Source organism: Castor canadensis, chromosome 1 (assembly GCF_047511655.1).
Source record: "Castor canadensis chromosome 1, mCasCan1.hap1v2, whole genome shotgun sequence".
Lineage (NCBI taxonomy): Eukaryota > Metazoa > Chordata > Mammalia > Rodentia > Castoridae > Castor > Castor canadensis.
The window spans coordinates 158757648-159911080 of record NC_133386.1 but is presented as its reverse complement, the minus strand read 5'-3'; the positions used below and the strand labels follow the sequence as shown (position 1 = coordinate 159911080).

The window sequence follows — 1153433 nt, the reverse complement described above, 5'->3', positions numbered from 1 at the left end:
AGTCTTCCCTCAGACAAGAAGAAATTCCTACCCTGAAGATGTTAAGATTAATTTTTATTTCCTTTCCCAGGGCTCCTTCAAATAATAGGGAGCTTGCAAACCATTGGGCTTTCAACCTCCATTTTTTGTTCTGTAGTATCAAGCTGTTGGCTGTGAAATTTATAGAGCAGTTGGTTAAAAGCCCTTAAATCAATCTGGCTGTTTGAAACTAGAGACTGCCCTTGGCAGCAACATTCTTAAGCATCTTGCTTGGCTTGTGTTTTTAATTAACACAGCTAAATGCCTTATAGTATTAGTCCAGGCCAGCAGGACAAAATTAACAGAGAGACAAAGGTAGAGATGTTGACAGGGCTGGGGATCAACTTGGGAGAGCTAGGTCTTAATCTTATTGCCAGGTTAAATGAAGTTGCCTTAAATCTTCTACAACATTGCCCCATTCTGAGCTTTCTAAACTCAGCAGCAAGGTTCTCTATGAAAAGTCCAGGCTGTGAGAATTTTGAAAGTGAGGGATTAGCATTAACTCATGGCAATACCTCACAATCAAAAATAGCTTTTCAACATTCAACACCAACTCATTTAACTTTACTGTAAGTAACATTATTTTAGATTGACAAAGTGTCATTAGTGCATAAATTTGTTTCATTGTCCAACCATGTTTGAAGGTTAAATATTATTATCCTAGTTTTGGGATAGAAAAAATGATACTCAAGAATTGTAAGTGATCATTTTGGGAGCTAATGATATAGCAAGATACATTAAGTATTAAAAATGTACAATAATAATACAGATTTAATAAGCAAACAATACAGTCCAAATTTTACTCAGTCCTTCTGAATCCGAATTACCTATCATGACATCATGATTTCTTAACATTCAACTTAATTAAAATCATAACTAGAAAGCAAATTAATACCTTGAGAAGTGCTTCCTCTCTAAAAATAAAATTAAAAACAAGGAGACAACTCTTTGCATGTCATATGTGATTAATTCACTTGAGACAATGTGCAAGGGGCATGTCATCTGATGTGGCCTAATTTAAGCTTGCTCTAATGGGGTGATTGTTATCTACAGATCTTCTTGTTCCCTCTTGGAAAGGATTAGCTTGGATTATGCTGTCACTGGCTTGAGAGGCACACTGGTATTCTTTTTTAAGTAACAAAAATTGCAAGTAGAAATTAAAAGAAAACTGTGCAGGACTGAGGGTGGAGAACTTCCTGTTTATTCCAGTGCTTGGGTTACAAATGTAGTAAAAACACAACTGATTTACTTACTTCCTCCTGGTATGTTTCTGCCTTTACTACTAATGTTTATAAAATATTCTAGTATGTTTCATTAGAAAGTAAAATGTTAGTTAGCTAGAGCTCAATGAACTAGATCAATTGCTTAGTTGATTTTTTTCCTTACTAAACTGTTTTTACCTAGAGAAAGAGACAGATCTCAAGATAACAAGCTGGCAATTAGGACAGTTAAAGAATGGTGTTCCCAGGATCCAGGCTCAGTCCTGGGATTGGTAAACATGTGGTCTACTATCCTCCACCTAAATTGCCTGTATCATTGCAATGGGTGTGGACACACCCATTTATACTGTGGAGTCTGCATTTCAATTCATGGGTTAGAGAAAGGATACAGCTGTGGCAGGGGCAGTTACCTAGGCACTGCCACCTGCATACCGTCACTCAGACTTTTAGTGTTTTTTTTTTTTTTCAGTTTGTTTGTCTATTAAATGAGGATGTAATCTTTTACTTTAAAGAGTTATTTTGTGTTTTTGTTTTGTCTTTTAATTGACAGATGTCCTTATATGTATTATTGATGTTGAATTATATATACAGTGTGGAATGGATGAATTTAGCTCATGAGCAAAAGCATTACCTTACATAGTTGTCATTTTTGCGATGGCAATATTTAACATCTACTTTCTTTTTATTTTTCAAGAATACAATATATTGTCATTCACTGTAGTCACTCTACCATCCACTAGATCTCCTCAACTTATTCCTACTCCTAACTCCATGTGACTTTTATTGGTTTGAGACAGGGTCTCACTATGTAAACCAGGCTAACCTCAAACTCGCAGTCCTCCTGGGCTTAGCCTCCTGAATGCTGGGATTAGAGGTGAGCACCACTACTCCTGGCTCAATGTTATCATTTGACCAACATCTTCCTAATCTCCCCTTTTCCCTGCCAATCCCCAGCCTTTGGTGTCCACCATTCTACTCTCTGTATCTATCAACTGTTTTAGATTCCACACAAAATAGAACATACAGTATTTGTCTTTCTGTATTTGGCTTATTTGACCTCATACGTGTTTTCCACATTCATACATGTTTCCACAAATGAGTTTCCTCTTATGGCTCAATAGTATTATGCCATTGTACATGTAGATCCATGGGGAAGCAGATGTCTCTACAATATACTGATTTCCATTAGTTATATATCCAGTAACTGGGTAGTTGAATCATATAGTAGTCTATTTTTAATTTTTTAAGAACCCTCATCTTGTCTTCCATAGTGGCCATTCTGATTTACAATCTCACAGGGTTATTTTTAAGACCAATTATGATATAATTTTCAATTATTATAAGCTAACAATTGCTGTCTATTTAAAATAGTTGATGTTATTTACTATGTACCAATGATCTGTAAGTTTTATACATATAATACACATATATTACCTTAGATATACATTAATTCATTTATCTTTGCAACATGAGGTAACTGAAATGAGAGAACTGAAGCACAAAGAATTTGTATGCAGTATAGAACTGTTACTACTCATTTAAAATACTTACTAAGCATGTACTTTGAGTCAAGAACTTATTTCTTTTTAAATTTTTCTTTTTTTATCCCTTCTTTTACATCTCCCTTTATAATTCTCATTTTCTCTCCTCTTGGCCTCCCCCACTCCTTTTCTTCTTCCTCCTCCTTTTGTCAGATAAGAGAAAAAGAATGCTAGACACAGAGTCAAAAGACCCATACCAAGGCCCAGTGTTATGTGACCTTGAGAAAAATCAGTGTCTCCTTGAAGCTCTTTTCTGCCAACTCATCATTTGATACTAAAGATCAAATGATACGGGAATATGCTCACTAAATGTAAAAGCTCTACACAGATAATGTAGCCAGTGTTACCATTGACACTATAACAAATAGTAGATAATTTCCAAGACCTTTAACTCCTGACTTCCTAAGATCTTATTATTCATTGTCCATCTCTAACACAGTGTAGAACTGATGCCTAGGCTGATGACTGAGGTACTCCTTTGACCTCAAAGAAAGTAGACCAGAAGAATGGCGTGAAACCTTTAGTTCACTACAGAACAAGGGCAGCTGGGCCATATTTTGAACAATCAGACTTATGGATGTTTGTATTCTATATTGCATATATGCTGATCAATGTGGGAATGTGATGTAGCAGGAGTTGAAGCAAACTACTGAATGTGAAACCGTATGTAAGAGTTACGACAGCAATTTGTCACATTTTTTTAAGAGAATTAAGTTATGTACTCTTATCAAGAAAAGAAATTGAAACTGTCAGCTCTGAAAGGGCAGAGAGTAAGTCAATTAAAGTTTCCCCATGAAGCACTCATCTGTTCATGTGGTTACTGAATAAATACTTATTGATTATGGGCATGAAACAATTAGGCATGGGGAGAATAGTGATGTACTTTAAAAGGATTGGTCAAGAAATATTTGGTCATAATTGTAGCAGACTTAAAATATTCATACAAAGCCCTGGTGATTTTTATATAGTTTAGCAAGAATTAATAGTCCTTAGTTTTGTAACAGGCATGGGGGTAGGCATTAGTGATAAAGCAATAACAGCTGCTCTCAAAAACCTTTGTATTTTTCATCAGTTGTCCTTGTGCTGATGTATGAGGAGTCCTACAGGAAAGCGAGAAAAAGTAGCAACAATGTCAGAGTGTGAAAATTGATTCAATAACAGATCATTGAGACAGGATAAGAAGAGAAATCCAAAAGATCCAAGAGAATCAAATAAACTCTGGTCTTCTCCAGACTCAAGAAAAGAATGCACCACTGAAGGATTATTCAGTGGCTACAGTTCTCCAGTAAGTGAAGCATCTGAGTCTCATCAATGATAGGATATGGGAATCAGACTTATTTCTACTGAATCCTGAAATTTCTGTAGGTGTGTTTACACACACACACAGGAAATCAATGTGAGTCAATGCCCTGTATAGCTATCCTTATCTCAACCAGCAAAAACCCTTGTCCCTTCCTGTTATTGCTTATACTCTCTCTACAACAAAATTAGAAATAAGGGCAAAAGAGTTTCTGCTGGGTATTGAGAGGGGGGGAGAGGGAGGGAGCGGAGTGGGTGGTAAGGGAGGGGGTGGGGGCAGTGGGGAGAAATGACCCAATCCTTGTATGTACATATGAATAATAAAAGAAAAAGAAAAAGACTTTGTTTCCAAATAAGGAGTCACAAAATGCCGTCATACAGAAAATTAACTAGCAAGTCAAAAGTGGTTTAAAGCATAAATAAGTTTGAAAACCTTCATATCCAGATAGCACAGAACTCCACAGAGACTTTAGTATGCCAGTGTATCTTGTAAGTTTCCTAAAAGAAAAAATCCTACAATGATGTGTGAGACCTAGAGCCAACTCCTGGTAGTACTACACCCAGTGACTGGTAGCACGATTACCACTGGCACTAAAAGGGCTGAAAGAATCATACAATTTAGTGAGTTACTTGTATACCTTCTTAAAATCTGGAGAGGAACAATAGAGTTGACAAATTCCCAAAATAATGCATGATATCATAATTTCTCCTTTTGCATCATGAATCAGACTTTGATAACCTACACTTTCAAAATTCCATTTAGTTGCTATGATGTATAGGACAGTCATCAGCTGAATATTATGAGCTTAGTGTATGTGTGCTTTCTTTTCAGAAGACATATCAATAGCACAGTTCCCTGCTATCATGTGAATGGTAAATGCCACAGTGCACAATCATTTAGTGTATCTTAAATTGTTACTGCATTAATAATTGTGGAACTATGGCTGCATTTGTTGTGTCAGCCAGATATATTTCTGCTATTAACTTTTGGATAACAGCAGCAGCTTGTCTAGTGAAAAATAATGACTTTAAAACAAAAAAGTCCAAATAATTTGATTCCACAGCAAAGCCAATAGCAAAAAATCAGGGAATCCTTCCCAAGTTCCTACATTTCCTGCAGCACTAGTTCTGAATGACTTTATTAGCTTTGTCTCTGCAGCAGTGGGAGAGACATAAAACTTAGTCTGAATATCTTTCCTTCTTCACTCCTAAGGTCTCTGGAGATCTGAACAATGCATTTGAAATGGTTGATTATAACATTTTGTTGGATAAATTAACCTCCTGGTGTGTGATGCTTCAACTCAAAAAATGGATCACAACACATGCAAATCTAATAAGCTGAAGAGTCTGTGCAGTGTGTGTGTGGGGGGGGTGGTGCATAAGAGGAGGAGGATTTTTCCATTTCTCTTAGCAAGTTATAAGAAATAGGAAACACATTTTGAGCCCAATAGGGGACTATTTTACATATTGCAATGCCAATTCTAAAACTGCAGTTGCAAAATAGCATCTTGGTTTATAAGGCATACCAGTTTGATTGTGTGAATTATAAAGTCATTTATTTATGCACCCATTTGTATACAGTCTTCATTGCTACAGCATCTGGGAGTCTGACATTACTTAAAAAACACAATTAAATTTGAATACCTCATACTGGAACCTTATTATAAACTTATTATTTCTCTTTCCTTAATTTCATCCCATTACTCCTAATTATAGTTTTCTATCATAAACTGTTCTCAATTATTTTTTCCTTGGGGAATTTATAACCAGATATGAGACCTTTCTTTCTCCTCATTCTCCAGAATAGTGACAGTGGGGTCTAGGCAGCTCATATTTTCTACTCTTAGAACATTCCCATAAGAGGAACACCTTAAAGATCAAAGATCCTACCCAGGTGCATATAGTTTATCTGTAACTAAATACAGGGTAAAAATTAAACAAGTTGGCAATTAGCTTAGGTTTTAATTTTTGCTACAATCTAGGTAAAGTTGTTCGTTATCTCTAAGATCCTTTTTCCTCATTTGTAAAATATGCATTGACATCTGTTCTACCTATTTCACAGGATGTTTTTAGCTAATAACCTGGAAGTGTGTTTTTATACCATGGATTCTTATTTGAATGTTAGGAAAAAGTATTATCCACCTAATGCATATGGAGCTCCTTCTATGTGCAGGTACTGTGCTAAAGAATATACCTATGTTCCTTGGTTTTATTCTCCCAAGAACCTTTGAGGTAGGTGTTATTTTGATCCTCCTTTACAGTTGTGGAAAATGAAGTATGCTTACATAAGGTAACATGTCCAAGTACAAATAAAGGAGCAAATCCTAAGAAGTAGCAGGACTGGAATATAAATGCAGGACTTTCTGGCTCATAAACTGGTTTGCAGTAGCAGAATTGGAGGATGGATTGAACGTATGCACCATCAATTCTCTGAGACTGAGCCTCATGGGACTCTGAGAGTAGTCAAAGTTGGAACATTGACTACAGCTGAGTAGTGAGATACCTAATGCATAACTGAATCTTCAAGAGTGGGTTGACTTTGGAGACATGGGATGGATATAAATGGAATGAACAGGATTTCAGCTATGAAGAGCAATAAGGGTTCTGAAAGTGACTTAATTTAGCTAAAATATAGGCTTGCAAAAGAGTTATTTGGGGAGAGAGACAGTATGAGTTTATTAATGAGTTTTGAATGACAAGTGAGCTTATTCTGGATTTTCTTTGGTGGAACAAATCATGAATCCATTTTAGAATAAATCTTTAAATAATGCAAGAAGAGGAGTAGAAAATGCAAAAAAATAAAAGTACAAAAATGGAGATGAAGAAAAGGAAGAATAGGGAAGAAGGAGAAAAGAAAGGGAAGAAGGAACCTGGAGGAGGAGAGCTACATGACAACAGCAGCCACAAACACAAAGCACACTTGCTTTGCAAGCATGAGGCTCTGAGTTCAATCCCCAGTACCACCAAATAGACCCCCAAACAAACAAACCCAAAGCTGGGGTTGTTCTTGTAGAGATTAGAAATTCAATAATACCCTTCCTACTCCAACCTACAGACACAGACACAAGTAAGTCCATGTGAATCACCTACACTAAAATCCATGACCTAGACACAGAAATCCATGTGCTGGTTTCTGAGGATGGAGTCTAGATTAGGTAGCTATTCAGTATGAGAAGGTTGTAGTTGGGCATGTTTGTTAGGTAATAGAAGTTCATTAAGTATCATTTAGAAGACTTAAGTGGATCCATAGAATGAAGTACTAGAAATTGTTTTAAGTTTATATTTTATGAGCAAAGAAAACAGAATTAGTTTTACAGGACATTCAAAAGACAGAGAGGATTTGGAAAAGAGCCTTCTGAGTGAAGGAAAAGGCATGAAATGAGAGTCTACAGAAAGTAGAATCTGAAAAACTTCAATTTCCTGAAGGGCTGATGATCGACTTTAACGTAGTTTCTGATAGATTCTCTAACCATACTTTTTTTTCCTCAATCTTTTCTTTTGGGGAGGGTTATTGACATTTGAACTCAGAGCCTTTACTTGCTAGGAAGATACTCTACCACTTGAGCCCCAGTCCCAGCTCTGTGTGCTTTAGTAATTTTTCAGATAGGGTCTTGCCTTCTTTTTGCCCAGGCTGGCCTCACACTACAATTCTCTTATCTATGCCTCTCATGTAGCTGGTATTATAGATGCCCAGATGTTTTCTTCAATCTTCAATAATATTCCAATTTGGCAACTTAGGTGATTAATACTGAAAAAATATAGTTTGACAAAGGGGAAATGTAGTCAAACATTGTGGCAAAAGCAGACCAGAGTAGGAGCAGTTCTCAATCTTGTCAGGTTTGCAGGCCAGTCAGTGAGAGGTCAATAATTGAGCTAGACTCTGGAGCAATCCTTGAAGTGATTAACAAATTGCATCCTCTCCAACTCCAGGGATTTTCAAAAACCTGGCAAGTCTTAAGATTTCCCATATTTTCCAAGACTGGAATTTGCAGTTCTTTAATTTAGATACAAGGTGGTCTCAGAGTGCACGATGCCTGCATAATGAAAATCATGCTAATAAATGTCTGAGGTCTTCCTTTGTAAGTAGGAATTTAAAATTTCCTTTAACTTCAAAGCTGTCCTAATTGGTGACTCTTGAGTATTTCTTTTCTCTCTTTTAAGTTACTATCAACATTTCTCTCTGTACCAAAGTAAAAGCTGCACCCTGGGTTACTGGCTAAATGTAGGCAGTATTATGTTCCCTCTTAGTATTGGAAATTTTTGTAACCTAAAACTGGTCAGTCTTTTAACTTGATTTTCATATGCTAGTAATACTTTCATTGGATATTTTCTCACTAGTGAAAATAATTCTATACACCTAGTAAAGTGTGCTATTCTCATAAGCAGGAGATATATTTATAACACGAATACATTGCTGAGAAATCCATTCATAAAATGAGAAAAAGCTGTTCCCTTTCCCTGGTTCATTTTAGGAAAAAGACTCTATTCCAAAGATGACAAACAGGAGAAATAGATAGGAAAGATCTAATCACACACAATATTTACAGGTTGATTTATACCTTTTTATGTCTTGTAGCTAGTCTTCCCATCCTTGTAAAAGATCTATTTGGTAAGTGCAGGACTTAAACAGTCACTGAGATTCATAGCAATTAGAACTAATTTGTTTTTCAAGAGTATTCTTTCATCCTTGAAGTTTTCTGAAGATAAATTGTCTGACCTCAGGCTTACAGAGATTAATCCAACAGAACACGATTCTGAAATATCACAGCCTCAGCAAATGTTGAGTCACAAGGGCTATTTGAGTTCAACCTTAAGATCATATATGTTAAGGGGTTTCTCTATGCTAAGGAAACATTCCTATGGAGCCAAGAATTTATTTCCTAAGATGCAATTCATTGATGGGACTGCCTGCATTCAGGTCAAAATTGATTTCTAACTAATGGATCAAGTCACCTTCCTGCTTAGGACTGTCAATTTCTTCTCATCTCTTTATAGGTGTAAGCCATGTTATTTTTCTTGTCCACAAAGCCTTCTTTGTCTTGAATACTATTGCACCATTAATCCCATCTACTCTCCAATTCTTCCCTTTCTTCTTCATTCAGCCATCACATTTCTGCCTGCCTATGTACCAGCTTCTGTATTGCTCTCCATCTTCTTGTCTGGTGCCCAGGTTTTTGTCAGACCCCAAATTCTATACCCTGGATTAGAGGGCCTTCAGTGATGACCACACAGCTACTTGAATAGATTTTTTTTTAGATGCAAGTCTAACAATATTATTTTTCTGCTCAAAATCTCCAGTAACTTCCTGTAGTCCTGATCAGTGGTTCTGAAACCTGATTGAAACTTATTTTATACAGATTTAGCTCCAAGTTTCACCATCTACTCCATCCCCAAGCCAAGATTCTAATTCAAAAGGTCTAAGATAAGACAAATAATAACCATTTCCAAAGTCTCCTGGTTCTTTTACTAAGGAATTGATCTAAATTTTTTGTTTCACAGACATTTTTCAGTTTATTTAACAGCTTTTGGAGGCCTAATCTATTAATAAAATGCTATGATTTTATTTTATGCATTGTCTGGTGCTTTCAAAATCAAAAAGCGATGAGCTCAGGCATAATTCTTTAGGGTGTGTAATAAAAATTCCATTCAATAACACTTTTTTAGCTTACATAAAAATATAGAGGTTTCGCTTTCAGAAGACTATAGTTGTTGGCATTATAGGGAAAAGCTACCAGGCACATAAGGAATTAGTTTTAGGACACGATAACAATGAACTGGGAGAAAGAAAACAAAACAAAACAAAAAAAACCCCTCTTTATACTGAAGCTTTTCTATTAAATTATCTATTGGAAATCCTAGTCTTTATTATGCAAGGACCTGTGATGGTCAGGTGCGTTAATTGAAACCCCTTATATTATGTATTAGTTAAGATGTTTTTGTCCTCATCAATAAAAATCCTATTTTTAAAATCCTATTTAGAAAGCAATAAAAAACGTATCATCTCACCCAGAAATGGTATAGAATCCAAAATGGTGTTATCAATTTCTCAACAGGGAGGGTCATTAAAGACCCTAGTTTCTGTGTTTGTCTTTCTGTTTTGTTTGTTTATATTTTTAATCCTTTCATCTTTGAAACATTCCTTTCTCATCCTGTGTAGTAAGGTGGTAGCAGTTCTTACAAAAATTCTCAACATCCAGATGAAGGATGTATCTATCTTTGAAGTGGAAAGACTTTCCCCAAGACTAATCACCACCCCAGTGCCTTTTCCTCATGCCTCAGTGGTCAGAAATAGGTCATATGGACATCTTTGTGCATGGGCCAAGCACTAGCAAGTACAGAAAGGAGGGAGTTAATCATAAGGTCTGTCAAATCCCAGGTGTCAGGATTTTCTCTAAATCACCACAGCACTACTCTGTAGTCATGTCAAAATGGAGCAGTTTAAACAAGGACCAGGCCTGACCTGTCAGAGATAAGGCACGATATCCAAGTATGTGACCATCAAAAGCATTAGGATGAGTCCACATGGATGAAACTCAGAGGTTGAGCCCGGCCTTGAGCCTGGCCTTGTTAGCAGCAGCAGCATGGAAAGTTGTCCTGAGTCCTATAGCATAAGTTTCAATTTTTTTTATTTGGGTAAAGGACTCATCTCTTTCAAACAATTAAGAATATGGGGAAAGAGAAGCAGCATAAAAAGTTTTATTTTTTAAATTCTTTTCAGCTCTGTGTGTTTTTGGTTTTTGTTTTACTTATTTACTTTTTTTTTTTTATCTTATTGCTGTTTCGGGTGGGGATACGTTGTGACATTTACAAAAGTTCTTACAATACATCAAATATATCATTCTTGTAATTCACCCACTCCACCATTCTCCTCTATGCCTCCCCTTCTGTGGTTTTTGTGTAAAGTTCTATTCATTCAGAAGAAACAAAGTATCTTTAGTTCAACTAAAGATACTTTAGATTGAGAACATGGATCTTTAGTCAAACTAACACAGACACAAGGTTCCACTGACACCAGCAAGGAAGGCAATTCAATAGTCTCCCTACTCTACTTACAACAAATGCACAATGAGATGAGAGAAAGAACTAAAGTTGTTTATACTCTCTAATTAAGCATTGATTGAACTGAATTATAATGCTGGTGAAAAAATTACTAGGTGCAGATGTGTGGAAAATATAATCAGGAAAAATAATGCCCAAGATGGGAGGGCTGACATCTCAGATTTCAAAGCAGCTATCGATGAGTAATGCAGGTCACATAAATAAAGAAAATTTTCATGAGTCATCTGGATACATGTGACCTTGCATCACCAAATCATTTCAAATTAATTCCTATATGACATGTAGTTTTAACTTCTTAACAAATGACTTAAATCTAGCCTGGAGTTATCATTGCTAATCTAAATTCGGCTTCAGATTCTTAAAGATGTGCTACTTTGGGGTGAACATCTCCTTTTGTCAGTTAAAAAAGCATCAAGTGACATGAAATGGTTATTGTTATATTAGAACATTTTAATGAAGAATTTAAGGTAAGAATATTCAACAAAAGAGGCCAGCTGTTTTAGAGTGATGGAATGTGATCATTAATATTAATGTGATTAAAAGGCACAAAATAGTACAATGTAGAATGTGATTTTTATTATATTGCCATTATTAACATTTTACCATCAAATGTGTCATCATTATTGGGAAGTAACAAATTCTTTCCTCTTATCTTCCAGAATCTTCTCCTATAACCCTCAACTATTAAGTTCCAATTTCCATCTTATAAATTATATAATATGGTTTAAAACAAGTGATAACGCAGAACCCAAACTCTTGAATTTCTCAGGTTTTTTTCAAGATGAGCAAAAATTTTACCCAGGTTCATGGTTGCAGAGGAATAAGTGTCAAATGATATGGCAAAAATGTTGTGCATGACACTGAGCAGACTCTGTATTCGCTTGCTTTATTTCTGGATTTCAAGGATTTCTTTAAGAAAATCAGGTCTTGTTTTTCTATTTACAATGCCTCATTTCAGAAGCCTTTGGTGGGCATGATTGTGCAGTTTTATAATCTGAAAAGAATGGTGTTAATGACATAACTCCATTAAACCTTTTGTTTTTACAAGGAGGTAATAGGAGCAAGATGGGACTTCTTTTTAATTATTATTAGTATGTACTCAATAGTACAAATGGGTTTCACTGCTGTATTTCTTTTATAAAGGAAAAGCACTAAGAACTACATAATGAATAGCAAAGAGTAATCTTTTGGTAGATCCCAATATGACTTGCTGGAGAAGATAAAATCCAAATGAAAACCTCTAAGAAGACTTGGAGAATGGTGGAGGAAGGAGAAAATAAACTATTTGCTAAACATAAGCTTTCACTGCTATAGCAGCACATTAGCTTGAAGAAGACTCTCTTTCCTGAGAGGATTCTTGAGTTTTCACTTGGATGTCCAATCATCATTTCAAACTGGACCTGTACAAAATTTAACTCTTGACGTACTACAACTTCAAAATGGCTTTATCTCTAATCTTCAATAGAACAAAATGACAGCATTGCTATAGTCCAAAACCCAAGAGTTGCTTTGTTTTATCTGTTTTCTCATACTTGACTTATAAATTTTTGAGGCATCCCTTAACTGATGTTGTAAATGTGATCACTACTTACCATTTCTACTGTTAACATGCTGATCGCTGTGATTTAGGTATAGTTTGAGTGTGTACCCTAATAGTTCATGTGTTGGAAGCTTCATTGCCCAGTATGGCAGTTTTGAGAGATGTGGGACCTAGAGATGGTACAGTTTTGAGAGATGTGGGACCTAGGATCAGGAAATTAGGTTATTGGAGGCATGAGCCACAGAAAACACTAATTCTGGCCTCAGTGAGTGAGTTCATTCTCATGAAAGTGGGTTGTTTCAATTCAAACTACCCCATGCACTATGGCACTTCTATATCTGCTGCTACCCTTTCTACTTCTCCACCATGTTGTGACAGCCAAGGGGGCCCTTACTAGATACTGAACAAACAGAACCATCTGATCTAGACCAATCAGCCTCCAAAAATGTGAAAAATGTGAGCTACATAAACCTGTTTTCTTTCCCAGCTTCAGGTATTTTGTTAAATCAACAAAAAAAAGACCAATGCATCAAACTGTCATCTGTTCTCACTTCTCTGTTTCAACCCTTGTCTTCTAGACTCAATTCTCCAAACAGTTTATAAGATGAATTTTTAAAAATGTGTTGATAATCGGTCATTCCCTAATTAGAGCCATAATATAGCTCTAGATGGCTAGAAAATTATTTATATTTCTTAGAGGGTCCTCAATCAACCAGATCCTTTTCATCTCTATAAAAATGTCTCTTATTACTCTACATATTTACCTATGGTTCAGAAATACCAAATTTCTTATTATTCTTTAAATGTAGATGATTTTTTCCCCTTTTCTTCTCCCTCTGCTTATAAGGATCTGCTCTATTGTCAACTTATTCATGCCTCTACTTTCTCTTAATGAGAACCCACTTTTGAAGCAGTCATTTAAAACATTTAGTCAATAATGTGAAAACTACCACTTTTGGCCAAGGAGTAACAGGGATGAGATTTACTCTCCTACCCAAAACAACCTATTGCACTCAGTGACCTGAGAAGGTGGATCCACGAGTACATGAAAGCCAAGATAGCAGAGTTCATTGGAAAGAAGAGAGAACTACACAGGAAGAATTCCAGAAATCTCTAACGGGTTGTCTTGAAGAGTTAAGTACTAATCAACACATGTTCAAAGGAAGTATCTAAGACCTGAGAAAGAACCATCTGAAAAGATTAGAAGAAAGACTGTTCAGCTCTCACAATGCAACAGGGATAGATATCCTCTTCCATCAGAGTAGGAAAACTCCCAACTCATAGAACATTAGTTTGAGTACTAACAAAGGTCTTGTTTTAGTAATGGTAAAAATTAAGTCTCAACTAAGTGCTACTCTGATTTCTCCTAACAAGCTTAAATGAAAATCTCAGAAAGATTAAGCCATTTCAAGTAACTTAACCACATACCAGAAGAAAGTTATTGAATATTTTCTGAAATATAGTCAATTCTCTATATCCTCACAGTTTCCACATCCAGGGTTTCAAGCAACCAGAGATCAAAATATTCGAAAGGAAACTGCACCAGCATTTTCTTTTTCTTTTACATTATTCCTCAAACAATTCAGTACAACAACTATTTATATAGTACTTACATTATATTAGGCATTATAAGGATTATGTAAAAAGTATTTCTAGGTCTATATCCTAGCAATGAACAATTGGAAATAAAATTTTAAAATGCCAATTGCAATGGAATCACAAAAGTAAAATGATTAGAATAAACCTGACAACAGATACATGCATCCTATGTACTTAAAACTGGCAAAAATTTGCAGAGAGAAATCAAATTTTTTAAAGAAAAGGTAGATAAACATTGTTTATGGCTAGAAAGACTCAATATATTTAAGAAACCAATACTCCTCTAAGTAATCTGTAAATTCAGTTTACTCTTACTTAAAATTCAAATAGGTTTTTTGGTAGAAATTGACAAGCTGATTGTCAACTTGATATGGAACTGCAAAAGGTATGGAACAAACAGAAACACTGTTTTCAGTACTAGAGATTGATCTCAGTGCCTCCTTCATAATAGCTAAGCATTCTACCCTTGAGCTACAACTCCAGCCCAATAAAACAACTTTGAAAGAGAAAAATGAAGTTAAAGCACTTATAGAACCAATTTTAAAACTTGCTATGTAGTTCCTAAAATGAAGGCACTGTGATAATGGCATTTAGATACTTTGGTCAATGGAACAAAATAGAGTCCAGAAATAGATGACTACTTATATGGTCAATAGGGTTTCCATTAAGATGCAAGATCATTCTGTGGTAAACAATGATTTCAGCAAATGCTATTAGAAATTTTGGCCACACCTATGCCAAAATATGTTAGCCCATGCCTCACACCATATCCAACAATTAACAAAAAATATATCATGGACCTAAATATAAAAACAATAAAACTAATACATCTAGAAGGAAACAGGAGAAAATCTTTGTAACATTATATTAGACAAATTTTTCTTAGATACTCTAGAGGCAGAGATCAGGAGAATCACAGTTCAAGGTCAGATCAGGCAAAAAGTTTACAACTCTCCATCTCAACAAAGGAACTGGGTATGGTGTATAGACATGTTGTCCCAAACTAAGCAGGAAGCATAAATAAGAGGATTGAGGTCCAGGCCAGTCCAGGTGTAAATGTGAGACCCTGTTTGAAAAGTAACTAATGCAAAAAGGGCTGGGGCCATTGCTGAAGGGGTAGAGCACTTGCCTGGAAACACAAGGCTCTGAGTTCAAACTTCAGTTCTTCAAAAAAAAAAGAGACCTTAAAAAATTAATAAATAATTAAAATAAATTAATAATTAATAATTATTAATTGATTAATCAATTAATAATTAATTTAAAACTTAATAATTTCACTGGGTGCAGTGACTAACTCCTGTAATCTAGCTACTCTGGAGACAGAGATCAGAAGGATCACAGTTCGAGACCAGTCCAGGCAAAAAATTAGCAAGATTCCATCTTCTCAAAAATCAAGCTGGACTTGGTGGCATACCTCCACTAGACTGAAGGCATTGGTAGGAGGATTGAACTCTGAGGTTGCCCCAGAAGAAAATGTAAGATGCTATCCAAAAAATAACTAAAGTAAGAAAGAGCTGGGGTCATGGCTTATGTCATGGAGTGCGTGCCTAGCAAGGGCGTGACTAGCAAATCTCAGTTAATGACTTCTGTTCTTCATAAAATAATCTTGAGAAAATGAAAAGTTAAACCACAGATCAGGAGAAAACATTTTCAAGTCATATATCTAATAAAACACTGTAACCAGAACATATCAAGGATTCTCAAAGCTCAATAATATAAAAATTCATTTAAAATGGACAAAAGGTCTGAACACAAACTTCATCAAAGTGTATAGATGACTACATAAAAAGATACTGAATTTCATTAGTAAGTAGGGAAATGCAAGTTAAAAACCACAATCAAATACATTTGTTAGAATGGTGAAAATCAAAGACTACCATGTCAAGCGTGTGTTAGGATTTAGAACATGTAAGGTTATGCTGAGATAGTGTATTACATCCTGGATTTCATATTTCAATGTTTCATTGCTGTAATATAGCAATATAATTGATTTTTCTTTATTGATTTATCATTCTACAGCTTTGCTGCATTTACTTATCATCTAACTTTTGTAGATTCCAGAGGGCTACATATATTTGCCTGCTATTTTAGAAGGATTTTGAGGCTTTATCTAGGCTTACCTGTAAAGAGTGGTATACCTCATTGATGATATTTGTTAGAGAAACATAAGGAGAAGTGTTAGAAAACATTTGACTCTTTTTAATCTAATTTAATGTAATTCCCCCTTTATATAAGCAAGAAACTTAAACCTCAGAGAGATAACATGCCCAAATGTGGTGGGATTAAAACAAAGCCCATACATTCTTATTCCATTTAAGCACAGTTTTTTACTATGCCTTCATTATCTTCTCATCAAAGTCCAGATGAAACCACAGTTCTTTCAGAAATCACGTAGGCATACTGTTCCCAGAAAGAATTCCTTTCTTCTTTCCTTATGAATAAATGGTTCTTAGATCAAGTCTACATCACCAATATCTTAGCATGTTCCCCATTAATACAAGGGAATCCTCTTAAATGGAAAGGGAATTTGCAAACTACATTAACAATGCTTCTTAAAGTAAAATCCCAAGTGGAGATATCCAAGAAGTTAAAAAATTAAACAGAAAACAGTGATTAAAGGATCTCAGTCACATACTCCTTTATATTATACTCATTTTTATATCCTAAATCCATGTTCTTTATAACCTCCACTTGTTTGCACAAAAGGATTTAATATAATAAGTGCTTATTCAATACAAATGTATTCTTAAACTTTAGATTGTAATTTCTCTATGAACCAAAGGATTGAACCTCTAATGTTAGAAAATCTACCATGAAATAGGCCAATAACAGGCAGACTGTTAGGCAAGTAGCTTCCTAGGGATACTAAAAATGAGGTTTTGCAAATAGGCATCTCTTCTACCTACTTACAAATCTTCCTGCTTTGGATCTTCTTTGTAGTACACTACTATGGCCTGGAGTCCTTATTGCAAACTATAATGACATTAAAATAACAATAATAAGGTATTTACCTGAAAGTTACTTAAAGTTTAAGTAAGGGAATCATACATAGTATTATATAAAAGACTAGCTAAACTGTGTTTTTGACCTATATGATCAATTCCATTAATTTGTGTCATACACATTCAAAATTCAAAGAACACAAAAATGCACCAAAGAGATCCTGGTTTATCATCTGAATAGAAAATTTAAAGAATGGACTAAAGACCACATCTTACTCTACAAAATTACATGTTCATGAGGAAATAGATCTTCCATTCTAATAAATGACAAAACTATACTCCCAGGGTATTTCTGAACACCATGGAAGGTAAACTACTCTTTTTTGTTGAACATCCATGCATTTATTCTTTCCAAAGTCAGGAACTGACTTGTGTCATTGCTTGCACAAGATCCTCAAGGAAAATCTAGTGAGGAGTTATATAAAGTGTACATAGATTATTACTCTGTCAGGGTTGGCCACCTTCTTCCCTTTATACTAAATTATATTTGTGAAGCTTTCACACATAAAACATATGAAAATCAATTTCTCCACAGCTTAGCTTGGTAAAAAGAAGTCGAGCTTTGTTAATAAAAAATCTATGGTCAGTTCATGGAGCTCAATAAATTTATATCTACTAACTGGGCAAAATAATTCTCTACTTTCCTTATTTTCAAAGTGTAGATGATAGTACCTGTTGTGAAATTTATAAATAATATAGATTAAAAATCTCTTACATTGGTGAATAAGGCAATAATAATAGTGTATGCTTTGTGTATATGAGAACTAACAGAATGTTTTAAAAAATAAACTGGAAAGTAAAGTATTTCATTTTGATTGCTAGTTTGTTCCCCCCTCTAAGCCCTTAAGTGCTATAGCAGTTGATGTTATTGGCCTTTGGATGAATGTGCAGGGTATGGTGTTGGCCTATTGCAATGTTTGTGGATTTTCAGTTACAGAATAAATTTACTCCTTTATAATGCAGATGCCAATGTACAAGGTCAATGGGCACATTACAAACTCCCCATGTGAAGTCTATGAACCGCAATATCCATCACTAAGTACAGTAGGAAATGATTTGACCTTTCCTTGAATAGTAGTTACTGGATCAAATTATTTTTCAGCTTGAAAATAATTGCTGATCTCAGATGGCCATTTAAACCTCTGCGTCCTGAATTCTCACCAATTCTTCATGTTCCTGTTGCTGCTATTGGTAACCCTATAAAGCAACACAGAAAATGTGCAAAAGTAGTATGCAGTAATGAGGTGACAGAAACTTTTGGATTCAAATGACTTAAACTTAAACTCTGACTTTTTTTCTGCCATATTAATTGCCTGCCCCCATCAAATTATTTTCTTTTATCTCAGAAGTGATATGAAGTTTTAAAAATATATTTTTTAAAAATACTGTTGCTCAGTTCCAACTGTGACTTGATACAAGTTTGAAAGTAATCACTCCTAGACTCTACAACAAGAAAAAGTGGAACAAACCGAAAATCAATGACTTTTCTCAGGCCCATGGAAGAACTGAGCTTTCTGGGACAAAAACCCAGCTCCAGATCTGAAGAGATGGGCATATTAAGAAATACAAAAACAAGATATGATTACCTGGATAGAACCTGCTGGGATTTTAATAGGCAGCAACACTGCATTGGTAATTTTGATGAGCTATGGGAGGCTGAGTATTAACTAACTTGGAGTAAGAATATAATGGTGGCTGCAATCTTAGAGAAGTCTGCCTGTTTTCATAGACCTCATGATCATGAATTCTATTAGGTTCTCTTAAAGAAGATCTATGGAAATAAGAGAGATTTTTAAGGCTCTCTGGGAGAAGGGAAGAGTGATTATTGTGAAACACATCTAGAGCAGTTTCTGTAGCCGAGACTATTGTTTAGCAGAAAGGATTTGGCATGGGCCTTATCTCACAGGAAAGGAAATTCCTTCCACTTTATTCCTTCTGGCATCCTGTTTCAGCTCAGAAGAAGAAAAGACATTTTCGACAGGGGTCAAGGCTAAATGGAAATAGGTTGGCAATAAAACATCCAAGGAAAAGATGGTAGAAAAAGGTAGAAAAGCTGTATTACTAAAGGAAAACTTTGACCATCACAGAATTAAGTCACAATACCACTAAAAGTCTGAGATTTGATTGGAAGATTATAGAAAGTTCCCTCTCTCAAATATCTTAGCACTATCCTAAAAAGTCTCTAATAAAATACCATGACTTATTACTGAAAAGGATGTGTGGCATAGATCTCTTAGGATACCTTAGGAGGAACATTTAAATGTTAACAGCAAATGGTATTTCCAGAAGATCTTGGTTCTTGTGCTTTGGCATGGAAGAATCCAAGCAGAAGATGTGGGTATAAATGGGGTTTATTAAAAGTTAGGGAAGAGAAATATAAAGGGGGGCATGGTGTGGCCCAGGTGGAGTCTGCTGGCAGAGAGAGAACTTCTCTTCTTACATACTTTTAAAACCTACTCTAACCCATGAGAAGGGCAGAACCAGGTGACTTCCATTGAATAATCAATGAGTGGGGAAGGGCATGGGTGTTCCCTGACAAATGAGAGTGGTCTGGGCCATCCCTGGGCAATGTACATGAGTCCTAAATTTCTCTACTTCTAGGCTGCCTCATAAAGATGCACAAAGTCAGGAAGAAGAAGAAAATGACACTAAAAGATTTTGAAGCTTATGGCACTTATGGATATAAGAAACACTAAATACTGTTTGACATCTTACCAGACTGACACAAATTCTGACAGTGAAACCCTATTTACTCCAACTCCTAGTACTCAGTATAATTACAAGACTTTATAAAGGGCAAGTAAAGTAGTCTGAAGAGACTGAAGAGATGAGACAATCATTAGAATCTCACTCAAATAGACACAGAAGTTGGAATTAGCATGATGAAGTATTAAATAGCTATGAATAATATGGTAAGGACTGTAAATAGAAAAATGAAGCAATATGTAAGAATCAATGCATTATATAAGCAGCCAGATGAAAATGCTGAGAAAGAATCACTAGGAAATCAAGAACATGTTAACAGAAATGAAGAATGCCTTTGATAGAAACATCAATAGACTGAACAAAGCCTAGAAAGAATCACTGAGCTTGAAAATTGGTCAATGTCAACTTTCCAAACTGAAATGTAAAGATAGAAAACAATGAAAATGTTCTGAATAGCATGACAAAATTTCGTGCTGTCTTTCCTCATCCTGCTCAGTATGTGCAGGGTATTCATTCTGTATATGGTAACCAACACTTAATCAGTACCCATTTTGGTTATCAAATCAATTAGCTGGTACCACAGTGCTTGGTTTTAAGTAAGACTTATTTTACTTAATTGCAAGAGAAGTGATTTTGGCAATTCAGATATGACAAAGAGAAGCTGTAAAGTACTCTAAGTTAAAAGGTGAAAGTTCTTGATTTCATAAGAAAAAAATTGCACTCTAAAGTTAATAACATCTAGGCTAAGTTGTTGTTGTTATCTTACTGTGTCTAAATTAAGGTTTGTCATTGGTATATATGTATAGGGAAAAAAAGTAAGGTTCAGTACTGTCTGTGGGTTTCAGGCATTCACTCAGCACAGTTGAAGGTATCCTCCATGGATAAGGGAAGACTATTGTAATTGGAATTTGACCTTTAAAACACAACATTATTTACATTAGCACCTCCAAAAATAAATACTTATGTCTAAATCTAACAACATATATTTAGCATCTGTATAATGAAAGCTATAAAACTCTCATTTAAAAAGTTAAACAAGATATAAGGAAATGTATAGACATTCCATGTATGTGGATAGAAATACGCAGTGTCATTAGGATGTCAGCTCTTCCCAACTTGACTTACAGATTTACCATAATCTCAATCAAAATGCCAGCAAGACATCCGCTGGTTATTGACAAAATTTCTAAAACAACTTTATTCATAAATTACCAAATCTTTGTAGCAACCAACATATATTTAATAGGTGAATGGATAAATAGACTATGGAATCCATGCTATGAAATATTATTCAGTGACAAAAATAAATTAACTTTCAATCCTCCAAATATATTTCTAAGTAAAAGAAGCCAATCAAAAATGGCCACATACTGTATGATTTAATCTATATGACATTCTGTAAAAGGCCAACCTATGTAGATAATAAAAAGATCAGAGAAATCTGGAGCAAGTTGCCAAAGATTCCAGGGAAGGGAGGGAGTGATAAAGAGGTGGTACAGGAGAGTGAAACTATCCTGTATAACACAGTGACAGATGGATGCATGACATCGCGCATTGTCAAAATTCACAGAACTAAATGAAAGTGTGAATTCTAGACTACAAATTTTAGTTAATGTTGTGATAATATTGGCTCATTAATCATAACAAACCAAGATGTTAATAACAGAAGGAACTAGAATGTGGGAACTCTGTACTCTCTATACAGCTTTTCTGTAAATATAAGCTATTATAAATTGCAATCTTTATTTTAAAGCATTTGGCATGTACTGGATTTTCAAGAAGTATCAGTTTCCTTCTATATATTAACTATATCACACAAAGCCTAAATTTAGTTCAGTACAATGGCTGCTGTATGGGACGATTGTGGAAAATAATTTTCAAGAAAATTAAATATAAAATGTTATTATGGGTAATCATATAGTATAAAGAGATAAAAGATTAAAAGTTTAGTAATAAACAGTTAAGCAAAACTCTATTGAGCACAAATTTAAAGATTCCCAGATGCCACCTGGGAATCTTTGAAAGTTTCTAAGTCATTATTATATATATCAGTTATTTCTGTAAATATGACAAGCAGAATTTTACTAATAGAGACCTCTTATTATGGGAATGTCAACTATAATTTGTTAAGAATATGAATTCATAAAGACTGTTTCAGAATTATACATATAGAAAACCAATCAGCATTCAAAATAAAACAAGATTGCTCCTAGGATGCTCTCATTTGGGTGATTAACTGTATTAACATTTTCCTATATTAGTCACTAACCTGCACTAAAAGTGCCGAACAAAAGATTTAAGAACTAGAGAAAGTCAGAAATAAGTAAGAAAGAATTCTTGTTATCTTGGATAAAAAGAATATTGCTTGCAGATTTTGCCTTAGTTTATATTGAAACATGCTACATCATGAGGATGTCTTTCCATTGCAAATAACATAGCAAGATTCCTTTGAATAGCTCAATAGGTGGGGTAGCAAAGCTCTTTGAATTCCAGCTCAAGATGGCTTGCTACTCTATGAAATAACCTAACAGTGTTTATCCCTACCATAATATGGGAGCGCCTGTATTTTTCCAGCAGGATTTACTTCTTCCCTTCTCTACTTTTTAAATGCTGCTGGAAGCAAGAAAGTAAGAAGAGAGAGAAAGAAAGAAAGAAAGGGAGGAGGGAGGGAGGGAAGGAAGAAGGGAGGGAAGAAGAAAAAAAGAAAAGAAGGAATCTAGAGGTCTGGATGTGGGGCAACACAGTATGTTTGATAAACATAAAGAAATAAGCTTATGTGAGAACTAAAAGGATTCTAGCTACTGCTCTCTATGAAACCTCCGAAATCCATAGTTCTCTTTATGGGTTTAGAAGTAAGATTTTAGTTGAGAGGAAAACTTTCTTAGAAGTCTAGAGTGACCATATTCTAATTTAGGAAAGGAAACTAGTAATATTTGAGGTTGTGCTGATTTACTAGGACATTTGAAGAAGTTTAATCCAGCTTAATCAAGCTCAGTGCATTTGACCAAATACACTGACCATATAAAATGATGCTAGGATTCTCTTGTCCATACTGAAAAGAGAAAAAAGATCAGGGATTCAATTAAGTGAAAACAGGTTAGCTCATATCTCCAGGGCAATTTTTTTTAGTTCTTTAAAATGTCCATTTAAGTGTGAAGGAATCAGTGGAAGTAGTCAAGGAATTAGTTTCTCCCAAGTTCTGCTGTTAGAGGAAAGCTGTATTTTTTTCAATGAGGGAGAGAGTTAAAGATAAGTTCCTCCCTTAGCTATGTGAAAAAAAAAAAATCCATAGTACTTAATGTTCTTCTTTGTTGCAGATCATGCTCTTTCTTATCATTTCCCATCAAGAGTAAGAAAATAACTTTCAGACATTTTGATGGGAGAGCATTTCACCATAAAATGTATTTGGACACACAATTAAAAATATAAAGTCTTTTTAGCTCAAAGGCAGATAAGCTACTAACCATAAAACCAAATCTCTATGAACCCACAGATGCAAAAAATAGTTATTTTATTGTCACTAAGCCAATATTTAAAACTATTATTAGATCTTTGTTAGACTCCCTTGCCATTTTAGATAAAGTCTGTATCTTCATCCGACTTAATGTTACAAAAGTGAGTTAAATTAACAAAATTACCAAGACCCTTTTTTTTTGCTCTAGTTAAGAGTTTGACACTGTTTATATTTTAAGCTGATTTGCATTGATGCAAAAAGAATCCTACCAGACTTATACAATCAGTTTTTGCTTATCGTTTTTCCAAATTACTTGGATTCCAGCCTAAAAAAGTCCTTCAAATTCAGCATTAGTAGATATATTTAGCAGCAATATTTCCCTACATACTCTATAATAGGCAACCTAATTTTAATTTATTTTCAGGCTACCCATTATAGAATATCTATGCTAAGAGAAGGATTACTGTGTAGTTGGAAAGAGCCAAATTTAGTTTGGGAAATTTTGGTTTAAATATTGGCTCTGGTACTAGCATTTTTTAGCTATAAGACTTTGCAGACTTATATAAGACTTTGAGAAACTAGAGTTTTCTCATCTCAAAATGGTGATAATATCAATAATCTCCATATGCCTTTCTTGGAAGGTAAATATGAAGATGGTCTGTGTTCATGCATATATCATATCAACACATTTGACATAGCATATGTACTCAGTAGATGACATTCATTAACTCAGAATGCTGTTCAAAATATTTCAAATCTGTAATAACAAGCACACTTCCAATAACTGAGACAAGCTACTCTAGCAGCTTCGATGGGATGAATTTCAGTTTCAAGAATTACAAAGAATAAGGGAATAACACTGGAAAAGACAGTAGAGAGGGATTTGATAAAAGTCTCCTTTCATGTCTAGAATAGTGATAAAGAGAACCTCTGTGCACGCTTTACCCCAAGTCCAAGTGCAGAAACCTGCCAACCAGGAAGCAGCTTCTACCCACATTGCCTGATCAGCACAAACCATGAGTTTTACTTAAAACTAAGGAAGAATGAGGCAGCTCCCATATGAGAGCAAGAGTCATATTTAAGATACATGAAATATGAACATAAACTGATCTTTTGTTTTATGCACTTTTTGATCCTTGAGTTTTCAGAAAAACTGGTAATATAGGGATTATTTATCAACTTCAAATATAACGAAACAGAGGCTTAAAAAGATAAAGCAACTTTCCAAATGGTCACACAGCTTAAAAACTGAATTTGGAAATCAGGTCTATCAGACTCCCAAACATTCGCCCATTCTACTGTACTAGGGAGATTAGTTTGATTTGTCTGCAAATTCAAGATTCCTGCAGTTTCCTGGTCAATGAATTTCAAAACTGTTGCCTAAAGCACTAGGTTTCTCTGGGAATGACTGAAGTTTTGGCACAAAAGGTATAATAGAAGCTTAGAGGAGCAGAGTATGTCTCTTCTAGATCGTGGTTCTTGGATAGTCAAAATCTTCAACTCTTTCTTGTATTGTGACTTCAATTAGATTTCACTGCTTAAAAAAAGGAATATTGCAAAGTCACTGTTTATTCTAAATTCCTTGTTAATACCTACATTCAAATAGAGCCTCAACCTAAATCATAAACTCAGGCTTTTCAACTCTGTGGCATCCATCTTTGGTCACTACTTGGCTGACTCTTCTGAAATTTGCATCTGGCTTTGAGGGCTGACAGTTCACCTCATCTTTCCTACCCAGATTCCTAACCTCATTGGCTACCATCTTTTGTGTGATTCTAATAAAATATTCTAACTATGGCTTTGTTCTCAAGATTTCATTAACATAAGGTCTGTTTTCTCAATTTCCACAGCCATTGACTAGCTTTTTAGCTATTCTACCCATTTTTCAAGACCTCATTGGCCTTGCATATAGCTGTGTGTGGCTTATTGTCATCAAAACCAGTGTATATTTTATGATTTAATGACAGATCTGAAGTATTGGACATAGCCAATACTTTGAAAATAGCCTCTTTAGGACAAGATGCCATCTCCAGAAATAAGGCACCATGTTTTATTCCTCAAGATCTACTTCTTATCAATGATTTGCTTCTTTTGGGCCTCTGCTTATGACTCAGACTCTAGTGACCACCCTATTGAAATGTAACTGTAAATAATCAACCTTTCTTTATTTTTTTTAGACCCTTTGGAGCTGATCTTGATGTATGACTATGACAGAATTTAATCTGAACAAAGTCTCTCTCTAAGAATGTTTGAAAAGCTTTTTCAATTCTCAAGCAATGAGTCATTGATTGTCAGTTTTCAAAATTTGTACTTAATTCTCTAGACAATGGTTTCTCTTGGTTTTCTACATCAGTACCTTGAATTCTCCCTTTCCTTAGACTATCTAAACAAACTCTGCTATTTTTTGTTTTCTAATCCCTCCTATTCATGCCCTCCTCACAGAGCTAGAAGTTTCTTTACTGAGGTATTGGCAAATGTGTCCAAATCCAGGTAATGCTAATGTGTATGATGCCGTTTTAAACAATATCAAAATACATGAAGGTACCAGGATTCAAAATTCACATAGTATTCATGACTAAAAACAATAACTTATTAGAGCTAATAGCAATAAAAAAATTTAAAACATTTCAGAATTACCTACATAGAAATGTACAAAACCTAGGAGAAAGCAATTTAACTTTGAAAAAAAAAAACACAAAACAAGTAATAAACAATCTTTTCTTTCATCATGATTAAATGTTGTTTAGATACTTGAATATATATACTGGCATTTTAACATGCTTGTCTACTAATTCCAGCATCTGTGTTATCTCTATATCTGCTCTTGTTGATAGTTTATTCTCCTGGTTATAGGTCATATTTGCCTGTGTCTTCTCATACAAAGTATATTTTAATTTTATGCTGGACATAATGAGTACTATGAGGGGATTTTATTTTCTTTTCTTAGAGAACGTTGAATTTTGCTCTGGCAACCTCTTAATTTACTTGAAGATTATCTTTATACACTGATATCTTATTATAATGTTTGTTAGAATGGGTCTAGTTTAACTCTTACTCTAATTCTAACATAGCACTCTTACTAAGATGTGTCACTTCTAGAATATCAACTGGGTAATACCTGAGGTATTAAATTGTTTCTTTCCCCTTTCTTCACTATGGTTGATTCTGACTTGGCCACCCACAATCTCTGTTCAGTTCTTAGCTTGCCAGTATCTTTATCCTGCTATGCCATGTAGAGTTCCTCCTGCAAGTACACAGCTTAATATTTGGTCCATATCTCAAAGTAACTGCCATGCAGATTTCCATTACCTATTTTATACACAGAATTCTCTTCCATATTTAGTACCTAATCTTGCAAATTCTAGCTATCTGATGATGTGAAGTGCTAACTATGATCTGTTTCCACAATCAAAAGAGATGACCATGTGTCTGATTGGACCTCACTCTCCTCTTCAACAATTTGTGACTTTTCTCCTCTCAAGTATCTCTGTTCTATTGTACAATATGGCAAAACAGTGATTTCATTTTTTCCACTTTTTTTAGCTGCTTCTGGTGGAAAGGCATCTGGCTAGAGACTTCCCTTTGGTTCTTCCAATTAAACTAGCTAAATATTTTGATTAATTCTATGTAATTTTCTATAGCCTGCTTTGGTAGAATTTCTTATGGCCCTGAATAGGGGTCAATACCCAATTTAAAAATTTAAGTAACCATTTTGCATTTAAAATGTCAGTATTTGACAACTTCAGAGCTACAAGATTTAGGTGTTGGTTTAGGCTTCCAAAAACCAAGATGGTGATAAAATGTCTGAGGGTGCTGTATTCCACTAATATAATAATAAGTAATATTATTCCTTATATCACTTGTTTTCCCCATTATTGATTGAAAGTCAATCTCCAAAATATGTTAAATTCCTTATCCATGAGTACTTGTGACTATGACCTTACTTGCTTAAAATTAAAATATATGTTTAGAATATTGGATTTCTAGATAGGGTAAGGCCTTAATGCAATATAACTGTTTCCCTTATTAAAAAGAAGAGAGAGAAGAGACCCATATAGATACAGGGAGAGTACCACCTAAGAGTAGAGGCAGAAATTGGAGTGATGGATATGTAAACTGAGGAACATGAAGAATTACCATAGTGCCAGAAGAAAAGAGAAAGGAAAAACAAATTCTTTCATAGAGCCTTCAGAGAGAGAGCATGACTTTCCCAACATCTTGATTTTGGAATTTTAGCTTCCAGAAATATGACAATAAATTTCGGTTGTTTTAAACAACAAAAAAGGATTATGGAAAGGATATACATTAAAATCTCAACTTCAGAAATATAACAGTTTTCAGCATTCAGTGAACAAACAAACTGGATTTTTTTATTGTTTTTGTTATCCAAAGAGTCTCAGAAGTTCAAAACTTTTAAGTCCTCCAAAATTACATCCATTGCCTTTATTGCAATTATTTCTTTACACGTTGCCTCTCTGGGTTCTAATATGTCCAATAAATGTTACTTGAGCAGAATTGAACTTGTTTGGTCTGAAGGATTTGGGGGCCTTTTAAGAACTTCCATGTGACTCTAAAACCATTGCTAGCATACTAAACAGAAAAACTAGCTTACCAAGTCTTACCAAAAGTGTTCTAGGACATAGAGTGTCAATAAAATGCTACATTTTTAAACAAAACATTCTTTTCTCAAGAACACTATAAAGGACAAATGTAAGCATTAAGAAAACACTGCATTTCCACTGAGTAAAACTATTTTTGTAATGCAGATTCTATAAAAGTCAAGTCCACTTTTTCCAAGTAATGAGTACAATTTAAGCAATCAGCAGGACAGTCACGTCCCAAAAGTGGAGAATAGTATTGCTTATTGCTATTCTAGTAGCGATTCTGCTGAACTTTGCCTGAGAAATGATCATTTCAATCACTGAAAGTCTTGTGTAGAGCTTGATATTTCTGTGACTCAGGAGATGAAATTCAAACTTGACACAGCTACATGTTGACAAGATTAATTTAGAAGACGAACCAAATAAACAGCTGGATGTTGCCTTTCTTTTTTTCTATTCTTCCCTCTTTTATCCTTTCTTTACTTTTCCATACAATATAGAACCTCGAGGTAACATTTTAACTTTTCATTCCCAATTAGCCAATGTAGCAGCTGGAGAGAACATAGATCTTCTGATATTGGGTGTTGTGCTTTTTTTTTTTTTTGTCTCTGATGCTTATAGGGACTTGAATTGATAAGAATGAAGTATAAAATAATGTCTTCAATGTCTGATCATGAAGAAATAAATTAAAACAATTATGGTGTAGGGACGCATCCTAAATTAAATTTATCACTATTTTATTGCTCATATTTGTGTGTCCATCAGAGCCCAACCAAACACATGGAATTAGTATGAGATAGTATGAGATATATATTTGAAGATCTCTCATAAGGTATTGGCCAATGGAATTATTGGGCTGTCACAGTAAGTTTGAAGTATGTAGTATAGGCTACAACTCTCTGGGGTGAGCTGAGCTGAAGTTGATTTCTAGGCATGGGAATTTTCTTTCTCTGGCAAACTGTAGTTCTGGTCTCAAAGCCTTTTCAATAATTGTATCAAAAGCCCATCAAGGTTATGTACAATAATATCCCTTATTTAAACTTAACTAAATTTTAATCACATTACAAAGTATCTTAACCCAATATCATCTGGATTAGTATTTGTTTTATAAATATGTAGTGGTTCTAAGTCAAGTTGATACATAAAACAGACTCATAATATTCATTACACTGTTATTTTTCATACTAATTTAATAATGGATCATAAAATGAAAGGTGAACATTCTAAATTTGTCTGGTGCTATAAAAAAAATAAAATTCCTTCTCTTCCTTTCATTTTGTCCCAGGTTAAAGTAATGAATAAGATGATATGAAAAATATAATTGACTCTGTATAGTAGGCAGAATTCTAACATTGTGTATAATCCCTCCCCTTGAATATAATGTGATATCATTTCCTCTGTGAATGTGATAAGATATCACCCTTCTTTCTATTTCCCAAGCAGGAAGGAACTGAGATCCAGAAAGAAACTTCATTAATAAATTATGGGTAATATATATGTATTTTTTTTAGTTTAATTTCCTACTATACTAGTTTACTCTATTTCCTTTTAGGTTAATTCTGACTGTGTCAGTTTTCTATTGCTATATTGAAAAATTATGACCAACTTTGTTATCCCACAGTTTCTGTGCATCAAGAATCCAGACTCAGATTCTCTACTTAGGGTCATATCACTCTAAAATCTATTTGCTGTTAGAAGCAACAATATCATCTGTATTTCAGTTATTTTACATGCTTTTGTCGTAGTGGCAATAATTTAGCTCTTGTGGTGTAAGGCTGAGCTCTTTGGCTTCTGGGATTGCCCACCATTCACTCCCTATTATGTAGTTTTCCCACAAGGAAGATTGCTACTTTATAGCCCAGAAAGAAAGAGAGTATCTGATGGTTCTTCTTCCATCATTGACCTCTGGATCACCTTTAATTTATTCACCTATGTCAAGTCTATTTAGGACCATTTTCCATTTCATTAATTTGAAATTAACACAATAAGTAGGGGCCTTAAAAGGCATATATGAAATTCCTTCATCTTTTGACAAATAGCACAGATTAATCAGGAGCATGAAATCAAATTCATGGAGGGAACTGATATCACATCATATTGAAGGGGAGAGGATTATACATAGAATGTACATAAGGAGGTAGGAATCCTGAGAGTTATTTTAGAATTCTGCCTACTACACAGTCAATCACATTTAAACACCATCGTATCCTTTACTTTAACCTGGAGCAAGGCAAAAGGAAGAGAATGAAATTTAATTCATTTCATGTAATAGTGCATTTAGAGAGGTACTGAACTGGATAAAACAGGTTAAAATTGGGTTTATAAAAGCAATAATCACAAAGAATTATTATATAATAGATTTTGTTCAACTAAATCAATGTGTAATAGAATCTAAATAGGATTAAGCTGAAAAAATACATCTTTACTATCTTGAAAGATAGTCATACAAAAAAAGGATGCATGCAATGGATTGACATTTTTGCATTTTCTGAGACTATGAACCTGGGTTTATGGATATGCTAAAGGATATATCTCCCCTCATTTGGCTGCCATTCAGACACACAATGCTCATCATGTAAAATTTTTAATAGTATGAAGCAGAATCATAATGAAGATAGAGCAATGCTCAATTTGGATATGGGTGAGCTCTCTACTTAGCTCAGGGTTCAAAGGTCAGCAGTTCTTGACTATTTCATATCTTTCCTGGCATTAATTCTTTTCCTGAGAAGTGAATTTAATATGATTCTGAGGAAAGTTAAACTTCAGGGTTTCTTACTTGTCCCTTCCCAGGCTCTAAGGGCTTTCATCATGTTTGCATATGTCATGTATTTTCATCAAATATTCAAAATAAAGTATTTAAGGTAATATGGTGAGACTCCTATCTATCTCTTTTCACTCTAATTTACACTCTTTTATACTTTCCCTTATGTAAGGTGGCCTTAGAGAACATCTGAACATCTTTTGAATACAATGAAGTTGAATTGGGGACACATTTACTTAGGATTTAGGGTGACAGATTTATGTGTCTCACGGTAGTGTATGAGCATATTATTATAAACTTGAAAGACACTTGACTAATTCTAAAACTTGACAAAATTTCTAAACATTTATACAACATGATGAAAAGCAAGTCATGAAGATATGACACATTTATAAATTATTATTAATTTTTTGATTAACCATGCTTAAGGAAAACCTAAACAATCTTTGTATTGTATCTGTAGAAAACAAAATTATAAAACCACTGCTATTTTAAAGGTAATCAATGCTTATAAAGTTGAATAATTTATAAAATAAGGTATAGATGTATGATAGTTAAATAATTCAAAATATTTTTATGTTCCTATTATCTTGTGTTATTTTTAGACATTTAAAATAATTAGACTTTTTAATGAGTTTTTACTTTCATTCTCAACATTGTGTTCATAATTTTGTGTTTTTTTCTTAAATAAAGCCTCCAAATCTTATAAACTTCATAAGAATCTGAATCTGGATTTGCCCTTAAGCTCTTCTATTTTGTTTTCACAAAGAATATCTTTTTTGGCAGGTTATAACCACTTTCTAATATCCTGTGCAACTTTATAATGATTATATATTTTATATTGAAATAGAAAGTTTGTTTTCATATGTGAAGTTCTGCTGTGCATCTCTAAACATTGCTATTGCATAACTTCATTGAATACAGTTTCCTTGTTGGTGAAATTTCCATTCAATTGCATTGGCTTGGTGAACCTTCTACCTGATTTTATACTAGAATAAAAGAATAAACTTGGGAGTTAAACTGTATTATAGATCAAATGAACTTAACAGACTTCTACAGAATATTTTATCCTACAACTACAGAATATGAATTCTTCTCAGCAGACCATGGAACTTTGTCCAAATAGATCACATTCTAGGCCATAAAAATATCTTACAAATACAAAAAATTGAAATTATTTCTTTGATCTCTTCAGATCACTATAAAATAAAATTTGAAATCAACATCAAGAAGCAACACAGAAAGTCTACAAACAAGTGGAGACTGAACAGAGCACCTTTGAACAACCACTTAAGAAATTGGGGAGAGGTAGAGAATTAAAATTTTTCTAAAATCAAATGAAAATGCCATTTCCCGGACCCTGGAACAAAGTAAAGGCAAATCTAGAAGGAAAGTTTAATAACTGAGGATTCCTTCATTAAAAATCAGAGAAATCTCAAAGAAATAACCTATTGAGAGAACTCAAAGTATACAAAATGCAAGATCAAGCCAAACCCAATATTAGTAGAAGGAAAGAAATAATAAAGATCAGAGCTGAAATTAATGAAGTAGAAACCGCCCCCTGCCCAAAAAAATGCAATGGAATAATGGAACAAAGAGTTTTTATGACACTTCAATGTATTCATGTAAGGTATTTTGATCATAATAAGTCCCTCTATTGTCCTTCTTTCCCCTTCTCCTGAATCTTTTCCCCTTCCACATCCCTTACAGTCTCCTTTCCTACTTTCTGTACCTCCTCCCTCCCATCCCAGAATCTACATATGAGAAAACAGAGAATATTTGCCTTTGTGAGACTGTCTTATTTTACTTAACAGTGATCTGCAGTTCCATCCATTTTCATGCAAATGGAATAACTACATTCTTCTTTATGGCTAAGGAAAACATTGTTTACATATATCACATTTGCTTTACCCATTCATTCCTTGAAGAGTACCTAGGCTAACTCCTCAAAATTTTTGCTAACTCAATTTTACTCCATTGATAGAGACAAGAAATGTAATATTGATGGAGTACTTCTCAGTATTATAAACAATTTTAACTATGTTTTAATAACAGAATTGTTACAGATTTTAGTAGTAACTGAGAGAATCCATCCCATCCAGGTGAAGGAGAAATAAACATCTTGAATCAGTATATTCTATTGGCAGATTGCTTCAATTACACTGTTAATTACATATATGTTTAGAATTTTTAGGCAAGATTGGGCACGTTCAGGGTGGCATATCCATAGATGTTTAGAATTTTTATATCCTTTTGGTTCACATGCTTCTAGAAATGTATCCATTTCTTCAAGATTTTCCAACTCATCAAGTATAATTTTTCAAAATGTTCCCTAATGATCCTCTGAATTTTAGTGCTATCTATTATAACAACACTGATCCTTTTCATGTCTAATTTTATGGATTTGGGTCTAATCATTCTTTTGATTAGTTTGACTAATGGTTAGTCTTTATTATTTTTTTCTATTCTGGAAATGGATCTCCTGTCAGATGACTGCCTGGGAGCCATGTTCTCCCATTCTGTATGTTGTCTCTTTACTGTATTTATTGTTTCTCTTGCTATGCAGAAGCTTTGAATTTAAGGCATCACTAGTTGTCAGTTTTTATTATTACTTCCTGAACTACTGGAGTCCTATTTAGAAAGTCATTGCCTATTACTAGATCTGGAAGTGTTTCTCTTATATTTTCCTACAATACTCTCACATTAAAGTCTTTGATCTATTTTGAGTTGATTTCTGTGCAGGGTGACAGATGGGAATCTATTTTAAGTCTTTTCATGTTAATATTCAATTTTGTCAGGATAATTTATTGAAGAGGCTGTCTCCTAGTTTAATCCCAGTGGCTCATGCCATATCCTAGTTACTTGGGAAGGTGAGATGGGGAAGATAGCTCAAGAAACCCCATTTCCAAAATAACTAAAGGAAAATAGACTGAAGGTGTGGCTCAAGCAGTAGGGTACCTGCTTTGCAAGGCTGAAGCCCTGAATTCAAACCCCAGTCCCAACAATAAATAAAAATTATAAATAAATAGGTTGTCTTTCCAATTAATGCTTTTGTCACCTTTTTCAAGAATCAGATGTCAAGATCTTCATGGATTTATCCCTGGGAATTCTATTCTATTCCAATTTCTGCTTGTCTTTTTTTGTGCCAGTACCATGCTGCTTCTGCTACTGTGCTCTATGGTATAGTTTGAAGGCAGGTATAGTTTGAAGTCAAGCATTTCTCATTTTGCTCAGGATTGCTTTGGCCAATCAATATCTTTTGTGCTTCCAAGATTATTTTTCCTACTTCTATGAAGAATATTGTTAGGATTTTGATGGGAGGTTACATACATTTGTTACATAGCCATTTAAATAATTCTGTTGATCCATTACCTTAAGAGGTCCTTCTACTATTGTCTTATATAATTTCTTTCCTCAGTGATTTGTAGTTTTCATAGTAGAGGTCTTTAACACCTTTGGTTAAGGTTTTGCCTAGTTTTTTTTTTTTTTTTTTTTGCTATCTCTTTTTTTTAATCATTTTTATATTTACTTACATGTGTATACATTGGTTGGACCACCTCTCCTCTCCTCCCTCTTGTTCTCTGCTTTTGTTGAAGAGAAAACATAACAGTTGATAAGAGAGACATAGAATTTTTGCTAGTTTGAGATAAAGATAGTTATACAGAGAGTTTCCTAACATTTCTTCCATTGCACTTGTGTATTGCAACCCACATTGGTTCATCTCTGCCACCTGTTCACTACTTCCTGGTCCCCTTCCTATAGTGGCCTCTTCCAGTTTAAGATTACTTTATTACCTCCTCTACAGTAGAATCCACCACATTCAAATTTCAGGTTTCCTTCCCTTTCCCTGTTCCTCTTGTGTGCATTCTCCCCTTAGTGTGTGAACTGTGTCCAATAATATTACTGCCTTTGTTTGGGGTATATAATCCACATATAAAGGAGAACATGTGATTTTTGGCCTTCTGAGCCTGGCTAACTTCACTTAAGATGTTTTCTCCAGTTCCATCCATTTACTTGCGAATGACAAATTTTCATTCTTCTTTGTGGCTGAGTAAAATTCCATTATGTATAAATACCACATTTTCTTGATCCATTCATCAATAGTGGGGCATCTTGGCTGTTTCCACAGCTTGGCTATTGTGAATAGTGCCACAATAAACATGGGTGTGCAGGTCCTTTGTAATAACCTGAGTTGCATTCCTTCAGGTATATCCCTAGGTATGATATTGCTGCTGTGTCATATGGCAGGTCTATGTTTAGTTTCTTAAGAATCCTCCATATTGTTTTCCAAAGTGGTTGTACTAGTTTACTTCCCACCAGCAGTGTATGAGTGTTCCTTTTTCCCTGCATCCTTGCCAACATTTATTGTTGGTGGTGTTCTTGATGTTAGCTTTTCTAACAGGGTTGAGATGGAATCTTAGTGTGGTTTTGATTTGCATTTCCTTTATGGCCAGAGGTGGAGAACATTTTTTCATGTGTTTTTTAGCAATTTGGACTTCTTTCTTTGAAAAAGTTCTTTTTAGTTCAGTTGCCCACTTCTTTATTGGTTCATTCATTTTGGGAGAGTTTAGTTTATTGAGCTCCCTGTGTATTCTGGTTACTAGTCCTTTGTCTGTTGTTTAGCAAGCAAATATTTCTCCTACTCTGTGGGTGGTCTCTTTAATTTAGAGACCATTTCTTTTCTTGTGCAGAAGCTTTTTAATTTCATGTAGTCCCATTTGTCCATCCTTTCCCTTAGTTGCTGGGCTGCTGGAGATCTACAGAGGAAGTCCTTACCTATACATATTGCTTCCACAGTATTCCCTGTTCTTTCGTGTACTAACTGCAAGGTTTTGGGTCTGATAGTAAGGTCCTTAATCCACTTTGAGTTGATATTAGTATAGTGTGACAGGCATAGATCTAGTTTCAGTGTTCTGCATTGCCTAGGTGTTTTATTGAGACTATGTGAAAAGGATTTTTCTACAGACTTCTTTTTTTTTTTAGCAAGTTCCTTGTTTGAGAATAGAAAAGATAGTGACTTTTATATGTTGCTTTTGTATTTTACTACTTTGTTAAAAGTGTTAATCAGATCTAAGAGTCTTCTGATTGAGTCTTTTGGGCTTTGTAATTATAGGATCATATCACCTGAAAACAAGGATAATTTGACTTCTCACTTTCCAATTTGCATCCCTTTCATTTCTTTCTCTTGTCTTATTACTTTAAGAATTCAAACACTATTTTGAGGAAGAGTAGTGACAGCAGCCACCTCTCAAAAAATTAAACACCAAAGAACAAAAAGTCTGATCAAAAACTAGGAAAATGAATTGAACAGAAAATTTTTAAAAGAAGAAATACAGATAACCCATAAATACATGAAAAAATGTTCACCATCTTCAGCTATTAGAGAAGTGCAAATCAAAACTACATTGAAATTCTATCTCACCTCTTTCAGAAAGGGTATTATCAAGAAAACAAAAACAAATATTGGGAAGATGTTAAGGAAAAGGAATCATTATACATTGCTGGTAGGAATGTAAATTAGCTCACCACTATGGAATTCAGTATGGAGGTTCCACAAAGTATTTAAAAGAGAACTACTATGTGAGCTAGCTATGCCACTTCTGGATGAACACCTAAAGGAATCAAAGTCAGCATACAATAAAGATACCTGAATACTCATGTTTATTGTGGCAATATTTATAATAGCTGAATTATGACATCAGCCTAGGTGCCCATCAACAGATGAATGAATAAAGAAAATGTGGTATATAAACACAATGGAATTTTATTTGGTCCTAAAGGAGAATGTATGTTTTTGGTTGCAGGAAAATGAATGAAACTGGAGATCATCATGTTAAATGAAATAAGTCAGTCTCTAAAGACAAATATCTGATGTTCTCTCATATGTGGAATATTTGGGTTGGTAAAATACATGAAAGTAAAAGGGACTATTATGGATGTTATGAATTTAGAGGTGGAAAGGGGAAAGAGTAATAATTAATGGAAAAAATTGTGGTGAATATGATCAAAGTATATGGTTTATACAATTAATATTAGCTAATAAAATACTTTAATTAAAAAATGAAAATGATGTATCAAACTCTAACACCATGAGGTTACTGTGGTAAGTAGAGATAAACCTCTGAACAATGATAAATTTTAAATCCTCTAATGAAGATGTGGGACTAAGTATTATGAGTAAAGTCAACAGCATTCAATCTTGGTTTTGATGAATGGATAGAAGATCACCAGACAAGAAAGTTAAAAAATATTCCAGGTAAAGGGGAGAGTAATATCCCTAAATACAAAGCTGGGAAAGATTATAGGGAGAGTTTTAGGGACTAAAATGGCATCAGGATTTTGAAAGCATTTATAAATTTGTGGACTTTATTCTGCAGCTGGACATTGTTAAAGGAGATAAAGTGAAGAAACAAAATGATTAGAACTTCAGATTTAAAAAAAGTGATTTAACTTATGTACCAGCTAAAAAATAAGAGAAAATGTCTCTCCAGTTCTTCTTAGGGAAGGGGAGCAGAATGTCAAGCAAGAAGGAAATTATTTTCTTTTTTTATTATCATGTTATTATTGTACTGGAGGTGCAATGTGACATTTACAAAAGTTCTTAAAATATATCATAATTGAATTCACCCCCTCCATCATTCTCCTTTACTTCCCCTTCTCCCTTTCCTGGAATAGTTTCAGCATGTCTCAGGGTTAAGAGCCATTTGCTGTATTTGTGTGTGTGTATGGGGGGCAGGGGAGTAATGTGTCTTTGCAAAAAATATATACAACAAGCTTAAAACATAAACTATAACAAGTCCACATGATATAATAATTATAGCAATATGGTTTAGGAATGTGAGGTCTCTAAAAACAAAGGGCTTTTCTGACTTATAGATAAATAGGAGCCAGGTTTTTCTTGTTGCTGTTGTCATTTTGTTTTTTGGTTTACCAACCCTGCCAAGTCTAATGTTTCTGCTGGAAACACAAACAGGACCTAACATATACACTCACCAGCAAACTCTACACAATTTCCTTAGTCTTGCATAGCAATTATACTCTTTATAATGCATAGAAAGATCCATTTTCCCTCCTTGTCACTGCTCAAGAGACTCTCTAACCTTCTAATTACCCCTCAATATTTGCTTAATGGATAATGATCATCAGATTAACTTTCAGTCATGCAATGTGTAATTAAAAATGTAAATCAATAAAATGTAATTGTAGCTGACTACCTTAACACTTTTAAAAGCACAAATGAAAGGAGTCATTTAAAAAAAATTCAACACAATCGTCATGGTTCTTTCCTAGAAAAGCTTATTGATTTGTACATTCAGTTGATGTGTCTTAGCAAAGATTCATGCAATAATTACTTTTATAAGAAAGAAATTATGTATCAAATAGTTCATAATATTTAACTTCCTGGGGCTTTGTGGTGACTAGTTGCAACCTGCGGCTTGCAAACAGGCTAAGACCTTTTCTGGGGCAGGTTCTTGAGGAGTCACCTGTTTCTTCTCCTTCCCTGAAATGTGGATTCCCTCATGGTTCAGGACAAGACCTCAGGAAGTTACTGAAGCAACTACTACTGAAGATTTCAGGACTCTACAGAAGTCTCCCTGCTTCTATTACTGGCTTGGCTATGTTCTGTATGCTGCAGAAGAACCAGAGTGATTTTTGAAAACATATACAGCTCATGTTATTGCCTTTGTGAAATATTCCTTGTTGGCTTTCCATTGTATTCTCAAAAATATTCAATGTTTGTAAGATAGAAAATTCCAGTATGTTGGATATATTTAAATTACAAATAAGTGTTGTGTTTGTGAAAGGATTTTTTAGCAACTATGAGTTGTATATTTTCTGCTGAAAGACAATCATGTATTTTCTGCCTAAATCTATTAATATGGTATGTCATATTAATAAATTTCCTGATAATGAACAAATATTGCATTCTTCTAGTGAGTCTGCTTATGATAGCAGATTCTTTTAAAAATATTTCATTTTGTGTGTTTTATAAGACTGGTATCAGCCTGTTACTTCCTTTCTGCCAAAAATCTTTCCCAAGTGTAGGTACTAATGTTAAAAAGAAATTTTAAAACTTTCATCATTATGGGGATTCTAAGATGGCAACTAGAGAGAAAGCAGAAAGCATGCTTCCTAAAGTAAACTCTTGGAGAGATGCTGGAGATATACCTGGCAGGAAAAACCACCAAGAAGAGGCAAAACTCCAACACCTCCACACCCCCAACCTGCATATAGCAGCCCCCTGCCATGTTGAGGAAACCAGGAGGGCTTCCATGCCACCAGATGCCAGCTCCTACCCTGCTTGGGAAACTGCCAGGTGAGCAAATAAGTGGCACATGGTACTCCCTGGGACAAATCAGCATAGCCCCTGGACAGACTGACCCCTGCCCAGGGGAAAAAGAAAAAAAACCCTGAAAATAAATAAGCAGCTGAAGAAAAGACATGTACCAAAGAGGGCAGGGTGCCCTGAGCTGTGAGAGAGGGGGAGGGGCACTCCCTCACACGAACTGTAAATAAGCCAGCCAGAGAAGGCAGGAGCGGTGGCCCCCACCCAGAAACCTTGGAGTGGGGAAACCTTGTAACAGTGGTTGTTGTGTGGAAAGCTCCACCAGGGGAGAGGGGGAAGAGGAACTCCCTCACATGAACTGTAAATAAACAAGCTGGCTGGAGAAGGCAGGTGTGGCGCCACCTCCCCCAGTGTGCTTGGAGAAGGGAAGGCGTCCAACAGCAGCTAAAGTGTGGCACGCTCCACAAGAGAGTGGGGGAGGGGCACCTCCCTATGCAAACTCTAAATAAAAAAGGACTGCAAGTGCAACAGGCCGGTAGTGCTGTATACTGGAGAAAACAAAAGGGGCATGTGCCCAGGAGAACTCTGAACAAAGCCTGCGGGGCTAGGTGAGTGTAAAGCTCATTACTGAGATCTGCAATAAATAAAGCCTGCAGCATCAGCTGGCTGACAGTAGGTGGCAGGTGAGCCGCAGCCTCAGATAGACATTCACAAAGCTGTCTCCAGACTCCATTTTATTTTTTCCCTTCGATGAGACTGAAACTGTATTGCATTTGAACTTGGGATTTTTTTTTTCCCCTTTGATGAGACAATGACAGAACTACTACTCAGACACCAACACCAGGACTGGATGCTGAAGGACTAGCACCAAATCTATTAAGACTGAAACTTTATTGCATTTGAACTTGGGAAATTTTATTTTATTTATTTTATTATTATTATTATTATTATTATTATTTTATCCTCTGTCTTTCTAATGTCTGTTTAGCTCACTGTTGATTAGTACACTATCTCTCCCTGTTTATTTCTTTGGCTCTTTTGTTTTGTTTTGTTTTGTTTTATTTCCTTTTTCTTTACCTTTGCTTCCCCTCTCCTCTCACCCTTCCATTCTAGATATCACTATCGTTATTATTATAAGCTAGACAATACTGAATTACACACAGTACAGGGACAGTAACAGTAGCAAGGGCAGTGATGGGAAGATGGAAAAAAGAGGGAAACCATTTTCCACCAAATAATAAATTAGTACAGGAACCAAAAGGAAATGAAGAAAACAGATGCCCAGATCCATACTCTAACAAAACAAAGATAAACTATGCCAAAGAACCCAATGAAGCCCACAAGAACAGTCTGAAAGAAGAAATTCTGCAAGTAATTAATGAGAATTTTATAGAGACAATACTGGATATGGTCAACCAAAATGTGCAGGAGACACTCAAGAAATTCCAAGACAACAAAAACAGAGAATTTGAGAAAGCACAAGAACAAATAAAAGAAACTAGAGAAGCACTGTATAAATTCCAAAGTGAAACAAAGAACACGATAAATAAAGAGATAAATGAACTCAGGGTAAAAATAGACAATATTAAAGAAGAAGTGACTCAGGATATGGAAAACCTCGGAAAAAAGAACAAAACAGAAATGCAAAACAAAATGGAAGACCAATCTCACAGACTAGAACAAGCAGAAGACAGAGTCTCAGAACTCAAAGATGAAATGGTAATCAAAAGAAAAACTGAAGAACTACTAGTTAAACAACTCAAGATCTGTGAAAAGAAAATGGAAGAACTTACTGACTCCATCAAAAGACCAAACCTGAGAATCATGGGCATGGAAGAAGGAGAAGAAGTGCAAGCAAAAGGAATGTGTAATATATTCAACAAAATATTAACAGAAAATTTCCCAAATCGAGAGAAAACTATGCCCATACAAGTGCAAGAGGCCTCCAGAACACCAAATAGACCTAACCAAAATAGAACTACCCCATGACATATTACCATTAAAACAACAAGTACAGAGACTAGAGAAAGAATATTGAAGCCTGCAAGAGAGAAAAAACAAATAACATACAAAGGTAAACCCATCAAAATCACAGCAGACTTCTCAACAGAAACATTAAAAGCAGGAAGAGCTTGGGGTGAGGTCTTCCAGGCACTGAATGAAAATAACTTCAAACCTAGAATACTTTACCCAGCAAAACTATCATTCAAAATAGATGGAACAATAAAAGTCTTCCATGATAAGCAGAAACTAAAACAATATATGACCAAAAAGCCACCACTGCAAAAGATTCTTCAAGGGCTTCTGCACACAGAAAGTGAACCCAACATAACCATGAAAAGGCAGGCAGTACCAAACTACAGGAAAAGAAAAAGCAAGAAAGTAGAGAGTAACATCAATTTAGCTACACACAATCAAACCCTCAAACAACTAAGATAACTAAATGACAAGAATCACCACATACCTATCAGTACTAACACTTAATGTTAATGGACTTAACTCCCCCATCAAAAGGCACCGTTTGACAAACTGGATTAAAAAGGAACATCAAACAATTTGTTGCTTACAGGAGACCCATCTCATTGATGAAAACAAGCTTAGGCTTAGGATGAAAGGTTAGAAGAAGATTTACCAAGCCAATGGCTCCTGAAAACAGGCAGGAATAGCAATACTTATCTTGGACAAAGTAGACTTCAAACCTACATTGATCTAATGAGATAAAGAAGGGTGTTCTGTACTAATAAAAGGGGAAATAGACCAAAAGGAAATAACAATTATCAATCTATATGCACCCAATGTCAATGGACCCAATTTCATCAAAAATACCTTGAAGGACGTAAGAGCATATATTAACTCCAACATGGTGGTAGTGGAAGACTTCAACACCCCACTATCATCAATAGATAGGTCATCCAAACAAAAAATCAATAAAGAAATCCTACATCTAAAACATACCATAGATCAAATGGACCTAGTTGATATCTGTAGAACATATCATCCAACTTCTACACAATACACATTCTTCTCAGCAGCCCACGAAACCTTCTCCAAAATAGATCACATCCTAGGGCACAAAGCAAGCATCAGCAAATATAAGAAAATAAAAATTATACCATGCATTCTATCTGATCACAATGCAATAAAAATAGAACTCCACAACAAAAATAAAGACAAAAAACATGCAACCAGCTGGAAACTGAATAACTCATTGCTTAATGAACAATGGGTCACTGATGAATTAAAAGAGTAAATTAAAAGGTTCCTAGAAGTCAATGAAAATGATAACACAACCTATGGGACACAGCAAAGGCAGTCCTGAGAAGAAAGTTTATAGCCATGAGTGCATATATTAAAAAGACTGAAAGATCTCAAATCCATGACCTAATGATACATGTCAAACTCCTAGAAAAACAAGAACAAGCAAATCCCAAATCAAATAGGAGAGAAATAATAAAAATAAGAGCTGAAATCAATGAAATAGAAACCAAAAAAACCACACAAAGAATTAATGAAACCAAAAGTTGGTTCTTTGAAAAAATAAACAAGATCAATAGACCCCTGGCAAACTTGACTAAAATAAGGAGAGAAAAAAACCTAAAGTAGTAGAATCAGGAATCCAAAAGGGGAGATAACAGCAAACACCATGGAAGTCCAGGAAATCATCAGAGACTACTTTGAGAACTTATATTCAAATAACTTGAAAATCTTGAAGACATGGACAGATTTCTAGATACTTATGATCATCCAAAACTGAACCAAGAGGACATTAATCACCTGAATAGATCTATAACACAAAATGAAATTGAAACAGCTATCAAGAGTCTCCCCAAAAAGAAAAGTCCAGGACCTGATAGATTCTCTGATCAATTTTATCAGACCTTTAAAGAAGAACTGATACCAACCCTCCTTAAACTGTTCCACGAAATAGAAAGGGAAGGAAAACTGCCAAACACATTTTATGAAGCCAGTATTACACTTATCCCAAAACCAGGCAAAGACACCTCCAAAAAGGAGAACTATAGGCCAATCTCCTTAATGAACATTGATGCAAAAATCCTCAATAAAATAATGGCAAACCAAATTCAACAACACATCAAAAAGATCATTCACCACAACCAAGTAGGCTTCATCCCAGGGATGCAAGGGTGGTTCAACATAGGAAAATCAATAAATGTAATAAACCACATTAACAGAAGCAAAGACAAAAACCACTTGATCATCTCAATAGATGCAGAAAAAGCCTTTGATAAGATCCAACACCATTTCATGATAAAAGCTCTAAGAAAACTAGGGATAGAAGGAAAGTACTTCAACATTATAAAAGCTATATATGACAAACCTATAGCCAACATTATACTTAATGATGAAAAACTGAAACCATTCCCTCTAAAATCAGGAATGAGACAGGATGCCCACTCTCCCCACTCCTATTCAACATAGTACTGGAATTCCTAGCCAGAGCAATTAAGCAAAAGAGGGAATAAAAGGAATACAAATAGGTAAAGAAATGGTCAAAATATCCCTATTTGCAGATGATATGATCCTATACCTTAAAGACCCAAAAAACTCTACTCAAAATCTTCTAGACACCATCAACAGCTATAGCAAGGTAGCAGGATATAAAATCAACATAGAAAAATCATTAGCATTTCTATACACTAATAATGAACAAACTGAGAAAGAATATATGAAAACAATTTCAGTTACAATAGCCTCAAAAAAAATCAAATACCTACAAGTAAACTTAACAAAGGATGTGAATGACTTTTACAAGGAAAACTATAATCTCCTGAAGAAAGAGATTGAGGAAGACTATAGAAAGTGGAGAGATCTCCCATGCTCATGGATTGGTAGAATCAACATAGTAAAAATGTCGATACTCCCCAAAGTAATCTACATGTTTAATGCAATTCCCATCAAAATTCCAATGACATTCATTAAAGAGATTGAAAAATCTACCGTTAAATTTATATGGAAACATAAGAGGCCACGAATAGCCAAGGCAATACTTGGTCAAAAGAACAACGCTGGAGATATCACAATACCTGACTTCAAACTACATAACAAAGCAATAACAATAAAAACAGCATGGTACTGGCACAAAAACAGACATGAAGACCAGTGGAACAGAATAGAGGACCTGGATATTAAGCCACACAACTATAACTAACTTGTCTTTGACAAAGGAGCTAAGAATATACGATGGAGAAATAGCAGCCTCTTCAACAAAAACTGCTGGGAAAACTGGTTAGCAGTCTGCAAAAAACTGAAACTAGATCCATGTATATACCCTATACCAAGATTAACTCAAAATGGATCAAGGATCTTAATATCCGACCATAAACTCTAAAGTTCGTACAGGAAAGAGTAAGAAATACTCTGGAATTAATAGGCATAGGTAAGAACTTTCTCAATGGAATCCCAGCAACACAGCAACTAAGAGATAGCATAGATAAATGGGACTTTATAAATCTAAAAAGCTTCTGCTCAACAAAAGAAATGGTCTCTAAACTGAAGAGACCAGTCACAGAGTGGGAGAAAATATTCCCCAGCTGTACATCAGACAAGGGACTGATAACCAGAATATACAGGGGACTTAAGAAACTAAACTCTCCTAAAATCAATGGACCAATTAAAAAATGGGCAACTGAACTAAATAGAACTTTCGGATGTGGAGAAAAAGGATCCCTCGTGCACTGCTAGTGGGAATGCAAACTAGTACAACCACTCTGGAAAAAAACTTGGAGGTTTCTTAAAAATCTAAACATAGATCTGCCATATGATCCAGCAATACCACTCTTGGGGATATAGTCAAAGGAATGAGACACAGGTTACTCCAAAGGCACTTGTACACCCATGTTTATTGCAGCAGTATTCCAATAGTCAAGTAGTAGAAACAGCCAAGACGCCCCACTATTGATGAATGGATTAATAAAATGTGGTATTTATACACAATGGAATACTACTCAGCCACAAAGAAGAAAGAAATCTTATCACTTGCAGGTAAATGGATGGAGCTGAAGAACATCATCCTGGGTGAGGTTAGCCACGCCCAGAAGACCAAAAATCATATGTTTTCCCTCATAAGTGGACTTCAGATCAAGGGCAAACACAACAAGAGGATTGGATTTTGATCACATGATGAGGTGAGAGCACACAGGGGAGCTATGAGGATAGGCTAGAATCCCACCTCCCACCCACCCCTCCAGCACAAAGAAAAAACAAGATAGCATTTGATGTCCTCAATGCAAAGGAACTAATGCAGAAACGTTAAAGTGACAGAGGCCAATAGAAGAAGGGGACCAGGAACTAGAGAAAAGGTTAGTTCAGGGAGAATTAACTTAGAATGTAACACATATGTACAGGAAAGCAATGCGAGTCAACTCCCTGTAAAGCTATCCTTATCCCAACTAGCAAAAACCCTTGGTCCTTCCTATTATTGCTTATATTCTCTCTTCAACAAAATTAGAGATAAGGGCAAAATAGTTTCTGCCTGGTAGTGAGAGGGTATGGAGGGAGAGGGAAGGAGCAGGGGAAAGTGAGGGGGCAGGGGGAAAGGGGGAGAAATGACCCAAACATTGTATGCACATATGAATAAAAGAAAAAAAAAGAAATAAAAAACAGTAATAAGAAAACCCTAAAAATAAATAAATAAATAAAACCTTCCATCATTTTGTAGCTTTAGGGAAATTTATGTGTCATCAGAGTATCTAGTCTTTGGATATTTATTAGTGCTCTCTCATAACACTGTCCAGGCCTTGTGTTTATTTGTCATTCCTCAATGCCATTCTCTGTTTCTTCAATGAAAATTGCAATAGTTACACTTTCATCTGTACTGTGGTCACAGCAGCCTAAGATGTGTGTTTTACAAATTTTAAAATTATGTCTTATTTCAATGGCTATTTTCCCCTTGCCATATCTTACTTTATACATTTGTGCTTTACTTACTGCTTAACTAGTAGTTTGTCCATTTTGTTAATTAAAAACCCAGGATTTTGATTTATTAAATGATGTCTTTATTTCTATGTTATATCTCAACAATAAAGTTTTGCTTTTTCACTTAATCATTTTTATTTGCTTTTTAATCATGAGTTTTTAATTACATGGCTTTTAAATATTTTCTGGTTGCAGTAAACTGGGTGAATTTGGGAAGGTATTTTTTGTAATGCTATTAATTCCTAGTTTTATTGCATTATGATCAACAATATTGTTTTAAAATGTCTATTTTATAGAAATTGCTAATATTTTCATTGTGCCCTACACTTTATATTTTGTTAGCGTTCTAAGGGTTCATGAGGTGATGTGCCCCTATTAGGATGGACATTCCAATATGTAACCATAAATTGCACTCATTGACTGTGTAGTTCAGGTCCTCTGTATTACTTTTTTGGTCACTCAATCTGGTCTATACAGAGAATAGATGCAAAATTCTTCCCTGATTTTTATTTACATATCCTTATATCTCCTGTACTTTTTGATTTACACAGATGGTTATTATCATTGTATAGATGTTCATAACTGTTCTGCAATTTTTCTGAATTGTAGGTTTTCTCATTAGAAAAAGTGTCCTCTGTTGAATTTGATGCTCTAGTATAAGTGCACTTATGAAATCAACAGAGCATTATCTGTTTTATTGTTTCTGTTTGCCTAGCATACGTTTTCTATCTCTTTATTCTTAACCTTTTCTGAATTAATTTTCAAGTGCTTCTCTGGTATGCAGATTATCATTGGATCATTCTTTGCTGGACAAATTGAAAGTCTTTTTTTTAATAGGTGATCTCAGTCTGTTCACATTGATTGAAATAACAAATATTAGTTACATTGTCTTAAAATCTTTAAGTTAAAAAAGAACTTTATGATCCCATAGCTAAAATATCTACTAGATATTTTGATCTGTTAAGTTAATAAAAATTGATAATAAATCAGACTTCTGGACTCCCCAAAACCTTAATCCTTAGGCCTTAGTAAGTAAATGTGTGTGTGTGTGTGTCTGTGTATGTGTATGTGAATGAAATATTCATGTGCATCATTTTCATAGTAAGTTTTATTTATTTATCTTCTATCTATCTATCTATATCTATCTATCTATCTATCTATCTATCTATCTATCTATCTTAGCTATCTATCTATTTATTTGCAGTGCTGAGGATTGGAACTAGGCTTTTACATGCTGTTTAAGTTCTCTAACTCTGAGTTACTAAATTACAATTATTAATCATGTGAATTAATTGTTCCATTTGCCGGTAAGTTTAAGTTACAAATGAAAGTCTTTTTGTCTTTCTGGTTTGGGCAAAATATAGTCTCATTGTTTTAATGCATTGTTTCCTGTAAGTAGCAATTTCTAAGATCAAACACCCACCAAGTGTCCAGCTATGAACCCAAGTCTCTTAAACTATACTTTCTGTGCTTTTAATCCAAAATCACATTTCATTTAAAAAAATTATACTGTTGCCCTGAATCTTTAATAAATACATTCCCATGACATTTGACATATAATTCAAATCCCAGCACTAGCCCTGGATTTTGACTGGTATGATTGTTCTTTTTAATGAACCTTGGGAATTTGAAATAATGCTGATTTATTGGCTCCTAAGGAAAGTTTTGGTATAGCTGGCATGCTATGCAACTCTTGGCATGCTTTCTCACACTTTTGGTGCTCTGCTTTTGCTTCTTGAAAGAAATATAGAGGTTTTAACTTTTATTTTGGATCATTAATTTCACTAAGTCATTGGATAGTGGAGTACTTAAAGCTTCCTCAGCAATTTGGATCAAAGAAGACTGTGAAAATGTTTCAGCTGAATGCTTCTTATTCTAAGCTGAAGACTTTCATTAGAAATAGGCTTCACTGTCCATGGATGATTTATAAGTATGTGAATGAACCAGGAATGACAGATGCGAGAATATGTGGAATGCTCACACATGCATAGGTGAAAGATAATCATCTTCAAAGTTCCATAAAGTATATCCACAGTTTAATTTTAAAAATTGAGTATTGATGGGCCTAGTACTCTAGTAGTTATTCCCATCAGTAGTTGGGGGAATTAAAAGTTATTAAACAAAAAAATGATTGAAAACTATCAGCTTGTATTTTAAAAAGTAATCGAAATAGTTTTGCTATTAAAAATACTCCTTTGGTTTTTAAAATATTTATAAAATACTGATTAGTAGGAAAAGGGAGACAAATGCCCCAGCTAATAAGATTTTATTATTACAGCCTAGAAATTTCCAACTATGTGTACATTTGCCTGCTAAGCTTATTTTAAATGAAGGAAACTACTACTGTATTAACAAAGTTTATTAATATATAAACTTTTTTGATAATATCTAGGTGCGTACATTGCTCTAATGTCTAATCAAATTAATTTCAGACCCCTTTGCAGAGGGAGTTTTCAAGGTCCATATTTGTGGGATTTCCAGACCATAGATGTATTCTTTTTACGTGTATCATTTCATAATCATCTCTGGTAAACTAACTGGCATACAGCTTATCTTATTGCTGTCTTTGAACTTCTAGCATCCTCTTACTTGCTTAATGTCAAAATCATTATTTCTGAGAATGCCTTTAGACTCAAACTTCCTCTCACCTTCTTCCAAATACAGTCATTTTCCTTTGGGATGGCTTTCGAACTCTCTATTCTGTGATCTCCCTCTCGCCCTTGGACAATATTTCTTCACTACTGTAGAAGAGTAAGGCTAAGGACAGTTGATTGATTCTTGAAGTGACTTTGCTGCTTTTTAAGAAGCAAACTAGACAGGGTGGTAGTTTCTGGTCTTCCCATCTGGCTTTCTTAGGCATGAAACTTTCACACTACAAAAGTCATGGGGACAATGCAATTGATGTGTTATTATTGTCAGCTTTTAAAGTTTACTTTATGAGTAAGGACTGTGTAGAAAAGGAGAGTTCCAGATTACTCAGCTGCACAAATCTTGACTTTAGGTTCTGCAACATGGATCTAATTGGATGAGAATGATGAGAAAAATGGAGTTTTTCCCCTGAAAGGTGCTGTAATTTTAGAATGGAATGGTGGAGAGACGGAGCCCTGTTTTTTGGGGGGTTTTTAGGGAGGGGCAGTTTGCCTCATCTGCAAAAGTCTGGAGTGGAGCTTCCATCCTGAATTGTAATGGAGGATTTGTCAGAGACTCACTATTCTTCTGCTATTTAATAGATTTCCTTGAATAAATGAGTATGTCTTTATTCTATGTCCTTTTGACAACCCCTGAATATTAACTAGTATATATATATGTATATGTAGTAATTATTATGTAACTATTGCATATAGATATAGTAACTATTACATATAGGTATGTATATATACCTACACACACACACACACACACACACACACACACACACGTATATATGTGACTACATGAAAGACCCATGGAAACTCTCTGCAATGAAACATGTATAAATTACAAAAACATATGCTTTTATATGCCACCATTCTGGAAATTGTTCTTATAATAAATGCCTTTTCCACTTAAATTAAATTTGTTTTCTATTGACTACATCTAACCCTACCTCCACAGAACAGAGAAAGCTACCAGTCTGAAAACTATCATTTTGTATCTACAAGGTATTTCTGTTGAAGTATGTACCCTTTAGTTTAAAAGTAATAATGTCATTTTTGTTTAGTAGATAAATTGAGCATTTTTTGTTTGTGTCAGCAAACACTTAAAACAGTAAAAGTAAACTTCTAAGGAAGTAAGTCAAATACTAATATCTAATTTCTTTCCTTTAATGGTGGGCAAAATATCTATGCTGTTTGAATAGATTTTAAGGGTATCATAAAAATATAATGTTCATATGAACATAAATACCGAAATTAACAAGGAATAATGCTACATATATTATATATTCTTATTTTTTCAATTAAGATATTGTGTATGTATTATAATTCAATCATCAATGTTGAGTTTTTACAACTGAATATCCATAAATGTGCTTTAGGAAATTCATGAACTTTATGACATTTGTAAATAAACTCTCTTATGAAATTAGGTAAGTCTACGTGCGCTGCTGAAAAGGAGAGTACTCATATGATTCATCCTCTTCTAAAAATGATCTGTGATTCCCAAATGTCTAAAAATCATAACGTACAATGATAATTAAAAATGACTCAATAGTATTTCCTTTATTAACATATGGCAATTTATTTAACAAATTTGTTTTAGGGAACTAGAATAGTTCTAATTCTACTCTTATGACTAATGACTAATGTCATGAACAACCATTTTTCGGTAAATCTTTCAATACATACTCCTTAAAATACATGGTCAGGATTATAATTGCTTAGAGAAAGCATATGCACATCTTAAAGCTTTTTATATGTATTGCTAAGTTATCTTCTGGGATGATGGTTGCATCAGCTTATTGCCTGAAAGTCCTACAACCTAACTAATTTGATAGAGTGGTTCCTGGGGTCTGTAGTCACAAGGTCATAAAATTAGAGTTATTATATTCCTCACTTGCTATGTATATGATGCATAAACTGCAGTTGCAATTCTTCACCTTCAATACTAGAGAGAAACTTAGCTCCAAATGCAAAGGATCTCTTAATAATGGTAGCCAGCTACTATCACTCCATGGCTAACCTCCTGTGTTTCCATGCAGAGTAGAGTCTGGCCTCATAATCCTTAGAATTTCCCACACCATATTCCTATAGACAGCTATCTCTTCACTACACCACAGAGTACATGTGTTTACAACTTTGGTAGACAACCCATGGCTTTCACCTGCTGCTGGGATCCAAACACTTCTATAGCACCTCAGGTTCTCTGCTGTGACAGAAGTGTTGACAGTTTAATGGAAAAAACAGACTGTAGCTTAGCTACCTGCCTATGTGATATGTGATGTGGATGGGGATTATTTGCAGGACTCAAAAACTATTTTTTGGTCTAAGGTAAAAAATATTTTCCCATGCAAGATTCATCTTTAAGAAAAAACTATAAGGAACTAGTTTATGATTTATATTTATTCACAATTTGAAGGTAAATTATAGTTTTTCTCTATATGTAAAACTAAAAACATGATATAAGCAGAGTATCACTTTTCTGAAATGCATGGGACAGACATTCTTCAGATTTCAGAGATTTTTGGAGTTTGGAATATTTGCATATACACAATGAGATCTTGGGGGAAGTATCCAAGTCTAAACATGAAATTCACTTATGCTTAGTACATACTTTATACACACAAGATACAGGTGATTGTAAGCAATGTTTTTAAAGCTCCTGCATTTTTATTGCAAATGATCACATCTGGTCAGATGTGGAATTTTACACTTGTAGCATTATCTAGGTGCCCTACAAAATTTGGATTTTGGAGTGCTTTGAACTTTATATTTTCAGAATAGGGATGCTCAAAGTGTAAAGTCTTTGGCAACACTATAAGATATAATTTCTTGTCTTGAGTACTTTTAGTTTTTGTGTTTCCATTCCAACATCTTGAGTGCATTTGGTATTATCAATGACAAAGTTTAAGAAATGGATACCTAATCTCTCTTTACCACTTATGTCTGTTTTTCTCTTTCCTTCCCATTCTACACTGCCAAAAACTCCTGTCATACTCTCATATTCCATCTCATGTGATTTGGAATAGCAGAAGTGACATTTTTTTTGGATACTAAAAGATATTTTTCAGTCCTTCAACAGAATAAGCTGCATTGTAAGAGACACATTTATACTAACAGGTAGAACCTTTGTTCTCATGTCTTGAAGCACAAAATAAATACTGTAAACCTTTCATATCTGACTCTAATACTTTTGGATGCAAAATAGAGTGTTTAAGTTGCTACTGCTTAGGACTTTAAGTAAAATAAAAATTTCTAAAAAGGTCCTGGATGGGAATATTGAATTTTTTAACCCATTTTCATTCTCACACTGGATCACAAATTACTAGATGAAGCAAGTTCATTCTAAAAATTGAAGAGAATTAATTTTACTTTGTGACGATTTGAAAAACTTGGTGGAATTTAATTAAATAAGTTTAAGAAGTATAAAGACTTCCAAAAGCTGAACTATCAGTAGAGATTGAGTGAGGGCACAGGCCCTGGAATGTTGTCAATCTAGGTTTGGATTTCCATCCTGTCAAAAGCTACCCAGTATCTATCTTAAGCGAGTGACCTTATCTCTCTGAGTCTCTTTCTTCATGCATAAAGGTTATAGTTATACCAAACTTAAAATTCTACAAGGATTAAATGAGATAATTATTTAAAAGATGTTAAGTACTTAACATGATCCCTGGTGCATAGATGGCTGTCTCTAAGTGACAAAATTCTGGTATACAGTAGACGTTCAACAGAGACTTGTTTAGTGATAGAAGAGAATATCTCCCCCAAAGAAACCAGGATTTAGAGTAAATTTTCAAAATTGCTTTTCTACATTGTGAAGAATACGTGGAACAAAGTATTGAGAAGACATCTTTCTTGCTCGGTACTGTCCATTGTTGAAGTCTCATGTGCTGAGCACTTAAAACTTTCTCTCAAGATTGTTCAGGTTCACCATTGTCAATCTTTGTTTAGTTTCCTATTGTCCATGGTAGGAAAGCCTTTACAATAATCCCTTCAACCTGATTGCTGCTGCCTTTTGTTTTAATTTCCTTTACTTCACATCCCTGTATTTGTAGGGAGGTCATGGAACTATTAAAATGTACACTTACTTATTTTCTTTAGAATGTTTTAAGTACTTCATTTATCATTGCCTACTGACTTCTCATGATAGCTTTGTAAGGTCTCTCATTCATAGATAAATTGACAAGAACTTGTGGCACATGGTAGATGTCTGTGGAAAGTAGCATAGTCTATATCTCCTCATTTTTGATTCACTGCTACTCCATTTTACCCTCCACATTCCTCAGGCGGCTTACTCATAATGCAATAGTTACTTACCTCTTTGGAACGATGTCCTGGAGTTCCTCCTCTGTCTGATGATAAAACACTGCACTGCAATTGTTCCTTCTAGATTAACTTTGATTGAAGAGCAGATCTCCCTGAGAGAACTAATCTTAATTTTTGAACTTCCTTTGTTATGTTAATAAATGAGGAGCTTGAATGCATAATTGCAAGTGAAGAAAATTCACGAACATAGGGAGGCAGAGATTGGAAGGTATGGAAGTCAGTCCTCATCTCTACTACAAATTTTGCCGACTTTATTTTTAATGTCATATAAGAATGTAAACTTGATTCTATTCATTTTTTTAAATGCATAATATTTGTTTCTATTTGTGAGGTGCATTGTGATATTTTTATTCATGTATAGATTGAGTAGTGATCAATAGCATATGCATCACCTTAAACTTTTATCATTTCTTTATTGCAAGTATATTTAAATTATTCTCTTCTAACTCTTTTGATATATACAGGGACCTTTGGTATCTGGAGGAATGCTTGCCAGGAGACCACCATTCCACCATTGAGAAAAACCACAAATGTGCAAGATGCATAGAATTTTTTTTTTTTTACTAGATGTGCACATCTTATTGACTGGCCAGAAAATAGCTAGGAATCTACAAAATAGTGAAGAGGTTAAGATTTTAAAAATAAAGAAAACTCTGAGAGAAAAGTAAGAGACTATACAAGATTATGGTGCCAATTGATATATCACCACCTTCAGTGGTGATCAGGGTCAATGCCAGTTGCCCTTTTGGCTAGAATTGATGCTATTAGTTTGTGCAGCCTCTGCATGTTCTGAGTTATATCTTTGACCTACATTAAAAGGACTTTTTATTTATTTTTTTATTTTTTATTTTATGATTCATATGTGCATACAAGGCTTGGGTCATTTCTCCCCGCTGCCCCTACCCCCTTTCTTACCACTCACTCTGCCCCCTTCTTTTCCTTCCTACCCCCTCAATACCCAGCAGAAACTATTTTGCCCTTATTTCTAATTTTGTTGTAGAGAGAGTATAAGCAATAATAGGAAGGAACAAGGGTTTTTGCTGGTTGAGATAAGGATAGCTATACAGGGCATTGACTCACATTGATTTCCTGTGCGTGTGTGTTACCTTCTAGGTTAATTCTTTTTTTTTTTTCATTTTTCTTTTATTATTCATATGTGCATACAAGGCTTGGTTCATTTCTCCCCCCTGCCCCCACCCCCTCCCTTACCACCCACTCCGCCCCCTTCCTCTCCCCCCCTCAATACCTAGCAGAAACTATTTTGCCCTTATTTCTAATTTTGTTGTAGAGAGAGTATAAGCAATAATAGGAAGGAACAAGGGTTTTTGCTGGTTGAGATAAGGATAGCTATACAGGGCATTGACTCACATTGATTTCCTGTGCATGGGTGTTACCTTCTAGGTTAATTCTTTTTCATCTAACCTTTTCTCTAGTTCCTGGTCCCCTTTTCCTATTGGCCTCAGTTGCTTTAAGGTATCTGCTTTAGTTTCTCTGCGTTAAGGGCAACAAATGCTAGCTAGTTTTTTAGGTGTCTTACCTATCCTCACCCCTCCCTTGTGTGCTCTCGCTTTTATCATGTGCTCATAGTCCAATCCCCTTGTTGTGTTTACCCTTGATCTAATGTCTGCATATGAGGGAGAACATACGATTTTTGGTTTTTTGAGCCAGGCTAACCTCACTTAGAATGATGTTCTCCAATTCCATCCATTTACCAGCGAATGATAACATTTCGTTCTTCTTCATGGCTGCATAAAATTCCATTGTGTATAGATACCACATTTTCTTAATCCATTCATCAGTGGTGGGGCATCTTGGCTGTTTCCATAACTTGGCTATTGTGAATAGTGCCGCAATAAACATGGATGTGCAGGTGCCTCTGGAGTAACAGTCTTTTGGGTATATCCCCAAGAGTGGTAGATCGATGTCCAGCTTTTTAAGTAGCCTCCAAATTTTTTTCCAGAGTGGTTGTACTAGTCTACATTCCCACCAACAGTGTAAGAGGGTTCCTTTTTCCCCACATCCTCGCCAACACCTGTTGTTGGTGGTGCTGCTGCTGATGGCTATTCTAACAGGGGTGAGGTGGAATCTTAGCGTGGTTTTAATTTGCATTTCCTTTATTGCTAGAGATGGTGAGCATTTTTTCATGTGTTTTCTGGCCATTTGAATTTCTTCTTTTGAGAAAGTTCTGTTTAGTTCACGTGCGCATTTCTTTATTGGTTCATTAGTTTTGGGAGAATTTAATTTTTTAAGTTCCCTGTATATTCTGGTTATCAGTCCTTTGTCTGATGTATAGTTGGCAAATATTTTCTCCCACTCTGTGGGTGTTCTCTTCACAAACTGACAATATTTTTATGTAGGTCTGATTGAGAGTTTCTCATCGACTGAGCTGCATAATGCCTGTGTGGGAATTTAAAACTTTTGTTTTTGAATTTCTCTTGGTTTTATTTGTTATTATTTTTTGACTCTGCTTGGTCAAAACTGAATGCATTAAGTCCACAAATAAGGCGGGCTTACTGCATTGATGTTAATTTTATTTACCCTATAGTGCAACAGAACACCAGAACTTTTTCCTACTGCCAGACAACATTGTACGCATTGACTAACCTTTCCTTCCTTTTCTTTCTCTGCTACTTTCTCCATCCTCTTGTAACCAACATCATATTCTCAATTTGTATGAAACCAATTTTATTTTTTTTTTAGTTTCCATTTATAAGTAGGATCACGTAGTGTTTGTCTTTTTTATGCTTGACTTATTTCACTTAACTTAATGTCTCCAAGTCCATTCATGTTGTTGCAATGACAAAAATCCATGCATTTTTATGGCTGAATAGTGCTGTGCTGTTTATGTTTACCATATTTTCTTTTTCCTTTCGTCTGTTGATGGACATTTATGTTAACTCCCTATCTGGACAACTGTGAATCATGCTGCAATAAACCTAGGAATATAGGTATAGTTTTTGGCATATCGGTTTATTTTCTATATAGACCCAACAGTGGAATTGCTGAATCTAGGCAGTTATATTTTTAGTTTTTTGAAAAACCTCCATGCTGTTCTCCACAATGGCTATACCAATTTACATTCCCATCAACAGTGCATGATAGTTATTGTTTCTTCATGTTTTTGCCAGCACTTATTATTTTTTTGTCTTTTGATAATAGCCATTCTTACTAGGATAAGGTATGATGTTGTGATTTGTGTTTGCAGTTCCCTAATGATTAATGACATTGAACAGTTTTTCATACATCTGTTAAGTCATTTGTTCGCCTCTCTGGAGAAATGTTTATCCTGATGTTTAGCCTATTTTGGGGTATTTGAATTTTTGCTGTTTAGTTATTTGAGTTTCCTATGTACAATTTGCAAATTTTTATCCCATTCTATAGGTTCTGTCTTTGTTCTGTTAATTGTTTACTTTGCTTTGCAGAAGCTTTTTAGTTTGATGTAGTCCTATTTTTCAATTTTTAGTTTTGTTGCCTATACATTTGGGATCATATCCAAAAGCATATTCCCTAGGCCAATGTCCTGAAGCATGTCTTCCCCTGTTTTCTTCTAGTAGTTTGATAGTTCTAGTCTTACATATAAGCTTTAATATATTTTAAGTTGATTTTTGAATATGGTGGTAGAGTCTATTTTCATTCTTCTGCATGTAAACTTTTAATTCCTTTTCCATTTTCATAAAGAACAAGGCAAGAAGAGATTAATCTTTAATGCTTCTCAATTCTGTGCCAAATTCTTTTTATCCCCATTTAATTTTCACAATGCATTTGTAAAGTAGTATCATCTTCAAGGAACTGAGGGACAAACGGACTAAATAACTTGCTCAGAGTCACAAATCTACTTAGTGTCTGATTCAGAATTTGAGTATAAATTAGTATAAATATGAAATTCATGATTAGTCTAAGGATAATTGGTTGGTTTTGAGTCTTTCTGAGTTTTCTCAGGATCTGAAAGTAACAAAATATTGATGATTTCAGATATTTTGTTATGAATCTTAGCAGTGTTATTTGTTTAATATGATGACAAACTTTGAACTGTCCTTCCTCAGCTCCAAAATGAGTAAATATGATTTTTCTCTGCAGAGATAGAAGCCAAACTTTGCAGATAATTTACCTCTCATTTCTCAACCAACCTTTAATACATGGAGCTTGGTATTAAAATGCAAAAAAAAAATTATATCATTAGGTGGAGTTCGAAATAATAAATTTGCCAGTTGATAATATTGCATGGCCACTTAAAAACCAAAATTTTCTAGCAAAACAAAACAAAGAAAAAATAACAATAACAAAAAACCAAGCACAATCATTTCCCAAGTGTGACATATTTAAATGGCTCCAATTGCTGAAAGGCCAAAATTTAGATCCCCAGTTCTCTACATTAAACTGAAACTCTCTTTCTTAGCTAATAGCCCTGGGTAAAGAGGAACTTCCAATATGATAGAGTAAATTTTTGATAGAAATTTTTTAAAAGAAAAGAAAACCGTTGTTTTCCTTGATAAGTTTATGGAATGAGAGTTTCAGTCTTTGCATTAAAGGGAGATAAGCCACAAGTATAAATAACTATACTAAGTGAGAGGGTAAAATGGATAGTGGTTCTAGTTTTCTGTCCCTTCAGGTGGTATAACTTGGAAGTGCATTCTCTACATTGTTGCTGGAAGTCCACCAGCAGAGTTGAGTGAAACTTCAATCAACCACATTGACAGTAGCCTATAATGCACCCTTTATTAGCTTCTTCACCTTCTATTTTATTTCTCCATTTCCCGCTGACATTTCCTTTACCTCTTATTTGGAGTTGAATCTTTTTCTCAAAGTCTACTTCTGGGGAACCCAGACTTAGTGAGAAAGTAAGCCTGAACCCAATGTATGCTATAATAAGAAAATTTATGTGGGAAGAAGTTACCTAAGAATACAATTTATGAGAGCATAGCTGAGTTTTATGATGGTATTTAAAATTCATTAAAAGTTTGGAGTCTATGTCTTCTATGTACATTCAGTTATGTGAGCAAAAAAATTCTTTTGCGTTAAGTGGTTTTCAGAAGGAATTTCAATTCTTTCCCTCTCTTTGTTTGTTTTTGTTTTCTGTGGTTCTGAGGGTCAAACACAGGGTCTCTGCAGCACTCTACCACAGAACAACACCCGAGTCTCATTGCTTGCCTCAGAAAGGCAAGTAATAAATTCCATAATATCCTTAAATAAGCAAAGCAAGTTTATAACAAACAGGTGGAATTAGTAGTATCTTGACAGCCTCAGTGATCTCTCACAAGGAAAGATCAATCAGATGTATTTATAAAGTTTGGGATCTAATCTTCAATGGCTTAAATTATGTTTTTCAAGGCAGCAATTACTAAGAACCACCAAAATAACATGGCATAATTTCTCAGGCTTGGTGACAAAGCACAGTGAGGGTCTTGAAACAAGTCTTGGTAAGCAAACTTTTTTTGACAAGTTATTTGCCCAGTTGTGCAATCCATTGTCTTATGAAAAATATTTTCCTAGATGAGCAAACTATTTGTTCAGATAAACTGATATGCAGGAATATCCTGAAACAATAAGGCAAGTTATTTATTGGCTTGGAATCCTTTAGAACCTAAATCTTGTTGGTGCAGGTTTTCTCAGTTTTTTATTCTGATACTTGAGCAATATGGTACACATGGTCTTAGTTCTCAGTGAAGACAGGCAGGATTTCTTTTTATGAAAAAGTGTCAGAGCCTGAACTAGACAAAAAAAAAAAACACATAGTGATAATGAGTGAATAGATTATTAAGAAAAAGAAGTAGTTAGGTTTTGCTGAATTCAAAGGATTTTGTCCTTTCACCAACAGGAAGGATGGGAAACTTCAATATCTCACTTTGGGAAATGTTTGTGCTTGTGTTTTTTTCTTGTGATCAACTTGTTTTCTCTGTTTTGCTTTGCTGGGAAATTTTGGTTTTTATGAGCTCATTTAATGCAAAATATTATCCACTGAGAAATTCATTATTTCAAACTTCCACTAAGGATTTAAATATTTTTGGTATTTTAATACCAAATCCTATGAATGGAAGGTTTATTTGGAAAATAATAGTTAAATTATCTGCTCATTATGATCGGATAAATACACACAAAGTGGAATGATCAAAGCAGGGTTATTACCATTTTCTATTTCCTTAAATTAAGCATCATATATTTTTATTGAGAAACTTCCTATTCTTCTCTTGTAGTTCTTTATAACATATATAATAAATTCTTGTGAACTATAGTCATTCTACTGTGCTGCAAAACACTTGATTTTGTTCCTTTTATTTAACTCTATTTTGCATCATTTACCTGACCTCCATCTTCACTTTGCCTACCTTTCTAGCCTCTAGTGACCACTGTTCTACTCTCTAATTTTATAACAGTAACTCTTTTAGTTTCCACAATCTGAGTGAGCTTGTGCAATATTTGTCTTTCTTGGTCTGGATTAATTCACTTAATGTAATGTTCTCCATCTGCACCCATTTTATTGCAAACAATAGGATTTCATTCATTTTTATGACTGAATGATCCCCTGGTTATATACACACCAATCTTGTTATCACTTCATCCATTGATGGACACCTCACTTGAATGCACATATTGGCTACTGTGAATAGTGTAAATAAACATGGAGTGAAGAAATCTGACATGATGATTTTTGTTCCCTTGTGTATATGCCCAGGACAGAAAGCTGGATCACGTGCTATTTCTATTTGTAATTTTTTGAGGAACTTCCATACTGTTTTTCATAATGGCTGTACTAATTTACATACCTAACAACAGTGTATGAGTTCCCCTTTCTCTACATCCTCATCAGACTGAGATTCAGTTTGTGTTTTTTATAATAACCATTCTAATTGGATGAGATAATATTTCATCATAGTTTTTTATCTGTATTTCCATGATGATTAATAGTACTGAGCATTTTTATATGCTTGTCTGCCGTTTGCATTTATCTCCCTTTGAGAAATATACATGTATTTGTATCTTGTGCCCATTTCTTGATTAGAATTCTTTTGCTATTCAATTGTTTGTGTTCCTTACAGATTCTGGATGCTAATCCTTTATTGAACAAGTACTCTGCAAAGCTTTTTCTCCCTTTGCACAGGTGGTTTCTTCACTCCTGATTGTTTTCTGTGCAGCAGCTTTTTAATTTGATATAATGCCATTTGTCTATTTGTCTATTGTTTCCTATGATTCTGAGGTCTTGTCCCAAAACAAAACAAAACAAAAAAACCTCATAACAAACTCATGTTTGAAATGTTTTCCCTATTTTTTTTTCTGGTATTTTTACAATTTCAGGTTTCAAACTTAGGCCTTTGATCCATTTGAGTTAATTTTTGTATGGCGAAAGGGATTCCTTCTGCATATGAATATCCATTTTTCCCAGCACCATTTTTTTAAAAAACTGCTCCTTTTCAAATATGTCCTTTTTCAAAATCAGTTAGCTATATGTATGTGGGCCTATCTTGAAGTTCTCTGTTCTTTTTGTTCTATTTTTCAGCTTTAATACAAGTATACTGTACTGTTTTGGTTACTATAGCTTTGTAGTATGCTTTTGTTTGCTTATGGTGTTGGGGTAAGACCAAGGACTTTGCACATGCTAGAGCACTTGCTTCACTACTTAGCTACATATTAGCATTGTTGTATGTTTAAAGTCAAATATTTTGATTCTTTCAGTTTTTTAAGTTTTTCCCCCGCTCAGGGTTGCTTTGGGTATTCATGGTCTTTTGTAGTTTCATAAAAAGTTTAAGATTGTTTTCTGTTTCTATAAGGAAGGTCATTGGTGTTTTCATAGGGATTACATTGAATCTCTGGATTGCTTTGGGTAGTATGGATATTTTAGTAGTATTGATTCCTCCAATTTATGGACATGATTTATTTTTTCATTTTTTTGTCTTCTTTAATTTATTTTTAAATAATTTTTATTATAGAGCTCTCCCACTTACACACACACACAACTGAATCTACCAAAGGTTTACATTAGAGAGAGCTGGGGCTGGGATCCATTAACAGTGTTTCCAAGGGTTACAGGACATAAGAGAGATATCATCTCAGCTGTATATTTGCTGCTACTTGATATTGGCAATGCAATGTCCACAAAGATATCTATGAAGGTAGTTGAGGTTCACAGACTTCCAAGACTATACAGCAAGTTATTGTATAACTCTCATTTCTGTACATGTTAGTAGGCTGGGCTTTACAATTGCTTTGCATTATATAAGGGCAGTATCTGTTCATATTTTTTGTACTGTGACCAACTCATCAAGGATTGGTCCCACAAACCATCTGATTGAAGCAATTTGTCAATGCTGTCAATTCTATTGGTGCCTTTTATTGAAATGACTGCTTTCCTGCCTCCAAAGTCCCAGATGTCTTATTCTGCCACATACTGTCTTATCAAAATACTTTCTTCCACAAGTATAAGACTCCTCACATGCAACAGGGAAGGAATGGGGTGACAAATGAAGGTCACTTTATTTTTCCTTTATTTCTGCCAAGACTAAATCATGACTAATATCTAGTGATAATTGCTTTTAAGATCTCTTTGAAATACCAGTTCTATCCTTCATAATTATTTACCCAAAGTTTTAAAATTAGGAGGTATTCAAACTCTGAAAGAAAACATCAAAATAGAAAATCTCATTAATTCTTTGGAAAATGGCTTCATGAAATATGACTGAAGTATATTTGGAATAATAGTATTGATAAAAATCAGTTATTTTAAGCATTTAATGTTTAAATATATGAAAATTAACCTTGTAACAAAGCTATTTGATAATATGTAGATCAGTTTTTCAAATACAATATAATATACTGAAAAAAATTAGCTTTAAGTGTCCAATTTTGTAAGTGTCTGTGTTAAGCCTAGGGATAGAAGCTTTAGAATTATGTAGTTAAGTTAAAACTATCATCTATTAAGTAGAATTTTGTAAAATTTCTCTGTTAATTGATACCATCTTTATTCACAGTGAAGTTATATTTACATATAATCATATACATAATATTACCTCTGCATTTAAAATTTAACTTTTGCATTTGTATTAAAAAACAAATAAGAAAAAGAACATCTAACCTATAAGTGTCTCCAAAATGAAATATTTCTTCTCTTCTTAGCAAATGTAGCTTAAAATGAAATAATTTATCAAAGAATAGGCCAAATTTGCTTCCAGGAACCAATTTTCAATGTGCTGTTGAAAACTTGAGATAGTAAGATTCTTATGTTTTGAGTAGATATTGGGAAATAAGTCAACACATGGGAAAAATTAATGAAGGCAAGCTTCCTGATGTCAGAGCATAGCTAAAACTATGGTCCAGACAATTTATTTTCTGCTTGAGTTGCATTCACTTGTGACATCACAGAAGCACAAAAGCTGCTTAGTCTAGTCTCAATCACAAAGAGCCAAAGACTGAATGGAAATAGGGTTTGGCATAGAGCAAAGAATTGACTGATGGTGGAAAAGGATGTTGATAGTATGTCACCGTCATAAGGTTTCTGAGCATGAATGCTTATTTGTTTTTTAGTGTGGGAAACTGAATTAGAAAGCAAATATTTTGATAACATTAAAGAAGAGGTTGAGATTTTGTATGTATTTCTCTTCTGTCTCCTTATCCTTCAACAGTGTGGCCCAGAAATAGAAAGGTAATCAGATATGAATTTATTTATGCTTCAAAATCAAATCAGTATTTTCCAGGAAAAGTACTACTTGAGACTTGCCTGATTTTAAAACCAAACATGAAAGTTATACCACTTAAAGTGGGGGAAAAAGTGATTGCTGAAACCCACTGTTTTCATATTTTGAGAAAAAAACATATACTACTTTAAAGAATAAAATCAAGCCGAGATGCTATAAATACATACAAATTGCGATGATCTCCTGATGGAATCTCTGTGTATTTGAATTTATAGCTCTTCAGAGTATGGAAGAATTAATCTTATTAAATTTGGAAGACCAAAGACTAAACATCTTGTGGGCTTTACTTTCTAATATGTGCTTATTTCTACTACTAACTTGATCCTTCATGATGCTCTGTTCCTAAACCTTTCCCACTTGCCCTATTCAGGAATCCAGTGTCCTGAATGATCCCTGTGACTATTTCCACCTATCCACATGCTACCTACTCTCCAACACACAGGTAAAGAGCTATCTTCTCCATAACACCTTCACTGACTCATACATAAAACCCATATTAATTTCTCTTTTTTATGAGTTTCTACAGCATTCATCCTCATCAAACATTTATATATTTTTACTGTATTCAGTAAAATTATTTGGTTATAAGTTAGACCACCCAAAACTTAGATGAACAAGTTTAACTGATACTGAAATACTTTGAAAGAAAAAAAATGTCCTTTAAATGGAATGGGAAATTTTAGATCACTAGAACCACTGTCTCAGATTTTAGATGCTGCCTCAATTTCCTGAGGTAGAGTTGACCCAATGAGAATATAGACTACCTATTAAAATAAGTGGTTTGAAACAAGTTTGCAGTGACTTTTCATTTTCTCCAAAATATGTCAGACTCAGCATATAACATGACATTTAAGGACCAGAAAGGAGTCCAATGTGTCTGGGCTGGGTGAATGGGGGAAAGAGTACAAGAGAAGGCCAGAGAGTAGCCAAAGGACCAAGTTGTGTGGGTCTTTGAAGGTTAATGAAAGGATATTGTCTTTTTCTATGTGAGACAAACCAATGAATAGATATGAGGAGAGAAGTGGCAAAATTAGCTTATGTTTGAAGGTCTCCAATTTTTTTTGTCAGATAAACTTGAAGAATAAATTGTTATCGATAAAGACAAGGGAAATGGCTGAAGGCTCCTGAATCCCCCAAGAAACTTTCACTGATGTGTAAGGCCAAAAACATGATAATATTAATATGTTATTTGTTTGTTCATTCTCCTTGAGTGGGAGGAGACTGGTTCAAAGACTACATGATGTGGCATTGCAGCAGATTCAATGCAAAACCAGATGCGAGAATCTAGCTGTGTTCTATACAGCCAGACTTTGAAAACATTTACAAAATACAAAATGATGATACTCTTCTTGTCAGTGATTTTTGTTTGGGAAAATAAAGCTATTATTCCTAAATTTATGTTAACATATAATGGATTTGATTTTTTTGCTTTTAAATGGATTAATACATGTTTTAAACTTTTTTAGCTAACATATAAACAAAAATGTGTTTGGTTTTTTTTTTCTTCTTTGCAGTACTGGGGTTTGAACTCCGGCCTTTGTGCTTACAGGCAGACACTCCACTGCCTGAGCCATACATTGAGCCCTTTTTTCTCTAGTTGTTTTGGAAATAGGATCTCTTGTCTAAGTCATTCTGGACCACTATCCAGGTACAGTGGGATGACAGGTAGACACACCACCACGCTGTGTCACTATGCTCATCTTTTTCTGTTGAGATGGGGGTCTCCCAAACTTTTTTGTCTGGGAGTGTTTGGAAATGAGATCCTCCAGGTCTCAGCCTCTCAAGTAGCTAGGATTATAAGCAATGAGCCACCTCACAAGCTTAAACAAAACCTCTTAATTAATTTTTTTTAAGAGCACAAAAGGGTCCTGAGGTAGAAAAGTTTGAAACTAATTGGTCCAGGAAATCTAGTTTGATTCCTGTGTAGCACTAGGATGCATTTGAATACTTTGCATCCAAAGTAAAGCCAGTCAGCATTTTTGTCTTCTTTTCATTGATTTCAGATGCCTGGGCACTGTCATAATGTAGGAAGTGGTGGATTTTGCCAGACAGATACAAAACAGGGAGATAGACCAAGGAGTTAAGTAGAAATTTAAGGCAGAAAAGGAAAAGGCTGTGAGTTAAGATATGAGTGGTCCATAGAAGCAGAAAAGGTAGGGTTTGAAAAATTGTACTTCTGTGAGATTGAAAAATTATTCTGAGTCTGTGTGGTAGAAACAATAGGCAAGAAGGACAGAAGGCAGTGCCTGAGAAGTGTAACCCTGGGAGTTGCCACTATGAAAGCAAGCAGTTAGTGACTCAAGGTCAGGAAGAGAATTGCTGAATAGAGCTGAAGATGAGTTCACTGGAGTAAAGTGAGTTGCTGAAACCATCAGAGCTATGACCTCAATCTATATGGTAAATTTTTTAAGGAAGCAAAGGAACGCAAGAAGGTTTAACTTTGAATCACTTGGAGGAATATTGTGTCTAGTCACAGAGGGTAGGGCTATTTTAGGGGATTTAACAGCTCACCCACAGTGAGACAGAGGCTGCACAGGTGGTGACACAAATGAGTGATTAACTTTCCCTAACCTCCAACATGTCACCTTGGGAAAATCTCTCACCCTTATGAAGCTACAGTTTACTTACTATGACTTGTTAGAATAGTACCTAACTATAGGGTGCTTGTGAAATTAAATTGAGACAACACATTTAAAGTATCCTGGTAAGCATTAAAATATGTTCATTATTAAGACTATCCCCACTGCAAAAATGCACTCTTTGTAAGGAAAGACATCCTATTTCAATCATCTTGATATGTCTGTACTCATCTAGCAAAGTGCTAAGTATAGTAAATGTAAACTTGGGTTTGTAACTCATTCATTTTCTACTTCAACTAGCAATTTTTAGAAAATTGTAGTAAATGAGAAATTTAAAGTTATACCTTGATTTCTAGAACACTCATCATCAGCAGGCCAAGGAATGTTTGGTCATTTGTCTGAAAACATTATTCTCCACCTATGCTTTGGAGTCTGCATATTATGATGCTAATGATGCAGTATGTATTTGCAAGTGGTTTTTGAATCTGTATATTAATGAAGCACTTGAATTAAATTATTCCTAAATTTAAAGTAGATTAGACTTAATTCAAGTTGCTTCATAATTTTTTAAAATATTTAAACCCAAAGCAATCTATGGTTTTACCCCTGGCACAGGGAATTTTATATTTGGTATCTGAAATATATCCTTTACCATAATATCTTAAATTTACTGTTGATTTACAGTAAAGTGCTGAAGAAACATGTGATTTAAGTGTGCAAATATGACTTAAAAATGAAAAAGAAAAAACTTTCACTGTCAACTTAATCAAGGTGAATCAAGCTGTGTTTTACCATTGACTCTTTTGGAATCTAGAGATCAGTTTGGGCCAATATCCTAAATGACTTTTGCTAAGGTCAAGCCTCTCTAAGTTAGGACAATGCAAAGATAAAAGGAAGTTAATAGTAACAATTATCATAGCAGAATATACTAATTAAGTGCTTCTTGTGTCTTATTTATGACTTTTATTTTTAGCACACTTAGCTCTCACAGAAAACCTAATAGTGGCTGGTGCCATTATTAGTTTACTATGCAGATTGGACACTTAAGTAGAGAAAGATAATAGGTAGGAGCCAGGATTCACACTTCAATACTTTGATTCTGGTAACAACATTTTCATCCATCAGAATGCCTTGACAGTACACACTCTTGCTTCTTTGATAGAGGAATGGCTTCCACTCAGTTTCTAGGTGACAGTGAAGCCATCTTTTACTTCTTTCAGGCATCTTTGCCTCTTTATTAAAAAAAAATTTGGACACATAAGAATGTTTATTTTATGATGACTTCTGATGAAAAACCTAATGTCCTAGGTATGCATAGAACTGTCTCTTGTCCAATCCAATTAAGGAAAATATTAATCAGCATTTATTTACCTCTCTGACAGTGTATTTCACCCTCGGAGAGGTAGTCAATTTCTCCTTTCTAGTGGGCTTGCTGGATGATTAAAGATTAATTTTTCTGGGGTAATTCTTTCAGTGATGGGTTAACACTGAAGATGGACAGCATTCAGTCTTATAGAAATAAGTTATGAAATTGGTTATTACATAATCTTAGAGAAGAAATATGTACATATTCAAAGAGAGCAATTGTTTATAAGTGACTCAAAGCACTAGATAACATAATTTCTGACCAACTGCCTCTTTATTTCATTTATTTATTTTATTTTGAAAGTATTTAGAATATAATTAAAATATCTACATTGGGGTCAGATAAAATAGTATTTCTTGATACACTGAATTGGAAGCCTTAAAATGACTCACAAAAGCTGTTAAAAAGTAGGGAAAAGAGGAAGAGGGGTTAAGAAAAAGTACTGCATATGAAGTTAACTTGATCAAAGTACATTCAAATATCACAACAAAAACACTTTGTACAAATAATTTATGCTAATAAAAATTAAACAAAAAAAAATGTTCCTTCAGATTCCTGCTTTACCTGTAAGTGGCTGGTGCTCTTGAGGAAATTCATTTTCTCTTTTATAAAAGCCGGTGAGTGACCTAGGTGCATCTCTGTTCTTTCCAACACCTACCAGAATATTTTCTTCTCACTGGTACTCTGTGCAATAAAAACATCTGACGCTCTTTCTTCCTTTTCTTTTGCTTTATTTTTTTTAATCTCATACTTCTGTAGGTGTTTTATGAGCAAATGATAATTCCAATTATCAGATGACTTCTTCTAACAATTTTTGAGGAGCACACATCTGAAAATTAGTACTTAATATTGGAAAGTGCTGGTTGAGATATAGCTTATACTCTCTCTACAACAAAATTGGAAATAAGGGCAAAATAGTTTCTGTTGGGTATTGAGGGGGTGGGGGGGAGAGGGAGAGGGTGGAGTGGGTGGTAAGGGAGGGGGTGGGGGCAGGGGGGAGAAATGACCCAAGCCTTGTATGCACATATGAATAATAAAAGAAAAAAAATTGGAAAGTGAACAACACAATAATTTTAGCTCTATGTGGAACCCATTATCTGTCTAAACACTGAGCTAACATAACTTTTATAGTCATGATTTTATTGAATTAATTATTATCTGATTGGCCTGTTCCTAAATATTCAAGAGTAGAATCTTGATCTTTTTAAAATATTTCTACCTTTGAAATATATTTTATTGTGGTACCATAAACATTATCAAATGTTTCCAAACAAAAATAGGTACTCTTTAAGCCTTCAAAAGATTTTCCCAGTTTATGTCCTTGATCATTCATATTCCAAATTATTTTTTTCCTCTTGTGATCACTACAGGGTAGCCTAACAGAAAAACCACGGGTAAATGTGTGCGATGTGTTAACTCTTTCCCAATGTGTCTTCCAAAGAGATCTACCTTCCCCACCCAAAACTATTTCCTAGTAAAGTGTCATTGGAATGAAAATGAATCTGAAGTTTGTTTCTGGGTTCTATGGCTGGATGAACAATGTAAGTAGACAGTTATTGATTGTCTGTCTACACTGATTGACACCAATTTTAATAAGCTGGGACCTTTCCCCCTAATTCCAGGCAATTTTTCATAAGTTCAAGTCTTTATTTCTTCATTAGAACTAATAGAATGACTTGCTGATTTTTTCTAAAGCCTTTCTGTGGTCAGAGAAACAAGTTATTATGAAAGCCCAGAAGCTGAGTTGCGATTTTATAAAGAAGCTTGTAGTCTTTTAATGTTTGATTTGCTGTTTGACTGCTTTCCAGATAATTAAGATGTTCTTTTCCCAGGCCCCTAGTGTGAACTAAAGGACCTCTGAGAATTTTACTGTAAGTAGCATGGATCATTGTTAGTTACAAGGTTGTATTTGCTGGTACTATGTAACAATGGCTGACAAGTGAGCAAATTAACTTGCACAAACAAGTCTAAAAGTTGTATTGGGAGAATGTAACTTTCACTTGTGACACCTGCCTTGATAAGAAAAAGTGGTGCATATATTGAAAATATTATATATAAATAATGTATACTTTTAAAACTAGATCTCTTCCCTCCACATCGGAATTTTTGAAAATGTCGTTGAAACCTAAGAGTCTGATAAGTGGGAAGTAAAATATAGATAACATAGCAGTTAAATCACCCATTTTAAGGGCTCTCCTCCTCTGCACCACCTCTGTCCCTTACGTTATTCACTGAACCATGATCAAAAGTTGGAAGGGTAGCTCCTATTGGAAATGGCAGTACCAAAAATGATATTAATTATCTTGATACTGAGGGAGTAGATATCTGTAATAAAAGAATAAATAATTAGAAACAAGTTGGTTTCATGTTTTTTTCCCTTCTGGGAATCTAGCATTTAAATGAGATGATTATATTCAAATTTGTTTTCCTACAAATGCAACCAATTTAATTATATTTTTTGCTTACTTCTAAAGGGAAACCATGATAACTAATGTATTTCTCCATATTTTATTGGTAATGATGATATCCATTTTAATTTCATCTTGGCAAGGAAACATGCCATTGTCAAGAAATCACACCTGCAACTCTGTTCTCTAACTCTTAGGTTTCTTCTCTAATTTCTCCTGAATTATAGAGAAAATTCTCCAAGCTATAGTAGAAAGGAAATCATTGTCTTTTCATGACTTCCATGGGGAACTCATTCTACTTGTTTGCTAATGTGTACGACTGACTGAATAAAGTGATTCTTAATTAGCATTTATGAAATAATCATTGGTATATCTGGAATCATAATTAATGCATTAGGAGGAATTTATTGCCAGGAAGATAGGTATTAGCATAAATGAGCTTATCTGTATTGAAAGGCAGAGGATACCTTTTAGATACAATATTTATTAAACAGAGATAATAATATGACAATTTACTAATATAATTATCACACATCATTACTAGAGTTATTACTGCCTTAAATTCCCTTCTACATAACATACCACAGTAACTAATAGCTGATTTCACGCCTTAATAAATGTTAGCAAAGGTTTAAAGAAAGGGATATTAACTTGTTTTTCCACAGTGTTCTTTTAATGATTAATATCATTTTATTTAGTATTTGCCTAGGTTTGGGAAAAATCTACCACATAAGAGAATTTTATCTTTTTTGGTAAGTTGAATAAAGTCTTTAGGTTGCTTTAAGTACGCATTTCATGTATTACTAGGAAATAATGAAAATATTAAGCTATGAGCACATAAGGGTCAAGGGTTTTGAGGAAAACCCTTGGCTGGCTGCCAAGAGGCTTATTGGATACCTTGGGAGAATTCACCATTCTCATGTGCTAGGCTTCCACTTCACCAGCTTGAAGACACAATTTTGTTAGTAATTGAGGACAGATGAGTCTCTTAAGACTATTTTATATCTCAATGTGATATGAAAAGGAAAAGTTATCTTACTGATTTATGATGAGAAATACAACTGTCACAGGCTGAGAATATCTGCATCCATACAACCATTCATTCCCCTGTTAAGCAAATCTTCATGGAAGGCTAAATTATATCCTAAGTTTGTTTGTTGAACATGGAAAAAGTTCAGATCAGTGAGTGAGTTGGTACTAAATTCAGTATCACCAGGCATAATCTCTGATGTCTTAGTGTAACTATTTCCACAGTAGAAGCTATTGTGCCAGAGGGACTAGGATGCTAAAAGTTTATACCAAAACATCTTTTCACTGTGGATATGGGACATAGGTCCTGCCAGTGTCTGCCTGCCTAGTTTCCCTTTCTCTACAGCTTTACTAATCAGTTCTTTTCTCAGAGGCACATTCCTCTATAGAGAAGTTAATTCTTTGGGTCAAGTCCTTTGCATCTTTCTATATAAGATTCTTTGCACATTTTGGATTTCTGACATTCTACATTATATTCCGGATTTTATATTTTAACTCTTAGAGGTGATCATTTTTCACAAATTATTGTGAAATAGAAAGAAATAGTAAAACAAGAGTCTTACTATTGACCTATGTTAAATATATTTCTATAAAATCTTATAAAAACATTCTTATCACAGTTTTAACTGTATAATTGTGTGAACTGAAAAGTCTAAGATCCTTTATCAAGAATCCACAGTCACAAAACATATAGAAACATTCCATGGATAGGATATACTACCCTTCAAAGCACCCCCACTCTACCTTTTCTATTCTCTTTTTATATCATTTCTCCCTCTACCTTTATGTCTCCAACCAAGCCCTTACACACATGTATGAAGCATCTCAAATGTTGGAAGGAAAGAACTATGCTGAGTATTTATGTGGTCTTCTCATGTCCTCTATAACCTTCTATAGCAAAAGCACATCTACTTCTTTAACCTCCTTTCTCTTTTGATCTGACATCTATCTCTCAGCAAACTCTATTCTCCTGGATGCCCATTTCAGGAGAACCTTCTCATCCTCCCTCACTCCATCTTCTGCTTCAGTAAAATTGTAAAATTTTCTTTTCCTTTGAGGTCTATGTGAAACTCTTTATCCCTCCTTATTTCTGTCTTTTACTGATACATTTTGCTGCCAAACTTAACATTCTTTTCCCCTCAACTATTTACATTTTCTTGAGGGCCTTTAAAACTCTATTATTGGGGACTAGGCATGGACCCTGGACTGGGAAATATTGGAGGTTGCAAAGTCTCTCCAGGTAGGAGCTTGCAAAGCTCTCCTACTCTCATTCTTTCCAGCACCTGGTGTCTTGACCTTTGTTCCCACATCTCCTTTGAAGAAAACAACCTGTTGTGTCTGCATACCAGCTCCCTGATGCATACTAAATAAAATACCAAATCTGTTTGGAGATTCTCTGATGCCAGATTAATCAATAGCTGTAGATAAGGTGTCCTGTGTGCTCTGATGATCTCCAGACCAGATGTTTTGAAGTTAAGCTTCAACAAGCCTGAAGAAAATAGCTCACCAGACTCCATTCCTTTTACCTTAGATCAAAAGAATTGCTGACATATATTTCACCTGATTCATTTCCTTGCACTGACCTATAAAATAAACACTCTGGCTTGGGTAGGCGCTCACACATCCCACCAGGAATGTGCAGTCCTTCTGATCCCAGCTCTGTGTCTTTATGTCTGTGTGTCTTTGTTTCTCATTCCCCATCACTCGCAGTCAGGTTCAGCAGCTTAGCCACACAGGCTGTGGCACTCTATGTTATGATTTATCCAACAGCAGCCTCATAATTTCTTCTCTATCTCTGTCCAGTGAGCAGATTCCATCCCACTAGAACCTAATGAACCCAAATTTTTGTCATCCTAGGGATCTTCCACCTCAAAAATATTAAGGATTCATATTCAACAGTTTAACGATAAATTCCTGTCTTCCTAGGTCTTCCAAATCAACACTTACTTTGTACTCATTCTTTATGTACTCCTCCTTTATCTTCATACCTCAGTAGTTAATCACTTGATATTTTCTCAGAGTCCTCACTCCCACCTGGTCAGGCTTTTCTCCCTTTCTGACCTAGACTTCATAGGTGAGCATCCAAATTGCTTTCTCACCTAAGCTATAAAATGCTTCTGAGTTACTGGAAAATGATACACTGGAATTACTAAAAATGCTACCACAAGGGAAAGCTAGTATTTTTTTCACTGAAAGGCTATACACATAGCAGCACCCAAGGAGTGTGCAGCCTGTTAAACTGATGCTGATCTATCTCCACACATACCTTTATTTTCAAAAGGGTTTAAGATTATGTATAAAGAGATAGAACAGAGTGGATCACTGAAAAAAAATTAACATTATACCATTAAATCTTATGTGGCTTTGAGAAAATTCTCTGCCCTTGTCTGGGCCTTATATTAAAAGTTAGGGTTATTAGGCAATTTATATATTTCATATGCATTTCCATTCCTTAGTTCCATGGAAATTCTTTCTATGGAGCATATGTCTGGAGGCAAATATTGTTCTTTGAGTTAATACAGTAATTACCTCAATAATCCTTTTAGCTAAATATCTATGAAAATGTGTATGTCCATCCATGTTACTGACACCATAGTCTATGTGTTGGTGAGATGGTAGGGGTGGAGGTGTTTATATACAAAGAATTATGCATAGATCAACCTTTCCAAACTAGCTAACCTTAAAGAGGGGAAATTTAAGAGCTAATAAACTTTGACAATCTGAATTCAGAAATATAAATAGGGTTCTTTATTTACAGGATGTCTTAGAACACGTAGTTATAATACGTTGATGTATAGTTGCAGTTTCCTAACTTTATTTCATTATGAAACTTCTTTGTAAAAATCATTTCTTAGGACTTTGCATTTTGCAGAGCCCTACATTTGAAATTCAATTGTAAGAAGTTTATTTTCCAGAGTCCATTATTTTTGATTCAATTAACAAAGAGACAATTTGGCCTAGTGCCTACCCTGTCAATAGACTGTTACTTAATATTAAGGAATGATGTGAATAACAATGTTCAAAGTAAACAAACAGATCATGTTACATTCATACAAAGAAAACCACTCAAGCACCAAAAAAAGAATGTAATTCTGAAAGCCAAAAGTACATAGGTGAATCTTCAAAATCATATTCTAAGAGAAAGTAGCTGGGTACAATACACTATTATTATTCCATTCATAAAAAATTCAAAATCTAGAAAAATTATTATTTGATTACAGAAATCAGAAAGGTGTTTATCTGCAAGAGGGGGAAGATTGACTGCCAATGGTCATGCAGAGACTTTCTAGGTTGAGAAATATCTTCTATGTCTTAGTTTGGGTGATAGCAATTCAGGAAATTACATTTGTTAAATGAAACCTGCCAAACAGTATACTAAAGACATGAACGTACTTCAATACAGAGACATATTAAGAGAAAGAAAACTTATGCAAAGTGGGAGATGATAATCTTTTGTTAAAATATTTTTGTTCACTGAAGTTGAATGATGCTGATGAGAAAATCAAAATGAAGAAGAGTTCTACAAGTGCACTGCACTCCACAAATACAAGAAGCAATCATTACTACTTTTATATGCATACTAGGGTCAGAGAAAAAATTATCATAACCCTGGTTTCTAAGAGACCAAAGCCTATACAAAGTTTAGATGGTAATGCTTACTCAGGAGATGCAGTACAGATCATTTCCTTTACTTAAGAGTAAAGAAAAAGGAAATCAAGGCTGTATGAGTGGGAAGGAATGTATTGCTACACTGGTTAGTGCATCATATTTAAATCTGGTACCAAAACACTTACTTTACATGATCACTGTAATGGTTTAGGCTTCCTGGATGTCTCCAGACAGCCTGGATAAGTAGACAAATTACTGAAGGTAGAAAAAAAAAAGAGGCTATGGCAATAGACTTCCTCCCATTTTTTTGACACTCAGTGATCAGTGTTTACTTCCATCAGAAGTTAAACCCCAAGCATTTCTGGGTTACATTTTGGAGTCCTTTGACAACCACTAGTAGTCAAGATTCCATACCTGTGGTGTGAGCCTTTGTCTGAATCCACAGCCTGGGAGGACATACAGATGACTTGCTTCAGGTAACACAACCTGGACAGAGTAGTCAGGGTGATAGCTTCAAGCAGGCTGAAAAACAGCCTAGAGGATGAGTGAACCTAAAAGCTTAATCTGGTACTTCCAAAAGAGGGTTAGTAGAATACAGGCTACTGGTCCTTGAATTGCCATCAGGGTTTATGCGAGAACTAAGCAACATAACAAAGTGAAATTCTTAAAATGGTTTTTGGTTCATAATAAGTCCTTTATAAATACTTACGACTATTTCCCTAAATATAGTTTCATTGAGGTTTTTTATATATTTAATGAGTTTCATTATGACGTTCCCATGCCTATATACAATGTACTTTCATCATATACACTCCCTATTGGTCTCCTTCCTCTTTCCAGATAATCCTCCTTCTACTTTCATGTCTACATTTCAAAATCTACATCCATATCAAAATACAACATAGATTTTTAAAATGTAGCTCAATGGATTTAAATATAGTAGCAACTCAGTGACTGCTGTAACATGCACAGACAATAGATCAAATGACAAAAGCTTCACAACAGTGGGCAACAATTGAGGATCTCAGGCACTGCTGGGCTTAGAATGTCTGCTTCCTGGTCAAGAATCTGTTCTATCACCTATACAGTCCTTTCCTAGCTGTTTTAATAAAAAAATCTACAAGTATTATAATGATACAAATATAACATTGTAAAACTAAAATTATTTTAATGCAATATGTTTCCTAATATTTTAAGTATAATCTATTGATTTTCTTCTTGTACTCAGAAACATGAAAATTAAAGTGTTATAGAAAGCCATAAATATTTATTTCTAAAGTCTAGCATTTGCTTAGACTTCTGTGGACACAAGCATAGCAAACATGGGAAAATATAAACTTACTGTATCATAAGTGTCTTATTTACTTATAAATGTTCTTTGTCATTATACAGGTTGGACATCCCTAATATGAAAACCCAAAATCCAAAACTTTTCAAGGACGAAAGAATACTGCAAGTGGAAAATTTCTCATCTGACCTCACGACATAATCAAAATACAGATGCACTAAAATTTTGCATTAAATCAGCATTAGTCTATGTGTATAAGGTATACATGAAACAGAAATGAATTTCATGTTGAGATTTAAGTATTGTCCTCAAGATGTTTCATTTTATATATATGCAAATATCCCAAAGTCTGAAAAAAAAGTCTAAAATCTGAAACACTTAGCCTCAAACACTGTGGATAGAAATACTCAGCCTATACTTATATTGATCAAGTGCTTCAGGCCTGGTCCCTTTTCTTCCATTCATTTGTTCATTTTTTATGACTCTGTCTATGCCCTTAGAAGATAGTTTAGAGAGAATATGGGTAAATATACATTTGTAAAACATTGTAATAAATGTTAAAATGAGGGTAAATGTGCAGACTTCATTAGCATTGAAAGTAACAGGTCTTGGTGATAAGAAATTTATTAGTTTCAAAGCATTCCTTCAAAATGTAAATCTGGTTCTAGATATTTTTTAAAATGTACTTTTTATACGGAATCATTGTATATTTAGGACAGAGTGTATCAACTACAGAAAACTTCTCTACATAGGAAGAGAAAGCAGAAAGCCAGCTACTGATACAGAAGGATGACTCCCTGGGGATGCAGCTATGGAGAAAATGCTACAAATATGCAAGGTCTTGACTAAAGTGCACAGTGAGTTGATATAACTCCTTCCAATGGAAGGGAAAATTTAAAGATATCTAGTCTGCTACTTCTGACACGTTTAACAAGATTTAGGATAAGTAGGAAAGCCAGGGTGGGGTTTAGGTCTAGACAAAAGTTCTTTAGTAAGGCATCTTTTTGGCCAGGGCCAAAATGCATGTACAGGGACCTTAGAAGCCCATATATCCTACTAGGAGTGGCCAGAGCTACTGCGAGGGCTGGATGTGGGAAATATCAGAGAAATGATTTGTCCACGGAGCAGTATTCCTGGCAAGAATTTCAGCAGTGCTTGTCAGCTTGAAAAGATGCTATTGAGTTAACCATGCTTTGTCAAACACCAACAGAAGTTATCTAGGGGCAAGACCAAACCTAACCTCACCACATTAGCAAAAACCCAGGGCATCCCCAGGCATACAGCACTGTGATCATGACCATAGTCTGGAGAGGTAACTTTTTACAGATACCTTCTTTGAAAAGAGACAAGTGAAGACAGAAAACCTGAGTGAAGAGACAATATAAAAATGCATTTGAAGTTTGAATTTTCTGAAGAAATTGAGCTCATTAGGAAGTAGCAGCTTTACATGTAGAAGAAATTGGCTAATATATTGCCAATACCATCTTTCCTCACTTATTCAGAGGTACATAAAATCAGATACAGAAAACAAAGAAAAAGTGCTTCAATGTAGTTTCTTCAGCTAGAGTTCAAAGAGCTTCTTAAATCGTGCTGGATGTCCTTACATCCTCATCTATAGCTTTTAATATCACTTCTGCCTCATTCTCTCTCCTCTATGTCTCTGGGATCTCAAACACATATAGTCAGGAGTTGATGCTCATGCCTATAAACTAGCTACTTGGGAGGCTGAGATTAGGAGGATCACAGTTTGAGGCCAGCCTCGGCAAATTGTTCACAAGCACCTATCTCCAAAAGAAGCAGAGAAAAATGGACTCCAGGCTTAAGCAGTAGAATGCCCAGTTTGTAAGCACAAAGTCCTGAGTTCAAACCCAGTCACCCCCCAAAAACACAAGAAAGCAAAACTTTAAACTCCACATGGTATGTCTTTTAATTATACCCCAAGTCTCTTCTATGTTTTCAAACATTTTCCCTGTGTTCAACAATTTTTGATTGGATCTTCACTTCTACAAGAAAATTTCAAAGATAATCCAGATGGCATTATCTTCTAGAAGAGGTTCTCATGAAAAAATGCTCACCATCTCTAACAATAAAGGAAATACAAATTAAAACCACACTAAGATTCCACCTCACCCCTGCTAGAATAGCCATCATCAGCAACACCACCAACAACAGGTGTTGGCGAGGATTCGGGGAAAAAGGAACCTTCTTACACTGCTGGTGGGAATGTAAACTAGTACAACCACCCTGGAAAAAAATTTGGAGGCTACTTAAAAAGCTAAACAGATCTACCATTTGATCCAGCAATACCACTCTTGGGGATATACCCAAAAGACTGTGACACAGGTTACTCCAGAGGCACCTGCACACCCATATTTATTGCAGCACTATTTACAATAGCCAAGTTATGGAAACAGCCAAGATGCCCCGCTACTGATGAATGGATCAAAAAAATGTGGTATCTATACACAATGGAATTTTATGCAGCCATGAAGAAGAACGAAATGTTCTCATTCGCTGGTAAATGGATGGAATTGGAGAACATCATTCTGAGTGAGGTTAGCCTGGCCAAAAGACCAAAAATCATATGTTCTCCCACATATGCAGACATTAGATCAAGGGCAAATACAGCAAGGGGATTGGACTTTGATCACATGATAAAGCGAGAGCACACAGGGAGGTATGAGGATAGGTAAGACACCTAAAAAACTAGATAGCATTTGTTTGCCTTCAGCGCAGAGAAACTAAAGCAGACACCTTAAAAGCAACTGAGGCCAATAGGAGAAGGGGACCAGGAACAAGAGAAAAGGTGAGATCAAAAAGAATTAACCTAGAAGGTAACACACATGCACAGGAAATTAATGTGAGTCAACTCCCTGTATAGCTATCCTTATCTCAACTAGCAAAAACCTTTGGTCCTCCCTATTATTGCTTATACTCTCTCTTCAACAAAATTAGGGAAAAGGGCAAAATAGTTTCTGCCAGGTATGGGTGGGGTGGAGGGGAGAGGGAGTGGGCAGAGTGGGTGGTAATGGAGGGGGTGGGGGCAGGGGGGAGAAATGACCCAAACATTGTATGCACATATGAATAAAATAAAAATTAAAAAAAAAAAAGAGGTTCTCTTCGCCATTTTCTGCTAAACACAGAGAGTGAGAGCTGATAACGCATTTTAGTTGGGTGCGGTTGTGTGACAGTCTACTGGTGTAACCCCTTCCTAGCTCATGAATTTTAGCTGAGAGCTCTATGTAATCAAAGTGCCTTTTTAGACAGCAGGTTATGAACTCTTTGTTTTCTCCTCAATTGTTCAAAATTGTTTTATTTTCCAAAGGTATTCAGCTTATACTTTTAGAGTCCAATATCAAATGGCATCAACCTTTGAAAATATTTTCAAAAGGAATTTAGCCAAGCTCCCTTTAGTCTACAGTTTTGTGTGTTCCATCACTTGAGACTCTCAAATCTCTGTGCAAGGCTTTCATTTTACCCTCCCCTCTTGTCATGCACACAAAATTAATATATTGCTCCAAAATATATCAATGATCAAAAGGTCTCTTCACCTTACTGTTCCCTGGTTCCTTCTTTAAAAGACTCTTGGGCTTTCTCATTAGTTTCTTAAGCAATAGATAAGGCAATAAACTCTGGTGTTCTAGGCCTCCGGGTCCTGGTGTGTAATCCTATAAACAAACTAAGGAAAGATGATTCAAGGCCCGGGTATTCTTGACACTCTGTATGGGGTAGAGCCTTACACTGTAGGGCTGGATGGAGGAAGGGAGTCTGACTTTCTAGCAGCATTTGCCCTCCAGTCATTTAATCTCCCCAGAGCACAGCTAGGGATTGAGATATGCTGTGACCTACCTTTCTGAGGACGTGTCACAACTCTTATCTCTGATCTGAGGTGAGATCATAGGCATGCTTTTGGCTCATGTACCCAGACTAGAGCTGCCATCATGTTGAGTAGTTGGACAGAAACAGAAGCTGACTGTGGTTCAAATGACACAAATTCTTGATGTTTCTATCCTGATTTAGTATATTTTCTTGAATAAATGTTTCTTCATTATCTGTATGCCCTTAAGGATACTTATAGAAATTTTCATCATTAAAAAATATTTTTCTCCAGTTGCCATTTCTCTAGGGAGGCTGACCATTAAGCTCTTCATATGACTAATCTGGAAGATGAAGCCGAGGGCAATTCGTATTTACTGGGGAATTATGCTTCTAAACAATAAAATAAGAGCTTTCTGTACATTTTATATTTTCAGATTTATAATAATCTTAAGAAGTATGCAGTAATATTAGCCCTATTGTACAGATGAGGAGGTTAAGCCTAGAGTGTTAAGTAATTTTTTTCAATTCTAAGGCTTCTGGTTTTAACTCAGAGTTAGAATTTCTAAAACCTACGTTTTTGACCACATCATGATGCCTGCCTCCCATGCTCCTGTACTCTGTGCTAGTGTAAATTCTAACAGTGAGAAAAAAGAAATAATGAATGTACAAATTCAATGCCAGCATTTTCTCACGAATGAGTTGCTCACAACTGATTATCAGTGGAATTTATAGGATTTCCATATTTTTAGTTGATGCTTAATCTATCATTGTGACGAGATTTTAAATGCTGCTTACATTACAGTTCTGAAGTAGTTTATACTCTAGCATTATTGAAGGATCTTGCCTCAAACAGCTCCGTGCACCCTGCTTAACTAAGTTGAAGAACTTCCAATTTATTTTCTAAAAATTTCAACAGCAATTAGTTGGAATGTATGTTGTTACTGGCTGATTTTTTAAAAATACCAGTACATTTAAATTAAAGAATTTAAATTTAAGGTGCTCATTATTTTGTCTGTATTAGCATGATGTTGCAGGGGGCTGAATTTATGATTTTATTAGTAAATAATAACCATTTCTTGATTGACCACAATTGTGAAAGTATGTCATAACCTATAAAGGTTTTCCCAAGCAAAAATTATCACCATTCCTCAAATATTCCACCAATAGTTGGTATTGTTAGCTTAATGTTTATGATCTTTGCTAATATGAATTCTCTTTAAGACATGATCTGAAAATATAGCATATGAATATTCTATAGCCTTATCTAGTTTTCAAATTTCTCTTCAAGATAAATGTCTATGAAGAAGCATAGTTTTAGTCTCTAATCTTCAATCAACAAATATTTCTTGGTTTCCTAGGAGTTATAACACCATGCTAAGCACTGGAAAAATATTGAAAATTATAAATTATGGGCTGACCCAAGCAGATCACTAACTGAATACGTAGGAAGAATGGCATGACATATCTGAAAGAAATAGAAAAGATACAAATTCTACCTCTCATAGTTCTTATCTAAAAGAAGCCAACAAATTAGTGAGTGGGTGAACACAATTATAAACTAAAAAGTGCAAGGTGTGAACAGTGAAGTTGGACCAAAAAGCCCAGTGAGTACAAATGACACAGGGTCTGTTCTCCTAGCTCCCATTTGAGACTCACTTCACAGTATAGAAGAGAAGCTTTAACTTCTAATCCAGAGACACTGGAAGTTTTGCAGGCTCCCCTTATGAGCTTTACTTTGACTTTAGCAGAAACCATTTTCACCACATTTCAATTTAGAAAAATTGTGTCTCCATTCCAATTTTTTTGGATTTTGTTCAGCAGTTGTATTATTGTTCTGAAATGTCAAGAATAACAGATTACCTCCCTGGCCCATTTGGCCAACGTCAAGAGCTCAAATGCAAAACAATCTGATGTCATAGAAAAAATATGTAAATAATTCTGAAAAAGCACTTCCCACAGAAGAAATAACTAAGTAACATAAGCAGTCATGGGCAGAGGATGCTACTTCAATTTCTGAAAATCCTTTTTTACTCTCCTCATTTTCAGTGGACTCTAATTAGGATGCCCCTGAATGATAGGCATTCTCAGAAGGATGGAAAATGGCAGTAAAAAGCCTGTACTACACTAATGGAACCAGCGCATGTTTAACCTCCAAGCTGCACCACTAAATTCTAAATCCCAGAGTTGCCATAATTTATGGTTATTACTATATTGCTCCCATGCCCTCAGCACATGATTCCTCCTAACCTCGCTTACCAGGCAGACACAAAGACCAGACTAACAATCCCAAGTGAACCTGTGCATTCAATCAAACTAAGTTGCTAATTCCATTGGGGTTTCACATTTATATAAAGAGTTAAAATTTTCATGTTTAGAAAAAAATAAAAAAAATTTATTTGGAAAGTCTCACTTCTAAATAGGCTATGATTTGGAAGAAGCAATAATTAATTGTTTTGGAAGCTGTTTCATGTAGAAAATGCTCAATGAAAGGTTTTCCAGGTTACAATTGATAAATAATATTGCAGGAAGATTTTCAAATTATTCTATGCATACATTTTATAATTTAATATACTATGTGCTAAATTATACATCTTTCTAGTCTGATCACTAAAGCAGAACTTTTTACTAGTCATCTTTTTAAATGAATAGTTCATATAATGTAAAAGATCCTTTGCTGGGTGTGGTAGTGATTCATGCCTGTAATCTCAGCTACTCAGGAGGTGGCAATTAGGAGGATGGCAGTGGGAGAGGCCAGCCTTGGAAATAAATTAGTGAGTCCTCCTCTTAGTAAACAAGACAAGTGGTGCTAGGGCATGTCTGTAATCCCAGCTATACTGGATGCATGGGTAGGAGGATTACAGTCTGAGAGTGGCTGAAGCTAAAACAATAGACCCCCATCTGAAAAATAGCCTAAAGGAAAAGGTCTAGAGATATGGCTCAAGTGGTGGATTTCTTGTTAAAGCACAAGGCCCTGAGTTCAAACTCCACTTAACAACCACCCCCCAAAATTAAACAGATAAATAAAAAATTTAAAAATGACTAAAATCACTGTGGTGTGCTTTTTTTAACTTTGCAAGAGAAGACTTTTTCTTTAGCATCTCTTATCATAAAATGCATAGAGAAACTTTGCTTGTCATTTTATTAATGAATATGCCAACAGATTTAACAGAGTGACTTTTCACTGTCAGACACTGGGAAGGATCTTGTTTTCAAGGAAAAAAATCTCAACAACTAGATCCTGACCTACAAGAATCCTGATCCTGAAGAAATTAAAAGTTTTCATAAAACAAGTTTCACTAAAATCATCAAAAATACCATGCATGTATGTTTTTATTAATCTGCCCAACAAGACCAAATGATCTAAGAATTTTTACTTGGCTGATGGATAAACAGATGGGTAGATGATGAAATGATTGGCTTATTTTTCATTCATTTACTAAATAACTCAACAAATATCGAATGATGGGTACTATATTCATAGAAACTAAAATTGTTTAAGCCTCTATCTTGTCTGTATATAGGGGAAAAGAAGACATAGAAATAGATAAAATGTAGTTAACTATGATCAAGTGCAAATGGACAATGTTTACCAGGCGTCTAGGAGGAAACAGTAATAGTTACCAAATAATCCACTAGGCAATAGTGAAGTAGGCTAAAATTAGGGAAAGTTCAGAACTCATAGAAAAACATTACATCTTAGATTATCTATGTTTTAGCTCAAGAACCACCCTTACCTGGCCAAGAACCAAACTTTTCCTTTCCCACTTACTGATTATTGGATGGGAATCACCTTTTTCTCCCTTTCCCATAGGTTATTGTAGGTTTTAAAGCACCTGAAGAGCAGAAATACACTCTTAGTTTCTATCTTCCACCTGGGCCCCACCATGCTCCACTTTGCATTTCTCTTCCCTAACTTTAATAAATTCCCCTTTACACCCATCTATCCAATCATGGATTCTTTGAATTGCAATCCTTCTGATCTCTGCCTCCTAAGTAGCTAGAATTACAAACATAAGCCACCAGTGCCCAGCTCTATGTACTCTTACTCTGAGTCAGGGCTTTATTTGGATTCTTCATATGTATTTTTATACATGACTGTGGACAGCAGATTATGAGATGCCTATGAGAACTGGACATAAGCACAGCTGTGCCCAATGTTCTGCAGGCTGAGTTCAGCACAGCCCCAGCTGCAGAATAGGGCAAGAATAAGATGCAGAGCAGCTGTTTTTCCTAAGATGTTTATGTCAAATAATAGATTTGGCAGAGCCCCAGCTTCAGAAAAGAAAAGAGAGATGCAGCTCAGCTGTTTTTCCTAAGTTGTTTAATGCAGGTTTCTCCTGTTACAATGTCACACCTCTCCCTGAGAAACGCTGCTCCACCTTGTTTATCACTTGGCATAAAAGACTCGCTGAAGGAGGACACAAGGTTTTTTGGCTTTTGGCTTTTGGGTAAAGGGAGGCTTTTGATGTGGGAGGCTTTGGAAGGGAAAAGGATTGCTAAAGGGAAAAGAATTGCTGAAGGGAAAAGGATTTCTGAAGGGAAAATGAATTGCTGAAGGGAGAGTGCTGGAGGGAGATTGCTGATGGGGGAAAATGAATGGCTGAAGGGAAATTGCTGAAGGACTGCACTGCTGAAGGGAAAAGAATTGCTGAATGAGAATTGCTAAAGAGGAATTGCTAGAAAGTCTGAGGGCTGAGATAGTAAGAAAGCTAAAGAGAACATGGGACAGGGAAAGTCTGGGTGCAAAGACTTTAAGAAAGATTATGCTAAAGAAAAGCTAGGAGAAAAAAATGGGACAATGTGAGTCTAAAGAAAGAGACTTTAAAGAACAGAAAAGAAGACTTTAGAAGTGAAGTTTTAAAGAATAGAAAGAAGAAAGACTTTAGAAGCAAGGTTTTAAAGAATTGTAAAGGAGTAAGGCCTTAAAGAATAAAGATAGAGAAAAGAAGCAGAGTAAATGAAGAGAATAATAGAGAACAGAAACAATGAGACTGTTGTGGGTCTCCATCCCAGCACCCAACACACCTGGCTCCAACTTTCTGTCTGTTATCCTGTGTCCTTTCTGCATCTCCCATTGCTGCCCAGTTAGCCCCAGTTAGGTTCAGTAGTAACAAGGGAGTGAGATGAGCAAAAAAGCTCACTTCACATGACTCTATGGAATCAGCTACAGAAATTAAGTAAATTTAGCAAGGTTAAGGAGCTTGCTTACAGTCACATTGCTTGTAACTGATAAAGTGACTTTCAGTATAAAAATAATTTTGTCCTCTGGAAATATGGAAAACTCCATAAAGAAAACATATTTGATTCATGTTTCAAAAAATAAAGGAAAAGTTTTCTAAATGTGGAGTTGGATTCAAATGAGTGATTAAAACATTATGAACGTGTAACAAAGGTAGACTGGTGTGAATCTTTCATCCACTTAACCTATTATTTGCCTTAGGTAAGTTTTGGTAATTTGAGTTTATATTTATTTTTCCTACAAATATCACTTTATGTTATTAATTATTACAATATTAAAAATTTTATGTGGAATGTACTCATTGGTTTAATTGTCTAATTAAAAATGATGTATTTTGGGAACTATGAATTATTTAGAAGTGTATATGACTCTTTTTCATGTTCATGTGTGATGATTTTTCTGTCTTTTTAAATGAATTTTTACTGAAATAGCATTTTTGTCATAGCACTTGGTTAATATGATATTGATTACTGATTATTTGATATTGCTTGAGACTTTCTTTTAGACTAGCCATTATTAAGGCTCTAATAAATGACAAATTTTGAAAAAGTTCCAAGTATACTTTTAAAATATTTATACAGATGATAATGTCCATGAGGGCAGAATTTTTTTGTTGTTGTTGTTTATGCAATAGTGTTAGTGCCTCACATACAGAGACCCTGGAAAATATACACAAGTCTAATAAATTTCTACTTGCTATCTTTATAAATCTGCCATGTTATATTTAAAGGATGTAAAGATCATGAACGTTTTTTTTTTTCCTCTCTAGAAAACATAAGCAACCAAGTCTTCTAATCTTCCATCTTTCACTTTATTGTCACCTAGTACTTTCGTTCAATTTTGTTTTCACTTTATAGTTTTATTTATATGTATATTTAATTTTTGCTCCAAAATTGAAGCCCAATGCTGCATTTTTTATTTCATGCCTGTTTGTTTCTCATCACCAGATTTTGTACACATGTAAGCCAATGTAAAACAGCAGGAGGAATTTATTTTGCTTTCACTATACAGTTAATAGATTTATTTAATGGAAACATACAAATAACTCAAGCATACGAGATAAATCTTATGGATTTTATTTTTATCTATTTTAAATCACATTTTATTTTTCTTAAAGCAATAAATTGAGATGGTTAAAAATATAAATAATGCACAAAAGCTTAGAACAGCTTTTCTCCTCACTCCCTTATTTCTTTTTAAGCCCTTCTTTTGACTTTTATAATTGTGAACACAAAGACAGACACTCATCTCCTTGAATATTCTAATGTATTGACAACATGGGATTATGATATAAAAACCAAAAACTTTACCTTCTTTTCACCATTAACTTTTACTCCTCTCACATTCACTCAGTATAATTTTATCAATTATTAATTAAATCAACATCTGGTATATGAAGCATTATAACTGTAAACATCTTTTACTTATGAATCAGTTTTCCTTTTTTCCAAATAGTTTTATACCTTTTGGTAAATTCTGTAAAACACTTTCAGTCCAACATTATCTGGTGTCAAATCCATCAGATCAGTCTGACACTATAAATTTGTGAACTCCTCAACTCTCCTGCTATGACTATGATTTTTCTGCCAGCATAACTGATGGATATTTAGGCTGGGTTTTTTTTTCTAAGTTGAAAAAAAATAATTTACTGTCCATATTCTTAATATGAGACTTTATTTTCTTCAAGTTCCAGTTGTTGGTTTTAAAAAATCAGATACAAGTTTTATTCTTTGGTGTTCTTTGAGTCTATAAAATATTATTCTACTAGTACAAATCTGTATTAGCTTTTTTCAACTACCTAGGTGAGATTATTCTCATACAGGAACTGAAAAAGTTGGGATTATTAAAAAAGAGAATAAACTTCAAAGGATTTTACAAGTGACTAAAATGGAATTTAGGTCTGAAATGAACAACAAATGAGGAATAATATTCCTTTTATTACTGATCAAGCTAAACTAAGAGATTAGAACATAGTTGCATATGTGGTAACAACTGAATTCCTAATGCTACACCTAATAATTAAACTTATTTATACACTCAGCCATAGGCAAGCTATGGTGGAAAAACAATGCATATACGCATGCACACACAATTCTATTTCATAGTTTATAATGTGTAAGAAATTAAAAACAGACAAATAATATCAACAAAAAGCCCCAGGGCTCCAAGCGGTAGCTAGTTACCAAATAAAAAGGGAAGAAGAACAAGTGAAATCAGGCATACTAAACATACATTCAGAATTTACTCTCCTCTAAGAGGTGGGTAAATGAGAAGCTAGAGAAAATCTTGAATGTTATGTTAAATGCTGTTATTTCGTATGTGTATTAGATTTCAATATTATTGCAACAGATTGTCATGAACTTGATCCCTTAAAACAACAAAAATTCACTTCCTTGTATTTCTGAAGACCAGAAATGAAGGTCTTGGTAAGGATGCATTCCCTCTGCTACAGTTTCAATCAGTCACACAAAGTTCATGTGTTGGCAACTTTATCCTCAATGTAGCAGTTTTCAGAGTGTTCCGCCCTAATGAATGGGTTAATAGCATTATAGCAGTAGTTTAATTATCATGGAAATGGATTCCTTATAAAATAAGACTCCACCTTCCACCACACAATGAATGATGGTTAATTTTGATTGCTACCTTGATTGGATTGAGAAATGCCTAAAAGATTACTAAAGTACACTACTGGGCTGAGTGAGGGTATTTCCGGTGACATTTGGCATGGGAGAAGCAACTAAAGTGAGAAGACCTGTTCTGAATATGGGTCATACCATCAATAGGCTCAGATGCGGAAACAAAAAAATGCAGCAGCAGAAGAGTGGTAGCCCATGCATGAAAACTCAAATCTTATGTTTCTCCCCATTAATCAGTCTGTATCATCTAATGGTAACTTTCTCAAAATTTTTGATGCCTATTGAGATAAAACTCCGAATCCTTTATATCATCTATAAGAAGTTGCATGTTCTAATGCCAGCCTACTTCAATTCTCATTTATGTCATCCTGCCTCTCAACTCCTGTGCCACTGGTTTGTTATTCTTTCTACAGTTTCTAATGCAGGTGATGCTTTCTGCTGCCAAACAGGATTGACACTAGAATGGTCTAATCCCTGCCTCCAATAAACTTCTGTTTTTCTTACAGATCTCACTTCAACTATTAGTTGCTAGGGAAATCATCTCCCAAACTCCTGATGACCACTTTTTGTGGTCCAGAATTGTGGACTCTTGCTCAGCATTGTCATCCTACAGAAAAGTTCTCAAAATTGTTGAAAAGCTGTGACAGTCTTAAGATCAACACTGCCTTAATTTCATGCCAAAATTAAGAGCCATAATTTTGTTTGTCCATTGTCTCTTGACAATGCTGTTAAAGTACCCATTATGTACTGAGAAGAATTATCCCTTTGGTAGTCAGTATAGCTTTAGAGATTCATGGAGAAATATTGTGTCCTTGTTCCCATTTCATTCAAGTATTTCAATTTTGTTGAGATCTGACTTCTATTCAGAATAATTAATTTGTTAATTTATTCATTCATTTGAAAAATATTTAGGTAGCACTTAGTAACTACAAAACACTTTGCAAAGCACTGAATTAATTTTGACTATGCTTTCCAGAGAAAGTATTATTAATTCTTTGTTTTTGCAAAGAAATCCCACCATCATCCTTGTTGCCTATTCACAGGGCTTGCCTTAAACTAGTGCATTAAATGTTCACTCCACACTTGCCTCACAGATGCTTAGATAAATGTTTGGAATGGCAATGGTATAATTAGCTTTGAGTAGTCACTGAACTAACCAACAACCCCCACCCCCATCCTTTATTTTAGACACAACAACAACAAAAAAAGGAAGTAGATGTTGATTATTAGTCACTAATGTAGGGCATTCATGCATAGCTATAATTCCACTCATGAATATTCATAGGCTATGTATCAGTTATTATTTTCAACTGTGTGAAAGGTACCTCAACTAGTGCTACACTCATTTAGGATTAGAAAACAGACAGGGATATTGGAAAGCAATTCCGGGGAAAATACTGGACAGGAGCCAGGTACTCTTGCTTGTGCTCCATATGGAAGTGTTCCCTAGGCTTTACATCATATAAAATGAGGCTGCTGATTTAAGATCCCAACAGAAGAGCTATAGCAGTCTTCGGAGGCAGCCTGGAATAATGCTGATGTTAGGGGTATAAAGCAATAACATTTACAAGCAATACAGTTCAGTGGAAAGACTCTGGCTTCAGGCAGCCTAGACTTAAAAGTCTGCTTCTGGTGATTTCTAGCTATATTAACTTAGGTATATAATTAGCTTCTTTGAGCTTCAGGATCCTCCACCATGAAATAGTAATAATGTCATCTCTCAAGATGTTTATCCAAAATAAGAGAAAAATACACTAAAAATGTTAGTACATCAACACTCAGGCAGCATTTCTTCTGATGGCATTTCTTCTTTAATTCATGTTGTACATTATTAAAGATATGCATCATTTAAAAATTTTCTTGTAAAAACTGTTCTTGTTCTCTAGTATAGGTTAATCTTTTACCTATTATTTAAATGATAATACCTTCTGGCCTCTCATACTCCATAAGAACTAAAGTCATTGCCAGGGGTTGGTCGCTTATGTCTATAATCCTAGTTACTCAGGAAGACAGAGATCAGGAGGATCATGGTTTGAAGCCAAGCCCCGCAAATAGTTTACAAGACCCTATCTCAAAAAATACCTAACCAAAAAAAGGGCTACTGGAGTGGCTCAAGTGGTGGAGTGCCTGCCTAGTAAACAGGAGTACCACAAAAATAAAAAAAAGTAAAAGAACTGAAGTCCTCTCTCTCATTTATTTGAGAGGAGGTAGATTGCATACATATTAAGCTCATGTGATCCTTCCTGAGAATTATCTGTCACCTAATTACCTAGCTGAAATGTGGGCCCATCCTTTCTTTGTTCCACTTGGCTTATCCTCATACATAAAACAATTGGCCCAGCAAAGAATATTTGACAAGGGTAGACAGATATAAATGCAGAACACACAGTTAAATTTGAAGTTAAGATAAGCAATATGTAATTTGTTAGTTCAAGTATATCCTAAATGTTACATAAGACATACTCATACTTATTTGCTACATCTGACAAGACTAATCTGATACGAAATAGACCAATCAAATTTTCTTCCTTATGGACATGGAATTATATATAATTTAGGTAGTCCACAATGGGTGCTAGGACTGGTGGATCACATAGATCACAAACAAAAATAAGGATAGCTTGTCCACATAAATAGAAGAATGACAAAGATTTCAGACCTGTTGAGGTGAGAGACCACATGGTTCACAAAGAGATGGACAGAATAGTTTGTAACTTAACTCTTTCCTAATTCTCTTAATTTTATGTTCAGACAGCGAAGTTTTTGCTATTGCATTTCAGGAGACGCCATCATATCTTAAAAAAAATTCTTTGATGTGAAAGACCTCTACAAGGAAAACTATACACTTCTGAAGAAAGAGATTGAGGAAGACTATAGAAAGTGGAGAGATCTCCCATGCTCATGGATTGGTAGAATCAACAAAGTAAAAATGTCGATACTCCCCAAAGTAATCTACATGTTTAATGCAATTCCCATCAAAATTCCAATGACATTCATTAAAGAGATTGAAAAATCTACTGTGAAATTTATATGGAAACACAAGAGGCCACGAATAGCCAAGGCAATACTCAGTCAAAAGAACAATGCAGGAGGTATCACAATACCTGACTTCAAACTATATTACAAAGCAATAACAATAAAAACAGCATGGTACTGGCACAAAAACAGACATGAAGACCAGTGGAACAGAATAGAGGATCCAGATATGAAGCCACACAACTATGAGCAACTTATTCTTGACAAAGGAGCTAAAAATATACGATGGAGAAATAGCAGCCTCTTCAACAAAAACTGCTGGGAAAACTGGTTAGCAGTCTGCAAAAAACTGAAACTAGATCCATGTATATCACCCTATACCAACATTAACTCAAAATGGATCAAGGATCTTAATATCAGACCCCAAACTCTTAAGTTGATACAAGAAAGAGTAGGAAATACTCTGGAGTTAGTAGGTATAGGTAAGAACTTTCTCAATGAAACCCCAGCAGCACAGCAACTAAGAGATAGCATAGATAAATGGGACCTCATAAAACTAAAAAGCTTCTGTTCATCAAAAGAAATGGTCTCTAAACTGAAGAGAACACCCACAGAGTGGGAGAAAATATTTGCCAATTATACATCAGACAAAGGACTGATAACCAGAATATACAGGGAACTTAAAAAACTAAATTCTCCCAAAACTAATGAACCAATAAAGAAATGGGCATGTGAACTAAACAGAACTTTCTCAAAAGAAGAAATTCAAATGGCCAGAAAACACATGAAAAAATGCTCACCATCTCTAGCAATAAAGGAAATGCAAATTAAAACCACACTAAGATTCCACCTCACACCTGTTAGAATAGCCATCATCAGCAACACCACCACCAACAGGTGTTGGCGAGGATGTGTGGTAAAAGGAACCCTCTTACACTGTTGGTGGGAATGTAGACTAGTACAACCACTCTGGAAAAAAATTTGGAGGCTACTTAAAAAGCTGGACATCGATCTACCATTTGATCCAGCAATACCACTCTTGGGGATATACCCAAAAGACTGTTACTCCAGAGGCACCTGCACATCCATGTTTATTGCGGCACTATTCACAATAGCCAAGTTATGGAAACAGCCAAGATGTCCCAGCACTGACGAATGGATTAAGAAAATGTGGTATCTATACACAATGGAATTTTATGCAGCCATGAAGAAGAACGAAATGTTATCATTCGCTGGTAAATGGATGGAACTGGAGAACATCATTCTGAGTGAGGTTAGCCTGGCTCAAAAGACCAAAAATCGTATGTTCTCCCTCATAAGTGGACATTAGATCAAGGGCAAACACAACAAGGGGATTGGACTATGAGCACATGATAAAAGCGAGAGCACACAAGGGAGGGGTGAGGATAGGTAAGACACCTAAAAAACTAGCTAGCATTTGTTGCCCTTAATGCAGAGAAACTAAAGCAGATACCTTAAAGCAACTAAGGCCAATAGGAAAAGGGGACCAGGAACTAGAGAAAAGGTTAGATCAAAAAGAATTAACCTAGAAGGTAACACCCACGCACAGGAAATCAATGTGAGTCAATGCCCTGTATAGCTATCCTTATCTCAACCAGCAAAACCCCTTGTTCCTTCCTATTATTGCTTATACTCTCTCTACAACAAAATTAGAGATAAGGGCAAAATAGTTTCTGCTGGGTATTGAGGGGGGGAGCGGGAGGGGGTGGAGTGGGTGGTAAGGGAGGGGGTGGGGGCAGGGGGGAGAAATGAACCAAGCCTTGTATGCACATATGAATAATAAAAGAAAAATGAAAAAAAAAATTCTTTCATTATTTTGAATGAGGTTTTGGGTATTGCAAGCATTATTTCTCTATGAGTGAATTGGTTTTCACTTATCAATTATGCTTCACCCCATCATACCCAGTGTGGCTCAGAAGAGTCAATATCAAGCATCAAATGTGGTTTACTTGCAGGACCTAATATCCACTTCTGTATAGTAAATGGGCTGAAAATTATGATTGTTGAGAATTAGTAGTATCTTAAGTATTCAAATTAACAATGTTTTGAAATATTTTGCAGTTTGAGAAAAAAAGAAGAAAAAAATGTTATTTATAAAGAAGCCAAAATCTAGTTTTATTTAATAAGCCTTTCAACATAGGACTATGATATCTCCATAGATTATCATCAGACAAATCCATTTAAATATTATTAACAAACTCAGTAGATTTCAGCCAAACTAGCCTTTCAATTTTTTTTTCAAATAGTCTTTCACTTCAATTCAGATCAGTTCTTAGTTCTTTTGTATTTCAGGTCTTTGTAATTGCTGTTCTGTCTTTTGTTGTTGAATCTTTGTCAAGAATAATGATCTAATCTAAAATTTAGCTATTAGTTGTTTAAGGAACAATTATTGTCCATGTCCTATTTTTTGTCATTTTCCATTGTGTGTTACATTTTGCTCTGCTTGTTTCCCTATACAAGAAATCAAGATTATTAATGGCTATATCAGTATAAAGAGTATTTATAGGCTAGAAAGTTCTATTGCTACTTATTGTATTGTAAATTTGAATACAAATACACACGTAAGTGCAGGTAGATTGAATAGCAATGAAGAATGATGTAGAAAAATAAACAGAAATTCCAAAAATATTTATATTTTATTTATTCACCTATACATGCCTAATTGTCCATTATTTTCTAGGCAGAGACTGTATTGTTAAAAATTATAAAGTCACCCATGAGAAAATTGTTCTTGTGTAAAAATAGCTGATGATTTAGTGCAGAATAAATCAAGGGCAATTTACAAATTATGGGCAAGTAAGCCCATAACTGACACAGAAAAGAATGGGGGAAAAGGTAATACTTTAGCCTCCAAGAGAAATGAAAAGAATAAAACAAGAAACATCCTGAAAGCAAACAGAGTTTCCAACTCTTAGAACAATGAGACAGCAAGAAGAGTTTGGAAACTAGCAATAATTTGATACATTAGATCAAAAATATTCATTGATTTATTTATTCAAAACCTATTTAGAGAAAGAGTCAGGGTGGTAAGCAGAAGGTCGTATCAAAAGTAGCTTTGCTTAACAAGGTAAGAATTTTGTGAATTTGGGAAAGATTTTAAGCAGGAGAAGTATATAAGATATTTGTTATGAGGAATTTCATTATTTTCAGTAAAAAGACATATTGTATTGTAACATGATGACTGCTTAAACTAAAAATATGATGGAGTTAGCAGCTATGTGTATACTAGAAGGCATATCTGAATATTTAAGGAATAAAATGAGTAAGTCTCAGTTATTTACTATTCTTAGCAGAAAGACAGGGTGTATTCTGCCATGGCTGCGAGAGATCTGACAGTGACTGGATGGATGTTAGAGAACTTCTCTTTGCCTGCCTACTCTCTCTGTCTCTGTCTCTGTCTCTATCTCTGTCACTCTGTCTCTCTGTCTCTGTCTCTCTCTCTCAACTCTGAAGTAAAAATACATTTTGGATAATGTGTGGTCAGATTTTGATTCAAAAAGTGTAAAGGACTGGTAATTTTCTACACCTTTCTTTCCTCTCTGATGTCCCCTTCTTTGTCTTTATTTCCTCCTTCACTTCTTTTCTTTTTTCTTCTATAGACATGGGCATGTCACATCTACTCTTCACAGAACAGATGATTTTATATTTTGGAAGAAATACTACTGAAGAGAGAAACACAAATTGAAATTCTGGGTTAAATGAAAATGAGTCTTCTGTTTCACCAGTATAACTCCTGGTAGACCCCACCCCAGTAATTGAAACCCTGAGGCTAGATCTGACGGTAGTCAAAGAAATCAGTATAACTGAGTGACATGGTTTAACCTTTTAAAGGTAAATGTTCAAACTACTATTTAAAAGCTGCTAATTCTGGAAGGGTAGGTCATAGAAACTTAAACTCAATTTTCCCTTCCTTTCTTCCTGTCTAAGGCCCCAAGCTATTGTAGAAGGAACAGATCACATTCAAGAGTCTCTTTCAACTATAAAAGGAATACCCCCAGAGTATCTTCTTCTCTCAAAATATTTCTTCAGGCTGTCTCTAAGGCTTTGTGAAATCAAAGGTAACTTTTAACGCATGAGAGTGCAGACAGGCGTTTGAAATACAGATGCTCTTTTCCAGTGGGTTTGTTTGGAGAAATTTGTGATTTTCCTGTCTTTCAGATAGTACCAGTCCTAAAAATGCTTCTGTGTCTTACTGGAGAAGATAAGGAAAGAAAGAGATGCTAAATATTTCTTCATGTATTTATTGGCCATTTATATTTCTTTTGAGACCTATTCAATCCATTTGCACATTTACTTATGGAGTCATTTGTTCTTTTGATGCTTGTGCTTTAAGGTCTTTACATATTCCAGATATTTCTTTCCTGCTGGATGAATAGCTGGCAAATACTTTTCTTCCATTCTATAAACAGTCTCTAGACTCTGTTGTTTCTTTTGCTCTACTGAAGTTTTGTAATTAGATATAATCTTACTCATCAATTCTTACTATTAATACATGAGCTATTGGAGTTCATTTTAGAAAGGAGGTACTTTTGTCTATATCTTCTTATAACCAAGTTGGACTCAGTCTAAGTCCTCATCAGTGGATGAATGGATAAAGAAAATAAGGTATACATACACAATAGAATATTATTCAGCAATAAAGAAAAATGAAATCATGTGATTTTTAAGAAAATGGATGGAAGAGGAGAAATATGCCAGACTCAAAAAGACAAATATTGCATGTTTGCTCTTATATACAGAACTAGTTTTATTTTTTTTTTTAAAGACATGAAGTAGAAGGAGTAGTGTTTAGGAAGAGGAACGGGATCATTGAGGGGTGGGCAGACAAAAGAGGAAAGGGGGACATGAATAGGATCAGAGTGCATGACATACAAGTATGAAAATAGAACAATGAAACCCATTTATGTTCTCACTATCAGGTTGCACTAGCTCTAGTTCAAAATGGAGTAATCCAGGGGTGGGAGAGTTTAGTTACTCAACTGTAGTTAACACTCTCAGTGACAGACCCCAGCTGTGATTGCCTCTGAAATATCCTGACTTCCCAGGTTTCTGTGCACAATGATTGATGAAATATTGTATCTAAAGAAAACATAATTGCAAAAAATGGACCTAAGAAAACCTCATTTGAAAGAAAGATTGAAAATACGGGGAAAATGCAAACTGAATGTTTCTGTTTAACTGGTAAGGCAATATTTTTGTAGAAGAAAGTCTAAAGAAAAGTTGCTAGCAATATGGCAAGTTCTTGATCCAGCAAAAATTGCAAATCACTTGCTATTTATGGTCCTCAAAGTCCATAAATTGGGTGGTGGAGGAATTGAGAATGTTTTCGAATGAACAACTTCATCCCAGGAGCTCTGACTTTTTGTATTCACCAGTTAAACATTTTACTCTTATGGAAGCCTTAAATAATTTTCATGATCCACTGTAGTCAGTAGTGTGTTGGTGGATGTTTAGCAATGTACTGTACAGGGGGAGAAAGGGGAGCTCAACTTGTTGTACTACTTGTTCCCATGTTGACAATACTTCCATCATGACTAATTTCAGCTAGTGACATGACATCCATAACATGGAGCTCAGAAGAGATGTTTCACAACTACTGATCAAATATATGATGAGTATATAGATAAGTATATAGATAAGTATTTCCTTCTCTATAATCAAAAAGGAATAGTTACTAATAAAATGTAGTAAAGGAAAAATCAGGTGGCAAATTTTGAGTATTTCTTAACTGATTTTAATATAACTTTTAAAGTTATATAATTTAATTTTAATAATGAATATGCTTAAAAACCAACTCTCCAAACTTCTGGAAAATTAACAGTTGGCTTTCACAAACTAGAGTTTACAAGCTCCAGCATCCCACCCTTACTTCTCTTTCTCTTTTGGCTTCTCTGGGTTCATTACCTCTTAACTTTTCAGTCGGTGCCCATGTTATTGACCTGTCTGACTGCCTTAAGTGCAATTACATTGATCTGTGAAGTTTCCCCTTCTTTCACAACCCAGAGTGATAACTAACTTTGAAAACTGTTTAATAGATTTACTATACCAATGACATTTGTAGGCTTACCGCATTCAAAATAATAATTTCTTAAGGTGAATAGATAGCTGATTATAAAAATTTCACAGACCATAGTAAAGAAGTGGGTAACCATTTTAAGTTGGTGGAATTTCCCCAGTAACCTAAAAATCACAAGAACCACTTAGTTATTGATGCAGAATACAGGTCTTGAAACCAGATATTCTAATGTCATTGTCATATCATAAGGTCATCCAATTTTTCTTCTAGTATAAAAGCAGATCTGATTTCTTAAGTAAAGCCTGACTTTTAATAGATAGATTATCACTTGTATTGAAGTGATATTCTGCAAATGTCATCAAGGATTTAAACAAATAGAAGGACTAATCTTAGATCTAAGCAGGATATTGTCAATCTACGAAGGTGAGTTGAGCTGAGACCTTCCTTAGAAGAGTACTGTATTTTTATCTTCACAGAATTATAAGTGTATCTTTCTTTAAGTTTCCAGAAGAAGCTACTGAGCAGCTATTCCTGTTCAAATTCAGGGAGTATGACTTTTTAACTTTAGGAATCCACTCTTCCTAGTGTACATTATTCTCTCCTACTATACTTTATATTGAAAATTCTCCTGTCATTGCCAGAATTGAGAAGGATGGGACACTGTCATCTATGGTCAATGGAAAATCCATTTACTAAAGATTATTAATTAAATTGCCCCCTATTCTTCCCTTTCATATTTGAATAATTTCAAGCCCTTTAATTTTTCCATGAAAATCATCTTGGCATGTTTCCCTCTGTGTAAGCATTTCAATCTCTTTGTAAGCAATTACATGGTAGAGATTACTGGCATCACGACCATCACTCACCCACCCATGTCTGTTTATTTTGTAGCTGCAGCAGCATTTCACTTTCGGGATTTAATGAATGACAACCTCCTGCTGCCATCAAGGAATCTGAAACATCCACCAAACTGATTTATATGTATGTCTCCTCTTTGTAGTCTTTGAAACCTGAAGAGGAAGCCAGGATCCCTGTGCTGAGATGCATATGTCAGGGAAACTATGACAAAGAGTTGACTGGCAATAAACTCCAAAAAGAGACCTGCAGATTCCCTTACAGTAGTGGTGGTGCTAATATCGACCACAAAATGTTCTAATCCTGTTGTTATTAGCTATCATGATATATAATAAAGTAAGTTTCTAACTGTGCTTAGTCATTTATTAACAGCATATTTCGTGGTATGAGTCAAGTCAGGAAATCTGTTTTAATCCTGACTCTGTCTGGATGGATGACAAAAAATTCAATGCTATAAATATTATTGGGAACTTACATTATGTAGAGCAGTATATGTGACACTGAGAATAAAAAGATAAAAAAGATCTCCTGCCTTCAAAGTGCTCATGAATTAGTGGGTCAAATCAGTTAATCATTTCTAAGAGTCTGGCATTAGATTGAATGGAACTCTAGTGCCACTTTGAGTGTTACATATGCAGTTTCAAAGTTGCACAATCTTGAATATCACTGATGCAATTTAGTTTCTTTCTTTTCCTTGCTTACAAAGTAATATGGAAATGCACACATTCCTTTCACCAGTAGTTGAAATCTTACAACTGATAAGTTACTATGAAGTTAAAACGTTTTCTAGTCCTCAAGTCTCTCATTAGCAAAGTCAGAATCTACTAATATCTACTTCTCAAAGATGAAAAACCAGAGTTTGGTCTGGAGACCTAAAGCAGATGAAGGGGTATCCCATCTCCCCCTGGAGAGCCATATCATTCCTGCATTCTGAGGAGTTAGGCCTGCATTCCTGCACCCTGAGAGGGAGTGGTAAACTGCATTTCTGCATCCTAAAGAAAGATACAGGGTCTGATAGATCTGCCACAGGACTGATGAACAAAGTGCTCTCAAGATTGTTTCCCCTTCCCCAATAAAGGTGCAAACCAAACCAGTTCACCTGAGAAAGCCCATGAATCCATGGCCAATGAGAAAAATCCACCTAACCTAGGCTTAAAATATCCATAAAAACCCCAGCCTTCACCTGAGCAGCAAGCTACCGGCTTCTAGGCTCCGCTGCACTTCTCTAGCTGTAACCTTTCCTGTCTCTCTAATAAATCCTACTTTATATACTGGCTTTGGCTCATCATTCAGCTGCCTCACGAGCCAGTTCTCTGGCCTGTGAAGGCAAGGACCCTCGACACTGGCCTGAAACACTTCAACACCGGCATGTAACATTTGGTAACACACAAAGGGACATTTCTTTTGAACCAAGGTCAGTACAGATTGTGCCAAAACTGGTAAAGGCTGCCTAGGAATGTGACTGCTGACTGTCCAGCACTCTGATGGAGTCTTCTCCAGGAGAGCCCTCCCACCACAGCCTAGCTACAGCGGACCTCTCAGGCCAACCTTCTCTCTCTCTCTCTCTCTCTCTCTCTCTCTCTCTCTCTCTGTCTCTCTCTCTCATTAAGGAGGGTTTCTCCCTTGGGAAACTGATGAAAAGCTCTGAGCCCATTATAGCTGTAAAGCAGGCTACATGAGAGAACCTGGGTGCCAGCCAGAGGCTTATACCGGACTGTCAATGCTATGTGGGTGGAGCCTGACTTCAGTGCACCTCTCCTTAAAATCTCTCTCTCTTTCAATATCTGACCCACTTAGGAGGAGGTCTGAAAAGGGAAGGAAACTTTCTCTTCAAGCTATAAGGGCGTTCTGGCCAGGGCACTCCCTGGTGTCACCCAAAGGCTGAAGATGCAGCTTCCTTACATGCCCTGAGGCTCCAAAGGCAGCTAAGTCTTGGACCCCTCCATCCATGTCCACAGCAAACAGACAATCTGATCTCTTATGCTTCTTTCATGGTTTCCATAGCCCAAGAGTGGAGGTCACCCCTTGCTTCCAGTGCTCCAATACTGCCCTTGAGTAGGATTGACCTGGAGAGCAATGGTGACCAATGATCCCTCATGCATTGAGCCTGGAAACTCTTTTTCCCCCAATCCTCAGCCTCTCCTTCCTCTTTCCCAGGCAGTTCAGGATGAGTGGCCTCCCACTTTTGTTCTAAACAGCAGTGGGCTTCCTTTTTCAGTGAGTTTGGAAAAAAAAACCCTTACACCCATTCTGCTCTCTCCCTGGTCCTGCCTTGTTCTTTATCTCTGTCTGCCTTCCCCTCCCTGAGCTTACTGTGACCCTGGCCTCCCATGGAGAGCTTATAGCATGGTGTCTTATGACTTTCTTAAGTTATTCCCACAACTAGTTTGTCAGGCCCCTTGGTCCAAAACAACTTTAAATCAGCCCCTGGGCACTGGCAGAGGCAGAGGTACTTGCAAAAAACTGCAGCAGCCACACTCAGGTCCTAATTCCACCCCCACAGGGGAGGAGGAAAAATAAACAGGCGCACTTGTGCACAGGGATGCGGGCCCCTTGGCACAGTGGGAGCACCTGCCATAGCTAAGAGAATCCATAGAGAGGGCCTGACATACATCCAAAGCCGCCAGCTACACAAGGCAGCCACTGTGACCCACTGGCACTCCTTCTAAAAGGGATGGAGGAAAAATAAATGCATGCAAGTGCGTGTGCACAAGACAGAGGGAGGGGTGATGGGCCGCAGGATGGGATTGCTCATGCTGGGCATGGGAGGGGCAGCGGCGCTCTACCCAAGGCTGGTTCCCAGCCCTGCCTTACACTTTGGGCCTGACCAGCCCAGGCCTTGTAAGCTAATTGTTATCTCAAGGTTATAGTCCCAGAAACAGCAAAATGCACAATTTCTCATTTAAAATTTCCTATACTTTTGGCCTCAGCATAAAAATTTTTCCTTCCAAGTATTAGCACTAGTCATCCCTTGTGCTACTGTTATTGCCCCAGGATGCCCTCCGAATGCCCTTCTCTAACTTTACAGATGATGTATTCCTTTGTTTAAAAGGTATCTTTTATTAAAGAGGCTGCCTGCTGTTAGCCAAAAGGCAGGATCCTAGCATTTTCTTTGTTTCTTTACTTACCGTGTCGGTCAGGTGGCCTAATCTGACCAGTTCACTTTCCTCCATTCTGGCTACAGATGGCATGGGAAAGTCACAAGACAGGGATGCCTGTTCTTGTTATTTGGGTGAATCCCCAGTTAGGACACTGATAAAAGGGGAGTCTGACAAGTTCACATAGGTGAACTACAAGCTCATGTAGATGGGACCTGCCTCTTCCAGTCTTCTGTCCTTGGTAGTACCCAAGTGGTCTCTGCTTGTCTATTGAAATATTGAAAGGAAACCTTAGAAGCTTTGTACTGAGGCCTGGCCTCAGTATACCTTGGGTGACCAAGAGAAGTGGTCTTCACAGGGCTCCTTAAATTATAATACCATACTCCATTTAGACCTTCTCTATAAAAGGGAGGAAAAGTGAACTGAGATCCCTTATACAAATTTTCTTTTATCTCCAAGACTACCCAGATTGGCTCCATAATTACTATCTAGATACTCAAACACTGGCCATTCTTTGTAAGCCACAGGATAAACATGGGGAAAGAGGACTAGAAAAGCCCCTTATCAGTGACAAGGCCCCCACCCCTACTGCTCCACCCTGGGCCCTACCTTCTAACCCACCCCAATATTCAGAACCTCCTAATGGGTGCTTCCCCCTTCAACAGGCAATGGTAGGAAGAGGGCAAGTCTATGTCCCTTTCCAGTTATCAGATCTAAGGGAGATTAAAAATATATATCTGGGCAGCTATACTGATGCCCCAGAGCAATACATCCAAGCCTTTATCTTTGATCCAAACCTTTGAACTGGCAAGAAAGGATATCATGCTTCTACTAGACCAGACTCTTTCTTCATTAGAAAAGCAATGGGTCCTGGCTCAGGCCACTCAAGTTGGAAATGATTATTATTTACAATGAGACCCAATACCCATGGCACCTGAAAATGAAGAAATAAATGTGTCTATACCAACAGGGGCACAGGCAGTCCCCTTGACAGATCCAAATTGAAAATCAGAATGGTGAAGGGGCTGGAGGTGTGGCTCAGATGGGAGATCATCTGCTTTGCAGGCATAAGGCCCTGAGTTTAAATCCCAGTACAGCCAAAAGAAAAAAAAGATATTTGGAGCTAAGGACATAGCTCAGTGGGAGAGTGTCTGCCCAGCATATGCAAAGCCCTGAGTTCTATTCCCCAACATTGCTAAAACCCAAAGGAAAAAAAGAAAAAACCATACAAAATGGTGAGAAGAATGAATGGCGTCAACACCACTTCATCCATCTTATAGTGGAAGGGCTAAAAAGGGCCAAAGTCAAACCTCTAAACTATTCCCTGGTGACTGTAATACAGCAAGGCCTTGAAGAAAACCCCTTACCTTTCTGCAGCATCTTAAGGACACTATCAGAAAGCATACCACATTGGACCCAGAGTTACAGGTGGGAGAGATTGTCCTCAAAGACAAATTTCTAACACAGTCAGCCCCAGATATTTGTAGAAAATGCCAAAAGTCTGTGGCTGAAGGAGAAAAATTGTTGGACCAACTAATACAGCTAGCCATGTCTGATACTATAACCAGGACCTTACTAAAAGGAGAGAAAAAGATAAGAGGCATCATGACCTCACTGCTGCTCTTAGAGAGCAGCACTTGACTGGGGCCTATATCCCCAGCTTGCTACCATTGTGGACAGGAGGGGCACTTCTGCAGAGGATGCCCTAATGGGGACAGCCCAGGAGACAGCACCGCCCCCAACCGGGACCCTGCCCTCTGCAAGTTAACCACTGGAAGTCTAAGTGCCCCTCGTCTCCAGATGGAAGGTGAGGTGCCACCTCCTATGTATTGATGGGTCCCAGGGCCTCCTGTCCAGGCTCCACTTCTTAACATCAATGTTGAGAAGCCTTGAGAAGCCATAATGGCAGAAAAGCAAAAGGTTATTTTCCTTCTAGACAGTGGAGCTGTTTCTCTCTCTTATCTTTCTCTCCTGGTCCCCAGTCCAATGACAAGGTTATCATTAGGGGCATATCTGGCCAGCCTGTAGAGCAAACATGGCAAGCCCCTAGAGTGCTATTTTACCCAGCCTCTGGCCTGCTCTTGAAGAGATCTCCTCTTCTGTCATTCTTTCCTCATAGTTCCTGAAACTCCAGTACCCCTGCTGGGATGGGATTTACTAACTCAACTAAAATCTCAAATTCTCCTCCCCCCAGGCAATTATCTCTGCTGCCCCCTCCTTCAGGAACAAATAGATCCCATAGTGTGGACTGATGAGATGAGTATAGGGTGAGCCAGGACAACCCTCCCTATTCAAAGAGAGCTCAAAGATCCTTCACAGTTTTCACACCCAAAAACAATATCCCCTCAAGCCTGAGGGAAAATGAGGCCTTATAGCTATCATAATTCCTTAAAAAAAAAAAGGGAGCTACTAATTAGCTGTTCCAGCCCCAAAAATACTCCTATTCTTGCTGTCTGCAAGGGGCCAAATGGAGATTGGTTCAAGACCTCTGGCTCATTAATGAAGCAGTCATTCTCCTCTACCCAATTGCTCCCAATCCTTATACTCTATTGGCTCAAACACCTTCAACAGCCCAATATTACTCTGTACTATATTTAAAGGACACTCTTTTTTGCATTCCTAAATCTAAAGTTTTCAATGTCCAAGAGTGCACTTGAAATTAATGTAATTGTTTTGTGTTTCATTGTGTAAGTTTTGTGTATGTCTATGATACAATTAATTTATTAGAGACAAAAACCTAATAGCTATGATAACAGTCTTATTTAAAACTGAGACTGACTCAAAACACAATTCCTAAAATTGACTCTTGCCTCAGTTGTTAAAATGAGTCCTAAAACAACAAAATGGGACACTTCTCAATCTGCTCCTAAAAGTTTAAAAAAAATAACTAATCAGTGTACTTGTGGCCACTTATTTTTTACATGTTCTTGATCTCTTGAATCTATGCATGCTTAAATTGACATTCATGGCATGCCTAATTTAAAACTTTTTTACATATGCATATATTTAAACATCTTTAGGATGATTCTTAATATAGAATAAATATAAAGAATTACAAGGCTTCTGTTCTCTTCTCTCCCCCACCTCTTCTGCTGCTACTTTTAAGAAAAGTTATTTTTTTTAAAAGTTATGTGAATCAGATCTAACTGAATTATAGCATTATTTTATGGACAGTAACCTTAGTCTGTTTCATTTCATCATAAATAATTTACACTCAATTCTTTTATAACTAGATCTATTAACAAATGTTGTCTTTATAGGTTGTTTATTGTATAAAAACAGTTTAAAATTGCTTTCCTATATGGCTGCATATAATAAAAACAAGACTAATTGGAAAAACAATTTTATTTAAATTTAAATTTAAAATTCTTGTAAAAGTTATTTAAAATACAAGTTTCAAAGTAAATGAGTAGAAAGGATATAGATAGGTGTTGAGTATATTTTTTTGGGAGAAGATTAAAGGAAATAAGAAATGTTTTTAGATGAGAAAAGATTTTGTAAAAAAAGTTTGTCCTAAATATTGTTCCAAATATGGAGAGGGGGGATAAGGACAAATGATCAGAGGGTTCAGAATATTATATAAAGGTTCTGAGTAAGTCTTAAAAGTATATAATAAAAACTTTGGTGTGTGATATAGTTAAAGTTGACTATAATCTAAGAGTTGCCTAAAAGATTTTTTAGGGTCATGTCAAACTAAAATATAATTCTCTATGTCCATAAAATAACTAGGTTACCTTAATATTGTTCTGCTCTGAGTAACATCTGCAGAAAACTGTTATAGGGAAAGATTTTATCAAAGAAATTGCTTGTGTTTTCTGTTGATCTTGTCAAGCTTTAAGTACTACTAAATCAGAGTTCATTTACATATTTCCTCATGTGTTTTAAATGACCACCTTATAACTGTTCTGTATCTAGACTTTATCTAAATATGGTACAAACATTTACAAAGTTAAAAGTGTCAGTTTATGTAAAATGATTAGCTGAAGCTCTCTTTTATCCAAAAGTGTTACATTTAAACTAAATCCTGACAGTCAGTCCTTGTTTGCCTTTGAAGATCCCACAAGCCCTTCACAGCAACTTGGACAGTTTTGCCATTTCCCACTCCACCATATCATAAAGCAGCTTGGAGCTTTCTTGGTAGTTACAGGATTTTGCAGAATCTGGATCCCTAGATATGCAGCCCTTACCAGACACCTTTTTATGCTCCTTCTAATATTCCTATTTGGGCCTTGTATAATAAACTTCTCTCTCCAGAGTCATATCTCAACAGGTCCAATGGATCAAACTCCAGCTTTTAGTCAAGGAATACTCACCTCTGCCTAGGCATAAACCCTCCATCCCATTCTATTGTGGGACCCCTGGAGACTACACAGGTCAACCCCTGAGACAAGTACCACCACCTCTATCCCCATGTCGCCCTATTCTCAGCACAAAGCAGCCAGATGAGTCATCACCCTTCTCCCCAACAGCAGTTGGGTACTTGTCTCAGAGTGGGGATTTGTTGGGTCTGGAGACCTAAGGCAAATGAATGGGTATCCTATCGCCCTGGAGAGCTATATCATTCCTGCATCCTGAGGAGTTGGGCCTGCACTCCTGCACCCTGAGAGGGAGTGGTAAACTGCATTTCATCCTAAAGAAAGATACAGGGTCTGATAGATCTGCCACAGGACTGATGAACAAAGTGCTCTCAAGATTGTTTCCCCTCCCCCAATAAAGGTGCAAACCAAACCAATTCACCTGAGAAAGCCTGTGAATCCATGGCCAATGAGAAAAACCCACCTAACCTAGACTTAAAACATCCATAAAAACCCCAGCCTTCACCTGAGCAGGAAGCTACTGACTTCCAGGCTCCACTGCACTTCTCTAGCCGTAACATTTCCTGTCTCTCTAATAAATCCTACTCTATACACTGGCTTTGGCTCATCATTCAGCTGCCTCACGAGCCAGTTCTCTGGCCTGTGAAGGCAAGGACCCTTGACACCGGCCTGAAACACTTTGACACCAGCACATAACAAAAGAAAACAATTTAGGTAAGACGTGACATACAGAAATAACTAAATAAAGTATACTTGTTTTTATATTACTATTTATTAATACATTTTTCAGATGGTGAAATAAGACAGTTTATATAAATCACCTAAAATAGTGTTTGGTAGGTACACAGAAATCTCTCAAATTCAGAAGCTAATATTTGATCATTGTTATTATTTTAAACCACATATAACATCTCATTTATATGCACTATATTAACTAAGAAATCATGAGGATAATATTTTACCACATATTAAGAATGAGACCAGGCAAAGTGGCTCATGCACTCATAAATCCAACATGAGGGCAGAGATAGGTGGAGAGCAGTCCTAGACCAATCCAGGCAAAAAAATGAGAGATGCTATCTGAAAAATAACTAAAGCAAAAGGGGGTGTGGATCAAGTAGTAAAGCTCCTTCCTAGCAAGCACAAGACCCTGAGTTCAAATCCCTGTATTGCCAAAAAAGAAAGAAAAGAGAATGAGACTATTTGCTTGCTCAAGATCATACAGCTCCCTCCTCTCAAAAACCCTTAAAAATATACAGATAATAGTAAAATGTTGACTTTAGAAAGAACATGACACCACAACAATAATGAAATGCAAAATCAGCTTGACTAATCCAATAGATTTTGCACAACCAGAATATTTTGTGTAGTCACAGGGAGTATAGACACATGAGTCCAATTCTTTTTAGTCTGTTAACAAATTTTTGATCAGTACCATGAGCCAGGCACTTTATTGCTAGTGAGGATGTAGCAAAAACAAACAACATTCACTTTCTGAGAAGTAATTTAATAGCCAATGATTAACCTCAAATTACAACAGGGGTCCACAAGAAAATATAATAACAACAGCAATAAATATTATTATAGTTCTAATAACTCTTTTTTTTACTAATCAGGTAATTTCACCACCAGGTACTAACCTGGTAGACTCACCCTCAAATTTGTTTCAAAGAAAGTCCCAATGATACAGTAGCTTTATAAATAGTGAAGTAATACTATCTCTGAATCGGTATCACATTCATTCATTCATTAAGAAAATTCATATTGAGTATTTATTATATATACAATATTCTAGGTGATGAGAATTTATGAGTAAATAGATAGAAAATCTCCTCCATCAGTGAGCTTAACTTTTTTGTGAAAGTAAAAAGACAATAAAAGAAAATAAGGTGAATTTCAGATTATAGATCTGTCCTATTAGGATTAGTGTAATGAATAAAAGTAGAAGAGTACTAAAGAAGTATGCCATTAGAGAACGTTCCACTAAGATGATATTTAAGCAAAGACCTGGAGAAGGACATTTTGGGGGAGTATATTTTAGAGAGAAGAAACAAGTGGTTTGGGAGAATGTTAAAGAACAACAAGGAGACCAACATGACTGAAACAGATTGAAAAAGACCTAGAATATCAAAGATAAGTGCAGAGAGGTAGTGTGGAGGTGGGCACACACTTTAAGCATCTTGGAGACCATTCTTGGGGATTTAGATATTTATAGCTAATTTGCAAAGCCACTGAGTTTTTCTTTTTTTTTTTTTTTGAGTAAAAGTTTACTCAAGATCAGAGCTAATATTTTAACATTTATTCTGATTGTAATGCAAAAATGTCATTAGAAAGTGATTACCATAAACCAGGTAAGAGAAAATGATTGCTTGATTCGCAGAACTTGCAATGCAATGAATAAGGAGGTGCAGATTTTGGATGTACTTTGCAGGCAGAGCCTAAAGAATTTTCTAGTAGCTTATATATGGAAGCTGAGTATACAAAAAAAAAAAGACTCCAATATTTTGCCTTGAATGACTAGAAAAATGTAATTTCCATATATAAATCGAAGAAGATGATGGTATTACAGCTTGAAGAGGGGTGAACTAGATTTACTTTTTTGGTGGTCCTGGAGTTTGAACTCACACATGCCAGGCAAATGCTTTACTACTTGAGCTACTCCTCCATATCTTTTTCTTTTTTTGCTGTTATGGTTTCATGTATTTGCTCAGACTGACCATCAACTGTTATCCTCCCAATCTCTGCCTCCCCAGTAGCTGGGATGATAGACGTGTGTCACCATGCCTGGCACTGGAGTTTCGCTTTGGGCATAATATGTCTATATAGTTTATTAGAAAACAAAATGTATATTTTGAATAGTCAATTGAATATATGTGTCTGGAGTTAGTGAAGAAACTCAGAGATAAAAACCTGAGATTCATCAATTTTGTAATTAATGAGAGCACCAAGCGAGTGAAACATACAAAGAAGAAGTCTTAAGTCAGAGTTCTATGGCATGCAGTATTTTTTAAATGGGGAGGCTGACAAAGAAGAAAAGAAAGAAAGTGACTTGTTCCAAGTATTGTAGGAAAATAGTATAGAAAATGTTTTGCCTTAAAACCAAAGGAAGAATTTGCATCAAATGGGAAGGAGTAATCAACTGTGTCAAAACTAATAGGCCAAAGAAGATGAGGGCAGAGAATTGACCAACTACACTTTGCCTTCAACCAGAGGAGTAAAGGCTTTAGAAAGTTTTTTGTTCTGTGGTTTTCTGACCCCAATTATTCAGAAATTCAGTAACTCTGACAATACTAATTATTTACTCATGTATATGTTTCCAGTATCCAACAATTAAACATAAAAATGTCAATGGTAGGGCATAATGCATTTTTTGTCTTTCTCTTATCTACACGACTCATCAAGATGGGTAAGAGCTTTCCTTAAGAATGTATTCAGTTCCTATCTTTGAGATAAGAATCCTCCATTACGTTCTTTTTAGCTTACAGTGCAGAAAATGGTGATTATGATGGAAAATATTATGTTTTAGAAAAAGAATGTGAGTCATCATTCTAATACTGAAAGTGAGCAGTTAGAGACAGTGTTAGAAATCCCGTACTGCTCAAGAACTTCATCCAAGAGAGTTGGTTGCAGCTGTGTTTGAAGATTACACATTCTAAACACGTTATACAAGTGAATGAAAATATTTTCAAAAGGTGCCTGCTTCTTTGCTTTCAAGTGAGATGATATTTTAGTTGATTCAGTGGAGAATATCAAGAATCTTTCCATGAAAATAAGCAGACAAATAACTACATTTGCAATGGTGTCCATTCTATTGTCTCCCTTAGATATGCTTGTCTTCTATTTCTGAAATCAAACTGCTTGGTCCACATCTGACATGCCCACATTCACACTCTGAAATCTGGAGAAACATTTTTTGATCAACATGAGCTCTCAGTCCCTTATCTGTAAAAGAACAGAAAATATAATATCTATATTATCTGATATTTTGTGAGGATTAAATGCAAGAAAAGCACAGACAGAAATGAATGGCCTAAGAAGTTGCTTGTTGGAAAAGAAACCCAGAAATACACTGGGGTTCTGTGATGTGTACTTGGAAAAGCAAGGGTAGATAGGAATAAAAAAATTATTAACTCTGGTTTTTTCTGCATTATGTTGGTACTTAATCATACCTGCCTCTCTTTAGTCACAGCTAAAGAGCTTCTAAATGTCTTCTTTATTCTAATTCCAGATTTCTCTGGGTCTGGCTCCCTGTTGAAGAAGACAGGCCAGTTACTGGCAATATTCAATATGATATAAACACTAACTGGAAAAGTTTATTGGTTAGTTACAGTATCCAAGGGTTGTAGCAATCTTAACTTGAACAATAGTAAAAAATATAAATAAATAAATAAAAAGAGGAACTAGTAGAGTACATGGGAATCATAAGATGGGCAGAGGGCTAGTACAAAGCAACATGATATGAATCACTTGAAAAATCACATGGCAGCTTACTGTAATGCATCATTAAATCTCAGCTATAGGATTGTGATTTAGGAGAATCATTGCAGACCCTATTTAGAGATGAAAGCAGTGCTTAGACTCTAGGTATGGAGGCCTTTCTTCTATTTTCCTAAAGTTCTGGTTATAGAATATTTAGGGTAAAGGAACCCTCCTCCTTTCCTGAGTTTCCTAGGCTCTATTAGCATCTTTGAGCAACTTCAATGATTATAGAAGAGTCTCTATCAATATTTTCAGAATCACACAGTGCTCAGTATAAAATATGAAGTTAAAAAAAGACCACTTAAGAGTGACTCAGAGAAGGAACTAAGGCCAAGCAAAAACACAATCATCTGAACTACGGAACTCTGTGGATTTCAGGCATGAAAAATTCAGAAGTCTGAGTGGTACAGGGATATAACTTGTCAAGAGTGATCTGCCTGTCAGGTACCAGTGGCTCAGGCCTGTAATCCTAGCTTTTCAAGAGGAAGAGATCAGAAGGATAGTGGTTCGAAGCCAGCCCAGGCAAGTAGTTTGTGAGACTCTATCTCGAAAAACTTCACAAAAATAGGGTTGGTGGAGTAGCTCGAGGTGAATGTCCTGAGTTCAAACCCCAATACTGCAAAAAAAAGAAAGAGTAGTCTAATCCCAGCATCACTAATCCACAGAATACACTGTGGAAGCTGGCAGAGGCTAATTCAACTGAGACCAAGCAGAGAGTTAAGAAAAACATGGCTGAAAAGAAAAGCAAGACACAGGAAGCAAGTGAAAACAAGTTGAGTCTTGAGTATGTATGTGAAGTATGGCTGATTTATTAACTCAGAGAAGGAAATATCTTTCCTCAAAAAAATTCGACAATCTTTTGTTACTGGATAAAGTATTCTTTATTTTCAACCATGTTTTTCTATGTATAAACCTATAGGTTTTGCTAAAATATGAGTAAATTTTTCCCAAAAAATTATTATGCAGATTGAATAAGAATATAGAAGTCTGAAAATATACTAACTAGTCTGAAAATATATTAACTCATTAAACATGTAACATGCCTTCAATTAAGAAGGTACCAAGGTTTTTATAACCCCTTTTCAGTCAGAGTCACAAAGAAGTCAAATGAATCATCCAATATGATCAGAGATCAGTTTTGTTAAATCTTCCAGTTAACAGAGCAATGGATAGTGTTACTATTATTAACAGGATTTCTTTTTTTTTTTTGACTACTCTGAGAAATTTATTTTTGCTTATAGTCCCATAAGAGCTAAACCAAAAACTCCATTAAAACTAATAAAGAAATTCAGAGTAGTTACAGATAAAATCCAATATAAAAGCCAGTTTGTTTCAAGTGCAAGGTCCTGAGTTCAAATCCCAGTGCCACAAAAAGTCAGTTTGTTTACATAACCTAAGCACAAAATATCTAAAAAAGAAAAATGTAAGGGGAGGGTAAATAAAAATCATAAAAATATAAAACCCATTTATAATAATATAAAAAAGATTAAAATGCTGCAGAATAAATTTAGCCATGGAGGTGAAAGATCTATATACTGAAAACTATATAAGATGTTGAGTAAAATGCTGAAGTAGACATGAATGGAAAGATATCCTGTGTTCATGGACTAGAAGCAGTAACATTGCTAAAATGTCTACACTATTCAAAGCTATCTACAAATTCAATACCACTCCTATCAAAATTCCAAAAAACTTTTTGTTCACAGAAATAGAAAAAGCACTCCTTAAACATGCGTAGAACAAAAAAATGTCCTGAATAGTCCCTCAAAACAGGAGAACAAAGATTGATATATTACATCCCCTTATTTCAACAATATTTTAAACCTGTGGCAACAAAAGCAGCATGGTATACATATAAAATTAGACATTTGGATCAATTTAGTGGGGGTGAAGAGCCCACGCATAAAAAGTCAGGTAATGGTTGATAAGAGCCTCTAGAATACAGAATGGGAAAAAGATAACCTCTTCAACAAATACTGTCGAGAAAACTGAATGTGCATGTTCTAGTATAAAAAATTAGACCCTTATCTTACACTATATGCAAAAATATTGCTAGAAATTGACTAAAGACTTAAAGGGAAGACTCGAAACTGTAAAGTCCTTAGGAGGAAACCTCAGGGGAAAAAGTTCTGAGACATTATTCTTGGCAATTATTTCTTAGATATAAACCAACATCATAGACAACAAAGCATAAATAAACAAATAAGACCGCATCGAACTAAAAGGCTTTTTCACAGCAAAGGAAACAATAAAAAAGCATCCTAAAGATTGGTTGAAATATTTTCAAAACATATACCTGATGAGGGGTTAACAGCAGAAATACATACAGAACTCTCACAACTCAATAGCCAAAAAACAAAACAAAACCTTGATTAAAAATTGGTCAAAGGAACTGAATGCACTTTTTTCCCCCAAGGAAGACATCCAGCCAATAGAATCATGAAAAGGTCTTCAGCACCACTAATGATCAGACAAGTGTAGACCAAAGCCACATGGGATATAAGTTCACACTTGTTAGGATAGTTATTATAAAAAAAAAAGACAGATGATAACAAGTGTTGCCAAAAGTGTGCATAAAAGGGACCCCTGGCCTACTGATGAGATATAAATTTCTACAACTATTTTGGAAAATAGTATGGAAGTTCCTCAAATAATTAAACAGAACTATCATATAATCTGTCAATGTCACTTCTGGTTATATATTCAAAGGAGATAAAACCACTATCTCAGGGACTGTCTATACCCATATTCTCATTGCATTGTTCATAAAACCAAGATATGGAAACAACCCAAATGTCCATCACAGACAAGTGGATAAAGAAAATGTGGCATTTGTGACAACATGGGTGAACTTGGGCACATTTCACCCATGTTTGTAATAAGACAAACAGAAAAAAAAATACTGTACGTTCTCACAAGTGGAACCTTAAAAGAGCCAAATTCGTAAATTAGAGATTAGAACAGAGGTTGCTAGGGGTTAAAGAATGTGGAAAATGGAAAGATGGTGGATCAGGGAGAGAATTTTCAGTTATAAGACATTTGAATAAATTAGTTCTGGAAATCCAATGTGCACCATTATAGTTAGTAATATTGGGGATTTTTTCATCATAGTGGGATTTGAATTCAGGGCCACATGCTTATTAGGCAAGTGCTGTACCATTTGAGCCATGCCCCAGACCTCTTAGTTCTATTTTTCATGCTTTTTGCCAAGGGAAGGCTTCTAACCGTGATCTTCCTACATTCACCTCCCATGTTGCTGTGATTACAGATGTGCACCACATTGCTCAGCTTGTTTTATGAGAACAGTCACTAACTATTTTTCCCAGACTGGACTTGAAACTCAATCATCCCTCCTCCACCTCCCACATAACTTGGGTTACAGACTCAAGCCATGGCACCCAGTAAAAAGGTCAAACCTCAAGTATCCTTGCTACACACCTACAAACATACAATCACAAAAATGCACACTCAAAAAGAAATCATAGCTGGGTGATATGTTAAATTGATTGTATACTTACATTAAATCATTACACTTTATACTTTGAATGTATACATTTTTGTCAATCATACCTCAAAAAAGGCAAGCCAAAACAAAAAGATGTATTTGCCAACTTTGAAAAAATAGTGTGGTCAACATAATTTCTTAAATGGCATGTCATTTTCATTCAAACTTCTGCATACAAATAGTAAATCCCCTGGATAATGATTGTACAGTTTAGCTAAAATTTGAAGAAGTGAGGCTGTGCCTGCTATTGTAGTTTGGAATTAAACAAATCTGAATTTGAGTGCTGGCTCCACAGCTTTGCCAGTACAAGGCTTCGGGCAAGCCTTTGAACTGTAGTTCTTTCATCCATAGAAGGAGATAACATCTATAATGCAGAATTTCTAAGAGGATTAAATAAGATAATTTATGTGAAGTGATTTCCTCAGTGTTCCTTAAGTGTTTTCTAACTTGTCACACTAATGACAGCCGCCATCCTCTATAGGAGGCTCAGAATGGTGTATCTTTTTTAGGAATCAAGGGTTCATTACTTAAAGCTAACATGTCTCAGAGTGAAGATAGTATTTCTCTTTAAACATGGACAAAACCGATTGATGTAACCTAAACCTCCATGAAAAGAATGAGAGATTTAAAACCAGGTTAGTTCTCCTTCAGAAAGAGTACATTATGACCACCACCTGAGACTCTAGAGCCTGACACTTCACAGTGTGAATTCAGGACTGGGAAGCCACAGCAACTCTCTTCTTATACACCGTAAATTGGTTTATGCTTTGCATACATATATGGATTACTGAGTTTAAGCTTTTGTTTTAGGTAAAAACTCACCCCAGGACCCATTTTACTATATGGTCACCATTTTACACTAATGTGAGGAAATGAATATGTTCTGGATTTTCCTTTGAAAAAAATAGACAACCTAATTTATATAGAGAAAAATAGAATAAATTAATTTGTTTATATTGGAATCTGAAATATGTATACTATGTGCTCACTGTGTAGAGAGATTGGGCACTAATGGATTTTCTATTACAAATCCTCTAATGAAAATAGAAAGTCACTCACTCACCTGGGGATATAAACCACAGGCAATAAGTACAATTGGATTTGTTTGAGTACTTGCCTTGAAATAGAGAAGAGTGACAGTCTCCAAATGACTAGGTGCTTGTACTCTTTATTACTTAAGTTATATAGTAGTTAACTCCCAATTGAAACATAATATTTGTTGTAAGGTGGAACATCCAGATTCTTTTCACCTGCCAAGTTTCATTTTGACTTAGATTTGAACTAGATTTTTAGGAGTCTCTATCTTACCATAGACAGTTATCAAAGTACTTTTCTCTCTTCATTTATTTGTAATAGTTCTTCAGAGTTTCCTCTCTACAAGACATAATTGTAGCAGAATGACCACAAATAGTGAACATGCAAAAACAACAGGTAAATAGCTACCCTGGAATTCCAGCAGAACATGCCCACTGTACATCATGTGTTAATCTCCTCAATACAAGAGGGATATGTGTACTTTATGTTGTCAAGTGTAGTTAAAATCTTTGTATTGCAAAAGGGCAAGTGACTTGGTGATATTTATTAAGCAGCCACTATGCTTCAGACATTATGCTGGGTACTTTACATATATAGATTCACTTAATAAATAACAGTAGCACAATGTCATATTTACAAATTTAAATGTGAAATTAGAGAGGTAAATGTTTAAAGAGGTAGAAATGACTTATCAATGGTTCTAAAACTCTCCTCCTCACACTGTAGCAAAGGACCTCTGGTACTCTTAGACTTACACATGTGCTTTTAGTTTTTCATCAAAATGTCAAGTAATGGCAATGGCTATCATTTTTCTTAGTCTTTGGAAGACACTATCTGGTTCTAGGACTTTCTCACTGCTCTGAAAGGAAATCTTATTCCCATCAAGCAATCACTCCATATTTTCCCGCTTCTCATGTCTTAGGAAAAAACACTACACACTAATATACTTTCTGTCTCTATGTATTTGCCTATTCTTGGAATTTTACAGAAATTCTGGGCTTTTGTGACTGACTTCTTTCACTTAGCATGATATTTTGAAAGTATGTCCGTATTGTAATGTGTATTGATACTTCATTCTTTTTTGTAGGTGAATATTATTCCATTGCATGTATGTAGCACTTTTTTTTATCCATTCGTTTATGGACATTTATAATGCTAAAACATTATAAATGGAAATTTATAAATGTACCCAACTCTTCAAAAGGTACAAACAGAAAAACATGAATCTTAAAATTGAGGAAATGAGATACACACATACATGTATATATATATATATATATATATATATATATATATATATATGTAGATGTATATATATGACTTTTATGGACTGTCTGGGGAAACAAAGGGGTAAAGAAAGAGGAAAATTGGCAGAAGGCAACCCACTGAAAGCTGTTGAAAACTAGGAGGGAGAGGGGATGAGGAAGAAAGATCAATAGAGAGGATTGATGTGATCAGAGTACAATTTAGGCATGTGTGAAACACTACAGTGTAATCTGTTAAACAATTAATATACACTGATAAATGTAATAAAATAAAAGCATTAACTATCCATGGATCTATAAGATTTATTTTGGAAAATAAATAACACATAAACACAGAGGCCGTAATAAAAATCCAATGAAGGATGCTCAGCTCTACTGGTCACCTCCAAGTTCTGTCCCTCTCTTTCCTCTGTCCCTCCCAAGCACCCAGGATCAAGGGTGAAGAGCAGGGTCCTGAAATACCAGGTCTACATCCTCACAACACCTAAACCAGCAAGGCATGGACTTGACAATGTAGACTGCCGCTGTTAGTACTGCACCCTAGTGCTCGGCCACCTGCTCTCAGAATCAGTCCTACCTCTACCCTCTGGCTCAGCAAAGCCAGCACAGCCTTTCTACAGAGGAGAAAAGTGAAGCTCCCAAAGGCCAATGAAAGTCAGTATCTGAACCCATGTACATTTGACTCTAGAACCCAGAACATCCACCCTGCTTTGCTTTGTTTTGCTTTTTACCTAATTGTTCAATAAACTATGGACAGTAGAGCCCAGAAAGGCAAGATGTTGCTTGGATGACACTCATCAGAGAGGATGTCTGGGGTTTTCCAATTAAATTCAGAGGATCCAGGAAGGATAGGGCAGGTTGCCAGGGCCCCATGACTCAGGTACAGTCAAACCTTCACAGCTGAATGTGATGAGCACCCTGACGTTTGTCAGTAACCACTGTCAAGAGCAAGGAGATCAGAGAAGAGAGAAAGGTGACAGCTGAGGACTCTCCTCAGAGCAGGATCCAAACAAACAGTAACAAAAAGTGTTGATTTATTCTGAGTTCCTGTTGTGAACTATAAAGTATGTTAAGTTAAAATGTATATCCTTGTAGTAGTAAATATTCATAGCAGAATTATTCATAATAGCCACAGTCTGAAAGCAGCCCAGATGTCTACCAACAGATGAATGGATAAATTGTGGTATGTCCTTATCATAAACTGCTCAGCAATAAGAACAGCCAAGCTATTGTGATATTCCACAGCATTGGTGGATCTCAGAATAATTACGCTGAGTGAAATAAGTCAGAAAATAAATGCATGTTGTTTAATTCCATTTATATAAAACTGAAGAAAGTGTTAAATCTACAGTGACATAGAAAGATCAGTGGTTGATTGATGAAGGGCAAGGGGAAACAGGAGGAAGGGAACAAAAATATCTTGGGAATGATGGCTATGCTTTCTATCTTGATTATGATAATACTTTCATGGGAGTATACATATGTCAAAATTTATAACACCATGCACTTCAAATTTTTGTTGTTTACTGTATTTCAGTTACATCTCAATAGAGCTATTGTAAAATGCATGTGGAACTAAATAAATGCACAAATAAACAAGTTCAATTCCCCAATTAATGGCTCCTGATAACCTTCATCCAGAGAAAGCATGAAACAAAATTTTGACAACTAGCACTAAAAGGGGTTAAGATGATTAGCAATTAGTATTTTTAACACTAGGCATCAGGACTCCACCCTCTGGGCTATGCTGACAGAAACTAACTTCAGGTGTATACAATCTGCTACTGGGGTCATCTGAAAATGTCTAGGAACTTATGTTTAGGACCTCAACTTTTAGCTATAGCATCTCTAAAGCACATATACATTATATTCTTTCATAAGGATAGAGAAATGACAGAACAAATGGGTCTATTTTAATATCATAAATGAATAAAGTTACCAAGCCTACCCAAATATTGCTACTCAATTATTTGGCAGCCTATCACACATCTAGTTAATTTGGGTATGGATACTGTCAGTTTAGTTCACACTAATTCTTTGTCAATAAGCTGACCGGGTTGGAAATGTGTAATCAATTTACATGCATGATGACAGAAAAGTACTGTACAAGTTAAAAAAAAAAAAAACCTAACACCAACACTGAACATGAGCCTACATTTTCCTAATTTTATGCATTTTAAACCAGCAAATCTTGAATACACCACTTAAGTATGGGTATTATATAGGTAACTAGAGGGTTTTCTTAGCTAGGATTTTGGAAAGAACACAAAAGCATTGATTGAAGGTGAAGACACTACTGAGGACCATGCTGTTTATGGGACAGACTTCAACAACCAGCATTAAGCCATGGTTTCTGTGTTGCTACCCTAATCTCCAGATGTGTGCTGTTAACACACATAGAAAGAACCTGACCCATCATAAAAAGTGTTTTGTTTCCCACTGCTGTGGATACCCAGAAACCTAGTCCTTTTATGATATCACCTCTACTATGGTGATTTGTTCTTAGTTGTTCTCTGTTAATCCACAGAACATCTGTGTGCAAGTAGAGCATTGTTTGTTCAACTTCAGGATTCTAAATTCATGTGGTCTTTGACACCTTAATTCTATTTTAGAATGACATTAATTTCATATCCCATGACCCCTTACCTCATTCTCCTTCAGTTGTGTCCTGCACATACACAGTCACCTTTGTGAGAATATTCACAGTGTGTTCCAAGTTTTGCTGATAACTCATTGCCTGTCAGGCAGGCACATGGAAGCATCGATGCTACAATACCTGCTTGGACAACTCCATTTACTATTCCCCAGGCAACAGCAGCTAAGAGTTTCTACTTAATCATTTCATGCCTAACATTATGTGAGTTTTGCAAGGCTGAGCAGAAATCCCCAACACATAGTAGAGGTCAGGATGCTGAATGTGCCCACATCCATCTTGCAGAGAGTAATTTTCTCTCGTTGCTGGATCCCAATCTTCTAATTGTGTTCACTGGTAAAAAGAAAATGCACTACTTTCTACAACATGTTCCATATGGAATTTTTTAAGCCCATATCAAGCAAAAGACACAGTGAACAGAAAATATTATCTTGGATTTCCAAAGCCTTTGCCTTTTGATTTCCATTTGCTTTGGTAATTGGAAGGTGGAACAGATGGCGAAAATTTCATTGAATATGTTGAGCCCATTACAATAGCCCATTCTGCCAAACACTTCTTCATGAGCAAAGGATGCATTAGAAGGGACTGTGGCTTTCAAAAACTGATGATGAGCTCAGTGGGATGGACGATTATACAGACGGTAGACTGGGCCACTTATGGCCCTTAGATGCTGCTGCTTTGTGAAATTTGTGACACCTGTTGCAATCCACAGAGGAGGAAAACAGGGACATAAAAATGGGGAGCTATATTTGAATAGACTATTAATATCCACACAAGCTTAGAAAAACTCCCAGACATTTCTCCCAGTGAGGCTAATATCTTTCAAAACAGTGCCCCATTTCTGGCCTTGCCTGAGGGCCAGGATGACTGATCCAAACTATGTGCATAGCTCATATTTTGAAAGGCCATGAGCAGCAGGTTCAAGCACAGGTAGCATCTCTATAAAATATAAGTGCATAATAAGATCACTTTCAGTATCAGGTGACAGGAGTTGTTGAAATAAACCAAGTTTCTAGATCTTATTCCTCACTGTAAAATCCCCTCCAATTATTTTAGCAAAATGCAATAAGTTAAAATGAAATTGGCATAAATATAAAATGCCATACATGAGTGAAAATCAAGGTACAAGTAAATATCGTGGCTTCACACATTTTCAAGTTTGCTGGGAGTCTTACAGAGACTTAATTAAGCACTCTTGGGTTCTATTTTGCAATGTGGCATTTGTTTTTAATTTATAGGATTGAATTTGCAAGACAATCAAGAGGCCGTTTATACCCTTCTGCATGTTTTGCACATAATTGGAATGAGAAGAAAAAGAGGAGAGGTAGAAGTAGGATTCTTCTGGGCGTGTGTAAAAGAAGCACTATCTTTTAAGAATATACCCTAGCAGGTTGGGCATATAACTCAGTGCTAGAGAACTTTTTCCAGCATATGTCACGCCCTGGGTTGATCCCAGTAATACAAAAGAAAAATGAATACTATATTATTTTTAAAAAGCCAGTGCAAAAAAATTTCCCTACTCTGATTAAATATCTGCTTGCAACCTTATGTTGATTACATGTTAGAATTAATTGTTAAATTGTGGTTCTCCACAACCTATTCAGCCTGTCTTCTCTTAATGTAATCATATACTATTCTCATGCTATATCCAAGCTTATCAGAAGCTCCCTTAGTTACTTTTCTCACTGCTTTGGCAAAATATCTAACATCAACAACCTATGGGAGGAAGGATTTATTTTGGCTCACTGTTTCAGAGGGTTCAGTCCATGGTTGGCCCTATGAGCTTGGACAGAACATCAGAGTAGTGGAAACAGGTGGTAAAGGAGGCTATTCACTTTATGGCAGACAAGAAAGCAGAGAGAGAGAGAGAGAGAGAGAGAGAGAGAGAGAAAGGAAGTAAGGCCTGGGACAATACACAGAACCTGAGAATATGCCCTCAGTGACCTACTTCTTCTAGCTAGACCCCATTTCCTAAAGTGTCCAGAACCTCCCCAAGTAGCACCAGCAGTATAAGAGCAAGCGTTCAACTTGTGAGTCTGGTGCACATTTCATATCAGACCATAACATTTCCCTTTAAAGAAAGAAACAGACATATATTTACCTAACTTCACAGATTCTTATAAAAGAGTACCTTCTTACTAAATAAAAGTTATGCCAAAAGAAAAAGAAAATGGAAAAGCTTGAGTTTGGAAAAATCTGTCAATGCTAACCTTTTATTGAGTTTTTCTTGCTTTATCTATGTAAGATTTTCAAAAATACTTAAAATCATTAAAGTGATTCAGTATTTAGTAGTAAATTGGTAACCCATACTTTGTAAATGAATGCTTAACTAGTTCAATAATATTCTATTGATTAGATATTTTCAATTTTTTAAATGAGCATTATATTTTTTAACATTCAGGTTATTTCTAAATGTCTGGATGTTGTAAGTAACTCTAAGATGGAGAATTTGCTATCGGGACCATTTTATATTAAAATTATTTATCTAGAAAAAATTAAAATTTAGACCCTGTATTTGTAAAAGTTGTGCCATTTTACTTACTATTAGTAGTTTAGGAAGGCTATTATAGATATTGCAAGGCTTTTTAAATATTTGTTAAATTTAATGAGTAAAAACAGAACCTCATTTTAGTTTGCATCTCTTTGATTATTATGAGGTTGAATTTTTCCATTTGTTTGTAATCTAATTTTATTTCCATTTTATGAATTGTCCAGGTCTTTTATATATTAGTCTATCAAATACTTTCATTTCTGTCCCTGTACAAGTGTTCTCAACAGTGGAAGTGCACTGTGATACTTCATATATTTTTGGCTGCTAACTTGTTCCCTATGTTTTAATTTTGGTTGTGTATTCTGGGAAAATTTGAACTCACAGGTAGAAAGATGTCACTCTTTTCATTTACTCTGTAGCTTTTAAGTTTAGAAAGTCCCTATTAATGCCTATTTTGAGAAGATCAGTAATTTTTTTAAAAAAGGTTATATGATTATTATAACATATTTAATACTTTAATACATCCATGGTTTATATTCTGTAATAAGCTGTGGAAATCAAAACTAATTAATTCTTCTGTAAGTGTTGACCAGCTATGCTGTCACCAGCACCAGCTACTGAATAATATTTTTCTTTGTCACTGACTTGGAATGTCTCCATAAAAACATAAATGCACGCACACATGCACACATACATGCATTCATTACGTTCCTTTAACAAAGTGATATTTGATACATGATATGTTATTGTTATTCAGATATTACTATGGCTGATATTATGTCTGAGTGTTCTATCCGCTGTCAGCCCTACTCAATGCCATCTCGGTGAATTATGTAAGAGGTAAGTATTTACTCTTTGTCTCTACATATTGGAAATGCTTGAACCCCACCTGGGTTTCAAACCATGAAACATTTCAAATAAGCCCCTAAACCAATACAAAGACTCAGTGATTAACAAATATCCAATTTAGACTACTTCAAAAGAAATCCAAGGGTAATTATTTGTCCCTTCTCCGATCAAAATGTGTATCTATTTTCCATTTTCTTAGGGAAAGACCACAATCTCTACTTGCCCAAGTAGTAGTTAATCTATCAAATAAAACTCCTTTCAGACTGACACTACTTATTCCATCAGAGTCATCTATACATGGAATGTTAGTTTTCTATTTCTGTTGTAACAGGTTTCCACTAAAACAACACAAGAAGTATGCTCTTACAGTTCTGGAAGTCGGAAACTGAGCTGGATTTCACTGACCTAAAATCAAGAAAGTGCCTGCCTTCTAGGCTCTGGAAATAATGAGCTTCATTTCCTTTCCTAGTGCTATAGGACACAAAGTCCCATGAGTTACAGACTTGCTCCCTAGGTTGGTACTACTGGGAAATGGTAGAAAGTTTAAGAGGTAGAACCTACTGGGAAGCCTTAGTCACTGGGGACATGCTCTTGAAAGGGATAGTGTGACCCCAGCCTCTTTCCCTTCTTCTTTTCACTTTCTAATCATGAGTGAGTGGTTCTCCTCTGCCATAGGCCAAAAAGCAATGAAGCCAATCAATCATGGGCTGGAACAGCTAAAATTGTGAGCCAAAATAAATCTTTTCTACTTATAAGTTGGTGTCTCAGATATTTGCCATAGCAATGCAAATCTGACTGACACACCCAGCTTTACAGACATCCTGTGTTTTTTAGGTCATGGTCTCTAACTCCATTTTCAAAGGCAGTTCTGCCCCATCTTCATATCTCTCTCTGACTCACCTGCCTTCTCCTTTCATTTATGATTACATTGGATTTAGCTGGATAATCTGGGATAATCTTTTCATGTCAAGAATTTAAATATACATTTTACCATGTAAAATAACATATTCTCAGGCTCCAGGCTCCAGATATTAAGATATGGATATCTTTGAGGGACATTATCCTATTTAACACATTACAGTTGGATTAATTGCTCTCCCCATAAAGGTGGAGATTGGTGTGATAATAGTTAAGTGTGGATGTGTGTTAGGTAGGAATTTTTTGTTTTTTGTTTTTTTCCTTTTTCTTTTTTTTTTTTTAGTCAGTGTATTCCTTCATTAACAGTCTAAAATAGTTCTTAACTGTTTAATAAGAGTAGAATTTCTGGTTTTAATACATGAATCTGAATCTTGGTGCCTAGCAAGTCATTTCATAACCACTCTGTGCTTCAATTTTCTCATGTAAAAATGATAATAATAGTATTCACCACATAGAGTTATTGTGTCCATAAAATAAGTTAGCATATGTAGAGAGCCTAGAAAATGCATAATATACAGAAAATGTTTAATAGAGAATTAGCTACTATCATCATCATCACCATCATCATCATTTTATTCACTTAATAAATGAACAGCTGATTCTTCTGCAGAAGCTGTTTGTTATAGTGGTGGAAGCATGGGATATATGAAATCTTCAATGAAGATACATTTAAGTTATGTGTTGACTGACAAGCAGGAGTTTGAGGGGTGACATTACTAACATGTGCTTAAGTATATAGTCAATTCAATATTCCATTGGCTTACAAAACACTTACACTCTTGAGTCCTGATCATGGTTCTGTATGAAGTGGTAGAGACACACAAATAAAATAGGACAGAATTTCTGTCATCAAAGGCTATATGAGAGCCAGGCAAGGTGGCTTATGCCTGTGATCCTAGCTACTTGGAGGTTGAGATTGGGAGGATAATGGTTTGAACACAACCTGGGCAAAAAAGTTAGCAGGACTCCATCCCGAGTAATAAAAAACTGTTTTGTCTTAGAGCATGCCCACCATCTCAGCTATACCAGAAGTATAAATAGGAGGGTAGAGGCCCAGACCTGCCCAAGCATAAATGCAATCTTTGTTCAAAGCTACCTAAAGCAAAAAGGGCTGGGGGTGTAGCTCAGTTGGTAGATGCCTGCCTAGCAAGTATGAAGCCCTGAGTTCTATCCCCAGTATCACCAAAAGAATGAAGAAATATATACCTAGAAACCGACTTTGTGAATACTCAATAGAAGTGCTAGTGGAGCAAGAAATTATAATATTCTTTTTTAAATTTAATTTTCATAGACTTTTAAAACAACTATTTCATAAAATCCAGATGCAGCCTTTCATTCTATAGATGAAGAAGCCCAGATTTGATTTATCTAAGTTCACAGCAGTTAGATGGAGGACTGAAGATGAAATTCTGGTCACATGACACATAATGAAGAACTATGGGAAAGATTTGAAGTATAATTTTTAATAAATTTCTCCTATACTCTCCATTTTGAGATACATAGTTTATACCTCTGATACAACTCCATTGTGTCAGTTAAGGATGACTTTCTTTCTAATATTCTAAGCAGGTGTTCTGTACTTTCAATATTGAGTACCTTTTCTTATAGTTTAATAACTGATATACATTAATGATCATAATAGGAGCACAAGTCCTCTTACTTTGAGGTGGGTGTATGTGCTTAACAAATGAAACTTTCCTTCATTCAAGTCTCATAATAAGGGGCTCTGTGGTAAACATCATCAGTATTTTATGTAACAAAAAATGTCTTTAAATGATGAAATAACTAGCTCAAGATTATATTACTATTAAGTAGGGAGCTAGGATTCAAACTTATCAGTCTGTTTGAAGCACTGTGATCTTAGTTCTTTTGGAAAGTTTACCTAACTTTCTCTTCAAATGTTGACTTAGGCATTGTATATATTAGTCTCTTTTGGATTACTATAGTAACACACCCAAGGCAGGACACTTTTGAAGAAAAGAAATTTGTTTAACTTAGTTTTAGATGCTGACTCTCCAAACCCTCTTGACTCCATCACCTCATGGTGAACAGCAAATGACAGGAGCATGAGCAAGAGCAAGTCATCACATACCAAAACAAGAAACCAGAGAGAGACTAGGGGAAAGCAGGCTCGGGTTTTTATAATGACCCCCTGTAAGAACTAAACTGGATCCCATGAGAAATATTTGAATCCCTTCTGAGAGCAGTGCCTTTAATTGACCCAATGACTTCCCATGGGGCCCACTACTTAAAGTTTCAACACCATCACCCAATTCCACCAGCCTGGAGGGCAAAGCCTCTAGCACATGAATCTTTAGGTAAACAAGCAATATCTACACCAAAGCACTGGGATTGAGAAAGTCACTAAAAGATAATTGATTCTCCAAAACTGTAGCCACATTTTTCTTACAATATCCAACACAGAAGCACTCCTCAGTGACAAAGTTTAAATTAAGTATGAGACCAAATTAAAAAACAAACAATATTTTCAGATGCAATCAGTATCTTTCTACCAATATATTCTCCAGAGAGACACAACTAGAGGGACAGGTTACTGATTGACTGAACAGTAATAGTCCACAGGGAATAAAGGGTCATCTCATCAATCATCTCCAACAGTATCTTTGAGAACTAAAGTTTTATGCATGAAAAAAATCTCTATATTTGCTGATCATTTTTATGGCATAATTCTTGTTAAGGTAATTTAGTGGAACTTTATCACTTCTCTTGAGCATTTCACTAATATTTTTCCAGAAAGGGCATAAATAGCAATGTTTCATATTATTCCATTATATTTCGATCTCTACTTAATTCTGTTTCTCCCAAGTCACTCTTTAGCTTTATCTCCTTTTGGTCTAGAAAACTGTTACAAATGGTGGCAAACTCTCTTGGTATATCAGAACTTTTTTTCTTATTACAGGTAAGTAATAAGAGTGTTGTGTCTATACAGGTTAGAATCTTCATCATTATAGTTAAGGAAAGACCAAAGGGGGACATAATAGCAAACTTCTTATATTTAAAGAAGGAGAGGGGTCAGTCAGAGTGTGAGGTGAAAGACTTGAGGTCAAGAGAAAAAAGTACTTTCTGACAAGAAGTACTAATCTAAAACAAAATGAACTTCCTCATGAGAAGTATACAAGCAGAGGAGGAAGTGTTGCTTGTATACAGAAGGTTTTCCTACACTGGTAAGAGATTAAAGCAAATGATATGTAAGGCTTTTCCTGCTCTGACATTATGAGTCTACGTGATAAAATATTTACAGTAAAAACACACCTACATCTAAGATATGACTAGCATATCCAAGATCTGTTATCCAGATGGTAAGTAAACTTGCTGAATTGTGGATTTGCTGATCAATGTATAAATGAATCAAAACTGATTATTTAAATGATAGCATTCTAGATTATAGAAAGAAAAAGAGTTAGCTTTGAGTAGCTGACTTTCTTTTTTCTTCCTTTTTCTAAGCAATAGATAAAGGCTTTGTATTAAAAAGGGTTTTGTTTTTAATGTTCAAATCCCTTCATTAACTCCAGGAAGGTCCCTTAGAAACAGGGCAAAGGAAGGAGACAAATCTGAGCAATTTCTGATTTTAGGAGACTAAGTTTTCATAGTGCTGTTTTTCACACAAAAATTTAAGAAAAATAGTAGTTAGCAACTAACCCTTTTCTGATGCCCTACTAACACACAATATGTTACCTAGTGTGACACACAAAACGCCCTGAGACTTCATGGCCGAAAACTAAAGATTACTTAGCTCTCTGTGCAGTTTGACTTGACCTAAGCTAGTCTTCATCACTCTCTCATCTAGGTCAGCTGCCAATCAGCTAAGTTTTCAGCTTATGAAGGTTGGCTGACTGTCAACTTGTCATGAGCCAATGAGCCATGGATTTCTCATTATCCAGAGGCTGATCCAAGCTTGTTCACAGGGTGGTGTGGCAGATTCCTTAAGGCAGTAGGAGAGTACATGCTCCTAAGTAAAAGCATTTTTAAGCTTCTGCTTTACTACATTTTACATTAACTCATTGGTTAAAGCAAGTTTCATAGATTGAAATATGCTCTTATGCCCAATTCTTATGTTGAAGTTCTAAATCCTTACCATTTCAGAATATGACTTCATTTTGAGGTTAAGGTCAATGCAGATGTAATTAATTATATCTGTGGTCCCCTAATCCAGTATGAATGGTGTCCTCACAGAAAGGGGAAATTTATAGAAAGACATGCGCACAAGGAGACAAAGAGGACAGCATGTTATAAGTCATACTGGTATGAACCGAGGAACCACCAGAAGTTAGGAAAGAGACTTGGAATAAGTCGTTCCTTATTCACAGGAGAATAACCTTGCTGACACTTTCCTCGCACTTCCACCATCCATTTAATGAGATGGTAAACGTTGGTTGTTTAAACCGAACAGTTTATAGCACTCTGTTATAGCAGCCCTGGAAAATTAATACAAGTCACATACCAGAGTCAGTGTGGGAGTGGGCCACATAAGGGCATAGACACAGGAAACATGGATCAACTGGGGAGAAATCTACAGTAACGTACCACAGAGAATAAAGAAACAAAATGACAGGAGACCTATCACCCCTAGAATACACAAGCAAATGTGTACATTCAGAGTGTTGGGGTTTAAAATCATTTTCAGTGGTTCCTTTCTGTTGCTATGGCATCAATTTGATGCACAGTTAGGTTCATTTATTTGATTTTGTTTTGAATTTTAGGGACCAATTTTTTATTTTGTTTCAGAATTACATAAATTATTAATATTGTCCAAAATTCAAATCTAAAAAACAAAGTACATTCATGGATTTTAACGTTTCTTGCTTCCCCTACTTTGAGAGGGAATTTTATCTATGGATTACTAGCATATGAAAGTTCTTTTCTTCTTTATAACATATCTTTATTATAGCCCTTATAACACTGAATTATAATTATTCAGTATTCAGTATGTTTCTACTTCATTCCTATCATACAAGTCTTTCAGTGACAGAAACCATGTCTTACTCTTCTTTCTGTCTCTCTATACCTGGTTCAGACTCATTTAAGTTCAGAAAAATGTTTAGTTGGTGCCTAAAATACACTAGGTCTTGAGAACATGATAATGAAGAAGACACACAGTGTTCCTTGCTAAAGTCTAAATTTTCACAGAAAAGAGAGACTTGAAAAGGGTAACTATGGTAATGTGTAATAAATATTACAGAAGAGGAAGAAAGTCATAACTACTTATTCAAATTAATGTTGTTTTGCTGTCAAAGCATAGTGTAGCTAATTCTTATTATTTTACATTCATAAGGCTATGACTAGTTTAGCTAAATTTGTTTGTGAAAATTTCCTAACCCCTCCATGTAGTCAAGTGACAATGACCAATCTCTCAGGTGTCATAAGGAGCAAAAGTGGTCTGGAGACTGAAGAGCTCTTCAAGTGTCACTTTCTGCAGTATTGTTGCACAAGTCAATCACATGTAAACAATAGAAAGAAAGTCAGGTTAAATGGGGCAAGGGGCAAGAGTGATAAACATGGAAATTAACCAAAAAGCCTACACTACTCAACCAATTAAGTCTGTTTATTTCATACAGGAGGAACCTTAGTCCCTTCAGTCACAGAAGTTAATGGGGAGTAAGAACTAAGAAGCAAGACTCTTCAATTATTCATGTACACACATCAGTGACAAGCAATTACTGCATTTAGTTAAAGGGATGCAGTTGGCATTGAACATAGAACCAGATGTCTTTATAGGTACCTATATGACCTCCAGAAAAAAACATCATCGTCTAAACATTGCATCCAATCTGCATGTTCTGCAAGTTTGATCCAGCACTTCTTAATTGTGACTGCCCATAAAAGTCATGTGGAATGCTTAAAAAAACATCGGCCCCATCTTTTGATCACTCTCAATGAAACTCTCCAATGTGCACCCTATAACCGGAGTGGCCATGTGAGGTCAATTAGCTAAAAGCAGTAAGTAGAATCTTAGTATATATTTAACCCACTTTTGGTATATGTTGCATTGATTAGTAAATCTAAAGCACCACTGGAGACTATTAAGAGTCAGGACTCATGAGTATTAATATGAGTTTGCTACTGCAAAATCATTCTATGTATGAGATTTTCAGTTTCCTTGTCTGTGAAAAGAAGGTTTTGATTTATATCAGATTTACAACCATAAAAATGCCAACAGGCAATACAACAGCATAACATGAAGGTTAAGAATACAGGCTCTAAAGTCAGATGACCTGGATTCAAGTGGCTTCTTGTGCTACTCACTACTCCAAGAACTTCATCAAGTTACTTCATTTCTTTGTCTTAGTCTCTACTTCTATATGGAAAGATTTATACTACCCCATAGTGTTGTTGTGAAGATTAAATAATGTGCAAAGTGCTCAGCACAGTGTCTATCTAGTGGTTTTTGTCATTTGCAAAGTGTAAAAGCTTATAAATTCATACATTTCTTTATAAACATGAGTTTGGAAATCAACTGCTATTGTATTGTCTGAGCCATGATTATTTATTCATTTCTCTACCAGCCTAACTTATTCTGATATATTCCTCATAATGGATTGTGATGGTTAAACAGTTAATACTGTAAAGCACTTAGAACACTGACAAATGGCAAATGTGCTTAATTGAGCTAAATAACTCAACAAATATCACTTGTTATTATTATAAACATCAGGACAAAGCAAGTAGAGCAAATATTTCAAATGTCAGAAAGTTCACATGCCGTCTAAAAGAGGGAGCTTATACTCATATTCAATTAATTTTTGGCACGCCAGATCTTTTAATTTTTTCCATAAAAAGAGTTTTTGAAATCTCTGAATATATAATATTGGCATTGAGGAAAAAATTTTTCATTAATGTTAAAGAAACATATGTGGTATTATCAGTTTACAAAATCTGGTCTAATTTTTATAGGAACACTTGATTGCAATTCTTGATTTTTCCTAAATATCACAGTTACACAGTGGTTATCAACTTGTGGTTCATAAGCCAGCAGCATTCATATTACCTAAGAACTTGTTAGAAATGCAAAGTCTTGGGCTCCACTCCAGACCCAGTGAATCAGAAACACTAGGGGTAGAATATAGATAGCTGTGCTTTAAGGAGCCCTTCAATAGACTCTGATGCTTGCTCAAGCACCAAATTACTGGTGTGATTGGAAGAGCAAGGACTTTGAAAGAAATGCAAATCTCAGCTCTGTAATTCAGGAGCTGTGAAACCTAGGTCAAATGGGTCACCTTCAGGTCAGTATGATATGCCATGGAGTGTGGTTAGGAAGACGGAAATGTTAACCACCACAATTTGATAGTGTACACAGCATACATTGTATATATGTACCTAATGATCATAGGTAGCTCAGAAACTTAAAATTAATTGATAGTACTTTGGCCAGGTATGGTGGCACATGTCTGCAATCCCTGCTATTCAAGAAGTAGAAGTAGGAGGATCCTGGGCCAATGCTAGTTGGGCAAGAGTTAGAGGGACCCTATCTGAAAGACAAACTAAAAGCAGGACTGAGGGAAGGGTTCAGGTGGGAGAGTGCTTGCCTAGCAGCAAGGAGGCCCCGAGTTCAATCCTTAGTGCCATTAGGTACAGTAATAACATACTTTTTGAAATCGTATTATATCCATACCTATGTTTCTTCCATTTTTTCTTGTGTCATTCATGTGGCTTAGGATTTTAGAGACCTTTGTTATTATTTTTATTTATGAACTGATTATAAAGGTCTACATTACTTGCTGAATAAATTTTATAGTTTATCACTTTGTTATTTTGAAAAAATGTCAAAGAAAAGAAGATTTGTATGGACACATATGGAGAGAGTGTAAATACTAATTACTCCTTTCAATTTGATCCCTGTTTTCTGTTTTCATAAAGTCTCAATCTTTCTTCCTTTATTCCTTTACTTGTAGAGTAACAATTCTATTAATTACAATGTTCAACTGCTGTATTCAATGAGCCCAAATCAATTATGATCTACTCTTACACTGACAGACCTTTCTAAAGCAGAAATATTACCTTCTGATGTCTCTTGGAAAACTCTCTAGACTCCAGAGAAGCTAAATGGTGGCACCTTGGCTTACCTCATTCCAGACCATTTGAGAACAGGTTTCTACCTGTGATTATTTAGGTTTCTTTTTGGTGGACCCAAAAAACACTTTCCCTCTTTTCTGCTCTTACTTTTAGGACAAATATTATTTTCTTTTACTTTGTTTCAAAATACCAAAGTAGTAAGCCTCTGAACTTATTCAGCAAGTAATTTAGACCTTTATAATTGGCTCATAAAGAAACATAAAAAGAAGTAACAACTCCAAAATCCTAGGCCACATGAACTACACAAGAAAAATGAAAGAAATCACACTATTTCCCTTTTCAGTCCTGATTTCCATCAATCTCCTGCCTTTGGGAAAAGAGACATACAAGAGGACAAGGATAGGTACTGGAACACAGATATTCAGGGGTAGGAATTATCTAGTTCTATCATTTCCAAACATGAATATACTTACCAAAATAAATTAGAAAGAGATCTAAAAGTAAAGATTCCTGAGCAGCACTCCAAATCTGCTGAACTATAGATTTTTAAATTGGACCTTCAGAATCTGCATTTTATTGTTGAGTTCTAATACAATGCACTCATAATTGGAAATCACTAATCTAGTTATTCCTGCTTTTTTAAAGTTTCAACTCTACTAAGCAGTTTTTATCTCCATTTGATTAGTCTTAGAGAAAGGGAACTCACTACCTAGAGAGTTGTTCCTGTGTTCATGAACATGGGTTCTGAGCCACTCCACCTGATTTCCAATCCGAGCTCTACCACTGTAGCTGTATTTGTTTCTTTCTTGCTTACTTTTTTTCACTTCTTACATATCTGATATGCAAACATATTTTATCTTCAGCTGAAATCCAGAGACAGAAATAAGGGCCTCTTCTCACTATGAAAGCTCATATAGTCCTGTGACCCAAGTGGCACATGTGCAAGTCTATGTAGGTAGTCTGCCTGAGACTGTCAATGAAAAAAAAACACACAAGGGTAGTTAGATATTCTGTACCTGATGTAGGACAGGGAGATCAGTGGTGGTTACTTCAGTGGTCACACCATGAATTCATGGATTCAGTGACCTGAATAAACGTTGCTCGAGAACCTGTCTTTAACTGTGATTCTCAACTATGGCTTCTTTTCCGAATCCCATTCTCTAGTCTTGCCCTATGTTTTTTGTGTTACTCCTTGTTTCCTTTTCAGCTTAAGTTGTCTAGAATTACAAAGTAAATATATCTTTTAAAAATAGTAAATAACAGTTGTTCTTCATAAATGGAACCAAAAGATCTCTAGTATAATTATGTTATGATTCAGAAAGAGTTAGTATTTAAGAAATATTCCTCCCATTAGGAATTTGCATATAGACGGAATTTTAGGAAACTTTTTTCTAAAATCCCACTGGGCAAAAATGAGACTCAGTTAAAATGGCTCTCTGCCAATCCTCTTGACCATTTTAAGAAGCTTAACTCCAGAGGATAGGCCTGATATTCTTACGAGTCTCCCCATACTTGGACACTGAAATTTGAGATTGTACTTCTTTGAGTCCTGCAGGGAAGGTTAGATTACAATGGCAAAACATGTAGTGAGGATCACTGCCAGTCCACTTTCCTGTCCCAAACTGGGAATAATATAAACTGCTGAATAATACAGTAAAGTCTTTCTACAGAACATGCTGATATACCACCAATGAACATAAGCAACATGCTGGGGTAGGAAGAAGAAAATGCTAACAAAAACTATGTTCATTTCCTCTAAAATTAACTTGCCTGCACTTAAGGGTAATGCTATATAGGTGGAGAAATTTTAATATTCACATTCACAGAGTAAACTCACAAAAATCCGTTGATTGAGGCAAAGATAAAGACAGAATATCTGTCCCAAACATAACAAATGGTATCATGAAAGCATTTCTCAAACACTCCCTAATTTGTCCCTGGTAATTAATGAACACATAGCCTATTTTACTGCTTCTTAGTTAATTCCCTCAGGAAATTCAAGGTCATTGCTTAGGTTATGGGAAATATTTATCTTTTCATTGACAAATGGCACAAAATAAGTTCTTCACCAGACACTGCTTGAACTCTTTAAAAATGGCTTCACTTTGACATCAGGACTGGGGTGCTGAGTCTCATTAACTTAGTCAGGAATTGTTCTGGCAGTTCAGGAAAACGGTGAGATTTGAAGCATCATGAGGATGGACCCTGCTGTGTTAACAGCAAGTAGGAACAACCCAGCTTTTGTTAAGAAAGCCTATTGTAAATTTGAAAGTACAGAAGAAGAGCAATCTGGCCTTTCAGAGCACAAGTTCAAGTAGGGTTGGAAGTCAAAGAAAGAAGCTCATTATAAAAATCTATACCCCTTGGGTGATGCTTTTGTGTACATTCATCAGCTGCATATAATATTTAATTAAATGTGTTCTCTAACCTCTAGCTATTTTTACACTGAATTAAAACTGTTGTAGGACAGTAAAAATTGTGGAATTAATTTAGAGCTGTTACTTAGTGAACTATGTGTAGTATAAAATTAAGTACTAACTTAGCTAAGTAAGAAATGCTGGCCCAGGGAATACGTCATATGAGGGAATTTGTAGGCAGTTCAGTCTTCAAAAATCTCTGGGACCATTTGGGCTAGTAGAGATCATGGTCTAGAAAATGAAAGGATCCATCTCCAGAGTAAGGAGAGACCTTGAGGACAGCTTCACATAATGACAAAAACAGGGCCAATAATCCTAACTCTTGCAGCAGTGGATAAATTAGGGTCATTCCTCAAGAATAAATGTTCTTCCTGTCCTAAGCTAAGTATTTTGTTCTTTCTGTGTACCACTTTAGCAAATTATAATCCCCTATAACTCTAATTGCTTTGGTATACTTTTAGAAATTCAGGTCTGGCTACATAGTTCAGTGGTAGTGTTTGCCTGGGTTCCAGAGCCAGCATGGGAAAAAAAAAATCTCTCTACTCTCTACTCTCTCTAGTGATGGCATCAAATACATATACTCTGTTCTTGCATTTCTGGTGCTAATTGCATTTGTTTATAAAATATATTTAGAAAATTACTAAAGAAAGATAAGGCAAACTTAGGGAAGAGAGGTAGGAGAGGAAGAGGAATGGGAACGAGGAGAATCCAGAATGCATCTAGATCTGGAATCAGTTTCAGAAAAGTCCAACCATCAGTAGATTTTCAAGAGGCAAGATGAGTGATAGGTTCACATGAGGACACATAGACAGTAAACAACATGTTGATCTTGTTTCACAACCAGAACATAGCCATGGGAAAAGATTAAGGAAGAATTTCTGCAGGGCATGTCAAGGACAATGAGAAAGAATCCTCAGAAAAGGTAGGTTGAGACAATGCCTATAGCTTATATTAGGAATATGATATAATAAGAATTTTAATAAGAAAATGGGGTAGTATGCAGAATAGGATAAAAGTGAAGGATGGCTTTTTAAAACAGTATTTTATTTCTTAATATCCTTTAAATCAACTCATTGCCCCTTCCCTTTTGTTTATCAAGGCATTCATTTCACAATAAAGTTCACTAATGAAGAACTTCTCTTTAACATATTCTCATAAGAAAATGATAAAATCAGTCATGAATCAGAAAGAATATTTGAAAGTTGCTTATCCAATAAAGGGCTGGTATTCAAAACATACAAAGAGCTACCAAAATTCAACAACAAAAAATGATGCAATTAAAAAATGACCAGCCAGGAGCTGGTGGCTCACACCTATAATCCTAGCTACACTGAAGGCACAGATAGGAAGAATCATGGTCCAAGCCAGCCTGGGAAAGAGTTTGTGAAACTCTATCTCAAAAATTCTCAATACAAAAAAGGGATGGAAGAGTGGCTCAAGTGGCAGAGTGTCTACCTAACAAGTGTGAAGCCCTGAGTTCAAATCTCAGTACTGCCAAAAAAATGGTCAAAATTTGGATAGGCAGTTGTTTAAAGAAGATATGTGAGTTAGAAATGAAAATATGCTTATCATCATTGAGTTACTATGAAAATTCAAAATAAAAACATTTACCAGATGGTCTAAAATTGGAATGTTGACCATACCAAGTACCAAGTATTGACAAGAATTTCAAACAGACGTTATTATCACATAATGGTGGTGAGTATGTGATATCTTATAAAAACTTGGAAAAACTGTTTGATAATTTCTTAAAACTGTAAACATGTACCTTACAATATAAATCATTTGTTACACTTTGAGGTTTTTGCCTATAAAATGTGAAACTGTACATAAATATCTACAGTAGTTTTATTTATAATAACTAAATACTGGAAACAATTCAAACTACTAAAAGGTTAATAAGTAAGAAAATTGTGATAAAATTGTAAAATACTACCCAGTGATAAAAATGATCTCTTGATACAACATAAACAGATCTCAAAACTTTCTGAGTAAAGAAAGTTTCAACAAAAGTAGTGCATACTGTATTATTCATTTATGTAAAGTAAAGTGACAACAGCTTTTGTCTGAGTATGGGAAAAGAAAGAAGGAAGAGTCAGAAGGACAGATTTAGAAAGGACAGGAGGAAATTATGGAGAGTGATGGATATGTCATTATCTTGTATGTGTTATTGATTTCATGGGGGGCATGTTTGTATGTGTGTCAAATTTATCATATTAGATATTTTATATTTGCAGTTTTTATGTCATTTATACCACAATGAAGATATTAGGAAAAATAAAAAGGAAACAAATTAAATGAAAATAAATGCTAAATTACAAGTCCATGATTTACCACTATCTTTAGTGAGAAGTTGGAACTATGGTCTAGCCAATGTTCAACATCTGTGCTTGCTCAACTTACATGGTGTTTTGGTTGTCAGGGTTTTTACTATCTCAGTGAGTATTGGCAATTATTTCTGTTACTACCTAGAATCTATTTCTATTCTAGTCTCTTATTGACTTAAATGGTTGGTCTTGGCTTATTTTTAAAGATTTTATAACATTTCTTATTAGTTAGCTTTGATATTCCAGTACAGAACGTTAAAATATCTTATGATGATAAGGATGATTCTTTGGTAATTAAGAGTAGTTAGTAAAATATTCTTAGGCTAATAGCATTAGACAGTAACTATTTGTAGTCTTTAAAGAATAATAGATAGTGTTAAGTTTTTCTGTTAAACAAAAAGTTGTTAGTTACCAAAAGTTGCAAATTGAGAGATACATGTGATGAGATAAAAACTCCAAAGATAAGAACACTTGTATCAACCTGAAGCTGCAAAGGCAGACTTGACCATCCTGTGCCGTACCAGTATACTTGTGTCTCCTTCAGCATCCTATGACTCTGAACAAAGCAGCAGCTTGGTGCAGAGGAGGGCAAGTTTACTTTTTGCTGACTTGGTCATGTTAAGTTTTTATTGACCCTTGTTCCTACCATATGTGCCTATCCTAGTGAGAAAAATGCAAATGTCTTTAATCCCATTCACTCAAGCAAGAAAATAAATTATGCTAAAACAAATGAACAAACAAAAGTGCTGTGGAATCAGATGGTCAGATCAGATGTAAAGCTACCAGGAAAGAATTGGCAGGCACAAGTAGGATCGATTAAACTTGTGGTAGTGAAGAACACGAAATTAAAGAGGGACACCTGGATTTGATTCCTGAAGTTAGTTCAGATTAGCAGTGTGCACTTGAAAAAGTTACTTAACATTTTATGTGTCAGTGTTCTTACTTATAAAATGATAATAATAATATTCCCTAACTTTATAGGTTTGTGAAAATAAATGATATGATTTATTATTATTTTATTTAACAATCTTTTAAAGACCTACTCAGACACACTTGCAAATTTCTTGAGTTTACTGAGGTTTTGTCCCTCCCCATCTTTTCTCATTTAGAAAAAATTCTTTATTTTAGGAGAAAACCTTACTTTATAAAAATCTTTCCCCATCCAAAATCATTTTCTTTTCTGTTTAGCATTCTCCAGAAATATATTCCCATACCTTTATATATCTGTTCTCTGATTCTTACAAAACATACTCTGGAGAATCTACAAAGTACATGCAGTTGTAAAGAAGGAGAAAAAAATCTGTAAGCCACACATTCAGGAGGAAATCATGGTATACACTCAGGCATAATTTCTGCATCCCTTTCCTTTATTGTTAAAAGGAATTCTGTTCATACATATTATTACATTTTTTCATGGTTGTGATTTTTTACTTTTTGTTTAACTTGGATTAACTTTATTAGACTTTTTTAGGGGGGAGTCCTGGGGCTTGAACTCAGGACCTACAGCTCGAGCCACTCCACCAGCCCTTTTTTGTGAAGGTTTCAAGATAGGGTCTCAGGAACTGTCTCCCTGGGCTGGCTTTTAACTGCGATCCTCCTGATCTCTGCCTCCTGAGTAGCTAGGATTACAGGTGTGAACCACCAGTGCCCTGGTAGACTTTATTTTTTAAAGCATAAAGACATTGAGATGAACCTACAGACATTTCCCTTAGCTCTCTGCCCCCACATAGGCACAACCTCCCCACTATCAACATCCCATACCAGAGTGGCACCTCTGTTCGAATCTATGAATCCACATTGATGTATAATTATTACCTAAAGTTCATAGTTTATGTTCAGATTCACTTTTTTTTTATTATTATTCATTTATTCACATGTGCATACATTGTTTGGGACATTTCTCCCTGCTACCCCTGCCGCTTCCTTCTCCTCCCCCTCCCCCCCTCCCTTCCAAGCAGAACCTGTTCTGCTCTTATCTCTAATTTTGTTGAAGAGAAGACATAAGCAATAATAAGAAAGACAAAGTGTTTTTGCTAGTTGAGATAAGGATAGCTACACAGAGAGATTCCTAGCATTGCTTCCATGTACAAATGTGTTACATCCCAAGTCTATTAATTTCTAACTGACCTTTTCAATAGTTCCTGATCCCCTTCTCATATTGACCTCTGTTGCTTTAAGGTTTCTGTATTAGTTCCTCTGCAGTGGGGACACCAAACACTTTCATGTTTTGAGTTTCTTACCTATCCCCATACCTCCCATATGTGTTCTCCCCTTATCATGTGACCCAAGTCCAACCACATTGCTGCATTTGCCCTAGATCTAAAGTCTGCATATGAGGGAGAACATAGGATTTTTGGTCTTCTGAGCCTGGCTAACCTCACTCAGAATGATGTTCTCTAGTTCCATTCATTTACTTGCAAATGATAAGATTTCATTCTTCTTCATGGCTGAGTAAAATTCCATTGTGTATAAATATGACATTTTCTTAATCCATTTGTCAGTAGTGGGGCATCTTGGCTGTTTCCATAGCTTGGCTCTTGTGAATAGCGCTACAATAAATCTGAATTTTGACAAATGTATTACAGCATGTATTCATGGCTATAGTATCTTATAAAGTAGTTTTGCTGTCCTAAAAATCCTCTCTGCTCTTATCATTTCATTCCTCACTGGTTCCTAACCCTTTACAACCACTATTCATTTTACTATTTCCCTAGTTTTGATTTATCCAGGAAATCATACAATTGGAATCATACAGTATATATAATCTTCACATGGGCTTTTTTCACTTAGTAATGCGTACCTAAGATTCCTCTATGTTTTTTCATGGCTTCAAGTCTCATTTCTATTTCATGCTGAATAATATGTGTAACAGTTTATTCATCATTTTACCTAGAGAGGGAAATTTGGTAAGATCTGTTTTGAAAATTATGAATAATATTGTTATAAACATTTATGTACTTGTTGCTGTGGACAAAAGTTTTCCATGTATTTCAGCAAATGACAAAGAGCATTTGGATCCTTGGCTGCTGGATCATAGTGCTGGAGTATATATAGTTTGTAAGAAACTGCCAAACTATCTTCCAAAGTGATTGTACAATTCTGGGTCATCACCAGCAATGAATGAGTGTTGTTTCTCTGCAAGTTTTCCAATTTATAGTGATATATTTTATATTTTGGCTGTTCTAATAATTGTGTGGTAGTATCTTATTGTTTTAATTTGCAATTCTCTAATGACATATGAATTTAAGCATCTTTTCATACATTTGTCTTCTGTATAACTTCTTTGATGAGGAGTCTATTTACTGCATTTGAATTTATTAAACTGATTGTTCCCTTTATTGTTGAGTTTTAAGATTTCTGTGTATATTTTGGATAATTGAGTATGATTTTGAAAATATTTTCTCTTTATGGATTATATTATTCACAATATCTTTTGCAGAACAGAAGTTTTTATTTTTATTTATTTATTTTATTTTATTTATTTTTATTATTCATTTATTGACATGTGCATACATTGTTTGGGTCATTTCTCCTCCCTGCCCCCCCCTTACCCTCTCCCCCCATTCCCGCCTCAGTTCCAGGCAGGTCCTGTTCTGCCTTTATCACTAGTTTTGTTGATGAAAAGAGACAAGCGTAATAAGGAAGACAAAGTGTTTTGCTAGTTGAGTTAAGGATAGCTATCCAGAAATATTTCTAGCATTGCTTTTGTGTACACATGTTATGACCCATGTTGATTCATCTCTAACTGATCTTTACCTGGTTTCTGATCCCCTTCTCATGATAACCTCTGTTGCTTTAAGGTTTCTGTATTAGTTCCTCTGGAGTAGGGACATCAAATGTTTCCATGTTTTGGGTTTTCTACCTATTTCTATATCCTATGTGCTCTCCCTTTGTCATGTGGTCCCAGTTCAACCACATTGCTACATTTGCCCTAGATCTAAAGTCCGCATATGTGGGAGAACATACGATTTCTGGTCTTCTGAGCTTGGCTGACCTCGCTCAGAATGATGTTCCATCCATTTACGTGCAAATGATAAGATTTCATTCTTCTTCATGGCTGGGTAAAATTCCATGGTGTATAAATATGACATTTTCTTAATCCATTTGTCAGTAGAGGGGCATCTTGGCTGTTTCCATAACTTGGCTATTGTGAATAGCTCTGCAATAAACATGGGTGTGCAGGTGCCTCTGGAGTAATTTGTGTTGTATTTCTTTGGGTATATCCCCAGGAGTGGGATTGCTGGATCATATGGCAGGTCTATGTTTAGATTTTTAAGAAGCCTCCAAATTTTTTTCCAGAGTGGTTGTACCAGCTTGCATTCCTATCAGCAGTGCATGAGGGCTCCTTTTTAAACATCCCCACCAACACATGTTGTTGGTGATGTTTTTGATGATGGCTATTCTAACAGGGATGAGGTAGAATCTTAGTGTGGTTTTGATTTGCATTTCCTTTATGGCTAGAGATGGTGAGTATTTTTTCATGTGCTTTTTTGCCATTTGAATTTCTTCTTTTGAGAAAGTTCTATTAAGTTCAGTTGCCCATTTTTTAATTGGTTCATTGATTTTAGGAGAGTTTAGTTTCTTAAGTTCCCTGTATATTCTGGTTATCAGTCCCTTGTCTGATGTATAGCTGGGGAATGGAATATTTTCTCCCACTCTGTGGGTGGTATCTTCAGTTTAGAGACCATTTCTTTTGTTGTGCAGAAGCTTTTTTTTTTTTAATTTTGTGAAGTCCCATTTGTCCATCCTCTCTCTTAGTTGTTGGGCTGCTGGGGTTGTACTGAGGAAGTCCTTGCCTATACCTATTAGTTCCAGAGTGTTTCCTGCTCCTTCTTATAATAACTTCAGAGTTCCAGGTCGAACAGAAGATTTTAATCTTAATAAAGTCTAGGTTATCTATTATTTATTTATGGATTGATCCTGTTACTTTAAAAAAAATTATTAACATACCAAAGTCATGTAGGTTTTCTCCTATGTTGTCATCTATGAGTTTTATAGTTTTGAGTTTTACACTCAGATTTGTAATTTATTCGGAGATTTTGTAAAGAGTATAAGGCCTGTTTCCACATTATCTTTTTTACATGTTAATGTTTATTTGTTCCAGCATCATTTGCTAAGAATACTTTCTTTGCTCCATTGTAAATTGCTTCTGCTCCCTTGTGAAGCATCAATTTACTTCCTTTATGTGGCTCTATTTCTATACTCTCTAATCTGTTCCATTGATATATTTGTCTATTCACCAACAGCACACTGTCTGCATACAGTACCTTTACAGTATGCCTTGCAGTTGAGCAGTGGCAACCTTCTCCTTTAATATTATGTCAGCTATTCTGAGTCTTCTAGCTCTTCATACAAACTTTAGAATCAGTCTGTCAATATCCACAAAATAAATTGCTGGGATTTTTATTGGGATTGCATTTAAACTATGAATCAAGTTTGGAAGAACTGATATCTTAACAATAGTAAGTCTTTCTATAAGGAATATCTCTCCCTTTATTTGTTCTTTGGCTTCTTCTTCAGACTGCTGTAGTTTTCCTCATGTAACTCTTATCTGCATTTATTGAAATTTATCTAGTACTTTATTCTTTGAAGTGCTAAGGTAAGTGGTTTGGGGTTTTTAACTTGAAATTCCACTTGTTCCTTGGTGGTAGTACATTGGGAAAACAATTAACACTGCATATTAACCTTATAGCCTGCATTCTTGTTACAGTTGCTTGTTTGTCCCAAGGGTTTATTTGTCGATTCTTTTGGATTTTCTATATAGCTAATTCATTATGAGAAAAAAGAAAGATTTATTTATTTATTTCTGATTGATATAAATATAATAATCTTATTACATTAGCTAGGACTTCCGGTAGGATGCTGAAAAGAAATGGTGAGAGGGAATAATCTTGAGTAGTTTGTGATGATAGCAAGGCTTCTAGACTCTCACCGTTACATATGCTGCTAACTTAGGCCTTTCATATATGTTTTTTATCAAGCTGAGAAAATGTTCTTTTCTTAATTTTCTGAATGATCTTGCCTATCAATGCCATATTTTGTCAAATGTTTTTTGTGTGTGTTCATGTAATTACATGATTTTTATTTTTCAGGCTGTTCTTGCTTAATTTTTACTTTATCTGTTAGAGCCTCTAGCATATTAATGATAGTTAATTTTTATGACTGATCTAATAGATCCAACAACCCCGTCACATCAGAATCTAGCTTCTGATAGCTGTACACTGTCACAATTTTGATTCCTGTAGCTATATAATAAGTTTTGGCCATACTGGGGCTTGAATAAGGGGCCTCACATCTAGGAGGCAAGGATTCTTCCACTTGAGCCATGTCCCTGGCCCTTTCAGTTCATTTTTTCAGATGGGATCTTGTGCTTTTCACCTGGGTCAATCTGAGACCATGATTGCTTATCTCTGACTCAAGCAAGTCATTTGTCACCATAGCTGGGTTATTGTTGAGATGGATTTTTGCTAACCTTTTGCCCAGGTTGGCCTCAAACCACAATCCTCCCAGTCTCTACATCCTGAATAGCTGGGATTGTAGATATATGCCACCATGGCTGGCCAGATAATTTTTTAAATCACATGGATTTATCTTGTGCTCTTTATTTTTTCCTCAAAATTATATTTAACTATTCTACTTAATTGATTTGCAATTTTAAAATAATCTTCTCTATATTTGCAACAATCATCCTGGGATTTTGATAGGAATTGAATTATACCTATACATCAGTCAAATTAGAAGCGATTTGACATCAGGACTATATTGAGTCTTTCAATCTATGAATATGGTGTGTCTCTCAATTCATTTAGATGTTCTTTGATTTCTCACAGTGGCATTCTGTACTATACAGCATCCATGTCTTAACGTGTTTTGCTGGTTTTACACCTAAGTATTTCTTTCGTTTTTGAACAATCATATTTTTAATTTTTGTACCCACATTTTTTTGCATTCATAGAAATGCAATAGATTTTACATGTTTTTCTTATATACATGTGTCATGATGTCTCTTAATAAGTAGTTATAGTTTTTAATATATAATTCTCACATTTCATATTACTGCTATTTGGATTTCAATATATTATGTCAGGGTTATTATTATTTCTTTTAACTCTCCATTGGTAGTGTAAAGTCTTTTTGTTTCTGTTTTTTAGATGTATGCTTTATTTGTCATGGAATTGAACTCATAGTTTTCCCTGTTTTGTTTTTATTGACATTATAAGAAGATAAGTCTCCTACAAATAATAATTGTGTTATTTTAGAAACATTATAATAGATAAAAGATATTTTGTCTGCTTCTTATTTCATACCTTCTCTTTTGAAAACAGAGTTTTAAGTAAAATGATATTGTTTGATTTTTCTGGGCATATCTATAGAATTTTATCAGTAATTATGAGATTTATAATTAATTTGAGAAAAACATCTTCATTTCATGGTGGAGGAATCATCAGTCTATGTGTAAATATTTATATTATGTTAAAAAAGAAAAAATAAAGATTACTACATACTTCTGGATATAACCACATCCAAGCTTTATACTTTGAACATATAAGAATCTCTCAGACATCCAAGAGAAAGTGAGCTGGTATAATGTTATAGAAACCTCAAATACTTCCTAGACACTGCAATCTGAAGACAAATGGGATCCATTTACAAAGTTATGGAGAAAAATTATATACCTAGCTGAGTGGCAGTTTACATATTTATCAACGCCTTCTAAAATACATCTACTATATTCCAAAAATCTTTTTTTTTCCTCCTTTCTTGACAGTGCAGAGGTCTGAACTCAGGGCCTCACTCTTGCTAGGTAGGAACTCTACCACTTGAGCTACTCTATCCGCCCTCTAAAAATCTTCTTTTGAATTTTTCCTTAGCATTTTTAATTTCATGATACAAATCTATTTCGGTGTAATACTACTTCTTTGAAACTTTATAGGAGGCTCTTTGAACTGTATACTCTTTTCATGTTTCTAGAACTTTTCCCTGTTTGTATATCCTTACAAATCTCTGTTTGCCTTGTGGTGACTGTTAGTAAATTACAAGTCTGCCAAAATCTTTCACCCACTGGATTCAGACAAAAAGTGGATTTTTAGTCGACACAGCAACTACATGAGTAGAACAGTATGAAGAGGACCTTAACACCGGGCCCTACTTTCTTGTTAGTTCTGTGACTTGTATCTGAAGCACATGCTCTCCCATGCAGCTGGCAGCATCCCATCACTACTGTAAGCCCAGTCAAAAAGAAATCCAAGAGACAGATGAGGTACAGCAGCACTAAAGTCTGTTTTTTCATTCAAGTCCACACTTCTCTATGTAGGGGATGGCTCTTGAGGTATTCTGTGGCCTTCTACCACATACTTCTTGGACACATTCCTACCTTGGAAGAGGAATTATGGCTTCACCCCCAGTGAACTGTTTTAATGTCTCCGCTAAAATAACATTTAGCGATTTCTCATGTGCGCTCATCTCTAAGTCTAAGCAGTCTTAGCGCAGTATTTCTTCTAAGTATATGCATTGATGTTCAATTCATAAGCTATATGATTAGGAAGAAGACAGTATAAAAATGCTATATTGTATGGAGCTTCATATTTGTCTTTTTGTACTGAAAAATCTATACTTTCCCCATTTTATTAAAATCTCCTTATATATGTAATTTCTATGTATTTTTAAAGTTCTTTCCTATGTATGCAACAACAGATAATCTAACTATTTTATATTTTATTACAAATTAAACAGAAATAGGAGATAAAGGCAGAGGAAAGACATCATAAAAATGAGTAGATACCATAGTAACTCCTCAAAAATGGGCCATGAGGTTGTATAGATTTACTTTTTATGTGTATTTTTTTCTTATTTTGCTTTGCTTATTTGAACATTATGAATGGAGCCCCACAACTCCAGGCTCTCTAAATTTAGAATTCCTGATCCTCAAAGATGACACAGGACACAGAGTCATGCTGACTTATAAGCTATGGTTCTGGTTGACTACTTTGGCTTCCTTGTGTCCACAAACAAGCAAGAAGGAAGAATATTTGCTATTGTAGGATTGTCCCTGATCATCAGTAAGGATGCTGTTACACAATGAAGACAAGGGGGAGTGTGGAGGATATGTGAAAAGCTCAGGTGGACCACCTGATGGCCTTGTGGTATTTTCTTACCAAATTTTGGCCATAAATTCACTGACATAGTAGCTCTAGCCTCAAAAGAACATAGTGATTAGAAGCTCAAGCCATTTATGGGTAAGAATAACTGACTATAGACAGAAGAGTTAGTAGGTGAGAGAGAGGTATAACCATAACAGATGGTAGAGGAGAAAGATAAAGAGTATCAATTGTAATCTTGAAACACATTGCAGTGATAGTATAGTTTCTTCTACTAACTCCCACTTCTCAGTTTTCCTTAAGAAGAGAAGCTCATTCAATCCTGGAGAAGCCAGTCTTCCAAAGAGCTAAATCTGAGCAAAGTAAAGGCTGGATTGTGAGAAACATAGAGTATGTCATCCAGATCTCCCTTTAAAGAGGGATATACTACTGGCTATTGGTTGCAGTCATCATACAATCTTCATCTGTCAGCTCTTCCTCCTCAGTTTAAGAGAGTGATGCACCCCAAATCACACCTTTTCTGGAGCAGTCCAAATCCAATGACTGTTCTTATTGCCCACCAGGTGTCAACTCTGACTGGTAATATTCATTGCATAGGTCCATGCTGGGCTGACTGAGGCTTTGCCTGGGTAGTATTACAGTTCAGCATTTCCCTTTGTTCAGCCCTAACTCCGTCCATTGCCTTTTACAAGTGTGGAAAGTGAACATCTTTCAGCCATCTCCATCTCAGCACATGAAATGAGCTTGAGAACTCAACCTGCCAAAGATATTGCCCATATATTGTATCATTATCTTCCCTACTATCACTCCTTTATGAGAGGATTTGGAAACATTAAAATGCAATGCTCCTGTTACAGTGGCCACCTTTCCTCTCATACTGGCTGCTTTGCTCTTCTAAGACATAAATGAAAAAAGTATCTAACACTTTGAATAAACTAAATGAAATTAAGAATTTAAAGCACTTAGGTCAATCTTGGTAACTAGTAAACAATCAGCAAGTTATCAGTAGTAGTAGCATGACCTATTTGAGTTTCTAGGATATAATGAGTGCTTTAAATACATTAGCTCATTAGTTTTAGAGAATAACATAACATGTTAAATCAGATTAATGGCCTATGATTATAAATCTAAATGGAAAATTGGCAGAATTTGAAATAATTCTTTTAACCCCAAGTTTGATTTTCCACTAAAATATTGAATATTTTATGTTTTGTGGACCAGAAAGTCTGTGCTACAATTACTGTTGGACCAGTAAGACAGTGGTCAACATCTCATAAATGAATAGACATGGCAATGGTCCTGTTAAACATTTTTTACACAAGCAGGACACAAGTCAGATCTTGTTTACATTCTATTTCCTCTAAAGGTACGAATTTAACTGATACCTTTGAAAGATTTCACAGAATCATAAGAGATTTTCTCCCTTAAAAGGAAGCTTATGATCTGTAAAGGAAGACATTAAATGCAATGATATGGCATAAGAAAAGAATATCATAGTGTTGATTAATGGTTGCTGATTCTAAATAGTATTTAGGAGTTCTCTGAAACAAGTGATCCATGCAGAAAGGTCATTACTGATGAGGTGGATTAACTAAGTCTCAAAAAAAATTATTTGATTTAGGGAGACAACATAGTATACATTTAGTCTGAGATTCAGAGAGGCATAAATTGAGTCCTTACTTTTCTAGTTGCTAACTCTATGACACTGGGCAAGTTATTTAAGTTCTCCAACTATCTCATCCATAAAACTTTTGTAAAAATTTTAACTGATAAGACTATAATGGGAAGAAAATATATTTTAGGAATTTATAGTATGATATGTTGATAAGTTCAACATATCATTTCAGACTACCTACAATATAACACTTATTATTATTAGTTATGAGAGTCATAATAATGAGCAACACAGGAGAAATTCTTATATATGTATATATTCTAAATCCTAATAAATGATGATCTTTATGATTGATCCAACTTTGTCCATTATTTTTAGCTTTAAAATATAAGTTCAAAAGTAGAAATTTAGAATAAAACAACATAGCAGCAGAGGACATATGGAAATGAACGCTTTTGTATAGGAGATATAAAGTCCTGATTAGAATTACCAGATTAAACAGGGCCACAATATGTAGACATATAATCTATACCATGTACAAGGAGTTATTTAGTAGAAAGACCTAAAAATTTGCTAGAGATTTTTGAAAAATAACATTGTATTTTGAGAGATACATTAATACAAAAGACATGAAAAGCATCCAGCATAGGAAGTTTAAGCTTAAAGTACCAAAGACACTCATAGTATAATAATGATAAGGTAATAGCATGCTTGACTTTTGTATGTGTCACAATGTAAGTGGGAAGACTTCAATCAGAATGTCCAATACCCCTTTTCAGAAGCAGACATTCTCCTCCTGCCTTTACATGTTGCTTACCATTTGACTGAAATCTGAATCTCTCTATTCAGTCATGAAGAAAAGCTATTTCTGAAGACACAATGATTCCTGTTCTATTTTACATCTTTTCAACTATACACAGAGCCAATTAGTCTCCAAATTACTATTCAACTATACAGTAAAATAGAATTAGAAAACTTTTGCCTATACTGAGATGACTCATACAAACCCATTTTTTCATTTGTTTTTAACTGGTGGAGGAGGAGAATAAAAGTTATTGATGAAGAAGTTAAAAAGTGTTCCATAATGTATTTCCAGAAATTGTTTAATGGTAGACCTGCAATGTACCAAGTATTCATGTCTACTTAATTATTCATTCAATTTCTTATTCATGTATTTATTAAGAAAGTAATTACTTATTATTTTCCAGTTTTGTTAAGGGTGGAGATAAAACAATAAAGAAAATTTACAAAAATCCATGTCTTCATGGGGCACTTATTTCCTTTTTCCTTTCCTTCCTTCCTTTTTACTTCTTGTATTCCTTTTCCTTTCCTTCTTCATCATTTTCTTGTTTTCTCTACTTAAAAAAATTCAATTATTAAAATAAGTACAGTTTAAATTTATACAATTAAAAGGGTATATAAACAGCAATGTTTGCTTTTGTTTAGGTCATAAATGGACAACCTTCACTCCAGCAGCATCAAGGTACACTGTATAAATGTATGAAAACTTTTTGTACAATTAAGAAAAAAGAATAAAATAGAATGGCCTAGAATTATTTTTAAAAGAATACAAATAGAGACCTCCAAAAAACTATAATATTTTAAAATTATAGATCACAAGCTTAAATAAAATATGTTCCACCAAAAAAGGTAAAGAAAAGCACAGAAAGACAGGAAGAAGTAATATTTTTAAATAGTCATTCTATAAGGCTAGAATTATCTTAATGCAAAAAATGCCACAAGAAAACTACAAGCCAGTATTCTTGATGAGTCTAATACAAAAATCCTCAACAAAATGTTAGCAAACCAAATATAGGAGACGTTAAAAGAATCATATATCATGACCAATGGGTTTTATCTGTAGAATATCTCAACATATGTAAGTGACTCAATGTAACACGCCACATTAACTGAATGAATGATAATAATCACATGATCATCTCAACAGAAAAAACATTTGACAAAATTCAATATAATTTCATGATAAACTCTTAACAAATTAGGTGGAAATCAAACTTACATCAACATAAGAAAGTCCACAGCTAACACCATATTCAATGGTTTGAAGCTGACACTTTTCTCCCTAAGACAAGATCAAAGCATGAATGTGTACTCTTATTCCTAGTATTCAATGTAGTACCAAAATCCAGACAGAGTAATTAGGCAGACAAAAGAAACAAAAGGCATATAAATTAGAAGCGAAAAAGTAACGCTACCACTGTTTATAGATGGAATGGCTTAGAAATCACACATACACAGAGACACACACACCTGTTAGCACCTATTAGCACCTAAAAGGTGAATTCAGTAAAGTCATAGAATGCAAAATCAACATACAAAAATTTGTACTCATGTATACAAAGATCTATTCTAAAAGAAGTAATAAAAGAAATGAAGAAGTAATATAAGCATCCCTTTGATAATAGCATAAAGAAAATTAAAATATTCAGAAATAAACTTAATCAAGGAAGTGAAAGGCTTATACACTACACAAAACATTGATGAGAAAAGTAAAAAGACACAAAAATGGAAGAACATCCAATATTCATGGATTAGAAGAATTAATATTTTTTAAATGCTCATACTTTCAAAAACAATCTATAGATTTGATGCAAACCCTAATAAATAAAAATCCTAACATTCATCCAGAGCCAAAAGACCCCAAATAGCTCAAGCAATATTGAACAAGGAAAACAAAAACCGGAGGTATCATTCTCCTTGGACCTATCACACTCCCTGATTTTGAAACATATTAGAAAATTAAACTACTCAAAACAGTATGGTACAGGAAAAAATAAATGAAAGAGAGAGAAAGAGAAAAAAAGAGAGAGAGTGGGAGGGAGGGAAAAAGGGAATGAAAGGAAGGAAGAGAAAGAGATATAAAATAATCAAATGAAATAGTACACAAATAAGCCCATGCTTACATGTCAGGTCAATTGATTTTCAGCAAGTATTCCAAGAATGCAACTTAGCCAAAAAACACATGAAAAAGTGTTCACCATCTTTAGTCATAAAGGAAATGCAAATCAAAACCACACTAAGATTCCACCTCACCCCTGTTAGAATAGCCATCATTAAAAACACCACCAACAACATGTGTTGGCAAGGATGTGGGGAAAAAGGAGCCCTCGTGCACTGCTGGTGGGAATTCAGGCTGGTGCAACCACTCTGGAAAAAAATTTGGAGGCTTCTTAAAAATCTAAACATGGACCTGCCATGTGATCCAGCAATCCCACTCTTGGGGATATACCCAAAGGAATACAACACAGGTTACTCCAGAGGCACCTGCACATCCATGTTTATTGCAGCTCTATTCACAATAGCCAAGTTATGGAAACAACCAAGATGCCCCACTACTGACGAATGGATCAAGAAAATGTGGTACTTGTACACAATGGAATTTTACTCAGCCAAGAAGAAGAATGAAATCTTATCATTTGCAGGTAAATGGATGGAACTAGAGAACATCATTCTGAGTGAGGCCAGCCAAGCTCAGAAGACCAAAAATCCATGTTTTCCCTCATATGCAGACTTTAGATCTAGGGCAAATGCAGCAATGTGGTTGGACTGGGACCACATGACAAAGGGAGAGCACATACAAGTGATATAGAAATAGGTAGAAAACCCAAAACATGAAAGCTTTTGATGTCCTCACTCCAGAGGAGCTAATACAGAAGGGGATCAGTAACCAGGGTAAAGATCAGTTAGAGATGAATCAACATAACACATGTACACAAAAGCAATGCTAGGAATATTTCTGGATAGCTATCTTCAACTCAACTTGCAAAAATGCTTTGTCTTCCTTATTATGCTTGTCTTTTTTCTTCAACAAAACTAGTGATAAAGGCAGAACACCACCTGCCTGGAACTGATGGGGGGGAGAGTGGGAGAGTGGGGCAGGGGAAAGAAATGACCCAAATGTATGCACATGTGAATAAACGAATAATAATAAAAAAATGAAGTCCAAAAGTTCCCCATAGACTTGTGGTTTTCCTTAAAATAAAGGAAAATTTAAAAATTCAAAAAAAAAGAAACAGTTTTTCACCAGACACCAGAAACTCACACCTGCAATACTAGCTACTTGCAAGGCTGAATCAGGAAGGACCATGATTCAAGATCAGTCTGGCAAAAAATTCATGAGACCTATAGCTGGATTTGGAGTTGCACACCTGATGTCCTAAGCTACACCAGAGACTGAGAGTAGGAAGATTGTAGTTTCAGGCTTTCTAAGGCTAAAAAGAAAGTTCAGGATAACTCATCTCAATGAAAACAAAGCTGGGTGCAGTGGTACACACCTGCCACCTCAGTGACTGTGGGAGGCTTTAAATAGGAGCATTGTGGTCCAGGCTGGCCTAAGCAAGAAGTGAGACTCTTTCACCAGAGTAACCAGAACAACAACTGCTGAAGGTGTGGCTCAAGCAGTAGAGGGCCTACTTAGCAAGTATGAAGCCCTGATTTCAAATCCCAGTACTTTCAAGAAGAAAAAAAACAGTTTTGAGCCAGGTTTGCCGGCTTTGAAATACTAGAGACTTGAGACATGGAAATAGAAAGCTCTTCATTCAATGCCTGCCTAGGAAAAAGCTTGTGAGCTCCTATCTCAGAATCAAGCTGGGTGTAGAGGAGCATGCCTGTGATCCCAGTTATTCTGGAGATGGAGATAGAGATCTGAGGCCATCCAGGAAAAAGTCAAAATGAGACACTATCTGAAAAACAAACAAAAGGAAAAAACTGGGGCATGACTCAAGAGTTAGCACACTTGTGTAGCCACATGCAAAAGTATGAAAGTGGACACATAGCTCATGTTGTATTAAAAAAAAATCTCAAAATGCATTAAGGACTTCAACATATAACCTGAAACAATAAACTCTTAGAATAAAACACATAGACTGTAATTCTTGACAATATAACAGCAGTAATTTCTTGGATGGGATGTCAAATGCATAAACAATAATACCAAATACAGACGAATAGGATTATATCAGAATAAAAAGCTTCTGCAACAAAAATGTATTATTAGTTGTCTATTAATTAAAAATTAATAAAATTTTGGTAACCTACTGAATAAGAGAAGATATTTGCAGACTATATATCTGATAATGAGTTAACATAGAAAATATGTAAGAAACTCAAAAACTCAATAGAAAAAAATAAAGTGAATATAACTCAATTAAATATAGGCAAAGTACCTGGAAGATCTTTGATTGGCAAAAGTGCATATAAAAAGGTGCTCAACACCACTAATCATTAGGGAAATACACAGCAAAAACATAATGAGCCATCACCTCATATCTGTTATGGTGGTGAGAGGAGAGAGAGAGAGAGAGAAAGAAGAGAGAAAATGGAGAATATGGAGAAAAGAGACCCCTTGAACATTACTGATGGGAATTTAAATTAGTATGGCCTCTATGGAAAACAATATGGAGTTTTCTTTAAAACTTAAAACCACAATTATGATTTGATCCAGCATCTACTTCTGCGTATATATATTCAAGACAATGAAAACATGGATCCCAGAAAGATATCTGAATTCCCATGTTCATTGCAACATTACTCACAACAGACAAGACATGGAAATGACCTAAGGGTTATTGAATAAAAATGTTGAATATGTATACAATGAAATATTTTATAATTATTTAAAAAAGAATGAAATCCTGCCACTTGTGATAACATGAATGAACCTGGAAGACATTTTTATTAAAAAAAAGTCAGACCCAAAAACATAATTACTGCATGATGTCACTTACATGTGGAATATGAAATAATGATATACATAGAAGAGGGTAGGGGAAAGGGAAATGAGCATATGTTGGTCAAAAGATACAAATTTCAGTTATGCAAAGTAAATGCATTTCTGGGGATCCATTCTACAGCATAGAGCAGGAAAAAGAAGAAAAGCACAGACAAATGGGGATCAGAGGAACAGCTAGCAGAGATTGGGAGAGGCAAAAAGGCTGAAAGCAAGGGTAGGGCAACAAGCCAACCTCCCAAAGTGGAACATGTGGTGGATCCCGGAGCTGATCCTGTAGGACAGAGGGCAGTATTGAAAACTGAATTGCCCCACCCTTGCTGGGGAGCTGACCAAACAGATTTGCAGCTGAAGGGCAACACAGCTAGTACCTGGTAAAAACAAGAGCTCTGACCACCCTGCACAAACTGGCAGACTTACCTCACCTTCCAATTGCAACAAACCCTGTGGACAGAAGGAACCAAATACTACTCATAAGCCCGTGAGACAACATCAGAGCTCCCAGTGTATGCCAATACCAGGACTGGATGCCTAGGGAATAACACCAGAACTTCTACCAAAAGACTGAACATTTTGTTGTTCCTGTACCTTGTGCTTTTTGCTGTGTTTGTGTGTGGAGAGGGGGAGAAGGGTGATTCGTTTTGTTGTTTTTTTCCTCTGTATTATTAACTTCACCATCACTTACTTTCTTATTCCTATTCTTACCCCCTTCACTTTCCCCATTTTCCTGTGCTACAATCCATTGTTCTCCCTCCCAACTATTCTTTCTGCCCTTCTCATCCACTCTCTCCCCATCTTCATCTCTCCCTCCTGTCCTCCCCTAACAGGTCACCACACTACGCCTTCCTTCTATACACTAACCACCTACTAACCAGCATACTGTACCAACTGTACACAATCCTGGTGCCCTGAATCCCTGACATAAGCACTCTCCACTACAACAACAAAAATATACCCAAACATACACAAGGACCACAAAACCCAGCAACCCTCATAACTGTTTCCCCACTCACCTATCCCTATTCTTTCCTCCCTTTGAGTGTCTATATCATTATCCCCCTAATTCCCAATGTTTATAGATATTATCACCAAGGGGTTTTCTATATAGCATTGTAAACAACTGGTCTGGCATTAATCCTGTGAATTTCTTGCTGCTAAATTACCCCTTCAGACCAGGGACAGAAAAAGCACATCAACATAGCTAATGAACAAGTCAGTCACAACACAAAAATTAAATCAAGAAAAAGAAAACAGGCAATTAAAAACTCCAACTAGCCTATCAAGAACATAGTTCACAGCACCAAGTGGAGCGATAGGAAGAAGAAGAATGGAAGGAAACCACACTACTCAAAAAAAAATACCTCATACAGGACTCAGTGGGAAATGAAGAAAATGGATAACCAGCTCCTGACCCCAATAAAACAATGATAAATATTGATAAGAAGCCTAGTGATGCCCACAAAAAAAAAACCCTCAAAGAAGAAATCTCTGAGAAATTCTTGGAGAAAATACTAGACATAGTTAATCAGAATGTGCAAGATGCACTCAAGAAATTTCAAGACACCAAAAATAAAGAACATGAGAAGACACAGAAAACCATAAATGAACTCAGACAGGACTTCAACAAACACTAAAGTGAAACAAAGGACTCTATAAAAAAAAAGAGATATATAAATTAAGGATAACAGACAAAATATAAAAGAGGAGTTGAACACTATAAAAAAAAGAGATACATAAATTAAAGATAACAGACAAAATATAAAAGAGGAGTTGAACAAAGATATGGAAAACCTCAGGAAAAAGAATCAAACAGCAATTCTAGAAATAAAAAGTCCCTTTAGTCAAACAAAAAACCAGTGAAAGGTCATTCCAATAGACTAGAACAAGTAGAAGACAGAATCTCAGAGCTCAAAGATAAAATAGAAATTAAAGAAAAAAAACAGAAGAAATTTTAGTCAAACAACTTTAGATCTGTGAAAGGAATATGTATGAAATCAGAAACTCTATCAAAAGACCAAACCTGAGAATCATGGGCATTGAAGAAGGAGAATAGGTGCAAGCCAAAGGGATATGTAATATATTCAATAAAGTAATAACAGAAAATTTCCCAAATCTCAAGAAAGTTTGGTCCATTCAGGTACAGAATGCCTCCAGGACACCAAACAGACTTGACCAAAATAGAAGGTAGAAAGATCTCCCATGCTTATGGATTGGCAGAATCAACAAAGTAAAAACGGCTATACTACCAAAAGCAGTCTACATGTTCAAGACAATTCCCATCAAAATCCCAATGACATTCATCACAGAGATTGAACATTTAGACAGGGGTCACATACTAAGGGGAGAATGTGCACGGGAGGAATAGGGACAGGGAAGGAAACCTAAAACTTGAATGTGATTGATGTGCTCACTGCAGAGGAGTGAATATAGTAATCTTAAACTGGCAGAGGCCAATATGGGATGGGGTCTAGAAAGTAGTGAAGAGATGAACCAATGTGGTAGAGATGAACCTATGTAGGTTGTAAAACACATGTGCATGGAAGCAATGCTAGGAGTGTCTCTGCATAGCTATCTTTATCTCATACTATCAAAAAAGCTATCTTTCTTATTGTGTCTTATATTCTCTTCAACAAAATTGGAGAACAAGAGGGTAGTACAGGTTCTGCCAGGAAGCGAGGGGAGGGGGAAAGGTGGCCCAAACAACGTATACACAGGTGAGTAAATGTAAAAATGATAAAATTTTTAAAAAGGGAATTACACTTTTCTATGGTAATAGTGAAAAATGGTAGAAGATAAGAAGCATAATGGACTCAATTTCCATGACAAACAAGATTTTCCTTTGTATGCTGGAAGCCAATCAGCATGCATACTGGTGACCAGTGAATACTTGGTCCATGTACAGTTTGGCAGAGGTGTAAACATGATTAAGACAGAGAGACCAAGCAGTAGATTATTATGTGAGCTAATGAGGTGGGTTGGTCACTGGAAGAAACCCAAACACAAAAATTAATCACTGGCTCTAACAATTCTCTTTCTGACAAACACACATGCCACAAAATTTTGCTGAGAAAGTGGCTATGAAAAGACAAAGGAAACCAGAATGAAATCAGATACTTTAACATATTCCTGGTTTTCAAGTTCAGACTTCTTGCCAGAATTAATTCAAAAGCAAACAAAATTTTCTGACCCTGAAGCCTAATATTGACCTTAAATGTTAACAAGGTACAAAGGGCATGGCTGTTCACTCTTGAGGTAGGGGTTGAGTTAGTCACAGGTATGTTTCTTGTGATAAAATGGTGGCCCAACCAGATTCATTTAACTCTAAGAGAAATCAGAATGAATGGTCTCTCAAGCTAAGTCCCAGGGAACAAAGGCCATCTCTGAAATAAAATAAAACAAAATGTTAAACTTCACTATCTACAGGTATTTAATAAGAGATAAATAAAAACTATAAAACATGAAAAGAAGTAGGAAATTTTTGATAAGTTGAAAATATCATAATTCAAAACTGTACTTAATATACCTCATCTACTGAATATCATATCTTACCCTGCCTATCTTCAATGTACTCAATATACTTACATTAGCCAACAGTTGGGAAAAATCATTTAACACAAAGTCTCAGAAGACCAAAAATCATACGTTCTCCCTCGTATGCAGACTTTAGATCTAGGGCAAATGCAGTAATGTTGTTGGACTTGGGTCACACGCTAAGGGGAGAGCATATACGGGAGGAATGGGGATAGGTAGGAAACCCAAAACTTGAAAGTGGTGTCCCCACTGCTGAGGAGCTAACACAGTAATCTTAAAATGACAGAGGTCAGTATGAGAAGGTGACCAGGAAGTAGTAAAGAAGTCTGGTAGAGATGAATCAATTCAGGTTGTAACACACTTGTGCATGGAAGCAATGCTAGGAATCTCTCTGTATAGCTATCCTTATCTCAATTAGCAAAAACACTTTGTCTTTCTTATTATTGCTTATGTCTACTCTTCAAGAAAATTGGAGAAAATGGCAGAACAGGTTCTGCCTAGAAGTGAGGAGGGTGGGGGGAAGAGGGAGAGGGTGGGAGGAAGAAATGGCCCAAACAATATATGCACATATGAATAAATGAATAACAAAAAAACAAAGTCTATTTTATAATAAAGTGCTGAATATCACATATAGACAGAGAAGATGAGTGTTTGTAGACATAATGGGGTTTAAAAACACAATATGCAAAAAGCACTGGCAACAGTAGACTGAAGATCATGTGTACCATCAAGGTTACATGGCTGATTGGGAGCTGGGATGTTGCATGGCTTCCTGGCAGCATTTTGAGAGAATATATAACACATAGTGCTACCCTGGGAAATAATCAAAATTCAAAGTTGAAATATGGTTTCCACTGAATGTGTATCACTTTCACATCATTGTCAAGTCAAAATAATCTTTAACTTAGGGCCTATCTGTAAATGTAATTAGAAATCAGAAACCCAAATTTCCATCAACCGAACAGATTTGCAAACCATGTTTACGGGCTGTACAGTGCTTGATGATTAGAATGTATGAGGGCCTAGGTTAGATCCCAGCACCATGCCAAAATAAATCATCATTTTTAGAATAGAATACTGCTAGAACTAAAAAGTCAAATAAGGACACATGTTATAATACATATAAAATTACTAATAGATCTCAAAAATATTACATGGAGCAAAAGAGGCAGAACAGGCACATGCATGCTGAATGTTTTTCTCTGTGTAGCGAATCTAATTTTGGGTTCCTGGAAATAAGAAATGGCTACCTTTTGGGTAGGAGGGTGGTCTAAGCAGAAAGAAGGGAACATAAAAGAACTTTCTGGGGTGATGGAAATCCACATCTTACTTGGGATGTGGGTTATCAATGAGTGTACATCTGTCAAAGTTCATTAAACTGTGCACTTAACAGAATTTCATTACGCTGCTTTCAAACATCACTTTAATTTTCATAAACTTAAAATATATAACATAGATAAAAATGAACTATCAGTGCCAGTAAAATAGATTTAGAATCCCAGAGGATAACACTGAAAAAACTTAAGAGTTCAGAGAGGCAGGTCCTAGGTTTTATACTATCAAGTTGCCAAAGTTAGACCACAAATTATCTTGGAGGTTGTGCTTCAAATCTGCTAATTCCTGCTTGAAATATTATTCTTTTGTCTGTGACTAGCAGAAAAAAGAAGGCAGCACACACCACGCTTATTTAAATAGTTGGTGTTCTTGTGGACATGTTATGATTCTGAGAATTCTGTTCCTATTCTATTATATACTAAGTCTAGGGTGACTTCTCATCTAAATGGCCTTCCTTCAGTACCTTTATGGACCAATCATTCTTTCAAGGATCTCCATGTTGTCTCATATGTGATTTGTCTTCATTTTCCAATGTTCCACCTTCAGGAACTTACAATAAAACATGTTAATAACATTAACACTTCAATAGACTTTCTTCAGTCTAGTTTTTACTATGGATACAAGGAACACAATACACAGAATGGCTGCTAGATGGGTTTGAATGAGACCAGCTGGAGAACAGAAGAAATTATTGCTAACTCAGTCTTGCTCCAATGATAGAAGTCAGAAAGGTAATACTGGTGGAGCTCTTCTGCGTATCATGAACTAATCTAAGAAATGTTTTAAAAGTCTAGTTTTTTACTTTCTAGTAATGTAATCCATTCTATCTAGGTAAAAGAGAAACAAAAATCTTGTATCACTATATTTTATTGGCAGAAACTCAGTTTCTCATGCTTGCATCCCAGCTGCCAGGTAGCATGGGGAATAGAATTTTGCTTTTCTTTTAATTTGATCTTCAAATGTGAGGTTATATAATATACAAAAGTACCAAATCCAGAGAGCATGTGAAAGTCTTTGGCAAGACAGACATCTACTACATGATCCTTCATGCTTCAAGACTCTATTTTCTTAAACATAAACAGCGGTTCTAAGAAATTAAGTAATAGGTCAAAGAACACACAGTTACAGATGAGTAGGATGAGATTTGAATATGCCCTTGTTGTGTTGCCACCTATTCCAGGGATGACTGAAATACCCCACCAGGACACAGTTCTGTAATAAGACCCACAACACATTTCAGCCTTAAGCAATGACACTTATTTTAGGTTTTACCTATTTCTTTCAGAGATCATTTCTGAATTTAAAAGAACTGGGTGATGAATATTTAGGACATTTCCTGCTTTCAAATTGTAAGGCTTCTCACAACTCAACAGAGCATAGATATATTTTTTCAAGTTGAAATTGTGGCATAATTAAGGCTCTTTTATCTACTTCACTCATGAAAGTTAAAATGACTTTATTTTTGCAAGAAAGGAAATAATGTTTATTTCCTAGATGCATAATTTAAGATGTAATAAAACATCTCCTTGTTACATCACTAGTGTTCTTAAATGTTTTTCTCAATTTTAACTTCAGTATTGCAAAAACACATTTTGGTATTTCTTTCTTGTCACTAATAAGCACTTATGCAGATCTAGAACAAGGATCCAATTATTCATGACGCTTTGTCACTTTGCCATGAGTTTTGGTATTCCTATCTTCTATTGCCTAGAGAATATTTCTATTATTACACTGATAGGGAAAATTAGTCAAAATCTTTGCTCAAAAGCTTCTCACATGCGCCATTGTCAAATAGTCATGCATTCAAGAATGTTGTGGTTTTCCTAACAGCAACTCTGACTTCTCCACAGAGTTTAGCTTCAAATAACTCCAAATTAGATGAAGTAAAGTGAGGAAAGGAAGGTGAAATAAGCTTTTCAGCTTGACTATAATCTTTGCATTTTGTTTATTTTATTCTGAGAATGATGTCTAGAAGGAAATATAAAGAGCTGGATTTAAATCAGAAGACATAATTTATTTCCGAGCCATGCCACAAATGATCCTTTGAATAAATTGCTTAATGTATAAGTTTCCTAATTTAAGGTGAAGCAAAATTTGAGAAGAATTGTCTTAACCCAAAAATGTAGTAGTAGCATTGCCAAAGAGAAGTCAATGACACATATGTCTATTTTCTCCTGGAAAGCTCAGCTCCTGAGAATATTCATAGTTTTTAAATGGAAGCTATTCTCTCTCTTTACTTGGAAAGCACAGCATATACTATCAGTTTGACTAAAATAATGCTTTAAGGGCACATTCTGTTAACTCCTGTTTTAGGACTTCAATTCCTATTGGTTTCTCTAAATGAAGTTTCTTTCCATCCTCCACCTATTGATATCCAGGTTTTGAAGCCTTATACAAATAATACTTATATTTGGATGTCTTCTCTCTTTATAAGAGTTGATCTTACCATAACTTATACTCCCATTAATGTTTCTTTTGTCCCTCATTCATCAGTCTAGTATCCATCACTAGCTTGTATATGTCACTTTCTATGAACTCTTCTGATTTAATCATCTGTTAAATGATGAGATTGTAACTTAAAATTTTAAGACTCTCAGCTCTTTTTTGGCCCTAAATCACCATGAGTTCTTTGTATCCTCTGCACTCATCTAGGAGAAAGCATCTTTTGCCATCACCATGTATCTTGAGTTGTTACAACATGCCGATTTCAGCTGATAATTGCTTTTTAGTTTCTGAGGCGTCAGGAGTAGAAAAATTCTACATATATAGCTGTCTTTTCTTGAAAGATAACAATAGCAATTGTGATAATATCCAATATTACTGAATATTGATATGTAATATTATAATTGCTACAAGGCATTCACATGTACATACATACATATACACAAATATAGACATATTATATAGATATGTCAATACAAATATTTATATATATGCACACACACATAGTATATATTCACTATACACATACCACTTGGCAATCCATGTATGTGAGTACATAAATGTGTGTTTACATATATACACACCATGTATATACCATATGCCACTTGGAAATCCATAGAACTGTTATGTGTGGTTTTCATTTTACTAATCTCAGCAACATACAAGGTAGATAGGAGGTAAGCATTACATAATCTTGCAGAAAAATAAACAAGATTTAAAAACATCAAATGATTTGCCTAAGGCCTTACACCAATGTGGTAAGATTCTGTTTACAATGGATGTCTTTTGCTTCCTTAGTTTGAGTTGTTTCCTATTTTACCAGAGATGCCTCTGTATTTATAATACTATGAGAGAATTAATGAGACATCTCCATGCTGTGATGTACTAGGCTCCATATTGTCTTTAGTATTTCCTGGCTCTGCTTACATGTGATCAGCTAGAAGAAACTAAAATCATTTGCTGTCTTTGTGACCTCCATTTACTGATGAATATCTGAGCCAGGAGAGTGTCCTTCACTTTTTTTCTGACAAATCAAGCATATCTGACACTAACTATTCTTTTCTGTCAGGCATTTCACAGCCTTGTGCCTTGGGAAACTAAAATCTGTCATCCCTCAACCATCTCCCAGCAGAGCACTTTATTTTCAAATCAACAATAATGTAGATGGTTTCTAAAAGGTGAGTGAGTAGGTGCTGCTACGTGGAATATATAGAAGACAAAGAGATGATCCTTGAATGATCCATTAAACTATCATTGACTTGTTACCCTTAAAATATGTTCTCATATACCTCATTGGTATTCAACAAGAGAGGAAAGTAAGGACTCCAGAGTTGAATGCACAGTAATGAAGTCAGAAATGGTAAAGTCAAAACACAATGATTTCTGAAATCTAATATAATCCCATCAAATTGCAATGATGAAGAGGAATGATTTTACCTGTAACTTTTAGGTAAGTTATGTAACCCAAAATTGTACCTAGATAAAGAAACTTCAAGATAAGCTAATGTTTTTCAAAACCTTAAATTGCTATTCTTTGTATTTTTCTTATTTTTCTTTTTCTGAGCTTTAATTTGGACAACCACTAGGTATAAGTGTATAGACATTCTTTAAATATTTATTTTTAAATGTCAACTAGGACATGATAAATAGGTAATAATATAAATGGGTTGGATTAGGGAGCGTTGTTCTAAAGGAGCCATCCTACACCATGATTACAATAGTGTTGGGTCCATGAATGTACACGTGACAAAACTGCATAAAAACGCATACACAAGAGTGCATGTAAAACTGGCCAAATCTGTTAATGTCAGTGTATGACTCTAATGCTTTTTTTCTAATTTGATACTGTACTACAGTTCTACAAATTGGTACCACTGAAGGAACTAGGTAAACAATACATAGGAACTCCCTGTACATTTTTTCAAATTCTGGTGAATCTATAATTACACAACTTTTAAAGTTTCCAATATGTAGGTGACAAAGTTTTCAATATAAAAATAAATATATTAGGTATGATGTTTTCATAGTGAAACTTTCTGATAAACACCACAAGATGGGTCTTAATGGTGTCTTTCTGTCATTAGGAGGATGGCATTAATCTATAGCAGAAGGTATTTTCTGCTTCAAGTCTAGTCTGAGTGTTTTTCTGCCTCTACTTGATAGTATAGAGCTTCAGAGCCAAACTGGGTAGATTCAAATCCAAACTGGGTTGCTTACAAGCTATGTAACTTCAGAGAATTTATCTTGCTTCTATGCACTTCAATTTCTTCATTCTTAAAATAGGGTTGTAAATGATTCTGTCTTATAGAGTTTTGTATGGTGTAAATAAGTTATATGTAAAGTATTTAAAGTAATAAGAAGTATATATACATATATTTGCATATATATGTATATATGAAAAGTTAGCTGTAATTCTATGAAAGTTAGTTGTAATTATTAATGTTTAACTGTGTTGCACTGAATAAAGTGGATATATTGTAATATTTATAGGTTGAATAGAAGTCTTAAAGAATTTCCCTGAGCGTTCAAGGAGTTCTCTACCCGAACAGCAGATCCTTGATCCTACATAGTCCTTCTGAGACACTTTGGAGCTAAGACAAAGAGATGCACAATGACAATTGTACCAGCTTTTCCTGTTCTAAGTCCATCCTTACTTGCTCCTTTTTCTAGGTCAAACATCTGGAGGACATATAATATATTAAACATTGTCTCCATTTCCAATGAAATAATGAATAGGGACAATATACACAGGTGAATATATTCAAATTATAAAATTATACCTTTATATATAAAGTATTTTTATTACAAATGTTTTGACATTAAGAAATAGGTGGTCTTCTATTTACTAATGCTAATAAGTAATATCTAGTTGAAAAGGCACATTGATTGATAAAGAAGGGTAAATGGAATTTGAAGAACTTTCAGAGAGGTTAGGCCCATCACAAGAGAGATATTATAATGTTTTAAAGCACCTTGGAATATTGCTAAGCATCCATCTAGATATGTTACAGGGAGAATGAGGACATAAAAGTGAATGGGCCATAGTAGACAAAAGTGTCATTTTTGGTGCAAAGGGGTTGGTCTGAGACTCAAGAAATCAGTTTTCAAATTCTCATTATGTCATCTACCTATTAATGCAGCAATCTTGAATATCTTGTTTGAAATTTTTGTGACTTGGATCCTTATCTTTATAATGGGAGCAATCATATCTAATCCACCTACCACATCTGAGTGTGAAATTCAAATGAATCAATGAATGTGTATATGTTTTGTTGTTTACTTAGTATTCCTTTAAACTAAGATTTGCTTAATCATTCACTCAAACAAGTTCTTGATGATTTAAGTGTAGAATAGCCTCCATTTACTGAGAATCTGACTCACTAATTTTTTCTTTAGAAGTAACTTAAAGGATCTTTTCTTAATGATAATTTTCTAATGCTGTTAATTGTTTATCTACAGACTCAATTGTATGCCAGATGCCAGCATATAATTATATAACTATGGCTCACATCTGTAATAGTAACTATTCGGGAGGCAGAGATTAGTAGGATTGTGGTTCCAAGCCAGTCTGGGTGAAATAGCATAACCCTATCCCAAAATATCTCATCACAAAAAAGGGATGGTAGAGTAGCTCAAGGTTTTGAACTCAAGGCTCTGAGTTCAAAACCCCAGTACTGCCAAAAAAAAATCAATTATATCTCTCAAACCTACAAGAGAAAGATTTCTATAACCCCTTAATTTTCTCTATAAACATGCCAGGTTATGCTTAATTTTGTTTTATAGATAGAAAAACCACTTCAGATGGAGTAAGTCACGCATAATAATAAATGTGATAATATCTTGACTTGAGTTCTGATCAATCTGGCTGCAGATTATACTACTTTCCCACTGTTTTCTGAAGTAGAGGTATAGGTTATACCAGAGTCTCATCTTCACTCAACTTATCTCAAATCATTCAATGATATCATTAGACAGAATGGTACCTGAAAGTATTATATATACATTGCAATTTGTATGCACAGAATATAGCATGATGCTTAAAGTAAAAAGTAAAATAAAGGACAAAAAGGCAATTACAGCACAAATTTTAAAAAGAGCATGTAAACAGATGCTGTCCTGATAAAATTTTGAAATATCATCAAGAAAAAAATATCAATAACATGTTCACTAAGATCACATTACTTTTTAGTATTCTTGCCAGAAGTGTAAAGTTTCATTATAATCATGAGAAAATATCAGACAAATGCAAGGTGAAGACATTCTACAAAATAACTGATCCTTATTTGGCAGTGTCAGGTCATGAAAGACCAAGAAAGATTGACACACTGTCACACATTGGAATAGACTGAGAATGCATAAAAACTAGATGCAATGTTCAATTGTGGCTTGGATATTAATGGATAACTAATTTTAAATTTTATAGTTTTCTTAATAGCTTTTGACCAATGTTAATTTTCTGGTTCTAATAATTGTATAATTGTTATATAAAGTGTTAACATTAGGGTAACTTGTGTAAGGAGTATATAGTAATTCTATGTTCATTTTGCAAATTTATTTTGTATCTAAAATTACTTAATAAACTTTAAGAAAAAGTTCTACAATAAGTTTAAAAATAATAAACAAGTATACTCAGAAATTAAAATCATCATACTTAAAACTAAAAACTCATTGTTTAATATACATAATATGTGTGCATTCAATATTTGTAACTATCTCATAACGAATAATTAAACTTCAATATTGAACTTTAACTAGTAATACACAGGACAAAGTACTTATGAAAAGATGTATTTATGTTTGCAAATTTCTTAGTAATATATACCAAGTATATGATTACAGTTAGATGGATTGAGGGATAGACAAATGTTTGGTTATCCTTTTAAAATCTCCCAACTTCTGTGGACAAATTTATTATTTTTATAATAAAATTTCAAAAAATCAGAGGATAGTTTAAGAAATTAGTTTACAAGTCTAAGTAAGATTTCCATAAGCAAAAAAAAAATAGTTTAAATGAGAAAAATCAACATACAAGAGGAATACCTCTATCTTGAGGAAAATGGATGGAACTACAAGTCATTATACTGAGTGCTATAAGCTAAGTTAAAAAGCCAAATATTGCATGTTTTTACTTAAATGTGAAATCTAGGTGTAAATTGATGAAAATAATAATAATAATAATGGGACTTGAGTGCAAAAGGAACAGGGGGCATGATAAACAGGATGGGGAGGGAAAATGGAGCGGGTACTGGGAGATAAAGATCAAAGTATGTTCCTTATATGTGCATGTAGATAGCATAAAGAATCCCACCAAATAATGTTTTTAAAAAAGAGGGAAGAGTGGGTGTTTATGGGAATATGGTAAAGGGAATGAACTTGCTTAATATACACTGTATTCATATATTGAATTTTCATTTGAAACTCCCTTGTACAATTAATGAACCTAAACTTAAAAAAAGGAATTTCATACATTTCCACCACCTGGAGTGGAAATGTATGAAAATTATAAAAGATAAGTAGAGATGGAGGGTACAGTAAGTTTAATATACATCTAATTAACTTTCTGGAGGAGGAATAGAGAATTAAAAGCTTATAACATTTGAGGAGATAATGGATGAAACTTTCTCATCACTGATAATGGAAAATGATGCAAAGACTTATAAAGATCCATAAATTCCAAGTAAGATGGCAAGGTGATAGAGGCTTATGTCCCTCCAAAATTCATTGTCCCCAATATTATGGTATTAAGAGGTAGGGCCTTCAGGAAGTAATTAGGTCCCAAGAGTGGAGCCTTCATAAATGGGACTAATGCCCTTATTAAAGAGGGTCTAGAGGTCCTACTATGTTTCCACTATGTGAGAACACAACAAAAAGGTGATTGCCTATGAAAGAAAGCCCTCAGCAGACATCGACACTTTGAACTTGGACATCCAGCCTCCAGAACTCTGAGAAATAAATTAAGATTGTTTATGATCCACCTAGTTTATATTGTATTTTAGTAACCTAAATGGATGTCACAAGAGTTAAGCAAAGACAGAGAAAATAGAAGCCATTGTGAATCTTAATTAAATTTCAGAATACCAGAGAACAGGGAAGGTCTTAAAATCTAGATGTTGAAACAAAACAAGAAAAAGATTACCTTCAAAGGACAGACAGTCTGAAAGTTGATCTCAGAACAGTAAAAATGCATGTCAGATAATATTTTTAAAAATATTTAATTGAAAAATGAAAAATACATACATTTTTCAAGGTGTATAACGTGACTTGATAAACATATAAACTGTGCAATTATTATAACAAGTTAATTAACACATTTATCAACATACACAGTCACCAGTTTTGCCTGTGTGGCAAGAACATTTAAAACTTCTTGAAAAGTTCCAAGTAAATAGTACAGTAATATTAACTACTGTCACGATGCTGAATACTAGATCTCCACAACTTTGTTCATTTGTACCCTTTTATCAATATCTTCCCATTTCCCCCTCCCTCTCACCCTTGAAAGCCATCAGTTCTTTTTTTTATTATTCATATGTGCATACAATGTTTGGGTCATTTCTCCCCCCTCCCCCCAACCCTCCCTTACTCCCCACATTGCCCACTCCCTCTCCCCCCGACCCCCTAGATACCCAGCAGAAACTACTTTGCCCTTATCTCTAATTTTGTTGAAGAGAGAGTATGAGCAATAATAGGAAGGAACAAGGGGTTTTGCTAGCTGAGATAAGGATAGCTATAAAGGGAGTTCACTCACATTAATTTTCTGTGCATGTGTGTTAACTTCTAGGTGAATTCTTCTTGATCTAACCTTTTCTCTAGTTCCTGGTCCCCTTCTCCTATTGGCCTCAGTTGCTTTTAAGGTATCTGCTTTAGTTTCTCTGCATTAAGGGCAACAAAAGTAACTAATTTTTTAAGTGTCTAACCTATCCTCATATTTCCCTTGTGTGCTCTCGCTTTATCATGTGATCAAGGTTCAATCACCTTGTTGTGTTTGCCCTTGATCTAATGTCTGCATATGAGGGAGAACATAAGATTTTTGGTCTTTTGGGCCAGGGTAACCTCACTCAGAATGATGTTCTCCAATTCCATCCATTTACCAGCAAATGATAACATTTCATTCTTCTTCATGGCTGCATAAAATTCCATTGTGTATAGATACCACATTTTCTTGATCCATTTGTCAGTAGTGGGGCATCTTGGCTGTTTCTATAACTTGGTTATAGTGAATAGTGCTGCAATAAACATGGGTGTGCAAGTGCCTCTGGAGTAACCTGTGTCACAGTCTTTTGGGTATATCCCCAAGAGTGGGATTGCTGGATCATATGGTAGATCAATGTTTAGCTTTTTAAGTAGCCTCCAATTTTGTTTCCAGAGTGGTTGTACTAGTTTTCATTCCCACCAGCAGTGTAAGAGAGTTCCTTTTCCCCCACATCCTTGCCAACACCTGTTGTTGGTGGTGTTGCTAATGAAAGCCATCAATTCTTTAATTCTATAATTTCAGATTCTCTGGATTGAACATAACTATTGCTTCATAATAAACTATCCTAAACTACAGTAACTTAAAACAACCACCATTTGAATATATTACATCGTTCAGGTGATTTCAAAGTATGAATTAACATCACGTAGATTTTGTTTGCTAGGAATCACAGTAATTTGCTCTTCATCAAAAGAGGTAACTTGGTGGTGTGCATCTTGTGTTCTGAGCAGACCTGGAGAACTCGAATGATTTCTCTCACACTATGGGTTATTTTAGGATGAGGGTAGAAAAGAAAAAATGAGTTCACCCAAGTCACACATTTCTCCATGTGGTCCTTATCCCTGTCCCTGTTTTCTCACTGCTTAGGGTTCTTAATGTCAGCTTACAGCTCTCAGAAAAGTTAAAGGAAGTTTTCAGTTGTCTTAAATGCATAGAACTTGCATGTTATTACTCCTTCCTTACTCTGTTCTGTATAGCTGTCACAGGACAGAATAGAGTTGAGGGAGAAGATAAACTCCACTTTTCTGTAGGAGGAATATGAAAAAATTTACACCTGTTTTTTAATCTACTACAGACTTCAGATAGAAGATATTTGGTTCCAGATGGAGAGTCTGAGCTATAAAAGGAAGTCATGAACGGGACAAAACAAAACAAATACCTATTAATATCTGGTAAATATTGATATATATCCACAATATAAAACAATAGTCATATTGTCGTGCATGTAAAATAAAAGAGAAAACTAAAATATACAACAAAAAAGAATATATAACTACTCTGGGGATGAAAAGACTAAAAATATTCTGAACTTTTAGCATTATGAAAAAGAACATGTTGGCTAATTATAGGCTTTTATTAATGAAGTATGTATACTAAAATTTTTCAACAGCTCTTAAAATACTAAAACAGTTTGCATGATTTACAACTGGTAAAACAAAAGAAAAGGAATGAGGAGATTATCAAAGAAAGAAAAAACAAAAAATGAAAGGGGAAAATACAAAACAGAATGTAAGATAAAAAACAAATCCAACTATTCCATTGATTATAATAAATGACAGACTATGCTACTTTTAGAAAACTAACTACATGATGTTTATAAGAAACACAGCTAACAAATAATACATGGTAATTTCATTTTCCTGTAATGGCAACATACAGATAGAAAAATGTATCTTATAAAAAAGATATAATTAATTTTAATAATAAATATATAAAACCTTTAGAAATGGACCCAATAAAAGACGTATGGCATAATTATTTAATTCTAATATAAATTTTAGTTAAAGATTTTATTTGGAGAGCTTTTTTGTGTTCTTAAAATAGTAGTCTCGTTATTTTAAAGGTATGCAATACAATCCTCACCAAACTACTTAGAGAGTTTTTCTTTTCTTTTTTTTGTTTTTGAGAGTTTTTCTTGTTTGTTTATCTTCCCAGGTGATACTAAAGTTTAAATAAAAGATGGAAGGGCCAGGAAGAACTAAAGGACCTCTGAAAACAAAGAAAAAACTAGTGGTTCACAAAGCTATCCTTCCAAATATTACAACTTAGGGAATTGGTATTGTCAGAATGAAGAGAAAAAAAAAAAAACACTACGAAAAGTGTCCAATAACACATCCTCCACAGATGGAAACCTGATTTTTAATTGTCAGGCAATAAGAGGTGGTAGTGGAGCTCAGTGCTATAGGAGATAGACCTGATCTGAATTAATAGTCCTCAGTCTACCACCACGGGTTAGCTTCAAGGTGGGACCAGGGAATTTTATGTGCTCTGGATGGACCCCTCCACTCCAGCTTCCTGACCCTTATGTCTTCAGTGTCAGTCAGGCCAGTCAATAAAACAGAATCTATTCTAGAAGTTTACAAAGCAAGTAAATGTAATATAGAGAAGTGCTTACAAAGGTGGCAGAAAGACAGGAGTCCAGTTCTGAAATTGTAGTTCCTCCATTAAAACTCAATTTAACAACAAAACTCAAATTAACAACAAAAAGTTTGCTTGTTCTGAAGCATTGTTCTTCACAGTAAGTATCATCTAATTATCCAAAATCCTCAGAACCATCCTTTCTTCCTCTGTGTTCTCTCTTTTTTTTCACACCCCATATCATATCCATAAACAAAAACATGTTGGTGCTACATTTAAAATTTGTCCATAATCCAAATAACTCTCATCACATCCTCTGCAACAACCCTCTTTGATTTCAGTCCATAATTCCACACATATTCCAAATAATATGTTAATATATGCTATGAAACTACATGGATGTATCATGAAAATCTATTGATATCTATCTCATCTATATCCATAATGAAAGTCCTACACATATACACTAAGAGACATTTGTGGGAAAATTGATTTATGACAATATTCATAACAAAACTACAAAAGAATAAGAAAAATCAAAATATACAAGGAATAGAAAAGATAAATTATAACACTTTCATATTAGTGGAATCATATACACAAATGAAAACAAATAAATACAGGTATAAGTACCAATGTTGATAAATATTGCAAATAGCTATATTAGTCAGCTTTCTGAGTGCATAACAAATACTTGATGTAGAAATCTATAAAGAGAAAAGATTTATTTTGGCTCATGTTTTTAGAGGTTTCAGTCCATGATGGGTTGACATGATGGCTTTGGGTGAGTCAGCACATCACATAGCAGAAGCAGGTGGTAAAGTGAAACTGCTCACTCACAACCAAGGAGGGGTCTGGAATCATACTATTCCCTTCAAATGCATGGACCACAACCCCCAAAGATCTCCCACTAAGCCTCTCAAGCTTCCACTACCAATACTGCCATGCTAGGAACCTAGCACTGCCACATGGACCTTTGAGGATATCAGAGATCCAAACTATAGCATATACTTCAGAGAAAAATAAGTATCACAAAAACTCCACTTTTATAAATATATTTAAAGAATATGTTGTTTAAACACAAAACTGAGTGCAGTGGGATAAAAATCTGGGAAAAAGCAGACAGGAAGTTTGAAGAGAATGTTTTTTCTTTTTTTTTCCCTTCAAATGTTGTAACTGAGCTTTCTTGTTGTTATTTCTTTTAATTTACATACTTTAAAAATATTCTTTCATGTCTACTCAAGATATATTAAAGGTATTTCAAATATCCTTGCAGTGAAGCTTTGAGAGAGTCCCATGTTTATTTGCTATGATAACAAGCAGAAAGCTTTTTGATTTTCCAATTGTTTCCTATCTTTGGGCAGCTTGAAACTGTGCCACTCAGCATTATAAGTGCAAGTAAAGGCCTTTTGAGAAAGGTAACAAATCAGAAATGCAAAGCACCCTCACTGATTAATTTATGGAAAGGAAGTTTTCAGACTACAAGAACCAGGGGCAAAACAAAACAATAACTCACTAGGGGACCGTAAGCCCTGAAGTGTGGCACTTGGCCATGTGTAACTATTTATCACTTTGGATCTCAAATCTGAATGATATCAATCATGCTGCTTGCCAGGGCGCCAACTGAATATAAATTGGCCTTTCTGGGGCATCAATAGGCCTCCTTCTGCCAAGTGATTTGATGGTTCTTTTATTTTAAAACACTTATAATGGATTATAGAATGAAAGCACACACTTTGGAGCCATTTAGAAAAATCAATTCAAGCCACATTTAAGGACAAAGAAAAATCCTTTTGTTCTTTTCAGTGACATATCTTACTCAATAGAATAGTTCCATGGAGATGCAAATACATATACAAGGTAAATTTAGATAGACTCTGATTCCTAACACATGGATCATGACATCATATTTGCACACTGTCAACATCTACATTTACTCTAGCAACACTGAGATTGCTCAAAATCTTTTTGGAATCCCTATAGGAAATGGGTCCTTGAATTCTTGAGGAAACTTTTAAATTTTAGAGGTTGACGTCTTTGTTTTTTAGAAAATGTCAAAAGTCTTTTGAAATCAAAGTTCAGAGAATGAAATCAGTTTTCAAGGGCAGAAGATCCCAGCGTGGCTTATATACAGGACAATTTTGGAGAGAAATCTCTGGATGGTTCATGAAATGTCACTGAGAGCAAAGTCCAATTCTGGACTTCAGATTTCAGGTCTCTTTGTGAATCCTTGCTCTGCCTCGTAGCAGCTCTGTAACTACAGACAAGTTACTGATCTCTAAGTCTCAACCAATGCCTGTAAAGTAGGGATAATCAAGATTGTTATGGCAACTTAGAAAAACTACATAGCATCTAACACATAATAGCACTCAACAAATGGCAAATAATATGTTAATACAAGAAAGACGAGGTAAATCTTTTTCTAAGACCTTAATTATAAACAAATTTGAGGAGCAGTTAAGGACATGAGCTTTGGAGTCAGATTTGACTGAATTTAAATCAGATTCATTCCTAGATATGCAATTTGTATCATTTTCAGAAAATTATTTAACATCTTAAGACTCCTCAACTGAAGTTGAGGTTAATGACATTACTGGTTGATTAATTATAATAGTCATATACATGTTTAGTATTAACATTGAATTGACAGCAAATTCAATGACAAAGAAGTGTTTAAATTTTAAAGCTTACCTCATACATAAATGAGGGAAATGACTTAAAGCAGAATGACTATGAAGACGTAGGCATGGACATGCAAGCTTTCCTTCATAACTCTCCTAGACCACACACTTGACGTGAAAGAGTTGCATTCTCTCAGTCCAGTCTGAGATTGAATCACAGCTTGCCCAACTGTCTTAGTTGTTTGAACTTCAGCAAGTTACTTAAACTCTCTGTGCATCTAGGTAATGCGGGCCTCTAAGGCTTATAAAATTTTGAAAGCTTCCTTTAAAATAGAACATAAAATTACAAATATGAAAGTAGATTCTCGATTTTGAAATTTAACTTTTATTATCTCTTGCTTAAATTTCTTTTTGAAATCTTACAGGGTTGTTTGGGGGATCATATATGGAATAAATAACACCAGAGGTACTGGTATTGTTTTCCCTGTGTTTTGAAGTATAGTTGACAGAATAAAATAGTTATGGTATGCAGCATGATGTTTTGACATATGTATACACCATTAAGTGATTATCACAACCAAACTACTTAATGTATCACTATCTCAGAGTCATTCCTTGTGTGTGTGTGTGTGTGTTGAGAACATTTAAGATCTACTCTTTCAGTAAATTTCAATTATACAATGCATTTTTGTTAACTATAGGCATCATGCTAGAGGGGTTGTTTATTTGTTTATGAGAGGGTCTCTCTATGTAGCCCAGGCAGATCATCTTGCTTTTGCATCTGAAGTGTGGGGATCACAGGTCTTTGTCACCAGGTCTGGAGTCCAATACACTTCCAAGACTTATTCATCCTGTCAAACTGAAACCTCACACACTTTGACTAAGGGCTCCTCATTCTTCCCGAGTCCCAGTCTCTGACAACCACCATTCTATTCTCTTTTTGAATAAGTACGACTTTTTAGATTCTACTTGTAAATGACAGCATGCAATATTTGTCTTTCTGTGCCTCACTATGTTCACTTAGCATAATGCCCTCAGATCCATCTATGTTGTCACAAATGACAGGATTTGTGCAAAATGTTGTGAACACAGCCAAGCACAGTGACCACCATCTGTGTTTGCTATTATTTCTGCCTCAGTGCCACAAACATATATGTAGACTCTTTCATTTTAAAATATCTCTTAAGTAGAAAAGAGAAAACACTGTACAACTATTTGTTCTTGTCTGCTTTTAGATCGTAATGGAGTGCTAAAATGCCTGTTTAAGCCTAATACAGAACTGAGGACTGAATATGGATAGTCGCTGAGAATGTTAAAAAGTACCCACAAGAATAAGACTGCCTGCACAAGTACCATTGCTGAAGATTCTTTTGTTTCCCACTTGTGGTTATGGGGTCTGGTGGAAAGCCCAAGAAAGCAGTGTGGGTCACTTGACAAGCACAGGCTGAACTCAGGAAAAATGTGAGTTTGCCTGTTCGTTTTCACAATGCCTTTCCTCCATTACCCTCTACCCCACTTCCTCCTCCCACAGTTCATCCCCATACCTAAGGCTCATATTGGACAAGATAAATGTTCTGATTATCATCACCTTCATGTTATTCTCTACTTCATACATTTTGCTTACCAAAAGGCAATAGGAAGTGATGATTAATACATAAAATACTCAATTCACTATTTAACGCAACCAAAGAAGAGAGGTAACTTCTACTTGAATGTTTAATTTAAAAAAATCCTTAGGGTCTTATGTTTGACTACTTTTATCCAATTAGAATCAAGGATTTTCTATTTGGAGATTGAAAAGCAAGAGTCATCTTGTTCCTAACAGATTTCAACTATAGAATGAATGAATGCCCTGTTTTTGAGGTTCCTTAAATTTACCAAAATCTAGATTCCACCTGAAACTGATAATCTTTACAAAGTATAACTGGAAAGTACAAGACAGGTACTGTACTACTTTCTAGTATGGACTTGTAAGCATCTTTTCCATATAATAAGCAAGCTTTTATTCCTGAATATCAGGTTTCTCCTATCTAATTAGATGCAATTTACTCTCAAGTGTGATATTTCTGGCATGGTCATAGTTATATATTTGGCTTATCCAATTAGATATTGGTAGAAATGAAGGAAATATTCTTATTGAAACTTTGCAAATAACTACATTATCAGAGAAAGAGGAATTTAATAAAGGCTGGAATAGTTTTGCAGAGAGGGCCAATCAAAATTGTCTTCATTTTCTACAAAGTTATCACTCTGAATATTCCTGATGATTCCAATGCATTATGATTTCTAGTAGGACCTTTTCTTGAATTCTGAGGGATCAGTTGAAATGAATTTCAAGGAATTCATTTTAATTTTCACAAGTATATCTAGCTATATTGACATTTAAAGATAAGACAAAGTGAATGAAAAGGGGTTTCCCTGACCCTGACACTCATCAAATATAAGATTGCAACAGTAGCAAATGTATCCAAAAAATAATGAAGATATATTTCTTTTGCTAGTTGGATTCAGTCCTATAAAATAAATACCCATTTATGAAGTTATACCAAATTCAGAATTAAAATATTAAAGTAAAAAGGTGATGGAATGGGGATATCAGAGTTAAACATTTTTAAATTATTTTATTGTTTAGCAGGTTTTTTTGTTGTTTATGCTGAGTAATTTTAGACTTTGTTAAATTTAATATAGGTAAAATTTCACAGTTAATCATTTCACAAAGTGAGATAGACAGTGAAGATAGGATAAAAGAAATGAAGAAGAGGAAAATACTATTAATCCAAAAGACAGCAAAAAAAAGAGAAAAATAACTATAGAAAAAAGGCAAGACAAAAAATAAGATAAAATGGAAACTGTAAATTTGGGTTAGGACATAAGGTGTTCAAATAAAAAGCAATAATGAAAATCCAGTCATAGTTTCAAAAGAAAAAAAATAGAGGAAAAACACCCAGAATATGTACAATGATATTAAATATAATTACACAAACTTTTCTTAGTGCAGATTTATAGATCATTTATCTAGATCATGACAGAAAATTCTATTAGACAGCACTGTGCATGGTCAGGCACATTTGTACAATGTGTATGAAGAGGATTGCACAAAATTCTCACAGCAAAGCCAACACACTCCAGAAGCAGATAGTCTCAAACATCCATACACAGAAGGAAATACTGTGGATGAGTCAAGAAATACAAAGGTAAACAATAGTAAAAATGAAAGATTATCTATAAATATCACATGAAAAAATTCTGATAATATTAAATTTAAAAGTATATTGAAAATAATATATATAGTATGATACTGTTTCTTTTACATGCAGAACACAAACAAAACTAAGTAGCACATTGTTTACTCATATATTAAGGAAAAAAAAAATTCAGGATAGGTTCTAATCCTGGTGAGAAAAGGATATTTTGATCACATCAGAAAAGGATTCTGTTACCATAAATGGTTTTCTTTTTCTTATGTTATATTTCACATACAATATACTTATAATTCTTTATGTGTTTTTTTTTGCTTTTTATATTATCATATTATTATCATGCTCGGAGTGCATTGTGACACTGACAAAAGTATATTACAACATATCATAGTTGAATTAATTCCCTCCATCATTCTACCTTATTCTCCCTCCTTTCCTGAAATAGTTTCAACAGGTCTCATTTTTCCATTTTCATACCTGAATACATAATATTTCCACTGTATTCACCCTCCTATACCCTTTCTTTATATTTTCACACCCACACTGATACACCTCCCCCCAGACAAGACCTGTTTTGCCTTCCTGTTCTCAGTTTTTGAAAAAAATACATTTTGTTTGTTTATGATAGCTATACAAGGTATGATAGCTAATATATAGGTGTGCATATTATACATAGTACATATTTTGTGATTCTGGAGATGAAACCTAGAGTCTCACACATACTAAGAAAGTACTCTATTAATGAGCTATGCTCCTAGCCCTTAATAGTTTTGTATGTATAAAATATTTTGTCATAAAATAATGGTGCAAGCTTTATCCTTGTTTTTAGTGGCTTATCTTGGATTTATCCCCTATAACTTTGATGTGTAGTTTTTATAATTAAAATATTTTAGAATAATTTTTATATTTTTAAGTATTTTAAATCAGAATAGGAGTTGAAATGTTTCAAATTATTTGTAATAATCAATGGGGGTGTGTATGTTTTCAACCTGTTTACATGATTTGGATTCTAAAATGAGAAATCATATTTGCAATTCAGTGATGGGCCCATGATTTTTTTGGTACATTATCCTCTTGATGCAGAGTTGAGCTTGATCTGCTAGTATTTTATCTTGAATACTCATAAGTCTCTTTGATCCATGGTTTTCTTTTATGTGTTATCTTTATAATGTTTTGAAATCACTTATACTTGCTTCATGAAATGAATTGAGTGACTTTACATCACTTTTACTTTTTGTAAAAATAGATTTATATAGCAGAGGGCTTAGCTTACTCTTATAAGTTTGAAAAACAAAAAAAGCATCTAACCCCCAATGGCTTTTAGAAATAATTCTTTGACAATCTTTAAAATATTTTGTGTGTTCAAACATACAATTTCTCAAATTGATCTTATTTTGTTAATTTCATTAGTAGATTAACAGGAAAATTCCATTTATTTCAGGTTCTGACATTTATAAGTACACACAGGTAGGATTTTACTTCCTTTTTGCAGGACTGACTTTTACCATTCTGGCTTCAGGAAAATATCAAAAGGATTTCCAAGGACATATGTCAATAAGCAAGTTGGTTAAGCAGTTAGCTAAAATTAGTATAGCTAGGACAGAAGGGCCCCTGAAAAACTCCTTTATGACCTCGCTGAGACCCCAAAGATCAGAAAGAAGGAAAAACAAAATGAGGACACTACCAGAACTAATGGGAATTTCAAACCCCCGCAGTTTAAAGGGCATAGTCAATCAGAGCATTGGAGACATTGCCAACCAGAATTCTGCTTTCTGCACACCTAATTAGCATAGAGGTTGAGCAATGCTTTTGGGTAAATGGATAAAAACTTTAGACCACATCACTTATCTGGCAACCTTCTCTTGAGACCCCTCCCAGCTCTGGGGAGTCTACTTTCTGCTATTTTTAAATATCAATAAACTCTCCCAACTTTACTCACTCTCATGGTCCATGATTTTCATTCCTCGAAACTGTGAGACAAAGATCCCATGCTCAGACAAAGCACATCAGGAACACCAATATGCTGGGAAGAGGGAGGGTGGCGAAGAGTGATGTGAGATGAATTGTTTCATTGGCAGAGTATCTATGAAAAGGAGACTAACATGTAAAAGAAGAAGATAGTAGATATGATTAAAGTTAAGGATTTTCAATGCTACTAAGCAGTGTCTGTATGTGTGTATATTAAGGGCAGAATTGATAAGGTTAGATGAATTGTATAAAACAAAAAATTCAGTTTATGCACCCACTAAGCCTGGAAGGTGTAGTTACTGGGATCCCAATACTTTCAAGGTCTTACACAAATGTTTTAATTTCTTTTAAAATAAGGGAAAAAAACCTTTTAAGACTTAAGGTCAAAATTAGATTTGTCTTTATACTACTTACAACATAAAATGTAAGCTTTACTGTATGACTTGAGCCACATAGGCAAAAGTGCACAGGGCTCTTGGAAGTCATAATGTGGACCTGAAAGATGTTATGTTTTCCCACAGAAATAGGACAAAAAGAAAGAGGGGAAGTTAGCTTATGTCATTGTCATAATTCTCAAAGGTAAGCGTTTTTATAACCCTATTTAGTAAGTCATGTCTTGGAGAGGTTCACACATCCAATAAGTCATGAAATTAAGATCTGATTCAGATTCCCTCCTACTTAGGCACAGACCAATCTAAAGAGACTGCTTGTCAGGCCTGAGGTAAGTAACTAATTATGGACATCACTCTGGACATCACGTCCATCTGAGCTGCGCCCGACTCCCATCAAACACTGCTAAGGAAGACTTAATTAAGTGGATTTTGTGTTCTTCCAGCTGAATCAGCAGCCTGAATCTTTTCTACTAACTCTCTCTTAAGAGCCACATTTTATTGTTAGTACTTTGAGTTCCATTAGCAGTATGATGTCCGAAATATGCCATTTATCTTCATTTTATTGAAGAAAATATATTTGACTACTTTACTCTTATTTTTTGTACTATAGCAGAGAGTAAGTTTCTCTCACCTTTTTTTCTTTTCTTTTGGTGGCACTGGGGTTTGAACTCAGACTACACACCTACAAAGCAGGCACTCTACCACTAAAGTCACACCTCAAGTTCTCTTTCAATTTTTTTTTCAGGAAAATAAAAGCTTCAGTTTTTAATCTATTCATTGAAGAAAACTGAAGGTCAGAATGAGAAATTTTAACAATTTACCTTCCCCAGATTCCATCATTTATCAGCCTTCCCACCAACATATTCATACTACCAGCTTTAAAGTTCTGGAATAACACAAACTAAGAGAGAAATAAGTCTTGATGTATGTTATTATTTTCTTTGCTTCTTCAATAGAAATCAGGCAATATGGCAGACTACACCTCTATCAAAAATTTCTGAAGGATCTTTATAAGTAAAATTACTGTCAATGTTATTATCAAATATTTACAGATACGTATTTATTTAATATTTATTAAATATTTACAGTCAACCTAACCTAAAGCTTGGAAGCTTAAAATAATACCCAATTATTGACTTCCATTTCTGCTAGGCAGGTCTGATGTGTAGCCAAGGATTATATCTTGGCTCATTCATAGACCAGTAGTCAGCTTGTAGAATGGCTAAGAATTGGTTAATCCTGAATGTGCTCACTCATACATCATTGACTTGCTCTCAGCTGGGATGATGTGTGTACCTGGAATACATGGCATATGTCTCTCATCTTCTAACTGGCTAGTCCACACTTGTTTACATAGTGAAGTTCCAAGAGCAGCAAATAGAGAATAAGCCTAAGTGTGAAAATTCCAAGTCTCTGTTTGCATAGTATTTCTATTGTTCTCTTGGCCCAAATGAGTCACACATCCAAACCAGACCAGTACATTTGTGAATATTGTAAAAGCATGAATGTTGGCAGTCATAAACAATAAGAGGTTGTTATTGAAACAAAGTATCATGCTTTCCAAGCAACCCTTCTATTTTTCTCTTACCAATTTAATATAGCAACCATCCCTGGAACATGGGACAATCTGAACATTACCAAAGAAGTTTGCAACTTTACTCTTTCAGATGGCCACTGATTCTTCTCCTTGACTCTGATATAAAACATACATATGTTTCATATGTATATAGGTGTATATACATATGTAAGAACATACTTCAATCCTCTTCATGCCCCCACCCACACCCTCTCCATTTTGCCTCCCTTTCCTGTTGAAACTCCCCCTCTCAGTGCCCCTTTTACACTCACGGACCATTTGAAATTCTTAGAAATTATTGAAAACTACGAAAATATAAATTTATGTGGTTTATATATGTTAATATTTACTATATCAGAATAATTTATACTTATACATTTTTAAAGTATTTGCTAGTGGATTTTAAAAAATAAACCTTTTATACGTTAAAACTTATTTTTAATGAAAATATATTTTACTAAGCAAAAGTATTGGCAAAAAAATTAATGACATTGTTTTGCATGTTTGCAATGTCTCGAATGTCTGACCTACCATAAGATACCTGAACACTCATATCTGCCTCTGTATTCAGTCTGCTGTGATATCACATGCCACGCACTGACTGGAATTCTTCAAACACTTGTAAGAGGATGAAAGTCAAAAAGGAAAATAACATCTGAGCTTTATTTTGAAAATAATGTTGATGGTGCAGCTCACCTGAGATGTCTTGGGTCTCCCAGGTGTCCACAACCACACTTAGATTATCTAACAGGATCCAGAGAAGCTCTGCAGGTGATTAACTCCTGTTTTGGCAGGAATTTCACCTAGGAGCAGTCTAGGACAAGCTAAACTTGAATAGAAAAAGAAAAATGGCTCTACAGATATGTAGCTTTTCAGTCAGTGTCCCTCATTCTTACAAACATATGAATAGAAATGGGAGTGGGAAGATGTTGAAAATTAGAAGTTTTTTTTAAAGACTCATGTAAAAGTCCATATGATAAATGATCTTTATATAATTATTAATATTATTTTTCAAAAATAGTAACTTGCCCAGGATCCCACAATAATTCAGTCAGAATGAGAACTTAGATTTCCTGATTCACTAAGCAATCCTCTGCACATTCATTCATTTCACGTTCCCTTTCCTATGGAAGACAATCATACCACAAAGTTAAGATTCAGAATTTTTGTGGAGTCCAAACCTAATTGTTACATAAAATTGGGATAATTGCTACCCAAGTCTTCTCCTACAGCATGTAATGAAGGAGAATGGCATGTTCTTGCAATCTTCAGCAAGTCTCTTTACTTCTTTAATTCTCTGTTTTCTCATAGGTAAGAAGCAGAAAATTACAATTAATACTTAGGATTGTTGCAAGGAAAAGTATTGAGGACAATAGTCAAATTCACTGAATGTGCTTAACAGGTTAGTTTCTTCCTTTTCCTCAACATCTGTTACTATTATGCCTGAATGCCCTGAACCCTTCATCCAAACTCATTAGTGCAATTTCCTTTCTAGAATAAATTCTTACCTATTCAAAAATAAAGACAAGAACCACCAGGATGGCAATAATGCTGAACTTTGTAAACTCTCTGTAGGGTTGAGCAAGCTTCAAAGAAGCAATCTCTGTTTCTGAACCAAATGAGTTAAAGAAGAATTTCATTTGGGTGAAATTCATAGGGTAAATAGGAACATATCTAGGCCATGTGGCCAACAAAATATTGTGAATCTCTTACAAAGAAGGCTTCCAAAATTTGTATATAGCCAAAGGAATCTCCTCTGCTCACTCACTATTTAGATCTATGCTTACTGGCTAAACATAGCTTATATATTTTATGATAGTACAATTGTCTTACTTTACAGATCATTGGAACAATTGAAAAGTTTGCTAGTAAAAAAGTAAAAGTGGACAACAGTAGAGAAGGGAGCTAATGTTTTAGAATACCTACCTTCTGCTAAGCACTTTAAAGTTATCCATTAAATTTCATTATGAATTCTGCAAGGTAGATTTTATTTTGTTGTCTTAAAGATGTGAAAATGAAACTTAAAGGTGTTAAGTAATTTGTCCAAGGCCCCTTGAATGAAAGTTTTGTGCTTATTCCATCTTACTTCTATGCTTCTGGGCATGACAGATACTTGCAAATCAGTGAAGGGTAGTCATGATGAAAACAGAAATTCAGCCATTCATTGGTTCTAATGGATGAAAACAGAAGCACTAAAGATTCAAGTTATTCGAAGTTTTCTACTCAAGGAAGAACTATCTTACAAATAGTCAGATGTAGGAAGGAATATTTTAGGAAGTAAAGAAGCCACTGAGTGGTCAGTTTGTGACAGGGATAGAAATTAAAATCTGACAATGATTCAGAAGAGAATAAATCGGATAAATAATATCATTTTCGAACAACCTTCTAATTCAAGGATCTTATTTCTATAAAAAAAGGATTAATTTTTCCATAAAATGTTTTCCAAAATCTCTCACACATTCATCTTTCATGTCATCTTTTTTCTGAATTATGTGATAAAATCATGAATTACTCTTGGGAAATAGAGATTGATGTGTAATCACATGATGTTTCTAGAACATTTCATTAGCTCAAAAATAACCTGCAGTCATTAGTCATCATTCCCGAATCTTCTATCCCATCAAATCTTAGACAACCCCTAATCTACCTTCTATAGACTTATCTATCTTGGACACTTCATAGAAAAGAAATCATAAAATTTGAGGCTCCTTTGTGATTGGTTTCCTTCACTAAGCATGATATTTTCATAGTTTATTCATAGTGTAGCATATATCAGTACTTTCTTTTTATTGCTGAATAATATTTCATTATATGGAAATATCACATTTTATATGCCCATGCATCAATTGGCAGATATTTGGGTTGTTTTCTCTTTTGGATTGTCATGAATAATGCAGCCATAAACTTATATATATATATATTTTATATATATATAGTACTTTAATTATACTCACCACCCTTCATCTTCTCTTTTCCTTCTCCCCCTGTCCTCTCACTGGTTCCCCCTTTTACAATCATGTCAGAAGAAAAAGAAGAAGGAGCAAGAGGAGAAAGAAGAGGAGGAGGAGGAGGAAGTCTAGGTTTCACATGAGTGAAAACATGCAATATTTGTCTTTCTGAGCTTGATTTATCCCACTCAATCTGATGATCTCCATTTCCATTCATTTTGCTATAAATGACATAATCTCATTCTTCTTTATTGCTGAATAGTACTCTATTGTGTCTATATCCCACATGTTTTTATCCATTCATCAGTTGTTGGGTACCAAGGCTGATTCCATAGCTTGGCTATTGTGACTAATGCTGCTATAATCATGGTTGTGCAGGTATTTCTATTACATGTTGACTTGCATGCCTTTGAACAAATGCCCAGCAGTGGTGTAGCAGGATTGAATTCTACTTTTAGTTTCTTGAGGAGCCTCCATACTGATTCCCACAGTGGCTATACTAATTCACGTTCCCACCGAGAGTGCACAAGCATTCTTCCCCCTGCATTCTCACCAGAATTTATTGTAGTTAGTTTTCCTGATGATTACCACTCTGCCTGCAGTAAGACGGCATCCTAGAGTAGTTTTGATTTGCATTTCCTTCATTGGTAAGAATGTTGAACATTTCTTTATGTACTTATTGATTCATCATTTGTATTTCTTTTGAGGACTGTGCAATTTGTCCATTTTTATTTTTAATTGGATTATTTTTCTTTTGATTATTTTTTTGTGTGGTTCTGGGGCTTGAAATAAGCGCTTTCACCTTGAACCACTCCTCCAGCCTTTTTTGTGATGGTTATTTTTCAAGATAAGGTTTTGAGAACTATTTACTCAGGACAGTTTCAAATTGAGCTCCTCCTGATCTCTACCTCCTGAGTAGCTAAGATTACAGGCATGAGCCACCAGCACCTGGCCTTTTTGTTTAATTTTTGAGCTCTTTATAATGGACATATAAGTATATGTGCATTTATCTTGGGCATATTGCTAACAGTGACTCGATAGGTCATATGGTTAACACTATGTTTAACCACTTGTGAAATTACCAGAATGTTTGGAAAGCAGCTGCTTTATTTACTATTCCACCAGGAATGTGTGAAAGTTCTAATTTGTCCAAATCCTCATCTACATTGGTTAATCATCTTTTGATTATAACTCTCTTAGTGAATATGAAGGGGCATCTCATTGTTATTTGGATTTATATTACTTTGATAGCTAGTGATGTTGAGCGTATTTTTATGCACATCTTGGCTACTTGCATATCTTCTTTGAAGGAACTAAAGTCCTTTGCCCATTTTTAATTGGGTTGTCATTTATCATTAAATTATAATAATTTTGAAGCCAGGCCCCAGTGTCTCACACCTGTAATCCTAGGTACTTTGGAGGCAAAGATCAGGAAAATCACAGTTCAAAGCCAGCCAGAGCAAATAGTTCATGAGACCCTATCTTGAAAAAGTCCATCACAAAAATAGGGATGGTGGGGTGACTCAATGTGAAGGCCCTGAGTTCAAACTCCAGAACCACAAACACACATATATATATAAATATATTCTGCATGATATTGAATAAACAATTTAATTCTTCATATGAGTTGTCTTTCCCTATATTACCAATGTCCTTTGAAGCACAAAAACTTTTAATTTTAGCTGTGTCAATTTTGTCTAATTCTTTCGTAGCTTATATTTTTGGAAAGCAGATACCATTGTCTACTCCAGAACCACTAAGTTTTAAAACTATGATTTGTCTAATATTTCACATTCTTACATATTAAATTTTGATCTTTGATATATTTTGCATTAAATATTAAGATGGTGAAGTATATGGGTTCCAGTTCATTCTTTCATAGATAGGTGTTCAGTTGTCCCAGCATCATTGGTTGACAAAAATGCTCCTTTCCCATTTGAACTGTCTATCATGAAAACCAGCTAGCTACAAATATTTAGGTTAATTTTGTTCTTTTTCCTTCATCCTTATGCTAGTGACAACTGTCTTGATTACTGTAGCTTGGTAGTAAGTTTGAAAACAGAAAGTATGAGTCCTACAACTTTGTTCTTCTTTTTTCAAGATTGTTTTGGCTATTCTAGACCTGTTAAGTTTCCATATAAATTTTAAGACAATCTGAAAATTTCTACAAAGAAATTCCCTAAGATTTTGATAGGGATTGAGTTGAATCTGTAAATCAATTTTGGGAACATTGACATTGTCACAATATTAAGTTTCTGATCCATGAATATGACATAGCTTTCCATGTCATTAGGTCTTCTCTCATTTCTTTCAACAATTTGCAGTTTTCATTTACATTTGTGTAACTCACTCCTAAGAATTTTGTCCTTTTTGATACTTTTTATATATTAAATACTTTTTCTCAATTTAATTTTGGTTTTCTGTTGACTAATATACAGAAATGTAATGGATTTTGGTTTGTTTGTCCTGTATTCTACAATCTACCTTAACTCATTTGTCAGTTCTACTTGGTCTTTTTTAATGGATTCCTTCATATTTTCTATTTATAAGACCAAGTCATCAAAACATACACATAGTTTTACCAATTCATTTCAAATTTAGATCCCTTTTAATCCATTTTCTTTCCTAATTACCTCGGCTAGAACCTTTACTACAATACTTAATAGTTTAATAGAAATGGCACAACTACTCTTTGTTTATTCCTGATTTTTGGAAGCATATAGCCTTTTATATTTCTTATTTGTTTCAGTACTAGAATTTGAACTCAGGGTCTGACACTTATTATGCAGGCACTCTACTACTTGAATTATGCCCCTAGCCCTTTTTTGCTTCTGTTATTTTTTTGGATAGGATCTTGATATTTTACTCAGGCTAAACTTGGACTGTGATCCTCCTTTCTATGCTTCCCATGTAGCTGGAATTACAGACATGCACAACCACACACAGCTTATTTATGGAGTTAGAATCCTGCTAATTTTTTCTTCCAGGCAGACATGGAAATGCAATCCACTTGATCTCTGCCTCTCCAGTAGGTGGAATTATAGGTGTGAGGCACTGCATCTGGTCTAGTCTGCTATTAAATCAATATGTTGTTACTTCTAATTTTGTTATACATGACTTTTATAGGAAAACCCTTCATGTTTCTAGGTTGTTGAGTATTTTTTTGTATCTGAAACAAGTCTAAATTTTGTCAAAATATTTATGTGCCTATTGAGATGATCGTGTGGGTTTTGTCCTTTAATCTGCTAATGTGTGTTGCATTAATTTATGTTCAGATAATAAAATTAACTTTGAGTTCCTAAGATAGAGTTCAACTAGTCATACTATAGAGTCCTTTTTAGTTAGTGAGTTCAATTCTGTAGCACCTGTATTCATAAGGGCAGACTTATAATTAAACATCTTGCCACTGAAGAAAGTTCTAGGTAGAGAATCTGTATTTTTATATGTTTGATATATTTTTTTAAGCTGGTTCCGTTTATACAAATGGAATTACCTTCTTCAAGCTGGACCTAAAAAATGTTTCAGAAGGTGCTTTTTCCAAAATAATAACCAAAATTGCATCCCAGTCCCATATCCTTTGTTTTAGGCTTCCTTGGAATGCTTCAGTATCATGTAGAAAAATATGTCATCTAGTGATGACAAACATGTAATAGTACAGATAAGAGCACACATTCTTGGACAAAACACAGATTCAAATCTGGAATTTCACAATAGTAAGCTTACATTTGGAAATTCATTCACTTTTAAGTTTTCTGTCCTCTCACCAAAATGTGAGGATAATAATTATTTGAAAGGATTTATGTTTTTAAAACTTAAAAGCTTACTTGCTTCAGGCAAAATAAACAAATCACTTGTGATCCTTTAAGCTCCAAAAATGTGGGAACAAATCTGGGATATGCAACCCTTAGAAGTATGCATAAGGGAATCATGGAATATTTATCCAGAAATGGTCCTTATGCATAACTAAATTCCATCCTATTATAAAAAAAAACAAGGAAATTGAGACCAATAAACAGCAAAGACATAATCCAAAATAGCATGTTTGCCATAAGGCTGCTATAAAAATTCACAATTTTTAGCTTTTGGGATGTCATATCTTTAAACATCTTATTTATGGTCTGTACCCATGTAGCTTTAAGCCAAAGAAACCTGCCTAATCTCAGCATACTCATATTCTTATAGAGAAATTAAGAGAAATCATGATGATCTAAGCAGTGTTCATAGAAATTGCTCAGGATCTCCTGGCTTGACACAGTTAAAAATACTAAAGGAAAACACTTTTATATTCAATGTATCTTGGCCAGGGACGTAGTTCAATTGTAGACTGCTTGCCTAGCATGTACAAACCACTGAGTTTGATCCTTAGTACCTCCAAAAGAAAAATAAAAAGGAATAGAACCACATATCTGAAACAATAAGAGAGGAATCTGTTTTATTTAACACTGCATGACATTTATTCAAATGATTTATCTTCTATCATTCCTCAGCTATAAGTTAGTCAACCCTATATATACATCTATAAGTTTGACTAATTTATAACTAATTAATATATATGAGTCATATGTATGCATATATATATTCCTCATAACATTCTACTACATTTAATGCATACTAGTACTTCAACACAATGACTGGCATGAAAAAATTTTGTTTTAACATTGGCTATTTTGAATCTCTCTCTAGATTTGCTTTTTTATCTATTCTTACTTTTCTGTTGTTTCATTTCATAGTCCTCAATGTCTACTACCAATCAGTCTGTTAGATACAGAACTTGCTATTGGTCTCCTTTCCCAGCTTCCCAACTTTCCTTAAAAACTTTGGAGCAATTTCAGTTCTACTGTCTTCACTCTGACTCATCTTCCTCAAACCAATTTAATTCCTGATGATCCACTGACTAGTGTATTGACTAAGCACCCTACTCCCTTGTAGAAAAATGCCTGTGGTATGGAGAAATTGTCACCAATCACAAAGTCAATTATTTCCTTCCTTTACTAAATCTATGAAAACAGAGATAATGATAAAGTCAGATGGACTTTATTCATGTTATGAGGTGCTTCTTTAGAATGTTTTTCTTCTGTAAAATAAATTGAATTTTTCCCCTTTGCTCCAATCAGTGATAGTACAGCTTGTCTATTTAATTCCAATTACTTTTATCCAAGGTGATGCTCTGGTTAGAGCTGTTTCCTCTGTATTTAAAATTACCTCTCCCTTTTTCATCCCTCTCTTCTGAATAACTGCTTTGGTTATGATTGATAGTCACTCTGCCTAATGCTTTTCTAACCTTCCTTCCACTAAAGCAAAGTGAGTAATTTCCAGACAGATAGATTTGATTGCTCAGGGCTTCCTTTCTTGGCTGTGATATTGAAGGTGGGAAGGGTGTACTCCAGTAGGAGCTAAAATTTAAATCTTATTCAAAAATAAAAACCCAAGAAAAGTGATTTCTAATTCAGAATTAATGACTGCTGCATTTGTGACTAGGTGCATTGATGTAAAAAAATCTTCAAAGATCATTGGGCTTATGGGGAAAATATGACCCTCATTTTGCCAGGTCAGATTTCCCACAAAGTAACTGTCAGACATCAGCTTGCAGAAAGCAAAGAGAAACATCAATGAGCAAGCCTGAAGCCTGGATACTATTGATTGGGATATTGGTAGAATCAACTTAATTGCACACATCTGGTGTGCTACCTGATCCCACACGCCTTTGCAAATTAAATAAAGATGATGATTTAGTTTAATTGTAAATAACAAAATATGCAAATAATTGAGGAAGAATTCTTGATAGTGATGAAGGTGAAATCACCAGGGAATCAGGAAAGGCAAAAATGTAATGATGGAATGGTTTAAGAGAATTGAAACATTAGTGACATTTAAAACTTGGCTGAATATGCAGTTGACTTCCTTCACTGGAGAGACAAAATCTAAAAAAAAGAGCAAGAAATAATCAATCCAAACATTCAAGTAAACTTAGAGATATCTTTTCCTTGGGACTACTCCGCTCAAAATAACAGCTATTTTATAGTATGCATCAGTTCACATGAGCATCATGAAACATACTGGAAAAGAAGTAAAACTATCCTTATTTATAGATGACATGATCTAATATGTAAAATACCTAAAAAACCCCACCAGAAACCTCCCAGATATCATAAACACCTTCAGCAAAGTAACAGGATACAAAATCAATTTACAAAAATCAGTAGCCGTTCTAGGTACGAACAATGAACAGACTGAGAAAGAATACAGGAAAACAATTCCACTTACAATAAATAAAATAAAATACCTAAGACTACACTTAACAAAGGAAGGGAAAGACCTCTACAATGAAAACTATAAACCACTGAAGAAAGAAATCAAAGTAGACTACAGAAGATGGAAAGATTTCCCATGCTCATGGACTGGTAGAATCAATATTGTGAAAATGGCTATATTACCAAAAGTTATCTGCATGTTTAATGCAATTCCCATCAAAATTCCAATGACATTCATCACAGAGATTGAAAAATCAACCCTAAAGTTCATTTGGAAGCACAAAAGACTGCGAATAGCCAAGGCAATACTGAGCAAAAAGGGCAATGCTGGAGGTATCACAATACCCGACTTCAAACTATACTACAGAGACATGGCAATAAAAACATGGTTGTGGCACAAAAACAGATATGAAGATCAGTGGAACAGAACAGAGGACCCAGATATAAATCCACATAGCTATGCCCACCTGATTTTTGACAAAGGTGCCAAAAATATACAATGGAGAAAAGACAGTCCCCTCAACAAATGTTGCTGGGAAAACTGGATATCTACATACAGAAAACTCAAATTAGATTCATGTCTTTCACCCTGTACAGGTATAAAGTGGATTAAGGACCTTAATATAAGACCCACTTAGGTTTTGACAGGCTAATTCAAGCTGTTACATAGGGAACAGACTGTAAATAAACCAGGGTGAAAACAGACCAGCTTGAGGGCTTGTTGCAACAGTTTGTGTCATGTCTTACAAGAGACTCTTATGATGAGAATGGGAGGTATGTTTAAGTTCTGGAAATATTTTACACGTCAATCCAAGAGGATTTCTAGATGGACTAAATGTAGAGCATGAGAAAGGCTTCTAGAAGACTCTGAATGTTTTTGCCTAAGCAACTTTACCTTTTTTCCTTAAGGCATTTTTATCAGTGTACGTGAGTTTACATGGGGAGATTCATTGTGATGTTTCTAAATACACTTAGATTGTGCACTGATTAAATTGGCCCCCACCATCTCCCTCCCTTGTCACCATTTTCCCTACTTAAAACAATCACAAAAGGTTTTATTGTTCTCTTTCATGAATGTATATAAAATGCATACACCACATTCATTCTCCTTTTGCCCCCTCTACTCCCCCCTTCCACAAGTATGCACCCCCCTGGAGGACCCATTTTACAGTCCTATCCTTCATTTTTAATTCCAAAGTCAGTATTCAAAGGGGTTTCTCATTGTATCTCAGCTGTTAATATTCTGTCACTTGGTTGGTTTCACCACCTTTATTACTCTCCCTTTCCCTCCTACCCCCAATTATCCAACAGCTTTCAGTATATATCCTTATGTCGTCTACTTGCACTGTAGTTGGATATTGCTGACTCTCTTTCATTCTCTTTTTTTTAATCTTTTTGTTTGGTTGGTTTTGTTTTGTTTGTTTGTTTGCTTGTTTGTTTGATCTACCTAATTACTCACAAGGTGAAGCATTTTTTAGTACATATTTAATCATTTTTAATATTTGCAATTTGAATAGAACTATTTTATCATTTCTACATTTACTTATATGTGTATATATTGGGCCATCTACTTCTCCCCCCATGCCCCAATCCCTGCCTTTAAAGCTGAACATGTTTAGCCCTCTTGTTCTCCAATTTTGTTGAAGAGAAAACATAAGAGATAACAAGAAAGAAATAGCATCAGTGCTAGTTAGGAAAAAGATAGCTATACAGAGAGATTCCTAGCATTGCTATAATGCACATGTGTATTGCATCCCACATTGGTTCATCTCTACCAGACCTCTTCACTACTTCCTAGACCCCTTCCCATAGTGGTGTCTGCCAGTTTAAGATTACAATATTTGCTCCACTACAGTGAGCACATCAACCACATTCAAGTTTAGGTTACTTTCCCTTTCCCTATTCCTCCATGTGCATTCTCCCCTTAGTGTATGACCCATGTTCAGTAAAATTACTTCATTTGTTTTAGGTCTATAGCCTGCATATGAGGGAGAACATGCAATTTTTGGCCTTCTGAGCCTGACTAACTTCTAAGATGATGTTCTCTAGTTCCATCCATTTACTTGAGAATGACAAAATTTCATTCTCCTTCATGGTTGAATAAAATTCCATTATGTATAAATATCCATTTTCTTAATCCATTCATCATTAGGGGGGCTTCTCGGCTGTTTCCATAGCTTGGTTATTGTGAATAGTTTTGCAATAAACATGGATGTGCAGGTGCCTTTGCAATAGCCTGAGTCATATTCCTTCGGATATATCCCCAGGTGTGGTATTGCTGCTGGATCATATGGCAAATCTATCTTTGGTTTTTTAAGAAGCCTCCATATTGTTTTCCAGAGTGGTTGTACTAGCTTGCATTCCTACCAGCAGTGTATGAGGGTTCCTTTTTCCCTGCATCCTCACTAACATTTGTTGTTGGTAGTATTTTTGATGATAGCTATTCTAACAAAAGTGAGGTGGAATCTTAGTGTAGTTTTGATTTGTATTTCCTTTATGGCCAGGGATGATGAGCATCTTTTCATGTGTTTTTTGGCCATTTGGATTTCTTCCTTTGAAAAACCTCTGTTTAGTTTGCCCACTTCTTTATTGGTTCATTGATTTGGGGGAGTTTGGTTTTTTGAGCTCTCTGTATATTCTGGTTCACTGCTAATCTGGGTCACAGACCAAAACCCACATGATAGTACAATAATTAGCCTCTTGGTGTTACACTTAAATAGGCCATTTGCCTTTGCACATTAAGCATTATTTCATATTCTATTATCAGTGTCTGTTTGCATTTGGTGCAGTTGTTTCATTATTAATGTAAAGTAGCAATTCAGAATTTCATGATTAATTTTAATGTAGGTTTTCCTTGTGTAAATAATTGATGAGAATGATGATCAGAGAATACCAAGTCAGGAGCTGATATTCTTCCTGTCAACTCTTATCTTCTCAGTTGCACTCATTTTCAAATCCCCCCCGAGAACCTTCATTTAGTTGCAGATTCTTTGTATTCCCCAAGTTCTTGTCACTTAGTTCTTTAGTTATATGGCTACAAATCCTATGATAACTTCATAAAGAAAATAAAACACACTTCTTTTCATTTCTTTTTCCTCCAACTATTTATAGGAAGAAAACCTGAGACAGCAGAAATAAAGTTACTTCTATCCTTCTGGGGTGCTAACACCAGTACAAATGAGTTAGAAGCAAGCTAAGAAAAGAACAACAACTTACTTCTATATTGCACATTACATAGTGTTTTTAAAATTAAAAATGGAGGTGCCACGGTTCATATTTCAGTAAATTGTAAAATAGTCTTCCACTCCTCATCTCTTCTTGGGAGACCACCCTTCTATGTTGAATTTGTAATCAGGGAACCTGATCTTCACCTAGAATGTCTGATAACGTATGGCCTCTTTAATGCTACTAAACATAACATTCTTCAAATGTCTGAATTTATTATTCTGATAGAAGAGTGGACAGGGAGACAGTAGCTGCAACTTTTTAGGAGTCAGTGATGGGAATGACCTAAGAGTTACATAAAAGACAGTTGCAATAGTCTTACTTACCTGGTGCTCGTCTCATTTGCCATTGGATCTTTTGGTCATTTCTGGAATGCTTAGTGTTCCTCAGTCCTTATTCTTAGGAATTAGCCCTAACTGGTTCTCCATTTTTCCTTTCTCCAAATTATAGTGAAGCATGGTATGAATCATGATTTATACATATGTTCTCATTCCTGGCATGGAGCTCCAAAAACCCTTGTAATTTCCTAAGTAACAGGAATGATAAAAGTTAAAGTCACATCATTTGTTATTCATAATAAACCCTTTTCAATGGCACCACGTTTCATACTAATATGGTAAATTTTGGAAAACGCCAAGATAATTACAGAAATGGGGCTGGTGGCCAGAAGAGCCAACCATGCGATTGTGAGGGTTGGAACTTTTTAGCTCCCCATCCCTTCAAAGAAGGGAGAGAGATTGGATGTTGACTGAATCACCATTAACAATTATTTAATCATGCCTACATAATAAATCCTTGATTTAAAAAGTAAAAAGCTGTGGTTCAGGGAGCACCTTTGTTAATGGTGAACATATGGAAGTACTGTGAGAATGTTGCTCCCGGAGAGGGCAAGGAAGCTTCAGGCCCCTCATCACAGACCTTGCTGTGGATAACTTTTATACCTGGATGCTCCTGAGCTATATTTTTTTGTTATTATAAACCAATGGACAAATTTTCCTGGGTTCTGTGAGTTTTTCTAGCAAATTATAAACAAGGAAGAGGTCATAAGAGCCTCCAATATGTAGCTTATGGGTCAGTACAGGTGACAGTGTGAATTTGCAATTGGCATCTTAAGTAGGAACAGTATTATGCGATAAAGTCCTTAACCTCATACTCTCTCCAGGTTGATGCAAACAGAATAACATAAAACTGTAAGACAATGAGTGTTCACCAAGAAGTGGAGAATCACTTGTTGTGAGAGGACAACTCTACATATCTGTTATCAAAAGTAAAGTATTGAGAGCATTCATAGAGTAGTAGAGAGGAAAAAAGAATAAAGTAAAAAAATAGATTTATGGGAGTTATATATTGAATTCAGTGTTGATTAGAAAAATGAGTTACAGAGTGGGAACTGGGCTTCATTTTTCTCTGGCCTTGGATTTAGATTTGCAGCAATTAATTCTTTCCACTTCTACACTCAACCTTCATTCATTATGAGCAATTTATATTACTTGTGGGGGGTGTAGCTCTCAGTCAAAATCTTATATGTGATCCTTCAAGCCTGAATATAGGCAATTACAATGGCTTTACTGGGCAGACTCCTGGGGGGAGGTTGTACTCCAAACACCAGACGGCCCACCACACAACCAGGGTATTGACGATTTCTGGAGGGAGTTACAGAAAAGAACTTTAGGGACCCCAGGCCAGCTGTACTTATATGACTATCTGCCTTTTTAACCAAGGTGTCTCCATTGGGGTGTCATTATTGGGGGGGATTGACTGAGGTCTTTCCAAGGTACCTCCACTAAGACCTCCTATCAGGGAACTTGTAAAGGTCATTATTACTCCACTGTGTCACTGTACTACTTTCTCTTTCATCTGACACACTTGGTCACTAAAATGTCAGAAACATTTTATTTGGCGCCCTTGGATAGTGAGATTAAACTCCACTAACCCAACCATCCCACTTGTGCCACAGATCATTTGACCTTTGCTCAGTGCACAGGATTTTCTTCAATAATGCTAAATGAATAAAAGCTTAAATGTTATTTAGATAGCTCCTTGTCCTAATTGGCCGTCTCTATGCTTTGAGAAATTGATGTGGTAAGCAGTGTGGTAATTGAACACCACGTCCATTTTAAAGGGTCAACATGTCAGGAGTTCTGCAGAGCACACATTACCAGTGGGTTTTGGGAGTACTAGCAGATTCTACTAGCACCCCACCAGTCATGTCAATGCATCTGAGAGAGTACAGGCAGATTATTTACAAACACTTTTCAGACCAAAGAGGGACCTTTGACCTTCAAAAGGTCAAAGCAGAAATCCAACAAAGGGTTTCAAAGGAAACTAGAGAAGATTCCCTAATCAATGCTCATAGTCCATTGACAATGAGATCAGAGATCCTTTGAGGCCCCATGAACTAAGTTGTGCCCAAGTGACTACCATTAATTCTAAAAGGTGCCTGGTGCTGATAACAACATCCTGCTGCTCAGAAAGTTGTTTCAAACTTATGCCTTTGGTGAAAAAGAATGTAGATTCTCAAAATTGCTTTGTTCAGTGGTCTAAAGTGACTTTAGCATTGTGGTTAATTTCCTAGATGTTAACAGACAAAACCTTGCTAAACTTAATAGACAATGTGGTTCCTTGTGGGTTGAGTAACTATAGATATACTCCTCAAAATGTCCTGAGCATCCACTAACAAGATAGCAGAACTTTAGCAGCAGTGGCAGTGAGTGTCCAGAGAAGCACAGTCTTCCGATTACCCAGCAAGACAGGCCCATACTACACTCAGGTCACATGGCACTATATGCCATTAGCTCTTCCCCAAACTCTCAGTCCCTTTCCCCTCACAGATGGATCAGCAGAGAGAAAACAATGTAGGAGTGGTAACTTAGGCCCCCTGCACCCAAACACTACCATGGTGCCAGTAGTGTTAGTTATGGGTAGGACATCTGTACCGTCTCACTACAGGCTTCTGAGAGCCACCACACTTTATGGAGCATGTGAAAGCTGGGACTTCACCAATACTGACCCATCTTGAACCATTTTGCTAGTCCCAGGATGGGAACACTTACCTACTGGAGCCTGCTGGTCTATTCAGTTCTTCATTCTCCATGCCATCCCAGAAAAATCCATATCCAGGTACTGGGCAGTAATTCTGGAGTCAAAGATCACCATGGATCCTTGCCTCCATCTCTATGGTCCTAACTACTTAACATATGATTGGTAGAGTTGTGTTGTCTTGTGCGTTCTTGCTTGTTTTCACCCCTAAGCTCAGATAGAAATTGACACAGGTAGGGCCATCATAGTGAAGCATATGTAGCACTGTAACCTATTTGACCCACAGTCTATGGCAAATATATTGGTATAAACACAAGCCCCTCTGTGGGAATGAAACATTTGGCTAAGAGTCAGTTCTAACCCTAATAGACTTTCTTATCCACATGGTTGCTCAACATAAAGTTCTTTATGCCAAGAGAAACATAACCACCTAACAGATTGTATGTATCAGTTAAACCTGAAAACTGAGTTGTTTTCCACCACAGAGCAATAATATGTGCCACTGATTGTCTCCTAGAGTCAGAAGAGGATTCCTCATGAAAATACAGAAACCATTCTAGACTGGGCCTACATGTACAAACTACTGTTGTTGTGATAAGATGCCAAAACAACAATGAAAATCTATCTCAGACCCTAACATAGGCTAAAAATAATACCCACGAACAGATCCCTTAACTAATACCCTAACTGCCCAATTCGTTTGAATTTATGATAAACCAGCTTGTGCTTCTCACTTTGCCATCATTAGAGTATCAAAGGTCCAGCTTAAGGACAAAATTATCTGTTCAATCCTTTAGACAATACAAATACATAGACAGTACAAATCTTTGCCTGGTAGGTGTCAAGGGAGGTAGGTGCCTTCCCTGCACTAGCCATGGTACACAACCAGTACATTGTAGCTTTCAGGAGCAATTAGCTCCCCAGTCCGGATGTGTTCATATGCATATCCACATTCCAATCCATGTGTTACCACTCAGAGGTTTCCTCATCACTGGTCTTGTTTAAGACACTTTTCTTCACTCTGACTCACAACTTTTCCACTACAGACCTTTCTCCTTTCCCTTCGTTTTTCCCTTCCACCCCAAGGTCCATAATGAGATATGAACTTTATTGGATGCTTCTCAACAGTGAGGTGAAGGCCCTCTCATTCTCATCTGTGTCTTGTCTTCTGATGTTCCCACAGAGCTGTTCTATGGAGAACATGGAACCTACATTTGTAAAATTCTGGCCTCAGAGTTAAGAACTTCAGTTCTATAATAATAGAGATTTTATGCACATTGCCAATTTGAATATGTCATAACCCTATAACTTTAAGAAAGTCATCTTTAATCCACATTTTTATGAACATCTCTTCCATACATTTAGTTAGAAAATTAAAGTAGGGCTGGCAGAGTGGTCAAGTGGTAGAGCACCTGCCCAGCAAGCATGAGGCCCTGAGTTCAAACCCCAGTTCCATGAAAAAAAATAATAAATAAATTAATAAAAGAAAATTAAAGTTAGGGCACAAATAATGCAGTTTGAAATCCTAGTAGAGGAGTCTGGTGAGCAGGAAATGTTTATACCTTTTTTCTTACTTCTCCCCACTTTTATTCTGTTATACTAAATTCTGCCCCTAATAAACTTTATTATTATTTTCACTATAAAAATTCCTAGTAAAAACCCAAGTTATATCAAATCTCCAATATGGGAATAAATTTTATTTTACTTATTGGAGTGAGCTTTTTCTCACTTCTGTTACTACCGAAGCTAACTGGGGCTAATTAGAGGCAATGGGAGATGCAGAAACAGAAATACACATAAAACAAGCTTGTGAAAGACACAGGATAGACAGACAGACAGAAAGTGGAGCCAGGTGTGTTGGGCACTCAGGTGGATACAAACAACAGCCTCATTGCTTCTCATCTCAATTAATCTCTTTTCTTTACTCTGCTTCATTATCTTTATTGTTTAAAGCCTTACTCCTTTACAATTCTTTAAAATCTTGCTTCTAAAAGTCTTCTTTTCTACCCTTTAAAGTCTCTTTCCTTAGACTCACTCTGTCCCATATTTTCTCTTAGCTTTTCTTTAGTGTAATCTCTCTTAGAGTCTTTGCCCCCAGACTCTTAGAGTCTTTGCCCCCAGAACTGTCCCATGTTCTCTCTTTAGCTTTCTTAAAGCCTTGGTGCTCAGACTTGCAAACAACAACAGCCACACCTAAAAACTGCATATGCATTACTCTTATAGCCCCTGTCCTTAGACTTGCACTATCCCATATTCTCTCTTTACCTTTCTTAAGGCCTCGGTGCTCAGACTTGCACTGTCCCATGTTCTCTTTAGCTTTTCTTTAGCTTAGCTTTTCTAAAGCCTATGTATAAAGTTCTTGGTGCAGACTTGCACTGTTCCATATTCTCTCTTTAGCAATTCCCCCTTAGAAATTCTCCTTTAGCAATTCTTTTCCCTTCAGCAATCCTCCCTTCAGCAATTTCCCTTAGCCATTCATTTCTCTTCAGCAATTCTCCCTTAAACAATTCATTTCCCCGCTTCAGCAATCTCCATCCAGTACTTTCTCTTAAGCCAAAAACTCCCCATCAGAAACTCCGCTTTCATCAAAAAGCCTCCCTTCATCCAAAAACCTCCCTTCATCCAAAAGCCTTGCTTCATCCAAAAGCCTCGTATCCTCCTTCAGCAAGTCTTGTATACCCAGTGGTAAACAAGGAGGAGGAGAAGCATTTCTCAGTGAGGCATGTGATATTTTAACAAGAGGAACCTGCATTCCTGCTTATAAACAACTTAGGAAAAGCAGCTGAGCTGCAGCTTGCCTTCTCACTCTCTTCTGAGGCTGGGGCTGTACCAAATCTCAGCCTACAGATCATTTGACAAAAACATCATAAGAAAAACAGCTGCTCTGCATCTTACTCTAGCCTTATTCTGTGGCTGGGGCTATGCTGAACTCAGCCTACAAAACATTGAGTACAACTGTGCTTATGTCCTCATAGACTTCTCCTACTCCTCTCCCCACAGTTTATTATGGCATGGTCTTGATTTAAGTCCAAAAAGAAATACATTAGACAAGTAGTGTAAAGATAGCAAGGGATTCCTTGGGTTCTGCCCAAACAGGTCTTAATTTAAAGCACATATTTTAAGTGAATCTCTTTTATTGGTAATTCAAGCATTAAGTTAAGCCCAGAAATGACCTAAAGACTCTGAAGATACCTGTAACTCAGTGAGGCACTGTAGCCAGCCTAAAGCCAGCCATTTTGAGACTTGATGCAAACCTGTAGTATACTTAGGCATCTTGCCCTACTGAATGTTGAACAGTTCTACTGCCACATGAATGAAATTAACTTATAAGGCAATGCTAAAAATGTGAGCTATGTTCAGATTTCAACTTTGTGGCCCAAGTGCCAGCTCAGAAACTATTTAGTTGGTAAGCCTAATCAAGTCTATTAGAAAATCTCAAACTCTTTTCTAATATGTAAGGTAAGATTCATATGTTAAAATTTCACAGGACTTTTTTGGGAATTTATTGCTAATAATTATTAGACAAGGTAACTGAGATAATAAGATGTTAGCTAGTTTTCCAAGATTAGCAAGCTAGTGAGACAACAGCTCTTCATTTAGGAAATATTTGCTGACTACCTGTTATGTATCAGTCACAGTGTTTTTAAAGTGTCTAGCATAGTGCCTGAAAAACAAAGATTAGTCAGATTTCTTGTCTTCTTCTTTGTCACAACCCTCTCAATTGCAATACGGATGTGGAATTTTTAGGCAACCTGTGGTTCAAAGGTCTTAAGTGGTACTAAATCAGGAGGCAAATGTCTCAACTTCATACTCTAGATGGAATTTATATCAAAAAGCACCTGGGATTTCCAATAGAAGGAGACTTTTGTAGATCATTATTGTACTTAGTGAAAATCATAGAGGATTACATTTCTATATGAATTTTATATAAGATGATCCCATGGTATTTTCCTGAAGCAATTGACAAAATTACTTTATTGGGGTAGGTGGCAAAATTTCATAACTTATGAAGATCACACTCAACATTATTTTTCCCTTACTTAAAAATATTCATCTCTGTGCTAAGAATGTATTTCAGTGATAGAGTGATAGAGGGGCATGGGTTCAACACCCAGCACCACAAAAGAAAAAAGAAGGTACAGCTCTCTACAGAGAGTGATGGAATTATAAAAGTAAAAACTTTTGTAAAGTTGTATGCAAAGAAATGTTCATCACATCAACATTTATAATGGGGAAGCATGAGAATAATTTATATGTCCAATAATGTGGTATTAATTAAGTAATGAAACTTTATTGTGTTCCTAGTACATTCAAGGTGGTCAGTAAATATTGAGTAAACACATAAATATTTAAAGACAGAAATGCTGTCCATTGTGTTCAAAATTTTTAAAGGAAAATACAGCATTATCTAAAATGACTTTATGGTACATTATACATCATGTAATTATGTTACATAATATGTGTGTATTTAGATCTTTGCAGTAGGATTATGAATGTTTTGGTTTTCTTTCTTTGGATGCTTGAGATTTTAGATTTTCCACAGTAAATGTTTTAATTTACATAAAGGAAGATGAAGAAAGGGTACCTGCATATACATCCATGAAAAGTACTTATCAATTTGTTTATCTTATACCACATTTTAGAAGCATTGAAAAATGGGACTTTACATATAAAAAATATTTATGGACTTTTCCTCCCAGTTTTAATGAATTATAATTGAAAAATTAAAATTACATATATTTGTCATGTCCAATGCAATATTTTGATACTTTTACACATTGTGATTTTTTTTAGAGTGTAAGGTGTAGTAAAGCTGGATCCACTTTACCACACTCCTTTTACTCCTTACTGTCTCACCTCGGCCCTTTACCTTTCTTGTCTGGTATGTTACTTGCCTACAGATCATAACCCCCTTGACCTTCAGTAACTACTCTGAGTTCTAAGAAACCTGGAATTAGGCTTTTAGAATCCTGAAGCATTCATCTAAAGCATGCAAAAGGAATTTCTTATTCATCTTACATAATTGCCATTTAGCTTAGGCCATTAAATAGGTAGTGAATGCCTTTTATGAGCTAGGAAGTGAATTGAAGGATGCTGCCACAATGGTGAATGAATGAAGATCTCTGACTTCAAGAGACTTAAGGTCTTATAAAAGAGAAACACAGACATGTAGATGATTTCAACTTAATATGAAAAGTGAATTTAATCAGGATAATACATGATGTTCTATAAACAAAACAGGAGTCCAGGGTACAACTTCAAAATAGGTTTCTAAGAGGTGAAGATGCTGGAAGAAAAATCTGAATTATCATTTAAAAAAACAAGCAAAAATGGGGGAACAATTCTGTCATGAAGCAGACTTCAAAATTATAATTTGACCCAAATAATCATCCTGAGACAGGCATACAGTTTAAGAAGAAAAAAATTCACTAAACTTTGTAAGACTCTTGACCCATTAATGTTTTATTCCAGTTGGATGTAAGGTATCAGGACCAGCTGCAGATGCTCAGGAAAAAGAGATTGAGAGAGTCACAGGTGCTTAACTGGACTATGCAGGAAGAAAGATACAGTGTTTTCATTTTATAATCAGACTTCCCTGAAAGACAGGACAGATGAGTGTCATTTACTGATGCCACCCACTTATCCTTCCCAATATTTCTAAGGTCTGTATAATCGCCAACTGTGGGATGTATGACTATAAGACCAGTTTTACCTGACTGTAGATGATTTCAGGGTGTCATGATCATGCTGGATATTACACAGCCATGAGAGTTAATACTTCACAGTAGGAGTTTTAACTTCTATTAGCCCAACACATAAAACAGTGCCTCACACAGAGTAGGTTCTATGCTGAGAAGTAAACATTTGTTGAATAAACAGATAGGTGAAGAAATGCTTTTTAAGGATGAGACCCAATAAAAGTAATTGAGGAACTATCAGGCACAATGGAATAGCTGTACGAATGGATGTTCATGTATGTTGGCTAAGAAAGAAACACAGGGGTATAAGAAAGAGTAATTCCCTAATTCTAGGAATTAGCTGTTTTTTGAGGGTAGGAATCCAGATTAGACAGAGTTGATACATTTTTTTCATCATAGGAAAATTTGAAAGCATATACTCTGTTTTTACAGTTTTTGCAAACTTATTAATCAAGAAAACAAAAAAATCCCTTATTTTAAAGAGAAGCTTCAGAGGATATTCAGATCATAACTGTATAAATAGAACTTAGTCTCTATGTTAGTACATCTCATGTACAATTGTGCAAATGAACCAACTAAAGTGTTATTAAAATGCAGATCTGGTTAAGCAGGTCCACATTATTCCAAGGTTCTGCAGGTCTAGTAAGCTTCCCAATGATGTTAAACTGAAAAAGTTACAGGCTTGTGCTACCATGCTTAGCATGTTTGGGTTTTTGACCTGACCAATTGGGTCAATGCTGTCGCTCTTAACTGATGAAATTCCAGATTGTGGAACAGGTGTGAGAAGAGAAATAGTTTCACTTTAAGCATACTTGTTTTGAGTATTAGATGCCTACAGGAGACATTGTGGTTGTAGTTAGATATATAATTCAGTAAGACCAGAGATATGAAGTCCTCATTTGTAGCATTAGATGATATTAAGCCATCAGACTGAAAGATGTCTTCTATGAATAAAGGATAGATCAAAAAGAGGTTTGAAAATTAACAGCTTAGGCAATGAAATTTTATAGGGTAAAAAGAGGAAGAGTTTTGCAAAACTGAAGAATAAGGACAGATAAATGTGGTAGAAGGAAAAAGCAGAAAATTGTGATATCCTGAATTCCAAGAAAATGAAAGCATTTCAAGCAAAGAGCAACAAACAGTCTAAAATATCCTGAAGACAAATAATCACTGCATTTGTCAAGACTGAAGATATTGGTGATTGCACTAGCTATTTATTGGTTCATAATAATGTACATTAAAACTTAGTTGCTTAAAAATACATTTATTATATTTCACAGCTTCTGAGAATTGAATTGCTCCAGGAGCCATTCAACTACATGGTTCTGTAGGATTACTCATGTACCTGCCACTTAGGTCTTGGCTAAGCTGCAGCCATCTGAAGGTTGTTGGAGGAGAGCCTGATGTCATGCTTACTTGTGTAGCCACTGGCAGTCTTTAGTTATCATATTGCTACATATTGACCTGAATCTTCAGTTCTTTATTATGTGAGTAGCTTTCCACAGGCTGCTTGAGCATTCTCACAGGGTGGCAGCTGGCTTCTCTCAGAGTCAGAAATCTAAGAGAGAAAGAAAGAACACATATGACCAACATGAAAGATGCAATCTTTGTAACCCAATCTCAGGAGTGACATAACATCACTCCCACCACATGCCGTCAGTAACACAGACCCACCTAGGTATAAAGCAGAAGAGGATATGGAGTTACAAAAGCAGCAGGATGTAGGGATGGGGGACAATTTTGGAAGCTGCCTACCACAGTGACTTTGATGAACAAAGAAGGAGCGATAAAGAACTATTAGTATGCATATATTTCTTTTGAAGAAATGGAATAATGTGACAGTAGAAAAATAAGAATATGAAATCAAAGGAGATTTGTTTGTTCTTTCTATTTCTGTAGCATCTTCAGTAGTATTTATGCTGAAGACAAAGTTTAGGAGGTTTGACATTACAGGAGTGAATGGATGTTTCAGAGAACTAGATTAGTTGTCAGCAGAAGTGGGTTCTAGTTTTTATGTTTTCACTAGCTTTAGGCAAATTACTTCACTTAAGGGAAGGACTTTAAATAAAGTGGCATTTGAACTACATCCTAAATGATGAGACATCAGCAATATAAAGATCAGGTAAAGAGAATCTAAACTGGATGAGTCAGTATGGCAAAAGCTCTTTTGTGGGGACAGAATTTCCTTCTATAAGGGACAGAAGGAAGGAAGATTGCTACAGGTTCATCAGCAGGTAGTGGGAGGTGGTAGATAACATTGGAAAGAGAATAGATGCTGTCATAAAGTAAAGGCCAACAGAAGTTTGGATTTTATTCTAATAGCCAAGGAAAGCCATAATGTACCTATTTCAAAATTCTCTTATAAATTTGTATGATGATCATGAAAGTGCTTTATGAACAAGAAAGAGCTCTCCCAATGTCAGGGAAATCAGAAGCTATCCATCCATTAGTTTTTTTCACTATTTATTTCCCGAAGAGACAGTTGGTTTTGTGCACTCATACTCCTTGTGTACAGAAGAGTTGTGTCTCTGTGCGGGTGGGAGTCTTGTCATAATCATTAAGTTTTCAGTGAGAACATTTTAATGTTCATCTATTCTGTTATTCAGGTTACAAGCTAAAATATCAGATTTGACACTCTTCATATATATAAAAAGATCCATTCTCCAACCCCCAGATGGAAATTTGGATGATTTAAGTGTTGCTAGCTTTTCTAGTCTTTAGTGCCTTTAAAAGCTCAAGTATAGCAGTTTTGTAGAGCAAAGAGAAAACATGGGACAGAGATAGTCTACTAGGGACCATCAAAAATCTTTCTTCCTCTTGTCTTTATTCTGTGCCTTTCTTATGGATAGCTCCTCTTTGGAAAATATGTTTTACGTGTTTAGTAGGACAGACTATTGTAAGCAAGAATAAAACCTAATAAAGATATGATTCTTTCCTATTTTATGAACAGTTAGTATATCTGCTATCTCTTTTTTATTATAATTTTTTTATTAGGATGTATTCATTATAGATGGAGGGGATTCATAGTGATAATTCCGATTATACTTATATTGTATATTATTTACATTGGTCCCATTGTCTCTCCCCTACAGCCCCCTCCCCACCTCACTTAAAGCAATTGCAAGAAGTTTTTTAGTTCTGTTTCACATAGGTGTATGAAGTCCATCAACCATATACCCTCACCTTAATCTCCTTCCTTCAGCCACCCTCTCCCATTAGTATCCCCCCACACACACTGTGCCCATTTTATAGTCCTTATGTTTGTTATTAATATTTGAGTTGCTGCTAAAAGGGGCATCTCAATGAATGCCCACTGTGGGTGTGCTTTACTTTGGTCTGTTCAGTCCCTTGGAATACTCTCCCTTACCCCTTTACCTCCTACCCCCATATTTCAACAGTTTTCAATGCACATCCTTATATCCTCTACCTTTACTGTTACAAATATGTTCTATGTCTGAGTTTGCATATGATCATGCTTCTTTTTGTGTATATGTTTACCTTTGGATCTATCTTCCACATATGAGAGAAAACATGTGTCTTTTGTGTTTCTAATCCTGGCTAACTTCACTTAGCATGGTGTCCTCCAATTGCATCCATTTACCTTCAAACTCCATGTCATTATTCCTTGTGGCTGTGGCTGAGTAAGACTCCATTGTGTATATGTACCACAATTTCATGATCCATTCATCTGTTGTAGGGCATATGTATTGTTTCCAGAGTTGAATATTGTGAATAGTGCTGAGATGAACATTGTTGTACAGGTGTCTCTACTGTACCTGTCTTATGTTCTTTTGGGTAGATGCCCAGGAGCAGTATCACTGGATCATACAGTAGTTCTATCTCTAATTTCTAATCTCCAGACTGCTTTCCATAATGGTCATACTAACTTGCATTCCCCCCCAGCAGTGTATAAGTTTTCCTGTTTTACCACATCCTTGCCAGCAACTGTTGTTGTTGTTACTCTTGATTATGGCCATTCTACCTGGGGTGAAATAAAATCTACATGTTATTTTGATTTGCATAACTTTTATAACCAGGGAAGTTGAACACTTCTTCATCTATTTACCGGCCATTTGTACCTCATCCTCTGAGAATTTCCTGTTTAATTCATGTGGTCATTTCTTAATTGAGGTGTTGATTCTTTGGGAGCTGAGTTTTTTTGAGTTCCCTGTAGATTTTAGTCCCTTTTTGGATGAATAGCTGGTAAAGATTTTCTCCCATTCTGTGGGCTGTCTCTTGAGTCAGGTGACTACTTCCTTTGCTGTGCAGAAGCTCTTAAGTTTGATGCAATCCCATTTGTTCATTGTTTCTCTTAGATGCTGAACATTTTGAGTTCTGTTTTCCCTATACCTATCTGTTCCAGTGTATTTCCTGCTGCTTGTTGGAGCTGTTTCAAAGTCTCAGGCCTTATATTAAGATCTTTGATCCATTTGAGTTGATTTTGGTACAGGGATCTAGTTTTCGTCTTCTATATATGGATATCCAGTTTTCCTTCTGCTGTCTCTTTTTTTACTCAGGGAGCTTTTTTGAAGAAATAAAGTTTTTATTCTGATCCTAATCCAATTTAATCAGACTATGTCCAGTTTGTTTTAAAGCTATTCTATATTAATGTGAGGAAATAGCTGCCTTACTCTTAGGTTTCCAAGCAAAAGAGCTAGTATGGAGAGGATTGGCCTGGCTTTTGATAATTTGCTTATTAAGAATAGCTAATGTGTGCTGGTGTGGTGCCAAGGGGTGGCCAGGGAAGCACTGAGACCAGCATTTTCAATACTTTATGGACAGCTTAATACACATCATTTAAGTGATCTACACTTTCAATGTAAAAAATAATATTGCATTCCAGGGAGTTTTAACATCTGTGTTTACATAACATGTCCCTGAGTTATGCCTGGTTGAACAGTAGGAGTTGCAGGGAAAGCAAACCACAGTCTTAAGCTCTAAAAATCTTCCACAATTGAGGACAAAAAAAATTATCACCCAGAATTCCACTCTGGCTTTTTGGCAGAACATAAGACTGCCTGGCTGGCAGTTGGGTTTACTGAATGAGAAGGGGCTCTCTTTCCATATATCATCTGTCTAGTACCTGCCAAGAAAGCTGTGTTTTCCTTTTCTAATTGCCAACCCTTCCTTGTATCTTCCTGCTTTTGTTGCTCCCAGTTTCCTCCAGCTGTGTCAATTGCAGGATTCCAAGTGTTCTCAACCATTGTGGTATCTGCTGTGTGATGAACATCTACAAGGACTGCCAAGGACTTCTGAGGAGCACCAATGCTTCCAAAGGGTGTCTGGAGCTGCCAGAGTTAAGAGGCAAAAAGATCTCTGACTTCAAATTCCATCCTCTTTCTTGTTAATACTAATCCAGTAGTGGGCAAATTTCTTCTCAAATTAATATTGAAGGGGCATTCACAAATTCAACTATTTTCCCACATTTGTCCTATTTTAAATAGGAGTAGTTATTTCCATGTGTTTTTTGTTAAAGGCCCCTTTCAACTTTATACAAATAACTACATTTTTCTACATTTTCTTATGTTTTATGTTATTGCTTATAATTTTTCAATTTACTTTTAAAATTGTGCAATTCTCACAGATTATTACCTAAGTTAATTCTATACATTTGTATATGCAATGAGCATTGCTGATGGCCATAATTCTGTTTTGGAAGAATGACCAGGGCAAAAATCAGAAGGTGTTATAAAGATGATTGATTTAATAATGCCTGTTTTTCAATTGTCTTCCTGCCAATATGTTTCTCTTTGCAAAATAATGAATGAATAAATAAATAAAGTGAAAGGACATGTCTGAAACTAAGTAGCTGAGTTTGATTTCCTACGTAATATATATAATCCTATGTTCTCTTGGCATATATAATCCATTTGAAATATGATAAATATGGGGGTTTTTTTCTGTTAATTTGAGTGGTTCAAGTATCAAGGTGCTGACTACCTCTTCAAGACAGACACAGTGTTTTTCCAGTCAGAGAAGGACTTCAATCACATGGCTTTTAGGGCACAATCTAAGTGATGAGAAGAATCTTGCCATACAAAGATCAGGTGAAGAGTACCCCACCTGGTTGAGCCAGTATGGCAGAGGCCTTAGGGTAGGGCAGTCTCCTCCTATGAGACTCAGAAGACAGACTGTTGGAAGTTCATAAACAAGAGGAGGTGAAGTGGTAGATGACACTAGAAAAGGATCAGATACTGTGGAAAAATAAAGGTCAACAGAAGTTTCTATTTTATTCTAATAGCTACAGATAAGCAATTACAATTTTCTATACAAGAGACCCAAAAAAGTGAACTCTATCATCTATAATCTCATCAATAAGCACAAGTAATAAATAGGCATATCATCACCATTTGGCACAGGTGACAATTTGATTAATTGTGATGCCACTTGCCTGATAATTCTTTTCTAACATCCCATTTCCCATTCACAAGGAGCTCAGCTCTGCTTTCGAAAGCCAAACATTTCCAAACTAATCCACAAGTCTGGTCTTGAAAGAACTAATTTTTTTGATACCAGTTTCAATAGCTCTGTGGGAATACAGAACTCACACTATCAATTTTAATGAAAATAACTTACAATAAAGGATTGTCAGCTATGTATAAAGTTAACTAGGTAATTAAAAAGGGAAAAAGAATATTTCAAGGCAATTGACTGCAGGAAATAGCTGCCCTGATTGAACTGGAGAACAAAGGCAGGAGAGTGGAGTCACAAAAGCCTGGAGGACAGGCTACTTGGACCTGAAGCTCCAAACTCTGAGAAGAGACTATCACATGACTGATGCTGGTAGCTCTGCATACCAGGAGGGGCTCTATGTGCCTAAAACACAGGCCTCTGAGGATGTAAGGCCAGATAGTCGATGTGGATGTCTTTCAGAGGGTTTATTGTGGCTATTTCTGTGAGGGTTGGAAAAAACTGCAAGCCAGATTCAGTAAATCCTATGAGAAGCAACCACAGCTACGAGGGTGAAGAGGTACTAATGAGGTGGCAATCACAAGAACAGGAAGTGGAAAGAAACCCATGGGAAACAAATAGAAAGTAGCAAGTCTATTCTTCTTCCTCCAACCTTGTCATATTCTTCCTGCACATATAAAGTTTGCATATTCCAAGTCCCACCATCATAATGCAGAGCTCAGGTGTTGAAGAAAACATATCACCTGACCTAGGAGTGCGACGCAGGATCAACCAGTGCAGGAGATGACAGGTATATATTGTAGTCCTTCACTCCCTGAAATGAGCATTTGGACTTCTCAACCCAGGTTATATTGAAACAGGAGTTTTGGACTCCAGGTCCAAACTTCCCCATGCTGTGGGAACAGTCAGAGTAAGCACTCAGCACACCTTCAGCTATCTTTGGGGTAGACATGAGTTATAGGTCTAAGTAGACAAAGAACTGGGGGCAGAGGACAATGTTATGCATAGTTAAACAGTTCAGTGATAGATGTGATTTGGTTGGTCATTATCTCAGTCTTTGTTGTTGGAGAGGTTCAGGGAGAGGTTCCAGCAGGTGGTCCATCCTGAGGAAGGCCTACTGTTGGGTACAGTTTCTGTCCCTTGTCATGAAGATGTTGTCATCTGTCTTTCCTGGAAGCCAAGGTGATTGTAAAATGACTGCAAAGAGAATGTCTTAGAGCAAAGACAGATACAAAAATGGATGACAGATAACATGCTTTTCTCTTGCTATCAGTTAATTCATGACTTCAAGAAGGAGTCAGTGCTTTTTAGCAAAAGCCGTTTGAGTACCTCTTACAGTATGACTACTGTCCTGTTGAGCCTCTCCAAGCCCAGAGACTTTATAGTTATGGATTGATAAACAACTCCAATTCATACAAAAGAGAACTTAAGAAACTTCTCAGAGTTTCCTGTACAACAAAAGCCAATTACTACCTCACAAACTTGGTCTCTGCATGTACAGCTTTTTAGGAGGCAGAAAAGAAAAGCCAAGAGATAAATATATGCTGCTTACCTTGCTCTTTATCTGAATGTAAACCAGGCTGGTCATGATGGCACAGGTGTGCAATCCAAGCACTCAGGAAGTTGAGGCAGGAGGATCATGAGTTTCTGTCTGTCTGTCTGTGTGTCTGCTGGCTATAAAGTTAGGAAAGGCTTTCCAAAAGAAAAGCATAGTTTACTTTGTCCTTCAGGCCAGAAAAAGAAGTTTGGAACCAAAAATTTAAGTCTAACTGGCCATAATAAGTCTACATTCTTTCTGTTTCATCAGGCCACCTATCCTGCGCTGTATGGTGAGTCTGGGAGAACACATTGTTAGGCAGTATCACACACAGTGTGGATACTTTTCTTATGCATTCTTTCTCCTAGACCTTATCAAACTTTTAGGGGAAAAATAGCCTGAGCTGATAAAAGTCCTTGGCTATGTGATGACTCAATATCCCATTTATTTCCCCTTTACGTTTTTTTAACCACAACAAAGATTTTAGTATAAATGACTTTCCTCTATGAGTTTTTTTTTAAAGCTGAGTCGTTGCTAAATTCTTGGATTGGAGGAGGCATAATTGCATTCCAAATGCTGGTGTGCACCATGGTTAGAGAAACACCTGGAACAACAATGAATATGACTTGCAATGATGCACTGATTTCGGTTGATTTTTCATGCTGCTCACAGGTAAAGTCTATATTCAATTTGCAAGCCTTCTCTCAGCACTGCACTGATAAGGAGGCCTGTGATTTAATCTAACAGGGTAAGCAAAAGGTCTTCACACCACAGATTAGAAATACAGCTTCCTTAAAGGATTGGGAAACTCAGAGATAACCACCCTGAAATCTCTCTCTACACAAGGTGCTGAGGCATAACTCTGAGACAGCTGTGTGTTTTCATAGGATTTACAGAGGGAGTTCAGCTGGAGGCTTTCATCAGAAAGGGGGTTGAGGTAGATAGGGTGGGACCAGTTGGACATAACAACCAGATTACCTTTCCAATGTTTGTAAAAAGAAACTATTAAACATGAGGTGATACAGCAAAGCTTCATTTTTGTTTGTAGGCTGTATTTTGCACACATTTTTCTTGTGTCTTCTTCAAATCCACCCTGGATAATAGAAATTATTGCAGTTAGAGGCTTAACTATAGAAAAGAATACACTAAACTGCTCCCAGAGGCAGTGTGGGATAACTGGAAAAGCTCAAGCCCAGGGATCAAGAGATAGCTTTTTTTTTTTTTTTTTTTTTTTTTTGTGGTACTGGGGCTTGAACTTAGGGACTTCACCTTGAGCCACTACACCAGTCCTATTTTTGTGAAGGGTTATTCGAGATAGAGTCTCATGAACTATTTGCCTGGGCTGGCTTCGAACTGTGATCCTCCTGATCTCTGCCTCCTGAGTAGCTAGGATTACAGGCATGAGCCACAGGTGCCCGGCAGGAGATAGCTTCTTATGAGTGGTAAATATCTTAACTGTTTTAAATACAAACTTCATTTAATCTCCACAATACATAACTTCATTTAATCTCCACAATAATCTTGGGAAGTAGTCAGAGAAGAGAGTAATATCCTCAATTATTTATGAAAAATTCATAGGTTGTGACTACAGCAGATATATTAACCTTGACCCTGACCCAGACCCACTGAAGCATGCTTTTACCCTTTATCAAGCTCCTGAAGCCATAAAACACTTATCATCACCAAAAATATAGCTCACAGCCAAAGGATTATTAAAAGTACTTTCTATAGGGCATCATCTAATCTTCACAACAACTGTATGTAGGGTTGCCTGGTTAATTATGAAAACTGGTTAAACAAAAGTGGTTCAATATGGTGGCAGGGTTTGAATATGAAACGTCTCTTCAGAAACTCATGTGTTGAAGCCTAAATATCTAGCTGGTGGTGCTATTTTGGGAGATACTGGCAACTTTAAGAAGTGTGACCTAGCTGGAGAAAGGAGACTATTGGGAACATTTCCCTGGGCTATATCTTTCCCTGGTCCCTTCTTGTATTTGTCTCTCTGCTTCCTGGCCACCAAGATGTGTGCTTCTGGGCTGTGCCACTCCTTCCCTGCCATGATAGACTGAAACCTCTAGAACTGTGAGCCAAAATAATCTTTCCTTTTTTAAGTTGTTCTTTCAGGTATTTCCTTACAGTGACAGAAAGTTGAACTAACACATATGTCAACGTGGAATTAGAATCAGAAAGCCTGTGAAGTGGATAAGATTGTCCTTGTCACAGAATGGCAGAACAGAGTCTGGCATCAGATGAACCTGGGTCACAGCTCAGATAGTAAGTATATAAACAATCTAGAGCAAAGGATTTAATCAGTTTAAGCTTTCCTTTCCTCATGATTAGAAGAGGAAAATTATATTGGCTTGCTTTGTTTAATGTATATTCAGTGTGTTAGGGCTTTCCAGAGACAGAACTGATAGGATATATAAAGAGATATCTAGTATATATGGTGGTACATGCCTATAATTCCAGCACTTGGAAGGCTGAGACACATGGATTGCAAATTTGAGGATAGCCTTGCCTACATAGTGAGTTCAAGTCTAGCCTAGACTACATAGTAAGACCATGTCTCAAGGGAAAAAAAGGATATTTATGAGAGATTTATAGAGAATTGGTTCACACAATTATAGAGTCTGAAGAGTCTCCACAACAGGCAATCCCCAAGCTGAAGATTCTGGGATACCAGTAGGTTGGCTCAGTCCAATTAAAAATGCCTCAGAACTAGAAAAACTGATGATGTAATTCTAAGTCCAGGGACAAAAACCTCAGAAGCTGGGGAGATGCTGGTGTAAAAACAGGAATCCAAAGGTTAGCAATCCTGAGCTTCTGGTGTCCAAGGCAGAAGGACGAAATTCTAACTCAACTGCCAGAGGAGAGATTGGTTTGCTTTCTGCATTTATTCTTTTCCAAAACCTGGTTGGTTAAGGGGTTCCTACATACACTTAGGGAGGCTCTTCCCTACCTAGTCCACTCAGATTCATACACTAATGTTCTCTGGAAAAATTTCCCAGACTAACCCAGGTTTCTATGTGTTCCTAAATATAGTCAAGTTGACATCTTAAGTTGACCATCACACTTGGCTCAAGCAAAGATTTGTGTTTTCCTTCTTCTCCTTCACTGTAGGGTTCCAGATTACAGATCACCAAAAGAGGAACTCAATCAGGATCAAGTTGAAGTGAATCAGAAATCATTATTAGACATGATGACTGATGAGTGTAGAAATACCTGGCAGGTTTCAACTTCTCTCTATCCTGTCTTACATCTCACTCATTTGACCAGTTGCTGGCCCACATAACCAACAGAGGTATCAAGTCTAAACCAGGTGCTTGGCTTGCTCACAAAAGGCAACCATTTCCCACACAATTACCCCAACACAAGCCTACCCTGTGGCCAGATATGCTTGATTTCTTGTATTTATTTGCAAGCTCTAGTTTGTCCATCAATATCAGTGCTTTGGCTAACTAGTTAGTGATTGTTTCTCTGATCCCATATCATTCTCCCATTCCAGACTTTCATTTTCCCACCATCTCCCATATTTACATAAGGTCTAATTCATATAATAACAAGATCATCATCCTGAGTGAATTAGGCTAGACTCAGATAAACAAATATTATTTCTTCTCTAATACATAGAATCTAGATCTAAAAATATAAAGGGGTATGAACATAAAAAATGGGACTATTTAAGGAGAAACCAGTGGGAGGTGGGAGGGGGAAGGAAAGGGTGGGGTGGGAGAATATGTTTGAAGTACATATGAAAAGTTCAGAATAAAACCCATTTAAGAAATTGCACAAAAGTTTTAAAGGTAGTTTGGAGTGTAGAAAAGAATACAGGGATAAATATGATTAACGTTTATTACATGCCTATATGGAAATATCACAATGAAACTCCTCACTTTGTGCAATTAACATGTGCTAAGAAAAATAATTTTAAAATCAATCTATCAACTTCTTAATACATATGACTCTGTTTTTCTGTTTAAACATTTACAAACTAAACATTTTCTATTTTTTAACTTTGTAATGATGATTATCATCAACTAAATGTTTTATGCACTTCAACTTACAGTGTTTTTCTTTTTCATTGTGTTTCTGCTTTGTCATGTTTAGTCCATCAGTGTCTTCTTCATATGGATCAAAATCCACTTTAGGAAAAGTTCAATTCCTGCAAACAAATGGTGTCTCAGTGTATGACTACAGCCAATTCCAAATTCCTAAGAGAACCATCTGCTTGGTGAAGCAAGATTATGTCAACAAGAATTATGGGTTACCTATGTATGGGTCTCTGTGCTAGCATGAAAGTGGGAAGATCCTGGTTCTTAGATGTAATTTACTTCAATACAAAGTCTAGTGTATAATAAATAATATTCAGTTTTCTTAGAAAATAACTGTCCTCTGGGATGTTCTACACAAAATAAAGCCAAATGAATACAAATTGTAAGTGTTATTTGCAGAAAGGTTGTGTTCAGCTAGACTTCTTGTAGAACCAATCATTTCTTATTTTCTCACATTTTTTTAAACTTAAGATATAACTTGTACCTAGGGAATCATCCAGATATTCAGAGTACAGTTTGATGAGCCTTGGCAATTGGACTCACTGGTATTCAATGGCTTGTTGAAACCAGCTTGCAAGAAACAATTATTAAATATTCAAAAGTTTTGCAAGACACCAGCACTTAAACCATTGGTGACTTAAAAATCAGACATAGCAAACATATTAACAGAAAATGAAAAACCTATAAATACAACAAATCAGTGTTTTATTTTCTGAAAATCATTTTGTCAGCACACTGCTGTCAAATCTAGTTCCTATCAAAGTATCAAACAATATCTTCACACTAGAATGATATTCTTGCCCCTTCCCTTGCATTAGTTTAGTCTATTCTAGAGCTTCATATAAATAGAATAATAGGAAGTAATGTTTTTCATGTGGCCTATTTTAATTAATATAAGGTTTTAAAAGTTCATCCAGGCTGTTCTCTGTAACACTAGTACATTTCTTTCTACTATTGTGTAGCATTCAACTTTTTTAAATACACAAAAATATTTTTCTACCCATACCTTGTTGCTACACACGTGAGTTTCTTCCCTTTTTTGTCTGTCTTGAGAAAAAAACAGTTGTTAACACTCTTTTTCAACTCTTTTTGTGAATGTATGTTTTATTTCTCTTGGAGCATATCTAGAATTTGAATTTACTCACTGATAGCACAGGCATATGTCAATCTTTATGAAAAACTTCCAGACTGATTACTAAAGATGTTGAATGATTTTATATTCCCATAAGTAACATATGAAATTTCTGGTTCCCTTTTACCTGTCAGAATCTCTTGTTATCTGCCTTTCTAATTGAAGTCATTCTGTGTGGTATATAATGATGTTTCACTATAGCTTTAATTTTCTTTTCCCTAATGACTTAATGATACTGAGCACTTTTTCATTTTCTCTATGATCACTCATGTATATTTGTAAAGTAACTACGTATTTTCCCATTTTATTGGGTTGTCTTCTATTACCAAGTGATAAGAATTTGTTGATTCTCAATTCAGGTAATCTGTCAGATACATGACTTGTGAATATTTTCTTCCAACATATGGCTTGATAATTCATTTTTTCTACTGTAACTTTTAAAAGCATACATTTTTTGATTGGAATGAAATTGATTTTATCAATTTTTTTTGTTTTGCAAAAAGTGTTTTGATAAGGACTGAGTCTAAACCTTGACAAACCATTGACTGCATCCTTATCATGATAAATCTGAGTCCTGTTTATAAAATTTTTGCCTATTCCCAAGGTCACAATTGTTTTCTCCTGAATGTTTTACATTTTGAACTTCTATATTTATGTCTATACTCTTCTAATGTCATGTTGTTTGGTGGATTGTATTGCTTGTCTGTTCTTAACTTCTCAATTTGGAATGAGAATGTGATTACTCTTGTTAAATCTGTCTTCTTATTATAAGCATTTTCTAGGGCTATGAATTTCCCTTTAAGCATGGCATTTGCTTCAACTTACAAATGATATTTTGGTAGACTCTATTTTTTAGAGTCTGTTTCTCTTTTTAGAGAGCTCACAACAAAATTGACTAGACAGTATAGAGATTTCCCATATACCATCTTTTCTCCTGCACATACAAGCCTCCCCTATTATCAATGTTCCTTACCATGGTGATACACTTGGTACAACTGATGAGTCTAAATTGTTATCTCTGTCACATGCAATTAGTAGATTATACTCCTTTTTTTTCTTAGAGGTAGGATCTTACTATAGCTCTGACTGGACTCAAATGTGCTATGTACTATAGGTGAGACTGTAACTGACCATCCTTCTACCTCAGTCCCCCTGCACTGGGATTGTAAGTGTGACTCACCACACTGGGCTTAGAGTTGATTCTTTGGTGTTACACATTCTATGGGTTTGGAGAACGCCACAGTAAAATCCTTCCTGTTGTACCTATTCATGCCTCTTCCATTATCTTACAAATTTTTGTGTTATGTTTTTTTTGAAAATCAAGCAAAGTGAGTTCAATTGTTTTTGTAGCATCTTGGAATTATGAGTTAAGTGTAAGTGTATTTCTTACTTTCTTCATATTTAGAGAAATTTCCACATATTCTTACAGTATTTATTTCTAGTTTAATTAGTCAATTAATTAATTTGTTAATTAATTAATTAATTAATTTGCAGTGATAGAGGCTAAACCTAGGTTCTTGGGCATACAAGGCAAGCACTTTACCACCAAGCTACATCTCTAGACCTAATCTTTATTTATTTTAATGATTTTAAATTTATTGAGGTGAGTCATACATCCTTGATTGTGATCTATCTGGTCAATATTCTAGGTAGATTTACATAAATTTATACATTATATACACTTTCTATTGACCTTTATGTACATATCTTTGGGTAGATCTGAATTCATATCTGGTATCAATTAACCTAAAGAATACACACACACACATACTCATACACACACATACACTCATACACCTCTAAGCTACAAAATAGCTGAACATATTTTGAATTTACAATTTAAAAGACATTTGTCTTTTATTTACTTCAATAATTTTCAGTATAAGTTATATAAAAGAGGATTCTAGGTTTGTACAAGAACCTAGGTTCTTGGGCATACAAGGCAAGCACTTTACCACCAAGCTACATCTCTAGACCTAATCTTTATTTATTTTAATGATTTTAAATTTATTGAGGTGAGTCATACATCCTTGATTGTGATCTATCTGGTCAATATTCTAGGTAGATTTACATAAATTTATACATTATATACACTTTCTATTGACCTTTATGTACATATCTTTGGGTAGATCTGAATTCATATCTGGTATCAATCACACACATACTCATACACACACATACACTCATACACCTCTAAGCTACAAAATAGCTGAACATATTTTGAATTTACAATTTAAAAGACATTTGTCTTTTATTTACTTCAATAATTTTCAGTATAAGTTATATAAAAGAGGATTCTAGGTTTGTACTTTGTTTGTTAGATAGCACTTTAAGGTACCATTTCATTTGTCCTTTTGTTTTACATTGTTTCTGGTGACTCCTCAGCCATCATTCCATTTTTTTTCCCATGTACGTAATGTGTCCTTTTTTTCCTTCACTAAAACTTTGACCGCACTATCATCTACTTCCATAGTAAACAAAGGAGTACTAATCATTCACACTTACTTGAGAATTCTGGGTTATTCAGGTAAAATATCTACTTCAATTTCCCTGTGTGTCTTATGACCAAGTTCTAAGACAAGTTCCCTTAACAGCTTGGAGGCCTCTTCTCCAAGAAATTTGAGAAGAAGACAGTAAGTGTAGAGGCCATAAAAATCATCCATGTTTTAATTTGTTTCATACAAATTAATTGTGTGTTAACATGCACAATTCATAGAATACTTACAAAGGATATAAACATGTATCTGAGTGTCAGTCAGTGATGTACCCAAGGTAGGAATAGGGGATTTGGTGGGATCAGTTTGCCCTGGTGGGAAGTTCTTGACTTTAATATGGCTGGCATATTGTGACCAAAAAGAAAGTACTTTTTTGAAGAAGTGGCAAGATGGTGAATTATTGACATCCCTAAATCCCAATACCTAATAACCCTGAAAAAGGAAGACACTGGGGACCCCAAAGGACACCCACAAGGTCCTATAACCATTAGAAGCAGAGTTCTCTTAGAACTCACAAAGAGAAAACGACTAACTCATGAAAACAGAGCTTGCAGGTCAACACTCCCTATCCCCTGCTCTGAAGGCTCTACAGTTCTACTCTTCTGCAATCTGTGGTAATTCCCACTTCCCCCCTACACACAGAAAATCTGCACTCTATGCTCCCCAGTGTTCTGTGACCCGCCATCCACACCCTGAAATGCTGGAAAAATCCATGCCTCTGCACAAACAGGCCTATAAAGTTTCCAGTGTCCCTCTTCCTGAGTAAAGTTGCTGGGGTCCCATGAGAACAAGCTGATGTGTTCCACCTGGCTGCCATAGAGCAAGGATCTTCCCTGGGCTTGGTGAACATAGGACCCTTGGAAGTGAAGGCCTCCAAGGAACTGCTGGCACCAGAGTGTTCTGGCAGTGAGGACATCTAGCAAAATCCTGCCTCTGAGCATAGCCATAGACTGTAAGTTCTGGAAGAGGAGAAAGCTGCAACAGGTGATGGCATGAGACTGGCAAATTGATAAGAGACCCAGCTTAGATCTCCAAATACCTCTTCCTCCCCATCATCAGACACCAACCACTCTAAGCCAGGTATCCAATTTGACTGCCATCAAGTGGACTGAAAGACTCAGACACAAAGTTGGGGGGTGGGGTGGGAGATGAGCTGTTTCCAGAGTACTATAAAATTCACAACCTTTTAATGTAAAATGTGTGTTTGTTGCAGTTAAGACTGTGATGTAGATTTTATGTTCATCTATCTAATATCTTCTTGTGCTATGTACTCCAACAGCAGCTTTGCATTCTCACCCCTCAATTTTCTCCCAAGCCCTATCCTCCATCCTTCCCACTCTTGGCCATCATCACAGGAGACCTCTGTAATCTGCTTTTCAGTCTTTAACCTTAAACCACTTTTTCTTCCCCTTTCTATCACGCTCCCCAATTCATGCTTTCCACCTAACAGCCACAACTTCTCCCTAGCTCTTAATTTCCCCTTTTACTCTTCAGCCACACACAATCTTCCTTCACTATCAATGCTATTAGTGGTTAAACCAATTCCCAGATCAAATTTGCAATTTTGTTGAGTCCATACCAATTTGTCCATCTGTTCAACTTTATCTGTTGTTATCCCCCGCTTCTCACCCATTTCAACATCTATTGACTGTCTTCATCACAGTCCAGTCTTCTTAATCATCCCCTTTTAATCTCTAAGCTACCATCCCTTCCTGCTACATAAACTTCTCAGATAATTTAACCCACTAGAGCTTTCTCTCTTTCTTCCTCCCAACACAATCCTTACTACCTTTAGACTTTTGGGACCATGAAGATACATTCTCTCTCCAATAGACAACCAAGATACTGTAACAGTAGCAATAACTAATATTCATGAGGGATTACAGTAAATTTAATGCTGCAGTTTAACAACTGTAGCAGCTTTAATAGCTAAGCCTCCCTGCCCTAAGTGGAACAGGAGATAGAATCCAGCACCCTGATAATAAGAAGCAGAAGGGAATAGTATACACCTTCTACCCCACCATCAAAAGACAAGAAAACACATGAAGGGTTCAACTACCATCTAGTCCTTTACAATCTTTCATAAAACCCAACCACAAGGGCACAAGGTACTTGAACCCTGAACCAAAAACAACCCCAGATGCATAAATTGCAACACAGAAACATGAAGAAGAAAGGCAATAACTCTCCTTCAAAAGTCAACTCCAACACTAAGGATCTAAACAACAGCAAACAGGAGGAAATACCAATATTTAATTCCAAAAAATAATAGTAAGCATGATTAATGAGCTCAAAGAAGAGACACAAAAGCTAATAGCTGATCTCAAAAAGGCTATGAATAAACAACTAAATGAGCTTAAAGAGAATACAAACAAACAGATGAATGAAATTAAGAAGTATGCAGGATATGAAAGAGGAAATCATTAAAGATATGGAAATCCTGAAAAATAATCAATCTGAAATAAACAGCTCAGTATCCGCAAATAAAACTCTCAATTGAAAGCTTGGTGAACAGAGTGGAGCAAGTTGAAAATAGAGTATCAAGAACAGAAGACAAAGTAGAGGAATTAGATCAAACACTAAAATATCATTAAAAAATTGCTAAGAAAATATGAATAGAACAGGCAAAACATCTGGGACACCATGAAAAGACCAAACTTATGAGTCTTGGGTATAGAATAAGAACAGATACAAACTAAACACATAGATAAATAATATTTATCTATTCAATAAAATAATATTCAATTAAATATTCAATAGTCAATAAAATAATAGCTGAAAACTTCCCCAACCTCAAGAAAGAGAGAGTTATTCAGGTGCAGGAAATTTACAGAACACCAAACCATCAGGACCAGAAAACAAACACCACAGGCATATCATAATCAAAGTACTCAACATACAGAACAAAGAAAGAATACTGAAATCCTCAAAAGAGAAAGCACAAGTCACATATAAAGGCAAACCCATTAGAATAACAGCAGATTTCTCAACACAAACTCTAAATGCAAGAAAGTCATTGAAAGACATATTTCACACCCTGAAGGAAAATAATTATCAACCTATACTAGTCTATCCAGCAAAACTTTCCTTCCTTATTGAAAGAGAAGTTAACAATTTCCACAATAAGCAAAAACTGAAGGAATTCATGACTACCAAGCCAGTACTGCAGAAAATAATTAAAGGTCTCTTACAAACAGAAGAAGAAACTAAGGCTAGTGGAGCAGCTCAAGTGGTAGAGGGCCTGCCTAGAAGCATGAGGCCCAGTACCACCAAAAATAAATAAATAATGGAAGAAACTAGAGTAGGACAATGTGGGGAGTAGATTATGAGAAGCCTATGAGAACTTGACATAAGCACAATTGTGCTCAGTGATATGCAGGCTGAGTTTGGCATGGTCCCAGCTACAGAAGAGAGTGAGAGGCAAAATGCAACACAGCTACTTTTCCTAAGTTGTTTAAATTCAGAAAAGTAGGGAGCAGGTTTCTCTTGTTACACTGTCAAGCCCTCCCTCCCTGAGAACTGTTGCTCCACCTCCTTGTTTATCACTGAATATAAAAGACTCACTGAAGGAGGACAGGAGGTTTTTTGATGTGGGATGTTGATTGGCTGGCTACTGGCTGCTTGTGAAGCTGCTGCTGATGATGCTGCCTCTGCTGGTGTCTGTGTGTCTGTGAGTCTGAGGACTGAGACTTTAAAGGCAACATGGGACAGTGCAAGTCTGAGGGTCAAGACTTTAAGAGAGATTGGAGAAAACAGGGGACAGTGTTAGTCTAAGGAAAGAGACTTTAAAGAATAGAAAAGAAGACTTTAGAAGAATAGAGAAAAGAGGTGAACTAAAAGAAGAGTTATTAGAGAAAAGAAACAAGGCTGTTGTGTGTCTCCATCCAAGTGCCCATCACACCTGGCCCCAACTTTCTGCATGTCTGTCTTCTATCCTTTGTTCTTTCTGCATCTCTAGTTGCCCCCAGTTAGATTGGTAGAACAGAGTTTAAGAAAGCTATTGAGAGGACAGGAAGATACAAGAAAGAACAAACCCTTTTGACCAAGAAGACCAGTAAATGAGGAATCGGTAAAAAGTAAACAACAGGGGAATAAAAATGACTGGAAAATACATACACCTCTCTTTTTCTTTTTTTTATTGTTTTATTATTCATATGTGCATAAAGGCTTGGGTCATTTCTCCCCCCTGCCTCCACCCCCTCCCTTACCACCCACTCCACCCCCTCCCTCTCCCCCCCACCCCATCAATACCCAGCATAAACTATTTTGCCCTTATCTCTAATTTTGTTGAAGAGAGAGCATAGGCAATTATAGGAAGGAACAAGTGTTCCTGGTTGAGATGATAGCTATACAGGGAGTTGACTCACATTAAATTTCCTGTACGTGTGTGTTGCCTTCTAGGTTAATTCTTTTTGATCTAACCTTTTCTCTAGTTCCTGGTCCCCTTTTCCTATTGGCCTCAGTTGCTTTTAAGGTATCTGCTATAGTTTCTCTGTGTTAAGGGCAAAAAATGCTAGCTAATTTTTTAGGTGTCTTACCTATCCTCACCCCTCCCTTGTGTGCTCTCGCTTTTACCATGGGCTCAAAGTCCAATCCCTTTGTTGTGTTTGCCCTTGATCTAATGTCCACATATGAGGGAGAACATACAATTTTTGGTCTTTTGGGCCAGGCTAACCTCACTCAGAATGATGTTCTCCAATTCCATCCATTTACCAGTGAATGATAACATTTCATTCTTCTTCATGGCTACATAAAATTCCATTGTGTATAGATACCACATTTTCTTAATCTATTCATCAGTGGTGGGGCATCTTGGCTGTTTCCATAACTTGGCTATTGTGAATAGTGCTGAAATAAACATGGGTGTGCAGGTGCCTCTGGAGTAACCTGTGTCACAGTCCTTTGGGTATATCCCCAAGAGTGGTATTGCTGGATAAACATACACCTTTCAATACTAGCAAGGAATGTCCATGGCCTCAATGCCCCAATCAAAAGGCATAGAATAATAAACAAAGTTAAAAAACACAACCCAATCATATGCTGCTTACAAGAGACTCATCTCACTGAAAGAAATGAACACTGGCTTAGAATCAAAGGGTAGAAAAAGGTTTTCCAAGGAAATGGACCCCACAAACAGACAGGAGTTGCTGAACTCATATCTGACAAAGTAGACTTCAGACTAAAATTGGTCAGAAATGACAATGAAGATCACTTTGTATTAATTAAAGAAAGAATTCCTCAAGAGGAAATATTAATTATTAACATATATGCACCAAACATAGGGACACCCATCTACATTAAAAAACCATAATGAACCTAAGAGCACAGATAGACCCTAAACAAAGTGAAAGTGGGAGACCTGAATACCCTGCTATCACCAACAGATAGATTATCCAGGCAAAAGATAAACAAAGAAACTTCAGAACTACTACACTTTCAACCAAATGTACATAATAGATATATACAGAGTATTTCACCCAACAACCATGCAATATACATTCTTTTCTGTATTTTATGGAACTTTCTCCAAAACAGATTATATTTTAGGACACAAAACAAGTCTCAACAAATTTAAGAAAATTGAGCTAACTCCCTGTATCATATCAAATCACAGTGTAATAAAACAAAAGAAACCACAGAAAATATTCAAACACATGGAAACTGAACAACACACTGCTGAATGACCAGTGGGTGACCAAAGAAATAAGGAAAGAAATCAAAACGTTCCTAGAATCTAATGAAAATGAAAACACAACTTACAGAATTTGTGGTAAATAACAAAAGTTGTGCTAAGGGGAAAGTTTATAGTTATAAGTGCCTATATTAAAAATAAAACAGAGACTTCTCCAATAAATAATCAAATGAGCACCTTAAGCTCCTAGAAAAACAAGTACAAACCAAACCCCAAACTAGCAGACAGAGAGAAATAATAAAGATCAGGGTCGAGATCAATGAGGTGGAGACCAAAAAAGTATATACAAAGAATCAATGAAACAAAAAGTTGATTCTTTGAAAAGGTTAACAAAATTGACAAACCCTTAGCTAACATGACAAAAAAAGTGGAGGGAAAATACCCAAATTAATAAAATCAGAAATCAGATGGGGACATGACTACAAATACTAGTGAAATCCAGAGCATCATTAGAAAATACTTTCAAGTAAACTGAAAAAGTTAGATGAAATGGATAAATTTCTAGATGCATATAACCAACAAAATTTGAACCAGCAAGATATTAAACACATAAATAGACTTGTAACAAGCAATGAGATTAAAGAAGTAATAAAGCTCCTCCCTACAAAGAAGAGCCTGATGGATTCATGGCCTAATTTTCCCAAAACTTTAAAAAAGAACTAATACTGTTATTCCTCAAACTTTTACAGGAAATAGAAAAGAAAGGAACACTATCAAGCTCATCCTATGAAGCCAGTTTTATACTCATTCCAAAACCCAATAAAGATGCAACAAAAAAAGAGAATTTTAGACCAATATCTTTAAGGAATATAGATGCAAAGATTCTCAACAAAATACTGGCAAACAGAATTCAACAACACATCAAAAAGATCATACACCATGACCAAGTTGGTTTTATTCCAGGGTTGCAAGGATGGTTCAACATATGTAAACTATAAATGTTATACAGCATATAAACAGAAGCAAGGACAAAAATTACATGATCCTCTCAATAGATGCAGAAATAGATGCCTTTGACAAAATTCAACAGCCTTTCATGATAATAGCTCTGAAGAAACTAGAAACAGAAGGAATGTTCCTCAACATAATAAAGATTATATATGACAAACCTATAGACAACATTATACAAAATGGAGAACAACTGAAACTACACTTGCCACTGTCAGGAACAAGACAGAGATGCCTGCTTTCCCCACTCCTATTCAATATGGTTTTGGAATTCCTAGCCACAGCAATAAGACAAGAGAAAGAAATAAAAGGGATTCAAATAGAGAAGGAAAAAGTCAAACTACCCCTATTTGCAGATGACATGATCCTATATCTAAAAAACCCTAAAAGCTCTACCAAAAAAAACTATTAGATATCATAAACTCTTTTGGCAAAGTAGCAGGATACAAACTTAATATACAGAAGTCATTAGCCTTCCTATATACCAACGATGAACAGATTGAGAAAGAAATCAGAGAAATAATCTTATTTACAATAGACTCATAAAGAAAGAATGAAGTACCTTGGAATAAATTTAACAATGAAAACCAAAGACCTATTCAATGAAAACTATAAACCATGGAAGAGAGAAATTAAAGTAGACATCAGAAGATGTAAATATCTCCCATACTTGTGGATTGGTGGAATTAACATTGTGAAAATTGCCATACTACCAAAAACAATCTACATATAATGCAATCCCTATCAAAATTCCAATGACATTCTTCACAGAGATATAAAAATCAATCATAAAATATATATGGAAACACAAAGGCCCTCAAATAGCCAAAGCAATTCTAAGTTAAAAGTCCAGTGCTGGAGGTATCACAGTACCCGACTTCACACTACACTACAGAGCTACAACAACTAAAAAAACAGCATGGTGTTGGCACAAAAATAGACATGACGACCAATGGATTAGAATAGAAGGTCCAGATATAATCTAATGCAGCTAAGCCAACTAATCTTTGACAAAGGAGCCCAAAGCACATGATGAGAAGAGAGAGAAAGAGAGCCTCTTCAACAAATGTTGCTGAGAAAACTGTATATCCATATGTAGAAGACTGAAACTAGATCCATGTCTCTCACATGGATCATGAGGCCTGAAACTTTGAAATAACTACAGGAAGTAGTGGGAAATACACTGTAACATATAAGTATAAGGAATGACTTCCTAAGCAGAATTCAAAAGGCTCAATAGGAGAAAAATGAACAAATGGGACTACATCAAACTTAAAAGCTTCTGCCCAGCAAAAGAAACAGTCACTAGACTCAAGAGACTGCCTACAGAATGAGAAAATCTTTCCCAGCTATTCATTCGAAAAGGGGCTAATATTCAGAATCTACAGGGAACTCCAAAAACAACTCCTAAAGAATCAACATCCCAAGAAGAAATGGGCACATGAATTAAACAGGGACTTCTCAAAGGAAGAGGTACAAATAGCCAGTTAATACATGAAGAAGTGTTCAATTTCCCTGGTTACAAAAGAGATGCAAATCAAAACTACACTCAGATTTCATCTCGCCTCAGTTAGAATGGCCATATTCAAGGACACTAACAACAAATGTTGGTGAGGATGAGGCAAAACAGGCACCCTGATACACTGTTGGTGGGGATGCAAATTAGTACAACCTCTATGGAAAGCAGTATGGAGAGTCCTCAAAAAGCTAAAGATAGAACTGCCACATGATCCAGTGATACCGCTCCTGGGCATCCACCCAAAGGGATGCAAGTCAGGATGCAGTAGAGACTTTTGTATACCAATGTTCATCGCAGCACTATTCATAACAACCAAGCTATGGACAAAACCTAGATATCCTATAACTGATGAATTTATCAAGAAAATGTGGTATATATACATAATGGAGATTTATTCAGCCATAAGGAATAATGACATGTAGTTTGAAGGTAAATGGTTACAATTGGAGGTCATGCTAAGTGAAGTCAGCCAGTCTCAAAAAGACAAAGGCCACTTGTTTTCTCTTATATGTAGAAAATGGATTCAAAAAATAAATATATACACAAAAATAAGCATCATCATATGCAAACTCATATGTAGAACATGTTTGTAATAGCTGAACTACTCTATGGAACTTGGGAAAGAGGGAAAAGAAAAGAGAAAAATAGAGTGTAGGAAATATCATAAAATATAACATCTGTGAAGGAAGAGGATATAAAGATGTGTATTGAAAGTTGTTGAAAATGGGGGGAGGCTAAGGGGTAAGGGAAAGTAATGGAAGTGGTTGAACAGACCAAAGTAAAGTATACTCACAGCAGGGATATGTTTAGAAATCCCTTTGAATATTGACTTAAATATTAATAATAAAATATTATTAAAATAGGTACAGTATGACTGTGGGGAGTTCTTATGGGGAAAGAGGGTGAATGAAGTTGATTAAGTTGAGGGTAAATGGTTGATGGACTTCATACACTTACATGAAATAGAACAAAGAAACCTCTTACAAGTGATTTAAGTTGGGTGGGGAAGGGTTGAGGGAGAGAGATGGTGGGAGTGATTAACCAATTGTACAATATAAGATTGTTTGGAAGTGTCACTATGCATACAATGAGTTAAAAATAATTTAAAAATAAAATAAAAAATACTTTTTCAAATTATAATTTTTATGTTATCTTCAGGGAAAGCATCCTCTTAATATTTGTGCTGTGATGGAACACCACCATCTTCCTTCCCTGATGTGTCACTTTTTTCAGGTGCCCTCTAGTACCTTCTTCAGATATCCAATTTTGGCAATGGTTCTCATCCAATTATCTCAGCTATGGCCATAAACACAGAGCACCAATATGTATTTCAGACAAAGGTACTGTTCATGAGTTTTTAGAAGAAGCATAATGAGGCCAAAAATGATCAGCATCTCAATACAGTTTTCTGGTGAGGAAAAGACAATTGATGCAGGTGGATTAACAACTGTCCATCGTAAGTAAAGAAAATATTGAAAACAGGACTCAAAACCATTTGTTGCCCTTAATGCAGAGAAACTAAAGCAGATACCTTAAAGCAACTGAGGCCAATAGGAAAAGGGGACCAGGAACTAGAGAAAAGGTTAGATCAAAAAGAATTAACCTAGAAGGTAACACATACGCACAGGAAATCAATGTGAGTCAATGCCCTGTATAGCTATCCTTATCTCAACCAGCAAAATCCCTTGTTCCTTCCTATTATTGCTTATACTCTCTCTACAACAAAATTAGAGATAAGGGCAAAATAGTTTCTGCTGGGTATTGAGGGGGGGGAGCGGGAGGGGGTGGAGTGGGTGGTAAGGGAGGGGGTGGGGGCAGGGGGGAGAAATGAACCAAGCCTTGTATGCACATATGAATAATAAAAGAAAAATGAAAAAAAAAAACAAAAAAAAAAAAATGAAAAGAGAGAGCAAGAGAATATCACTCCAAAAAAGTTCCCCAAAGAAACAAAAGAACATATATTTCCCTATTTACTCCAGTAAATTAAAAGTGATTAACTTGTTAGAATGGATACTACTGACTTGTTCCCAAATACAAAAAGAAAGCACACACTATTTTCTCCATTAAGTGTGATAGGGTTTTTAATAAGATATTTTCATTAGACTAACTTTCAGTCTAGTTCAAGTTTATAAGGAGCTGTTTTTTAATCATGAGCAGGTATTGAATTTTATGTTCAAAATTTCTTTATATACTGAGATGACCATATGTTTTCTTCCCATTTTTTCCTGTGGACATACTGAATTTCAATATTTTCAAATGTTAAAATAATCTTGCATTGTTGGCATAATCTCACTTAGGCATTATATATTAGTGTATTTATATATTCTGTGATTTCATATGCAATATTTTATTTAGGAATTTCATGTCTATATTTTAGCTTGTTGAGATAAATGCTTACTGATTCTTTGACATTTATTCTTCTTTTCCAACATGTTTTAAAGCTATAAATTTCATACTAGATACTGCTTTATCTCAATATGTCATATTTTCATTATTATTCTTGTAAAAATATTTTATAATATTTGATGTCATTTCCTCTTTTTTCTTATGGTAATTTTAAAAGTTTTTTTAACTTAAATTTTAAGCTTTTGTATATTTTCTTTTTCTCTTTCTGGTATTGATTTCTAGTTTAATTCTGTAGAGACCAGAAAATATCTACTATGGTTTCATCCTTAAAATTTCTTGAGCCTTCATTTGTCACAACATTTAGACTATTTTGACAAATGTTAGTGATAAAGGTTATTGACACCCTATATCTCAGGCTGATGGAGTGTCTCAAGTGCTAGAGTGCCTGCCTAGCAAGCATGAGGTCTTGAATTAAAATCCCTGTGCCAACACCACCAAAAAAAAAAGATACCCTAAGTTTATAAGAAAAAATTTGAATAGGGATTAATGAGTGTTTTCAGAACATTATATTTTTCAATGAGGTTATTAAGTAGAAAGTTAGTAAAAATGTACGAAATTATGACTTAGGCAATAACTGATAAAACTGTGAGTTTGAGAAGGGCTCTCAATGTCAGGTAATTTTTGTTGGGGGTCACTGCCTTGTGTACTTGGCAATGCCCATTGCCTCTGTGAATTAGGTAGCAATAGTAGCCCCAAACCTCTAGTGTGCCAACCAAAAATGTATCCGGACATTGCCAAGTGCCCATTGAGGGACAAAATCACCTCTTTTTGTGAACCACTAGCTATAAGAAGAATCATGCCATTGTAAAACTAGTGTACCTATACAGATATATTTATCACATTGCCTGGGTCCATTGTAAAAGCATGGCTGAATGGCCAGTGATGCTGATTCTGACTAAACATCAAATGAAAATATTTTCCCGTCATAAACAAACTCCAGAATTCAACATAAAGTAAAAAGTTTCAGAAGAATAGTCACTGGTCTCCACATGAAAATAAGTGCTATAAAATAAGGAGAGAGAGAGAGAGAGAGAGAGAGAGAACATATTTTGGGTAATAAGGAATATAAGCGAGCTCTAAAATGCTAAGCAGTATCTGTATGATGTTGGTAACCTGCTCCAAACCACATTCTTGAGGTCCTGTGTTTGGAAAGAAAGCAAGTGATTTCTATTTAAAATGTTGATTGCATGATATGCACATTTGAAAGTGCTTCAACAGCTGTGAAACTTCAAATGCAAGGGTTTCTTACATGGTATGAGTGAGAATCATGTGATACACACTATTCTATTTCCTATGTTTAATCCATGGGTATCATTATTTAATGACACTGCTTTCCTTCTGAGTCTAGATGTATCAAGTTGTTTTTCTTCAGAATAATTCAGGAAGCTGCTACCAATATATCAGAGTAGGAAAATATCATAATGTCTGAGGTAAGGCATATGGCCTTTAGTCTTTTTTCACACCCTTTTCCCATAGTCTACTAACAATCATTTGTTCAATGACCTTAAAGAAGAATAAAGGAGAATCTGTTTGCTTCTCAAACAACATGGATTCTCTGTGTGAGGGAATAACGTGGATCTCAGGTTGGTAGGGCTGGGCGTGGGAGCCCTGTTCTGAACAACAATACAGCTACTGCAACTGCAGAATAAACCTATTTCTAGATAGGCATTCACTCTCCTAATTTGAGGTAAAAATATAGACCAAGCCACCAAGTAACCTTCTTAGCTATTTTAGTTGTGGATGCCAACCATGGAAACATCTGTTTGTCTTGCACAAATATACTGTGTAGTCCAGTGTCAACAAAACCATCCAGCTTACAAACAGAATCAAGAGTAAAATGCATATAGATTCCGAGCGCCACCAACAGGAAGAGAAATAAGTGCTGTGAGAAGTAACTCAAATGGCTATATTCAGCCAGGTAGCTCCTCCTGGCATAGTGCCAGCTGCATGAGAGGAAGGGGTGAGGGAAAGTCATGATAAAAGAAGAAAGACAATGTAAAAACTGAAGCTTCACTCCAAAAGAACCATTTTTAAAGTATATTCCTGTATCTTGATCCCCCTGTCTATCATTTCACTATAGATACTTCTCCTTTTTGAAGAAATACAAGCCCAGAAAATAGCATATATTTTGTCATGGAAATGACAAATTGATATGAGCCCCAGAGTATTTCTTCAGTGTTGTGAGGGAAAAAAAAACAATTATGCATTATTCCAAAATAACTGCAGCAGCTAAAAATTGAGGAAATAATACCCAAATCACTGTGGAAAATAAACGGAGAGAATTGTGAACTTGTTAATGTGGATTTTTCAGCCCAAGCTCAAGTTATAAATATCAGCAAATGTTCTACTGTGTTTCATTGCATTCCTCTAGTGCAATTTGTTTAGTGCTTTGAGATATGAGACAGCCATATATTTTACTCTCACTGCTAGTAGCCAATTTGCAAGAAAGCAAGTAATATAAAAATGGCTATTTACTCTGTTACAAGTGGTACAGTCCATTATCACTCTCCACTGATGTCGTTACAAGGATAGCAAATCAATAATCAGTTCTCATTCCCCAACTCGGTAAACCATCTGCTTCCATTATTGTAAACCATGCTCAGTTTTGATGCAACCTTTACTGCCATGCTAACAGCTGATTCATTTGACAAAACCACAAACATGACCACAGGAAAATCATTCCTTAATTACCTTTCTCCAAAATTCAAATGCTTAAGTGCTAGGAAATTTCTTTGAAATGCAAGAAACCAAAATTATAAAGTATTGTAAATACATCAACAAGACTGTCTAAATTTTCAAATTGCAGAGTCCACCTTACACAGCTTTTTGTGAATTAAGATTCCTCAAGTAAACATTGATTTTAAGAAACTTCAGTTAGACCATTGTTCACATTCTATGAGACATTGCTTCCAGATCAACCATTGAGATCAAGTGTGAAAGCCTGAAAACAGAGATAGAAACAACTGAATACATTATAGATGAAAAACTGAATGACCCAAAGCTCAAGTATACAAAACGTACCTTACTCATATTAATTGCTGATTCCAAGGTTCCATTGTGCCTGATACAGAAAATGGCAAATACAACTCAGCGTCAGTGGCTCACCTATAATCCTAATTTCATAAGAGGCTGAGATGGAGATTGATGCTCAAGGCCAGCTCTGGCAAAAAGCTTGTAAGACCTCAACCAATACCTGGGTGTAGTGGCCTAACTTGACATCCCAGCTATGGCAGGAAACATAAAATAAGAAGATTGTGATCCAGGCCAGCCTAAGCAAAAAGGGAGACCCTATCTCCTAAATAAGTCAAAAAGGGCTGGAGGTGTGGTTCAAGATGCAGAGTGCCTGACTAGCAACAGCAGAACCTTGAGTTCAAACCACAGTACTGAAAAAAAAAAGGCAAATAGTAACTCTCAAGCAGATTCATTAAAACTTTCATAGTCAAGTCTTATTTTTAATTCTATCACTCTTTCCCCATGCCCAATCTTCACCCTTCCTTTTTTTTCAGGAATCTGTATTAAATTCTGTAGAGGCTAACACAAATGTTAGAGAATGATGCCTGTTCCAATATTATCAATTTCTGTTTTATGCAAGAATATTTTGCGTATTCTTCCTCCAACTTGTCTCAAGTGTGTACCCGTTAGGCAGGCAACACACAAGGATGAGGGTATAGAGGTACAGAGATGGGCCTTCCACCTTCTGTTTCAGGTCTCCTTTCTGGGATCTCTGGTCTACAGGGTCTCTCAGCTCACTTTCATAGGCAAGGGAAGAATTGGTTGCTGTTTTGTGCTATTTTGGATGCAGATCAGAGTAAACAATTATATGGTATCTGCCATCCCTTGCAGTCATCTCTGCTCTATTTCTTTAATGTTAGTGTGACACAAAGGGCATTGGTAAAGTTTCTGACTGCCAGAGTTCTAGAGAGGATTCAGGAGGAACAGATTCTCTTTCTAGTGAGATTTATAAACTATTTTGGGGATATAAAGATAGACCAACAACCAGTACTTAGTTCTTATCCAATTACATCTCTACTCTCTGCTCATGAAATCTGTCCCTGTTTCAGAATGGAGTGGGAAAATTCAGCTTTGCATGACAATGCATCCGTTCTAGTATTTCCCTATGCATAACTGACTCAATGCTTTTTATCTTTGAAGTCAATGAATTGGAATATTCAGTTTTCTACACTAACAACACTTAGTCAAAGAGTATCCTATCTTGTTTCATAAAAGAGTTAAGACTGCAACTGGTTAAATAGAAAAGAAGAGAAAGAGGAAGCTATTTAATCCTTAGATCCCTGTCAAGACACAGTTGAGATTTTATTCTATGTGAAACCAAACAGTAATGAAGAGTCCTGTACAGTTACAGTACTTATTGTACTCAGTCAGAACTTTGTCCCTTATTAGATTGTAACTATTTCAAGGGCAGAGTTGCATCTTTTCCTTTATCTATTATTTGGAGTAACAGGAACAAAATTTATTTAATATAGATGTGATCATTTGTATGTTTTATTTTGTGGCATCCTTCTTTTGTTCAAACGTACATTCTTACTATGTTGTATTGCAGCTACATTCATTCATTTCTGTTGATGTGTGGAATTTCACTTTACCTGAGCACAACATACTTTTTAATCTACTCTAGACTTATCAGACTTGCACTGCATTTTCAATTCAAGAATATTTTGAGCAATGCTGCTATGAACATTCCCATCCAGTTACTATGGTGCATACAAGCACAGTCTCTCTAGGGCGAATATCTAGTACTGAATTACCAGGGTCATAGAATATGCAGAACATCAATGCTACAGGTAATGCTAAGTGAATTTTTATGATGTAAAAATTTAGACTTCCAACAGTGGTTCATGACTGCTTATCTAACTACAAATATCTCTCAGTATTTCTCAGATTTTCAAATTTTTAATCATTCTAGTAGGGTAAAGTTGCCATTCCCTTTGTTTATAATTTGCAATTTTCTGATAACTACCTAGTCTGCTTTTATATGTTTATTAGCCATTGAATTTAATCTTTGGTGAAATCCTTATTCAACTTTGTTGTTTCTCTTTTTTCCACCTTCCCTCCTTGCCTTCCTCCCTCCCCCCTCTCTTTCTTTTTTCTTCTGTCTTTTTTCTTAATGGATTATAAAATAAAAAAGTTTTTAAAAGCCACTTTGGTTAAAAGATATTGCAAATTTTAGTTGCCTTTGACATTGTTATAATGTCTTATGATCAAGAAATTTCTAATTATAAATGGCCAAATCATTTACTTTTCCATAGTCAGTGTTTTTATAACTCGTCTCCTCAGATTATGACAATATTATCATATTTTCTCTTTTCATCTAAATGGAATCCATTTTGCGTATGATGTGAGATGACCAGTTTCATTTCATTTATTTATTTACTTTTTTATTCATGGCAGTATTGGAGGCTGAACTCAGAGCCTCATGCTTATTAGGCATGTCCACTTGAGCCATGCCTCCAGCCCTTTCTGCCATTGGTTATTATTGAAATAGAGCTTCACTTTATGCTGGGACCAACCAGGAGTGTGATCCTCCTATTTGTGCTTCCTTGGGTAGCTGGAGATGACAGGTGCTCACCATTGCACCAAGCTATTGGTTGAGATGGGGTCTCATGAACTTTTTGCCCAGCTTGACTTTGAACCATGATCCTCCTGACCTCTACTTCTAGAGTAGCTAAGATTACAGCATTGAACCACCATTCCAAGCCTCAATCTTTTTTTGGGGGGGAGGGATACAAATATCTGTTCTTTCAGCACTGTGTTGTGAAAAGTCCATCTCTTTGCCATTGATCTGTAATGCTACCTTTGTGACTTTTTTGTTTTTGTATTTGTTGTTTGTGGAGATGCTTGGCTTCTTTATGTCCATTCACTTGCCTTTCCCCAAGACAGAAGAAATGATATACATTTCTAGTGAATTGAGAAAATAAGTGGGTACAATCAAAGCTCAGCCTTTTGCTTCCTCCTTACATTTTGGCATTCATCTCTGAGCAGAGAATGTAGATTCTACCCTGCACTATAATGCATTAGACTTTGTAGAAACAGGATCTAAATATGTTGAGGGAGACCTATTATTGTTCAGTGCTAGATGGCTAAACCCATTTAACTCTGGGGATAAATTTTTGTGGAGTTGACTGTTGATATGAACCCAAGTCATGTTATCCAAAAAACTCTGCCTACATAATCTAACTTTAAACTATCTCTGTCTGTTTAGCTTGTTTATTATCTCTCAATTATGTCTACACTTATGCAGAGAACAGGTATGTATATTCATTAGGACTATCTATAGTTTCACTGATACTCATTATAAGTAATAAGTTATCTTAGTATCTCTTTAAGAAAGATTTTCACAGTGATAGAAATGATGGGTTTCCATAAAAAGAAATCAGACTGAGAAATACAAAGAGAAAAGGTAAATAGGTTCCTGTTTCAGAAACTCATCCAATTTACTATGTAAGCTTTTCCTCATCACCTTGCTCAATTATGTCAAATGTTCTCTAACTGTCTAGACAGTCAAAAGAAAATGTAGAAATGCAACAATTGATCAGAAAATTTTGACTGAAAGAGAAAAAAAGGTGTCAGGCTAAGAATGTAACATGGATTTATTGGAGAAAAATACTGCTCAAGTTTGAGCTCTATGTTGTTTTTAGAAATATCCTATATTATGTAAGTCATGCCTTCATAGAAACTTCAACCAAATGGATTGTAGAAGCCCTTAGAGAACTCAGAGCCATTAAAGACATGCTGATCTACAATAATTTCAATGAACACAGCTGAACTGAAATGTCTTAAAAGCAAAATGAGAAAGGATAGCACCAGGTTGTATACAGGGAGAATGAGATAATAATGAGGAAGTATGGTAAGAAGTCAACTTCATGTAGATTTCTTGAATTGAAATTCACAACATCACCAGTGATAATCAAAGGTAATGAAAGTAGTATTAAAGTAGCCAGATATTAAATATTTTCTGAGTGGGAGAAGGGGTTCTTTTTATTGAATCTTAGGCATACAAAGAACTATATTCACAAATTGTTGAAATGGTTGCAAGCTCTGGACATTCAGCAAACTGTCAATCTTCCAATGGCAGATGCTTCTAACTCTCACTTACGTGCCATATTTTTGTTATCAAAAGTATTCCTACCTGAATGTTGTATAGATTGCAACATCTTTCATTATGATAGGACATATATCAACTCTTCAATGAATAATAATTCTTTCTAGCAATATATTTTAGAAGTTTTTGGGGAAGAAGGGTGGGAATACCTAGAGAGGTTATAGATGCAGAATAACTATGATCGAAATAGTGAGACCTGGCATGTGGACCCATGTACCTCCACATCCTGGCATGTGGTGACCGCCTTTTCATGATTCTGAGCAGCCTCTGCAACCGGACTCTTCCCTAGGAAGAACACTCAGGAGAGCAGGCTATGGCCCCGGGGCTCCTGACAACCAGGGATGAGTGTAAATAAAGCACCAACCAGAATCAAACCTTCAACACCCTGAACCCCTAGCCTAGGGAAAGCTTCCCCACAACACATTACAATGACAAAATTTGGAGCCATTTCTCACTGCTGCCACCACCTCTGCCACCATTGCTGCCACAGCCTCTGCCAGCACTGCTGCCACTGCCACTGGCTCCAAACCTGCCTGCGCATAAGCTGACAGAACAAAGAGGTGAGTGTCACATGCCACACGGAACTCCTCCGGGCACAGCCCCTGGGCAGACTGATTCCCCCAAAAAACCTGAATAAAAACAGTGAACTGTAATCTAGCACAATAGCAGAGGGGGCAGGAATGTTGAAAGTACACCAGAGAAAGGGGGAGAGGCCAGGAGCTAATCTCAGTGCAAACGATCAGAACACAGGAAAGGCAGGAAGGCTGAGAGTGGGCAGATGATAAGCATTCCCCAAAGCAGGGTAGGTAGTGGATCACAGAGCTCATCTCCTGAGCCAGTGAGCAGCACCCAAAACCTAACTGCCCCACAGAACTGAAAAACAAACAGGGAACCATCATAACACAAGGACAGCAGAGGGGGCTAATGGAACACTGAACCTGCCCCAGAGAAAGGGGGTGGAGCAAAGAAATAAACACCCAGTGCAGAAATCCCAGTAAACAAACACAGTGAAAAGCCACCTCCAGAGCAGGGCAACTAGTGGATTACAGAGCTGATCTACTGAACCAGACAGCAGCATTCAAACTTGAACTACCCCACCTCACTGGGGGAGGAGCTGACCAAACAGCTACAGATAAAGGATAACACAGCTATCAGCTGGGGAAATCAATAGCTCTGACCACCCTGCATGATCTGGCAAATCTACCTCACTTCACAATTTCAATTTAACTGGTAGACAGGACAAACACTAGTTACAAGCCAATAACCTAGTAAAACCAAGTCAGAGCTTCTGCTTATACATCAGTACCAGGAATGAATGCTGGAGGAGTAACTCCAGAACTGAGACTGGCATTTTTTGTTTGTTTTTGTTCTTTTTTTTTTTTTTTTTTTGGCTTGTTTGTTTGTTTTTTCCTGTTTTTTTCTTTTTCTTGTTTGTTTGTTTTGTCATTGGGTTTTTTAAACTTTTATTTCTATTCATGTTATCTTTTTTCTTTTTATACCATCAACTTTACTGTCACCATCTTCCCATCCCTACTGTTACCCCTTCACTCTCCCTCTCGCTCCTGTGCTAAAATCCATTGCTCTCCTTCCCAACAATTTGTTTTGCCCCATCTCACTCACTCTCTCCCTCTGCCCTCACCTTCTCCTTCCATTCTTTCCCAACCTGTCACCAGACTACCCCTCACTCCTACACACTCATCACCCACTGACCAACCTACTATACCAACATTACACAAACCAAAACCCCTGACACAAGCATCCTCCAATACAACAGAAATACACCCAAACACACACAAGGACTACAAAAACCAGCAGCAGCCGCATTGCTTCCCCTACTCACACATCCCACTTACTTCCTCCCCTTTTAGTGCCACCCTATCCAACTCCCCAAATTTCTATACCTCACCTAACAAACATTAACCCCCACACTCTTACTGCTTATAGATATTACCACTAAGGGGTCTTCTATATAACATATAAACTACTGGTCAGGTATTGATCCTGTGAATTAGTTATTACTAAATTACACCCAGACCAGGGACAGAAATAGCACACCAACCTAGCAAAGAACCAAGATAGCCACAAAACAAAAATTAAATCAAGGGAAACAAAATAGGTGACTAAAACCACAAACAAGCCTATCAAGAACATAGTTGCACAGGACCAAGAAGAGCAATGGGAAGAAGAAAAAGGGATGGAAACCACTCTTCTCAAAAAAATAACTTAATACAGGATTCAGAGAGAAATGAAGAGAAATGGATACCCAGATCCTGACTCCAACAAAACAAAGGTAAACAACACCAACAAACCCAGCAATGCCCACAAAAGCAACCTCAGAGAAGAAATCCTGCAAGTAATCACTGAGAATTTCTTGGAGAAGACACTAGACATGGTTAACCAAAATGTACATGATGCACTCAAGAAATTTCAAGACAACAAAAATAAAGAATATGAGAAGACACAGAAACAAATAAATGAACTCACAGGAGCCCTAAATAAACACCAAATTAAAACAGAGAACACTATAAGTAGAGAGATTAATGAATTAAAGGTGAAAATAGAAAATATTACATAGGAAGTGACCCATGATATGGAAAACTTCAGAAAAAAGAATCAAACTGAAACACAAAACACAGTTGAAGGCCACTCCAGCAGACTGGAACAAGTAGAAGACAGAATCTCAGGACTCAAAAATAAAATAGAAATTAAAGGAAAAACTGAAGAACTGTTAGTCAAACAACTCAAGACCTGTGAAAGGAATATACAAGAACTCATGAACTCCATCAAAAGACCAAACTTGAGAATCATGGGCATTGAAGAAGAGGTCCAAGCAAAAGGGATTCATAATATATTCAATAAAACAATAACAGAAAATTCCCCAAATCTTGAGAAAGTTATGCCCATTCAGGTACAGAAAGCCTCCAGGATACCAAACAGACTTGACCAAAATAGACATATTATCATTAAAACAATAAGCACAGAGACTAGAGAAAGAATATTGAAGGCTATAAGAGAGAAAAAACAAATAACATACAAAAGTAAACCCATCAAAATCACAGCAGATTTCTCAACGGAAACCTTAAAAGCAAGAAGGGCATGGAGTGAGGATTCCTGGCACTGAATGAAAATAACTTCAACCCTAGGATACTCGACCCAGCAAAACTATCATTCAAAATAGATAGAACAATAAAAGTCTTCCACAATAAGCAGAAACTAAAACAATATATGACCACCAAGCCACCACTACAAAAGAACCTCCAAAGAATTCTGCACACAGAAAATGAAAGCAAACAAAACCATGAGAGGACAGGCAGTACAAAAACACAGGAGAAAAAAAGACAAGGAATCAGAGAGTAACATTGATTCAGCTGCACACAATCAAACCCTTAAACAACAAAAACAACTAAATGGCAGGAATCACCATATACCTATCAATATTAATACTGAATCTCAATGGGCTCAACTCCCCCATCAAAAGATACCATTTGGCAAACTGGATTAAAAAGGAATATCCAACAATCTATTGTTTACAGGAGACCCATCTCATTGACATAAACAAATAGTGGCTTAGGGTGAAAGGCTTGAAGAAGATTTAGCAAGGCAAGGGTCCCCCAAAACAGGCAGGAATAGCAATACTTATCTCAGACAAAGTAGACGTCAAACTTACATTGATCAAATGAAATAAAGAAGGACACTTCATACTAATAAAAGGGGAAATACACCAAAAGGAAATAACAATCATCAACCTATATGCACCCAATGTCAGTGCACCCAATTTCATGAAACATACTTTAAAGGACTTAAAAGCACATGTAGACCCCAACACAGTGCTAGTGGGAGACTTAATAACCCCCATCACCAATAGATAGGTCATCCAAACAAAAAAAAAATCAATAAATTCTAGAATTAAATCACACCATAGATCAAATGGACCTAGCTGATGTCTACAGAATATTTCATCCAACATTTGCACAACATACATTCTTCTCAGCAGCCCGTTGAACTTTCTCCAAAATTAATCATATCATAAAGCACAAAGCAAGCCACAGCAAATATAAGAAAGTAGAAATAATCCCCTGCATTCTATCTGATCACAATGTATTAAAACTAGAACTTAACAATAAAAACAAGAGGAGAAAATAAGTAAACAACTGGAAGCAGAACAACACATTATTCAATAATCAGTGGGCCACTAATGAAATAAAAAAGGAAATTAAAAGGTTCATGGAAGTTAATGAAAATGAAAACATGACCTACAGAACCTACAGGAGATAGTAAAAGCAGTCCTAAGAGGAAAGTTTATAGCCATGAGTGCATATATTAAAAGGGCAGAAAGATCTCAAATCAATGAACTAATGCTACATCTCAAACTCCTAGAAAAACAGGAACAAGCAAAACCCAAAACAAGCAGGAGAGAAATAATAAAAATAATAATAAGGGCTGAAATTAATGAAATAGAAACAACAACAAAAAAAAATACAAAGAATCAACAAAACAAAAAACTGGTTCTTTGAAAAAATAAACAAACCTGAACTAAAATGAGGAGGGGAAAAAAACCCAAATGAGTAAAATGGGAAAGGCAAAAGGGGAGATAACAACAAACACCAAGGATATACGGGGACTCATAAGAGACTATTTTGAGAACCTATATTCCAATAAATTTGAAAATCTTGAAGAAATGGACAAATTTCTAGATACATATGATCATCCAAATCTGAACCAAGAGGATACTAAACACCTAAACAGATCTATAACATGAAATGAAATTGAAGCAGCAATAAAGAATTTCCCAAAGAAGGAAAGTCTAGGACATGATGGATTCTCTGCTGAATATATCAGACCTTTAAAGAAGAACTAATACCAACTCTCTTTGAGAGGACACAGCATTCACTCCACAGAAGGCACCAATTTTCTTATATTTTTCTAATTTACATGGATGCCACATGTACTACCTGCTATTCAAGGGAAAGGCAATTCCATCTCAAAAGCATACATATCTGATCCTATCACCAGCCATAGCTCCAAAACTAAATGCTTGAACTTTACTGTTCATGAGCAATATTTGATTACAAATCGATTGAAGAGTAGAAGTGAGCTCTGGGGCAAACTCACCTTTTCTTAGCTTGTTCTTCTTCTATTTGTTCTTATTCCTGTTTTATAAATTACCCTCTCCAAGCTCCATTTCCTCTAGCTTCTGGGGAGGTTGAGGTAAAGAGAGGAACCAGGAAAATACAGGAAAGTAGAAGGATAGAAACTCTGATCTTATTTAAGTAATGTCCTTAATAGTGGCTGTGTTATCCACTTCTTACCAAGATACTTGCCCAAGAGGGCATCTCCCACCTTGCTGTTATCTTTTGCCAGTTGACCTTGACTTTACTTTCTGTACTTCAGTAGTACTACTTCCTGTCCCTGTCACAGCTTTCAGCTGTAGCTAATCTGTGGTTTGACTTCCTCTGTTTAGCTTCAGAGCTTTCCCAACACACATGTAATTAATCCCCTATATTAAATTCCCTCTGTGTGAAACATTTAAGTAATTCTTGCTTTTTTTTCTCTATGAATTCAGACTGAAACTTCAGTGATTAGGGTAAAAGACAAGAAATAATGTTGAGTAATTTAGTGGAAAAACAAACCAGATGAACAGAAAGAACATAATTTAGAACATTATTTTCAAGTGTGAGAAGAGGAAAAGAATGACTAGCCCATTTAGCTAGTTGGAGGTTAACTTCTCTAGTAGTTTCAAATCCTAGCTCTGCTTTAGATTACTTCAGCTTTTTCTGCCTCAATTTCCCTTTTGGGAAAATGATGTTTAAAATAGTACCATTGTCATAGGCTTACTGTGAATATTAAGGAAATTATTAGCAATGCCTAATTTGTAGCAAGTCATTAACAAATCATTATGCTTCTTTAGTGTCTTGGAGATATTTAGAATTTTCTTGGTCATTTTTGGTTATTTAAGCAATAAATAGGCAAAAAAAATTACATTTTTAAGTAAAGAACCTCTTCTAAATGGATGGATGGATATAGTGATGGATTATTAAATGAAACAATGATGTGAATGAATATAAAAGAAGAATAGATGAACAAATAAATGTCCCAAATTGACACATTACAGGCAGAATAAATTATTGCATTCCCTAATCACAGAAGCACCAGTAGGAGGGCAATTTGCTCTTTAGTTCACTTTTGTTTCTTTATGCTCAAAGGGAAACTAGAAAGACTATGTCCAATTTATTCATAACTCCTTTGGGTATTTAAACCTTTGCTCTACTTTTTCTTCTAGTTCTTCTCACTCAAAACACACCTTCTAACCTCACTAACATCATTCTATTAGAGCTTTTAACAAACTGAAAGTAGCAAAGACATAAGGACAGAGGCTGATATAGGAATACATTGTAAAGGATTATAACCACAAAAAAGTTCTTTCTTGGTCAATGTTTGCTTTTGAATCACCAGTTTTCCCTCCTCCCTCCCAATTAATGTTGTTTTTTCTCTAAGTGTGTTTGACTTACCACTATGTAAACTTTTGGGGCTGGTGCATTTCTGGCAGTACTGGAGCTTAAACTCAGGGCTTCATGCTTGCTAGGCAGGCTGTCTTCCACGTGAGCCACTCCACCAGCCCCCACTGTGTACATTTCTTGACTCCTTTACTCCAGAAGACCTAAAATAAAGTTCCAAAGTTCTTGCAGACCTAGGGATCAAACCCAGGGTCTCATGTCACTGAGCTATATCACAAGCCCCAAAACTCTGGAGTTCTTAACATCGTATCAGTGGCTAATGGTCAACAAGTTGTCATTTCACTAGGATTTTATTTTGAAAAGTCAACACTGAAATATATTTTCCTATTTTAACTTCAAAATTGGGTTATCAAAACATTATCCCTGCTCATTGCCTAATAGTTTTGACATATAAGACCCTCTAAACTTGGCCCCTGCCTTACTCTCCAAACAATTATTTACCATTTCCTCTTCCTCCCACTTCACAATTATATCAGTGTATAAGAAGGAAATTACCCACAGGTGCCAGGCCATATGCTACATCACTGTTCCATGAACTTACTGCTTCTGTTCCAGTCTTCTGGAGTATCATTTACTGCTGTCTTTCAATCTCAATTCAGACCTCTTGAAGTTCTCCCTGATAACTTTTCCCCTAAAGGGTGGTTAGGTGCTCTTTCTTTATACTCTCTCACCATCTAATATAGTGACTTTTGTCACAGTTCTTTAAAAAAAATCATGGTGTATAACCTCTTATAAATTTTAAGGTCCTAAAGGAATAGGACCAATATTATTTAATTCTTTTCCTCCCCTGATATACATACAGTGGACATAGAATAAGTAACTTTTGCATTAAACCAGGTCAAAATTACAAAGAATTTAGCCCCAGAGTTTTAATCTATATTTCCTCCATAATCTGAATAATTTAAGCAATTGTTTTTATTTTCATTCTAAATTGTTTTTGTTCTAAATTATCTAAATAATTGTATCTAGAAAGGATAACTGCAGCTTCTTATACCTGCTGTTTTAAAATCATATGAGTTGTTTGCACTCTGAAAACAATATGATATGATAATGTCTACACTTTATGTAATTGTGTCTTTGATGCTGCCCTTCCCTGGAAAGAACGAATTATCTGTTGCTTACTGCCTTAAGACAGTAAGTGTTAGAATCTGCGAGAGGTAGTCATGACTTACCTGTTTCAGTCTCTCATTGTGACCTCTTTAAGGAAGAAGACTTCATTCTGAACAGCAGGTTTTGATTTTTAACATCCCCATAGACCAAAATTCAGTCTTGGGCACAGAGTAAACCCTAGCTGATTTAACTTGATTGGAGAATTCCAGGAGAACCACTTGATCACCCTCATGAACTTGAACTCTGTGAGAATGAAGTGAGGGTTTGGTGAACCAATTCAAGTAGGGGAAGTTTGAGCCAAACCACACAAAGTTTTCTTTTGATTCTAAATGGTTTTTTTTCTCTTAACATTTTAAAAGAACCATCAAGTATATTGTTTATTCAATTTATTTACTTTACAGAAAAACAGGACATTCTACATATGCTTTGCAAGGTAAATGTTTCTTCCTTGTAAATTTTCCAAGGGACAAAATATCCATCCTTTTCAGCAACCTAATATAAATCAGATAAAGTGACTCAAAATTTTCTTACTGATCATTACTATTATATTTTGGTCCTTTGGCTAATAGGCAAGCATTTCCAATCACTGCTCACTTGCTTGCAACTGTGTATCTATAACATAACACTTCGTCATCATTTCACTTGTCCACAGAACCTGTCAGAATTTCAGTGGTAACAGTATGAGATTTTTCTAGATCTTCATACTTTTGGAATTCCAGGCCCCCCAAAACCTCTTCATATTTTGAAGTTGCTCATTCAATCTTTTTGTGAGAGGAAAAAAAGCTACAAGCCATGTATTTGCTTGATGGCTTATCAATATTGCTAAATGCTTTGAACTCTGAAGAAAATCATGGCCCAGTCCCTGGCCAGTTATTTATATAGTTGCCTAAGGGAATAGGTAAGTAGGCAAGGAAGCAGGAAAGGTCAATCTGAGAATAAGTATCAAAGAAGTCTCTTAAAATAACTTGCTTATTCATAAGCACCAATAAGTTTTATGTAATTCTTAAAGCATCTCTTAATCCTATGAAAGTCCCTCAAGCTATGTATTCTTACTCCATACTGCCATTTAGAGGGATAAAAAACTTGTTCAAAGTCAACCCAATTAAAAGGACTGTTTTACTATAAGACTTCTGCTCATTCCACTTCATCCTGTGTCCTCCAGGTACAGTTTATTCTCATTCGTAGCCCACTTGCCACCTTGCCCTTGAGTTTCTATAGTGCAGGGAGTCTTGCCAGTATGTTTCACTATAGCATCAAACTCATCTTCTGTGGCATTCCCGTTTTCAAAGTCTCCCTTGCCCAGCACAAGCAAATGGTCAAATCTCAACTGATGTCGTTTATTTCTTTGTCATTGTGGACACCCAACCTCTTGTAAAACTGCAGAATGCCCCCTGACTATGCTGCCTGACCTACAGGAATGTTGTACTAGTCTGATTCCCCTTTGGACTCTGACAACACAATCAGTGACTGATTATACTGTTTCCTTTTTCCTTCCTTTTCTTTTTATAAACTTATATTAATTGTACAAAGTAGAGGATTTCATTCTGATATCTCCATCCATGCATATAATGTATTTTGATCATATTCACCCTTCCTAATTACTCTTTCTTATCCTCTTCTCCCCCTACTCCTGTGCTTCTTCCCCTTCCATATCCATAGTAGTTCTCTTCATGACCTTCTTTTTCCCCCTTATTCCACATGTCAGAGAAAAAATGCAATGCTTATCTTGTGGGACTGGTTTATTTCCCTTACATGTTGATCTTTAGCTCCACCCATGGTCCTATAAATGACATAATTTCAGTCTTCTTTATGACTGAGTAAAACCCCATTGTGTATATATACCACATTTTCTTTATCCATTCATCCATTATACATTCATTCTTTTTTTTTACCTTTTTCTAAAATCTTTTTTATCGTTGTGTTAGGTAGGAGTACATTGTGGCATTTACAAATGGTATTATAATATATCATACTTGATTTCACCCTTCCATCGTTCTCCTTTTCCACCTCCCCCATTCCTGGAATAGTTTCAACAGATAAAATTTTTCCATTTACATACATGTGAACACAGTATTTGTACTATATTCACCCTCCTACACCCTTTTCCCACTTCCTCCCTCCCACCGCTGATACCAACTTCCTCAGGTAAGACATGCTCTACAAATGAAATTAAAAATGACAGTTTCCTTGTGACATTTATATATATATATATATATATATATATATATATATATATATATATATATATATATATATACAGTAGCAGGGAGGAGGAGCAGAAGAAAACAGACTAAGCCTGAGTCCTGAGAAAGTAACAGGGAGGTAGAGATGGCATAGCAAAGAGATAGAACCTGAAAAATCTGAACATGAGGAAGGCCACATAGCACCAAAGAGGGGAAAGTCACATAGCAGTAGGATAAAATAGCCAATAAAATTAAATGTAATCATATATGGATTAGACCTTGCTTTTTGCTTCTGTAGCCTGCTTGCAAGGGTATATAAGGTGAGACCCCTTTGTTCTCGGGGCTCAGCCTTTGGACATGAGTCTGCTGAGTCTGTGCTGGCACAATAAAATGTTGCTTCCTGCTAATTGCCTCAAGAGTCCCATACCTTAGCTAGCAAACTCCCGCAACAATATATAACCTGAATTGGTTCATCTCTTCTATTTTTCTTCTTTGTACCTTAGTTCCCTTCTTTTGGGAGCTTCAACAGGTTTAAAACTTTATTTTCATTCTTGTATAGAGAGTACATCCACTATATTCACCTTCTTAACTTCCTTCTTTTGCACTCCCCGTATCATATGTGACCTCCATTTAGCGTGACCTGGTATTCATAATATGGCTGTATTTGTATTAGTTCTATATTCTACATATGAGAGAAAACATGTGCCTATTTGGCCTTCTGAACCTGTCTAACTTCACTTAAGATGGTATTCTATGGTTCCATCCATTTACCTGAGAATGACAAAATTTCATTATTCTTTATGGAGGAATAAAACTCCATTGTATATAAATACCACATTTTCTTAATCCATTTGTAAGTAGTGGGGCATCTTGATTGTTTCCATAGCTTAGCTATTGTGAATAGTGCTGCAATAAACATTTTTTGTAAGCTGACTCACAGTCCTTCAGGTATATCTCTAGAACTGATATTGCTGGATCACATGGCAGTTCTATTCTCAGTTTTTTCAAGGAGCCACCATACTGTGTTCCATGGTGGTATTACAAATTTACATTCCCACCAGCAGTGTCTGAGGGTTCCTTTTCCCACAACCTTGACAACATTTGCTGTTGTTTGCGTTCTTGATGGTAGCCATTCTAACAGAAGTGAGGTAGAGTTTTAATGTGGTTTTCATTTGCATTTCCTTTATAGCCAGGGATGGTGAGCATTTTTTCATGTGCTTTTTAGCCATTTGGACTTTTTTCTTTGAAAAGACTGTTTAGTTCTTCTGCCCATTTCTTAATCACATCATTGATTTTTTTGGGAGTTTAGTTTTCTGAGCTCCCTGTATATTCTAGTTATCAGTCCCTTGTCTGATATATAGCTGGCAAAGATTTTCTCCCATTTTGTGGACATCCTTCAGTCTAGAAACTGTTTCTTCTGTTGCGCAGAATCTTTTAAATTTCATTTAGTACCATTTGTCAATACTTTGTCTTAGTTGCTAAGCTATTTGTGTTCTATTTAGGAAGTCATTGTCTATGTCTTTTGTTTCCAATGTATTCCCTGCTCTCTCCTGCACTAGCTTCAAAGTTTCACATTGTATGTTATGTTACTTAATCCATTTTGAGGTTATACTTGTACATATGAAAGATATGGATCCAGTTTCAGTTTTCTGCATACAGATATTCAGTTTTCCCAGAAACATTTGTTGAAGAGGCTATCTTTCCTCCATCATATGTTTTTAGTAACTTTGTTAAAAATCAAGTGGGCGTAGCTGAGTGGATTCATATCTGAGTCTTCTATTCTGCTCCACTGGTCTTCATGTATGTTTTTGTGCCAGTACCATGCTACTTTTATTGCTATTGCTCTGCAATATAGTTTGAAGTTGGGTATTGTGATACCTCCAGCATTGCTATTTTTGCTGAGTATTGCCTTGGCTATTTATGGTCTCTTGTGTTTCCAAATGAACTTTTGGGTATATTTTTCAATCTCTGTGATGAATGTCATTGGAAGTTTGATGGGAATTGCCTTGAACATGTAGATTGCTTTTGGTAGTATCACCATTTTCACAATATTGATTCTACCAATCCATAAGCATGGGAGACACTTCATCTGCTGTAGTCTTCTTTGATTTCTTTCTTCAATGGTTTATAGTTTTCCTTGTAGACTTTTTTATATCCTTTGTTAAGTTTATTCCTAGGTATTTCATTTTTTGAGTCTATTGTGAATGTAATTATTTTCCTGTACTCTTTCTTAGTCTGTACATCCTGATTCTGAAGATCCTTCGAAATACCTTATAAATGCTTTATTCTAAGCATTAGCAAAAACAATACCTCGTCTTAGAGTAGCTTTTATCAGCAACATTTTCTTTATCAGTGTGGTGCTATGTATTGCATCACCTCATCTGGATTTGATGTCTTCTTCCTCTGAATGTCTTTAATATAGTTTTCTGCATCTTGCTGAATAAATTCCTGCATTTCCAAATAACATTGTCTGAAATAAGTGTGTAGTAAAATAATAATTTAAAATCTAGCATAAGTATATATTTTATGTGCTTGAAAGAATAAGCATCAAACATAAGCAGTTGGATTCTTTACACAAAAGGTAGTTCTTTGAATGAGATGTGTATAAGTACTTATGGAGTTTTCAGGACATGCACTATAAATCTCATCTTTTGTCTTTGTGCCCTAACACTCTGACTTGTTTTATTAGCTTTGGAGCTACCTCATGCCGTCTCTCATTTTGTTATTGTGTATCATGTGCTATTCACAAAGACCAGTCAGACCTTTATTCTTGGTGTTCATTCCTAAGCTCCACCCTTAAATTTTATCTTTTTCACAATATATCAATTTTTCATGCTCCAAGCAGTGGACATTTTTTAGTTGCTTTACCCATTGTGGAGTGAGAGTGATTTCTCATATTTTCTAAGATTGCTATGTAAAGTAACTAGAAAGATAAATCTCCCCACTGAAAAGCTGTGTGATTGAGCCATCTCGATCCACAGTAGAGAAGCAGATGATGAACAAGCTTCTGCCAGACAATGGACAGCTGGATGCATTTCACAGCTCACAATGCAACCCTACTCATGAGAACAAATGAAGGCTCACAGGTCTGTGAGAAAGCAGCAGCAGGATGGTTGCAGAGAGCTGAATGTAATTACCCACCTCACCCAGAATGCAAAAGTGAAAATTAACAGCTGTTGAATCATGGAGTGAGAGTGCTTTTCTAACCATGCATGTGCTCAGCACATACTATTTCATCAAAACCAACATTGCAAAGTCCTACTGAGAATTACAGTAAAAATGGCAGTTGTACAAGAACCAGAATGAGTCTATGTAACCCAGTCCACACCACTCAGCCTGACATAAAACACCTGCTGTAATCTTCACTCATGCTACCCTCCCCTCAATGTCTGTTCTCTTTTCTAGGCTGATTCTTTCATTTCTCTGTCTTCTTATTTCTATGAAAACTTTTCTATTTATAGGCAATTTTAAGTCTTCCTTTCCTGGCTACCCCATATATCTTTAGCTTTAGAACCACAAAACCTCTACTCACAGCTGTGTGCTACAAAGAAAGGTTGTATTGCCCTTTTCCTTATCAGTTAAGTGTGGGTTATTATCTCCAACTTTTAGAAGGGCTACAAGTATGAAATAAGACAACATTTGTCTAATGCTTAGTTCAGGCTCTCTCAGGCAGTAGATTAGCTCTTTATTAGTGCTCTTCTGTGAGCCTAGATTAAATGCCCACTGAATATTGATTTAATAATTAATTAAAGTGGGGTTCTTAAATTAGAGCCTATTTCCTAAACACAAAATGACAAATCTCTTTAAGATTGGTTCTTTGAAATTATCTTTTAATGAAATGAAGGGAGGAATGAGTAAACGTAGTTGATAAGCTATAATGATTTTAAGTTAATGAACTTAGTTGCACAATCAGATGTGATAATTGATATGATAATGCCATCAGGTATACTAGGGAAATTTTTTTCTTATCTTGGTCAGCAAAGTAGATATTCACAAAAATCATACACAGGTATGAAACAGCATCATCCCCAAGCTTTATCTGCAGAACTGACAAATATGAAAAAAAAACTGAACTTGCCATTAGAGGTGAATTCATAAGCTTTATGGGTCTTGTTGAAATTCCAGAGTAAGATATAATTGACTATATTTATGGTATATGGTCTGGTCACAAGTCTTTTTTCTTAAAAAGACTAAACATTTACCTCAACTTTATACTTCTGAATTTTTGCACTATATCAGTGATCCACTGTGAATAGACACCAAATGCTGTTGACTTGTATGAAATGAAGTGGCAGTGACTTTATCAACTTTCTTCTTAATTTTTTACATTTTCCTCTTATCTCCATCCAGAGTTTTAACCCTTTAATGCCTTAAATTTAAGTTACTCTATGAAAATGAATTTTATAATATGGATGTTTTAGTCTATGTATATTTTGTATATTGTAGGTAGAAGAGAATTTTCTCTATATGGGAGTAAGAATTACATGGGCAAGTGTCTATCCTACAGCACAAGTGAGGCGTGTATTATTCAGAAAGGAAGAATTACAACTCATCAACACAAAGTAGTTAAATTAAGGTTTCTTTTAGTTTTCTTGATCAATCTAGGTATAGTCAGATGAATTCCCACTCCCCTAAAAAAGTTATGCCCAGATCCTCAGTCCATAATCTATGAATGTTGTCATATTTGGGACTAAAATGTCCTTGAAGATACAAATAAGTTAAAGACCTTAAGATGAGTAGGTAATCCTGAATTATTGAGTGGGCTATAATTCCAATGACAAGTAAGAGACACACAGGAGGAGAAGACAATGTGACCTCAATGGCAGAGACTGGGCTGATGTCACGACAAGCCAAGGGCCACCTGGGGACATCTGAAGCTGAAAGAGGAAAGGAGAGAATCTCCCCTAAAGCCTCTGGAGGGAGCACAGCTAGGCTGACACCTTTATCCCAGACTTTAAGATTCCAGAACTATGAAAGAATAACTTTGCCTTGTTTTAAGACTTTAGCTGTTTGATAATTTGTTACAGGAGCCAAAGAAAACAAATACACAAAGCTAATTGTAATTCCGATAATCTCCAAAAAAACATGAGTCTCACTGTCTTCAATTACACTACTTTTAGGTTTGTGTTATCTATGTTTATTTTTAGAACTTTTTCTTATTTGCTGAGTGGCAAAATATCAAGCAGTCCTGTGTCAGATGGATTGCAGTTACCAAGGTGCTCTGTAATTATTGTTGAGGAGGTATTCTGTGTTTTCCTCTCTTCACCTTTGCAGGTGAGACTCTCAAAACCTGCCAGAAAGTCCTGTGCTTTCTGTTATCTCACCCTACCTGGTCTTCCCTGGTTTGCATTGCTTTAATTTTCATTTGTCATGTTGTGAATTGAGTGACATGGGAGCAGGAAAGATTGTGAGTCCAACTATCTTGCTGTTCCACTAAGCTGCCATAAAATTTAATCATCATCAGTACACTTATGTGAATTATTAATTCATATTTGTTGCCTGGGCAATGAAGAGTTCAACTTTAAACCTTGTGAATGAGTACTCTTTCCAAACACACCATTTGTTTCCGAAATGGACTTATTTATGGTGACTGATGCATTCTAACGGGTAGGATGTTGATGTTCCAGTCACTTAGGAAACAAGTATTCTCATTCCAGTAAAACTGAACTACTCAATAGGAATATCAACATTTATACTTTGCAGAATCAGATGAAGAACATACTGAGGAAATTCTGGAGTTTAATTACAAATTCATGCTGTATGATTATTGTGAATGAAAATGGGGGAAGGTCTATCTGCCATCAGAGTAAAAAGAAAAGCAATTGATTTACTGATCTATAAAATGTGGGAGACTATTAGATAACTTACAGGCTTTCTTATGGCTCTAAAGAAGAAGTCTGTGAAAAATTGATCCTATGGGGCCATATCAGCCCACAAACATGTTTTGTGTGGCTTGTATTTATTACTTTAAACTTGGATGTAAAATTTAAAACTCACAATATCACACATTAAATCCAAGTTTATGGCTTCTCTTGAAAAATAGAAAAGTTCTCAACTGGCAATATTCTGCTGAAAATCACCTGAGACCTTTGAGGTTTACACTCTCAATGTCATATGCAATTCTCACCATTCTTTCCACCATACTCTAGGGGCTTCTTTAAACCACATTGTCCTTTGTGACATTTGCTATTTTAAAATTGGGTTAAAATTTTTGTAACTCTCTTTTCTAGTTTAGTGACCCATGCACTCAAAGTAATTTTCAAATCCCATACATGAAATTACCTAAGAAAAATTCTTCTCAGTGTCTTGTCCACATAGAATCCTCTCTGCTGACTACATCAGCAACACTGAAGTCCATACTTCACTCTTTGCAAATGACAAGCAGTATACCAGATTTTCTTCAAAGACTATTTTCTTCAAAATGTCCTCATGTTTCTTAAGGTGCTATAGTTTGTGTATATTTTAAATATAATTAGTACATTTTTTATTTTGCTTCTGCAAGTTAGGCAAATATCATTTTTTAATACTACAATTTATACCCAAAGATTTGCATTTTATGGTAAACACTAACTTGGATAGTGGTTTACTATGTTCTAGCATTGTTGTAAGAGTGATGATTGTTATTATTGTTCCCCGGTTAACCAAAAGAGCCTTGTCTTCCTTGGTATTCCTTTGTCCCTCACTGAAGCTATAATGTAACATGGCACAAGTGTTATAAATCACAGAACTGATTCTGATTCTAGTACATGAAAATGAAGAAATTAAGTTAGGGTAAAGATCCAATTTTTGATGTTTCCCTTGAACTTACTTCAGGCCATACCATCCTATCTCCATTTCATTGCTTTGAGATAGCTCAAAGTGGAGCTTAAAATGCTATTGGAAAAGATCCTGTTGTTTGCTTATCCTTCATAAGTACATAACAGGAATTTCATGCTTTTAGATGTTTTGTGTTTGATATTTTAATTAAATATGGATTAATTGATAACTAAAAATGCATAAATATGTGAGTGGATGAAAAGGTGAGTTAAGACATGCCCAGTCTTTTAATAATCTCCCAATGATTTCAGAATGAAATGTAATTATGGCCTTCACATGACTATGGACTGTAGATACTGGCTCAAATTACCTCTCTAACATTTCTCCACCAACATTTGTCCATTGTTGACCCCTTCAAATAATGACCTTCAGTGCGCCAAGCCTCTTTCCACCTTTGCACTGAAAAGACATTCCCACAACACTGTGCATGTGGCTTTTCCTCATTCTCCAGGTCTCACTTTGTCACCCCCACTCCTGAGGTCTTTGACTACCCATCTAATATGAGCTTCTCTAGTTTCTCTCCAGTTTATTATTTTACATCCTGTTCTTCCCTTTCATAATATAGTCTGTTGTTATAACTATTTTCTAGTTTATTTCTTTTACATGAGGCTACAAATGCCATAAACAAAGACCAATTTTCCTCTTATTCAGCTCTTTAAGAGTCTGCCACACTGCCAAAAAATTAATGACAGAATAAATGTTGAATGAATAATGAAATGAGAAAATAGGCTATGTATGTGGGACTGCCTCTCATGCCATAGTTCATTGTATTCTGAGGTGTGGGTATAAATGTGCTTGTGTGTCTTTTCATCTTAAGGAGTACTTGTTTGGGTACACTATTTTATTTTCCCTCAAGTATCTTCTTGTAAAGCCTGAAATTAGGTGACTGAATAAGTGGCTCATTGCTCTTGTGGATTTAGATATGCTGTCTGGTTTTGTAATCTGAATGTTTCACAGAACCATTATCAGAATTTTCACACAGCAGTATCATAGTCAGGAGGGATGTGAAACTCAGAGATAATAACAGATACTATATCTCATCCATGATTGTCTTTAATGTCACCCATTTAGGAGTAGAAAAAGCTTACTTGACATGGAAATGTGGAAGAAACTTTGAAATCCTTGGCAGGCTTATAGATGTTAAAAAGCTACCATGGATTGGATGGTAGTTCTAAAATTATGATTAATGATTTATGAACTATGTGCAAGTCACTTAACCACTTTGAGCACTTGTTTCCTAATTTATAGAAGTAAAGTGAGGAGTTGGGACAGTGGCTTTTAAGCTGTTCTGTGGTGAAACTGAAAATCATGGTGGGGTATGTGAAGGAGTTCCAATGTCCTACTCATATTCCACCCAAAGAAACCTTGCTTTTATCCAATTTTTTATATTGAAGCACTGAATAAATTTTGCTCTTTAAACAGATTTTAGTGCTTAAAAACATTTGAAAAACACTAGGGTGGGTTGTTTCCAGTATCCTGTGGTTTCTGTATATGACAAAAATATGAAATCATTATTTGAAACACTTAAACCGAAAATCCATTATATGCTAGATACTAACTATAAACAGAGTTAGTTTATAGCCTAACCCATAACCTAGCATAACGATAACACAAAGAAAATAAATATTAGGAAATACATAGCAATAACTTAAGTGCAGACCTATCAAGTGCAAGAATATGTAGGGAAGTATAAAATATATTATATATATGTATAAATATATATAATAAATATTATATTTATTATTGTATTATTTATTATTTATATTATTATTTTATATTATATATAAAAATATATAGTACATATCATATATGTGAATTGTGGTTACACATGAATACTATATTCATATGCAACTCATAAAATAAATACATATTTTATATGCATATATGTATTCAAATTCATATGCAACCTATAAGGAAAAAATGAGACAAAATTTGTGTTTAATTGATATATATCTAGTTAATATATAGACTCATATTCTACTCTCCTAAATCACAATGCTTTCACACTAGTAATTACGGGAGGAGAGCTATAATTGCTTATGTATTTTTTTATGTTTCTTGCCAATGTGTATGTCAGCATCTTTACAACTGTGTTGGTACAGACAATGGCTGTGGTCTCTAAGGAGAAAGATTTGTCAAACACTGCTTTGGCTCATTAAATGAATACTCATTTTACACTGCAAATTGCAGCATCATAGCCAAACATTCTATCAGGAGAGTTAGTAGATTTTTGTTTTTATTTTTTGTTTTTGAGGTGGGGATTAAACCCAGGGTCTCACACATAATAAGCAAGCTCTCTACCAGTGAGCTACCTCCCCACTCCCCAGATTTCTTTTTATTTATTTTTTTTTTTTGTGGCAGTATTGTGGAGCGAACTTTTTCTCACTCTTGTTACTACCAACCTAACTGGAGGCAACAGGAGATGCAGAAAGGACAAACAATAGACAAACGTTGGGATCAGGTGTGCTGGGCACTTGGATGGAGACACACAGCAGCCTCATTGTTTCTTTTCTCTAATAACTCTTCTTTTACTTCTCTTTTCTTCTCTGTTCTCTAAGGCCTTATTTCTAAAGTCTTTCTTTAAAACCATTCTTCTTTTCTATAGTTTAAAGTCTCTGCCTTAGATTCGCACTGTCCCATGTTTTCTCTTTAGCTTTCTTAAAGTCTAGGTGTTCAGACTTGCAGACAAACAACAGCAGCTGCATCTAAAAACTACATTAGCATAACTCTTAAAGTCTCTGTCCTTAGGCTTCTACTGTCCCATGTTCTCTTTAGCTTTTTTTAGCTTAGCTTTTCTAAAGCCTGTGTATAAAGTTCTTGGTGCAGAAAGCTGCTCTGATGGAGACACACAACAGCCAGCGACAGTGGCAGTGGCAGCCAATCAAAATCCCCCATCAAAACCCCATCAAAAAACCTTCCATCAATCTCCCCTCCTCCCCCCCACCATCCTTCTTCAGCAAGTCTTTTATATCCAGTGGTAAACAAGGAGATGGAGCAACAGTTCTAGGGGAGGGGTATGACATTGTAACAAGAGAAACCTGCAGTTCCTACTTCTCTAAACATAAGCAATGTAGGAAAGCAGCTGTGCTGCCTTTTACCTTTGCACTCTTCTGTGGCTGGGGCAGTGCCAAACTCAGCCTGCCCGTCATTGGGTACAGCTGTGTTTATGTCAAGTTCTCATAAGCTTCTCATAATCCACTCCCCACAGTACTGGGGTTGTGAACTCAGGTCTTTTCAATGACTAAGCTGATGCATTATCACTTGAGCCATGCCTCTAGCCCTCTTTGCTTTGGTTATTTTGGAGATAGAGTCTTGCTCTTTGCCCAGACTGGCCTGGATTTGATCCTCCTATTTTAAGATTCCTGCCATCACCGGGATAACAGGTACAGACCACTATACCAAGATTTTTTTCCACTGAGATGGGGTCTCACAAACTTTTTTGCCTGGGGTGGGCCTTGAACTGCAATGCTCCTGATCTCAGTCATCCAAGTAGCTAGGATTACAGGCATGAGCAACCAGTGCCTGACTTCCAGCCCCTAGATTTTAAAAAGTAACTTTAAAAAAAATTTTGGGTCAAGAAGATATTCAATAGGATCCCCTAATGGATTTGAAGATTGTTAGTACCTTCTAAATGCCCATATAATGGTGACCTTTAAAACAAGGCTGTATTTTATTCGTCTTTTTATTTCCCTATTAGAACATGGTAAAGAACATTATAATATAAGGTACTCAATACTTTTTATGAGATGGGGTCTTACTAATATTGCCAGACTGGTTTCAAATTCATGGACTCAGGAATACTTTTGCCCAAGCCTCCTAAGTGACTGGGACTACAGGTACACTTCACTTTGCCTAGCTAAATAACTTTTAATAAGCAATGTCATCCATTATTTTGTAGGATCTATATCCCTTATTGACATGAGCAGATTTTTTAAATTGTGCTACTAAATTCTAAAAACATTTAACCATCAAGTTAGCTCAGAACAAATTTACCTCATCAGGTGTCAAAAGAAAAGAAAATATTGACTCTTCTTTGTAAAATAAGGATATTTTAAGATGTGCCATTAATACTAAAGCCACTAAGTAAGTATGCAAATATACAATCTGTTGAATTTTAAGAATTTCTTGAGGGAAAAATATCAACTTTTCTACCCTATTCATCAGTATTCTGTCATTATCTATACCAGAGGTTACCAAACTTTTTCTATAGAGGGAACAATAATAGTTTTGGCTTTGTGAGTGACACAGTATCCATGGGAACTAATCAACTCTGCATTCTCTCTCTGTAGTTGCAGACAATATACAAATGAATGTGCTCACCTGAGCTCCAATCAACAAGCAGGCGCTGGATTTGACACCCAAGTCTGTGGGTTGTCAATTCACAGACATAGGCAATCACAAATAATTCTTGTAAATACCTTTGTTCAAACACAAATTGAAATATTTTGTTTGAATTGAATTGTCATATATATTTTCAAAACAGTAATTTTCAAATCCTTCATTCCAAGTTTCCATTTAAGGAAATACAATAAAATAGAGATGTGTTCTAATTTACCATATTATATCAGTCTTTGTCAAATGTACTATTTAGACTGCTGTTGCAATTCATCACATGAAGCTGATTTCATATACTGGACTCCATTTCCCCAAAACTATTGATTATCATCTCCATTGGACAAATTCCAAAGAATAATAGTGATTTGAGCTTATTAACTTAAATTAATAGCTCTATTATTTAGGATTTAGATATTCTTTATTTTAAAAATGTCTCATTATGTAGTCCAGGCTGGCCTCAAACTCATGATGTTCCTGTCTCTACCTTCTGCGTGCTAGAATCATAAGCATATATCATCACACCCAGCAAGGATACAAATATATTTTTAGCATGACCACATAACAAGTTGCATCTTTTTTTGAGGCAGGATCTTCTACGTAGTCCAGACTGGCCTTGAACATGTGAGTCTTCCTCCTCTGTCTTCTGAGTGCTGGGATTACAGGCATGCACCATTATTATGCCCAGCCTAGTTATGTTTTTATGATGTTAGGGGTGTAAGCAGAACTTACATGAACTAACTTAATTCAGTCAATCTAAATTTGACTTCCCAGCTAAGACAAAATGTCATTTACACATTTTATTCATTTTGTGTAACTTAATAGCTGCCAATTCATAAAAATGTTAGTGGCTCAAGTGCAAACATTCCTTATTCTTTTGTAACTACTGAGTGAGCATGCAAATATATTTCCTTAAAAGTGTCCCCTTCATCTACATGAGAGGCAACATGGTTTAGTGGAAAATAGCACTGGGTGGGAAAGGAATCAGGAGCCTTGGTTATCAGACCCAATATGCTGTAAAAAATGAACGCTGAAGAAATTGATTAGATTTCTTAATTCACTCTTATGTAATATATCTGCATTATGATGATAACTGTATTAATAGCAACCAAAGTGCCTTTTTACTTATTAAATAGTATATAAAACTGAAGCAAAAATCATTTTGCTTTCATTGCCAAGAAAGGGTTTAAACAAAGCTGCTATAAATTGTGGGTTAAGAGTTTGTTTCACTTCATTTGTTTCTTTGCAAGAGGAAGGAAAGACTCCTTTTTCAAATAATTATTAATTATGTTTGTGGTCCCTCCTCCTTTCATGTATCTTAATTATCTTCAGCCTTTGTAAGCTGAATGAGTAGGCATTTTGTATGTTAAACTATTTGAAATATGAAGCTGATACATTTGGATGCAGCACACATATTTTCATTAATACATTTCACGGGAATCTCAGCACTAAATACACAGTGAATGAGACAATGATCACAACAGGCAACTTTATTTTTAGAATTTGATCCAAAATCAAGAAGAATAAATAAATAAATGGTGCCAAGTCTCTATTATGTTAGTACACAAAATAAAGCAAAAAAAAATATATCAACATTTACCATAAGATCAGTTAAATGTATTTGCAAATGATATGATAAGGGAAACATGTGATTTACAACACGGAAACTTCTTTTTAACAATCATAGACTTAAATGCACAGCACTGTAGGTCACCTAGACTAGGTTAGCAAGAATGAGCAAGTAGTATGTCCAAAAGGCAACCCCCAAACATCTTCTTCAGTGGAGACTTTGGTAATTGTCTGTGTTAAAAAAATCAACTCCTATTTCTCCTCATGTTGAATGGTCATTTTGTCCATTTTTCTCCTGCGATGAGTCCATTTTAATAGATACTTCAATTATTTTGAAGACATTCCAAATCCACAGAACAGCAGACTCTCCCATTCTGTATGATAAGAATACAAGTATTAGCCAACTGAGACACAGAACATAAACCAGTGAGCACTGTGCAGTCTTTATATTCAACATGACCTACAGCATTTGAGACAAAAATGATCAAAAAAATTTGACAAAAACATTAAAGAAATCATTCTCTTCTTAGAAGGGAATGAAGCAGTGACAGTCCCTCTGGGGTCCCTCTTGCAGGGAGGTTCCTAGCAGTTCAATTTCCTGCCCTGCCTGAACTTAATCCATATTTGACATGCCTCTCAAGTAAACAAAGTTTTCAGATGGAATTATTCCAAGTGATATTCCCTCCAAATATTAATCTGTGAGAGGTGACAATTTGCCATTTCAAAAGTATCACTAGAATCTAAAGGCAAGTCTAGAAAGGTATCCATGTTAAAGACAGACAGGGTGCTTTACATGACAACTAGAAAGGAGACTGCATGTTTTGATAAATAAATTCTTGGAAACTCATTAAAAATAAGTTTCATGAATTGATGCAAATATGTCTTTATAATTCCTTTTAATGAATCTCAAATCTGATATTAAGAAAAATTAACTAACACAGGTTTCTTTCTCTCCTGGCCACTTAGTTTTCTATGGCTGAAGGAACAGAAGGGATCGTGGCTTTTTTGCTATAGGAAATGTGACATTATTGTTTTTCTATTGGGACTGCACCTTGAGATGGTACTTTCTAGGAAAGAGAGAAGAATCTACATTAATAAAACCACAAAAAAGGCATGTTGGGTACCCTACCCTGATAGCTGAAGCTGAGCAGGCTTTGATGGGACTGAGTAGTCAAGTATTTAAGGTGTCAGTCATGGGAATCTTAAACAGATGTTTTGGCAGATTTTGACACTGGCTAAACATTGCTCTAAATATCTAAATCAGCTATCATAGCAGATCTGCATGAGCAGAAAGAAGGGGTCACTTTTTTAACCTTAAAGCATATGAGGATGTTTTATGGGAACACCTCCACAAACTAGGGGAATAATCACAATTAAACACTGCAGCAAGAGCTGCAGGTACTGCATTAGGCACTGTGATAATTAAAGCAACTACTTCAAAGAAAACTTTTTTCCCTACAATTGCTAGTTTCATCAAAGAACTTATAAAACTTTCTATGTTGAAAGGAGGCAGATATTTTTCTTTCTCTCTCTCTTGTTTCTCAGTCTCTTTCTCACCTATCTATCCTCTTTCTTTGTTTTCCCTTATTTTTCTAACATGAAGGCCAAAATAGTTCAAATCAGCCATAATTGGGCTTACAGTCATTTTGTTAAAATCCTGTCATTTAAAGGCAAGAAACATTGTTTTATTACGTGCCCATGTGGAATTTTCCTTAATCAAAGTACAGCAGTGATTAATTCAGATATATTAACCTCCTATAAAAAGTAAATGTCTACCTGTGTTTTCATCATGCCCTATAAAACCCAAGCCTTCAGAAACATGAGGACCAAGCCTCTTGCCAGTGTTCAAAGCCTGCACATCCCCAGATTATCCAAGTACCTTGCATTTACAGCTTGTACAGGGAGATCCAGCCATTGTCCACACTGCACCGCTGAGCCTTGAAACACCATAACTGTCCAGGCAAGTTCTTCTGATATCATAGGCAATATTATCAGCAAGGCAGGGGTCACTGACACAGCGAGGACAACACTCCCCTTCCAAGATGGCTGTGTATTCGCAGCTCAGATTGGGGCAAGTGAGCGGCCAGCAATCTACCTCCCCTTCCTGTAGACAGAAAGCCATCATTGCTCCTATGAACAGGTTTACTCACAAGTCCCAAAGGGTAAAAGAGAGCATAGTAAGTCTTATCACTCCCCTCCTTGAATGTTCCTAGTTAGTGTTGTATGGGTGCAATTCACTTTCTCTATGAAGACATTCTAGGAATAGCACCTTTGTCAAGACGCTTTTGCTTTTTTGCAAAAAAAAAAAAAAAAAAAAAAAGGACCACCTGTGCTACAGTCTACAAAAAGGATTTAAATTGGCTTCTTTGTGTGCCAAGCGTAGCTTATTGTTATCATGATACTTAGGATTGTATCATAATTAGTGCATCCACATTAAATATTGAGCTTTCAACTTTGGGCTGCTTTCTTTCTCTCCCTGATTCTTAGCACAGTTTTGGTCGATAAATGCTAATAACACAAACAAGTAAATGAATGATAGGTTCCTAGATAGTAAATAAAGAGGTATTAATTTTTCTTAAGGTCAAAAGTGGAGCCTGAAGCACAATAATATTTTGACAATTTGATAAACTGAGTTGTTTGTATCAAATTTAAACTTGAGGTTGGGCATTATTAGGAGAATCATTTTTTTTAAAAATTTGATACAATATACTAGTAAAATTTCTATATTAAAATTAAAATGGAGCCTCTACGTAGCTCAGCATCTGCCTACTGTAACTCCATTGAGCTGCCCATCATAGAACTGTTTTTCTATGCAGCCTCTTCTGTTGTTATGTCACTTATAAGACATGGTGACTCTCGTTTATTCAGTCAGTTCACAGATTATGAGCTATTACAAATATCGACCATGTCTGTCTTACACACTAGTATATCATCCAGAGTCTAGCACATGCAAACTCTTGATAAACATTTATCAAATTTAAGCCAAATTATTCTAATTCGTAAGTGAGTGATAAACAGTTTTCTGTTTTTTTCCAAAATATTCACACTAGGGACTGGGGAGTGGGAGATATACTTTTGAAATTTTATCTATGAAAATTTCATGTATAAGCCAGAGTAATATCAATCACTCTTGCTACCTAATAGCTGGCTCTTTGAAAAACAAATGCAGTTTTCTAGACTGATCAGGAAGTCAATTTTATGGTTACATTGGATATGTTTGTCCTCAGATGGGAATTTGAAAAACAAAGACTGTGATCTGAATTTATGTGAATTATACTCCTCAGTAATAGGAATGATTAAGAAGGATGTATGTTATTAAGATTATCTGCACATTTACACAGAGGTTTTAGAAAATTTGATGGAAATATAGAGGTTAATTCCTCAGAATATTTATTTTCATATAGTACCCATGGGCTGAAAAATTCATTTCAACAAATGTTAAGTATCTAGCCTAAGAGTTTCCTTTACAAGTTGACTCAGGTAGACTACTCCATAGTTATGACCACCTCACAGATGGAACATCATGTTTGGTATGATAATGTATCTCAAATTCTCCCCTCCTTAGAAATCATTGTTTGAAACACAATGAGATAGTCCCAGAAATTAAATCTTTTCTCTGGACTTTTCCACACTGTTACTATCCCTATATCAATATCTAAAACAATCTTAATTTTTCTATATAAACACTTAGCATCTGAAACAGACTTTTTTGAAGTAGGAAATATTAACTACAGTAGCAATCAGGCTAGGTGCATTTTACAGCACTGAGCTAACTGCCTTCTGTTTGTCAAGTACTGTATTTGTCCATCATATACATTTCCTAATCTTCCTAACAGTTTTCTGAAACAAGTACTCATGCCTCTGTACCCTTCAGGGGAAGAATAATCAGTGAAACACTAGAACATCGCTAACCCAGCACATGGAGAACTAACAAGGTTTGGATTCTAGTTCTTTATCACTTAGTTACCCACACCCAGAACTCCACGCACAATATTAGAAAAAGTTTTAAACTAGAGCCCACAAGCAACTGAGTGTGTAACCACTTCCAAAATAAAGGGACAACACAGGAAACAGACATACCAGACACCGACACTGCTGGCAGCTATGGGTCCAGTTGTCTCCACTTCGATACAGCTTGTGTCCATTTTGATCTAAACATTGACTTGTGACCCTGGTGTCACACTCCGGGCAACAGAAAAGGTCAACACTTGGGTTCTGGCAATCACAAACTGTCCGTCGGCAGAATATCTTCCCATCCTGTTTAGAAATGAGGTTAAGGAGGTTTTATCACTAGGGAAATATAGGACAGCTGCACTGTGAAACCCAAACCTTATACTTCACAGAGCTCATAGAAAAGATTTCTTAGTCATTCCCTAGTCACCTTCTATTTAAAACCAGATGCACATTTGCGTGTGTGTGTGCAAACATACACTTTTTTTCCCCAGAGATTGCCTGCAGAGCCATCCAAGTTAAAAGGGAGACATTTCTAACTTTAACAAAAAACTTAGTATGTTCTTAGAAATGTCTTTTTACCTCAATGTTTCTGTAAAGCATCATATTTCTGATTGAAAATTATTCAGATCTTAAAATGAACCACTAAAATGTATATATGAACAAGAACTCATTTCGATGGAAAAATCATACTACCACATTTTCTAATTCATAAGGATACCACCCAACATGTACAAGTGCATTCATCTAATTCTATCTCTGTCCCAACTCTGGAAGGAAGTCTCCTCGTACCTTATTTACAGAAAATTAACCAAGACCCAAAAAGGCCAAATATCTTATACAAAGTTACATAGCTAACATGATGTCTAAGCCTATGGTTTTAAAACAATTTTTCTTCTGCAAGAGAAAAATTTAGGTTGTTTATTAGAAGAGCTTATAACCTGGTCACACCTTCCACCTTGAAGCACTTCACCAAATTATAGGCATAAGACAATTTCTGGAGTACTGACCCTTAGTTCTCAGTTATAAACCACTGAAGGTCAATAGCACTTAAACATTAAGACTGAAAATTTTGTAGTGGGTCTTATTTCATGTCTGTTACTCACAATAATTTCACACCTCAGACAATGGAGAAGCTGAAAATGTAGTAAGATCTGTGACCACTATTTATGATTATAACAACTTTGCTGAACACTAAAGAATGTCAGAGTTTCGAGGTATTTTAAAGGACAAGGAACCAATCTTCCATATACTACTTATACTTAACTTAAAATCATCAATACTATGTTTGAAGCACTGTAGTCTTGAAGAACTTACCACTGTAGGAGGCACTCAAAGTGTACATCTGTGTATGTGCCTTACTGTGAAAAACTGGACATCTTGTTATCTTTCACCACTGATTTTACTCTTTGTAGTTGTAGAACGCCCAAAACCTTATATCACATTTCAATCTTCAGTTCTTACATATTCATTGAGTTGTCTCAACTCTGGGTTAAACATCTCTAACTTCTTCAGCAGTTCCCACCACCTTTCATCTGTTCACTGACAACAGTTGAATTCTCCAAGTTTTGAGTATTTTCAAGCACCATGTTCATGTTATTCATCTTCGTCATTATTATTTACAATAAATTGAACTTACCTTGTTCTATTCATTATGCCAAATCTTTTTTATTTATTATCACATTTAATCTTTATAATTTGGGGAGTAGAAATTTATCTCCATACCTCAAGTGAGTTAGCTGAGAGAGAACTGAATATGCATCTTCAATAATTCAGAGTGAACTGGGACTTGTTTTAAGTGTCCTATTTTCTTTAATGCAGTCTGATTTCGGTATTTATTTTCTTATTTTGGTTATGTCATAGTGTTGACTTATATTGAGCTTAGTGAAGACTAAAGCCTTACTAAACCCTGTCCCATCTTGGGTAGTCAGTTGTTTAGGGAAGCAAGTATATTACTTGATGTTTTGTCCCTGTTGCATTTCACCTTGTTAGATCTATCTCATCTCACCTGCCTGCCACAATGTTTTCTAAATGCTGTGTCTGTCATCCATCATAGATTGCCCTCCTTTACAGCTTAGTGACATCTGCAAACTTGATGGACTTGCCCTCAGGGCCTTCATCTACTTTATCCATAACAATACCGAATCAGACAGGGCTTGCTGAGATAAGTGTGGTGACAGCTAAAGTGGAAACCTTTAAAAGCTTTACATTCTTTAGGGAGAATATAAAGGAGATGCTGGTTACATATGTGATAACTAAATAGGTTGAAAATACCTTCCTTCAAATTGCATGTATTGGTTCTACTATAGAGAATGACAAGAAATCAGTGTTACAAATATGTCAAGAGATGGAAGATTATATGTGCACAGACACTTGTGTGTGCATGTACACAGGTACAGAGACAGTACAAAAGATTCTCGAATTAAGCAGGTAAATTGAGTCAGAGAATCCAGCTAGCCCACAAAATAAAGATTCCATGACTTTAGAATCTCTCAACAATAGTTCTTTTGTTCACCATTTGTGTACCATTATTTTCATTACTATATTCTATTGTGTTCTAATATATTTTGTATATATTACATGGCCCCAAATAGGTCCTTGGGGATTTATTTTAACCAAATGAAGTAATGATAGCTACAACCTGTAACTGTTAGCTGTCCATGGAACTATATTTGTTTTCTGAAGGAAGCAGTCTTTTCTATCAAAGTGTGTCCATCTTAACTGCTTGCAGTTCCCGGTTCTTCTTTCAGATTCTTGTTAAGCCCCATTTGCTGCCAAACTTGCCTGTCAAACTGCAAATGTTAGTCCCTCCCCTGGGCTAGTGTCAAATTTCATCCAAAAGTGAGCAGATTGTGAACCCAAGCTTGACCAATCCAAGTAAAGGGGGAGAACCCAAGGTGTCAGGAATAGGATGAGGACAGACTGCCACAGACTTCCAGCTCCTCCTGCTTGTTGTGTCCCCTTCTGCAGAAGTAAATTTTGCCTTGACTCCGATGGTGTTGAGGGGTCTTACCTCTAACATTTCCCAGGTGGAGAAGGACTAAGCCTGAAGAACCAACCTGGCCAAGTCTGTGACCAGCATCAAACAAAAACTTCTTCTTTTAAAAGAAGTTACTGTATTTCTGGCAATGAAACCCAATCAGAATGTCAGAATTCTTCCCATGTGCTGATTAAAAATTGAGTAAGAATAAATAGATATTATCCAGGGTTAGTGCAAAATAATGCAATTTCATATTTCATCAATTATGTGAAAATGCCAAACAGGCCCCTCTTAGCTTCTACCAGGTTTCAGAACAATGCCTTTATTCACATGGGCTTTGAATTACAGGATAACCGTCAAGAATGTCATTTTTAATAATGAAAATGTCACAGGTAGCTCTACTAATTCCATGAGAATGTTATTATAAAAACCTCAGCTCTCAGAGCACAACCATACTAGAAACCAAGTCTGGGCAGAGAACAGTGCCCAGTATTGGGTAATCTTACTTGCCATATATCTTTGGGCTAGTCCCAGAGTTTGACCTGTATCCCAACTAGACTGGTCAGAACAATCCCCACTTAAATACAAAAGATGTTCTCACCCTTCTTCCTCATAAATCCAATGATTTTATGCAGTTTTATACTGAATGTATAACAGTAAACATCTAACGAGGATTGTAAAATGTAAATTATTCCTGAATTTTAATAGCAGGGACATGTACTTTGCTAAAAAAAATTAAAAATTCTAACAATGACTGTTCTAAGTGTTCTGGTCATCTACAATTTGACTCTTTCTCTAAGGCATTTACAATCAAACTCATAGAAAACATCTGCAGCAAGTACTTATTTTTTAAACTGTTGTTTCTTTAAGTATTTTCTCTGACTGGTTTTGTTTTATTTTCCTTGTAAAACTTTAACTTTTGCCTGCTGATGTTCTACAAAAGTACAACTTCTATCTAACAAACTAAACTAAGGAGCATTTTTTAAGATGCCAGGATATAATCTATAAAACAGCCAAAATTAAACTTAATGTAATTCAGGTAAGCCAAGCCTAAGTGCCATTTCTTCTAAACCTCTGTGATGCTTAAATGTGGCCAAAAAAGAGTCTAAGTGCATTATCTCCTTCCTACCTGACCTTCCTGTCGCTCCCCTCCAAATCAGACGCAATTGTACATCTTATCCTGGCAACAAGGAAAGACCTACTGGGATGAAGTTATCCCAGTGATGAGAGACCTTTCAAAACAGTTTTAAAAAGACTAAACTGTTCACAAGAAGGGAAATGAAAATTGTCAGGTTTAAAATGGAGTCACATGTGCCCTGCCCATCCAAAAGCAATTAAAGCTGAGAGCGTAAAAAGGTGTGATTCATAGCCTTGATTATCTGATGCCCATGTTTTCCTTCCAACTGGACAAAAACTCCCCTTGCCTTTCTACCACTCACTATTTCTATAGCTCCAGGAGAAATACAGATGTTCCATATTAAACTTTACAATAAGTTTTAACCAACTTGTTTCCTTTTGTCTACAGGCTATAAAACTACAAATGATACAACTCAAAGGCTAACTCTGCTAAACTCTGAGCATGGCTCCTCCTCCTTAAACACAACTACCTCTGGTTATGATCTCCAAAGGACATTCCACCTTCTACAGGGCCCCTTGGATCATCCATGACCTGGATTCCAGCTGTCTCCACTAACAGAGAACAAGGACAACAGATCCCTGAGCTAAGCCTATTTCCCATATCAGCAGCAAATAGCTAATGACTGACTATGACTTCCCACTCCCTAAAAGACTGTAGGGTCTCTAGTCCTCAAGGGGGGAAGTGTTGGGTAGCAATTAGCTGTGAGTGATGGATGAGGAAGGATAGATGAGGAGAAAGGAAATTTATATTAATTTAATGAATATTAAAAAGGCCCAAATCAGAATTTGAAACTAAACAACAAAGAAAAAGAAGAAGAAGAAGAAGAAGAAGAAGAAGAAGAAGAAGAAGAAGAAGAAGAAGAAAGAAGAAGAAGAAGAAGAAGAAGAAGAAGAAGAAGAAGAAGAAGAAGAAGAAGAAGAAGAAAGGAAGAAGAAGGAAGAAGAAGAAAGAAGAAAGAGAAGAAGAAGAAAGAAGAAAGAGAAGAAGAAGGAAGAAGAAGAAGAAGAAGAAGAAGAAGAAGAAGAAGAAGAAGAAGAAGAAGAAGAAGAAAAGAAGAAGAAAAGAAGAAGAAGAAGAAAAGAGAAAAAAGAAGAAGAAAGAAGAAGAAGAAGAAGAAGAAGAAGAAGAAGAAGAAGAGAAGAAGAAGAAGAAGAAGAAGAAGAAGAAGAAGAAGAAGAAGAAGAAGAAGAAGAAGAAGAAGAAGAAGAAGAAGAAAGAAGAAGAAGAAGAAGAAGAAGAAGAAGAAGAACCTCTAAAAAAGCCAGAGTAGCTGATCACGCCCTCCCATATCCTTTAGAAGTTAAATTACAAAAACAGGGCTATCTGTATTACTATATTATTAAGAGAGAGAGGGTATTCATCTTTCTCTCTTTGAGATGTTAACAGGCTCCTAGATTCCTAGGCTCCTTGAATGGGTGGAAAATATCATGTCAAGCAAAGGGAAGTTCTAAAGCACACCTATTGTCTCTGTGTTTTGGGTAGGCTGGGATGAACCCTTCCTGTTTTAGCAGCCATCTCATCCAACCAGAGCCATTTTCTTTGACCATGTGTATTCCCCCAGCTCTCCAGTATAAGACTAAGAGATGGGGGCTACCATTTTGAGTCTCTCTACTCTGATTTCCTGCATGGGAGGCTAGAAATGTTTCTTTCTCTTTTCCCCATTCCTTTTTATTTTTATCCTGTTCTACTACATTTCTTTCCTAAAAAAAAACTTTACTATGATTTTTACTACAACAATAAATTTATTCTTATTAGTCATTGAAAAATTTTAGGCTTTTAATACATTTATTATTGAATAGTCAATACATTGGTACATTTATTCCAGATTGTATAATATCAGTTTTCTGCTGCTGAGTTTTAAAAATTTTAAATGAAGAAGATGAACTTAGCTAAAATTATTTAGTACATTGCATAAAAACATAAAGTACAGGTTGGCAAACTGATACCCAAATCCAAATTCAGCCTGTTGCCTGCTTCTGTAAATAAAGTTTTATTGATGACAGGTTCCCTCATTCATTTACTTATTGTCTATGGCTTCTTTCATACCACAATGGCAGAATTAAGTATTTGGGACAGAGGCTTTATGGTTTCTAATACTTAAAATACTTGCTATTTTACTCTTTATAGGTAAATGTCTGCTGGTTCCTGATGTAAATTATAAAATTAGGAATAGCATTCTACACCCATTTATTATACCATCTCACATCAAATTTATTGGGCTGTGATAGCCAATCTTTTTATCAAGAATTAATTTTGTCATTAGGTCATAGTAAAGCCCTGTACTATGTCCCTAAGTACCCTCAGTCCTCTCTGAGCACCTGGGGTAGAAACACCTTCAGCAGTCATTTTAATGAAATAGGAAGCTAGACCCATAGAGGGGAAATTTCTTTTCCATGTAGAAAATTAATAACAGTAACTAGCCCCCACTATGGATTTCTATAACAATGTGCTTAAGTAAGACACATCCTTCTATTATGAGGATGTTGTAGGGTAGAAGAAAATGATTTGAGCTAAAGTGAGATCAGAAGAATTCTTGGGACAATGGTTCTCCAGTGCAGTCCTCAAAGCAGCAGTATTAGTATCATCTGGGAACTAGTTAGAAATGCAAATTCTTTAAACATTTTTTAGTTATTGTTGTTATACTGGTGGTACATTGTGACATTTACATATATCTTAGTTAAATTCATCTCCTCCATCATTCTCCTCTATCACCTCTCCACCCATTCTTAGGATAGTTTTGATATTCTTGTGCCACACCTAGACCTACTGAATAAGTAACTCTTGGGTGAATCAGTGAGCAACTTCCCAGGTGATTCTGAAACAAGTGACATTTCAGAAACAGTGATGGAAAAACAGCACAGCTTAGCCAACTGGGGGTGAGCATGTACAACACTCAACCTCTTTTAATCAAAAGGCAGGGTTTGGAACATCACACTAGGAAAATGAAGACAGAGAAATCCTGGACACCTAGAGTTTTGGTGGTTGAACTAAATTGCCAATGTGTTCATCTTTCTCAGAAAAAAAAATCACAATCTTAGGCTTTGCACAGCCAACTCCTGCCATCAAAAATACCATAAACAAGTAGATATTGATTATGCTATTCATTGGGTTCAGAAGGCAAAGCAAAAAATTTTTATGAGTAGATTGCAGGACTCCAGATTGCTAATTTCTTTATCCTGGCCTCAGGCATAAACTGACTCATCCTGGTCTTAACCCTGTGAGTCAGTCCCATGTTCATAATGGCAGGATCAGACATGAGATCAGAATGAGACATTTGAGTCCTGTGGGTGACCCTAGAGAATGACTGTTCTCCTGGGTTTCTGGGTAAAGGTTTATATGTAAGCAGGGAAAAGAGCCATCATTCCAGACAAAAATAGAGACAAAGGTCTCTATTTTTCACTCCCACTTTGTGTCACCACAGCAATTTGTGTATGGCTTTATTATAACATAGTAGGTGATAAATTATAGGGTCCCTTTCTACTCAACTCTGTAATTGTCACAAACTCTCAAGACCTGGTACTGCTCAAGTGTTAGCATTTAGTTTCAGGATATATGTTACTATGTTTTTAACTGAATGAAAGCATGGAAATGAAATCTAGCCTTCATAGTTTGTTGTCTTTCTTCTACTAGACTTTCCAGTTACTTATGACAGTAATGACAATATCAGCACATCCCCTTATCCACAGGGGGTACATTCTAAGACCTGGGATGTTTGAAACTGTTGATAATGCTGACTCCATATATATGGTTTTTTTCCTTAAATGCACACTGTGGTAAAGTTTGATTAAAAAATTATGCACAGTAAGAGATTAATAATAATAAAAAGTTATAAAAATATACTCTAACAAAATTGCCTGAATGTAGACTTTCTTGTTCTCAAAATATCTTATTGTACTGTGCTCGTCCTTCTTCTTATTCTATAAGATGATTGGCATTGTGATGTAGTCATAGGGCATTATATAAAAGTCACTTGACCATGAGCACTGTACTACCCCCACAATAGTCAGCCTGGTAACTAAGATGGCTATGAAGTGACTAATGGGTGGGTAGCATCAGCAGCACAGTTCACAGGATAAAAATATGCCTTGTGTTCTAGGATGGATGGAGCAGGATGGCACAAGATATCTCTCTCTACTCAGAACAGCAGGTTATTTAAAATCTGTGAATTGTTTATTTCTGGAATTTTGAGTTTGAAAACTTTGGTCTATGGTTGTCCATGGTTAGCTGAAATTTCAAAAAGTAAAAGAAATGAGAATAAGAAAGGCCTACTGTGGTAGTAGGTACAAGTATAGGTGTGCATAGAAATGCATAAAGCCTGACTTGCAAACCCTCTTGTCAGTGGCACATGAACTCTGTTCACCCAGGAAAATGGGCAGCTAATTCACACCTGCTTCTGTGGAGCTTTACTTCTGCCCAAAGAATAGGGCAGATATGTCCATAGAGGCTTAGGACCCATCAGTTCACTTCAGTGTTCTCTCCCATGTGCTATTACCTCTTTATAGCCCTTTCTTGGGTTTTCATCCTCGCTTTTCTGAACCTTTATCTCAGCCTAAGTGGTCTTTGTAGTTATCTTTGATTTCCTCAGGCCATCTGTCATGTTGTCAATCAGACCTTGATTAGGGAATGCCAATCCTAACTGTAAAATGATACTTTGCTTCCCACAGGATGAAGTCTGAGTTCAGTGCTGTGGTTCTACCTTTAGCCTTTATCTTCAGGCTTGTCACTAACTATATTCTTCCCACACTCTCCTTGCTCCTAAAAGTCTCACCTTATTATTCACCTAGTATTTCTAATGTGCTTCTGCATTTTTGCATTCAAGTTTCCTTCTGTTTGGGATTCACTTCTCCCACATCTCTTCTTGGCTAAATTTCTCATCCTTTAAGGTCTTATTAATAGGACATCTTGTCTGTAAAGTCTTTCGTAATATAGCATGTTACCCTTTTCTATGTTCTCACAGCAAATGATTCATGACTCTATCACAGTATGTCAGGTGGTTCATTGTTTTTATATCTATTTCCTTTTCTGGCTGACATGATCTCCAATATAAACACAACTACTGATATTAAAATGCTACATTTCCTGGAAACTAATAAACTTGGGACCTCTCTCGCTTCCCAAGTAGCACAGATAACAAATAAAGATATCTTTCTAAGACTCTGAATAAACTTGTGAATGGAAAAACTATGCAAAGAAGTTGGGCTAGAACCAAGACTTAGGGATTAATTCTAGAAAGAGAAAATTTTTTTCACTTGAGTTCCTGTGCTCTGGATACCTGAACCCTGGAAAAACATGGGCTCCAGGTAGTTCAACACTCTAGTAACAACACTTAGTACTGTGTTGTTTAAAGGTAGACAAAGCCTATAAGGAAGTCAATAGAATCTAAGCAAAAGCTCAAATCTATTTGTACTATCCTAGCTTTATCACTGACCGCCATTTATCTGTGGGCACATTTTAAGGTTCTTCTTTTGACTGGTGTGACATATTACTAGCTAACCTGATGTGTTGACTCCTAAAGGGGAAAATAAACTTTTAAAAGAACTTTGACTCTGCTTCTTTCAACAGGAAGCCTTGACTCTTTGTTGGTATGTGTGGACTCTGTTAATGCGTGATTTAGGTTTATTTGAATTTACAGCATCAATGGATCTGATTGAAAGGACAATGTTTTACACCCTAACTTTGATTTTATTTCATAGCTTCTGAGATGATAGCATTGTAACCGTCTATTTGGATGCTTAAGTATTGTAGATATTTCTCATGAAATAGGTATAGGAAACTTTCAATTGCAAATAATAACCACAAAGAGGATCATTTTTATGAGGGTGACTTCCAGCCAGTGGTTTGAGGTTCTTAATTCAGCTCCTAAAACAAGGTCCTCCCTCTTCTCCACAACCTCAAGGCTATGAATGGATAATGAATGCAATTGGAAAACAAAATAACAACAAAAAAGATTTACAATAAGAAAACTGCCTAGTACTTTATTCAGAAAATGGGGGCATGGTGGTGGTGGAGGAGACATATCTTATTAATAAAATAAGATAGCAAGAATTGCTCACCTCCTGTGGCAGTTTCAGCCTACTTTCATAAAACTTTGGAGATACCTTAGAAGTCAATATAGAACAAACAAAGCTGCTTGAATTATTAGCACAGTTAATTAATGATTGGTGGGTCCTTTGCTTTATCATGGGCAAAAACTTAAAAAAGAAATTTGGTTTTACAGAAGTCAATACTCAAAGTTCCTGGCCCATTCCAGAGACTGGGAACCTACCTAGAATGTCTAAAAAGGATTTGGGTTCAGGTTTTGATCATCTTAGAAGCTTGAAAAAACAATAATTTCTTTAAAAAAAAATGACTAACAAGGAATTCACCCCCATTTTGCTGACTAGAAAGGAAAACTAATTGCCAACTTCTTCCATTAGCTGTCCCTGACTATTCAAACCCACAACAATCTTTTCTTTCCCTTAAAAGCTTTTGTCTTCTGAGTCACCACCACCTGGTTAAATATTATACTATATAGCTAAACATTTTTGAAGGAATAGTGTACCAGTAGTAACATAGCTCTGAGTTGAGAGTTTGAGCTCAGTGAAGTTGGATTCATAGATTGCCTAATTGGGTTTAAAGATAGTAATAGATATCACCTGCAGAGTGTTATATGAAGGCTAGCAATGTGGAAAATCTATGAACTTTGGGACAAGTAAGTAGAGCTCAAGTCCCTATGTAATATACAAATGTCTAAGTCCCATATTAGACATTAATGTCTACAGTATGAGGGCATGTTACTTGACTCTTCAGAGACTCAATTTTTTCATCATTCAAAATGTGTTGTAAGAATGAAATGTGATACTGTTTTCTAATTACAGGGTGCTTGAAACATAACAGGTGCTTAGTAAATGGAAAAAAAAACGAACCTAAATTTGGGTTGTGGAAATCAGGCTAAGTATAAGGGGGAAAACAGGTGTTATGGATTAACTATATGGTAATGTCACTCTCCTAAAGGTACCCCAGGTCTGTTGAAGTGGGGCAGGCTTGAAAGTGAGTTGATGAAGTGAATGATTTCTTAAGATTCATTCCAGATCTGTTTCTAGGGAATACTGAGAATTTAACAGGAGACCTGGTTTCTAAATGGCTACTAAGCAAGCAATTTCACTTGATTTCATGCCTATAAAGTCCTATCTCAAATAGTCTCATCCCAATAGGCAGAAATACAAGTGAGGAGCTACTGTAAAGCAATAACAAAGGAAAATAAATAGGAAAGATAAACAAAAGGAGGAATAAAACACAAGGAAATCAAACACCTTAATAGGCCCACTTGGCAAAGCATAAACTAAAGCCACATGATGACAGAATTTTATTTTCATAAACATTAAATTCACTTTCAAACAATTTACTGCAAGGAATAGCCCAACACTGAGAATGACAAGACATCGATTACTAAGAGGCCAGATACTATAATTATCATTTGTTCAGAATGGCAGTCCACCTGTTTTTGACCAGTAAGAGCAAGTCTGTGAGCCTCATTTTTCTGGAGAATGTCACCAGGAAAGTGAGCAAGTTCATAAAGGTAATCATTCCAGGCAAAGAACTGTTTTAATCTGTAAGTTTGTGTAAGTGTAGGATAAGGGCTCACTAAAGCACTCATCCAACCAATCTTAAAGGCACTGTAGGCTCTCAATGGGAGGATTAACATTGACTTCTCTTCCCCGCTTTCTCTTCTATGCAGTCTCTTCTCAACTTTCACTAAGAGTAAATAAATTCAAAGCAGGTTTGCCTGTCACTCAGCATCATCATAAGTTATAGTACAGATTAGAACAGAAGAAGGCTTTTCAAGAGACTCATGAGTCAACAGCCAGGAGTGAAAGGGATGAAAGAGGAAGAGAAAGAACAGTTACAATTTCTACAGCCTCACCTTGCAGGAACACACAGAACACCTGTCTTCTCTCAGTGTCCACACCTGTCCATTGTGCTTCAAGCCTCCTTCATGGGGGCAGTCACCAGAGCAGGAGGGCCCAGAGGGACAGAGACAGTCAAAACCCCCTGCCAAGTTGATGCAGGCAGAATCATTCCAACAGGTGTGAGTTCTTAAGGCACATTCATCAATGTCTGTAATAAACAAAGCACAGAACTTTGGAATTTAGCCAAGGGAACTTAGAAAATAACAATAATTTCCAATAACATTAACTAACATTATTGTGCATTTACCTTGTGCCAGGTACTCTGTCAAGGTGTTCACATGCATTATCTCATTTACTCTGCAAGATGGGAGGATCTGCTCTTGTCCCTATTTTGCAAATAATGGAGCTGAGGTTCATAGAATTAAATAACGTGCCCATTGTCAGCTAGTAGGTGGCTATCGGAGGCCAATCTAAAGCTGCCCGATGCCAATGACTAAACTATTTACTAGCAGCTATGAAATACCTTGCTTTAGGATATTGTCAAGAACTAGTGTATATAGTGGCCATAAACATTGTTAACTCATTAACTATGGATATGCCCCCTTTGAAACCTAGATGTTCTAGAAAAGATGAGCATAGTTAAGCCTCTGAGTAGAAGCAATTGGGCAATTAGGGAAACTGTGACCTGATTAGGCTTCCCCCATCATCCTGAAGTGAAGGCTTTGAAAGAGGTGGGAACAGTTCTTAGTAGGAGCCTTGCCTATCACAGCACTTACCCTATTAGCTATTTTGCTTCTTGCACACGCCCCCCAACACACATATCAAAAAATCAGAGCTATAGAAAGGAGTGATATGGCTGCTGATGAATGGCCTACAAATTTTGTGCTATTTTTACCAAGAGCCAAATATGGAAGGGAAACATAAGCCCATTTAGCCCATTCTGATGGTTAAAGCTTGAGTGACCTTAACAGCTCAAATACACATCTGTCCAGCCCTCTTCTGAGCCTTGTCTCAATAGGCAGTCACAAGGCAGCCAATTCTGACTTTGAATATCTTGTTTTAGAAATGTCTTCCTTAAGGCAAAGTGAAATATATTATTCAGTAACTTCTAGTCATTGGAAGTAGTTCTGAGGCCTCTCAAGAAAAAACTACTAGGTCTTTCTTTTTTATGACAATTTTTAAACTATTTGAAGGTACTTGTCATTTGTCTTTCAGAATCTTCTACTTCCCTGATTAATCCACTGCCAGGTCTGCAAATATCCAACTCAATTAGAATCTGACCTCACTCATCTTCTCAGTATCACTGCTTTTGCCCATAACATTCTTAATGCCTTGAACCACATGGCCTCTTTCTAGAAACCCCTCTTGTCTCCTCATTCTTCTTCCTCTACACTAATTCCTCCCAACCCAAATTAGCCCTGAATGAAGTCAGGAAAACCATGTTTGAAGCCAAATGCTTCCTTTTAAATGACTGCTTCTTGTGTACAAGTCATTTTACACATTACTAATGTATTCTCTTGACACATTTTTAGCCTCTCTACTTTTCCTTCCATATCTCTGTGAACCACATCACCCAATCCATGGTCTTTTGGAAATTGCAATATAGATAATAGAATATGGACTAACATTTTGTTGCTTGATTTAGTAAATATAAATATTTCAGACAAAGTTCAATCCCTACTTTTCAGTTAAGCAGTTCCAACATGATACCAATTCACAATAATGAATTACCTCTTTTGAATTCCTATTGCGATGACAGTAGAATATGGTTTAGTAGTTGGACTCAGATTACCTTGGGACAGTACTAAATAGACACATCTGCATTACTCTCACTCTTTACTTTTTTTTTTTCTGAAAGTAACTTAATTACAAATACTCAGTGTTATATGTCTCCTATTTATACATCTAGGAGATAAATGGATAGGTGAATTGATAGATAGATGATAGATAAACATCTCATATATAAACAAAATAATAAAATTCAGTTGCTTTCAAACTGTTGGTTCAGCTCCTCCATTCCTGGAAGTTATTGCATTAGCTTCAATCTGATCTCTTTGTCTCCAGCCACTTCTCATTCTAATGTACTGAATTTTGACTGTGGGAACAGTGGAAACATTTGGAGAGCCTTATTAAAAAAAAAAAAAACAGCATTCAAGCTTACCACTACTAGGCATTAATTTAACTGGTGTAAAGTAGGATCCAGATATTGAGGCTTTGTTCAATCAGATGAACAAAGAGCAATGGTTTTGTTCTCAATATCTTCCATGAAACAGAAGTATTTAAAAAGCATAACTGCTCACGTCACTCCTCTGCTTACCATCCCTCAGTATTTCTCTAATGGTTGTAATATAGAAAGTTCAAGCTGTCTGAATATAACATAAATCCCTATTAACACTTCAATTGCTATCTTTTGTCCTTCCTCTTTTTACTCAAAAGCACCGAAGATGAAGTATCACTTAGAAAGGAGGAAAAAGTTCAAGAGACCTATTGTGCAACATGGTGAGTATAGTTAAATGAGCATGGTATTCTTTTTTGTAGCGAAAGTGGCAGTTAAGTTTTTAGGAGAGGAATTCACTTTCAATAAATTGAAAGCAGGTCATCTGTAGAAAGAGAGAATGAGAATGACTTGCAAATATTGTATTCTTGAAAATTACTAAGGGAATATATTTTATCACTGCAAAATGATAATTGTGTGAGGAAATGTATATGTTAACTTGATTTAGACATTCCACAATGTCTAAAATACACTTCAAAATATCATGCTATACCTCATATATATGGGATATAGTTTTATATATATATGTATACATATATATACATGTATTAAAAACAAAGGAAGATTATAAACAGACCGTGTGGTTTTCCATGTGTATAACTTTGAATTATTATAAGACTATTCTCTCTTTCTTTATCTTGTTTTTATTAACCTATATGAATGAAGTGGGGTATAGATTAATGAACTGGCAAGCACTGCTCTTACTCTGATACAATTACTCCTCTGTCACCTTCAAAATCCAGATTAAGCACCACCACTTTTTATTCTGCAAGGCAGCCACCACTGACTTTACTTTCTCTGTATCTTATGCAGTATCTTTCTCTGTTATCTTTACAGTCAATCTAAGCAGTTACATTTTTAATATGACCATCATGATAGACAATGATCTCACTAAGGGCAGGAGTAACTTTTCTCTTTTTCATTCCTGCACCAAAAACAACAGAAAACACTGTGGGTGATCAATGTACTTATTTAATTTAGCTTACCTAAATCCAGGAAATTCATATACTAATACTATTATAAAGCCTAATTTGCCAACATTTGTTTTCTAGAGTATTTGATAGCATAAGGTGTAACCACAAGCTTGCCCTTTAGAGAAAACATTTTGTTATTGAGTTCTAATCTGTGAAAGCCCTTGGATCTAATTTAAAATAGAACAAATACAGGAAAATAATAACCACACTGAAATAAGAAAGCAATCCCCCCCCCAAAAAAAACCATTGTATTTTCCTGTCAAATACTTCTCCAAGGCATGAAATACCCACTAACAAATCACTTCGGAAATTGTCTGGAAATGTAATTTCAACCAATCCATTACCAGTGGCTACAAAGGATATGTAATTTATGATCTCATCTAAAATAATCTCTAAATTGGCAAGTAATGCCTAAGCATAATATGCTTTTCTAATATTTGGTTATTTTGCATTTGCAAAGCTGCAAACCTTTTGGCACTGTTTTCCTTTTGTAAATTAAAAAAAACCTAAAGACAAACATACCTAGTGCACACAATAAAAACAAGGTGCAAAACCAGAATTTGCTCTCCAGAATGAAAGGATTTCACAATTGAATATGGACCATATTGCCTACAGAGTTCCATGTAATTGCTTTACTTATGACACAGAAATCTAATTCTGCTTCCATGCAATTTAGCAGATTTATGGAAAGCCAGATGTTAGCAATTATGGAAACCGACATTATTCATATTCTTGGTAATACAGACCTGTTTGCTCTGCACAAAGCCAACTTAATCTATTATACATATCCCAAGGCATCTGAAAGGAAGAGGCACCCTATTTACATATTGCAACTGTTGTTCTCTGCTGAACAAACACAAAGATATTCATCCATGAGAGTTACCCAAATCATCAGACAGGCTTCCCAATGGCAAAGAAGCAATGAAACAAAAAATCAGGCAAAGTATTCCTTACTCAAATCTATAATCATTACAGTACAGTTGTTTTTTTCTTATTGTAAATAATGGCTTTCTATGATTTCCTTATGTTTCTCCTTATAAATTCATTATTTAAATGTTCCCTGCTTGAACAAGACTTTTTTCCAATAAGATTCCATGGCTAAGCTTGCATTAGAACTAATTTTCTTGCACTAACATTTTCACAATTTCTGAAAGCTGTTATTATTGTATTCAATTTTGCTTTTTAAAAAGTCTAATTGTACATAGTCAATTTGCTTTCTCTTTTGATTTGAGGTTCTTAGGTTACTTGAGCATGTAAGAAAATATAACTCAGAGATATTTATATCAGAGGCAATCAAATCAATCCCAACTTAGCCCCAAATAATTTTGATACCTTTCAAGGAAAATGGCTTTGCAGAAGTTTTAATAGCATAAAAACTATAATGATACTTGCCTTAGGAGCTGAAATTTTTACAGGTTGATTTCAGAGATCAAGGAAAACATTTTTTCCCAAGAATTTGGTAGCAGTTAGGTCAAAGGAATGAATTTTTTCATTACCCCATACTTTACTTTCTTGAATAACCTTCACAATGCACCTAGTCTTAGTCTCAAACTCAAAATAGGTAGTGTGTCAGGAAACAAAATGTAACCTGGAGTTTCAATATCCAGCTGTGTGTGTTCTGACTTGGAAATCATTGCTAGATATTAGCGGCTCAGAAATGAGAGCAAAGCTTGGAGGTTTGTTAGTGATAGACAGGCTAGAGCACAGATGCCTAGCCGATAGCCAAAGCAGAAATGTTCCTTTTACAGTGGCAGGGAAGAATCATCAGCAAAATAAGTGAGATGAGTAAGTAGAGAAATCCATCTAGCGTGATTTGCAAAATAAAGGGCTAATGAAATTTTATGCTGCACAGTTAATTTCAGGGTAAGAGTAAGGGTCCACAACCATGTTCTGTCATTTTTTGGTCATACCACACTTAGATAGGATGCCCCTTTTAGAGCACAGACTGTTAGCTGGTGGAGTGCTCAAGTGGTAGAGTGCCTGCCTAGCGAGCATGAGGCCCTGAGTTTAAACCCCAGTACTACTAAAAAAAAAAACAAAGAGAGAGAGAGAAAAGACTAGAGCACAGACTATTAAAATGAGATTGACATATATAGCACACGTTAGAAGAGGTCCACCAACATAGTGAGGGGCTCACATCATCTCACTTAAACAGAACCTGAGATAGTCAGCTTGATAAGTGAGCTATAGCTTCATCTATTTGAAATGCTGTTATGTATTTCATAGGAAGAGTTTCCAGTGTCACCCTACTGTTAATTCTTCAGTCTCTGTTCTAGCTCTCAGACATTCTTGAGTCAGGTAGAAACTCTTTCCTATGCCATTCCTCTTATTGTTCTGTGTACAATTTTAATACTCTGCAACAAACCTTCTTTCCTTTCATAAAGCAAACTCTTATTACGAAAAAAGAAAGCATTGTTTGGACTCACTACTTTTCCATCTACTCTGGGAATCCAGATTTTATTTCCTAGTGTCTATAATTAGTAGCTGCCTCTATCTAATCATCCTTATTGTCTCCTGAATGTGTGCAAATTTCCATGTGACCCTGCCTTCACAGCCTAAATCCAGACCACTGGTTTACAAAATCATCACCTTGGCTTAACAAACATTGATGCACATATTGTTATTGATTATCTCAATCTAGGAGCTCTCTTCTGACTCTTTCTGGGAACCAGTATTTCCCTATTCATAATCATACTATTCATTCATTTAGTCACTAATGATTAACAATCAAGTAAGCAATTCTCCACATATTTATTAAGCATCTAATCTGTACCAGACTATTGTAAGGAATGGAGATACAATCATTAAAGAAACTATGTGTGTTCCTATGAATATGAATATTATAATCTTCTTTGATTTTTTTAAATTATAAACGTTTCCTAAGTTTCCACCTCTGGTCTTTGCTTCTTCTTCTTCTGAGTGAAAGTAGATAGCATAGCAATTAAAAAATTGGAACACAACATCTGTGGGTATCATTATTGTGACCTGTTGCCCCAGTTTGGCTGGTATTGACCAGGTTTCTGAGATAGATGACCTTTAGTCACCTAAAAGAGAAAGTTCAAGGCACATGGGAAGAAGTGTCTCAATGTCATCTCTGAAATATATTACTTGTATGGCTCTGAAACATTAATCTAACATCTCTGAGATTTAGTTTCAGTGTTTGAAAAATGTAGATACAAATATACTCCATGTGATAATTTGGGTAAATACAAAATAAAATGCTATCTTGTAATAATTTCACAAAAATGTTCAGTTGCCATTATTGTTGTTTTTGTTCCTATTGCTTCTGTAATTTTTCTCACAGAGTTTCATCTCATGAATTCCACTCTCCCATCTCTTGGGGATATACTCAGATCTGTACCACCAGCCCTAAGTTCTTATTATACAGCTAGACCCTACCTTCATCTCTTTGCCAAGGATTTCCATCTGAATTCTGAGTTCATGAATAAATTAATGGTTTTCGTCAGTACATTGGCCAGCAAAATCTAGCAATGTCAACATTCCACACTCTTTCTGAACTTTAATCTGTACATCTGGTGCTAAGATTAAGTGAATAATGTTGAAAAGGTATACTTTACTAATACTCCAAGAATTTGCCTTGGTTACTATGTTTTATTTATAAAATACACAAATTTAAGTATTTTACTACAGATGGAGAAAAAAGTTCCTTCTAGGTAGGAAAACAAGCATAGAATGAAAGCAGTGCATCCTTCCGAATTAACCAGACTGGTTTACTTTCTGCTCTGAACAGGTCATAATTCTGTAACTACTGATTAAATCTGTTTAAAATCAATACAATTCTGACCAGTGAAGAGAATAAATAGAAAATCTATAAATATTGAGAGAGTTGCTATGCAAAGAGAATTTTACTGCACACAGATGTTACAGAATTGATGTCAACAACCTTAGATTAATGTTTTTATACATCTGTTTATGAGTGGGGGTGGGCTGTATTATAGCTACAGTCTACTAATGCCTAATGCCTGGCCATACACATCCTATGTTTCTACTCATTGTGTTGTTTGATCTCTTTAAGAAAATTTCACTCTTTGGGGAAAATAATTATTCTTCTCTGCTCTATAAATTTATATTGCTTATGTGTCTTTTATGTTACCATGTTTGCTTGCTTTTCTATCCTCACCCATTCAGATTTGTAAGATACTGCTCTTATTTATCTTTATGTCTGCCACAACATGTTTTTCAGTGTCTTTCACCTGCAAGGGAACGCATAAACAGTTGTTAAATTTGAATTTAGTTGAGCTATGATTGAAAGAGAACCCTTGCCTTTGGATGGCCTGATTTCTCTCTGGCAAAATATGAAAGTTGCATAAAATGTTTCCTACGATCTTGTCCATTTCCAGTTTTATCTGATTACTTTGTCCTCTGTAAGACTGAGCTTATAATTCACATATTAGGAAGTGAGTCATGACAAGATAAAGAGCAGGATAGAAATAAAGGAAAGAACCCAGCCTCAGGACAACAAATAGATTTCTTAGAATTAAACAATTTTCTTGAACATTCAATATGTATTGAAACATTTCTGGTCTTCCTTAATGAGTGTAAGCAAGTGCTAAAGACAGGAAGCAGGGTTTTCCTACCTGCAACTGAAGCCTTGGCAAAGTTACTCTTGCTGACAAATATAGATAGGGAACCCAGACTGGGTGAAAACCAACACTAACTCTCAATTTTGACAAATCATTCTCCCAAGAAAGCTGTCAGATGAGAAATTACTTCTTCCCTCTCTAGTGGCAATGGAAGGTCATAGATACAAAGAGGTTACAAAGTAATTTTATTACTACAAGAAGTTTCCTGCAATTTATGCAGAAGGTAAAGGACAGAAAACATTGTTAGTGGTCCAATTCTAATCCCAGGTATCAATCTAAATAACAACACAGCTAGATTATTCCAGATAAGAATTCAAAGTCCTTTCATGTTTATTACTTAATGTCTCCTTTCACCACTGGGCTTATTTTGATCCCTAGCTTCTATGGAGAAATTATGACTCTATAAAAAACTCTACCCTTACTAGGAGATTTAGGACTTGATTAAGAAAAATAATTTGAATGACCATGCCAAGAAAGGTAGTATCTAATGAAATAATAAATGAATCTTGAAGATCTCTTGGTGTCTTTTTCTGGGAAGGTTTCATCTCTTTGAATTTTTGTCCTGTATTCACATTTCTCCTTCTCTAATAACTCTAATAACTCATTTGGTAAAACAGGTCTTGGACTGTGTCTTATTTTGAAAGTGATATTTTCTGGAAAGGATTTTGCAGGGAAAAGGGGAAGCATATAGTATGAACTCGAGTCCACACTTCTGTAGACTTTTGAGTGACAAGTTATCATTATTTTGAATTTATCTTTCTGTTATCCTAATGGAGATAAGTCCATGTGGGCCAAAACTAAGTTGATTTCCAAGGAAACTAAGAGGAGACTACTAACAAGATTGTGTCTTTGACCAAATACTAGTCAGGCCCTTCTGAGCAGACTTAAATCATTTTTATCTACTCTACCCAATCTACACCCACTAAAAGACTGAAATAACCACCAGCATAGCTTCTAAAAGCTCAAGACCACATGTCTAGAATGACACTCCAAACCCCTAAATGCCTGGGAAAAGTCAAGGCTGCCAGAAGAATATATTGTTTGCTCAGCCAACACCTGAAGGTGTGGCCCCTGTCTGTCAGTGGGGAGCTCCTGTAGGGAGCAGAAGTCTATCTTAAATAGTGAAGAGTTAACAAACCCAGATTGATTTCATATGACCAACACCCCTATTTTTTCAGAACTTTTTGTAAAGTGCACTTTCCTGATGCTGTTCAAGTCCTTACCATTACCCTTTCTTCTCTCTTATTGTCTCTATAAAGTATCTAGACACTTCTGCACAAAATAAAGTCTAGCTCTGTTTATCTTGTACCCTTTTCCTGTCTACGGTAGTTTATTACTAATTAAAATCTGTTGTAACCACTTTGACTCATGTTCAGCTTTGATTATCTTTATTTAACACAATGATTAAAGACTGCTAGAATATAAACAAATTCTTGTTAAGTTTCAACTAGGGGAGGTCAACACAGGTTGCAGATAGTTTGGTATTCTGCCCACCCCAGGTAATTTTATTAAGTTGGATTTAACACATCTTTACAAAACAGTTATTTCTGTTTTTATAATATATTATAACCATGTACTAACCACTTATACAGTATACTCTACAGAGTTTTCAAAATCCTTTCAAACTTATGAACTAGTTTGTCCTTCCCCAAAACTCACACACAGAACCAAACTGAGGCTCATTTAGATAATCATTGCCTCTCAAACATTTTTACAGAGTCTATCTCCATGACTGGAAAGAGTGTGTTCTTGCTTCTGGCAATCCGGACATATATAAGGAGGGCACCATAAGTATAAAATGTATTTGAAGCTTCATTTTTTTCTATCTTAAAATAATTTTTGCCTTGTAGTCTATAATTCAGTCAAGGTTTTTTGATAGAAAATTTCCTTCCAACTACTGAGTAGCATAAGATCCCACTCCTAGTTTTATGCACCCAGGAATACAGAGACATTTTCAGCAATACCTGTATTCCAGGATAAGAAGTATAAAAACAGGCAACATAGGGTCAAGTAACTTGCCAAGGTCTATACAACTATTAAGTTTCTGACTCAGGACACAAATGTAAGTTTCTGGACCTCAGGTCAGCCTTGTCCCATCTTACACAATGACTGGCTCCTAAAGTCTGTAGAAGATATGTGCAGGGTAATTATGTAAAGACCAAATGATAAATCTCCAATGTTTCAAACAACCCACAGGTTCTATAAATATTGATTGAAAGTTAATGTATGAAAAAAATAATTAAATGATAAAGGCAAGATCCCTATCTAAATAACATTACAATTATTTGGATTAGATAAAATCTACACCATTTATCACATATACATAAAGTCACTTGCTCACTCCTCTCCATCACTACTGCCAGAACCATTGCAATAGAATCTTACTATGTTCCTCTTCTCTTTTCATTGATTGATTGACACAGGGTCTTGCAATGTAGTCAAAGTTGACTTTGAACTTGCAATCCTCCTCCCTCAGTCCCCAACGTACTGAGATTACAGACTTGCACCACATTGCTCAACTGCTTTTTTGTTTAAAGAGAAAATAAATTAATATTCTGATCATATCATTCTAATTATTTTAAGGATTTTTGGCAGAAAAAAACTGGAACATTTAAAATTGGCCAAGATTACATATCTAGGAATTAGAAGAAACTTGTATTTGAATCCATATTTTATCAATATGTATATCCAGACAAAGTGTTTTAGTAAATTATTTTCAAAAGTTTTTAGCTCAGTAATTGTTTTATGTGTGACAATGGAAAAATTCAGAACTGTGTATGCTTCCATTTTTCTGTCTATAAAATAGAAAATCATACTACCCTTGGATGCTTATTTATAATTTTAGGACAAATCTAACAAAATAGTTTCTTGATAACCATGTTCAACAGCTGACTAAGTCTAAGTCTTCGCTGTTTTCAGAAAAATAAGATATTTCAAGCAAAAACAGAAGGAGCAATAAAACCACCATGGTACAGAAAAATCACACTGATATATTCATGATAGAGGATCTGAAAACTTGTGTAAATACTTCTATATTTGTGTAGAATAAAAATATATTAGAATAAGAATATATTTGTGTAAAAATAGCTACTTCTATAAAAGTATGACATTTTCACATGAAATAATTTTTTCAACAAAATTGAGAGACACTTAAATTAAGAAATAAGATTAAAAACTCTCAACTCCTCTTTCATAATCTGGTGTCTATGTCTGTTTCCAGGCTCCTTTCTCATCATTCCCCACATACATCACACCCATATGTGAAGGGCTTCATCCACATTTGAAACCTTGCCATCCTTCAAACACAATTAGATGCTTTCATGACTCTGTCTGGTATTAGGTCACTACCTGGAATATTCTCTTGACATGTATTTTGCCTGAGAACATCCTTCTTCATCCTTTTCACAGTTCCAGTGAATATATATTTTCCGTGAAAGACTTCCATATATGTAAACCATTGCCAAATACCCCAACACCAAGAAGAGTTGATCATTTTTCCTGAAAGTCTCTTATTTTTATCTATTATATTATCTAGCTGCATGTATTATCAATGTTAGGTATCCACCCTTTAACTTTCCCCAATGTCTGCCTATTCCTTCTCTCCCCATTTCACATTGGAAGGACTGTGTCATATTTCTCTCTGTGTGTCTAAGACTTAGCACCTGGACTAACATAGACCAGGCTCTCTCAATAAATGTTATTGAATAAGTGAATTGTGATTTTATGCCAACAGTGCTATATTTGATCTGACTGCTACAGTTTAAAATTCTCTGCTCATGAACCCACAGGTAAATATTTCACAGCAGCATGAGTAATCTCAGTCTAAAACAAACAATTCAATATTCATCTCAAAGAAGTTGTAGATCCTGATCTCTGAATTGCTGCTTAGACGTGATCTTTGCCTCTAACACATTTAAACCAGAGAAGTTTCTGCAATGATACAATTGCTCACACTGAGCCTCAAGAGGCAGGAAGATGACAGCTACATGGAATTCAATATAAAAGAGTGCTCAGAAGCAGAAAAGAAGGCAGGTGAATCTCCCATGATTCTGAATTATAAATCCTTAGGCAGAAAACACTAAGAAGTTAAGTATAATGGTAACTGGAAATATTGAAGCTGTATTGGGCATTTTAACACTGGTCTTATATTGTTGAGGGTCAGCATCATTTTGAGCTCCCAGGAACAGCTATAGTTCCACTTCCTCCAAAAGATGTAAGCACACATGTCGACACAAACTTGTGTACAGTTTCAGTGTTCATGGATCCTCTAAAGGCTTCTAATAAAAACCCCAAGTTAGACATTTTCAGACTAGAGTGGGCACCATAATTAACCAAAAGGGATAATTAAAACAGCAAATACTGGATTCTTCCCCCTGAACTGACAATTCAGTAGGTCTGGAGTAGGATGGAAAAATCTACATTTATAACAATTTATTGGGTGCCATGTGGGTACTGCTGGTCTGAGGATCACACTTCTAGAACAACTGCCATATGCCACATAGAACTATATGTATGACACTATGGAATCATATGTAGTAAATATGATTTTAAGAAACTATTTTTTAGAGTTCTAAGAGTCATTAGTTTTTAAGAGTCCTTATAGCTGCCAATTAGTAACAATTGCCAATATTAAGGAAGAAATAAAAAATATCATTTAAACTTACAAAGAATTTGCATTATATAAACTTCAAGATCCTATGAAGAAACACCAATGTGTCTCTTTTTTTTAAAAAATGTCATATTCATAATAAGGAGTCTCTAAATAAAACCATAACCACACTGCAAAGTACTTTCTTGGATAGAAAATACCAGTCTTTCCTTGTTTTTACTCTTTTCCACTACCCAGTGCAGATTCTACTTCTCCAACGAAGCCTTCTTCACAATTCTCACCCTCATTATTTCCTTTTCTCAGAACTCCACTAGGGCTATTCACACAATACAAAATTGTCAAGAACCTCTGAAATCCTTCATGACACATTCCCTTTTATATACCTGGAGTCTAAAATTGCACTTGGTTTTTCAGAGACTGTGACTGAGTTGCTGAGGTCTGAGACCATATGACAAAGTCTCGACAACAAAACAAAGTGTAACTTTCTAAATTGCTTATTTAAAGTAGAAATTAGTCTGATAATATGAAAAGCAAAATATCTATGCAAAATATCTATGCAAAATATCTATGCAAAGAAGAAATTTGTCTGTCAAAACATAACTCTTTGGAAGCAGCTTATTATTCAATGACACTAAATAAATAAGCCTTTCTAGAAATTCCTAGAGAAGGTTACATTCATTCCTGAGTTTTCAATTATTACATTCTTCATAGTGTTAAATTTTCAAGATGTCTGGGACAGAAGACTTCTAAGACTAAATCAGGACATTCATAATGTATAGCAAAGGCTCAGTTTCTTTGTTTTGATTAAAATTGCTACCTGGTAGAATGGTTTCATAACAACAAGTTTGGTAATGCAAAGCATTTAGATTAGTACCTGCAACATGAGATAATAAATCAATCTTAGGTATTAATGTTTATTCTTATTATTAACACGGGAAAAATTCAAACTATCCCATCCTAATGTCCATTTGTCTATATGCAGTCTGTTATGACTGTTCTTCCATCCACTCTGATCACTTTCTTCCCTAATTATCTACATATTCTGTGTTGGTCATGTAATTTTATAATTAATTATAACCTATACCAGAAGGTTACTGGTGATTCATGTGTGTTGATTTTTGCCTTTATCTTGGAGTTTTTAAATCCCTAAGGGATGAATCCTCTGAAACCTCCATACTACTTAGCTTAATCCTATTTTTATAGATTATATATATATATATATATATATATATATATGAAGTACACAATACCTATGGAAGATTTTTTAGTAGCTTTCTAATTTTCCTACTTTTTTATTATAAATTTTTATTAGGATATATTTATTATACAGGTGGGGATTCAAAGTGACAATTCTAATCAGACTTATATTGTACATTATTTACATTTACCCCATTGTCTCTCCCTCCAGCCCCCTTAATTTTCATGCTTTTTATATGTTATCTTCATCTAGAATAGAACTTCAGGCCCCCTTGCTCCCTGTATACTGTGCACTTCTTCAAGATCAGAATTCAAAGTTGTTTTTTTCTACTCCATTGTTAGTTGTTCAAACAATAGGAAAACCATCACTGAATTTTCACTAAATGTTTAGGAGTTACATTATGATTTGGATCTTAAATGACCTCCAAAGGCTCATGTATTGAAGGCCTGATTGCCTAATACAACAATTTTCAGTGATGGAGCCTTTGGAAGGTGATTGGATCATAAGGGTTCTGACCTTACAAATGAAATAATTCACTTATGGGTTCGTAGCTAATGGACTTTTAGGAGATCTTGGAAACCTTAGGAAGTGGGGCCTACTTGGAGGAAGTAGATCACAGAGAGCATTTCCCTGGCTCTTATTCCCTCTCTCTTTTTGCTTTCTGACTGCAATGTGGTAAGCAGTTTTGCTCCAAGACATGCTCCTCACCATCATACTCTGCCTCACCACAGACCTAAAAGCAATAGAGCATACCAAACATGGGCTGAAGCCTCAAAAACTGTGAGCCAGCTAAATCTTTATTTCTTTTTAGTTGTTTATTTCAGATATTTTGTGGCAGTGAAGCAGAGTTGACTAATATAGCACGGTTTAGGGGGTAGATTTTATAGCTTGCTTGAGGTATTGTTAGAATAACTCCCAGAAATGTCTGATTTTAGTTCCAAAGTTCACGTGACAGCATAAAGTCTTGCTCCATCAGCCCAGTTAAGCTGAAGGTAACCAATGAGCCTTGGGTATAATGCACTCTGCTCCAATGTCACTTTGTCATATATTTATCACTGAAATGAGGAGGTACACTTGTCTTTCCAAAGAAATCTCTAGAGTATGCCCTATCTATCTTTCATGCCGAACAGGTCTAGGCTGAGACATTATATATGGAGAGATATAGATATAAATAGATAGATAGATAGATAAAGATATAGATATAAATATATAGAGAGAGCTGGAATTGAAGGAGAGCATACAAGTTTCTAGAGTTTATGAGGGGACCCACTTCTCTTCTAATTTAACATCTGAAACTTTATCTCCACTGTAAAGCTTTTTCTGGGGGGACCCAGAAGTTCACCTTCATTAGATATTGGGAAATGTTCTTAACCTATTCGTTCTGTATCCAGATGATACCAAACATTTGGCAGTTTCATGTCATGGGGTTGATTTCCTTTGATTCACAAAATTATGTTCTTATGTACTTCACAGTGATTCTAGTTAGGTGTAAAAAGCTATTTAAACAGCTCCATATCTAGATGGTATCTGCCTTTGGGTAGCTCTTCAATTGTAGAGAATTTATTACTTGGCAAGAAACTAAGTCTAAAGCTATTTTGACAATGAATATAAATTTGGAAATCAATGAAAATCTACCAAATATATCAAAGAAGGTGAGAGAGTGTTGTTTAACCAAAAAACCTTTAGGCATTCATTAGTGTTCCAAAACTAATGCCTGTACTTCTGCCTCTTACATTTTCTTTGAAATACCATGGTCCATGAAGACAGCTTTTTGTACCCTAGCTTCCTGGAACAGATGAGGAAGGACATTAGAGTCTTTTTTGAGAATTTTTTATGCAGTCTTCTTTCAGATTAGAACAATTTTTATAAGTAGACTGATATAATATTCATAAATAAGTTTTTTAAACACTTTTGGTTAATGTATTTCTTTATTTTTCAAATATTTCTAATATTTCTAATAATTCAATTGCATATATACCATTTGTATATGCTAAACTAATTACTTCAAGATATACACGATTATTTCCATTTATTTATTACCTAAAAATCTACCTACCACCATTTACTTACTCTTTGTCCTCTCCATATTGCTTTACTTTCTCTACTCTGGATTCACATCACCAGAAAGGCAGAGAAGGTAATGACATCAGTAGACCTGCAGGTGGTATTAATATGAACACTTTGGTACTATCAGATAAACTACCAAGAATATGCTACCATGTCATCCTGCCCATGGCCCAATCAGATGGCCTTAAAACAATGTCCTTGAGTACAGTGGATAAAATCAACACTGGTGAGTGCTCACATTTCAATCAGATTATTGAAAATATCCATCTGAATAACACTGAATTTCTCTCACTCTTTGTCTTATTCTGTTGGTTTTCAGACGCTCTGCCAAACATATATTCTACCTGTAGATTCACACCTCCCAAAAGGCATTACAATGTTAACATATTAACAGCAGAGACTTCAGGATCAAAAATACTTGGATTATGACCTCTGTGTTTAGAAATTGGGACAATTCATCTTAATCCTTGGGCCTTTGTTTTCCCCCATCTTTAAAATGGTGATAGAGGGCTTCCTCCTATGGTGTTTGTGAAAGTGTCTGGCCTAGTGATTCATACATAGTATAGGTTTCTAGCTAATGATAATAACTAATATTTATTGATCACTTAAAACATTATGAGTCAAATACTTCTTCCACGTTAGGATATTTAATCCTCAAGCAATTGCTCAACAGCAACCTATGAGTTTGGCACATTTGTAAATTGCTCAGACCAGTGCCCACCACAAAGTATGTCTCAATAAATATTAACTCCTACTAGTACTATTTTTGTTGTTTTCATTTGGCAAGAGAGGGGAGTTGAGGTAGAGGAGATTCAATTTAGCATTGAATTTTTTACCTACTACTGGCCAGGATATTTGAATATAAAACCATTCCTATTAGAAAAATATTCCACTGAAAGTATTATTTTAATCACTGTGTAATAAGAAAGCTAAGATATAAAGAAGTTAAACACCCTGTCAAACATTTCTCAGATAGAGAGTAGCAGAGTTGATACTTGAATTCAAGCCTTTTTGTACTTAAACCTCCCTATTACATCACACTGTTACTGACATATGTTTCAAAGTTATCAAATTCAGCCTTCATAACTACCCCTCCCCCTCAGTGAGGTCAGTTACAGACAGTGTTAGTATAGACAGAGCACCTGTCCCTTTATCTTACACTCTGATGACAGCTAGGTTCTGACAGTGAGCAAACAATCCAAATTCTTAGGTCAGTTTAATGACACCAACATAGCAATTACTTAAAATTGAAATTTTGCTCAGGGCTGATCCGCCCTCTCGGCAAAGAAAAGAGCGCTTCAAGATGCGCTGCTTGACCATGACCAAGCTGCTAAGGGCCCTGGCCGAGGCTGCGCGGACAGGGTATTCCAGTGGCCGGAGTCTCCAAAGCGCTACAAAGACAGTGACTTTTAAGTATGTAAACATGAAGGAGGACCCAAAGATGGACATGAGGCCATTGACCGACCGGGCAGCTCGAACTCTGATGTGGACTGAACTCATCAGAGGCCTCCTTGAGCTACCCGTTCCGGGAGCCGGCCACCATCAACTACCCATTTGAGAAGGACCCGCTGAGCCCGCGCTTCCGCGGGGAGCACGCGCTGCGCCGTTACCCGTCTGGGGAGGAACGCTGCATCGCCTGCAAGCTCTGCGAGGCCATCTGCCCCGCCAATGCCATCACCATCGAGGCCGAGCCGAGGGCCCATGGTAGCCGCCGGGCCACCCGCTACGGTATCGACATGAACAAGTGCATTTACTGCGGCTTCTGCCAGGAGGCCTGCCCCGTGGACGCCATCGTGGAGGGTCCCAACTTTGAGTACTCCACGGAGACGCGTGAGGAACTGATGTACAACAAGGAAAAGCTGCTTAACAACGGGGACAAGTGGGAGGCCGAGATCGCTGCGAACCTGGAGGCGGACTATCTGTACCGGTGAAGCGGCCTGCGCCTGGCTCGGCCTTTGCAGTCCCCGCTGCCTGGTGAAAGCTCTCAGTCGCCTGCCTCCCCCCCAAAATTTTTTTTTAAAAATTGAAATCTTCCCAAGAACTTCCAGCTGAACCTTCCCTAGTTGTTTTGTTGTTATTTAATGCTACTTTGCATGGTGATACAGTTACAGCAATTGTCCTGACACTGTTGTGCCAATTACAGTGTGGGGAAAGTAGACTGCAGAGTCTAGGAGCTATTTCACCCACTAGGTCCTATTGAGAAGGCGATGACAGGGGATGAGAGGTGCCATGACTGGTTGTAATAACCCCCAAGTCTTCCTTAGTGCCCCTCAACCAACAAAGTGGATTTTAATAGGATCTGAAAAAATTGATAACTAAAAATTGCATTTCCAATATGATTTAACTTAACAAAAATCTATAAAAGTTACTAAAAGATATAAAATGTACCATAGGGAAAATAACTGACTAAAATCATGAGTGTGATCTTGTACTATAAAGGAGGCACACAAACAAATGGATATGGAAGGACTTAACAAAATGATTAGAAAAAAGATCTATGACAATGGTTCTGTGCATTGGCTGAATATTCTTTCTAAATCACTTGGAAATTTTTTAAAACTTGATCTCAGTCTAGGTTTCACACCAGATCAACTTAATCTGAGTTTCCTGGGTATGAAGTCCAAAGCTACCTGGGTTTTGCTACAAAACAGGCTTGAGAATCATCACTGCTTTAAGGAGTAGGACTTCATCAGGTTTTGGGAAGTAGAAATGGGACCACAGGGATGATTAGGGAAAAGTATACAAGCAAAGGAGTAGGGAGGAGAGAGTTCAAGGCTTGGGAAGAGCAGAATAAGGATCAAAGTATCATGAGCATCCATGCCAAGTATGAGTGAGAACAGAGGAAAATAGAGTTTCATATTCAGGACAAAGAGAGTGGAAGCAGAATGATGTAGGAGCAAGTCTGAATCTTATTTTCAAAATATGCAAAACACTGTTCTTTATACATGCCATTGTTAATTATATCTTTGTTCTCTTGATTTCTAAGTGATTTAGATCACTATGTCTAGATAAAAAAGCAATTGCTCACAACTTCCATATTAAAACACAATTGCTGACTCCCAGAACTGCATCAAAACAAAATATAACAATGAATCTCTGTCACCTTCTTCTATAAATACTAATTTGCAAATTTTTGTCTCCCACTCTCCTGCCATTATAAAGATACACAAGAAAATGAGTGTGTGTGTGTGTGTGTGTGTGTGTGTGTGAGAGAGAGAGAGAGAGAGAAAGGCTTAAACTCATGTAGTAATTGTCTGCCTTTATAATAACCTTGGCTTTAATTTCTTTTACTTTGGGGAAAAAGACAAATCTTAAATATTTTTTATCATAAAATATTAAATCTTACAAGAGTGCTATTTATAGTGCCAATATATATTCAGTGTTTACAGCAGTAGATAAAATCAGTAGAGCAGGTGCTATTATCCTCATCTGACAAAAAAATGCCATGGAATGACACAAGATTATTCTTCTAAAAGCCTAAACTACATTTTAAGAGTCTAACATTTGCTATTCCTATAATTGTCTGGGGAAAAAGCATAGCTGAGTACATGTTGCAAAACCACTTTTTTTTTTTAATTTTAAAGGTGGTTTTAGATGTTGATGTTTCTTTTTAGATCTAAGCACTAGTGGTTGGAATTATTTAGGATTTATGCTGATGTGCTGGTTAATTTTCAGTGCCACTAAGATGTGTTACTACTATTATATATTATTAAAATTATCATATATAATACTACATAATTGTATACATATAACTACATAACATTATATAATTAAATAATAAATATATAGTCATTATGTTATGAATATTCAGAATATTTCAGGTCACAAATCCCTCAAGAACAGATATCTTAACTTGCTCCTAATTATAATTCCAACAGGTCTACTTCAGTGCTGGCATGATGGTTTTTCTCAATATTTTTCCTGAAATAAAAGACTCATATGGTTTGGGGATATGTAACATCACATGCCATGTACCACAATGTATAGAACTAGTTTTTATGTTAAGCTAAATAGAAAATATATCTGATGTGATGTGGTTTTGAATGTCGTTCCTTGAATCATTTGACATAGGTACATGGAATGTCTACTATTTGTCTATATTATTCTAGGGGACAGAAGTACAATGGTGAAAGACAGATAATGTCTCTGATGCAAAAGAACTTGTATATTTGAGGCAAGAGATAATTTGACAGATGCTCGTGCACAGAAAATTTGAGATAAGCTAAAATATTTTAAAAGAACATTATAATGAAGTGACTGAGAAAGATAAGGTAGTCAGGGTCTCCATGAAAAAGTAATATTTTATATGAGACCTAAAGTATGAGAGAGTCATGCCATAAGATAAGTGTTGAGAGTTCCAGAGAGAACAGCAAAGGCAAAGGCCACAAGGCTTTTTGTCAGGTCAGCACATGAAAAGATCAAAAATGCTAACAAAGATAGGAGATAAATCCACAAGGCACTCTCACCTAAATCTGAAGGCCATATGAGGCTAGACATTTGTTTTTTGTTCAATGGGATAGTATTAAACATACTATATTAGATATATTAGTCATAAGAAAGTGGTATCTTCTGATTTATATATGTGTTTGTCCAGGAAATATTTGAAACCAGTAGAGCATTCTCAACTACTAAAGAAACACTACGAAATGATGAGATTTCTGTCCTTATGATGCCCATTTAAAAGGATTTCTCCAAAAAATATGGAAATGAATTTCAGATTAACAAATAACCAAATTCAAAATGCCACGAAACAAAACAGCTCTATTCCCTTGCCACGTGTCCAGTTTACTGTGGTTTTCTTGTATAAATCAGGAATCAGGTCATGGTGAAGCAAGTGCCTCCTCATGAGAAAGTAGGAACTTACACACACACACACACACACACACACACACACACACCAACAAGCCTGGCAGAGAGAAAAGAGAACCAGGACAGGCACTGGATTGGATAACTATAACAGCTGTCATCTTAACTGGAACATTCATGAGAATGACAGGGTACCAATGATAATTACCTCAGAATGCAGGCACTAATGGGGACTGTCCCTAGAATCTGTGATGCAGACTTTCCTTTGACCTAGGCCTGGATCTTATCTTGTAACAAACAGCTATGTGGTTGGAGCAAGATGTCACCTTTTCTGAAACTGAGTTTCTTTCCTGGTCATATGAAGTGATTGCATTTTCTCACTTATTGAATGCTAACTACTGAAGTGTCTCACTGGAGAGACAGAAGAATAAAGTATACTTCCATCACACAGTCATGTCAGAGAGCAAAGACACTGCACTGCAGTGCAGCATGTGAAACCTACAGGTAAAAGGTGTAGAGTCAGCAGAATAGAAGAGTGATAACTCTTATGAAGACATCAAAGAACACTTCATGAGATCTGATGAAATGTGCTGAATCTAGGAAAGTGAAGACAAATTCATAAGTGGATCACCATGTGCCATTTATGCCAGAGGGGACAGGGGACAACTTGTACAAAGGCACAGGAGGGTGCAGCAACATGGCAGGTCTAGGCAGTTGTAAGATTGTTTTAACTAGGTAAGCTCTAAATTCACTATACACTAAAAATCTAAGCATCTCCCTTCTTGGTGATGTCAAATATACTTAGTAAAATTTAATTTCATTTTAAGCCTCAATGTTAATATTGTCTCTGTTTCCATTCCCCAGTGACAGTCATCTATTTGATCTATTCTTATCCACATAAAATCCGTTTTATGAGTTGCACATGTACAGAAGTACCTAGTAATATGTAAAGAAAGAATGTGAAGACCTGGGATAGGGGAGCTGGCCCAAACAATGTATCCACATGTGAATAAATACAAAATTGATAAAAAAACAAAAACACCTGAGATAAATATGAATTCCTCTGTGAAGTTATAAATCACTAAACATAAAAGAAATATTGACAGACTATGGGTCAGCATGCTGAATATGCAGGGACATTTAAGATAATAACTTACACTTACCCAATATTTAATAAATATTAATTCCATTATGTATCAAAATGCTTATATTAATAAGATATAAACACTGTTTCTTTTACATATAAGATAGCTGATGTGCATAATAGATATAAATCTGGCCAAGGTAATAACTTAGAAGTGGTAGAGCTGGCATTTGACTGCAGAAATTTGGCCCAAGGCTCTGTGTTTTTACCTACTATACAACCTGGCTCTCAACAGTAATGTCAAGGCTGTGGTGGGAAATTCATGCTGTGTGCCATTATTCCTTAACTTACCTTTGCCTTTTGGCAACACTTGGCAGAGAAGTTAGAACAACACTGACTAGGTTTCTCTTTTTTTTTCTTTTATTCATATGTGCATACAAAAGTATCATTTCTCCCTACTTCCTCGCCCCCTCTCTTACCTCCCCAACCCCTTCCTTTCCCCCCATCCCCTCAATACCCAGCAGAAACTATTTTGCGCTTATTTCTAATTTTGTTGAGGAGAGAATATAAGCAATAATAGGAAGGAACAAGGGTTTTTGCTAGTTGAGATAAGGATAGCTATACAGGGAGTTGACTCGCATTGCTTTGCTGTGCATGTGTGTTACCTTCTAAGTTAATTCTTCTTGAACTAACCTTTCCTCTAGTTCCTGGTCCCCTTCTCCTATTGGCCTCAGTTGCTTTGAAGGTATCTGCTTTCGTTTCTCTGTGTTGAGGGCAACAAATGCTATCTAGTTTTTTAGGTGTCTTACCTATCCTCATACCTCCCTTGTGTGCTCTCGCTTTATCATGTGATCAGAGTCCAGTCCCCTTGCTGTGATTACCCTTGATCTAATGTCCACATATGAGGGAGAACATATGATTTTTGGTCTTTTGGGCCAGGCTAACCTCACTCAGAATGATGTTCTCCAATTCCATACATTTACCAGCAAATGATAACATTTCATTCTTCTTCATGGCTGCATAAAATTCCATTGTGTATAAATACCACGTTTTCTTAATCCATTCGTCAGTAGTGGGGCATCTTGGCTGTTTCCATAACTTGGCTATTGTGAATAGTGCTGCAATAAACATGGGTGTGCAAGTGCCTCTGGAGTAACCTGTGTCACAGTCTTTTGGGTATATCCCCAAAAGTGGTATTGCTGGATCATATGGTAGATCTATGTTTAGATTTTTAAGAAGCCTCCAGATTTTTTTCCAGAGTGGTTGTACTAGTTTGCATTCCCACCAGCAGTGTAAGAGGGTTCCTTTATCTCCGAATCCTCGCCAACACCTGTTGAAAGTGGTGTTGCTAATGATGGCTATTTTAACAGGGGTGAGGTGGAATCTTAATGTGGTTTTAATTTGCATTTCCTTTATGGCTAGAGATGGTGAGCATTTTTTCATGTGCTTTTTTGTGCTTTTGGAAACTACGAAGTCAGAATCCTTGCCCTCTAGGTCTGTTGAGCATTAAGAATTCAGCTGAGTCCACATGGCATGAAAGACCTGGATTGGCCAAGGTTCTTATGGAAACAGTTAAATTTTGGATCAGGTGTTTGGATTTCACAAAAGTTGTAAGGTCTTGAAGGTGAAGAACTCTATCTGTTAACCTTCTATGTTCAGCTTTTAACATCACAACAAGCAGAATGGTAGTAAGGAGTGACTTTGCAAGAGATGATGGTGATGGCAGTAGTAGCAACAATAAGGTTAATGCAACTATATTACATAAGTGCATTAACCCAAAGCTTGCAATTTTTAAACACATGGCATCCCACTAATCCTAACAATATATTTGCATTATTATCCCCATGTTTACACACACACAGATGAAGGATCAGAGAGTAGAGTGACTTTTGAAGCACAAGAGCTAGCATTTAAACTAAACTTCCTATTTCTAAATCTAGTATTATTTCTTCTTCCCCACAGCTGCCTCTTAAACTGTCAAAAATTTCAACAAATCATTGAGCTTTTCCATAGAAAGAACTAAACACTCATAGCATACAGATCCCGGCTTTGTTCCCCTGACTGCTCCAGTTTCTATATAAAATTCTAAAACCCCACTCTGTATAATCCCTGGCTTAATCTCTGAATTGTAGAGGGAGGAAATTTGAAAACTGACTAACTTAATCAATGACTGGTCATATTTTAACACTGAGAACCAAACAGAGTACCAAAGAAGGCTGTCTTCTCTGCAAAAGTCCAGGTGGATGGAGAGCATGACTGAAAGCTGCTTACCAATACAGGATTCCCCGGACAGTGAATAGGTTCCATCGTCATGGAAACCACTTCTGCACTCACAGTGGTACCACCCTGGCAGGTTAACGCAGCGGGAATGGTTGTGGCACTCAATGATTCCCTCTGTACATTCATCAATATCTGCCTCAGAGAAAAACACAAGCCCACCAGGACATTAATGTCTTTTGACACTAACCTTTGAGTAAATGCTCAAAACATGCTCATGTCAACACATCAATTAAATCTTGATCAGTCACCTAAATAGAAAGTTACAAGAAGAACTGAAATCTATTTTTTCCAGGATTTAAATAAATTGAAAGCTTCATTTATAGATGCTTTCTCAAATATAGGACAATGAATGAAAAGTGATGGTCATCCTAACCGCAAATGCTATGCTGGCAAAACTAAAGAACTGAAAACTAAACCAAGGACACTTGCACAATTTTAGTATTTGGTATATATGACTGTTTCTAAATTAGTTATTCCAGATATTATTTTGCATTCTTTGAAGATACGTAAGTTCAGGAAACTCTGAATTAAGCAATGTTAAATCATTTTTAAAGGTTGAGTCTCAGATGAGATCAGCCATGTGCAAGATAAAAAGAACATAAAAACTTAAATACCAAAAAAGCAAATAATCTAATCAATAAATGGGCCAACGAACACAACAGATATTTTCCAAATAAAGTACAACTGGTAATGAATACATGAAAAAATGTTTACCATCCTTAGCCATCCTAAGGCTAAAGGTGCAAATGCAAATCAAAACTACATTGAGATTCCATCTAACCCCAGTTGGATTGGCTATTATTAAGAAAACAAATAACAACAAATGCTGGTGAGGATTCTGGGAAAAGGGAACTCTTATTCACTATTGATGGGAATGTAAATTAGTTCATGAACTATGGAAATTAGTTCATATATATATATATATATAAAACTTCTTTATGGTCCAGTCACACCACCCCTGGTATATACCCATGAGAATCAAAATCAACTTGCTGTAGAGATACATGTATACTCATGTTTATCATGGCACTATCCAGGATTGCTGAATTATGGAATCAGCCAAGGTGAACATCAACAGATGAATGGTTAAGGAAAATGTAGTATATATGCACAAAATGGAGTTTTACTCATACATATTGTGTTATTTGCTGGAAAATGGGTCATCTCATTAAGTGAAATAAGCCAGTCCCATAAAGAAAAGTATCACATATTTTTCTCTCATTTATGGAAGTTAAGAGGGGCAAGAAAATCCAAAAACAAAGAAAAGTAAAAACAAGGTCGTGAAAACAGAAGGAGAACTATAAAGGAAGTAGAAGGAAAAAGGCAAAACAGAAATGAGGAAGGTGGTAAGAGGGAGTAATGGAGGAATGAATATGATCAAAGTACATTGAATACATGTATGGAAATCTGATAAAACCCTCCTGCGTACATTTAATATATACAATAAAAATTAAGTTGTAGTTTCAGAGACTAGATAAATTTATATGCATATATGTGCACATACACATATAAATTATAGATTTAGGAAACTTGAAATGTGATTCATTTAACCAGTGAGTAGTCATATTTTAACAATGAGAGGTAAAAAGAATATCAAAGTATCAAAGAACCAAAGCAGGTTGCCCCTCTGCTAAAGGCCATGGCTAAAAACTGCTTATCAATACAAGATTCATCTACACGGAATAGATACCTGCAAAGCTTTGAGAAAATGATAATAATATGCCCCATTTTCCAAATTTATTTCATTGGTGATTTTTTTTTTCTTGGGATACTTTTAACATCTCATGAAACTAGTGCTAGAGGGAACACAGGGAAATAGTTATCTAATTCACTTAAAACTGCTAACTGAATATGGTAGTTAACCAAAAATCCTCATTCTTCACTCATTCCTGTTGAAAAAAATGTCCCCTGGGCTTTGCTTTCTCTCTGTGATCTGGTTCTTTAGGATCAACAAATACCTGGATCATACATAGATTGTCAGGCCTAAAGACTTTCCTGAGAGCTGAACATGGTTGACTCCATTGTGGAAAGAATAGTTGTTGTCATGCCAGGGTCAGCTCATTCATTCAGAATTTCTCCATGTAATTATTACTTAGAATATAGCCATTGCTAAATGAGAATCTCCTCCTAGTTCTTTCAAAAATATCTAAACTATGACATATATTAATACAAACTTAACTAACATTGGTATATGAAACACAATGAACAAAATATACTTTGGGGTCTCATTCAACAGGGCCCTGTTGTAGTCATCACTCAGGGGCAATCAGCTACCAGTGGTTCTATTTCCTTGACAAAGCCTTAGTTGTGCACTGAGCTGCGAATTTGGTTTGAAACCTGACACTGTCATCTCATGACATTCTGGCAACACTACCTTTGCCTTTTACCACTAATTGCCATCTTCTTCCTCTGCAAGCATCAGCCCATGGAATTCTTTAACATGAAGCTTCCCTTAGGATCCTTAGTGCCATTTGTTCTCAGGTACCTGTTTTCATGGTACCTTCAGATATTGTGGTCAGATTATGTGTACATTTTTTATAAAAATCTCAGAAAATGAATTATCAATAATTACATAAATTGTCACTTCTCAAAGTTTACAGTTAGATTCTCTGAGACAAATCTTAGGTCATTAAAAACTTCAGTAAGATATGACTGGAGCATGTGGCTCACACAGAGGAAGGGCTTACCCTTGATAACAGAATCAGTTCAGTGCTTTTTGAATACCAGGCTGCAAGAGACACAAACATAACCAGAGACTGATTTTTCAGAGATGATTTCTCTGTTAGGCTGAAAGACAACTCTTTGTAATAGAACCAGCAATAAATTCTACCTCTGACATTTACAAATCTCTCAGAAAAGTGGTCATGATCTCCACAAAACACCATATTTAGGCTTCTTTAAGTAACAACCATCTAGCCATAGTTTGTGTTTGGGAAACTAGGAGAAACTAAAGCAAAGTCACCTCAAACAACCAAAGCAGTCATAGAAATTTTCTTGCCTAGGAAAATTCTAGTCTATACCTGCTACTCATTCACTCTCAAAACCACTACAGTTTGGAAGATAAATTATCTAATTATCTTAAAAATAACCACTCCACCTTAAATTCAATAGGAAATTTCTAGGAAGAACAAACATGATGAATGATGTGCAAATACTTTCTCAATTCCCCAAATTAAATGATAAGACTAAGTAAGAGTTTCCATGATCCAGCAGAGCAGAAGCTGTCTGTATAGCACAGGGGATTATTGCAGACAGAGAAGACAGACAGTTATACATCTGCCACTTCCCCAGAGACACTGGGATATCTCTGACTTGCATTAGAAACGAGAAAAGCAGCAAAGATGCCCCTTGCACTGGAGCTGCACTTTCTACAGAAGATTCTGGGGACTCATTGAGAATAATCAGGGCTCATCATACATTGGCACCTGGTAATAAGACTTTACATTTCCATTTTTTTTTGTGAATGATCTAAAATTAAAGGCAGACAATTCATTTTTTATGCACTGCACATGGGAGGCACTCCCATTTTTACCATGTTCATAAACCTGGCTATCTTCTATGTATTCACAATAATATTAAATGCAACCACTACAGATCCAAATATAGAAAACATTTGAAGCCTTTTCAGCACCACATGGGGGATTTCACAAATTATAAATGATGGTTTCTTCCTGAGCTGGGTTGTGGCTGCCTTTGTCCTCAGAGATTTGTTTCCCCAGTCAGCACTTGCTGCTGGCAAACAAACAAGACAAAGGCTCTGGGAATGGGGTCCCTGTGAGTTCCCTATGGAATCCAACTCTCTTGCCCAAGGAATTCTGACAAATCACAGTGAGTCTGGCTCTACCCCACACTGTGCCGGAAATCCCAAGGGAAACAGACAAAAATTATTTTTCTTTCTATAGCAAATTCCTAGGATTTTGTCTAAGTCTCAGTTTAATCCAGCATAGACCTGAAAATGCAATATAGAGAAAAAAAAAGATGTTGGGGATTGTACAGAGTGAAATCTGTAGTATTAATTTCTGTATCATATTACCAAGTGCCAGCTATACTTTAACAGTACTGCCAGGTCACATAGCTGAATCATGGTGAAAAGTAGTTCAAAACTAGCTGAGCCTAAGTCTGCATTTGTCACTACTATATCACATCATCTTATTGATGAACCAAAAAAAAACCCTCTATAATTAAGAATATGGATTTTGGAGACAAGTATAGCTTAAAATTCTGGCTCATCAATATACTAAATATAACTTATATTGTCAAAGTCTTTTTTTCATATTTATATGTTGAGAAAAATAAAATCAAACTTCATAAAATGGCTGAACACAAAAGACTCTTAAGCAAAATATACTGTGTTTCTTCTAATATGTATATACACATACTTTGGGATAAATATTACTGCTAAAAATGGAAGACAGAGTAAGTGGACTTTGAATTCTCCCAAAAAAATCAATATCAACTTACAGTTGAGGAACTAGTTGAGACTAAGAGATGATCTGTGGACTGTAAAAGTACTCATTTAGATCTTGAAATTATTGTTACTTTGCAAAACTTTCAGGGATAGCATTCATGGATCTGTATTACCATAGCCCTAACACCCTGATCCTTCTTCTCATTATAGTTTGAATATGAACGGTTCTTCTATGCTTCATGTTTACCATAGGGTGAAACATCTCCCCTGTAACCACATGGGGCCAAGCAACAATGGACTGAACCTCTGAAACTGTGAGCCAAAACAATTGTTTTCTCCTTTGAGTTGTCTTCTCTGGTATTCTGGCCACAGGTACACAAAAATAGCTAATAGTTAAAATAGAAAGTTGACACCTGAGAAATGGGGCCATTGTTGTGAATAAACCTAGCCATGTAGTTCTTAAACTTTTGAAGCTGTTTTTTGGGGGAGAAATTTGGAAGAGTTTTGAGAAGCAGGTTAGAAAAAATTCAAAACACTATAAGCAAAGAGAAATGGGTGACTCTGGTGGGAACTCAGAAGTACTGAACACCAAGAAGAATGTGTACAGTGAAGGGCAGACTCATAAGGTTTCAGAAAGAAATGGAGACTCTGTTGGGAAGTGAACTAAAGGCCATTCCTATCACATTCTGGCCAAAAATTTTAGATATTTTGCTTAGATCATGAGACTTTGGGAGGCTGAGTTTCAAGGTGACCAAGTACTTTCAGGCTGTGGCAGGTGTTTTGTTAGCTGCTTTTCCAGGTATACAGTGAGAATCAGGAGCAAAAAAAAACCAAAAGTAACTGAAAGACTTGAAAAAGTTGAAATTTGGTCAGATAATACAGTGTAAACCTGGGTGTAAGCAAGGCATAGTTTCTGAAGAGAGTAAGTAATAGCCATTAAAAAGCAGCCAAATACTTTACGTAAGGATAATAGAAAAGATACATTTAGGACTTCTCAGGATCCCATCCACTGTAGCCCCAAGGGTATAAATGTATAAGCTTACTCAAAAGACTTTCCCTTGAGAAGAGTCACTGAGGCATCCTGATGGCACAGGACTCCCCCAGAAAGTTGTTTCTCCAGTATTCATTTCACTGTGTTTAGCCATCCAAACACTTAGGGGACATTGTAGCCATTGTCCAAGGGGGCCAGCCAGACTACTGCTTCAGCTGACAACAGGTGTTTGTTATGACAGACTATGCTATGGTAGTTTTTCAGGAATGCATGCAGATGCTGCTGCAAGAATTTCAGTTCATGCAGGCTTCAAAGGAAAGTCTGAGAAGCCTGACCATGTGTGCCAGGGTCAGGATCCCTGCAGGCAGCCCCTAAGAGGGTGATGTGTGAAGCCTAAGCTGCAATGGAGACCCCAGGATATTGGAGACACCATGAATAAAGAATGTCTTCTGAGGAAAGTCACAGGCAATGAGTAGAGACAGCTCAAGTGAGAAGCCCTATGGGTGACAACTGGCAAGGTCATAGGACAGGACTGTGCAACTCCCTTGAAGCTCACATCAGGATATCAAGTGTCCCAGGAGCCAGACATGGATAGGTAGGATTTAATGTTTGCTCTGGTGGGTTTTGGTCTTAGTTTGATCTCCTGTGTCCTTCTATGCCCCCATTTCTCCTTTTTGGATTGGGAGTATTTATTATGTGGCACTGTGTTTTGGGAGTATGTAAATTGTAAATTGTCTTTTTTTTTTCATTTTTAGGCAAACTCACAGGTAAGATACTGCTTTGAGTCTTAGCAGAGACATTTGATTTAATCTTTTGAACAATATTGGAGGGTTAAGAAGTTAGGGACACTTGGCGATGGACTAAATACATTATGCGTTATGGCCAAATAATAGAATGTTATGGTTTAAATATGAGAGCTCATGTATCAAATATTTGTTTTCTGACAGATGTTATTTGTTCAGGAGATGGTAGAAACCTGGGAAGTGAGGTCTAGCTAAAAGAAGTTGGTCACTAGGGGCTTGACTGTGAGGCTTATACCTGGTCACTGTTCCTTCCCTCTTTTTCTGCTTTCCATCCACCATAAAGTGAACAGCATCTTCCTTCAAAAGTTCCTGCTGCCTTACCATGAACCCAGAATCAATAGAGTCAAGAACTATGGAATGAAACCTTTGAAACGATGATCCAAAATAAATCCTTTCCTCCTTAAGTTTATTATGTTAAGTATTTGGTCACAAAAATGAGAAAGTTAACTCATATACCACCACTCCCAGAAAAGTCAGATAAATCTAAGGCAGAGTAAACACCAACATAAATTGTTACAACTATAGAAAAAAAAATTCAATTATTACCTAATGTTCGCTTAATGCCTGGATTCTGCCGAGTATGCAGAACACGGACCACATGTTAGAAACACAGTGGCTCTACTGTGTCCTCGTCTTGGTGTCCCAATGGCTTGAACACACCTCTTTTGCAACTAAGTGACTGAACTGTAGTTATAGAGCTCCAAGTAATGTAATTCTAACATGGGCCATAAAAATGTCTCCTAGAGCCTCCATGATATTTCCATCTACTTATTGGAAGACAAGGTCCAGGGACAATTTCCACATATTGGAAGTGGTAGAGCCTTTTTGTCTGCCTGGCTCCCTGCATGACTTTGTAGGACAAACATGAAACTTTCCTGAATTATTTATAGGAGTAAGAAAAACATATTTCTGTGCTATTGAGCCATTATACAGGTTGGGGATACTTTATTGTTACAGCCAGCATTTGCTAACTCTTCTGATAGACCCTTTTCCATATTTACGGGTAAGACTGCATTCAGGTTAGAATTCATGCAGACTCAATCTCAAATAAACAAACAAGCAAACAAGGAAAAATCATCAGCAGCAATCACCGGTTATACAGGCATCTTCAGGAGTGAAGGAAGGTTTTTGCTGACAGGAGTAAAGGTAACAACATGCAAACCAGGAAAGGCTTTGTGGTCAGATACACTGGAGTTTAAATCCTGTTGTTTTTTTTTTTAATCCTAGCTGCATGATCCTATTTAAAGTTAATCATTCTTTCCTGAGCTTCGTTTCCCTTGGCTTTTAAATGAGGATAATACTAACTACCTCATTATGTTGCCTTAAGCATTGGATAAGATCAATGGAAGCCAAGCAGACATTCATGAGGAAGGTAATAATCATTGCTCTTTAATTTACAATCCCTATTTGGCCACTGAGTTGCTCTGTGTCCATGTGAAGACAATCCAAGTCTCCAAGCTTCACTTTTTCACATGAAAAAATGAAAGAGTTGTATATACCACAGTTAGATCCTCTTTCTAGCCTTAAATTCCTAAAGGATGGGGTATCTGGACTTTGAGCTAATGCCTTCATCTACTACTAACCAGTTGAAAGAGTGCTAGGTTTAAGTGACCTCTTTGTACCTTAGTTTACTAGCCAAACTGCAACTTTAAAATACATGTTTTGTCTGCCGAATAAACACAGCTCTAATAAGGTGTGACCAAGCTCAGAAAAGTCAATTAATTGCTATTCAAAATATATGGTGACATCGTTATTAGTGTCTCTTCTTTGTAATTCCTGATGAGTAGCTAGTTTTGGTTCATTAAACTAAAAGCAACCTCCTATTAATAATGGTGTCAATGGCATTAGTGATATGGTTGTTGGTCTTTTATAAATCTTTCCTTATTGACTTTGCACAAGAGAATAATTCTCTTCCTCATTGGGGCCCTTTCAATTTTATCTCCAGTGCCTTTTTTTTTGTCTGTTTACCCTCTAAACAACCTGCTCACATTTTTCCATAAAGAAATTGTGTATTCATATTTCAATTCTTCTCCATTAGTCTTGCAGCCCTCTGATTTACATCTCTAAGTTGATCTGTGACACAAATTCAGACTCACATTTACTATAATACATAGATTAGCTAATTTCTGAGGTATCTTCATTTCAAAGTCATTTTTTTCAAAGTTTAACATATCATATTCTAGTTCATTTTCTGTCACTGTAACAAAATACCCAAGGTTGGGTAGTTTATAAAGAAATGATTTCCCATTAACTCTGGATGCAGAGATTGGGAGGATCATGGTTTGATGCCAGCCCAGGCAAAAAATTAGTGAGACCCACTGAAACAAAGAAACTGGGCATGGTGGTACACCTGTAATCCCAGCTGTGTGGAAGGCATAAGTAGGAGGATCACAGTCTGAGGCTGGCCCCCCAAAATTAGTGAGACCCACTGAAACAAAGAAGCTGGGCATGGTGGTACACTTGTAATCCCAGCTGTGTGGGAGGCGTAAGTAGGAGGATCACAGTCTGAGACTGGCCTCAAGTCAAAATTTAAGACCCTATCTTAAAAATAACTAAAAGCAAAAAGGGATGGGCTCATGCTTATATGAGAGTTCCTGCCTAGCAAGTATGAGGCCCTGCATTAAAACCTAGTAGCACTAAAATTAAAAAAAAGAAAGAAGGAAAAGAAAAATAGTTTTGAAGCTTTAAGAACATGGTACTGAGGGCTGGTGGAGTGGTTCAAGTGGTATAGTGTCTGCCTAGGAAGTGCGAGGTCCTGAGTTCAAATCCCAGGATTGCCAAAAAAAAAGTTCATGTAAGAGCATGGTGCTGGCACATGCTTAGCTTCTGGTCAGTGCCATTTGCTACCCTATGCACAACAGAAAAGCAGAAGGGAAAGTGAACACAGGTGAAAGAGAATCACATAGCAAGGGAAACCAAAGGGAGGTGCAAGGCTTGTTTTATAACAGCCCACTGTCACAATAACTAACACATACTCTCAGGAACCACGTTAACCCTGAGGGTGGAGGCCTTATGCCTTAATTACTCTTCAAAGGCCCCAATATATCTCTACACTCTTACACTGGGGACACCTAGACATGACTTTTGGTGCGGACATACTATATTCAAGTCATAGCACCATATTTTTTTCTGTGGAGCAAACTCATTTTCTTCCACAGAATCCCTTCTTCATTCTTATGCCCCATAATCAATGACATAAAGATCAAGATCAAATTTCTTTCTCTCTCTCTCTCTCTTTTTCTTTTTTTTTTTTTTTGGTTTGAACTCAGGTACTGGGGTTTGAACTCAGGGTTCAAACCTAGGCAGGTACTCTATTATTTGAGTCACTCCACCAGACCTGAAGTTCTTATAATGACTTACAAATCTTTACATGATCTGTCTTCTCATACCTATTTGAATTTATCAACAACTCTTCTTTTTTTCTTCTCCACAACAGCTACACTAACCTATTACTTTCAGACATATGAGTCATGCTCTAGTCTTTGAAAACACAGTCTGTTCCTTCTGCATAGATAGACTGTTCTCCCAGATATCTCTATGGTTTCATCTCTTAACCATCTCATCTCTTTACTCCACCTTTGCTGTGAGCTTTTCTATTGCCCCAAATATAAAATTACAAACACTTGCTACTCATCCTAGTCCAAGCATTCTCCATCCTCTCTCTTGCCATATTTTTCTCCTTTGTGTTTATGGCCTTCTTGGTTTTATATTTTTCTTTTACTAGTAAGCAAGCTCCATGATGTGACATGAGAATGCAACAGGACCTGTAACTTATTGAGCACTGGTGAAAATTTGCTGAATGAAGGGAAGGAGGGAGAGAAAGACAAAGGGAGACAGGTGAGGCATTTGGGAAATTCTTCCTTTGACAAAAGTTTCAAAATCTTTGACTCATTGTCTACATATGCTGCAAACACCATGCTTTAGTTTTTTGTTCTCTCAAACCTGACTGAGCGCAGTAATAACTATTAGATGACCTTTCAGTTACTTTCTTCTATAACCCATAGCAACAACAGGCTAATCATCCCTGAACCAATCACTCAGACATTTAATTAAAATTACTAGCTGCTCTATCGCTTGATAGCAAATTAAGCTTGGGAAAGTCACTTTCCAATCAAACACATTAATTCTTTTATTTGTACAATATGCAAAGAATAATCGGTGATTTTTATCCACTACTCAACAGAGTACTTCATGTTCATGGAGAACCTTGGTCATATAAAATGAATCTCCTGTACCTACCTTGAGTGACCATGAGAAATTAGATGTTTTTTGCAATATAGATCTGTTAAATTTCAGTGCTGTGAACACTGAAGATTTTAAAATCATTTAACTAGATTATACCTATCCCAAGCCTTAAAATTCTATGATTCTGTGACTTTGGTTTACAACCTGACATTTTAGTAATAACAAATGATCCTTAATGTAAAAATTTCCTACAGGTAGTCAAAGGATAAAAAATTGGCCTCACTTATACTACTAATTTATTTTTATTTGTCAAAATTCTTCAGCACAAACCTTGTGACTCTATAGAGATACCAAATATTCCATATCCAATTTCATTTCATGTTTACTATCCTGAAAATTATTGGCTTTTACTTAAAATCCAAACACAAATTTTAATTCTACCATCAAGTACTTTTTCTTTTCTCTGAATTCTGATAGTGTTTAATAGTTCTATGACTCAATTTACCTCTCACACTGATTCTGTTTTAGAACATTTTGTGTTTCTCGCTGTATTTTTTTCTCCTTCAACCAGAAAGAATTTTTGAAAATCAATAAACATATTATAACCACATTAACAGAAGCAAAGACAAAAAACACTTGATCATCTCAATAGATGCAGAAAAAGCCTTTGATAAGATCCAACACCATTTCATGATAAAAGCTCTAAGAAAACTAGGAATAGAAGGAAAGTACCTCAACATTATAAAAGCTGTATATGAAAAACCTACAGCCAGCATTATACTTAATGGAGAAAAACTGAAACCATTCCCTCTAAAATTAGGAACTACACAAGGATGCCCACTATCTCCACTCCTATTCAACATAGTACTGGAATTCCTAGCCAGAGCAATTAGGCAAGAAGAAGGAATAAAAGGAATATAAATAGGGAAAGAAACTGTCAAAATATCTCTATTTGCAGATGACATGATCCTATACCTTAAAGACCCAAAAAACTCTACTCAGAAGCTTCTAGACATCATCAATAGCTACAGCAAGGTAGCAGGATATAAAATCAACATAGAAAAATCATTAGCATTTCTATACACTAATGATGAATGAACTGAAAAGGAATATATGAAAACAATTCCATTTACAATAGCCTCAAAAAAAATCAAATATCTAGGTGTAAACCTAACAAAAGATGTGAACGACCTCTACAAGGAAAACTATAAACTTCTCAAGAAAGAGATTGAGAAAGACTATAGAAAGTGGAGAGGTCTCCCATGCTCATGGATTGGTAGAATCAACATAGTAAAAATGTCGATACTCCCAAAAGTAATCTACATGCTTAATGCAATTCCCATCAAAATTCCAATGATATTCATTAAAGAGATTGAAAAATCTACCATTAAATTTATATGGAAACACAAGAGGCCACGAATAGCCAAGGCAATACTCAGTCAAAAGAACAATGCCGGAGGTATCACAATACCTGACTTCAAACTATATTACAAAGCAATAACAATAAAAACAGCATGGTACTGGCACAAAAACAGACATGAAGACCAGTGGAACAGAACAGAGGACCCAGATATGAAGCCACACAACTATAACCAACTTGTCTTTGACAAAGGAGCTAAAAATATACGATGGAGAAATAGCAGCCTCTTCAACAAAAACTGCTGGGAAAACTGGTCAGCAGTCTGCAAAAAACTGAAACTAGATCCATGTATATCACCTTATACCAAGATTAACTCAAAATGGATCAAGGATCTTAATATCAGACCACAAACTCTAAAGTTGATACAGGAAAAAGTAGGAAATACTCTGGAGTTAGTAGGTATAGGTAAGAACTTTCTAATGGAACCCCAGCAGCACAACAACTAAGAGATAGCATAGATAAATGGGACTTCATAAACTAAAAAACCTCTGTTCATCAAAAGAAATGGTCTCTAAACTGAAGAGAATACCCACAGAGTGGGAGAAAATATTTGCCAGCTACACATCAGACAAAGGACTGATAACCAGAATATATAGGGAATTTCAAAAACTAAATTCTCCTAAAACTAATGAACCAATAAAGAAATAGGCAAGTGAACTAAACAGAACTTTCTCAAAAGAAGAAATTCAAATGGCTAAAAATCACATGAAAAAATGCTCACCATCTCTAGCAATAAAGGAAATGCAAATTAAAACCACACTAAGATTCCACCTCACCCCTGTTAGAGTAGCCATCATTAGCAACACCACCAACAACAATTGTTGGCAAGGATATGGGGAAAAAGGAACCCTCTTACACTGTTGGTGGGAATGTAAACTAGTACAACCACTCTGGAAAAAAATTTGGAGGCTACTTAAAAAGCTAGACATCGATCTACCATTTGATCCAGCAATACCACTCTTGGGGATATACCCAAAAGACTGTTACTCCAGAGGCACCTGCACATCCATGTTTATTGCAGCACTATTCACAATAGCCAGTTATGGAAACAGCCAAGATGCCCCACTACTGAAGAATGGATTAAGAAAATGTGGTATCTATACACAATGGAATTTTATGCAGCCATGAAGAAGAACGAAATGTTATCATTCGCTGGTAAATGGATGGAATTGGAGAACATCATTCTGAGTGAGGTTGGCCTGGCCCAAAAGACCAAAAATCATATGTTCTCCCTCATATGCAGACATTAGATCAAGGGGATTGGACTATGAGCACATGATAAATGCGAGAGCACACAAGGGAGGGGTGAGGACAGGTAAGACACCTAAAAATTAGCTAGCATTTGTTGCCCTCAACGCAGAGAAATTAAAGAAGATACCTTCAAAGCAACTGAGGCTAATAGGAGAAGGGGACTAGGAACTAGAGAAAAGGTTAGATCAAAAAGAATTAACCTAGACAGTAACACACATGCACAGGACATAATGTGAGTCAACTCCCTGTATAGCTATCCTTATCTTAACTAACAAAAACCCTTGTTCCTTCCTATTATTGCTTATACTCTCTCTTCAACAAAATTAGAAATAAGGGCAAAATAGTTTCTGCTGGGGATCGAGGGGGTTGGGTGGAGAGGGAGGGGGTGGAGTGGGTGGTAAGGGAGGGGGTGGGGGCAGCGGGGAGAAATGACCCAAGCATTGTATGAACATATGAATAATAAAACAATAAAAAATTTAAAAAAAAGAAACGTATGGTTAAAAAAAAAAGAAAGAATTTTTGAACTTCCACTCATTAATAATTTATTTTGTGTAAGGTCCTCTGAAAAGTGCTTTATCCTCACTACTTTATTTGATCTTTAGAATATTTCAGAGATAATTTGAATTATCCCACTTTTGCAGAAGATAGAGGCTTATATGTTTAATAATAAGGCTGTGATAAGCTGAGTACTGGTGGTTCATGCCTATAATCCTAGCTACTTGGGAGGCTGAGATCATGAGGATCTTCGTTCAAGGCTATCCAGAGCAAAAAGTTTGCAAGACCACATCTCAATCAATAGATGGGTATTATGACATACTCCTACCACCCCAAACTATATGGGAAGCTAAGTTGGGGAGGATAATGTGTCCAGACAAATCCTGGCCAAACAGTTTACAAGAGCCCCATCTCAACAGAAAAAAAGCAGCACATGGTGGCCTGCGCCTGTCATCCTAGTGATGGCGGTAAGCATAAAACTAGAGGATTGTGGTACAGACTGACCTAGCAAAAAAGAGACCATATCTCCAAAATAACCAGAGCAAAACAGGCTGGAGGTGTGATTCAAGTTGTAAAGAGCCTGCTTAATAAGCGTGAAGCCCTGAGTTCAAACCTCAGTACCATCCCCCTACACACACAAAAAAAAAGACTGATTAAATATCCTGATAGTGTGAGAGTGGGCCTTTAAATCAAGGTCTAATTTGATTCCCAAATCCATACTACTAACCATTATATCACACAACTTCCTGGACATTTGGAAAGAGGAAGGAACTTCACTTTTATCATCACCCATGACTGAGCTCCATTTCAGGCCTAAAGGTGACTTAATTCATTATTATCAGGTTTCCAGGTAAAAGAATTGTGTAGAGACTCCAGCCAATGGTACTACAGAATAGGAAGAATTTAGAGTTCTAATCTAGCAAAATTTGCTGCCTATTACAATAAAAATAAACTCTTCAGAGGAAAATTCTACTTGTATAATGCAGGCATAAACTACTACATAACAAAAATTACTATTATATAAAAATAGAAAATATAGTTCATACAAAGAAAAAGTAATAGAAACCAACCTCACTCTTTACCAAAGCATTGGATTTATTAGACATAATTTCAGGGAAACTATTGAAAATATTTTCAAGGACTTATAGTAAAAGCATACTCAGTTAAATAATGAGCAAACTTCTAGTATAAAACCAAATGGAGCAACAGGAATTGGATTTACCTTATGTCCTGAAAAAAAACAAGAAAAAATCAAGCTAGCATGAAAAAAAAAATGATTTCCAAGATACTAGAAATTAAGCAACTACGGAGAGTGAGTCCTGGAAAACATGAAACAAATGAAAAGAGTGTGCAGTCACCCTTTGTGTGCCTTGAGAGAGCTACAGCCCATGGAATAAGGGAGAAAAATCCAAAAGGTGCTACCTGATTTGAGGCTACAAAGCTGACAGGTTGGGAAAACTAATGCACCTAGTGTTTGTTGGGCAGAGTTGGAGAGGAGAGAGCTACACAGAAAGAGAGCTCTGAAGTTCTGCAGAGAGAGACATTCAAGTATTCAGTAGAGTGCTAATAGAAAGTGAGGTTAATGGAATTACCCAAAGCTGAAGGAAGATCACCAGAACAGATGAAAGAGGTAATAGCCCCTGCTGCTCAGACCAGGGAGGCAAATAGTGCATGCTTTCCCAAGCTAGATAAGAAAAATCTCATAAACCATTGAATAAGAGTGAATAGAGTACACCAATGTGTCTTGCCTTAATAGTGAAGAATAATTAACTTTAGTACTTAAATGGTACTAAATATGTTGAAACACATTGTAACGCTTGTTTCCCACTTCCAACTATGACACTTTATCATCGCTTTACTCTTCTATTGACTCACAAAAACTGAAAAGTCTAGGGTCTCTAAACTCTGTGTGATGCATATAATGAGCCAATATTATTGGAATTTAGACTGATTTATTTCTTCATGCTCATCATCATATTTATTTCCCTAGAAGTAGTGGTTTCCAGATGTCCCAGTCTAACATTGTTCTAATCTATCAAAAAGATATATTTTTACTATTGGCACAAATCTAGGATTTGGGCCTTACTCATCTTGATTTGTGAGATCCTGAAGTAATCATGTTTGGCTTACTAGCACACTCCTAGAGCAAGAGGTTAAATAAGCTGTATTTGAGGTTTCTTTTAAAACTGAGATTTGAGAAGTCATATTCGCCCCCCACCCAAGAAATGTTGGAATGCCATTAATACAATGTGGAATATATTCTGGGGAAGTAATTGTAACAGATATCATCAGAGTCCTTTTTAGTTACTACTATAACACATTGTGAAATGGATGTCTTAGCTCAAGAAACCATGCTATTTTGATTGTGTGTGGCTTATTTTTTTGCAATAATTCTCAATCTAAAGGCAATCTTTCATATCTCTTTTCTCCTCCTACTGTCAGGTCAAAGTTCTTGATATTCTTCAGAGCCAACTTGGACTTAGGCAGTTAGGGCCGGGGGCCATTAAGGAACGATTAAAGTCAGCAAATATGTTACCAGACAAATAACACTGATAAATACAGCGGTTCTTGCATCCGGCAGAATTCAGGAAAGAATAGTAATATTCTTATTACTTATTGTTAGGAAAGGAGTACAGGCTGAGGGCAGATCACCTAAAGGGAGAGCACAGGTTTGGCTTTAAGGTTGGAATGTTTATGAAAGAAGTTTTAACTTTGGGTTTATTTGGCCCCTGAAATGATTTCCTAGATTTGAAATCAATGTCTTAAAGGAGAAAGACATTACCTGAATAAACTACTAGTTCCTGCTCTAATGATAGACTCTCTCTGAAATTCTTAACCTGTTCTCTCTCTAGCCCCTAGGTTTAGGTCTTTGTTTTGTTAAATACACCTGTATAAACTTTCAGTGCCAGGCCTACCTGATGTTTATGATGTAAATTACTCTTAAATAAAGAGTGGATTAAACTTTAAGTAAGTATCTAACTTTAAAGTAGGCCCAGGGCAGAAAGAAAGATAAAGACAGTTAAGGGGTAAGAGAAAAAAAAGCATGCCAAAACCCTAGAAGGAACAAATTGGGGGCCCACCTATCAGAGAGCTCTCTGTATCCAGGGCCCTTCAAGGTCTGCCCCAAAAGTGTGCCCCCAAAAACTAAATAAAAACTTTTATACACACAGCTGTCATGGCTCAGTCTTTCTGGGCCCCTCCCATGCCCTGGGAGTTTCTGCTTTTCTTCACCTTCTCTTGTTCCCCCTCCCCCAACTCTGGGAGCTTTACTCTCCCATTTTGCACTTTTGTATCTCAAAAACTCTCCTGCTTCACTGGTTCTTATTGTCCATGAAGTTCATCCTTAGAGTTCATGAGACACGAACACAGAACTCTGACTCTCCCTCTGGATAAACAGCTAACCCAGGCAGGTGGAAAGGAGGCTTTCAGACCTACACAAATCTCCTATTTCATATTTTGGTGCATAGGCTGGAACTAGCAGTGTTAATCAGATACTCCCTACTTCTGCCACTGAGCTAACAGGGCTGTAGCCTTAGCCAGCATGGCAGGCCCCAACCTTACGAGGAGATTCTGGTTTCAATATTTGTATCCATTTTTGACATGAAGGTATAAAATTCGCTTTATGAATTAACTATTAAAGGCAACTTTGAGAGTTCTGGGAATATAGAGTAAGTTGCACCAGAAATCTTCCACCTAGACAACAATTGCCCTGGAAGAATCTGTCCTGACAATGTTGGAACTCAGGTGACCAAGTCCTGGCTAATGAGAGGTCATGGGAAGTATGCTAGTGGCAGTGGGGTTGACTTTCATGGAGAAATGAACAAATTCCTAACATACTCATTCTATTTATCCAGTTGTATCTTGATGACTAGAGATACAGCCATCGTGGAGCCATGGGATAAAATCTAATAAGGTCATGGACACACAAAATTAGCTCTTTGCAACCATTAAGCCGCTGGATGAACCTGGGGGACATATTGCTAGATCTTATGTCTTTAGAGCTAATTCAGGACTTTGTCATTCGTCACAATTACTTCTTATTCCCATTTTACAGGGAAGAAAAACAAGCCTGAAAGAGACCAAATAATTTCCTTAAAACACCATGTCTACTGCCTTATATGGTAATTTTAACCCATTTTTTTCTGAATCAAAAAAACTTTACTGGCTATTCTTCTTCTCACTAAATCACACCGTCATTCCCATCAAAATACAGGTCTGAGGACCTGGAAACAAAAGTGAGTATATATTTTGCTTTATCCCCCATGTCATTGCATTTAATCCTGAGTTTCTTTTTTTTAAAACTTTTGTCAGCACAAACTAATTATACAAAGGGGTTTCATTATGATATTTTATACACTGAAGAGTCCTTGGGCAAGACAGTAGTGAAGCCATTTCAAATGATGTTTTATTTTCCTGCTTAAAATGAGGACTGCAGGTTGGTTTTTTAATTCATTCTGGCAAGATGTTGAACTATCCTTTTAAAAACAGGTCCACATTTTTTACTTTGAGTATTTCAATAGCCTACATTATTCATCATGGAAGTATTTATGCACACATGATAAATAAGATAAATTACTTCCAAATAAAACAGAGAAGCTTCAGCCCCCAAAATAAAATGAAGAATTTAAGTCAGTTCTTTAGAAAGCTTTACTAGATTTCTGTAACCATTGGATTATACCCAGAGGAAAACATCCTTTTATATTTTGTAGTAACCATCATAACGAAAAAGTCATTTTGGAAAAAAAAAGAAGCATTTATTTGTCAAATTCACGAAGTTTTGTAATTTGTGCTTTTGAAAGAAGAAACTAAAAGTGTTTTTGAATCTTCTGAGAAGGAATTCAGGGAAAATTCACCAAAGCACCAGATTTAAGATTCTCAAAAAGCACGTATGCTTCTTTGTCTGGCTGCAGCTCACATCATTCTAGATGCACCTGTGTTTAAAATATCTTTGCAAAACTGACATGTCTTAGAAGGAAGACAAGCTAGAGATGTCTGCATGAGTCAACATGAGGATTTAGGATTCGGAAAGGCTGGATCTCTAATCAAGTAACTGGGAATTAAGGGCATTATACTTCTTGACAAACACACATTTTGAGAAACAACCTAGGTATTTAAAGAGGACAGTCATCTACGAGGTTAGATTACAGGAAGAGGAGATCATTCAGAAATGAATTAATGGTGAAAGTGATTGCCTATGACCATTCAGCAAATGGCTCTTTCAGTGCCTCTGGAGAAACAAGAGCGCCTTTCAATTGTGTGGGTTAGCCATAGTGATCACAAAGAATGTCTAAATTCCATACACACTTAGGAATCACTGAATCATAGAGGAATAGAATTTCATATGCTCCATATTCAAGGTCATATACTCCAAAATTACAGAATCACAGCAGGCAATCTAAATGAATGATGTAGCCTAAGTATTGGTAAACTAGAGTACATGCTCTGCTCAAGGGGAACAGCTATAATGTAACGCCAGGAAATGTTACCATGTTATATTTTGATCCCAGAAAAGGCCACTTTCTCACTCATTTGAAAGTACACTGGTTAAGTATTGCTATAAGGTTTGTTTTGGTTTTTTGGGTTTTTTTTTTTTAAATAGCACCTGTCTCAATTACTATCCTTTCACATGTAGGAAAATTGAAGCCCAGTGAAAAACGTGATATGCTGTAGTTTTCTAGCTGGTTTGACAAATACATAACAACATATAGCATGAATCATTTCAACAGTGGTTTGAAGACTAGCAATGCCAAATTGCTCGACATATTTAAAAGCAGTGGCTGTATATTTTATTCTTTTTTGTGAATATAGGCCTTTATCATCTAACATGTGACCAGAAATTTGGTATGAATAAGGGAAAAAAGGAACATTTTCCAATGTCTATTAAGTATCCCAGAACTCTGTTTTAGTCCTCATATCAATACCAGGAAGTACAACTTACTTTTCTTATTTTATATATTAGAGACCTAAGAGTATACTCACTTTCCAAAGGTCACAAAATAGCACATTATAGAACTGAGATTCAAGTCCAGGTCCATCTAATGGCAAAATTTCTGTTTCTCTACTTTGCAACGTTGGCTCTCTTTTTTCCACCTTCTTCTTTGAAATCATAAATAACCACACATGGCCTCTTCCTTTGAGGACATTACAGTGTGTTGAGGGAGGCAGACGCACACACATACAGGGAATCAATGCGAGTCAACTCCCTGTATAGCTATCCTTATCTCAACCAGGAACACTTGTTCCTTCCTATTATTGCCTATACTCTCTCTTCAACAAAATTAGAGATAAGGGCAAAATAGTTTATGCTGGGTTTTGAGGGGGTGGTGGGGAGAGGGAGGGAGCAGAGTGGGTGGAAAGGGAGGGGGTGGGGGCAGGGGGAAGAAATGACCCAAGCCTTGTATGCACATATGAATAAAAAAACAATAAAATAAAAAAAAAAGAAAAAGAAATGAACACCTACCTGGGGGGGAGACAAAATGCCAATGGCACTGGGAAAACATCCAGAGCTGGCTCTGTAAGAATCTATTCATTCAACTCAGTAGAGTTTCAGTTGCTTCCTCCTCAAACTGTCGTGAACCAAATTTCACATGCTAGTTTTCTCTTTGCAATCCTAGTGCTCTGGTTTCAAAATCAAAGTCAGATCATGGAGTCCCTAAGATAGTCTTTTGGATGTGAAATGCTGTGCCTTGGAGGTTTGGCAATAATAATAATTCCTTAATGCACGTATAACATGAAACCAAATCAATATACATCACATATAGGTTCTGGTTTGATCCTCACATACATACTATGAAATGTGTACTTTAGGGTTCAAATCCAGCTTTCAAACATGATGCAACGAGACCCAGAGGGAAAATTGCTGAAGGTGGAGAATCCCAGATCAATTCTGCTTCCTCTGAGCTCTATGTTATTTGTAGCCTATTATGCTACTAATTCAAGAATTTGGGAATGGAAAGAAAATTGGCAGGAAACTGAAAGGTCCCCCAAAGAAAATTAGTTACATGTTGCATGGGATTAGATTCCTTTTGCTAATACTTCTATAGAGTGTTTTTGTTTATTGTTTGAGCTTTTAATTTCCCCATGTCTTTTTCTGTTTAAGTAATTTTTGATAAGTTATTTCCCCCTCATTCTTTCCTTCTGGCTTGTGCCAAAATCTGATTTTCAGAAAGTAGTAGAGATATAGCAGTTACAGGAAGTCCACAGATTATTTATGAGGGCCACATGAAGGTCAGTCATTATATAAAAATGATGTGAATGTTGAAAGTATCACTAAAGAGAGAGTTAAAGGGGAGTTATTAAACGATCTATGCAAACATAAGATTGTGAAGAAAAAGAAATGTTATCTCTACTATTATTTTCAGTAGCATTAGTAAATTTTACAAAGGAGTTTCATTGTGATATTTACATACATACATATAATGTACTTTGATCAAACTCATCCCCTCTATTTTCTTTCTTGGATATCTCTCCCCTTTAACAGTCATAGTGGGTTTCATTACACTACACTATTTTATTCACCTTCTGTTTTTCCCTCTCCCCTCTTACTGGTCCCCTCATTTCCCTTTTACAATCATGTTATGTTACTGTTTTGGCTGTAAATTACACAAGCGAGCAAAAGCATGTTATGTGTCTTTCTGAGCTTGGCTTATCTTGCTCAACATGATGATCTCCAGTTCCAGCTATTTTCCTGAAAAATAACATGATTTCATTCATTTTTACTGCTAGATAATACTCCATTGTGTGCATATACCACATTTTCTTTATCCATTATCAGTTTTGGGGCACCTAGGTTGATTCAATAGCTTGGCTATGGTGAATAGTGATACAATAAATATGGGTGTGTAAGTATCTCGTTTGTATATTGAGTTACCTTTTAAAGACCTTTATACTTTCTTCATTGTGGTAACCTCAAATCCTACTCCATCTTCAGCATATGGAAATCTGCTTCTAGAAAGGATTTTATCACCCATGGCCATAACATGACCATGAATATCACCTACACCACTGAATTCCTGGCTTTTGAATAATGACATTGGCAAGGGAACAAATAAGTTGAAAGTCAGTCCTCAACAAAACCGGCAGCAATGAACAATGACAAAAGTACTGCTTTCCAACTCCAAAGGCAGAGAAAGAAAGCAGCTGAGTCCCTGTGCTGGATCTATTCCTGAGAAGTTAGCATAGATAGACCCATATACTCTGCCCTCTAGCAAAAGACACAGTCCACATACATTGTGCAGTTTTCTTTAGCACACAGAGAAGTATATTTAAAAATTGAATTATATGTCAATGTTAAGAATCAGGAGATTTTGTACACAAATTCTTGATTCCTAGAATCTCTAAAAAAAAAAGATTGTGTGGAAGAGAGAGATTAATCTGACAATCCTCAGTCCACACTGCCACATGGCAACAACTGACAGAGGGGAGTGTCCGACACCTTTAAGTGGTGCATAGACCTCCATTCCAGAGCAGCCCATACCTGGATCATTTCACTGTGCTTGACGGGTTTAGACATTTGAGGTTGCACTACTTACCCTCATTTGAAAGGGCAACAATTTTCTAAACTTTTTGGTTGGTATACCTCTGTTTCGAATATTTTTAGAATGCAATTTCTTATAAGCAGTTTTATGCACCACATATGCATAAAAGTTAAAATTTAAAAATCTTAAGACAAATATTTTTATGACCAATTTCACATAACAATGCTAATTAATTTTGATTTCTTAATTTAACAAAATTGTTTTCTCTAATGTATTAGTTTCAAAATTTGTAAAATGATGGAATCAGTTTAGTTGATTTAAAAAAAAACCCTTGCTTTTAGCTGGGGAGAGTGGTTCATGCATGTAATTCTAGCTACTCCAGAGGTAGATATTGGGAGGATTACAGTTTAAGGCTAAACTGAACAAAAATTAGTGGGACCCCATCTCAACCCACTGCTGGGCATGCTGGTGTTCACCTGTCATCCCAGCTATGAGGGAAGCATAAAGAGGAGGATCATGGTCCAGAGATGGCTTGCGCAAAAGCAATACCTTATTTCCCCAAAAACAACTAAAATAAAAAGGGTTAGGGGTATGGCTCAAGTGATAAAGTGTCTGCCTAAAAAGTACAAAGTGCTGAGTTCAAACCCCAGTACTGAAAATAAACAAAAAGAAAGAAAACCTTTTTTTTTTTTGGAAACTTACACTATTTTTCTATGCTAAGTGTGATGTTATCAGGATAATAATTTACAATTAAAGGCATTTAAATCTAAAGCTTAGTAAACGTATGTCTTTAGTTTTCATAAGATAACTAATAAAAATAGAAGCATAAATTTTCAACACTAGTATCAGCGTGCCCAGTTTTGGGTGCACTGGAGCCTGCAGAAGGCACAACTGTCCTTTGCCACTCTTACAAATTCACCAGAATGGCTTACACTCTAAGACACATGTTCTGAATTCAGCCTGAACCATGCTCAAACTTTGGCTCCACCCCTTACTGTCTATGTAACCAGACATTATCTATTTTCAGTCCTAGTTTCTTCATAAGAAAAATGAAGGAAATTATTGATAGATTATTGTGACATTTAAATAAGAAAATATCTGCATTGATTATTGACCTCAGTAGCAGGTAACTATTTTAATCATAAATCTCATAATTTTATACTATTTTGGCTGGTTTTTCAACATAATTTTCTCTGGCTCAGGATATTGGGCATGTCTTTAGAAAGTTTGTCTCCATTATTTCAGTTCTTCCTCTTCAATCTATACACACACACATACATTTTGCAAAGTTGAAAAAAGATACATTTACTCTAGAAGAGTCAATAAAAATGGAGTCAAGATAAACTAGCAAAAGCATTTGTTTTAGATATTAAGTCACAAATGGGCACACACACAGAGCAATGACTTATTTGGCAAAAGAACAGCACCACATTATTTCTGGGGAAAAATTAATATCCTTATTAGAGAGAACAGTTTGCATTTAGCTTCTCTTCCCATTACTCAAATATTATTTCACAGGCATTAATTTTTCCTACGGTGTTGACTACAATTCACTGAGTAAAATGGTGCTGGAGAGTGGAGAATTACAAATCAAAATCTAATTGAACAGCAGGTATAGACTGACTGGCATGGACAAGTACTTTTTCTGTACAGCTTCAGAGGGGCTGCCTGGAGTTCCAGACTAGTTAACTGTGGCCTTACTGCTTGAGAATAATTTTAGTGTCCAATCACCTTGAATGCTTGCTTTGATTAGGCATATGCTTGCCAGAAAATTCATTTTCTAACCCTAGAATCTAAAATGACCAAATACTCTTTCATGTATAACCTAGTACATCAATGAGTGCTAGATACATGGCAGACAATGTGCACAAAAGTCTGAGGCAGTGGCTTTGGTATAAATGGGCTTTGTTGGTTTGTATCTATTGCATTTATATTTTCTAGTCACATAGCTTTTATTTTCAGACAATTTGGGGTTGCTTATGTGGCATTGGAGTATTGATTCTCATCTCCCTCATCTTTAAAATAGAGATAATATGTCTTGCCTTATAGAATGTTTGGGACTATTAAACAAGACACATGCTACTAGTATTTGTAGTAGATGAAAAGAAATGGTGTGTTCCTTTTTCTCCTTTGTTATCGAGGGCATAAAGTTGAATGAGATCTGCTCCTGTCTCTGAGGAGTTCATTCATTGAGGAAGATAAGCACATACTAAATTAAAATATTAATGTTGTAATTATACATCAAATTCATTAAGTATAAAATTGAAGTTATAATGTCATCCTCTTTAATAATGAAATGTATAGTAAAATCCTGGTGTGATGTATTCCCTGATAATATGAATTCAATATAAAGTGACTTATGAGTGACAATTATCTCCAATTCTCTGTCTAACCCTTATTCTCAAACAGAGGTGGAATCTTAATATGCTTATCTTTTGAGGAGATGAAGAGAGAAGGGAAGACAAGACTAGCCCTAAATAGGAAGCAGACTTGCTTCAGGAATGAGAATGAGTCTCATGTGCCCCATATTCTCTTAGCTCGATGTTCTGGGACTATTTCAAACAAATAGGCATTAATTCACTAGCACATATGTGGAACATCTGCCACCTTCCAGGCAAGACCCGGGAACTAGAAGCATCCTCATTAAGCTATTGAGGATTGACAGCAATCATCACCAGGTAGCACCAAATGGGCAACAAGGCCAAAATGGATTTGGCTTTGGAACTGGCTCACTTGGGCAGTTATTAATTCCAAGTATTTCTTCAACCTTATTATGAGGTCACTTTGCATTTCACACAATATGATATTTTAGGTCCACATTCTCTAATACATGGATTCCATTGTATCTGGATTTTAGTGGACGTTTTAAACAATATTACAACTTCTGTTATGTATAGATCCTTCTTGCCCTTGTTTTTTTTTTATACCATGCCACTCCCCTCAGTTCCCCACACCTAGACCTGCTGGGCTGTTCAAATCTACCATTGGTCTTGGAGACTTTGCACTCACTGCTCCCTCTTCCTATGAATAGACCCAATCAGCTCCTTCAATTATGTAGTTCTCTCTTCACCTGTCACAATCTCAAAGAGGCCTTCCCTGACCACCATGTTTGAAGTAGCCTCTTTTTCCTTTGTCTTGCTTTCTCTACTTCAGAGCATCAATCAGTACCTGACATAATCCAGTATATATGTTTGTTTATTATCACTCTTCCTACTCTATAATGTAAACCCATCAGGGCAGGGACCTTGTCTATCCTGTCTGCCATCATGCTTCCTAGTAAAAGGCTTTTTCGGTCACTATCTGTGCCCTGCTGATGCAAATAAAATGAGCCAAGTAGTTGCTCTCTTGAGAATAAAACTAAAAATAAGAAAGTTTTAGGAAACTAGTATGGGTTAGAGAAAATGAGAGATTATTACAGTCAATATATTGAATGGAACTTCTTGGAGATAACCTCTTAATAGCAGTGATAGCATCAACATATAGCAGAATAGCACATATCAAGCACTCTCTCTGCCAAGACTTTTCTAAGTTCTTTACATGTTTAGCTCACCTAATTCTCTCAAAAACCTGCTAATATAGATACCATTAGTATTAATGTTTGCTGATGAAGAGATAGAGGCTCAGAGAAGCTACATAAATTACAAAAGATTGAACAGCTAAAAAAAAGGTAGTATATAAACCATGCTAATATGTATCCATTCTCTTAACTAAAACTACTATTTCATATAAAATCATGAAAATAACAAGCAAAGATTAAAGTTATTCTTAAAAGTCACAGGAAAAAAATAGACCAAGTGGTATTAGGTAGGAGAGATGGTCACAAATGAAGAGTTGTGAAGAAGACAGATCACACAACAAAGAGGTAGATCACAAGCAGACAAAGGGACAATAAAGACAGAGGTGGGTGGGGCACTTGCAAGAAATCTTTAAGAGAGTTCAAGAACTTGGTGTGGAAAAGGATGGTGGGTGGCTCACAGTCACAGCTGTGCCTTTTCAAGCTGCATGAATTCATACCACAGCTTAAGTATACTCTGCCAGACTGGATCATGACATTCTGGAAGATTTCGGCAATAGTAAATACAATACAATGTGTCCCATCAAACTGCTTGGTTCAATCCTTAAGAAATGCTTGGGAGAGGGTGGGGGTGGGGGGAGGAGGGAGAAATGACCCAAACAATGTATGCACATGTGAATAAAAGAATAAAAAAAGAAATACTTATATTTTATCCCAAGGTATGAATAGGGATCAATAACAAGAAAAAAGACTCAATTGAGCTTTCCTTCATTTTTCTAGACAATTCAAGAAAAGGGCAGAAATTGGAATTTGCCCAGTTTGCTTTAAGAAAATGCTTTATGAATTCCATAGAGCACATCTAAATTGCATTTGAATTCTGTGCTCCACTCTAGCATGGTAATTTATGGTGTTTATTGAACACAGCCACTATCCTCTGGCTCTCTGCACATTTATAAATACAATTTCTAAAAGGCACATATGATGGCTTATGATCTATAATTGCAAACAAGATGTGCCCAGCCGTGCATTTACCAACATTACAATATCATGTAGAGTCCTTCTGGACTAATCCTGGATTGCTGGAGAGGTCCTGTCATTCAACAAAAGTACTGAGATGTTAATTAGACCTTAGTCCTCAGACATTTCAATGAGACATTCTATTTTTGAGTTAACACTGTCTACATGCACCTACTGTCTCCCCCAATAGATAAAATACACAGATTAACAATATATTCAGTAGTGGTTTTGGAATTCTTAGCAGTTTGAGATTGATTTTATGATCATGAGGGCAACGATAATACTAAGAATTCTTCATTGCTTATCTATACATGTATTTGCCGTATTTGTGAAATGTTACTCAAATAAAAAGCAGAAAATACAATAAAAGAAGAAAAATCTACAACCTGGTTAAGTAGATAATTGCTAATACAGTTTAAGAGCACTTTGCATGCCTATCTGAACTTATCTTCCTAGAATTAGCAATATTCTGATTTAGTTTTATATTCTCATATTTTTTCCCTTATTGGTGGTACATTGTGGCATTTACAAACGTTCTTAAAATGTATCAACTATATCATACTTGAATTCACCCCCTTCACCATTCCCCGTTATCCCCCCTTCCCCTGACTCCTGGAGTAGTTTCAACAGGTATCATTTTTGCATCCACAGGCATGAGTACACATTTTTTGCACCATATTCACCCTCCAACCCCCTTTCCCTGCCACCTTCCCCTCCCACTAGTCCCAACCCTTCCCCCGTGGGCAGGACCTGTTCCACCCTCCTGTTCTCTGATTTTGCAGAAAAGAAAAAAGAAAATCCCATATTTTTAAAACTCTAGCAACATGGAACTTTTAATTAAATGAGCCATGATACATATATATATATATATATATATATATATATATATATATATATGATAGGGTATTTATTATTATTTCATATGATGTTTGTGAAAATCAATTCTTGATGGAGGGAATGCTCATGTTTAGTGAAAAAAACAAGACATAGGATTGTATTTATAATAATGAATGTACACACACACAAATATTATCTATACCTTTACACCTATACATTTACATCTATGTACATAGTTGAAAGGAAAGAAATAATTTTCAACTGACATTTGAGATAAAGTTACATAACTTAATATTCCTAGCTTATGTCCATGCTTCAGTCTGATTGGTTCTTTGACACTATGTGATGCAAAAGGGAAGCATCTTATTATTGAACAAAGTGAAAAACAACAGCAACTAAAGGCCAAGCCTGGTGCTGTGTGCCTATAATCCCAGCTACTCCAGAGGGTAGAAAGTGGGAAGGCTACAGTAGGAGGATCTATGTTTGAGACCAGTTTAAGCAAAGTTTAGGGGGTCTTAGCTGATAAACAAACAAAAAGCAAGAGGATGGGGGCACGGTTCAAGAGATAGAGAGCTTTGGGTGAGCTCAATCCCCAGTACTGCAAAATAAAAAGGAGAGAGGAGAGAGAGAGAAAGAGAGAGAGAGAGATTGAGAGAGATTAAGAATAGCCTAATCATCTCTATCTCTAATTTCCATTCCAAAGTATTCTTTGTAGATGAAGTCCTCAACAACAGATAGTGCAGTTTTACATTTTCTAAATGACATTGCTGGCATAGGCTGTGCACATAATTTTGAACTTGTTTTGATCATTCAACATTATTTTGGCATTTATTCACCTTGAAAGGGATAGACTTAATTTGTTAATTTCCTGTGCTATTATATTATGCTTTATCTTCCCTTTGATGGAAATTTAATTGTTAGATACTGTCAAGTGTTCTCAAGTACATGCACAAGAGTGTCTCACTAGAAATGGCGTGGTTAGTCAGAGAGCCCTGTGTCATCATTCCACAATAGACGAGCAAACAATCTCCAAAATGCCTATAATCTTGTGCTCCAGCTAAAAGGGTGCAGAATTTTTTTTTCTGCTGTGCCATATCTTTGTCAACTGTTGATATCATAGGAATTTTTAACTTCTGTCACCAGACTGGGTAGGAAATAGTATCGCCAGGTAGTTTTATTTAAATGTCCTCGACTCCTAATGAGTTAACAGCATTTCATATTGACTTGTCTTATTTCTCTAAATTATGTGTATAGTTTTTCTCACTTTGTTTTCTTTTTCATATAGATTTTAATGTATATTAAAATGTGTATTCTATAAATTTTCCAGCCATGTAGTAAAAATTTTCATTATTTGAAGGGGTAGGAGCAGGAGGCTTCTTTGGTGCAGTGAACACAATTAATGCTACTGTGGATAATTCTCAGTATTTACTTTTGCTGTGTGTTTTCTAAAGGATTCTTCAATTCACCAATAAATATGATGGTTGTGATGAGTTACTAAGATGTTTTTTCTTTACCATTGAATCAAATTTCTCTAAGCTTTTACTATTGAGCTGATTCCATGTACTTTCCCTCTTATATTATTAAATTTAAAGAATTACATAAATACATTAGCTACTGTTAGGCTATTCTTTAATTTAAAAGCAACTTGTTTGTGGTATTTTAAAAAGTAATTATTTTTAGGGATTTTTGCTAATATATACTCAGATCATTTAAAAATATATTATGATACTGAACTGAGTGGTTTGGTAGCCAAACTACTCAATATATATATATATTGGCTATTTGAACTTGGCTTATTTCACTCAATATGATGATCTCCAGCTCCACCAATTTTCCTATTTTTGTTTCTCATTTTATTTATGCTATCTTCTTTTTTTTACTCTAATTCACTTTATTTTGTAGTTCTTTTTCCTAACTCATTCATTTTAGCCTTTCTTCTACTCTCACAAGATATATAAAGTATTCAAAAAAACTAGATAGCATTTGTTGCCCTCAATGCAGAGAAACTAATGCAGATACTTTAAAGTGACAGAGGCCAATAGGAGAAGGGAACCAGGAACTAGAGAAAAGGTTAGCTCAAGAAGAATTGATTTAGAAGGTAACACACATGCACAGGAAAGCAATGCAAGTCAAATTCCTGTATAGTTATCCTTATCTCAACTAGCAAAAACCCTTGGTCCTTCCTATTATTGCTTATACTCTCTCTTCAACAAAATTAGAGATAAGGGCAAAATAGTTTCTGCCTGGTAGCGAGGGGACAGGAGGAGAGGGAGGGGGCAGGGGGAAAGGGAGGGGACAGGGGGAAGGGGGGAGAAATGACCCAAACATTGTATGCACATATAAAAAAATTTACATTGTATTAGGGAAATTTTGATTCCATATTTAAATTCCTGAAACATCTGTTGGGATGAAATAATTCCATTTTTAGAAAACTATGGACCTGTTATTCTTTTGTTTTTTAAAAACTATCTAGACTCCCATGCATATTATTTAGAGATTTTTGAATGGAAGATTGTGTTCAGTAGGGCTATATCTGTAGGAACCTAGTGACTCCACATTTGGTGGTAAAATCTTCCAGGAAGAATGAGTATCTGTTTCTTCCGGATGTCTCAGGGGGATGAAACCTTAACATCACCTTTGATTAATTTTTTGGGTTAGGGAACTCCAAGATCAGAAAAATAAACTAAAACCTTTTTTGAAAATATGTTTCTTTTAAGAAGAGAAGAAAGAGGAAGGGGAGGATGAGGAGGAAAAGGAAGAAGAGGGGGAGGAAGAGTGCTTTTGCTGTATACCATGAGTTTTGGTATGTATTGTTTCCATTTTTATTTGTTTCAAGACATTTTTTAATTCACTTTTGATTTCTTCAAAGACCCATTGTTTTGGTAGCATGCTTAGTTGACATGAATTTGTATAGTTTTTGAAGTTTTGTTGTTTATAATTTCCAGTTTGATTTTATTGTGATCAGGAAAGACACATGATAAAATTTCAATATTTTCAAATTTGTTGAGACTTGTATTGTTGCTTAATAGGGCTATTCCAGAGAATATTCCATATGCTGAAGTATCATGTGTTTCCATGGAGGTAGTTATCTTTCCTTTTGCTTTTGGATGTAGGCCTTCCTTAAGCATCTTTTACAAAGCTGTTTTGATGGTTACAAATTTCCTCAGTTTAAGTCTTTATTTTTCCCTTATTTCTGAAGGATAGCTTTGCTGGGTATAGTGTTCCTGGCTGATAGTTATTTTATTTCAGAATTTGGGATATGTCATTCTGTTTTCTCCTGGCCTATAAAGTTTGTGCTCAGAAATCTGCTGTTAGTCTAGTGATAGGCTCCCTTTCCTGTAACTTTGCATTTTTTCTCTTGCATTTCTACAAATTGTCTTTTTGTTTTATACTATTGGTAGTTTGGCTATAACATTTCAGGGTGAGGATCTTTTTCTGTAATACCCATTTGGAGTCCTGTGGGCCTCCTGTATGTTCATATCTTTCCAAAGATTAGGGAAGTTTTCAGCTAAAAAAATGCAATTTATTCAAGATTTCCCCAGCATTTTGATTTATCAAAAAGAATTTAGCACTTTTCAGTTTGAGGCCTGATTCTACTTTTTGCAAAGTGTGATCTTGAGCAAGTTTTTAATACTTATTATGGTGTAAGCTTGATCTTTGTCTCTAAAAGTTTGGAGAAAACATTATATGGACAGAGTAAACACTAAATATATGTTGTATGAACTCACCTAGAAGAGCACCTAAACAGATTTTATGTTAAATATGTGCTGTAATAAGACTTTTTATTTGTTCTTCCATGTCTTTCTTGGGCAAAATAGAATGACAGACCAACAAATGAAAGAACTTCTAGACTCTTCTTGGGAGGAAAATATAAAAGGTCTATTGTCTCTCTGGCTGTGATCCTCAAACCATGTCATTTATTCAATAAACACTATCTCCTCTACTCAAAACAATGATGGATAGGTCACACATTAGAATGGGTCTAATACCTACCTCTAAGAGCTAATAACTTAATGGATTTAGGTTGACAGATGTTTTGAGACAATAATAATCAGTATTTATGTTCCTTGCATATACTATCTTCTTCCATCCCCCCATTGATTGCATAAAGTGTTCATCCTACTTTCCAGATGAGGAAAATAAAGTCCTAAATTACATTGTAAGAATGCATCAAAGCTGAATTAAGTGTATTTTACTCCAGTTCCTACTCTGATATTCTTAAAAGTCAGCTCATACTATAGAACAAAAAGCCATCATATACAGATTAAACATTATTATTTTCTTAAGCCTTTGAGGCACCTAGGGCAGAATGTCATAAACACATCATGATAGCCATGAGTGAACGTCATGCCTTTGGGCCAGATATACCCAGAATGATACTGTGCTAAACAGAAGCTACTCTGTGACTCTGTAGTTCTGAACCACTATTATCAGGCTGTTTTGATAGTGTAAAAATAAACTCATAAATTCAGCAATGATATTCAACTAGCCAATTTTTTAAAGGTAATAATCCAACACATATATGGATACTGACTTTTATACATCATTTAAAAATGGAACATATAATTTGTGAGAGTGCATTTTTAACAAACATATCAGCATGATGTTTTATTTGCTTTTAGCTTGTCTTACCATATTAAGATATTCGAGTTATGAGATCCTGGTATACTGGTGGCTCTGAACTAGACAGATGTTTTGAGATTTTGGTGGATGCACCCAGGAGAAAACTCAGAATTCTAATCCCCATTCATTGTTCAATCATTTACTTAGAAGCTAATATTAGCAAGAATTAGGCAGAGGAAATACATAAAGAAAACACATGTTGCTGACAGCTTAGTTTCTTAATCTAATGGTGAAGAAATTGAGAAATAATTACAATATTATAAGAAGGTAATCCAAGGTTTTTTGGAAGAGAAGAAGTGGAACACTGTTAGGTAAGAAAAATAGAGAAATTTTGTAGGCAAGATGTATTGGTTGAGCCTTGAAAGGCAAGTAGAATTTTATCAGACAGAGATAAAAAAGAGAATTAGTTATAGAAATACCATATGTAAAATATGTGGATGCATAATAAAATGCAGAGTGTTCAGTAAACACTAAGTTTGGTGTAGCTATAGTACATGGCTTATAGAGGCACAAGGTGTGGAAGAGATGAGTTTATAAGATAGGATGGGACCCACTTATGAAAGACTTAAGACTTAAGTCCTGCTCCAGTTTAGTCACCTTAATCATGTTGATAGTGGGAAACAATCTAAATGTTTTCAGCAGTAGCATAGCATAATCACATTTCTGTTTTGAAAAAATCATTCTGGTGACAGGGGTTCATGTGTTCCATTATTCCTTGTATTGTTGTTAAATTCATAGAGTACTGGATTTATTGTACTTAGGTTGGGTCTTAATGGTAACACTATTCCAAGGCTGGGTATTGGTTTCCCATTATCTTGGGAACATTCTGAGGTCTTATCTGGAATTAATAGAAAATAAATGTCAAAATGGATTGACGATTTGCTGTGGGATCTTCAGAGCTTTTGGGAGGTCTATGCTTCATGTGATAATCTAGGCAATGGAAATAAACATAACTTTTCTTGGGAATGACTTAAAACAGGCATTCATTCTCAAACTCTAAGCAACAAGAAAAATAGGAGGGCCCTGAGTTCAAACTCTAGTGCCAGCAAAAGAAAGAAAGAAAAATAGGAGAAAAGGTGTTTGAGGCCTTTATTGCCTAGGAAGTATGGTAAATGGGCTTTATTCATAACTTCTGGTGACAGCCTGAAGAGAAGGCACAAGTAAGCATGACTCTGGAATCTTTAAACTAGTGAGTGGATGAGTTTAAAATAAAGAACAACTCATTGAAATTAAAGTTAGAATAGTACACATTCTTTCCAAGACCCAGAAGTAAAAAGATCAAATCCACATAATCAAGAGAAAGACAGAAACAGAGAGAATTAGCAATTTTGAAACCGAGTTTCCCAAAGCCTATTATAGGTATATTGTGGTAAGCATCAAGTTAATTAAGAATTACAAAAACACCCTGAGAGTTTATTCAATTAAGCACAAAAATTGGATGGTAGGAGAGACTGTGGTAGGGGGAAGTAAACAGGCATTATGATCAAAAAACTTAATGTCCAATTCCTGCTCTGCTGTTTACTAACCTCTCTGAGTCTATGCCTCTACATCCAAGAACATGAAATAATAATCCCTACATGGTGCTAATGTGAGGACCAAATAAGGTAATGTATGTGAATACACTTGTAAGCAACAAAGCCCTTGACAAATATGAGGAACTTTCATGATGTTATTATCACAATGAAAGTTTAAAACAGCCAAGAAAAAGCACCCTAGTTGCCAATTATTCTGTCAAAATATTTGTTGGACACAAATGTGCTAGTTGCTGCTGTAAGCCCTGGAGGGCAAATAAGGTCCATGCGTTCACAAAGCCTGAATAAAGCTAGCATTCTGAGAACAAGCTAGTGGGAGGGGGGGAGGAAGCGAAAGATTGAGGGGGAGAGGGAGAGAAATATTGAAAGAGTGAGAGAGAGAGAGAGACAGAGACAGAGAGAGACAGAGAGAAGTTATTCAAAAATTTAGCGTGGGTTTGGCAACAGAAAAATCTGTTGAGAATTCAGCTCAGTAGTTCCTGGATCTGGCACTAGAGAACAGACGTAAAAAGTATTTCCCAATAATGACACAGAAATCTTTGGGTCAAGGTTAGAATCAAGGAACATCTGGGGGGTGGGGAATAAAATCTGTTTTGAGGATCAATTACTGATATCAAAAAATGAACTAGGTGTCACAGTATGATGGAGAATTCAAAATTAGGAGCTAGGTTAGGTAAACATCAAGAGACCCAGAGAAACTGAGACATGGTCTGATTTAGACATTATTTGCAGGGTTTACCTGAGAATAACTATTGAATGAAAGGATTTATGCTCAACTACTCAAGCTGAAAAGCAATGTAAACACTATTTGTTACTGAGAGCCCCCAGAAGTGAACTAGGACCAGGAGGAGGACATGAAGTCTTGTAGTGAACACATCCTAGTTTGCCTGGCCAGACCTTTCCTGCAACTTTCCAGTCATGTATAGAGCTGTCCCTTGGGCTGCAAATGTCAGTGCTGGTGTCAGAGTACCCTTCTATAGCATCATCTGTAGCAGTGATCTCTACTAGAAATACAATGTGAACTACATGCAAAAGTTCTAATTTCTCTAGAAGATATATTGAAAAAGTGAAAATTAACTGAAAGTTAACTAAAAGCTATTGAAAAATATAGGGGAAAGAGAGAACAATAAAGGACGTTAATATATGCATGTGTGAAACACCATAGGGTAGCTCCTGTGTACAATTAATATACACTAATGAAAAAAGGAAATAGAAGGGTTAAATTAATTTCAACAATATGTTTTATTTAACTCACTGTATCTAAAACAATATCATTTTAATGTCAATCAATACAAAACATTTACTAATAGCATACTAGATAAATCGCAAGAATACAACATGAGTGTGCATCAACATGTCAATAATATGGTCACATGATATGTAGGTCTACCATAAATAAAATGTTGTGCTAAAGAGAAAATATTTTATACTACTTCAGGCTTTAATTTTTAATTAAACAAGCTAACCTTAATAAAAGTTAAAAATTAAGTTGCTCAGTTGTGCTAGCCATATTTCAAATGCTCAATAATTACATGTAGATAGTTGCTACCATTTTGGACAACACAGGTCTAAAGTTTAGAAGGAGGATTAAAACTGCATATAAATTGAAGATGATCAGATTCACTTTCTCTGAGAAGAAGAAACTGCACAAAAGATTTCACTCTGTACTTGGCACATGCTATATATCATTGCTCTTGGATAATAATCCTAAGAAGTATTATTATTCACGTTTTACTAATACAGATAGGAGGACATGCCCAAGGTATACAGCATAATATAGGACTAAATAGACAGAATAGGACTAAAACTCAGAATTCCTAATTCTTTCTGTTGCTGAGAAACACATTTAGCTCAATTAACATTGTCCTTACCCTTGCCCCCTTAATGTAGAGATAGCCATATGCCTTAGACCCTACATATGGACTGGATGATATGTGGAGTTTCAATTTCCTCTTTGAGAAGATGACATAACTCTGTGCCTCTATTCATATCTATATCATTCTCCTTCAATTTTCCAATTAGCATTCAAGATGCATTATGTGCACTTTCTATTTGGCAACAAAGGGTGGAATGTATACACATGTGAATAAATGAATAGAAAAACCCAAAAAACAAAAAAAAGCTGTCTTAAAGGAAAACACAATGAACTCTATGAGGAAAAAGATAACAGATATATTTTTGGCATAATTTCCTTCAAAACACAATTGAAAAGTTCTAATCAGTCAGGTTGCAGAAATACCAACAGTCCTTAGCTTCCAAAGAACAAGATCAAAATTGAAACAATGTATGCACATGTGAATAAATGAATAAAAGAAAGTTTTAAAATTTAAAAAACTGAATCCTATCACTACCTTGTCATGTAGTGTCTACTTAGTTTTCCTATCTAACTTGCTACCAATCAATACAGTCCCTCAATCAGGAAGAGTTACTTATTACATATGGTAGTGTCTTCCTACCCTATACTTGTACCGTATTCCATTGGAATTTGAATCATACCATTGCCCACCTCTGTTACTGATAATAGTAGCAACAATAAATCAATAGAGTGATCAGTGTAGGAAATCAGTCAACCATAAACAATCAGAGGTTCCTGCCATTTGTCTCCTAAGCAAGTTTGTTCCTGGAGAGAGCTGGCAACACACATAAGTACAGGCAGGGAATTTCAAAGTTCTGGTAATTGTTGCCAAAGACATGAGGCAGGAATACTGATGATCTTTGTCTAGGATTGATGGTGGAAGAAATTATATGTTTGGGGACTTGAAAGAAAAGTATAAAATGTTGGAGAATGAGGAAGTACATGAAAAAAAACTATAAAATATAAACTTATTGGCTTCCAGAAACTCTTTATATTCAAGGTTTGCAGTAGTTACCCCACTTACCCATCCCCTCACAAGCAGATCATCACTCCTGTGAATGGTGAACTAAGGTCACACACAGAAAACCTCTAACCTACTCCATAACATTATCTACAAGAAAGTAATGATCTGTAAATCTTTTTCATTGTCATTCTCGAAAGATTTGTAGTAATTAGAGCAGATGGGATAAACCAGTTTAAATCCCAATAATGCACATACTGTAGTCCACAGTTGACTACACATTTCTTTGCCCAGCTCATTGTTAATGACTCAAATAATGGGGTTTCCTGATATTTTGTCATTCAGCATTATTAGCTGAGACATGAAGATTAGATAAAATAAATGTCATCATGGTGTTTTCTATGTTAATAAATACCCAGGGGAAAAAGTCCTGCAATGTGAATTCTTAAATACTGTTCTCAAAAATTATATACTAAACCCAGGTCACATGTGAAACACCTACCTAGCTACTTGCCAGTAGGAATTCACATAGCTTCAATTACCTTTCAGATTGAATATCAATAAAATTATATGGATATTGATCAAGTTCCTTTCTTTTTTTTTTTTTTGATATTGAAATACAGGGAAGTTTATTAAGTTGCCCAAGTCCACACAGATAGTAAGTAAATGAATCTGGGATTACAACACAAGTCTTATACATCTAGTGTGACATTATTCACCACTGTACTACAATCTATCCAAGAATGTCTTGAATCTTATCTATGTAAATTCTGAATTAAAAACTAAAGAGCCATTATTTGCTCACAGTAGTTACCCTTTATCAATGGATAGCATTTTTTTTCCTTTTTCTTTTATTATTCATATGTGCATACAAGGCTTGGTTCATTTCTTCCCCCTGCCCCCACCCCCTCCCTTACCACCCACTCCGCCCCCTCCCTCTCCCCCCCCTCAATACCCAGCAGAAACTATTTTGCCCTTATTTCTAATTTTGTTGTAGAGAGAGTATAAGCAATAATAGGAAGGAACAAGGGTTTTTGCTGGTTGAGATAAGGATAGCTATACAGGGCATTGACTCACATTGATTTCCTGTGCGTGGGTGTTACCTTCTAGGTTAATTCTTCTTGAACTAACCTTTTCTCTATAGATCAAAAATTTCATAAAAGACAAAAATTATCATCACTTCATAAAGTATTTGAGATAAGTTTAGCAGCAAGAAAGGCCACTGAAATACACATTTAGATTATGCTTGTTGATGAAGTCATACTTATTTTCAGGGAATATTAACCACAAGATAATGTTCCAGGACAAAACTCACAGAGAGTAAACACTGGAGAAACAACACATCAGGAAGTCATTGGCAATAGCATTCCCAAACAATGACCAAAACATTTAAATCCTCTGAATAACGCACCACAACATAGAGAGAAAACAATACTGGGGTAAAAACAAAAAAGTATGAGTTTGAGTCCTTTCTCGTATTTAAGAACTTTAAACATGGTGTTAGAACTCAGTTTCCTTCCTCTTACAGTGGAGAAAAACGTATTTGGTGCAGAGTATGAACAAAGTTCAAATGAGGTAACATGTAAAAACACATTGTAAAGAAACTTTACGAAGAGTTTCTAGGAATAATAGCTCAATTAACTCTTCCAACAGATCTGGAAGAAGCATATTACTATGTCACTAGTAATTATAAGGGTAAATTATAAAAGAGATAACTAGGAAAAAGCCCTGAGGTAGTCACAGAGCACTTGTTCTGAAAACTGGACATAAATAGAAGCTAATACACAAGCACTAAAATAAATTTTTATATCAATTATAAATTGATATAAAATTGATATATTTAATATATATTTAATTTAATTGATATATATAATTTTATATATAATTGATATATATATAATTGATATATATATAATTGATATATATAATTTTATAATTTATAATTGATATATATAATTGATATTTATAATTTAATTGATATATATAAATTGATATATTTATATAATAAATAAATTATAAATTTCAAATAAAAGAAAATGAAATTATTGAAAATTATAGGTCTAATTGATTATAAATATTGTAAGGAAATAAAATACTAAATCCATAATGGGCAAACTGTAAAGTAGATGTTTTCAAATACAAGTTAATACCTTGCATGAAGTTGGAACTATATAATCGTGAAAGGTCATACACTGGCTTAGCACTTGGAGAGAACTGAAAGATTATGTAAGGCTATTTATATAATTCATCATTACCAGAATTATTTTTGGACCAAACAATGAAATTTATTGTGGCATAAGTAAGAATGCTCATGACAGATGAAATCTCAAATTCCATGAGGTCTTGAAAGTGCTACGTTCTTGCTAAGCAGTTATGGCTCATCAGACTAGTATAATTATCTGATGAAGTGGATGCTATGAAAAGGAAGGTGAGATTTTTGTCATGCTGACCCAAAAGTATGTGCTGCTTAAAGTTGATTTACTTAGAAATTGTCTAATTGATTTATTTAGAAAAGTAATAAATTATCACTATAGGAAATTGAAGTAGACTTCAGAAAGTTAGAGGCCTTACACATACATTTTTGCCATCCTCTGTCTTCTCTGAGGAGGGGGAACCTGACAGACCAGAAGATGTTCCCAAGTTGTATCAGGATTCAGTGTTCAAATTTAAATTACTGACAGCTATTCTCTTGTCCGGGGTTTGAAATGTAAGTATCTTAGTATTGGCTAGCCCTGCAAAGACCCAAACGATGTATGCACATGTGAATAAATGAATAATTTTAAAAAATAGAAAAAATAGTGTTATAGAGTTATTCTTAGAAACTCTGGCATTCAAGAATCTTGAAACCCAAAGGAAGACTGTATTAGACCGATGGCCCTGGAAACACTTGCTATTCTTTGTTCCTGAGAATCATGAGATAGCTGAAGCGGATTGAGTCCTCTCACCCCCAGGTTAGCAGAATTCTCATCTTTGTAGTAGAACTGAATTGTACAGTGTCTTCCTGTTGGTGTTTTAGCAAGAAGCTTACAAGTTTCCATAATTACAACTCTGACCATAGAGACAGAGATAACTGTTTGTAACAATAACATTTTAATTTTATGAAAAACCGAAGAAAAAACTTTCAAATAAAGTAATATGAGCAGGTGTACTCAGAAATGATATGAAGTTTCTCAAAAACATAGTAAATAAGCTGGGAATGGTGGTGCAGGCCTGTAATTGCAGTTACTCGGGAGGCAGAAACTGGAAGATCATGAATTCTATGCTATCTCTGGCAAAGTTAGAAAGACACTATCTCAAAAACAAAATAAGAAGAAAAGGGTTGGGGCATAGGTTAAGTGTCAGGGTGCTTTACTAGCAAGTACAAGGCTTTGGTTTCAATCCTTAGTTTTACAAAAAAAGAAAAAAACTTCAAATTTATGAAAATCTGAGTACTTTGGCACTTGGTCATCAGCTATATTTTGCCTATACATTTTTTGTCAGGTTGTATTATTTCATAAAATTTCAAGACTCAAAATTTAAAAATGGGCCAAGACATATCAGAAAATGAAAACAGAAATGTAATATTAATATTAGAAAAATAGAATTTAAAAATAAGATATAGGATATAATCAAATGAAAATAGGTAGAACTCATTAGGAATGTAAGAACAAACCTGTGTGTAGTGAATGATGAAGCAACTAATTACAAAGATGAAATACAATCATGAACTCAAGTAGAATCTGACAAAGTAAAATTATTGTCAAAAAATGATACTATGTTCCTCTAGAATTGGACATATCTCAACATACAAGAAGAAATAACAGTTAATAAAAGAACTTAGTTTATCTGTATATACAAAGCATACTATGTGGTATATGACCTATGCTTACATTCTATAAACCAAGATTATGTTTTTTTTATTTTTGAGAGTTATAAAGTTGAGTATGTCTTTGTGTGCAAGTAAAATGCTAAAATATTTTAAACTATTTTTAGTACATATTCTCTAACATTTGTCTAACTTATTGAGAAATAAGTAAATTTATAATTATTTAAGAATGACTACCTATTGAAAATTCAGAAAGTCTTTCCTCATGAAATTCAGATCAAATAAAAGTCAAAGAGAAATTGTGAGCTATCCAGAAAACAGTGAAAAGTTGAAGACTTTGTAACAAAAATAATGGGGTATGACAGAAAAAAGCAATTTGTATTTAAACGAAGCACATGTTTTCCACTTAAAAATTAAAAATTCTTCTTAAAGTAATCAAAAAAGTAGGAAAAGAATAAATTTAAAAGCTAAAATGTGTGAAGTAGAAATTTAAATGAAAGAACAAAAATACATCAAAGCTAGATCTATTTAAAGAAAGAGATTCTCACAAGCCTATTAAGGAATACAAAGAAGAAGAAAAAAAAATCTAACTAGGAATAGAAAAAGAGACATAATAAAACATATTAAATAATTAAAATAATTATGTGGAAATATAACATGAATGTATGGTAACTGTAAGGGAAATTGATAATTTTAAATATGAATTAACATAATGATTCATAAGAGCTAAAAATATTGAAAATAACCCATCACCATAGAAGACATTGAAATAGAAAAAAATAATCTGCCATTTTAAAAGTTTCAGGATCACATGATGTTGTAGAAAAGTCTATCTAAAATTTTAAAAGCAATTAATCATAATATAATTTACTTTTTCACTATAAAGTGAAAGTTCCTAAATTATTTTAGAAATCAACCTAACTTCAGATAGATAATTGAGAAAACCATACTCATGTATGAGAAATTCTAAACACGGTATTAATATAGCACACAAAACATATCAATATAAAAGACAACACAGTGGGAAACATGGGCATAGGATCTGAATAGACATTTCTCCAAAGAAAACATACAAGTGGACAGGAGCATATGTAAATTGCTCAATCTCATTAGTCATCAGGAAAATACAAATCAAAACCACAATGAGGTATCACATCACACTAGAATCTTTTTAGGACACTAGAATTTTTTGAATGAGATAATAATGAATGCTGGCAGGGATGTAGAGAAATTGTAAAACTAAAACTTTGCTGATGAGAATGTAAAAAGGAAAATCTACTACGTAAAACAGTTTGATAGTTCCTCATAAAGTTCTGCCCAGAATTATCCTATGACCCATTAATCCACTCCTAGGCATACACCCAAGGGAAACATATATATATATAATTATTTAATACAATTAAAATGAATGAGGGTTGATTTGCAAAAATATATCCTATGAAATTAACATTTTCATATGTGAAAAGTACTTGAAAATTGGCAATGTCATATGGTTACAATGATACACAATACATATGTAGATATGCAATAGACACATACATGTAAATAGTAAATATATATTCAGACATGTACATGTGGACATGTATGTCACATGCATATATATACAAATACAATATATAAATATGCATATTTACAAATCTGCATGTATATATCTTTGTGTGTGTGCATTTGTAAATTTATTAATTAGTTACATTAGGAGTAAGTCAAGTTATAGGAAAATATGGGAGAAAAAAAGGTAAAGAGAAGTAAGGAGAAACAGTTGGAAAATTTGCACATCATAATGCATAAATTCCTTCTTAAAATGAGAATATAGCATGTGTCTTTACATGTGTCTTTATGGAAAACAAAATAATGATTTCTGTGCAATGATCACCAAAATGATGGGAGTTTCTCAGAATGTGGAGAAATAATTTTACTTTCATCCACAGGTGTTTGTATTGTTTGAATGTTTTGTACCAGCAAGTGGTTTTTTTTTGTTTTAAAAGGCAATAGGATAATTTCCTAATGGAAAACATAAAGAAAATCTAAAGGATCACATATTTACATAAAAAATAAAGCACAGGAAAAGTGACCCTGTGTACTCCATTACACAAGACAACCACTATTATCATTTACATGCATTTCTAATAATGAGGGTACAAATTATAAATATATATGTATTTATATATATAAATTTTCATTTTTACCTTTTGTTACTTAACATTGTACCAAAATGTTATAATTATACAATATTCCATTTTCTGGGTGTCTGTTTACACCGGTTATTTATAGTTGTACAAACTTGATTAATGACTAAACAATGCAATGTATATCTTACATATAAATATTTGGTTATATTTTAAACTGTTTCCTAAAAAATCCTCTTTAAATTTGGCTTACTGACTCCAAAGATGTGAAGGTTTTAAAAAAATCTTGATACATGTTACAGAATTATTTAATTAGCAATTTATAGTTAAATGTGTAGGATAATTAATGCAAAACCCACAGTACCTGTACTGTCATGTCAGACATGACAACTGCTTCAGACATAGTTCTTAGGTGACCTAGAGATACATTTCAGTTGGTAATTATTAATAACAAGCTCCTTTAGGTAGATTGTTGAAGGTGTACCTTGCAGGAAGCACGTATTGACATATACTTCAAACAAGAAATTTGTATATTCTTTTTTAGGTCACAGGGTTGGGGAGAGTACAGAACACACTGGGTTTACCTAGAAGTTGTCTTGTTAACCACACTCATGCTACAGTGATTTATTTGGTCTTGAAGTAATTCAATTTTAATTAAAAAACAAAGTTCATAAACATTAACAAAGGGATAATTTTATCTTCTTTTGATGTATTGAAAGAATCTGGCTTCTTGGATTGTTACTGCAGAACACCAATACTATATAGGTACCTGCTAGAATAACCTATCATACTTAGTGTTGGGAAGGCAATGCCAGGCATTGTGACACTATCTATTAAGACTACAGAGGCCCAGTTATAATCATAATGGAGTTATCCACTCACTGTTCATCAAGTGGGCTCCACAAATCAATGAGATTAATTTTTGGTTTATTTTGTTTTGTTTTTATTATGACAATCTAATACCATGGTCCTGAGGTAAAAAGGCATTGGTCTGTCTTGCAATAGTAAACTGCAACCAAGAAATATTTTTATGACATAAATATTAAATTCTTTTTATTATCATATTATTTTTTCATTTATAAAAGTGCTTACAATATATCTTAGTTAAATTCACTCCACCATCATTCCTATTTATCCCCCTCCCCCCATTCTGAGAATAGGTCTCATTTGTCCATTTTAATACATAAATATATATTTATATTTACCTTCCCACACCCACTCCTTATACCCTCCCCAATTCATTGGTGCCAACCCCCAGATAGGAGCTATTTTACTTTCCTGTCCTCTATTTTTTGAAAAAAGACATTTTTGTTTAGATATTTATACAGTTTCATTATGACATTTCCATGTATATATGCATTATATCTCAAATTAACTCATCCCCTCCATTTTTCTCCTTTCTACCTTAGTCCTCTTATGTTGATTTCGACAGGTTTAAAAATTCTGTACTCATTCTTGTATAGAAAGTACATCAATCATATTCACTTTCTTTACTTCTTCTTTTACCCTCCCCCTCCTGTTAGTGCCCTCCCTTTAGCATGACCTATTTTTCATTCTTGTCCTTTGTTAAGTGTCTATTCATTGGTCAGTGGGATTTTTGCCTTTGCATTATATTTATACATGCATTGTGCTTAAGACAATTTAATCACCCCTCCTCTACATTTGCTCACCCTTTTCCCCCATTCTGTTTTTTTAAACTGTGTTCAGCGTATTTCCTTGTGTCTTGTTCCTACACAGATGTGAAGCATTTATTTGTTTTTTGCTATCTTTCTTTCCTTCTTTTCCTGCTCCCTGGTGTCCTCTACCAGTACCACTTTTGGATACATGCTCTGTATATATTTCTATGTATATCTAATTACATATTACATTCTGGAGGAACTCTTCTTCAAGCTAGTAACTTCAGATCCTTGGGAGTAACTTGAACATTTGCTAGGAAAATCTCCTTTCATTTCTCTTTCACACTAGGATTTTGATAATTACTGTTACAGTAAATGATTTGATGCCACATATACATATAGCCATCTTTTCCCCTTTTTGCAGTATGTTAATTATTTTGAATCCCATGTATGTAATCCTTTATCTGTTTGTCAAATGCTTATATAATTATGACCTTAGAGACTCTTCTGGACTCAATGGAAATTTGGACATCACTCTAGCATATAGATTTAAATGATGCAAAGCCTTTAGCCTGAGATGTTTGTCTGGCTCTACAATGTATGGAATATTGACAAACATTTTGATTAAGGATATTTGGCATAAAAATTCAGAAGCATATAAAACTCTGCAAAAGATGACCATCTAAAGCCTTCCTTCCTTCCTTGTAAAGATTTGGAAGAAGTATTTTCTTTCATCTGTATAATAGATTAGTCAAAATATCAGAATCAAAAGATTAAAGATCAGCCTGAATATTCTTGTGTTCCTTTTAATGGAGGAGCAATTTTAAAAGAATTAGAAGAAAATTTCAATGTATGCTAAACTATACTTTTATTTTTTTCAGGATGATTCTTGGAACTTTTAAGAGTTCATGGTGGTTGGAATAAGAATCATATTGCTCACTAGCTATCCAAACTTTTCTATTCTTCTGATTGTATCATGCATTAAGCTAAGATAAAGATTCACAAATCAGACTACAAACTTCAAAAATATGGCAGCACCCATGCATCTTATCCAGAGAATTTAACTCAAGTAGTCTTGTTTGAGTCCCTGACTCCAGTAGCTTTTTAAAGTTCCCCAGAGATTTTAAGGTTGAGAGTCACTGAGATCACCTTTTGATGAGAGAGCAATTTGGTCTCAAGGAGTTCATAATTTATTTAAAAAAAACACAAGTCACCTACTATCTGCTATGCAATTTATCCAATTACTACCACGAATGCTCTAATTTTTATTAGAAATAGTAGTATTTGTCAAGTATTAGTATATATCAAATACATCAAAACTACAGCTATAATCTTATCTCCATTTTGCAAAAGATAAGGTTAAATGTAGTGGAAATGTGACATTCTGGCTGAGTATTATCCGAAGCCCTTGCTTATTTGGGAGGAAATTCTATGATAGGTGATATCTGTTAGGAAGAGGTATTCCCTATCTCAACATGGTGGTACTCATAGTGTAGGCACATGACTTAAGAAAAGCTAACCAAAGGTAGAATAATTAAACCCATTAAAATTGTAACAAAAAGAGAAGATTAAAGAAAGAAAAATAGAGGGAGTAAATTTAACCAAAGCACATTATATGCATATATGTTCATATCAAAATGAACCCCTTTGTACTTTCAATATAATAAAGAAGAGCTTACCATATGTTTCCACCCAGAATTTTCAAGGAATGATATAAAAGCATGGGGCCAGTGAAGATTACTCACTATATGGAACCTACAACCCAATCACACAGCAAGTGTTTAATAGCAGTAAGAGGGCTGGTTGAGTGACTCAAGAAGAAAATGCACCTGCTTAGCAAGAGTGAAGTCCTGAGTTCAAGCCCCAGTGCTGAAAAAAAAAAAGCAGTAAGACTGTTGGCCCACAAGTCATTCTTAGCCTACTCTGGTTACTGCAAGAATTAGTTCCTCATCTTTCTTCTAATTCTGTGAAATCCCATTTGATAAAGCTCTGTTTTGCTTGAATTTAACTAAAGCGTATTTCTATTATTCATCAAATGAACTCTGACTAGTATGCAAAGCACAGAGAGGAGAAATAACTTGCTCAAGATCACCCAGTTAGTAAATAGTAGAGACTGGATTCAAACCCAATTCTATCTAATTCTAGTAAGAACAAAACAGGACCTATGTTGCTTCCCACAAATGTAACTAAGTCAACAAAACTCTACAAAACTCAGCTGTACTGCTCGAGCTATCATATACTCTGTGGGTGAATAAGTACTTTGGAAGACACTTGTCATACAATGAGCAGAAGGCAGGTACCATTTGGGGCATTGGGAGCCCATCTTGGATTAAGAGGTAACATCACATTCTGTAGCAGATGTCATGAAATTGTCTAATGTCCATAAGGCAGAGCGATCTTAAAACTGTTTAGTCACCAGCCATTTAGATTCTGCCTGTGACAACCCCACATGCAGGAAGGTTTTATCCTTAACTCCAGCTTCAATATCTATTGTTGTTAGCAATAGTGATATTTCATCTGCTTGTGCTCCTTGGGAATATCTAGCTGGTCTTGGAAGAGTGATAAGGATGTATTTCTACTTTAATGCAATCTTCCCATTACTCTTTCAGTTACTAACATCAATCATGCTTGAAAATCATTATTAAGTCATGCTGCAATCTTCACCTGCCCAGATTAAAGAACCATTTGCTCAATCCTTTTTTCAGAGGAGTGACCTCATGGACCTTTCATCATTTTCAGTGCTCTTTCCTGAGTCCTCTTCAATTGTCATTAAATCTTATATGAATAGAAGTGATGAATAGAAATGTGTCTAAGGTCTTTACAAAGCTGTCTTTGTAGGTTCTTTATATCAGTACAGACTTCATCTGGGGTCATTTACATTGTAGGAATGCAATTTAATATTCTTCATTATCTGATCCTGATTTAAATATCACTTATTGAGCACTTACTATATGCTAAATAGACCCTGGAAAGTTTCTCATGTCATCTCACTAAATATTTACAATGGACTTTGAATGAAGGCATTGTAAATTCCCATTTTATTGAAGAATAAACTGAGTTTAAGTGGTGTGATTTGGCTAAGAGCCTATAAACATAGCTGAAAGCCAGAAAAGAAGTTGTGAGAAAGATTGAGTGGCGAAACAGTAAAAATTAGTTTAAGGGCTATTTCCCCAACCATTTAGATCATACTACTTGAGGAAAAATTAAAATGAAAACTTTTATGAAGAAAAACATGCCATAGTTACAGAGACATGATTGTTATTTTTCCATCCCATATTATTAAGCTAAGTTATTAAGTTAATTATTATTAAGTTATTCAGTTAAGGCATGTTTATATACTAGTAAGTAAGTTGGTTAAAAAGTTGTGTCTTTCCAATTTCCCACACAGAATAACTTAAGTTGAGCATCCATTGAGTAGTCAAGTTAGTTTCTAGTAGTCAGAGAAGTCTGACTTGAGGAAGGAAATACTATGCAGGATTTTTTTTTTGTAGAGAAGTGTGACAATTTAGCACATTTGTGGCCGGCATTGTCAAGGCAAATGGACAGCCTAATAGCTTCACTTACAAATGAATCTGTCTATGTGATAGATTCCATACAGACAGGGAAATTGTCCTTCTTCCCTATTCTCTCTGACCATTTCCTCCTGCTACAGTTTCTCACTTCACTGATTTGCATTTTTACCTGAATGGGATCAGGGAGGCAATTTGTAGAAGCAGCAGTCTGATCTTCATCTTGGTAGTGGAATGGTTAAAAAAAAATACAGCCTCTGGGCTTAGGCTACCTTAAAGCTTTGCTGATTCCAAAACTAATGGTAAACACACCAGAAAAACTCCCCATTATACTTTATTAGGGAAGGATTTTTGCAATCGGACCAGAGGGTCAATCATTAGACTTTTGTTATACTCCAAAGTCTCCTATAATACTCTAATTAACTTTAGGAGACAGACAAAAAATGGTAGAGGATTTTAAATAAGAAGTTTTCAGACCAATTATATCACTCAAACATGACTTCTGTTTAATTCTTCACAAGATGAAGGGACTTTGAAAAGGAAAAGACTAGCCAAGGGAAGAAATGGGAATGAAATTATAGAAATCATAGCATACAAGGAAAAGTTGAATGACTTAAAAACTTGAGTGTGGGGAGTGGTAACCATATAAAAGTGGAAGGGAGAATAGAGTTTCACCATTTTTTTCATCATAGTTCCCATCCTATCTATATATTATCATATTCAGTTATTGGTAATTGTCCTTGAGAGAAGTGGTATTCCCTGTACTCTATCCAGCCTGTTTCTGGGTGTGTCTTCCTGATGGACTACAAAAGGTACAGATAGTTTGAATGGCTCTAACTCGCACAATAAATAAGTTACTCTTCATTGATGTATCTTATCCTCTTTTTTCTTTATCGTTTATTCACACGTGCATACATTGTTTGGGCCATTTCTCCCCCCCCAACCCTTCTCCCCCTCCCTCTGTCCCCCACTCTCCCTCGCTTCCAGGCAGAATCTGTTCTGCCTTTATCTCTAATTTTGTTGAAGAGAAAGTATAAGCAATAATAAGAAAGACAAAGCATTTTTGCTAGTTGAGCTAAGGATAGCTATACAGAGACATTCCTAGCATTGCTTCCATGTACTAATGTGTTATATCCCAAGTTGATTCATCTCTAACTGACCTTTTTACTAGTTTGTGGTCCCCTTCTCATTGACCTCTGTCACGTTAAGGTTTCTGTATTAGTTCCTCTGAAGTGGGGACATCAAATACTATCATGTTTTGGGTTTCTTATCTTCTTTCTGAAGAGTTCTCTAACTCTTCCTTTTTTTTTTTTTTCATTTTTCTTTTATTATTCATATGTGCATACAAGGCTTGGTTCATTTCTCCCCCCTGCCCCCACCCCCTCCCTTACCACCCACTCCGCCCCCTCCCTCTCCCCCCACCCCCTCAATACTCAGCAGAAACTATTTTGCCCTTATGTCTAATTTTGTTGTAGAGAGAGTAGAAGCAATAATAGGAAGGAACAAGGGGTTTTGCTGGTTGAGATAAGGATAGCTATACAGGGCATTGACTCACATTGATTTCCTGTGCGTGGGTGTTACCTTCTAGGTTAATTCTTTTTGATCTAACCTTTTCTCTAGTACCTGTTCCCTTTTTCCTATTGGCCTCAGTTGCTTTAAGGTATCTGCTTTAGTTTCTCTGCGTTAAGAGCAACAAATGCTAGCTAGTTTTTTAGGTGTCTTACCTATCCTCACCCCTCCCTTGTGTGCTCTCGCTTTTATCATGTGCTCATAGTCCAATCCCCTTGTTGTGTTTGCCCTTGATCTAATGTCCACATATGAGGGAGAACATATGATTTTTGGTCTTTTGGGACAGGCTAACCTCACTCAGAATGATGTTCTCCAATTCCATCCATTCACCAGCGAATGATAACATTTCGTTCTTCTTCATGGCTGCAGAAAATTCCATTGTGTATAGATACCACATTTTCTTAATCCATTCATCAGTACTGGGGCATCCTGGCTGTTTCCATAACTTGGCTATTGTGAATAGTGCTGCAATAAACATGGATGTGCAGGTGCCTCTGGAGTAACAGTCTTTTGGGTATATCCCCAAGAGTGGTATTGCTGGATCAAATGGTAGATCGATGTCCAGCTTTTTAAGTAGCCTCCAAATTTTTTTCCAGAGTGGTTGTACTAGTCTACATTCCCACCAACAGTGTAAGAGGGTTCCTTTTTCCCCGCATCCTCGCCAACACCTGTTGTTGGTGGTGTTGCTGATGATGGCTATTCTAACAGGGGTGAGGTGGAATCTTAGCGTGGTTTTAATTTGCATTTCCTTTATTGCTAGAGATGGTGAGCATTTTTTCATGTGTTTTCTGGCCATTTGAATTTCTTCTTTTGAGAAAGTTCTGTTTAGTTCACGTGCCCATTTCTTTATTGGTTCATTAGTTTTGGGAGAATTTAGTTTTTTAAGTTCCCTGTATATTCTGGTTATCAGTCCTTTGTCTGATGTATAATTGGAAAATATTTTCTCCCACTCTGTGGGTGTTCTCTTCAGTTTAGAGACCATTTCTTTTGATGAACAGAAGCTTTTTAGTTTTATGAGGTCCCATTTATCTATGCTATCTCTTAGTTGCTGTGCTGCTGGGGTTTCATCCAACTCTTCCTAATAATTCTTGCTAATAGAGATACAAAAGGCACATATCAATAGAAATCAAGAATCTACAGATGAAATGAATAATAATGTTTGTTTTCCATAGACGTATTTTTATTCTATTAAAGGCAAGTGTTAATGTTTTTCCATTTCTAGTCATGAGAACAAATATCCTTGCATTGTGTTTTTGTTTTTTTTTTCTTTAAAGTATAAAATGGGAGAATTTATTGAGATAGAAAATTATAAAGTGGGAGAGTAGAGTTCCCAGAGTTGGGAGGGTCCCAAGAGAGGGTACCCCAACAAATATCCTTGTTAAGTATACTAAATACAAAGAGTTTAACTGAAGAGAAATTATAAATGATATATTCTATAGGTATAACAGATAATATCATGAATGCATTTGTATCACTGGAGCAAGCTAATTTTTAAAAAATGCTTGAATAATTGAGAAGATGGTTTCTTGTGAGTGGAGATTTTTCACTTTGTAGCTTGATAGCTATTTGGTGGAATATTAAAGAGTGTCTTCTACTCTAGATAGAGGTGAGTACTCAGTGACTTGGTACATATCTTCAACCTTGAGATTTTAAGATTCTTTGCTTAACTTCATACAATCATGTGCTACAAAAGGACATTTTGGTTGATGATAGACTGTTTTTGGAATGGTGGTCCTACAAGATTACAATGAAGCTAAAACTTCTTATCACCTATTGAAGTCATAACCATCAAACTGTCACAGCATAATGCATTACTTTTGTTTGCAGTGATACTGACATACACAAACCTACTGTACTATCAGTTATATAAAAGGATAGCTAGATGATTATATATAGTACATAATACTTGATAATGAAATAAACAACAATCTTACTGGTTTATGAATTTACTGTACTGAAGTATTTATCATTACTTTATAGTCTAATCCTACTTATTAAAAAGGAAGTTTAGTATAAATAGTATGCTCTGTAATGCTGACAGTGGCTTCATACAAAATGGAACAATGAAACTGCTGAAATTGTTCTAAGAATGGGGAAGGAGGATGAGGGAGAATGATGGAGGGGGTGAATCTAATTAATATACATTGTGAGCATATATGTAAATACTGAAATGAAATACTCCTGTGCAACTAATATATGCTAGTATAAAAATAAAAAGCAAGGACTGGATCCCTTAATGCCTATCAAATAAATCCTTAAGTCCTAAATCTAAAAAGAGGAAAAAAAAGGACATAGATGATTGAACCCAACCTGCTAGGTTGGTCTAAGTATACTCTGTGCTATATCCACAATTGCAAAATTGCCTAAATGCATTTTAAAGAATATATTCCCATTTTTAAGTGGTGTAAAACTGTACCTCCATTACATAGTTTTTGTTATGCTAAAAAAGAAGCCTAACAGATTTCCATAAATTACAGCAAGAAAACACTTATTTCCTGCAAGTCAGGTCAAGTACTGTTCCAAGTCCACAATGAACCTGTTCCACATAGCTTCACATTCTCAACCTCACAATGAAAGAGCAGCCTCTTTGTACAATATGCCTTTTTAGCAGCATGGAGTAATCAAATTCAAAACCTCTATTTGCTTGCTCACAGACATTAGCCACAGCAAGCCACATCCTCAGTCTTGCTCATGGTGCCTACAGGAGGCATTGTAAGTCATGTGACAAAGGATATGGATGAATAATCCTCTCCTAGGAATGAGAAGGAAATGGAGAGCGGGACAATATTATAATTTACTTCAGAATGATTCCAGCTGGGGACCTGTGGATAATAATTAAGAATTTCCCAGCAGGATGCAACTTCAGATATCAATACTCCCAATTAAAGTGACACTGAGATATGTCTGTCATGTTACCACATAATTAAAAACACATAGATAAATAGAAGTGCTTTCAAAGAAGTTCTTTTATGACAAATGTTAACATGTGGCAAAGGAAAAATTTAGGGTATTAAGATATATTTTGCTTTTTTCTTTTGTTTTGCTTTTATTTTTCTCATATGAGGGGCAGAAGGCTACTGGAAATATCAGAAAGAGCATGAAGACCCACTACAGAGATAAATGTGACATTGAAAGAAACTTTTACCACTCTGGGTCTCTCTATAAGATCCCTTCCAGTTCTGATATTTGTTGAACAGAGATAAGAAATGCAACAAAATCTTTGTCAAATGACCAGAACAAGAAAAAAAGAGAGTGAGAGAATCATTGCTAGTATTATTTGGACTAGCTAAAGTTGATATATTTTGTGCATTAATTAATGATGACTGTGCAATTACTCTACAGAAGATGACAATCCAGATTTGGTTTTATTGAAATAGGAAGTGAGAAAAACAAATGCCTAATTATAACAGGTGCTTTTTAGGAGAATGCTATTGCTCATGTCAAAGTCTCTACAACACAAGGAAGGCATTTGCTGCAGAACATTCTTGAAAGTTGTTTTGGTACAGTAAAGAGGCAGGGGCTTTCAAGATAGACTTAATTCTATTACTGCTTCTGTTACTAGGCTGGCAAACTTGCATAAATTTCTAATTTCTATTGGCCACTGTTTTAGTAAATTTTGTGTTGCTGTAACAAAATACCATAGATTGGATAATTTATAAAGAAATAAGTTCATTTCTTGTAGTTCTAGAGACTGTAAAGTGCAAGGTCTTGAGTTCTGCATCTGATGAAGGCCTTCTTATTGCATCTTTCCACAGTGGAAGGTAAAAGGGCGAACTAACCCACTCCCAAAATGAAATCATAATCTATTCATGAGTGAAAAACCTCATGACCTAATTACTTCTTATTAGGCTCCACTTTCCAACACTGTGTCATTGGGGATTAATTTTGCAATATATGAATTGTGAGAGACAAATGCAAATCACAGAAAACTCATGTCCCCTTGTAAAGTAGGGACAATAATACTACCTCTATTTTAATAAATATTGATTAAATGCATACTATATACTGGATATTTACTAGGCTTTGAGAATTTAACAAGCAAGGAAAGAATTCCTATTCTCTTGATATTTACATTCTAGAGAGGAACATAGACAATAAATATATATATATATATATATATATATATATATATATATATATATATATACACCAGAATACCAAGTAGTGTTGAGTGGTATGAAGAAAAAATAATTAGACATAGGAGGAGTAAAGATCAGTGGTAGGAGGTCTATCAGACAGGGGAAAAGGGAAGACACCTCTGAGCAGAGACCAGATGGAGGAGGAGTAGGAACAACTCATTCTAGGCATATGATAAAGGAGTGCCAAAACGTCAAGGAAGGAATGTTTTTATGTTCAATGAAGAAATTTAATATGGGTAAAACAATGTAATTAATGGATAGGAGATGAGGAGAAAAATGCAGAAGCTGGATCATGAAGAATCTCACTGGCTCAAGTTAAGATTAAGTCTCAGTGTAATCCAGAACACAACTTTGTGCAAGAGAAATATTTTATAAGTAAAATGTGGTGTATAACATTATTCAGGAAATATTATATTTTCCTTCCCTATTTCTCTTATGATGTAAAGTAAAACACCCATTTGGAATACGTGAACAGACCCTTTTAAGAGTGAGGCTTTTGGAACAAAGACATTTGTGAAACTTTTGAGGAATATGTTATTCTTCTGGGTACAGAAATGTAGGAACGTAGCTGATTTCTTGGTTTGACCACAATATATTATATGGTGTCCTAATGTCAACCTCATAATTACAACTTAAGTCATTTATCTATCAAAAAGCTGATTTGTAGTATGCAAAGTGTCTTGCCTACAATATGTAGATCCTGCTCAAGTTTTACTGTGCCCCATAACATTTGTCAAAGGGAATGTCAAGTTAGCTATGTAAAGACTTGTCTTTATAATCTGGGAATGTTGAAATTATCCCTTTCTTCTCTAAAACAGAAACAAGTACTCTGATAATTTCAAACTACAGGTATAAAGTTAAGGTCACATGTCAGAAATTTCTTGTTAGAGTATAAACAGGGAAACTTACATGATTGTACAATAGACATGGTATCAACAGATTAGAAAATTGGTCATTTGATGCGTTGATGGATCTGCATTGGAAATCCATTAACACAGATGAAGAAGTTTGATTTGGGAAAACAGATAGAAAAAAGAGTCTGAGGAAGTTGGCATTCAAGGATTGTTGACTTATAGGTCCAGAGGCTTTTAGAGAGACTGGAAGAACTAAGGGAAACACTAGATGTCTCATCTTTATACTTTGCTACAACACTTTCTAGTATGCCTATCTTTTTTAAAGGGTCTAGTTCAAATGCTGCCATAGTCATGAAGTTTTCCTGATTTCCCAGCATGGGGGACTCTCTCTAATGAAGGTCTAAGTATGTCTTTCTCAGGGCACTGAGCACTTCTTATCTTGGATTTCAGTTACCTCAACCCTGGATATCTTGTTTCTCCTAGTATTATAAAAAGAGCTTGAGGCTGAGGTTAAGTCTACTTAATTCTTCTGTCTCCATCCTTTAAATCTGAGAGTTATACACAGTGCTTTACCCATAATAGGCATCCAATAACAGATAATCACAAGTTTAAGTGGAAGAAAAACTATGGAAAGAAAAAAATGAAGGTAGGTTAGCATAAAGGATGGAAGGGAGGGTGGGTGAAAGGGAAGTAAGAGAAATAATTATTAGGGACATATTTTATGTGTTTCTTTACACAGACTCCTATCACCTCAGCAGACATCAACAATATAGACTCCCCACATTGCTTAAGAAAAAGAAAGCTTTGTCACTTTTCTATAGAATTGCTCCCTGATTTCCATATCAATCCACCTGATTTGATTCAAATACCACACTGATCCTTCCCCCTTTCTCAACAGAATCTGGTAACAGATGTCAAGGAAGGCTTTATCTTCTAAGACTATGTGCTCTTGATAGTTAACTGCAAACATGGCAGTGAGTAAAGGCCACAAAGTGATTTGTGATTCAATATGATTCAATAACAATCCAAAGAGTAATGCTTATAGTGGCATGGGTTAAAATGATGTTGTAATGCTCCAAATCTTTAAAGTTCAATAATTTAGGTGAAGGGAAAGCAAGTTGTTAAGCAGACATTGCAGGTATCCAAAAGTGCAATCAAGCTAATGATGAACTGAGCTTGAGGCAGCACAAGGTTTGCTGGGCAGGAAAGAAGAGTGAATTAAATTTTTCTAGAGATCGTAGGCATTCTCTGAACAGCTGGGCAGAGAAATTTAAAAGGAAAAAAAAAAAGAACAGTGAACCTTATGTTTTGCTTCAGGGAGCTTAGATAGTTCAAAGGCCATGAGGGAAAAAAAAATGCCAATCTTGTTCCTCATTGACACTAATGCTAAATTCACTCCTGAAATTGAACTCAATTGAACTCCCTGGTCATCCTGAACAGGAAAAGGCAAATGTCTTCCACCTTATTTCTTTTGTATTTGCTAACCAGAGTTGACATGGACTTTTACTATGAAGTAAAAATACTTCACTTTTTAGATTTCACTTGTAGCTTTATGTGCTCAGGTTGAAGCCTATATTAACCAGCTTTTCGCATGTGTGTGCATGTGTGTGCACACATGTATATGTGTGCGTATGAGTTTGTCTGCGTGTATGTGTGTATGTTCAGTGAATTGATGAAGCAGGAGGTTAAGCACAACCCATTTGCTTCTTTATAGCCAATGAACTTTGAAAAATCTTAAACTCAGCCTCATTTTCTTCATTAATGTAATGAGAACAGAGATGGCACAACCCTCATTGAATTGTTATAATTATCAAATATGATAAAACATGTAAATTGCTTGTTTGTAAGAAAACAATAAATGTTAGCAATTTTAATAATATTGTTATATTACATTCACTTAATTGTTGAAATTATTTCAGTTCTTCAGATTTTCTGTCATTTTCAGAGAAATGCCATGCTGTTGACATTTATTAACTAACATTTCTAGCTCATCAGCTGGGAAAGAGGGCCATGCAGATCAAGAAAAATCCAAGGATAAAGTGGAAAGGAACACATACATAAACACTTTTGTCAAAGTGTATTTGAGTGGTCAAGACTAAAAAGGTGGCAAGCTTGATCATTTTTTTTTTTTTGGACTCAGATTTGTTCACATCTCCCGGCCTATAATCTCAAGTACAGAAAAAAGAGATCATTGAAAAGATGGAAAAAAGAGAGTGAAGTACAATATGATCCAAGTATGGAGTCATTTCTCCTTGTAGTTTTCTGACTGTAAAGAATGACAAAACCTTGTAAATGGCAAGATAGTAAATCTGGGAAGAATTTCTCTGAAGGTTTTGTAGCCTTTAACAGACATGCTCTGGTCTTAGAAGGTTTATGTATAATCCTTCCAAAATTACAAAGATGAGGATTTATAACAGTAAATATCATGTGACTATTATGTGCAAAACAACTTGCTAAGTATTTTATATTCATTGTTGTGTTTAGGTTTTGTAACAACCTTGCAGAAGATACTACTACACTTATCATTATATTAATGAGGTAGTTGATGCTCAGAGAGTTTAAATCATTTGTCCAGGGCGCACAGGAAAAGTGCTAGTGTAGGATCTGAACACTAGAGGCAGAGATTTCAGCTGCTGTATGGTGCAACCTAAGAATCAGCCCTTTCAGCCAGCATGTTCTAGGGGTATACTCTGAGAGTCTATGGGCCAGAGACTGATGATGTCAGGGTCAACAAAGCATGAGCGCTTTGGTCCTTGAGTTCTTAGCCTACTACAGAAGAGAAGCACTTAAATAAGTATCAGTGTAATCTGACAAGCTCTGATTGTGAAGATGCACAGATTTCCAAGTGAGGATACAGGAGAGGCATCACCAATGACCCAAAGCTACCAAGGAAATGCCCCAGATGGGTGATGTTGGGGTTAAATCTGCAAATAGCAGAGAAAAGACATGTAGGATATCAAACAATTTAAAATGATGAAGAGAAAAATGCAAAATGAGGTGACAGGTATGTATTGTAAGATATAAATTTTAAGGTAAGAAAAGGCAAGAAATGAGACAGAAGAAGGATAAAGGCAGATCCAAGGGAACCTAAGACATTATATACTAAGGTCATTGGATTTTGTTTTCTTGAATCTAAGCAAAGGGAAATATTGAGACTTTTAACTAGGGTAATGGCATGATAATATTTGAATTTTAGATGTATTATTCTGAAAACAGTTTGAGATCTTACTTAGTAAGATTACTTTGTACTAACTTTGAAACCTAATTCATGTGGCCACATATATTTTACCTCAATACTTCATCTTTAAAGTAGTAATAAAATGAACAGCTACCTTATATGGTAGTCGTGTGAATTAAATGAACTTATAAAGAAACCTAACTAAGTACCTTAATAACTATTAAATATTGTTTCCTTTTTATGGATGAATCTTAGCACATATCTAACATGGGGTAAGCTCTAAAAATATGGAAACCCCCAAAGATATATTTCATATCTTTCTAAACACACAATGTTAATTATATTTTTATAATGTCTTGGGACTAGAGTACTGCAGCCTAACACCCTCCATTTTCATGGTACCTCTTTATCATCTGTAACGTAACACTGGTCTATCACATTACCATTGCTTCATCCGCCTGCACTTTTCCTTGGACATTGAGCAACTTGAAATCATGTTCCTTATCTTTGTTTCTCTAAGCATAGAAGAATATGTAGTGTACAGACAGTCATTGGTGGTTCCTATTAGTTGAACGAGTTTAGTTAAAATGAAGAGGAAGGAAAAGGGAAAGCTCATTTTGCTAGGTTGTGTCCTAGGATGAAAAGAGTTGTGGCAAAGATTACAGAGAGTAATAGGAATAATAGAAATGTCATCTAAATCCCCCCAAACTATGGAATTCTAGGGCTATAAGGAAACCTAAGAGCCAATTTCTAATGAGGTAGAACTTTCTGTTTAGGTGGAGGGAACGCACTGCGTACTTACAGATACTTTTTCTTGTAGATGGCATCCCATCTTGTTTTCATTTCTACAGCTCATACAAAATCAACCACAAAAATTCCTGTAATTTCATCTAGTAATTTACTTACATGTTATGTTAGTATTAAAAACAAAATGCAAGTGTGATAAAGAATGTGGGGGTTCTTCTGAAAATTCTACAGATAATTGAGTCTATAATTTGATCTGTACTCCCATCTCTACTAGGACAGTCGTCCTTGATATTCTTGGTAAGTCCTAGAAATGTCTATATTTCTCATTAATAGATGGATGGAAAATGATGTTAAAAAAGCCCATAATTTTCCAACAGGAAAGTCTCTCAAGTGTCTGAAGAGAAATACAATTTCAGATCTTACTTGTCTGTTCACTGTCTTGCAGAGTTCCTTAGGAGAACTTGGTTTACCTATAACTCCAGTCTGCCCACTGTACTCTGTAAGCACACCTAAAAATAAAAACCCATTCACTTCTCTACCTCTGTTATAGGACAGCATGAGGTGTTTGTCACCTCACGTATACCTCCCTAGGCTTGAGATTGCTCTCAAATTTTGTCAGTCTTGATTCTTAGCAGGCACAGCTATAAGTTCTACCCAACGTGCTTCATCTTTTTTCACTTTCCAATCATGTAATAACTCATTATTGACCTGACAGATAAAACATGTCACAGCAGAAGCAAATTGGAGATTGAGGGAAGAACTTCTGTATTTTTTTTTTAAACAATAGAGGTACAGGTGATTTACATTTAATTAAAATGAAATTATCTTAAAGTCTTCTTATAGACAATTACTGATCCAAAATAATACTATTAAAAATGACCACTGTTGAATGTGGCAGCACACAATTTTCATCCCAGCAGGAAGAACACAAATTTGAGGCCAGTCTGGGCTACCTAGCAAGGTTCTGTCTCAAAAATATTTTTAAAAAGTAGAAAGAAAAATGAGCATCACTACATACGTTTAATTTTTTTAAATATTTTAGGAAACAAAACTAGTATTAATATTGTTAAACTAACAGACACTATATAACCATCTGTGACAGCTGAATTTCTCATCAGGACCAGGTCTTTTGTGGTAATCTGATATCTTAGTATAAGAATGAATTAAATTTTCATTAAAGTGGAAAAATAACTAATTTTATAACAAAATGCCAAATACTTGTACTCTATAATAAATCTCCTAATGGTAGGTGTTAACAGCATGCAATGGAGGACATTTCCAGTATTGGTCATTTCGTTTTTTAGTCCACTAAGAAGCAACTTGTTTCAGATATATTTTCAATTATATTTTGAGAATCTCAGCCCTGGAGGCAAACTTTCAAACTGGAGCCTTAAAGGTTGTAAGAGGACTTAGACAAAAATAGTGTGGGTTATCTAAGCCTCTTGATCCTTCTCACCTTTACTCAGAGCAAGGGTGCTGTCATCAGATATAAATTCAGCAGTCCCAGGTAATTCCCATTTGCCAGTAGCCATGATTCTTCACTTAGTCCCACTCAGTGCCCCCCTACTCACAAGCATGTTGTAATGCCTTTTTTCGGCTCCTGAAATAAAAATTTTAAGATAACTAAACTACCTGCACGAGTAACATTGACATTTTGACATAAAACCCAAATTTAAGATACCAAAAGAAAGGAATTTATAGTGAAATAATACATACTCAGTGTATACAATGCTGGGCATATCTACTCTAAAAGAAATGTAATGGAAGTGTTAGATGCTTATCCCTGGCAAGTTTAAATTTAAAAGAAATTGGTCAAGATTAAACTGATTCATTTTCAACACTTTCCTTATAATTGAATTTTAAAGACATAAATATGCATACCGATATGCATATCATAATCACCAGGTATGTGACGACTGAAACTGCTGAACAATGCAGATTTAATTGTATTATTGCACAAGTAATGTAGGCTGCACTGTCAGCAGTATATGATTTTTCAAAGTAAAATAAGAGCCCTCATTTTTGTGCCAGACAGTGCTCTAAGCACATCACACTATTGAATCATTTAGTTCACACAGCATTCAGAGGTAGGTGCTGTTACTACACCTAACTTATAGGTCAGGAAACTGAGTGGTTAAGGACCTTACCCAAAGCCACATGTAACTGGCAAATAAAAGATTTGTGACTCAAAGCCAGACTGGCTGGCTCCAGATTGCTTCATAGAACTTTTTTGTTCTATCTTTTGGTGAATAACTCCTGGAAAAGTTTCTAGGAAAACAACAGAAAGCTGTATGTAAAATAAAGTTGGGTTCTATGATCAGATTCTGAAATTTTTCTTTTTCACCTAAATAAAAATCTGGGGGCTATATCCACATCCATGATGTGGGATATGAAACAAGTCATCAAACTCTGTGACCATCCCTTACATTGTAGGACATCTGAAATCCCTGGCCCCTGTCCACTACTAATAATTGAAAAATAAAACACAGATTTCCTAAACCAGTTCTAGTGGTAGGGTCTCCTGTTGCCATTTATTATCTAAATTTTATTGCTTGGAGCCTCAAAGGACATTTTCTTCTATGCTCAAATTCAATCAGAGCATAGATTTTACCCATTTTGCGCACTTGGCTTTCATGCAAACGTTTGCCTGGAAAATAAAAGTTTTCTTCTACTTAAAAAAATTTTAATAGTATTGCTTTAGACTGGGCATAATAGAAACACCTGCCTGCTGTCCCTACCACCTGTTCTCACTTTCTTTCTCTCTGGGTGAGCACACTGCTAATGCCCCAATCATCTGTCACAACAAAGTTGAGGTGACAGACTCTGGTTCAGCCAGAGAACTCAGTTTCTATGATGCTGTTTCTCTGCTCTGAATGATGTCCCAGGGCCTCTGTGTCCCTCTAGACCAGTCTGATCCTTATGAACTCAGCTAGTTAAGTGAGTTAAGTGCCATGCATGTCCACTTGATGTCATTGGCCACCAATGATACTGGGATCATGCTCTGCCACCAAGGCTCTAGCTGGAGGGCAATACATTGTGCTGGATGCAAAAACAGTCCTGCTATTGCTAACAGAGTCCTGACTAGGAGTTGGGACATACAGTTCTGTGCCACTAATTAGCTCTGTGGCTTTGAGCAAGCTACTCCCCTTCTCTGGGTGTCAGTCTCTTCATGTGTAAAATGAGAGAGGCCCTTTGCATTTCAGATTCTTTCTGTCTCTCTGATCCCCACAGTTGGCTATTGTTAGAAAGAAACTGTGTACACCTTCAAGGCAAGGTCAGCTGCACAGCCAGCTGAAGATGAGCAAGCGATTCTTTTTCTGGGCCTATGGCTTGCATTTTTTTATGTCCAAGTACACTATCAGGGTTTTTCTGACCTCTTTAAAGCATTAGCAGGAGATTGCAGCTCAAGGGAAGGAATGGAATGATATGAACAATAGCAATGATAACAATGCTCTAAGGAAAATGTATTTTAGAATGAGCTCTTGCCTGGATTTTATTGTCTACTTATCCACTGCATCCTTCTAGCTGCTTTCCTCTTCAGAAAATAACTTATCTGTGAGGCTGCCTAAGAAATTTTTAAAAAAATGAATGAAGGAGACTCAGAGAAGAAGAAGAAAAACAGGGGCAGGAGAGAATTTTATGAGATGATGATTGATATGTCAAGTGCTGCTTCTCAGAAAGAAAATGAAAATGCTGTAATAAACTGGATTGATGCCAAATGCTGTTGTCAGGAGTTGAATGCAAGAACTTTACAGCAAACTGGGGGTTGAGCTTCAGAGAGTCATTAGCATGTTGTATAAGAGAAACAGCCCAAAGCAGAGAGTAGGAAGCTTCCATTTTGAGTTCTAGCTTAGTGTCTTAATGGGATGACTTTGGAAAAAATCAAGTAATTATGTGGGGCCTTGGTTTCTTTAGCTACAAACATTATTGCCAATATATCTTATTATTAGCTGCTAATACCTTATATCAGTAAAACTCCTTTCTCAACTTAAATTTAGTAAAAATCTGATATTTGATAGAAAAAAGAGGACATTCCCTAGGGTCACTGCCCCTTCCTGCTTTTTCTCCCCATAGTAGTAGATCATCTCTCTATGAACTCTCATGTTATGGTTTGAATATGAAATGACCCCACAGGTTCATGTGTTGAATGTTTGGTCCCCGCCTGGTGGCACTATTTTGGGAAGTGGTAGAAACTTTAGGAAGTAGGGCCTACTTGAAGGAAGTAGGTTACAGGGGGTGTGACTTTGAAGGTTATACCCAGACCCTGGTCCCTTCCTCTCGCTCTTCTTTCTATCCTCTGTGAGGTGAAGAACCTTCCTCCCCAACACGTTCCCACCCCATGAGGTTTTGCAAAAGTACCTGAAGTAAAGCATCCACAGAATGACCTCTCTGAAACTGAACCAAAATAAATCTTTCCTCCTTTAAGTTGTTTTCTCAAGTATTTTTGTTATAGCTCTGCAAAAGTAACTAATATACCTAAGAATGTTTGATACCATCAGACTGTATTCTCCTTAAAGTCTCTCCCTTTCCAATGCAGGCTTTCACATATTCAACCAACATCTACTGTGACTGTCACATATACCAGACATTCTACTAGGTATTGGATGTAAAAGATAAACATGACATCATCCTTGCCTTATAGAGTTTTGAACAATACTCACCAAACACCCTTCTAATTATCACTTACTTTTCATGCAGAGTGCTTCCAGGGAAAGACTAAGAAAAGGCAGTGAATAGACGTATTCCTAGATACTGTTAGTCCTCTATGTAAAGTATAATCTAAGCCAGACATGGTGGTACATGCCTGTAATTTCAGGAATCTGCAGGCTCAGGCAGGAGAATCTCTACTTCAAAGCCAGCCAAGAATGTGAAGCAAGTTCAAGGACAGCCTGAGCTACATAGCAAGACCCTGTCTCAAAAAGCCAATGGCTAGGGATCTAGCTCAGTGGCAAAGCATTTGTCTGGTATGTGAATGGCCTGAGTTTATTCCCTAACACTGCAAAAAATTTATAAATTTGTATGTGGTTACTGCCTTAGTCTCCCAAAACTTCTCAGAGAATAGTGAATCCACTAAGGTAAGTACCTCTTTACAAGGTCCCATTGTCCCTATCTTCAATATCAGTATTCAGTAATCATCTTTTATAATGTGATTTCAGCTTTTTGAGGTAAACATTTTCAGAGGCAGAAAAGTTTCTCACCAATGTGAAGACAACTAAAATATACCCATATATTTCAATGATCAAGATAGATGAATAAGCCCAAGATTATCACTTGTGTCCAAAGAAAAGAATGACTACAGACTGAAACTCTTCTGAGCTTCCTCAACTGACCCTACACTATAATTATCTTGAGATTTTTTTGAGTCATGGAAATATTCAGAGTATATGTCTAAAAGTAGATTATGCTGTTTGGAGATAATTTGAGCTCTGTTAAAAAGTCAATCGTATTACTGTTTTGATACCATCTACCAAATGTGGCAGTTTTTAAACATAGCCATCATTTCTTTGACATTTTCCAGAAGGAGGTGGGAGTATGTTTTATCTACTCTTCAGTATAGACAGGATGAAAATGCTTCAACCTTTTCAGTATGGGTAGAAGTCAGCATATGTGATTTTCAAGGTCAGATCAAAAAGGGCATGCAGTTTCTACCTTTTTCACTTAAACACTTGAATGTTGAACATTCCCCACAATGAAAGAAATTCAATTACCTGAAGCTCAAGCCACCTGAAGATGCCATGTGGCCAGGTGCTGGTGGCTTATGCTGGTAATCCTAGGTACTCAGGAGGCAGAGATCAGGAGGATCATAGTTCAAAGCCAGCCTGGGAAAATAGTTCATGAGATCCTATCTTGAAAAAAACCCTTCACAAAAAAGGACTGGTGGAATGGCTCAAGGTGTAGGCCCTGAGTTCAAACCCCTGGACTGCAAAAAAAAAAAGAAGAAAAATATGTCATATGTAGTTGGTCTTGTCTGTGGTCTTAGCTGAAGCCTGCCTAGAAATCATCTCAGCCCATACTCTATACATATGAGTACAGATGATTTCAGTCCTAGACACTCAAATCATATTTAGTCTTTGCAGTCATTCCTGTTAAGAGTCCAGATATCATGGAATAGAAACAAGTCTTTACTGAGCTCTTTCTAAATTCTTAACCCAAAAATCAGTGTAAAACTGATTGTTTTACACCACTAAGTAATGAGTGGCTTGTTACGTCTCTTAGACAACCAGAAGAGATGAGGTCTGAATTAGGTCTCTCAGTGACAAATATAATTATTATCCCTTAGCTTGGGAATGCAGAAAAAGAATCATTTTTTAGGAAAACTTCTACCAGACTGCACAGAGAGTACAGGGCTGACCTAAAAATAAAGGCTCTTTGCAAAATTGTCCATAAATTGGATACTCAGTGCTTCTAGATTGGCATGCATATTAGGTTTATATAATGATTACAGAGCTGGAAAACACAAAGTCAGTGATCCTATGATCATCCTCACTACTCTGTAACTTTTATCTATGAGACAGGCTAATGTGAGGTTTAAGTTTAATATGTGCAAATGTTAATTTCCACTAATCAATTAATGAAATCAAAACCACCAAGTGACTAATTCTCAAACACCATCAAATACCTTAAATAAGGTCTGAGCAGCTAATTATTCATTCTCATTTTACTCTCATTACTCTCATGCCAGGAGGTGGGTACCATCACCCAAATGAAAGAAGCTGTCAATCCATTTCGACTGCTGGATAGACACACCATAATCCAGAAGGGCAAACAGAAAAGTGGTTCCTTGATATGAATTCTGTGGTAAAATTAAGGTACTTTTGATAAGTTTCAGAGATTTATTTAACAAATTTTTTCTTAGGGACTATTTTAAGGAGACTGTTTTATAACTATAAAGCATTGCTAGCCACATTTTTTCCTCAATTGACCCCTTGCCTCATTCAGCCCACTCAAATGGTATCTAACCCATTAGTTCTGTCAAGGATAGGTACATCTGACAACATGTCTGTATGTTTTTTAAATATGGGTTTGGGTGAGAGCAAGAGACACTCAAGTGACTATACAATTTTGTATCAAGTTTGGGAAGATATCAGGGAATATGAACACTTGCTTATGTTAGATTCTTGGAAACTTGTGACCATGGACACCCTTAACTCTGAAAGGTCACCACCTTTGATTGATAACCCAGTTTCTAAAGACATGTCCATTATGAAGAAGCAATCAAGAAAGAAACCTGGATGAGTCAGGCAAATTGCATGGAGAAAGAAAGAGGGATAGATGCCACAGTGGCTTACCTTCATATACAGATATTCTTTTCCAAATCATACAGTTCCCTCTAAAAGGTAAATCAAATAGAAATGCCATCATTTTACCATTATATTCCATGAAACCTAGAGAGAAGGTCAAGCACTAGAGAAAAGGCTATCCATTTTAATTATTCTCCCTTAAACTAAAAAACTATAAATCCTTTAAAGCAAGAACTTAACCAAGCACTGCTTATTATCCATTATAATATAGTGACTATTTCCTTTCGCATGAAAAAAATTAAATTCCAAATGAAATGTAGCAATGTCTTCTGCCTTCCTACTTGTATTTATTTGACCCAATATGCTCCTCTTTTATTTAATTTTAATTGTACAACTCTACAGATTGAATAGAGTCCCATGGCTTGATTTAATTGAAAATTTCTCATTTGAACCAAGAGGCCCATCCTATTATTGGTCTTTTAAACTCAGCAGGCTTACCTGCACACAAGAACATGATTGACAGATAAAAGCAAAACATAGACAGCATCCAGCAGTCTAGAAAAATGCCTCAGATTTAACTTGCTGTGCTTGCTTTTGCCTCTATTTCTCTGGCTTCCTGCCTCTATGTTCTGGTTTCTACACTTGCTTCTGACCCTTTGGAATATACCACTCCATGAATCTCGCTTTTTGTAGTTTCTTGGTTTTTCACACTTCACTTGGCATTCACTAAGCCACACTAGTTGGTTAATCCTAGATTAGTGTTGTGATTATAGAAACTGAATGTGGAACCAGACTGCCCATGTTTAAGTCATTTTCTACTGACTCATAGTTTTATGACCTCAGGCAAGATGCTCAAACTCTCTGTCCTTCTGTTCCCTTAATTTTAAAATGGTACTGATAATAGTAATAATAGGATGTTTTAAGAATGAGGTGAGAATTTATAGTGCACATTGTGAGCACTCAATAAAAGTTAATCTGTTGCTGGTGATAACTCCAATGTACTGAACAATGGGAAAGGGATTTGGAAACTTTATGGGTTAGTCAGACTTCTCATCATTGTGACAAATATCTGTGAGAACAACTTAAAAGGAGGGAAAGTTTATTTTGGCTCCTGACTTCAAAGGTTTCAAACCATGGTCAGCTTGCTCTATTGCTGTGGGCCTTTGGTGAGGCAGAACATCATAGAAGCAAGAGCCATCAACAAGCAAAGTTGCTCATTTCATGTACATTAGGAAGGAGAAAGAGAAAGAGAGAAACTGGGGACAAAATATGTCGCGAGGGGCACACCCCCAGAGGCCAACTTCCCCCAACTAGCCACACCTCCTAAAATTTCTACCACCTCCCCAAATATCACTACCAGTTAGAGACCCAGTCTTCAACACATGAGCCTGTTAGGGACATTTCATGTTCAAACTACAACATCTTACATCACTACTTCCTAAAATGTTGTAGAAACTCTATTCCTTTAAGAGATTAACAGGTTTTATGAAGGAGAAAGGTATAGTATAAAGCATGTTGGGAAATGCTAGATTAAATAAAATCATGCTGATTCCTTAAATTTAGAACTACCCAGAATCTTTATTGTTGCTTTTGCTTTCAAGGTAAAAGCTACTAACACAGGTTAAGTCAAATTCAGGCCCAAGGCTTCTGTTCTGACCCAGTTCTCATTAGGTTGACAATTCAACTTCCCATATCATTGAGCACTTCTAACAATTCGGAGTGTTTTGCTTTCTGAAACAATTAGTGAGCTATGAGTTATTTCTTTGTTTACAAAGTGATTGTTATCAATTATGGAATTATTGACAATGCTTCCCATCTGCCTCTAATTTCCAGCTAAGAATGTTAATTAAAGAACAAATCCATCCAAGAATTTGGAAAATTTATTACTAAAGATGTTTACCAATGAATCCAGTAAAAATGTTCAGAATGTGCTCAGCAAAAAATGTAGATATTGATTTCACATTTTACTGTATGCCAATAATTCTTTCTTTAGAAAATCATATTTCCTTAATGACAGTGAGGGAGCGGTGGGTGTTTCCCTTCTCTAGTGATTCATCTAGCCCACCAATTTGCCTCAGAACTGATATATATTATCAGATTGTATATGCATCTTACTGACATGCAAGTGAAGATGAGAGGCCATATCACTCGGAAGGCCTCTCCAAACTGTTGAAACAGAAAAACAAAACTAGGCAAGTAACAACTTGCAGTACCATGCTTCTAGCAACCAGAACTCTAAGACTATACCTCTGAGAACTAAGAATTACAGAAAATAGGCAAATTTATCCTCAGTCTTATAAAAGGAGCTCTATTTAAGGGCAGTTTCCATTGAAGTTGCTCTATTATATATCTGATTCATGTAAGGGAAAAAAATGTGCTTTATAGCTACCCCAAGGCATTGACTCTACTGCAAGTGGTCATCTAATCATCTCCAATCACAAGGAAGAATTAACTTTTAATAAAAGCATCATAAAGGCTTCTCCACAGCTTTCAATTTGACTACAGGCTTTGAATATGGCTAGACTTCTCATACTACTTCAGCCTGAGTTGGCCCATCTTGGGGACCACAGGATAGCCATTGTCTGCCATATACTTCATTGCTGTCATTCTCAGTCACTGGCTAGAACACTGTCCTTCCAATTAACAAACCTCTGTATGATTCTTATTCACCTTCTTCTCTGTCATTTGCCCACAATGTCCTTTCTTACCTTTCTGGTCTTTATATAACTTTCCATTTTGTTCTCTGAAGCATCTATTCCAAGGTAAACAGCCCTCATCTCGCCACACCTCCACCTTTTCACAGTATTCCTTTTTCTCCAGATAAAAGCCTATTAATTCTATACTTATTTACTTGTTTGTAAAGTAAGAATGAGTAGGCCTTCAGCATTAATCCTGTATCAAGCAAAGTTCTAGCTATACAACTATAGTTCTCTAAGAAAAATCCCTTTCCTATATCCCACTACCATAAAGTTCAAGGTCACACTCCTAGTGCCCTTTGTAGCTTTTATATTTGATCCTTGGGCAAAGCTTTTTCATCCTTTAAAGTTCATGTCATTCCACCTTACACTTTTATTCTACCTCACATTTCTACTGTTTAGCGATCTTCTGATCATCCCATTCCATCTTCTAAGCACTGTGAAAAATTCCTCACTCTTTCATGGCTTCTGATTTCTATCATCATAGCAATGATTGATTCACTCATTTTCCATAGAATTTTGGACAACTAATCTAACCAGTCATGCAAATATTAAGTATTCAATCTCCTTGATGACAAGAGATTGTATCAATTTTCCTTTGTACCATGTCCTTTGGCCTCCTGAAGTACTGAAGTCCCGCCCCCTTATTTTATGTTTTACCTTGTTACTTCACCTCCTTATAAAAACTCTATATTCCATATTAAACTTGGGTCCCACTCAGCTTTATTTATTGCCTACACTTTCAAAACTTTTAAATCCCACTTTGCATCAAATCTCCCTAGCAAACGAACTTCTGATTAATCCATCCCTTCTCTTTTCTTCTCCTGCACCAGAGTAGGTTACTTCATTTGTAGAAACCAGCATAAAATTTTGTGAGGTTATGACCCTTCAAATAAGTGATCTTAAGAAGACCCTTGGTACCATTCAGCTATATTTAGGGAGGGTCTCTAATCAGCTTCTTTCTATTTTCCCAAAGATTCTCCTTCTCAATTTTGTCTTACTGTTCACTCGGGAGATCGCTCAGGACCAGACTGTGAACTGGTGCTCAGATTCACAATTTCCTCATGTATAACTTTTGGGGCAGGAGGAGGGTGGAAATGAGGAGAACTTTTTCCATTTAATAGAAAAATACTATTTTGATTTCCATCTCTGTATATTCAAATATTCCTCTATTTTTCCCATTTATGTAAAGGTAGTTCTTTACCTGAAACTAACCCTTGGGTCACTGTGGTGGTCTAGTCACCTTTCTTCTATGCTGAGACATGAGGCTCAATTTCTAGTTTTTCATATACATGTCTATATTTTTCTTTAAACTTTTATGTTTGTATTTTTAACCTTTGTATTGCGACCTATATTCAGTTTTTTTGATTCTCATTTTCACCCAGCAATATATTGAAAAAACATTTTCCCTAATATTTGAAAGTCTTGAAAATACTATTTCAATAGTTATATAATACTCTATGAATACACCATAATTTATATAACTACAGCTCCTTTGTTGAGCATAAAGATTGTTTCCATTTTCATTATTTTAATGCTGTGATTATTAGCCTTGTATGTAAATCTTTATCTACATCTCTGATTCTATCCACAGGGTAGAACTCTATAAGAAGATTTACAGGATCAAATACTATATTTTAAGGCTTTTAATACACATTATTAAATTGCTTTTCAGAAAGGTTATACCAATTTATATACCTGCCAGCTGTGTATGAAAGAGATGGTCTACCACATCCACAGTGTCATTAAGAATATTTTCTTCTAAATTTTTAACTTTTCCTTCTTTATTTATTCTTATGGTAGAGGCTAAAAATATATTTAAGTCTTTTACCACCTAAAAATAATAATTTTCTACCCAGTGTTTCACTTTGTGTAATATTTTATTCTTCTTCCCTTCACTTCCAGGTTTCCTGGAGAGTGGTTAGCCCTCAGTGTTGTTCTCTGTCATCTCATCTTCCTCCTCCCCTCTCAATTGGACCCCACCTCTCCACTTACAAAATGTTACCACTGAGATCTTAAGTACTCAGTTCAGCCGATTCTTGCCTTTAGGCATACCTTAAATTTCAGCAAATAGGATTCTTAAATTTTTCTAGAAATTCCCACTGTTTTGGCTTCTAAGAGACAATTTTGTTTTGTTTTTCCCATTCATTAGGACTACATTGTATGACATCTTCCCATTCCTCCTTATATTTTGTCTGGACTATTTAATCTGAGCAAATGACAATCTTTGCATGTTGTCCAGATATTTCTTCAAATTATAGCAAGAACACATGTTCAAAACTCCAAAAGTCCCCTCTAAGTAGATTTCTTGTGAAATTGAAGCTTAAAAACTCTGACATTAAATTCATTCTCTACCCAAAGCCACTTGTTATATATGTTGACTACCTTAGTAAAAAACTACATATGACCATGTTTATGAAATAAATCTGGAAGTAATGGATCTACCTTACCATTCTTTACCAATCTCAATAAAATATAATGAAATAACATTCAATCCTACAATACTGACTCTAAGAGCTTCCACTTTTATCTCTAACTTCCATTTCATAATAATCTGAGTTCCTTCCATTTCACATTTCTCCTAGATTACAGAGCACATCCACCTAATTCATGTCTCTATGACTTTCCACTTTGTTTTCCCATAACATGCCACCAAATTACAGCAATCCCAGCATGCCCAGTCAATAACTATGAAATGTTCAGAATCAGAACCACAGACAGTTCTTTGTTCTTGACTCAGCTTTCTCAGCAGGAATTAGCCATTTCCTGCCCTATACTTGAAATTTCACAGGTACATGTTTTCCTACTCAGTCATAGAACATTTCTTTATTTTTATTTATTTACACACTTTTTTTCTCTGCTGTATTACCTGCCCCTTAATGAAAGAATTATTTCTGTGTACATCCTCAGTTTAGGGAATTTCTTGAAGGATTACAGAATTTATCCTGGCCTTCTGAAGTCAATTTATCAAGTTTAAAAAATATGCTTTAAAAAAGAATCATCTTAAAAAGTGTTTCTTGGTGTGATCTCATCATCTCACGGAAAATAGTTGTATATCTTTCCCTGTACTATGTACATACTCTTGTTAAGGTTTTCATCATGTTTCATTAGTGTCATTGACTGTATCATTTAAATATTTCTGACTTATTTCATATCACTTTTAGATTGCATAGCTGTCTGCTTTTGGAGGATAGGTCCAGAATCTTAATTTCTTTAAAACCTTCTTTAATGGATTCTTAATAATATATGCTGATGAAGATGAATATCAGAAGTTACACACAACATCAATATGAAGAAAATATTATCAAAATGTGTGGAGAGAACACTCTGACTCCACCCAAAAGAAAGAAATGTGCTCCTGCACGATGCAATAAAAAACTAAAAGCATATATAAATTTATCAGATAAATTTATAAAATAACTATTTCAGAGTGTAGACAATAAATAATATAAGACAGTAATCTCTCATAGAAGAGAAAAGAGGAAATAAGTCCCATGACTTCTCCCAGCACATTTCAATATCCAGGCATAGACCAACATACAACAAATTAGACATTACAGATGGTTAGAGAAATTGACACAGCAATAGAATATATCCACAATACAGCAAGGAGAGAAAAATAAATAGTCTCAATAACATGTAAGATAATATACAAGCAATTCAAGTCCTAAGGAAAAGAGCAAAAAAGTAAAAGCGGGAAAGTATAACATACAAGCAATTCAAGTCCTAAGGAAAAGAGCAAAAAAGTAAAAGCGGGAAAGCAAAACCAATTTATTTGAGGAAACGGTAGCTAAATTATAGCCAGAATCTTTATTAAGTTGAGGAAAGCCATAAAACTGAATATCTAAGAAGCTCAACAAACTTTAACCAGAAGAATACAGAGAAAGCTCTGTCAAGGCATAGCTTAACCAAATGGATAAAAACCAAGGATAAAAATAAAACAAAATCTTAAAAAGTCACTCAAAAAAAGTAGATACATGATGTAAAATGTGATGAGAATAATTACAGATTGCACAGATTTCTCTTTAAAAAGCATTCCAACCACAAAGACCAGGTGAATGTTAATGTGTTGGAAGGAAAAACTGCCAACCTGTAATTCTACATCCAGTGAAGACATCTTCCAACAATGAAGGTGTAATAAGGACATTTTCAGGCAAACAAAAGCTGAGAAAATTAAAGAAAAAACATAAAGAATACTGGATGTTTATGAAGTTCTTCATACAAAAGCAATTTGGATCTAAGGAAAAGATTTAAAAGATCTGGAAATTGTAAATATCAAATACATCATTATGGACTGAATGTTTGTATTGTACCAAATTCATACATTGAAGCCCTAACTCCTGATGTGATGGCACTGGGAAATGGGGTCTCAGAAATTAAATTTGTGCTGTGGTCATGAGGGTGTGTGGCCCACATGACGGGATTAGTGGCTTCATAAAAAGAGGACAAAAGACTGTAGCTCCTTATTCTCTCTCCATCATATGAGGAAAGAGAAAGAAGATGACCTTCTGCAAGGAAGGAAGAAGTCTCTTTAGGATGTGAATCTCCTTACCCTTAGATCTTGTACTTTCCATCTTTTAGAATTGTAAGAAATAATGTCTGCTATTTAAGCTTATTTCAGTTATAGTATTTTTGTTACAGTAGTTCCAGCTAAGACACATACTCTTTAACTTTTAAAATAAATTTTGCATTCAAAACAAAACAAATAATATATCTTAGAGTTTATAATATGTATAGAAATAAAATGAATCACAAAAATAGCACAGAGACTGGAAAGGGGAAAATAGAAGTTTATAGTTACATAAAACATAAGGATTTTAATGCACATGTAAAACAAATTAATATTATTTGAAGGAAGACTAATAAGTTAAAGATATGTCCTGTAAACTCTGGAGCAACATCTAAAACATAAAATGAGATATAGCTAACAAGTTAATTATGAAAATAAAATGGAATTAGAAGTTCTGAAGAAGGCAAGAAAAGAGGGGAAAAAGAAATGGGAAGGAAGAACAGATACTACAAATAAAATAAAAATAAAAATATATAGTATATTTAATCCAACTTTATAAGTTTGTTTCATTAAATTCAAATAGTCTAACCATTCTAATTAAAGGCAGAGATTGTGATATTGGATAAAATGCAATACAAAATTATGTTATCTACGTAAGACACTTAATATACTAAAAAAAAGATACGGAAAGGTAAACCATAGATGTATTAATTAAGGGAAAGTCACGTTAACAATGGTGAGGTCAAACAAAGTAGACTTCAAAACAAGGAATAGAGAGAGATATTAGATTACAATAAGAGCAGTCAATTAATCAAGAAGTCCTAAGTGTCCTAAGTGCAAGTGCACACAATAACAGAGATTCTAAGTATGTGAAAAATAACAAACAGAATAGAACAACTGTTTCTAACAACTGATAGAAAAAGCAGAAAAAAGTTAGCAATTACATAGAAGGCCTATACTATACTAACAACCAATCTGCCCTAATTGACATTTCAAAAGTCCTCCTCCAAAATTTTCATTGAAACACGCATAGAACATTGACTAATTTAGACTATATTCTGGATTACTAAACAATTCTTAATAAATTTTGAAAGGTTTAAATTACACAGAAAATGTTCTTTGACCAAAAAACAGAATTAAAATGAAAAAAAAAATAGAAATATACATGGAATAGTCTAGGGTATTTAGAAATTTTAAATTTCACATGTAATCTAGGAATCAAAGAGAAATTTATAAACAAAATTACAAAATAGTTTGAGTTAAATGTAAATGAAATCCCAGAAATTTGAAAACTCTGTGGGATGCTGTTAAAGGTGTGATTAAAGGGAAACTGGTAGCAGTGAGTGCTCATATAGGTAAAAAGAAATATTTCAGATCAATTATCCTAAGGCTTCAACCTCAAGAAGTTTTGAACAGAAAACAACTGACATTCAAAGTAAATAATAGGAAAAATATTAAAGAAAAATTGCAGCAAAGTACTTATATGCATACATGAAAACAGAATAATAAAACCCACTAAATTTTTAAAGTGGGGGGAAAGAAAGAGTAATAGATGGGGTAAATTTGATCAAAGTACATTATCTTCCTGTATGGAAATATCACAATAAACCCCCTTGTATAATTAATATATGCTAATAAAAATAATACTATAAAAAGATGATAGCGGTAGTTAATAAATAGGAAATAGGTAACCAATAAAGAAAAATCAATGGATTCAAGATTACCTACTTTGAAAAGGTCCACAAAGTTTTTTGACTTCAAGGCCAAATTATCAAGAGAAAAGAAAGAATAAATAAATTACAACAAATTTTATATCGAATGAATAAATGGTGAGCAGTATAAACCATATGCCAACAAATTAAACAACGTAGATAAAAATCAACCAATTTCTTGAAAGGTACCAACTGCCAAAATAATTGAGGGAAAAAATAGATGACATTCAACTTTTGGCCAAAATAAAGTTCTAGGGTCATTTTTACCACCTTATACAACTACAATATTTCAGGCAAAATACAGGAAATAGCAATTTTCAATATATTAGGCATAAGGTAGTGACCACAATGCATGTTTTCTTCCTCTGCTCTTGATTTTTTTCTTTCTAACAATAATTATACATGCCAAAAGAATTTAAAGGGTATTATTTGTGTTATTCTGAAAGTTTTCCCTAGAACTCATTAGGTTCCAAACTACTCTAGCAAGAAATTAAGTACCATTTTTAGATTTGGATTTCTCACATGCATACTTCACCCACAAAGCCATTCTTTTTTTTTTCTTTTTGTGATGCTGGTGATTGAACCCAGTATCATGAACATGCTAGGCCAGCAATGGATAACCAGACCCCAGCCATTCCAATTTTATTGATGTTCTAGAGTCTATCTCCTGCTTGCATTCTTTCTCTAGAACACACACTCTTTCTCCCTGTTTAAGCATAAGACATCAAAGCCCTATTGGTCATCAGCTCACCACAACTGGCCAGGGATGATTAATTAAGGAACTCCCTAAATGGATTTTACTTCTTAGCAAAGAAGTTGTTCAGTTTGTCTAAAGCTTCTGTTGATTCCAAACATTTAAGAACCTCTCAGGTGCAATAAAAATATGTCATTCTCTTTCAATCCACAAAATATTATTTAATGTAAATTTCTGATCTTATTTTTCATGAATTTTTCTCACTTCTTTCTGCAGACTGAACATGAATGAAATTACCAGGTTGATAGTTTGAGTGCAGCCTCTAAAGAAATCTAACTGACAATCTGGCTAATAGTTATTTTATAATAAATCAATATGTCTTCAGGAAAAATGTGGGCTTTGGAAAAATAAAGTTGTGAGACTACATTTCACAGTTAATAGTTTTCTGAATTATTGAACCCATCTCAGCCTCAATTCTATAATCTACAATGACACATCAGCCATGGTATGTTCTTTAGGATTAAATCAGGAGATTTGTATGAAGTGTTTAGCATGGAACTTGGTACAAATATCTCTTCTGTACATTCTCACCATTTTTTCCAAACAATATGCAGCTATTTAATAAAATGGATGCATTTCTTTTTCTCTTATCTCTTTTTTATTTTGAATTATTATACATTAATAATATAAAAAGGATCCTGTGATAATTCCATACATACATACAGTTTACATTGAACTAGTTCATCCCCTCCACTATATTTAACCCTCTGTTCTCCCCACTTTTCAAAGTTTTTGGTTGGCTTCATTATGCTGTTTTCATATTTATATATATAATATACTTCAGTCCTCTTCACCCTTCCCATGGATTCCTCTCTCTGAGGCAGTCTCCCACATGCATTCATTTCCCATAACTGTCATCACCATCATGGTCATAATCATCATTTTAGATATAGGTTCCAAAAATGAGCAAGAATATGTGATATTTGTCCTTTTGAGTTGGTCTTATTTCACTCAGCATCATGATCTCCAGTTTCATCCATTTTCTGCAAGTGAAATAATTTCATTTTTCTTTATGGATGAATAATAGTCTACGTTTACTTTATCCATTCACTGGTTGTTAGGCACCTTGGCTGTTTCCACAGTTTGGCTATTATAAAGAGAGCTGCAATATATATGGGTATGCAGGTAACTCTTTTTATATTGATTTACAATCCTTTGGATATATGCCCAAGAGTGACTTTGCACTGTCAAAACGTGGATCTATTTTTAATTTTTTGAGGAACCTCTGTACTGATTTCCATAGTGGTTGCACTAGTTTTCCCATCAACAGTGTATAAGAGTTCCTTTTTATCTGCATCCTTGACAGCATTTGTTATTTGTTTTCTTAATGGTTGCCATTTTGATGAGGTGAGATGGAATCTTAGTGTAGATTTAATTTGCATTTCCTATATAGCTAAGGAGTCTGAGCATTTCTTTATGCATGTATTAGCCTAAAATATATGCATTTCAATAGCAACAAATCTTCAATAAAAATCAGGGAAAATCATTGTAACATGAAAGCCAAGAAGCATGTATTCAGATTATTTTGTCACCAGTATAAGATGCAGCATTTCTCCTCATCATGTGCTGTTCGATCCTATGGAATACATGTAGAGGTTTTGCATGTAGGGATGTATGTATACAAGCACATTTGCATGTATGTATGCATGCATGTACAGGTATTGCTTTCGTCCCAGTGAGTCAAAATAGAGCCTATCCTTAAATTCATCATGTAGCTTTGAAATGAATGTAGCAGTACTTCAGGAAGAAATTTGCAGCTCCAATATCAGTGTGCCACAGCAGCATTTTTTTAAAATAATATTTACAAGTTTATTATGATTGCTAAGACATGATCCTATCATTTCTAATTTTCATCTACATTGCAATTAATATTATCATATGATATCATATCAATGATAGCTGGCTACACCTAAATAGTATAAATGATACTTGTATCTATAGCTATAAACATCAATATTCAAACAACTGCATGTGCATTTCTTGAATATACTGTAGCAACCTGATCCTAGAAGCCTATTCTTTCAAATTTACAATTTATCTTTGTTCTTTATTTTTTCTTCTTCAAGGCTTTGTAGAAAATTCATAGGAAATCTCCCAGATGTATCCCCAGAGTGATTACAATGAAATTATAATGAAAAAGAAAACACAGATGGCTCAATTCTTCTTGAGTTATGCTCTTAAATTAAAAGCATCTTCATCTTTGAAATGAATATTTTATTTCATAATAATTAAATAAGCAATAAAAATGACAAAACAAATTTCTACTTTTTATGACCTTCCAGAAGTAAGCTAAAACTGCACAGTAACTAGCCACTTTCATTAACAGGTCACCAACAAAGCATATTGAAAATTTGTATTGCCATCTTTTAAACAGGTTCAAATAATTTTGCAAAAGAGGAAAAAAGATGGAAGGGTATCTCTACCTTATTCCAAAATTTATTATGAAGTAAAAGGTGGTGTTGGCTTAAAGACAAACAAATCAATTGACAGAAAAGAATAGATAGCCAAAAATAAAAACACTAATATATAGACATTGATGATTGACTCAAGTGCAAATGCAATGCAGTAAAGAAAAGTTAGTCTTTTCAATAAATGGTGATAGAACAATGTACATCACATGAAAGAGAACAATAACCACTTTTGATTCCTTCCTTTCCCCATTTACAAAATTAATTCAAAATATAGTACAGACATAAATATACAGCCTAAGCTTTAAAACTTCTTGGGGGAAAATATTGGAGAAAATCTTTGTGATTATAAGTTAATCAAACATTTCTTAGCAAGAACTCCATAAACACATCCTTAAAAGAAGAAACTGGACTTCATCAAGTTAAAAACTTCTGCTCTACATAGAAATTTCCAGAGAATGAAAACACAAACCATCAACTGGGAGAAAATCATTGCATGCATATATTACATAAAGGAAACTTATCATAACATATCAAAATTTTGCAAAATTCAAAAAATGAAAACAAAGTCAATTATTTAAAAATGGGTAGAGGATTCCAAGATGGTGGGTAGAGGATTCCAAGATGGTGGGTAGAGGATTCCAAGATGGTGGCTAGAGGGAGGAAGCAGAAAGCATGCCTCCTACAGTGAAATCTTGGAGAAACACTGGAGACACACCTTGCAGGCAAGGCCACCAAGAAGAGGCAAAACTTTGACCCCTCCACACCTCCAGCCTGTGAAGAGAATCTTCACTTCACGTTAAACCAAGAAACCAGGAGGGCACCCGGGCTGCCAGTCGCAGGCGACCAGACGGCTTGAGAAGACAAGGTGAGCTAAGCGGTACCTGGTACTTCCACAGACAGCCCTGGGCCAGATCAGCATATCCCCCTGGACAGACCAACCCCCACCAGGAGATAAAAGAGAAACTGAGTAATAAGCAATAAGAACAATAAAGATACATGGCAAAGAGGGTGGGTCGCACTTAGCACTGAAGAGTGGGGAGGGGTATCCTTCCCTGAACTGTAAATAAACAAGCCAGGCCTGGCCAGAGAGGAGAGGGTGGGAGCAGGGGCATGCACTCAGCAAACAGGAGCAGGAAAGCTTGTGAGAGTGGCAGAGGGAGGAAAACTCCACAGGAGAGGGGGGAACCCACTTCCAACTTGAACTATAAATAAACACGCAGGCCTGAGAAAGCGGGTGCAGTGTTGCCTCCTCCAGTGTGCTTGGAAAGGGGAAAGCTTGTAGCAGTGGCTGGCGCACAAGAGAACTCTGAGCAAACAAAGCCTGCAGGGCCAGGTGAGTGCTAAACTCACCCCTGAGATCTGCATAAATAAAGCCTGCAGCTACAGCAGGCTGACAGCAGCAGGCAGGAACACCACAGCCACAGATACCATTCTCAGAACTGTCTCCAGACTCTTTTTTTTTTTCTCTCTCCCTACCTTTGATGAGAAAACAACCGAACTACACCTGCATGCTGAAAAACTTACTGAAATTGTATTGCATTTGAACTTGGGACACTTGGTGGGCTTTTTTTTTTTTTTTTTTTGCAGTTTTGTTCTACTTTATGCGTCCTCTTTGATGAGACAACTACAGAACAACATCTGAGGCACCATCTCCAGGATTAGAGGCTGAGGGATGAACACCAAAATTATTAAGACTGAAATTTCATTACATTTGAACTTGGGGGTTTTTATTTTTTATTTTGCTTTATTTTATTTTATAAATGTATGTTTTTTTCTTTCATTTACTTATTTTTTAATTTTTATTCTTATCTTTACTCTTTTTATTTTTTATTTTCAATCCTCCCTCTGTCTCTCTAATGCCTTTTCAGCTTATGGTTGATTAGTACACTTCTCTCCCTGTTTATATCTTTGAAACTTTTTTGTTTGTTTCTTTGGTTTTTTTTTCTACTTGATTATTTGTTTTTCCCTTTTCCTTTAACTTCTTTGCTTTTCATCCCCTCTCACCCTTGCATTCTAAATATCACTAGTGTTATTATTACAAGCCAAAAATACTTAATAGCAGACAGTACAGGGACAATAACAATATCAAGGGCAATGATGGAAAGACAGAAAAAACAGGGAGGTGGCCAAGTGGGTGGTAAGGGAGGGGTTGGGGGCAGGGGGGAGAAATGACCCAAGCATTGTATGCACATATGAATAATAAAACAATAAAAAAAACCTGGTAAACACAGCCACTATAGAAATTAGAATGGAGGTTCCTCTAGAAACTAAAAACAGAACTACCACACCTCTATACTTTTGGGGGCATATATCCAAAGAAATGTAAGTCAGCATACAATAAGGATACATACACACACATGTTTATGGCAGCACTATTCACAATAGATGAGCAATAGAATCAGCCTAGGTGTCCACCAACCAATGAATAGATGAAGAAACTGTGGTGCATATATCTATTATTCAACAGTAAAGAAGAATGAAATTATGTCACTTGTAAAAAATGAATGGAAATAGAGATCATCTTATTAAATGAAATAAGCCAGATTGAAAAAGACAAATATGGCATGTTCTCACTCATATGCAGAATCTACAACAACAACAAAAGAATGACATGAATGTAAAACAGGAACTGTTTGGGAAGGGAAATCAGTGAGGTAACAGGTGATGGGGGATTCCATTTGAAGGACTATATATGCATGAATGAAATCCAGGATTGGATAAAAAGAGGGGAGGGAGGTAAGAAAGAGCAATAGAGCGGGTGAATTTGATCAAATTACACTATACATGTATGGAAATATCACAATGAAACCCTATGTTCAACTAATATATGCTAATTAAAGCATACATACTACACTTGAAATAGATGCAGTTTTTCCTATGTCAATTAGATTACAATAACATATTAACATTATACATATATATGTAGCAATATATATGTATACACACATGTATGTAGATTCAGGTAAAATTTATACCACATTTTTTCAATATTATACAACATTTACAATAACAATAAATAGATTCTAATGACATGAAAGAACTGTTTTGGATTTAGAAAGGTTGGCAGGTTAAAAATTGAAAGTATATATACTCACTCAGTAGAATACATATGAATAAAAACCAAAGAAAATATGGGGAAAAATAACAGCATAAGAATTTATGATCAGTAATGTGGTTTATTTTATGATCAAGAAAATAGTTTCTAATTTAATTTCAAGTGTAATATTAGCAAAAATTCAAAGTAATGATAATGTTTCATGTTGGTAGAATCTTGAAGTGGGATTCTCTTACCCAGTTGGTTGAAGTACTAGTAAGTATAAATCTTGATGAGAACAATTCGTTTGTGTATAATGAGACCCTTAAATTTGTACATATAAGGATGCAATTTTGTTTTCAGAATTTTACCTGAGGATAGCCAACCAGTGCACAGAGATAAAGCATATAGACATCTGTGACTATACTTCTTAAGCTAATAAACAGGAAAATTATTCTTCTATGTTCACTAGTAAGAAACTTACTAGGACAATGACAAATGTATATTGTCTGAAATATATATTCATTATATTCTGTTAAGTGAAAAAAGTTTAAAACTTTTAAATTTTAAAATTTTAAAATAACCTCTCTCACACACATCCATGGCCTATGATGAGAGAATATATTTTTCAGGATTGTCCTGAAAATAATTACAAATAAGAGGGATTTCAAAATCAGGTACTTTCTGAGAGGCACAACAAGGAGGACATTTGAGATAGAAGAAATACAGTAGACAAAATTTGGCACAAGAAAACAAAAGTATATTTTAAAAACTAGGACTACCTCAGTGTTGGTGTCAGAAATGATTCTGGTAGGTGAGATGCAGGAGGCAAGATAAAAAAAGATTTAATAATAAAGGAGTTTCAAACATTTTGCAGAAACACAGCAGGCTCTGTAGAACTGTGACTAAGAATAGATAACACCTATAATTCCTGTTTTTCCTACATTTTACAGCTCTTCAGCAATAAAATCAGGTAAATGTGGTTTTCAGAACTAAAAGTCTGCAAGATAACTTTGGCCTATAAACCGCAAATGAGAGTTTTAGACACTTCAGGAAGGCTTGCAATCATATTACCCATTGAGTTTGTAGAAAGTAACTTCACAAAAGGCACTAATGTTTTTGTAGCAAACACAAAGACCTTTGTCTTTCTCTTGATTCTCCTTGACCTCAGGGCATTGAATGCTACTTTTTACTGCCTCCTTCTTCATACCACATTCTTCAGCTCCCAGGACACTTCACCAGTGAATCATCAAACATTTTCACTCCCATACTCTCCAGGCAATAATGGTGCTATGTTCTCTTTTATTCTAATCAGGACTCCCCTTGATAGAATAAAAGCTCCTTAAAGGCAGGTAACAGATCTCCTTTTACTTTTATTCTCAAGAATGTCTAGCTTTGGGTTTTAAACATTGTTTCAGTCACCAGGTTCTAAGACAGCTAAACAAGGTTCTAAGCCAGCCAACAAGATACTGACAAAATGGATGGGCATGGTGGTACAAACCTGTAATCACACCTACTCAGGAAGAGTAGAGGTAGGAGCATCTTAGTGCTAAGTCTGCCAAGGCAAAAGTGTGAGATACTATCTCAAAACAAAGTAAGGCAAAAGGGCTAGGGCCATAACTCAAGCAGCAGAGCACTTACCTAGCAAGTGTGAGGTCCTGAGTTTAATCCCCAGTCCAAAAAGAAAAAGGAAAAGGAAAATGATATTGACATAAAGGGTATCATCTGCTCCTAGAAATGATAATAAATTCATAGTCTTAGGAAAATTCCAGAAGAGGACAATCTAGTATAGTACTTACTTCTGTGAAGAACAAAACAAATGAACATGATAAGGAGGTCACAAGCAACACCTAAAATCTCAAACTTGAAAGAAGGTATAAAGGTAGAATGCTCATTTCTTTGGCTAAGTCCAAAAAGGTAGTATACTATTAAGAAATCATACCCAAACCTGGAACCTAGTTTTCAGAGTCATTAATTCATTTGCTATGCTTTAATTCAGTAATATCAGTCAGGTAGCACAGCAACACACTGGTTCCTTTTCTTTGGCTAGCTAGGTCAGCTCTGCCTTACTCTAGTGTGGCCATTTGAATGTCATCTATAGACACTATTCTAGTTCTTCATCTGAGGTTCATGTGCTTCTCCATAATCAGAAGGTTTGAAATACTTTTTAAAAGTGTTGACCAACTTTCCCAAGTCTTGGCTCTGCATTTCCCTTGTCCTTAAGGAACAGTCTAGATCAAAAGTTGTCTTGGGCTTGTGACCTATTCCTTTACTTGTATGTTGTAACATATAGGACAGGTATTCTGCCTCAACAACAGAAGACTTACAGTTTGGCTTGTGTCTAACTACTTGCCTGAATACCCCCTGGTTTCTTTTCCTTGCATGTTATTTTACTAACTTTGAGTGGACTTGCCTACAGCTTAGGTGTCACTTGCCCACATCTCCTTCTGTTACCAGCAAATCAGTTTGCATCCTACTTCAACCCTATCTCATATCTGTTATGACTGTTTGAGACTTCAGTCTCTCCCATTGTGGCCTGCTTCCCATGAATTAATCTCACAAGCCCATGATGTAATGAGATAGGAAATGCATGTGTGACTTTCTTTAGATCCAGTCATTATCACTGATGTTAATAACATGATGTTGGATGGAATAAGTAAAAATGAGCATTAACAACTCATAACCACCTCACACAAACTTACAGAGGCACAGAAGGGTATTTGTGCTGTTTAGTTTTAAAAGAAGGCATTGATGCATTATAAAAGATGTGTTTCTCATTATGTTTAATTAGGTGAAAAAGAGGTAAAGGGATAAGAAAATGAAATTATGTTTTTAACCAAATAACAATAATTATATGTTACTGAAGTAGTCTACATTTTTAATGTCAAGAGTTTAGTGAATCCAGTGAATTAAGACATGAATTATGAAAAGTTATACATTTTGAGTTTAAATGAAAATACAGCTTTTTTTGCAAGAGTGGGCAAAAGACATTCTTTTTATGCGCAAACAATAGAAAGAATAAAGTCTTTTCTCTTTTCAGAAGGCTTTCATTTACTTATCTTCTTTTCATTTCTTTTACATATAATTACATAAAATACAGCAAGAACAGGACAAAATTAACCAATACAACTGTGATCACAAATATGTTCATTTTAAAAGCTTTGATTGTTGACCATAAGTGCAAGATTCTCAAATAAGACAATTACAATTACATTTTTTAAAAAAATCAAGATTCTGTAAAAGTCAGATGTGAGGAGAGGGTATGATTGGGAAACACCTGCAGAAGGGTTTGAAACAAGTTCTTGCCAATAGCTTTTAAAGCCCCCTAATCCCCAAGTGGTACCCACTATCAGGAAAAGGATAGATTCTCAGCAGTGACTTCTAACAAATTGATGAGGAATACAAAACTTACAGAGAGTATATAGTTACAGAAAATAGAAAATTGAAAACCTGAAACAAGAGGTCTTGCCAATTACAAAAACAGTAATAAAATCAAAATCAGTTAAGCTAGTTTCTGTTTTGTCTTTTCACATTTAACCAGAATATACCACTTATTACCTAGGAAAAGCATCACACTGTAGCTTGTTCTCATAGTGACTACAAATTTTCCTGGATGCTCCACACTGTACTATGATTAGTGAGGGATAAAAACAAACTTGGAGCTGGGCATGGTGGCACAGGTCTGTATTGTCAGCACTCAAGTGGCTGAGGCAGGGATCATGAGTTCCAGACAAGTCTGGATAAGACCTCATCTCAAAAGAAACAAATAAAAACAGACTTGGTTCCTTCCTGTGAGAAACCATCATGCAGCTCAATTGGTGAAATCAATTTCTATAGTGATAAGAGGGGGGAGGAGAGAGGGAGACTTTATATGAACTCTGGTTGGACAGGTGTTCCTACAAGGTTTACTAAAGCCTTAACAGCATCATCTGATGGGAAAAAAGGAGAAGCTGATAGTGGAAATATTACAGAAGTCTGGTGGACCCCCACATTTCTTCTCAATTGAGAAGGACACTAATCTTGAAGCAAAGGGCCAAGAGATGAGATAACCTTTATCATTAGTGAAGCTAACATAATTATAGAATGGAAAGGGCATTTGCTGGGTATGTGATAAATAGAAACAAAGTAATAGGTCCACGGTTGTGGCTAACTGGAATATCAGACACAGATCCAAATTAAATCTGGGTAACTGGAGAAATGAAGTAGAAAAGGGAGTGAGTCAAAGGAACTTACACAAAGAAAACAGCATCCCTGACAAGCTTTAGTTCATTTCTGGCCCAGCCTTAACAGCTAGGCCATGGCATTCTCTTTCTGGATATAAGCAATTTTACATGAAGTCAGTCAGCAACTGTGATAGAATGAGAATAAAGTAAGATCCCTTTTAAGTCTTGTGTGAGCACAGATAAAAATAGGGAAATTGAATAGACAAACACAATGCCAAATGTCCCCACTCTCATACCAGCAGTAAGTGCTGGTATGTCTTTAATCTTGCTTAATTCCTAGATAAAAATCAAGACACCTGAATCATACATATACCCTTTTCTCATAAATAAAGTCAATCCAGAATAGACCACTACTTTCTTGAAATCTCCACAAGTCATTTAACCCAAAACTCAGTCCCATAACCATAGCTCAATAAATTCTTATTGAGATAGCTTCTTTTCTTGAAATTCCCTTTCTTACAGTAGATATTAAACTTCTCTCACTATAGGTATAGCTTAGTGATCATTTACTGGTGGACATTAATAATTGCTAGGATATCAGTCAAGTGATATGAGGCTTAGGCCTGAGAAACAAGAAGCTAAACGCTCTAAGACCTAACAATGACAGATAATTTTATTCCAGATTTCTGAAAGAAAAGTTTGTGAAACATACTCATCCCTTATATATGGGGAATACATTCCAAGACCCCAATGGATGACTGAACTATGGATAACACCAAGCCATACACAGATACAATTTTTCTACACATATTCCAAATTTAGTGCCTCTTCCATCTTAACTAAGTACTTATGTACTGGGCTGTAAATTTTGCAGTGTGAGGTGTGACAGCTAAACTATCACAAACTTCTTTTTCCTTCCTTACAAATTCACATATAGAAGATTCATTATCATGTAGATCTTAGCATACTCAGCATATAATTTTTTATTTCTTTATCAAATTGAGAGCCTTTTCACTTAAAGAAAGCACTTTATGGACTTTCTTTGGGATGTCCAAATCAATAACACTACCACTCTTGCTCTTTGGAATCATTATTATTTGCTACTAAGTGACAATTGGGTAAGTATCATATATAGTGTAGATAACCTGGATAAAGGGATGAATCATATGCTGGGTGGGAAAAAGCAGAATGGCACAAGATTTTATCCTGCACCTCAGAACAATGGACAATTTAAAACTTATGGGTTATTTATGTTAAATTCTATTTAATGTTTTCAAGCCAGAGTTGACCATAAATAACTGAAACTGCAGAAAGTGAAAGAGCAGATAAAGGGATTCCCATTACTAATGTAATAGGAACTAATATTATCATAGTGTGTGAAATTCATTTTTATTTATATTTTCTTAACTACCTTTAGCATTTGTCTTAATTGTAGTTAGTGAAATAGTACACTGAAAGGTCAAAGAATCACTCACTAAATATGTGTATATACACCAGTGTGATGACATAAGAAGAAACAGAAAATGTCAGGAAAAAATATATGGTTCTTACACTGAAGAAATTTATAGTCTAAAAATGTCTTCCATTTTATTCTTGAGATACAAACCATTACAACAGTTTCACATAAGATCTTATTCATCCATACAATAGCCTTTCAGACAGAATGCAATGTAGACCAGAGCACTGGGTTGCAGAACAGTAAAGAAAATAGCCCCAAATCACATATCCAGCAGGATCAATATAAAAATCCAAGCAGTTTGAATTCAGAGCCATATTCATGAATGTTTAACTTAACTTCTGTTGTGAGGCACTAACAGCACAAGGCATAACATAATTAAGCATAAAAAGTGTAGAAACAGGTTATGCAAAATGACAGTGGCAAAAGAAAGAAAGAAAAAGACAATGGTAGCCACTCAAAACACAGGATGAACCACTGGTGCCAACACAGAGAGAAACAGCTCTCAACTATGGAAAACTCCAGCAGAAGAGAATGCTGGTACACAGGTATATTTGTTTTCTGGAAATTAGACCCTTTACTTTCATAACAACTTTAGAGTAGCAAGTCTAGACAGAACTGTAAGTCTTACCTTAGAAATATAGGCATCACAGTTGACTATGTTGTTTGAACATCTTCTATTTTTTTGTTCTGTGGATATGTATCCCCTACCATGTGCTTGGACACTATTTAGGGTACTTTAGAAATAATAGTGAACGAAAGAAATTACAGATGTACCTCAATGGAGCTTACATTCTATTAGCAAAGGCAGGTCAGTATATAATAACTATAAGAAATAATTGGATGATATAAGACTTTCAAAGGTAAAAGGATTTTTGAAAAAAGAAAATAGGGAACAGGTAATGGAGATTTTGTGTCAGGGAAGAAGTAAACAGGTTCCTGCAAAGGGTAGGCTTCTTTCAGAACCAATATCATAAATGAAGGGAGGGAAAGAAGGAAGTGAGGAAGTCAGCCAAGCAGATATCAGCAGGAATAAAGCAAGTTTTTCAATCACCCTTCTGAATTATTAGTATAGCTAAATTATAATGGAGTTAGCTCCATAAGGTAAAAGAATTACATTATATGTGTTTGAATTAGAAAATCGCCCAAAGAGGGACTTGATGGCATGGCTCAGGAAGGAGAGTACCTGCCTTGCAAGCGAGAAGCCCTGAGTTCAAACCCCACTACCAAAAGAAAAAAAATTACAGAGTCACCCAAACAATTTTTTTTAATTTCTATAATTTTGACATAATTATTTTCTGCTTCTTTCAAAACTTACTGAAGATTTGTCTTTAAAGGATATATAAATGAACAGTACTTGACATCTATACTGAAGTTACTCAGTCTTACAGAGGAGGACTAATCATAAAAACAGTGTGGCAAGTTGGTAAATACAAAATATCTCCAAATGTTGCAGGGGGACAGAGGGGTGATAGACCAAACACACCTTCAATGTTAGGCAAAATTCCTGTGCTGTTCTGCTGCAGGTCATGTTTTCTATTTTACCATTTCTTATTATCTAAAGTGCCTGATACCAGTGTGGTGACCCCCTGTTACACCGTAAGTGATTTCATATAATTTCAGTGGTCCTGAACTGTATCTCAGAAGTCCTGAATTCTACAAAGGGGATTAAGTACATTTCTGAGATAATTACTGAGCACTTCATTTAAAAAAAGAAAGAAAGAAAAAACCTATTTGCTCAATGCTTACGTTGCTCTAAAAAGTTAAAATTAAACTAAACTAACAAATGAAATATTTGGTATACGGATTTTTAGATGAAAAGGCTGAAAGTTTTCCAACACTTACAATTCATATATTTTTAAATCTTCTCATTCTTCATACTATTAATTTATATATTATAAAATCATGTGGAAAGAAAACTTGAAATATACCCAAAAAGATGTCAAGTTACATTAGAATAACCGAGGGGCTGCAAGAATGATCAAAAGGTTAGATTTTTTAGTAAGCTTTTAATTAGAAAGATAGTTTAACTGTAGTCAAAGTATTATTTTAACAGGTAGAATAACTAGACAGGTGTTATGCTTAGTTGCAACCTCAATAGTTTAATATCACTTGCATTCTGTTTATGGAGTCATACTATTTTCCAGTAACAACAAAGGAAGTCTGGGGAAATGGATAGCATTAGTGAGCATAATAACAAGTGTCTAAGATGCTCCAAGCTCCATATAGAAATTTTATTTAATCTTCAATATAATCCTCTAAAATAGATAAAGGCTATTCCTTGCCATTTTACAGATCAACAAATCAAAGGATTAAGATAGATAAGATAAATGTCAAAGGTTTCTCCTGCCTCTAAAGAGACGGCATGCCTTTGAGGTTTTAGGGTTCCTGCAAAGATGCTCTCTGAGCATCCCAAAGAAACCAAAATGGTCAATTTATCTTACAGAAAGGGACTTTTCTGTCCACTGCCTCTTCCAACTGGTAAATATGCAAAGACTTTGTCATCAATCCAGCCAGAAGAATCCAGCAAAGGAGAGGGAATCATTATATATTTTCCTCCTCAACAGTGCTTCCCAAATTATCTGGCATTTGAATTTCAAAGCCAATGCATCTCAGAATGTATAGATTTAGAAGAGCAAAGCGGTTTGGAATATCAAGTCATATTTCTTCGTGCACCGAATTGAAGTTGCAGTGTTTACAACCAAAACAGGACTGAAGCCCCAACAAACCAGTGTAACTTCCATGCCTAGAGTAGACTAGCTTCCTAGTTCATATACTGGTTTTAATGGAATAAAAATTGACCTCTGATCAGTTTTAAAGCTAAAATGGGGACCTCAGATTTAAGCCCTTGACTGAAAATTAGTGAAGACACTAGAATCATCTTTCATTCCTCCCAACTTGCCAATTTACTTTAATATTTATGCCCATCAGCTTTATATAATTGTCTTAAAGATATCTTAAAATATTTTTGACTTTTCTGTACAATTTTAATGGACTCAAATTACTAAAATTTGATTACAATGCAATCAAATTATTTAACCTTTTCTTTTTACACGAACAGATTTTTTAAACTTTCTGTGAATGTATATGCAGAATACATGTTAATGCCTTAAAATACTATGCCATTAGGAATTTTAGGATAAGAGAATCAAAATACACATGTCTGTGGTTGTGAATCAGACACAGAAGTATGGAGGTTTAACAGACACAACTCTGAGGCTATTGTTACCCATATACAGCCTGTCATCAGCAATGCTAACCAGACCTTACCTGTCCAGATGTGATAATCCACAGATATCACAGCCAACAAAGTGATATTATGTTGCTGCCTTTCACATCTTCCAGAATTCCTAGATCAACCAGTACATATGTCCATTATTTTGTTGCCATACCATTTGTGAATTAGACACATTTCTATTATCTTCCTTCCTACTGTAGCACCTTTCCCATGAAAATCAACAAGACTCTCTGAGCAATAGTAGCTCATCAATGAACAGTATTCATTTTGATTCCTTCAAGAAAGCAAAAGGGGTCAGGCACTAGTGGCTCATACCAGTAATATTCACTACTAGGGAGGCTGAGATCTGGAGGATCATGATTCAAGGCCAGCCTGGGAAAATAGTTCTTGAGGCCCCCATCTTCAAAGTAAAAAGACCAAAATAGACAGGATGTGAGGCTTACACAGTAGAGCACCTGCTTTGCTGTTGTGAAGTCCTGAATTCAAATCCCATTCCCACCAAAAAGAGAAAAGCAAGCAAGAAAAATGATTCTAAATAATAAACTACATAAATATGAATGCTTTGCTGATGTTTTTATTTTGAGTGATGCAAAATAATTGTTGCAAATTTGGAATATTCTAGCAAAATAAATAAATAAGTGGAATGATGGAGGGAAGGAAGTGAACAGAATGAGTATTTTTATAATGTGCATCAGTTAATAACTGAATACAAATCCTTTGCCTAGATAAAAATAGTAATTTCATCTGTGTTGTCCCAAATAAATTTATGACTTCAGAGTTATGAATGCTATCAGAAAACCCTTTTTAACTTCATTTTTCAGAGAATTATTTGTACTAATGTAGGTTAACTTTATTTCTATAGGTTGTAATACTCATCTTTACTAAAAGACTAAGATAATGGAGATCATCATTCAGTAGCCTTGAGATATCCCCTCTCCAACTCAGAATATAATAATATATTATTATTATATTATTATAACTGGCAGGGAGTTAGTGCCATTGAAATCTGTGTCCTTGATATACACCTGCTTTCTCTGTGCTTTTGGGAAGCATTGAAAATCTTCCCTTTCTCTGGTGTTTAAACTTTTACAATGATATGATTGTTTCTTTTAAGAATTATACCAAGATAATTAATGAGCTCTTCACATCTGGCAGCTCAGGAACTTTGTTCATGGAAAATTTTATTCATTATTCATCAAATTAGATAATTTTCTTCTGTTAAATGTTTTCTGCTTTCTCTTTCTGGAAGTTGTATTATTTAGAACCACCATCTGTACTTGTCCTCTAATATTCTTTCCTTTTCTAGTTTTTTGTTAGCATTTGTAAATTGTACAAAATAATGCTTTTCATTGTGACATTTTCATAAGTGCATATGATGTACTTCAATAATATTCACTTCATCACCTTTATTTGTCCCCCTCTCACTAAAAACAGATCCCTTCCAAATAGTCTCCCTTATAATTTCACGACTTATTATGTTTTAATATAAATTCCACATTTGAGAGAAAGCATGTGACATTCATCTTTCTGAGTCTAGCATATTTTTAATATGATTATCTCCATTTTCATCAATTTTCCTGCAAACTACATAGTTTTGTTCTGCTTTATGGCTGAAGAATACTCCATTGTGTATATAAGCCACACTTTATATATTCATCTGTTGATGGGCTCATAGACTGATTCTGTAACTTGGGTACCATTTAAATCACACCTTCAGTTCATTTTTGCTCTGGTTATTTTGGAGATGGGAGTCTTGAGAACTGTTTGGCAAATCTAGCTTTAAACTGCAATCCTACCAATCTCAGTCTTCCAAGTAGCTACGATTACAGGCATAAGCCACCAACACCTGGCTTGTCTGTTTCCCCAATGATAATCATTCTGACTAAGGTGAGATGAAAACATGATGTACTTTTTTTTTCTGTTGTTATTTTATTTTTATTTATTTATTTCTTAATAGGCTCTGGCAAAACGTTCCTGTCTTCTTCAGGTACCAGTGTTACATCGAAGGGTTTCTTCCTTTTATAAGATGTTCCCTGTTATAACTTGTGTCACCTTTTTTTTATAACTCCAGCCCTTTGGTTCTTTTTTTTTTAAATTCATTTATTCACATGTGCGTACATTATTTGGGTCATTTCTTCCCCCTTCCCCCTTTCCCCAACCTCTTCCCCCCTCCTCCCCTCACTTCCAGGCAGAACCTATTCTGCCCTTATCTCTAATTTTGTTGAAGAGAAAGTATAAGCAGTAATAAGAAAGACAAAGCGTTTTTGCTAGTTGAGTTAAGGACAGCTATACAGAGAGATTCCTAGCCTTGCTTTCATGTACAAGTGTGTTACAACCCAAGTTGATTCATCTCTAACTGATCTTTGTACTGGTTCCTGATCCCTTTCTCATGTTGACCTCTATAGCTTTAAGGTTTCTGTATTAGTTCCTCTGGAGTGGGGACATCAAACGCTTTCATGTTTTGGGTTTTCTACCTATTCCTGTATCTCCTGATTTGCATTTCTTTACAACTAAGGATGATAGATATTTAACATGCATTTGTTGGCCGTTTTGCTTCTTCTTTTGAGAACTGTTAATTCATATGCCTATTTATTGATTAGATATTCATTCTTTTGGTGTCTAACTTTTGGAGTTATTTATATGTTTTGGATATTAATAACCTTGTCAGATGAATAACTGGGAAAGGTTTTTTTTCTCATTCTGTTGGCTGTTTGTTTACTATGATAATTATTTCCTTTGCTACACAAAAGCTTTTTAATTTCATATGATCCCACCTGTCAATTATTTCCTGAGCTATTGGAGAAAGTTTTTGCTTATATCTGCACTTGCAGTATTTCCTCAATGTCTTGTTCCAATAGTTTCAGAGCTTCAGATCTTAAATTAAGATCTTTTATCCATGTAGAGTCAATTTTTGTACAGGGCAAGAGATTGGGGATAATTTCAATTTTTTAATTATGGATAGCCAGTTTTCCCATCACAATTTGTTGAAGAGGCTGTCTGTTTCTCAATGAATTTTGTGGGAGGTTTGTGAGAAATCAGATGATTGAAACTATGTGGGTTTATTTCTGAGTCCCCTGTTCTAGTCCATTAGTCTACATGTATGTTTCTGTGCCATTGCAATGCTTGTTTTGGCACTATGGTGCTGTAGTATAACTTGAGATCAGATATTGTGATACCTCAAGCATTGCTCTTTTAGTTCAGGATCGCTTTGGTTATTTGGAGTCTTTTATTTTTTCATAAGATTGATTTTTTTATTTCTATAAAGAATGTGATTGGAATTTTGGTGAGGATTCCATTCCATCTGTAGACTGCTTTTGGTAATATAGTCATTTTCACAATATTGATTTTACTAATGAATGAACACAGGAGGTCTTTCCATCTTCTGATGTCTTCTTCAATTTCCTTCTTCGTGTTTTAAAGTTTTTCTTGCTTTTTCTAAGATCTCCAGGCGCATCTTTAAGTTATTTGTTTAAGATCTCTCTGCTTTATGTAGACACACATAGCTATAAATTTCCTTCTAAAAACTGTCTTTACAATGTTCCAAAGGTTGTGGTAAATTGTGTTTTGATTTTCATTTAAATATAGGAATTGTTAAAAATATCCTCGATAACTTCTTCAATGGTCTACTGATCATTCAAAACTATATCATTCAATCTCTCCTGGATGGTCCACGTAGTCTCTCCTGCTTTGATCTGATAAGATGAGGCACTATTTCAATTTTCTTTTATTTTATAAGACTTCATGCCCTAACATGTAACCTGTTTTAGAGAATGTTCTGTGGATTGCAGAGAAGGATGTGTAGCTGTTAGACGGAACATCCTATAGAGGTCCATTACGTCCATTTGATCTAAGGTGCAGTTTAATTCTGAAGTTTCTTAGTTGATCAGTTGTCCAGAAGATATACTTGTTGATGTGAGTGGGTTATTGAATTCATCCACTATTAGAGTATCTCTACTTACTTGTTTCTTTATGCCCAGTAGTGCATAAACTGTGGATCAATGTGTGGTGCATATATATAATTTTTGAAACAGGCTCTCACTATATTGCCAAAGCTGTCCTAGAATCCATATCCTCATTCCTCTCATGCCATCATGCTCCATTTATAGGGTCTTCCTTTAGTTCTTTCAATTTTGGCTTGAAGTCTATGTTGTGATATCAATAGAGTTACTCTTGCTTATTTGGGTCTGCAACTTGTTTGGTATCATTTCCCATCCTTTCACTTTCAGTTTCTGTGTGTTTTTGCCAACAGGTATGTTTCCTGAAGTTAGATCTCGTGGTTTTTTTTTTTTAATTGAATCAGCCAAGCTGCATCTTTTAATTGAAAAGTTAAGACCATCTACATTTAGAATTATTATTGAGACATTTATTGATTCCTGTAATTTTGCTATTTTATTTCTTGTCGATTCAAGGTCTTTTTTTTTTTCTTTTCTTTCTCCCTTATTACTCTTATGAGTTTGTGGGTTTACTAAGTTGAGCATATTTAATTCTTTCATAGTTCTCATTTGTTCTTCTATTCTCTTTCTAGTTTTGGAAAAAGGTATAATATTAACTTATGTAATTCATTTTTAATAATAGAAAAATTGCACAAATTGGATATTTATCATGCTCTACAGACAAAGCATAGATTTGGGTGGGGGAGTTTTTTAATTCATTTTATTTTATTCTTACTATTTTTGTACTAGGAGTACATTGTGACATTTATAAAAGTTTTTACAATATATCTTAGTTGAATTCAACCCCTCCAACATTTTCCTTTATCTCCCCTTCCCCCATTCTTGGAATAGTTCAACAGGTCTCCTTTTTCCATTTTCATACATGAGTAAATAATATTTCCATTACATTCACCCTTCTCTCATGAAATTTATTCTTTCCTGAGCTCTCATGTTTTTGACTATATTCCTTCTTTACCTATGTGTAGGATTCCACCGATTGCTTCACTTTGTATTTATCTTGGAAATTCTTTATATCTCTAATTAAGGGATATTATAATTTTAGTTGCAATTATTTACTCTCAGGATTTGAAAAATATCATTCCGTGCTTTCCTGGCTTTTAAAGTTTCTGCTGATAGGTCTTAAGTAATTTTGATAAGTTTTTCTTTTTAAGTTGAAGTATTTCATCACTACATCTTTCAGTATTTTTTCTTTGTCCTGTAGATTTGGCATTTTAACTGTAGTGGGACAAGGAAAGACTCTTTCCTGGTTATGTGTATTTGGAATTCTAAATGCCTCCTGTATCTGGATGTCCATATCCTTCCTTAGACTTTGGAAATCTCCTGAAATAATTTCATTAACTAGGTTTTCTATGCCTTTAGTTTATCTCAGCTCCTTTTTGTATGGATTCTTAGGTTTGGTATTTATACCATGACCCAGAATTTTAAAAGTTGTGTTTATCAGTTTCTCTACTTTATTGTGTTTATCCTTCTTTCTTTTCTTTACTTTATCTGAATATAATAAGGCTTCGACCTTGCCCTCAATCTCTGATCTTATTCCTTGTGCTTAATGTAATCTATTCATGATAATTTGGAGTGTAATTTTCATTTGATTTATTGAGTTTTTCATTTCCATTTCTTTCTCTTCCACAATTTCTTTGCTGCATTTTTCATCCATGCTGTTAGCTTTCTTGTCTAGGTCTTAAATTTACTTTCTTACTTCATTCATCTATTCGTTTGAGTCATGGTTGAAGTCATTGATCTTTGTAAATTTTTTTCTTAACGTGTATTAATTGTACAAAGAGATTTTATTGTGACATTTCCATGCATGCATATGAACCACTGATCATATTTATCCCGTTACTCTTTTTTATCCCCTTCTCCCCCTTTTTTAAATAATTTAATGAGTTTCATTATTCTATTTTGAAACATGCAGCTAATGCACTTTCATCATAATCACTCTCTATCACCTTCCCCTTTTGCCCTCCCCCTCCACAGTTTCTTCTCCCCAAACAGTACCCCTATTACCTTCATGTCATTGTTTTAGGTCTAGATTCTGCATGTGAGAGAAAATATGTGATATTTGTGTTTCTGAGTATGGCTTATTTTACTTAACATGATATTGCTAGTTCCATTCACTTTCCTGAAAATGACATAATTTCATCCTCTTTTATGTCTGGATAATACTCTATTGTGTATATATACCACATTTACTTTATCCATTCATCAGTTGGTGGTCACTTAGACTGATTCCACAGCTTGGCTATTGTGAATAGTGCTGTAGTAAACATGGGTGTGCAGATATCTCTTTGGCACTTCAATATCTTTGGATTTGATTATTGAGAAGTGATGAGCTTTTAAATGAGCCATGTTGCCCGGAATTTTCATATTTTTGTATTTCTACATCACAATTTATGAATCTGTTTAGATGGTTTTCTCTGTCCATCTCTTAATTATTTTGTGGGGACAATTTCACTTGAAATTATGATCTCCACTAATACTCAGAGGAGGAAAAACAGATAGCAGTAACAAAAACAAATATTCAGAACTGGCAGAGTGGTTCGAGTGGTAGAGTCTAAGTCACAACCAGTTTCCTGGGTCCATGCTAGTTACTTAGCCAGCAGAAGGGCAGAAGGCCCTTGGGGTTTAGAGATATGAAAATGCAGGGTCTTCTGCTATCCCTGACTGAGACATCTGACTTTTAAGACCACTTCTAAGATTTCCTTCCACAGCACCAGTGAGCCCACTAAAAAGTGTAGAGGCCACTTCTCTGGCATGTGTTTACAGGGTCATAAGCAAATTTCTTATCTGAAACTTTACTTTTTGCGCTGTCAGACCATGGGCTTATGGAGCTTCCAGATGTTTTCCTTTTCTTCCTTCCCCACTATTTTGCTTAATGCTCTATATTATGGTCTGTTGTTTCTTTTATAAATGTAAAGTTCACATTTCTTAATTTCACCTGGTCTCTGTACGCTGTTTACTGTTGCCCTCCCTTGACTTCCCAGACCGTTCACCAATCTCTGTAGCCAAGCACAGTAACTCACAAGTTACTGTGAGTATTTATATATATTTTTTCAGATTCATGGAGACACAGGAATGTGCTGGGTGTCTGTAATCCACCATTTTCTATTCTCTAATATTCTTATTTGCTCTCCTTTACTGTCTTTTCTCTTTTTTTCCTTTCTTTTATTTTCTTGGAGTGCTGTTCAACTTGACATTTTAATCAGCCTAATACAATTTTTTCAAATACATATAACATAAAATATGATAGCTTAACCCTTTTAAGTATATATTTCCATGATCTTGTATGCATCTGTATTGTTGTATAGGAATGATCATCATCCATCTCCAATATGCTCCTCCTCTCACAAAACTGAAACTATACCTATTAAACAATACCATCCCAGACTCTCTTCTCCCAGTTCCTGGGAACCACCATTCTACTTTCTGTCTCTATGATTTCTGAATACTCTAGATACCTTACATTAGTAGAATCATACAATATTTGTCCTTTTATGACTACATTATTTCACTTAGAATTAAGTCCTCAAAGAGGTTCTTCCATGTTTTAGGGTATCACGGAATCCCTTTCCTTATGATGGAATAATATCCCATGTGTGTTTGTGTGTGTATGTACCGTATTTTGCTTTTCTATTCATCTTTCTAGGGACACTTATTTGCATACACTTTTTAGTTACTGTGAGTATTTATGCTATGAGAAGGCACATATGAATATTTCTTCAAGGTCCTACTTTTAATCCATTTGGGCATATATTTGGAAGTAGAATTGCTGGATCATTTGGTTATTATATTTATACTTTTTTGACAGACTGCTATGCTATTTTATAATATCTATACTGTGTTAAATTCTTACCAACAGTACACAAAGATCCAACTTGTTTACTTCTTCTCCTTATCCTTCTCTTTGATTGTTGTCACACTAAGGAGGGTGAGGTGGTATCTTAAAGTGGTTTCAATTTTTATTTCTCTAACAATAGTAATATTATGCACTTTCCATGTGCTTATTGGTTCATTTGTATGACTTTTTTGGAAAAATGTTTATTCAATTTCTTTGCCTATTTTTCAAATTGAATTGTTTGGTATTCGTTTTTGAGTTTTAGCATTCTATTAATTTTAATTAAAGATATGATTTTCAAATATTTTTTATTCTGTAGGTGATCTTTCCATTTCAATTATAGTATCCTTTAATGCACAAAGATTTTTAATTTTCATGAAATTGTATTTGCACATTTTTTTCTTTTGCTGTCTTACATTGGTTTATATTCAAGAAACCATTGTTAAACCCAGTATCTTTTTTATCTTTAGCTTATTAACTTATGTTTTATAGTTTTAGCTCTTATGTAGGTCTTTGATTCATTTTGAGTTTATTTTTATAAATAGTTCTAGTTAGGTATAGAATTTCATTCTTTTTCATGTAGATATCCAGTTTTTCCAGGATGAGTTGTTGAAGAAAACTGTTCTTGCCACAGTGATGATCTTCACATATTTGTTAACATTCTCTTGACCATATAAGTTATACTTTAACTTTGGGATCTCCATTTTATTCTGTTGGACTGTGTACCTACCTTTAAACTAGTAATACTATCTACTAGTATGCTTTATACTAGTATTCTAGTTATGTTATTTACCTTCATACTATTTTTATGTTTGTAGACTTATAATAGATCCAAAATTAGAGAAGCAAGAGTCCCCTAACTTTGTTCTTGCTTTTCAAAATCTTTTTTGTTATTCTGATTATTCAAGGTCTATTAAAATTCAATTTTGTGGTAGATATTCTTTTCTTTTTCTCAAAAAAGTTAACAAGATTTTAATAGGGACTGTATCTAATCTGAAAATAACTGGATAGTAGTGATATCTTAAAAATATTAAGTCTTCCAATTCATGAGCACAAGATGTCTTTTAAGTGATCTAAATCTTTTTAAAATTTATTATAGCAATGTTTTTTCACATATTGTATAATTTTATCCATATGAAATGCTCAAACTAAGCAAATACATAGCAATATGTTTTTATTTTACAAGTCTTTCACCTCTTTGATTGGTTAGTTCCTAAATATTTTATTATTTTTGATGTTAATATAAATAGAATTGCTTCCTTAACTTCCTTTCAGATTGCTCATTATCAGTGCATAGATAAGCAGTCAGTTGTTCTGTGTTAAGTTAGCATCCTGATATTTTGATGAATTCATTTATTATTTCTAACAGTTTTTTTGAGGATTTTCTACATAAAGATCAAAGTATTCAGGTATAATCCCAGAATTCAGGAGGCTGAGGTGTGAGGATCATGATTTCAAGGCCACTTTAGGCTGCATAGAGAATTCCAGGTCAGCCTGGGCCACATCACAAGACCCTGTCTCAAAAAAAAATAAATAAAAGATCATATCATTGTGAACTGACATAATTTTACCTATTCCTATCCAATTTGGATTTTTCTTATTTCTTTTCACTGACTAATTTATCTGGTCAGAATTTCTAGTAATATATTGAAAGAAGTGGTAAAAGTAGGCATCATTGTCTTGTTCTGATAGCAGAAAAGCTTTCAGTCTTTCACTATTAAATATAATCTGACTGCAGGGGTCATATGTGGCTTTTATGATATTTAGTTATATCTTCTGTTCCTAGTTTAGTAAGTGTTTTCATCATGAAAAGGTTCTAAATTTTGACAAATGCTTTTTCTGAACCAAAGGAAATGATCATATGGGTTTTCCTCTTTCGTTCTATTATGTAATTGATTACATTAGTCAGTTTTTTTATGTTGAGCTATCCTTGCTTCCCTGGAAAAAAATCTCACATCATCACAAAATATAATCTTTTTCTTCAAGGTTCATAAGAGATATTGGTCTGACATTCTTTTTTTGTAGCTTCTTTGTCTGAATTTGATATCAGGGTAGTTGTTGGTTTCGTAGAATGAATTAGAAAGTTATTCTGCTTCATCAAGTTTTTGGAAAATCTTGAGAAATATTGTTGCCAGCATCTCTTCAAATGGGAGGTAAAATGCACCAGAGAAGGCACCAGGTCCTTGGCTTTTGTCTTCTTTCTTTTTCCGGTTCTCAGACTCAGCAATTGTAACTGTGCCATTTTCAAGTTCACTAATTCTTTCTTCTTCTTGATCAAATGTGACTTTCAATATGTCCAGTGAAATTTTCATTTCTGTTATTGTATTTTAAGGTCTATATTTAATTTATTTTCCTTTTAGGTTTTCTATGTCTTTATTGACATTTCAATTATGTTCATACATCATGTTCTCATCTTTCTCCATGTTTCTTTTTTTTCCTTTGAGCATGTTTAATAGAGTTGTTTTAAATTCTTTTTCTAGAAGTTTTGTTATCTTGTCTTTCTGAAGGACAGTTTCTGTTATTTTATTTTTCCATTGAATGAACCATACTTCTGTAGTATTTAATGCATTGTGATTTTATTGTTGAAAACTGCATGTTCAATTATAGTACTATGGTAACTCTGGCAGTCACATTCTCTCCTTTCTCTGGGGTTTGATCACTTTTATTCTATTTTTTGTTTTGTTTTGCTTTGTTTTATTCCCAAACTAAGGATCAACCTGAACTGTGTACTTAAGGTTTTCCTAAGGAATTTTTAGGACTTTACAAACGTCTGTCTTTCCCTATTGTAAGTAATGACTTTCTAATTTCCTCTGTGTATGCAGTTGCTTTTGAATGTTCTATTTAATGTCTGGCTCTCAAAAAGAGAAAAAGAAAAAAATCTAAAGGGAATAGGGAGGTAAGCCTTTTAAATCCCTTGAAAGTTACTTCAGGAGGAAGGCTTGCAGTAGTGGAGGAGGTGGTTCACAACAAAGCTACCTACTTCCGTATCTGTGCCTCCCTATCAGAGCCATCAATAGTAGTTAAAGCACAAAACAATGATACTTAGAGGATGGAATCCTTATTGTCTTCCCAGGCTACACAGCTCAGCTGCCCCTGAGCTATCTTATAGGAGTTTTATAGTTTCAGCTATTATGTTTAGGTCTTTTACCTATTTTGAGTTGGTTTTTATGTATAGTATAAAATAAAGGTCCAATTTCAAATTTTGCATGTGAAAATTCACTTTACACAATGCCATTTATTGAAGAGACTATTGTCTCTCCATTGCATCTTTTTGGATACCTTAGTGGAACATACATATTTGGGATTGTTTCTGTCCTGTCTATTCGGTCCCATTGGCCTATGTATCAGTTTTTAATGACACTATCATACTGTTTTGATTATTTTAAGTTTGTAGGGCAACTTTAAATCACTAGTTGTAAGGTCTTCAACTTTTTTTCTGAGAATTTCTTTGGATATTTTATGATTCAATATGATTTTTAGGGTTTTTTCCTACCTCTATGAAAAAAACACTTGATAATATTGATTGATGCACAAAATGCATTTGACAAAGTTTGACATTTTTTTTAATAAAAACTCTAAATAATTTAGGTACATAAAGTTCCTCATCATAATGAAGGCCACTTATGAAAAACTTAGAGCTATTATATCAATGTAGAGAAACACTAACTTCTATTTATTTTTATAGTACTGAAAGTACAATAAAGCTTAATTAAACAAGAAAAAAATAAAATATATCCAAATCAGAATGAAAGAAGTGAAACTATCACTATTTAAGGTGACACAATACTTTATGTATAAAACTCCTATAACTTCATCAAAACACTGAGCAATAACAAATGAATTCAGGATATAAATTCAACATACAAAAATATGTGACATTTTTATACAAAATGACTTACTCAAAAAATCAAGAAAACAATCCTATTTACATGTGTTCAAAAGAAAAATTTTTTTAAATCTTAAGAATAAATTTTACCAAGGTGATAAGTACCTACACACTGAAAACTATAAAAAAATTGGTGAAAGATTAAATAGGATACAAATCAAGGAAATATATTCCATGCTCATGAGTTGGAAGAATTAATACTCTTAAATGAAATTTCATACTCCCTAAACCCATATATAGTTTCAGTGCAATTCCATCAAAATCCCAGTGGAGTCCTTCACAGAAATAACTAAGATGTTTTTCAATATGGCAATTTCAGAACTCCCAGATTTTCCTTAAACGATTCTAAAAGGTAGTTTGGGGCTCTGTTATCACACAGGCCCCTTTCTCTCACTAACTTTTGCCTTTAATAGGATTTGCAGCCACTAATTTTATATCATTGAATAAAACAGCCAGCTATCAAGTACAAGAGATTTGGTCAAATGTAGTGTATTATACTGCAACGTAACCAAGGTAACATAATATATTATAGCACAGTGTATCCAAGGTAACAAGATTCCTCAATCCTCTTCATCCATTCAGACTTCCTGACGCAGACTAACATGAACATGGGTTTTAAGGGACAGTCTAAAAAACACACTCTCTCTCTGCTCTTGAGATATTTATCATACATCTTAGTTGTAGTAATTAGCATCCCTAATATCTGTTTTTACATAAATAATGGTTTAATTCTCATTCACTTTACATGTTTGTGCAAGTTCTCAGCAAGTCTGCTCTGCTCCTCTTCACTCTAAAATCTAGACAAAAGGAATGTGATATTTTGGTCATGTCATCCTCATGGCACAGATTATTTTCATGAGATAGCTGATCATGCATTGCCCATTGAAATTTCTGATCAGAATTGACACAATACCTTTATTTATATTTTATTGGCCAAAGCAAGTCATCAGTTTATCTTGATTGAAAATTAGCTAAGACATTAGATCTTTTAATTTTTGACACAAAAGTTAACCAAATGCATGAAAAATTTGGTCAAATGTAGTGTATTATAGCGAACAATGAGTGGAAACATTTTTTATTCACTTCTAAGAAAATGCCATCACAATGGTACAAAATGCAAGAACTCATTAATGAAAATAGGATATGGTATAATGTATTATTAAAAGGAATATATTAGTATTTATTATTATAAAATGAAGAGGTATAAAGAAAAAGGAGGAGCGGAAGAGATGGAGAAGTAGAACAAAAACGCAGACAAGAAGCAGTAGCCTGCAGTGTCCTTACACATATGAGCTCATTTAATAATGAGAAGCAGTAAGTTAACCTGTTTAGGGACATGAGCTTGGATCCACATTGCCAAGGTTTGTGTCTCTACTATGACACTTAACAGTTATAGCCTTTGGATAAATTATATAATATTTTTCTGCCTCAGTTTCCTTATCCATAGAAAAGGATAACTTCACACAATTTTTAGGAGTACTGCATGGATGAAATAAATAATTAGCATGAAATATAAAATAAGTTGTAATTTTTAGGAGTATTGCATGGATGAAATAAATAATTAGCATGAAATATAAAGTTGTAAGTTAAATAAAATGCATTTTACACAACTTTTGCCCCAACTCACCTAGATATTAAAGGAAAAGAAAGCATCTAAAATTTATTCTGTGCATTCCAGTAAATGAAAATGGATCCAGGTGCCTACACATTGCCTTCGGTGCCATTTCCTGTTGTAGCACTTCTTACCACTCCCTCACACCAGATGTACAACTCTGAAGATATAATTCCCATTATGTTTTCTTGCATTTGAGCAGTAGTGGGAGGTGCTGAAATAAAATCATGCATTAACATCTTCCATTTAAAAGTAAAGGGAGAGCAGGGTATATACAGAATTCAATTATCTTTCTGTCATCTCAACTTTCTTTAAAATTTTTCAGCTGTTAGATGAGATTTGGAAAAGATATTTGCTAACAAAGGTCAATTCCATCCCTTTTATTCTCCTCAATTTCTTTTGTAAATGGCTAATTAATGCAGGTAGCACAGGCACAAGACTTTTGAAGGGGGAATGAATGTCTATAAGACCACTATTTATGAAGTCAGTCTCCTCACTAATTACTAGGGAGGCAGCCTTGTCACAAGGTTAGAGGACTAATTCACTTCATCTAGCAGAAGACTCATTTTAGTACATCACCTTGCAGTATCATTGGTTTTCTCCTTTCTTTTCTTTCTTTTCTGTAGTTTTTTTCTTATCCTTTTATTTTTTTAGCACTGTTTTTCTTAACTTTATTCCCAAGTCATCTGAATAAGGTAGATCAACCTTCTTCAAGTCAAGAAATAGGCAGGAAAGCAGGAAATAATCTTTGTCCTCAGAATGAAATCAGCAAGCACTTGGAGGCACCTTACTTAGAGTCCTATTTTCTCTCTGAAAAAAAGACAGATGCTTCCTGGGATGCTGTAGCAACAGAAATTCCAGGAGACCAAAATATTGCATAGTTCAATTGCTCAATTGTTATAAGCATAATTTCACTGTCAGCTCAGAGCCTCTGAAGTTGGCCTGTCAACTGGCTTCCTTCTTCTCCCACCCTTTCCTGAAGATGGAACATATACTGAATTTTAAAGATTCTGGAAACCCCATTCAACCATAGTGTTATTTGCTAAGGATCTGAGTCCCAAACACATGACTCTTAATTTCTCTATTCAATTGTTGCTGTCACAGAACAGAAACTCCCCAACTCCTCTCCTATCACTTCACTTTCTTTTAGTTAGACAAATTAAAATTAAGAGTGGAACAATTATCTTCTGTAAAGTAAGCAATTAAAAGGTCTAGCCTGCGTACTCAGTTGTCATTAAGATGAGGAACACCACAACGATACTGTTAATACTCTGCACTATTCCTAGGAAAATAGAAAACACAAGGGTTTCTAATGAAAGACAAAGAATAATAAATCAAACACACACAAGAAACAGCGATCTATAGTCTGCATCCTCATTGCATTTTTAATCTAGATGCACACAAATTCAACAAGAAGAGAAAGTTGTCGATCACCCTGCTAAAAAATGAGATCACCTAGTGTTATCAACTTCATACTGAGAAATTCAATCTCTTTGAAGTCTGGGAAAGAGACACTTACCCTACCCTGTCTAAATCACTCATTTCCCTTCAGGGTAACCAACTTCAAGGCAGCCACAGGCTGTGCACCTCTGAACGAGGCAGGCAAGCAGTCACATTTTCTGTCTTTCTCTAAAGGCCTTGGTCTTCCTTCCATAACGTTGCTGAGAGCAAGGGCAAAGAAAGGTGGAGGAAATGATGCTCAGTTTGTGCTTTCAGGGGTAAAGTTTCTCAGAGGAGTTCAACTTCGTCAGTCAAAGTTCCAACTCACTCCGAGTTTCAAAAGTTTAAAATCCCTGAAGGAGTGAATAGCTTTTACTTGGTATGGTTAACTAAAGAAGTCAAGAGGTACCTGGGGATTACCTTGGCCCTCCGGTTGTCTTCATTTCCTGTTGATGCTGTTTTTTTCTGCTTTAATGCCTCATTCTGAGGTTCAGCAAAGAAAAAAGAGACAGAAATTGCCCTAGTAAATTAGTTATCTATTTGACACCCCAGCATAGGATGTAGTTAGCAGGAGGGAGAGCCCTGTACTGAAACATGTTGAAACTCTTTACTCAAAGTAACCTATACTAAAAGACCTGAAAATCCAAAGCCTATTTTCAGATAGACTCACTCCACTTCCTAAAATTCCCTTTAAAAATCTAAGACAGTAAAAATTATAATGCATTGGAAGAAAAGGGCAATATATTTAGTGCAAGGTATGGAGATGTCTCATTAAATTGAGAAGAGCTTAGGATAATGGAGAGGTTTACTAGAGACAATACAGACAGTTACAACAAATCCATAGGTCTGCACACTGTAGAGCACGTCCCCAAATCACACCCATTTTTGTCTTATGCTGTATTCATGAAACTTAAGCATGCCTGGAGATGCCTATAGCTTAATGGATAGTCTTTAGATAGTCACTAAAATCCACTTTTCATTCTCAAAAATGTTCAGGGTATATATACACATGGACAAATATTTCTGGGGAGATTACTTATAGCTTCCATAAGCATCATGAAGTGTGTGCATGTGTCTGAATCAAAAATGGTAAAAAAGCACAAACACCTGCATGCTCCTATCCCTATCAGTTCCATTTTCTTGAGTCACCCTTTCCCTCACTCTTTCTTCATGAAAATATTTAAATTAACTTGATTTCCAGAGACCCTCTAGCATACTCACTGGCATAGAACTGTCCTGCATCTTCCACCTGCTTCAAGCTTATTAAGTCTGTAATTAGCCTCTCTGGACAATGATCACAGTTGTTCAAGTTCATGAAGTTTTTTCTCCCTAATCTCTAATTCTGGGTGTGTTTCCTTTGTAAGGCTTTAGAAAGACCAGCCTGTCATTAAGTGGAGGGCTATAAAGATTTTACTACCATCATGAGCAACAAAAACCTTGATCATACTATTATTGCCTCTACAGGAGGAATATAAACCAAATGCTATTCACGTGCCCTGCTGTTCACAGGCATCCTACCTCCTGACAGCTGATGAAATATGTCTTGCATGTTACCTCTGGATGGATTGATTGAAACTGTGACAGATCATGGAGGGAAATAAATGTTGACATCTTGCCATAGCTTCAAAAATAGTTTTTTCTACATCACAGGAATTGCTTTTCTATTCCACACAGATGACAAACAGCCAATATTCGAGGACGATGCATGACAAAGCAGTTGAGGTACCGTGGAACAGGTATGCAGACAGAAACAGGTCAAAACAGGGTCAGAACCTGAAACCTGATGTCAGACACTCTTGGTATTCATTTTTAGCTTCATTTCTAACCCAGTGTGAGGCCTTGGCAAAATACATAACTTTACTAGCACCCAAGTGTCATAAAACTAAGGTGAGAGAATGGAATTTGATTAAAGATATATTTACATTCATTTTCCTAAGCTGTCAGTCTTTCACTCACACCTAACCTCATGTAGGAATTCATGTCTAGAATCAAAACAGTGAACTTTTAAGATTGATAATAGTTTAAATGCTACAAGCCTTTTTATTAAACCCCATCCCCACTCCCAGTAATCCCAGAGTGCTAATTTTCCATAATGAGGTTTCAAAACTACCACAGTAGTCAGTCTGTCCAGATCTGACATCCTGGGTTATGGTTTATCTTGCATCCCATCACTTAGAATTGTGAATGACTCAGCAATCCTGACCATCTGTCACACGGCGCTGCTGATGCTTATGACAGCCACTGTAGGACTCTGAAGTGCTTCTGAATTGGGCAATTAAGGTTTTATTTGTTTGATAATGTTTCTTATGGGATTTGTTAACTATGTGCTTTTTTTTATTAATTCTGGATTACCCATAATACTACATTCTATACCATGTTAAGAACAAAGAGTGTGCCATGATCACTGGCAGAGATACCTATATAACTAACCCTGTGATTCCTCCTGGTTGGCTAAGAATTCCAAAGCGATGCAGGAGCAATAGTTGAGTTCATTCAGGGAAGAATGGAGAGAGGTCTGGAAGCAGAAAAAATCTGCTCAGCTTTCTCCCAGACTTCTTGTTCGGACTTATCTCACCTTGCGACCACCAGAAGTGACAATTTTCTATCCCCAGATCAGGAGTCATTCTTAAGGAGATCAGACTCCCTCTGATGAGTCTCAAGCAGGATATTCTGTTATTCTTGTTTTCTCTGTCTCTGGAATTTTCATGGACAAAAGCCACAAAGGAGTAGAATTTTCTGAGTTCAATATGATTTCTCTTCTTGGTACTTCACATTCCATGAATTCATTTTCCTCCAAACATAAAAAATTCAAATGCTCAATTCTCAACCCTATCTTTAATGCACTGAGCATAGACATCAGAATTAGAAAGACCCATATTCAAACCCTGGCTCTGTCATTTATTATTGGGTGATATTTAAAAACTCACTCAATTTTTCTGGACTTCAGTTCCTTTACTTAAGCATTAGAGCAGAAAGGCATGAAAACACCAGGTTCAGTGCTTGGCACATAGTAGACACTCAAAAGTAATAATTTCTACCATTTCAAAACAAAACTATTGACAACTTTTAAATCTATACATTTAATAAATCATGATCAGGTTTCTAAAACCTAGATTATGTAAGAATACAGAAATTTATTTTCTCTAACAAGAGTTCTTTCATTTTTATTTTTTTAATGTTCTTTACACTTATTCTTATTAGTATATATTAACTAGACATAAGGATTTTATTGTGATATTTCCATGAATGTATATAATGTACTTTAATCACATTTACTCCCTCTACTGATGGAAAAGATAATATTGTATTATTTAGTTAAACTGCTTGGAAAGTACAGAATAACACAAACATAAACTTGGTTGTAAACTTGTCAACATTTATACTTTCAAATATATCATGATAAATTTAACTCTCCCACTTTAGCCTCTGGTTAAGGGGCTTCACACAAGAAAATCTAGAGTGCCACATGCACTCATTACTAAAAGCAATGAGATGAAAAGATGTTAGAGTAAACTTCAAGATCATTGGTCAAGGTCTGTTAAACTGCTTCTCAACAGTAATCTTGCAACCAATACAGAAAATCTTAACCATACTTTTGTTGATGTGTTTCATACTTCACTGGGCTCCACACCTGTTTCAAGATCTGACCCACCTCACTCACATCACATGAATGCCACCATTGTTAGCTGATACACTTTATTTAAAAACTCATTTTTTTTTTCATGGTAGTATCTTTACATTAATTTTGATTTTTTAAAAAATATTGCATTAAAATAGGATTTATCTTGATCACTGAGGATTTTTGGCAACCTCTTAAAATCTGAACCTGGGATAAAAGCCCATGCCTTTACATCTTAGTTTCAGTGATGCTATCGGGCCCCAATAATTTTTTAACACGAACTTCTATTTTCTTAAATTTTTTATTGTGCTGAGGTACATTGTGGTATTCACAAAAGTTGTTACAATATATAAAATATGGGTATTTTTGAGATAGGTTCTCACAAAGTATTTGCCTGGGCTGGCCTTGAACTGTGATCCTTCTGATCTTTTTCTCCAGAGTAGCAAGTATTACAGGTGTCAGCCACTGGCACCCAGTATAATTGGGATTTATAATATTTATTCATTATTTTATATCTTTGTTGATAAGCACATATTAATGTAGGTATGAACATTTACACTATTTCATGGAAACAATCACTTTTCTAGTATGTGGTTTCAACAGAAGAATTTCTTCAAACTGTACAGCAAAGCAAAAACCCATAGACAAGTTTGCAACTCTCTCTCTTTCTCCCTGCCTTCATTTCATATATAACAGGATCCTAAGACTTTCTTTTCCTTTAATGGCTAATACATGATAAATAGTATGGTAGGGCACTTTATCAGCATCACATTTAATTCTTTCAGCCTTACAAGTTAGATATTTTATTTGTTTCCAGGCAAAGAAAGTGAGCAGAAACTTCTATACATTCCTTGAAGTTTTGATACTAAAGTGAAGGAATTACTATTTGGATTTAGGTAATCTTGGATCCCAGATTGATGCTATTTCTATTAATCTGATATATTAAGAGAAACAAAACTGGCCAGGCTGTATTCTGTACAGCAGATATTATCACATGAACCATCTGTTGAGGGTGGGGCAAGGATATTCTGGGTTTATATTAAGTTAATTCCCTCTACCACTAAATTGCTATTTATCAGCCTCCAGCCATAGTGCGTCTAATCCCCAAACAGAACACGCCGTTTTCTGCAGTGCAGTGTAGGGAACATGCCAGACACACTACACCACAGGGACTTCATGGTAGGTGACTTTGTATCAAATATTCTCTCTACTGAGGTAAGGAAGATGCAAATCATTTTTATGATCAAATAGCATGAAGCTTTTAAATAGGTGAAGACTACCTATCACATCTTACTGCTGAAAATCTCAATAAAGATACCATAAACAGAAATCCACACATACATCAAATCACACTTAACTGTGGCTGGAATCAGATTTATGTTATGTTATAAATTATTGAATTGTGTGAATATGATCCTGGAATTGAGCCCAGGCCAGGAATTTAAAAAGGAATAAAAAAAGTAAAAAAGATAAGGAAAAAAATCTTATTCTCCTCTCTCTTTCCTTCTCTTGTTCTCTCCTCTCCTTTTCTCTACTCTGTTCTCCTGTTCTCTCCTCTCCCATGTTCTCTTGTTCTCTAATCCCTTTCCTTACACCCCTTCCTTTCTCTGAGAGTTGTAAAGCAAATCTGATGGAACCTGAAATTTACTGAGGATGTATTCCCTCACTTGGCAATGCACTTTCCAAATAACTAAAGGTTTCTCAGTTTACAGCAGAGTGGAAATGAAATTCATGACACAAGTAGTGAATATTCCATGCACTGTAGACATTAATCATCTTGGTCTCTCAAACAGGTTTGTTTTCTTGTGTGCACATGATGGAACAGTGAAAGAGGAAAAGTAATTGACATTTCCATTGTATCATGAAGAAATGCCCCACTTAAAAGAGAAGGAAAATATTGCACTGCAGAAAATAGTTAAGAACAGTGATAAAGCAAAATTGTCTTAATTTTTAATATGAATTTGAAGTGTATATTTTCTAAAAATTAACATAAACAAAATCTTAATGGAATAATTTTAGGTACTAATTTAAAAGTTCAAAATTTATTTGAATAGCATTGTTTCTCTTTTTACTGCCTTTATTTCACCATTTCATGCCTTCTTTGCTTCCTCTTTGTTCATTATCATGTGTTTATATGAAATCCACAACATGTTCCTTCAGATAGCTTGACCTATAAGAAGGCAACAAATTGCATTTAGGCCAGCACCTGTTTAACTAAGATAAAATCTGGCTGGTTTGATTGGGAATGTCATGTTAAAGCAGTAACTTTATAATCAGCCAATTGGACATCAGTGGTCACATTAAAACATATGTGATATTCTGAATTATAGGTTTTTCACAATTCTAGTTGCCTATTTTTAGATGACTGAGCATCTCTATCTCTGCAAGTAGAGCTCCTGGGAAAACTGTAGCAAAAGGATTCAAACCCCTTGAGCTTTTGGCCTCCATTCTTTTCAACATAAAACAATGATCTGGCCTAAGAAAATGGAGAATCAGGAATTAAGCAGGTCTCAGCCAAAAGCTCTGGTTCTCTCTATACAGCTGAACAGAAGAGTTAGGCTAAGACGTAAGCCATGTATCATGTAGGAAGAATAACTACTACAGCAAGGACGCCAATCAAGTTTCACTTTGCATGATGACTCTAATTGGTTGCATGGCTTCCTTGAGTACTACTTTAGAACACATTCTGAGATAGTACCTGGGAGAAGAGGAAAAAAAGCTATGATCAGTTCAGGTTGCCCACTATGAATCTAGTAATAATACTCATGCCAACTACTTGTCCTCAGCAATTGCAAATAATAACTCTCTGTACTACAAGAGAGGGGAGTTGTATCAGAATCATGGACATTTCTTTCAAGAAGAAAGATTTATATTCAACTAGAAGAATCAGGAAGTACTTCATGGAGCATTTGAATATTGGACATGAACCACATAAAGTGAAAGGATCTCAACCGGTAAAGAAGATGCCACAACTATATTACTAGCTACTTGGGAGACTGAGATCAGGAAGATAGTGGTTCGAGGCCAGCCCAGAAAGGAGGAGGGATAGGGGAAGGTAAATGAAGAAGAAGACAAAAAGAAAAAGAAGACAAAAAAAGAAGAAGGAGAAGGAGAGGGAAGAGTGGTGGGGAGGGGGAAGAGGAGAAGGAAGAGTGTGAGGAAGGGGAAGAGGAAAAAGGAGGAAGAGACCATTTAGGTAGAGAAAACAGCAGAAACAACAAAGATGCAGTAACACTCATGGACAATTTAGAGAAATAATTATACCTTTGTTTCATCAGGGGCACAGCAAATGTATGACAGTACATTTCCTCTTAGGCAGGAAAGGTAATTTTAGGTGATACTGGAAAAGGTATTGACTGTAGTGCAAAAGCATATTTTTGGCCTTGATAAGCAATGAAGATCCACTGATGAATTCTATGGAGTAGAGTCATGTAACCAGAGTTGTACTTGGAATAATGAATCTGATATACAATTCATACATGAAATATGAAGAAGTGTATAGGCAAGTGTTGCCATAACAACACTGTACACTACAGCTATTGAAAACCTAAGCTAAACATAGAAATAGAATACTCAAGAGAATTCAGAGAATGTATCGGTGTGAAGGATGTAAAATAAGTAATATAAAATAGAGATTCAACTTTTGAGCCTACTTAGGAAAAGTAAGTTTAAAGAAATAAGGAGATACTTTAATTACATGGGTAAACACTTAATTCTGGAGTCAGATATAGTTTTAAATGACATTAGACAAAGAGCTTGGTTTTTCTTAGCTTCATTTTCTCATTTGTACAAAAGGTATAATCCTTATTGCATAATGGTGTTTTAAGATTGAAAAATTAATTAAGGTAAACCACTAAGTAGTAGAGAAAAATCTACTTCTTCTAGGAATTATTATTATTAGGAAAATAAAGAAAAGAAATACCTCAAATGGATATTATTTGTTAGCAAGGGTACCAAGGTACCATTTCAAAATTCAATGGACAGCATGATTAATTAAAAACATATAGAGAACATTTCATAAACCCAAGGACAGCAATGATTGTTGATATTGCAGGAACTAGACAATCACCAAAGATTAATATCTCTCTGTTGCTTTGTATCTCTGATTCTCTTTGTCTCTCTCTCTGTTCCTCTCTGTGTCTGTCTGTCTCTCTCTCTTTCATTGTCTTTTCCTTTCTCCTGTTGAAGATTGGCTTTCTTTACAAACTTTTTACTGATAATTTTCTAAGGATTTTGTTGGCCTGGCATCAACTCTGTTCCTATTTGTGGATAGCTTTACAGATTCTATGGCCAGTATAACCCTACTAACTCAATTTCAACATACCAATTTGAAATTTCCAGAGGACAGAATCCAGTTGTCCTAGCATGTGTCCATTGTCTATCCTGAATCTGTGAGTATCTTTCTAGTTATCAGGATTAATGTAGTTAAAATTTCATTCCAGGCTTTGACAAGCAGCAGGCTTTCAAACAAAGAGTCAGTGGGAAGAAAAATAATGGTCATTTTAACAGAAGGAATTAATTCATGATGGGGGAAGATACTCTCTCCATTTTTGACTAGCTCAAGGATCCCTCAAAACATTGAACAAACAATTTCAAACCAGCATATGGATCTAAAGTTTGGAAAGTATTAAGTATAGAAATATAGGTTGATGACTCACCTGCTTAGGAGGTGATAATAAATGAAGCAGGGGACATGATGAAAATCCTGCAAAAGGAAATAGTACATGAAGAGAACTATTTGTTTTGGCCAATTTTCTCATGGCCCAGAATCTGATTTCTTACATTATCTTCATGGTAAACATTTCCATTCACCTCAATTACCTCAAAGCACAGGACTTTGTGTTCTGTTAGAACACAGTGACAAATCTGAAATAATAAATGCTACACTAAAAATTAGAATCCTGTTTCTTCTAAGAATAAAAACAAAAAACTGAAAAGAGACTACCAGCAACAAGATAATCCTCTATTCTTAGGACCCAAATATGAATCCACATAGCTATGCTCACCTAATTTTTTACAAAAGTGCCAAAAATATACAATGGAGAAAAGACAGCCTCTTCAACAAATGTTGCAGGGAAAACTGGTTATCGGCTTTCAGAAAACTGACACTAGATCCATGTCTGTCACCCTGTACAATTATTAACTCAAAAGTGGATTAAGGACTTTAATATCAGACCTGAAACCTTAAAGCTAGTACAGGAAAGAACAGGGAATATACTGGCAATAATAGGCATAGGCGAGGACTTCTTCAGTAGAACTCAAGGGGCTCAACAACTAAGAGAAAGGATTGACAAATGGGACTACATAAAATTAGAAAGCTTCTGCACAGCAAAAGAGATGGTCTCTAAATTGAAGAGACCATTCACAGCATGGGAGAAAAAAATCTTTGCTAGCTGTATATCAGACAAGGGACTGATAAACTAGAATATACAAGAAGCTCAAAAAACTAAACTCCCAAAAAATCAATGACCCAATAAAGAAGTGGGCAACTGAACTGCACAGAACTTTTTCAAAGGAAGAAATCCAAATGTCTAAAAACACGTGAAAAAATGCTCACCATCTCTGGCCATAAAGGAAATGTAAGTTAAAACCACAACAAGATTCCACCTCATCCCTGTTAGAATAGCTACCATCAAGAACACCACTAACAACAAATGTTGGTGAGGATGTGGGGATAAAGGAACCCTCACACACTGCTGGTGGGAAGATAAGATAGTAAACCACTATAGAAAACTATATTGAGGCTCCTTAAAAAGCTAAAAATATACCTGTCATACGATCCAGCAATACTACTCCTAGGGAAATACGCAAAGGAATGTGATTCAGGTTACTCCAAAGGCACCTGAACGCCCATGTTTATTGTAGCACTATTCACACTAGCTAAGCTATGGAAATAGCCAAGATGCCCCATCATCAACGAATGGATTAAGAAAATGTGATATTTATACACAATGGAATTTTACACAGCCACGAAGAAGAATGAAATTTTGTCATTCACAAGTAAATGGATGAACTGGAGAACATCATCTTAAGTGAAGTTAGTCAGGCTCAGGAGGCCAAAAATCACATGTTCTCCCTCATGTGTGGATTCTAGACCTAAAACAAATGTAGCAATACTATTGGACACTGGCCACACTAACAGGAAACTACACACAGAAGGGATAGGGCAAGGGAAGGAAACCAAATACTTCAATGTGTTTGATGTGCTCCCTGTGTAAGAACAAATATAGTAATCTTTAAACTGGTAGAGGCCACTATGGGAAGGGGACCAGGAAGTAGTGAAGAGGTCTGGTAGAGATGAACCAATTTGGGTTGTAATACATATATGCACAGAAACAACACAGGAATCTCCCTATATAGCTATCTTTATCTCAAACTAACAAAAACACCATGCTTTTCTTATTATCTCTTATGTTTCTTCTTCTACAAAATTGGAGAACAGGAGGGCAGAACAGGTTCTGCCCAGGGGAGAGAGTGTTAGGGAAAGTGGTAGGAGGACGAATATAGAGCAAATAATGTATACACATGTATGTAAATGCAAAAATGTTACCTGTTGAAAGTGTTCCAGGAAATCAGGAAGGAGGAGTGAAAGAGAGAAGTGGAAGGGGTGAATTCAAGTTTGATGTATTTGATACATTGTAAGAATAATAATAATAAGATATTCCTCTATTACTTACTAAATGGGTAAGAGCATGGATATTGGTCATTGGTGGGATCTTTATAGCGAGTAGGGTCTACAGGTAGAATGATATTAGACAACAGTCACACTGAATATGTCTTTAGAGATCATGAGGTTAGAGGTTCCTCATACATTTTGACACAAAACTTATTTTCCAGCACAAGCTCACTTGTCTTTCTCTAATTTAAGAGATGAGAAAGCAGAGCAACTCTGGCTGAAGTAGTAGTAGAAGAACTAGCATATATTGTTTGGCCTCCATACAACCCCAAATGAATATTAAAGGGACTCTTCCGAGAAGCAGAATTTGAAAAACATTGACTAAGGGTCACTGAGGAAAGTCTTCTGGACTGGGATTCAGGAGACCCAGTGACATATCTTCGCAGTCATGCTAAGAATCAGATAATGAGCTCTGGAATAAAAACAAGAAGATTAAATCTTAGCTCAGGGCCATATCAGCTATAGGTAGAGTGTTTAAAATCTCTAATCCTCATTATTGTTATTTCTGTTTTACATGGGATTACTGTGATGATTCAGTCATGAAAATTATTTCAATAGTGTCTAGCAACATAATAACCCTTGGGAATGCGAAGTTAGTTATAAATCTTTTTACTTTGTGAAAAAAATCACAATATCTTTGAGCTTTGATTTGCTTATATGGTGAGAAATTAGGCTAGGTGAACCCAAATCAAAATTTGTAGGGCTCTCTGAAGCAGAACTGGAGAAGGTAAATCAGAAAATCCAATCTTACTTTAATTGCTCTCTGATGGGCACATACTGAAAAATTGCTGATGAAGTCCTTGAACTGTTACTTTTCTGTCCCCTAAATTCTATATAAAAGTCACTAACTAAAGAATAGCAAGAATAAAATCATTCAGCCAGCCCATTTTGAACATGTTACCTACTGTGGGTCAAGTAAAAGAAAAACATGCATATAAACCAAATGTGGTGGGAAAATGTATTGAACTATATTTGCAATCTCTTCCTAATATTTTCACCTTTACTTCTTCCAAGAGTAGCCAGGCTCTTTCTTCATTGCAGGCCTGAGAAACAAAGTTGCTTGAAGGTCATGTGTCTTTCATATAAATTGAAGTTCAACATGAAGAGTAAACTAGTACAACTATGGAAGGTAGAGGTTGAAGGGAGAAAAGCTCTCTGATGGCAGAGTTGGGAGCAGATACGATAGTCTTTCTCTAACATTTATAAAAAGAAATAGAAAGGTACATTCATTCCACTGGTAATTGAGGTCTACAGACACTCGTTTTGAGTACTCCAAAAAGACAGAACTAGAATTGATGAAGACAGCCTAATGATGAACCAAGAGAGGTAGGATTCTTAAAAACTGGACTCTGAGCTTTTGAAAAACTCCCACTGTCTGTGCCCAGGTAGATACTGACTTTTTTTTCAAGCCCTATTCTTTTTTTTCTAATCACTCTTGATTTCTGTTGTGGACATCTATCTCTCTCAGTCCTCATGGTTCATACAGAAATATCTGCCAACATCATATAATCGAATCAGTTCAATGATAGCCAACTGAGGACACATTGGTTAGACCAATGGACATTATCAACATGCATGAGAATGTCATAATGATACCCTTATTTTATACAATGTGTACTAATAAAACAACCCAAGAAAAATAACATAATTCCACCAAGATTCTCAATGATTAGTGTGGATGCATGGGCCAAAATTGCACATGGAACAAGTGCTAATTAATCTTAATATTAACCCAGATGAAAATAGATATGAGAGAAAGATTCATAACATCGTTTGAGCACTTTTATTTAGTTACTTACTTAGGCAGTTCTCTCCTGGACTTTTCAGTTCTGTCAAAAATATGTCCCATTTATGTTATAAAGGTAGTTTGGGTAGATTTCTGTCACTTATAAAGTCTCCATATTTAAGAGTGCACACAGGTTTGATCGATAAACATCTCTGGAATAACAAATATTGACTTATGATGTTCCCAAATGCTTTGTACATCATGAGACTCCAAGATACTCATGAGACTCTGGAAAAGAACCCAACCCAATAATGGGAAAGTTTGAATACCCCATAGTTTCAGTCTATGAAATGGGGGGTCAGAATATGGGTATAGTTTAAGATAATAAGAGTACGTAGGTTTTCCCATATGCCTGAATTTATGGTGTATAATTTAATATCCACTTCAGCAGCAAAGAGTGAACTACACAAAAGATCAGCTACCTCTGACCCCATTCTGTTGATGCATTCCCTACAGTTATTGACAACTGAGTCACTGCCCAATTTTTTTAGACATCAGCTAGTCCATGGGGTCAGCTAATCTGCACTTGCTCTCACCTTTGCATGCTTACCTGATTAAAAGAGTTGCAATGCTTAGCTCTGTGTCTTAAAGGCTAATAGTAGGTGTTTTGAAACTGAATCAGTGAGCCTTGCACGCTGCTGGTAGAAGACTTAAGGAAGATCTTTTCCCAGATGTCCTGTTTAGCTGAAAGATTGTCATTCAAACTACTCTTCATATCTTGTGAGATAAAGTGGTTTACTTTACTAGAGTGGGAGAAACAAAGGTACCAAAGACATCTTGATTGAAAGGTGAATTTATTTTAAAAATGGAGTTTCACTAAAAATTAGAGTGCTTGAGATTTCCAATTTTCCTTCCTAGTTTTGACTTCCTTTCTCTATGAACACACTTGGCAATCTAGTGATGGAGTAAAGATGAGTGGCCACCTTATAGAAACATCTGGATGCCCAGTCCATGGCTAACATAGCATAAACTTGTAGTATCTGACCTTTCACCATTAGAAAAATCACAATTTCATTAGAAAATTGAAATCTCTTGTTTTCCTCTTATAAAATACCAATACTATGGGTAAGTCCCTTGTCTTAAATCTTTAGTGCTTTACTATAGATGATAAGGTTACTTTCTTTTACTACTGGGAGAAGACAAAAAAGGAGATGCTTAAAGAGTAGAAATAGACCAAAAAAGAATTGTTCTAAAGGGTGCTTGCTAAATTTTATCAGCATAAAGTTTTTGTATGGGTTGACACCAGGAAAGATGGATGAGAACCAAAGTTTTTACATTGGCTACTTCTTGACAACTAGAAAGAGTGACTAGAAGGCAAATTGAATTATATAAGCCTACATCTGTTCTTTGAAACCCTAGATATAAATATTTAATGTTGATATCAGATTTGAAAATCTTTTCCTGTTCTAAAACATTAAATCAATGAATGGAAACTGTATTTTAAAATATGCTACATCTAAGGCACAGTTCTGCCCCTACATTGCTACATTTATTCCTCACCCTAAATTTCTACAAAATAGAAGCTATTATTTTGTTTTATACTTAGTCTAAGAGATATATTATTTGAGTTTACAAATATCACAATCATTAACAGGTGGAGACAGGATGCATACCCAAGGATGCCTACCTTGAAACTGACATTGCTTCTGCTCCATTGTATAATGTTTGCTACAAGGTCAAACATGCTTTCATATCTTATTTCTATGTTAGAAATGCCAAAGAGTTTGATTTGCTTTCTCTGTCCACTCAAACGAATTTCAATGATACACATTTCCATCTGTCAGATACCACCTAATATATCCTTCAAACAGTTCTGAGGTTATGAACTTTACCCACCTCCAGCAGTAATATAGAATATTTTGAAAGCCAGTTTTCACTTTTAGGGTAGTATTGCCACAGGAAATGTGCTATAACTCATCTAAATTGCTGATGTTAGTAGGATACAGGACAAATACATAATGCCAGAGTATGACAGCTCTTCACACTCCCACCTATTCTCTAGTTTGCCAGATAAGCAATTTCCATTTAAGAATTTGGAGAAAAGATACCTTTTCATATTTGTCAAAGTAACAAATAAAATCTTCCCAACTGCCCTTTTTAATTTTCTGTTTCTTATACTGTACCCTAGACAGCTTTACAGTTTCCAGGTGACTTATATTGCCTAAAATATATATTTTTCTTCCCAAAGAGCTCAGGCTAAGAACTTACATCATCAACCTGATAAAAATCTTTTATGTTTTCACTGAAAAGACACTTTGTATGTTCTATTAAGATTTCTTTATAGCAAGGGTATTTCAGCTTTAACAGCCAATGTTATAGAACGGGTTGTATAATTTAAGTAGAAAGAAAGGAATAGAGACTAAACATGGTGCTTTTCTTTGCCATATTCTGTATATAACTGTGACATTCAAAGACACACTGTGAAATTCACCACTGCTGCCGTCACTGGTGTCTGAAATGTGTTATCTTCTGTTTGACTGACACAGGCCCTTTCAAAATCTCCTTCTCTCCACCCCTTTTGCACACTCTGTCTTTTTTATGCCTTCTAAACCTAGCGCTGTACCTCAGCGTCCTTGCAGAGTGGTATGGTTAGAGATCATTAACTATGAAGCAGGTGGGCATGAAAAGAAGAAAAAGCTGGAATCAGTAAAATCATATAGAATGGTTGATGCCAACAGGTGATATGTTAACAAAAGTGAAAATCTGATTTTTGTCTTTATTTGTAGCACACACAAGCCATAAGTGCATGCCAATTTCTCTTTCAAATGTGGTTTGATTTTAGCAATGCGTAAGTAAAAGATTCCCTCAGCTCAAAAAACAGAGATATAGAGAGAAAATCACATGTTTAAACAACTTTAGAGACAACATGAAACTTTTAGGAGGACAATGAATGCACAAGATGGCAGTATTATGACTCAAAATTAAATTGACAGACTGGCATTATGGGTCAAATCCAAAAAAAGGAATTAAATGGGAATAAATTAAAGTTTTATCCCTTGGGTACTGGTAGCAGTCATGTGGGATGAGTTTAAGTTTCCTGATTCCATATTGGAGAAATAGACCAAGAGGCAACTCAAAAAGATACAACTTTTCCTAAAGATAAGGAATGATGATTTCCTAAAGATAAGGAATGATGTTGGCAGTACTGAAGTTTGAACTCAGGACCTACACCTTGAGCCACTCCACCAGCCCTTTTTTGGAGATAGTTTTTTTGTTATTGTTTTGTTTTGTTTTTGAGATAAGTTTTCATGAACTATTTGCCTAGGCTGGCTTGAAACTGTGATCCTCCTGATCTGTGCTTCCTGAGTAGCAAGGATTAGAGGTGTAAGCCACCAGCACCTGGCCAATTATTAAAGTTTGATGTAATGAATGAGCTGCTTCAGTGAGACTAAGTTTCTTTCACAGCAAACAAACACCACCAGCAAACTAGAATAAACTGATAAGAAAACAACTAGAGGACAGGGTAAGTAAGAAAAGATCTGATGTTCACCTCTAATCCTGAGATTCTAAGAGGGATCCTGTGACTCAGATAGATAGATTGGCTTTCTTGAAGAAGTGTGTAAACTAAAGCAAAATAACATTAATTAAAATTAAAAGGAAACTAGAAGTGTTATTTTCAAGTCACAGTCACAAGGATTCACCAATAATATATAGAGAGATATTATTTTATATTTGCATAGCTATGCCATCTGTGAAATTCTAAACTAATTAGCAATTAAAGAAGCCATGAGAAAAAAATGGACTAGTCCAGGATGAGGGTGCCAGTAATTTTATTTCCTTTAGTTAACATCCCTACTTCTATCAACTTCCATTATCAACATTATCATTATCTTTCATCAGTAGTGTCATCATTTTCTATCATCAGCCTCATAGATTTCAAAAATAAGAGACGCTACCTTCCCAGTAATAGATAGTGTGGTATACCGTTTTAAAATGCCGACTTTGTAGCTAGATTGCATAAATTCAAACCCTGATTGGCCATATTCCAACCTCCCTATCCTCAGGTTAAATTACTTTATATCTCTCTCCTCTTTAGTCCTGTACAATGGGAAAACTGGTGGTGTGTATTACCCTTTTTAAATTACCAAATACATGTGAAAACATGTAAGACAGAATCTGGTACACAGTGTTCAATAAATGCTGGTCATTAATATTATTTACTTATACTACAAAAAAAAAAAATCACCAAGCTGTTATTTCTAACATGACAGGTGAGGAAACTAAGACCCAAGGAAACTGAAATTTGCCCAATGGTAAGTATTGAACACAGAATTCAAAGGCATGTATATATCTGATTACCAAGCCTAAGCTTTTCTCAATTATTTAAATTAAATTCTTAATCCCATCCAAATGAGATTTTTCAACACAAACAAGACTAAACAAAATGGCCTACTGACAATTAAACCAAACACCTAATTCATTGCTTCTTACCTCCTTTAGTCATGAACTTGTGACTTCTTATAGATGTATAGCAGACCTGAAATTGATAGCTTTCAAAATCCTTTACCATCTTTTGAATGCTTTATTTCCTTGCCTTCACACCCAATATCAAGAAATCCTTTGATTTTATAGTTGGTTATACCTGTTGAGGTTATATATGTTTGTTCTTCAAAAGCGAAGTGACCATTAGCACCAGACATAGACAAATAAGAATAGCTACATTCTACTGAATAACTGGATCACTTGGGAATTGTTAGTGCTATGAAAATTACTGACTAGTCACTTAAAATATAAGGAATTTGAAGGAACAAAATGGATAAATGAGTACCTAGAGTCTGAATGGAATACAAGTAACCTTTTTAACCAGAAAAAATTAATATAAAGTAAAAACAAAAGTAGATTTTAAGCACTACATAAGGGAACTTAGAACACTTAAGTTGAGAGGCCACTGATTGAGAATCTACTATGCATTAGACACTGTAAGAAAAAGGTCATCATCGGTAGAACAGACCTAATCTCTCTTTAGTTAAACTTAGTGCTCCTTCCACCTCACAGGAGTCTTCTCTGAGGCACTATAAGAACCTTTTTTTTTCTGCCATCAGTTTACTTTGATCTTCTTTTTTATTCCAATTGCTCCCTAAACCAACTTGTGATCTTTCTTAGATCTTTTGTCTCACCAAAATAAGTATATACAATCTTATGGCTTTAGAAACTTTACATAAAACTGAACTGATGAATATTTATGAATCAACTAGGAGAAGAGGAGAGACAGGGAATGACTCACACAAGTTTAGCAGATTGCTAGAACAGGAAGAATTGTACATGTCATATTTTTCAAATGAATACTTAGAGACAGAGAACCTTAGGGACACAGTTTGCAGCCATGTTGAGAGAATAATGTTTAGAATGATGGTTTATATCTATTAAGCTACCCATGAGCATTCCAATGGAGAACATAGACACGAGATAAGTAAGCTAAAAGAGTCTTGTATTATCATCATTATAAATCTCTTCCACTGAAAAAGCAAAGGTTTATGATTCATAACCAGAATGAAAACAAAACTTCGGTCTGTAATGGTTAATTTTTGGTGTCAACCTGACTAGATAAAGGGTATCTAGCTAGCTAGCAGATAAAGCAGTATTTATGGGTGTATCTGTGAGAGTGTTTCTGAAAGAGGCTGGCATGTGAGTCAGTAGACTGAGTGGGCACCATCTAACTGACTGGGGTGCTAAATGAATAGGTAGAGGAAAGATGAGCTCACTCTTCCTCTCCTGGAGCGGGGACAACCTTCTTTTCTTACCCTTGAACATCAGCATTCCTGTTCACTAGACTTTGAACTCTAAGATTTGTACCATTGTGATCACCAAGTCTGAGGCCTCAGACATGGACTGAGCCAGGATATCATTCTCTTTGATTCTCCAGTTTCCAGCTAACCTGTCATGGGACTTAACCTTATCACAGGAGGAAATTCCCCTAAATGCTCCCTATCATTTATCTATATTTATATCTCTCTATATCTATCTACATCTATCTATCCTATTGGAAATCTCTCTAGAAACCCCTAACTAAAATATAGTCTAATATCTATAGCGTAGCCTGGTTCTTGCTAATTAAGTAATTTTAAATTTACATAAAATGTCATATTTACAATGAAAATATAATATTTACTTTTAATGCATATTCCTTTATTTGCTTGGGCTGCTATAACAAAATACCATGGACTAGGTGACTTGTATACAACAAAAACTAATTCCTTACATGTCTAGAAACTGAGAAGTCCAAGGTCAAGATGTGGACAAATTGGGTTTTTGGTGAGGGGCTCTCATTTTCTCACACAAACTTCATATCTTAGAAGGGGAAATGGGTCTCTGCACGGCCCTTAAGGAATTACCACCAATCCCACTGTGAGTGTTCCACTCTCCTGACTTTTTTTGTTGTTGTTTACCATCTTTTTTTTATTATTCATTTATTCACATGTGCATACATTGTTTGGGTCATTTCTCCCCCTTGCCCCCTCCCCCCCTCACTTCCAGGCAGAACTTGTTCTGCCCTTATCTCTAATTTTGTTGAAGAAAAGACATAAGTATAATAAGGAAGACAAAGCGTTTTTGCTAGCTGCGTTAAGGATAACTATACAGACAGATTCCTAGCATTGCTTTCATGTACACATGTGTTACAACCCAAGTTGATTCATCTCTAACTGATCATTACACTGGTTACTGATCCCCTTCTTATGTTGACCTCTGTCACTTAAAGGTTTCAGTATTAGTTCCTCTGGAGTGGGGACATCAAACACTTTTATGTTTTGGGTTTTTTACCTATTCCTATATCTCCCGTATGTGCTCTCTTCCCTTGTCACGTGATCCAAGTCCAACCACATTGCTGAATTTGCCCTAGATCTAAAGTCCACATATGAGGGCGAACATATGATTTTTGGTCTTCTGAGCCTGGCTAACCTCGCTCAGAATGAGGTTTTCCAGTTCCATCCATTTACCTGCAAAGGATAAGAGCTCATTCTTCTTCATGACTGAGTAAAATTCCATTGCATATAAATACCACATTTTCTTGATCCATTCATCAGTAGTGGGGCATCTTGGTTGTTTCCATAGCTTGGCTATTGTGAATAGCACTGCAATAAACATGGTGTGGAGGTGCCTCTGGAGTAACCTGTGTTGCATTCCTTTGGGTATATCCCCAGGAGTGGGATTGCTGGATCATATGGCAGGTCTTTGTTTAGATTTTTAAGAAGCCTCCAATTTTTTTTCCAGAGTGGTTGCACCAGCTTGCTTTCCCACCAGCATCCACTCTCCTGACTTAGTCACCTCTTATGGGTGAGCATTAAAACATAGGAATTTTAGGGGGGACAAATATTCAAACTACAGAAATATATAATTTTAGATAATTTAATATGTGCCTCTAGGGTTATAAAAGCTACTTGCCTAATTATATAATATTTAGTGTAGATAGATATTTGTTACATTATTTATATATTAGTTTTATATGAAAAAATTACAAATATGTACATCTTTTGTAAGCTAGGTATAAAAATGATAAGTAGTCTTAATTTTTATCTTTTTCCACTATTTACAATGCAAATGAGTACTTTTTAATCAAGGTTTTTTTAAATAACAAAATCAATGAAACTTTAAGACATACCAAAAGGTGACAAATCTATTCAGGCCTGATGACTGATCTTCACATGTTTGACAGCGACATGTTAATTTTTAAAAGAAGCATAAATCATTTATGTACTTTACACAGCAATATAAATTCAATATTTAGTATGGTTTTTATAGCTGTATGGTTCCTAATGTATCATATAAAATGATATGGCCCTAAAATAGAACTTTTCATGCAAGAGGTAAAAATATCAAAAGCTCACAACAGAGATCATTAATGAAGAAACTTTGATCCTTCATTTTAGAATGTTCCTATCTCTGCATTATTTAACATTGTTAAATCAAAATGACAAAGACAAGAATGCCCATTTTAAACTGGGAAAAAGAAATAAAAAGTAAGCACTTTTTGGGTAGTCCTGGGGTTTGAACTTCGGGCTTTGTATTTTCAAAGCAAACATTCTACCACCTAAGCCGCAATTCCAGTCCATTTTGCTCTGGTTATTTTGGAGATGGGGTTTCATAAAACTATTTTCCTGGCCAGACTTGAACCTCAGTCTTCCTGATTCCAGCCTCCCAAGTTCTTAGGATTACAAGCATGAGCCACTGACATTCACTTTCAAGAAATAATGTAGAAACAAAATCTAAATGACTAGAATGCACAGGAAGAGATGAAACTTATTAGACTTAGGAAAATCAAAGCTAAATAGTGATCTATTATATGCCATATATATTCTATGTAATAAATATATAATAGATATATAGTAGATCATCTACATATCTATAGAGATATGTACCTAATATGGGCAACCTTAGAAAGCTGGACAGTGCTGTATATAATTAGCAGTCTTGTGTGTACATAAGAACCCTCACGTGCTGCCCATAGGAATGTGGTCTAATGACCACATTCCTGAAACAACCTGGCAGTACTTAGTCAAATAAAGTTTTCGTGTGCATTTGAACCTATCAATATCATTTTCTGTCCATGTATCAAGGAGACATAGGCTTATAAAGAAAATGTAATATGGGATACTACAGAGGGAGATCATGTATGTGTCATGTTTCATTTTAGAGGGGAAATTGATGAGAAAAAGATGGTAGAAACACACTTAGTATGCAGTACCATGCATCAGTCAAAGTAAGTGGGTAAGTAAGTAGGTCAATCCATTTAAATCTTACATTTAAACAAAGATGTAGAGTTTTAAGAGAAAAGGGTCATAGTAAAATATACAGAATTATATTACTTAAATAAATTACAAATCCACTCACAAAAAATAGGAGTTGACATTTAGAGGAACACGTGCAAGTATAAAGAAACATATCAGATAAATTAAATGGTTATCTGTGGAAGTATGAGGATAGGGACTAATGAGAAACAGAAGAAATCAAGTAAATAAATGAGTGAGGGAATTTAGGATAGCCTGACAGTGTACAGAAATGGAGGGATATGATTAACTCCTTATTGTACATACAAGTAAGTATAATCCCAACTTACTTTTGAAGCTAGCCCACTCATCTTCCCCAGGGGTGTTCCCTGTAATCTTCATGCTGCAAAACTGTATTCATCCTATTCTCTCTGTATGGAATACTACTTCGTTACTGTGAGTTGGGTGTGTCAGGATCATTCATTAAGGTTCTAGTCAATTGCCTGTTATTTATACCAATTTTCTTTATCCTTCATTTATCCCGCAGAAACAAAAGTGATGTTTCTCCTGTAAAATCCTACCAAAGTTCTTACTAACTCCCTTACAGAATATATCACTTTTAAATCACATATTGATAATCATTTCATGTGCCCTTCTCATTTCCCCTGGCAACACATGATCTGGATTTATTTTAAATAATTTTTTTACATAGAAAACATATGTCAGATAAATGAATACAAATGGGTTCTTCAATTTACAAATTACCCTGCCAAAAAGGTTTTTTGTTGTTGTTTTTTAGTCCTTTCTTCAGAAATCCTCCTTTTTAAGGGATTAAAAAATGTTTCTCCTCTTATATGCAGAATACTGAAGCCATCTATCATTTACTAAACAAGCCAGAGATTATTTTATGATTTGTTATATGTGAATGAGTTAAGAAAGTCTACAAATGTGGGTGAATTCAATTGCTGGTATTGGAAATTTGCTTTAGAAAATATTTGCACCCAAGCATCCCTCAGACAAGCTTAGTTCCCTATAGATTTTTCTCTTTAGGACAAAGATAACTCTGGAGATGATGAGCAAGTTCACAGGGTATGGCTTACTCAATTATTGAGGCTTTGATGACAAGCCATTGGGGCAAAAATTCATTGACATGATGAAGGACATTTCATTGCCAGGTATGTGCAAGTGAAAACTGCTTCAGTCAAAACTTGCAATGACTTGCTACTTAAATTGAAGACAGTATTGAAAAGACATTTAATGTCTGCATGAATTGATTTGATCTCTCTAGGTTAGCTGTCAATCCAGTTAATGTTTTGTTTGTTTGTTTGTTTTTTTCTAATCAATAGATTCTCATACTTGGTTGATTTTGAGGATTGATGTTGTTTTTTTAAGTATTGTTTTTGGCTCCTTTCATCTTTGAGACTCAACTCAGGTGTTATTTTCAGAGAGGCCAATGTAATTTCCACAGATGTCAAAAAGTAGAATTATGCTTTTAATATTTCATGCTTTACAAGGTTCTACACTCTATGGCATGACCTGTGATATTTCTCATATAGCATTGAATAATAGAAGAATTACTATTACTAGAATGACAGAAGATTTTACTCTATCATGAAGAATTTCACTATGATCACCAGTGTGCTTTTAGTGAGTAAAGTGAGCCCTAGAAATTTAATGAGTCATTTAAGTAAAAGAAAGACATATTTTAGATCTCTTGCCCCAGAGACCAAAGCAGGAACATCTTTCCATACATTTTGTTTGAATAAACATAGATTCAAAAATTAGAAGGAATGTGCTTGCTACCAGTTTTCTAACAATCAATTTATAATCTGTTTGATCTCTTCTAGAAGGAATACTTGACTTTCCTAAATGTGACTAAATTCCAGTTCAGACCACCTCCCTTTTATTTTAAGCATAGAATAATTCTTAGGGATCTTCACAAATTATTCCTCAGAAACTAGAAGAATTATGACTACTTTCAAGAAGAGGGAAGATAAGGGGAAGGTACATTAATTAGCCACCCAGACATTTCTTTTCACTGTTAATCTTCTGGATTTCTCCTTTATTCCTTGCTCACACTTCACTTTAAATGGTCACCTGTTAATCTTTTCATTTTCCAATATCTTGATGAGTTTTAGCCTTTTCTTGGGAATATTTCTCATCCAAGATGTTTTCAACTAAAACAGGAAGTTCATTTTTATTCTTTCCAACCCATTTAATTCCTCTTACAAATCCCTCTCCAAAATATCCTACTCAGCTCTAAACAAAGCCATACCTCTTCAGTCATACTGAAATTGGTGCACTTGGCCTACACAAAGAAATTCGTAATTCTGGATGCTTCTGAGTAGAATTGATAACTGGTGGACAAGCAGAGAGAATTTCAAAATATATCCTTAGTTAGCTTGTAGAATGTCTTAATATTTGAATGTCTTAAGATATTAGTAATTAAAATTTTAAATAGTTGCATTGAGGATTCCACCATTGGTAACAATAGTAGAGACTGGCATTATATGATTATGTGTTGTTTGCTATATGTTAATTATCTAAAATGTATCTCAATGCCAAAGATTTATAATCAATTAACACAGGTACACCTCTCCTTTAAGGTGAATTTTTGTCAAAAATTGAAGATAGTGAACTCTGCTCATACACTTTATATATCAGAATAACTCTGTCAATAAAAGTCCCAGAAAAAAGTGTTTCTCTGCCTAGATTAAGCTGCCAAAACTTTAAAGAATGGACAAAACATATATATATATATATATACATATATATGTATATGTATATACATATATATACATATATATGTATATGTATATACATATATATGTATATATATATACATATATATGTATATACATATACATATATATGTATATATATACATATATATGTATATACATATACATATATGTATATATATACATGTATATATATACATGTATATATGCTAGTATTCTATGAGATATAGTGTAACACAGCTAGAAAAAACCATTACAGATTTTAGAAGCAGCAGCCCTAAAAGTGTTCCTGTGTTTATTGATGCTTAAACCTAGGTGCTTTTCTTACATTTTCTGGACTTTAGTTTTCTTGGTTGTAATTTGCGATGATAGAATAGTGTCTGATCCTATAGAATGAAGACTACAAATAAAGGAGTTAATTTATGTAACGTGCTTGGAACCATCTTGTTACAGGCAAGGCACTTAAAAAAATAAATGATTAATAAATAAATTATTTTGACTATGTGTCTTTCCATAAGCTGATTTCCATTCTAGTGGATACCACTATAACTTCATCCAGTCTACTCTCTTGCCTCTAGGTCTCAGTAGAATTCTATTCTGTCTACCAAACATTTGAAATAAAAAATCAACTTCCAATATGCATATTCAAGATGTTTTCCTATAGTCTAATATGCATATTCAATAGGGCTTCCTATAGTCAATGGTACCATTGGGACCAGGTATAAAAGTACCTGCCAATCTTCTCCATCTCCTGGAACATTAACCCCAGCAGTCTACTTCACAATCAGTCCTGTCTCAGTAACATTCCCCCATGTCATATCGTTCTTTCTACTTTAACCTCAGGAATCTATTACCACATTTTCATGAGTTTCTAATCTATGCACCCTGCTACAATATTAGTACATCTAAAGGTCAGAATCATTCATACCATCTTTGTAGTATTACCCATCTCTTAATTACTAAATATTTATTTTGTGAATATTACATCCAGAACCAGTACATTAAAAAGTGCATTTTCTTTTTTAAATTAATTTATTTCTAGAGTCTCAGGGTTTTGCTCTGACAGACAAATAAGTTGCTCATCAGACACGGAATTTCTTTTAGCATCACTATTTTGTATTCTGCATGAATTGATTGTAGTTTAACTCCTATTTTCACTGAACAAAATGTATCCAATTTTAATTATCCCTTCCAAATTCAATTTTGCTCCTCTGTGCCCACAGCTATCAAGGCTTTTGACCTCTTGGTCTTTCTATATCATTTCTTGGTTCTCCCTGGTATTTGTTACTTCCACTAAGGATCATATGTAGATTTAATTAACTTGTTGAATATTCCTTCTTTCAGACCATTAATGAAGCTTTTAAATAAGTTTGATCCTAATGCTCATCTCTGTGGTATCTGGATGGTCCTTCAACCCCAATTATGCACTATATTTCCCTTTACCACTTTTCCCTTATTTACATTTCCTCAGTCATTTCTAAAACTATTGAAAATCTCACTTCCAAATCATTTGAAAAGATACTTCAAATGAAATTTAATGTAAATTAGCTCTTGATTTTTTTCTTAAACCTGGTTTAACTAACCTTAGTAGAATGACAATTTATAGTCTCAATATCCCATAAGATCCTGAAAACTTAAAGGAATAGTTCAAACATTTAACATCTTAAATAATGATTTATTGGTCTTTGAAATTAGGTAGATACTCCATTTCCAAAGGGGAAATGTCTATCTTTTATGAACTCTCTTCTAATAATTTTTTGTAAGGAGTAATTGTCATGGAATAGATATAAAATTGTATCCCTTTCCCTAGCCCAATATTTTCTGAACGAGGAAGATGTTCTATGCTATCTGATAATTTTCAAAATAATAATTTAATATAATTGTATATAAATTATTTTGCTGGTCAGGGTTCCTTATAACTTTTCATCTGTGGGTCAAATATAATTTTGGAACTGAAGATTTAGCTTCTGATTGAAGATGCTGGGTTAAATATTCACATTTACGTCCACTTTCTCCCTCAAATCTAATAACATCTCACTAAAGATAAATTATAAAGGTCTAAACCTTCAAGGGCAAAGCACATGGGAGAGGAGACAAGGGCAACATAATTTTAGAAGCTAGAAAAGAGATAGATGAGTGTTAATTCACCTGGAAGACATGAGAAAATGACTCATAGCTTCCTTAGAGAAAGCCAGGAAGCAACTTGATTTACACTGCAGAACCCAGGAATGGGTGACATCAGTTATCTCAGGAACTATGGGAATATTGGAGTTAAAAGAGAAAAAGTAATTGGAAATTATATTAAGAAGCAGTTAAATTCCTCAGAGTTGCTCCCTTACCAGAGCCAGTCTCTTCCCTGTCTCTTGCCTAGCAAATGCTAGAAGGTTATTATAAGCATATAGTACCCCAAACACTGGAAGACAGTCGAGAGCAGAAATGCCATGTACATTCAGGAGTGATAAGTATAAATCTACACACTGAGTTTTTGCAACTTTTTTGCCTTGTCCTCCCCAGTTGGCTCTCAGAATATAAGTAAGTGTAATTCCTCTAGGAATTTAATTATTTCCCTTAAAAGAATCCTGGAAAATCCAAGTTGTTCAAAAGAACAAACTAAAAATTATTGACATCAATATCCCATACATGTACACTGAGTTTTAAATCAAGATTTTAAGTGCCAGACACCATGGCTCATAAGTGTATCGAGAGGCAGAGATCAGAAAGATCAGAGTTAGAGACCAGCCCAGGCATATCAGTGCAACTCTTACTTACTATATGAACTTGGACAAGACATGGTTGAATGATTTCCTTCTCTATAAGATAGAAATGAAGTGTACTACACAGTAATTTTTTGACATGCTTCAGAAAGAAAATACCTTTTAAAGTATCTGTGTCTATCAAGTACAATTTAATTATTAATTATTAGCTGCAATTCATAACACTGTTCTCAAATACAGAGACTAAAAAGAAAAGAGTTTATGCACCAGGACTCTTTACTGTCTACTTTTTTTTGCCTACTATTGACTAATTATGCTTTCTCTAATTCTTACAAAATTACAAAATTTTTACAAAATCTTACAAAATTTTTTTGTTAAAAAAATTTATACATTGAGAAGTTGTATAACCTAGTCAAGGCCACATGTTGTGTGAGAAAGTTTGTCCATCTTGAAACTGCACCCCACTATCCTGATGCAGGAACACCCTGTTGTTAAAAAGGAATTACAATGGTTTCCTTCTGGCATGTGTGATATATAATGTTAAAATCCCAGTGAAGGGGTTGAATTCAAGTATGGTATATTTGATATATTTGTAAATATCACAATGTACTCCTACCGAGGACAACAATAAAAATTAAAAAATGAATATGTAACACTAAAATAAATAATAATTTGAAACCAAGAAAAATGAATACCTAAGTAAAAAAGAGGTTGGAGGCAGTGTGGCCTATAAAAAAAACCAATAGAATTTCAAAGCATCAGACCATAATTCAATTCCCTCTGCTTCCCTTATCAGCTTTATAAAATGAACAATTTCTGTTGCCTGTTAGCTGCAATTTCCTCACCTATAAATCAGGATGATAATAAGATATCTTTCAAAGAAGTATTAGTTGATTAAAAAGAGATGATACAATTCCTGGAAAATTCATCAGAGATTTAAAAATCTATAGTAAAAGGATCACTATTACAATAATCCCATTATAAGGAAGGGAGTATTAGCTAAAGTATAACGAGAAAGTCTCAAGGAACATCAATGTGGTATAGATGGGATATAGGAAAGCATAATGGAACATTCAGATTTCAGAGTTCAACTGAGAAAACAGCACAGAATATGAGCTCTGACAATTGCCAAGACTTTTTAAAATCAACTTTGCCTTTTTGAGAAGGGCAGCAGAGTATGGTGTTTAAAGTCTTCACTTTGAGGAATAAAGAACTGTTCAAATCACATCTCTAACACTGACTGGATCTATAATTTTGGTTATCAGTGTTTTTAATCACAGTTTACATTTCTTAATATCAGTTACTCAGGAAATGAGGATAATTACTCTTTGGTCCATGTGTTCATTCATGCAAAAATTATTTCTTGTGGGCAAACCAAGTTCCAGGGTTCCAGGAAGTGTTCTGAAAGCTGGTGCTACAAAGGCATAACATTGAAATAAATCTCTGCCATCACAATTACTGGCCTTCCAGTGAGAGAAAAGACACTAAGCAGGATAGTTAGTGATATATTTTGTGTTTTAACCAGCAATAGTTGCAATGGGAAAAAGAAAGATAGATAAAGGAAGTCTAGTATCTGGGATAAGATTCATAGTGGTTTAAAAGGCTTACTAAGTACTGACATTTGAGTAGAGACCAAAAGGAGGTTAAGAAGTGAATGATGAATACATATGAAAGAAGAACATTCCAGACAAAGAGAACAGCAGGTACAAAGGCCCTGAGGTATGCTTAAATGTTTGAAAATAGCAAGAGGGAGGGACATAGAAATATATGATCTGTGGTTGGGAATGTAGCTCAATGGTAAAGCCCTTGTCTAGCATGTACAAGCCCTGAGTTCCATCCCTAGCACTACATAAATAAAAGGAAGAAATATATGATCAAATTAGATAAGTAATGTGTGATGAAGGAGGCTGATCAATACCTGCCTTCTGGGTTAGGATGTTTAAATGATATTAATATATGCCAAGCACATAGTACAAGGTCTATCCACCTTAAATTAAGGTCTAGTCTCAGCATTAAATAATAACTATGGAGAGCTGAGGGTATGGCTCAAGTGGTAGAGTGCTTGCCTAGTATGCACAAGGCCCTGGTTTCAATCCCTTGTATCACACACAAAAAATAACAGTAATAGGAACTATGGAATCCAAATGGTCCCTTCACCTAAGACAACATTGTTGCTGTAAGAGACACTAGGAAAAATATATGTGAAAAGGAAATGTAAATATCTCATGTTAAATGTTAATTCATGGAGTTTATGGGGAACATACAAGTGTCTGTGGAATCCCCATGTATCTGAAGACTAGCTCCTGGAAATTTTTAAGGCTTGCCTTTCAGCATTTGCTATCATTTCACTGAAAGAGAATACCACACTAATTTACTAAGCACAAATCAGAAATATGCTAAAAATGAAATTCATACCTTTTTAACCATTCCAATTAAATAACCTGCCTAAAAGAGACTTTTGGTAAACTTAAAAACTGACCAACCTGGATGGTCAACCTAATCTGGATTAGGGATGTCCTATAGAAGGCCATATGGAAGAAAGGGAGGACTTGTTTATCCTCTTGAAATGAACCATCTAGTTTATGTATGTCAAAGTATTTTTAATATATGTTAATATTTCTGTGGTTCAAAACATCCCATGCAATTCAAATATGACTTCATCTATAGTTCCTATAATTAATAACTTGGAGTTGGAAGAATAAGACCAGTAGAAAGAGATGGAACAAAATAGTTATACCATATACTATTTTGATTTTGAGACACTGTGGATTAGTAATTGACATACCAACTTAACAATATTTGTAGGCTTCTGTGGGGGACTGGATATAGAAGTGCTAAAAATGTTGCATATGCTACAGGGATTGGTACAACTAAGAGAGAGGACAGAAAAACAAGTAGAAAGGCCATTATCTGCATTTTATGATAAGAAATCCAGGTTGATATTGAGCCTGCTGTAAAGGACTTAACCTTGACTGAGGACTCTGAAAACTATTTCTGAACAAGAGCTTAAGTTAAGATCTATATGAAAGACTGGAAGTGGTGGTGGACACTTGTAATCCCAGCTACTTGTTAGGCAGAGAAACTAAGATCATGGTCCAAGGCCAGACCAGACAAAACCATAAGACTCTACCTGAAAAACAAACTAAGAAAGCCAAAGGGCTGAGGGCATGGCTCAAGTGGTAGAATATTTTACCAGCAAGTGCAACGCTCTGAATTCAATCTCCAATACCACCAGAATTTTTTTTTAAATATCTATAGAGAAGAAGGGAAGTTGGGGACTGGAATATGGGGGGGGGGGGAAGGAATGTATAGAAAGAAGCCAAAGAGTTTCAAATACAGAAAAATACCACAGACAGAAGCCTAAAATAGAAGGATTGCTGCTTTGAGAAAATTTGGCTGCATTTAAAACAGGAGGAATATTAATTATAAGTTGGAGTGGATAAGGTGTTAAGATTTGTCAGTACTATTGAAATTAGCTTGAATTTTTTTTTACTAAGGATATTGAAAACTGTCTAGTGTTTTTCATCAGGAAAGTACTTTTATTATATTTACATGTTATAAGAAATATAATGGCTGCAATGCAGGAAGAGCAATTTTTTTGTAAGACAGAACAAAACTAGGGGATCTAAAGACTGGTTTTCTGAAATCATTCCAGGAAAAAAATGAATAGCAGTAGTTTAGATGAAGTAGTAGGATGAAGGGAAAACAGATGCATTGTGGTGATTGATTGAATGGGAAAGTGACGGAGAAGGAGAAATCAAGGATACCTATGAATATATATGATACAAAAATATCGAGGAGGAAAATATGAGATTGACAACACTAATTTTCTCATTCTCCCCAAGATATATCATTATGACAGTATTGCAGCTTTGGAGACTAATACAGAAGATAAAAGAGTTTCTTTTTATTAAAATTTCTATTTTTTTTTCAACAGTGTTTTGAGCATTGTTTTGTGCCAGGTACTCCCCTGGTCTTTGGAAATGCAATGGCAATAAGACAGACAAAACCCTTGCCCTCACAGAGTGGAACTATACAAAAAAGTACTATCATGTCAGAGAGCTATAAAGGCTCTGGAAAACAATAAAACAGTGACAGAGAGAAAGATATGTGCCATTTTAGCGAGATCAGGACCCATGAGGACTTGAGCAGAAATCTATATGACATAAGGGAACTGACCATGACAAGATCTGAGTGAACAACATTCCCAATAAAACAGTTAGGGAAATACAAAAATCAAGGGGACAATTATGGCCAGAAAAGAAGATACCCATGTGAGGGATGCAGAATGAATGGTGAGGAAGGTGGGCCTCGACCATGCAGGGGTTTGTAGGCCACTATAATGACATTGCCTTTACTCTGTATAAAAACAGAAGCTAGAGAAGATTTCAAGCAGAGGAATGCAAAGATCTAATTTATAATTTAACAATATCCTCATAGCTATTATGTTGAAGCGACTATAACAGTGGAAGGGGGTGGATTAAGAATTTCTACCATAATTTAGATTAGAGGTGATGATGACATCATATCCAAAGGTGGTAGAAGAGCAGATCATATGAAGTTTGGATTCAGTTAGAGATGAATCAGTTGTAACACATTTATACATGAAGGCAATGCTAGGAATCTTTCTGTATAGCTATCCTTAACTCAACTAGCAAAAACACTTTGTCTTCCTTATTATGTTTATGTCTTCTCTTCAACAAAATTAGAGATAAGGGCAGAACAGGTTCTGCCTGGAAGTGAGGGGGAAAGCGAGGCAGAGAGTGGGGGAAGGGGGCAGGGGAGAGAAATGACCCAAACAATGTACACACATGTGAATACATGAATAATAATAATTTTAAAAAGTTGTGTTAAATGATTTGGATGTGTAAAAGGAGAAGTAAGGATGATTTCACTATTTTAGTTCAAAGAATGTGGAAGAATAGATTATGCCACCCACTGGAATAGGGAAGACTATAAGTTTTTGAAGGAGAGGAAGATAGAACTATTGTGAATTATCAGACTCTTAATAACCATTATTTCTATTATTTTATATTTATAAATAATACACATATTTATATGTGTGTTATAAGCAGAGAGGACATTTACAAGCAAAAGTTCAGAGATATTTTTTAAATAAAGGTGCATGTCAGTGCCTGGAAGTAGTTTAGAATGGGCTGGAGTTTAAGATTTATGTTAAGGAGAAGTAGGAGATAAGGCTGGAGAGGTACGCTGAGGTCTAATCACAGAAGTCTTTATATATCACACTGTAGAATTTGGAATTTTTCTTTTAAGGACTGAGGAGGTATTGAAGAGTTTTCTTAGATATCTTTTAATATGATAATCTTCTAGGATCACCTCTTATGGACTCAATCTACTTAGCTAAAATTGCTGCCAACCATAGATAACTTCAAGGTTTCTGTTAAACTGGAGAATGCTTTAAACCCTTATTACCTCACTAGAGCAGATACTGCTTATCTTTTAAACCACTACTAAAATGAATATATAGATCTTGCTGGTTGAGTCATCATATTTTGGACCCAAGTGAATATTTTCAAGCAACTACCTTTTCTAATCAGTGAATCCTATTAGGAGAGAGTGATGCAAATCATAAGAGTTATGTTCCTTATAGGTCAAGCTATTGGCTTCAATTAGCCTTTTTTCCACATGATCTACAGTGCAGTACATGTTCTTAGATACAAAGACTTATGATGAGTTACTAGGGAAAGTTTGTAATTTCTGGGTCCCAGTTGCTCATTGTTTCACAAAAAGCTGGGTTTCCTTTCTATTTAGCCATTATGCTTCAAGTCTCAACAGTATTTGCATTTGACAGAATGTAGGATTAAAATGAACATGTGAACCAAACTCTGACTTTCACAGTTCAATAGTGTGGGCTTGCCTGGTATGAAGAGCAAGCTGCTTGTCACTTAAATAGTTAGGAATTATTTTCTACATTACAAAATAGACAAAGTAATCCCTAATGGCCTTCATTTATTTTATGATGAATGTTAATCTTCAAAAAACATTGGTTCCCTTCCCTCATGTCAAACAGCTTTATGGAAATGTACACTCACAAAGCTACTGGCAATACATAAAAATTTCTGTATTATTCTTTTTCTTTTTCTATTTTGTTGGTACTGGGGTTTGAACTCAGGGCCTTGAACTTGCTAGGCAAGTGCTCTACTACTTTAGCCACACTCTAGCCCTTGTACTATTCTTATTAATGGTACATATACTTCTATCTTTATTAGGATATACTTTATTTTGGTATCCTTTAAGTAAGGTTTAAATTAGAGTTATTAAAACTTGTTAACTATAAAATTAAAACACTGGATCATGTGAAATTTAGGGTCCTTTGTACCTTCATTTATTGACTACAAATATGATAGGATATTAAAATTGGATGTTTTCCCATGTTAGAGTTCTGGTAGATAATAATGCAATAGTTTTAAGTACTCCCACATCCCTGGATGCTAGATTGTAGTAAGGAACAGGGGGCGGCGTAGCAGGAAACTAAAACTTAAGGAAGTTAGATGTGAGAAGGGTCACATAGCACTGAGGATAAAGTAGCCAATCAAATAGTATGTAACCATATACTTCTGTAATCTGTTTGCAATGGTATACAAAGCAAGTCCCCTTTCTTCTCCGGACTCAGCCTTTGGACAAAAGTCCACTGAGTCTGTGCCAGCACAATAAAACATTGCTTCCTGCGAAACTGCCTCAGTGTCCCATCTCTCTGTTTGAGAATCCCACAACAAGACTACCTTTACATTTGTATAAATCAGTTGTCCCTGTATTAACCATTAAACTGCCTTCCTGCTTTTGAGACTCTGGCCTAGAAATTCAGCAGGGGACATTGATAAACCCAAAAGTGAGAATTTTGTTAGAGAAAGGCTGTTTGGTATGCTATCAGTTCCAGCTCAGTTTTGTTTCCAGGAAAAAACTACCTTCCTAATCTCATCCAAGGGAAAGAAACTTCAAACACACCTAGAAAAGTCCCCAGGATGGTGAGTTACATAGAAACTGATATTTGACACATGTCTCAAAAATCTAACGGTAAATACCTGGTTCTGAGGCTGTCTCCATCACATGACAGAGAAAATGCTTTTTTAAAAGTTAGTAGATAGCTGCACTGGGTTTGGACTGATGCTGGGGGTGAGGGTCAGGTATCTATTTTATGGGAATACAACAAAAGAAAAGCACCCTAATCATATGTAAATTTGAAGGATCAATTGAGCCCACAGAGAAGTGGTCCTTTTCAAGCCCAGCACTAAAGAAGCTGGGTGACTATCTTAGGTGTCCTCCTCTCTGCACAAATGCTTTTTATTATAAGTGTTGTAAAGGTAGTCTAGCACCTAGCTTTGGGATGTGGAGTCTTAAAACTATTACATTATCATCTACTAGAACTTTGACATGAGAAAAATCCAATTTTAACATGGACCCATTTCTGTAGGATGAAAGAATTGTTCTTTTAAGGTAGCTACATTTCAAAATTCCCACTGACATAAGACCCTACCAAAGCACTCCACAATGGAAGAGTGAATCACTGCACATCTCCCACCTAGAGGACCCCAATTCTAGAAGATTACTGTACCAGATACATGAAGTTTTCTTCTCTCTCTCAGAAAGATCTCTCACCCTAGGAAAAAAGATTCATAACATCTGTGAATTAAAAAAAAAATCTTATATGGAAATGAAAAAGAGGAAACTGCTTCTCATTACTTCCCATTAACTTCTCAAATTGTGACAGGCTGAGAAGAGGGGAAGTAAAATGATTTTACTCAGCTTTAATATAATATTGGATTGATTGTTTAAAGGAGACATTTTTTCCTGAAAGGGACCAAATTCCACACAGTTTTTATAAGCCATATACTCATTCTGTGTGTAATCAATGTGTGTCTGTGCATGAAATTTTGAATCAAATTCATCATGACATTTCTACTTAAATGTCCAGCACTTATTGAGTACTGGGCAGATATCAAAAAATTAAAAATGTGTTCTCCAATGGGACAGTGTGGGTTTTGTTTTCATTTTATAAGTCAAGAAACTGAGGCACAAGAAAGTTAAATAAATTCCCAAGATTAGAGGGCTGGACCTCATAACTTCAGTCTATTAGAGTTCATGTTCCTAACCATATATTGTATCACCCACATCATTAATTAGCCACCCCAGATATATTCTTAAGGTTCCATAGATTAGCTAATCACAGTTTATCTCAGTACTTCCTTATCATTATGTAACTAGACTGCTTCCAATATATTACTATTTTTTAGAATGTCATACTGTTACAGGAGATTGCACAACCCAGAACCAAACACTTGGGTTTTATAGATCAGATCCAGATACTCACCCCAACATGCTAAATACAAAAGACCTCTAATGGTCTTATTACATGGTAGTTTATTACATGGAATGGACAGCAGCAGAAAGAAGAAAGAGCATTTCAACCTGACAAGCATTTGTTTTGGGTTGAACTAGGAGGAAGAAATAGGGGCAGGAAGAAAGGTATATATATATATATATATATATATACACACACATAATTATAAAACAGTTCCAATCCCATGTGTGTTCTGATGTTCAGAGGTAATGGGTAGTCTAGAAGTAAATTGTCTCAGGATTGGTCAGGTGCGGCCTTGTTATAATGTCATTGCTGCTTAGAAGTTGTTTTTTTGTCTCATGCCAGCTCCTTTCTGGATTACAAGATGGCTACAAAATGATGGCAGGAGAGAATGGCTCAGAGCAAAGGACACAGATACAAAGTTGAGGCAAGAATGACTTTTACCCTCCTTCCAATTAACTCATGGGCCCACATAAGGAGTTAGAGCTTTTCAGCAAAAGTATGGTAAGTACTTGTTACAATCTTTTTAAGACATTACACATATCCTCAAACTGTGCTTATATAGCCAGCTCTGATTGTTTTCTCTATAAATTCCTAGTAATGATTTTTTGTTGCTTTGATTTTTGTTTTGTTTTGTTTATGGTAGTAGAGATTGAACCTAGGGCCTCTTGTTTGCTAAGCAAGAGTTTCACCACTTGAGCTAGGCCTTTAGTGCTTTTATTTTTGTTTTTTGAGATGCAGTCTCACTAATTTTGCCTGGGCTGACTTTGAACTCACAGTCCTCCTGTCTTCGCTTCCTGAGAAGCTTGGATTGCAAGCATTGTTCCATCACACCCATTCTAGCATTGCTTGATGAAAGATTACAAACAACTTAAAGGTTTGACTTGGAGGATTATCCCCATTTTATGTAGAAAAGCTGAGGTACTCCCAAGTCAGACAGCAAGGAAGTAGCAGAATCAGATAGAATCCAGTTTTCCCAGTGCCATCTTAAGAATTGGAATGTTTGTCTTTCTTGAATGAATTTGGTGGGAATCAACAAAGAGCTAAGGAAATATTTATAGAAAGATAAGCAGGGTAACCTTTTCAGTGAGGTCTCACTGCCTATGTAAAAAGACACCTAAGCTATCAATAACAATGAGAACTTGAGGTTAAATCTTCAATTTCAACTCCAAGAAATGGAAAATAAAAAAGAGTAAAAAGAATATTTCTAAGGAATGATACCTAAGTTAAACTATTTCGGGTGATGAATTAGCCCTCTTTCCCCAGAACAGAACTCTACTGTATAAATTAATATGTATTAGTTTAATAAGAAATTATATAAAATATTTATGAAAGAGTAGAATGTAAGTTGGAAAAATGATATGACTAAAAACACTGCACATTTGAATGTTATAGTAAGAGAGTATAAGAATGAGTAGAAAAAGTTTAGTAGTAGAAGATAGAAGGCATGGTTTTACCATTTCCCTGGTGTGCAACCTTGGAAAAGTAGTCTATTCTTTCTGAGTCTCAATTTCTCCCCCAGGTTAATTAACAATAAAATTAGCAGTAACTATTATTTCTAGATACCTACTATGTGTCAGACACCCAAATAGGCTATCTCATTTAATCTCACAATAATGCTATAAGGAAGTAACATTGATATCACTTACATAGCAGCAAAACAAAGCTTAGAAACATTAAATATATCTGAACAGATGTCATCAATCCTGCTAAGTGTCAGAACCTAAGGTTAAATCAAGCTAGCATAACTTTGGAAATTGGGTTCTTAATTCCTATTCTGTTTCTTCTATTCCTGCCTTAGGCACAACAAACATACTAAAAAGAATATATAAAACATATCCATGATCAGATAAGAGATTATTGTTCATTACTTACATGATTTATTTGACCTCCCATAAAATTTGTTAGGTTTAACATCCTTGGGTAGATATAAGGTGATCAAGAGGCAGTGGATTATAATGCAAAATGTATTAAATTTGGGGTCAGCCATACATAGGTTATAATCCAAACTTCATTAGTGATTGGTTGGATGACACTTACACATGTTCTTATATATGTCCAATGTGATGTAACTAATTATCAGCCTCATGAGAAAATAAATAAATGCAAAAGTTTGGGACTCCCAATAGATGTGGAGTAGGCTAATGCAAAGTTCATGTAACAGAGATAGATCTACTATCTGAACTTGGACCACTGACCTCCAGTATTCTTGTCACTATCCCAGGCTGTATCTTTGATTTCTATTCCAAATCCCTATTTGTGAACAAAAGGCACTGCTTCCTACTGTTATATTGAAATGACTTCAAAATCTGCTCTTTGTCAAGATGGTAAGAATGAAAATGGCCAGGGGTATTTTTTACAAAAGTTTGAGACAAAATGATGGCACCAGCAGGATAAAGGAAGGACTGTAAAAATAGCTTCAAAGTGAGAACTGATTGGCAACTCCATTTTGGAGGCATGGGTTGGATCTTTATTCCAAGTTCTCCATCATAGCCAAAAAAAGAAAGAAGTTGATATAGATAAAGAGCAACCTCCTCAGCTGCTCAAAAGTTGAGTGAGCTCAGTAGTGGTGGGTCTGGGCTTCTCTCATCTTCTAGGTTATTGTCTCTCTTCTGCCAGTCTTAATTGGAGTTTATGTATGTATGTATGTATGTATGTATGCATGTATGTATTCATTATTTTGTGGTTTTAGAGACTGAACCCAGGGCCTCAGAAATGTTGGTGAACACTCTACCACTGAGCTACATCCTCAGTCCCACTTTACTAGAATTTTAATAAATAATTTGTATCCATCCTTTTACTGGTGGGTTCAACTATGGGCAACTCAGAGAAACCTCAAATCTTCATAGTTTGCTTTTTGTATGTTTTTTTGATTATCATATTATTGTTGTACTGGGGGTACTTTGTAACATTTACAAAAGTTCTTAAAATATATCACACTTGAATCCACTGTCTCCATCATTCTCCTTTATCCCCTCTCCCCTATTCTTGGAATAGTTTCAACATGCTTCATTTTTCTATTTTCATACATAAGTACATAATATTTCTATTACATTCACCCTCCTTCACCCTTTCTTTATCTCCTTTCCCAATCCCACTGGTACCAACCTCCAGACAGGACCTGTCTTATCCTCCTGTTCTCCATTTTTAATGATGCCATGAAGCCCTACTTCCTTTCTTTATAACACCTGCACAACAAAAGTAGCAATATCAATAATAGAAGTTGCCATTTATTGAGCAGGTACCAGGTGCCAGACATCCCGAGAAAGCACAAATTGAGAAAAGTTATTTCTGCTGACTGCCTATGAATTTGAAGAGTCACTTTGTATCCATCCTTCCAGGCGTCCTCCACACCGTCCTGAGATATCCAGGAGGAAATAGAAGAAATATTTTCTGCTCTGTTAAGAGAACAGAACTATTACCATCTTTCTTAATGATTCTTAAAATCTCCCCTTCCCCAGAAATAGGTGTCAGCAGAGCAATCACAAATAGACAAATGTTGATAAGGATCTCTTAAAATAGAGGTGAGATTTCTCTCAAAATAGAGGCAAGAACTAAAATTTGGAAGAAAAGAGAAGTCTTTATTTCTCATCCTTTTTTAAAACTGGTGGGTGAACAATATACTGCAGGCAAACTATTACCCTGCATTTACATATTTGCAAGTCCCTAGGACACAAAATGGTAATAGAATAAATTATCCTGCAAAAAGTCATTCCCCTTTAGGAAAGGTTAAAAAAAAAGTAAGGGAGAAAAATGAAGTCCTTTCCATTATGTCTGTATTCTCTTTATTTTAAGCTTTAAAAATCATCTTTATTACAAACATAATGTATGTTTATTATAGAAAAATTAGAAAAGTCAGATAAGTAAAGAAGGAAAATAATAATTATATAATAAATGGATAATGCTGTTAAACTTTCTTTTGCTTTTTATTAATATCCCTGATTTTTTTATAGTGTTAGTGATAAAATCCAGGAGACCTTGTACATGCTAGAAAATTGATTTACCACTGACCTATACCCAAGACCTCCCTGAATGTTCTTGATCAGGTTCTTATTATGCTTGGGAAAAGCTTAAAGACTATGAAAGGTTCAGTGGTTATGAGTTTATGGGATAATAGTTACAATAAAAAAATGAACACATTTCTCAAACAACTGTAGGAGAAAGTCTAAGTCAACTATTTTTATAACTTTGTTTTGTTTTTTCAATTATTTTACCAATAGACATTAGTCTAGTTTATAGCATGATGAGTTCCGTCCAGCTTTCACAGTCTGATCTACCAGGCAGGAATTATGGATACCTGATATCTATATGATTGTATTTATACAATTTGCAAAGAATGCAATATATAAGGGAGGAAATATAGCGTAGTTGGCTGGCCATTTTGGTTTATACCACTGCTGAAATTCCTATTAAAAAGTGATTGGTCAAGTATTATCAAAGAGAAAGCATTTTAGTGCAAATTCTCCTTAAGATGTGAATATATGCATGTAAGTTTAATACTATAAAGTAAATTATACTATAATACTATATAAAAGAAAATTCTCCCAATAAAGAAGGACAACATATTCTCTTTCCCTTCAGGAAAACACAAGGGTTGGAATCACATGTTACTTGTGTTGAATTGGAGCATTCACATGTGTACTCCATCACTGAATATGAGCGAAGATGGAATATAAAATAGGCTGAATTTCCATATTGATCCAGTTTCCAGATTACAATGAGGTATACCCCACAAAGCACATGATGAATATTGACTAGTCTCCTGTCTTGAAGTGCCTAAATACTTCCATAAGTGCTCAAGATTTACTTAAAATGCTTTTTGTCTACAAAATGTCTATTCTGTTTAAATTAATAAAATTGAGGTGTATTTACTTTAGTATGTATGAACATATATATATATATTTATTTAATAATAAATTTACAATGCTTCATTTAGGCCAGGAGTCTCAAAGGCAGGGGTTTGGCCCCTCAGGGAAATACTTGGCAATATCTGGAGTATTTTTGATTATCCTAATTGAAAGTGGGACTGCTAACGGCGTTTAGCAGACAAAGTTAATTGATACTGACAAATAATGTCCAAATTAAGAAATTCCAATCTGGGCATAGCTGCATGTGTAATAGTTAATGCATTCTTGCTGTTGTTCCTAGATTTGCTAGTAGAAATATCAAGCAGAAAACGTATTCTCACTCACTTTCTTAGTGGATGATGTGCTACTGTTTTATGTCAGTGAACATCTTTCTGGGTTTAGTGTAGCTCTTTGCTATTACACTGGGAAAATCTTTAAAAGGACTTTGTTTTGTTCATTTCTTTGTTTTAGGGTTGACTACATCATGTCAGCATGGAATCCTATCCTTTTAGCTCTTAGAGAGGGTAAGAAGAGAGCTTTCATCTTGCAGTCTTTTTCCATCCAAAGCTACTCTTCTTCCTGATTCTTCACACATGTTTGTTTTTTTTTTTTTTGAGGGGGGAATGATGGGGTTGGGAATCAAACCTAGGACTTTGCATACGCTACACAAACTCTTTACCACTGAACTATACTCTCCACCCTTTTGTCGCATTCTTTATACTTCTCCATATTAACTATGAAACCAAATCAAACTAAACACACAGAGAAGAAACAGAGGGTAGGAGAAGAGCTAATCTAATAACACCAGAAATCAACAGAGGCAAAATGTTTGTTTATCTTGAGTGGAGCTATGGAAACCTTAAGTTTGATACAATCTCATAAATAGAAATTGCACATAGAGATGTTGATCTTTGTGTTATATACCAAACACAAGTGGGGTTTTTAACTTCATTATATTCCAGATAAGGATTTTCTTTAAAAATGATTTCAATGATTTAACTGAGTATACTTGAATTTTTCAAGGCTAAATATCACAAGAAATGAATAAAACCAGTAACTAATGTGGCCAAAGACGCATGCTTGAGACTAAATATAGAAATATAAGTGAATTCTATAGGGCTCAAATGGGGCTATTTAGTTAGCCTTGAAATTAAAACACATCAAATAAAAGATTTAGTGTGATTATGATTTAAGACATTCCCATTGCATTTTTTCCTTTGGCACTCTGATTCTCAGCTAGCATGACTACTCAGTGGAAAACAGACTTAATGTTTATTGCTAATTATCAACAGGACAAAACAATTCAGACAAGACATGGGATGGATTTTCAATGCTTGTCTTATCATTCATCTGTATGCCTTTCATTCAATTGATCAGAAAATATGTATTTTATCCTTTCCTTGAAAAGTCTCACAGAATTAGAATATTGGCCAATATTAAAAGGAATGACCTTGCTACAGAGAGGGAAAGCATCACATGCAGACAAAGCATTTTATTTTAATTTTAATTCTTCATGATGCTTATGCAAAAGTTTGACAATATGTGATAATTACTTGCAACTATAATATTTACCTAGGAACCAACAGCTTCCCTATCTCCACTTTATCTCTACTTCTTGTCTTGATTTTCTCTTTTATCTTTTTTCTGCTTCACATTATGGACCAGAGTGTAAGCAATGATTCCATCACCTATTTCTTGAGCACATAAAAGGACAAATGACAAATCAACAAGTCATCAGAAGCCAGAATCAATATTTTCTGGGTTGCCACTGACCACAGGCCCTGGTCTATGATAATGTTCCCACCAATTGCTTATAATATTTTTTAAAAAGTCTTATAGTAGATATCTTGGCTAAATATTGCAAGGTGCTTGCAATGTAGATTTGTGGACTACTCCCCTCCCCCCAAGATTATGACTCACTTAGTCTAGGGAGGTAGCTCAGAAATCTGTACTTTAATAAGAAACCTATGTATTACCTTTGATAAACATATGCAAAGTTTGTTGACAGGCTATCTGTCATGCAACTTAAGTTTTATTCTCAGTTTTAACAATTGCAGAAGGTATTTACCCTAGCTAAGCTCTAGTTTACTGTCTGTCTATAAAATGGGGGTAAAAATGTCCATCACTTTCATTTGTTCTTGATAGTAAAATATTCACTGAGAAATCCTGATACACAATTAGTACATAACAAATAGCATTTCATTAGCAGTAATATCTGTCATCATTACCATTATCATCATCACCATTCTGTCCCCATTAATTCCTATATATTCATTTTACAGAAACATAGAAGCTCTAGAGAGTTAATGAGAATCCTTCAGATTTTTTTCATTACAGAAAACCTAATTAAAATTAAATGCACTGTAATAAGGGCATGTGTGCTAAGTTACCATTAAGTTTCTTTGCCAAAAGCAAGAATTCTTAAGCTCCATGTGGTAATTATGTCATTTTGCTCAGAGGCAGTATTTGGAACTTTTTTTAAAGGACAAACCAATTAATTATTATTATTTAATAAATGTGATTTTTGTTCACAACATTACAAAATATGGAAACAATGGTATAGATATTGTTCATTGATTTCCTTGTTAAATACTTTATGTAGTTAAATTTTAGCATGATTTTAAAAGAATTAGTCTGCCTTACAAATACACAGGCAGTACAATGTGATATATTGGTCAGGGTGGAATGCAACAAATGAATTCATTAAAAAATTTTTATCTAAATTCAGAGACTTTTAAATCTGAAGGGAGGGAAACACAACTTTGCTTAGATCTTTAGCATCAGCTAAAGATACTCCTCCCTCAGAAGAACGAAATGTTATCATTCGCTGGTAAATGGAAATGGAGAACATCATTCTTGAGTGAGGTTAGCCTGGCCCAAAAGACCAAAACTCGTATGTTCTCCCTCATATGCAGACATTAGATCAAGGGCAAACACAATAAGAGAATTGGACTTTGAGCACATGATAAAGCGAGAGCACACAAGGGAGGAGGATAGGTAAGACACCTAAAAAACTAGATAGTATTTGTTGCCCTCAACGCAGAGAAACTAAAGCAGATACTTTAAAGCGACTGAGGCCAATAGGAGAAGGGGACCAGGAACTAGAGAAAAGGTTAGATCAAGAAGATTTAACCTAGAAGGTAACACACATGCACAGGAAATCAATGCAAGTCAACTCCCTGTATAGCTATCCTTATCTCAACTAGCAAAAACCCTTGGTCCTTCCTATTTTTGCTTATACTCTCTCTACAACAAAATTAGAGATAAGGGCAAAATAGTTTCTGCCAGGTATCGAGGGGGTGGGGAAAGAGGGAGGGGGCGGGGGAAGTAAGAGAGGGGGAAGGAGGAGAAATGACCCAAACATTGTATGCACATATGAATAAAAAAAAAAGATACCCCTCTCTCATTTAGTAATAGGGATAATGATAGTGTATCCTATTCGTTTTCTGTGCTATGATATAAGACGCATCAAATGTGGTATCCAGACTCAGAAAAACACAATGCAGTGATTTTTGGCTCCTAAAACTTGTGGGAAAAATAAATTTAAGAATTTACTTTTACATGGCAGAAAACTCTTGCTTACATTGGCACATACAGTGATATGAACATCAAATTTCACTTGTACACACATAGGACTTTACCAATCAATAGGAGAGCTGAATTTCACTGAATAGCACCAAGTGTAAGCACCATATTTATTGCAAATAAAAAGGTGCTTATAATGGAATCTTAATAATACTAATTGGTTTATATCATCAGGTCCATGAATTATAGTGTTCCTAATAAACCAATATTAGAATAAAATCCCAAGTACACCAATAAACCTGCTGCTGGAGTTATTTAATGTGTCCTTATGCAAGGAGCATGTGCTACTAATTTAGATTCTGTTGACACAGCAGATTGTTAAAACTCCAACAGTCGTGTGTGATGCTACCCAACTGATGATAAGTGGGACAGGTCAGTTCATCAGGCTTTATCTCTAATTAGCACTAAAAGACACAAACTACAAACAATAGCAGAGAAAAGACTTGACCTTGCTAAATTAGACACACTGGAGAGAGGACAAATGAAGCTCTGTATTCAGAGGGGAGGAAGTCTATTATGTAATAATCAAAGGGTGCCCACTTTAGGAGAGTCATATTCCATCATCAAAACACAATGTGTCAAGCCAACCCAAAGAAATCTACTCCTAGAAAAGGAGCCTACATTAATTCTGAATCAATCCTCCCCCACATCTTTTTCCCAATCCCCACAAAAATCAGGCTAGATTACCTTTCTCACAGTGACTTCCAGTGAATCCAGATGGGCAGACACATGTGTTAGGAGCCACACAGGTTCCACCATACCTGCAACCCTCTTCACAGAATGCTGTTGCAAAAGAATGAAAGATTGCACTTAGATAAAATGCAATGAGGATACTCATTGTAAACAGCATGAGCACTGAAACAATTCTTTGTTGCACGGAGAATACACCAGATACTGACAGATTTAAATTTTTACACCCACAAAAAGACATAAATGTAATAATACCTATTTCACTGGTTTATATAAAATCAATTGAAATAATGGATGTAAAGTGTTGAGCACAGGGTTGGCATATACCAAACTGTAGCTAGTATTGTAGCAGCTATTACTGTTGCTATTAGTATTGATTTATTTGAAATAAAATAGGATAAACTCAGTAACTAGAAAATGTAAGGTTAGGATGAAGACAAAGGCTTTTCACTGCTCACTATTTATAGCCTACTCTTTTTTACTATCTTTTATGAAAATATACTTCAATTGTTCAAAAAGATTTTTGGTGGTTGATAAAATTTTTGATAATGTAACAAATCTAACTAACCCCTTACTTTTGAATATTTAAGCCATTCCCAATATTTTTGCAATAAAAATAATGTTTTGTCTTTGTAGCTAAGGTGCCTAGCTCACTCCAAGTATTCCTTTGGGAAAAATGCCTCAATATGGAAATGCTGGTTAAAAGGATTTGGACTTAATGTAGGCCTTTTGATTAACTTTGATAATCAAAGTTATTCAACTCTATCCCAGTGCTACCTTTTCCAAGTCAGGTTTTCTGATTTGTTTGTGCGTGTATGTATATTGTTTACCACCCTTATCTCATCCACTGGATTATAAGACCCCTAAGAACAAGAAGCATAATTACTCTTGCTCACCACTGTACCATAATTTCAGTATCTACCACATAAAAATACTCAAAAAATATTTCTTGAATTATTTAATCTTCATTTGACAGGTTTTTCTGTTAGGAAAACTCTTGTTCTAACAATTCTACATCATTTCTATCAGAATAATTTTTAGCAAATGTTAAATAAACAATAATTTTAATTAACAAAAATATAAAAATCTCTTATTGATGAAGATGATTGGAAGAGTTAACCCTATTTTTCTTTTATTTACATGAGAGCTAAGGGAGCAAATGTTTTATGTTTTAATTCTAGTTAGAAAATGTCACCCTGGAAAAATGTCATGCTTGTATTTTGCCATCATTATATAATTAACATGAGTCTAGCTTTAAAAAGCTACATGGTATGTTTAGATATTTGAATACCAGTCTAGGAACATAGAACTTCTCACAGTATTGCTTTGCACATCATTTAATATTCCTCAGGGAATGAAACCGAGTTCAATCCCCAGCACAATGATAGATATATAGACACATACATACATACTAGTTATGCATATATATATATATATATATACACCTTGGATGATTTAACATTCTATAGCTTCAGCAATGAATTGTGAGCAATGTTGCTTGTGCTGGAGAACAATATATACCTAGGGACTCCATTTCCTATTTCCAGCAAATTAGTACCCTTAACCTATGTATACAGAGATTTAGAAATGCTTGCCTTGGTATGTTCATCACAAAATACAAAATGTATACAAACTTACGTCCAATTCTCTTGCCCCCAAAATCATACATTGTAAGCCCTGGTGACTGACATCTCAACTGTGATATTTAAAAGTACAGCTCTGCATTGAAGTTCATGACATAACAGTGAAGTATTTTTGCAAGTTAAAAATGACAGATGGAAAGCTGGTAAGATAAAGTTTCAAGTGGTGATAAAAGGCAGCAGGGGTTTGCAAATAGAAGGTTCAGCTTCACTGTATGTGTGTGTGAGTGCATGTACTGGGAGTTGAACTCAGGGCATTGTGCCTTCTAGGCATGCTCTTTGCCACTTGAGCCATGTTCCCAGCTTTTTTTGATTTGGTTATTTTTGAGATAAAGTCTTGCACTTATGCCTGACTGCTATCCTCCTATTTATATTTTCTGCACAGCAGTGATGACAAGGGCATGCCACCACAGGCAGCCTTTATTGGTTGAGATGAGTCTAGAGTCTGTGTCTCCCCTATCCCTTGTTGGCTGGCCTCAAACCATGATCTTCCTGATCTCTGTCTCCTGAGTAGCTAGGATTATAGCTCTGAACCACCATGTCTAGCCAATTTGACTTTCTTTAGTACACAAATGAAATAACATTTCATCTAGATCCTGCAGATCTGATTAGGGGACTCACTGATATTTCACAGTGGGTATATGCTCCTAATTTACTCAAGCCTTAAGGAGAAATTATATTACAAGTATTTGTAAGAGCATGAGAGATTTGTGATATTTTATGAATGTATAGATGTCATAATAAAAGGGTCCTATAAGGAAGAGATAAATTAATATTCGAAAGGAACTTCAGATGGTATGTGGCACAAAGAGCTACATAAGTGTTTTTGTTAAATTCAATTGATAATAGTGTTGCTATAACTCTAAAACATGCACTAGGATTTAGTTTCTAACAAGGATAGCATTAGCTATCATGGAATTAGGTATCACATGGATTAGATATCATGGAAATATCTGACATGTGTTATTGTTTCCATGTAAAAATGATGAAATGAGGTTCTGAAATCAAGAGCCCTGAGCCAGTCTCCTGACTAGCCTCAAACTGTTATCTTCTCAAACTGTTATCTTCTGTAAATCCAAATGGCTGGGTTTACAGGCATGTACCACCACACCTGGTTCCAGGTTTATTATTTTTTTAAAAGCTCCATAAAAACTAAGAAAACTGATTAAAAATTCAAAGAAAATGTATATAAGTTATACAAGTTTCTTTAAAGAATTGGTGTAGGGAGTGTTCAAGTTCCTTTACCTATTAGTTAATCCCCATTTTTTTTCTGAGCCTAGCCACGTTTTTATAAATCTAGGTACATGCCATTTTTACTTATTTTTTAAACTTTGTTTTTGAATTAGCATATACTAATGATAAGAGGGGATTTAGTTGTGAAAATCCCACACACATGTAGTGTACCTTGACCAAGCTCATCCCTCCATTACATTTCCACTGTCCTTCCCTCTTCCCCTCTTTTGCAAACAGTGTTTGGTAGGTTTCATTATACTGTCTTCACATGTGTATGTGTAGCATACTTCAATAATTTTTCTGGAGTGAAAGTGGAATGCATTGCTTTCTTGAACCTTAGTCAATATAAGTAGTTTCAAAAAATACAAAACTAAATAAAGAATGGTCATATCATCCAAAACTTAAACTGCTAGGGGGAAATCAAGATCAATACATATTTTCTTTGTGTACCTCATATAACATCAGCATAAACTGTACATTGGTCTAAAGATTGTAGATGGGTTATTTGTCTGGATAGGCTATTATTGATCAAATATCAACCTACCATTTTAAAGGAAAGGACTTTTATATTCAGGGGTCTTATAATTTGAACAGCATGACTTTGTTGGTAGCAGAAACAAACAAGAAGCCAAGTTACCACTCCATTCCCTTTCTAGTATGTGAGGAGGTGGTGCATGTTCCAAATTTCTAGCTCTAGATTCAGTAGCTGTGTGACCTACAGCAAATCATTTCATCTCTCTGCACCTTAGTTTTCTCAAGAACAAAGAAATAATGGTTAACAATGATAAAAGCATGCTGTCAGGGCTAAATTAAATAACCAACATCTGTGGCCCAGCACAAGGCACGGCAACTGGAACACACTCAAGAACCAGAGGTGACTGCTAATTTTAATCAACAAGATTTGGCTTTTCCGGATAACAATCCACATAAGCAACAGTTATTTTCTAGATTCTGGAGTGGCAGCAGTGAGTAAAACTATGCTGTGGAACTTATTCTTTAATGAGGGCTCATGTCTCCTACGTAATTGACTAGATAACACAATAGCATCATGTGATTTTTCACGGAACTTGGAATCCTAACTCCATGGCAAATTCAGAGAGATTGAGGCACCAAGTCTTTGTGACTTAGTATCTTACCTATTTATCAACCAGTATCCAAAATCTGAAGCACAGCATAAAAAGACTGTAGATATACAATGAGATTACAAACTTTAATCTGTTATTTTAGTGGTATTTGTTATTAACTTGCTGCCCTAGAAGGAGATGTTTGATTGAATCAACTTTAAAATGATACGCTTCTGTTTTTCAAGGGACTCTTCATTGTGCACGAAAACAAAATCACAAACCTCAAAGTTGAAGGAGATTGAATCCATAGAATATAAACTTTTATGTTTAAAAGAATTTGGGCATGTGAAATGTACTTGGATATTATGATAAAGTGGGTTTGTAGGTGCCAGGTTTGTGGATGTCCAGGGTTATCACCATGTGCTAGATTCAATAAACATGGTTGTACAGTAATAAAATGTAATAGCCCTTAACATTCTAGACGTTTCTCATGATCCTCTTAAAGTTTTACTGGTATGTACTTAGCTCCCAGGGACAACCTGGAATCCTGACAAAGAAACATACAAGTTTCAGTACCATCTGTCAGAAGGAAACCCTATTGGTCCAACCTTTTTTTTTTTTCTAATCATTGTTACATTTACTCACATGTGAATACATTTTTTGGATCTCCTCTCCTCCCCCTGCTTCCTGGCAGAACCTGTTCCACCCTCTTGTTCTCCAATTTTGTTGAAGAGAAAACATAAGACATAATAAGAAAGACAGCATTTTTGCTAGTTTCAGATAAAGATAGCTATACATAGAGATTTCTAGCTTTGCTTCCATATACTTGTGTATTGCAATCCACATTGGCTCATCTCTGCCAGACCTCTTTGCTACTTCCTGGTCCCCTTCCATAGTGACTGCTGCCAATTTGAGATTACTATATTTGCTCCTCTACAGTGAGCACATTAACCACATTCAAGTTTTTTGTTTCCTTCCCTTTCCCTATTTCTTCTCTGTGCATTCTCCCATTAGTGTGTGACCCATGTCCAAAAATATTACTGCATTTGTTTTAATCTATAATCAGCATATAAGGGAGAACATGCAATTTTTGACCTTTTGAGCCTGGCTAACTTATCTACAGATCATGTTCTCCAGTCCATCCATTTACCAGCGAATGATAACATTTCGTTCTTCTTCATGGCTGCAGAAAATTCCATTGTGTATAGATACCACATTTTCTTAATCCATTCATCAGTGGTGGGGCATCTTGGCTGCTTCCATAACTTTAGTGCTGCAATAAACATGAGTGTGCAGGTGCCTCTGGAGTAACCTGTGTCACAGTCTTTTGGGTATATCCCCAAGAGTGGTATTGCTGGATCAAATGGTAGATCAATGTTTAGCTTTTTAAGTAGCCTCCAAATTTTTTTCCAGAGTGGTTGTACTAGTTTACATTCCCACCAACAGTGTAAGAGGGTTCCTTTTTCCCCGCATCCTAGCCAACACCTGTTGTTCGTGGTGTTGGTAATGATGGCTATTCCAACAGGGGTGAGGTGGAATCTTAGTGTGGTTTTAATTTGCATTTCCTTTATTGCTAGAGACGGTGAGCATTTTTTCATGTGTTTTTTGGCCATTCGAATTTCTTCTTTTGAGAAAGTTCTGTTTAGTTCACTTGCCCATTTCTTTATTGGTTCATTAGTTTTGGGAGAATTTAGTTTTTTAAGTACCCTATCTATTCTGGTTATCAGTCCTTTGTCTGATGTATAGTTGGCAAATATTTTCTCCCACTCTGTGGGTGTTCTCTTCAGTTTAGAGACCATTTCTTTTGATGAACAGAAGCTTTTTAGCTTTATGAGGTCCCATTTATCTATGCTATCTCTTAGTTGCTGTGCTGCTGGGGTTTCGTTGAGAAAGTTCTTACGTATACCTACTAACTCCAGAGTATTTCCTACTCTTTCCTGTATCAACTTTAGAGTTGGGGGTCTGATATTGAGATCCTTGATCCATTTTGAGTTAATCTTGGTATAGGGTGATATACATGGATCTAGTTTCAGTTTTTTGCAGACTGCTGACCAGTTTTCCCAGCAGTTTTTGTTGAAGAGGCTGCTATTTCTCCATCGTATATTTTTAGCTCCTTTGTCAAAGACAAGTAGGTTATAGTTGTTGTGTGGCTTCATAACTGGGTCCTCTATTCTGTTCCACTGGTCTTCATGTCTGTTTTTGTGCCAGTACCATGCTGTTTTTATCATTATTGCTTTGTAATATAGTTTGAAGTTGGGTATCATGATACCTCCAGCATTGTTTTTTTGGCTGAGTATTGCCTTGACTATTTGTGGCCTATTGTGTTTCCATATAAATTTTACGGTAGATTTTTCAATCTCTTTGATGAATGTCATTGGAATTTTGATGGGAATTGCATTAAACATGTAGATTACTTTTGGGAGTATCGACATTTTTACTATGTTGATTCTACCAATCCATGAGCATGGGAGATCTCTCCACTTTCTGTAGTCTTCCTCAATCTCTTTCTTCAGAAGTTTATAGTTTTCCTTGTAGAGGTCATTCACACCCTTTGTTAGGTTTACACCTAGGTATTTGGTTTTGTTTTGAGGCTATTGCAAATGAAATTGTTTCATATATTCTTTTTCAGGTTGTTCATTGTTAGTGTATAGAAATGCTAATGATTTTTCTATGTTGATTTTATATCCTGCTACCTTGCTATAGCTATTGATGATGTCAAGAAGCTTCTGAGTACAGTTTTTTGGGTCTTTAAGGTATAGGATCATGTCGTCGGCAAATAGGGATATTTTGACAGTTTGTTTACCTATTTGTATTCCTTTTATTCCTTCTTCTTGCCTAATTATCTGGCTAGGAATTCCAGTACTATGTTGAATAGGAGTGGAGATAGTGGGCATCCTTGTCTGGTTCCTGATTTTAGAGGGAATGGTTTCAGTTTTTCTCTGTTAAGTATAATGCTGGCTGTAGGTTTGTCATATATAGCTTTTATAATGAGGTACTTTCCTCCTATTCCTAGTCTTCTTTGAGCTTTTATCATGAAATGGTGTTGGATCTTACCAAAGGCTTTTTCTGCATCTATTGAGATGATCAAGTGGTTTTTGTCTTTGCTTCTGTTAATGTGGTTTATTACGTTTATTGATTTTCATATGTTGAACCACCCCTACATTCCTGGCATTCCCTTCGCTTGCACCTCTTCTCTTTCTTTGATGCCCGTGATTCTCAAGTTTGGTCTTTTGATGGAGTCGGTGAGTTCTTGCATTTTCTTTTCACAGGTCTTGAGTTGTTTAATTAATAGTTCTTCGGTTTTTCCTTTAATTACCATTTCATCCTCGAGTTCTGAGATTCTGTCTTCTGTTTGTTCTATTCTGCTGGATTTGCCTTCCATTTTGTTTCGCCGTTCTGTTTCGTTCTTTTTCTGAGGTTTTCTGTATCCTGGGTGGTTTCCTCTTTAATGTTGTCTATTTTTGTTCTGAGTTCATTTATCTGTTTATTTATCATGTTCTCTGTTTCACTTTGGTGTTTATACAGTGCTTCTATGGTTTCCTTTATTTCTTCTTTTGCTTTTTCAAATTCTCTATTTTTGTTGTCTTGGAATTTCTTGAGTGTCTCCTGTACATTTTGGTTGACCATATCAGTATCATTTCTATAAAATTCTCATTGAGTACCTGTAGTATGTCTTCTTTTAAATTATTCTTGTGGGCTTCACGGGTCCTTTGGCATAGAATATCTTCATTTTGTTGGAGTCTGGATCTGAGTATCTGTTTTCTTCATTCCTCTTCTGGTTTCTGTACTAATTTTTTGCTGTGGGGAAACTGGTTTCCCTATTTTTTCTGTCTTCCTGTCATTGTCCTTGGTGTTGTTACTGTCCCTATACTGTGTGCAATTAAGTATTTTTCTAGCTTGTAATAATAACAATGGTAATATTTTGAATGGAAGGGTGAGAGGAGATGGAAAGCAAGAAGTTAAAGAAAAGGGAAAAACAAATAAACAGACAAGTAGGAAAAAACAAAACAAGGAGTCAAACAAAAAAGTTTCAAAGGTATAAACAGGGAGCATTAGTGTACTACTCGACAGTAAGCTAAACAGGCATTAGAGAGAGAGAGGATTGAAAATAAAAAATAAAAAGAATAAAGATAAGAATAAAAATAAAAAATAAGTAAATGAAAGAAATATATATATATAAATAAAATAAAACAAAATGAAAAATAGAAAATTAAAAAAAAAACCTCCAAGTTCAAATGCAATAAAGTTTCAGTCTTAATAATTTTGGTGTCTTTCTCAGTCTCCAATCCTGGGGATGGTGCCTCAGATGTTGTTCTGTAGTTGTCTCATCAAAGGGGACGCATAAAGTAGAACAAAACTTGTCCATGTCTTCCCAAGCCATCCGGGCATGGGCGACTGGCAGCCCAGGAGCCCTCCTGGTTTCTCCGTTTAACGTGAAGTGGAGATGCTCTGCGCTGGCTGGAGGTGTTGAGGGGTCAAAGTTTTGCCTCTTCTCGGAGGTTTTCCCCAAGTTCCTGTGGCACTCAGGCCAGAGTTGTGACTCACTCTCAGGCTACATTTAACTACCACATGGACACAAAGCTTGAAGGAAGCTGTCACAGTCTGTCTGCCCTAGGAAGTCTTGATAGGTTCCAGGTTAATTCTTTTTGATCTAACCTTTTCTCTAGTTCCTGGTCCCCTTCCCCTATTGACCTCAGTTGCTTTAAAGTATCTGCTTCAGTGTCTCTGTGTTGAGGGCAACAGATGCTATCTAGTTTTTTAGGTGTCTTACCTATCCCCATACCTCCCTTGTGTGCTCTCACTTTATCATGTGCTCAAAGTCCAATCCCCTTGTTGTGTTTGCCCTTGATCTAATGTCCACATATGAGGGAGAACATACTATTTTTGGTCTTTTGAGCCAGGCTAACCTCACTAAGTATTATGTTCTCCAATTCCATCCATTTACCAGTGAATGATAACATTTCATTCTTCTTCATAGCTGCATAAAATTCCATTGTGTATAAATACCACATTTTCTTAACCCATTCATCAGTAGTGGGGCATCTTGGCTGTTTCCATAACTTGGCTATTGTGAACAGTGCTGCAATAAACATGGGTGTGCAGGTGCCTCTGGAGCAACCTGTGTCACAGTCTTTTGGGTATATCCCCAAGGGTGGTATTGCTCTAAAAGCATATATTAACTCCAACACAGGGGTTGTAGGAGACTTTAACACCCCATTATTATTAATAGATAGGTCATCCAAACAAAAAAATCAATAAAGAAATCCAAAATCTAAAATATACAATAGATCAAATGCACCAACTTGATGTCTACAGAACATTTCATCCAACTTCTACACAATACACATTCTTCTCAGCAGCCCATGGAACCTTCTCCAAAATAGATCATATCTTAGGGCACAAAGCAAGCCTCAGCAAATATAAGAAAATAGAAATTATACCATGCATTCTATCTGATCACAATGCAGTAAAAACAGAACTCAACAACAAAAGTAAAGACAAAAAACTTGCAAACAGCTGGAAACTAAATAACTCATTACTTAATGAAGAATGGATCATTGATGAAATAAAAGAGGAAATTAAAAAGTTCCTGGAAGTCAATGAAAATGAAAACACAACCTACCAGAACCTATGGGACACAGCAAAGGCAGTCCTCTGAGGAAAGTTTATAGCCATGAGTGCATATATTAAAAAGACTGAAAGATCCCAAATCAATGACCTAATGATACATCTCAAACTCCTAGAAAAACAAAAACAAGCAAATTCCAAAACAAATAGAAGGAGAGAAATAATAAAAATAAGAGTTGAAGTCAACAAAATAGAAACCAAAAAAACCATACAAAGAATTAATGAAACAAAAAGTTGGTTCTTTGAAAAAATAAACAAGATTGACAGACCCCTGACAAACCTGACTAAAATGAGGAGAGAAAAAACCCAAATTTGTAGAATCAGGAATGCAAAAGGGGAGATAACAACAAACACCATGGAAGTCCAGGAAATCATCAGAGACTACTTCGAGAACCTATATTCAAATACATTTGAAAATCTTAAAGAAATGGACAGATTTCTAGACACATATGATCAGCCAAAACTGAACCAAGAGGAAATTAATCACCTGAATAGATCTATAACACAAAATGAAATTGAAGTAGCAATCAAGAGTCTCCCAAAAAGAAAAGTCCAGGACCTGATGGATTCTCTGCTAAATTCTATCAGACCTTTAAAGAAGAACTGATACCAACCCTCCTTAAACTGTTCCACAAAATAGAAAGGGAAGGAAAACTGCCTAACACATGTTATGAAGCCAGTATTACACTTATCCCAAAACCAGGCAAAGACACCTCCAAAAAGGAGAACTAAAGGCCTATCTCCTTAATGAACATTGATGCAAAAATCCTCAAGAATATAATGGCAAACCAAATTCGACAACACATCAAAAAAATTATTCAACACGACCAAGTAGGCTTCATCTCAGGAATGCAGGGGTGGTTCAACATATGAAAATCAATGAACGTAATAAACCACATTAACAGAAGCAAAGACAAAAACCACTTGATCATCTCAATAGATGCAGAAAAAGCCTTTGGTAAGATCCAACATCATTTCATGATAAAAGCTCTAAGAAAACTAGGAATAGAAGGAAAGTACCTCAACATTATAAAAGCTATATATGACAAACCTACAGCCAGCATTATACTTAATGGAGAAAAACTAAAACCATTCCCTCTAAAATCAGGAACTAGACAAGGATGCCCACTATCTCCACTCCTATTCAACATAGTACTGGAATTCCTAGCCAGAGCAATTAGGCAAGAAGAAGGAATAAAAGGAATACAAATAGGTAAAGAAACTGTCAAAATATCCGTATTTGCAGACAACATGATCTTATACATTAAAGACCCAAAAAACTGTACTCAGAAGCTTCTAGACATCATCCATAGCTACAGCAAGGGCAAACACAACAAGGGGATTGGACTTTGAGCACATGATAAAAGCGAGAGTACACAAAGGAGGTGTGAGGATAGGTAAGACACCTAAAAAAATTAGCTAGCATTTGTTGCCCTCAACACAGAGAAACTAAAGCAGATACATTAAAAGCAACTGAGGCCAATAGGAAAAGGGGACTAGGAACTAGAGAAAAGGTGAGATCAAAAAGAATTAACCTAGAAGGTAACACACTTGCACAGGAAATTAATGTTAGTCAACTACCTGTATAGCTATCCTTATCTCGACTACCAAAAACCCTTGGTCCTTCCTATTGTGGCTTATACTCTCTCTTCAACAAAATTAGAGATAAGGGCAAAATAGTTTCTGCCAGGTATTGAGGGGGTGGGGGGGAGAGGGAAGGGTTGGAATGGGTGGGCAGGGGGAAGAAATGACCCAAGCATTGTATGCACATATGAATAATAAAACAATAAAAGTTAAAAAAATAAAATTAAAAACAAAGGGTGGTATTGCTGGATCATATGGTAGATCAATGTTTAGCTTTTTAAGTATCCTCCAAATTTTAAAAACCATTTCTTTTATTGTACAGAAGTGTTTTAATTTCATGTAGTCCTATTTGTCCATCCTTTCTCTTAGTTGCTGTGCTGCTGGAGTTCTACTGAGGAAGTCCTTGCCTATAGCTATTGCTTAAAAAGTATTCCCTGCTATTTCTTTTAATAACTGCAAGGTTTCAGGTCTGATATTAAGATCCTTAATCCACTGTTAGTTGATACTAGTACAGGGTGACAGGCATGAATCTAGTTTCAATTTTCTGCAGACAGATAACCACTTTTCCCAACAACATTTGTTGAAGAGGCTGTCTTTTCTCCATCGTATGTTTTTAGCACCTTTGTCAAAAATTAGGTGGGTATAGTTGTGTTTATTCATATCCAGGTCCTGTATTCTGTTCCACTGATATTCATATCTGTTTTTGTGCCAGTACCATGCTGTTTTGATTCCTATGTCTCTGTAGTATAGTTTGAAGCTGGATATTGTGATACCTTCAGCATTGCTCTTTTTGCTCAGCATTGCCTTTGCTATTTGTGGCCTTTTGTGTTTCCAAATGAACTTTTGGGTAGATTTTTCAGTCTCTGTAATGAATTTCATTGGGATTTTGATAGGAATTGCATTGAACATGTAGATTGCTTTTGGTAGTAGAGCCATTTTTACTATGTTGATTCTGCCAATCCATTAGTATGGGAGATCTTTCCACCTTCTGTAGTTTTCTTCCATGTCTTTCTTCAGTGTTTTGTAGTTCTCCTAGTAGAGGACTTTTGCATCCTTTGTTAAGTTTATTCCTAAGTATTTGATTTTTTTCTTGACTCTATTGTAAATTGAATTGTTTTCTTATATCATTTCTCAATTTGTTCATTGTTGGTGTGCAGAAACATTACTGATTTTGTAAGTAGATGCTGTATCCTACTACATTGCTGAAGCTGTTTATGGTGCCTAGGAGTTTTGGGGTGGAGTATTTTGGGTCTTTGGGTCATGTCATCTGCAAATAGGGATGCTTTCACTATTCCTTTTATTTCTTCTTCTTCTTCTTCCTTATTGCTCTGGCTAGGAATTCCAGGACCATGTTGAATAGGAGTTGGGAGAGTGGGCATCCTAGTCTCATTTCTGACTTTAGGGGAAATGGTTTCAGTTTTTCCCCATAGGCTGTAGGTTTGGCATACATAGCCTTTATAATGTTGAGGTACATTCCTTGTATTCCTAGTTTTCTTATAGCTTTTCTGAATGATGTTGAATCTTATCAAAGGCTTTTTCTGTATCTGTTGAGATGATCAGCTGGTTTTTGTCTTTGCTTCTATTGATGTGCTGTATTACATTTATTGATTTGTGTATGTTGAACCACCCCTGCATCCCTGGGATGAAGCAACTTGGTCAGGGTGAATGATATTCCTGATATGTTGTTGGATTCAGTTTGCCATTATTTTATTGAGGATTTTTGTATCAATGTTCATTAAGGAAATTGGCCTGTAGTTGTCCTTTTAGGATGTTTCCTTTTCCGATTTTGGGATAAGTGTAATACTAGCTTTACAGAATGAGATAGGCAGTATTCCTTCCCTTTCTATTTTGTGGATAAATTTAAGGAGTGTTGGTATTAGTTCTTCTTTAAAGCTCTGGTAGCTTTAACAGAGAATCTGTCAGGTCTTGGACTTTTCTTTTTTGGGAGACTATTGCTGCTTCAATTTCCTTATGATTTATAGATCTGTTTAGGTGGTTAATATCTCCTTGGTTTAGTTTTGGATAGTCATAAGTATCTAGAAATTTGTCCATTTCTTCAAGATTTTCTAATTTTTTGGAATATAGGTTCTCTGATGATTTCCTGGATTTCCTTGGTGGTTGTTGTTATCTTCTCTTTTTCGTTTTTGATTTTACTAACTTGGGTCTTTTTGCTCTTCATTTTAATCAGATTTGTCAGGGGCTTGTCAATCTTGTTTTTTTTTTCAAAGAACCAGCTTTTCATTTTGTTGATTCTTTGTATGGTTTTGTTTTGGGGGGTTTTTTTGGGGGGCATCTCTATTTCATTAATTTCAGCCCTTATTTTTATTATTTCTCTCCTGCTTGTTTTGGGTTTTGCTTGTTCTTGTTTTTCTAGGAGTTTGAGATGTAGCATCAGGTTGTTTATTTGAGATTTTTCTGTCCTTTTAATGTATGCACTCATGGCTATAAATTTTCCTCTTAGGACTGCCTTTGCTATGTCCCATAGGTTCTGACAGGTGATGTTCTTACTTTCATTAACTTCCAGGAACCTTTTAATTTTCCATCTTATTTCTTCTATGACCCACTGATGATTTAGCAATGTGTTCTTCAGCCTCCAATTATTGGCATATTTTCTGCTGTTGGTTTTGTTGTTGGTTTCTAGTTTTAATGCATTGTAATCAGATAGAATGTAAGGAGTTATTTCTGTTTTGTTATATTTGCTGAGGCTTGCTTTGTTTCCCAAAATGTGATCTATTTTGGAGAAAGTTCCATGGGCTACTGAGAAGAATGTATATTGTGCTAATGTTGCAGAAATAGTCTATACATAGCTAGGTCTATTTGATCTATGGTGTCATTTATTTCTAGGATTTCTGGGTTGAATTTTTGTTTGGATGACCTATCTATTGGTGATAGGTGGTTATTAAAGTCTCCCAATACCACTGTGTTGGAGTCTATAAGTGCTTTTAAGTCCTTGACTGTATTTTTGATTAAATAGGGTGTACTGATATTGGGTGCATATACGATGATAATTGTTATTTCCTTTTGGTATATTTCCCCTTTTATTAGTATGCAGTGTCCTTCTTTACCTTGTTTGATCAATGTAAGTTTGAAATCTAATTTGTCTGATATAAGTATTGCTACTCCTGCCTATTTTCAGGGGCCATGGTTTGGTAAATGTTCTTCTAGCCTTTCACCTTAAGCCAGTGTTTATTTCTGACAATAAGATGGGTCTCTTGTAAACAACAGAATGACAGATCTTCATTTTTAATCCAGTTTGTCAAATGGTGTCTTTTGATGGGGGCATTGAGTCCATTTACATTCAGTGTTAATATTGATAGGTATGCAGTGATTCCTGCCGTTCAGTTGATCTGGTTTAAGAATTTGATTTTGTGTTGTCAAATCAATGCTTCTCTCTGATTGCTTGTCTTTTCTTTCCTGTGGTTTGGTACTTCCCACCCTCTCATTGTTTTATTTGCTTTCATCTTCTATGTGCAGAATTCCTTGTACAATCTTCTGTAGGGGTAGCTTTGTGGTTATATATTGTTTTAGTTTCTGTTTATTGTGGAAGATTTTTATTGCTCTGTCAATTTCAAATGATAGCCTTGCTGGGTAGTGTATCCTAGTGCCAAAATTATTTTCATTCAGTACCTTAAATACCTCACTCCATGCCTTTCTTGCTTTTAAGGCTTCTATTGAGAAATCTGCTGTTATTTAGATGGATTTACCTTTATAAGTTATTTGTTTTTTATCTCTTATAGCCTTCAATATTCTTTCTCTGTTCTCTGTGCTAGTTGTTTTAATGATAATATGCCATGGGGAGGATCTATTATGGTCAAGTCTGTTTGGTGTCCTGGAGGCTTCCTGTACCTGAATGGGAAAAATATCTTGAGATTTGAGAAATTTTCTGTTATTATTTTATTGAATATATTATGTAACTCTTTGGCTTGCAACTCTTCTCCTTCTTCGATGCCCATGATTCTTAGGTTTGGTCTTTTGTTGGAATCACTGAGTTCTTGCATATTCCTTTCACAGCTCTTGAGTTGTTTGACTAAGATTTCTTCTGTTTTTTTTCTTTAATTTCTATTTTATCTTTTAGCTCTGAGAATCTGTCTCCCACTTGTTCTAGGCTTTCCACTGTGTTTTTTTGTTTGACTAAAGGAATTTTTTATTTCCAGGATTTCTGTTTGATTTTTTCTGAGATTTTCATATCTTTGTTCAACTTCTCTTTTATATTTTGTGTTGTCATCTTTAATTCATATATCTCTCTTTTTATAGTTTTCTTTGTTGTTTGTTGAAGTCCTCTCTGAATTCATTGTTTCTGTATCCTTTCATATTCTTTATTTTTGGTGTCTTGAAATATTTTGAGTTCATCTTGTACATTCTGGTTAACCATGACTACTAACTTCTCCATGAATTTTTCAGAGATTTCATCCAAGATTTCTTCTTTGAGGGTTTTTTGGTGGGCATCACTGGACTCCTTAGTGATATTTATCATTGTTTTGTTGGGGTCAGGAACTCGATATTCATTTTCTTCATTTCCCACTGAATCCTGTACTGAATTTTTTTTTTAAGGAGAGTAGTTTCCACCCTTTCTTCTTCTTCCCATCACTCTACTTGGTGCTGTGTGACTATTTCTTGATAGGCTAGTTTGTGGTTGTAATTGCCTGTTTTCTTTCCCTTGGTTTAATTTTTGTGTTTCAACTGATTTAGTTGTTAGCTAGGTTGATGTGCTCTTTCTGTCCCTGGCCTGAAGGTGTAATTTAGCAATAACAAATTCACAGGTTCACTGCCAGCCTAGTTGTTTACATATTATATAGAAAACCCCTTGGTGATAATATCTATAAACAGTGGGAGATGAGGGGGAGGGGTAATGGTTATTAGGCTAGATATAGAAATTTGGGCAATTGCTAAAGGTGGTACTAGAAAGGGGGTGGGAAAAGAGATGGGTGTGTGGGGGAAGAGGTATGGAGCTGCTGGGTTTTGTAGCTCTTGTGTGTGTTATTCTGAGGGTGTATTTCTGTTGTTGTACTGAAAAATTAATTAGAAGGATATTCATATTATATAATATGAAACTTTCAGATGCCTTTATTTCTTGCTTTTCATAACATTCTCATCTCAAGCACATGATATATTGCATAATTTAATATTTAATTATTCACTTCAAAAATCACCTTCTGCATGATCACTTATTATATGTCTTTATTTCAGCAGAACTATCCATTCTCCTTTTTAATAGTAACAGTAGTAACAGTAATGCTAACTTTTGTTTGTAGAAAATTTATTAAGTGACAGGCACTGTAGTAAGTGTATTGGATCCATTTCATTCTTACAGTAATGCTATGCATCCATCACATTACACTTGTTAGATGGGAAAGCTGGCTTACAGAAATTAAGCAAATTGTCAAAGATCAGGCCACTGCTCAGTGGCATCCTAGGTCTGCAGTCTAGAGTCTTAACTGCATCACTAACTTGTAGTATCCAAAAAAGGCTTGGCTACAAGCTGTGAGCAGATAATGTATGTGCTGAGTGCTAAGAAGTCTACAACTAGTCATGAAAATTATCCCCAGCCCCAGAAGGCTCACACTCTAGTAGCAGAGAGTGGCACATATAAAGCCAGGCATAATAATAAGGTGTGATAAATGCCATAGCAGCAGCATGAACGAAGTGCTGGAAGAACACAGGGCAGAACATGATGGACTGTGCTTTGTGGACTGGGGCAAATCTTCACAGCAGGCTGGCATTTGAGTTTGATATGGAAGGATGAATGGGATTTTTTCCAGGTGGAGAAATGCAGGAAAAGGAAGATTTCAGGTCAAGGTTTGTCCTGAGGAAAGGTACGAAATAGAAGAAGAAAATGAACAACTGTTTTTAATTCACATCAAGGTGAGAGACTGAATATTAAAAGAGGATGCAGTAAGCCATGAAGGGAATCAGGAGCATGCCAGAATTGGTGAGCCATCCACTCCACCTTCTAATCTGCCATCTACCGCTCAGATTTTTTAGTCACCTTAAAGCATAATAGTTTATTGCCTGGGTGCCTGCATGGAGACCTTTCTTTTCTTGTGTCCATTTTTTTAACTTAGTTGCTTTAAGATTGTGTTTTGCTAACAATTTTGCTTCCATAAATAGTAAGAAATAAAGTATTTTTAAAAATCAGAGGAACTTACATGTACATATACTTAAGTAGAAACATAAAATTTACTCATAGGATAATTAGATCAAGGTATATTATATGCACATATAGAACTATCACAACTCAACTCCTTTGTACAATAAATGCATCAATAAAAGTTTCTCTTAACATGCATAGTGCATTGTTATATTTTATTCCGTTCAGTTCAATTCTATTCTTTTTTATTCTACTCTATTCTATATCATTTACAAAATGTAATAATGATTCAATGACTTATTTTTACAACCACTAAACCTGTAGCTTAAAGTTCATATGTTTTATATGTTCTAGGTCATCATCCATATCATTCTAGCTCAGAGAATTTTGTGATAGAAATACTTTTATGCTAATCCTAAAATCTTCAAACAGATGTTGATCTTAACTCTAGAAAAGATGATATGAAAAGAATATGTTTTCAATGGATATAGATACAACATAGATGAAATGACCTGCAAAGAAAAAAACATTAAATATCCAGGTCTTTACAGAAAATCCCTATTACAGAGAACATACTAGGGCAGAGGGGTATAGGCTGAGAGGAGAGATAATAAATAAATCTACTTGCATTTGTTTTGATCCAATGTATAGGCTTTTCTAACCAGACTATAAGATTCTTAATGATCAAGGTCATGTATTTTGCAACTCTTCATTTTTCTACATCTTGATCTCAAGTGATACAAAACACTTATTCACTGATAGAGCAAAAACATTATGTAAAAGTAAACAAATTTTTCATGAGAAAAGTCCTATGAGTAAACTATGTCATGAAATTTGAAGTATACATCTGACAAAGTCAGATCAGTCCAGCTTAAAAATTTGATCAATTAGCTACTATATGCTAGACACATAGACTCTCTCTCTAACCATAAGTGATCCCTCTTCTTCTTTATCTCGATTTCTAACCTGATGGTTCTCATTAAATGCACCCTATCTAGGCAGAACACTTGGTAATGTCTACATATCATTTTAGTTGTCACACCTTGGAGAATTCTACTGGTAGGTAGAGGCCAAGGATCCTATAAGGATCACACAAAGAATCACCTAGCTCAAAATGTCAACAGTGCCAAATATGAATCCTTTATTAATCATTTGATAGACACTTATTGAACAACTTTTGCACCAGAGATTATTCTGAGAATCAAGGTAATAATAGCCAACAGAACAGATAAAAATATTGTGGGAGCATATATAAACAAAATAAATGTGTAAATGACATTGGATGCTAAATCATGGTAGGTAGCGTAAAGAAAAGTAAAGCATAACAAAGGAATGGGACATATATCAGTGGATAAGTATGATCAGCTGAGCATGGTGGTGTACGTCCATTATCCCAGCTACTTGGGTGATGGAGGTAGGAGGACCATAGACCAAGGGAGGCCAGGGCAAAACCACAAGAACTTATCTAAAAACAAACTTGAAGCAAAAGAGCAAAAGGAGCTGGGGAATGGTTCAAATGGTAGACTACTTGATAGGCAAGCCCAGCACCATAAATAAATACAAATGAATGAATAAATAAATAATCATGGAAAGGTGATTCCAAAAAGGTAGCTCACAGAGGAGAGTGAACCATGTAGTTATCAAACTGAAGAGTGATCCAGACAGAGGATTCAGCAAATACATAGGTCCCGAGGAGTGACATGTATAGATCACATAGTGTCTTAGAGACCCTATCAATACTATCTGCATAAGTAAGATCAAGGTCAAAAGGAGGTAAAGAAAAGGAATGCTCTGCCTAGAAGGTCAAGAGTGATTCCACAGAACTGTTGCCCTAACTGAAGTGGAAAAACTAGGAAACAACCAGTAAGACTGGGGCCAAGAGTGTTCCTTCACAGCATGGACAAAGGTATGGATATATGGAGCCCTATAGGCAGAACCAAAAGTGAGTTCAGTACAATAAGCTGTAAGGAAAGAGGAGCAGTGACTACACCTGATATTTTATAAACCCAGACTTTGGTTGGATTCATAGAAAGGCCATGCCATAGTTTGAATGTATTCCCATGCAAGTTTATGTGTAGGAAACCCAATCCCCAATTCAAGCATTTTGAGAAATGGGAATTTTAAGCAGTTCTTAGGTCACAAGGGCCTGTCATGAATGAATTAATGCAGTAATTGCAGAAACAGCTTCTCTGTAAAAGGATTTGGCCATGCTTCCTCTCTTTCACCCATGTGATCCTTTTAGTCACATTATGAAGCAGCAAGAAGACTCTCACCAGGTGTTACCCCCTCTTGGATTTTCCAGCCTCCAGAACTATGAAAAATAAATTAACACTCATCATAAATTATCCAATCTGTACCATGCAAATGTAATAGCACAGAACAGACTAAGACAAGCCTCTTCTGCTCTATTATCCTCATAAAGTACCCATTAGTCTTATGAAGGATTTAGAACTGCTAATACCTTCTTATTTTCACACAATTCTAATTTCATTCTGAATAAGGTAGTGGCTTCTTTCTAGGAAGGCAGAGTTGAAAGGTTAAATTTGAAAAAAGTTTTTATGGGTTTAAAATCTTCAAAATGTAGAAATAGATGAATCATATGAAAGGAAGAGCAATTTGATCAGAAGTGCTAAGATTTGGTAGTAAGAAATTTTCAAATTTAACTTTATGGTCAGCCATGTACCTTACCCAAACAACCCAGATACTAGATATTCCATATAGCCTATGGTTTAGTGAGAGTTTAAAAGCATGACTTTGGAAACAGAGATCTAGCTTCTAGTCAGTTCCACCCCTTAACCCTTGACTTATTTTGACAAGTTGTTTAATCTCCATGAGCATCAAATTTCTTATCTATATCATCAGGTCAGTAAGAGAATCTATGCCTCACTAGTAACTCCAGGATTAAATGAGATAGTGCATATATAGCACTTGGAATAGTGCCTGCACATGGCAATTGTTCAATAAAGGATAGATTTTCTTAAATCCAGTCTCTTTTTCTCCATGTTGATAAATACAATACAGCATATTTTTTTCAGGTATAAAAACTCTTTTCAGCCCACATTTTACTAACTGGTGCACACATCAATGCCAGTGTTGGAGAGTTTCTTGAATACCAAAACCAATAGCAAAAAAAAAAAAATGATAAAGGATTAAGACAAAAACCTACTAAGAGAAACAGGAAAAGATAATGTTCATGTTTCAAGAGGCAAAATTTGAGAAATTGATTCAGGACTCTCTATGGCAAAAAAAAAAAATCCAAAAAACTATGACAGATTTTATCTTTGTAACAAAGACTCTAAAAGCAATACAAAATTTCATGTTCAGCCTTTACATAAACACTAAGAGAATGAAAGTCCTGTGAAAAGCAGTGGGGACAAAGCCCTGGGTGAGAAGGTCAGGTTTCTCACCATTTGAAGCCAACACTCCCAACACTCCTATTATGCTGGGAGGTCTCAGTCTGGAGATGTTTAAAGAATAAATTCCAGAAAATTCATGTAAAAGCATTCTGCAATTGTATACCACAGCATAGAATAAGATGTTAACTCTCAGAATGAATCCAAGCTTCAGTGTTAGTAACTGGATTGTTTGAGTAAACCAAAGTTCTTGAGAAGCCTTTTCCATTTCTCTCTTCCATCTTGAAGTCTCAGAATGACTCCACAGATTTTGTTCTTGGGTTTAAAAGTGCTTGACAACAGTCTTCAAAAGTAATTTGCAGTGATATCTTCATTTTGTACATGGGAAACTGAGAAGAGAAAAATGTAATAACTTGCCCAAGATAAGCTTAATTATGAGGACAAGACTAAACATCTTAGGCTTTGGGATTCTGTTCATGCCCAGGATTTAGCACATTGCACTGGGGGCCTGAGAATAGATGTCAACTTCACCCAGTGGGTGAGGTTTCAGGTTTTAAAGAAGTAGGTGAGGATAGAAGAGTACGAAGAAGAGGGAAGGGAGAAAAGAAAGGAGGGGAAGGACAGAGGAGGAAAAATCACCTTACCCTGCAATAAGCTTTTCCCCCAGTCCTCATTCCCACCTTTTCAAAGGCCTCACATTTACAGGAACCTATACTTTCAAATGGCAGGCTTCTGGGCAGGGACAGCCTCTGTGGAATATTTTCTCCCTGTGCAATGTGGGGCTAATCCAGGAACTGCTTTAACCTTGCATTGTTTATGACAAAATGGGAAATAAAACCATAACCTTCTTTCTGTGGTTATTGTGAGAAATAATGTCACTACAGGTCAATTGTTTAGAACCAGATGCTCAAAAAGATAGTAATTGTTATTGCCATCATTGTTATTACTAGTTGTAGAGTTATATACACACAGAGAAACATATCTGGGTAAACATATGCTGATATGGGTAATTACAGGTATAGGAACCCTAACTCACAGAAGTATCAGGCTGTCATTTGTATTTTGTGGAAAATACAGTATTTTTCAATTTGATACTTGAAGGTCTCAATCAAGGAATTCAGCACTACAATTTTTAATTATAAAGTATGTTGTAGAATACAAAGAATTCCAAAGCTCTTTGCTTCTTGTAGAATTCAAAAACATATATTTGACCTCTTTTTGACTGCTTTCAAAGTCAAACTTCAGTGTCCGCTTAAGAAAGCATGTCTGATTAATATCTGTTCTCAGGCTGCAAACACCCTGTCAGTCTTCCTGCCTTAACCACTGCCTGGTTATTGGTCTTTCTAGACAGTTGGAGCTATATCTCATCTCCAACATGGGCTGCTTTCGCCCTTGTGCTTACGTTATTTTTGAAAGGTTTAGGCTCAAATCTCTCATAAAGTATTTCTAATTTATAGGCAGTAGAGTGGAGGTAAAAGAGCACAGTCCTTGAATGAAGACAAACCTGAATTTAATCACTGGCTATGTGACCTGTAGGAAGTTAACTTGCTTAATCTGAGCCTAAGTTTCTCCACATATGTAATAAAGACATTGACACTTCTTCTTCAAGTTGGAGTAAAGGTTAAATGATAAGATAAATATAAGAGCACAGTATCTGATACATCACCTCCTGCTCCAGATTGGTCCCTTTCCATTCTCCAAAAGCAGTCATTTCCATCATCTATCCAACCAGGAGCAGATCTCCAAACATGCTGAGCTTCATTTTTATCTATTTGTTTATTCCACATGGTAGTGGCATGGAGGGACTGAGCAACAGGTCTTTGCTGACTATTTTCTAAGGGTACTATAAGGAAGTTTTCAGGATGTTCATCTTTCTGTTGGGCTGAATAGCTGTTCCAAACTCAAACTCTCATCAGGAAGGTATCTACTCATGGAGAGACATTTAAAATGCCTCTTTCAACTCCTATACATTATGGGAATATAACTTAGTACAGCCATTGTGGAAATTATTATGGAGGCCCTCAAAAAAATTAAAAATAGAAGTACAGTATGATCTAGCAATCCTCCCACCGGGAATATACCCAAAGTAAATGTTGAAGAGACACCTGTAGCATTATTTACATGTATACTGTAGCACTGTTCACAATAGCCAAGATATCTATAGTCTAGGTATCTATCATCACCTAGGATAAAGAAAACATGCTAACATGTTCATGTTAGTCCATGAATACCTAGCCCCATGCAGCTGGACAGCTCAACATGGTGGTGGGGACATGTGTCACAGCTGCTTCTTTACTTCATTACAGACTGGAAACAGGAAAAACAGGAATAAAGGAAGGCAATAAGGAAAAAATACCCACAAGGATGTGACCTATTACCAATATCTAAGTCCAAGCACTCAAAATCCCCAAAACTTCCCAGAATAGCACCACCAGCTGGTGATCAAGTATTTAACACCTGAGCCTGTGGGGTACATTTTGCATTTAGACCATAATTCTCTAATCTGATCATTACACAAAGTATTCATGAATCAAAGCATTACATTGGACTCTACAAATATGTACAATTATCACAGGTCAATGAAAAGATTAAAATGATTTTTAAATGCCTCTTTCATATTTCCTGTGAACAAGGAACATTGAATATAATCAGTGTGCAGTAATTCCACAAAACACAGGACAGACACAGAAATACCCAGATTAGATGGATAAAAATAAGTGGCATCTCACAACCCCAAACAACATTTGCAGGTGAGAAGTAAAGAGAAGCAACAGAAGAGAAGCAAAGCCTCCCACAAAAATATCATTTGGTAACATTGGGGCTCCAAGGACTAGATTTATCCTTTGTGTAAAAGAAGTAAGAATTAAGGACAAGAAGCTCAGGTAAGAAAAATACTTTGCAATATAGACAGGCCTATAGAATAAGAACATTACTGATCAGGATCTAAAATGTATCAGCTTGTTACTTAAAAACACACTGATTAGCTGGGTATGATTGTATGTGCTTGTAATAACAGAACTAAAGAGGCTGAGATAAGAGGATTGCAAATTCCAGGCCAGCCTGGAATACATAACAAAAACTCTCTCAAAAAACAAAACAAAAAGTTGAGGATGTGATTCAGTAGTAGAGTACTTGCCTGACATGTGCAAGGCCCTGGATTTGACCCCCAGCACTGCAAAAACAAAACAGTAACTGATTAAGAGCCACTCTCAATTTTTTGTTTGTTTATTTTGTGTGGGTGAAAAAGAACGTGGGACTAATATCAGGACCCACTGAGAGCCTCTGTCATATGTTTTCTATAACATTCCATGTCAAATTTGAAAAAGCATGGATCCAGCAATTCTTACTAATATTTTCATTTCTTTTATAAAGCTCTCAATCAAAAAATTTTTGAAGTATTATTCACGTGTTCATTCAAAAACTGTCAATTTAAATCATATCATGTTCCAGGTACTGTGTTAAACAATCAATATGTAACATTGATCAGAGCAGATAATGTCTCTGATCTTATAAAACTTATCTTTTAGTAGAGGAAAAATATACAAAAAACAAATAAAAACACAAAATTTAGATGACAGTAGGTTTACGGGGAAAAACAAAAGCAGAGTAAATGAGATATGAAGTGTTGGAGAAGGGGGTCACTATTTATTTAGGGTTACTGTGAAGCCTAATAAATTACTATTTGAGCAGGGAGGGAGCAGACCAAGCAGATATTTGGATGAAGATAATTTCTGGCAAGGAAAAAAGTACAAAGTCCCTTGTTTGGGATCATACCTAGCATATCCAGAAACTGCAAGGAAGACAAGTGAGTCAGTGGCTAGGTCATAGAAGACCACAAGAGAAAGCTCCATGGTACATCTGTTCTACTAGATCTATCATATAAAGCAGCTATACTACTCCCAGGTATATACCCAAAGAAATGTAAGTCAGCATATCAAAAGAGCCACCTGTACACCTATGTTATAGCAGCACTATTCATGATAGCCATATTACGGGATTAGCTTAGGTGCTCATTAACAGATGAAAGGATGAAGAATTTGTGGCATGTATGCACAGTGGAGTAGTACTTGGCCATAAAGAGGAATGAAATCATATCATTTGCAGGAAAATTGATGAAACTGGAGACCATAATGTTAAATGAAATGAGCCAGACTCTTAAAAAGAAGTATTATATTTTTCTCTCATATGTGAAAATAAATAAATCATGAAAGTAGAAAGAGAACCATTGGGGAATAGGAAAGGGACCAGTGGAAAGAGAGACAGAGATAAATGTGGGTAACAACAGAGTAAATATGATCAAAGTACTTTACATTTGTGTATAAAAATGTCACAATGAAATCCACTATTTTTCATACTACACTACCAACAATAACAATAAAAGTTGAGATTTTTGCTATGAATGCAATGAATAACCATTAGACTGTTTTGTGCTAGTAAGTGACATAATTTCATTTAGGTTTTAACAGAATCTTTCTGGCTGCTATATTGAGGAAAATGTAAACCATGGAACAGGCCAAGCTATGGTGAAAGCAAATAGATCAATTAGAAAGCTATTAACAATAATTCAGATAAAAAAATAGATGGTCCTATTGGCCATTATCATATAAGTAGAGATGTATGACTATTAGGTACTCTTCTAATGGTCTATATTATATGGAGATAACATTGATGAGGTAGACTACATAGTAGAGGCAAGATCTTTGTCCACTATGGGCAGAACTGTGCAAGCAGCGTGTTTCTTGCTTTCCTCCTTAAGAATTAGAGAATAATATAGGCAACATATATTTTCTGACTATAACTATCTTTGTTATTGGCAAAGTATATACTCCTACATGGTCTGCATATCTCACAAATGCCATGTGAATAGGGAAACATATTTTTTCTCTCTTTTTTTTATTCAGTTTTTAGGAAAACATATTAACACTGATAGCTATCTCCCTTCTCAGGCCTCCAGCTTGAGTTAAAGGCCTGTATTAGTTTCTGAAGTTTGCCAAAACAAATTACCATAGATTTTGTAACTTAAAACAAACAAAAGACTTTATTCTCTTTCAGCCTGAAATCAAGGTGTCATAGGATCAATTCTTTGTGGAGGTTCTGAGAAAGAATCCATTTCATGCCTCTCTTTAGCTTCTGTAGTTAACAGCAATACTTGATCTTGGCTTCTAACTCCATAATCCCTATCTCTACCTTTGTCTTCATATGACTCTAGGTGTCTTTATATTGAGTCGGCACCACAAGTTTTTGTAATGGTGTAATGTAATTAGATTTAGGACACATTTTAAATCCAAGATATTGCCTCAAGATTTTTAACTTAACTACATCTTCAATGACCATACTTCCAAATAAGGTCACTTTCTCAGGCACTGGAGGTTAGGACTTGGATATCTCTTTGTATTCATCATTCAGCCTATTACAGGGTCCTTCCTTCATTCCTCCAGATAACCTTTGACATACTTCCTATAGCATTTATCATAGTGTCCTATCAGTGTCTTCTTACTCGTCAGTTTGACCTCATAGATTTAAGCTTCTGAAGTATACAGGCTATGTCTTTCATTTCCTAATATCCATCTGCAAGTGTAATTCTTGTACATAATGTATAATCAATCACTCTTTACTGAATAAATTATTTATAATCACAACAATTATACAATAAAAGTATGAACTATCTCACCAGGCAATTAAGACTTTCTGATATCATAAGAAGAGACACATGGGTGTTTTCATCTAATGTTGGCTTTTACAGTGCTTTGGTTTCTATTTCCTTCTTCAACAGAATGGAATATACATATAGATGAGACTATAAAATTATGCAATGGGGAAATGAATGAAATTCTCAGTCACAAGGACAATGGCATTTAGTGGCTTTCAGAATTTTTTAAAGTCTACCTCAGTAGTTGAATTATTTTTTCTTCTTTCATTAGTTTATATTAATGATGCTGTCATTTTCTGTTTGCTATCTTTCAAAATTGGGATGAGAAGTTTCCAACATGAGAATCATATTATGTCATATTTATTTCAAATTATGGAAAAGGAGACTGATGATCATTGGATGTAAAATCTGAAAACTTGACAAGTAGTGAATAAGAAGAAAGAAAAGAAAGAGAGGCAGAAATTGGCTTAGAGCAGTAGAAGTGGTGCCAAAGATTAGAAGCAGGAACTTAAGGACCTGTGGCACTTCTGAACATGAGGATGAGAAGAGAAAATGGAGAGAGGACAAATGTGAATATAGTCTCTCAGTCTAGGAGACACTGAGCTGTGGGCATGACTGGTGAGAGACCCCACCATCAATCAGATTTACAAAATCTGCTGGCTATCTAGGGATAGCAAGTTAAAAGACTGACTCTTAACTTATTTTAAGAACTGCATAGCAAATGATTATAATCTAGTTAATTGTGAAACATTTAGTGAACAGCCAAATCAATTTATGTTCATTCTATTGGCTTTATAGAGCAATATTGTAATCAGAGACCATTATACTGAGGACACACTACCGATCTAGGACTTTGAACTGATGCTCATTACAGATAAACTACAATACAGTAATGTACTGTAACTTACCCTGCAGCACTTAAACAAGCAGCAAGCACAAAAGGTTGCTTTATCATCAAAGACAATCTAACATATACATTCCAAAACTCAAGTGCTCCAAATCACTTTCTACCTGTGGGTCAGAGCTAAATTAAAGGGCACTATTTTACTAAACAAATAATAGATAAATTTCTTTTTTGTTTTACAAAAAAGCATTTTTTAGAGTGAAACAAAGCATTGGAGATTTTATAAAACAACAATTATAACCCAAAACCTCCAATAACCAGAACACCATGAAACTTCAAAACCATTTTCTATAGTTTTCAGAAAACTCTTTTCTGAATGCGATGTATTCATTCTCAGAGCACTAAGGTTAATGCTGCCAGTTTTTACCAAGTAGACTCAGGCAAGTGCTTGTGAATTACATTTCCCTCCAACTATATAGACCACAGATAGATTAACTATTCTCACATGTGTTAATGCTGCCAGATCCCACAAAAAAACATCACTGATGAGTGGTAAATTTCATCTCCTAGACTTGTCCAATGCATCACATCTCAGCTGCTTTCAAAGCAAAAGCATTGCTCCTTTTACTGTATTCTTTTAATATTCACCAAAGGGTTGTATTCTTTTTTTTTTTATATTGAAATTTTATTTTATTTTATTTTTTATTTTCATTTTTCTTTTATTATTCATATGTGCCTACAAGGATTGGTTCATTTCTCCCCACTGCCCCCACCCCTTCCCTTACCACCCACTCTGTCCCCTCCCTCTCCCCCCCCAATACCAAAGTCATCCTCCATCATTCTACACATGCACAAGGTCACCAATGTGCTTTTGTCCTTTCTATCTCATTGCTGCTTTTGTCGACACACTGAATTTCAAAGTGTCTTACACCTCTTCCTAAAGATCTGTGAGCCCCTTCATTACCTAAAAAACTTGTTCTTGGCATGATACATAAAGCCATTCATGAGGTCACGGAGCTTAGGAGATCTGATTCTCTACCTTAGTTGCCATTTTTTTCTCTTCAAAGCCATTCATAATCTGATCTTAACCCAACTTTTTCAAAGTTTCTCTCAGTATTCTTCAATGTCATACCTCATTCTCCCATATACAAAATTGTCCTCAACACTTAGTATTTCACCTAATTTTCTACCCTGTAATTCCTTTTGCCATTTATGAATTCAGACATCAAGACCCTAATCTTGTCTAGAGGCTTTCCAAGCCCAGATAAAGTAAGTCAGTTTTTCCTCCTTGCTACCTAAAAACGTTTGCAATTATGGCCTTTGAAATAGAACCAATGAAAACTTATTCCATCAGGAATTTTATCTCTTCGTAACCCTGCCACAAAATACTATAAGGTGGGCAGTGTTACTATCCCAACTTTACAATAAAGAAATAGAGGCTTAAAGAGAACCAATGCTTCTCACAAAGTTCTTGAGTGGGGAAGCACCTGTCACGTGTTATTGAAATTATTGATTTACCTGTAATTTATTACTCTCACACTCACAGAAGTGTAAGAGTCCTGAAATCCTTGTTTCTACATCTCTCCTAGTGCCCCACACCGGGCCTGGTGTACATAAGGTATATAGATAGCACATGTTGAATGACTAAATAAAGGAGGACAAATACAAAGAATGCTTTAAACACTAATATGTATTTCATCTTAGATACAAAGCTTTCATCCTTCTGAGAGCTCAGGACCAATGTTTGGGATATAGCTTGACATGGTTCTATTTCTTAATATTATCTTAATGATTCCACCTAAAGATAATGACCTTATTCTAAATAGAAAAAATATATATTCCAGAAGAAGTTTCAATTCAGTTTGTACAGCAATAGTTCTCCCTGCCTCTACGCTGTCCTTGCTCAGCCATATCCTTTGTGGCTTTGTCTGGTTGGGTTACAAGCCTTGTCTTCCACTGTCTTTCCAGCTCTTAAGATTGGCAACCTTCTTCTGAGTCAGTTATCTCTAGTCAGACATGGGTACTTCTTCCAAACACAGTTTGGTCCACTGGCTCCTCATGCCACTGCCAGGAGAAAGTACTTGGTAGTTACCTTCCACTCCAACTTCCAGGACTCTACCCAGAAAAACTTGAATTTGCCTCAGCTACAAATCATGAAGAACGGAAATCAACTGCACAGGAATTTCTTAACAGCAGGAACTCAAAATTTAATATTATATGTGATGTGTCTCTAATTCTGTTAAAATTGGAGATTTTGGTGGAAATGACGCTTCTAGTAAATGTCTTCTTATGATTTTGTTCCTTAAAGAAGCCAAGCTATTTTTTCACTGTACAGTCTTTCCACTTGCACCCTTTGCATAGAATCTTTAACCCGAAGTTGTTCATATGCCCTATGGCATATGATTTCCACACATACACTATCTCTTCAGAAATGCCTTCCATGACCCAGAATTTCTTAAATACCATCACTGACACTCTCTATGCACTTACTCTGCTTTGTCATTCTTCACAGCACTCATCTCTCCATGATATCATAGTGTCAGCAATAGCAGCAGTTGCAAAAGCAGCATGGCTAACATTTATAGAGCACTTAACTTTTACTGAAGGCTGGGCTAAGCACTTTATATGAATTGGGCATATGATCCTCACAACCAGCTTCACACATGAGTATTTTTGTCATATACCATGTTTTATACAAAGAAACTAAAATGCAGAGGTGAAGTAATTTACTCTAAGATCATCCACATAATAAATGGTTTACAAGGGCAGCAAGTAGATTAAATAGGAGAGTGAGACATTTCAACAGAGTGAAAATGGGTACAGGATTTTTCATGAGTATAGTGAATATTTTGTGGTTTTGTCAGGTAAGTATTCATTCCCCACTAACACTACTAGTTAGTTAGATAGTTTGTTAGTTCCTGGATCCCTCTTAATTCCTACCCTCAGTTCATGTGGCTTAGAAGTAGCTGTTTGCCCCAAGTCTAAGCACATGCATATAACCCAATTCAAAGAGAAATTTTTCTTCATACCATTGTGGGTACAGTAAAAAGCAATCTTATGGGAACTGCTTAGCTAATACAATTCTGTAAGTGCCACTGACTCTCTTCCCTTCACTACTTCATTATCATTTAGATCATGTCAATAGTTTAGTGTGAGCTTTTGACACTCATTTCCTGTGTGATCTTGAGCAAGTCATTAAATCCTCAGGATCTCATTGCACTTCTTTCTAAAACAGAGATCCAATTCAGTGGTGTTGAGTGTCCCTTCCAATTGTGACATTATTTCAGTCATTCACTAAGTATAGATTTCCCTTCGTAAAAGAAGCAAATCACCCAAGTTAACAAAGTACCACATTGGAATTTTTCCAAAAAGCAAAATCAGGTTACCTGTGAGGCCAGTGCCCAGTCACAGGTAGGTTACAAAGCCAGCATCATCTACAGTCACAACTTTGATAAAACAACATTTCCAATGTTAACTTTGAACTACAAATGGGTTAAATATGTAGTGACTATTCAGTTTAATAAAGTATTTAGTTCATTGTGCATTCTTTGAGCAAGAGTTTCATAAAAAATGTTAAAGTTCTGCCATTAAATTACAAGGAAAATTCACTTAGGGCTAACACTTCATTCTCTGGAGAAGCAGAATAATTGAGGTTTTTATAAACTAACAGCCATCACAGCATTTTCAAAGCCAAAAATTGGGTAGAAAGTCATGGAAACACTATGATGAAGCAGGTGGGCATTATCCCCATTTTAAAGATAGGGAAACAAATGCTGCAGATATTACCTGACTCACACAAAATACATAGCAGGTAGACTAGCTGGAGTTTATGAACAGTTGACTTCTGTGGCTTTTGAGTTCCAGTACTCTTTCTATTAGACTACATCCTTTCCTGGTACCAACTATCCCAGCACCACCATTAGGTGCCACTACTCTTCTTTTATGTTTGACTCATAGAGGAGAATGTTGAGTCCTGGAATAGGGAAAGGGGAAAGAATAATTATGAAAGGCCTAGAATGATAGAGTAACACAACCATCACTGAGTTTACACAACCAAATACACATCAAGCAATACTATATCTTCTATACCAAATTTCAACCCCAATGCCCACATGTAAGATTGATGGAACTCAATTAATACTGCTCTTTGCTGCCTGATTTCTTATTGACACCATGTTATCTCAGCATGTCACAGCTGCCCTGAAATTTCTCCACTGACTCCTACTACAATTGGGTATTGATTGAAAAATTCTATTGCTGTACTTAGTTACACAGCTTTCAATAAACAGGTCACAGATGGTACTGTGGCTGGTTTCAAGGAGAGCTGGAAGACCAGAGAAGAATGGGATACCTGAGAAAATTAGCAAGAAGCCTCAGATACTCAAACAGAATGAATAGATCCCTGTGTTTGAGTGTGACCTGGAAATTTAGTATGTACTAACTAACTTCAGGTCCTCAAATGAAGCATACCTGCTGATACAAAATTGAAAACAATTAAATCAACCTGATTGTGAGGCAGGATAGATAGATGAGGTGACAGGGAAATTATTTTAATAAATATTAAAAGGTCTAGACTCAGACGTTGGAACAAGGAAGCAAAAACTAAAAAATCAGAGCAGCTAGCCCCTTCCCATCTCCTTTCAGATGGTAAGCTATAGGAACAGAGAGACATAATGGAACAACCTGCATCTGCCATCCTCTTAAAAATAACATGTTGCAAGGCTCTTTGAATGGGTAGAGGGAAAGAGGCTCATCTGGCAAAGGATAGTCCCCCACCTATTGTCAGTGTTTTGGGTGGGCCTGGATAGCATCTCCATATTTTGCAAAAATAAACAGCACCCATGCTGGGCATTCAGAGCCATTATTTAATGGTTAGAGTTGCTAGACTTCTGAGGACATGACAGATATTCCCCCATCCCAGGAAAGAATACAACTGCAGATACTAAACCACCATTTTGAATTGTTTACTCCTATTTCCTGCTTGGGGAACAGGAAATGTTACTCTCCCCACCCCCCAACTTTTCACTTCTTTATCCTATTATACTAAAATAAATCCTTGCTAAAGCTCCCACCTGTGAGACTCCTTGTGAGACACCTTGAAATGCTACATTAGTGAATCTCAAGAACCTGAGATCTTCCCATGGAAACTGGGAGGCTGTGGGAGCCCCCTCACATCTCCTCTAGTAACAGTTGGGTTCAAATAAAAGTAAGAATAAAGATAAGAGTAATCACCTGGTAATGTGATAGTTGGGAGTGACTAATTCACTACCAATTCAATTAACATTGAGCAATGCCTCTATCCCAGGTCCTGAATTAGCTGCTCTCCTCCATCCCAGGCACTGAGCCAAGTGCTGGAGATTCACAGAAACTTGATGATGTTTGCCATCATCAAGAAGCCCTGATCAGGTGAATGGTAAACTACACCACAGGGGCCAAATCTTACCTACCATTTACTTTTGTAAGTAAGTTTTACTGAAATAGAGCCAAGTTCACTAATTTACACATTGTATTGGCTGCCTTCTGAATTGAGTAGTTGTGACAAGGTTCTTCTACTCTACAAAGCTAAAATACCTACTATCTGGCCCTTTGTAGAAAAATTTTGCCCACCTGTGGCCTACACTATTGTTGGAGCCACAGGCATTAATGGAAAATTTGAATGAAATGTCCTAAGTCCTTCCTAACCAAAGTATATGTGGTGATAAGAAGGGAGCTTAAGACTCAGCTTCCCTCAGGTTGCAGTAGGAGGATACAGATGCAATTTTGAAGAGAAGGAGTAATTTGGGAAAGATAAAGAAAGAGAAAGTTACAAAGAAGAAGAACATGTACAAACAATGCAGACTTATAAAACAAGATTTCATATACTCTTGAAAATGCATCCTACATAAAAGCAGCTGAACATATGAAGAAGAAAGTAGAGACCTGGTCATGGAGGGCTGTGTGTCATGCTAGGGCATCCAGGCTTTATTCATAGAGAATCTCAAGCCATTAAAGGGATTAAATAAAGGATAAATTGTCAAATTTCTATTTTAGATACAGCTCTCATTGAGAAAAGAGAAGTATCCATTGCAAAAGACAAAATAAAAATCTGTCCAATTTAGTAGGCAACTCAGTAGCCCAAGTGTCAGATTTTAGGGGACTAGGTTGTTTTTGTGGTGAAATTTCTATTAAATAATATTGAAAGAAAGGTACCAATGAAGAAGATATGTCTCACTGAGTAATTTCCTAGTAAGTGATGCTACCTGAAAACATAGTCAATATCTCTAAGATTTTCTTTTTATGTTTTGATCCAAATAGGGACATAGAAAATCACTATGAGGTATATTCAGTGGGTACTGAGTGTAATAAGGGGAAGAAGAAAGGGATAATAGTAGAAGCAGAGTATATGTTCTGTGCCACACACAGTGTTAAGGCCTTTACACACACAATATTATTTAATTCTACTTCCATAAGTAAATAAATAATAAATAAATAAATAGCTATTGTACTCATTTTAAGGTCAAGGAATGATTATCTAAAGTAGTTAGCTGGAAACCTGGGCCATGACCTGTGTTCAACAAAATATCTGTGTTTTCTGTTGTGGGACTATGTTGAGAGATTACCCTTTCTGAATCCAACTTTGAGATTAAGGAAAACATGGGACAGAGTGAATCTAAGAAAAGAGACTTTAAAGAATAGAAAAGAAGCAAGGTTTTAAAGAAAGACTTTAGAAGTAAGGTTTTAAAGAATAGAGAAAAGAAGTGAAGTAAAAGAAGAGAATAATAGAGAAAAGTAGTTAACGAGGCTGTTGTGTGTCTCCATTCAAGTGCCCAGAACACCTGACCCCAGCTTTGTCTTCTATCATTTGTCCTTTCTGCATCTCATGTCGCCTCCAGTTAGGTTCAGTAGACCAAGAGCCTGAGAGAAAGGTCTCTACAAATGCAGATTTGGCCCTCTGCAACACAGCAATTGCAGTCCATGTTACTGACACTGTTTATCAATCTGGTTAGGGAAGTGAATCTATAATTTGGGAGCACTAGTCAGATAGAGTTAATTGCATATTTTGATCATTTATATACATAAATAAGCTCATGAGACCCATTATCTATAGAGATATTTGGAAACTGTCAATAAGGAAAATAAGATTTCAACTGATTTCTTCTAAAAAATGTATTTTTAAATATGAAAGCTAGTTTATTTAATGCTTGAAACTCTAGGGAATGTCTACAAGCTCTTTCCCTGAAATCTGATAGATTATACATGACAAGAGAGTGAGTCTTAACACTTAGTTGGTTTTGCTTTTAGTATAGTGTGTATTCAAATAAGCACTTAATAAACACTTTTGGATGGGAATAATGGCTTGATCTGGGAAACAGTTTGAACCACTGGCCATGTGTAGTTAGCTGGAGAAATTTTCTTTCCTCACCCTCCAGTATCAATTCACTCCTGATTAATATAATTCATCACATCTACTCTAGACTCTGATGATCATAAACACTAATTACTTTGTCTGAATTACCAACATGGGATCTTGTTTACAAATGTCTGAATTTCCCATTTGGAATAAAACTCCCTTTGCCTGACATAAATCCACGTGTAAGAATTTTAAAATGTGTACAGATTATGCTAAAAGTGAACTCTTGCTTTTTGGTGATGTTAGGAAACCTGAAAGATAAAATAGGCTCCCTTGTAATCTATAGTTTATGTTGACATTTTAGAATGTTGTGATACGAGTCTCCTTTTCCTAAACCATGTCACAATGTAGATGCATAAACTGCATCATTCTGCCTCAGCTGATGCCTAGTGGTTTTAAAAATTAGGTAGGTCTTGCTAAAAACATTGCAAGTTTTTCCAAAAAATATTACATATCATATTTCTTCTTGATCAGTCAGTGTCCAATCCAGGGATAGCCACACATCACACCATATTGAAAACAAAATGAGAGCAAAAATTATATCCATTTAAGTTTGTGGAAAAATGGAGCTAGGACAAGTCAAATGCTTACACAATATTGAGGAATGAGTAGGAGTTGACACAATCCAATAAGAGCAAGAATGAGAGAAAATGAGAAGTGAAGTAAAGAAATATGTATTAGTGTTCTAGTGCTACCAAAACAAAATCCCACAAATTGGGTAGCTTAAAAACATCAATTTATTGTCTCACAGTTCCAGGGGACTTGAAATCCAAGATCAAAGTGTTGTTAAGTGCTGAGAGCTGTGAAGGAGCCTAGAAAGTGAGCAATACTCACCCATTGCCATTGCTAATTCCCCACAGAACTACCTTCCTTTTCATTATAATCAATGCCAAGGTTGATCACTGAGTTTTGCTGATTTTAAAATACATTCTTATCAGACCTATTTTCAGAACCTCCCCAGGCAATCTTGGCTCTGTATCTTCTGGGACCTATGAAGGAGAATTTTTCCAATCTTTTCCATACTTATACCCAGCTTGTGTTTTTCTGGCAATCTTTGGCACTCTCTGGCCTATAGAAACACCAATCTCCCCAGTCCTGGCTTTCACAATCTCACTCATGATATTTTGGTTTCTCTCTCTCTCTCTCTCTCTCTCTCTCTCTCTTTCTCTCTCAGATCAAAATTCTCTTTTTATAAGGACACTGTTCATATTGTATTAGGCTTACAAACTCTATTCCACTATAAACTTATTTTAACAACTTATATCTGCTATTTCAAAATAAGATTGCGTTCTGAGATACTGCTGTTATAACATTAACATATGAATTAAATCAACACATAAAAGTAGATGAACTAAAAATAATATTGCATTGACCTTACCTTCCCCCCAAATACTAATCTAATAGTTTTTTGGTTATATTGGGGATATGTAAAAAAAAAATTTATGAACCCTCTATATCTCAGAATAGTCTTTAAGATGGGAAGAAGAGGAAACAAGTCATGGACTGTGGCCTTATAACTTCTGTCTTCTCTTAGTCAAAAATATACCTCGAAGAACATTAACTACCCTGTGATTCCGGTTGGCGTTATCCAAGTAGCCCATGGAGCTTCAGGGAAAGATGGCGCGTCTGTGAGTCTGGTCATGTTGGACTTGAACATAGAAATTGCCATAGCTCTTGCTAGAGGCAGAATGTGGCCTGAAGCCTAGTACTTGACCCCCAAGGAAGATGATTTAATCCGTAAATTCAGATTGGTGGCTGGAGTTTATTGTAAGAAGGATGAGAGCTAGTTGTTCAGCTGTTGCAACCAGGAAGCAGGCAAGAAACTCAGGCCCAGAAAACAAGAGAGCCAAGATTACCTGGGGAGGTTCATAAAATAGGGTCTAGTAAACACATATTTGAAAAGCCAGCAAAACACAATTGTCAACATTGACGTTGATTGTAATGAAAGGAAAAGTACTGATGTGGGAAGTTTGCAATGAGTCAGTGTTATTAGTTTCCTAGGGGTTGCAATAAAAAAAACATAGGTGGCCCAAACACAGAAATTTGTTCTTTCTCAGTTCTTTCAGCTAGAAGACCAGCATGAAGGCTTTGACAGGGCCATGTTCCTTCTGGAGGCTCTAAGAGTCTTTTCTTGCCTCTTTCTAGTTTCTGTTGGTGGCCATCATTCCTTGACATTCTGTGGTTTGTAACTGCATTACTTTCTCTGCCTTCATCTTTGCATGGCCCTCTTGCTCTGTGTCTCTGGCTTCATATGGAAAAACATTTCTCTTCTTACAAAGATACAGGTTATATTGGGTTAGGATCAAATGATTTGATCTTAATTTTCAGATTGCATCTGCAAAGAACCTGTTATATTTAAGGTCACATTTGTAGGTACCAAGAATTTGGACTTCAACATTAGTTTTTTGAAAGAACGTAACTCAATCTATAATAGTGAGGATTAGAACAACAGAGTTGTAGAACTGGTTTTATCTCTGATTAATTACTTGATCTTATGTATGTTTTTAAATCTCTTCAGACTGGAGATTTCACCTCTTTAAAATAAAGGTAACACCTCAGTCTTTCATAGGTAGAACCTTCTCCACACAAATGCTTCTAACCAAATACACACTAAAGTTTCAGGTTATTCACAGATCTCTTTAAGCCCATCCCGGAATCCTTGAGACATTTCCAGTTGACCAGAGCCTCTTCAAACTTTGCCAAGTTGCTTTTTTGTCATTTGCATCTATGTTTTAGAGACATTTTTCTCAAATTCTATGAGCTTTAGGAAGTTCTGTGGCAGAGATAACTCTCTTCAAATATCGAAAAATAAAAAACAAAATGTTTCTATCCTCCTTGCAAGACTGTCCATACTAGTGGTTTTGAGGGATGAATGAGTTGAACTATTTTCTGAGGACTTAGAGTTCCTTTGTTCTATAAGTCTGGGGTAAGCCTCATAAAACAAAAAAGTAACCATCATCTGCACCCACCCCAGAAACTCTGTGGTAAAATAAGCTTTTCAGGACCTTTGATCTGGCCTTTGGGCTATTCCTATAGCAGATAATCTCACACACTCCAGGCTACCTGCAGAACACCATTTCTGGCCATCAAGATCTGAGAACCTCTGACACAATGTACATACCAATTCAAAGTTTGGGTGATCACATACATTGTATGTCTTCCATTTGCAATTGTCTTTTCTAAATCAGGAGAGTAACATTTACTTACTTCTTTAATATTTACTTAGGCAAAATGCTTTGATTAGCATTTAGCAAGAACTGCTGTATGTACAGTAACATTGAATCAAGTCTCATAACACATTACATATTGAAATTGCATGACATTGCCATTATGTCTTCCTGTCACATCTTTCTCACAGGACTGTAAGAAACTTGAGGTTGGGAGTCCTGTTTGATTCTTGTAATTCCTAAACTTAGAAACAACCTGTCACAGAACAGCATGGCCAGGACAAGGGTGAAGTACCAAGGGCACACATCTTAGGAGGCACCCACTCCTGGGGTGATACAAGTGCAAATGTCCTACAGATTAGATATGTAATTTGTTAAACAGTACAGTATGAAGAGGAAGCAAGGAAAGATAAATGAAGACCAATACTGAAAGAAAGACTGAATAACAAAGTCAAGAGGGAGAGCAAAATGTAAAGTGGCAAAAAAGAAGGAGGACAGAAAGAACTAGTGGATCAGAGATACCATTTATCAAATAACAACATGCTCTTCTACATTTCTCAGCTTCCCTTACAGCTGGCCATGGCCATTAGACTAGTTATAGTCACTAGGCTGTGAGCAAAAATGGTATGTGCCATGAAGAGCCAAGAGAATATGTCTATCTCTGCAGTATTGACCTTGAAAGGCATATGTTCTACTGGGTATAGCTGTAAGATGGAGGGAGTGACTCAAAACACATCAGGCTTTTTATAAATAAGAAATAAATTCTTGTACTGTAAGCCACCATTTGAACAACATAATTTTTCTATTTTGATTAATATAAGGGCATATCAAATGTGATAAATGGAGTTATATGGATTTGGGGGATAGTGGAAATTGAACCCATGCCTTGAGCTTACTAGGCAGGCACTCTATCACTTCAGCTATGCCCCTAGCCTTTTAGCTTTTATTTTATTTGATGCAGAGTCTTGCTAACTTTGCATGGGTTGTTTTTAAACTCACAATCCTGTATCCACTTCCCCACTGTCATTATAGGCATGTGCCAGCACATTCATTGTTTTTAGATTATTTTTGATCATAGGAGAAAACAAAAAAAGAAGTTAGTTTTATCATGATAGTAAATTATATAGGTTGACTATACTCCCTTGCCCCCTTCATTTCAGGTCCAATTTTAGGAAATATTACATTCTGTGTTCTCAGGCCATGTACCTAGAAAATGGTCATACGTTTGAGAAGATTCTAACCAGCTACCTGTTCCTAACTAAGAATTCTTTTCACTTGAACAACTAAGAGAATAGCACCTTTTAATAACATCATCTGTTCAAATGATCACATGTTGCTTAACTGAGCATACATGAAAAATTGTTCTCAAAGTTCAACACAGTTATCTCTTTATTTAAACATTATCCTCTCAGCATCTCAGCAAGATCTTCAAAGGGAATATCTTTCATTTCCTGTGATTTGTAGAATTTAGCTTGTTCTTATAATAATCCTTTAATGTAATAATCTCAGTAATTAGAATTTTTAAAGGGTCATTTGAGTACAGCAGTAACAAAAAGGCAATAATACTTTTTGAAAAGTTTTACAAAATGTTTACAAAACAATTTTTTTCTGATTTCTGTTTAATATGTATGTATAATGTGTACATGTATGAGAACCAGAAAGTGTAGTACTAAAAGCAACACATTAGATGGAAAAAGACCTAAATTCTAGTACCACCTCTGCCTGCTACTAACATTGTGTTCTCGAGAAAATAAACTATTTGGTTCTTCATATTTTTGGGGCATGGGTATTTTAAGAGTAATAAGCAACATTGGAAATCAAAGTAAAAAACACCTAGATTCTGAATTCAGTCTTGGGTATAAAGTCTACCTTCCCCATTTACTAACCATGTACCTAGAAAATGGTCATATGTAAAATGACTTGTAAAAATCATTGACTTTACAAATCTCAAGTAATTTGATTGTAGAAATGGGAATAAATATATACTCTGCAGTTAGGATGAAGTTCAACCAGAAAATATACATACATGCATGGAAATATCACAAGAAAAATACCTGAGATTTTTATCACAGGTATTTTTTCTATCTTTATCTCAAACTAGCAAAAACATCACGTTTTTCTTTTTATCTTGTATCTTTTTTCTTCTACAAAATTGGAGAACAGGCGGGCAGAACAGGTGCAGCCTAGGGGAGGATGGGGTTGGGGTCATTGGGAGGGGGGAGGTGGCAGGGAAAGTGGATAGAAGGATGAATTCAGTGCAAATAATGTATACGCATGTAGGTAAATGCAAACACAATACCTGTTGAAGGAATCGAATCGGATGGGGGGATAAAGAAGAGTGGTGGAGGAGGCAAATTCAAGTATGATATATTTGATACATTGTAAGAACCTTTGTAAATGCCACAATGTGCTCCCACCCAGTACAACAATAAAGGAAAAAAAATTAGGGAAGAAAAACTGAAGAGAGAGAAAAAAAAGAAAATATATGCAAAAAGTTTACCACAGCACTCTGTAGATGCTCACCAATGTGGGTGTTGTTCTTTTACTCAATATATATATACATATATATTTATATATATATATATACATTCATTTTATATATGTACATATGTACATATATAGTTTTACTTAATGTTCAAGAGACAGTTTATGTCATAACCTGAGGAAGTTTAAAAATAAAACTGAGGCTTCTATATTTCAACTATAGTTTTAAAAAGATTAAAGTCGTATCAAAAGAGTAGCAAAGATTTTATTTGCATTGAATAATGTGGGTTAACTAGTGTTACATAAGTGTTGGTTATTGCTTTGCATGAGACTACCTCTGAAACACATGCCTGTAGGATATTATTCGTTTTTCCAACATATACTTATTTATTGCTTTTCTACAGTGTGCCAGACACTATCCTAACCTCTGTATCTCCAGCAGTGAATAAAATACATGCACTTTTTCACTCATGAAACTGATGGTGTGGGGGGGTATGGGTGTTATAAAAATGTATTCATACAAAGAAATATATAGCTGCAAATTGTGAAAATGCAATAAAGAAAGAAAACAGGACTTAATGCCATAGTGTTTAAGAGCAGAAGCCCTGAGACTTTATCCAACTCTGGCCCTCCCATTTATAAACCTCGCTATCTATACCTTACTAATTCCCCTGTAAATTGCTCCACAGGGAGGTTCAGAGAATGGAATAAGCTAATACATATAAGTAAATGAATTAGTATCTAGGGTATAGCAAATGCTCAGTAAATATTGGTTACTATTATTTTAATACTAGTAACAGAAGTTTCCTGAAAAGGCTCTTTTTTCACTTTGTTAAATAAATACATCTAGAAAACAAATCCCAACATATTGCTTAAACTTCCTTTGTATCTTTGCTATATGCAAAATCTGGAGATAATAATAGTATTTGCTTCATAGGGTTTATGTTAATGCATATTGAGAATAGTGTCTAATATATGGTCAACACACAGATTATATGTACATCACATTAAAACCACCAGTCTATTGTCCTCTAATCTATTAAGATGCTTTGTCATGATGTAAAAAACGTAAAATCGTGACCAAATTTCTACTTACTAACTGGATGTTGTGTAGAAATGGACTCATACTTTTAAGGAAGAAAAAGACCCATCAATGTCACTGGGTATATTTGACAGTTTCAGGCAGGTTTCAAACAGCTTCTCAGTTGTCCTGACAGTGGGGATTCATCCCCTCTGAAAGATTTCCTGGGAAGGGTTGTTACAAACTTCATTGGCAGATAACAAATAAATGACACTGAAATTTCATACTTGGATGATGGATGATGCTTAATCCAAAGTGATTTATGGCTTCAGTCACATGGTTACTATTGACAATTCCTTGATTATATCTTTGGCATTTTGCTCAATTATAGATTTCTCCTAGTCTAAGTAAAATACGATCAGAAAAATCAGACATTGAGACAATTAATGGGAAAGTGTGAAAAACAGAGTGAGAGAGAGAGACAGAGAGAATATAAAGTCAAATTTACTGCATATGGATTTTTTGTCCTTTTCTCATTCTTAAAGTTATTGTAAAAATATTTAGAAGTACCTATAGAAATGTTTCAATTCTTACCTTAGGATAGACTAAAAATAGAATGAATAAAATTCACTATCATTTTAAGTGTTTCAGGCAATTGAAATGCCATTTCTTAAAATCTTGACTTTTATATTTTGCAATATCTTTCATATTACAACTTTTAAAATGTAATAAATGTTCCTTTTCCTAATTGAATTGAATTCTTCTTTTTGAGCCTCTTCAAATAGCTTACTGTGTTCATAGATGTCACCATGTCTCTGGGTTTATTTAGTACAAAGAAAACTTTTTTTTTAACCTACAATACAATGGGTTGCTAAAATAATGTGCTTATTGATATTACTCTGATACCACTAGGTATTTTTTTATTCATTTATTCACATGTGCATACATTGTTTGGGTCAATTTTCCCCCCCTGCCCCCACCTCCACTCTCTCCCTGCCAACCCCCCTCGCTTCCAGGCAGAACCTGTATGTCCTTATCTCTAATTTTGTTGAAGAGAAGACATAAGCATAATAAGAAAGACAAAGCATTTTTGCTAGTTGAGTTAAGGATATCTATACAGAGAGATTCCTAGCATTGCTTTCATGTACAAATGTGTTACAACGTAAGTTGATTCATCTCTAACTGTATTTTGTCTGTTCTTTTCTCTTCTTCTGTTTGCTCTCTCACTACCTGCTTTCAATCATCTTCCCTAGCTGCCTCAGATGAAGTTGTTGTGCACATACAGCACATCTTGGAGGATTAACCTAGCTACTGCTATGGAATCTACACAATTGCAGTTACTCCCTATGCAGTCACCAGAAACTAACAAAACTGACAAATCCTTTCTTAGAGGAGACAAATAAGCAGCCAAATTAAAATATCACAAAATAAGCATGAGTACATTATGATATGCAAACTTTTTAATTCCATGAGAATGTTGTATAGAAACAGAAAGAGAGACAAACAGATTCATGAAAGATAGGAAGAAATCTCTCACATGAGTCCTTAAGGAGACTAGTGACTATTAAAATGTCCAAGATAAGGCTATAATACTAACAGATTATATGATGAATGTACCTACATCTAATCTGGGGTGAACCAACTAAAGTCTGCTACCAATTTTTGTAAGAGCCACATAACCTAACAATGCTTCTTTTTTAATTTAAAGTAAAATATAAAAAGAAAAAGACTTACCACAAAGACACTCTGGTAAGAACTGTCACTCCATTTTGCCTACTGGTCACCAAACCCAAAATATCTATTTATCTGTCCTTTATAGGGAAAGTAAACATCATTTTGACCTGCAATCATAGCACTTTGCACTTCTCCTTTGTGGCATTCATTACATATCTGCTCATTTACTTAATATCAGTCTATTCTGGATGAGATCTTAGTAAAACTAAGCTACACATGCATACATACATACATACATACATATGAAAGCAAGTTTGAAAGTACATCATCTACACCATTCTAATTATTTTATTCTAAAGAAGTAAAAGGCTAGACCACATTCCTTCTTCCTTGTCCACTAATATCAATCAAACTGCATTTCTAGATTTTTATCTTTCTACTTATACTACTACATTCATAACATACCATCAGCAGATGGCCACAATGGTGATGTGCCACCTTGATTATAACCTAGAAAGAATAGACTTACAGTTAACAGAGGGAATTGTGATAGCACCAGATTTCAAGCTAAATCTTTCTGACTACAGCCTGACTATTGCAGTCATGCCTTGACTAGAGGTACCCACCTTGGTTGCTGCTTTGCTCCTTAGTGTTTTGTCCTGGTCTTTATATTCTCATTTCCATTTTTATTCACTTTAAGCATATTTTCCAATTTAAAATGAAGTATAACTACCATCTGTCTTAACAACATGTTAAAAAATAATGACCTTAAATTCATGACACAGGATTGATATGCACGAATCCTAAAATAATTGATAATAACATCCAATGACTTTCTAGTGTTATGCAATTAATTAATTTATATATCACCTTTCTTTGTAAATAATTTGAAGAAATACAGAACAAAAGACAACAAAACCATTTTATAGCATATATTAAAACCAATCTCAATAGAATGAAAATTTAATCTAACAAAATGAAGGTCCCACCCTCCACTCCCCCAAAGAGGAAAACAGTTTAAACATAAAAAGGAATGTGTTTACACATTCTTTAAATCTGGGCTGGACTTGTGACTTGTTATGACCATTATACAATGTGGCAAAAATGATGATATATGTATACTGAGCCTCAGAAATCCTTGAAACTTCTGTTCTCTCTATTCTTAGGAATCCTATAATCACTGGATGTGATCAAGCCCCATCTGTCCTGTCAAATGATAAGAAATCCATGGCTTATTGACATCCAAGCAGCCACCAAAACAACACTCAAACAATAGACAATGGTTAAACACACACATAAATGAGTCCAGCTGAAACCAGAATTTCTGTGGCTAATCTATAGAATTGCATTTAAATAAATAGTTGTCTTTTTAAATCCCCTCAGAAATTAACAACCCCCTAAAAACCAATGAAAGAAACTCTAAGCAAATGCTTGATCTCTAGTTAGAAGAAATTACAAAGAAAACACTAATAGTTTCAGTTACATAAAAGTTAAAACATGGAGAAAAAATATATTAAAAGTAAATGACATGAAAGAAAAACCATGACAGTAAAAGTTCAAAAGTTTTAATTTTTTAAGGAGCTTCTCAAATAAGTAAGAAAGACACTAAACTACAATAAGGAGAAGGACTTCTACTTTCTCCCATGGAAAGTTACATTGTATAAGACTGTGCCTCTACTGTAACAACTATACAAAATATATGAAAAAATGCTTTCAAATATCAAACAAGGGACAACACAGGACATGACGCCAAATGAAAGGGAAGCTGATAAGGTGATTGCTAAGGTTGCTTTGGTGTTCTGCCTGAAATCACTTTCTAGAAAAGTCTATAGGATGAGGAAACCTGAGCAGACCATGTTATCTTTGCTGTGATTAACTTAAGAGTTTGAAGGAGAGGTGACTGGAACTTGAGAGCTACACTACAGAGAAAATTTGGACATTCTCCATAAATGTCCCCCTGAATCTCTGAACACAAAGATGTGCATCTTTAGAATTATACTCTGAAAATTCAATCAAAGAACAAGTAATAAGTCACAATGACCTGAAGGAAGAATTGATATTTAGTAGACTTAGGAGACATTCAAATTCTAATCAGTAAGGGTTTTGAGACCTACTGAATACCCTTGGAATTCAGTAAAGACTTCAGAAGACCACTTTTAGAAATAAGGTTAGCTGAGTCCTATGGAAAAGGCTATAGTAGCCTAACTTAAAAACAAGCCCCAACAAGCCATAAGAAATCCGAAGGTCTTCCCAACATAATTGATTTTTATTTAGAACAGTATGGGAAGGTTCAAGCTTCAGGACTTTCTCAGAAACCATGGAGATTTGATGGCAGGCAATTAACAGGAAATGAGAGACTTCCATAAAAGCAACAAGCTAAATGACAAGTCATCTTGTGTATCAGAAATAACCACAGAGAGACAGCAAAGAAGAGACCTCTTGTAGTGAGAATACACATCAAGGACAGATCTCAAAAAATTCTCCTTCAAAGATTAGATCAGACTTGGAACAATTTATGTTCCATGGCATTGCATACAACAATAGAACATTCAGGCAGAAATTAATAAAGCCCAGTAGCCAAGTGCATTAACCACTGTCATCCAAGATAACTGTGAGCATGGCCAAGGCTACATCCTCTGAGGAAAATCAGGGACTTCATAGTGTAAAAGGAGATTGACTTAACTGAAACAGTTCAGTCAAGTTACTAAACAAAATAAACATGTAAACATACAACAACAACAAAAAAGAAGCCTTGGGGTGGGCTAAGAATCACTCTTAAGGAGTGCTACCATGTATCATCTAAAATGTCCACTTTTCCTTGCAGAAAATTGTATGAGTCATGTGACAAAAAAAAGGAAAGTGTGACCCATACACCAAAAAATAAAAAAGTTTAAAAAGCAGAAAATAGTAACTGTCTGTGATAAGGCCTCATATTGAGCTCAATATAGATTTCAAAGCAGCTACAATAAATATATTCAAAGAACTAAAGAAAACCATGCTTGATGTAGTGAAGGAATCAGCCAGGCGTGATGATGCATGCCTTTGATCCTAGCACTCAGGAGGTGAAGGCAGGAGGATTATGAGTTTGAGGTCATGCTGGGCTACATAGCAAGACCTTGTCTCCAAAAAAGTGGATAAAGGTATTATGACAATGTGATATTGAGTAGAGGATATAAATAAAAAGAGAAAAATATTTTTTAAGAATCAAATGAAATTCTGGAGTGGGTAACTATAAATTCCCTACATTACCTCAAAAATTACTTTGAGCAGGCAGAAGAATCAACACATTTGAATATATCAATAAAGATAACAGAATCCAAATGACAGGGAAAAAGAATAAAAGTGAACAGTCTTAGAAATATTAAGTACACAAATATATGCATAACTGGAGTACAGTATGGAACAGAATAAAAATACAGTCATGCACTATGCAGTGGACCACATTTTAATGGTGGAGATGAAAAATTGCTACTGCTCAATAACATTATAGTCTTCGTAATATCAGAGTATAATGCAAGACTCAGGTGTTTGTGGTGACACTGTTGCAAATAAACCTCCTGTGCTACTAGTAAAATAAAAGTAGAGAGGCACAATTTTGTACATTAAAGAATTCTTAATAATAAACAACTACATCACTAGTTTATATATTTATTATACTATACTTTTTATTACTATCTTTGACTTTACTCCTATTTATTAAAAATTGTTATTGTGCAATAATATGTCATTATGTCACCAGTAGTCTCCTCTCATATTTACCATGTTTCTCATTGCATCAAAAGGCCCTATAAAGTAAATGACTCATACTGTCTATATTTGTGTAAGTATACTTTATAATGTCTGCACAATGATGAAATTGCTAATGACAAATTTTTCAGAATATATCCTGGTCAATAATGACACATGGCTGTATATCTAAAAAAATAGTGGTTAAAATTTCCCAATTTTTATTTAAAAATTATCTGTACATTCAATAGCAAAATCTACATAAAATAAACACAAAGAGATATACACCCAGAAAGATAATGGTAAGGATTTTGAAAGTGAAAGACCAAGAGAAAAAATCTAGACAGCAGCAAAGGAAAAAATGTCTCTTCATGTATTACAGAATTCATATAAAATTAATAGCTAACATCTCATCAGAAGCAATGTAGGACAGAAAACAGTGACATGATTTATTTAAAGTGTTAAAATTAAACTGCCAAACAAAATTTTATATCCAGCAAAACTTTCACAATGAAGAAAAATAAAAGATATTCCCTAAACAAAACTGAAAATATTAATTTCTAGCTAACTAATTTATAAGAAATATTAAAAGAAGTTCTTTAGTATAAAAGCAAGGAACCCCAAACAGAATTTTAATCCATTAGAAAAAAAGTACCAGTAAGGTTATTGTGCATTTATAAAAAATAGCATAAATAAAAATTTTAATACCTTTTTCTCTTAACAGAAATAAAATATGTTAAGAATAAAAATGTAATCATTAAAATAATGTGAATATAATTATATTGTCAAGCCTACAACATGATTGCAGCAACACAAAGAAATAGGAGAAAAGCCTTACTGGAGTAGAAAATTAAAATATTTGGTCACTGAAATCTGCAAGAAAAAAAAAGAAGAGAACCAAAAATGGTAAATAAGAAACTTATTGTAACAAAATTTACAAGAACATAATTTCATTTCTTTCCTCTCTCAACTACTTTAAAGCACATAAAATTATATAGGGAAATAATTACAACAATGCTTTTGTTAGTAATATATATAGAGATAGATATAATATTTATGACAACAATGGCTAGAAAAGGAAATAAAGCAGTGTAAAAATAACATTTCTGTATCTCACGTTATTTAATTAGTATAAATCTTACATGTGTTTTCATTAAATGCATATGGTAAGCCCTAGGGCAACCAATAAAAATAACTCAAAACATCTAGTGAAAATCATTATTAAAATAAGCATTCACTTAATGCAAAGGAAGGCATTAATGAGCAGTAGAGTGTTTAAAAGGACACAAGACAAGCAGACAAAAAGTAAAATAGCAGGCATAAATCTAATTCAATTACACAGGTAGTATTAAATATGAACAGATTGAGGATTCCAAGATGGCGGCTAGAGGGAGGAAGCAGAAAGCGAGCCTCCTATAGTGAAATCTTGGAGAGACGCTGGAGACACACTTTGCAGGCATAATCACTGAGAAGAGGCATAACTTTGACCCCTCCACAGCTCCAGCCGGCGCAGAGAATCTCCACCTCACGTTAAATGGAGAACCGAGGAGGGCCCCGGGCCGCCAGTCGCCCCGCCCAGACGGCTTGGGAAGACGCGGACCAGGTGAGCTTCACGGTACCGTGGTAGCCCCACAGACAAGCCTGGGCCAGAGCAGCATAGCCCCCTGGACAGACTGACCTCCACCCGGGGAAAAAAGAGTAACTAATAAGCAATAAGAACAATAAAGACACATGGGAAAGCGGGTGGGGCACACTGAGCACCGAAGATTGGGGGAAGGGAACCCTTCCCGGGACCGTAAATAAACGAGCCAGGCAGGCAGGAGAGGCTCTGGAGGGAGTGGGGGCGCGCCAGCAACCAGGAGCAGGAAAGCTGTGAGAGTGGTGGAGGGAGGAAAACTCCACAGGAGAGGGGGGAAGACCCACTTCCCACATGAACTATAAACAAACATGGCAGCTGGCAGGAGCAGCAGCACCACCCAGTAATCAGGAGCAGGAAAGCTTGTGAAAGTGGAAAAGGGGACCAGGAACTAGAGAAAAGGTTAGATCAAAAAGAATTAACCTAGAAGGTAACACACATGTATAGGAAATTAACGTGAGTCAACTCCCTGTATAGCTATCCTTATCTCAACCAGCAAAACCCTTGTTCCTTCCTATTATTGCTTATACTCTCTCTTCAACAAAATTAGAAATAAGGGCAAAATAGTTTCTGCTGGGTATTGAGGGGGCGGGGGGGGGGGAGAGGGAGGGGGCGGAGTGGGTGGTAAGGGAGGGGGTGGTGGCAGGGGGGAGAAATGACACAAGGCTTGTATGCACATATGAATAATAAAATAATTTTTTAAAAAGTTAGAAAGTAAAAAAACACAAAAAAATAATAATAATAGTATTAAATTTCACATTTTATATAATCTTTAAATTGTAGCTGTAATTAAAATGAAAATTTTGTTTATAAAGAAAAAAAATAAATGTGAACAGATTAAATATTAAATCATGAGAGAAAAATTTTCTGCCTGGATTTTTTTTAAAAGCCAGAAGACAAAGAAAAACATCTTTGAAGTACTAAAGAAAAATAAATGTTTTACAACTTTTATCCAGTTAAAATGTCCTTGAAAAATAGCAGAAAAATACAGACTTCTTCAAATAGACAAAAACTGAGAGACTTTACCATCAGCAAATTGGCACCTATTAAAGGAAGTTCTTTCAGTAGAGAGAAACTTGGTTCTAAACAAAGGAGTAAGGATTGCCAGGCACAGTAAATATGTGGGCAAGGAAGAGATGTTTTTTACTTGCTTTTAAATTAACAATTTTAAAAATTAAAAATAATGGTCTTTTTGACTTTATAGCATGTAGATATAAAATATATAGCAATAAAAACACAGATACTGGGGAAATCAAAGTTTACTCTCAAATATTTCAATTTAAACATATAATAGATTTAGTTCTATTTGAAGTTTGTGATAATGCGTAATGCAAGTCATAGAGTAACCATTGTAAACAAAGAGATTAACTTACATAGCTGATCAGCCAATAGTCTAGATGAAAAAAAGAGGAGAAGAATTGATTTTTAAAAAAATAACAGTAACAACAAAAAAGATGAGACAAAGAGAAAACAAACAGCAAGATGATAAAATTAAACTCCAAAAAAATTTAGTACAGGAGTATTCAGTCCACTTTCACTTGTAGTAGCAAATAAATCAATAAAAATAAAAACTAGAAATTCAAATGTCTACCAATAGGAAAACAGATAAATGCATTGTGGTACATTCATATAATCATATACTATTCAGCAATAAAATGAGAAAAACCATTGCCGCACCTAACCATGTGAATGAACCTCAAGAATATCCTGAGATAAAGAACCTAGTCATAAATGAGTATATACTGTATTATCCTATTTATACAAAGTTCTAGGAAAAAAATACCTATTGTGAAAGAAATCAAAGCAGTGTTTGCCTCTGTGTGGGAGTAGATGTGCATGGGTGCAAAGAAATTCTCTGGGATGGTGGGAATGATTTATATTTTTGTAGTGATGGGAGTAAACAAGCATACTCATTTTTATAGCTTATTGTAAAGTACATTTATGATCTATGTATTTCACTGTTTGCAAATGTTAAATAGGCAAAATACATTAACTTAAGTGTATTAAATGGGTAAAATAAAATGAGAAAAAATGCAAATGAAAAAATACACAATTGGAATAAAAAAGCAGGTTCATTAGTAGTCAAAAACTTCATTTTGAAAGAATAGAATATTCATTTGTTACACCAAAATACCCAATGCTGGCAATGGGTAGCAAAATGAAAATTCTCACACCATACTATCTGAAGAAACTAACTTGGTTTAGCCTTTGTGAGAAGCCTCTGATCTAATTATTCTACTTCTAAGTATCAATTCAGAGGAAATAATCAGAGATATAGAGAAAGATCAGTGTAAAAGGAATCCTCTGAACGATTACTTATAATCAGGTAACACTAGAAACAATCCAAATTCTTAATAAATTCTGAGGGGAACAAGTCAGAAAACAGAATTATGTATTCATTATGACAAAACATGATATGCAAGAGAAAAATCGTCAAACTACAAGGGAATTAACAAAAGTATTTTCTCTGAATGATGGAATTATAGTTGAATTTGCACCGTTTTCTATTTTTCTCAAGTTTTTTTCCTTTGAGAACAAAAATAAATCCCTGTTAAAAAGACAAACACAAAGTAAAATAAAAATAGAGTGAACATACAAAGGTAGACAATGAAAATGCTTTTTTAAATAGAAAAAGCATACAGTTCTGCAATTCTTAGGAGATAGGGAAAAAAGGCTAAACATGATATTCTCATTAACACAAAGGAGAATGTCTTTCTAAGTGGAGATGAAATGTTTATAGGACTGTGCTCTATAACATTTGTCTTCATTCTTCCTTCTGAATGTAGCCTATTGCCTCTTAATCTGCTAATATTCCCCTTTTGTTACCTGTGGAATGTAGTCAGGACAACCATTATATTTTGAGTGATCTCTATTCTCTAGCACCTTGGCAAGGAGGTTCTAATTGACAGATCAGCCATCTGTCATCACTTGGATTTCTCAAAACATCCAATTAACAGGTCATCTTCACTGAATCATAAATTGCTTGACAGCAGACTCTATATTGATTTAATCCCTTTTCATAAGCTCTATTTTGTCTGGAATATATAGGCACCTATTAAACATCAGTGTTGACTAGAAAACTTTAACCTACTGTGAGGAATTAACATATTATTTCTTTAGCACCATAGTATTTGAAGAAAATGTACAAAAAATAACAGAAGAAAATGTAAGAACTCTAAGGAATTCAATAGTGCTAATTTTTTTTGTTTAGTAAAGTACTTATTTTATCTCATTAGCATTTCTTTTTTATGTCTGTACTCTTTTTTTATTTTTATTTATTTATTTTTTTTTTATTGTTTTATTATTCATATGTGCATACAATGCTTGGGTCATTTCTCCCCCCTGCCCATACCCCCTCACTTACTACCCACTCCACCTCTTTCCTCTCCCCCCCACCCCCTCAATACCCAGCAGAAACTATTTTGCCCTTATTTCTAATTTTGTTGTAGAGAGAGCATAAGCAATAATAGGAAGGAACAGGGTTTTTGCTGGTTGAGATAAGGATAGCTATACAGGGCATTGGCTCACATTGATTTCCTGTGCGTGGGTGTTACCTTCTAGGTTAATTCTTTTTGATCTAACCTTTTCTCTAGTTCCTGGTCCCCTTTTCCTATTGGCCTCAGTTGCTTTTAAGGTATCTGCTTTAGTTTCTCTGCGTTAAGGGCAACAAATGCAAGCTAATTTTTTAGGTATCTTACCTATCCTCACCCCTCCCTTGTGTGCTAATAGTGCTAATTTTGATAACCAAAATGAAACCTACTTTACTTTGATTTCTGTTCTTTAATTTTTGAAATATTTATTAAGATAATACTCCAAGCAAGGCCAAAAGTATTACAAAAGTGAGAAAATAAAGTGAAGCCAAATACTCTTTTGTCTGAATCCCACCTGAACACATTTACAGTTTGGATATGAAGTTTCTCCCAGAAAAATTCATATGTTAAAGGCTTGGTCCCTAACCAGTGGTGAAAGGTGATCAGATCATGAAGGCACTAACTTCATTAATGGTTTAACCCATGGATAAATGGACTATTGGGAAGTGGAGCCAAGTCACAGAAAGTAGATTACTGTGGCCAGGGCTCATTCTCGCTCTTTGCTTACTGCCCACCATTGAATGAGCAGCCTCCACTACCAGACACTTCTGCCACCATGATGTTCAACCTCACTCAGGCTCAATATAACGAGGCCAGTGGGCTATGGATGAAACCTTTGAAACTGTGAGCCAAAATAAATCTTTCCTCATTCACATTGTTTCCTTCTGGTGTTTTGTCACAGTGATAAAAAATTGACTAACACAACCACTTACTAACTTAATGAACTGGACATGTCTCAGGTTTTAAGCTTCAGACCTCATCTGAAAAATGGTATTATAATGACTTTTGCACAGGTTTGGAATGAAGAACAAATAATACTAGCAAAGTAATCAGCACCAGGACAATAATATATAAATAGACATTAACGGTCAATTTCCTAAATGAAATGTTAATCTTTTCCTTTAGGAATGTACTATCTGGCAAATGAAGTAAACATATAGATAAGAAATGACCACCTCTAGCAAGAAATAGAACAAAAACAAGTTCTTTGATAATTAGAGAAAAGAGGAAATTATTTTTAGTGTAGAGTTAGGAGTAGATAATAAACACCTAAACTCATTCAACTTATTTTATAGAGCCACAACTGCCAGGAAATGTTGTGGCTTTTGGGATACAATAGAGAATAAGTAGTCCTTTCCTTCAGCAGAACTTACATGTTACATGGAAGTTATCAGAAAACAAACGTATACAACAAATAAGAAAATTTCAGAGGATAAAAAAATACCACAAAATAAAAGAAGGTAATATGGCAGAGAAACTTGAAGTTAATTCAGAAAAATGTTCAGAAAAAGGTTTAATTAAGTGACATTTATTTAAGATATAAAGAAAAGGGGCAGCCGTCTTGGCAATTCATCAAGGAAAATGAGAGTTATGTTATCAAAAATAATGTATAATAATTGCTTAGAGCAGAAAACCCAAGTGTGAAATGTCTTACCAAATTTATAGGTGTTTCCTAGATCTCTCAGAATTGAGGTGAAAATAAAACATGCTCATGACTAATGGAAACACAGAAGACCACTTCTTTCTTTGATTCCTTGTCCTTCACAAGCACCAAAATAGAGAGTCTCTGAAAAAGTACTTCAAAAAGAGAATAGCCAGTGAGCTTAATGCACATTGTTCTGCCTCACCATGTGATATAGTCACTGTTAGTCTTCAGGGCTCTTAGCTTTAGTTTATAATTTAAGTTACCACAATAACTTCTCAGTCAAGAGGGGAGACCAACATGATAATAATAAAGCCACTTCACAGGCTGCAACTATACTGTTTCATAATTGTATACCCTCCAGTTAAGCTTCATGCTCCATGCATTACAGAATTTTAAAAAGCTCTCTGATGACTGATTAAAGCAGTATAATTCCAGGTTGAATTGGTCAATGACTTCTTTATACAACAATGGCTTCCACTTCTATCCTAAGGGGGCACTTTCAATTCACTTAAAAGATAGCAGAGGGACTAATGGGCACCATGGAAGTAAAGCAGGAAATTGGTAGAAATTGCCTGCTTAATCAAAGAGGGAGAAAAAAACCATCCCAGAGGGCACTAAGGCATTTGCTCAATAGTCTAAGAAATAAATGTATGGTTGTTCTTCAGTATCTAGATGGGATTGGTTTCATGACCTTCCCTCCTCCCCTGTAGGATACAAAAATCCAAGGACGCTCAAGTCCCATATATAAAATGGTGTATCATTTATATATGACCTGTGCCCATATGCTTTAATCATCTCTAGATTGCTTATTATACCTAACACAACATAAATGCTGTATAAATAATTGTTAAGCTATATTGTTTAGAGAATAATGTTAAGAAAAAGTCTGAACATAGTACAGACACGGTTTCTTAGGAACTTTTGGTTGAGTCTACAGGTGCAGAACTGACAGATTAAGAGTGACGATATGTCTTTTGTTAATTTTTCTAAAGGAAACAACGGCAGCAGATATGGCTTGATTTTGAGAAGCTTTTCATGTTCATCTGGTTTCATGGAATCAGACTTAGCACACAAACTTACAAAATCAATTTATTGGATCATAGTCAACACCTCTACAAAAATGAAAGAAAACAGACTACACTGGAATAGAATGGAATACAAGAGTATTTCATAGTATATGACATAAGTAATAGCATTTTCTGATGTGTGTGTATGTGTGTATTCAATCACAATCTAAAATTTATTTTGGCTAGAGTAAAAAATTGTATAATCTAAGCCAGGCACATGGCTGAGGTGGAGAATCATGTTTGAGGCCAACAGAGGCTACCTAGTAAGACTCTTGCAAAAAATAAATAAATAAAACCTACTCTTGTAAAGAACATCCTATGTTGAAGACACACAACTGGATGTGTGCCTACAAACACTTTGGCACATGTCCATTGAATTTATAAACTCAGAATCATGGAGCTTCTGAGCTAGGGGAAACCATGGATGCCACCTATCTTGTCCTTTAATAGATGGGAAAACTAGCTAAAGAAGTGCAGTTACTTCTCCAAGATGTCAAGGGACTCAAAACATTAACTAAGTTCTCTTAATTCACTGTCTAGTGCCTTTTAGACTACATTGTAATAAAAATTGTAGCTTAATTTTGGAATGGGATAATTCTTAATTTTCTGTGCAATTTCCTGTCAGTACAAAAGAGGGAGGAGCTGTCTTGGATTCTGAAAGCAAACAGGATCCATCATGTCATGAAATCTTTCTTGCCCACACATCCCTGGAAAGTGATCACAGACTGACCTACTTAGAACCCATCTATTTCTTGCCATCTTTTCTGGCTTTTCAAAAGACTTCCTCAAGATGAAGTTTCAGGGTTTGATTTTCAGATATAATAAGGCATAAAAGATAAAAGCCTGGGTGCCATAGTCACACACACCTGGATTCAAATCCACTGAACATAAGGAATATGAGTGTGCAGCCATGCCCATCTCATTTACCACTGCATCTTTGATATCTCAGGCCTCGTGTGGGCCTCTGCAGGTACCCAGAGCATGCTCCTTGCAAGGAAGAAAGACAAGAGTGAAGTCCTAGTTCTGCTATTATAAAGTGACTTTGCATAACTGAACCTCATCTTTCTTATCTATAAAATGCAAATGACAGAAAAACCCAGAGTTATTTAAAGATCAAGTGAGAAAACACAGATCCAGAATATATCACTTTCCCGTACATGGTAAATATCAGTAAGTGTCTGTTATTTATTAGAAGCTCTCTCCTATTCTAGATTAGTGATTTTTTTTTTTTTAGTTTAGTAGAAGAACTTATTTTTAAGATAAAATACATGGTATATAAAAGACAAAAGGAGAAATTCAGCTGTAGTGCTGCTAGTGCGCCTCCCCCACACCCACTTCCCCAGCCCCCAGCAATGGCCCTTGAATCACCTTTGAGGAATCGTGGGGTTGATCAGAATTCTGCATGAAAATCATTCCCCTGGGCCATGACCTTTCGCTCTTCCTGGCAGGATTACTGCTGAGGCTGAGATGGATTGCTGATGCTGGCTAGGAAATGAAGCCCCTCAATGAGCACCTGTCAAGGCTAAGCAATTACAAATCTCCTGGGAGCCAGCATCCCATTGCTCATGAATGGCACCTTCAGTGCTTTTTCAGAGCTAGGGAATTTCAGAGGAAACATCAGGTCCTGTAAAGGAAGACAATGGATGAAGGAGGAACTCTAAAACAAACCCTAGAACCTGTGTAAGTTAATGTCAGAGTCATGTGCAATTTGACTAAATTTCTGAACTTTATTGATTGCCCACATCTAACAGCTTCCTCCAGGCACACATTTGCATATGGAAATGTGCAATGGTTTTTATTCATTCGAGTTTCTTTCTTAATGTTAAATTAACTGGGCCAATAAACCATAGGAAGTATTACTTGAAATCTGACTTCAATCACTATTAACATAAAATATTTAAGCGTGCATGGAAAGCATATTTCAAGGGGCTTGTCCTGTAGAGCAGCGCACAAAATGAAGAGTCAGAATTCCATATCAGGTAAAGGAAGGCTTTTAATGCTTCTCTGTAGCTGGCCACAGACAAAATGGGAGCAAACATGGGGGCTTCACACTCTGCTCAGAAAAATCTGAGATTCTGAGAATTTCTCTTAATTGAGGCTCATCTTGCTGAAATAAAGTTCAATTTGAGACAATTTGATACTGTTTCCCATCTGTCAAATGGGAATCTCACTATCTACTTTTCAGGGATATTGTGAGGACAAGATATTATGTAAGAAATCCAATGTGTCCCTGGCTAGCACAGAACTTATTCACCCAGAGTACTTTTAATATTTATCCTGATACTCTTACACTCTCAGTTGAATCTGTTAGTGCCTCAGACTTCCAGGAAAGATAAAAGCTACCACCTTTTCCTATGATCTCTTGAGCAGTTTTCTGAAAAGTTTAACATTAGGTTTCCAGAGGAAAATAAAAAAAATAATTTTATAATTACCATAAAAAATAACAATGACATAGTTCATACTCATTTATACTTGTTTTGAACAGGACACAAATCAGTGTTTTGAATAAATATATGACTGTTATCAGCAGGAGGAGAGAAAGGAAGAGCAAACCATCCCACTGTAGCTTAGTAGCAGGGCTCTGGCAGGAATAAAAGTTATACAGTGACTTGCTGAGCAGCATTTTTTGGGGAGACTTTGAAATATACTTCAAGTTCCTCTCGTTAGCCCCAGTCAGTCTTCATACTCCTGTATTATAGTCTCTGCTTCCTGCTAAATCTTTTAAATCCACCTGAATAGAAGTACATAGTCCTAGCTCTCATGAAGTTTGCAGTCTAAAGCAGGTCACAAGACTGACAAATTCAACAACTACTAGTGTTTTGATGAGTTGAATCTTCCAAGTTACCTATGTTAATTATACTCACTAAATATTGCTGAGACCTCACTATTAGTAGAGAGCTAAGATTCAATGTTAAATGAAGCTAAACTGTAATGAAGTTTTAAATGTAACCAATCATATTAACATCATACAAATTATAATGAAAGATCAATAATGCAATGTTTTAAACTCATTACAAGTATTATTTCATTGAATCCAAAGAAGAGCCATATAAAGTTATTCCATTTTACAAATGAATGAAGTAAGGTACAAAGACACTAGCCATTTGCCATGTTCATTCATACACTTCATAAGCGATAGGACCAGGATTTAAAGCCTACCAGTCTGACTCTAAGGCAAGTGCTCTGAACAATTATGGTTCACTTCTAGCAAAACAGAGTACAATAAGAACACAAAGGGAAGAAAGAGTATTTTTATAAGGAAAATTAATACATCACTATTTCTGTATCCATTCAAAAAACATTTATTGAATACCTACCATGTATTGCATGTTGGGTATGGAAAGATTAATTAGATGAATTCTGCTTTGAAGTTTATATACTACTGAGGAAGATGAATAAATAATTAAACAATAAGCTTATGCCATTAGAGACAGAGGTATAAAGAAGATAACTTCCTCCCTGGAAGAAGGATCAGTAGAGTGGGGCACTGAAGGATGGATAAGACATGTCTGGTTGTAAGGAGTATAATAGCCTTAGTCCAAAGACATTTTATAAGTCCAGAAAGATAGGCCCTACAAATAGTTTTCTGGGAAGAGAGGAACTGCTCTTCAAATACACGACTTCTGGGAAGAGCTGTCCATGATCCCATCCTAAAGCATTGCTTCCCTGACCCCAAAGAACAGACAGTGCCTGCTTGATTATAAATGTGGGTTTCACACTGCCCTATTTCTGTGTACCAATATTGGATTTGATGTGATTTATATTTCTCCTAATTTTATAAGAAATTCTTCCTACAACATAAGGGAAAAAACACACTATGCTGTAGAATCCTGTCAAGGTCAGGAAAGCAATTTCATCTTCCAGTATTATTAATTATCTTATAGAAATAATAGCCTTCATATGAAAGCATACAGAGTTAATATCTCCTACTCCATAGAAATATGTATTTTAGAACCAAAGCATTATGTAATTTTTCTTTCAAGGTAGGAGGATTATATTTTATTTAACCTGAATAGTTACAATACAACTAATATTAGAATTCTGAAGAAGTATATAATTGGATAGTCTAATCTTTTGCCTTTGTAATTTAGCTAGCAGAGATCCAGAAAGACTAAGTGACTTGTCAAGGTTCTGAACCATTTGTTAAAGTTACTCAACCCACAAGTAAGTATTTTGTCAAAGTAAATCCTGTGGTCAAAAACTCAAAGCCTTTATTCTTCAGTATTTGTTTATGCTAGCATTTCCTTGACCTAAATTTCCTTCCATCTCCCATTGTTTACTTTCCATGGTCGTATTTACTTCTATGTTACCAAATATCCCAGGAAGACATCTAATCCCTTTAGGGATTAGATGAAGTATCATTACTGGCCACCAGATAAATGCTTTCACCTACTAGGCTTAGTGTGAGTAGGAAAAAGAGAGAAAATGTGGGGAGGACAGAAGAGAGATGGTATTTAAGGCAGAAACCCAACAAATCTTTTGTAAGAACTTATGAGTTATACTAACCTAAAGACCAAATAATATTTTGGCAATACATGCCAAAGACCACACAATTATGTACAAATTGCAGCCAATAATCCCACCTTGATAAATATAGCTTAAGGAAAAAAATTTAAGCAGTGAAACAATGAAGTTTTATGTATCAGACTAATCACAGCGACATTATTTAGAATTGTAAGGAACAATAACAATTCTTTAGTAGAACAAGGTAAAGTACAATTTAATTCATAAAACCAATGGAATTCCTTTCATTCCATTCCACAGTATGTACTATTATCATTATGCTTATAAAGAGTTTTGACAGTAACATGTAGTGGCTAAAAACATGAATTCTTATTCTAACAGTGTCACTACTTACTAGCCTTGTGATTTGGGGTAATTTTCAATGAAAACTAACTTATATTATTATGGTTGTTATCATCAGTAATGTTACTTATGCTGACCTAGAAAAGTGAAGTGTTTATATTAGATGGAATATATTAACCAGAATAAAACACTATGTAGGCAAATAATGATATTAATATTATGATGATAACCATAGCTATATAAAATAAGAAATAAAATGTTGAGATAATAATTTATGTGTCCCTATTCTAGCTTTTGTGCCAAAGAAATGTTTTCATTAGAACCTAAGGGGCCTGCTGATCTCTTTGCCCTCCCTAGCTTTACTTCTGGGAGGAAATCTTACCCATAACCAGAGACCCTGAGCTATAGAAACAGACAGACATCTTTCACTTTCCTATCCACTGAAGACCAGCTGACAGCACCTTCCTGAAAATGATCCATCAGCAGAAATACCACTCATCAATATCCTTAAATGTTCTCTAGCTCTCACCTGATCTTTCATGGGCACCATGCTTATAATCTTTAGTCCCCAGGATTTTAGAGGGGAGCTCCACATACCATGGAGGATGCAATAAAGGGTGGGGACATCTGACCATTTTGAGACTCTATGAAACAAATTTGAGATTTCTCACCAAGACAGGGCAGGGCTGTAAACATTACGAGGCCTGTGTGACTGAATTCTATTATTCCTATGATGCTAAACCCAGAGAAAAGATCCAGTGGAAAAATACCAACATGTCGCAGTGACACTATGCTATGACTGGTTTTTTGTCAATCTTTCATTTTTTAGAATTTTCAAAGATTGCTTAACTGACCATGTTTTAATTTTAACAATGGGGCAAAAGAGTAATTTTGTTTCTTTTTTGTTATTGTTGTATCTTTGTTTCTTTTTTAATTTCTTAAAATTAGTATATATTAATTATACAAAAATGGGTTTTATGACATTTTTATACAAGTATAAAAGCATTGATATTTGCCACCCCCATTAAATTAATTTTTATATGGATAAAAAAAACTTACTTTGTGTTTGAAAAATTATAAAGTTTAGATAGCACGATGTCAAATAAAAGTCATAACTTGACTTTTTCACTTCAGAAATGTAAAAGAGGTCTCCTGGGGATCAGCAGTTTTAAAAATCATGGATTTAAACTGTTGGAACAGAGAGGATTACAGCTATAGATGACACAAAAAAGGAAAGAAAGCTGGCATACTGAGGATATTACTAAAAGCCAGTATTTTCTTGACAATCTGTTGTTTAGAACTGCTTTTGCTATGTTCCAAGAAACACTAGACCTTCTAGAATGACAAGAAAACTTAGTAAACCTACGTGAAAATAGTATAAGCAATAGGTAGAATGTCATATTTGTAACTAAGCATTGCCTTTCAAAACACTCTAAAAGAAAAAAAATATTTCAAATAAAGAAATTCCTTTAACTGGCTCACTGACCACCAGCTTTACTTTTTTTTTTTTAATTTTATTATTCATATAAGCATACAAGGCTTGGGTCATTTCTCCCCCCTGCCCCCACCCCCTCCCTTACAACCCACTCCGCCCCCTCCCTCTCCCCCCTGCCCCCTCAATACCCAGCAGAAACTATTTTGCCCTTATTTCTAATTTTGTTGTAGAGAGAGTATAAGCAATAATAGGAAGGAAAAAGGGTTTTTGTTGGTTGAGATAAGGATAGCTATACAGGGCATTGACTTACATTGACTTCCTGTGCTTGTGTGTTACCTTCTAGGTTAATTCTTTTTGATCTAACCTTTTCTCTAGTTTCTGGTCCCCTTTTCCTGTTGGCCTCAGTTGCTTTTAAGGTATCTGCTTTAGTTTCTCTGCGTTAAGGGCAACAAATGCTAGCTAATTTTTTAGGTGTCTTACCTATCCTCACCTCTCCCTTGTGTGCTCTCGCTTTTATCATGTGCTCAAAGTCCAATCCCATTGTTGTGTTTGCCCTTGATCTAATGTCCACATATGAGGAAGAACATATGATCTTTGGTCTTTTGGGCCAGGCTAACCTCACTCAGAATAATGTTCTCCAATTCCATCCATTCACCAGCGAATGATAACATTTCGTTCTTTTTCATGGCTGCATAAGATTCCATTGTGTATAGATACCACATTTTCTTAATCCATTCGTCAGTGCTGGGGCATCTTGGCTGTTTCCATAACTTGGCTATTGCGAATAGTGCCGCAATAAACATGGATGTGCAGGTGCCTCTGGAGTAACCTGTGTCACAGTCTTTTGGGTATATCCCCAAGAGTGGTATTGCTGGATCAAATGGTAGATCAATGTCTAGCTTTTTAAGTAGCCTCCAAATTTTTTTCCAGAGTGCTTGTACTAGTCTACATTCCCACCAACAGTGTAAGAGGGTTCCTTTTTCCCCGCATCCTTGCCAACACCTGTTGTTGGTGGTGTTGCTGATGATGGCTATTCTAACAGGGGTGAGGTGGAATCTTAGCGTGGTTTTAATTTGCATTTCCTTTATTGCTAGAGATGGTGAGCATTTTTTCATGTGTTTTTTGGCCATTTGAATTTCTTCTTTTGAGAAAGTTCTGTTTAGTTCACGTGCCCATTTCTTTATTGGTTCATTAGTTTTGGGAGAATTTAGTTTTTTAAGTTCCCTATCTATTCTGGTTATCAGTCCTTTGTCTGATGTATAGTTGGCAAATATTTTCTCCCACTCTGTGGGTGTTCTCTTCAGTTTAGAGATCATTTCTTTTGATGAACAGAAGCTTTTTAGTTTTATGAGGTCCCATTTATCTATGCTATCACTTAGTTGCTGTGCTGCTGGGGTTTCTTTGAGAAAGTTCTTACCTATACCTACTAACTCCAGAGTAGTTCCTATTCTTTCCTGTATCAACTTTAGAGTTTGTGGTCTGATATTAAGATCCTTGATTCATTCTGAGTTAATCTTGGTATAGGGTGATATACATGGATCTAGTTTCAGTTTTTTGCAGACTGCTAACCAGTTTTCCCAGCAGTTTTTGTTGAAGAGGCTGCTATTTCTCCTTTGTATATTTTTAGCTCCTTTGTCAAAGACAAGTTGGTTATAGTTGTGTGCCTTCATATCTGGGTCCTCTATTCTGTTCCACTGGTCTTCATGTCTGTTTTTGTGCCAATACCATGCTGTTTTTATTGCTACTGCTTTGTAATATAGTTTGAAGTCAGGTATTGTGATACCTCCTGCATTGTTCTTTTGACTGAGTATTGCCTCAGCTATTCGTGGCTTCCTGTATTTCCATATAAAATTTACGGTAGATTTTTCGATCTCTTTAACGAATGTCATTGGAATTTTGATGGGAATTGCATTAAACATGTAGATTACTTTGGGGAGTATCGACATTTTTACTATGTTGATTCTACCAATCCATGAGCATGGGAGATCTCTCCACTTTCTATAGTCTTCCTCAATCTCTTTCTTCAGAAGTGTATAGTTTTCCTTGTAGAGGTCTTTCACATCTTTTGTTAGATTTACACCTAGGTATTTGATTTTGTTTGAGGCTATTATAAATGGAATTGTTTTCATATATTCTTTTTCAGTTTGTTCATTATTAGTGTATAGAAATGCTAATGATTTTTCTATGTTGATTTTATATCCTGCTACCTTGCTATAGCTATTGATGATTTCTAGAAGCTTCTGAGTAGAGTTTTTTGGGTCTTTAAGGTATAGGATCATGTCGTCTGCAAATAGGGATATTTTGACAGTTTGTTTACCTATTTGTATTCCTTTTATTCCTTCTTCTTGCCTAATTGCTCTGGCTAGGAATTCCAGTACTATGTTGAATAGGAGTGGAGATAGTGGGCATCCTTGTCTGGTTCCTGATTTTAGAGGGAATGGTTTCAGTTTTTCTCCATTAAGTATAATGCTGGCTGTAGGTTTTCATATATAGCTGTTATAATGTTGAAGTACTTTCCTTCTATTCCTAGTTTTCTTAGAGCTTTTATCATGAAATGGTGATGGATCTTATCAAAGGTTTTTTCTGCATCTATTGAGATGATCAAGTGGTTTTTGTCTTGCTTCTGTTAATGTGGTTTATTACGTTTATTGTAATGCAGGTGGTGTTGAACCACCCCTGCATCCCTGGGATGAAGCCTACTTGGTCGTGGTGAATAATCTTTTTGATGTGTTGTCGAATTCGGTTTGCCATTATTTTGTTGAGGATTTTTGCATCAATGTTCATTAAGGATATTGGCCTATAGTTCTCCTTTTTGGAGGTGTCTTTGCCTGGTTTTGGGATAAGTGTAATACTGGCTTCATAAAATGTGTTTGGCAGTTTTCCTTCCCTGTCTATTTCATGGAACAGTTTAAGGAGGGTTGGTATCAGTTCTTCTTTAAAGGTCTGATAGAATTTAGCAGAGAATCCATCAGGTCCTGGACTTTTCTTTTTGGGGAGACTCTTGATTGCTGCTTCAATTTCATTTTGTGTTATAGATCTATTCAGGTGATTAATTTCCTCTTGGTTCAGTTTTGGATGATCATATGTATCTAGAAATCTGTCCATTTCATTAAAATTTTCAAATGTATTTAAATATAGGTTTTCGAAGTAGTCTCTGATGATTTCCTGGACTTCCATGGTGTTTGTTGTTATCTCCCCTTTTGCATTCCTGATTCTACTAATTTGGGTTTTTTCTCTCCTCATTTTAGTCAGGTTTGCCAGGGGTCTATCGATCTTGTTTATTTTTTCAAAGAACCAACTTTTTGTTTCATTAATTCTTTGTATGGTTTTTTTGGTTTCTATTTTGTTGATTTCAGCTCTTATTTTTATTATTTCTCTGCTTCTATTTGTTTTGGGATTTGCTTGTTCTTGTTTTTCTAGAAGTTTGAGATGTATCATTAGGTCATTGATTTGGGATCTTTCAGTCTTTTTAATATATGCACTCATGGCTATAAACTTTCCTCTCAGGATTGCCTTAGCTGTGTCCCATAGGTTCTGGTAAGTTGTGTTTTCATTGACTTCCAGGAACTTTTTAATTTCCTCTTTTATTTCATCAATGATCCATTTTTCATTAAGTAATGAGTTACTTATTTTCCAGCTGTTTGCATGTTTTTTTTCTTTACTTTTGTTGTTGAGTTCTACTTTTACTGCATTGTGATCAGATAGTATGCACTATTTAGAAGGGAGAATTTCATAACCAAATACAATGGAGATATACTAGTTTTTATATCCAAGTTTCAGAATTACTAATGTGTAAAGAGATAATTAGAAGGTTCTAAATATTCTCCAGCAACGTGGTAGTTATTCATGCAGAAGTCCCAAGACCTTTGAAAATCTCCAATATATATAACTACATTTTAAATCACATAATTGAGCTCACCTAATGCAGTAACATCTGAGAAATTTCTGTAACCCTTAATAATAAGTCTTAGATAGCAAAGAATAATGTAAATAATGTTTATACCCAATTATCACCACTTTCTGTCCATCAGCCTGAATAATCCTTAAGTCTGTGCATTGCTCACTGTGGTCAGTTCCTCTTTATTAGCCCAATAAACCATTATCTGTTGTCTACATTCCTGATTTAGGTAGGATTATGTGCCTAAGAGAGTCTTGTTACAATCTCATCTTCACCACTCAACAGTTGTCTGACATTGGGCAACTCATGTTTTAATATATAATAAAATGTTTCTTTTATCCACTTCAAACTTTTACATCAATCTACAGTTGCACTGCGTGTGAAAGTGTTTAGAACTGAGGTAATTTCATATGTTGGTTAAAAATCTTCTTACTACATCTTCTCTACCCCTCTTCCAATCTATGCCTCCATCAGCCAGTATTTCCAAATAAAGTCTAAAATGTCACCTTAACAGTTTCCCATTATTTTTGTGACTAAGGCTGAATTTGACATACACAAGATACCTATCCTCTTCTCCAGTTTCAACTGCTATTCCTTCTTCTGCATTTGGTGTTCCAGTAATATTGAGTCTTCTTTCAGCTCCTTGAACAGGACTTTCATGAGGATAGAGACTAAGGCTGAGTTTGCCATCATTTTATGTCCAGAACCATCTTAATGAAGCACCTGGAAAATGCTGCTATTGATAAGAACTATGAACATTTAGTGAGTCTTTACTATGCCTTAGATATTATGTTCAAGTGCCTTATACCCTCTCTTTAAACCCTCACCTCAACTTATGATAACAATATTAGTATCTACATTTTGTAAAAGGAGAAAGAAAGTCTAAAAAGGCCATAATATATGCTCAGTGTTGCAGTTTGTAGGTAACAGTGAGCATTTGAACTTAGCAAAGTAGACTCCAGAGTGTGTGCTGTCGGTCACTATGAAAGATGTTCTATCTATGGAAGGATTAATTGAATAATTATGTGTTTTCAAAGAGCTAATGATTTTATTCTCAAATGCAAAAGATCTAAATCAGTATATCAAAAAAATTGAGAATTATCCCATATCAACAGCCTTTGGAACTGTTTAAAAATAAAGTCAAAAGGTTATTAAAGTCATGAAAATAAGACTTTTTTTTTTAAACAGGGCATAAGTCATCTTCCTGATTGAAGACTCAACAGATCACATTTACTCTTGGATTTTCTATATTTCTCATTGAATTCGACACTTCTCACATGGAAGGATCAAGACACATTCACCACTGTGAATCCTGAATGACAGTTCATATGAGACCTGTGTCATGGTAAGTGCTCAGGTAAAGGTAGTCAGATCAAAGGGCTCCATTACTGGGGGAGATTTTAAGAACTTGAATTTTAAAAAGGAAACTGAACATGTTAGCAAGTTCTTAAGAATTGGCTCACAAAACCCATAGGAAAAAAATCAAATGGGTGCCAGAGTATGAATGGTTCCTTCTTTATTAAGGACAAGGGGAGACTGAGGAGGGATACTGTTATTATAGAGAGCTACTTAGAAGGACCAAGGACATCCTCTGCTCTCCAGCTCCTCTTATAGATAAAAGGAGATAGCTTCATTAAATGCAGTATATTCAGGCTCTAAAAAACTGCACTCAGTGCCAGATTCATATTTTAATAAACTATAAAATGTTTCTCTTATCCATCCCTGGCTTTTATACCTGTCAATAACTGCATATTGTGTAGAGGTGTGTATAGTAAGAGAGAGTTCATGTACTTGCTAGGAAGAAGCTCAGACATAATCTCTATCCTTACCATTGCTCTAGTTTGCTTCAATCCTCTAAGATTCTGAGAATGAAACAAGAAAGTGTCAAATATTGAACCCAGTGTCTGGAAAATAACCAGGGCTTCATTTGTGGTAAATGCTGATATTTTTGTCATTGTCACCAACACTATTAAGTTCTTTTTCTGAGCTAGTTCATTTATTTGATAGGAAATGTATAAATATCAAAGTGGACAATGTAGTCGTTCCAAAAAGAAAGTAAGAAAAAAAAGTATCATACAAAAGAAAACATCATTTCTAGAAAGCCATTGTGTGGTAGAATACTGCATTGCTGGATAGTAACCAACTTGGGACTCCCTAGGGAGACTGCTGGTTCACATCCAAACTCTAACTCTTACTAGCTCTGTGGATTGAACAATCCTTAACCACACTGACCTCATTTTACTATTGTCTTAATTTTTTCAGGCTCCCATAACAAAATACTATCAATTAGGAGGCTTATAAACAACACAATTTTAAATTTTACAGTTCTGGAAGCTGGGAACTACACAATCGAGGTACTAGCAGGTTTGGAATCTGGTGAGGACCCATATTTTTGGTACATACATAGCACCTTTTCACTGTGTTCTCTCATGGCATAAGGACCTACCAAACTCTCTGGAGTATAATTTATAAGGGCACTAATCACATCCATGAATGTGACCCTCTTATGACCTAATCATGTTCTGTTATGATTTGGCTAAAATATATTCCCCATAAGGCTCACATGTTGAAGGCTTTGTCCCAATTATGATACTTAGAAGTGGGGTGTTTGGGAAGTAATTAGATCATGAGGGCACTGACCTACTCAATGGATTAATCTATTGATGAATTCATAATGGAATGGACTATTGGGAGGTGGTAGAAATTATGAAAGGTGGTAGCTGATTGGAGGAAGTGGGTCACTGGGAGAGTGCCTTTCAAGGGTATATCTTAACCCCAGCCTCTTCCTCTCTGTTCTCTCGTTCTTTGCTTGTTGGCCACAATGAAGTGAGTAGCTGTCCTCCTCCATGTTTTTCTGCTATGATGCTTCTACTTTGCAACAGACTTAAAGTGATGGAGTCAGTGAACCATGAACTGAACCTGCTAAATTCAAGAGACAAGATAAATCTTTCCTCCTTTAAACTGTTTCTCTCAGTTATTTGTGACAGTGATAAAAAGTCTAACACATGTTCCAAAAGCTACATATTCTAATACCATTATATTGCTGATTAGTTTTCAATATATGAATTGAAACATAAATAGTACTCATCTTTAAAATGGAATAATGATAGTACTTACTTCTTTGTGTAAATGAGACAACATGTTAAGTGTCCAGCTGATAGTAAGTGCTCAATAAATACCAATATTTTCTTGGACATCAGGGAGATCATTCAATCTCTTTATATGCAAATTTGTATGATTTCATATTATAAAGAACATGTTCAGAATGTTTTAGGGATAGCCCCAATTTTTGCCTAAAAAGTTAATCATGACATTTATTGCAATGCTCTATTTTAGAGGTGGTTTTTTATTAGCATATAATAATATGCTAATATTATTCTGACATTTACATAGTTCTTAGAATATATCTTAACTAGATTTATCCCCTCCATTGTTTTCCCTCATCCCCCCTCTTCTTAGAACAATTGCATTATTCCATTTTCATATATGAACACAGAATACATCCACCATATCCACCCTCCTTCACCTTTTCCTTACACCCTCCCCCCTCCCACTGGTGCCCACTCATGGAAAAGACCTGTTTTACATTTTTGTCCTTCATTTATTTTTAAATGTACATTGATAGTCCCAGGGGGTTCTGCCTTGGCATTTCAGACATGAATATATTGTGGTTTAATCAAATTAACCCTCCATGACGTACTCTTTCTCTAATGCCCTGTACCTTTATTATTCAACAGTTTACAGCTGATTGTGTCATATTATCTTCATTCATAGATGGAAATGTTTCAATATTATTTGCTCTCTGACATTCTCTTTCCCTCTCCCACCTCCTGTAGTCCCTCAGACAGATCCATTAACATAATCATGTTCTCTATCTAAATGTGTGTGTGTGTGTGTGTGATGTGTATGTATATAAGATCATACATGTGTTTATGTGTACATTAAGCTTATAGGTGTACCCTTCACATATGAGTGAAAACATACAACCTTTGACCTTTTGAGCCTGGATTATTTAGCTTGACATGATGTTCTCCAGTTCCATCCATTTACCTGCAAACAGCATAATTTCATTCTTCTTTATGGCTGAATAAAACTACATTGTGTATATATACCACGTTTTCTTAATCCATTCATCAATTATGGGGCACCTGGGCTATTTCCAAAGAATGGCTATTATGAATAGTGCTGTAATAAACATGGGTGTGCACGTGGCTCTGTAGTATCCTAGAGCACATTCCTTTGTATTGCTGGATCATATAGTAGTTCTAGTTTTAGTTTTTTTGAGAAACCTCCATACTGCTTTCAATAGTGTCTCTAGTATTGCTCGTTACATTCCCAGCAACAGTGTTTAAGTGTTACTTTTACCCCACATATTTTAGAAGTTCATAAAATAGATCTTAAGTACACAGTGACATTGCCAGTATTTGTGTAAAAATATGTGAAGACTATATATTTGATTTTATAAAAATATATAAGAAAGCAGTTCTCAAAATGAATATTTCTTCTAAGTTCTAAATGTGCATACATAAACTTGAAGGGCAGTATGGGCTAAGAAAACATAGTTTCCCCAGGCATGAAAAACATACTTTTGTAAAAAAGTAAGTAAATCTGTCAACAGTACAGGATAACAGAATAAATCTTCTTAAAGTTACATATTCCCAGTGGATTTATGTTGAATCTTTGCTCCAATATAATTTTATAGAATTTGGTTTACAAAAACTGACTAAAGAGATATTTAGTATATTGCTTTGCAATGCAACATTTAATTTTATAGCATGAATAATACATTTCTTTTTACAAATGTGTAAGTTTTCTGATAGCATCACTAAGTTGATCCAGAGTCATTAAACATTATGTTTAAAATAAAGCTACAGATTTTGTTACTGAATCCCACAGACTAATTTTCAGCTCCAAAGAGTCACTACATGGGTTACTTCCCCAGGGTCTGATGTCCATATACTGAAGTTTGAAATGAAAGTCCAATCAATTTGAGTGACAAATATTCAAATTACAATCTTTCAATGGATTCTCACTACTCGTTTTATGCAACATGCACTTGGAGCTCTGCAGGAGCTAGGCCCTATTAGTCTGCCAGCCTTAGCCTCTTCCACTTCGACAATCAAATCTTTCCTGCCTCTGAATCTGCACATAGGCTGTACATTCTTTGCTTGACTGAAACCCTTCCAAGCCACCATCCTAGGTTAAATTGCTATAATGTGACATCAGCTTCACAGAATGGTCAACAGGTATGTTGGCTAATTCTGACACCTTCTTAGTTCAGTTTATGATTATTTTCTAATAACACACGAACTCGGCCAAGGATTCAGATCTACACCGTCATGATACCCTACATTTTTAAAAAGTGTATACGACAAATATTATTAGCCAATTATTTGAAATGATGATGTTTTCCACTAGATAATAAAAATCAGAGTTAGGAACCATGTTTGATTTTCGTTTACTCTGGATTGTCAATCACAATACCTGACATAGTAGACACTCCATGAGTACTTAAAAAATGAAGTTTATATTAGTCAAGATAATGCAGTAATTACCAGTATGTCTGAACTCTAACTTACAGTGAGAGCTAATACTAATGTTATTTATTAGGATAGAGGTAAAGGAAAGTATATCTATTTAGGAGCCAGATAGATCTGGTTTCAAGTCTTAACTCTTCCATTTTCCTGTTTTACATAGTCATGAAAAGTAAATAGCTTCTCAGAACCTCACTTTTCTCACCTTAGTAAATTATGTTTATACCAGTTTTCTCTCACAGTTATTTAGACGTTAAAAAATAATACTATTTTTACTATTGCTCCCTACATATTACAGATATTAAGTAGACATGTCTTTATAGTAGGAATAAGAAGTTGTAGTTTCCATCCTTATTCTTTCTAAAACAAATTACATCACTAAGATTATTAAAAAAATTAGAATAATGATTGGAATAAAGAATAAAGTTGGTGATTTGCAATGAAAGATTAAAAATAACTGAAAATTTCTAAACATTCTCATCCAACCCAATTGGGACGTCTTTAGTGCCTACTGTTCTAGAAGAAATATTTGCTTTCACATAATTTCTTGTTTTATCACTGACAGAGTTTGAGTAATGAATAGCAGCAAGGTCAAGCACTTCAAAAATCATTATAAGAAATGATAGAAAGCTTCATACATATTTAGAAAATAGGTATATTTAAAGTATATTTTTAGGCTTTAAGAGGCAGCATAAGGTAATAAAAACACCTTGCAGTTTGATCTGAAATCAAAGAAGTATCAAACCAATTTCTTATTATGCCACCTTGAGAATATTACCTTCAGCAGAATATGGATAGCAACCAACAGAATTGAGGTAAAACTCAGCTAAAAGCATATACTAAGTGTCTAAAATAGTGTTTTTTTTTTTCAGAGTACATGTTCAAAAAAATGATAGCTACTGGGACAGAAAGCTGATACCACATAGGAACTTCACTTTCTTTCAAGGCATTTCAGAGCCTTCTAGTTCCAAAAGTCATTTTCGAAATTCCTATAATGTAATATCCAACCTGATGGGATAGTCAAAAGGAACATGTAAGACATATTGTGCCTAAGTAGTTCAAAAGAAAATTAATCCCTTTACTGTGTGTATAATTAAGGACAATATCAGTGGCTTATGATGCTATCACGAAATAATGCCATAAGGAAATGGTTTCCTACTGCTAGGCAAACTTCAAAGTAAATTTGAAAAACTAGTAGTGCTGGTCATGGTGTCTCACACCTGTAATTCAAGCACTCAGGAGACTGAGTCAAGGGGATCTTGAGTTCAAGGTCAGCCAGTGCTAAATACAGAAGTCCTGTGAAAAAAGGAAGAAAGAAAGGAAGGGAGGAGGGAGGGAGGAAGGGATGGGGAGCAGAAGGGAGGTGAAAAGGAGGGAAGAAGGAAGGAAAGAAGGAAGGATAGAGAAAGAGTGAGAGAATGGAACAAAGAGAGATAGAGAAAGAAAAAGGAAAAATTACTAGCAGTGAATGGTTGGTAGAAGAAGAAAAATGAAAATAGAATTTTGAAGGGGAATTAAAAAAAAAGTTAGATCCTGATGATTGATCTCTTTGTAAATATTTTTTTCCTGGAAATACAGTAAGATTGGAAATGGAAGCATAAGTTCCATGATAAGAAAAAAGACATTGATTATTCCTTGTAGTTTATGGTACTTTCATCACATACTCATGCCTGCATACTCTTTGGACATATTTCTTCAAACATCTAAGAAATGCAAGGTCAAAAAAGTCACAGTCCCCTCAGTGATCTATTAGTCAACATTCTCAGAGGGATAGTTTTAGGTTCTTAACCTATTGTCATTATCAGCAGCTTGATTTCTTGGTATCTTAGTTCAGAAACCAGATTTTCAAATTTGGTCAGTTTTCTTTAACATAGCTTTTATATTTTTTAACATTGCTATCTTTAATAACTTCCTAGCATGATCAATTATATTCTTCTTTGCAGGCATTTATCTCTTTGAAGCTTGGCAACCCTCCTGGTAAAAGTTTTTACTACTATTATACCCATTTTATTGATGAAGAAACAGAGCAGTTGAATACCTTGCTAAAATTAAAGCCAAAATTTCAAATTGGAGCTTTATGATTCCACACAACCCATGCTACTTACTACATGTACTTAATATTGCTCATTTTTAGAATTTGGTTTCATATGACAATTTTATTTAATTTGTCTTATATCCATGACAAATGGTCCAGAGTTTTTCTGAGATGATGTAAGATTAGAAAATCATACTCACTTAATAATTTTTAAATTAATTCTAGGGATAAGCTTACTTATTTTCATCCTCTCCAAAGAAAACATAATATTGGTTCCCTATTGAACTGCAGTTGAATTTCTCTGATTACAGCAGAGGTTCATGTGGGCCATTCCTTCAAAAGAATGTAAATGGATTTTGGCTTCTAGTTTCAAATAAAGCTAGGGAGACGAGCCTTTACCCTTCTCACAACACTGATTACAGAGCACTGCTTCTGACTTGAGTCCACTTTTAAGGATGAAATTAGATCTCTGCCCCGCTGTTATTGTTGGACATTCAGAACATAGAATCTAGGAAAAAATATGCTTGGTGAGGCAAAAACAAGATACATGTGTGAGGCATTGCTCTCTCTTGGGGTGCTTTGTTGCATGTGTGAACCTGTAAATATATATGTGTGTATTTGGAATGGATGTAGAAGAATTTTAAGAAAGAAGAAAGGGATCATTCCTTTTATTTCTTTTTTCCAATTATCTGAATTTTCTTTTCCTTTATCAATAGATACACACACAATCAGTTCTAGATACAACTGGGTTAAATTATAATATTACATCCATAGAAGATTAGATATAATCTTATTACAACTACATGGATACTAGAATCTTTTACATTTTAATTAACCAAAGATTTGTTGATATTGACAGTCATGAAACTACCAGAAAAGAATGGTGTCCCCTGATTAATAGGGTCACCAAGGTACATTCTATCAGAGCAATAATTTAGGGTAGAATGAACAGTGTCAATTAGATATGCAAATACAGGAAATTACAGAAAAGATATACTGTTACACAACATCCTAATTCTATATTGAACAATTCTATAATTAAAGAATCTAATTTCCATCCATGACATAAAATAAGACTAAAATAATTCAGAACTCTTTTATGTCTATTGACCTTAGCTCCTATTGCCCCTTAAATGTTAGTACATCCTATAGTCAGGAAAAGTTGGGAGATATCATCACTATTAAATAAAAAATTTCCACAGATTCAGGCAGGAACAAAATTCCCTCTTTTACCTATAGCATAATAACCTTGCACTCATAATTTCAGATAGTTTCCTATGGTCTCCTTGTCTTTGGAGCTGGCATGGAGTACAACCTATGATAAATAAGGGACTGAGTTTCCACCTTTATTAGATGAAGTCGATGAGAATTTTATCTGACTAAGGATCACTGAAAGGAGAGAATTGAGGTTGTTAATTTCAAGGGGGAATATTACTGTCAGACCACCCAAGAGAAGGAAAATAAAAACATCCACATACTACAATTAGTGCAAAGCTTCCTGGTGTGTATGGAGAAGCAGATGTTTCCTGAGCTTTCCATCATCTCTATTATACTTCAGAAAGAATCAGAAAGAAGGTGTTTGTGAAGTCATGAGCAAGTTGAGCTAGTTTATTCAGTTTATTCTTTGATTTTTAGCTCTACTTCCTAACATGATTTATTGGGCACACATTTATTCCATAAAATATTTTACTAAATCGATCCACTGTTGTAGATGAAATGATCCAGCATGTTAGTAGATTGATTCATTGTTCCAATGAATTGATTAACTGTTTCGGTATATTGACAATTTGGCTTAATGGAAAGATTTTGCCTTTGCATATGCTGAATTTGAGTGTGATAAACAAATGAAAAATACTAGGCTCCAACAGATAAAAAGCGAAAGGTTTGATCAGGCATTTCAGAGAAGAAAAAACAACTTGTTAATAAACATAATCTCAACCTCACTAGTAATAATATCAAAAATATCAAGTACCAACTTTCACCAAGTTGGCTGTCAGAACTGATGTGGCAATGACGCATATTTTCATTCACCAGTAATTTCACTGTCAACAAGGTCTCTCTGAGAAACCATCTTTAATATGAAGAAAATAATAATAGTATACTAAGATACATATTATGCTAATTGTGATTATGAAAATTTAGAACTTAAATGTCCAAAAGCATATAAAATGTTAGAGATTTTTGTAATTATTCAGAAAACAATAATTTGTAGCTACTTTTAAAATGATGCTCATGAAATGTTTGTAATAAATGTAATATATTTACAAAAAAAAACTATGTCTAGACCATGCAGTGTATAGAGTTTGGTAGACTTGTTTACTACACAGCTTTGTTGCCTGACTCTTTTGCCCTGCTATTTATCATATTCTTTTAATGTTTAGAAGCTCCATTTGATACACACACTGCTGCATTTTACTTGGTAGAATGGTAATTATGATTAATTTGGATGCATTTATGCTTGTCACCCATCAGGCATCAAATGGTGCTCTAAGTCCCCTTAGAATCTATGGGCTTCTCAAGTCTTTTATAGTGTAACAATCCTTTAAATAGCAGATTTTTACTGCTAAATTAAATTTAAAGTTCAATTACCATAAATAAGGAATAATATATCTGCATCTGCACATTTTCCTCACTGAGCTCAGAGTATAATATCATTTCTTATTTCTTTGATGGTTCTTGTCATTTCCCAAGAAATATTGACCATATATTTGAGCATAAAGTTAAATATTACTTCCAAATACAATAAAGTCTCAAGGGTTGTCTCTCACAACCAATCATTGCATCCCTAGAATTTTGGTTCTCTAGTAAGACTTGGAGATAAAAATGGCTTGCTACCACCTAGCAAAATCTGGACGTATATGACTTGCAGACCCTCTCCACTGTGCAACCTGCTCACTTGTAGCATCATCTTCACTCATTTTCCCACACAAATGAAACTTTGAGTAAGACCAACACACCTAATATCATCTTGTCCCTGCTTGCACCATATTATATACCATGAAATGTCACCTCTTTTCTTCCCTTCCCACTCTTATCTTCCTTTAAAAAATGTGTACCATATATTTACTGGGGACCTCTTAAGAACTGGTGAGTTTTGGATATGCATAAGATTCATCTTTAAACAAAAAAGACAAAGATTCCTGCCCTTACTGAAATTAGCATCCTATAGAAGATACAGAGAATAAATAGCTAAGAAGATGACATAGAATATTAATGGTGATATATGTTATTTAAAAAAATAAGTACAGCAGACAAGGGAGAATAGGAGTTATATAAGCTGATAAGAGAATGTGAGTTTTAAATTACTATAGAAATACATGCTTAGGAAGAAATTTTTTTTTAATTCAGGCAAGAAAAGTTAATTTGTCCAAAATCCAAAACTAGTTGCTTCAACACTAAGAACTACAACTGAAGCTTCTGGAAGGTCATTCCAAGGTTTCTCTAGTGCATCACAGAAGTGGTACAATGGATTTGAGAGTCAATAGGATCAGGGTTTAAGCCCTATCTCTGCCTCTTGAGCAAGTGACATCACATTATCTCCTAAGCTTTTCTAATTTAGAAAATGAAGATAATTATAGTACATGCATAAAGACATCTGCAAAGACAAAAGGAAATGAGATCCAGAATATACATGGGTAGCTGTGGAATACTGAAGATACATATTAAATAAAAAAATAGATTTGAAGGGCTGTGGATGTAGCTCAGTGGTAGAGCTCTTGCCTAGCATGCACAAGGCCCTGGGTTCAGTCCCCAGCACCACCAAAAATAAGTTCAAATAAAAGAACCAGAACAGCAATAAAATAGATTTGAGGGTTTTGCTTGTTTTTAATCTCATTACAATGCCAAACATCAATGGACAGCAGATTCTAGCTTAGAAATTAAATATTAAATGAATATCTGCTGTGGTGTAAATGATGGTGCCCCCTCCAAAATTGGCGTGGAAACTTAATTCCCAATGCAATGGTAATATGAGGTATGGTCTTTGTGGGTTATTAAATCAGGATGGCTCTACTCTTATGAATAGGATTAGCATCCTTGTAAAATAGATTGAGATGGATGGGAGCACTTTTGTGCTCTTCTAACTCCCACCATGAGAAGACAAAGCAACCACTGCCTACCAAGGATGCAGCAACAAGGCACCAACATGGAAGCAGAGACACCAAACTTTCCAGTACCTTATAATTGGACTTTCCAGTCTTTAAAAGTATAACAAATACATTTCTGTTCTTTGCAAAGCACCCAGTTTTAAGTATTTTATTATATCAGCACAGACTAAAACAGCATCTATTATGTGCAAAATTATATGTTGCACCAAGATCAGTCACACACAAACTGAAAAGATTAGAACTTTTCATGCCAGGGGTTTTTTTGTTTGTTTGGTTGGTTTGGGTTTGCTTGATGTTTGTTTGCTTGTTTGCTTGCTTGCCTTTTGGTTTGTGTTAAAGAAGCTGGTTCCTGAAATGTTTCAATGATAAATGAATCAATATTGCTTAGTGACCTAAACCAGTCAGAAATCAAACAAAATAGGAAGTCATAATGGCAGTGCTCTTCAAACACTGAATTGACGTAGATATTAGTTCATCTTTGAGAAAAATTGACTTTTCACAATGGCTTCCAATGGAAAAATAACTGCTATAATTTCTTCCACTATACAGAAAACCATAGCTCAGAGATTCTTCTTATAAGAATACCTTTATGAAACTTATTCAGCCTTCCCACAATAGCAATCTGTAAGATATCTTAAATAACTTATATCCACAAACATGCATCCTTATTTTTTTTTAATCCTACCATCTGGTAGTGTAATATTTTCTTCTAAGCACCTTGAGGAAAAGACCCATGTCTTATCTGAGTATTTTTTTGCAGAATCTAACAGTGCTTTACTTATAGTAGGAACATAATAAATTTCTAATTAATACATGAATTAATAAATACCTGGCATCTTATCTTATCCTTACTTACTGAGAAGAGGATCTTGATATACCACATTAAATAAATATTTGCTATGACTTAATGATGTGTGTGTTCCAAAACTCATATTGAAACTTAATCTCCAATGCAATGTTATTAAGAGGTGCTGGCATTGGTATGAAGCCTCTTCTGTTATGAATGGGATAAGATGAAACCATTCCCTTACATTTCTGTTTAAAGATAGAAGCCTGAATAGTAGTACAATGGATACTGGTGGTTCCTGAATGAATATACCTTCACCATTTAATTTTGGACATGTCCATGTGACTTGTGCTGATATAAAAACATTTTCAAATGTAACTCTAGCAGAAATTGAAAATCATTCTCACACTGGGAGGTTGATTTTTCTGTAATTTCCTTTCTAGAGCCCATCCTGTAAGAAGCCCGTCTAGCCTAATAGTAGCTGAGAAGTCACATGGCATAAAATGGAGACACCATAGCCAACTAGCACCAACTACAAGCCAGGGGAGTGAAGCCAACTTGGATACTCTAGGTCTTGATGAGCTTCCAACTTCCTGTAGCCTCATGCATGATTTAGGGCCAACAACACATAAAACAGAGGAATCACCTGCTGAGCCTAGCCAACCCCCAAATCATGAGAAAGAATTGGTTATTGTTGTTTTAAGACCTAACACTTTGATATTCTGCTACTTGTTACTAAAACAGAGGAGAAGAACACTGCAAAAGTGAGAAGATTATAGGCTTAAGGGTCAGAAAGTCATGAGATAGACACTGCACATGCCAACTACCAGATTTAAGACTTCTTGGCCTATGGGAGAACCCACTTGTGCTTCAGTTTCTTCATCTATAGAGTGAATAGTGATGCCTACCTCACAGAAATTCTGTGAAGATTACATGAAATAATACCACACATGGTAAACATCCCAAAGACGATTAGCTATAGTTGTGAGCACCACTGAAGGAACAGAAATAATACAAGTTAATTTCTAGGAAATGTGTTTGAATCAAATTCCACTCAAACACATAATGTGAGTTGCATTATAACACAATTTCTCACCTCCCCTAACCCTCTAACAGATTAATACATAAGAAAAGGTTTTGAAGAAGGATAAATGGAAAAGTCTCTGCCTTAGAGCCAAGATCACTACCCCGTGACATTCCCTCACCCATGCAGCAGTCAGAGTGATCTGTCCAAAGACATAAACCACTTCTCATAAATCCCAGCCTGAAACCCACTCATGGCCTTGAATTAAAACATGAATAATACCCAAAGACCTTCGCAATACCCAAAGACCTTCCTCCTAATGAACAATACCCAGAGACCTTCCTCCTTTGGGATCCTTCCTGACTTTCCCCTTCTTTTTCATCACATTGCTCTCTCTTTTCCCTCTGCAATATCCTCTCCAGCCAGACCACTCTTCTGCTTCTTCAAATGACTTGAGCTCATTCTTGACTCAGGGCTTTGCCTCTGTTGTTCCTTCAACTCGCTCACTCACATCTCACAAACTTCGTTCAGGGGTTACTTAAATGCCACTCAGAAAAGCCTTAACTAATCAGTTGAAGAAGCCCACCTCTAAGCCCTCTTACCACCACTTACTCAAAATACAATAACTATACTTTGTTTTATTTTGTTTTCTTTTCTCCCTAGCACTTAGACCTTGATATGATAGTCATCATTTGTGTTTCTAAAGGCTCATTGTCCACTCTCAAAAATGAAAGTCACAAGAGGTCAAAGTTTCTTTTTTCTTTTCTTTTATCATTCTTACATTTACTCACATGTGTATACATTGTTTGGGTCACCTCTCTCCTCCTCCTGCTTGCAGTAGAACCTGTTCCACCCTCTTGTTCTCCAATTTTGTTGAGGAGAAAACATAGGAGATAATAAGTAAGAAATAGCGCTTTTGCTACTTTGAGATAAAGATAGCTATACAGAGAGATTCTTAGCATTGCTTTCATGTACATGTGTATTACGATCCACATTGGTTCATCTCTTTCAGACCTCTTTGCTACTTCTTGGTCCCCTTCCCATAGTGGCTTCAGCCAGTTTACGATTACTGTATTCACTCCTCTACAGTGAACACATCAACCAATTCAAATTTTAGGTTTCCTACCTTTCCCTATCCCTTCCATGCACATTCTCGCCTTAGTGTGTGAAAACATGTCCAGTAATATTACTGCATTTGTTTTAGGTGTAAAGTCCATATATAAGGGAGAACATGCGATTTTTAGCCTTCTGAGCCTGGCTAACTTTGCTTAAGATGATGTTGTTCAGTTCCATCCATTTACTTGCAAGTGACAAAATTTTATTATTTTTTGTGGCTAAGTAAAATTCTATTGTGTATAAATAACCACATTTTCTTAATCTATTGGGTGGTAGTGGGGCATCTTGGCTATTTCCATAGCTTGGCTATTGTGAATAGTAAAGCTTCTGTCTTATTCTCTACCTAAATCCCTTTTTCCTAGAGCAGAAGTTCACAAATTATAATCCACAAGCTTGTTTTTGACTGGCATATGAGCAAAAAATGAGTTTAACATTTTTAAATGGCTGAAAAATAAAAAGAATATTACATGATATGTAGAAATTATGCAAAATTCAAAACAGTGTCCACAAATAAATTCTTATTAATCACATTTAGTAGTCCACATGTTATCTGTGGCTCTTATTGCTTTAGAGTGGCAAAGTTGACTAGCTGCAAGAGAGACCATATGGTTCATGAAGCTTAAGATTCTTACCATCTGACTCTTTATACACACACACACACACACACACACACACAAATGGCTGACCCTGACCTCATCGGTGTCTAGTTTATTAAAGGTCACTACTTTATATGCCTCTAAAAAATTGATTTAGAAAGAAAAAAAAATCTAACAGTGAAATTTCCCAGGATCCACGCATAGACAATATCTCAGCATGAATATTTTTCCTTATGAAAAGCCAATTAAGTTCAAGTTTCTGACTAGGTGCTTGGAAGTCTTCCAAGTTCTTTACTCTCCCACAAAAGCACTATGCTTCTGTGAAGAGCAGAATGCAAAGTCTGCATTCTCATCAAGTGTTCTAACTGATCTACACACCAAGAAAAGCTAAATGAACAAGACTGGCAATGTTGGAAAAATTAAACACAGATTTCTTAATAAAGCTGAAAATAGCTTAATAAAGCTGAAAATAGTCTCCTGGCATCCCAAGGCATGTTTATTTCTGTTTAAATAGATGACTTCCCATGGACTGTTATCAGCTCAGCAGGGATCCTAGGCAAGAAGTACTTTCCTCCTCCTGTATATTTTAAGCTCTTTTCCACTGAAATCCCAGTGGAGATTACATAAAGCATCTGCCACTCTGGATAAAAACTATACCCATGGTCAAATAATGCTAATGCCTTCAGTTGTCTGCATCTGGAGTGCTCTAAACAGACACAATATAAGCATTCTAGAAGGAGATAGAGACTTTGACAATCCTATTGGAGAAAGGTGCTTTCCAAGGGATGGAAGAGGAAAGTTTTAGGTGGAAGAGTGACAAGGTCATTGTCATTAGAAATGCTGCTGCTGCTGCTGTTTATTTCCTTGAACCTGCGAAACCTGGTAAATGTTTTGGCCACTTCCCAATGGTACCCAGATGGCAAGCATCCTGCCACTGCCATTAAAAAATGGGTAACTGCAATTTCCCTAGACCCTGGGAATAAATTTACCCATTAGTGACTTCTCAGAAAAGTCACAGGATATTATGCCAGTGGAGCAAAGTGGGTAACTAAACAGTGATAGATACGATTTCAACTTATGCCAAAGCCATTGCCAGAAAAAGTGAGAGATCAAAACAGTATCAAAGCAGGGAGCTCACTCTGCTTCTGAGCATCAAGGAAGGGAAGATAAGATCTATTCTACTCTTAATGAGACATCTGAGAAATCTGAGAAGAGGCAAAGGAAACAAGATGTGTGTTGTAAAGAAGGCAATGGTGAAACATGTTCGCAGAGAAACTGACACTGAGAGAGAAACATGAGGAAGACTAGAAAGAGACAGCAATTGTGCTGAGAAGTAGCTTAAGGAAAATAATAAATCCCCCTAATCACAAGAATAAGAACCATCTACACTGAGGAGTCTAATAAAGTTGATTAATCAATGTAAAGAGTTCATCACTAAAAAAAAAAGAAAAACCCAGAAAAATCAGATGTTATCCTTAAGTCTTGAAAAATTAGTTCACCAGTAATTGTAGGGTATAAAATATGAAATGATGAAGAACAAAGTAAAATCTTTGAACAACGGGTAACAAGCAGACAATGGCAGCCATAAGTGACATGGTCCTCTTCCAGAGCTCCTTTCCCTCTCCCTATCTTCTGTCCCCCTCTTCCTCCCTTTCTGTCTCCTGAACAAGTGATAAGGCTCAATGGAGACATGACTTGCTCTAGAGGGGTTTCTTTGATTACTTTTGTTCTCTTCATAGCACCTTGCTTATATCTCTATTACAATACCTACCACCCTGTTTCATTAATTGCTTAATTATTGTTGATTCTCTCCATCCCATTGTCTCCTTTAGAGAAAACACATGGACTCAAGCTGCATCCTCAGTGCTTACACAGTTTGCAGCTCAAAGTAAGTACAGCATACAACAGAAGACAAACAACATTGAAGAACAAGGGAATGAATGAAAGAATGAGCAGAGGAGGTCACCATGTACAAGGATCTTGCTGCTGGCCAAAAGAAGTAACAAAATTCTATCATAACTTGAATACCTTAAGACAAATCAGTCCTAGAGACTTTTCTAAGCCTGGAGAAATCAGGTTATTTATAAATCAAGTTTTCTAACATCTTTTTTGAATAAAGTTGATTATGAGTATACTGTATACTTTTTAACAGAAATTGCATCTTCTGTAAATTTAAAAGACTCAAACTAAATGAAATACCACATGTGTGCTCTTGACCCAGTCTTAAGTAGTTAAATATAACTTTTTTGGAAACCCTTTGCATGTTCCTTCCATAATACTGTGTATAGATCCAGAAATCATGACTTCTTACTTTTCTATTGGAGATTTTTGTATAATAACTTCAAAATCTCCTTTCTTTATTTTCCCCCAAATGTTTCCCTTAGAAGATAATATAAATGCTTAAATAATAAACAACTCCAAATATAAGTAAAATGATTCCCTTTTTGTCAGTTTCAAGATCAAAAGAAGGAAAAATACTCTGGGCAAAATTGAATAACTTTGAGGAATGTATCAAGTGGAAATCTATCATTGTATAATATTTGATTTATGGATTCAGTTATACATAATTGTATTAAATAAATTGTTAATAGACTATAATAAATAATAGACTAATTTAGAAATACTACTTTTTGTTTGAATATGAGATAATTAAATAATTGCATTTAAGTTATTTATATGAATCTTGACCTCAGGATCTTCCTCACCTAGAGCCACTGTTTAAGTTCTCTCAAGTTTTCAGAGTTGTTTGAGATGAAGTGCTTTTTCAATGTATGTTTGATGCCTTTTCATGTGAAGTCACAAGAACCCCATTGCATATGAGGACTTCTTCTTTCCCATATTTTGTCTCATGGCTGCATATTTATAACTTCTACAGTGTAACCAAGAACTGCACTGTGGCATGTTTTTGTTTGCTTTTCTTGGCAGTACTAGGCCAAGAAAGGGCCTTATACTTTCCAGGCAAGTGCTCTACAACTTGAGTCACATTCCCAGACTGCAAACCTGCTACCTCTGCCTTCTACATAGATGAGATTACAAGGATGCATACCATGCACAGATTGCTTTTTGAGACGAGGTCTTACTAAATTTTTTTTTCCTGGACTGGCCTCAAAGTGTGATTCTCCCATTTCCATCCCTGCATAGAGCTGGGATTACAGGGATGTACCACCATGCCCAGCCCTGTTCTTTTTGAAACATATCTCCGTATTTGCATTTCCCAGCTTTCTGAGGTACAATTTACCATTAAAAATGTACATTTTAAGGTACACAACTTGATGACTTGATAAACTGTGATGCACTATGAAATAATCACCACAATCAAGCTAATGAAAGAATGGCATTCAATATTTGCAATTGTGAGAGCACACTCCCTTGAATAATTACTAATTCTTTGGAAAAGGATTTCTTTTGTCTCTTCTTAAAATGTATTCTCCAAATAATTTCAATAAAAATATCAAGCCAGCATAATATCTTTTTTTGTCTTTTTAAAAAATAGTTTCTTGTTAAAAATAAAAGACCTGGGAGAATACTGGGTTAATAGTTACAAGAACTTGAATTCTTTTTTTCCTCAAGAATGGGAAAACAGAAAACTAAATTTATATTTAGACATATATGAAATTTTCTCTTTTGTGAAAACATTCCTCATATATGTCTATTTTTCATTAACTGAATTTGGCATTAACTGTAGCAAACCAGATGCTTATGCTGATCAGAGCCCAGACTAGAGTCTTCTTCAGTAGACAGTGTTTTTACTCAGCCTGTGTTGATTTTCACTCATTTGCAAAATTGATAATAAGACATTCCAAACTTCTTTCTAATTGCTTTTGTGAAATTGAGACACTTTTCCACTTCAAATATGTCTTCTTTCCCTCTTCCTTGCACTTCTTGTAACAACAAGTGTTACACAAACAGGTTCCCATTTGAGTGCAAGTGAATTCACTTAATGTGAAGATCCCTTTACCACTTTGAAATCCAGTGTTACTCAAGTTGTCAGAAAAACTCCAAGGAACAAATGCCTCCCTTCAAAAGACTTCTAATGCTGTAATCAGCCTTCTGCAGAAATTATGTATTTTCCCAACTGAGCCTTTGGTAACACTGTCAGTTTTGTACAGCCTTTGTAATGATCCAGAAATGGATACATTTCTTCAAAATCCTTCTCTTATTTTAAAAACTCAGTATTTGTGTTCACTTCAAATAATCATTTTAGCATTTTTTTTTGTTTCAGTAGCACATCACTTCTGTTACAGATTTTTTTCTCTTTCTTGGTCATTATCTCAAAAGAAAAATTTGACTATTTGACTTAACATTTTTGAAATGTCATCTCTCTTTGGTATTTGATGCTTAGTTCTGGCACCAAACATATATCTGGATAGTCTGCCTTTTTCATTCATTTCAAGAAGCAGCTCTAGTAGTAGTGCAACTAGCTGGGTTTTATTCCTGGCTCCCTACTTACTATCTGATTCACCTTTAGAAGTCACTGAACTTGTCTATTACTTTGCTTTCTTTGTCTATGTGATGGAGAACTGAGGCTCTTGACTGACAGTTGTTAGCCTTTTCAATAAGGACACTTTGGACTGTCCAGCCATTCCAATATTCCCATTTGTATTAACAACCTGATTAATCTGTAGAATCTTGATAAACAATCACTTATTCTAAACCACTAAGTTTTAAGGTGGGATGTTTTACAGCAATAGATAACCAAAGCATTTTTATTCAATTTTTACAATGATACAATGAAGATAGGTATGTACCTTTATCTCAAAATTGAGCAACCTGGGTACCAGAGAAGTTAAACAACTTATCCTGTGTTACATAAACCATATAGGTCAGAGCTGGAATTCAGGAGCCACAATTCCTCGCCTGACCTACAGAACTTGAGTAAGGGAGTGATATTTATAAAGCCATCATCTAAAACAGAGCCTTAATGAGTTAATTTAGAGAAAAATCAGACAAGTTGTTGCTGTTCTTCATAACACCTGTAATCTAAAGAAAGCAAGGTAAACTGATAAAGACTAAGATGAAATTATCCAATAAATACAGTACAGAAATTGTCTCATGAAATAGGTAGCCTGCCAACCACCTGTTTTACTACCTTGAGGAATTTAATATTCTTTAAAGAAAGAGCAATCTTGTAAAGAGAGGTTCATAGATTAAGGGCAGACAGGAACATTTTTCCAATAGATTAGCTTTTTCAGTCTCCCACTCCTGTGATGGTAACCCTTCATTTGTTCCTTCCTTCCATAAGTATTTAGAATGAGCACAAGCTAAGAGCTCTAGATCTCGATGCTCTAGCGATGAATGACTGAACCACTCCACTGCCAAGGATGCATGGTGTGGTATTGTAAGTGTTCAGCTGACTTTCTCTAGAGGACAGGGAGAAATCATTGAATGAGAGTTTTAAGGATGGAAGTTACATGATTCTATCGCCTTTCAGAAAGATCGTGCTTGGTGCATTGTAGAAAATAGATTACAGTGGACTAAGCCATAGGCAAGACACAAGTTAGAGGGCTATACTTGCAGTAAGAGAAACTGAGACATTTCCCTTCATGAGGAAGATTAATGAGAAAGGAGATATCAAAGCAAGAGACATAGCTGAATTCAAGAAATAAAAAGGAGAGAAAATAAGGAGAATTAGCTGAAAATTTGCTACAAGCCAATAATCTGTAATGAATTAATGTAATTAACTCATTTATTTTCAGGATTATCTTTTAGGATGGCATAAAATGAATAATAATGAATGCAGTAAGCTCACCTTATTTGTGGATTTATTGCACACAGATTTGACCAAGCGTGCTAAAAAAAATTCAAAACCAAAAATTTTAAGCCCTATACAAAGAATTATGGGTCTAGTGGTTGGACAGGGTTTGACTGCTCTGTATACTCCTGAGTACAACTGAAAGAATTTCAAGAATCTCCTTTCCAAGGGGGCTGCAGTGTCCAGGAATGTCATGTGTGCAAAAGAATACCAGAAAAAATTCCCAACTTCTTAAAGGTTATAAACATCACCATAGGAAAATATAGGATAGTGAAGATGGGGTAGGGGGGCATTCTGTACCAACAGCTTTATCTTACCTTACTTATTAATGTTACAAGGCATATTTGTAAGCAAAGTTTATTGTACTAATTAGCTCATTAATAACCTCTAGGAAAAAAAGCCTGACTTCTCTGTGGTCTGATATGCTGAATTTTAATGACCCAGATATAAAGAAAATCAGTGTGCCAGGTTCCAGGAAAGCCCCAAGACTCCATAAACAGGGCTTATTTTTCAGTGTATGACATCACAGAGAAGTGAGAATAGTGGGTTAAAATACTGAGGAACGTCCTCAACTCATTTATAATGCACCAGGTTTGGCTAATATAAACAAGCAATATTTATGATGTTCTAATTTAGCAGAAAAAAATGGTTTTGATTCTACTGAATTGAAGCACTTTATTCTGGAGTCCACATGAGTCATGCTGGCTGGGGTTTCTGAGGGGGCGGGTCAAAGGGGGACAGGAAGGGCTTTGGATCTTATCCGCCTCCAAGGCACTAACCATTTAACTGCTGTCTTGAATGTGGTCCCTGACATACTGAATGAAGCCCAATGTGGTGCCCTGGCCTCCCATGTCTGGTGTGTGGATATGTTTGTTTTTTAAGGAATCCAGTATGGCAGCACGAATGCGAAGGGCATGGGCGTGGAGTTTGAGGTAATCCAGCATGCTGCAACTTGCCAGCAGCATGGCTGTGGGGTTGGCTATATTCTTATGTGCTAAAATCCTGCCTGATTGCCTTGAAGCTGCCTCAAACACTGCCTATAAATTACCATAGTTGGCTCCAGGTACAACGCCTGCTCCTCCAACCAACCCCGTGCAGATATTACCGATAATGTTGCCATAGAGATTGGGCATCACCATGACATCAAACTGTTGGGGCCGGGACACCAACTGCACTGTAGCATTGTCCACAACCACGCTTTGTAAGGCGAGGTGAGGACAGTGGGAAGCCGCTTCCTCACAGCATCTGAGGAAGAGTCCATCTCCTGGTTTCATGATGTTGGCCTTGTGCACAGCTGTCACTTTCTTACGCCCCATCTTGTAGGCTAGCTGGAAGGCATGCTCGGCAATGCGCAAAGACTTAGCCTTGGTAATAATCTTCCGGCTCTCTATCACTCCCTTCACACTCTCGTGCTCCAGGTTGCTGTACTCGCCCTCTGTGTTTTCCTGAACAACTATGATGTCTACATCCTTGTGCCGAGTCTCCACATATGGCAGATTCTTGAAATGGATGACACTGGCGTAGAGATCTAGGGTGGCACGGAGCATGTTGTTGCGGGATGTGTGCGAAAATGGCAGGCTGTAATCCGTTTCAGTGTTACCCTTCAAAGCCACGTGGTTTTTGACGAACTGACATAATGGCTTTGTGAACATCTTCCTCAGAAGATCTGGCAGTCACTTGAAACTCCTCAAAATTCAGAGGCACACAAGCATGTTGGAACACAGTCTTGACATGTAGCATAAGTTCAGGCCCAATGCCATCTCCAGGAATCATAGTCACCATATGCTGCCTACCAGGCGTGCATGATAGAGGAACTGTGCAATACGAACACAAGTGCTTAAAGGGGAGCTCAGGGCCAGGAAAAATTTTCCAAAAATGGCCAAGAGTGGTAGGTTGGGAAATTGCCTTCACAGAGCAACTGGCTGCTTTCAGCATCTTCAGTGCCATGATCATTAAGTGGAGATTCTTTCAACTTATGTGAAAATATGTGCTCTTTCTCTTGGTTGAAATTAGCTTTCATTGGTGGAATTCTGGGTTCATCATTGTGTTCTAGGTCATAATTCTCTCTCTTTCCTTATATTCTATGTTTGACCAACATTCTATTGTAGTGAGAGAGCTAGACAGGGGAAGATGTGATGTGTTATATAGTAGAAAATATGAACATCGTGGATTTGAATATCATTTCATTAGACATATAAAGTGTGCTATGATATATATATGTATATATATATATAATGCTTTAAAAATGCAGACTTTATTTTAGAGCAGTTTTAAGATCACAGCAGAATGGAGTGGAAGGTACAGATATTTGCCATATGCCTTGCCCCAATATAAGCAGATCCTTCCCCACTGCCAAAATTCTGCCTGAAAGTGGCACATTTGCCATAATTGATCAATCAACATTGATACATTGTTGTCACTCAAAGTCCCTGGTTTATATTAGGTTTTGCTTTTGACATTGTACATTCTATAGATTTGGACAAATGTGTAATGACATGTAAATACTAGAGTATTTTCTCCTTTGTAAAAGAGAAAGACTTTCTCAGAACAAGAGGGAAGAGCAGGTCTTGTTTTGGGGAGGAGGGTTGGTACCAATGGGGAGGGAAGAGTTGGGGAAAGGGCATGGGAGGGTAATTATGGTGCAAATACTGTTTACACATGTATGCAGATGGAAAAATGATGTCTGTTGAAACTATTCCAGGAATGGGAGGAAGGTGAATAAAAGAGAATGGTGGAGGGGGTGAATTCAAGTATGACACATTTGATCTATTATAAGGACTTTTGTAAACGTCACAATGTACCCCCACCCAGCACAACAATAACAAAGAAAAAGAAAAAGACTTTCTCAGAAAAACACCTGGTTAGAAATTCAATTTCTTGCTACTATCCCTAGACTTACTGAATCAGGATTTTTGGATTATTATTATCTTAATAATTTTGATGCACACAAAATTTGAGAGCCACTGGGCTATGAAATAATCACAATAGGAAATCATGGCAACTGTATTAGAGTGAAGACAGTGATAAAAGAGAAAAATCCTTTCAGAGATATTTCATACATAAACAACTAGGCTACTGACCTGGGCAACACAGACCATTATCATTCTCTTATTATCATTATCATTTCATTGTAGTACTGGGGTACACTGTGAGATGTATAACGTATCTTAGTTAAATTCACACCCTCCATCATTCTCCTTTATTCTCTCTCCCCCATTCCTAGAATAGTTTCAGCAGGTCTCAGTTTTCCATGTTCATACATGAGTGTATAATATTTCCACTATATTTACCCTCATACACTCTGTCCTTAAATCCTCTCCGCCCTACTTGTTCCAACCACAAGACAGAACCTGTTTTACTTTCCTGTCCTCTGTTCATGAAAAAACATTTTCTTTGTTTAAGATATTTATGCAGAGAGTTTCAGTATGACATTTCCATGTATACATGTATTGTATCCCGAATTAGTTTGTCCCTCCATTTTTCTTACCTTTCTGCCTTTGTCCTCTTCTTATGGTGATTTCAACAGATTTAAAAATTCTATATTCATTCTTGTGTAGAAAGTACATCAACCATGCATGCCCTTCCCCCTCTACTGTACTTCCTTTCATTTTTCCTCATCCTGTGTTGTTTAACAGTTTTCAGCATGTTTCCTGTGTCTTGTTCCTACACAGATGTAATGTACTTCATTATTATTATACTATCTTTCTTTCCTTCTTTTCCTCCTTCCTTCTCTCCACTATGAATCCCACTTTTTCATACATGCTCTCTATATATTTCTTTGTACAAACAATGTTGATTGTATTTGTATTGGGTCTATATTCTACGGATGAGAGAAAACATGCTGTCTTTGGCTTTCTGAACCTGGATAACTTCACTTAAGATGATGTTCTCCAGTTCTGTTTACATGCAAATGATAAAATTTCATTATTCTTTTTGGCTGAATAAAATTCCATTGTAATTAAATACCACATTTTCTTAATCCATTCATCAGTTGTGGGGCATCCTGTTTCCATTAGAACATTTTTCTTAATGTATTTACCAGACTGTTTGAAAGATGATGCAGTCAATGAAAATACTCAACACTAGAAGAAAAGCAAGTTGGCTGGAGGATTAAGATTGAAAATGAATTCAGTTCACACATGCTATATTTGGGAGCTTGTAAAAACATCCACATAATGATGCCCAGTAGGTGGCTTGATAAGCGAGTCTTCAGCTCCAGAAAAAGGATCATGAGTGATGACACAGATTCAAGGGTCATCAACATATGTAAGAGAGTTACACACACAGTATATGAAATAACTGAAAGCATTGGTTTTTAGCTTTTCTTTTGCTGACAGAATGGCATTCATCTGAGATACACTCCCAGGAGCATACGTAGATTGTGATGAAAACCAAACACCCAATTTACATACACACACATGCACTGCACACACCAGGAGGTGGCCGAATGAAGCACTGCCAGAGTGTTTTATAAGTCATATTCACAAAAGCAAAACTTTCCCAGCAAATGATTAGTCAAATCTACTTAATGATCTCAAAATGTGTTTTTTGAAGGGAAAATGTATATACAGCTATTATAATATAAAAACATATTGTTCTATATTTAAAATATAAAATTCAGACTTCTATGAGTAATAGAAACTCCCTGCATAGCTATCTTAAACAAACAAAAAATACGTTTTGTAAAAACCAGAGAACAGGAAGGAAAACAGGTCCTGTCTGTAGGGTTGGCACCAGTGGGAAAGGGAGAATATAAGGAAAGGATGTGGGAGGTGAATATGGTGGAAATATCATGTACTCATGTATGAAAATGAAAAATGAGACCTGCTGAAACTATTCCAGGAGTGGGGGGAAGGAGGGATAAAAGAGAATGATAAAGGGGATGAATTCAACTATGATATACTATAAGAATTTTCATGAATGTCACAATGTATCCCTAGTACTACAATAATAAAAATAGAAGGAAAATCAATTTATACTAATAAAAACTTTTAAAAAATTCTAATGGTATTTAAAAGTACACCATACCATTTACATTTATTTGTGATGTTAATATAAACAGTATTGTTGCACATATCATTTGGATGATCACTTTGCTTTTGATTTGGAAATTGTAACTGTAGTCTCACTCTCATTTCTATGCTAGAAAAATGTAGATGTACACACATTTTCTTTACTTCTTTTCTTTATTACATATGTATCCATGAGTAAAATCAAAGAAATAAATGCAACTATAAATCCACAGTTTATAGACTATAAAATTTCAAAATTGTTGTAACTATTGAGGATATATCAATAACCTTAAATCATGGACATTTTCAGAAAATGTAAAATAGGCTATGAATTATCAGCAATTCACTAACAGCTAAATTCAAATTCCACTTTGTCACACACAAGCCAGCATACATATTGACATGTAAATGAGTGAGTGTGATAGCAACGTTAAGGTGGATCTAATTAAATTTAAAAATTAAATCATTCACAAGTGCTTATAGCTTATGCTTATGAAAAATTGAGCAGTTCTGATTGTGACATAGTAATATGTTATTCCATTAAGATCAAAAAGTACTACAATAGGACCAAGTTTGTAGAGAAAGCTCAGGATAAATATCACTGGGGATCATTGATACTTGAAGTGTTAGAGGAGCATGATGGGAGAAATAAGCTGGGACGCAGGAAGGAACCGAGAGAGGAGGATGTCACAGACTCAAAGAGCAGTAAAATATTCAAGGAATGAGTAGTCAACATTGTCAAAACTCTGTTGAGAGATAAGTAATATTAGATTAGAAATAGCAATGAGGGGGATCATTCACAGCCTCACTGACAGCATGAAGATTAGTGGTTAGGAACATGGAATCCAGAGCCAAGCTGTCTGTCACGTCTGGCTTCTGTATCCTTCTTGAGTTTTATGACCTCCCTTAAAATTTATATCTCAGAGGAAGTAGACAGCAGAAATTTTTTTTTAAATGGATACATAGATAGCATGTAATAGACAAGTAAGCAAAATCATGTGACTCTTAATGTCAGCAAAAAATGAATGCTATGAAATTGTACAAAATGTCCACTATCTAAGATCTTAATTCTAGGAAAAGTTAAATGAAATGCGTCTGGGTAGTTGGTGCTGAATGGCCCTAAGTGACTCATTTAGTGACATGGAAGTGCAGAAGATGGACTGGCTGGATGGGCTAAGGTGCTTATGAAAGTTCATTTTTGGAGAACATCATTCTGAGTGAGGTTAGCCTGGCCCAAAAGACCAAAAATCGTATGTTCTCCCTCATATGTGGACATTAGATCAAGGGCAAACACAACAAGGGGATTGGACTATGAGCACATGATAAAAGCGAGAGCACACAAGGGAGGGGTGAGGATAGGTAAGACACCTAAAAAACTAGCTAGCATTTGTTGCCCTTAATGCAGAGAAACTAAAGCAGATACCTTAAAGCAACTAAGGCCAATAGGAAAAGGGGACCAGGAACTAGAGAAAAGGTTAGATCAAAAAGAATTAACCTAGAAGGTAACACCCACGCACAGAAATCAATGTGAGTCAATGCCCTGTATAGCTATCCTTATCTCAACCAGCAAAACCCCTTGTTCCTTCCTATTATTGCTTATACTCTCTCTACAACAAAATTAGAGATAAGGGCAAAATAGTTTCTGCTGGGTATTGAAGAGGGGGAGCGGGAGGGGGTGGAGTGGGTGGTAAGGGAGGGGGTGGGGGCAGGGGGGAGAAATGAACCAAGCCTTGTATGCACATATGAATAATAAAAGAAAAATGAAGAAAAAAAAAAAAGAATTCACTCAGAAAAAAAAAAAAAAGAAAGTTCATTTTTGAAGAAGGCCTAGCAGACACAAATGTGGAAGACAGGTATGGTTTTCTGAAATAGATGCAAAATTAGAAGGTCTGTGGAATATACTAAGCAATCCTATTTGGCTGAAAGGAAGGGATTATATAGGAAAAGTGACAAAGAAATGGGGAAAGTAAATTGGGGTCATTGTGGGGGCCTGGAAAGGCAAACTAAAGACATATGATACCTCAAAGGCAACAGAAAAATATTAAAGGCTTCTGACATAAAAATAAAGGGCTTGGAAAGATATTGCTTTAAAAAGAAAAACATGCACTTCTAAAAAAGAGAGAGAGAAACAATAAAGTTTCAGGACCTGTGACCACTTTATACCAACAGTTTGCCTAATGCAAGCAGCGATTTTAAAACAGTCATATGCTCTTTAAGAAAGCTCTCGAAATCCATTTGCTGCCTACAGAACCAACTGATTATGAACACTTTTATATTTTTTCTAAAAGAATCAATACACAGTCTTCATTTGTTCCATTTTCTGTGCTGCGGAATTAATGCAATTACTCACCTGTCATGCCGTTACTACTTAAACGACCACAGAAGAGCTGACAGATGGCAGAGAACTGTGGAGAGCCAGATTTAAAGTAATCTAGAAATTTCCTCCTTGTCTTCCAAAAAAGAATCATGTTACAAAAATACCAAATCCACTGTAGAAGCACTCGTTTGAGGAAGAGCTATCCATATTTTGACTTACAGAAGAGCTTCTTGAATATAATTTTCAAGTTAGTAATTAAAATATCCTCTCTGCGAAAAGGTTTTGGGGTAGGGGTGGGGAATTAAAATTATTCATAATCTTGCTTTTGTAGGGGTTTTGAAAGAAACAGATACATTTATAATCTAGTCATGAAAGTAATGTTTAAGCAGCAAAGTTAGCATTTCTTGAAAAGAAGTCAGGTAAAGACTCAATTGAAACAGCTTGTCTTTTATTATCTCTTCAAACCCAACTTCACAACTCTATCAAATACGTTTTTATTACTTGGAGCCTTGACTATGCCATTCTAAATTCTCCCTGGCTACTAGGAAGCTAGGTCGTCCAAGAACTATTCATAGGTGTGATTTTTATATTTTTCTCTGACTTCTCTGTATCTCAGAGGCTTTCTTTTTAAAAGGATGAGGCAAGAGAACCTCTTTGTGTTAACAACAAATGGATATATAAGTGAATGAAGTTCTCTCTGTTAAACTTATCAAGTTTTTAATTCAACACACATATGCATATTCCACAACTGTTAAAGCCAGCTCAGACAGTAATACACTATAGATTCTCTCAAAACTCTCAATTTTAATTATCCCAAAAGTCATAGTTCTTATAAAACATACTCCTCACTTGTTAAAACAAGTAAGACTCAGTTCTTATAGTATGGTTATTGTAACTGCAAAATGTAGAAATTAGAGGGGCATTTCAAAAGCCGGCAATGTTAGTCAACTGATTTCTCCCTGGTTAATATTAAGAGGTAGGTAGAATTATACAAATTATACATATCTAAAAATATTCTCCAACAGAACCCTTCCAACCTCACCATTTCCTTCTGGTAAATGCTCACCCTTCATTCAAGATGGAAAATGGCTTCCACTAGGCACATATCCATGCCTCCTATTGAATGACATTTTACCTCAATCTGAAAAACTCAACTATGAGATAGCTGTTATTCTTATCACTCCATAAATAAGGAAAGTAAGATGTCAAGAGGATCAACAACTCCTCTAAATAGACAGAAGATTCAAGTTTGGTGTGCTATCCTCTTCCTCCCCATACCCCTGAGAAGGAAAGGAAGAGTCACACACACACACATCACCATAACAGACTTTAAGTCCTTTAAAAGACAAACTGATAATTGTGCAGAACTAAAAATAGCTACAAACAAATTTCCAAGTAAAAATGTTTGTTAACGGGATGCATTTGCATTGTCTCCTTGACATCCCATTAAAGTTATATTTAATTTTTCTTCTTTTTTTCTTTTGTTTGATTACATATTTATAAGTGCCATGAGAATTATAAAGGAGACAACAAAATTCTGGAAAATAGAAAACAGGTGAAGGAATAGTAACTTCCTTCTCTGATTTGAAAAAAAATGGAATTTCAAATACTCAGTGAAAAAGTCAAGAAACAACTTGCAATGTGCCAAAGAACACAAAGCATAGGAATTGGCAACACCAGATGCCTCTAAGAGTGGAAGATAAAGCTGAGTTGAAAGTCTCTTAAAACTAGATACACAGACAGTTGTAATATTTCTACACAAACTCACCCCCTCTTTTACTCTTTCTTATCCCCCAGCTTTTCGTTTTTGTACAATTTTAATGATTTTATTATTCTGTTTTCATACATGCATTAAAAGTACTTCAGTCAGTTTCACTCCAACACCCTCTCTTTTTACCTTTTCCCCTTCCATAAGTTCCCTGCTCCAACAGTCCCCCTGTTATATTCACTTCTTTTTCCTTTTTACATTTATGTCAGTTTCAAGCATCTGAGGGAAGCTGCTAACTTAAAAACCAGAAGCCAAAGCAAGTCAACAAAACACAATGCGAGAGACAGAGAGACAAAGGAACCACACTAAGAGATTGACACTTCATCATCACTATCAATTAATTACTATTACCATGAATGTCCTAAGAGACACAAAAACAGTGTGTTATGAAAAAGTATGGAAAGAAAAGAAGTAATTTTGAAAGATAAAAGAGGACAGCAGAAAGAAAAGCAAAGTGAAAGAGCTGCAAGACAAAATAAATTAAAAAATTCTCAGATATTAGGTGAAAATGACAAATAAATGCAAAATAGGAAAGAAAATAAGTAAGAAAATTAGAGAACTGTGAAGCCCGGCATTAACATAATAGGAAAGCCAGAAAAAGAAGAGAAAAGAAAAGATAGCAATCAAAGAGCACAAACTTAAAAGGTGTGAATATATAGAGTGAAAAGGTCCATTGAGTGCTCATCAGAATGAAGGAAAATTATACCCATATGTTTATGAAATTTACAACTGAACTTCAAAATGAAGAATAAGAAGCCAAAGCTGGGTGTGATGGCTCACACCTATTAATCTCAGCTACTTTATAGGCAGAGATTGGGAACATTGAAGTTCACAGTCAGTCAGAGTCAAAAATTAGCAAGACCCCCATCTCCACCCACAAGCTGGGCATGGCAGTATGTGTACACCTGTAATGACAGCTATAGGGGAGGCTGACTCCAGGCAAAAAAGTGAGAGATCCTTTCCAAACAATAGCTAAAGGCCAAAAAGGGCTAGGAGTATGGCTTAAGAGGCAGAGTGCCTGCTTAGCAAGTGTGAGGGGGAGAAGGAAGAAGAAAAAGAGGCTGACAAAAAGGCATTAGACTTTTATAGTGGAACCTAGGAGAAAATGGTACTCCACCTTCAAAATTCTAAGAAAAAAAGTTATTTAGAAACTAAACTACCAGTCATGGGTGAAGGTTAAATTAATTTTAATACATTTATAATTTGTTTATTAGACACCAGATAGTTTTCAAAGCAATTTGTAAATGTTAACTCACTTAATAACAGCTTTCTGAGAAGCAAGCTCTAAAAATGTTTTCTCCCCGGTACAGTGTCTCACAGAACTAATGGAAAATGCATACCCACAAGTCAGAGCAGCAAAGCAAGGCAGAGTGGGCACAGTATACAAAATCCAGGGCTCCTCCTCAAAGAGAGGCAAAGGGATCCCTAGTATCATGGAGAAAGATTCCTAGGACATGAGCTATGCAGTGAACTAGAAACCAACCACCAAATTGGAGTAGGTAGGGGGAAGCTTATCTGAAAACAAGAAAGGATCACTGTCTTAGAGGGCATTTACACAGCAGTGAAAAACTGAGGATAAACTATGATAAATGCATAATAAACTAACAAATAGATGAATTTTTTTTAAAAAAGATGGCTAGTAATGGAAGAAAGAACAAACGGCAATGCAATAAAGGAAATCAAGTATGGTGTATCCCATGAATCAGTTATTGATAGCACATACACAGTCATAATAACATAAACACAATATTGATCTAACAAGAAGATGTGTGCAAAGGTGAAAGATAGCCTACTTGCTTTCTTATATGATGGGAGTTAAGAGTGTTAAAATTGGAAATATGATAGAATAGGAAGAAACATGTTATCAAGAGATATGGAGAAAGCACAAAGAGAACCTGTAAAAACAAACAAAAGCAGTTCTAAGGGGTGTAACTGCTTCCTATCTAGGGATCAGAAATGAGGAAAAGTTTCTAGTGAATTCTTTTTTATAAAGCCTTTTAGAATCATCAAGCCTTAGATATAGAAAGATTAGATAGATAAATGGTAGATCATTTCAAATTATATACTATATGTGTCAAGAGAGATTTGCTAGAAATTCAAATTAAATTTTAGTGTTCAGAAATAAACTTTCTTTTGAGATAGTAATGCCTAAGAGTTAAAAGTCAGCAGATGGCTTGGGTTCTAATTCTGGCTGTTTTGTTTACACTATTGGACCTTGCTCTCTCTGCCTCAGTTTCCTGTTATGTAAATGAGGATAATATATTCCTCCTGAGAACTGCAAGAATTAAATACAAGCAATTTGAATAGTGCCCAGCTAAAAGTAAGTTTATAATCATTAGTATTAGTGCAAATGTAATATTTTGAGTGCATTATAGATCAGTTTATATAGTAAAGCAAATAAAACTAAAACAATATGTCATGTCATTTTATTTGAACCCAAATTATATATATACCTATATATATATATTATTCCAAATTATAATTTAAAAATTTTTAAGAACTAGCATACTAACATTTTAAATAGTGATAATTTACCTGGTCCTTTAATAATTCAATATAGTTTCTTACTATCATCACTTATTGAACATCTATACAAAAATGTAGAGGATTCTTTAATATTGCTTCCACTTGAAGAATATTTGCAGCCATTAATATTCTAATCTCTCACCATTTAACCATTTGAGAAATTGATGGAAAGTATTCATATAGCTTCAGGAGGAAAATGAATTAACTCCTATTTATAATTCTTTTACCAAGAAAAATATTTTAAGATCCGTCTTCATATTTTGTACTAATTTTTCAACATTTTAAGCCCCAATATGAATATGAGTTAAAATCCATTTAAAGCATGTCAATACTAAGGGAGGGGTTCCTCAATAACCCTCAAGACAAAATATCATTTTCTCTCATGCAGGTGAGGACTCAATCTACTGCATATTTATTAGTCTTCTGGGTTAGCAGCTAGAAGGCAGACAATTCTCCAGCAACTTGACATACTTTTTTTCTCTGAGCTGCAGTTCAGTATGGAAGTCAAAAGAGAAGAATGTACATAGCTAAGTGGTCAATGAAGATGAACATTCTATGTGGGTTTTGCCCCAGACCGCCAGAGAGAATGTTAAAAATAAAATACAGCAGATGTCCCAAGCTACTAAGAGTTGAGTTTCAGTATCCACATTGTGACTCACATCATCCTGGATTCTTCTGGCCTTACAAAGAGACACCTAATGAAGACATTTTCATCTTGCTGAAGCAGTCTCATGGACAGTAATCTGCTTCCTGAGGCAGCCTGCAATACTGCTTGTCAAATATAATTACCGGCAGAAGAACAGGAATCTATCACTTGCCTATTACGTTGTTAACATGTCCACAACGAGCCGATGTGAAATGCACACAGTGATGGTGTAGTTCATTGAACAAACTGTGAGACATAGTTTACGAGGCTCATCAAGGTTTGAGTGTCAGGAAGAACAGTATGTGATAAGACTATACAAGTATTTTCAGATGCAAATATAATACGCCAAGTTTTGCTGGTATTAATTTCAGTCACAGGGGACAGAGTTAGTGTTTTCTACTACCTGTGCACTCTTTGGATGCTACTTGATATAAAAATATCTTGAAAGGTTGTATGTCAGCTCTGAAACTACATCAAGCATATGGAGATAAGTAAGCTGCCAGTTTGTAAATATGGAAATAAAGAAGAGCATTTTACTTTCATACATTTCATCTGGAGAAATGCCAATCCCTCATTTGCAACATCTAACTCAACTATGGAGTTCAGTAGCATCTATTTGGAATAAAAGCTCAGCTCACTTTTGTGAATTCATTGTTCAGTGAAAAGAAAATGAAGGGAAGAAAGCTAGGAATGGTGGTATATGCCAGTAATCCCAGCATTCATAGGAGGCTGAAGTAAAAGGATTGCACATTCAAGGACTGCCTGGCTATATAGCAAGAACCTGTCCCAAAGAAAATAAAAGTGAGAGGAAGAAATAGGGATGGAGAGGAGAGATAAATAGAAGAAGGGAAGGAGGAAGGAAGAAAGAGAGAGAGGCAGAAAAGAATGTAGGTTGGGAAAGAGGGAGGGAGAGAGCAAGGAATGAAGGAAGGGAGGGAAAGAAGGGAGGGAGAAAGAATGGAAGGAAGTATGAAAGGAAGGAAGGAAAGAAAAAGGAAGGAAGAAAAGGAAAGAAGGAAGAAAGGAAGGAAGGAAGGGAGGGAGGGAGGAAGGGATTGAGGGAGGAAGGAAAAGTTCTAATTATATTTCACAAACTTTCTCATTTAATTTCATTTCAGAACCCATAAGGTGAAAAACTAGATGAAGAGAGTGTAAATATGATGGTTATGTTTATATGTCAATTTCACTGGGCCATGAGGTCAGATAGATGGTTAAATATTCTAGGTATTTCTATGAGGGTATTTTTTGGATGACATTAATATTTGAATCAGTAGAATGACTAAGGCAGACTACCTTCCATAATGCGGGTGGGCACCATCTAATCCAAAGTCCTGAATTGAACAAAAGGCTGACTCTCTGCCTAATATGAAAGCATTCTCTGGTAGGATGCTCAGGTGTCAGATGTACCATTTTGTACTCTCTTGTAGCTATCACCCTCCAAATACCACACTGACCACAGCAACATCCTCAGCAAAGCTTAAAAGTCCAGCATATTGGCCATAGGGCAACCCGTACATCTCCTCTGATGGCACTTCAGAGTACACAGTTTCCTTCTGTCACAGCAGCATCTCATCTTTGCTTTCTCTCCTAAAAGCATTCACACACTTGTCTCTCCAGCACTTTAGGTTCCCTCAAATGGGACTCATAGTCCAGTTAATTAGGTCACCAAACTTCAGAGGACACCAATCAGGCTTCAGATGATCTGACTGACAAGAGGGAAAGTGCAGTCACAGTTTGAAGGAAAAAGATGAGACTCACATGACAGATTTCTCCAGATAAATCTTTTAAAAACCTAACTATACTCCCTTTGCAGTTTCCATGTGCATGACATACGCTAGGTATTCAAGACCAATGAAACTGCCTCTTGAATCCCTACTTAGAAATACCACTTATTGGTCCAGCATCTCACTTTAAATTACACATTTACTGTGTCTTATGGTCATGCTAGAACACGAACTGTCCTATTTCAGCATCTTCTTGGAGTGGACACTGTCATGCCCTCCCTCATATCTCCTTGGGCTTTGCCCAAGCACACACCTGCCTGACTTCCCAATGTCTACATCTGAGGCAGGCTAGCAACAGGAAAAACAATCTACCATGGGACTCCCTTCTCTTAAGTAGACAGATATTCTCATGCTAGACTTTTTTTTTTCACAATTCCCCTAGCACCACCCTGAACCATCACTAGAACACTAAATCTCCTCTAAATTATAAATTTCCTGGCAGTCCTAAAGATCTTTGCAAGATAGTGTCCAAGGGGGCACTTCTGAGCCAGATCCTGGTAAAAGGGAGGTCTGCCACCAATTTGAGCTCTCAAAGTCCTCTACTTAAGACCTTATGAATATTGGTCACATCTCATACATACAGTTAAAGGCTTGGAAATTGGCATAAGCACATGAGGAGAATTCCATGTTATATGATAAGGCTGTATTAATTAAACCTGCCAGCCACCCTACATCCTCCCTAAGGACTGCCCAGACTTTTCTGGCCTTATAAATTATAACTCAGTCTTTAAACAAAGGGATCAATGCTTCTGTGCCACCTGGCAGGAGCCCGTCACTTTTTCTCTTGGGGTGTTCCTCATACTCTTTCTTCCCTTTTCTTTCAATAAAGTTGTGCTACTGTTTTGCAGTTTGAGTCTCTGCCAGTACTATTCTGTTCAGGTAACACAAGATCTTGAGATCTTCTGGAATAGTGTCTTCTTAGACTCCTCAGCCCAGTAACACATCCACATCTCTAAGCCTGGGGGGAAATGGGCCGAAGTAAGTGCTGGGACATTAAGTATGCACCAATGGCTCTCTTTCTAGGTGAGTTAATCCTGGAACAGAGTGTCCCAGGATTTCTCACCACAATGGAACTCGGTTACTCACAGTGGTAACTCACAGCACTTAAGTGAATAGCCCAATATTGGTCATCTTACTCTTCCTGTATGCTCCCCATTTCCCTACCAGTGTTTTCTGTTCTCGCCTCCCAAGTGTAAACTCTTTTTCTCACATTCTGTTTCTGAGGAAACCCAAACTCAGAAATTCTTGGATTTCTAATCAGCCTGCTATATTGCCATGGTTTTGGCACATTTGGTTCTGACTTCTAAGTTTTTACCTATAGCCCAGAGCAAGAGCCTTTAGGACAGTTGGTCACTGATGAGAGTAATTAAATACCCATTGTGATGGTGACAGACTCCATAGCCTAACAAACTGAGCATATTTTTTTAGGTAGCTGGCAGTTTGAGCACATTTAACTTCAAGAAGCCAAGCTAAGACTTACAACATATTTCAGGAAGACAAAAAAAAAAAAAGTCAAAGCATGGGAATAGCTTTAAGTTATTTTTAATTTAGGGCCAAAGTGAAAAATTTCATTTTCTTGTTTTTTTAAATGCCAGTATTAGTAGATCTGCTTTCCAGATATTAATTGTTGACACTAAGGGCAATCCAGTGATGTGTCTGCCACCTTTACAGACAAGGAGTTAACAATAAAGACAAGTCTGGCTACAGATTGTTGATAATGGCTGGTGGGCAAAGTTGAATTTCCAGGCAATTCAGTTGAATCCCTTAGGCGGGATTCCATCCTGCTGCCCAATTTCGGAGTGATTTGTTTCTCACCTGACTTCAGATTCAGAGCAGCTCTTCAATTCTGACTACTAAATACACAGTGCAGAAAAAACTGAATAAATGTAGCATTTATGCACTCAATTGAGTCACTTCAATCTTTGCTTCTTAGTAAAAGCTCATATATAATCATATAAAGACTTCGGTAGAGAAAAATTATGTATCATGTACATATGAAGTGAAGGAACATTGGAAAAACAACTGGTACAACATGGCTGATTGAGAAATCTTTATGTGTCAGACACTGTGCTAGGCAACGAAGAAAAGTTATCTCTGCTTTTTAAGAGAATCGTAACCTGATAGGAGAGACAGCTACATAAAGAATTGTGAGAGTCAGGCACAGAGGCACAGTGCTCAAGCCTGTAATCCCAGTTATGAAGGAGGCTGAAATCAGGAGAATTATGGGCCTAAGCCAGCCCTAAGCAAAATAGTGAGTGAGACCCTATAACAGTGGAAAAAGACGGGTGTGGTATCCATGTGCCTGTCATCCCAGCAATAGTGGGGGGCATAAAAAAGGAGGATTTTGGCACAAGTTAACCTGGGTCTAAAACATAACCTATTTCAAAAAATAACCAAAGAAACTGGACTGGAAACATAAGCTCAAATAGTAGAGTATCTGCCTAGCAAGCACAGATCCCTGACTTCAAACCACCCCCACCTCCCCACTCCCACTGCCAAAACATGAAAGAGATGTGATAAATACACTGTGTTGGCACTGCACTGAGAACTGCTTGTAATGGGAACAGAGAGAGAAGGAGCATGTTTGAATGCTAAAGATACTGGGAAAGTCCTCTATAAGAAGATGAAGCTTGAGGGTGATTCTGAAAGGATAGAGATTTTTCTTCAAAAGTCAAAACCTAGACAAAATTCCTAGCAGAAATTTTAGCAAGAACAAAAGCATAGAAATAGAGAAAGGAGGGTGTTCCCCATTAGAAATGAAGGTAAACACAGTAAAAAACAAATCTGAACAAGTAGGCACACACTAATAAGACCTTTTAAGAAGGAATTAGGTTTGTCTTAAATTTCAGCCTATTCCTGTGAACAAATGCACAAATGGAATATAATCTGCAATCAGGAAACACAATACTCAAATTGTTTCAGGAAATGGGAGGAGAGTGGAGACAAAGATTGATTGCCACACAAATGTAGGAGAAGCAGCTTCTTTAACAGCGTATCTTCATTTCCAGCTTCCCAGCTCTGCTGAAAGTTGTTCCCCCCCCCCCCCCCCCGCCCCCTCAGATGTTTGTCTGGATGTAATCTTGTTGAATTGTATTCCAATTCTCCCTCCTAAGTTAGTTCAGAAAGGATATCTTACTAAGGAACTTTGAATTTAGTTGTTAGCTCCACAGTAGATGATCTAAGCAGAAAAGCCTATTTGCCTTAGAATATTTCCTGGGGGTTTCCTAAGGATAGCGTCTCTGTTTTTCAACCACTAAAAGAACAAGGCAATTACTTTCCTGGGAAACAGAAAATCTGAAGAGCACAGGTTACCAACAAACTTAAGAAAGCTGAAGTGTCAGTTTTAGAAATTCAGTTTCTATGGACAGACAAGATAAATGTAAACCCTGCTCACCTCAGTGGGCGCCAATGTGGGTACCCCAAACCACTCCCACGAAGGATACCCTCATTTGGCTCCATTATAGGCCTCAGAATAGTGCATGTGGCACTCAGCTTCTTTGTTCTTACCATGGAGATGGAATTCTCCCAGTAAATTAGCTCACCCCGTCCAGTGTGTCCATCATTTCAAATCATTATAATTCCCTCTGCTCCCCTCCATGTCAGAGGAAGGTGAAAGAATGCACTTCTGAAAGGAAATTCAGTAAGCATTTGAAGGCTGTGGGGTTTGCTCAGCTGCTCTCAGATGTCCCTGAGCTCCAGGAAACTACACTATAATCCACCCCCCCAACACAGTGGCCATCTCACCACAGCTGGGCTCTTTCAAAAATGGCTGTGAAATGTACTGTGAAAAGAAAGAATGGTAAAATTCTACTTAATAGCTGAGGGGAAGCTACCCCACTAGACAGTGCATCTCAGCTTGTCCGTCTTTTCATCAATGAGCACCAGTGTGTCTGCCACCTTTACAGACAAGGAGTTAACAATAAAGACAAGTCTGGCTAGAGATGTTGATAATCGCTGGTGGGCAAAGATGAATTTCCAGGCAATTCAATTGAATTCCTTCGGCAGGATGTCATCCTGATGCCCAATTTCAGAGCTGCCTTTGCACCCACTGTCTTCTCTCCACGTGCTCCTTTTTTCCCATACACTGAGCAAATGTTACTTTAACACTAACTTTACTCATGATAGTTTATGCATTTGTTTGCTGGGCAGTGAAGTTTGTTAAAGTCATCCATTAATTCATTCTGATGGCACAATTTCCATAATGTAATTTCTTTGGTAGGAAGGAAATGGCTTTTTTCCATCATTACATTTTCTTCAGGTACCATTATGAATGTTCTATTTAGTCTTGCAATTAGTCTTATACTTAACATATGTCAACTCCACAGAGACACATTTGTTATTTTTATTGCCTAATACCATGAAAAGAAATTTTCAGTGTTAATCATTGGCTTACATTTTGAGGAAATTTTGATATTTGAATGACTAGGCATATGGACAGAGACTTCCCACACACATGCTATGCTCTTCCTATAACAGGCTCACATTGTTTCTTCTACAAGAATGTCTTTCTCTTTTTCCTAACATATCCTTCAAATCTCTAACTTTTTTTCTTTGTAATGTCTATTCACCTTTAATTATGAGCTTAAATATAATTTTTTTGAACTTTTCCACCTCTATCCCCAAACTGAAACATTCCCAGGAAATCTGCCACTCTCCTTTGGAGTGTCCCTGCACTATTGTGGCCTCTATTTTCTTGTCTATAGCCCTCCTAAAATTGTAATCCCTTTAATACCAAAAGCTATGTTTTTGTTTGTTTTCCCATCACATTTCTGCTTTTAAACATCTGACATATTCATGGTGACTAATAATTATAGGGTGACTAATGTAAGGAGGGCCACATGTCCTCATGTCCTCAAACTGTCCTACCCCAGTTTGTTCAATATGGAATGACCAGTAAAATAATTTCCCTCTTTCACTCTCGAAAGTGTCATAAGTAGATGGTAGATTACATATATTACATGGTTGCCTTCATTTTTTTTTATTGTTGTGATGGGAGGAAATAGTGGCATTTATAAAACTTCTTACAATATATCAAATATATCATAGTTGAGTTCACCTCCTCCATCATTCTCCTTTACCCCCCTATCCCTCCATTCCTGGAATAGTTTCAACATGTCTCATTTTCCCATTTACATGCATGTGTACACAGTATTTGCACTATATTCACCCCCCTACATCCTCTCCCCACATCCTTCTCTCTCCCACTGGTACCATTCCACAGACAGGACCTGTTCTGCCTTCCCATTCTGTTTTTGTTTTTAAAAAAATTACATTTTTGTTTGTTTAAAAACTAAATTTCCTCCCAAAGATCAATGACCCAATGAACAATGGGCAAATAAACTGAACAGAGTTTTTTCAAAGGAAGAAGTCCAAATGGCCAAAAAACACATAAAGAAATGCTCAACATCCCTGGCCAAAAAGGAAATACAAGTCAAAACCACACTAAGATTCCACCTCACTCCTGTTAGAATGACTATCATCAAGAACACAAACAACAAATGTTGGCAAGGATGTGGGGAAGAAGGAACCCTCATACATTATTGGTAGGAATGTAAATTAGCAAAACCACTATGGAAAACAGTATGGAGGCTCTTCAAAAAAATAAAAATAGAACTGCCATATGATCCAGCAATTCCACTCCTGGGGATATACCCAAAGGAATGCAACTCAGGTTACAACAAAGGCACCTGCACACCCGTGTTTACTGCAGCATCATTCACACAGTTGCCTTTATAATGAACACACTGGAAGAAGGATATATTCACATTCAAAGATTCTACATTTGAACCTGAGCTCTAGTATGTATTTATTATGTGACCTTGATCAAATTCCATATCCCCTCTAAATTGAGTTCCACCATCTGTAAAATAAATTAGAAAACAATTATCTCCTTAAAGAGAAAATAACACGGTGAAATGATTATAATCCAATATTGCTATGGTTTGGATCTCCCCAAAGGTCCATCTGTTACACACTGGTGCCCAAGGTAGTACAAATGGAAGGAGCTATGTGCTTTAGGAGGTGCTGCTCTATGGGACATCCTCAAGTCACTGGGAGCATGCCCTCAAAGGGGACTGTGGGAACCTGGCCCCTTCCTCTTCTCTTTTGCTCCCTGACTCCCGATGTAAATGTTTTGCTTCACTACATCCTTCTGCTATGAGACGCTGCCTTACCATGGGCCAAAGCTTAGACGGAAACCTCTAAAATGGTGTGCCAAAATAATCTTTTCTCTTTATAAGCTGATTATCTCAGGGATTTAAGTATAGTGACAGATAGCTATACTTTCTGTTCAAGCCTTTTGTGTCATTCTTTCTCTACTCTGACTCATTTAGGATGTTTCCTTTCTCTTGAAATCTCTAGGAAAAGATTGACCACATAAAGGCAAAAGCTCAAGTGGGACATGTTTGCACAAGCATGAAAAGCTCTGCTTTAACACTTTCTCTGACAATTCTCAATTGTGAATTTAGTACAGAAGAAGAAATTGACCACTTTTGATTAAATTTGGTAAAGGATATCAATATACACCTGAGTTAATTTTGAATTTCAACCTGCTTCCCTAACAAGTATAACAGGCCACAAAGCTTTTAGATACAAACACCTTTCTCCAGTTGCATCAGATTTGAAAAAAATTCAGTACATGGTTGCAGATATGTTGGGGCAAACTTGGTCCCAAGCCTCTTAAGTGTGCAATTGGATCTCAGATCTAGTCCCTCCTTTATTCTATGGATCATACCTATCCTAAGGCATAAGGTAAACCTGCCACCCAAAACAATATTAAAGTGATAAAACTGATTGGATTCCACCTTACTGTTCTTACTGTTTCTTCATTGGTCCCTGCTCTCAAGGTCTTAGTTACTTAAAGACCTTTTACATACAATTGTAAAGACAATCAACTTTGAAGTCAGATAGTTCCAGGTTGAAATCTGGTTGTGCTATAACTGTGAAATTAGAGGTAGCTACTAAGGCACTGTTGATTCATTTATAAAAAGAAATATGCATATCCTTTAGGGGTTTGGTAAGAATTTAATGGAATAGTGTGTATAAACATCTGGCATGAAACCAGATGGCCTGGAGTGTTAAAAACCCCATACACATTCACTAATTTCTCTGTGTTTCTGGGTATAATCAATAAACACAGCCCTGTTGTCTCCTAAACATTCATCTTGCTCTCACCTTTGCTCCTCTGGTATACTGAAGCTCTGCCTCTAAACTTGTTCCAGAACTTTATTCTAGTGTCTGGAACCCAGCTACCCACAGATAGATCACCTTAAAACCAAAATCTGACTGTTTCTGACTTGAATGTCCTCTTCATTGTGATTTATTCTATCACCTTGAACCTCCCTCATATTATTTGCCAAAGTTTTCCTGACTGTGATCATTTACTGTTGATTCCCTTGGGTCCTCTGTTTTCTCACCAGAATGAATATACCTTGGTCATTACTTTGACTTCTTTACTCCCTAATCAATTGTCCCCAAAATCCCTACCTGGTACACTGTTCTCTCTTAGAAAAGTGGTCAATTTTTGCTCTTGATGGGGGAAGTAGGTTATTGAGATTGAAATGTCTATAATTCTATGCGATAAAGACTTGACTAAGGAGGACTAAGGGGGAGCTAATGATGAATTAGTCAAGCTAGGAATTGGCTCTAAGAATCATTGATTGTATATTTGCATGATGCACTTTGCATTGATGGTTTTCAGAGAATCTTCTTTGAGGGAAAGAAGATTTCCTCTCTTTCTTTTAGCTCAAAAATTTGGTGAATAGGCTTCACATACTTACCTCATACTCTGTCTGACACTGTCCACCATATACCATCATGCAGATATCTCAGAAAATATAGGAATGCTTTTTTTTAAAGAGTATCCTTAACTATAATTAAACAGAACAATGTTACAGACTTCTTGTTAATGTTTTCATGTTTAATTCCTCAAAATATTCCATAAGCCTCTATTTATTACATATGATAATGCTCCATTATGGATGCCTCATAAATGACACTTATATTTGGACTCAGATTGCTCATAGAAGGGATGACGAACTGAAAAGCAAACTGGAGAGGGGACTTCCCCTAGAACATAGTGGGGTTTAGTGGCTGGGCAAGGACTTTAGCCCATATAATGGCAAATCAGGAGTTTCTCAACCACAGTGCCAAGAAAAAGGTAAGGTGTGCTGATTTGCGGTATCTTCAGCCCAGCCAGGTCAACTTCAGCAGTGAGAAGGCACTTCCACTTATTCACATGTGCCTATATGATAATACAAAAAGGGTCACTAATCACCGTTTTCAGTCTGATTTTTTTTAACTACTAGAAATCAAACCCTGGGCCTCATGCTAAGCAAGTACTCTACCATAAGAAATATAGCCCCCAGTTCATTTTGTTTTGTTTTGTTTTGTGACGGGGTCTCACTAACATTGCTCAGACTGGCCTAAAACTCTGTTCTCCTGCCTCCTGCTCCTGCCTTCCCTGGAGTAGCTGGGATTACAGGCATGTTTTACCATACCCAGCTGTTCTCATTCTTTATCTTTAACATTTAGAATCTGCAATCTCAGGGATAGTGTTTTTCTCAAAATAATACAATTTATGGAACTATCTGAATTAGAGTCACTGGTTTAATCTTATCCAAACGGTAACTCTTTTGAGTTTGTTTGTGTTCTAATTCCTGTTAGCTAGAGAGAAAATATGACAACTTTCTGCCTCTCTTGGTGATTAGGCTATGGGCCTTCAAGTCCAGCTGACAGCTAACTCTAAAGAAACAGGAATCAAAACAGCACCATTCTAAAGAAGAGGGAAATGATATTTTAATTTCGATAGCCGAGAGCAAGGAAGAGTCTTACAGATTTTGAGGATAGTATGAGTAATATAAAATGGCTATTTTGTATCCCTAAACTGAAAAGCTACAAAATACAGTGAAGAGAAGAAAAATGTCTACAGATGCATTGATATAATAAGTATCTTTGTAAATAAAGAAGAATAAAAACCTCATTCATGAATATATCTATTCAGACTGGTAATAATTTGGCCATGGCTGAAAAACAAAATGTATTAGTTTGTAGTCAGATATGCTAATTATTCTTCCAGCGAAGACACTGTCTCTCCTGTGGCGGAATAATAAGAACCTTTACCACCTGATTAAAATAATCTTTATACCAAATACATTTCATTTGAGTAAAAATAGAAAGGTTTCCTCATTTGAACACCAAGAAGTTTTTACTGCTTTCTTCATAGTAAAGTATACCAATAGCTAGCATTAGGTTAGAAAATGGCATAAACTGATTAAATAGGATTTAGCAAAACTAGAGGGTAGTCCTGACTTAAGGCAGGACTGGATTTCAAAAGCTCCAATAATGTTATCAGGATCTGATTTAACCTCATATCTCCACAAAATTCCCCAAAATTGGCTTTTTTTCTCACATGGCTTCTCTTCTATGGTCAAAAATGGTTATAAGATGTAGTCATGTCTTTCCAGACTCCCTTCCATAGTAGAAACACATTACCAGGAGGGAAATTTGATTTACTTAGGTTAACAGGCCAAACCCTGAACCAATCTTTGTGGTCAGAAAAATGCACTTCTCAAATTGTCTTACAATGCTGGGACCATGTGGACTGAGAGGAGGGGAGAGGTTCCCAGAAGGAAACCAAAGACTGACCATTAACACAATAAATGAATTTCGAGTAGCAAAAAAATAACAGGTGCTCTGTTCTTTACTCTAGCTGTTCACTATTGCACAACACTTACACTTCCTCAACTGTGTACAATCCAGTATTTGTACCTATCAGTCTCCTCACTCTATCTCAAGAATCACCATTCAAAGGTTAAGATTAATTCAATCAGCCAGGACAAACCTCTGATCTCTGGCCATCACCCAAAATGCAACTCTTTCCCACATCCATTTCAGTTCAAACTCAGAGTCAGATCTGGCATTTTCACATTCTGCCTTTCTGCTTTCACCCAGTGATTTTCTAGAACTTCAGCTGAAGGAGAAAAAGTTTCTAAATTCTTTACATCTTCAGAAAATGTTTCCTCATCATTCATGCCCTGAAAGTCTATTTTACTTATCGCTCTTCAGAAAAACGTATTTATTCCTCCATGACCATGTTCCATGGCAAGTCTTGGCATTTCCAAGTTTCCTAACTGGGATCCACACACATGACCATCCCACTGTTACATGAAATCCTTTCTCCTCATTTAACCTCCTCGCTGGCTTAGACTCTATAGGTGATTGCCTCAATCATCCCTTCTATAACTCAGTTTGCTCATGCATAAAATGGGAACAATTATCTTGTGTTTTTCATAGATAAATGCTATAGTTTAAATGAATGTTTGATATGAAGTTCTTAGTACAGTGCCTGACTTATAAGTGCTCAGTAAATGCTAGCTGTTATTGTTTTCATATGGTGGGCTCACAAGTAAATCATGATATTTCTCTCTATTATATTGCTACAATATTTTTGAGTAAAAAGAAAATCATACTTTATATTACATGAAATAACTTGACTCTGGTGGACCAAACTATAGCAGTCACTCTTCTGGTGCCCAAATACATCCAAATAGAAATCAAATGTAGAACTATCATGAGCAGGAGCCTTATTTATTGACAATGTTCTCAGAACAGCTTAAACTGCTTTCGTACATGACATGGAGATCAAAAGGTAAATTTTAAGGGAAAGGAAATTAGTATTTACTGAGTTCTATTATGTGACAAATAGTAGATCTCTCATTCAATCTTCCTACTATGTTATTGCTTTTATTCCTCAATTGATAATTATTAAATAGACTCTATGTTTTAAACTTTGACAGAGGCATCTTATCTGATTCCCCAAGTCCATGAGGGAAATAGATTAAGTAAATTAACAGTTACAGTGTGGTGTGATAAGTGCCTAGATAGTGACTAACGTAAAAAACACAAATTAGAGGTGAAGTTGAATGCTAGAAGGAGGTAAAAATTGAGCTGCATTTTGAAACATATACAAAGGTCAAATGAAAAAGAGGGATATTTCATACAAAGTGAGGACATTTGTGAACACCTGAGAAATGTTAACCCCATCCTGAAAGTAAAACATGGAAGGGATACACAAAAGACTCAAGCAAGGAGTCATGAGGTAGATAAGTAGATAGATGATAGATAGGTAGATAGATGATAGATGATAGATAGATAGATTAGATACATACATACATACATGCACAATGACAAAAATTTGTGTGCCCAGAAGTGCCCTGAACACTTACATTCAATTTGAAACTAAAAACAACCTGTGGAGCTAGATCCAATTATTATCCCCAGTTGTACAAATGAAGCACAGACAAGTGACTAGTCCAAGATGATACAACTAACTAAGGTAAAAAAACTAGGCTTCTGTTATGTTTTAAATATAATTTGACCCTTTGAGAGTCATGGTGAAATTTGATTTTAACAGTGTTAAAAAAAAGTGGTGGGATCTTAAAGAGGTTATTAGGTATTAAGAGTAATCAACATCCTTCTCCCTTTCACCACCGTGAGTTATGGCTCTCACAGGATGGGATCAGTTACTCTGAGAGTACGTTGTCATAAAGTGCAAATACTCTTGTGTTTTGTCTCTGTTACACATGCCTGCTTGCCTTTCCACTTTCTGCATGTGCTGAAGCAACACAAGGCCATCACCAAAAGCCAAGCAGACTCTGGTACTTCCCAGCCTCCAGAACTACAAACCTAAATAAACTTTCCTTTATAAATTACTCAGTCTCGTATTTTGTTATAGCAACAGAAAATGGCCTGAGATAGCTTCTAACTGGTCTAACTCCATGACCTTCACACTGTGTCATCCTGACTAATCATAGGTTCTAGATGTACACTGGAAGGGTTGAAGAGCAGCTAGGCTGGAAAAGACAGGGATGATAAGGTCTACTATGATGTTAGTGTTATTTCCTCCACATTCTTGAGCAAGAAATCAAACTCAGGGATGTTAAGATACTTTGTCCTATTACAACATGTGTTGGAGTTGAGGATTAATTCCAAGATTACCAGGTTTAAAAGTACTTGTGTTTATGATGCTTGAGGCTGGCTCTTGCTAATTTAATTTCTATAAAATGTTACAAATTCTAAATTATCTGGGTCTATATTAGTGAAGTTTTATTCTCTGTAATTTCAGCATTCAAGTATGATCCCAGTAAGTGATGAGTTTAAGCGTGTCAGAAAATTACCCACAAATTGCCACGTTTCCCTATCCTTGAGAATTCATGGGCTCTCTTCTAGCTAATGGCTGTAATGAGAGACTACAGAGCATGTCACTATTTAAAGTTGATAAGCATCATCCCAGTGAGCAGATCATTATGAAAAGCATTATGTTTGCCCTCTTATGAATTGTTTTTAATATGAAATTGATCTTGAAATGCAACAAAGGTAAATGCCATAGACTTTTCTTTTTCCTTAAACTCTGTCTTATCTTAATATAATTTGAGCTTTGATGAATGCTGTTCATTTGTATTCAATATCTGACTTTATGGTGAAATTATATCCTGAGACAGGAAATATTATACTACAGAAGGAATTAAATATTCCTTCCATACAGGTATATGGATTCTAGCCATCTGTCTGCTTAACGAATGCTACAATATTGCATTCTACTGAAAGCCAGACTTTGGACTACTCAACATAACAAAGAAAATCACAGAAAGTACCATTTCATATTTTAAGAGGGCCCTGTAGCCTCTCCAGAGATTTCTTCTGTGCACTCAAGGGTGGAGATTAACAAGTGTGTCATGCTGTTCTGTTATTAATTTAAACCTAGCCTTATGTTTTATAGCTGCTGTGGTGGCCAATAGCCACAGGTGGCTGTTGAGCCCTTGGAATGTGGCTAGCCTGAATTGAGATATGCCAAACCTATTTCTTTTTATCTTTGTTAAGGCATCTTCTAGAAAATTTTGGGTCATATATGTGGTTCATGGTGTGGTTGGTTATATTTCAGTTGAAGAATGCAGTTTGAGAGTCTTTACCTCTTCTTCCAATGTCGGAGCATGCACCTGTGTATGTATATGTATGTTTGATCTTGTTTTGTTAAACAAATCCTCTTCCAACAAATAAATATTTGCTGGAATATTTTTCTACAAATATGGTCTTTAAAGAAATAATTTAGATAAAGATACCAAATTTCAGTTTCCTTCATTGCAAAACAAAATGTTGCCAGTCTACACCCCCAAAATCATTGCCTAGCTTCAAGCAATCTAGGAGGCTGAACCAGAACCATTTTCCAATCTCATTTAGCCACATCTACAAAACAGCCTACATTTTGGACTGTTATGATGAATTCTTCCTTCATTTGTACACCTACTTTTATATTTTATGAAATTTTAATTTCTACTTAAAGAAAACATGTCTTAAGCTAGTTCATTACTTCAAAAAAAACAAAAGTATACTTAAACTAGATTTTTTTTCAGGTTTATTAGGATATTTTCATTCTACAAGGAGAATGAATTGTGACAATTCTGAATAGGCTTAATTGTCTATTGGTTAGATTGCCCCCACTATTAAACTAGATTTTAATAAATACTTAAATGTTTTGCCTTATCCTTGCCAGTATCTTTCAGAATATGCCATATTAAAAAATGACATCACTGGTCATGGTTAGATGCATACCTGCATTCCCAGCACATGGGAGGCAGAGGCAGGAGGATCTTAAGTTCAAGACTAGCATGGGCTCTGTAATGAGACCCTGTCTCCAAAAAACAAATAATAATAATAAATAATAGTGTCAACTACATATGAGTAGGGTAATACAAGTACATGCAAAAGAATCAACACATGATTTCTCTGTTGCAAGTTTTATAATGACAAATTCACCAAATGGAAGAAATGATCACTAACCACAGGAAAGAAGCTGTCACATTAACAAAGCAGGAATCAGATATATAAGTAATAGAATTCTGAGCAGTCCAGGGCTCAGGTGGAGTGTTACTCTACTATGTCACTAGCTGTTCCACTCAAGAGATAATTAATGATTCTGAGTTCTTTGCATTACATTCAAGTGACCCATAAAGCAGTTTCTCAATTTTGTTTAAAACTGGCAGAATCAGAAGCTTAGATAAAAAATGAACTGCCTTAATTTGATTGAAGCCAGATAGAAGTAGTGATGACATGGCTGGAAGAAATGAGTTCACTCAACTAGAGAAATATTTAAACCCTGGATACTCCCAGTCTTTCTTACTTGTAGACCTACAAATGATCTTCACAGTGCATCAGTCAGAATCCATTTCAGAAACACATACAAAGGCCTATTTTCCATTGTTACTCCTTTTACGTATAAAATTTCATTTATAACAGTGGTTAGCAGAGTTTGTTAGTGCTTTTAAATAACTCTGTCCCTGCTCCCTCGTCCCAGGAACAGCAATAATCTGCTTTATTGGTAAGTGTGGCCACACACTGAGTTCTGGTCAGTCTAATGTGAGCCAGAGAGAAGGTACAACTTTCAGGTCTTGGCCATAAAAACCTCCCATGCATGACCCTACTCTCTTTTCCCATCTGGTGATGGAGAAATGCAGATTCTGAAAACAAAACAGAGATTAGAGCCACAAGACAAGTAGTGATAATGTTTCTGAATCACTGTGTGCAGTACAAGCCCTACTCACCAGCAGCTCCTAATGAACAAAGACATTAGTAATAAATCACAAGTTATTGTATTGGATCTGCTGAAAATGTGGAACACAGCTGTGATAGCAGCAAGTAGTTTCACATGTATTAGCCATTTTACCCTAGCAGTTTTCTCAGTTAGGGGGTGAGAGTGAAAAAATATTTGAAAATGACATCATGTCCATTAACAAATGAGAAAATAAATCAGAAGCCATCTCACTGGACCATTGTCACAAGACAAGGTATAACTCACATGCCCTGACAAGTAAATCTAGCTGTAAATTAGAAAAATTAGCAAAAGCAATAAAAACAGACTAAGGTCTGATGGTTGAGTTTGAAGATGGCCACAGTTTAAGGACTATGCTTTGAACAATTCTCAACAGAGCTAAAAGAACTCCTCCATGAATGAACCTAATTTTATTTCAAAAAGCAACAGTACAGTATGCTCAGGCCTGAAATGAAGAAATACATAATTGTGTTTGGGACAGAATAAGGCTGAAATTTGAAGATAGACCACTGCAAATCACAACACAGTCTACTGGTCATTCCTAGTTACATGTTCCACAAATATCTGACTAAGAAGATACTGGTTAATACTGTGCCCAAATTATGTTGACACTTGCACATAGTTATAAATATTTTACAATCTGTTCATTGTGGCCTTAATAAAGAGCTAAGGTAAGAGAGGCCTCTAAGAACATTAAGCGTCTGGGCCAAGAAGATCCACTTAGCCTAGACTCTTGACCACTTAGTTCTCATTGCACAGTAGCCATTAGAAGGTAAAAAGATTTAAACTAATCTTGCCTTAAAAGATAGCAACTAAGGAAGTAGTATACTTTTCTGGTTCTACATATTGTAAACACTCTGCACATATCCTGAGCTGATATAGGCATTTCAAGAACAGCTGGATATCATTCTATAATGGTGTCAGTTGTTAACTATTTTCCATATTTTGCAAATACATGCTACTCAAAGTAGATCATAATTCAGCAGATAGCCTACAGATTGACTATGTCATCTTCTAATAATATTGCCTAAAGGAAGTTTTCTGGTCCATTGAGAACTGTTACTGAGGAAGAAAGACAGTCTTATGCTGATTACTCAACAGAAAATCAATGTTCGGTAGCTTGTTTTAAAATAAAATTGACTGATATATATTTATATGGCTCTGCTAATCTCATGAGTCATTTCATATGTGACAATTACAGATAACAAACATCTGTGGAACTCACCAAAGTGCAACCTCAAAATGCACTCAAAAAAATCAGCACTTGTGTAAGTGTCAGATTTCTACCCCCTCTGAGATTCAAGCTGGTTTAACATGTTTACCTTAAGCCCCTAGGGATGTAGTTATTGTCTGCTGGGCTGCGAACTCTAAATGGTAAGCATTGACTTTGGTAAGTGATAGAAAGTGCGTAGTGCATCCAAGAGACTCTTTTTTGCCCACTAGAAATGCACTTGAAGGAAAGGAATATTACAAGTCAGGATAAGACTACATCAAGATCCATCTTTTTAAGCAAAAGAATACAAGAAATATATTATGGCTTGGGTCACATAAGACCCTTTTCTTTCCCTAATCCTGCTAATATACAGTTCCTTGTTTCAGGACTGCAATACAGCTTCCCTGTCTGCCTGCAGCTCTTTATCAAGTTGATGAGCATAAATGTTTCTTGATAACCAAATACTGGACAATTTCATTTTCTAGTTTCAGGCACATTTTGAAGGAAGTATTACTAACCTTTCTGGGTCTAAAGACTGTTCCTTCTCTTAGAATTAAATTAGTGTTATAAAGTTTCCCCTTTCTAGGACTACAAAAATATCTACTCGTGATTAAATTTAGTAACAGTGCTTGTTAATAAGCATTTGTATGACAGAGAGTTTCCAAAACAATTTAACATTGCTTATTTACTGAAGTTAATACTTATGCTAACATTACTACCAGTCAACGTTTACAAACAATAATAGTGCATATAAGATAGCTAAGCATTCCTAGGAATGTAGTCATAAAGCTTCAGGAAGGATTGGCAGTGGAAGTTTTTAACTTCTTTGTTTCTCTATCCAAGTAGCACCTTTTGCCTTTCTGAGAAGGACTGCCTACTTGGAAACTGATGGAGATGGCATGGCATGAGTCATCTCTTCACTTGGGAAACCCCCACCCCACCCCTCTATTCAGGTACAGAGAGATCCTCAATTCTGAGGATCTGTGACCACTGGCAGAGAAAAGATTCAACCAGATCTCTGAGTCCCCAATACTAGTGTCTCTGCCTAGAACTGAGAGGGAAGGAGGGGTCAGCCCTGATGCAAGCTCTCATTGTCCCAGATAAAGCTCAAATAAAGGCCACACTGTGATTCCCACACTGTTGTACATCTATTCTCTATTGAATCTAGCCTGTAGAAGATGAGAGGAAAGAGATGAAAACTCAAACCTCCAATAAGCAATGGCAGAGTAATATTCTATCTTTGTGGAAAAATTGATCCTGGGTTTATGGGTGAGAGTTAAGTGACCTACACAGAGATAGTGCTTCCATGCTGCTTGGGGCCACATAGTGGAATTACTAATCCGAATCTCAGGAATGCTTCCCACTCATCATAATGAGGCAGGGTACACATGAAAAGACAATGTCCTACTTAACAGCATCTGCCACACTTGGGTTTGTGGGTATCAATGGCATTATTATCTTAGATCATGAAGGGCAGAGTTTCTCATTTTCATTTTCTTCAAATGTGTGAGAATGGTCTAGCCCTGTAATAAGTATAATGGGAGATACAGTGATGTAGATTAGTAATAATAATAAAAATATGAATACAGTCAATACCTTAAGCAAGTTCAGAAGTGACTATAATATATATGTGAATATACAGAAGTATAGAAATGACTATATATCTATGTACATATGTATATATACCTACATATGACATATATATAATGTTTATGAGTATTGCAGAATACAAAAATCTCTGTAAGTTGAGAAAGGTCTCCTCTGCCTAATGAGATCAGGAAAGATGGTAACGCAGGGATTTTCAGTGAGCTTTTTAATTGTGTTAGTTGTTACATTGAAAATTGCTAGTTATCTACTGAGCAACTATAATATTCTAGCCACTATGCTAAGTAATATGCAAATTACTTAATTCTTATAATCACATGAAGTAAGTACGTCAGAGTCATCCTTTACAGGTAAAGTTTTGAAGACATTAACTTACATGTTGATGTATGTGCTATTACACTCACCTTCATAGGTTAAGAAACTGAAGTTCAAAGAAATTCTTGCTCATGGTTACATTGCTAGGTCTGCAGCATCTCTTACATTCTCTTTTCCCCTCTTAGTTGCGTGTTGGGTTTTATTTTCCTTTGCGTTCTAAATCTCAGGAAAAGAAAGTAAGTGGATGCTTCTTGGCTTTCATTCTATACAGGTATCTTTCCTCTAACAATGCCCTTCGCTCCTTTGAAGGTCATTTTGCACTCCCTTCAACCTGTCCCTCGCCACTACACTCTGCCGCTTACCGAAGCATGTTTTCTTCTGTCATACTTTTACTCCTATTCCTTCACTCTTCAATAGAGGACGAAACTGTATACTTTATTGAGAAAATAGCAGTTATCCTATCCGATCTCCCACAATCAAAACTATAGTCTCAAAATTTCTAGCTCTAGCCTTTTCAAGTGGAACATCCCAGCAGAGAGATGCTCATGTTTGAAGCTAAGATAGAGTTGTAGCTGTAGTAAGAAATTGCTGTACTGGAAATATATTATGAAGGGAGACATGACAGACTCCTTGTGGGGCTGTTACAAAATATGAAAGAGAGAAATCATGGACAACACTTAAATTTTTCATCTGATAAGCTGGTAAAAGGTGACCCTATTGCCTAAGATGTGAAAGATGCGGAAAAGGACAGCCTACTTTGTGAAGAATGAATCGGGGATTCTGGTTTGATTGTACTTGGTTTGAGATCCAGTAGTCTCCCCTTTCCTGCAGTTTTGCTTTCTGTGGTTGCAGTTACCCATAGACAAGTGAAGTACAAAACATATTATATGGAAAAAAAACAATTCATAAGTGTTCAATTGTGCTCCATTCTAGGAAGTATAATGAATTCTCACAATGTCCTGCTCTATCCTGTCTTGGACATGAATCATTCTCTTTTCAAGTATACATACAACCTGCCCATTTTTACAGGGAAAAACATTACAGGATTCAATATTATCTGCAATTTGGGTATCCATTGAAGATCTTAGAAAGTATCCTCTAAGGATAAGTGGTACTGCTGTGTCTGTTAGAGATCCAAGTGGATATTTCAAGTAGATGACTGTTTATCTGACACTGTAGAAACCAGGGGAAAAGGATGAGACTGAAGTTATAAATTTCATAGTCATAAGGCAACAGATGGTGTTTAAAATCATCATGTTTGGACATGACTATCTAGGAAAAAAATAGTAGAAAGGAAATGTAAAGCCACTGATTTAGAGATCAGAAGGAAGAATTGATCAAAGAATCAGAGGTGTTGCCTGAGATAGGAGACTGAAAGTCATGCAGGGATTCCTGAGGCAAAATGTTTCAAGAATGACAAAAATGTTTGTTGATTTAAAATGAGACAAGGAATTAATATACTTAAGCTGAGGTCTGACCACTTGACTACCTTTAGTTTTTTCCCAATTGGATAGCCATAGCCTAGAAGAGTAACTAGTTAATAGTACGCACACAATAAATATTTATTGGATAATTTCTATGCCAATTACCTTGATTTATGAAGTAATTTCAGCAGGGAAAAACTTAAAAAACAGGATTAGAAGGAGAATTCTAAGAAGATGATAAAATTTAAATTATAAAACTGAAGAAAACAATGTAAGTATGTAGAAGAAAGAATCATTCCATCATGTCCAATCATTCCTTGGACATAAATCTAGAACATTACTTATGGACCTATTGTAAAGAAATTTGAATATCTTTGAATGTGTACCATACCAGAGACTTAATCAGAGAATTAAATGCCAGTGATATGCTATAGATCTAAAGTAATTGGGAAATTACAGAGAAGTTATACTTATTTCTTCTACCTTGGTGACATTACTTCACACTCTATTTTCCCAATGATGGACGACATTCAGTAGTAATTAAAATATCATGCTGTAAGAGCAGAGTGGATTTGTGTCAAATGAACTAGTGGATTCTTATTTTGCGTCAACATTTACTTTCAGAGCAATCATGATACACAAGGTCTATGTCAGTGGCAAGTACTGATATACAAAAAGCTGAGTTTAACTAGAGAAAATACATTGAAGGCTATAAACAGACCTGAAAGGAGAAACAATTTATTCTGACTGAGAATATCAAGGAAAATGGGATTTGAGCTGGACTGTGAAAGATAAATAGGATTTTCAGTGGAAGAAGAGGACAGAAGAAAGTACTCCAAGATATAAAGGATCCAAAGGAGAGGGAAGAGAGTATGAAATCATCTGGCCTGGCCTGTCCAGAGATGGTTAGTTAACTCTCAAGTGTGACTGACAGAGTAATGGGAGGAGATGATATCTTAAGAGATGAGGCTTACAATGCCCAGAGGGGGCCAGATGTCACAGGGTATTTTCAGGGCTTTACTGAAGAGTTTTAACTTTCTTCAATAGGAAACATTGAATGTACTGGGTTACATTGTGACATTTACTAAAGTTCTTACAATATATTATAGTTGAATTCACCTCCTTCACCGGGAGAAAAATTTTATGACATTTTCTCAAAATTCTGTAGACCATACCTCAGGTCTTATACATACTTAAGCATGCTATGGTGGGTTTTCCATATTCTTGACAAGTTATTTCTTAACACTGTACGTTAAAATTTATATCCCAATGTTAAGAGTGCTTTGTGATAACTAGTTGACCATAGCTGAAATGGCATTGCCATATACACTCACATTAGTCTTGCCTTTATATTTATGATCTATGGTCAAATCATCTAACAGTACCAAAAACTGTGAAAGTCACAGTTCTCACAATAATCTAACTTAGTCCAATTATTTCACTATAACTTTAAAGAGAATATTAAATGCCCGCAAAGGGAATCCTATATTAGCCTCTATAGGTAGAACATTTTAAATGGCTCTAATTACTACAAGAATATTCCATATTTGCTGCAAAGATTCACCCTATTGACTGAATCTGATTCTAAGCCACCCAATCTATCTGCTTTTTAGGTTTGTAAATCAATTAGATGTGGGGTACAATTTCAAATCCTTGAATGACTTTGAAACTGCTTAATAAGCTGAGGTGCATTTTAGAAATAGACTCATGATCTTTTTCTGTTTATCAATATGAATGTAGTTTATATAAATGGACTGGTATCTAGCTAGGCCAAACCAACCTGAAATATCAGTTAATTTTGTCCTTCATCATTTTCTCCAACATTTTGTCTATATACCTAAAGGCAGAATTTTAGATTGGTACCTTCATGAGTTCTTCCTCATCACATTAACCATGTTTCAAAAGCTATGTCTTGAGTGCTGTAAGTACTTTTGCCAAAGGCTTCCTATTTCCTTTGCTATCTGCTTCAGAATCTCCAAATTTTATCTTCTCTGATTCATGGCCCAACAGCTTATCAATTTTATTATTTGCAGTGATAACCTTACTATAATGACCTACTTATTCTCTTTCTCCTTTTTTCTTCCTCTCATATTGCTTGTGAGTCTCTGAAAACATCTGTATACATTCAACATGTCTATTTTACTTAGGATACATGTTAATTCAGGATTTCACTTACATCTTTATTCTGTTTCTGGCTTTCAATGTTTTCCTTGTACCAAGTTTATCCAGCACTCCATCAAACAGATATTTCTAAGAAGTGACTCTTTTGCAAAGGCACTCAATGTAAAGACATGCTCATAATAAGTCATTTCAGAGAACAACAAGATTCTGAAATGCCTTAGAAGATTAATTTATGTTCCTGAAATTCATAAAGTAGACTGAATTTTATTGCAATGATTTTCTTTGAAAGCCAATCATCAATTAGGAATCCAGGCTCAATATTAAGATTGTTTCATATCTACTTTTGGCAGCAATGGTTTCTTCAACCTGTGGTTTGCACTTGGGTGACCCATGCCCTCCTGTTTCCTGAGACAGACTTTTGTTTCCTTAAAAAATCTTCTAGATACATGAGTGTATATTATATTAGGAAGGATTTTTCATGTGTTTCCTCATCAGGAAGTTTCAGAGCACTATAATATGCTCATCTCTGTGCTAAATATTGGTTGCAGAGATGCATTAAGCCATGGCTTACAGAAATAGACAAGTGAACAGACAACTGTAGCATGGGATTGGTAGGGGTTGTGGTAGTGTTTAGAAGGTTTCTTGGGAGCACAAAGAACGGATGCTCACCCAACCTGAAACATCACAGATGGTTTCCAGGACTTGAAAGACAAGGAGAAGGAAGACTGCCTTGGCACACACTATAAACTCACTGAAGAGTTCCCTTATGTGTTCTGAAAATAAATTCTAGGAAAGGGAAGATTAATTTATCCCTATAGACAATAAAAGGGCATTAAAAAGATACAATGAAACAAAAGACACAATGTGTGTGTCACCACTCACTCTCTTGAAATGCTACAGAAGTTTGAATAAGTGCGTTACTACTTTCAGAATATTTTCCAGAATGACTATACCTATGGCAGAGATGGTTGTATCAGGGTACTGAGGCAATGAACTAATAAAATTCACAGCTAACTTCTTGGCTCTGATTCTCACTTAAATAATTAAACATTTTTTAAAAAGATTCCCCACATATCTTTCATTTCAGAAAGAAGGTGACACTATAGATACAAACAGTTTGCTACTCCTTAGTAGATGATGTTGGGGAAGTTGGGTGGAGGATGGTGGAAAAGGTGGAAAGTGCTTCTATTCCACCCTTGACCTCTTGGCTCACCTGTTCATCCTTTCCTGACTATTGGTGAGGAAAAGAGAGGTAGTGGACGTGTTAGACGTGTGCAGGCCACTTCTTCCCTCACTTCTACTCTAAGGATCAATATTTCCATAGGAAACACACATTCTGGGCAGGGAAGGTGTTCCTCCTACCCTAAAGGATAAGAGGAAACCTCATGGCTGCTCTGGTCTACTTGCAACTGGCTATATATGGTAAAATTGGGAGTTCAATATTATGAATACTATCATCATACACATAGCTATGTGTAACAATTTTTATGTTTTTATGTCGACATCTGAAGTTTTCCTTCTTATCTCCACATGCTTCTTTCCTTTCTCCTCCTCTCAGTTGGTTCTGACTACAAGTAGAGGAAACAAAGGTACCATTTTTAGGCTTTACTCAAACTACAACAGTTTTCATAATCAATGAGTTGGCATTTTCTATAATAGATTTATCTGTGAGAGTATTTGTTGTGAATCATTCCCCAAGAGAAAGATCATCTGAGGTACTGTGATATGACCAAGTTTCTGAGACTAGGATACAGAAGATCTGACCTCAGCCATCTAGACAAACAATACTCCTATCTGTAATGAGAGAGAAGTATGAAGTCAATCTGCAGGAGAAGAAGAAAGGAGTCAGAGGAGAGTACTAGTAGCAATTTAGCTTCTGGAGCAATTTGTCCCTAAATCTCATAAACCTTTTTGCCCTTAGGTTCTATGCCACACATGGGAGGCATGATTAGAAAATTCTTTTTTGTTTGAACTTCTTCTAGCAAACAGTAGACATGAACAACTTCACAAATAGTCAACCAGGACACTCACACGGGGCTGTTCACTCAGAGGGGCCTCATACTTTGGACTTAATGTTCTGTGTGTGGTCACCATCTCAAAGTTCTAAATAATTTCACACCTGAATTTTTGTTTTGTTAGTGAGGTCTAATGGAACAATAAAACATGCAGTAGAAGCCTGGAACTTTACCTCACTTTGCCTCCCTGCCTCTCCATTGCTTCCCAGATGCTTAGTAGGGTCCTGTGAACAGACCCTGCAAGGCTGGGGTTGAGCACACATACTCTGCTCTTTCCAGGCAGAGAGTAATGGCTGCATCTCTGGTGCTGGCTGGCAGCGACCTGGTGGATCTATCTATACAGTAGATCCAAAGATCTTGGGCAGTCTGCAGCATTCTTAGGAGCCTCCTATCTGCTGTGGATTGGGGTGGAGGGCTATTGAGAGGGAAGATACCTGATTCGAATCCTCTGCCTCAGGCCAGGGCATGATGGATGGACCTGGTAGTGTGGTCTTGGGCCATATAAATGTGCCAAGTTGTAGGATAGAGCTAAAGATCTTAAAAGGGTTGGCATTCACCCTGAGAGTATCTCTATACCCAAAGAACAACATTAAATAGCAAATACTGACTATCATAACAGGATGAGAGGGACTACAAAAACAAAATAAAAGCTATATATATAGTATTTTTAAATGGAAAGTTTTTTCTGTGTTTTAAACAAGGATCTCACACTTTTAATTTTTCTCTGAGTTCTGCAGTTGCATAGTCATACTGCCAGTAGATTCTTATCAGTTGCTATCAAAGGAATCCTAACTAATATGTGTGCCTTTTACATGGCTCTATATTTTGAGTAATTCTTTATAAGTTTCTTTCACGTGAGATAATTCCATTTTGTAAATTGTTCTGCTGAGTAGGAAACATTTCTTGGAAGTAAATCTTTCTCCCATATTAAATGGTAAAATCTCCAAGGTCCCACCTTACTGGCCTTTTGATCTTTTCAGTATTAATGCAAGACTGGGAAAGCAGATAAACACTCTTCCATAGATAACCTTAACCCTCAAGTCAGGTTGTACAAATCTGATTTAAAACTGTTTGCAAGCATTTTTTCCAACCATCCCCAAATTCCAAAATATTTAGCAACACATGTATAGTTTCAAGACTACTTTATTTGTCAAATATGTGAGCAAAATTTTATTTAAAAATTTATAGATTATCATTATATCCTCTCTTCTCTTTTTGTTTTCTTTTGAGATTGAGGTAGACAGAAATGATGAACAACCAGGGAACAAGAGGAGGAATGGAAAAAGAAAAGGGAAAGGAGAAGAGGGAAGGAGACAAACTAATAAGTAGTACCACTATCTGGGTTAAACCAGCTATGTCTTCTTCAAAACTTGCCTTTGAAATAGAATAATGCTATTAATACCCCTGGGTTATGTTGGGAACTAAAGGAGATAATGCAGTAAATGTGGTGGCAGTTGTTAGAGCTGAAGGAGTACTTTCCACAGGTATGACAAAACATCTCCTTACATGGTCACCAGGAAAGACCATGCAAGAGAACTCACACCAATTAGTATTATTTTGGAAACTGTCCCTTGTGTTTTGTTTGTGAATGTAAGTGTAAACCATATCTACCGTACCCAAATTTATTCATCTACGCACATCATGTCTAGAAATCCTGGTATATATTTTGCGGTAAAAGAAAAATTAGTTCAAGTTATCTAGTTATCCTTGCCCAGCTCCCATGGTAAACGTTTCATTTATAGGAGGTAAAGTAACTATAAAATGTATTTCCTGAGACTAGGATACAAATCTGGTTATGCAAGCAGAAGGCAAATGTTTAAGCTGGCCAGTGAACTGCCTGTCCAATCTTCCATTCCCTTGTCCCCCTCCTCCTTCATTACAACAATATCATTTTTACTTTGTATCACTTTTTAATAATTTAAAACACATAGAATAAGCTCTCTTAGTAATTCTTTATAATAACATTGCTAGGTAAGCAGGGAAAATGCTATGTAAAAGTATAAAAGTTGTGATGCACTAGTAATGAAAGTAGGTTCAAAACCTGACTTTCCACACTCTTTCCAATCCAGTGACTCCACCACACCACAGTACTTCCTTTTGCAACATTTATGAAACACAGGATTGACACTTATGTAGGCCAATGTGATTGACCATGAGAATCACTTTAAGAAAATCATTTTCCTTAATTCATAATTTTTTATTAGCATAATTTTCAAGTGCAGATATGTTTCCTCTCTAAGTCTAAAGACAATAGGAACATTGTTTGAACACATATTTGTCACAGCTGGACTTTAAAATTACACAAAGGTGAAGCTACCACTTATCATAATGGCAAGAGAAGATTTGGCAAACACAAACCTACTGATCAAAGGCAATTAATGTTATTTTATGAGGTAACATAATTCTGGGGGAAGCATTAAAATAAAACCCATATGTTGCTTCTTCGATTTATATATTTGGCATATGATATCAGTAGTAGACTTGATAATCCATGGAACTATATTATTGTTTTTGTATTTATTTTGCTTTGCTTTAAAAATACCCCCAGCCTTCTTTTAAAATCTGAACTCTAATTAATTGCCACATGGAACATTTTAAAAACCACATAAACACTCCATTGGAATTTATAGCATATAACTTTATAGTAATAAGTGAATGTTCTTTTGTTCATACACTCAAGGGTAATAAGGTGAATAGTAGGCATGCTTCTAGTGTGTATAAGTTCATATAAGTATGTGCACATTTCAAAATAATAACTTACATACACAATAATACTAAGCATAGTGTCTTAGAACTTGATTTTATTGATTTTTTTTCTTTCTCTTTTTTCTAAAATATGACTTGAGGATCTTTCGGTGTACATCTCTGTTTGTGTGCACCTGTGCGTACATATACAGGATTAGAGTTTCAAACCATCTCATTCTACTCTATGAGTGAATATGCAAACATTGTACTACTGATGGATATTTAGGTTATTTCTAATTTTAGAGAACACAAACAATGCTATAAAACATCACTATATGTGCATTTCTCCTCCCTTTGAGCTCATACCTCCCTAGAATCTATTTCCAGAGGAAAATTGATGGAATAAAAAGAAATCTTCTTTAAACATTGATAAATTTTGTAAAATTGCTGTTCAACAAGTTTCATCAACTTATTCTCTCAGTTAGGTTTGAGGCTATTTGTTTACTACACATTTACTCACATAGAATGAAATAAATCTTTAAAAATTTTCCTCCGATCCAACGCATGAATATATGACTCAGTTGTTATGTTATTTCTCTCATTACCAGCATGGCATCTCTGCAGAGAGCACTGATAATATGCTGTTTGTCACTGTGTAACTTACTTAACCTTTAAAATGAGAATGATAATAATACCTACTTCATAGGGTATCTCCTGGTTTTTTGTTCATCTTGCTTCTTTTTCAATTGATTGTGTCTCTTTCCTCTTTGATTGTGTCAGTTAACACATAGTTAACACCTATACTGTCCCAGGTTCATTCTGGTGTTTGGGGGACAAGACCAAGTGGTCACTGTCATGGAGGTAACATCTTAGTGCGGAGGCAGATAATGCAGAGATAAATACACAAATACAGAGTGCTCTGTCAAGTCATTTATGAGGAAAAATATCAAGCAAAGGTCAGACTACGAAGTACTAAAGGTGTTAGTGTTGATGGGATTGTCAAAGAATGTAATGGGGAGAACCTGAGAGTAGAGACAAGAAGCATCCATTGAGGCTGAATGTATGAGGAATCGTGGGAAAACAGAATACCAATGCAGAAGAATTAAGGATGAGAACAAAGAGGGACATCAGCTGAGAGGACCCAGAAACATGATCCTGAGTGCCATATAAAATGGGAGAAGGAATTTTAATTTTATTCTAAATGCAGAGAAAAGCCAGAGCACTGACCTCTGCATGGCTAAACTTAATGTTAAAATTTCTAAACACTAAGTTTCCTACTTAAGAAGACACCTCAAATGTAGATAGGAACAATGCCCATTTGCCTCTGAGCAAAGCTCACAGGAAGGAAAATTCATATCTGCAACTGGAACTTTCCTCACAAACTCAGGCTCTAAGAGTAAAAATTGAATAGAAACACCAAGTTTTGGATCTGTGTCCCTGACACACACCCACACTCCAAAGCTAAGCCTTTGGAGTCATTTTCGTCTCTTGTTCATAGACCAGAAGGAGGAACCCTGGCTGTGTTCAGTCATCAGAGCAGTGAAACAGGTCTGCCATGTGAGCACCAAAAGCCCAGGTAGGGTGACAGCTCACCCCTAAAGCAGAAGCCTACCTCTGCAGATGGTCCCATTCCCCACGTATCCTGGCTTGCAGGTGCAGCTGTGTCCCTGGACAGTGTTGGTGCAGATGGCATTCTCATGACAGTTGTGCTGTCCACTGCCACATTCATCATGCTCTGTTTGCAAAGTGGGAGAGAAAGAGAGACATCTTTTTGTAAGTGAGAATCAATGGTGTTGGGAAAGTTAGCTGGAACTTACCAATAAGAATGGCAGTGATTACCACATGTGGGGATCTTATAGCTGCCTGGCAATTTCTATACCTGAGGTGGTTGAAATTTCAGTAACTGAAAGATGGATGTTATTTTTGCTACTTTTCAGGTAAAGAAACTTAGTGTCAGAGCAGTCACACAAGTTATAAAATTGGTAAGTGCTGCTCTAAGACCATTGTTTCCTTCACATTCTAAAAAGTTTTAGCAGAAGCAGTATTTTTACCAGGGGGAGTTTTACACACATGTGCACATACACAGAGAAACATTTGATAATATCTGTAGAGATTTGACAGAGAAAGAGAAACATTTGATAACATCTGCAGAAATTTTTGGTTGCTACAATTGGAGACAGGAAGTATTATTGGAATCAAGTAACTAAGAGGTCACACATACTGCTAAGAACCTTAAAACACACAGGATAAACCACCACAACAAATAATTAACCAGTTCAAATACAAACATCAACATGGATGGGAATCCTACGGTTAAAACAAACAAACAAACAAAAACTCATATGATGGTTGCATGGCTTCTTTAGAACAAGAGGGTAAATCTGACCAGGAAGGCCCAGCTAATATTAGCCTGGCAAAGGACATGTACCAACAAGTATTTTCAAAGCATAGTTCTGGTCACATGGAATGTTGGTGAACACAGGGTTGAGCTATGAGTGGGGAAGAGATTTACTCTCAGGGATCTATTTAACTTTCCAAATATCCTACTTTCATAGTGTTCAGAATTTAACCTATAGGTTGTTCCTGATATGTAGTGATATTGTTACATATATTCAAATACCTGTGACATTCTTAATCCACAAGACATGGATAGAAACTGATCTAAACTAAAAAAATACTAAAATATCCCAAGTTAGAAACCAAGATCTCATAGACAATTATCCTTTTCTCTCATAATAAAGGGAGTTTATAGAGTTTATCCAAATGAGTACTCTAAATAAACAATATGCAAAAGTTTATACCCTCTATTTCCTTTAACATTTACTAGAATAACTTCTTAGAAATTTTAAGAAGGAAAGTCAAATGAGGCTATTGAAATCACAAAAGGTTATAAAACAAGAGTGAAATTTTCAGTTAGGAACTTCAAAGAATAACTCTAATTAGAACAAAAATTAAAATTCAATATAGTTTGTTAAGTAAACTGTTAAATCAATGTTCTGATCAATTGAAATATCCACCATCTTCATTAATTCTTATTTTAAACTTTCTGATAAGGGCCTCATAATGAGAAAGGTTAAATCTTGCAAAATACACAATGGAGGCAAAGCACATGTATGCAACTGACTCATTTTGATGTCTGAGATTTTCTAGAGAAAAATTTTCTTTAGGCTTTAATACCAACCCAAACTGTCAGTGAGGAACATGCACAGTCTAGAAAGTAGAGAGAAGAGAAGGATTTATGAGGCCACACTTCTAATCCATGCAAAAACCATCCCCTGTATGTTCCATAAATAGTATAAACCTGAGATGTCCAATCCAATTTATGGACCTATCAAGCACATAGCATGTACAGTTCAATGCCGGATGATTTCAGGGACAAAAATAATTTAAGAATATAGATTTAGACTCCAGAGTTTTCAGTCTCCTTATTTAAATTCATTTCATAAGTAATTATTAGGGTCTCTACTGGGAATATAAAGATAAGTAGAGATGGTCTGTACTCACATGAGTAATAGGGGCCATCAGACATCAATATGTAATTAACAGGAACACAGAGAGAACTGATAAACTTTAAGTGGGTGACTTTATATTTTATCATAAGAGCAAGATATATTTTAAAGTGAAAGGGAGTTCTATTAATAATGACATTGCAATAACCGGCATAATTCAGAATGACCTAAGCAAACCAGCACATGTGGTCATGCTAGATAAGAGGAATAAAGATAGGCTGGAATGAGAATTCATTGGAAGAAAGGTATCCCTTCTAAGGGGAAGAACAGAAAAATCTCCTCATGGATAGTATTTGAACCGGTCTTTCAAGAGTGGTCATGGTTTTCTCAGACAGAGTTGCCCACAGAAGGCACTCCAAGTAAAACAGCAGAAGGGGAAAAGTGGTTTTATGCAACATTTCAGAAGTCTGGTCCACCTTTACTTACCTTGTCTTGTCTACCAGGATTCTTGAGCAACCCCTTTTCTCTGATGAGGTGGCCCCATTGCTGCTCTAAAGTTATATAATTACATTCCTATTTCATGTGGTTTCCCCGATCCAAAATACTCTCCCCCAATGTAGATAGAATATGTGTGTCTTTGCCTGCCTTCAAATATCATTTCAAACCCACATTTTTTTGCCATGAATAGTCTTACACCTTCTCTTTAGACTGCATGAATTTTGACCATCTTGTAAATTGATGAAATGTGTTTCTTTACCCCTTCGAAGGCAATTACCTAACAATATATTGTGGTATTATCATTAATGACTTAGCTTTGTAGAAAGAAACTGTAGTATATTTTCTGTAACTCATTTTATCCATCTGCATTTCATATAGTGGCATTGAACCAAGAAATTACCAAGCACTGAACTATATTTTACATATATTATACCTTTTAATACTCCCTAGAACCATATGAAGTAAGTAAATGGGGGAGCTCAGATTTGTGAATCTAGATACCAGGTGAACTACATCAATGAGCAGTAATTGGAAGTGATCTGGATAGGACTGAAACTAAACCAAGATATGTGAGTAGACTTCTCATTATGTCAAAAATGAAGTACCTTATTCTATACTGGCCCCAAATTCTTTGAAATCTCTTACATGCTTTCTGAGAAGATAGGATGCATGTATCATCAAAGGGGAAATACTGTGAAACTTCCATATTTCATTATCTCTTGTCTTTTCCAAGTTTGCAAAATGACTAGACTTTCAAAACTGTGTGTGACAGAGTTGCTTATATGATCCCTTCTTAAAATATTCCTTTCCAAATGAATATAGAAATCTTAAACTGGCCCGGGGCACTAGGGGAAAGGGACTAGAGAGGAGTGAAGAGGACTAGAAGAGATGAACCAATTGGAATTGTAATATACATATGCATGGAAGCAACACAAGGAAACTCCCTGTGTAACTATTTTTATCTCAAACTAGCAAAAACATCATGTTTTTCTTTTTATCTTTATGTTTTTTCTTCTATAAAATGAAGAACAGGAGGGCAGAACAGGTTCTGCCGGGGGGGGGTTGGCACTATTGGGAGGGGGCAGGTGGCAGGGAAAAGGGTAGGAGGATGAATATGGAGCAAATAATGTGTACAAAAGTATGTAAATGCAAAAATGATACTTGCTGAAACTGTTCCATAAATCAGTGGAGGGGGAATGAAGGAGAGTGGTGGAAGGGGTGAATTCAAGTATGATACACTGTAAGAACATTTGTAAATCCTACAGTGTGCCCCTACCCAGCACAACAATAAAGGAAAAAAATAATAAAAATGTTATTATCACAAAAAATATTCCTTTCCAGCTTCTGGAAATGCTGCAAAGATATAAGACAAGTAATTACTTGTGAGAGGTGGTATGGCATAGCAATTATGACCACAGACTCCAGAAGCACCCAGCCTAGGTTAGAAGATTTTGGGACTGCATTCCAAGATATATGCATTAGTGTAAGTTATTCAGTCCTAATTGTAAAAGTGAACAATAGAACCTTTCTCCTGCTATTGTGGTAGAATTTAATTAGCTAATATAGGTAAAACACTCATAGATTTTGCAATTGGTAAGTGCAAAATTCACTATAAGAGCTATTTTATTATCATTGCTGCTATTACTACTACTTTTGCTATTGCTACAACTACTTATAGGCAGACTAAATTGTCATATAATGGTTAAAATTAATTGAGAAAACTTTTTCCTTTAATGTTCATGGTATCACCTTTTTTCTTTGAGGGATCATATAGTTAATGTCACGATACACAAAAACAAGAACGATCATATACAAACTTATATGCAGAACATCTTTGTAACAGTGGAACTACTCTATGGAACTTGGGGAAAGAGAGAAAGGAGGATGGGAGGTAAAGGGGTAAGGAAGAGTAATGAAAGGCTTGAATGAACCAATATAAAGCACACCCACAGTGGGCATACATTGAGACACCCCTTTGAACATCAACTCAAATATTAATAATGAAAAACAGGACTGTAAAGTAGGCACAGTGTGGAGGGGTACAAGTGGGGGGAGGATGAATGAAAGAGATTAAGGTGATAGTATATGGTAGATGGACTTCATATACCTACATGAAAAAAGAACTAAGACACCTCTTGCAATTGCTTTAAGTGGGGTTGGGGGGGGGAGAGATGATGGGGCCAGTGTAACTAATGTACAATATAAGTTTAATCAGAACTGTCGCCATGAATCCCCCCTATATAATGAATATATCTTAATAAAAATTTTATTAAAAAAACAGGACTCTGTCTTGACTAGGTTCCAAAGATTTTTCTCTATTTTTCTAATAGTTTTATACCTTCACATGTTGCCTTTAAGTTCATGATATATTTTGATCATTTTTTGTATAAGATGTGGGGTTTAGGTTGAAGATTTTTCCCCGTGCATGTCCAATTGCTTCAGTGCTATTGTTAAAAAGCTACTTTTCCCCTTGAATTGCTTTTATTCCTTTGTCAAGACCAATTAATTATATTGGTATTGGTACATTTCTAGTTCCTTTATTCAGTCTTGCTATGTGTTTATTCCTTTGCCAATGTCAGAGTGTCTTGATGACTGTCTATTAAGAAAACCTTCATATGACATAGAGTGATTCTCTCATTTTATTCTTCTTTTTCAAAACTGTTGTTAGTTATTCTAGTTCTTCTGCCCTTCTACATAAGTTTTAGATTAAGCTTGTTGGGATTTTGATAGGAATTGTGTTTAACTTATAGATCAACTTGTGGAGAACTGATACCTTTCCTTTATTAGGTCTTCCAATCCTGTGAACACAGTATGTCTCCCTATTGGATATCCTTTGGATGCCTTCACTGGTGTTTTGTAATTTTCAACGTACAAATCCCATACATGCTTTGTTACACTTATAACTAGGTATTTCATTTTATGTCCTTGGTCTGCTCACATAGATATCCATTATCCATGTGTTCTTCTCTCTTCAATGCAGGTAATGTTTTCTTTTCCTGGAGAGCTCAACTAAGTCTTCACCTCTTAGAGAAAGAAAATTGGATTTCCTTGACTGGAACCATTTCCCATGTAACATTTTCACAGAATACTCAGCACTTTTCCTTCATAGGGATAATCAAGTTATAATTCTATACTTATTAGTGTTATTAATATATTATGAATGTCTTTCTTCTCTACTAGAGCACAAATCTCTTGAGAATGGAAAGTGCATCTTTCTTTCTTTATCCCTAGTGCCTGAATTTCAGCCTCTGAAATTTAAGTGCTAATACAAAGAGCCATTTATAAAAGGAAACAAGGAAGGAAGGAGAGAAAGAAGGATGGACAGAGATTAAAAAAAAAGTATCTTTGCCTTTAGCATCAAAAGCTATAGAGAAAGCAAGAATTAAGATAAGAAAAGGTAATTGAATCAGGCAGTTAGGGAGAACTCAGAAGGGAATAGCTTAACAATGAAACTCAGCTGTTAATGACATGACGAGACACTTATTTATTATAACGACTTTGTGGGAGGGGGAGAAAGGGATGAGTTGCAGAATTTCTCTTTAGGGAAGCCATATCTTTACAACCCATGGCCTGGGAGAAAGTATTTGCTAGTCAAACATCTGATAAGAAGCTTAAATCTAGAATGTACAAAAAATTTTACAATTCAATAACAGAAATGCAGGCCAATTACAAAATGGGAAAAGTAGTTATATAGTGATTTTCTCAAAGAAGATATACAAAACACATAAAAAAGATATTCAATGGGGATAGGTAGAAAATCCAAAACATGAAAGTGTTTGATGTCCCCACTCCAGAGGAACTAATACAGAAACCTTAAAACAACAGAGGTCAACATGAGAAGGGGATCAGGAACCAGTGTAAAGATCAGTTAGAGATGAATCAACCTGGGTTGTAACACATTTGCACATGGAAGCAATGCTAGGAATCTCTCTGTACAGCTATCCTTAACTCAACTAGCAAAAACACTTTGTCTTCCTTATTATGCTTATATCTCCTCTTCAACAAAATTAGAGATAAGGGCAGAACAGGTTCTGCCTGGAAGAAAGGGGGGAAGGGGGAGAGGATGGGGAGGAGGGGCAGCGGGGAGAAATGACCCAAACAATGTACGCACATGTGAATAAATGAATTCAAAAAAAGCTATTCAATATCTTTGGTAATTAAGGAAATTTAAAAAACTACAATGAGGTACCACTTCACTCCCACTAGGCTGACTGTTATCACAAAAATACACTCTAACAATCTGGGAAGAATTTAGAGAAATTGAATCTCTTGTCTATTGCTTGTGGAAATGTAAAATATTTCAGCCACTTTGGTAATTAATTTCAGTTTCTCAAACCATTAAGCATAGGGTTATCACAGTATCCAGCAATTCTCTTTAAGTATATATCCAAGAAAAATGAAGAACTATTTCCACACCAAGACTTAACACAAATTGAACAATTTGGCATTGTTCATAGCATACCAAAAGATAAAAACAGCCCCCAATATCCATCACCTGCTGGATACATACAGAAAATGGGCATAGTCATATAATAGAATATTACCCAGAAATGAAACAGAATGAAGTACTTATATGTCCCCCAATGAATATCGTAGATGAATTCCAAAATCCTTATACCTATGAAAGAAGCCAATCTCAAAAGAACACAAGTTATATGATTCAGTTTATATAAAATGTCCAAATAGGCAAATTTATAAAGACAGAAAGTCGATCAATGGTTACTGATGGCAAAGCTCAGTGGAATGGGGAATGACTCTGAATGAACAACAGTTTATTTTTTTCTCTGAGGTGATGGAAATGTAATAAAATTAAATTATGAAAATAGTTTTGCAACCTTGAAGGAAAATATATTTAAAACTATTAAATTTTATTCACTAAACGAGTGAATCTTATGCTATGCAAATTACATCTCAATAAATTGCTTAAAAATGATTGTGGAAGAAATTCTGAAACAGCTACATTTATTTCTCTGTCCATGTTATAACAAGGGAATATGAAGACTCATTAGAGTATGAGTAGACTCATCGGATGAAATTTCCTTCCAAAAATGTGGAATACAAACATTAGTTACTTTGCTAACATCCTAGAGACGTGCCGTATTTCCTTAATCAAAAAACAGTGTTACATACAAAACAAATTATCAATTACAGACTATTACCAGGTTCCTAAATGTGAGACTTCAAAATTCATGCTTTACGCCCAAGGACATAGGTTATTTACAACATAACACAGTTCTTGACTTCAAGTGGCATTTTTCTAAGTCAAAACAAATACAACTCTAAATTCCCTATGTGCCAGAATGGACAAGTAAATCTTACTCACTATTAAGCTTCTTTTACCTAACAGGATCCCACTAAGATTCTGGGAATCTTAGACAAAAGCATTTAGTAGAGCTGTCCAAGTCTTCCACTACAGAAGTTCTTGAAGACTGGAAATCCTACTGTTTCCCTGAAAAGTTCGGGTGCTGAGATCTTTGCCAAGAGCAGAGATCTGTGTCAGGAGGTAGACAACAAGTTCAGTTCATCTTAATAGGCCAGTCTCTACTCTTGGAGACACTACTTTAAGAACCCACAGGTCTCCATCTTTCCTTGACTGATTGTAACTTCTTTAGCTTAAACTACTTGTAGATGCCTCCAAATCAATCTCAGTTCCCTCTGGGAGAAAAAGACTCTTTCGAAATGAGGTTTAACTTTGTACCAGTGACAAAGCTTCTGGTCTCCAGAACCAGAAGCTGTCTTCAACTGAAACTCTGAGGGTGATAGGCAGAATGGATATGGCAGTATGAGTGGCAGAGGGGAGAGTGGGGAAGAAAAGGGTGAGGGAACTTGCTGTCAACCTTTCTAATTCCCCTAGGGCAGGAAGAAGCAAATGCAAAGTAGCAATCTAATCAAGTGTTTTCTGCTTGGATAATATGAGAATATATAATAAATATGGCAAATTATATATCTAATGTATAACATCATTTATATGTGATATTTGTGCATATGTAGAAAAAGTCTACAAATGTGTGATAAACTTAACAGTGATTTCCACTTGAGAACAGGATAAAGGATAAATGATAGGTACTAATAATATTCATTTTATCCACTTTGTACTTCATAACTTTTTACAACAAACGTGTATTTTATTGATAAATAACAGAGTTTGGAGTTTTGGTGGAGAGTGAGGTTAAAAAAGAAGGAAAACTAATTTTAGACATATCCAAGATTCTGTGCAAAGAGGCAAGGATTTTGAGGATGATGGACCTGGTTAGAAATCTCAGCACTGCCACTTGTGGGAAGCTTAACAAACTCTCTGTGCTTCCATTTCTGTATATGTAAAATGTGGACAATGATACCATGACCAAAGAGTAGAAACTTGAGTTGGTCTATTTCCTCACATCCAAACAGATTCTGCAACAAAGCAGGCAATCATGAAACATTTATGCAATGAATGTTTCTGGGAGTAAATTGCAAAACACCTAGCATTCTTAATTGCACAAAGCGAGTGCTCCAAAAATGGAAGAGGCCACCATCACAACCACTACCACCATAACCACTACCACCTTGGGTTCAAATTCAGCTTTGTCCCTCACTCACTTTGTGACCTTCGAGAGTACACCTCATGTCTCTGAGTCTCAGTATTGTCACAAAACTGTTAGTAAATAAAATCAATTACACAGAGATGTTGGTGAAATTAACAGAGAGCATGCAAAAAGCTTCTAGAAATGTCCCAGGCAAGTAATATAGATTCAGTAAATGTTAGTTTTGTTCCACAGGGATAATTTAGAAATGCATCATTAAACTATGAAATTAATGAGCAGCTGAACTCTGCTCCAATGCTTTGGAATTTCTTTTAAAACATCTAGCCCAATAGGAGTATCTACAACTAGTATAAAAAAAAGAAAAGCTGTTTGTTTGACTTTAGTTTCATGTAATGGTCACATAAGCATCCCCAAGGTGACCCTTTTTCTGAGGGCTTTTATCTCTCTTCTATGAAGAGACTGGTTTGTGATTTTCTTTTGGTTCCACAGCTACCTAGAGAAACGCTAAAGAAAATGTCTAAAAATGAAACATGGCAAGAAAAATAATGCTGGGATAATGTTTTCCATTATCACAGAAGTTTGCCTTCTCCTTTAGGGAATCTCAGTCTGAATGCGTTCTTCTTTCCTTTTCTGAAGAAAAGGTGATGGTACAGAAAAACAAAAGGGAATTGAGAGAAAAACTGTCATGGGAGAACTGTCCATTTTTCTCCTCATTCACCAGATTATGACTCCTTGTCAGGGGCTCTGGAGATCAGTTGACTTATGAAATTCCAAAGAAAAAGAAGATGAAGTCAAAGAGAAACAAAGAACCTTGAAAATGTGCCATTTTTATTATGCTTTTCTACACATTCCTTCATTCCTATGGAATTCTTTCTCCACATCCAATTCTAATTGACTGAATAGTGTTCTCCCAAATTCCTTTTTCCCCAGGAGTATCACAACATGGCCATATTTGGAAACTAGATTCATTGCAGATGAATTTGCATGAGGTCATTCATTGTCTTCTTCTTCATCATTGTCTTCTTCTTATTATTATTATTATTTTTTTGTGGTGCTAGAGATAGAACCCAAGGCCATGAATGCCACACAAGAACTATATCACTTGAGCTACTACCCAACACTGTATGAGGCCATTGCAGACTAGAATGGACCTTAAATCCAATTAGTGTCCTCACCAGAAAAGAGGAAGACACACAAAGTTACACAGAAGAAAGTAGGCCAAATAAGGATGGAGGCAAAGATTGGAATGATGCTGCCAGAAGACAGGAAGGGATTCTGTCCTAAAGATTTTGGAGAAAGTGTGGACTTTTGACTCCTTGAGTTTTGGTTCCAAACGTCCCAATTTGTGTGAGAAAACAAATCTGATGTTTTAATCCATCAAATATGTGTCAATTTACATGGCATTGTGGAAACCAATGTAATCAACTTTGTGTATAATTTTTACACCATAAAGAGCTGAGGTGCCAGTGAGGGGTCAAATCCCAACGCCCTTCCCTTGTTCTGAGAAAAAGAGACTCCAGAGAGTAGAAAAGAAGGGGATGGATACACACATCCAGTATGCTATAATTTGACTCTGTTTGAAGGTTAAAGGGAAGAAAAAGAGTTTTAGAAACAGGCATAATGAGTTTAAACCACAATTCCAACATAAAACATCTATAAGAGACCAGGAAGTCTCTTACTTCTCAGCCTCAATTTCTTTCAATTCCTTTACTTATTGAGGAGGTACTGGGTTTAAACTCAAGGTCTTCATTTACAATCACTCTACCACTTGAGCCATGCTCCCTGCCTTTTTATTTATTTTTCAGATAGGGTCTTTTTTTTTTTCTTTTATTCATATGTGCATACAATGTTTGGGTCATTTCTCCCCCCCTCCCCCTACCTCCTCCCTTACCACCCACCCCGTCCCCTCCCTTTCCTCCCCACCCCCTCACTACCCGGCAGAAACTATTTTGCCCTCATCTCTAATTTTGTTGAAGAGAGAGTATAAGCAATAATAGGAAGGACCAAGGGTTTTTGCTAGTTGAGATAAGGATAGCTATATAGGGAGTTGACTCGCATTGCTTTCCTGTGCATGTATGTTACCATCTAAATTAATTCTTCTCAAACTAACCTTTTCTCTAGTTCCTGGTCCCCTTCTCCTACTGGCCTCTGTCGCTTTAAATTATCTGCAATTAGTTTCTCTGTGTTGAGGGCAACAAATGTTATCTAGTTTTTTGGATGTCTTACCTACCCTCATACCTCCCAAGTATGCTCTCGCTTTTATCATGTGATCAAAGTCCAATGCCCTTGTTGTGTTTGCCCCTGATCTAATGTCCACATATGAGGGAGAACATACGATTTTTGGTCTTTTGGGCCAGGCTAACTTCACTCAGAATGATGTTCTCCAGTTCCATCTATTTACCTGCGAATGATAATATTTTGTTCTTCTTCATGGCTGCATAAAATTCCATTGTATATAAACACCACATTTTCTTAATCCATTTGTCAGTAGTGGGGCATCTTGGCTGTTCCCATAACTTGGCTATTGTGAATAGTGCTGCAATAAACATGGGTGTGCAGGTGCCTCCAGAGTAACCTGTGTCACATTCTTTTGGGTATATCCCCAAGACTGGTATTGCTGGATCATATGGCAGATCTATGTTTAGATTTTTAAGAAGCCTCCAAATTTTTTTATAGAGTGGTTGTACTAGTTTACATTCTCACCAGCAGTGTAAAAGGGTTCCTTTTTCCCGGCATCCTCGCCAACACCTGTTGTTAGTGGTGCTGCTGATTATTGCATTTCTAACAATAATGTCTATGCTCCCAAAAGCAATCTACATGTTTAATGCAATTCCCATCAAAATCCCAGTGACATTCATCAAAGAGATTGAAAACTCTACCGTTAAATTTATATGGAAATACAAGAGGCCACAAATAGCCAAGGCAATACTCAGTAAAAAGAACAATGCTGGAGGTATCACGATACCCGACTTCAAACTATATTACAAAGCAATAACAATAAAAACAGCATGGTACTGGCACAAAAACAGACATGAAGACCAGTGGAACAGAATAGAGGACCCGGATATGAAGCCACACAACTACAACCAACTTATCTTTGACAAAGGTGCTAAAAATATACAATGTAGAAAAGACAGCCTCTTCAACAAAAACTGCTGGGAAAAGTGGTTAGCAGTCTGCAAAAAACTGAAACTAGATCCATGTGTATCACCCTATACCAATATTAACTCAAAATGGATCAAGGATTTTAATATCAGACTGCAAACTCTACAGTTGGTATAGGAAAGAGTAGGAAATACTCTGGAGTTAGTAGGTATAGGTAAGAACTTTCTCAATGGAACCCCAGCAGCACAGCAACTAAGAGATGGCATAGATAAGTGGGACTTTCATAAAACTAAAAACCTTCTGCTCAACAAAAGAAATGGTCTCAGATAAGGTCTTGCACTTTTCAACTACACCATCCTCAGACCATGAACTTTCTACCTTTGCCTTCCATGGGGTGGGATTACAAGTGCATCCTGTCCTTCCTTGTCTTTAAAATAAAGAAAAAGAAGGTGAAATCATAGGGAAAAAAAGAACCCTTAGAATGTGTTATTCTTATCACAATATTTTTCAGCATATCCCTTCATTTCTATTAAATTTATTCTCCATATCCAACTATCATTGACGGAATAGTGTTCCCCAAAATTTCTACTACCTACCCTTCTGATTTGAGCACTAAGAAAAATATAATTTGAGATGTTTGCACAGAGCCCAATGTACTATAAATGATTACTAATTGCTATGGGTTTATTAAATTTAACTAGCTAGGCTCAGACTACAAAAACTAGAAAATGAGGAAAGATATGCCTAAAAAAATACCTGGAAATATACAAGCATATATTAATTGAGATTAAAAGAGGTTGAAGAGAATCCATCTGCTGCCTTAGTCCTTTGGTAAATTTTCCTGGGAATAGGTACTAAAAAGTAAGGCCCTGGTAGGTGGGGATTTAGCTCAGTGTGGAGAGCTTGCCTAATATGTGTGAGGCCCTGGATTTGATCATCATAATTGAAATATAAATAAGTAAATAAATAGAAAGTCTTTGGGGCATAGGAAAGCATGAGGTTTGTCCCTATAATCTAGGAACAAAAAAATGGCCATTTTAATGTCAGAAGATAAATACTTGGATAAGAAATAAGCAGGGTGTTATAGTAAAAGTCAACAGGGGAACATAATCCAGGCAAGGAGTCAAGGAAAGCTTTCTGAAGGAAGTGACATTTAATGAAAAGTTTGAATGGGAGTTAGCCAAGCAAAATGAGGCAGATGATAAACTCTGAAGATAAATATTAAGTTATTACAGCAACATGAGATCTAAAAACATTGCTCCAATCCAAACTTGGAATGGAAATGCAACACATTTGCAAGAAAGAATAAATAACCCCCTGGCTTACACATCATATGAGCAGCAGGGGCCAATGTAACTTTACTAAGATGTTAAGCAACCTGATAGAAGCCTGATGCACCTGTCTCTCCACCAGTGGTAGAACTCCTAGTGTTCACAGGTAGTGACAAATATCATTTTCTTCTCTGTGTGTGTGGTAGATTTTCCAAAAATGATCATAACAGTATCTTTCATCCCACACACTGCTCTTCAATGTAACCTTGCCCTCTCCCATCAAGCATTCCAATCTAATTATGCTTCCTTTGAATCTGGACTGGTTTTAGAAATGTACAACCAATAAAATACAGCAAAAACAAATTACTTCCAAGGTTGGTGAGAAAAGAGTCCAGCAGCTCCTGGAATGCTCATTCTTGGATGCTTCATCTCAAAATACCACATCATAGAACCCAGCTGCCAACCTGTGAAAAGCTGAAGGTGTAGGAATAGGCTTGTGGACAGGAATATCAGTCAATATTCCCAGCTGAGTTCAGCCTTCAAGGAATATCAAAATGCCCTAGATACCAGAGTAAAGAAGCTTCTGTTGATTCTATTGCCTAGCTGTTATATTTCCCCCAGCCTTTGAAATCTTCCTGCAGAGGCAAAGATATCAAGGAGATACAGCCCATCCCTGCTGGGTCCTGTCTAGAATATTGACCCATAGAATTTACAAGCAATGTAAAATGCTGGTTGTTTTACATCACTAACTTCAATATTAAATAGCAATAGAAAAACCAAGGCAGTATCTCTGGCTCTGAGCCTGCAATATGGTGTGAAACAGGAACTCATTGAGGTTTGGGGGAACTGGGTTGGACAAAAATCACACTGGAAAATCTAATCACTTGGAAAGATTCTTGCTCCTAAACAGTTTCCTTTCTTCAAAGTGAGGCATAGTAAAGATGACTCAGTATGTCAGTCATCTTCTCAGCAGTCTTCATGTATCACCTAACATACATGAACCCTAAGATAAACCCAAAAAGGGGCAATATTGTAGCAATCAAAACACATCTTCACCAACACCAATTCAGTGATTGCCTGGGAATCTCAATGCACATGTTGACAGCACTGTTTATCCCTGTCACCAAATAATACTTCCAGTTCTTCAGGTTGATGCTGTCTATCGATCTATTAATGTATGAGGAAGCAGAAAATCATAACAAGAAAATCAAAGGGTTTTTGTTGATGCTATTGTTTTTTCTGTAGAAGTTACAGACACCACCTAGAAATATAGGAGGCAAGATTTTTGTCTTCCCCAAAAGTGGGTAAGTGCAGTTATTACAAATCTGAGCTCTGGACACACACAATCTTGGGTTAAAATCTCAGCTCAGCCCTGTAATGTCTCAGTGAACTTACCCATTAATATGTTAGCTTCTATACTGCTTTTCTTTAAAAAACAATAAAAGGCTTGCATAGGGTTAAATGAGATAATAGGCATCTGAACTTACTCAGATATTTGCCATTTACTTCCTATGTACTTGCACTATTCTAAGAACATATAACAAAATGGTGAAAGAATGAGATAAATCTCCTACTGTAATGGAGCTCATACTCCAGCAGGAGAAATGAACCACAAATTCATTTGCAAAGCAATGTGTAATTTAACGTAGGGATACTTTGAAGAAAAATAAGGTAGAACAAGTGATAGAAAGTGATAATGGTGCTAAATTAGATAGAGCCATGCAAAAGCTTTTCTGTGGATACTTGAATGAGGACCTGGATGAAAGGAAGGAGTCAACTATACCACTATCCTAGAAACAGCATTCCAGACAAAGAGAATGGCATAGAAAAAAGGCTTGAAGTAGGAAAAAGAAGAGTAAGGAGACCCAGAGCAAAGTAAGGAAATGGGATTGTGGTAGGAAACCACACCTCCAAAGTAGCCAAAGGTGAAATCAAATATTTATTTTATACCATCTGGATTGTATTCCAAGTGTGATGGGAATTTCCAAGTGTGAACAGGGATTGCATAGCAGTATGCTTCGGATATTACAGCACATACTCAGCAAGGGGCTGGATGTCAAGGCAGATAGCAGAAATACATCCTCATCAGCCAACCATAAATGCAACCTTTGCTCACAGAGCAAGCTATGAAGTCTGAGAGTATAAGGCCTGTAGGCTACAGGTAGGGCTGATATTTCAGTTCATATACATAAGATATTGAGATGAAAAAAATGGCATGAAGCCCACAGAAACATAAGGCATTCTGCTCTCACAAAGATTACATGAATCTATTTTTCATGACAATCCAAAATGGGAGGTAGCATACTTTGTGCAGGAAAACATTATTTACTTAAGACTAAGTCACTGAATAAGTGGTGAGCTAGCAGAAGTATGATCAGTCCTTGCTTTTGTCCTTGACCCAAGATTTAGAGCTACTCTATCCAATAGGGAGCCACTAACCACATGTGGCAATGGAGCCCTTCAGATATGGCTAGCATGAATTAAGATGTGCTACAATTATAAAATACACACTGTGTTTCAAAGATGTGCTCTAAAAAGGAGAATGTAAAACATCTCCTTAATAATTTTTATACTGGTTACATATGGAAATAATATTTTGAATATATTGCATTCAGTAAAAACTATTTTAAAATTTTATTTCATCTGCTTCTCTTATTGTTTTAATGAAGCCACTAAAAGTTTTAAATTATGTATGTGGCTCACATTATACATTTATTTTTCTCTAATACAGCAGGTGCTAAGTAAATGTGAACAGGAAGAAAATGGAAGGAAAGGAGTCTATCTAAGCAGATGTTTGCATTCTTAATCAGGGTTAGTAAATGGGGTTTATTTTGAAAGTCTGGTCTGATTGCCTATAGTGGTTGCATACAACACTGTATTAGAAAGGATTCAAGACCAAACCCTAGATCAGGGAGAAAACTGCTGGGGTTAATTTTTACTGTTTTCCTTAACCACCAGAGAAGAATATGGACTGCACGACATGTATTGATTTTTATTAGTCTCTGGCTGTGAACAGGCACTAACTCTTGATAGAAGAATTTTTCTCTAGCATGCAAGTTATTAGTAGGAGCCTCTGTATGATCTATTCCTAGTCTTGTGCATATGCTGCCCACCTTTTGGATAGGACATAGCCTTATCAATACAGTGTATCCTCAACCTCATTTCCCACCTTGGAAATTTCATCTAGATCTCAAGTTTCGTTTAGTTCTCAAGTTTTGGTATATACCAGAGTCATATGGTGGGCTTACCAAAACACAGATTGCTGAACACTATCCCTAAAATGTTTTTAGTTAGTCATATGTGGCCTTTATAGGGCCTGAGAGTTTGGACTTTCAATAAGTTCCCAAGTGATGGTGATATTTCTAGTCCTGGAACTACACATTAAGAATCCTTAGTCTGGACCAGCTCCCTGATCTTGGGCACACATTAAATCATGTGGGAATTTTTTAAAATAAACTAATGCCCAACCCTAGACAAGACCAGACCAAGTGAATTGGAATCTCCATGGTGGAGTCCAGACACAGATATTTATAAAACTTCCTTAGGATTGACATGAAGGTTGAAAACCATTGGCCTAACTTGTACTTGTGTTTAACCCTCCCTTCTAGATGTTCCAAAAGATAAAATCAGGAAAAAAGAATAACCAAGCCCACTCCAGTCAAGGAGTCAAGTCTCTACTGAATTCACAGTGGACAAATGCTACTTCTGAACTGAGGTCTAGCCTGAGAGTTGATGAGTAGTTGTCAGGGTTGGGGGAAGCAGCAAAAGATAGAGCACCTAGAAAAGCTATCCAGTAACTGATTTTATGAGAATTCATGAGTTTGTCCTTTAATGATATTTTCAGAGTGACAAAAGGTCAATGTGTGCTTAGTCTTTGTCATTTGCTGCATAGCTGGAGAACCTTCAAATGTGAAGGACACTGACATTGTGACTGTCATTGGCTCAACAGGAATAAAATTTGATGGAATGGAAATGATCTACATCTGTGAGGCTCCCCAAAGAGGAAACTCAGAGAAGCTAGCATCTAATCCTATAAAGTACAAAGCTAAGAATTCTAAGCATAAGCATCATGAGTTTTTTTTTCATAAAAGCAAGACAAATCCTAGAAATCTAAATATCTGATATTGACTTCCCCTTCTGCAGCACCAAAAGTAACACCAGCAGACAGTCTCTAAAACCTTTCCTTATCCCTGTCACTCAAAATAGGGAAAAAATTAATAAAACTTCTTATCTATGAAATTTTCTGGTGTTTGCTAATTTTGCAGAAACACAACTCAAAACTTCTTAGCATATCCTTGTCAGAAAATCCCCAAAACACTTCCACTATAGAATTACTTCTAAAATGTGTTTTTACCTCTAAAATATAACTTTCCCTTTTTTAAAATTCTTCTTTATTGCTTGGTAGCTATGAGACAGATTCCGTCTACTGTAAAATACAAAAAAATTCAAACATTTGTTGACCTTATTTGTTAAGACATCTATAACACTATGCCTTGGTTTTGCTACTCCCTTTGTGTGGTCTGACTTTAGACACAATCTTTAACCAGCTCCTCAAAAATTAACTATTTTACTAAATTCACTTACTATGTCCTTTCAGGAGGTACTTTTACTATCCGATTGACTAGAGTTAATAAAAACTGTCGAACATTTCAAATTTAGCTTCCCAGTCTTGTCCCAACCTTTTTGATAAGAAGCCTATTATTGGATTAAATTATTTACATTAAAAATTACTCTGAGGGATACACAGTGGCTCATGTCTATAGTCCTAGCTACTTAGGAGGTAGTGATTATGTACTTAGGAAGATCACTGTTTAGGGTCAGCCTGAGCAAAATGTTAGTGAGACCCCATCTCAACCAATAAAGGTGGGCATGGTAGTATGCACCTATCATTCCAGCTACATAGGAATTTAAGTGGGAGAATGACAGTTCAGGCCAGCTGGGCATACACATGAGATCCTATCTCAAAAATAACCTAAATAAAGATGGGCTGAAGGTATGGTTCAAGTGATATAGCATCTGCCTAGCAAGCACAAGGCCCTGAGTTCAAACGCCAGTACTTCAAAAAATATTACTCCATTTACTTGTCCAATTTCAACTTTTGCATTTTGACATATTAGTTTTCAAATATGTCCCCCCCACACACACACATATACTTTGCGTTTAGAAGAGCAGAAGAAATGATAAGAAACAAATGATCAAGGTTACATTAGAATTATAATCATGTTAGTCACTAAAATATTCTCAATAGTTATTACTTCTCAGTGAATAATGATTTGAAATCAATGATCAAAATTCATTAAGGACTTGGAAATTCCCACCTTGTTCTTTCCCACAACAAGGAAAATGGATGCGTACATTTTGTGAAAAGTTTACCACAACAGGAAGTTGAAACATCTAAAATGCTTGATCTGATGCAGCCTCTATTGGTAAGCCTCTATATGTTTATACAGAAGTGTGGCCCTGAGCCCTTCTTAGCATTCTGTTTACTGTAACTTTCTGCTATGCCCTGGTATGGAATTTAACTAAAGCTCTTCTACGTAAAATCTCCACAGGAAACACCAATTTGAAAATACTGCCACTACAAAATGTGCCCTTTAATCGTGCCCATAAGTCAACTGAAAAATAAAAACACAAAAGTCAGCTATCTGTCAGAATGCATATTACCATGTGCTTTTGAATATGGAAATAGTGATAAGAAATTACATCAATTATATCATAGTCCAATATTCACTTTTCATTACATACACACTCCTGATGTACTACTGACCTAAAAAAAGGAAAAATTTTTAAAAGCAAGGCAAATAAGTCTTAATTCAATTTCCTGACTTACCTATTAAAATGTATATTCAATCAAACTTCATGATAAATATTTGTTAAATGTTTAATCATATGCATTTAATCAAATGTATAATAGAACTTTCCCATACTGCTTACTGAAAATTAACACACCTTTTAAAATACTCAAAATATGTGTTAGGAGAAGCATGATAATTATATCCTAACCAAATATGTGATTCTTCCATTTCATTCTCAGTTGAATTATATTTATTTATTTATATTTATTTAATTTCAGTTGAATTAAATAAATATCATTGTGCTTACATTCAGACATTATAAGCAAAGGTTACAATTAAAAGGTAACACACATCTCTGTGATTTGTAATAAAGAAAAATAATTATTTCTACATAAATAGGAAATGGAAATGCTATAAAACAGAATGTTTTAAAAAGAAAAACTTATTACTAGGTACTAATCACTGGAATTTATACTACCCATTACCCCAACATTTTCTATAACCAAATCATAGCTCAAGTGTTATATTTTGTCTTTTTTCATACCACTCTGATATATTATCTTATAAGTACATTTGAAATATGTTAAGCTACATTATAATAAGAAATTACAGTTCATTAGTGTTTTAAAGATATAAAAGCTAAAACAATGTCATTTGCTCTGCACCTCAAGGAATTCCAATAAATAACTTATTATAATTTAGATCTGGAATGTCCCCCAAAGGCATGTGTTAGAGGTTTGGTCCCCAGTGTGGTGCTATTAGGAGGTCATATATTAGGAGATTTTCAAGTTTTCAGCCTAAAAGTCCATAGACTGTGAAGCTTTCCTATGAGTTTTGATCCAGCTGGTGGGCAGGTCCTACATGCTGGAACTAAAACAAGTCTCATACTCTTGAGTGGACACCAGAAGCTGTGTCTTGAAAGAAGCCTCGGTCATGCTGTTGGTTGTGAATATGACAGCATTCCCTACTCTACCTGATTTCTTAATATGAAACAAACTTGTTGCTAGGTATGCCTTGTGACTCTTGACAATACAAACTGGAAATCAAGACTTGTTGTACTACTGTTCAACCAATGACTCAACTCCTTTCCATAATCCACACAAGAGCATTTCTGGGTCTCCAGGGCTATCTTGGGTTTTTTTGTGTGGGGGGGGGGAACTGAGGTTTTAACTCAGGGCTGTGTACATGCTAGCCAAGCACTTTAGCACTTGAGCCATGCCCCCTCCAGCCCTGGTACTCCAGTTTCAATACTGCTAAACATGGCAAGCAAATATCTGATTGAGTTCATGCAACAATAAAATATATTTTCTCACTTATTTTTATATTTACAACATTCTGTGCAGCTAGTAAGAGGACCAACAGACTCTGACTATAATCAAGGTAAACAATGAAAATTAAAATATATCTGTGACTAGAACTATCATAACTAGTTCTAATAGTACTAGAGGCATTCCAAGTAACAGAGTGAAGAAAAGGAATCTGCACCTACCAAACTTAACAAAGGTGGTACAAGTGAATTACTAGAGCCCATATGCCTAAGTAGACATTATATTAATAATATACAATAATAGTTACATGTACACATGGCTTGTCTATGGTATAGGATTTGCTGAAGAAAGTTTACATATATTTTTGGTTTTCATTTTTAGTACAGAACATTGCTAAACAGAATATACAATGTATACTACCTGAACAAAGATAGTAAATTTAGGATTCTTAAAATAGTTTCTGGAGCCAACAAGTAATTATAAAATAAATAAACCTAGGAATAAGCCATTGGAACAATGGTGTTCCAACTTTTAGAAGCAATTTGACAACATCAAAGCAAGTTAAAGATACAGTAACAGAAGAAAACATACCAGTATATTATCCAGTATTATTTGCAATTATAAAAACTAATCATCAGAAAAAAGGATAAGTGAATTGTGGACTATCGAACAACAGATTATCAGATAGTAAGTAAAATGAATGAATTGTCAATATATATGTGAGCCTGGATAAATCTCAAATACACTGAGTGACCAAAGTAAGTGACAGTTGAGTAAATACAATGTGACATTAATTTTATAAAGATAAAAGCATTCTGTACAATATAATGTATCATTTATAGAAGTGTGGACGTGCAGTGATAGTATAAAAACACATGGATATGATAAGGATCAAATGCAAGAAAACGATGAATTCTGAGAAAGGAAGAGGAATGAGATCCAAGAGGAATACTGTGATGGTTATTTCAATTGCTCAACTTGATTGGGTTGTGCAATGTCTAGGAGATGAGGCACTGGGTGTGTTTATGGAGCATTTCCAGAGAGGATTAACTAAGAAGGAAAGACTTGTGTTGAATGTGGGTGGCACTATCTATAGGCTCAGGACCTGGATGGAATAAAAAGGGAAATAGGAAAAGGTCACCTAACACAGGCCTCAGTCTCTCTCTCTCTCTCTCTCTCTCTCTCTCTCTCTCTCTCTCTCTCTTCTTCTTCTTCTTCTTCTTCTTCTTCTTCTTCCAGGCTGGGCCCCATGATTTGACCTTTCTACTCCACCATACCCTTCCTACCATGATGGACTGCAGTCTCTGAAACCACAAGCCAAAATAAATCCTCCCTCCTTTAAGTTATTTCTCTTAGGTATTTTATCACTGCAATACCAAAACAAAACAAAAAACTAGCACAGATAAATAAAGGGGCATTTCAATGCTAAATGTAACTTTTCTTTAAAAAAATATACAGGGCAACATGTTAATATTTTGTAGGATTCAATGGTAGACACAAGATTGTTTAATTTTCTATATAGTTAAAAAGTTTGTGAACATATTATTAAAGGATATATCACAAAAAGCTCATGCTGGAAAGGATCCTAGAAATATTCAAAATCAGGACCTAGGTCACAAAGCCAGAGCCCCCAAAGCAGGTAAGCAGAGACAGAAGCTAAAGCCCAGTTTCTCTAATCTGCACATCTGTTCTCTATTTTGTTGTCTTACACTATAGTGTAAGACACTTTGCTTTTATTTCTAGTTCTTTTTAGTTAAATGAAAAAAAAATTTTAATTTTAATTTTTAATTAGAGACAAGAATCCTAATTAAATAGTGCCTTACTTTCTGGATATCAGCCTTTGTAGCTTTAGGGTTAGGTATTTCAAGATGATGAGAACAAGTAAAGGTGAGAGAAAAAAGCCAGAAAGTGATCTCAAAGACATTACAAGTCCAAAATGATAGGGAATGGCTAACATATAAACCTGCTATGGGAGCCAAACACATTTTCAGAGTTGTGGATAAAAAGTTGATGTACAGCTATTCTTAATGGAGTTGAGAACCATCTGTCTCAGCCCTCACATGTCAGTATACATTTCAACTAGAATCATGAGAAGTGTCTCTGCCCAAGGCACAGCGACAATGGAGAAATGCTGTTCATCCCTTTTCCTAAAATGATGCTGACTGGAAATAGAACAAAGCAAAAATCATATACAGTTACTCTTAGATTTTCTCTATTGTTTTGCCTTTCTCCTTGATATTCTCCCTCTAACAGGTGGTACTACCCCTTCCTTAAATTCCAGAAAACAGAACAGTTCCAAAAGGAAGAAGGAGAGAATTAATACTTATTGAACTTTCCTGTTGGGTTTTCTATAGGTGTCTTCTTATTTCAATTCCACAACCACCTTTTGAGACAGGTATTTCCATCCCCATTAACCAGAGAGGAAAGTAGAATTTCAAAAGTCAGGTAAGATATACAAGTTTATGCATCAAGTAAGCTGAAAGATATCCACCTATAATCTATGCTGGGTTTTTTTTCTAACCACCTGATGCTTCAATTGTCCATGATCGTTGGTACAGTGTTTTTCTCTCTCAAAGCTTCAGCTCTTTTTATCTGAAAATTGGATGAATCAGAATAGCCTGTCTTGAACATTTTTTGACCCTGAATAAAATAACCCTGGAATGACACACACATTGGCATAATGCAATCACAGACAACTTGAAGAAGAGATCAAAATAGAGTCTGTGGCAAATTAAGAGTCAGTACTCTTGACAGAAATATTGTGTGAAACTATAATAAATTGGCAAAAATTTATAAGGGAAGTATTCATTTCTTACTAGATGAGTCAGTTTACTCTTTGAGATAGGCCAGGTCTTCATGAATGAATTTATCATTTTAAGTGTTACTTTGATTTTATGTCTCCTGAGCTCAGAAACACCCCAAATCAACTCTTATCTTTCAAGCAACTACCTTACTATTAATTTTCATCCGTTTATAATTAGCTACTCTGATAATCAGAAGGAAAACTCTTCGGTCTTCCAGACTTCTACCTTTCAGGTATCTTATACCTTTTCCATTCATGTTCTCACACCTTTTTTTCCATGAAATCATTCACTTTTCTCCCTCAAAGATCAGCTCTAGGCTTACCTCTTCTGTAAAGTCTTCCCTTGACTAACCCTCATAGGGTTCAGTGATTTTCATTATTTCATATTTCCCCCGCTTCTTTGGTGCAAAGGAAAGAAAAAATGGGATTTTGAAATCCCATTTCTACAATGTGCAAGATATTCTACCAAAGCCTTGAAAAGTGTTATACAAATTACAATTAGTCATGTCAAGCTAGAAATTGCTATTCATTCCTATTTCACTGAAGACAAAACAGACTCAGCAAAATCCTTTCCCCAGCCAGCAAAGCTTGTGTTGTTGGATGCTCAGTTGATATAAAAATTAAACTTATTTTCTGCCAATAAAATAGCATTAATGTTGACTATGGATATTTCACATTAAACCAGATGCATTATTCTTTCCTTGAATCTAACCACACTATGTTCATAAACAAAACTGTGCAGTTCAAATTGCAACAGCTCAATAAAAACTTAACAAGACTTGGGGAAGAGTCCAGGGAAGAGCAATTAAAACACCCTAAGAGATGGAAAAGGATCTTAGAAGAACAAACTAAAATCAGTCAAGATCCTCATGTCTGTAAAAACATGTTGGGATAAAGTAAGCCCACATGTCACATATGCTCACTGTCACTAATATTTGCTTTGTGTGCCTCTTCCTATTGGCATCTAAAGTTCTTTATGGGGAAGTACATATCTTTTACCAGGTATACATATTGAAGGAAATCCAGAACCCTCTTCCTACCACAGGGTCTCAGCAAAAGGAGCCTGCCTTTTAACATAGTCAGTAAAGCCATGGAACAGTCATGTGACTTGATTTAAGCCTCTGACTTGAATCACCAGAGATATCTGGGCAGCAAGGTTGGTTAGGTTTATCCATCCAATCCTTCCTGCTATCATTCCTTCTTTCCTTTATCCTAGCCGTTGGTCACAGTCTATTTCTACACGAGTTTCTCCATCCTGTCTATCAATTCTATGACCTCCTGATAGACTTGTAATAAATCCCATTTTGTTTAGTCAGAGTCAGTTTCAGGGACCCTTTTCCTAAGAAACAGACATATCTATCAATGTCTGGATAAGTTGTTAAAAGTAATTCCTTTACTGGAACAATTGTAAGCAAGGTACAGGTTAAAAATCCGAGGGGAGGGAACAGATACATGCCAGACACTGAAACTAAGAACTTCATGTCTATGATTACATTTAAGTGCCACAACAACACTCTGAGGTAGGAAGTAGGATCTCAATGTCACAAACTTAAACTGAGGCTTAGGAAACCCAGGATAAGTGGTAAGAAATGAAGGAGAGCTAGCATTAAATATTTTTTCCTAGTTGAATTATAAAGAATTCTAAATTGCATCAAGTAATATTTGGACTTTTTATGTATAACTTTAGAGAATAGACTTAAGAAAGGAAACATTCTTTTACAACATGTTTGTATGATCTTGTAAGATACAAGCCCTAACGATGGACAGATGGATGAGCAGATGGACTAAAAGATGATAGAAAGTTGGTAAAACTTGAAAGAAGGAAATTCTTACATAATTAACTATTAATGCACCAGTAACAATAGATGGTAACAACAAAAACAGAACAAAATACTGCACCTGAAGTTACCATCTGAAGATGTTACATATATTTATATTATATATAGTTTTGAATGCTATATTTAAAAGAGTGAAGAAATTTATGTCACTTCAGTACTAAATGGCTTCAAACTCTCCACCTCAACAACTAAGCACCTGAGGCTAGAGTCTACATTGCCTAGAAAACATGATTTTGTTTCAAACAAACTTTCTCATTAATAGGACTGGGGAATCTCCAGTAACATAATAATTTCAATCATTTACTAAACTGGTTCTTTTGGGGGATAACAGGTTCTTTTTCTCAGAAAATATACATTTTGAAAAAAGTAAGGATCTCTTCTCAACTGGTTCATTTGGAACAAGACACATTAGCCCAAGAAAATAATAAAAAGCATAGAATTTACCAATCAGAGGAAGGAAATGCAAGGTGTTAATTATAACCAACCACTTTCTTTCTCACTGAAGGCCAGTGAAGTCAAGTGACATCCAAGTTCACATGGTTGTGGCTGGCTGACTTGGGGCTCAGGTTCATGCATTCCTGGATTAAAATTGGTGCATTGCCTTTATATGACTTTGCCTTTTACTAAACATCAAAAACATATTGCAGGTCAACATGTAAGAAAACAGAAAATTATTCTTTGTACCTGTGAATCTTAGAAAAGGATCATTGTAACAAAGATGCGGATATTTTTCTTCCTTTTGTTTCACAGTAATGTGGTTCTTTCCTTTTATCTTCCCTTACTCTCATTTGTTGTTCTTGTTCAGGGATGTAACTGATTACCTAATCCTTTTCAACTCAGCACCACAAATGTGATTCCAATCACATTACTAAAATGACACTAGTATGTCAGTGTTGCTCCCACTAGCAGCATCCGTTATCTTTTGACAGGTAACATGGAGGGTCAGGATGCTGCTATCCAACTGGAAAACGTCCCTGAGTATGAATGAAAATCTCAGCCTCCTTTTCACAGCATGCCCTGTTGATGGAATGCCATTAAACAAACCCGGATCAATGCCTTCATTTCCTCATTTAATGATCATCTCACCAGGGAAAAGGGGTGGATATTGTCTCAGTCTTTGTGAAACTTTTCTACAAACACTGAAGCTCTCTTGAGAATTCAAGAGGATATAACAAGTCTTTATCCTGAATAATATACTCACTTGTAAGCTTTATTTATTCAACTTTCTTTATTCAGCTGACCCTATGAATAGAGGAGCTGAAATCTATAAAAATAACTTTACCATTTATTCAAATGTTTCTAATACCACCACGTCAACAACAATCATTTATTGTGTACTTCCCATGTGCACCACACTGAGCTGACCCTTGCAAAAGGTCTAAGTCAGACTCTGAGAGAATCAGCAACCTAATGAGAAAGGTTACATGCATTAAAAAAGTGTGTACTATTTCACTGTACTGGGGTTGCATCTGTGTAGGAACAAGACACAATGAAACACTCTGAAAAGTGTTGAACAATACAGGGTAGGGGAAAAGGGTAAGGAAGTATAAGAGAGGGAGTTAGACTGATTAAAGTGCAATATATTTATAGGGAAAATGCCAAAACAGAACCCCTCTGAACACTGAACAGACACTTAAACAATAAAGTTCAGGAATATAAAGCAGGTCATATTAAGGGAAAGGTACTAGTGAGATTGGGAAGGCAAACAAAGAGGGTAAAGGAGAGTGAATATGGTTGATGTATTTTCTACACATCTATGAATATGGAACATTGGAACCTATCAAAGCCATTTTAAGAAGGGGGAAGGAGAAGAGTGAGAATATTGCAGAGGATGAACCAAACCTGGGTACATTGTACACATATATGGAAATGTCACATTGAACCCACTTGTACAACTATTATATACTAATAAAATGTTTTTAAAAAACAAATGAATTCTCGAATAACATACATTCCCCTCTAAATCTTAAACAGACATCTTTCTTTGGAAACTGTGCTTAGAGTCTAAGCCACCTCTGCTTTGTGGTGCTAGAACTGGGACTCCAAAAGCTTCATCTCTATCACACCAGCTGCTCCATATCAAGCTCTGCCAATAGGGGTGCGAGAGGTTTCTAAGTCTTCAGATGAAGAAAGGACTTCATCCTTATTTGCTTTTGGCTTCCTCCTGTCAGCATTATCCTCGCAATGATTCTTCCATCCAATATCAACATTTTTTGGCCGTTGCAAAATTCAGTTCCAGTTTGTAGTTTTCTTGCAGAATCATTGTTACTGGTCTCTGGCACCCCAGATGCCAATTCTGGCTGGCTGATATCCTCAGCCCATGGACAACCATTTTCTGGAATCTGGTTATCCATGATCCAAATCTCAGTTCCACCATTCAGTATCTGTGATGAAGTTAGTTGGAAAGTTAGTTCTTCTTCCTGTGTCTCTGTATTCTCATTTGTTATACCCATGTAACAAATAGAACTTTTAACTTCATTAAATGAGTCAATATATGTAAAGTCTTAGAAATAATGCCTAATCCACAGAAACACTATTGAAAATTTGACTACTATTCTCACAGAGTGAATTACCTACATTCAGAAACCCATATCCTTCCTTTGGTACAATAACTAAGGTGCTGAATTTTCTATATTTTTTTTGGTGGTACTGGGGTTTGAACTCAGGTCCTCATGCTTGCTAGGCAGATGCTCTACCCCCTGAGCATGTTGGGTATGTTTAAAATAAGGTCTCTCTAACTATTAGTCCAGGCTGGCTTCAATCTGCAGTCCTCCTGATCTCTGCCTCCAAGTAGCTAGGATTATAGGCATGAGCCACCAGCACCCAGCTTGAATTTTCTATTTCTTAAATGAAGATTTAAGGTTTCTGTAATTTTTCTGTGGTCCAGTTAAAAAAGTGGGAAAACTCTACCTTTCATACTTGAGGGAAAACAAAGAAAAAAACAAAATTAAATACAGACATTTCCTATTTCTAACAGCATAAAAATTCAAAGTTCTTGCTGAGCATCTGCTTCAGAGACAGTAACAAAAAGGTATAGTTTCCTAGGTATTTTCTTAAACCTGTGTGAACTGCTAATGTTACACAGTGATTTGGGGAAAAAAGAAGTAATTCTGAAGTTAGAATAAGGTTCAACTCTGGCTCTGCTATTTCCCACTCTGAGACTGTGACGCCTTACTAACTCCTCCAAGTCACAGAGCTGCCACACTCAGTAGGCAGCTTCTTTCTCATTTCAATTAATAGTCCCTGAATAAGTTCACTTGACTGGTTTCACCTTGTGCTATTTCTTTTGCTTTTCCCCATAAATACAATATGAAAGTCCTGTTCATCCTTGCATGTCTGTCAAGTAAAAGTCAGTAGACTATCAATGAAAACTAGTCATTAGTTTTAAAAAGTTGAAAATTGTTCTAGCTCTTGCTATGTTACCCTAGACAGACAGAGGAAGAAGAGAAAGAGTGAGAGAGAGAGAGAGAGAGAGAGAGAGAGAGAGAGAGAGAGAGAGAGACTGAGAGAAAAACTGAGAGTGAGATGTATATGTGTTTGTGAAAGAGAAACAGAAAATCCAGGTCACCAAAGAAAGGTGAATTTTAATAGAGAAATTCCAGCACATAAGTACAGCTCCACTTTTAAAGAAGCTTCTTTGAACTGATGCTTATGAAGACAGGGGCTAGGATTCAGGATATACCTACATAATACAGGTTTCTAAGCAGAGAACTTTTTTTACAAAAACACAACATGTTCATTTATTAAGGAACTACATGGAGAAAGGTTTCTTTTAAAGAGCTGGAAACTTAAACAAAGGGTTAGCAAAACTGCTCACAGATGACCTAACCAAGCCACGGATGCCCTAAACCATGGCACAGAGAAGGGAGAAGAAAAGATACATGAGACAAATAGAAGACAGTGCAGAACTCACAGACAAAATCTTCTGAGACAACATTTAGAGCAAGTTCTAAGCCAAACTGTTTGCGGCTCAGCTAGAGAAGGAATGAATCTCCCTTCTAAATTGAATCCTAAATGGCTCCCAGCTGTAAATAAATAGAAACGAATGATTTATTTCTACATTAATTTGCCAGATCATTTTTCTTCCACAGAAAGGAAAATTGTCTACTTTTGATCTTAAAGTATTTTCTGATGGCTCAGAATGCATGTTAAAGGCCAAAAGATAATCTCCATGTAAATCTTGTGATAAGAATCATGAGAAGCAGTGCGGCAAACAGAATCAGGCACAAATTAGTAATTCCACATCAGAACACATTTCAGTCATCTAAAAATTTGTTTTCCAATTAACACTTAGTGATTTGCACAACAGAAAGGAAACATCTACTGTAATCTCTCCTTTGGAAACTACCACATATTTTGTTTTGTTTTATTTTCCATATGACAGAATATAAATCAGAGATTATACAATACAGGTTAATTTAATTCTCTAAGGTTAGAAAGTGATGTTTGATGTTTCTCAGTGCAAATTTACAGGCATCGTCTCCTATGCACTTACCTGCAAACTATGGTCTTGGGGCCAAATTCAGCCCACGGGATAAGTCCAGTCCTCCAGCCAGCTACCCTCTTGTGTGTAAATAGTTTTATTGGGATACAACAATATCCATTTATTCATAAATAATGTGTCTGCAGCTTTCCTGCCATAGGTTTTGCAAAACCTAAATATTTACTATCTGTCCTTTTAAAGAAAAAGTTGTTACTTCTTCCCGCAAATTGTTACACTAACACTTTTCTACATTTCAGTTGCAAAAGCAAATAGGATAAGATCACTCCTAACTAGGTGCAAAATGGGGTTTGGAGATGTGGCACAAGTGATAGAGCACTTATCTATATACAAAATGTGGCTGTGGAGAGCAATTGAGATTATACACAAAGAGTGGTCTTTTAAGTTCTAGTGCAGTCACATTATGTCTAGGAATTTGGGAGCAGTGTATTTCTTTGCCCTTTGGTGTTGCTCCCAGCAAATTGATTCACTTTGCCCAGTGGATGTTAACTGGTAACAAGTATGATATAAGCAAAGGCTTCATATGTGTGTGCATGTATTTTGAGGATCACCTTGCACTTTCCTTTGCCTTAACATACTCCTCTATTCAAGACTACTATCATCTATTTAACATTTCCATCAAAATTGATCCTTTTTTCTCTTACCTAACAAATGTCCCTAACAACAAACGATAGAATTGAAAAAGAAGCAAATTTCTCACTGTGCAATTTGAATTCAAAGTACTCATTAATACCCTAGCAACGAATCCTTAAAGTAATCTAGCATATCAGGAAAGCCAGAGTGTTCTGAGTAATTTCATACTTAATTTCATCTGCTCAACTAGTTCCAACTTCCTTAAAGATGAAGTTCAAATTTCATTAAATATTTAGTGATTGGTGGCCCAAGGAGGGCCAATGAAATAGGGAAACATTGTTTTTTTTTAAAAAAAAAAAAGAGAGAGACTTTTTATTAGGGCAATAGGACCATTAAAAACTTAGTAGTCCTTCTTTTACTAGGTCCATAACTAATGTTTTGTAATTCATATCAGTGTGAAGAAACAAAGGACTCTGCACAGCAAAGGAAGCAATTCACAGAGTGAAAAGAACCCACAGATTGGGAGAAAATATTTGCAAATACATCAGATAGGGGATTAATATCTAAAATATATAAGGAACTCAAACTACTAAATAACAAGAAAAGAAATAACCTGATTTAAAAATGAGCAAAGGACCTAAATAATAGTTCACAAAAGAAGAAATACAAATGATGACAGATGTATGAGAAAATATTCAGCATCATTACTCAGGGAAATTCAAATTAAAACCACATGTGTCACCTCACACCTGTTAGAATAGCTATTATCAAAAAGCTGAAAGAAAAGTGTTGGCAAAGATGTGGATTAAAGGGAATCCTTGTACCCTGTTGGTAGGAAGGTAAATTAGTAAAATCATTATGGAATAATGGTATAAAAGCACTTCAAAAAACTAAAAATAGAATTACCACATGACCAAGCAATTTTATATATATATAGTAGTGAAATTCATATATATATAGAGAGAGGAATTTGGATCCATATGAAAAGATATGTGCTTAAAAATATTATTCAGAATAGCAAAAATATTGACACAATGGAAGTTCCCATCAATGAATAAATGGATAGAAAACATGTGAGCTACACACACACACAATGAAATACAGTCTAGCTTTAAACAAGAAGGAAACTGTCACTTGCAACAACATGGATGGGTCTAGAGAACATTGTACTAAGTAGAAAATCAAGAAACAAAATATTGTATAATTTCACATATATGTTGAATCTAAAATATCCAACTCATAATAGAAAGGTAGTAACCAGAAGCTGAAAGTGGCAGGGATGGGCAGAGAAAGGGAAAATATTGGTCAAAGGCTATAAAATTTCAATTAGACAGGAGGAATAAGTTTTAATGCTCTATTGACTGGAATGGCAACTATAGCTAATAATAATATATTCTATATTTCAAAAATTGCTAAAAGACTGAATTTTAACTATTCTGACCACAAAGAAATGATAGTGTGTGAGATAATGGGTAATTAGCCTGGTTTGATCATTCCCCAATGTATACAAATATCAAAACATCATCGTGTCCCATAAATATAATTATTTATCAAATAAAATTGAAGAAAAATTCAGAGTGGCCAGATAATATGTTACCATTCATTAACTCTGGAGTTCATTAATGTCCCTTAACTTACTCAGCTTGAGCTGCTAAAACAAAATACATAGACTGGGTATTTCAATAGCAGATATGTATTTTCTATAGTTCTGGATGCTAAGAAGTCCAAGATCAGGGTACCAGCAAATATGGTTCCTGGCAAAAGTTTTCTCTGAAGCCTTCTCTCTGAGTCATCATGTGAGAGAGTTTGCATGTTAATTTTTCTTCATCTTCTTAGAATAGCATTAATCCCGTCATGGGGGTCTCACCCCATGATGTCATCTAAACATAATTATGCCCCCTAAAACCCAATTTCCAAATCCAATGACACTGCGAGGTAGGGTTTCCACACATGAATTCTAATACTCAATCCACTACGACATTTTCCCAAGGTATCAAGTGAGCAAAAGTCAGGACAGAGGAAGAGAAAGGTGAATATTATGATAAGTTGTATACTCTCTGAAATGGAAAAAGCAATAGTTTTAGAACAGGGAAGATTTGGATCTGAATCTTCATTCCATGATTCAATATTTGGATGATCTTGAACAAATCCACAGCCTCTATGAATCTGTTTCATGATCATCAGAACAGCAATGGCAGTACCTAGTTCATAGTGCTGCATTAATAAAATAAACAGATGTGCAAAATCCTAGTAACAAGTTAGACCAATGGTCTGCCTTTGACAAATATGCATGGCTTCCTTCTATCTCTCTCATTTTTTTAAATTAGAAATTCTCTTAGATAGCACTGTGGCACCATAAGGTTCTGTAGTCTTTAAGAGTCAGTGAAGAATTTGAATGAAGGCATCGAATAAGAGAAGAATGCACATTTGTGCTTCCTACTCTGCAAGCATGAAAACTGCTGCATAGTTCTGATGAAGTCATTTTCAAAGTGTGGAATGCATCAAAAATACTGAGGGATACTTAAAATGAAGATCTTGGGACTCATCTGAAATCTACTAAATCTAAGTCTCTGAGAAGGAGGCTCTAGAATTAGCATTTGCAACAAATTCTCTGGGTGTGATCATTATGCAACCTGAAGCTTGTGGGTCACTCACATGGTGACCTCGTGGTATAACTCTTAAGGAATCCACAGTTTGCCAAAGCACGATAAGCTGTGCCCCGGGGTTTTGAGAAATAAGCACTGTCAGGCAAACCTGTCACCTATAAGGCATCTTTCTCATTATTGCATCATGTCCATAATCCTGTCATTATGATAAAATCCCATTGAGATAATTTGGGCCAGGACAGCTGAGTTTTGGTTCTACTGTCACTACTATTTACTAAACAACTTTAGGCAAAGTATACCCTATTTTCAACCTAGGAGCTCATTATGCCTGAATTTACTGTTAGACTTTGCACTCCTTGGAATTCATTATTCCTACTGACAACCCTTGGAGTTTCTAAACACAGCCAGCAGAACAAGAGTCAAAGAAGTTTCAATCAGAGTTTACATTATTAAAAATTCACATTCAAGCCACCACCTAAACTTCTGATTGCTGACAACATAGAGTAGAGAGAGCCGTGTTTGCTCTACATTCATTGGATGTGATACAAAAGAAGCCCAAGTGTGTAAGTGTACTTGGTTTACCTTCTTCTCATTTGAAGATTTTTTTTTTTACGTTTATGAGGCAATTTCAATGAAATCAAATTTTAAGACCTAAACATGTCATAATGACTGCTCTAATTCATGGCCAATTACTAATTGTTCCAGGCCTACCAGTATGACACTTGGTAGGAAGCAGGCACCTAGTAACAGTATGTGCTCAACTTCTCAGGTGCCAGATTTGGCTCTTAGGTAGTGTTTTATAGTCCCCCTTTGCCTTAGGAGAATAGCAGTCAGAATTCCTGAATCCCATGTGCAGACTAAAGGGAATTCTAGATACACTGGACTCCTCAGTCATTATAACCTCATAACCCTGGGAATGATCTCACCCCATTTTATTGGAGGAACAAATTTTACGTAAAACAACCACAGCAGAATTCAGAGCAAAAGTTATTTGGAGAACTGAGTAGGATGGCTCAGCAAGTTAACTGAGTCAGAAACATTTTCTGACACTGCTGCTTAGGTGGCACTTATTATGTGCCCGGTGCTGTACTAAGTGCTCCATGTGCATAGCTTTGTTAAACCCCTAAGCATCCCACAAAGCAGATGAAGAAATCCAGTCAACTTTTCATTACAGTCTTTTCCCTTTCAAGTGCAAATATGTAGAACTAGAAATGACAAGAAGGAAAACAGAAGGTATTCTAGTAGGGTAGAATGGGGACTTGAACAGCAAAGACCTTCTAGCTGGAGTAAACATCATAGATAAGGCAAAGATTGCTTGTCATGTAGGAGAACATGTACTGCAGGTTAGATAAGCACAAATGACCAGCTGTCTGAAGATCTTGAATGCATGCCTTACATGGCAGAATTAAACCACGATTAAACTGTCCTAATCAATTTTTCAATGATTATGACAGCATTCATCCCAGAGAGGAGGCATTTTAAACTACACTACAATATTTAAACGTGCTCAAAGACAAATCATCATTGTTTGAAGAAATAAGTGACGATCTGAAGTGTCTTCTCCATGGCAGGATCAAAGCTTCCAAGAACCATTTAAACATTTTTTTTTTGTGAGAAGTTAAACGGAGGAGAACTGATAACTACCTAGTAAGCCATTCTTCATGTTAAAGATGAGAAATGTATAGATTTAAACTCAGCACTGTCAAACATTATATCAGTGGATGACTTTTGAATTCTAAATTGGCCCAATTTGGGACATTCTCCATCTGATTAAAATTCATTACAAATCTGAATAACAATAGAAAATATTTACAGTGATTAAGTGTACTTTGCCAAAAATCCCATCTCATATCACTTTGCACCAGGATATAACATATGTGCATTCACAATAAAATTGAACTCTAACACTGACTCTCGAGTTAGAGGAAAAAGAAAGAAAGAGAACAAACATGAAATTGAAGAATGGTTAGAAATGAAAGCCCAGCCATGCAGAAAGGCCTGGAAACAAAACAAAGGAGAAGATGTCATCTATAGGTGCTAATGGGGCTAGTGACTCACACACCCATGAAGAATGCAGGATTGATAGGAAAGACCTAAGTAAACAGGATATCGCTTTGGGAAATGAAAGAGGGCCAGCGTTACACTGCTTCCAATTTCAGATGGCAATACATTAAATTGAATCTTATGAAAGATATTTTATGTGTAGCTTGGAGTGGGTTTTTAGACATTATTCCTGAACATGGGAAATGAGTAGCAAGTGACTTACAAGGATTCAAAATTAAGGTATCGAAATTTAGAATGATTTACTTATTAAATATCAATAAAAATGAACTAAATTTATATCAATCATAACCACTGTCTTATTCACTATCATTGCAATTCTGGAGAGGTAATGTAATAAGTGGAATTAGCCTGTGGAGATTAATTACACACATTCTTATTTCTTCTGCGTACCATATTGAAAAACCATAAATGATGTGGGTTTCTAGCTAATCTGACCACACGCAGAGAATTTATTTATCATATGAACTGTGACAAAAAAAGAACAACAGGTTTTTAAGCAGTCTCAAATCCACTATCTCTGAATGAATAGGAGGAATTATCACCACTCTTTTCTGCTCCTTTTCTCCTCCAAACTTTCCCATGTTCCCACATGCTTTCTTTCCATAAGCATTGCATTTTTTTCTTCTTCCTCATTCCCCACTGTCTGACCCTCACTTCTATTGTTTGAAGTAACCAACTATCTTACTACTTGAAGTAACAAACAGTGATCTAGACTACCTGATTTATTCAAGGTCAATAATTTTCTTTTATTTATTTACCCATTTTCCACTCACCATTCACAGTGGTATGAGGAGCTATGCAGAATGGGAAAGAAAAACTGTGAACATTGTGAGACACAGTTTCTGCAAGATAAAACATATATTTTATGGGAAATGTGGAATTTAGTAAGCACAGACTGTCTGGGAGGGTAGCCATACATACAAGTTTGTTTGATACTTGGTTAAATATGAGTTATTAGTATATTATTTAATATCACTCTCAGTTAAAATGAAAAACATATGGCCACCCTATTCAGTGGAGAAGATGGTGTTGCTTGGATTTAATCTTAACTCCAACTTCTTTTGCCAGATGATCACAGACAAATTCTTTATCCTCTCACAACTTTGGTTTTGTTGTCTATAAAGTATGGAGGATAAATAGTACTTAGTTGCTTCATTGGAATTGTTGTGAGGATTAAGTAATTTAATGTTACGTTAATAGCCATAATTACCATTATCACTGAAAATACGGATCATGTGTTATCTATCCAAACCCTTGACTCTGCCCCTAATCTAGAAATCAGGCAATAATCAACAATAATCAAGTCACTTCATACATAATGAATGGTACCCACTATGTGTCAAGCACAGTGTCAAGGACCGACTTCATCTGATAATGTACTTTCCTTTTCTTGAAGACACAGAATGTTTGTGATCCAGTTTGCTTAGTACATAGCTTTCTCTCAAAAATCTACTACACTGAGGGAAAAAGATGAAGGAAATCACTGCTATTCCCTGGAGTCGTGAGGAATAACGTCACTAAGGAAGTTGAGATTAAAGTATGGAAGGTTTTGATAGGCAGGGGAGAGAGAAAATGTCGTTCTCCATGTGACAAGGCATGTGAGTTGTGAAATTAGAAAAGAATAAAAGTGCTTTGTAAACTCTGAGAGCACTGTACCTTTCTAATAATAAGCAAAGTAGGGAACTGGGAGTTAGAGTGATATTTCCAGAAAATCTGCCAGTGTCCTTAATTTGCCTTTTTCCTCACTGGCCTCTAGAGTCAAGCTTAAAATTTACCCATTTGCTTCCTGCTGTCAAATAATTCATCTAAATGAGGATGCCTGGAGCAGAGTGTGTCTCACACCACAGACTTGTTCTGCACATATCTTTCTGAGAAGTTGTAGGCAAATCAAATTCTTGCAAGCCCAATCAATTTTGAAGTGCATAGAGGGAGCTAGCTATTTAAGGATAGTTCATAGTGAGTTTTATTGTAAAGTGAGTTAAATGTATTAATAGGGCAAAGCACACCCTGCAATCTCTGTTGTTTCTAAACCTTGACTTTCAGAGAAAAAGTTCTATAAAACCAAGGCAACGTATCATCATACACATGTCGTGCATACACATAGACACACATCTGTCAACAAGTTAAGCTTTATAAACTCCACAAATTGCAAACATTAAAACATGCACAGTTTTCCCATCATCTCTACCTAGGAATTTCTAGGGTAAACTGAAATCTGCCTTTAAAAAGGAGTTATTTAAGAGTTACATTTCTTAAAATGTGCAGAAATAGCCTAAGCCTTGAACATATACATAAAACATTTTGCACAGTGGGTGGCACATAGTAAATACTTTGTAGTAGAACCATTATGAAATAAAGAGAATTTTTAAAACGATTTCTCAGGGACTAACCCTCAGGGGAGATTATGGTACACACCCAGAATAAGATATGTACAGCAAACTACATGGATGACAATGCCTGAAATAATGGCATTTTTCTCAAAGCCAGGGAGGAGAAGACAGAGTGGATTTGATATTGGGATCAACCATAAGATCACAGAAAAGGAACATGTTACAAACAGAAAAGCAATACTGCCAATCAGCTTTCTATCACTGTACCTTGGACCTTGCTGGTTAAATATGGCTTTGTGCCTACCAGTTCACCTACCAATATAAGAAACCAGAAACCACACAGAAAAATCACTGTGAGTTAATAAGCTTGGAAAAAACTTAGCAACACCTCAGTCCACTGATGTGGTATTGTCCTGAGGAATTGCTACTAGTTTAAAATCTAGAGATAAGGAGTTTAGAATTTTAGATTTGAAAGGAGTTGAGGAGACACACAGTCCAGATTAACATTGATGATTCACCTTTGGTGTGCAATTTAAAAATACCCTTCTTGATTTTTTCAAAGCTACTTTTACAGTATCTGACAGTTAAAGACAAATTTGAAAAATAATTGTTTAGGCCTTTGAAAATCAGATAATCATAAAATACATTTCACCAGGTTCAAAGAAAGTTCAGAAACATGCAAATGTAATTCAATTGCAAAAGTCATAAGAAAAATACTTTATTTTCATTATAATAAAAATATCTTGCTAAAAAAGATTAGTGCAAAATCAATAACAAAGCATTAAGGGAGAATGATCTAATTTGGAGAAAAATTGGGACAGGCGGCTAAGAGAAGAACAGTAGAAATCCAAGTTCACCCGACAGCCCCAGAAGAGTACTAGAGTACTGAATTTAATATAGGAAACTTCCATCTTGAGCCCTAAGAAACACCTTACAATAATAAGGTAGGTTTCTTAAGGACAATGTTATACACATCCTAATTCAGAAATGCAAAGAAGCCTGAGTCTCGTGGCTTTAGACTGTAAAGCAAAAGGTAGAATAAGAAAACTGCTTTTCCAAAGGTGTAAACAGCTTACATAAATATTCAAAAATAGAGAAAATCTATTTGACATTTAAAACACTAATAACATATAGAAACACAGTTCATTAAGTGAAAAAAGCAACATATAATAGGGTATATTATGGTTTTGTTAAAAATACAACGATTTGTTTATTTTATGCATAAAAAGAATAAAAATGTATTTTACCAAAGTAAACAATGGTTATCCCTGGTAGTTGGATTAAAAATTATATTATATACAAGTTCCACAGTAAACTGGTAATTTTTTATGATCACAAAAATAAATCTAGAATAGTGGCCCTAATATGTGTACCATGTATCAGGAGCCCTGTGGAAAATGACATCAAGGTCTAGTAAGACACTAGCAGAATGTGGAAATGTAAAAATCATGAATGTTTCAGAATGTCAGGAAAGCATGGGATATGTTTGGACTCACTCATGAACAATATTCTAACCCAAATCCTGACTAACACATCGTACCTACCTGTAGGTTGATCTATAAAAAAGCAAGAATGTACCCAAAGGCTGCTAAATTTATCATATTGATTGCTTTGTGAAGATGTCTGTTTTATAATGATCTGATATACAGATGGTAGATAAATATGTCGGTGAGGTGAAAAATATAAGATGACAGAATATAAATTCAAAAGGATTATAGCAAGCCAAGAAGTTGAGCCAACGCTACAAACTACAGTTATATATACAAATAAATGCAAAATTTCTCCTTGGATTTAATAAAAACAACTACACATATACTTCATGTAGATACATTCATAGACACAGATACAGATGTATGTATATTTATCTATTTGCATGTAGACATATAAGCATGTATGTATACATACTGGCTTTCATTTAACAAAGTATTTGAGGAAGCTTACAAAAGCACCCTTTATAAACAAGAGGAAGTAACATATATTAGGTAATGTAACAGAAATCTTGCTTCAGTATTTTTGGATAAAAAAGAGTAATATATTATTGAATAAAACTGTGACATAAAAGAGTGGATCTGTGTTCATTCCTAGCTAGGATTTCAAATTATATTTTCAAAATATTCTCCCCTCTCTCTTTTTCTCTATCTCTCATTTTCATTCTTATTCTCTCTCCTCTGTTTGCTTCTGCTTCTGTTTGTGTATCAGTCTAATTCTCTCATTATAGCATCAAGACAAGTATGGCAGAAGAGAGCTGCATAAAAGGAAATATGACCACCAGCATCCCCACATCTATATCCTTGTGGCTATAAACTGAAAAGAAAAGAAGTTTTTCCAATGTCACCAAGAGAGAAGTCTTGGGATTATTCTAATTGGTAATTGGCATATTTGGATCACGTGCCCAATCATGTATCAAAGAGGTCAGACTGGTTGTATGACCTCTTCTATGCCAAAAAGTGACCAAGGAATTAAGTTTGACAAAGTCAGTTGTTACATGGTATAAAGGAGGGGATTCCCAAAGATAGAAGAAGATTATGTACACTAGAAATATATTATCATAACTCATCAAATAATAGAAACCTATAAACCAAAACTCATATTGTAACATTGAAAGAAAAACAGGTAGGAGAATAGTCAACCTTCAGTAATATCAGTAACAGAAATACATACCACACATTTTTTCATAGTTACTATATGTAGGCCCAAATATAACTCTAATCTACCTGATAGTCAAATGAAAAAAAATACATAGTTATTGAACATATATTGTAAAATAACAAGTTATTTTAAAAAGAAGCTTCAGACCAGTGGAACAGAATAGAGGACCCAGATATGAAGCCACACAACTATAAGCAACTTATCTTTGACAAAGGAGCTAAAAATATACGATGGAGAAATAGCAGCCTCTCCAACAAAAACTGCTGGGAAAACTGGTTAGCAGTCTGCAAAAAATTGAAACTAGATCCATGTATATCACCCTGTACCAAGATTAACTCAAAATGGATCAAGGATCTTAATATCAGACCCCAAACTCTTAAGTTGATACAAGAAAGAGTAGGAAATACTCTGGAGTTAGTAGGTATAGGTAAGAACTTTCTCAATGAAACCCCAGCAGCATAGCAACTAAGAGATAGCATAGATAAATGGGACCTCATAAAACTAAAAAGCTTCTGTTCATCAAAAGAAATGGTCTCTAAACTGAAGAGAACACCCACAGAGTGGGAGAAAATATTTGCCAACTATACATCAGACAAAGGACTGATAACCAGAATATATAGGGAACTTAAAAAACTAAATTCTCCCAAAACTAATGAACCAATAAAGAAATGGGCACGTGAACTAAACAGAACTTTCTCAAAAGAAGAAATTCAAATGGCCAGAAAACACATGAAAAAATGCTCACTATCTCTAGCAATAAAGGAAATGCAAATTAAAACCACGCTAAGATTCCACCTCACCCCTGTTAGAATAGCCATCATCAGCAACACCACCAACAACAGGTGTTGGCGAGGATGCAGGGAAAAATGAACCCTCTTACACTGTTGGTGGGAATGTAGACTAGTACAACCACTCTGGAAAAAAATTTGGAGGCTACTTAAAAAGCTGGACATCAATCTACCATTTGATCCAGCAATACCACTCTTGGGGATATACCCAAAAGACTGTTACTCCAGAGGCACCTGCACATCCATGTTTATTGCAGCACTATTCACAATAGCCAAGTTATGGAAACAGCCAAGATGCCCCAGTACTGATGAATGGATTAAGAAAATGTGGTATCTATACACAATGGAATTTTATGCAGCCATGAAGAAGAATGAAATGTTATCATTCACTGGTAAATGGATGGAATTGGAGAACATCATTCTGAGTGAGGTTAGCCTGGCTCAAAAGACCAAAAATCGTATGTTCTCCCTCATATGTGGACATTAGATCAAGGGCAAACACAACAAGGGGATTGGACTATGAGCACATGATAAAAGCGAGAGCACACAAGGAAGGGGTGAGGATAGGTAAGACACCTAAAAAACTAGCTAGCATTTGTTGCCCTTAACACAGAGAAACCAAAGCAGATACCTTAAAGCAACTGAGGCCAATAGGAAAAGGGGAACAAGTACTAGAGAAAAGGTTAGATCAAAAAGAATTAACCTAGAAGGTAACACCCATGCACAGGAAATCAATGTGAGTCAATGCCCTGTATAGCTATCCTTATCTCAACCAGCAAAAACTCTTGTTCCTTCCTATTATTGCTTATACTCACTCTTCAACAAAATTAGAAATAAGGGCAAAATAGTTTCTGCTGGGTATTGGGGGAGGAGAGGGAAGGGGCGGAGTGGGTGGTAAGGGAGGGGGTGGGGGCAGGGGGGAGAAATGAACCAAGCCTTGTATGCACATATGAATAATAAAAGAAAAATGAAAAAAAAATAAAAAGAAGCTTCAGCTTTTTTCATTTTGATACTGAAACATGAGAATGTTTCTCTCTTATGTTTTCATACAAAAAGGGAAGTATTTTGTGATTATACCCTAACATGGCATCCTTAACATATCCTATAACAAAAATAACAACCTCCACTCGGTTGTTCTCTAATACATTCCTCAGCATTTGGTTACTAGAATAAATCTAAAACATCACATATAAAATGTAATCCTTCAGGGTGGGGGGATCAATCATCTCAATAGACATTGCTCCAGTAATCTGGAAAGAATCATTTGGAATGATGAATTGATTAAATATCCTTCAGGAAATTCTGCTTTTTGATAAGAATTATATAATAGGATAGCTGCAAGGTCTTATATCTTAGCAAGATTCAGAGCATGGATATATGGTGTCACCACTGCAGAACTGAGTCCTATGCATTGATTCATATCTGAGATGAAGGCAGTAATAAAGTCCTCTGGCAGCACTCAAGTAGGCTAACCAATGCAGACAGCCACCTCAGTAAACTACCAAAAGCAATTCTGTGACTGTTTGAGCAAAAAGAAACATAAGTCATGAAAATATGCATAATTTTATAGGTTGATGTCCACAAGGCTTCTTTAAGGAAAGAACTAAGGAGTTGTAAGTAGACATAGGTTCAATGTGAATTGATGATAGCTCAGAGGTCTGAGGAGAATTAAGAGAGGTGCAATATCTATAGGAAGGCAGAAAAAGGTCCTACTCAGTGGACAATGAATAAAATTATATGCATCACTGAACATGAATGAAAATAGAAAAACTGAATCATGTTAATAGATGAGTCACTAGGCTGGTAAGGAAAGTCAAAATCGTGTTAGACAAGAACAGATGAAGAAATTAGGGAAATCTAAGTTTAAAGAAAAGAACACACAAACAGAGGAGGATGTGATAGCTGTCTTCAACAACTTGAAAGAATGTCATATTCAAATTGGACTCTAAGGAATAGAAGTAGCATAAGCATATCTAGGTCACAGAAATGATATTTTTTAACTCAGTAAAAAGTGGAAGAATATTCTAGTGATCCAAAAGTCACATGGAAGGCCTGGGGAAATAGTAAATTCCATGTCACCAGGGCTGAGATTGGATGTTCACTTGCCAAAGATGACCTTTCAATTTCCTTCTAACATAGAAATTTTTATGGCTTTAGAAGACCATACCTTACAAATACTTATTGAGCACTGATTGTGTTATAGATATTTTAATCTATGCTAAGGATCTAGCATAGGACAAAAGTGACACATTTTCCCTGAAAAAGAGCTTCATATATGATGAGTAGACAATAAGTTAGTAAGCAAATATATGAACTGTTATAAGCTTTGATAAAAACTATAAAGAAACTTAAAATGATGTAGAGTAACTAAGGTATAGGGAAAGGGTGAATAAGGGGCACCATCTGGTCTTTTCTAGTTAACTGGTCATAAGAATGCATTATGAAGGTGATTTTAACCTGTGGTCTAAAGGATAAGAAGGAGCCAGTCATGTGAAATGCAGTAGAGGGGGAAATTTTAAGCAGACAGAACAGTTAGTCAATTTGCCTGAATCAGGAAAGAGTTCATCTTGTTCAAGGAATGAAAAAAAAAAACCAATGTAACTATAAAATACCTAGTAAGAGAGACCACTAGTACTTAAGAGAGTCAGAAGCAGGAATGGGCACATATGCTTTTGAAGGCACTTATGTAGGCATTCATCAGTTGTCAACATCACACATACACCCTAAAAATATCCCAGAATTACATTCTTAGTGATTGGGAAGAATTAATCCAACCACCACACCAAAGAGGGTTTAAATGGTATACGTGAACCACATGCTCTCTAGTCCATTGTCTGTAGTAACTACCAGAAAGCAAAGAACCTAAATAAGGTCCAGGCTAATAGCACAATCCTGGTTGTTTTGTTTAAATTGTTCCTGGAGTTTCCTGAAAAAAAAAATCTAGTGACAATAATGTTATTGATTCACTGGGTCCAGCCTCTCTCACAATCAGCTTTAACTCTGGACTTCCCAGTTGCTTAAGTCTATATATTTCCTTTGTTCTTCAAGCCAGTTTCAGTTCTTTCCTGGTCTTCAGTATATAAAGGACCTTAACTAATAAAAGTATAAGGAGTTTCAACTTTATCCTATGAAAAAGGAAAGCTACTGTTTTAGGTTTTGAACAGAAATTATCCTCCTGACATTTTTGTTTCTCAAGATACTCTAAATGAATTTGTCTTGTAATAACAATTCCATTTTTCTATATTCAGTGGTCAACTGATACATTTTAATTTTCCTTCATTATTTGATTATTTTAGATTACCACATTCTCTTTTGCCCATTTCTTTTTCTTTCATTGATCAAAAGTTTTGGCTCAATCTCATGGATGATTTATGATGACATTTATAGAAATAAGAAATACAAGGGAAGAAGTAGGTTTTGGGCAAGTCAAGAGTTCATTTATGGATAAGTATAGAGTGTTTATTTAAAATCCAGGCAGAATTATCCAATTAACTCTTGGATTTAGAAAGCTGAATGTTAAGGAAGCGTCCAAGGTTGGATATAGAAATTATGAAGTCATCAGCATACAGGGGATTTAAAGATGTTTGACTACATAAGGTCACCAGAGCAAGGAGAACCCTGTTATTAATTCAAACAGTAGATATATTCCAGACCACAGGCCTCCACAGTTTGAAATAGAGAATGGAAAACCACAAGACCTACTGTAAACAGTCAGAGTGAAGACACTACAGTAGAAGAATCTGCTTCTGATAATAGCACTATGAGGCATTACTAGAAAATACTGTAATGCTTTCTGAAGTCAATCTTTAAAGATTAATAGCAACTCATCATGTTAAACAAAGTAAGCCAAGCTCAGAAAGACAAAGGCTGCATTAATTCCCTCATATATGGAAGCTAGACCTAAAAGATAAATGTATAAATATATATCTGATCTCATATACACGTATATGTACACATACACACAAAAAGAGAGACAGAGAATATGATTTTAATAGCAGGTCTGTCTGAGGTGACTAGGAGGAGGCAGATGAGGAAAAGAAAATGATAGCATGAATATATGAAATACATTGCATCTGGGCATGAAGATGGTATAACAAAATGTACTGAAAGCTGTTGAATAATCAGGGAGCAGGGTGATAGAGTATGAGTAAGTAATGGTGGGGGTTAATCTGATTAAAGTACATGTACATGTGTGAAATACCAGGTGAAACCCCCTTGAAAATGAAGGTACACCTAAAATAATGAAGAACAGGAAGGTAAAACAGGTCCTGTATAGGGGAGGGATCTGATGGGATGGGGGAGGGTAAAGTAAGAGGGTGAATATGGTCAATGTACTTTGTATACATGTATAGAAATAGAACAATGAAACCTGTTGAAATTGTCCTAAGAAGGTGGGGAGAGGGATGAGGGAGAATGATGGAGGGGATGAGTATAATCAAGATAAGCACATTTACAAATGTCACAATTAACCCCTGATATACTGAATATATGCTAATGAAAAGGTTTTTAAAAAGAATGAAATCCTGTCATTTGCAGAGAAAATGGATGGAACTGGAGATCATGTTAACAGAAACAAGACACACTGAGATAGTTAAATATTGCATATTTTCTCCTATATCTGGAATCTAGATCTAAAAGAGCAAACAAAATTGACATGAATATAAAAGGGGAGAGATGAGAAGGCTAGGGGACAAGAAAAGAGAGGATGGTGGGGTAAATACAACCCAAGTACATTGCATACATGTATGAAATGCCATAACAAAACTCATAATAAAAGAAAAATTATTAGTAGCAACTCAACACAAATAGACTTGATTTCTCTATGGAACATGTAAATCAAAAGAACTTTCATGGTAAAACATTTGAGAAAAGTAATCAAGGCTCTAAGGGAAGGAATGTCACTGAGAAAGTAATTGAGTTGAATGGAAATAAGAAAATAAAAAGCTCCTAGTAAGGAATATTTTCTAAAAATGACATTATCTACAGAGGAATCAAGTGATTAGCTAGGCATAGTGTTATGTGCCTTATAATCCCAGCTACTCCAGAAGCAGTGTTAGGAAGATTATGATCTGAGGCCAGCCTGGGCAAAAGTATGAGACCTTAACTGAAAAAATATCCAAAAGGACTAAGGGCATGTCTCAAACTGTAGAATGCTGAGTTCAATTCTCAGTACTGCCAGAAAAAAAAAAAAAAAGAGCAAACCTAAAAGACCTAAGTCTGATTCCACAAGAATGGTATCCCTTGAAGTAGTGGCTTCATAAAGGAAACAGTCACACTAAAATGAGATTCAAATCAGAGGATTATAGCTTTCCTGGACATGAATGCATACAGCAGAAGATTCTGAGTGCTCTGAAAAAGAATTGCTCTTTCTTTGGCCTTACTCTATTTTTAACAGTCGAAGCAATGAATTCATTTTTAGAAACTATGACTTCTCTCAGAGGTGGAAACACTGGGGCACTTTGGATAAGAGATATGAAATGTAATATCTAGTAAATACAACATAAACGGAAGAAGACCACAGGATGAGGCCAATGCGGGTCATTCTAGCTAACCAGCTGATGAAAGAACGGCCCCGCGGTTATCTAGGTACTTGAAGTGTGCACTCAAAATATGAGATTAGCTGACCGAGATTGTGCAGAATTCTGAGACTCCCACAGCCACCCTGGTATTCAGTTAGCTCTTTTTTTTGAGCCATTTTATGTTATATTTCACAAAGTAATTAAGCAGCCTTGTTTTTCAGGCTTCTCACAAATAAAAAGAGTGCAGCAGAAACAATGAGAAAGAACATCAATGAAAACTATTTACAATTTAAATGTATTTGAGATCAGCCAGGTTATTAGTTTTCTACGGCTGCCAAACAAAAATACTATAGACTTAAACAACAGAAAATTTTCTTACATTTCTAGAGGCAGAAAATCCATGATCAATGTGCCCAAGTGCATTATTTCTCCTGAAGCCTCTCTCCTTAGCTGACAGATGGTTGCTTCTTGCAGTCCTGGCCTTTTTCTGTATGGGTACATGGTCTTGGTATCTGTTCCTTTTCTTATAAAAAGTATATCAGTCCTGTTGGGTTGGCATCCTATCCTTATGACATCTGTTATGCACTGAATGATTATGTATCCCTCCCCTCCAATCCAATACCTAACTCCCAATATGATGGCATTTGGAAGTGGAAACTTTGGGGAAAAATTAGTTTTAGATGTGGTCATGAATGTAGAACTCTTGTGATGGGAATATTACCATTCAGAGAAGAGACACCATTACTTCCTCTCTCCACCATGTGAGGACACAGCAAGAAAGCTGGCATTGCAAGCTAGGAAGAAGAACCTCCCCAAGAACCAAATCCACTGGCATCTTGCTCTTGAGCTTCCAAACCTTCATAACTATGAGAAATAAATATTGTTTAAACTACTTGGACTATGGTATTTTATTACATCAGCCCAAGCTGATAAATATAACCTCATTTAACTTTAATTATCTCCTTATAGACCCTATCTCTAAATAGTCACATTAGGCATTAGGGTTTCAATCTATGACTCTTAGTAGAACACAATTCAGCCTACAACAGCCACCAAGTCCTAAATATCTATCTTCTAAATAGTAACTCCTAAGTCCATCTTCACTACCATCGATTTACTTTTGGCTATCTTTATCCTTTATTCAGACTATCTCAAAAGCTTTTAAAACCATCTGTTTTTAGATAGCTTCCCCATAATGTTTCTCCAATGTTAACAAGACTGCCAAAGCACTGTGCTTGAGCTAAGTTGTACAGGATGGGATCTAAGCTCCTAGCACAGCCACTCATCTGAAACTGCCCACACATTCCCCACTTCATTCCTCTGCTGGGATGAGCAGTACTTCTCCACCACTCAAGCACCTTGTCTTTCCTCAAATCTTTCCAAAGAATAAACTCAGAAGTGCCTCACTATCCCATAAACAGATGTAGTCCTTCCTTTCTCAATACAATCACTTCAAATTCTACCAATTTCTACTCTTGTACTTTCATAGTGTCACAGATCTTCCTTCCTTAACTATAAACATCTTGGGTACAGAGCAGCTATGATTTATATCTTCTCAGAGTTCATGTCTCAATTAAATTGTTGTATTAAATTAGTTAAAACATAAAATTATACAGAAAAACAATACACATTGCACAAATTCCTAAACTAGTGACTACTGTTCATAATACTTGAAGGTGGCAAATACATAACAGTCTTTGGCTCTGTGCAGTCCCCATTCCCATCCATGATTCTATAATGTCCAAGAAGCTGAACATCTTAAAGATCATACTCTACCAATTTCATCTAGAAAGTAATACCAGGTCCTATGTGTTAAGTAGGGCCATAGCTATATCCTTTTCCTATAACATGGAAATTATCCTGAATCACAAAACACATTATTCTTGAGCAGGATAAATATACAAACACATTATACCACCCTAAGACAAACTAATCAATCATAAAAATCCATCTGATAGTTCTGTCTTCATTACATTTATCTAGTTGTTACCAGTAGATTTTCTGCTCCTGCATTTTTCTCACTCATTTTATCCCAATCCTTGCTCTATCCATTCTCACTCTCTCTCTGTACAACTCACAGCACCTCATAGGAAAAAAAGCAAACAAAAATTCTGATTTAAGTGTGCAATATTGTTTTCCCAGAGGCAAACTTGAAGAGGGAACTTTTATTGTGTCATCATACATATTGTGTGGTAATCATTAGCCACATATGAAATTTAGTCATGTGAAACGTGGAGGTCCAAACTGAGAAGTGCTGAAAGTATAAAATACTTACTGGATTTCAAAGATTTAATTAAAAAGAATATAAAATGTCTAAACAATTTTAATGTTAATTACATGTTGAAATAATATTTTCAAGCCATGGGTATTAAATAAAATATATTATTAAAATTAATTGTGCCTTTTTCCTTAAAATTTTGACTGATAACAATTCCAATTATACATATGGCTCTCATTATAATTGCTCAATGCTGTTCTATGGGAAACCTGGAGCAAAGGATAGGGGAGATGGTCGTAGCTCGAAATGAGAAAGGATGGACAATCAGGAGACAAAAGCAATAACCCAGATGGAAGGGAAAAGATCATTTAACCTCAGAGAGTAGAGAGCAGAGTACAAATTTCTCTGAGATGAACTGTTTAAGCTATTGTACCTTATGCCTTTCAGTTTATCTGAACTGATTCTAAATAAAGTTTAAAGTAAAAATGCTATTAATAAATATCAGTGTGTTTGTCTGTATGTGTAGGCAAAAAAAAAGTTTAAAAATCACAACTAAAATACCAAATGCATGAAAACTACATTTTTAACTTGAATAAGTCATTTAAAATCAGAATATTAAGGCTAAAATACCTGTGTTCCAAAGAGATTGCAACAATACATGCAGAGAAAAAAAAATGATAACCTGTCCATTTGTTGCAGAACTAAACTGAAACATGAATTAAGTAACAAATACTATAGAAATAGTAATGTATAATATCTTTTGTTTCTGTGAATATACACTATTTGGTTTCTTTTGCTTTGAAGTAAATTATCCATTGCTCAAAGCTGCTAAACTACTCATAAATAAATTACTTTCCCTGAAAGCTCCATTTGTTTCATTTAAACAACAGAATAGGATAGTCCAAATGTTGTGATCACACACACACACACACAGAGAGAGAGAGAGAGAGAGAGAGAATTACCAGAATATCATAAAAATACAAATTGCTAATAGATTCCAGTGTAGCTGAGAACATCTTGTCTCCTTTTAACTATTATGTAAGAGCAAAAGTGCACACAATACAATTAAAACATACTGCACTCTGAAATGTGATTTAAAATAAAAACTCCATTCCATTTTGTATAATTAACCTAGAGAACATCATGCAAGATGATATCTCACAAAAAAAATAGACATTTCAAACAATACACAGGCATTTGTGACAGGGTCTAAAGAAATACTAGCTGAGAAAATGTCCTCAAACAATGAACAGAAAGTGATACCCAGCTGAGGACACTTTGGTGTTTCCCTAATGGTGCAATACTGCTGTTTGGATACTTTAAATTATTCCCCTGGAGCTTTCACCTGTCATCAGTTTTAAAAGGGACGGGGGAGGCAGACCTGTGTATTCTTCCTTTGTGTTCTTTGAATTGATAAACATGCTTATCCTTAATAAAATTCAAGCACAATTTTCTTTGGAAAAAAGAAAGAAGGTGGTTGTTCTCTGTGTTGGAAGTACATTAGTTAGTGGAACAGGAAATGCTCAGGGAAACTGCTAAAGCCATCAGGAATCACTAAGAATAATTCTGGTTGTTAGATCTTGGAATACCATCTAGTCCTAAGTACTGAACACAGCTGATTAGAACAGATGGAAAAGGTCTGAAATCTAAACCTGAATACAACAGGTGGCAATGGGAGAATGGATAGCTGCTGATGTGCTTGAGTTTCAATCATTTAGCAACTAAACATTCACTATGGTTTAAGTGTGGTTTGTACCCATGGAAACTCATGTTGAGGCTTAATTCTCCATTGCAATGGTATTTGGGTGGTAGAGATGTTAAGAGAATTAGGTCATGAGGCTACCACTTTGGATAGGGATTAATTCCTACATTGCAGGAATAAGTTAAATCTCTCAAGATAGATTATCAATATAGTGAGTTGTTATAAGGTAAGACACTTGGTCTTACTTTGGCACATTCTTGCTTCCCCTCTGCTTCACTCTCATGCTGTGACAAGGCCAAGAGGCCTCATTAATCACCAGCACCATGTTGTTTGTACTTTCCAGTTCCCATAACTGTGACCCAAATAGACCTCTTTCCTTTATAAAGCACCCAGTCTCAGGTATTTTATTACAGCAACACAAAGTGCACTAAGATAGCAACCGCACTCTTTGATGATTTCTCAAGAGTAGTCTGGGGCAGAATTGCTTCCCCTGTACTATAAAAGCCAAAGAGGGCCTAGGAATGCAGTTCACTGATAAAGCACGTGCCTCTCCTGCACAAGGCCCTGGATTTGATCCACAGAACCAAAAAGGAAAACACAAAAATGGACAAATATTTCTCCTTCCAACACCTAGACAGCAAGAGCATATATGCATCAGATGCCCTCCTCAGGACCCTCAGCTCTTGGAATGTGGTATGAAAAAATGGTCAATTAAAGTTTATCCACTATCACAGAAGTTCAGATCTGAGACTTCAGTGACATGATGCTGAGTGTCCACGGTTAACAAAATGGGATGCACAGTGGCAAACACACAAGTGCAACTGCATAATCCCTGGAACCTGCCATAGTCATTTCCCATTACTACAGTGAAATACCAAAAGTAATTAGTTTATAAGGAGAAAATATTTATCTTGGTTTACCATTTTGGAGGTTCCAGGTCATGATCAAGTGCTCCCATAGCTTTGAGACTCTGGAAAAACAACCCATCATGGTGGGAGCATGTGGCAGAGAAAACTACTCACCTCATTATCTAGAAAGCAAAAGGAATGACAGAAAGAGACCAAGGTTATACAGTCCCCTTTGAAGCACACCCCTAAATGACTTAAGGACCTCCTGCTAAGTCCCACCCCTTAAAGATCCCACCACCTTCCAAGAGTGCCACCCTGGGAACAAGGCTTTACCATACAGAGACCATTTCCTAGGCAGGATCTTTGATGTACATTTCCTTCCTTCCTTCATATCTCCAATAATGCTTATCTAGAAGTCCTTTCAATGCATTCATTTTCTGCTTAATCACTATCAAGGATACTAAGATAACTCCACTGGAGAACTGAGAAGGACATATGTTTTAGAAATGCAAGAAGGGAGCCTCAGGGAAGTTGGTCAATGGACACAGACATTCAAGCCTTAAGCCATAGTCTAAAGACATGAGCCAAAAGAGTGACTAGTTAGACCTCAGTATCTCAGCTCTAAAGGATGCAGAATGATAGATAAGTTATCCAGATGAAGACTCGTATCAGATCAAAGCCAGATTACTAGCATTTTGCATGTTATGTTGATTACAAAAGAACAGACTAACTAGTCAAACAACTTCTCAATTCCTCCATCTCTTACTCTGTCAAAATATTGCTAGCCATATGCTTCAATTCAGAAAACAAAGAAGATCATACACATGAAAATACCAAGCTTCTTTAGAAGAAAACATTATAGAAAAGTAAGATTCTGTTATTATACAATGAATGAATAAATAAATATAAATTTAATAAGGCAACTGGGCAAAAAATTCTGGCCCACAGAGGTCATATCATACTTAATGGGAAGTCCAAATAAAATGCAGATATAATATGAAGACTGAAAAATTATTTACCACAGAAGGATTTGTTCTCAAGTTGGAGTCTATTTGACATTACAAAGAATGACTGAGAACCAAAGATCAAAAAATAAAGAATGTCAAGGTGTTGGGATCACATCTTTCATTCAAGTGATTATAGACAATGCAATTGGAAAATAACAGTAGGTTAACACTCACATAGGCTAGTCAGGTATTTTTTAAATACTAACATAATTCTTTTAATTTAATCTTCACAACTGATTTAAGCCTTATTTTATTCTTACAACTATACTATGTGATGAGACTAATTTTATACTAAGATAAGAAAACTGATTCATAGATTAGTTAACTGTCTAAGATAAGGGGCTATAAATAGGACTTGTGCCCAAACAGCTTGGCTCCAGAGTTTCATTTTAAACCACTATGTCATGTTGCTTCTCAAAAAAAGAAAAAATGTTATTCAAGAGCAGAATGTCAGGAACATGAATTCAAAATTGAAACACCAACATATATAATCAAGTTAAGATTGCAGTTTTCATTTGAGGCAGAAACAATTTGCTTTCTCATGTCTCAGCAAGAACTACTGTACCAAGAAATATAAAGATAAGTGCATATACTGTGTCAATCTTCAGTGTGTAGTTCTCAAAAATGCAGACAAAGTTGGTGGTAAACATTTTAATTCATTCAACAAATATTGAATGCTTGCTTTCATATACAATGCTTATTGTAATATGTTTGTATAATTTTCCATTACAAATAAATATAACTAATACTGGCAAGGTTCTATTTTTGTAAAGAGGAAAATGAAATACTGAAAAGATATTCAGATTGAATGAGTCAGCAAGGACAAACAAGAGAGGTTGAGATTGTTTTAATTTTTACTTTATATAAATAACTGCTCCAATAATTTTATATATAAATAACTGCTCCAATAATTTTACCTCAAGCCTCAGCATTATGCTAAATAATTTCAATGTCTTGACAGATGAGCCACTGGCCATAATATTGTAACTTTTTGACTTCTTCAAATCAAATACACTTTGCCTCCTGTCTATTTTAGTGTCTTCCTCTCATGATCACGTACAGAGTATTGCCATCCATCATCTTGACATTAGTCACATCAAGAATCCTAAACTCCAGTGTTCTGGTTGTTCACTTCAACTTTTTCTCCTTCTATCTCTCCAACTTCCTTGCTCTTACTAACCCTGCTCTTCAAACTGTAAACCTGTTCCCACCCACTTTTTTCCTTTCATTCTGACTATTAACCTAGAAGAGCACCATCGTCTATCACTTAAACTCTTGTCTGCCCAACTGATAGACGTCTCTGCCCCCAGCCAAGGCTCAGTCCTGTAGTCAGCCTTTGCTACTGCAGCAAAAGCAACTATGCACTACTGGAGAAAAATCACTTCCCCAGGCACACTGGCTTTGCCAAAAATGTTTGCTTTCTAATTCCATCTGGATCTGCGCACTCCAAGTTAATCTTTTAAAAAAAATTAAATCTAGGGAGATCCTAGATTAGGGTTAGGGTTAGGGTTAGGGTTCTACCTACTCCCACTAAAACAAATCTTAATTTATTCCCATCCACATAGATTCATTTTCTCTCTCTCTCTCTCTCCCTTTCTCTCTCTCTCTCTCTAACACACACACACACACACAGAGAAATGAACATATACCCCATTAATTCACACACAAAGCCCCCAACTGAGCTTCTCATTTTTGAAAGCTTGCCTGCTGACCTCAGATAGACTCAATAAATGGTCCATCTGGTTAGACCAAAAAAATGTCTATTTAACACACTAGCAGTTTTATGATTTATAAAATACCTGATAAAAAACACAATTGCATTTTAAATGCCTGGACTTAAATTCATCAACTCTAAGAAGGTTAAGAGGAACATAAAAAGACCCAAATGTCTATATGACATCTGCATTGACAGAAAAAAGGCATCTCATGATTTCAGAAAAAGATTTAGAAAGGTCACCATAAGATGTTAAGAGGTGACATAAATGAAAAGTATAAGAAACAAATATGGAATAAAACCAGATTTTACTTTGAAAAAAGTCTATATACATGCAGAAAATAGAGAAGTGGCTGAGGTCAACTGTCTGAAGTCATTCAGGATATAATTAGGTAAAGGCCTCTGGGAGCAGATGGCTTAAAAAAGAATAGAAAGATATGAAGTAACTTGCAACTGAAATATGTTATTCTCGTGCTCCTTGGAAGGGGAAAAAAACCAATAATTTCATATTTGCATATTTTTGTTTAATTAAAAAGAAACTCATTAAAGGGGAATTCTGATTTTAAGAACCATCTCTATGGTTGTCAATTGCACAGACAAAAAAATCTGATAAGATAAAAATGCTAATAACATCACATCTACAAGTGTACCATATTATCAGGACTCATCAAGGTCAATATTATTTCAACTCCCAGCTTTGTCTTTTCTTCCCACCAGTCCCCAGCATCTTCAGAATCTTTCTGACAAGAAAACAAATGCAGACGGAATTTTTCAAAAACATATTTCAAATGATGTCTCTTGGCCAAAATTGCAGTCGTCTTTGTTGGTTCAACATTCAGTATGCACTTCATTTTGAGCAATGGAGTTAGAACTTGAATCAATGTCAAGCAAAAACATATCACCTGTCAAAAGACTACACTAGGAGAAGTTGACAGCAATGAGGGGTGGCAAGGAAAGAATTGGAATCAGGAAATAGATTAAAGTATAAATCTATTTTCTCAATCACACTGATGCTACCATTGCTGGACAGCAAATGTTTTGTGAAAAGCCACCCTCCATTGCTGGAAAACATTCAGAACTGTGACAAGGTACAGCAGGGTACTAGAAATTGATTTGCCCGTGTCCTTCAGGAGCAGTGTAAACACTTCAACATTCCAGGAACACTAAATCAAGCATTTTACCTTCAGGGAGCACTGGCGTCCACACCTACTTCCATGTCACAAAGTATCACAATCAAGATTGAGAAGAGATAACAGACCTCTACTTTTGAAACAAAGACTTCAGATAGGTTTGATGGATGAAGGAAGATGTTTTAATAAAGTGGGACCTGCAGACAGACCTTACTTTGTGTAGCACTTTCACTTGTAATAGATGCTTAGGGATACTAACTCATTTGATTTTTGCCAAAAAAATGGTTTTTTAGTAATAATTATTCCCATTTAACTGATATATAAAATAGAGCTCAGAAAGGTTAAGTGAATTCATCACTGTTTCATCTCCATCCAGTAACTTTTATGGAGAACTTACTCTGTGCTAAGGACTGAACTTAGATGTTTCTCCATGAGAACATGAATTCTGTGGATCTTGTTCATCTTCTCTCCCTAGATGTCTTATATGCATCACCACACTTAATCTTTAAAGCAAGCACATAAAGCTCAGATGACATTGGTATCCAAATCTTAGCTGTAGAAATCAAAGAAGAAAAGTAATTTACCCAAGATCATCACGTATGAATGGCTGAAGTAGTCTACAAGATGTATTTCAAATTCACACACATCACCACATGCACTATCAACACAAAGTGTACACACACACACATGACTCATTCCACACACAATCATGTGCACATCATAGACCTATACTACATGCACCCCCCCCACACACATGCAAAGCACACTGCATACAACTATGTGCACCACCCACTGAAATACAAGTCACTTCAAAATATACATATTCACACATACCACATGTACCATAAATACACAGCATGTATACACACAAACACACACACACACATCATTTGCACCACAAATGCTCTTTATACACACATACACACATATGTTTTTAGAAGTCCTTGGGATGTCACCTCCATTCTGCTTTCTGAGGAACAGGTCTTTGTAATTTGGTAAATGATCTTAATTCTTAAGCCAAAGAATGCCTTGAGAAAAATAAACAAACAACAATTAAAGCAGCAATGAATATCCCTCTAGACCAGGGGAACACAGGCTGGGACATACCATGTGGTATTCAACCAGGATGCTTTGGGAAAAATATAAAAGGCTAGGTAGAGGAGAGGGTAAGGTCCTCGGCCACAGCATTGAAAAAAAAAAATCACCTTTCTCAGATGATTCAAATTTGTTAAGGGCTGGTGGAGTGGATCAAGCAGTAAGAGTGTCTGCCTAGCAAGTGTGAGGCCCTGAGTTCAAACCCCAGTGCTGCCAGAAAACAATGTGCTGACAAGATTGATAGTGCTGCCTTTTGCTATACCAGGTATACTTTGATTCAATGTCTTTCTGCCAAGACCACAAATGACACCCAACAAACAATCAGTATGGCAAATGCAAAAGTTGATGCTTACTCAACCCTGTGTCTTCAGACCTCTAGTCCCTCATGCCGCTCTACTAGACCTTCAGCAATTGAGGAGGATCACTGAGAGGCCAAGCAACACTTCGGAGGGCAGTATTCCCATTCAACTAAAATATAAACCTTAACTAAATCAGGAAGCCATTGAGTCATTAGATCAGACACTGAGCCTCCTACTCCCCCATGACAGCCTAAGTAGCTACTTTCTTAGCTGCGTTTTTGGCCAAATATGCTGGATATTTTTTCTTTGTGCGGCACTGGGGTTTGAATGCAGGGTCTTACACTTGCTAGGCAGGTGCACTACCACTTGAGTCACTTGCCAGCCAGATGCTGGATTTACGACAATCATGCAGTCTGGCTAGAAGAAAGCAAGGAAAGACCAGACTGACTGTGTGGGCCCATCTCTGCTGACCACAATGTTTCTTCCTTCTAGTTCAAAGAGGCTCCACTGGGCCCCTTTGAACTTCCCACCATTGGGCTTCACCATGCTCCAATGGAACTGGGTCTCGTTACCACAAGATCTTTGCAAAATGCTATCCCTCTCCCTGACATACTCTCTTCCCAGATCTCTGGGTGGCTGGTTCTTTCAAATTCTTCAAACATCAGCCCAAAGCCACCTCCTCAAGAGAGAAGTCTTCCCTGACCAGCCAACCTAATGTGGCCCTTTTTTTTAAACTCTGGTAACCTTCTAGTTTTATTGTGCTTCATTTTCTTCATAACATATATCACTAGCTGGTATTTTTAAACACATCAATTCCATTATCTGTACCTGAAATTGTCATACACACAGTAACAACCAACCTATCTGCCTGCCTCCTTTCATCACCTAGAATTTAAGCTCTGTGAGAGCAGGAATTCTCTGCATCCTGTTCGTGTTTATTTCCTTAGTTACAGCACCTGGCATAGAGTAGCTGCTCAATAAATATACACTAAATGAAAAAACAAGTAAACACTGAAACTACTCATCTAGGTTTTTAAAAATCTAACATAGGAAATGCAAGTTGACATGCTATAGTCAGAAGAGGAGCTGTCTACTTCTAAGATCTAGATTTAAAACCCCTTAGCAGCCAGACCACTAAAGCAAATTCACATCCATGGGATGGCAAAGCCTATGCTCCCAACCATCATGTAGTTATAGTACACCATGGTCCTTCATAAGTGCAACCAAAGTCACAGAGTTAAACTTCAACAAAAGGCTAGGATTTTCCTTGGTCCCTGTTACTGTTTGTTGTGGCTGGTGTTAGAAAGAAAGAAGGTGAGGAAAAAAACAGCAAAAACAGCAAATGAGCAAAACCAAGTATCTATTTTGCCATATGTGGAATTTATATTCCAGGACCACAGTATGGTCCCTAAGCTAATGTAACATAATGAATCATGCTACAGGTTCTATCATAATTATAAATTTTAAAAAGGAAAACTTACTATTCTAACTCAAAAACTTGCAGTTCTTCTATTCTGCTCATTTCTCTACAAAACTACTTTGAAAGAGAATGATGGAGAGTGTGAATTCAACTGTGATATATTGTAAGAACTTTTGTAAATGTCACAAGGTTCTCCCAGGACAACAATAATAAATATAAATAAATTTTAAAAAGAAAATACTTTGATTGAAATCTACCAGCTCCCCAATCCAATTTACTAGCTTCTTATAGATGAATCAGTGTGAAAGGTGTGCAGAGGTTTGCTTCCTCTAATTAACTTTTAGTGAGTGAAAAGTATACTAATAGCCCACAGGAAGAAGTTGAGCCACACTCTTCATCAGCTACACAAGGAAGTGATTGAAGTAAGGCTCATAAACCCCTGGCATGTGAAATCCATGCAAAGCTGCATCAGTTTGCTGTAAAATAGTCCAAGCCCAATTCTTTCCTTTCATGAATCAATCACTTGAAGAACATACACTTTACCTGCTAAAACCCTGCTATTCCCATTCTTGCTATTTCCATTATTCTACCAAAAATGCTGAACTCTCTCTTTCCCTTTACCCCTTCTTCTCCCTCTCCTTCCCCATCTATTAAAATCACACCACCTATGCAGCCCAGGTGATGCTATACAACCTTTGAGAGGACTTTTTAGCCACATGTACAGCTGCAACCAATTACTTAATATCTCTTATTCCTACAATAGGTTTAGGCATTTGATCAAAGGCTATATGGATTTTTTTCTGAGATTTTTGTGTGTTTATGTCCCTTTACAACAATCTTTCAATTTCCTTGTCGACAAAGACAGGGTCAAGTTTTTTCGGTATTCCTCAGTGTCATACACACTTAAGACACTTGTCAAATGGTACCAGGAATGTTAGCAAAGCCAGCCTTCCCAGAGGAGGCCCAACAGAGATAAATCCTTGTCAAGTAGAGGCCTCAGCATGAAGATCTCTATTTGTACAGCTTAACTCTCCATTAGGATACCACTGCTAATGCTAAACTAATCCAAAGCCATTACTATCCCAAGGTATTAGAAAAATGGAAGGATACCTTACACAAAGGCACTATCACCAAATGATGAGCCACCTATGGCACCCCCAGCATGCATCTTAGAAAAGACATAAAGTGGTCATGAATTTCCCCAATGCTGTCACCCCAGATGAGAATTTCTTTCCATACATTCCAAGGAGTATTTAGCCATGAAATGCTCCAAAAAAACCAGATTTGTGGACCTCACACATTACATCTCCAAAAGAGAGATTCAAATTGCTCCTCAGTTAGCAAAGTTTCTGGGAAAATTTTCAGTAACTAAATCTAATTTTGTTCACCTCAGCATTTCCTACATTCATTTAATCATGGAAACCATTTGTCCAATAACAGCTATTAGATCTCCACAGAAATACTGTTGTTCTAACCACAAGGTGTCTTAAGTAAATTTCTTCAGTATCACTTTTGGAAGTAGACATCCCTCAGTGCCATGAAGCAGGAATTGATACTTTTCTGGATGATTAGAAATGAGTGATGTTGTTTTTCCTTATTATCATCCTTTACTCTTTGGTATGGGTACTTGTGATGCTACATTTGAAATTCACCAACTTCACTCTCACATCTACCCTTGCCCTTTTCTGCCATGAACTGTGTCTCCCTGGAGGTTCCCTGTCAGCTGGCTTCCAGATGGAGGGTTTGAGAAAGAAGTAGGGGTGATTCTTCCCAGTTCTTTCCCTCCCAGTTTGATTCCATTTCCTCTGGCAGTAGCTTCATGCCTCCCTAACAACTCCCACTGGGCTGCCTCAGCTCCATAGTCCCAGCTCTCTCAATCTTCTAGCTCCATTATTCTCTCTCTTTACCCTTCAGATCTAAGGATGCTAAAGGCTTCCTGATGATCTTAGCATTGTATCACCTTCCTTTTTTATATCCTTCACCCAATCCATGCCTCTAAAAGGAGTCATCATTATTTTCTCCATTTGTACCATTTGAGGACAAATTCTTTTTCCCTCTGTCAGACCCTGATTGACAGAGCAGAGAAGGGAACTGTTATCTATTAATGCTTTCTATGTACCAGAAACTATATAAGAGGATTTTATAAATGTTGTATCATTTGATCCATATAACAACCTTTGATGATTAAGTATTATTATCCCTATTTTCCAAATGAGTAGAGTGAAACTAAGAGGCATGAAATAGATTGCCTTAGTTTAAATTACCTGAAAGGACAGTGGAGATTTAGTCTGAGGGCACTCAGCCTATGAACAAATACTTTCTGTGAACCTATTTCTATTCTAAGGCCCTGAACTAAACCTTGGAGACAGACTAGGAAAGAAACATTAAAGGAATAGAGAAGAAATAGAGTCAGACCCTTGCTGTTGTAAAAGTAAATTCTTTTGCCCTTGAAATTCAATGAGAAATGACACAAATGAAACTTTTGATATACCTGACTCAGGACTCCAATCCAGTGGATCCTATTGCCTTACTCCAAGGAGTACATTATACACAAGCAAGGCCAACCACCAAGGTTAAGTTACCCTTTTCCTGGATTTGTCCTATCTTAACAAACTAAGACCATGGCCAAAATCAAGTTTATTTGGGTCTTGAATTATATCTCTTACATAATTGTATATCTAAAGCATAGCAATACCATCAAGCTGTGTATTCTAAATCCCAAACATTAATTTTGATATTTTCTTTTGCATCTGTCATTTAAAAATTATAATGGTATTTTATCTATTTATTTTTATTAGCATAAATTAATTTTATAAAGAAGTTTCTTTGTGATGTTTATAACATGAATATAATGTACTTTGATCAAATTCACCCCATCTATATTACTATATTACTCTCTTAACAACCTTCCCTTCTTTCCCATCCTTTTCATTGGTTTTGGTGAGTTTCATTGTGCTATTTCCATATATATATATATATGTACCCACACACAAATATATGTGTGTATATGTACTTCTATAATAGTCATTTGCTTAGTCTTAAATATTATTAACTCATCTTTCTATTTCAATTGCTGGAGTTAACTTATTCCCTCTATTCCTTACCAATGCCATTTCAAATAATGATAGTAGTAGTTATTTGTTAATCTAGTATTGTGTGTCAAATATCTAACCAGTTTACATGGTTAAGAATTGTGGCTCCAGATTTGTCCAGCCTATTTATAATCCCATATCTCCACTTATTAGTTAGATAAGTTACTTAACTTTTATAACACTCAGTTTCTCCATTTAGGAGATGGGGATAACAATAATGCCTGCTCATTAGGTTGTTAGAGATTCCATTTAAACATTGACTTCTGTGCTTTGCACTTAATAATGGTAATAATATTAATAAGCTACAGAGATATCTAACTTTTGCTATGTACCTGGCATTGGTTCAAGTGTGTTTTTATGCTCTGACTCACTTAATCATCTTAACAATCGTATATGGTAGACATTGTTATTCCTTTAGGTTTTGTAACTGAGAAACTTAAGACCCAGACAGGTTAAAGTGATTTCCCCAAGGTATCTGTCAATATGTAATATGGCAGGCATTCCTATCAGGCCTGCTTGATCCCAAAGCCTGGGATAGAAAGCACTGTGGAACAGCATGTTAAGGACTTCCTTATTATGGGAAACTACCTCATCACTGGGTTTCAGGACCTGTCAGCCTTTTCTTCTTTTGCTCTCCAATTATAGTATATTCTGACGCTGAGACTATTGTTCCTGCTTAATATTCTGTTCAGACCAATTCTTCAGTGACTCTCTCTTAGCCTCTGAAGAAAATTTAGTTCTTGCAATGGACATCAGGGCCTTCCACCCGCTGTGACTACTACCTTCATCCCCCATCATATTCCTGAGTCAAGTATGATAAATACAGCAGACTTTGGGATGTAAATACCCATTTTTCCCTCCCCCTCATAGCCAAGATCCTTCCATGGGGATGAGGCCACAGTGACAGAGTAAGAAGCACAGCCACAATGTAAGAGATAGGAGACTCTTGCTGACAAATGAAACCTATATTCTCTCAGTCTCTTCCTCCCTTTTTTTTTTTTGCAGCACTAGAGCTTGAACTCAGGGCCTTCACATTGAGCCATTCCACCAGCCCAATTTTTTGTGATAGGATTTTTCAATATAGACTCTCACAAACTATTTGCGCAGGCTGGCTTTGAACCACAATCCTCCTGATCTCTGCCTCCTGAGTAGCTATGATTACAGGCGTGAGCCACCAGCACCTGGCTTCTGCCTCCCTTCTTGACAAATTTGAAAATCTAAAGCTTTACATGCACTGTTTTGTAAGAGTTTATTGATGCAGTTATAGTCTTCAACACAAAAACAAATGCAAGAATGATCTCAAACTATTTGAATCAATTGTAGTGTAATTCTTTTTAGATATAAATTTGCAAGGGAAACAGTGATTTGCTTCTAATTTTTGTTTGGCAAAAGCTTGGCAAGGTGTGCCCTTCACCTTCATCACATCATTCCCTCAGCCATTACAGGGCCCACCTAAGTTTTCCTGTAAATAACTGCCATGCACATGTACTGCTGTTTCTTTTAGAATACCTCATTCCTTAAAAACATTCTCTTCTTAGACCTCCCCAGCATCTCATATTCCACTATCACTCCTTTTCACGCTTATCTTGAGATGTTATGTGTATTCATTTTTGAAACCAGACTTCATAGTTAATATTTAAAACTCTCTCCAGTTTTACTGGATCTATTCTTTATTTTATCTTCCTTTCCCACCTCTTGTTACTGGTAGCCCCATGGTCCATTTCCTTGTTTTCTGTCCTTACAACTGTCTTGACACACATTTCTTTTACCTGGTCAATCTAGTATCTCTTTCATCTTTTCAAGTCTCACCTTCTGTTCTCTGTGAAAGCCTTGATGGATACTTCAATTTTTTTTTTTTTTTTTGGCATCTTGAACAACAGAGAATCTTTATACAAACAGGAATCTCTTTGGTAAGAAAAATAAGTTACTTGTCAGCTCGGGATTCCCTAACCTATCAAATTGGTCTACACCCCTATTGCACAGGGGTCCAATGTGCCATGTAAAATTTACGTAAATTCCAGTGGGTTTGGAATAATTTAAATTTATTTACTCAGCCCATGGATAGTTGTACTGATTGAGGCATGCTGCTTTGTTCCTCATGAAATAAATTTAGATGTGAAACTCAATCCCTTCCTTAATTTTGGAAAGAATGAAACAAGTAAGAAAATAAAGGAAAGAATCCTTATACTACATATTTCTATAAGTGAATATATATTTATTTTTGAAGAGGAAGGCCATAGAGCCCAGCTATTCAAATATAACACACTGATCATGAGATACCCTCACTCCTACAAGTCATTGAGTCACACTACAAAAGACTTCTTCACTACGCACAATGTCCCAACTTCATATCATCTTCTTGGCTACTCTTCCTATTTACCTTCTCATTTCTCCTCCAGCACCTACAAATTCCTATTTATTTCTATGGCATGGTAGAGTAATCCTTTTTCCAGCTATTCAGATAATAAACATTTCTTTCTGCTTCACAAAATTTAGCTAAAACTATTGTTGGGCTCCAGTTAATTAAGGCAAAGAAATCTTTGAGTTTTGCCTTTAATAGTAAACACAGACTCCAGGAGGAAAATGGTAAAGGTACATAGAGAAAGTATGGCCTGGAAACTCACATGTACAGTCAATCTATAAATCTTCACACAGATGCATTTCTCCATTTCTCTTCCTTCATCCCATTCAGGCTGACTTTTTAAAAATATTGGCATATATTTCAACTTTATTTTACATGCTTTGAGTTAGGACCCAGAAGGAGATACACTAAACTCCCTGTGGGCTAGTAACAGTTTTACTTGAGCATGGCTCCTTTCCACAGGGCCTACATATCAATAAGAATTAGGTTCAGCAACAAGAAACAGTAACTTAGAGGATCCAAGATGGTGACTGGGACACACCCACACACTGCATGAGCTCTGTGAATTAAGGACCTTACTGAGATGCTGGAGACAAGCTTGGCTGAGATAAAGCACCAGGGAGAGGTGAAACTTTGGCACTCTGAACCCCTAGCTCATGGAAGGCTTCTCCATGCCATGAGCTATTAAAAGAACAGCTGGCCCACCAAGCTCTTGCCCCATATGCCCATAGAGCCACTGCTCCACTCTGCTGGGCTCCCTGCCTCTCGGGCCCCACCAGGCCCCAGCTCTGAGGGGGTCTGCCAGATCTCCACTCGACCAGGCCCCTGCTCCACAGGCATGCCAGGCCCCCACCGGATCTCCAGTCAACCGGCACCCACCTCACAGGCCTGCCAGGCCCCCACTCTATAGGCTCACCAGGCCACCACTCTGCCAAACTGCTGCAATGCAGGCCTGACAGATCTCTGCTCCACTGGGCCCCCACATGGCAGGCCTGCCAGACCCCTTCTCTGCCAGGCCTCCACCCCACAGACCTACCACAGGAGGGCTCCAAACCTGCCTAAGAGGCAAAGATAGACAGGACTAGATGCTAAAGGAGGAACACCAGAACAACTAAGACCATAATTCTACTGTTCCAGAAATGGTGATTTTTTTTTTCTTTTTTGCCTTTCTTTAAGGGTTTGGCTGTCTGGTTTGCTGCTTGATTGTTCACCATCTCTCCCTGTTGTTTTCCTTGGTTCTCCATTTATTCTCTTTTTTTTCTTTCTTTCTTTCTTTTATCTTTCTTTTTCTTTCTCTTTTTTCTCCTTCTTTCTTCATTTTGTTAGTATTACTACTATAACTCAGCTAATACTAAATTACACATAGTCTGGGGACAGAAACGGTACCTAGTTAAAATATGAGAAGATAAAAAGGGATTGTAACCATTCTCCCCCAAAAAATAAATTAGTACAGGATTCAGAGGGAAATGAAGAAAACTGATACCCAGATCCAGGCTCCAACAAAACAAAGATAAACTATACCAAGGAACCCAACAAATCCCACAAGAACTCTCTGAAAGAAGAAATCCTGCAGGTAATTAATGAGAATTTCATAGAGCTGTTACTAGCTGTTACTAGACATGGTCAACCAAAATGTACAGGAGGCACTCAAGAAATTCAAAATTAAAGAATATGAGAAAACACAAAAACAAATAAATGAAATTATAGGAGCCCTAAATAAACACCAAAATGAAACAGAGGATACCATAAACAGAGACATAAATGAATTAAGGGTGAAAATTGACAACATTAAAGAGGAAGTAACCTACAATATGGAAAACCTCAGAAAAAAGAAACAGAAATACAAAACAAAATGGAAGGACATTCTAGCAGAATAGAACAAACAGAAGACAGAATCTCAGAACTTGAAGATGAAATGACAATTAAAGGAAAAACTGAACAACTATTAGTTAAACAACTCAAGACCTGTGAAAGGAATATGCAAGAACTCAGTGACTCCATCAAAAGACCAAAAGTGAAAAGAAATATATGGAAACAATTCCATTTACAATAGACTCAAAAAAAAAAAATCAAATACCTAGGAGTAAATTTAACAAAAGATGTGAACGACCTCTACAAGGAGAATTACAAACCCCTGAAGAAAGAGATCGAGGAAGACTACAGAAGGTGGAAAGATCTCCCGTGCTCATGGATTGGTAGAATCAACATAGTAAAAATGGCTATACTACCAAAAGTAATCTGCATGTTTAATGCAATTTCCATCAAAATCCCAATGACTTTTATCAAAGAGATTGAAAAATCTACCTTAAAATTCATTTGCAAACACAAGAGACTCTGAATAGCCAAGGCAATACTCAGCAAAAAGAGCAGTGCTGGAGGTATCACAATATCCAACTTCAAACTATATTACAAAGCAATAGCAATAAAAAACAGGATGGTACTGGCACAAAAACAGACATGAAGACCAGTGGAACAGAATAGAGGACCTGGATATGAATCCACACAACTATTCCCACCTCATTTTTGACAAAGGGGCCAAAAATATATGATAGAGAAATGACAGCCTCTTCAACAAATGTTGCTGGGAAAAGTGGTTATCCATCTGCAAGAAACTGAAACTAGATCCATGTCTATCACCCTGTACTAGTATCAACTTAAAATGGATCAAGGACTTTAATATCAGACCCAAAACTCTGAAGTTAGTACAGGAAGGAGCAGGAAACACTCTACAACCAATAGGTGTAGGCAAGGACTTCCTTAATACAACCCCAGCAGCTCAGCAACTATGAGAAAGGATGGATAAATGGGAGTTCATAAAATTAAAAAGCTTCTGCACAACAAAAGAAATGGTCTCTAAACTGAAGAGACCACCCACAGAGTAGGAGAAAATATTTGCCAGCAACACATAAGACAAAGAACTGATAACCAGAATATACAGGGAACTTAAGAAACCAAACTCTCCTAAAATCAATGAACCAATTAAGAAATGGGCAAGTGAACTAAACAGAACTTTCTCAAAAGAAGAAATTCAAATGGCCAAAAAACACATGAAAAAATGCTCACCATCTCTAGCCATAAAGGAAATGCAAATCAAAAACCACGCTAAGATTCCACTTCACCCCTGTTAGAATAGCCATCATCAAAAACACCACCAACAACATGGGTTGGCAAGGATGGGGAAAAAGGAACCCTCTTACACTGCTGGTGGGAATGCAAGCTGGTGCAACCCCTCCGGAAAAAAATTTGGAGGCTTCTTAAAAATCTAAACATAGATCTGCCATATGATCCAGCAATCCCACTCCTGGGGATATACCAAAAGGAATGTGACACAGGTTACTCCAGAGGCATCTGCACACCCATGTTTATGGCAGTGCTATTCACAATAGCCAAGTTACGGAAACAACCAAGATGCCCCATTACTGATGAACAGATCAAAAAAAAATGTGGTATTTATGCACAATGGAATTTTAGTCAGCCATGAAGAAGAATGAAATCTTATCATTCTCAAGTAAATTTATGGATCTGGAGAACATCATTCTGAGCGAGGTTAGCCAGGCTCAGAAGACCAAAAATTGTATGTTTTCCCTCACATGCAGACTTTAGATCTAAGGCAAATGCAGCAATATTATTTCACTTGGATACATGACAAGGGGATATGGTACGGGAGATATGGGAATAGGTAGAAAACCCAAAACATGAAAGCATTTGATTTCCCCACTCCAGAGGAACTAATACAGAAACCTAAAAAGCAACAGAGGTTAACATGAGAAGGGGATCGGAACCAGTGTAAAGATCAGTTAGAGATGAATCAACTTGGGTTGTAACACATTTGTACATGAAACCAATGCTAGGAATCTCTCTGTATAAGCTATCCTTACCTCAACTAGCAAAAACGCTTTGTCTTCCTTATTATGCTTATGTCTTCTCTTCAACAAAATTAGAGATATGGGCAGAACAGATTCTGCCTGGAAGTGGAAGGGGGCAGGGGGCAGAGGGGAGAAATGACCCAAACAATGTACGCACATGTGAATAAATGAATCATAATAATAAAAAAAAAGAAACAGTAACTTGACTCCTAGGACTTAAATACTGAAGTTCATTTTTCTTTCATAAAATAATTCAGAAGACAGGCCATTCAAGAATGATATACTAGCTCCAGGCCTCAAGAGGTGCCACACACCTTCTGGCCTGTTCCACTATTTTAGAGAGTATATTCCATCTTCTACGTTATCTTATGATTCAAGAATCCTGCTAGAACTTTGGTCATTGTGTCCTATTGCAGGAGAGAAGGAGGCAAATAGGATAAGCTCAAAAAACAGATGCCAGATTTAGCTTCCAGGAACAATTACCTAGACCTCACAATAGAACTAGGGCACCAAGGACTATGTGGCTGCCCAACCAAGAGGCTGCAGAATCAGAAAGCTACCACCATGTCATAACTACTCACCTCTGCCACAATCCAAAAACTTTCAAGCCAGAAAAGTCTACAAATAAATCAGGAAGTTGACATCAAGCCTATGCCATGACATAAACCTATAAAATGGAATGTCTATCATTTCCTATCTTTCCATACAACTCAATTCCTGATCAAAGCCAACAAAATTAATCTCTTAAGTCATACTTGGGTCCCAGATAGCAGGACGAGTTGAGAAATGTGACAAAAGACTCTTCACAACAGAGTTGCATGCCTAAAGTGGCAGGAATAGGTGCTGAGTGACTCTATTCATGCTATTTACCATCCCAGAATAATGGCATGTATATTCTATAACCACTCAAGGCATTTTGCTTAAGAAAAAGAGAAATGTTCTTAACAGAAGATCTTCTGCTGAACAGCAGATATTATCAGTTGGGAGAAGTTGATAAGCATGGCAAGGAGAGACAGGATTGAAATCTGGTTGCACAGCATTTGACCTTTGAGCTAGGCCTCTATTTAAGAGTAATGAGAGAAATATAGAAACAAAGAGAAGAGAGAAAGGTCATGAAATGGTGATACCATTGCTCTTTGCATTGCTAGGTGCTTTAAGTTTGCCACCTGCTCTTAACTATAGCTATTTCCCTAATTTCCTCCCTTATCTAGGATTTATAAGATTCAAATATTGTCAACCATTTTCTTCACAGATTTCTTATTTAAAATTCACTGCAGCATTAATTTATCTTTATCACACCTGTCTGCAGTAAGGAGGGACTGGATTTTATTTTCTGAGGCACAGAGAGGTTAAGTGACTCTCCCAAGGTTATTCAATGAGACAGAAGGATAAAATACTGATGTAATAGGGTAAACTTGTTCAAGGCACACTGTATGCATGTATGGAATTATCACAATGAAATCCCCTTATATTATTAATATATGATGAATAAAAATTTTAAAAAAGAAAATGGCAACTCCTGGTAATCATTACTAAAGAAATTCCCCATCTCTAAATGCTTAGAGAAAACCTACAGAGCCAAAGGAAGACAGCTTGCTTCAGATTGTGTCCTGAAGGAACAACTAACTGAATATCAAAGACTAAAAGTTTTCTAGTGAGATTCTTTTTTTCTTTATGGTTTATTTCTTTTGAGTGTTGAGATCTCCAATTTGGTTGTGAAGATCAGTTAGTTTAATGAAGCAAGATTTTTCTCTGCAAATACACTGTGTGCAATGGATGTGTGTTTGGATATCAACTGGAATAAAATTGAGATTCCAGTTCTCAAAATGACAAAACTGACCATCTTTCATCTGCGAAAACTAAATCTTCCAAAGTATTTAGTTTCTCAGTCTCTTGGGATACAGGTAGACTGCTTTCCTGGGTCTATAAAAATAATCATCCATGTATCTTCTAGAATATGTTTGAACTAAGAAAATTCTTACATATAATCTAGACAAAGAACCCAACAGAGTCTGATGATCTAGCTTCAAATCCCAGTTCTGTCACTACCCATCTATGCAAACTTGAAAAAAGCTGACCTCTCTGAGCATCATTTTTTCATTCATAAAATAAAGATAATAGCTTGATGAACAATAATCTCCATTTTTCATTCATAAAATAATAAGTAGATGACCAAAAATCTCCCTTGTAAGGTTAAAATCTCCAATTCAATATTTAACATAACCATGGAAGAAATAAACAGCTAAAAAATATTAAAATTTAATTGTCATTTCTCTTTTCTATAATAACCTTAGCAGGAAATAAGTAAGTGGGTAAACTTTACATGTGAAAGCTTCACATAATGAAGCTAGTACCTTAGATCTAATTAAATGCAGATTTTCAGCACTGTGGCTGAAGTCAATAGAGATGACCATCAAAATATCCTTCCAAAGCTTCTGGGTATTGAAATAATAATAATAATAATATAACTATTATTAAACTCCAATATGCCTAACAGTTCCATGTGCTTTACATATGTGACCTCATTAAACCCTTACATCCACATTCTCATTTAATTGTTCATAACACATAGTTCTAATTTACCTGCTTAATTTCCTTCAATAGACATAAGGCTTTGCGAAGCAAGTGATCTCATCTGCTTCAAAGAGCTTTAAAGTTTTCTACCTACTATTCATTTGATTTATTATTATAAATATTCTGATTAGCATTAGGAAAAGAGCCCAAGTTCCTTGGGGGACTTCAAATCCATCCCAGGTTATTGGGATAGAGTTAGAGATAATCCTCTCTTTGTCTTCCTGGATATGAAAGACAAAGTTGCTGTAGGCACTCATTATCTTGGACGGTTGGCCTGATGGAAGTCAGAGAAGATGGATATAAAGAAAAGGAGCCAGGTCTTTCACCACATCCTGCATTGTTGTGCCAAACCAGCCCTCAAAACTGGACAATGAGTGACAAACTGCATCCTCACTTGATGAGACAGTCACATATTTCTTAGAATGGTTCCTGCCTGCCAGAATCTACAGCAATCCACAAGTTCTCATACAAGACCATACTAAGAGAAACTCCTCACACTGCAAACAGGAAGGATCCCTCCATCTGCTATGCTTTCAAAGAGAAACTATCATATTTTTCTATTTAAAATTAGGACCATTCTTGACATTATTGTTTTTTAATATAATTTTAAAAATTCCTAAACACTAATTGACAAAACACACCATTCACAGTTGGATTTTAAATTTCATATGTTGACATCTCAAACCCAGCATGTCCAAGAAACTTTCATGTCTCATTTTATTTTAAATATTTTTCCAGCAAGGTAGGGGGCAGATTTTGTCTTCAGGAAAAAGTTTCACAGCAGTCTCTGCACTTGAAACAATATTTAGGTCAAAACAAACCATACATTCAATTTTCTTTTTCTTGCTGATGTGTCTCTGGGTGATAGATGGTCTGCCTCTGGTTTTGCCCTGACAGAGAACGCATAATCTCTTACAAATGCACAGGCTATTGCCATGGAAATGAACATGAGATAATAAATATATCATTATGAGTGCCATCATATCTAGGAGGTGGGTAATGATAGCATTTCACATGTAGAACTTTCTTGTGATTTATAAAACATTAACTTAGTAATCCCCCCAATGCCCTAGGGAGGAGGAGGCCAGTTTTCTACCAGTTTTGCAGATGTGCAGACTGAGAGAGCAATTATGAGACTTCCTCAGAAGCACTGAGGTAATAAGAATTAAGTGCTACTCATGCAGCACTTTCAACCCCAGAATTTAGCTGCTTAACAATACCATCAGGTCTCCCCATCCTCAGACACCAAAACGCCTTTACAAAACAAAGTGGTGAGAATGTGACAAAGCAATAAAGTGTATACTATATTTTAAAGGTCCCTTCAGGGGAAAACTTTACATTTCTATTTACATTGAGTAGAACTGGTTTTCATGGTATCTGAAAGATGGAGAAGGAAAATGTATTGCACAAAATGTACTGAACGAAGAGGCAGAACTACTGCATTGCCAGGTCTGAATCTCTTCAAGTATATATGACTTTCCTAATAGACCTTTCTCCCTGAGTCCATCCTCCTACATTCCCATCCAGGCTCTCTCACAAAGTCATCTCATTTACCTATATCCCTGCTGAGAATGGTACCCCCTTCTGAAGCATCTTCAATGCCCTTCTCTCACCTAGCCTTAAAGTATTCCTCATATGACAGGTCAGCTTGAATGAGGACAAAATATCCTTCACTTCACCTTGCTGTCCTCTTTAGGTTTCTCTCTTTCTTTCTAATCCTTTGCCAAAACCCTCCAAATTCTACCTCTGTCCAACTTTCTATCAAAATATCTCTTTTTAAATCCTGTATTGGAAACAGCAATGATTCTGCTCTTTGGAACACTGCCAATGACTCTTTTCTTGCCAAACATAATGGAATTTTTATGCCTTCACCCTCCTGTGCCTCTGTACAATCCTATAACAATACTGCCAACAACCATCTCTTTCTGATTTTTATTTCTGTTTTTTTAATAATCCCTTAATTTTATTGCCACTTTGATTATTGCTTTTCCCCTCTCCAGGTCTCTATATGGGCTTCTCATCCAAGGACATGGGTCATACTTTTCCCTACATACTTTTTTGTATTTATTCACATATCTGTATCAGAATGATTCATATTTATACCTCAAATGTCTGGCTCTCATTTCAGTATAAGGTGAACTCAGTATAAGGTTAAGCCACTTGGAATTTGAAGAGGGAGATTTCTAATTCTGTCCTTAATCTATGCTTCATTCCCTACTCCCCTGTATGTGGACAACCAATCAGATGGAATCATATTCCAAAATAGTAATTGAGTTTTGTAAATGGTCTATAGAATTCTTATATCTAAGAATGGGCCTGAAAACATGCCTTCTTCTCTTTGTAACCACTCGGCATTTTAATTCATAAAGGAGAGTTGATATAATTTAGATTTAAAGAAATTGTCTCCACTTAAATTTATGATTAAATTGAAATTCTGCTCAGTAGCCCTTATACTGGAAAAAATGGACATTAACCCGAATGATAATGATGACAACAGTAATAAAAACATTCTGTTTAAATTGCTCCAAACTACAAGGGCCTCTTCTTTACTTTAACTTCTTTTGTGCTTAAGACAGTACAACAGTTTAATGATTTATTTTCACATTATTCCATATGTGATAGATTTGTCTCCCCACTTAAATGTTCAGTTTCTTATAGACAAAGTCATTCCCAACACTAGTTCTCTGAACCCACCAACACCCCCACAAGCCCTACCCCACCCTCAATATTGTACTAGAAATACAGAAAATATTACATATTGATTGACCAACAGGATATAACCACATTGTGGTCAAAAGTAAGTATTCTATCACTGCTGAAGTAGAATAAGCTTTTGATTTCTTTACATAACATTCAGTATTAAATCTACATGCCTTACGTGGGTCCATATGGTCCCTACTTGTTCTGTTCTCTACGTAGTGCTCTGACCTCATCACCTGTCTCACAGCAGGCATGACAGCCTTCTCTCTGCTTCTCAAACACTTTAAACTCAATACTTATTTGTTAACATAGCAAGCAGTGTTCTCTCTGACCAGAATATTCTCACAGAACTTTTCATAGCTTATTCTGTCCTCTTATTCAGGCTTTGGCTCAAATAGGCTGAATCTCAATAGATCTTTCCCTGGTACCCCAAGTAAATTAGTCTCCTTAGTCACTCCAAAGCCTTGGTTCAGCTCTGCACCATGCATCTTCTGTTCAATTTGTAAACATGATCATATCAATAAAATGCTTCCTGAATCATCTTCAACAGTTCTCTGGATATCTGTACTGTACCAGACAATATATACCTCTCTGTTATAGTCCTTCACAAGCTAACATTCATAGGACATATCTACCCATTCCTAAGAAATACACTTACCATCATACCAAAAGGGAGATAAATAATTTTCTTTCCTTCTACTTAAAGATGTTGCACAGAGATGCTTTTATAAAAGTAACAAAGAGATTGATCATCTGGTCTACATTCTTCCAGTAAGCAATGAGCTCTCTGTACTTTGTAGAAAACAATAAAGGTACTAATAAAAATGATTATAGGTAATATTCTTTTTTGTTGTTTTTTATAGATGTTATATAGTTCTATGTTCAGTATTAAATAGGAAGCAAAAATAACATCTAATATATATTGTGCACATACTATATGCTAGGCATTAAGTATTTTAAATCGGTTATCTGGCACTCACAAACCACCCTATAATATAAACACTAATATTATAGACATTATATATATAAATGAGACATCACAATTTAGGTAAGTTAAGTAATCTGTACAAGTTCAGTAAGCTACTAAACCTAGTTTTGCTGGCTCCAAAATGCTATTCATTCATGCCTTCAATGTTCACGAATATGAACTTTTGCATTTCAAAGCAAGTTCTATTGCACAGGATACTAAAAATACTCCTCTCTCAAAGGATTCTTAAAGCTATGCAAAAATGCTTCCTCTACCCATGCCATTTCTACAGATCGAAGGTTCTAAGAACAAAGGAAGCAGAAGTCTGTACAGCGTTTCTCATATGAAAATAGGGATCTTATCTTTTCCACCACTTTCTTCTCAGTGCATGAAAAGATCTAGAACATAGTTGACTCTTCGCAAATATTTGCTGTTGAATACATGATTATCAAAATGATCAAAATTAGAGATTTGAAAGCAAAAGAAGTACAGCTGGGTTTGGTTTAAGATGTCCCCTCCTTTGAGGAACTCTCTTCCCTGGTAAAATTAAAAGGCCAGCACACCCAGGAAGGGATGTCTAAATAGTCCTTAGGCCTTTTTCCTAATGTTTTGCCTCCCTCAGTTCTTCCCCCGAGGTCTGCTCTCATAGTTCCAGCACCAAAGCAATAAAATCCTCTTTCACAGCTGACTCATAAAAGCTTCTTTGGTACTCTCAGTCTGAGGAAGGGGCTGCCTTTTCTCTGACTTCCTTGTTCAGTACATAGAATCACAGATCTCCAAAAACACTGAACTTAAGTCTCCGCTAGTACTACACTAGAAAATAACAAGAACAGTATGTAAAATATCTTCTCCAAAGTACGAAAACTATTAATATCAAAGCTGAGACTTGAATGCAGTTATTCTGATACTGGCTTCTACTCTTTATTATCCCCATTAACCCCCAGCCTACCCAATAAAGGCCAACCCTTGAGGAAAGTTACAACTGGCACTTATTTTCATTACATCATAAACAATTACGTAGCTGTGTTGACTCTGTGGGCATCAGCTCAAACAAACAGCAAGGCAAATGCTGTAGGCGTAAAATTTGCCAAGAAGTACTCAAAAGCATTTACAAAACTCAGCGTGCCAGGTGCCAGTGGCTCCAGTAATCCTAGCTACTCAGGAGGCAGAGATCAAGAGCATCGCAGTTTGAATCCAGCCCAGGCAAATATTTTGTTAGATCCTATCTTGAAAAACCCTATCACAAAAAATTGGGCTGGTGGAGTGGCTCAAGGTGAAGGCCCTGAATTCAAGCCCCAGTACCACCAAAAAAAAAAAAAAAAACCTCAGCATGATGGGGACTTTAAAGGGAGAACAGCTGTCCAACCTGAAACCAGGTCTCCAGTTCTTCTTCACAGAAATTGCCTGATGTACAAAGGAAGGTTCTTTCATCACTTGTGTGATAATTCCCCATCAGAAGTCAATAGTGGTTAATAAAACATCATTATGGCCTGAGTCGTATTTAAAAGTTACATGAAATATCCATGAAACAAACACCCACCAAAAAGAGTGTATGTTACAATAATGCCCAAATATTTTTTAAAAAGCTCTGCTAAAAAGTTTTAAACATAAAACAAACCACTCATAACCTAATATTCCTGTCTCAGATTATTAAAATGAGATCCAAAGAGGTAAAATGACTTACCCAAGGCTACATAGCATATCATGTGGATTAAAATAAGCCTTTCTAGTAGCCAGTACTAAATTCTTTCCTTCCTACCCATTCTCTTTGTTGAACATTCAGCATTACCATGAATGCGACCCAAATTATTTGCTTAATATATAGATAGCAACATTATTTCTATATAAATAATTCAACCAATGATTTCCAGAATCCAATTTCCAAACTGATGGTATTACATGAAATCTACATATATTGTGTCCTTATATTAGTGATGACTTTCAGAAGTGAATAAATGAATAGATACCATTGTTACGCAAGCACATTTCTAGTTACACAAGGAAAACTTCCAACATGAAGTATCTTGTCATTCTTCCTCTGAAGCCAGCATAAATGAGTTCCCAGATGCTCAGCAGGACACCTTAGCCCATGTCCTCCTGGATTCCAGGACCATCTCCTAAGGTTGTACATGTCCTCAGGTAATTTTTCCTTCTGAGCTGAGCCGCACTGCCTACCAGTGCCCATTAGTCTAACTATTACCTGTTGCTGAGCAGCATACTCTGTGACCACAACAAGATGACAGCATCTCTTCTGTGTACTTTCTATACAAAGTCCTTACTAGCTACAAGAACAAAGCCAATTGACTGCAAAGCCCCAAAGAACATACTGCTGACCAAAAAATGTGCAGTACTGACCTTCTTACAAGACCCTGTGGGTGTTTGGGGACCAGTTGCATAATGTATTTGTCCTCTACATTAAAAAGTCAGGGCACTAGCATTCTTTTCTGAATTATTTATTAACAGCAGAGAATATGGAAAGCCACAGATGTAAAAATAAAGAGGAAAAAAACAAGGCTCTTTCAGCTGCCTGGTTACTTAGCGATTATCTGACCAGGACTCTAGAGGTGCCACATTCACCCTACAGAATTAAATGTAAAGACCTTGTTGTCAGTAATGGGACAAAGGCACTGAATTCCCTGCATGCTGGGTGTGAAATACACCTTCCTGAACTCCATTACTCTTCTTAAAAGGGAGATTGTCCTAGTAATGACTGGGCCACTAAAGTCTTGCTTTGTATTTAGAGGAAAAGTACAGTAACATTCCATTTATCCAGGGGTTGACTTCTATCCTCCTCAAGCCTGAGAAAAAACAGCCTTGACCCAGAATCTGTGAATCTCTGAGGCCGTGAACCCCATGTACTTTATTTCACCAGAGAGTACTAGAAAACAAACTAGAGAAGGGCTGATTGGAGTTTATTGATTTGGTAAGCTCCCTTATTTAATCCTGAGTCACTGAGCAGATGACTATTTGAAATCTATAAACTTTAAAGTAACTAAAATAAGAAAGTGGATGCTCAAAATTATCTGAGCAACTCTCTTATACAGACCCTTTCATGTACCTATGGTGCTAGAGAAATTAGACATATCGCAAGTAGGTTTCAAAAATAATAGTAGTTGCATGTTACTTTCCAGCTAACAAAGTATACTTTCTCTTTAAGTTTTCCCAACATCTTTGTCAAATAATTACTCTGTATATTTTATGGATGACAGCATCAAGACTCAACAAGGTCAAATGAATTGTCTGAGATATGCTGGAATCAGATCAGCTGATTCAAAATTCCAACAATTTGCTCTGGCCAGATAGTAACATGTGTCACTCTTCCAGTTTTCTCATGTGTCATCAATGAGATTGTTCCTGACCACTCCACATAAAATTGCACCTCTGCTCATCCCTGCAGCCCATTTCCACTTCCTCAACTTATTTTTCTTCACAGTGCTTATAGACTTCCAGCATTCTACACTCATTACCTTAATGTCTGCCTCCCCCCAGACATAACATAGTGCCACTGACTGCAAAGGTTTGTCTGTTTCATTCACTGATGTATTCTTGACACATTGAATAACATCTAGTGCTTAGCTGAGTTGCAATAGACAAATAAATGTTTAATGAGTGAATAAATAAAATAATGAATTAGTAGATGATTATCTGAGCTAAAACAGAAGTTGATGCCCAATATGTGTTCAAGATGTAAGGGAAATAATGGTAAGATCTTTTGATTTCTAGAGTTGACTTGGGAAGAGAACTTTCCCGGCTGACATTTTTTCTAGCTATTTTCTACTGTGTTAAAATACACATAACATAAAATTAAACATCCTAACCATTTCAAAGTACACAGTTCAGTGGTAGTAAGCACATTCATCACTATTCATCCCTAGAACTCTTCCCTTCTTGTAAACTTGAAATGCGTTATCCAGTAAACAATAATTTCCCCTCCCCCTATTGCTATTTGACTATTCTAGCTACTTCATATAACTGGAATCATACTGTATTTGTCCTTTTGTGACTGGCTGATTTCATTTATAAGGTCCTCAACATTTTTCCATATTGTAGCATTTTTTATCAGAATTCCCTTCCTTTTAAAAACTGAGCAATATCATTCCATTATATGTTTCTAGCACAATTTGCTCATTTATTCACCTATTGATGGATGATTAGGTACTATCACATCATATCTACCATGAAAAAAGCTATAATGAATATTGGTGTGCAAGAGTTTCTTTGAAACCCTGCTTTCCATTATTTGGGGTGTATACCCAGAAGTACAACTGCTGGATCATATGACAATTCTATGTCAATATTTTTCTATTTTTAATGTTTTGAGAAACTAACAAACTATTTTCCACAGTGGCTACACCATTTTACACTCCCACCAACAGTGTACAAATGTTTCAACACTTCCACTTCCTCCCAAACATTTGCTATTTTCTGGTTCACGGCATGTTTTGTCTCTTATTTAGACCATTAGTAATCAGGTTTTGTTATAAATAATAACAGAAACACATTGGTGTAGCAAATACAAAAGGTGAAGAAAACAAGGTTCAAGGAGAAAAATCTATAGTAATGCACCAAAGAGGAAAAGAATGCTAGAAGAAGATATGAAATAAAGTAAATCATGTCCAAATGGTGGTGTTATAAATTCAGAACTCTAGCTGACTTAAGAGGTAAGTATGACAATGTGGGAGTGCTATTTTGTGACTTGCCAGCTTTCTAAATTTTAAAATAGATAGAAGGCAGTGCTCTCTGGCCTCTCTCCTGGACTTGGCTCCAAAGCTATGAGCTTCTCTAACCTGACCAAAAAAGTAGTTTCTTAAGTCTGAGAAAGGCAGTGCAAAGTATTTCTTCACTTGACTCCCTCCCCTGTACCAAACACTGTTCAGAAGAGGTGCTATGTTAAAAAAGTCCCTTAGTGCCACATACCCTCTTGTTCCTTCCCACTGATCAGCAAGGATGATGTCTACCTCTTCTGATCAAGACCACATTTTTATTATAGCAAAATCAAATGAACCACCTGTGGGGGATAACTGTAATCAGAAAATATCCTAAAATTTTTGATAATCCACAAGTAATATTTCTCCAGGCACATTTCTTTAACATTTCATCAAAATTCAGAGTCAAATGACTTTAATTTCAAGGTGTTTTTGGAGGCCTTACATCTTAGCTATTTGAAATTCCTGATACTTCATTTCTTTCCCAATACTCAACATATCAGCTCTTTTAGTGACAAAAGGGGAAAAAAATTGTTAGCCAATCTAAGAAATACTCATTAAACTTTAGAAGACAAAGAATTTAGTAGGAAAATATAAACATGGGAAATACACCTCTGGAACGAGCTTTTTTCCTTGCTCCCTTATTGGAGGGAGGTTTCTCTCGCTCCTGGTTATTACCGAACCTAACTGGGCTTAACTGGGATTAACTGGGCCACAACAGGAGATGCAGAAAGGATGCAGGATAGACAAACACAGAAAGTGGGATCAGGGTGTTGTGGGATCAGGTGTGTTCGGTGCTCAGGTGGAGACACACAACCCTCATTGCTTCTATTCTTTATTATTCTCTTCATTTATTCTGCTTCTTATCTTTATTCTTTAAGGCCTTACTCCTTTACAATTCTTTAAAACCTTGCTTCTATGGAGTTTCCTTAAAACCTTGCTTTTAAAGTCTTCTTTTCTGTTCTTTAAAACCTCTTTCCTTAGACTCTCTGTCCCATGTTTTCTCTTAGCTTTTATTTAGCATAATCTCTCTTAAAGTCTTTGCCCGCAGACTTGCACTGTCCCATGTTCTCTTTAGCTTTCTTAAAGCCTTGGTGCTAAGACTTGCAAACAACAGCTGTGCTAAAATCTTAAAGTCTAGGTCCTTAGACTTCCACTGTCCCATGTTCTCTTTAGCTTTTCTTTAGCTTAGCTTTTCTAAAGCCTATGTATAAAGTTCTCGAAGCAGACTTGCACTATCCCATGTTCTCCCTCTAGAGCTTTCTTAATCTCAGCCCTCAGACTTGCTAGCAATTCCCGTTTAGCAATTCTCCGTTAGCAATTCTTCTTCACCAATTCTTTTCCCTTCAGCAATCCTCCCTTCCAAAAGCCTCCCACACCAAAAAGCCAAAAGCCAAAAGCAAAATCTTCAAAGCAAAAACCCCAAAACAAAAGCCCAAAGCAAAAAGCCTCAAAGCAAAAGTCTGGCGTTATTCTTCAATGAGTCTGTGGTAAACCGGGTGGAACAGCAGTTCTCAGGCAGGGGCATGACTCTGTAATGGGAGAAACGTGCATTCCTGCTTCTCTGAACGTAAACAACATTTTATAAAATAATGCATTTTCCTCTTCTGTGGCTGGGGGCTGTGCCAGTCTAGGTCTACAGATAGTCACATCTTAGGAAAAACAGTTGAGCTGCATCTGGCCTTGCTTATGTTCTCATAGGCTTCTCATAATCCACTCTCCACACACCTCATCAAAATACAGGGGTTCAATGAGCACCACCATTAGTTATAAAATACTTTTATGTACAGTAATTTTGTGGAGGTTCTGACAATAACAAGGTATTTGTTAAACTCTTAACAACACAGCTCTTTAGCATCTTTTCTCTAAACTGTCTCTAAGTGCATAATACCAGAGAAACTGGTCCCTGTCCATGAAATCCCAAGCATGTATACTTCCAACACTGGGCATGTCTGAGCTTTATCTAAGACTTACTCTTTATCTAAGCTGAGGGGAAACAATGATTGTCAAAATAGAGGAAGAAACAATGCATATGTCTGATAAAACCTAAAGAAGACAGAGGCAACTGGATGTTAAAACTTCTCTAATGTGGCAAAAGCTATGATGTTTCATCAATAGGAAATATTTTCAGCCACAAATAATTATCATTTTGCAGCAACTTTACTTTTGCAATGCTTATGAAATAGGCTTTAAAAATGGAATATTAACTGGTAGCTACAGGGTATAGAATTCAAATGTAGGCAGAGAAAACCTACTAAGAGAAATACTCAAAATGTTAGTAGAGGTTGTCATTACAGGGTTAAATTATAAATGGTTTTCATTTTCTTCTTATTCTTCTGAACATTTGAATGTTACTATAGTATTCATATATTACATTAGAATAGTCATATATTACTCTTATAATTAAGGAAACTTTTTTCATGATTTTATTAAGCTTATTGCTTTCTTTACACATCTCTGTGTGCTGTAAATTCCCTCTAAGGATATACCCTGAGTGCCAAGAGCACATGCTAGTGTCCAACTTAGATCAAGCTTTGGGCCTTTCTTGAAAACAATTTGTCCTATGGCCACCCCTAAGGACTAACTAGATGCCAGCCAGCAGAGCTGATAAATGTCAAAGTTGCTCACAGTTCAAGAGGTTTCCCTTCCCAGGGAACAAAGTTAAATTTTTAAAGGGAGCTTATACAGCATATTCCAAAGTTCTGTCCTATAGCCACTCACAAACTCTTGAGTCCAGAAGGCAATATATTTTTTAAATAAGGGAATATACATTTTGGATAGTTACAAACTCTGTTATGAAGTCCACTTCACACTAGTCTTCTTAATCCAATAGCCTAAAGCTTCTTATTTCAGGCTCATGATCCCAGAAAATTTGGACAGTATCTACATATACTGGGTTTCTCAAGGTGAGCCACCTTCTAACTGCATGCCAATTCCCCTAGTCTCTTTTCAATTGCTTCAAGTGCTATGTGGTGAGAAGAGGAAGTAGGAAATTTAGTGAATAGTATTAAGACTTCAGTATATTTAGTGCCATCTGTGAGTCAGTCAGTCATAAGTGTGGGATCTTTCATATGTTTAAATCATAAAATCAACCTCTTTTGCAGCTGTAAACTAAGGCTTGGAGCACCTAAGAAATCTGCCCAATAAGCCAAACCTTGTGAGTGGGAGAGCTGAGTTAAAGTTAAACACAGAATCTCTAGAACCCAAGCCCCAAGCTCCATCTTTCATTCTAACAATGGCTTTTGTTTGCTGAGCACAAGTCAACCACACTGCATTAGCATTAAGGCATCTTTCAAAGAGCTCCAAGGGAAATTTGCATTTGATCTCTGGAGTGAGAGGGCCTATATTCCTATATTCCCTGCTCCACCACACAAGGCTACAAGTAAGCTCCTTAACCTCCCAGTACCTCAAGTTAGATTCCTTATCTGTGGAGAGCAATGGCTTGAATTTACTGAACCTGTACACTCTACTAAACCCTCAGGGGTTCAGTAAATTCTTTCAAGTGTCTGGAAGAAAGATGTGTCCATTTCCCTGAAGTCAATTCAGGTTGATGTTGCTAATAAATACTCAAGTTGGTACCGGAACCCAGGCCTGTTTGACTCAGAGCCTTCTGTTCTTTTCAGTTCTATATAGGTCACCTCCAGGTCATGCTGCAGACACAGATGGATCTATTTCTAAAGCACCAGGAACTATGACTTCTCAATGCTCTTCCCCTCACTCCCACCTAACATGAAGTCCAAACCCAGACACCCCGTGGGAGGACAGAAAACACATTCCCTCTACCACTTAGTAATTAATGTCCTTCTTTCTCTGGCATCAGGGCTCTTTCTCATGGCATTTATTGCCCATACCTCACAATTTAGCACTCAGTTATATGCACTATAAAATTATTCTCCTTAAATGTAAATTTTATATCTCCCAAAGAGCCCGTAATCTCCTAGAGGTCAGGAACAGTATCTTACAGAATCACAGAATTAGAAAAGTAATAGTTTGTAAAATTATATCTCATTTTTCTTTAAGAAACTGAACTCTTTTCAAAAGAAACATCATTTGTAATCTCATCTTCTCTGATTAAAAACCACTGAACTAGTTAAATCATAATCTTTTAAGATTTTTTTAAAAAGACATTGGATTGGTAACATTCATTTAGTGAGATAGTGGCAATGCAAAACAAAAATCTATATTTCCTGATTGTTGTCTAGTGATTGTTTTGCTGTGGAAATCCTGGGTCTTTTTCTATCTCTCCTCTGTATTGCTCCTTTGTCTTAGCCCCAGTGCAGAAAAATGTGGACCAACTGCCTTGATTCTGGAAACTGCCATAAGAGCATAAGAGAGACAGAGTGGTAGAACCTAACGCTGAGACCACTTGCCAAGTGCTCAAAGGAGAAAAACAATGAGCTGAATGCTTGCATTCCTCCCTAAAATTCATATGTTGAAATTCTAATCCCCCAAAGTGATGCTATTAAGACATGAGGCCTTGGGAGGTAATTATATCTTTAATGTCCTTCTAAGGGAAATCCCAGAGAGATCTTTCACACCTTCTACCACAGTGAGATGATATCATCTCTAAGGAATAGGTCCTCAGGAGACACCAAATCTGCTGATGTTTTAATCATGAAATTCCTGACCATCAGAAGCATAAGACATAAACTTCTCATGTTTACAAGCCACCTAGTTATTGGTATTTGTTATGGCAGAATGAATAGAAGAAGACAGCATCATAATTGCAAGTGTCCATCAATTACCATGCTGGTCATTCAAATTCTACAGGAATTTGATAATGCACAGCCATTGCTTTTATTCTCTTTAGAACAGACTCTTAATCTATGTCACTAAAGATGAAAAGCAAAGTCATAAACATTTTTTTTTAATTTACTAGGACAACACCTAGGAGACTTTGAAGGAAAAAACTCAATGTCACCTTTGTCTAGCCTTTTTGTTATCTAAATTTTAATAACACTTTTCTAATAATAAAATGTAGGTTTATTGCATCATATTCTTTTCCATAGAAAATTTAGAAAATACATAAAAATGTAGAGAAAAATTACCATGTATAATAATTCACTTACTACTCTCTATTACGTCTTTTATCTGGGATTAAGGGAGATATTCCCAATCTGTGTTTCTATATGTTTGTTTATTCCTGTGTGCGCATCCATAATTTTATTTATTATTTTAATTGGATATATATGCATACATATACCTATACATTTATACATATATAAACACATAAAATAGCTTAAATCTTATCAATCTATGTAGTGAGAACTTTCCATTGACACCAAATAATCCTTTAAACATTATTTTAATATGCTTTATATTTCACCATATGAATATACCATAATTTAATCAAACCTAGTGTATTTTAGGAAGCTTCTAGCTTTTTTCTTATAAATAATAAATGAAATAAATGGCCACCACAAAAATCTTCTTATGTAAATAATTGTGGCTGACTGTTCCCTTGGGAGAAGTTGCTATAAATAAGTTGCTTTTGATACACACTGTCAAATTACCCTCAAGAAAGGTTATAATGATTTACATTACCATTGCAATATATAAAAGTGTCTATTTCTGATACCTTCTCCAGAAATGGGAGAAGGACATATGTGTAAATACATGTCTACCTATATATCTACATACAGAGTCACATATATAAATTCAGTATAATTCATATCTAATTGTTATTTTAATTTGTATTTCTTCTGATTACTCCTAAGCTTGAAAAAGTATTTTCAAAGTTTTGTATATGGTCTAACAGATGCTGTCAGTTGCCTATACAACTATGGATCTAAATGCAAACCCAAACATACAGACAAACAGACAGACACACACACACACACACACACACAGACATACCCCTTCTTCCTTGACAGGAACCCATGTTTTCTTTGGCTATAAGTTAGCCAAATAACACAAAATAAGCTGAGACTTGCCCCAACTTCAAATAATAAATCTTGATTCAAGGTAATTCTATTTGCCTCTCTAAGATAAATATTACGAAAAGGTACATAAAGCCATTTTTGCCAATGAGGCAAGAAAGTAAATCTTCTGGGATGGAGCTTCTAATAACTTTATCCTTGCCCATAAGAAGAAACTATATGAAGGGAATTCTCTTTTTCTTCTAACTGTGGGATACAGTTTAGTCCATATCTCATGCTTGGAGTTTTTTCAGCAAGTTTTGAGACCGTGAAAGGAGCTAGATCAAGTTTCAAACTATCATGCTGAAAATAAAGCAAAAAGTTGGAAAGGATTTATGTCACTGACAATGAGCAGCTGAATTCACTAATTCTGGGAAAAAAATACTCTACACTTTGTGTCACATGAGAATAAATTTGTTGCTTAAGCTGGTTGAGTTGTTGCTGTTCTAATTAGGTTTTTTTGTTGTTCTTTCAGTTGAAATCATCTGAACCATATATATATGGCTTTGAAGTAGAAATCCTAGGTCTTTTCTGTCTCTCCTCCCTATCACTCTTTTTCTTAGTACTGTATGTAGCACGTATACACACATACACACATATATATGTATGCATATGTATATATGTATGTATGTATACATATAAACATTCTTTGATCAATTTATCCTGATGTATTTATACTGATGAGAAAGCAAAGAATTTACAGGTTTTCCAATTTTTAAAGGAAATACGTGTCAGAGTCAAAGCTTGCAATTAGTAGAATTCATACACTAAACTTTAACCATGATAACTTAGAACTTTCATTCTGGCCTAAGAATAGTATATATTCCCGATGATCTCAGAGAAGGAAAAGAAAATCTAAGACAACTCACTACACTTTAGAAAAGTTTGGAAGTAACTGTATATCTGCATTGCTATGCCTTTATTCAACATGGAAAAGAGTATGTAAGATAGGAAGCTAGGTAAAGAGAAATATCCAGTTATTGTATAACTCACATGCGGATTGAGAGGAGTTGCAAAACTAGCCTATACAATTTTACAAGCGCTAAAACATCCTTAATCAAATTTCTTTCTATGAAAGCTTAATTGCCATTCTGAATGCACAACTCCAACAAAAGAGTATACAGAAACATTAACAAGCCTTTTATGATGAATTTGGGTCAAGGGCAACACAGTACTTAATAGGTTTGTGCACAAACACCCGGGGGCAAGCTCCATCATTTATCCAGGTTGTTCTACAACAGCCAAGGTGGCTCTGATCCTTTATAATACAAGATGGAATTAACAAAAGAACTTCTACTTAAACACAACAAAGAAGTTAAACACTGGATTTATCCTTTAAACTTATTTCAATCATGAAATTTCAAGCTAAACACTGTTTGATATACTCTCTAACATATATTTGCTGGATTAAATAAAATTCAGCATTATTTTAACATTACAAATTTGACATTACAGTTTATAGTAATACTGTAGAAAATTAACTACCTTGAGAAATTAAACTTTCCATGAATTTTAACCCTACTATCTCTCTTGAGAGAGATCTCTTAATTTTGTTTTCTCCCTTTATTAACTTTGATCTTGTTCATATGTGATGGAAAGAGAAGTCCAGTCACAAAGGTGTTTGTGCAAGTAATGTAACTTTCTATAATTTCTTCAATTCAATCTGATGAATGATTCTGAACTACTATTCTTCTGTGGAAATGCCTTGGTCATTTTGAGCATTCTGCACTTCTTTCATGCTGTATCATTGCTCTATAGGACTTTAAATAACCAAGACACTAGCAGAAAAGGAGCAATGTGGCCTGGCCAATGGAACACACAGGTCCCCATGGAGATGCCCTACTTGTCGTCAGGGTTTTTTCATGCACTGAAGATTCAGGATCTCCTCTTAAAGTCCTATCTGCAGAGATATCCAATAGGCCTTCTCTTTCCCATGTCTTATATATTTCAGAGTGCAGCTTTGGAGACAGGGCCCTTCCTCCAAGAGCTGTTCAAGTCTCTACTTTTGTTACTTCCCAAATTCCTTATCTGCTACCACCAGTTTAAGAGAATTGTTTTCTAGTCTAAAATAATAGAGGGAAATTCTTCCCTCTTCTTATTACCCTCTAATATTTCCCCACACTTCAGCATTCTGTTCTGTTCCATACTAAAACAGGGACTTTCTTTTTTTTTTTTTTTCATTTTTCTTTTATTATTCATATGTGCATACAAGGCTTGGTTCATTTCTCCCCCCTGCCCCCACCCCCTCCCTTACCACCCACTCCGCCCCCTCCCTCTTCCCCCCACCCCCCCCTCAATACCCAGCAGAAACTATTTTGCCCTTATTTCTAATTTTGTTGTAGAGAGAGTATAAGCAATAATAGGAAGGAACAAGGGTTTTTGCTGGTTGAGATAAGGATAGCTATACAGGGCATTGACTCACATTGATTTCCTATGCGTGGGTGTTACCTTCTAGGTTAATTCTTTTTGATCTAACCTTTTCTCTAGTTCCTGGTCCCCTTTTCCTATTGGCCTCAGTTGCTTTAAGGTATCTGCTTTAGTTTCTCTGCGTTAAGGGCAACAAATGCTATCTAGTTTTTTAGGTGTCTTACCTATCCTCACCCCTCCCTTGTGTGCTCTCGCTTTTAGCATGTGCTCATAGTCCAATCCCATTTAAAACAGGGACTTTCAATCTTGACTGCACAATAGAATCAGCAGGCAATTTAACCAAAAACACCAAGGCCAAGTCACAATCCAAAACCAAAGGAAATCCTATCTTAATGGCGGTCTTGATTTTTTTTTTAATGTTACAAGTGATTTTACTCTGAAATAGGAATTAACAATCTACCCTAATGGAATAGAATTTTGGTACAGTCACATTTCTCATCTGGGGGTTAGGAAGGGAGAGAGGGCAACAGAGTCCACAATCTGTTTAAATGAAGGGAAGTAAAAAGAGGGAAATACCAAACAAACAAACCAATACAAAATGCAAAAGAACCTCCTATCATCCGACCTTCCTGGGTTTTGAGGTATTCAGAGTTACAGGTCTTATTTTGATTTTTCTTCTGTGATATATAATAAATTTTTTTGTCTTTAATAAACAAACAAAAAAAAGGGTTCTTTGTTTATGCATTCTATAAAGAAAGTGCTATAGGTTTTTTTAAACTAATGAGGGCTCTAGGCCCCTGACCTGTTTCATTCTTCTAACTGCATCACCTTCTCTATGATTGAAAGCCAAGAAGTTGTCCAGTAATCTGGACCTTAATGCTGACAGCCCAAAATAAACAAAGGCAAACACTCTAAAACAAGTACATGGTATGTGCTTGAAAGACAAGGACAATCAGTAGATAATTTACAACCTTGCTCTATAGAGGTGGGGAATGTTCTGTTTTAGTTCCATTTCATATGGCTCTTAAAAAAATAACAGCTATCTCATATTCAAAAATGTTCAGTATGTCATCAACATGAGGTGCAAACTATATTCCTGAGAACTAACCCAAAATTTCTACTAGCCGACTTGTACTCCTAAAGCATTTAAATAGTTACTAACCTCATCTTTATAGGGTGCTTAATTCAAACCATTAAATTAATAGACTATTTACATCTAACTCTTTAATTAAGCTTGCTCTGAATATTTCAAACGCATACTTCCTTCAAGGTTTCTTCCATGTCAATATTAAGAAAATAAAACCTTTTCATCAAGGTAATAGAAATCACATGGGATATTTGTTATCTCACTTTTTTCCTTTATGTCTTACCTTCATGGGAAGTTTTTGGCATAAAAATGAATGTTTACCCATTACTGTCAAGTACCTGTCTTATTGCTGCATGTTTTTGTTGTAAATCACTAGTATCCTCCTTTAAAACTGCCTGTGTGTCTAATGATAACATCTTAGCAAAGAGCCAAAACACAAGGAGTTTAACTAGGGATAAATGAAAGTCACAAGCCAATAAATCAAGCAAGCTGACCATTCTTAAAATCCAAAAAACATGGGGAAAAGAAAAGCTAACCCTTCCCTATAAAACCTCACTCAGAGACTCCTTCAGTTTCAAAATTCATAAAAGAGGAAAACCAAGCAAGGAATCTTTTACAGGAGACAAAATGATCTAAACTCATTCAGACACAAATTCCAATGTCAAAAACCAAATATTTTAGATTTCACCATTTAAAAGGACACTTTTCATGAAAAAAAAAAAGGTATTAAGCTTCATATATAACATATGGCACACAATGGGGCTCTCATTCCTCAAAGTTAACGATTAATAAACAGCACACTTTTGAGTCCTAGATAATTATTCTCAGTGTTAAACTCTTGGAGCTTTATTATCCCATACATACATTTTTTTAAATTTTAATAAGAAAAAATAATTGAGTAAAGTTTAAGTTCTTTTGTTTTTGTTTTTGGTTTTTTTGGGTTCTTTTTTTTTTTACTATTTAACACATTATCTTCCTCCTCAGGCACCCTGCTTAGCATCTAGTGTCTCAGGTGTAGCTTTGGAAAGGGATGTTGTCAGCACCTCAGAGTTGGGAAAGCTGTTGTAGTGTTACTTCTTTGGAATTTGTCAAGGAATAATAACTACACAGGGTTACACATCCAATACTTACCTAAACTCAGCTAAGACATTGAAGACTGATTGATTTGGCAAAATGGAGTAATTTTGGTGAGGAATGAACACTTGAGTTTCCTCAGTTTTTAAAGATGATCCCTCATTAACAACGAGCTCTGTGAGCACAGAGGTTATTTTTCACTAATCTTGATGGCTATATTTCCTCACATTCATAACATACACTGATTGTAATGAGTATGTGAATGAATGAATGAAGACATCATTTGATAAATCAATGAATCACCAAAGCTGATATATCTTCTTTAACTCTGGGCTCACTATGTTTTGGTTGAATGGAATTTTTCAGTATGACTATTGACTTCTAAAACCTTGGTGTCCAAGATAAAAAGGAATACAACAGAAAAAAAAAAAGCCAAATTTGCCCTTGACATAGTAGAAAACCAACAGTGAATAGCATCAGCAGATACAAATTGACTTGGGACAGAGACTACAATGATCTTTGGAAATAAAGAATGTCAATAATGGAAATGCTATATCAGGATCTTAGGGTAAACAAAAGATGTCTTTAAGACTGTCAATTTCTCCCAGCAATTGTCTTCTGGAATTAAATATCTGGGGAGAAAAATAAAAACCACTTATAGTGGCAGATATTTATTAACCCACCTCATTTATTACAAATAACCATCACCAAGGGAGATGTCAGAGTTTCAGAGATTCAACTTGCTACAAAAGTGTCTAATGGAAATGATTACCTCTCCTCTCTCCCATTCACATTCCTCACTGTAAAATCTTAACCTAATTCAATCACTATATACTAGCAGGCTTCAGCAAATTTCAGTAGGTCTCCCTGACTTGGAAAAAAATTTAAAATATCCATCCTGGCAATCAAGGACCTTTTCTTATCACATTTTTTTTTATTTTCATGATAGTACTTAATTCAATATGCTCAATACAAAGTGCTTAATATTCTAGGCTTTGGTTTTTGTTTTGTTTCATGGTGTTAGGATAGAACCTAGGGCCTCACACATGCAAGGCAAGCACTGTATACTCCACTCTGTGGCTATCTTGTGAGACTACATTCACTATCCCATTGTCAACCCCTGTTGCAAAAAGATTAACCAACAGCTCCTCATCTTAAAAGAAGTTGTATTTGTTGAAAATCTTTTAACCCATTGGTCACAATAGTATTCATTAGTACTATTCACCAAATATTCCTGATTCTCTACCAGAAAACATAGTAGGACTTCATTCCCTCATTCTATTGTGGTTGGATGGGATTAGTGAGTAGTTATCTTCAATGAGTTGTGGGTATGAGTGCTATGTGTCACTTTCTGTAGAACATTTAATATCTCATGGAGGACTGTCCAGTGTCTCTTTTTTCTCAGCTTGGTGACTAGCAATATTCATGATGGTGACAATTCCATCAGCTTGAATTCCAAAGTAATCATAAGTAGAGCAACCCTGTTAAACAGTGATAGACAAATAACATGAGTAAGAAATAAAACTGTTATTTTAAGTCTCTCATATTTATAGTTACGTGTTGCTGCAGAAGAGTCTATTCTGACTAAGTCATGTGCTAAATATTTTTACATATATTGTACTAACTGATATTTTACACAACAACCATAGGCATGACAGATATGAGAAATAATTTATGAATCAGGTTTTGAGAAATAGAGAATTTAACTAAGATAAATTCATTTTATGCATTATTTCATTCAATAAAAATTAATTGAGCAATATTCCATGCCAAACAACATTTTAGGTAGTTAGAAATAATAGGGAACACAAGGAAAAAAATCCCTTCTCTAAGAGTTTATTTCTACTGGAAAGAGGCAAAAACAATCACTTACAAATAAGAAAAACTCTCTAATACTGGGGTTTGAACTCAGGGCCAACTGCTTGCTAGGCAGGTGCTCTTCCACCTGAGCCACATCTTCAGCCCTATAAGTTGTATTTATTTTGACATATATATGTATATGTATATTACATATATGAATTTATAAGTTTCTTAAAAATAAGAAATACTCTACATGGTGATATATACTAACATATACATATATATATGTTAGTATATGTAAATGAGAGAATATGGCCCAGGGCAAAGCCTTAAGGCACTCTAATCTTTCAACTCACAAGCAGATGAAAATGTACCAACTAGAAACACTAGCCAGGAGTAGTCAGTGAGATAAAAGGAAAAATAAGAAATAGAATTCCACAAAAGCCAAGAAAAGAATGTCTTTCTAAAAGGAACATATGCTAAATGCTCTGCTGAATGCTTCTAAGAACAGAGCATTTGACTTAACAAAATGGAGTTCATGGATGACCTCAATAGATGTGGTCTGTGTGGAATGGTGAGTATGGATGTCTGAGATGAGGTGTGCATATAATTGCCATGTGTGAAGGTAAATGAGTATAAGAGTCACAGACAAATTAAGTTTTGTTGTAAACGAAAAGCAGAAAAACATGGAGGCAAATGGGTTGGAAAGAATCTGAATTCAAAGGCAGACTTTTCAAAGAGAAACATGACGTATGACCTATGGATGTCCCAAGCCCTCATCAAGATTAGTGGCATTCCTGAGATCAGGTGATGGGGACTGACACACATGTATGCATATGTAAGTGTACGGTGGGGAGGGGATATCACGAAGGATAGTTACATTATAATGGTTACCTCTAGATCTGCTGCACCAAGATCCTATATGCACTTGTACCATTTCTGTTGTTTAACATTCATTTATATTGTGCTCTGGAGGACAGTGTTCACCCAGCATTAACGGAAGGTAGATCTACTGAAGATTTGAGGGTCATGCAGAAGACTTATATAGCATATTGTATAATGAAACAGCAGACAAACCTCACATCAAAGATTCCTATCCTTTAAAAAATCCTCCTAGGGGTAAGGGAGGGGGTGGGGGAAGGGGGGAGAAATGACTCAAACATTGTATGCAAATATGAATTAAAAAAAAATTCTCCTAGCTCTCTTTCCTTTGGGACATGTTCACCTGCCTTCTGCTCCTGCTCTCTGACTGATTATTCACCCCTTATTTGTGTCTCTTTTGTATTTTCTATTTTTTCTACTCCGTCTAAAACACACACATACACAAAAAACCCAAAAAGTATGTGTGTGTGATGTATTTTTTTCTGGCACAACTATTTTCTCTTTGTGTGTGGGGGGGGTGGGAATGGGGAGTGTTTAGATGCCCACTGATACCCTTACCCTTTTATTTAAAACAACACAGTTTACTTTCAGGAGATAATTCTGGAGCCAATTCTTAAGATAACACATTTTCCACCTTGATCCATACATAAAATACCAGGCAGAACTTCTGTCCTTAATAGGAATTAAGCACCAGCTTTCCCCTTCCTTCCTCAGTGAGAAAATAAGAGAAGAGGTGGCATTCTGATATGATTACAACGAGGCCTTCCACACAAGTGGGCCTGCATTAAGGTTTATTGTGTTGCAAGATGTGGCACTGTTGTGTTGGGAGGATATTCACCAGCTTCTTCTAATCATTGGGTTAAAATAAGTTATGAGCTACACTTATTATTAGGAACAGAGTGATAGGTATAATTTTCACAACTTTTTAGATAGTGTTTGTTTACAAGCACAAGAGTTTGACCCCTTAAAATATTAGATCCTAAAATATACACAACACAAATACAAATGATATTATGAAAAACAGGTCACACTAAGGGGAGGTCACATATGAGAGACTGAGGGTAAAAGAAGGAAGTTAAGAAGGTGAATATGGTTGATGTACTTCCTATACAAGAATAAATATGGAATTTTTAAACCTATTGAAATCACCATAAGAAGGGGACTAAGGTAGAAAAATAGAGGGAATGAACCACTCTGCATAGCTATCTTAAACAAAAATGTCTTTTTTTTTCAAAAATAGAGAACAGGAAGGCAAAACAGGTCTTATCTGGGGGTAGGGGGAGGTTGATACCAGTGCGGGAGATATAAGGAAAGGATACAGGAGGTGAATATGGTGGAAATATCATGTACTCATGTACATAAATGGAAAAATGAGACCTGCTGAAACTATTCCTGGAATGAGGGACAGAAGATGAAGAAGAATGATGGAGGGAGTGAATTCAACTATAATATATTGTAATAACTTTTGTAAATGTCACAATGTACTCCCGGTACAAGAATACTACAAAAAAAGAAGAGAAAAATATTTAAATCCTAGCGTGCTATGTTTATGAATTCTCTCCCATGTTTCTCTAGGATTTTAATTATACTGTGTATAAGACAGATAAATGACATTTGACATGTTGGTCTCAGAAATATGCATCAGTAGGAGCTCTCTAACCCCTTGAAGAATGGCAACTTGTCAATGTGCAACAGTCAATAACAAAGGCATTTGGACATACATGTTTCCATAATTTTTGCAGCTTTTTACACTTCTGAGATAGTTGTTTAGAAAAATACACTAAGTGGTAGATTTTATATGCCAATGCCATTAGAACAGGAGAAAAGATGCAGGGGTCAGGTAAAGTTATAACATCACTGAAATCTTGAGTTCAGAGGGTTCTTTTCCTATAGGTTGCTGATTGGGGCATTTTAATACATTTTTTCCAGTCGAAGAAAGGCCTGGAATCTTCTACCACCTTTAACCAATTTAAGGTTCATGCCTGCAGATACATTACTGAAAATACATTGGAACTATAAACCGTTTTCTCCACAAAACCACATAGGCCATGACCACTGTCCATGGATCCACATTAGTGCTGAGCACAGTGATATGAAGAGAAATGACGGGAACTCACAATATGCAAATATTAATGAAAATAATCTTGACTGGCTCCCATATGCCCATCCCCTGATCACCAAGTATTTCTGCCACCTTTTTCCATATAACACTCATCTTTCAAAAAGTACATTTTCTTATAAAAAATTTCATCATGATGGAAGGAAAATAGTTTGATACTTTAATTTTTAGAACTAATATCTCTCAGTCCTTCAGTGTTACCCTAGGCAACTAGGACTTCAACTCCAAATCATACACCCATGCATGTATGCTCATAGTCAAGGAAAAAATACTGGAAGTAGAAATAAATTATGCAGATTAAATTTCTGTCATTATTCTTTTCTCAAAAGATGAGAGTGAAATAATGAAAAAGAAAAATTATTTAGGTAAAAATAGCCATTTGTTCACTGGGAGCTAAATGTAACAACACAAATATGGTGTAGAAAAGGGATGACTTAGAAAAACAGCATTGCTCCTTAACGCTCACCAGTACAAGAGAAGTCATCCACACGAATGTATCCTGGGACACAATCACAGCGATATAACCCTGGCAGGTTGACACACACAGTATTGGCATGACAGTAATGCATCTTGGCTGCACACTCATCAATATCTGAAGGAAGAAAAAAAAAAAAGAAGCAATATCCTGGTTAGTCAAATAATTGAACCAGAGTCTAATCACCCTGCAATGAAATTACAAAAGGTGAATGCCCACTGAAGTCAAGAGAAAAAGCAAGATGCATTAAACACAAAACTTTAAGTGCAAATTCAGCTGGTGCATTAGATCCTATCCTGAGCTGAAAGTATTTCTAGAAAGATGCATGGTGAGATACAACAGTTAAGAAGCTAAGAAGTAGGAAGACCAAATCAATTATTAATTTCTGACCAAGGAGGATATTCTATTTAAATGTCCATAATCAAGGAGTTTTGCATCCAGAGTTGGTACGAATTAATATGTATCGAGCAAGCACAGTACATGGTGCAGCTTTTATCAGAGAGATCAAGGGAATCCAGCCCTTCTCTGCTTATGTGTCTTACTAAGACATGCTTTAATCCATCTGTTACAAAATGATGCTGCAGCCAGTTTCTCCCATGTTGCACTGTGAATACAGATAGCAGCTGTTATCTGATGCAAATTAATGTCTTTCATCCTTTGACCTGGATCTATCCCATGTGATAGACTAATGGGCTGATTCAACAAAAGATATTATTCTCTTTGGGATAGAGGTCAGAGCATCACCAGTTTTCTCAGAAAATCTTCATGATGAGGATTAAAATACCCTACAACCATAAGTACAGAGTTTGCTTGCAAAAATGGATTTATGTTCATACATAGGCAGTGTGATGATTACAGAGATGGAGGGATCGGAGTTCAGCATGAAAATCCAAGACGAAAAGTGTGAGCTCATTCTGATTTTGCTAGTTACTAGCCTTGGATTTCACTGCTCTGACCCCAGCATCCTTATCAGTTTACCCTAAGGACATTATTTAATTTGACCCACATGTAATTCTGTGAGCAAAGTAAAAATACTACCCCATTTTGTAGTTCAGAAATGTGCAATTCAGAAAAGTTAAATATCTAAATTAAAGTCATGCCATTAAAACATACTAGACCTGGGATTTGAATTCAGAAGTGACCCTCTTATTTACTACGATTTATCTCATGAAATCACTTTAAAAGTGATTATAAATCAAATATCATGTTTCTCTTAAGATAATCACCGGCACCCTAATGCCCTTAATTTAGAGAAACTAAGTATAAAAATGGCCACACTGACACTAGAAAACTCACGTATCTATTTATTGTTAAAAGAAAAGTATGTTGATTTATTTTCTAATAAAACATCCTGGAACAACACCAAGTTCTTTTTCAGTGCTATAGGACTGTCGGCCTATAAATAAAAGTTATTGTTGGGTAATTGAGGTCTTAGAAAGAGATCCACAGCTACCAAGGCCTCCATAGCATGATAAAAACCAAACACAAGAAATTAGTGAAGTAACTCAGGCGTCAACAACTTCCTGTGTGCCAGTCTCCATCTCAGAGTTACTTCCTGGAGAACAAAGCACCTATCCCAGGAATTCTGATGGGAGCAAACAATCATTGCACTGACAGCACTGAAATGCATAAGCTGAGAAACTAAACGATGGCATCATAGTGTGGTGTGCTTGACATTTTTATTTGTTCAGTACTGGAGTCTGAACTCAGAGCCTCCCACTTGCAAGTCAGGTGCTCTACCTCTCGACCCACGCCCCAAGTCCTTTTACTTTTTATTTTGCTTTTCAGACAGGTTCTCCCACTAATGTTGCCCATAATGGCTTCAGACCAATCCTCCTACCTCTGTCTCCTAAGTAGCTGGGATTACAGATGTGTACCAACACAACCAGCTCATTTTTGAAATAAGTTCTCACTACCATTTTGCCTGGGCTAGCCTCAAACCATGATTCTCCTATCTCTGCATCCCTTGGCATTAACCTTTTGAAAGTTACTTAGTTATTGATGATTACAAAGTCTCTGGTATGACTACAAAAGTGTAGAAAAATAAATTACTGGTGTTCTCTTGGGACTGGTGTTCTATTGGTTGGCAATAGTATTGTTTATAAAATATCGATTTTCCTACTTCTGGGCACACGGCATAATTATGCTTTCCAATTCTTTTCTAATTTAAGCTCAGCTGTATGACTGAACATGAACTCTGATGAGAGCATTCTACTTCTAAGTGGAAAAATTAGAGCCAGTATCTGGCTTTCCACATTTTCTTGTTCCTGTCTTGGGAATCATGGAAGCACAGAGATGGAGACTCTTTTACCATGTGTCTCTGAGAGGGAAGGAGGCCATCTGACATGTATTACAAACATGTCGCATGACCTAGAAATATATCCTTGATGATTTAAGCACTTGAGCCTGCCCTGATGAGTACAGAGGGCATCTATGAAAAGTACTCAAAAGAAGGGGATTCTAGAGCTGGATCTTAAAAGATAAACAGGAATTCACCAGACAGAGAATGAAGGTAGAGATCCAAAGGGGAAACTGTATACAGGCAAACATCTTTATCACCATGGAGTTAAGAAGGGAAAGAATAATTTAGTAATGATGTCCAAAGGACATTAATTGGCCCTCTACTAAACTCTGGAGTAAAGTGATGAATGAAATGCTATCCTTCCCACAGTCTGGCAAAACCTGTAATAATTTCTACCAAAAATATGAAACCTTTTAACAAAGTCAGCTGACCTACTCTGAGAAGGTCAGAGAAGGATTCTCTATGGAAGTGATGTTTTACCTGAGACTTAAAGTAGAAGTGGAACAGATAAAAGGAAGAGAAATAGCACACCAGACAGAGAAGAAAGTTCAAGAAGACTGAACTACAGTAAGAAGCTATGCCTATTTGAAATGAAACTGGGAAAATAAGTTCAACCCAGATCTTGACAGACCTTGTAGGCCATGTGAAAGAGCTTGGACTTTAATCAAGGCAGTGACACAATCCAATTTCTGTTTTTAAAATATCACTCCAGCTGTAGTGAAGAGAATTGATTGGATCAGGGCAAGCTGAAGGCTAAATCATGTTGGTATTTTACTCAAACAGACATAGTTACACTGAAGTCCATCTCACTCTGCTGGTATGCCTAGCCATTCTTCACGATGAGAAACTAGTCTGGACTTGCCTTAGAGACAATTCAATCTTTGCCCATGGCCACAGGTGACAACCAGGCTGCTGACTGCAATGAATGTTTACCTGTCATGGACCCTTGTCACTCCTCCCAGAGGAAATTCCCAGCTCATTTACCTCAGGCCACTGTTATTGCTGAGAGGCCTACATCTCATCTAGATTAGGAGTTGCTAATTTTGATTCAAATAGACCAAGCCACCTCCTTGTTTGTTAAGATTCTAAGCCCTTGAATACAAATATTTTCTTAAAAAAACAGACAAAGGAATGTTTAGAAAATCCCAGTGAGAATTTCTCCCATAGATTTAATCAAACCCATGTTCTCCACAATTCATCCAAGACCCATGGCCATACATCTCTGCCTCTCTGCTGATGTGTCTTGGAGAAGGCTTTGTTCTCAGCTTATAACATTTGTAATATTGGCTCTTGAATTTCTAATAATTTCCTGATACCAGTCCAGAAAAAAGATAGCACTAAAATAAAGCCAAAAGATTGGAAAAAGTACCATAAAATTAAACTGTAACAATCTTAACTTTTTTGTTTATTCTTCATCATGCAACCACCACATATAAAAAAAACCTTCTGTTATAAATGGTTAAGAAAGGAGAATGAAAATAAAATTGAGTCATCCAGCTGAATCTCTTGAGACAAGATGTTGGAAGAAAGAGATGGGGAATAGAACAATGACAAGTTTGCCAAAATAAAGATTGCTTCTCCATCCTTAGGGAAAGATAGAACCCAGCAGACAACTGTAGTAGGACTTAAGAGTACTTCAAAAGGAAATATGATTCTAAAGAGAATCAAAACAGAATTAACAGCATTGCAGAGATGGGATATCCTGAGGAAACAATCTGTGGAAATAATGAACAATCGAGATTTTTAAAGGGAGGCTAGGATAAGTGCTGCATTTTGTTCACAGTGAAAGGGGTTCTGAGAGCTGAGAGGTAATAAATAATTGCAAAAATAGAACAAAGCAATAACTCCCTATTAAAAGAAGGAACCAACATTCAGAGAGGGTAAATAAGTGGATGCAAAGCAATGAGGGTTCTTATCATAGACCAAAAATGCAGTCAGACCTTTGTCCTGGTAGTGACAGAGCTCTTCCTAACACAATCTTCCTGAGCAATTGTCTTTCCCAATGTGATAGTCACCCCACAGGCAGAAGATGAGAAGGGGCTAAGTCTGAGGCTGAATCTCATGGTACAATTGAACACACTCAAATCCGGATTCAAGTCAAAGCTCTGGATTAGTCCAGAAAACTTGTCTAGGAAGAATAATGTTAACTTGATATCTACTAGAAGGATAAATGGATTTAGAAAGCACATCTTTACATACAGAGTGATACTAAGATGATTAGAGGCCACACAGTATGTGCCTCATAGGATAAAACTAGAAATAGCCCCTGGAACCTGGTAAACAATAATTGCCTGTCCTTTTATGTATCAGACACTGTGCTAGGTACTCTATGTGGAACATCTCATCATTCCACTGAACCCTTCATGACTATTATAGGAGGTAGGTATCTCCATCTCATAAGTAAACTGATGATCAGAGATTATCATACCAGTGGACCAAGGCACAAAATCAACCAGCATATAAACCTTGATTTGCATCTAAGTATAATTCAAAAGTTCATATTTTCACCATGCTGGTTCTAACACTCAGTAATGTTTCAATGCCATGACTATGTTAGATATGTCTGATGCCACCAAGGTATGCATGGGAACAAACATGTCTTCAACTTCTGTGTCCATGTACAATGTCATTCATGACATGTGTTCTTCTATCACACTATCTGTTGAAATAGCAATGCTGCTCCATGCATCATGGCTTCCTTCACTCTTTTATATCAGATCTTAATAGTTTCACACTTTGGGCTCCAAAACCCAGGTCCCCAAAACAGATGGATGAATTCTGCTTTCACATGGAACCCATAACTTCATACAGCCCTTACTTCAGTTGCTAAAGGCTACTGACTGCCTCCTATAGATTAAATTAGTAACAAAAAAGCCAGGGGTTTTATATTATTATTAAATATTGCTAAAGAAAGATTTAAAATTGTATTTCAGCTTCAGTATAATAGGCTACAAATTGTGTTTCATTCATATAAATTGCTTGTCGCCTGTGAAATATTAGAACTCATCTTCTGGTGGTCTTCTGAAATAATGAAAATACATGATTTATGTCCCCAGGATGGTGAAGTAGTTTGTTTTCATTTTTAAAAGGTATACTTATGGACTTTAAAATGAAACTTGATGTAGCATAATGATTCTTCACATATCACCAGGCTCTATCTGCATGAGTTCAGAGCAAACAGACCCAAATCTGACATCATTGTCATTAAATTAGAGTTCAAGGTCTTGATAGCAGATAGAAGAAGATTAAATTAAAGATCAGGGTCTGTGTATAACATAGAGGTAGGTGCAAAGAATTCACTTAATAAAATGATATGATTTATCCATAAATTATGTAAGAATGTCTTAGGAAAAGACAACCCAGGGAGGGTTAGACACAAGACAAAGGGAAAAGAAAATTCATGCCCCATTTCCTGTGTAAATCCAAAAAGAAAACAGAGTATAGAAAGAAAACCAATATTTAGAGTTCATTTTTTGTGTGAAGGACTGTGCATATTGCATGTCATTTCTTCGAGGGTCTAACATAAGATACTACCTTGTAGAGTATGCAGAGTTTTCAGCCAAGGTCCAAGTATGACTACAAAGAGCATACTTGCTTTACTCTTACTGTTGCACCAAAAACATTGACTTGACAGTCAAGAATCATGAGTTCCATCCTCTTTGGTTTTTTTATTTTTATTTTTTTTAGTACTGGGGATTGAACCCAGGGCCTCATACATGCTAGGCACATGCTCTACCACTGATCTATATGATCATCCATTCTTGCTTTAGTAATTAGATAACTGTGACTATGCCAAAATCACTTTTCTTCTCTAGACTTTGGTTTTCCAATCTATAAAATGAGGGAGCCTGACCCTTGTTTTAATGCTCTTGATATTTTCAGGCATTTCTTCCACTCATCGAAAAAAAAACTGCCTTTGGAACAGTTTCTCTTGGTCCACCACCTCTCCTTGTGGGAGAAACTTACAGATGTTCCACATGCCTTTCCTCAGACATGAGTCTGAGAAAATATTATTAAGATGACTTGAGCCCTCACCCTTGTTCCTTTGTCAACTGAGTTGGCATCTCCCAAGAAAACAAAAAGCAGCTTGTAACAGCAAATGGATATTTCACAGAAAAGCACTGCTTTGGGCAGGTCCTCAAGGGACTGGTAAGATAACCTACAGAGCAATTTTACCAGACTAATCTCCTGACTTTGAAGAGATCATGGCTATAAAAACACAGTAGTGGTAGCAAGCTGGTTGGTATATTAGTACCATCAATATTTTTAATCTGTGTCATACTGGATACTTTTTTAAAGTTTGAGCCATATGATCTCTAATTTGAACTTAAACAAATTCAGTGATCTTTTAGGGCAGATTCGAAGGCAGTGAAAGTACTCTACATGCTACTACATAAAATGAAGAAAACAGGACATTACCATATGTTCAAACTAATAGAATGCACAACAACAGGAGGGAACCTCAGTGCAAACTTAAGACTTTAAGTTATATGATGTGTCAAAGTGGATCCATAAGTTATGACAAATGTACTATCTGGTGGTGAAGGAATGTGACAATGGATACTGTTTGTGTAGGGTTAGAGGAATTTGGGCAATCTATGAGTCTTCAATTTTGCTATGAACCTAGAACTTCCCTAAAAAAAAAAATTAAAAAGCCAGTGAGTGAGACAGAATGTGGACTGTTATCTCCTTTCTCAAATGAGAAAAGAGAAACTGAACACAACATGCACGAGTCCTTGGATTATCCTAAGCAAGACAAAAAGAAAAGAAAATACAAGCCAAGGCAGCATGGCCCTGAGTCTCCATTTTTCAGTTGCCACTCACAAAATATAGACTAGATCTCTGATCTTTCTGAGCAAGCTGGAAATTCTGGCATTAATTTTTTAACATTGGTTCTATTTATTCTCCAGACAATTTGAGCTGAACAAAACATATCTACTTCTCAGAGGCAACCCAAGAATGTCAAATACCTATAGTTTTAGTGGAGAGAGAAAGGTGGGATTCATAAATAGCAAGGAAGGGAGAAAGAAGAGGGAAAGACAAATGATAAATAAGACACACTAGAGCTGCTATGGGGTAAATTGTGCCCCTTTCCCAAATTTGAAGCCCCACTTCCCAGTACAATGCCATCTGAAGATCAGGACTTTGGGAGGTGAACAGCACTAGACAAGACCGTGAGGGTGAATCCTTTATCATGTGTACTAGTTCTTTTTATTAAGAAGAGACACCAAATAACTCAATTCATTCACTCTTTTCCATCTAGAGCCAAGCAGAAAACATGGCCTGCCACCTGCAAACCAAGAAGACAACCCCCATGGAAACCTAATTGTGCTGGTGTCCAGATCTCAGACTTCCCAAGACTATAAGGGTTTCTTTTTTTTAAACTACTCAGTCTATGATATTTTGATATGGCAGCCTGAGCTGACTCACACATTAACCCTTTAAGTTTCTCAGTTGCCTAGTAAAATGGAAATTTACGTCATATTCAAACACAAGTCTAAAAAACAGCACCTGCTAAATCAAATAATTTCATGTTAAAAATTCAAATAGTGTTCAAGTTAGATTATTGTGTTACTGATAGTTTTAAAGTATGTTACATATGTAGCTATGCCAACTATTTGGAAATTCAGGTTAAGATGATTTTTCCCTGCTGGGATCAATTTCAGAATCAAATACTGTCACAAAGTAAGACATTCTTTTGCCATTGAGAATCACAGCATACCAATTTCTAGCTGACCACAGAAAAGTGTCAAGACACCACCACCCCATGACTTTCTTTCCAGCTGGTACTTCTGACCTTCAAGAGTGTCTATAAACTAATGTTAAGTGTCTCTGAGGAGAGAAACACACCCAATGAAGGGTAACTTATTTAATCTTAGCCTCAAGTTGTGTCACAACAGATCTGAATCTATCAGTGTCTGTATATTATTTCAGTTGATGGTCCAAACAAAACCAACGTTTCCTGAGAAGGTCTAAGTTTCCTCGTGAGTTGTGACTCAAAGATATAAAAGCTACAGCAATGCTGTCTTCCCCAGAATTGAGAAGGGAAACTCGGGAAATATAGGAGGACTGCCAAATTCCACAGGAAATAAAGATTCCACATGTCAGTAGGACCTAGTCTGTGACTTCACAGAACCTGGACTCATTCAGGAGAGAGACAGACATTCACATGAACATGGAGCACATAAGCACAATTTTTCTACTACAGAAAGAAGACACTCATTCCAATGAAAGGAATTGGGAAGGATTTACTGAGAATATATTTGTTTTGAGTCTTAAGATGGCAAGAAGGATGGCTCAACAAAATGTTGATGATCTTTCCTTATTATTTTGATTCTACTGGATAACTAATATTTTTCTTTACAAACACAAAACAAAGTCAGCCAGGAGTAAAGGAAATGAGGTGGAAGACAGCAACACTACCAAAGAAGCCATCCATATCCTCTATATCTTTGGGTGTGACTATTCTTTACAATAATATGTAGCATTCGTTGATTACTTTTCTGTGCCAGGCACAAGTTTAAGCACTTTGGATATACTGATTAATTTCATCTTTACTAATATCATTCAGGTATTATTAACATTTTCATTTTATAGGGGTACAAGAGGTTAAATAGGTGGAAAGTGACAGTGGGGAATTTCAACCCATGGCATCTACTCTTTCCTGGCCTTCCACAAAGCCACCTTAAATTTTTCTTTCTAAAAATATTCACCTTCCTTGGTTAATTAAATAGCAATTTCCTGTAGTCACTTGGTCAGTTTATTCATTCATCACTTCCACTGAGTAGTCAAAATAAAGTGCATAGATTTTAATCTTTTAACAATAAATAATTTGGTGCCCAAAGTGTAGATCCAATTCACTACAGACTCAAATTAACCAGCGATTAAACACCAGACACTGAATTCCTGATTGTTTAATCAGGGACCTGCAGAGATATATGAACTTGTAGTTAATTAACACAAACTGGGTTTAGCATTCCCAACTCCATTATTCCCAATTCCAAATTCTTATATATTTGACTGAATCCATGAAGCATATATGAAAATCATAAAACATTTAGACTGGTCCTTAAAAAACATTATGTCTAGACTATAACGTGATTGTTAAGAAAATACAAAAATAAATGGATAGAGAGGAAAGACAAAGACTTTTAACACAACTGCTTTCATCTGAAAACACAATCCAAAAGTGAGATAGACTATACCACCCCAAAAATGGAAATAGAAGAAAATCTGGTGCCAGTACTTAAACTGCATTTTAAATGGAAGAATTCTTTCATAAATATAATAGTGAATATCTGCACAGCACTTTGTAAGTTCCAGTATTTTCCTACATTAGTAATTCATTTTGTCCTCATAATAATCCTTTGGGTAGGTATCCAAATTAAGAAAGTTATACATCGAAAAGCTAGTCAACTATTCAAGAGCACACAGAAACACAAATCCAAGCAGGTCTGGCTCCCAACCTCTGCACCATGTACTCTCAACTTGCAGCACCATTACCTGTAAGGGAGTCAAAAGTTGGGCCTGAAGGTGGCCTTTGGGGGATGTTAGATATTAAAAATATCTGTGGTCTTCCACAAGGCCACAATATGTGGACAAATAGTATGTCTGAGGTATTAAAATTTTATGGGACAGTAAAAAGAGAAAAATAGTTAAAAGGTTCATAGGGGGGTAAATGATGAAAAAATGGTTGTCTATACTGACCTACATCCACTTGTAATAACATCCAAGTTGGAAGAACACTGTAAAATAGTAGAGATGCTATGGGAAAGTTGAGACTCAGGTCTTCTCCATATGTTTGGAATGAAGAGGAAAAAGATACTAGGCCAGCTTCCCGCCATTGTGAATAATAATGCTATAACTTTGGTGTGTAAGAACCTGTTCCGTCCCTGCTTTCATTTCCTTCAGGTATACCTCTATGGATGGAATTATATCATATGGTAATTCTAGGTTTAGTTCTTGGAGGAACTGTCTGACTGTTTTCCATTGTGTCTCCAGCATAGATCAGAGGTTTCCAGGAGGTGGAAAATTTCAGGGACTGGAAGTAGGGAGGAATGGGCAGCTGTTGCTCACTGGGTAGAGTTTCTGTTTGGAGTGATGAAAAGGTTTTAGAAATAGTGATGATGGTTGCACAGCACTGTTACCATTATTATTGCCACTGCAATGTACACTTAAAGTGGCTAAAATGGCAATTTTTATGTTGCATGTAAATATGAATAATTTTAGCACAATTTATAAAATGATGTAATGTATTAAAAATGATAAATTTATATTCCATTTTAAAAATGGGTAAATTGTATAGTGTACAAATTATATCTCAGTAAAGATTTTCAAAAATAAAAAGATCAATCCTAGGCTTGTACTTCTCCTTTCTTAGAGTGGATAATAGCAGGCTCACACCTGAGTAGCTGAATGTCACATAGCTAGAAAAAAAAAAAAAAAGTGATGGATCTCAGTCCATATCCCTGCTTTGCTACCTGTTAGTGTTACTTTGGGGAAGTTACTTCATATTTCTGAACTTAGGATTCCCATCTGAGGGACAGAGAATTATGAAGACTCAATGAGCAGTTAACACACCAGAAGACAACTTGCACTTGAGTTGTTTTTTGCACTTTTTTTGGTTCAAAAGCAGTCGTTCACTGCCACCTTCCAGGATTTCTCATCTCTTAGTCAGCGTTGGAGACCTAAGTAAAAGCCAATATCCCCTCCATGTGGTATCCTAGCCTGTGAAGACAGTTATTCTCCTCCCCTCAACCTGCAGTGACAGCAGGATTGCCACCTCTTGCTCACATGAGGTGACTTTTCTTTTCCCCTGCCTGAGACCAGCTGCCATTGCTTGGATTACATGATTGCATGACAGTCAATTTGCTTGTGTGTGTGTGTGTGTGTGTGTATGTGTGTGTGTGTATGTGTGTGCTGTTGTTGTTTAATGACTTTGCCCTATAAAGTGGGAAAGAAATTAAAATTCTTAAGTTAAAAAACTCAGAAGTTCTTTAGAAATGGAAAAGTAAGAGAGGAGTGTTGAATAAGAATGCCGATGATAAAGATGGACGGGTCTTCCCACCTTAGGGAAATGAACCATATTTTTGGAAAAAATAAATCTAAAATGCCCATATGAACAATATAACAGCATTTTTTGGAGGCTAAAATCATTCTTCTTAGATATACATTGTGATCTAATTCAGAGACATGCTTGAGAATGGCTAATAAATTGTAGAATTTTAGAGTATATCCTTAAATACACACACACACACACACACACACACACATGAAACAGAGAGAGAAAGAGATCAAGGCAGAGACAGAGAGAGGGAGACAGAAATAGATGAAATTGAGAGATATTTATTATTAAATCATATCAAAAAATAATTACTATGGAAAAAAGCTAGAGGAAGAAAATGGAGCCAGCCTCAATGATGGCCGCCTCCTCTTTAAACACTATTCCCCAGAAGCAACTTTTTCAAAGTGAAGATTCATTTATTCCATAGTGCTCTCAGAGCTCTCTAGAAGCCCCTTTTTCAACTACTGTTCTACTGTTTTAGATGGCACAGAGCACAGCTAGATAGGTGTTTTCACTGTGAGCTCAGCTGGAAAGGAACAGAGCTGGGTGAGTTGTAGAGATGAGGCAGGATTGGGCATACCTTGCACAGAAAATAGGAGACACAGACATAAACAAAGGACACTGACATTTTAAAGGCACTTTGGAGGAAATATGCAAAGAAAAGTCATAGGGAGTAATGAGCATCTAGGAGAGGGCATGCATGATGCAAGCTGTCCCGAAAGATGGGTGAGGGAAAGGTAAGAAGTAGGAAGAAGGAAATCTCTGGGGAAAGGATTACCATAGGAAAGACCCAAGCATGAAGAAGTCCCATGTGAAAATGTGGCTTCGCAGAACTGAAAGGTGCTACTGGGAACCAGAACTCAGGAGAGTATCAGGAAGGTGAGTACAGGTCAGATCAAAGCAGGTCTGAATGCCTTGCAAAGAGCTGGCTTCATCATGAAGACAATGGGAATATGTGCTCTGTCTGAAAATAATTGAGGTAGCAATTATTTTTTGCAGTGGTTGATTAAAAAATTCTTATTTAATTCTTAAACATAAGAAGTAAGCATCCACTGAAAGGAGCAATTTTTGCCTGCTTAGTTTATTTTCATATATTTGTAAATGAATGCATGAACTAGTATAGAATTACTGGTTTTAAGCTGGGGAATAATATGATCACTGGTGCGTTTTCAATTCGTTATTCCAGAAGCAATGGGAAGGGTGGGTCTGGGAGACAGAAGACCATAGGTGACAACATGAAGAGCAATGTCAGTTTAAGGAGGATAGAAGTCTGTATGCAGTGAGTGAAATGGTGTAAAAACACATGAGAGCTTGTAGCTGGAAGATTCTGTCTACAGATCAATCTGTTGGAGTCTACGGTTTTAGGGGTGGAGCAGTTAAGTGATGTCAAAGTCAAGAACATAAGAAGTAGCATGGAAGTGAAGATGACTACAGTCCCAAAGGTAAAAATCATCAATGCTGAACTTTTGTTCAGAAAGATGACACAGCCTTGTGTGAAAATGAAGCTTGTGCAGCAAGGTACCAAAGACCTCAGTGAATGAAGGGAAGTGGCCAAAAGATTTATCACTAACAACTAGAAGGGGTAACAGGTGTTATGAGCAGATGGTGACACTTCCAAAGAAAAATAGCTTTGTACGAAGGACAAAGAATTTACTCTGGATGCAGCAAAATTGTCTTTGAAGAAGCGAAGGCTACCTCTGGGTTCCAAGATGCATTTGGTAAGTGTTGAAAAAATAAAAAATCCTCACTCAGAAACCAATATCCTCAGAGGAAGGATATTATAAGGCATATAAGGACATTCTATGAAGAGTTTTAGGATGTACAGAGCCTTTCCAAATAGTGTAATGAGAATTCCAGAAAACACATAATAAGGGGAGAAAAAAGAACAGGCAGAAAGAACAGCCAGCTCAAAGCTCACACACACAACATAGAACTGGGCATAAGGTATTGAAGAGCACAAGTCACAAACAGACCTTATAATTTCAACAAGGATTCTATCAGGCCCAAGGGATAACCTGAGACATCATGAAAGGCCTGAAGAAACTAATTGAAGCTGCTTTGATGAACATGTACACTTGTTAGGGGACCAGTCCTAATGCTGGTGAGTTCTTTTTGTCCAAACAAGAGGCACAACTGTTGGTAACCATATCATGATAACAACAACAAAAATCCCAATACTTTTCCTGGGTCACAAAAGATGGAATTTGTGGGTTATCAGAATAATCACTAGGGTCAGTCTGCCCTGGCTTAGGTGATGTGCTCTGAATGGCTTATACTGGCTCATGAGAGCTTATTTTGCATGGATCTCCCCAAATCTACAGTCAACTGTTTCTCATTGTTCACCGGTAAAAATATTCAAACCAGGAATATCAACAAGCTCTGCAATTCACTCCTACAGCTCCTGTGCCCCTAATTCAATGTTAAATACATACTATCATGCCCCCTTTCTCTTTACCTCACAGGAGAGTTATGCCCTAGACTCCAAGCTGCCTCTTCCCTGCTCTGATCCCATTAGATCACCAGGAAGAGAATTTTATGCTGCCTAGATCTCTGCATTGAATCTTATGGCTTTCCTCTACTTTTAGGGACTTATACCTTGGAACTATCCCTGGCAGGTGCCCAACCTTTCTATTTACTGCTCACCACCACTTTCTCCAACTGTTAGAGGTCTATAAAACAAGCACTAATAGCTCATGAGTTGATTTGGATGCAGATCCTGCTTCTGCATATTGTTAGGTATGTGATTCATTCCTATGTAGTCATTTTTTAGAAATACAAATAGGATGAACTAATTAGGGCTATAATACCTACATGGAAATGTCACAATGAAAATCCCTGTATAGCTATTGCAAACAAACAAAAATGCCTTTTTTTCAAAAATGGAGAATAGGAAGGTACAACAGGTCCTGTCTGGGGATCGGTTAGACAGGGGAAGATACAAGAAAAGAGTGTAGGAGGGTAAATGAAGTGGAAATATTATGTACTCATGTGTGAAAATGTAAAAATAAGACCTGTTGAAACTATTCCAGGAATGGAGGGAGGGTGGGATAAAGGAGAACGATGGAGGGGAGGAATTCAACTATAATGTATTATAAAAACTTTTGTAAATGTGTACAACAATAATGTGATAATAAAAAGTAAAAAAAGAAATATAAATCAATAAAAAATACCCTCACTGGATTTTTTTAGAATTAATTGATAAAATGTATATAGTACCCATAAAAGTAGAGGAGCCTAAATTTTCTCCTCCTCTCTAGTATACAGATATTTTAACTACTAGTTTAGGAAACATACTGCATTCCTTTTGCTCCAAACACTGCTGCAAGCTTTTCATGTGTATTTACATACTTAATTTTCACTAAAACCTTATAAGGTAGTACCTTTATTCATCATATTTTATAGATGTGGTAAACTAAGGGACAGAATAGTTAAGAAACTCACTCAGATTTTATAGCTAATAGTGATAGTCAGGTGTAGTGCCAATCAGTCAGTTTCAGAGTGCTCACTCTTAACAACTGAACTATATTCCCAGGAGTCCTTGTTCCTTACTCTCTCTCCTACTATTCCTCATGGATATTTTTAGTCTGCCTAACTTTCCAGTCCAACCCATTACTACTGACCAAATTCTTGGGCTAATGAGTCCTTGTACCAGGCCAGAAACAAGAGAAAGACAAAGCTACTAGTAAGTAATATGCATAAGAAGAAAAACTAATTGTATCACCTTGAAACATTCGGTGCCAATTCTCATGATGTTCCTTCAACCTGTGATGCTCTTCTCACTTGTCCTTTTAGCAAATATATTCTCATCCTGCAGAACCTATCTTAAGTTCCACTTCACAAAAAAGTCCTGCCTTCCCATCCTTCATCCTTCCACTGGCATTCTATAACATACCCTTATCTGAAAAAAATAAAAGAATCATCACACCTCCTTCTCAAAATCTAAAGAGTTTACATCTGAAAAGCCAAATTATATTGTCATTGTACACATGTCTACTCCCCCACTGGCCTGTTTTTTCAAATATAGGCACTGTCTTACATTTATTTGTCTCTAACATCCAGAACCTAAATCAAATATTTGGGTTAAGTTACATTTCAAAAAAAGTAACTGAGGATGATTGGATGGATATTGATCAGGAAGGATAAATTATAAACAGTAATGGATGAGACCTGTCATAAATATCTTGTATAGTTTTGGACTATAATGGAGTTTGAACTCAGAATATATTGTATCTTAGCATAAAAAATTCAGAATTAGAAACATGGTTAAATAAAATTGGCTTTATAATGACCAATTTCTCTACTGCCTAGTTTTTTAGTTGGAAATTTTTTTTTAATTTTAAAATATCTGCCCTCTAAAGTTCAGAATGAATTTCCATGGAGCATCACCCATTTCTATTCATGCTTCTGTGCATTTGCTATCAGTTGTAGAAATATCCTCATTTATTCATTAAGTCCCTATCTAATATAACTGAGTTATCTAATCTACAGCTATATGAAGGTCAGTTCTCAACTGACCTCTAGGTATTCTTTATAATACTTTATAATACTAAGAAAATATTTTGAGGCTTTTAGCTGAACTGTTTAAATATCAGGGTAAATCTATTAAGTAATGTGATACATTTTTAGCTCCAGAAGAGTTCTTCAGAAGAGGATATTTATCAGTGAGAAGAATCTTATGTTGCCACAAATGGAGCTCCTAAATTGCCAGAAGTAATGTATATGTCATATAAAAACAGGGAAAAACTGAAACCATTTTCCCTAATGTCAGGAATGAGACAAGGGTTTCTACTCTCTTCACTCCTATTCAACATAGTCCTGAAATTCCTTGCCAAAGCAATAAGGCAAGAAGAAGAAATACAAGGAATACAAATAGGTAAAGGAATAAGCAAAGCATCCCTATTTGCAGAAGACATGATCCTATACTTCAAAGACCTAAAAAACCTCCTCCCAAAAACTCCTAGACACAATAAACAGCTTTAGCAATGTAGCAGGATACAAAATCAACATACAAAAATCAATAGCCTTTCTATATACCAACAATGAACAAATTGAGAAAGAATATAGAAAAACAACTTCACTTACAATAGCCTCAAAAAATTCAAACACCTAGGAATAAACTTAACGAAGGCTGTAAATGACTTCTACAAGTGACTGAACAAGGAGATTGAGAAAGCTACAGAAGGTAGAAAGATTCCCCACAGTCATGGATTGGCAGAATCAACATAGTAAAAGTGGCTTTAGTACCAAAAGCAATCTACATGTTCAACGCAGCTCCCATCAAAATCCCAATGACACTCATCACACAGATTGAAAAATCTACCCTAACTTACATTTGGAAACACAAAAGACCACGAGTAGCCAAGACAATACTGAGCAAAAAGAGCAATGCTGGAAGTATCACAATACCCGACTTCAAACTATACTACAGAATCATAGCAACAAAAACAGCATAGTACTGGCATAAAAACAGACATGAAGACCATTGGAACAGAATAGAGGACATGGATATGAATCCACACAGCTATGCCCACCTTATTTTTGACAAAGGCGCTAAAATGTACAATGGAGAAAAGACAGTCTCTTCATCAAATGTTGCTGGGAAAAATGACTATCTGCCTGTAGAAAATTGAAAGTAGATCCATGCCTATCACCCTGTATTAGTGTCAACTCAAAGTGGATTAAGGACCTTAATATCAGACCTGAAAACTTGCAATTACTACAGGAAAAAGCAGGGAATATTCTGGAAGCAATAGGTATAGACAAGGACTTCCTCTGTAGAACTCCAGAAGCCCAGCAACTAAGAGAAAGAATGGACAAATGGGACTACATGAAATTAAAAGCTCTGCACAACAAAAGAAATGGTCTCTAAATTGAAGAGACCACCCACAGAGTGGGAGAAAATATTTGCTACCTCTACATCAGACAAAGGACTGATAACCAGAATACACAGGGAACTCAAAAAACCAAATTCCCCCTAAAGTAATGAACCAATAAAGACGTAAGCAACTGAACAGACTTTTTTCAAAGGAAGAAGTGCAAATGTCGAAAAAACGCATGAAAAAATGATCACCACCTTTGACCATAAAGGAAATGCAAATCAAAACCACACTAAGATCCACCTCACTCCTGTTAGAATATCTATCATCAAAAACACCACCAACAGGATGTGGGAAAAAACGAACCCTTATACACTGCTGGTGGGAATGTAAATTAGTACAACCACTTGAGAAAACAATATGGAGGCTTCTTAAAAAACTAAACATAGATCTGTCATATGATCCAGCAATACCACTCCTAGGGATGTACCCAAAGGAATGCGACTCAGGTTATTGCAAAGGCACCTGCACACCCATGTTTATTGCAACACTATTCACAATAGCCAAGTTACGGAAACAGATAACATGCCCCACCGCTGATGAATGGATTAAGAAAATATGGTATTTGTACACAGTGGAATTTTATTCAGCCACAAAGAAGAATGAAATTTTGTCATTTGCAAGTAAACGGATGGAACTGGAGAACGTCATCTTAAGCAAAGTTAGTCAGGCTCAGAAGGCCAAAAATCACATGTTCTCCCTCATATGTGGACTTTAGACCTAAAACAAATGCAGCAATATTATTGGACATGGGTCACACACTAAGGGGAGAACACACACAGGGGAGGAATAGGGATAGGAAGGAAACCTAAAACTTGAATGTGGTTGATGTGCTCACTGTAGAGGAGCAAATATAATAATCTTAAACTGGCAGAGGCCACTGTGGGAAGGGGACCAGGGAGTGGTGAAGAGGTGAACCAATGTGGTTTGCAATACACAAGTGTATGGAAACAATGCTAGGAATCTCTTTGTATAGCTATCTTTATCTCAAACTAGCAAAAACACTCTGTCTTTTTTATCGGCACTTATGTTTTCTCTTCAACAAAGTCGGAGAACAAGAGGGCCGAACAGGTTCTTCCTAGAAGCAGGAGTGGGGAGGTAGAGGGTAGGGGGATGGTGGGGGGAGGAGGTGGTCCCAAACAATGTATACACATGTAAGTAAATGTAAAAATAATAAAAAAAAATTTTAAAACTCACTATAATTCAAAGACTGCATATCATGTACCAGCAAATGTGCACTCATTAGCTGCAATCTACAGGGTTCTACAGAGCATTTTCCATGCTACAGAAAGGAAGGAAACTAAGGTTTGGAAAGTTAATTAAGTTTCCTAAAATCACATCAATCACAAGGACAGCCTAAAGATTGGAATCCAAGTTTATTTTATTTTTCAACTCTTTTAATTATGACACTCATAAAGAGATTGTGCCTATAATAATGATTGATTAGGAGAGAATATATTTATCCTATATCCAGGTGAAACTCTATCATTTGCCTTCCAAGGAGCAGAGGTTTTGATTCACACTCGAATCTCACCAACCCATCTGAAACCAATCTTTCTGGGCCATTTAACATTCATTTGTTGGACATTTATCTTCTTTGTGGACTTTTTAAAATTTCTGTATCATTTTATACATCAAACTATAGGAAGTGTCAAAATGGAAGTTGAGTTCAAATACAAGATAGAGATAGTTGGCTCACAAGTACACCATGGGCAAGCCTTTATAGCCAGAGAAAAACACACATTAAGAAAATGACTCGCATGGCAGTTCCTCCACTCCAAAATAAGGACCATTATGACAATCTGACCACAAAACAGCATTTCTTTGTCTTACACTTGTTCTAGGAAATGACAAACCACAGAAAGCCCTTCTTTCTAGCACTGAGTAGTCCTTCCCCTATGAAATATCCCTAGATAGCCAGCTTGCCCTCCTAAAGACCAATTAGAAAGTCTCCCCTGCTTCCAAAAATCGCATCTCATAGAAGGCATGCCAATCAGAAACTGTCTCACCCTTTCCTCTCTTATTCTATAAAACTTGATATATTTGAACCCTGCAGAAACAAAAATAGTGGCAGATAGAATAGTTAATGAATAACAGACTTTATAAACTTTATATCAGACCTGGTTTTACTTCTGACAAAATGAATACAGTAAGCCATCCAAATGTGCATCCTAATGATATTTAGTTGCATTATTATAACGCAAACCCTCTTGTCCATGAGAAGAAGCCATTTAAAAAGGAATAACATTCTCCAAAGATAGAAAGTGATTCATTCACAATTGTTTTTCATGCTAATTCCTAATTGATAATTTTATTTAATACTATCCAAACCTTAGATGAATTTCAAGGGATTATGACTGGTTGTTTTTATACATGACTTTTCTTCACCTTGAAAATGAGAATAAAGAGTGAGACATTAATGTAATTAAACCGGTTTCCATTTAGCTACTATATATTTTACTTTTGCAGTCTATTACACCTGATTCTGCTATTGGCCCAGGATGAACACTTGATTATTTAACTCAAAATGAGTGTTTCTTACATTGCATTTCTCTGAACAATTATGTCAAAATAACTAGCACCCTCAGCTTTTCTATCTATTTCCCATCCCTCATTCATGGAAAGGTGGGAGAACAGGGAAGATTTTCCTCTCCCTTTTTTATCTCTAACACGCTTACACTGGTGGTGTCCTATCTCTGTGCTGTGATATTGACTAGCCTCTCTTTAAATTCACATAGATGTTATCTTCAAATGATAAATCGTAGCGGGCTTACCCATATAATTGATCTCAAATTCCCCATGCCCCCAACAACCTTTAGCTGTGGCATTTTGAAGGACTTTGTACCTCTTTGAAAAATTACATGCTGATGAAAATTCCGACCGGGTGGGGGGGGGTGTCTCACTCTACCTAAAAAATGTTTCAAATCTCCCAAGAAGCATGACCATTGACCTCTATAACCATTTTGAAGATATACTTTAAAAAAATTAGACATGAGCTATGAATAGCAGTCTGTGGTAAGAAACTAATACTCTCTCACTTTGCAGCCAAAAAAATTGCATCTACTTGACCTATACATGCAGTATAAAATAGTGAGAAGTTGAAGAAAAATGACTTGTTTCTATCAATACAAATCTTCTGAATTTGTCTGGCTTATTACAGCTTACTCAGAAAGGGACCAAATATAGTAAGGACATCTTGGGGTCAAATTCATGTTTAATTATGGACTCACTCTCTAGATTCACTGCTTTAATCAAAGAAGCTTTCTGAGTGTTAGTTTCCTTATATGACTCTCTAACTATACATTTCAGGGAAATCGCGATAACTCATGAGAAAAACTACTGCTCAATATTGATCCATAGATATAGAGGTGTTCTATCAACATTAGTTTACTTCTGTCAAGATTATTATATTTCCCAGACTGCTGCTATGCATCTTTTGAAGCACACACTCTGAATCATATCCCTTGGGGTAGGGCCATGGTCCATCTAAAAACTCCTATGGTCAAGTATATAAAATCCAGAACAGTAGACTTTATTGGAGCTAAAAGAATTCAGTGATACACACTCAGAGTCACTGGGACTCACAGAAAAAAAGTTGTCATCTTAGAAGACTGATGTACAATATGATTTTGCAATTAAAGATGGAAAATTATAAAACTTGCACCTCAGCACTGACTGACAAACTTTGCCTACAAAATGTCAAATAGTAAAAAGCCTTTGTAATGCATGTTTCCATCACAACTGCCCTACCAAATCAGTCTCACCACTGTAACACAAAAACAGGCACAAAGAATGCACAAGTGGGTGTGGATGTGTTGTAATAAAACTTTATTTACGGGTAGCAAGGGGTAAGGGGGGATAAGGGAGTGAGCAGGGGGTGGGGGAAGGTAGGGGGTGGGGTGAAGGGGGGAGAAATGACCCCCAAAAATAAATAAATAAATAAAAATTTTTTTAAAAAACTTTATTTACAAGAACAATAAGCAATATAGATACAACACAAGGACCACAATTTATCAACACCTGATCTAACAGAAAGCAATGTGTCTGGAATAGGAGTCTTTCATACACTTTCCTTCATGCCGTGTTTGAGCTGACCGTCAATACCTTCATGTCCAAACAATTTCACAGGACATCAAGTTTGAAACATTCATAAATAATATTAGGCCAAGATAGAGAAGTTCTTGGCCTTAAAGGAATTATTTTTTTCTCATACATAATGATAACATTTGTCAGGATGATAATGAAAAAATAGAGAATAAATATATCTTTCCACAAATTTTGGCAAGCTGTTATAATTTATAACACTAGCAACTAGTGAATTATTTTCATTGTTTTTTTTCAAATTTCCAGATCAGATAGGCAGTAAATTCCTCAGCCATAACCTAAGGTGACTCAAATAAAAGAAAGATTTTCAGAGTTACAGGATATAAATATAACATTTCCTCTTTATATCTTGCTCCATATTGAAGTTTAATTTTAAAAAAATGTTGATTCTAATTGACTCAAAGCTATGAAGTAAAAAAGGAACATTTTCATTCTGCTACCTTGGACGCCGAAGTAAAGTTTTACCTTTAGTTAAAAATGATTCCATTAAGGCTCAGTAGCCTACTTGTTACTTCTTTTTTCTCTTTTACTCAAGGATTTTTCTATCTACCTTTAAGAAGGGGCTATCTGCTTAAGAACTATGCTAAATTTTATCTTCAGTTAGAACCTAGATTGAATAAAGACTGATAATGAATTCATGAATTATGAAAAGAAATGAAAGCTCCTAGGATTGGTGATGATTAAGAATTTCCCACATGCAGTTGGGAACATCACACTCTCAGTTTAAATATATCTAAATGACAGACGTCAATGGATGTTAGTTGTTGACAGTGGGTAAAGATTCCAGTCACAGACTCAGCTAAAATTTCATCTTTTAGTTGCTGCAATGATTACTTGAGAAGTCTTACAATTCTTCCCATTCCATATTTAGCAATATTGTTTAGCTAAATTAAAACACTAATCCATTTATAGTTCTTCAAAAGAAAACCCTTGTTTTTAATAGCCCATCTGCACAAACAGAAGTAAAACCCTGTTCAATGTCACAAAGTTCAATGCTTGAAAGTCTAGAGGCTCAAAAAAGAAGGTTGAGCACTTGTCCTTCTTTCTCAATCTTTTGACATTTTTGTGATTTTATTAGTTACTGAGTGATTTTTTCATCCCTATAAAGAAAAGCCTGAGGCAGACTACCTTTATAAAGATTAAAGTTCATTTACCTCACAGTCAGAGGTTCAAGTTTTGTGGTGCTAGGAATAGACCCTGGGCAAGTACTCTACCACTGAGCTATATTCCCAGCCCTGACATTTGGCATTTAACACCAGCAACCCCACTGGTTCAGCCTCTGGTGAGGGCAGTAAATGGTATTACATCATGGCAGGAGCATGTATAGGAACAAGCAGTCTTATCTTAAACCAGGAAGCAGAGAAAGCTGGGTGAGGCTAGGTTCCACCCAGGGTTTTGTGAGAGCTCACTCTCTGGAGAACTACCTTAATCCCTTTCAAACTATAACTCAGTATCTATGAACTTCCCACTTCTTAAATATCCATGCTGCCTCCCTGGGATCAAACCTCTAACACATGGACCATTCTGGGGACATACAAACCATAGCAGTGACCTTGGGAATAATCAATGGATTCACATTGAAACAAAACAGGTAGGTTTATTCTGGTGTTAGGATACCACATAGCCTCTTCCTGCAAAGAATGGTGGAAGAGGTACTTGAAATACATAAAACTTACAGACATGCTTGATTCAGTCCTTTTATTCCTTCATCCAGCCAACATTTACTAAGCAATTATTGCATTTCAAAAACCAGAGGATAAAAAGATGGGAGCTACCCTTCAGAAGCTCATTATTTATGAAAATATAAACTGTAAGTGCTATATGGTGTTAGATATAGCTGCTTCAATTTTGTCACTCAAAGTTTACTCCCCCAAAAACAGCCTAAGGTATTAAAAAACATAAATCAGATCATATCACTCACATTTAAAACCCTCTTTTGTTTTTTTCCTATTTGTAGTACAATCCTATGGTCCCAATTGTAAGGTCTTTACATGACATGTCACCTACCTGTCTTTCCTGTCACCATCCTTCTCCCCCATTCTATTCTATTGGCAAATTTCTGTTCACTCTTTAAATGTACTGGGTTTTGTTCTATGCAAGTATAGATCATCCTATCACCAATACTTAGAATACTATCAAGTATATAATAGGCATTTAATAAATATTTAAAATTATCAAATGTATAAACATGTGATAGCAACTAACATTTCTCTAATATTAGGTGCCGGACACTATTTAAGTATATTGTAGGAATTATCTCCTTTAATTTCCACACCATAAAAAATAAGAACTTCTTAAACTCATTGTATGGCAGAAGAATCTTAGTGCTATGTAGTTAAGTTCTAGTCTAAAGCCACTTGGCTACTAAATGGCAAAGCTAAGATTCAATATTAGGTAGTCTAACTTTGACATTCTTAACCGTTGCTATATTGAGAAAACATACTGTCAACTTCTCTTGGTCTATGCATACCCTGTCTTCAAGCTTTCTCAACTATGGTACTATGAGAGGGAGCAGAAGCACAGGACACAGGGGCCCTGTGTGCCAACAAGACAATGGAGTCAAACTGAGTAAGACAACGACCATTCTCTTCTACTTACCAACCACTGACTAAGAAATGGCACTGATCAGGAAATGGCCATTGTGCCTGTGTCACCTAGTATCGCAGAAAACCACCATTCTGTCCAGGACCAGAGAAATCCTTGATCTTAATATGGAAAGCCCTCATTCAGATCCTTGACCTATGTCCAGAGTCAAATTCACTAATCAATAAATCAAGCAATCAATACAACAGCTAACAGCTGGCATGTTTAAAATATATTCATTATTTTGTTTTATCTTCCTAACAATCAAATGCAATAGGTGTTATCATAATCACTCCATTATTAGATAAAGAAGTTGTTGGTTGAATGACATATTAGTTGTTTTTTTTTACACTGATGATACAACCAGAAGGACTATGGAGTTTAGGTGAGGGACAAATAACTATCCTCAACTCTAATTCTTATACACATATATCCAGGACCTCAGAGCTGAGGTAAAGTTCTGGGCATAACCACATTGCTACTGCAACCTCAACCATGTGCCATATAGAAAGGAACAGATAAAGAAAATAACAATAAGTGCTTTTTGCTCAAGATGCTTTAATGTCATATTGCCTAAAAATTGCCATCACAATACAAATCTACAGAAACTACTGTGAGAAAGCTCATTGTACAATTCTCTGGGAGAATGGAGCTGTACAAAATGCAACCTGTACTATTATAATCATATTCTTGCCAAGCCATTTCTATTTTAAGGCTCTTTATATACTTTTAAAATAGAATTATAAAAATGGTAATGTTTACCTTATATAAAATAAAACTTTTAACATAATAGTGCATTTCCACTGTCCCTTTGACAAGGTAATTATGAAACAATTTTAATGTGCAATTTATAGTTGTTATAGACAGCAAGTGCAGTAATAGGACTGCAGTTTAAGTTTGTATGATAGATGTATAATTTTAATGCTGTCAGTACATCTCTGTCACTATAGGTATAAGCTCACAGGGAGATGTGTACAGATTAAATTGGATGTCCTGGGTGTGTCTATTCTCATTTCCTACATGGGGAGCAAAAAATGTTTCTTCATTTTTTTCCCATTTCCATCTTGTTGTATTAAATATCTTCCCTAATAAGCTTTATTACTACTTTCACCACAAAAAAAAGAAAAAGTAAAAGAAATTGAAGCCCCTTCCACTCTTCTTATGATGGGCTCTGAATCCTATCACAATTCATGATATAACTACTAATAAGTGGTGTTCCAAAGGGTAGATAGCACTGGCACCATCAAGGATAAAACCAACAGTGTGACCTGGAACAAGCTACTTTATTACTCTCAGCTCTTTTTCTTCCAGAGGCTCTTGTAAAAGAAAATCTAGTGTCAAAGTTTGGGGAGAGTGATCCTTCCTTGGGAAAACCCCACCCCCTCAGCTTCTGACCTCAGGCCATCTGATGCCAATCTCAGTAAGATCCTCCACCAAGCTGCTGTTGGCTAATTTTTGACTTTTCCACTCCTGGTCATTTTCCTTTAACATCCCCATGGTCCTCACCTTTAATGTTTTTGACCTCATTAATGGTCCCCTGAAAATGCACACTGATTTAATTCCTATTATGGATTTTCTCCTTTCTCTTTAGTTCATCTGGGAGCTGGCCTGATGCCACTATTGTTGGTTAGCCTGATGATATGGTGACCTCCACCTGAATTCTATTTTACAAGCCTGGGGCTCTAGATGACCACGATAGCACATGCTATCTTCATTTCTGTTACTCAAACTACTGAGGACACCTAAATTTTCCATCTGTTACTTTTGTCCTGTTTCCTGAGCCTTTCTTCCACTAAAAGTCATGCTACAAGAAAAACAAAGAGTAGCAAATAGTAGTAATAATAATTTAATACCTACTTTTCACTTTGCTATAAGTACTTTTAAATGCAATCTTTAGGAGGTGAAATATTTTAGTTAGAAGACACTAAGAGAACAAAGACAAAGACACCAAGTGATATAGTGTGAGTTGTGTAGGGAGAACAAACTAGTTCACTGTTGAGAACAAAATGTATATAAAATGAACAGGCAGAGATAAGTTGTGAGAGAGAGATATGGGTCTAGGAACCCTATCCTAGAGGGGTTTGAATGCTAAAATAAGATCTGGCCTATGTTAGACAAGCAGTGGGAAGACCTTGACGTTTAAACCATGAACTAGCTAGATCTGAGTTTCATTTTATAAAAATGAATCTAGCAGCCTAGGGAGGATGGTTTGGAGGGAAAGAACAAAAGGTGCTTGTTTTTGTGCAGACCTACATGGGGAAATTGTTATATAACAGTAGTCTCTCTTTCTGCATCTTTGATTACTATGATTAACTGATATGAAACCAGTAGGTACTCTGCAGTCAGTTGCAGAGAAAGTATGTAAATATGTTATTTCCATAGAATCACCTTGGTGCTTTTCTAAATTCATCTGTACTTTCAAAGAAAAAAAAAGCTTTTGCCACACCAAGTCCACCTGAACTGCATCATAAAATAGTATGTATAAAAATCTTACTCACCTGGATGAGCCCTCTAGGATGAAGCCCAGAGAAGCTTGTCCTAATTCAGCTGTCTAAAACAAGACTCCCTTTGATGCTGAATGCCAAAAAAACAAATGATTACCATTGTAAGAAATTCAACTATAATTTTCAAGGTCCCCAGAGGCAATACGGATGAAGGATTAAGCTACAAAAGTTCGAGTTGCTAATAGGAGAAAAATGGTACATTTTCCTGAGAGTATTACCTTGCCTTCCAGAGTATGGGTTCTAAAGTCAAGCAGCCTGAGTTCAAATCCCAGTTCCCTGAGCTACTGTCTGTGTGACCTTCAGTAAAGTACTTAACCTCTCTAGGGGTAAAAACAGTACCTACTTCTAGATGATTAAAAACATAAGTGTAAATCACTTCACATGAGGCGCAAATGACAAGCTAAATTTTTTACAAAGTTCTCTCTGAGTAACAAGGGGGAAAGTAGAGAAGTCTATTTCGAGGTCTACAAATCAGAGCATGTAAGCTTGGATTTGAGATACATTTCCCAGGTACATTGGACAGGACATTCTTGATGCAATCAAGAATGATTCTTGTCCTTTCATTGTTAGACTTGGATGGACAATGATATAACCAGTTAAGATGGTAAAAACTGCTAGGGACATTTTTGTTTGTTTGCTTGTTTGGGTTTTTGGTTTCTTTGACAAGAGAAAGTATTTGAGTGGGCAAAGCAGCAGCAACTTTTCTCTAAATATAGGCAAATCGATCTCGAACAACTTTTACACAAGGAAAAGTGCCATTTAATCTAGCAGAAGAGCCCACACATATTCATAGTAAAAGCAAAAATAAAAGAAAATCCATACCAGTCTTTTAAGTATCTGCTATGAGTGACAACCTTCTCTTAGGTTGTCATAGTCTGATACTTAAATCATGGAAAATTTTCTAAACAGAAACCTTGGGGCTGGCAAGAAAATCAGCTGGCCCATAACTCTGCACATGTGAATTTGGAAGTATTTAAGATTGTGTGCTTTAAGAAAAGTATATACTCTAATCCACCTTTTAAACTTAAATTATAATTATTTGTGCTTCAGAAAAAAGCAAATTCTTTCTACAGCAAAACTCTAACTGCTACAGATTGGGAAGGGTACAGTTGGCAGGAGCAGAAAGAGAAAGTTTCTTCCTAGTGGCAGTGATCCAAATCTCAAGGACAGATTCCCTATCTGAAGTCCATAACAAAAAGTGATCCAAGAAAAGAAGCTGGTAATCTCAGAGTGGAGAGGGAAAGAAGAGCAAATAACAAAAGAACAAGAGTTAGCCAGGTTCAGAAAGTGAAAGGCCACATGTTTTTTCTCATATGTGGAATATAGACCCAATACAAATACAAGCAATATTACATATATATATACACATATATATACGAATATATACAGAACATGTATCCAAAAGTGGGACTGGTAGAGGAGACCAAGGGATGAGGAAAAAAAGGAAAGAAAGATAGCAAATAATAATAAAGTATATCACATCTGCATAGGAACAAGATGCATGAAAACAGTTAAATAACACAGGATAGGGGAAAAGGGTGAGGATGCTCATTGAACAGGGTTATGTTGACTTAAACACAATGCATTTTACCAAGACGAAAACTCATTGACCAAGGAACTGAAACAATGAAGTATAAGAATGAAAATCAAGTCATACAAAGGGGAAGGCATTAACAGGAGGGGAAGGGTAAAAGAATGAAGTAAAGAAGGTAAATATGGTTGGTGAACTTTCTATTCAAGAATCAATACAGAATTTTTAAGCCTCTTGAAATCACCATAAGAGAGAACTAAGGTACAAAGAAGAAAGAAGGGGTAAGCTAATTCAGGATACAATACATATATACATGGAAATGTCATAATGAAACTCTCTGTACAGATATCTTAAACAAACAAAAATGCCTCTTTTTCAAAAACGGAGGACAGAAAGGTAAAATAGGTATAGTCTGTGGGTTGATACCAGTGGGAGGGGGTAGGATATAAGGAAAGGGTATAGCATGTTGAATATGATAGAAATATTATGTACTCATGTATGAAAATGGAACAATGAAAACTGTTGAAAGTATTCTAAGAATGAGGGGAGATATGATTACAAAGGAAAATGATGGAGGGGGTGATACTTTTAAAAAAACTTTTTTTAAAAAAAAGAATCAAAAATCCCTTGCAACACAGACGAGGCAGATGACCGGGAGCCCTGGGACAGGAAATGTATTGAATAGAAAGTTGTAAATTCTGTTTATAATATATTATATCATGAATTAAAATAGAAATCAGGCATCTGGATAAAGTCTCAGAGCTTGCAGAAAAGATTTGAACTGAAGATACTAATTTGAGATCACTCTTTTAATAGGTAAAAAAGAAGTGAGACAATGTCTGAAGCCTGGATAACTTTAACATTTCAATTTGGATAGAAAAGAAGCCTGCAAAGGTGATTAAGAAAGGGTGACCAGAAAGGTCAGAAGACAAGAGAATATAGATTTAGGGTTGACCTTGGATGGGATACGAGATACTTAGTGCAAGAGACAAGAAGAGCAGTTGTAGGTGTATCGTGGGTTAAAGGCTGAGATAGTTCTCCTCTGGAGAATTCTTCTCAATGATATATGAGGAAGGTTATAAACTGAATCTGAGAGTAACACATAGGAGCCTATTGACAGACTGAAGAGTAAGAAAAAACAGGCAAACTGAGTAGTGAAACATTGATGGTCATTGAGTACTGTTGAATTTCTATGCAAAATGCAATCACAATCTACCTGGTGCATTACTCTGGTAAAGTTCATTTACTTGTGAAGAAATGTAGACAAGGTGGATAATCGAGTTCATTCAAAGGTGGGATAAGTACAATGTGGAAGAAAATGACAAGGAGATTAGAAATGTTTTCAACAAAATTATTATAATGACAAACTATGAAATTTAACACAAACCAAGGAGTAAAGACAGCAGAGGAAATAAAAATCATGAAAAAGTGGTAGAAGCAATAGATTAGAGGTTTCAATAAAGTACTTTTTTGGTACAGAAATAGTTAATCCAGGGAAATAAGACAGAATTTTCTGCCCAAATAATGATAGGTTTGATTTGAGATTTCAGAAATGTTGTCATTTATGATGATGACAAAATCTTGGTCATTATAAGAGAAGTCATAAGCATAACAATATTATCTAAACCAGCAGAAAGAGGGATTGGATAGCTATGGTCAAGTGGAGATAAGAAGTTCATGAAACAGAGATATTAGCATTCTGGATAGGTTCATCCAAGTAGATGCTGAAATAATCAAGGATAATGACAGGAACTGGCTTGAGGAGAGAGACAGTTCACCAGATTGATAAAGAGAAATACCAGATGACAGCAACAAGAGCAGGCCAAGGGTGGCATACTCAGATACTGTGGATCTCAAAAATGAGAAAGAATTTTTGCAAGAAGGAGAATAAATTGCAACCTAAAAGTGACAATGAAAATCAAGGAGAATAACTACCCTCCAGAAATTAAAGGTTATAATATGTGTAGCATAAACAACACTCATCTTAGAAAAACTGCAGAGGAAACAGGTGCCATGCAAGATAGCCAGCTTCCTCTCAACGGGCAAGAATAAAACTTAAGTGTTCATACATTAAAAGGTAGCACTGTATTATAACTAAGTACATAAGCACTGTGGAGAGAGAGAGAGAGAGAGAGGAGAGAGAGAGAGAGAGAGAATGTACATGTGTGAGATACAAATTGGCAAAGATCAAATACTGGTCAGGGTTTGAGGAAAAAGGTACAACGACACGTGACTGCTAAAAGTACAAATTGTTATGGTACTTTGGAAGGCAAGTTGGTAATATCTACCAAAATATGAAATGTACATATCTTGATATAACAATTCATTTATATGATTTTTTTCTGTAGAAAAACATGCATGAACCATGGTCACAAAGATATAGATAAAAGAATATTCAATGAAACATTCTTTATAGAAACAAATCTATTCAATGATGGAGGTCTGTTTTAATAAATCATGTCACAGGTGCACAAAGGACTACAATATAGACAAATAAAAGAACAAGAGGCTTTTATATATTGCTCACATGGGACAATATCCAAAGTGGAAAGGGAAGCACTTAACAATGTATTTATGCTTCCAGTTGTATGTAAATGTGTGTGTGTGTGTGTGTGTGTGTGTGTGTGTGCATTTTCCTAAATAAGAATACTATATCCCTAGTAGTAACCCAAGAAACAGGAAAAGTAGTTCTTTCTAAAGAGGGTCACTGGGGTCTAAGATAGGCAAGAACAGATGTAATTTCATTTAATAATAACATAAAAATTGAATTTTATGATGTGCTGTTTAAATTTTTGTAGTGCTACAAATGAAAACCAAAACCATGGCATTTGATTGGAAGTAAAAATAAGACCAAGACAAATCTTTGGCTGTAGGAATATAAGAATTAATTAAAATAACACTTATAATGAATTTAGCATAGTGTCTAGCACATGTGAAGCTCTTTTTTTAAAATTTTGAGCTTTTTTTAAAATTTTAAGTTGCCCAAGCTGGCCTCAAACTCACAATCCTCCTGCCTCAGCCTCTCAGATTGCTGGGATGATAGATGTGTGTCACCACACCCAGTTTATGTCATGGTCTTAGAAATATTTCCTAATTTCCATTATGATTATAAAATATTTTCTACTACTATGATTGTGATTGTTACCTTGCTAGATTATAGCAATGACTAAGAAGCAATAGTTCCAGAGCCAAAGTCATCACTCTCTCCAGTCACCTTCCCTTCTCTTCCAGAAATTATTCTCAGAAGGTGCCACCTGCCCCAGTGTTGAATGTCTTTTATCTTCAACTCTAAGCAGTGCACACAGCCTTTTACAACTGATGCCTGTCCCCTTCAATTTTCCTTTACTTTATTTCAATATCTTACCTGCAATTCTAATGAGTTGTACACTTTCCAGAAATAACAAGCTATGTAAAGGTAGTACTTATTTCACAATAAATTGTGGCCACATAGCATAAGCGAGACATATAGTACTAAGTTTATTGCTCATATTCTAATAATTCCAAAAAATTGCTATTTATCTTTTACTTCTTCTTTGAACAAATATTTATTTAGGAGATTAATTTTAATATGAATTTGAGTAGTTGAGGTTTTTCAGCTGTTGTCCTTCACAGTTTTCTGTGCCAGATGTCAAAAGGCATAGCCTGAATGATTTCAGGTTTAGGGATTTTACTGATGTCTTCCATCATCATTATTAGCAATCTTCCATGAATATTTGAAAAATAGGAATATTCTCTACAAGGTACAATTTTGAGATATAGTTATCAGTTCATCTTTATGAATTGTCTAATCCTCATTATTTATTTTCTGGGGTATTTTGTTATAATCTGAGAGTGATGTATTAAAATCTGTCACTACAATTATGTTTCTGTCAATCCTCCTTGCTTACCTAAAGGCTTTTGCTTTGTATGTTTTCATGCTTTATTAGTAAACATGGATGCACATCTATGATGTCACTATTATGGATTTTTACCTTTCATCAATATTGACACTACTCTCATTTTTTAATGTTTTTGTATAAGTTCTTTTTTATATATATTAATATTACTACCTCAGTATTCTTTCTCCTCAGATTTTGTTGCTATACTTTTGATCAACTTTGAGATTTTCTTTTTGTTTTATAGTATTTGTAACCTGAATACTGTTGAAATTTAAATGGTTTGAGTCTTATAAAAAGGAAGCTAAACCATTTGAGTATAATTTTTACCAAATAGTCAATCATTTTTATCTTTGATTTGCCTTTTTCTATATTATGGACTCCCTTGCCATTTTTCATCAATTTGTTTATTTTTTTTTAAGAAGACTGTGAGTCAAGCACCAGTGGCTCACATCTGTAATCCTAGCTATTTGAGAGTGGGGGGCGGATCATGGTTTGAGGCCAGCCTAAGCAAACAGTTTGTGAGACCCCCATATACAAAATAACCATAGTAAAATAAAGTAGAGATGTGGTTCAAGCAGTAGAGCACCTGCTTTGCAAGCACAAAACCCTGAGTTTAAACCCCAGTTCCACCAAATAAAATTTTAAAAAGAATGTGGGGGTCAGGCATGGTTACACACACTTCTCATGCCACCTACGTGGGAGGTGACAATGGGATGATCCTTGTTCCAGACCGGACTGGAAAAAATGTTAGTAAGATACTATCTCAAAAAACAAGTTGGTAAGATATATTAAAAGCACATGTGTAAATATCACAATGTATCCCCTGTAAAACTATTATATGCTAATAAAATTTTTAAAAATAAGTTGGGTATGGTTGTACATGGCCACAATCCCAGCTAAGCTAGCCCCAAGCAAAAAGTGCAAGACCCTATCTGAAAACTCAACTAAAGCAAACAAAAAAAGACTGGACAATGGTTCAAGTGGTAGGGCACTTTATTAGCAAGCAAAAGGCTCTGAGTTCAAATCCCATTATCTCCTTACACCCCCACCCTACCTTCTAAAAAAGCTGTTATTTTGGTTATACCTGCTGTGGGGATTTGGAAGACTAACCTTCTATCTTTAATTCTAGTATTATTTACCTGATTTCCAAAATCAGAATCCCCCTAGGAATTTTCCTTACACACATAGGTATGTAAGGATATATAGGAGATAGATAGATGATTGATAGATAGGTAGATAGATAGATAGATAGATAGATAGACAGATAGACAGATAGATAGAAAGAGAGATATTGCTTTAGACTCACAAGTGAAATATGGAATTTAATGTTTTCTTTTTTATATCATTTTTACATTTACTTATATGTGTATACATTGTGCCACCTCCCCACTTCCCCCTCCACCCCACTTCCAGGCAGAACCTGTTCTGCCCTCTTGTTCTCCAATTTTGTTGAAGAAAAACATAAGAGATAATAAGAAAGACATATCATTTTTGCTATTTGAGATAAAGATAGCTATACAGAGAGATTCCTAGCATTGCTTGCATGCATTGTGTATTGCAATCCATATTGGTTCATCTCTACAAGACAGCTTCACTACTTTCCAGTCACCTTCCCATAGTGGCCTCTTCCAGTTTAAGATTACTATATTTGCTCCTCAACAAGAATCATATCAACCACAGTTAAATTTTAGGTTTCTTTTCTTTCCCTATTTCTTAATGTGTTCCCTATGTGCTTGATGTGTTCATTTCCCTGTGGTTTCTCAATTTCACTACACCATGGCCCACCATTTCCTAGAGAACATTTTTCTCTTTAGGATTATATTTTCTTTTTCATATATTTTGCCTTAACAATTAATTTATGTAAAACAAAGATTTAAGTTTGGTTCTAAAAGCAAACGGTTTCATTATTCATTTATGTGTTTTTTAAAAAATCATTGCTTTACTCTTGAACTCTTTAAATTTATCTACTGGTTTATGAGATGTTTCTTCCCATGTGTACTTTTTGGGTTTTTGGACTTGTTATTTTGATCATACATAACAAACATTTTGACTGGATAGCTATTTTTGGACCACATAATTTTTCCCAATAAACCACAGTATACTTTTTCTTTAATCTTTTGATACCTTGTTTTGCAGATGAAAAGGCTGGGACTCACCTGTTTTTTGTTTCTATGAGGCTGTCCTTTTATTTTCATTTGTATTTCCTCTTCTATGGAATTTTGTTGAGTTTTTAAATTGCTTATCTTTGTGAAAAAGTTATTATCTTATTATGGATTATTTAGGCATTAGACTCTATTATTGTTATCTGGAGTCTTTGTTCTATAGATGAATATATGTTTCATTTTTATAAACTTCTGTGATGTAAATTACTAATTTATGCTATTTTTCCAGTTTTCATTTGAGAAGCACTGTTATGGTAGCATCCTATCTAGTATTTCCTAACCTGTTTTTTTTTTATTCTTTTGTTCTTTCCCTTTGCTTTCTAAGCAAAGGGGATTTGCTTAGAATTTTCAATACAATTAATTCTATTTTCTACCATGTTATTTATTTATATTCTGCATAGGAATTTTAATTCTATGCTTGAATTTTCAATATTCTTGCAGTGTTGTTTTTTCTCTCAGTCAACATCTATCTTCTCAGATTGTACTTTAGCTTATTGACTTCTTACAACATCCTGATATCTCCTTATTATGGTATATTTTTATTTCCTATCTTAATGAGATAGCATATAAAATTGCTTTTTGTTTCCTGTGAGGCATCATTTATAAGGATGTGCATTTCCTCCAAGCTTTTAGAATAACACTGTCATATTATTCAGGTGAATGTTCAAATAAGCCCACTTACTTCTCTGTTCATACATCTTTAAATGAACAAAGATCAAGTTGAAACTAGTGATGATGGGTAATTGGATGTAAACAACTCTTTCCATCACCTCTTTGATTCTCTTATGTGCTACTATTTTCCTTTCCATATTTAAAAATTTGAAAGTAGACTGACCTGGATAAACCTTAACCCAGCTTCCACTAACAGTCAGCAAGTACAGCTCTGCCAGCCAGAGACAGTGTCTTCTCTAACTGCTCCTGCCTTGTTCTTTGACTCGGAAAAGGATTTTTGTCCTAGGAAACTGAGAGGAGGGAATTGAAGCCCTTCTTTAACCAAGTCTATCCCATGAAACAAAAAACATAATTCCTAACACAGGTACTACTTCCAGGACATTTTCTACATCGGCCCCTTACTGCTCCACTGTATGTGAAATAATCATAGGTCCCAGCAATGACCCATAACTAGCCTACAATTATGTCTCTAAGTAGAGGATAGTGAGGGACCAATAAGAGGCAGGTGAGGGGAAAACACAACTCTGTCACCATCAGAACACAGTCTCTGCTATGCTGATTCAGCCTCGTATCTAGTTGATGCAGACACTGTTTCATGTTAGACACTGACAGTGGGGATGGCTAGAGGTGGATTCTAATCCTTTTCCTATTAGCTCTGCTGATCAAATGCAGACTAAAAGACATTTCCACAGCTATGTTTTTCAATCCAACTCTTAATCATTGGAGCCAGCAAAATTTTCTCCAGTCTCTGGAAACTGTGTCAGTCATCCTTAAGTTTACAGTTTAAGAGTTCATTTGTTTATGTGTTCATAAAAATCCACCCAGAATCACCAAAAACTTAAGAGAGACATAATCAGAAATTCTACCAAACTTCAGTTCTTATTCTCATTCTTCTAGGAACAGCCTTATCTTCTTACCATTGTCAATAACCACATTTCTTCTGAATTCTGCACCCCATCACTCACTGTGGAAAAATTCTTATGAGTTAAACAGTGAAGTAAGGCAGGTTGCGGTAGTTCAAGCCTGTAATCCTAGCTGTTTGGAGATGGATATTAGGAGAATAATTGAGACCAGCCTGGGCAAAAGATTTACAAGACCCCATCTTAATCAATGGCTGGACACAGAGGCACTGGTCTGACACCCAAGTATGTGAGGGAAGCACAAATAGGAGGGTGGTGATCTAGATTGGCCTTGGCATAAAGCAAGACCCTATCTCAAAAATAACCAACACAAAGGGCTGGTGGAGTGGCTCATGTGATAGGCTGCCTAGCAAGACCAAGGCCCTAAGTTCAACCTCCAGCACTGATGAAAAAGAAAAAGAAAGAGAGAGAGGAGTAAAGAAAGCTAAAAACACTATCGAGTTGAGATCTGTGGTCCCAAAACCACACTGGGAATAGTGAGGTTCTTGATCTCTTAGAAATGTGACTTAATACAAAAACTCATGCTCAACTAATAATGCTTAAGGAGTCTGCCTTCCCAGTCTCCCTCTAGTTCTTTAGTAGATAATTCCAGAGTTTTTCTAAAAATCCCTGACTACTTGATATTCCATAGCTAGGAAGAAGCAGTTACCCATTTCTCTCAAGTTGAATTTTTATTTAATTTATAAGAAACTTCTTTTAAATTACTCACACTCTCTTGATACATTTTTCAACAGAGAATGGAAAATACTTACTGATTTTCTAGCACCTGAATTAATTGGTTAAACCTAGCTACAAAATAATTTTTAGAAATATATTACTAAAACAGTAATGAAAAAAATTGAACTATGTTTACTATTTTTACTTTACTTACTTTAAATCTTATCACAAATGCTACTTCCTGAAGGAATCTTTCCCTGACTGTACTCATAATAATCTTTGTTTCTGTGACCTAGGCTTACCAACTTCATATCTCACCAGGTAGCTCTTAATTACACAGCTGTCATTCCATGCATGAGTGTCAAGCATCAAAGTCTTTTATCCGCTAAGATTTCCAGATCCACAGAGTAGGCATCTTTAGATAAACACTAAGATGCCCTACAACTACTTAACTTCAAAATCATCAACTCATTTATTAGAATATTGTACTTGCTAACATCCATATATTTCTAAGCACAGATTCCCCAAACTTTCAACAAGCAATGGACCAAAAGTTAGTTCATACCTATATGTTTTCCCCTTCCATTGAGAAAACAGATTCAAACCATCCTACAAATTGCACCCTTTCTTTAATATCTCTAGGCAATGATACTTTACATGAATTCTATGTATCTAACAATGACCCACAATGACTATTAAGAACAATTCACACAATGTTATTGCTGATTAAGGTTTGTTGTCTGCTTCCAGGTAACTAGACCAGATAGACTTTATAGGTTTGGGAAGGTGAAGCCCCAAATATCTTCTATAAAATTGGCAATGAGAAACCTACAATATCAGCAAGCAGAGAGAAAAGAGGAGAGATACTACCTATGAAGAGATGGTCCTGGGGCCTTTGGAATTATGAATGATGAGGAAATGAAGGAAAAAAAGAGCAAGCTCTCCTAAAAGGTCAGGGAACTTTTCTAGGTGTTATGGATTTGAGCACATAGCATAACACATGCTGAGGGCTAGAAGCATTGCCCAAGTGATAGAGCACTTGCCTACCAAGCAAAAGGCCCTGGTTCAACCCCAGAAACATGAAAAAAGAAGTATAAAACATGTGGGCCAAAGCTGTATTGCTGACTAAAATGTGCACATATGGCTAATGGCACATATTCTAAATAATCAACAGAAAGAGAAATGTTTTGCTTCGGAGACGACAAAATTAGGGCATGTATTCCTTACTGATGTTGCCTACAGCAGTCATGTCTCATTATAGGTTTGAAGCATACTCTTTTTTTAGTTCTTGTTTGCTGATTTCTTTGGCTGAAGAGTAGTTCTGTCTCAGTATAAATCTATGCCAAGTTTTATATGCTGGGAATTGTTACAACTTAACTACCTATCTTTAGTCTGTCATTTTTTATTTCTCCCATCTGTATGAAGAATTGTTACTGTGCTATATTCCTCAGAAAATGCCAAGAACTTTCAGGCCAAAGAATGCTTTTACACAATGAACTATTGATGTTTTAAATGAATATAGAATTCAAGTCAGAGTTCTGCAGCTGGGCAGGAAAAATCTTACCTGGGAATTATAAATAAAATACTGACACCACCCCATACAGGACAATAATAGGGAAAGAACTATGTTACATGTAGTTTTGATATGTTAACTTGGATTATTGTTTCTTGAAAATAATAGTGGAGTAATTTGGAAACACTCAGCATTTCTATTCCAGGCTGTTGCACTGTGTTTAATAATTCTCACATTAGTTGACTTGATCATTATGTCTATTTGGCTATTAGATCAACAGCCATCCAGAAGTTCACCTACCACATTAGCGACTCTAATGGCTTCCGCCACAAAGCTAAATAAGTTAATAGACCAAACCTTCATAAAGATACCTTAGTTGCTGGTTTAAATTCATTACCTTCTGCTTATATAGGTGACAGGGCAATCCTATTCCCATGGAAATGAGAGTATTTTAGCTTTCAATTTTCTTTGCTTCTATGGACTTCTGCTATCAAATAGTCAGCATGATGAAGACCTGATCATTGTTGTAAGACAAAATGAGCCACCAGGGAGACAAAATAAATCCTATACAGACATCAAAGACACCAAACTACAAGAAGTCTAAACATATTTGTTAAAAAATTCTCACTCTTTAAGAAAAGGAAATGAAAATGCTTTCTGGTATGATCATCTCAATTTACCCACTGAGAAAAAGGTCTCAAAGACCTTTCTATCTTCTCCCCTGTTACAGTCTCCAGACTCCAGACGTCTGTGCCTATCAAGCACCTGTTGCTGACGTGAGTAACTCTCTAGACAGGCTAGAAACACAATGCTAAAGACAGAGAAAGAAAGACTGGAAGTCAGGTCATACTCAAAGTTTGGCCTTATAAAATGAGTTGACCAGAGACTTGTCCAAAATCACACTGATAATATGAAAAAGGCTGATTTGGAGAAAGTCATCTTCAAAGTATCCAGCTTTCTTTCTGGACAAAAAATGTTCTTTGTAGTTCTTTTGGGCAGATGCAGTAAATTAATGCTAATGATACAACTACTACTATTATTAATATCATTCTTACCATTTGTGGAGCAACCAAAGCATGCCACACTTCTTGTTAAACGCTTAACACACATTATCTATTAATTCACTTAAGCAACATTCATTGAGTATCTGCTGTGGGCAATGGGATTACAGTAATGTTCAAACCAAACATGACCTCTTCCTCAAAGAAAACATAAAATTCTGACATTTATTTACATAATCTTTGTAGCAAATTTACTAAATAGAAACTAGCATTTATACTTTCAAAATAATGAAACTGAGGCTTAACATTTGCCCAAGATTATACAGGGAACGCGGCAGATTTCAAACCAAGCCATTCTGACTCCAAAACCTAGACTATCTTAGCCATGCCGATGTTCTGCAATTCTGAGGAAAGGTGGACTATAATATGGAAGGGCTCAAAACAAGGTTGGCTCTTTCAATATTTGGTGTCTTTAGAACTGAAGGCATGTTCATCAATTTTTAAGCTAGCAGGTTGAGCAAGGCACCCAGTTGTCAGAACAAGAGAAACAAAAATATAATCCATCTGGCAAGATGAATAGTTAATCTGGATGTTTTCTATTTGGAAATGCTTTTTTAAGGCATCTTCAGGTTCAGATCTTGAACAATAGAATTTCTGATTTTCTTCAGATGCTACATTTAATGTTACAGGTTCTTTGTCACTGATCACGGACCATTGAAATATTATAGTCAAGTGATATTTTTATGAATTAACTATCTTCAGCCCACACCAGGCTCTATACAATAAGTCAACTTGAAAATTAGGTACCAAATTTAAGAAAAAACTTGGAAGCACACCTTTCAAATAAGCATATTTTGTATATCAATGTCCTTTTTTAAAAAGTCTGTAAAGATAGATGTGTTCAATTTTAATAGCATAACTCTTGTTGAGCTCCTGGAGCAACAATAGTAGTCTCACTGCTGTTGGATCAGCCCCATTGTCTGGTTTTCTAATTTTTTTCAACTCTAATTTCAACTTCTGAGAAGCCCAACTTATAACATTTGGAAAGAATAAAGAATTCTAGTCTAAAGTTCATCTGGGATCCTCAAACATCAAGTCTACCAATTTCACAACCTTCCTTTGATTGTAAGAACACTTTATCTCCTGAAATTTCTGATCTCTATTAAAGAATAAAGCCCAAAGGAGAATGGATAGATATGGCTGTTAGTTTACATCCAGTTTCCTTCTCATTTAATTTAATACAGTGCTACACATTGGAATCTCTATCAGTACACATTTAGCATTAGGCTACTATAATAAGACAGTCCCTGAATCACTCAGGAAATAGGCTACTTGAGTATGAGATGAATAAACCTGTCATTGTAGACAGGGAAACTATTTTGTCACTTTAATTTAACAGAATACAAGTGCCTGACAGTACCATCATCATTTAGGAGCCCTTACATATATAAAAGAAGGAAAGAAGTGAAGAAAGTGAAGAATTATAGAGCATCTACTATGTGTGAGGCATTGTACCTATTTACTTCACCCCTTTTTTTTTTTTTTTTTTTTTTTGGTGCCGAGACCCGGGAATGAACCATACTTCACCCCTTTTAAAGCTTACAGTGACCTAAAAGATACTCAGCAAGGTGAAATGACTTTCCCAGAGTCACCTAGATGGTAAGTATTTTTCCATAATACTCTTTTTGCCATTAATCAGTGTTTTCCAGTCTACAGCACCAATCATTTCAAGAAAGTTACTAATATTCTCCAAATACTTGAGTGAAAAAATCAATTTGGTTTAAAAAATTAATAATAAGTGTATACCTACAACAGTTTGTGTGGAAGAATAGACTTAATGAAATAACATCAGACAATTCAGCTTCACCAGCTGTTGACCTTATTGGACTAAATGTGGAAATTTTTACTTTTCATGTTCCTTCTTTGTCTCCCCCAGAGTAACACCATTAAGCTAGATGCCAACCAGCAATAATATTCCTAAGACTCTACTTGTTGGGATCTTTAAGCAGTATTGATACTATTTCTAGAAGTTATCACCGCAAAGGCAAGGTACAATATGTAACAATTTTCAATGCAACAAGCCATTCAAAAGACTTGAAGAACCAACATACCTATTTCCAAATTCCAAGCCCTTCTATTCTTGCCAAGTGGAGAGAGACATTAACTGTCTTCAACTCCAGATCCATAGAGCAAAACGGCATATTAAAGAAAACGTTCTGAATGAAATCAGTGTATTTATGTAATCTTTAGAATTTCAATCTCTTAGAACTCCAAAGGAATATGTGGAAATCTATACATACATGTGTTTAGAGATAATGTATTCCCTGTACCATTGCCTTACTTTAAAGACTTATTGGCCCCCCAAAGCAGCATTTATTTAATAAACATTAAGCACTTTAGAATGTGCTGGGGAATTGCCTTGAGACAAACTTAGTGCATTTAAAAGGCAAGTCTATTCAATCAACGGAGCCCCAAACATTTATTTGATTTACTTCCAACTGCATTCCTCAGCTATTAAGAAACTTGGACCAATGAATCTGTTGGTTTACAGATATCAGCACATAATCTGCATTACCAGCTGGTGGCCTTTTGTCCTTCTACCCCCACCCACTACTATGTAGCCCAGTCTGGATTAGAACTTGCAATCCTCCTGCCTCAGCTTCCTAAGTCCTGGAATTATAAGTGTGTGCCACTACATCCAGCTCTTTTCCCCTCTGAGTTGTCAAAGTTGAGATACCCGGGGAACTCTCTGTAGCCCACCCGCTGAATGTACCCATTTATCCTTTTATACATGTGTTTACATTTCTGTGTTTGCATATTCAGTTTGTGTTTCTGTGTGCATTTGTGCATTTTAAAGGACAAAAAGAAGTGAAAAGAGAATGAGTCAGCCCTATAAGGAGAGTCACTATTTAATTTCTATTATTTATTCTAGGTCAAGCAGTGGACTCTAATCCTCAGAGATGCATTACGTACGTATTGAAGCAAAAAAGAGGAGATTCAGCTTAGATTGCCCTGCTTTGAATCTGATTCTACTACTGACTAACTCTCTATGTCTACTGTGGGGAGAGTACATGTTAAGAGGATTAAAAGGGCAATACATGTAAAAGGTATAAAACAGTCTGGTAAGCACTCCTGAAAGATAATCAATTATTTGTATCATCCCTGTAACAGGGTCTTTCTTGTACAGGAATCTGCATCCATACTTGTAGGGATCTAGGATGCACCTGAATTCCACCAGATACCAAGGAAGGACTTATTTAAAACAAGGAAAATAAAAAATCTGTTAGAGAAAATAGTTCTAGAATACAATTTTTAACAAAGCAACAAATTTGTTGAAGAATACAGACTGTAGCATTTTTAAAACAGACCACATTCACGGTATAAACCAAGCCAATGATCTCTGAACCATTTTGCATTTGCCTCTAGATTGCTTGATTCTTTTGTTAATGTACTTTTCCTCACTGAAGAGAGAATCTCCTCTCAGCAAAATTCCTTCATCACTTTTTTCCTTTGTCAAAAACATAGTCCTCTGAGCATTGTGACTGTCTTCATCCCAATATATGGAAGATCTCAGCAGAGCAAGTCTCACTCAATTAGTGACAAAGTGTTTCATCCAAAACTGAGCCAGGGAGTTGGAACACTACTTTAAAATGTAAGACTTTGAGAAAATATCATGTCTGCAAACTTAGAAGGTTTTAAGTCTCTCAAGCAGTCAGAATCTAGGACATCTGACTTAACATGCTGTCCAGAAATCTCCCTTGATCATTTGCTTTCCTTGTACTTGTTAGGGACTGTCATGTTCAAAAACAACTTCACCACAAATCCCACTTTTCAATTTGAAGCAAACCTACAGTGCTAAAACAATGAAAATAATCTTAACAAAATAATTTCATGGAGCTTATAATCCTACCACCCAGGAGCCAGAGGCAGAAGGACTGAGAGTTTGAAGTCAGGTGTGCTACATAGTGGAACCAGGTCTCAAAAAACAAAACACACAAAACAAAAATATTCTCATTTAGCTAATTCCGTATTGTGAAGGCAGTGAAGGGCACAGAGATGGCAGTGTATTTAGGAACTGTTAGGTTTTATATCATCCTGCTCTATCTCATTCAAGCCTTAATAAAAGGTAAGCTCCAAGAGGTCAGGAACTCTTATTCAATGTGATAGTTGCACAGAACCCTGCCTGGGACATAGTTCTCAGTGACTACACACTGAATAAATGATAGCAGCTTTTATTTTATAGGTCAGTAAGCTGATCTATAAATTAACTTACTGTAAGTACATAGAGGAGATTAAAGCTATAGATTGAAATGTCTACATCAAAGCTCATACTTTTTCCACTATTTCATCTCATACTTTTTCATGATATATTAAAAATCAAACAAAAACAAAAGCAAAAAAAATCCTGCTATCAACTCCGTTGATACAATAAGAGAAGACAGTGGAACACTCTTTATAGACAATGATCAATGTAGAACATGAGGGGATCAGATGATAAATGTATTCCAATGATGACTGTTAAGGTTTTCTATCAGAGCCTTGGAGGTGGTACACTAAGAGAACTGGGAGACACACAATCTTTGTGAAGAGATAGGCAGCTTGAAGTTAGGTAAAGGGGAAACTGGTGTATCATTTGGCACTCAGATATCCAGCCTGAAAAGCCTTCTGTTTCATTATGAGCAAGGACTCCACAGCAAATGAGCACAAAGGAACAATCAAATTTGATGAACTATATTCAGTTAAACGTGAAACTAGGAATCCCACTCAGGAAAATGTTACAAATGAGATAAATTACAATATTCAAAATTACAAATGCATTAGGGGCATGTAGGGCAGACATAGATCAATCCCCCTACAAAAGAACAAGTGTTTGTAAATGGCCCTTACAATAGCATTTTGAACAATAAAAAAAAAAAACTTGTTCTAAAAAGATTACTAGTTTGATTTTTTAACTGACATTTCTTCTTTCTTGTGTAGCATATAGAATATCAGAACATTTAATCACAAAAGTACTTATTCAGTTGAATAAAAAAAAGACATTTTCCCAGATTCACTGCAAAACCTTTTGCCTTGTTTTATAACTGAAAGTGAATTCAGAGTTAAAGCAAGCAGTGTCCCCCTAGAATTATTTACCCACAGTTGACATCTAGTCCTAGATAAAATAGCTAAGACTAGATTTCTCTTTGAATTCAGTGCATGCAATCCAATACCAAGTTACCAGGAAAATAAAAAGAGAATCCATTATCGAGGGTGGTAAAAACAAAATCAATATTTTGTATCTATTTTTTAAGCCTCTCAATAATTCTCCAAACATCCTCACTGAATCAAGATGGAAAATACTTCCACAGTAACATGCAGACTAACCATATTATAGCAAACTGAGTCAAGAAACAAAATCTTCAATTCATTCTAACAAATCCAAGATCAGTGTGACCAAGAAATACCAGGTGACTTCTGAAACACATAGAAAATATATAACAAAGACTAGGACCCTATTTTTACTTGGATTTCCCTAAAATATTGCTCTCATGAAGCCAGTGGGAAACTGATCCTTGCAAAAGTCTCTTTCAGATAAAACAGTTTCCTAACTGTTCTCTGGTATCCAAAGTTGTTTAAACCATTAGGCTTATGAGTCTATAAACTTTTTTAGAAGCCCATAAAAAACTTTCAGACCTGTAAAAAAAAAGTGTTGAAATATAAAAGACTACACAATCAATATTAATATATGTTGATTTATCTATGAAATGTACCACAGTATCAATTTTACAAATTGTTAAATTCATTATATCAATTTTGCAAATTGTTAAAATCTGCATCAGATTACAAAAACAAAACTAAAAAATCAATATTAATATATGTTGATTTGTCTACAAAAGTTACCATTGCATCATTAAATTCTGCATTACTAAATTCACAAATTGTTGAAAGTATCTTTACATCAGAAAAGGATTCATAGATTAGATTTTTCTCACTTATCTAGTGAATGCATAATGATTGCAGAGAAATCAAGGTTATTTGTGAGTTAAATGGGTAACCCAGGCCAAACAATTTCAAAAGTCCTATTTAATAAAGAATGTAGGTGTGTTTAATATGAAGTGGGTTGGATTTTCTAATGCAAAAGCACTTAACACCTACATGGTGTTCAAAGTCCACCTGCCTGCTACTCAGGATTCACTCTTTTCCCATTTTCCATCCTTCCTCCACAACTGCCACAGTGACTTTTGCCCTGAGGAAAACGTCAGAATTTCTTTAATGACCTATAAGGCATCCAGTTTCCAGTCTCTTCTTGGCTCACTCACACCCTCATGCTAATTTCTCCTACACAGTAGGAGAACTACACAGTAGTTCTGAGCTACTATCATCTAGTGCCTGGATAATGACAACTGATTCAAAGCAGGGCGCCTTTCTGTTCTTGCTCACTATTGTCAATTCACAGCAGACTGAGTGAACTCTCAGTAAGGAAGGCAATTCTTCTGCTCAAAATTCTTCAAAGGGAAAAGTTCATCCAGAATAAAATTCAAGGTCTCACCTACAAGAATACAAGTTCCAAGAAGGCAGGAAGGTTTGAGGCTCACTAACCTATTTCAAGTGTCTAGAACATAGCCTGATAGCTCAATGTTCAGTAACTGAAGAAGGAATCAGTTTCTTTGCTCTTAACACACTGGGCTTTTCAGTATGTTATATAAGAAAGAATTTATCTGGTCCTTGGCACAGAACTTCTAAAATCCTGAAAAATACTAAATAATAGAAATATTATTTAGTCATGCACGAGCCCACTGAATTATACATGAGTCTATGCTAATTAATTCATGGTGGACCTCCAGATAACTTTAGGATAGGGACTAGTCTACCAGAAAGTCCGAATACATAGTAAAGAGAGATTTTGAACTAGCTCCATCTCCAGGGAGAGGAACAAATTGGAGAATAAGCTCATTCAAGTGGCCAATGATGCAACCAGTCATGCATCATAATAAAACCTCAGTATAAACTGTGGATGCCAAAATTCAGTGGAACTTCCTGATTAATGAACACTTAAGTGTGCCTGAAGGAAGCCATTAAATCTTTGTGTTTGGGACCCTGTCAGAATTCATGCTACTGTCTCTTCATTTAATTATTCTTGATTTGTATCCTTTATAATAAAAATGTTATTATAATTGTAGAGCTTTCCTGAGTTCTGTGATTTGTTCTACTGAATTATTAACCCTGAGGAAAACCATGAGAACTTCCAGATTCAGAGCCAGTTGGTATAAAGTAAAAAACCTTGCTGTGAACTGCACCCTTTAATTTGCAAGGTTAATGTTAATTACAAGTGGTTGGTGACAGAATTGATACCAGTTGATACTAGAATATAGTACCTCAAACACTGGAAACAAGTGGACTAACATTCATTCCTTCATTTGGCTTTTTACTAATTTATGAAGCAGAAAAACGTGTTAGCCAAAATGCATCTAATTAAAAGATTTTAAATGTATTGAATTAATAGATTTATTAATTGGTTAATGACTATAACTTAGATAGAAAAGTAGAGTCCCCTGATATCCTTATGATTCTAGATTAGTACTATCCGAAGAAATATAATGTGAGCCCCCTATCTGAAAAATTAAACTGTGTAGTTTTAATTTTTAACTAGTCATCTGAAAAAAGAGGAGTAAAATTTATATTCATCATATATTTGTATATTTTATTTAGCCACTATGTCCAAAATATAATCACAAATTGCAATCAAGGTAAAAAAATTAGTAACAAGAGAGTTTATTTATCTCAAATAGGATGAACCACATTTCAACAAGTACTACCAATAGCCACAAGTAGCTCATAGCTCATGGCTACTATGTTGGACAGCCTATTCCTGGACATTGGAATCTTCCATAGGAAAGAACAGACCAAGCAGTTACAAGAACACCACCTGGAGAATGGCTGACCTGAGGGAGATCCTACCTAACTGCATTTTTCAAGGAGTTAAGGTATTAAACCTGAGGCTAAGGATTGGAAGATGGGGGTGTTGGTTAATTCAGAAGAGCAGAGACCATTCTAAAAGGAAAATTCTCCTCATCCGGAAAACTCAACTTAATAAATATCTCAAACTCTGTCAAGGAAAGTTTAAGGGTTAAGTGGGTAAGGGGCAATGAGCTGGCAACCATCACTTCTCCAGAGGTGTGCAATAAAAAGTACTTTGCTGCTCTATCATGCACAGCAAAACCAGAAGTAATGAAAGGGCTATCCCCTTTCTTTCACTGTAAGATCTTTGCAAATATTAATGATAGCTAATGTTTCCTTGTTTTTATTTTTTAACCTGACATATAAAAACAATAAAATTGTACATATTCGTAATATACCTTGTCATGATTGACACATGAATACACAATGCGTAATATTTCAATCAGGTTATACATATGTATCTACTCAAACATTTGTCATTTCTTTACAGTGAAATCTTTTCAAAATTTTTTCTTCTAGAGTTTTGAAATGTATATTTCATTATTATTATGTCTGTTCTATTATTATTATTATCACCATACTGTGTAATGCCACATCAGAACTTAAGCAGGTACACTCCCTCTTGAGTTATGCCCCATCTGTTTCGCTTTGGTTATTTTTGACATAGGTTCCACATTTCAGTGATCCTCCTACTTACACTTTCTGTGTAGCTAGGGTAACAAGCACATGCCTTCGTGCTCAGTTTTTATTTTTATTATTTTTGTTGTTATTGTTGAGATGTGGTCTTGCTAACTTTTTGCTCCAATTAGCCTCAAACCACAATCCTCCCAAATTTCACTTCCCAAGTAACTATAACTTTACTACCCATTAATTCCACTCCCTGGTCTTTGGTAATTACATTCTACTCTCAACTTTTTTAAGATCAACTTTTTTTGATTCTACATATGAGTGAGAGCATGGACTACTTCTCTACATATACCTGACTTATCTCAGTTAACATGCTCTCCAATTCCATTTATATCACTGTGAAATGACAGGATTTCATTCTTGTTATAAGTTAATGTTTCTTGAGCAAGGCAGGGAATGAGAGCTAAGAACCCTTTCTATCTTGTTTACTGTTGTATCCCCAGGGTTTAAATCCATGGTTTGTGCATATAGCAGGATGAACTAACAAATCTGGTTGCTTCAGGCTGTTTTTAAGCTTTGTGATATCAAAGTCTCTTTAGGTATTTAAAAAAAAGGGTGGGGTAGGTCTGCAAACACAACCACTTTCTTTGGAGATAATGGAGTTGGTCTTAGACAATTCAAGATTTTCTTCTTTTCCATTTTACTCTTCTTTACATGCTAGTTCATTGTTTGGCACATAATGGGATGCTGAAATCAATAATATAACATTTTACTAGATGTCAGCAAGTATAATGAGAACTAGGTTGAAATGTTCTATAGAAACATGTATGGATCCAAGATGGCGACTCGGGCACAGAAGTAGACAGCATGAGCTCTGTAAATCAAAAATCTGGCTGAGATGCTGGAGCCACACTTGGCAGAAATAAAGCACTAAGAACAATCAAAACTTTGACACCCTGAACCCCCAGCCCATACAAAGCTTCTCCACACCACGTTACACTGAGAAAACAGGAGGGCTGCTGTGCCACCAGACACTGACTCCAAACCTGCTTGGGAGACATCTGGCAGACCAACAGGTGAGCACCAAGCATGACATGGTATTCCCACAGCCAACCCTGGGATAAACCAGTATAGCCTCCTGGACAAACTGACCCCCTTCCCCACAAAAACAACAACAACAACAACAAACTGAACAATAAACAAGGAACTGAAAAGAAACATGTAGCAGAGGGGGCGGAGAGCGGTAAGTGCACTGGAGAAGGGGGAAAGGCAAGGAGCTGATCTCTGCACGAACTTTCAGTAAACAAAGACTGGAAAGGCAGAAGAGCTGACAGTGGGTGGGTGATAAGCCTCTGCCTGAAATAGGGCAGGTAGCAGTCCACAAAGCTCATCTCCTGAGCCAGTGAGCAACATCCAAAGTCAAACAACACTGCAAAATTGAAAAACAGCAAACCATCACAACATGCTGACAGCAGAGAGCTGGCTGATGGATCTCTAACCTTGTCCCAGAGAAACGGACAAGGCAAAGAAACAAGCCCCCAATAAACCAACACAGTGAAAACACAACTCCAAAGCAGGACAGCTGGTGGGCTACAGAGCTGATCCCCTGAACCTGAGGACAACATACAAACTTAAACTGCCACACCTCACTGAGGGAGGAGCTGACTAAGCAGCTGCCGCTGAAAGACAGAAAAAAAAAAAACTAGCAAAACTCCCCAACCACCTGGAGAGACTAAGACAGAGCCTCTGCTTAAATACCAACACCAGGACTAGATGCTGAAGGAGTAACACCAGAACTGTTAAGACTGAAATTCTATTGTTCCTGAACCTAGAATTTTTTTATGTGTTTGCTTGTTTGTTTTGTGTCTTGTTTGTTTCTTTGTGTGTGTTTGTCCATCTCTCCCTGTTGATTTCTTTGGGGTTTTTTATTTGTTTGTTTTTGTTTTATTTTGTTTTGTTAGTTTTAATATTGTGAGTTGGCTAATACTAAATTACACACAGATCAGGGATGAAAATAGCATACATACACTAACCTAAAACCCAACACACCCACAAAACAAAATTAAACCAAGGGAAAGAAAACAGGTAACTGAAAACACCAGTAGCCTATCAAGAACATAGTTACACAGTACCAAGTGGAGCGATGAGAAGACAAAAAAGGGACAGAAACCATTCTCTCCCCAAAAGTAATTTAATACAGAATTCAGAGGGAAATGAGGAAAATGGATACCCAGTTCCAGACACCAACAAAACAAAGATAAATGACACCGAGGAACCCAATGAAGCTAACAAGAACACTCTGAAGGAAGAAATCCTGCCAGTAATCACTGAGAATTTCATGGAGGTGTTATAGACGTGGTCAACCAAAATGTACAAAAGACACTCAAGAAATTTCAAGACACCAAAAATAAAGAATACGAGAAGACACAGAAACAAATAAATGAACTCATAGGAGACCTAAATAAACATCAAAGTGAAACAGATAACACTATAAATAGAGAGATAAATGAATTAAAGATGAAAATTGACAATAATAAAAAGGAAGTGACCCATGATATGGAAAACCTCAGAAAAAAGAATGAATCAAAAACACAAAACACAATGGAAGGCCACTCCAGCAGACTAGAACAAGCAGAAGACAGAGTCTCAGAACTTGAAGATGAAATGAAAATTAAAGGAAAAACTGAATAGCTATTAGTCAAACAACTCAAGACCTGTGAAAGGAATATGCAAGAATTCACTGACTCCATCAAAAGACCAAACCTGAGAATCATGGGCATTGAAGAAGAAGAGGTGCAAGCAAAAGGAATTCATAATATATTCAACAAAATAATCCAGAAAACTTCCCAAATCTACAGAAAGCTATACCCATTAAGGTATAGGAAGCCTCTAGGACACCATACAGACTTGACCAAAATAGAACTACACCACGACATATTATTAAAACAACAAGCACAGAGAATAGTGAAAGAATACTGAAGGCTGTAACAGAGAAAAAACAAATAACATACAAAGGTAAACCCATCAAAATCACAGCAGATTTCACAACAGGAAACTTAAAAGCAAAAAGAGCATGGAGTGAGGGCTTCTGGGCACTGAATAAAAATAACTTCAATCCTAGGATACTCTACCCAGCAAAACTATCATTCAAAATAAATGGACCAATAAAAATCTTCCATGATAAGCAGAAACTAAAACAATATGTGACCATCAAGCCACAACTACAAAAGATGCTTCAAGGAATTCTGCAGACAGAAAATGACAGCAAACAAAACCATGAAAGGACAGGCAGTACCAAACCAAGGAGAAGAAAAGACAAGGAATAAGAGAGCAACATTGATTCAGCTGCACACAATCAAACCCTTAAACAACAAAGACAACTAAATGACAGGAATCACCACATACCTACCAATACTAACACTGATTGTTAACAGACTTTACTCCCACATCAAAAGACACTGTTTGGCAAACTGGATTAAAAAGGAAGATCCAACAATCTGTTGTTTACAGGAGACCCATCTCATTGACAAAAACAAGCACTGGCTTAGGGTAAAAGGCTAGAAGAAGATTTATCAAGCCAATGGCTCCTGAAAACAGGCAGGAGTAACAATACTTATCATGGACAAAGTAGACTTCACTTACATTGATCAAATAAGATAAGGAAGGACACCCCATACTAATAAAAGGTGAAATACACCAAAAGGAAATAACAATTATCAACCTATATGCACCCAATGTCAGTGCACCTAATTTCATCAAACATATTCTGAAGGACCTAAAAGCATATATAGACTCCAATACAGTGGTAGTGGGAGACTTTAATACCCCCCTATCACCAATAGATAAGTCATCCAAACAAAAAATCAATAAAGAAATTCTAGAACTAAATCACACCATAGATCAAATGGACATAGCTGATGCCTACAGAACATCTCATCCAACTTCTGCACAATATACATTCTTCTCAGCTGCCCATGGGACCTTCTCCAAAATTGATTATATCATAGGGCACAAAGCAAGCCGCAGCAAATATAAGAAAATAGACAAAAGACACCTCCAAAGGAGAATTATAGGCCAATTTCCTTAATGAATATCAATGCAAAAACCCTCAATAAAATAATGGCAAATTGAATCCAACAACATATCAGAAAGATCATTCACCACGACCAAGTCAGCTTCATCCCAAGGATGCAGAGGTGGTTCAACATATACAAATCTATAAATGTAATGCAGCACATTAATAGAAGCAAAGACAAAAACCACTTGATCATCTCAACAGATGCAGAAAAAGCCTTCGATAAGATCCAACACCGATTCATGATAAAAGCTCTAACAAAACTGGGAATAGAAGGAAAGTACCTCAACATTGTAAAGGCTACATATGAAAAACCTACAGCCAACATCATACTTAATGGTCTAAAACTGAAGTCATTTCCCCTAAAATCAGGAACTACCCAAGGGTGCCCACTATCCCCACTCCTATTCAACATAGTCCTGGAATTCCTAGCCAGAGCAATTAGGCAAGAAGAAGAAATAAAAGGAATACAAACAGGTAAAGAAACTGTCAAATATCATTATTTCCAGATGTCATGATCCTATACCTTAAAGACCTAAAAAACTCTACTCAAAAACTCCTAAACACCAAAAACAGCTACAGCAAGGTGGCAGGATACAAAATCAACTTACAAAAATCATTAGCTTTTCTACACCAACAATGAACAAATTGAGAAAGAATATATGGAAACAATTCCATTTACAATAGCCTCAAAAAAAATCAAATACCTAGGAGTAAATTTAACAAAAGATGTGAATGACCTCTACAAGGAGAATTACAAACCCCTGAAGAAAGAGACTACAGAAGGTGGAAAGATCTCCCATGCTCATGGATTGGTAGAATCAACATAGTGAAAATGGCTATACTACCAAAAGCAACCTACATGTTTAATGCAATTCCCATCAAAATCCCAATGACATTCATCACACAGATTGAAAAATCTACCCTCAAGTTCATTTAGAAACCCAAGAGACCACAAATAGCCAAGGCAATACTCAGCAAAAAGAGCAATGCTGAAGGTATCACAATACCCGACTTCAAACTATATTACAAAGCAATAGCAATAAAAACAGCACAAAAATAGGCATGAAGACCAGTGGAACTGATAGAGGACTCGGAGATAAATCCACACAGCTATACCTACCTTATTTTTGACAAAGGCACCAAAAACATACAATGGAGAAATGACAGCCTCTTCAACAAATGTTGGTGTGCAAAAACCTGAAACTAGAGCCATGTTTATCACCATATACTAGTATCAAGTCAAAATGGATCAAGGCCCTTAATATCAGACCTGAAACTGAAGTTAGTACAGGAAAGAGCAGGGACAAACAGGACTACATAAAATTAAAAAGCCTCTGCACAAGAAAAGAAATTATCTCTAAACTGAAGAGACCACCCACAGAGTGGAAGAAAATATTTGCCAGCTATACATCAGACAAAGGACTGGTAACCAAAATATACAGGGAATTTCAAAAACTAAACTCTCCCAAAATCAATGAACCAATAAAGAAATGGGCAAGTGAACTAAACAGAACTTTCTCAAAAGAAGAAATTCAAATGGCCAAAAAACACATGAAAAAATGCTCACCATCTCTAGCCATAAAGGAAATGCAAATCAAAACCACACTAAGATTCCACCTCACCCCTGTTAGAATAGCTATGATAAAAAACACCAACAACAGCAGGTGTTGGTGAGGATGTAGGGAAAAAGGAATCCTAACACACTGGGGAATGCAAGCTATGCAACCACTAAAAAAATATGGAGGCTTCTTAAAAATCTAAGCATAGACCTGCCATATGATCCATTAATCTCACTCCTGGGGATACACCCAAAGGAATGCAACACAGGTTACTCCAAAGACACCTGCATATCCATGTTATTGCAGCACTATTCACAGTAGCCAAGTTATGGAAACAACCAAGATGCCCCACTACTGACAAATGGATCAATAAAATGTGATACTTATACACAATGGAGTTTTACTCAGCCATGAAGAAGAATGAAATCTTATCATTCGCAAGTGAATGGATGAAACCGGAGAAGATCATCCTGAGAGAGGTTAGCCAGGCTCAGAAGACTAAAAATCATATGTTCTCCCTCATATGTGGACTTTAGATCTAGTGCAAATGCAGCAATGTTGTTGGACTTGGGTCACATGACAAGGGGAGAGCACATATGGGAGGAATGGGGATAGGTAGGAAACCCAAAACTTGAAAGTGTTTGATGTTCCCACTGCAGAGGAGCTAATACAGTATCCTTAAAGTGACAGAGGTCAATATGGGAAGGTGACAGGGAAGTAATGAAGAGGTCAGGTAAAGATGAATCAATTCGTGTTGTGATACACTTGTGCATGGAAGCAATTCTAGGAACCTCTCTGTATAGCTATCCTTATCTCAACTAGCAAAAATGCTTTGTCTTTCTTATTATTGCTATGTCTACTCTTCAACAAAACTGGAGAAAAGGGTGGAATGGGTTCTGCCTGGAAGCGAGGGGGGCGGGAGGCAGGGGGGAGAAATGACCCAAACAATGCACACACATATGAATAAATGAATAAATTTTTAAAAAGCAGAAGAAACACCTATGCAGGCAAAGACCATTCCCATAATAATGCTGAGACAGGTTGAACCAAATAATCATGGGAAGCAAAATGATATAACTTATTAGTAGCTAATAATAGCTATAATGTTTAAGTGGTTATAATTCATAAACGTTTAACATGTCTATATAATTTAATTTAATCCTCACAATAACTTTATTGATAACATCAGTTCCATTACACAGAAAAGAAAACTGAGATTCAGAGAGTTAAGTGACTTGTTTAAGCTTGCCCAGAGCTAATAAGTAGCAGAGCGAAGATTTAAATTATGAGTCAGCATCACAGCTGTGCTAAGCAAGGCTAGAGATATGGAAGAGGAAATGAATGATGAGAACATGACCTTCACAACAGAAGCTGAAGCAGAGAGTGAAATGAAGTTCTCATTTACCTAATTAATGTGCCTTAATTCCATGAGGTTCATTAGCATAAAGCATTCTTCATTATGGCTGGGGGCTGGGCCCATGCAAATGGCATCTTGAAGATGTCATAAAGTGAACAGATTTTTAAAATTTAAGAATATAGTGCTAATCTCTGACCTAGCAACAGCCGACTCCACTTGGTTCCAGTGGCAGAAATGACAGAAGCACTAGCAAAAGACAGACCTAGCTACTCATCCTCACGCTGTCATTCCCAGGGTCCTATAGCTCCTGTAGAGTATGGGACTCCAGCCATGTTTTATTAACCACTTTCAGACTTTGGTGTATAATGGAAAGTAAGAAGCTCTTAATTTCTGTATGTTGGTAAAATATAAATTTTTCTTTAATTGGTAAATTAAAAATACTATACCAGGGTACTTAAGTTTTTATTGGCATACTCTTTGATTTCATCAGCACTAAAAGACAAGAAAACAGATAAAATTCTTCTTACAGAGAAGGGGTGAGTGAAGCATCTGAGAGAGGCTCTCTTAGATTCAGAATGTAGTACAAAAAAGTGTCTGGGAAAATCTCAAGGTTCTTTTCAGCAAAGGTAGCAAATTTTCACTAAGTATTAACTACTAGTTTGGCACAGCAGCTAATTTTGAATAAAACTTGGTCTATGCCCTTAGAAAGCTTGGAAACTCACAGATGTACAAATAGAGTTAAGAAAGAGTATCTGCCATGCAACGTGAAAAAAATGTGAATAGAGGTACAGATAAGAGTATTACCAGAATATCGGTAAGGGAGACATTTGTCCTACCATGGAAAAGGGTTTCATTAGCATGGAGCCCTGAAGGATAAGCAGGATTTCATAATTCATCATGTGCCCATTATTGCATTAAGTGCTGAAAGTGCAAGGGTCCACAGTACTAAACCAGAGGACACCAGGTAAAGTGGCCATTGCCCACCAAGGATGGCTTTGGATCCATATTTAATGGAATTTAATTTTCTCCTTGCAGAGAAGTCATGAATCTCATTTTGAAATTGATACAAAACCAATGAAATGATACAACAATGAAAAGTTGGGAGGAAAGGAATTAGCTCCTGCAAGTGTGTTGAAAGCCTCATACATAGTCCCTCTGGTGCTTTCATGCAAGACCAAGCACACTCATCAAAACTAAATGTCATATTTCATAAGATGCTCTAAAACACTGTTCAAATAATCCATGGCTATATCTCAGTTAATTATATCTTCTACAAAATCAACAGAAACTGCATTTAGCACTGTGCAGATTTTTAAAAAGCTGCAGTTTGTATTAGGTTTAGGTGATCACCTTGCTTTGCTGGCGTACAGGGTGAGCACAAATATCACCATTAGCTTCTGGCAAATAGAAGCATGAATATCACTACTCAAATCTGGTAAAATGCTAAGTCTCCCACCTAACTTCTAAAACAAATCTTATCATACAATGCAGTGAAATAAGAAATAGCACAGGCTATGCTTAAATAATAAAAGCAAAAGAAAACACTTTAATTTAAACAAACTAATCCAAACATTTGCTTCACTTAAAGCTCAGAAAATGTCATTTCCTTAAGTCATGTTTTCATTTCAGAAGATGACTGTCAGGCCCAAATTATTTTGCTATAATAGAAGATAGGAACATATAAAAATAAAACATTTTTTAGATTAAGTAACTGGAAATGTGTCTGAGGCCTTGTTTAGAAAATAATTTGTAATGAACTTATGAAATCTCTATGCCTATACCAGTGAGTAACTTTGTGAGAATTTGCTTCATGTGATATGCCTCATAAAATATCACAAACCCATACAGTTGTCAGTTGTCCCTCTAAGCATGAGTCCATCAGATATATATTACGAGAGCTATGCCCACTGGTGAGTATTAAAATCTCCTTGAGAGATCACTTAGCCTTGTACACAATGATATTATTGCTTATGTTCTGAGATATTCTAAAGACTCAGACTCAACTTCCTTTTGCTAAAAAGTGGCAAACAAAATCTGACATAGCAGATTTTAATCAACCAATTCTATACATCAGAGGACATATAAGGAAAAATGATACCAGTTTCCTTAAACCATTTAAGTGCTTTATTTTTCTCAAATTAATTTCTGGTTAGTATAGAAAAATTAAAAGTACAGGTAAGTAAAAATTATAAAATCATTCACAATCTACAGTCAGTTTTAGCATTGAGCCAATAAATTTCTAAATACTGGCATTCTCAATTCTCTCTTTATCAAAGGATTTCATTGAACACCCACCTGTATCATGTGTTTTGTACCCAGAATAATACACCAAATATTCATTTCTCTTTAATTATATATTTTCTTCAATATGAACTTAAAGACCACATTTTTATTATATAGATGTACACTAATGAATTTGACCATTTTCTTGCTACTACATGTTGTTTCAAGTTTTTCTCTATTTTAAACAATAGGTGGATAAGTTTCCATATGTTGACATATTTATACACAACCACAACTATATGTTAAAAGTAAATCCCAGCAATGGAACTGCTGGTTAAGAGGATGTGAAAAATTTTAAGACTGTTTATGAACCCTGTAAAACTGTTCTGTTGAAAAAGTAGTTCTCATCCACCTTCCCCTAAAAAGTGTGAGGGCGTCTATTTCCCTTCTAGGCCTATCTTTATCTTAATCTTGACTTATCTGATAGATTGAAAAACATCTCATTGTTTTTATTTGCATTTATTTGATTACAAGAGGAATGTAACAACTTTTACTGGGACACATAATTCTTTTATGAAACGTTTTCATATGTTCTTGCCTCATTTTAAAAATGTATATATTTATCTGTTTTCTTATTGATTTGGTGAAATTCTTAATATATTAAGGATACATTCACTTACATGTATTGCAAGTTAGATTGCAAGATGATTCTTTTAAAGCCTTCAAATAAAATCTAACCCCCTCCCCCCCCTTTTTTTTTTACCTATTTCAAAATCAGGAATTTCAATTCTTCAAGTCTGTGCAACCCAAATATTTTTACAATTTGGAAATCCTTGACATGAGATAGGCTGTAGACAGAAGCCCAACATGATCTTGACTCACATTTCTGCCATCTACTCACTGTGTAGCTCAGGAAATAATTCAGTGTCATGAAGTGCCTTATCTATGCTAGGTAAGCTCTAATATAATTTTTTGGTCAAACATTCACTGATTCTAAGAATTGGCAAATGCAGAAGTTTTCATTGTGGGTGCATTTATGTTTTAGGGGGACATTTATTTTAAACTTTAATAAAGAATGTAATGAATTTTATGGAGAAGAGCTTGATAAAACAACTGATTTATTAAAAGAACACACTTTCTGCTTATCATGAAAATCTATTCTGTGTCAAATGTATGCCAATTTAAAAGGTAGGTCTCACTGGTAGAGCGGCTTAAGGGGTAAGGGTGCCTGCCTTGCCAGCATAAGTCCCTGAGTTCAAACCCCAGTGCTACCACAAAAGGTAGGTCTCTCAGAAGATTATCCTATAATCACAGGTTATTAAATTTCTAAAGTTTATATAATTCCCCCTCATTTTTCAGATGATAACACTAAGACTGAAGAGGGTCAGTGACTAGCAAATCCCACAAGTAATCAGATGAAGAGTTGGATAGGGATCCCAACCTCCTCACTTCTGAAGGACAATTTTTCTGCACAGTACCTTTTTAGCCTTATATCCCAACTATAAAATGTTTGATTTTGGAAATTAACAAGTAAGAAATAATTATTTGTCAATATCAGGTCATACTGACATGGCCAATAAGATGTCATATTATTCATTAGAATGGACTTTCATGAAGGAAATAAGCAGGAAGCAATGCAAGTCAACATTTAGGAACAAGCTTGTGGACCTTCAAAATCTGGCTCTACTCCCTATTGTCTCTGTGACCTAGGTAAATTACTGGACTTCACTTCAGCTTTTCTGTAACAAAATGGAGGTCATAAAATATCTTCTTTATAAGCATGTTGTGAAGAGTAAGTACATTAATCCATATTTAGTGCTTGGCCCGATGCCTCAACCAGTGATAGCACTCAGCAACTGTTAGCAATTAGTAGTAGTATTGACTTTGATATTGCAATATTCCAAAGTATACAGAGTAGAAATCAATATTCCCTGATAGCCTTTCTGTCCCAACCTTATCATTAGAGAAAGTAAAATGAGTCATTTGAATAACCTAAAAGTATTTTTTAAAAGGTTCTTACTGAGCTTCTGTGATATGTTTACCACAACACTGAATTGAAAGAAGAGAACAATCAGTATCCAGGTATTTTCCTTTATGAGTGGTATCTCTGACTCACTGCAACCATTTTGGCCAGATTTAACCAGTTTCTCCTTAGTGTTCATTCTGCTGGGCATGAGATCAGTTAAAAAATCAAACCACAAGTCACTATCCTTCCTAAATAGCACAAACAATCCACTACAAATATAGCTAAAGCTGGGTGAGGTGGCTTATAACTATGATTCTAACTACTTGGGAGGCAGAGATCAAGAATTGCTTGAGATAGCAATTCAACAACTGGGACAAAAAGTTAGCAAGATCTCATCTTAACCAAAAAGCTAGGCATTGGGCCATGCACCTATCTATCATCCCAGGTACATGGAAGGTGTAGGCAGGATTGCAGTCCAGGCCAACCTGGGCAAACACAAGACCCTACCTGAAAAAAAAATAATTAAAGCAAAAATCAAGGACTGGAACATGACTCAAATGGTATAGCACCTGCCTAGCAAGTGTGAAGCCCTGAGTTCAACCCCGAGTACCACCAAAGAAAGAAAAGAAAGGGAAAAAGGAAGGGAGGAAGGAAGGAAGGAAGGAAGGAAGGAAGGAGGGAGGGAGGGAAGGAGGGAAGGAGGGAAGGAAGGAGGATCTTTCTAATTATAAAGGCAAAAAAATGCAATGGCAAAGTTTGTTATTTTTTGGTTTTTTCTATTTTTGCAGTGCTGGGGATCTAATCACAGGCCTCAGGCATGTTAGGCAAATGCTTCTCCACTGAGTTACACTCCCAGCCTCATGATGACGATTTTAAAGATTTGATGCAAATCAGAAACTTCAGGGATCAGGACATGTGTGCCTAGCAAGTATAAGGCTATGAGTTCAAACCCCAGTGCTACCAAAAAATACTTTTGTCAGTCCAGAATCACCATACACAAAAATAAAACACAAATTTCACACTTGGAAAATGACTGAACATATTCTTATAATTTAGGGAAAAATTTAAGTTCCAGTTCTGTCCCTCAGCTGCCTTCCCCTTCTGGTAGTTACTCTTTTTAATTTTCTTATTAGGGTATATTCATTATATGGGGGTGGATTCATAATGACAATTCCGATTAGGATTATATTGTACATTAGTTACATTGCCCCCATCTTCTTTTCTCCTCAACCCCCCTCCCTGCCCCACTTAAAGCAATTGCAAGAGGTTTCTTTTTTCTATTTCATATAAGTATATGAAGTTCATCAACCATATACCCTCACCTTAATCTCCTTCATTCACCCTTTGCCCTCCACAAGTACACACAAACACACTACCTATTTTGTAGTCCTGTCTTTCATAATTAGTACTTAAATTGATGTTCAAAGGGGTTTCTCAATGTATTCCCACTATGGTTATACTTTACTTTGGTCCATTCAACCCCTTTCATTACTCTCCCTTACCCCCTTACCTCCTACCCCCCCCCCATTTTTCAACAGCTTCCAGTATACATCCTTATATCCTCTACCTGCACAGATGTTAAGTTTTAAGATATTACTGATGCTCTGTCATTCTCTTTCCTTCTCCCTTTTTTGCCAAGTTCCATAGAGTGGTTCCAGTGTTACAAACATGTTCTACATATGAGTTTGTATTTGATCATGTTTGTTTTTGTATACATGTTTATCTTCTGGATCTATCTTTCACATAAGAGAGAAAATATGTGGCCTTTGTCTTTCTGCACCTGGCTTACTTTGCTTAACATGATGTCCTCCAATTGCATCCATTTACCTTCAAACCTTATGGCTGAGTAAAACTCCATTTTGTAGATATATCACATTTTCTTGACCCATTCATCAGTTGTAGGACATCTGGGTTGTTTCCATATTAGAAAAAAAAAAGTCAGATGGACAAAAATACAATAAAATACAAACATGGACAAGGCACAAAAGTTTACAATACACAATAGAAATGCAAATGTACAATACACATATGGAAAATATTTAACAATTTAGTAATTGGAATAACATAAATTTAAACAACACTTGGGCTACCATTTGTTTACCTACCAGATTAGCAAAGACTCAAAAACTATGATGTCAGTGGAGCCAACCTGGTGGGGGTAGAAGCACTTAGCTGTGCTGCGGTATCTGAATGGTTAGCCACTTTTCTGAGGAAGAGTTAGGTTTAACAATTAGGTTTATGGAGAACTTTAAAATGGTGGAATTGGCTTTCTTTAGTCATTCTGTGTGTTCTAAGAAAAATAGAGACACTGACAAATATACAAGTATATTTATACAAGTTCATTGTAATATTCTGTTCAAAATAATAAACAGTAATGCAAGAAGCAATGCAAAAAAATCACTAAAAATTATGGTCTTCAACATTTAAAGGTCAAGAATATGTTATTAAATAAAAAGCATATGACCAAATAGTAAATACAATATGGTCTTGACTTTCTAAAAAGGAAAGTATTCATATAACAGAGAGAGGACAGAGATAGAAAAAGAAAGAGGAAGACAGAGGGTGGTAGAAACTGAAAAGTTCTTATCAAAATGTTAACTGTAGTTTATCTTTAGGTGATAGAATTATGTATGGTTTTATTTTACTTTTGAGACTTTTCTACATTCCAACTTTTCTGCAATGAAAATCTATTACTATTAAAATCACAAAAAGCAGTTGTATTTTGAAAGATACATAAAAAGAATCTACAAAATTGTTAGTGGGAAAAACACATCAAGTTTTGTGTTGCTCTTGTTATTCATTTTGTTTGGATTTCATATAAATAGGAATTGATTTTGACCAAGAATTTGGTTTATCAGAGAGAAACATTCCCTCCAATAAGGAACCCTGCAGCCTAAAAGAGACCTATTGCAGACGTGGACACATATACAAGGAAAAGCAATTTTGCCAAATAATTATGTTTTAAGCAAAGCCTCTCCAGATCTGACAATGTCTATGACTTCCTGTTTTTAACTGATGGGGACTGAGGCACGAGGGTCTTAAAAGTGACAAAACAATGTTGAGAGAAAGGCGGATGGATTTTTCTCTTAGCTATGTGTTACTCAGGGCAGTTTTCTTAGTGCATCTGCTGTTCCTCTTAAGCTAACACTGGATCTGTCATGCCCATGGATTCCTCTGAGCCCACGGAGGGGTGAAGGGAGCTTCTGTCCTGAACTATTGAAGGTTCTACAAGAAAGCTAGCAGCCCTGAAAGTGCACTTAATTCAGAATGGGTCATCCTCACACAACAGATCAATAGGTTCAGTTTCACCTCACTTGTCAGGTTGGGATACAAACCCACCATTAATCTGGACAGGAAACAGCTGGCATTTAGCCTCAGAGGTACAGGTCTATTGCCAAACACAGAATGCTGTGATCTCCCTTCAAGTTGCCTAGTGTCTGCCTCAGGGATCCAAATTCCCTCTATAGTCTATAATTCTCCACCTGTTTGCTCAACCTATCTTCCTCTGTCTCCACCTCTTAGTCTTTGGGCTCACCCACCCACATTAGACTCCTCATTTCTTCAAACAGGTCAAGTTTGTACCTTGGGTCCTTGTGATTGCTGTCCCATCTGAAATAGATTGCTTTACTATACAATTTGATGTGGCGGCTTCTCCTCATTCAGATCTCAGATGGATGACCACTGAATAACCTCCTCTGTGACCAAATTAATTGAACCAGACCTCTCACCCAACCACTTTGAAGAGTTCAAGATATGAACTACTTTTGTTTTTTTTCAATGCAATGCTAGAGAATCCTAATATATAATAAATATTAATTCACTAAATTAATACATTGTTGGCTATATTTCCAAAATATGTGTGAGATGCTTACTCCTCTCACCGCCACCCATGTGTTGAGGTCCAACATACCATCCTCTTTTCCCAGGCTTTCATAATATTAGTCTAAGTAGCCTATGTGCCTTTAACTTTGTCATGGTAATCCTATTTAAATGTAAATGTGATCACGGCATGACTCTTTGGTTTAGACTCTGCTGTAGACCCAATATCACCCAGAGCAAAAGCAGAAGTTCTCATATAATATCCAAGGCTGTGGAGATTTTGCCCATCCTCACCTCCACCTCACCACTCCCTTTCCTGCTTGCCCCCTTCTCACTGTGCTCCAGTTATACCTGCCTCCTGGATGCTCCTTTTTCCATTCCAAGAACATTCCTGCCTTGGGACATTTGCATTGGTTATCTCCTTAGCCTGGAACACGATCCCCTGTACCAGTGTGGCTCATTCAGTGTGGCTCTCTTCAAATCTACTTATCATCTTCTTAGTGAGGACCTCCCTACCCATTACTAGCTTAGTTCATCTGCCTAACTCTACTATATCTTTCTCCATAACATCTCTCATCTTTTAACATACAATGTACTTATTATGTTTAGTTTCTATTTCCATTTGCTAGGATGTAAGCCTAACAAAATATGGATTTCTGTCAGTTTTGTTCACCTTGCTTCTCCTTAGCTTTCTACAAAATACTTGATGCATTAATTTATCATAGTCTCTCAATAAATATGAATGAATAAAAGAATGAGAAGAGAGAAAACAAGTGTTTGTTTTTGCAACACTTGTGCAAAATGTAGTAAAAAAATTATTTTTTATCTCCCTACCACTCTTGTCCCAGAATATACAAATGAAAGGTATCACTTTCCCATGGAAGGAAGCCCAAGGTTAAACAGAAACTAATTAAACCCAACCACTGGATTTTGTTGGGTGAACAGTTCTTACAAAAAGAAGACATAAGAAGCCCTTCTATGAGGCTCCTGTGCCTGGGATCCCTTTCCATTGACAGGACTTTGACCTCAGCAGCTAGGACACCAGTGAATCAGCAATGTGAGGAATTGACAGGGGTAGTCCTTTGCACCCTATGTCTGCCAGAGCACTGCCACTTAAGGTCTAGAATACATCTCAGAAACACAGAATGTCGGAATCAGATGGAATATTTGTGGTCCTAGAGTCTAACCTCCTCACGTTACAGAAGAGAAAACCAAGTCCCATAGAGGATAAGTGACTCTGAGGTCACACTGGTATTCCTTAATCACAGTTAGAGAGGAAGACAAACATTGAAGGAGAAAGACTTTTTAAAAAATCATTTGTATCAGAAAGAAGCTCTTGCTGACCCTAACTCAACCTTGTAAGCTGATCTAGGATATCGGTCTGCATATTTATGTGCTACAGAAGATGTAGAAAGAATTTTTCTTGTCTGAGTAAGATAACTTTGCATATTTTAATCCTGCCTGTCATTTCAGAGCCTGTGCTATACAACATGCATGTGACACCTCATTAAATCAAATTCCTTTTTTAAAAACGCAATTTAAAATAGACTGTATCAAAAATTACATTTATATAATTTATAAGTTTTAGTAATCTTTATTCAGATTGTCACTTCCAAAGAACCTGACAAAAATTGTTAGTTTACAGAAGAAAACTTGAAACAAAATTTAAAAGAAAAAAGAGAAAACTTTGCAGTTATTCCTTTTGATTTTTTTAACCTATCCCTGATAATACAATGTTAAATAAAACCACACGTCATCTCGTGTGATGAGATGGGATGGGGCAAACCAAGTTAATAGTACTGCTGAAGAAGGCAGACAATGATATCTTATTTATTTTCTTCATCTGTCGCTGAATTTAAGATGCAGTCTAGCCATTGTCAATGATTGACATCTACATCTGTGTTTGTTTGTGGCATCACGTGTCAAGCTAACATTTCATTAACATTTTTTTTTCCAATTTAACTTTTAAAGCATTGAAGGCAGGCCAGCAATGGGGACCTGTCATGAATTACCAAGCTGTGCTGATCTTCAAAAGATTTGGTTTGTGTACAGTAACATAAAGCTGGGATCCTGGTTGAAGATGGATCTGTATGTTCTGAGAACCACTAACCTATTAAGAAGATCTTAAAATGACATCTGTGAGTGATATTCAGCCTTAAGGTGTTAACCTCTTCCCCAATGGCTTAACAGGAAAACACTTAGGATTTACTGTGTGTATAGTATGCCCTAAAAATGCAGCTCAGAAAGCTTGAACACAATTTTCTGAGAGCAGGAGGATGTATGCACTAGTAGATAAGAAGACCCTAGCAATAGATGCAATGTGGTTCTGAGCCACCCACATTGTACAACTTAGGGGGAACCAGTCACCTCATATTCCATATGATTAGCATTCCCAATGTTAAGCCGTAACCCCTCCCCATTCACTCCTTCCTCATTTTATACTAATTTCCATTATCAGGACACTGACATTTTTTAACCAAATGAGTCATGTCTACACCCAAAGGGTAAACCCAAGGGCTTTGTGCTTTACTATAAAGAAAAGTTCTTGGAGATCATCTTGTTAAACAAAATAAGTTAGACTCAGAGAGATAAATACTGCATGTTCTCTTATATGAAGAATCTAGATTTTTTCTTAAGACATGAGAAGAAAAGGGGGACTATTTGGGAAGGGGAAGGGAGGCAAAGAATGGACACAAGAGAGGGAGAATGAAAATGTTCAAGGAACATTATATGCATATATGAAAGTGTCACAATGATGTATGAAAAAGAATGGATGAAAGTGAGATCTTAAGAATGCCAAGGGTAAAACAGCAGGAAAACAATGTTGAACATCCTTGTGACTATCTGCCTGCATTTTCCATAACCCTGGGAAAACAAAAATCATATATGTTCACAACAAAATCTAACCCTAAATCACAGGTGCCAGAAAAGTAAAAGGAACCATGTTGGTTAAAAATTTCTTTTGAGAAGAGGAAAAGCTAGAAAATGTGGTCATCTTATCCAGGACAGAATTGTATAAGGAAGAAAGATATCCTCAGATCAAATGAGAAAAAGACATAGATCTTCATAATTAAGAATAAAAATGAGTATCTAACAAAAGACCTGAAGGTAAGAAAATTATAGAAATGCTTCACTTTTTGTTAATGAATATAAAAAAAATTTGAAGAAACAGACCACTTTCCAGGGAACATGACCACAGATTGGTTCAGAAGAACCAATTAAAAAGTATAAAACTTGACTAGATTAGAAAGCATACAAGAAATGAGAAGACATACAATAATTACTTTCATAAAGTCTCTGGACTCCTATCACCAAAAAGTTGTTTTGAAATTCTAAATTACCATTGACTCTTTAGATGTATGGTATCTGAAATTCTAAATTACCATTGACTCTTTAGATGTATGGTATCTTGAGTTAAAGAAAAAAAAATGGATGTCCCCATGATGAATAGTCAGGCCTACACTACAGCTGATAAAATAGTTACAAACAAAGTCTCTAACTAGCCAGACACTGGTGGCTCATGCCTGTAATTCTAGCTGTTTGTGAGTCAGAGATCAGGAGGATTGCAGTTTGAAGTCAGACCAGGCAAATAGTTCCTGAGACCCTATCTCAAAAATACGCAACAAAAAAAGTGCTGGTGGAGTGGCTCAAGTGGTAGAGCACCTGCCTAGCAAGTTTGAGGCCCTGAGTTCAAACTCCAGTACTGACAAAGAATAAAAGAGAGATAAAGAAGTCCCTAATTGAGTAAGAATTGCCTTCTGTGCTAAGAGCAAACCCTCCAGTATGAATATGTCATTCTCAGCCTAAGGGTAGAAAGAAAAGGATTCCTCAGCTCTCAGGGTCTCTGATGTGGAGGATTCTCCTACATGGGTTGTTTAGATCATTCAACTTTTGTATCTGGGTTTGGTAGCATGTGCCCATACTCCCAACAATTTGGAAGGCTGGGGAAGACAGTTTCCTTGATCCCTGGAATTTGAGACCAATATGGGCAAGACATTGAGATCTTACCTCAAAAATGAAAAAAGAAGCACCTGACCCAAATTTTAGCATGCTTCCCTAAAAGGCTAAAGAGGCACTGAGAATCTGTTCTCATTTACCTACAAGTTCATCCTCACAGGTGTTTTCTTAGTTATAAGTTTTATATTTAGGGAATGTTGTTATAATTATCTTCAACTTCACTGAGTGTCAGCTGTCATTCTTGAACCTATTAGGTTCTTGAACCTATTAGGTTGGGCAGTTTAAACTCTTTGCCTAACTCATTTTTAATGTTAGTGTAATTTTGTGGGGTTTTTGGCAGTACTAGAGTTTGAACTCAGGACTTTATGCTTGCTAGGCAGGCACTTTATCACTTAAGCCAAGGCCTCCAGCCCTATTTGTTCTGGTTATTTTGGAGGTAGGGTCTCACTTTTTAGGTAGGCTACTTCTCATTTTATGCTTTTTGCCATGCTTGACATGACAGGCATGTATCACCATGCCCAGTTTTTTTCCTTGAGACGAAATCTGACAAACTTTTGTGTTCAGGCTGGCCTAGAACCACAATCCTCCAGATTTCAGGCTCCCTCTTAGCTTGGGATGACAGAATACTCCACTTCACCCAGCTATTGGCTGAGATGGGGTCTAAAGAACTTTTTGCCCAGGTTGATACTGATCCTTCTGAAATCAAGTAGCCAGCATGACAGGTGTGAGCCACTAGAGCACTGCTGTTTGCATAGACTTGATATCAAAACCTCATACAACAACACAGAACACTAAAAAAAATAGATCCAAGGAAAAGGCAATTTTATTAATGCATGCAGTTATTGTGAGCTCTAGTAAATATTATTTTTAAAAATTTACAAATTTTAGAAATTATATATCTGAATTATTCAGTAAGCTATATATCACTACTAAATAGGTATTCTTTCAGTAGTGCAGAAATGGCTTGATATTAGAAAATTTATTAACATACTACATGACAGCAAGGGGTCATGTATTATTAAGCAATAGGATCATCTATTACATGACTAAAATGAGTGCAATAAAATTTGATATGAATCAGATGAAATGCTAGGGGAATTTCCATTAAATCATAGAAGAAAATGGGAGTAAGGAAGCCTGCTATTATTTTTTTCAAATATTAGTTACCATCAGAAAGCTCTAGAAGGTAAACTAATATTGAGAGCAAATAAATAGAAAAGGATATAATTGGTAATGTTTTGCAAAAAATATGTGGTTTGTTGTTTTGTTTTACCTAAACTTCCCAAGAACAACATTTGTTGTTCTTACATGAGTTGATGGAACCCTATAGGTTTGTGGAACCTAAAAGATAGGCATATTATCAGGGATCCTTCATTCCTCAATAATGATTTTATATTCATATTTATATCTTCTGATTATCTGAAAAACAAACTTAAGCTTTCTAAAGATCTAGAGCAAATGAATGACAAAGTTAGGTTTTTCCCATAGTGCACAGATGACTACCTGAAGGCTCATATGATTTGGTCAGTTACCCCTAAATATGACTGTGCTAACCACTGAGTTCTGATGAGGAAAGAACAAAGTCAGACATAACATTTGCATCAAAGGATGACAATGAACGAAGGCTTTGCAGTGATCGTGACAGAGCGAACAGAGCCTTTACAGAGCAATCATAGTTGTGGTATGATAAACTCAAACTCCTGGGCTCAACCAATCACTACACAGTCACATGCACAGCACTGGTTTGGGTTAGGGCTATGGCTCAGGTGCTTAGCAAGCACTATGACCTGGATTTAGTGCCCAGTACTGGACAAATAAAAAAGCAACGGTTTGAATTTATCCAAATAATATTATTAACCATGTATTTTGAATTCTGTTAATTTGATGTTTACTAGTTTCGTGGTTTATAAGTGCTACTACCAGAATAAGAAGAGATCAAATATTTTTTTCCTTTAAAAACTGGGCTATACCTTACTGAGATTTAAGAAACACAACCATAGACAATCGATTAAAATGCTATTAACACTAATAAAAGTGTTCTGTGATAAAGACAGATACAAAGTAAATGTACAAAAATCAATAACATCCTTAAACACAAGCTATAAAAAGGTACAGAATATAATGGAAAAAGATAATCACCATATTAGCAGCACAGCAAAAGATAACCAGAGATAACATTAACAAGAAATATTCAGGAAGAACATACATGTGTCAGGGGGTGGAATTATAAAATTTTATATAGAGACTCAAGAGTACTTGGATAAATGGAAAGGCATTACAATAAAACTAAATAATGTATAAAGGCTATTATTTTAAATTTAATTATATGTTAATTCAATTTCAATTAAAGAGCACATAAGATTGTTACTGAAATGTGACTGTGTTGGTCTAGAAGAATAAAATAGTGAGAATAGTCAAGAAAGTACAGCAAAAGATAAGAAATGAAGAGTTGTAAAGAAGAAAAAAGTATTAAAGAGAAAATTAACATTAGTTAATTTAATTAAACAGGTATCTTTCTAGCAGAACTTCCTAGAGACTTCTATGCTGACATGGACTGTGTCTGAGGAAGAGTGGTAATGGAAAGCTATGCAGCACTGACCACGGTCATGAATGTGAGGCTACTCTTTTAAGCAGTTCCTGTGCATAGTTCGAAATGCTTCAGTCTCCATGACTCTCAATTTTTTCACTTTCTCACCTTCAGTACTTTTCCTTCAATCCACTTTAGCCATTCAGAGCATTACTTTCATTGTAGACCTCATCATGATCAGCAACTGTGCTAGAACCGACAATCTCATTCTAAGTCCTTTACATTCAAACTGCCATCTCTTATGCTTTGGGCTCACTTGCACTGACTAGCCTCTGCCACAATCCTTCCTCAAGAAGGCCGCCAATCCAATCATGTAGTATAAACTTTCTTGACTTGCCTTCTCCCTTGTATTCACTCACCCTGTATAATATTTATTTTTAATCATTTTCCTAATCTAAACTCCTTTGGCCATCTATTCCTGACATACTTTTGTCCAGGCAAAATCCTAAATTTATGGAACTCAACCAACTGCTTTTTGGTGCCTTCACTCTATCAATTGAAAGTTTCAGAAAAACAAGTTCATAAATGAGTATAACAGTGTTAAGTGACCACTATGGCACATTCCATTTAACTTGCCTACTTCTGGGAAGACCATTCCAATTTTCTTACTTCCAGACTCCCACCTATGTATATTTTTCTGCCCTCATTTCTTGACCCCACTTTACACTCCACAAAGAAAACAAATTACTTGATAGAGATAATTTGTCTTTTTACCATCAAATAAACACACTTATCTGCACCCATTTTTTATTTCTTAAGAAAAAAAAAGGTCCATTTTCCTATGAATGAGCAGTTTCTTCAGTTGTCTTCTAGATGTCAAACCACTTGCCCCTTGGGAGGGCCCCCTTTCTCCAACATCATACATCTCTCCTATCATGCATCTTTCCCATGTACACACTCTGATATCTCTCATCCTACAAAATGAACAACACAACAACATAAACACATTTCAATTTATCCCTTTATCTGTCCTCTGCTACTGCCCATTTTTCTCCACCAGTCAAAAATTTCTTAAGTTCCCTACACATGCTTTCTCTACAGTTTAATTCATTTCTATCTGCCAACCTTCTACCTCCACCACTCCTACGGAAACTGCTTTTTGTAAAGACCAGCCAATACTTCTTCTCAAATCAAAGACACCTTTCTGATCTGTTTCTCAGCAGCACTTGATGGTATTAACTCTTCCTCCATGGTTCTGGCTTCTCACTGAAGGCACAGGCTCCACCTATCTCATCAGGTACAACCTATCAGTCCTCTTTGTAGGCTCCTTCATCTCCATCCAAGCTCTACACTTACAGAGTCTTCAGGATTTGGATTGAACCTTATTATTCTCTCTTAATGACCTCAACCATTTTGTGGTTTTAAATACCACTTATGTATTCTGATAACTCCCAAATTTATATCCACAGTGTAGACTTTACTCTTGAACTCAAGACTTACATGTCCAACCTCTTGGTCATCTCTACTGAATATTTCACAGAATCTCAAACAGAATAGAATCCTCACATTTCCCCTTCTCAGGGTGACACCATCATCCAGTTATAAAAGCGAGACACTGTGGAGTAATCCTTGACTTCTTCCTTCCCTTTACCCCACTATAGGCAACCCATAAAGAAGACCCTATTTAACTGAAATAAATAATTCTCAAATATACTCTCATTTCTCCATCTTCACTGTTACCACACAGTCTTCCCACTCTCTCTGGAGAAGCCGCTTAGAGTCCCTGCTTCTACTGTTTCCTTCCTCAATCCATTCTTCATAAAGCAGTGACTGGATCATAGAAAAATCTAAAGCACACAATACCCCTCTCCTTACAATTTTTCACTAGTAAATCCTTAAAATTCTTTAACATGACCCCCCAGTTCTATTATCATAAGGACCTTGCCAGCCTTCTCAACTTCATGGTATGACTTGTCCCATCTCTAAGCTAAAGATCTATTCCCTAGAATATGCCATGTTCTTTCCAACCTTAATAACTTTACTTCTAAAATTTATTAAGACCTGTTCCCATTGTGCTTATTGTCTCATTTAATATCCATCTCCCACACCAGTATATACCTGTCACAAGTTCAGGGCCAGACCGTTTTGGTTTCCTTACTGTTAAAACCCCTGCCTTGAGCACTGGTGCTAGGCCACAGTTGGTTAACAATATATATTTTTAAGACAGTGAACAAAAAAGAACTCTCTTTGCTTACACCTTCCTTTCACCGCAAATGGGGTTACCACATTTTCTTGTATGCATCTTGAATTGTCTTGAAAAGGTACTTTTTGCCCACTCATGCCCTTTCCAACATGGTGAGTCCTTACTAGCACCACCAGCAAGTCTCAGTGAGCTTAAAGCAGTTCCAAAAGCTGCTTCAGAGCACTGGTTCACAATTACTATTCACTCTATGTCCTTGATTTACCAAAAGATGTTGGTTCAATAAAAATGAAAACAATTTCAATGAAATGGAACCGCAAAGAGCACCTTCTGAATCATGCAGCTACTATCATGATAAACCAAATACTGTGAAATTCAGTTTCCAATGGTGTTGGAACATGTGGCTTGGAAATTGTTCAGGAACATCTCCCTGACTTCCCATTCACCTCTCACCAGATGTTTTCAGGCATCATCACCTGCAAGCCCCCAGGCCAGTATGGCAAAGGACAGGCTCTCACCTCCAAGAAATGACAAGAAAAGCGTCTGTGTTGAGGTAGTCATGTCTCCAGAGTAAGTTTCCATTTTAGGCACATGGTGATAAAATTACTTCTGATTTCTCTGTGTCTAGAGCCTAGGTTAGAGGCTATCTGAACTAGCACCATCATCAACTCTCTCAAAGGACACTGCTCCACAGCACACTATGCTCACTAATACCTTGGCATATTTTTTGGCTAAGCCTTCCAGTCTCTGTCTTCCTTGTGGGTTCCTGGCTGATAAGAAAAACAGTATGGCCCAGTAGCCTGAAAATGGTTCTATGGAACATTAGGTATCCATGGCTGTTTTCAGAGCCTCTGATTCCTGTATAATGTAATACATTTTGACAATACTCTTAATTTTTCGTTTAAGTATATTCTGGAATATATTGGTGAACTCTTCTATTGCTATGAGTTTTGTGCACACTTTTGTTTCCTGCTTGCAATGCACTGTGCTAAGAGGTTATATTTTAAGTATTATTAGCAAATGAGAAAAGAGGGGAACTTGATTCATAAATCATTAGTGGAGATCAAATGATACCTCCAGCATGTTTTTCAAAAGAAGACTTACCAATGGTCCAAATACATCAAGAGAGATAAATGAGTTATGCTACACGTGGTAGTGTACACATTCTTACTCCTATGAACCCACCTTAGAATCCATGCTTCAAACACATGGCCAGTGCTAACTAATTTCAGCAAAACTCATCTTTGAACATGTTATATTAGTACAATTAATTCGAATTTTATTGGTCTGTTTTTGTTTATGCCTAACTGGTAAATTGCCTTTGTAGTACTATAAGAGCTATAATTATTAGGAATATGTATCCAAGTTTATGTTTGTACCTATTTAAGAACTATTAGAATAAACAGAATTAAATCAAGTCCTAGGTTTTTGTGCTTTTTCCCACTCTTTAAAAGTTTGTGACTACTGATCTAGTGTAAAAAGGATAAGGTTTAGAACTGAGCCAACCTGAGCTCAAACCTCAGCTCTGCAAGTGACCAGCACTGTGGTCTTTTGGAGCAAGCAATTTTGTACCAGTCTCTTGAACCAGTTTCTCCAGAATGGTTGTGAGCATTTTGAATGGTGATAAGGTTATAGTTTACCAAGTCATACATACAATGAAAAATAAAGCCCAGGTTCCTTTCAATTGGCTCTCTTACCAGAACGTTAAGAGGAACTAAAAATTGAACTCAGTAGCCACTGAATATTTACCCATCCAATGATGGCATGACATTATATTAACATCATTTTATTGTTTAAAAAAACTTCAGTATGTTCCATTAACTCAAACAACTAAGCAAGACAAATAACTAAGACATTGCTAACCTTAATTTTATTGACATGGAAAACTAGTTTTAGGTAAGATATTTACTGAGAGTTATGCTGTAATCAATGATATAGCTTGGACTCTGCTCTAAGAAATCTTTTCACTCAGTTGTCATTATTCTCTCTATTCTTTCTCCAAGTTATGATCAAAGGATTTATTATCAAAATTATTTCAACAAAATCTTCTATTTTAGCTTACTATCAGGTATTTTAAAAGTCCAATTTCATAAATAATATACAAAAGATATCTACAGAACAAAAGAATGTTGATCTGGATGTCAGAATTTCTTTGGTGGTTCATGCTTATGATCCCAGCTACATAGGATGTGAGCATAGGAGGATCACAATTTGAGGCCTTCCCAGGCAAAAAAAAAAGAAGAAGAAATTAACAAGACCCTATCTCAAAAGAGTTGGAGGTAAAAGGATCGTAGTCCAAGGCTGGCTCTGGACAAAAAGTGCAAGATCCTACTTGAAAAATAAACTGAAGTTAAAAAGGCTGGAGTGTGGTTCAAGTTGTAGAGTATCTGCCTAGCAAGCATGAGGCTCTCAGTTCAAATCCCAGAAAGAAAAAAAGAAGAAAAGCTGGAAAATTGTGCAAGTAACCCTAGTTTTAAAGCAAGGACACTAATTACTGACCGTGACAATTCCATTTTCCCCCTATCCCTCAATCATTCCCCTTACAATTGCAACATTTTAGAATTTTAATCTATTACCAGTTCATGCTGCAGAGAGGATGCGTAATAGTTTTAAAATTATATTAGGTCAGAGAATAGTTATGTTTTTGATGACTGAAAATTGTATAAATGATAAGTGATTAAGCTTTTGCCGTGAAAAATACTGGACAACCAAATTTCCAGTGAAACTGAGAGAACTGCTCACTGTTGTCTTTCTATCCAAGACTGGCTGTGAAGGTTAAAAGAGTCAAAGAATGGCTAAAGCTACTGAGAGAGAAACTCCAGTGTCCACACAGACATCAAAAGTCCCGATTAAGAGCACAGCAGTCCCTCTGCTCATGTCAGAAAAGCTCTAAGCAAGCAGCACTGACAAATCCAGACTCAGATGAGAATGAAGATTAGAGGGCTGCAAAGTTTGATGCATCGTGCCATATTTACAAACACCCACTCATTTTATATAACTTAGTTTCTTCCTAATGTATACAAAGATAAGTCAAAAGATGTTTATCAACTCATACACATAATAGGAAAAAAAAGCAAAATAAATGTCCATAAAAAGTGCAGTAATTATGTCATCTCCTCTATCCTTATGCTACAATATTGTTCAGACATTAAATTGATTCTTACAATGAGTTCTAATGACATAGGGCATGATGACATGGTGCCTACTATGAAAATACATGCAGAAGTATTTGAGATGTGATTTCAACTGTGTAAAAAAGCATATATGGATACACAGGAAAAAACTGGAAAAAATATGTGAAAGTGTCACATTTCCTCTCATATGGGGAATTAAGATCTACAAAACAAAGACATGAAAGTAAAAGTTAAACAGGAGTGGGTATCAGGCCAGGTCTGCAGATGAAAATTCTCAGGGCCTGCACCAGCAGAGGCAGGGGTAAGGAAAGGCAAAGACAAGTGGACCTAGCTACCTCCCACCATGTGACATTCTCATGCAGGTAACTCCCAGAAGGGTCACCTCATCAAATAGAGTCTATCTAACACCTTACTAAAGCAGAGACTGTTATTTAACTGCCTCAATACCCATTCCCAACTCGCTCTTCCCCTCACTACCTTCCATTCTAGTGCCTAAATTAAAATGAGGCATCCAATACCTCAACATCTTTTGCAGTCATGGATCACCATGTGACACAGTTCAATCCAATGAGAGCCTGTCTCCAAACAGGCTTTAGGGAAGACATTTTCTCTCCTAATTAAAGAGACAGAAATTACTGCCACATTCCCCCTCCCCCTTCCTCCTACATTGAACAAGAATATGTGTAGAACTATAGAAGTCATATTGCAACCATGAGACAAGCTTAAGAATTAAAATAAACATGATAAAGATGAAAGAAGAAATTAAAAAGAGCTTAGATCCTTAACAGCATCATTGAACCAACATCCAGACATCTTGCTGTGTGAGGAGAAAAAAGGGAAAACATTATTGTATCAGGAAGAATACTTAAGGTATTCATTTCCATCAACTCTATAATTACACAATTCAGTATGTGCTCTATTAGAGAGCGTTTCTAAAATGAAGCACAATAGTTAAGAGTTAATTCATTGGAGTCTGCGTTCAAATCTCAACCTTATTGCTGATTAGTGACATGAACTTGGAATAAACTTCTCAATCTCTCTGAGGTTGTCCTCAACTCAACTGGGAATTATAATGGAACCTTGGTTTTAAAAAGATAATAAGCTTATCGAACTGTACTTAGAATATAGTAAATATCCAATGAGTGTTGGCACTTATAATGATTCTGTTGATGGAATAGAACCAAAAGATTCAGAAAATATACTCTCACTTGTAACCTTTCCCTATTTTTAATTAGCTCAAATGTAGAATGTAGTCCTATACTTTTCTTTCAATTACCAGCTACGTATGGCCTTCTTGTTTTGTATCACACAGTTATTTTTCCTGAGTTAGCATCAAATTTGGGCACTTCAAAATGAAGAGAGAAAAAAACATATTGATTAGTTATCACCAATAGACACATCAACCAAGATTATCTTTCCAAAAACAAACAAACCAACAAAGGCATTTATAAGTTACTGCCTCACTGATTGAATTTCATCACTGATTGACTCTCATGATATCTTTCAGGTTTCTTGTACAGGTGCAATCATGCAATTTGACTTTACAACATGGCTCCCATACCAATAATCCTGTGTGTCTTGATGCAGCTAGAATAGGATTCTTGCAATTTGCTCATAAACCAGGGATGTTAAAACCTAACTATAAACAAGTAAATAGTATTGAGTTGCCAATACAAAGTATCATGTTTCATCTATTTTATTCATGGGCTTAATGGCCCATGAAAGGGACTTATTTATATTCCTGCTCTGTTATTTAACAACCAACAAACCCCTCTCTCCATGCTCAGCAAAAAAGTCTTCCAATAGCTGACCACTACAAAGAAATTATTCACTCAGAAAGAACTGGGGACACTTCCATTTCCAGGAACAGGAATAAATGTCCTGCTAAGTGCCTTTTACAGCACAGTAACATTGGATAAAATATAACATAAAACCCTTCTTCAGATAACTATTTGGGCTTGCAAGAATATAGGGGAGATTTGCAGGAATCATAAAAGCAGGAAGGTAGAAGAGGGGCTGAAAAACAGAGATATAAGTGGTTACTGCACAACCTACTGTCCTGGAGAAATTTACTAGTTTTAGTGACTATTTGAAAAGAGTACTGGGAGTTTCCCAAAATGAGAAATGGAATCTTTAAACAATGATGAGACTCTAAAAGAACTATGCATACATTAAGGAAATTGTGACTAAAATTTTTTCAACCCACCAAAAAGGGGTGATGGATAAGGGGGAATGCATCTATCTCCTATACTGACTGTTTCAGGAAAAATTTTATTTATTTTTATTGTATGAGAGACTTCAGGCTGAAAAACTGATATAAAGTGTCCAAAGATTAGTAACTCCAAGTGCACTTGGAAGAAGCAAAAAGCAAAAGCTCTCTAGACCTGTGCTGTCCAGTAAGTTGGCCATTAGCCATATGTGACTACATTTACATTTTCATCAATTAATTTCGTTAAAAATTCAATTCCTCACTCCAGTCAGATTTTACATGCTTGATAAGCCACATGTGGCTATTTTTAGACAGCACATAGAAAACATTTTCATCACTGTAGAAATTTCTACTGAATAGTATTTGTCTACACAGACACACTTTTAATTCAGGTTTCACAGGACCCCCTAAAGCTAGTTGCTTCTGAAAATAAGTTCATAATACAAAATTATTAAACAAATATGGACACAAGATAGCATGAGTGAGAGTAAACAGAAAAAGAATTGTTGAAAAAGACTAGTAATAATATTAGATAATAGTACTGTCTAATAATTATTATAAAATTAAAGTTTTTAAAAGCCAAAAATGGACTAAAAATATAACACAGGAAAAAATACTATCAAAAGGGATGTGCATATACATTCATATATATGCATAAATATATATACACACACATATATATTATATAAAATCATTACTGGATAAATGATAAATCTAATAAATTAACAAGGATTCAGTACAGGAGATAGGCAGTATGGAAGTAAGAGTTAAGAAAATATGGGAAGACATAATATTTGAAGAGAATAGCTGATAATTTTCCAGACACATGACAGTCACCAACTCTCAAATTCAAAAAATCAATACCAAGCATGATAAATATAAAGAAATCAACACCTGGGTAAATCATAATACAGTTGCAGGTCACGAACAAAAATGAGAGATTAGAGAAGTAAAGTAGAAAGCATCACCCACAGAGGAAAATCAGTATCCTCAACCCCAAATACCTCCACACTGCAGAAGGAAGAAGTAAATGAGATAATGCCTTTCAAATGCTAAGAGGGAGCTATTGGTGTAGTTCAGTAACAGAATGCCTGTTTAAAATGTGGGAGGCCCTGAATTCAATCCTAAACACCACCACCCCCCAAAAGAGCTAACAAAAAATAATTGTCACTGAGAATTAACTTCTAACATAAGTTATTATTTAATAATAAAAGTGAAGTAACAATTTTCAGCCAAACAGAAAGTTAACACGTCTACAACTAATAATTCTTACTGAAGAAATTTCTCAGAGTTAGAACACTTAGAAAAAGGGAAAATAAACCAGGAAGAAAAAAACCGAGAGGTAGGAAGGAATGGTAAGCAAAGACCACACAGAAAAATCATAATAATTAATTGAGTAGTAGGAAAAGCAAAATAGAATTAAAATTGTGGGAGGGGGAAAAACATGACAGACAGAAAGAGGCATTTGGAAATAAAGTACTCTGAATTCTGTTAAGAAGGAGGAAAAAATATTTACTTCAGATTTTTATTAATCTACATTTTGATGCTAAAACTTTAGTGATAACAACCAAAAATAGAGAAAGTGTACAACTTTAAAGCCAGTGAAATTATAAAGACACCCTAGGAATGATTAAAATCTAATTCTGGCCAGTGATTTCCAAAGGTTCGGATCAGGAAGTAATGGGAGCAATGCAATTACAGCAGGGTACAATACTTCAAGTAGATTAATTAGTACATAATTAAGATAGATGGTAGTAACACTGATTTTTAAATTTTTATTTGGGTATCTTTCCACCAGTCAGAAATAGGTTATAGTAAGTTAAAACAAAAAGTGATATCTCTCACTTGAAAAAAAAACCTGCTGTACAAAGAAGTGTAGATGTCAATGTAAAAATTAACAAGGATGATAGATAACATGAATATTGGGAAACTAAAGAAAATATGTCAAAATATTAATAGTAATTATACATAGGAAAGAGAGCTTGAAATTATTGCGTTTTGTCATTTATTATTGTTACTATAAACTGAACAAAATAAAATGAACAAATAAGGTTTTAGAACTTTTTTTTGGCAGTATGGGATTTGAACTTAGGGCCTCATGCTTGCTAAGCAAGCTCTCTACCACTTCATCCCTCTAGAACTTCTTTTATTGCAAAACCACCAGCAGCTTTAAATATCTCCCTCCCTCCTAGATTAAATAAGTACAAATTAGCATACTTGAAGAAAATAACATCAAATAAAACAAATCAAAGATGGAAATATAACACCTCTGAAGTGACTTGCATGAGTCTGTGACACAGTTCTAATTATCACTGAGTTCTAATTAAATAAATTAAATTGCCTGAAATATGTAATTGAAAACCTAAGACAGAGGGACTTCAGTTCCCCAAGTTGCTGCTTTAAACATATTAGCTGCCCAATGAAGGCAATCCAGCCAAGACACTTCATCTATAACTGTTGTCCGTGCAACTGAAAGGTTGAATGTTTCCTTGAAAAGTGCAAATCACCCAACCACAGAGATACATCATATCCTGTCATAATGTTAAAGGCTTTTACCTAAACCACATCAAGGATCCTTCTTGGCCATTCACAGTTCCCAAACCCAGCATGCAAGGGCAGTGACAATTTTCTTACACAAGATACCCATTCCCCTGAGTCACTTCTGCTGACCCCTAAAGCCATATCTAATGTAATTTTAAAGTTCAATTCACAAGCTAACATCTAATACCACAGGCTGTCACTTTCTCAAACTTGTGCGTACCCATCATCTAATACATCGTGATGAGAATTCGATCACTTCATTTACTTCTAAACTGGCATTCTTAAGTACCTACTCAGCAGGTCACTCTAGAAGTCTTGCTGAGCAAGTAGAAATTTTAGGATCTTCCATCTTGTTTTCAGTTATAATGTACCTGCCATCCAAATAAAAACACTTAATGGTTTTTCCATTTCTTTTCAGCTAAGAGAAATGGATGAATGGAGAGGGAACTGAAAGTTGGAAGCTAATATGGTATGTGATTCTTGCCTTTATCGAAATCAAATGCTCTTTTGTGCCTTTAACCTTTTGCTTCATTCTTCTCCTGTTTCCTTTTGGGAGTTTGAGTCTGAATCCAACATTCATGGGAGCCAATCAGTTCAGGAGAAAAAACAAGTCTGGAACTTGGAAAATCAGGCTAAACTAGTTAGTCATTAAACTGAGACTTTCAGAGAAAACCCTAGGAAATCCTGCTCTTGCATTAGCATTTAGACCTCAGTAAGGTCTTCATGGTTCCTTTGGGAGGTGACAGTGATGGTGCAGGTGGTGGTGATGGTGATGCTAATGATGATATCGATGAGATTAGCAAGAGGAGGAGGAACATATTGAAGACGAAGTGTCAGGAGGAGGAAACTCAGCAAACATAAAGCTATGACACAAAACAGTTTAGATACACAACAAACACAAAAGCTTGTTATACAAGGCCAAAAAAATACAGCACAAACATTGTAAAGTTTAAACTAACTTTATAAGTTGAACTTCGTGATGTAAGATTTAAATGAAGCTTAACTTTGCCATTTGTTGAGGACAAAACCCATCTCTGCCACCTTTGATGAATGTTAGTGAGGTAGAGCAGAACAAGCACATTCTTGCCATCCAAATGAGTTGTTTACAAGGAAGCCAAATGTTCTGTGAGTCACTTAATCACTTTATTTCCAAATACAAGTGAGAAATCTGTGTACTTCTCTGGTTGGTTTCAGAAACACTAAAGTCCATACTTACAAGTTCACAATACCCAGGATGTGAAAGGAGCATTTTTTGGCACAGAACATTCTAATTCAACTCGCATTGTAATAACCAGAGGAGGGAATCTATTTCCATTACTTTCCAGCAACCCACAAGGGTCCAGGAGGTGGGGGGAGAGGGCAGAGTTTGGGGTTTTTTGGGCAACACATCAATAAAAAAATAATAACTTAAGAACATTATAGATGAAGAGAAACAGAAAACAGTCTGGCTAATTTCATTTTAAAATAACTCATTGGGGACATACAGTTTCTCAGTAAACATTGCAAGCAGCACATAATATACCTTGCCTCTTCAAATAGAGAAGGTAGCCAGGCTCAGTAGACCAAAAATCTTATGTTCTCCCTCATATGCAGACTTTACACCTAAAACAAATGCAGTAGTATTATTCGACATGGGTCACACGCTAAGGGGAGAACACATACAGGAGGAATAGGGAAAGGTAGGAAATCCAAAACTTGAAAGTGTTTCACATCCCCACTGCAGAGGAGCTAATATAGTAACCTTAAACTGATGGAGGTCACTATGAGAAGGTGATGGGAAGTAGTGAAGAGGTCTGGTAGAGATGAACCAATTCGGGTTGTAATATACTTGTGCATGGAAGCAATGCTAGGGATTGAGATAGCTATCCTTATCTCAAACTAGCAAAAACACTATGTCTTTCTTATTATTGCTTATGTCTTCTCTTCAACAAAATTGGAGAAGAGGGCAGAACAGGTTCTGCCTGGAAGCGAGGGGGGTGGGGGGGAGAGGGAGGGGGTGTGGGTCAGGGTGGAGAGATGGCCCAATGTATACATATATGAATAAATGAATAAATAAAAAAAAAAAGAGAAAAAAAAATAAAATTCAAATGGGGGCACACAAAAAAGAAATAACAAAAGGAAAGTGAGAGAAAACGTATTGAAATATAAGTGAAAGAAGCAAGGTGAAGGATTTGAGACAGCTCTCAAGAAGGTAGATACAAACAAGATGGACAAAGAGAAGAAAATTGCAGAGAATGGAGGCTGATGGCTATGGTAAAATCAGATTCAGGAAGTTTCTGCAGATTCTTAAGTAAATAACTAATTTAACTGATTTTTGTCAATTCCACATGTTCATTTTATTAACGGTTACTACCTGTGAGCACTGTCATTTGAAATGCCAATTAGGTTTTCTGCATGGAGTCATTAATTTACAGCCCCTGTTTCCTAAATGTTTTCTTAGTTCTGAATGGGTCAGATTTTTCCCTGGCCAAAATTCATTAAGTATGCAGGAGGAAATTATTCTCTGAGCACCAAAAGTAGAGATGGTTAAAAGGAGTCATTCTCAAACCTGTAGACGTATTAGAATCACAGGGAAAGCATTAAAATGAAATACTGCCAGGCATAGTGGTACATGTCTATAATCTCAGCTATTCAGGAGGCTGAGGCAGTAGGATCACAGAGTGAAAAAAGAGAGGAAGAAGGGAGGAAGGGAGGAAGGGGCAGAGGGAAGGCTGCAGTGCAGCTCAGTAGTGAAGTGCTTGCCTAGCATGCATGAAGCCCTAGGTTTGATCTCCAAGACAAAAAAAAAAAAATTAAATACTGATAACCTGTCTATCCTTGACTAACCAAACACCAAGAACATCCCCTCAAAAGCTATCTTATGTGCTGCGTGAAAATATTCCTACACCTCCTCAAAAATGTAGAATCATTTCTAGAGCACAGACACATAAGCTTTTTATATAATTACCTTTCTGTTTTTTAACTCTATTTTCAGCTGGCTTCTGCAAAGAACAAACGAGTTTCTAGAACCAAGTTTGAGGACATGTTCTTGCTGCAGAACTGAATCCTAATGCATGCAGAAGGACCTGGACTCCTAAGAATCCATTCTGCAGCAACAGTAGCAATCCTACATTGAATACACATGAGGCACAGCTCTGCTTCACAGCCCCACCCTAGAAGTACAACTGCTTACAGTGCCTTTTAAAGGCTTATTTGTGTCCAATAAGTGAACTGTTCCAGAGAGAGTGGTGTGGGTTTTTTCAGTAAAACTAAACTGCATCTTACTAAAAGTAAAAACAAAACAGATAGAAAAAAAAAGTGGCTTTAGGAATTGAAAGCAGTAAGAAAATTCTTTTTAAAACAGTCTCTGCCCTCTGGGTCCATTAAAAGAACCCAAGAACTTGAGAGGTGGCTGTTGCTGAGATAGCCTGATCTTGGGAGAAGCAAAGCATTATTTGCACATACACAATACAGTGGAAGAATAAACAAACATGATGTACAGTGTCAATGCCAGGACTAGCATGAAGATTCCAAAAGGAGGATCTTTAGGAATAGACTTCATACATTCACAAACTCCTTTATTCTGCCAGCTTGGAAGTTTCTGTTTTGTTTACATTATTAATAGTCACTAGCACATCACTAGCTACTAATAGAAGACATGGTTTTGTTTATCTTCATTAATAGTCACTGGAACATCACGAGCTGTTAATGGTGATGGTCTCTGCCCTGCTGGAGCTTGAACAGTATGTAGAAAATCAGAAACACAGACAGAACAGCTAAACCGGGCTTTCCTCAAAGTAACAATAGGAGCTCATTTTTGTAAATTTTAAGTTTTAGTTTTGAATTAGCATACATTAATAATATGAGGAGGAGTACCCTTTTGAAGTTCCAAAAGAAGATGTTCTATAAGACTGGCTATTACTCTCAGGCCTGGTGGATTATTGCCTTAGAAGAATTAAAACAACATACTTATCATTTTCCCAAAAAAATTTCATTAAGATAAATTTGATCCTAAACCTTTTTCCCACCTATTCCTCTAATCCTTGGTGAGAGAAAAATTAGTATTAATATTAATTATTTTCCTTTCTCCTGAAGAATGTTTATCTAATCCTTCAAAGGACAGTGTCAAATGCCATGTTATAGCCCACTAGGATGAAATGTCCCAAGAGGGCTAAAATTGCACGTATTTCTAAAAAAGGAGAGAAGGATAGGCATCTATGCTGTAGACAAACGTCAATAAAATGTAATTGCTTCGAACATGGGCTTTTGATTTGTACAGATTCATGTCTACTCTTAGCTGTGTGACCTTGAACAAAATACTTAATCTCTTTAAGCCATAATTTTTACCTATAAAGTATATACAATAAAAATTTTAAACCATGGGGAATATTTTACAATGAAATAATGAATGCAAATGTTTACCACAATGCTTCACATTGAATAAATACACAACTAATTCATTCATTCAACAAAAACCTATAGAGTAGACTAAGTACTGTTCTAGGGGATGGGACAAACAACATACAATAGGTAAAAATTCCTGCCGTGATAGTGCTTACCATCTTCTGTTTAATATTAAAATGTAATTTTTATAGTGATGACTGGTATGGAGAATATAAAAGCAGAGGAGAGTGTCCAGGGGGATAGAAATATTAGAAATAATATGTGATATTTTTTCACAGTCCTGCTATTTTTTCTCTTTATTGTTGTGCTGGGTGGGGGTACATCATAGCATTTACAAAGGTTCTTAAAATGTATCATACTTGAATTCACCCTCTGCCCCACTCTCCTTTATCCCACCCTCCCTCCATTCCTGGAATGGTTTCAACTGGTACCATCTTTGTATTTATATACTTATGTACACATTTTTTGTATTATATTCACTCTCCTACCCCCTCACCCCTACCCCCTGCCCCCGGGGTAGAACCTGTTCTGCCCTGACCTCCTGTTCTCTGACCTTTACCTCAAACAAGCAAAAATGTCATTTTTTTCTTTTTTCTTCTACAAAATTGGTGATTTAAAATAGATTAGTCAGCAAAGACTGTAGTGATTAGGTGACATGTGAGTAAAAACTAAAGAGGTGAGACAAGGAGCCATGAAGAAGAAAGAGTAATTGCAAAGGTCCAGAAGGAGAAACTTGCCTGGTGTGTTTACAGATCAGCAAGAAGGCCAGTATGGCATGAAGACAGTCCTGGAATTCTAAGGCTATGAATGGGGAAGATTAGAAAGAGATGGGACCAGGGAAGTGAGGTCTTGAAGCTTTGTTTTCACAGAGTAAACTGTGAAGAAGAGTGACATGATCTGATTTACACTTGAACAGGATCACATTAACAAGGGAGTGCAGAGAGATTGGGGGTGGGGTGAGAAGAGCATTAAAAGAATATAGCATAACATGGGTAAGAGTTGATGGTGGATTAAGCCAGGTAATGGCAATAAAGAAAGTAAGATGCAATCGGATAGATTCAAGAGAATTTTGAAGGTTAAGCCCACGGGATTTGTTAATGAATGAGATGTACAATGTGAGAAATAAGAATCAGGAATGACTCCAGAGGTTTTAACCTAAGCAATTGGAATGATAGCCTTTAGCCTGTTGGAAATAATGAAAGAAAAGTGGGTTTAGGAAGAATAGATTGGGAGGATATTTAGAGTTCAGTTTTGGGCATGTGTAGTTTTACATGCCTATTCAACATTAAGTGCAGATATAAATCAATTAATAAAATATTTGAATCCAGAGTGCACAGGTCAGGTTTGGACTCAGTGTAAATGTGGGCATCGCATGTGCATAGACAGTACTTAAATCCCTGAGACAGTATGAGATCACTAAAGGAATGAGTATAAACAGAAAGAGAAGTCCATGAAGAAAGCCCTGGGACTCTTCAAAACTTACAACTCAGCACAGTGAGAAGGAACCAGCAACAGTGGAGGAAAACCAGGAAGATTAAACTCATTCACTTAAATATGCATGTGACCATTCATCTATGAGAGCCAAACCAGTTAAGAGCGTGGGTTTTCAAATGAGATTAACCTGGATTCAAATCCATATTCTTTTGCTTACCAGCCCTGTTACCCTGGGAAATTGTTCAACCTTTGCTGAGTCTTTGCTATCTTGACTATGAAGTGAAGGGAATAACACCAATCTTATAAGACTGCAAGCATTAAATGAGACTTTTTGCACATTAAGCACATAAAAGCTTGGTATACCAAAATCTCAATAAAGGACAGCTATATTTTCTATAATTATTATTCATCAAGTTTTTTTTTGAGTACCTATACTGGATGCACAAGCCACCATGTCAGATATGGAAAAGAGGAGGAATATCTCAGAATAACAACTTTGCAGAAAAGATGAGACAAGGAAATTTCAAAAACATTACATAGGACATGGTCCCAAGACAAGTCATTGAGTACAATGACCTTTTATTTGGGTCTTATATGGTATCCTTAGCAAGTATAACACAGCACAGAGGTGGCACTCAACTGTTTGCTGAAGGAATGAAGTAATAAAGAGATGAAGGAAGAAATACTGAGACTATGGCAGAGAGGTATCACTGGGAGTTGAAATGGACAGAAAGCACTTAATCAACAAGATGGGAAGAAAATCTTTAGTTGATATTTTTCCATTCATTGAACTACAATTTACTTAAACAGGGAAGATCAAAGTGAAGAACAGTCAATATTATAAAGGGCTATAGCATTTGGGATTACTGAATAAACCTTGGGATCTAAATAGATAAAAGATTCTGGTGGTTTTGTAAGTCTTGTTTTAGAGAAGTTTGTTACATTTCATGTTTGTCACTGATAGAATGCAAGCCCCTTTGTGAGAGATAAAAAAAACAAAAGTGAACAGTCATTGAGGTTTCACTTGTGCTGGGGAGTCTTGTAAGCAATTTATTTGCAGTTATTCCTCAAAACGGTCCAACAACATAGATGTTCTTATTACACCCCAAGTGGTCAATGAGGAGGTTCAGACAATACCATTTTAACGAACAGTACTAAATGCCAGAACTGGGACTTGTACCTCTGACTTCAGAACTGAGCCCTTAACTCTTACAATACTTTAGCTAGGGCCCAAAATACTAGCTGATTTCCAAAGAACCTATTGGGTAAAGAAAGGCACAAAAAAGAGAATAGGTCAAATTAACGATTAAGATAATAATATCACTGCTTTGGCTTATTTGACTTTAAGTGAACCCTCTTAGAAGGTCTTTTCTAAGTTGACTTCATAGTTCTAACATTTGTGAATGAATGAATGAATGAAAGTAGGAAATTCCTTAAAATTTTTGAACTTCAGAATGAACATGGATATTCGGGAAGAACAAAACATACTTAGGTTTTATGTCTTTTCTATAAAGGACTGAAAGCATATAAATTTTGGGAACTTAAATCTTTCATAAGAATTTCTGAAAAAAATGTTTACATCTGCTTTGGAGAACAGTTACTATACAACATTGCATTGACCTGGAGTAACACTTGAAGATTATTATTGCATGTACCAATACATGCAATAACCCCATCAAAACTATTGAACAGAAAGCCACCCTTAACTTGTTTTTTTCTGCAGTATCAAAAGCTAACCCACAAACACACTACCAGGGCTGCCTGTGAACATGCTGTGTGAGTTGGGAGATGAGGTGGGCAGTTGTCATATGCTGTCTTTATTAGCATGTTCCATGGTACATTATCTCCCAGGCAATGAGCCAAAGTCCAACAGGGTTACACACTGCCTACACTGTAAGTATTAAAGCCTCACAGGAAGTTGTTCTTGAGGTAGCATTTCCCCACAAGTCTAGAAAATTTGCAGATTCATAGATATAAAAAATAAATTAAATTAGCAGATTAATATTTTTTAATTTGAAAAATGCATATACATGCTAAAACATTTAAAAATACAAATGAACATGCAAAGAAAATAAAATAAAAGTCACCCAATAAAAAAAGTGTAGGATAAACTCACAGATTCAGAGAATTTTGAACTTAAACTACAAGCAATTTAGAAAGATGGCAGAGTTGTGGCTTACTGTATTGTCTCTTTTAGTGTGCTTTAACATGACTGTAAAGTTTTGTGGGGTATTTTTTAAATGAGAAATAAGATTTGGGGATTTTATTTCTCTCTCATTTTACAGGGGGGAAACAAAGGCTCAAAAGGAGAAGAATGATTTTCTGAAGAGTGTACAATTACTTGGCTGGGGGCAGTACTAGAATGCTAGGTTTTTAGTTCCTGGTTTAGCACTCTGTGCTAAGCTGTCCAAGGTAAAATTCCACCAATATCCATGCCTCTGAGATTTATGGTGTTTTGCTTTTCAACAGTTTCCTATAAATTTGAAATATTCCTAAAATGGAGGAAGAGCTTACGTTTGGGGTTACAAAATTTCAATGAGTAGTCTTTCCAGATACAGACCCCTCAAGGGTCTACATAGTTCTAACAAGGAAGCCATCACCCTATCCCCTCAGATCAAACTTCTCCCTATACCACCTTTTCTTCCTATCACAGCTCCTTGACGTTTTCCTTCTTTCCTTTAAATCTCTAACTTTACCAACATTCCCTCTTTTGGAGGAGGGGGTGTTAATAATCACATCAATAATTTATTGAGTGTTTTATGTATGTCAGGTGCCATACAAAGGTTATCTAATTTAAACCTTAGGACTACTGTGTGTACAATTAATTATATCTATAATATGGAGACAGAAATGGAGAAAAGTAAACACTGAAACTGAGACTTGAAGCTAGAACTGCCCAACTCTAAACCTTCACTTCTCCCCTGAATATTGACGAATATAGACTCTTGTAAGGTCTTGCTCTAATAGCTGTTCTTAAAATCCTTTTAATGTTAAGGGGTTTTGCTGCAGATCACTATGAGGAAATCACATAAGAAAATCAAAGCAATCAATAGGATTTGAGACGCATAGTCCTGATTTCAAGTTTTAGCACCTCAGTTTAGTAGCTATGTACCTTGATCTTTGGTAAATCAAAATTCTGAGCTTCTGCTACTTTTCTGCAATTATGAAAACTTGAGTGTCTTCCCCTGAACTAGGATGTCTATGCAATTTATCATTGGGACCAGTATAGTTTTAAAAGTAAAATGAAGTATTAATAATAATTTGAGTAGGCAACAGGTATAAAAAGGTATTTACCTAGCAAATCAATACATATGGACCTCTAGGGATAACTATATCAAAGATTCAAGTTCATAAACCAGCAGATAATTAAAGGTCACAGTATTTTAGATTCATTTATTGTCTGTATATATGAAACATCAGGTATCAACAGTGGTCTTTCAATGATGGATAGTTTTGTCATCAAGGCACAATTTTGTTTCCCAGAGAACATTTGGCAATGTCTGAAGACATGTGTGATTTTATCTACAGTAGCAGATAATGCTACTGACTTCTAATGAGTAAAGGTTAAGGTTGATGCTAAGTAGCCCTTAATGTGCAGGACAGGCACCCACAACAAAGAATGGAAATACTGCCAAGGTTGAGAAACCCTGAAATCATACTTTTCAATAGAAAAGTAAAAGAAAGAGAGGTAGAGAAAACTTGGGGCCAAGAATGGAAGCCCACTTTGTTTCTGTTTTACCCAGGATTAGCCCAAACATGGAACTAATGAAATCAGCCTGAGGAATTGAAGGCAAATGGTACATTCTTTTGCTAGTATAATTACTATCAACAAATTTGCTAATGGGTCTATCACCATTCTGAAAGAACCATTTCACATCTCTGAGGCAACTTGTTATGCAAGAGAACAAGAGGCCAAGTATCATGTACATAATGCAATCTGCATACATTCAAGGAACAGCAGTTCATGTTCAATCAACACAGGTGCTTCTCTAAAGGTATGAAATTATAATTAACAATAATAAAACCTTCATTTGACTTGTCTTCCCTAGGATGTGCTCTGATTATGAAAATAAGTTTAAATTTTAAGCCCCATGCCTAAAATGAAACAACCATTTGGGGAACCAAAATTCCCTGAAAGAGAATGAGCAATTATCCACAACTGTATGGGCCATAATTAATTGATCATTCACTCTCACTTTTATACTTCTGGATAAAAATGAAAGAGATATGAAAGTTTAAAATGCTCTCTTCAACTGCATACTCCACCCCCATCCCCAACTCATCAATCCATACTTCCATATTCAATTTGCATTCAGTGTGTGTACAACTTTGCTCAAGAGACTGTGAGAATGGAAATGTAAACTCACATTTATCTCAACTCTTACATCAAATATAGCTTATTAAAATACAGTTGCAAGCAAAACATAACCCCTACTTCTCTGTGGAAAGGACACTGTAGTTTGGGAAACTTTCTGAAGGTCTAAAAACTCTAGGAGAGAGATTTTTAACTTAAAATTCACTGTTTTGTTTTGGTTTTTTTCTGCATTATCAGTCAGATGATCCTTACCAAGAAGGGCTTTTGCCTGATCATCACCAGGGCTCCACAGATCACTGATGTTTGGGCACAATGTCCAGCTGTTCTACTCCATGAGCTCCAAAAATTAGTGGATGTTTACAGGCTCCCTACAGGGATGTTTTTCCAAGCAGGAAGAAAAATGAAAAGAGACTGTTCAGGGTACCCCCCACACAAAGATACCTTTTCTGATACAAGTCTATTTATGAAGACAGAAAAAGTGGAGTAAGGCAAAAAGTGAGGTTCCTGCTATGGCAGAGCAGGAGAATAAATGAAAAGCAAAACTAGCAAGGGAAACCGAGCAGCTTAGATGTGGACAATAATCTGGAAAGCCCTCCTCCCCATATGCTTTGTAATCTATTAAAATAACCTTCCAAAAAGTAAAACACTAGCTTTCTTTTCAGAAGCTTTTGGGAAGAATTAGCCATCCCAATTTGTAGCTACTATATCAGAGTGCATAGGTATTTCTAGCACACATGTAGGACTATACAGTAACACATTTACTCACTTGCTTTTGAGTTCATTTACATATTTTTTATTTTTCACTGCTCATCATTGTGTCTGGCATGAAAAAAAGCTATCACCAGTTGAACTGAAATGATATGAGAACTATATAATGATGCTGTGTTAGTGTGCTCTGATTTTGGAGTGTAGTTACACAATGGTTAACATCTGTTGAACACTTATAAAGTGCCAGGCACAATCCTAGGCACTTATTAATTGGCATATAATATTGTTATTGGTGCATACTTATTTGCCTATGATAATAAACTAATATCTCCAGATATTAGTTTATTAATAAACTAATATCAGCACAGAAAGTTGCTGACGGTCACATGGCTAGCAAATTGCAGATCAAGATTCAAACTAGGCATTCTCCCTGAAAATTCCAAATTCTTAGTCATTAGGGCACACTGATGCAAGAGACTTTTAAGGAAAGTAACAGGAGAAGGGTCTAGTGCAAGTTCATGTTGTGAGTCGGACTCATTAGGATGGAAACCTAGAGCAAAATTCAAGAAATGCATGCATGGCTAAGCCAAGAAACAGTCCTCAGGCAGGCAATTCAGAGTGCTCATTGTGTCTTCCAAGTTCTCCACATCCAAATGTGACTCACTTGATCAGTCCTGGGACTTTGAGACAGGGTTTCTCAATCACTGCACTACTGACACTAGATAACTCTTTGCTGTGTGGAGCTTGTCCTGTACATTGTAGAAATGTTTAGCAGCACCCCAGGAGCACTCTTTATCTCCCTTGTGGTTGTGACAGCCAAAAAATGTCTTCATATATTGTCAATTGTCCCTTGTGAGGCAAAATTATCCCCTTAATTAGAAAAGAAGGTCTCACAAAATGTAGAGTGACTCTCCTGATTTTTTACCTTCCAGCACACTGGATCTTACTCTGCTTGGACTGCTGGGAAATCCTAACCCTCATATCCCCTTTTGAGACACATATATTTTCCTATTCTTCTCCCACTGAATGTTGGCAGGAAGGGAGGTGATATTAAAGCCCAGCCATGTCTTATTCGCTGCCTGGGACTCTATGCTTCCTGTGAAAAGGGCTCACCATTTAGAGGAAAAGAAATACTTTTTCTAGTTCTGCCTTAGAACTGAAAAGTCCTTAATCAGACTAATATACCCTAGGAGTTAAGAAGAGCAATTATAATCATTTCCATTTAAAAGGGCATGAACATGAGGCTCAGAAAGGTTAAGCAATTTGTCCAAAGTCACAAAGCTAGTTCATGTTAGAGCTAGGGCTCAAGCCCAGACCTTTTATCTCAAACATTATTATAGCTCCCTACCACCCTCAGGGGAGTAAAGCTTTCAAAAGACCAATTAAAGCAAAAGGAAAAGCCAAGACTTCCTAACTGCATTCTGATGATTAAACCATTTTGAGGAGAGAAGGAGATGTCCAAACATCAGGAATACTTAAAATGAAGTAGAACACAGAGCTGAATGGGAAGCAGCCTCTCACATGAGAAATGAGTAAGAATCCTGCTACAACACATCCATCTCTCACACATACCATTTGGTAAATAACGGATCTAAGCATTCCTGCAGTATACCCACTTGACAACAATTTCCAAGTACAGTTCTAGAGTCAATGAAAATATATATTTCTTGCAGCAGCTTGTGGCGAAACAAGGGCATATTACAAATCACCCTTATGTTTACAAGATCTCTTTTGCTACCAGGCAGTCATGATCTAATATATCTGCCACATTGAAACAGCCAATGACAATAGCCAGACTGATAGAGAGGAAAACTGTATTCCACGAACACTCAGATACTCTTCTAATCAGGAAGGTCAAATCCAAATATCTGACACCACGGTGTCCACAACAGAGGTAGCAGTTTGCTCCCAGCCACTATAGTTTTACAGATCAGTCTTTGTGCACACTGGCCAAACTGTGTTGGCCTGTAGGTCCATATAGTTAGGCATAGCATTCTCAGGATGACAGAGTTTGTGCCACCAAATTATCTATCCCTCATGGCCAAGTGTGCTCTTTGGGGATTTGTAAAGTCTATGTGAGTATTAAAGAATTTGATCATGCATTCAGTGAAATTTATTATTGAAGTCTATTCTGTCCCAGTCTCTGAGCTAGAGATATTAATAGGAATAAGAAAGGGCCCTCAACCTAAATATCTTGACAGAATTAAGGGAAATACAGAAATGCAAGTATATAATTTGAATTCTTTAAGTTAAGCTTGATAAATCAAAAATGTGAAAGGAGCAAAAAGAAATAACCATGTGTGATCGATTATGCTTATAATCACAGAGGAGATGATACTTAAACAAAGTGTTATAATACAGAAGTTAATAGGATAGATAAAAGAGAGAAAAATAATTAGAGGTGTTCATAAGGTTGAGAGGGACTAAGGGAGCAAAGGAAGCAGCCACCAGTGAATTCAGGCCAAAGCAGGAAAATCAGTTATCTCAGGACTTCACCAGGAGGCCACTAAAAGTTTGAAGAATCTCAGGGAAGACTTCACCACTGTCTGGAACTACAGCAGCAAACAGAGCATTTTCCAAAGCTCACTAGGAAAATGTTTGTGGTGATACTTTGTTAACAACACAGAATCCAGTGTACAAATTGACACATGGAAGTTTAGGTGACTTTCCAAAAAACACCCAGGAATTAGGAGCAGAGGAATTAAATAATTTGTCCAGGATCATATAGGTTATGACAAGTACAGCCAGGATTTTGGATCTAGGCAGTCATATTACAAGGTTTACTAATTTAATCGCTATGCTGTTATGTGGAGTTAGAGGAAAGAAAGGACCCAGAGTAATTGTCAGGTTTCAGGTAGAAAAATGACCCTTCAGCACAGATAAATGAAGACTATTCCGACCTTCACTTTTGACCAAATAAGCCATGTGAAACAAGAAAGGAGAAGAAAAACGTGCTTAAAAGGTACAATCTTCACTTTAATGAGACCAAAATGTTCTTAGTTATTTGTCTCTGGACTTTGAAATTGTTCAGCACACCACAACTCCAGTGGCCTGGAAGGCACATTATGACAAGTCATCTAAAAGTTTCCTTGATTCCCACCCTTTCTGGGACCAGAGCAGGTAAGGGATCAGGTTCTGAATCCTACCCTTCCTGATCTGGAAATAAGGCTCCTATTGTTTCTAGGATGCATAAAATGGTTTTCCAATAAGATTTCTATAAAATATCAGCACTGCCACTATTGATAATAAATTGAACAGGCAATATTCCTACCTTTCAGAATAATGTGGTTTAACATCTCATAGTTCTGTACTGAAATCTTTCACCTTGATCAAATTGCTAAGGAACATGAAGTTTGAATGCCTCAGGGCTCAAGTAAAAATGACTCAGATAGATTGTGAAAAGCCTACAAGAACCTACCCTAAACAATGCCACTATTTATCTGTGACAGTTATCCTATATAATGCTCCATTTATTCATTCATGCACTTACTCATTCAATGACTGCTTGCACCACACACTGTTATAGGAGCCAAGGCAAAACTAAGTCATATTTATTGACTAAATACCAAGGGTCACAACCTTGTCTCCTTTTTTTTTGGTGATACTAGAGTTTGGACTCACGGCCTCACACATGCTAGGCAGGAAGGTGCTCTACCACTGCAGCCACTCCACCAGCCAATCACCTTTTTGTATAAAGGGTCAGACACTAAATATTTTTGGCTTCACAAATCATATGATCTTTGGTGCAACTGCTCAACTCTTCAGCATTAAAGCCAATCTATAAACAAAGGGGTAGGCTATTTCCAATGAAACATTTTCAAAAATATGTGGCTGACTACATTGGCCTATAGGCTACAATCTGCTGGCACTCAGTGATCTAGACCACTAGTTTCCAACGTGTAAATCCTCAGCCTGAGAACTCGTTGAACATGCATGCAGATTCTCAGGCCCTAACTAATGTAAAGTAAATCCACCAATTCAGAAACCATGAGGATAGGTCATATGAGTCTATGTGTTTATAAGTCCTTCCAGGTGATTCTGATATACACTGAAGTTTCAGAACCACTGCTCTATACCTAGACTCTCCAATGTGGTAGAAACAAATCAATCAATCAATTAACTTCAGTTCAATAAAATTAAAGTTTCTATTCCCCACTTGCACATTTCAAGTGCTCGACAGACACAGAATCTGCTGGTTTACATATTTCAAAGATATAGAATATTCTCTTCATTGCAGATAACACTAATCTAGATAGACACATAGGCCAAAAGGTGCCAGGAATCATGGTAGGTACAATCATGAACCAAATATAGATGTCTCATGAAGATAGCAACAGTCAGGTGGGGAAAGAAGAAATTAAAATTTCAACAAATATGGAACATGTGACAGGGTCTTGAGTGTAGCACAGAAATTTATCTGCTGTTGGTATACAATGGGAGACTATATCAGAGAAAGGTAACGAGGTAGGATCACATTGTGTCTAAAGGTACCAAGAAGCAAAGTGCATGGTTCATTACAAGAACTGTGATTTCTTCACTATGTCTAGAACAAAGAGTGTGTGCAGGTCCAAATGAGCAAAGGGAAAGATGGTGGAACCAAATCACAGCAGGTAACTTTCTTAGGGGTTTGAACAGCTACAGGCTTTTTATAATCAGCTCATATGTCCTAAAGATCACTCAACCAAATGCTTTCAAAGTCTAGGAAAGAGTAGGCAGTGTGTTCATATACCTGATTTATCCTCTAACTAACTTTTTTCAGCTATTGAGAGGAATACAGTAAATGAATTAAGCCAAAACTGATTTGTCATTATAAAAGAAAGCATATAATTATACTCACCTTGCCCTGAATGAACCTGTCTGTCCTGACATATAACAGAAGTAGAAAGGTTAGGATTCTGATACTCATTATCTGGTATCCATCCATTACTGTCCAAAAACACCAATAAGCATCACAATGGCAACCTCTTCCCATTGTTGGCCCAGTTACTTTCTGCCAATACCAGAAGCACAAAAGGCAAATGTTATAGTATCCTACAGCTTAGTGTTCAAACACAAAAGCTCTATAAATTGTATCCACATAAACCAGGGTTAAAAGGCCACTTATGTAGCAAAGCAGTTACCCAGAGATGGGGACAGTGCAAGAATAATTACTGAGAGGTTTGTGAGAATACATAACATACTGTGTGGCCAACAGGACACACCTAACTTAAAAGAGGGCAATGTCATGTTTTACTTAGTGCAAGTTAACCCTTGTAAAGAAGATCCATTTAGAGGAAAACCACAGATGGGGCTCTGGAATTGATTCTTGGTGGGAGGGGACGCTGGAGGGGAATAAGAATCTTGAAAATGGGCCTTACAATCTATTACAAACTAGAGGCATTTCAGAAGATACTGACCTTTTCACAACCGCATTGATTCAGCCACAGGACAAAAAAGTCATGAAGCAAATAAAGTCACCTCAGGGTAACAGGTTAAAGAAAATTGTGAAAAGAAGAAAGGATTTGACCTTCAAAGACTGATATATTGTCAGGCCAACACAACCTGGACAGGCATTTATCACTAAGGTCATTCCCAGGCAGGAACCACTATTATATCTCAGAGAAAGGGGTGCTGATTTGTAGAGTAAGCTCTGAGCCCACAATTTGCTCCTATCAGGTAGCCAGAGCAGTAATTTCAACATCAGGAATGAATCTCTTCTCTTCTTTGTGTTTCCAGGTCCTTCATTGACAATCTTGCTTCATTCACACTGGGTCTCGAGAGGCTTATTCACTCTTTATACAGGCACCACAGTAATACATTAAACTAATATATTCATCACACTCCTGATGTTACATCTTGAAGAAAATTGAGCAGCAAATTCCCATAATAAGAAAAAGAAAGGAAACTGGTGAATAGTAAGAAAACTTAGCAACAGACAGTTACCTTAAGAAAAACAGAGTGATATAACAAGAAAAGGTACAGGGATCTGAAAAAAAAAATGAACAAGATTTGAGTCAGTGAACAAGTATGTTCAGTGATAAGTGAAAGCCAAGAGGAAAAATATTTGATGAACACAGTGAGGACATTCAGTAAGGAAAACAGGAGCCAAAATCAAGTCTATTTTTGTTTCAAATTGCTTTAAGACTCTAATAACAAAACAACCACAATGGCAGGGCACTATGACTTTTTTTAAATATTAATTTTATCACATAAGTTAACTGTAAGAGTTCAAGTTAATCAAGTTAGGTAAACAAATGGACTACTTTCCCAGTCTTACTTTCTTTATTTAATCAACATTACTGGTCTGCTAACTTAGCAACATGCTAAACACTCGGTTCACAAATGTATAAATAAAAGTTTCTACCCTCCCAGAGTTCACAGTATCCTCAGATTACAGCATTCTGCAATCAAATAATCAGATATATAAATGCTCAAACCATGAGTTAAGCATACAATGACTTATGGGTTCATCAGTCCCATGAATGTAAAACTACACATGAAATAAACCTGCCTAGTGCTTGTTAGAAAAAATTCAATTCTATAAGAGATATCTTTATTACAGGGCTAAGGCAGTGGTACATTAAACTACATTTCTTCATTAATCTGTCCTATGAAAAATCTTTCATATAGAATTTATGATTTGAACAGAGATAGAAGAAAACAAAGTGAGCCAGCTTTGTACCACCCACTTTTAGAGGTTCAGAACACCTGCAAGGCAGAGGGCATGACCTATTCTACCAAATGGAGGAATCTAAGCACAGTAAGAACACTGGCCTCCCGCTGTCCAGAACCCTGTCTCCTATTGTCTCAAATCCAACTGAATCATTGAGTTGATGTGGCTAAAGTCAAATTTTAAATCCCTGGAAAAAGACTTAATTGAAACAACTCGTACTTGCCAAAGCTGGAACAATTAGAGCAACAAGATGAAGTACATTACATTATAACCTAAAGCAAAAAATAAATACTGTTGAGTCTTCTCCCTAATACACATAACCCCAGACTAATAGTGAGAAAAATATTTGATAAATCCAAATTGAGGGATATTCTAAAAAAAAAAAATCTAACCAGTACTCTTTAAAGCTATCAACATAACCAAAACAAGGAAACTGTCCCAGTCAAGAGGATCCTTAAAGAGGCATGATTATAAAACATAAGCAGTATCTTGGATGGAATTGCTGTGATGAGTAAAAGTTATTAGGTAAAAACTAAGGAAATCTGAATACAGATATGGATTTTTGTCCAATGTATCAATATTGGTTCATTAACTGTAATGAAAACATTATGCTAATGTAAGATGTTAATGGTAAGGAAAATTTCAAGCTCTGTGTACTATCTCTGCAATTATCCTGTAAATCTAAATTATCCTAATGTTAAAAAGTTCATTTTAAAAAAGAGAAGAAAGCATCTGTGGAAGTTTATGTAGGACCCATTTAATTTTCACAGTAACCTGCTTAGGTAGCTGCCACATATCCTCATTCTATAGAGAAGAAAACTAAGACAGTGATCAGTTAAGAAATTTCATCAAGGTTGCATGGCTGAAGGAGATAGGATTCAGAGCCAAGCAGTCTGACTTCAGAAACAGTGTAGTAGTCATCACACTACTGACACCCCATGCTATACAAATGTGCCTTCTGATCTACATGCACTCTGTTCAGACTCACCCCACGCATGAATAGGATTTTCTCTGCAGCCCAAACAGCAGTAGGACTTTCCCAGCACAGACACTGATATTTTCTCTTGATTGATTGTGACATTTGTTGCCACTTCCACAGCCCAGTCCTTTGGTCACCCATTTCACCCTTTGCCTTAAGATTAGAAGCCAAATTGATCCCTTCTCAGCATCTTTCCTGATCAAATCTAGGTTTCTCTAATCTTTCTGTAGCTAATATACTCTCTACCACTTCCTATTCCCTGCATGCAGCCAGAGTGAGGGGCTGAGTTAAGTATCCACTTGGGTCACAAGTCAACAGGTCCCAGTAGGAGGCCAGGACTCTACTTGTATAAGAGCACCAAGAGGGCCATGGGAGAGACCAGAAATGATAAATTTGTCTTAAGAGATGTCAGCCATGTAGGGTGAGGCAGTCAGTGGACTCTGGATGCCTCTTCTTTCAAAACAATGTCCTGGATGGGGGATAAAGGACAACCATCCAAGGGGAAAGTTTTGTTGCCTTGAATAGAAGGCTGACAAGGAGAACAGCTCTGGACATATCCGACATACATTCTCAAGGTTGGACTAGACAGAGAAAAGCTGCAAAAATTTTCAGGCCCAGAAGGCTGTTCTTACCTCATTATGGCAGCAACTGAAAAGTAGAGTGGCTCCAGAGAGGCTCAACTTGAGGGTGGCCTACGTTCTTTGACATTAGGTTAGGCTCAGTAGGGTAGCCAGACAAGTCACTGGTCTGGAAACCCTGTCTCACCAGCAAAGGTGGCTTGGTAGACTAGAAAACTATAAGACTGTAGAATCAGACCAAATTGATCTGTGCATCTCTTCAATTGCAAAGGTAGGTAAAATAACCTTTACCTCATATAGTAACTGTGAAGATTAAGATTAAATTAGTTTGTAAATGCAAAGCGCTTAGCAGAGTGGCCAGCATCCACGAAGCACTCAGGGAATATTAGTTTTCTATTCTTCAGATTAAAATGATGGTTACATTGGCAAAAATAACCTTAGAAGTTGAACTTCTAAGATAAACACTAGCCTTATGACTGTGGAATGCTTACTGACAACCTTATTGACTTTCATCATATACTAGGTACTGTTGATGATGAGCAAAAACAGTGAAAGGCTTCTCAGTCTTCTGGGGAAAATGGACAACAATCAATTAACTACACATGAGTGTGTTCACTAAGAAACTGGAATAAGAGCCCTGCATGTGGCCAACACAAAGATGCACACCTTAGATCTTTCAAGGAAGAACTTGCTGTCCAGCTGCAGAGCATATAGTTGGCAAACTGCCTTGAGCTGTCTGCTCTATCAGGGTTCACTTTAGCTGCAGAGATGTTCCTAGTCTGAAGACATACTGCACAGGGCAGCCTGCATCAGGGAAAGGCAGGAGAGTGGAGGTACAAAGGTCTGGTCATTTTCGTTCAGCATGGGATAACTCTGACACAAATTTATTCCACATCTTTGTCTAGTCTTGATTATAACTTTTTCCACTTTTTCCCCTGCCCAGTCCTACTTTCCTTGCATAGGTAATAGGTGTTGATTCATAATAAATATTTTGTACCCTAAATTTCATCTCAGCAGCATCTGCTTCCAGAAAACCCAACTGTGACAGGAAGAAAGGGCATTTTATAGAAAATAAATCTTGGCTAGGAGGTCCAGAGAGGCTTCACTCTACAAGACATTCTTAAGTTAGAGAATTAGATCTTAGAGAAGCAAAGATGGCAGAAATAAGGTTGCTACCTATACATTAAACACACTAAGTCCACATACAATTGGTAAGATGAGGCATCTGGGGAAATAAACCTAGGAAATGTCTGTAAATGTGTGCCTGAGGAATTCAGGAATACTGAAAACCCCAATCAAGGTGATCTGAGAGTAATTTCAAGGAATGAGAACTGCAGTGTGATTGTAATTTACTAAGCAGAAGGAAGTCTAATCAATGGTATTGTACCCTGTTTAGAGAAAGCCTGAACAGAAAAGGGGGCTGGGCAGCTAAAGATAGATAAGTACTTCAGGAGGCAACCTGCTCAAAGCTGGGCCAGTTCAGGTACTCTGCTGAGCTTTTTGTTGTTGTTTGGGACAGAGAGAAGGGGATATTTTTTTGCCTGTTTAATACCTTTCTAATAAAAGAAAATATTCTTAATCAGGTTTATGACATCTGTTTTCAAACAAGCTGTGCAAGTTTACCCTGCTTAGTTTCTTTTTAAGGTGTACAGGTCTATGCCCTTTACATATGCTGTTTCCTTCTAGACAGTAAGTATTACCACTTTGATTTTGAAGAGGACAAAATTTAGGATACTGGGCTTTTAAGTGACTGATAAACAGTCTCAGTTGTTAGATCAGAGCATGGAGATCTTCCCCAGTCACTGGTGATTACAGTTACAAATTCATCCTTACCTCTTTTGCAAAAGTGGGCAGAGAAGGGGAAAGGCAGAGTAGGGAAAGGGGTAGTTAGCAGGATGAATCCTTATTTACTATAAAAGAAAAGCAATAACAGTGAATAATATTGCATAAAAGATAGTGATGCAAGCACATTACTAGGAAAAATGGAAGTAAATAGCAGGCGAAAAACTCCAAAAGATACTTTCTGAGGGAAGCAGCAGGAAGGAGTGAGGAGAGATTACTGTTTAACCATAAACCATGTAACACTGCTTCACGTTAAAACATATCAGTGTTTTGATAAAAAATGAAATGAGTTTGAAATGTAATAGTCTACTTTGAGAAAAATATTTGTAGCACAATCTGAAAGACACACAGTCAATCCATTCCTGCAAATATTTTAAACATCCATTTCTGGATCAAGCTAGAATAGCAAGCAGCCATATCCCAGAGCATAAGGAGAGGATGGGGAGATTAGCAGGGCCAACTGTGAAGGACAAGGAAGGTGCTGATGACTGCTCAAGAACAACCACCTCTTGACGGGCTTTATGTATTGTGGAGATAGACTAGCCAGCCTACCAGAGCCAGCTACTATTAAAATCTTCCTCTGAGCACAAGCTCACAAGCCACTGACCATTTTTTTCTTCCCTTCAAGGTGAGACTATCCTAGTCTGTCTGAGATAAATGTCTGACCTGCCTGACAGTTACTGTAAATTATTGAATTGACATTCTCAGATATCATATATAATCAAGTTCTATGGGCATGTCAAATATTAGCCTGTCCCTAAGAGATGGAGCTCTTCTCAGCAAACTGGCAAAATCAGACTTCTGGGGCAGTCAGATATATAGCCTGGGTATTAGTGATTTTCACCAGGGTCAATGCCACTCTGTGTATGATCTCTGAATGACCAAACACCGTTATGCTTGCGATGCTCTCTTCTGCTTCACTCTGAGCCACGTGTGTGCCATAGGGATATTACAGGGTCAAATTAGGGCTCTCATCACATTATGTGCACATTATGACATTTTGTAATAGAAAAGATTGTGCTTTACCAACATTTTTCATTTACTCAGCAAGCATGTTTGAGCAGCTATTATGTACCAGGCCCCTACGAATCTAAAAAAATTACTATAAATGATCCCTACTCCAGTGTAGAGCCATGCACCAGAAAAAAAACCTAAAACATTCAGACATGAAAAAAAGCCTTCCTAATATCCTTTCATTTAAAATCCAGCAAACAAAATACCTGTATATGTCAACCAAAGAATATTTACTGAATCTCTCTACTAAATAATTAACATCAATCTAGTCTTCATGATATAAAGGCTTTAGGATGTAGCTCATATTCTCAACATTCCTTCAGGAGAGCAGGTTAGGCAAGTCTGCACACGTGAAACAACAGGCAAGCAATGTAAGAAGCCCCAAAATGTATGATCCAATCTCTAATTGTTTGGGAGATTCAGAGCTACAGTTCTGTAGGAGTTGAGATAAGGTGAGGGGGAGAGTTGAGAGCTGATGAGTTCAACCTTGCCCACTGTGGAGCTTTAAGCAAATAATTTCCCTCTCTACCATAAAAGGAGAGGGATGGCTTAGATGATTTAAAAGTCATTTCCATCTCTGAACTCTCTGATATGTCTCTAGGACAAGTCACAGAAGACTTCATGTTGAAGCATTAACTTTGTCAGAGCTTTTACAAATACATGTAGATATTTACAATCACATTTACACCTTCAACTATGTATGTGAGATGCTACAAAAATCATCTTGGATAGTATTCCACCTTAGTAATAATTTATAAAACTGCTTGTTTCTAAGTGGGCATCTATATCTTATTATCATTGTTCTTTAATTTGGGAATTGGAAGATGTGATGAAAATTACTCACTGTTAAATCATAATTGCATAGCACCTACAATTGCAAATGAGTGTTAATATGCTTGCATACCTCCCACAGAACCCCAGCATGGAAACATCAAGAAGATGGAATTTAGCTGTCTTGCTTCTAACAGAACAGAAATATCCAAGGGGAGAAGAGCATGCCAGTGAGGAAGGTTGAAGGAGTATAAAATACACATGCAAAAATTTCCAAACAAGGGTTGCAACATTTTCAGCAGAGAGCAGCCCCAGGCTAGCAATAACTTTCATCCCAATCATTTCTGCAGTTTCTCACCCTATGCAGATTTATCTGCACTGGATGCAAATGCCCCCATCCTATCAATATGTCACATGTTATTATGTCTTCTGGGAAGAATATGTCACTAAGAACTGACATTTGTAACAAGTTTAAAGGTTCTAGTAATTTCAGAAATGCCTTCCCCCACCTCAACTTTGAAAATAAAATGTATAACTGACAATAAGTTGATAATGGACATAAACTATGTGCAACTAACTGACATCTGCTTCATTTCCCTGTTATGGGACAGGGCAGAGGTTTAGGTGTGGAATAGAATCCTTCCTTGTTCAAGAGAAAAGGACTGCCAACCATGGTGGCACATGCCTGCAATCTCTGCAGTTGGGAGGCTGAATTAAGAGGACTGTGAGTTTGAGGCCAGCCTCAGCAACATAATGAGCCCCTGTCTCAAAAGACAGGGAGAAGGAGAGACAGAGACAGAGTGAGAGACAGAGAAACAGAGAGAGGCCTATGTTCCTAAGAATAAAGCAGGATCAACACACCTTCACCTAGCATTGTTACATGTGAATATATCACCTGCTATCCGACGAACAGATAGATGTCCATAACAAGTCAACTTGGGTCCAAGTTTTGTGCTTTGCTTTCCCGGTGATTCATGTGTGAGAGACTGCTTGAATTGGTATTTATTTCACTTTAAAATCAAGGACTTGAATTTGACTCAGCTTGCCCACCTCTACATTAAGTCATCAGAAAGAAAGAGTCATGTACAGGACAATGACAAAAATGAGAAGGAATGTACCGCAGTGTCCAAAACTCCAAAGCAAAGCTGAGATGAGCGGAACGTAGTTGGTGGTTTCAACCCTGAGAGGTATGTGGATAACCCTCTTCAGCTAGTTTCAGAAAGAGACCTTGTCATTGGGAAGTTCAAACAATAACAGGAGGAGAAAAAGTAAGAAGGACTTGCACAAAAGAGTTAATACCTTCTCCATATCCAGCAGAGCCCCAAGAATGGAGATTCTGCCTGCAGAGACCACAGTGAGAGAGCAGGAAGTCTTCTTATTTACTACACATGTTGCCCTTCTGGATCTGAGAAATCCAGAAGTGTTTGATCAAAAGAACTCTTTTGAGTGCCACCAGGAAGATAATCAAAAGAATAGACCTCATTCTACTAGCTTTCCAGATGCTAAATATATATTTCTTGTCATTTAACCTTCCCCGCCAAATACATGAAATTGTACAATTATATCTATTTTATAGATTAGAAACTGTGACTCAAGGAGATCAAATGAGTAGCCCAAGACCACTACTAACTGGTAGAGGTGGACTTCAAATCCAAACCTACCTTATTACCCCTTTGTTACACTGATGACAGAAGAAATAAGTCTAACATTATGAAACATTGCTGGTCAAGAACAAGCCCACCATGGGGTAGTAGTGTCCATCACCACTGTGGCCCGGAAGTGTCCATCAAGGTTAAGTTTCCCTCTGCAAATTAAAGTCATTTGAACTGTTATGATTCAAGCAAGAGTGCACAGACAATATTAAAAATGAAATGCCATTGTGAGTTAATGAGACATCGGAAAGCTTTTAACCTCGAGGCTGCAAAGCTATGCTATTAATGCCTATGCTCATAAACACTGTCTTTATCAAGAAGAGTAGAAATTGGAAATGCACGCTACCTATTTAAAAAGACAAGGGCCAAGAGGCAGCAAAATGCCAGTGATCAAGTGGCAACATTCCTCTGCTGTGAGGTGGGCTCCAAATGCCACCAGTATGATGACCTATCAACATTCTTTCCCAGCAATCACCCTGTCAAGGTCCAGTTCACTATCCACATGGTGGAAATGCAGTCTGTGACAAAACTACACATACTCTGCTGTGAAACCTTTGACTCATAGAATCAAAGTCAGAAGGGGGAAATCTGTGACTTAACCTAAGTTGTAAACATAAAAACAAATGTAATTGTTCAGAATGCTCTGAGCATAATAAAATTAGTATAGTAATAATTATTAATTTTAAATGGCTTAAATAAGAAGTTTCAGTAAATTTTATTTTAAATCTTATTATGAAAATCATATAGATGGTTTAAGCCATGCATAAGTATCAGTAAATGCCATAATAATGAAATACAAGTTTATAAGAACAACATGACTGACTGCAGAATTATTATTTTGAATATGAGCCTTTACTTTACAGGGCTCTCACTGAAGCAAATATGAGAAATTATATTTGGTATATTCTGATTTCAAGACTTGCCCTAGATGGTTTTCAGGTGGATGTTGTCTTAATTAAATTTCAGATATGAATTTGTTTTCTCATCATTTGCTTCCAAATGGCAGATGCAGAAAAAAATTAACTAGTTGAGGTATACAACAAAGGCAACTGTAGTATCCAGGCTTTGAGGTTTTGTAGACTGCTGACATGTCAAAAGTTAAACAATGTATGTCTTATAAGTTGTAAGCAATGTTTCTTTGGGACAATAAAGTGGTTTTTTTTTTTACTACAACTTATGTCACCACTATCATTTTATTTCAAAAAAGGAAATTTTAACACACATACACAAAAACAAAGAGTGGCTCTTTATCTGAATGATACAATTGCATTATGCAGTAAAATATCTTAGCATCAATTGAAGAGGCTGCCCACAGAATGGGAGAAAATCTTTGCCAACTATGCATCTGATAAGGGATTAACAACCAGAATTTACAGAGAGTTCAAAAAACTAAACTCCCCAAAAAATCAATAACTCAATGAAGAAATGGGCAAATGAACTAAACAAAGTTTTTTCAAAGGAAGAAGTTGAAATGGCTAAAAAACACATGAAGAAATGCTCAACATCCCTGGCCATAAAGGAAACGCAAATCAAAACCATGTTAAGTGATGGTACCTCACTCTTATTAGAGTAGCTACCATCAAGAACACAAACAACAACAAATGTTGGCAAAGATGTGAGGAAATGGAACCCTCATACACTGCTGTTAGGAATGTAAATTAGCACAACCACTATGGAAAACAGTATGGAAGCTCCTAAAAAAAATAAAAATAGAACTGCCATATGATCTAGCAATTCCACTCCTAGGGATACACCCAAAGGATGTAAGTCAGGTTACAATAAAGGCACTTGCACACCCAGTTTATTTCAGCATTATTCACAATAGCTAAGCTCTAGAAACAGCCAAGATACCCCACTACTGATGAATGGATTAAGAAAATGTGATATTTATACATAATGGAATTTTATTCACCTACAAAAAAGAATGAAATTCTGTCATTTGTAGGTAAATAGATGGAATTGGAAAACATGATCTTAAGTGAAGTTAGTCAGGTTCAGAGAGCAAAAAGGCACATATTCTCACTCATATATGGAATGTAGACCTAATACAAATACAGCAATATTTTGGAAAACAGGTCACACTAAGAGGAGGTCACATACAAGAGAGGAAGTATAAAAGAAAGAAATTAAGGAGGTAAATATGGTTGATGTACTCTCTACACAAGAATGGATACAGAAATTTTATACCTGTTGAAGCCACCATAAAAAGGGAACTATGGTAGAAAGAAGAAAAGTAAAGGATATGAACCAATTCAGGTTATATTTATTATATTTATGCATATATATAATGTCACAAGGAAACTCCCTGTGTAGCTATATTAAACAAACAAAAACATCATTTTTATTTCCATTTACAAAACTGGAGAACAGGAGGGTAGAACAGGTCCCGCCTGGGGTGGGGGATACCTGTGAGAGGGGAGAGGAGGTAGAGAAATGGTATGGGGAGTGAATATAGTACAAATACTATGTATACATGCATGTAAATGGAAAAATGATACTATTCCAGGAATGGTGGGAGGGGGGATAAAGAAGAATGGTGGAGGGGGTGAATTCAAGTATGATATATTTGATATATTTTAAGAACATTTGCAAATGCCACAATGTACCCACACAGCACAATAATTTTAAAAAGAAAAAATTCTTAGTATTATAGAAAAATATACTTTTTACTCTGATTTTTCTCATTTAATGACAGGATAATTATCAAGTTCATATCAGTCTTCTGTGGCTTGAATGTGTTCCCCAAATTCGTGTGTTGGAAACTTAATCTCCAATACAAAAGTGGTAGGAAGTAAGATCTAATAAGAGGTGATTAGGTCATGAGAGCTCTGCCTTCATGAACAGAGTCATGTAATTACTGTGGGAGTGGATTGGCTATCAGGAGAGTGGATTTGTATAAAAGTGAGTTTGGCCCCCTCTTGCTGTTGCTCTATCACCCTCTCTTGTCCTTCTTCCTTTTGCCAAGGGATGGCTCAGTATGAAGGCTCTCACTAAGATACAGATATCTTGATATTGAGCCTCACAACTCCAGACCATAAGGTAAATGAATTTCTTTTTTTTTTTTTCATGAAAATTCTGGTTTTTAATTTTTTTTTTCATTTTTCTTTTAGTATTCATATGTGCATATAAGGCTTGGTTCATTTCTTCCCCCTGCCCCCACCCCCTCCCTTACCACCCACTCCACCCCCTCCCTCTCCCCCCCTCAATATGCAGCAGAAACTATTTTGCCCGTATTTCTAATTTTGTTGTAGAGAGAGTATAAGCAATAATAGGAAGGAACAAGGGTTTTTGCTGGTTGAGATAAGGATAGCTATACAGGGCATTGACTCACATTGATTTCCTGTGCGTGGGTGTTACCTTCTAGGTTAGTTCTTTTTGATTTAACCTTTTCTCTAGTACCTGTTCCCCTTTTCCTATTGGCCTCAGTTGCTTTAAGGTATCTGCTTTAGTTTCTCTGCGTTGAGGGCAACAAATGCTAGCTAGTTTTTTAGGTGTCTTACCTATCCTCACCCCTCCCTTGTGTGCTCTCGCTTTTATCATGTGCTCAAAGTCCAATCCCCTTGTTGTGTTTGCCCTTGATCTAATGTCCACATATGAGGGAGAACATACGATTTTTGGTCTTTTGGGCCAGGCTAACCTCACTCAGAATGATGTTCTCCAATTCCATCCAGGTAAATGAATTTCTTTATAAGTTATGTAGTCTGTGTCATTTTGTTATAGCAACACAAATGGACTAAGACACCCCACTACTTATTATCTGAAAATGCCCATGTAGAGGCCATAGCATGAAGTCTGAAGCAAGGACTTCTGGGTTAGAATCTTAATTTCTCATTAAAAGGCACTAAATTACAATTGCTCCTCTGGTTCTGTACCATCTTATAAAAATGAGAATAACAACACTTCATTCGTGGAGTTGATATCAGAATCAAGTAAGTCAAATAAAGAAAATACTTTGCAACTTAAAAATGATAATAACCACTACATGTATTATTACATAAACTTAACCTAAGTGATTCTAACTAATTAGATTTTATTATCCATTATTTCCATTAATACAACTGAACACCTGTCATGTGTCAGTGTGTGTAATAGGCCTTAGGGATGCAGAGATGAACATGGCTAGTCCCTGTCACCCAAGCACCCAATGGCCAGGGAGAAAGCCACAGAAATGAATAACTAAACATCAAGATCACAAGGAGTACAATGAGCATCACAAAGTGCAGTGGGAACACAAATGGAAGACAACCCCTTCTACAAGAGATATTAAACAGAAATGACAGATTGATGAATAAAAGTTTTCTAGACAAAGAAGATGAGGAAGGAATTCAAGGACAAAGGAATTAGAAAGAAAATATTTATGGGGCCTCTACCTAAATATCCAGGAGAATAGTCACCTGCATATTTTATTTCAATACTTCTCTACTTTAAGAATGCAAGCTGGGCACAGTGGTTCATACCTGCAATTCTACCTACTGGGGAGGCTGAGATCAAAAGGATAAAGATTTGAGGTCAGCCTGGGAAAAAAGTTAACAAGACCCCCATCTCAACCCAATAGCTAAGCACAGTGATGGCCTTGTCATCGTAGCTACATGGGGGATTGAGAGCAGGAAGATGATAGTTCCAGGTAAGCCCTGCCAAAAAAATTCATGAGACTCTATCTCAACAGAAAAGGCTGGACAAGGCAGCATGCACCTGTCATCCTGGCTACAGTGGAAGTCCAAAATAAGATGATCACCTTCATAAAATTAAAAAGCTTCTGCACAACAAAAGAAATGGTCTCTAAATTGAAGAGACCACCCACAGAGTGGGAGAAAATATTTGCCAGCTATACATCAGACAAAGGACTGATAACCAGAATATACAGGGAACTTAAGCAACTAAACTCTCCTAAAAATCAATGAACCAATTAAGAAATGGGGCAACTGAACTAAACAGAACTTTCTCAAAAGAAGAAATTCAAATGGACAAAAAACACATGAAAAAATGTTCACCATCTCTAGCCATAAAGGAAATGCAAATCAAAACCACATTAAGATTCCACCTCACCCCTGTTAGAATAGCCACCATCAAAAATACCACCAACAATATGTGTTGGCAAGGATGTGGGGGAAAAAGGAACCCTCATACACTGCTTGTGGGAATGAAAGCTGGTGCAACCACTCTGGAAAAAAAATTGGAGGCTTCTTAAAAACCTAAACATAGATCTGCCATTTGATCCATTAATCCCACTCCTGGGGATATACCCAAAGGAATGTAACACAGGTTACTCCAAAGGCATCTGCATACCCATGTTTATTGCAGCACTATTCACAGTAACCAAGTTATGGAAATAACCAAGATGCCCCACTACTGATGAATGGATCAAGAAAATGTGGTATTTATACACAATGGGATTTTACTCAGCCATGAAAAAGAATGAAATCTTATCATTTGCAAGAAAATGGATGGAACTAGAGAACATCATTCTGAGTGAGGTTGGCCAGACTCAGAAGACCAAAAAAATGTATGTTCTCCCTCATATGCAGTCTTTAGATCTAAGGCAAATACAGCAATGTGGTTGGACTTGGATCACATGACAAGGGGAGAGCACATACGGGAGATATGGGAATAGGTAGAAAACCCAAAACATAAAAGCATCTGATGTCCCCACTCCAGAGGAACTAATACAGAAACCTTAAAGCAACAGAAGTCAACATGAGAAGGGGATCAGGAACCACTGTAAAGATCAGTTAGAGATGAATCAACTTGGGTTGTAACACATTTGTACATGAAAGCAATGCTAGGAATCTCTCTGTATAGCTGTCCTTATCTCGACTAGCAAAAATGCTTTGTCTTCCTTACTATGCTTATGTCTTCTCTTCAACAAAATTAGAGACAAAAGCAGAACAGGTTCTGCCTGGAAGCGAGGAGGGAGGAAGAAGAGGGTGGGGAAGGGGGGCAGGGGGGAGAAATGACCCAAACAAGGTATGCACATGTGAATAAATGAATAATAAAAAAATGAATAAAATAAGATGATCACCATCCAGACCAGCCTGAGCAAAAAGCAAGACCCTATCTCATAAACAACCAGAGAGAAAGAGGTTCAAGTGCTAGAACTCCTACCTATCAGGCACTGGGTTAAACCCCTAGTACTGAAAAAAAAAAAAAAAAGAATTTGAGCCTATGAAAACATTTAAAGGAACCTAAATTTAATAATCCTTGATCCCACCCATTCTGTAGGTTACCCAATGATCAAATCTGTTCTAGCTTTGCCTGACACAAGGTCCATTATTCTCTGTACCAACATAAAGTAGAAGAAAGCAGAGTGTAGAAAAAGAGTCAGTGCCAGCTCTCTCATTAAAGTACTCCATAACCTTGGACAAGTCATTTCCCCTTTTCATGTTTTGGTCTCCATGCTATAAAAAAATGAGTTTGAGCTATATGGAGTTCAGTGTTCCTGCCAGCCTCAAATTGCCAGACTGTCCAATGCATAAGGCTAATGTGACATAACAGAAAAAATGGCATTTTAGTGACCATTGTATTGTCAACACTCTTGGGCTTGTTCTTTGCATAGTGTTATCTTGATGCAGGGGTAGCGGGCTCACTAAATATGTCCCCATTCTGTCAAAGAACCAGGGCTCTACCAATAAAGCAAAATGGAAAAAAAATTTTCTGAGAAAAGACTGTACTGCATTTATAGTCATGACTTGTAGGAAAATCTAATGACTGTGAGCCTCCTGCAGTGAGAGACTACGTGTAGTTACTAATTATTTTATCCCCCAATTTATTACAGCACAAAGTCTGGAACAAAGGATATGCTCAGCAAATGCTTGTTTAACAGAAACTCCTTGTTCAGTTAATTACCACACAATTAATGACAATAGATAAAAAATCAATTCCATTAATGGATGAAATATTAATCCAATATTAATTCTATTAATGGTTTAAAATTATAATCAGGTTTTAAGGATTCAATACAATGCCTTAGGGGCAGAGATATTTGGAGGATTAGAAGAAATCTTTGGTATTCAAGGATATCCTAGTATAGCCAAAGTTTATAGAAGAGAAGCCATTGCCAGTGGACTGGCAGAAGATGGTGTGTGACAACTACAGGCAGAAATAGTACTGGTAGAAGGACAATGTTCAGGACACTGTGCCTCACCAAGGTGATTTATCAGTGGAGGAAAATTTTCCACTGGCTGAAAGCCGCAACACTAGGCAACTCATTCAGTGAGGCCATCCCTAGGCAATAGCACCTTCTTCTGCTATGCTTTATGGATGTTGCTGAAGAGTGTGTTGTAGGGGAAATGTAAAGGCCAGTTTAGGACACAGTCACAGCAAATTCTTCAGCTAAAAAAGTTTCAAAGTATAGTTAAACCTTGCCTTGTAGCATCCTGTTACTCTATAAGGATTCAAATTCTCTAATAAATAGAATGTAATAAACTGTCCAGTTAAGGAAGAAGATTTTCCAGTCCACCCACCCCAACCCACCCTCGGTATTTTCTATGCACTGAGATATACATAACATTTATCAAAGGCAGAATGGTCAAAAATCCCCAAAAATATGTATAGGCTTTCCTTCTGCTCATTAATTGACACAGATAATTGTTATAAAACATTCTTGTTCAACTTCCATATTCTTCTTCCCTTTTATGTCCCTGAAATATTAGCCAAAGAGATCCTGAAAGGATTGGAAAATGTAAGGAGAGGTAGTTTGCCATTTTTGGTACCCACAGAGCGGCACTGCTTGGGTCTCCCTTTAAGAAAGGAACTTGCTGTTCAGTTGCAGAAAAGGCACAGTTTGCTGCAACTCTCCATCTGCATTGCCCTTGGAAATTTTTTACAGCCACATTAGCGCTGAGACTTTGGCATCCCCTAGACAAAGAGGGAGTGCTGCAGGAGTACAAAGGCTGGGATTTGTACCCAGCCCAGATTCTTCTACAAGACACTCTATTTAGGAGCTCTTTAATGATTGGCAAAAATCTTTGTCAGATCCACATGGGGTTCAAGGTTCTCCCTACCCAATCCTTCTTCCCCCTCTTCGTTTTTCACAGGTGTCCCTCCTTCATTAATAAACTACTTGCCCCTCTAACTCTACCTCAGCATCTGCTTCCCAAGGAACCAAGTGACATACCAGGGATACATGGAACCTAGCTCCAGCAGAGGTGCAGGCCCTTTCCATTTGTGCCCTTTGCCCTGATGCCCCTTGCTGCTACAATCAATCCTCACTCCTCAGATTTACAAGGTATGAATAAGGTTATGCCAGCACCTTCCCCTCTCTCCAGAACTAGCACACCTGATCCAGGGGTGCACTTGAAACTCTTACCAGACTTAGTGGGCAGAGGAATCCTCCTCTCCCCTTCCCAATGGTGGGAAGAGTTTAACAACTTAATACAAAAAAAGTTTTTCTAGTCCTCAGTTGTTCTCTTATCTCTCTGACCTCTTAATAGGATAAGGTGGTTGGTCAAAATGTGTAGTGACAGGAAACTTTGGGAGGTGATTACATGTCTATGATCTTGCTGGTGGTTATTGTTTCATGAATGTATATTCATCCTCAAAATATGGAAAGGTTTTTACATATAAATCCTATCTTAGTGGGAAAAAAAAGAGTTCTTGGTATCTCTTTGTAAGCCCTGCTAAAGTGGCTCATATCACTTTGGAAGGAGGGAACAGACCTCCTATTCCATTCCATGTATGTGGGCTTTCACTCATGGGACAGAAAGAATCTATTTTAACACCTGCTATACATAAAGAACATTTAACTCCAGAAATAATGGCTGTCAAAAGCCTTACCTTCTGCTGTAGCTTAAAGAAAAGCAATTTATTTGTTCTATATAAATGTTGGTCAAATGTACTCCATTGGGATGAATTGAAGGCATTATAGTGCTCTCTCCCATGGACTATTCATTTTAAGAAAATAACAAGATTTTGAAAGTTACTAAGAGCTTCTTCTGTCTTTCCTAGGCTTTCTTTTCCCTTTTATATTTTGGGATTTGTGTGTGTGTGTATCCATAACTGCTAGTAGAAAGAGCATTGGGAAACTCACACCTTCAGAGTATATCCTGATTACTGATCATCAGTCAACAATGACTCTGAGATTCTTCTAACTTTAGGCCCCAGAAAGCAGAAATTGAATGACGGGACAGTTCAGGAATAGTCTCTTAAGTAAATTACACACAAATACTCCACAATGACTTTGTATCTCACCACACATTGGTGACATAGGAAACAGGATTAAAGTTTGTATTCAACATCAAATGACAACTATGATGTCAGCTGATTAGAAGGAAAAAAACTTCCCAGGGCCAAATTACATCTTTCACTATGATTTAGTAAATCACTGTCAACACCTTTTGTCCAACTCCATTTTATTTGCCCTTTGGGAATCTGAGGGACATCATCCATCAACCATCAACATACTAATTTAAACACTCCCACTCAAACACACACTCAAAACCTTCATATGACCTTTCAAGTAATCAAATGTAATTAGCAAACACACTCTGGAGTATCGATGTCCTTTACAGAGCAGGTGGCAGATTACAGCTAAAACTTGAAACCACAATGAACAAAAGAACAACAGAAGCCACCTTATTTGAGGCTGAGACACACTTCCCGTTAAAGTAGATTAAACTCAAAATAATAAAAGTCTGTGCCCTCTAAGATAGAGATTCAGAAAAACTCAAGTAATTGAAGATGGGGCTTTTTGAGGTGTTTACAATGTTTTTTTTTTTTTTAAATCTATAAAGTGTTTTAGAAAACAATGTCTGAGTAAAACATATTAATAAGTGATGTGATGCTTTAAAAAGTCACCTGTATGCAATGACACCACTATTGTTGGATTTGTAATACTGACACCAATTTAACCCCCAGGAATGACAGGTTCTAATTTTGGTGAATGAATGCAATGAATGTTCCTCAGTTTCCTTTTAAGTGTCACACTCTTGCCTTGAAAATAAAAATAAAATGTAAATACAGGAAATCAAACTGGAGCATGAATTTTTAGCATGGAAAACTTAAAAAACCAGTTGACTTGGGTCACTGGTGTTGTCATCACCAAAAATGTTACACACTAGATAAAGTACAGCCAGGATTCCAAGAATTAACACGTAGAAAAAAAGTAAGCTGTGCACAGACTGAGGTTAGGGTGGTACAGTGGCATCACATTAAAGCTGGTAAATCCCCAAATCTTAGATAACAGTAAAAAATGGTGGGCAAGCTTGTAAAACATAGCAGCAAAGATACTAAGCAGCAAGTTTCAGTTACTTTTCTATACACAGTATTCTGCCATGATGGGGTTTCTGTCAGTCTTGCAGGTATGGTACCCTAACCCTGGCATTTTTCAACCATCTTTGACTCATGGTAAGAACATGATATATGATGTAAAATATGGCATATACCAAACTTGGATGTCATGAGTCTTTTTATAAATCCAAATATAGTCTAAAGTATGATAAAAGTCTCACTTAATTTGATACACCAGTTTGCATTTGTTGCTTATCAAGTGATGGTAGAGGTCACCCTTTGGTTTCAATATAAAATATGTATTTCATATTTAAAAAAAATCTGAGTTTACAGAAAGAAGGAAGAGTTCCATAAAAGAATTTTTTTTACACAAAAGTAAGAAAACATGCAATTTTCATCATCCTTGGCATTATACTGATTGAACTTAATTCAATCTCCTCTTATACAGAGGCGTACACGGATGGCAGTTTTCAGGTGCACTCATTAGACCATCAAGTTAGTAATGCTGACCAGCAGGAAGATGGAAGGCAGCTGAAGTTCTACTGGTCAACATTATTGACCAAGCCAAAGCTGTTAAATTAGCTGCTGTTTCGGCTCAATAGCTCACAAGATGCATTTTGTGTTCAGGTGCTTACACACGTAAGAAAGAAGATTAATTTTGGTAATAACAGGACTTGAAGGCACATAGAGCTGGTGGAAGACAATGTGTGAGATGCTTAATGAAAATTGTCACCATCATCATTGTGAAAAAAGACTACAGACTGAGAATGAAAAAATACATCCTTATCTAAGGAAACTTCAGTAGTGATAACAAAGAAAATTCATCCGTGACTGAAACCAAATGGGGAAAAAAGCTTTATCTTATCTAAACAAAATCATTCAAATGCAGAATACCTTGTGTTTTCATGGAAGACCTGTCTATTAAGAGCGTTGGAAAAGGAGCATGTGTCTATTTCTGTCTTTCTCTCTATCTAAATGGGTGTTTACTAAAAGAAGTACATGTAAATAAATAATAAAACAACGAAAATCAAAATATACGTATACATCCAAAGAAAGAAATATGAGGTTTTTAAATTGATTAACATTCTCATATTTTTTTAAAAAAATAAATCTTAAAAGGAAGAAAATGTTTAAAAAAATTTCAACAATATACATCAGTTTGCATTTTGCTTCTTATTTTCAGGCTCTGACCATAAGTACAAGTTTACTTATTCTACATAAACTCTACTTTCTAATAATTTCAGACACAAAAAATAGATAATACAGATAGTGTACAAAGTTCCCAAATACTACTGTGTCAGTTAACTCTAATGCTGACATAATGTATTACTGTGGTGCATTTGTCAAAGCTAAGAAACCAACATTGGTTTGTGCATTATTATTAACTAAACTCCAGATTTTGTTTATATCTCACTGATTTTTTTCCACTGAAGGCCTTTTTCTGTTCCAATATCCCACCAAGAGCAACATGTTTCACTTAACACCATTCTCTTTTTCAGCCTGGTCTTGGGATAAAGAATAAGAATCAGACCCCAGTGCTATGGATAGTAATATACAAAGGAACCCATGGGTCACCATGTAACATCCTTTATAATTTTTTATGATTCCCAGCACTTAGTTTTGTCATGTTCTACCTATACTACAGACTTGTTTATGGGGGAAATCTTAAATTCAAAGCAGTTACCACCTTTTGCTGTTTCGTTCAATTTTAAGCCAGAAAATATTGCTGACTCACAGATAATTCTGTGAAATACTTCTTGATATTTTTTTTCCTCTTGATAATCTAGTTGTGGTGGAGGGGTTTTTTGTTCCCCTATAGCTGGTGTCATCATTAAGGATATTAAGGATAAGGATTTTCATCAACACAAAATGCAAAGCATGGGAGGGGGAATGAGAGGTAGCTGAAGTTCATAAAAGATAGATAAAAGTAAAGTCATTTAGTAGGGGATATAGGAGGGGAGATTCAGAGAGAATGTAAGAAGAAGGAAGGTATTAAAGATCTAATACTTCCAGCTATACAGCTTTATGGGGGTGGGGCATGAGGAAGATTAAAAACCCTAAAGATAGCAGAAGAACAAAGGATTGCAGCTGAATTTCCCTTAACAGTGTGCTGCCATGTCCAGAGGAGGAAGATGCAGCTGAAAATAAATGACGGTATGACATGTATGTGCAAAGAGAAGACAGAAGACAGATGCTTTCTTTAATACTGGGCATGAGAAGGAAGGGATCCAGACTTTTCTAGGTTCCCATCATGAGAAGGTTACTGAGCATGTTAGCTAGTGAAGTCATCAGGGAGGGACTATAGAGGTGAGATACAGAATGATCCCAAAGTGTACTGCCTAGGCAGGTGAGCAGATGGGAACTATAGTTAGGTCTAGAAGAATCAGCAACTTCAGTGACTGGAGAGGTGAGAGCATAGTGGTCAAGATGGAAAATACTTATGCATAGAAACCTATATTAGGATACAGCAAGGACAGACACCACCATCCAAAGACTGGGTAAGATGAATGACATCTCATCCAAGGGTTACTTCAGAGCAAAGCAATAAGAAGAACACAGCTTAGAACAGACACTCCAATCCCTCTTCCACACACTTAAGAGAAGAAGAGGGGAAAGGGATGTCTCTGAAAGCTGTGAAGGACCTCTACATTTTGAATAGACTGAACACTTGGTTTACCTAAATGAAACTAAATTCAACCAAATAATTTTCAACCAAGGACTGAAAACTGGACACTTCTCTCTTCTTTAATTAAAAACAGGACATGGGACTAAGATAAAACTATAGAAAATAAGTTCTTAGATACCAAATGATTGGGTTCATTGCAACCTTAATAGCTAAAAATAAATATGTTATGTAAAGATTATTTTTGTAGGAAGAGCATAAAACATTTTCTCCTTTAATCAAAATCTTCCCATTCTCCAATGTTTACCTTCTTCATGGAAACTCCATGTAGCTCAGTCCACAGTGACCTAGCTTTTCCATGAATCCTTCTTCTACTTAAATTTTATGGTAGTCTAGTGAGCCTGGTCAGCTCCAAGGAAATGATTTACAGAAGACAGAGACCATGTCTTGATTTCCTTTTGATGTCACACATTGGCCAGCATGAAACAGAGCAGTCCATAAATATGTGCTAATTGACTTATTGATTGATATACAGTAAGGGAAAAGTATCTTGTTGAACAGATACAACAAAAGGGCAAGACTGAGTTAAGAATTAGAGGCACTCTGCTCATCTGGGATGTGGAAAGGTGAAACTATTTATGGAAGGTGATGTTTTTCTCTTGCTCCTGCTGACTCTGGGTTATTCACACTTACTGAAATTAATAACTATTAATCATAGGAAAAGGATGAGCTAAGTTAATTCCTCTGGACAATTCACATACATTGTACTTAATACGATCAATTTTCATTGCAGCAATTAGGAAAGGAAAAAATAACAGGGAGGCCACTGGATATCTGCCTCCTTTGTAGAGGTTGCAATAGGGAAATAAAATAACAGTAAGTAAGTAAGGAGAAAAAGAGAAAAAGTTTCCTCTGAGATATTGCTCCTGTTGTTACGTGAAGATTCTGAGGTGAGATTCGTAGAAATACAGACATAACTAAAATCTATGTCTAGCATGGGTTGTTAAAAATAAGATCTGATTGTCTCAAGGTTGAATTTATTAGAACAATAATTATTTATGACACTTTATTGCAACACCCTCCCAAGCATATGGTTACCTTATTAGAAATTAAAATTCATTTCATATAAATCCCAGCAGGATATTACACTAAGATAACTAGAGTAACTCCAGGGGACAACAAATAATTCTAGTTTAGCTCTTCTAAAGCCTAGTGCTTGTAAAATAAAATCTAAACTAATTCACTTGTTAGTACAATGGCAGATTTGGAAAATGTAAATAATCTATCTGCTGCAAGCATGGGCATAAATATTATTTCTTTACCGCTTTGGAGACATGTATAATTTGTATTTTCCCTGCAAATTTTCAGTGCTTTATTTTACATTTTTCAACTTAAAAACTACCTACTCATTAGCAATGCATTTGGTATCTTTTCTTACTTTTAATTGTGGCTGTTTAAAAAGCAGGACCTTCAGCAGCTCTCTCATCCACAGTGAACAATACATCACATCATAAAACTAGACAGACTATTGTGAACCTGCACAGGCACCGAGGCACTACAGGCATTTCTAACTGCTAGATCTCACATAGGTTTCATCAAATTTCTTTATTGCAGCATTTGGCTGCTCTGGGAATCTTCATGTTTTTTCATGACACTGTTCAGTGCTTATTTTCAAAATTGGCCTGCTGAGTTTGTATCATGATTGTTTTTGATAGTGTGCTGCATATGGGAGAAATGGGTGTGTGTGCCTTCCAATCGAGCACTCACATCCTAAATGACTTAAAAGCTGTGAAATTCAAAGCTCCAAACCCTTATTAGCTGAAAAAATAACCAGAAGTAAACATGATTTTTTAAAAGTTGTTTTAATTAGCCAGAAGATTATTTGTAAGCTACATGAGGATTATATGATTTCCACAGTTTATCTTTACACTTTTATCTCTAAAGATACAAGGAATATAGGAATCACATTTATTTTGTTGTCCAATTTCATTGAGGATGTAGAAAATGGGGCTGTCTGATCCACATTTACTTGGTTTTGCAACAAGACAATATACATTTAAATATAACTATTAAAACTGTTTACTGGCTATGTTAATAATGAACACTAACCAAAAGCAGTCCACTATTAACCTGGCTAAGTAAGAAGTGATAAGACCCTCCCTTACTTAGTACAGCAAAAGTCTTACCAAAATCTTATCATGGCCCAGTGTTATTGTATGCTAATATAGCCAATCAATAAACAAGTATTGAGCACCAAATCCCAGGCTAAATAAAGTAGCCCTATCCTCTAGGAACACACAGTTTGCTGTGATAAGTAAAATGTCACTCAACAATCACAACATGAGGATTACTCTAAGTGGAATTACAGTAAATAGAACATAATGCACACACTCAGTAGGGAAAACATATATAGAGAAAACATATAAGTTTGTCTGGGGGTGTCAAGGAAGGCTTCATGGAGGTGAGGTAACTTCTGAATTGAGCCAGGAATACAATGCAAGAGTTTGACTCACCAAGTAGGAGGAAGGCATTCTAGGCAGAAATTAGTGAAGTAGCTACTTTACTACCAGTGGAAAACAATGACAAAGCGATGAAGAGCACAATACCTTTAAAACAAAGTATCAAGAGAGTGGTTAAATGCCACTTTTAGCTGGGAGAGTAGCAGTCACCCTCATACCATGGCAAAAGTCTGGGGAAATGGTCAGAAGACAGAAGTTCTGCTCAAGGCAACTCCTATTCGCCTGTTCTTGACTCCTACAAAGCCCAAGAAGGGACTGACTTGTGAGTGACAGAAACCAGAACTAGAATCCAGGTCCTTAAGTGCTGTAAATTACAAAATAAGCAGTTTGAAATAATTTCTAACGTCCTTTCAGGCTAAGTTTCCAAAAACTAAAATCAAAAATACAACCACCACAACCAAAAAATACCCAAAAGCGTTCAACCCTCTGGCTGGTTGCAAATCCTTGTATCCAGCATCCTGGACAGCAATGAGATATGTAAAGAACCTAATTTAAAATAACAGTCAGAAATTAAAATCATAGACTAAGCAAGAAATATGGAAAACCAGTCCTATTTTCTAAGTATGCCTGTAGTAATTGAGATCATATTTAAATGGAAACAGTCTCCTGGCTTCTCCTTCTCTAAAGCCCTGTTTACAGAGTTGCCCCAGGAACTCTTACTTACATATTCATCAGCCTGTAACTCTGAATTAATGACTTAGCATGTAAATATGCTTGTCTTCATAAAACTGTCATTGGGCTAAACAAAAATATTTTCAGAATTATCTTTTGCATCCTACATAGGCTTTGAAGGAACAAAGGAAGGCATGGAGTTGCGGTGCCCTTTCTACACAATCCCTATCACCTTGGGAATATTATTTCTCCTCAGATCCTGAGAACAAGAAAACCTTCTCTCCTAGGAGTTAAAACACATCCAAGACATGCTGGGCAAATATCAGAGTTGCTTTTCAGGGATCAGGGCTGAGCCAGGAGAATCTTGATATGGGAAATGCAGGAGAGGAAGCAGAAAAACAGTCACAGGGCATGGGCAAGGAAGCACTTGAGTACATGAGTCAGAGAAGTCAGTGTCACAGAATATCGAGAATTCTCACTGCCAGAATTAGTATCAAAGTTGAAGACAAAAGGAAGTCAAATACCCAAATTCTAAAGAAAGTAAAACACAATTAGGTACAAATCCTCTCTTCAGGATTTGTTACCTAAATCACTGCAATTCTGTTTTCTCCTCTACCAATAGAAGCAAAGGCTGATTGGGAGACAGGAGAAATGTTCTGGCTGATGAAAAAATGGTTCCTAGAGAGAAGGAGTGCCAGCAAGAAAGAAAGACTGGGTTGCTGTTCTTCTGCTAGGTATCTGTTTATGCAATAGACCTACTGGTCTTCTCTGTGTCCAAGAAGAACACAGGAGAGAACAGCCAAGGCAGAAAGAAAGATGTGCGAAGAAACTGTTTCTTGGTATTAGCACATCAAGAATGCATGTTTCTTACATGTCAGGTGGATAGCAAAAGATAACCAATCTCGAGCCATTTTTCAAGGGCCACATCTAAGAGTGGCCAGATGGGTAAGCAGACCTCAGCAACAATATGGTATAGTAATATAGTGCTAAGAAATGGAGATTAAAAAGGGTGGAGTATTTAAATATAAGACACCAGATCAGTGTGAAGCTCCATGTTGGGGATATAGGCAATGGTATGGTGTTATACAATCAGCCACCGACCTAATAGACTAACCTATGAAAAAACCCATATTTATATCTTCAAGAGGAAGCAAAACTGAAAAACCATATAATATTACTTTTCCTCTGTAAGACCTTAAGCCAAGACTTGAATAGTGACCAAAGGACATGGGTAAAGTTAGAGCATTAAATTGGACATGGGATTGAAACCTCGAATTAAATGGAAATTTTTATACAGAAAATCACTAGGAAGCTGTTGAATCTGCCTCGGATGTGGTTAAGGAAATAGTTGAGGGCAAAGACTGGAGAAAAATAAAATTTCTTTTTTGCTTTATACTCTAACCAATTTCATATTGTTCAACTGACTAGTTAACATCAAATTCTTCTGTCATCTACTAGATGAGGCCAATACCTAGAAAGTGGGTAAAAGTCAAGGAGATAAGGCAGTGGAATAGAAGGCAACAAGAGAAAGGTGGAAGAACCAAGACAATCAAGAGTTTCAATGCCCAAACCACGTATGTATTGATCACCATGGTTTTAGTAAGTTAGTGGGCAGAGTTGCTTTTCCAGCACTGAGTCGGGAAGATGCTTTTTATCTAGGGATAGAGCCCACTTGGCTTACCTACTGTAACAAAATGGGTAGAATGGAAGCACCCACCAGAGCTCTGGTCTCATTCCTTCCACAAAGGTCTAAGTCCAGAGACCATACACTATCTTCTTGATCAAAATTAAAAAAAAAAACAAACAAACAATAATAGACAAGACTCTGTATCTCAGATTTGGATTTTTATCTAGCTCTGCCACTATTAGAATGGATAAATGCAATCAAGAAGCTCACCTTACTGTATTTCAGCAACACCGCAAAAAGATGCAATTGTTAAATACCAGGAAACAGAAGCTCAGAGAAATTACATTTTTTTTTGCCAGAATTAGTTCCAAATAGTTAGCTATTGAGGAAGTCAAGCAGAGCACTCATATATCTCTAACTCAAAAGCTTCTGTCACACAACATAGAGAAAATAACAATTCTCCCTAAAGTGTTTGACAACCCAGTAAGAAAATGTTTTGGAAAAAAGCACATATAAGATGCTGCCCTTATTATCTATAAGCAGATGATAATATTGTGTGTGGGATTAAATGTGCAGCTCTTATTCACCACAATGGGTTGTTCAGTTATGACTCAGATGACTAACATCTACCCAGAAGAAAGGATCTTAATGTCTGGACTACAGTCCATGCTTATGTGATAAAATAGCAGAAAGATGAAGGGGGAATTTAAGAAGTTAAGAAAAAATTATTTCTTTAAACAACAAAGAATTCGAACTACCAAAGAGCAGAATGAAGATACCACATCATATTTATGTTCTCAGTGGAAGTTGTAAGTGAAGCAGAAGGCTGAGCTTTGTGTTGATCTAGTTTTTGTAAGCACAGGCAAATCTCAATCTTTTCTTTGTGGTTTAGTTTTCTATTATGTTAACTTCAAATCAATATGACATGGCTTTCAGAACCAACAAGCCATTTCCACAAAATACTCTGTCTGGAGAAGGGAAGAATTCTATCATAATATTAAAATATGTGCTAAACATTGATCCAATCCCTTTATATATATTAGTACACTCATCCTCAGAGCAATGATTCAGTGTAAGAACTATTATTATCTTCATTATAAAGATGAGAAAAAATGGGGTACTAAGAATTTAAGTAAGTTTCATAATATCCATAGCTAATAACTAATAATATAACAGAGAAGGGATTTTTAATCTGGGCAGTTTGTCTCCAGAGCCCATGCTGCATAAGTTTTGATTAGATAAGAATAAGTGTAACCAAGGTCAAGTTAGTTGAAAAGGGTTACAAAGGAAGAATAAGCAATTAAGTAGGATATATCTAGAGTAAAATCCACCCTGGTTAAAATGGCTTGGTCTTTTTAAAATTAGAATTAGGCAATGTTTCAGCCCTATGGGATTTCCTTCTTATCTATTAAAAAAGCCATTTTAATTATTGCCAACCACATGCCAGAGATTGTCCTAGACAAATACTGAATTACATATTCTGCAGCTTTCTTCTTAATTAGTTTTTAAAAATATTTAGCTGTTCCACACATCCACATAGTTAATAATATTTTTTGATTACTGAAGTTTATTTACATAGAAAGAACTTTTCTATGTGTCATGTTAGTGAAAATTAGTAAAATTGAGGGGGGGAGAGTTACCTAATAATATCTGCTGTCTTTTATTCTCTTAAAGACAGCTATGCTTCCCAATCATTATAGTTTAAGGTATATATGATGTCTATGGTCATTTATTTTGTTGATAAGGTGACAGTGGCCAGCTAACCTGGCCACTGATAATCTGTCCTTCATCTCCTATCTAGAACCTGGGCAGTTGTGCTGTGGGAGACAGCTGAGCCTGGGACAGCACTGTGAATGTGAAAGGTCAGTTAAAAATACTCAGCTCAGTAAGAAATGTGCTGTTCAATTTCACTAATTATATAGGGCTTATGACCAATGAGTTCAGATATTAAATTTCCTCCTATCTTATCTTTCTAGTCTATGATTTCACTGCCTGGGGGGACTTTTGTTTAAAATACATTTCTACTATTTCACTTTACTTTTGCTATATTCTTGTAAGCCACCTCTAACTTTTTATGGAATGAGGCAGGATATATTTTACAAAATGTAACTTCACTTAACCTTATCACTCTCTTGATGGCACATCATTGTTTTTGTTTGCAGCTATGCAAGGCTACAGTTCCAACTGGTAAACTGACCAGATATATCCAACCAAAAATTTTACTCAACTAACATTTTTCAGCAGAGTTGACTCAATTGACCTGTAACTTTGAGACAATCAACATAGGTAGGAGGAAACCACTACCTTTGTCAATCCAACAAAGATTTTTTTTTAAATTCCCTGAAATCTGGTTTGAAATCAAAGAGGGTCTAAACAGAGATGCTATCTGGGGACTCAAGAAAGAAATTTAATCATGGAGTCATAATGACCAAAGAGAGTTAATGTACCTTCAAAACTAAGCAAATTACTCCCTCCTCCCTACAAATGACCCATCATCATAAATGTTGGTCATTATGGTGTCAAGTGATTCTACACAGACCACCAAGAGGACACAAGGCCATGATGACACATCACTAATGATCTGAACAGTATCCAGTAGGAGTCAGGCAGATGCCCAGCTAGGCTAAAGGAAGAGATGGTGAATGATGGATGGAGTAAATGCAACTATTATATATTGCAAAAATTTTTGTGGATATCACAATTACCCCCAGTACAACAATAATATGATAATAAAAAATAACTATAAAAAAGAAAATGTAAGAAGAGTTTCCCCATGTTTATGGAACGTATCTATTCTGTTCTAAGGCGAAGATGGGAGGATGTGAAATGATAAGATAGGGAACACTATTTGAGTTTCAATCATGCATCAGGACCATTCTAAGTGTATAAATCAGATTGTCTCATTTGACTCCAGCCTATATAGAATTACTAGCCCATTTTGCAGATAAGGGAATTGAAAATCCAAATAATTCACTCAAAGTCAGATAGCAAATAAAGTGCAAAGCCAATATTATAAACTCAAGTCTGTCTGTCTTTCATAGATCGTCCATTATCACTAAGAGGTTCCAGTATTTATATTTATATTAATGTGTCAAACATTTATTAGGTGATAGGGATGCAATGTTCTGGGAAGAAATAACTATAATAATAAAAAAGTCATGTAAACAAATGCAAAATTTGTATTAATGAGAGGACAATTAAGGAGATATGTGGTCTTAAGGAGTATATATTAGAAATTTGTTCTGGACAGTGAAGTCAACTGAGAGGGTGGCAACTAATCTGAGATCTGAAGAGAGGATAGAAAACAACTAAGTGAAGGGTATATAAGGACTGGAGGGTAATGGTACAGGAAGGACTAGCAGATGTGTTAGTGAGAGACAGCTAGTGTGAATGGAGAGAAGGGAGAATAGTACAAAGTAAGACCAGAAAGCACGGATGTCCTAATGGTCCCTGTGCCCATGATAAGCATGTACCTTTTTCTTTACTGTGCATTAAAGCTAGGAGGATGGCATGCTCAGCCTTTCATTTTGAAAAAATTACTCTGTATGAACCATGCAAAAGTAAGTGAAGAGAATCATTATGAAGGAAGTTAAATGCCACTGCCACAGTCAAGATGAGAGACAAAGAAGGATGGGTCTAAAGAAAGTCAAAGAATGTGGAGGGAAGTGGGTGAATTATAAAGACACTGATTAGATAAAATCAAATGAACTTGGTGATAGATTAGATGCTGGAGTGATGGGGAGGAAAGTGTTAAGTGTCGCATAAGACTATGCATGTAGAGCAGGAGAAATGATGCTATGACACTCAGAGAAAATAACAGAGGAACATGTGTTCAGGAAAAATGCTATAGTTTGGATCTGAAATGTCCCCTCAAGGGCCCATGTGTTAAAGGCTTGGTCCTTAGCCTGTAGCACTAGTGAGAGGTAATGGAAGTTTTAGGAAGTGAAGCCTAGTGGGAGGAAGTTAGATCATTGAGTGTGTGCCCTCAAAGGGATGCTGGCTCCTCCTCTTTTTGCTCCTTGGCTGCAGTGAGGTGAAGGGGACTCCTCTATCTTGTGTTCCCACTATAATGTACTAGTTCAAAAGCAAAGTGACAACTGACCATGGACTAAAACCTCTAAAACTGAGACAAAATAAAAATCGTCCTCCTTATAAATTGGCTATCCCAGGTATTTTGTCACATGTCACAGTGTTAACACAGAGAAGATGATATGTGTGTTTGGGCCATGGTGAATGTAAGGCACTTTTGAGACATCCAAATGGAGTTCCCAAATGTGCAATCAAATATACAGGCATGGAGTTTTGACAAGAGGTCTGGGCTGGGAGGTCCAGGATAAAGTTGTTAGCCATCCACCTATCAAGCTTTAAAATAAGCACTGATATAGATGTGGTAGACAGGGACTAATGAATGAACACATGCAATATCTAAGGAGTGCTGTCATTTAATGTCTACATAAAGAAACACGAGCCAAGGAAAATCAATATTTCCAGTGTGTCATGTCATGGTAGCTTGTGATTCAAAGAATGTGCAAGTATGGTAGGAATTGAACAGTAATATTGCTGCTTAGGGCAGTAATATAAAACTACCATGAACGCAAACCTACATACTTTCAGAAGCTCAGTAATTTGCACATAGTCACAGAACTTCACAGGAGCCAAACAGGATTGGAAACCAAGTCTTTCTGATCCCAAAGTCTGTTCTTTTCCCACTCCATTAAGCTAAAAACAGTGAAAATCAGAATTCCATCTTAAAATAGGTCTGACTCTACTCTGCCCAAAGTGGGTATCTGAAAAACATTTAAAAAAACAAAGGTAAATTTGTGGGAGGGTTTTTTTCACTTAACCAAGATTCTAAATGATTAACCATAGAAAGTATTTATATAGTAAGTTTTGCCTGTTTGAAATTATTTTATTATCAAAAATTCCATACACAAATATCTTTTTAGAAATAGAAATTCACATTGGCATAATTCTTAGTCTTAGATTGCTTTCATGCCAGCTATTAAAGTTATGGCTTTAATACGAGAAGACAGAGACTTCTCTTCTGCTTCTGCCTTTACTCATGGTATGACCTTGGTCAATTCATTTAACCCTCCTCATCTGCAAAATAAAGGGCTAGATAATTTTTAGATATTACATGAGCAACATCCTGTATTTCACTAGTGCCAGTGGCAACTGGTAGAAAATGAGCATTATTCTCCTATGAAACAGGCCAGACATTGAACCCCCTGGAGATAAAATCACAGAGCCAGGTAAGCAAGTGGGGATTGAAATCCAGGTCTCTCCTAAGTCCCAGTTAGATGCTTTCTCCACAGGTTCATTCACAATCATATCACTTCATAGACCCCTCAGCTGCAAATTTGAAAGACATCACAGTAAAAGAAAGCTATTGTCTTTTCCTATCAAGAAATTATCCCCTGGTTTCTGATACAACACCCTCAGTTTTCCTTGAACCTCTCACCTGTTCTCAGTCACATGGTTTGAGTAAAGGTGACTTCCACTCTCATTTCTCACACATAAGACTCAGTATTTGATAAATTCCTGGATACCTGAGTGTTTCAAAGCCAAGTATGGGCAAACTAATGAGACTCAATTCGATGATTCTTACTATAACCACTAGGATTACTTAGGAAGATGAGTTTGAAGCTGAAGGTAGCAGTTGAACAGATCAGTCTGTGAATAAACTGACAAAAGCCAGTAATAGAGAGACAGAGTCCTGGAGACAGTATTTGAGCCCCAGATCCAGCCTTGCCTAAAACTAACCCTGAGTTATTTAAGACCAAAAAATTTCTTGCTTAAGCCATTTCTACCATTTGCATAGCAAGAAACCTGATCAGCACACTCAAACATCACAAGTTCTTTATTTCTTTGGGCTTTCACGGACAGATTTTCTGGTTGGCAACTCTGGATCTACAAGATGTCTACAGTTCTTTAGATTATTGATACAAGCAAAACCAGGAGGTGGGAAATGGGAATAGGGCCAAGACAAATGTTTTCAGCTTAATTGAGATTGTTAAGGAGCTAATGATTTTTGCAAACTTCTCACAAAATTATGAGAACAGCCCTTATATGACTATGCTTTGCTAAGATGAAGAGTACCAACTGGGTACTACTGTTAGACAGTTAAAATAAGAATTTCATATTGCTTCATCTCCTGCCAGTCTCACACACATAGTTTATGTTCCAGATATAATAAACTACTCAATTGTATTTAACCCTGTCTCCAGTCTATTTTCTGTCATACAACATGCTTTTGATGGCCTGATACCCACAGATTCATGGTCCTTTCTAAAATTCTCTTCTGAACTTCTATACACTTTCCTATAAAATTTTCTAAAATGAAAAAAGTTAGAATTTGATAAATTAAGGTGTCAAAATATGTATGTCTCTCTTTCTATCTGGTATCCTTCTTAACTCCCTATCTTCCTCACAAAATATTACTTGGACTTTAAATTTTATTTTCAAGGGCTTTGTAGAATATAGCATGGTGGATTCTATATGTAGCTATCTCAGGTTTTGCTGTGATAACAAATAATACCAATACCTCAGTAGCATAGCTTAAAACAACAAAAGTTAATTTAATTTATGTGACATGACCATTGCAGGTCATCAGGGTGGCCCGGATCACATTAAGCCTCTGTTGGGAACATTGATTGACAAGCAGTCCTCATCTCAGGTTGCTGATTGAAAGGAGTTTGGGAAGTTCATGTCCACTAGTTAGATGCTATGGCTTGGAAGCAATAGCCATGTCTGCTCATAACTCCTTGGTCAGAACTACAAGTCCCATGGTAAGCATATTACAGCCTAGCAGGGAGCAGACCTAGACATATTTGGTGATCTCAATGGCTGTGCTTCAGAATCCCAAGGTCTAGGAATTGCTGGCTTATGCTATAGGAGCATGAGGAAAGTAATGGGGGGAAAAGAGAAAGAGGGAGAGAGAATTTTAGAGATAAATTGATATAAAATATTTTTTAAGTTCTAAAGGAGTTATTCTAAGAAAAAATGACTTTATAGAACTTCTTTGGGATAACTGTTACAATTTATCTTCGAAAGTATCAAATTATCTCTGGATGGGAGATACCACAAACCTCTTGATGGCGAGGGTGTCTAAAGATTTTACCCTAACTCTAGGTCTAGGAAATGTCCTAGGAGACAGAATCCTTGTAGAACTTCTCAGGAGACTGCTTCTCAGGCATATTCAGGATCCACAAGGAGAAATAAATTGGTTTGGGTCAATAGTGGTGACTCATGCCTATAACTCCAGCTACATGGGACATAGAGACAGGAGGATTATGGCTTAACGCCAGCCTAGGGGAAAAGAGTTAGCAAGACTCTATCTCAAAGAACAAGTCAGGGTCGTGTCTATAATCCCAGCTATGCAGGAGGCACACATAGAGTATCTCAGGTCCAAGGTTTTAGACCTTATCTGAAAAATAACTAAAGGAAAAAGGGCTGGGGGCATGGTTCAAGTGGTAGAGTACCTGCCTAGCACGTCTGAAGCCCTGAGTTCAAACCCCACTACTGCCAAAAAAGGAAGGAAGGGAGAGGGAGAGAGGGAGAAAAAGAGAGGGAAGGAAGGAAGGAAGGAAGGAAGGAAGGAAGAAAAAACAGGTGTGATAGGCTAACCTAAGTGTCCATCCTAATTCTCCTCCTCTGGGGTTCATATTCTCACCTTGTTGTGGTTTCAATTTGGACTGTTTCCCAAAGACTATGAATTGAAAGCTTGGTCCCCTATTGTTGGCACTACCAGGAGGTGGTAGAGACTTTTGGAGGTAGGGCCTAGTTGGAGGAAGTAGGTCACTGTAATGTGCCCTTGAAAGCTATAATGAGACCCTGACTTCTCTCTCTCTCCCTCTTCCTCTTTCCTTCCCAGCTGCCATGAGATGAACAGCTTTGGTCCACCACATGACGCTTCTGTCTCAGCATTGCCCATAAATAATGGAGCCAAGTAACCATGGGCTGAAACTTCTGAAATCATGTACCATAATAAATTATTCCTCCTTCAAGTTGCTTATTTCAGGTATTTTGTCATATGGAAAGAAAGCTAACACAGACTTTTCAAAACTGAAGTAAAATCTACTGTATAGTTTATCCTGACCATTAGACACAGTGATATATATGAAAGCATCCAACACAATTTCCGACATATCAGAGAGATTCAGAAAATGTTAATCTCCTTCATCCTTTATAGTTTAGCACTTAGCAGAATACCTGAGAATAAGAGGTGCTTGATAAATTCAGAGAAATATATTCAGAGAAATAAGGGAAGGAGGAAGAGATCCACTATTTAAAATATTTAAAATCTCAATGATTCAAATATGTTTCCTTTGAATCACTGGCTATTAAAAAAACACATTGTGACAGAGATGCAACAATGAGACATTATCTCAAACCTTACAAAAATCCCATTCCCTTACTATGTGGTCCTCAGGAAAACAAAATCAAAATGATAAACAGAGCACAGAAATGACCTCTGAAGCTGTACCTTCAAGTATACACAACCACAGGCAATAATATGCCTCAACCTGGCCACACATCCAACATGGTAGAAAAGAGATGTAGAATCATGTTCATGATTAGCCTGGTGGCTCCATGAATATCCTCAGTCACTGAACAAAAAAGAAAAAAAAAACGAACATGACCTGTCACTAGGGATTCAAGAATTTAACCATTTTTAAAAGCAAAGGGACATGAAGGTGTTCCAAGGTTTTCTCCTCTCATAATCAAAATTTTGAATTAACCAGAATAAGACATTCTCTTAGCACATCACTAATCAATGCAACCATTTTTCCCTTTATTGACAACCTTAAGGGCCTGATGTAAAGTAGATGTCATGTCAGAGCAAAGATTATGTCATTTCTTTCACAACATCATAAGACATGCTATTTACACAGAAGATAACACAGGCAGCCCCAGGCCAAGTTGTGTGATTTATTCTAATAACACACACACACACACATGCATACACACACACACACACACACACACACACACACACACACACACACACACACACACATCTTCCAGTCAGGAAGAGTTGACATTTATAGTCTCAGCAGCCCAGCTTTCCTTTTATGGTAACATGGTTTGTTTTTCTTTTTCTAAAGAAAGCCATGGATTTATTATGCTCAGCTCCTTACTAAATGAGTTGAAGGGAGATTTATAAAGCAAATAAACAGAAAGATTTATGGTTTCTTTCTCAGAGCAGCTAAAAATTATGGAAATACTCATTGACCTTTCAAGAGAAGAACTTGGTTCAGTCAACCAGAAACTAAGTGCACCTAAGAGGTTTCCAATTAATCCTTTAATTTAAATCCTTTCTCTTTCTCCAGTAAATATGCTGGGGCTGGGGAGAGGACTGCGGAATCCCATTCATTCCTTTTAACACATAACTACCTGTGGCCATTACAAACATCATTTACCATCACACTAAGCACTGAGTATCAATAATGTCAATAATAATTAGAAAATGAGAAAATTGAAGGATTAGAAAGAGAAGCGAAACAGAGCTAGTAGCTAAACAGGAGTAGCTGATTTTACAGGATAATCTAGGAAGAAAGAAAAAAACCTGAGGCAGAGGAGCCATGTGTTTTGAAAAAGGGGAGGAAGGGGATGAGAGTTGGAATTAGACAGGGCCAGGTCAGTATTCTGGAATGTTCTACCATGAAGTTCTCCAGAGGAGAAAGATTGGGAAGGAAATCAAGGAAACACACCTAAATTTATGGAGGACTTATTCCTTATCCATACTGACCAAAGACTGTAGAATAAGAATTGCCCCAACTGTTTTCTATCAAAGGTTATCAAATTATAGTGACTTGGGACCCACAACAAGAAGAATAAGTGAAAACAGATTTAAAAAATTGTCCCGTATAACTCTTTAATACTTTGCACTCCATTTTTATTTTGTTTTGTTTTTCATGGAGACAAATACAGTCTGGGATTAGAATTGCAGGCATACCAATTATTGACAGTATAACCTTGGGCAAATCATTAATCCTCTCAGAGGTTGGGTTTTATAGGGATAACAGTACCAGCTAGCTTGTGTAATTGGGAGAATTAAGTGAAATAGGAATATAAAATGCTTATCACAGTGACTAGCATTGAACAAATGATAAGGAAATATTTGTTGTCAGCGGCAGCATTGTTGTCATCTGTCACATACAGGGCTGAATTACATCTGGAGAAATAACATGGGTTGGTGCAGAAACAGTTGGGTTTGATATAAAAAGTTGAATTCTGGACTCAAGAATTCTGAATCCAGGGATACAAATCCCTGGATTTGTATATATTCCTAGAGACTAAAATAGTATAAAACACATTAAGAACCATTTTTCCAAGTATATTCCACAGAATTTAAGTTTCATCAAATGATAATAGATTTCATATGTGAATTAAGATGATCCTAAGTACAAATCATCTAGATAGTTGATAGGCTAAATACAATTTCCTATGAGCTTTTCAAAACCATTTATGTAATTTTGATATTTAGTATATAACATGTTCCAAATACATTTGAACAAGGAATTACTTTCCCTCCAGTCTCAAGCAAGTGGGAAAAAAATTAAGAAATTTAAGTAAACACAGCTGAAACACTTGAGTAACCCCTCTGGATTTCCAACAAGTGGCATGCAATACTCAGAGACCAGTGGAAAACCACAAGCCCAAAGCTAGGTTGGGATGTATCTACCAAATGCTCCAATTTTCATTTGTTGCCAGTTGCAATCTGGTGGTACTTTGTCCATATCCCACATATTGTTGCCATTCATTGTCTCTAATAAAATTTCTTATGAATTATGTTCAAAAGTGAAAGTGAAAAATTATATGCATCATATGTAATACATATGACCTGAGATTACATATTATATAATGTCCATGGTCAAGAGAAATCTATTCCTAGAACTATACCGAAACAAATCATACACTAAGCAGTACACTTCAACTGCCTTCTCAGGAAAACCAAGCTACTCCCATTTGACTGGGAAGAAGGGTGGTAATAAACTTAGGTGTGCTCCAGAACACTGAAAGAAATCCCCTGACTTTATTACCTCTTGAAAAGCTCCCTATGGAGTAACAGTGACTAAGTATCTACTACAAATGAGTTGTAATTCATCAAAGTGAATTTAGAAATAAAATATACTTTTTGGAAGTGGACTGAGACTATGTACTAAAACTACTTACCTTTTAAAAATGTAAACATTTCAAACTTTCCATTAAACAGATTACTTTTCAATACCTATACCCCATACCAATAGAATTACTGAAGCCTCATGTCAGAGAAATCACTTTTTCTGATACTCATGTGAGTAGCCCACAAAGGAAGAGCTAACTAAAGATTCTTGAGGCCCCCAAGAATTACTATTCATCACAGCTTGTCTGCAACTGAAAAAGGATGCTTTGTTTATCCTGCACACCAAAAATTGCTAAGCTGCTGAGTCAGAAACACAAATATACATGCAGAGAAATACTATTTCTGAGTAAGGAATTTGCCAAAGTCTAGGACTGGAGAAAATGGACATCTAGCCCAATGTATCCTGGCAAACAAAAAATATGTAATAGGAATCAACTAGAGTTACTCTTCCTCTGGATCATTCTATATCTGGAAATTATTTCTGGTGTCAGAGGAACTGAAATTAAATCCTGGCTCTTTCATATATTATATGTGTGACATTGAGCCTTGATTTCTTTATTGACCAATTAAGATTAAATAATGTAACAAGTATAAAGACCTGTTTGGTACATGGCTTGGCACAAATGTTAGTTTTCTTTTTCCATCCAGAAAAACTTACCAAGTACCTGGAGTGCTCCACAGTGTTCACGGTACAACAAATACTGAGCACCTAATCTGTTCCAAGTACTGTACAAGGTACTAGAGATAAAATGATAAACAAAGTAGACAACAATCCCAGCTTTCATGAATAGTCTAGTGCTTACAAAGGGAATGTTCATTTCACTCTTTCCTCCTAAACATAAATAAATAAACTTAATACCATGTCAGTTAATGCAAAACGTAAATTTGCAGAATGCTGGAAGCATCAACATGTGAACTTTAATCAACATGACAACCCAAGTTCCTTCAGCTGGGCTCAGAAAAGTTTCCGTTAGAGTTTTGAGGAGCCAGATGGAATAACAAAAGACAAAATTCTGCCATTCAGCAGCAGCAGGAAAAGTGATAAAGATCCAGAAATAGTCAAGAAATCCCCAAATCTCTATAGCAGCTCTTTCAAAGCTGTTAGCTAGCTCTAGATTTTCTGGAAATTCTTTCAGTACCAAAAGGAGGAGGATAAGCCTCTGGTAAAGATGTATAAGTCATAATTGGAACACATTTTAAGGTGAACTTTTCCATCTTAAAATTGGGGAAAAATTAACAAGGTTTTTCTCTGATTTGCTTAACATGCCAGTGACAAGAATCCATAAAGCACTGTGATTCTTCATGAAATCATACCTTCATTTATTTACCAGTTAATTCAGAAAGTATTTTTTGAGTAGCTACTATACTCCAGACCCTGGGTGGGGTGTTGGTGATACAAAGATGTATCAAAAACAGCCCTGGCCTTTCAAGAGCTCTGAAACTAGAAAATATGTAGAAAAATAATAAAGATCCTGTGTGGTAGGCATAAGGGCTATCAGAGCCCAAAGGAAGGAGCCACAAGTCCGCTCGCAGAGTTTGAGGAGAGTATAGATGAAAAGCCAGAGAATTAACTCTAAATTCGCTTTTTGTACAACATCCAATCTACCTCATATCAAATCAATCATCCAATCCTCTTGATTTCACCTCCTGCCTGCCACCATAACTTGCCTCCGTCATTGCAACAGGCTGACAGCTGGTGTTCCTAACTTGCTGGTGTAGCCAGAATAATTTTTCCAAAATACAAATCAAATCTTATCACCTCTTTTAAACACCCTCAGCAACTTTCCGTTGCCTTTAGAGTAGACTTCAAATTTCCCAACTCTCACAAGGCCTCCCTGCCTGTCTCCCTCTGCTCTCCCTACTCTTCATCTCCCCCACTAGGTTCCCACACACTAAAAATGCTCCTTTGCTCTTTTGCACCTGCAGGTTTTCAGATATGCTGTTCCCAATGTTTCCATCCCTCTCTTCTTGGCCTCCCTCCAGTTTCTCACTCCATCTCATCCTATGGTCTCAGCTCGAATCTCGTGGGCATCTCACACTTCTCCATCAATCATTCAGCATCCTTTGTAGTCATTGTAGTCCTGGTCTTACAAGAATTCCATTTTATGATGTCATTCCTGCAAACTCCAAGAATTCGCCTTCCCATTCCTCACTACCCTGCCACAAATCCTCAACCGTATATTTTAGGGTCTTGTTACATCCAATTAAGTATGCATTATATTCAAACTTAGGTAACATTCATTAAATTCCTATTTTGTGCTAGATTTTGTTCTAGATCTTTTGACTTGTATTAATTCTTATAGAAATCCTTTCTTATATTTTGGCAGTGTTGGGGGTTGAATTCAAGGCCTTGTGCTTGCTAGGCAGATGCTCTACCACTTGAGTGATGCCCTCAGCTCTTTATTCCTTTAGATAGGGTCTCTCATTTTTACTCAGGCCAGACTCAGACTGAGATCCTCCTACCCATCCCTTCCACATAGCTGAGATTATAGAAATGACCACCACGCTTCACTTGTTAGTTGACAGGGGGTCTCACTAACTTTTTTGCCCAGGGTGGCCTTCAACCATGATCTTCCCTAATTCTGTCTCCCAAGTAGCTGGGATTCAGCCTTGTGCTACCATGCCCAGTCATAGAAATTCTTTCAAGAGACTCCTAAGCTAAGTAATATTAGCACAGTAATTTTACAAATGAGAAAAGTGGAGAGATGAAGTTCCAGTTTAAGTTTACAAATGATAAAACTGGAACTACTAACTCAGATAATCCAAATCAAAATCTGTTATTTCCACTAGACTCTGCCATTCTTCTTTAATGGTTTTGTGTGTACCACTCTTGTTTACCAGGGAAAGTTTCTCCAAGGAGCCAAATTCACAGCAGGCACTAACATATCAGGTACAATATGTTAGCTTGTTCTAGCTAGAACAAAATAGGAACCTGATGAGTTCAATTCTTCTCCTTTCTGTCTAGATATCCGGGTAGCCAAAAGGTATTTACATTCCAGGAAACAAAAAAGCTTAAAGTTATTAAATATCCATTTTCACTTAAACATCTGAAACTTCTACTTGTCCCTGGGAAGTAAACAAGAAACTTTTATCTTTTTTTCTCCTCTTCCTTCTTTTTGCTACTTTAAATGCTGAGTACTATAAGTGATTCAATATATGCATAATGACTTTCAAGGAGTTATCCTAAAGTCCTACAGTAAAGCAAAGGATGTCTTTATGCAATTTCTTTAGGTAACAACATTCATTGAAAAATAATGAAAAGTCATCTTTATAGGCATGGCTTCTGAGTACAATCCAGTCCTAAGCAGAACAAGATAGATTCACTGGGGAAAAGGCCAGACATGGAAACTCTTAACAAAGCAACCACAATCAGGATGTAGCATGACTGCAAGGGTTTGGGGAGAGGCACCACACAAGCCAGGGAAGCTCCTTCCGATGAGGAGTATCCTTGAGATACGTTTTCTCTTTCTCAGCCACTCTGGCCAAGCCTAAGAATTCATGATGACACTAAATATTTCAGCAGTGTTGTCTAATCAGGCTTTCTCCTCCTGCATCTCTCCAGTCAGTGCTATCTTCATTTGACTGTAAACATGATTTTCCTGACATATCAATCAAATAAGTCCTCCCTACTTCAGACACTTGCCTGGATACTCTGGACTACAGCAATGTCTTGGATGGTGTTTTATCATACATCCTTATGGGATAAAAAGTTTGAGCATGCAGCTCCTATATGTAAATACATATAATAAAGTATGTGTGTGCTATTACACAAATATATAATGCACATTATAAAATTTATACCAAAATTACAACTAAGAGATGAGATGTAAATAAGCAGAAATGAAAGTTTCAATGTTTTTTCCATACTTCAGTGGATCCAATTTTGCACCCAATGGGATGACTATACACTGCATGTACACATGTGGTCCTACAGGAGCAGGATAATCGTTGCATCCTTACAGTGCTCTCCACCATCTGACCACTTGCCGTATCTCTATTCTCACCTCTTATCCAACTCCTTTTGTTCTAAACTTTTTGCTTTATGCTTTTGTATATGCACCCTGCTAATAAGAATGCCCTTTCCTCATAGCTCCTCTTGTAGACCACTTCATTAAGGAGTCAGCTCCTCAGCCATGCTACTCACAGGGCAGGCTGTGGACTCCCATTCAGAATGCACTAGTTAAGTTCTAGGATGGAAGAAATACCACTGCATTTTCATTATCTGATTACAAGGTTCTTTCCTCTTTAGACCGTGAGGTCCTTGAGCATAGTATCTACAGTTTAATCATCTTTGGATTCCCAGATGTCAACACTAGGTGACTAATTAATGTTTACTGAAAGAATAAGACAAGACTCTGGGCCTATTTATGTCCTTGGTAGGATTTCCATGTAGAAACTTGAAGACTTAGTGCTGCACAATTTCAGCAGGTGTCACTTGTCTAGTTCACCACATGAATGGAACTCCCGGAGTTGTGCAACACAGAAGCCCCACTTCTAGAAATCCCAGCATGCCTCAGCACAAAACACTGGCTTAATATATATATTAGCAGATATATATCTGTACCTAAAGTATGTGTAGATAGGTAGAGAACTAGACCATGTAGATAGAGAGCTAGAAGTCCTAAGTTCTAGTCTAGGCACTACCAATGATTAAAATAATATTTGTTGTTATTATAATGCTAATATAACTATGTTGTTATTATATAATTACAATGTTATTATAATAACATAACTATAATCATGAATGATATAACAGTATACAGCTATGCTGCTTGAGCCTTTGCAAAATCTCTCCCAGATAGTCAATGTAGTATTTCACCTTTACTACCAATTAGTAAAGTAGGCCTTTACTTAGGCCTTGTTTAAAAGTCCTATTATCACTTCAAGAAAATTGAGACAGAGAAGAATTGGGTGACTTTCTAAGGTCACCCAGCTGGTAACTGGCAGAGCCAGGATCAATAAGATCTCTTTATCCCCTAGTTCAATCTTCTTCTACTACATCACTGCCCTTAGAGTGGTCAAGAAAATAAATAGAGCTAGAGAAAATACTAGAAAGCAGGAATATTTGAGGATAGCTGACCACCAAGGCAAACTGCAAGGAAGGAATGACTTGCTTGGTCCCCTTGCCTAAGAAAGAGTTCTCTTTTCTATACACACATTAATTTATTTTTTAACTTTATTTTGCTATGCTGTTTGAAATTCAACCATTTGGGAATTTTCTTAATTGACAGCATCTTCTTTTAAAATACACTTGTCTCTGGTAATGTTAGGTGGATATCAATCATTTACAAATGTGTGTAAGTTTATTGAATGAATTGTTTTCTTCAAGGGATGATGCTCAGAACTATAGCACAAGAGAGAAAAAAAAGGCAGGGTGGTGGGGAGAAGAAATGGGCCACACTCTCACACATGAGACATATCAGGGATTGAACAAACATAGTAGAGATAAGACAGGGATTGTCATTGAGGAGCCTGGAGATCATGCCAATGGTAAAGTGGAAAGTTTAAAATGGTAAATTAAATCCTATCTAGTCCCTAAAGTGAGCAAGTTTCAATACAAACAGCTGAAGCCAGTGCCCCATTTAGTGGGACCAGGAAATAAAAAGTAAAAGGCTTAAAACTAATGAAGGAAATTTTTTCATTTTGCATTAAAAAAAGCTGGCAAGATAAGAAAACTATTCATCAAAACAGATTCTTTTTCTTCCTGGATGCACAGCTGGAGAACATTTACAAGCCTCCCTCAATGTCAGGTATGGCCAGTAACTAAGTTCTAGCCAGTGAAATGTAATAAGCATGCCAACACATAAAAATCTCCCACTGATAACCTTCCATTTGCTCTCCCTTTTCCAAGGTGACCTTGGGAAGACCCATATTGCACATGGTAAGAACACAAGACAGAGGAAGCCAGAGTCACTGAATTACATCTCTGAAGGAAACCACTTGTTAACTAGGAATATCCATGTGAAAGACTATGTGAATAGAAACAAAAGCTTTTTTTTAAGTCCCAAATAATTTAATTTTTTCTATAAGCAGCTGACCAAAACAGTTTTTGGAAAAACGATTTACTTATCAAAATTAAGGGAGAGATACTCAGTTGCCATGAGGTAAAGGAAATCCTGTAGCAAATAAAGGCAGTGAAGTCTGTACAGAATAAACTTAATGGGCAGCATTTTAATATTACATGGACTGAGTATTAGCAAAACTCAGCAGAAGCAGCTCCAGGGCTACAGGCTCTGCATTTATAAAGTAGCTCTTGAGCAGCACTAAGGACAAATTTGACAAGAAAGCAGTGTCACAGAGAGAGGCATGAATAAACTTGGAAATGACTCTTCTCCTTTCCCTTCCCTTTTCTTTTTTTTCTTTCTTCTTTTCCTTTCTTCCTCCCTCCCTCTCTTCTTTCCTTTCTTCCTTCTTTCCTTCTTTCTTCCTTCCTTTCTTCTATATTCTTTTCAACAAGTACATTCCTGTGTCTATAATTCACCTTCTACTATTCTAGATGCTGAAGATATAGTGAATAAAATAAAATTGTTGCCCTCATGCAGTTTATATTCTAAAAGAGCAAGCCAAACAATAAATCTTTAAATGAAAAAACAACAGAATTTTAGGTAATGAGTGTTAAGAAGAAAATAAAACACAAAAATTAAAATGTAATAGAGAGTAGCAGAGGATAGTAGCAGAGCTAATTTAGCCTGGATGATTAGGAAAGACCTTTTCTAAGAAGATGACATTTGAACTGCTCCTTGAATGATAACTAGAAAGCAGATTTGCAAAGACTTAGGAGAAGGGCACCTGAGGCTGAGGAAAGAATTATTGTCCAGATCCATTGTAAAGACACAAAGCATTCCACTGTGGTGAGAGAAAAGTGAAGCAGAAACAGTGACACAAGACAAATACAGAGACATAAAGGTTCCAGCTCACACAGAGCCTTATACAGTACCGAGTTTGAATATTATTCTGAGAAGCATGGGAGCCATGAGATAATTTAAAAGAAAGAAGTGGCACTGTCTGACTTATGCTTTAAAAGCTCACTTTGATGGGTGTTTGAAGAAGAGACTAAGGAAGGCAAAAGTGCACTTTACTATTGTGATCACTAGCCAAGAGATAAAGGAGGCTCAGACTATGGTGGAAGCAATGAAGATAGCACAGAACAGGTGTTTGTTACTCATTTTGGAGGTAAAAACTAACAGGACTTCCTGATATAGCAGATATTGGTGGTAAGAAAAAGAGGGGGAATCAAGGAGTGATTTCTACATTTTATGATCTGAACAACTAGGTGGATGGATGAGCCATTAGCTGGGGTTGGAGGAAAAGTGCATGGCCCTGGATCCTGGATTCTTAGAACCCTGGAACTTAGAGGAGCTTTGTAATCTAATTGTTCAGCTATTATTATGATGATGAGTCAACTGCACTCCTATGAACCACCTTGGCCACCTAATCAAAACTCTTAGCATTTCATCACAAAGACATGAAAATTCTAAATGATATCTTACAAATGAACTTTTGAAGCATGTTTTTTTTTTTTTAAAGTGCTAATTTAACTTCCAGTCCTGACATTGGTTTGATGGGAGCTACTTCATGAACACAAAATTTAACAATGAACCCCTTAGTCTAATCCAAGTGAAATAAGCAGGATTTTGATTTGGTTGTTATTTTTCTTTTGTTACAATTCAAAGAAGAAAGTTGTCAGGGCAGGAAGTTCAGATAAGGAGAATAGAAATGGGTGCTTTTGCAATGAAGCAGAAGCAGACAAAAGACTGGCCCAGGAAGGAACCCCACTTACACCAGATGTTGGGAGGATGACAAAGCAAAGACTCGAGATCTCTGTATCTCATAAGGGGAGTTGAGGCTTGACAAATACCTGGGTAACAGAAGACATCTCCAAGAACCATGCATTCACAATAGAAAAAGTAAAAGAGGATGCCACAAGGTGTTCTTACCTCAAGCATTCTGAATCCCTGCAATAAATAAATGGACACAGGAGCTGAGAGTTCAGGTTTTGCTGAAAATGAATAATTAAAAGAGGCTTTTGATCCCTGTCCTATTCAAGGCAGAACTTCAAGAGTTTGAAGCCCAGATTTGAGCATAAATTGGGCTATGTGACCATGACGCTCATGTATTTTGTAAAATGTAAAACACTTAAATGTAAAAAAGAAATCTCAAATACAAAGAGTTACCTGGTTAATTCTTGGATAATTAGAAGTGTAATTAAGCACACTGACCTGTTTTCTCCATGAATTTTCTTAATCAGGAATTTAGAGTCTGGTTTCTGTGGAAGTACACTCATGGTAGCTCTGCATCCAGTAAATCTCCACCTTGCTACCATTCTATGGGCTACTTCCTATTTGAACTCTGGTTTCTCTGCCACTTTCCCAGCCTCCTACCAGTCAAAGGGTCAGGCCCTTCCTCATCACCACCAATCCTGTGAAAGAACTTATAAATCACTTTGCTAATTACTTGCTGTGCTTCAGACAGCTCACCAGTTTAGTTACATGGAATTATTAAATTTGTACAATACAGATAATTTTTTCAAAATATTTTCTTGAATAAAGCTCCACTTGTGTTTTACTGAGGAAGGAGTAAGTTCATTTTTATAAACTATAATGCTTGTTGACCCACTGCCAACAACAGAACCCTGGCAGAACCTGGTCCTTCCATCTAAAACCATTCTCCCCTGCTACCTGTCAGATCTTCCAAAAAGTGTAGATGTAGACACTCTACTTCCTCAAAGAAATGACCTCAAAGAGTATATGCTTCTTCAAATCCAAGAAAGGATGTCAAAAATATTAATATTTATTATACTTATAATAATTATGATAATGATAACTTGTAATCTATTAAATGTTTAGTGAATACTACTACGCAATTTGCTAAATTGTATACATGCATTGTCTCATTATCATGTTAATTGGAAAATTCAATTTACATGTTGGATTTGGCATAACAAAACACTGATTTACAACTGTGGTCTGCAAAACAAAACAAAAAAAAAATCTATTGCTTAGCTGCAGGGCCAGACCAGGCTATTAATGATTCAAACAAATTATGCTTTTTCCTGGTCACTCAGTAATAGCTGTATTAAAAATTGCTTTCACTTATGAGCATTGGTCTCCTGGTTCCCATAAGTTTTAGATCAATTAATTCAGATGGGTGTATCAGTAACCTTAGCACAGTTATGGAAAGGTAACAGATAGCTGCCCCCATGCACACCAAAACCTAAAAATTTCAATGATACATGTGACTGACTACTTCTCACTTGTCTCACTTGTCCATCACCTGTCTGTTGTCATCTGCCTCATGTCATCTTCATTCTGGAACCCTAGCTAAAGGAGAAGCCCTTATCTGAAAAACTGCCAGTTTTTGTGTCAGAGGGTAAAGAAAATGAGGTGGACTCCTCTGAAATGAAACAATCACACTGACATATATTTCTTTGGCCAAGTTGGATGTCAGAATGATGAGTAGAGGAGGTAGCAACTATTTGAACAGTAATATAACTCTGAAACAGTGTAAATGGTGGGAGGGTTGGCAGCAGCATAAGTTAAGAGTACAAAAAGCCCTGGAGTAGAAATGAGTTGAATTTTACCTTTACTGAATTTCTCTGAGGCTTAGTGTCTGCACTTATAAAATGGAGTTGATGGGTTGATGGTGGCCAAGACTGCCACTTTCCTCAAACATTTATTGTAAGTCTCAAAAAGTGTAACAAATATAAAAGGAGTCTAGAAAACTCTGAGCACTCTGCAAATAAAAGGTCTGATCATTTAATGATAATTGAACTATTTTCCATACCTGGCAGATTGCAGGAGGCATATCACATTATACTATTCTTTTAAACAACTTTTTACTACAAGAAGTATATGAGACACTATCTATATAGACTCCAAATTCAAAGAATAAGAGCATCAGTAAGAACTCTCTTGCTATAGTTTCCTTGGACACTACTTCTAATTTAAACTTTGTAACAGAAACTATTTAGGACCAATTTGAAAATGTTATCACAAAGAGAAAAATCTTCAGCCCACTAGACTCATAAAACACTATAGTCCAACTCAAGCAGTTTTCAGAATGGGGAATGTGCCTGCTTGAGCCACACTAGACAAAATGAAACAGCCTCCTGTTAATTCAACAACTATGAATTGTATCATAGCTGACAAAAGGTCTTATTATCTTCTATTGATTGGCTAGTAGTTCTGATATCTTCTCTACGGCAGTTTCTACAGCAATCTCTGCAGAGCAGGAGTCCTTAACACACTGTAGTTCTGCTACTGCCTAGGAAGTTAAAAAAGTTGAAAGCTTTTGTGCTTCTTTTTCCACCAAGAGCCTGAAAAGGTTTTCAAGACAACCTGGACAATGTGTGTAATATTTTGTTTTAATTTGCAAGCTAGACATGTGCATTGTGGCTTTTAATAATATGGGTCGTTTTCACTTCATTTGCTCAGAGTAAAAAAAATCTTGCCTGAAGTTCATAGTATCTAGTTCTTTCTATGTTAGAGTGAGCTAATGTGCCTAGTCTCAGTCTCTGGTACCTACCTCTAAATTTGTCTACCAGATCACCCTGGATTGCTGGCAAAATGACCAAGAATGAAATTTAATAAAAGAATAGGGTACACAGAGTTTTTGTCCTCCCCCAAACCATCCCCACACTTTTCTGTATCCTTACCCCTTATTTAGTTCAAAGGGCATCCATCATTTTGGCTTCAAGAAAGAAAAGTCATACTCCAAGAGATGAACACAATTAGCCCAAACTAGTGGCAGTCATTTCCTTCCCTTTTCACAAACACAGGCTAAGGTTATGGAGGTATAACCAAAGTCTGAAGAATAGGATAGGAAGTCTCCTGCATGTAGCAACAGGGATTGGGAGGTGCATTCTAGGAAGGAATTTCATGGAACATGAAAGGAACCTTACACAGAGAAGGCCTTCGGTTCCTGCCCCTTCCTTCCTTTCTTACTTCAGATGCTATAGAAGGACGCCATGACTGGAACTATGGCAGTGCCAGGCAATCACAGGGATATAAACCCAATGACCAAAATTCAATATGCTGAAGATGGCAGATGGCATGAGGAAAAGAATTTGTTCTAAATGTCGGTATTCACACTATTTGGCTCTTCGTGCCCAGCATGTGAGCCCTGCTTTACCCCCAAGCTCTTTTTTTCTATCTCCACTCTCTTTTCCTTAGGTGCTAAACTTCTCTTATGAACAAGTTCTCTGGTACTTGTTTGAAGTCTCCATGATAGCAAAGACTAAAGCCCAAGCACATCACCATCACCCAAAGTGACCACAATGCATGTGGCCCTGAGGCCAGGTTCATACACTGAGATAAGTGGGAACATGTCCAAGAAAACAGTGATTCAAACCTACAAAAGGTCTCAAGTAGAAAGGGCAGTTTTAATATCACAGTTGGCTTCTCTTGGAGTTGATTCTATGTAATAAAAAATGGTATCAAGCTGGAGGGAATCAGAGTCCCAAACAGCATTAGCACCAGCAATTTTCTCCCAAAATCTTTCAGGTCTCAATAGCTGAGGAGAGCTAGGAGTGGTAGGTGTAGTGAGTCCAGTGTTCATAGGATCAGGATACAATTTTTTTGATACCATTTCTGTAATTGTTCACGTCTATCCCCACATATCCATATATAGTAGAAAGTGAGAACGTTTTTAAGCCATTACCTGATTTTAGGACTTTTTAACAATGAATGGAGGGAAAAATGTTCACATCTGAAAATTTTAATTACTTTAAGTTTCTGATAGAAAATACATAAGGTAAAAAAATCTAAAGGGTAGATATTAATGTGAAGTATTAAAGTTGATAATCCTCTTCCCCCAAATTAACAAATCACTAAGATCACATTAAAGGGTAGATGAAAAGTTTCATAATCAAAGGAGCAGTTTTATTGTCCCAAGTGATGTGTCCTCATAAACAAGTTCAAATCTATATATATCAGGCAGAAAGGAAAAGAAGGTAATAAAGAAAAAGGAAAAATTCCATTAGTTAGAATATTGCTAATGAGAAGGAAGGCAGTAATCAAGAACATCCTCTAGAGGAAACAAAAAGGACAGAAGCTACCCACAAGAAACTAATCACTAGAAGTGATTAGTACATTTCTTTAAGGACTAAACAGCTCTTCAGGCCAGCCCAAGCAAAAATGTGGTCAGTAATACGGAAAGGAATTTACCCTTGCTGTCATTCTATCTATACCACCTTTGCCTTGAGAACACCTGATCCACTTGAAAACCAAATCACTTGCAGTAGAGAAGACAGATGTTGCAACATTCTTTCAAGCCAAGAAAACTTCCTAACATACCATGACGCAGTATTTTATTAGTAAAGATAAAAGAAATTATTGGAATGTCAGGAACCAGGACAAACAGAGAAACATCCCAAGCATCACTTTGCCTATTAGAACTTCTATATATAGGTAAGAAATGTTTGGACTCAGATATTATGACACCATACACATAGAATTGGATCAGAGCTAAACCCTACTTCTCTCACATGTTAAAGCAATAGGGGTGTACAGTGCTCACAACTAGAAGGGTGAAGTGCAAGTTTGGAAAAGGCTAAGGAGCTGTTCTGCCCGGTAAAGAGGAAATGTGGGACATTCTAAAGTCCACAACCCTATTATAATGGCATTGGCTCATGTGTCTAAGTAGAGTCCTGTCACTGTGATGATTAGCAAAGATTTAAAAAGTCTGACCGTGGCAAGCAAAAGAGATAATAGCCAGGTATAAACTAATGCCAAAGGGTCACTGGAAAAGAGAATCTACCATATCATACGTAGTTGAACTTAGAGATGACAATCTCCTCAGGCAATAAAAATAGAAAATGATGTGTTTATGGTTGTTCTGCTAATTGTAATATACAGTGAAGTACGGGATTTGACATGAACACGTTGCTTTGCCGTGTTTCATAAATTCCTTCAAAGTCTTGCTTTCTCATGTTGTTAAGCAGCCTGGATAAACCAAGAGAACGGTCTGCCATGTTTGTTGTTCTGTTTCTTATAGAAGCCAAGAACACGTTTCTCAGCTAAATTCTCACAAGTCACTTCATCGAAAACCCTACTTACCTTCACAGTAGGCAGAGTCTCCCTGGACAGAGATGTAACCATTCTTGCACTCACAAGTAGCTTTCGTATTCCAGTTTTTGCACTCTGAATTTTCACCACATTTAGGTGCTTCAGCACAAAAGTTGTGACCTAGAAGATTCAAATATAATTACATCAGGAAAGAAGGGTAAAATGGTTTTCCAAATAATAAAGTATGAAACACTTTTTATTATATGTCACTATGCAGGTAAACATAACTTGGCAAGGATGAGGTATGTACGGAGTTAGAGAATAGAAACAGGAAACTTTGTACCATGTCATGTTTAACAGATTTTTTTCCCCAATACTCAAAATTTCTAAGGTTGTTTATAACTGAAGGCTCTTACAGATAGGGATCCTGAGTGTTCTTCCTATTATTTCTTAAATTACTGCCTTTTAATAATAGATTTATTGCAAAATTCATGTAGAAAAGACTGTATAGAATAAAAATAATTCAGTGAAGCATCTCTCAGTGAATCTTTCTCCCAGCTACCACAGAAAACTATCCTGAATTTTGTGTTAATCACTCCTTTGTATATATAACTATCATGTGTAGGTGTTTATTCCTAAACAAATATTTAGTTTTACCTGTTTTAAATTCACATAAATGAAATCATACTGTACACATATTGTTGGTGCACTTTTTCCTATTCCGTCATGTTAATGCTTACAGCATTCATTTGCCAATGCTATATAATGCTCCACAGTAAAAATATTCCCTAATTTATTTTATACACTTTATTACAAATTAAGTTTTGAGTTATTTGCCGATTTCAAATTCTAGACAAGGCATTAGAAGCATTATTAAATGTGCTTGCTGGAACATGTTTTTTCACCACAAATTTGACATTTTTTTTTTGCTCAACATTCCTTCCTGAATCCCTTCTACTACTTTCGGAATACTTAACTTTTCTTCTTAAAGTATCCTTTAGAAGTTTCTTTACTGTTGACCTTAGATAGTGACTGTGTTCAATTTTAATATATCGAAATATTTCTATAAAACATCTTTATATGTGACAAATAGTTATATAAGGTATATAGTTTTTCTATCCCAATATTTTGAAAGTATCATTCCATTCCCATTTGCTTCTATTATTGTTCTTGAATAGTCTATTGTTAAGGTACTAGTCATTCCTTCCTATATGGGAACCCCTGTCTCTGTGAATTCTTTAAAGATCTGTTTGGTGGTAAGTTGGTTGGTTGGTTGTTTTGCTTTGTTTTATCTTGTACTCTTCAGTTTTACTCTTTGATTCCTAGGTGTGAATTTATCTTTTATTTAGGATTTCTTGATATTCCTGAGGACTGGGTATCTTTCATCACTTTGGAAAATCTCAAGTATTATCTGCAAACATTCTATCTTCACCATTTCTCACTAGTCTTTCTTTTCAGAATTCTAACTGGAAAAATGTTTTTCCTTCTTGAGCTCACCTTCATGTTACTTAGATTTGTTGTCATATAATACATTTTTTTTCTCTATGTACTGGATTCTCTGTGACTTCCTTCCCTATGTATCTCTCAATTTGTTAACTCACTCTTGAATTATATCACATTCTGTTTTAGTCGTTCATATAATTTTTAATTATATTTTATGTTTTTAGAATTCTGTTTGATTCTTTTTTTTACCTGCTTGGTCAATTTATCAGCCCCTCTTTGAGCACATGATAAAAGCGAGAGCACACAAGGGAGATATGAGGATAGGTAAGACACCTAAAAATTAGCTAGCATTTGTTGCCCTCAATGCAGAGAAACTAAAGCAGACACCTTAAAAGCAACTGAGGCCAATGGGAGAAGGGGACCAGGAACTAGAGAAAAGGTTAGATCAAAAGAATTAACCTAGAAGGTAACACACATGCACAGGAAAGTAATGTGAGTCAACTCCCTGTATAGCTATCCTTATCTCAACTAGCAAAAACCCTTGTTCCTTCCTATTATTGCTTATACTCTCTCTTCAACAAAATTAGAGATAAGGGCAAAATAGTTTTTGCCGGGTATGGAGGTTGTGGGGAGGAGACGGAGGGGGCGGAGTGGGTGGTAAGGGAGGGGGTGGGGGCAGGGGGGAGAAATGACCCAAGCCTTGTATGCACATATGAATAATAAAACAATAATTAAAAAATTTGTCAGCCCCTTATTCTTTCATTTTAATTCCATTATTTTGTTTCCTTTTTTTGTGTAGTACTGGGGTTTGAACTCTGAGCCTCATGCTTATAAGGCAGGCACTCCCACTGAATCTTTTATTTCTTTAAACACATTACCTATGCTTTGTTATACTGACAACTGCACTATGGTCAGTCTTTGAGCATATAATTTGTCAGTCTATTGTTTAGTCTGAGTATCATACATGATGGTTTATTACATTTTGAGTGATTATTTGTAGGGCTCATATTCTTTAGAATTTAATTTGTGGGAATGATTTGAGGTTTGGGGTTTTAAAATTGTATTTCTTTAGAAAGTGTTTGTATTTTCCTCTATAGTTGCCTGAAGGAATTATCAATACAACATCACTTTAAACTATACTTTTGCCTCGAGAATGAGAATTGAGCCACACAGGAATGATAATTCTAGCTCTCAGCCTTCAAGTATGCAAACTTTTCTCCTCTAGACCCTAATCTAGAGTCAAGAATGAAAAATAAAATTTCCTTTTTCGCAGTGGATTTTTCTTAATTCACCCATTAGGGGATTCACCTTCCAGGTTCTTATTTAAGCACCTCAAATTAGCCCCAGGGTCTCTCCTGTCTTTTTTCTTTCTTTTTTTTTTTTGGTGGCACTGAGATTTGAGCTCTCTCCTATCTTTTTTCACAGTATCCATTAGAAGCCAAATCCCAAACTACCAGAGTCTTGCACTCCAGGCAAATGCCAACTCCAGTGTATTTGCTTATTTCAATGGCATCACACTCTTTTCAGTTTCGCTGGTTTCTGGTTGGTGCCCTTTATGCTATGGCCAGCTCCCTACACAAAATTTTCAAAAGAAACTGTTTATACATTAGATAGCATTTGGAGTGAACTAGGGGGAATGGGTTACATAAACATTATAAAGTTCAAATATAATAAAGTATATGAGGGCTCTTTATCATCTTTAAATCAGTACATTTCAGTGAATAATAATCACTATAACACATCACATATTATGGTCTGAGGGAAAACACAGCACCTATAAATCAAGAGATCTAATGTATAATTCAGAGTCTGTAGTTAACAAACACTATAAATCACTCTGCCTACTTAGGTATGTATACTAAGTAAGTTTCAAACTGCTTCAAAGAACCCTGGGTACAAATAAGTTGTTACACAGAGTTCAAGTCCCTGGTCCCTTATTCAAATATAATAATTATGCTTTTTTATGTTTGATGTATGGATCACAGGAACAACAATTTCTGGTTTTAAAAAAATAGACTAGATAAACTCCAAATTTAATTCCGTTCAATGATGACATTCTGTAACTTATTTTCTTGAAATAGAATTTTAAAACAATATTAGGCCATACTTAGTCTAGAAGATAATAGTTGTTATTAAATAATAGTGATGGTGATGATGATAAAAATTCATATACCAATAATATGCCTGGCATTATATTACATGTTTTAAATGAAGATAATAGTATTATATACCTTACTAAGATGTTTTTGAGGAATTAAATGAATTAATCCATGTAAAGCACTTGGAACAATCCCTGATACATAATAAAGAGGTCAATAAATGGTGCCTTCCAGCTATGAGGACAATGATGATGGTATTAACATCAATGGTGATCATTAAAGTCCAAAATAACTTAGTAATGCTGTTATCCTTAAGTTCAAAATAAGAAAAGAAAAGTTCAAACTTGCTATCACCTAGCTAAGTGGAGATATCAGGGTTCTAAATTAAGTCTGGCAAACCCCAATGCATGTGTACTTCCCACTATGTCACATATCCTCTCCAGCAGTGAAATGTAGCAACAAAAAGTAAAATATGTAGCTGCTCCTTGGGACATTAGAGAGTAGATATAAAGTCCCAGTAAGCATGATGAGTGGGCAGGTATTACATCCAGCCTCACTTCCTATTACCTGCTAACTGATAATTGCCTCAATCAAAAGCAAAGTAAAAGTTTAACTTGTTAGAAATCTGAAACCTCTGACAGTTGAGACCACTTTTACAAAGACTTGAAAGGCTTATGATAATCGTTACAACTAAGAGAACCTGATGTTTTTGCTACTAAAGGGGCAGCTTTAGGCATCACTGCTCTGTTTGCCAGAATGAGTGCCTGGACTTCTCAACTCATGTCAGTACTGATTAATAATTAAGTACACATATTTTTCTTCATTATAAAACTTGAACCAATATCACACATTCATCTTTTACCACATAGGAGACATCAACCATTCTTTTCTTTCCACATGCATCTGACAACCTGAAACAAAACCCTTCAGACACTGTTGTAAACATATATCAAAATATCATATTACACCCCATAAATACTTTATTATTATTTATCCATTAAAAATAAAAATTTTACAAATAAATAAACAAATTTATGGCAAAGAAAGAAATTTTTCAATGCATATCTCTCCATCAAGCATGTACTATGTCAACTCACAATGCAGGGAGTCAGGAAAATTATATTTCAAGGACAGCAAATAACCCATGGGACAAACCAAAACTGATTCAAATCCATTTTTGTTGGGCCCAGCCACTGCACCAAAAATTGTTTTCTAATGAATGGGGTCTTCATTCAAGCAATATTTATTCAGTGCACACTTACCTTTCTGTACAATTAAATAATCATTCACTCAGTACATCTACTCTGTGGGCAAGCATCTGTGAACAATGCAAAAATATTTAAAAGATTCCTTGCCCATAGGGAAATTACAAACTTTCAAGAGAGATCAGTCACAGACAGGGGTATCAACACAAGGTATTCTATGATAAAAGAAATGTGAGCAGGACAAATTGTCATCATATTTCAGAGACAGAGCAATCATCTCTAGATGATGCAAAACTATGGTAGGCAGAAACTTGAAGAGGGCAAGGACACAGATCCTGGTGGGAAGAAAAAGATTTTAATCTTTGAGGAAGAGGAAGGATAAGTTTGGGGAATCTCAAATATTGTGCCTGATACAGACACAATAATTACAATAATTAACATTTGTTGTACACACTATTAGCTGTGTAATCAACTAAGTGTTTTTCATGCATTATCCCATTTAATTCTGTTAACAGGCTTATGGAACTGAATTATTATCCCTGTTTTACAGATGTGGCCATAAAAAAAGTTCAGTGAAGTTAGTACACTTGTGAAAAGTATACAAAACCATAACCCAATCTAAGGCCAGATGTCTTAATTGTGGTGCCATTCCACTCTCCTCTGAACAGAAACAAATTTCTAAGCATCCTATAGTCCAAAGGATAATGAGGACATGGTTTTTGCATGTGTCCATTTCAAACACACTACAACTTGGGTTTCTTCTCATTTACAAAATATTTTTTCTTGCCAGGTAATTCCAAGTCTTCTTAACAAAAAGCATAATTTTTATCACTCCAACTTCTTTAAGTAAGAATCTTTATCTGATTTGTTTCTCTCAACTAAAAGTTTTCTGCACAGGGATAGTTGTATGGATGCATGGCTTATAGATGGATGGACAAATAGGCCAGCAGAAGTGTGGGTGGTAAATTAACAATTTAATGATTGGGGGATGCATGTGCAGGGTTATGCAGTTCCCCACAAATTTATACAAATTTGGAAGGCAAATTTGACTTATTTACTAGTTACCATATTTCTTTCTTTAAACATTTTTATTGAGGTAAAATTTGTATACCATAAATTCACCTACTTTAAGTAGATAGTTTGATGATTTTTAATAAATTTACACAGTGTGCAGGCATCACCACCATCCAGTTTTAGAATACTTTCATTACCCCATCTGGTCATCATCATTCTGAAAACCCCACTTCAGCATCTGAGTTGGCTGCCAACTTCTGAATCCTCAATTAATTCTCTGCTTTCTGAAACCCTACTAAAGGCTTGTCTTTCTTATTTGATGTGTCTGAGTAGCATGGCATTTAAGATACACAGTTTTCTTTCCTGGATATTTGTCTCTCTCTCTCTCTCTCTCTCTCTCTCTCTCTCTCTCTCTCTCGTATTCGAGTTAGCGCTCAGTACAGTCTTTTTCTTCATCTGGTTATCAACATGATCTGATACATAAATCCCCTCAAAATTACCCTCCTCTTATTTTCTTTCTTTTATTTTTTACACAAGTAGAAGTTAAGACTAGATTGTAGAATATAAACATATAAATAAGTAAATAAGCTGCCCAATGTTCAAGTCTTTTTATCTGACTATTTTTACTAAGTGACTTTCAAGTCTTTGAAACTATTCTACAATTAGAAGCACACAGTGATATCTTTCAACTAGAATTAGCCCAACTACACAGAATATCTCAATTATACAAACTGCTATTCATTGACTTTTTCCATCATAGCATGTGTGATGGTAAATGTGTCATACATATTACTTCATTAAACTCTCACAACAACCCTAAAGATTACTAGTATCCCATTTTATGAGTTAGGAAAATGTGACTGGAATACACTTGCATCCAAGGTAAGATAGCCAGGACATGGCAGCCACCATTTGACTCTAAAGTTCTTGTTAGGACTACTAAGAAAATATTTTTTTCTGAGATTTAAATACTTGGAAGCATAAACAACTACTAGCAATTACTCTCTGATAATGTTTAAATATCAAAATCCTTCCATGTCCTACAGAATTTTTAAAATCTGTCAATTTAAGACTCAACTGTAGGTTCTACTGATCTGTTCTGACCAGAAATTTAATCTAGGACAACATCTGTGGTGATCACTTATGAACACTGCTTGATAACATCTGTCTTTCCCTAGGAGCAATAGAGGGGGCACAGTCCCCTCTATGAGCACAGGAAAAAACACTAACTCTCTAGCATACTTCATTTCACCCACATGATGTCATTGTAGCCAATAGCCCATGGCTATTCCACATAGATGTTGTCACAAACATCTCACAGCTACCCAGAGAAAACTGAACTCTTGATGTTAACCTCCCAAATCTACACTCCCAAGTCCCATATCTATCTGGGGCACTTTATCCTCTCAAAACAGAAAAACAGCTGTCATGTTTGCCATCACTCTTCAAATATGAGCCCTGACAAGTTCTATCTATTTTACTTTTATTTATTTATTTATTCATTTATTTTTCAGTTTTGGGATCAAACCCCAGACCTCTCTCATGTTAGAGGAACACTGAGCCACATCCATAGATTCTAATTTCATAAACATCTTTTGAACCTAACTTTCTCTTGCACTCCACATCAGTAACAATAAAACCTATACTACTCCACACTGCTATCACCTCTTAAATGGAAATTACCTTATTTGCTTTCGTGATTCCTTTCTTGCTTGTCTTTCTCTAATCCATTTTCCACACACATACACACAAAAAGATTCATTAAAACACAGATTGGATCCTATCTCTGTTTCTCCCATTTTATTTAAAAGAAATACAAAATCCTTAACTTCAACTTGAGGTAACAAATACTCTCTGCATCACACTCCTTCTTTTAACACTCTACTATTCCAATCTCTTTTCCAATTCAAAGCCTTAGCAAACTTTTTCTACAAACTTAGACTATGTTACCCATCTCTACCAGAATAACTGGTTTCAAGTCAAGATTAAATACAATCTACTCATGTAGCTGGGGAGGGGTCATGGGGATCTTGCTCAAAGGGTCCAAGGTTTCAGTTAAGCAGGATGAGTAAGTTCTGGAGACCGATTATACAGCATGATGATAGGTAATAATCAATGTATACCGGAAATTTGTTAAGAAAGAATTATCTAAATGTCCTTACCATGCACACAAAAAATGGTAAGTATATGAGGTGACAGAAATGCTAATAAGACTGACTTAATAATTTCACAATGTATACATATATCATGTAAATATACACAATTTGTCTTTGTCAATTATACTTCAGTAAAGCTGAAAAACAAATTTTTAAAAGGAATAACAAAAATCACACACATACTACATTTCACTCAGGGAAGCCTTTCTTGTCTCCTGAGTCTAAATTAAGCCCTATTATTCTCTTACCCTGATCTTCTTGTTTATATCAGTATCACAGTGTCTAATTATGGACTTATTTCTGTATTTATTGGTAGATGTCTACTTCCCCACTAGAAGCTTACTTCTACCAGGGAAAGGATTATGCAAAATTGTTCACTTTCTGCCTAAGACAGAAATCCCAGCACATTGTAGACATTTGGTTAATATTTACTGAGTTAACAACTAAGTCCTCATAGTCCCTCCAAGTTGTCAGTACGTGTTTTAGGGGTCAGGCAGGGAGGCACACACCTGTCATCCCCAGCTACTAAGGAGGCAGAAAGAGGAGGGTTGTGGTTCCATGCCAGCCTGAGCAATGTTAGTACATGATCCTACTTCAAAAACACACCTGAAAAGACAAAAGGACTGGGAGAACGACTCAAGTGGTAGAGTACTCACCTGGCAAACACAAAACCCTAAGTTCTAAGTGCTAGTACTATACACACACACACACACACACACACACAAAGTTAAAAAAATGAATAAACTGAGTCTTGAAGCATTAACTATTTTCCTTATGACTACACAACTAAAAGATGAGTGAAATAGATATATAAACCCAAATTTAATTCCCAGGCTCTTTCCACCACCTGTCACCCAGCTATGATTTTAATCATCAAGGAAAATTCAAGGACAGCTGACCCTGGCCTGAGGAAATCAGTACTCTATCAGCCATTAACATCTTCTAGCACATGAAGTGCCTAGATCTTCCCAAAGAAACAAACCTGTTCCTTCCTCCAAAAAACACTGTATCATTTATTCATCACTTTGAGACTCACCCAGAAGAAAAATAACTTGTCACACAACAGAACACCCACCATGGATGAAATACCAAGATGAGTAAACCCAAATTATAGCTCTTCTTTACGTAGTTAAGATCAGCAATGCTCAGAGAAATATACATAATCTGTTAAAACTAGGCCTCGGTTTTATTAAGAACACCTACCTAATTTTAGTTCCTAGCAGAAGTGCCTTTCCTTCACTCAACAACAAATTATTAAACATGTAGGATATGCCCAAGCATTGTGCCAGGCCATGAGGATACAGAAAAAATACCATAATCATTAGAAACATGTCTTCATTACCTTCACTCTAGCACAGATGGCACTAGTTTTGCATTACAAGGGATATTATGGAGGAGTTGGACAAGGTGCTCCAGGAATGTAATACATAGAAGGATTCTAATGCAAGGGATTAAAGAGTAGAATTGAAAGATGAGTGAGTTGGCTGGATGAAGAATAAAAATCCCAAACACAGGGAGCAGCAAGTATTTATACCATGTCCAAGAAAATTACTGAAGAAACATAAATGACAGGGTCACATTTTTTTTCCTCTTTTGGTTGGGACCAGTCTAAAATTTGAACTCCCCCTTGTGGTCCTCTATCTACAGTTCTGTTGCCAGAGCTAGTAACACCAGAAAAACAATTTGCTTTCTTTAAATCCATTGTCCTCTATTACAACGATGCTCTCCATACTGTCACTCTCCAAATCTCTTTCTGTACTCTATCATTATGGCAAAACAATCCATTTATTTTGCTTCATCTCTTGTTTCTGCAGGCAATGATGGACATGTATTTGTAAGACTTATTCTTGTGACTTCTTCCATAACTAGGAATGAACAGGCCACTACCACTAGGTAAGATTCAGCATCACTCAGACAAAGACTGACTCAGACAAAGACTGACCATTGCTTGCACTCAGTCTCCTGCCTATACTATATTATACTATAATTTCAAGTTTGCCTTTGAAATTATGTACTTGGCCATTCTGAAAATGCACTCCAAATTCCTCTACTCCAAGTTCAATCTCAGAAAGCAAATATCTCTTCATCCACTGCTACTTTCCCAGCCTTGTAACTCATACAAAGAGCAATGGTATACAAAAGATAGCATGTTCTGTGTGCCTCAGATATACAGAGTCAGCTCATCCATGCACTGATTAGGAGGGATAGGGCCCAAAGATCTTTTATGAGAACTGGATGTGCTTAGATACTCCACAGCCAAAATACAAATAGTAAGAGAAACCTGAGCTCTTAAGGATGAGAACATTCCTTTTGCCTCATGTGAATAGATGATTTAGGCCATCAGGACAGGCCTGTTGGAGACTGAGTTCCAAACTGTCACAGGCTCTATCTTAGAAAATAATTGGTTCTTTCTGTAATAGTCAATATTTAAGGGCCTTCCTGTCCAAAGCAGCCTGGCCTTGGTTTCAGGTCTACTCTCTGAAGCAAAGTACCCCCTCCTGGGGACTCCCTAACTCTCATCCATGAGAGCACCTTCATGACCACTGAATTTCTTCCCTGAGACTTTAACTGTACTCTGCTCCCAGTCTCAGCAGTTGTGACAGCCCTGTCTTCTCAGACCACTTAGCTTGTGATTGTGGGGATTTTGATCAGATCCCATCTATCAATAAGCAGGGAATCTGACCCATTCATACAAGTCAGTTCCTCTATTTGCACACTACCTCACACTGTCATGAAATGCATCTTTTCCAAGTCTCTCTTTGTCTCAAATTCTCTGAAATCCTTTCCAAAACCATTTCAATTATAAATTCACCTAAAATGGTGAGGAAGGTGGGGAGGAGGGATTCATGTGATAGCAAGATTCTTTGGGAGGATTTAATTGAAGAGCATAAAATCTTAAATAGTACAAATAATCTCAACTAATTTCAGTCCAGGCCAGATGACAAGGCAAGTGAGCATGAATTAAAATTACAGATCAACACATTTGGAACAGATGTCGTGAAGAACTTTTTTCTAACACTGGAAGTCATAAACATGCAAAGAAACCCTCCAAAGTCATTGGCGACATTGAAGATACAATTAGAGCTGATTATAAGGGGAATAAAACCCTGAGGAATATGTCAAGAATTTGGGGATGGGCCAAATGACTGGTGTGTTTTCATGGAGTGGCCCTAAGAATGCATGGTCAAGATTATTGGCTTTTTTTTTTTTCAAACCTTTAACTGAGAGCACCAGAAATTCATGAGCAATCTTTTTTCTGCAAGATCTACATTCAGACCTTTATTACTTCTTTCCAGGAAGGAGCATTGATGTCACTCCAGTGCCTGCTTCCCCTGTCCATCTAATGACCTCACACTCCAAGTGGGCAGGCTCCTGCTATGGTCATTACCTCAAAAGTAATGAGGAGCATAAACAAATTTTATGCTTCCAGCACAAACTCTTCTGAGACATCATAGAAATGCTGCAGCAGTGATTAGGGCTAGGCTGGGTGGTACTGCTGATGACTGAGACCTTGAGTTCCAACAACTACAAAGTAACCCTCCAGCATTGCCCATCACCTTTATTCCTTTTGCATGTGTCTTTCCAAGCTGTTCTGTAGTTCTTTTCCTAGGGTCATCCTGGTCATTCTGCACCAATAGATCTGTAGATAAAATACCTGTTTACCCAGTCACCTTCATTTTGTCCTCTAAAGAAAAGGGGAATTAATTATAACATTTGATGTGACTCAACATCTGAGCAGGCAAGATACCTGAGCCACCTCATCTGGGTGCTAGTTCAGTTGATACACTGAATACAATAATTCACAAGAATGCGCTATTCTCAACTGTAAGGTCCTGAGTTTAATTCCTACAAAAAGAAAAACTAAGCATAAAGCAATATTCCGTAACTTTCATCTTGATTAGTCAGTGGGGTGGCAGCAAACATATAAGAAAATGTGTATCACCCAGTTTAAAAAATTAAGTTCATAATCAAACTAACAAGTTATAACTCAACAAAATGGGTTTTCACACTATTTCATGTATGAAATACATAGTCTAACATCTGGTGCTGAAATTAATGTCATTTAAAGTCATTGGCATGAAAATAACATAAGCACATCATGTGGCAGGAAGATATCTTTCACCACTACTTTAACTCCTACAGTTAAAGAATCATAAAATGTGATCATTAAAACAAACGTTTTCTTTTCTATTTAGCTTGGAGAACCTTTTGGATATTATGTAATTATCCATTTGGGGACATAGAGCTAAAATCACTCACTAGCAGTTTTCTCAAATGCCCAGGTAAAGTGGCTAAGCAGAGTCCTAATGAGAATAAACCTTAGCAATTCCCCAAGCAAGCACAAGAAAAGTTTCAAATTAGATTTCTGAAGAATGATATTCTCAAAGGATAATATCTCACACTAAGACAGGGTGAGATGATAAATATGCTAATTGAAGGGCATTTGGCATAAGTATTGAAAGACCACCCACTTTGCTTTCTGTAATCAATAACCTTAGCACATGGCAGAAGCCATGTGGCTATATCATACCACAGTGCTCATCCCTGAGTATTTCATCTCATCAGACCCCCATGGCTCTGCTTGCCAATCTGTGGACAACCTCAAGCCAACAAGCAAAAGACACAGCCTTTCCCAAAGCAGGTTAAAAATTCTTATACACAGAAATTTGCTGGTTTTCACCATTTCATTAGAGAGAAAGAAAGAAGAGGAAGGGAGATAAACTGAACAATTTGCCTTAAAAGAGGACTCTGGGCTTTCTAAATCTTGCCAAAACAGTAATTGTCCAGCCCCCAACTCCTCTTATAAGACTCCACTCAGAAAACATGAACAGGTAAAAAAGATTTTTTAAAAAGTCAAAGGGGGAAATTATTTCTCACAAAATTGTGTGATACAATTGTGTTATGTCTAAAAGTGCTCTTGGAAAATAAATTGGGATTGAGACAAATATAGTAAAATTCACAGAGAATATAGTTCAAGATAATAGAACTTTGATCACATCTGGATTGATATTTTACTAAGCCTCATTTAAATTGTAGGGTTTTATGAAAAAGAGATAGCCTACCGCCCAGATAAATATGCCTTTAATTTTTTGATTGCATGATATGCAGAGCAGGCCCAAACACGTGAACAAGTGGGCTGATATCTGGGATTCTCTCTGCTATGGGTCAACAGAAGGAGGAAGTAATGGTAGTAAGTGGTACTAAAAAATAGCCTTAATCAAAAATAATGCTTCCTTCATTCCAGTGACTAAATTGTGAGATGAAAATAGTATAGTAGAAATGCAAAAGAACTCATAGGTCCAAATGGCTTAATTCAACACACTGCCTCCCAAATCCCTCTCAACTATATCTTTCTTAACACATGTTCCAGTTCCTGTCAAAATGTAGAGTTACCACAGAGCCAAACTCTCATACACACATATTTCCAATGAAAACCATCAGTTTTCAAATAAAAGATGCCCTGATTGAGAAGGAAGCAGGTATGAGGAAGAAGAAAAAGTTCTCAATTTCACAGATTGGCCTTGGCTGAGATCAAGTTTATGAAGTCTTACTCCTGCCTCTCACTCTTCCCTACCTGAGTCAGGTTTGGTAAAAGCCACAAGAGTGCTACCAATGGAAGCCCTGCATGCATCTGCTTTCCAGCGAGATGTGACACCTCTCAGCAGTTTTACTGATGAAGAAGGGCATGCTTCCTAGACAATTGCTAGCAGAAGCAGTGGCACCTGCTCAATTATAAATTGGGTCAGAACAATGAAATTGCTCCTGAAGTTCTGTGGCCTAATCAATGATTCTGCTCTAATGAAGCCATAAATCAGAGAGGATTTGCATAAACTGAGTCCCACTTGGCACCTCAACAAATAGCAAGTGATGGATTTTGCATTAAATTATAAGACCTACCTAACACTCTTATAGGTTACCAATAAATGCATCCCTTTGAAAATTGCACTCAATTTTTAGATATTTCTAAAGCATCCCAGCTGCAAACATGCTTGTAGTCATAAAAACAGATAAACCAGGGCAGGAACTCTTCTGATGGTATGAGGTTAAAATATTCAGTTTGTAGTCCTTTATTTAAAAAAATTGTCAAACCCTGTGGTAAAGAAAAGATTGAAAAAGGTAGACTATGGTTACTTGAGCTAAACTGCTATGCTGCTGTGTCATCCTTAACTCTGAAAAATATCAAAGTTCCACCAAAAAGGATCTAATTTATTGGATATTTAGAAATGTAAAGAGTTTGAAATACATATAGTGCCAAAATAATAGATATGAGTTTAACTGAATTGGCTTTTTAAGACTTTGAATAAATACTAGGTTTTTCATCTAATTCTGCCTGCTTGAGAATTTCAGAGAAGCAGTAATTGAGCTGGCATTTTAAGAAATAAGAATAAATTTAGGAATAGAGAGAATTCTAAAAAGGGAAAGTAAAACAAAAATTTCTGCCCAAGAATTAATTTGCAATCAAGCATTACTTATTTGAAGCTTTTACCTTAAAGGAAGTGGGAAAGCATTGCATATAAATCTATTCCACGAGTAAGAATTCACCATAAGTCATTCTTTATTCAACATGGGAATTGGCCATGGACCAGGCTAAAAAGAATGCTTCTCAATCCCACTCATGAGAAAAATGTAATAATGATGATAATGGTTATTATTGCAGGAACTACCATCAGCATTAATATAGGAGCTATCACTTATTGGATGTTTGTCACATGCTGGGCATTATGCTAGGCGCTTATGCATTACCCCATATAATCTTCACAGCAGCCTTATGAAGTAGATACTATTATTATCCTCATCTTGCAATTGAAGAGATTATGACTGAGAAAGGTAAATAGGATATGCAATTGTCTACAAAGCAGAGCAGAATTTGGAATTCATATTATTATCATCATACTATTCATTAAGCCCTCACACCCACCCCCAACCCCACCATAAGCACAGCCCCACACCAAACCGACTCACCTCTACAGACACTGCAGCACTGATTCTCTGGAAGAATGTGGTCCTTTTCTGAGCAGTTCAAAGGAGGGCACATCTCTGTAATTTTTACTAAAACTCCTCCCTGGAAGCCAAATATTAAGGAAAAAAAGGATGTTCATATGTTTAGTCAATGATCCAAACTTATAATGCTCATTGTTAATAGCCGCAGTTGTAATAAGCTACAATAATACAACAACACTCTCAGGAATTCCACTAATAATGATAAAGTCACAAATTAACTTGATGAGACTTCTGAAAGAGAAATCAAATGACCTCTCTATATCAAAACAGCCTCAATATCAACAGGTTTTTTTTTAGTATCTTTTGTAGAGCAGAAGGATGATAACAGTGATGTGCTGATAAATTTTTAACAGTTGGCTCCAGAGTGAAGAGGCTTCATTTGTAAAAGTTTACAGATTTTAGCAGTGCAAATATTCTAACAATGGCTGGTTTTGAGGTACCAACATGCTGTCACTGAAAACAGAATTGGGAAGTTATGCACAATGAGCTCACGTAGGTCAGTTCCAACAATTCAGTGGGCAGCAAGCATTGTAAACCCTAAAGTAAGCAAGATATCTTCCCTTTTTTTTTTTTTGTCAGTACTGGGTTTTGAACTCAGAGCCTCATGCTTGCTAGCAGGAACTCTACCACTTGAACCACTAAGCCAGGCCTTTTTTGTGTTAGGTATTTTCAAGATAGGGTCTTGTGAATATTTGCCTGGGCTGGCTTCAACCTGAGATCCTCCTTATCTTGCCCCCTGAGTACCTAGGATCTTCCTTGTTCTTGAAAAACTCACAATTTGGGTGGAAGGAGAAAAAAACTCTCTTAAACTAGAAACCATAATATTGTACAGTAATTTCTAAAAGATGGGTTCTAATAAAAACACTATAATGTGTCATGGGACAATAATTAATTCTTCCCAGATGGAGAGAAATTATAAAGATACCAAATTAGGGGGAACTTCAGTAATGAAATAAAGAAGAGAACTTACTGCCAGAGAAAATAGATAGGAGCCAAGGTATGCAGATACAAGTGAACTGAAAGAAGGTCAATGACATGAACACAAGGTTTTCCCTAGATTTAAATAAAATATCTTACATCAAAATGTTAAATATTCAGAACCTAGATCTTTATGACCTCATGTCATCTAAGGTCTTCTTTGTTGGCCTTTTTAGCACTTGTATTTGGTTTTATGTTAAATTTTTAAAATTAGTCCATTAATTGCTATCTTTAAAAAAGTTGTAGAGGCCCTTGTTTTATCTAAAACATTTCATTTTTCTTTCCCATTCTTCACATGGATGTTTAAGACAACCAAGAAGCAAACTGAAGAAGAGAAGTCTCATTTAAGGCCAAAAGGCAGTTCCAAACCCAGGTGGGAGAATAGGGTAGAGCTGGTCAGCCAGAACAGATGGAGCAGATACTTTGTTTTCAATTTGTAAAAGCCATCCCCATCCCTGTCCCTGTTCTCTGGTTTGGCAGCTCCTTAAATGTGAACATAGTCACAGCATTAATCATTGACTATAAATTTCCAACTGCTCATCTTTTAGGTAAATTATTTGCACCATAACTTCCTCTCCTTTCTAATAATTTCCTGTCCAGACAAGCCAACATCTGGCACTCTTTGTCATATCTTTTCTTCTTCTACTTTACTCTTTATTTCTTAACCTTTTACTTTTCTTCTCATTCTATCTTAGAACTGGCCCTAAGATCTGAGAATTGATCCTGCTACTTACTCTCAACCACCATTTGCTACTAGATTTCGTTCTCATTCCTCACTCCTAGCCAAGCTGGGCAGCATGTAGCCTCAAGAGTTAGCACCAGTGCCTAAGTCTAATGTCCATACCTGACATACTTTACTCTCTCCCACAAGGGATCAAACCAATTATTGCAAGTCAATGGAAGTTAATAACCCAACCATTAAGAGCATACACTAAATGTAAAGGAAAATGCTCAATTACTTACCATTATTAACTCTAATACTGTCCTTCAACATTAATATATTTATTCTGATCTGCTGCTTCCTGGCATAATTAAGAATGGCAGACGCTGCCATGGATAAAATTCTTTTTATCTATTCTATGTGCTTACTGTCAACTTCTGAATGCTTTATTACTAATGACTCATTTCTGTCACCCTCAGAGGCTTGTATTTGGCCCCTGGGACCATTTTGTTCCTGCAGAGAGCCAAAAGGTACCTGCAAGTTCTACAATCCCCATGCCCATGGCCCCAGGGTCAATGATTACATAACAAGGGATGTTCCTTACCTAGAGAAAGGACAATCTATGGAGTATAATTTATGTTCCAGAACTCCTGGTAGGACCAGAGTATGTCTGACCTTTCACCTGAAATTGAACCTTTGCTTAGTTTCTTCTCTTTCCCTATGCTACATTCCCCACATCCCATAGTCTGACTGGTTTCTCTTGAGGGCCCTCTCTTAATGAATCACTTATACTGAAATCCTTAGCTCAGGGTTTGCTTCCGGGAGAAGCTAAACTAAGACAATTAAGATAAATTTCACTCTCACCATCAAAAAATCAAAATGGTAAAAGAGATTATCTCTAGGTGATAAGATTCTGGAATGGTTTCCATTTTCTTCTTTACACTTTTTTCCTCTAAATTCCAAGTGTTGCAACATGAGTATCTACTTGCTTTTGTAAAACAAAACAATGCTGAAAATACTACAGAGAGTTTAAAAAAAAAAACACTCATGAAAGGTTCTCTTTTTATAAAAGGGGCATGCTTTGACTACAGATTAAATCAGTCAACAACTCTAATCAACCTTTAACATATTTAATGAGTAAGATCATAATTCCAAATGTTCAGATGGAGACAAACCTTTTGTATGAATTTCAAAATAATGTGAACTGTGATTACTGTTACATAAGTACTGCTAAATCCATTTAGTCCAGCTACATAATTAGACACAAACCTTTTTAAACTTTATTTTGAAAACTATCTCCAGTAAGAAATAATCTGTGATTAACATTTCCAGATCTTACTGATTAAGGTATATTCTATGTTAGTGGGAAATTCAATTCTTCCAATTTTTTTTCTTACCTACAGCAACTGCTTCCATGTCATCGGTCAAATCTAAGCACTTTCAAATCCTGTACTAATCACTAATCACAGTGCTTCACTTTGAATTTCTTTTTTTTTTATTGTTTTATTATTCATATGTGCATACAAGGCTTGGGTCATTTCTCCCTCCTGCCCCCACCCCCTTACCACCACACCACCCCCCCCACCCCCTCACTACCCAGCAGAAACTATTTTGCCCTTATCTCTAATTTTGTTGAAGAGAGAATATAAATTTCTAATAACATAAAACTCTTATCCTCAAGTCAAAAATTATTGCCAGGCTACAGAAGTGTTTGATAAAAGCAATACTTGGCCTCTCCCCGAGAACCGTTGCTCCATCTCCTTGTTTACCACTGGATATAAAAGACTTCCTGAAGGAGGACACAAGGTTTTTTGGTGAGGAGTTTTGATTGGCTGCCACTGTGGCTGGCTGCTGTGTCTCCACCAGAGCAGCTTTCTGCACCGAGAATTTTATACATAGGCTTTAGAAAAGCTAAGATAAAGAAAAGCTAAGGAGAATACGGGACAGTGCAAGTCTAAGGACCAAGACTTTAAGAGTTATGATAATGCAGTTTTTAGATGCAACTGCTATTGTCTTTCTGCAAGTCTGAGGGCAAAGATTTTAAGAGAGATTAAAGAAAACATGGGACAGAGCAAGTGTAAGGAAAGAGACTTTAAAGAATAGAAAAGAAGAAAGACTTTGTAGAGGAGTAAGGCCTTAAAGAAAAGATAGAGAAAAGGAACAGAGCAAAGAGAAGTAAAAAAGTAATGAGGCTATTGTGTGTCTCCATCCAAGCGCCCAACACACCTGACCCCATATCTGTCTGTCTATCATTTGTCCTTTCTGTATCTCCCATTGCCCCAGTTAGGTTCAGTAGTACCAGGAGCAAGAGAAAGCTCACACCACCCAGGAGACGTTCCCAAGATTTAAGCCATAATGATCTATAGTATCTGTTGTATGTAATGGATTAACTTCTCTTCTAGGCATCTAAAATGGTGCTCTGTGCATACTGTCTTTGAGAGTCTAGAAGAAACAATTGCTCAAATAATTTTCTGTGTCTGTGGTTCAGAAGAAGACCCACAGTTGACGAAAGACTATCTAGAGTGCTATCAGTTTTGATTTTCTTGAATCATTTTAAAGCTTCAGCAGCAATTAAATAAGAAACAAGCTGTTGTCTGAAGTATATTTTCACCAAGTGTTTCCAGATGTGTGTATATATATATATATATATATATATATATATATATATATATATACAGTCCTCTAGGACTGATGGTTCTGCCTATTAAAATTATCTTTTGTTGTGTTGCAAAGTAGGTGGGGGGATGAGAAATACACAGGAGAATGTAAGAACTCTCACTTTCTCTTCCTAATCTAAATATGTCTCCAATCTAGCTTTTTCTAGAACCATATAAAGAGAAAAGAACACAAGGAACTCTGGGCCTTTCTAACAACGAGGTAAAATTCCAGAATTTAAAGACTTGTCCCATTAATGAGATTTTGACCTTTCAATCACACTAACACATTGTAGGAGTAAACAGACTCACATTTAGCCTCTGAAAGGCAAAAAAGAAGGCCACTGGGTAGAAGTTATAGAGAGGTAGATTTTCACCCAATTAAAAGAATTCACGGATTACTAATGTTTTCCAGCCACAGAATGAGCTATCCCAAATGAGTTAGTAAATTTCTATCAAAGTATGTGTGTGGGGTCATGGATACTTTAGAGGAGAAAATTGTATCACATAGTCATTTTGTGACAGCTGGTCTTCAGTGATGGCTATCTCCCTATTGAATCATACCTTCTCATATTAATGTCCTTGTATTATACTTCTCTAAGACAAATTTGGGCTGTCTGTGTGTAATGAATAGAATGAAGAGGAAATGATATTATAGTCTTTTGGATGGTTTATTCTGGGGGAAGCTAGCTTCCCCATGTGAGAAATCTCTGAAGGTATGACACTATAGGAAATCCTGAGGTAGCCATGTCTAGAGGCTGAACTTTGAGAGAGAGAGAGAGAGAAAGAGTCAGAGAGATGGCAGAGAAATCTCTGTTCCATTCATCTTAGTTCAGGTGCCAGACATGTAAATAAAGAGCCATCTTGGACATTCAGTCATGTAAAGCCTTCATAGGATTGCAGCTCCAGCCACTATAAGATTGCAACTGCAAATGAAAATCAAGTAAGAACTGATCCCATGCAACCACACAACCATGAGAGATAATAAAATATTGGTTTTAGCTACTAAGTTTTAAGGTGTTAGTTTCATAGTTATTGATAAAATTCAACATGTCTAAAACTGGCTCCATTTGTTCTCCACTCTCTTCTCATCCAGAAAACATGTTCCTCCTCCTGCCTCAATTAAGTGCAATATCCTTGCCTAATGAAGAGAGTGCTTACCACATTTTGGTCTGTCTCCCCTTGTATGGATGCCACAGTTTCTTCTTGGGAACACTTTCTCCATTGCATGCACTGAATGGGTTAGCAACTCCAGGTAAATAGATTCCTACACAAAGGCTTCTGAAAGGGCAAAAATCTTTCCCCCCACAACAGGTGGGTCTTGGTCATATTATCCAGATTTGCTAATCATAAGTACTCTCATCAGCTTTGATTCTTGTATAAGTGACTTCAAAGATAGCAGGAATGATTGAAAGTCATTGGGCACAGCAGAGATGTACATGCCAGGCTTCTTCCTACTAGAATACAGCTATGGCCCCTGCTTCCAAACTTCTGGGACTCCCTGGTCCCAGCTTACTCCTAAGACTAGCATTCTGACATTTTAGTGAGTCCCTTGACATCCTTCCAATAAAACCATTATTTCTGCCTACATTATCCAGAGAAGGTTAGAGACTGGATTCCCTTTGACCAGGCCAGTAATCTACAGAAATTAACTGTATTCCTCATCTCCCCACAACAGCCTCACCCAAAACCTAATCACTCAGCACCTCCTTTCAATTCGATTTTGCAAGAAGATGTCAATCTCTTTTCATCTTTTCACTGCCTCATGTTGGGATCCCATAATTTCTTACATACAATTATTAAAATTCAACTACTGCTCCTCTAATCACTCTCCACTAAAATCACAGTGACCCTTGAAAATACAAGTTGTGAAGACACTCATGTACATTCAACTTCAGAGGACCCTCATCTCCACTAAGATGAAGTCCAAAATAGGTGCTTTCTCACCTGTTCTGTGTAACTTTACAGCTTTAGTTCTCTTTACTCTCTTGACCAAATTCTTTGGTGTTCCCAAAACAAAACTGTAAGCTCTGGACATTTATAAATGCTATTTCTTTTTCTTGGAATGTACATTCATATAGGGAACAATTACTGGTGTAGACCAACCACCACCATTAAGAAGTCCTTGGTAGATAATCAAGGACTTTTAGTGTTATTTCTGGGCATGAAGGTCTGCCAAGTAACATAAAGCTAACCATCCTGCACTATAACTTAGTTCACCTGCCTCTCTTCCTCATTACATGGCAGCAACTTCAGGAAACCATAAGCTCTTCTATCCCTAATCCCAGTTCCTTGTTCTGTATATGGCACATAGTAGGTACTCTAAAAATATTTCATAAAATACTAAAAAGTATTATTTACTCTTATATCCTTCTCTCCTAGAATAGCACCTGGCATACAGAAGATGCTTAAGAAATATTTTTGAATGAAAGAAGGGATAAATGAATTAAAAAACTGAATTGAATTGTCATGATGGAGAAAGATTTGCGAATAAATAAAAAGCTCAAACTACAAAATGGTTAAGACCCTGTCTTACAGCCCTGAATGATCCAACCCCTGCCTGTTCCAACAGTTTCATTTTCCTTTGCTCAGTCCATTCCAGCTACCCCATATTCTTGTTAATCCTTTAATATGCCAAATAAGCTCCCTTCTCAAGCCCTTGACAATTGTTTTCTTTGTTTTGAATTCTCCTTACCTAAACAGCTATATGGCTATTTGGCTGTATGGCTACCAAGGGATTTGTTCTAATGTTGCATCCTCTAGGAAGCCTTTTCAGATCCCCATCTCCACCCTAAACTTCTCTATCCCTTTATCCTACTTCATATTTTTAAGTAAAGATTTGTCATTATGTTATATGTTTATTTACTTATTTTCTTACTATCCCTCTCACTAAACTTCAAGTTCTATAAAGACAGACACTTTGTTTTGTTCACTATTATATACTCAAAATCTAGTATAATGCTCGATTATAGCATTTGCTTAATGTACATTTGCTGGATGATTACTGAATAAAGTCTAATGTTCTACATTCTTATTTCATAGGAGAAGATGCGCAGAAGGCAGAGGGCATTTTTCTAGCATTATAGCACCCATTTAAGCACAGAGTTGGAGTTGTCACAGCTAGCATCACAAACTGGTTCCACTAACACCAACCTGAAATCCATTCCCAGGGCCACCCACCAACCTCCCTAACTCATGGTAGCTATTAGCTCTCTTCCCTCTCTCACATACTTCTCTTAATAGCTTCTTCCCAGGCTACCTGATCCACAGTTAATCACAAGCTAATTACACACTGACAAAGACTTGGTCCTCCCCATTCACTACTTTTGCTGACTAAAGTGGGTTCAGCCCTTGGGTACCCATCCAGGCCAATATGGCCCACTCAAAAATTGTATCTGAAGCCTACCCTCAAGAAATGACAGAAACCGTAAGATTAAAACTTACTCGGCATTCCCGGCAGCTTCTGGTTAAAATTCTCTGGCCTTCTGCAAGAACTTTTCCTCCATAAATGCATTTTGCTGTAATAAAACAGAAACATGGGCCAGTCAATCATGCTGAATACCACTCAGAGGTGGTATTCAACTCAACAGATCCCAAAGAAACAAAGATTCTCTGATTCTAAGCAATACAAATCTCTTTGTGTAAAGTAAGACCTGGAAATATTTTGGGGGATGGCCCTTGAATTCCCAAGTCAGACCTCATCTTGATTGTGTTTGCCTTGCTTTCACACCAAGGACAATCATTATTTCACTGTTGCAGTTGCCAACATTGAAGTAGAATGAATTTATGTGGTAAGAGGCTAAACCAAGGTAGAACTGTCTGTATTACATGTGGAGGAAAATTAGTAGTAGTTTTGATTCCAACACTCCTGCCATAAAACAAGAAACTTCATGAAAGGGAGCTCATATAGGTTCCATTCATCAGAACCCCAGCTCTCCATTGAGCTGGGGTTCATTTATTTTTCCTTGCGATCATGCAAGATTGGTGCCCTTAGCCTTTGTGTTCTTAAGACACTGAGAAACAGCTAAGAAATATAAGCCAGTATAGTAAATTGCTATATCAATGCACTAGAGAGACTGCCTCTGGAAAAGTGAGCTTAACAGGCTTAATAGAGAGGGCAGGGGTAGAAGTAGGCCTTGTAGAAAATTTCAAAGAAAAGCGTAAACAGAACTTTAATTTGGATTCCACTGAGATTCTGTCTTTTACTTGCTGATTCATTTTAAGCAAGTGCACAATATGTCAATTTGATGTGACCCCAATGTGAGTCTACAAAATTTTCCAGTCACTCAACAGGAACAAGGAAGTAAAAGCCTGATTGCTCTCTCTCCTGCCTTAATGAGGGCCCTCTAGCCCCAGCTCTCAGGAAAAGCAGAAGCACAGACATACACTCTAAGAGATCTGTCCCATGAACTCACTGTTGGTCTCATAAAACGACTTTACCTCTCAGGCCCTGCCTTTTTGTATCTATTAAAAATGTGTTGATTAGATTTGGTAGTTTCCTTATTCTACAGTCTTCTGATTCTCATGATTCAATTACGCAGAATCCTAGTAATCAGTTGGCCCAACCCCTTCTTTTTAGACACAGGGAGAAGAAAGCCCAGAGACAATAGTTAACACCATACTTACCACACCTCTGCAGTACACACAGTAGTATGCTACCCAAAGCCCCCCCATGACCAAAAGATACATTCCTGAAGTTGTTGGAACAGTGGAAACAAACAGCTCTTAGCTGATGATTTAGTACTTGTCTTAGACTGTACAGAGGCACCTTGCTCAAAGGGCTATAGAGTCACCTTGCCCAAGAATGCCTGGGGCATACCATATCCAATAAAGGGTTGATAAAAGTGGTACAAAGTTCTGTATCCCTTTTCACAACTCAGGACAAATTTGAAAGGTCATTCCAGCTCTGAACCTGCCTGAGGGAATAATGTAGGCAATTGTTGTAACCACACTGTAATTCTCCGTTTGCCTAATTCTCCTTCCATTACCATCTCATTCTTACCCCAGCAGTGATCCTAAGAAAACTCCCTAATAAATCACATACACATCTGCATTCCCACGTGAAATGGAAAAACAGAGTCTGTTTTTCCCTCAAAACCTGACCCATGGCAATCAAACCTGTTCCTTTCTGGTTTTCTCCTCAAACTGAATGACATCACCTTGGCATCCACATGCTGGCACCCAGGGGCCCTCCAATGTTTATCTTTTCTCAGTGTTGTGTCCAATCAGTGCCCAAATTCCACCAATGCTTCTTCCTTAAGCTTCTCAAGTCAAGTTACTTTTCTCCATGTCCCACCTCCTCCCAGACACTGTCTTCATCCAGACTATCACCATCCCTCTTCTTTTGTCCTACCAGAAACTCTAACCTCTCCTGTGTTTGAGTCTCAATCTTCTTCAGTCCTTCCTCATAACAGAGAGGTATATTTTTAAGTATAACTATGAGGCCCTACTTAAAGTAATGAGCCCCTGATGCATGCAGTCTAAGTTCCATAATTCAGTACCTAAGGTCATTCACATGGCTCCTCCCAAACTTCATAGCTCACCAGTTCCTGTGCTTTCAGTCACCACTCAAATATACATACCTCCAAAAATATTCTAGCCATGTTTTCTCTCTCACTTCCAGATTCTGCATATACTTTTGTCTTCCACAGGAATACTCAGCCCTATCCACTTTCCACTGACAACCTCCCAATCTGTATAACCATTAGTTTAAGTAATGGAAGTATGGACCTGACTTCCCTCAAGATGTTGTTCTTGATCTTTGTAACACTGGTTAATTTCCCTTACTTTGTGCATCCATTATACTTTGGACTTGGCCCTAATAACATATATCATATCATGTCTTCATTGTCCATTTCACTATATATTTCCCCTACAAACTGCAACCTCCATCAGTGTAGCATTATTTATAATTTTATCTCCAACTTTAAGCCAAGTCCCTCTTCTTGGCTTATTGTTAGTAATAATAAATAATTTTAGAACTAATTAGTTCTACTCACTAACAAAAACCATTAAAACTTCCTGATTCCAAGCTAGGACTTAGTTCTGCTATTCAATGCAATTTCAAACACTATGAATAGATACCAAGGGTTTCAGGACAAAAATGGAGAATCAATGCAATTGTCTAATTCATTCCCCTCCTCCTTTCATTAAAAATAATAATAACCAGCCAGACACAGTGATGTACACTTATAATCCCAGCTACTCAAGAGGCAGATTCAAGAGAATCATGAGTTTGAGGCCAGTCCAGACAAAGGTAATGTTTAAACTGGATTTTAAAAAATAAATAAATAAGGCAGATGGGGAAAGATGGCAGATGGTTGACATCCCTATAGCCTGGCAGTGACTAAGTACCCTGAAAAAGGAAGATCAGGGGACCCCAAAAGGCACCCATGGGGTACCATAACCAGTGAAAAGCAAAGCCCTCTCTGAATCCACAAATAGAGAAGCAACTAACCACAGCAAGAATGGGAAGAACTACTCACAGTTCAACATTCCTGATCCCCCACAACTGAAATCTTCAACTGGCTCCATGTTCCATGAATCTGCCTCTCGGCAGTAAGTCATGCTTCTTGGCACACACAGGAACTTGGAGCTACATGCTCCCCACTACTACACGACCTGCTACCTTCACCCTGAAATGCCAGGGAAACTGGTACCTCTGTGTCAGTAGGGCTTATAGCTCCCACTGCTCCATGGGTAACAGAAGGTGTAAGCCAGCAGCCATGGTTCCCTGTGCTGTTCAGCCACTGAACTGCTCTTCCAGATGCCCATGGTGGTAATCAGGCCCCAGAACTCAGCAGCCCACAAGCTTGCTTCTCCTGTGACTGCATTAGCTGCCCTGGCTCCTGGTAGCCAATGCCAGCAAGCAGGCCCCAGGGCTTCCGCTGCCTGCAGGCTTCGTTCCCCCACACTGGCAGCAGAACCAATGTATTGTGCTCTTGGAAGCCCATGCCTGCAATCAGGCCTTAGAACTCCTGCTGCCACAGGCTTGGTTCCCCAGTGCCTGCAGCAGCAGCTATGGCTTCTGGAAGCCTGTGCCAGCAAGTAGACCCCAGGGCACCAACTACCCAGAGGCTTGGCTCCCCTGTGCTTGCAGCACTACTGTTCTGCCTTCCTGGAGTCCACACCTAGAAAGCAGGCCCCAAAAATCCTGCTTCCTGAAGGCATGGATCCTCCCTGCTGCCATGACTCCTGGAAGCCAACAACCCAATGCAAATAGACTCCAGGGCCTCCTCTGCTTTGTGGGCAGCAGATGATTCAAGCCCACTGGCTTTGCTACCTCATGGGTACCTTTAACTTGCTACTCAGTACCAGAAGCTTGCCACCACACACACAAGTGAACCTCCAGCACCAGGCTTTGCCATTCCACAGAGAATGGAAGCCCAGCACCCTCCTCTGTCCCTGACAGCAAGAGAGCTCTTCTTCTCCTATCAAAGAGCAAGAATGTCAGATTCCCCACTGAGGGGAGGAAAGCTGTAACCAGCTACTCTGCAAGCAGCACCAGAAGCCCTGCTTCCTCAAGGTACACAGAAGTCCAGTGCTTCACACTGCACCTCCCTGCAGGAGAGTCACATCTCTTCTATCCAAGGGCAGAAATCCAAGCTCTTCCACTGAGTGGCAATTCCCTACTCTGCTGGTGTTAGGGGGCCTGCCTCCCACAGTGCACAGAGACCCAGCACTCCCCATTGTAAGTGCAGGAGAGCCCCCAGCCCCCCATCAAAGAGCAGGAACTCCACCCCCCCTCACTAACAGGAAAAAAGAGGTAATCTGCACCACAACAAGAACCCTGCAAGGGGTAACATTTCCAGCATACCACTCTCTAAGGAATACTGCTAGAGCTCCAGGAGAAAAAACTCAAAACCCCAACTACAGGGCCAGTAGGGATTAAAACCCTAACCAAAAACAGCTCCAGATATATAAATCTTAACACATAATGAAACAGCAAAGCAACCACTAACCATCAAAAGCCAATTCCACCACTAATTATCTAAACACCTGCATAGAGGAAGACCTATCAAATAATGAAGTACAAAAAAAATAGTAAAAATGATTAATAACTTCAAAAAAGAAACACAAAAGTTACTGTTTGACCTTGAAGAGAATGTGAATAAACAATTAAATGAGCTCAAAGAGAATACAAACAGATGAACAAAATTAGGAAGATTATCCAAGATATGAAAGAGGAGATCAATAAAGATATGGAAACCCTGAAAAATAATCAATCTGAAATAAACAACTCAAAATCCAAATAAATATCTAAATCAAAGGCTTAATGAACAGAGTGGAGCAAGTTGAAGAATAGAAATGGAAGACAAAGTAGAGGAATTAGACCAAACAGTAAAAGATCATGAAAAAATGCTAAGAAAATATGAATGGAACATGCGAGATAAACTGGGAGACCATGAAAAGAGCAAACCTATAAACCATGGGTATAGAACAAAGAGAGGAAATACGAACTAAAGGCATTAACAAACTATTTCATAGAATAATATCTGAAAACTTCCCTAACCTCAAGAAAGAGAGAGTCATCCAGGTTCAGGAAGTTTACAGAATACTAAACCATCAGGACCAAAAAAGAAACACCTCCAGACACATTGTAATCAAAACATTCAGCACACAGAAGAAAGAATTCTGAAAGCTGCAAAAGAAGAAAGACAAGTCACATATAAAGGCAAACCCAGTAGAATAACATCAGTTTTCTCAACTCAAACTCTAAACACATGGAAAGACATAATTCAGGCCCTGAAAGAAAGCAACTGTCAACCTAGCCTAATCTACCCAGCAAAACTATCCTTCCTAATTGAAGGACAAACTAAAACCTTCCACAACAAGGAAAAACTACAAAGGAAACTGTGACTGACAAGCCAGCACTCCAGAAGATACTTAAAGGATTTCTACATGTAGAAGAAGAAACTAGAGTGAGACAGGAAGACTCATGAATGGAAACAACAGGCACCTCTCAATATTACATTGAATTTAAATGGTCTCAATGTCCCAATCAAAAGGCATAGAATAGAAAACTGGGTTAAAAAACAAGACCCAACCATATGTCGCTTACAAGAGACTCATCTCACTGCAAACAAAAAAACAGAAAACACTGGCTTAGAACCAAAGGAGGAAAAAAGTTTTCCAAGCAAATGGACTCCATAAGCAGTCAGGAATAGCTATATTCATATCTGACAAGGCAGACATCAGACTAAAATCAATCAGACGAGACAATGAAGGTCACTCTATATTAATTAAAGGAACAGAGACCAGATCCAAGATAGCGACAGAGACAGAGCCACAGACCTTGTGGGCTCCTGACCCAGAGACCCTGCCGAGAAGCTGGAGATACACCTGGCTGAGGTAAAGCATCTGGGAGAGCCAAAAACACAGCACTCTAAACACTTAGATCGCAGAAGGCTTCTCCACGCCATGATCTAATAAAAGAACAGCCAGCCTGCCAAATCCCCACCCTGTAGGTCTGCAGAGCTACTGCTCTGTTCTGCCAGGCTCTCCGCCACTCAGGCTGCGCCAGGCCACAGCCCTGCACCAGACCCATGCACGGCAGAATCCCTGCCTCTCGTGCTGTGCCGTATCCACGCACCACCGGGATACCTGCCCTTCAGCTGTGCTGGCCTCCAGCCCTTGGACCCACACCACACTGGGATACCCACCCCTTGGCCATGCTGCTGGATCCACAACCACCAGGATCCCTGCCATCCGTCTGCACCAGACCCCAGCACAGAGCCAGTCCCACAGCTCGCCAGGATACCCGCCCTGTCCCCTCCTGAGCCTACCACCCTTCAGGCCCTGCTGAGCCCCAGCTAGAAGTGAGATGACCAGACCCCTGTCCCTCAGACTTCCCCCACCCATCAGGCCCTGCCAGACTCCAGCTCCATGTGGAAAGACTGGAGCCCCAACCTGCTGGGACAGGCACCAGCCTGGCACAAGACACTTGCATCCACCAGCCACCAGGAACCCTCGCTCCTTGGGTGGAGCCAGCCCCAGCTCTACAGACTTCCCAGATAATCGCTCCACCAGGCTCCCACTCAGGCTGTTACTAGAGGGCTCCAAGTGTGCCTAAGAGACACTCACAGACTGGACTGGACACTAAAGAAGTAAAAACAACTAAGCCTTCCATCCTACTGTTCCAGAACTGGTGATTTTTTTTCTTTTTGTCTTTTTCTCCCTTCTTTAAGGGTTCACAGCCTGGTTTGCCGTTTGATCGCCCACCATCTCTCCCATTTTTTTTTCTTTCTTTTTTTCCTCTCTTCTCTCTTCCTTTTATCTTTCCTTCTCTTTCTCTTTTTTATCCTTCTCTTTCTCTTTTTTATCCTTCTCTCATGATTTTGTTAGTATTAATATTGTAACCCAGGTAATAGTCAAGAGACAGAAACGATACCTAGTGGAAGTATGGGAAGAAGAAAAAAAGATGGAAACCAATTTTCCCCAAAAAATAAGGCAGTACAGGATTTAGAGTAAAATGAAGAAAATGGATACCTAGATACAGACTCCAACAAAACAAAGATAAACTATATCAAGGAACCCAATGAAGAACACAAGAACATCCTGAAAGAAGAAATTCTACAAGTAATTAATGAGAATTTCATAGAGATGCTACTTGATATGGTCAGCAAAAATGTACAGGAGGCACTCAAGAAATTCCAAGACAACAAAACTGAAAAATATGAGAAAACACAGAAACAAAGAAATGAAATCATAGGAGCCCTAAACAAACACCAAACTGAAACAAAGATCACCATAAGCAGAGAGATGAATGAATTAAGGTCAAAAATTGGCAATAATAAAGAAGTAACCCATGATATGGAAAACCTCAGAAAAAAGAATGAAACAGAAATACAAAACAAAATGGAAGGCCATTCCAGCAGACTAGAACAAACAGAAGACAGAATCTCAGAACTTGAAGATGAAATGGCAATTAAAGGAAAAACTGAAGAACTATTAGTTAAATAACTCAAGACCTGTGGGGAAAGAAATGCAAGAACTCACTGACTCCATCAAAAGACCAAACCTGAGAATCATGGGCATTGAAAAAGGAGAAGAGGTGCAAGCAAAAGGAATGCATAATATATTCAACAAAATAATAACAGAAAATTTCCCAAATCTAGAGAAAAACTATGCCCATTCAGGTACAGGAAGCCTCCACAACACCAAACAGACCTGACCAAAACAGAACTACTCCACAACATATTATCATTAAAACAAGTACAAAGACTACAGAAAGAATATTGAAGGCTGTAAGAGAGAAAAAACAAATAACATACAAAGGTAAACCCATCAAAATCACAGCAAACTTCTCAATAGAAACATTAAAAGCAAGAAGAGCATGGGGTGAGATCTTCCAAGCACTGAATGAAACTAACTTCAATCCTAGGATACTCTACCCAGCAAAACTATCATTCAAAATAGATGGAACAATAAAAGTCTTCCATGATAAGCAGAAATTAAAACAATATATGACAACAAGCCACCACTACAAAAGATTCTCCAAGGAATTCTGCACACAGATAATGAAAGTAAACAAAACCATGAAAGGGTAAGCAATACCAAACCACAGGAGAAGAAAAGGCAAGAAAGTAAAGAGTAACATTGATTCAGCTACACATAATCAAACTCTTAATCAACAAAGACAACTACATGACAGGGATCACCACATACTTATCAAAACTAACACTAAATGTTAATGGACTAAATTTCCCCATCAAAAGACACCCTTTAGCAAACTGGATTAAAAAAGAAGATTCAACAATCTGCTGCCTACAGGAGACCCACCTCATCGACAGAAATAAGCACTGGCTGAAAGTGAAAGGCTGGAAGAAGATTTACCAAGCCAAAGGTCCCCCAAAACAGGCAGGAGTAGCAATACTTATCTCGGACAAAGTAGACTTTAAACCTACACTGATCAAATGAAATAAAGAAGGACACTCTATACTAATAAAAGAGGAAATACACCAAAAGGAAGTAACAATTATCAACCTACATGCCCCTAACATCAAGGCACCCAGTTTCATCAAACATACTCTGAAGGACCTAAGAACATATATAAACTCCAACACAGTGAGAGTGGGAGATCTTAATACTCCCATGTCACCAATAGATAGGTCATCCAAACAAAAAATCAATAAAGAAATCCTAGAACTAAATCACACCATAGATCAAATGGACCTAGCTGATGTCTACAGAATATTTCATCCAACTGCTGCACAATACACGTTCTTTTCAGCAGCCCATGGAATCTTCTCAAAAATTGATTATATCTTAGGGCACAAAGCAAGCCTCAGCAAATATAAGAAAATAGAAATAATCCCAAGCATTCTATCTGACCACAATGCATTAAAACTAGAAATCAACAACAAAAAGAGCAGTAAAAAACATGCAAACAATTGGAAGCTGAACAACACATTGCTCAACAATGAATGGGTCATCAATGAAATAAAAGAGGAAATTAAAAGGTTCCTGGAAGTTAATGAAAATGAAAACATGACCTACCAGAACCTATGGGACACAGCAAAGGCAGTCCTAAGAGGAAAGTTTATAGCCATGAGTGCATATATTAAAAGGACATAAAGATCTGAAATCAATGGCCTCATGCTACATCTCAAACTCCTAGAAAAACAAGAACAAGCAAATCCCAAAACAAGCAGAAGGAAAGAAATAATTTTAAAAAGGGCTGAAATCAATGAAATAGAAACCAAAAAAACCATACAAAGAATCAATGAAACAAAAAGCTGGTTCTTTGAAAAAATAAACAAGATTGACAGACCCCTGGCAAACTTGAGTAAAATGAGGAGAGAAAAAACCCAAATCAGTAAAATCAGAAATGCAAAGGGGAGATAACAACAAACACCATGGAAATCCAGGAAATCATCAGAGACTACTTTGAGAGCCTATACGCTAATAAATTTGAAAATCTTGAAGAAATGGACAGATTTCTAGAAACTTACAACCACCCAAAACTGAACCAAGAAGATATTAATCACTTGAATAGATCCATAACACAAAAAGAAATTGAAGCAGCAATCAAGAGTCTCCCAAAAAAGAAAAGTGCAGGAACTGATGGATTCACTGCTGAATTCTATCAGACGTTTAAAGAATAACTGATACCAACTCTCCTTAAACTGTTCCACAAAATAGAAAGGGAAGGAACACTACCTAACTCATTCTATGAAGCCAATATTACTCTCATCCCCAAACCAGACAAAGACACTTCCAAAAAAGAGAATTACAGGCCAATTTCCTTAATGAATATCAATGCAAAAATCCTTAATTAAATAATGGCAAACTGAATCCAACAACACATCAGAAAGATCATATACCACAACCAAGTAGGCTTCATCCCAGGGATGCAGGGGTGGTTCAACATATGCAAATTTATAAATGTAATACAGCACATCAATAGAAGCAAAGACAAAAACCACTTGATCACCTCAATAGATGCAGAAAAAGCCTTTGACAAGATCCAACACCACTTCATGATAAAAGCCACCACTTCATGATAAAAGCTCTAAGAAAACTAGGAACAGAAGGAAAGTACCTCAACATTGTAAAGGCTATTTATGACAAACCTACAGCCAACATCATACTTAATGGTGAAAAACTGAAACCATTCCCCCTAAAATCAGGATTGAGACAAGTGTGCCTACTATCCCAACTCCTATTCAATATAGAACTGGAATTTCTAGCCAAGCAATTAGGCAAGAAGAAGAAATAAACTGTCAAAATATCCTTATTTGCAGATGATATGATCCTATACCTTAAAGACCCAAAAAGCTCTACCCAAAAACTCTTAGACACCATAAACAGCTACAGTAAGGTAGCAGGATACAAAATCAACCTACAAAAATCATTAGCTTTTCTATACACCAACTACGAACAACTGAGAAGGAATATATGGAAACAATTCACAATAGCCTCAAAAAAAATCAAGTACCTAGGAATAAATTTAACAAAAGATGTGAATGAACTCTACAAGCAGAATTACAAACTCCTGAGGAAAGAGATCAAGGAAGACTACAGAAGATGGAAAGATTTCCCGTGCTCATGGATTGGTATAATCAACGTAGTAAAAATCGCTATAGTACCAAAAGCAATCTATATGTTTAATGCAATTCCCATCAAAATCCCAATGACTTTCATCACAGAGATTGAAAAATCTACTGTTAAATTTATTTGGAAGCACAAGAGGCCACGAATAGCCAAAGCAATACTCAGTAAAAAGAACAACACTGTAGGTATCACAATACCCGAATTCAAACTATATTACAAAGCAATAGCAATAAAAACAGCATGGTACTGGCATAAAAACAGACATGAAGACCAGTGGAACAGAATAGAAAATCCAGATATGAATCCACACAACTATACCCACCTCATTATTGACAAAAGTGCCAAAAACATACGATGGAGAAAAGACAGCTTCTTCAACAAATGTTGCTGGGAAAAGTGGTTATCCATCTGCAAGAAACTGTAATTAGATCCATGTCTATCACCCTGTACTAGTATCAACTCAAAATGGATCAAGAACCTAAACATCAGACCTGAAACTCTGAAGTTACTACAGGAAGGAGCAGGAAACACTCTGGAACTAATAGGTATAGGCAAGGACTTCCTCAATAGAACCCCAGCAGCCCAGCAACTAAGAGAAAAGATAGACAAATGGGACTTCATAAAATTAAAAAGATTCTGCACAACAGAAGAAATGGTCTCTAAACTGAAAAGACCACCAACAGAGTGGGAGAAAATACTCGCCAGCTATACATCAGACAAGGGACTGATAACCAGAATATACAGGGAACTTAAGAAACTAAACTCTCCTAAAATCAATGAACCAAATAAAAAATGGGCAACTGAAATTAATAGAACTTTCTCAAAAGAAGAAATTCAAATGGCAAAAAAAGCACATGAAAAAATGCTCACCATCTCTATCCATAAAGAAAATGCAAATCAAAACCACATTAAGATTCCACCTCACCCCTGTTAGGATAGCCATCATCAAAAACACCACCAACAACATATGTTGGCAATGATGCGGAGAAAAAGGAACCCTCGTATACTGCTTGTGGGAATGCAAGCTGGTACAACCACTCTGGAAAAAAATGTGGAGACTTCTTGAAAATCTAAATATAGATCTGCCATATGATCCAGCAATCCCACTGTTGGGGATATACCCAAAGGAATGCAACACAGGTTATTCTAGAGGCACCTGCACACCCATGTTTACTGCAGTGCTATTCACAATAGCCAAGTTATGGAAACAACCAAGATGCCCCACTATTGATGAATGGATCAAGAAAATGTGGTTACTTGTACACAATGGAATTTTACTCAGCCATGAAGAAGAATGAAATCTTATCATTTGCAGGTAAATGGATGGAACTAGAGAATATCATTCTGAGCGAGGTCAGCCAAGCTCAGAAGACCAAAAATCATATGTTCTCCCTCATATGCGGACTTTAGATCTAGGGCAAATGCAGCAATGTGTTTGGACTGGGACCACATGACAAGGGGAGAACACATACGGGTGATATAGAAATAGGTAGAAAACCCAAAACATGAAAGTGTTTGATGTCCCCACTCCAGAGGAGCTAATACAGAAACCTTAAAGCAGCAGAGATTATCATGAGAAGGAGCTCAGAAACCAGGGTAAAGATCATATAGAGATAAATCAACATGGGTCATAACACATGTACATGAAAGCAATGCTAGGAATATTTCTGTATAGCTATCCTCAACTCAACTAGCAAAAACTCTTTGTCTTCCTTATTAGGCTTGTCTCTTTTCTTCAACAAAACTAGTGATAAAGGCAGAACAGGACCTGCCTAGGGCAGGGGGGAGAAATGACCCAAACAATGTATGCACATGTGAACAAATGAATAAAAAAATTAAAGGAATAATTCATCAAGAGGAAATATCAATCCTTAACATATATGCACCAAACACAGGGGCACCCATCTACATTAAAATAAACTCTAATCATGCTAAGAGCACAGATAGACACTAACACAGTGATAGTGGGAGACCTGAATATCCCACTGCCATCAATAGATAGGTCATCCAGACAAAAGATCAACAAAAAAACTTCAGAGCTACTCCACACATCAGACCAATTAGACATGGTTGATATCTACAGAGTATTTCACCTAAAAACTAGGCAGTACACATTCTTTTCTGCAGCTCATAAAACTTTTGCCAAAATAGATCATATTGTAAGATGCAAAGCAATTCTCAAGAAATTCAAGAAAATTAAAGTATCTCCCTGCATTATATCAGATCACAACCTAATAAAACTAGACCTCAACAACAAAAGAAACCACAGAAAGTATTCAAATACGGGAGACTGAACAACTCACAGCTGAAAAACCAATGGGTTGCCAAAGAAATAAAGGAAGAAATCAAAAAAGGTTCCTAGAATCCAAAGAAAATGAAAATATAACCTACCAGAATCTGTGGGACACAGCAAAGGCTGTTCTAAGGGGAAAGTTTATAGCTGTAAGTGCCTACATTCAAAAAACAGAGACCTCTCAAATAAACAACTTAATGATGCACCTTAAACTCCTAGAAAAACAAGAACAAACCAAACTCAAAACCAACAAAGAGAAATAATAAAGATCAGTGATGAGATCAATGAGATCAAGACCAAAAAAACTATACAAAGAATCAATGAAACAAAAAGTTGGCTCTTTGAAAAGATTAACAAGATCAACAAATGCTTAGCGAACATGACAAAACACAGGAAGTAGAAGATCCAAATTAATAATATCAGAGATGAAAAACAGGACATAACCACAAATACAAATGAAGTCCAGAGACTCATTAGAGAGTACTTTGAAAAATTATATTCAAGTAAACTGGAAAATCTAGATAAAATGGATAAATACCTAGATGCATATAACCAATAAAAATTGAACCAAGAAGATACTGACCACCTACATAGTCATGCAATGAAATTAAGGCAGTAATAGTCTCCCAACAAATAGAAGCCTGGATCTGATGGATTAATGGCCAAATTTTACCAAAACTTTAAAGAAGAACTAACACCAATACTCCTCAAACTTTTCCAGGACATTGAAAGGGAAGGAACACTACCACCAAACTCATTCTATGAAGCCAGCATTACATTCATTCTGAAACTCAATAAAGACATAACCAGAAAAGGAATGAAAGACTAAAATCTTTAATGAATATAGATATAAAGAGTCTCAACAAAATACTGGCAAACAAAATTCAACAACATGTCCAAAAAGATCATACACCATGACCACGTTAGTTTTATTCCCGGAATGCAAGTATAGTTCAACATACATAAATCCATAAATGTAATACAGCATATCAACAGAAGCAAGGAAAAAACCACATGCTCCTCTCAATAGATGCAAAAAAGTCTTTGATAAATTCCAATACCCTTTCATGGTAAAAGCTCTGAAGAAACTAGGAACAGAAGGAATGTTCCTCAACACAATAAAGGCTATATATGACAAACTTAGGGCCAACATCATACTAAATGGAGAACAACTGAAACCGTACCCCTTAAAGTCAGGAACAATACAGGGCTTTCCACTTTCTCCACTCCTATTCAATATAGTTTTGGAATTCTTAGCCAGAGCAATAAGACAAGAGCAAGAAATAAAAGAGATTCAAAGAGGGAAAGAAGAAGTCAAGTTATCTCTATTTGCAGACAACATGATCTTATACCTAAGAGACCACCAAATCTCTATGGAAAAACTGTTAGAAATCATAAACTCTTTCAGCAAAGTAGCAGTATACAAAATTAACATGCAGAAATCAGTAGTTTTTCTATATACCAATGCACAGACTGAGAAAGAAATCAGGGAAACAATACCATTTACAATAGCCTCAAAGACAATAAAGTACCTTTAAATAAATGTAACAAAAGAAACCAAAGACCTTTTTAATGAAAACATAAACCACTGAAGAGAGAAATTGAAGAAGACATCAGAAGATGAAAAGACCTTCTATGCTCATGAATCGGTACAATAAACATTGTGAAAAATAGCCGTACTACCAAAAGCAATCTACATGTTCAACACAACCCCTATCAAAATTCCAATGATATCCTGCACAGAAATAGAAAAAAACAATCATCAAATATATATGGAAACACAAAAAACCTTGAATAGCCAAAGAAATTCTGAGCAAAAAGTCCAATGCTGGAGGTATCACAATACCCGACTTCAAACTATACTACAGAGCCATAACAATAAAAACGGCATGGTATTGACACAAAAGCAGACAGGAAGACCAATGGATCAGAACAGAAGATTCAGACATAAATGCATGCATCTATAGCCAACTGATTTTCAACAAAGGAGCCCAGAACACACAATGGAGAAAAGACAGCCTCTTCAACAAATGCTTCTGGGAAAACTGGATATCCACATGTAGAAGACTGAAACTAGATCCTTGTCTTTCACCCTGTACCAAAATCAACTCAAAATGGATCAAAGACCTTAAGATAAGGTCTGAGACTTTGAAACAACTCCATGAAGCAGTAGGAAATACACTGGAGCAGATAGGTATAGGGAATGACTTCCTAAACAGAACTCCAAATGCTCAGCATCTAAGAGAAACAATGAACAAATGAGACTGCATCAAACTAAAGAGCTTCTGCACAGCAAAGGAAACAGTCACCAGACTTAACAGACAGCCCACACAATGGGAGAAATCTTTGCCAGCTACTCATCTGATAAGGGAATAATATCCAGAATCTACAGGAAACTCAAAAAACTCAGCCCCCAAAGAATCAACACCCCAATAAAGAAATGGGCACATGAATTAAACAGGGAATTCTCAAAAGAAGAGATACAAATGGCCAGTAAATAAATGAAGAACTGTTCAATTTCCCTGATTATAAAAAAGATGCAAATCAAAACAACACTTAGATTTCATATTACCCCAGTTAGAATGGCCATAATCAAGGGTAATAACAACAACAAATGCTGGCAAGGACATGGCAAAACAGAAACCCTTATCACTGCTGGTGGAAATACAAGTTAGTACAACCACTACAGAAAGAAAGCAGTATGAAGATTCCTCAAAAAACTAGAGGTAGAACTGCCATATGATCCAGTGATACTATTGCTGGGCATCTACCCAAAAGAATGTAAAACAGCATATAGTAGAGACACCTGTACACCAATGTTCACTGAAGCACTATTCACAATAGCCAAGCTATGAAAACAACCCAGATGCCCTACAACTGATGAATGGATCAAGAAACTGTGGCATATATGCACAATGGAGTAATGTGTATTACTCAGCCACAATGAATAAAGGCATGGGGTTTGAAGGTAAATGGATGCAATTGGAGGACATCATGTTAAGTGGAGTTAGCCAGGATCAGAAACACAAAAGTTGCATGTTTTCTCTCATACATGGAATAGAGATCCAAAGATAAACATATACACAAAAGCTAGCATGATCATATACAAACGCAGATGTAGAACATGTTTGTAACAGTGGAAGTACTTTATGGAACTTGGGGAAACAGGGAAAGGAAAAGAGAATGATAGAGCATCAATGATATTCCATAACATAAGATGTGAAGGTAGGGGATATAAGCATGTGTACTGAAAGCTGTTGAAAATGGGGGATGGAAGATAAAGAGGCAAGGAAGAGTAATGGAAGATGTTGAACTGATCAGTGTAAAGCACACCACAGTGGGCATACATTTAGACACCCCTTTGAATATCAACTTAAATATTAATGAAAACCAGGACTATAAAATAGGCACAGTGGGGGGGCACTAGTAGAGGGGGAACAGTGAAGGAAGGAGATTAAGGTGATGGTGTATGGTTGATGGACTTCATATACCCACATGAAGGAGAAGTTAAAAACCTCTTGCAATTGCTTTATGTGGGGTGGGGAGGGAGCTGAGCGGGAGAGACAATGGGTGCAATGTAAATAATTTACAATATAAGTCTAATTGGAATTGTCACTACAAATTCCTCCATATAATGAATATATCCTAATAAAAGATTTATATATAAAAAAGAACTGTTCTAAGTGCTGTGCAAATATCAACTTATTTAATTGTCATAAAAAAGAAATAAAAACAATAAAGGGCTGCAGTATAGCTCAGTAGTAGAGAACATGCCTAGCATATGCAAGGTCCTGAGTTCGATTCACAACACCACAAACACTCACACACACACACACACACACACACACACAAAATCTATCCCCGATTACCTTTTGCACCTCTACTTTCTAGATAAATCAAATGATCATGACCCAATGTTCCTAATGATGATAAGGATTCCCCAATTTACTTGTGTAAGACTACATCTCCCAGACCTAGAATTCTTGTGTAACAAATTCCCATACTCCCAAACACAGCTGCTGCCAAATTGACAAGGTGGCTCACTCCAAAGTGACAATTCTGCTAAATGCACTGCTGTCAAATCTACCATCTGCTTCTTGGCCCAGCCTGGGAAGCAATGATATCAATGCACTTGCTACCTGTCTTAAAACATTTGCCTAATTCCTTTCCTCATCTTTGACAGACTCATCCCAGAACTCTGATCTGGAGGTAAGAATGACTCACTGTTTACTTTTATACAACACTAGGGATACACACATCCCTCAAATTCACCAGTCTGGTATAAAAATTAAATGTCCACTGAATTTTATGCCCTTAGATAGCAGGGACTTTGGGAGCTAGTGGATGATATCAACATATTATTACATGCCTCCATCACTTGCAACAATAGCACAGTGCAGAATGTGTGATTAGGATACCAAGTATCCGTGAAATGACCTCAGACAACTTTCAGCATCATCACTGGAGGTCACAAGAATTCCCCATGCTTTCTCAGACTCACTCTTAGTTCTCAGACAGTACTCTTCCTTTCCTACCACTGTCTTCCATATGCCTCACATCAGTCCTCATTATCCAATCTCTTGATCTACAACCCAAAGGCTTATTTTTTGATATCTGAGAAAATTTAAGCATAAGGTAAGTCAGGCTCTGGTGCCTTTGGCTGGGGCATTTGGGACTTCATTTCAACAGCTTTCAGTGTGAGTAGAAATGTAAATGGATACCTGAGCCCTTCATATCACACTGGGGACATGTAAATTAGAATATTTCACAGTGTCCAACCATGAAATTGAAACCCAGTACCAATACACACTTCTCTATTGTTTCTGATGTCAGAAACAAACATACTCAAGATTCAGAGAAAGAATTAGTCAGTTGTACTTTTTTGCACCCACAGTCATCTGGCCCTTCAAATTTGACCTTGATTTATTGAGTGCAAGGATTACACACTTTTGCCATTTCAGTGCACACTGAATAAACAATAACAGGTACAACTTTTGATGCTCCTGTCAGCTGTGGAGATGAGCATGCACTGTCTTTATTTAGGTTATTTGTACCCTGCACACACTCCAGCCATCCCTTGGTACTCAGTAGCTTAGAATGTCAAAATCAGCACTCTGCTTTACTGAACACCCACAGATTCTTCCTCCCTCCATGAGCTAATTCATAGTCCTGGCTTCAAACACTACCTCGCTGAGCAACACACCACATCAAACTGGTTGTCCCTTAGGCAGCACAAACTAAAACATGCCAAATAGAATGTATCACTCTCCAACCTACTTCCTCCACCTGCCTTATTTCTGTTAATCACACTATGAGTCTCCTACAGACTCTTGTTCAAAATCTGGCAACCTCTCACTAACAGACGCTTATGTAAAACAGTGTCCATAAAGTATCTATCATGTGCCAGGTCCTTTGGCTGTCACTCATACATCCATCCCTTCCTTTGCATCTTCCCAGGAGGTGCCTCCCAGTCAACCTCATCACCTCCATTTGGAATATGCCCAAATTCCATATCCAGTCTCCTTGCCTCCAACTCTCTTGGTACAATGGCCTTTCTAAAAGCACTTTTTTGAGTATGCCATGACCCTGCTTTAAAACTTTGCTTTTAAGTACCAAAACCAATGCTGTGTTTATATCCATGATTTGCATGTGTAATTCCCTTTGGAGGCATAGTCTTACCCACCTTTGACACCTAGCAAACTCTTATCCATTTGCTAATACCCTGCTAAATTGTTATACATGGAGTTTTCCCAAAATGCACACACACACAAACACACATACACACACACACACACACACACACACACACACAAACACACATACACACATATATACAAGTTTCTGATGGAGTTAATTACTCCCTTTTCTGTGCCATTTCTGTGTCTGAGAGATGTTGGGCAAATTATTTTTTTCTATGCTTCACTTCCTCTTCTGTAAAATGGAAATATTAATGGAGCCTAAAGCTTTGAGTTGTTGAAAGAATTAAGAAAATATACACAAAATGACTTAGTTTAGTGCCTGGCACAGAATAATTTATCTATATGTCTCCATGGTGTTTTCCATTGTTAAGGAGTGTTTGAAATAAGGGACCTCATTTATGTTTACTGAGTGACATCAGTGGATAGGATCTACAACATCCAATCCCAACCATGTTGGCATGTTTGTTTCTTCTTCTCATCTGAAAAAAACATATGTTGTCATCAAACAGACTATTTCCTTTTCCCTCTACTATCTCTATTCCTTTGAAATGCTGTTTTGCATAGGTGAAAGATTCCTTATCTATCTTCTTTCTGTCTCTCATTTCTGGTAGTTCTCAAAGAATATAGATTTCAGGAAACTGTTGCCTAGAGATTCTGGTTGAAGAAGACTGGGTGGAGTCCTGAAAACCTGTAGTGAAGAAGATTACCAGGGGGTTTTAATGTATAGCTTTATATGCTCAATATGCCTTGAATAAAGTAGTACTGTGGTTTGTATATGAAGTGTTCTCCCAAAAGACTCATGTTGAAGGCTTGGTTCTAAGCTGGTGAAACCATTGAGAGGTAATTGAGTCATGAGCGCTAACTTCACCAATGAGGTAAGTCACTGATTAATTCAAACTGCATGAGGTACTGGGAGGTGGGCCCTGGTTGAAGGAAGTTAGGTTACTGAGGGTGTACCTTTGAACTTATCTTTTCCTATCCCCTTCCTGTCTGGCTTCTTGGCTTCCATAAAGTAAGCAACTCTACTCTACTTTGCCTTCTGTTATGATGTTTTGCCTTGTCTCAGGCCAAAAGCAATACAGCCAGCTAATGATGGACTGAAACCTCTAACACTGTAAGCTAAAATAAATCCTTCCTTTAATTGTTTCTCTAACTCAAAAGTGGGCTCTTCTGAATGATGGAAAGCTAACTAATCCCAAAAAAGATTTTAGTAATGAAACTCCTGTATCACTTCCTAGATAGTCATGGATGCTTAGACAAAATTGTTTCCTAGTTCCAAAAGGATGCTGTCATCTGTAAGTGCTGAAGCCCCTGAGGCCAGGACAAGTGTCAGCAGACAAAACAATTTGCTCTTGTGTATCAGCTTATCTTTTGTTGGTATCCCTAGAATACTGCCTCACCTAAACTCAAAGAGAAATTTAGGAAATCTTTTGTTCACATATAAAAAAGTGACTTAAGGCAATTCTCCAAAGATATGGAAAAATAATCAACTGAACCAAGAAGAGACAGTTATCCAATAAATAGCGGTCTCAACTATATCCATGATAAAAATACATGTCAACGGATTAAATGAGACAATCAAGATTAAACAATCCAGAGATTAAAGCAGGAGGATCACAAGTTCAAGGCCAACCTGTGCTACATAGTGAGATATTATCACAAAAAAGAACTAACTAACTAAATAAAACGATCCAAATTGTCAAACTAGATTTAAAAACAATAACTATATGCCTTTTATCATTTTTCATTTTTATATTTTATTACTTTAGTTGACAAAAATTACATATATCTATGGTACATAACATGATCTTTTAAAATATATACACATTGTGAAATGGATAAATTGAGGTAATTAATATATACATTACCTCATAAACTTTTTATCATATTTGTGATGTGACAATATTTGAAAATTTCCAGAAATTCTACTGAAAAATCTGCTCTATCAATCGTTCTTCTCTCTTCCATCCAATGCTCAACCCACCATAGTGATCTTCTAGAAGACTAGCAATATTAATGCACTCCAGTTCCTTCAGAGAGCATCTATTCTTGTCTTCCACTCTCCTACAGCATTCTCTGCTCTAACTGTGCCCCAAACAGATGCCTAAAGGCACTGCACTTAAAATTTTAGACATTAAAAACCACATCTCTAACTCAAAAGTGAGCTCCACTGAAACAGGAAAGGCTCTTTGACCACTATTCCAGGCACCTGCACTCAGAAACTGCCTAACATATGTTTCTGTTAAAAACCAGTAAGAGCACTGAGGACATACTCTGCAGTAGAGCACTGGCCTAGCATAGGCTAGGCCCTAGGTTTGATCCCCAACACATCAAGAAAAAATGAGAAGAAATAAAATTCTTTGAGGCCTAATTTTCTCTACATTTTAATTGCCAGAGATATGCTGTATAATTTCTTTTTAATTTTTCTTTGAGTAGTGTTCTTCATTTATTTGTATTCTACTGTATTAAACTCTGAACACATCAAACTATCAACAGAGGTGCTGAAAAAATTAGTACTACCTAACTAAATTGCTATGAATTCCAAGCAGATGAAAGAAAAAAAAAGCTAACATTTTAGTAAGCATGGATATCAATATCTTGATAAAACTAGCAACTTTCAGAAACATTTTTGAAAATTTAAAACTCTCAAATACAATAAAGAAAAATGAGTATCTCACATATGTCTACAACAAAAACAACATAATGATTTTTAATGTCTTAAAAATATCAGTCTTCAGTCCAGTACTTCTAGCCTGGACAATTCTATCTTAAGAAAATAGAGAACACAAAATGTGTTTTCAATAGAAAACATATTATCAAAGAGTAATTTATAATAGTGAAAAGTGGAAAACTACCTAGATGTCCAATAATTGGGGAATAGTTAAACAAGAAAAACAACAACAAAGGGAACTATGAAACTCATTAAGCTGAGTTTTATAAAGAATTTTTTTTTTAAATATAGAAACACATTTAATTAATAATGGTAACACAACAAAGTAAAATATAAAACTGCACAGTATAGCCTCAATTGTATACAAAATAATCCAATTTAAAAAATGAAATTCACTAAAATTTCAAGGGTGATTGTTTTCAAGTAAGTGGATAGAAATATGCAAATTTCCCATCCTTATCTTAATCCTCCGTGTTTTAAAACATTATGCAATAAGCATAGTACTGGGCTAAAGGAGTGCCTCAAGTGGTAGAGCACCTGCCTACCAAGTGTGAGGCCCTAAGCTCAAACTCCAGTACTACCAAAAAAAAACCAATAAGCATATTGTTTTTATAATTTTAAAACAATCAAAAGACAAAAATCAAAGTGTTAAAATATGTAACACCTAAATGACCCATTTTTTCCATGCTTAAACAACAACTTCTAAGTATTCACAGATCTATCAGGAAACTCAAAATAATGACTAAAATAACATCATATTTTTAACAAATCCCTAGTAGTTTTTTAGATTCTTCTTCTGCTGATTATTATATGCAATATCAAAACTGGAAAAATAAAATATACCTACTAGCCATTACCTTTCCATCACAGGCTCAAGGTACAATTAAACATGAGGGCACTTGAATTATTTGTATCACCAGACATGACTTCCAATGACCATTGGAACAGAAACAAGAAAGTTCCTCTCTTGAACCAAATCGGGCTGTAATACATATATATGTGGAAGTGTCACAAGGAAACTTCCTGTGCAGCTATCTTAAACAAGCAAAACTGTCTTTTTTTTTTTTATTTTATAAATTCAGGGAACAGGAAGGAACAGGAAGATGGATCAGGTCTTGCCTGGGAGAGTTGGAATCAGTGGGAGAGGGAAGGAGGTGGAAAAGGGTGTAGGAGGGTGAGGATGATACAAATACTGTGTACACAGGTATGTAAACAGAAAAACGATACATGCTGAAACTGTTCCAGGAATGGGGGAGGGAGGAGATAAAGGAGAATGGTGAAGGGGATGAATTCAAGAAAGATACATTTTGTTGTTATACTATAAGAATTTTTATAAATGCCATAATGCACCCCTACACAGCACAACAATAAAAACAAAAATGGAAAACAAATTTAAAGAAACAAAGTGGCTCTCTTCAGACCAACGCCAGGTACACCCTTCTAAAACAATGGGTTTACTGAACCAACCATGAAAAGAAGGAATATTCCAAGATTCCTTTTGAAAGAGTTCAATAACTATCTGAGCTGCTTTGACCAGAAAATCTGTCCCTCCTTCCATTGTCACATCAGATAACATGATATTCTTGGCAAAAGGAACACTGTGCTTTGAAGGCCTACTGAGGTTCATTTTGCTTTTTCGGTTTAAAAAACAATCTTCAAAATTACTCACGGGATACAACATACATTTCTCATCAGACATCTCCTTTTCTGTAGAAGACTATGTGATTTGACAAAAAGACTATAGGCTTTGTAGTCAGCAAAACTGGCTTGTATTTTACCAGCCTTGTGACCTTGGCAAATTAACTTCCCTAAGCCTAAGCTTCCTGTGAAATAGGGCAATAACCATGCCTACCTAAAGGATTGCTCTAAGAAGTCAATAAACTCCTAAAATTCAAACACCCAGCACAGTATATGGCAGACAGCAGACATTCCAAATGATAGATTTAACTCCTCGGTGTTCACTACTTCATCTGAAGCAGTGCCCTTTGCAATGCAGATGAAAAGGGAATTTTAAAACATTACATTACATGGACAGACCACTTCTGAAAGTAATTGCTTCAGTATTTTAATTGAATTTTATCCTGAAATTTTTAACAAAGGCCCCTTAATAACAAGAGAATCTAGCCAAAACCTCAAAAAGCCAAAACACAGAATTCGGTCCTTAACTCAATCATTCAGAATTAGACTAAAGCACATGGAAGTCTGGAGTTGTAGATTTACAGATCAAGCCATCATAGATGATAGGGGAATAGTAATTAAAGTTGATGTAAGGGGGAAAATGCTCATGTAAAGTGTCTGCCACACCAAATGTGATTAAAATAGCATGGTGCTTTTTATTACAGATTTCCTATTACATCAACTGCCAGTGCTGCATTTCATCAATGTTAATCATTTGGGTCCTTTGGGTCCTGAAAAACGGAGGAAAAAAATAAATCACAAAGCTCAAGGGACTGTGAACCTTGGTCAACACTTACGTCGGCAGACCTTACAACACTGGCCAGCAATGTGCACAGGAAGGGAGTCTGGGGAACAACTGAGAGGAGGACAGAACATCCTTCGGCATTCCACGGCACCACTCTGAGAAAGGAAAGACAGAAAGGAACCTCAGAATTGTCCTTTGAAAGTTCCTGTTGTGGGGACAATTCACACCTCATTCCTAAAACCTCAACAGGGAAAGAGAAACAGTGTGAAGAATGCCCCAGCCCTTTCCACAACCACAAATAAAGTATTTTCTCCAGCCTGAATGAACCCATGTCACCTCAATTACTTTTCTGATATACATCACTGACTTCATCCCACCTGCCCATGTGGACTAAGTAGATTAGGCAGAAAACAAAAAGCCTATTTTTACAAGAACATAAATAACACCTTTTGCAGACCCTGTCAATCATTTTTGAGGCTCTAACAATCCATTTTGTATTTTCTTGGACAAACAATAGCATTCTTCAGATATTTATCAAGTAATTTCAGCTGGACGGGGTTTACATACTAATTTTTGAATGGAGCTCTTGTATTTCTCTGAAACATATGATGGAGTCTACAAATGATGGATATCCTTAAAGGCAGGGAATGGGGAAAATGTCCTGCAATTCTTTGAAACAGATGATAAGATACCTTATGAAGAACAAAAACATTTAGAGACTAATTACATCCTATTAAAATTTATTCTAGCAGAGAAAATGGTGAAGAAAACTAACCATCAGGTTGTTAAAAATTAGAGGATTTTCTTCCCTTTCTACAAGCAAACTTTCAAATTCCAAACAGTTAATTCCTTAATAATAATATTAGATCAAAGGAGAGTATGTCAAGGGGAACAGATTTAATTTCCAAGAATTTAGATAAGAAATGACACTTCTCCAGCATCACTTCTCAAGTGCTCAGATTGCTAAGGATTGGTAGGTATAAAGAAGTTAACATTATATCTTAAGGTGCCCAGTTACACTATAATTAGTGAACCCATCCTCTTTAAACTGTAATTCATTTTACTTATTTACAAAGGGGCTTACTTTGCATGTGCAGTTTCTGCAGTGGTCACCATCAACCCAAGAGTCTTGGTCTCGATAGAGCAGTCCACTCACTTGACAGGTCTTCTCACAATGGCAGTTTTCCAATTGGCTAAGTCTTGTCTCTGCATAATTTAGCTGCAAAAAAAAGTCACTGAGTGTAATTCAATTGCATTGTCCTAACAAAACTAATAGCAACAAGAAAAAAATGCACCCAAGCAGAGAGAAAGAGAAAAAAAATGCTCAGGCTCTGTTTTCTGTTTTTGTTGTATTACTATAGCTTTTAAACACAAGGTGGAATTACTCTAATGTGAAGACATATTGGCTTCCATGGTGTAATGAACACCAAATGAGACATTAAACTATATCCCAGGAGCCTCATGGATGTTCATGAAGGTGTGTACTCGAAGTTCAAGCCCACACAGGCACACTTGTAATTAATGTATTCTCAAGAACTGATTATAATGTTTACTAGAAATCTAATCAGCAACTCTAATGAACTCACATTTATCTCCCACTATCCTCTCCATGTTTTTTACACACTAACCAGAGTGTAATGCTTCATAAGCTAAGAAGTCACTGCTTCATCTCTGATGAAAAATTCTGGGGAGAAGAGGCCAAAAAAAAAAAAAGAAAAGTCATAGAAGGATCTAGTTTCTCCCCAGTTCAGTAAAACAGAATAGCTCAGGAATTTACTTTGGGGTTCAGATGAAGGTCAAGTGAGGTAGACAAATTTCCAATCAAGAATTGAATTTTATATAATAACGTTTTCTTTTTTTCTAAGCTACCCAATTACTATTAATTACAGAGTCATAGAATTTCCAATTTTAAAGAGAATATAAAGCTTGGATATACTCACAAGAAACTCCTTAGAGTAATTATCTACCCATGTTTGCACATCTCCAGTGATGAAAAACTTACTGTCTTCCAAAGAAAGCCACTTATTTTTTTGTTAATACTTGATACTTGAAATGGCTATCTGGGTTTGAGTGATGAAATCTCTCTGCCTTCTTCTTGCTTAATTCAGTCTTTCCTTATAATCCAGACATCTGAAGTTCTTCTGGTCTCAGAAGAACACATGTGTGTTCTTGACCACATTCAGCACTACCGGTTCCTGTCTAACAGCAACTCACCACATGGTTTCCATCCTCTTTCCTGACTATTTGTCATTTAGTCTATACCAAAGCACAGTGTAGGTCTGGAGGGTAGCTCAGTGGTAGAGTGCATATATGCTCTCTAACATATGTGAAGCCTGAGTTTGATTCCAAGCACCAAATAAATACATAAAAAGATTCTGAAAAAAAAAAAACTTATGACACCATTTTGATATAAGATGTGTATTGTCATATCAACATTACAGAGTAATTAAGCCAAATAGCAATATCACCTGTCTTTCCTTCCCCATATATAGACTCTCATTATCAAAAGAACAAATACCAGTTCCTAAAATCTGTCTTATAATTTTTTTTCCTTCTCAATCATACCAATGTCTCTATACCTTGAGTATTTTCCCAATAAAGCTTAGAGCAATCTTTGATCCAACAAAGTCTATTTGGGGCCAGAATTTTAGGTGTATTGGTTAAACCTGAGAAACAACTCCCACCATCTTTCTAGATTAACTGTAGTGCTACTCTGGAAATGGAATCCATGTGTAATTATAATCTATGGATTTGTCACTCATTTCATCCTCTGCCTCTTGGAATTTCTCAAGAACACCTGACCATTATCCATCTTTTGTGAGTGGTGGCAAAGGGCAGAGAAAATAACAGTATGATCCTAGACAAACACATGTACCATGGAACTAAGTTGACTCTCCTTGAAATATTAGCTTCCCATGACTCTTTCTAAAATGCATGATCTTCAAAAAATCGTCATTTAATACTTCAGCCTAATTATAGAGTTTCTAGAATCTAGAATCTGTGATAATTAAGATCTTTGGGAATTCTTTGGGAAACACAGGAAACTTCCAAGACTTTGCTGAGGTTAAGAAATCAAACCTTATATAGATCAGAGATAATAAAAAGGAAGTAACAACTTATTATTTACTATCTTTATTTCATTTCTATAAGCTCTAGTAGTTCCTACATAAGGTAATGATTAACACATGACCTAGTGTTGAACAAAAGGTAGTTGAACTAGGTCTGCGTACCTCCAAAAGTGGCTCAGAATGAGGTATCTGTTTGTGAGAGGAAGCATGCCTACATTAGTCTGAAAACTTGGAATAACTGTAGTGTCTGTATTACTCCAAGAAAGAACGTTCTTAAAGACCAGATGACCCAAAAGGCAATTCAGTATCTATACTAGTTCCCCAAAATTCTAGAATCTTGCCTAAGGTTAATATTAACAATTACCAGCACGCACTGATCCAACAATGCTGAGCTCTGCTCATCCACAAAACTCAATTCCTAAGCAAAATGTTAGTTTTACTATAACAGATTTTGTTTTCCTTCTGAACTTTGTTTTTATTTTTAATATATTTGGTCTTTTTCTGATAACATGGAAAAACCCTAATCTCCATAATAATAAGAATGTATCAGACAAATACAAAGGCAAAGGGATATTAAGGCAAAAAAGCTAATTTTTCAAAGACATTTAATATGTAATCTCGTCTTCTTTTTCCCCCTGCTAAATCCTATAACAACAATAAAGGAGAAAAACAACTCTGAATCAAAGAATGAATTACATTTTCTGACATTGGTATTAGCAAGCTGAATTTATATAAATTCATTTTCAAAAGCTATTTCTATACTACTTGTCTTATTCTCTGAGGATGCCTGCAGATCCAAAATAGAGATGGTATCAGATCTACATCTCTATTCTGTTTTATCTATGTTCATACAGTTGTTGAAGAAACCATGGGCTGAATCATTTATTCTTAACTCTACACATTCAAAGATAGACAGCAAAGGTCTTTTTCACTGTAAGAGGTCAATGGATGGATCTGAGTACATTAGTCATATAGTAGATTGCTTTTTTTCTTTCTTCCTCTGAAGTACTATCTATTTGGCATTTGCTAAAATAGAAGGGAGAGAAAAGAAAACTTCTATTTTCAAACCTTTAAGTTTAATTGGAAAATCATTATTGAGCTCCTTAAAACAATCAAATTAAATACATTAGGAGTTGAAATGCCATTCCAAGTGTTGCTTGATTTGCCTTCATGGATTTGTCAAAGATTTAAACAAAAGTAATAAAGAAATTCCCATTCTCTAATGTTTCTTCTTTCTGAGCTTGAAGGCAGAATGGGATTATTAGAGCCCAGAGAGGCTGGAGAGCAGGACCCTAGGACCCTACAAAGCCCCTGGCATAGCCAAAGAGCACTTCCTACAACATCAAGACTGACTGAGAGAACTTCAGAGCAACCAGGGAGTCACAGACTGTTATGGACCAGTAAGGTGTCAAGAGAACAATAGCAAAAAGTGGGTAGGGGGGATGCAGGTATTACTTTAGGTAACTATCCTGAACCTTCTCTGACATGAAGAGGTGTGATTTTATAAAAATGTCAAGATTTCTTAAGAAGTCTCTTATCCACTCTGGCCTCTGTCACCTGAATGTGAATGCAAACTGTTTCTATGATCTGTCCTGTCTCAAGCAAGGTCACAGTCATATTCCAGCACCTCCAACCTTAAAAGGAGAAAAGGAACATTGATCCATCCTAGGCAGACCTGTGGGTTGATATGGAATTTACAACTATTTAGTTTTGAGCTGGCTTTGGCTACCAATCCCTGTCCAGTTTGTGTGGTGGCTTTCCTCTCCAGGAGGGCTCCGGAGTTTCCACTATGACCTTAGTATGAGGACTTTCTGCTTTTCAAGACCTCTCAATACCTGGTTCAGACCAAGTTCCTAGCAGCAATTTGTAGGCTCTGCCAGGCTTTATAAAGTCCAACCACCAGGAAAGGAGTGCATTTTTTTGAACACTGCTCCCTCACGGTTGCCCTTTCTCTTTCAGTTTCACAGCTTTATAAATACAACAGCCACCACTTATTAAATATGCATTGTCCTACACCAAACTTCATTTTTCTGGTCTCATGGATTCTCTACAAAACCAGGAATAATTATCACCATTTTACAATTTATTCAGAACAAGTCCAATGACTTGTTCAAGGCTATAAATATCTAAAGAGGTGAAAGAAAGGAGACCCAGAATCAGATCAGTCTGACCTTAAAGCCCCTTCCCTATCTCTACCATGATCTATATGATCACATGTTTATCTTAATCATGGGTGCTGGGCACCGAAAACAAGCCTCCAAACCTTAGCTCCAAACCCATGAAATAAATCTTGTCACAGTCTGAGTCCAAATGGACCTGGTGCCAGAGAATTCTCTCTGAATCTTAGAACCATATTTAATTTCCAGCTTGCCTCACATGTCCTTCTCCATCTCTTTCCATCTGCCAAAAGGATAAATTATACCTTCTGCTCCCACCAAGATGATAGACTCTAGATGTCCTGAAGGACTTCACTGATTAAACCAGCTAAAATGCTGCATTCAACATATAAATAAAAACATTTTTTTTTAAATCATCACAAAGCTGACACAAAAGGAAGAAAACCACAGGGCCAAAGCAATGTGAGAGCAGGGACCCCAGGAGGCAAGTGAACACCACAGCTGATCTGTACCATGAAGGTTTCTGAAACATGGAGCCCTTGAGTTCCCACATTGATGGCTGCATTAATTGTAGGAGGACAGAATTAAAGAAAAGGGTCTGCCCAAGATGTCGGACTTAAAGGAAACTCCTATATGACAGTGGGGTCCTGACAGGTTGTACATTCACTTTTAGAGTCAACAGAAGGAAACAAGACTGCACAAAGCACCAACGATCTTTTTATTCAAACCTTGGCACTAGCTGGAATGGAAAAAAAAAGATCTTTCTTGAGAATTCCTTAAAAAGTCCTTCCCTGAAAATTCACCTGGCCTAGCCTAGGTTTGGAGACTAATTTTAAGCAGTGAGATAATATATGATGATCCTGACAGAAACATACACAATGTCAACCCAGTACTTAAAGAATGCCTTCCAATTTCCAAAAAAAGCAAGCAGTTCATAACCAAAAAAGAAGGTTAAAAGGATTTGTTCTTGTCCTTGCCTTCCTCCTTGATAAGTTGTGGTAAGTTCTACATTCATTCCCAAAAGATACCAATCTGAAAACTTTAGCTCTGATCAATGAACTGATCAAACATACCTTTCCCCTTTTCCTTTCTTTTTATTTGCTTTTTCTTCTCCTTTCATATCTTTATACTGCTGCTTGTAGCATTCTCCTCTTCCTCTCCTTTAGTCACTCCTTCTATTTTTTCATCTCTCTTTCCAGTCTTCTTTTCTCCAACCACAAACTGTCTCAACCGTTACCTAACTTTGAGGCTGTAAGTATCTAAGCTCAGGTTCCAGCTCTGCCACACACTATCTTCAGAAAAACTACCTGACCTTTCTAGACCTCAGTCTTCTTATCTGTAAAGTATACTAATAAACCAAACTTAGCCCTCAGGATTATTATGAGGATAAAAGTGGCGATGAATATAAAAAATTTAAGCATTGGAACAAATGCATAATAAATGCTCAAAAAGTTTTACCTAGCATGAGTAACTTTCTATCTTTTTCTAGATCAACAGCTGAAAAGCTAAAGCCCATGGACTAAATCTGGTCTGCCACTTATTTTTGCATAACCTGTGAGCTAAGAATAATTTTTGTATTTTTCAATGGTTGCATTTTACATTATTATAAATGATTATATTTAAATAAAAATGTATATGCATAACATCCTCAATTTTGCCTCTTAGACTGTAAAACCCAAAAGCTACAGGTTGGCCCTTTTATAGAAAAAAAGCCAATTTCTGTACTAGATTATTGTAGATTCCAAATTGTGCAGTGAAAATGGAAGTGCTCAGTTGTAGAATTATAATTCTACCCACAGTTTGGAAGGAACAGATTTACAAATCTGCCATAGTGCTAGGGGAGGGGATTTAGAAGGTGGATTAAACCATTTTCTGTTTGCAGTTTCCCACAATTAAATATCTTCTGCCTCACAAATATCCATTTTACATAATAGTGTTTTGAAGGGAGAGCTCACTGTGGCTCTTAGACAATGGACACCCAAAAAAGAGAAAAGTGACATTCCCTGAAAGGAAAGAAAAGGGCATCCTCACATCCAGAGAGTGGAGAACCACAACCACCTGAGACTGAGTGGCATATTTCTTGCTCCAAAAATGTGGTAGCATACTAAAATATAATTAACAGTATTGAGATCAAGCTGCTCCAGGCAATATGAAGTAAAAGCCTCTTTATTCCACAGGCTGGGATGGCAAATAATTGCCCAGGTTTCACATTTCCACTGTATCTGAAGTGAAAAGCTAGCGCTCAGGGTCTCAAGCCTCAGCCTCAATCTTTCTCTTCACAAAAGTGTTCCTTCTCTCCCCTCCAGACAAAAGAGGACTTGGCCACCCAAAAATCTAGTTTGAAATAGAAACACTGCCTTTAGTGGTACAATCTATGGGCCCAAAATAGAGCCCTATCTCCTCATCACTTATCTACCCACCAAGTTTTTCCCACCTGCCATGGCTGCAGGTGGAATGAGATTGATGTATCGTTTTCACTGTTACAAAAATTCTTCCTTTTGCAGAGTAATATCCCTTAGGTCCAACCTAATTCCTTCTTTGCCCACGGCTAGAATGCATGTCCACGACTAATGGGTATCATAACAACAGTGTTAACCATTTTCCATTTTTTCAGTGCCTTTCTCCACAAGTCTTTTCATTATGAACCTACACTTTATGAATACATATTAAAGTCCCTAATTATTTACATTTTGGCTCTGCCACTTAACATGAATATCTCTGGGGTAGGAATCATGTATTGTTCATCATTGCCTCTTTGTGCCTAACACAACACATGGAAAACAGCACAGGTCCTCACAAGAAGCTTGTTGCACGAATGATGAAGAGGAGGAAAAGAGGCAGAATTATAAAACTGAAGGTATGGAAAGGCAATTTTTGCCTCCTTTCCTATTTAACTCAAGACCAGTCCTAAAACAAATCATATATTAAAAACCTGATATAATGCCTTCCTGTGACAGTAATCTATCCCTAACAATAGCTATTTTGCCCCTTCTGATTATTGGCAATTATTCTTACATCCAAAATGCATTAGCTTATAAGCAGCAGTGGCTCTGGCCATATATCATCTCACAGTGTTACTAGCTTAATAGCCAGTGGGCAAATTCCTTTCCACTACCAGGGAATCTACAGTGATACACAAGGCCTCTTACTTCCAGGCATTTTTCAAGAAAAACATTTTGATATAGCCTTCCACAAGATCTAAATGGTTATGCTTACTATGGGTGGTACTATTTCAAGTAAGAATAAAACATGTTTGTAGTGACATATTGCAGATGCCAAGACTAAAAATGTTTCCATTGTAACATATCACTCTAAATTCCAGATAGGACAGAGAAAGAAATGAAACATCACAAGTGAAATTTAGATACCTACTTTTGCAGTCATCTTGGCCAAAAGCTCTTGTAAATCCATTATTCCTTGTACCAGGCTTAAGAAATCACTGCAGGTTGGGCAAGCTCAATAAAGAAAATATAAAATATATATTGATTATGTGCTAATATGAAAAAGAAAAGTTTTAAATAGTTTTGACTGTAGAAAGGCTTTTCCTTTTTGTTTAAAATTTTAGTAAAATCACAGAGGATGTCAAGTATGGGTTTTTTTCCCTTTTTAATAAGAAAAAATAAACAGTAAAACAAAGACTGTTAACTGAAAAGAAAGACAACTTGACATTTTTATTACCAGGTGACAGAAAAAATGTAAAATATAAAAGAGGAAAAAGTAGCTCATATCCCAGTCAGTATCTTAAAAAGTAGTTTTATAATATGTATAAATATATATATATAATTAAATATATCTTTTTGTTCCAACATACGTAACCTATTAATGTCCCGCTTACTTGCCTTCAAATTTAAATTTTGTGAAAAACTAGTCTTTTGTAAAACTGAAAAGCACAGAAGTGTATATTACAGATAATTCTCTTTCACCACCCCCAACACCCAGAAAGTCAACAGTGTAAACAGTTTGTGTGTACCCCAGATGTGTTTCTCTGATACTACAAACAAGTTATATACAACTTAAAATTCGCAAATGCTTTAAGTTGCTACTTACTGCGATTTAGGTTTGGACACTGTGTTATATATCCATTTGGCATAAAGATGATTTTCCCATCTTGGATGATCCCCTTGACAAAGAAGAAACAAGTAGTAATCAAGATTAAAGTCACTAGTTCAAGTGGCCCTATGCAGTCAGTCCCATAGCCATACAAGTCAGATTTTTCATTCAAAAAGTGACTTGGCCTTTGTCCATACTATAATACTCAAATCACCCTCTTCTAGAACTCTTGAGAAGTACATTCATCTTTGAAAGCCACAATTAGTTACCACTGGTTAATGTCAATGAGATCACAGCACCAAGGTTCCATCAGCAAGTGTTTTTAAAGTACCAAACGAAAAAAGCATTGATGCAATAAAAAATTTTCTTCAATGTTCTAATCATACTGGAACATTAAATATTGCTGATTTTACAGGACTCATTTTTAAAAGTGAGAAGAAAGAGGTAATAGATTAAAAGGTTTCTACTGATTCATTTGTCAAGGAAATAAAATTAGACATTGGGAAAATTCTATTATGATCTTTACTCCTGAGTTAGAAACAGTGAGTCTTTGCTGGTGAGTCTTAGACTTACTGAACATCTGTGAGAAAGAGCGGGTATTTAGTCTGGGAGAATACACCAAGTTTGAGAAAGTCATCAAGGATAGTATCTCTCTGTGAAAATATTGACTTGGCATTTGGATTTTTTTCAAGTTAAATTTAAGATTCTGTGTTTAGGGTACTTTTTTAAAGTTTTTTTTCAGATTTGATGGAAGAGATATTACAGAACAGATGGAAGATGTGGAAGCTGGTTGAGAATATTGAGCTTAGTCTATAAATAAAATATAGGCTTAAGATAGTGCTACAAGTCTTTCAAAGGGAGTAACATTTAACATTAATGTGCTCATCTAAACAGCAGAAGGCAATCAGCAAATGCTGCTTTCTGCTTATTATCTCAAGATAAAATCTGAACTGGAAATATTAAAAGAAATAACAGGATCACAGCACCTCTTCAGCAGAACTATATACATTTATTAACCTCTTTTTCTTCAAGGATGACACAGAGGTTATGATTATGAGAAGAGACTTCTTCCCCTAACCACTGCTCTTTCAATATTGATTCATAATCTCTTACAGGATATCAGGGAACAATTAGCAGAGTACAATCTAAGTGAATCACCTTTTCTCTGGGACAAGGCTGCTCGGTTTTTCAAAGCAGATTAATTCCTCCAAGAGGTTAGTACACCTTCCAAGTACATTTGGAACTTAGAAAAAATATATGATTAGAAGTCAGGGATCTGGGTTCAAATTCTGGAACTGACTATAGTTTACTGGGTAGACTGAGACAATTAGTCAACCACCATCTCTGAGCCTCAATTATCTCATCTGGATAAGAAGTGTTTGGACAATGCTAGCAGAAAGCACCTGCACAACCCCAGTACAGCAAAAAAGGAAGAAAGGAAGAAGAAGGAGGAGGAGGCAGAGGAGGAGGAAGATGAAGAAGAAGAAGAATTATTGGATTAAAAGAAGCTAATGATCATGATCCTTCCAACACTCAAGTTCTGGATCAATTGAACAGGTCTCTGAGCTAATATTGGCAAATTTTAGTTCTCTGTGCCTGCATTACCTCTCATTTAGTGTGTGTGTGTGTGTGTGTGTGTGTGTGTGTATAGATATATACTGATTTTCATTAAAGAACAGACGATCATAGAAAACTGAGTATCATATTAGAAAACATCTGTCTAATCAGATTGATTTTGGATTAAAGTAACCAACCATCCTGGTTTGCCCAGGACTTAGGGACTTTGTAGAACATGGAGAATTTCAGTGCTAAAACCAAAAGACTTCCAGGAAAATCAGAACATCTGGTTACCCTGGGTGACACAGAGGTGATAAAAACAGATGCACTAGGAAAAGATTGGGTCTAGATATTTCCCGTTCATCAGAGGATACTAAATCATTCTTATTTTTATCACCCACAGAAAAAGGGTACTCAGAGATCTCTATTACATTTGTCATGATATTAATTACCTTTCAAAAAAATTGGATAATCACTTTAAAAAGATACTCTGTCCCACTCATCTGACAGCAAGAGAATATAGGACATGGCAGTTTCCTTGTCTTTTTTTTTTATAATTTTAAGCATATATTAATTGTACAGGAGGTTTCATTGCAACATTTATACAATCGATTTTAAAGATTCACCCCCACCATCATTCTCCCTTATCTCCCCCTCCCACTTATTAGAACAATTTCAACAGGTTTCATTGTTCTTTTTTTATAAATGCATATAATGTACATTGACTATATTGGCTCTCCTTCACGCTCTCCATTTACCCTCCCTCATCCCACTGGTACCCACCCTTTGGACAGGACCTATTTTACATTTCTTTCTTTAAGTGTATTGTGAGGGTTTTTTTGTTTAGTTTAGTTTTCCTTTTTATTATCATATATTATTGCTGTACATGGGTACATTGTGACATTTACAAGAATTCTTACAATATATCATAGTTGAATTCACCACCTCCATCATTCTCCTTGATCTCACTCTCCCCCATTCCTGGAATAGTTTCAATAAGTCTCATTTTCCATTTTCATAGATGAGTACATAATATTTCTACTACATTCTCCCTCCTACAACCTTTCTTTATATCCTCCCCTCTCCCACTAGAACCAACCTCCAGACAAGACCTGTTTTACCTTCCTGTTTTCTGTTTTTGAAAAACTACATTTTGGTTTGTTTAAGATAGCTGTACAGGGAGTTTCATTGTGTCATTTCCATGTATATATGTATTATAACCTGAATTGATTCAGTCCCTCTATTCTCTTTTCTACCTTAGTCCCCTTCTTATAGTGATTTCAACAGGTTTAAAAATTCTATATTCATTCTTGTACAGAAAGTACATCAACCATATTTACCTTCTTAACATCATTTATCTTCCCTCTCCTGTTGATGACCTCCTGTAAGTGTGATCTGTTTTTCATAATATTGCTTGTATTTATATTAGGTCTATATTCCACACATGAGAGAAAACATGTGGCCTTTGTCTTTCTGAGCCTGGCTTACTTCACTTAACATGATGTCCTCCAATTGTATCCATTTACCTTCAAATCACATGGTTTCATTCTTCCTTGCTTTTCTAATTGAGATACATGATAAATGACAAATTGGATTCCCATACCTTTCCTCTACTGTCTTTCCACTTAATCTCTGGCACATGTGTGTATGTCTTACACAGATCATTAGGTAAAGGTCAATGATGTTGACTTAAAAAAAGAGCTGACAGGTTCCCAATGCTCATTAACACAAAAACCCAAGGCATTGGTACTTTTTCTGAGGAAAGGTCATGAAGAATAGCCCAAATACAGGCACAAAAACTTGTTCTTGCCAAATAAATCAAGATGGAATGTTAATTTGATGCTGAATGGATACAATTCAATGCTGGATTAAAAGAAAGATGACAATACCATACAAATACCAATTGTAACCCAAGGAAGTCCAAACGTAGATGTGTGTGCCCGTAACCACGTGTGTGTCTGTTTCCCAGCACCTTCCCCAGAACAAGAACCAGAAAGTCTTGCATTGAATAACCATGTGAATCATTTAATGACTGGACATTTGCTAACAAAAGAAGCATTGCTAAACTATAAAAAGGAGTTTGTAAAATATGAAATTACAAAGTAGCTCTCATAGCTTTATTCCTCTCCCAAAAATTATCTATGAGGATTTCCATAGATGAAAATGTTCCTTCTGGCACTGTAACTTTTCCCAAAGGAAGTAAGAGATAAAAAGAGAATTCTTATTATTTCTCTCATTTAACTTTAAATGTATTTATACTTAACTGAAATTGCAACCTAGCTGGGCCTGTATTAACTGACCTCATTTTATCTCACTTTTTCAGACCTATGCTTTACTTCATATCATTCGGCTTGGCAGTATTTCTTCAAGTTCCTTAGTTCTGAAACACCTTGAGTATTTTTAACATTCAGATTCCTGGGCCAATCCCATAAGACTCTGTTTCAGTAGTGTTCAAATGACCCTAGGAATATGTCATTGTAAAAGCTGTCCCAGATGATTCTGATGAAAGGTCAAAGATCTCACCTTGAAAACCCTCCTCTATTGTCAATCATTGGCTTCTTTCAGAACAAGAGGTTTTACTCACTAAAAATACCCAGTGTTTAAAATAACACCCAATGCCAACATATGAGCAAAGTAAAATCTTAGTGATTTACAATACAATGGAAATTAACAGAATTACTTGATAATAAACACTATGTGGACAAAACTCATATTCTTTCTTCTCAGTATCCCCTGTTCTTCCTATTGTAGTAGAGTTCATAAGCACAGTAAATATTTTAAAAACATCAAATTCTCCAAAACTATGAAATATACAATATTGAATCACATAATTTTGGGAGCTGTTAAGATCAGATAGGGCATTAGCTTTTAACCTAAAAGGTACATAACAGAATTTTCAAAAAAGTTGGGAGAGGACAGTCAAGTATATTTTGGGAAAGCTTCTGAGGTGATTTTGGTACTCCCAATGAGTACTGGTTTAGGTCAGATCATAGGTCCATTTGATCCATGAGAAACTTAAGGCTCTGATACTTTGAGTACCTTTCCTAAAGAAAAGGACACTTGATCCCAAACCATACACAGAGGTCTACTAACTCCAACACCAGTGCCAGCTATTACAATATGTTGTAGGTTAAAATGTATCATTTAAGGGAGTTCCATAGTTGCATGCCCTAACAAGATATTGCTGCAAAGAGACCCATTATCAAAATAAGGTTTTATTTCAATTGCAATAATGGTACTAATCAAATATGTATAACAAATTATTTGCATTCAATGATAACAGTTTGCTAAAACAGTTTTTCAGTGCTGAAAAACAGAGATGTTTTTAAGATAGCCCACTATTCTTCCCCGTAATCTTATTTACACTGTTAATTTGCTAAACAATTCATTTTCTCACTATTAGTGCAGCACTAAACCTCAGCAGATCTGAAAAATCTAAATGAATCCCTAAAGTGCAGAGTCCAAATTAATAGGCTTTTACTGTCAGTAAAAATGGGAAGGGAAAAAATGGACACTTTTTTCCTTTTGTTTATTTTACCAGTTGCCTCCCTCTACCTCTGCAGTCAGCTCACCATGTACTGAAAAATAAATTTGTACCAGATAGGCTGTGCATTATGGGTTGTACATTAGTGTTTGAGAAATTAATACCCATTATTTCCATTATTCCTAGAAAATTTCTCATCTGTAATAAGAAATATAGGAAGATGTAATAAAAAAAATCAGGAAATTATGCCATTAGAACCCTCTTAGGTATGGAATAACTAAGATTAGGCAAGCCCTCCTAAGCCCTAAGAGCTTTCTGATGCCATACAAATGGAAACTGCTTTATCATCTAACAAATGCTAATTCTTTTTTAACGCTCTTATTTCCCTGCAGATCTCTGTTTACATTGAAGAAAATGGTTCTATTTTTTGTATGCTGAAACACCGAAACAAATTGCTTTGAAAGGGAAAGGGAAAGGGGGTGGGAGAGTTTCCTGCCAGGCATGTAAATAAATGGATGAAGATGTGTTCTGTTTATAAACTGGCAGGGACCCAAGCTTTGGCAACAGGCTAACAAAAAGTAACACTTGGGAAACTCAGGAGGAGGGTTTTCAAAATGCAACCAATCATCTATTTCTGCCCTGAAGACAGTTAATAAAATATTCCAGCTTGCATAAAACCCAAGAAAGACACTTGTCGACTTTCATTATGATCAATAAAAATTGTCAGCTCATTAGCATATCATTAGCTGTCCTGCTGTTTCCAAAGTTTTAATGCACAGAAATATTAATCTACAAATGTATACAATTTCCTAGTTCTGTGACTTTGACTTTCTGCATGAAAAGAAAAATGGGAATTAAGGGTGAGAAGAATCCAATATTGCTTCATTTTCTATGTGTCTATAAACATATGTTTACCATCTGTGGAATTATGGGAAGCAGCTGAGGTAAAAAGCAACAGCTGTGGCATTAAAAAAGAAAAAGTTGAAATCAATTTTACTTCTCAGTGGCAGCTCAGTTATTAAAAGAAACATTGATGTCCACCTAAGGGAAGGTCTTAGACCCAATTCACCAGACCAGGATAGTAAAAGAAACAGAGGTAGAGACACGGAGAGCAAAGAAAAGCTTTGGATGGGAATTCTTCCTGAGACCTCAATATTCAGAAAGTGTGAGAACAACTCAACCTGTAAAGCATCCCATAACTCACTGTGGTTCACCTAGGCTTATTCTTTTTTTTTTTTTTAACACTCTTAAATAGCAACAATATCAGCATCAAAGGGAAACTGAGTGGATAGTCAACCATCTTGATAATGAAAAATCTATGATGATCAGGAGATTCAGAAATGCCTATCACTACTGTCCAGCTGTTTTCTCAAATGGATGCTATTCTGAAGCAAAGCAATCTCCTGCTTGTGTTCTGTGCCTCACACAGGAATTATCTAATGGTGGAGGTTTATGTGCCAGGCATAGTGATTTCACCCTGTGCTCCTTAATCAAGCTGTACTTTATTGCCCTATCCATAAGGATCCACCAGGCCCAGAAGTTAGGTTTGACAAGTGAAAAGCTTTTGCTTTTACTTTGTCTATGAAGCAACATAATATTTTTAAACAGAGGGTAGTCATTTTAACCTGAAAACACATCATAAACATTTTTAATCCTAGAACAATAAAGCAGGTGTGGTTCTTGGACCCAGGAAGCAGGCAGGGTCTACAGGATAAATATGAAAAGCCTAAAGATGTGCTGACTCTCACCTGCAAAGTCGCTGTCTCTTTTTCAGGGAATATTTTGCATCATTTAATCAAACAAGAAGTAATTTTTATAATGAGACACTAACATACTTCCCCTATCTCAGCCATCTTGCCTCACCAAAGGATAGCCAGAAGTACTGTCTGGCAACCAGGATTCTAAAGAGAAACGAGTCTTTGAGATAGATTAGAGGGACCCACAATTTCCTGTGATCCTGAGGCAGGAGTTAAGTATCATCAGAGCATTATTAAATATTGTTAAAGCACTGTTAATATTAATAATAAGCCTTTATTGGATACACCCCTTTTAGTGTTTATTTTCCCTAGCTAAGATGCTGGGGGCTAGTATGATCTAACTCCCTAATTGATAGGTATTAGACCCTTCTCTGATACCCTGACTGCCTTGAGCACAGGACAGTCAGTCAAGCAGTCAGCCAGACAGACCTATGCCAACACCAGCTGCTTTGAACACTCCACAGATGCCTTGGGGAAGCTACATGGCAATAACAGCAGCTTGCTGTTCAAGCACAACTCTACTCCTGAAGGCACTGTCCCAGCCATGACTGTTCCAAACAGGTTGCACTGGATTTTTTGCCACACAAGCCTTGGTGAACTCTAGATGATCTTACACCCTTTTCTAATCAGTTTAGAAGGGGAGCACTTCCCTTAGTAGCCCAGCAGGTCTGTGACGGGTGCAAACACAGTTTTTAATTTGCATGAAAGATGCTGTGGTTGGTCAAAATCCAGCCCTTCATTTTCATGTCAGATTTTGTGATGATTGGTGCACACACATTTCTTTTTTTTTTTCCTTTTTCTTTTATTATTCATATGTGGATACAAGGCTTGGTTCATTTCTCCCCCCTGCCCCCACCCCCTCCCTTACCACCCACTCTGCCCCCTCCCCCACCCCCCCAATACCCAGCAGAAACTATTTTGCCCTGATTTCTAATTTTGTTGTAGAGAGAGTATAAGCAATAATAGGAAGGAACAAGGGTTTTTGCTGGTTGAGATAAGGATAGCTATACAGGGCATTGACTCACATTGATTTCCTGTGCGTGGGTATTACCTTCTAGGTTAATTCTTCTTGAACTAACCTTTTCTCTAGTACCTGTTCCCCTTTTCCTATTGGCCTCAGTTGCTTTAAGGTATCTGCTTTAGTTTCTCTGCGTTAAGGGCAACAAATGCTAGCTAGTTTTTTAGGTGTCTTACCTATCCTCACCCCTCCCTTGTGTGCTCTCGCTTTTATCATGTGCTCATAGTCCAATCCCCTTGTTGTGTTTGCCCTTGATCTAATGTCCACATATGAGGGAGAACATACGATTTTTGGTCTTTTGGGCCAGGCTAACCTAACACACATTTCTTAATTTGTATGGAAGACTGCTGTGATTGGTGCAGACACTCTGGCCAAACCCCTTTCTGACTATATAAGCAAGCCAGTTGGCTCCATTCGTGAGTCAGTCAGGAGATACCCTCCCATGCTATTCCCTGATATTGCAACATTAGAACCAATAAAAGTGTTCTTTTTTTCCCTACTTTTCATCTTTATCATTAGTAGAGCAGACTGAGCTGGTAACACAAACAGAGGATGGCAGAAGCAGCAGTGGAGCTACAATGACAGCAGAGGCAGGTGTCAGCAGCCCCAGAGTTACCAACAGCAGTGGAAGCAGCAGTGGCGGTCACAATTCCCACAGTGGCAGTAGTGATGAGAGGGCAGTTAAAGAGTTCCAGAAAGTGTCCAGGGCAAAATAATGGGGACAAAATGTGACAAAGTTAACAAGGATTGTGAAAATAGGCCTGTGTACTCAAGGGCCTAGACTGGAAGAGCCATGATTCTTATCTGGGTAGAGAAAAGGTACTCCAACCAGCTGACTGACAACATTTTGAATGCTTCCCCATGAGCAACCTTCTAAACAGACATTCAGTCAGGCTATCCCTACTAAAAAGCAAGGAAAAACCACATTGCTCCCTAAGGAGATGGGTTATGTGGAATTATCCCCTTCTGGTGTTTCCCATTGGGACCACCTATCCCTTTGGGCTGTAAATCTAGAAAAGACAATAGGTGCCTCCTTCAAGGCACAAAGTAGAGTTACGTGAATGACACAAGGAGTGAATCTCCACAGCCAATACAGTAGTATCCGTGACACCTGGTAAACCCTTAGAAAAGATTTGTTGAATGAATGGTCAAAGACTTTGAAATAAAAAAGATGTAGGCTTAAATCCCTTCTCCATCATTTACAGGCCATGTGAAGTTGGCAAGTCTTTTAATCTCTTTAATCTCATTGACTGACCTATACAGAGGAATAATAATTGACCCCTCATTAGGACTCTCTGAAGGTGAAATGTAATTAACTTAGCTAATATATGTAGGGCCAAAGTATGGAACATAGGAAGGATTCAATAGTTGTATTTCTCTCCTCCACAACCCATAACCCACTTCTACTACAAAATAACTATCCAACTCTCTGAAAAACCTTGCCTTTATCTACAGAGAAAATACACTTTGAACTGAATAGATGATACAACTGTTCTTTTTCTTAGTCTCATCCTCTCAACCAAAACAGAAGTCCCTAAGGGGCAGGAAAAGTACCTATGATTTCTACATCGTGAAGCACAGAGGGAGTATAAACTGGATGCAAAAAGGAGAGATGTACATTGTTAACTTACTTACATGCCAGGTGCTTTTAGTACACATGCTTATGTAATCTACATTACCTCCATAAGTGACAGCTTCGCAACTTTTCAAATAAAATGACTAAGTCATAGCTTGTCCATCCATCCATTTTAAGACTACAGAAGGTTTCCTCTTTCTGTTCAACTAATGATTTCTCAGCTTTTCCATGGTGCTAAAGCAATACATGTTCTATAGAAACTGTACTTCAAATCTGAATTTGGATCTTTTCCCAGGCTATTGATACTTGGTCTAACAATGTGAAAATGTCAGAATCAAAATGGACTCACTTACACCCAGCTCTAACAAAATGGAGTTGGTGGACCGTGGATGGGAGTATTCATGTATATTTACCTGATAATAAGAACTATTACTAAAGACTGCCAAAATTATAAGTTTGAACAAAGCCTACCACAACCTAGAACCAAAAAATACTTCCTCAAGGACATCTACCCAGAAGTTGCTGTTCAATGTTGGACCGATACCACACATGTAATTGATCTTGTAGCCAAGAATAATTGTTTCAAAGCAGTCCATGTAATATTTTTCATTTTACCTTTTTAAAACCCTTCTTTTCTTTTGTCTCCCTGGGTATGCACATGGCCTGCCACAATGTGCATATCCCAGATTCTAGTCTGTTATTCATGAATAACATCACGAGCTGGGTTCTCTGCCTCTCATTTTACTTGACAATATTCATTCATAATCATAGACAGCAACAGTGAGTCTCAACTCACAGTCAGTCACATGATTACAGGGGAAACTGTACTGTGTTGCTAAACTCTGATGTTCAGTAGGTAAAGTACACTAAATGTATTTTTAAACTTAAGATATTTTCAACTTATTACAGGTTTTTTGGGACATTACACTGTCAGAAGTCAAAAACAGCTGTATATTATCTGCCAGTTATGAACCTGATACTCTTCTAAGCACTTACTGAATAAAATAGAGAAAGTTCTGACCCTGGTGAAGTTTACAATCTGGAATGAGAAAACAATAATAAACACCCATGCTGGGGGAGCAGGGGAGGAAGGGGAAAGTGGCCCAAACAATGTATACTCATGAGTAAATGTAAAAACAATTTAAAAAGATAAGTAATTTAGGATAAAAACACACCCATGTGAAGTATACTTAGGAACAGTTCCACAATTTGCTGACTCCCTTGTCCAAAAATTACTAAAACTTGAAGATGGCAACAACAGGCCAGCAAACCAATCATGGAATCTAAAGTGCAGCTCCCTTCAGGACTGTCAGGTGCATTATTCACAAAGAGTATACTTTCAAACTCGTGAGTGTGATGAAGAAAATAGAGATGTTTCAGTGAAAAAGTATGTGATAGAATGATTACAGATTCAATCTTTTCCCTATACCCACATACCTTAAACTGATTTTGTAAACCTTTATATCAAGAGAAGTCTAGGGCTAGGGACTAGTCTCAAGAGTTAGGGCACCTGCCTAGCAAATGAAAAGCCCTAAGTTCAAACCCAGTACTGCCAAAAATAAATGAATAAATAAATAAGAGGAAGAATCTATTTCTATACCTTTGAATCTGGGGATGGACATGCTTTGACCATAGAACATGACTGATGTACTAGTTCTAAGCCTAGGCCACAAGAACCTTACAGGCATCTATTCTCTCCCCTGAAACATTGCCAAGCACCATGGGAACAAGCCCAAGCCAGCCTGCTGGATAATGAGAGATATATGGTCCAGTCACTGCCCCAGCCAACAGTGAACCACCACATGACTGAAATTATCCCAGATACGTCAACCCACAGTCAAGTCTACCAGTCCACTGTAGGCATTCATGTATATCTGGAGGGGATCAACCAAGATTGGTTCTTAACACAATCTTCCAGCTTACCTGTGACCTAAATCATTTAAGACCCAGAGATGTGATGGTTTCTATTGGATAACATACGTAAGAGCAAAGTATCTGAAAAGATAAGGCAGTCCAGATGGTCCAGGAAAACATTAGTTAAGCCATGATTTGAAGGACTAAGAAAATAAGAAGAGACAATATTAGAAGACAATATTGTAAATGAATGAAAATGGTTCTGAGCAGAGACATGTGAAAAGGCTCTCTTATGTTCAAGGGACTAACAGAAAGTACTGTGGCTATGGAATGGTGGCAGAAGAGAAGACAGCATGACATAGGTTGCACAGAAAAGCAGGAGAAAGATCTTACACTGATTTGATATGCAACAGAGTCACTGAAAAGATTTAAGCAAGAGTGTAACTTCTCCAGTTTCAAAAACAGACTAACACGAGTTCAACAGCTATGAAAAGGTAAGTCTAATAATCAAACTTAGATCTCCATCACTTAAAACCAAAGCTTTTTCATGACCCTGCAGCTATGTTTCTGTCTAAAGCAGTGCTTCTGAAAAGATGTCCCAAGACTGACAGAATCGTCATCATTTAGAAACCTGTTAGAAATGAAAAGAGTTGGATTCCACCCCAGGCTTACTGAATAAAACTTTGAAATAGGGCAAAACTACCTTACTCTTTTTTTTTAACTTTTTTAATAGTGATAAAATATATTTAACAAAAAATGCACTATTTTAACCATTTTAAGTTGCCAATTCAGTGGCACTAACGACATTCACAATGTTATGCAATTATCACCCTAAATACTAATAAAACTTCTCCATCGCCCCAACAAAAACTTAATGCTTATTAAGCAATAATTCCCATTACCCCTGCCCGCAGCATCTGTTAATTTCTAATCTACTTTCTGTCTCAATAAATGTACCTATTCTGATATTGCACATAGATGGAATCATACAATATTTGTCCCTTTGTGATCTGACATTTTTCACTCCATATATGATTTTAAGTTTTATCCTTGCTATAGCATGTATCAGAACTCCAATCCTTCCTACAGCTCAGTAATAGCCCATTGTGTGCATATACCACATTTTGTTCATCCGTTCCTATACATAGATTAGTATTTGAGTTGTCTCCACCATTTGGGTATCGTGAATAATGCTACAGTGAACACTGGCATACAAGTGCCCGTTTGAGTCCCTGTTTTCCATCTTTTTACATATAAACCTAGGAGAGAAACTGCTGAGTCGTGTGATAATTCTATAGGAACCTACAAACTGTTTTTCACAGCAGCTATACTATTTTACATTCATACCAGCAATGGCCAAGGGTTACAAATTTTCTACATTCATACCAACACTTATTTTTCATTTTCAAAAAAATTATAAATATCCTAGTAGGTATAAAGTGATATATCATTGTCATTTTGATTTGCATTTTCCTGATGACTAAGGACACTGAACATCTTTTCATGTGTCATTAGTATACCTTATTTGGAGAAATGTCTACTCAAAATCATTTGCCTATTTTTAATTGTGTTATTTGTCTTTTTAAAGTATATATATTTAAGAGTACCTAGTATATCCTGGATATTAAATCTTTATCAGCTATATAAATTGAAAATATTTTTCCTCAATCTATGAGGGTTTTCTTCATATTCTTGATAATATCCTTTGATATTAATTTTGATAATTGATAATTAATTTTGATAAAACTTACTTTAGTTTTCCTTTTGTTGTTCTTGCTTATGGTGTTATATCTAAGAATTCATTATGAAATCAAAGATCTAAAGACTCACCCCTCTGTTTTCTCCTGAGAGTTTCATGGTTTTAGCTCTTATATTTAGATTTTTTTATCTATTCTGAGTTAACTTTTATATATAGTGTGACATAGGACCCAACATCATTCCTTTGCATGTGGAAATCTAGCACCATTTGTTGTAGGGATTATCCTTTCCTTTATTAAGTGGTCTTGACACTCTTGTCAAAAATTAACTGGTCATGTAATGTGTGGGTTTATTTCTGGACTCTCAATTTTATTTCTTTGAGATTTATGTCCATCCTCATACTAGGAACATACAATATTGCTTATTATAGCTTTGAAGCAAGTTTTGAAACTGGGAAATGTAAATCCTCAAAACTTATTCTTCTTTTCTAAGATTGTTTTGTATTAAGGGTTCCTAACAGCTCCATATGAATTTGGGCATAAGATTTCCATTTCTGCAAAAAAAGGATGTTCGAATTTTGATGGAGGGTTTGTTGATTCTATAGATTGCTTTGGGTGGTACAGATTTCCTAACAATATTAATCTCACAACCCATGAACAGGGGATGTTGCTTCATTTAGTTAGAATTTACTTAATTCCTTTTAACAAAGTTTTATAGTCTTAGGGGAGGCATGGCTCAAGTGATAGAGACTCTGTCTAGGAAGCACAAACCACAAAAAAATTCAAATCTTCTATTTCCTTGGTTAAATACATTACTAGGTATGTTTGGTTGCTACTATGAGTGGAATATTCTCTTAATTTCCTTTTTAGATTACCTACTGAAGGCTTAAAAGGTCATAACTGATTTTTATGTGTAGATCTTGTAACTTTTATTTTATTAAATTATTAGCTTCAGAAGCTTTTTTAGAGTAAGGTTTTAATTTTAATATTACTTTTTTAGAAAGATTAATAGCAAAAATTATGTGAAATATGTAAACATAGCTAAAAACCCTGATTTTATATATATATATATATATATATATATATATATATATATATACACACACACACACACACAGAGAAAGAGAGAGTACATAAAAAGCTAAACTGTGCTATCTTTTCAACCAATTATGGAATATTTACCAACACTGATCAAATAAAGATACAAAATCTCAAATCATAACAAAGAATCAATTTCACAAAGACCTTTCTTACAAATTCTTTGGAATTTTCTCGATAAAAGCGAGAGCACACAAGGGAGGGGTGAGGAAAGGTAAGACACCTAAAAAATTAGCTAGCATTTGTTGCACTTAATGCAGAGAAACTAAAGCAGACACCTTAAAAGCAACTGAGGCCAATAGGAAAAGGGGACCAGGAACTAGAAAAAAGGTTAGATCAAAAAGAATTAACCTAGAAGGTAACACACACGCACAGGAAATTAATGTGAGTCAACTCCCTGTTTGGCTATCCTTATCTCAACTAGCAAAAACACTTGTTCCTTCCTATTATTGCTTATATTCTCTCTTCAACAAAATTAGAGATAAGGGCAAAACAGTTTCTGCTGGGTATTGAGGGGGTGGGGGGGAGAGGGAGGGGGCGGAGTGGGTGGTAAGGGAGGGGGTGGGGGCAGGGGGGAGAAATGACCCTAGCTTTGTATGCACATATGAATAATAAAACAATAAAAAAAATTCTTTGGAATTTTCTATATATGGGATCATGTCTGTGAATGAAAATGGTTTTATCTGCTCCTTTCCCATTTGAATTAATTTATTTCTTTTACTTGTTCAATTGCACTGGTCAGAAATTCCAATAGTGTTGAACAGCATTGTTGTCATCTTGCTTTGTTCCTGATCTTAAGAGGAAATCTTTCAGTCTTTCACCATTGGGGATGATGCTTACTGTGGGTTTTTAATTTATGCCATTTATCATCTTTAAGAAAGCTCCCTTCTGTTGTTAGTATTCTGAGTATTTCTGAGACAGAATGACCTGATTCTCCTTCAGTATATCTGGCTAAGAGTTAAGCACTGGCAAATACTATTAAGAATGTTAATAATAGGTCTTTATTATAAGCACTGTTTTAATATTTGCTTTTCTTATAAATAAGGTAAGACTAGGCCAGTTTGCTTTTTAATTGACAGTTGTCAGACCCTTCCCTTATGTCCAGCTGCCTTGGGCAAAGTGCTGTCAACTGAGAGTCCCTCTTTTAGTTATTGGCTGGACTGTCACTATGGTAGCTCAGCTGCTTTGAACATTCCAAGTTGCCTTGAGGAAACTACACTCTGGCTATAAGGAACACTGCAACTGAAGCCACAAATCTTGCTCCAGAAGACCCTGCTCCAGCCACAACTGCTTCAGACAATTTGTACCTGTTTCAGCCATCATAAGCCCAGGTGAACTCTAAATGAGTGCTCAACCTATGAGTGCTGGTCTCAGGCCAGCAAGTCTTGTGATTGGTTCATACATAAGTCTTGGTGGAGCTGGAAGATGTGTTGTGATTGGTGCAAATTATGATCCTACATTTGCATGCCACACTCCCTTCCTGGAAATGCCAAATCTGTCCTGCTTGGTTTGCAACATTGGGCCTAAAAAAAGAGGTCTCCCAAGTAGTCTTTACTTGCCTACTTGTGATCTTTAACATGGTCAGAGTGGATTGAGCTGGTAACATGGCAGGGGCAGTGGAGTGGCAGTGAAGGTGGTGCAACAGCAGCAGTGCTACCAGCAGTAATGGGAAAGAAGAAAAAAGCTGCTAAAGAGATCCAGCTAACAACCAAACCACCAAAGGCAGAAACTCAAGAATCTACGAAGGAGAATAGAAGCAACAAGAAGGCAAGAGACAGTAGAGAATATGAGGCTAGGAAAGATTAGATGCTGTGTAGAGCCAAAGACCAGAACTAAAACCATAAGGACTACACGCCCTAGGAGCTGAAAGAATTCAAGAGAGTTGCCAAGTACACCCAAGGCTTGGGAGCTGACACTGATCACTGCTATCACTAGCTGCCAAGTGGTGGCCCCAGGCATTACAGCCCCAACAGTAAGCATCCGACCTGAGCACCTAGAGCTGTAAGCCTCTGAGCCTCCGGTCAAGCTATAAGCCTCTCGCACTCAAGGGACTGCCAATGCTAGAGGAGCCACTCATCACTTACCATTTCTATCCATGTAAGTTTCTTTCCTTTGATATTTTTCTCTGGCTTTGGAATTATAGCACTTCTGGAGAATGAGTAAGAAAGTATTCTCTTCATTCTAATTTTTTAGAAGAGTTTGAGAAAGATTGGTGTTAATTTTTCTTTAAAATATTTGGTACAATTCATCATTGAAGTCGTCTGATCCTGGACGTTACTTTGTTGGGATATTTTGCTGCTAGTTCAACCTCTTTACTTGTTACGGGTCTCTTCAGATTTTTCTCTCTCTTCATGATCTAGTCTTGATGGGTTCTGTGTTTCTAGGAATTGTCTGCTTCATTTGGGCTATATAATTAGTTGGTATACAATTGTTCATAGTGTTTTTTTTTTAATTTCTGTAAGGTCTGTGCAGTATCCTTACTTTAAATATGTTGACTCCTTGTCCCCCTGGACTCAATGATTTCTGATGAGAAATTGGCTATTGATTTTATTAGGGATTTCTGTGTATAAAGCCATTCTCTCTTCCTCCTTTCAAGATTCCCTTTTTGTCTTTTGCCAGTTTTGTTGCAATGTATCCCAGTTGGATATCTAGGATTTTATATTATGTGGAACTTGTTGAACCTTCTTAGATGAATACATTCATGTACTTCATCAACAGTTTTGCTTTTGCTTTGGGATTTTTGACAGAAGGTCTCACTATGTATCACAGGCTGTCTTGGAACTCTATATGTAGTACAGCCTGGCCTTGAATTTGTGATTCTCCTACCGCAGGTTCCTGAGTGCTGGTATTTAGGTGTGCTGGCAATTTCATCAAATTTGAGAAATTACAGCCACTACTTCTTCAAGCACTCACTCTCTCTCTCTCTCCCCCTCCTTCCCTTTCTCTCTCTCTCTCCCCTCCTTCTAAGATGCCCTAAGTGCATTTGTTACTCTATTTGATAGTAAAGTAAAGGTCCCTTGGACTCAGTTCATTTTACTTCATTTATTTTACTTTTTGCTCCCCACACTTCTAAATTTCAACCATCTTATTCTCAAGTTCAGTGATTCTTTCTTCAGCCTGCTCAACTCTGTTGTTGAATCCCTCTAGAGAATTTTTAATTTTAGTGATACTTCTTAGCTGCAGAATATGTTTGGTTCATTTTTATAATTTCTATCTCTTTATTGATATTCTCATCTTTTTCACACACCATTTTCCTGACTTCCTTGAGTTCTTTATCTCCTTGAACACATTTAAGGCAGTTTTTTAAAGTCTTTGTTTAGTAATTATATTATTTGAACTTCCTCAGGGATGATTTCTGTCCTTTTATTTTATTCCTTTGAATGATAATATCTTCCCCTTTCTTCTCTTGCCTTGTGATTTTATTTGAACACTGGATATTTGAATATTATAATGTAATAACTCTGGAAATCATTCTCCAATTTTCCCTGGGTTTACTGGGTTTTGTTTTTGTATTGCTGAATGCTATAGTCGTCCATTTGTTTACCAGCTTACACAAAATATTTGCAGATACTATAATCACTATCAGGTATGGTCACTGAAATCTCTGTCCCTGTTCTTGTGTTAGAAAGTGTTTTGTCAGAGCTTTCTGTAAATGCCAAAACTGAGAAAGAGAGAGAGAGAGAGAACCCAGTCTTTGCAGCCAGGCTTGCTCTGATCCTGGCCTGGCCTATGGTGAAAGCTTTGGGTATTTTTAGGTCTTTTCTGACCACACATTAGCCCTAGGCATGCAGAAGACTTTCTAAATTCCTCAAATATACAGATGCTTTGGATATCCTAGATGCCCAAAGAAACTGTCTCTTCAGCTTCTCATCTTTATCTTAGGAGGCCTACCATGTGTTCTGCTTTAATCTTTTTCCCCACACAGAGCTGGGTGTTAGCCCTGAAAAGTTTTCAACCAACACCCACCACTTTTCTCCTGCGCAAGAGTTCTGAGCTAAGGTGAAACAGAGATCAGTGCCTTTTCTCAGTCTTTCCACAGTCCCAGACACTTAGAAAAGACATATAATGTGATTTGTGAATAAGGTTTCTGCTCCCTCCACCATCAAGGACTATTGTGTGACACTGTAACATGAACTGACATCCTCAATACTGACAATGAGCTATGGACAGTATGTGGTTAAAAACAAGCAAAAATGCTCCCAAAGCTTTCCTACCACTTAGATATTGCCTTTGTCTTGATTCAGTATTCATGCAATGACTATAAGCCTTTGTTTATAAAAGTTTCCAAAAAATGATTCTGTTCATTTTTGCTTTTTTTTGGAGACATGGTTTTACTAGGTAGCTCAACCTGGCCTAGAACTCATGATCCTACTGCCTCAGCCTCCCAAGTGGTGGGATTACAAGCATGCACCAACATTCCTGGCTAATTTCTGCATGTTTTTCAATATTTCTCTGGTGCAGCAGAAGCTTGGAGCTGCACCATTTTGCTGGGATCCAGATACCTGTGTTTTGACAAGCTAGCTGAGACTTGATGCCCTCTGAGTTAGAGAAACACAAATTTAAAAGTCACTAATCAGATACTAATTACAAACCACATCTTATATTTTGTGGGATACTTCTAGAAACCAAGGAAAAACTTACTCAGTATATGTCTCCTATGTCAGTACAGCCTTCAAACCCATTAAGCTTTTTAAAATATAAAATCCTAAACTCTATAGTTCAGATTATCAATGAGTAAGTCTAGACACTTGTACAAATTTGAGTTTTAAAGACTTCTCACATGATTTTCATGTCTTTCTGGGATTGGGAACAATCCACTGCCTTCACTACCTACCTAGGACCACCAAGAAAATCCAGCTTCACCAGGAAGTCACTTGCTACAGAACAAAAAACAACATTCCATTAAGTGGGAGTCAATTGAAACTGAGATACCTGAACAAATTTCTGTTGATTCTTGGAAACATGGGGGAAATTATATAAACACACACATACATGCATTCAAATATATGGATTACTACCCCCAAAATGCCGTGTTTTGATTATTTACAAAGTAAAAAAGGGCTGAAAACAAAAGGCAACAAATGCCCATGAATGTGCTTCTCAGGTGAAGAGAGAAATTGTTAATGATATAGTTGAAAATATTTGGATGTGTCACTAATAAAATTCCATTCTTTCCCCTCAGAAATTCTATTCTGAATTTAGTGCTTTGTATTCTCATGCTTTTGTCTCTTCATATATGTGACTGAATCGATAAGTAATATATTGAATTGTTTTGCATTTTTAAATATAGAAATAATTTAATACCATAATTTTCTTGAGCTACTTTCTATTCCATTCAGCATTACACTTATAATTCATCATTGATTTTTGTTTCTTTGTATGATTCTACTACAATTCATTTAAACATTCTTCTATTGATTGGTAGTTAGTTTAGTTTTTTCCACATTTAAAATAACAACTAACTACTATACAATGCAGCAATACCGCGCCTAGAGAGATACCAGAAAGAATTTTTCATACCCATGTTCATTACAAAATTATTCAAAATAGCCAAGCTATGGAAACAGACAAGATGCCCCAAAAGTGCTGAAAGAATTAAGAAAATGTGGTATTTATATACAATGGAATTTTATTCATCCATAAAAAAGAATGAAATTTTGTTATTTGTAGGTAAATGGATAGAAATGGACAGCATCATCTTAAGTGACATTAGCCAGGCTCAGAAAGCCAAAGGCCACATGTTTTCTCTCAAATGTGGAATATAGGCCCAATACAAATATAAGCAATGTTATATATACATAAAAATATATACAGAACATGTACCCAAAAGTGGGACTTGTAGAGGAGACCAAGGGACGAAAAAAAGGAAAGAATGATAGTAAAAAACAATGAAATACATCACATCTGTGTAGGAACAAAATACAACAAAACACACTGAAAGCTGTTAAACAACACAGGATAGGAGGGAAAGGGCAAGGAAGTGTAGAGGAGAGGGGTTACATTGTTTTAAGCACAATGTGTGTGCAGTTATAATACCAAGGCAAAAATCCCACTGAACAGACACCTAAAAACCAACTGAAATGAAAAACAGAAGGACACTGATGGGAGGGGAAAGGTAAAAGAAGGAAGTAAAGAAGGTGAATATGGATGATGTACTTTCTATACAAGAATGAATATAGATTCATTAAACTTGTTGAAATCACCAGAAGAATGGGACTAAAGTAGAAAGGAGAAATGGAGAGGATGAAACAATTTGGGATATAATACATGTACACATGGAAATGTCATAATGAAACTTCCTGTATAGCTATCTTAAAGAAACATGTATTTTTTAAAAAATGAAGGACAGGAAGGTAATACATGTTCTGTCTGGGGGCTGGTAGTAGTGGGAGAGGGTGGAAATATGAGGAAATGGTGAAGGAGGGTAAATGTAGTGAAAATATTATGTACTCATGTATGAAAATGGAACAATGAGATCTTTAGAAACTATTCTAAGAAGAGAGGGAAGAAGGATAAATGAGAATGATAGAAGGGGTGAATCTAAGATATCTTATAAGTACTTTTATAAATGTCACAATGTACCCCCAGAGCAAGGATAATGTACTAACAAAAACTAAAATAACATCAACCAAAAACTCCAGTGGTGATGCTTCTACATACATCCCCAGGTATATGAACAAGAATCTCTTCAAAGCTCAGACTGAGGAGTTGAGTTCCTGTATTGTAAGGTGTGCACATTACAAAAACCCACAAATTACTGTCCTTGTTACTTTTATAAATTCAGGTTTCCACAATGAGTCTGGGAACATTGCTCAGCTACCTCCCACACATATAACATTGTCAGAGTTTTTTCACTTCTCCCAGTATAATCGGTAAGAAATGGTACCACAGCTTAGGTTGTTGGCTTAAGTGGCAGAATGCGTATCTAGGAAGTCCAATGAGTTCAACCTCATTACCTCTGAAAAGAAGAAGGAAAGGGAGGAAGTCTCATATGGTGTCACTTTCCATTTCCAGTATATCCTGAATCCCCTCACATATTCTCAGTCTGTATCTGTCCACTCTGGGGAACCAGAGTGTATCTGTCCACTCTGGTTCATGTCTTTTGCCTGTCTTCCCACTTAGTCATGTGACTCTTTCTTATTGATTTATAGATTGCTTTAATGGATATTATTTCCTTGCTATTTGATCTCATTGCCAAGATTTTCTTTGATGAATTGATTTTTGAAGTTTATATAGTGAACTTGTCAAAATTTTCTTTAATGATGTTGCATTTTTTATCTTACTTAGGAGCTTCTAGGGCTGGAGTATGACTCAAAGAGTAGAGCATCTGCTAGCAAGCACAAAGCCTGAGTTCAAACTCCAGTACAACCAAAAAAAAAAGAGAAGAACTTCTAAAAAGGTGCAATTACTATATTAATTAAAAATAGAAATATGTATTTTTTAAAGCTTCTCTACCTTCAGATCATAAAGATATGCTCCTATGCCATTTTCTAAAATTTTTAAAGTTTTGCTTTCACATTTAGTTCAATTATAATTGTGATTTGTAATTTGTTTTTATGCCTGGTGTCCAGGTGCATATTGAAAACTTTTCTTAGTACTAAAAATAAAAAACAACCATAGCACTGTTATGCAGATAGTGTATATATATATATATACAATATACATATGAAATATTTTTAAATAATGGAATTTCCTAACCATTTAATGATGAATCCATCCTTTTTCATTGGTCAGGAGCACTACTTCAGTTATATGTCAAGTTCCCACATATCATGAAATGGTCATTTCTGGCTTCTTCGTTCTTATTTCTTGGCTCACAGGCTGATCTTTGCAGTGATATCACACACTGTTGATTTCTACAATTTTATAATAAGATTTCATACATGAAAGCTTTTTTCTTCTTCAAAAATGTCTTAATAATTCTTGGCCACTTGACTTACATAAAATTTTGGAACCAGCTTATTGATTCTATCACAGAAAAAAGACCTGTTGGGAAATTATTATGGGTTCACTGAATCTAGAGATCAATTCAGAAAGATTTGATGTTTTTTATTACATTAAGACTTCTTTTCCAAGAACATAACATCCTCCTTCCCATATATGCCTTCTTTGGTGGTTTTGTTAAAAAAATTAAAATTTATTTTATTTTCATTATATTATTTTGTATTGAGGGTACATTGTAACATTTACAAAAGTGCTTACACTATATCTTAGTTAAACTTACCTCCTCTTTCATTCTCCTTTACCCCCTCCCCACTTCTTAGAATAGTTTCAACAGGTTGATTTTTAATAAAATTTTAAAATTTGTTTCACAAGTATCTCAAGTTATAGTTTGCTTGATTAGTTGCTAATTACTTTATCTTTCAATATTATAAATTAAGTCTTAACTATTTTTGCTGTTATTGTCATTGATACTCATGTTTAGCAATGCAGTTGACTGGGTCTTTGGTTTTATAACCAGCACTCTTTTCTGAACATTCTGAGTAATTCTAAAAATTTTAGGATTCTATTTTTATGTAGACAATTATATAATTTGTGAATAATTGTGCTTTTTTTCTTTCTTTTTTGGTAGTACTGGGATTTGAACTCAGGGCTTCATCTTGCTAGGTAGGCACTCTATTACTTGAACTATGTTTGCAGATCTTTTTGTTCTAGTTATTTTGAATATCAGGTCTCCCGTTTTTGTCTAGGCCAGCCTAGACTGGCAACCCTTCAATTTTATGCTTCCTGTCTTAACTGGGATGTCAGACATGTAACACAACACCTAGCTTTTTTGTGCTGAGATGAGGTCTCACAAACATTTTTGCTTGTCCTGGCCTGAAAATATGATCCTTCCGATACCAGTTTCTAGTGTAGCTTGGGATAACAGGCACATGACACTACACCCAGTTATTGGTTGAGATGGAGGTCTCACTAATTTTTTTGCCCAGGCTGACCTCATATCACTATCTTTCTTAACTCAGCCTCCTAAGTAGCTAGGATTACAGGAATGAGCCACCAGTGCCTGGCTTGTACTTTTCTTTTTTATAATCCTTAAGATTTTTGTTTATTTTGCTGGTAAGGAGCTCTAGTCTGTGGTTAAGTAGAAACAAGGATAACAGGCATTCTTGTTTCCTGGTTTTAATAGGAATTCTCTTAATATCTAAACCATAGTCTGATATGTTATGTATAATTACTTCATGTACTCTTTGTTAGTTTAATAAAGGTTCCTTCTATTCCCAGTTTATTAAGGTTTTTTTGGCAGTACTGGGATTTGAACTCAGAGCTTCATGCTTACTATACAAGTACTCAGCACTTAAACCACATCCTCAGCCCTTTTTGCTTTTGTAATTTTTCAGGCGGACTCTGGCATTTTTGCCTGGGACCAGCTTCAGACCACCATCTTCCTTCCGTATAACTGGGATCACAGGCACGTACCACCATGCCCAGCTCAGGCTTGTTCTTTGAGATAGAGTCCCAACAACTTTTTTTGGCCCTAGGGCTAGGCTTGAACTGTGATCCTCTAATCCTAACTGCCATAGCCAATGTAATACTGCAAAAGTAACAACATACAAATTTCAAGCCTGGACCTCAAAACGCCCTGTACACTTCTGCTCTGCCTCTAAAAACTCTTCTCAGTCAGCCAGTGCACTAGCTGATAGACTTCTGAAAAACAAAAGACCACATCAGGAAAGATGCGCTATTCCAGCTAAACCCCTAGAAAATCCAACAGCTGAACAAAATTGCATGAGTGAACCCTCTGAGAACACAAGAACCCACCTCCCCCAATTAGGCCCAGCCCAGATGGCTGACACACAAAATTGTGAGCAACACAGAGGCATTGCTTCAAGCTCTCAAGCAGTTATTTTGATGTGCGAGGCATTAAAAGTTGACACAATAGACAGCAAATCATAAATTCAATGCTTTTAATGATTCTAGGACTACTTGGATTTTTTATTTTAAAAATAAAAATATTATTTTAAAAATAGTTTTAGAAAGTGGTCTACTTTTCTCAGTTTTCCATTTTGCCATGAAAGTGTTAATAAATGATTGCTATTGTATACATTTTACAGCACTTATGTGCCTTTCATTTCCCAGTTTTTCGTCCTTTCTCTTGTCTTTCTAAAAGACCAAATTTTTTTTAATTCTATGACCTCGACTATTGCATTATACTAATTGTTTTATTAATTTCTGCTCTTATATATTTATCATTTTATGCCATTTGCTATCTTTGGACTAACCCCATAGTTCTTTTTCCAACTTCTTGATTTGCATACTTAACTCATTAAATTTTCACTTTTTCTGATACTTAAAGATAAGTATTTCCATCTATGAATTGATTAGCTGAATCTCACAAGTTTTGATACTATTTTTATTGCCTTTTTGCCTTAGTTCTAATTTATAGTATTATTTTTCCTTAAACCCATTTATCACTTTAAAGGGAATTTTCGTCTTTCCAAATGTGTCACGATGGGGACTTAGTTATCTCCTCATTACTCACTAATATAACTACATTCTCATCAGAAAATGTTGTGTATGCATCATTCTCTGAATTTTGTTTGAGACTCACTTTTTAAAGCCTTTTATGCAACCAGTTTCTATAAAGATTCCATGTGCCAGATGTGTTCATTATTAGTTATGGGATTTATATATAGCCATGGGATACATTTTTAAGTGTGCTGTTTAAGTCCATGCTAGTGGGTTTTTTTCCTTCTTGTTCTATAAAATATTGAGAGGATATGTTAAAAATTACTCAATATGATAGTAGTGTTATTAATTTTCCTCATAAATATGTACTATGTATATGCGTATAGGTATTTAGTAAAATTTTTCATTAAAAAATAATGTGTACAGCCAGGTGCTGGTGGCTCATGCCTTTTCTATCCCTATTTGGGAGGCTGAGATGAGGAAATCATGGTTCAAGGCCAGCCTGGGCAAAAAATTCATGATACTCCATCTTGACCAGTAGCTAGGTGTGTTGGTTTATGTCTATTATTCCAGCTATACTGAAATAGGAGGATTTTGTCTTGAGCAAAAAGGAAGACCCTAACTTAAAAGTAACCAGAGCAAAGGAGGCTATAGGAGTGGTTCAGTCAGTACAGCGCCTGCCTAACAAGCATGAGCCCTGAGTTCAAACTTCAGCACTGTTAATGATAAGAACACACACATAGAAAAGTATGTAAAATCATACAAGTACGTATTGATGAATTAGCTTGAAGTGAACACATTGCATAACTGCTACCTAGTCAACAAAGAAAGCTGAGCTTGTATGCAAAAAGCCATCTTCATGCCCTTTTCCAGTCCTCACCCCTCCCTCCTCAGCAGAGGTAAACTGCCACCTAGACTTTAACATGCCTGACTTTGAACTTTATGTTAATGAAATAATAAATACTCTTTTGTATCTGTGTATGGACTCATTGCTTGTGAGGTTTACCCATGCTGCAGCTACATAATTTGTTCATTCTAATTGCGCTATTGAATTCTACTATTAAAGGATACCACACTTTACACACCCCTTCTACATTTGATGGATATTTGCATTTTATTAGTTTTTTCTACTATGAGTATTACTATTAAAATATTTTTGTGCATGCCTTTCAGTGTATTTAAATGTGTATCTCTATTAGGCTTATACCTAGTATTCTTGCTTGGTCATGGAACACATGTATATCTATTTTTATTAAAAACACTAGTAAACAGTTTTCCATAGTGCTTATACCAATTTGTGCTCATGCCTGCAATGAATGAAGGCTATACCGCTCCATATCCTTTAAAAGCATCACATTGACAGTGCTTTTGATATTAGCCATTCTGATGGTATTTGTCGTCTCTAGATTTGGCTTTACTTTCTCTGATATCACCAGATTGATATATTTATTGGTCTTTTGGATATTTCCTTTTTGTGAAGTGCCTATTAGCATTTTCACCTGTTTTTAGTTGGGTGGACTTGTTATTGATGTGAGGAGTTGTTCATACAGTGTGGATAAAAGGCTTTTGCAGGACAGAACAACTATGAACAGCTTTTCTTATTCTTCTTTGTTTTTACTCTTATTCATCCATTCTAATGAAAAATACAAAGTTTCAGATTTTAATATACCCTCATGTATCAGCCTTATTCTTTATAGTTAGTAGTTCTTAAGTCTTGTTTTAAAACATTTTTCTCACGTCAAGGTCATAAAGATACACTATGCTGACTATCATAAGCATTTTGGCTTGCCTTTTTGAAGATCTATAATCCACTTGGAATTGATTTGATATAAAATAAGGGTTAAGATTAGTTTTATTCTCCATAGGTATCTTCAAGAGACCATGTACCTTGCCATGACAAGGCCACTCTTCTGTACTGCTGTATCATATATTTTGAGATTATATTATTAAATCTATGCATCTTTGGAATTACTTTACCATTGTGTGGTGAACATTTGGGTATTGAAGTTGATATTACAAAAACTTTTCCAGCCTTCTCAAGTTTCTTTGAGCATATTTTTCCTTTTCTCTTTAACCTACTTCACTATTAGCATTTATAAGTAGTAATTTTTTGTTGTTGTTGCTGCTGTTATTGTTACCAATATCGAGAGGATTTGAGTCTTATGGATTGAGCATAATACTCTTAACTCTGGTTCACTTAAACTTGATAGTGAATATCGTGAGCTGGAATTACATCTGCTGCCTTATATTGAACGTTTTTCTCCTCTTCACTTATTTTTGGGTGATGAAAGTTTTGAGACTGGGTATGTTATCCAATGACACTCCTGCCTCAGTCTCCCAAGTATCTAGGACTATGAGCATACCACCAGCCCAGGCTTGATGAAGTTTTTTTTTAATCCTCTATTTCTCTTACACATAATTTTGGAACTTAAACATAATTTCTAATATTTTAGTCTTGGTATAAATTTTTACATGCAAACTCAAAGTCTAAAGTGAACCAATTTCTCTATTATTTTTCTAACCAATTCAAGAACTTAGAATACTAAATCAAAACATCTTGTAGTATAATTTTATTGCTGTTAATATGTCTTTAATTTTCTGTAAAATTAAGCATGATTATTATAAACTGATTATTAAGGCTTATGCATACTCTATTTGTTCACCAATGTTTCTTGTACTTAGGCCTTCTTTTTGAGAAGTTTTTTTAACTAAGCTCTATTGATCATAAACTAAGAGTGTTCCTGTTCTACAAGTGTCTTTATTTCACAGTCATTCACAAATAATAATTATGTATATGCTATTATACTTTGAGACTGATTTTCTCTCTAAAACTTGAAAATATTTTTCTATTGTCTTCTTGTTTCTGTTTTGCTATTTAAAACCTAGCTGCTCAACTTATATCATTCTTTTGTTGAAAAATTGCCTTTTCTATACACAGATATTCTCTGTGTCTTTGGAATATACTATTCTACCAATATTTCTAGATGTGTCTGTCTTGATTTGTGCAATTTGAATTTGCATTCAAATTTTGCAATTTGGATATTGCAAGTAGCCCTCCAAGAGACTCTATATTTTACCATATGATTTGCTTTGGATACTAAAACATTAGCAAATATGATCAAGTAAACAGATCCTTGAAAAGCACAGATACACTGAGGCTTGTTTCTTCTTATACTTTGAATCTCAAGACTGCCATGTGAATAAGTCTGAGGTAGGCCACTGCAGAATGAGAGACCAGCTAGAAGAGAACTGAGGAACACCAGCCAGCCTGCTGCTAGAGGTGTCACAAGACAGTAAGTCTCCTGCTGATGTGCCAGATGAACACAGATGCTTGAGAGAGCCCAGCAGGTAAAGCTTAGGCAGGCCAAACCAGAGAAATCAGATTTGGAAGCTAAGCAAAATGCCTGTTCTTTTTACCTCTAAGTTTTCTAAGTGACTTGCTCAGCAGCAATAGTAACATACACCTTGTATGTTACTTCCTACAATGAGAATGGATGTCTTTTAACAATTTTAGAAAGTTCTTAAGGATTATACTTCCAATAGTGCCTGTAACGTCTTTCTTCACATATGAATAAAAGAAAAAAAAACTTCTTTCTTGATGTTATCTTCTGGAATTTTCAAATTTGTTTTCATATATGAATATATTATACATGTGATATGTTGCAGACACAAATATATATCCAACATGAATATATAGGCACATATTTATATACACCTGTGCATGAACATATGAAATAGATTTATGAAAAACTTTATATACAATTTATCTTTTCTAAATTTTAATCTTTTACATTCTTCTCTTTATCTCTGCACTACTATAAGGGTAATTACAATGATGATATTCTACATTTCATGAATGTTCTCCCCACCTGTGTGATCGACTATATAGCAGGTTCCCTGAGATTTTCTTCTCACTTCAATGACTGGATTTTTCATGTCTAAGAGTGCTTTTTAGCTCAACTATTCCTGGTCAATTATCATCTCTAATCATTGCACATTCCTTAATTCATTGTACTGTTTCTTTAAATATCATAAACACAGAGATTTAAAAAATCCTTTGCTAATTTCAAATTCTGAAGTCCTTGGATTGATTTTTGTTTCTTCCCATTTCACTCATGACTGCTTAAAAATTCATATTTTCATGGACTTAATCTGTGGACATTCTGTGAAGTCTGTGCTGAAATTGACTTTCTCCAGAGATAATTTGCATTTTCCACCTCAGGAATCCTAAGATACCAACACAGGACCACTGTAAGATATGCAACTTAGCTTCATAGATAAAGTAAACATAGGCTTTAAGCATACACGATGGCAGGCTGTGGTTTAATTCTCAGGGAAGTGTCGTTTTTCTCATCTAGAGATGAAGTGGAGACAGACTGGTTACTGTATTACCTTCCTTTGCTACACAGTAGGCCTTTTCTGCCTACCCTTTCCAACTCCCAAATATGCATGGACTCTTAAGATATTTCTCACATTCCACACAGATTGGTGAAATTTAGAGCTCCAACTGGTATTTTTATATATTGCTAAGGGGGATGAAAAATGGTTTAGACCATGATGTGAGATATACTTTAGCAACTTCTTATGAAGCTAAACATACTTAATATATGATTCAGCAATCCCACACCTGCATATTTACCTAAGTGAAATGAAAACCTTTGTTCACACAAAAAACCTTTAGGTATATGTTCCTATTAGCTTGATTTATAATTACCCAACATCAAAATACACTCAAATATCCATCAACTGAGGAATGGATAAAGAACCTGTGGTACATACATACAATAAGCAATAGAAAAGAATGAGCCACCTGTAAACATAAGAACATGGGTGGATCCCAACATACATACTTATGCAAATTTCCCTACACATAAATGGTTCCATTTATACAACATTCTGGACAAGGCAAAACTAAACAAGGAGACAGGATTTATTGGAGTTTAGAATGATTCTCTTAATAGTGGTTATGAGACTATATTAGATTTTCCAAATCTTGTAAAAATGTACATTCAAAAGGTAAATTATGCCTTTATTTTTTTTAAAGGAAAAAGAAAAAAACTTAAAACTCTAAATATCTAGTATTGGCATACATCCTTCTGGGTTTTGTTTCTCGCCTCCATATATTTGGTCCCTAAAGATTACTCTTCTTATAAATGCAATGATGAATTTTTAAAGATTTCTGTTGTATTTTATCTAGCATTTATAGGCATTTTGAATCAGAAGGATTTTTAGAACATCTAGTCTGCCGTATTGCCAGAGGCAACAATCTGTCATTCTTTTAAAGAACAAGACTATCTTAAAATTCCAGGGTGTTTTTAAGTTTTTCAGTTCATTTTAGCACAGCACCCTCATGTTTCATGAACAACAATAATGCAGTTATTGTATTACCTTCTTTATAACCAGGGAAATCAAAGCGCAAGGAAGACAAGCCTTGTATCCTATTATATATTTAAACTTCCATCCCAAACTGAATTAACATATATTCTGAGCACCCAACTTGAAGTTATTTTATTAAATTCCCCAGAATTAGGAGGTCAATTAGACACATTGTAAATATCATTTATGTTCTGAATTATCCATGCTGGCAGCACACTGAACTTTGTAACCCTTGGTCAAGTTACTTACCTCTCTGCCTAGTTACAAACTATCAGCTTTTAGAGTCATTGTGACAATGAAATAAGTTAACTGGTCAAGCACAGAAAAGCACATGGCACACAGTAAGTGATCTATAAGCATCAGTTATTATGCTATGCATTTTCCACTGGTGTAATTATACACACATCAGCAGCATTAAAACCGAGGTATGTGTGTGCATGTGCGTGTGTGTATAGAAAAGTTAGAGCTTACTTTGAACAAACCATGCTTTTGATTGCGCTGACCAAGCCATAAATTGCTTCCTGGGGGAAGGTTGTTCTCTGGAGGGTCTATCACACGCTCATAGATCCTGTAGAAACAAAGAAAACAGTTACTAATAGAGAGGCTCAAAGCATAACCCAAAGGAACATGTGAAGTTTGAAGTACCCATGCAATGGAAGCTAGTCTGAAGAGATGAAGCAAAGATATAATATGCTTTAAATGACAGGTAACACAAATACAGGGACTAAGTATTTGGACATACTGCCTAGTCCCCTTCTGTCTTTCTATCATCTTCTTTCTTTTGGCAGGGGAAGGAAGAAGAAGGTAATATTTTGAGTATACTGTAAACAATGAACTTCATACAAACTGTGAGGAAAGTTGTTTTACCCAACCATCACAGGTAAAGAAGCTGAGGTTCAGAGAATGTAAACAGGTCAACCAAATCAAGACAGCAGGGAACAGTAAAATTAGGATAACCCTCATCTGTCTGGCTTCTATGCCCTTGTATTTTCCTTTGTACCCTACCATTTCCTGGTTTTGGTTTTTTTAGCTACTACTCATATCTACAATACCCCAAGAAAAAACTTTAAACAAGTGGGCCAAATAATCACAAAGTCAGTCTACTAAATCCTGTAATTGAAGCCATCAGTCCATCAAAAAAAAGTCTACTCAGTACTTTTTATGCTCCAAGCTCCCTACTAGGTAACTAGATAATACAGCAATGAAACAGACACATGAGGTCCTACCTCCATAGAGCAAAAGTGAGAGAACACTCCATAGATGAAGAAAATCACCTGATACATAACAGGAAATTGAATGCCTCAATTGTTCAGCTCTACCAAATCCCAGCCCAGTCAATCAGTCACAAATGTTTAAATTTGTGCTTTCTTCAGAAATAGTCCCTACTACCAGTTGATCACAAGCCTCTACCTAATCCATGGCAAGCACCTAAAGCTTGGAGAATTCTCTGAGCTGGAAGGTGGGGCAGGGGGAATGGAACCATCTGTAAATGGGAATTCCTGCTTTCCTCCCTCTTCACTCCTCAGATGTGTCAAGAGGTCAGGATAACCACTCTGCCCTGCTGTGATGCTGCCCCTGCCAGAAGGATGTTTGCCTCCAGAGCTTCTCAGGAGGAGAATGGAGAAGAACTGAAGACTGCCCAGTTGTGTCAGGGAAAGTGAATGACCACAAGACTGTGGCAATTAGGGGCTGTCAGGGTGTAGCCTCATGTACATCTTAGCTGCTGAGCCCAGTATTCTACCATTACCTACTGGAAACCTGAAGTTTCCAAAGAATACATACAAGGTACTGTTAGGAATGAGAAACATATCAGGTCTTTCTCTAGTAATTATCTTTCCATTACAAATGGAGACTCAAAACATAATTAAAGAAAAATGTTTCCCTTTAAAAGTCAGGCTGTGTTTTCCTCACAGAAATCCAACCTTTTTTGTTTGTTAGAATGAACCATTTTCAATTAAACAATTTGTCAAAACTGCCTTAAGAGAAGAACCTGCTTCTTTTAAAGGGTTTTTTTTCCTCCTAACATTAGTGGAAAAAGTAGAAACAAGCCAAATTTACTACAAAAGAGAAATGCATAAGTTATAGTAGATCAGCTTGAAAGAATTTACTGAGGTCATTAAGAGTGATAAATATTCAGGTTATGAAAAATGAACAAGTATATATGAATAATTTTCAGTGGAGAACATAGAATGCAAAATTATTTATGCACTATGGAGCTAACGATGCAAAAATTATGTTCAATGTTGATAAATATGAGAAAGGCCAGAGAGAAATGGAAATCACTGTATTTAGGGAAAGAGGTGGAAGCATAGTTTTCTATAAGGCTGCTTTATTAATAAATTGAAAATGTCAAACCATTTGCCTTAGCCTTCATTTTAAAACATTTGCCTCTGTCAGAGAACTTTCAATTCAAAAAGCTTTCCTCCTGGTGTTCAATATGCTGGAAGATGAGCTCCAATGAGCAGAATAGGCCCTTAATCAATGTTTATTAAGTGCATGAGTGAGTGAAGGATGGAACAATCAGAAAGATCAACTTCCTATCCTACTTTATCTTCTACAAGCATAATAACTCCTTGTGCCTTACAAACAGTTGAGGAAGCAAACATCTGAGGCCCACCACCATCAGCTAACACAGAATGTCACAGTGGTGTTCTAATTTCCTACATCCAGCCCCCATGAGGAACTCTTCCTCATACCAAGGAAAATCGACTAGGTGCTGCCTTCCTGGCAGCCCTGCTGATTCCTTCCAAAATGCAATTCTCACTAGGGAATTTCATGCAGCAGGCAGAATCAACAAATTAAACACAGGCAAAGCAACATAAAGAGAATTTTAAAACACAGTATTTAAAAAAAAAAAAAGCCCACAAGAAGGAAATCTGATGAGTTAAATAACTTGTCCATGGTTCAGCAGCATGAGTGACAGACATAGAACATGAACCCAGACCCCACAATTTGTACTATGACCACTTTCATATATTGCCTCTCTAGATGGTTCAGCAGCATGAGTGACAGACATAGAACATGAACCCAGACCCCACAATTTGTACTATGACCACTTTCATATATTGCCTCTCTAGACAAACAAGGAAGAATAAAATTGATGTCTAAAGAGTTAAAATACCAAAAATCAGAAGCAATAAATACTTGCAGTGTAAATAATAGAAAAGATGTTATAGTCTTCCTTGAATGACTCATACATTACTGAAAGGCTGGGTAGAGTTTTTGAAACCAATTCTGAGCAGGAGATGATAGAATTTGTATGTCCTGCTAGAGCTTCATGTCACACACAGGTAACATTTTTTTGCTTTTTCTAAAAGAGCAATGTAAACACTTAACTCATCCAAAGTGACTTACTTATCAGGAAGGAAAAGGGGAAACAAGTTTATCTGATAGTGCATGTGCCCAAGACTGGCTCACTCTCCTCAAACCCTCTGGGACCTGTACCAGATTTAGTCACTTCATAAAAAAAGAAAGGTTTCTGGGAAAATAAAAACATTACCAATAAGAAGGACTTCTTATTCATCTTCTTTCACATTGGCCTTAAATAACCTTTTTTTTATACATCCAAACTACCCTATATGTTAGTTCTTTGCTCATCTCTGAGACCTCTGCCACTTGCATGACTGTCCAGCCCCTGGGCCAAAGACACTATACCCTCCCATTATAACTGGAGTCTCTGAGATTCTGGTTATAGCTAGGCCTTCCTTCCAGACCGCCTGACCAAGGAAGGAGGAATTTGGCTCTCCTAGTATCGCTGGGCCAGGCACTTCCACCCTCCATTTGTGCCTCCACTTCCTGACTACTACTATTATCTGCTGGCTCGGGAAGAAATGCAAACCTCACCATGGCATCCTTCATCTGCCCAGTTGCCTCCCTTATTGACAGATGCTCCCTGATCATCATCTGTAAAGCAGCTCCTAACCATCATCTCTTATCACTTAGTCTTAGCAAAGCAGATGACTCTCCAAAATTAGTTCTTTGCTAACTGTCTATCTCCTTCCACAAAACAGTAGGCTCCTTGGAAGCATGGGGCCTTATCTGTCTTTTGCATCAACATTTTTAGTGTCTGGAAGAGTGTCTAGCTAAAGTAGGTGTCTACTCCACATATTGAATGGATTTAGTAGATGAATGAATGAGTGATTGAATGAATGCTCCAAGACACTATCTTTAGAATAGGAGGACCATAGTCAGAGGGTTATAGAAGCCCTACTAGGGAAAAACTTTTCAATGAGCAACTCACAAAACTGAATAATTCAGACTGAGAAAGCAAGTAGTCAAAATTGACACATTAGATTATGCACATAATCCTTAGGGAAATAGTCAAGAAAAATGACTGAAATGCAAAAACTCTTTTCTAGAGTCTTCCTCCACCATCTTGTCTCATGAGATTTATACAAGAAACCAGAAAGAAAGAGCAAGATGAACCATTCTCACCCAGAAAGAGACAGCAAGTTTAAATCTGTCAGGAAGGCAACTAACAAGAAAGTCAGATATATTACAGAGGGAATAATTAGATCAAGTGCAATCCCTCCCCCCTTTTTTTGAGACAGGGTCTTTCCATGTAACAGAGGTTAGCTTCAAGTTTATATTCTCCTATCTCAGCCTCCCTCTTGAGTGCTGAGTGTTGGGATTACAAAACAAGAACAACTCTTTTGATAAGTAAATGATTTACAGCTTAAGTTGGTTACATTATAATCAGCCCAAATGTATCACATTCCCTTAGGCTGTCTTACAAAAATAACACATTTGCTTTACAACCATCTAATATCTACCCTTTCTTTTGGCTGAAGAAAACCTAATTCCCACTTAGTCATGTTTCTGAGGCTTTGAGTTTACTTGAGCCATTAAATAAGGTGCTGCCTATTAAGCAGTATTGGGAAAATTATGGGAATTTTGCATGCCATTGGTATTTACCAGTATTTTAAAGTATAAGTATCTCATTTCTAACACAATACCATGCAAAATTAAACACCCAGTCAGATATGAAACCTGCTTGAGAGAAATGAACAATGCAGAATAACTGACACACTCCCTGTGAAAATCAGTCACTGAATCAAGGGCTCACATTAAGACTCTTCTTCACAAAGTATAACCTCTATTTATGACTTTGGTTAGTAATACCCTTACTAGCCAACATCGTGTCTGATTAAAAAACTAATCAATATTCTATGAAGTACTTGATCTTCCTCAGATCTCAACACAAAGTAACACAATGGTTCAACAATATTACTTATGGAATATTGGATTTTTATTTACCTGTGCAAAGAAAGGTCTCTGAAGGGACTCTATAGTACCTTTCCTAATTATATAGAAGAATGAATTTCCAATGTAAATCAACATGTGTTGTGGCCCTATTCAATAAGACAACATGAAGCCCAAATGAGGCACTAAATGAAGAGGTTTATCTTGGGTTTTGCCTACAATTGAATAAAAGCTTTCATGAACTCATTCCCTGGAGAGGAAAGTTGTAATGACTTTCCTTCACTAGATAGAGTCTCATATTCACTGCCTTTTAGCTGGCACTAGGGAATATCAAGGTGCTCTCTGGTGAAAGTTCCTATACAGAATACAAGATAATTCTCATTCAATATCCACTCACTAATGTGGTAATGGGTAACCTTGCACACAACGCTAAGCTTCTCTACTGGCCTTATACTGAGGGAGACATAAAGTACCCTTTTGGCCTCATAGGCCTTCACTAGAAAAACCAAAGACATCCACCTGTCATCATTAGCATTATCCTTGATACCCACAATTGTTAAGCATTCAGTCCAGGACTCTTCATGCTACACAGTGGTCTCTCAAAGCTTACTCACTGTGACAGAATGCTTTGCAAACTGTGTACACTGATGAGCTCCTTGTTGAAATTCCATGCCAGATTGTTTAGCTGCTGTTAATTATTTGCTAATGTTGAATACACAGTACATAAGTCATGTACCAGAAGGACATGGAAGGAGGTCCCAAAGAGAACCTCTGAAGTTCCCTCCTATCAATCTATTTAACAAATTCAGATGACACTCAACAAATGATAAGATTAAAAAATGCACCTGTCATCATACAAGAGAAACCAGACTAGAATGGGAAGAGGGTCTATGCAAATGAATACAGTATGCCCCCATATGTATGACTGAATTCCCAGCTAAATCCATGAATAACACAGGAGGAAGGACTATAACAAAGTTTGGCAGGTTTCCAAACTGTTCCTTTTTCAGCTGGCTGCAAAGTAAATACAAGTGCAAACAAAAAAATGGAGGCAAAGTTGAAATCTGTAAAGAGATGTCTTTATTGTGGCAAATTAGAATGCATCAGTGTTCATGTGAGATTAGCAAACACTACAGGAAAGACATTTCCAGAGCAGGGTGTGAATACCTCCAAAGAAAGGAGAGAGGTCATCTCAAAGAAGATCAAAGTTGCAAGTTGCCTGCTTCACCTACCTAGAAAACACTTGTCAAACCCATGTCTTTTCTTGCCTATCACCTAAATTTTACTATTTCCTTTTTCTCTTCTCATCTGGACCTCTTAACTATATTAAAGTTTCTGTCCCTTCTTAACCATATTTTATGTCTGTAATATTGCCCACTACTTTTTACCAGCCCTTACTCTCTGCCTAAAGTTCATAATCTAAATATCATCCTAAAATGATTCTTTTTGTGGATCAGAGTCAAATAAGAAGCTCACATCAGTTTGTCCCACATGGCATTTGTATCTGTGGTTTGAAAGTATAATAGTAGGTGGGCTTCTTGAATCTACAGGAAAATAATAAGTTGATATGATGGTTTTAATCACAAATGATTTAATACAACACCATAAGAATTAAAAGAGCTGTTAATAGGCAAGAGTTAGGGGCAACTCAAGACAAAATCCAACAATGAAAAATGGAGGTTTCCATGTTTATGGTAAATATGCTTCTCAAACACAGAATATGAGATCTAAAGGTTAACAGAGATGGATTTTGAAAAAGTCCTAGCCTTTTCATTCAATGTTCAACTAAGATAAGGACTGAGATCTTAAACTGTACCCTGAGAAGAAGGCAATTATTATCTCATTCCAATCTGGGTCAATCTGCCTAGAGATAATCACACACAGTTCTAGAAACTTAGGTGAGAAGCAGATACACTTCAAAAGGAATCAAACAAGATTATGAGGGCCAAATCAATTGAGGAATGGTTGAAGGAGAAAAGAAGTAAAGAACTTCTTGTCAGTCTGAAGAAGCAAAGATCAATTAAGGGAAACCATAACATCTTCAAATATTTGGAGGATTGTACTGTAAAAGTATTAAATTTGCTCCTGCAGCTCAAAGGAGTAAAATGTATACCAACAGGTGGAAGCTATAAGAATGCATGTTGGACTCCAGATTGGAAGAAGTTTTTAGGCAGAGCTGTGAACACATGGAAGGGACATCCTGGAAGGTGGTGATCTCCCAATCTCTGCAAGGTCCTATGGCAGATGATGGAGGACCACTGGATAAGCACAGTAAACCTCAAACTTGGGTAGACAGAAAGACACCATCTCAAAAGCTGCAAGGGTTGCCTTTGAGGGGGTGTCTACTGTATGTCAGAAGTTTACATACATTATACTCCTTTTGCAAGAAAGCTAGAAGAAAGGCATTGCTGTACTAATTGATAGATGTGCACACAAGTTAAGTGACTTTTCTAATACCAATCAGGAAATGATGAAGCCTAAATTCAAATCTAGGTTTAAACTTCTGCCATGCCTTACACTCCTCAGCTAATTCTGCTCTTAAAAGTCAACTATCCAACATAATAGTAAAGGATACAGAGCAATCATTGGACTAGAGTACACTTCTGTCTGTGTCTTACCTTTACTATTTATGATTTATGACCAGAGACAAGTTACTGAACCTCACTGAGTCCTCAGATTTCTCATCCATAGGCTTTTAATAGCGATGTTCCCATGATTACACTCTCTAACAGTACCTTATAAAGTCTGAAGTGCTTTTAACAAGTGGATCATCATTAGTGTTATTAAGTAAAATTGATATCCCTGTCTTCATAGAATAATCTAAATGATATTTTGTTTGAAATATTTTCAGGTAAAAGACCAAAAACACCATCAAAGCCAACTGGCTTAACTGGTTAAGGAATAGTACCCAATTAGCTTTATAATTTCCATAAATGGGGAGCTTGTAAGCAATAGTCTGAGAGGAAAGAGAATACAGTATAAACCTCAAAAACCACTCCCTATGTGGTACCATCAATGACATTTTGGGGCCAAGGTAATTGGTTCCTTTCTTACCCAGGGATATAGACAAAAACATGCTACTCATAGTGTTTAATTATACCCCAGGCTAGCTGCCTCCAAAATATTTGCTGGTGCTTATAAGCGGTGATAATTTGAAACAAACCCTTTCTATTATTCACTCAGATGAAGATTTAAATGTTAGGCCCTAGCAATGATAAATCAAAAGCCTGCTGCTCATATAAAACATACTTTGGCAGCAAGGACTCTGAGGGTCAGAAAGGACATTGAAAGTCTTCTAATCCAACCTCCATCTGCTACTTGCTGTATTAATATATGAGCATCCAAAAGCCATCTGTCAAGCAGTGAGCATATGTGACGTCCTCACATGACAGTTTAAAGCTTCCCAGAGCAATGGATATCTCCCCAAAGGCTTGATGACTGACCATTTCCAAACAACCCATGTGGAATATGTCAGGGTCTAGTAGATATGGTAAGGAACAAAGGAAATATTTTGCTCTCCATTTAGTCCTTACACAGTTACTAATTGCACACTCATACATCCACCCCAAACATTGGCATCTCCAAAACTCAAGTTGGAATGGATATTATTTCACTTTTTGACTTTTGTAGGGACTTTGGAAAATGACAATAAGGTGCCTTGACAATTCCTAAATTTTATTAAATAGTAGGGTAAGCTTATGAGTTCAAGTTTATGGGGAAATGAGGCAGGATAGATAGATGCGAATGCAGAGAAACTATATTATTTTAATAAATATTTAAAAGGCCAGACCCTGACACTAGAACTAAAAATTAAAGACTAAAGAGCCAGAGAAGCTAGCCCCCTACAATTTCATTTTAAATGCTAAGTTACAGGAACCGGAAGACATAAAGGACCTAACTGTTTCTGTTTTGCCTTTTGAGATATTACAAGCTGCAAAAATCCTTGAATGGGTAGAGACTAATCATGTCTAACAAAGGGAAGTTCTAAAGCATACCTATTGTCTCTGTGTTTTGGATGGGCCAGGATGACCTCTCCCTGTTTTAATAGCCATCTCAACCACCCGATCCATCTTCTTTGACCAAGTGTATTCTCCCACCTCTCCAGGATAAGACTAAGCAATGGGGCCACCATTTTGAGTCTTTGCTCCCATTCCCTGCTTCCCCCCTTGTCTATACTTTACATTATACTAAAGTAAATCCTTGCTAAAACTTCAAAAAAATACAAATTACTTCTGGCCAGGCACGGTGGTGCACATCTGTTATGCTAGTACTTGAGAGGCCAAGGCAGGAAGATCTCAAGTTCAAGGCCAGCCTGGGCTACATAGCAAGACCCTATCTCAAAAACAATACACATCCCTAGGCTCCTCCCCAAATCAGTTACAGGTGCCAACCTACTTCATTGTAGACAAGAATCTCTGGCAGAGGTCTGATTTGGTATTGTCTGCTCCCACGCAGCAGTCAGGGTTGGATAGGAGCTCCTACCTCAATCACAAATGTAGCTTTACTACAGCCAAACAGGCTTCCAATATAAGTAGCTGACACTCCTGAGCACAACTCCAAGGTACAATGAAAGCCAAATGGAGAGGATTCTCCATCATAGGACCACTTTTAAACATTTTCCTGAATTAAAAAAAAAAAAAAGCCAGGAAAGCAGTAAAAGGAAAAATCCTTCAGCATTCCATCTTTTTGTGAAGTATATAAAGAAATTTAAAAACAACAAAAAAAAGAAATTTAAAGAGTTGGAAATCAGAGTTTTGGACCCAATCTCTTGAGATTCCATATGCCAGATCCTGTCACCTACCCTTAAATGAAGAGGCATGGTAAAGGCAGAGAAAGGAAATTTATTACACAGCTCAGGACATGCTGTGGGAAGAGGCAGAGCAAGCACTCAGCTCACCTTCAGTCATCTTCAGGGTACAGACATGAATTATAGGTTTAAGTAGACAAAAGAACTGGGGGCAGGGGACAAAGGTATACATAGTCAAATAGTAGCAGTCACAGGTATGTTCTGGTTGACCATTATCTCAGTCCAATGATTTCCAGAGGGGTTCCAGAGAAGATGCTATCACTGTTATCACTTGAGGGGAGTGACCTGGTTCCCATGAGATAATTGCTCCTGCTCTAGGGTACAGCCTCATCATTATAGGTAATTGTCCTCATTTGGCAGGGTGGTCTGTCCTACAAGTCTCCTCTGTTCCTTATGGGAAGTTTCAGTCCCTTGCCATAAAGATATTATCAGTTCTGTGCTTTCTGGAATCCAGGTGATTGCAAAGTGACTACAAAGATAATGGCTTAGAGCAAAGACAGATACAAAACAGAGGCAGGCATGCCAAGCTTCTGTTTTTTAGTTAATTCATGTGCCCAAGTAAGGAGTCCCTGCTTTTCAGCAAAAGCAATTTGAGTACCTCTTACAAGTTCTGGTCATGCTCTATTAGTAATTGTTACATAAAGAAAGGATGTAGGAATAGATACATGATAGATAGATAGATAGATAGATAGATAGATAGATAGATAGATAGATAGACATTTGTTCATTTATTTTGATAAAAATATTATATCCCTGCCCTTGAAGGCCTACATTAATAGTGTCTGCCAAAGGCAATAAATAAATAACTTTATAATTTAATTTCAAATAGTGGTTAGTGCTGTCAAGAAAAATAAATTACAATGAACTGAATATTCTCCATTTGTCCCCTCTGGATACACTCTTTGCCCTTCTTTGCTTTGATTTGTGCCACAGGACACTGACCTTTGGGTCTGTATCAACAAGTTCCTTCTATCTTGTGGTCCCACTTGATTTCAACCAAAGGTAAGTACCAGCAGAATGGCAAAAAGTGGTTGAATACTGACTGATATGTAAAGGCTGACACAGTGCTTGATGCACAGTACTAGCTGAATACTAGTAGATGCTCCTATTAACAAAAATAGAATAAAGAAGGTCCTTACTACCAAATGGTGCTTTCATGTCTTTTCCTCTCTCTTAGCTGCTATCTATAGTTTTCCCAGTATAAATGCATCAGTACAAACTTGATTGTTTTTTAATAATGTTTACAGAGAGGACAACTTGTGTGCCTTGACTTCTGTTTTGTAGTATGTACACTGAATTATTCATTTAGTTTAGGCCCCTTTCTTTTAAAAAGTAATCATCATCTTCTTGAAAGAATTTTTTGTTTTTTCTTACTATCAGTCCTGTCAGACTTTAGATGTTCACAATCACCAAAGAAGAGCAAAGCAATTTAGATAAAATTTCCTGTTCTGAAGGAAGACTTTTGTTATTAAATGTGAGGCATTCAATAGTAACTGCCAGCTGTTTAATCAAAAAGTTATTGCTCATTGTGGAGGAAAAAATTGAAATTTAGGAAACAATGGGTGACAGAAACCATTGAGCTCAGAAACTGTCTGATGAAGTTTCAAAACCTTTTCAAACTCAGTCTCACCATTTAAACTATAATGGCCCATTTTTGATAAGGCATTTCATGATGATAATAAGATAACCACTGAGAAGGCTGAGATCTCCTACTTATCACTTTAATTATCCCTTTTCTTGGTGTCCCCTTCATGTTCAGGTTACAGGGCATAAATTAAAGACAGTTCTCAGACATGTCTCAAATAAGCCTATCATTATTAAGGACACCTTAATAATAAATGACTCCTTTAATTCTAAGGCCAAAATAACTGATAAAAGAAAAATTAAGAAGGTGAAGGAATTACAAAAAAGAGGGGAAAGCATACTCATAAGAGAAGAAGATTTTAAAAAGACTAATTGGAAAAGAATAGACTCAAGAGTCATAAGGACTCCATTGTGGAACAGATGGAGATGCCCAGCATTTTCTTGCATTTCCACAAATCTGAAACAAAACATCAGGTGCATGGCCACAGGGTGGGGTTGAGAGGCACAGGAGGGCAGGAATAAACAGTACATAGCTAGAGACCAGGAAAAATCCAGAAATACTGACCTTTAGATTTTTAAAAGAAACAAGAAACCTAATACAGAGCACTAGACAAAACAGCACAGAAGCGGGGAGATCTCCCCAGCAGGGCATAAGAAAAAGAGAACAGAAAACCCTGACAAGCTCCACAAGTAGACATGATGGCACTCTGCAAAAGCACAGTTTAACACAGGAGATCTGTGACCTACACATCAAGAAGAGACCAGAGAACAGGCCCTCTGCACTTCCTAGCTTCCTCACTGGTGTCATGGTGGGGAAACATTTTAGCAGGGGCCTTACAATCAAGCCTTTAAGCCAGAGAAAGCACAAAACTCTGCATTTTTATATCACCAAACCTCAAAGGCCTCTACTGGCTAAACAAGCAACCACTGTGAGAATAAGCATAGACCCAGGAAACTCCTTATTTGGACTTGGACTCAGATTCATCACACAGATTTATGGAAGTGGGAAGCATGTGCCACACTGCAGAGAAGCATAGCGTAAGCTGTGTGTGAATATGAGTGAGGGTGCTAAGGGGAATACTTCAAGATCTAGGCACAGGCAATGATGGTCTGAATAGGACTCCAACAGCTCAGGAAATATGGGCAAGAATTCACAAATAAGATTGTATTAAATTTAAAAGTTTCTTCACAGCAAATGAAACAATCAACAGAGTGAAGAGATAGCCCACAGACTGGAATTCCACCCATTCTTTACCAACTATTCATCTAGCTTTCTGGATTAATATCCAGAATATATAAAGAACTTGGAAAGTTAAACACCAAAAGAACAAATAATCCATCAATAAATGAGCAAATGAACAATTTTCAAAGAAATACAAATGGCCAAAAAATACATGAAAAAAATATTCAACATCTTTAGCTATCAGGGAAACACAAATCCAAACTACAATGAGATTCCATCTTACCACAATCATAATGGCTATCATCAAGGAAACAAGCAACAAATTTTGATGAGGATGCAGTAGGGAAAGGAACTTTTATACACTGCTGATGGGAATGTAAATTAGTCCAGCTACTATAGAAATAAGTATGGTAGTTCATCAAAAAATTAAAACAGAACTTCTTGTGGTCCACTTCAGGGTATAAACCCAATAGAAACAAAGCTTGCTATAGAGATACCTACAAACTTTTGCTTATTGCTGCACTATTAACAATAGCCAGGCTATGGAACCAGTCTAGGTGCCCATCAACCAATGAATGGATAAAGAACATGTGGTACATATACACAATGAAGATTTATTCAGCCATAAAGAGAATGAAATTCTGTGGCTTACACCAAAAAAAAGTAATTGAAGGTCATCATGGTAAATGAAATAAACCAGTTTGACAAAGACAAGTGTTACATGTTTTCTCTCATGTGTGGAATGGGGAGGGAGTGGAAACATGAAACTGAAAGGGAGACTATTGGAGTGTAGAAGGAGAAAAGAGGGAGGGGGAGGAGCAAAAGAAAACAGAGGGAGTGAATATGATCAATCCACATTATATGCAGGTACAGAAATGTCATAATAAAACACCTCAGTTGTACAATTTAAAAAATTAAAATGAAATCTCCTCTTTCTCTCTCTTACCCAGTCAACGTGGGATGTGGCCTTGGACAAGTCACTTCATCTTCCTATGATTATTTTCTCAGCTCTTACATAAACAAAATGATGCCTAAAATACTTAGCTATTTGTTTTAAGGCTCAATGAGAAAATGCACAATAATTGCTTTGAAAAATGCTGCCCAATACTAATCTGAAACGGCTTCAGTAAAGTGATCCTGGGCCATCTGAATGCTTGTTGGTTTTCTATATCTTCCCAGTGACCCAGCAAAATCCTTCTCCTTATGTTTGTCCCATGAGATAATCCAACAGCCTTTTAATAATCTTGCCTTTTCTTAGTCAAGTAATTCAAGTTGATTTTAGCTAACATGAAAATGTGTAGGAAGATATACTGGACATCAAACAATTTAGTGCTCAGATGAAACACCGCAGTAAGACTTGGGATGCTCATTCACAAGAGCATATAAGATAAAAGTTCTGATCTCCTCACCACACCTCTCTTATACCCAGTGATGCAATTGGCAATTTGTGAGTTTGTGGACAGCTGGAAAGCAGGTGCCAGCTCATATTTGCCTTGCATCCCCAGTGCCTAAATGAGATCTTCCAGCAGAATACATGCTGAAAAATAATTATTTTCATTCTATCTATTTTTGTACTTGTGCACTTAAGGTGTGTCAGTCTGATCAGTTCCTGTACACAGTCATCTCTCTATGACTGTATAATGATTATACAATGATTAAACTAGATTGGTTCCCTTTGCCTTGACATAAATTAATTGTCCACCAGCCAAAATGGTTGGAAATGGAGGACATTATGTTAAATGAAATAAGTCAGACACAGAAAGACTAATGTCACATGTTCTTTGTGTTCTTTCTTATATGTAGAAGCTAAAAATCTTCATCTCAAAGCAGAAGAAAGTAGAATAGTAATTATTAGAGGAGAGGAAGGGGAGTAAGAGCAGGGATAGAAGGAAGTTGTAAAATAGGTACTAAAACACAGCTAAACGGAATAAGTTCAATGATGTACTGCCTAGTGGAGTGACTACAGTTCACAGTAATCTATTACTTATTTTAGGAAGAACTAAAAGGGAGGTGCTCAAAGTTTCCAAATATAAAGAAATGATAAGGAAATGGAAATGTTAATTATCTTGCTTTGACCAATGCACATTATACACATGCATTGTAATGTCATGTTTCACCCCATAAATTGTATAATTATTACATGTTAATTAAAAAGACAAAATAAAATTTCAAAAGCAGTACACCAGCACTTCCACTACTAGGTTGATGGAAAGGTTGAAATACAAATTATCATTTAAAAGAGACTGTTTGGAATAACTGAAGAATTACTTAAGTAAATATCATACTACATTTCCATGTGTAAATGAAAATTTGTATGCACATTCCCCTAGTCTCTAACCTCCCCTCATCTCTTTATATAGCACTCGTAAACATCTCTCTCGCAGTAACACATACCTGAGAGTGGGTGTTACTAGGTACTTAATATTAACAGCCAAGAAATATCAGTTAAGAAAACGGATGAATAAATGAACTACTTGACAAAATCCAAGCCCTTAAGAATCTCTCCACATCATTTTATAGAGACTTTAGCTTTATTGAATTATTTGCCATTCCTGGAAGTTTTGTGTACTCTCTTGCATCCATCTTTTGTGTAATTTTCATCCCTTGGTTCAAGAAACCTTCTTAGCTGGCTGTATAATACACCAAGATTAAACACAGCTATGAAACGAGGAAGCTTTTCTCACCGTATCATTCCTTGAGTTTTATTGAAAATGTTACTTCTGTCTTATTTTGTATGTTGCTGTCAAAATGTCTGATGTCGACCTAAATTTCTTTCCTTTGTAATTGATACAGTCTTTTTACCTTGAGTTCATAAATTTTTCCTTTTGTTTAAAATATAATACTTTTACTAAGATATATCTCAGAGTTGGCATCATAGGTCAGATTCAAGATGAGCCTGCTCATATGCAGATTTGGGCTTTCTTTTATTTTATTGCATGATAATTTTAACAACTTTATTGAGAGGAAATTCCCATAGACAATTCACTTACTTAACATACGTACTTCAACAGATTTTGATGTTACATTAATTTTAACTGTATAAGTTCTATATAAAAATTTTTTGCCATTTATCCATTTTTAATTATACAGTTCAGTGGTATTGATTTTATTCACAATATTGTTCAACTATCACCACTATTTCCAAAACTTTTTCATCATTCTAAAAAGAAACTCTGTAACAACATAGCAATAACTCCATTCCTCCACCCTCAGCCCCTGGTAACTGTTTACTTTCTACCTCTATCATTTGCCTATTCTTGACAATTCATTTAAGTGAAATCATGCAATCATAATCACCACCGCCATCATCATCATTTCCTCCCAGAAACTAGTACAGGACCTAACACATAAAATACAATGAATAAGAAATAAAAGAATGGTACAGATTTTTCTGCCTCAGTTGTAATGGCATTTAAAATAAGCTTGGTACATAATTCAGCACTGCATTAGACAGTATTGTGAATTACAATCTACTAGTTATTGTGTTGGTTTTACATTCCAAATAAAATCCACAGCTCCTTAGAGGATATAATGTGTATTTACTTCTTTATCCCCTGTGGCATTATTCTGGCTCAAAAGGAAAAAGGCAGGCTTGACAAATGCTTTTTTGAAAGACATAGTAAATATCTGAATCCTCATCTAAATATTCTGGACATGTTTCTAGGTGTTAGAGGATAGATCTGAAGAAAAAACTATGGCTACTTTCTTGGACCGCACCTTTTCCTCCTCATCAATGAGATTCCAGTTCAACTACATCCAGCTCCAACTCTTCTGAGCTAGAGTTTGACACAACCATTTAACAGCTCTATAAAATGAGGAGGTGAGTAATGCCTCCTAGGTTTTGTATGTTAGTGAAATAAAATGTTTTTAAATCAGCAGTCCTGGCTTGTAGAAGCTGCTCCCAGTAAACCCACTCTATTCCAACTTCTTCATCTGACAAAATCCACACCATTGGCCCACTCCAACCAAGGGAGAGGCTCAGAAGCACTTCCCATCAGGCTGCACCTATTGTAAAATATCCTCATCCTTCTGGCCCTACAAGCCAGTCTGCATAAGAAACTCTACCACATTGCCACTTGGTGGCTCTCAGAAAATCCAGGCCATCTTCTTCATTTTTATGTTTTAAATTGGCTTAATTTGGTTTTGTACCAATAGCATATAAGACTCAAAGTGCTCAATAATTAGTAACATAAGATACAAAGGAAGCAAGGTTGTACAGTCATTCATTCTTTCCTTCAATCACATTTGTTATTTACACTGGTGTAGGCATAGTTCTAAGTTCTGAAGAATCCCTGCCCCCTTAGTGAACGATGGAAACAAAGGGAGATAAAAACACATAATAAGCAAAGAAAAACAGAAAGTGAAAGATGAAAAAAAGAACATAAAACAGAGTAAGGGGGACAGAGAACCAGGTGGTGACAGACTTTCTTCTTTAGGAAGTTTCATGGATAAGATGAATGAGACTGGAAAGAAAGAAGGAAACAAGAAATAGGAATATTAACAGAAATGTATTACAGATGGAACAAACAGCAAATGCAAAGGGCCTAAAGCAGGAGTGTGGTGGGGATTGTTCAAGGGACATTAAGGCTTCAGGAAACAGGTATGTGTGGAGCAGGGAAAGCAGGGAAGAGAGCAGTAGGGAATGAGGTTGAGGAAGCAGCAAGTGGCTAGATTGCCATCGCTGATGGGCTGTCCTATGGCTCCAACTTTTGCTTTAAGTGAGATGGAAAGCTTTGGGGAGTTTTGACTAGAGGGGTGACATTATCTAATTGAAATTGATTACAGTGGTTGGTGGGTTAAGAATAGACTGAGAATTGGGGCACAGTGAACACAGAATCAGGGAAACCCGTTACAGACCACTGCAACAATTCAGGTGAGAAATAGTGATGACTGGGACCAAGTGGAAAGTTTTCCAGGTGGAGAAAGTGATCAGATTCTTGATAACTTATGAAGATAAAATTAGTAGAATGTATTGATAATTACATTTGGAGTGTGAGAAAAAATGAGAAGTGAAAGATTTTTCCAAGTTTCTAGAGGCTCAGTAACACAGTGAAGAATAATTGTCAAGGAGAACACACCAATTATATTGAGTACAGCTGATAGGCCCAATAAGATGAAGAATTAATTCTCAGAACTGGCAGTGTGGAGGTCTTTGGGAACCTTAATAAAAGTTGCTCTAGTATGATGATAGGGATCAAACCTGACCAGGATGAATTCAAGAGACATGGGAGGAAGAGAAATGAAGACAGCATCTCTATCATCTCTTCTCAGTACTTTTGCTGTGGAGAGAAGACAAGAAATGAGACACTGCACACACAGGAGATACAGGAATAGGTAGAAAACCCAAAACATGAAAGCGTCTGATGTCCCCACTCCAGAGGAACTGATACAGAAACCTTAAAGCAACAGAGGTCAACATGAGAAGGGGATCAGGAACCAGTGTAAAGATCAGTCAGAGATCAGTCAATTTGGGTTGTAACACATTTGTACATGGAAGCAATGCTAGGAATCTCTCTGTATAGCTATCCTTAACTCAACTAGCAAAAACACTTTGTTTTCCTTATTATATTTATGTCTTCTCTTCAACAAAATTAGAGATAAGGGCAGAACAGGTGCTGCCTGGAAGTGAGTGGGGAGGGGAAAAGAGGTGGGGAAAGAGGGCAGGGGGAAGAAATGACCCAAACAATGTATGCACGTGTGAATAAATGAAGAATTTTAAAAAATGAAATGAGACATTAGCTGGAAAGTAATATAGCATTGAAAGAAGGTTTTTATTTGCATACGATAGGTTTATAGAATATATACATGATGCCTGAGATGACCTGTTAATGAGATGTTGGAGTGAGTCCTATAGAGGAGATTCCTGACACAAGGGAAAATAATTCATGTCCTTAAATGGGAGCATAGAAAATATCCACAATAATGAAAAATGCAGAGCCCATGGTACAGCCCAGGGAGCTTTTGATTGTTTCTATTTTCTGGATGAGGCAGGCAGCATGTTTAGCAATGGAGTACGAGGACAGGGATGTAAATGTGTAAAGTGTAAGAATAGAGGAGAAAATGTGGAAAAATTCCCTCACAGAGGAGGAGGTGTGTTGGTCTGGAATCATGCAGGCCTGGATTGCAATCCCACCTCTCACCTGACAGCTACTACTGTGACCTTAACCAAGTTAGGCTTCCTGGGTCCCACCATCACTCAATCAAAATGGAAATGATGATGCCTTTAAAACATCTGTTCCCACATCACATGCAATTATTCTGATGATGTTATGTATGTAAATTCCTGGCACACAGTAGACACCTGATAAATATTATTCATTCCTTTCCTACTTTATCTTCACTATATTCTACCCACTTTTACTATTTACTGCTTTTACTGAACATATGTATGGATGAGGGCAATAAATATCTCATTGGCAACTTTTAAAATGGAGTTATCCTTTATCTTTTCTTTTCTCTGTCTTCTGAACCCCTTGGGACATTTCTAATCCTAACATCCAACCAAATTAGTCAGCCAAGCAACCAGTCTCAATGGGTATTGAGATTTTCCTCTGCATCCAATGCATATGGATACTGAGGTAGAAAGATCACAAGAAACATGCTATTCTTTTCTCTTAATTAAATAACCTAATGGCATAGCAGGAAAAAGTGAAAACAAGTGTGCAAGTTATCCCTTCACATGCATACCACACACCCTGATACACCAATACTGTCTTCTCCAATTCTGTGCATATTCTATGCACACTAATTGTAATTTGAGGGCACCCAGGGACCATTAAGTTCAAATTCTTCATTTTGCAAGTGAAGCCTGGAGAAGGGAAGTTCTTGACAAAGGTAGCAATGAGTAGTAGCACAGCTGGAACCAAGTCTTCTCACCCACTGGCTGAAATTCACTGAATTTTATTTCATAAATTTTTTCCATTCACTTTCATTAGAGCACATGAATTGTACAAAATAATGGGTTTCACTGTGACATTTTCATTCATGTAAATAACATTTTACAAGCTTTTCATTCTCCTGCTCTTCCTCCTTCTAAAGGTAATGAACATTCACTGAACGCTTACTATATGTTTTCCGTGCATTACACCATTGAACTTGATAGAGGTTCAATTGTTATCTTCCTACACTGGAGATCAAACCCAGAACACTATGTATGCTAGGCAAGCACTCAACCTCTGAGTACATTCACATCCCTCTTGTCTTTGGGTTTATGTTGTTTTGTGGTACTGAGATTTGCACTCAGGGCCTCACACTTGTTAAGCCAGTGCTCTACCACTTGAGTCATGAATCAGCCCTTGTTTTCTATTAGCTATTTTTCAGATAGGGTCTCATACTTTCTGCATGGGTCTGGACTCAAACCATGATCCTCCCACCTTTTCCTCCTGCATAGCTGGGGTTACAAGTATGTACCACCACACCTGAACTCTCAGCCCTCTTTTTTAAAAAAACACAAATAGTACAACTGTGGTCCAAGGAATTTAGTCAAAAGAAAACCTTTGAAAAATGGAAAATCAGAATAAGAGCCTAGCAGTCTGGCTCAATCCAAAGCTTTGCTCTTAAACCATTGTTCATTCTACCTTACCCTGATTCCCACTAGGAATTAATTCTCCAATTTTCAAATTCTACAACAATCAGTCTGTGCCTTTGCTTCCATTAGGGCCCTAGGCATTTCAAGTCTTGGATTTACGCTTGTCTCATCAACCATTACATTTATTAATTCACTCATGTATTCAAGAAATATTGCTGAATATCTACATTGTGCCAGGCATTTGTCCAGGTGCTGGGTACTCAGCACTAAAACCAAATGAGCTCCAGGGGCTGACATTCTTGACTGAAGGAAGGAGGGATGAGTTAGGGACAATGAGATACACCATAAAATTGCAGTCAGGTAAATGATCAAGATCATCTCACATAGCGATGAGTCCTTCAAAGGCAGTAACGGGGTGAGATGACAAACCTGTGACAGGAATGCCACATCCCCCTGAAGGCTGAGCGTGGGACCTCCACAGGCAATCACCAATGTAAAGGCCATTGCCATTGCTTTTTAGCAACGAGTGGTCAGATTACCACAGGCACAAGTAACAGGGTATGCTCAGGACAAATGCTGCATTCTCTTAATATGGAAAAACAAAATCCCAGGGATCAGCTTTTTTATGTTCCTCAGCACCACCTTGACAATTTCCACTTTTCTGAACATGTAACAATATTTTCTAAAAACCTAATCATAGAGTGCCTTCTAACACAGGCTAATTGTTTTACTCATTTATTCACATGTGCATACAATGTTTGGGCCATTTCTCCCCCCTGCCCCTTGCCCCCTCCTTCTTCCTCCCAACTCCCCTCACTTCCAGACAGAACCTGTTCTGCCTTTTTCTCCAATTTTGTTGAAGACATAAAAGCAATAATAAGACAAAGCATTTTTGCTAGTTGAGTCAAGGATAGCTATACAGAGAGATTCCTAGCATTGCTTCCATGCACAAGTGTGTTACAACTCAAACTGATTCATCTCTACCTGACCTTTTCACTACTTCCTGATGCCCTTCCCATATTGGCCTCTGTCTTCTGCAGTTGGAGGAGATATCTTCTGTGTTCCTGATGAGACGGCCCAGTGTGCTTGGGTGAATGGAGGAGGTAGCCCCATGAGCTCAGCTTTGTAGGGTGATGTGCTGGCTCATCCTCCTGTGCAAAATGCTTCTCCTCCCCTGTGCTGAGGGAATGATGAAGAGGCTGAGCCCTCTGGAGAGCTACATGCTCCAACCTCAAAGGAGTACATTTTCTCCATTGCCTACTGCAAGCTCTTAACATGTCACAGAGATAAACGTTCATCCCTGGGGCATGGCACATTACTCTGCTTCTTTCTGATGAGGTGAACAGAAGCAAGAATTATTGCCACCTCCATTTCACTGATGAGAATCCCAGAACTCAAGATAGGTAAGAAACATGCCCAAGGACATGCCTCTAGGAAGTGGGGAAGCCAGAAAGTAGACTGTAATGGCCATGGTCCTGATAGGAAATAGTATACTGAGATTTGGTAATCTGAAAAGATAATAATAAAGTAAAGGAATTATTTACACAAGAATGGGCAGGGAGTAGAAAAATGGTAGGGATATTGTGAAGGCCCCTTATGACAGCCCTCTGTAAAAAGTTAGGGGCATTAGAAGAACTGTAACCTTCCTTGGCATAAAAGGGCAGGGAACCCTAAAAAGGAGCACCTGATTAGGGCCTGTGGCCTTTATTTAGCCAAAGGATAGAGCACAAGGTGACTCCAAAGAGAAGGAGCTAGAGAAATAGACGCACTCTCCTCCCTTATTCCCAGTTCCTCAGTGTCCTTCCAGCTAATGAAATTCACAAGAAATTCAGACAGCCTGCTCAGACACAGGACAAAGGGAGAGAAAAGAATATTTCAGGAGAAGAAAATATAGTATATCTAACACAGACTTCAAGGCCATCTCCACCATCCCACCTTGCCTCCCCTTTTGAGGGGTGATTTCAGCTAAGACTTAAGCATGCTTTCTCTTTAAAAAGTTGACATTTTGGTTAACCCCAGTGGTTGTTCATCTTGCAAATACTGAGTCACCTTTTTCATGTGGTGTTTAGGAAGGATGAGCTTTAGAGCAAGGCTAAGTCACATAATTTGCATGTTTAACAGTTTTGCGGATTCACTTTCTTCTCCAGATTTCAGAATTACTCTGAGTGAAACTTTAAACCAATCTATGATGCTGAATTCCACTGCTGCATGGCTCTAACTTCAGGGAGACAAAGAGACAACCCACCAAAATGCCCAGTATACAACTTGCAGTTAAAATATGGTCGTGAAATAAAAACATCAAGATATGGCAAGAAGTCAACATCAGCAAAGCAAAGGTCAGGTTATCTTCCCTGACAACAAGAATGCTATAGAATGGAGCTGGCAGAGTAGCTGTGAAGCTCTGAGATGAGTAAATAGAAGATAATGCAAACAAGTTGCCAAACTTAGCAGGTAGAATCAGGTATCAAAAACCAGAGATTGACGGACCAAGAAGGGAAGAGCCAGGAGTATCAGGAGATGAGAGTAAATGGAAACACAAGCCTGGGTGTTCCTGCCATGGCACTTTATGTGGAACAGGCAGCTGAGTGTATGGCCTTTGCGACAGAAGCCACAACGGGCAGGAAACTGAAAGCCAGGTTTCCAAACTGAAAGCCTAACAAGCGCTACCCTTACCAGTGGGGTTGATGGACTCTGGAAGCAGAGGCAGTGTGACCTGTTGGATCGTGATCTTGGGCCTTTTGAAGATGCCTTAATGGTAAGAACAGCCATGCATAAACATGACTCCTGATTAAGCGGACATTTATATTGTTTGTCCTCCTATTCACTTCCGCTCTGCTCAGACGCAGGAAGAATCATCACGACCAGATGGAGCACTGGCAGCATCGTGATGTCATATGTCAGTTACCTATCAAGCATGGTGCTGAGCTACCGTCATGCTGGGTTGGGCACTGTTGACAATCTACCAGCAGCAACTTCTCCTTTCTCTTTACTCAGGAAAACTATTTTGTTGTGGGTGGGGAGCAATGTGCCAGAGCCACAGAAGAAAAGATGATTGGTCATGGGTCATGGTAGTCTCTGTCCCCTGTGCCAGGGGAGGGGGAAGGGAGGTATCTAGAGACAACGCTGAGAACAGTGGAGTAGAAGGATGCAAAAGACCTTGGTCCTGAATGTCACGGCTGAGCTATTAACACATCCTAGTCACTGCCTCATCTAAACTTCATGTTTAAGTGTACACTGTATGTTCTTCTTATAGCTTAAGCCACTATTGTATGCTACCAAGAGCAGCCTAAATGATCCATGTGTACTATCACATTTAATTTGTACAGTCCTAGAAGGGGACTCTATCTTATGATTGAGACTTAGAAAAGTTAAGTAACTTCCCTCTGGTCATGTAGCCAGTAGAGTCGAAACCAACTTCAAGAATGTATGCTCTCAACCACTAACCATTGTTCTTACCTGATGTCTGACCTTGGACAGCACCTACTCCACTTCAGCCACACACACACACACACACACACACACACAATGTAGCAGTAGGCCTGTGTTCAAACATCTGACCTCCATCGCATGCCCTTTTCAATTTTGTTACTACCATTTCAGCACAGGCTAATTCCCATGGTCTCACCTAGACACACAGCCAAGACAGGACATTCTGATCTAAGGGCAAGGGCTCCTGGTTACCTTCCCTGTTTCTACAGTCACTGCAGTTTGTGACAGGCAAGAGGAATGGATTACACCCCAAAGCAAAAAGCTGGAAGCTTGCAGGTGAGTGCTGCTCCACACTGCCAGGGGACAATGCTGCCAAGACTATCCTATGAGAAACAAACCAGCCCTCATTCTCCTTGAATATGTTCCTGCTGCACATCAATAGTGTGGCAGGCTTATATTCTGCTAAATGAAAAAGCAAGTTGAAAAGCAATATGCATGATGCTCTCTCACTATTGAAAAAAAATATGCTTGCATATTCCAGAGAAAAATGTCTGGAGAATAGAAATGAAACTCTTAATAAAAACCACTTCAGTACAGTGAGATTAAAGGCAGAGTGATCATTTTAAATACCTTGCACCTGTCATAATTTTTTTAAGTTAAAGAAAAATAAATACACTCATCAAGCTTCAAAATAATGCTGTACCAAAATAGCATGGGATAATCATGAAACCAAAGGACTTAGTCTAAGGGGCTTGATAAGAAGCCCTACCTATGGGCTTCAAGCACAGTTTTAAGAGACAGAGGCACAAGATTTTACAATGGTGCTGTGTCCACCATACAGGCAAAACATGTGCCCCCAATAGTGTTTGCTCTCCAGCAGGGGGACACATGTTCCTTCATCTCACCTGTGTCCAGTTTATGTTCATGGTCCATCTGTAAATTACCTTCTCTTCTACTCCTTCACACTTGCCAGAGCTCCCACTGAGACAGCTCACATGTAAATTCAACTTGAGAACAGGGAATGGCTTACCTTGTGTTGTGAATCAGGCCAGAAAAGTACCAAACACCTTATATAAATTAACTGCCTTCCTCCAGAAGAGAACAATCCCCAAAATTTCAAAACAGAAATGCTAGAATTACTTCTTCACCTTCTCTTTTGCCTATGTACAAAACACACTAGAATTTACAACATACATTCACGTGTAAGTTCTCATTTGATACTCACAATAACCTTGAACAAGTGGACTGGGTAGAAAGGATGCCTGTTCTGTATAAGTGAGGAAACTCAGGCAAAGGAAAATATATAATTAGTGGAAGCATCTAGAAGGCTAGGCACAGAAGCAAGAATACAGACACCTAGAGCATCCCTTCCATTTATTTGCAAGTATTTGTAAATACTGCAAACTAACTCTTACATGGCAGGTTTGGAGACACAATGGTGGTATAATCGTGAGCTCTTAGCATGATTACCATCTGTGAGAAAGACAAACATCAAACAAATGGTCAAAAATTACTTGGTAGAACAATGAACACTATTATATAACAAAAGTATAGAACACAAGAGATGCCTTTTCTTAGGCCTGAAAACTAAGGATAAGTAAGAATGAACTTGCATTCTAAGTCCAGTGGCTTAAGTGAATATTATATAAAGAACTAAATGAACCTGAAATCAGAGCAGAAAGAAAACTGATGCGAAATTAAACTGAAGAAGGAAACATGGGCCAGACTATACAAACTTTGTGTAAATTATATTAAGGGTTAGGACCTTTGTCCTAAAACTCATAGGATGCCATTAATTGGGTTAGTTGTTAGTGTGGGAAGGGAATGTGATGATCAGGTTTATAGTGTAAAGTCATTATGCATCACTCTAATGTTCATGAAGAATTGTTGTCCACGAAAATTACTCAGAATTCAATGTGCTCACCTACCTCCTGTGTTGTCTGATTAGCTCCTGCAGGCTCTAGTACATACCTAATTAAGTACCAATAAAAGAAGCAATAACGACAAATGTCCCCCTAAATGAGGGTCCCCCACTGCTCAACCGTTTATTTCACTGCCAGTAGTTTTTAGTGAGACCTTGTGATTGAAAAGTCACCTTAAAGAATACAGAGTTTATCACCTTGAAACAATGAATATTTAAATTTATATTGGAAGACTATAAAACCACATACGTAACACTGGAGACTCATGTAATGCATCTATTCCACATTTGAAGAAATGGCCAAATGGCTCATTTGCAGACAGTCATGATTTAAGATTAGGTCTTGGCCATTACACCTAAGTGCAGAGACACACACATGGCATACAGATCAGATAACACAAGGATCATGGGCCACATGTGGTACTGAAGCCCTGACCCTCTCAACACTCCAAATTCCAAGACAAAGGAATCAAAATCTTAAAATGATACATCAGCCTTCTAGAGACTAAAGACCAAATAATCACCAATAGTTGGAATTTATAACAAGGTAGATCTCGGTCCTCTTGTAAGGTGGCCAGCTCCTCTTGTCTCAGAAAATAATACATGAAATTCAGCCTTTAGTTGGGTTTTTGTCTAGTTGATAAATGGAATGCCTTTACTTCTTCCATGAAAAGTTGGAAGTGTTATCATGACACATGTAAAGGAACGGGAAAAGAAGGAAATTCAAATCCTGAGTGCTAGCCCAAAGAAGTCTACTTGACTCTCTTGAGGGGGCTATAGGTGAGGTAGGGGGTAAATGGAGCAATAGAGAATATGCTCACTGAAAAAAGTAATACCATAAGATCCCTCGGCTCTGGCTCTAATCTACCACTGACTTACTGTGTACGCTTGAATAAGTCACTTCTTCTCCCAGTATCTCAAAAACCCCCATCTATAAGATACAAGAACTTCCATCTCACAGGGCTAAAATGAAAGTCAAATGAATATATGAACCATCTTTGAAGAAGTATAAAACACTATCCTCAACTCAGTAATGATTGAGAAAAAGTCTGAGCTTCTCCCAGCATGGTGTTGGGCCTCTGAAGCTAAAATGTCAAAAATTCAAGATATTTGAATTATGTATTTCTACAACTCCTTTCCTGCTTCTCCTTCAGTCAAAGATAGAATCAGACCTGGAAAGCAGGTATTAACAAAAGTGCACTGAGTGACTTAGTCAAGTTCTCTGCTGAGGATATACCAGGATTAATCACAGCCTGGGGCTGTTTACCTCCAATGGAAATAAAATTCCATTCTGGGTAACACAGACAGTCTGAGTGTCCCAAAGAAGCTACCTGAAAGCCCTAAGTTGAAGTTTGTAAGTACATATGTATGAAATCTGCTGTCAGGAAAGTGATACCCTCAGGCTAATAGACACTAATGAGTAGGGATGCAACATGACATTCCTGAGATGGTATCACACAGGCCATTTAAGGAAAAGAGAAATTATTTCCACTCTAATTGCCACAGAAAGCCCTCATGTGAGGGTCCAGGCACATTAACTAGCTGGGTCAGTGACTCTGAAGCCCCTGTTGGAAGAAACACTCATCAGAAGTTTAAAAGGATGAGCTGGGAGACAAAGCCAACTGAATTTGGGGTTAGGACAACGAAAAGAGTGCACAGTAAACTTTTCCTTCCAACCCTCCTCATCTTCACATCCCATCCCCAACACAGCCCTAGAAGAACACTCTAACAGGTACAGCTATAGATCTGGTTGTTAGCATCCAACAGCTCTGGCTATTATTATTTATAACATTGGTTTAATTAAAGCTTCAAGGAAGATAAATTAATTTCTTTACAGTAGTGTAGAAAATTAGTTCTTTTCAATAACAGCATCAGCAGCTCTGGTTTACCTAGAAAATTAATGCAGCAATTGGAATATTTTTCAATTAAAAAAATCCTCATGGCTCATGCATTTTTATTCTCCAATGCTCCTTTTCAACAATTAAGAGCATAAAGGGAACAGGAACACATATATAAATGTTTATTTTTTTTTCATATAGGATTCCATCATGTGTTTTGCTCTGGTTTGGCTTTTATATTCTTTCCATGCTTTCTTTTAAAAAATAGCCATGCACCTCCATCAAAAGCACAGGGTAAAATTATAACAATAAAGATGCAGGCATCAATATTTTTTCTATAAGAAAATACTTATTTCTCATGCAGTCTATTTTCCCCTGCATTCATCCTATATAGGCACACATCTATGTAATACAATGATAACACAAGATATGTCTGAAGGCATGTACATGAAACTACTATGAGTTGGAAATGAAGCCTTGTTTTCCCCTTTAACTTAATATATCTTGAGCCTCATATATACAATAAAATATCCTTCTGTTAATCTACTGATGACTTCAGCCAACAAACTATTAGATAAAAGAAAGATTCTATTGTATTTCTTTTCAGTCCTTTCCATTGCAACTTTGGAAGTCCAGATATGCAGGTTGATGGAGGGAAATGAAGTCACTCTTATCCACTTCAATTAATCCTTTCACCTCCTATGTATCTCTGCTATTGAGGCCACAGTTACCTAAAAGCATATTTAAACCCAGCAGGGAACAGTAAAGAAAGACAAAGGTTCTTAAAAAGACAAAACTGTAAGTAGGTTTTCCTCTCATGTCAGTAGAACATAGGGCAAAGTTAAATTTGGAATCCACATAATAAGATTGAAATGAATAAGTCACAGGGTAGAAGTGTGGGGAGACCAATCAGAATGAGTCATCCAACACTGTAATGTCTAGGCTGCCTTAAGCAGCCACTCTCAATTTGACCAAAGAATTTACAATTTTGAATGTATTATACTGACCACCTAGATATTTTATGTTCACATTCAATATTATTCAAATCTCTATCACTGAGCAGAATCAAACCGCTTTTTTTCTTTCAGTACTCAGAATGTGTGATGTTGTTTCAACAGCACAACTATTCACCATCTGTTTGCTACAGTACACTGCACCAGTTTGTAGGTCATTACTGCTACCAAAGCCTCCATAACCTTCACCCACAAAAGGCTTCAACCCCTAAAGGCTGTCCATTGTCATATGTCTGGCACAAACATTGTGAAAGAAGGAAAGGAAAAGTCATTAGGTGGACAGAACAAGCCAACATACCTTAGCATCTAAAAATGTGAATTTGGTGTCTACTCCAACAAAGAGGGAAGCAACTGATTTTTTTTTTCATTTTTCTTTTATTATTCATATGTGCATACAAGGCTTGGTTAATTTCTCCCCCCTGCCCCCACCCCCTCCCTTACCACCCACTCCGCCCCCTCCCTCTCCCCCCGCAATACCCAGCAGAAACTATTTTGCCCTTATTTCTAATTTTGTTGTAGAGAGAGTAAAGCAATAATAGGAAGGAACAAGGGTTTTTGCTGGTTGAGATAAGGATGAAGCAACTGATTTTAAAAGGAAAGTGGCATCTAGGGGAAATAAGTTTGACCTTTGCTTACCAGCAACACGCTGTCTATCAACCTACATTTAAATTTAGATAACTGCAAACCCCCTACTGGTTTACTACAGACATGTCCCTGTAAAGAGAGCAAGCTGAGCTGTTCTCCAGGGTCCTGGAGGGGAAAATGCAAGCACTGAAATAGGGATTGTGATGAGATAGAATCAGAAATGACCCAAACACCAAAGGAGAGTTAAAAGTCATCTTGAAAAATCTACCATTAAATTTATTTGGAAACACAAGAGGCCACAAATAGCCAAGGCAATACTCAGCAAAAAGAACAATGCTGGAGGTATCACAATACCCAACTTCAAACTGTATTACAAAGCAATAGCAATAAAAACAGCATGGTACTGGCACAAAAACAGACATGAAGACCAGTGGAACAGAATAGAGGACCCAGATATGAAGCCACACAGCTACAACCAACTTATCTTTGACAAAGGTGCTAAAAATATACGATGGAAAAACAGCAGCCTCTTCAACAAAAACTGCTGGGAAAACTGGTTAGCAGTCTGCAAAAAACCGAAAATAGATCCATGTATATCACCCTATACCAAGATTAACTCAAAATGGATCAAGGACCTTAATATCAGACCCCAAACTCTAAAGTTGGTACAGGAAAGAGTAGGAAATACTCTGGAATTAATAGGTATAGGCAAGGACTTTATCAATGGACTCCCAGCAGCTCAGCAACTAAGAGACAGCATAGATAAATGGGACTTCATAAAACTAAAAAGCTTCTGCTCAACAAAAGAAATGATCTCTAAACTGAAGAGACCACCCACAAAGTGGGAGAAAATATTTGCCAGCTACACATCAGACAAAGGACTGATAACCAGAATATATAGGGAACTTAAAAAACTAAATTTTCCCAAAATTAATGAACCAATAAAGAAATGGGCAAGTGAACTAAACAGAACTTTCTCAAAAGAAGAAATTCAAATGGCCAAAAAACACATGAAAAAAATGCTCACCATCTCTAGCCATTAAGGAAATGCAAATTAAAACCACGCTAAGATTCCACCTCACCCCTGTTAGAATAGCCATCATCAGCAACACCACCAACAACAGGTGTTGGCGAGGATGTGGGGGAAAAGGAACCCTCTTACACTGTTGGTGGGAATGTAAACTAGTACAACCACTCTGGAAAAAAATTTGGAGGCTACTTAAAAAGCTAGACATCGATCTACCATTTGATCAGCAATACCACTCTTGGGGATATACCCAAAAGACTGTGACACAGGTTACTCCAGAGGCACCTGCACACCCATGTTTCTTGCATCACTATTCAAACACTCTTGATATCAAACACTCTTGAAATACTTAGAAGAAATAATCAAATGTGAAAACATACTACTTTCATGAATAGGGGAAAAAAGTAGCATAAAGATGACAGCTGATCATCAAGAACACTACTAACAACAAATATTGGCAAGGATGCAGGAAACAAGGAACCCTCATACACAGCTAGTGGGGATGTAAGCTAGTAAACCACTTTGGAAAACAATATGGAGACTCCTTAAAAAACTAAACAGATCTGCCATATGATCCACCAGTACCCCTCCTAAGGATATACCTGAAGGAATGTGACTCAGGTTATTCCAAAGACACCTGCACACCCATGATTATTGCAGCACTATTCACAATAGCCAAGTTATGGAACCAGCCAAGATGCCCCACTACTGACGAATGGATCAAGAAAATGTGGTATCTATACACAATGGAATTTTATGCAGCCATGAAGAATGAAATGTTATCATTCGCTGGTAAATGGATGGAATTGGAGAACATCATTCTGAGTGAGGTTAGCCTGGCCCAAAAGACCAAAAATCGTATGCTTTCCCTCATATGTGGACATTAGATCAAGGGCAAACACAACAAGGGGATTGGACTTTGATCACATGATGAGGCGAGAGCACACAAGGGAGATATGAGGATAAGCAAGAAATCAAAAAAAAAAAAAAAAAGATAGCATTTGATGTCCCCAGTGCAAAGGAACTAATGCAGAAATTTTAAAGCGACAGAGGCCAATAGGAGAAGGGGACCAGGAACTAGAGAAAAGGTTAGATCAAAAAGAATTCACCTAGAAGGTAACACACATGCACAGGAAATCAATGCGAGTCAACTCCCTGTATAGCTATCCTTATCTCAACTAGCAAAAACCCTTGGTCCTTCCTGTTATTGCTTATACTCTCTCTTCAACAAAATTAGAGACAAAGGCAAAATAGTTTCTGCCTGGCAGCGAGGGGATGGGGGATAGAGGAAGGGGGCAGAGGGAAGTGGGGAGAAATGACTCAAACATTGAATGCACATATGAATAAAAGAAATAAAAATAATTAATTAATTAATTAATTAAAAAGTCACCTAGTTCTAATCCCTCTTATTAAACTTATAAAGTAAAGCCAGAGACAGTAAATAACTTTCCCAGAGTCATACAAATTTATTTATTTATTTTAGCTCAAGTTTACAGTCCATAACATTTTGGGGCTAAAAGTCCAGATTTTCAAAGCAAAGAAGCATGATAATATGATTTTGTTCATTTATGGGGGCTTTATAAGATCTAAAAAAATCATAACAGATGGTTTCCATCACTTGGTAAAACTTTACATTCCCTCATAAAAGCCACTATAATTTGGCTCATGACTTAGGAGAGGGTACTTTCTGCCCCTCCCACTTGTATAAACAGGAATAAAGAGGCCATGCCACATTACCAAAGTCCTGCCAGTATCAACAAACGTTATCGCACTGAAGACTTCTTTCTCACTTTGCCTCTGTTACATATTTTTATTGTTTTTATTAGTATATGATAGTTATACAGGGTGTTCATTGTAACATTTTCATATACACATATACTGTACCCCTGTTTGGTTCATTCTCTCCATTATTCTCCCTCTCCCCCACCCTCTTCTTAAAATAACTTTGGCAAGTTTCAATGTTACATATTCATGCATATACGGAAAGTACATCAACCATATTCACCCTCCTTTACCCTCTTCAGTGACTCTGTTGTCATAAAGTCCATGCACAACTGTATTGCAGTACAGAACAGGAAACTAAGGCATGATTTTAGAGAACTACTCCTGGAACCTGGAGATCAGAATAAATTAAGGGACCTGATCATCTTCAAGCCTTGTGTTGCATCATTGATCCTAAATACATGGGACATAAGCCACTGCTTTTATAGAAATAAAAATTTAACTAAATTGTATTCATTTCCAGTACCATACTTTAAAATCTTCTCTATATGAGATTGCATGTCCATAGTACCTAATGAGAGCAGCTTGAAATTTTCAGATTCTTTATGTACTCTGTAACTACATTCCCACAACCCATCTATGGTAGGAGAGTTACTGTGACTCCTATTTTACAAATGCAAGCATGGTTCCTTGTAAATGAATGTATGAATGAGAAAACTAAGTCATAGATTGCTGTTTACACTACTTCATTACTACATGAAAATCACACTGTATAAAAGGCAACACCAAGACAAGGGCTTAAAATTCCTATCAGTCTAGGTTAAACCACAGACCTCATGTGTCTGGAACATCAAACATGGAAGACAGCTTTTCTTTCCCTTTCTTCTCCTCACCTATACTTCTCTGTCTCTATCTGCCAGTCTTCCCTTGTTGCCAACTTGATACCACTCACCCATACACACACTCCTCTCACCAAACAATGATTGTCTTTGGAATGCCTATGACATAAACTTCATTCCACTTCTAACTCTCATGTGACTCACAAGTCACATAGTGACCAAACCAGATCTGCAGGAATTGCCATGTATTTTCACCTGGGATGATAAGAAATTGAGAAGTTACTCCACATCCCCAGGAGCTCTCCTGCCTATGATTCCCCAGATCTGTATCTACCAGGAATACTAAAACCAGTCATGTACTGTCATGTGACATCTCTACTACTGTTACTTAAATTTAAACATGGGTATGTCCAATCTTCCTAGCTTGCTTGTTACTGCTTCCCCTGGATAAAGGATCTGGTGCTGTTGTCTTAGTTGGACATAAGGCATATGCTAGCTTCCCAGCTTTATTTTAATTAATCTTGATGATGAACCATGACATGCATTTCCATTCCTGAAGTCAGGAATGTATCAATCAAGAAACAAGGAGACCAAGAGTCTTGGTCTGCTCTCTGGGAATTCATGACCTTTGTTAGTCATCTCTTAATTTCTCCAGTCATACTGCTGCAGTGTTTATGTAAAACCAATGTTGTGCATTACACAGATGGCTTAACTACCTTAAGGAATGTGAGGTTTAATAAGATGATGTTTGTAAATACTTTAAGAGCTCTCTGGAAGGAAGATGCCATATCAACATATTTCATTATGAAAAATCTACATATATAAACAGATGCTCATATCCTGAAAGTACTCTGAAATATAAGACAGAAATCTTGAATTACTGACTTGTTCTGTGATTTATAGTAAGTTTAGTTTCAATTCTGCATGCTCATCAAGATCAGTTGAATACAAAAATTGGTTGTACTCTGTGGTTAATAAACAGCATGTGTTAAAAGTAAAATCAAATATGTTTATTGTGTAGACTATAATCACTGAGCTAACTCTCTGTCAGAGTGCCAATCAGGCTGCATATGTGTGTGTGCATGTGCTAAGCACACTTTTACAAGACTTACACAAGTCTAAACAAGAATTTAGAGCTCTGTTGGAAAGTGAGAGACTGTCCTTAGAAGATCATTTTTCCAGCAGTGAGGCATAAGGATTTAGACTTAGAGTGCAAAACTTGCATGTTATAAACAGTGGTAGCCAAAGCCTGGGTAAATGTACCATTTGCATGAAAATTCTGTGGAGTCCATCCCTCAGTCATTGATGAGCTCAGCTTCACTGCCATGGCTTCAAAACCAAGAGACTGGGAGTGACTATTTTCAGTTCTCTCTAATGCTTGGCTTCATTATGAGTTGTCAAATCAGCTGGATCATGGGGCTTCTGCCTAAGTCCAGGCTTTCTCTAATATACAGGGACAAGGGCCAATCATGGGACAGGGTGTTGTCATGATTTCAAAATGAATTCGAAATGACTGAGTGAATCAACCATTCACTTCCTGATGACTAGGACTCTATTTTTTTTTTTTTGTATCCTTCACAGCCTGGCAAAGACAAGTATGCCCAATAAAATTAACTTGATGGGCTGATTGGAAATTAAAAGTTACCAAATAAAGAGAAGAAAATCCATTTGTGTTGAATGGGAAAGATCACTTATCTTAATCTCAAGTGTTGGTGAATTCTGCCTTTGAGTAATGGAGACAGGCTGCCAAGTGAGCTAAGAATGGAGAGGGAGAATCAGAGTTCAGGCCTCATTCTAAGCTTCAGTGGCAACAATTAATATAAAAGGCAGCTAGAGAAAAACCCAAGGCAATGGAGATCATCAACCTGACTGCCCAGGTGAATGGATCCTTTCATATTTCTAGCTCAAGGTAATCTGTTACCCATACACAGGAGCTTCTCACTAAACCCAGTTAAACAGCTGAAGCAAGAAAAAAAGTGTAAGTTTCAGCAGCAAACAGAAAGTGTTGAACTTCTGACTAAAATAGCAGTTGCTTTTATTGTGACAATTTGTGCAATTAGGTCAGAAAAAACTGTTTCTCAATTCTAACCTTTAAAAAAAAGGTGGGAAAGTTTGCTGCAGTAAAATGCTTTGGAGTAATGGGATTGCCTGGGAAATCTTTTCTTCTTGATTTTAGATGTGTTATGACCTTCTGTAGCATCTCTCCCCTGGAAAGACTCCCTGGTATGCTGTGACTATCTTCATCAGTACACACTGATAGCACACTTTGGAGGTAGTATGAACTAAGGTTTGTAAAGCAGATAAGAAAAAGTTTGCAAAGTAGGTCCCAGCTCAAAGTTCTATTTCTCTGTTTATTATACTATGTGATTAAAACCTAGTTACCTTCTCTGAGCCTTTTTACTTTCAAATCTTTGAAATAGACCTAACAAAACTGTCACTATGTTGCTGTCCCAAGGAATATTAAGCCCAGCATATGACCTAGTCTACAGTCGATGTTCAGTAAATGTAGGTCCCTTCACCCATACCAATACAATAGGTTCCATTAATTGGATTCCACATCTTTCCAGCTAACTCCAGGGATCAGTAATAGAAGACATGTGAAAGGAAAATACTGGAAAGTAGTAGACTTCTCATGAGACAGGCTCTCAAACTACTTCAGTTTCCAAATCTAGTAACAGTGATCCTCACAGTTGGGTCGAATAACCAAGTAGTTAGAAGCAGGCACTCATGAGTCAGACTTTGGTTCAGATCCTAGGCTGTCACGTATAAATAGCAGAATTATAGGCAAATAATGTTAGATTCCTTTATCTTAAAAGTAGAAAAACACAGCACAAGTATGGAGTTAGTTAATCTATGTAAAGTGCCAAACACAGTCAATATACAATAAATGTTACCTATCATCATCTCTATTCACCATCTAATCAGCAGGACTCCAGTGGGAGATAGCTTGAGAAAAAGAAGGGTAAGAAAGATAAAAAATAAAAATTAAAAACCTCAAGGTGGTATAAAGCTCTGAAGCTGAGAGAGTGAAAATAACCCTTTGTGAATTTCTCTCTCCATGAGAGTGACCTAGATAAGGGGTGGTAAACCAACATCATCACGCATCCAACAGAGCTTCTGCTACCCTCGGTCAGCTAGTTCTGACTGGGAAGAAATTTGTTAAAAGGGTAAGTTTATCTTGTGTACTAGACACCCCGCTCTTCTTAAGCCTTTCCTTTTCCTTTCCAGGGCTTTGCTTTATGTACTTGATTTCCCAAGCCCTCGTTTATTTATTTATTTATTTATAGCTTGGCTTCTCTATCAGCTTCCTTCCTCTCTGTCTAAACCAGTGGTCTTTAAATGCCAGTCCATGTATCAAGGCAAGACTGCCTACATAAAAACTATATGGAGTATACATTAAAAATATATACATAGAGCCAGTGTGGTGGTATACACCTAAAATTCCAGGTTTGTGGGAGGAGATGGGAGGATTGAGGTTTTGTCCTGGACAAAAAGTGCAACACCCTATCTGAAAAATAACTAAAAGTATACAAGGGCTTGGGGAATGTCTCAGGTGGCTAAGTATGTGCCTAGCAAGGCACTGAGTTCAAATTCCCAATAACACACAAAGATAATTCATTTGTAACAACAGGGATTGAACTGAAGGATCCCATGTTAAGTGAAATAAGCCAGGCACAACAAGACAAATATTGCACATTCTCACTCCTTTGTGGAGGCTAAAAGAGTTGAACTCATAGAATATAAGAACAGAGGTTACTGGAAGCTAGGAAGAGCTGGAGGAAAAAGGAGAAAGAAAGGTTAGATAATGAGTGGATAGGAGGAATTAGTTCTGATATTCTATAGCAAAGTAGGCTAATTATAGTCTATAACAACTTAATATATATTTTAAAAAAACAATAAGAGTCCCAGTGTTCTCAATACATAGAAATAATAAGTGTTTGAGGAAATAAAATGCTGATCATCCTGATTTGTTGATTAGACATTATGTACTATACTTATTGAACTATCATGCCATACCTGATACATATATATATTAAATTATAGTCAATTAGAATTCAAAAGACAGTTTTTCAGGGAATCTGATCCAGTAGGTCAGAAATGAGTCTTGCTAACCTTTATTGTTTATAAATTCCCAGGTAGTTCTCATGAATAGTCATATTTGGGAGCCATGTTTCTAGAATTTTCCTAACCAAAAAACAAAATTTATCTTTATTATGGCTTAGTCTTTCAGGGTCTTTTTCCCCCAACTTAAGAGAAAAATTTGTTTTTTGTGTCTTCGAGTCATTAACCTGCAACTTCACGTTTCTTTCTCCAAGATCTTACATAAAGAAATGTAATTCTGTAAGTCCAAATGGGAGAAATGTCAAGAGAAGAAAAGGAATATATAGAATCCCTTCCACCCATTCTTATCTATGGGGCCAACCCTAAAGCTACAGCTCTTACATCTCCCACTTTCCCGATGAGGAGACCATGGTAACCACGAAGGGCATAAAGCAGATGAAATTTTGGGGGAAAGGTCAAAGAGGCACCAGATAGGTGCAGAATACATACCAACAATCACAAACGTATATTGAGCACAAAATGCCTAAGCATGACAAGGAATGTTTCAACTAACAGTCCCATTTATAAATATGTAAGTTATGTGGTGCTTGATGACGGGAATATGTGCTGACAAGTGCATTAGGTGATTTCATCATTGCTTCAACATCATAGAGTGCACTTACACAAACTTAGAAGGCTACAGTGTCACTAGTGATACATCTAATAGAACAACTATTATATATGCTACCTGTCATTGTGCAAAATGTCATTATGTGATGCATAATTAGTAATTATGCATTTCTGTTTATTCCCATTACTCTAATGAAGAAAAGAAGATGAAAAGAAATTAACCTGCCTAAGTTCACACAGCTAACAAGTGACTGAGGATGGCAAAAGAGACTGCTTCATAGAGACCAGAGAATTTGTGAAAGCATAAAATGCTAACATAGCAGAGACAGGTCTCTTTTTTCTCTCCTCCAAAGGAAAAAAATGTCAAGAAATAACAAAACTCTTGGAAGAAAGAAACAAAACAATACATAGCAAGAAAAACAGTAGTGTCTCAGATTTTTTCCTTAGGAATAACTAATCTAGGGGTTTGAGGTCTCTTTTTAGCCTATGGTTTAGGAAAACAAACAGTTCCCTTCCACTGCAGTCTCATTTGGACAGCATATGGGTGGCATGTCACAGGGAACACAAGTGCTACCTAACAGGTCACCAATGAGTTTTTCAAGGTGAAAATGGAGACAACTAAGGGCTAGCTCCATCTGGGCTCCTAGCCCAGGTCTGTAAGGACAAAAAGGAGCTGGTAGTTTCTATGGAAACCCTGTCCAGACATACATATTATATCTAGCTGAAGCCACAGTATTTCGTAAGTCTAGAAAGCATCTTAAATAGATCACATCAAAATGGAACAATACTCATTTAAACATGGCAGACCTTGAGCCTGACACAAGTTTCCTGCCCTTCCAAGCCTTCTAAAGGAGATTTCAGAGCTGCAGTGACAAGCACATTAAAGAATCTTCCCAATAGATGTGTAGTCTGTTACTGACTGACCTTGGAAGATCCTTCCTCTTGATAGATTCTGGAAGGGAGGCTTATCTCCAACATGCCTGTTCTTTACCCTGGACCCCAGGGAGTGAGCCCTGTGGCTTAACAGTCCTTTTAATTTTGATGGCATCATTAATGAAATCAACAATGCATGGGCACCGCTCAAAATGAAAAAAAAAAAAAAACTCTATAATTAGACTCGGATCACTATCCAAAAAGATTTTCAGTGGGTTCTGGAGAGATCAAAATATACCCCATGACCACTATTACCCCGCTGTCCAGCCACTAATAATCCAGTAGAGACCCATGTTCCCCTCCCCCCTCAGCTGTCGATAAAGCTGCCTCCAGTGACAGACATGGAGGACAATGTCTCGTCCTCCCCACCCCCACACCTCCTGTGAACCCAGACCTCACACACAGTCCTGCTGTCCCCTGACAAGCTGGCAAGCTCATCCCTTTGCAAAGAATAAATCACATAAATTCCAAAAGATTCAAAGAATAGCCTCTAAGAAGGCTCCGTTTGGAAAAGACATTTAAGCCGAGCACACTTGATGAAGTAAAATAGAATTAGCCACTTCAGTAGCACAGGCTTTGCAGATTCATTCTAAGGTAGACTGGCTTATTCTCTTCCAAGTGGAACGAACTCAACAACAATATATCACAGTTAACTGTGGTCACTGCTCCATGGAATTTCAACCAGTGCCTAGAGCACACTGAGGTATACTTAATATTCCCCAATCAGTAATGAACCTTTTGTGCATTTGTTCCTAATCACAGGATAGAGTTTCATCTTAATGAACTGTTTACTTATCGTATTGCAGTTGGTCATTTCAGCACACCTAATGGCCCATTTGGTAGGTTAAATTAAAATTAAAGTCCCTTGGTTTCTTATTTGTAGCAAGTCTGGGAGGGAGTTGATTTTGTTCCCCTTCCTATTGCATGATTTCAAGGTCAGAATGACTGAAGATCAAAGACAAAGACATACCTATTGCAGTCGACGTGGAGCAGGAGATGAGAGGCACTAACTGATAGTGCAACTTTGTGCCACTGTCCGTCTGCCATTCGGTATGGAAGTGCCTCTGTCCTGGGCTTCCCATTATGTATATAGTGATATCGAATCTCATCCCTCAGGCCACTGCTCTCCAGTTCAAAATAGCTGTATGTAAGGAACAAAAATTTGTTTTATTTGCATTTTGGCTATCATAGCTATCATCAATCCCTATTCCCTTACTACCAGGTTTCTCAGAATCTAAAATTATCTCAACACAACACAAAGACCCATGACCTGAAATCAATTGTACTGTATGAAACCCAATTCACCTATTGTCTGAGAGCCCTCATGGCAACACCTTGAACCTCTGAAATGGAGATCAATTGATCCACTGTGAGGTAAAAAGCCACAAGCTAATTAGCAACACTGGTGCTGTGTCTCTTAAATACTTAAAAGTACAGTTCAGAACCTTCTGTCTGTTGACTAAAAAAGGCCATTCATGTGGAAAGGATTTATTAATGTTTATTTTTAGAACTGCCATTTTCACTTTTAAGAATTAATGAGAAATAAAAGTCATATTGGACATCAGGGATTGAAATAAATTACAAGAACAAAGAGATTAGTTAACTCTTTTTTTCTTCCTCCCAAACAAAAAGCTATAACTGAACAATTCCTAGATGATGAGTAGGAAAGAAAAGGTTGGAGCCACTCATATGAATCAGTATTTCAAATTATCACATAATGAAACATACAATTGGGTTTTCCTTTTCTAAGATTATTATCATGCTTCCAGACTCACGAGAAACTATTAATGCCACCACTGTAGTCTGACTTTAGTCACAGAGTTTAGTAAGTAATTTGGAGGTACTCCTCAGAGTGTCTAGGGCTGGTATTTTCTTAATTAGTAGAAGGATTTCATCTCCCATGCCTCTTCTGAAATGCATAGTCAGCATTGCATTAACATTGAGCTTAACCTCACTGCCAGACATTGCACTAGATGTCACATAAACTATCTAATTTGCCAATTTTAAAAACAAAAAACCAACTGATATTATTATTCCATTTTAAAGATTTTAAATGGGTGGGCCAGACGTTGTAGTACAAGCCTGTAATCTCAGCTACTGGGAGACAGAGATCAGGTTGTTGTTGGAAGCCAGCCTGGGTAGAAAGTCAGTGAGAATCCGCCTCAACAAAAAAGTTTGTCATGCTGTGTACTTGTCATCCCAGCTACTGGGAGACATAGGTAGGAAGATCTCAATACAAGGTCAGCCCCAGACAAAAACACAAGACACTATCAGAAAAATAATGAAAGTAAAAAATGACTGGTGGAAAGGCTTAAGTGGTAGAACACCTGCTTACTAAGTGCAGACCCTGACTTCAAACTCTAATACCACCAAAAAAGTAAAATTAAAATACAGATGAAAAATGGAGATTCCAGGATTACATAATATACTCAAGAAAGGATTTAAACCCACGTCTAAATTTTGCACTTTTTAGCAGTGTATTGATAGCCTAGCAGCACCAGAGGACGTCCTCGAGTAGCACTAAGGATAACCACAACTGGTACTAACCTCCAGCAATGCATTCATACAACTCAAGAACTACTCACTTACAGGTGACCAACCAGTTTAATCCCCAGATTTGGAAGGACCTGCTGCTTCTCCTCTAACCCACTGAGTTGGCCTGATCCCACTAGCTGACTGTATTTAATCTCAAATACAAAATGCATCTTCTATGAGGACTGAAATGAATATACCATGAGACCCAGCTTCTATTATGCATGACTCCCAAATCTCATGTTGGAGAACAAATACACATTCCTTACTCATCTTTGATGAGGATTCTTCCCAAGAAAATAGTTCAAGGGAAGCAGAGACTCAAGACCAGCCACTGACTCACCTTATTTGCAATCAGTACAATTGGCACAAATAAGACCTAAATCAAAAAGGTCATTTATACCATAGCATTCAGCTCCTTGGTCTGAGTACTTGCTTACTAGTAATAATTAATATAATACATGTTTTATAAGACCACAAGGGAAGAAATACCTTAACATTTATTTTAAGGAAATTCCCCCAATTTCTTCTATGGAATTAGCACATGGGAAGAATCAATCATAGAACTTAAAAGTCAAGGATAACTTAAAAATTATCTGGTCACTCATTAATTCATTGAATATGTGTTTCCTGAACATATAGTGAAAGAATGAAAAAGATTTAAAATATTGGTCCATTTCTCAAGATGTTTTGAGACTACAGAAGAAGCAATTAAAATGTAGAAAGTGGCCTAAGAGAAACAAAGGAGAGACAAGAGAATATGCCATTGAACAAGTGACTGTCACATGCCAGGAACATGACAAGTTCTTCCATAAGCATTGTATCTTAAAGTAGATATTATTATTCTTATTTTACAGATGGGTTTACACATGATCACAGATGTTAAATGCTTTGCACAAGACCCCACGGTTCTGCTACAGAAAAGCACCATGATCTTATATTTGAGACCTTACCAAGAATCACACGTCATGAGAAACTCTCAATTACTTTATTTTTGACCACTAAGTGACTCATGGGAGAGGGGACATGACCTTGAAAGGACTTCAATCAATGACAATTAGAAATACTCGTAGAAACTCACTGATGGAATCATTAAGAAGGGAGGTAAATACATTTAACCAGATTCAATCTTTATTCCTGGGGTTATGGCCTCATTGAGCAAGTGCTTAATGCATTATAAGTAGATCATTTAAAGATCACTTTACAAAGCATTGGAGTAAGTAATTACCTTGTAGTAACCACAAATACATTGCTATGAGAAAAAAAAAATCTTCCCTAATGTTACACAGGTGGCTATTTGTATCTTAGGGTAAAGGTTCTGACAGTATCATGTATATTTAAAAAGTACTTTATTGCAAACAATTTAGATGAAATTCAAGATGATGTGTTTTAGGAGGAAAATGTGTTGGGTAGCTGCTGAACTGTCCCTAGGGATGACAAAAGCACTGGATGGCTCAGTGACATTAACAATTACAGAATGGTTTCATAAGTACTGAGAGGGGAATAAGGTAAAGTTTCCAGGAAGTACCCCTCTGATAATAGGGATGCAAACCTTAGTCCTGATGGCAACTTGGAGGAGGTGTCATTGATCAGATGGGATTTAGCAATAGCCTGTGGGGAAGACTCATGATTTGTAGTAGAGTCTTGTCACCCAGAAGTGGTATTATGGTTTTAATATGAAGTGTTTCCCTATTAAAGATTCATGTGTTGAAGGCGTAGTCTCCAGAGATGGAGAATCCAATCTCTGACCTAATTAACAGAATCCTTGATGAATTCATAATATGAGGGCACTGTTGGGAGGTAGGACCTATTTGAAGGAAGTAGTCACTTGGGACAAGCTCTGGAGAGATATACCTTGTCCCCACCCTCTTCTTCTCTGCCTTTCTAAGGTCAGTAGCCTCCTCTGTCACATGCTTTCACTGTCATGGTGTCTTTCTCACCACAGGCCCACAGCAAAAGACACAGTTGAGCATGGACTCAAACCTCTGAAACTATGAACAAAAATAAATTCTTCCTCATTTTAAATTTTTTCTCTCAGGTATTTGGTGACAAAAAAAAACTAACTAGCAAATGTAGTCTACAGACCAGCAGCAGCATCAGATTACTGGGCCCCACCCAATAGGTCTTAAAACAGAATCTGCATTTGAACAACACCCCTGATGATTCATGTGCACACTGCAATTTAAGAAGCATTGCAGAGAGTATACCAGGTGTTCTTTACTTCCTGACCAGCTGGTCATGATAGCAGAAGTTTGATGCTACAAGCCTTGGAGCCACATGGTGCTGGCAGGGAGAGGAAGGACAGTGGAAGTGATTGTAAGCAAGCATCAAATGAGCAATCTAGCCCTGGCAGTCCTTATTCTTCAGCCTCAAGTGCTTTGGGTCTTCCTGGGAGTCTGGAGAGGGAGGGGAGGGCAGCTTATGAGTGATAAAACTACTAGCCAGATTTTATAAGCAATACTTCTCCCCTTAGCCTTGGACCTCAGCCAATAATGCTATTCCAGTGAAGTGCTCTAGCTCCCAGAAAAATCTGCTCATCTCACAAACATTTGAAAACAGCAATGATATTCCCCCAAATCTTTTTTTTTTTTCTTTTTCAGGTCAAGCATTCTTCCTTTATACCTGTCTCCCACCTAGACTATGAATTCCTACTGAAAAAAGGATTCATCCTTATTCTTCTTTCTAGACACTTCTGCATTTTGGTCATCATTCTGTGGGCATGATCAAATGAATCTATTCAATACAAGGCACTTGTGCACTGTGGTCTAACACAAAGCACAATGACATCATCACCTGCTTTGATCTGGGCTATGCACAACTAGAAATACTCCCTAATGTTCACACTGACTTTCTCATCAACTAAAACCCCAAGTCCTTTCATACAAAGTGCTGTGACAGCAACTTTCCCACTCAAGGTTTCCATAGTTGAGTTTCTTAAACTCAAGCCTTCACTTAAGTGCTAAGCAGACCCTATTCCACAATCTGAATAACTCCCCAAAGTCCTACCTTTGGGCATTAAATGCAACCAGCATTAGCACAAACTGAAGTAAATTTCACAGAACTATCTTAATTCCATGTTATATTTAGAAGTAAAATTCAGGAACAATAACTCTAAATAATATAGATAGATCAAGTAAGTCAGTTTTATTAAAATATTTATCATTTTCTCCAAAATTTATACCAATGTATCCCATTTTGAGATTTCAAAGGTATCTATAGTTATTTCTGGATGCATATTTTGTTTCTCTATAAGTGCAATATGAAAACAGTGAACGTTAATTTTAAATAATAATCAGCATCACTAATGCATTAGCAAAGGCAAGAAGTTTCTTAGAAAAGATCTTTTTTCCCTGCTATATCCTCTAGATGGGATATATGTTTCTATCTAAAGAAATATATTGTACTGCAAAGAGCTCCAGAGTTAAATTGCAACAGTGTCCTTTCTGTGCCCTGAACAAGCAACTGCTTTGTAGGAGTCTGATTAGGAGGTTAAGGAAAAATTGACTTAGGAGCCAAGGTCACACTCCTATCCAATGTTTACCTCTGGCAAGAGTCTCAGGACAGGGAGAAAACCCAGCAGCTTCTAGCTACTTATAGGAAAACAAGTCACAACATGCATATAGAGAGCATGTGGGTGGACCAGTTTAAGTCTTAAAAATTCCAAAAGGTGATGAAGAAAATTAGTTTCCCAAAATTGTGCCTACAATTTTTGTAGGACCTCAATACAAGTTCACTCTACCTTTATGAGTGATAATTGTGGTAACAATGAAAACAATATACCCAATATTAATTATGCAATGGTAGCTCATGGCTATTGATTACTTACCATTATCAAGAGAACTGCCTGCAAATCTTTATATTCCCAGCAAAATAATCTCCACCACAAACCTGTGATATGTATTTGTTTTTTGCTTTAACAAATACCTCCATGGTTTTGACAAAGGGTTGGGCTTATTCTAGGAATATTTATTAATTTAATTCTCAAAGTGACTTTAAAAATCACCAACTATTATCTTCCCTATTTCATAGAGAATATCACCAAGAACAAAGAGGTTAGTCATCTCTACCAAGACTACATGGGTAGATAAGAGCAGAAATAGGATTCAAACAAGAACAGTGTGGCTGGGCACCAGTGGCTCATGCCTATAATCCTAACTACTCAGGAAGCAGAGATCAGGAGGATCTCGATTTGAAGTCAGCCTGGGCAAATATTTTGTGAGACCCTATCTTGAAAAACCCTTCACAAAAATAGGGCTGGTGGAGTGACTCAAGGTGAAGGCCCAGAGTTCAAGCCCCAGTACTGTATGCAGCAATCCAAATCTACACTTTTAACCATTACTTCCCTTTACAGTTAAAAAAATTTAAAGATTTGAAGTTAATAAAGCTACAGGTGGTAGAATATTACTTGAACCTTGGGCTGATAGACTACAAAGTGGCTTCCAAAGGCAGCATTCCATTACATAACACCATGTCAGGTGTTATTATTATATTCATATTATTATATTCATATTATAAGGGTAGTAGTTATTATTATATTCATATTATAAGGGTAAAAACTGGGAATCGAAATGATAGTATCTTGCTGAAGTCACACAACTAATAAGATTCAAATTCAAGTCTACTTAATTCTAGGAACCATGTTTTTTCCTCTGGGGACAGTGGCATGATGATTTCAGGATCAGGGGCAAGAGAGTGCAAGTACACTCAGGTATCCTCCATCCAAGGTGCCCATGATACCCTATGCTCACAAGTCATCTTCCTGCAGATCTGCTGCCAGCCCACTCCTCATGCTCATGTCCTCACCCTAGAGAGAAATGCCACAGTTGCTCATGCTGGAGCTCTTTTCCCTCTCCTGACCCTTTTCTCAATGCTAGGATAATGAAGAGAACAAGTCAAATACACCAAGAAAGTATACTACGTCCTAAGTCAGGCCAAGAGTATCAAGGACATATATACACTAAAAAGAAACAATGGCACAAATTTTAAATAAATGGTAGTGCAAAGAGCACTGATGGGGAATAATGAGTCTTGAAACCCAATCTTAAACTGCTAGAGAATAATTGTGTAATTTTTGGAAAATCATGCCCATGCCTACTGTCCTTCACAGAGAAACTGTGAATCTGATCCACAGAGCCTTGGGATACTTTGGTAGGGCTTTAGCATCTATGGCAAAGGAAAAAGATGGGGCTGTAACCTCTTTCAGACAGAGCTATTTCATTCTCACTTGTTTTATAAATTGGAGTTTCCCAAAACATTTCATTTGAAAAAAAGATTCACTTCCAAAAAATTAATGTAGAATGATTAAACTAAATACTCTTTAAGGTCTAGCTCAGGCTTACATTCCTATTTTCTATACTCTAATTTACAAACTGATAAGCTGAATGATTGGTTGGACAGTTAGTTTCTTTCAACCCTTGACATTTCCATGAATATTCAAGCTCCAGGCTCATTAGCAGCCTAGAGAAGAGAGGATAAGCGATTGTAGCCAATGTAGCTAATATCCATGCCCTGCCCTTCTCTTTGGCCACATACTAGACTGTATTTCCTATTCTCTTAAATCTAGGAGGGACAATATGACTAGCAGCAACCAACAAAACACGGGCATAGGTCATGGGTACAATGTCTAAGTCCAGGTAGTAAAGAAAGAGTCTGCCTTATCCAAGCCAGGTGCAGGGGGTCCAATTGAGAATTCTGGCACCATTAGCTAGAATAAGTCTTGGCCCATAAATGATTGCATCTATCATAGATACTTATCCTCACATGGACTAACATTGAAAAGAGATGTAAACAAAAAAATATGGATAATAATAAACAAATTTAGAGGTTTTTAGGCTACCTTGACTTATTAAAGAGAGGTATAGGAACATGAAACTGAAGAGAAAAGTAGAAAACTAAGAAAGAACCATGGACACAAAGCTCTTGCTAGTCTATAAACAGAAAGAAATATCAGGAGGCATGCACACAGTCATCGCTGTTCTATATATGATAGACAACCTACATTACCTTAATTCTCTGTTTGGCAAATTGTATTTTCCACAGACAGCCACTCAATAGCGCTCATATTACATGGTCATCTATGAAAAGATCATGACACTCCTCTTGTTGTAAAGTGGAAACTTGGCCCCCTCCCCTAGAACCTGGGTGATCTTTAACCTGGTCAGTACGTTAAGAGAAAAAGTAATGCTGGGTGACTTCCAAGGATGGGTCACAAGTGCATAAATGCAGTTTCCCTCTTGTCTACCAGAATACTTGTGCTTGAATCTCTGAGTCACTTTGTAAGAAATTCAACTCTTCCTGAAACTTCCATACTGTGAGGAAGCCCAGACCACACTAAGGAGGCAGCAGGTAGGTGCTCTTGTCAACAACCCCAACAAGGATCCTAGCCAACAACCAGTATAAATACTATATATGTAAATGAAAACACCTCCAGATGGTTTCCCCAGTTGCCTATTCTTCCCAGAAAAAGCCACAAATACTATATAACAGAAATAAGCCATCTCTTCTGGGTTCTGTCCAAATTCCTGACTCACAGACCTGTGAGCATAAAAAGTTTGGCTTTATTTTTTAAAAATATATACAATAACAGAAATTGGAACACTTTAATCTCAGGCATGTGGATTCTGACCTTCAAAAATTGAAACTATAATTTCAGTATGTCTTTCCTAAATGCCTGGGGGTTGTTGACCAGATAATTGAATCTCAAAATGACAATTTTCTGCTTAGAAGTAGTCTCATAGATTTATAACTATGAATTTTCTTTAACTTATGAAAATGGAATTCTTATAATTCTTTACTAGTGTACAGAATTGCTACTTATTTCGTAAGCTGATCACTGCATTCATTTATTAGTTCCAACAGTTTTTGGTAAAATCTATATGGTTTTCTCTACATAAAAGCATGTCATCAGCAAATAGTGACAGCCTTTAAAAAAGAATAAAATTCTGTCATTTTCAGCAACATGAATAGAAATAGAGAAGATGATGGTAGTGAAATAAGACAGGCACAGAAAGACAAATACTGCATGTTCTCACTTATATGCACAATAAAAGGCAATCAAACTCAAAGAAGGAGAGAGCAGAATAGTGGCTGCAGAGACTGGGGGTGAGGGGAATGAGAAGATGATAGAGAGTACAAAATCTCAGATTGGAGGAATGTGATTATTTTTCAGTTCCATTGCACAGCATAATGAATATAGTTAATAATAGAATGTTATACACTTCAAAATTGCTAAGAAAGCAAGTTTCAAATGTTTCCAACACAAAATAAGTATTTAAGGTGATTGGCATGTATACTAACTTAATTATTCTACACTATCTTCATAAATCTTAACATCACTTTGTTATATATTATCAATTTATAATTAAAAATAAATCACTGAAAAGCAAAAACAATCATATTCAACCCCAAAATGTAACTTGATATCAACAACCCTTTCTCTTTTAAAATACATGGTTTTCAGCAGCTATTCAAATAAATAAATGCCTAAAGAATACTTTGACATCTTTCTCATTAAGCCATTGTTTCTCCAGCATTAACCCCATCATGGTGACCTCAAGCTTCATGTTTACACAAATTGAAGTGACTGTCTTGGGGTCCTTTCATAAATCAGGTATCTTCTCTGTATTCCAGCTTCAAATACTTTTGAAGTCTATTAAGATATTGACTGAATTAAAGAAAAGTCCTAATTTACCTAGGCAAACTTCCTAACTTCCATTTCCTTTATTCAGAGCAATATGGTTTTGTGCAGTGAGAATAAACACCAGAAAATATAGGCTAGATACAAAGGTGCTTCAGAATCCAACCAGTCTGTCCAGTCTCTGTTGCTGACATTTAGTCCATGTGTTTATGCGGGTAAAACATACCATTTCCCTATGCATCCTTTTCTTCATTCAGTAGAAAATTAGACATCTATTTTGCAGGGATTTTTTTTAGGATAAAGTGGCATAGTGTTTGTAAATCACCTAACAAATTACCTAGTGTGGAAACCAGGAGGGCCCCTGGGCCACCAGACGCCCGCGCCCAGACGGCTTGGGAAGACAGGACAAGGTGAGCTAAGCGATACGTGGTATTTCCACAGACAACCCTGGGCCAGATCAGCATAGTTCCCTGGACAGACCGACCCCCACCCGGGGAAAAAAGAGAAACTGAGTAATAAGCAATAAGAACAACAAAGACATGTAGCAAAGATGTGGGGCGCCCTGAGCGCTGAAGAGGGGGGTAGGGGAATCCCTCACAGAACTGTAGACAAACAAGATGGGCCTGGCCAGAGAGGGCAGGAGCAGGGATGTGCACCTAGCAACCAGTAGTGGGAAAGCTTGTGAGAGTGGCGGAGGGAGGAAAACTCCACAGGAGAGGGGGGAAGACCCACCTCCCATGTGAGCTGTAACAAACACACAGGCCTGAGAAAGCAGGTGAAGTGTCACCTCCCCCAGTGTGCTTGGAAAGGGGAAAGCTTATAGCAGTGGCTCATGCACAGGAGAACTCTGAGTAAACAAAGCCTGTGGAGTCAGGTAAGTGCTAAGCTCACTCCTGAGATCAGCATAAATAACGCCGCCAGCAATAGCAGGCTGACAGCAGCGGGCAGGCAAGCCACAGCCACAGATAGCCATTCACAGACCTGTCTCCAGACTCTTTCTTTTTCTCTCTCCCTACCTTTGATGAGAAAACAACGAAACTACACCTGCATGATGAAAAACTTACTGAAACTATATTGCATTTGAACGTGGGACACTTTGTGGGGTTTTTGTGTGTGTGTGTGCAGTTTTGTTCTACTTTATATTTCCCTTTTGATGTGACAACTACAGAACAAAATCTGAGGCGCCATCTCCAGGACTGGAGGCTGAGGGACAAACACCAAAACTATTAAGACTGAAACTTCATTGCATTTGAACTAGGAGGGATTTTTTTTATTTTCTACTTTTTATTTTCTTTTATTTTATTTATATATAGACTTTTTCTTTCATTTACTCATTTTTTTACTTTCATTCTTATCTTTATTCTTTTTATTTTTTATTTTCAATCCTCTCTCTGTCTCTCTAATGCCTTTTCAGCTTACAGTTGATTAGTACACTGTCTCTCCCTGTTTATATCTTTGAAACTTTTTTTGTTTGTTTCTGTTTTGTTTTTTTTTCTACTTCATTATTTGTTTTTCCCTTTTCCTTTAACTTCTTTGCTTTCCATTTCCTCTCACCCTTCCATTTTAGTATCACTAGTGCTCTTATTATAAGCCAGAAAATACTTAATTGCACACAGTACAGGGACAATAACAACACAAAGGGCAATGACCGAAAGACAGAAAAAACAAGGAAACCAGTTTCCCCACAGCAAAAAATTAGTACAGGAACCAGAGGGAAATGAAGAAAACCATACTCAGATCCAGACTGCAACAAAATGAAGATAAACTATGCCAAAGAACCCAATGAAGCCCACAAGAATAATCTAAAAGAAGACATACTACAGGTACTCAATGAGAATTTTATAGAGATGATACTGGATATGGTCAACCAAAATGTACAGGAGATGCTCAAGAAATTCCAAGATAACAAAAATAGAAATTTGAAAAAGCAAAAGAAGAAATAAAGGAAACCATAGAAGCACTGTATAAACACCAAAGTGAACCAGAGAACACGATTAATGAACAGATAAATGAACATAGGACAAAAATAGACAACATTAAAGAGGAAACAACCCAGGATATGGAAAACCTCAGAAAAAAGAACGAAACACTTCAAAACAAAATGGAAGGCCAATCCAGCAGAATAGAACAAACAGAAGATAGAATCTCAGAACTCGAAGATGAAATGGTAATTAAAGGAAAAACCAAAGAACTATTAATTAAACAACTCAAGACCTGTGAAAAGAAAATGCAAGAACTCACTGACTCCATCAAAAGACCAAACTTGAGAATCATGGGCATCGAAGAAGGAGAAGAGGTGCAAGCGAAGGGAATGCGTAATATATTCAACAAAATAATAACAGAAAATTTCCCAAATCTAGAGAAAGATATTACCATACAGATGCAAGAGGCCTCCAGGACACCAAACACACGAGACCAAAATAGAACTACCCCACAAAATATCATCATTAAAACAACAAGTTCAGAAACTAGGGAAAGAATATTGAAGGCTGTAAGAGAGAAAAAACAAATAACATACAAAGGTAAACCCATCAAAATCACAGCAGACTTCTCAACAGAAACATTAAAAGCAAGAAGAGCATGGGGTGAGATCATCCGGGCACTGAATGAAAATAATTTCAATGCCAGGATACTCTACCCAGCAAAACTACCATTCAAAATACACGGAGCAATAAAAGTCTTCCATGATAAGCAGAAACTAAAACAATATGTGACCACAAAGCCACCACTACAAAAGATTCTTCAAGGGATTCTGCACACAGAAAGTGAAACCCAACTTAACCATGAAAGGACAGGCAGCACCAAACCACAGGAAAAGAAAAAGCAAGAAAGTAGAGAGTAACCTCAACTTAGGTACACACAATCAAACCTTCAAACAACTAAGAAAACTAAATGACAGGAATCACCACATACTTATCAGTACTAACACTTAATGTTAACGGACTTAATTCACCCATCAAAAGGCACCGCTTGACAAAATGGATTAAAAAGGAAGATCCAACAATTTGTGGCTTACAAGAGACCCATCTCACCAACAGAAATAAGCATAGGCATAGGATGAAAGGCTGGAAGAAGATTTACCAAGCCAATGGCCCTCAAAAATAGGCAGGAGTAGCAATACTTATCTCTGACAAAGTAGACGTCAAACCTACATTGATCAAATGAGATAAAGAAGGACATTCCATACTAAGAAAAGGGGAATAGACCAAAAGGAAATAATAATTATCAACCTATATGAACCCAATGTCAACGCACCCAATTTCAACAAATATGCCCTGAAAGACCTAAAAGTATATATTAACTCCAACACAGTGGTTGTGGGAGACTTTAACACCCCATTATCATCAATAGATAGGTCATCCAAACAAAAAATCAATAAAGAAATCCAAGATCTAAAATATACAATAGATCAAATGGACCTACTTGATGTCTACAGAACATTTCATCCAACCTCTACACAATATACATTCTTCTCAGCAGAATGTGTATTCTGTAATGAACATTCTCCATGGTTCCTTCTCCAAAATAGATCATATCCTAGGGCACAAAGCAAGCCTCAGCAAATATAAGAAAATAGAAATTATACAGTGCATACTATCTGATCACAATGCAGTAAAAGAAGAACTCAACAACAAAAGACAAAAAACATGCAAACAGCTGGAAACTAAATAACTCATTAATTAATGTACAATGGGTCATTGATGAAATAAAAGAGGAAATTAAAAAGTTCCTGGAAGTCAATGAAAATGAAAACACAACCTACCAGAACCTATGGGACACAGCAAAGGCAGTCCTGAGAGGAAAGTTTATAGCCATGAGTGCATGTGTTAAAAAGACTGAAAGATCCAAATCAATGACCTAATGATACATCTCAAACTCTTAGAAAAACAAGAATAAGCAAATCCCAAAACAAATAGGAGAGAAAAAATAAAAATAACAGCTGAAATCAATGAAATATAAACCAAAAAATCCATACAAAGAATTAATGAAACAAAAAGTTGGTTCTTTGAAAAAATAAACAAGATCTACAGATGCCTGGCAAACCTGACTAAAATGAGGAAAAAAATACCCCAAATTAGTAGAATCAGGAACGCAAAAGGGGAGATAACAAACACCATGGAAGTCCAGGAAATCATCAGAGACTACTTTGAGAACCTATATTCAAATAAATTTGAAAATCTTAAAGAAATGGACAGATTTCTAGATACATATGATCATCCAAAACTGAACCAAGAGGAAATTAATCACCTGAATAGATCTATAACAAAAAATGAAATTGAAGCAGCAATCAAGAGTCTCCCCAAAAAGAAAAGTCCAAGACATAACGGATTCTCTGCTGAATTCTATCAGACCTTTAAAGAAGAACTGATACCAACCCTCCTTAAACTGTTCCATGAAATAGAAAGGGAAGGAAAACTGGCTAACACATTTTATGAAGCCAGTATTACACTTATCCCAAAACCAGGCAAAGACACCTCCAAAAAGGAGAACTATAGGCCAATCTCCTTAATGAACATTGATGCAAAAATCCTCAACAAAATAATGGCAAACCAAATTCAACAACACATCAAAAAGATTATTCACCATGACCAAGTAGGCTTCATCCCAGGAATGCAGGTGTGGTTCAACATACGAAAATCAATAAACGTAATAAACCACATTAACAGAAGCAAAGACAAAAACCACTTGATCATCTCAATAGATGCAGAAAAAGCCTTTAATAAGATCCAACACCATTTCATGATAAAAGCTCTAAGAAAACTAGGAATAGAAGGAAAGTACCTCAACATTATAAAAAGCTATATATGACAAACCTACAGCCAGCATTATACTTAACAGAGAAAAACTGAAACCATTCCTTCCAAAATCAGGAACCAGACAAGGATGCCCACTATCTCCACTCCTATTCAACATAGTACTGGAATTCCTAGCCAGAGCAATTAGGCAAGAAGAAGGAATAAAAGGAATACAAATAAGTAAAGAAGCTGTCAAAATATCCCTATTTGCAGACAATATGACCCTATGCCTCAAAGACCCAAAAAACTCTACTCAGAAGCTTCTAGACATCATCAATAGCTACAGCAAGGTAGCAGGTTATAAAGTCAACATAGAAAAATCATTGGCATTTCTATACACCAACAATGAGCAAACTGAAAAAGAATGTATGAAAACAATTCCATTTATAATAGCCTCAACAAAAATCAAATACCTAGGTGTAAACCTAACAAAAGATGTGAATGACCTCTACAAGGAAAACTATAAACTTCTGAAGAAAGAGATTGAGGAAGACTCTAGAAAGTAGAGAGATCTCCCATGCTCATGGATTGGTAGAATCAACATAGTAAAAATGTCTCTACTACCAAAAGTAACCTACATGTTTAATGCAATTCCCATCAAAATTCCAATGACATTCATTAAAGACATTGAAAAATCTACCATTAAATTTATATGGAAACACAAGAGGCCACAAATAGCCAAGGCAATACTCAGCCAAAAGAACAATGCAGGAGGTATCACAATACCTGACTTCAAACTATATTACAAAGCAATAACAATAAAAACAGCATGGTACTGGAACAAAAACAGACATGAAGACCAGTGGAACACAATAGAGGACCCAGATATGAAGCCACACAACTATAACCAACTTGTCTTTGACAAAGGAGCTAAAAATATACGATGGAGAAATAGCAACCTCTTCAACAAAAACTGCTGGGAAAACTGGTTAGCAGTCTGCAAAAAACTGAAACTAGATCCATGTATATCACCCTATACCAATATTAACTCAGAATGAATCAAGGATCTTAATATCAGACCACAAACTCTAAAGTTGATACAGGAAAGAGTAGGAACTACTCTGGAGTTAGTAGGTATAGGTAAGAACTTTCTCAATGGAACCCCAGCAGCACAGCAATTAAGAGATAGCATAGTTAAATGGGACCTCATAAAACTAAAAAGCTTCTGTTCATCAAAAGAAATGGTCTGCAAACTGAAGAGAACACCCACAAAGTGGGAGAAAATATTTGCCAGCTACACATCAAAGGACTGATAACCAGAGTCTACAGGGAACTTAAAAAACTAAATTCTTCCAAAACTAATGAACCAATAAAGAAATGGGCAAGTGAACTAAACAGAACTTTCTCAAAAGAAGAAATTCAAATGGCCAAAAAGCACATGAAAAAATGCTCACCATCTCTAGCAATAAAGGAAATGCAAATTAAAACCATACTAAGATTCCACTGCACCCCTGTTAGAATAGCCATCATTAGCAACACCACCAAAAACAGGTGTTGGCCAGGATGCGGAGAAAAAGGAACCCTCTTACATTGTTGGTGGGAATGTAAACTAGTACAACCACTCTGGAAAAAAATTTGGAGGCTACTTAAAAAGCTAGACATTGATCTACCATATGATCCAGCAATACCACTCTTGGGGATATACCCAAAAGACTGTGACACAGGTTACTCCAGAGGCACCTGCACACCCATGTTTATTGTGGCACTATTCACAATAGCCAAGTTATGGAAATAGCCAAGATGCCCCACCACTGACGAATGGATTAAGAAAATGTGGTATCTATACACAGTGGAATTTTATGCAGCCATGAAGAAGAACGAAATGTTATCATTCACTGGTAAATGGATGGAATTGGAGAACATCATTCTGAGTGAGGTTGGCCTGGCCCAAAAGACCAAAAATCGTATGTTCACCCTCATATGTGGACATTAGATCAAGGGGATTGGACTTTGAGCACATGATAAAAGCGAGAGCACACAAGGGAGGGGTGAGGATAGGTAAGACACCTAAAAATTAGCTAGCATTTGTTGCCCTTAACACAGAGAAACTAAAGCAGATACCTTAAAAGCAACTGAGGCCAATAGGAAAAGGGGACCAGGAACTAGAGAAAAGGTTAGATCGAAAAGAATTAACCTAGAAGGTGACACCCACGCACAGGAAATCAATGTGAGTCAATGCCCTGTATAGCTATCCTTATCTCAACCAGCAAAAACCCTTGTTCCTTCCTATTATTGCTTGTACTCTTCTTCAACAAAATTAGAGATAAGGGCAAAATAGTTTCTGCTGGGTATTGGGGGGGGAGAGGGAGGGGGTGGAGTGGGTGGTAAGGGAGGGGGTGGGGGCAGGGGGGAGAAATGGCCCAAGCATCGTATGCACATATGAATAATAAAGCAATAAAAAATTTTTTAAATTACCTAGTGTACACTATTGATTACAATATCACTTTATCTCTTTCGACATCCACAGAAATGGTCAGCCTCACAGAGGTGTATTACTTCTGAAAAGTGTGTGCATTCTGCCTTTTCCAGAAAGAAGTTTGTCCGCCTTTCCCTTTCTCTTATTTAGACATGACCTGGTGATTTTATTTGTATTGTAAAGTTACATATTAGTTCTGTACCCAATCCTCTTAGCAAACATCCAGCAAGCGATTAATAGGGATAGTAATTACAAACTGCCTGCTATTGAAAAGAAAACATTCACTGCTAAATGAAATGTAAAATAAGGCTCTTTACCTAAATTCAAAACAGTTCTATTGTAATCTTTAGAAAATCCGCATGAAAATGGCCACGATGTTCACAGTAAAGCAAAATCTGAAGTCTGCCTTCTCCAAATACTAATACAAGGAGAGAAGTCATGGAAGCTCAGGGGAATTAAGACAGAAAAAAAATGTTTAATGAGGAGAAATTTAAAATTAAAGCATTCAATGAGGTAATTCATAGGAACAAAGGGAAAGAGATAGTTTATTTTGGTTTTGATTGTCAAGGCCTGCAAATAAAACCAAATAAAAATATTTACTAAGCAATCAAGACCAAGACACAGAGCTTAGAATTGCACAACCACATTTTATATTAATTTAAGGTAGAGTTCTGAACCCTCTGGAACTCAAAATCAAGAGGCTTAGGAATATCAAGATTTAAGAAATAAGGGTTGGTGGAATGGCTCAAGAGGTAGAATGCCTACCTAACAAGCATGAGACTCTGAGTTCAAACTTCAATATCACCAAAAAAAAGATTTAAGAAATAGGAACAAAAATGACAGTGGTATTATTAATACAGTTGTAGCTGCAGTAATAGCCAACGCATACATAGCACATTCCCTACACCATCTACTGAAGACTTAAAGAAAGAAAAGGGATATTATTGTTGTCAAACAAGCAACATGGTCTTCAATTTTATAATTTCATTGAATTTTTAGTTATGTGACTCAAAAATAAATTAATTAATATAGTTGTGAAAGTGTTCAGTGAAAAATTTCTCTCCCACCCTATGTCCCATGTGTCCTTCACAAGCAACCAATGTTACTAGTGTCCTGTGCATCCTTCCAAAGTTTTTTCTTACAAACTCTTTTAGAGGTTTTAGCTTTATATTTATAGAAAAATTGCAAAGATAATAGAGTCCTATATATCCCAGTTTCCCATATTATTAATATTTTACATCATAAAAGGGTGCATTTTATACTAATACATTATTATTAACTAAAGTCCATACTTTAGTCAGAATTCCTTCATTTTTACCTAATGACCTTTTTCTGTCACATGGTCTGATCTAAAACACTACATTAGATTTAGTCACCACATCTCCTTAGGCATCTTTTGGCTATGCCAGTTCTGGCTTGTCTTGTTTGTTTTTTGTTGTTGTTTTGCTTTATTTTTTATTACCTTGACAGTTTGGGGGGAGTACTGGTCAGGTGCTTTATCCCCAGTTGTAATTTGTGTAATGTCTGTCATGATTGTACTTGAGTTGTGAACTTGGGGGAGGAAGATCACAGAGGTAAAGTGAAATCCTTATAACATCACATCAATATCTGTAAGACATCACTGTGGATGTTAATCTTGGGGTCAACTTACCTGGCTGAAGCACTGTTTATCAGGTTCCTCCATTGTAAAGTTATTCCTCTCCTCTCCTTTTCCATACTGCACTCTTTGAAGGTAAGTCATATCCACAGCTCATACTTAAGGAGTAAGGAGTAACACTCTACCACAATGAGGGGGGAGTACTTACATAAACTATTTGAAATTCTACTGCATTAGAGATTCATCTATTTCCCCACATTTATTTATTTATTCAAACATTTATTTATATCACTGTGAACTCATGGGTTACCATTTTATCCTTTCTGTCATAATGCAGTACTGAGTTTGTTTATCTTGTTTACTCAAATTGTTCTAGCTTACCCCTTGGGAGTTTTTCAGTTGGCGCCATTTATATACTTCTATCATTGTTGGTTTTTACATTTCATTTTGTTTTGTTCTAAGCATTTCCTTCCTCTCTGGTACTACATGATATTTAAGTTACATCTTATATTTTCTGACTTAGGGTTCAAACAAAACTTCTTCAAAGAGGAAGAATTTTATTGGAGAATGGTATTAGAAACTGAAGTCTGGATATTAGGTATGCTTTTTGGTACTGGGATATTGTTGCAGCTGATAGAGCAAAGGAATATGTATGCGAGTATAATAATCAGTTTAAATATACACACCTAGAAATATTTCTATATATGTATCTAAACTACGATATACATGAGTTCATATTGGTATTTTAAACTCTATCACATTACCACATGGATTATTCTAGTCTCTGGCCCATGTTTATCTGTAACTTCCCACGTCCATTTAATTGTTCACTTTCAGTACACATATATAGTAATTTTCAGAACTGCTAGCCTGTATCCTCACATAAACAACTTTATCAACTAGATGAAATGTCTATATGTATATAGTTCCATTTGCCTTTAGTACTACAGACTCCACTTATTTCCACAGTTATTGAACTTATCACCTTTTCCCCACTCTTTATTGGGGTACTTTCACACATTTGTAATACAGTTAGGGTAGTTTTGTTACATTCTGCTTTTCATCCTGGAATCCCCTGACCTTTAAAATTATTTTTTAAAATTACATACATTAAAGTTCACTCTTTATGCTGTAAGATTCTGTGAGTTTTGAAAAATGAATAATGTCATGGGTCTGCCATTACAGAATCATACCCAGTAGTACCAATACCTGAAAAATTCCTCTATCCTTTATCTGTTTAAACTCCTCAAATTCTTAAGATCCTGGAAATCATTGATGTCTTTATCATCTTTTTTTTTCCTTTTCCATAATATCATATAAGTAGAATCATACAGTAAGTAGTCTTTTTAGACTGGGTTCTTTCACTTAGTAGTACGCATTTAAGATTCATCTGTGTCTTTGTCTTTTTTACATAGCTTGATAGTTCATTTCTTCTTATTGCTGAGTATCACTTCATTATATAGATGTGCCACCATTTGTAAATCCTTTTGCCTACTGAAGAACATTTTGGTTGCTTCCTGTTTTTGGTGATTGTTAATAAAGCAGCTAAATACAGCATAGGTTTTGTGTAAAGTCAGTTTTCAAGTCAGTGGAGTAAACCTCTAGGAGCGTAGCTGCGGATGCGGAGCTAAGACTAGGTTTAACTCAGTAAGAAGCTGCCAAGTTCAGTTCCAAAGTAGTATTGCCACATTCCCCGCAGCCACAAATCAGAGATGTTACTGCCTTTCGTCCTCACTGGCAACTGGTATTGCCAGGTATCTCTAGATGTGGCCATTCCAATTGTTGTTTAATGGTATCTCAGAGCTCTAATTTGCATTTTCCTAGTGATAAATTATATTGACCATCTTTTTATATGTTTATTTGCCATTTATATATCTTCTTTGGTATATCTGTTCAAATCATTTGTCCATTTTTAATCAGATTGTTTATTTGCTTATTATTGTGTTCTACATTGTCTTTGCATATTTTGGACATGATATTTTATCAGATATGTTTTTAATATTTTGCCTACTATGTGGCTTGCCTTTTCATTCTCTTAATGTTGTCTTGTGCAGGGCAGAAGTTTTTAGTTTTAATAAAATCTAGCATCAACTTTTTTCTGTCGTGGATCATACTCTTGATGTTGTATCGAAAAACTCATCACCAAATCCAAGGTCCTACAGATTTTCTTCTGTTTGCTTCTAGAAGTTTTACAATTTTGTATTTTACATTACATTGTATAATCCATTTTGAGTTAATCTTTGTGAAACATGGAAAGTCTATGTCAAGATTTATTTTTTTTGCATACAAATGTCCAATTTTTCATGCATCATTTGTTTTAAAGACTATTCTTTTTCCAAAGGTTTTTATGCTTTGAAAGCAAGTGTGAATATATTATTCATCCCACCTTTTTAACACAAATGGTAACATTCTTATCGTTCTACACTTTTCTCTTTTCACTTAATGTAACAAGAGATCTTTCTTGTGTACAGAGCTTCTTTTTCATTCTTACCATTTTCAATTTGATATACAGTCTCTCACTCAAATTAAAATAATTTACTTCTTTGCTGTGCAAATCCAGATTACAACTAGACAAAGGCCCAATTGCTTGAGGTTAAGACAAGCTCACCTGCTGTGAAAGCAAGATTGAAAATCATATGCAATAGAAAAATGGGACTTCATGAAACTAAAAAGCTTCTGTTCATCAAAAGAAATAGTCTCTAAACTGAAGTGAACACCCACAGAGTGGGAGAAAATATTTGCCAGCTACACATCAGACAAAGGACTGATAACCAGAATATATAGGGAACTTAAAAAACTAAATTCTTCCAAAACTAATGAACCAATAAAGAAATGGGCAAGTGAACTAAACAGAACTTTCTCAAAAGAAGAAATTCAAATGGCCAAAAAACACATGAAAAAATGCTATCTCTAGCAATAAAGGAAATGCAAATTAAAACCACGCTAAGATTCCACCTCACCCCTGTTAGAATAGCCATCATTAGCAACACCACCAACAACAGGTGTTGGCGAGGATGCGGGGAAAAAGGAACCCTCTTACACTGTTGGTGGGAATGTAAACTAGTACAACCACTCTGGAAAAAAATTTGGAGGCTACTTAAAAAGCTAGACATGGATCTACCATATGATCCAGCAATACCACTCTTGGGAATATACCCAAAAGACTGTGACACAGGTTACTCCAGAGGCACCTGCACACCCATTTTATTGCGGCACTATTCACAATAGCCAAGTTATGGAAACAGCCAAGATGCCCCACCACTGACGAATGGGTTAAGAAAATGTGGTATCTATACACAATGGAATTTTATGCAGCCATGAAGAAGAACGAAATGTTATCATTCGCTGGTAAACGGATGGAATTGGAGAACATCATTCTGAGTGAGGTTAGCCTGGCCCAAAAGACCAAAAATCGCATGTTCTCCCTCTAATATGTGGACATTAGATCAAGGGCAAACACAGCAATGGGATTGGACTTTGAGCACATGATAAAAGCGAGAGCACACAAGGGAGGGGTTAGGATAGGTAAGACACCTAAAAAAATTAGCTAGCATTTGTTGCCCTTAACGCAGAGAAACTAAAGCAGATACCTTAAAAGCAACTGAGGCCAATAGGAAAAGGAGACCAAGAACTAGAGAAAAGGTTAGATCAAAAAGAATTAACCTAGAAGGTAACACACAAGCACAGGAAATTAATGTGAGTCAACTCACTGTATAGCTATCCTTATCTCAACCAGCAAAAACCCTTGTTCCTTTCTATTATTGCTTATACTCTCTCTACAACAAAATTAGAAATAAGGGCAAAATAGTTTCTGCTCGGTATTGAGGGGGTGGGGGGGAGAAGGAGGGGGTGGAGTGGGTGGTAAGGGAGGGGCTGGGGGCAGGGGAGAGAAATGATCCAAGCCTTGTATGCACATATGAATAATAAAATAATTTTTAAAAATAAAAAAAATTTATTTGGAAGAGGGCAGGTAGAGGCTTGGTCCACAGCAGTTATTCTATGTTCTGATTTCTGCAGTGGTATAAATATTACCACCCTGGCTATGTGGGTGACTTCCTTTTCTTGGAGTTGGGAACAGATGAGCAGTAGGTCATCATTATATAGTATTTCTACCACACAGACAGTAGACGCAAACCACCCTAGAAACACTGATGGTGGTAAAATGCAATAAAATGGGGGAAGTAGTGAAAAAAAAGAAAATCATATGCAAAAGATGACTCTTTTAAGTAGCAAACACTAAGTAATCCAAAGGCACAATTTACTTGCCACTTGATATGTTACAATAAAAACTTAAGGAAATATAGACAGTACAAGCCTGGCCTTTAAAAAAGAAATACAAAAATCCACTCTTTGAATGATAAGGCAGGAAAGCTTAAATATGAAAATAGATGTAAAGGATTCTTTAAATTGGAGGGATGAGGAAGTGCTTCAGAAGGGGAAAAAGAAAGTAAACACAGAGAGAAAGGAATGTGTCTGGCATTCTGAGGCAACAGAGAAAGAACAGGTAATGAATAGCCTAAAGATGTGTGCATAGCTATCCTAAACAAACAAAAATGTCTTTTTTTTTTCAAAAACAGAGAACAGGAAGGCAAAACAGATCCTGCCTGGGGAATTGATAACAGTGGAAGGGAAGTAGATATAAGGAAAGGGTGTAGGATGGTGAAATGGTAGAAATATTATGTATTCATGTATGTAAATGGAAAAATGAGACATACTGAAACTATTCCAGAAATGGAGGTAGGGAGGATAAAGGAGAATGATGGAGGGGGTGAATTCAACTATGATATCTTGTAAGAACTTTGGTAAATGTCACAATGTACCCCCATTACAGCAATAACAATAAGAAACAAAAAGATGTATGCAAAGAGAACAAATGATTTGTGAATCAGTAAAAAGTGTAAATTGGAGCTGCATTCATAGAACCAAGTTTTTAATGTGTGGTCCTTATCCTATAGCATATAACTGTTTTCAAACCATTTTCTGCCATGGTAAATAGTCAGCTGGTGTTCATGAGCATAAAACACACCCACAGATGTGGGTTAAGCAAGTTTTCTGGTATGAACTTCTAATTCCAGTCCTTTCTCCTACTCTCAGAGAGCATATCAATTCAGTAGCTCTAACTGGACTTTAGTCTGTGAAGGTAATTGTTTACATAAATGAGTCCCAAATACCAACCTCCAATCTACGTCTATACTCTATGCCGGATGCTTGTGTAGCTGACCTATTGACTCAAAAATTCAACTTGGATCCCTCAAATTCAGTGAGCCAAAATCACAGCTCCTGGTATTTCCCTCCAAACTTGGTACCCATCCATTATAGCCCTTATTAGAATATAAGCTGAAAACTTAAGCATTGTCCTTGACACCTTTCTCTCCCCTGTACTTGAGGCATAAGCCATTAGCAAGTTCTGTTGCTTCTATTTCTAGGTATCACTTTATCTATCCATTCCTTATCTCCTCCTCTGCTACCATCCTTATCTTAGCCACCATCATCTTGTACATACAGCCTCCTATCTGATCTTGATAAATCCATTCTGACTCCTTCTAATCCACTCTACAACCAAAGACATCTTCTGAAAATCAACCCTTCCAAGCACGGTAGATTTAAAAATCTACCGATGGCTTCTCATCGCTATTAAATTCCTTCAAGAACCCACATGCTAGCTGGGCACTGATGGATCATGCCTGTAATCCTAGCTACTTGAGAAGTTGAGATCAGGAGGATTGCAGTTCCAGGCCAGCCCAGGCAAACAGTTCACAATACCCATCTTCAAAAATAACTGAAGCAAATTAAAGTGGAGGTGTGGCTCAAGTGGTAGAGTGCTTGCTTTGCAAGCAAGAAGCCCTGAGTTCAAACCCCAGTCCCAGCAAAAAAAAAAAAAGAACTCACATGCTGTGACACCTGCCATTCTTTCCAGTCTCAGTTTGCTCACTCTCCTCCTTGCTCTCTACACATCAGTCTTCTTTAAAATCTGCAAACTTCCTAGGCTCTCCCCCATCACGACATATTAGCCCCACTCTCCGAACAGCCTTATCCCCATTTCATCCTGTTAACTTCTACTCAACCTTCATTCCTCACTTTATTTATTGATTGATTGATTGATTTTGGTGGGGGATTTGAATTCAAGGCTTCACACTTACAAAGCAGGCATTGAGAAACACTTCCAGTCATTTTTCTCTGGTTATTTTGGTGATAAGGCCTCACAAAGTATTTGTCCAGGCTGAACTCAAACCATAATCCTCCCAATCTCAGCCTCCAAGCAGCTACGATTACAGACATGAGGTGCTGGTACCCAGATCATCCCTCATTTAAATGTCATCCCCAGGAAGACATCACTGGTATTCACTCCCCACCACTACCTACATCTTTTTATTATACTATATTCCTTTCCTTCATAGTTATCTTTTTTTACTCCTAAATTTTCTCAATATTTCGTTAACAACCCTTTCTTACCCTGGACTGTGAGCTCTATAAACACATGGACCTTGTCTGTTCACATTCATCATTGTGTCTTCAGAGTCTAGCAGCATAGGGCCTAACAAATTGGAAAGACTTAGTAAATATTTTTGGAGTAAATGAACCAATATATCAACAGATGTCCTGTTTTTAGTAACAGTAACAAATTACATGTGGCACACTGTGAACTGACTATGATACACCAAACAATTCTGACAATGAAGTTAAGAATCACTGTGATAGAATAGAAAAGTTCCTCATCAAAGAAGTAATTCAGTAAAAGCACCATTTATATAAGGGCAATAGCTGCTAGCATTTATCAAATCTTACCACATGCCAACTTCTAACTGCTTTATATACATCAGTGAATTCTTAGAATATCTCTGCAAAAGGAGATACTAGTATTATCTTCTTTTAACTAGTGAAGAAAGCAAATCAGAGATAAGTTAAATGATGTCACCCAAGACTCAAAGTTAGGAAAATAATGCCTAAGCCAGATGCTCTTAAATAAAAGAAGTGTGAGAGTCAACATGGACTCATCTGTCCTAAAATAGAATTTCTACACTCCTACAAGAGTCATTAGGAAGGCATATGTCATAGGCAGAGAGTTCAACAGGGTATGAAGCCAGCCACTATGAGTTGGAAGCTGACATACTGAACAGAGCCAGGACAGAGCCATCCTCTCTTCATCGTTGTATGGAAGCTGAGAGTGACCACCTTAGGAAACATGGTTACTAACCCCTCTCTCTGTTAGGAAGTCACACTCTTAATAAAATACAGTGAGGTATGTTATATTGTAAAGTATTTATCATAACTGGCATGCTGTAAGAACTCAAAAAATGTCAGCTAATTATTACCATTATATAAATGTTGGTTTTACTGAATCATCTCTTTGATAGAAACTTTTATTTTCTATAATAATGATTCTCAGCTTCAATGTCAAAGCAGTTCAATGTATCACAATCGTCTGTGAGGTGTGCCATATATACCCTATTGTCATTAATAAAAAACAATGGTTAGTTAATGTTAGCTAATATTTACTAACTCTCTCCAATATGCTAGGCCTTATGCTAGTCTCTGAAGGTACAATGATGAACAAAATCAGACAAGGTCCTTGTGTTCACAGAGCTCACAATCCAGTGGGAGAGACAGATGTTAACAAAATAATCACACTAACAAATGTAAAATTGGAAACAGGTAAGTACTGTGAAGAAAAGGAACATGGCTCTGTGATAAGCCTAAATTAGTTTAAGTCACATTTAGATAAAGACACTGAAGCTGATAAGCACAGGGAGCCAATGAACATTATAAGGAATGTCTCATGAACTGTAGGGTCACTCAGGAATGAGCCTAGAGCTAGAATCAGCTAAGAGGAAATATTTGTTTATGGTAAGACAACCAAACAGGTGATGAGCTCTGTGCTAAATCTTTCAAGGAGCCATTAGGAAGACAAGTTTCCAGACCACCTGCCATTAAAAAGCCTCCTCTATAGCAAGTACCAGTGGTAATGGAAATAATGACCAAATATTCCTATGGGGACATTATTGCCACTATCTTCTAAGTTCCCTGTTCTGTCCTCAGAAGACACCTGAATCAGGTGAATTCACCTAAAGTCAATTTGCCTACAGTTAATACATGTAAGTAAAAAATTGCCTAAAAGCAGCTTTATCTAAAACCAAATTTGACTAAAGCCAATTTAACTTCCTGTCACATGTGAATTGTTATGAATTTCACAAACACTGAACTTTATGCAAGTAGACTATTAGGGGAAATTATTAAGTAAGCTGGCTGTTAGGTAAATTGATTTTGGAATAATTCATCTTGGGCAAACTTGGAGCTCCTAAGCCCTATCTCCAGAAGTTTAGAAGGTAGATTAGTTTGCTCCAAGCTACAGGGATTTCTCTCACACCACTCAGTAAAACTTTTGGAAGCTGGTATACCAACCGCTCTTGCACCTTCCGAAAGAATTAGCAGACTTTATCTGAGCACAGTGTCTCAAGCCTATAATCCTAGCCATTCAGGAAGCTTAGATTAGGAGGATCTCAGTTCATGAACAAAAAGTTTGGGAAACTCCATATCAACACATAACAGTTGGGCACTGTGCTGTGCACTGTCATCTCAGCTACTACTATGGGAAGTATAAATAGGAGGATTGCAGTCCAGGCCTGCCAGGACATTAAAAAAGAGCCTATCTCAAAAATAACCACACAGAAATGGTGGGCAGCACGGCTTATGTGGGCAAGTGTGAGGCCCTGAGTTCAACCCTCAGCACCAAAAATGAAAAAAGATTTAGGCTTCAAAATTAATCCTTGGTGCCAGAATTCCTGTTATGCTCCCCACCTCCATCATGTCTGCTAAGGGCTGAAAAGATTTCCTGCCACCATCACTATGAAGTTGCCTTTGCCTAGTCTTCATCAGCTTGGACCATCCAGGCAACAGGAGCCAGAGTCACTCTGAGCATGGTACTGTTTTTCTGGGCATGTGAATTAAGGTTTTTTGTTTTTTTTTAATATATTAGGGTAAAGGAGTTTCATTGTGGTATTTCCATACATACATCTAATGTACTTTGATTGAATTCACCCATTCTGTAATTCCTTCTAATACTCCTTCCTGGACCTCCCCCTTTGTTTTACAGATTTTACTGCATTTCACCATGGCATTTCCATATGTATGTATAATGCACTTTGATTATGTCCACCACCCATCACCTGCTCTATCCACTCTTCCCCATCACTGACTGTCACCCCAAAAGCACCCCTTTTACATGCATGAGATATTATTACCATAATTATTATTTAGATCTATATTATGCATATGATGGAAAACATAGTATTTGTTCTGACCTTGCCTTATCTCACCTAACATGATGATCTCTAATTCTATTTTCCTGTAAACAACATAATTTCCTTCCTCTTTATGACTGTGTTATATACCACATATTCTTTATCCATTCATCGGTTCTTGGGCACCTAGGCTGACTCCATGGTTTGGGTGTTGTGAGTAGTGCTGCTATGAACATGGGTGTGCAGGTATCTCTGTTTTATGGTGACCTATTTTCCTTCAGAGTGGTATAAAGGAGTCATAGAGTAGTTCTATTTTTACTTTTTTAAGGAACTTCCATATGGACTTCCATAGCAGCTGCACTAATTTACATTGCTACCAACAGTGTATGAGGGTTCCCTCTTCCCCATATCACCAGGATTTGTTGTTTTCTTGATGATTGCCAATCTGACTTGGGTGAAATGGAATCTTAGTGTAGTTTCAATTTGCATTTCCTTTATGGCTATGGAAGTTGAACATTTCTCTATATATTTATTACCCATTTCTATTTCTTCTTTAGAGAACTGCCTGTTCAATTCATTTCCTATGTATTAATTGGATTATTTGATCTTTAGGTATTTAATTGTAGAACACTTCATATATTCTAGATATTAATCTTTTGTCTTATGAACAGCTGTGAAAGATTTTCTCCCATTCTGTAGGTTGTCTCTTCTTTCTGGTAATTGTTTCCATTGCTATGCAGAAGCTTTTTAATTTAATGCAATTCCAGTTTTTTAATTCCTGAGAAACTGGAGTCCTATTCAGAAAGTACTTCTCTATGTCCATTTCCTTAAAGATTTTCCCTGTGTTTTCCTGTAGCAGTTACAAAGTTTCAGATCCTGTATTATGATCTTTGATCCATTGTGAACTGATTTTTTTGTACAAGATGAGAGACAGACTTCTAGTTTCAATCTACATGTGAACATTCAGTTTTCTGGACACCATTTGTTAAATAGGCTGTCTTTTCTCCAACCTATATTTTTGGCACCTTTGTCAAAAATTAAATGACTATACCTGAGTGGGCTTCTTTCTGAATTTTCTATTCTATTCCATCAGTCTGTGTCTGTTTTGTGCCAGTACCACACTGTTTTTGTTACATGGCTCTATAAAGTGATTTGAAATCAGGTATTATTGTGCCTCCAGCATTGTTATTTTTGCTCAGGATTACTATACAGTGTCTTTTATGCAGCTATACTAATTTTAGGATTGATTTTTCCATTTCTCTGAAGAATGATATTGGGATTTGATGGAGATTGCGTTGAATCTCTAGATCGCTTTCAGCAGGGTAGGCATTTTCACAGTACTAATTCTTCTGATTCATGAACATGGGAGGTCTTTCAACCTACTAGTGTCTGCTTCAATTTTTTCTTCAGTGTTTTAGCTTTCATTATAGAAGTCTTTAACATCTCTAGTTGAGTTTATGCTCAGGTATTTTTGAGCCTATTGTGAATGGAATTGTTTTCTTGATTTCCTTAGTTCATTGTTAGTAAATTGAAAAGCTACTAATCTTTATATTTTGATTTCATATATTGCTACTTTGCCAAAAGAGTTTATCAGATCTAAGAGTTTTGGATGGAGTTTTTAGGGTCTTTTAAGTATAGGATCATATCATCTAAAATTATGGACAATTTTGATTTCTTCCTTCCAGTTTGTATCCCTTTAAGCTTATTTCTGTTGTCTTATTCTTCTGACTAGGAATTTAAGCACTATATTTAATAAGTGTGGAGAGAGTATAGAGTATATGCCTTTGTCTTACTCCTGACTTTAGAGGAAACTGATTTCAGTTGTTCCATTAGTGCAATGTTAGCTATAGGTTTTTATTACATTGAGGTAGGCTCCCTCAAGTAATTTTCTTCCAAGCTTTTATTAGGAAGAGATGTTGAATTTTGTTTAAGACTGTTTATGCATCTTCAGAGATGATCATGAGATTTTTTTTCCATTATTATATTTGTATGCTGTATTGTGCTTATTGATTTTTGTATGTTAAACCATCCTTGCATCCCTGAATGAAACCTACTTGATCATTGTGCATGATCTTTTTAATGTGTTGTTGAATTCAGTTCACAGTATTTTATTGAGGTTTTTGGGTCTATGTTCACCAAGGAAATTGGTCTGTGATTTACTTTTTCTGTTGTTGTGTCCTTAACTGTATTTGGTATCAAGGTAATACCTGCTTCATAGAATGAGTTTAACATTATTCCTTCCCTTTCTATTTTATTGAATAGCTTAAGGAGCAACTGGTGTTAGTTCTTTAAATGTCTGGTAGAATTCAACAGTAAATCCTTCTGGTCCTGGGATTTTCTTTGTTAGTAAGATCTTTATTACTGCTTCAATATCATTTTCATAACAGATCCTCTTGGTTTTATTTAAGTCACATGGATCTAGAAATATATCCATTTCTTCTAGATTTTCCAGTTTATTAAAATGTAAGCTTTTGAAGTATTCCCTGATGATCCTCTGAATTTCACTGATATCTGTTGTGATATCCCTTTTTCATCTCTAATTTTATTAAGTTAGGTCCTTTATCTCCTTCTTTGACTAGGTTGACTAAGGGTTTTTTTAACCTTGATTATCTTTTCAAAGAACCAACTATTTGTACCACTGACTCTTTGTATTGTTCTTTTAGTCTGCATTTCATTTATTTTCCCCATCTACTAACTTTGGGTTTGTCTTACTCTTGCTTTTAAGAGGTTAAGGTGCATCATTAAGCTATTCAAGATCTTTCTGATTAATGTAGGCAAAGCTATAAACTTTCCTCCCAGCACTGCTTTTTATTTGTCCCAAAGTTCTGGTAGGTTGTGTTTTCATTTTCATTTGATTCTAGAAACTTTTTTCTTCCCCTGTTTCTTTGATGCCCCACTAATCATTTGACAGTATATACAGTATTTTTAAAGGACTTCTTAAACTTTAGGATGCATGTGAGTCATCCTGTTAAAATGTAGGCTCAGAGAAGGTAAAACTTCAAATATTCTGTATCAAAGTAAGATCACTATGGTAAACAACAACAATTAATTGAATATTTCAAAATCAATAGTAGAGAAGATTTTGAATATTCCCAATACAAAGAAATAATAAATGTTTGAAGTGATGGATATGCCAACTACCCTGATCTGATCATTATATGTTGTATACATGTATTCAAATATCCACAGTGTACCCCCTATGTACACTATGTGCCAGTTAAAATGTTTAAATGCAAGCCCTATATCCAAAGGAATGTAAGTCAGCATAAAATATAGATATCTCTATACCCAACTATGTACATACACCTACACATAGACAAACTATGGAATCAGCCTAGATGCCCACAATAAATGAACTAATAAAACATAGTGTATTTTACACACTTCAACCTTTTATTCAGTCATAAAGAGGAATGAAATTATGTTTGCAAGAAAATGGATTGAACTAAAGACTGTTATTTTAAGCAAGAAAAGGCAGAGAAATAAAAATATTGTATGTTCTCCTTTATACCCAGAATCTAGATCAAAAAAAAAAAAAAAAGAATGAATGACATGAGTGTGAAATAGGTACTATTTGGAGAAAGGAGCTGGTGGAACTGGGGAAGACAAAAGGAAAAGGTGATGTGGGATGATAATGATTCAAGTACATTGAGGGGGGGAGTACTGGAGGTGTCAACTCAGACCTAGTTCTTGCTAGGCAAGTGCTTTACCACTTGAGCCACCCCCGCCCCCAGCCCTTGTGACTTTTAGTTTTTTTTTTTTTTCAGATAGAGTCTCACACGTTTTGTCCAGGTCAGTCTCAGACTGCTATCGTCCCACCTGTGCCACCTGCATAGCTGGGATTGCAGACATCATCATGCCCAGTTTGTTTGTTGAGATAGGATCTTGCTAACTTTTTCCCAGACTGGCCTTGAATCGAGATCTTCTTGACCTTTGCATCCCATGAGCCCCTGGACCTGGCCTATATACTAAGTACTTTATTTGCATGAATAAAAATAAAATATGAAACTGTTAAAATTGGTTTAAAAGAGGGAAAAAGGGATAAGAAAGGGCAATGGAGGGGGTGAATTTGAACAAAGTAATTTATATGGGGCCAAACACAGTGGCACACTCTTGTAATCCCAGCTATGTGGGAGGCAGAGATTAGAAGGACCACAGTTTGAGGCCAGCCTGGGCATAAAGTTAGTGAGACCCCTATGTCAACAAATAAGTCATGTGCGGTGGTTCAGATCTGCAATTCCAACAACATAGGATGTATAGGTAGGAGAATCAAGATCTGAATCCATACCCAGCCAAAAAATGAGAGACCCTACTTGAAAAATAACAAAAGCAAAAAAGTACTAAGGGTGCACCTGCTCAGCAAGCACAAGGCCCTGAATTCAAACCCAACTACCATGAACGTTACACGTATGTATGGAAATATCAAAACAAAATCCATTTGTACAATCATATACACTAATAAAAAGAAAACCTTAAAAATAAAGAAATACTCTAATTCAGTAGGTCTGAGCTGAGGTTTCATAAGGTCCAAGTGATGCCATAGCTGCTCATCAGCTGCCCACACTATGAGTTGCAAGGTCTCATGAGCATGCCTCTTAAAAGTGTGCAGAGTGCACTGGAGATAAAGTTCACTGGATACTTGAAGGTGTCCTTCTCTGGTCTCCAACATAAGGATGCAAAAAAAAAGACATCAGAAATGTATTCATATGTTCTCAGAGTTTGAAACTGTGGCTAACATCTTCTCTGAAAGCAGAGAGAATTTGCTGGGCAATGGCTTTCAAGAAATTTTCCAAAGTGAAATCTCCTAAGAAGATAATAAAGTATGCTTTTCCATTCCAGCAATTTCACAATCATGTAAAATGTATCATTGACCACCTCGGAAATACAGGTTGAGTTCCCCTAATCCAAAAATTCAAACTCCAAAATGCTCCCACATCCAAGCCTTCTTGATCCCCACCATGATGCCACAGTCGAAATTGCACACCTGACCTCATGTAACAGGTCACAGCAAAATGCAAGCACATAAAAATATTGCATAAAATTACTGTTGGGCTATGTGTCTATGGTGCATAGGAAATATAAATTTTAAAATTCCAAATCCAAAACACTTCTGACCCCAAGCATTTTGGATAAAGCTACTCTATCTGTACATTCTTAAGAAAGGCAGGACTAGAACAACTCTTTCATGCTAATAATGTCATTTAACAGACCTTACAATGAAATGCAGGAAGAAATTCTTCTGACCTACTTAGCCCCCAAAGAAGTTAAATGGAATGAAGTGAAGAAAGTTGAAAGAAAGAGAGCAATGGAGATGAATTAGGACCAGGTATTGCAGAAGTATTGCTCCCCATTTGATTCCTTTCCACAAACAGACCGCAGGAACACACCTCCTTACTCAGCTACTCAAAAGCACTTTCCCACTTGATGCTAGAAACAACCTTTACAATTTATTGCTTCCTTCAGTCCCAAAAGGAAAGACATAAACTTTTCCAGGAAGAAACCTGGCACCCACCTCAACCAAATGAAGGAGTATGTGATGAGTAACAAGATACTGTATATAGACATCAGGAATCCTTGACACTATACATGTAAAAATGACAGCATCATTTCTATGATATTCTTGTCAAATGTGAACACCTTAAATCATAAGAAAATGTCAGAAACTCAAAATGAAGGACAGTCTACAAAATAGACAGCCATGTTCTTTAAAATTGTCAACGTTATGAAAGACAAGGAGAGTCTGAGGAATTGTCACCATTTGAGTATTAAGGAGAAATAGCAAGATTCTGGAACAGGAAGAAAAGGTCTTAGTGGTAAAATGATAAAATTAAAATAAGTGTGTAATTTGGTTAATAGAAGTGTTATAATGTTAATTTCCTGATTTTGATAATCTTATTATGGTTATTTAAGATGCTACTATTACAGCAAGCTGGGTGAGGAATATCCAAGAATTCCCTGTGTCATTTTCACAACTTTCCTCTAAGTCTAAAATTAGATCAAAGAAAAAGTTAAAAAAATAAATTACTGTTTCCTCCCTCTAGAGACAGAGCCAAGGAAACTACCCCAGTGATTCACATCCCTATAGAAAAATCTTTGATACTTCTTATACTTGCAAAAAAAGAAAGGACTAGATCCTCTAGACACTGTCTCTTCAATCTGGTTTTTCTCAACAAGATCTTCGCTCATGGCTTCTCCTTCTCATCTCCCCCAAGGATTTAATCATTCTCATAATAAATCAAAGATGTGATCAACTCACCCCAATAGTGAAGTCTACCTTCCACCTGTAACAGTTATGGGATAGTAAAATCTCAAGAAGGCAGTTAGAAAGTGAGATATTCATTTGGAAGGGACTGGAAAGAAAAAATGATTTAAGAAGCCATACATACAGCAACAGAAAGAAATGAAGAATTTTTTCACCCTACATGAGACTGGTGAGTATCTGAAAGCAAGGAAGGTTTGAAGGTAGCAGAGGACAGAATCACCAAACACTGGAAGAGGAACATCAATACAGCTCTTCAAAGCCCTCTCCTCCACCCATCCCAAGCAAGAAATGAGGATGTAACAAGTACAAGGCCCCTGGCTTTAATCCTTAGAAAAGTTCCAGGGAACCCAGTACGGGTAGTTCATACCTGTAATCCTAGCTACTTGAGAGGCTGAAATCCTAGCTACTTGGGAGGATTGTGGTTTGAGGTCAGCCCAGGCAAATAATTCATGAGATCCCATCCCCAAAATAACTAGAGAAAAATGGACAGGAGGTGTTTTTCAAACAGGAGAGTGCCTGCTTTGCAAGTGTGAAGCCCTGAGTTCAAACTCCAGTCCCACAAAAAAGAAAAAAAGTGCCAGGGAAGTGGTTTATCTTAACAGTCACTGAAATCTAAGAAAACTAGTTTCCTTTTTTTGTCATTTTTTAATCTTTTCTGGGTCTCTGTTTCTTGCAAGTTGAATGTAGAGATATTTCAAATATCACTGGTTTTAATAGACATTCCAGAAGTATATCATGCAAGGTAAGTAAAATAGTCAATCAGTTTTAAACCTTGTCCACTGGAATGAAAACAAACAGCACAATATCTACATCACAATAATAATAATATTAACAATAATAATAGTTAACAATTATTGAATACCTACTATGTGCCAGACATTGACCCAAAAGCTTCAAAATAGAGAGAGATTCAAGATGGTGGCTAGGGTAGGGAATCAGAAATTCTAAGCTCTGTGACTCCAGAACCCTCCTTAAGCAGTCAGAGCTGCACTTGTGTAATTCTGATTGCTTCTAGCAAAAATAATAGCCACCATCACATTAGGTGCAGATAAAATTCAAAGACTGACCCTTAAATCAGCCTTTAATTGCACCTAATAGCCGCAAAAGTCCTGCACAACACAGCCAGCAAGGCATGTCCAGCCCAGGGAAAAAAGTCCCCAAGCCATTTTTCTCTCTCTCTCTCTCTCTCTCTCTCTCTCTCTTTTTCTTTCTCCCAAGCAGAAGACAGCAATTAGAATCAAACTCTGTGACATCCTGGACCCCTAGCCCATGGAAAGCCTCTCTATGCCACATTGCACTGAGAAAAGTGGAGCCATTTCGCCCCACCTGTGGGCTCCAAAGCTGTTTACTTGAATCTGCCAGAATGAACAGGTGAGCATCACGCACCATGCACAACTCCCCTACCCCACCCCCAGGAACATAATCCAGTGCAGCCCCTGGGCGGACTGAACCCCTGCAACGAAACTGAAAAACATAAACAGCAAACTGTAATCTAACACTGACAGCAGAGGTGGGGGTGGAATGCTGAACCTGCTCCAGAGAATGGGGGTGGGGCAAGGGGCCAAACTCTCAGCACCTCTCAGTGAACACATGCAGTTAAAGCAGCAGCAAAGGCTGAAAGTGGGTGCAGAGTGACAAGCCAACCTCCCACAGGAACCAGCAGCACTCAGCAGAGGTTGGGAGAGGCACAAAGTCTGAGAGCAGGGGTGGAGTGACAGGCCAACCTCCCAAAGCGGGGCAAGTGGTGGATCCCTGAACTGATCTTGTGGAATAGAGGGCAGCATTCAAAAGTGAATTGCCCCACCTTGCTCAGGGAGGAGCTGACCAAACAGACCTGCCGCTGAAGGGCAACACAGCTGCCATCTGGTGAAAACAACAACAGCTGTGACCACCCTGCATGAACTGGCAGATGTACCTCACCTCACAATTACAACTAACCTTGTGGACAGAAGGACCAAATATTACTCACAAACCAGTCACCTGGTGAGACCACATCAGAGCTTCTGTTTGTAGGCCAATACCAGGATTGAACACCTAAGGAAAAACTCAAGAACTTTTACCAAAAAACAGAACTTTTTGTTGTTTCTGAACCTTGTATTCTTAATCGTGTTTTTTGTTTGTTTTTTTGTGGGTTTTTTTTTCTGTATTATTAACTTCACCATCACTATTTTCTTATCCCCTTCACCTTCCCTCCTCCTGTGCTACAATCCATTGTTCTCCATCCAAACTACTCTTTTACCCCTTCTCATGTCTTCACTTTCCCCTCTCATCCTCCCCCAACCTGTCACCACACTACCTCTCCCTCCTACACACTCACCACCTGCTGACTAGCCTATTGTAACAACCATACACAGCCCCAGCCACTGCAATCCCTGACCCAAGCACCCTCCACTACAACAACAAAAATACACTCAAACACACACAAAGGCCACAAAACCCAGCACCATACCACTTCCCCACCCATCCACCCCCTTTCCCGCCCCCTTCCTTTTCAGTGTCACCTTTACCAATTTCCCAAATTTCTATATCTAGCCTAATAACCATTACCCACCCAAATCCCACTGTTTATAGACATTATCACCAAGGGGTTTTGTATATAATATGTAAACAACTGGTCTGGCATTAAACCTATGAATTTGTTATTGCTAAATTACACCTCCAGGCCAGGGACAGAAAGAGCACATCAACCTAACTAACAACCAAGTCAGTCACAACACAAAAATTAAAGCAATGGAAAGAAAACAGGCAATTAAAACCACCAACTAACCTATCAAGATGGGTATCAGTCTTCCCACTAGCTTCTCACCAGAATTGTGCATTGAAAATTAATTCTCAGGGGATTGGCATTCACGTGGCCAGGGAAGAGCTAAGGTCCCTCTCAACAAACATCTGAAAGACTGCTGACCATCCCTCGGAGGACATTCCCCATCCTTCCTTTAGTAATAAAATCTTAGTGAAGCACACAGCCACTCAGAATAAAAGCCGCATGCCCCACCTTTCTTGCAGTAGGGCGGTCATGTGATCAACTTCTGGCCAACAGGACATGAATGAAAGGTTATGAGCAAGACGCATGCTCTCCATTTGTGTGTCTCCTTCATACTGACTTAGAGCAAACCATCATGAACATGAGGCAGGTTGCAGCACCCTAGAAACCACAGGTCTACATATAGAAGAGACCTTTCCTCAACACTGTGAAGTTGTCACATAAACTCTGGGTTACCTGCATTCAAACTGCTAAATGAAAGAGAATTATATTTCATCTTATTTAAACCACTGTTATTTTAGTCTTTATTTTAGCACTCAACCCTGTATTCTAATAACTATAGATTCCCTTTAGTTTCTTCATGGACAGATGTGGAGAGGGTTCTGGGAATTTCCATGAGCCTTAGCTTTGTCCTCCAGCCAAGGGAGCCCATGTGGCATACTTATCTTACCAGGATTCCTACAAACTTGTCCACAGAATGTTTGCATTAGAATCACCTGGGCACTTAATTAAACTGACTTTCCTGGACCAAACTCTCAGGGACTCATATTCTGGAGATTTTTTTAAAAAGCAATTCCCAAAGTTTTGTTTTTAAAATGCTCTCTCGAGCAATTAAAACTGTCTTCAGCAGCCTGAAGATCATGGGGATGTGGCCTCATGAGCAGAAAAGGCCTCAGAGTTTCCAAGGACCCTCCAGCAGTCCTGCATCTACTGTTTCCTCTCTGAGACCTTATGTTTTCCTCCCTTTGATGCAGTATGTTCCTTTACTGTTCATTTATTTCCTGTGTTACCAGGGCAAAACTGTTCCCTCCAGCTTTCCAGGTCAAGCACCATCAGGAGTCATCCTCCACACTGTAAACTGGACCTGCTTTGAGCCTGTGTCCTCCCCATCACCTACATGGACCTGTCAATCATTTATTCATTCAGCACATATTATTAAAAGTTCAAGCTCTTAAAGGAAAGCCAAGGACACAGGACTCCACAGAATTTGAATACCTCCAATCTCCCAGCTTCATCTCCAACCTTGACCTCCCTGTTCTGCATATGAAACAGCTGTTCCCTCCACCTGGCATCCTCTTCCACTCCTGAATTCTTGGCCATTTACACTTTGCTTCAAGACTTGGCTCCAGCATCCACACAAATGTCTGTAATAATTGCCATACTATCCTTAACAACATTAACTATGACAGTCTGCTATAAATCCAGTCCCACCAGTCCTCATTTTAAATAGAGGAATCCATTGACATCTCTCTGAGGTTGTTCATACCTGCAAGCCCTGAGTAGACCTGCCCCAAGAGTAACTCCTGCTCCAGCAAAAAGCTTCTCAGCTCAGAAAAATAAAATACTTATTTCATTAACTCAACCAACATATGTTAAGTATTTATGCCCTGTCATGCCGTGCCAGGGCCTGAGGATAGAAGATTAAATCACATCATTACCACCATCACTATACCACCTATATCTGATTTTTTTCTGTGAGGACTTGATGTCATAACCCAGGTGCTCCCTGAATCCTGACCATGCCAGTTCACCAAGCCATTCTCTAGAGCTCCCATTTTCAATTTCTGCATGACCGCTAGAGTCTTTCTGCATGACCCCTGGAGTCTTTCTGCCTGGCAGCCACACAATAATTTGCCTAATAACCCAATTCAGCTATGCTCTCTGATCCCCAGTCTAGCCTCCACTGCTTCCTTCTCATTGGGTCCCATCATTCCCAGCTTGACTTGGTCTTCTCAGTTCTGACTGGGGACTATCCTTTGACCCAGTTTGAACCTACCTAAGCTCAGTGGTCTAATTAAGTACTTGAATATCCTTGGAAGAAGCTTTTTAGAAGAAAAGAGGAAACTAGAAAAGAACCAGACCTATTACTACTGATTATTCAGTGGGAGCTAGAGAGAGGCCCTCACCTCATCTCTTGAGGATATTAAGTAAGAGCTTATGGATGGCTCATCCTCATTTGCTAGGCGTCTGCTCCCCAGTAACACAAATGAACAAGAGAGCAGCTGTGATGTTCAGATTAAGCAGTATGTGAATCTCTACAGAACCCAGGCTGAGTCTGTTGGTATGTAAGTTATTACTGCCCTTTTAAAAAATTTAATTACAGTGTTTGAACATTATCTCATTTTAAAGATCTAGTTGCTGAGGCTCAATTAAAATTCTAAAGGGTCAGAGTGAGAAAAAGCCCCAAGTGAAGATCCAATATCATCCTGGATTTTAAGTATATGAAAACAGTTGGACATTTTACAATCATAACAAGTCCCTTTGGAGATGGACATTATTACCCTATAATCAATTCAAGATGCTTTACAATCCCTCTGTCAGCATGTGAAACCCCTGTGTACTCCATATAAGGAGCCAGTTGTGAGCTGATAATACTCATTGCAGAAGAATGAGTACACCCACCTCTTCCCCAACCTCATCATAATCATACTTAGGGTCAATCAAGCACTTGACACATTATATTGCAGTGTGGGAGCCTGAGAACTAGACACTCATTGGCATATTCTCCCTGAATGACGCTGGCTAGTAATTTGTGTTCTAGAGACAGTTGGAAGACATAGGTTAGAAGGAGGAAAGAAATGATGCACCATGCTCAGAAACGCCCTTGGTCTTTCCTTCCCTCCTCCCAACTCCCCAACTCACACATTCTCCTGGAAAACTTCATGTCCAATTTAAATGCCATCTTCTCTATAAATACCATCTTCTCTATAAAGCCTTGACTTTCCCTGGAAGAGTCAGTGGCTTCCTTCTTTGTGTTTCCACGGGATTTTTCCACTGTTTATTTATTCAGTAAATAGTGATTGGGTACCTACAAAGTGCCAGACATTGTTCAAAATAGTTGGGATATAGCAGTGAATAAAACAAATGAATTTTCTACACTTAGCTTTCTTGCTTATCTAATGGAAGAGAAGAGGTAAATAAACTAAATATATATTGTGTTAGAAGACAGAGTCTATAAAGCAGCATAATGGGGATAAAGGTGGCTGAGCAGAGAGGGGAGTATGTGTGAGAGAGCTGTGGAGGGAGGTCTCTCTAATACAATATGAGCACATGAAAAGATCTGAAAGAAGTAAGATTGAGTCCTGCAGAGGAAAAGGAATTCTTGGATGAGAGAAATAAATGAAAAGGCCCTGGGTCAGAGTCAAAAGGGGAACTGTATATGTTTGTGAAACAGAAAAGAAGTCACCGTGGCTGAGATGAGGGACAATGTCGGAGGGACAAGAGATTAGGCCAGAGGGGCAGGCAGGGGCCAATTCATCAGAGAAGAGACATGCAGCCAAAATAAAACCTTTGGATTTTATTCCAAATTAGTAGGGAAGCAATTGAAAGGTGCTGAGCAAATCAACAACATGGTATATGGCTCACCCCTTTTATAGAACAAATCCCCGTGTGCTGTAATTGTTGATGGATGTCTTCCCCAAGGGCACATCTCAATCTCACCAGCTCCTAGCACAACACCTGGTTTATAAAAGATGTTTAATAACTTTTTGAGAAGGGGAGATGAGAGCAGAACAAATATAAGGCTCTGATCTGGCCACAGGCATACATGGCATCCAGGACTGTCTGTCTTTCACTGATCTTTCTTGAAAAAGGATAGGCCTCATGAATTCTATATACCTGCAGTTACATCACACTTTACTCAAAAACAGCTGTTCTCCAAGTGCAAGAAGAAGCAGCTATCCTCATCTTCCAAAAATAGCAAAGTGCCAGGAGTCATAATGAAAAAGGGTTGCTCAAAATTCCTATAGCCAAAATACCTGGGCCATCAAAATAGGCTTCAAAACTGATATAGTGTCCAAATTCCACTGCCACTATAGTCTGGATTGAGAACCTCATCTCACCCTCCAGTAATACCCTCCTAAAGCTCTTCCTAAACAGGTTGCCTGAAAGGAGCTCAAGGGATCAGGTGAATTATCTCTTTGTCCCTTAGGTACCACACAGCCATAGTAAATAACTCAGTGCCCCCAAGGCACTCTGAAAAATGAAAAATGAAGTCATTTTGAACCCCTGGAGTTGCTATACTTATCATATTTCAGATCCTTTGTAAAAAAGAAGAAAGGATTCCTACAAGTTCTTGTGGCTTTCCTCATGTTTAAAGTGTCTGAATTTTAACCAGTGTGGACCCCAACCATTTCTGGGGTCCATACTGGCTTAAAAGAGGTAAACTTAACATAAATAAAACCTGCCAATTGTATTGACTGGACAGCTCACCAGTGATTTATCTTACCCTCACCTGAAACTTTTAGATAAATTTTAAGTCTCATCTAACAATTCATAAGTTGACACTGACATTGTCCAGCTCCCCTCTGTGCCTCCACACCCTGATGAGCAGAGAGGTACCCAGGTGTTGCCCTCAGTGCATCACAAAATCTAGCTGGGCACTGGATACCTTTTCAGCATTGAAACAGCCCTTTTCAGCAAATGCTTTGTCATGGACCTGAAAAAAGCATAGTACAAACATCAAACATCAAAGAAATGTAACAAGTTATAACCCACCAGCCCTTGTGTGGCCTCTTATTGACAGTTCTTCCACAACCTTACCTGTTCCACTATGCATGGGGTGCCAAGAATCACCAAAGCTGCTTCTTTCTGGACTGGAAGCCCAGCATGGCCTCAAATCAATGCCTTACATGTGCTGTCTCCCCATGTTTGTTAAACTAAAGGATGTAAAATAATACCCCCAAAGCACTGCCTGATAAAAAACAAGCTTGAGAAATGCTGGGCAAGTGAAGAAAGTATGCTGAGGAGCCAGATACGTGAGTTTAAATCCCAGCTCAACCATTTTACTAGCAAGGAGACCTTTGGCAAAGCAATCTATGTTTCAGTTTCCTCATCCATGAAGTGGAAATACTAATAGAACGTATCTGTACCTGTCATAAACATTAAATGTTACCATATGTTTGAAGTACTTAGAATGTGCCTAGTACTTTCTTACATGATTTTAAAGAGCATGAAATATACTAACATTTATCTTTATTCTCCAAGAAAGAGAGAAATTGTGTCATGTTTTCCATGTTTACCTAGTTTTAAAGTTACTTTTATCCAAGGGTAACTTATAGGACCTGTGGTTCTTCAGACCTATTTAAAGAAACCTCCACTGCTCTGCTTGTCAATAATGCTTGTTCTGGAATTACTTCCATCTCAAAATGTCCAACTCAGCAAATTTAACTACTCTCATGAAAGAATACTAGCAGTAAGAGATAAAAATTAACATTTATAGATAACTTATTGGTAAAAATACTTAGGTGTACCACAAGTCTTATTTCAAATTCTTCAGACTGAGAATGTCATTTTGGCTCTGCCATTTTCTATCTATATAACTCTGGACAAATTATTCAACTTCTCTGAACAGCATTTTCCTGATCACAAAGACAGAAAATAAGACTTATCACGTCTCAGCTGTGATAAGTACAAAATGAGATTATCATATTTTAGCTATCAATCAAAGAAGTGCAAATTCAAGCTGTAAGTCAGCATCATTTAGGGGTAGCCAGACCAACAGCTCCAATTTTTAGCCCAACGTTCATCTGTGAACCATAATGCTGTCTAAAAGCACGAAATGAATTCACTCTCTCTTTTTAAAAAGTATATAATCATGTTTGGGATGCTAGAAAGAGTTGTGGCACATTCCTGCTCTCGATGGTATGAAACAGGATAAACTTAAGACATTTAATATATAATACTCAGAATGAGATGAATTATTCTACGTCCCCAGAGCTAAGAACTTAACCCAGAATCAAATCAGGGCTGAACTAAAAATGACAAATAGGCTAGCAATGCTTATCTTCACATCCTCTTCAAATTCATCATGTACATCTACTAACTGTATCTGCACAGCAACCTCTGCTAAACCAATAGTGGCTACAGCCCAGAATATCAATGACAGTTATTCCAGGATAACTGATTGTCATTGTCTAATTAGTCATCAGCATTTCCAAAGGATTCCATACCCCTACTTCCAGGCTGAGTTATCCCTAAAGTCAGCTTAAAATTACCTATCAACCTCTCTGTTCCCCAAACTCTGACTTGAGAAAATACAGCCACCATGGCACAGGAGTAATAATATGTCTGTGGGGTAATTTGTGGAAAACAATCTAATAAAGCTTTAGAAATGAACCCTGTTTGGAAAATATGATATAAGAAATCTATTTTAGCAAGCTCCATTTCTTTGTTCCTGTATTTCTTTCATCCTTTCTCAATTTGTTTTTTAAATTTTTTATCATTATACTGTAGGTACACTGTGACATTCACAAAAGTGCTTATAGTATATCTTAATTAAATTCACCACCTCTATTGTTCTCCTTTATCCCTCCTTCCCCTGTATTTAGAACCATTTTAACAAGTATCGTTTTTACCTACTTATCCCAAACTATGATCCCTGAACTGACTTACTCCTTTAATTACAACAAAAGTGCCAGTGTAGTAAACACATCTCTCCATAGTCACCTAAAGGCTCTCCCTAAAAACAGCCATCTTAGCATGCTCCTCTTCTGATTTTAAAATGCCTCACCAGCACTCCAATCCCTACAGAGGACAGTCACAGGCCACAGGGGCCAGGTAGGTGTCTTACATCACTCGAGTGGGCTAGGAGTCTGAAGTGTCTTGGAATTAGGCAGCCCTTTAAGTCACTTTCATTTTCTTCTTTTATTAAAGACCACAGCACAAGAATTTCACTTTTCTCCTAAAGGCATTATTTAAAAACCAAAACAGCAATAGACACATGTTCTTACAGTGATAGGAGGCCACTGGGAACACAGGGGATAAGGCAATCTGAAAAATAAATGCCATTTTCACGAGAAATGGAAAGTTTTCTTAACCCCTCTCCTTTTCAACAGTTTTTAGTGAGTTTCATTATGTTATTTCATACATATACATAATGTGACTTTGATTGTGTCCCCCACTCACACTCTCCTTTCCCCTTTTCCCCTCCTGGTGGTCCCCCCACTAAAAAAAAAAGTTCACCTTTTATAACCATGTCATATTGGGATTTTTTAGGTCTAGATCCTGCATATGAATGAAAACATAGTATTTGTCAGAAGCTTTATTGTTTTAGTCTTTACTGTTTTAGTTCAAATACTCATTATTTAAAGGCTAGTAACTCATGATTTTTAAAAAAAATTAGTAGAAAAATATTGTGGAGGCCAACAATGGGCTGCAGTTTCAGCCTTTGTGGTTTTAGCTAAAGTCACTGCTCCTCAGCAAATCCTGCAAGGCTGACTTTGAAGGTAAGCATGTGCAAGTCTCCAGCCTCATTTCTCTGCAGTTCTCACCCTACAGTCTGCATTCCATACTCAAGAACTTCTTCATAGTGCCTCAGCCCACACACAACATCTTTGTCCACCTTAATACTGCATCCACCTTCCTGGGAGGAGACACTCCGTCTCCCAGGCAAGGCCGTTATTGGCTAGAAACATCTACTCTGACTTGCTGAAATGCTTCTAATGATAAATTGCCAATTAATTCTTACCACACTACAATTAATTTGCAACCAACTCAATCAATCAAAAGGGGGAAGAGAGAACTTAAAAGTTCTAAAAATAAACAAAATACATTATTGAGCCAGTTATTGTGGTGCACACCTGTAATTCCCACACTCTGGAGACCAGCCTGGGCTCCTTAGTGAAACTCTGTGAAAGGAAGGAAGGAAGGATGGAAGGAAGGAAGGAAGGATGAAAGGAAGGAAGGAAGGAAGGAAGGAAGGAAGGAAGGAAGGAAGGAAGGAAGGAAGGGAGGAAGGAAGGGAGGGAGGGAGGGAGGAAGGCAGTGAAGGAGGAAGGGAGGAGAGATGGAAAGAGAGAGAGAAAGAGAAAAAAGAAAGAAAGGAAAGAAGGAAGGGAGGGGGAGGGAAGGAAGGAAAGAAAAGGGGGAGAGAGAAAGAAAATGAAAGAAGGAAGGAAGGAAGGAAAAGAAAGAGGAGAGAAGGGGGAAGGAAGGGAGGGAGGGAGGGGAGGAAAGGAGGGAAGGAAGGAAGATGGGAAGAAGGGAAGGGGGAAGGAAGGAAAAGGGAGAGAGAAAGAAAAAGAAAGAAGGAAGGAAGAAAAGAGAAAGGAAAAAGAAAAAGAGAAAGAAGGAAGGAAGGAAGGAAAGAAAGGAAGAGGGAAAGAAAGAAAGAAGAGGGAAAGAGGGAGAGAGAGGAGGGGGGATAGGTGAGGGGAAAGGTGAGTAGTAAGGAGGGAAAAGGAAGGGAAAGGGACAGGAAAGGGGATGGGAAAAGAAAAAGGGAAAGGAAAAAGGAAAAGGAAAGGAAAGGAAAACACACAGATTGAGCTCAGTTTTATTACCAAAAAATGTAAACCAAATTATAGTTTCATAATTATGAAATGGTTATTTCTAAGGAACAGTTTTCATGGATGGCTAAACTTTTCTTTGCACTTAGCTGGTACTTGGTAAATGATTCTTGACCTGAACTAATATGGCTTTGTGTAAATATCACATTTTGTCATTTATGAATCCTTCTCTCTCAGACTGTGAAATCATCAAGGCAGTTATTACTGTTAGCATCCTCATCCAGACCACTCCCTTTTCTGACCCTCAATTTACAAGGCTCCATATATACTAGCTCTGTTTTCAGTAGCTCTGTCCCCTGAATGCAACAAACTGGATTCTGCCACAGGGCCTTTATACTTACTATCTTCTCTATCTGGGACACTCATCTTTCTGATTTTCTCATACTTCTCTCTTTTAGGTTCACTGCATGTGCCATACTCTATTCTCCACTTGCACATCACTCAAGCTTCTATTTTATTTTTTTCTGTGACATTTATCCTTAGGTCTAATTTTGTCCCTCTTTATCATCTGACTCCCCTCACTAGACTGTAAGTTCCCTGAGGACAGACCCTTTGCCTGTCTTCTTCACCATTAAAAAGTCCACCAATGTTCTTAGCCCATAAATAAGCATCTGAAACAGGTTAGTAGCTGATGAATAAAAAACTGATTCTAATTTGACAGATAAGTAAACTGAGGTATAGGAAGGAACCTGCCCAGTCTCCTCTATACTCAACTCACTGGCAGAGCAAGAGCCTTGAGTCTCTTCTACCTCCTGGCTCAGTGTCACTGCCACTGCACCACCCTCAGCACCACCCTTATCAGCGGTGCCTTTCACATAGTGCTCAGCACAACAAGGGACTTAATCTGTCTTTCATCTGTCCACATTCCCCTCCATAGAATCAACTGAGTGAATGATTGTTACACAGAAATGCAAGTGTTTCCCAACTACTACTTCCAAAGGACATCAAAGGCAGTTTTTAAATTCTCTAGGAGAATTCTATTGAATTTAAATGATTTTATGCATAAATATTAATGAAATTGTGACTTTCATAGTAAAAAAGTAAAGGTTAATGGCTTCATTTTCTGTTTTTCCATTTCTCAAACATTAGGCAATCCAAAATCTAATATGCATACATACAAGCATGAGCAATTTGCCTACAACATTACACTCTATTGCTGTGATACTGCTTGTCTTCAATTAAGGTCAAAGGCATCTGAACAGCTTCACTTCTTCTGACAAAGATTTAAATTTTACTTAATTAGTGTGTTCCCGAAACCTAATTTGCTTGACAGCAAGTCTTCCATTCATTTTCATTTCTGCCTGAAAGTTACTACTTTTCAATTCATGGCACAGCTTATCTACCCATCCTTTTGCTCTTCAAATGTATACCCTTTAAGCTACACTCTGGTGGGTATACGATAAAAACGATAGAAACCTAGAGTCCTGGTGCCTTCTCACCTTGCACTAGGGAGAATCTCTAGATGGTGTATGTACATTTTCAGCTTTTAGCCATGAACTTTCTTCAATAAGAAGCTTCCATCAGGAGGCAGGTGGTCCCGTCTACTGGCTGAGAATAGATGTCAGTATTATTACTCTTTTTCACTTTTCTATAGTTTGTTACATTATTCAACTAAAACCTTGAACAGAATAAATGTGAAAAAAACTATGCTATGTAGCATGCATGATACTAAAAAAAAAAAAAAGACATTTGCCACCCCACCCTATCTGCTCAAGGAAGAGAACTTCACAGAAGCCGAAGGAAAAACCACAGGCATTACCCTTGCTTGACTCTCCCAACACTCATTCCTCATCTTCTCTCCATCTGAGCCATCATTATCTGACCTGGTCTAGCACCTCTTCCTCTTATGCAGGGTCTAGATTCTAGACAACTATAGCATCCTCCTAACTGGGTCTCTGTCTTCAATTTTGCACCCCTCATACCATCCTTATTTAAGCAGCCAATGCAATCTTTCTAAAACACAAATATAATTATGTCACTGACACCTGCATTTTAATCCCCTGCATGGCTCCCCTTTGTCCTTCGCATGAAGACTACACTCTGCACATTGCTTATGAAACCATTCACAATCCGGCATCTTGCCTGCCTCTCCAGATTCACTGCTTACATCTTGCCCCTTCTTTCCACTCTAGAATAACTGGATTTTTCTTCTATTCCTTTCAGGCACCATGATATCTCATCTCTCATCTTTCAAGTCATGTTTCATCCAGAACACCCTTCCACATATGTTCTCTTGGCTGATTCTCCTTGTTCTTCTCTTGGACTTATGCTTAAGTCTTAGTGTGAAGACTCTGCAACTTCTTTTGGGCAAGGCAGGGTGTCCTACTCTCTTCATCTCTTCTATCAGAGTACTAGCCACACTTTTTCTTTAATAGGCTGTCCCCATTTGTGTATGCTTCACAAACGGTGCCCAGAATCTATCATCACATGGCATTTGAAGAATTTTCATTGATATCTGAATGTTGATAATGGAGCTTACATACTATCTGGAGTGCAGCTATGAATCTAACGTCCCTCCAGCTACAGAAACCAACAGGGATAGACTGGTTTTAAGGAAAGATTCCAATGGTTCCCTTCCTTCCTAAATGGAAGCAATTTAAGCAAAATATGTACTTTTTCATTATAAGCCTTATTTTTTATCTCACTGTGTACTAAATTCAACTTTTAAGTTTATATAAGACATTCAGTTTATGGTATCATACTATTTGCCCAAGGAATAAGGTTTAGGGAGGGCTGGCTTCATAAAACTATATAGTAGTTTTTCCTCTGATGCTTCATTCTGACATTCTTCAATAAAGTATCTAAAAATGAAAAAATAATTTAAATATTTTCTGAAGTCATTCATAATTAGGAAGATTGGAGATTACAGAATGCATTCAATCTAGACAATGCATTGCTTTGTATTATCCATAAAAATCTTTTGATGTGAAAAACTAATAACTATTTCAATTGGCAGGAAGGTACTAATATCTACCTTCTTTCCTCTGAAGAATTTGGGAGGTTTAGGAAATATCTGAAGAAGGCATGAGGTGACAAAGAGCAACGACATTTGTTGATGAATGCCCATTACTGCCATGACTCCTACACTTTATGTGGAAGGACACTGAGGTTGAGGTAAATGAAAGAAAATTGCAAAAGCTTACTCATCTAGTAACTGATAAGAGCCAGGATCTGAACCCAGATCTAGCTAGCATCACACTGGGAAGTTTTTTCCACCACAAGAACTCAGAAAATTGAAGAGATTCTTTCAACATGCAAAGTATTTTGTTTGCAGAAAGGAGCTGCCTCTGTAGGAAGCCAAAAATGTCCTGTTCATCTCCTCATAGCATTTTGCAGGAAGCTTTTTCTCATATCCTCACTTTCAGTTTCTTATCTAATTACACTGAAAGGTAATTTTATCTATAATTTAGAAATAAAATTGAAAAACAGAAGATTTACCATTATATCTTATAGACTTTCATATACTGGCAGAATGTTCAATTAGATTTAATCTGTGTTAATTAAGCTTTCCATTTTAACAAAGCTCTATATTAACAAATTTGAATCAGAAAAAAATAAACATTAAATCAATAGCACCATTAAGATAGTTTGGAAAGAGAGATTCATCTTTGTTGCTCTTCCAAGGTACTCAATTGATACCATAAAAAAAATCCATCCCATTTGAAATATAGGTTAGAATTAATGACAGTATACTCATTCCATTGCATAAAAGAGTGTATTTCAATTACTACCTCCAGGTACATTTTCAATAGTCTTTATATTTAAGTTTTGCATTTCATTTTATCTACCTGCTTAAGATATCCCTAGGAACTCAACTGGCACTGTTACCTAAGGAGTTTCTACATATTATTTTTTTTCTTTTACTCATATGTGCATACAATGTTTGGGTCATTTCTCCCCCCTTCCCCCCGCCCTCTTCCTTACCCCTGCCCCCTCCCCTCCCTTCCTACCCCCCTCACTACCAGGCAGAAACTATTTTGCCCTTATCTCTAATTTTGTTGAAGAGAGAGTATAAGCAATAATAGGAAGAACCAAGGGGTTTTGCTAGTTGAGATAAGGATAGCTATATAGGGACTTGACTCGCATTGCTTTCTTGTACGTGTGTGTTACCTTCTAAATTAATTCTTCTCGAGCTAACCTTTTCTCTAGTTCTTGGTCCCCTTCTCCTATTGGCTTCTGTTGCTTTAAAGTATCTGCATTAGTTTCTCTGCATTGAGGGCAACAAATGCTATCTAGTTTTTTGGGTGTCTTACCTATCCTCATACCTCCCTTGTGTGCTCTCGCTTTATCATGTGATCAGAGTCCTGTCCCCTTGTTGTGTTTGCCCTTGATCTAATGTCCGCATATGAGGGACAACATACGATTTTTGGTCTTTGGGGCCAGGCTAACCTCTACATATCATTTTGCCAAGAAGTTCACTCCTGGTTTAAGGAATCACAGTCTCCTAAATGATCCACCTTGGGCTGCTAGGTCCCCACCAGGTGAGAGAGATACCTGCCTTTGGGTAGAAGAGAACTCAGCCACTTTTCTGCCATTAATTCAATAATGACCTATCTTGCCTGAGAGTAGCTAAAGCCTAGCAGAAATTGGAAACAGTGATTTCAAAACCAGTAAATGAAGTTTCTCTGGCTCACAGCCTTGGATAAGGGAGTTGGATGATTACTTCCTGTGGTGCATATGATGACTATGGAGGGTATTCAGATCCAGAATGCTATTTCCCCATTGTGCTTCACAGCAAAAAAAAATGACTTTGGACTAGAAAATGAACATCACCACAAGGTTGGGGTGGTAGTTATATTTTCCTTTAACCTCTAAGCTAGGAGAAAATGACTATTTCCTCATCTGAACACTCCTTTGCACCTGTTTGCCCTGAGTACCAAATTTCCACCTCAAGAACAACGTTGTCATCATTATCATCACCACCACCACCATCATCATCATAGTCATCATGGCCTTTTAAATTGAATGTCTACTGTGTACCAAGCACTATGTCAGGCATTCTATGAGTCCTTCCAACCCTCAGGAAAAGTGCAAGGGGTTATTGATTTTAGTCTCCAAATTCCAAAACCTTTCCCCCTCCTATCCTGTGTGGCTTTCCATATGTGGTGCATCCCCGGAAATATTGCCCTTAAGCCAGCGACAATACATTCCATGGGAACTTGTAAAACTAGGTATGAAGATTCTGAGCAGTTCTCAGCAGGGATGGAGAAAAATGAATCATATGTTCATTCAGTGCTTAATATGTGTTCAAGAGTATTACTTAGCAAATACTCTACGGGAGGCAAACTCTTACCTGTGTTACTTTGTATATGGGGACAAACCAAACAGGAAACATTCTAACCAGTGAAGACTCGATACTGCATAGTTATTCCAATGTCTATTCTCTCATCCTCGGCATAGTGCTAGCCATAATTTCCCAGTACTGGCCAACGAAATATGGTGCCATATCTCCAGGCCTTGCCCTTAAACCTATCCAAGGAGACTAGGACAAAATTCTAATCACAACAGAAGCTATTAACCTAACTCTCTGAAAGTGTCATGGTTCAAGCAGAAAATAAATCAATTAATGGAAAAATACAAGTAAATAACACAACTGAGAGGTGCTACCTATAAAGTTGTGTCTGTATATCTATCTCTACAAACAAAAACTACACATTGATTTAAAATGTGCCCCTTAAAATTAAAAAAAGTGAAAATGTAAAAGGTTAACAGAAAAAGCTTCAGCAAGCTCAAAAATCTAAAACTATGTGACATAGTTCATACTTTATGCCCTCAATTAACAATAAAACCAGAAACTACCCTTTAAATATTTTTATTTAATCACTTTGTGATTTTTAATTCCTCTAACTAGGATCAAAGAGGAAGTCAAACTGAAATTAAGAACTACAAAAATGTACAGAAAATGTAAACACTATAACATTATCAATAGGCTATAATCAAAGGAATACTCACAAGAAAATGTAAATTCTTCAGTGATTCTACCAGTTCTATAAACAGAGAATTGAAAACAAAGTAACTAAATATTAAGAAGCTGGTAAAAAAAAATACCAACAAGAAGATCCAGAACAAAATAAGATGAAGAAATCAATGAACTTGAAATGAAAAACACTAGACTGATCAATAAGACTAAGAACTGTTTTATTAAAAAGACCAGTAAATTCAGCAATATCATGATCAGCCTAATCAAGAAAAGAACAAAACATACATTTTACATTAGAAATGAAAAGAAACATAACCTCAACTATAAAATTTTTAAGTATGAGAATATAGTGTCCAATGATTTGCCAAAAAAATGCAAATCTCAGTAAAGTATGATTTTCTAAAAGATATAAACTGAATCAAAAGAAAAGTTACAAATTAAATAGAAACTATAACATTAAAAAAAAGAAAATGAACACTTTCAACAAAAAAAATTTCACCAACCTTCCTTAAAACATATTACCAACTCAAATAATTTCTGTACTTTTCAGACTATTTTCTGCACAAAATATTTTCTATACATTTTTAATTACATTTACATCTAGGCTGGTGAAGTGGCTCAAGAAGTAAGAACACTTGTATAGCAAGCATGAGGCCCTGAATTCAAATCCCAATACCACCAAAAACAACACACCATTTACTTCTAATATTTTATCAGAATATATTCATTGTGCAGGGGGGATTCATTGTGACAATTCTGAATAGGCTTATATTGTACATTGGTTACATCATCCCCACCATCTCTCCCCTCAAAAAGCAACTGCACCCCACTTAAAGCAATTGCAAGAGGTTTCATTGTTCTATTTCATATAAGTATATGAAGTCCATCCACCATATACCCTTACCTTAATCTCCTCCATTCACCCTCCCCCCTCCCAAAAACACAATTATCATCAGGCTAATTTTATCAGGAATATTTAAAGAGAAGGGGCTCTCTCTATATATATTTTTTGGGTGGTAGTGGGGCTTGAACTCAGGGCCTACATCTTGAGCCACTCCACCAGCCCTTTTTGTGATAAGTTTTTTTGAGATGAGATCTTGTGAACTATTTGTCCCAACTGGCTTCGAACCGTGATCCTCCAGATCTCTGCCTCCTGAGTAGCTAGAATTACATACTTGAGCCACCGGTACCCAGCTTGCTGCCAATATTTTTAAGCCAGTCCACAGACTAAAACAATTTCCAAATACAGGCTATATATGTCAAGCTCACACCTAATGTCAGATTCAATGGGGAAAAAGTTGATAACTTTTCCTTCAAGATTCAGAACAAGGTAAGAATTCCCATTCTTGCCACTTCTGTTCAATATAGTGAGCCATTAGGCATAAGTAAGAAAGAAAAGACACTCAATTGGAAAATGAGAAGTTAAGTTGGCCTTAGTTACAGATGACATGATCCTAACATATAGAAAACTATATACTCCAGTTAAAGACTCCATCAAAAAGAAAACTGTTAGAATTCAGTAAAGCTGCAGGATCCAAAATCAACATACAAAAAATTAGCACATCTATATAATAACAGCAAGCTAACCGAAGAAGAAATTAAGAAAGCAATTCCGTTTATAATAGTTACAAAAATACTTAAGAATAAATTTAACCAAGAAAGTGAAAAATATCTACTCTGAAAACTATAAAAGACACAAGTAAATGGAAAGACATATCATGGGTTGGAAGACTCAATATTGTTAAAATATCCATACTACTGCAGTCTACAGGTTCAACACAATCACTCTCAGAATGCCAACAACATTCTTCACTAAAACAGAAGAAACAATCCTAAAGTTCATACTTTAGGAGCCACAAAAATTCTGACTAGCCAAAGTGATCTTGAGCAAAAAAAAGAAAGCTGGATGTATCACATTCTGACTGCAAAATGCACTACAAAGCTATAGTGACCAAAACAGCATGGCACAGGTTAAAAACAGACACACAGACTAATGGAATGGAACAGAGAATCCAGAAATAAATCCTTGCATTCATGGACAACTGATTTTCAACAAAGATACCAGGAATATGCAATGGATAAACTTAGTCTCTTCAATAAATGTTGCCTAGAAAAGGTTATATCCATATGTGGAGGAATAAAATTAGATCCTTACCTCATACCATATGCAAAAATCAACTTGAAATGGGCTAAAGGCAAGAAAACACTCTAGGAAAATATGGGGAACTCTCTGGCATTGGTTTAGGCAATGTTTTTGTTGTTGCTTGGTGGGGGGTTTTTTGTTGTTGTTGTTGTTTTTTTAATGATCCCAAAAGCACAGGCAACAAAAACAAAAATAGGTAGATGGAGCTACTAAAAAGCTTTTACACAGCAAATCAAACTATCAAAAGAGTGAAGAGGACTGGGGTGCAGCTCAAGTGGTAGAGTGTTTGCCTAGCAAGCACAAGATGCTGAATTCAAACCCCAGTACCGCCAAGAATAACAAAAAAAGAAGGGGAGGGAAGGGAAGGGAAGGAAAAAGAAAAGTCAACTTATAGAAGAAAAGTTTGTAAATTATATAACTGATAAGAGATCAATATTCAAAAAATATATAGAAGTCAACATACAAAATAAGCAAGTTTGGCCAGGTGCAGTGGCTCAAGCCTATAACCCTAGGCAGTTGGAAGGTGGGTATCCAGAGGATCACAGTTCCAGGCCAGCACAGGCAAAAACTTAGGCATGGTGGTGCACACCTGTTATCCCAGCTACATGGGGAAATATAAATAGAAGGATTGTGGTCCAGGTCAGCCTGAGCACAAAGCAAGACCCTGTCTCAAAAATAACTAAAGCAAAAAAGGCTGGCAAACAGTAAAGTGCAAGTGCAAGGCCCTGAGACCAATCCCCAGTACTGCCCCCACAAAAAAATAAAAAATAAAAATAATCAAATATCTAAATAGACATTTCCAAACAGAAGATATTCAAATGTTCAGTAGACAAATTTCTAAAATGTTTAACCTTATTAATCATCAGGGAAATGCAAATTAAAAACCACAATGAGATAGTACCTCATGCCTATTAGATGGTTACTATTAAAAGATAAAAGATAAGTGCTGGTAAGGATAAGATCCTCATATATTATTAATAAGACTGGAAACTAGTACAACCACTGTGAAAAACAGTACAGAGGCTCCTCAAAAAGCAAAAATAGAACTGCCATATTATCGAGTAATCCCAAAGGAAAGAAACTGAACTCCTGTGTCTAGTGCAGCATTATTCACAATAGACAAGATATGGAACCAAACCAAGTGTTCACCAGTGGAAGAATGGATAAAGAAAATGTAGGGACATTGTAAATGGATATTCCATATACAATGGAATACTATTCAACTATAAAAACTAAAGAAATCCTATCATTTGCAACAAAATGGATGAATCTGGATGACATTATGTTAAATGAAATAAGCCAAGCAGAGAAAGACAAATCCACAGTAACTCACTCATCTGTGGAATCTAAAAACTTGACCTCATAGAATTGGAGAGTAGAATGGTGGTTACCAGGGACTGGGGGGGTTCATTTTTAAAAATCTTAAATGAACTCACATGCACAGAAAAATCTGCTACACCTCACTTACTAATAAATCAAAACACTTAACTGTTAAATTTGTCTAGTTTAAGTGTTTAGAGCAATGCCTGACATTTATGAGAGCTCAATAATTTTAGTGCCCACTATCATTTTATTAATATTCTTAGTTATTATTATTTAATGATGAAAAAGCCTAAATAAAGCATCAGTTAATTTAAATTTATTCAAGAATTTTCAAGAATAGTTCAACATTATAGATTCTGTTAATACATTTATTTATGTTAACAGAAGATAGGGAAAACCACAAAATTATCTTAAAAGGCACATTGAAGGGATATATAATACAACATAAAAACAGTTCATGATTTTTTTGATTTTTCAGAAAATCAGAAACTAAATTTCCTTTATATCATGACTAGATAGATATATAAATTAGAAATTTTTACTCAATATTATATTAAACAGATAAAAAGAACATAATAAAATCATAAAGATTGCCTACTGTCCTCTTCATGACTTTAATCAGGACCTTTATTCTATTTATTTACTTTTCACCAGTGCTATGCGATTATAGCCAATAATACAAAACAACAAAAATGTCACTAATATAAATATTGGAATTTGAGAGAAAAGATTTTCAATATTTTCAAATTATAAAATTTTATACATAAAAAGGTTATAAAAATTGAATGTTTGACACATGATATGCAATCAGCAAATATTAGCTATTAGTATTTTTTAAAATATTCACATACACATATATACACAAAAATAGATACAGCTTAAATATCAGCTAAGACTATTATCCAAACCAGAACAAAAACATCAAAAGAAAAACTACAAACCAGTATCTCTCTTATGAATATAGATACAAAAATCTTCAATTATCAAACCAAATTCAGCAATATAGAAAACAGATTATATAACATAACCATAGAAAACAGATTATATAACATAACCAAAGGGTGTTTATCCCAGGAATATAAGCTTAGTATAGCATTCAAAAATCAATTCATGTACTATGACACATCAATAGAATAAAGAATAAAAACGACATGATCATCTCAATACATAACAGAAATAGAATGTGAAAAAACTCAGCACCATTCCTAATAAAAATACTGAATAATAAGAAATAAAAGGCAACTTCCTCAACCTGATAAAGAACATCTACAGGAGGAATTCCTTCAACCTGGTTAAGTGCACCTATGAAAACGCACAGAAGCATGCTTCATGGTGAAAACCGAAAGGTTTCTCCCTAAGATCATAAACGATGCAATAATGTAGCTCTCATCACTTCTATGTAACATTGTGTTGAAAGTTACAGCCCAGGCAATTAGGCAAGAAAATGAAGTAAAAGACATCCAGGTAGGATAAGAAGAAATGCAATTGTCTCTATTTGCAGACAATATAATTTCATACCTAAAAATCCTAAGCATTCTACTAAAAATTATCATAACCAATAAGCAAGGTTAGCAATGTGGCAAGTATAAGATCAATATGCAGAATTCAATCACTTTTCTATACAGTAGCTATGAGTAGCCCAAAAATGAAATTAAGAAAATAATTCCATTTACAATAGAATCCAATAATACCTAGTAATAAATTTTTAAAGCCATGAAAAATTAATACTCTGAAAACTAAAGCAAAGTTGAAATAAATTAATGAAGACCTAAATAAATAGATATACCATATAAATTGATCAAATATTTGATATTGTTATTGTGGCAGTACTCCAAATTGATCTACAAATTCAATGCATTCCTTATTAAAATCTAACTGACTTATTTGCAGAAATTGACAAGCTGATCCTAAAATTCATATGGAAATTCTAGGAGTCTCAAATAACCAATCTTGAAAAGAAACAAACAAGTTGGTGAACTTATACTTTCTGATTTTAAAACTTACTACAAGGCTACAATAATCAAAGCAGTATTGCCATAATGATAAAATTGGCTAAAAATAAACCCTCACCTTTATGGTTAACTAATCTTCAGCAGAGATGCTAAGAAAATGCAGCGGGTGGGAGGGAACTGTCTTCAATAATTGATAGTAGGACAACTGAAGTTCACAGGCAAAAACAAAGTTTAACCCCTACCTTCCACCATATACAAAATTTAACTCAAAATATATCAAAGAGTATATTTATCGAAGAGTAAGAGTTAAACCTACAAAACTTTCAGAAGAAATCCTAGAAGTAAATCTTCATGACTTCGGATTAGTCAATGATTCTTAGCATGGCATCAAAAGCACAAACAGCAAAAGAAAAAAACAAACTGGTTGTCATCAATTTTAAAAACTTTTATATCCCAAAGACACCACCAAACAATAAAAAGACAATCCACAGAATGCAAAAACAATTATAAATATTGTACCTGATTAGGGACTTCTATCTATAACATAAAGAACTATTTTAAATCAATTATAAAAAGACAAATAACCCAATTAAAATTGAGCAAATGATCTGAACAAACATTTCTACAAAGAAGATATACAGTCAGCCAAGAAGAACATGAAAAGATACTCAACATCATTTGCCACCAGGCAAATATAATCAAAAACACATTAAGATATCACTTCACACCCATTAGGCAGGCTATAACCAAAGAGAAAGATAACAAGTATTGACAAGGATGTAGAAAAAATGGAACCCTCATATACTGTTGATGAGACTGTAAAGTGGTATAGTCATTTTGGAAAACAAAATATCAGTTCTTCAAATAGTTCAACATAGTTTCCACCTGAGCCAGAAATTTCCCTCCTAGATTTATACCCAAGAGAAAGAAAACATTTGCCCACACAAAAACTGGTGCATGAATGTTCATAGCAGCTCTATTCAAAATGACCAAAAATGGAAAAATTCAAACGTTTAACAACTGATGAATGAATATATGTGTTATATCCAAAAAATGTAACATTATTCCACAATAAAAGGAGATGTACTCCTGACACCAGCCACATGAATGAACCCTGAAAACATTATTCTAAGTGATAGCAGCTTGTCACAAAGACCCCATCGAGCATGATTTCATTTAAATGAGATAATTATAATAGGCAAATCAATAGAGACAGAAAGTAGATTACTGGTTACCTAAGGCTAAGGACCTTATGAAGAGATTGAGAGTGACAACTAAGTGGGTTGGGGAAATGAAAATTTCTTTAAAAATAATTGTGGTGATCAATGCACAACTTAATGCTACACTAAAAGCCAAGGTGTTATAACAATAAGAAAACTATGAATTTAGTAACGCCCACACTATCCCAATTATAACAAACACATACTTAATCCATCCTGACCATAAGTGATATAATCAGAATCACACAAGAGAGAACCTCAAAAGGAACCTTGCTATCTGACTTTCCAGCCAACAACCTATCATCAGATGCCTGGTCCCCTGCTACTAAATGAACAGGAGCCCAAAATCCTTGGTCATTTTATTTTACAGCTGGCCATACCAAATGACCACAGGACAATTTGCTCCTTTAGACATTGTCCTAATAAATAATATAAGGAACCTGAGATGATGGAAGATTCTCACTTGCTACAGATGAGAACATTTTGGGAAGTTACTACAAATAGCTTAATTCCTAAATATATATTGTTAGATATTCCTAACTTTTTTCTTTCATGCCAGATTTCCTTAACGAGATTTTAATCACTAGCTTCAGTGAACTTAACACCTTTACATAATTTTGAAAGCAGTTGCACACTGCCTTGTAACACCACTCTATCATTTATATATTATTAACTGTTTTTGTTCTTTGACTTTTTTTGGTCATGCCTTAATTTCCACATTGCTAAACTCTGTCATAAATCCTTGGAAGATTTTTTTCTTTGATTTCCACCCAAAACCTGCCACCAAATATAGAACAGAGAAGATTCTTCTACAATATTTTCAACAGAGCAAGATAAATGTAGCTGCTATTACATTTTTAAATGGTTTAGGTTACCTATGATGGAAATGTTATGTAGTTAGCTATGAAAATAGAAAAATGAGACCTGTTGAAACTATTCTAGGAATGGGGGAGGGGAGGATGGATAAAAGAGAATGATAGAAGAGTGAATTCAACTATGACATAAGAACTTTGATAAATATCATAACGTACCCCAGCACAACAATTAAAAGAACTTTAAAAAAATCATTACTTTGAACTCCACATTAGGGTGAACTTTCTCAAACTTAAAACCCTGTGTGAAAAGGACTGGACTTCATAACAAAGTAATCTTTCTTAAATTTAAAACCCATTGGCAAAAAGAGCCTTCATACTATGTTGGTAAATTACTTACAACAGATGTAAATTAGTGTGGCCACTATGGCAATCTGTGGGGAGATTCCTCAGAAAACTAAAATTAAGCCAGGCCCAGTGGCTCAACCTTATAATCCTAGGTATGTGGGAGACAGAGATGGGGAGGATTATGTTTAAGGTCAGCCTGGGCAAAAAGTTAGTAAGACTCCATCTCAAACGATAAAAGGTGGGCTTGTTGGTACACATCTATAATTCCAGCTACATGAGAAGCATAAATAGGAGGATCATGATCCAGGCTGGTCCAGGCATAAAGCAAGACCCTATCTCAAAATTAACCAAAGCAAAAATGTTTTGGGGCATGGCTCAAGTGGTAGAGAGCCTGCCTAGCAAGTGTGAGGCCCTGGGTCCAACCCCCATACTCCCTCCCCAAAAAAAAACCTAAAAATAGAACTGCCATATGATCCTCCTATACTATGTACCCGAAGGAATTGCAAGTTAGCGTATAACAGAGATATCTGCATGCCCGGGTTAATTATCACGATACCCAAATATTATCACAATAGCCAAGTTATAAAAATCAGCCTAGGCGTCCATCAACAGATGAATGGATAAAGAAAATATACACAATGGAGTATTATTCAGCCCTAAGAAAGAATTCAGTTATGTCCTTTATAAGGAAATAAGAAATGGGAGATAATCATGTTAAGCAAAATAAGATAGACTCAGAAAGACAAATATAGCATGCTTTCTCTCATCTGCAGAATCTAGACGCAAAGAAAAAGACATGAAAATAAAAAGAAGACTATGTGGGGGAGGGAACTAATGGGAAAAGAAAGGATGGGGGCAATATGACTGAAGTATTATGTATGAAAATGTCACACGGAAACCATTTTTAAAAATACAAGAAAGATTTTTAAAGGGTGAGAGGAAGGAGGGTTATGGAGCATAACAGAGGGGTGATGGATATCAAAGTATATTAAGTGCCTGTATGGAATAATCATAACAAAATCTCTCACACGTACAACTAACAGGAGTGAAAGAACTAATAAACAAATAAATGCTCATTGCCTATGTGGAATTTAGTCCAAGTTTTTCAAAATGGCACTGGGGCTTTGCAATGATCTGGAATTACCTACCTCTGTACTACCACCCCTCACTGCTGACCCCAAGTTCTTATCCCCTTCTCCATACACACTTTTATGTTCTAACCACTTGTCCACTGATGTGATCCTTCTTTCTTTTTTATTCATATGTGCATACAATGTTTGGGTCATTTCTCCCCCCTTTCCTAACCCCCTCCCTAAACCCCCTGGCCCCTCTCTTCCCCCCCCATCCCCTTTCTACCCAGCAGAAACTATTTTTCCCTTATCTCTATTTTTGTTGAAGAGAGAGTATCAGCAATAATAGGAAGGAACAAGGGTTTTTGCTGGTTGAGATAAGGATAGCTACACAGGGAGTTGACTCACATTGATTTCCTGTGCGTGGGTGTTACCTTCTAAGTTAATTCTTCCTGAACTAACCTTTTCTCTAGTTCCTGGTCCCCTTCTCCTATTGGCCTCAGTTGCTTTTAAGGTATCTGCTTTAGTTTCTCTGCGTTGATGGCAACAAATGCTAGCTAAATTTTTAGGTGTCTTACCTATCCTCACCCCTCCCTTGTGTGCTCTCGCTTTTATCATGTGATCAAAGTCCAATCCCCTTGTTGTGTTTGCCCTTGATCTAATGTCCACATATGAGGGAAAGCATACGATTTTTGGTCTTTTGGGCCAGGCTAACCTCACTCAGAATAATGTTCTCCAATTCCATCCATTTACCAGCGAATGATAACATTTCATTTTCTTCATGGCTGCATAAAACTCCATTGTGTGTAGATACCACATTTTCTTGATCCATTCGTCAGTAGTGGGGCATCTTGGCTGTTTCCATAACTTGGCTATTGTGAATAGCGCCACAATAAACATGGGTGTGCAGGTGCCTCTGGAGTAACCTGTGTCACAGTCTTTTGGGTATATCCCCAAGTGGGATTGCTGGATCAAATGGTAGATCAATGTTTAGCTTTTTAAGTAGCCTCCAAATTCTTTTCCAAAGTGGTTATACTAGTTTACTTTCCCACCAGCAGTGTAAAAGGGTTCCTTTTTCCCTGCATCCTCGCCAACACCTTTGTTAGTGGTGTAGCTAATGATGTTATTCTAACAGGGGTGAGGTGGAATCTTAGTGTGGTTTTAATGTGCATTTCTTTATTGCTAGGGATGGTGAGATTTTTTCATGTGTCTTTTTGGCCATTTGAATTTCTTCTTTTGAGAAAGTTCTGTTTAGTTCACTTGCCATTTCTTTATTGGTTCATTAATTTTGAGACAATTTAGTTTTTTAAGTTCCCTATATATTCTGGTTATCAGTCCTTTGTCTGATATGTAGCTGGCAAATATTTTCTCCCACTCTGTGGGTGGTCTCTTCAGTTTAGAAACCATTTCTTTTGTTGAGCAGAAGCTTTTTAGTTTTATGAAGTCCCATTTATCTATGCTATCTCTTAGTTGCTGTGCTGCTGGGGTTCCATTGAGAAATTTCTTACCTATACCTACTAACTCCAGAGTAGTTCCTACTCCTTCCTGTATCAACTTTAGAGTTGGGGGTCTGATATTAAGAGCCTTGATCCATTTTGAGTTAATCTTGGTATAGGGTGATATACATGGATCTAGTTTCAGTTTTTTGCAGACTGCTAACCAGTTTTCCCAGCAGTTTTTGTTCAAGAGGCTGCTATTTCTCCATCGTATATTTTTAGCTCCTTTGTCAAAGACAAGTTGGTTATGGTTGTGTGGCTTCATATCTGGGTCCTCTATTCTGTTCCACTGGTCTTCATGTCTGTTTTTGTGCAAGTACCATGCTGTTTTTATTGTTATTGCTTTGTAATATAGTTTGGGTTTGGTATCGTGATACCTCCAGCATTGTTCTTTTGACTGAGTATTGCCTTGGCTATTCGTGGCCTCCTGTGTTTCCATATAAATTTAACAGTAGATTTTTCAATGTCTTTAATGACTGTGATTGGAATTTTGATGAGAATTGCATTAAACATGTAGATTATTTTTGGGAGTATAGACATTTTTACTATGTTGATTCTACCAATCCATGAGTGTGGGAGATGTCTCCACTTTCTAGTCTTCCTCAATCTCTTTCTTCAGAAGTTTATAGTTTTCCTTGTAGAGGTCATTCACAACCTTTGTTAGGTTTACACCTAGGTATTTAATTTTTTTTGAGGCTATTATAAATGGAATTGTTTTCATATCTTCTTTTCAGTTTGTTTGTTATTAGTGTATAGAAATGCTAATGAGTTTTCTATGTTGATTTTATATCCTGCTACCTTGCTATAGCTATTGATGGTGTCTAGGAGCTTTTGAATAGAGTTTTTTGGGTCTTAAGGTATAGAATCATGTCATCTGCAAATAGGGTCATGGTGAATAATCTTTTTGATGTGTTGTTGAATTTGGTTTACCATTATTTTGTTGAGGATTTTTGCATCAATGTTCATTAAGGAGATTGGCCTATAGTTCTCCTTTTTGGAGGTGTCTTTGCCTGGTTTTGGAATAAGTATAATACTGGCTTCATAAAATGTGTTAGGCAGTTTTTCTTCCCTTTCTATTTCATGAAACAGTTTAAGGAGGGTTGGTATTAGTTCTTCTTTAAAGGTCTGAGAGAATTCAGCAGAGAATCCATCAGGTCCTGGACTTTTTTTTTTGGGGAGACTCTTGATTGCTGCTTCAATTTCATTTTGTGTTATAGATCTATTCAGGTGATTAATATCCTCTTGGGTGATTATATGTACCTAGAAATCTGTCCATTTCTTTAAGATTTTCAAATTTATTTGAATATAGGTTCTCAAAGTAGTCTCTGATGATTTCCTGGACTTCCATGGTGTTTGTTGTTATCTCCCCGTTTGCATTCCTGATTCTATTAATTTGGGTTTTTTCTCTCCTCATTTTAGTCATGTTTGCCAGGGGTCTATCAATCTTGTTTCTTTTTTCAAAGAACCAACTTTTTGTTTCATTAATTCTTTGTATGGTTTTTTTTGTTTCTATTTCATTGATTTCAGCTCTTATTTTTATTATTTCTCTCCTATTTGTTTTGGGATTTGTTTGTTCTTTATTTTCTAGGAGTTTGAGATGTATCATTAGATCATTAATTTGGGATCTTTCAGTCTTTTTAATATATGCACTCATGGCTATAAACTTTCCTCTCAGGACTGCCTTTGCTGTGTCCCATAGGTTCTGGTAGGTTGTGTTTTCATTTTCATTGACTTCCAGGAACTTTTTAATTTCCTCTTTTATTTTATCAATTATCCATTGTTCATTAAGCAATGAGTTATTCAGTTTCTAGCTGTTTGCATGTTTTTTGTCTTTACTTTTGTTATTCAGTTCTAGTTTTATTGCACTGTGATCAGATAGAATGCATGGTATAAATTCTATTTTCTTATATTTGCTGAGGCTTGCTTTATGGCCTAGGATATGATCTATTTTGGAGAAGGTTCCATGGGCTGCTGAGAAGAATGTATATTGTGTAGAAGTTGGATGAAATGTTCTGTAGACATCAAGGAGGTCCATTTGATCTATTGTATATTTTAGATCTAGGATTTCTTTACTGATTTTTTTGTTTGGATGACCTATCTATTGATGATAATGGGGTGTTAAAGTCTCCCACAACCACTGTGTTGGTATTAATATATGCTTTTAGGTCCTTTAGGGTATATTTGATGAAATTGGGTGCGTTGACAGTGGGTGCATATAGGTTGATAATTGTTATTTCCTTTTGGTTTATTTCCCCTTTTATTAGTATGGAATGTCCTTCTTTATCTCATTTCAACAATGTATGTTTGAAGTCTACTTTGTCAGTGATAAGTGTTGCTACTCCTGCTTGCTTTCGTGGACCATGGTCTTGGCAAATCTTCTTCCAGCCTTTCATCCTAAGCCTATGCTTATTTCTGTCGGTGAGATGGGTCTCCTGTAAGCAACAAATTGTTGGATCTTCCTTTTTAATCCAGTTCATCAAATGGTGCCTTTTGATGCAGGAAATAAGTCTATTAAGTGTTAGTACTGATAGGTATGTGGTGATTCCTGTCATTTCGTTGTCTTAGTTGTTTGAAGGTTTGATTGTGTGTGCCTAAGTTGAGGTTACTCTCTACTTTCTTGCTTTTTCTTTTCCTGTGGTTTGGTGCTGCCTGTCCTTTCATGGTTATGTTGGGTTTCACTTTCTGTGTGCAGAATCCCTTGAAGAATCTTTTGTAATGGTGGCCTTGTGGTCACATATTGTTTTAGTTTCTGCTTATCATGGAAGACTTTTATTGCTCTATCTATTTTGAATGATAGTTTTGCTGGGTAGAGTATCCTGGGGCTGAAATTATTTTCATTCAGTGCCCAGAAGACCTCACCCCAGGCTCTTCTTGCTTTTAATGCTTCTGTTGAGAAGTCTGCTGTGATTTTGATGGGTTTACCTTTGTATGTTATTTGTTTTTTCTCTCTTACAGCCTTCAATATTCTTTCCCTAGTTTCTGAACTTGTTTTAATGATGACATGTTGTGGGGTAGTTCTATTTTGATCTGGTCTGTTGGGTGTTCTGGAGGCCTCTTGCATCTGTATGGTAATATCTTTCTCTAGATTTGGGAAATATTCTGTTATTATTTTGTTGAGTATATTACACATTCCTTTACTTGCACCTCTTCTCCTTCTTCAATGCCCACGATTCTCAGGTTTGATGGAGTTGGTGAGTTCTTGCATTTTCTTTTCGCAGGCCTTGAGTTGTTTAACTAATAGTTCTTCCATTTTTCCTTTAGCTACCACTTCATCTTCAAGTTCTGAGATTCTATCTTCTGTTTGTTCTATTCTGCTGAATTGGCCTTCCATTTTGTTTTGCAATTCTGTTTCATTCTTTTTTCTGAGGTTTTCCATATCCTGCATTTCTTCCTCTTTAATGTTTTCTATTTTTGTCCTGAGTTCATTTATCTCTTTATTAATTGTGTTCTTTGTTTCACTTTGGTGTTTATATAGTGCTTCTATGGTTTCTTTTATTTCTTCTTGTGCTTTTTCAAATTCTCTATTTTTGTTGTCTTGGAATTTCTTGAGTGTCTCCTGTATATTTTGGTTGACCATATCTAGTATCATCTCTATAAAATACTCATTGATTACCTGTAGTATTTCTATTTTTAGATTGTTCTTGTGGGCTTCATTAGGTTCTTTGGCATAGTTAATCTTCGTTTTGTTGGAGTCTGGATCTGAGTATCTGTTTTCTTCATTTCCCTCTCATTCCTGTACTAAATTTTTGCTGTGGGGAAACTAGTTTCCCTGTTTTTTCTGTCTTCCCTTCAGTGTCCTTGGTGTTGTTATTGTCCCTGTACTGTGTGCAATTAAGCAAAGAAGTTAAAGAAAAAGGGGAAAACCAATAAACAAACAAGTAGAAAAAACAAAACAAACAAACAATCAAAAAAAAGTTTCAGAGATATAAACAGGGAGAGATAGTGTACTCATCAAGAGTAAGCTGAACAGGCATTAGAGAGAGACAGAGAGGACTGAAAAAGAAAATAAATAATAAATAAAAAATAAATAAATGAAAAAAAAACCTCCAAGTTCAAATGCAATAAAGTTTCAGTCTTAATATTTTTGGTGTTAGTCCCACAGCCTCCAATCCTGGAGATGGTGTCTCAGAAGTAGTTCTGTCATTGTCTCATCAAAGGGGAAAAAAACTTAAAAAAACCAAAACAACACAAGACAAAAAAAACACCATAAAGTATCCCAAGTTCAAATGCAATAGAGTTTCAGTAAGTTTTTTAGCATGCAAGTGTAGTTTGGTTGTTGTCTCATCAAAGGAACAGAGGAAAAAAAAGAGTCTGAAGACAGTTCTGTGAGTGGCTATCTGAGGCTGTGGCTCACCTGCCCACTGCTGTCAGCCTGCTGTTGCTGGAGGCTTTATTTATGCAGATCTCAGGAGTGAGCTTAACACTCACCTGCCCCTCAGGCTTTGTTTACTTAGAGTTCTCCTGGGCACGACCACCACTGCTACAAACTTTCCCCTTTCCAAGCACACTGGGGTGGTGACATTGCACCAGCTTTCTCAGGCCTGCATGTTTATTTACAGTTCACGTGGGATGTGAGTCTTCCCCCGCTCCTGTGGTGTTTTCCTCCCACCACAACTTTTACAAGCTTTCCCGCTCCTCGTTGCTTGTCGTGTGCTGCTGCTCCTGCCTTCTCCAGCCAGCTTGTTGTAAGGGATTCCCCTCCCCGCCTTCAGCACTCAGGGCACACCGCCCTCTTTGCTACATGTCTTTTTTGTTGTTATTGTTTATTATTCAGGTTTTTTTTTCTTTTTTCCCTGGGTGGGGGTCGGTCTGTCCAGGGGGCTATGCTGATCTGGCCCAGGGTTGTCTGTGGGAGTACCACATGCCACTTAGCTCACCTTGTGGTCACATCTTCCCAAGCCATCTGGGTGCTGCTATCTGGTGGCGGCAGGGGAGCCCTCCTGGTTTCTCTGTTTAATGTGGAGTGGAGATGCTATGCTCAAGCTGGAGGTGTAGAGGAGTCAAAGTTTTGCCTCTTCTTGGTGGTTTTTCCTGTAAGGTGTATCTCAAGCATCTCTCCAAGATTTTACTTTAGGAAGCATGCTTTCTGCTTCCTCCCTCTAGCTGCCATCTTGGAATCCTCCGATGTGATCCTTCTTAAAGTCACAGCAACCTCTTCCTGTAATATTGTCACCATCTTTTGCTTCTGACTCTGCTTGTCAAATATCACACCTCACTTTTTTTCCTTACATAACCATAATCCTTTCTGAAGCCCTTCTTCGCTACTATAACCCTAAATAGGATGATCTCACCTCCCTTTATCCCCTGAACACAAACTTCGAGCAACACATCTATAATTCATTATGATTTGTCCACATTTCCTTCTAGATTATGTGATCTTTGAAATAAAAATTCTGAACTACTCGCCTTGATATTCCCAGTGTCCAGTACAGTTTCCACTGAAACATACAATGCATGCTTCCTGAAGATTGTTAAATATAATTAATTAACTTGCTTAACCATGTAAATATAGTGGATAGAATGTAGTTTTATATGAAAAAAGTCAACCAGAAAATAGGTGAGGAAGACACTCATGAGTGGTCCTTAAAGAACAAACATACAGTCATTTTTCCCAACATAAAACTTTTTTTTGACAATACAGGGATTTAAACAGGGCCTCATGCTTGCTAGGCAGTCCTTTATTTTTTAGATAGGGTCTCACACTTTTGCCCAGGACCAGCCTCAAACCATAGCCCTACCCATGCCTCTTGTGTGACTGGGATCAAGATATGTGACACTACACCTGGCTTGTTGGTTGAAATGAGATCTTGTTAACTTTTTGCCCAAGTTGGCCTCAAACCACAATCCTCCCAATCTCTATCTTCTAAATAGCTGTGATTACAGATGTGAGCCACCATGCCTGACCACCAAAGTAAATTCTTAATGCAAAGTAAATTCATTGTGTTATATAAATAAAGCCTCAGCTAGCTGAAAGTTTCCATGGAGATCCCACATCTAAATTCCCAAGCATCTTGCACAGTCTACTAACTCTACTAGGTAGATTTTCAAAAGGAGAAAGACTTTTCTTACCTGTGTTCTAGTTCTCGGATGGACAGTATCACTCCTGATGTCGATGGCTTTTGCTGGACAGTGGCCAAAAACGTGAATTCACTCTTATTCCGGAACAACTGAATTAATTTCTCACTCACATGAGGAGCTGCATGGATCTCTCTTTCTCTATCTAGGAGTCAAGAAAGAAGAGCAGGAGGAACAAGAGTAAGAAAGAGAAGGGAAGAAGAAAAAAGGCAGAGAAGAAATACAGAGGAGGAAAGAGAAAAGGGAATATGAGAAGGAATAGAGGAAAGATCACAGTTAAAATGCTGTGTTCAAGGATCCACACTGCATTTTTCATTTCCCCTTCCTGTCAATAGCTTTCATTTTCAGGTGCCACTCACCACTCCATACAGCCATATTCATTCAATGAAAAACCCAGAAATGTTATCTCTTGTCACCTTACCCACTTGTCACTTTGACAAGTTCACAATTGACCAGAGAGTGATTTTCTGACATGAATTTTGACGGGACACTGAGCAATTTGGTCTGCTGCAAACCGATTAAGTTGCAGTAAATAAGGTGAGATGAATGGAGTCCTAAAATTCAGAGAATCTTGGATCTAGCAGAACTCAAATGCCACTCAGCAACCCCCAATTTCACTTTTCCGTGGACCCAGTTTCCTTCCTCCCACCAAGCACCAAGGAAACCTATCTTTGCCTTGCACCTGACAGAGATTTACTAACACTAATAAAGCCAGACAACTCTGCCTTTGCCTAAAGAATAAATACAAGACACACTCATGATCTGCAAGCGTGCCTGGAATTTCTCTGTAGACATGCAATGAATTACTTGCCTCATGAAATATTTATTAAAGTTGAGACCAATTCAGCAAGTCTAGAGATGTGCGAATCCAGCTAATCCTCCTCCTGGAGAGGAATCATGCTTTTTCCAACATTGGCATAACAGGACATCCGCCATTTCACCCTCATGGCAATAACCTTACTGATATCTCATTATGTCAACTACATTTCCTAGCATTAGGAGGGCCATGGAAGGACCAGAGTTGGTGACTATTCAGAGGGTGATAAAGAAACATCAAAAATGTGTGTGGTGGTCTCCTCTTACGTTGTGACCCCCTCTTCTGGCTGTCTGATAAGTACTTGATTACTCCTCCAGGACTGAGTGAGGAGCCTTTGAAAAACTTCAAAGGCTGCATTGCCCAAGCAACATCACAACTTGTATGACGACCTTGAAGAATCTCAGCCTAAACAGTGACTTCTAAAGAAGAAATCCTTGAATTCGTGACCTTGGGGCCCAGTCTTTTCATCTGCAAATACAGAGGATGGACTAGTTGATCTCTCAGATCTCCCCAGCTTACCCTCATTCTAGGAATTGCTGCTTCACATAAGTAAATTGGACAAGAGCACCACAGTCTTTCCCATCTGTAAAAGTCTGAGCTACAGATGGTAAAAAACAAAGGGTCCTCTACCATGAAGGCACCCAAAACAGGCAGAGCACTCCACCAGTGTAAATACACCTGCATAACACTTGTTTTTCTGCCCAAAGAAAGGCTTGGACTACTTTTGGCTAAGTGGCATACTGTGAGCTTTGTCAAGGACTAAGTTAAGTGATAGTCACTTAAAGAATGCTTTTTTTTTGTAGTACTGGGGTTTGAACAAAGGGCCTTACACTTGCTAGGCATGCACTCTATCACTTAAGTCACCCCACCTGACCCAAGAATGCTTCTGAGTGGGGTATGGTAGAATATACCCAAAACCTTAGCTACTCAAGAGGTAAAGGGAGGAAGAAGTATATTGGGCAAAAGTTAGAAAAAGCCTATCTCAAAAGCAAAATACAAACATAAACAAAAGGTGTGGTGGCATACTATAAGCAGTAAGGTGCTTGCTAGCACATGTGCCTAGCATGTGGAAGACTCTGGTTTCAATCTCTAGTATGGGGGAGGGGAATCTCTTTATGAGCCAACTATAATCCGAACATTAGGGAGGCTGAGGTACAAGGATCACAAGTTCAAGGCCACATAGGCTATTACAGAAAGATACTGACACAAACACACACACACACACACACACAAACCAACAGTGCTTCTATGCCTTCTATAAAATTACACCTGAAGACTTTCTAGGATGATGTTCAAAATTTGTTAAATCTATGAACAAATCATTTTGTAAGCTAGAAAATATCAGCAAGTTTTATTAATATTATTTTTATTCTTATTACTTCTAGGCAAGATCCTCCTAACAAATTCCACCTAGAATTTCACGACAGAAAAAATTTTTTACTCTTCTAACTAATCTGCTTACTTTTTTTCTTTCTTTACTCATCAGTTAGAATCACCTTACTGGTAGTAGATGCCTAGAGAGCTCATTGCAGAATTCTCAAACACAGGTCCATTGAAAAGAGGGCCATGATCAGCAGCAACGCCTGCAGGAGGAAAGGGGTGTGACTATCCTCACTCCTCACTCAATTCTCCTTGGGTGATATCTAGCCCTTTGACCAATGACCTAGGAGAGCCCTAGACTCTCCTTTAAGCAACAGATTTATATATTCAATTTCCTACTTAACATCTCCACATGCATGTTTAATAAGCATTTCAAACTCTACCTACCCACAACAGAGCTCTCATTCTCTCCTCCAAGCCTCCATCTTCTTCTAGAGTTCCCAGTCTTAGTAAATGGCAATACCCAAATATCTAGAAATTGGCCTTTGTTTTTCCTGTTTCTCAGCCATATCTAATCCAAGGGCAAATCATGAGGCTCCCTTGTCTGTAAACTGTCCACTTCTTCCTAACTTCACTCTTACTATTCTTGCCCAAGCCACTCTCATCTCTCCCTAGACCCTTCTGATCATTTCCTGACTGGTCTCCCTGCTTCACTATTGCTTTTTGTTCCTTGTTTTCCACACAGCAGCCAAAGTGCTCTTTTTAAAGCATATGTCTGAATCATTTCAGCATCCGGCTTAAATTTCTCCAATGGCTTCCCACTGCTCACAAGATAAAATCCAGTCCATAACCATGGCTTGCAATGTCACACAGGTGCTGATTCTGGCTTATGTTTTCCACTGCACCTCACTCTCCCTGTTTACTAGTGGAGCACACCAAGCCCACCCCTGCCTCAGCTCTCTGGACTCCCCCCAGAGAGCTCTCCTACCCCCTCTGCACATGCCTGGCTCCTTCTCCCTCAGTTCTCACTGTCAATGCAACCTCATAGCCACTCTCTCCAAAGCAGGTTCTCCAGTAATGTCTCTAACACACCACCATGCTAGTTATTTTCTCCATATAACTCACCATAATATATATGCACTGTGATCAATTCATTATTTCCTTACATCACTTACCAAAATCTTGTTCCATATGTCTTGTTTCATATTATTTCCTTTCTTTCACCATAGTGTATAAGCTCCATGAGGGCAGGAATATTTATTTATTCATTGTTTTATCCATCATTGTAGTACTTGACACAAAACAGGCATCCAATAAAGATGAACTGATTGACTGGATTGATTGATTAATGCATTTCCTACTTATTTTTCTTGTTTATATTGTTACTTTAAATAACCATATATGCTACTGTCAGAAAATAGTATGGTACCTTGTGGAAAAGCAGGTGATAAAAAGGTCCTTCTCAAATACCAGTAGCCATCATATTAAAGAAAATGACATTTGGTGCCCATCTGCCCCTTTTCTTCCAGAACATTCCCAATAGCCTGAACCAGTCCTACCATGCTTCTTCATCCAACCCTCCTCAAAAGCTGAGCATTCTACTTTTGGTGGGGCAGGGTGGGGTGGTAGTAGGTTTTGAACTAAGGGCCTCACTCTTGCTAGGCAGACCATATACCACTTGAGGCACTCCACCAGCCCAAGATGAACATTCTTATGCTTGGCTTTTCTCATTTCTGTTTATAAATGTTTGGCACATTGAAGTATATAGACCACATTAGCATTCACCAGAGTGAAATGTAAGAAACATCTATTTGATACATAGAGACTTCATGTGAATTCTAATTTTCAGAAAAGCCCTTTCAAGTAAATGTTAATCGTAATTCAGTCAATAAAGAACACAAGAAAGTAATCCCACCTCTTACAATTTAGAGGAAAGTTACTAAACCAGATTTTAAGGGACTGAGCTGTGCTAAGTTTCATAATAACTAGCTGTGTGACCTTGGATAAGACACTTTCCCTCTCTGAACCTCATACTCAACATAGGAAAATCAAAAAGATGGAATTGCATGATCTCCAAGTTGTTTCCTAACCTCAATTTTTCTGTCCTGTTAATCACTTTATCCTGTTCCTAGCCATATAGCAAGAGAGTACTGAGGTTATTTTGCATCCACAAAATACCCTGATTCTACAAATTTTCTCCTATCATCATTCTCCAAATTAACATAAAATATAAAGCTTTTAATTACTGAAAATAGTGATGAGTCACCTACTTTGCAGAACCCTACTTTTTCCTCTCTGGAGTAAAAAGAGCAGCAAATGAAAATAAATTAATGAGACCCTACAGCCAAAGTTGTACTTCCATATTCAACCACTATCATGTGTGTTTGCTGTATTACTTGAGAACATTCAATTCTCTAGAGAGAACAGGAAAAACAAGTGGAGTGGATAAAGCTCATAAGAAGTGTTAAATACAGATATCAAGTTAGAAACATGTGATAAACACAGACCAAACAAACAGAAATAAGTGTGCTGAACACAGATTAAAAAGAGTTGACTAAGAGTGTGACTTACAGATAGAATGGGATGGGAAGACCAAGTCATAATGTACAAATCCTGCCATCTTCAGAGTGACAGCTATGTCATCATAAGTCCCACACCCATCAGTGACATTCATTCTACTCCCATTCTGGCCCCACATGGACTCTCCCCTAAGAAATGTCAAAAAAAATCCACCACTGCTCACCAAACTGTGAACCACAGCCAGGATTACTTGCCCCAATTGTGTTGGGTCCAGACATCTCCCTTCTTCTGAACCTTCTATTTTTTAACCTGAGTTCCAGTGCTCTTAACCCCACCATCTACATGGAAGCTAACACAGCAGAGAGAGAGACTGAATATATTGAGATGTATGAAATCAGGCAAAGCATCCTTGTGCTTGTACTCCACCCTGAGTATGCTGACCTACACCATCTCTTTCTGCTACTTCTTTCTGCATGCTGAAAATTGATTTAATAAGCCACATGACTGAAGTATCTGAACTTGGTCTGTGAGGTTTTCCTGTTTTGACCTATGGGAGAACACTTGGAGGCTACCATTGTACCAAGGTAATTTCCCATACAAGAACCACTTACAATGAACATTTTTCATTGGTTAAAAAGGGAGAGAGAATAATGTCATTCCAAATACACAAGAGGTTTAGCATTATCTAGTTAAGAAGTGCTAACTCAGCAGCAAGGGTTAAATGATTTTACTTTCCCAGGACGAAAATGGCATTACCAGTCATTTTTAAAGACTAAAAATGCTAATGTGATGATTAAACATCAGCAAAAAAAAAGTGTTCAGTAAAAGGAGGAGACTGTGGAGTGGGAGCAGGAAAGAAATTAAATGATATTCACACATTCTCTGTTGCATGTAGCAGTAACTTTATTTTCCCCTCCCCTAACATAGGGTGGGATAGTGGTGAATTTCACTGCCAACAAGCATATGCCTGTGCTTTTCTCTGTGTCAGGCACTGTGCTGAACACTGGGAAAATGAAAGTAAAAATACAGTTTATGCCCCAGAGGACAGATACATAAGCAAGACAGGTCTGTGGTGATACTACACACAGAACAGGGCAGTGCACAAAGGACAGAGGAGGCCCCTGGAGGTTGGAAATGACATGATGGAGGATGGATCACTGAACCTGACTCTAAAAAGAGGAATAAGCAGTTACCAAGCAGGAGTGAGAGGAAGAAGGCATTCGTTGAAGGACCGCCGTGTGGATGTGAACACCCACATGTTGTACATTATCCTGACATTTTTCTTTCTCTGCAAGCATATCACTCACTTAACAGTCCAGCAGGAAAAGCATATTATTCAACCTAATATTGAGGGAATTCTCAGGCCTCTGACCAGATTAGCACAAAGCTGGTGCACCAGCCAAGGATTAGTGAATTGAGGTAGCAAAAGCAGCAGCAGCCAGAAACTTTAAAAAAATAAACAAATAAACGAGGGTCGCCCAACTCAGCATTGACTGATGGAGAATTCAAGCAACATTTTTGTATTTCCATAGAGAGGCCAAACATGGTGAACTCCTGGTACAAATAAAGCATGACCTTCTAGCCTGAGATCCACTTAAGCTAATGATAAGAACAGTCACCAAAGGAAAAACAGCATTTCTTCACTTGAACTTTCAGTTGGCTTTTCACTTCTGGGTGCAGAGGAAATTTGCCAATTCAGAACTACCAACTAACCATGTAGTAGTTCCTGCTGTGGGGAGGGAGCAAGGCCCTTGTCCCACTATTAGGCCTTATGGCCTGTCTTTGAGAATATCAGATATTATTGATCTACACAGCTTTCAAAGTAGAAATCACAAGCAGAAAGTAGAGGAGATACCAGGAAACTCTCAATTACTATGTACGGGATTTTCATCTCCACTAACAAGTATATAACAACATTCATTAAACCTTCATTAGATACTGAAGCCAAAAGGAGAAAAGGCAAGTGTATTTGGCTTATCACAGTGAGATGTTCTGCACTTATTATTCTTCCTGTTTTGCATGTGAGAAAACTAAGTCTTACAGAACTTAAGGACAATACTGAAATCTTGGAGAGACACTGGAGACACACCTTGCAGGCAAAACCACTGAGAAGAGGCAAAACTTTGACCCCTCCAAAACTCCAGCCTGTGCAGAGCATCTCCACTTCACGTTGAACGGAGAAACCAGGAGGGCCCCAGGCCGCCAGTCACCCGCACCCAGACGGCTTGGGAAGACACGAAAAAGGTGAGCTAAGCGGTACGCGGTACTCCCACAGACAACCCTGGGCCAGATCAGCATAGCCCCCTGGACAGACCAACCTCCACCCAGGGAAAAAAGAGAAACTGAGTAATAAGCAATAAGAACAATAAAGACACATTGCAAAGAGAGTGGGGCGCACTGAGTGCTGAAGGGGGGAGAGGGGAATCCTTCCCGGAACTGTAAATAAACAAGCCGGGCCTGGCCGGAGAGGCTCCAGCAGGAGTGGGAAAGCTTGTGAGAGTGGCGGAGGGAGGAAAACTCCACAGGAGAGGGGGGAAGACCCACCTCCCATATGAGCTGTAAACAAAGACGCTGGCTAGCAGCACACACCCAGCAATCAGAAGCAGGAAAGCTTGTAAAAGCGGCAGTGGGAGGAAAACTGCACAGGAGAGGGGGGAAGACCCACCTCCCACATGAACTGTAAATAAACACGCAGGCCTGAGAATGCGGGTGCAGTGTCACCTTTCCCAGTGCTTGGAAAGGGGAAAGCTTGTAGCAGTGGCTCGCGCACAGGAGAACTCTGAGTAGACAAAGCCTGTGGGGCAAGGTGAGTGTTAAGCTCACCCCAGAGATCTGCATAAATAACGCCTCCAGCAACAGCAGGCTGACAGCAGCAGGCAGGCAAACCATAGCCGCATATAGCCATTCACAGACTTGTCTCCAGACTCTTTTTTTTTTCTCTCTCCCTACCTTTGATGAGAAAACAACCAAACTACACCTGCATGCTGAAAAACTTATTGAAACTATATTGCATTGCATTTGAACTTGGGTTTGTTTTGTGGGTTTGTTTGTGTGTGTGTGTGTGTGTGTGTGTGTGTGTGTGCAGTTTTGTTCTACTTTATGTTTCCCCTTTGATGAGACAACTACAGAACAACATCTGAGGCACCATCTCCAGGATTAGCAGCTGAGATGGACACAAAAATTATTAAGACTGAAACTTCATTGCATTTGAACTTGGAGGGTTTTTTTAATTTTCAATTTTTCATTTTGTTTTATTTTATTTTATTTTCATATATTTTTTCTTTCATTTACGTATTTTTTATTTTTATTCTTATCTTTTTTTGTATTTTTTATTTTCAGTCTTCTCTCTGTCTCTCTAATGCCTGTTCAGCTTACTGTTGATTAGTACACTAATGCTCCCTGTTTATACCTTTCAAACTTTCTTGTCTGATTCCTTATTCTGTTTTCTCCTTCTTGTCTGTTTATTTGTTTTTCCCTTTTCTTTAACTTCTTGCTTTCCATCTCCATTCACCCTTCCATTCTAAATATTACCATTGTTATTATTACAAGCTAGAAAATACTTAATTGCACACAGTACAGGGATAGTAACAACACCAAAGACAATGACGGGAAGACAGAAAAACAGGGAAACCAGTTTCCCCACAGCAAAAAATTAGTACAGGAACCAGAGGGGAATGAAGAAAACAGATACTCAGATCCAGACTCCAACAAAATGAAGATAAACTATGCCAAAGGACCCAATGAAGCCCACAAGAATAATTTAAAAGAAGACATACTACAGGTACTCAATGAGAATTTTATAGAGATGATACTGGATAGGGTCAACCAAAATGTACAGGAGACACTCAAGAAATTCCAAGACAACAAAAATAGAGAATTAGAAAAAGCAAAAGAAGAAATAAAGGAAACCATAGAAGCACTGTATAAACACCAAAGTGAAACAGAGAACACTATGAATAAACAGATAAATGAACTCAGGACAAAAATGGACAACATTAAAGAGGAAACCACCCAGGATATGGAAAAACTCAGAAAAAAGAACGAAACAAAATTGCAAAACAAAATGGAAGGCCAATCCAGCAGAATAGTACAAACAGGAGACAGAATCTCAGAACTTGAAGATGAAGTGGTAACTAAAGGAAAAACTGAAGAACTATTGGTTAAATAACTCAAGACCTGTGAAAAGAAAATGCAAGAACTGAATGACTCCATCAAACCTGAGAATCATGGGCATTGAAGAAGGAGAAGAGGCGTAAGCAAAGGAATGTGTAATATATTCAACAAAATAATAACAGAAAATTTCCCAAATCTAGAGAAAGATATTCCCATACAGATGCAAGAGGCCACCAGAACACCCAACAGACCAGATCAAAATGGAACTACCCCACAACATGTCATCATTAAAACAACAAGTTCAGAAACTAGGGAAAGAATATTGAAGGCTGTAAGAGAGGAAAAAACAAGTAACATACAAAGGTAAACCCATCAAAATCACAGCAGACTTTTCAACAGAAACATTAAAAGCAAGAAGAGCGTGGGGTGAGATCTTCCGGGCACTGAATGAAAATAACTTCAGCCCCGGGATATTCTACCCAGCAAAACTATCATTCAAAATAGATGGAGCAATAAAAATCTTCCATGATAAGCAGAAACTAAAACAATATGTGACCACAAAGCCACCACTACAAAGGATTCTTCAAGGGATTCTGCACACAGAAAGTGAAACCCAACTTAACCATGAAAGGACAGGCAGCACCAAACCACAGGAAAAGAAAAAGCAAGAAGGTAGAGAGTAACCTCAATTTAGGCACACACAATCAAACCTTCAAACAAGGGGTTCATTGTACTAGTCAAAATCATCAGCCTTGTGTGTGTAATCATTTCTCTGTGTGATCATTTTATTAATAGCTAGCTTTGCTCACGAGACTGCAAACTCCATGAGGAATTATCTACCAACATGTACCCCACACCTGCTACAGTGCCTGGCACATGGTAAAGCCTCAACAATGCTGCATTAATAAAGTGTATTCTAATTCCAAACTCTGGACATGACACTTAAATATAACCACCACCTGTTGAGATTAAGGATATTAAAATGATAAGCTGTCTAAGGAATAATAAATCCAGCCAAGCATCCCCAACTCATCTTTAGGGAACTAAGCCTAAGGAATCCTCTGACACATGGTATTAATCAATTTTTATCATTATTACAGGACTCAATCAAAAAAGATTCTGGTGCCCCCATGATTTTACTAATTAGATAGACACTCTAAGGCAGCTGCAGCTGAGCTCTTCTTACAAACATTTGTTGATAGCATCCCTCCTCGGTCACTAAGAAATGATCAAACTACAACCACTCCTCTCTAGGCTATCGCTCCACACTGCCCCTGTAACTCAGCAGAAATCAATTATCCCTCTCCTTCCCCTCAGCCATTCCTCCAGCCCATCTCATTTGGAAGTCTGAGAATGAAAAGAGAGGTAAATATGAATGCCTGACCCATGTGAATCACAAGATGAGAAAACAAGAAGAAAAAGACTAATGAAAGGCCTTTACAATATGATTAAGACTGCCTTCTATAGCAAAAAAAAATTTTTTAAAAGCTTACCAACAGTAATACATTAGATTATACATACCCAATGGAAAATTATGTATGATAATATAATGATATGAGAGATATTAAGACAACATAGTAAATGTCTGAGCAATACTGTCAAATGACTGCACAATTATATGACAGCATTATATCAAATATACATAAAATTTTTCAGTGATTCATGCAGAGATTAGAATGGTCTTCAATCAAAATGTTAGCAATTGAGAGCAGACACGGGTGAAACCTTCTTTTTTCCCTGTGTCTCAATTTCCCCCATCTTCTCTGAGTTATTATAAGTAAAAGAATATTCTTTTAAAATATAATAACACATTATAGAAACAGGGAAAACAGCAGGGGAAGGAAGGAGAGGAGAAGGGAATGGTAGACAGTGAGTAATGTTAAAAATACATCGCATCTGGGTAGGAAAAGGCACATTGAGATGCACTGAAAGCTTTTGAACAATACCTGGTAGAAAGGAAAGGGTAAGGAAGAGTAACAGAGGGGACTAGACTGATTAAAGTACAATATATTCACAGGTGACATACCATGGCAAAAACCCTTTGAATAATGAAAACTCTCAAACAATGAAGGATAGCAATGTAAAGCAGGTTCTGTTGGGGGAGGGTACTAGTGGGAGGGAGAGTGTGCCTAGAGAGGGTAAAGGAGGATGAACATGGTGGATGTACTTTATATACATGTATGAAGATAGAATATTGAAACCTGTCAAAATTATTTTAAGTAGTGGGAAGGGAGATGAGGTAGAATGATGATGGGGATGAACCTAACCAAGGTATGTTGTAAGCATATATGGAAATGTCAAAATGAAATCCCCTGTACAACTATTATATGCTAATAAAAAATGTTTTTTAAAATGTGAAAAGAAAAGAAACAGGGAAAACAAGAAGGGAATCCTATGCAAGAAGAAAATAGGCACCAATCACCTTGCTTTCAATCATGTGTATATCCTTAAGTCAGTGAGAACTACAGACTCCCTCAACCAACCTCAATCAGGTCTTGCTTCCCATTAATACCCTTGGTCTCCTTAGTTCAGGAAGATGGAAATGAGGTATAATTTTGGCAATAATTGACATCAACTCCTTTATGTCATTTTAATCCACTCTGTCAAGAGTCCAAACACTCAACAGGTATATGATACTCAATGCACAAAAAGATACTGGATGCAAGCAAGAACACTGTTTTCAGCAAGCTATGCTCACTGGGTTCTTATAAAAGATATGAAGGCAGTCCTTGTCCCTACCCTTTGTGAAGTGCCCATCCATCCATTCATTCACTTGCTTGCTCATTCTTTATTTCAAAAACCTTTGTTGAGCACTCTTCTAAACCATGCACTGTGAATGTAAAATGGACTAACATACATCTTGTATTGACAAGGGGCTGTGAGCCTAGTAAAAAAGACACAACTGTTCAATTGTACATTTGAAAGATCTAAGAAAAGTGGGCAAGTCTGCAATGACCTGGAACAGGACCAGAAAGTGCCTCATTGGGGACTTGATCTTTTGGTTAAGGGGAAGTATATAGTAGTGGTTAAGAACTCTGAAGCCTGACTACTTGCCTCACTTATAAGATGTGTGACCTTGGGCAAGTTAGCCTTTCAATACCTTAGCCCCCTCATCTGTGAAAAAGACATAACTGCATCTTCCCCATGGGGATAGTATGATGATTAAATCAGTTAATGTATGTTAAACTCTTAAAACAGTGTCTGCCACACAAAAAACACGTGATAATTGTCAGCTTATTTGAAACACAGTGGGAAAGGTTCTGGGTCCTATAGGTTGAGTAGAGTACCAAGTTTATGCCAGCACCACCATGCCACAGGAGCCCGGATGTTGTGGCTGGAGCAGAAGTAAAGGCTACACTTCTGGCTGGTTATGGCTGTGGGCTGGCAGGAGTGAAATAGGTAATAGGTGTTGCTGGCCACTCTTGAGGGCATGGGTAATGGCCACTTCTAACTCTTCTCTGTTTAAAATTGTACGTGGGCAGAGTCTATGGAGTTTCTGACCATTCCAATCTAAGTTCAGTCAGCCAACAACCAAAAATTTTTGAATTTTTGCTTTTTGGGGGATGTCCAGCTAAGGACTTCAAATGCGTTAAATTTTTTGGTTTGGGGTGGTTTGGTTTTTGTTTTCTTAGTGGTCCTACTGGAATTTGAATTTAGGGCCTTGCACTTACTAGTCAGGTGCTCTACCACTTTAGCTATGCCTCCAGTCATTTTTCACCTTAGTTATTTTTTAGATTAGGTTTTGTGTTTTGCCCTGTCTCCCACATAACTGGGATTGCAGGCATGTGCCACCATGTCCAGCTTATTTATTTAGATAGAATCTTCCTAACTTTTTGCCTAGGCTGGCCTCGAACAGCCATACTTCCTATTTCTGCATCTCAAGTAGCTGGAATTACAAGTGTAAAACACCATGTCCTGACCCCCAAATGTGTCAACTTAGTGCTCACAACAACCTAATGATGTCAGTATTGATATTTCCATTTTATAGATGAGGCACAAAGAGTTAAGAAACTTTCTACAGAGTAGGGTAGCTCGAATTCAAATTCAGATCTGCATAAGGTCAACCACAAAGTGCCACTGCCTCTCAATCTCATCTATTGTCTTAGACACAACAAGATTTGAATCCCAGCTGGATCATGTAAGATAACTCAGTTTTCTTTCTTTATCCTTGAGTTGACAGTGTGTAATATGATGGTGATACCACCCAATTCTCAGGGTTCTGTAATAAATAAGTGAAAGACTAAGGGAAAGCACCTAGCACATGGTGAGTGCACTCCTAAAGATGTTTCTGAGAAGCTTTGCAGGAAGACTGGAAAGCTACACACTTAAGTCTGAGCTTTAAAATATTCTAAGTGTTTTCACATATATCACATTCTATAATCACAAGAATCCATTGAGAAGGCATTAATAGCCACACTTAAAAGAGAAGGAATCTCTGGCTTGCAGAAAATAAGTGAATTGTCCAAGATCCACCTTTAGCAAGTAGTACAGATGCATCTGCTAACTCTAAATTTGCAGCTCTTTCTGTATACTTCTGCATGGCTTCCCTGATCCTCCACAAGAAAAAAACTGAATTTCTCCACTCTACTCCAATGCCAGGTCTCCCCTACCTATGGAGCATCCTCCTCCAAGAACCTAAACTACTCCATATATTGAGGTTCAATCTTTAGCCTGTTTTTAAAGTTTGGAATGGGAACTGAGACATGGCTCAAGTGGTAGAGAGCTTACATAGCAACCGCAAGACCCTGAGTTCAATCCCCAGTACCAAAAAAAAAGTTTGGAGTAGTGGGCTGACTTAATTATAATTATTTTCCTTTTGTGCACAGTTCTAATTCTCAGGCATGAAAGAGACATTTTAAATGCTGTATTGGCCTTGACCTTGCCAGATCTACTCAGATTCAATAGTAAACAGTAGGGCATCATGTTCAACTGCCAAGCTCTCTAATTTACGATTTTTCATTATAAATCATTTCACATGTTGCTTCAAATGCTGTTTTTCAAGAATAAAAATCTGCCTGCATTGAAATGTACGGTGATTTTAATATGCAAACCTCCTACAGAGATGATGTCTCATTTTAATTATTGTTTCGGTTTAATGGGTTTTCATTAAATTAGAGGATGGAGCAATTACTAGAGTGAACAGCTAATGTTTCAAAGGTAAGCTTCCATGACTCTGTGGGCAAAAAGACAGTTATGGCATAGAAAAACAGAAAGCTGGATATCCTTGTACTCAGCCTGATAGGAGATGGTGTTGACTATTTTTTTTCCCAGTTTCAAAATACAACTGGCACCCCCTCCCTGTGATATGTAAACAAGGCTGAGCAATGTTTAACTCTGGGTATCTTAGTCACTTAACTTAGCTATCAAGAATCCAGGCAACCCTATCATCAGACTAGAAAGCACTTTTAAAAGTTCATAGCCTGCAAAGTGAGATGTCAAACCACAGGACAATACTCTTGATGAAATTGTCTTCTCACACGCACAAGCAAATTAGTTGGTTTAGTGGATTAATGTCTGCCTTTCCACCCCTGGGAAATTGGTCCAACTTCAACACAGGATGCAATGACCAAAATCATATTAATTAGCAAACTATCAGAGGCTCAATGAGAAATGATTTGGTTGACTTCAGCAATATTTCATCCCCTAAAACTGCACAAGTCTGGCATTCTGGAACTAAACAGGCAACGTTACACAGATGTAAAGATGTGAATGAGGAGTAGGGAATGAATGGAGGATGAGAGATAAAGTCCTCTTCATTGGGGTCCCAATGATCCAGAGGTGAAGGACATGAGTGAATATTAGGGAGAACTTTGCATTGCAGAAACCCATACCTGAGGAGATGCAGGGAACTTGGCAAGTTTCAAACATGTGGTTTCTTTCTCTCCAAATTAGCTAAAAGAGAGAGGGAAGCTAGAAGAGGTCCAGAAATAGCTAATTTATTAGGTTAAGGCAAGACTGGCCACTACGTATACCAAGTAAAAAGTACAGAAGCTTCCTAACTTGCTATGGGAAAGAGGGGAAAAAAGATATCCTTTCCACAACAGAAAGGAATCACAAAGCAATATCAGTCCCAAGCAAACCAGCAGGAACTAAGTGATTCATTTCACTGCTCACTCCCATCCCAGCCTGGTATTTCTTTTTTATTATTATTTTAATCATAGACATTTATGGAGTACAATATGATATCTTACACTATGTAAGGACCAAATCAGGGTAGTCAGCATTGCCATCTCCTCAAAAAATTTTTATTTTTTTTACTAACACAGTAATTGTATGTATTTTTGGATATTTCAATACATGTATACAATGTACTGATCAAATCAGAGCAATTAATGTTTTTACCTCCTTCTCATGCCTTTGTTTGGAGTTTTCATGCTCCTCTATTCTAGTTATTCATAAAATACATAATACATATATTTCTGACAGGGATAATAATTGGAAGTCCTCAATATAATGCTTTCTTTTCAGCTCCTTTATTTCCACTGGCCTAAAAAGCACATCATCAGCTCTTGGATCATGTGCATTAATCTAATTACATGCCTTGTTAGCTAATTAGTTCTGGAGTCACTGCTGAGAAGGTCTCCCTCACTATTTATCTATCTGTCTTGGCCACCGGGTATCTGTACTTTCAGGCTCCTGGGGAAAACAGGCAATTATTGGCCTTTCAACCCTGTGCAAGGAGGACTGGTGAAGCTTTCAAGACAAGGCAGAGGTCACCTGAACTCCAGGCTTCAAAGTGGAGCTCCAAGTGATGTGGCATCTGTCCAGAAAGGAGGCTGTGGAAGATGGGTGTGGCTTTTTGCTGACTTTCTGTTCGTCTTTGAAAATTGACCTCCTTCTTAGGAATTTTATTCCAACTACATTAAACATTAATGTCATCCTTTCAATGAATTGTTGAAAATGCTTGCTTGCTTCTTGAGCTCAGAGCCGGTTGCTATCTGGCTGCAGGATCTTGCCTGACCAATTTCCCACCCCCACCCTTCCAAACAAGAGCAACCACCATAGGATACAATTCCTCATTTACTGAAGCTTTTTAAAAATAAGTGAAAATGTTGATTGGGGAGAAAATTGGTCTTTGATCATTGTTGCAAATAATTTGATTCTCACATGTCCTAGGGTAACAACACGGAGTCAGTTTTCAATGAATTAAATAGTCAGTGCATTAAATAGTCTTCGTGATATTTCATTTCAAAGGGTGCCTGGTAGGTCCCCAAGGAGTCTTTTCTACTTGTACATAACCTGACTTAGACAATACACACCTTTTCTGAACTCCTTGAAGCTGCTCTCTCACACTGAAAGAGTTTATCCTTGCATATCTCCAACTGAACCACAGGTGAGCTCTTTTGGTACAGGACAGGAAGTAATGCCAGGCTTATCTCAAGTCTTCTCTCACTTGGAGTTCTAGCCAACTTCTCCATGCCTATACAAATTCTACCCTTCTTTGAGGATCAACCCAATTTTCTAATGCTACAGAGTCCTGGTGCCTCAGTAGAAGGTGATTTTCCCTCTCAGCTCCCAAATTCAGTCATTTGCTCATTCAAACATGTATTTGTAGAGCATGTTCTCTATGTGAGGCTCTGTAGCATGGTGAATAAGACAGACTCAACAGGGAAAGAGACATATAGCCAGTATTTTTAGCTGTACTGTCCAGTACCACTCACTATGACACATCATGCATTCAACATCTTGCCAAACCCAATGACCAGATGGCAACTCTTACCTTTAAGTGCCTCTCAGCAACTGCCCTCAGTTATCCTCTCCTCCTGTTTGTCCTTCTGACATTGTATTCTTTTGGTTCTCTTCTTATCTCTTGGGCCATCTTGCAGTTCCTTCATTGTGACCTCCTCTGTATGCTCTATAATTGTCAGTATGTCTCAGAAAATGTCTATCTACCAGCAAGTCCTGAGCTTTACCTCCACCGCCACCATGACCATCAATCCTCTTGACAGCTGCCAACTGTCATCCTCCTTCCACTTGTGTCTTCCTAAAAGCCAGTTGCTAGGAAAAACCCTGTCATGCCTTGATCACCAGCTATTCTCTCTGCTCCAATGACACCTGCACCTCATGTCTAGTCAGGTAAGAGCCCTTATCCTTTAAGGCAGTGCCTTGCTGTGCTCCCTGTTTCCATGTTGGTTGTTCAGAACAGACACAACTTGACTTCATACAGTAATGGTTACTCCTCTCACTCTCAGAAAATGTGGCACTAGCATTACCATCCAACTCAGCATTTGGGCAATGACAGGGGACATCTCTTGACGTATGGAGATGTTTGCCTGTGCCTTCTTCACTACAGTTTGGATGCAGTTTGTTCCCAAGAAAACACATGTTGAACCATCGTCCACAATGTAACAGTACTGAAAGGTGGTAGGATCTTTAAGAGGTGGGACCTGGTGGATGCTGACTGGATCATGACCACTATGTAGGGATTAATGATGGTCTCTAGGAGTGGATTATGTCTCACAGGAGTAAAATAGTTCCTACGAGAGTAGGTAGCTAGAAAAGAGCAAGTCTGGCCCCTCTCCACCACCTTGGTTCCTCTCTCATCACATAACCTGTGTCTCTCTAGCATGCCCCTAACATATGCTGTTACCTGCCATCAGGCCCTCAGCAGAGGGCCTGCCCCACATACTCTTGGACCTCCAGAACTGTGATCTAAATAAACCTCCTTTCTTTACAAAACGCTCAGTCTCAGGTACTTTTTATAGTAACACAAAACAGACCAAGATACCCTCCCTGTGCATACAGCACCTGGTACATACTTGTGTCACTTTCTGATCATGCATGTCACTCCCTTGCTCAACATTCTTCAGTTGTTTTTTTAGGGAAATCTCCCTAAAATGGGGAATTGTGACTTAATGACTATACAGATTTAGTTTTGCAAGATAAAAAAAAGTTCTGGAGATCTGTTATGAAACATAAAATATATTTAACACACCTGAACTACACAATTAGCAATAGTTAAGGTAGTAAATTCTTTTTGGGGTCTTTATTGTGATTAAAAATAAAATATAATTTTACTTGGTTTAATTTTTTAAAGTCCTCCTAATGTGACCAAAAAAACCTTGTAGGACAGGATCTTATATTTTTTTCTTTTATTCATATGTGCATACAATATTTGGGTCATTTCTCCCCACTTCCTGCCACCCCCACCATTACCACACTCCCATCCCCTCCCTCTCCCCCTCTACCCCCCTCACTACCAGGCAGAAACTATTTTGCCCTTATCTCTAATTTTGTTGAAGAGAGAGTATAAGCAATAATAGGAAGGAACAAGGGTTTTTGCTAGTTGAGATAAGGATAGCTATATAGGGAGTAGACTCACATTGCTTTCCTGTACATGTGTGTTACCTTCTAAATTAATTCTTCTCTAACTAATCTTTTCTCTAGTTCCTGGTCCCCTTCTCCTATTGGCCTCTGTCGCTTTAAAGTATCTGCATTAGTTTCTCTGCATTGAGGGCAACAAACGCTATCTAGTTTTTTGGGTGTCTTACCTATCCTCATACCTCCCTTGTGTGCTCTCGCTTTATCATGTGATCAAAGTTTTATCATGTGATCATGTTGTGTTTGCCATTGATCTAATGTCCGCATATGAGGGAGAACATATGATTTTTGGTCTTTTGGGCCAGGCTAACCTCACTCAGAATGATGTTCTCCAGTTCCATCCATTTACCTGCAAATGATAAGATTTCATTCTTCTTCATGGCTGCATAAAATTCCATTGTGTATAAATACCACATTTTCTTAATCCATTTGTCAGTCATAGGGCATCTTGGCTGTTTCCATATCTTAGCTGTTGTGAATAGTGGTGCAATAAACATGGGTGTGCAGGTGCCTCTGGAGTAACCTGTGTCACATTCTTTTGGGTATATCCCCAAGAGTGGTATTGCTGGATCATATGGCAGACCTATGTTTAGTTTTTTAAGAAGTCTCCAAATTTTTTTCCAGAGTGGTTGTACTCGTTTGCATTCCCACCAGCAGTGTAAAAGGGTTCCTTTTCCCCCACATCCTTGCCAACACCTGTTGTTAGTGGTGTTTATGATAATGGCTATTCTAACAGGGGTGAGGTGGAATCTTAGTGTGGTTTTAATTTACATTTCCTTAATGGCTAGAGATGGTGAGCATTTTTTCATGTTTTTTTTGGCCATTTGAATTTCTTTTTGAGAAAGTTCTGTTTAGTTCACTTGCCCATTTCTTTATTGGTTCATTAATTTTGAGAGAATTTAGTTTTTTGACTTCCCTATATATTCTGGTTATCAGTCTTTTGTCTGATAAGTAGCTGGCAAATATTTTCTCCCACTTTGTGGGTGGTCTCTTCAGTTTAGAGACAATTTCTTTTGTTGAGCCGAAGCTTTTTAGTTGTATAAAGTCCCATTTATCTATGCTATCTCTTAGTTGCTGAGCTGCTGGGGGTCCATTAAGAAAGTCTTTGCCTATACCTATTAGTTCCAAAGTATTTCCTACTCTTTCCTGTACCAACTTTAGAGTTTGGGGTCTGATATCAAGGTCCTTGATCCATTTTCAGCTAATATTGGTATAGGGTGATAAACATGGATCTAGTTTCAGTTTTTTGCAGACTGCTAACCAGTTTCCCCAGCAGTTTTTGTTGAAGAGGCTGCTATTTCTCTATCGTATATTTTTAGCACCTTTGTCAAAGACAAGTTGGTTATAATTGTGTGGATTCATATCCGGGTCCTCTATTCTGTTCTACTGGTCTTCATGTCTGTTTTTGTGCCAGTACCATGTTGTTTTTTATTGCTATTGCTTTGTAATATAGTTTGAAGTTGGATATGGTGATATCTCCAGCGTTGTTCTTTTTACTGAGTATTGGCTTGGCTATTCGTGGCCTCTTGTGTTTCCATATAAATTTAAGGGTAGATTTTTCAATCTCTTTCATGAATGTCATTGGGATTTTGATGGGAATTGCATTAAACATGTAGATTGCTTTTGGTAGTAGAGACATTTTTACTATGTTGATTCTACCAATCCATGAGCATGGGAGATCTCTCCACTTTCTAGAGTCTTCCTCAATCTCTTTCTTCAGGAGTTTATAGTTTTCCTTGTAGAGGTCATTCACATCTTTTGTTAAGTTTAAACCTAGGTATTTGATTTTTTTTGAGGCTATTGTAAATGGAATTGTTTTCATATATTCTTCCTCAGTTTGTTCATTATTAGTGTATAGAAATGCTAATGATTTTTCTATGTTGATTTTATAGCCTGCTACCTTGCTATAGCTGTTGATGGTGTCTAGGAGCTTTTGAGTTGAGTTTTTTTGAGTTTATAGTATAGGATTATATCGTCTGCAAATAGGGATATTTTGACAGCTTCTTTACCTATCTGTATTCCTTTTATTCCTTCTTCTTGCCTAATTGCTCTGGCTAGGAATTCCAGTACTATGTTGAATAGGAGTGGAGATAGTGGGCATCCTTGTCTGGTTCCTGATTTTAGAGGGAATGATTTCAGTTTTTCTCCATTAAGTAGAATGCTGGCTGTAGGTTTGTCATATATAGCTTTTATAATGTTGAGGTACTTTCCTTCCTATTCCTAGTTTTAAAAGCTCTATTCCTAGAGCTTTTATCATGAAATGGTGTTGGATCTTATCAAAGGCTTTTTTTGCATCTATTGAGATGATCAAGTGGTTTTTGTCTTTGCTTCTGTTAATGTGGTTTATTACGTTTATTGATTTTCATATGTTGAACCACCCCTGCATCCTTGGGATGAAGCCTACTTGGTTGTGGTGAATGATCTTTTTGATGTGTTGTTGAATTCGGTTTGCCATTATTTTATTGAGTATTTTTGCATCAATATTCATTAAGGAGATTGGCCTACAGTTCTCCTTTTGGAGGTGTCTTTGCCTGGTTTTGGGATAAGTGTCATACTGGCTTCATAAAATGTGTTAGCAGTTTTCCTTCCCTTTCTATTTCGTGGAACAGTTTAAGGAGGGTTGGTATCAGTTCTTCTTTAAAGCTCTGATAGAATTCAGCAGAGAATCCATCAGGTCTGGACTTTTTTTGGGGGAGAGACTCTTGACTGCTGCTTCAATTTCATTTTGTGTTATAGATCTATTCAGGTGAACAGGATCTTTTTAACCTCATCAGGCCTATCTCCCGCCTCCTTCCTCCCAGCTCTCCAGATGCTCTGGCCCTCTTTGTGCTCCACCAACTAAGGTACAAGTTACTTCCTGCCTTAAGGCTTCTGGTCAGCCTATATCTCTGCCTGATATATACCTGTGCACACTTATAGCTGGCTACCTTCCATTCATCACTTACTCAGGCTCCTGCTAAAATGCTATTCCGGAGATGCCCAACCCCAAGCTAACATTGACCTTACGGTCTAGAGCCTTTTCCTTCTTTAAGTCTACATGAAGTTGCATGGAAGTTCACCAGTGTGCTCTAGCACCTACTGCCACATAGCACAAAAAGCGGATATTGAAAGATAGTGTAGAAATGGATGGATGGAGGAATAATCCATCTTGACCTACATAAACCTCCAAATTAAGACTTTTTTGAAGCTGTGTGTAGGTTCTGCTTAAACCTACCATGCAATTTCAATGCCTGCAGTATACAGTAGTGTTGCAATTTGTCCTTGTCCAGCCTTGTTTCAATTAATCAGCACTCCCAGTCCTCAGTTCCCATGATTGGGAATTTGGATAAACAAGTAAGTGATTATCATTTCTAGATCCTTTAGCAGATGGAAACTTTCTTTCCTCTCTCAGTGTTTTGTGGAACTAGATGCAACAGTTAATCCTTGCCTTTTTCCAGCTTCCTCCATCTGAGTGATTCTCAGCAATTACTGTATATCAGAATCATCTGTATAACAAAAATATAATGTCCACCCAGGCATGTTGTACAAGCCTAGAATCTCAGCACTTGGAAGGCTGAAGCAGAAGGATCTTGGGTTTAAGGCCAGCCTGGCCTACGTATAAGGAGATCTAGTCTCAAAACTAATAATTATAATGGTAATAACAAATATATGTACATATGTGTATAATGTCAATTCCTCACTCACAGAGTCTCAGAAAAAAATAGCAAATGGCTTGAGTTGGAACACAAGCACTGGTATTTATTTAAGCATTCCAAGTAAATGTGACAAGCGGGATGGCTCCAGCCATGCTTGGTGTCCTGGCTCCAGCTCAAAAGTAGGATACTAGCCAGCCTAAGTCAGGTGAAGTATCAGTATATTGGTGTACCCGCAGTGTTACCCACCACCCTCCAACTAACACACCACATTTTCCATCAAATCCAAGGGACCATGGATTATTTTTAAAACACCATTATTCTAAGAAAGAAACAAAATGCTGTCAATTTTATGATTGTAAAAGACAACATTAATTGTAACTTATGTGTACAGTTTACTTCATAATTTTTCCTATTTGGTTTGTGTGTCTGAGGATCAATGAAATATGGTATTAAAATTGGGAGATTTCATACAAAAATTCAGATCTTTATCCTAGCAACACAGAATCCAGTTTCCCATAGGAAATGCAGCACACCACATGATGTCACCAATTGGTGGCATTTCCTCACTGCCATGCATCATTCAGCTGTTCCCCAGATGGCCCCCATGCCCCTGGGGCTATGTCTCCTCCTAAATGCATCCTGAGCTTCTACCAACCCTGCACACAGTCTATACACCCAAGCCCCACAGGAACCCCCTAAATTCCTTGCCTTCTCAGGTCTTTCCTGGCCTTCACCAGGTTTTCCAGCCACTTTTGTGCTTATGGCCCCCTCTGGTTCTCTAGATTTACTCTGATATTCTCAGCAAACATGTCCAGGCCATGGTAATAGGTCTTAGTGAGGTATGGATCCTTTCTACCCTCAAGATGTCCAAGCAGAACACTTTAGACACAAAACAGTTATTTGTCTTTTCCCCAGTGTAATATATATTCTCCAGGGTATTTTCCTGTGTGCCATGATGTGAAAAAGGGTTGGGATCAGAAGATCTGGGCTCCACTGTCCGTGCTGACATTTAGTATCTGAGTGACTTTAATATCCTAACACTAATACCTGGAAGCTATTTAATACCTCTCATCTTCAGTGTCTCCTCCATAAAATGATGGCTAATGATAATGAGGACTTTTATACCACAGAGTCTACATGACAAACACATGTGATCACTTCCACAAATGGTTTTGAAAATGTCTCTCACTTTTCTTCTTGTCTGGGAGCCAGGGTGCAATGACATCATGCATGGTGGGCATGATGGGAAGACTTGCTCCCACCAGCCTTCTCAAGTAGCTTATGACCAAGCAGTATGAACAGACAGATAGCTGCCAGGATTATGAAAATAAACATTATATCAATACATGACTCATACTGAGTCCATAAATAATTTAGACCAGAGATGGGGGAGGTCATGAGCATAAGGATGGCATGAGTTGATAAATATCTCTAGACAAATCTCTCAATAAATGAGGAGAAACTAAGCCCTGTTATAACAGAAGTCTATGGAGCAATAGTTGGCTTTTTCAAAAATGAAACTAATATATCATTTTTAAAAAGTTTTCAGCTTCCTTGTTCAAATTGATGATGTAAGCCAACAGGATGAGCTTCTTTCTTAAAACCTTTTTGCTATTCCACAACATCTGTGGGATGTACATTTAATTTCTAAGTGGGCCTCCTGCCACTATTGCCTCAAAGCCCCCAAGATCAGTCTTACCAAAAGATCCAGACCCCACCTTCTATAACACACAAAATTTAAAGAGCAAAACGAATGCAGTACTTTGATCAACCACTGAGTAATAATGTGTGCATGATAAATGCAAAAATGGCTGTCAGCTCTTTTATTTATGTGTAACTACTTCTGTAGCCCTCTCCTTAATTATGTTCTTATTCACTGTACGCACAGAGTCTGTCACTGTGGGTCTGGGTGTAACTGAGCCCAGGAGCTTCCAACCAGCATAAATATGAGCCACACACCCAATCGTTCTGTGCAACTTTTTCAAATGAATGATTAGAGAGATTTAAAAATTCTTCAAAAATGTCACAATAATAACTATTTTATCTTTTTTATGCTATAATTATGATTTGGAGCTTTGCTTTTCTTATTTCATCCAGGCACACCACAACTCATGAATAAAATATGACAAGTTTGATAGCAGCCATTGGAGAGGACTCATCCGTAACAGCAGACGTGCTCAGTATACAAAGAGCTTTTGTGTTTCCACTGCCTTTGTTTCTGAGACGGGCTCTTATCTAAAAGAAAAACCACGTGTGTTCTCCCATCACCTACATCCCACTCCCAGCACCCTACAATTCCCACCTTCAGACAATACCTGAAACCATGTTTACTTTACCTTTCATTGAGGACACTTATAAACAGTTAGGGATCAAATCAATAAACCAACAGATATGCTGCTCAATATGGAACTAGCTTGAAACAACACATCAAATGGTTGACTCTGAAAGACACAAGATCAGAGCCACAAACTAACCCACAAAGTAGACAAGTTAACATCTAAAGAGCCATTCACGTGATTTGTACCCACCTGGCAAGATATTTAAAGAACCCACAAAATTCTCTTTCAAGAAGTTTCTTTCCTCAGCAAAGGCTGCCAGGTCCCTTCAAAGTTCAGGCTCTGGTAAGTCTTTCACAGAAATAAATGTGAAAAGGAAAAGAAAGTAATGTGTGGCTCTATGGAACCATCAGCATTTATCAAATGGCCCCAGGGATGACAGACTTAAGTTTTGAGGTTTCATTTTTTAAAGCGAATCTACAAACATCTTGTTCTATCACACATACAAAACTAGCTACCTTCCAAGTTTCCTTCCCAATGCAATTTTTTTCTCCAGAGTTTGTTTCAAAACATATAAGAGCAAAAAAGACATTTTAAAGTCATTCCTTCCCTCGAATTTGAAGGATGACAAGTTGAGATTTAGTTCTCCTGGACTAAGCAGTTTGCCAAACTTTCCAAGTTGTATGTTTATTTGTAGAGCTTTACAAACAAATCTCAGATTAAGCTGAGACTACTAAACATTTCTGACACTCCTCAAGAAAATGAACCCTGTTATCATCAAGAAAACCAGATGAGAAAGCTTAAGCATATGTTGTTGTCTTCTTGTGTTTACTGTGCAGATGCACAGTGAGAACTCTTTTTCTGGAAATTGCAGGTCTGCGCTGTTTTTTTCATCTTCACTCAGGTACCCCAGGGCTTCAAGATGGCAGGTGGTCTGTAACCCCTTTTGCCTTAGAACAAGTCTGAAGCCCAAGTGAATGGCTACTATATTAAAGCTGCAGTTTCTGAAGGAGTCAGGATAGTCACGATATCCAACCTACCACTACGCACTGTTAAACTGCACTTCACCATTGATTGACATTTCACAACCCTAACGGTGGTTATGCGCAGATGCAAAATAACATCTCCCTCCATTACCCACACCCCACACACGCTTGTATGCCAGACATGCTTGCAGTTTGGACAGCAAGATGAGTCTGAATCTTTGGCAGATAAATAAGACACCAGCTTGAACACTCATGAAAAAGAGCTAATTTTTATTCCCACTGGACAGTACAAAATAGCAGCTTTTGGCACTCTGAGGAGTTGTCCATTTGGAGGTGCTGGGCTGAGCCTTACATCAGACTCAATTTTTTGAGGGACCAAATGAGGCTGGGAAATTTGGCAATAGCATTTAAACCTTGTTTTTTATTGTTGTTTTGGTTTTTGACACAGAGTCTTGCTACATGGCCCAGTCTGGTTCAAACTCATGATCCTTCTGCCTCAAGTACCTGGATAATAGGCATGTGCTACCCAGCTAATAGAATTTAAATCTTTAACAGACACTGTCAAATGGGATTAAGCACTAAATTTCAGGTTTTATGGTAGAAATGAACAAAAAAGAAAGATATAAAGATTCCCATACTAGTTAGATGTATCCCTGTATCAATGACTTTTTAAATCCTGAGAGATTTGGTGATTTCTTTTCACTAATGCTTTTGTTTGGTTTTAATTGCACATATTTATTGGGTACAATGTGATACCTTAATACACATATAGTATAGCTAATGATGAGATCAGGATAATTGGTATATCCATCATCTTAAGCATTTATCATTTCTTTATGTTAGGAACATTCCAAACCCTACTAGCTATTTTGAAATACACAAAGAGTTGTTACAAACCAGCTGTCTAACTGTACCCCCGTACCTTAACCATTTGAGATCTTGTTTTTAAGTTAAAAGATCACAAAGGTTAAATCTTAAGGTCTTGCCTGATAGATCCAGGAGCTGACTTCTACCACTGTGGGCTCTAGTCAATCATTCCCTCTGTCCTCCTCTAGCTAGGCATTTGCCTTCATTTACGCCCTTCTTTGGGAGCAGATAGATAAAAACATTCTCTATACTTGTCCCAGCAAAAGTCTAGGGACTCATTGTCTAGTACATGAAACTGATCTTCATGTGCCAGCACCAGTATACACCCAAATGACTCTGGGGCTCTAGAGTCACAACTCTCCAGTGTGACTATCACTAGCATCCAAGTAAGTAGCAAAAAATTCAACCAGCCATGCTACTCAGGTCAGCCAAGCAATGGGTCAAGCACACGTGAGAACATCACAGTTGCATGCACTCCAACCTAACCTCTACCCTGACAGCAGAGAAAATTTTGACATTTCTCAACAAGTATAGAATTTCTTCTCATTTGTGTATGAGAACATGGTGTGTTGAGCAGAGGCCCAAATGCTACAGGTATGGGCAACCTCCTCCTCCACTCTACACTATAAAGTCACTGTATGTTCTAGGACTTTTGTTTGGAATCTAAGGTGAAATAAAGCAGTGTCTCTCTTTTTTGTTACAATAGTAGCCTATAGGTAGGGAATGCTCCCTCCTCCCAAGCCCTTTGGCAGAGTTTAAGCTTCTGTGCTTACTGGAACGTGAAAACATAATGAAATGTGGTAGTTCTTCACAATATTTTGTAGATTTGGGGCAAATCAAAGGCCAGGAAACAAAATGCAAGATAATTAGAAGAATCCTTCATACACTTGGACCCAGGAACACTGTGCTCACCAAGGGGCTAACAGGTAAGGACAACTGGATCAGTAGGACCTGCATCTCTGAGAATCCATGAGGCACAGCATCCTGGATAGAGGTGGTGACTCATAAGGGCCCTGGCAATGACAATCTTCCTCCCTTACTGGCCAGAGTACAGTAGAAAGAACTGCATCATCCCGAGCGAGTTTAGCCAGGCCCAGAAGACCAAAAATTGTATGTTCTCCCTCATATGCAGACTCTAGATCAAGGGAAAACACAACAAGGGGATAGGACTTTGATTACATGATAAGGGAGGTATGAGGAGAGGTAGGTAACCCAAAAAGAAAAAAAAGATACCATTTGATGTCTTCAATGCAAAGGAACTAATGCAGAAACTTTAAAGCAACAGAGCCCAATAGGAGAAGGGGACCAGGAACTAGAGAAAAGGTTAGTTCAAGAAGAATCAATCTAGAAAGTAATGCATATGTACATGGAAGCAAAACTAGGAATCTCCCTATATAGCTATCCTTATCTCAACTAGCAAAAACCCCTGGCCCTCCTTATTAATGTTTATACTCTCTCTTTAGCAAAATTAGAGATAAAGGCAAAACAGTATCTGGTGGGGGTGAGAGGGAGGGGGTAGGGGAAAGGGAGGGGGCAGGGGGAAGGGGGGAGTAATGACCCAATCACTGTATGCACATATGAATAAAAGAAAATAAACTAAACATAGATCTGCCATATGATCCAGCAATTCCACTCCTAGGGATATACCTACCCAAAGGAATGTAACTCAGGTTATTCCAAAGGCACCTGCACACCCACGTTTATTGCAGCACTATCTATAATAGCCAAGTTATGGAAATAGCCAAGATGCTCCACTACCAACAAATGGATTAAGAAAATGTGGTATTTATACACAACGGAATTTTATTCATCCACAAAGAAGAATGAAATTTTGTCATTCACAAGTAAATGGATGGAACTGGAGAACATCATCTTAAGTCAAGTTAGCTAGGTTCAGAAGGCCAAAAATCACATGTTCTTCCTCATATGCAGGCTATAGACCTAAAACAAATGTAGTAATATTGTTGGACATGGGTCACACACTAAAGGCGGAATGTGTGCGAGAGGAAAAGGGAAAAGGGAAGGCAACCTAAAACTTGAATGTGGCTGATATGCTCACTGTAGGTGAGCAAATATAGTAATCTTAAACTGTCAGAGGCCACTATGGGAAGGGGACCAGGAAGTAGGGAAGGGGTCTGGTAGAGATGAACTAATGTGGGTTGCAATATACATGTGCATGGAAGCAACGCTAGGAATCTCTCTGTATAGCTATCCCTATCTCCACCTAGCAAAAATGCTATGTATTTCTTACTATCTCTTATGTTTTCTCTTCAACAAAATTGGAGAACAAGAGGGCAGAACACTGTCTGCCTGGAAGTGAGGGGGATGTGTGGGGAGAAAGAGGGAGGGACAAGGGGCAGGGGGAGAAGTGGCCCAAACAATGTATTCACATATGAATAAATATAAAAACAATAAAAATGTGGTTTCATTGCTAGTCACAGGTTTTTAAACCCTAATGAAATTTTCGGTCTCTCCTAAAACAATCATTATCAGTATCCGCAGGGGCACTTGAGATCCAGCTGCATCACTTACCAGTTGCATCACTTTTCTTACACTTTTTTTCCATATACTTCTTTACAGTTCTTCCTCTGTAAAATGGGAGTAAAGCTCCCCATCTCAAAGATCACCATAATGTATGGTAGGCTAAATAAAAATCAGTTTTTGCTGGGCATGGTAACACACGGCTATAATCCCAGCTACTCAGGAGGTGAAGATTGGGACAATAGCGGTTTGAGACCAGCTCAGGCATAAAAGTTAACAAGACCCCATCTCAATCAATAATCTAGGTGTGGTGGTACACATCTGTATTCCCAGCTATGTGAAAGACATAAGTAAGAGGATCATGGTCAGAAGCCACCCAAGCAAACAAACACTAGAACCTATCAGAAAAATAACTAAAAACAATTTTTTTAAAAAGGAGCTGATAGGCATGATTCAAGCAATAGAGCACCTGCCTAGCAATTGTGAGGCTCCTGAGTTCAAACCCCAGTAATACAAACACACACACACACAAAAATCAGTTTCTTTCCATTCTTCCCTTTTATTCTCCCAACCCACAAATTTTATACTTATTATTTAGAAAAACAGAAGACCTAAATACTACATATTCTGACTGATAGTAAGGACCCTAAAATAATCCTCATGGAGAAGGTGTGACTTCACCTTCAGGGAATATTTGTCAAAGTATGGAGACATTTTGATGGCCACAACTTAGGGATGCTACTGGTATCTAGTGGGGAGAGGCCAAGGGTTCTGCTAAACATCCTACAATGCACAGGACAGCCACCCACCACAACAAAGAATTGACAGTCAACAGTGCCAAAATTGAGAAATCTAACCCAGGAGGGCCTCTTAACTCAACCTCCTACAATTTCAGGAATTATCTAGAATATTGCTAAGAGATGTCTTTCCATCTTCTGATTGAATGGTTTCAAGAACAGACACTCACTACCTCTCTTAGGCCCCGTCCATTGTTGCCAGCCCTGCAATGCATTTCTCCACAGATTAAATAAAAATGAACAACTCTTAGCTATTGCTCCAATGTTTGCCCTCTCCCTCTGCACAGAATAAATCAAAAATTTCATGAGCTTGACAAGTATCTAGTGCATTGCAAGTTCTCAAGTAAGCAAGGACCTGGGGGAGAACCAAATATAAATGGAAAGAGTCTCTGCCCTCAGGAAGCTTACAATCTAACAGAGGTAATAGAGGGACGACCAAAAATAAGACAGAATAAAAGTGAATTAAATAGAACTTTTAGGAATATGCTCCATCCTCCAGAAGAAAGAACTCACCTGATTCTAACTGAGCCCCTCCAGGATGGGTCAAAAAAAAAAAGCATGGTACATAGGAAGAAAGTGAAAGAGGCTGAAGTATAGACCAGACATCTCTAGGTGATAAGATTGCAAAGACTGGTATCAAAATTGTACCATCCACTCCAGGGTCATGAGTAGGATGGGAGGAGCTTACAAGCAGCAAGGTGATACAGTGAGAGATGAGAAAAGAAAGACAGGTTGGATCCAGATTCATGGAGGGTCTGAAATGTCATGCTAAGGCATTTGGATTCTTCGGGCCACATTCTATTCCGGCCACATTCTATGCGGGCCAACAGTAGGAAGAGTGCCATAGAAAGCCAGAGCTGGCCACAGTTTGAAGTATAGACTGGAAAAGATGAAGCTTGGTGATGAGTAGCAGAATGAAGAGATGTTCTGGATTTTAGGAAGGAGAGAGATTGGCCTGTACTGTGGACAGAATCATGTACCCCCCAAATTCATATGTTGAAGACCACAAAATAATAGTATTTGGAGACAAGGCCTTTAGTAGGTAATTAGTTTTAAATGGGGTCATAAGGTGAGATTCTCATGGTGGAATTAGTGCCCTTATAAGAAGATACCAGAGAGCTTTTCCTATCTTTCTCTGTACTATGTGAGGACATAGCAAGAAAGTGGCCATCTCTAAGCTAAGAAGAAGGCCCTAACTGGGGCTTGACCATGCTGGTTTCCTGATCTTGGACTTCTTGAACTATGAAAAATAAACATCTATCATTGAAACCTGAGTTGAATGGTAGCCTGAGTTGCCTGACATGACATGTTAAGAGGAAACACAAAAACATAACAGGCCTGCAAGAAAGGAAAGCATAGATCTTACAACAGGTTCTAGAAGCAGAAGGTGTAGAACAGTGAGGTTTAGAAAGAATAACTACATGGCCTAAAGATGAAGATAGGTGATTACAGAGTGAGATTCTGGAGTAGAAAAAAACTTAAGAGGCTGAGGGCAAGGCTCAAGTGGTGGAGTGCTGGCTAGCAAGTAGGAGGCCCAAAATTCAAACCACACACACACACACACACACACACACACAAAACCCTTAGGAATTTCACTTCAGATAACCACAACTTTTAATGAAATAAAGGCTTGGTAACAGGTAATATAAGAGGAAAATAAAGGCGTGGGCCAAATAAGGAAAATGGAATAGTATGGAAGAGCTGCTGAGGGGTATCGAGTAGAAAGGTACATGGGATCCATAAGCAGTGCGGGAAACAAGAGCCCAGCTGAGACTGGCTTACAGGAATGTGAGGACTGTCAGTGGTTGAGTCCCACCGTCTCCACTGAGCATAGATGGTAGGATTTGTCCATGGTTGGGGATTACAGCAAGACAACTAGGAGAGGGCCCTATGTGCCCTGTGATGAGGTGGGGAGATAAAACTGAACGGATTGTTTAGCATGTGAAACATTTTGGAAATTGAAGGTGATGATTGTCTATGTTTGTGGAACACTGTGAACAAAATTAATGCCTCTGAACTTCAATAGTTAAAAAAGAAAATTTACTACATGTATATACTATTGCAATACAAAAATTCTTTTTTTTTTTTCATTTTTCTTTTATTATTCATATGTGCATACAAGGCTTGGTTCATTTCTCCCCCCTGCCCCCACCCCCTCCCTTACCACCCACTCCGCCCCCTCCCTCTCCCCCCCCTCAATACCCAGCAGAAACTATTTTGCCCTTATTTCTAATTTTGTTGTAGAGAGAGTATAAGCAATAATAGGAAGGAACAAGGGGTTTTGCTGGTTGAGATAAGGATAGCTATACAGGGCATTGACTCACATTGATTTCCTGTGCGTGGGTGTTACCTTCTAGGTTAATTCTTTTTGATCTAACCTTTTCTCTAGTTCCTGGTCCCCTTTTCCTATTGGCCTCAGTTGCTTTAAGGTATCTGCTTTAGTTTCTCTGCATTAAGGGCAACAAATGCTAGCTAGTTTTTTAGGTGTCTTACCTATCCTCACCCCTCCCTTGTGTGCTCTCGCTTTTATCCTGTGCTCATAGTCCAATCCCCTTGTTGTGTTAGCCCTTGATCTAATGTCCACATATGAGGGAGAACATACAATTTTTGGTCTTTTGAGCCAGGCTAACCTCACTCAGAATGATGTTCTCCAATTCCATCCATTTACCAGCGAATGATAACATTTCGTTCTTCTTCATGGCTGCATAAAATTCCATTGTGTATAGATACCACATTTTCTTAATCCATTCGTCAGTGGTGGGGCATCTTGGCTGTTTCCATAACTTGGCTATTGTGAATAGTGCCGCAATAAACATGGATGTGCAGGTGCCTCTGGAGTAACAGTCTTTTGGGTATATCCCCAAGAGTGGTATTGCTGGATCAAATGGTAGATCGATGTCCAGCTTTTTAAGTAGCCTCCAAATTTTTTTCCAGAGTGGTTGTACTAGTCTACATTCCCACCAACAGTGTAAGAGGGTTCCTTTTTCCCCGCATCCTCGCCAACACCTGTTGTTGGTGGTGTTGCTGATGATGGCTATTCTAACAGGGGTGAGGTGGAATCTTAGTGTGGTTTTAATTTGCATTTCCTTTGCAATACAAAAATTCTTAACTGGTAGAAAGTAAAATGAAGCCCAGAGGAGAGAAAGGGAGAAAAGAAGGAGTTACAGAGAAAAAGAAATGGAGGGAAAAGATGAAAGGGAAGGAAGGATAAATTTAAAGCTGAACTATCCCTCCCCAACACACAGCTCTACACCACCATCACTTGAGTCTTTTCTCCTCCAATCTAAACACTCTTAGCTTCTCCATACTACAGCATGGTATTTATTCACCTCACCCTGCTCTATCCCACTGCTCTGTACTTAGTCCAGTTGGTGAATTTTCCTCATGAAATAAAACACAACGGAATACAACCCAACTGGGCCACACACAGTACTCAGTGAATGGTTCTTAACTGACATCATTAGTTCCCACCCCAGAAGGATATTTGACAATGTCTGGAGATACATTCAGTTGCCACATCTTGGGGGATGCTGCTGGCATCGAGCAAGAAGAGGACAGAAATGCTGCTAGTGCACAAACCCTAAGAAGCTCCCCACAAAAAAAAAAAAGAAAGAAAGAACTATCTAGTTCAGAATGTTGATAACCCTGCTCTAGTGCCACTATTACCTCTCATTATCTCCCACGATCTGGACATTATGTAACTATTAAGGTAGCCTAAGATCGATGGCATAAGCTCTTCTGGGTCATCCTGAACTTGAGTTAATTAAAAATGTCAGGTCTTTTTCACATGAACTGCTCTCAAGATAGGTGTATTCTTGTGCAGCCAAAGCTCTGTACACTAGGACAAACTTTATATTAATCCCACTGAAATTCCTCCTGTTAATTGCAGTTCCTGGTTTCAGCACATGGAGATACCTAGAGGCCTGATTCTAATGTTCAACAAGGCAGCTTCAGTCAAGATGATCAGTCTTTGTCTGAGCACCACAGCTGAGAGCAGCCTGTAGGTGAGAGTGCCCTCCACCCATCATCTGTGATGCATACTTCACAGCCAAATAGCACAGCTTCTTCCCTGCTCTATGGAAAAAGAGAAAAAAATGGCTAGGGTGTGGCAAACCAATGATGTACATGTATGGGGCTTAGGGTTGGGGCAATTATTTCCCAACCGCTCTTGGTATGATGGAAAATATTTAAATTGAGTGAAATAGCATTAAGAGTATTGTTCTTCTATTTGTTTATCAGCAGAACTATATGATCCTGAAATGTCCACCAAGCCTTAAAAGCAATCAAGTCCACAGACTGACATTAAGCTTCCATGCTATGATGTACTGTCAAGTATAAATTTCCAAAATGACAAATCTATAGAGAGAAAATTACAGAAATTAGATTCATTATAATTCTGAAAACTGAATTTTATGTTGCAATTATTTGCGTTATCTCCATTGCATTATTTTATATTAATGTCAGTATAAGGCAGCCGATTATCCCTTCTTGAGATGGTCTGTCTTTCAACATGACATCATGTCGTTCCTCCTCTTTTTTGAGATAGAACTGTCTTAGTAAAACGCTGGTTAAATGAATAGATGGCAGTTAATGTATTATTGATATCTTTACTTGGCCACAATAAAAAACTAGAGACCCTCAATCATTTCTAACATTTTTCTACAACTTACCCAGACTACAAAACCCAAAATTCTCAAAGCAGTTTACCTAAAGATTTGATAAATACATCTGTGCTGTCTTCATCTAAGTTGCTGATAAGAAATGCCATCCAAGAAAGGATTATGAGCAAAACCAGATAGCATGGCCCCTGGGACGATCCTTCAGGTCAACATCAATTCGTAAGTCAACACTCTTAGAATATGTTTGTTCAGCCCACTATAAAACCAGCTAACTATATTATCAACAAGCTCACATTTAACCAACTTACCTAAAGAACATCCTCAGGGATTGTTAAAGGTTCCACTGAAAGTCTGGTGTACTTGTCTGCTAGATAGCAATGGATAAACTGATCAAGAACATGGAAGTATGTGGATTGTTGTGGGGGAGGGGGCTTTTGTTTTGTTTTGTTTTCTTCTCATCTTGCACTCCATCTTCTTACAGGAACTACACCATGGTTTTCTCTCCAACCATATGGTGCAGGCATTGATTCCATCCCTCTTGAGTAGGCTTGTGACCCAGAACTGCCCAGTCAGACTCACCCATCTACTTGACCACAGCATAGCAGTGGCTTAGGAATGGGTTTATGCCCCCAAGAGAGGTCAATGAGATGCAGCTACAGAATTTCTGTTTCACTTATTGATGACAAAAAGGCATTTTCAATTAGAGCTCCTGAGAGGATCTGATATAAGCCTAAGGTCCTCAGGACCACTTTGCTCCCAGGAGCACAGCCTACCTAAATATACAGACAGGAGAAAGAAGGGAAACCTAGAGACACAAATTGTAAGAAAGTGGGTGGTCAGAGATGGAGTCAAGGAACGTTAATGTAAGCATACAAAAACCAAACTATACTCCAGGGTCCAAAAAGTCATGAGAGAAGGTAAGATTTGCGGGTATTCTTGAAGCAGCTCCAAGGGGTCAATAATTTCTGTTCTAATGTTCCCATCTGTTTAATTAAAAAGTACAGAATTTCTGCCAAAAAGACATATTAAAATCATGAGGCTATGCTATCTGTGCTTTTCAGAATACACAATTTCTCCACAGAAAATAATAATGATATTTATTAAGCCCTCAGCACCTCCCTCACTCCCCCATGACCTTCTTAAGATGATAGGACAGAAGTTAGATAATCAAACCTAAGTTTGCTTTGTTGCTCTGGATGAGATTCACCTGGGCTCAGGATTAGATATTGTCGGAAGCACTTTCAGCCCACGCTACCATGTTATAGCCAAATAAGGTTTAATTTTCTCTTTCTCCTGTTTGCTTCACACTATCCTATATTACAATAATCTTCTAGGAGAAAATATTGGATCAAATGAGAAAAAGGGTCACTGTGGCATCTGATAACCTTATTTATTTAAAACACAGTTCCCAATTCTTCCTTTTTTTTCTACTTCCCCCAGATAGTTTGTAACAAAACCTTATAATCATGGTAATTTCTGGTACATGGGACTGATCTCTGAAATTTTCTGCTTAAAAGACAATAATTTGGGTGAAGAATAATTGTGTAGTTTTATCAGTTATAACTTCAACAGAAAAAAAATCTCAAAGAAAAGTCAGTTTTTCCTCACCATCTTTACAAAAGATACTTATAAATTTTTTCCTCACACAGTTCCTGCTTTTAAAATGGCTGCTCCCGAAGCTGACTGAAGCAAGAGTTGGCACCAGCTCTTCTCAATAGATTCAGAAAAGCACTTGACAAAAATGCACCATTCATAATGATTTTTTTAAAAAGCTCTCAGCAAACTTGGAATAGATGACAATTTTTCATTCTGATACAGGTTATCTACAAAAAAACCTTCAGGTAGCATCATACTTAATAATGAAACATTGAATGCTTTCCCACTAAGACTGGAACAAAAATGTTCATCTACTCAGCACTGTTCTGACTGTCATAATCGGTGCAATAAGGCAAGAAAAGAAATAAAAGACAAAAGATTAGAAAGAAAGAAGAAAACTGTCATTATTTAGAGATGACACAATTGTAAATAAGGAAAACTTTATAGAATCTGCCAAGAAAGAAGCTTTAAGAATAAATAAGTAGACTTAGCAAGGTCTCAAAGTCAATATATGAGAATTAATCACCATTCTATAAAATAACAAAAAATTAAATCTTAAAATTAAATATGGTACCATTTAAATTATCACTAATACCTAAAATAAATCCAGGGATGGGGTGCAGTTCAGCATAGGGAAGGCCCTGTGTTCAATCCCCAGCACCACAAAAAAGAAAAAGAAAAAAGAATAAATTCAGTGAAAGATGTGAAATACCTCTACACTTTAAAATGACTAACTCTAAAATCATTTTAAGAGCTATTTTAAAGACCAAAATTGATGCTTGTGGTTTGAGGTATGGAAAACTCACTATTTTTTAGATGATCATTATTCAAAAATGGATACTCAGATCTAATACAATCAAAATCAAAAGCCTAGAATTTTTTTAAAGAAATGTACAACTAATTCTAAAATGGAAATTAAAATTGAAAGAATCTAGCAGCTAAGCGATCATGAAGAGAAGAACAAAGCTGGAATTATACTGCCTGATTTTAAGATGTATCATAAAACTGCAGCAATCAACAGAGTATGATATTAGTATAAGTCTAAAGCTATATAGATCAATGGAACAGAAAAGAGAGTGCAGAAATAGACCCATACATAGTACACTCAAGTGATTTTTGACAAAGTCACCAAGTCAAGCAAATATGAAAAGTCCTTGTAACACAGAGGGCCAAAACATTTGGGAGATCTGTATTTTTTTAATGAACCTCAAACTTAATCTAATGCCATACAAAAAATTGAATAAAGGAGTTTATTTTCATCTGAAAAAATGCTCACCATTCCTGGCCATAAAGGAAATACAAATCAAAACCACGTTAAGATTCTCCTGCACTCCTTTTAGAATGGCTACCACCAAGAACACAACAAAAGTTGGTGGGATGTGGGAAAAAAGGAACCCTCATACACTGCTGGTGGGAATGTAAATTAGCACAACCACTATAGAAAACAGTATGGAGGATCCTCAAAAAACTAAAAGTAGATCTGCCATATGATCCGGCAATACCACTCCTAGGGATATACTTGAAGGAATGTGAGTCAGGTTACAACAAAAGCACCATTACACTCATTTTTATTGCAGTATTATTCACAATAGCTAAACTATGGAAACAGCCAAGATGTCCCACTATTGATGAATGGATTAAGAAAATGTGGTATTTATACACAATGGAATTTTTTTCATCCACAAAGAGAATGAAATTTTGACATTTGCAGGTAAATGGGTGGAACTGGAAAACATCATTTGAAGTGAAGTTAGCCAGGCTCAGAAAGCCAAAGCCACATATTTTCTCTCATATGTGGAATTTAGACCTAATACAAATACAGCAATATTACGAAAAACAGTCACACTAAGGGGAGGTCACATATGAGAGGGAAGGTAAAAGTAGGAAATTAAGAAGGTGAACACGGCTGATGTACTCTTCATACAAGAATGAATATTGAATTTTTAAACTGGTTGAAACTACCATACGAAAGGGACTAAGATAGAATGAAGAAAAACAGAAATGAACCAATTTGGGTTATATTACTTATATACACGGAAATGCCACAAGGAAACTTCTTGTGTAGCTATCTTAAATAAGCAAAATGTCATTTTTTTTGCTTTTTTCTTCTACAAAATTGGAAAACAGGAGGGCAGACCAGGTCCTATGAGGGTGAAAGAGGTACCAGTGGGAGAGGGGATGTGGTGGGGAAAGAGTGTAGAAGAGTGAATATGGTGCAAATACTGTGCACACATGTATATAAATGGAAAAATAAACCCTGTTGAAACTTTCAGGAGTGGGTGGGAGGGGGGTGAATTCAGTATGATATATTTGATGCATTATAAGAACTTTTGTAAATCCCAAAATGTACCCTAACCCAGCACAACAATAAAAAAATTTCTAAAATGGGAAATGTAAATCATAATAGAAGTGTCAGAGTTAAAAAAAAGTTTTCAAAGCTCTAAAAACTGTACATGAAGCAGAGAGTAGTCACCTAAAAACATACATTAACTCAATAGTGGCTCAAAAAACACAGTCCACTCTATTGTCACAATAAAAATATACTCTATGTCCTTTAAAGTAATAAAATTCTGTGAATTCCCTCTAATTTACTTGTGCATTTTTATTAAATTAATATTTACCCCTCTTCCAAAAAAAAAGAGGAGTTTATTTTAACTGATAACTTTGGGGTAAACCAACAAAGAAAAGAAAAATAAAACAGTTCCACATTACTTTTCTGTATGTTAAAGGTTAGCCATTAAGGTAACATAGCATTGAGCTTGTATTATAGAACTAACCAATCAAAAAGCAACAAGCATTTCTTCTCAGGCACTACCCTCAAATCCCAGGATTTAACTGCCTCCTTATGCCAATGTAAGTAGTACATAGTTCAGTGTAAGCCATTTATAGCTTCTTTTCCCAAATTTCCATTTTCAAAGACCCTGGCATCTTAAATCTGGTAGACATGTTTCCAACTGCTTACTATCTGGTCAAGTTAGTGGTGGGTGAGGACCTACTCCTTTTATTATTGGCTAGCATCTATAACAGTTCAACAAAACTGTTTTGTTTCAGAGAAAAAAATATTTCAAGATGCATCGTAAACTAAACCTAAGAGCTGAAACCATAAACTTCTAGGAGATAAAATTTCTTCAACTTTAAAGCAAGCAAAAATTTGTTTAGACAACACACAAAAAACTAACTACAAAAGGAAATAACTATAATAATTATATGGACTAAGGGTATATTTAATGTCAGAGCAACTTGAATACTCAAGGCCCTGGGTTCAATCCCCAGCATCGAAAATAAATAACATAGTGCTTAGCATATAATAAGCATTCAATAATATTTTTTGAATTGCTAGGTAGGATGGTGCATGTCTGTGATCACAGCAGTTGAGAGGTCAAAGTAGGAGGATCTCCATTTCCAGACCAGGATATACTACATAGCCAGATACTGTCTTAAAATAATAAAAAGTAGCTGGGCAAGATGGCTTACACCAGTAATCCTAGCTACTTGTGAGACAGAGGTCAGGAGGGTGACACTTTGAGGCCAGTCTGGGCAAAAAGTTAGCAAGACCATCTCAATCAATAAAAAACACTGGAAAAAATAATAATGTACTAGAATTTGTCAAACGTAAAATTTTTCTGCTCATGAGAAACACCATCAAGAATTTGAATAGTTAAGTCAAAGACTGAAAGAAATATATATGCAATACATACATGTGACAAAGAATATATAATGTATTCTGTAGCCAGAATACATATGTGTATATATACATGTATACTTATATACAAATAAACTCCTACAATTCAGTGATTTTAAAATAATAGACAACTTAACAGATCCATCACAAGGATATAGGAGTAAAACACACAACACATACACACACACACAGGAAAAGATGTGAAGCATTAGTCATTTCAGAAATGCAAATGAAAACCACAATGACACAAATAAATACATATTTGAATAACTAAAATCAAAAAGACCAACAACACAAAATGTTGGCAAAGACACAGAGCAACTAAGATTCTCTTACTTTGCTGATGGAACTGTAAAGTGAAAAACCACTTTGGAGAACTCTAGTGATTTCTTACAAAGTTATATCTACCCTCTGACCCAGTAATTCCACTCCTATGTTTATTCAGAATAAATGAAAGTGCATTCACCCTTGGAAGAATAGTTGACAATAAAAATGAACCATGGGTACATGAAACAACATGGCTAAATCTCAAAAATATTATATTAAGCAAAATGAAACCAGATACAAGTACAATGAATAGTATCATTCACTATTCATCTTAAGTCCAAAGACAAGTAAATAGCTGGAGGGTAGAGTAAGGTGTTGGGTAAGGGGTGATGGAAATACTCGTCTGGGTGTATTGCTTTTAAAGGTATATACAATTGAAAAAAACCATCAATCTAAACAGCTAATATTGATTTATGGTATGCTAATTATGCCTTAATTTAAAAGTATAAAATTAATGAACAACAAATTTTCTTTGCTTCTTTCCAATAGTTGCAAATAATTTCTTGTCCACCACAGTCCCATGTGCTTACTATAGCACTTGACATCTGTTTTATTCTACCCTGCACCCAAAATTAACTAAACAAAGAATTGGCACTCAATTCTTTCAAGGTCAGAGAGCCCTGTAACAGTTGCATTACTTATAATTACCTAATATCTGTCTCTTTCACCAGATTATACATCTCATGACAGCATGGACTTTGTTCTGTTCTGTTCTCTTTTCTACCCCTGTTGCCTAGAACATTTCTGGGGATATAAGAGTCCCTCAGAAAACATATTTCAAATAAAAGACAGATGTATAGAGGTCAAAGTAGGAGGGAGGCATGGATGTATAAATGACAGAATTAGAATATGGTCAATCATTATCTGGTCCAATTCTATCAATGAGTAATAAAAGAAAGAGACCTGGGGAGGTTAGGTCACATAGCCATTGGCAGAGCTAATACTAGAACACTGATTTCTAAGAACTGTATGCAATGCTCATTTCACCTTAATGCAAGTAAGTTTAGTCTGAAAATGAGAAAGCTGGGAAATGATTTCTTTGCAACATTTCTTTGCTGATAACAAGATACACCAGAAGAAAAGTGTTTTCTTCTGTTACTGCATATTGTAGCATTCATATGTGATGAGCATCATTTTGCATGCGTGAGGTAGGCAAAACTAACATGCTGAAGTCATAGAACAGAAAGATGGGGGGAAATTCTTGATTTTCATTGATGTCACTGAACTATCAAATTGACCAGCCTATAGCTGGTCTCTTTTAGGATTTCTTGTTATATGAAGTAAAAATTTAACCTTATTATTTAAATTATTTGAAGGACAGCAGTCATTTACTTGCAGGCAAAACATCAAAATTTACCCCAGAGGCATGAGGAAATATGAAAAATTCAAAGAAATGAAAGAATTTGGAGTAAAGGGAGCAAAGAGGTGAGTAGTAAGACACTGTAGGGGACATAGACAGAGGCCACACCACACAGACGTCTAATAATTATGACTTTTATCCCAAGAGCAATAGTAAGTCATCTAGGGAATACTGAGTCTTCTAATTTCACTGCAAATAGAGAAGGAGGACAAAAACTTTGGCCATACAATGAAGTTTTTGCTTCTGAACTGTCATGTCAGAGCATTAACCATTAGTATAAACTCAATCCTCTTTTGCTATTGCAAAGGGAAGGATAGCAATTGGGACTTTCAGCCAAGTGTGGTGCTGCATGCCTGTGATCCTAGCCATCTGTGAGATACAGGAGCATGATCTAATGCTGGTCCAAGACAAAAAGTGTGAGACCCCATCTGAAAAATAGCAAGCAAAAAGGGGTTGGAGGTGTAGCTCAAGTAGTAGAGCACCTGCCTAGCAAGCATGAGGTCCTGAATTCAAATCCCAGTACTTCCAAAAAGAAAACAAGTATAAATTCCATCACCTTATAGGACAACCCTTCATGCATAGATGCCAACACACAGGACAGGTAAGGGAACATGGATTACTGAGTCTTAATTATACAAAAAAGAAGACCATACTCAAGAAGGTCTGAAGCTCACAGAGTGCTTTTCTTCTGCCATCTTACCATTCTCTCCATATGCTCATATGACCTCGACACTGTCCTATCCATAAATACCTTCCATGTGCCATCCCGCTTCCTTCTCTCTCTTTTGAATGAAAGAATGCCAAACCAAACAGTTCTTTCCCCTCATCACGCCTAGACACGCTATTATCTTGCTGACCAAGATATGTTCTTACTAAAGAAATCATATTCATATGTCTATTTAAAAAGATTCAGCACACTCTGTTTCTATTGACAAAACACATCATACAATATATTCCCAAACATGTGTGACCTCATAGATGACAACTTTTTATTCACCGACCCTCAGAGCAGGTACATTGTCCACATGGACAACTTAACATTTTCTCATTATTTCAAAACATTCAATTGCTTCCTGGTTGGAATTACCCATCACTCTGAGGAAATATGCAATTGTTCCACAAAATTTTTATTATATTTGGCAGGTGTTTTATAAGAAAGAAGTCAGGCATGTAATTGTGAACAAGACACATTTCTGAGGCAGAGGGAAGCAGACCAACAATTGGCTAATGGCAGAACCACCACTGGAGACTTCTCCTTTATAGGGCAAAGAAAATGAGTTTTTCCCACCTGGAAGATTTAAGCAAGGTGTTGACCTCAGTCAGGGGAACAGGCCAAAAGTTTTTCCAAGGTTCTTTCCAGTTTTCAGAGCATAATGGTTTAGAACCAAGAGCAAACACTCCAAAACCTGTAAATCTTATACATCCTTGATTTCCACTTTCCAAACCACCAAAAAGAAATAAATAACGTAAAAATTGGTGACTGGATAAAGAAAACAGGTCCAAAAATTATCTAGAATATCATATAAATAAAATTTCACATTCAGTATCTTTTATCTCAATATCCCACATGGAATCAAAAAAGGGAAATGGTCATTGTCACTTGAAATAATAACAATCACTACTATGTGTCACATATTTCAATTCCTTGCTACCTACCTAAAAAGGAAAAAACGTTAATATCCTCACCTTACAAGTTAAGAGGCGGAGGCTAGAGTGATATGGTAATTAATTTTAGATGTCAACCTGACTGGATTAAAGATTACCTGGAAACAAGTAAAGGATTGTTTTGGGGTGTGCCTGCCAGGATGTTTTCAGAGGAAGTTGGTATTAGAGTAAGTGCATTGAAGAAAATGAGCCCTTACTCTGAAAAACTTCAGAGACTCTGGATTTAATGGTTTCAATGAGCTCTTTGGGCTCTGTGGCATCTTTGGCTATTGACTGCTTAGGAAACTACATTATGGATCAGCAGATGCATTTATCTATCAGAAATGTGTGTACACAGCCATTCTAAGTAGAAAGAACAGAATACGAAGAACTCTTTTTTCCCCACACATCACCTACCACTGAAAAGAAGTTCTGCTATAGTTGGGGATATAAGGAGCAGAGGTGGAGTTTTTGTTTTGTTTTGTTTTGTGGTAGTGGGGCTTGAACTCACCTTCAGCCACTCCACCAGCCCTTTTTTGTGATGGTTTTTTTCCGAGATAGGTTCTCATGAACTATTTGCCCGGGCTGGCTTTGAACCATCATCCTCCTGCTCTCTGCCTCCTGAGTAGCTAGGATAACAGGCATAAGACACTTGTGCCCGGCTCAGAGATGGAGTTTTCAGCACACCCCAGAAAAACATAATGTCTATGCCAATGGAAGCCAAGGTCCTTGAGTCTAGAGAAAAGGTACTGTACTGCTTGCTCCTGCTGGAATGACTTCCAGTCATTTCTCATTTGGTTTCCCCCACTATCTCTTTGAATTCCCTTCTTTGTTTGTAGCCGTTAAGGAAAGTCATGCCTCAGGTCCTTCTCCAATACAGGAGGGTGTGACCTCCACAACTCTTTACCACCATCACGACCAAGCAACAGCTAGGCAGAAGCCTAGGTAAAAACCACAGACTCATCTCAGAAAAGAAGTCCTTGCCAAGCCCATCTCAATGGAGGAATGCACCAATGGAGGAATGAACCAAAGCCCTAGCTATTAATAAAAATACTACTTGTCCTCTAACCTTCTGTTGCTCAAAATATGGTCCAATAAAAAGTAGCACCACTGTCTTCTGAGAACATGTTAGAAAAGCAGGTCCTCTGATGTACTGAATTAGAATCCACATGTTAGGAAGATCCCCAGAAGGTTCATATGCATACTGAAGTTAGAGAGGCAAGCCTCCAGCATTGATTTCCCTTGGGACTTTGCAGAAAAGGGTGGCTAATTGAGCACAGAACTACATATTCTTCAGTTCCCTAATCAAGTATCCCATCTAATCTCTGTGAACATATGGTATCAGAATTCTGGGAATTGAAAAAGGGCTATAGAAGATTGTGAGTGTTCAGTGGCAGAACTAACCTTTGTGGGTTTGGGTGTTTCATCTATATTGTCTTTGAGGTGCTTACCACCATCAACAATCACTCTTTAAGGAAATATTTAGAAATATTATTTAGAAATAATATTTAGAAATATTAACAGATCCCATTTGTCTATTTATGTTTTGTTTTGTTTTGCTTTTGTTACTTTTAGGGTCAAATTCAAATCCTCACCCCCGCCCCGCCGCCAAAAAAGAAAAAAAACCCTCTTGCCCTGGACCAATGTCATATAGGATTTCTCCTACATTTTTTTCTAAAAGTGTTACAGTTTCAGGTCTTGTTTGTCTGTAATAAAATAGAGTTGTCTTTGTTGTTGTAAAAAAGAAATATTAACAGAGATGAAATTCAAGAAACCATTAAGAGAGGAATAGAAGAACATCTGCCAGGTGATGCAATATGATACTTTCTTAAGGTGAGACAGAAGTAAAGCCAAATCACAGTAGCACAAGCCCAGCATCTAGGAAGCAATGATAAAAAATCTGCATCTGGAAACCGGCTTAGAACCAGACTTGCTTCAAGGCAAGCAGGAAACATCACAAGATGGCAAAAAGACTTTAGGAGTTAACATGTACACAGAAAGCTGCCTTTTGGACAACAGAATAAGAACCTCGGAAACCCAGGGAGGATTAAAATCATCTTAAAAATTGGTTTTAGTCTTGAGGTCAAAACAAGAAGAATGGGAAAGAGAAAAAAGAAAAGGAGAGGAGGAAACACAGAGCCAGAAAATGGTGTTAGGTCTAAAAGTGGCAGGGAAGGAACTGAAAAGCAGATTGAACCCATTTAAAAAAAAAAAAAAAAAAACTAACCCTGCAGAAAGAAAGAAGGGAACACCAGAGGGAATTGAACATACAACATTAGAGACAATAGACTTGACTTCCTCTTCTGCAGGTTCAACATTCCGTTGAAACAGAATGTTACTTAACTGCAGACATCAGGTGCTGAGAAGAAAGGCAAAGCTGGTTTATGCAGCTATCTGGGGCACCAGAAATCTATAAAAGGGATTCTCTAACAGAGTTCAAGGAATCCCAGGACCAAGGGCAGCAATGGAAGCTACTGGGCCCTAAATGACATCACAAGGCTAGAAAGTACAAAAGAGAGGAGCAAGAACCTGGGCCAGAGAAATGTGAGGCCGCTCACAAAGTCACCTGTCATAAACATGGGCCTCCTGCCCCCAGAGAGCCCAGGAACACCTTCTTCTATGTGGATCAGCAGTAAAACTCGGGGTAAGATGGAGGGTAGGCTTGGGAGCCAGACAGCCAGGACCAGTTCTGCCACTGGCAGGTGAAGAGACCTTGCACACAATACCTAACTTCTGAAAAATGGAAATTGTTGTAGCATGCATCTCATAAGGTTGTTATTATTGTTATTATGACTAAGTAGACTAGAAAATTGCCTGGCACATAGTTTGCCTTCAATAAGTGTTGCTGTTCTTCCCTCACTGAAACATAAATTTCACAGGAACAGAGATTATTATCTCTTAAAGCTGAGATTAAGCAATCTGTGGCAAACAGTAGCTACTTAAATGTTTGTTGAATGCATAGTCCACTTCCTGAATCTTTCTCCCAGGAGAATGGGTATATGAGGATGAAGTGTATCTGGAAAGCTCTCTGTTTTGTTGTCTATCTCTGTAATAATCCTTTAAAATCTGCCCCTCCAGGCCACTTGAGTTGTCCATGCCATTGCATGACTTCCTTTCTATTTCATCCCTCACTGGCCATCAACCATTTCCTTTTGTTAGCCATGCAGAAAGTCAGGAGAGGTCACTTCCTGTCTCTGTGCCTACTGAATGGCTGGATTATAGGGAGGACATTCGTTAACAGGACTGAATTCCACCCAAATCCCACTGCACTCAGTTGGGCAAGGTCCCCAGCACATTCACATTCCAAGAGTTCTGAGAAGGCACTGTCAAGAGAATGACAAAAACAAACGGGAAAGCATTTTTACCATGCAGCAGCTCCCATTCTCTCTCCCGCTACAGAAAATGTAAATACAGGCAGACAAGCGGCTGCGTTATTGTCTGCTGGGAACGTTTAAAGAGCTACAAAGCACAGCAGGAAACCAAGAGACAGCATTCATTTGTGTTGAGCATTTGGCTCCCAAGAAGCAACCTGACAACTTGGGATGTGTCCTGCCCATTCCCAAACACACAGAGGACACAGTGACATTGCCATTCTATAAGTTCACTCGTACCCAAGGGGCACTCTCCTGTACAGGTCACACTAGGCAATGTCAGTGGGTCCTGAATAGTACTGCTAAGCCACTACCATCTTCTCAGGGCTCTCTGCTCATCCATGTGGCCTTGGTCCCTCCTCTTTGTCACCCAGCAGGTCCAATAAAGCTTTCTACATTGTGGCCAGGTATGGTGGTACAAACCTATCATCCCAGATTCTGGGAGGCATAAGTGGGAGGATCATAGTCCAAAGCCAGCCTTGGGCAAAAATGAGAGCCCTTATCCAAAACATAGCTATAGCAAAAAAGGGTTAAGTAGAGTGCAGGCCCCAAGTACAAATCTTAGTACTGCCAAAAAATTCTTTCTATATTGACAGCTATGCTATCTAATATGGTAACTGATACAGTGACTACTGGCACTTGAAATGTGCCTAATGTAACTGAGGAACTAGCTTTTTAATTTTATTTTAACATTAATTTAAATAACCACACATGGCTTGTGCTGACTGTATTAGATATCACAGTTCTGAGGTGCTAAGAGAGTCCTACTTGCACCTTTGCCTCCCACTCTGATTCCTCAGTGACTTGCTCCACCAATAAGAGCCACACTTTCAGTCTGGCTCTACTTCTTAGGGTTAAAGGTCAAGTTCACTGCCACTCCAAGGCCAATAAAGATAAGCCCCACCTCCACATCTCCATAGCACTGAATAAGTTTGCAATGTTCTTCCCCAGACATTATCTCACGGTAATTCACAATACCCTAGGAAATAGGTATTATTTCCCCCACTTTATAAGTGGTGACATGGTCCAAGGTCATGAGGCTGGTCATGGCTAAGTTGGAATTCAAATCTAGGGTCAAGTCTAGAACTCAGGCTATTACTTAGTTTTACCAAAGAATGAAGGAAAAAAGAAAAAGCCTCCCAGGAAACATCAAATGTTCTTAGATGAATACAAACAGTAAAGTGACCCAGATTTTGATTCCAGAGCAGCTCTGATCCATCTTTCCCAGGACCTCGTGTCTCAGCTAAAACCATCAGTGATCCTCTGTCATCTGTGCTCTCTCCTTCCAGCAAACCAAGTGACCAGACAATACCTCAGGACCTCACTCATTCTTTCTTTCAACCTAGAGCACTGTGCACTCCTGTTTGCCAGGCTGCCTGCAAGGCACTCCACCTCTATCTACAATGACTCTTGTCTGCTGCTCAACCTGAGGGAAAATCCCAGCCCCCACTAAGGTTCAGAGCATCTTCTGAAATGCTTTCCTGGAAAACATACACACATGTACACACCCACACCCCACAACCCTCTGCAGAAATGTCTGCTGTGGTCTCACAACCCTCTACATCACATTCTCTCACATTAAATCAGAGATGACTGTGTAAATTCCTTTCTCAGCTACTCAACTGGGTGCTTTTCATTACAACATTTATCTAACAAATTCTATGTCAGTTACCAGGGTGCATGGTGAATAGCACAAAAAAAATATGTCCCCCTGCGCTGTCTTGTCCCTGCCCACTGTGAGTGCACAGAGAGTATGTGGGGGGCATGCTCTATCACACCGCCCTATTTTATTTTCTTCTGTTTCACACTTTCTTCTCTCACCTCCTTGCTGTCAGTTCATGACCTCATTTTTTATTTCACTGAGAAAAGAAAAAGAACTAGCTCATCTTTGCAACTTCAGATCTCCCAACCTCATGGACCTGTATTCATTATCCTCCTCCCCCCCATCCACTAGGGCCAAGGACCAGCTGACCCTGCTCCTAAAATCAGTCCATTCTCTCATGTATAGGATTCCAGTTCCTCTCACCTATTCAAGGACTTCCTCCTGACATCAGCTCCCTCTCCCCTATATCATTCTTTACAGTCTCTATCACAATAATCCTAAAATATGGTCTTATAGCTCCAATCTTAAAAAACTCTCTAAACCCCAAGTTACCTTCCAGCTGCTGACCCATTCCACTGCTCCTCATAAAAGAGTTCCTGTAACTTTGTCTCTGCATTTTTACCTTCCTTATTACTCCAAACAAGCTTTCATGTCAGCCAAATTGAAACTGTCCTAACCAAGGTTAAGAAAAGATCCCCATCTTGCCAAATCCACTGGACAACATTTGGTCTTTATCTCCCTCACCAATATTTGATCCAAATGTCCATGACCTTTTTTTTAACTGCTTGGCATCCATTACAAAACACTCTTCTTCAAATTTTCACCTTGCACTCCAATTGGTTCTTCTCCTTTCATTTGCTACATCCTTCTTTTCTTGATTTTCATTACGAGAGATCCCAGAAGTCAGTCTGGCTCTCCTCTCCACGCTTAATTTGAGTTTGCACCACCATTAGCTGGAGGGCTTACTAAAACACCGATCACTGAACTCAGCCTCCAGAGGTTCTGATTCAACTGGTCTAGGGAGAAGACTGAGAATTTTAATTTTTAACAAGTCACCAGGTGATATTGCTGATGCTGCTGATCTAAAAACCACTTTAACAACTGTTGCCACAAATGAGATCATCGCTCCCTTGGCCTCAAATACCACACTCATGCTGATGACACCCAGAAATACACCTCCAGCCCCACATCCCCCCTCAACTTTGGACTGGTAGGACCCAATACCTTCCCCACATCTCCTTGGAGACATCTGATAGACTCCTCAAATCTAACATGACCAAATATAACTCAGAGATAAACAGCACCTCTCCTAGTCTTCTCAATGGCAGTATTAAGAAAGCAGTCTTGACTTCACAAGATTCCACGTACCCTGCCCCCAATCCATCAAAAATCCTGTTATCGCTGCTTTAAAAAGAACCCAAACTTGAGTGCTTCCCACAACCTCTCCCATGGTGATCTTCATCAAAGCATCTTCTCACCTGGATTCCTGCAGCTATTTTCCTATCTGGTCTCTCTGGTTATATTCTGGCATCTCTACATTCTATACTCTATGAAGCAGTCAGTCCTATTTCAAAAATGCAAATTACATATCCTTGCCCTGCTCAAAATTGCCCAACTGCTTCATATCCATGGAAAACAAAATACAAATACTTTTCCATACCCTCCAAAATTCTGCTTACCTCTCACCTGAACTCCTTCTACTCTCATTCTCACCCTTCACTCAATAGTCACCCCAACCTAGTAGATTTTTCTTAAACTCAGAACTTACTGTTCCATCCTAGAATGTTCTTCCCCTGGGTTAGGATTTAACTCCCTCTTTTACTTTGGGCAGGTAGCTACTCTAATATAAATTCCTTCTTCAGGGTTTTTTGAAGTACTTGTTTTAAAAAAAAATCACCTATACTCTATTATCTTCCTTTATTCTTCTTCATAGCACTTATCACTAACTGAGCCTTATTATACATTTATTTGTCTACTGATTAATCGACTATCTCCCCTTGGATGCAAAGTTCATGGCAGTAAAGATTATCCTCTTTGTTGCTATATTCCCATTTATAAAGATCAATAACTGGTAAATAGAAGACACTCAAACATTTGTTATTGATTAAATAAATGAATGAATGAATGGACTTTGTCTCTATTAAAAATTATCTTGTAATTTATTTGTTCATGTGTATTATCTTTCTCTTCTAATTTATGCAATTGTCATAAGAGACTTTGTTTCATTATTTATTGTTGTAGCCTCAACAACTGGATAGTGGCAGGCATGTGGTAAGTACTCAACAAACTAAAGAGGAAAAAAACTTTTCTGGAACCCATTTTACATCCTCTTGTCTCTCATCCTTCCTCTCCTCTGACTCTGCTTCCTATGTCCATCTGCTCTTTCCCTCCTGGCCTAACCCTTCAATCTGGGTTCTCTCTAAATATGATCCAAATTGAGCTGAGACCATATTCCAAACCTGAAGTCATTCTGGAGAACCTTCCAGGTACCTATAGGTTAATTTCTACTGCTGATAAATTGCCTGGATCTTCATCAACATACAGTCACTTCCAGGAAGAAAATTATCAGGCCAAGTGCTCATGGGCCTCTAAATTGTAACGGTCAGTCCCAGTGGCATTAGAAGGGTAGTGCCCTTCTCATGGGTATAGAGCAAAGCCCTTAGTTCCCTGGAACCTATGAAAAAAAAGGTAAGAGAACGGAAATGACAAGAAGAAGAGGGGGGTGGTTAACCCACTTTGGTACCAAGTATACATTAGGCATTTTGATTTATGTTATTTTGTTTAAGTATGACTATCCTTACTTTACAGGCAAAGAGACTGAGATCTAGAGCATTTAAAGAAGTGTGTGATTTTGCCCAAATGGCAAATAAAGAAGCTGGAGTTTGAATCAACTAGAATGTAAGTCTGCAAGTGCAGACATTGGTCATTGTGTTCCCCATTCTATGTCCAGCATTTGTAACAGTAATTGGCACTCCAATAAATGTCTTATGGAAAGAATTAATGAATGAACCAAGGACTAAATAATATCAAAGCCAATGTTTTCTCCACAATAAGTTCCTAAGCCTATTATTCAAAACTTTCCACAGCCAAGCTCCAGTCTAGCTTTGCTTTTCTTTCCTGTCCTCTCACTCAAGCCAAACTCTTCTCTCTATTGTCCCTTGACCATACACATCCTTGTCTCCTATGCTATCCCCTACCTCTAAGCCTGACCTAACCCTATTTATTCTTCACCATTGTTCCAGATTCTCCCAGGTCATGCCAGACCCAAAAGATACCTGAATCCTTAGACCTCTGACAACACTCACCACCTGGAGTCAGTCAGCAACACAAGTAATGCCCCTTAGGGTTGTCTTTGTGCTCACACACCTGTGTTTCCTCTCCATCAAGTTATGCTAGCAGCAAAGACCCTCAAACTATTAATGAAGAATTAAAGGACACAGTGATGGAGACAACTGAGGTCTATCAGTCTATGTGCTTCTCTAGAGAGGAACTACACCTTGTAAACATGCTCACTCACATCAACCTATGATGCACCTATAATGCACCTGTTACTACTCAGAATCCAGGCCCAGTCTCTCCCACCCCTACTTGTTCCTACTTTAGTTGAAGAAACTGTCCTAGAAAGAGATCATTGAAATGCAAGGCTATGAGTACTGAGAGAAAAATTTAAGAAGGCATCCATGCTAAGATGCATCCTTATTTAATAAAATCTTTAAGGATGAGAAATGCTACCTTCAATGGTTGGATGTATACATTGCTGAAATACACATCATGCTAAAATGTAAAATATCCATCCCAAAGTTGAGAAAATGTAGTAATATGAAAAACTGGTATGATGATTAAAGATGGAACTTGACATAGAAGAAACTCAAATATCCTCTCCTATTTATTCAGATCCACTCAACACAAGAAAGAAAAGGAAACAAGCAGGAAAAAAGAACAAACTTGTATCCAGTCTCAGGTGGCAGCAAATGGGCCTGAGGTAAATGAGATCTCCCATTCCTCCAGAAGGCCTCATCCTTCCACCAAAGTCAGAGAGGAAGAACTTGGCAAATAATAGCCAGTGAGAGGGAAAAAAAAAGAAAAGTTCCACAAGGTAGTGTGAAAACCTTGAACAAGCCCAGCAGGAAGCCAGGCAAGTGGTCAAAAGGATGAGTCCCAGAGAATTTCAGCAGACAGTCCCCTCTGTGAAAAGGTTTCCCTCTGGAAAACTGGTTGGAGAGTACACCAGTGCTTTTCCATGAAAAGAAGCCCTTTAATTAGTCTGCTAGGATAGCTGGTGGACAAATGAATATGTGTGTACACAGAGATACATGCCTACACCTATTACAAGCAACAATAGCTGCAATTTACCCAACACTTAGTAATGCTGGGTGCGTATTTAAGCTTTTTCACACATGGTTTTTATTTTGATCCTTGCAGGAACCCTATGAGGTAGTTATTGTTATTCTTATTTAACAGATGAGAAAATATGCAAAGAGGTAAATAAACTTCCACACCTTGTAAATGATATGTCTGGAATTCAAACACAGGTCTAAATTACTACACACACACACACACACACACACACACGAGTCCTAACAGCCTCACTCACCCCATGCCCACATTCACACTCACAAAGCCATAGATGTGTACCTGCACACCCCTGGTGGGCACACTCACACAGATCCCCAATCTACCCTAATTTAGTTCCAGTTGTTGCTAGATACTTATTTTGCCCATGAGGTAAAGCAGCTCCTGCTTTTCTTCCTCCTCTTTCATTCAGACACAGCTATCAGCCAAGTCAGCCCAACACAATGATTTCCCGTGTGGTCTCAATTTGTGCAACAAACCCTCCACAGGTCATTTTCAAAGTGCTTTAAGCCCATTAAAACCCTGCAGCTTGTCAAGGTGTGAAGACATTCTTGGAGCCCCTGAAGCCCCAGGTGTCTCACAGAGGTTCAGAACTGTATTTCTCAAGGTGAACAGCAATGTTAAGTGGTGGACGTGTTAAAGCCCCAGAAGGAGCTACAGCTGAAGATCTCAGAGATTCCAGAACTACACACACCAATTAACACTCCACTGGGCTCTAGACATTAGGAGGAAAAAATGTATGTAGAACCACAGGGGAAAAAGACATATGACAAAAAGAAGCCATCAGAAATTTATGTAGCCTTCCCCTGATTTTAGATAAAACTGTTCAAAACATCCGAATCTGACTATTTAGAAGATCTGATCCTCCTTCAATAAGCCTCTTTGAAGTCAAAAAGTTTTTCCTTAGGTATCAACTGCATTCCTTATACAGTTATGCACCGGCCTTTGCCTCTGTGAAGTCAAGGACAGCTGCCCACCATTGCTTTACACAGTCAGGTACCCAACAGGAAGTGTGCCAGTCTCTGACTACAGCTAAGTCTCACCGGTGTTCTCCTGAAGCATAAAATTTCTGTTTAACAGGTCATTGGCTCACAGAGTGACTTAAGTGATGGAGTGCCTGCCTAACAAGTGTGAGGCCCTGAGTTCAAACTCTGGCAACACCAGAAAAAGAAACCCTCAAAGTAATAATCACAAGCCATTCCTTGACACAGATCAAAGCTGGAAGAACACACCAGTGCTTCCTCGGTTTCCCCTTACTAATACTGTGAGAATGTACCATGGCAAGTTGGGTCAAACCCAGGGTTTAGGGTCAAAGAGACTTGGGTTAAAGTTCTGATTTTGTCACTAAACCTCTCTAAGTCTTTACCTTCCCATCTGAAAAAAAACAGAGATGATATGAAGATGAGATGCAATAGAGTTCTTAAATCTGTGAAGGACTACATATATCTTTGGGATATGTTGCAAGAAAAATGCATATACACACAAAATTTGCATTGATTTTAGGGGGTACACAGGCTTACTGAAGCTTTCTTATGAATTTCAAATTAAGATCTCTGAGGTACAGCAGGTTCCTCTGAGCCAAGCGTAATACTATTAGCTATTACTCTTAATAGTATAGTATTAATAATCCTTTATGTACTTATTTCCAAACATACTTTCATTTCCTAAATAGACAGGAATCAAACCTTGGACCTGACTGCAATTCACAGTGTCTATGCAAGGCTCCTTTGATGATTTATCAATGAGGAAGCTGTATGTAAGGTCCTACAGGATTCAGAGAAGTCAGGTGTCCTCCTTGGAAATGCATCTCCTTCCTACATTTCAGGGTTGCTGCCAATACATAGAGCTCAAGCCAGAAATGGAACAGATGTTTTCCCTTTCCCTTGGCCCAAACAACCTCAGTCATTCCATCTATCAGGCATTCTAAGTACATCCAATATCCTTCCTGTTGGCTGGGCTCCACAGACTGCTTGCCTCCCCAACTACCACAAGCAGAAGAGAACATAAAGACAGGCAAAAGAAACAACTCGTATTTATCTACACTCCTAGTGTTCCATTCTTCTATGGAAAGTGACAAGCCCAGCAAAGCATGAGATATAAGGGAGGCCTTCAAGCACAGAGATAGATGGATGGATGGATGGATGGATAAACAGAATTGAACTGACAATCTAAAGATCAGGAAACTTCAAAACTAACTTATAAGACTCAGATTCTAATTTCAATATGCAACTAACAAGATGTATACCCTTAAATAAATCCTGTCCCACTCTGAATATCATAACCTGTAAAGTGAGAAAATTATGCTAAAAAGTGGTTATATATACATGAAACCTCAAATTCATGCATCTGCTTTGCTTTCAGGGGGCCCTAGCATCAGTGTATATGATTTCCATGGTGATGCAGCCAGATTGTTGCTGCTACCAACATCACTACAGACCTACCACTTGTTCTGGAGACTGCTCGTAGAAACCCATGCTCCAACAGTTCCTTCCCTCCCACCATGCCACTTACCTTCCTCTCACACTCTGAAGCTTCTCCAGGGAGGCAGAAATATCTCAGGACTCACATGGCATCCATGAACATGCAACCCAGAAGTCTGGGAAAGTAAATGCTTCATAGAGGTAATTTGGGCTGATAGGAATTGGGAGTAACCACACACCTTCCTCCTGTACTGCCATGAACTATTTGGAGATTCAGTGACTATATATGCCCTCTATGGAAACATCCAGAGACACTGAGTAATCAGCTCTTCAGGATACTGGGGCTACTTGGTACTGAACTCTCATATTTATTCTCCCTCCTTTTCTGCTTCATTTCCCTGACTCTGGCTTCTTAGACTTGCATTCCCCAAAAAAGTGCAAAAACTGACTCTTGTATTTATTGTGTGCTTACTGTGTGTCTGGCACTGTGCTCAAGGTGTTATATGCACCACCTCAGGGAATTATAACAAGAAAATTTACCATTTATTGAACATTTGCTGCAAACACTGACTTAAATGTTTTCAATCACTAAATCCCACAACAACCCTACAAACTATGCACTATTATTATGTCTGTCTGACAGATGAGGAAACTAAAGTACAGTCACCTCTCTGAATCTGGGTTCCACCCATGGATTCCACCAACCACAGATCAAGAATTTGAAGGGGAAAAAATGTCATCTGTATTGAACATGTACAGACTTTTTCTTATTATTCAATATTCCCTAAACAATACAATATAACAACTACTTGCTAGCATTTACATTGTATCACATATTATAATTAATCTAGAGATGATACAAAGTATATGGAAGAATGCTTATAAATTATATACAAATACTAGGGCATTGTATATAAGGAATCTGAACATCCACAGATTATGGTATTTGCAGGGAGTCCTACAAATGATCTCCCACAGATACTGAAAGATAACTGTATAAGTAATTTCCCAATGGTTACCCAATTTCTAAATGCAATGATAAAATACTCAAAATACTCCTGTGAGGTAGATGCTACCTCTATCCCCTTTGACAGATGTAAAATAGCTCCAGAGAGGTCAAGTAACTTCACAAAATTCACACAGCTCTTAAGTAGCAGAGCTACAACTTGGAATTTTGAGATACAAAGCCTGTACCAACCATGTTCACCTCTAATGACTCTTCCAGGCTTAAACTCTTTACTGTTTGGCTTCTGATAAAGGATGGACTCCTCTAGTGTTAACTACAATTAATTCTGAGTATAAAAGTCAAAGCCCTTCTTTTTTTTTCACCCCTCACTCTGGTTTTCCTGCCAACCTCATTCCAAGTTGTCAAACTCTGTCCTCTATCTCCCTGAATTTTCCTAAAAATATTAAAATACTCAGATGTTCTAGACTATAATTAACAGTGTTCACTAACCATGTGCTGTCCCTCCATATGGAAAATTGTACTCAACCATATGACTTCTTCAGCCAATGAAATTTGAACAGATGTGACACATATCATTCAAGAGCCCGTAGATTTAAAATCCAGTAGGTGCTTCATTTTCTTATTTTCCCACAATTTACTGCAGCAGATCACTATAGCAGCCTCCCAGAGAGAAGAAAATGTGAAAGAAAGAGGTATTGAATTCATCATTGACATATGTCATGAGGAAGAAGTAAAACTTTGACCAGGTATGGTATCACAAACCTATAATCCTAGCACTTGGGAGGCAGAAGCAGGAGGATCACAAGTTCAAGGCTACTTAGTAAGTTACAAGCCAGCCTCAGGTACATTGCAAGACCTTGTCTCAAAAAGAAAAAAGAAAAAAGAAAACCTTTGATACTGTAAGTCACTGAGACTTGAAGGTTGATTATTGTAGCAACACTCAGCCTTCCTGTTGATACAAAAATTGTACAAGAAGTGAAGGGGTGCACCATACCAGCACAATAACAAATAAACTAAGTATGTGTGGAATTGGTTTCTGGGGTCAGGTAGTGAGCAGAAAGGAAACTGTTATTGGAGGATAGATTGATGTTGATACATATTCTACATGGGTGAAACATTTGGTAAAGCTGTCATCTAAAATAAATTGGAAGAGGAAAACATACCTAATGAAATTGAAAAACAGAAAGGTCATGTGTAATAGTTACTATTGGCTGTATTTGACCAAGACTAAAAGAAAACAATGTGTTATATGTTGAACTGTGCCTTCTTCCTCCCATATTACATGTTGAAGTTCCAATCTATAGCTCCTCAAAATGTTGCCTTATTGAGAAATAAGACCTTTACAGAAGACTTGGAGGTGTGGCTCAAGCAGTAGAGCATCTGCTTCACAAGTATCTGCTTTGCAAGCATAAAGTTCTGAGTTCAAACCCCAGTCCCACCAAAAAAAATGAATAAATTAAATAAATAAATAAAAACACAGGTCTTACAGAGCTAATGAAAATAAAGTTAGGTCATTAGGTAATCTCTAATCCAATATAGTTGGTATCTTTATAAAAAGGGAATATATGGACTCAGAGCTATAAGTCAAGTAAAATGATATGAAGAAACACAGGGGGAAAATAGCCATTTACAAACAACAAAAAGAGACCCAAAACAGAATTCTCTCACACCCTCAGAAGGAACCAACCCCAGTGACACTTTGATTTTGGCCTCCTATTTTTCAGCAGTGGAAAGAAATTTCTGTTGCTTAAGCCACTCAGTCTTCAGTGTATTGTTATAGAAATCCTCACAAACTAGAGCAAGATGAGAACAGAAAAGAAATAGCCACCTTGAATGTGGAAATAAAAGGGAATAAAGAGTCCAAAATTCCAGAATAGAGTTGAAAGAGACAAATCTTTCTCATCTTCCACAATAAAGGACAAAATCTAGAAGTACTCTGGACAAACCAATTAAAACTCAACCTTGAGACAAGGATTAAATCAAGGGGCCAGACACCCCACCCATTGTTAGAACATCTGAACAAATTAAGGGAAGAGCCTGTGAATCCTTTCAGCTGAAAACAGGAGAAAGGAGAGTGAGGATCTGGCTTTCACGAAATCCTGATAGATTCACAGTAGTCAAAATTAATTGTGAGGGTGGCTTATGGTATAAGGCTGATTGCATTGAAAAGAAAATGATTAAAAATGACCAAGTTTTTCTCTTCTTTTATAGCCAAGGAGCCATATTACCTTATTCTAAAAGAGAAACAAAATAAACCTCAAGTCTCCAACCTCTTTGGATAAGAAATGGATTGGCAGTTTTTTAGCTGCAACAGAGTATAATGGAAAAAAGAGAACACCCTCTCCCTAAGAAAGTTATATCAAGCCACAGAAAACAATGGACTGGAGGTCCACTACCTGGGAGCAAATGAATACTTTCACTCTCATATATTGTTTGGATCTCAAACATCTCCCAAAGACCCATGTATTTATAGGTTTTGGCCCCTGGATGGTGCTATTGGGAATAGCAGAACTTTTAAGAGTTGAGGGCTAGTCTTTAGGTCATTGATGGATTGCCCTTGAAGAGGGTTACAACATTCTGACCCTTTGCTCTCTTTCTCTTTGTTTCCTGGAATTGAAGTAAGCAGTTTCAACCTGTCACACTCTCCTGTCATGATGTGCTGCCTCACCACAGTCATGGACTGAAACTTCTAATGCTATGAGCCAAAAAAACACTTTTCTTTCTGCAAATTGACTATCTCAGGTTCTTCCTGAGATAGAAAGCTGACTAACATGCTTCTCAAGGTAAGGGGTCATTATAACTTTTGTCCCAATAAATCCCAAAGTTGTGCTAGAAATAACTATTGTGTGTCTTCCATTCTTTCCCCTTTCCAAAAAACAAGAAGATAATTGTCTTTTTAGTTCATGGGTATCTGAAACAGCAGGAGTCGAATAAATACCTAATATAAAGGCCCATCACAGGATCCTGGGTTTTGTTCCTGTTGCCATGATTAGATGGGACTTCTGTATGGTGTCCCTAAAGAACTAAAGAATGGTTCAAAAGGAGATTGGAGCAAATATTCCTGATGAGAAGACAAGACTAATAAACTGTGTTATCATTCACAAATATTTGCTGCCTTTTCCTGGGGGAGACCACTTTGTTGGTCAGGGAACTTACTTTGAGAAAAAGCAAAATACTTCCATACAAAAGTTTAACAGATCACTTGGCTCTTTTACCAGTCAGCCTGCTCCAGATGGCCCAGATGTGCTATAATGAACACATAGAGAGAAATCAGCCCTTGTTATTTTTAGCCACAGCAAAACCCACCCTATATTGAGTAACTCAACCATAAATTTACTCTTCCTTGGAGGGTCTAAGTTAACATTCCTTCCATCTCATAATTCTTACCACTCTAGCTGAGTCCTAGAGTTACAAAGTTTAGAATCTGGACTGGTTACGAGTATAGATTTTTTTTAAAAACACTGGGCACTGAGATCTGATTTGAAGATCAGTAATAAGTTTTTTCAGGAGATAGCACTCATAGCTTATCTTGATGAAATGTTTGCATGTTTTACACCATTACACAACAAATTAAGGCCATGCAATTGATTTCATGGTCCGCCAAGTTTCAAGTAGTTAGTCTTTCCTTATTGAGGAGGGATGATTAAGCCATGTCAGGATATCAAGTAGGGTATTTTAGAATATCTAGGAAACTTCTCCATCAAAGTAGAACTTGAAACATGATTCTCACCAGCTACTTATCAAGAGAAAAAAGAAAAAGTCTCCTTTCCCCTAGACCGAGATTCTTGACCCTGGCTGTCAATCAGAGTCACCAATGCAGCTTTTTCAAGGCTATCAGATAAGTCACCTTCTCTGATGTGCAGTCTCAACCTCTGGAGTGTATGTGTGCAGTGCTGGGGATCAAAACCAGGCCCTCCCACATGCTAGGTAAGTGCTCTACCACACCCTGAGTCCTAGCATCAGAATTTTCAACGTTCCTCAACTGGTTCAAATATGATGAGAAACACTGTACCAGACAGACAACCCAGCAGCCCATCCTATCTGCTTTTTTATTTCTTCCTATATTCTGTGCATGCTACTCCATCTTCTAAAATTCTAATAATTGTCTCTAGAATACATTGTCTACTTCAGAAACAACAAGCCACAAATAAATACCTAAATTTAATTTTAAAGTAAGTAAAATAAAATAAAATTTAAAATTCAGCTCCTTCGTCACATTAGTTTTATCTTAAGTGCTCAATAGCCACATGTAGCTTGTGGCTACAGAACCAGATAGTACAGTATTAGAGCCCTTTCATTATTACAGAAAGTTCCATTGGACATTGTTGCTCTGGAATAACCAAATTCATTTTTAAAAGCATCAAGTGACTTTGATGATTTAATCTAACCCTCTGCTTTTATAGATGGTAATGAAATTTAATGGTAATGAACATAAGGACATAAATGTGACTCCAAGAAAACCAACTGTATGAGATCAAGAAGAGAGAAGTCAGAGTTTAGCAGAAATAAGTACAAAACAAACTTCTGTGGAGTCTTCTTCCACAAAAGGTTAGTCAGGAATTAATTCTGTGGTAAGACTGCACTAATAGGAACTTGTACAAAGAAAAGGATGCTTTGCTATGTCCTGGTCAGACAATATTAGAAGTAGCATATTCAGTTCAAGGCAGCAGACATCATTAGGAACATAGACTAAAGGTCAGGAATTTAAATAAGAGAAAATAATGTGAGAATTTAAAAGTGTCCTATCAGGAACCACTAAAGCAATCAGAAGTGTTTAACCCCGAGAAAGGAAAGGTGGGAGACTTTGAAAGCTGTATGAAAATATCTGAGAGGACATCTCTTAGGAAAGGGATTTACACTTTTTTGCCATGGTCACAAGTGCTTCATAGAATCATTTATTCATTACCTGAACAAATCTTTCTTGAGTGCCAACTATAAGGGCCAGACATGTTGCTGGGCACAGATTTGTGATGGAAACAAAACAAGCGGATTTATGGAGTTATCCATGGTTTACTGGAGGGGGCAAAAAGTTAAAGGAAAAAAATGAGAAATATGTCATTTCAATTTATGATAAAAAAAACACTGAAGGACTAAACAACAGGAGGTAGTGACTGGTAACACAATGGAGGACCTTCAAAATTAAGATGGTCAGGGAAGGCCTCCTTGAAAAAGTGACATTACAGCTAAAACCAGAGGATAAGTAAGAGCCAGGTGTAGAAGGTTCAGAGACAAGGAGGCCTTCCATGCAAAGGCAAGTATGGATGATGGTAAGGTCAGGGAAAATGTCAGAGTATTCAAGGTACCAAAAGACAATCAATGAAACTGAAGTGACTTCGGCAGGACGAATGAAAGGGTACTGTGTTACACCAAAATTGCCTTCTTCTAAGTTTTTCCTAACATGGTGCTCCAAAAATAATATTTGTTGTCTCATGTGTTATCCCCATCACTGGAGGTAACTGCACATAGTATTATGGATTATTGGACAATTAAGGATTACCTTAAGAATCTTCTCTATATTGAAGTATGTATCTTTAAAATTTAAGAACCATGAACAAGGTGGTGTGCACAAAGATGAATGTTGTGGTATTTTTTGTCAAACATCTGAACCAAAACAAGTTTTCATCAATAGGCAGATAGATAAATACTTTATAATATTATGCAGCAGTCCAAACTAATAAGCTAGATTTATTTGTCTCCAAAAGAATAGTGGTAAGCTAAATAAGTTTCAGAAAGATCCATACTGTATTATACCATTGATATAATTTTGTAAACCACACAAGGCAATAGCTGACATCCACTGAATGTTTACTACATGCCCAATAATGTTCTAACATATAAATCAACTAGTTTAATGTCTGGAACAATGCTATGAGATGAATGTTTTATTTACTCATATTAAAACTTAGAAAAAAAGCAAGTGTGAGGCCCTGAATTCAAACCCCAGCATTATGGGGTGGGAGGAAGGGAGGAAAGAGGAAGAGAGGGAGGGAAGGAGAGAGGGAGAGAGAGAGAGAGGGAGAGACAGACAGAGAGAGAGACAGAGAGAGAGAGAAAGAGAGAGAGAGAAGCTAAAGAACTTGTCCAAGATTACACAGCTAGTAAGAGTCAGAACTGGGATTTTGATCTTAAGCAGTGTGGCACCAAAAGCCGTACATTCAGCCACACCACATACGCCCTTTCAATTTTATGTCTTATGTATGGACATATATAAATACATGTCAATATACAGGCATACACACACACACTGAATACCATCAATCACATTAGTGGTAACCTCTAGAGGGGCTGAGAGAAGAAAGGAACTCAGAGACAATCACGGGGACTTCAACTTATTTTGTAATTATTTTTAAAAGTTCTAAGAAACCATGAAAAATGTGACCATTTGTTGATACTTAGGGACAGCTACAGGGTTGTTGCTTAATATTATCCTTTGTGTTATGTGTATTTTTCCTTTGCCTTGAAAAATGATTCCACATGGTGCTAAAAATCCTGTAACTTTAAAGCCCTGAGGTGGGACAAAGTTAAGTGATCAACCTAGGAGTCAACTGTAGAAGCACAAAGGCTAGAGCCTGAGTTCTCAGGCATGTGGCCCCACATCCATTCTGCCACCTCATGCCGTCAGGCCACTCGTGAGCATTATTTTTTAACAGACTGTCAGCATGAGGATGGAGCCAGTCTAGCTTTTCACTACATCTTGGCTTCACTTCATGCATTGGCTGCATCCATTAAAATTTGTATTTAAATAAAATATTTGCATATCACATAATATTTTTCTCCTGATTTACATGCTAATTTTAGGGATGTGTTCCCACAGAACAGAATTTGGTCCCAATATGTTGAAATAAATCCCAATTAAGAATCAGAGCTTTCATCAAAGAGTACTACAGTCAATGCAGATATAAATCTCACACAATGCTCTTTCAAGAAAACCCTGGTCAAATGGCCCAGAGGTGTATTTTAATTTGGTATCTATTAAAGTGTAGCCTGATAGTTAAGTCTGATTTCTATGCATGTGCTCTTTAAACAGCTGAACAGATTACCAAGTCTCATCTGTAGGTATTCAACAGGTCACTCCAAGTGGAAGAATCATGAAAATTCTACAAAGTAAGATTTGCCAACTGCTAAGACCACCATCTGTCCTGGTTGATTTAAAATACCTGTCAAAAAGTATTTTGGCAGAAGTCCTTTGGTATCTCTGAAGAGAAGCTATTTCTCCATCATGCTGCACTTATTTATTCATTTCCACTGTCATGAAGCAGAATTAAAAAAAAACACGAGGTGGAATGGAGGTAAGACATAGACAGAGGGCAGGCATTGGCTGCTGGATATGAATTCCATGTCTACCATGACTAATGTGTAGTCACAGGTGAGTTACTCAAACTCTGTGGGTCTCCCTTTCCTCATTTGTATAATGAATATAAAAAATAGCACATTTATATGAAGATATTTTGTATGCCTTATTTTTTAACAGAATATAAGCATGAGTATGGACTAAACATAATAGTTGAGATCACTTTTTCAAAAAAAATTCAGTCCAGATGATAGTTAAACTATTTGCATGAGGAATTAAGTAGAGTAGGTAATTACAAATATTACTCCTTGAGAGAAAACAAAGTATAACTATTTCATGATTTTGGAAATATGAATTTTTTTAAGTTTTCTAAACGAAACAAACTTTCTACTTACTTATTTGCTTATTGTCTTTTTCTGATTTCTCTGCTGCAATATCCCTTTGCTTTGAAGAGTGCCTAGCACATAGTAGATTCTTGCTATGTATTTAATTAATGGAAAATGTATATTTCTTATAAATACCTTAATAATATTGAGTAATAGTTAAATTTATTTTTCTCATTTAAACAACAAATTGTTATCTAAATTAATCCTTAAAATATCTCATATCATAGACACTACTCATATTGCTTGATGCCCAAAGAGGAAACAAATTCCTGAATGAGGTTAAGTAATTTTTCCCAAGGTCTAGCACATAGTAGATACTTGCTATGTATTTAATTAATGGAAAATGTATATTTCTTATAAATACCTTAATAATACTGAGTAACAGTTAAATTTATTTTTCCCATTTAAACAACAAATTGTTACCTAAATTAATCCTTAAAATATCTCATATCATAGACATTACTCATATTGCTTGATGCCCAAAGAGGAAACAAATTCCTAAATGAGGTTAAGTAATTCTTCCCAAGGTCAATTTCTTCATATGGTATTGGCTCAAATACCTAACAGCTTATAAAGGAGTCTTATCATTTTGCACTCTCTCTCTCCATCCCTGCTTTCCTCACTGTACTATTTGATGGAAGAAGAAGCATGACTGAGAGAATAGATTTCAGTGCAGATGTTGAAACTATGCAAATCTGGGAGAATAAATGCAGAGTTTATTTGCTCTATGATATACATTTAGTCACATAGCCACTTAATGATTTTCTAGAATAAGCCAGTGCAGGTGTTAATTCGCCCCAGAGAGGGACTTGAAAAACCCACCTGCAGCTTGCTTGAGTTTTTATTTGGCAAGAGCAAAAATACTTACGTTTGGGAGACACTAGTATGTGAATTGAATCACTCCACTAATTGATTAAATGCAAAGTTATACTAAATCACTCCACTCAAAGTGAAGTTGACTTGTAAATGCTCCCAGAGGTAATTAGAGACTAGGCGCATCCAATGAGCAGAAAAAACAATTCAGACTTGGGCAATAGTGGGTAGCAGGAAATCTGGAAGATCGACATTAAACAAACCCTTTGGGTAACTCCATCTTACTCAAATTTTCTAAGCATTAAGAGCTATAGCTTAAGCCTTCAGCACCATTTGCTGAAAATGATTACACATGGGAAGTGCTCCTATGAAATAGAAACCACATATTTAATTCCTATCTTTCAAGGTCTGGCACAGGTGCCACCTCCCCCAGGTACCTTCCCCAGGTAACCCAGTAAGAAAAAATTTCTGTCTGTAATGTTCTCAGGACTTTGTTCACACCTGACTGCAAGTGAGTTAGTTATCTTCTCTGCATTAGAGAATCTGAGATCATATGGTGTTTGCCTTACTAGACTGTAAGCTTGCAGAGGTAGTGATCTTTGCCTCATGCATCTGTGTCTTTCATAAATCTTTCTCAAAACCTAGAATACAAATAGGTGCCAAATGCCTGAAATGTGCCCCTCAGAGTAGCCTACATTAGTCTTTGTTCTATCTTTTCGTGTAAAACAAGGTACATATCTTATAAGATACTTAAACGATACTATTCTTTCTTTAGAAATTCTTCTGAAATAGAACTGCTGAAGAGCAGTACTTTTCTTAGAAAAAAAAAGCAACATATTAAAGAATTTGTTCTCATGCATATCTTAATTCACTTTTATAAATGAAACACCAAGGGGGACATCCTCCCAACTCTAAGACACTGTCAGGGAAACCACACTTCACAATTCTCTTATCTTCTGAGCCCCATTCTAAGCAAAGCAGAGGCACCCCAAAATGATTTTTTAATCGAATGCTGGTATTTAAATTTATTTCCAACTTACAGAACATCTACGCCAGTCTTACACATAGCTACCCATTCTCCTCCACACACCAACCCCAACCCCTAATAAAGTAGAACTTTTTTCAAGCAAGAACAGAATAAAAATCTTGCTAATTCAGTTTTTTATGCTGTACAAAGACAGCAATGACATTATAAGTCTAAAAATCTGGCTAGTCCTAAAGTAAATCCTATGGGACTTTGAAGTTGGTACTGTAGGAGTGTTTCCACTTAAGTGAGCTTTCCACATTAATAGGCTAGCATTGAAATGAGGTTTTTCATTCCCTGAACACCCTGCAATTTACAGCTGGACAAGGGATGGTGGAAAATGAAAAGAAATAGAAACAAATGAAGGAAAGAATAGTGGGCTTATTTTTTTACACTTTATGCTTTTAAAAGTGCTTTTCCATACATGGTTGATTCTCACAATTTGCCTGTGTATTCTTCCCCTTTCCAGACAAGAAGACTCAGTCCTGATGACAGTAAGAGACACATCTACTATTTCAAAGTAGTTGTTCCACCTACTCACTGATAAAAAGTAGAATAGTACTACCCTAATCATCTGCTTTTCCCACTATCCTAATCTACCTCTGCAAGTAAAAACCTAACATTAATAATATACAAGGCAGATAATACATGTGAAAAAAAGCCAAAGCAATACCCTGTCACTTTAAAATGTGTAGATTTATATTTAATGTGAGTTCCTCATGTACCAAACTCAGTTCTAGCACCTTATATGTATTAATTTATCCTATCCTCACTACATACATAATAGGTTGTATTATATATATATAATATATATGTATATATAATATACATATATATATATAGCTTTTTAGCTCCTATCATGCACTAACCTTGAATGACAAGATCTTATAGTCTGTCCATAATAACTCAGCTTTAAAGAAACAGTAAAATCACTGGGCCTCTCTAGACCTCAACTGACCAATAAGGTAACTGTAGTCACACATGGGCAAATGAGGACATGAAAAATAGCTAGTGTGGCTGAAGAAATAAATTTTTAATTTTATCTAATTTTAATTAATTTGAATTTATATTTAGAGTGAATATTTGATGAAACAGCAGTTTTCATGACACTGAACAGTAATCAATGAAAGTCAGCCATCCTTGAGATATAGCATACAAAAGAGATGGGCCCTACAATTACCACAGCTGATAATTCAGAGAGAGCTCCCAGCTGCTACCTCTGGAGAGGAGAAGAAGTTGAGAGTCTGGGGAGACCAAGGCACTAGATTTCACAGGACACAGTACATGAGAAGAGATAGTAGCACACAGAGATACACGGATCTCCCTTAAGGTCAGTACTCACTTGAGTATTGATCAAGTGTATGTATGTGAAAAAATTACCCAAGGATAGAGTAGAACCACCCAAAAGGCAACAGTTTCCAGCAAACACACAGGACCAAGAACAGTACCTATTCCCAGCAATCAAAGGAAGATTTCATGATGCATTGGACATTGGGTAGAGTACACAGGAAGATCTTGTCATGGTAAAGGGAAATAAGCTCTACTTTGACATTAGCACTAGCATGTCTCTAAGTCCATCCAATAAACACAAAAACAGAATATGAAAGGACTGAATTCTTTCCCAGAAACTTAACTGTGGTCTAGAACAAAACCCAAGAATATTTATTTATTTATTTATTTATTTATTTATTTTCTTTCAACCTTTCCTTAGGGAAGTTTTATTTTATTATTTATTTATTATTATTCATATGTGCATACAAGACTTGGGTCATTTCTCCCCCCTGCCCCCACCCCCTCCCTTACCACCCACTCCGCCCCCTCCCTCTCCCCCCCACCCCCTCGATAGCCGGCAGAAACTATTTGCCCTTATCTCTAATTTTGTTGAAGAGAGAGTATAAGCAATAATAGGAAGGAACAAGGAAAACCCAGGAATATTTATAAGAAAACAAAATAACCTATGATCAAGCAAGGTGAAATTCACAATGACTGGCATTCAATCAAAAATTGCCAGGCATACAAGGAAAGGATAATTAGGAGAAAAAAATAGCAATAATCAAAACTGATCTAGCACTGATATAATTATTGGAATTTTCAGTCAAGAACATTAAAACAATTGTTATAAACTGCATTCAACATATTCAGAAAGTTAGGTAGAGTCATGGCAAATTTTTAGGGGTCAAACTGAACTTACTGAGATAAAAAGCACACTGAGTAATACTAACAGACAATACAAAAGAAAATTTCCTGACCTTGAACACATAGCAATAGAAATGATCAAAAAAAAAAAAACACCAAGAAAAATAAAACAGTGGCTCATGTCTGTAATCCTAGCTACTCAGGAAGCAGAGATCAGGAGGATTATGGTTCAAAGTCAGCCCAGGAAAATAGTTCATAAGACCCTATCTTGAAAAAACCCATCACTAAAAAGGACTGGTGGAACAGCTCAAGGCCCTGAGTTCAAGCCCCAGAACTGCAAAAGAAAAATAAATAAATAAATATATATATATATATATATATATATATATATATGAAAAGAGTATCTGTGAGCTATGGTGTCCCTGAAGAAGAAAGAGAGAGGGGTATAAAAAAAAGATATTTGAAGATATAATGGCCACTTTTTTTCAAATTTAATGACAATCATTAAGTCCCATACATAAGAAACATGAAAAAATTACACCAATGTACATCATAAACAAATTTTTCAAAATCGATGGTAAAGAAATATGTCTTAAAAGCACAGGCAAAATCATTATATTATCTATAAAGAAACAATGATAAGAAGAAGACAGATTTCTTGTTGGGAACAATATAAGTAAGAAGACATCTTTTAATTATGAAAAATGCTACCAACCCAGAATTTTATATTCTGCAAAAGTATATTTCAAAACCAAAGACTTTCAGAGACAAAATCTGCAAGAACTCATCACCCACAGACCTGCACTGTGAACAATGTGAAAGGAAGACCTTCAAACAAGGTGAAAATAATAGCAGATGGAAATACAGATTTACACAGGAGAATTAAAATAAACAGAAAATTATAACTATATTGTAATAATAATAAACATATAATAGCTTTCTTATTTTTGAAGCAGTTTGAAAGAGAATCAGCTGATTATGTAAGAATGGGGCTGGGGTTGTGGCTCAGTGGTAGAACACTTGCCCACCCTGCTAGAGGCCATGGGTTTGATTCCTATCACCACAAAACATAGGATCCGATCTGAAAAACCAACTAAAAGCAAGAGGACTGGGAGCACTTGCCAAGTCAAGCACCAGGCCCTGAGTCAATCCCTAGTACTGCCAAAAAAATCACAAAACTTTTTGTGTTGACCACATGTTAAAATGATAATATTTTAAATAAAAATGCATATTAAATTTCACCTGTTCTTTTTTCTTTTTTTAATATGACTCCTATAAAATTTAAAATTAAAGTTGTATCTCACAATGTATTTGTACTGGACAGTACTGCACGAGAAAAGAAGATTTAATTGGAGTACTCAGGATACAAGACCATGTTCATATTTCTACCTAACAGTGGGTAGCCAGAATACTGGCCCCCAAAGATATCCACATTTTATTCACCAGAACCTGTAAATATGTTACCTTACATGGAAAAAGAGACTTTGCAGATGTGATTATGCTATGGGTATGAGATAAGACCATTATCCTGACTTATCTGGGTAAGCCCAACATAATCACAAAGATCCTGATAGGGGAAAAGAAAGGCAGAAGGTCAATATCAGAGAAGACAAAATGATGAGAAAGGCAGAGAAAAAAGGAACTGTGACAAAAGAAACAGACATTAGAGTGGGGCAGCCATGACAAAGAATATGACAGCTTCTAGAATCTGGAGAAGGCAGTGATCTAAATATCCTGGAAAGCCTCCAGAAGGAGCATAGCTCTACAAACACCTTGACTTTAGCTCCATAATGCTCAGTTGGAATTACGACCTTAAAACTTCTAAGTTACTAAATTAGTCATTTTTATAGTAGCAATAGGAAAATAATACATATTTTATTAACCTGAAAGTAAAGTACTGCTGTAACAAATACCTAAAAATATGGAAGAGGCTTTGGCATTAGGTAATGGGCAAAGCCTGAAAAAAATTTTTGAAGGATATGATAGGAAAAGTCTAGAATAGAATGCCTTTAGCAGACTGTTCATAGAAATGTAGGTGTTAATGACTCTTCTAATGAGGACTCAGAGGAAAGTAAATAGCATGGTACAGAAAACCTGTATTGGCTCAGGGAATATTTACATCATTGTGAACACATTGCTAGTAGAGCAATGAGTGCTAAAAAGTACTTCCATTGAAGGTTTAGAAGGAAATGGTGCACATATTGTTGGAGACCAGGAAACAAAATCCTTGTTATACAGTGGCAGAAAAAATTAGCTGAATTTTGTCCTGCCGTTACATTGAAAACAAAACTTGTAAACAAACATATATTTAGCAGAAAAAATTTCCAATGTGTTGAAGGTGTAACCCATTCTCTTCTTGCTGCTTATAGCAGAATTTAAGGGAAAAGAGAAAGATTGAGTGAAGAACTATGAAGCAAAAAAGGATTCAAAATGAAATGATTTAGAGAATTCTTGGCCTATCACATTGCAAAAGGCAATAAAATTAGGAGACTGTGAGGAAAACGTGCCTGGAAAGAAGGCCAAGTGTGTAATGCAACAATCTTTTGCTAGTGTCTTGAAAGGATAAAGAGACCAGAATAATCAATTACCAGGGGCTCTTTGAAGAGATTGAATATGTAACTCATGGAACCCCTCAGCCATCTCTGTAATAGTTCCAAATAGAGATGGGAAAGATTTATGGAAGATCCCCTCTTCTAATGGAGAGGAGACCCTCAAGATTCTTGAGAATGTTCAAATGCTAAAAAGCTGTATCACCTAAAACAGCATGGCACTGCCATAAAAGCAGACAAAATAGGCCAACAGAACAGAATAGAGAGCCCAGAAAAAAATCCACATATCTACAGTCAATTGATTTTTGACAATGGCAGAAAGAACAGACATTGGAGAAAGGAAAATTTCTTCAATAAATGGTGCTGGAAAATCAGGATATCCATGCACAAAGGAATGAAACTTGAAGCACACAAAAATCAACTCAGAATCAGTCAAGGTTGTGGCACATTCTTATCATACCAACACTTGGGAGACTGAGACAGGAGGATGGAAAGTTTGAGGATAGCCTGGGCTACATAATGAGTTCAAGGCCAGACTAGGATACATAGTGGGGTTTGTCTCAAAAATCAAACAAAGAAGTTGACTGAAAACTTAAATGTAAGACCAAAACTATGAAACCACTAGAAGAAAATAGGGCAAATGCTTCAGAATATTGAAGCACATAAGGATTTTTTTAGACAAGACCCCTAAAGAGTAGGTGACAAAAGCAAAAATTGACAAGTAAAAAGCTTTGGCACAGCAAGAAAGGAGACAATCAACAGAACAAAGAGGCAACCTACAGAATAAAAGAAATATCTGTGAAGTATTTATCCAACAAGGGATTAATATGCAAAACATAAAAGGGACTCAACTCAATAGCAAAAATAAATAAGTAAATAAAAACACAATGCAAATAATCCAACCTTTAAAATGGGCCAATTACCTAAATAGGTATTTCCCAAAAGAAGATACAGAAATGGCCAACAATTATATGAAAGGATGTCTCACATAACAAATTATCAGGGAAATGCAAGCAAAACCACAATGAAGCTGGGCACCAGTGGCTCACATCTGCAATCCTAGCTACTTGGAAGGCTGAGATCAGGAGGATCAAGGTTCCAGGCCAGCCTGAGCAAAAAAAAATTTTGTGAGTCCCCATCTTAGCAGAGGAAAGCTGGGCATGATGAAGAACACCTGCATCCCAGTTACAGAGGGAAGCATAAAATAGGAGGATCACATTCTAGGCTGGCCTGAGCAAAAAGTGAAATCTCCAAAGTAACCAGAGTAAAAAGTGCTGGAGACCCTGTGTTCACACCCCAGTACCACTTAAAAAAAAACAGTTAGTATTACTTATTATCAAAAAGACAAAAATAAGAAATGCTGGCAAGGATGTGGAAAGGGGGAACTTTCACACATTGTTGGTGGGAATAAAATTAGAACAGCCGTTATGGAAGAGTTTGGAGTTTCCTCTAAAAACTAGCAATAAACTGACCATGATGGCATACTCCCGTAGTCCTAAATACTCAGGAGGCTGAGACAGGAGGATCCCTTGAGCCCCAGAGTTCAAGACTGGCTTGGGCAACACAACAAGATCCCATCCCCACCCCACCCCCCAAAAAAAACCTATAGTATGACCCAGCAATGACATTATTTGGTAAATTAGAATGTCAATAAAACATCTGAACTCACATATTTGTTGCACAACTATTCACAATAACCAAGATATGGAATCAACCTAGGAGTGTATCAAGAGATGAATGAATAAAGATAGATCTACACTGGAAAATTACTCTGTCATAAAACAGAATGAAATTCCATCACCTGCAATAAAATGGATGGGCATGGAGGACATTGTGTTGAGTAAATAAGTCAGACATGGAAAGACAAGTACTAGATGCTCTCCCTTTTTTTGTTTTTTGTTTTTTTTGTTGGTACTGGGGTTTGAACTCAGAGCCCCACACTTGTTTGGCAGGTGCTCTACCACTTGGGTATGCCCCAGGCCCATGCTCTCTCTTACATATGGAAGCTAAAAAAAATGATCTATAGAAGTAGTACAGTGATTGCCAGAGCCTGGAAATGGTGTGAGAAGAGGAAGACAAGAGAAAAGATTTGGGGGGTGGGGACATGGTTTAGGGTGTGGAAGGGTGGCTGTCTAACAAGTTTTAGACCCTGAGTTTAAGCCCCAGTACCAGAGAGAAAGAAAGAAAGACAGTAGGTTAACAAGTCTAAGAGTATTGTTTGATAGGAAAAATAACTTCTAATGTTCTGTAGCAAGTAGGTTAGCTATGGTTGACAATAATTAATTGAATATTTCAAAATAACTAGCAGAGAAGATTTTGAACATTCCCAAACAAAGAAATGATAATTGTCTGAGGTGATGAATATGCCATTTACCCTGATCTGATCATTACATATTATATACAGGTATTTAAATGTCACACTGTATGTACAATTACTATGTGCCAATCAAAAGTAAGAATTTTTTTTTAATATTCTCAAAGCCAGGTGTGATGATGTGCACCTGTAATCTCAGTACTCTGGAAGCTGGAGGCAAGAGGATTGAGAGTTCAAAGCCAGGCTGGGAAACACAGCAAAACCCTGTCTTAATTAGTTAGTTAATTAATCAATCACTTTATATTCTTGAGAATTTTATACCTACTAAAACATTGCCAATGTGAACTGAAGGAAACAGAAAAAGGACAGAATCTCCACAATTCTGGCAGGAAGCAGGCTGATAAGACTACTCAACTGCAAACACCTGCAAAAGGAAAGCTATCTCAGAGCAATGCATTGACAGCACAGACAGCAAAGGTTTAGTCCCAACCTTGGACCTCACTGGAGTTTTCACTGCTGGATTTCAAAATTATCTGAAAATGATGGTCCCTTTCTTCTTTCCATTTCTTCCCTTTGAACAAGGATGTCTCCATCTGATATTCTATACCTATCTATACACACACACCTGTATTTTGGAAGCAGATTACTTATTTTCTACTTTCATAGGTCTACAGATGAAGGAGAATTTTGCCTCCCAATGAGTCTTGAACACACCTGCTTTATATTATTCAGATTATGAGGTTTGAACTTTTGATCTGATGAGATTAGAGACTCTAGACTTTGAGCTGATGCTAGAATGATTAAGACTTTTGGAGGTATTGGGATGAGGAGACTGTATTTTGCAAGAGGGACAGATGTGAAACTTTGGAGGACAGAGAGCAAACTTTGTGGTAAGCAGAATAATTCCACCAGAACCCAAGAATATTGTCACTTTACATGACAAAAAGAACTTTGCAGATGTTATCAAATTACAGATCTTGAGATGAGGAACTTATCTTGGATTATCGAGGTGGGTGCAACATAGTCATAAGAGATAAGAATACAAAAGCCACCTCAAACTCCCAAAATGAAGTTACTCTTCCCACTAAGGAAGCCAAGAATCCTTCCTAGTTATTGCAGCCTGGCAGACATCCCAGAGGCATTTTCCACACACAGATTAGACAGCAGAGTTCTGGTAGAGGGCCTGCACTTCTGGAATGAATGAAAGAATGATGGACAAAGCAGAAGCAAAGCTTCTTCTAAGGTACATTGGACAGAGGAAATTTTAATCCAATTCAAAGTGTTTGTTAATCACTTCCTACATATCATGCACAGTTGCTAGCTCTGAAGATATAGAAGTATCTAGATAGACAGGAGTCCTTCAGGCCTTCCTGAAGCATATATAGCACCCAAGTTTCCGTAGCAGCTTTTTCCATATTAAGAATGCAATGGGCTGGGGACTGGTGGCTCACACCTGTAATCCTAGCTACTCAGGAGGCAGAGATCATGAGGATAGCAGTTCAAAGCCAGGCTGGACAAATAGTTCTCAAGATCCTATTTCGAAAAAACCCAACACAAAAAAGGGCTGGTGGAGTAGCTCAAGGTATAGGCCCTGAGTTCAAAATCCAGTATTGCAAAAAAAAAAAAAAGAAGAAGAAGAAGAAGAATGGAATAGGATGTTGATTCTTTGGGGGCTGAGTTTTTTGAGTTCCCTGTAGATTCTGGATCCTTTATCAGATGAATAGCTGGCAGATTTTCTCTCTTAAATCTAGTGACTCTTGCTGTGCAGAAGCTTTTCAATCTGATGCAGTCAGATTGAACTCATTCTTTCTGTTAGATGCTAAGCCTTTTGATTTCTATTTAGGAAATTGCTGCCTATAGCTATATGTTCCATTGTATTTCCTACTACTTCCTGTAGTTATTTTAAAGGTCCTTGATTCACTTTGAGTTGATATTGGTACAGGATGAGAATCAGGGATCCAGTTTCAGTTTTCTGATACAGATATCCACACATTTGTTGAAGAGGACATCATGTTAAGCAAAGTAAGCCAGGCTCAGAAAGACAAAGGCTGCATGGTTTCTCTCATACGTGGAAGATAGATCCAAAAGATAAACATATACATAAAAACAAACATGATCATATACAAACTCATATACAGAACAGTTTGTCAAAGTGGAACTATCCTATGGAACCCAGGCAAGGAAGGAAAGGAAAAGAGATTGATAGAGCATCAACAATGTCATAAAACAAACATCTATGAAGGTAAAGGAAATAAGCATATGTATTGAAAGCTGTTGAAAAACGGGGGGGTGGGAGGTAAAGGGGTAATGGAGAGTAATGGAAGGGGTTGAATGGGCCAAAGTAAAGTAGACTCACAGCAGGGATACATTAAGAAACCCCTTCAAACATCAACTTAATAACAGGACTGTAAAACAGATATAGTGGGGGGGTACTTATGGGAGAGGGTAGGGTTAATGAAGGATATTAGGAGAGGGAATATGGTTGATAGACTTCAACCATATATATATATATATGAAAGAGAACAAAGAAACCTCTTGCAATTGCTTTAAGTGGGGTGGGGAGGGGGTCAAGGGGGAGAGACAGCGAGGGTGATCTAACCATTGTACAATATAAGCCTGTTTGGAATTGTCATAGTGAATCCCCCCTCTTCAATGAATATATCCTAATAAAGAAAAAAGGAATGGATGGGCTCTCAGTGAGAGCTTGCACAATGCAAAGAGAAAAGTAATCAAGTAATTCAGTCTGTATTTTCTTAGCCACACCCAGCTTGAACATTTCACAACTCTTTAGTAAAGGTAAGTGAAAATTAACATATGTGAAGTCTCATTGGGCATCATTATATATCTGTAGATTCGCTAGGTATTAACAAGCCTTACTTTATCTACACAGTGAATATGGAAATCTCATTCCATATTGTTGGTTCAGTCATTCCAAAATAACCCATTTGTTACCTTAATGAAAGGCTGAGTTAAAAGAATCTTGTCAGGCATTTTTATAGAGAGTTATCCAAGCCACTTTGCTACCATTTCTGATCAGTTCACTCTCCTACTTTAACCTCCACAAAGGTCCCCACTGCTATGAGATTTAAAGTGCAAAACCATTAATATGGCCTAGAAGCAGGGTTAATATATACAATTGTCAACAATAAGTACATAACCTCCTGCCTATCAGAATAGACACTGGCCATAAATCACCAGTACACTCAAACCAGTGCACATCAGAATATCAGCTTTGACTAATGGATCCAATGTAAACTAGCCTGTGCCCACTTCCTAGCCATTCCACCTTTCAGCTATGCTAGTCCTATTTCTGTTGGTTTCTGCTCAAGACCTTCATTCATATTATTTCCTCTGCCCATAATGCTCTGATTCCCACCACCCCCCCCCCCCCACATCAGGCTTTCTAGTCATTTTTCAGGTCTCAGCTGACATACCACTTTTTCAAGGTAGCCTTATTCTGACGACCACCATATCCCACTCCAATTAAATCAGACCTGCCTATATTACTCGAATTCAACAGCCTATACATTCCCTTCATTGTAAGTATAGCCATTCAATAATAACTTGTGTTATTTACTATTTGCTTCATTATATTTTAGAACAGAGGCTTCATCTATCTTTTTTACTCTTACTGGTAGCCTTACTATCAGCCTGTTGTCTAGTATGTTGAATGAATTCCAAAACAATAGCTAGTACTTATGTAGCATTTGTTATGTATCAGACACTGTTACATAGTCCCATGAGGTAGCTGTTACGAAGATCTGTTATTTTAGATGAGGATACACAAGCACAGTCAGGCTAAGTAATTGCCTAAAGTCTCAAAGTCAATTAAATGGCAGGACTAGAATTTGATCCCAGATAGTAGGGCTCCAAAGCCCATGCTTTTTACAAGCATCCTACACAGCTTTTATAAATGCTATAGTCAAGTTTATAGTGGGCAGAGCCAAGTAAGCTGTACCCCAAAAGAATGCAGCCATATGACATCCTTTGTGCTCTTGGCCTACCCATTAGGTAAGAGATACAGGCATAAGTATAGGTAAAGAAAGAGATAATAGTGAGGGAACTATTCTGAAAAAAAAAAAAAAACATAGCTGGCCAATGGTTTTTAAGAGTTTTGCAAATTCATTCCACTATGGATCCCCACCAAAATCCTCAGGGAAACATTTCATTACCAAATCTAATATTTTACCACCATGCCCCCCAGTGCCTCCTCCCAACCTCAGAACACTCCCTGCATGTATGAATACTCTTCAGTCAATAATAAAAGAAAAACAACCAAGGTGGTCCCCAGACAAACATACTCCAGATGAACATTCCTCAGACACAACCTCAGTCCCATGCAAAGGAAAAAGTGTCTGTACCTTGAAATAAAAATGCTTTGCTGGCATTGTGCAGTCCAGACACCTGAGTGACTCCAACCGTGGTGTTCACAAGGTCCAGCTCAGTGATAATGTCCATCTGAAGGTCAGGGTCCATCCCAAAGCCCACCACTGGAGAGAAACAAAGAGCTGTTTTAGCTTAGAGACAGACTGCTAGCAACAATACAGAGCAGAGATTTCAGAGGCAGGGAGTGGCACGGGTAAAGGGAAACCAGAGATGAGTGCTTGGAGACCTCTCTCCCTGAAGAGAAAAGGAAACTCTGCCCTATTACCCCACTGATAGTGCATTTCTTGCCCCTTTACCCAGTCCCACTCCCCACTACAGATGAATAATTTCTCATCCAAAATCCCTGGGGCCAAATAATTTTAGAATTCAGAATGTATCAAATGTTACAAAGGTAATAATTGCCTATATGTTACATTTATATAATACCTTCAGCAAAATCTGAATCAGCACCCCCATAATCAAATTCCATGTTATTTCTGGATTGGAAAGTAGGATGTCTGCTTCTAAACGACATAAAGACAATAACTAGCCTAATATTCGTTCAAGTCGTTTGACCTACAAATGAGTTCAGCTTAGGATAGTTTTACTGCCTGGTGAATTCTGAAGAAATTTTTGATTTCTTAACTTTTTTAGATTGGGAGACTGTGAACACAGGATTGTAGCCCTAGTTCACCTGCCTCAGACCCAGATGCAATAGCAAAGACTGGGCTACCAACAGTAAACACCTACAAATAGTGTTTCCTATTAAGTAGGTACAGCCACCTGTGATAATGAAGGAAATGTAGGGGGACCCTGCCCCTAATGGGAAAGGTTAGTAGAAGAACTGGCCAGAAAGGAGAATCACTGGAATAACAGATGACTATTTCTATCCAAGGGATTACTGGATAGAAAGTTAGAGACCCAGACATCTCTTGTGGGAGAACCTTAGTGCAAAGAAACATTGCTCTAAATCTCTTACTCCCTTTTCTGAGAAAGGCAAATCCCCAAGGGTGTCCCTTACCCAGGGATTTTTCTGTGGAATGACTGATTCATGATTGCAAAGTGATTTCCAATTATATACATTAATAAGGCTACAGATCATCTAAGGGACTGTGTTTAAGCCATTCGTAAAGGCTGCATCTATCTACACTTAGCATCTCAATAGTGCAATTCTGATTGCGCAGTTGGAAATGTTTTAATCAGCAACAGCTGTCAACTTGCATGTGATGGTAATGCAGTCTCTGGGAGGCAGAATTCAGAGAGCTTGCACCCAATTTGTCCCTCAGAGACCTAGTGAATATTCATCAGAACATCATGAGCGACCACAACCTCACCTGTCCTCCCACCTACCCCCACTGGCTCTACAGATTAGGGGAAGAAAATCTACCCTCTCCTTCCTCTTTTCCATTAGGAAACAGAAACTACTGCAGCAATCAAGCCTTCTGTCAGAGGAAGACTGGTCAGGAAGGGCACTTTGGAGCTGAAACCTGTCATTGCCAAGGTAGAAAATAGGTTAAATTGAAGGCACAGTGCATATAACTGCCTTCTCAATTTTTGTCAGGCTTCTCCTTGTCTCCTGAGCTGAAGGTATAAGTTTTCTCCTCCAAAATGCAACTAAGTATGGGACCAGTTTACCCAGGGATAACTGTTATGTCCATAGATTCTACATTTCTTCATTCAATTCTTTTTTCTTACAGGAACCATCTATATAGCTAAGCACTGGAGATGCCTGCATGGAGCTTGCACTTGGTTGGGGAGGAGGAAAATAAAGAAAATAATCTGAAATAGCAATAAATGCAATGAAGAAAATCAAACAGAGTAAAGCAGCTTGGGAGGGAGCCCTACTTTACATGAGGGTATCAAAGAAGGTTGTTTTGAGCTAAAACCTAAATGACTAGAAGGGCCAAGACCAGGGGAGGATGCTTTTCACATGTAAAGAACACTGAGTGCAAACCAGGAACGGAACGTACTTTGTGTGTGCGAGGAACAAAGAAGCTAGTGTGGCTGCAGCAGAATGGACCTGGGAAAAACTGGAGAAAATGAGGCCAAAGTGTAGACAGAGCTCGATCACTATAGGGCCTTGTGACCCACAACAGGCAGCCTGGATGTTACCCTGTTTTGAATGAGACACCATTGAAGGGTTTGAAGGTTTATTTTACGAGGAGGAGGGGAGGAATATGTTCTAATTTACCTTTTTAAATATTATCTAACTTTAAATTTCTACACGCCTGCAATTGTTCATCCTACACAGAGACTCAATTCACAGAGCCTAGTCTATGCAAAGCTAGACAGTCTTCGATCATCCCAAGTCATACCTCCATAAGCCTGTTGTTAAGACTTGCGATGTTTTTTCCATGTAAGCTTAGATGCTAGCAGATATATGATCACCTTGAAAAGACAGGAAAGGAACTAATATTTCAATTTGATCTATAGTGTTCTATACCTATATGGCAGAAATTAAATCAAGGGTGATCTCAGAGGACCTCCAAGCTGGTCTTTTTCTGGCCAGGAATTTTGAAAGTGGCTGGGGAATGTGTTCTTAGCTGGACACAGAAGGAAGCATTCCCTGTAGCCCCAGTGCCTTGCACAGACTCTGACATATTACAGGCTTTTAATTTAGGACCCGATGAGTGGGTACATGATCACCACTTAGGAAGCAATAACCTCAGAGCAATATTCCTATCTGAGGATACCATGAGAAGGCAGGATGGCATACAGGCCAATGAAACTTTCTAAGGGAACTATGGTTAGCCAAATCTTTACCCCTCCCACACCTACCCCTTGTACTGTGTGGCTTTGCAGTCCCTTCTACTAGAATGAGAGCAAACCTTTCCATCCCTTGACTTTGCTCTCAGTCATGTTCCCTGTCTTGACTACTGGAATATTAATGACATTATATAAGCAAAGGCTTGAATGTGCTTGCTTGGTAAGATTCATTTTCTTGTTCTTCTGTATCATGATGAGACTATGTCCCTACAGGCCCACTGGTTAAAGAGAACTGAGATAGACACACTACCTAAATTTGGAACAGAGCTCAGCCAAATCTGGCCTAGATAAGGCAACACCAGATCAACATACAGATATATGAACCACAGTAAGTGATTATTGTCAAGTCACAGAGCTTTAGGTGTTTTGCTATGCAATGTTGTTGAGCCAGGGACTCCCTATGATGGTCATCCTAAAAAATACTCAAATCTTCCAACCTAGAGAACCTAAAATTAGACTAGTCTAAAAAAATGCCCATTCCAACCTTGATCCAGAAAGTGTTGTGGAAATACTAAACTAAAAACACTTTCAGTCCTGTCTGAATTCTATGAATAACATGCCATTGGAAAAATCACTTCTGTAAAAAAGATGATAATGATACCTCGTCCCACACTGCTGGGGGTCGGGGCAGAAACAACATAAGCACTCCGACAGTACAGTCTGGCTCATAGTTGGTGTCCAGCTAGGGTTTGCTTTACCTGTCTTTCATGAGACTAGTTCTCAAGACCACACCAGCTCTCTGGTCCTCAGCTCTACTGGAATAGTGCAGCTGAGAACTGTTTTGCTCTTTTTTATGAAAACACCCCATAAAAACAGAACAAGTGAAAAGAAATCAATTAGGCTTCTGGATACAGTTTTCTTCTCTCCCTTTAATTGGTCCCCTTTGAGATGAAAACGCTCAGTGCCAATAGCTGGATGTGTAAAGGATAGCACTTTGCACACTGCCTAGGGAATCAGAAAACCTATTAATAAGGCAGCATTTACATGGCCTCTCCTGAACCTTATGTAGTGTGAGACTGTTGGTTCTATTAGTATTTTTTTTAATGTTTCCACTCTTGTCCAAGCATGGAGCTCCTGCCCTTTTCCAGGAAACTCTATTAAAGTTTTCTACTTTTGACTTAACAACTCTACAAATGGCTGAAACTGGGAATTAAAATTAAGCAGGATAAAAAGCTCCTGGTAGGAGCTATTTTAAAAACCTGGAAGGCAGCATGTCAGGGTCACAGAGGCACTTGAGACCTGGCTCTAGTATTCAGAACCTTGACCTTAACCAGGACACCTGCTGTTGCTGCTGCTGTTTCTGCTGGCCGCTCCTCAGCCCTGTCCAGGATGTGCTCCAGCCCAAAGTCACTCAGCCCACCTTTGATGTCTAGTACCTAGGCGCCCAAGAAAATCTTCCTGGGTCTGGTTCATGTCTTCTAATCCAACTTATTGCTCATGGTGGCAGCTGTTTTCCTGGTTCATGCAGAATAAAATAATGCTGGAAATATGCTCAAAGACCTTATTTAACAGCAGGATTTCATCACCACTTGATCCACTCTTAATACCCTAAAATCAATTTTCTTGAAGGATATGCTCTATGCTTGTTCAGAGTTGGCTGATGTTTTATATGATTACTAGAAGCTGGAGCTCCTTGTCACTGCCCCACTATTCAATTCATAAGTAATGAACCACCTGGGAATTGTTTCAAAAGAAAATCTGTACTTTCCAGCAGGTGGCAGTACACTGAGGGTACTGATCTTACAGGTGCTCCCTTCAGCCTCCCTCTACCCTGCTGAGCCAAACTGGAAAGCAACAGGGGAATGTTCATTGAGTTCATATTACTTACATTTCGAAGCCATTGGAGAAAATTTATGGACATAGTGTGCTATTACTGCTGTTACTGTAGTCGTCTAAATTTTCACTGTTAGTGATGCACCTGGAGAGCCCACATCATTTTTTTACACAAAAATAAGAACAAGAACTGAAGAATAGTGCTTTCCCATCTTGACTCTACTTTGCACTCTACAGCAAGTTCACCAAACAAGAGCTATGTAAGCATCTTCCTTATGACACCTATCATCAGATCTTTTCATATGTAACTGCTTCTGTACTGCAGTCTTGCTTTAATTAAAATGTGCCTGATATCATCTATTCATTTCCACTAAAAGGCGGTGATATCTGAGCAGCTCACTAAGTGAACCACATGTTTATTTCATCTAGGACTGTTAACAGCCCAGACAACAATTGTCTCACTTGACAAATAAACTTTCCAAGCAGCTGTTTGGATCCTGATAAACTAATCACTAGCCAGCTTTTGCTACCTAAAGAATATGGATGTGTGATGTGGAAATTGGTGTTCCTGGGCAAAATCAAAGGGGTTATCCCCCAGAAAGTTCCAAGAGCTACAAGAAATTGTAAATGTATGAATTAAGAGATAATTTCTCCCCTGTCTCTTTGATTGTTCTGATAATTTTTGTAGAACTGGTCTCTAGTATTCAAATCATATTAAGTAGCTTGGAAACCCAAGCCCCAGGCAACAACCACAACAAGTGGGTCAGACCCTTCCCTGCTTCCCTGCCTTTGCATAGGTGTGCTTTCCCTCCTTATCCCTCCAAAGCTTTCAAGACTCAACAAGTCACCTCCTAAGAAAAGCCTTCCCCAATCACCACCTCTCTCCAGAATTAATTCACACCTTCCCCCACTCTGTATTTCCTTAACACAAACTTCTTATAATCCCACCTGTCCATCTCCCATCAAGCTGTATTGTAAAATACAGTTCCTATCTAGATTCTCAGCTAAGCTGTAAGTTTCCAGTAGTCAAAGACCAAGTCATTTCCTCTTTATCCAAGTTATCCAGCAACTAGCAAGATACTAGCTAGTGTGTTGAATGAAAAATGTAAATAAATGAATGAATCTTTCCTTACAAACAAATTTCTACAAGGTGTAAGGGGAAATAGGAGGTGGGCAGGGGAAACGATCCTCACAAGCCATGTGCCCTGGAAACACTCATGGATGAGCATACCTTCTGGCAACTTTTCAACGCAATAATGAGAACAAAGGATGTAGACATACTCAGTCGTGATATACACTTGAGGATGTAAAACAACCAATGGATTGCCTCCACCCGGGTCTAGTTTCTCTCTGGCTTCTGTTCCTCTGTAAACTGCCCGGCAGCCCCAGTTTGTGCGCGCTCCTGGCGGGTCGTCCCAGCTCTGCCTTAGTTTCCCCCTACCCTCCTCTTCCTGGAGCGTGTTCTTTCCAGAATGTTCTTGATTTTAAAAGATGAGCCCATCCACAAAATCCTGAATTCGGGAAACAACTATTCCAGGCTACACGGAGGCTTGGCTTCTCTGCACCCTCAGAAGCTCCTATGGAGATAAGGAAATTTATAGGGGTTTCTTTTGTCCCTGGAGAAATGTCTCCTTGAAGCTCTTTCATTCGGCAAAAGAAAGCGCTGTAAGGCTAGATCAAGGGGAAATGGTAGGAGCCGGGAAGCTCCTAGACTGTTGGATCCTCAGGCGGGCTAACTGCCAAAGAGGGGCGCTTGGGGCGTAAGTAGAGGGAACTTTTAAGCCAACCAAGGGCCAGCGTCCCTCCTCAATCTCTTGGGATAAATTTGATGCCTGGCCCGCGTAGGTGGCTATACCTCTATAGAAGAGAAAAAAGGTAGTAAAGGGGGCAAGACACAGGGAGAGGGGAGGGACCACGTGTCCATTCTGGGGTTCAAAGTCAATCAACAACGAGTGCTGGGGATGTCTGGTGTACAACTGAAAATCACTCCCCCCAGTCGGCAAACCCTATTTTTGCCACATTCTTACCCTATCCCCTCCTCACCCCGTTCTCCAGATATCTACTACTAGCTTCTTGAAGAAGGCGGCTACTAGACAGTCTCCTCCTAACCCCGGGGGACTTGGAGACAGGGGAGCTGGTGGAAGCGGAAGGAAGGAGGCGCGTTTAGAGTCCTCACAACTGCACCTCCGCCGGTAGAACGAAGTGAGGACTTGAGACACTGGAACGAACTGGGAATTAACGCCAGTTATCCTTGCTCCCCTCCCCACCCAGCAATCTTCAATTATAGCAGGGGAAAACTGGTTTGAAGGTTGACAACATCTCCAGGGCTGTCTCCACTGCTCCAATTTCCCACGAATAACTGTTCGCCTAACCCTTGGGGCGGAAGCGAGTGGAGGGGAATACTCCTAGAGTTCCCCTGGGGAGAGTCAGAAAGGGACAAAAAGAAATCATGGGATCCCGGGTTCTCCCGCAGCCCTCTTTTCTGCGCCGCGCCTCGCTCTCCCGGGCCGGGGCCGCGCCCGCCGGGCGGAAGCGCTCTGCTGCGGGAACAAAACGGCCGCTGCCTCTTCCCCACCCCGCCCAGCTCGGGGAGAGGGTTTCCACCGCGCCTTTCAAGTTCAGGGATGCGAGGCTCGCGGGCCCGCCCTGCTGCGGATTTTGACGCCCCGGAACCGAGAAGCTGGTTACTAGCAACACGAGGGTGCGACCGCTCGGCCGCGCCCCTCACTCCTAAGTCCCCGCCGCCGCGTCCCCCGAGAAGAGTACGCTCATCGGAGCATCTTCTAGCTCGTGAGTTCCGCTTCTCGCCCTTCCACCCTAGCCGAGCAGAGAGATCTAAGGGACCAATACATGGTACCGCCCTTCCCTACATCAGCTCAGGGCTAGGCTCCAAATCTCTCCGTCTCCATGTGGGCGATAGGCACAACGGCGGGGCTCCCCCTCCCCTTTCTTGGGGATCCCTCCAGCCGCTCCGACTTGCTTACCTGTCCTGGCGGTGCACACACAGAACCATAAAACTAAAATCATATCCATCGGCATCGCTCCCGAGGGTCCCCGCCAAGCAGGGCTCGCCGAAGCCAAGAAGAAACAAATGCGCCTGGATCCAGTGGCGCGCCGTTCTCGCCGCCGCCAAACTTGCTAGCGGGCGGCAGGGGAGGTGGCTCGGCAGCGCCGGGTGCTGCGCTCGGGGATCGCGCCCAGGAAGGCAACCCCGGCCGCCCCGCCCCCAGCCCGCCCCCCACCGCGGGCGGTGGCAGCACCAAGCTTGGGCCCTGGCCCCCGCTGCGGTTGCGCTCGCCTTGGAGCTGCGGCTGCTGAGCGCGGCTCGGCCACTCCGGCAGGTTGCCCTCCGAGCTGGGGAACCGATCGGGTTCGCTTCGCTCACTCGTGGAACTGCGAGAACCTGGGGGGCAGGCACGGCAGCCTCCACTACCCCTAGGACCCGAGTCGGAGTCCCGGGACCTGCGGCCGAAAAAGAGGCGTTGGAGGTGCAAGGCTTCACACGCTCCAACCTCACGAAGCTGCTCTCACCACTGTCGCCGCCTCTGCCTCCGCGCGGCGGTGGGGGCTGCTGAAGTTGTCACAGTTCATCCCGGCCGAGTGGAAAAGCCGCCGGAATGAACTGTGGCTCATGGGTGGACTTTTTCCTCCAGGAACCCAGACCCAGGCGGCGCCACCGAGCGTGTCCAGCCCCTCCTCGGAAAATAATTACTCGTGATTACACTGGGTGGGGAGGGAGTAGGGACCTGAGAGGGATAATGGTCTAGTATTGTGCTCACCACCTGTACCTTCTGTCTCCTATCTCCTGGCTGGACCCAGTGACTGTTGACGCGTTTTTAGGGTGCAGGAAGGGGGCGCTGAGATGGGAGGTGCAGAAAAAAGGGTCCCCTAGCTAGAGCGATCTACGGTTGGGGTTTGGGGAGTCTATTTGCAAACCTCGTTCTGCAGGGCAAATGCTGCCGCATAGGGGAAATTCTTAAACATTTCTTTTTCTTACGTGACTTTCTTGGTGGATTTGTCAAAAAACCCACTCCCCTTTCCTAGTCACATTTTGCCCTCTCCTGCCTTTCCTCCACACCAACACCATTCTGTGGAGAGAAAACCCGGGCTTTTCAGCCTGTAGACAAGTAGAGGATGGATCCCCCAGTCTCCACACCACCCCTTCCAGAACCGGACCTTCCCTGTGATGATCTCCTAGGATGGAGATTTCTGTCCCGTTTGCTATTTGTCCCTCATCCATCCCAGAATGTTATTTATAAATGTAATGTAAAGTCATGGAACCAGAAATGACAGAACCTCTGAGTTATGCCAGATGAGTGCTACATGATTTAAAGTTCCCCAGCTTGCTCACTATGTTTACTGGCTTCTCTTGTCAAAGCCCGAACAACACCACCTCGGTAATACATTGGGAATCCCAGAGGAGAAAAAGGAAACTTCCCCCGACAATCCTCCCTCATTTCTGGGGAACCAGTTCTAACGTCTCAGAACCCTCTTCTTCAAGAAGAATCTGCCTTTCTCACTTTTTGAACAATCACCACCTCCCCTCCCACATCCTTAACACTTACACAATTTTGATCCAAGAAGCCCAGTGAAGGTCATTAAATTAGCTGCACAGTTTATTAAGAGAGGCTTTATCTACGCCCTCTTCTGATCTTTGCCCTATTTTTCTGGATATTTCTGTATGCAAGTCATTGTCCCACTTGACTCAGGACATTGTGGTTCCCTTGACAGATGAAAAAGGAAATGAACAAGAAGATAAATTTCAGGTCAAGAAGTATTCTGTGCAACCCAGAAACTGAGCTGAAATACTAAGAGATAAACTGATGTCAACTTTACCAGGATTCAACTTAGCACCAAAGGGGATCGCTCTGCCTTGACTCTGTCTTCATTACAGAGTCTGGACTCTTCTTTCCACCTACACCATGTCATATATAAAGCTATCACTAAAATCACACACTTTACCAAAAGTTGGATTTCCCACGTGCAGCTGGGCCTGTGGATAAGGACACCATATACCATACTGTGTTATGAGAACCATGTCTTCCTCTCTTCTGCAGTCTTTAAATACAACCTCAGCAGCCTTTGAACTTTTGTTTCCAAGGCCCTTTTATTGTTTTCAGAAATCCCAGAATCACAAGGGGAAGGGGACCAGTGAGAGGGGATAATGGGGGGAGTAAATACTTCCAGAGTACATTATAAACATGTATGCGAAAGAAAAAATAGCTATTGATTCAACTTAGATGAATCCCTGGGTTGTTTGGTGAAAATAGTCATAAGAAAGCCAATCTCAAAAGGTTAAAAAAGAAATCATAGGATCCCTAAAAATCACAGTGATCCCAGAAAGGGGAAAAGGTGGTCTGGGTGAGACCTCTAGAGCTCTCTGCCTTCAAGTCTCTGTGTAATTAGCTGGGCCTGTGGGATGGGGCTTTCAGCATGTTCCATTAAAAAATAAAGCGAGACATATGTTCTGTCATAGCTTTGCAGCATCACATCCATTAACAGTAACAAGAGTTAATCTCAACAAGGTCATAAATCTTTCCTAGGTAAGTAAGTACTTCAATCGCCTCAGCAGCCTTTAGTGCTGCTGAGTGGAAATTTTAGGTTCTTAAATGGCTATTTTGAATGTGTAGGCCTGTTAGGCCATCACAGCAAATTTCTATAATGCAATTAAGAGACCACTTGGCTATGTATATGCCTGTGGGATGTTGCTGTGGGTCCAGTGCTCAGTAGGACAGCAACAGGACATGGCTTACCCAATGTCATGATGTCCTAAGCCACCTTCCCCTTAAGGATGACCTACCTCCATGGTTTCTCCAGAAGCCAGTAGATTCCTTTGATCCTTCAGCCTCTTTTTTCTGACCCCTAAATGCTGGAGAGACCTAGGGCTCAGAACTTAGCCTTCTCTTCCAGCTACACTCACTTGCTATTCTCATCCATCCTCCTGGATTGGAATTATATCTGTAAATGACTCTCAGATGTGCATTTCCAGCCCCACCCTTTCCTTTGAGCCCTAGACTTATATAGCCAACTACCTACTAGGCATCATAAATACAATATTCCCAAATCATAAAAATCAAAAACATTTGTTCTTTGAAGGAAACAACCCACAGGGTAGGATAGTAAACAACTTTTGCAAGTCATATATCTGATTGGGAATTGTATATACTAAAAATGTATTACAACTAAAAAATATAAAAAAACAATTTGAACATAAGCAAAGGATCTAAACAGACATTTCTCCAAAGAAGATAAATAAGCAGCCAGTAAACACATGAAAAGATGCTCACCATCTTTAAGGACCTGAAAAATGTAAGCTGGGCTTGAGGGCACACACGTGTAATTGCAGCACTGGGGAGACTGAGGCAGGAGGATATTGAATTCCAGAGCAGCAGGGCACATAGAGAGACCCTGTCTCCAAAAACAAATCACCTTACACCCACTAGAATAGTCAGAATCAAAAGGACAAATGATAAGTGTTGGTGGTGAAATTGAAATCTTCAAATGCCACTAGTGGGATTATAAAATGGTTCTTCAAGTACTTAAACATAGAATTGTCATATGATCCAACAATTTTATCCTAAGTATCGACACAGAGAAATGAAAACATATGCCCACAAACTAACTTGTACACAACTGTTCACAGCATTATTCAAAATAGCCAAAAAAAGTATAAAATACCAAATGCCCATTGAGTGATGAATGGATAATGTGTGGTTTATTTATAAAATAGAATACTGTTCAATATTAGATGTGATCACCAACACACAATACAGCATGGATGAACCTCGAACACATTATGCTAATTTCAAGAAGCTAGTTACGTGATAATAACGTATCATATGATTTCAATTCTATAAAATTCCCAGAAAGGCAAATCTATAGGAATAGAATGATGATTACTGGTTGCCTAGAGCTGAGAGGTGAGAAAGAAAGATTAGAAGGAGACAGCTAAGGAAGGTAGTGGTTACTTTTGGGGTCATGAAAATGTTCTAAAGCTGATGAATGTAAAACTCTCACAGATGTTCATAATATACTAAAAGTCATTGAATTGTTCACTTTAAATGGGTAGATTATATGGTATTCTTTTCAAACTACTTTGAAAACTTATCCTCAATAATCATAACAAAAGATATGGCCAAGTAAGACTTTTGAATTTTTCTCTCCTCCCAAACTTGCTCCCTGCCAACTTCTCAGGGGGTTGACATCAGCCTTCACCAAGTCATCCAGCTCTGTAGAGGTCTAAGCCACCAAGCTCTGCCAGCAAACCAAGAAAAATCCCAAGTCACTTCTCACCAGCCTCTCCAATCTGCTGCTCCCAACTTTTCTCCAATCCATCATTATCTCCTGCTTGGATACAGAATAGACTCTAAACTATTCTGACTGCCTCCATTCTTGCCCCTTACATTTCAGTCACTACCCCCAGAGGTCATAGTCTGCTTTTCAAAACAAGTACCAAATCCTATGTCCTTGCCTCCAAATCCTCCTGCAGCCATCATATTTTGGAGCAATTCAAACAACTTACCCTGTCCTGGCCTACATTCCCAGCTTTCTCTCTCTCCATTCTCCCCCTCACTTACTCTGAGTGGGCTTTTCTGATGATCCTCAAACATTCCAGGTTCATACCTTCCTTATGGTCTTTGTGCTTGCTGTTCTTTCTACCTGGAATGTTCTTTCCATAAATCTTTGGGTGGTTCACTTTTTTTTTTAATGACTCAAGTGTCTACTCAAGTGCTGACAACCTGTGGAGACTGTACCTAAAAGAGCTTCTCATTCCAACCCCAACACTCTCTGCACTTATCTTTTGCAGTGCTTATCTTTACTGGAAATAGTATGACTTAAATGTCTTTGTGTACTCTTTGTCTTCTTAACTATAACCCAAGCATCACAAGAGCTGGAATTTTTTCTTTCTTATTCACCATAGTATTTTTCTACCTAGAGCAGTGTCTGGTACATTTCATGAGCTTAATAATTGTTGAGTGAATGAAGCAATAGATGCTCTGATAGGTGGCAGCATGGAGAACTAACTCTTCTCATTAACTGTCACCAAGGCAACAATCAGACTGCCTTATCCCACTGGCCCCCAGAGCTGCTTCACTGCTGACTCTATGTGGGGCAGTGTTCCCACTTAGGAAGAGTAAAAAAAACCTCCTTTTTAGTGTCTAACTAAATCCATAAGCTAGAAGTGGGTCCAAGCCTGAGAAACTATTCATCTCAATTACTGCTCCCTAACTTCCCTTCCCTAAGTTTCCTTTGTTCAAACAGCCTTCACATTATAGATGTATAATAAGCTTCCTTATAGCACAAGAGAAAAATGGGAGGGTACTGCTATTGTGGACTGCATTGTGCCTCCCCCTGCCTTCACCCCAAAAGACGTGTTCAAGTCCTGACCCCTGGCACCTGGCAATGTAACTATATTAAAAATTGGGTCCTTGCAGACATAATCAAGTGAAGATGTATTGGATTGGGCTCCAATCCAATACAACTAACACACTCCATGAGAAAGCAGGCAAGAAGACACCAAGGGAGATCAACATGTGACAATGTAGGCAGACACTGAAATGTGGCAGCTGCAAGCTGTGGAGACCCTAGGGCTACCAGCAACTAGAAGAAGCAAGGAAGGATCCTCTCCTAGAACGTTCAGAGGGAGCGTAGCTCACCAATCCTGATTTCAGTTTGCGACCTCCAGAACTAAGAGACTAAACTTCTGTTATCCAAAGTTTTTCAGTTTGTAGTGCTTCCTTGCAATAGTAATAGGATACTAATTCAGGCCCCAATTTGCCAGGAAAGTGTAGAAACACCCAACACTGCTCTGTTCCTTCACAAACAGAGCAGCCCCAGTGCTCTGTGGAACTGTGTAGGCCCAACCTGGGTGTTTTTAAATTCCTGAAACACAGGTGCATTCATTCACAAAGGTAGGCTGAATGAATAGATTTGTGCGTGAACCTCTGTTTCTACATGAATCTGTGGATTCAAAATGAAAAATCTCTAATTACTGCAATCAGCTTCAGTGACATCCAAATTTTGCTAAATTAACTATTTTCCTTCTGTCTTTTACCTTCAAACACTTTTAGAACAAAGCTGAGTATGGATCTATAGGAAATCAGGTATAAAAGTCTATAGATAGATATATGGATAAAGGGATAGATTAGAAATGTTTTAATCCATAATATCAATAATCTTGGATGGACTTCAAGTTTCTGAGGACAAGGCCAAGGTAGGTTTTATTAAGTGTTAAGTAAGTACATGTTGTCCATTCTACAAGATCAGAAAGAAGTAGGTACAGCACCCTCCAAGATACCCTAGAAAGAAGTCTTTCTCAGTCCTGACCACAATGGTGCTGGCTACATTTATTAGGTGTAATTATTGCTGGGTTACTGCTCTGAGTGCTTTCCATGGATTAACTCATTCGTTCCTCAAAACAATCTGATTAGAAGGTGGGATTACTATTCCTATTTTGTAGATATGATCCATTAGCCAAATAAGTAGTTGATCCAAGCTTCAAACCTAGGCAGGATGAGTAGTCTGTGCACCAAATTATTAAGCTACACCATTTGTCCTGAGATGAAGCCTGGGAATTCAGTATCCTTATTGAGGTCTTCTGGGACATCAGTAAATAACAGCCCTGTTCACTGCCTGAGCTCTGGACCAATCAAGAAATAAGAGAATCAGCAGGAGGCCAAAGCATCATCTTTATTAATAGAGGCACTGCTGGAAAAGCATGGCCTATATGAAAGCCAAAACGGACTGGCCATCTGCCCTTCCTCCAGGTTGGACCTTGCTATGGCCATCTGCCCCTCTAATTTTGATGAAGAGAAAGCAGAGAAGCCTCATTGAGAAATAAAGACCAATAGCTGTCACCCTCCTCCACAAGTAGGAGTGTTTAAGGAAAATCTCTCCTCATTGAAACCAGAGTAGGAAAGAGATGATCTCCCATCAGCATTTAAACATTCCACCACAAAGACTCCTTCTATCATTCAGGGGCCCCCGGGCTGCCTACAAAGCATTCATCTAGGTCTTCTTCTCCAGGCTTTAAAATAATTCCTTGTTCATATTAGTACTGTGTGCTCTGTACTGTTATCATTACTCTGTAAGAAAATTAAAAAGAAGGCACCCTTTTCAATGTAAACTGAGTAAGGAAAGATGCAGCATCCCTCAATGACATATAGCTTTAGGGCTGGGGGTTATAGCTCGGTGGTAAAATGTTTGCCTTGCACATATGAGGACCTGGCTTCAATCTCCAGCACAGCAAAATACAATATAAAATTCAAAATAAGGTATAGTGTTCATAAGTAGAACCCAGGCAATGAATATCTACTAGAGAAATTTCAGGCCACAGAATGGTACAAGGGGAGAGACAGTTTTGAACAGGGAGAACCTGCTCTAGTTACTTTAGAAAAAAAATCACATCAATTCATGAGACTGGTTCTGCCCATTTGCACAAAACAGGAATGGTATTTTTCAGTGCTTTCCAAATATTTCCCAGAGTCACAAAATTTCTCCTGTCCAAAAAATTAACAATCAACTCCCCTACATTTCCCAGTGGTTTCCTTCTAGTCATCCCAGTTAATCGTGCTTCCTGTTTTGGTGACGATTATTGCTGGCTTCATATAATAGGGAAACTCCCAAATGATAGTAACTGAAATAATAGATGTTTAATACCCTGTCAGGTAAAAGAATTGTAGAGTTGGACAGTCCATGGTTAATTTAGTTGCTCTATGAAGACCTCAGGGACCTAGGCTTCTTCAAGATCTTTTGTCCACCATCCCTAGAATGTAGTTCTTGTTCTCATGGTTTCTTTATGACTGCTGGTACTCCAGAAATTATATTCACATTCCAGAGAGAAAACTATGGAAAATGATGAGAAGGAGAAGAGTACACCAGGGAGTCTCATCCACTGATAGTGGGCAGAATCTAGCCACAAGGCCACTCCTTATGGATGTGTTAACCATTGCTGTATAACAAATACTACAAGATTTCTAAGGTATACAATACTAAGCTATTTTTACTGACATATATTTTTAGGAAGAATTTTTTCAGCCTTGTAATTAAATTGGGTTTGTTTTTTCTACCTTTTATTAGTGTATTTTAATTGTACAATATGGAGGTTCATTTTGATATGTCCGTGTGTGTATATAATATGCTTTGCTCATATTCACCATCTCTATTGCTCTTTCCTATACCCTCTCCCACCACCCTCCTTTTAAAAATATTTCTATCAATTTTTAAATGGGCTCTATGACCTTTTCATACATGCATATGATGTACTTCGATCACATTCTCTCCCACTCACCTTGTCTTTTCCTCCTCCCACTTCCCACTGGTTCCCCCCTCCAAGTAGTCCTCCATTCATTTTCATGTCCATTTTCATACATGTGGCATTTGTGTGAGTCTGGCTTATTTTGTGTTCATGATGACTTCCAGTTCCATTCACTTTCCTGCAAGTGATACAATTTCATCCTTCTTTATGGCTGAATAATACTTCAATTTGTATATATAACACATTTTCTTTATTCTTTTCTCTGTTGATGAACACCTAGACTGATTCCATAGCTTGAATATCGTGACTAGTGCTTCAGTAAACCTGTTTGTAAAGGTACCCATATTGTATGCTATTTACATTCCTTCAAATATATGACCATGATTGCCATAGCAGAGTCATATGGTAGTTGTGTTTAGGTTCTTGAGGAACTTCCATATTGATTTCCATAGCAGCTGCACTAATTTACATCCCTACCAATAGTGTATAAGGGTTACTTTTAGGAAGAATTAGTATTTTTTAAATGTCCAAAGTATCCAGAAATGCTAAGCATTTGTTCTTACACATCTGCAACTTGGCTGGGGTTCAACTCCACCAGGCTGACATTAGACAGGCAGCTCTGCTTCACCTTGCATGGACTGAGCTGGTTGTACTCATACAGGTCTGTGTTTCAACTGAGTAACTCTGTCCCACATACCTATCATCTTTCTTGAGCCAAAGGACCAGCCAAGACATGTTCTTCTCAAGCCCAATAAGGCACCAGTAGGAAATAGGTGAGGCCTTTATAAGCTCTAGATATATCTGCCACACTGCCCATGTGTTATTGAAACACAAGTGCACAGTTAGGCCTAAAATCAAGTGCAAGAAGTACAATCTATCCACGATGTGGATATAGCAAGAGTATGATCTGGTAAAGAGATAGAGCCAAGTCAATCTACCATTCTTGGTTACAAGGGAACCTTGAAATGCCATGTTTTGGTTAAGTGACAACACACATGGCTAACATCAGAGATGTTACTAAAGAATGGAAGGACAGAAATCCAGATGCAATAGCCATCTCTCCCGAACCCCCTCACATTCCACCATCTTTGTGAAATACTAATACTTGCCTAGTGCAAGTTCACTGTGATTCTTATCCTTGCTTTGAGGTGGTGTATGGAGGATTAAGAACCATTCACAAAAAGGCAAGAAAAGAGAGAGGGTACATATCATGATGGTTATGGGCCTGAGCTTAGCAGTGCTCTCCACTTTTGAGCAGATGGGGACAGAGGTGTGTGTGTGTGTGTGTGTGTGTGTGTGCACGTGGTATTGGGATAGAACCTAGGCCCTTGCACAGGAGGCTACATCTTCAGCCCAAGAGATTTTTGTTTGTTTGTTTTTAAATAAGCTCTATCTCAAAATCTTAAACCAAGAAAGATCAAATTCATCTCTGGCATCAAAGATATCTCTGCCAGAATGCACCAATCCACTTTCCATATTTCATTGCTCAATGGTTTGCTGAATTCTGTGTTCTGAACGAACTTGACTGTCAAGTCATAAACTATATTTTTAGCCTTAGTTTTACTTTCCATCAGCATATACAACACTGCCCAGATCCATCCATCACTCATTCTTAAAATTGGTTCACCTTACCTTGATGTTGTCACTTATTTGCTTTCATCTACCTGGAAGAGCATCCTACCAACCCCACTGATGGCCAAAATCCTTCCTGTGCACCAACGCTCCATTTCATGAAATCCTGACTAGTCTTCTCAGCCACAGGGAATTTCTTTCTCTACTTTCCTTCAATGTGATCTCATCCTAAATCCTCCTGTGGCTACTAGTACTTATAGCTAGCTATATGTTAACTTAATGAAGTACTCTTCATAAATCTATGTTATGGCAATGTGTGTGCATGTCTTAAGTTCCCACTCACTGTGAATGACCTGGAGGGAGAGACCTAGTTTTATCCACAGTTCCTTACACATTGTAACACTGAGCTCTGTTCCTTATACAGAACCAACATTCAGTATTTGCTTATTTAATTTTTAAAAATTTAGTATCTACTTTGTGTCACAAACCATTAGGTACTAGAAATACATAAACAATTGTGACATTGGGTATAGTGTGGGAAGAAATAAAAGAATGAGTGAATCAATGACTGATACAAATGTGATTTGACTTTGTTATTGATCCACGCTCTAATCTGGTTACTATTTTCTCTTAATTTTAGTAGTATCTGTAGGAAGAAGTTTTCTGGAAAAAAGAATGGGAATGAGTTAAGTGATATGCAACATCAAAATTCTCAGAGGATTACAAAGTGAAATAAAAGGCAAGAAAGGAGTGACCCAATCTACATATGGACTCTGTTTTGCATAGTAGAATGTGTAATCAGAGAAGTAAGTCCAATTTTTGTAAAGTCGAGCAATTTGAAAAACACAGAGGAGTTTTCTGTTGTAAAGGCCCTTACTATGAATCTTTAAAATAGCATGGTCTCATCCCATGTGCATAGCTCTGTAAATTCAATTACTATAAAACAGACCCTCATGAAAGAACTCATGTCTCAGACGTACTAGAATAAATGACCTTGGAGTTCTGTGCAAGACAGACATCTAGGAAAAGGGGGAAAGAAGCATGAAAAGGCAGAGAACAGTCCAAGGGAGCAGGAGAAAGCTAGATAAGAAAATAGCTGCAAAGATCAAACAAATGCAAGCAAGACAAAAGATTGGATGGAAGAAGCCAGGATAGCTCTCAGAACAAAAATCACCCGAGCTCCTTCAGACAGATTCCTATACCCCTTCTTCCTAACAACCCAGAGTAGGCTGGTCCTACCCTCAATGTGTAAACTCTAGGTTTCCCTCATTTGTACTTATCCTCTGTTATGGTTTGAATATGAAATGTCACCCATGGGATCATACGTTGAATACTTGATACTTAGCCAATGGTGCTATTTTGGGAGGTGGTAGAAATTTTGGGAGGTAGGGCCTAGCTGGAGGAAGGTCACTGGGAATGTGCTTTTAAAAAATTATACCTGGTCCCTGGTTCCTTCCTCACTCTGTTTCCTGTCTGCTATGTGGTAAAGAACTACCTCCACCACATGCTGTTCTGCCCAAGTCCATGGGGCCAAGCAACCTGGAACTAAACTTTCTGAAGCCATGAGTCAAAATAAATATTTCTTCCTTTAAGTTGTTCTTTCAGGTATTTTGATCGCAGATACTCAAAAGTAACTAGTACATCTCCATTTAAGAAAGAACAAGTTCAAAGTGTTATAAAAATATAACAGAGCATTTCCAACTGAAATTCTATGCTGTCCAGTATCTGCTTTAAAATACTCCAAAGAAATGTCATTTATGTAGGAAAAATTATAAATTAAATAAACTTGGACATTAGTTGATAATTATGGAAACTGAGTGATATGGACATGGGATTTCATCATTCTTTTCCATCTAGTTTTCTGTATGCCTAAGAATTTTCAAAACAAAAAGGTAAACACACCACATACACAATGAGCAAAGGAATCTCTGGAAGAAGACAGAGCTGAGCCAGCACCAAGCTCTGATCCTACAAAGTGTCCTTTTTGCTAAAGAACCCTTGCTGAGAAGATAAGACATGACCCTAGTGCAGTTTTATGTCCAGTCCTGAATGTGTGTGCAAAGCTCATTACTACAGGCCTTCCCAGGCTGGAACTTAACCACAGAATGGACATCTAGGATCTTGGCATATGGATTCCAGCCTCGACTTTCCTCTTTCCACTAAAGCTTACCCTGATCATCCCTGTGGCTCTCCAACACTGAAGCAGAAGAGGGAGGCAGAGCATGTGTTCATTATGTGTGTTGTGTTCATTTGAAGATAGAGTTAAACTTCTGGATTGACCAGATCAGACAAGAGAGAGCATGACACAGACCCTGAAGGCCCCCTCTCTGGGCAGGAAACTGGGGGATTCACATTCTCAGGAAGAGAGGATGGCATTTGTTTGTTTGTTTGTTCATTCAATATGGATAATCCTTCAACCAGGGTCTGAGTTCCTTAAAATCTGGTCCTTTTTTATTCAGTTTTGCCTGGGGCCTAGCACAGTACAAAACCTGCAAAGATGTTTGCTGAGTTGAAATAAAATTGAGTTGAAAACTGACAAAATAATCATTAAAACACAAACAAGGATTTAACTTGCCCAGTTGCTCTGTTCAGATCTCACATCTATACAGATTCCTTCTCTCTCTCTCTCTCTCTCTCTCTCTCACACACACACACACACACACATACATTCTTATGAGGGATAATTAATAATTCAGCAAACAATAGTGTATTCTGATATTTAAGAATATAACAATTTAATTGATATTTGTTTCTGCAGCAACACAACAATACCTCACTTTCCCAGAAGGGCAATTTTCTATGGCTGTTCCAGGTTTCTTACAATAAAATAGATCAATCCTGTGGATGCCTGAAGCCCATTTGCTAAGAAAGAAAAATGGTTGGTAATGAGTTCATAACAGACACAATACTGCAATCATTATGTTTTAAACACTGACATTTATTTAAGGTTTTGTGGACTCATACATTATAAGGATAAATTCTAATTTATATCAGTATATAATAGGCAAATATATAATACAATAAATTGCATTTGTACACATAAATACAAAATTTGAGGTAGGGCCTCAAGAATAATGATTTCTTTAAATGAATAATGCACAGTATATAATATGTACTCTATAAGATATATATATGATGCATCATTTATAACATAATATATTTTCTTCATGTACAGTTAATGAAAATATATAAGGACATCATTAGGGAACATTTCTTTATTCATGGGCAACAGTACCCTCATAAGATGCTTCCATTTAGGACATTATCCAAGTACACAATTTAAGAATTAACCTATTCCTTGATAGGTCCATAATAAAGTGCAAAAAAAAGACCAACAAATGAGAAACAAAACAGCTCCTAGTCAATTACTAAGTATCACTCTAGCAATAAAATACACCTATAAGGCAACTGGCTGTCTGGAGATGTATTTCATCCATTGCAGGCAAATCAAACCACTGCTAACTTTTCAGAAGTGACAAAAACACTTTCTCCTTGGCAGGAGGCTACTCAGAGATGACATGGCCAGAGACCACATCATAATGACTTGGCCTCTCTGAACATCCAAAGCAAAATCTGGAGAAAAGAAAATGCTTCAATTTCACTAATCCCAGGCACACTTTTGGGGAAATAAGTATCAACACTGGAAGTTTTCATTATGATACTTAGTATGAAACAAAGGAAATGCTCATTTGTTCATTTGTTGGCCTTGGCCTTTTGTCCCTGAAACACAACCTGCCGTGCCAAACACCCTCACTCAAGTCATCTCTCTCAAAAAAGCACGTTGCAAACCCAAATCCAGGTGTGACAGCAGCAGTAGGATCTTGCTGTCACACAAATGTTGAGCAATAGTTATTGTACAAGCCTCTGAAAAGAGGACAATGACCTATGACCACAGGAACAAAGAGGAAAGAAAATATGAATTTAAGTAAGGCATGGAAAAACCATGCTGATAGGAGAAGGTGGACAAGAAGCATTGAGGCACATAGATAACACAGCAAAAACTGAAACAAAAAATCAACACTAATGCCATATTGCTGTAAAGACAACCCAAGTCTTAAAGATCTTAAAGATCATTGTGTTAAACTCTTTTTTGAAGTGCTGCTCACAGAAATATAAGTTGATTACATGTCATTTCTTACATATTAAAAACACATTGGAAACTTCAAAGACATTGAGGTCATCAAGATTTTGTATTGACCACAGATTTCATGCAATAAATAAACACACAGGAAAAAGAAACAACTACAAAAGACCAGAATTGGATACATGTGTACATGACAAACACAGCCCTAAAAAGATTCAAAGTTACTAATGTGCAAGACAAATATTTGCATAAGACACTACAACATCAATAGTTAAGAAATACACATTTTTTTTCTTTAAGTATATTAAGGGGTTACTATTTTTCACATATGGCTTGTTTTTCTCTGAATGGGTTTCTGGCATTTGTTAAGTGTCATGAAATAATCTTACAAGTGGAAAATGCCACCCCCCATTCTGCACAGTGAACCAATGAAAGTCTTTCCTCAGCAACTTAGTGTTTTGTTTTGTTTTGTTCAGTTTGAAGAGAAACTCTCAGGTGGCAGTCTATGACAGTGCTATTCATTTTATTTTTATTCATTCATGTTTTTCTTCCAACTGACTATGCATTTTAATAGCATGGAAACAATCCATCTGGTGGTATACATCCCAGCTCTTAGCACCCCAGTCAAGTCCTCGGGAGGCATAACATTGTAGAGATACCATGACTGCAAACAGCTCAAATCCTGAACACGTCCCTGCCAGGGAAAGCCTCAGACTAGAACATGGCTCTAAAAACTGGCGAAGTAAACTTAAAAGGTAATCATTTCTAGGTAAGTTCAGAACATTTCACCTGAGCCTGTCCCTTTAAGCAGATTTAATATGTAACTGAAAAACTGTAGGCAAAGGAAAAATAAAAAAGCCCAGTTGCTCAAGGAACAGCTACTGAGTCTTTTCTGGACAAATCCAAATAAATACAAACATAGCTAACCCCAAATACAAGACACATTAGCTAATGAGGAAGTCTTCATTCCTATAATTAAGTCAACTTTCAGTTTGTACCTGGCAGCATCCATGGGTCTCCCGACCCTTTTCTTTTAATCTCGGCAGCAATAATTAGCAGAAATTGAGTTGGCGTCCAGCATCACACTCAGTTTTAGCCAAAAGGCAAGAGGAAAGCCAAAACCTATGCACCCGGACACAAACAAACCAATCCCGTGAGATAACACTAATTGATTTAAGCTCTTTTCTTCAGCCTTCAAATTAGCAAAGCTGCAAATAATTTCCAAGTATAACATTCCTCCTGCCACCTCACTCCACCAGCTATCAATTGAAGAGGCTGTTAGTACCACCCAGTGACATTGGCACAGGAATGGAGGCTTGTCATCAACATGGCTTTCTTGGGGGAAGACAGGTTATGATGGCAAATAGTGGACAGGTAAGGTCATAGCTCGGCTTCCTAAAACTAAGTTCAGGGGAAGCTCAGTGTTTAGTCTCTGTAATAGTCTGGCAAGGCCTACCTTTGGGAGACAGGGGGAAAGGAGAACAAGGAAGAGGGAAAACAAACACACTGCAGGTGGAAGACATGAAAACCTATAGTTTGAAACCTGGAAAGCAGGACGTTCACATCGTTGTTGGCCAATAGCCATTATACTTGCCCTAGAAAAGGGAGAGCTCGTGAAAATGAATTGGGACACTTTTATACAAATGAAGTCATTTTTTTAAAATGTTACATTAAAATCTATTGTTGGGTTTCATTGCTGTTGAGCAGGAGGAAAATGTCACATCAAAATACAAGATTTGAACTGAAAACTGTGTCTGAGACCCTGTAAGATGAAGACAAATGAGTAAGAAAATGTTTCCTCTAAAGGAAACAATTTTAGGTTTAGATATTAATATTGTAAAGGGGGAACAAAAGCCCAGACTACACTACACTAAATTCACCATCTCTACAGTGATTCATAAGATATTTATAAGGACAGAAAACACCACTACGAGTACACACTACATGAGCACATATCACATTTAAAATTTTTCATATATGCATGTTCAGGATACAAGAAGATAATAAAGGTTACAGCTTCACCAATCTTTGCAGGCACATGATTCGCTCTCATTAGAGTACAGTTACAATGAGCACTGTGCATAGGGAACTCTTAAAATTGAATTGGTTAAGTGTAGTCTTAAAAGCTATAGTCTTAATTGGCTTGCTCACTACTTACCTAAGCTGCATTTATCAGACATTTCTGTAAATACAGTGACCTAAGATGTGCAACCAGAGCAGTGAATGTTGGAGTGGCTTTCTACTAAACCCTTTATTTCTTTGATTTCTCTAGGACCACAACTGGCATTTACTGTGAATGAAAAAGAGTAAAAATTGAGAAAGTATCTTTTAAGAGTTTGTGTCCCATGTATATATAATATATAGACAGAACCAGGTTAAGTCTTGTTTTCTCAGAGGTTGAAAAACAAGGTATCTACAGCTTATAGAAAGACATTTAGAGAAGAAACCACACAGTTAGCATGAACCACAGTGCCCAATGTCATGGAGAAGCTAGGATGGAGCTCTACTACAGACATATAAAATTAGGCACAAATTATAGGATGGCTTCTTGTGCAAAGGTGGAAGAAATGACCAAAAGAAGTCACAAATGTGAAGGAGAAAGAGAAAGGAGGAGGAGAACAAAGAGGAGGAGGAGAAGGAAGAGGAGAAGGAGGAGGAGAAGGAGAAGGAGGAGAAGGAGGAGGAGAAGGAGGAGGAGGAGAATGAGACAAAGAAGGAGGAGGAGAAGAAAGGAGGAGGAGGAAGAGAAGGAGAAAACTGAAAGAAAATGGATGTTTCACTCAGACCCAGAGTGTACAGAGAGTGAAGTATCTGAGTTTGTAGAACACTTGATCCAAATGAAGGAAACAGATACCCAGTTGTGAGTGGAAATACAAGCTTAACCATCTCAGTGGTGTCCAAATCTACTAGCATTGCCTTACATCCCAAACAATTTCTGGCCACTGCTGTTCTGAACATTTTGCATCTGAATAAAATCACTACATTTCTCAATTCCGCTCTACAATGCTGACAAGTCCAAACTAACAGTCCTGAAATTCTGCCATTCTCTGCATGCCTTACTGGCTCCCTGCAATGACAACACACAGTGGACACTTTTCTATCCACCAAACTAGCATACTTACCAGTGCTCACTTATTCAACCCACCCCTGTGGATGAAGCATGTGTTCAGAGGACCAACCCTTACTGAAAGTGACACCATGGAAACAGGCAAGCAGCGCTTTCAAGTGGTCCATGTGGCTCTCACTATAGCATGCGACACTATGTCCTACTATTCTATGTAACACTCTCATGCATGGCTGTGAACCAAGATGTGGGGAAAAAGAATAAGAAAAATGGGAGCAAAGCTTGGGAATATCTTAGGGAAAGGCAGAGAGGAAAAACAGGATTAAGTCTGGACTATTCCCCACCATTGGACTAACACTGGGTGCCCATTTCCAAATCCTTTACTGGCAGTTTGAGTCCCAGAGAAGAAGTTCCCAAAGGGTCAATCATGTTCTTGTAACGATCCCCACGATGTTTAGCCAGGAACGGTCCCCAGTCTGGCTGTGGCGAGCACACCAACTTGAGCCTCTACAAGGAAGTCAAAGACACACATGGTTACAGAAGTAATGATAATGAACCTTTGCTGGGCACCAGTGGCTACTCAGGAGGCAGAGATCAGGAGGATCACACTTTGAAGCCAGCCTGGGCAAGTAGTTCATGAAACCCTGTCTTAAAAATACTCAACATAAAACAGGTCTGGCAGAGTGGCTCAAGTGGTAGAGCACCTGCCTAGCAAGCATGAGGCCCTAAGCTCAATCCCCATTACCACCAAAAAAAAAAAAAAAAAAAAAAAAGTAATGAACCTTCCTCCCATAGGGACCACCCACCATCCCCAATCTGCTTATAACCACTTCTCCCTGCTAGAGCCAAGAGGCCCCCCACAAGACAGACAATTTGGAAGATTAGCCCCCATTAATTAACTAGGCCAAGGACAATAAAGAGGAAACTCAATCTGGTTCACTTGAAATTATTTATATCACCCTGCAAGGAATATTAAATTGCTCCATGTTTACCTTGCACTAGATTAATAGAGGCCCAGATTTTAATTATACATTTTCCCCTCCAAATGAAGAGAATTCATGAGCTTCTATCTTCACTGCCAAACACACTCGGCAAAAGACACACACTCAATTACTTAGGTTCTGGAGTCTCAACAGTAGGTTGCTACATCAAAATAATTGGATTTTGGTTAACATATTTCCCAAAAGTATATAAATTACCAGGAAAAAAAACAAACCAACCCCAAAGATACATTGCTAAGAGTGAGGGAAGATTTTAGTTATTTGTTGACAAAAATATATGCTTGTGACTTGGTTCAGAAATGTGGGTTCTTATAGGCAAGCTAAAAATAATGGGACTGTCTCAACTCCTTCTACTGAAATTTTTATGGAAAACATAATTTGACTGGAACATCTTCTAGAAAAAGAAAAGAAAACATATTTCCAACTATATAAGAGGGAATAATTATGTTTATTACCTATTAAAGTGAAGCTGGTTCTTATAGCTGTTAGTTTAATCTCCCCTTAATTATCAGTTTGCAACCTTTGTGTCCCAAATCAACCATAATAAATTTATATAGCCAAATCATCAGTTTAGAGAATTCCAGTCTAAGAAACAGTAGCAGATGCTGTACCAGGTTCTGTTCAGGAGAAAATTACAGCGTCTGTTGTGGGAAGTTGATGTGGGACTAGAGTGAGCCATCCCTGGGGGTGAATAGAGCCACAGTTAATTTCCCTGAAGACAGCACGCAATCTTGAATGCTGCCTCAAGAAGGAGACTCCTATGCCTACCCTTACCAACTCTGTCTCCATCTGTAGGTCAATGAAAACAAGTTACCTACTCCTAAGTGGACATTTGTGTGGTGCACTTATTATGCACCTTATTCCCTGCTTCTCTGCTCTAAAGTTTCTTTGCTTTAGCAATCTGGCTGCCCAAGAGCAGCACCCACACAGCTGTTCCCCTCTGCTCTCTGTCAAGGGTGTTGTACTTCTTGATTTAGTCCAGTGCTTTGAAAATTTGAGCATGTAAGTGAATCACCTGGAGGTGATGTCAGCTTTCCATTTCCCCAAAACCATGGTTCAATGTTGCTGCCTGGAGGCTGATCCAACAAGCCCCCAGGTGGTCCCTGGACCAAGTCCAAAGTAGCACCAGTCAGGTCCAAAATTCCAGATCCTTGTACCTTGAAAACAGAGGCAGAACTGACTGATTCTTAGCACAATTGAGAAAGTGTTGTTCATAAGTAACAAAGGTCTGACCATTCTTTACCAATAGCTCAAAAAATGGTAGTCCCCTTCCCATCCACTCTAGGATGGAGCTGATTATTTGTATTACAAAAGGGAGATGGCTCCAGCAAGGGATTGATTGATAAAGAAAGACAGACAGGTCTCACCTCATTCTAGCCATGTCCTGCATTGTGTGTGAGTCATGTGTGTGTGTGTGTGTGTGTGTGTGTGTGTGGTACTGGAGTTTGAACTCAGGACCTCATGCTTGCTAGGCAGGCACTCTACCACTTGAGCCATATCTCCAGTTCTATATTTTTGCCTTTAGTTAGGGTCTCATGTTTTTGCCCAGAGCCAGCCTCAGATTGGATTGGGATCCTTCTATCTATGCCTCCCATGTAGCTGGGATTCCAAGCATGCTAGCTTGTTTTGTTGAAAATAAGGTCTCACTAATTTTTTGCCCAGGGTGGCCACAAACCACAATTCTCTGAATTCCCATCGCCTAAGGTACTGAAATTATAGGCATGAGCCACTACCACCACCCTCATATCCTGGAATTTTTAGTAAATTCTACAAAAACAGTGACCTTTTAATCAGCTTAGACCCTTCAGTCATTCCTAACATAGGGACCACAGAAGGGGCTGGTGATTTTAAATTTAATGGTAATAAATGTTTGGGAGGGAGGAGGCTTGGACAGAGAGGAACATCGGGAAATGAGAATCTGATATACAATTAAAAACCGAACACTGAGATTTAAATTGTGGATGAGGGGAGAAGAGGAGGAAGCTCCAGGAAAAAGGAGACCCTCAGATCACTGATTTCCCAGATCTGTCACCACATTGAGGAACAGCATAATAACAGCTCAGTTGAGCCCTGCATTACAAGACTAATACATAATCAGAATGGGTTTAAAAGAAACAGTGGCAAATGTAATCACTTAATCACTGAATCTCCCTTTTGAATAAGTTTACTGAATCTTTTGTTCTTAATGCACGGAGCTTTTAAGGCTCTCCCTTGGGAACGGATAGGATAGCAGGAGAAAGGAGCAGGTAGAATTACCTCAATAAATCTGCCAGGGGCCAGATGCATTTTTATCACAAACATAATTGGGATCCAAATAACGGAACAGGCGAGCATTAGCCATCCGAGCACCATGGACCAGTTAGGGTAGCGGTAAGAGCCATAGGTCATGGGCTCCCACTGGTAAAAGCTGAAGCAAAGGATAAACTGGGAAGAGAAGAGAAACACACTTGTTAGGGTGGTGATGGGAAAGGTTTATCCTTCAGCAGGTACGTGCTGAACCTCTGTTAGGAGCTTGATGCTTTCATTTTTGCTATCTCGTTTTATATCAATGTCTGCCCCAAAACGGAATTTTCCAAATGAAGACACTGAATTTCAAAGAGGCAAAATGACGCGCACTAAGCAGCTGCCGGATAGGAACTGAACCACGCATGCACATGGCTATACACAGACAGGCTGAGAGGACCAACCAGGAGGAGCTGCAGCAAAGTGACTTAATGAGTAATGGTGGGAAGGGGGATGGTGGGAGTTTTTAAGGGGTTGTCTATTCTTCCTATAATGGATAATCAAGCTTTTGTTACAAGGAAAAAAAAGCTATGTTAAATTTATGTGTTTTAATTTTTTTTTAAATTGGCTTTCTTCTTGAATGGGGAATGGCCCACGTCCAGACTTGCTTTGAAAGTTGGCTGAGTGAGACCCAAAGTGGTCCCCAAGCAGTGACTAAGCCAGAAGCCTGGTCCAATAATAAGCTATGGGACAAAGAGAGTGCGCAGCTCCCCCTCAACTGACTCAAGGTGAACGGGTGTCATCACCAAGCTGTGAGCGAGAGCCCAGAGACCAGCAGGCTAATCTTGGCTCTGCCACTAATTAACTGAGGGACTTTTATGTCTCAGACTTCTCTGCTGTGAAATGGATATATTTCACACCGTGGATAGAGCACAGGGTTTTCTGGAAACAATAATGTGGTAATTACTCAAGAGTCCCCTTGATTTTAAGAGAGGTCATGATTTATTTTCTGCCCATTGTCTCCTATCACTGTACACATGGGCTGGCAACAGCCATAAGATTCCTCTGAAGGCTTGGCCAGTGCAGCTGAAGAAGAACAGGGAATGCATGCACTGAAAAGAGTGGCTCCTACAAAGATGGAGCACAAGTTCTAACTGCTCTAGCCAAGCCTCTTTTTGAAGGGGAAGGCAGTTGCCTAAGAAAAATCACATGCCTCTCTGAATTCATCCTGCCTAGCTCAGCATCAGTTCTGTCCCCATCTCCACCTCTCCCATCCTATCTTAAGCTGTAAAATAACTACCCAAAAATGAGTGGAGGGAATTGTCAGGAAAAGTAACATATGGAAGTGTTTTGGAAAAGCGTGAAGCACTGTAGAAATGTAAAGCACCAATATTATTGTAGCAAAGCCCAGGCCGTCAGTGCAAGTGATTATTTCCAGGCAAAAATAATTCAATATATTGATTCAAAGCAACATGAGCCTGAAGACAACTGTTGAAAAAAATGCTCCTATAGAAAGAGATGTCTACTTTAGGCCCCTTTTTAAACATTTGCCGTAGAGTTATAAGCTTTATTAACCAGTTTATTGGAAGTATGGCCTAATGTAATTATGGTAAGCTGCTCCATTTCATTTACTATATAAATAGCAGTACATCTGCTTATGTGTGTGCATAACTCAGTAACGTGATCTGACTAGGTATACAATAATTGCCTGGAGAATATTTATAGCTCTATAAATCCTTGAAGGCACATATAAAAATGATCAATTTTATTTCAGGGGCTCTGAAGGAATTTAAACTCATAATCTTAGCCTATTCCAGCACACCACAAATATCCATTTTACAGAAGGGTAAATGGCAAGGGATAAGTAGGGCATGGCCTTTTGACACTCATTTCCAGTTGCACAACTATCACATCAAACTTCAAGGCATGAACTTGGTCTTTGCCATAAATTTCCCTCTGCCAAGTAAGCTTTGATAAAACCCTGTTGTCAAATGGACCTAGCCATGAGAGATGGGAATTTAGTCACAAGGTCAGGTCCACTCTGACCTTTCACTGATTATAGCCAAAGAAAGCACTGGAGAGACTCCTTGGTTGATGACGATGATGGAATTGTCTGTTTCTACTCATCCCTGACTTCAAAACAACACAAATGGAAGTATGGTTCAAGATATTTTCTGGGACCTCTCCACAACTTTCTACATGAGTTTTATAATGGAAATCTATTAAAACACCAGAGTTAAGGAACTATCTCAAAAACACAGCAAGTCCATGGAATTCCTCTTCCCTATTCATAAAGATAAGGACTGTTTTAACCCAAGCTGCCCAAACTTCACCTGGAGATGAGAGCCTGGGTTTTTAGAAATGTATAAACCTAGATAGCCCTGGATAGTTTTTGACTCTGTAAGCCTTGTGGTCTTAGGCAAGTTCTTTGACCTCTCCATACCTCAGTATATGAATCAGCCACCAGGCAGAGTGGTCATGAACTTTAAACATGATGCTGAGGAAGTTCCTGCTTCATTACAGACCTCCACACATAGTAGTGCTGATTATTTTTTGTGTGGTGTGCGTCTGCAGAATATAAAAAAATTCTCTGAAGCTTAAATTCTTCCAGGACAGCAGTTGATGGAACACAGAATCTAGAACAGATTCTAACTTTGACTTAGCTAATAATAAACCATGAGGAGTAGAAGGGGTGGGGGAGGTGAAGCTCTGCAGACACAGAACACTGTACCCAGAGAGAGAGTTTCTCCATCAACAGAAGGCTCCCATGGGTGTTTTCTTCCCACCACTTAGATAAATCCCAGTTCTTCATGCACATTTCAGTCCTGAACTAAGAGATAGAAAACCTATCTTAATCCTTTTCAACTCCCATGCTCCAGGAACTCTGGTGGGACTTTTCAAACAAATTACAGACTCTAAAATATAGGTACAGATGTGGGTGTGGTGTCTGTGTTGATGCAGAAAGAATGTTGAATGGCTTTTGTATCTAAACTTCTAGCTTTTCAGAAAAAAATTGAGGCGTTTTGGTTGAAACTCACTCTGTGACAGTAAAAAAAAGAATGAAAGAAAGAAAATTTATTTTTTCTTTGCATGTACTTTCATCTGTCCTGTCTTGTGTTTCTTAAGCAAAGCTGGTTGTCAAGTAGTAAAATGAGGCTCTTAATCTGGTTTATATTGCCACCTTCTGGGTCAAGCAGAAATTACAACTTCTTCCCGCTTTGCCAACATGACAAGGACAAGAAGCCAGAAAGGCAAGATCCCCATTAATTACTGTGCTTGGAGAACAGAGCAAGATCAAACTGACATCTTATGGCACAATAACAAAGGTGACAAGATGTGAATGTAAGTCCCTGTGCAGATTTACTGACACAGGAAAGGCTCTGATCTTTAAAAAGATGAATGTCAGATGATCCTAAAATGTCATCTTCACACTTGAGGATGACAAGATAGTCTGCAAAAGCAATAAGGTGAACAATAAAAGTCTAATTAATGCAATATTCATTGTAGGGCAGCTGTATTGAACAGTGGTTAGAAGCATGAGTATTGGAGCTGTACTGCCTGGGTTCAAATCTGGCTGTCGCTAATTAATAGGTGTACAATGCTAGGCCAGTCATAATATCAATCCCATCTGCAAAATTGAGATAATTATAATGCCAGCTTTGCAGAGCTGTTGTGACAGATAAATTATATATACAAAGCACCTTGAACAGAAAATGGCTGGCACATAGTACACATTGGTTATGACTGCTACCTGCTGTTGGCACATAAGGCAGACAGATATAATGGGACATTTCCACATAGAGGTGCTGCAGAAATCTATGCATTAATCCCAACTGTGCACCTGACGAGCCAGGTACCTTTAGGCAAGTCATTTCACCTCTCTGAACTTTAGTTTCCTCAGCTGAAAGACAAGGATATACCCATTCCACCAGGGTCCCCGGCTTACAGGGAGGCACACACTTGTTCAAATGCAAAATGTTATTAGCATGGAAAAGTATACAGTTCTTACAGTTAAAATGGTTGGGGTTACAAATGCCCAGCAGACTTTCCAGAAAATGTTGGGTTGGAATCCAATCATCATCTCTATATCTTCACAGAATCTTTGCAAGCCTGCAAACAGACAAACAGACAAGCAGAGACCAAGTATGAGGTGCATGGCAGGGTTTGAGGAGGGGGTAAGGGACTGGGGACAGGCACTAGAGCCCTTCACTCAAATACCATTGGCTAGGGATGGTCCCAACCTGGTGTTAATGTGACCCTTATCATGTAGAAAACCATTAGACAAATGACTCATTGCCAAGATTAGGGCCAATTGAACATTTAAATAGATACTAAATACTCTGCAGTGAGGTTCAAAAATGTCACTGTGACAGCTAAAGCCTCAGTTCCAGCCCAGCCCAGGTGTCTTAGTGCTGCCACACCCTGGCATATTCATGTATGTGGCTATTTTGTGAGGCAGCTTATGAGCTTAGTGACAAGTCTGGCAAAACCAATTAAGAGTGTGGTCAATAAAGAGAGTATATTATGAAGGCCTCAGGATTTAAAGTGAGAGTCACTGTACATTGAAGTTTTTTTGTCCCCCACCCTTCCAAGAACATTCTTCCAGTGCATTCATTTATCTTTGTGCTGTGTAAGAGGATCATAACAGGCAAAAAAAAATACTACTGTAAATTCAAAGTGGCCATCACCTACTTTGTTGGCTGGAAGGACCGGTTCTTGGTCACTTCAGTAACTTCAGTAAAGTAAAATGCAGAGGATAGTTATTCTCTGGCCCCACATAACCACCATCGCTACACCCTCTTAGTTTGGAAAGGTTTTTTAACCACTCCTTGGAAGGAAAAGCCATTGACAAATGGTTTAGAATTGAGCAGTTTCCCACATTCTTCACTGAACTTAGAAGAGTGTCTTTCTTAGAACGGTGGAATCTATATGTTAATGGAATTCAAAAGGCCCCTGAGTTCAATCTCCTTTATATTCAACAGGTCTGAAAATTCATCCCACTGTTACATTCAAGACAAGTGCTCCTTGTAGAGAAAATGGAATCCTAGCACTATAGGTGAGGATATAAATTGTGGAAATAGCCATTATGGAAAATCTTCTGGAGGTTGCTCAAAAAACTAAAACTAGAGGGCTAGGGGAGTGACTCAAGAGGTAGAGCACTTGCCTAGCAAGCACAAGAACCTGAATTCAAACCCCAGGGCTGCCAAAAAAAATCAAAATCAAATAGTTACCATATGACCAGCTAGTCCCACCACTGGGAATATAGCCAAAGGATTTTAAATCAGTGTGTTGAAGAGACATCTGCACTCCCATGTTTTTTATATCATTATTCACAATAGCTAAGTTATAACATTGACCTAAGTATTTATCAACCAATGTAGAAATAAAGAAAACGTGGTATATGTAGACTTTGGAATGCTTTCTGTCTTTAAAAAGAGGGAAATTACATCATATGCAGCCACATGAATGAACCTGCAGGACATTATCTTCCAGGCACAGGAAGATAAATGCCACATGCTCTCACTTACACACAGAAACTTACAAAATTACTCTGGTAGGAGTCAAGAGCAAAATGGTGGTTACCAAAGGCTAAGGGATAGAAGGATGAGGTGGTGTTAGTCAAAGGGAACAATGTTGCAGTTAAAGGAAAAAATGATAAGTATTTGAGGCAATGAATTTGTTAATTAGCCTGATCCAGTCATTACACATTGTACACATATATCACACTATCACTTTGTAATTTATAAATATATGTAATTATAATTTGTCCACATCCAACAAAAAAACATAAATAAAGTTATAATTTTTAAATATATATACTTCTTATATGAATGTTAGACTTCAATTTTAAAGTTTACCCAAAATATCTATTCTAGTCACCACCATCAAAAGAATGGATCTGGGATCATTTAAGAGCCTCAGTTTCTTACTTTTGCTTCTACTTCCTGCCAAGCTCAGAGTCAGAACAAGCCAGTTCTCATCACTGAATCTCCAGCCACTACCCCCTCCCCAACAAAAGCCACTGCAGAGGACAGCTAGGACTTGAGCTTTCTATAGAGCGGCCTGTACCAGGAAAAGCTTAGAGACTCACCAAAGGCAACTTTTCTCAAGTCACTCTGTAATTCCTCAGGTTGCATCTGAGCTTCCTGCTCTACATAAAGTTAAGTCAAACAGTTGTCATCCATGAAAGTGGTACAGTGGAAGAAGCACTGCACTAGGAATTAGAATCCAAGAACTAGACCCCAGTTCTGCCTTTACCTCATTGTGTGACCTCAAGTGAGGCCTTTCTCCTTGCTGAGCTTTTGATGGTTTATGGAGGGAACATGGCTAAATGAGCTCTTGGAACCTGTCCAGAGAAGTCAGTCCATGGTGCAAGAAGGTTCCAGTCTACTTCTTTGTGGTCTATAGCCATGACCTGAATGCTTTGAACAGTGGACCCCACCAACTTCAGATTTGTTTTCTTACTTGTTTCCTTTAGTGTTTTATCAAACACCTTCAAATAAGTGACCTCTGAATACTAGGCCCGTTAGGCATAGGGAGATGAGAAAACCAAAGAAACAGAAGTCAAAATAGAGGCCCTCAAAAACATACCAAAACACTGAATGTAGGGTTCACTCAGAGAGAGAAAATTTGGTTCTAGAAACTTCTGTTATCAGCATCAATCCTGTTGTCAAGTTCTTCCTCTCCACTATACCATTCCAAGGGATGGAGATGTATGACTTGAATGGAGACACTGAATGACTTGGCAGGGTTGAGGTTAGACCTGAGGAAGATAGCTTGCAGCCTTCTCTGGGAAGAAGTAGATTGTGGTATTAGTGCTAAAATTTTCCCAGAGGGGACAAAGAGCTGGACCCCAAACTGTACAGAGGGATGGATGATGGGTGTTCAGTTTGCAGCAAGAGGCAGCTTGATGCAAAGAAGCCATTCTGGCACTAATTGTGAAAAGGCTTGAGTTCCAGTTCAGATCCTAAAAAGTCATCTTCCTCCCTGGGCCTAACACAAGGGATCTAGACACCTGGCCTCTGCCTAGGATAGCTCTAGATCTTAGAAGTTCTAATTGCCAACTTGTAAGCTGGACCTGCAGATGCAGCCTAAGGACATCAGCCGGTGCCAATGGGCAATCTTCCTGCCCTGTGCCCACTCCTAATCCAAGCTCTCCAATCCTCCAACCTCTGCCTCCCTCTAGTTCCCATCTAGCACCAACCCTCTATCCCCTGCTTCACCAGAGTCCCCAACAGAATCATTACCAAGCCAATGATTATCCTCACTTTGGACTTTACATGGCTCCCCTGCCTGCTCTGTGCTTGCCACTGATCCAAGTTCATCTTGCCTTCAAGACCTAACATATGATGAGAAAATTGTTGGTGGAGCCTTGAACATGTTAAAGTGACTTGTCTTCAGCATGACCTTGAGCCTGGGTAAGGTAACTCCAAAAGAATCAGAATGGCTACTTCTCTGGGAAAAAAACAAAAGGTGGTAAACTCATGGCTATTTTTCTAGACTCAACGAACAGATGTGAGACTCAGAAATCAGGCCACAACAAGCCCCATACTGACCAATACTGAACTGGAAAGTCAAGCACTTGCTTCAATTGACCAATCACTTTCCCCTGTGCAGCTCTGGGCCCTGTCTTTATAAACCACACTTTTGCCCTTTGTCTGGATATAGTCTTTTTGAGGACTGCTTTTGGAAAGAGCAGCTTCCTGATGCTTGAGCTGTGACACTGCACCTGGTTTAATTCTCTCCTACCACCACCTTGAAATTCTCAATAAATTTTTAACCAGAGACTCTCCATAGGTCCACAAATTATGGCTCCAGTCTGGTGTGTCCTGTGGACAAGTTATTCTTTTGTGGTCAATATTAAGACACCCCTCTCCCCATCCCTGAGAGTCAAAAGTCTCTGTGCTAACTAGGTTTTCCCTGCCTTGGTTGGGAACTCAGCTTAACATTACCTCAGTCTCAGGGGTCATTTCTCTTATATTCTTTTGGCCCTTAGACATCATTTGGACAGCAAAAGGGCTCACAGTCAGGGGGCTCAGCTTAGAACTGACTTTCTGCTCAGTGTTCTAAGTGTGCTGGCTCTCTTCCTTGGTGGTTACCTGGCAAGTCCCATGAATGTAAGAAATTACCCTTTCCCTCCCCATTTTTCTAAGAACATACAAGGCACACAGTAGGTACTTAATAAATACCTGTTCATGAATCCACACATATTCACCTGCATGAGTTAGTAATGAACTGAAACCTGTCATTCCTAATGCTTACTGAGTTCTGGCAAATGGACATTGGCACCCTACATCCTGAAATGGGAGGTATACACAGGTCATTTCAGCCAAAAATCTTTAGTGAAAAATGGGGCTCAGCTTGGATTTGCAGAGCTCTGGGGCGACTTTTTGTTTTTGTTTTGTTTTCTTTCTTCTTTTATATTTAAAAAAAATCTTACTGAGTTCAGCCAGTAGGATGGGCAACCAGAACTAAAGACACACATATTCCATCTTGTAAAATCCATTGCCTGGTGGAAACATAGCATCCCTCATGAGGGTGTGGAGGGAGACAGTCTAAGGTGGGATGTGACTGAAATGGAGAACAGATCAAGATCATTTCACAGTGAGATGTAGAACAGCAGTTAGCAGGCTGAACATCTGGGAAAGAGCTATTTAATCACATTGTTCCTCTAGCCAGCCAGAAGGTCCCTGCACAGGCTCCTGGGAAAGTGGAAATCACTTTTTCAAAGTGACTCTATTTGGGTAAAAGTCAGCTAAAGTGATCATTCCTACATCAAACTCAGGGAGTTCTACTTTCAAACCAGGACAACTTCAACCTAGAGATTGCTCTTTGAGGTGTGCTGACTGAGAACTTCAACCTAATGGTAATACTAGAAGATCATGGCCACCATATAGCAAATGTTTGAGTGGCATCTTTTAAAACTTAGTGATTATTAGAAATCTGTGGAAAACACAAATCCACTTGCTTATTTTTTTTAAATTCTGCAGCCTGGAAGGTAATGCACCAAGTCAGTCAGCTTCATTTTCATTCTTCACACATTCATGTTCAACTGCCTTATACTAACCTCATACTAGTTTGGGGCCTCATCGTCTCAGTTAAGAATGTATTATCATCAGGGGTACAATTTATATATTCGTGCAGTTTTCCTTTTCATATCTAGCAATTATGTTAACTCATCTCAACTATTTCTTCCTGAGGTTTACTTTTTAAAACTTGATGAGATCCAAGTCCATCTTGAACCTAGCATAGAGTCAAGCTAATTCTGGAGGCTGGCCCAAAACCCCAAAGCCAACACCCTTAGAGACCAGGGGATTTTCTGTTCCCAGGAAAGTTAGCATAGACTAAGGTATGAAGCACTCAGAATTTATTTATTCCTTCAAAATCAAGAGATCTAGTACCAGATTTATACAAGGGAAGGGAGAGGTAGTTATTTAACATCTAAACACAGAAATGTTAAAAGGTTTCTATTTTAATGATGCTTTCAAACCATACTGAATGCCTGTTTTACAAGAAAGAACTGTGCAAATGTGCCTTTTGTGGCAATTAGCAGTTGGGAAGTAGGTAAGGGAGACAACTGTGTGCACTTGAGCCAGTGCCACAAATAAAGTGCTCTCCTGATTTTACAGACAGATCACCTGGTGACTCCAGCTTACATGTGGACCCACCTTACATGACATTTCCTGGTGAAACCTCAAGTGGTTGAGTTCCAAAGGAAGACCTGAGAGACCTCCTCAGACCTTTAAGTCCAGGCCTTTGGTATCTGGGCAAAATGTTCAGATTCACTGCAGTGAATTTGACTGGGCTTCTGCCATTCTCTGCTCAGGTAGAAAGCACTTTGAAGTCTCACCCTGAGTTTAGCAGCAGATCATCAATCACATCATCACTGCAGGGTCCAGGCTTCTTATCTGCCAAAAGTGTTGGCAGCTTAGTCTCTGAACTCACTAGGGCAGCTGGCATGTCTGCCCATGCCTCTTGCCAGGAACTAAACTCTCCCTGCACTTGGGATATGATCTCTAGTCTGAGGAAAAAAAAGTGTCTTCAACTAATACCCAAAATGATTGCAGAATCTACCTGTTTCTGGGATACCCAAATTTTACATTAAAGGTTTCCATTTTATATCTTGATTCCTGCCCATCTTCCTCCATTTTAATGAGTTTTCCAAGAAATCAAAAAACTGTTGAGCACCTGTTAGTAAGAGGCTAACAGTTCTGTACTAGTATCAACTCAAAGTGGATTAAGGACCTTAATATCAGATCTGAAAGTCTGAAGTTAGTACAGGAAAGAGTAGGGAATACTCTGGAAGCAATAGGTATAGGCAAAGACTTCCTCAGTAGAACTCCAGCAGCCCAGCAACTCAGAGAAAGGATGGACAAGTGGGACTACATGAAATTAAAAAGCTTCTGCACAACAAAAGAAATGGTCTCTAAACTGAAGACACCACCCATAGAGTGGGAAAAAATATTCACTGGCTATACATCAAACGACTGATAACCAGAATATACAGGGAGCTCAAAAAACTAAACTCCCCCATAATCAACGAACCAATATAGAAGTGGGCAACCGAACTAAACAACTTTTTCAAAGAAGAAGTCTAAATGGCCAAAGAACACATGAAAAAATGCTCACTACCCCTGGCCATAAAGGAAATGCAAATCAAAATCATACTAAAATTCTACCTCACTCCTGTTAGAATAGCTATCATCAAAAACACCATCAACAACAAATGTTGGCAAGGATGCAGGGGGAAAAGGAACCCTCATCCACTGCTGATGGGAATGTAAGCTAGTACAATTACTCTAGAAAACAATATGGAGGCTTCTTAAAAAACTAAACATAGACCTGCCATATGATCCAGCAATCCCATTCCTAGGGATCTACCCAAAGGAATGTGACTCAGGTTACTCCAGAGGCACCTGCACACCCATGTTTATTGCGGCACTATTCACAACAGCCAAGTTATGGAAACAGCCAAGATCACCCACCACTGATGAATGGATTAAGAAAATGCAGTATTTATACACAATAGAATTTTACTCAGCCACAAAGAAGAGTGAAATTTTGTCATTTGTAGGTAAATGGATGGAACTGGAGAACATCATCTTAAGTCAAGTTAGCCAGGCTCTGAAGGCCAAAAATTGCATGTTCTCTCCCTCATATGCAGATTATAGACCTAAAACAAATGCAGTAATATCATTGGACATGGGTCACAAACTAAGGGGAGAATGCATACAGGAGAAATAGGAAAAAGGAAGGAAACCTAATACATGAAAGTGTTTGATGTGCCCACTGTAGAGGAGCTAATAAAGTAATCTTAAACTGACAGAGGTCACTATGGGAAGTAGTGAAGAGGTCAGGTAGAGATGAACCAATTCAGGTTGTAATATACTTGTGCATGGAAACAATGCTGGGAATCTCTTTGTATAGCTATCTTTATCTCAAACTAGCAAAACTGCTATATCTTTTTAATTATCTCCTATGTTTTCTCTTCAACAAAATTGGAGAAGAGGGGAGAACAGGTTCTGCCTGGAAGCCAGGTGGGGTAGGGGCAGAGGGAAGGGGCAGGGGGAAGTGGGGAGAAGTGGCCCAAACAATGTATACACATATGAATAAATGTATAAACAATAAAAAAGAGGCTAACAATTACATTAAAAGCAAGATGTTCATAACAAGAACACAGCAGTTAGAGTGAGTTTTCCTGGGCACCTACTTTCAAGGCAGAGTTCTGTAGACACCTCTGGTCTAGACCCTTCTTTCTTTGGGCTCCTGGTGGTACATTTGAGGGTACCTCATCCTGCACTCCTCGCTACATCTTGTATTTCTTTTTAGCTTAAAGCACATTACTATCTCTATGGAGATTTGAAATATAGTTAGTCTTCCTTGTATTTGCTATGGTGGCCTTAGTCTAGGGACAGTCCTAAGTAGACTTCCAGGCACAAAGAAGTCAGTAGTGCCTGAAATCCAACAGGGCTTCCTTGTGCTGACTGACTGACAATGTACATAAGGAGACCACCAACGAAGCTCCAAGGACAAACACCTCTGCAAAGATGACATCTAATGACTCATCACTCCTGTTATTCTTTATAATGGCTCCACTGATTCTGGGATGCGGGTGGCTATGGTGATGGTAAAAAGAGTAAACTATTAGGGAACTGAAAGTTTATTCCTGGAAACCCAAGGTTGAAATACTGTACCACAAATTCCCCTGATAACTAACAAAGTGTCCTAAGGATCTATGAACCACATGGTCTCCATCCTCACTATAATATCCAGGGCCAGTGCAAAGCTACCCTTCACCTCAAGCTACATGGGCATTAAGAAATAATTTCATGAGACTAGGATATAGCTCCAGTGGTACAGTGCTGCCTAGCAAGCTCAAGGCCCTGAGTTCACTTCCCAGTACCATCAAAAAAAAAAGAGAGAGAGAGAGAGAGAGAGAAATAATTTCACACCTGCAAAGTTGCCCTCTTCCTCCATTATCTGCTTACTGGCCACAGTGTTAACTGTTCACATCCCAGACCATACCCAAAGGCCAGATCCTAGGAGTTTCTGACACAAAGATTTCTGAGTATCACTATCAACCACCTTTTGTTTCTCTATTAAATCTGGATCACAGTTGTCCTAGGAAGTAAAGGTGCAATTAAATCCTTTAAATATTCCTGTTTGCCAGGAATGCCTTCCCAACACTGGAACTCTACTTTGGCAGCACACACACTGACTTCCTTACCGTACACATAGGAGATCCCAACAAGCTCAAAAATGGCTATGATGACAAGGGCATAAGAGGCAGCATACGTGTCCACCAGCTGGAACATGTAAATTCCACCCTAATAGGAGAGAGAAACAGCCAACATCAAATGGGGCCTGGAGCTGGGTTCTGTCTTCCCACTTCTAACAACCAATCCTCTCCATGCTGAGGTCAGGAGCAGACTGGAGTCAAAGAATTCACCTCTTCTCTATACCAGTAACCTACATCTGGTCAAGGATGTAAACTGGACACTTTGCCAGGTTAGCAAAGCTGACCCTTGACAGACTGAATTAATCAATAAAATAAGCACACACATGCACACAAAAAGTGATGTGTCTTATTTTTCAAAGGCAAAATTCACCATCTGAAGATGTATTGGTGAAAACAGCTGGAGTTCTTCCTTTTTGCTATAAGGAATTGATGATCATTTCTATTTGAGTATCTTCATTTAATTGACCTTCATGTGACCTTTAGGTATCGTTGGGCATTCCTCACATATCCATGAATCTCCACCTTACTCTTTAAGTTTCCCTATGATAGATGAGACTTAGAAACCACCTCATTCCAATCCATCATTTTACAGATGCAGAAACTAATACCCAGAGTAGTGACTTGCTCAAGGTTAGAAAGATAGCAAGAACAATGTTACTGAGGTAATGTTCAATTTACCAAGACAGTCAGGATTAGAAGGAACTCAAGTGACTATAGACTTCTGTATATGAACAAACAAATTGGAAAGTTTTCTGATTGGTAAATTTGGATTTTTATGTTTTCCACTTTCTCTTTTCTTTTCTTTCTTTCTTCTATTTTTTTGGTCATGGTCTCACTATGAACCCCAGGCTGGCCTTGAACTCCTGATCATCCTGCTTCTACCTCCAATGTGCTGGAATTTCAGGCCTTTGCCACTATGCCTGGCAATTTTTTTACCATTTTCATTAAATAGGACACACATGCCTTGTTGGCTCGAGAAGGCTACATCTCAATTAGAAGATGCTAGAAGCATCACTAGTAGCCAGGATGACATATTTCCCCCGAGTCAGAATCTCTAATGAACTAGTGTCATCCTCATGGAAAGGGCAGTGATTTGGCTATGGCTCTGTGGTCTGAGAGTAAAAGGATAAACAGCCCTCAGCCTCTCACTCATCTACCCCACCACAGGCCTGTGCCCAGCAGGCCTCTTACCTGAGTGATCATTGGAAAACCCATGATGAAGAAACAAATGCAACAGCCCAGAGTAAAGACTGGCTTGTGTGTGCGCAGGTACTTGGGGAACTCATCCGAGATGGAGGTCACTATGGTCTCAATGGTGGCAAACTGGAACAGGGCCAAGAAACAAACATCTGAGTCAAACTGTCCCATTCAAAAGGCCCCCAAAAGCCCTATGTATGTCCCACCAGGAAAAGTCATATTTGCATTAGGCTTGGTTTTTAGATTGGCATCCCTTCTATGGGTCAGAAAGCCCTTATTGGGGCCCAACCCACAGGTCAACCAAAAGAACTCAAGCAAGATGTGAGCTTTAGAAATTGGACTTCCAGTCCCCAGAACATTCACTGTCAGGACATTTTAAGCTTCATTTTGTATTCATGAGATGTAAATTCCTCTCCTCCAGTTACCTCACTTTCAATCTTCCACTTGAGGAAAAACTCTCTTTGCACCCAGTGACTAAACTCTGAGTGCCTGTCAGCATGATCTGTAGTAGGCTCATCCCCACAGCAATTTCCCTAAAATTGATTTCATACTATTCTCCCTTACCTAGCCCCATAGAATTTGCTTTGGAAAAATAATGCCAAGGCAGCAAGCATGCAGGCTAAAACTTGGCACAAAGAGAGGGAACAACAGAGAAGAGGATGGTTTCTTACACCACTGCATGACACTCTGAGCCTTAGACCGGTACTTCCCCATCCCTACATCATTCAGGGAAAAGCCTCAGGATCCAGGATCTTCAGAAGGAGCCTGGGACAGGGATGGGAAGGCGGGGAAGGGGGGCTCACCATAGTATCAAGTCCAAGAGTAAGGAGCATCAGGAAAAAGATGATAGCCCAGAATGGAGAGAGGGGCAGCCTGGTTAAGGCTTCTGGGTAAACCACAAATGCAATGCCTGGCCCTGGAAGAAACAAAAGAAATGATTGCAGGCAAGATAAACTCAGAGTCCCACTTCCCAAAGACCATAGGGCCTTCTCTCCACTGAGATTCTGAATTGTTCCTTATGTTGATTTCACTGTTTCTTTTTTTTTTTAACTCATCTCTGCTTTTTCCAATTTGACCAGGCTATCTCTCATGCAAATAACATGATAAACTGCATTTTTCCATTGGATGAGTTGGAAGTGAATAAAATAATTACCTTCTAGAACAGTCACTGATAAGCCCCCAAGGCTTATGTTGGCAATGTCTGGAGATGTTTTTGACTCTTACAAGTGGGATGGGGTGGGATAGTTACGGCATGTAGTGAACCCAGGGATGCTATTAAACATCCTCCAATGCAGAGGAGAGTCTCCCACCAACAAAGGATTATCTGACCCAGTGTCAGTAATGCTGAAGCTAAGAACCACTGCTCTAGGCTAGAACATGACCAGAATGACATTTTTTCCCCCTTTCACTACACTTTCTCAAGGAGAACCATTCATATGAAACATGACACTCTCTAACACTTTAGGGGTCTTTCCCTACTTGGTGAAGATGAGGCTACATCAGTTCACTGGAAAAGAAGGGCAATGAAATATGACATGGGGCTATGTTTAGTCTCTAAGGGTCAGACAGATCTGATCCACATCCAGATTCATCACTTACAGGTATGCAACCCTTAACAACTTACTTAATTTCTACAAGCCTCAATTTGCCTATCTGAAAAAAACTGTGCTTCACAATGTGATCAGGAGGATAAATGAAAGCACACAGGTAACACACCGATCAGCAAGCCTTGAGTATCATCAACACTCACAGAACGTTAGTGCTTATTATGAATGGACCATGAACTTGGCAGTTAGCAGTTCTGACTCCGGTTTTTGTCAGAATACCACATACTGTTCTGGTGTAGGTATCTAAACTTCAGTTTTGTTCAGCTATCTTAAAGCTTTAAGGTCTCAGGGGGGAAAATCACCATAGCCAAACATGGCTAAAGACACGGCAGGTGTGAACTCTCCTGTAAGTAGAAGACTAAATGATAATTTGAAGACATAAGTGAGCATGGCACAGGGATAGTCCACATCCAGCGCACATCTGGAAACCAGAAATCCCAGCACTCAGAGTTTTTATAATTCAAGCATAACAGCACTTTTAAAACTGGAATTTATCAGGTTGTTAGTTCCTAATGTTGCCTAGGGCCTGAGGGTCCTTAAAATATAAAGCCTCTGGATGCCTAAGACACTCTGGGTTTATGCATTTATTGAACAGACCGTACAGCCAGCCTCCAAAGGCTCCCTGTGTGAACAATAAAAGAAAAGTCTGTATTAAACCAAAGTTCAAAAGTAAGTCTAGAATGCAGAACAACAAAGAAGTCATTGCAGGGCTGGCAACAGTCAGATCCATGAAGTTGACAAGAAGGTCTTGAATGGCCACCACCGGCGGACCTCAGTGGATCACTTAAACAGGATTCAACCCTTTGAGTATTACTACTTTGAAGGGCGTTCAATTCAAAATGTTCAGAATGCTTCATCAGCAATCTTCTTAATACTCAAGAAAAGCACTTTTTTCAAGCTATATTATAGCAAATGTCACTTATCCAGGGTGTCTAGGGAGTGGAGTCATCTAGTGAAGAAGGGGCTAACTCCCTTTCCTCTCTTCTGCCACTGGGAGGCAGTGGATCCCAGTGGCCTCTTCCTAACTGTGGAACTATGGGTGAGTCATTTGTTCTGTCTGGATAAATAAACCTTAGTTTCCTTTTCTATAAATGGGAATAATGATGGGACCAACCTTCAAAGCATTCTGCAAGAATTAAAATGTCAATATAAGTAAAGGACTAAGAACCAGCCTGAACATAGTAGGAACTCAGTAAACACAGACCTTTATTACTCTTCTCTTGAGTATCTACAGGGCTCTGTATTTCAGCAAGTGGCTGAGATGCCACAGTGACAGCCTCCTATATCCTAGAGCACCACTAAAGACAAGACAAGTGCCTGGACAATGCAATACATCAAGACCCACAGCCCAGCTTGGGTGGCCACTATGCTAACTCCAAATAGCTGACCTGTACTTTTCAGTACCTCCTTTAAGCCAGGGAAAATAAGATAAGCTTGTGAAGCACATGTAAGAACATATGCAAATTTCCTAAGAGGTCTGGGAGAAGGTGTCAGCTGGCTGCTGCTCCCCCTCCTAGGAAATGAAGCCAGCTGTCCCTGTGCCAGAGACCAAGTATTAACACAACAGGTTAGAACCTGTCAGAAGTGCTCTTCTCTACACTAAGTCAGAGGAACTGAAAAATACTGGAAAAGGGAAATTTCAGAGAGAAATATAGCCAACTATCTGCTACTTTTTACAGAGGATAAACAAAATTCTGACTTTTAGCAATATCTCCTCTCAAATGCCCTTCTTAGTCAGGAAACTGCTCACAGCAGTTAACTTATGTGGCTCTCATCATGGGAATCACTATTTCTAGCAGCTTGGCCACAGAATCCCAAAGAGCTCAGTAATGGCACAAAAAATACCAAAACACCTCAGATCTGCTAGAAAGTGGGTCAGAACCTACTTGCTTCATCAACTCTGCTGGGAGAAAATGAGGTTACAGGACAGCTGGGGCTGGCTCAGGCACCCCTGAGAACATAGCCTTCTCACCTTCTCTACTTGCTTCACAGGGAGTTCAAGAATTCTCAACCAGGTAAAAGCATTGCTTAGCTCCCAGGGCCCCTCTAATTTAGTGCACTGCTGCAGAACTAAATATCCCTCTGGGTTGCACTCTCTCTCTAGGGAGAGATAATTATACCCTGGAACATGCCACCAGCTCTTTAACTCTTTGAGGCTCTAACAGACCAAACCGAAGCAGTAATTAATTATCCTTGGGGAGCTAAACGAAATCAGTCAGCCCACCAAAAAGGTGACATTTCTAGAGCTTGGTTCTCAGTGGAAGAATCAGGGCCATTGTCTGAGAGCAGCAGTGAGTGTCTTAAAGAAAGATGACTGCACAGGCAAGTACCCCTCAGGTACACCTCTAGATGGCCAAGGGCTCACAGCTGTGCCCCTCAGCACCTGACCCAGTTCCCACATAGTGAAGAACCCCATAAATGCCTGATTAGAGACCATAATGGTAAGCCATAGCCACAATGAAGTCCCTTGATCACCAAAACCTTGTAAATAACCAAATCCTTTTAGAACCAGGCTGGGTGGAAATAGAGTTAAATAAAAATCTTAAATATTCTCTCCACAAATGCTGTCCTAGAGATATGGATTAAATTAGATAAAAATGAAAGCTCTTTGTAAACTCAAAAGCACCATACAAATGTTATCCGTTAATATAAGAATCATTTGTGTAGAAAGTAATCATTTATTCCACAATCCCCCTCAACCCTCCACCCCTCGCCATCCAATCTTTCCACTCAGCGGGAAAACTTGCAGGTCTGCATTGCTAACTAAGCTGAAGGTCTTGAGAACTCACTTGACCTAACAATCGAGAAAGTGCTTTGTAAGGAAAAGGCTCTCCTGAAGTCAGAGCTCGTTAAGCATCAGTGCTCCGGTTCCACAAGGCCCTCTATGAGCAATGGCATCCAGTGGCAGGCTGTGCCCACAGCAGCTCCAGGGGCACTGGTTTGCCTAATGAGTCCTGTACTTGTGTCTAACAGGTATGACAGGTATAGACCTCACTTACTCAGGCTGTGGTGGAATTAAGAGGAGCAGGGGAAGATGAAGGACAGGAAAGAGAAAGGGGAACTGTGGTGGTTCAAACAAATCCTCTGGCTAGAGACAAGCCCGCTCCAACTCTGCAGGGAGCTTCCTACTAGAGCCTGGCTAAGGCACATGGGTTCTTTCATCGTCCGCCTGTTTCAGAAGGGCAAATTCTGGACATAACATAAATCAGGAACTTGTGACACAAGCCTGAATCTGCCCAGAAACAGCAGGGTAACAACCACCGTGTACCTTGGTCAGCCACATTCTCAATGTTGACTTTGCGTTCGTTAGCCATGAAGCCGATGACGGAGAAGATGACGAAGCCAGCAAAGATGCTCGTGGCACTGTTGGTGCAGGTTACAATTAGAGTGTCCCTGGAGAGAAGAGACCAGAGTTTGTCATTAGGTGTGCTTCATGAAGGGGAAAAGCAAACAAATGTATGCCATGTGTTTCTGCTCATATATGTATGTGTGTACATGTATGTACGTGTCATTTGTAAACACTTATCCACCCAATGAAAGCATCAAGTATTCCTGACTACAGCCTCCCCTCGGCTGATTTGAAAAGCACCAAAAGAACAGGACGTCGTGGCTAACACCTATAATCCCGGCACTCAGCACTCAGGGTGCTGAGGTAGGAGGCTTATGACTTCCAAGCCAGCCTAGACTATGTAGCAAGACCCATCCCAACTCTGCAAAAACAAAAACAAAAAACACCAGATGACTCAAAAAGGTCTCACTTAATTCCCTGATCCAGGATCTTTGAGACAAAGCTCAGGTTCTACATGATTACAACTGTGTTTCAACTTATCTGCTATAGTCTGAAGGATTGTTTCTCCCTCAAATTGATATATTGAAACTTAATCTCCAATGTGACCGTTAAGGGGTGGGGCCTTGGGGCATCGATTAAGTCATGATGCCTCTGGTCTCATGAATAAGATTAGTGCCGTCATAAAAGGAAGTGTGCTGCCCTCTGTCATGAGAGGATGCAGCAAGTTGCCATCTTTGGAACTGAGCGTCAGCCCTCACCAGACACTAAATCTTCTGGCACCTTGATCTTGGACTTCCCAAACTCTGGAACTGAGAGCAATAAATTTCTGTAGCTTATAAATTAGCCAGTCTAAAGTATTCTGTAATTGCAGCCCAAATTGTCTAAAATATCCCAGTGGAAGAGAAAGTCTGTCCATCAGAGCAGAGATAGAGATGCTCTAGAACCTTGGGAAGCTCTGGGACAGAACCAAGTGTGAGGAAAGAGAAGGCAATGGGACAGAGTAATGTCACCAAGGTATGAGGTCATCCTGATGCTGGGACACACAAGACTAAGAAGGGCGGAGGAGCAAGGAGCCAAGCATCTCTAACTTCATCTCAGAACCCTCTGCTGATAATGTAGCCTGAGTTTCCCAGCCTTCCCTGAACAGCCATCCTAGACTCAAATGTGAAATCTCAGGGCTTCACTGAAATCCAGGTTCTCCTCTCTGTTAGTGACAAGGCTCTAAACAAGCCACTTCCTTTCCACGCTGATTTAAAATGGTGACAATGACCTTACCTCTCTCTTTGGTTGCTGCACATACAGAATGAGATGATGCCTGCATCACCCTCAGCCTGGCACAGAGCAAGTGTGCAGTGAACAATCCACCTTGGTTGGCCCCTTAGTTTACAGATGACGAAACTGAAGCGCAGGGAAAGGGTAACAGATGGTTAATGGTGAGTAGGATGGTTAGTCTTGTTTGTCAACTTGAATGGATTGAGAAATGCCTAGGAGAGGCACACCTCTGAGTGAGTCTGTGATTGTGTTTCCAGAGCAGATTAAGTCATGAGGGCTCTGACTTAATGAATGAATGAATCACTGGATGGATACATCATGTGATGGCATTGTTGGGAAGTGCAGATAGGTAGGAGGTGAGGCCTAGTTGGAGGAAGTAAGTCACTGGGGGCATATCTTGCCCTGGCCGCTCCTTGGATCCTCTTTTCTCTGCTTCCTGACTGTTTTGACGTGAACCACTCTGTCCCATCATGCCCTCCCAATCATCATGGACTAACACCTCTAAAACTGTGAACCAAAATAAATCTTTCCTCCTTAAGTTGTTCTCTCAGATATTCAGTCATAGTGGCAATAAAACTGACTAATACAGTGAGTCAGGATTTGAACCCAGACTTTCCAGCTCTCAGCCTGGGATCTTTCTGCCACAGCATGCAGTCTCATTTCCAATGAGGCATGCCTTAATGCTTCACCCTTTTTCAGGCTGATTCAGGTCAACAATTAATAAGCAGTGTGAGCAAAGTAGTTCAAACATCTTAGTCTGGTATTCATGGCTGTCGTGAGCTAAGTTGTGCATTCCCTACACCCCACAAAAAAAATTCATGTGTTGAAGGTCTAGTCCCCAAAAACCTCAGAATATGTCTTATTTGGAGAGAAGGTCTTTAAAGGATATCAAGTCAAAACAAGATCATTAGTTTAGACCCCGATCCAAGTATCTTTATAAGAAGAGGAGGTTAGGACACAGTTACACTGAGAGAGAAGACCATGTGAGAATATTAGAAGACAGCCATCTACAAGTCAAAGAGAGAAACCTCAAAAAAACCCAACTCTGTCAACACCTTAATCTTGGACTTCTAGTCTAACTTGTGGAACAATAAATTCCTGTGGTTTAAGCCTTCCACTCTGAAGTATTTGTACAGCAGTCCTCACAAACGAATACAAAGATTCTGTCTAGTCTGGCTCAGTCAACTCTCAGCCCCCTTTCCTCCTAACTCCATGTGCATACACCTTCTGCTCCAATCCTATTTAATGCTCCTTCCATGTACCCCATCCCACTCATTCCTACTCATTTCTACCTCAGGCTATTTCTGCCACCTGAAATACACTCCCTCCCCCTCTGCATCTGCTGAAATTCAGCCCAGTATAAATCTTACTTTATGAGGTTTCTCTCAGACATTCCAGGCCACTGCTCAACTGTCATCTTTTCCTCTAGCTTCAGAGATGCTTACAGAAAATTTGACCCTAAGTCAAAGCTCTCACCGTATCAGGAGATATTCCTATGGCAGCTGCTATGGACTAATTATCCATCCAAACATGGCCTGAGCTCACCATACGTGGTTGCTAGAATTGCTTTATTCATCACCTACAAAGTAGGAGCTGAAACTGCCCTGAAAATGGGAGCACTGCTGCACCCCTCCATGGCCAAGTGACTGGAGGTATTTAAGCCCAGGGACATCCATGTTCTAATGTGACCATCATTAATCTTCACCCTCAAAGGTGTGATATGAAGAGTTTGGCCATAAGAAGCTGAGTGTGGGCACTGCAAGGCTCCATGTTCTTGTTACTGTGCCTAGGGCTTTGCTCCCTGTTCCACAGTCTTTCTTTCATTTAAATTTTTCAGTGTATATTATTGTACAATATAAAGTTTCATTATGACATTTCCATGCTTGCATATAATGTATTTTGATCTTATTCATCCCCTTTGTTACTCATTCTTCCCCTCCTTCTCCCCTCCTTCATTTCTCTTTCCCCTTCCATCATTTTCTTAAAATCAAGCAAACCTGTGTTCAATAAGCCTATTGTCTTGTGAGTGTGACTGATGAATCTGAACCCACACCTCTGACCTTGTCCCTCTTCACCTAGACCTTAAGTTATTTGAGGACAGGGACATGTTTTGAATTTTTCTGTCTCTTCTTTGGTTCACAAAATATCCTACACACTGTTTTAAAGATAATAATAACAATAATAGTAATGGCAACTTGCATTTACTGAGCACCTACTATATGCAAAGTATTGCTCTGATAACTTTGCATACATCATCTGTTGCCCCTCAACAAAATGTTGTAATCTGTGTTTTTCAGATGAGAAAACAGATCCACAGAGGACTTATCTTGCCCATGTCTTCAGTTTTAGTACGTTAATGAAGTTATGATCAAATGGCTTCTGACTGACTCCAAGGTACTCTGTTCACGTACCATGCTGCTGCCTTTCCTATAGAAAAGGATATTTCTCTACAGAAATATTTCTCAAGTAATCAGGGACCACATTCTATATTCGACTGCTATAGATTTTATATGCAGGCGAAGTGGTTCATAAATGACTGTCACAGGACACAGGGGCTGAATTGCATCCTATAACTAGGCTCTGAGCCCTCACTGGTGTCACTGTCAATAGTGTAAGTTGGGGTCCAGAAGTTCATGTCTAGGCCTTGGCAGGTGGTTTCTCCTAGACCAGAGGCAAATCTCTGAGGCTGTGGTCTCAGGTGTCTTATATTTCAGTCATTGCTCTCTCTCCTCTGACCCTAATTTCATTCACCGGTTACCTCTGGATCTTGGATGTGCTTCCACATACCTGTAACAGTTGTTGTGAAATTTGTTGTAAGAAGAAAGAGTGATCAGACCTCCCCAGGCAGCAGACAAAGAGAAGAAAATCTGAGTGGCAGCATCTTTCCACACCTAGGAAGCAAAAGCAAAGAAGAGTCAAGGTCACTGAAGGAGACTGACCTTGGGAGGGAAGTCTCGTATGCGCAAAGCCACATCATCTTTCCAGAGGAAAGGTGGTCAGGGACAAAGTGACTGCGAATACAAACATAAATGAAAACTATACCTCGCTTGTGCCCAAGGCCAAAAGGCAGTAGATGACCTTGGAAATTTAAATTCCCTCTCACAGAAGGTGAGGAACTTGGTACGCATGTCTCATGCTTACATGGTCTATCATGTAAAACCAGACAGAAGGGGAGAGCCCTTTCTTCAGTTCAATACACTCCAAAAGAACGATTTATAACTCCTGCTAATGAAATCCTGAAATTCTGTAGCGCCTTATCATAGTAAAGCTATCTCAGAGCCACACAGAGTGGACTTCAGAGTGTGACATCCTCCCTGAGGTTGGCCCCAACACCTCTTGGTTCTTTTAGGTCATTCCTCCTGATTGTCCTCATAAAATTCCAGTCACTCAAGAGTTTAAGATAAGATGGGCAAAGTGGCTCAAGTGGTAGATCACCTGCCTAACAAGCACAAGGCCCTGAGTTCAAAGCCCCGTACTGCAAAAATAAATAAATAAAAAGTTTGACCTATAGACTTTTTCATGATTTATATGGTGGACATCCTATCATCTTTACAAATTAAATTCTGTTTTAAATTATACTTAAAATATGCAAAGAGAAAGTTCAAGTGTGTACTAAGGCTGTGCTTGCCACAACATCCATTCTTCCTGATCTCAGAAACAAAGATATGATTTGTTCTGAGGGAGGTGGAGCTAAGGGATAATCAAATGCCTTCGTTTCTGGCCAATTGTGTGAAAATTCTCAGAAAAATGAGAACCTGGGTCCCTGATGAAACCATGGAGCCACTCAACTTGTCCTTGACTGTCTACCAGGAGAGTGGCATAAAATTTATTTTAAGCTGATATTATCTGGAGATTTTCTGTTACATGCAGCCAAATTCAATCCTAGCTACATGTTCTTAACATACTCTGGAAAAATCAGAGTTTTCTTTAAGGTAAGAAAATTTATCTCTCATTAAATAATCACCCTTTCATTTGGAGGTTTTTGGATTGTGAACTTTAGAGAAAGATGTGTCTATATAGATTATATGCAAAGAGAAAGCTCAATGTGTGCTGGTGCTTTGTCAGTGTGCAAGAAGTATTCAAATGTTTCTGAGATCTGTAAAAAATGATACAATTGGCCTGGAGCCAATAGCTCATGCCTGTAATCTCAGCTGTTTAAGAGACTGAGCTAAGGAGGCTTGCAGATTGAAGCAAGTCTGGACAAATAGTTCACAAGATCTCATCTCTAAAATATAAACAGAGCAAAATGGACGGGAGAAGTGGCTCAGGCAGAAGAGCTCCTGCTTTGCAAGCTTGAAGCCCTGAGTTCAAACCCCAGTCCCACCAAAAAAAAGAAAAGAAAAAAAGACAGAATTGCCTGTAGTTTACCTCCATGCTATTATTTTCCAACCAGCAAAACTCTTACTTCCAACATACTATAGTTAGTAACAGATAAGTGGTAGGCAGTGGCCCAAAATTATTAAAGGAATTTCACAAGACTGCATCTGTAGCTCAGCTACTCCAGGAATCTGAACATGCTCAGCAAGCCACTTCCTCTTAACTACTTCCTGGGTGCATCATGTACCAAAATCATCAGGATCTTGTAGAAGCGCAGGAGATTCCCTGAGTCCTTCTGTCAAACAGTATCACTGAGCATGACCCATGCTAAATGCCCCCTCCCAGGGTCTGCTATACATGAAACAATAAGCCCACCGTGGCATCCGTGAGTTTCTCCCACTTTGGTGTGATGAAGTACCAGATTCCAGCTCCAGCTCCTGGCAGGGTGACTCCTCGGATGAGGAGAATCACCAGCACGACATACGGGAACGTGGCCGTGAAGTACACCACCTAGAAGAGCCAGGGGAAGAGAAGCGGGATGAACAGACCACAGAGCACTTCCCTGCAAAAGGAGCATCACCTAGACAAGAGAGGACCTGCCACCCAGACACCCAGACATCTGCACCTAATTGTGAGTTCTCCCCAGACTTTGCCAGGGCTGGGGACACAGGGAAGTACCAGGACCAAGGGAAGTATTGGGCCAGAAATAATTGCCTCCAGTGGTGGGGGTGGGGAGAGACTCAAGACTGTGGGGTCCAAAAGTCTGGGGGGAAATGTCAACCTGTCCAGACACTAAGTGGGCAACTCCTTGAGGAGCTACAAGGGAAGGAGGCTCCGTGCCTCCCTCCCCCAAAATTCCTACCCACCTTCTAATGCACCTTTTTAGCTTAAGCCTTCCATCCCTGCTTATACAGGCACCCTCATTGAGGCCAACCAGTGAGATGAATCTTAGAATTGGACACATTTGGGTTCAAATGCAATCAGCTCTCTGGCACTGAGTAATTGTGTGACCTCAGACAAGTTATTAAGCTCAAGAATCTCAGTTTCTGCATCTGTAAGGTGGGGATAAAAGCACCTTTCTTAGAAATAGTCGTGAGGATTAAATGCACTGGTGTATGGCTGGCGTCTATCTATTTTTTTTTCTTATTTTATTATTCATATGTGCATACAAGGCTTGGGTCATTTCTCCCCCCTGCCCCCACCCCCTCCCTTACCACCCACTCCGCTCCCTCCCTCTCCTCCCCACCCCCTCAATACCCAGCAGAAACTATTTTGCCCTTATTTCTAATTTTGTTGTAGAGAGAGTATGAGCAATGATAGGAAGGAACAGGGATTTTGCTGGTTGAGATAAGGATAGCTATACAGGGAGTTGACTCACATTGATTTCCTGTGCGTGTGTGTTACCTTCTAGGTTAATTCTTTTTGATCTAACCTTTTCTCTAGTTCCTGGTCTCCTTTTCCTATTGGCCTCAGTTGCTTTTAAGGTATCTGCTTTAGTTTATCTGCGTTGAGGGCAACAAATGCTAGCTAATTTTTTAGGTGTCTTACCTATCCTCACCCCTCCCTTGTGTGCTAAAGCTTTTATCATGCGCTCAAAGTCCAATCCCATTGTTGTGTTTGCCCTTGATCTAATGTCCACATATGAGGGAGAACATACGATTTTTGGTCTTTTGGGCCTGGCTGGCGTCTATCTATAACAGGTGGTCATCAAATGCAGTTAAGTTCCACAGGCATTTATTGAGGGCCTCCTATGAGCTGGCTGCTGTGCCAGACACCAGCTGCACAGAGACAAAGGGACTCATGATGCAGAAGTCACAGAGGCAACGTTTCAACAATGGGCAAAGCAGTTACACACAGGACACTGCAGAAGTTCACGGAAAGGTGCTGTGCCCAGCCTGGGAGTTTCTATAAAATTCATGGAGATGACTCCTAAGCTGGATCTTAGAGGTCAAGTGGTGCAAGGTGGGAAGGTGAAGGAAGAAAGAAGGCAAGGCAGATGTGCAGGGGCAAATCACTACCCACTCAGCATCAAGAGAGCATAAAGTCAAGGTCAAGAGTGTAGAGAGGGGAGACCAGATAGACCGGAGGAAACACATCTTAGAAGGCCCTGAATGCAAATAGGATACTTCTGGATTCTGGAAGAGAAGGAGGGATCAGTGTCAAGAAACACTTGGGCAGTAACATCAGCAGAACTTGGAGACTGGATGGGGATGAGTGGAAGGTATTTCCTTCCTTACCTGTCAATCAAGCCTCAGGGTGAAGGAAGGGCTTGGGATAAAACTTAATAGACAGAAGAAAAGAGTCAACTATGAGCGCACAGGCTCTATGGTCACATGGGACTGAGTTCAAATCCTCACTCTACCACTTACAAGCTGGGTTACCTGGAGAAGTGGCTTAACCTCTCTGTCAGTGTCCACACCTGTCCTCCTCTTGGTGACACTGGAAGAGTACAGTGGGACAATCCATACAAAGAGAAACAGGACTAGGGGCACTGGAAATACAGTGCCACTCAGAGCCAGGCCTAGGACTCACCAGCCCTAAATTGAGTAACACTGATAACCCTCAGCTCACAAACAAGTTACATCCCAAAAATGCATCACAAGACACTTGGGAGGATGAGGCTGCGCTCCCATGCCACCCACCAAAGCCCTCTCTGCTGGTTTGAAGCTCCCTTCATTCCTGCCTGCAGTCCTGGGGTAACTGGATGGAACACCTGCCCCCATGAGTGGATGCAGAGACCCTGCCACCTGATACACAGACTCAAGCACCTGGCAAGGGGGCTGCAGCCTGAATGAGATGGCAGGCCTTGGGATTTCAGGAGATGATATGGAACTTGCAAGGGAGACAGGTTGCAAAAGGTCAGAGTTGGGATTAAAATATAACTCCTGGTAGCAAGGCATGGTAGGGAACACTTGTAATTTCAGCACACAGGTAACTGAGGCAGGGGGACCGTGAGTTTGAGACCAGCCTGGACTACATTAGCAAGACCCTGTCTCAAAAAAAAGGAAGAGGAGGAGGAGGAAGAAGAAGAAGAAGGAGGAGGAGGAAGAGGAGGAGGAGGAAGAAGAAGAAGAAGGAGGAGGAGGAGGAGGAAGAAGAAGAAGAAGAAGAAGAAGAAGAAGAAGAAGAAGAAGGAAGGCGGGGAGGAGAAGAAGAGGAGGAGGAAGGCTGGATGTGATAGCTCACATCTGTAATCCCATCTACTTGGGAGGTGGAGATTGAAAGGATCACAGTTTGAGGCCAGCCGGAGCAAAAAGATAGAGAGACCATATCTCAACCAATAAATGGGGCATGGTGGTTCACATGTGTAATCCCAACTACTCTGAAGACATAGGTAAGAAGACCAAGGTCTGAGGCTAGCCCTTGTCATAAACACAAGACTCTAATCTGAAACCAACTAAAGCAAAAAGGGTTGGGGTGTGGCTCGAGTGGTAGAGTGCCTGCCTGGCAAACTTGATGCAAAACACACATACACACATAAAGTCTGTTTCATATGCAACATGTTTCAGACTTGTATTAAAAAAAATAAGCAGCCTGGTTTCTTCCACACTTGGAACATCTTACTTATAACGGTTCTCTATGTTCTTTTAGTAGTTTCTACAGTCCCACTAAGAAGGTTTTTGAAGGTCAGGAGGCAAAAAGGACTGGGGGCATGGTTCAAGTGATAGTGCACGTGCAATCACAAGGGCCTGAGTTCAAATTCCACTACTAGCAAAAATAAAAAAGAGAGAGAGAAAAGGGGAAAGGAAAAAAAGAAAAACCTATATATATTTATGTTACATATACAATATATGTGTAAAACTCCAAGAGTTATTTCACTTATTCAAATGAGTATACATATATATATATATATACATATAAGTACATGTGACATACATATATATAAAAAACCTGCACAATTGCATACCTGGGACACACAAATAAACAAAACAGGTGATACACAAATTGGAAAAGAAAAACACAAGAGCAGGGAAGGTCTCAGGGCATGCTGGGGAGGTTGGCAAAATGGCCACATTGAAATGCATTGCCAGGGAATCTGCACTGAAAAACAGCCAAGACTTGAAGGAATGAGTGTGAGCCAACTGGATATCTGGGAGAATGCCAGAGAGGGAAGACCTGCAAGGGAGGAAGTCTGAGTCCCAACAGGGGAGCTGGTAAGAGACAATCAGAATTTCCTGTCATATTTAACGTGGACTGTAAAAGAGAAGGATCCAAGATAACCCCAAAGTGTTTGACCTTAGCCACTGAAAAGGTGGCACTGCCATTCACTAAAATAGGGAGGTTACTTTTGCTTCTAAACTCAATTACCTAATGCCAATTCTTACTTTCTGGCTGCAAACCCAGGGAAGCTGGCCTCCTCTCTCCAGCGTTCCCATCACTGACAAGGACACCTTTGCAGCAGTCTCTCCTCCCTCCTGGTGCAAAAACCTCACAGTAGTAGAGATCTGGGAGGAAGAGCAGCCACCTCCCTCCTATATCCAAACCTGTTCTCCCTTTGCCTCAAAGACTGAAGGAAAAGTGAAGCCCCAGACATTACAAAATCCAAGGGCATCTGATGTCTCAGGAGAAAGTTTTGTCCCATCCCTGTCTGGTCCAAGCTGGCCTTCTAGCTGTCTAATGGGACTGGGGAAAAGGAGATGTTACAAGACAGGGCATGGTCTTGACCAGTATGACTTCCTATTCCCACCAAGACAGTAAATGAATGGGGGAACTAAAGACCACCTGGGAGGAAGCTAAGACACTAAAAGAGGAAAAACAGGAGAAGCCTACAGAAGGAAACCTCAGAGATTCCTACCTCTGGGGCTGGTACCCATCTAGCCAGCTAAGACTGCCAGTCCCATTTGATTGCTGGTGACTGCTGTTTAGACACCACCACTGCTGGAGCTCACTCTGTGGACCAGGTATATTAGTCCCATTTGGCAGAGAGGAAAGCCAGGGCTCAGATTAAACATCTTATAAGGAATCAAATATCTCATTTACAGTCTTCCAGCTTGAGCCAAGATCCCAACTTTTCTTACTTCAAAGCTATTTTTTTCCTTAAAGCCATTCTAAGAGTGACATGATCAAAAGTGAGGGGGTGGGGGGCTAGTGTGAGGCTAGTGAGGCACCTAAGGTACAAAATTTAAGGAGGCACTCCTCCTGGGTGCCACCCCAGCACTTGTAGGAACCTGAGAGTGAGGGCTTCCCTAAATTTTCACTTGCTTGCCTTGCCCTGATCCTGGCCCCCAGGGCAGGTGATGCATTCATTCACTGTATAGATGATGATCTTGGTTAGCTGAGATGGCTGGACACAGTTTGGCTTGAAAATCCTGAACCTGCCTCCAGTGTGAATGAAGAATATGTGGGGGCTTTATGCACAACTAGTTCCTGGGTCCAGTGAGCTTCGGGACGCACCTGTTTCAGGATGTACTGTCAGAGGAATTACACTTGCACAGTAATGAATTATGCTTGGCAGGAGTGACAATAACTAGTTGATCCCAGCCTGTTGGCCTGACACCTTGAGGCATCCTCCTCACAGCAGGAGCCCTGAACAGGTGGTAAGGCCCCACTAGCCTGCACTAGCTAATTAGGTTAGTTTTGCTCTGTTGCTGTGTCTTTTAGACAGAGCAGCCCCTGAGGCCAAGAGGGCTTCATTTGACCTTCAGGCTGCCTATGGTTCCTGGTCTCTGGATTTCTTGCTGCCAGGAGGCCTCACTCTCAGCAGAAGCAATGGGCCATTTCCTTCTCCCCAGGCCTACACAAGAGCAACTGAGCTTCTCTGACTGTGACTGCCAGAAAAGGAGGACAGCTAATGGCACAGGACAGTATGTGTGGAATTTCAATCATATTGGTGTTCATGGAGACATAATGAACAGCCTTGGTCCTTCACTCACCAAAGTTCTCAAGAACATTTCCATGATTAGTGTCTGTACAACTCAGGGCAGGATAACAAATCATGATTCATCCTTTGTGGTTGTATTCCTCATTTTTTAAAAAACTGATCACTGATCTTTGGTTGGAAACCTTTCTCAATGAGGCAGGAAATTAGGTTGGCCAATCTAAAAAAAAAAAAAAACTTACCTGTTCCAGACTGCTTAAATCTGCTAATTCCAGAAAGCCTACAAAACCTAGCACCAAGGATTAAGTTCTGAATCAGTTGAAATGGGTACAATGCCACTTCAAAAAAATCACAGAGGAATAGAGATTAAAAGAATTTTAGAGGAGATTTACTCTAGCTTTGATTTTGCAAATAAGAAAAACAAGGCCCTGGTGACTTAAAAACTCAAAGTCACACAGCTAAACCCAGCAGAGACTGAACAGGAGTACAGGGGTCCTGGTTTGCAGTAGGGAAAATGTTATCCCCACTGCATGTGAATGATGACTTTGGAGTCCTCATTTCTCACCTCATCCCTAGCAGTCCCTCTTGGGAGAGAATGTCATGTAGACTAGAGGCTTTACAGCAAGCCAGACCTGGGTTCAAATCCTACCACTGCCACTTAAAAGTTGTGTGACATCAGGTAACTTGTTTTCCCTTGATGAGCCTCAGCTTCTCCATCTATAAAACTGGAATCATTGTGCTTACCCAGCAGGTGGCTGTGAAAGTAAGTGAACTATTGCATGTGAAACAGCACAGTGCCTGGCACAAGGGATGTCACAAGGCTCCCTATATCTTCCTATTTCCCCAACAAGGCCACTGCTTTCAAGATGCCAATGTGGCACAATCTCCACTCATTCATTATAATGAAAATGAAAAGAGCTAATGTTGATGAAGAATGGACCATATGCCAGATACTTTACAAGCATTTTCTCACTTCCTCCTTTTAGCAATCCTACATGGTATGTGTAAACTATTATCCCCAATCTACAGATTAGAAAACGGGCTCCATAGGTTAAATCGCTTGTCCAGAGTTACACAAGTAGAAAGTGATACAGTCAAAGCTTGAACTCAGATTGATATAACCCTGGAGCCATCTTCTGGTTAGGCTACCTTGTCTCCATGTCTAGCCATAAGAGACAGCACTGCCAGTGGGATTTTGGCTGAGCAGATACTTGGTTTGGCCCTTTGAATATGATGGAACTCCTGTGCAAACTCAGTTCCAAGCCACTGCAGGCAAGACTCTAGGAAGCCACAGGCCACGCTGGGCACTGCTGTAAGGATTGCTTTAGCATCCCTATTTTTCCTACAACCTTAGAAAAACAACTGATCCAGCCTCATAGCATTCACTCTGAGCCAGCAGTATCCTCAGGAGTCACTTAATCCCAGCTCTCATTTTACAGAAAGAGAAACTGAGGTCAGGAGTAAACATGTGCCTCCCGCTTGGCTCCCTTAGCAAGGGCTCAAATGGAATAATGTTAGAACTAGAGGGTCTTAGATATCACCCAGTCTAACTGCCTCCACCCTAGAAATGAGGAAACTGCAATTTCCTAGAAGAGCTAAGATGAAAAAATTTTCATTTGTTGACAAATCAAATAAAAACTAAGAACAACATTAAAAGAAATGGTCTCTAAACTGAAGAGAACACCCACAGAGTGGGAGAAAATATTTGCCAACTATACATCAGACAAAGGACTGATAACCAGAATATACAGGGAACTTAAAAAACTAAATTCTCCCAAAACTAATGAACCAATAAAGAAATGGGCAAGTGAACTAAACAGAACTTTCTCAAAAGAAGAAATTCAAATGGCCAAAAAACACATGAAAAAATGCTCACCATCGCTAGCAATAAAGGAAATGCAAATTAAAACCACGCTAAGATTCCACCTCACCCCTGTTAGAATAGCCATCATCAGCAACACCACCAACAACAGGTGTTGGCGAGGATGTGGGGAAAAAGGAACCCTCTTACACTGTTGGTGGGAATGTAAACTAGTACAACCACTCTGGAAAAAAATTTGGAGGCTACTTAAAAAGCTAGATATTGATCTACCATTTGATCCAGCAATACCACTCTTGGGGATATACCCAAAAGACTGTGACACAGGTTACTCCAGAGGCACCTGCAAACCCATGTTTATTGCGGCACTATTCACAATAGCCAAGTTATGGAAACAGCCAAGATGCCCCACCACTGACGAATGGATTAAGAAAATGTGGTATCTGTACACAATGGAATTTTATGCAGCCATGAAGAAGAACGAAATGTTATCATTCGCTGGTAAATGGATGGAATTGGAGAACATCATTCTGAGTGAGGTTAGCCTGGCCCAAAAGACCAAAAATCATATGTTCTCCCTCATATGTGGACATTAGATCAAGGGCAAACACAACAAGGGGATTGGACTTTGAGCACATGATAAAAGCGAGAACACACAAGGGAGGGGTGAGGATAGGTAAGACACCTAAAAAATTAGCTAGCATTTGTTGTCCTTAACGCAGAGAAACTAAAGCAGATACCTTAAAAGCAACTGAGGCCAATAGGAAAAGAAGACCAGGAACTAGAGAAAAGGTGAAATCAAAAAGAATTAACCTAGAAGGTAACACCCACGCACAGGAAATCAATGTGAGTCAATGCCCTGTATAGCTATCCTTATCTCAACCAGCAAAAACCCTTGTTCCTTCCTATTATTGCTTATACTCTCTCTTCAACAAAATTAGAAATAAGGGCAAAATAGTTTCTGCTGGGTATTGAGGGGGTGGGGGAGAGAGGGAGGGGGTGGAGTGGGTGGTAAGGGAGGGGGCGGGGGCAGGAGGGAGAAATGACCCAAGCCTTGTATGCACATATGAATAATAAAATTAAAAAAAAAACTAAGAACAAATAAAATGCTCAGCCCAGTTCTAAGGCCCAAGTGGAGAAGTCCATATACAGCAAGTGCTATGAGAGGTCCCCAAGAGCAAGAGCCCAGGTCTCCTTACTCTCTCAAGCTGGCTTTATTCTCCTCACCTTGTGTAATTGAAGCTGTACCACCTGCCTCAGGTAACCTTGGACAAGTTTGCCAGAATCCACCATTCAAGTCCCTATGACACTAATTTACTAGATTTTTCTGGAAAGCACGAGAAGAAGCCATAACAAAAGGCACCCATGAGCATGTCCACATGCCCAGAGAGAAGACAGATTGGTCTTCATCACTCAGGGCTGCCAGGCTTGGGTGGGAAGCATGCCCGAGATTCAGCCACACCATGAAGCCAGATCCTGATGAAGTTGGTGGGTTTCAATATAACCACAAAAAAGCCCTGGACTGGACAATGAGACCAAATCTCAGTTCCACAGCCTGAGGTTCTAGAGTCCATCCTCATTCCTTGGATCTTAAGGACTTTTGTTTTCATCCGGGGAAACACATAAATGCCTCTTGGGGTGACTAAATACTACTGGTTGTTTTGCAATACAAAAGGGGTTGGTAGCCCTTAAGTGAGGTTTTCTAAGATGGCAAGAAAATAGAAAAATGTTAACATGACTCTACAACAATATGCAGTGTGGCCCTGGTTGCCTGGACTCCTTGTCTTGGCTTGGCACTGAACTGGGAAGGTAATTCCTTCATCCTGGAAGGGACCAGCCAAGAAATTGCTTGGCAAGACCAGCCAAGTATCTGCTTAACCAAAACCCCACTAATAAGACCGTCTTCCTTGAGTGCTGCAGGCACATGGGAGTGGAAGAGTGTTGGGCTGGGGGCTGGAGGAATGGCATGGAAGGCCAAGAACATGGAGTGGAACAGGAATCCACTTCACAGTTTTGATCTTCATCCAGCTTCTTGGGCGAACGAATAACTGACATGGCAGTCAGACCAAGAGGCAAAAAGCCAGAGCATGAGTTCTAGAGTTTAAGGAAAGCAAGAAATATCATATCAGAGAGTGTGAGTGGAGTGAGTGCCAGCCGCTAACAGGAACAGCTCTTCACCATACCCTGAGAACTCTGTACACATTCATCTCATTAGATCCTTAAAACAGACCTGCAAAAAAGATGTTATCCCAACAGTACTCGCAGTACTTAGGAGTGAGGTACTTGCTCATGATCCCACAGCTACTGTGGGGCAGAATTAGAATTAGTGCTCTGCTGCCTGCTCTATGACACAACCACCCCTGTGTATTTCCAGGCTTCCTCTTACTTAGATAAAATCCAAGTTCTTACTTTTCCTGACGTCTTGATTCCTTTAGCCAGGGATGCATACACAATTACCCAAGCCAGGAAAAGGCAGAAGGCTAGAGGCCACCTGATCTCACCAGGATATTCAATCCCTGCAGAAATCTTCAGCACGAAGTACCTAAGAATCAGAAAGAGGGGAGGGAAAGAAGGGGGAAGGAAAGAAGAAGAAAGGCAGAGGACAGTTTACAGGCTTTAATCTCTCAGTATAACCAGGAGCTTTGAACATACCCCAGCAACCTACCATGGCCTCCCCACTAGGGGCCTAATCAGATCAGGTTAGGAGGAATTAACAGGTCTGAGCTCTCACCCACAGCTGTCTACAGAGCACCAACCAGATCTCCTCTGTTCTTAATTTTGTGCTGGGAGTCCACTTCTGGTCCTCAGCAGGATTTTGTATAAGACAGTCAGCCTCCCCCACCCCATCATGAGGAATCCCCAGAGAAGTGCAATAGAAATTCTAAACTGCCAAGTGTGGTAGCCTGTGTCTGTAACCCTAGTGCTCAGAGGCTGAAGCAAGAAGATTACAAGTTTGAGGCCAGCCTGGGCTACAAAGTGGGACCCTGTGAAGGAAAAAAAAGAAAAAGAAGGAAGGAAGGAAGGAAAGGAAGGAAGACAAGAAAGGAAATGAAAGGAGGGGGAGGGAGGGAGGGAATAAGGAGAGAAGGAAGAAGGGAGGAAGGAAATTAGAAAAGAAGGGAGGGAGGGAGGGAGGGAGGAAGGAAAAGAAAAATTCTGAACTGTCAGGGGTGATTTCTGACTGTTTTCTACATTGTTCCACTCTTACAAGAATTTATTCTAACAGTGTTTGATTTTTAAATTTAAAAAACTGGTACGTAGTAGAAACTGCTTGTGCTAAATGACTCAAAATGCTGCTCTGTGTTTTAGTTCAAGTTGCACTGGATATATTCTGAGACTGAGGGTGGCTAAAATGTCATTTAGCCAGACCTGATTCAAGGATCATATTCAAGACCAATAAGCAGCTGCGAACAGAAGGGACTGCGGGTCACCTGTCACTGCTGATGGTAACCCGTGCCAATGATGAAGAAGTCACCACCTGCCACATCTCTGGCAGGCAGATGGAGCCTGGCTGGATGGCAGACAGAGCAGTCTCACCCCTGAACACAGGAGGCAGCTTCAGGGACAGTGAGTCCTGATGACAGTGAGTCCTCACACAATCCCTCCAACTCTGTGACAAGCTAGCTATGCATCCTGTATGAAAGTGCTAGATTTGTAAGCTGACATTTTTCTACGATCTACGCAAAGGGTCATCTTGAATCCAGGCTCTGAAGGACTCTAGAACGTTCTGACCTGCCAAGGGAAATGAAAGGAGCAGAGGGCCCCTCCTTGCCTACCCAGTGCTTCATTGAGGCAGCTTTCCAGCACAAAACCATGTTTTTCAGAAGAGGGAGACCAAGCTCTGTGGGGACAGAGCCTCATTTATTCCAAACCTTGGAGCAACCTGGGCTGAAGACTTGAATAAGAACAGGCCAAGAGTGAAACTGAACTTGACTCTGAAGCCAAACCTTGGAAACCCTACTTCCCAAGCAATGGAAAGGACCTTCCCCATGTCCCTTCCCCCAAGTGAGTAAGCCACTTGGTCAATAACTGATCATCTCAACTACTCCTGTTTCAGTAAGGGACATTGAACACATCCCCAGAAGCTACTAATTAATTTCCTCTTAGAAATTAGCACTGGCCCCAGGGATTGTTAAAGGTTTTCATATCATTCTCCAATATACTGAACCACACAGATTGTGTGGCTAGATTTTGCCCAATACCACCAGGCCAGACTCAGTTTCTTGCTGCTCAAGGTGAATTCAAGGCCTACCCACACCACCCCCATGGTACTCATGTTCAAAAAAAGGATTATTTAATCATTCAGCTTTACTTTCCTTCTGCCCTACAGGGTTTAACCATGTACCTCTGAGTTCCCACAGGAGAGAAGACCTGAAATAGGGACTGATGGCTCTTGGAAGAAATACTGAGGTATCAGGGGCTGTTTCTCATTATGTAAGCAAAGGTTATAAGCAGGCACCATTGAGAGATGCGTTTTTTCTTGGGTTTTTTGTTGATTCCAGTGTTTTGTTTGGGTTATTTTGCTAACATTTCAAATTGAAGAGATCACATAGAAATCTAGGTTTTGTTTGCAATTTCGCTTAGAAAATGGAAGTTCTAGCAGCACTGGCCCATATTCCCACAAGGCAGTGACTAACCAGAGCTCAGCATCATTGACTTCCCTTGCAAATAGCCCGCATCCTCTTCAGTTTGCCACAGTCCCCACTGTTCCCGATGGTCTTGACTGGTTTATTTCACTCATTTATATTCCCTGCTGAACCCCTGACAGCATTGGAGTTTACACCTTCTGACTTAAAACTTAACTGGAAAGCATTATTTATCTTCTGTTCAGCTGTCTACATGTACCTCCCTTAAGAGGCAATTTCACAAACTTTTTACTAAGTCCTTCTATAGCAACTGAAGAGTTTCTAGTAGCACTGAACCTCAGTCTGCAATGAATAGCAATACAGGTGTAAAACTGTAAAAAAAAAAAAAGTGAAAATAATTTTTGTTTAAACTAAAAGTTTGACCATAATTTGTGTTTTTATTTTTTACTTCTCTTTCCTGCAAGTTAAGTGCAGATGGAAAACAATGACCTGGTTAACTAATGATCTTCTTAGATAGCATTGAACCAAGATTGCAATTTTTTTCTCTTTAATCAACAAGATGAATTACAGCAGCATTAGTTGTCTTCCCACCAGCCATCATTCAGCCAATGCCCATTTCCAGGCCCACAATGTACAATAATCTACTTTTGGAAGCCAAACCAGGAAAAAAAAACCTTTCTCCCTGATCATCAGAGCAGGAGGATACAGAAGGAGGAAACCCACCCTTCCCACCACCCACACTTACGGTCTGCAAAGTTTATAAAACAAACAAACAAAAAACAGGCATCTTACTTGAAGTACTCTTCGCTCCCACTGACAAACGTCTTATTGGCCTGGCTGGTGAAGTTCACCATTGTCAAGTTAGGATAGGCAGTCATGCAGAAAGTCGAATTCTTGATCTGTATTTTGGGATGATCAGTGATAACACAGGAATCTGTTTAGGAGATGATAGAATAGAAACAGTGAAATCTGTACATAGAATACATATGTATTTCTCTCTACTCATTTAAAAACAAAATCCAAAATCATTCACCAAGTTTTATGGAATAACTTTGGGGAAGTATTGCCTGAGCAAGGCCAAGTGTAGACAAGCCCCAACGTCATGTTCTGTTCATCATGGGGCCCCAGCACCCATAACAGTGCCTTGTCCTGGCAACAAAGGCTAAATTTATGGAACATTTGCTGCGTTGGGTAAGCACACTGCAAGAATGATCTTATCTGATCCTTACAACAGCCTATACAATCAGCACTACTATGTCCATTTTTTAAATAAGGGAATAGGCTTACAGAAGTTAAGTAATCCTACTGATGTCACACAGCGAAAAAGGAAGAGAAACAGAATTTAAAACCAGATCCTTATGCCACCACAGAAAAAGACAAATGAATTGTAGAAATGAATGCAATCAGAAATAAATAAACCTCCTGAAGGACTACTACTCCAGAAGGCTTATGAACAACTCTATCTTGTACCCCTTCCTGTTACCACAGCTAGCACGGTGAGTACTTTAAAGACATGTGTGCTGTGGGCTTCTTACCCTCACATGGGCCCAGCAGCCACACTGTGTGCTACTTAGCCTGGGACAAGACCTAACATAGTGTTTGCCAATGAATTTAGTCCCCATGGGACACTTGGCTATGACTGGAGACATTTTTCACTTTCATATCTGGGAGACTGAGCACTACTGGCATCTAGTGGGTAAAGAATAGGGGTACTACTAAATAGCTTATAATCCAGAGTCAGCCCCCCACAACAAAGAATTACACAGTCCAAAATGTCAATAGTGCTCAGGTTGAGAAGGCCAGGGATAAGGAGAGAAAATTAACCATGTGAGTACTGGTATATCAGCCACTGTGCTGGACCTTTTAAATAAATATTAGCTCATGAAATGTTCCTAAAACTCAGGAAGCATAAATTACCTTTACTTTAAGTAGGAAGAATCTGAGGTCTTTCTGAGCATATTACAGTGTCTTTCTAAGAGTATTATAAACGCAGATGAATTGACAGATTTCTAATAAAGTCCATCAGAACTAATCCTAGAAGGTATTTCTGTAAAGGAACAAGTAGTAATAACAGCTGGCACCCGTACAGCACTTACCATGACTCCTGCACTGTTTTAAGTGCCTTGTGTGCATTGAGTAATTTAAACCTCACACCACCCCTGTTAGAATGATACTGTGATCATCTGCATTACAGAGAAACAGACCTGGGGCATAGAGAAATGCAGTTGTTTCTCAAAGTCATTCATCAAGCCAGGAGGAACAAGAGCAGGCTATCTTTGGAGTTCATATTCTTAACCCCTCTACTCTGAAATAGAGAGCAAGGATCATGAACTCAAACACCTACAGATCCCAGGGTGATGACACTTGTGAGGAAGGTATAAAAAGAAGGGCAATAGGGAGATGTGGAGACAGAGAGTTCCAGCCAATCAGGACCATGCCTTTCCAGACATTCTGGCAAAACATGCAGACTGTATGAGAATTTACATGAAATCTTCCCTTTTTAAAACGTTGGGAATGAGTTGAAATTGTTTTTAAATACTATGGGAAAAAAGAATATGCAACTGAGCTGGACACTAGTGGCTGGTACCTGTAATCTTAGCTACCCAGGAGGCAGAGATCAGGAGGATTACAGTTAGAAGCCAGCTAATACTTTGCGGACTCTATCTTGAAAAAAACCCTTCTCAAAAAAGGGTTGGTAGAGTGGCCCAAGGTTTAAACCCCAGTACCGTCAAAAAAAGAATGCACCTGAGATCAATTTACACCCTCTGTAGAAAAGCAAAGTGGGCAAGACTGTGGGTCCACTTTCTGGTCCTGAGAGCTCGGAGGAGTTCCTTTATCTCCTCCATCTCTGGCAATAGTTGTATCTAGTTCACAGGATTGTTGTAAGGATCAAATTAAGTGAGATTAAGAATTCTAAATTTTCTGATGATGCCTGGCGCATGGTTGACACTCAAATTAGTAGGAAATCATTCATCCTTACACCTCTCCATGGAGTGAAGTTTCTGGGGTATTAGGACATCACCCCTAAGCCCACTGGCCTGCTGTAAATTACCCACTGCTGCCCACACATCCTCCAGAATGTCTTAGAACACGGGGTAAAGATTTGAACAACAATCATGATTCCCTTTGGTTAGTTCTGTACACTAGGATTCTCTTTACTAATGACATCTGGGGACTATGAGAAGCTGTCCTGGTGCATTGCAGGATACTTGGCAGCCTCTGTCCTTTAAATGTCAGGAGTATCCATTCTCCAGTTGCAATAACCAAAAATGTTTCTGGACAGAGCCTGGTGTCCCCTGCAAACCTCTGGTTGAGAACCTCAGCGTTTAGATGTTTCCAAGGACTCCAGACTATCTTCTTTACTTTAACAAAGGCAGAATTTCAGGAGGATCTCCAGCTAACAACTATCAAACGTTTAGCAAGAAAGATTTTGTTTTCCCCAGCAGCAACCTGAATGCAGGCAATTAAAACATCACCCATGTTCCTTTTCAGTAAATAAGCCCGGGAGTTATTTCTCACCCTCCTGCCATCCCCTAAAACTGAAGAGGGCACTAATATGCAGGCAAACATTGCACTGCTATCTTCCAAAATTGCCATTGTGAAGCACTAGGGCAGCTTCCCTATCGAGCATCTCTGCATGTCTTGGATCACTGCCGCCGCTGCAGGAGTACAAGGTCATGGATCCTGCGGCAATGCAGCAGTGTTCAGGGACTCCAGCTCACTCCTTGCAGCCTCAAACCTATTGCAATATCCCTTCCCGCCACTGGGCGGCAGGAGCATGCTTCCCAGAGGACACACAGCCCTTCAGGTAGACCAGCAAAGGAAAGATGGGCCTTTTCATCGGAGAGCTCAGCGGCCCAGCAACCCCAAACAAAGAACAACGATAATGATCGTGCTAAATTGGAAAGCTGTTGGAATGGGATTCTCTTTACTCGGGCAATTATTAATAAATGAAAGACTAGGGAAGAAAGGAATCATTTAATTAAAGTTCTAATGAAAACTAAGCCATTCCAGAAATAGAAATGGTACTTATGTTGTTTCCATTTGACGTGACCCAGCTCACTCCTATTTTCATAAAACAGTTCCTGGTCTCATTTGGCAGAGCACAGATTAGCTGTTCTCCCTAACAGATACCTGGAGGGTTGAGTCACCTCAAAGAAGACAGTCCCTCCCACACAGCCCCTTAGAAAACACATGGCAGACTCTATGTCTACCCATGAGTGGAGCCAGGGCTCTTTTCTGGGGCTGGTGTGGGTCTGGTGCCCTGGCATCTCTGCATGGTGAAGTAGATCATCCTGATAGTATGTCTGTGGCAGCTCTGAGGGAAATGGGACCCACCCACTGTGACTGAAGGTCACAACAGCAGCCATTTATCCTCCCTTTCCTTTGTTCAGTCTTTTTTGCCCAGTTGTCACAAGGGGTGGCTGGTTATGAGGTTAGAGGGAGAAGGTGTGCCTAGGAGGTCATTTGGGAAACACTGATGGGGAAGGAGGTTTTCCATCTTCTAAACAACCCTTCCTCATTATGTCCCTTTGGGAGAAGGCCTAGGAATATGCATTGTCTGAACTCTCAATTGTCCAGCAAAGCAGAGGGGCTATAGAGCTGCCTGTGTTTCTGCAGAACGCAGGCCAATGTCACCTTTTCTAAGTCACCCCAGAATCCACAGGATCAATATTCCTACAAAGGAGAGCCTGGGCCCAGGGATACAAGACACCTGAGTGCAGATAACACAGAGAATGACGGATGGAGGGGCTGCAGAGAGAAACAGTGGAGGTTGACACCTTGTTTTTTTAACAAAAGAAATTAAAGCACTGGCAAAAAATGAGATAGGATCAGCCCAATCTGTCCATAGGCTCTCAAGGAAGAATCACAATGAAAAATGTCCATTGTCTCTGTGCTCAGAGCTTGCATGGTTTTTATGGTTTGGACCAGTGAAGCTTATTTGTGTTAGTGTTTTCTCTCCTTTTCATGTTTCCTGTGAGGCAAACTGCAAATACCATGAAACAAAAGCAGGACAGGGTACCTTCCTCCTGGGCCTTCATCCACAGGACGGGCCCAGTCAACAAGCTCAGCATGCTTTAAAAAACAAAACAAACAAACAAAAAAACATATGCCCATATACAGACTACAAAATAAATGCTTGTCTATGCAAGAACAATGTGGGATAGTCCCAAATCCACCTTTGCTAATATTCTTAGTATAATCTGTCTATGTTCTTTCTTTCTTTCTCTCTCTCCTATAAATCTGTCTTGCTCTTACATTCAATATGGTTTTATTAGGATTCTTCTGTGTTTATGAATATTCATTTTTAATAACTACAGAATACTTTATCATATGGATAAACCATAATTTATTTGAACTATGAATTACTCAGTTACTATGTGAATTTTGTCATACATTTAAATGTGGTTTTACTATTTTCTAATATTGTAAATATGGCTGCAGTTAAGAATCTTATATAACACTGTCTCTAATTTCCCCCTTAAGATAGATTCCCAGAAGTGGAATCACTGAGTTACACTATGCTCACACAAGCTTTCTTTATATTCCATAGCGTTTCAACCACAAATATCAAACTTTGCTGAGACTTATGCTATAGAACCTCCAGACCAAGGATTCTTTGAGAACCCTGGACAAGCAGAGAATCTTGGGTCATGAGATCCAAATTCCACAGCAGTTTCTACCTTGTGACTTAAGCTTGAGCTTAGAGTCTATTTTGTCACCTGCAAAATAGTGATTATGCCATTTGGAACTCACAGGGTTCCTATAAGGAATATCAGAAATATTATTGATGAAGCAGCTGCTCTATAGATTGGATAGCATTTATAAACGCTATTTAGCATAGTGGTTAGAACCATAGCCTTGAAAGGCAGGCAAATGTGTTCAAATCCCAGGTCTACTGCATTGTTTACCCTATGATATTGAAAATAAGGTTTTTCACCTGTAAAATGGAAACAATAAAGGAACTATATGTCAGTTTGTTGTCCATCATTGATGATGCAGTAAAAGGGTTTGACACACATGATATGTAGTGAGTGCTGCTAGTTATTAAGTATTAAGATGTGGCACAAATATTCGTAAATAGTGTTAGAGGAGGAAAATGGTGTTTTTGAACTACTGTCCCCACTGGAAGACAGCTGCGGGATACAAATCAGTATGTCTCGTGGGCACATGTTCAGGACACACCTCATGGATACTGAGTCACAGAACAACTTGATCCAGCAGATACTCTCTTGGAAAGTGGCTTCCCTCTCAGGCACAATCTGGAACGGACAAGCAGGGCTCTGGGATGATCTATGACCATGAGGTAGTTCTCCATTCCATGTCCCAGTCCCTGGAAAATGCAGTTCGCCTAACATGGCAACCATTTTCAGGAAGTTATTCGGGCAGCTGACTGTTGATTGTGACTCTGTGAAGAGCTACTGTTTAGGGCAAAGAGGTTGGACCACTCCATTCCAAAACTGACTAAGAGTGGGCTAATTAAATGATATAGAGAGGCTGGGAATGTAGCTCAGTGGTAGAGCATGTGCTTAGCACAAAGAAAGCAATAAACAAAAGAAGAATGTGGGCAGCCTTCACCCTAGTTGTTCCTACCCTCTTAGTTGCACCTAGAAAACTTTTAAAATGTAGACTCTTAGCCTCCATTCCCAGGTCATCTGATTTGAAGTGGTCTGAGATGGTTAGGTCCAGGTGATTCTGATGTACGGTAGCCAGACTTGAGAATCACTGTTCTCACCTAAGAGACCATCAACAGGGAAATTTTAAAGATGAGCACACCGAGGCCCAGAGAGGCTAAGGAACACTTAAGTCTTGATCACAGGACTAGAGAACCACACACCTGGGAACCTGCACAAATCCCCATTCTCCTACTCCTGAGCACTTCCAGGTGCAGTGTTTGAATTTAATGGGTAAGTGTCTCTGGACTTAGTTTTCCTTCAGTCTTACTCAAAGCTTCTCCAGGTGGAGGCTGGATACGGTGTGTATGTACGTGCACATTGTGTATGATAAACACTGCAACGTGAATTTAGGCACATGTATTTCTCTTGGGGCTGTGGGAAGGAAGAATTCTCATCTTTTGCTCTAAACATACTCAAAGGGTCAAATAATGTCCTACTTTGACAATGTGCAGACTGTAGGGCAAAGAGCTGGTATGGGAGGTCAGCACTAAAAGCCAGTCACACAGAGATCACAGGCAACTGCAATCACAAACCCAACTTATAGGGAATAACAGATCTTCCAGGGAAAGGAGAGACCTCTTGGTTTTAGGTCACCATTAAAATGACCAGAGCTCTCAAATGTGACTGACACTAGCAACTTCTACTTACAAAGTTTTATACATTTGCAACTGCTATCATACCCCTTCTGTCTTTTTTCTGCATACCAGACCCATGAAGTAGTAGGGTGCAGAATATTACTATTTCTTCTGTTTCTCAGGTGAGGAAGACTGAGATCCAGAGAGAAGTTGTTTAACCCAGTCACACATACAGTCAGTGGCAAAGATAGCTTCTATACCAGAGAGCCTTTTCCACATATCTGCCCTGCTCCTCTTCAGATTCACTTCTGCTCTCCACCCAAGAAGCTGACAGGTTCCTCCCAGTCCTTAAGTCCCAGTGGATTTCACACTGGACTGTAAAATTTCTTCCAGTTAACACTACCTAACTCTCCAGCAGATGTGTCACCGTCCAGGCCCTTTCAAAGGCTTAGGCCTAAGTGTTTGCTCTCGTGTTTTTACCATGTGCAGTGAGCAGTATTTTGTGAAATGTGGCCCTGGGATCACTTGTACAGCTCTCCTAAATTCTAAGACTTAGAACGTTGCTTTCTGAATCGCACCATGCAACGTGTGAGCAAAAGTCAGCTTCTCCTTCGGGAAGGTTAGGGAGGGGTGTCTAACCACCTCCCAGGTCTGCTAGTGTGACAAACACTGTATGAAACCAAACAAGATCCTATATGGGTTTATAGAACTGCAAATTTCCTGGCCCCACTCAATTTAATAAGACTGACTCCATTCCACATTAGCATCTGAATTTTTAACCAACACTCCAACTATTTTTTGAGCAAACAAGATTTGCCCACCCCTCCTCTGAGTTAGGAGTTTCTTAAATGTTAAACTTAAGGATGTTCAGTTGTTTGAATTCATTTCTGTGCCCCCAGAACCTACTAGAGGGCCTGACATGCACAATAAGTGTTTGATTAATCTTTGTGGAATGAATGACTAGCTCACAACACACATACCTAAAGCATATTCAGACTTACCTAATAAAAGTTTGGTTTTATCTTTGCAGTCTGGTGTGTTCCAAGGGTTGTTGCAGGAGCCCCAGGGCAGCACAGACACAAAGGAGGCAAACAGGTAGAAAAGTGTGTAGCAAATAATCACATTGTAGTATATGGCTATTAGGACAGAGATGATCAGCATTGCGATGCCACAGCCTGCAGAAGAAAAAGTTCCAGGGATTCATTCCCTCCCAAATCCTATGGAATTCTTACAGTTAGGTACAAGGCGAAAACCTAGGTCTTGACTCTTTTGTACAAATGGATATACAATAAGTAGAGCAGACTATGCCTACCAGGGACATTGAGGCATTCTGCCAGGAGTTCAACAATGACAGATACTCTTGAGCCATTCTTCAGAAGGATCAAATAAAGTAAGGAGGGAGGGAGTTCCACTAATCACAAAAGCAAGATCTCCCTCCCTGTGACAGAGAGGGCACAGTAAGGAAGCTGAAAGACAATCTGGTCTCACCTTGTAGAGCTGGAATGGCCTTCCACACAGACACTGGCCCCTGGCTGGCAAACTGGCCCAGTGACACCTCTAGGAAGAAGATAGGCAACCCAGCCAGGGCCAGCATCATCAGGTAAGGGATGAGGAAAGCACCTGAGAAAAAGCGAGTGGGAAGAAAGAGCCAGGTGAGGCAAAGGTAGGCCTCTGGCCCACTTTAACTCTCCAGGCTGGGGGCTAGACTCCCTCTTGAGAAATCAAAGGACAATTTCCTTCCTTTTCTGAAGCTTTTGATATACTATCTTAACAACAGGCACCCACAGGACACTTTAGAGTCCTCCTCCAAAAATTGTGAAGATATGCATGCAAATATACTCCTTATTTCAATTTCACACCAGACAGGATACTGGGGTCATGTACTGGGTAGACTTTTATCTTTATAGCACTTCAATTTCCAAAGCTTAAGTCCTTCCAGGGTTCAACAAATCCATGTCTTTGACTAGAGGCTGATTTGGTGAAATCTCATCAGAACCTAGGACTAAAATCTGCTAAACTGTACTCTGGGACCCCTCATCTCCAATAATCCAAGTTATCACACACATTCTGCCAACTAGGTTTGAGCAGTTGGGATGCCCAACCTTCCCCCACCACTACCACAAACTTCTCAACTTCCTTCTTCACAGGATAAGTTCTTCCCATCTTCAAGTTCAAGGTCAACCCTCCTCTTCTAAGAAGTCTCCCTCTATGTCCTCCCCCAGGCCCTTTTCCCAGGGACTGATTTCCTGATAATATTTATGTGGGCCCCTGAGGCCATTGACCCTTCATTTCTTTATTCCTCAGAAGGCCCAGCTTAGGGCCATGGTTGTGTTAGGTCTTGACTGGCTTGCTGCCCTTCAAGGATTCTGAGGTTGTTTGGAAGAGCTTGGGGAATTGCCCATCTTTGAAAAGGGTTTGGCCAGGATAGGCAACTGCATGGGTCAGGGTGAATTCGGGGAGCCCAGAACAGTGTGCTCAGCAGAAGAAAGCTGGGGCTTCTCTAGATGGAGCTTCACTTGCCCTGCTCCCAACTTCCTGTGGGACTAAAGGACCTCACTGCCAAGGTCTCCCCCAGCAGGGAAGGCCCAGCAGCAGCCATGGGCTACTGGGGAGCAAGCACAGAGATCCTGCTTTACTCTCTCTGGATGAGGTTTTCCAGACAGATGAGGATTGTGAAATCCTTCTGCTCCTTAAAAGGAAGAAAGGAGCTCTGAGGGCTGAGAGGGGCGGGAGGGAGGAGGGGAGCACAGAGGCGCTGTGTTGAAAAAGCTGCCTCCAGAGTCTGGGAGCCGCTGGGCCCTACCACAGCCCCGCACTCTGCACACCACCCTCGGGCAAAGCGCGGGCACTTTCTGGAGCCAAGCTCTCTTTCCTGGAACTTCCACCCCACCCGGTACCCCAGCCTCCCCACATCCATTTCAGTCCCAGGAAGCCTTATTACAACACCTCCCGCCCACTTCCCGCCCTCAAGTCTGAGGACTCTCAGGAAAACCGAATGGAAACCTAGCTGGGGTGTCTAGATTTGTGTGGCCAGCACATATTGTTTCCAGGGTACCCCTGATTTCAAAAGCTCTGCAGTCCTCATAAGTATTTGACATGTCCTAATTTGGAATAAGGCGTCATCTATTTTTCCGTTTTAATCGTCCCCTGGTGCAGCACCTGTCCGGCCCCACAAACCAAATTAGTCCTGGAGAGGACCCAGAAAGGAAAAACAAAAAAACAAAAACTGTGGGTGAGGGGATGAGTTTTTGGTCCAGTAAAGATGCGGAAGGGAGCTTTGGATGCGAACACCGATTCCTATAAGGCGACTTGTCAACTACTTAGGAACCAGTGGCCGGCACCGCTGCACCTCAACCTTGGACGGGCAAGCCAATTGGTCCCTAACTGTGTGGGGTCCCTCTGGATGCATACAAAGGAGGTACAGTGGATTTATGGCTGGTGCATGTTTACACATTTTCGAAACACTTTTCTTCTTTCACCCAGTTAGGACAAAAGAAAGGAAAATCGGTTTTGCTAAACTAAAAAATGTCTCTGGTTCTTTCCAAGAAGGGATGTGTTGGGATGGGGTGCTTCTGGAAACCTCCAGAGTGCATAAAATCCCCAGTTCTTTCCTGCCGCTCCTAGCTAGCCTGCAATTCTGCATTCCACGCGTGCCCATTCTCAAAGTCTCCTACGGAAGCTCGGATTTCCAAATTATAACATTAGAACGTCCTTAATTCCGCCTCCAGGACCACATCGCCTCTGGTTCTAAAGTGGATTAGGTGCGGACAGTGCCCCGCTTCCGCTTCCTGAATACGTGATGTTTAGAATCTGAACTTCCCTGCGTCAGTGTGGACTTGGCTCAGGAACCAGTCCCCCAGACTGGGCCAGTGGAGGATCTAGGGGCCCTTGCCTTTCCTGGTTACTCCTGGTCCTCCTGCCAACCGCTTTCAATGGCTCCTGCCCTCCAGTTTTGCATTCAAGCCCTCAGGGGATGGGGCTATCCGGCCAGGAGGCACCCTGATCTTCCCCTCCCGGCCCTTGTCTGAGGCCCCCCAACCCTCAAGTGCCCGCCCCGCGGAAAGATCTGAAAAGCCATACCTCCCCCGTTCTGGAAGGCCAGGTAGGGAAACCTCCAGACATTGCCCAGCCCCACTGCATACCCCACCATGGACAGGATGAAGTCCAGTTTGCTGGACCAGTTCCCTCGGGCCTTATTCTCATCCCCTTGCTCGTCCTCCTGGGGGCGGAAAAGCACATTGTCGATAACAGACCGGGGTAGGTCCACAGGCAGGCCCCATTCCGCCCCTCCCCCCAACTGAGGGTATTTCCCAGCAAGCAGGCTCCCACCTTTCAACAGAGGATGCATCAGCAAGCAGGACCCCAATTCTAAAGAAAGGATGCACCTAGGAGCAGGGCACTCACCCCTCAACCTTGCACTGACTCTTTCAGCAAGCAGCCCCCAAATTTTACCTAAAGATCCTTCTTAAACAGACCCCTGTGTCCTTTCCCAAATCCTATATTCAGGGCACACCAGCAAGCAGCTCTCCCCAAACCTTGAACCTGTGAATTTATTGCAAGCATGTCCCTGCAGACCCAAACCCTCACCAAGAATCCATTTGGCAAGCAGGCCCCCATCATCATGCCTAGAGTTCCCAGCAAGCAGGTTCATAAACAACTCCTCTCCCCTCACACACACACCCAAAAAAACCCTTACTGCATCCCTTTCTCAGCACTGCCTTTGAAGTGTGTGCCAAGACCAGAAAAAGAGCTGCAATGCTTAAAGCCAGCCAGAGCCCCTGCCTCACTTTTTCTCCCAAAGCCTACAGGCAGAACCTGCCTGGTCATCTAGCTTAAGGGAAGCAGCCTTCAACCCTAGTGCAAGGGAGATGAGCAAGATGGAGGTGAAACAAGAGAGGAAAGAGAGAAGGTAGATATGGTAACAGTCAGGCAATCTGGAACCTTACTACTATCTTATACTAGATAGATAACCTTTTGCCCTCTCTTAGCCTCTGCATTCGCATCTGTTAAATGAGGGGCTTAGATAGCTGTCCCCTGAGGCATGCCAGCTCCAGCAGTTTATGAATCTTCGGGGCTTACTTCTCCAAGCTCACACTAAGATACTTTCTGGGGGCATTACTTGGTTCTGGAATGCCTCAGTACTAAGCAGAAAAAGCTGGGGTGGGGGCACCTCAGATGAACTCTGAAAGTGTTTTGGACACTGAGCTGTGCACAAAGCTTCCAGGTCAGTCCACTGCACAGTTCTTCCCTATCCCTCCACCTCCTATTGTGACAACTTAGCATGCCCACACGGATTCATAGGCCTTGGAGAATAAAGAACCAGCTGTCAGGATGAGAGGAGGTCTTGGGGAGGGAGAAGCGGGGCTGAGGTGGGTGTCAGAAAGGCAAAATCAGAAAGATGGACAGGGTTGAAAAATAAGTGCTCCCAAGAATCTGCACATCCCTAACATCTTCCCTATACTCCTCCCCCACACAAACTATCTCTGCCCCTAACCTCATCCTCCAATTTTTCCCAGACTGAAAGGGTGGGAGTTCCAGCTCCTTTTGCCGCAGTGCGGTAGTAAGCAAAGCATGTGAAACATTTTCCAGTCCACCTGGAGTCATGCTATGCTACCAAAGGCACCTAATGCGCATAGACCAGTGCTCTAGAAATAGGTCTCAACTGCAAGGGAATGAGTGTTTATTTGTAGTTGTTCTAATAGTTGAGCTCCTGCTATAGAGGCCTGTGGGTAATGAGAGTGTATTTGTGTGTGCACAAATGCTAGAGCGCAAGTGAGTAAGGACAGAGGGGTGTATAAATCCTGTACCTCAAACAGGCAAATATTCTGGTTCACTCCTCACCCCATTACACACACGCACTGGACACATGCCTAGTCCCTGACCCCAAGGGAGGAGAGGAGATAGAAGAGGAGAAATAAAGGCTACGGGAAGGAAACAGCTTAAGTGAATGAAACAGAACAGAAGCAAGAAGAACTCAGAGAAGGAAGGAGGAAAGCTGGAGGGAAATGGAAAACACCAAAAGCCTACAGGGAGAGGAGTTGCCTTTATTCATAACCCAGGGACTGGGGTTTGCTGTGTGGGTTTTTCATGCCTCTGGTTCAATGGTAAATGCAGGATGTGTCCAAATGGGTGGGGCCTGAAGCTTATACAACTGAGGGGGTCCATTTTAGGAAAGAAAATCATGACAAAATTAAATACCAGGGTTTGAAAGAGCCCTGTAAGAGATCCCAAAACAAACTTCAGTTTAGCCTCACGTAAACCTGCCTTTCATCGAGTTCACAGGTTATAAACGTTAGCACGCCGAACATAAATAGGCTGCAGAACATAAATTATTATTCACCCTGCGCACACACGAGGTTTTCCTCTGTGCTTCTTTTATATGACAGTTTTTATCTTATTATTTTTTTCTTTTTTCAGAAACTAAAAGACCCAGCCATTGATAGGTGGGGGAGTCGTGTCTGCTTAAAGGGTTAAAATCTGTCTGCTTCAATGGATCTTCAGCTACTACAGAGGCTGGGAAGGGGCTGGTAGCGGCCCCTCTGGCAGGGTCACTGCAGCCCTCACACCCTGAACTGATGACCCCAGAGCAGTGCGAGTTTCCGAAGCCCCAAAGCTGCCTCCAGCATCCACCACTGCCAACCCGTCTCCACATCAGCACACGTGCACCCGCCACGGCCCGGTTCGCCTCGCGCGCTTCTGGAGAGCAGGAGGTGGTGCGGGCCGCGCGTGACCTGCTTACCTGTGTGGCAGAGGTGGCCACGCTGCCCGGGAGCACCGACGCGATTCCATCGGTGCCCAGCACCACGGTGCTCTGGCTCATGTTCACCCAGCCCACTGCCGGGGTATTGTTGTGCTCCAGCGTGCCCTTGCCCACACTCACGCTTGCATCTTCCTCTGGGCCGTGCAGAGCTGAGATCTTACAGTGCAGCCCGTTGCCGGTTCCCGCGCCGGTAGAAGGGGGGTTGGCCTGCGCGCTGTGCCCTTCGCTTAAGTTCTGGAGGGCCGCTGAGGCCGCCTGCGCCCGGGGGCTACTGAGTTTGCAAAACCCTACTCCCGGCCGCTCGGCCTCGCAGGCTCGCGCATCCGCGGATTGGAAAGTTTGGGCGCCGGTGGAAGCGGACCTGGGCACACGTGGCGGCGGGGCGGCTGCGGCGGCCGCAAGCTCCAGCTCCGGGCTGGTCCTGGGCGCGCTCGGATTATCTCGGTGGCCCGGCGCCGCCGCCTCCAGGCTGTTGACTGGTTGTTTATTCATTTCCTTGGGAGCACTGCAATCCTGCAAACACAAAGTCAAGTTCGTGCAAAAAAAGAAGAAAAAGTCACGGCAGCTTTAAAAAAATACCTGCATCTATATATGGAGACATTTACAGCTAAGATTCAGACACAATATCTATGGATGCAAATGGAATCTGATTTTTTAATTATTATTTTACCACTGCAATCAGTAGTTCTCAATTTGCCGGCCTGGTCAATAACCAGATGACATGAAGAAGCTAATATTTCCTCCTTGCTGGAGAATGAGCTAAGAAAAAAGGCAGAAATGTTTTTGGA

The 1153433-nt window shown here is 36.9% G+C and overlaps 2 protein-coding genes and 2 pseudogenes across 5 annotated transcripts; 1 reads left to right on the top strand and 3 right to left on the bottom strand.

Annotated features, from left to right (window-relative positions):
• Positions 1-253655: 253655 nt before the first annotated feature.
• Positions 253656-1082011, bottom strand: Nell1 (neural EGFL like 1). Of its 4 annotated transcripts, XM_074042879.1 has the most exons (20): positions 1081773-1082011; positions 1074246-1074374; positions 998291-998441; positions 931159-931329; positions 892378-892474; positions 862080-862152; positions 861405-861487; positions 853932-854066; positions 852900-853002; positions 829152-829225; positions 821376-821475; positions 806547-806675; positions 661520-661645; positions 568138-568260; positions 441133-441228; positions 293597-293737; positions 269723-269916; positions 257831-258007; positions 255630-255854; positions 253656-254124 (listed from the first exon to the last, which is right to left on the bottom strand). In XM_074042879.1, exons 1-20 carry the CDS (start codon positions 1081825-1081827, stop codon positions 254074-254076), a joined length of 2433 nt encoding a protein of 810 aa, XP_073898980.1. In that variant the 5' UTR covers positions 1081828-1082011; the 3' UTR covers positions 253656-254073. The 4 variants fall into 4 exon arrangements, with proteins under 4 accessions (XP_073898980.1, XP_073898994.1, XP_073898985.1 ...); XM_074042893.1 differs by lacking the exon at positions 293597-293737; XM_074042884.1 differs by lacking the exon at positions 568138-568260.
• LOC109674518 (NADH dehydrogenase [ubiquinone] iron-sulfur protein 8, mitochondrial pseudogene) lies at positions 286658-287366 on the top strand (annotated as a pseudogene).
• LOC109674406 (isocitrate dehydrogenase [NAD] subunit gamma, mitochondrial-like) lies at positions 527224-528468 on the bottom strand (annotated as a pseudogene).
• Positions 1082012-1098364: 16353 nt separating the features above from the next.
• On the bottom strand, positions 1098365-1153152 carry Slc6a5 (solute carrier family 6 member 5). The gene is made up of 15 exons (XM_074042861.1): positions 1152625-1153152; positions 1149966-1150104; positions 1147374-1147505; positions 1146887-1147060; positions 1139426-1139567; positions 1136457-1136589; positions 1126786-1126920; positions 1124881-1124984; positions 1120801-1120925; positions 1116729-1116841; positions 1115920-1116051; positions 1114717-1114816; positions 1105999-1106099; positions 1102023-1102190; positions 1098365-1099272 (listed from the first exon to the last, which is right to left on the bottom strand). The coding sequence occupies exons 1-15, from the start codon at positions 1153135-1153137 to the stop codon at positions 1099117-1099119; spliced, it is 2367 nt and encodes a 788-aa protein (XP_073898962.1). The 5' UTR covers positions 1153138-1153152; the 3' UTR covers positions 1098365-1099116.
• Between the last annotated feature and the right edge of the window lie 281 nt (positions 1153153-1153433).

Excerpts from the sequence above, each read along its gene's own strand:
- Slc6a5 (XM_074042861.1), bottom strand. The coding sequence starts at position 1,153,137 with ATGAATAAACAACCAGTCAACAGCCTGGAGGCGGCGGCGCCGGGCCAC. Across the intron at positions 1,147,506-1,149,965 it reads GGCCTTCCAGAACGGGGGAG|GTGCTTTCCTCATCCCTTAC; the intron begins GTATGGCTTTTC and ends GCTTTTTCTCAG. Across the intron at positions 1,102,191-1,105,998 it reads TAACCCCAACCATTTTAACT|TTTATCCTTTGCTTCAGCTT; the intron begins GTAAGAACTGTA and ends TTCTCTTCCCAG.
- Nell1 (XM_074042879.1), bottom strand. The coding sequence starts at position 1,081,827 with ATGCCGATGGATATGATTTTAGTTTTATGGTTCTGTGTGTGCACCGCC. Across the intron at positions 829,226-852,899 it reads GTGTTGTAAGGTCTGCCGAC|CAAAATGCATTTATGGAGGA; the intron begins GTAAGTGTTGAC and ends GTTTTATTACAG. Across the intron at positions 293,738-441,132 it reads TGGAAGTCACTGTGAGAAAG|ATATTGATGAATGTACAGAG; the intron begins GTAATCTAGCCT and ends TCTCTGAGGCAG.